General features: G+C 40.6%; 8 protein-coding genes across 19 annotated transcripts; 1 reads left to right on the forward strand and 7 right to left on the reverse strand.

Moving 5' to 3' along the window:
• Positions 1 to 32702: 32702 nt before the first annotated feature.
• Positions 32703 to 34322, reverse strand: LOC143752271 (E3 SUMO-protein ligase ZBED1-like). The gene is made up of 2 exons (XM_077245410.1): positions 33279 to 34322; positions 32703 to 33149 (listed from the first exon to the last, which is right to left on the reverse strand). The coding sequence occupies exons 1-2, from the start codon at positions 34320 to 34322 to the stop codon at positions 32703 to 32705; spliced, it is 1491 nt and encodes a 496-aa protein (XP_077101525.1).
• A 15416-nt stretch (positions 34323 to 49738) lies between these two features.
• On the reverse strand, positions 49739 to 162702 carry gpr158a (G protein-coupled receptor 158a). Of its 2 annotated transcripts, XM_077244232.1 has the most exons (12): positions 161259 to 162702; positions 148983 to 149088; positions 116968 to 117070; positions 112591 to 112820; positions 109112 to 109180; positions 73854 to 73963; positions 62522 to 62760; positions 60707 to 60845; positions 55684 to 55789; positions 55446 to 55592; positions 55212 to 55295; positions 49739 to 54778 (listed from the first exon to the last, which is right to left on the reverse strand). In XM_077244232.1, exons 1-12 carry the CDS (start codon positions 162101 to 162103, stop codon positions 52844 to 52846), a joined length of 4113 nt encoding a protein of 1370 aa, XP_077100347.1. In that variant the 5' UTR covers positions 162104 to 162702; the 3' UTR covers positions 49739 to 52843. The 2 variants fall into 2 exon arrangements, with proteins under 2 accessions (XP_077100347.1, XP_077100348.1); XM_077244233.1 differs by lacking the exon at positions 55212 to 55295 and having other exon boundaries at positions 161259 to 162668.
• Positions 162703 to 180773: 18071 nt separating this feature from the next.
• LOC143751451 (patched domain-containing protein 3-like) lies at positions 180774 to 184982 on the reverse strand. The gene is given in 5 exon segments (XM_077244040.1): positions 180774 to 181703; positions 181706 to 182533; positions 183047 to 183192; positions 183977 to 184098; positions 184284 to 184982. Coding segments are annotated over 5 exon segments (2700 nt in total). The 3' UTR covers positions 180774 to 180798.
• A 32175-nt stretch (positions 184983 to 217157) lies between these two features.
• arhgap21a (Rho GTPase activating protein 21a) lies at positions 217158 to 327943 on the reverse strand. 6 transcript variants are annotated; one of them, XM_077244228.1, is made up of 26 exons: positions 327700 to 327943; positions 326431 to 326633; positions 274251 to 274436; positions 272855 to 272876; positions 256595 to 256687; positions 254339 to 254417; positions 253879 to 253933; positions 249846 to 249869; positions 246946 to 248914; positions 244304 to 244450; positions 244107 to 244209; positions 243943 to 243985; positions 243353 to 243472; positions 240971 to 241270; positions 239439 to 239503; positions 239203 to 239351; positions 229594 to 229736; positions 228430 to 228588; positions 228231 to 228309; positions 227976 to 228049; positions 227790 to 227879; positions 227246 to 227371; positions 227098 to 227139; positions 224759 to 224864; positions 221882 to 221913; positions 217158 to 220762 (listed from the first exon to the last, which is right to left on the reverse strand). In XM_077244228.1, exons 2-26 carry the CDS (start codon positions 326500 to 326502, stop codon positions 219161 to 219163), a joined length of 5880 nt encoding a protein of 1959 aa, XP_077100343.1. In that variant the 5' UTR covers positions 326503 to 326633; positions 327700 to 327943; the 3' UTR covers positions 217158 to 219160. The 6 variants fall into 6 exon arrangements, with proteins under 6 accessions (XP_077100343.1, XP_077100341.1, XP_077100346.1 ...); XM_077244226.1 differs by lacking the exons at positions 326431 to 326633; positions 327700 to 327943 and adding an exon at positions 282812 to 283181; XM_077244231.1 differs by lacking the exons at positions 326431 to 326633; positions 327700 to 327943 and adding an exon at positions 279436 to 279455.
• A 7136-nt stretch (positions 327944 to 335079) lies between these two features.
• Positions 335080 to 348756, reverse strand: prtfdc1a (phosphoribosyl transferase domain containing 1a). Of its 2 annotated transcripts, XM_077244041.1 has the most exons (9): positions 348638 to 348756; positions 348391 to 348497; positions 347523 to 347706; positions 341742 to 341807; positions 340445 to 340462; positions 339072 to 339154; positions 337550 to 337596; positions 337354 to 337430; positions 335080 to 336147 (listed from the first exon to the last, which is right to left on the reverse strand). In XM_077244041.1, exons 1-9 carry the CDS (start codon positions 348683 to 348685, stop codon positions 336100 to 336102), a joined length of 678 nt encoding a protein of 225 aa, XP_077100156.1. In that variant the 5' UTR covers positions 348686 to 348756; the 3' UTR covers positions 335080 to 336099. The 2 variants fall into 2 exon arrangements, with proteins under 2 accessions (XP_077100156.1, XP_077100157.1); XM_077244042.1 differs by lacking the exon at positions 340445 to 340462.
• A 1011-nt stretch (positions 348757 to 349767) lies between these two features.
• enkur (enkurin, TRPC channel interacting protein) lies at positions 349768 to 354010 on the reverse strand. The gene is made up of 5 exons (XM_077244234.1): positions 353595 to 354010; positions 352876 to 353021; positions 352483 to 352715; positions 351328 to 351474; positions 349768 to 350093 (listed from the first exon to the last, which is right to left on the reverse strand). The coding sequence occupies exons 1-5, from the start codon at positions 353672 to 353674 to the stop codon at positions 349920 to 349922; spliced, it is 780 nt and encodes a 259-aa protein (XP_077100349.1). The 5' UTR covers positions 353675 to 354010; the 3' UTR covers positions 349768 to 349919.
• Positions 354011 to 354013: 3 nt separating this feature from the next.
• Positions 354014 to 358155, forward strand: thnsl1 (threonine synthase like 1). Of its 2 annotated transcripts, none has more exons than XM_077244236.1 (2): positions 354014 to 354256; positions 355273 to 358155. In XM_077244236.1, exon 2 carries the CDS (start codon positions 355295 to 355297, stop codon positions 357473 to 357475), a length of 2181 nt encoding a protein of 726 aa, XP_077100351.1. In that variant the 5' UTR covers positions 354014 to 354256; positions 355273 to 355294; the 3' UTR covers positions 357476 to 358155. The 2 variants fall into 2 exon arrangements, with proteins under 2 accessions (XP_077100351.1, XP_077100350.1); XM_077244235.1 differs by having other exon boundaries at positions 354030 to 354116.
• A 1665-nt stretch (positions 358156 to 359820) lies between these two features.
• Positions 359821 to 863415, reverse strand: dpp6a (dipeptidyl-peptidase 6a). Of its 4 annotated transcripts, XM_077244247.1 has the most exons (27): positions 863037 to 863353; positions 732318 to 732390; positions 572308 to 572422; positions 531751 to 531849; positions 479848 to 479942; positions 472632 to 472706; positions 467459 to 467511; positions 466751 to 466832; positions 442237 to 442357; positions 396927 to 397081; positions 396749 to 396846; positions 393437 to 393560; positions 392183 to 392221; positions 391528 to 391635; positions 390094 to 390185; positions 388186 to 388233; positions 387977 to 388095; positions 379651 to 379698; positions 372241 to 372339; positions 372068 to 372137; positions 369296 to 369490; positions 368995 to 369049; positions 367376 to 367475; positions 365279 to 365337; positions 365123 to 365195; positions 364967 to 365040; positions 359821 to 362139 (listed from the first exon to the last, which is right to left on the reverse strand). In XM_077244247.1, the coding sequence occupies exons 5-27, from the start codon at positions 479890 to 479892 to the stop codon at positions 361990 to 361992; spliced, it is 2082 nt and encodes a 693-aa protein (XP_077100362.1). In that variant the 5' UTR covers positions 479893 to 479942; positions 531751 to 531849; positions 572308 to 572422; positions 732318 to 732390; positions 863037 to 863353; the 3' UTR covers positions 359821 to 361989. The 4 variants fall into 4 exon arrangements, with proteins under 4 accessions (XP_077100362.1, XP_077100361.1, XP_077100359.1 ...); XM_077244246.1 differs by lacking the exon at positions 732318 to 732390 and having other exon boundaries at positions 863037 to 863415; XM_077244244.1 differs by lacking the exons at positions 732318 to 732390; positions 863037 to 863353 and adding an exon at positions 752689 to 752830.
• Between the last annotated feature and the right edge of the window lie 290018 nt (positions 863416 to 1153433).

Below are 1153433 nucleotides of genomic sequence, written 5' to 3' on the forward strand. Positions count from 1 at the left end.
AGTCAGTTTCCTCTCTGGGGATATAACTGGACTCTGTGGCTATGACGGCCCGTTTATCGACAAGGCGCACGCGCCGTGTGCGACACCTGGTTGCGTCTTTCCAGAAGGGCAGCGTCGTTTCTCTGCAAACGTTTCAAGAATGCTGAGCTGTATGGCCTCAGCTGCAGCAGTGCTTCAGCTGTGCCTACTGCGCATGCGCCCGCTACAACGCTGGTTGAATGCTCGTGTGCCTCATCGAGTTTGGGCTCTCGACTGCAGACGAATCAGAGTGACTCAGAGCTGCGTTTCAGCTCTGCAGCCCTGGTTAGTGGCCGACTGGTACCAGCGGGGGGTGACGATGGGGGCTGTCTCATACCGAAAGGTCATCTCGACGGACGCCTCCAACCTAGGTTGGGGCGCTCTCTTCGAGGGCAGACCAGTCTTTGGCCTGTGGTCAGACCAAGAGAAAAGCCTTCATATAAACTGTCTGGAGATGATAGTGGTCGAGAACGCGCTGAAGCGCTTCCTCCTGTTCATACAAGAACACCACGTTCTAGTCCGGTCAGACAAAATGTCTGTGGTGTCCTTCGTGAACCGTCAGGGCGGTGTCATATCTATGCGATCTGATGGAACGCCTCCTCGTATGGTCTCAGCACTTTCTGCGCTCGCTGAGAGCTGCGCATGTGCCAGGCCACCTGAACGACGGCCCAGACAAAGTGTCCAGGGACAACGTTCCCCCAGGGGAATGGTCCCTGCATCCCCAGACAGTCCAGTTGCTATGGCGCCTTTTCGGCAAAGTGGAAGTCGACCTGTTTGCATCAAAAGACAACGCTCACTGCCCGATGTTCTTTTCGAAGAACAAGGACGCGCTGGCCCAAATCTGGCCCAGCCACCCACTTTATGCTTTCCCTCCGCTCTCTCTGTTGCCACAGCTAATCAAGAGGACCAGGGAAAGGCGCCACTCGGTGCTCCTTATAGCACCGCGATGGGAGAACCAAATCTGGTTTTAGCTAACACTTATGGAGGAAAAGATCTCCTCTTTTCTCCAAATCCTGAAGCCTGATTGGTTCAGGTCTGTGCAATAGGCATGTGCCGGTATCAAATTTTCATGCTGCGATTAATTGATTGAGCTTTTATCACGGTATACGGTATTATCACGATATTTTAATAGCACAAGAGAAACAGGTTAAAAAAATAAACAAACTTCAGTTTTGTCCACTTAGTAACTTTAATAACTTTTTAAATAACAAAAAGTACCTCAAACATTTAAATACAAATAAATATAAATAAAACAATACACAATACAAATGTATAAAGTTAGTAATTGTACTATCAAACAGAAAGTGCAAACTGCAAAATAACCACTTTTGTTATTTGTTTTTAAATAGAAAAAACACAACTATAAAGAATCAACAATAAACATTTTCAACCTGCGATCTCTTCTGGACTGGCATGTGTTAGTCCTCCAGATTGAAGTGCAAAAATGTGAGCATGTTCACTTTTTCTGGGTTGAGCTTTGAACGCTGAGGTGAGAGGATGTGTCCACTGGCACTAAATACCCTCTCTGAAGGAACACTTGTTGCAGGAATGCAGAGAAACTTCTCAGCCACGGTAGCAAGATGAGGTAGTTCTTCAGCATGCAAACTCCACCACTGCAATGGATCTGCCTCTGATTTTATTAGTGGCACAGAAACATACACTTTTATCTCAGCTTCAATCTTTGACTTAATGTTGCCTTCACCCTCCTGCTCCTCTGCTCTCTGCTGCCTTGTGGAGGTGATTTTGTTGAGCAGGGTGGCCAAGCTTTGTTGCTGTTTTTCAGGAGGGGGTGGGAGGTGGGGGGTGGGAGTTGTGCTGCTTTGCTCTGTCTGGGCAGCTCCCTCACTCAGTGTTGTCATCTCTGCCAGTTTTGAGGCTTCCTCAATGCAGCAGTTGACTGTGGCATCAAGGTCATCAGAAAAGCTTCCCTTAAACCGGGGATCAACAAAGCTTGTCAAGTCCATCACCTTCTTTGCATCGGCAGTGTACCTGGACTCAAGATCTGACTTCATTACCCTCTTCAGGTCTTTGGTGAGGGCACTGTCTTCATTTTTTACCTCAAGAATGTCTGAGATGATGTGACTTAGCACCGGCCTTAGGGCTGACAGACTTACTCTGCTCTCTGAAGCCAAAGCATCAGTAAAAGCACTGAGTGGTTGAAGGATTTGCAAGACTTGCTCAATGACTGCAATATCTGCATCCTTTGGCATCAAATGCCATGCCCCTCTCTCAGTTGCCAGTACAGCACAGACTGCCTGCTGTTGTTCAATAAACCTCTGCAGCATTTTCTGTGTCGATCCCCATCTAGTGACTACGTCATGGATGAGCGACCTCTGAGGGATGTTTAAGGCCTCTTGTTTATTTCTGAGCTCTCTTCTTCTCTTCCAACTTCTTGAAAATCCCTGCACCAAATGTCTACAGCTTCGGACAGCTGTGTCCACCCTCTGATTTTTCAGAGCTTTAGAAATGGCCAGATTCAAGTTGTGGCCAAAACACCCAAACCACTGACTGGGGAAGGTGGTGTCATTCTCGAATGCCTTTTTCATGTTTGTAGCATTATCAGTTGTAACACTGACAAGACGCTCTTTGTTGATGCCCCACTCCTGCAACATGTTATCAAAAAATTCCCTGATATTATCAGCAGTGTGGTCTTCTGGAAAGAACTGCGTTTCCAGGCAGTTTGATTGAAGTTTCCAATCTGTGAGGTAGTGGATGGTGAAGCTGATTTATGGATGTCCACTTCCTCCACTGCTGGTCCATAGGTCAGTTGTTGCTGCATACCATTTTCCCTGGGCTATACGCTTGCCAACATCCTCTTTTAGACTGTTGTACATTTTGGGTAATTCTGTCTTCGAGAAAAACTTCTGTGAGGGAACTTTGTAAAGTGGAACTGTCGTCTTCATCAGTTTCTGAAATCCTGGTTTTGCTACTGTGTAAATTGGTATCATGTCCTTAGCAATACAATATGCTATGGCATGGTTGATTTCCTTGGCCCGATGAGATGAGGGTCCATATGAAGCCTGACGCTGGAATGCCTCTTTGACTGTTGGCTGGACGATGGCTTCAGCTGAAGATGAACCAGCAGGACTGCTAGATGCATGGCCACTCTGTAAAATAGGGAAGAAAAATATTACTTCATACCTCTGAAAATGTCAATAAAAGATGCTGTTCAGACAGAGAATACAGGCAAAGTAATGCTAACTGAAAATTTGTTTTTCGTTTGTTAGATTAAATATATAATTTTAATTTTTGTAATTTTGTAATTAAATTAAATTAATATTAAATATTATAAACACATGATGATGAGCTTTCTTCCACTTTACAATAGTGTAATCAACACCATAATTACATAGCCAAATAACACATATAACATCTCTTGATATTTAATGGGTCATACTGACAAATTACTTACCAACGACTTGTCAGTACGACAGTAGCACTGTAATTCAAGTTATTTTTTCTAAATAACAAAGCCAGTAGGTAAGCTAATATAGCTAGCTAAACATTTATAAACAAAAAGTTTAGTGCACTGTGTGGAAAATGTATTTGTGTTGCGTTCCTTTTTAACTTTAATTTCAAATTAATTGTTCTGCCAAACCTCCATTATTAATTACACAACTTACTTTTAGCTGATTATTGTATTTTTGTTGTTAATACAAGACGCAAACTTTAGCGTTGCTAGTGGAGTTCAGGCTAACTCTTAAACTACGTGGAAGCAAGCTACAAGCAGCAAATGGAAATAAGTTAACGTAATTTTGCCATCCTGTCTTTTCAAATAGTTTTTTTTTTTGTGGCATTCAACATGAGAAATAAAGTGTCTTACCTTTATCTCCCTGAATTGCACTGGATGGTTGTCGCGAAGATGAGCGAACATGTTAGACGTGTTCCCATGTTTCGCAGCCACTTTCCGTCCACACGTCTTACACAAAGGGAAACCGTCTTCGATCAGCAATCCCTCTGCATTTTTTTGGAACCCAAAATATTTCCAAACCTCTGACTTTACCCTTTTAGAAGGTGGATAAATCGTAGGCAGCATTCCCCCTTCCGCCATGCTTCTTCTCTATGTGAGAATTGTTTACATTAGATCTCAGTGCGCACTGCGCGCATGCACACAGTGCTTCTACACGTGGGCATTGTTTACAGAGTGCGTTCGCTCACGTGTTTTGCGCAGCATATACGCAGTGTTTTTTAAGCGGTTGATGGAAAATAAGCTGATGCGCGTTCTAGACATCTAAATTCGGATCTATTATTATTCACGGTATTTTGAAGTGCCCGCGATAACAATATCGTGCATATTCATTTCCGCGATTTATCGCATTACCGAATACCGGCACATGTCTACTGTGCAACTGCACAGACAAATGGCATTTCAGATCGTCAAAAAGGCGGGGTTGACTGTCAAAATAATTTTTCTTCAGTGCGAAGATCATATCGCAGCTCCGAAGAAGACTGAAGCCTCTCTCTCACATCTTCTCGCAGTCGAACGAGCCTCGCAGCGGAACACGATGCTTTGCAAGCAAGCTGATTTAGCATCTCCCCTGCGGCCATCCGGCGACCTCAATACAAGAGCAACTTTTAGAGCAAATTTCCAGCGACGTTGTTGCAAATGTCATGCCGTAAATGCGGCTAGTGAAGGGCTCACCTGCCCGCTCTGGATGATCACTGTCAGTGTGCCTCTTTCCTGGGCCGCGTCCACGCCGAGGCAGCACCTCTGGACTTAAGCTGCCCGCACTGTGAGAAGCTGAACTTCGCGACGCTGCTCGCCCAGATTGTGAAGTTCAGCGAACCTGCCGCTTTCTCATCTACTTCCCCTCTCGAGCCGAGGCGAAAGAAGAAGTCGAGCCGCCAGGCTGAGCAGCGGGGCAGAAGCCCAGCGCCCACGTGCCTTGCTCTCCCCTCACTGTGTGTGTGAGAGTGAGAGTGGGCGAACTCCGGTGATGACTCTGCCCCTCTACCGCCTAAAAAGAGTGACGAACGGCCTTGCATGGACTCAGAGCTTTTGCCAGTCCTCACTAAAGCCTTCGAGGAACTCGGCTTGGAATGGTCGGCCCCAGAAGAGCCCTGCTCGACGAATGGTTCCTGCAGCCGGGGCGCCGCCAGCGGGCCTCTTGCCGCCGTACAGCCCCATCCTTCTTGGTGGTCCATCAGGAACTCACCAAGACATGGCGCACCCCCCACTCTGTGTGCGTCCACTCTTCTTCTTCAGCTGCTCTCTCCACGGTTAACGGAGCCGAAGAAAAGGGCTACACGAAGCTCCCTCCAGTGGAAGAAGCTGACGCTGCGCATCTCTATCGGCCTGCCCACGGCTATCGGCTGGAAGACTAAGGCAAGCCACCCTTCCAAGCCCTGCAGGACCACATCAGCGCTCACTTCCAGAGCATTCGCTGCTGATGTACAGGCCGCCTCTGCACTACACACAATGGCAGTATTCCAGGTTTACCAGGCCAAACTTCTGCACCATATGGACGAGTCTGGACCTGACCTGGCTATGTTCAAAGAGCTGCGCAGTGCAACGGATTTGGCCCTGCGTGGTACAAAAGCTCCCGCACAAGCCATCAACAACGCTATGGCCAGCGTAGTGATGTTGGAGCGCCACTTGTGGCTCAATCTCAAAGCGGAGCCAAAAGACAAGCCACGCCTCCGCCCGGCGTCAACGGCCTCGCCCCAAGTTAGAGCTGGACCCTGAGCAGCCGAAGCAGTCCTGATGCCTCAGGACAGAGGAGAAAAGGGTTTAGTCCCGTCGTGGCCGGAAGCAGTCTGTAGTACTTCATCCATTTGCCACTCGACTCTGGGCTTGGCAAGCCATCCCCGGAGCATCAAGCTGGATTTCTGGGGTAATAGAACGAGGTTACTGCTGGGAAAAGGTACAGTGGAGAAATTTCCCATGGAACGCAGCGAGTCAGGCTTTTACAGTCGCTACTTCCTCGTCCCCAAGAAGGATGGCGGCCTCAGGCCCATCCATGATCTGAGATGTCTGAAACGCGCCCACATGAGGCGGCCCTTCAGAATGTTAACTTTCAAACAAATCCTTGCGCAAATTTGCCCCCGGGATTGGTTTATATCAGCTGATCTGAAAGACGCTTGCTTTTATATCCAGATAGCCCGCGATCACAGACCGTTCTTGAGGTTCACGTTCAAGGGGGTGGCGTATCAATATACTGTCCATCTCTGGCTCTGCATACTTTTACAAAGTGCTTAGACGTGGATCTCTCCTCTCTGAGACAGACGGGAATCCGCATCTCGACAATTAGCTGCTTATAGCCCAATCAGAACAGGAGCTATGCACCCACAGATCCCAGCTCCTCGGCCATCTTGAGGACCTGGACTACAGGGTCAACTGTGGCAAGAGCTCGCTGCTCCCCAGCCAACGGATTTCATTTCTGGGAGCAGTCTATGATTCAAATGAAGGCTAGGCCCTCACAAGAACGCGCCTTGAAAATCAGGAGCATGGTAACCTCATTCAAAGTGGGGTCCTTTCACCCCCTCAAGAGGTTTCAGAAGAGGCTTCATGGCAAATTAAGTGAGTAACGTTACATGTTCTATGTGCGGTTTATGGTGTCCTATTGCTGTTTCTTGCAGTGTTTTTTTATGTTTTATTGTTATTTATACATCCACTACATTCACGTGTGCAATCAGCATCTGTAAATTTGTTAGCTTTCATTACTTCTTCACTTTTATAGGATGCAGAATTTTATAGGAACAACTTTTTCGTTGCATAAGGAACTGTGTTAATGATCTTAATTAACAAATTTCACATACTATTTAGAACTAAGTTGTCACTACGATGTTGGCATGAGATGTTGGAAGATTTGGTTACTAAATACCATGAGTTAAAACCAACAAAATGTCAAAGTATAATGGTTATAATTTAATGTTGTGTGGACTTTAGCATTATGATGTTCATCAGGCGTTGGGTTTTGGTTACCTTACCTCATGACTAAATGTTTGTGATTGAAGTCAATAAGAAATGTACTGTACCTGTATAACAATGCTGTTCTTTTTCCACTAGATGTCAGTACACTACAAAAGTAGTATAATGTTTAGAAAAACATCTGGAGCAGAATTGATGAGGTGTTCTGTAGCGCTATTAAGTGTTAATAGATTTCCAGATTGATTTATAAAAGGCATATTAATTTGCATATTAACTGTCGAGTTAATATAATCCCATATCATACTCATTACCACAGTCCATTATGCAAGGAAAGAGATGTTTTTGTAAAAAAAAGGTTGAAGAATGGGAGGCCATTTCTATATGAACAGAAGTTTTTAAATAAATTGAAGAAATAATGAAATTAGTTATGTGAATATAGTGGATGTAGCATAGGCCTAAATTTCTACTTAAATTATTAAATTAAACATTGATAATAAAAACACTAGGTATTCATATTTTTTTAATCATATTTATTCAAAAGTCTAAACATGCCCTTCTCTTGCTCTCTTCACTCCTCTGCTCTGTGTCTTTGTCTTTGTGTGAAAGAACATACTATTTCTGCAGAATATAGTATGTGTACTGTGTACAGTATGCAAATGTGTTCATAAATGACCAGATGACAAAATGTTCAATATACAACCAGACCACATTGCTCAAAATAATATATTCCAAAATGGAATGCATTTAACTAGACTTTCCATTTCCAGTGTGAGAAATAACCTGGTAAAAAGTTTTTCATCAAAAACGTCTCTTTTTTTAATAATATATTTTTTTTTGTAATTGATTATCAATGATCAATTAATGACTAGAAAAAGGTGTTTTTTTAACATTTTTATTTCAATTATGGACACCAATGGGTGGTCCACAAAAGCAATAAATTAATCAATCAATCAATCAATCAATTAATTTCTCCACTCTGACTCAATAACAACTGAATCACATGTACCTTGAAAACAATCACATAATTGAAATTCACATAATTCTTTTTCGGAAACAAGAAATTTCTGTGATTCCTCTGTTAAAACTACGGAGCCCAACACATGACATGCAGACAAAAAATATGTTGGCCTATATGTGACCCTGGATCACAAAGCCAGTCACAAGTCTCAATGGTATATTTGTGGCAATAGCCAACAATACATTGTATGGGTCAAAATTATCGATTTTTCTTTTATGCCAAAAATAGTAAGGCCAGGATGCAAAAATGGTGTTTGCATATAAATGTGTCTTTGCAATCTGTGGACACAACCACCATACAATGAAAAAAATACATTCACTCCTTTTTTTAATCCTCAAAATTCCTTGAATTTTCTGAGCAATATGATGTCATATTGGATCACAATCGAATCTGTTTCGCTCCTCGAAACAGAGCCTGTCCAGATGGATATTGGACGCTATAGCAGCTGCTTATGCGTCAAAAGGTCTGCAATGCCCTCTGGGCATCAGGGCTCATTCCACGAGAGGCGTGGCCTCGTCGTGGGCGTGGTCCAGTGGGATTTCTATCCATGACATATGCGTAGCAGCGGGCTGGAGCTCCCCGTCTACCTTTGTCAGATTTTATAACCTAGAAGTCCCTGCCTTGCAGGCTAAACTTTTGTCAGTTTGAAGGAGAGGTGTATTCTGCCCAGATCTTCCTGCTCAGATCACTCTCACGTGACTCAGCTCTCCTGGTTGAGCTGCACTAGTAGGGTGTGTGCCATGTGCCTATACAGACCGGCGTGCTGCTCTGTATTCCCTATGTGTGCTTATGTACAAGTGATGGCCCGCGTGGCTGGCCACCTTATTTTTTCCACTTATGGGGTTCCCCTGAAAGTTCGGAGTCTCATGGTGGATGCTTGGCGCGCACGGCGTTGACAAAGTGTTCCCGTAGCGTAAGCTAAACTTACGCAATACGAGAGAACCTCTCGTAAGAGAACGATACTCGGTTACTAACGTAACCTCGGTTCTCTCTAGAGAGAGAACGAGTATTGCGTAACCGGCCGTGCTCGCGCCACGAGCGACTTCGCTTCAGTCGACGAAAAACCAGGGAAGTCAGCCTACAGCCCCTGACTGTGGGGGCTGTAGGGGCGGGGCGGGTGCCCTTCATTGGGCGTGACGTCACGCCAGGCTCACTGGTAGGCTGCAGCAGTTGCCCACAGGGCAGCCAATGAGCACGCGAGATGGCCTGCTCTAGGTCTGCTAGCTGCTGCACTGCGTTGACAATGAATACAAAATTAAGGATAATTTTTTGGCTTCAATATCTCGAGAAGTGTTTCGATGTATGTGTTTCGATGTATTTTGCAGTGTTTCGATGTATTTTGCCTTACTGAAACCTGGCTTAAACCAAATGATTATTTCGGTCTAAATGAGTCTACTCCACCAGGATACTGTTATAAGCATGAGCCCCGTCTGAACGGTCGTGGCGGCGGTGTTGCAACAATCTATAGAGATATTCTAAATGTTACTCAGAAAACAGGTCACAGGTTTAATTCGTTTGAAGTACTTGTGCTAAATGATACGCTCTTAGATGTAAGAAAGAAATCCCTATTATCTCTAGCCTTGGCTACTGTATATAGACCTCCAGGGCCCTATGCTGATTTCCTAAAAGAGTTTGCAGACTTTCTCTCAGATCTATTGGTCAATGTCGATAAAGCAATAATTGTTGGAGATTTTAACATACACGTAGATAACACAAATGATGCGTTAGGGGCTGCGTTTACAGATTTATTAAAATCCTTTGGGGTCAAGCAAAACGTCAGTGGTCCCACTCATCGTCTAAATCATACACTAGATTTAATTATATCATATGGAACCAACCCAACCGATATAGATATTGTACCGCAAAGTGATGATGTCACTGAGCATTACATGATAACTTGCATAGTACGTACTGCTGAAATTTGTCATGTTGCGCCACGTTATCGACCAGGCAGAACAATCCTTCCAACCACTATAGATAGATTCTCAAATAGCTTACCTGATCTATCTCAGCTGCTCAGTGAACCCAAACAAACAGATGAACTAGAGGAAATGACTTGCAGTTTGAGCACCATTTTCTCTAGTACACTAGAAATTGTTGCACCAATTAGATTAAAAAAGGTTAGAGAGAAAACTAAAGCACCATGTTACAACAGTGCTACGCATGTTATCAAGAGAGAAACTCGTAACTTAGAGCGTAAATGGAAACAAACTAATTAAGAGGTCTTTAGAATCGCGTGGAAAGACAGTATGTCACGTTATAAAAAGGCTCTAAAAGCAGCCAGGGCTGAGCATCTCCACAAACTAATAGAAAATCACCAAAATAATCCAAGGTTTTTATTTAACACCGTAGCTAGACTAACAAATAAACAAACATTACTAGAGCAAAATATTCCGTTACAGTATAGTAGTAATGATTTTATGAATTTCTTCAATGAGAAAATAGAAAGCATCAGAAACACAATTGTAAATGTACAATCTTTTATGGTGTCTTATGATTCAGCCTCAATTATCCCCCTCAAGAACAACTACACCGCTTTACAAATATAGGACAGGAAGAGCTAAATAAACTTATCATTGCATCTAAACCAACAACATGTTTATTAGATCCAATACCCACTAAACTACTGAAAGAAGTGTTACCTGTAGTGGAAGAACCTCTTCTCAATATTATTAACTCGTCTTTATCTTTAGGTCATGTTCCAAAAATATTCAAACTGGCAGTAATAAAACCTCTCATTAAGAAACCGCAATTAGATCCAAATAACCTACCAAATTACAGACCCATTTCAAATCTTCCATTTATGTCTAAAATTCTACAAAAAGTTGTGTCCGCTCAATTGTGCTCTTTCTTGCAAGAAAATGATATCTATGAAAAATTTCAGTCAGGATTCAGACCGCATCATAGCACAGAAACTGCGCTAGTTAAAATTACAAATGATTTACTTTTAGCTTCTGACCAAGGCTGTATCTCAATACTAGTTCTACTCGATCTTAGCGCTGCGTTCGACACTATCGATCATAAAATACTCTTGGATCGACTACAAAACTACACTGGTGCTCAGGGACAGGCATTAAGCTGGTTTAGATCGTACTTATCAGACCGTTATCATTTTGTCTGTTTAAATGGGGAAAAATCGAAGATAACGTCAGTAGACTATGGAGTGCCGCAAGGATCGGTGTTAGGCCCTCTGCTATTCTCAATATATATGCTGCCACTTGATAATATTATAAGAAAACATGGAATTAATTTCCACTGTTATGCTGATGACACTCAATTATATATTTCATCACGACCAGATGAAAACACTAACTCATCTAAATTGACAGAGTGTCTCAAATATATAAAATGCTGGATGACGTGTAATTTCCTGCTATTAAATTCAGATAAAACGGAGATATTACTTATTGGTCCAAAAAACTACCCACAAAACCTTGTACAATACAAATTTAATTTCACATAATGCTTACCTTTTATACCACTGTTGAATCAGATCGAATGCATTAATATTATGAACAGCAGCTATGCTAATTATCTCCCATCTGCTTTTCTGCTGTTATCTCGGGACGCTAGTCCCGAGGTAAATAGCATTCGTCAGCTCCGGTTTGTATCCAGCCTCTCACGGAGACCTCAGATGCCCCAACACCTGCGATAAGATGACTAAACGCCTGTGAAGAGACGACTCGACGCCTGTGAAGAGACGACTCGACGCCGGCGATATGTTATGCCCTAAATTACTACATGATTAACTAACTGTATTTTTTTTCTATGTACATTTCTGAAATGCACATTCTGTAAAGCTGCTTTGAAACAATAAGTATTGTGAAAAGTGCTATACAAATAAATTTGAATTGAATTGAATTGAGAAGATGAATCTTTCCCGTAGCGTAAGCGAAACTTACGCAATACTCATTCCCTCTCTAGAGAGAACCGAGGTTACAACCGAGTATCGTTTTGTTTGACTATACTTCGAACATCAACAAGAAGTGACGTCACCCAACATCGCTTAGAGCACCTTTAACTTGTCTTGTGTCGACACCCCCCATGGAAGAGAGTGGTGGGGTAAGCAGTTGCTCATTATCATTAAAAGAGACATGCACCAAAATGGGTCGCTGTGAACAGAGCTTTTTGAGGAGGTAAAAGGGTGTCGTTGTACACAACCATTGAGGAATTTTAACCAAAGTATGTTACAAACTTTAGATGAAGACCCAAAAGAATCATACCAACTTGTGGAAAATGGGCATCCGATGACCCCTTTAAGTAAAGATCATGTACCATGAAGATATTTTGTAAATTTCCTACTGTAAATATATAAAACATTTATTTTTGTGAGTGAATGCAACGAAAATTAAATCAATGAAAAGCTTATTCAGCTTTCATATGATGTATATATCTCAATTTAAAAAAAAAAAAAACTAGTGCTGTCAGTTAAACCAAAGCCTGTCTTGGGAAAGCCTGGCCACTCCCTATTAAGTCCTATTGTACCGAATTTTGGTTTTAGTTCCACCAGAGTTCCACTGGAGGGTGATCGTCCGAGTGCAAAATGAATGGGAGTCTATGGGGCTAGACGGCTAAATTTGTCTCTTTCACCCGATTGCCGTTGAGAAATCTCAGATTTGAATGTAGATTTTGCAAGTTCAACATGGTTTATAGGTCGAAAGGTGAATGAACGAGTACTTATGTCGTTTCGATTTCTTACAGGTTGAGTTGTTGTTGCCCAGAACACACTAGCATTCTGCTAATAGATGCTGATTGGTCAGTGAAGGACTGATTACGATCAGACATACCGCCTGATGGCATCGTGGCATCCGAAGCGGGACCAGAATGTTAAGGCGAACTTAACTCTTCTAGCCCGTGTATTTACCTGTGTCAGCGGTGTTGTCGATGCCTCGAGAGAAAAGAAAGTGCAGATCGCGAAAGCACCCAAGTGACTGAATGATTGCCGTAAAGCAGTTCTCTGGTTGTACGATGTGTATGACGTCATTGACATTTTAAAAGACTTTTAAAGCAAATAAGTGACTCTAAAAAATCTAACACCCAGTAATCTGTAATTTCTTTGCATCTCCTTTCGAAAACAACATTAAAATGACTAGACAAAAAATTATATCCTGAGAAAAGTGGATTTTTAGGGGTATATCTCCATAGACCTCATATGGAACCAGAGTGGAACTGCAACCAGTTCAGAACCCGGAAGTTTACTGCGACTGAAAGTTCTCCCCATATTAGACATTCTCTGGTTAAACGCGTTATTACCGGCGTTAACGCAAACCCATTTTAACGGCGTACATTTTTTTATCGCGAGATTAACGTTCTTTTTGGCTTAGCAAACTTTGCAGTTTTTTTTCAGATGCTGTTGCAACAACTAGTAACGTTAGAAAAACGTCCCGGGTTACGTATGTAACCCTAGTTCCCCGAAGGGACGGACGCTGCGTGAAATCGCAGTGGGAACGCCCTCAGCGTGACGCGTCTGAAGCATGAATGAAATCAGTCAATGGAGAGAATGAGCGTACGGCGAGTGACGTCATCGACCAGGAAGCTATAAATATCCCCTGAGTACACAACACGCCAGCTTAAAAGTTACTGAAGCAGCGACCCAAGGGGATGCCGAGAGTATGGCAGGACACGCAGCGTCCGTCCCTTCGGGGAACTAGGGTTACATACGTAACCCGGGACGTTCCCCTTCAGGGACTACCGCTGCGTGAAATCGCAGTGGGAACGCAATACCCACATCCCCATACGACCAAATCCCCGTCGTGTGTCATTAGGAGACACAAACCGACGAGAGAACCTGAGCCCCGGGAGTGGAGCTAAGATCGAGGGAATAAAATCTAACGAAAGTGTGCGGTGAGGACCAGCCTGCCGCATCACAAACGTCCTGAAGAGAAGCTCCTGAAAGAAGAGCTGTAGAAGCAGCCATACTCCGGGTGGAATGAGCCCTTACAGCCAAAGTGAAGGCTGATGGGCCGAACCATAAGCAAGTGGGATGGCCTCGACCACCCACTTGCTCATCCTTTTTCTAGATGCAGGACACCCTTTCTTAGGTGACCCAAACAGACGAACATTTGTTCCGATCTCCTCCACAGGGCAGCTCTGTGGACGTAAGCATCAAAACCCAAACTGGGCACAGCAAATTAATTTTCTCCTGGTCTGACGTCAGAAAAGGCGGAGGACAGAAAACCTGCAGAACTATAGGTCTAACTGAAACAGTTGGAACCTTAGGAACATAACCTGGTCTCGGAAAGAGAAAGGCCTTAACCAACCAGGAGCAAATTCCAGGCACGAGGGAGCCACCGAAAGTGCTTGAATATCTCCAATTCTTTTTAGAGATGAGATAGCGAGAAGAAGGATAGTCTTTAGAGTAAGAAACTTTTCCGAAACTTCCTCGATGGGCTCGAAAGGAGCAAGGGAGAGACCTTCTAAGATGACGGCCAGATCCCAAGCTGGTACCCTTGTGCGAACTGCAGGCCTCAGCCTCAAGGTGACACGAAGGAAGCGAGACATAAGCGGGTGTTTCCCGAGGGAACCTCCACTTGAAGGGGTGTGGTAAGCAGTTAAGGCCGCCACATACACCTTCAGTGTGGAGTGGGATAACCCTGTGGAGAGACGGTCCTGCAGGATATCCAGGACTGTACCAACCGGGCAGTTAACTGGGTCCTGCTGGCGCTCTCCACACCAAGAGGTGAAAAGTTTCCACCTCGCGGCATATAACTTCCTCGTGGAGGGAGCTCTGGATCGGAGGATGGTCTCAACGACCTCAGCCGAGAGACCAGAATCTATGAGCTGGGCCCCCTCAGAGGCCAAGCCCACAGCCTCCATAGCTCTAGACGGGGGTGAAGGATCGACCCACTCGCCTGAGAGAGCAGATCTCTCCTGATCGGTATCTCTAGGGGAGAGCCGTTGAGGAGAGACACTAGGTCCGCAAACCATACCCGGGCCGACCAGAACGGGGCTATTAGCAGGAGACTGAGCCCGTCCCGGCGAACCCTCTCCAGAACTCCTGGGAGCAGAGCGATCGGGGGAAAAGCGTACAGACGTGACCTCGGCCACGGATGTACCATCGCATCCAACCCCAGCGGGGCTGGATGGCTGAGAGAGAACCACAGCGGGCAGTGTGATGTTTCTCGAGATGCAAATAGGTCTACCTCGGCAAGACCGAAATGTTTCCATAGGAGTTCCACCACCTCGGGGTGAAGACTCCATTCCCCGGGCCTCGGCCCCTGTCTTAACAGGATGTCTGCCCCCTGATTTAAATACCCCGGGAGATAAAAGCTCTCAGAGAAAGAATTTTCCCCTGGGACCATAGAAGGATCTGACGTGCCAGTTTGTAAAGCGGGCGAGAACGCAAACCCCCCTGATGGTTGATATAAGAAACCACCGATGTGTTGTCTGTCTGGACAAGAACATGGTGGCCCCTTAGGTCTGGGAGGAAGTGTTTCAGAGCCTGAAACACCGCCAACATCTCTAGGCAGTTTAAGTGCCACAGACGATGATGGTCCTCCCACAGACCCTGAGCCCACCCGTGAGAGAGGCATCTGTCATTAGCATAACGCGACGACAAGGAGCTCCTAACACAGGGCCTTGGGACAGAAACCAAGGATCTTTCCACATGATCAGGGTGTGATGACACCGTCGCAAACTCACGATCATGCGAAGCGGATTTCCCCTCGGGGAGAATCCCTTGGTCCTGAGCCACCACTGTAACAGTCTCATGTGCAAGAGGCCAAGAGATATCACGTTGGACGCAGCTGCCATGAGACCTAGCAGTCTCTGGAACTGTTTTACAGTGGATGACTGGCCTAGCTTGACCTGATCTACTGCAGCGAGAATCAAAGCAATACGAGCAGGTGACAATCGTGCCTGCATCGTCGTTGAATCCCACACTACACCTAGAAAAGTGGTTCTCTGTAATGGAGAAAGAACACTCTTTTTGGCGTTGAGCCTCAGCCCCAGTCACTTGATATGAGCAAGAACGACATCTCGGTGCCGAACCGCCTGTTGTTCCGATTGAGCTAGAATCAAGCAATCGTCTATTTAGTACAGAAAGCGGATGCCCTGTAACCTCAGCGGGGCTATAGCAGCATCCGTACACTTCGTGAATGTTCGGGGTGACAGTGCTAGGCCGAACGGAAGAACCCGATATTGGTACGCTTCGCCCCCGAAAGCGAACCTCAGGAACTTCCTGTGTTGAGGGAGGATAGATACATGGAAGTAAACGTCCTTTAGATCTATCATGACAAACCAGTCCTCGGATCTGATTTGAACATCCCCAGTGACAGACACAGCGCCCTGTAACGTACTGGCAGGAACAGCTGGTCTGGGCACTCCGCAACCCTCCTCGGAGGGGGCGAGCGTCCCTCGGGAAATCGCTCGCCGAGTCTCTCTACGCCCTGTGAAGGCAGGGTTAGTAGAGCAGACCACTGAGGGCATCGGAAAAGACAGGGCACCGTGTTCTTGTGCAGTGAACTCAGGTCTTTCACGATAGGGACCACCCTCAGAACCCTGACGTTCAGCACGTCAGGATTTTTTTTTTTCGATGAAGTAGTATCCTAACTCCCTGCTGGGGGGGGGACCCATTCCGCCAGGAACTCTACTAAGGGAACCAGCCTCTCGAGGCTGGCCTCCGGATGAACATCCCGAGTGACAGACACAGCGCCCTGTAACATACTGGCAGGAAACAGCTGGTCTGAGCACTCCACAACCCTCCTTGGAGGGGGCGAGCGTCCCTCGGGAAATCGCTCGCCGAGTCTCTCTACGCCCTGTATAGGCAGGGTTAGTAGAACAGACCCCTGAGGGCATCGAGAAAGACAGGGCACCGTGTTTTTGTGCGGTGAACTCAAGTTTTTCCCGATGGGGACCACCCTCAGAGTCCTGACGTTCAGCCCGTCAGGACTTTTTCGACGCGGCCTTTCTGGCGACAATGACTGTCCTCAGATCAGTCCTGCCCCGAGAAGGCCGCGCCGGAGAGCACCCCGCCTCGTCCCTCCAGTTTCTCTGCAGGGGGGCACGAGACGTGACACTCCGCTTCTGCTGTGCTCTTTTTGAAGACGAACTCGACGAAAGACTTTGCTCTGGTTGAACATTCTGCGTGACAGACACAGTGCCCTGTAACAGCGCACCGGCAGGGAACGACTGGTCTGAACACACTAGAACCCTCCTTAGAGGCGGCGAGCGTCCCTCGGGAAAGCACTCGCCAGACCCTTCTACGCCCTGTTTCGGCAGGGTTAGTAGGACGGGCCCCTGAGGGCACCGGGAGAGACAGGGCACCCTTAAGGGAGGTGAACGCAAGCCTCTCTCAGCGGGGACCCCCCTCAGATTTCCTTTGAGCAGGTCGGCCTGAAAAGCCTGCATAAAAGTCATCGTATGCAAACATGCAGCCGCCTGCCGAGCCACCGAGTAAGCCTTCCCCACCAGCACAGAGGTATATATATTTATTTATTTATTTATTTTTTGGTGGAAGAGCCGGTGCTTTAAGTGAAGACGATGAAGCAGGAGAGAGATAGCTCGCAAGCGTCTCCTCCGCCTACAGTATCGTCACATAACCAGCAGATTTAGCACCAACAATGTTACCATAAGCATTGGACTGATTTGTGTAAATTCTGCTTGAAACCGGTCTAACCCAGGTCTTTGAAACCTCAGCATGAAGATCTGGGAAGAACGGTAAGCACCGGCTAGAAGGTTGAGGTCGTGCAGACAGAAATCTATCATCTAGATTGCTTTTAATTCTAGAAACCTGTCTATCAGCTGGCCACTCGATACTGTTATATTTTTTTTTTTTTAGCTTTTCAACAGCCCGAGATAATACATCCATCAAACCTTCTTCATTTGCAGTATAATGTGATAAACTAGTTTTCTCTGATAATAAACTTAATTTCGACATCCAGCTCCTCAGAACTGGAAAATCTCAATTCAACATCATCATGTGCCTCCACCCGGGCAGAAGTAACCGCCGCAGCGCGTGCTTCCAGAGCCGGGTGAGAGGCACTAGATCTCGTAGGAGATAGCTGAGATAGGGCGGAGCCCGTCTCAACGTCGCCAGCGAGATCCATCTGCGAGCCCCAAGACAAGCGCCGCCGCTCTGCCTCAACAGAAGCGGGACCCGAGCCTCGGGGAGCTCGCAGCAAATCACTCTCCTCGAAGAGCGATCGCCGCGAGCGCAGAGTTCTCAAGGGAAAAAACGCTGGATCTGGCTAGACGGAAAACAAAACAACAGACACGCCGCACACACTTGTTTGGGCTTGCGAGCCGACCAAAGAGTAGTAGGCTGTTACGTTTTGAGTGAATAGTGAGCGCGAGACGTCGAAATGGATGCCAATAAGATTCTGAATGGAAAGTTTACTTTTAAAAGTTACCAAATGGTTCCATTGACAAGACCAAAGTGATCTGCGTGTTTTGTAGTTGTGAACTGAGCCATCATCGCCGCATGTCCAGTCTGAAATACCACTAGATGTCCAAGCAACATGCGAATTTCTCCACCCCTCGTCAAAGCCAGGCGATGGCTTTGACAAGGATTTATTTATTTATTTTTATTTCAGTTAAAATATATGTATATATTTTTTTACATTTAAAATTCATTTTTAAGTTTCATTCAAATAATTACTGAACACAATTATTTATTACACACATAATTGTTTATTGACTTATTTATAAATGTAATTTAAATGGATGACTTCAGACAGAAGCACATGGATACCACAACAAGAACAAACTTACTGCCAATCCACTTTTCCATGTTGATAAGAGCACTAAAATGAGAAAAAATAATGGGACAAAAAGAAATCAAGGGACATTTATAATAGATACAAATGTGCGATTAATTGCGATTAATTGCGAGTTAACTATGACATTAATGCGATTATTAAATATTTTAATCGTTTGACAGCACTAAAAAAAACATATGACTGGTTTTGTGGTCCAGGGTCACATACAGTATAATAGCCACGAATTTGGAATTAGTTCCCACGACATACTAATGTAGCAGGTTGATTGGTCGCAATGGTTTTAATCTCTCTCTCTCTCTCTCTCTCTCTCTCTCTCTCTCTCTCTCTCTCTCTCTCTCTCTCTCTCTCTCTCTCTCTCTCTGTACTATTGGTGTAAAGTTTGACGGGGTTGTAAACTGCTTCGCTTGCGCTGGTAGGCTATCTGCACTGGCCCTTCCCTTCCCTGCCATGCTGCTGTTTTCTCTCAACCGATTTCTGTTTCGACCATACACTGTTCAACGGGTTGTAGCTACATGAGCTCACCCCAGGCTTTGGACGCCTCTAAGTGCCTTTCAGCGCTAGGATCCGTTGCCCAACTGGGTGCTTGGCCGGGCTGTATTTGAGTGATTGTGACACGGACGATAGTTTTGTCTTTCTGTGGCTCGCCCGTGTTTATCAGTATGTGTGTGGAGAGTGGGGTTTGTTTATGTATTGATTTGTTAAATTTGATTAAGTGATATTTGTTTTGGTTAATTTATATTTATTTTGTTTGTTTTGATAAAAAGACTTTCATTTTTGTTGAAACGTTATCTGTTCATTTTTGGTTATTTTTGTCAGGTTAAGTCACCTTCGCTGCCTAGATTTGCCTTAGATTGAAGTTGTTTAGTTAATTTTGGTTTATTGATTTTCCCCCTATAATTGAATTAATTCTCCCACAGTTGCTGAGTGTGCTGTGTTTTTCCCTCTGTTGTTTTATTTTATGTATCACAGTGTGTGTGTTCACGTGTGCTTGGGGAATTCTGTCCTGGGATCCCACACCCTTTGACCCTGTCCCTCCACTGGTAAGGCCTCAGTACTTATTTCCCCTATTTTAGTGAGTGTGGTACTTTATACTTGGTGTTTTTTATAGCTGTATAAATAAAATGATTGTCTTTTAACGGAACTACGTCTCTGGCTTTGTGCATAAGTCGAACCTGTGTGCTTACTGTATTTGGTGGTTTAACTATCGCACTAGTCAAATTCTATTCTCGGGGTGAGATTGCCCGGGTGGCGTAGCCAGTGTCTTCCTTGAGCCTGGGCGTTGTGCGGTCGAAAAAGCGCTCCACACCAAAAAGAAAAGTCCCACCCACCACACTAAGGACATTTTACTCATTTGTTTCCTCATTTTAAAGGGATAGTTCACCCAAAAAATTAAAATTAGTCCATGATTTACTCACCCTGAAACAATAGGTGTATATGACATTCTTCTTTCAGAAGAATACAATCGGAGTTATATTAAAAATTTCCTGGCTGTTCCAAGCTTTATAATAGGAGTAAATGGTTGTGTTTTAGTCCATTCAACTGCCTCCCTCCATGATAAAAGTGCTCCATACGGCTCTGGGGGTTAATAAAATCCTTCTGAAGTGAAGTGATGCGTTCGTGTAAGAAAAATATCCATATTTAAAACTTTATCAACTTAAATAACTAGCTTCCAGCAGACGGCCGGATACAGGAGTAAGGGGAGGCTGCAGACCTGGAGCCGGCAGATATACGCCCCTGGCAGTTTTACGCCCCTGACAGTTTTACGCCCCTGTTGTTCCTGATGCGTCCAGTAGGGGGAGGCTGTACAGCGACACAAATTGAGTTATGTTAGTAAATAATCTTCTTTTGTTTTTTAATTAATACATTTATTTATTTTGTATTGCAAATGAAAGGATACAAGACATTCACAGTGAGAAAAACAAATTTTACATTTTGTCAATATAAAAAATTAAAGGTGCTTTACATCAGACTCAATGATATTATTTATTTTAGAAACCTTTGAGTTTAAAGTTTTTGAAATTTTCTTAAAAGAAGAAAAAAGGGACTTTATATCAGAGGAGAATATTCTTAATAGTAATATCGCACGTATCCAGTCCGTGGAGTGGAATGGCGAGCAAGCGAAGACACCTGAGCGGGTCCGGTACTAGCTGGTTGAAGCGAGTACACGAGAGGACACAGGCTTCACTCGGAGATTATAGAATCTGGCGAATGTGTTAGGTGTCGCCCAGCCTGCAGCTCTGCAGATGTCTGTTAGCGAGGCGCCATGCGCTAGAGCCCAAGAGGACGCCACACTCCGGGTGGAGTGGGCAGTCACACCAAGGGGGCACGGTCGACCTTGCTGCTGGTAAGCCAAAGCAATGGTGTCCACTATCCAGTGAGACAACCTTTGCTTGGAGAGAGCCTTTCCCTTCAGCTTCCCACCATAACAGACAAAGAGCTGGTCTGAGGTCCTGAAACACTGCGTTCTGTCTACATAGGCGCGGAGAGCGCATACTGGACAGAGCAGTGCCAAGGCTGGGTCTGCCTCCTCCGAGGGCAGCGCTTGCAGGTTCACCACCTGGTCCCGAAAGGGAGTGGTAGGAACCTTGGGCACGTATCCAGGCCGGGGTCTCAGGATCACGTGAGAGGAAGCCGGCCCAAATTCCAGGCACGCTTCGTCAACGGAGAATGCGTGCAGGTCCCCAACCCTCTTGATGGAGGCCAGTGCAACCAGGAGCGCTGTCTTCATAGACAGGAACTTAAGCTCGACTGATTGCAGGGGCTCAAAGGGAGCACTCTTCAGGGCAGTTAGAACCACTGAGAGGTCCCAAGAGGGAACGAGAGGAGGACGAGGAGGATTTAGTCTCCTCGCTCCTCTCAGGAACCTGATGACCAGGTCGTGCTTCCCCACCGACTTACCTTCGACGAGGTCATGATGTGTGGCAATGGCGGCAACATAGACCTTCAGGGTGGAGGGAGACAGCCTTCGCTCCAGCCCCTGTTGAAGGAAGGAAAGCACAGCACTGATCGAGCATCTCCGGGGGTCTTCTCGGTGAGAAGAGCACCAGTTGACGAAGAGGTTCCACTTCAACGCATAGACGTGTCTCGTGGACGACGCTCTAGCGGAAGTGATGGTAGCCACCACCGCTGGTGGTAGGGTACTCAAACCTGCCTCGTCCCATCCAGGAGCCACACGTGGAGGTTCCAAAGATCGGGACGAGGGTGCCATAGGGTGCCCCGTCCCTGAGAAAGAAGGTTCTTCCTCAGAGGGATCGGCCAGGGAGGTGCTGTCGCGAGGAGTACTAGTTCGGGGAACCAGGTCCGGTTGGGCCAGTAAGGGGCAACCAGAATGGCCTACTCCTCGTCCTCCCTGACCTTGCGCAAAGTGTGCGCAAGAAGGCTCACTGGGGGAAACGCATACTTGCGGCCCTGCGGCCAGCTGTGCGCCAGAGCATCCGTGCCGAGCGTGCCCTCGGTCAGGGAATAGAACTGGGCGCAATGGGTCGAGTCGTGAGAGGCAAACAGATCTATCTGCGCGTCCCCGAACTGGTCCCAAATCAGCTGAACCGACTGGGGATGGAGTCGCCATTCTCCAGGGAGGGGCTGAAGCCGTGAGAGCTCGTCGGCTGCACAGTTCAGCGCTCCGGGAATGAAGATGGCTCGAAGCGACCTCAGATGCTTCTGACTCCATAGGAGGAGGTGGCGAGCGAGTTGTGACATACGGCGGGAGCGTAGACCACCTTGATGGTTGATGTACGCTACAGTGGCGGTATTGTCTGAACGGACTAGTACGTGTGGACCCCTGAGCAACGCCCGGAAGCGGTGCAGGGCAAGGCGTACTGCCAACAACTCGAGGCAATTGACATGCCACAGCCGCTGGGGTCCTGTCCAGGAGCCCGCAGCAGCATGTCCATTGCACATGGCGCGCGCTCGCTCGTAAGCTGCGCGGACATGGCGACCGAGTCGATGTCCATACCGAGAAAAGAGATCCTCTGCACGGGGCAAAGTTTGCTCTTCTCCCAGTTGACCTGAAGGCCCAGACGGGCTAGGTGCCGAAGCACTAGGTCCCTGTGTTCGCAAACCTGATCTCGAGAGTGAGCTAGGATCAGCCAGTCGTCGATATAACTCAGGATGCGAACCCCTTGTTCTCGAAGGGGAACAAGGGCCGCCTCGACGACCTTCGTGAAGATGCGAGGAGACAGGGCTAGCCCGAAAGGGAGAACCGCGTACTGGTATGCCTGCCCCTCGAAAGCAAACCGGAGGAACGGTCTGTGTCGAGGAAGAATGGAGACATGAAAGTAGGCGTCCTTCAGGTCGATCGCTGCAAACCAATCCTGGGGCCGTATGCATTCGAAAACGCGTTTGGCGGTGAGCATCTTGAACGGCATCCTGTGAAGGGAGCGGTTCAGCACGCGCAAGTCCAGGATTGGCCGTAACCCACCGGTTTTCTTGGGGACAATGAAGTAGGGGCTGTAGAAGCCGGACCTCATCTCGGCTGGAGGGACAGTCTCGATTGCACCCTTCGCCAGCAGGTTGGCAATCTCTGCTCGGGGCTGTAGAAGCCGGACCTCATCTCGGCTGGAGGGACAGTCTCGATTGCACCCTTCGCCAGCAGGGTGGCAATCTCTGCTCTCATGATAGGGGCATTGCCACCGACCAATGTGGAGCGGACTCCCCTGAAGCGGGGAGGAGACCGTGCGAACTGAATCGCATAGCCGAGCCTGACGGTACGCGCGATCCAGTGGGACAGACGGGGAAGCTCTAGCCAGGCTCCCAGTAACTGAACCAACGGGATCATGCGAGCCACAGGCGTCCCCCCGGAGGGGCAGCGAAGCGGAGTAACTGGCCCAGATGTGGACGGCATAGCGGCCCGGAGAGGGGGCACAGTTCGCAACCGCGCCCTGGCAGAGGGGGCCAGGGGAGGACCAGGCTTGTCGTCCCGCGGGGGCCTGCTCTGCCAGGGGTCTGGCGACAGAGGGGGACAGGGGCGAAGCGGTCCGTGGACGGCACGCCGTGTCAACCGCCTCTGGGACAGAGGGGGGCGAGGAGAGCACGGCTTGTGGGCGGCGCTCTGTGTCGCCCGAGAACTCTGTGAGCTCAGGGAAGAGGGGATTGTTTCTGACTTTAACCACATTAGGGTGCTGCCCACCCGTGGGTGAGCAGCGGGGAGTGGAGAACAAAAGATTCTCCCCCGGCCCTCCACCGGGGGAAGGAGTGGTCCTGCTACCACCTCCTGAGAAACAACCATCATCCCTGAGCAGCCCGTCTCAGGAGCGCCGCTTGGCCCGGCGTTTAGCGGGGGGCGGGGCAGGAGAGGGCTGTGGAGCCTTCTTACGGCTTCCTCCGCGACCGGCCCTGGGTGGAGGCTGCTGCGTGGTCCGGGCGGGAGGGGCGGGAGCCGCAGGAGGGCGCCCTCGGCGGGAAACAGGTCGAGGCGTCTGCCCGGCCGGCAAGGTGGAGGCAGCAGCGGGCCGGCGGGGCAGAATGTGTCTGATGGCCTCGGTCTGTTTCTGGGCAGTTGAAAACTGTTGGGCAAAGTCTTCAACTGCACCGCCGAAGAGGCCGGCCTGGGACAAGGGGGCGTTAAGCTCAGCGTCCCGCATGTCAGCCAGGTTCAGCCACAGATGTCGCTCCTGGACCACAGCTGTGGACATCACCAAACCCAGGGAGCGCGCGGTAACCTTCGTCGCCCGGAGAGCAAGGTCGGTCGCGGCGCGCAGCTCATCAAAGAGCCCTGGGTTTGTCCTACCCTCGTGCATGTCTCTGAGCATCTGGGCCTGGTAGACCTGCAGAGTGGCCATAGCATGCAGTGAAGCAGCCGCCTGTCCCGCCGCTCTGCAAGACTTCGCCACCAGGGTCGACGAAAATCTACAGGCTTTGGATGGGTGCTTAGGCTCGCCCCGAGAAGAAGCACTCTGAGGACATAGTTGCATGGCAACAGAGCGTTCAACCGGGGGAAGCCCAGTGTACCCACGGGCAGCTGCCTCATCGAGGGGAGGAAAGGCGGATGAGACCAGCGAGCGGTCTCGAGAAGACAGGGGGGTCTTCCAGGACTTCGAGATCTCATCATGCACATCTGGGAAGAAAGGTATTGGGGTTTGCCGAGGACGAGGGTCGGCGGCCTTACCCAAAAACCAATCGTCCAGCCGCGAGCTCTCAGGACAGGGTGGAGGCCTCCACTCAAGTCCGATGCTCGCGGCTGCCCGGGAAAGCATGGCCGTCATCTCCGGATCAGACTCGAGCGCAGCCGTATGCACACCGGAAGGTGGCAGCTGTGACGAGCCCTCACTTCCAGAAGAGTCAAACCCGCCTAGTGATGCTGCAACAGACATGGCATCTTCCTCTGTAGCTTCAACTGAAACACGCGGGCCACCAGAGGGTAGACCCGCGGGAATCAGCAGTTCACTAGCGGGCACCGTCATTGAAGAGGGGGGCTGGGGTCGCGGACACATAGTCGGCGCCTTGTTCCAGACCGTAACCCTCAGGTCACCCTGGCCACCAGCCGCAGGACGGGGGGTGGATGAGGGGACTCTCACTCTTGCGAGTTCACGGAGTCTCGACCGTAATGACGCGATGGTCATGTTCCCACAGAGAGAACATGAGTCATCCACGAGCGCTGCTCTAGCATGATCAATGCCCAAACATACTATGCAACGCTCGTGCCCATCAGAGTCCGATACCAATCTGCCGCAACCAGAAGTACACGGGCGAGACATCTTTAAAAAGACGTGCCACGTGTAAGCTCTTTTAGTGAGAGAAAACTCAAGTGTTGAAGCACCCGGGGAGAAACGCACCGACTGGCAGACCACTGCAACAGATCAGCAGGAAGCACGCTCTCGCCGTAGATCGCCGTCACACCAACACTCGAGGTACTCGTTTGTAAAGCTGACAATTCAGAGATGGCTTGTGGAGAGAAGAATACACTTGGCTCCGAAGCGAAAACATATCTGCTTGCTGCCGGCTTCCTCCTTTTATACCCACGAGGTGGGGCGGAGTTACGCCATGCAAATTCCGCAGACCCATGGCATTTCTTTGCCATTGGCTCGTTTTGTAATACTCAAAGTTGATAGGCTTTCTAAGCGAAACCCCATTCGTCGTCATCCGACGTAACTCGGAGTGACAACGAAAGGGAACTTCCATTATCGCCCACCACCTCCCTGCAGCAAGGGCCGTAGTGAGCTCATCTGAGAATTCAGTAGATGAGGACTGCTCTGCACTCTCAAAAATGGAGGGCATGGTTGACATATTCATATTGATGTTGGATATGATGTAGAAAATGAACTAGAAGTGAACAATACTTTTTGCAATGTATATCTGTAAAACACTATGAAAGAAAGAGAAAGGGAAGAGATGATTTGAGTGAACATACAGTACAAGAATCTGAAAGCTTGTTGTCTTAAGCCCTACTTATGTCGTCCGCATTCAGCAATTTTTGTCATCTGAAGTTCCACAGACATCTGTGTGTAGCCCAATTTTTGTGTTCGCACTAACGGTGTGTGCACAACAACGCATGCGCTAGGTCAGAGGTCTTCAATCCTGCTCCTGGAGGGCCACTGTCCTGCAGAGTTTAGTTCCAACCTGCTTCAGCAAACCTGCCTTTGTATATACAAGCGATTCTGAAGAGCTTGATGAGCTGATACAGGTGTGTTTGATTAGGGTTGGAACTATACTCTGCAGGACATTGGCCCTCCAGGAGCAGGATTGAAGACATCTGCGCTAGGTGATTGTTAAGATAGAAGAATGTTGACACAACTCTTTGACATCTGGTAGAGTATAAATAAGAAATTGTGCGGTGTCAAACTGGTCCACCAACTAATAGCTGTGCGGACACGACTGTGTGTGTATGCCCAGTGGTGATCTATCAGAAGAAGCAGGGGAGGGTGACAGCATCCTTAAAGGGGTGGTAAAACATGATTTCACTTTTCTAACTTTAGCTAGTGTGCAATGTTGCTGTTTGAGCATAAACAACATTCAAAGGAAGATATTTGCTTTTAAAAAAATCAATTTCTAAGGACTACAGCAAACGTCCGGTTTTGGACTACACGACATTCCATGGGGTATGCTGACAGCATATCCCATTATTTACATAAATCCCTCCTCCGAGAATACTTAATAAGGGGGGGCGAGGCCATTTTATATTGCTGTTTTGGAGATGGGTTGCAATGCCGTCGAAACGGTGCTGTTATTTTCATCCGGATTGCAGGTCCGCTTTGTTCAGCCTTCCTAGGAACGAGGGAGTTAAGGATCAATGGTTAAAATTAATTTTTAACTCGGTCATAACATAACATAATTATGACCCAAATGTCGCTCTCTGTGCTGCACATTTTACGGAGGAAAGCTTCCACAATCGTGGCGAGTTCAATGCAGGATTTGCACATCGGCTTGTCCGGAAAGATGGAGCAGTTCCAACTTTAAAAACAGAAGCTTTTGTTTACGAGCCACAACCTGTAAGTATGATTTATTTTTCGTCGATGTGTTTTCCTGTAATAGTTTGTATTGTTAATTGTACGTTGTAGCAAAGAAGTAAACAAATGACAATGCTGTTTGGCTCTGCTGGTTTGGTATGCTCATATATACTTAATGTTATCTGACACCTAACGAGACTCACCAATTCACAAAATTATCGGAATGCATAGTTGATATAAAAAATTGGATGACTAGTAATTTCCTACAACTAAATTCTGAAAAAACAGAGATTCTAATTATTGGACAAAAAACTTCCACACGTAATAACCTAGAATACCGTCTAACACTTGATGGCTGCTCTGTTAAGTCTTTGTCGTCAGTTAGGAACCTGGGTGTGCTCTTTGATACCAATCTTTCATTTGAAAGTCATGTGTCTAGTGTCTGTAAAACTGCATTTTTCCATCTTAAAAATATATCTAAATTACGTCATATGCTCTCATTGACAAATGCGGAACAAATAGTTCATGCGTTCATGACATCAAGGCTAGATTATTGTAATGCTCTACTGGGTGGTTGCCCTGCACGCTTAATAAACAAACTACAGCTAGTTCAAAACGCAGCCGCTAGAGTTCTTACCAGAACCAGGAAGTACGACAATATTAGCCCGGTTCAGTCAACACTGCATTGGCTCCCTATTAAACATCGTATAAATTTTAAAATATTGCTGATTACTTACAAAGCACTAAATGGTTTAGCTCCCCAGTACTTGAGCGAGCTCTTAACGCATTATAGTCCTTCACGTCTATTGCGATCTCAAAGTTCTGGCAAGTTGATAATACCTAGAATATCTAAATCGACTGCTGGCGGTAGATCCTTTTCCTATTTAGCACCAAAACTTTGGAACAATCTTCCTAACATTGTCCGGGAAGCAGACACAGTCTGTCAGTTCAAAGCTAGACTAAAAACACATCTCTTTAACCTAGCATTCACATAACACTCTATAGACTTCTATAATTCAATATTAGGCTGCTTAGATTAGGTCAGCCTGGGAACACTTCCCTTAAATCCTGATGTACTCGTTACATCATAAGAAGAATGGGATCTACGCTAATTTTAGTGTCTTTTTTTATCCCGAGGTTTTCCCACAGCCTGCCGGATCCAGGCCGTTTCCAAATCTGACGAAGGACTTTCGCCTGGACCCGATGACAATGCAGTGCTGAAGTGCCAACTAGCCTCTCCCTATGGAGGATCCCTATACCACTCCACAGATAAAGCGTTGTGGAATTTTTCGGTTCGCGTACCTACCCAAAGTGATAAGATAAAATAAAATTCTGCATCAAAATTTATAGACAAGACAAGTAGTTTGTTTAGGCATGATTTGTAAGGAATTACAAACCTGCACACATATATTCAAACGCACATAACTATAGAATCAATTCTTAATGCGCATGTGAACGCCATCAGCGTCTATCACAGGTTCACGTTTAAAGTCTGTTTAGAGAGAACGGTGTCGTCTTAGCGGCCCCTAATTTAAAAACAAATGATCATTTAGACGGAAGTGAATCAAAACTAATTTTAGCTGGAAATTTTTTTTTTCAAGAACCACTATAAAACTAAACCAATCTCTGTTACCTTAAATTATATGTTTATCTCTGTAAAGAGATCTACATTGTTAAAAGCGCTATATAAATGAGGATGACTTGACTTGACTTGACACCTAACATTACAAACTTTTTTTTAATCTCAACAGCGAACTTGGAATTAGTGTAAATTATTCTTTGATTAGAGCTTTTATGTTTATCTACATGCTTGTTTATCTACAGGCATACTAAACATGGTTCTGTGTTTGATTTGGCAGCCGATGTTTAGTGTTCGTTTTCGGTTAATAGTTCTGTCGACAGATATTTGTCTAAAATCGTTCTAAAAATACTAAAGTGACAGTGGCATACAGTCAGAAACGATCACTATATATCCGCAGTCTTTATAAAAAAAACCCCATCAGACCGTTCCCCATCAGGGGAAGAGCAGTGTAGAATAAAGGTAAAATATATGAAAAATAATGCAATTATTAAAGCATGAACACGTTACAGTGCACCCCACAAACACAATCACGCCTTCGAAAAAATGCGTTTTACCACCCCTTTAAAATGTATTTAGAATTAACAGTGAAGCTTTCAATTTCATTTTAATTATGCCCGGTTGTCGAGGCAAATTTGATTGAACGAATCAGCTTAAGGTCAATAAGCTTTCAGTATCGCTTAGTGTGTCATCAGATCTGCTTTCGTTTTGTCAATGAAATATAAATTATCAACAATTATATATATATATATATATATATATATATATATATATATATATATATATATATATATATATATATATATTTAAATAAATATTTGATCATTATTGATATATTGATATTACATATCATCCTCTCATTTCCACACAAACCGACACTGTGTAGCCAACCATGCCTATTTATTTATCTAAATGTAGCTACAGCAAATCGAGACAATAACATTACACAGTTTAAGCAGATTCTTCTGCAAATTATGAAAAGATTAAAATTCAAATCCCCAAACCCTGTGTAAAAAGCATACTCACACAATAGCCGACTCGCTACAAGAAGAAGAAATCCGCTGCACTCATTATCTACTCACCGAACGATCTGTTTCGACCTCACTCTGACCGTCACTACAGTCTAATAGGATGATAACCTTCGTTCCGCCTTCTCTCGAGACCCCTATGTAAACAAAGTCATGCCCATGAACCCGGAAGCGGAACGTCACGCACTATAAAAGGCGAGTAAACTTCCGGCTCATTCTCTTTACCTTTCTCGCCTATAGAGACCCGGTACAGGTTGGAACGGAATTAATATTTTTATTCACCATTCCATTCATCACCCAATTGGTGCAGGTGCCTTGTGCCCCTGTGAATTGTGGTGTTTTATTTTTGTATTATCTGTGCAATCACTTATTCTTGCTGTATGTGCTTGAATTGTGATTAGTTGATTATTGATGTTTGAGACTAGTTTCTACAAACTAGCCATTCAATATTCTATGCAAGCACTCAATTCATGCTATACCCTATGTGCTGATGAATTGAGAATTATTTTATCGTAGGCTACTTTCAGATATTTTGAGACTAGTTTCTAAACATACTAGCCATTCAATATTATGGGTTATTTCTTTTTTTCAGAGTATCCACAATAACCTAGTGAATATACTTCATTAAAAAATATTTGGTGAGTATTGTTACCTTTGGAGCCCTATATCACTGTTCGCAGCTGTTGGGGTTTGATATAGGCCTTTAGGAATAAATACGTTCGCGTACTAGTGCAGACCTTTTTTGCTTTGAGTGGGCTTGATATATACTTCACGGCTGTGCGCAGTCAGTGGGATTGTGTGTGGCATGGCCTCTCATTGCTGCCGATATCGCCGATCATCAATGGACCCTCGTGATGGGCATAGGGAATGCCCTTCATGCCTGGGGATGGCTCATTTAAGAGAGGATGTGGATAATCCCTGCAGTGCGGCTTGTGACCTGCCCAGAGGGGAACGACTTCACCGCGCTAATAGAGTACACAGTTCTGTACCTGAGCGTGGTAGGGAGAGGGAACACTCATCGGACAGGCATAGTCATAAGCGTCCTCGCAAGCACTCACGCGATGGCCATGAACCACACCGATCAAGCCATGAGAAGGTGGTGGAAGTGGCTAAACCCCCAACTCCTGCTCCACCAGCGGAGGGTGGCAACACAGACACTAAAATACAGATCCTGGCTGCTATTCAAAGTTTAGCACAGAGGATGGACAGAGTTGAAGCCCATCACTCATTTTCACCATCGCTACCTCCTGGTCAGAAAGGCGTTCCTCCACCTGCACAGCAGGGTAATCCTGACACTGACACAGAAGATGCTGATGTATTATCTCTTCGTGCTTCCCACTCACTCGTTGATAATGCGCAGCAGGCAGAAGGAGGGAGCCAAGGAGAGGGACCCCGTTCAGATTCTACCGAAGTGGATGGCGAATCAACAGGGAGGGATGATTTTCCAGCAAACACTCTGGTTGCTAGAGTATTCAGTGCAGCAAAAATTCTTTGTTTGCAGCCTTCTGTGCCTGACCCAGCTCCTGTCGGGGGTGTCTGGGAAGTATACCTCAGACTAATTCTCCATCTTACATTCCAGTGGCAGATGATTATACCTCAATGTTGAGGACAACATGGAAGAAACCATCTCAGAAGCCTCAATTCAATGCAGGCTGCAGACGGTTGGCCAATGCCCATTACCCAAAAGAAACTGGACTGGGGGACATGCCACCAGTAGAACAAGAAATAGTATCATGGACAACTCTGGGACCAGCTTATGCATCTGCTAACCCTCGCTGTCCCAAGAAGGAGTGTGCGAAAACTGACCGTCTGATCTCAAGATCCTTTAATGCCACTGCACGTGAAGCTCGTACAGGCAATGCTTTGGCTACCCTCTTAGCAGCCTTACGGAAAACAGTAAGTGCGGATGACCAGGATTCTAGGAACCTGGTTGATTCTGCTCTGGCAGCCCACTCACAATTGACCCGTGATGTGGGGGACGCCATGTCTTCGGCTGTTTTATGTCGTAGACCGATATGGCTGGCACAAACCTCTTTGCCAGAGACCATACGTAGCGAACTAATGAATTTGCCAGTAATTCCCGGTCAAGTTTTTAATTAAAATTCTCAGGAGGTGCTGGATAAGGCGGAGCGCTCCATTGCAACGAGAGAAGCTGTTCAGCGGGCTTGTCATAAACCAGCTCCAGTCTTCAGACCAAGGGCTCGAGAAACACAAAGACCGCAGCAACCTGCCTGGTCTTGACACATGAGTGGCAATTAGGGCTGGTCCGAATACCATTTTTTGAGCTTCGAAGCTTCGGTAGTAATGAACATCGAATATTCGAAGCTTCGGAATCTCTATATGTCTGTCTGTCCGTTTGCATTAAACTACAGAACAGCGCAAGCGGGAAGCGGCGCGCCTCACGCGAGCAGAGCTTATGCTCCGAGAACGGACACTCCACTAGTGATATAAAACACACACACAGGTCTTTTAACTTAAGCAATATTTTTAATAAGGTATAGTCTTATAATATTTTTCTCACTGACAAAGTAGGGTAGATTTAAATAAATAAAAACGAAATTGAAATAAATAAAAACGAAATTGAAATAAATAAAGACGAAATTGAAATAAAATTAAAATAAAAACGAAATTGAAATAAAAAATAAATAAAAACGAAATTGAAATAAATAAAAACGAAATTGAAATAAATAAAAAATAAAAACGAAATTGAAATAAATAAAAACGAAATATAAATATAGAAAAACGAAATTTAAATAAAGGAAAAAGGAAATTTAAATAAAGAAAAACGAAAAATAAATGAACGAACTGTAATAGCCTAAATAAAGAACAGGGTAGCAATAACAATAACAATTTCAATAACAACATCACACATTTCAATTAACGAACAGTTTAAATAAAATAAAATAAATTCCCTTATAGAATTAAACAAATTGTAAACAGAACAAGGTAACTTAAAATTATTAATGCGAAAACAAATTTTAGGCTGGCTGGCGTAATTAGCGCAGCTCACATTTCAATAAACAGAAAAAGTCGAACTTTCATCTAAATCACAATCAGGTCTATCAGGACAGGTTGTTGCAGTCTACCTACACTCTCTTCATGTTGTGTGCGAGGAAGATGAGTTTGTCCACATTTTCAGGTAAAAGGGAACTTCGGGTCTTATTAACGACGTAGCCAGCTTTTGAGAAAATCCGCTCTGATGGAGTTGAAGTGGCCGGAACGCAAAGGAGGTGTTTGGCTACAAATGCCAGTTTAGGGTAGCGGTCACTGTTTTGTTTCCACCATGGACTGTACTTTTCCGACTGTACTTTAGTGGTGTCTTTCAAATATTGCTCCATCTCTTTCTTTGCGCTGTCTCCGTGTTCTTCTTCCTCTTCGTCATCATCGGACTGCATCAGCATTGAAATCTCCCATCTTTTTTTTTTTGGTGGTGGCACGGCGGCGGCAGTCTCCTCTTCTCCATGGCTTCCTGACAGCTCTTCCATCTCCGGAACGGTCTGTTGCTGGTGCAGATGTTCAGCCAGGCGGACAACCTTAAAATCCAATAGCATTTTCTTAGTCAGATCTATTCGTTGTTGTGCACAAGATAAAGTAGCCTAGTGTGGCATAATAATCATATTAAATTACAATATATAAATGTAAAATATTAATATCAGTCTAACCTCAATGTAGACCAGGTCCTTCTTCTCGTTCTCAAGAAATTTGAGGTGCTTAAATCGCTGGTCTAGTGCGGAAGAAAGGAGGTAGATGCTTCCGGGTTCCAAACTTAACAGTTGCCATCTGCTGTCGATCTCCGTGACGAGGGTCTTCTTCATTTCTCTGATGGCAGGGCTGTCATCCTCCTCCGGTGACAGGTGGCGTTTCTTCAGGTTGAAGAGCATAGGCACTGTTGCAGACAACGATAAGTTTGCCTCCTGTGAAAGTAGTTCTGTGAGTGTGATTAGGGGCCCCAGTACTTCTGCTGTCTCCTGTGCCAGTTTCCACTGGTCTGCTGTCAAGTCAAGGGTGCGATCTCCTTTCTTCGTGATACTGGGATCTGACAAAACAGCTGTCACTGGCCATCGTTGCTCCACCAGTCGGTTAAGCATTTCACACGTAGAGTTCCAACGAGTAGCGACATCTTGAATTAGTTTGTGATCTACAACGTTCTGCTGCGTTTGTTTCTCTTTCAAAGCAGCTGTAGCCTTTGCACTTTTTTTGAAGTGTCCCACGAGATTCCTGGCAGCCGCAACTGTGCGACGTATTCGGTCCTGTGTTAGAGCTGTATTTATGCACAGCTGTAGCGTGTGTCCTGAGCAGCACACCCCTTGAACGTTGCCCCATTTCTCCGGTTCTTTCTTCAGCATCTCGGTGCACAGCTTCATATTGCTGGCATTGTCGTGAACAACGGCTACTCGCTTATAATTTGGAATGGATAAGGCGTCCGCCGCGTCTCCAAGCTGTTGCGCAATGTTGATTCCCGTATGGCTCAGCTGAAATGCTTTGGTTTCCAAAACGAAGTCAGAGAGTTTCCACTCCTGAGTAATAAAGTGACAGGTGACAGCCATGTACGCCTCCATACTCACCGAGGTCCAAATGTCCGTTGTGAAACTCAAGGCTGTTGAGTTTGCAACGATAGCAGAAATTTGGCCTCGCAGATCGCTGTACTTTAGAGACAGGGCGTTTGAAATACTGGAGCGGTTTGGGACAGTGTAGTCGGGCTCCATCTTCTTAATTAATTTTCTGAAGCCTTCGCCTTGAACTACATTAATGGGTCTCATATCCATAGCGATGAACTCAACTATGGCATCTGTTATTTCTCTCTTTCTTTTCTCCGTTATTGGTTTTCGGAATTGTAGGAGCTGCTGTGAAGTTTTTGGTGTGGTTGAGGATGTTGATGGCTGCGAACGCCATACCTGGGGATGTACCTATAGACAAAGTATTATTAGGCTGGGCTATTCGCAAGTAACGTTATTTTCCAAGAAAATTAAGTGCACGTCTTTACCACGTGTAAAATTACTGATGGCGCTCGGTCTACTTACAGAACTCAGGTGATTTCTCAAGCTTGATGTGCTGTTGTGGTAGGCCAGTTTCAAATCGCATATTTGACACACTGCCTTTGTCTTGTCTTCCTCACTTAATTTAAAGTTCTCCCACACAGATGAAGTCCTCGGCATTTTTGTCTTTTCGCTGAATCGCGACGGTCATGACGTTCAACTCATGGGCGGTTTAACTGGGGCACGTGACGTGACGACCCAGTAAAATATCAAAGTCTCCTATATTTCGCAGTAGATTAATTTAGATTGATAATAACGGATAAAAAGGATAATACATTTTGTTTCTATTATTCTATTTTCCACAATGTCAAAGCAACGCAGCTTAACCCAAAATACAAGCTCAGGCATGCACTTCTGTCCATACAAACTCCGCTGTTCTGTGCTCTAGCCAGAGAACACTCCCCGTTGCAGTAACACTTTTAGTAGTCCAAGAAGAAGCAAATATATTTATTAAGTAGATATAACGAAGTTATATGTTAAGTATTATATTTCACCAGATTTTAGAGTGTAAAACATATTCAAGCGCGAATGAGAACCGTTTGGAGGGGGATGCCAGGTGTGAAAAAAAAAAGAAAAAAGCGACGAATATTCGAATGTCACATTTTCAAATCGAATACCAACCCACCGAACGAATATTCGAATGTTCGGGTCCAGCCCTAGTGGCAATCTTGTTAGTGTTCAAGGGCAGAGCTTTCGTGCCCAAAAACAAAATCCTGCCACTTATCCCAGAGGAGATTTCAGTCCCGTGGGGGAGCCCAACAGAGAGGTTCACGAAAGGGTACAGGACGTGATGGCGGACCTGCATAGGGGTCAGGGGCTGGCCGTCGACTGTTCCTCTCAACTTTCACGGGCCAGTTGGGAGAGAGTGATCTCAGACCAGTGGGTTATATCCACAATAACTCACGGGTATCGTCTACAGTTTCGACGGCGCCCCATCCCCCCCCCTCCCCCTCGTTTTCAAGGGTCAGAATGACTATTGTCAAGGACCCACTATTGGAGCCCGTATTGAGGGAAGAGGTGCAAGCTCTTTTACAAAAAAGAGCAATCACAAAGGTGCCCTTCAACGCACAGAATACTGGGTTTTATTCAACGTATTTCATAATTCCAAAAAAAGATGGTGGTCATCATCCCATTCTAGATCTCAGGCACCTCAACCAGTACAACTGTATGCTTACATATGCTATATCACTTGTTTCTGCTTCTTCTTCGCCTGTGTTTTGATCAAGCTTTCTGTACTCTTTCAGAAGATACGTAAAATTTCAGTCAATTGCAGGGAAAGAGTTAATACCATAGCTCAACTTAAAAGCAACAAAATATCAATGTCAGCTATTTTAAGATATCGTCCTGAAATTGAATTTTGTTCACTCGACATTAGAACCTATATTAAACCAAAGAGCAACGTCTCACGATGGCCTGCTGGGTATAAGTAGCAGTCTTTGAGATGCAGCAACGCCAGCTTTTCCAGCATCCCTCCAACACCTCATTTGTTCCTTTATTCTAATAAAATTAGATTAAAATGACCTCATTCTATCCAATCCCCGTAGTCTGAGGGGTTAATTAGATCAGATCTTGAGCCGAGTTTTGGGACTGAGCCCCTCTTTCAAGCAAGCCAAATTCCTTTACCTTCATTTATCAAGACTGGATGGGAATATGAACTCATGAAGCTTTACATAAGTCCATGTAAGATTAGTTTTTAACACAGTAGTTTACATGCACACTGTGCAGTATTCATAAGTGAATATTTGGTGAATAAACACACCCTGTGTGTGTGGCGTGGGTGGAATAGTGGAGTTGTAGCGTTGGTGCTGACAGCCAGGCGCTGAGGAATTTCTCATGGTAATGATCCTCAGTGTAGAGAGGGCCTTTAATTGGGTGAATATGTCATAAGGCCTCACAGTTAATCATAGCAAATAGAGGATGGCTGAGAGGAAGTTTGGGTCATTTGGGAAATGGTGAAGAATGTAGGCTGTTGTAGTTGGGCTTTAGCAATGTGTGCCATATGTAATTGGTGACTGAGTTTTGTAGATGGATGTTTCTCATTTATGTGACAGAAGCAAGAGCTTTTTGAAGCCTTTAATGCCTCTTAGATGATAAAGAGTGCCATTTTATTTACACTAGCAGCATAGACGTAAGCCTGTACGATAAATAGTGACTCATTTAGATGGGATTTGTATTTAAAAAAATTATGAATAAAATTAAGAAGGCATAATTGACATGAAATTGCGTCTTACATTTAACTGCTACTCTTATTCAAACCATGCAATCTCTTGAAACTTCAGGCAAAGCAAAGAAAAAAAATATAAATGTACAATACATACCATTACACTGAGTTGTCTTGAAAAGGTTATAATAAGATAGATGCTAACAAATCTGATTCAACAAAAACAAAGCTTTTGCTCATGAGTATTAATTAGGCCTAATGTAACCTTCACCCAAAGAACCAATTTTTTAAGACAATCACCTGAGCCATAAATGTCATGTGACTAATTACACTGATAATGATGCTGATTGGCTGATGGAACCACAAGAACACAGTCGCAAATCCTTTACTAGTGGCAAATATTGTCAAGTGTCAAAATATTACTGTTTTTCTCCAGAACAAAGTCTCTCACTGGTAATATATCTGCTTTAATATCATTTAATATACTGTTTAGTCAGAATACATGGCTACTTCTGAAAGGTATGGAGAAACTCGCTTTTTGCATGTATAAAGATAGTTACAGTATCTACCAGTAGGAGCTAACTGCTGAAACTAACCAGCCAAATCCTGAACTGTTAGGTATGAATAATTAATTTACTGACAGACAACTGGTAATTGAACAGTTGGTTATGCAAGTTAAACCTCTCTAAGTTGAAATCTTGGCTCATGAATATTGGTGGCTGGGCACTCCAGGAAGTTTAACAAGGTACGTCAGCATGACCCAATTCATATTCATGACCTTAGCCTTGTAGGATTTGTCACATCGCCTCCGGAACACCTTGATGAGTCACGAATTGTCCCAATACAAACGCGTGGCCGGCTGTATGCCTAGGGGAATGAAAAGCTTGTGGGTGTCTTGCGCTGGATTTATCTTCTGAGCGCAGCCAGAGCAAGCTGGGATTTAGCTATACCCCTGAGCTCTGTGGGCATTACCACCCACTGTGACGGTCAGAAAGACATTCAAAAGCTCTTCTTGATAATTTATGAAGATAAGACATCAAAACATTTAAATAGTTTGAATGTGCAATGCTTTTATTGTATAAAAAACGAATATGTGACCAATTTTTAAAACCACCTGCAATTATACATCTCTGGATAATAGACAGAAGCTTAATACAATTCTTTATTAATGAAATCTTCAAGAATTAGCACCTAAAGACAGCAGGGTTTTTATGTTTCTGAATAGGAAACTGGAGGCCACATGTCATGAATCATTTCTCATGAAATGCGCACTAGAGCATTGTATTTATCGTGCAATTTATACGCGAAGATGAGTTTTTACATGCATATGATACGCAATGTAAACCCCTTGGGTAATATTATTGGTGTAGGGGATGTGCGTATTACATACCATAAAGTGAGTACAAAAAAACAAATTTTCCCGTATAAATTGCACGATAAATACAATGCTTGCTATAGAGACTGATTTCATGAGACCAGGCTGGCTCTTCCCACTGCTCATGAAGGACTGCATACATGAATGACTGCATAATTATATACAACAAACAATTAAACAAATAAATAAATAAATAAATAACCAAGCAGCTCTAGCTAAATTTGAAATATATTAATGGTGAACATGATTTTAACAAAACGCACACTAAATTTTATATTTATGAGTTGAAAGTGAGATTTCACCTTCGTTATAAATAATAATAACAGTAATAATGTCTACTGTGGATTTTACATCCTCTGTCATCTCTTTAATTCTCATTCTATAATACCATAGGGAATATAATATCTAATTTCACCCTGAAAATAAAATTAGAATTCAAATCTAAAACATGAAGGGCTTTGTAAAATCTAAATAAATGTACTTTGTACAAATGAAGATTCATTCAGATTTAATTTGATGCTCTTTGGAACACTCTGTAGTCATGCTGGAGAACATGATCATCAGGTTTAGGTCATGAAGCTGGAGTGCTGCTGTATTTGGAGATTTCTAAATACTAAGTAGCCTAATTCTTCTTTACTTCCCTACTGGTTTTGGTCATGAGGATATAAGTGAGTCATAACACAGGCCAGAATCAAACCTGTGTCTCCCACTCATCCTCACTGGAGCATGTGTGCTAAACGCTAGGTCATGGTTATGATATTGCTAAAATTTGAATTCAATATACTGAAAATAAGAGGCTCCTCATAATTTATGACATGTATGAAACATTTATGAAATATGAAATGACCTCTGCAGTCACCCTTTAGACACAGCTGTGATACAGTGAATCTGAAACAACATTCTTCTCCATTTGTGCCAGTGTAAAGAGAGGCCAGTCTCACTCTATTGATTGGCTGTTCGTTCCACTGACAGAGTGCTCTTGAAAAGAAAAATCAATGCTAAAGTGATTTGTTTATACTCTTTTAGTATGCTTTTACCTTACATTACAGCTCATCAGGACTCACAATCCAAAGAGTTTACAGCGACCTTAGGTCATTAAACCTTTAGTATCGAAGGATGGATGAAGCTAGGGCTGTAGAGTTTGTTGGAAGGGAGAGGAAAAATGCTACAGTAGCCAAATAGACTTCAGTTTGGTTACCCCATTATCTTCCCCTGTTAATATGTAATTAAGCACTGATAAAGTTTTTGTAGTATTATGGTGTTTTTACTGAAGAAAATGCATTAAAGGCCCACTGATGTGCCTTGGAATGTGCATTTTGTATGATGCGTTGGACTAATTTCCACTGAAACAGGAAGCTAAGGCGGACATATTGAATGGCTCCTCCTACTATATAGCCAATAGCGTTTAGTTTACCTCACTGACTGCAAGTCGTACTTGACTACACCATGGAAGCGAATCCGAGCGCTGATGATATGTTGAATTCAATTGTAGAGGTGTGGATAAATTCTAGCCATTTCATTCTTAACCAACATTGGTTGCATTGGAAAATGTAAATAAAACTCGAGCGTTTGAGCAACCGAACACACATCTCCAACCAATATTGCTCTGTGACATGTCAATGGTCACTTTGGCCAGGTGGTATTTATAGCAGAGGGGCGGGATGCTTTCGATTCTAGAGAGCATTTGATTGATTATAAGATCTGATGATAAGCTGAAGTCATAACAATCTGTGATCCATTTTAGCGGAAGTGAGAGACTGTAAGTTCTGAATGCTTATATCTCCTAAATGCAAATTTTGTCATTGTTTTGGAACACACCAGCTTATTCATAACCTTAAATCTAACATATTCATTCTTAAAGTTAAAAACTTAAATTGTGAATTTAAGGGGCCCTTTAAGAACACTCATAACCTTAAGTATTGAGTGTTCCTTTTGTGCGTAACCTGGTCTGAGAGAGGTGTGCTATAAGGTTTAAGGCCCCAATATCGAAAAATGAACTGGTGTTCATTTGGAGTTTATTTTGGCAGTTTGAAACAGCTTGCAAAAGCAAACTTCTTAGTTGAACAGGAATCAAGTATTTGGACCACATTCAAAAGACAGTTGGTTGGACTGATCTTCAGCAGCTTGGCTATTGACAGAAATATGAGGAAGAACCTGATATCATCTTATCCACTTTCCCCATACTGAGCACCAATTGATCCCTGTCAGAAAGACTACAGCGTCTCCATAAAAGCTTTTCCGGAGCTGAGCCAAACGTGCATATGAATATCCTGAAGTGGTTACAATGTAGAAGGCTTTAAAAGGCTTCCTTTAAGTTTAAAGTAAACAAACCTCGCAGAGAACTAAGAATGCCAGGATACAAATTTACTTTGTGAATAGGCCATGACCACTTAGCTGGAGCCTTTGTGGGGAGATCAGTCATTATTAATGAAAGCAAAAATGCTGACCTGGCAAAACCAACCAAGAGATTTTTTGCAAATGCAACATATTTGAACCTCTGTAGGAACTGTTTTAAAGGTTTCATCAATGGCCCTGTTTACGCCTGGTATTAAGATGCGTTTTGGTCGATCGGATCGCAAGTAGATTCTCCCCACTCAGTGAAACACCCACTGAGAATCCTGTTGAAAGTGCCCTAGTTATTGCCGATTCTATTACACGGAACGTGAAAATAGAGACACCAGCCACCATAGTCACATGTTTGCCGGGAGCCAGAGCGCCTGACATTAAAGCAAATTTAAAAGTGCTGGCTAATGCTAATCGTAAATTCTCTAAGATTATTATTCACGTCGGCACTAATGATGTTCGACTTCGCCAGTCGGAGATCACTAAAATTAATTTTAAAGGTGTGTGAACGCGTAAATACGATGTCAGGCACTGTAATTTGCTCTGGCCCCCTTCCTGTTCGCCGGAGTGATGAGATACTTAGTAGACTGTCCTTACTCAATGGCTTGCTGTCTAAGTGAGGTCCGCAAAATAATATATAGTCCATCACTTCTGTTACTAAAGATTGCTTTTAATAATATTCCTGATCAGTTTCATCTCCTCAGCATCCCAGATAGCTTAGAAGAACTCGATATTGCGACAGAAACTTTTGACTCTCTTTTTTCCAGCACTTTATACACAGTTTCTCCTTTTTGCTTACAGAAGATTAAAGAAAATAGTCCAATGCCATGGTACAACGAGCACACTCAGGCCCTTAAGAGATCAGCCAGAAAAATGGAGCGAAACTGGAAATGCGAAACTTTCGCATTTCATGGAAAGAGAGTACGATAGCGTACAGAAAGGCCTTAAAAGCTGCTAGATCTGCTTATTTTTCAACCCTATTAGAAGGAAATAAACAAAACCCTAGGTATTTATTTGGGACAGTGGCTAAATTAACGAAAAGTAAAGCTTCAACCCCAGAAGATTCCAAGCAGCATAGCAGTAATGACTTTATGAACTTGTTTACTTACAAGATTGATAATATCAGGGAGAAAATTTTAACTATGCAACCGTCTACTACAATATCGCATCAGGCAGTGCATTGTAGTCTCCTTGAGGAAAAAATAGATTCATTCATTGCTATAGGAGAGGAAGAATTTTCTAAACTTGTTAAATCCTGTCTCAAGTGGAGGAGTTCAAGTATCTTGAGGTCTTGTTCACGAGTGAGGGAAGGATGGAACGGGAGATTGACAGATGGATCGGTGCAGCTTCTGAAGTAACACGGTCCATGTACCGGTCTGTCGTGGTGAAGAAGGAGCTGAGCTGCTAGGCGAAACTCTCATTTTACCAGTCAATCTATGTTCCTACTCTCACCTATGGTCATGAGCTGTGGGTCCTGACCGAAAGGACAAGATCCCGGATAAAGGCGGCCGAAATGAGCTTTTTCCACAGGGTGGCTGGGCGCCCCCTTAGAGATAGGGTGAGGAGCTCGGTCACTCGGTAGGAGCTCAGAGTAGAGCCGGTGCTCCTCCACATCGAGAGGAGCCAGCTGAGGTGGCTCAGGCATCTGTTCCGGATGTTCCGGGTGCGTCCCACTGGGAGGAGACCCCGGGGAAGACCTAGGACACGCTGGGATTATGTCTCCCGGCTGGCCTGAGCACGCCTCAGTGTCCTGCCGGAAGAGCTGGAGGAGGTGTCTGGGGAGAGGGAAGTCTGGGCAGCTCTGCTTAGACTGCTGCCCCCGCGACCCGGCCCCTGATGAACAGAAGAAGATGGATGGATGGATGGATGGATGGATGTTAAATCATCTAAATCGACAACATGTATGTTAGACCCTATACTGAATAAACTATTGAAAGAAATGCTTTCAGAGGTCATAGATCCTCTTCTTAATATCATTAATTCATCTTTGTCATTAGGATACGTACCAAAAAGCTTTTAAGATGGCTATGATTAAACCGCTTGTTAAAAAAAGCAACTTGATCCTACAGAATTAGTCAATTACAGGCCAATCTCGAATCTACTTTTTCTGTCAAAGATACTAGAAAAGCCAGTATCCTCACAACTATGTTCCTTTTTAGAAAGAAATGGTATCTGCGAGGTATCACAAATTTGCGTTTGTGTTGTTTACAAAGATTATAACAGTATTGCTTTAAAAAACGTGCAGTTTTCAGGCCACCAAAATGCTGTTGACATGTAAATGATTGGCCAAAAACACATTAAAATATTAATATTAATGTCCTGGAATTGTGAACAGAACTGTTCTTCTGTAGTATGACATTGAAGTGGATTGTATAAAAAAGAAAAAGAAAAAAAAGAAGCAAGACTGGGACTTGATTCTATCTATCGCTTGTTCACTGGATTTTGAGATGCATTCAAAAACGAATGTGATCTTGCAATTGAGTGTGGATGGCCAGGTTTTTGGAATAAATGAATGGTGAAGAATGGCATACACCACCAGAGAAAAGATAGAGTTATGAAATTTTGATTCAACATTATGAGGACAAAAAAATAAAGAGAGAACCATATATGGATGAATTGTTCACAATAATGGAAACATTAAATGTCCGAGTGAATCCTCAAAATGATTGCTCAGAGTGTGTACAGAAAACGTCTCGGTTACGTATGTAACCCTCGTTCCCTGAGTAGGGAACGGAGACGTTACGTCGGATGACGACGAATGGGGTTTCGCTTAGAAAGCCTATCAACTTCGAGTATTACAAAACGAGCCAATGGCAAAGAAATGCCATGGGTCTGCGGAATTTGCATGGCGTAACTCCACCCCACCTCGTGGGTATAAAAGGAGGACGCCGGCAACAGGCAGATATGTTTCTTCGCTGAGGAGCCAAGACTGAGCTCAGGCGATCCCCGCGGTACAGCGGAAAGTGGCAGGCAGACGTAACGTCTCCGTTCCCTACTCAGGGAACGAGGGTTACATACGTAACCGAGACGTTCCCTTTCGTTGTCACTCCGAGTTACGTCGGATGACGACGAATGGGTTTACCAGTCTAATCACGCCACCTTCTCAGCTGTCTTCCAGTGCCCTGCGTAAATCTGAGATCCCTGTCGTGAGACTGGCACGGACGAAGGACTCCTATTTAGCACAGGAATACCAAGGTACACTGGGGAGCATATCCCAAGTTCAGGGGAAATATGCAATTACTGCCAACCCAGAGGGGGGGGGACTTAGAGAATACACATGTGACCCGAAGGAGACATGGAGAACACTGGGGTGTCCAGCCGCAGGTGGAATATTTCAACCCCAGGGGGGCAAGGTGGCTTGCCAAGGGAAAGACACATGCTCGGGAGGCTTACAGTGGAAATACCCATGTGGGGGTCGCTCAGGGGAGGGACCATGCACACGGGAGGCACCTAGCCGACGCACAGGCAATAGACACTGGCGCCAACGTCAGGAGTGCTAGAGGAACTCAGGGCTTTTCGGGGAAGCTCACCTGAGGAGAATATCGCACGTATCCAGTCCGTGGAGTGGAATGGCGAGCAAGCGAAGACACCTGAGCGGGTCCAGTACTAGCTGGTTGAAGCGAGTACATGAGAGGACACTGGCTCCACTCGGAGATTGTAGAATCTGGCGAATGTGTTAGGTGTCGCCCAGCCTGCAGCTCTGCAGATGTCTGTTAGCGAGGCGCCATGCGCTAGAGCCCAAGAGGATGCCACACTCCGGGTGGGGCACGGTCGACCTTGCTGCTGGTATGCCAAGGCAATGGCGTCCACTATCCAGTGAGACAACCTTTGCTTGGAGAGAGCCTTTCCCTTCAGCTTCCCACCATAACAGACAAAGAGCTGGTCTGAGGTCCTGAAACACTGCGTCCTGTCTACATAGGCGCGGAGGGCGCGTACTGGACAGAGCAGTGCCAAGGCTGGGTCTGCCTCCTCCAGGGGCAGCGCTTGCAGGTTCACCACCTGGTCCCGGAAGGGAGTGGTAGGAACCTTGGGCACATATCCAGGCCGGGGTCTCAGGATCACGTGAGAGTAAGCCGGCCCAAATTCCAGGCACGCTTCGTCAACGGAGAATGCATGCAAGTCCCCCACCCTCTTGATGGAGGCCAATGCAACCAGGAGCGCTGTCTTCATAGACAGGAACTTAAGCTCCACTGATTGCAAAGGCTCAAAGGGAGCACTCCGCAGGGCAGTTAGAACCACTGAGAGGTCCCAAGAGGGAACGAGAGGAGGGCGAGGAGGATTCAGTCTCCTCGCTCCTCTCAGGAACCTGATGATCAGGTCGTGCCTTCCAACAGACTTACCTTCGACTGGGTCATGGTGTGCGGCAATAGCGGCAACATAGACTTTCAGGGTGGAGGGAGACAGCCTTCGCTCCAGCCTATCTTGAAGGAAGGAAAGCACGACACTAATCGAACATCTCCGGGGGTCTTCTCGGTGAGAAGAGCACCAGTTGACAAAGACCAGTCCACTTCAACGCGTAGACGTGTCTCGGGGACGACGCTCTAGCGGAAGTGATGGTAGCCGCCACCGTAGGTGGAAGGGTACTCAAACCTGCTTCGTCCCGTCCAGGAGCCACACGTGGAGGTTCCAGAGATCGGGACGAGGGTGCCATAGGGTGCCCCGTCCCTGAGAAAGGAGGTCCTTCCTCAGGGGAATCGGCCAGGGAGGTGCTGTCGCGAGGAGTACTAGTTCGGAGAACCAGGTCCGGGCGGGCCAGTATGGCGCGACCAGAGTGACCTGCTCCTCGTCCTCCCTGACCTTGCGCAGGGTCTGCGCAAGAAGGCTCACTGGGGGAAACGCATATTTGCGGCCCCGTGGCCAGCTGTGCGCCAGTGCATCCGTGCCGAGCGTGCCCTCGGTCAGGGAATAATACAGGGCGCAATGGGTCGAGTCGTGAGAGGCAAACAGATCTATCTGTGCGTCCCCGAACTGGTCCCAAATCAGCTGGACCGACTGGGGATGGAGTCGCCAATCTCCCGGGAGGGGCTGAAGCCGTGAGAGCTCGTCGGCTGCACAGTTCAGGGCTCCGGGGATATAAATGGCATGAAGCGACCTCAGATGCTTCTGACTCCATATGAGGAGGTGGCGGGCGAGTTGCGACATACGGCGGGAGCGTAGACCACCTTGATGGTTGATGTACGCTACAGTGGCGGTATTGTCTGAACGGACTAGTACGTGTTGGTTCTTGAGCACGGCCCGGAAGCGGCGCAAAGCAAGACGTACGGCCAGCAACTCGAGGCAATTGATGTGCCAGAGGCGGCGGGGTCCTGTCCAGGAGCCCGCGGCAGCACGTCCATTGCACATGGCACCCCAGCCCGTGGAGGAGGCATCTGTCGTTACAACAACATGCCGCGAAGCTCGTTCCAGGGGCACTCCGGCCCGTAGAAAACTGAGGTCCGACCACGGGGTGAAGGTCTGACGGCAAGACGGAGTAACTGTTACTCGGAAGGTGCCGTGTTGCCATGCCCACCTCGGGACTCGGTCGCGAAGCCAACGCTGAAGCGGTCTCATATGAAGCAATCCGAGCGGCGTTGCCACGGCTGCAGATGCCATATGCCCCAGGAGCCTCTGAAAGAGTTTCAGTGGAACCGTACTCTTGCCCTCGAACTGTCTCAGGCAAGTCAGCAGTGACTGCGCGCGCTCGCTCGTAAGCTGCGCGGACATGGCGACCGAGTCGATATCCATACCGAGAAAAGAGATCCTCTGCACGGGGCAAAGTTTGCTCTTTTCCCAGTTGACCCGAAGGCCCAGACGAGCTAGGTGCCGGAGCACTAGGTCCCTGTGTTCGCATACCTGGTCTCGAGAGTGAGCTAGGATCAGCCAGTCGTCGATGTAGTTCAGGATGCGAATCCCGTGTTCCCGAAGGGGAACAAGGGCTGCCTCGACGACCTTCGTGAAGACGCGAGGAGACAGGGCTAGCCCGAAAGGGAGAACCGCGTACTGGTATGCCTGCCCCTCGAAGGCAAACCGAAGGAACGGTCTGTGTCGAGGGAGAATGGAGACATGAAAGTAGGCGTCCTTCAGGTCGATTGCTGCAAACCAATTCTGGGGCCGCACACATCCGAGAATGTGTTTGGCAGTTAGCATCTTGAACGGCAGCCTGTGAAGGGAACGGTTCAGCACACGCAGGTCCAGGATTGGCCGTAACCCACCGGTTTTCTTGGGGACAATGAAGTACGGGCTGTAGAAGCCGGTCCTCATCTCGGCCGGAGGGACGGTCTCGATCGCACCCTTCGCCAGCAGGGTGGCGATCTCTGCTCTCATGATAGGGGCGTTGCCACCGACCAAAGTGGAGCGGACTCGAGACCGCGCGAACTGAATCGCGTAGCCGAGCCTGATCGTCCGTGCGACCCAGCGGGACAGGAGGGGAAGCTCTAGCCAGGCTCCCAAGAACTGTACCAGCGGGGTCATACGGACCACAGACTTCCCACCGATGGTGCAGCAGGGCGGAATGACTGGCCCGGACGTGGACAGCATAGCGGCCCGGTGTGGGGGCACAGTCATTAACTGCGCCCTGACAGAGGAGACCAGGGAAGGAAGAACGTTCCACGGGGGTCTGCTCTGCCAGGGGGCTGGCGACAGAGGCGGAAGAGAGCGGCACGGTCCGGGGACGGCGCGCACTGTCAACCGGCTCTGGGACAGAGGGGGACGAGGGGTGCACGGCTCGGAGGCGGCGCACCGTGTCGTCCGAGAACTCTGTGTGCTCAGGGATGGGAATGTTACTTCCTTCTTTAACCACATTAGGGTGCTGCCCACCCGTGGGTGAGCAGCGGGGAGTGGAGAACAAAAGATTCTCCCCCGGCCCTCCACCGGGGGAAGGAGTGGTCCTGCTACCATCTCCTGAGAAGTAATTTTCAGCATCCCTGAGCAGCCCGTCTCAGGAGCGCCGCTTGGCCCGGCGTTTAGCGGGGGGCGGGGCTGGAGAGGGCTGGGGCGCCTTCTTACGACTTCCTCCGCGACCGGGCCTGGGTGGAGGCTGCTGCTTGGGTCGGGCGGGAGGGGCGGGAGCCGCAGGAGGGCGCCCTCGGCGGCGAACAGACTGAGGGACCTGCCCGGTCGGCTGGGTGGAGGCAGCAGCGGGCCGTCGGGGCAGAATATCCTTAATGGCCTCAGTCTGTTTCTGGGCGGTGGAGAACTGTTGGGCGAAGTCCTCCACCGCACCGCCGAATAGGCCGGCCTGGGACATGGGGGAGTCGAGCAGGCGAGAGCGCTCAGCGTCCCGCATGTCAGCCAGGTTCAGCAATAGGTGTCTCTCCTGGACCACAGCTGTGGACATCACCAGACCCAGGGAGCGTGCGGTCACCTTCGTCGCCCGGAGGGCGAGGTCGGTGGCGGCGCGCAGCTCATCGAAGAGCCCTGGGTCCATCCTACCCTCGTGCATGTCCCTTAGCATCTGCGCCTGATAGACCTGCAGAGTGGCCATGGCATGCAAAGAGGCAGCCGCCTGTCCTCGCCACTAGGGTAGACGAGAACCTACAGGCCTTGGATGGGTGCTTAGGCTCGCCGCGAGAAGAAGCACTCTGAGGACACAGCTGCATCGCAACAGAGCGCTCAACCGGGGGGAGCCCAGTGTACCCACGGGCGGCTGCCCCATCGAGGGGAGGAAAGGCGGATGAAATCAACGAGCGGTCGCGAGAAGACATGGGAGTCTTCCAGGACTTCGAGATTTCATCATGCACGTCCGGGAAGAAAGGTATTGGGGCAGGCTGAGGACGGGAAGCCGCAGCTGCACCCAAAAACCAATCGTCCAGCCGCGAGCGCTCAGGGCAGGGTGGAGGGTTCCACTCCAAACCAATGCTCGCGGCCGCCCGGGAAAGCATGGCCGTCATCTCTGGATCGGACTGAGCCACAGCCGTATTCACACCCGAGGGTGGCAGCTGTGACGAGTCGTCACTTCCAGACGAATCAGACCCGCCTAGTGATGCTGCGATTGACATCGCATCTTCCTCTGGAGCGCCAAAAGACACCCGCGGGACCTGAAAGGACGGTCCCGCGGGGATCCCCTGAACGCTCGCGGGTTGCAACACTGGAGAAGGCGCTGCGGGGCACGGACACATAGCCGGCGCTTTGTTGCACACAGTCACCCTCAGATCACCCTGGCCACCAGCCGAAGTAGAGCCTCTCGAGGAGGCGCTAGATCGGGGTGTGGATGAGGGGACTCTCACTCTTGCGAGATCCTTGAGTCTCGATCTAAGTGTTGCGATGGTCATGTTCCCACAGAAAGAACATGACTCATCCACGAGCGCTGCTTTAGCGTGATCAAAGCCCAAACACACCAAGCAGCGGTCGTACCCATCAGAGTCAGACACCAGTCGACCGCAACCAGAAGTGCACGGGCGAGGCATCTTTAAAAAGACGTGCCGCGTGCAAGCTCTTTTTGTGAGAGAAACTCAGTGCTGAAGCGCCCGCGGAGAACACACTCGCTGGCAAACCACGCTCAGATAAGCAGGAAGTGTGCACTCGCCGGGAGATTGCCGTCACACCAACACTGGAGAGTTGCTCGTCTCGTAAGAAGCTGACAATCAGAGATAGCTTAAGGAGTGAAGAATTACACTTGGCTCCGAAGCGAAAACATATCTGCCTGTTGCCGGCGTCCTCCTTTTATACCCACGAGGTGGGGCGGAGTTACGCCATGCAAATTCCGCAGACCCATGGCATTTCTTTGCCATTGGCTCGTTTTGTAATACTCAAAGTTGATAGGCTTTCTAAGCGAAACCCCATTCGTCGTCATCCGACGTAACTCGGAGTGACAACGAAAGGGAACAGGAGACATGTATTGAAATTGTGACGATTGAAATAATAACCAGTGAAACATTTGACTTCAACCCAAATAGTAGAGCTGCCTAGTTCTGACCAAAGGAAAATTAGGTATTTGCAGAAATATTATTGTCCAGCAACAGTGGAGAGACAGTTTCAAATTTTGTTTCAAGACACACACCTCACATCGATTACAGATTTACTTGAAATTCTAAGTCACAAAATAGCCTTTAGTTGTCAATAGACAGTTTGTACCTCCAGGCCAGAATACCTTCAATATGTACTAGACTCTTGTGAAAAGTAATATGTTTTCAATGTAGGTGCTTTATGTAAACCTTTTACAATTAACAAACAAACAAACAAACAAACATATTTTCATCATTTTGATTAATTCAGTCAACACAAAATTGCTTTTTGTAGAAATATTTATTGCAGAGGAGGTATTTTTATGTACATGCTATCACAATATTACACAATATAAATCTACCAAATATCTCCATATGTGTATGCTATAAGCTTGTCATAGAGCATTTAATATAACAAGCACGTAATACAGTGGGTAGGGTACAGTTTCACTCACTATACAACTTGTAACAGTCCAAAAAAGATCAAAGATTCTTTTTAAAGTTCTATCAAGGGCAGTGAAACATCAGTCTTACTAATTTCTCATTATCATGCAGAAGCAACGAGAGTTAGAGCTAAGACAATACCGCGTTAAGTAGTAGGAGTGTTCCCCCAACACGTGACGCGCGGGGCCCAAGTAAACGAGCTAAATAACCAAAATCAATTCATAAATAGATAAATAATCACTTTTGTAAACCAAAAACTGAACTGAACATTGCACTAAGACAATGTAATAGGCAAGGTTACCATTAACATTAACAGGTCATGAGCTGAGTGCTTACATCATACTACATAGAAATCAATCTGCAGATGAGTAAAACTTGTAATCTAGAGGGATGCACTACGATACAACAACCATTCCCAGAAACATTCTCTATGTAACAAAGTTGGTCAATTTTACACATCCATCTAGGCATACATTAAGAACGGACTCTGGAGAGTGTTTTATTCTTACCAGAGTATGAGATGACTTGACAGTTTAGGAGCAGTAGATCTATAGGTTGCTGAAAGATCCCTTTAGTGTACCTAGAAATCCATGAGCACATATTATATTATATGTAAAATTATATAAATTTTGGAAGGTGGTGATACTCTCGTGATTGCTGATTTGTAGTCAATAAAATACTTCCTGGGTCATTCTTACTCCGCTGTACAGTTTGTATCAAATATTAAACTCAAAATGTTTAAAGAGGCATTTTTTCAAGAAATGGTTCTAAATGGAACCTTAAAGGGTTCCAAACCTTTTAGGAGTTTCGATCATGGGATTCATTTTTGTATTTACTTAGAATTAATTTAGTTTTATTTCATTTTTGGAAATAACCCATTAAACATGAAAGTATTATGCAATTATTAACTGCATTTATCCTTATATAGAACCTTTTTTGGCATAAAAGTCTCTTTAAAATTGAGTCAAGAAGCCTAGGGTTCTATATAGAAAACCATTAAACCTTAAATTCTTTAGTGATAATTAATCATGTCAAGCTTAACTAGAGCATATTTCTGAATGTCTGGTAAAAGACTAAAAGTAGTGCAGAACAGGAATGACCCACAGTGTTAATATAACATGGGAAGATACCCAGAGATCATTGGTAAATTTACCCACTTAGAGAGATGGGAGTGTGACATCATTTGATTCTTTCACAGAATGTCAAGAATTATATATTTAGGTACAATATTTTTTTTACCTCTTTGGTTCATATAACATATATACATGGTATTACCTATTCTTCTGTATTCTTGCTAATTCATAGTGCACACATACAAAACACAAAAATCTGTCAACACATTAAAACAAAACCATTTGCAATTGCAATATGTCAACATTTATATGAATATTTCATTACTGGGCATCGTACTGTGCAGCAGTTCATGCCTCATGTGTTGTGACACCATTACCTTGACATCATTACAGTTTACCAATGACCATGTGAGAAGGCATACAAGATATGTTAACATTCCAACAGTAATTTAGATAGATTGTTGAATTCACATCAGTTGTCTCTGAGGATGTATCAAAATGTTCTTCTAAGAAATCGATACAATTTCCCAAAACAAACAAACAAACAAACAAACAAAAAAAAAATACAGTAAAAGCTAGATTTGTATTTGTAAACTGATGTAATCATCATAAAATGTTAAAGATACCAGACACATGGTGAATTAATTGAGGCTTGGGTCAGAATTTGATATGAGATAGACTGGAATTTGATACGTTTTGTATATTATCATGAGTGTTCTAATTGTAAAAGATAAAAAGGAAAGACATTATAGAGGCAGAAACCGTAATGATTGTGCCCTACGCTGAGAGAAATTATATGTATGTTCCCATGAACTGAGTAGTGGACTTTTTCCCCCTAGCATACCCCATTCAAAAAGCATTTACAATTTTGCAACATTGCTAATATATAAACTAAACTTCATTTCTTTTCAAAAATAAGATGCTGATTTTCATCAAGTGTTTCAATAAATATTTATGGGCTATGACAAAGGCTTCACATCTCCCAATACAAAGTAAGACTGGTACAGGACTATTTAAATAGGCACATTCAGGATAATATATCAGCAAATTTGGAAGCATTGGAAATGTTTATTTTTTTTTATAAATCTTTTTACTTTATCTTTTTAATCTTTCTAGTCAAGAAAAAAAAAAGTGTTGCAAATGTGCACATATGATCTCACTGCGTAACGGCATAAAACACCAAAGCCAAAAAGACAAACAAGGGAAAATATGAATGGAGATATGTCCAGTTTACATCTGTCTTTCTTCTTTACTAAAGTGCTACAGGCTAATTTTCTAGCAGCCTTATGAATTCGGCTCACTGTACAAATGTAGTGATACTCTATTATTCTGTTGAAGTTTGAGTTTACCGCTATCTTTGGCAAAAATATTTTACTCAAACCAAACAATAATGTATTAATCAAATCAAAACAAGGAAATGGACCAGGCTTATTCCATGACACTTCATGCATGGTCCACACCCTCAGGAACTTGTACAATCTTTTGTGGAAGCCACAGTCAAGGAGGGGCTACAGATGCAGCTGTTATGAGGGTTCAGATGTTAATGAGTATACATGTGGTGAGTATAGGCATCTTGTTTACATTGCACATAAAGAGTTGCATAATTGTAAACTACCGTTTCTATTTAAAGGTTCAACCAATACTTTAGAATCTGGAATGCCTGGTGAGTTGTTGCATTTTTGTATTTTTTTTCTTTTTTATTCCAAAAAAACACAAAGGGAAAACAAAAGGTTGAAGAGAAAGGCAGCTTGTGCGACTTGTTGATTTTCTTTTCCAAATCACCAAAAATTCTATTAAAGTTTATATTCTATGGTGTATTTATGAAAGAAAAAGCACATAATGAGAACTAACTAATGGTTCACTCAGGTAAAGTGTCATGCTTTTTTTGTTGATGCTTGGTCGTCAAATTCCCAGGGACAGACATCTGCCATTTTAACACCACTAGTAACTCTACCTTTGGAATTTGAACTTATCTGTTTGCTAGTAGATGAACTGGTGCTCCTATTGACTTCTTTACTAGTTGTGGCATCTTCAAAATCCCAAGGGCATACATCTGCTTGCTTGCCTTTTGCTAATGCAACATTTGGGCTTTTTTGTTTTTCCATTGAGACAATTTCCTGACTACTCTCAACATCCCATGGACAAACCTCAGCCAGTGTAGACTGGCTGACAGGTCTTTCTTTCGTCTTGCCAGAGGTGAACCTGTCTTTTGTGTTTGATTTCTTTTTGTCATCATCTGGATCCTTTGTGTTCTCTCTTTCCATCTCTAATATTCTGACAGGGGAAGTTCCCTTCTTGATAGCAGGCGTCTCCTTTGTTTTAGAAACCTGAGAGGAACAAGGGGTCTTTTCAGAGATTGGACCCGAGACAGCCTCATAGTCCCATGGACACACTTCTGCTTTAGCGGGCGGCTGCAGTGAGCTGCCTGTAGATTTAGTAGGCTCAGGGAGAACACTCTTTACTTTGCCCTCAGTAGGTGTATTACCCTTGCCCTTGACTTCAGTAGGTGAGGAGCTTATTTTGCCTTTGATCTCAGCTGGTGTAGTGCCCTTTTTTGGTCTGCTCTTATCAAGGGAGCAAGCTGAGTCCTTAGGCTTGCTCGACACTTCGTCAAAGTCCCATGGACAGACGTCAGCTTTTAGAACCTTGGGGACCTCTCCGGAAGCCTGGGGTTGGGATATGGCAGGCTTACTAGTGGAGTTAGGTTTTGACACCATTGCCTGACTATGGTCCTCATTTCCTTCCTCCCATGGACATATGTCTGTTCTATCTGCAACTTTCTGGTTTGGATGCCTGGCCATAGAGGGTGACTGCTCTGTGCCTTTTTGCTTTTGTGACTTTGTCGCTTTGTTGCTACTTCCATGGACTGTGGTGGTCTGTTCAGGGGCAATAGACACATGTTTCTGGACCTTGTTTTCGGAGGGGGTCGGCAAGTCTTCCAGTTCCCAAGGGCACACCTCTGAAAGGTCATACAGATCTTTCCCCTTGGCTGTTTCTGAGCAAATGGAGGGCTGGCTTCCGCTCATTTGTGGCTTCATTATACCGGTTTTGGCAGCTGTCTGCTTGTACTCCACTGATTGGCTGAGAATCATCTTTGGATAACCCTCCTTTTCTTCAGCTTCAGCTGAGGTCTTGACATCCTTGTTCTTTTGATTAGCTTTCTTTGTTGAATCTTCCACTGCTTGGACCTTTCCTGTTAGACCAAGTGTTTTCTCTTTGGCACTGGCAATAACGCTTAGAGATTTCTGCAGCATGGATGTTCTAGGGTGAATAGGTTTCTTATCAGCTGTCAGGTTGTGAGCGCTAGCTGACTTGCACACCAAGGGAACTGACTCTGTTGACTCACTGGCTGCATCAATCTTCTCAGAGGACCTTTTGACCAGCTTCTTGCCCATTAGGGTTTCAAGGAGAGAGCCTTCTGTGGTTGCGACCTCCATCTTGTCAGTCATCGAACTGCTGGAATCCTCACTGTGGTCTCGAACATGGTCATAACTGCTGTGGGACTTTTTAAGGGAGAAAACTTTGCTCTTCAAGGTCTCGTCTTTGGCAGGCTTAACAGCGTGCGAGGGGTCAAAAGGGTTCTTTCTCAGGACACAGATGCTGTTGCGGGTACTCCCATGTTCACCCAGGTCCTTGTCCTCACGGCTACACTGACGACCCATTGACTCTGGAATCTCAGTTATGCGGCGCATGAGAGAGCGGCCTAGGCCCTTTTTGGAGCTGCGCTTCTTCTGCAGGTGAGGATTGTTGGCCAGCATCTTTTTCCTCTTATATATCTCCAGCTGGGAGTAGAGTTTCTTCAGCTCTTCCTGTATATTTAAAGAAAAAAACGGGCCATTAATTCAAAACACATGTCTACATGTAGAAATGTAAAAATAAAATGATTCTAGTTACACTGAAGCAGACGCTCTATTGCACAGAAAACATGCATAAGTCATTATATGCAACTACAGACAGTGCCTCGAAGACGTTAGACCAAACCAACATGCTGTTTTACACTAATTAAAGACAGGACAGTCTGGGACGGTGTCAAATATGACAATTTTGTGTTTTATTGTTAGGTCTGAAACAGCCTCTGAAGAACTTCAAAGCATTTATAACAGCCGTGTCAATCAACAAATACGTATTATACCAAGTGCAGAACTTTATCCTATTAGCAAAGTGCCTTTCCTATGAACAAAATTTGGGTCTTCTGTAAGAGACTTCTTCAGCTCTAACAAACAAACAAAAACCTCTGCTCACGTTGGTACGTTTTTCCCAAAGACTGTCGCAAGACCTTACGCCACAGCCATTAATAGAACTTAGCTGGCCCATTTCCTCTGGTGTCTGCAATAAAAAACTGCCATGGCTCAGTATCTTCATCGGTTATAGGACAAGGGGTCAAAAGTTATTTGCATATTATGAAATTTTAGTTAATTACTAAGGCAGGAGAGAGTCAAGAGGAAAAAGAAGCAGGAAAGAAAACAGGGCACCTACCCGAATATCCTCTGGATCCAGACTGTGCTCACTCCAGGCAGACGTGATGCTGCTATTCAGGTATGACCCAGACCGCCCCATGTCCAATTCATCTTCATAGGCCTCTGTAGCAATGTCATCCCTTAGATGTGTACCCGCAAACAAGAACTGTGGAAAAGGCATGGGTGTTTAAGAGATTCTGTAAAATTAGATTTTAGTCAACAAATGTTAAAAAATTAAAGCTGTTTGGTGGGTTTACCTTTGGCACAAGCAGTAACCCCAAAGTGACAGTCACTGTCAAGTGTGTATGAGCAAAGAATAGCATTAGCATCCAATCTGGGTGCAGCTCAGGGGCTAGAGTGAACCTGTGGGTGGATTTACAGAAAAATGTATAATCACCTTGGCAAAAGGCTGAACAAAATAAAACCATTACAATTTCTATTAAATACAATTTTGGGTACTTCCCAAAACAATTCAATTCATTATCATAATTGGATTGTGGCTGAAACTGTGAAAAATCTGTGCAAGATGAGATATTCCTATGTTTCCAGGGTCCTGTGTTACCCAGATTTAACATAATGAGCACAAGACAAAGGGTCCTGTTACCAAGGTTAGGGTTAAGGTAACATAAGGAAAGAGTGAATATTCAGAATCAGAACTTATCTTTCTCTTCACTTTTGTCTGGTACATGTGCATCATAGAAGTGACTCTGGTCGCATTCATAAACGCTTATTCAGACAACCAACTTCTTCATTAATTAAACTTATTTCATATAAACGCATTCATAATTAAATAAACATACTGACGCAATCGTGATTGAATAATGACATTTCAAAATATGGTATTGCCACAGCCATCGTGGGTGATAGGGTAAATGTTAAAACGTTGTCCAGCTTTTGAAGCAGCATCTATTGCAACAAGTTTTGCTCATTCTTCTCCTCCACAGATATTGGAAGTATTTTTTTTTTTTTTATTATCAGAATGCAGACTGCACTCATAACAAGCAAATCGGTGAGAACACTCGTTTAAACATCAGACACACCAGGACATTTGACTACACATCACATTTTTGACAGTAGCCTATTGATACTGTTTGCAGTCATAATGCAAGGGACCTGTCTACGGGCCATAAATTAAGCCTTTAAATAAAAGGGGTTTTGAGCTGTTTACACTGTCACGTGCAATAAAAGAGCCTGCACAGGGACAGGAAACAAAAATCAATACAAAAAAACCCTGCCTACCTACCTTACACAACACCGAAGGTGAACTTGCGCTAAGGGGTAGAGTGTGGAAATTATTTTTGATGCACAATGCAACTGTCACAATATGATGTCACACTCTGCGAGTATGTTTTAAAAATAATAATTCAACATATAAAAATCACTTTTTAATAGCCCACTAATAGCCCACTAGAGTTTATTACAAAAAAATTACAAAATGCTAAAAATTATTAAAGAACAACAATTTGGGTTGCATTTACAATGCTGTGAAAACGGGGTGTGCTACAGGCCCCCTATTGTAATTCCTGCGCCCAAGAGAAATGCTCAAAAGTTAACTCTGAATGCTGATTAGCATGTAGCTAAACTAACACGTCGGGGGGGGGGGGGGGGGGGGGGGGTGTGGACGGACTTTTGACTTCAGCTCGGCGTCTTCTAAGGGCCCCCCCTCTGCCTCGGGCCCTGGGTACCCTTTTTCCCCCCGCTACCACGCCCCTGACGAGATGCATTTGTTTAGTACCACTACTGTTTCTACTTTTTTAATGAATAAAAAGAGATGTATTGTCAATATTTCCTTCAGCTTTGTCTGCCATCTTTGGATGAAAACAATTGAAATTTGAAACTGCAATGACCACCATGGCTCAACATGGTCAGAGCTTGTGTACTTCTAAGATAGGTTTATATTTAGATTTATGCTGAGTTTATCTGTGCATAGATGTATTTTCCCCCCCAGGTTTATCTGTGCTGGCCCGCTGGGAGACTGTCTTCACCTGGGACTATGTTTGCAGCTCTGTTGCTTTCAGCTTTTTTAATCTGGTTGGAAATTGATGGTCCCTCAGAAATGACTGATATACTGAATAGCATGGACATGTCAGTATATATGAAGAAAATAAGAACTTTTTTAAAAAAACTTTTCCTCTTACTGTTGTTACATCACCTTCTGAGATCGCTGAGGTGAACTGTGTTTATGCTGAAAACTGTGTGTGTATGCTGAAAACACTGGCTGCCACAATACACTAATTAATGTTTATGATGAAAGGACATGAGTGCTGTTAAACAAGAATACAGATACGTAACTAACACTATCCCATGGCTCTGTATTACGATTAATTACTGTAGAAACAGTACCAAGCAATGCAACACTTCCAAAAATCACATGTCCTGCCTTTGAAGTCAACCGCCTTTATCTTGTGTAAAAGTTCAAGCTAAGTCCCTGCCTGAATGAGTGCCTCATTACTGCTGAAGTTATTCATTCACTCCACAGCCCTAAACTGATTTTTTAGAGGGAGTGGCGGTGCAGGGAGGCAGATTTTTTTTCCTTAAGATGAATTCAAAATGAACATAATAACTAAAAAGTAAAACAATTATTCCAAACACGTGCTTTTACCACAGCCCGAATTCTAGAGAAGGCTGACAGCATATAAACAATAATATCAATAGTAAACTGACCTATCAGAATGGATAATCATTTGAACTTTATTTCAATGGTCCACTTTAGACATTCTACTAACTAAAATTATTTTTGCAACTACATGTCAACTAACTCTCATTAGAGTATTAGTAGACGGTCTGCTTAATATCTGTTAACATATATATTTTTTGATGGTCCCTTAACAGACATTCTACTGACTAAAAGTAACTTTGCAACTATATGTCTACTTATTCTATACCCGAACCCTAACAGAACATCATTAACAGAACATCAACTTATATTTGGATCTGTACCTAACACACAGCTATCAAATGACTTGAAATATAGAGCACAAGTCATATGGACTACTTTTATGGTGCTCTTCCATCCTTTTGAGCTCCCATTCAAGTACCGTTCAGCGGTACCTGCTTAGCTTCAGTGGGAAATCAGGCAAGAGCTGCTCACAGAGGTTAAACAATGTGTTGAGATCACAAGCATCCCATGCTAAGGACCATCTACGAAAACACAACATTTGATATGCAGCAGATATTTTTTTCAGCTTGGAGTCTGTATACCAACAGCATCTGGCTTTTAGTTTAGTGTATTCCAGTGAAGGCAAGTGCTACAGATATTGACTTACAGGGGACCTATTATGCAAAATTCACTTTTATATTGTTTTTGAACATAATTATGTGTCCACACTGTGTGTACACAATCACCTCAATGTTGTAAAAATCCATCCACTCCATTTGTTATTTTCCCCATAAATCTGAAACAGTGTCTCAAAATTAGCCGTTCATGTATGTGCTCCCAGTGTGACGTCACATTTGAACAGGCCCCGCCCACGACTGGCGACGAAATCTTCCCTATTAGCTCCTCCCCTTAAGTGAGCTGTACACAGTCCACCATATTTATCTCCTCGCCAGAGCAATTAACAGCAGCATCCAAGTAAGAAATGTATTCTTATTAAAGCTACTAAAGTTATTCGGTCAAGAGCAGTGAGGGAATTTCTGTTTTTCTTTTGTTGTTTGATTCATATTAACAGCATATACAGTACTGTCACACTGCTGTCACTTTAATACACGGATCTAATATATACATGCAAATTTTTCCCCGTTGTTTACGTTCACAGACATAACCAACACATGTTTATGTGTGAACTTTGAGTGTTTCGACATAACTTTCTGTGTATATGATAGTTTAGCTCAATAAGATGGGAAAGAGAACTTAGTTTAACAGTGTACTCACAGTATGCGATCTGAACCGTGCCTGAGAGCGCTTGACCCCCAAAGTCTAGTTCGACTTGGCTCACGTGCGGTATGCATGTAGGGCCCTATTTTAATGATCTAAGAGCATGGTCTAAGCGCACAGCGCAAATGCACTTAGAGCGTGTCTGAATCCACTTTTGCTAGTTTAACGACCGGAAAAATTGGTCGGCACACTCAGCGCAAGGTCTAAAAGGGTTGTCCCTATTCTCTTAATAAGTAATGGGTGTGTTTTGAGCATAACGTGCAAAAAAACAATCAGAGTCTCATCTCCCATTCCCTTTAAAAGCCATTTGCACTCGCGCCATGGCGGATTTGCAAGCGGAAAGACTGAACGCTTCTCCAGAGCGCAAACGGATCTGCTCGTGCTCGAGGTTAAAGCGCTTAAGCAGACAATATACAGGACAAGCTGGATTCCACCATATCTTTATGCACACAATATTCATCTTTTACATTCTTATCCTTTTATTTTTATTATTTGGATAGTTTGTGTGCTTTAAGGGTCTCTGTGCGTGTAATAAGCAGAGTGTACGCGCGTTGTGGACCTGCCTATAGGAGCATATTACTAACTCACTCTTTAAATAAATAAAAAAATACTGTGCCATTGACTTTAGTCCATGTTTTTTTTGTCAATGACAGTCTATTTCAGTTGCCTCAAAATAGCAACACGCCAACAATGCGCCTGAACACAGTGCATTGTTGGCGCATATTTTTTTTTTTTTTTTTTTTTTTTTTTTTACCAGCACGCCCATGGGGGCACAAATGGATGCAAATGAATTTGCTATTTAAACAACGTGGCGCAGGACGTGAAAATGATAACTGCGTCAGGCTGAAACTAGTAAAAAACACTTTGATAGGGCCCATAGAGTGATCGCTAACCGCGCCAGAGCGCGGAACAGCTACTAATCTTGTGTGTGCTACTGCCATCATTACAACAGCAAACATCTTCTATTACTACTTGGATAGTATACTTTTCAATTAATTCAAATAATACAAGGCAACTGTGCCTAGTGTGAGTACACCCTAATACTGACAGGACAAGCCGTCTGACCGCCAGCTTAAAAACCATATATCAGAAGTAAAAACTGGTTTGACTTTAAATGATGACGAAGAACTGGATAGAGGGCAGGGAGCAGCAGCTCATTTGCATTTAAAGATAAATGCAAATAAACAGCATGTTTTTGCTTTCACTCAAAAATGGGCATTTACAACATGGTACAATAAATGATCTGTGGGGTATTTATAGCTGAAACTTCGCAGACACATTCTGGGGACACCTGAGACCTATATTAAATCTTGTAAAAAGGAATATAATAGGTCCCCTTTTAATAATGATAAGACATTTATGATAGGAGGGAAAGGAAGAAGTCCTCAGTGGCAGTCACTCACCTTAAAATGTGGAATATGAAAGAGAGGATGAGCTCATTGTGTACTGCAATGGCCATGTAGCGTGGCTCATGAAACGCTGAGGGGACGGTCCTCACAGCAAAACAAAGATACACACCCCACAGAAGGAACAGGAACTCAGCTGTTTGTGAGAGGTAGTAAAGAGTTAAAACCCAAATGACTAGTACCTAGGACATACCAGTTCCCAGATCAACCAGAGAATGATGAGGATGTCAAAACCTTTCTGTTACAAAGCAATATAGCGCCAGATTGAAAATACAAGAATGATAGAGGAAAAAGACATTCAATGAATTCAATAAAAAACTTCTAGATTGCTTGTATTCTCTGGACACTGCTTGACAGACAATTACAAATGAAGCTGTGAAAGGTAGTCCAAAGTTTTAAAGTTCCCCATCCCCTATTGGCACACCCTATACAATGTCATCCAGTCAGCTGGCCTGACATCAATAAACATGTGTTCCCCCAGGGAAGATCTGTCAACATCAATGTGACGTTTACTGATCCAGGTGTTAGATCAGGTACATTCTAATTTGCCATGCTTGAGAAAAATACATCAGGATAAACATTTGTGTTGAATTCGATTCGTCACAGCCTGGCTGATGCTTCCTGTGAGCTCTGCTATATGTCTGCAATTAGTGCCAAGCCAGACTTGATTAATCACTTCCTTGGCTTGTATTTCAAACATAATGACCTGCAATGGTCTACCACGATGGCAATGTCCGTATTAGCATACTACCACATTACTCTTACAATTTAGGCAATGCCACTTAGATGAACTTCATTTGTCAGGACTCAGTATCTACAAGAACAGATTCTAGTTTTGTCATCACTTACTGAAAACCCAAGCACAAAATACTTATAATCAAGTCATAAGATTATAATAAGTCATTTTTGTCACATCAAAGACGAACTGTCAGCAAACAGCTATTTAAAGGTTGAAAGTTTTTTTTACAAAGAACTACACTTTAGCACACTTTTATAAAGAGAATGGAATAGCTAAAGTTTTGAGTGCTTTTGAGTGCTTTAGTAGTACTTACTGTAAGTACATCTTTAAATATTTTCACCACTACTTGTAGTGTCTTAGAAATATATTTATAGTGTTCTGCCGAATGTTAGCATTGATGGTAAAGAAAATGATGTTGCAATTTAGTACATTTACAAGATATTAAATGTAATATTGAATATATAGTTACAAATAATTTACATGTTTTTTAATTAGTCAAATAAGTATCCTTCTATAAAAGCATGACAAAAGTGCCCTTTTATTTGTTATTTTATTATATACTTTGAATATTTGAAGTACACTATAAGTGCACATTTCTATACAATTAAGCACTTTTCTTTTTTCACAGGGGGTTGAAATTAGACAGTTTGCGTTATCCTCACACAAAGGGGCTGCAGAAAACTTGGAATATATCACATTAGTTGTTTGTACAGTATTTATAGTGTTTCTTGTTATTTTTTAAGCTTGGTAGCCCCGATATAAATTCACTTTCAAATGTGCAGTGTGAACATTCTACTAAACATCTGCTTTTTGTGTTCCATGCAAAAAATAAAGTCATACGGGTTTAGAACAGTATGAGTTTGAATGATGCCGTAAGTTTAATTTTTCTGTAAACTGTTCCTTTAAATAGTGCCTTGAAGAGATTCTCTCTACTTTCATTCTTTAAATAAGTAGCCATATTTCAGAACATTTCATCCAGACTCTTTGATTCTGTTTGATAATATATTCAAGCTGGTGCTCATTAAAATACCAAATAGTCATAAAGGAAGCTCTTAGGTAACAGATTCACTCACCCACAGCAATCATGTAGTCCCAGCGGTCCAGCAGACACATGCTGAACTGCAGCCTATCAGTGGTGAAGCCCACACTGATGAGAGCGAGATGTCTGTTTGGATTCTGACAAACAGCGGAGGTCCAGGCTATTGCGAACCATAACACAATCAGCAGGATTATACACAGTAGACGTAACACTCTCCAGCTGGTCATGTAGGGGATCCGTTGGGCTGTACGTGACAGGAACACCTTGAGAACCCTGGAAAACAATGAAAATAACCATTGTATCCCAGGCCTAAAATTAATACCATATATTACAGTATATGAAACAGTGTCAATCGCCAGTTGGCTGGTAATATTTAAAATAATTCCAACAATGCAGTGTTGTGAAAACATAAACGTAAACAAACGTGAACGCCGCTGCGTCTCAGACAGCACGCAAATACTGAATTGAGCTCTTTTTCAAGTCTTCTTGCACTTGAACGGACAAATTTACAAAAAGTTTAAAAAAATGCTCGTCTTAGCGAGTATCCTAGTAAACATAGTCAGTTATGTCTTGAGTGAACATTGACAGTAGAGAAAGATGTGTACTGGTATCAGTGTATTGGATCTATGAATTAGGTCTTAAAGTGACAGCACCATAATATTCCTACTATACTGTCTGTCTTTTTAATGTTAATCAACAACAAAGAACATAGAAAAAAATCATTCACTGCTCTTGACTGAATAAATTTTGTAACTTTAATAAGGATTAATCTATCTGAAAACTACTGTTCCTTGTCTTTAATATACGGTATATATATTTTTAAATGTATATTAGCTAGGCTAGTAGTTTGAACTGTGGTATCAACATTGGAATAGAAAATTGTGAATTTTCACTGGTATCTAAATTTGTTGTGTCATACCTGTATTTGCAAAAACAGTTTCATGGCCGGTAAAAAAATATTTATGGCTGGTAAATTTTCTCAAGTTACCGGCCATTGGCAGATGTGGCAAAAAAGTTAGTTTCACGCCCTGGTTGTGTCATTATCACCTCAATATCGGAACTGATGTGGACTTAAAATAGCACCTTGTCGAAGTTTACAATTGTTGACATTTATTAAAGGATTAGTTCACCTCAAAATGAAAATTTCCTAATAATTTACTCACCCCAATGCCATCCAAGATATCCATGTCTTTCTTTCCTCAGTGGAAGAGAAAATATTTTTTTTGAGGAAAACTTTTCTGGATTTTTCTTCGACTAATGGACTTCAATGACAACCACTGTTTGACGTCCAAATCAATGCAGTTTCAAAGGTCTTTGAAGTGCTTGAAAATGTTGTGCACGATCGCAGCTGAGGAGGAGAGTCTTGTCTAGCGAAACAATAGGTCATTTTCAAAAATAAAAAATAAATATATATATATATACTTTTTAACTACAATTGTGCGGATTGAGCTGATCTGCAACGTTGAAAGGTCATGTCCATGTCGCCGACGTCGGCTGAAGTACCGCCCTACTGTTTACAAAGCGACCAATACAATTTGAACTATCCTCCTTCGAACGGTCGAGTGGGGCGGTACTTCCGCTGGCGCCCGCAACATCGACATGACCTTTCAACGTGATGACGACCTATTTTTTAAATTGACCTATCGTTCCGCTAGATAAGACTCTCTTCATCAGCTGCGATCGTGCACAGCATTTTCAAGCACTTCAAAGACCTTTGAAACTGCATTGATTTGGACTTCAAAACAGTGGTTGTCATTGAAGTCCATTATTCGGAAAAAAATCCAGAAATGTTTTCCTTAAAAAACTTTATTTCTCTTCCACTGAGGAAAGAAAGACATGGATACCTTGGATGGCATTGGGGTGAGTAAATTATTAGGAAATTTTCATTTTGAGGTGAACTAATCCTTTAAAGTCATTAGTAAAGCATTTTACTTCCATAATGTGGTGTAATTTCGAGTGAACATGATATTCAACAGTATTTATTGAATAGGAAATGTGGCCGTTTGAGAAGCATGGAAAATTATTAAAATAAAAGTTTGTTAAAGTTTTAAAATAACTGATAAGGTCATGAATGTGTATTACGAAAGCAAAGGTAAATTTGAATTTTATTAGGCATAATAATGTCTATTTTTCCAGTAACACTTTACAATAAGGTTAATTAGTTAACATTAGGTAATGTATTAACTAACATGAACTATCAATGAGCAATACATTTGTTGCAGTATTTATAAGGGGTTCAAGCACAAAGTGCTGAAATCCTATTGAAATTGTAAGGATTGGTAAAACGCATCATGCAGACCAAACCGTAAGTGCTAGAGACGTGAAACCTGGCCAGATGGTAGGCCTCAATTTGGGGAGAACCCATCAGAGTATGACCCACATTGGCCTATAGGTGGTGCTAAAGCAACCAAAAGTACTAAATCGCTCATAACTCCTAGACCGTTTGACTTAGATTCAAGGTCTTTACACCACTGTGATACTCAAGACGGACAAAATGTATATCTCCGATTTCGATTTAGGAAATTATCTGCTATGTAGAATTTTGTCCAAACCTTCCTTTGCGAACCAGTCCCTGTTTTTTTGCCCGATCGAAACAAACCAGTCTAGGACAGTTCTCTGGACTCTCTAGATCAATAATTATCAAAAAAAGTTAAAATTTGGCATTTGGTTGGCTATAACAGGGTCATTTATAAAATGGGCACGGCAAAATATAGTCAAAAGCCTATAAATCCTATACGAAAATTCAGAACTTCACAAAAATTGTTGAGCATATGTCACATAACATCCTTAAAAAGCATGCCAAATTTTATGGAGATCGGACCATAGGTGGCGCTATTACTGTTAAAAATCTTTGAAAACCATGTATTTCCTATGGTAAATTGCCTGTATTGGCTGTAAATGGTCTTTCCCATCTATGATGTCACTGGTTAAATGCTTGGTAAATAGAACTTAATGTCTTTGCTTATGTGCTTAAAGGCCTTGAATGCTTGAACCCCGATAAATGCTGCTTGCAGCTTTAATTATATTTGTTAATGTTAGTTAATACAAATTCAGCTGTTTATTGTTTGTTCATGTTAGTTCCCTGCATGAACTAATGTTAACAAATACAACATATGATTTTAATAACGTATTAGTAAATGTTGAAATTAACATAAACTAAGATTAATAAATGCTGTAGAAGTATTGTTCATTCTTAGTTCATGTTAAAACTAAAGTGGTTAACAAATGTTAACTAATGAGCCTTATTGTAAAGTGTAACGAAATCAATCAAACGTATACATTTATGTCTCCCTGATAAAGTGTTGTCTATGCCCCGCAATGTCTAGTTAAAAAAAAAAAAATAATAATAAAAAAAATATTCTAAGAAATGAGTTAATTTTTACCCCAAGTGAGGTATCATCCCACTTCTGTCCAGATCCAAAGAGAACCCATTCATTTCTGATGCCCTAAATACGAATGCCATTAGGGTCATTTCCAGCCCATGTTATCTTCTGTAAATGCTCCTAAAGATCCTCCACATATCCTCCTTCATCACATTCTTCTGGAGGCCAGAACCTCAGACTGTTCCACAATTCATTTTCTGCTTTTGTTGTCCAAACCATTCAATGAAATGTAACACACTGTGGTCATATTGTCCTTAGTACCTCCTGTTATGGTTTCCCCCAACAAGCTGTGTAGCTTAACAATGTAGTGAATCTTTTTTTAAAACGTACTTTACCCCTGATGAACTAGCCGTGGAACATGCAGCTCTGACACTTTATAGGACATTTACTTTAATGGAAAATTAGAGATAATACAAACATTAACTGTGCTTAAATGGGTATCACAATTCAATCAGGAGAGGCTAATGCTGCAAGGTCATACAGGACATGAAGTCCATATAAGAGTAAGAAAAAGTGCATTAGTGGGCCGCTCTATGCTGACCTTCTTTATAGCATTTTAAGTCTTTATGGAATAATAGTATGTATTAAATCTGAACTTTTTGTGAAATATAATAGTGATGACAAAGCTAAAGTATAATGTTTATTTAATGACTAAAATCAAGAGAATAAGCAAATACATGCTTCTATATATTATGTACCCTTGTGAAAAAGTACACTTAGCACACTATTAAAAGGTGTACTTATTACAAAAATAACTTTAAAGTGCCCCTATTATGTTTTTTCGAATGTAGTGTGTAATACAGCTGTTTGTGAATGTTAAAGGTCTGCAAAGTTTTAAAGATCAAAATGCACTTCAAATAAAGTTATTGTTTCCTAAGAGTCGCATTTAGCAATTCCAGTATCACTTCCTGTTACAAACCTACATAATAATGTAAAAAAATAGCATAATGTCGACATGGTGAGAAGATGCTGTTCACTTTTAAAGGGAACTCGAGCTGCGTTGAGACGCGGTGGGAATGCTCTGCGTGATTGCGTCGTGAAGCACGTGTATAATCAGTCCAATGGAAGAACGAGACGTCACCGGCGGTGACGTCATAGACCAGGAAGCTATAAAGCACACCAGAAATCAGACCGCGACAGCTTCTGTTGCCTTCAGCAAGCGCTCTCTGTATACTGTCCTTGTCTATTTATTCTTGTCTGTCACAAGCACATTATCTATCTATATATATATATTATGGCGAAACAAGAATTCAAGCGTTGTGTTGTCCCTTGCCCTCGTTTCATCACGGGTGGGGACACACATCAGCTTTGTGTTGCTTGTTTGGGAGTGGAGCATGCCCAGTCAGTTCTGGAGGGAGCTGACTGTGAGCATTGCGAGAAGCTGTCCGTGAGGACGCTCCGCTCTCGCCGGGCGTTCTTTGAGGAGGACGGTTCGGTTCGCGCTCCCCGGGGTGCGGGTCCCGCTGCTGCCGAGGCACAGCCAAGGCTTTCATCTTGGGGTTCGCATATGGATCTAGTAGCGGGGCTTGAGACGGGCCCAGCCCTTTCTCAACCCTTACCTGCTGGCTCCGGTGCCTCTGCCCAGGAAGGAGCCCGCGCTGCGGCTTCTCCTTCCCAGGTTGGGGCACCATTATTGCGGCTATCCAGTTCTGAGGATCTGGATGTCGTCAGTGTTGATATGGGGGATGTTGAGTTTTCGCCAGCTCATGCCTCCGATAATGATGAGGAGCTTATGGAGGTTTTATCTCGTGCTGTAGCTAGATTAAATATTGAATGGCCAGCCGATGATTCTTTGAGTGTTACTAGAAAAAAGTTTATTAGATGAAAGATTTTTACCATCTAAAACACAGCCTCCACGTCGGGGACTCCCGTTTTTTCCCGATCTCCACAATGAGGTTTCGAGATCGTGGAATAAACCGGCGTCATTCAGAGTATTTAACCCACAAACTTCCTGTTACAGTAATGTTTTGGGTGCATCTGATTATGGTTATGTTAAGGTGCCTCGGGCTGAAGAGACGCTCGCGAGCTATCTCTCTCCCGAGTCATCGTCATCATTAAAAACCCCGACGTTACCCACCAAGCCATTAAAATCTACAAATTCGCTGGTGGGTAAAGCTTATTCGGCAGCAGGTCAGGCTGCGTCATGTCTGCACACTATGTCTATACTGCAGGCATACCAGGCTGATCTGCTGAAGGATATCGATGAACGTGAGGAAGTCAGCGCTGACGCAATTCGAGAATTGCGTCGCGCAACAGACCTGTCTCTCCGGGCCACCAAGGAGACGGCCAAATCAGTGGGCCGTTCTATGGCAGCCCTGGTGGCCACGGAGCGGCATCTTTGGTTAAATCTGTCTGATATAAAGGATAAAGATAGGTCTGTTCTTCTGGACGCGCCACTGTCACCTTCAAGTTTGTTCGGCGACGCTATCAACTGTGTCGTCGATAGGTTTCAAGAAACGAAAAAACAATCGGCTGCGTTCCAGAGGTTTCTTCCTCGACGTTTCAATATCCCCGAGACTGCTGGGCGAAAAATGATTATTAAATCCGAGCAGTCTCACCCGAGTACAAGCTCCTCACAGCACAGAGTGCATCAAAAACAGAGCGTCGCCACTCGGGCTCCTCCACAATCTGGGGAATCTGGGTGGCGGTCGCAGTCCAGGCCAGCTAGGGGTAGGCAAGATCTGAGGACTGTCATCTCTAAGAAGGCTTGGGCTAAGAAGAAGTCCTGACGCCCAAGGCGTCAGGCTTCTGAGGGTGGTCCCCTCCGAGGAGGGACGATTTCGAGAAATCGTTCATCCTCGGCACCCTCTGGGGGGCGATTCTCTGAGGAGAGTCGCAGCGCTGCCACATCGGTTGTTCCCTGCCGGTTCGCCGCTTCAGGGCACCGAGGTGTCAGCGTCCCCATACGATTCTCCGAGGAGGATCGTAGAACGGTCAGTTCGGTTGTTCCCTGCCGGTTCGCCGCTTCAGGGCACCGAAATGTCCGTACAACCGAATCCCGAGGCCAGTCTCAAGAGACTGGTCCCCTTAGTAGAATTTCTGGCAGCGTGGAAACTACTGCCAAATATTTCTCAGTGGGTCCTGCATATAATAGAAAAGGGTTACAGAATTCAGTTCGGTTCTCGTCCGCCCAGATTTCAAGGGGTCCTTCCCACAGTGGTGGACCCAAGGCAGGTTGGGTCATGGAACTAGAAGTACTGACGCTTCTGCAAAAAGGGGCTATAGAAAGGGTTTCTCCTCCCAGCAGAGAGTCAGGGTTTTACAGCCGTTACTTCATCGTTCCCAAGAAGGATGGGGGGTTGCGTCCTATTCTAGATCTGCGTCAGTTAAACAGCAGAGTTCAGAAACTCAAGTTCAAGATGCTTACGTACACTCAAACAGATTGTATCACAGATTCAGTCCGAGGACTGGTTTGTCACAATAGACTTGAAGGACGCTTACTTTCATGTATCCATTCATCCTCATCACAGGAAGTTCCTGAGGTTTGCTTTCGGGGGCGAAGCATACCAATATCGGGTCCTTCCATTCGGCCTAGGTTTATCACCCCGCACCTTTACGAAATGCGTGGATGCAACGCTGGCTCCTCTGAGACTCCAGGGCATTTGCGTATTAAACTATATCGACGACTGGTTGATCCTGGCTCGTTCCGAGCAGTTGGCAGTTCGGCATCGAGATGTCGTTCTGTCTCACTTAAAAAGGTTGGGGTTGCGGCTAAACACCAAGAAGAGTGTGCTCCTCCCAGCCCAGAGGACCACTTTTTTAGGGGTGATGTGGGATTCGACAACTATGCAAGCACGATTGTCTCCAGCTCGTATTTCTGCGATTCTCACAGCCGTAAATATGGTAAAACTAGGCCAGTCACTCACTGTGAAACAGTTCCAGAGACTGGTGGGTCTCATGGCAGCTGCGTCCAACGTAGTTACTTTTGGCCTTCTGCACATGAGACCCCTGCAGTGGTGGCTCAGGACCAAGGGGTTTTCTCCGAGGGGAAATCCGTTTCGCATGATCAAGGTCACGCGGCAATGCCTACGTGCCTTGGTCATGTGGAAGAAACCTTGGTTCCTCGCCCAAGGCCCAGTATTGGGGGCTTCTTGTCGACGCGTAACGCTATCGACGGATGCTTCCCTCACAGGCTGGGGGGCGGTCATGAGTGGCCGCTCGGCGACAGGTGTCTGGCAGGACCATCAGCTTTCGTGGCATATAAACCGACTAGAGATGATGGCGGTATTTCAGGCTCTCAAATACTTCCTGCCAGACCTGAGAGGCCATCATGTGCTCGTCCGCACAGACAACACATCGGTGGTCTCTTACATCAACCATCAGGGGGGTCTGAGGTCCCTATTATTATGCAAACTGGCTCATCAGATCCTCCTATGGGCCCAGGGAAAATTACTGTCACTCAGGGCAGTTTATATTCCAGGGTATTTGAATGTGGGAGCAGATATCCTGTCAAGACAGGGGCTGAGGCCCGGGGAGTGGAGACTTCCCTAGTGGGAGAACTATGGTCAAGCTCAGATAGATCTTTTCGCATCTTACGATACAACCCATTGTCCGCTTTGGTTCTCCCTCACATATCCAGCTCCTCTCGGACTGGACGCTATGGTACAGGAGTGGCCGAGGCTGCACCTGTACGCATTCCCCCCGATATCATTGCTTCCGGGAGTTCTGGAGAGGGTTCGCCGGGAGGGGGCTCATCTATTATTAGTAGCCCCGCACTGGCCGACCCGAGTGTGGTTCTCGGACCTAGTGTCCCTTCTGCACGGCTCTCCCATGGAGATTCCTGTCAGGGGGGACTTGTTATCTCAAGCAGGGGGCACGATATTTCACCCTCGCCCGGAGTTGTGGAAACTGTGGGCTTGGCCTCTGAGGGGGCCCAGCTCTTAGAATCCGGTCTCTCGACTGAGGTCGTTGAGACCATCCTTCAATCCAGAGCTCCTTCCACGAGAAAACTATATTCATTGAAATGGAAATTGTTCTCTACATGGTGTGGAGAACGTTTTTTAAATCCTGCTAACTGCCCGGTTGGTACAGTTCTCGATTTCCTTCAAGACCGTTTCTCTGCTGGATTATCTCCCTCCACCTTAAAGGTGTACGTAGCGGCTATATCTGCTTATCGCTCCCCTTTGGGGGCTTCTTCTCTTGGGAGAGATCCTCTTATTACTCGTTTTCTCCGTGGTACACTGAGGCTTAGGCCTGCATTGCACTCTAGAGCACCGGCTTGGGATTTGGCCATTGTACTTGAGGGTCTGGCCCTGGCTCCCTTCGAGCCTATTGAAGAGGTTTCAGAGAAGTTCCTTACACTAAAAACTCTATTTCTTCTCGCTATTTCTTCTATCAAGAGAATTGGAGATCTGCAAGCCCTGTCGGTGGCTCCTTCATGTTTGGAATTTGCACCTGGTATGGTGAAAGCATTTTTACACCCTAGGCCGGGTTACATTCCTAAGGTCCCCACTAATGTGGCGGGGCCTATTGTGCTGCAGGCTTTTTGCCCTCCACCTTTCGTTACCCCAGATCAGGAAGGTCTCAATCTGTTATGTCCCGTTAGGGCTTTGGATGCCTACGTTCACAGAGCTGCCCTGTGGCGTAGATCAGAGCAGTTATTTGTCTGCTTCGGTTCAACCAAGAAAGGTTGCCCTGCATCTAGACAGGTAATGAGCAAGTGGGTAGTTGAGGCTATCTCACTTGCTTATGAAGCGGCCGGACAGCTCTCACCTATGGCTGTCCGCGCCCATTCTACTAGGAGTATGGCTGCCTCTAAGGCTTTAATTTCAGGGGTTTCCCTGCAGGACGTTTGTAATGCGGCAGGCTGGTCCTCACCGCATACATTTGTCAGATTCTACGACCTAGACCTCTCCACTCCCGGGGCTAGGCTGCTTGTTTCTTAGTGTGCGCAAGGACTCCACACAGAACGGGCATTTCTCATTATGGCGTAGTGGACATGGGGTTCCCACCGCGTCTCAACGCAGCTTGAGTTCCCTTGAAAGGGAACGTCTCAGGTTACGTATGTAACCCTGGTTCCCTGAGAGGGAACGAGACGCTGCGTTCTCCTGCCATACTTCCTGCATGCCCTGATCGACTTGCTTCAGGCCTTTTCAGAAGCTGTCGCGGTCTGATTTCTGCTGTGCTTTATAGCTTCCTGGTCTATGACGTCACCGCCGGTGACGTCTCGTTCTTCCATTGGACTGATTATACATGTGCTTCACGACGCAATCACGCAGAGCGTTCCCACCGCGTCTCAACGCTGCGTCTCGTTCCCTCTCAGGGAACCAGGGTACATACGTAACCTGAGACGTTTTCTGAGCTGCGAATCCACTTTGCACGCACTTTCAAAGGACGAGGACTCAAATTGATATGGTAAAATCAACACCATTTTTACAGTTAGTATCACTGTGTGTACACGTGCTGAGGAGCTGAAAATTCAGATATGGTAATATGCATTTGGTTTCCAATTTGTGCTGTAGGCAGTAGACCAATCACAACAGACTGGGCTGTCTAACCAATCAGAGCAGAGCAGGCTCGTGGAAAGGAGGTTTTTTTTTTAAGGGGTTTTTTTTTTTTACCATTGATATATGTAAACCTATTGTAAAATGTACAAAGAACTTTTTTTAAAGACCTTTAAAACAAAATTTGAAACCTTTAGTATAGCATGATAGGGGCACCTTAAAAGAATATACTTTATTGCAATCTGAAAGTAGTGTTTTCAGACACTTAAATGCATGTTAATTACAAATTAATGAAAATGTACTATAGTTAAATTTATATTAAGTGCAGTTAGCTGATTTTTAGAGTGTTTTGACTTAAATAGGACTTTATGTATCTGTACTGCTGAATGTACTGACAAGCATTTATGATCAACTAAAATATGCTATAATGTAATTTCTATTGAAACTTGTATTTATATTATTATTAATATATATATATATATATATATATATATATATATATATATATATATATATATATATATATATATATATATATTAACTATAAATATACTAAAGAATAACACACTACATTTACAATTATAATCAAGAACTTTGTGCTTTATCTGCAAGTATAGTTTTTCTAAATTATACTTTTAAGAATTGAAGTACATTGAAGTACAAATGCACATTCAGTACAATTGAAGACACTTCTTTTTCACAAGTTCTGGAGGCTCAGAATATTTAAATTGTATAATAGTGTGTATCAAAAAAGCAACCACTCTATTTAGAAAAATGTCGGTGTCTAGTCTAGTTAAAATATATATTTTAGGAAAAAATATATTGTTTTAATAATATTGACACAATGTATATAATTATTCCAAACAGAAATTCATTTAGAATGAACAACTTTTTGTATATGCCCACAACAGTGTGTCAAAAATGTTAAGTTGCTATTTGTTATTTTGGTTTAGCACTAATTGAAGCCCATGAGGAACAGATGAATTCTAGCTAACTGTTCAGTCTCTGTAGCCCAGCCTTTGACTCTGTCGCCCACTATCCAATCTGCTACCTAAAACCTATCCAGCCTTATTGTTTTTTTAAGCGTTGATTCTGAAATGGCAAAGATCTCAGCAGGTTCCACCTCATCTGTCATATTAGCAAAGTACAAGTTGTGACATTTAATAACATTGTGGTCCGTGAGTCATCCAGAATGTGTGTGTGCACTATAGTGTATATATATTGTGTGTGTGTGTGTGTGTGTGTGTGTGTGTGTGTGTGTGTGTGTGTGTGTGTGTGTGTGTGTGTGTGTGTGTGTGTGTGTGTGTGTGTGTGTGTGTGTGTGTGTGTGTGTGTGTGTGTGTTGTCTGGAGCAGCATATCTATTTCTCAGAGGCATCAATCTCAAAACTCTCAGAGATTACAATGTGTCATTCTCCGACTGTAAGTCGTTCTCAATATCTCATTCTACCCATTCCTAGGATTAAGATTTGTATCAAGCAAGATAATTATTACAAAGACTGTGACCAAAATGATAACAACACTGCAAGTTCTACGGGTACCTGAAGAGTTTGAGGGTGACCGTTCCATAGACCGTGGCAAACCCGAGCAGACGAACCCATCGCAGCAGGATACAGCGGAAAACACTCGGCTGGAAGTACAGAATCACCACCTGGAAAACAATAAGCAACCACTCAAATAGAATATGCATGTATTTTAATAACTGGGTGTCTATTTATTCTGACGAGAAGGAAATGTTTGCTACAAGATCCCTGCTGTTTTGTCCTTGACTGATGGTTAAAGGATAAAAAAGTAAATTAAAGTTTAATATCTGAAGGTAAAATGTGTCATTTCAGAATTGCTAGAAGCACAAAATGGAACTGAAAAAAAAATACAATTTTCGGTCACATTTTAAGGTCAAATTCTCACTATTAACTAACTATTAACTAAGACTTTTCCCTCAATAAACTCCTAATTACTGCTTATTAATGGTTAGTATGTTGTTAAGTTTAGGTATTGGGTAGGAATAAGGGATGTGTGGTCATGTTGGTGCTAATGGTTGTTACGCTTATTCTCCACTGTGTTCTCTTTGATTATTAAAAGATGTTTCATTTTGACCACTCCTTCGCCGTGCGCTTCCCTGATACAGCCACGATCGTGACAATTAGTTTATACATTTATATTAAATGCAATTACATGATCTTAAACATGCTTTATTTCACCCACTAACTGACTTTACCTGTGTACTTTAATAAAAATATATTATATTATAAAAACATAATGATTTAAAATATAGGCTTTTCATTTTACATTAAAAGTCAAATGCAAATTATTGCAAAGCTCATTTTTTGAACTTTTTAACTCTTTGCAAGTACAGTTTTTTTAAAAATATACTTTTAAGATTCGAAGTATACAAGTGCACACTCAACACTATTAAGTGCACTTTGTCACAAGGAGGAGATTTTTAGCAACTAATGGCTTACATTTTTTACTCATTGAAACCATGCATCAACCCCATCCTCAAAATTACATGATTTTTTTTTTTTTTGGTGCACATACTGTCTACCAGACATTATCAAAAAAGAATACCGTAACTGAATAATCACTATCACGCATTACAAAGACTGGTTTAATATGCTGGGATAGAATAAAGTATTTTAACTATTCAATCAAATTAATTACATGTGCTGATTAAATAATTGCTATTATTAACATATATTAATATTTGCTGAAAAAAGCCCAACATTAAGATAATGAAAATACATCATTGTGGCAGATGAAACATTGTTGTGACTGTTGTGTCACATCTCGCTGTTTTTTCAGCATCTAGCGTCATGATCGTGCCACATTTTTAAGATGCTGTAAAACTGTCTTGAGACCACTGCATTGTGTTCAATTCTGTTATGCTTCGTCAATTTTATAGCGGTATTTTTTCAATTAAATTATTTTATTAACTGTAATCAGTTATCTTTTTAACTGATTACACTAAAATTAAATGTGGAATATACACGCCCTAATTGTAACACTGAAAAATACACACAACATATTTACTGTCTAATTTGTGCAAGGAACCAATGGATTACTAACATCCTGTCAACAGCTTGTTTTTCTTTTTCTGGGGACACATGAAAGTGCATAAATCAGAAATTCGCTTTTCATTTCTCTGCTCATCACTTACATCAAGCCTTCAACCTATAAAAAAATACAAATAATCTCTTTGATGTGACTGTGATGTGCGCTTCCATTGATCTATACATCCATGATCCTTATCTGCCACCGTTCTCCAAACAAACCCGTCAGAGGCCATGGAATCTAACAGAGAATTCCAGCGCATCACAGCACTTCCGTTGCATCCACAGAGAGAAAGAGAGAGAGACACTAAAGGTGAACTCTAATTGAAGCAGAATCTCACAGCTGTGCCGCCAGAACCCCCCCTCTGTCCCCCGCGCACTGGCCTCCGCTCAATCTCTCTATGTGCAAACAGCCATGCGACGATGCTCTGTGTAATCTATTAACAACAGTCTGCTCACTTCTCAGGAAGCTCTATTATTAAATTGATTATGGAAAAATGATTCAGAGCAGATGAATTGCTCCAGCACAGACTCTTCTGTCATAATTAAGTTGAGAAAAACTAATGACAGAGTCTAAGATACATCCGTAGGGGGCTCATGCAGACCCCCTCAGCTCCCTAACACATGAGATGACACTAATCTTAAAGGATGGCATGAGCGAATAGTGAAGTTACACATCATCATATATTTATTTCTGCTATTGAAATTCAAAATGAGAAGCAGTTCGGCATTTGCAGCTCATTTAGTGTTGCACAATGGACATATTTTGTAAGAAAAATGGTTGGACTTTATTTTATCCATTGAGAATTGTAAAAAGTTGTTTCATTTCGATATAAGATCATCTAAAAGCCCTAAACATACAATAAACTCAACATTCAAAATAGAAATAATGATATTTTTGTGATTAATAAAAACATGTGAATGCAGGTTTACAGAAGACAACTTTGTAATGTCAGGTGCATATAAGCTTATTTTGTAACAGAAAACACATAATAAAACTCATCTTGTGTTTTTCAGTCACACATCTGAACCTCAAACAGCTTAGACACTGACTTTGAGTTGTTTGTCAGTTTGAATCCTTCAGTTACATTCAATTGCCCTTACGTTGACAAGGTTTAAAAAAAGTAATAATAGACAATATAATATATAAAACCACAAGAAGACCTTTTATCAGCCTTAAAAGAAAATATATGACAGTATTTTTCAAAGCATTGTGTCATTGTGGCTGCAAGTCTTTCAATTGCATTTACATACGTCACCAGCATGTGTCCCCTGTGTTTTGAGCGCTTTGGCACAGTAAATCATTTTGTGAAGTAAATGGTTGAAGTGATTCAAAGTTGGTTTCCTGTTTCAAAAAGCTTTGTTTCTTCCATCACAATAGCTCCTTGTCAATTGTCAGTACTATTTTATGGCTTCTTTTTCTTTCATTTAAAGGGTTAGTTTACCTAAATATGAAAAATATCCCATAATTTATCCCATAATAAAAGCCAAAAACTCTGAGTCAATCGGAGTTATATTACAAAATAAATTGGCTCTTCTAAGCTTTGTAATGGGAGTGAATAGTAGTAACTGAGATTTTGAAGCCCAAAAAGCGCAATCATCCATCATAAAAGTAATCCATATGGCTCTAGGGGGTTAATAAGGGCCTTCTAAAGCAAAGTGATGCATTTTTGCAAGAAAAATATCCATATTTTTTACTTTATTAAACTAGAATCACTGGCTTCTGTGGGCAAGTCGAGTTGTGGCTGAAGAGTGACCCTTGACCTGACGCACAACGTAATGACGAATGAAGAACCGCAGAGGATACAGCAAAACAAAACACGAATTAGAAGTCTAAAATTATAATATTTAAAGAGAAATGTCAGAGGAGCTTGAGATTGTTGCCTACACTACTCCTTTAGCCTACGTCATACGCTAGAACTCGACTGTCTTACATTTGAATTATGGATATTGTCTTAGAAAAACGCACTACTTCATTTCAGAAAGCCTATAGAGCTCATTAATTTCAGAGCCAGGCGATTACTGCCAGCAATTTGAGCCAATTGACATGCCAAAGGCGCTGGGGTCCTGTCCAGGAGCCCGTGGCAGCATGTCCATTGCATATGGCACCCCACCCCTTGGAGGAGGCATCTGTTGATACAACAATGTGCCTGGAAACTCATTCTAAGGGCACTCCGGCCAGTAGAAAACTGAGGTTCGTCCACGGGGTGAGGGTCTGACAGCAGGTCGGATTTACTGCTACTCGGAACGTGCCTAATTGCCATGCCCACCTCGGGATTCGATCGCAAAGCCAGAGCTGAAGCGGTCTCATATGAAGCAATCCCAGCGGCGTGACTGCGGATGCCATATGCCCCAGGAGCCTCTGAAATAACTTCAGTGGAACCGCACTCTTGTCCTCGAACTGTCTCAGGCAGGTCAGCAGTGACTGCGTGCACTCGCTCGTAAGCTGCGCACACATGGCGACCGAGTCGATTTCCATACCCAGAAAAGAGATCCTCTGCACAAGGGAGAGTTTGCTCTTTTGCCAGTTGACCTGAAGGCCCGGAGGTGCCGGAGCACTAGGTCCCTGTGTTCGCAAACCTGGTCTCGAGAGTGAGCTAGGATCAGCCAGTCATTGAGATAGCTCAGGATGCGAACCCAGTGTTGCCGTGGCGGCACAAGGGCTGCCTCGACGACCTTCGTGAAGACGCGAGGAGACAGGGCTAGCCTGAATGGGAGAACCATGTACTGATATGCCCGCCCCTCGAAAGCAAACCGTAGAAACTGTCTGTGTCGAGGAAGAATGGAGACATGAAAGTAAGCGCCCTTCAGGTCGATCGCTGCAAACCAAACCTGTGTCCGCACACATTTGAAAATGCGTTTGGCTCTGAGCATCTTGAACGGAAGCCTGTGAAGTGATTCAAGACGCGGAGTTCCAGGATTGGCCGTAACCCACCGGTCTTCTTGGGTACAATGAATTAGGGGCTGTAGAAGCCGGACTTCATTTTGGCTGGAGAGACGATCTCGATCGAACCTTATGCCAGTAAGCTAGCGACCTCCGCACGCATGACTGTTGCATTGCCACCGACCATTGTGTAACTGACTCCCCGGAAGCAGGGCGAGCAGACTGAGGAATCTGTGCCGACGGCTGGGTGGAGGCAGCAGTAGGCCGTTGGGGCAGAATTTGTTTTATAGCCTCAGTTTGCTTCTGGGCAGTCGAGAACTGATGGGCGAAGTCCTCGACCACTCCGCCGAAGAGGCCAGCCTGGGATATGGGAGTGTCGAGGAAACGGGTTCGCTCGGCATCTCTCATATCAGCCAGGTTGAGCCACAAATGTCTCTCCTGGACCACGTTAGTGAACATAACCTGGCCCAGGGACCGTGCGGCCATCTTTGTCGCCTGGAGAGCGCTGATCGGTGGCGACCACGCAGCTCATCAAAGAGCCCTAGATCAGTCCCGCCCTCGTGCCTGAGCATCCGTGCTTGATATATTTGCAGGATGGCCATGGCATGCAAAGAGGCGGCGGCCTGCTCCGCAGCTCTATAGGATTACACAACGAGAACCTACAGGCTTTAGAGGGGTGCTTTGGGTCACCCCAGGAGGAAGCGTTCTGAGGACACATCTACATCGCAACAGAACGTTCCACCGAGGGAACCCCAGTGTACCTTTTGGCCGCGGCCCCATCGAGGGGAGGAAAGGCGGAGGAGGTTATGACCTCCTAATGCACTTCCGGGAAGAATGGTATTGGGGGGCGAGCCCCCAAAAACCAATCATCCAGCCGTGAGCGCTCAGGACAGGGCGGAGGGTTCCACTCTATCCCAATGCTCGCGGCTGCCCGGGAAAGCATGTTGCTGGCACATCCAATGCTGGCACATCCAAGGGCGGCAACACAGCCTAATCATCATCTCCCGAGGACTCGAGCCCACCTTGTGATGCAGGAATGGACATAGTGTCCTCGTCTGGAGCGGCAAAAGAAACACGGGGAACGTTCGAAGACGGTCCCGGGGCTCAATCGAAACACTCGCGGGTTGTGGCACGCAAGAGGGGGGTGTGGGCCAGGGAAGTATCGTCGGCGCTTTGTTCCACACCGTCACCCTCAGGTCGCCCTGACCACCAGCCGAAGTGCCACCTCTCGTGGAGGGGGTAGATCGGGGTGTGGATGAGGTGACTCTCACTCTAGTGAGGTCAATGAGTCTCGACCGCAGTGTTGCGATGGTCATGTTCCCGCAATGAGAACATCTACAAAAGCTGCCTTAGCGTGATCTAAGCCCAAACACGCAAGGCAGTGTTTATGCCCATTAAACTGAGAAATAGTCCGACAGCAACCAGAAGTGCACGGGCGAGACATCTTTAAAAAGACGTGCCACGCGCAAGCTCTTTTGTGAGAGGGAAAACTTTGCAGATGCTGAAGCGACCAGGGAGAAACACATGACTGGCAAATCACTGTACAGATCAGCAGGCAATGTGAAACTCGCTGGGAATCGCCGTCACACCAACACCTGGAGAGAAGCTCGTCTCGAAGAGTGAAGAGAGATGATCTCAGAATGGCTTGTGGAGTGAAGAATGCTCTTGGCTCCAAAGTGAAAACATAACTGCACGTTGCCAGCGTCCTTCCTTATATACACACGAGGTGGAGCAGAGTTACGGTGGGGCGGAGTTACGCTATGCAAATTCTGAAGACCCATGGCATTTTCTTACTGGGGCAGGCCCACCTCAGGTTGATCAAGCCTGGGTGTGTGTCCCGCGGTTAGCTGTTCGCCTTAGCAGCCCAGGTGGTGTCGCTCCTCTTCAGCCACAGCCAATGGCTCGTCCTTTCAGAGGTGTTCGCCAGTTCTTTGATAGCTTGTCTGTAACCCTGCCACCTGACTCCAACTTCCCTAAAGAGCTTCGCTGTTGTACTGGCTACAAAGCCCCTACACCCCACCTCCACCGGACGCACCCTTATTTTCCAACCTCTGTCCTCTGCCTCTGCCTCAACTATTAGCACTAATGGTCTCTACAATCTTCTTGGGCTTACAATGCTTGTGAATCAGTTCCAGTATAACAATGTAACTCTCTGCTTAATCACCATTGTATTGTAAGAGTTCTGAAAGAATGTTCCATTTCTTTTGCTGCAATTCTACTCCCCACCTCAAGGGGGAGCTATGGAGGTTTCTTTGGGAAGGGCTATCCTTTTAAGAGAGACAAGTAAGAGTGTTTAGAGAGGTATTGGCATGGCTTTGAGTGTTTGCTCAACTGAGCCGTATGCAAGAAACCCTATTAAGAGGAATCTTTTTGGTTCAACAGCTCAATGTTAGTTGTATATATTTTGTAATTCGATGTTTATTATCTGTGACAATTGCATATTTTGATTTGTATTTGTCTATTTGTTTAGAGGGTTCTCTTTTTACTTCATTCAATATGGACACTTCATCTGGACTATGTTGTGCTCTGATTCTACACCTTTGTTGATTACCCGGACTGGTGCTTGGTTATGATTTGAAACACTTTTTGTTGCATTTCTTACTCCGGGACTTCTAATGAACTTTTGGGATATTGGAACCGCTCGCTTCTAACCTGAACTACTTGTGATGTGGTGAGAAATTGACTATAATTCTGCCTGGACTCAAACATGTGATGAACTGAAATGTTCTAACATAATGAAGTTATGATTTTCTTTTTCTTTGGATGTGATGTTTTGCTGAGAATATTGCTGTTGTGTATATATCTATATTGTTTGGGTTATCTCACAAATACATAAATACACTTAACTCTACTCTTGGATGAATTGATCCCCTTTATTTAGTATGTGACCAAAACAAGAGTGTTACAGTATGATTAATCGTTCGAGAAATTATGGGAAGAGTTCCAGTATAACAATGTAGCTTTCTGCTTAATCACCATAGTATGATGAATTGTCAGAGAAATTAACTAGCTAGTCACAACAGTATCCAAACACCATAGTAACATGGATACATCTCAGTCGTTTGACCCACGTAGGTTCAACCTTACAGAACTGTCATTAATGACATCAAGTGGAGTAATAACTTCTACTAATCAATCTATTCAATTGCGAGATCACAATTAATGTCAGATCTTTATGGTTTATTCACTAACAAGAAACTAATACTGTTTGCAAAAATCTTTTGGATTTAAGGTTTTGGCAAACACTAAATTGTTGAACTGTTAGTAACAACAGAAATTGCAACCTTAGGGCCGGTGTGATGAAGAGATTAGTCTCACCATAGAGATGAGTCTCATCTTAGGACCCAAGCAATCTGATTGGTTCAAAGCACGTTTTATAGGTAATCGCTTAAGTGCCTGGTTACAAATCAGGCAAAATCACTTTATTATTAAGTCATTTGAACTACGTTACAACGACCATTCATGTTTTTTAACTTATATGTTTCATACTAGTATGTAACTGAAGCTATAGATTGTGATATTAAACATTTCTCGTTCTTAGTGTTTTTTTTTTTTTTGTTAGCTTACATTTACAATTAAATGACTATACAATAGCTGTCTGTCTTTCTGTAAAGCTGTGTGTACTGTGAAAAGCGCAATACAAATAAATATATTACTTTATTATATTAAGGTGGGACTCATCTCTTCACCACACTGGATTTACTAACAGCTTGTGCCAGCGCAAACCATCTTTTGTGTCAAAAACTATTGTCAGAATTTACTAAAGACAAGCCGTGAAAAATTAGTGCTGAAAAGGCGTGGATAGGATTATTTTTGCATATGCTTTTGTAGGAGTTTCCCTTTCAGACGCAAAATGTATGGGAGGGGAGTATTTAAACTAATCATGCAAGGTGATTTACTATGGTGTGTGCTAGTCAATTTACTGGTATTTGCACCATTATTTAACGCCCAAGAAAAGCATGTCTTAAACCAGATGCTAATTTGCTCTGTTCTTGGTAGATTGTGTTGCATTGGTTATCATGGAAGTTATCTGACTGTGTCTGTGTTCTTTAATTTATGCGTCGTCAGTAGATCGCGCACAGAACTTTCCACTCCCAATGCCGCTTTTTTGGAATTGCGTTCTCATGCTAATTTGCCCTGTTTAGTAAATCTAGCCCATAGTTTGATAACGATGCTTTCAGGAAACAGTTGATGGATACAAAGTCAATGTTTTTGGTTACCGACATTCTTAAAAATATCTTCCTTTGTGTTTAGCAGAAGAAAGAAATTCATACAGGTTTGAAACAACTTGAGGGTGAGTAAATGATGACAGAATTTTAATTTTAAGAGAACCTTTCCTTTAAGACAAGGCCGAACATATGGCCAAAAGGGGTGTTTCATAAAGGTATGGTAGCAAAAAAGGTTCAGAGAGCGTAAAAAGGGATGTGAAAAGCTAAACTCAGATAATTGTAATGACCCCTTTAAATGCACTTTTACCAGTGGGGCAGGAATGTGTTGTTTCAAAGATGTAGTGTGTGTGTGTGTGTGTGTGTGTGTGTGTGTGTGTGTGTGTGTGTGTGTGTGTGTGTGTGTGTGTGTGTGTGTGTGTGTGTGTGTGTGTGTGTGTGTGTGTGTGTGTGTGTGTGTGTGTGTGTGTGTGTGTGTGTGTGTGTGTGTGTGTGTTGTGCTTGTCAGGGGAGCATCCAGTCGGCTAGCTCTTAATTAGAACTGGGAGTACTACACGCCTCCAGCAGAACTCTCAACAGTTTTAACCAGTCACTGACAAACCATGCAAAACTAACACTCTACACCTTCTCATAAATATCTGATGCACAGTAAACAGCACTACTTTCAAAATTGACTGAATTGTTAGCATAATATTCATCTCAACTAAAGTGACATCACTGTTGAAAGATATGAAACTCTGTCAGGAGTAGTGTACTACAGGAGTGACTAGAACGTGTCAAAGGCCTTTTATGTGTCAGGACACAATTCATTACATAACACAAGTATGCACTGCATCTCAGTGTTATTGCAAAAGGAAGCAAGACCTAGCATTAACTGTCATCATCTATTCAGTTTCCCCTTTCAGGTCAACTAAAGCAGCAGTTTGAAGAGAAACTTGCTGAGCAAGTGAAAGTTAGTTGAACTGTCAACGGGTAACCTGAATAACATAACTGATGTAGTGACACAAACATTTAAAGGCAACTATGTTGCCCCCTTCAGCAATGAAGTTATTATCTGCCAGACCAATGAAAAGAAGCACATTAAATCTGTACACTCGCTTGCAGCACACAGCTGCATTTGTGTACTTAAAGTATATTCCAAGTATAGAATTCTTGCATAGTGCATATGTAACTGGTCCTACTCGACCCGCTCCGAGTGGGATTCAATTCGGCGGGCACACTAACAAGGACACTGAGAAAGACCGCACTTGCTAGAGTCAGTCGCTAGCGCTCCTTTTCAGGGCCAGGGGAGTGAGGTTTACACGGACAGCTCTTCTGGCCTACGTCCGTTACATATATTGTGTAGTATACACTGCATACTTTAAAATGCGCTCTATGCACGAACGCTGCTGACGTATTTCCGGTAGGATCTCAGCCAGCGTCTTTACTTCCGCATAGCGCGAAGTGTATAGCGGCACAACTTTAATAAAATTCATTTTCTTAGAAACGGAGACAACGATTTTAGAAACTGATTCGCTAGTCAGATTTCGCACGATATGAGAGAATACTCACCCTCAAAGTTGTCGATGTAGGTCGAAATATATAATTTAAAGCCCTTCTCTTTCTTACTCTTATGTGTGACAGCTAACTGCCTCACAGTGTTGTTAACATCATTCACGTCAACCGCAGGAAGTTTTTGTAAACAGCGAGTGTAATTTGCCATTATCTCCACCTAAGGCAAACCCGGCTTCTGACGCAGCGCCGGATGTAACTGGGCGGGCTGAGACAAAACGCGGAAGCGATCGTGCATAGAGCCTATTGTATGTGAATTCTATAAACATTTCAATCGAGCTGGTTACATGATGCAAACATCAAAATGTTTTATTTACAAATCATGCACTATGGTAAAATCAGATAGAAAATACAACTAGAAATAAATACTTGTTTAGAAAATTTTAAGCACGATTTAAAAAATATTTGCAAGTGCCTTAATATAGATGGTATTAAATGTGGCACTGAATAAGAGCCTGAAAATCATTTTGTATTTTACATGGATTGGACCAAAAAGTTTTGTTCTTATAAATAAATAAAAACATCACTTAGGAATTAATTAGTCATTTAACATACTTTATTCTCAACACAGGCTGTGTAAAAATAAACAAAAACCCGTTAAGTATCTAAATTACACAGAGTTGCATGTAGCTATGGTGGGGCGCAATCATATTCCAGGGGGGACCAGTGCCACCCCACCCCCTTCTAGACACGCCCCTGACTATATAGTGTGGATTTTGATATGTGGAGCAGTTATTTGCCATTTAATCCAGATGAAATTATGAAATTACATTCCTTCTAATTTATTTGTCACAATGGAAATTGAAGGGATAACTGTGGGATAAATTAGTTAGCTCCGGTATATTAAACAGCACATATTTGCAAATATTGCAAATGATATCCATGCACAGACAATTCCCACATTGTGCTCAGTATCCAGTAAAAGAAGTGCAATGATTCTGAACATACCCATCGTCCCTTGCATGCCACTCACTCCTAAGATGAACCTTCTGCACAATAGACTCACATTGATGACCATTTGAAAGCTGATCCACACATACAACAGCCAAAGATCAATGAATGTAACCTGACCTCTGTGCGTGTGTCTGTGTGGTGTGTGTAGGCACCAGAGCCCCATCCAAAACATGAAAGACAAAGAAGAACAAACATCTGAGGCTGCGTAATTATCAGTGTGTTGCAGATGTGCTGCGACCCCCCCTTACGGGACTATTTGCTAATCTGATTAGCAGAGGCATTAATGGTCATCCCATAGCAGTGGAAAAAGACAGGCACGTGGTTATTTTGGCTCACTAGCTCTGAGTCAGACAAGGGACGTGGCGAACTCTGGGGGGGAAGCCAAGAGGAGGCGACGGAAGTCAACGTTGCCCAGATTGGTGAGGCGAGACTATATTTTGCATGATGCAGGAAAGTCTCACCGCACTCGAAGCATAACAAAACACACACCGCTTCAAGTGGTTGATTCCTCAGAGGGCTTGAGAACACAAACAATACGCAGTTGCCGTGGCGTGAGACGACAGAGAGACAGACGGTAACCAGGTTGAGAAAAAAACACTGAAGCAAATCCTGAGTTATCATTTGACATTAGTACGCCTATATCGATAAATATTCATATTTTTCAGCCTCTTCTCAATATTCAATCTTGCTTTAAATATGCTTACTCTGAAATGGCTTAAAATTTTTGTAAAATTGTAAAATTAAGTGATTTGTGAAGTGAAATGATTAAGTTGCAAAATAGTTATTGCCAAGTTGACAACTATTTAGCCGCCGGCATTTTTGAAAAAAGTTGCCGGCCACCGTCAGCATTTTTGATTTACACAAAAGTTTCATGGCCCCCAGGATATTTTGTTGTATGAATATCTGAACATGCAATATATCAAAATAAAGAACAGAGCCTCAGCTTTTAAACAAACAAACAAACAAACAAATGTTTTATTCTAGCTTCATGCATTCCTTTTTTATCAACATTTGAATGTGGGTAAATTTCATAAAAAGCTACATTTTGAGCAGAAATGCTGAGAAAAACGTGTTTTTGTTAAAGACTACATCTGGATTGGATTCACAGCGATGAAGATTGAGTTCATCAACACCCCCAATTTTATTCGGTAACATTCGGCAGTTTTGATTTATATGCTGTTTAAAGTTGATGATCACTTTATTTTACATATGCATCTGCTTACATGATATCGCTTTTTTATGCTGTTTTTTTTCCTGTGTTTTGATCAGGAGATTCAGTTATCTTTCAGAAGATGCATTATAACGCCCCCTACCTTATAACAGTGAAAACATGGAAAGCCGGAAAGTTCCATCCATTGAGTGGAAATTTATGGAAATATCCGTCAATGGCAGGGAAAGAGTGGATTAAAAATAATCCAGGCACACACAGAAGAATTGTATATTTTACATCACCATCGAAATTATATTGAATACAGTATTGTTATTATTATTATTATTAAATTTTGAATATAATTGTACTTGACCTCCGATACTAATCACCCAGCACCTATTGTAACACCTTACAAACTAGCATTTTACAAAAACAAAAAAACAACAACAACAAAAAAACACACACTCTCTTGACATGAAGGGGTTTAGCTGAATGTCAGGGCAGTCCAGAACAGAAAAAGGGGAGTGAGACAGCTCTGACATTTCCACAGTTTGCCTGCAGCACTTACGTCCGCTCTAAATATTAGTGATGAGAGGACCTTAATGACGACACCTTTCCAATTCCTAGAAAAAGAGAATCTTTTCGAGAGAGACAGAGGCACAGAGGAGCAGCTGACGCATGTCTTGTCTTTGGGGAGTTGGCAGGGCTCTCATCCATCACAGAAACATGCTGTTGGGTCACACCTGCTGTACAGCACACACTTGCACTGTCAGCACTCACTAACTCATTCCATGTTACTGCATATTCATGAATCAATACATCTAAAAGGCCTATAACAGCTTCAACAAAAAACTACAGCATTGAATATTATTTAACTAAAGCATTTAAAGAACTGCAGGTAATACATTATTTTACAGTGTCCTTGTTACACAGCACATGTAGTTACTGTAGTAATAACAATAAATTATGTATAATAATAAGCAACTAACCCTAAACCAAATCCTAACCCTATAGTAAGTACATTTAGTTAATTATTAATTAAATGTAAATGTTAAACATCAAAATAAAGTGTAACCGAACTACGCTTATAGTTTCTTGTATCACAGTGGGTAACACTTTATTTTACAGCGTCCTTGTTACACATCTTACATGTACTTACTATAGTAGTAACAGTAAATAAGAGTAACATAATTACAAGCAACTATAACTCTAACCCTAATTATAAGTACATATTTTTAATTAAAATTACTCATTATATATATGTATAATAACACTGTTGACAAGGATTACTCTTTATTTTGTAAGGTGTCTTTGTTACACTGTAATTATACATTTAAGTACTTACGTATAAAATAACTACATAGGTTTAGGATTAGGGTTTACATTGTTTAGGGTTAGTTGCAAGCAGTTATTGCAAGTGGGTATTGCTATTGCACCTTCTATATGTAAATTACCTCTGTTATGATTGGCGGATCATCAGCGTAGGTGTGGCCAAAATCGTATCTCACAATGTAAGCAATTTTATATCACAATAATTAGATTAAACCACAATTATGCTGCATGTGCTGTTCATTTTGAAATTGTTGAAATACTGAATGTGTTGATATGTAAATGTGGACGTATATGTTATATGTTTATGACATAATTGCCATCACTTAAGAATGTCCCTTAAAAGCATGCACGCACGCACGCACACACACACACACACACACACACACACACACACACACACACACACACACACACACACACACACACACACACACACACACACACACACACACACACACACACTCACAGGAGGATTACACCGGCAAGCTAGAGCAAATGCCAGTACATATAAACTGATCTCTCCCTTCCATTCTCTTGTTTTTAAACTCTCCATTAATAATCAATGCTAAGTCCTAGGAATCATGGTGAATGTCCTGCTTGTTCAGGAAGATGGGTGTGGGTCATATGAGTGATAGATTGCATTGTACTTTACACAAAATTATATTTTATTTTACAAAATAATTACTTTTAGTAACACCTTAATTAGGCAATAAGGCCATTTTATTAATATAGTCACAGCTAATGGGTGTTTTTTTCTCACAATATAGCATGATCCCAAGTGCCTTTTTTATCATCTGTGATAACAATAGATATAAAAGCAGGATGTGCCAGCGAACAGGGTGGAGCAGGCAGTTCAGGGAGCCAAGGCAGACCTGACAGTTCAGGAGACCAGGGCCGATCCGACGGTTCAGGGGTAGATGCGGCCATCATGTCCGTAGATACAGGCGTGGAGACGGCCATCTTGTCCGAAGACACAGGTGTGGCGACAGTCATCTCGTCCGAAGACACAGGTGTGGTGTGACGACAGCCATCTCGTCCGAAGACACAGGTGTGGCGGTGGCCATGACGGGACGAGACTCTGGAAGGGCGGCCATAATAGGACGATACTCTGGAAGGATGGCCATGACAGGAAGAGACTCTGGAAGGGCGGCCATGACAGGACAAGACTCTGGAAGGGCGGCCATGACAGGACGAGACTCTGGAAGGGTGGCCATGACAGGACGAGACTCTGGAACGGTGGCCATCTCGGGCGGAGACGAACTTTCAGGCGTGATAGTGGCCATCTTGGGCGAGAGCTCTTGGGCTGAAGGCGATGTGTATGCTGCCCATACACACAAAAAGGCTGTGGTGACTATCATGAGTGCTGTATCATCCGGAACTGTCTCAGGTGCCGTGGCCACCTTGTCCGAAGACATAGGCAAGGCTGACCTAGCGTGAACCGTCTCTGATTGGGCAAGTATGACATGAACAGTCTCAGGCTCGGCGGGACTGAGGTGAAGAAGCTCAGGCTCGGCAGGACTGACTTGAAGCTCAGGTTCGGCAGGACTGACGTGAATCTCAGGCTCGGCAGGACTGACATGAAACTCAGGTTCGGCAGGACTGACGTAAAGCTCAGGCTCGGCAGGACTGGCGTGAAGAAGCTCAGGTTCAGCGGGACTGACGTGAAGCTCAGGCTGAGGGGATACTGTGGGCCTGTGGGGCTCCTCATCCGCAAAGCCCACAGTAAAGGATGAGCCGCTCAACAAAAGGGCAAGGTCTATATATTGAATCATATATATGAAGTCCATTGAGGGGTGTTGAGGTATGAGATATTCAAGAATGTCCTCAAGCCCATAGCGGAACATATCCTTTAAGACAGCATTGTTAAAGTCCACCCCATGGCAAAGCTCACAAAATACTTCCACATATTCTTCAATCGGACAGTCACCTTGGCTGAGGCGGAAGAGACGAATTGCTGGGTCCATGTTTGGTTGAGTATTCTGTAACGACTACTAATGACAAGACAAGGGACACCTGTGAACAATTAACAATAAACCAATAACAACATGACACAACAGACAAGGGAACATATGGCAGGATCACAAGACTAAAACCAGGGGATCATATGACAGACAAAAGACAGGAACAAGAAACAAACACCCAAAACATGACAGTGAAACACTACAGTTCAAATTACTTTTGCACGTGCTTTAGTTTGTTAGTCAACACATCAAAATAAGTGTACTTTAAAGCATAACAAAATTAAATGCTTTCTAGTGATTTAAAATGTATTTAAAAGTAAAACAAAAATGAGTAACAGAAGAGGTGAACATTTTCGGTCTCTTTTTTTGGGATAAAGAAAGTCATATTCGGATGAATGCATGAAGGTGAATAAATGAAGAGAGAATTTCTGGTTGAACTATTCCTTTAAAAGCAGGAAAATAAAGACCTATTTCCCCGGTGAAACTGTGTGAGGTACTGTCATGCTGTCTGGCTCATCTGTGTCTGTGGCACTACCCTCTGGAGTGTAAACCCGAGAACAGAGTGTTCCTCATCCCTCACGCAACATCGACACAAAAACACACACTGCTCTTCAAAGCTCGCATGGGCATTCACTCACACACACTTCATTACACCCCTTCAGGGGCTCCATCCACTCACAAGCCAATGCCAAAAAAAGCATTTATTATTTACCTTTACATAATAGTCCTGGTAGATTTATCCTAATGCCTCCCGCTTGCATTTCTTTTCCCTTTTTTTGTTGTTGTTGCTAGTTTCAACCCCCCTGCAGCTCCCTTTTTCTTTGTCATTTTCAAAGAAGGCGCCCCATTATGTAACGCGTCATTTTCTCTGTGCATCTTTGAGTCTTTGTGTAAGACGAAGAGAAAGAAGCAGAGTAGGAGTGGACCTTCCAAAGAGTGTTTGAACACATGCTCTCCCCCATACACACACAACCTCAGTGTGCAAAGGCAGAGATTGATAACATTGCAGTCAATCGCGACGGCCGAGGAATTCATACAGCCGACACTCATGTGGTGGAATTCAGAGAAACCCTATTAGTGCTGTCAGTCAAAACTCAAACAAACAGCCGTGATTGGCAGAGGAACACAGGAAACACAGAGAGTGGCAGACAGGAAGTGTACATCATGAAGGCAGCAGTAAAGAGATAGGCTATGTTTGACAATAGTACAACTACTGCTAATAGTATTACTACTACTAAATAGTGCTTTTACAGTTTCTGCAGTATTCAAAATGTGTTTAACCAGAGGACACTGTGCTGAGTACAGAAACACAAAATGCAGTGCAGTCATCTTGATCTTTTATTTCTAGAGTGATGATTGAATCAGAAGTACTATACACTGTATAATATTTTTGGTCACATTTTAGATTAGGGTCCAATCCTCACTATTAACAAACTATTAACTACGAATTTTGCCTCAATAAACACCTAATTATTGCTTATTGAGGGGGCTTTCACACTGGCTGTTTATTTCGGAACGGGGCACGGTTCGCATGAAAAATCGCTAACTTTATACGCTGTCACCGAACCCGAGACTACCTGGAGGAGGTGGAACCGTGCTTCGGTTCGCGTGTATGTGAAAGCAAAACGGACTTGGGTGCGCGCTTGTTCAGGAAGTAAAGTATCCTGCGCATGCGTTTTAGCCGATTATGATGTATTTAGTTAAATAAAACACACGTAAGGGATGAAGATTTACCCTGGGTACGAGCAAGAGTGATCCTGCAGTGTATTCGAGCATAGTGCGTGCAATCAGGGCAACACATTAATGGAAATCCACTGTCTCCTCAAAGGAGTCCATTTGCAAGTAGCGGAAAGACAGCTTATGCGAAACACACACACAGTTAATCTGCGTTGTTTACTCAGCTATGCATAATAGCACCAAATTAATAAAAAACACAATATATTGAACCGCGTCGTGTTTTCTGTCATGCGGCGTGCACGTTTGCAATGACGTAAGATGCATCCAAACGCACCAGAGTTCGGTAGAATCAAGTTGACCGAGAAACCAGACCAACGCTGCGTGGGGCGCCGGGAACAATCGCCCCTGGGCTCGGACCGCAGCAAACAAGCCCAGTGTAAAAGCCCCCTTGCTTGCCGCAAAAATTGTCTTTGGCTGACAGCCAGCTGCTTTGAAACGATTTTAATACTTTTGCGGCAGACAGACGCAAGCTTGTTTCTGTATCTTTTCTTTGAAAACAAAACTAAAGGTTAAAAAAAGAAGAACAAATGTGAAGCGAGCAATTCTATCCATTGTGACGCCTTTTCATTCATAGCGGCGCCGGTTACCAAGCAACACGATTACGCGCCAGCTGCAGCTTGATGAGGCAAGCGTACCGCGATTCGGATACAAATAATATAATGTGAACACAGTCCATCGGGGGCAGGGGAGGGGGGAGCAATCGAACTCGGGTTCGGAACAGGCAATGGAACCAAGTGTGAAAGCACCCTTAGTTTAGATATTGGGTAGGATTGATATTCTACATTATGGTCATGCAGAATAAGGCATTAATATGTGCTTTATAAGTACTAATAAACAGTCAATATCCTAGCAATATGCATGCTAATAAGCAACTAGTAAATAGTTAAAACATTTGTTATAGTAAATTTCCTTTTAAAAACCAAGGAAATTTATTTCAGAAAAAAATGTTGATACACAAGTACCGTCCCACTGTACTTAACATACACATAAATTGTCAGAATAAAGAGTATAAGGTAAGGGTATTCAATAGAAAACTAGTATTTGTTCATTTAATAAAGATAGGAAGTTGGTATGAGCCACCACAGTCATTTAAAATATACAAAATAACACAAAGTGAAAATTAAGTGGTATTTTACCATGGTATATACTATACTATACTACTATACTATACTGGATTATTCTAATATGAACTGTTAATAAAACATATGGACACTGATCCTGATGAATAGAATGAACCTCATCCCAGTGTGAAAATCCTTCACAGCTAACACGTACCAATTACGTAATTTCACAACTTACTTATTGACAACATTACTACGCCGTTGCATGCTCGTAATTTATCTGACAGGACAGGAAGTTCATTTGTCGGAGACTTTTTATTTCGTTACAAGTTACGCATATAACTGGCATGGGTAAAGAATGGAACGATTAAGCAAAGAGAACGGTTTGTCCCGACAACAGTTCTGTACTGAGCACATCTATAACAGGTTCAGGATTGAAAGCTGGGCAGTGATGCTGAGATAGCATGACTCAATCTTTCAAGCTCTCGCCTCATCAAGGCAGCACTTTCACAATGTGCTTTAATAAAGAACTTCCGTTTCCGTGTAGCGGTGTGGCTCCAACAGCTGGGCTGTGAAAGCTGGAGCAGATGAGATGACGTCCGTAGCCCTCTATGCAGCTGAATGCTGTTATTTATTACAGTCATGCATGATGATTAGCTGGCATGTTCCTCATCTCCACCCTCACACCAATCTCCAGGCACTTGGTTACAAAGGCCACGGAATCGGATCGCTCAAACTGACGTTAAATGATTCCATGCAAATGTTGATGCATGATTCAGAAGTTCCATCGTCTCTCATTTGCAATTTACAATTGGACACAAATAGGGCTTGACGTTTTGTTTTCGTCAATAAATGGTCAGTGAAAAGATAACCTCAGGTTAATATTGAAAAGTAATCCGTAATTAAAAATATTGTTTACTTAACAGGATATCAATTCAACAGATTAATGTCATAATCACTGTATAATTTGAATTGTTAGATACAGAAGGTCCAGACATTTGATGACATTTAAAAACAAGCATTAAGATGTTATTTGTTTGTTGCTCCAAAGCATGAATGATAAAGCTGACTTGGGCAGAGATTGATTAGACAGACAGATCAAGGTCAGTACATCAGACCATCTGCTTATTGATCCTGGATTAGTTTTCTTGGAAACCCACATATATTCCAAGAAATTGCATTATGTTCTTGATGGCATGGTGAGAAGTGTAAGTAGATGAGTATTAAAGCAGAATTAATAATGCAAGAGGTTCTTGTCCTTCAGACAAGCAGCAGAAACATCATAAACATTGCTTTTTATGCATGAACGTGATTCTAGCCAATCCATTCAATCAAACATTAGGGATATTCTGGTGTAGATGCCTTCAAAGGTCTCATATTGAGTGATCTAATGCCTATTTCCAAGCAGTGACCTTATGCTGTCCATCCTTGACTCCTGGGAGGCTTCTATGCTCTCATATACCAGAAGGACAAATGCAGGATTAGAAGGAGTGAGCACCTTTTCCCCAAACACCATAAATAATTGAGCGCTAGCAGAGGTCATTTCTGGAGCAGGTCTAATTAAGGAAGGAGGTGGAGCGTGGAGTCTGGTGGTTTCTGGTCAATGAAGGCTAGAACACCATCTCACCGGGTGCTTTTTTATGTGTCAGTCAAGACATGCTTGTGCAATGGCATGCTGTAGGTTTGACCACAAGTGCACAGTGAGAAAAGTTCGGCCTACACATTTGGCTATATTTGCATGTCTTTGGTGGTTTTTTATTTCTAATGATAAATACAAAGTTCTGTTATTGAAAACCTTAACTCAGTCTGCTTGCAATCATAGCATTCTCTATAGGACACAGCTGATGGGGTCCTGCTGTATCAGTTTTGCTGCTCAACTTTCTAACACTTGGTCAGTGTCTATGTAGCAGTTGGCAGCATGCTTATAGAAACCCTCCACCTACCCCAGCTCCACCTGTATAAATCGGCTACGGGTAATTCATGTATGCTTTTGTACAGCAGCAGCATGTCTTATTTACCGTAGCAAGTCCATGTACTCGATCTGTAGCAGCTGTAATAACCTACAGCAGCAGCAGCGTAGCAGATCTATTGTGCCAAAACCAAACATATTAACAATGTATTAAAATAATCCAGCTGCGTGAACGCATGCAGTCATATCTCATTCAAAAGATACACCTGACTCTTTACCATGACGCAATCAGTCACGAGACAATGCTATTTCACAATCAAAGCTGACGTAATGACGCAATTGGTCATGAGACATAAGAGAGCCAATGCCATTTCACTATCAAAGCTGACGTAACGCTTCTTCGGCGGCAGTTTTTGAATGTGTGCATAGGATGTACAGCGGATGGAGATGGGGATCTCTTTTGAGTCTGTTCTTCAAACAAATCAATCACTCGGAATATTTGTTCTTTTTGAATAAATTGTGCCTGTAGTCATATCTGCTGTTATATCCTTTGTTTTATATTATATAATACACAAATGGATACACTCTCAGAAAAAAAGGGTCCCTTCCAAAGGGTTCTAATATATACCATTTAGGTACTAATATGTAGACTTTTGGTACCGATATGTACCTTTGAGGGAGAAATATGCACTATTTAAGTACAAAGGAGTAACTTTTGAAAAGGTACCGCCACAGAAAGACCTTTTGTACCTTTTTTTCTGAGAGTGTAGATTTAGGGATGGGGTTGGGTTCAGGGGTGGGGTTGGGTTCAAACGTGTCTAAATAGTGTAAATAAAATAAATAAATGTAGATACAATTATGGTGGCTAATTAAATTGAGAACCAAAACCCAACATTTCATAATATGGCAAAATTATAACCCAATATATAATGTTATCATCATGATGATAACATTCCATGTCCAACGCATCTGTGTATGATGCCAAAGGTTTCTCATTGAAAGCAATGGAGTTCCCTGTTTGTCGATAACATGACACCTAGGGGTACCTTTAATTGTGACGTGGAAGCCACTTGACTGTGCTTCAGTTTTTGACGCCTTGGGAGTGAGAGTGGGTTGGAAATAATTGGGAATGCTAACGGATAGCTTTCTCCAGGTAATAGAGCTCATTGGTTGGAGAGTAAGTTATGAGCAGAGTTGGGTATAACGCGTTACAAAGTAACTTTTCGTGGTAATGCAGTAATGTAACTCATTACATTTTAAATTTATGTAATTTGATTACAGTTACTGATGTCAATAAAATTAAGTTACTTGCGTTACAAATGTATTGTTAAGAAAAAAATATTTAGTAAAATGCCTTTCTAATCACGTTTGGCCGGCTGCGTCAGCATGCGCTTTAATGAATTACCGGTGAACGCGCTTCATGAGGCACACACACACACACACACACGCAGCGCTACACGGTTTGGAGCACAGTCTGGCCGTTTCTCAATAGTAGCCTACGCAAACTTCGGACTTGCGTCCTTGGTAGTTCAGACTTGCCAAGTTCGACTTGAGAACGAACTCCCGAGGACGAGAGGACACGAGTCCGGTTATTCTGCAAACGGAACCGCGGCGTTCTTGATCGCGTCACTCTGGCTACTCCGGTTATCTCTTTATGTAGCTATATTTCAGGCAACAATTAAACGAAATGTGGTATAAAGTACAACTCTGCCTCTTTTCGTCAACAATAAAACAAAATATGTTATAAAACACAACTCTGCCTCTTTTCATTTAAAAAAATCGTAAACCTATTAGGCTAATGGCCACACAAATGTGCGCATACATTGATTATCTTCACTGCATATATTTATAACAACACGATATATAAAACACAACCCTGCTTCTTTTTGTTTTCATTTTAAAAATATAAAACGTTATTGATCATTAAAACTGACATTTAACAGAGACAGACTTGTCATTTTATTTTATTATACATGTACATACAGTGAAGAGAATGTATAGTAAAATAAATATAAAAAATATTCTATATATTTTAATAATATATAAAATAAAATTACACAACCCTGTCTCTTTTTGTTAAATGTCTGTTTTAATGCTCAATAATATCCAGTATAAAAGTATAAGTAGCCTAAAAGGTATAAGAAGCTGTACATTTAGAAATAAAGCAAACATTTCAGTCAAACATAAGTCAGCTCTCTAATAGGCTACAAAGTTAAAGTCACCTCTCGATGCATCCTGGGTAAAAGGGGCGGATCAGGAACACATCAGTGGTCTTGAACTGGACTTGGCTAGATGTGAACTTTGAATTGGAACAGTACTTGGGCAGCGACTGATGACGTTTCACAAGTCCACAAGAACATATTGAGAAACAGGCCTCTCTTCTGTCTCGCATGCACGCTCTTTCTCGCTCGCTCTAGATTCCGGGAGATTTGAACTAATTTGCGGGCATCAGGGAGCCGCTATCAACATGCGGGAGACTCCCGGAACTTCTAGGAGACTTGGGATGTCTGTATTCTGCAATATTAAATTACGGAAAGAACTGAGTTTCACTTTGTAGTGTATTCTTGTAGTTTTAATAGGTTTTCAAAGTAACTTGAAAGTAAAGTAATTAGTAATCTGATTACTTTTTACATGCAGTAATCAGTAATGTAATCAAATTACAATTTTAAAGTAGTAATTAGTAATTTGTAGTGGATTACTTTTTTTGAGTAACTTACCCAATACTGGTTATGAGCAGTGAGAAGGTACATTAGTTAGCTAAAAGGAAATCTGTTTCAGAGTTGGAGCAAGTTATTGATTATTTTTTATCTTTTAAAATAAGATCAGGAGTCTTGTATTATGAAAGTAAATAGGGTCAATTATGAATTCTTGGAAAAGTTTACGAAGAGGCTAACTACTTTAGCAAGATACTGAAAGATTGTCAGTGGTTCAAGTAGAAAGCAATTTTACAGCCATAACAACACCTTTTCTAAGAGGTGAGAGGTGCTGGTCTTTTTTTAGTCCTAGATAACATTAACCTGATTGGTGATAATGTGAACAGGCAGCTTTGGGATGATATCGTCATCTATTTCATTCTTTCACGACTCGTCTATTTCTTTTCTCTCAACCTCATCCCATTTGGCTTGTAATCTGTAAGAATGTTTATGTCTGTGTGGACATGTCTGGTTTAGGTGTTGGGGGAGTTGACTACTCTTCCCCACATGCGGGGGCAAGAACGGGAGGTAATAGTTGGTGGTGTGCCCCTCGAGGATTGCGGCGTGTGAATTACATCTAGTTTGGCCTCCATGGAGTCAAGAGCTCTTTCTCCATCAAAACCGTGCACTGTTCCCTTCCCCGTCATCACCAAATCCACAGAGATATTTCTGATAACATTAGGTTAATAGGGATGTGACCTGTGCTTTGTGCAGGAGAGAGAAAAAAAGAGATGAGAAATACAGCAAGAGACATGTCTGTGTCAGACTTTTGAGCATCAGCATTAAGTTCAGTTTACACTGCATCATATTTTGGCAAAAAAACACCTGCTTAGACAGGAAGTGGCTGCCTGAAATACCCGATACAAAGACTTCACATATACATATATGGTGCATATTACTATGAATGGGAGGAAGTGCAACACACAATATGGCGGAATAAGCCCCACATTCTAATTAAGAGCCAATCAATGATTGGCAAAGTCATAGCGCCACTGCAGCTGCCATTAGAAATTCAGTTTTTAATAGAAACAGTCAGTGTTCTGAGACACGCGCGTAGGACTGCACATGCGTATTGGCCTGGTCCCACTGGAAAAAATCAGTTTTTTGTCATGATTTGAGATTTGAGATTTCATTGCTAATTTCAAATCTGAAATTTTATCATAAGCTTGGTGAAAAGCTTTGGATAATTTAATGTTTCCCCATTCAAAGAGATGTACTTGCATGAATGAAATAGCTGCCCGAGAGGCATTTCAATGATGGCCGTCGAGTGAAATGACTTACCTTCAAGGGACCTGCCTGATATAGCACAATAACCTGAGCATCACCATGTCTGTGTTTTTTTATACAAACAATGGAACTCAATGGGGTCCAATAATTGTTCAGCACCCCAATGACTTTCGTTGTATGGACAAAAACATTTCTTCAAAATATCTTCTTTTTTTTAATGGCAATACGTGAAAAGCCATTATGGTCCTCGGTAACATAAGGCGGAAGATTGGTTTAAGATTTTGATGCCAGGTACACAGACTGGAGAACGGCGGGCATTCTCTGATCCACTTTATCCATGGAAAGGCAGTGACTTGGACAGACTCAAAGCATAAGGCCACACTCCATCCTGTGCTAGTCAAAACGCACAAGAACACAGCAGTGGTTTTCATTAGCCTCCCGATGGGCCGGGTTCCAGGGTCAGGATGGCAGCAGACCATTTGGGCATAGAGGGGAAAGAGGAGGACAACTGGAGAGGGCAGATGAAAAAAAAGGTGGAACAGAAAGCAGGCCTAAGAAGAAGATTGTATATGGAATTCAGGCTCACACGGATTGATGGAGGGTGGAAATGCTCAGCATGGAGGGAAGGTGTGTAAGACGTATGAAGGAATCACTTCCCTTGAATTAAATAAGAGAGATGCTTGAAATTTAGAGAGATCTGCAGTTGGTCCCCCCAAGATTTCACGACGGGGAGCATTAAACTAGTTCCAACCTCACAGGAAAAGGGGGTGATTTCCTATGAATTTCTGCGATGTGAATCGGGTTAGGGGTTGTAAATTTAAAAGTAATGCATTACTTTTACGTATTACTTGAAATAGTAATTTGATTACCTAACTCGCGTTACTTAGGTTAACCCCAACACTAAAAATGACAAGCGTCAGATATATAGTAGAAAGAGAATCTGTGTATGCCTCATAAATTCACTGACACAGGTGCCCTGTGACTTTTGTGTGGACAGAGATGAACAAGCAACCAGAAAAGCATGTGTGTGTGTGTGCATGTAATTCGGTTTCTTCTCTATCTCGCTCCACATCCCCCGCCTTAGTCCAGACACCGCCAAGTGAAGTTATTGCATGTGACACGCTCAGCAGTAGGAGAAGGTTGCGAGCTGAAAAAATTGCATTACTCAACAAAGCAGAATGCCAGGGGAACAAGATGAGATACATCTCTGCTTCTTGATAACACTGGAATTATTTAAAGTAGAAGAGGGGGAGAAGGGGTGGATAATATTTTCCAGTCTATATTTAGATTGGGAGCAATTGCAGCAGAGCAGACAGGCGGAGCTTCTATCTGCTTCAGATGAGCTACACGGTGGGCTGTGAGCAGGCAGATCTATCTGTCTCTGAGCTTCAGATTAAACCACAAACTGAATCAGAGGGGAAACGGCAGTTCTAAAAGAACAGACACATTCTCATAGGCTGCATGTACACTGCAAGACCTAATGCACAGATACAATATTTTGACACCTAGCCAATTTTAAATCCTGTCTGATTATATTCACTTTAAACTAGGGCTGTTAGTCAATTAAAATATTAAATAACTATATTAATACAGTTGCTTTTTAAGAGCAGACAACTCCATAATATGTGTAATTATTGGGTTTACCAGTTTGTGTGGATGATACTCAAGGCAGAATATATGTGCATATCCACAAAAAGACACTGAACCGAGGTTGTAAAAAGAACATACCAACCTTGATTTGGTGGATAAAAAAATCAGTATTAACTACTTCACTGTTATTAGTTATAGTAAACTAAAACCATATAAAACATTTTCGTTACTTGAAATAAAATACATTTTAGCTGATGTACGCATGTTAGCTGATGAGAAAGGTACATGAGCCAATAAATTCAAGCCATTTGTCAGCATAATATTCCGTTTTGCGATCTGATCTTCCAATTTTCCAAGATTTTAACAATATTCCAGGAGTTCCCTTTCAGTCGATAACGTCGGACGTAGTCGACGCGACTGAAATGGGATCACGCTAGGGAGCCTATCATCTTCGAGTACTATTGAACGAGCCAATGTAATTGGCGTGCGTGATTCGCATCACACACTCCGCCCCCGCGGCGCGGGTATAAATACGGAAGTGGATGCACGCACTAGTTGCCTTTCGCTTCGGAGCCGATCGTTTGATGTCTCTGAGAGTGCTGTTGTCTACAACGAGCGAGTGTGTCGGTGTTCTTCAGGAAGACTCTCCCAGTGCTGGTGTTCTACAGCGCGAGTGCAGCGGTGATCGCGAGCTTTGAGCTCTCAACTGCTGTTTTAACAGCAACAAATTTCTAAATGTTTGTGTGTGTTGATGGCTGGTTAGAGGGCGGAAAAGTGAGTGCTTCACTGTTTCAGTTCTCTGTTCAGTGTTGCCGCGGTCATTTCCCTGTGTGCTCCGGCACTGGTGACGGTCCTATTTTCTGAAAGAGCAACACGGGTGCGTTTGCGTCTTTTTCAAGATGTCATTCCGCCCGTGCGTTTCTGGGTGCGGTCGTTCCCTGTCTCTCTCTGATGGTCACAACTGTTGTGTCACGTGTTTGGCTTACAGCACGCTGAGACAGCTTTTGTGGACAGCTCATGTTTTCACTGTGGGAACATGACTGTCGCAGTGTTGAGGGCGAGACTCGCCTTCGTTCGCGGAGAGCGAGTCCCCATTACCATGCCCCACCCTCGGGTGCTGTGTGGGATGGGTGACCGGAGGATAGTGTTGGATGTCCCGCCCGGTAACCATTCCCTGTGGGCTCCTCACTCCTCCCTTCCACTGCAACCACTGGAGCCTCCTGTGTTGTCTGCTGGTCCATCTGTAATGGGTGGGCCAGCGGTTTCACTCGGGGCTCCCCTGGAGGACAGGACGCCGATTGCAGCATCAGAGGGTGAGCTGACTTCTGGAGATGATGACTCGGCTGCATTGTCTCCCTCCGGGAGTTCAATGTTGCCCGAGCCGGATCCAGAATTATCAGCTATGCTGAAACGGGCCGCCGAGGCTGCCGGGCTCGAGTGGAACCTCCACCGTGTCCCGTTCAGTCTCGGTTGGAATCTGGAGTTTGGTATCTTGGGGCGGGCCGCGCTGGTTCTCAGCTCGCCGCCCCAGTGCCTTTCTTTCCCGAAATGCATGGAGAGCTTATCAGGTGGTGAACAGCATCTTTCTCTGCCAGAAACTGCCTGAATAGCTTTTCCCCCTCATTACCCTTGATGGAGGAACGGTGAAGGGTTGCGAGGTGTCCCTCCATTGGAGCGGTCTGTCGACACAGGTGCACCTGTGTCCGGCGGCCGCTGCCTTTTGGGGGGATCCTCGTCTCCCCCCTAAGGCCTGTGAGTTTCGTCCGTTCCGACGGGCAGAGCTTACAAAGCCTGTGGGCAAGCCCCTTCCTCTTGCGTGCCATGGCGTTGCTGCAGGCTAGGGCACCCATGGCATGCACGAGGGTAATCCAGACCGTGCGCTCATAGGTGAGCACCGCACTGCATCCGACCTCACCCTCCGGGGTACGGGTGTCGTAGCGTGCGTGATCGGTCTGGCGATGTCCACCTTGGTGGTCCAGTAGCGCCTTCGTTGGCTCAGCCTGGTTGGTATGGCGGATGCGGACAAGGTTCGGTTCCTGGTCTCCCCAATTTCCCAGGTTGGGCTGGTCGGCGACGCGGTGGAGAACTGCATCAAACAGTTCTCTGCCGCTCAAGCGCAGACGGAGGTCATCCGGCACATCCTGCCCCGGTGGCCAGCTGCTGCCTCCACCCGCCGCCGGTGGCAGCTCCTCCGCCTGCTCGTCGCCGTGGGCGTTCTCCGGCCGCCGCTTCTGCTGGCCCTCCGCAGCAGCCTCCACCCAGGCCTCAGCAGGGAGCCGGCCGCAGTAGAGACGCCCAGCCCGCTCCAGGCGCTGCCAAGCCAGGTGGCAAGCGACAGCGAAAGCATTCCGGAGCGGGCCGCCCAGGAATGGATGAGATGCTCTTGGAGTGGCACGATCACTCCCTCCCCCCGGGTGAGGGCCGGGTGGAGCCTTTGTTTGTGTGTGTGTCTGTTCCGCCGCTGGCTCCCTAAAAAAAAAAAAAAAAAGCGGAGCAAGCGGTACCCACACTTCAAAGAGAGAGCAATTTCATCTGTTCCTGGGTCCCAAGAGGGCCAGTCTGGCGGGTGTGACCCTGTATAGCCTTACACCCCTCAGCTCCCCCTTGGTCGCCAGCAGGCAGCTTGGTGCGTTCGAGGACCCGGTCATCCGCCTTCTCACGCGCCCCCTGCCGCTTGTGGAGACAGGTAAGTGTTGCACAGCACACTAACACCACTCTCTCTACTTTGCTGCCCCACCTCAGGCTCGGCTACCCCGCTCAAGTCAGTGATAGTCATCACATTAGGTGTTGAGCAGACGTGCTCCTGAAAATTCAGTGATATTCATCACACCGAGTGTTGAGCAGTGCTCCTGACTTGTGCGTGCTTATCTTATCCTGCTGGCGAAGGATTTGATATAGCCGCTCCTCCAGCCGGCACGAAGGCCAGTTGTAAACTCGTTCTTCGTGCTACTAGGTGGTGGGTCGTGACCATCTTGGCCCAAGATTGGTCTGCAGCTTTGACCTGAAAGACATGTGCTTCAGATCTCTACCTCCCGCACCGCAGGCCATCCTGTGTGTTGCGTCTAAGGGTGGAGTATCAGTACAGTGTCCTTCCCCTCGAGTGCTCCAGAGCCCGTTGGGTCTTCAGGTCAACTGGAAGAGAGTAATCTCGCCCACGGGCTGAGTATCTCTTTTCTAGTTTTGGAGAGGTACTCGGTCCAACATGTCTCTCCAATGAGAATGTGTTCAGCTGGTGTTGAAGTGAGAAAGGGTCCCACTGAAAGAACTTTCAGAGGCTCCTGGGGTATATGGTAGTCGTAGCCTTTGGCTCCCTCCATATGTGACCGCTTCAGCGCTAGCTTCACGATCGAGTCCCGAGGTGACCGTGGCAGAGCAGCTCACCCTGTGTGACTATAGTTCGTCCCGGTCTGCTGCCAAACCCTCTTCAACAGAGCGGCCATGTACAAAGGGCGTGTTTTAACGGGGGCCTGGGCGACCCCCGACTACACGGGCATTTGTGCCTCGAGTTGTTAGACATTGCGACCGTTGCGCAAGCTTCCCTTGCATGTCACAAACTCACCCGTCACCTCCTCCTTGGAGTCAGACGCTTCTGAGGGCGCCTTATTCCACTCCTCCCGCTTACTCAATCGTGCCGCCATCGAGCCTCACGACAGTTATAGCCAGGGCAAGTGGAGACTCCATCCCCTGGGTCCGGCTGGGTCATGACCATTCCGGGGCCGCTCAGTTGCCCCCCTGGTTTTATTTTTCCGCCAGTGTTTGGGTAAACCGAGCGGACTACCCTTGGACAAACACTGGGACTCAGCGGCCCCAGGGGCCCGCAGAAATGCGTTTAACCCCAGTGAGCCTTCTAAAAGTGACTGCGACTCATGGTCGCCTTGCGCCTGCAAGTCAGTGAAATCATCACTCTTCATGTTGAGCAGATTTGCTCCTGAAACTCAGTGAAGTTCATCGCACTCTGGTGTTGAGCAGCAATGCTCCTGTAGCTCAGTGAGTCCATCACAGGTAGCTCAGTGAATTCATCACACGCAGTGCTGAGCAGAAATGCTCCTGGTGCTCAGTGAAGTTCCTCGCACTCAAGAGTTGAGCAGAAATGCTCCTGAAGCTCAGTGAGTTTATCACACTCAGGTGTTGAGCAGTAATGCTCCTGAAGCTCAGTGAACTTGTCACACTCAAGTGCTGAGCAGAAATGCTCCTGTCGCTCAGTGAGGTTCTTCGTACTCAAGTGTTGAGCAGAAATGCTCCTGAAGCTCGGTGAGTTTATCACACGCAGGTGTTGAGCAGGAATGCTCCTGAAGCTCAGTGAACTTGTCACACCCAAGTGCTGAGCAGAAAATGCTCCTGAAGCCCAGTGATCTTCACATGTTGTGTTGAGCAATGCTCCTGTCTTTTGCGCCCGTCACTTGCACCTACGTGCCATGTCAGGAGAGGAACAGGTCTTCATAGTTGCCCCTCATTGGCCCAACTAGACCTGGTTCCCTTCAACAGCCTTCCTGACTTCCCCTGGATTCGGGGACGGGGCACGATGGCACACGCGTTCTTCCCCCGGAGATTCCGGGCGGTCTTACATCCGAACGCGGAGGTTCAGGTGGCTATCACAAGAACATGTGTTAGTTACCATCACTTCTGCGAGCACCCCCTAGAATTGGGTAGCGTGCTTACGCCTTTAGAAGTGGAACCTAGTCGTTGAGTGCGTCTTCTCCCCTGAGGAGATCCTGAAAGCTTTCGATCACTTCAGTGCTCTCTTTCCTGCAAAATGGGTTGCAGTAGGCTGTTTTCCTAAATCACCCTCAAAATGATGTTGCCTCGGTGTTTAAACGACGCTCATCGCGTTGCAGAAGTATGCAGAAGCACGTTCTGATCGTCAGGTTCCTGAGGAGCAAGGTCTTGTAAATCCTTGTGTCCCTCTTTATCCTCTTGGGCCTTGTCCCTGGTGCGACTGCACTGCAGAGACCGCCCCTGAGCCACTGCAGGTAGTGAGTTAAAAATTCTGTTATATCAGTTCTCCTGCTCGCGTGGTCTCTACTAGAGGGTAGGGACTTGCTCGCTTTCGGTCAACGTATTGTGCCTGGAGTCTGGGCCGGCTAACTCTCACAAGCTGAGACCCCGGCTCGGATTGTGCCCAAGGTTCCTACCTCTCCCGTAATAGGAGCAGGTGGTGAGCCTGCAAGCGCTGCCCTGGAGGAGGCAGATCCAGCCCTGGCTTCTCTGTCCGATTCGCTTGGACGTGTACAGAATGCAAGTCATAGACCTCAGACCAGCCCTTCAAATATCTGTTGGAATTCAGCAGAGAGGGGAGGCTGTTTCCATGCAAAGTTGCACTTAGTGCTTGCCTTCATTTCGGCAAAGATCCGAGATGCAACATGTCCACTTAGGTGTTGAGCTCCTCTATGATGAGTGTAAAGTGCTCCGCCTGGGCGTTGACGATATACTTTGCTAAACAGATTCTAGAGTTGGGGGCTGGACGACACCTAGTTGAACCGCTGCTTCCCGTGGGCTCCCTTCTCATGAAGCCAGTTTCACCGTGAGCCCGGTTCAAGTGTCGGCTTGCTGCGCCATTCCCCTCCTATGGACTGGATGCGTGCGCCTTTCTACTCCAGTTGAGTTCCCTTAAAATTGAACCCTGTTGAGTTCCTCCACACCCCTCCGACGTCGGACGTGCGGAACGTCTGGTGTTAGGCCTACCACTCGTAAGCAGTGTGGAACCTGTGTTAGGCTGGGTCCATATGTTGCGGTCCCTTCGGTGACCCCATATGTGTATTCTTCCACGATACGGCTCCCTGCGGTGAGCCCGTGTCTTCCCTCGGCAGAGTCTCTCTGCCGTCACTGTCCGGTGTGTCTCCCCCCGTCTTAGGCTGGAGCCACCCCAGTGACATTCCATATGTTAGACTGCCCGGTTTCCGCCCAGTTCATATGTGTATTCTCCACATTTCCTCCCTCGGGTTGGATGTGGCTTCCGCAGCGTCCCTTCCTTCCAACGTACGGGGAACGCTTTCCCAGTGGTCCTGTAGGAACAGCAGTGACTTCCCTGGCCTAAGCCCTGTCCTTCCCCGCCTTAAGTTTGCGGGGGCATCAGGAGGCTTTGGTTTAGGCACTGGAAGGTGGCAGCGTTAGTGGCGTGTTCAATGGTTGATCCCATTTCAGTCGCGTCGACTACGTCCGACGTTATCGACTGAAAGGGAACGTCCTGGTTGCGTATGCAACCCACCGTTCCCTGAAGGAGGGAACGGAGGACGTAGTCCCCTTGCCACTACCGCTGGACCACCGCTGACCCCGGGTTACTCTCGGCTCCTCAGCGAAAAGCAACTAGTGCGTGCATCCACTTCCGTATTTATACCCGCGCCGCGGGGGCGGAGTGTGTGATGCGAATCACGCACGCCAATTACATTGGCTCGTTCAATAGTACTCGAAGATGATAGGCTCCCTAGCGTGATCCCATTTCAGTCGCGTCGACTACGTCCTCCGTTCCCTCCTTCAGGGAACGGTGGGTTGCATACGCAACCAGGACGTTATTCCACTGGACACGGAATCTCTTCTTTCTTTTCCCAAATCTTCACTCACGTCTCACCCATTTTCACAGGGATTATAATCTTTTCTTCCTTTTGTTCACTTTGTATTGCTACATTTGCACACCACACCACAGAGGGAAGGCCGAGCAGGAGTCAAGGGGTTGACAGGAAACAGCAGAGATGGGGCTAACGGACTGGCTGATATTGAGCGAGGACACGGGAGGGGGAGGCTGGGTGGGAACTTTGGAGAATTTGAGCTGGATGAAACCAGTGGGAAGGCTGGAAATTGGGTGGCAGGAGATACTGAGCTGGGCCGAACCAGTGGGGAGGCTGGAAATTCTGAGCTGGGCAGAACCAAAGGGGACAGGAGATGCAGGTAAACATCCTCTTCCAAATCATTAAGTAGGTCAGAGTCCAGCGGCACCTCACCCTCAATGGTAGAAGTATGGAAGGGGCTCCTATCTGAGCCCGTTCTCATCCTTTGGCGGCATATGTGACGCCATATGACAAAACGGCGAAATACTACGCACATGGCACCCTTTAGCGTGAATATAACACGCGAACCCAAGGCGTCATAAAGTTGACTGGCATCCTTTAGCGTGAATATGAGACGCAGACCCTACCCCACACCTAAACCTACCCATCACAGTGCGTGTTATATTGACAATAAAGGGTGCCATGTGCGTAGTATTTCGGCGTTTTGTCATATGGCGTCACATATGACGCCAAAGGATGAGAATGCGTTGCCTATCTATACACACGAACTCCACGAGTACTCACACGGCGGACAATGTTGCTGGCTCACACACCTGATCAGACATCTTGCAAGGCTCAGGCTCCGTGGCTCAGGCTTGCTCTGACCTATTCTCCAGCGTTGGCTCATTCATCACTGCAGGCTCTAGCGTTCGCTCCATGCAGCTTGGTGATGGCTGGCTGGCTGGGCTTTGAATTACAGGCTGTGATGAGCAACACTGCTAAGTCCATATTTAAACATACTCAATGTGAGGGTCCTGTATTCTGTCACGCACTGGCCGTATTGATGCACGCAAAGTTGAGAAATCAAACGAAACAGTCTTTAATAATAATTCCAACCGAAACACGTAGGAGAACTTCAGGAAGAAAAACAGCCACGCTAGAATAAAAGGTACAGGACAAAAAAGTAAGGAAAACGCAGGGCTTAAATACAAGGGGAGTAATGAGGATTCTAAATAAACAACAGGTGAACAAAATCAGTAACTATGGGAACAAACTAGTGAACCAATTACAAAGAACATAGGCAAACAGAAACAGAACATAAGCTACAAGTTACATTGCCAGAGAAAAACAAAATCAAAATATACTGTGTTAATTCAGAATTTCAAACATGTTCATCAAAAAAGATGTGTATTTAAGTCACAGTACGTATGATTTTTATTTTTGAATTACTGAACCTAAGTGACCAGATAATAGATACGAATTAGATTCAAATTCACATTTGCAAGTAGCCCAAATCAAGAAAATCTGATCCTATGCCTTAATTGACCACAACAAATTCCAATCTAAAACCAGATGTCTGGGAAAAGAAAGTTAACAAATATTGTTTTTTTTTTAAATTTCCTGAGCAAATATCACAAAAATGGTCAATGATGTCCAAGTCATATTTCACACCAAAATCAAAGGAACAAAATAAGAAATTCTATATTGCATAAAGAAAATGAAGAATATGGGAAATTATACACAGACATTTTCTCACAGCATTCATGAACTGGTACTATTCTAAATTGTTAAAAACAGACTAAGACATTTGTTTTCTATAGGAAAAATGCTCAGAAAATGAAAGCATCGATATACTCACGGCAAAGTTATTTTTTTTTTCGCTTTCGATTGTTTGAAAGCAAGCAAATTTACAGTATTAAACATGAAAAAAGTGTCAGTGTCTCTTCAATTAGAATTACAACTTCAGTTTCTACTATAAAGTGACTCTCCATTGTGTTCATGTTTTCACTTGAGGATGTCTTACCTCGATGGACCGAACAGAAGAAATTAACCAGAGAAGATTTCCTCCTAAAAGAAGGCGGAGTCTCAGAGCCACATTACCTATTACATCATCGCCACGGACCAATGGTAGTTCGATGGTGCTTACCAGCCAGAGGGAAATTTTATGGAAGGAGCTTTGCTAAGCTGTTATGAACTCCCGAAATGAACACAAACAAACTACGTTTTGGCCTGATTTTGTTCGAAATGAAGTCACACCAGTTTGAGGATATCAGGGGCTTTATGGTCACATAAAGAGTGATTAAATGGTTAAAATGGTCCTCCACCATCATTCCAGAATTATCTCAAAGATTATTACTTTCCAGGACCTTGCAGGTGCTAAGCATCTAAATCAGTTCACTTTAATTGCATTTACCCTTCCATGTTAAGACATGCCCACAGCTTCCTGTGAATGCCACTAAACTGCAATTACTGTGAGCCAAACAGCTCTGCTGAATAAAGCATATGACAAAATCTGTCTAAATCAATACTTTATCGATACATCGACAGCAGATTGTCCATCAGTGAAATATCTCGGCTAGGATATCTATTCTATTCTAAATTGCTTCAGTGCATTCTGCACCATGTGGACATCTAATTAGTGTTGTAATATCATACATTTTAAAAAAAATTGACTTTTGCTGCATTTTAGAAAGTTCCCACACCAAAACAAGCTAAGCTCTAACAAAAATCTGTGGCTTCAGTGGATGCAATATTGATGTGCTTCCTGCGGATTGATTTTTCTCCATGTATCAAATCCCTTTTTCATATTTTTAAAAATATCATACATAAATCACCAGATTTAACAGCATTAAGAAGTCCATAGAGCTTAACTCGAATTGATCCTGCAACATTTCTTTAATGCTTAAATTAGTGCCATTAAAAAGGCATTCTCCTCCTAATGGCTACATTACATTGCAGTACAAGTCTAAGAATATTAGTCACCAAAATGCCATTCATTTTAACACTCCTAAAGTAATACATAGTAAAAATGACTGCGGTCATTAAAGCTTACCGGAAAGTACAGGAGGAGTGCTCCAAACATGATGGCCTCTAGCAGGATGAGTCCTGAAGCTCTGATACTCTGAAACAAAAGGAACATCACATTGGAAAACTTTCCTTAAACTATTCTTTTGCTAGAAATGGGTCAGTGGAAACCTTCCATTTGTGACTACTGCATAACTTATCCCTTTGCGCACAAATGCATTCTCCTTGGACTATTCTACTGTGTTCACAGGGGTTGATTCATTTTTGTTCTCTTCAGACTAATGCCTTGCTCTGGAATAAACCTGCTATGTTTCACAATGACATTCACATCTTGATTCATTTTAAGTTTCAAAGCAGTGCACTTTTTTTTCACACTTTCCAAAGAATATTAGAGAGGTGTTTGCTATAAGAAGTTCTTGCTAAAACGCCTTTAGTTGCCAAGCTAGTGCACAGTGTTCTGGGTGGTTGCTCAAAAGATTCCACCCCCAATTTTAATTGATATTCTGGCAAATAAAACAAAATAAAATATTACTCATGATAAAGTAGTACCATATTTCAAAGGAAAAATATTTTTACCATTAGTTATGTGAGGCAAAATAAGTTAGAATCAAAGATAAACTGAAATTCATGGCATTTCAACACTACTTCTACTCAGATATTTGAAAGATGCTATTCGCCTTTTAAGTCTGACGTTGTGCGATACCGTATCCGAGTTCAAACGATCCATCAGATCCCAAAAGCAAACAACTCATGTGCTCATAAACGCACGTCCTGATTTTGCAGAGTTAGACGCGCATTCATGGGTCAACATATTTTGTTAATCCTGGAACAACATTCCTGTTCCAAAATTGAATGCTAACCATATTCCTACCCCTAAACCTACCCATAAGTTATCCCTAAAATCAGTGGGAAATGATAGGTGAGTAACACTGATCTACAGTAGCACCTAACCTGGGGTGTATACCTAATCTTGACAACTTGTTCCTCAAATCTGATTGGTTGATTTGAATGTTGTTCCAGAATCAACAAAGATGTTGATCCAGGAACATGTTGTACTTGTACTTGATGAAATCAGGTTCTGCCTCATAAACAGGGGTTGTAATAGTATTCTCACTTGAAACAGAGTGTAGGCTCCCAGAAACAGTATACGATATGTCACAAGCGGATTGTATCATTGAGGGTAAATATGATTATGTGACTACGCATTACTTTACGGGGCGCTTACGACCTACAAGCTACATTCTACCTTAAAAACAAATGGTGCAACCCGATAAAGTACAGAGTTAGTTTCAAACTAGATAGAAGTTACTAAATATTGAGGAATTTATATTATCCAGCAAAGCAAAAAAAAAAAAAAATTCTCTGACAGTGCGCCATGTATATTTAGTTTGGCCGGCTGGCTCAAGTATGTCTCCTTAAAGCAGAGACAATGAGAATTCCATTAAGAGGCAACAGGTAAGCTGTCAACTCCTTTCTGAAATCAAACGGCCAATAGAAAGCACTTGACAGCGCGAGCTGAAACACAACAAAATTTCTAATCCTAACTCTGTCGCTTTCATTTAGACTTCTCCAGCATTTATGGATCGCTTTCAGGCAGCGCCCAGACGGAGCATGCTTCCAGAGTAAATTAAAATGCTGGCACTATCAAAACTGAGTGCCCTACATATCGACAGCCTAAACGGCGCCTCACTGCAGGGATTAATGAACCTTCCTCGCAGTCAGTGTGAATCCAGTCCACTATTACTCAGACCACAGACTGCACGTCTGCTGAAGCTGAGGCAGTAGCATGTGCGGTGTACGCTTCTGAAATACTCTGCGTATACACCAATGGTGTGTTAAGTGTAATAAGTAGCCGTCTGCATTCATAATCTGTGTACTAATCTACAGACTCCTCCTAAGAGAGAAAAAAATAATAATTAAAATTAATCTAATTAACAGGGAGACAATCCAGAGACTGGGCTTGCAATTAACTGACATTATCAAACAGAAGGTCAGTGTTAAAGTACAGGTTGGACTGAACCATGTTGCACAGAAATCCTTAAAGGGACAGTTCACCAAAAAATCAAAATTGTCTTTAATTATTTACTCGTATCTTTCCAAACCCGTAATACTTTCATTCATATTCAAAACAAATGACGATATTTTTCATGAAACCTGAGCGATTTCTGTTCCTCCATTGAAAGTCTACCAAAGCTTTTTCAAGCTTTATAAAGTTCATAAAGAGATTGTAAAAGTAATCCATATGAATTGAGTGGTCTTCTGAAGAGACACAGTCATTGTATACAGTATGATGAACATATTCACATATAAACATTGATTATCAGAAAAATATGGTAAACCAAAGCTAAACTGTGCTTGCTTGACATGCGAGAACAAATGTGGTTTATTCTTGTGTCAAGCAAGTGTGTTTGAACATCTGTTTACCATATTTGATGAGCTCTATCTACTGTATGTGTGAAAATTATAGCCAAGAGTAAAAATATCTTCATCTGTGTTTTGAAGATGAGAAAGACTTATGGGTTTGGAACGACATGAGGGTGAGTAAATGATGACAGAATTTCCAGGTTTGTCAATTATCCAGTCAATTTTGCTGAAAAATAGCTGTACTAGTTAATTTCGCTCAGCGCCCTCTTTCTTCTCACTCAGAAAACTAATTTTCAACTTATTTTATGTCCATTTATTTATTTATTCTGGGAAGCAGCCATGTAGGATAATGCAGTCATCCTCAGTTTTGTGTTGGGTTCTGATCACCCTATTGAGGTTTCTTTTGTGATAATGATTGTCTGACTATACATTATCCATAATGCCATGGAAAGAACCTTGACACTGTAGATAAATAAGATCCCTAAGTGTAGTCGAGGACTGATCTTTAAGGTAATTTGCAACAAACAACACCTCTTTCTCCTTCCTCTGTAATTCCTTTGTAAATTTAGTCTCTTTCCCTTCAAATGGTGTAATCCATTAATTTAGTCAACTGGAAACTCCATTCTCTCTCCTTTATCAACATTATTTGTGTCTCAACCTGTCTATGCACTAAATATCTCTTTAATTAACTATAATACAAGCTTAAAATATACAATTTCTTATCCCCTAGACATAGTGCCTTGAATCTTTAAGTAAAAATGTAAAAACTGCAAAGTGAGAACCTGCAGTGATTGCACTTTTGTTGTCTGTTGAATTTAATTACTGATAGAGAATAGTTTACATTCTGAAAACTCAGATGGAAGCAAAGATGTAGTTGTAGCATGATGATGAAAGCGGTGCACAATGTAGATTATACTTGCATTTTTTGACTTTTTTTGTAATAATGTATCTAAAAACTGTGTGATTTCTAATTTAACAGGGAATAAAATATGACCTAACAGGCAAGATACTGTACGCTCAGATTACAAGTGACTAATTGTAATTTAACTCAGCATGGAAACACCCCGGTGTCAATAAGAACAGGATGTGCTTCATGGAAACAGTTGCCATCTTAATTAGCTCCCTCCGGCAGCACATGCTTACCTTGTTCCTGCGGAAATGGTAGAGCAGCACCATACTGATGAAATCCACCAGCATGCACAAGACCTGGAAGGAAAGCACCGCCATACGCAGGGCGCTGTCACCCCGGGCCACGCAGGGTGTGTTGTCCTTGCAGAAATCACAGCCTTCCTGGCAGGGCATACAGTGGCTGGTACTTTCTGGAACTTCCCTGTGATGTGGTAAACTCTCCGTGCCCTTCACACCAGCTTTCCCTAAAAAAAAAATGTAATGATGTTACATGATGTTCGTTCACTCTAAAAAAAATCTTGGGTTATTTTTTTCTAGCCAAATCCTGGATTGAGCCTTTTGGGTCGATTTTTTGGGTTATTTTTTTCCAGTATTTGGGTAGATTTTGTGTTACCCAGCCCCTGGGTCAGACGTAATAACCCAATGTTTGGGTAGTTTTTGTATAACCCAGAGCCTGGGACAGACGTAACAACCCAGTGTATGGGTACTTTTTGTGTTACCCAGATCCTGGGTCAGGTATAACAACCCAGGGGTTGAGTTATTGATCGCAGACTTTTTGCAACCTCTTCAGGAGGGAGCAGTGCAGCTCTGTAAAATTGGTATGTGTCTTCTGTAAAATATAGGTTCATACATATAGGGGCACGATGTGAGTCACCTAAACGAGTGTCGCGTCGGTCTTTTCGCATGATGGAAACGCCTGATGCCTTGCATAAAATTTTATCATTTTGTTCAAAAAAAATACAGAATATAAATGCTTCGAAAGTTAAAATATGTTCTCAGAACTGTACACTGATTGTTTATGAACAGGTTATGGAGTCAGTCACAGCATATTTTGGCTACGAGTGAAACACAGGGCGGCGGTCTGAAGATAGAAGTTCCCCCACTGAACATGATACAAGTTCCGGCACGAGATCCAGCGCCGTTACGGTGGATACGGGACAGAGACTTGAATTCTTCTTGACACTGCTTCTAAATATTAAACTTTTACTTCTTATATTTCTTAAACGAGCTTAAATGTATGCAATATGTATTCAAAACTATATAAAATATGCTATACTGTAAAATATGATAAACAATAAAGGAAATGGCTATCATGCAAACCACTTGTTGTGTTGAGTTTTTTTTTTTAGGTTTAGAGGGTTTGAGTTAATCTGTAAATATTAATTCATGTATGAAGTAAAATAAAAAGAAAAGTACTATAGTAAAAATGAATCAACCAAGTATGCAGGGTTAAATCAACCCATCATGCTGGGTTAAATAAACAAAGCATGTCTCCTATATTTACCCATCCCTTGTTTTTTTAGAGTGTTTTTTTAGTGTTTAAACAACTCTGCAGTTATTTTCAATCTCTGTATCTTACCACTTGCATGCATTTGCATATGATCACACCAATAAAAAAGCATGAACAATCATGAAAAGTAGCAGCACAGACATGACATTTAAAGCGATCCAGCCCACCCTATCCTCCAGTCATTGGTGGTCTCATCAGTAGGCAATTCACACTGTTTCATGCGCTAGCCAGGGTGGATGGGTGTGTACACACCATCTGGGCATTCACTTTGATGCGCCAGTTGCTTCTGCCTCAGTTACACATATCACATCTTTTCATGATGACAACATCATGCTATTTAATAGTTTGAATTTTTCTTAAAATCTAACCATAAGCGATGGTATCACAAGAAACAATAAAATAAAAAATATAAAAACTATAACAAATACCACTTTAGCTGATTTATGTGATAACCCACATTGCAAGATACTGAACAACAATAATATACAGTAAGTGACACCAACAATGGGATTTTGAAGGTGAAGTGAGTAATCCTGCTCCTGGAGGGTCAAGGTCCTGTTGATCGCCAACATACCAGTATGGAAATTACTAGTAATCCTGAAACACTTGGGAGCTGGTGTGTTTAATTAGGGTTGTAGTTAAACTCTTCAAGACAGTGGACACCCCTGCATTTAGTTCAATGTGGAGAGACAACTTTAAATGGGACATCAAACATCATTCTTTATTATTATTTTAGTTAATAATAGTTTAGATCAAAAATAGATTGTGCTAAAAATGTAGGACCATTTTGCACCCACCCCCTCAAGGGTTAGTAGAATAAGTTGACATGTATTTGCAAAGTTACTTATATTCAGTAGAATGTCTGTTGGGTGATCATCAAAATAAAGTGTTAGCAGATATGAACTCTTTCCCCGCCTGTCACACTGTGTAGTTCAGACACTTGCAGGAATTAAGATCCAAAGGAAGTTTATTTTAATACACCAACCAAAATACAGGAATTTGTAGAAAAAAAAAAAAACACTGCACAACAACTAAGGGGACTTTCACACTGGCAGTTTAGTTCGGAACGGGGCACGGTTCGCATGAAAAATCGCTAATGTGAACGCTGTCATGTGGACCCAGGTGCGAACTGGGGTACCGAACCCGAGACTACCTGGAGGAGGTGGTCTGAGTTCAGTTTCTCCTGAACCGTGCTGCGGTTCGCGTGTATGTGAAAGCAACACGGACTCGGGTGCGCACTTCTTCAGGAAGTAAAGTATCCTGCGCATGCGTTTTAGCTGATTATGATGTATTTAGTTAAATAAAACACACTTAAGGGATGACGATTTACCTTGGATACGAGCAAGAGTGAGTCTGCAGTCTATTCGCACATAGTGCGTGCAATCATGGAAACAAATTAATGGAAATCCACTGTCTCCTCAAAAGAGTCCATTTGCAAGCAGCGGAAAGACAGCTTATGCGACACACACAGTTAACCTATGCATATTGACCTGCGTCGTGTTTTCTATCATGCGCCGTGCACGTTTGCAATGACGTAAGATGCATGCAAACGCACCAGAGTTCGATAGAATCAAGTTGACCGAGAAACCAGACCAACGCTGCGGGGGGGCGCCGGGAACAATCGCGCCCGGGCTCGGACCGCAGCAAACGAGCCCAGTGTAAAAGCCCCCTAATACCAGAACAAAGACTAACTCAGACTGAGGGCTTATATACACAGCACAACAGAGGTAGAAACTAGATAATTAACACAACACACCTGAACTGAGGAACAAAATCAATTAGTGACCATAGAAACAAACAAGGAGAGAAAGGAGGAGAACTGAAGTAACTAACAGACTAGGGTTTCTTTATATGACAATGATATGCTTAAAATAGAGAAGTTTTTCCTTTGAGTTTTCCGTGCACAAAAAGATCCCCATTCACACGGATCCGTGAAACGACTAAAACACTGTATTCTGAAACACTATAGATTGAACACGTCATATGCATGTGAATGATGTCATCGTTTTCACAGATTCGTGTTTTTTTTGTTTGCACAGAGACCATTTCCAGATAAAAGAGAAATACAGAGAACACAGCCGACTTCTCCCAGGAACACACTTATTGTGTGTTATACAGCTTTACAATCTGTTCTTCAAGCAGATGAAAATCTATGACTTTTACCAAAACCTCAAATTCATGGCAGAACTGTTCAGTGTTTTAGGCCAATTTGAGTGGTCTCACATAGACAGAAACTATATAAACAAATTAACCTCTGCATAAAGCAACAGATTCTAACATGGGAGAATGAAACATTAAAAATTAAAGCAGATTTTGAAGCATTATATGTGTTCAGTGAGGTGTAAAAGTGTGCCATGTGCTGGGGCCCCTGCTGGGGGCCTGATACTGCCAGCATAATGCTGATCACATGTTTCTCTTTCTGCCAGTCTCTTTTACACATGAGTGTGTTTGTGAGTTTGTGTATGCCAATTTTTGGAGTGCATGCTCACTGTGGGAGAACTCTAGAGTGACAGAGGGTTTTTTTCAGAGAGCTAATTAATTAAACATAAGGGGTGTGGTCTTAGTGCTCCAATAAGATGAGAGGGAAATCAGGCATGCTAAGTGCTCAAAAAATCCTTTGTGTGCATGTCTGAGAGGGTGATTACAATATTTATGTAAGACATTGCATCTAACTGCACAGTGGGTCCACACTGAAAATGCGGGACTTGAAATCTAATTTAAACCTGAAAGAAAACGGAACGTTTTGAATCATTTTAAACAAAGGAAAGATATGGCATTGAATAAAGAAGTCATTAAACATGAAATGCTAAACACTCTGGTATTCATACTTTTTAAAACAAAGTGTTAATATAATTTGTAATTAAAATGAAAATGCAAAATAGAAGCATTTTTATAAGTATAATTCTACACCCCACTGTATATTGGACAAATAGGGCTAGAGAATAAGCATATGAACAATAACACATTTCTTATTCTATCCATGAGCATATATTATATTATAAAAAAACATTTACTACATGAAATGTTATGAAGATTTTCTAAAAACGCATGTTTTTATTCAAACGATTCATTGACCCATAACATTTTATCATAGTACTTACTTTTAAAGCCATTGACTGCAACTCTGCTTGGATGATAAAAGCCGTTTTTGCAGTGACATTTATACTTGTCCAGCACAAATCCATGACCTGGGATGGGCAAACACTGTGAAAAATAGAGAGAAGATGGAAATATCAAAACTGTACTGTACACAAGGTAATATTACTGGGAAAAAGAGCATTGAAAAATTCCATATACTTATGCATGGATCTTTGTGCAAGAATATATATTATAATTTTTTGAAAAAAGCTTGTGATGTTGCATTATAAGTCTTTTGTTTGGTGGTTTTTCAAAGGACAAGTATAATAATAAAAAAAAATACTGGAGAATAAAAATATATTTTTGAAGAAGGCATGATTTTAAACCTTGAAAACATGGTCAACACAATGGATCTGTCTGTAGTTGATGGGTAATTTGTTAGAAAATGTAAGAAAGATGCTAACATTTTCCATTTACAATAAAACTACCTAAGTTGCATGTACAAAATATTGTTTTGTACAATTATTATAGGATATATAATGTTTCAGTTTACAGTGGCTTCATAAACTAAATAAAAACATAAAAAAACACCTGTTATTTGTTCATCAATTTGTAGAAGAAAAAAAAACTTTCTTTGACCTGCAGATTATGAACAGGACTTTGAGTTACACTTTCGATAGTCCACTTTAAACATTCTACTATAAGTAAATTTGCTACTACATTTCAACCAACTCTCATTAATTTGCAACTGTAAGCTAACTCTCATTATTAGTTGCCGGTTAGGACAGGACAAATAAAGTGTTTTACTTGGCTTTGAGTATGGCTCAGTTTCAAAACCTAATTATATGTAGATAGGCAGCATTTTAAAGCAAATGTCCAAAATATAAATAACAATCAATTTCATTCTATACAGACAAGTAGCAATAATACACAATAATGTACTATTGTATATTGCGCCATTAGCTTAGCATCATGCTAACATCAAATACTTGTAACAAACGCCACTGAAGATTTCTTGTTGTCTGCCTGTGACCCTAACTGGAATGTTACTTGGTGTGTTTGCTGCCTGCCCTGATCCTTTGCCCGGTTATGACCTCGATTATCATGTTGCCTCTGACATTGGCGTTTACACTGGTGATAAGACCCACACCTGCCTGTACTGTAAACTTGCTGTTTATCAATAAACCGCATATGGATCCCAGTCCTTGTCACAATACTATTGGAATCAACTGTCTCTTGTTCAGTTTGTGTGCTGCACAGAGTTGCTGCCTACTGTATGTAGAGCATTCTAAATTGGTATGGGTTTTTTTCAGTTATGATGGTGTATGGTAGCTATTTCTGAAGACAGTACACAGCAAAGCAGATAGGATTTTGAAATGAGAACAAAAAAATAGCTTATACCTTGTACTTTATTGCTTAATAATAGGATCTTCACAGTTTTTTCTTTGTCAATAAAGACAAAAGACTAACTTTCTACTAATAGCAAAGAGACACTAGGGAGGCTGGGATGCCGACTCTAGAGCTGCAAGCTTTGTTTCTGCTTTCAGCAGGTTCAATATATGAGTAGTGTGAGTTTGATATATAATATCCTGCATCCTCTGATATATTTGATTGTTCATAGATTGTTCATATTATTTGAAATAACAATTTTGGTCACACTTTAGATTATGGTCCATTTCTCCCTATTAACTTTGAATAAATTAATACTTTAGCATCAATAAACTCCTTATTACTGCTTATTAATAGTTAGTAAGGTAGTTGTAAAGTTTAGGTATAGGGGATGTAGGGATACAGAATATGGTCAGAATATGGTCACTGATATGTGCTTTATAAGTATTAATAAACAGCCAACATCCTAGTAATATGCATGCTAATAAACAATTAGTTAATTGTGAGAATTGGACCCTAAAATAAAGTGTTGCCGAAATCTTTTTTAAAGGGACATTGTGTAGGAATTTCTCCCATCTAGCGGTGAAATTGTATTTAGCATTCAAACGAATTGTGCTTTCCAGCGCCTCGCTTTTTCAAATGTGTGTTGCATCTACGGTAGCTGTTATGTACCAAAAAGCTATGACAGGATGTCTTCTAATAGCACTTTGTCGAGTTTTCCTTAGGGTGAACAGGTTTGTTATTTCAAACAAACTGCAACTTGACACAACAAACAAACGAATGTTACAGTATGAATAATAACAGTGCAATGCAGCCTTTCAAACTTGCCGGGGCTGTGACAAGCGTCTCTCACTGCTCTGCTCCTCCGTTTCTGCTGCTTTCAGTTACGTGACGCTGGCTCTGAACGAAAACGCGTTGTGGAAATGCGTTGGCCTAGTACTTTTTGACCCTGTCTGCTATTATAGTTTTTAAAGATGGCGGAACGACATGGAAGCCTCCGTGGACCTACCCGTCACAGGTATATAAAGATAATAAATTCTTCGTTTACGAGGATAAGTCAGATAATTGGCAGAAGTATTTGTACACCATTGAAGACATATTTATGAATAAAAATATTGATTTTAGATAATAAAATACCTAAAAAACTACGACTTGTCCCTTAACATTATAAATGTCCTTACTGTCACTTTTGATAAATTAAAAGTGTAACCTTGCAGATTTGAACCCACTTTGTATTGTAAATGTCAGAACTGAAATTAACTCTCTCTGTGTTACCATGATAGAAAAAAAAATTGTTTATTTGTCAGCGAAAGTCCACTGGATAGAACAAAATGCAACACTGTTTGAAATGTTGACTACAAACAGGGAGGTTTTGGAGATTTTCCATTGTGGTGCTTTCTCCATATTTAGCTACGATTCTTTGCAGCCTAGCCACTGCCTATAATGTGCTGGGTCCTTCACTGGAAACTGAAAATAACTCACTCCCGCTACATTTACTCTTTGAATTCTTGCAGCCAGGGACAATACAAGTCAATACCATTATGACGAAAAGTTTACTAACTAGTATTTCCTACTAATGCCTGCTACATACTGTACAATTTGGCAATCCTATAAGATCCTTACAAATCACACTGTATGACATGTATCTAATAAACTTGGGTACGACATTTATGTAGACTTGACACCTACTGAATCGTAAGCTACAACGCAAGTTAGTTTAAAAGAATAAAATGTCATCAGCATGTGCTAGTAAAACAAATAGAGTAAGATGAATCACACCTTGGCAATTGTGGTTTTTATGTGCGCTGAAAAAAGAGGAGTAAGCGAAAGAGGAGAATATGGACGTGGTCATGGATAGGGAAAAGAGGTCAACTTGGCATGCCAATTTTGCAAATGGAGCTTGAGGTAAGTTGTTTTAAGTTTAAGTTTAAGCGCCAGTAGTCAGTAAACATAGGTCGTAGCAGCAAACACACTGTGATGATCATGCTTAGATGATCATGCAAAATTTTTGACACTGCCAGAAAATGATCGCACCTTTGGTCAAAAGACTGTGAAAACGGCCATCTTTGAACGTCTCTCACTGTATGACGTAGGACCAGCGTTAAGAAACTACAACCACAGAAATCGCCATGATTGGTCATCTTGGGAATGGGGAAGTCCAAAATCATACAATGTGTACCGGGCATAAAGCAAGGTTGTATACGACTCTGGTCAAGTGTATCCATAGCAGACTGGTAGGAGTACCCTTGGACGGCAACATGCCCAGTGCATTATGGGTGTTTAAGTTTTCCTACCTATTCCTAACTATCTAATGTATTACTTTCTTTATAAAAAAACTGTAATTTGCTTATTTTTAATAATAAACATATGTAACAGGGTTAAAAAGAACACTTAATTTAAAGAGTTTTGATGAGTGAATTCCATGAAATAAGGCATTTGGTTGTATTCAGTGTTTAAAAGCTCCCCTCCTGTAGCTATTTATGGTACTGCAGACATACAATTTTTTCCGCTTCTCTTGCCGTACTGCAGCAGATTGGAGTGTCGCTGCAGTGGGTATGTAAGATTTTTCACGCTCTAATTCATTAACAGATTAATTGTGATAATATCACGGGTTAAGTGAATCTTTTTGTGAATTTCTTTCATACATGTATTTGAATGTATGTAATTACTTTAACGCTTTAACACGATTGTTGAGATTGTTGTACAATTCCACATGCGTCACACAAGTGTCAACGAGTTCATTTCTTGGTTATTGTCTCTGTCTTAAAATGCTGACAATTATTTGTATTATGAGTTGTGTGAATGTGTAATTTCTACTTTTCTAGTCTTTTGTGAATATCTGCAGTATTCAGCCAGTGTTTTATACCTTTCTCTATTCAAAAGATAAAGTCAAGTGCAAAGAAGCCCACGTGTGAGTGTGTCTTTGCCCATCCGTTAACGTTACACATATTTTCTATAAAGCAAATACAATGCATTTTAAAGGTATCCATAATGCCTTAAATAGATACTTAGGTAAAACTTTAATACACATTAATATATGTTTATTCACATTTATTATTATTGAACATTATTCATGGTTACAGGTCTTACACTAAAGTAGGCTATATTACATAATAACCTGAAGTGGTATCACAATCCAATATAAATGCAGTTGCAAATATTTCTGAGGACACAATACTGATTATGAGGTGTTTTTATAAGGCATTTTGAATAATTCCTTAATGATGCATTAAATATACAGGTTTCAATCAACTCAAACCATATTGGGAGACTCAAAATAAAACAAAACTTTACTAATCTGAATGTGTTTTTTTATGACTCAGCTCTATTTTAATTTACATTCATTCTCCATTTAGCCATCACATTGTGAACTGCCACTTTCATCATTAGCCAAGCCGAGATCAAGCGTATATTGACTTGCATTAAAAAGATAGCAACACTCCCAATATTATTCATTGTGTACTCCGGGCACTGACCCCTTGAGCTTTCAGTCAACTCCTTCAATTAAAGCTTCAGGAATCACACAACTGATAACAGCTTCTGCCTGAAATGAGAGAAACAGACTCTGGCCCATGCTGAGAGGAAGGGACAGGGTCTTCTGATAGAGCACAAGCTGACGGCGGGTATTGAGCAGGTGAGAGCTTCAGCTGGGAACACTCTATCCTAATTAAAGCCAGACAGACACATCGCCGACACAGACACTGGCAGATCTAAGCCGCTGGGAGTACACAGGATGATTTCAGTGGCTCTACACACCTTCACGCTGTTCACTTTTAATCAGAAAGAGAAAGTTAGATAGAACGTTTGATTGACTAAGACTAGGGATGTAGGGATTGGTTTAGATAAAGGAACTTTATCTGCACTGATGTCCGTATACACAAAACTGAAGAAAGCATCCATCTTTTTCCTGGAAAACCAATGGATGCTTCCATGATGACGAACATTGCATAAGTCAACTTCAAAAAGTATATTTGCTAACACTTTTTTTTATTGTCCGTTTTAGATGTATCTACATGTCAACTAACTCTCATTAGAGTTCACATATAAGTTCACGTATAAGTATAGAGTTCTGTCTATAAGTAACTGTCAACTTATTCTACTAACCAAAACCCTAACCTACCAGTCTACTAATACTCTAATGAGAGTTAGTTGACATGTCGTTGCAAAGTTACTTATAGTTAGTAGATTGTCTAAAGTAGACCATTGAAATAAAGTGTAACCATAGGGGCAAATACTATTTGCACCTTGGTGTATTGGTGAATATTATAAGACAGTCTGCAATAATGACAACATATTCAGTGTTTATGATAATATCTATTAATTTCATAAATGGATGGTGCCTTATTGGCTAATTACTTGTCCCACCTCTAACCCAACCCGTTAAACACTTTATTCCCACTATTAAATGCCCATTAGGGTATTAATTTCCACTGTCTGAGATGATATGTGATGGGAAAAGACAAAACAATGAGTTCGGAAAAAGGCGGATTCAAACTTGGATCTAACGCCACCTGTCTTACTCTCTATACCACTGCTCTTGTTATCAGCAGGAATTCTTTCATCATTTTGTCTGGCTCACTCAGACAATGGTGGGCGGAGTTAGTGTAAATAGCCTCTTCTGTGTAAAAAGACATGCTGATATGCTGCTGAATTTGTTTATAATGCTGCAGGATCATAGTACAGATAAAAGAGGATGAAACATCAGTGGAGGTGGTGTCTTGGTTATGGTGTTTGCTGGGACACGCTATGCAAATGGACCTCCTGGCATGACAGTGCGATGCCCGCTATTAAAAATCTCCAGCTCTGAGTGTGAGCGGTGTCATGGGCCAATTATCCTGTCACACAGACACACACACACTAACTGACAGCTGCCACAACTGTGCCTTTGACATTCAAAAAAAAGACTGAGAGACAACGAGAGAGACAGGGAGAGCATGAGAGAGACAGGTGGATTTCTGGGGTCACTGAGATTTATGGCTTGACAAATTAGATCAATTCCACCACAACAAGCTGTGAGTCACTGTTGTAGAGATATGTTGTTAATCTGTTAGTTGTGGCACTGCCAATGTCATAGCAAACATTTTGTTTTTGCGATTTCAGATGACACAAAAGAGCATCAAAGACCACCTATTTTTATCAGCAGCCTGCGTTAGAAGTATATTTTCCATTCATGAAAGGCATTTCAGAACGTTATTCAGTAATGAGTTCTAAGCCACTGTGAGATGAATTAAATTTTATCAGTTGATATGAAAAATGTATTTAGAAATCAGAACAAATCCCAAAGATAAAAAAAGTACACTGTAACATACATTTAAAATAATATACTTAAGTGCTGACTGAATTACATGTTTTAAGACACTTAGGGCCTGTTTACTCCTGGTCGCTTCATGCGTATTCTCGGTTAGCTATTGTCCAAAGACCAAGTGTAAATGCTTTCCGAAACATTTTAGAGATGGATTTAAATCTGGTCACTCAAAACACCTAAAGGAAAAAAAAAAAAAAAAAAACATGTCATAACATGTTATAGGCTGTATGACAAATAGCCAGATATGACAGCGCTGCAACACGCATTGCCACAAATGTGCTGAGTATCTCTTCAGCAAGCAGATGTACAAACTGCCGCAAATGAAACAACAATAAACAATCATCTTCACTAAAAGTAGTGAGACTAAATTATCTTACTAGTGATGTATGGAGCCAGATCAGCCTCAATTATACATTTACAAAATCCAATTTGTAAATTTAAAACACAATTCATAAATACACAAGTAAAAGCATAAATATTTCCTCAAATGCTCACACAAATGCATCTTACCTAAATACATTTAAAATGTTTACAAAAATATGTATATATCAAGTTCTTGAATTCATTTCCATCACACATTTAATAATAATGTTACATGTATTTATGGATTGTTGAACCTGCATTTGCAAATTGTCACACATGCGGGGACTGCTTTGGATTTGTGTGCTGTATTTTTGAGACCTTCCTAACAGGTTAAGATTTATAAATATCTTTTTTGAAGGATGTTCTGTTTAGCCAATTGCGGTTAGCTTTTAATCCACCAATCAAAACGCTCCTTACTGAACAGACTCAAGAAGCTCAACCTTTGCTTGTAGCTTGTAGCATTGTTCCATGATCGGGTCCTTTATGTAAAAACATTTTAATGGGTACTCTTTTTTTTTTAAGCACCTGATTACAATTTCTGCGACTCGGTTAGTCTGCTGTCTTATAAACCAACGTTACACATACCCTGTTTATCCAGATCAATCTGTAATGTTATTAAATAAGTGTTAAATGTCCATATGTTTCATTTAATAACAACAATTATGTAATGTGTTCTATTGTTGTTGTTATTAGTAGTAGAACTTTTGATCAGGCATTAAAAACAGCTACCAACACCTAAGCGAGATTTCGAACAGGATTTTAGTATGTAGGAATCAATGAGTAAGTAAAGTAGTTTTTTTTTATCTGATGGCATTTTCTTATGATTAAAGGTTATTTTAGTTAATGAAGTGTGCAGTTTGCAGTGTTGCAAAGTTGTTGTCCACGCCAGCATTCTTATATTGCAACTGGTGTTTGTAGGAACACTTCAGTAATCACAGGATTAAGGGGGCGATAAACAATCAATAAAACAACAATTTCAATGATAAATTATCAAGTAATTTTAAAAACGGTTTGTAGTCAGTGGCTTCTAAAGTTACCTTCGTGACCAGCTAGGGATGCAATGGATTATCATTTAGAATTATTTTATACAGTAACACTTGAGTCATTACCAAACCGTTACAAAAACCTCAAAAGCTTACAATGACATCAGTCAATATTAGGGTAACTTTTCCTCTGCGGTCGCCCTACAGGTTGGAAGCGGAATTGTCCATTACTGTCGTAAATAATTTAGCCTACTACAGCCTACTGTCGCACGCGCACGCACATGCTCTCTGTTTATCCAGCACCGGCTTTGGAATCAACAATGGCCACAGACAAGGTAGAGTATGATGCATGATTTTGTGAAAGTATGATGTATTGCGACATCACAAACAAGCAATTGTAGCAATTGTAACGCTTGCCGTAAAGCAAGTCAGATTAGTAATTTTCTTATGTCTCATTAGAACTACAGAAACGCAACCTGATCTGGCAATCTTACATAGCGTGGATATATCAGATAAAGGACCGCAAAGCTGTGGCATAAGTGCATTTCACCTTGTCACGACTTGATGAACCACTGAAACGATTTTGGAAACATTATTTTAAGGTAACAAATCTTACTTAGTGTTGCTTTAAACACTATAAGGTGAACTGACAAAAGTACGTGACAAAAGTTTTTTGTGAATCTGATGGTCCAGTTAATTGAACATTTTATAAATATAAAGTATTTAAATAAATTTTATAATTTTTTTCCTTTTATCTGGAACTTCAATGATGAAAGCAAAAAGAACAATCAAAATAAATGAATAAATTGACATTATATAGCACAAAAAGACTAGTAACGGTAAAACTAATATTATAAAAATGGATAGTTGCTGTCTGACAGGAGGAGCCACATTCGAAGCTGTATAATAGAGTTATAGTGTGACTGCACTTCAGTTAAAGTCTATATTAATGCAATAATTACCATTAGAAAAAAACATACAAGTTTTTATTAATTTTTAGTATGATCTGAGTATAAACTGTATTTGTGTCCTGTGTTCTGAAAAGAATATTGTTCCTGAACTGAACCGAACTCTGACGTCTAGTGTGAAAATGGACTAAGTTTCATTACCTACACCTCCATTATTACCCCCATTGCTTTGCAGATTGCTTTAATTAGCTTTACATTGTTTGTTTGAGCATTTTTATGCTCTCTCACAGGCATAATTTGGAGAACATGCCAGCATAAGCAAACAGCTCTCCCTCAAATTGGCCTGGGAGTAGAGAAACAATAACGCTGTGGTGTAGAACTATTTTTGTGATGGTCTAAAACAGCAGGAGGGCCTTTGAAAGTGCTGCTAAACATAGAACAGCAGCACACAGCACGCAGCCCATCACTTCTGCGGGCCGACAGATCCAGGAACAGAGTAAAGCAGACAGGTGCACTGGGATGGAGCGGTTGGCCAGCCTGTGGGGTCAAACGCTGGCCGTACTGAGAGACGATGTGCCTTGAGATCTGGCCTCAGACCAGCTATTAAGCTGTGCTGGAGCTAATGTGAGTCCCCGGGTGGGTTCTACACCAGCTGAGGGTGAGAATTAAAGAAAAAACAAATCCATCTGCTCCATATGCTGCTGTCTAGCAGTTTCCAGGTTGATATTATAGACAAAAGGTGCATCGCTGCAGGAAATAGACCTCCGGGTGTCTTTCTACAGCTTCACCAGTCGGCACAGTATGCAGTATGTGCTCATCAAGTCTCTGTGGTGTAGAAGTGTGTATTATTTTCAATATTTTCTACTATAGCTTAATATGCAGAGACAGCTCTATGTACTGTAAGCCATTTGTTGGTTGATTCCCATGAAAAGTGTAAACACTTTATCCTTGTGGTGCTTTCAAAATATCTTGATCAGCCCATTACGAAAGTGCCCCTATTATGCCATTTTAAAGGTTCCTAATTTTGTTTTGGAGGTCCCCTACAACAGGCTTACATGTATCAAAGGTAAAAATGTTCTTTAAGGTTCTCATAATATACATTGTACATCACCCCATTTCTCAAAGACTCTAAAACGACTAAATTTGAAGTTTCAGCCTCTCTAAATCCCTCCTTTCTGCGAGCCTGCTCTGATTGGTCAAATGGCCCAGTCTGTTGTAATTGGTCTACCACTTACAGAGTGTGTCGGAAACTCTGGAGGTAGGAAGCTAAAGCTCTACTCTAGCTCTCAAAATTCCTCTACATCAGCTTTAACAAGTGTATGTCAATCAACAAACCGATGTGCAACTATATTTCTAATTGATTGATTGATTGAAGTGCACATTTGGGAACAACAGTGCATACGTTAGCCGAGCACTAACGTGAATGACTGATATAACATTAAAGTTTGTAAAACATATCTAGCTCCTTCCTTTATCATTACTAAAAGTACTAAGAACGACAGACAATCTGCATTGATTGACTCAGTCTTAGGTAGCTAATAGTGAGCCGACAGTTTCAGGGTTCTGTCACTTCAGTCTAGTTTATTTCTTGGTTTTGTGACAGGGCCCTGATGCTTCTGTATTGTCTTGTTTTTGTGTGAGTGGGCGGTTTTGAGCATGTTCAAGCCGTGCGCTCTCTTCTCGGCGTTCATTGTTCACGTTTGGCACTCACGTCTAGCTTGGTTTTGGTTCTGTGTCGGGATTCAGACATTCATGCTCCGAGTGTTTGTATTATGTCGCGAGTGTATGGAATGTGCATTCGCTCGTTCTCGTGCCCCCTATTTCTTGTTGTGTGAGCGTGCGTTTTTGAGTTTGCTCTGGCCGTGTTTACATCGGCCACGTGCTTTCATGTTGTCTTGTGCTTTGTAACATGCAGCTTGTGTCTTTTACTGGCTGTGTGCTTTCATGTTGTCATGTTTTGTGTGAACACGCAGCTTATGAATGCTTACTTGTGATTGTGTTTGCTGGTCATGTGCTTGTGTTCCAGTCATGGTGTGGGCACATGGCGTGTCATGTGTGTTTCCTTGTGCCACCTGCTCTCCTGTCATTAACCCCGCCCATCTTGTTACCTGATTATTGGTTCATTTGCTCCACCTGTATTCCCTCGTTACCTGCCTTGTTGGCTCCCTATTTATTCTTATTCTTCCTATTTATAGTTCTGTGCCAGATTGTCGTTGTATATCTACCAAGTCGAGTCGTACTGGGTGTACACAATATAAAACACATTTTGAACACCCAGTAGAAAATATATACATCAAATTAATCATACTTACAGGTTGTGACACAGAAGAGCAAGTTGGTCTAAATAAAGTAGGTACTGTATTCTTTAATAGATAAGCCTTTTGCAAATCCCGCATTGACCTTGCGGAGATTTGAGAAGTAATCGTCAAAAGGTTAAACTGCTGTTGTATCGCTGTGGTAATTGTAACCACTGACTCTTCACATCTTCATCCTTTGGAAGAGAATTTGCTTTTGCAGAGCAGAAACGGCGTATTCTCGACGTACACAACACGCACCAGCCACAGCGTTTGAGGTGAGGTATGTTTGTGGGTAGCCAATGAAGACCGTAGGTGGGCAGTATGCCATTTCACCACTCCAATTTTTTTTTTTTATCCCCATAGCAGATTGCTTTATCTTTACATTGTTTGTTTGCTTTCTGGCAAGCAGAATTGAGGACTCTCTTTACAATTAATATTATATTTTCTGCAAGTACAGTTTTTAAAAAAAATATTCTGTAAGATATAAAGTACACTATGTCAGAGTTCTGTGTTCAGAGTTTCTTGTGTTTCCCTTCAATTTAGTTCACTGTTTTACCCCTTATTAGTTTCCATAGTTTCTAATTAGTTTCGTCTTTAGTTCCTAGTCATGTGTAGTTCATTGTCGGTTCTCATCTAAAGTTAAGTGTGGTTAGTGAAATTCTTCCCTTGTATTAAGTCCCTGTGTTTATTATTGTACTTCTCTTGGATATTCTGCACAATCTATGTAACTCACTACAAGTGCAAATTTAATGCAATTAAGTGCACTTCTTTTTCACAAATGTTAACGACATGCCTTTTTAATGTTTTAATAGAACCCTTCAGGGTTATATTATGCTCGGTTTTGGTGCTCTGTATCCTTTAAGATTTGTCAGTAAATGCCCTGTGTTATGAATGTCTAACATCATTGCATCTAAAACAGACACTGATGTGTTCTTGCAGAGGCGGTCAAATGCAAATATCTACCATGGCGTGAAATCACAATGTGGAGGAAGTGGAAAATGAGTCTTTTCAGCTGCTTAGTTTCAACAAATGCTCTTTTTAAATCTGTAGTACAATGACCTCTTATATATGTCAAAAGAAAATGTATACCCTTTTTAATTTATAAATCTAAGAAAATTTTATTAATGTCAAGACCTCTTTAAAAGGAAAAGTGAGGAGTCAAAATAATTGTCTGTGATAATCGACTGCATGCGATAACCAAGAATATTCCTTAAAGACCAACTCTTGTGTTTTGGCTTAATTCAAATTCTGCCTCAATGTCACCTGATGACATGTGCTTAAAAAAGAAAGTGTATTTCAAGCCACATGTATTTAAGTCTTCAAATCATTTCCCTGTTAAATCATAGTCAGATTCATTCTCTATACACCCAATTAAAGCAAGCACTGCTACACAGACACGTCTGGAGGCTACACTTTAACAAAGACACGTCCTCTGCCCCTCTGACAAACATCATTAGGCAGAAATAGCCTGTCTTCTTTAATTGCAGCATCAGGCCGCAGCTGATGACCCTGTATTTGGGTTTTGAGGGGGTGAGTATTTCACTGACAAATGCAATTAATTGTTATTAATTAATTATTATCAGGTCAGAGCATATATGTCATTGAGATTTCATTTCATCAATAACGAAATGAGGCCTAATATACTGTGTGTAGCCAAGAAATTGTCCAGAATTTAGAGTAACAACCAATCAAGTACATATTTTGTGGAAATGTGTACTATTAAAATTAAACATTTTATTTATGCAAAATAAAGGAATATTTATTATAAAAAATCAATTAAAAAAAAGTTTAACACTTTACAATCTGGTTTGTCCCCAACTACCCAAAGAAATAAATCATATGATGTTAGACTGCAGTCTTGTCATGTTAGTTCAGGTCCAATAAATAATTATTGGAATGCAGCATATGCGTTCACAACGTTAATGTTAATACTTGATTACAGCATAATTATGGACCCTTAAAATAAAGTGCTTCCCAAATGAAATTAAGATGAACAAAGATGATAAATGCTTTAAAAGTATTGTTCGTTCATGTTAATGTAGTTATTGTTAACAAATGGAACCTTGTTGTAAAGTTTTACCTTACTAAAGCGTTCCCATACTTAAGCATCATTTATCAGGATGGGATATGTCCGAAATATAACAAAACCCCATCATGTCATGGTCTTGAGTGTGTTCAAAATATCCAAGGACCTAGTCTAGGGTTCACTTGATGTGTCTCATGATTACACTGGGCCACATAGAAACCCCCGGATGGATTATGGAGTGATGTTTGCAGTGCTGGAAGCCTCCCGTGGGGATGGAGGAGATCAGACTATTTTTACAATCAGACCTGCAGCTGACACTCACGCTAACAGCAGATCTCACATCACGTACAGTACACATTTAACATGAAAGCCAATATGTCAATACCTGATTCTTCACTACACACTTGTTACTATGGCTGTAGGATGATTTAAAGTATTTTAAAGCCTTTTGATCTCAATATATATGCATGATTTGAACACAGCCATAGTCTTCCAGGTGACTGCCATCTTGTTAAAGGTAGAGGAGAGAATCTTCGGGGGAGTGATTGGAAAATCCTGCTTTGCTCATCTTGTTTGGTCTGACCTTCTGTCACACTCGAGCTTGGAGGCAATGACCAGGTTGATCAAACATAGAACATTTGATTAAACCTAAATAAACCTGAAACATACAGGATGCAGTGACTTGATTTAGTTGTTTTAGTCGATAACGTTTTAAATATGGATATTTTTCTTACACAAACGCATCACTTCACTTCAGAAGGCCTTTATTAACCCCCCAGGGCCGTGTGGATTACTTTTCTCACGGATGGATGCACTTTGATGGACTTAAAAAAAATACAGCCGATCACTGCCTTATAAGGCTTGGAAGAGCCAGGACATTTTTTTTAATACAACTCTGATTGTATTCGTCTGAAAGAAGAATGTCATATACACCTAGGATGGCTTGAGGGTGAGTAAATCATGGGCTAATTTTCATTTTTGGGTGAACTATCCCTTTAAGTCCTCTGTCTTGTTGTATCTCTGATAGAAGCTTGTGTATTTATTTATTTAGCTTACTAACACTGCTAAAGCAGAGCTCTCCTCTTGCACGTGATGTTACCTCATGCTGAGATGTGACATCATTTCCCATCCTCATGTCACTAGAGGATTCTTCCTACATCTCTTCTCTCACGACCTCTCTCCCTTGATCCTGTGTTAACTCACTGAGCTGGTTGTGCAATAAAACCCGTTTACCTTGACAGCCTTGGACCAAATTCACAATACAAGAATCAATATCAAAAATCAATATGAAATGGCAATAGTTTTGCATTATTTGCTTGTTTCTTATAATTGAGACCATCCTACATGATAGTTTCAATGAATATTGCATCTAATGCATGTCAATCAATGTTATTAATAATTAATAATGGTATTATTGGTTAACATTTAGCTGAAGTTCAGCTAATTGCATTTTACATATATTTACATTTTTATTTAATTGCTATTAACATGCAAATAAGTGGTTGGATTACATTTTATTTCGACCATCCCATTGATTCAAGCAAGCAAACAACAACAACAACAACAACAAAATACTACAGAATATAATTTATGTTATGGAATTAATATTGGTAAAACTAATACAAATAATTAAACAAATTTAAGCTGAATATATTTAAAATATTAAATATAAAAGTGTAAAAAAGTGTCTCATGCACTGTTTATTGATCATAGGAATAATATGTATCCCACTTCCCATCCTGTGAGGGCAGGAAAACAGTGTTTTCTTGCGGGTGGTCAGGCAGTTAGCAGGGATCAGATTGAAACAGCATTAGTCAATTACACGCTGTTCTGTTGACACCTATTTTAATACGGCCAGGGCAGCTGCTGCCGGTGCTGTAGAGCAGATGAAGTCTCTCTCTCCTCTATGAAGATGAATGGCCTGAGCACTCGCCGAGGACACTGTCGTTCACCATTACAGCCAGTCAACCGCGCAGCCAGTGAAATGAGGAAGAGAGGGGGAAATGAAGCTCGCTAAGTGGGGCTCAGTCAAACAGACTGAAGCCCTGAGCAAACAAACATGTTTATCCTCAGCCATTTTCTAGCAGCTCATTACATCAGAGTCACTAACAGATCTGAGGATGGAACGGGAACATCACAGCCTGCTGACAAGCTGTGAGGTTACGGTAATCGCACACAGCAGACGATACAACTGCTTAAAGGTGAAGTGTGTCATTTGAGCGCCACTAGGGGCACAAACCACTTGCGGGTGATTGTTAGGCCATTGTTGCGCATTTGCAAAGGTGTTCTCAAAGGTTTTACGCACATTCTAGTTGCTAGGGCACTGCTAGGTGGTTCCTCGGTATTTTGAAGGTGGTTGCTTAATTGTCCAAGTTTGTTTAAATCCCTTTCTAAGTATGAGAAATAATATTAATGATGCTCACCTTACCTTTTGTCCATTTTTATTTAAATACATTTAATACAAAATAAGAGAATTCTGAAAGACTGCACAATTACTCCGCGCTGTGGCTCTTTACTGCTGCTAGATCCATTTATGGGTCGGTCGTTCTGTCATGGTTGTGCAGGGAATAGGAGAGACGAGGATATAATTGCAAGAGTTTATATACCAAATACGTAAACAAAGATAATCCAAATGGGGAGGAAGATGACGATAAGATAATCCAAACAGAAACGCAAAAACACATGTAAGGACAACGGCAGACAAAAAACGATTTAAACACATGGGATATATATATATATAAAACAAGAGTCTAACAAGGGGCATGTGTGGGTAATGACATACTATGGAAACTAACAAGGGTAACTAAGAAAGTAAAACAGGATCAAAACACAAGTAGTGAACACTGGGAACAATAGGAACTGAAAATATACTTCAACATAAAAGTCCATGAACCCAAAGCAGGGGACTTGTTACAAAAAATCTATTTACAATAACTGCTGTTCTTTCTATACACCGAAAGAATCCTGAAAATCTTGTTTCCACCAAATATATTAAGCAGTACTACTATTTTCAACACAAAAAAACCCATTAATTTACCCGCCTCGAAGAAGTGGTTAAAAGTGGACAAAAGGGACTGGTAATTAATTACCAGATGTAAATGGGTATTGTGCCTCCCTCGTCTACTTGTGATCCGATCGAGAGAATCGATCTTAATACCAGGTGTAAACAGGGCCTTACACTTTCACACATACTGTTTTTTTTTTTACTGTATTTTTGATCAAATAATACATAACTTTAATGTGCATAAGATATACTTTGAAATGATAGTGTGTATATATGTATATATATATATATATATATATATATATATATATATATATATATATATATATATATACGTTTAAATACTTTTGAAGGGTAGTGTATATATATTTTGGCTCGGAGCATAATTATAGTTCATTACAATGTGAGATGTGCTTCAGATAAGTTGATGAAAGTCAGCATTTGCCATGTGGAAGTTATTTGGCAGCACATGCAGCAAGTAGTGTGGGAGTGCGTCCCACGGATGGGTAAAAGTGGATTGTGAGCCAGCCGAGTGATCAGTCACGCTCAAAACTCATGCTCTCAGTGTGAGCAGTGTGTGCCTGTGTCGGGGTGCACAGGGACTGACACTCGCTTGTGTTTCATCACTATAAGCTTTAGCACATGCTCTTACAAATAAACTGAAATACAGTACGTCTGATTTCAATTGCTTTTTATATAGCTCTTCCAATAGTTCAATATTGTCGTCACATTCTCACTTGTGACTGTAGGATTTTCTTTTTTAAGCCATTCAAGTCAATAAAGAAACTGCTTTAAAAGAAAAAGAACAAGAACAAGAAGAACATTTTGGAATCGCAGAGTAAGAGCCCAGACCTGAATAAAATCTAAACCAAACAACCAAAGATAATACAAAATAATAATGAATTGACTAGAATAAATCCCCCCAATAATTTGATTGTCTGGAGCTGTTTTGCAAGGAAGACTGGGAAAAAAGAAAAATCAATATGCGTTAAGTTGATAGTTTTGACGTTGAGTCTTTTTGAATAAGATTCTATCCAAAACAGATACTTTGTTAAAGTCGACATGAAAATGGAAATTGCAAGTCTTTTCTTACCTGTTGTGATATATATCCGAGTAAAATGGCTTCTAAAACTAGAAAAAAAAGTAGGGTGGGACTTGATTTCGGCCATCGAGAATTGATTGGACCATTGGATGGTTGTGTTTGCTATTGCTGTGATCATGTAAGTGACAGGTTGTTCCGCCCTAATGCAAGAGTTATTTAGATTTTATCATTTATTTTGAAAGATTACAAAAAAAGATGTGCACAGATAAATCATTTATAAGAAATATTGCAATTTTCCGTTAAAAAAAATGTATACACTGCCCATTAGTGGAAAAAAATCGCTGTTTAGATTTAAATATGGCATATGCTTAAAAGTCTATTATTGGATCATTATTGCAGTGATTATGTTTCATGTTATATGTTTGGCAACAGTTCTTCTAACCCTAATGGAAATGACCTCAAAACATTTATTTCAATCAAGAGGTCCATCAATTTTAGGTCAAGATATTGTATTGACAATGCAAGAGTCCAGAACTCTGTAAAGTCTCCTCGAGCACATCCCAAAGACTTTCATGACTTTAAGGTCTGGACTTGTGAAAATTATTCTTCATGCTCTTTCCATTCTTTCACAATTTGACCCTGATGACTCTTGACATCCTCATCCTGGAATTTGGGAACGATGTGTCATCCTACATGGCTGTTTAAGAAATGAAAAGCTACACACTTGAATTTAAGCAGTAACTTTTTTTTGGTCATGCAGTGTATAATGTACAGTAATACATCACTTATCTGAGACTTTTTGGTAACTATTAGCATATTCAATTTGTAACTGCCACATTTTTTTTTTTACTATTTATTTTTGGACTGCGGCCACATAAAATCACATCAAACCAAATCTACTTACAGCTCAAGATCAGACTAATTCATTTACACAAGAGGAAACTGCTCCAAGCCGTCACCAAAAAAATGTGCACCGCTATTGAATGGTATTGCTGGCCTGGTGCCACACATCGTGATATAATTGATTGTCATATATTGAGTGTTGCGGCAGTAGTTTTGCCATGACCAAATCAATGTGATTAATGAGTCTTTCCAGTTATGGCTCTCTGTCTATTGCAAGCATTCCCTTATGGGTGGTTTATAAATGGAGCTGTATATGCTATGCCACTGTCAGTAATTCTTTCATATCAGCATCCTATTCATTTACACAGTCTATAAATAGAGACATTATGACAGCATATTGAAAGAGGAGATTAGTTTGTCATGTGTAACGAAAACCTGGGTCAGGCCTTGGGGATATGTATTTTAAAAATAGTAATTTCACAATTAATAATTATTCATACGGGTTGACCCAGATAATCATACATGTTAAATCTCCCAAAAAGGGATAATATTTCCCTGCATCTACATTTATAAATGTACTTAGGCAATTAACAAAAAGGATTATAATTAATTGCATAAGTAGACTATATTTTACAGACAGGTTAAAATTAGCTCAATTGTATATCAATACTCAATCAAAACGGATTATAATTAAATATTTAATATATCAATTATGCCTATCATAGATAGATCGTCGGGATAATCTTAAAGGGGATTCATTTGTGACCGAATCATCTTTTTGTCCAGCAAAAACCTGATCATTCGATCTCAATCAAACCTCACAAAATTATCCTACTTTATAGACTTTCAGGAGAAGCTATTCCTCTGGCCAGAAGGAACAGCCTTCCTGTTCTATAACGATTCTTTAAGTAAGCCATCAATAAATTTGTAAAGCATGTAGCTTTGGATCATATATACATTAAAGGGATTTGTATATGAGCGAAAAGACAGAATCAATAAATTAATATAATGCATTTAATAAAGGCAAAGTTACGTATACCAGTTACTAACGTTACAAGGAATAAAATGTATTTACAACAAAATACAACGACAATGAGAGAGAGAGAGAGAGAGAGAGAGAGAGAGAGAGAGAGAGAGAGAGAGAGAGAGAGAGAGAGAGAGAGAGAGAGAGAGAGAGAGAGAGAGAGAGAGAGAGAGAGAGAGAGAGAGAGAGAGAGAGAGAGAGAGAGAGTATGGATCACAGTTCTGCAAAATTCACCTGGACAAAACCCTCTGAGAGACCACAAGAAATCAACATCAAATCTTACTGCTATGAAAGCTTAGTAAACGAAATACTTGCACATTTATAGCTCTTTTGTGTGGCTGATATGAAGAAGGCGTGTGTGTCTCGATCCTGGGAGCGTCACGTGTTCACTCGTTCTTCCAGAGCGAGTCAAGATCGGTGATTTTGAATGTCCGTTTGAGGTGAAGTTGCCGGTTGATAATTCAGACTAAGTTCATTTCACTCGCCCGTGGAAATGAACCAAGGAGAATTCGAAAATGGAAAATAAAAACTTAAAGAAACAAACAAACAAAAGAAAAGATCCCCGGAGGGTAGATCACGTGGAGCAGCTACATGATGCGAAGAGAGGAGAAGTAAGAGAGAGAGTTGAGCTTGGCTGCGTCTGTTTAACCCTCTGGGGACTAAGCTCTTTTTGGTCCGTTATCTCTATTTTTACATTTGGGCTTATAAACTATATGTTATGGAGATGGAACACTATGTGTTTGGTATCTATGGATTCAGAGAACCCTAAGCTAACATAAGCACGCATGTAATATGTTTATAAAGGAAGTATGAGTGAAAATGTACAATAAACTAGAGAATTTCAAAAACGGAAATTCGATTTTTGGCATTAATTTCTGAAAATCACACATCACACAACAATAGTGAACAGTTTTTGAACAAAAAAAAATATATGTCAAATCCTTTTCTTGACAGACATGTGTAATTGTTAAATAAAATGTGTAAAGAACAATGAAAAATTTTACTTTATTTACAAATAGTCCCAGGCGTTTTTCTTAGGAATGCTTAGAAATGTTCTAAGCAATGCTTTCTCCTCGTCACTCTCCAGTAATTGTTCCAGAGCTTGTTCTACCGTAAATCGTTTACTGCTTGCCATCATAAAAGTGCTAAAACAATAAATAATGCTATAATTGTATGTGTGTGTGCATATATATATTATACTTCGCTCCGTAAAGCCTTGTTTATACTCGGCGCGTCCGTTCGCTTTCTGTAATCTCTGCCATTCAACGCTGTTTGCGTAATAGTATATAGTACCCCCCCTTGCAAGGCTACAGAGTCCTCCAATTTGCTAGAATACGTCATGCTAACCTTCCTCTGATTGGGTAAGAAAAATATTCCTCCATCTGCAATTTTTCCATTGGTTGTTACTCGTGAATCTGACAAACAACATCGATTTCATTGGCCTTTGACGTAGTGGTATTGGGCAACAAGGAAGTGTGTATACAAGCCGGGTAAGTTTGTTATCACTGTTTTCAGCGGAATCTGAGGAAGATGGCAAAAAAGACCGCACCTCTCTATCATTAATAGTTTTTAAGATAATTACACATTTGTAAAAGTATGCCATTTTGTCCGGTACCGCCCAATCCATCCCCAGAGGGTTAAGGCACTTCTGTTTACGCCTTCTCTCGCGTGAATGAACCAATCACCTGTGAGAAAAGTACGCGGCAAAAGTGTTCCTTTGTCCTGTCGAGACGGTCATTTAGATATTTTATGGCCGTGGCCGAATTCGGTCAGAATCATTCCAAAATATGGTACAGCATAGTAAAATTTTACGGTATGTTCATATACATATATGACTTGACCAGCCTTAGGGCGTTCTGTACATATCAGCATCGACATGTAAGGAGGATTATATTGCAAAGTTACATTAAAAGCATAATTAAAAAGCCTTGTAGTTTGTTTAGAACTGCTTTACACTCACAGATACCTTCATAGGACCTGGGCAATCGGACGAACATAACAACATATCAAATATATTTCGGTAAAGTCTTTATATGATGAAGTTAATTAAAGTTTCATGTGTGTGTGTGTGTGTGTGTGGGTGTTGGAATGTGCTCTGGTCTCCTTCTGGCCTGGCTCTGAGGGGATAACAATCTCTTTGAGGCCTGACCCCCTGCTGTGTTTGTGTGTGTGTGTTGTACACAAGTTCCTTCTCGTTGGAAAGGGGGAGGCTTGGTTTTAACTCAGTTTGCTATGAAAGTGTCAATGAACGCCATTAGGGGCAGACTCTGTGGTACCCAACCTGACTTATGAACCAGAGTCAGAGAGGTTAGAAGCATTCTTACATGTATAAGTGCATGAGTCGTCCTGACATAGTCCAGATACCCTACACATGTATGAACCAGGAGCTGGCTTGATACTTAATGAACACTGCGACAGTTGGAACATGCCAAGGCAACTTGTGAAATTATGACTCTATCTGTGGACACAAGTGGAAAAGAAACAACAAAGTGAAGTCAGAAAGGAAAACAATCAAAAGTACTTGCTTAGTAATCATCACTCTTAATATTTCTCACAGTAATTTGAACAATAACCTAAAACAAAAATATTAATCTTTGGCGTCTAACTAATTCTTTCCGTTTGTGCTACAGACATGGATTTCAGTTTTCACTAGCAGACAAAAAATGGCAGGTTAGCAGAGATATTAAAGAGGGCATAGCCTCTTTAATGAGTTTTGATTTTGTTTTTGGGGTCTACTAGAATAGGTCTTCATGCGTGAATGTTCATAAAACATCTATTTCTCATATATTTTACATTGTTACAGCACCTCTCTTCCCAATCTTTCAGTAAAGGTCTGTTTAGTTCCGTTCTCTATGAAGCCCCTCCTTCCGAAAAGCACAATGTGCTCTGATTGGTCAACTGGACCAGTGTATTGTGATTGGTCAACCGCTTTAATCCTGTTTCAGAAATGTCATGCCTCTTACCATAACCACGAGTTTCAATGCTCTACTAACTCAATTCTACCAGGCCTCTCCCCCTTTATTTTACGTATGCATTGGGTGGGAATTATTTAAATGAGGAATATTATGACCTGTGCGTCATCATGGGCTACGTCTACATTAATCCGGAACATTTTCGTTTCAAAAAACTCTCTGGTCACACTAGCTTTTTCAAGCATTTTCCAAAATGAAAAGAAAGAAAACGCAAAATTCACGCATGCGTAAATTCTCATAAAGACTCACTGAGATCATTCAGATGGAACAAGACATTTTAAAGTTATCATAAAATTCGTATGGCAGGATCATTTTATTTAGCAAAATATCTCACCATTCACTAAAGCATCCAGGTCACACTCAATCACCATTATATGTTAGGTCTAAAAAGCAATTGTGAGTAAATTTTTTGTCATCTTTGCAGGACTCTGAAGAGTGTGCAAAGTAACATTTTAGCAACTACTTGAAAGTTAATTGCCAATAACAGACACAATACCAGTATAAACAGATTTTTGCTTAGATGCCTATCACCTTCAAGTTCTACAAAACGGACCAATGGCAAAACAATGCCATGGGTCTGCGAAATTTGCATAGCAGAACTCGGATATAAAATATTATCCTTGTGGGTATAAAAGGAGCTGTGAGAGCAGTCTAGCATTATGTTTTTGCTTCGGAGCCGAGTGTTTCACTTCTCTCCACTGAAAGTTGTCTTTGAGTCCTGAGATACGAGACGAGCGACTCTTCAGCGGTGTGACGCGTGTTCCAGCGAGATTGCACTCCAGCTGGTGCGGCGACCCAAAGCACCCCTCCAAGGCCTGTAGGTTTTCGACCCACTCTCGTGGCCAAAGCCTATAGAGCTGCGGGGCAGGCCGCCTCCTCCTTGCATGCTATGGCCATCCTGCAAGTTTATCAGGCACGGGTGCTCAGAGACATGCACAAGGGCAGGGCTGATCCGGGGCTCATGCAAGAGCTGCGTACCGCAACCGACCTCCCCCTACGGGGGACGTAGGTGACGGCACGCTCCCTGGGTCAGGTGATGTCCACTTGTGTGATCCAGATGCAAGTTGTGTAAACTTCTAAAACAGTGAATGAAAGACAACAGCAAATCATTTTTTTATTTGCATTTGCTCTAATAGACTTTCCAAAAGCGGGAAAAAATATAGAGATTGATTACAGCAGACAGAAGATGTCAAATTTGCCATCACTCTCCCTTAGCCATTGTATAAGAAACAGCCTCGCAGCAGCACTAATTTCTTTGTTGTCATTTACTGTCAAGGTAATATAACACAAAATATGACATTATAAAAGAGTATTCGATTTTTTTTTAAAATTAAAATATTAAAAACGTAACTTGATTGGCGATGATGATAACTGTGGAAATGTATCATCACATTCCATGTAAAGGGTCCATCGAGGCTTTTCAGGGAGTTCAGAAACCATGCTTACTGATATAGAGTATAACTCCCTTTGGAGGGACTTGTGCTTTGTCACTTTGCAGAGCCTTTTCAAGCTCAAACAGCAACATTACACAATGTTGAAAGTTGAAAATGTAAAAAGGCATAATATGTCCTCTTTAAAATTCTATACTATTTTGTATAAATAAATTAAAATAAAACTCTTAAAAGTTAAACCCATCATATTTAATTAGGCGTAAAATTAAACATGGTCTCTTAGACTTTGTCCACACCAACTAAAAACACATCTCTTTGACCTAGCATTCACATAACACTCTATAGACTTCTATAATTTAATATTAGGCTGCTTAGATTAGGTCAGCCGGAACTGGGAACACTTCCCTCAAATCCTGATGTACTCGTTACATCATAAGAAGAATGGCATCTACGCTAATTTTAGTGTCTTTGTTTATCCTGAGGTTTTCCCGCAGCCTGCTGGATCCAGGCCGTTTCCAGATCTGACGAAGGACTTTCGCCTGGACCTGATGACAATGCAGTGCTGAAGTGCCAACTAGCCTCTCCCTATGGAGGATCCCTATACAACTCTACAGATAAAGCGTTGTGGAATTTTTCGGTTCGCGTACCTACCCAAAGTGATAAGATAAAATAAAAATTCTGCATCAAAATTTATAGACAAGTAGTTTGTTTAGGCATGGTTTGTAAGGAATTATAAACCTGCGCACATATATTCAAACGCACATAACTATAGAATCAATTCTTAATGCGCATGTGAACGCCATCAGCGTCTATCACAGGTTCACGTTTAAAGTCTGTTTAGAGAGAACGGTGTCGTCTTAGCGGCCCCTAATTTAATAACAAATGATCATTTAGACGGAAGTGAAGCAATCAAAACTAACTTTAGCTGGAAAAAACATTTTTCAAGAGCCACTATAAAACCAAACCAATCTCTGTTACCTTAAATTATATCTTTATCTCTGTAAAGCTGCTTTGAAACAATCTACATTGTTAAAAGCGCTATATAAATGAGGATGACTTGACTTGACTGACCAATACATTTTCGTTTTAAAATGTCTCTTTTTCTCTCCGTTCTGGCCTTTCGTCCACATTGAGACAGCGTTTTAGTCAGCGAAGAAGGAGCTGTTTGAAAACGCTCTGCCAAGTGGATACATTTGTAAACACCATTTTTGGTTGTAGTGTGGACTGTGAAAACTGAGGTATTTGAAAACGATGACGAATGCTAAGTCACGTGATACATATTGTACCCATAGATATAGATGGTTATACAGGCATTGTTGTGCCAGCTATATACATTCATATCGTTGCTAAAGAGAAATGTTCCATTGTGCAGTCTTAATATTGCATTCCTGCAAAGATGACTGAAAATGTACTCGCAATTGCTGTTCAGCGGCAAAAAATGATGGCAACTGTATTTTAGACCATGTGATTTTGAGTGCAACCTGGACTCAAAACTGAGTGGTTTAGATGTTTCAATGTGGATGAGCAACTTTTGGAAAACGCTTGAAAATGAACAAAATTTGAAATGAAAATGCAGTTTTCAAATGTATCCAGATTAATGTAGACGTAGCCTTATAGCATAACTAAGAAACGTTTCGTCCTGTAGCCTAGTACAATCATTCCCAGAATACGGCAGAAACTTGAAGTTGAGCTCTCTTGACTAAAGGTGAGATCACATTTACCATTGGTGAATTTTTGTGGGTACAATGCAGTAATTTCAATTAGAATCCATGAGATCATAATTTCGAAAGACTTCCCCATGCTGAGTTTGCAATGCAGAAAAATGCTTGGTTTAAAAGTGACTTCAGTGTACATTTTTTTACATTAAGCATTGGACTTTTTTTGCAAAGCAATATACTAGCAATCACTGGCTAGAACTCCTGAGCAACCATGTAGCATCCAGTAAGAACACATAGTTAAGCCAAAGACTATAGAATTATACAAGACGCATCACTAGTATTGTTATTAATGGGGAAAAGTGCAAAGCTCAATATGGCGGAATAAATCCCGCCTTCTAAATAAGAGCCATTCGCGGATTGGTAAAGTCATTGCATCACTGCAGCTGTTAGATGCTCCAGTTCCTATAAAAACAGTCAGACGCGCGCTTCCACTGCGCATGCACATTAGCTTGATCCAGCCGGAAAATTCACATCCATTAGCCTTGATCAAGCCGGTTTTTTGTCATGATTCGAGCGTTTAGAAAACAAAATTGATGAGACAGTTGTTGTCAGATTTCATTGGTAATTTAATCGTAAGCTTGGCAAACAGTTTTGGAGAGTTTTATGTTTTCCCATTCAAAAAGAAAGGAGCTGCACTTGCATGCCCGAGAGTCGTTTCAAAGATGGCCGCCGAGTGAAATTACTTTTCTTAAAGGGACTTTGGTAAAGCCCACAGCAACCATAACAATCGCCTCATGTTATTGTGGAGAAAAGTATTGCACGGACAAGCACCAATCACATTTTTCATTTAGTTTGATATACTTTTAAAAAGCACCCACATTCCTGCCTCTTTGAAACACGAGATTTTCTTCCCACGTGTCCTCTTTTATTTTTGCAAACTTAATCTGTGCTTCTACTTTTAGAGCAGAATTGTATAAGGGAGAGTAGTTTACTCATAAAAGTCTATACGGTGAGCTTAGTAAAGAATATCAGGCCTGCAGAGACACAAGGTTATAAACGATGGCTCTCTTTAATGGCACTTCCTCTGAGCTTCTCTGTGCCTCGTTTCCTCATTAGTACCGCAGTCTATCGAAACCATACATCCCTGTCATACAGCGAGCACAAAAACAAGAGCTCAACGGATATTTCATTTCACACTAAATCTTTTTTTCTTTAACACAACCTACAGAGAAACATAAAGGATGGATAAGTAATTATTCCAGTGGTGGATGTATTTCTAAATATCAAACTTCACAGGGGGTTCAAACGAACAGGCTCATCTGTTAAGTTCAGTGCCTTAAAGTAGCAATAACAGCAGCGTATGATCAATGCAAAACCAGCAGGTGTGTGACTCACCAGGAAAAGATCAATTCAAAGTGCCGCTGAGAATAGCTTGGCTATTTCACCAATCTCCAAATAGAAAACGTGTCTATCAGTCATGCATGTTTGTGTGTAAGGCACTTTCTGCTTTTCTACATACTATTTATACCCTGGCGTATATTTGTATGTCTTGTCTAATTTTGGGCTTATTGTATGACTAACTGTACGGATATGCTTTTTACTCTTGTCTGGTTGGGTATACAGCACAGAAAAACCAAAAATGCCACAAGATTTTTACATTTTCCGAAGAAGATTAATGTTTGTCCTTTGTCTTTTTTAACACCTGTTGAAGGGGCCATGACATGACATTAGAAATCAAATTTGCCTTGATCTTTTGACATAGAAGAGGTCTTTGTACCATTAAAAAAATCCCTAAAACGTCCTCTTCATTATAAACAAATTTATTTAATGTAACATTTATTTAATCAAGCTCCAAAAACAGTTTGGATATTGGAGTTGTGACGTCAGACAGGCAAATGCATTTGCATATTCCTAAAATTGATTGAAACTCAACTCCTGGTCATCATTGTCTATACTGGTCTCTCTACTGGCTCATGCTGTGTTTTTTATAATGCAACCATAGTTTTGCAGTGCTACATATCTAGGGTGTTCCCTTTCAGTTCAGTCATGTTCGACGTAGTCGGACGTACCGTACTGATTGGGATCACGCTTAGGGAGCCTGTCCTCTGCGAGTATTAATAAGCGAGCTTCTGAGCTCTCAACTGCTGTTTTAACAGCATTCTCTTTGTGTTTTTTTGTTTGACGGCTGGTTAGAGGACGAAGAAGTGAGTGCTTCACTGGTACAGGCTGCACCATCCTTTGTCAGTGTTGCCGCGGTCATTCCCTGTGTAATCCGGCACTGGTGAGAGTCCCATTTTCTTAAAGAGCAACACGGGTGTGTCTGGGTCTTTTTCAAGATGCCATTCCACCCGTCCATTTCTGGATGCGGTCGTTCCCTGTTATCAGCTGACGGTCACAATAGATGCATCACATGTTCAGCATTCAGCACGCTGAAGCAGCTTTTGTGGATGGTTCATGTTGTCGTTGTGGGAACATGACTATCTCAGTGTTGAGATCAAGACTCACCTTCATCCATGAAGGTGGAGTTCCCATTCCCATGCCCCGCTCTAGCGGCCTTTCTGGCCGACCCCAGAAGAGAGCTACTGCCCCGTGTGGGATGGGTGATCTGAGGACTGTCGCACCGCAGCCTGTGGAGCTCCCTACTGAATGTGCTGGTCCCTCTGTAGTGGACCAACATGCCGTTTCTTCTGGGGCTCCTCCTGAGGTCAGAATGTTGACCGCTGCATCGGAAGGGGAGCTGTACTCTGAAGATGACGACTCCTTTTGGGAGAGTAGCATTGCCCGAGCCGGATCCAGAAATGTCAGCTATGCTGAAATGGGCTGCCAAGACGGGCGGGCTTGCGTGGAACCCTCCACCGTGTCCTGAACCGTCTCGGTTGGATGATTGGTTTCTCGGGGTGGGCCATGCTGGTCCTCAGCGTGCCGCCCCAGTACCATTCTTTCCCGAAGTAAACAAGGAGGTTACAAGGTCAAGGGATGGCACAACCTTAGTACCTCCTCCCTCCTCACTACCCTTGATGGAGGAACGGCGAAGGGTTACGAGGCAATCCCTCCAGTGGAGCGGTCTGTCGCGATGCAGCTGTGTCCAGCGACCTACCTCTTTGGAAGGGTGATATTTGTAGAGCTGCGGGTTGGGCGACATCAAAAATGTTCGCTAGATTCTATAGCCTACGTGTCAAGCCAGCAGCTTCCCGTGTGCTCTCTTCACATAGAAGGCAGTCAACACCATAAGCCCCGCTCCAACTGTCGGCTTGCTGCGCCATTCCCCTCCTATGCGCCTTGATACACGGCTTGATACATGTGCCATTCTTGATCCAGTGGAGTTCCTCTTTAGCCGAACCTTGTTGAGTTCCTCCACACTTCTCGGCAACGGACGTGGCGGAGCGTCCGATGCCAGGCCTAACACTCGTATGCATTAGTGCAACTTGTGTTAGGCTGGGTCCCATATGTTGTGATCCCTACGGCAATCTCATATGTGTATTCTTCCACGGGACGGCTCTCTGCGGCGAGCCCGTATCTTTCCCTTGGCAGAGCTCCCTCTGCCATCTCTGACCGGTGTTGTCTCCCCCCTGCAATAGGCCGGAGCCACCTCAGTGACATTCCATATGTTGTACTGCCCAGAAACGCCCGGTCCATATGTGTAACCTCCACATGATACCTCCCTACAGGCAGGTTGTGGCTTCCGCAGGGTCTCCCTTTCCACCGAAATGATTTAATCAAGCACGCCAATGTGCATTGGCTCGTTTTTATCAATACTTGAAATTGACAGGGTCCCTAAGCATGATTCCAATCAGTACGGTATGTCCGACTACATCTCTGTTCCCTCCTTCAGTGAACGAGAGTTACATACGTAACTGAGACATTCTTGGTAGTTTCTAGGCATTGTTATGTGGTTGCTAGGGTATTCAGAAATATTGCCAAATCATTACATTCCTTTAGTTCACACAGTAGAGTATGATGCTATCAACACCAAGGTCACGGGTTTGATTCCCAGGAAATGGAAGAATTACAGAAATACATACTGTATACCTTGAGTACAATGTAACATGCTTGGGATAAAAGCTTCTGAAAAACGCTTAAATGTAACCATTGAGTTCTGAGTGTTTTTGGGGCCATATTAGATGGTTGCCAGGGTGTTCTGAGAGGTTTCCAGAGTTTTGTTATGTGGTTGCTAGTATGTTCTAAGTGGTTGTCGGTGCATTGCTATGCAATTGCTATGTTGTTCTGGGTTCCGTTCTTACAGTGATGGTTGCTAGGGCTAGGTGTTCTGCTTTATCTTTAGCAATGTTATGTGATTGCTTGGGTGTTCTGTATGGTTGCTAATGTGGATGCTGAGATGTTCTGAGTCTTTCCTTGGAGATCTATGGGTGGTTTCTCAGTGGCTCAAGTCAAAAGAGGCCACAATCAAGTCTGTTTTCATCTGATTTCTTCATCAACCAGACAAATAAACAATAAAAACTGATTTCTTAGAAGAGTAATAGCCTGGATATCCTTAATTAGCTGCATGATTTTATTCATGTTATTATTATGCGAGTAGCACAAAAACTACACATCAAAGCTTAATACTTCAGGATAGAAATTGGTCAGATCATTAAGGCTATAATTAGCAATAAAAATAGTGATGCTTGTCTTACATAGTAGGATGTTTTAGCATGCAAAACCAGACCTTCAACCACAATGGCTAAATGCATATGCAGTATCGGATTACACATTCCGGAAGTCTTTGCAAATTATATTCTTGGTCTGATGAAGTAGGAAATCTCTGGTTTGGCGTAAACAGGATCAGTGGCATGTAGGCTGTAGTTTCAGCGTCAGACATCCGAGATAATGAGAACGTATTACAGCTTTTTTGCATACGTTGGGCCCTCTGGTACAAAGCAGTTATAGCACAACAAAACACCTGATTGAAATGCAGTTTTGAGCTGTATTTATAGTCCGCATCACCTTCACCAGACCTGTGCTACAAGCAGAAGATGGAAGCTATTATGACAGAGGTCACAATTCAATTGCATAAAGTGAAGATGTCTCGCTATGTGTGGTACGCTCAACTGTGTCTCGCACACGCACATGCACACTGTGCAGTGTCCATCAGGAGGCAAGCACACAAAGAGCTTTCTCAATTATTCAGTGCACCCTGTGCAATCTATTACATCACATCCATTATGAAGGAGCCAAACCTTAAAAATCTATTCTCTTTATAACTGCAATCCTCCAAGCATCAGGTTAACAGGATTAAGACACAGCAAAATCATTCATTGTTGATCCAGAAGGTCAAAGATATATATAAAAAAATGTCTTTTGTTATACAAAATAACAGCAGGATGAACACCATGAATCAAGGACTGAAACCAGAATTTGAGATGGCATGCTGCTGTGCAATGATGTGATTTTTTGACTGCCGTAAGAGGTCCTGGAGAGTTCAAATTGTTTATGTTCTGCAGTGAACCAGAGATATTAAAGAAATAATTCATCCAAAAATAAATATTCTAACATCATTTATCCAAAGTTTTGATGTCAAACAACATTGGTTCCTGTGTATCTTATGATGCAACTGACACCAACAAAGCAACATGGTCTGCAAATAGTGCCTAACAAGTCTGAATGTTTTAGTACAGGGATGTCCAATCCTGCGCCTAGGGCCACTGTCATGCAGAGTTTAGCTCCAACGTGCCTCAACACACCTGTCTGGAAGTTTCTAGTATACATAAAAATATCTTGATTAGCTGGTTCATGTGTGTTTAATTGGGTTGGAGATAAACTGTGCAGGATAGTGAACCTCTAGGAGAAGGATTGGACATCCCTGTTTTAGGAAAGTATTAAAAGCGACACGAGAGAATCAATGGTTTTTAGCATTAATTGCATTTACACACCATTATTTCTTTTTTACTCTTTTGAGCTGTTTAAAAGCTATCTTATATCATATACGAAGATTTAGAAGTTGTGTGGACTACTTGTACTTAAAGCCCTATTTTTGAATGATATAATATAATATAATATAATAAAATATAATATTGACTACTTTTAAAGTACTTTTATGGTGTGTGTTTTTTCTTAAATAAAAAATAAAACAAAAAAGTATTATAGTTTAAATTTATATTAAATGCAATAAGCTGAACCACTTTTTTGATCCATTTAAATAGGGCTTAAATACATCTTCATATGTAATTTCATAATTACGTCTATTGTCTTTAAAAAAATGTACTGCTAAATGTACTGACAAGCATTTATGGTAAACTAAAATATACTGTAATGTCATTTCCAAGGAAACATGTCGTGTATATTTGTCATATATATATATATATATATATATATATATATATATATATATATATATATATATATATATATATATATATAATGGTGCAATTTATTACATTTAAAATATTGAATATCAAACGACACACTACAGTTAAAATGATTACTTTTACAGTACATGTGCTTTATGTTAGTCAATGCATCAAAAAATTTTTACTTCTTGAACGTTACAGTTGCTTCTTTAAAAAGTAAAGTACTTGAAAATAAAACCGTTTTACAAAGTGCACTTTGTGTTAAGATAAAAGTCATGAAAGTGTACTCTCTTTAAACTTAAGTGGCCTTTTATGTCATTAATATTATATTGTCTATATTATACTTTTAAGATTTGAAGCACACAGCAAGTGAACATTTAATACAATCAAGTGAACTTTTTTTCACAGGGGCTGTGACATGAACTATTCCTTTAATGTGAAATACTTAATAGAAGCAACTAAAACTGTGGACTGGTCACCTGGAATGTTTCAATAAGCAAAATCTTTTGAATTTTCACTGAAGCAAGAGCTTGAGGATGGACTCACCTCCATTGTGGTAAGGTTGCACCTGTGTGTTCCTGCAAACCATCCATCTGCAGAGCACTGATCAATATCCACATCCTGCAGGCTGATGTCCACACGCACAACACCCCTATATGACATTACAGAGCACAAGAGAGAAAGAAAAATTAGTCTATTGTTAGCCGTAGAAAAGATGAGAGTTTCTTTCAACATTTATGTAAAATATTAGCGCTTTAATTATAGACTTCCTGCACACATGTAGAATAAATGCTACAAGAATTCTTCAGCTTTGAGCATAGACTACTAATCTGAAAAGTCATTGGTTGACAACTATATTCAAATCATGAACTGTGTCTTCATGTCTTTGTTCTAAAAGGCTTAACGGCAAAAGCAGTCTACATGAACCAATTAAGACTTTGCTGTTTCTGTATTGACTTTTTTACCTCGTAAACAACAAATCATCAATAAGCTCATCAATACACTATTCATCACTGTAGTCTTCCTCTTCAGTCTACTGAGAAAAGTAAGCTTTTGTACTCTCATCAGCACTCATAAAGTAAGGACTTCAAAATCTCCAGCCACATACGAATAACAGACTCTCTCCATAGAGAAACATTAGAGGAGAATGATTTTGGTATTCTAATCCTGAACAAACAACAACTAAAGTACAATGAAATTAAAAGAGCTAATATTCCTTTGGACTAATGTAGAAGGCTTTTTAAGGCCCGTTGTCATATATCCCTAGCAATGGACTTATTCAGTACAGCCTGAGAAAAGAGGCTTTAATGTTTATGGCTTCATCGTTTGGCTGAATGGAGCTTTGAGTTGAGAACTCAAAGAATGAAGTTGACTGACGTTGAATAATCTTTGATGGCATCTCATGTTTATTTTTATTTCTCTTCACAGCTGTCTGCACCAGCTTTCTCACATCTGCTGTCAACGTGCTGGAACATTTAGAACAGGATTGAGAGAAACCTCATTACAAAGCACAGATGCCCATGCAATCTAAAGGCCTCCTCACACCAACACATATTCAGTTTGATTTCCGCATGCGATTTGTCTGTTCAGGTGGGCTGAATAAAAATTCAGCTCACTCCACGACAGTAGGTGCCACCTAAATACGGGGGGTATACAAGGGTAGCAGTGTGATTTCTTTTATAATGTTGTCTGGCTCAATCAGTTAGTGTAAATGGGCCAAGTTAGTGTAAGTAGCCTCTGCCAACAAGGCCAATAATGCTGCCTTCACATGCAATCAGAATTATCCTAAATATGAGTTTCAAATTCAAGGAAACTTCACATTATTGAAAAAAAAAATGCTGCTTACAATTATATGAATTGAAGATAATCAAATTGCAGTATGTATATAACAAATCTTGGGTCTGGATCTGGACCACATTCTGCTAATTGATGATCTCACAAGGTTGTCAGTTTATGGAACTGGGCCAAGGGGGAGGTATCATGTTTGTGATACAGGAAAACATTCAGGAAAATAATACATGTCATGGGTCATTAGTATACTTGCATTACTTTTAGTTTAACAAACAGTGTCTTTCAGGAGAACGCGAGTAACAGCAGTCCTGATGCTACGGTAAAGCTCATCATCACACATGCTTGTGTTTTGGTTCTGATGTCTGAAGTGCTGTGGAGCTTCATAACACATAAAGCCAGAGGAGAGTGAAGCTCAGCATTCCTTGCATCCGCTGGATACCAGCTTCTGCCTAATTGTATGCCTGCGCCACATTAAAGCCATTAAATAATAGCTATTCGTCAATTGTTGTGGGTTAAATCTACTTAAAGCACTCAGAAATACTTGACGTAAATGTATCATAGCAACAGTTTTGGAGGAAAACCTTTTCAATTTTAAAGTCACACATCATCGTCATTGCTGTAATTAATGACATTATATTATTTGAAATAAAATTGTATCATTTTAACCTTATTTATGTTAAACATATTTTGTGCTTATCATTTTTTTAGTTTAGCTCATTTATTCAAAAATTGATTGAAATCTTTAACATTAGCAATCATTGGCTGCAGGATCAGCGGAGGCCAATCGGCTTGTGCCATGAGGTAAATGATGTGATTGCTTGCAGATTACATGTAAGGACCTATCAGCCTGGGCCCTCTAGAGTTTCATGACTGAACTAGATATTTATGAAAATGTATCATTAATATAATCAATGTTTGGGTCTGTGATGCTTAATGAAGTAGGCCAAAGTCGATATATAGTATCCGACTCATATGAGAATGATGTGAATAAACCTCTAGACTTCATTTTTCTTAGCTACTGCAGGTAAAAAAATAATTATAAGATATACTGTCGTGAAAGCTGGTCCTGGAGGCATGCAAATATTTATCAGAAGACACTGAGGAGATGGACTGCCTTAGGTAACAGAGATCTGTCTGTTTCTCTCTGCAAGTGTATCCGTTTCCTGTATGTTTCTCTTTCTTCCTCTCAGACAGACACAGAAGGTGCAGTCCTGGAATAGACTCTGCTCGTCTTAATTGAAGCCTTGGCCAAGCAAGTGTGCTAATTTTAGCAAACGCCACATCCTTCATCCAAGGTCAAATAGAACCCATGGGCTGTGTATTGCCATTATTAACTCATAAGACAGAAAGTGGATTGGTAACAGTGCCATCATTTTGTCTTGATGATGAAAAGCCTGATGATAATTGTGATTAGTACTAATTTACTGTAATTACTGTGGCAGACTATGTGAGATTAGCTTGTATTTGAGTCTTCCCTGAGATTGGAATGAGATGGAGAAGCTGACAAGAGCTGTTGAAAATGTCTTGCATCTTAATCGACGATGTTTAACCAAGGCATCTATGTCTGTTGTATTATTTGTAGCCTACTATATGTATTATATATACATGATTGTCAAAATCTCCTCTAACTTCTCAGAGTACATTAGCTTGCTGGAAAAACACATTATGGTGTAAGATTTAATACATAGGAGTATGTTAGGGTTACTTTTTCCTACTTGATTGTAAATAATTCAATATACTATATTTATTATGATTTATTAGGTTAATTATATATATATATATATATATATGAGCCCGTTGTCATCCTTTGGCGGCATATGTGACGCCATATGACAAAACGGCGAAATACTACGCACATGGCACCCTTTAGCGTAAATATAACACGCGAACCCAAGGCGTCATAAAGTTGACTGGCATCCTTTAGCATGAATATGAGACGCAGACCCTACCCCACACCTAAACCTACCCATCACAGTGCGTGTTATATTGACGATAAAGGGTGCCATGTGCGTTGTATTTCGCCGTTTTGTCATATGGCGTCACATATGACGCCAAAGGATGAGAATGCGTTGTATATATATATATATATATTTGCTTTTTTGGTAACGCTGCAATTTTGGACATGACTAAATAGTTTGAAACCATGATTTGTGATTATTTTATAGCAATAACGGTCACATTAACATCAAGTAAATAAAAAAAATATATATACACATATTCGTGAATTGGTTGGTTTTGCAAGTAACAAGGTTGCAAATGTAACCAAAATTAAACTTTTTCTCAGTAGAGACTAGCGTGTTTGGGACCATAATTTGATTAATAGGCATTGATACATTTATACTTGCCATAAACAAACAAAAAAAGTTTTATCTTTGATTTGAATACCTCTGGTGTCAGGGTTAAATGCGATATTTTTATACAATTAAAAACGTGTTTTGTGCCTTTATTTACATAAAGGAACACCAATTTTAACCTGTATTTGTGGAAAGTGCCTATTCATTAGCAAAGTTTCGGTCTCATGACCTTCATCAGGTATATGCTGAAACGTTGCTAATAAGTATTTTTTGATACTTTTTGCAAGTATTGATAGTGGGCGGGATTTCCTTTTGTTTTTTATTTTTAAAGTCCAATTCTGAGGGAAAATAGACTGACTTTATAACTCGCAATTGCAAGTTTAAATCACGCATTTCTGACTTTGCAACTCGCAAATGGAATTTTATATCACACAATTCTGACTTTATAACTCACAATTGCAAGTTTATATCAAGCAATTTTGAGAAAAAAGTCAGAATTGCGAGATATGAACTCGCAATTGCGAGAAAAAAAGTCCGCATTATGAGATAAACAAGCTTCCATAGTTACGCACACGTTACGTGGTCACGAAAGCGTATCATTTGGAGGCGTTTTTAAGCATTGCCGTTTATAAACAAGTGTACTAAATGCTTTTTGCCTCCTATTTGGGCTTGAAGAGTTATATACACATACTTATGTGTCAAAATACCGGCCTTAGCAACTATCCTCGTAAACACAGTGGTTTATGTCTTAAGTGAACATAAACAGTTGAGAATGAAAATGCATGTGAATCAGTATATTGGATCTGTGCATTTGGTCTTAAAGTGACAGCAGCCTAATACATGTTGTCGTCTTTGTCATTAATGTTAATCGAGATGAAGTCTCTCACTTCTCTTGACTGGATCACTTTCGCAACTTTAATAAGAATTGTAAATTCGTAACAAAATGTCTATTTAATTTACACTATGAAGACTATACAGTGTTTTTTTTTATACATTTGATTACAATTTGTGTAGTGTTTCTAGTGCTTGAAATTTTTCATTTGTGTTCTTTGTTCTATTGTAGTTTGTTTTCCTATGTGCTTCTAATTACTTTCCTTGCTGTTATTTTATGACTTTTTTTTCAGTTAGGGTACTATTCATTTTTTTGTGATATTGAAAATGGTGACAAGAATTTTAATGGTATCAAACATTTTGATAGCATACAAACCTTATTTAAAGCAAAAATAACTATATTGTTATTTATATTGTTATCTTGAAATACAATTTTTCATATGGTGATATAAGATTTTGGTCATATGGTCGACCCCGAGTTGATGGCAAATGTAGGTCAAAAGATCTGTGCAATGTGATTGCATTGAGTGATTACCATTGTGATGCCTGTCATAACAGTGACATCAGTGGTGATGCAGTGCTGTTAATTAGAGCTCTGTTCTGAGGACTATTTTGGGCCCTGTTTAAACAGAGAGAACAGCAAAGTGACATTGTTGCATTCCATTTTAAAAAGTCAGATGTTCGATATTCCTACTTGATATCTCCAACTTCTGCATGTTCCATTGATCAATACTTTGAAAATGCAAAACGTGTCACCGGCCAATTTTTAACTAAAATCTCAAACAGCCGGCCCTAGTGAAAAAAGTACACTTTAGCATTTTAAAAAGAGTACTAATTATGGAAATAGTATACTTTAAAATAATATTCTTAAGAGTGAACTGAATATAATGTTGTTGAACACTTAATTGCAATTAAATGAAGATGTATTAAGTTTAAAGTTATAGTAACTAGCTATACTTTAGTTTGCTTTTTTGACCCACTTAAGTAGGACTTTTTCTTTGAAATATGGTTTGTGTACAGCTAAATGTACTGACATTTATGGTAAACTAAAATATACTTTAATGTCACTTCTACTGAAACTTGTATGTATTTTAATATATTTTTTATATTCTTTTACACTTTACAATAATTTTTCATTTTTTTAAGATTAGTAAACTAAATTTGGTAACATGAACTAACAATACTTCTACAAATTTTTTGTATTATTTAATGTTAATCTCAGCATTTATTAATAAAATTTTAAGATCAAAAGTTAATAGTTAATGCGCTGTGAACTAACATTTTAATTTATAAACATTAACAAAATTTAATAAATGTTGTAAAAATATATTGCTTATTATTAGTTTGTGTTAGCTGACTAAAGTTAACAAATTAGACCTATTGTAAAGCGTTATCTTAATTACACATTTATAATAAAGAAGTTATAATTCACTAAATGTGTAATAACTTTAAAAGTAATATTGAATAACACACTACAGTTAAAATTATAATCAAGTGCTTTACATGTGCTTCACAATATCAACACATCAAAATAAGTGTACTTCAAAGCACGACCAAGATTATTAAAACAATTTTGTAAAAGTACTTTCAAGAAAAAGTTTTCATTTGACATTATTACAAAGTGCACATTTTAAAAAAGAAACAAGAGTTAGGAAACATGAAATTGTACTTTCTTAAGTGACCTTTTATTTTTGATTAATATATTATCTGCAAATATATCGCTTTAAAAAAGCATAATTTTAAGATTTGAAGTACACTAAAAGTGCACAGTAAAAGTACAGTAAGTACACACTTAATCGCCTCTGGCTTGCTTAGTTGGGAACACTTAATATTCAACAATATTATTGATCTGACTGTAAAGCTGTTGTATGAGAACTGAGCTGTATGATGACATCCTTTTTTTGCAGAACTGCTTTATAGATAAAATGAACTAAGTTAATAATTGATGATGATCTTTACACTGGAACTGAATCAACACTGAACTGACTTCAGCAGAACAACAGCCGAAATGCACGATTTTCATGTTTATCAACATCAAGCTGCTTTGAAACAATCTGTATATTGTACAAAGCGCTATATATAAATAAAGGTGACTTATTTTTCACAATGGTAATTTAATTTAGGAATTAAAATTTTAGGAAATCTGTTTCCAGACAGCAACATAGTGTCGGCCCACATCCGGGCCGTGTGGAATCCATGTGTACCAGATGTGGGCCGGATCTGGGCCGACACTATGTTGCTGTCTGGGGTGATAACAAATTTCCTAGATTTTCCAAGTAAGAAACTGAGTGTTATTTTATCTTTAAGGAAGTTGTCAGCATTACATATCATGAAATTCGGCAGAATAAAAACAGAAGCAAATCACATAAATTATCTTGTAATGGAATAAAGGCTGAAGAGACAGTGTTTGTTGATGGGGATGGGTAATGGCAAGGGGTGGTGCAGACCGAAATGTGAGGGCACAAAGAGATGCCGTCACTGCGCTCGCTGACATTCAAGATCGCTGGGCTGTCTGCTTTGATAACTGCCGACAGTACTCGATGGAATGACCCCGGTGTCACAGACGAGACCACATCATCCAACCGAGGCCTTGAGTCACATTAGCAAAAACTCGTCCTGTCAACCTAATGCATTTCCCTCACATTTCCCTCATTTTGTTTCCTTAAAATAGAAGCACAACATGACATTGAGATCATACTAAAACATAATGCTTCAGTGCACTTGATTTATTAAGAGGATGCTTTTAAGGCCGTCTGCCATTCAATAGACATGTGCCTTGAAGCTAGCTGAGGTTCTGTCACCGCTTGAACAAATACTAAAAATTACTCTACGCTTCATCCATCCATATTTCATGAAGTCCGAGGCAGTATGACAGTTTGCTCTTTACAGAGGATGTATAGAAGTCCCCTGTTTCATTGTGCAGGTTTTTGTTGGCTAATTGAATTCTATCTAACTGTCTTCCTTTCTTTTTGAACTACATTAGCATAACAGCGCTCGTGGCGAGATCGAGCTTCGCACTGGATGAAAAGAGGTGACATCCGTCTCCATGCGTATTCTTTTTAATGAGCTCCCCCCTTTTTTTATACCAAACTGAAATTCAATTCAAATAGAGCAGAACAGCACGAAACCATGTTCACTCTAATTTCAGCTAACAAAGGAAATGGATGGATTTCTCCCAGACAATTTGTTCAGACAAGAGGTCAGAAAGGACATCACTATTGATAGTAGCCATTTTCAAAGCATTCACGTTCGCTATGTTCTGAATGGAATACTTGAATACAGCTGAATGAATACTGCACAACATACTGCATATCTCAGAATGTGACTTAAGCGATTAAGATTTTTAAAGTCCCCCTGTGGTAAAAATCAGGCTTTTAATGTTGTTTATAATATCTATGTGGTGTTTTTAATGTGCTTTAAGACAAACCATGTGCAAATTCATCAGTCAACACCATTGCTGAGTATTTTCTCCTTAAAGCTGCAGTGAACCAAAAACAGTCTCAAAAACACGGTTTGAAATCGCTGGTGTTTCTGACATCACAGACTACCTTGTAACCAATCACGCCAAAGTGTGATCAACAATGCGGGGATCTCTGAGATGCTGTGAGTGAGTGGAGGCGGGGCTCATTTGCATATTCATAGAACCGTGTTTACTAAATGAGGCAAGGGTGTAGAGTTACATTCAAGTTATGTGAATGTACATTCAAGGAAAAATATGTCATATTGGTGATCAAAGATGAGTTTTAAGGGATAAAATGATTGACTACAGGCGGACTTTAATGTTTTTGAAAGAAGTCTCTTATGCTCACCAAACGTTAGCATTTATTAGATGGAAAATACAGTAAAAAAGTAATATTTTACAGAAATAATAAAAGTAAATAATAAAAGTAATAACATAAATAATAGAAGTAATAAAACAGAAGTACTATAACAATTTAAAACAACTGTTTTCCATTTTAATATATTCTAAAATGTAATTTATTCCTGTGATGCATGTGATCACTACTCCAGTCTTCAGAGTCACATGATCCATATATATATATATATATATATATATATATATATATATATATGAAGTAATATTCGAATTCAACAAGGACAGAATTGTTGAATTGTTAAAATCTAAATTATTTTAAACGTTTGACCCCTAGTGTATAAATTATATTTAATATGATAATATTACATTTTTTATATTATAAAATTAAACAAAATGTTAATATTATATACTAACTTTTTGAACAAATAATGAGTAATAGATGTTACTTAAAATAGATGTTACTTCTGGGAATAATAATAATACTATAACATACTATAATATAGTATTATAATATATATATATATATAATATATACTATAAATATATATATTAATACATAATATACTGTACAAACCTTAAAACTACCCACAAGGACAAGGATTTGGGATATTGTCATCTTTGTGGCAACGTAACATAGGGAATGCCTGAACCACACACACACACACACACACACACACACACACACACACACACACATATATATATATATACACACACACGACAATATGCATACACAACAACTGCAAAATGTCATTCTAATGCCAATTCAAAGTCATTCTAATGCCAATTCAAATGCCTGACTGTTTTTGAGTCCTCTGTAATGACAAGTATGAACATGATGTTACAGAATAGGCACTGGCTCTTTAAGACTACCATGTCAGTAGTAATTGGCCTATTCCAACGTCAGCCTCCCTTGGGCTCTTGGCAGGGGCTTGTAGGGCAGAGGACCTACAGCACATGTGGGTTATAATAGGACATTGTGGATCTGTGGATCCCCAGAGACCCCGGGCAGACCGGACAGCTTCACTTTTCTCTATTGCCAACCCTTACTCACACTTGACAAAGGAGCAAGGACCTAGAATAAGAGTTACTTAAATACTAAAATAAAATGAAAGCACACTAAATAGCTAAATGTATGTGAACGCTCTGTTCTAATGAACAAGTTTGACTTTTCCAATAATTCTGTGGAGACAAATCTTTATGTTACGCCATACACTGAGATTGTGGAGATTTGTGAAGTTCTGACTTTGTTGTAACAGTTTGGGAACACTCAAATCAAAATCAAAAGGGACACTTTATGGTAAAATCATTAAATAAATGCAGCTACATAAAACAGCATCATCTGTGAGAGAATAGAATAGCCTTCAATATACTGACAATCATTGTTGCTCATTATGCATTTATATGCATAATACATTTTCATCTTCTAGAATCTAGAATGCTCTGCCACTGCTTTTCATTGTGTCATGAACCCTTCACATATAGTAATTAGACCCAGACCCTTTAACTAACCTTTCTTTGTCATGTAATGTTATTTATTTAGAGATGGATAATTTTTTATGCGGCGGGGGAGGGTCACACTATATGATTTCCGCTTGGCCGAAAAAGGTTTTATTGACAAAAAGTTACATTTAAACACTTTCCCCTAAGAAATTAATAATAATAATAAATAATGCCAAACTACTTCCTTTTGTTATTTCATTCTTTAAATTATGCTTTCTTTATTCATAATGATATCAGGACAGTTTTGAGCATGGATACCTAACATTTTTTTTTTTACTTTATGCACATAATACATCGAAATAAAATGTATTTCAGAACATAAAAACATGCTCATGTTAAAAGATGTGTATTCAAGTCACTGTGTGTAAGAATGTTTTAATGCATTTGTTAATACATTGACAGAGTAAAAAAAAAAAAAAAAAGGAAATGATTATCACGTTATTGATTTTTGCGATAAGCAACCACCCAGAACCCTAACAGTAGCAACATGCTAAAAAAATACATAGCAACACCCTGGCAACCAGCCACAACAACTTGGCATTGTGGCAGTGAGCACAGCTTTCATATATTCTATTTACCATTCATCACATGTGTGATCTACATGTCCATTACCTCAAGCTACACCAGATAATGGAACTTGTCAAAGTGAAGAAAGACTCAACTAGATGTGATTAACTTTTCACCTGCATGTCTCACTTCATAAATATCAAGAGGTCTGCCATGATAAAAAGTCTAAAATTCCGACACAAGACATTCATCTAAAAATGTCTCAAATGTATGAGAGGTGCCTCTAGTTGCTGTTGTACATCTTTCATTATTTATTCATTATCATATTGACTGAAAGGTATCCTGGGAGTGAAGGCTGGAGACGCTGCATTGGAGAACACCCCTTCCCCTCTCCATTGCCCCTTTATAAATATGTTTAGGTGGCAAAAAGTGGGCCTAAAGACAACAGGATGGATCTACCTTAATGTCATGGCCAGCAAGTGTTTCGGAATTCATTACCCTGGGGATACGAGTCATCATAAGACGAAGCCCTGGCCAAATATCGACCTGCGCAGAGAGGTTACAAATTACAGCATAACTACTGAACAAACCCAGAGAGACACTGGCTTCCGCTGGCTTTCCTCATTTAGACGATAGGCTGGAGAATTTGAAGACGGCAGATGTAACTGCTAACACCATTTTGTTACAAATTGTGCTTGGTTCCTGAACTGATACATACCGCAGTCCAACTATGCAGTAACATGCATTGAAATCCTAAATACTGAAAAATAGCTAGCATTCAAATATAGGACCAGTAGGACCAATTGCGGCTTGTAAAGAACAATTCCGGCTGTAAAACCTGAGTCCATGTGGGATTAATTAGTAAACAGGAAAACAGCCCTATTCCTGTGCTCCGAGCTCCGGTGTTACCGGTGCCCCCAATCCAAACATCTCCAATGACCGTGGTTGTATATCGAGAAGCGAGCTGATTGTTCGGGGGCCAAGGGGTTTCTTGCTATGCAACCAGGGTTATTTTTTGAAGCACTCTCTACACCTTCAGTGATGGCTTACCATTCTAACCAACAGCATCTTTGACATAAAATACTAAAATGTGAACAATAAAAATAATTACTGTTACAGCAATAGGTAATGTTGTAATTCTGTAATAATGGACATACTTTGACACACTCATCAGAATACTTCCTGCCTGAAATACACAATGAATCATATGTTTTCTGTGAACCTGTTTTTAAACAATGTATTGTGAACCATGCTATAGCTACAAATAAACTTTGAAATAATTCTAATAATGCTTTAAATGGATATTTCACTCAAAGATTCTGTTATTAATTACTCACCCTCATGTCTCTCCAAACCTGCAAAGACGTTCGTTCGAAGATCATTTTGTTAAAATCTGAGAGCTTTCTGTGCCTCCATTGACATTCTACGCAACTACCACTATCGCTTTGTATGATGAACAGATTTAATTTAGACTTTTATACACATATAAACATTGATCAGTGAACATAAACAGGCGCGAAAACAAACCTCTTGCAGAAGCTCAAACGTGCTGCGTAACACTAGAATAAACCTCACCATCATGTCACGCATCAAACGAACATGCTTGAGCTTCTGTTTACCTCAACTGATGTCTGAGTTGATCAATGTTTATAAGTGAATAAAAACCTAAATTTAATCTGTTCACCATAGTGATCGAGTCTCTTCAGAAAATTTGGACTAAACTGCTCAATTCATATGGATTAGTTTTATGATCTCTTTATGAACTTTTTGAAGCATCAAAGTTTCAGTTGCTAGAAGTCTATGAAGGGACAGAAAGCTCTCAGATTTCATTAAAAAAAATTAATTTGTGATCCAAAGATGAACGAAAGTCTTATGGGGTTTGGAAGGACATGAGGGTGAGTAATTAATGACAGAATTTTCAATTTTGGGTGAGCTATTCTTTTAACTTTTCTAAAAAATAAAAAAAAAGACTAATGCCATATTAATCCTCATAATAACAGATTGTGTTGATAATCTGCGTTGCATCGTGTAATACTATTAAGCACAAGCATGCCCATTGTGAAATGTAACCAAAGTTACCTGAAGTCTGGATTCCGGTTGGGTTTGAGGCCATAGAAGCCAGCAGACAGTGTCAATAGCCATCTAGGAATGAAATTCCCATTCTCACACTCCAAATACGGAGCTGTCCAGTGAATCTGAGTTTTGTCGGTAATATAACTTTCTCCATTGCGCACAGACGCGTCAAAAGAGGCAAAATCTTGACTCAGCACACGTTTTTGGAGATGGGTCTTCTTTTTATTTTTATGCTCATGGTACCACTCTGTATCTGCCGTTCTGTTTTTCAACATATGGTGGGCAGTGCTGGATAAATCCTGGAGAATGATCTCTCCAGCTGCCCGTGTGGCCTGAAGGTAAACAGGTGGCCCGTCTGGAGGGAACTCGGCGCTCAAGGTAACCACTGCTCGATGGATCTTGAGGTCTCCCTCCAGGATACTCCTGACCAGAGCGTGGTACCAGTCCATATCGCGTCTGGGGCTCTGATCTCTGGACCTGTTCGTTTGTAGGATCATGTTGAGGAAGTTTGTGGCGTGAAGGACCGTGTCCAGAACGCTGCGCAAGGAGTGATGCACGTCTCCGCGCGTCCTTCCCCGCAACACCCCCAGCTCATATCTCCTGGAGCAGTTGGCGTGTTTTAAGGTGGAGGAATCCCCCGTATGCAGAAACGCAGTCACCACTCTGGGTACCTGCTCCTCAATCTTCTGCGCTAAACCCGAATGGGGCTTCCGGAGGCGCGATTGCTGGTTGCTGTGCGTATTATAAATGGGCAGCTTTCCTTTTAGGTCCCAATCCTGTTCCGCATATCTATAATTTGATCCTATAACAAATCCGACTTGCAAGAGTAACGATATCCAGATTATGGCCATATCCTTCAATCCCGCTCTTTTAACTCACAAGCTTCAGTTCACCAAATCTGATGCGAGAAATCACAGCTGGAATGAATCAAATCAGCACAGCATTTTCACCTGTGGATTTCCACGCATTTCTACCACTTGATTGCTGGCCTGAAGACATTTATTGTATCGGTAAAACCTTTCCCCTAAGGTGCATTGGTGTTGTTTGTGTAAGTGATGCTGGTTTGGTCTTGTATCTTCTTGAATGAGCGCAGCAGATGTGTAGGATCCCCGATGCACTCCTCCCAATATGATGGACCACAACAGACGTGATCGAATGAGAGAAAAAATCCTATTTTTCGGAGGCAGGGAGTCAGTACTTCACACTTGGATGACAAACACACTCCGCCCTCTTTCGTCCTCTCCAGTCTTAAAGCATGAGAACGGCAGAAACCAATTGCTACAACATCTAGTGATGTCCGATTCGCGAGGGGATCGTTTATTCAACCGATTCGGAAGTCAGAATCGTTCGGTCAGAGTACTATTCCAGTTCTCGGGTTGCGAAGCGGCTGCATTGAATTAAACTGTTCTAAAGAACCGATTCGAGGAAATGAGTCGGACTTCCCAACACTACTAAAGTCCCGTCTTCTTCATCACCTTATAGGGTTTGGGAAAGTGCCCTTGATTGGTGTATGGTCATTTCTGCTGTCAGTCATTTGACAGAGGGCGTGTTTGTAAAACTGAAGGAGCTATCCAGTGCTGAAAGAAAAAAAACATACATCGTAAAACGACGATAAATCATATTAAGGTTTCGGATTTCGGCAGAAATAGACGCTCGATGGGCAGGATCACATTTATAAAGGCTCTGCTATAAATGTTAAAAGGTCAAAGCGGTTTAAAAGACACATTTCACTGAGACAAGCGTTGCTGTATAGGTTATTTAATTATGAGCTCGGAATGAGAGGAAACAATAAAAACGGAATGCCGTGGATGTTCATCACAATAAACAGAACGCGTTCTTGATTTCCGTCTGCGCTGTTTTTTAATTGTTTGTCTATGCATGTGTCTGACTTTCGCCGTTGTCTGTTATTTCTATGCTTGTCTCATTAAGACGCCCATCAACTGTTCAAAACGTGCTTTAAACCTCTGCGTTCGGTTTCATTCAGTTGCGTTACGAACGTCTTTGGTAGCCTTGCGTCGTGTCTCGTTGTTATAGCGTCTCGCGCGAAGAGAGTCCTTTTTTTCTCAGACGCCGGGTCTAGTTAAATAGTGCAGATTTAAACCCGGGTCTCGGGATAGCCTACTTGTGTGATTTCACATCCCGTTGCGTTCTGTCCAGCAAAACGCGTATTGACACACCACACATACAACGCATTTCGTCTGCGCTATATTATTTGGTCTTTGTAGACATGCGTCAGGCGGACGTTATACCTTTGCGTCGCGTATCGCTCTTACTTACAGAGCTGCGGTTTAAGACGTTGTATTTTTTATCTAAGTTTTAAAGTTTCAAAACGCGTCTCCGCTACGCTGTTTAAACGCAAGAATGCGTTCTTTGCTGTTTTAAATTCAAGCTGAACAAAGCTGTTTACTTCTAGGAGACATCCAGTGCGCAGCTCTGCTTGTCGCTCACTGGGGGAAATACTGCAGTGAAGCGAACAGCACAGGTTGAATGCATGCGACTGCGTGAGGATGTGGATCATGGTGCAATATGAGTCATCATCGCCACACGAGCGCTTAATCCAGATCTGTTAAAAATGAGATGTTCAGAGCGGAATCTAAACGCGTGCGTCAGGGGCGTAAATGACTCAAGCGTCTAAAGGAACTGAAATGGCTCATAAAAAAAAAAACAATCGGTGATGCCATAACTGTCTGCAGAGGTAAATGGGACGAGTTTACGAAAGCTCCTCACATAAATTCATGACTCTGAATATAAATGGACATATTTGCACATAAAACAAGATGACAAGATCATTTGGTGATGTTATAATATAGCATACTGATCAAATGCATAGTACACTTATGTTATGAATTATTTATAAAGGAAAACAAGGGCTTGTGGTCAGGTAACTGGTCAATAGGGATATAGTAAGTAATTACACGTTTTTAGGTCAAAAGTCTGACAAGATGCTTTATTTCTTTGGCAGTGTCATTGTATTTTGGTTTTGAACACCTAGGACATTATTATCATTCGAAACAAAATGTGCAATATCATTTTACACTAAAATAAACTGTTAAACTTCTAAGCTGCTGGTTAAACAAACATTCTGTGCACTTGTTGTTTGAACATAAATTAACTGTGTGGAAAGGTTCTCCTTATTTTAATTTCATTTATTGAACTCTTTGTTTTGTGTCTGTATTTTTGTATTAGCTCTTTGGTAATTAAATGTTTTGTATTTCATAATTTTAAATTCAGACTAAAAGCCAAACATCCCATAATAGCCCATAAAACATATTTAAATGCAGAGAGTACTTTTTTAGATAATATTTCATATGACAACTTACTCCTTATGTGTGGAAGCATTCCTCTGTGTGTACATTTTTTTTTCCTGGAAACAATAGTGGGAATATATAAGCTAAGTAAACAAACTTTAAAAAAAAAAAAACCTACACTATGACATATTCATCAAAGTAAAAAGTGTGTTTGCTAGCCTTGTAACCCCTCTTTAAAAAACACTTTTTCAGTACTTCAGCCGGAGACAACATCTGAAAAGTCCACTGCAAAATAATTTGCCCTTTAACCAAACTTTTGTTTGGTTGGCTTCTAATCTTTTGTGTCATGCACTTTATTTGCAAATGCATTTAGTCAATATCCATGTTCTTGTATTGTTACAGATGTAGGCTACGTTTATAACAAATGATCTTCAGGGATTGTTGGATGACCTGCTCAATAGTGGTTCTGTTGTTCAAAACTTTGAGTCTCCCTTTCCCTCTGTTTCTTTGTCTTTTTTTAGGAGTTTATGGAGTGTCATTCATATCATATGCAGGCAGGAGGCAGAAGGCAGGGAGAAGACAGGTGAGATCAGGGGTGACTGGAGAGTGTGGCCACAGGAGGGTTGTGTCAGTCCCAGAACCTGATCACATGCATTTGGCAGCCAAGGTGGTCGAATATGTCCATTTGTGTAACATCTGCTGCACCTCACAATTTTTAATCAGAAACAGTTTATATAATTGATTAAATGTGTACATTTTTATAATACATTTTTTTAACTAAATATCCCATTTACATACCCTCACAGCCCCATCAATAAGGATTAAGTACCCCTTCAATACTAAAACAGAAAGTTAACTCATTAATTTTATACTTTATATCACATTATTATCATTAATAGAGTAAAGAGTCTTCACATGAGATATATTCACACATGTACAAATATTCCACTATGATCCACACAAATTGAAACAACTTGTGTACATAGTTTTGATTTCATGCCAAAAACCGAACGGAATGTGGTTAATGAATCCAGATTATAACATAAATCACAATTAATTACTATAAACTCTAAACAGTATCTACTTTATAGCAAATCTCTACTGCTTAATTGCTTACATTCTTGCCAAATGTAAACTTTATTATCAACCAGCTCTGCTAAATGTGAAAATATTGCATGAAGACATAGTTATATGCCTTCTTTCAAGTCTAGGGGTAGGAAAGGAGGGTGGAAAAAACAGGGAGAGGATGAGAGAACTGCCGTCTCCAGGTCCCAGGGCAGACACAAAAGCTCAATGACACCAGGTTTGAAATAAAACAGTTTATTTAAAAAAATTGTCGGATATAAATACACAGAGGCTTCTCACAGGTTTTTAGAAACAACTTACCTGTACCTAACAAGAAAATAAAAGACATCCTCCATTACCCGACTCCAACTCTAATCAAAACACTGGAGAAAACAGGGGTTCAAAAACAAAAAGGCATCAACCTACCTACAAATTCCACAAATAAATGGTCCAGAACAAGTAAAAAGGTGGCAATGAACAGGGCCACTTAATGTTCACATACACAAGAGTTAGCCTAAGCACACTTCACAGCTTTTCCGTTTTTACCTGACACTAAAGGCAAAGCAACATACACAACAAGAAGATGATCAACGTGGAAAGCCTCAGTCTTTCTCCTCTGCCTAGAATTCTCTGGGGCTAAATCTGAAATTGCCCCCTATACCCTCAAATAGAGTATTATTTTAGGGGACAGCAATTTGTAGTGGTGTCCGAAACCATAGTGGACATTATTGAGTGCACTCATTCATTTACATTTATTCAAGCTGACGCTTTTATCCAAAACGACTTACAATTGCTATATTTCAGAGGTCGCACGCCTCTGGAGCAATTAGGGGTTAAGTGTCTTGCTCAGGGACACATTGGTGTCTCACAGTGGATTCGAAACCGGTCTCTCACACCAAAGGCACGTGTCTTATCCACTGTGCCATCACCACCCCATCATTCTATCCCATATTGTACCGCAATAATGGCAGTCCCCATTCACTCCTTCCTGTGAACTTTATTAGTGGACTAACATAGGGAAGAGTGATTGAGGGTTTAGAGGGTGATTTAGGATTCAGCCTGGGTTTCTTTGTACTCCACCTAACGAGCTGGGACAGGAATCAGGTGGAACTCATCATCCTGTCAAGTGGACAGTGGGAGGGGCAACCGTTACAAACTCACACCAAGGGGAGATTTCCTCAATATCAGTGCTCGCTGTTTCTGAACTCCCTTAAACGTCTTGATTGTAGTCTTGAGTTTTCTTCTATGTCACAATATGTCACAATTTTCCTCTTTTAAATAATTCCCGCCCAAGGCATACTATACGCAAGATAAGGGGCGAGGCCTGGTTGAGGTAGCGTTAGAAGGGTGATGAAACTTGTGGCTATGGTCAGGGGTGTGACATTTCTGAAACACTCTTAAAGCAGTTGGCCAATAACAACACACTGATCCAACCGACCAATCAGGGCAGACTCCGAGCTTCTAAAAAGCGGCTTCACAAGCTCTGATGATGACTCAGCTGTTCCACGATTGGCCGGATTCACCGTATGACAACAATCACGTGCGTTTCGTGTTTATTCTCACACCTTTAGTTCCACTAAAGCTCACAAATCAGTTCTTTATAACAGTAACACTCTTTTCATGTAGTCACAATGTAATATTGTTTCATGTTTGTCAAAATAAAACTGATTAAAAAACGTTGACTCCACTTCATTGATAGTAGCTATAGGCTTATGTTGAACTTTATTCTTGTTCAAACAGATGCTGTATGAAGCAGTACATAAACTATTGAATGAAAATGTCTCTGAAACATCTGTGTATTTGGCAAATATTGCATGTATTTCACTTCAGCTGTGGTAAAGTATGCAAACACCATGTGAGCGGTCACTACGGAAACCAGTAAGTGTCCGACTTCATGTCTCCATTTTCAGCTCCTCTCCGCCTGCACGCGGCAACTCTCATCGGTTTCATCCAGACGCAGCCGATGTCGAACACACCTACTGTTAACCAACTATGGTCACAAGTTTCATTGAACTCTATTGGTAACAACGGAACTTGCAACCATAGTTGGCTTTGGGAAACGCACTGCAGACTGGGAAAACAGGTGATGCATCAATGTAAACTGTTAAATGTAAAATAATGTGTTTTTTTAACATTCAAGCATAAAACCAATTATAGTAGACCCCAAAAACAAAACCACGACTTAGTTAAAGGACATAAAATGGCCTATTTAAAGGCCCTCTGAAATTAGAATGTAAGTTTTTTAGCTTTAAGTATGAATATGTTAGCCTGAAGGTTATGGATAAGCTGGTGCGTATGAATAAAATACTCGTTTTCAATAGATTTTTTTTTATTGGAGTATAAACACAATAAATATGTTTTAACATGTTTTAAGCATTAAATTAATAATGTAATAAATATTAGTGAGCCTAGTATGTAAATATACACGTGTATAATAAATAGAACAAACAATTCTGAGTTGCAATATTAAAATATACACATTAAATTTAAAACATGCGTGCACATACATACATTAAAAACATACACAGATGTGCCACAATAAAAGCAAATAAACATACTTATTAAAAAGGCTGTACATAAATTAAAAATGTACATAGATGTGCCTACACACACACACACACAAAACATCTGTACATACAGTATACAAATTCAAAATATATCTGTACATACAGTATACAAATTTAGTACAATAAAAAAAAAAAATATGCTTATTAAAACAGGCTATACTGTACACATTGTGTTATACACACCTTAATATGGTGTTTGGCTACTGGACCTACTGATGATCAGTAACATTGAAAACAAAGCTTTTAAGGAGGGGGCAATGTATCGAAGGAACTCCTCCAGGAATAGTATAGATGTTCTATAGATGTCATAGATGTAGAATATTTTGAAGCACACATCCACTGCTTGAAGTATGGTCTCCTTTTCAATTGCCTCCCCGTTGAAAATGATGAAAACTTGGGAGGAGTTCTCTTTGTCCCCAAGCACCAAGATGTGTGGATCCTGGCTTGTCTCACTAATTAGGTAATGCACCATATTAGTTAACCCAACAGTTAGGTTATAACTAAAAATAACCCAACGCATAGCCAAATAACCTAACAAATTTTAAGATAACCCAACATGCATACACCAATGGTTGGGTTAAAAAAGAACCCATCGGTTTTTAGTAAAATTTATGCATACATTTCTTAGAGGTACATAAAATAGGCTGAAAGTATGCTTTCTTATTTTTAGTTTAAAAGAAGAATACTAATGGCACACTTGAATAAAACATTTTTTTCCGTAAAGGTTGCCTTAACAATTTATTCAGATTAGGACTTTCTTATATTTTAGAACTCTCTAAAAGGTTTTGTTTAATGGAATGACTGATATTTCTGCTGTTGGCAAGTAAAAGAGAGAGTGCCCTGTGGATATATAGCTGAAAGGCAGATACAGTAGCTGCCTTTTTATAGACTAGGAAGTCACACCTTCTAAAGCAATCACTCACTTTATTGATATAGAGTTTACATTGGTTATAACACACTATAAACTTGCAACAGTTACATTATCTTCATTGTGTGTTATTCCAAAGTACATTCATCTTTCATTCATACCAATGGCCTGGGTTATACAGTATTTTCTCCAAATTTTATAATTTAAGTGAAGAAATTCCTTGTGGAAATTGAACAACAACAATAATCCAGATTCATACTCAATAAAATCTGAGAATAATCTAAAAACATTATGTTTTTTTAAGTGAAATGACATACTTACACGTGTCTAATATCTGTAATTCCGCATTTTTCCATCTTAAAATATATCAAAATTACGTCATATGCTGTCATTGACAAATGCGGAACGCATTAACGCATTATAGTCCTTCATGTCTATTGCGATCTCAAAGTTCCGGCCAGTTGATAATACCTAGAATATCAAAATCAACTGCTGGCGGTAGATCCTTTTCCTATTTAGCACCAAAACTTTGGAACAATCTAACATTGTCCGGGCAAAAAAAATTAACTTTAACTATTGTTAGTTTTACTACACCCACAGCTTGTTCACAGTACATAAAACATTAACGTAACTAAATTAAAACAAGTTAACTATGTAATTTCTACAAAAAAAAAAATAGTACTGTAGACTTTACTTAATAAGGGTTTGATTGGCCAACTTAACATTGTTGAGCAAAACGCAAAAACCCATAAAATTAGATCTTTGCGGATACCGTAGCTGCTCACTTGGAGGCGGAGCAACAGAACGGAAGACAGATGAAAGCGCCAAGCACTAACGAGGAGGAGAAGATGGTGACTTTGTCAGGTATGAATGTTTAATAATCCATCCTTTACCATCCTGTTAAATATCGCCAGGAAAAAGTGATGTGGGTGTTCACATAGTTGTTAATTTAGAGTCTTTTGAGTTTTTTTTTTTTTTTTTTTTTTTTTTGGCAGTTATAACATGTGTTAAACATAAGGAAATCATGTGGCAGTGCAAGGACTGCAAAATAACAGTCTTGATTAGATCACAGTTGTTGAAACACTATATATAGAAAGAAATAACAATACATTGCGCGCTTTTATAGCAAAAAGTTGAGTTTTATGTACAAAGAACACTATCGATCTTTTGAATTGGATCCGTTTCCAAGGCATGTTTAGAGCTGGGTGGATTTGGCGTTATCCTCTCTGTGATTATAAAGTTTGTATATATATATATATATTAAGGCTGGGGGACGTTAATATTTGCGATTAATTTGAAATGCTTAAGGTGTTAAAAAAATAACGCAATTAACACAGCTCTTTTTTTGCCTCGTTTTAATGACTTCCTGTTGCGGCTGCTATTGAAAAGGCCGAAAATCTGCCGTCCCGCTCGCGATATTTTTTTTCACAGGATGGTAGGGGAAGACTCATGAATATTCATTAGGGAACTCATCCCTGATTGGTCTTAACCCCAGTGACTGGTAGGTTTAGGGGCGGGTTTAGGGGTAGGTCATCAGACCCCCAGTGACGGGTAGGTTTAGGGGCGGGGTTAGGGGGTAGGTCATCAGACCAATCAGGCATGAGTTCCCTAATGAATATTCATGAGTCTTCCCCTACCATCCTGTGAAAAAAAATATCGCGTTCTGCTCCTCCGTGTTAGGCGATCAGGTTTCATTCTCGCGCAGCTTTCATTGGTCTTTTCCGCGCCGCGCTCTCCGTTCCGCGGTGTGTGTGTGTGTGTGTGTCGGCGGCGCGCTACTGCTGCGCCACTCCGTGTTTGCGCTGCGCGTTCTGCTCTGTCGTTAACGGCCCAAACGCAATTATGTACCGATCACGTACTGGAAAAGCAAAGTCCGCTCGAATAACGTGAAATTTCTCAGTTAGACTTCTGTTTGCAATAGCCCTATACTGAGCTGGTATAGTCATGCTGGGCAATGTTAAAATTACCTGCTCTGATCACATGTTCTGGTAATAATAGCTTTGTAGGACTACATTTTATTTTGATAATTAGAAAAAATTATGTTGATTGATTATTGAAAAATAATAATTATTTTAATACAGGGCTATTAATTAGGTTATTCTAAGTTTAAATATTGATGATTACAAGCTTGGGTGAAATGCAATTCATTGCAATTATTTACAGCAACTTGTGCAATTAATTAGTTTGTTTTTATTAATTCCCAGCCCTAATATATATATATATATATATATATATATATATATATATATATATATATATATATATATATATATATATATATAATGTGTGTGTATGTATATATGTGGTGTGTAACCTGTTTTTTTCCCCCCTATCTTTCAGAGTGATGGTTCAGACAAAGAAAATGACTGTGTTTGATCGGCCAACTTAACATTGTTGAGTAAAACGCAAACCCCTATAAATTTGATCTTTGCGGATACCGTAGCTTCCCTGGGAGGAAGAGCAACAGAACGGAAGACAGACTGTTTATTGTTTGTAAGAACTGAAGTTTAACTTGTTTGCGGTTGTTAACAAAAATTTAGAAGCCAGTTTCAATCTTTTCTTTAACAATACCTCAAACGATTTGAAATATCAAAAATTGAGCACTGTAGCATTTTGTGACATGCTGCCTGTCTTGAACAAAATTTGCTTTTATTTTTCTAAGTTAAATTTTATTACAATATTTCAAGGAAGTTGCACCTTTTAAGAATGTTTGCTATTGACAAAAATGTTGTTATTCTACTTTTTTTTTTTAAACAAACTCTGTTATTTAAGCTGTTTGTGGTTTACAAAAATGGAGGTCAGTTTTAAAATGTTCTTTACCAATGGCTTAAATTATTTGAAATATCAAAAATTGAGCACTGTAGCATTTTGTGATAGGCTGCCTGTCTTGGAAAAAAAAACTTGAAGTTAAATTGCATTACAGGCAGTTGAACATTGTAGGAATGTTGACTATTGACACGTTTTTTTTTCTTTCTTTTTTTAAACAGTTATTTAAGCTGTTTGTGGTTTACAAAAATAGAGGCCAGTTTTAATGTTACTTTTACTGTTGATTATAAAGATCACAAATCGAGTTTAGCAGTATTTTAGGGCATGCTGCTTAATTTCAACAGACATTCCATTTATGTAATATTTTTATAACCAAGACTTACAAATTATTGAAGCCAGTTGCACTTTAAAAGACCTTAGAATGTTTACTGTTAAATTATTGATCTTGTATTGTATTTGTTTCAAAGGAACTGTGAAATTGAAGTTGTTTTACAGTTTTTAGCAGTTGTATATTGCAAAACCGTACACAAAAATAAATTCATTTTGTTTCTAAAAATATGCTTGATTATTTAAGTTTTACACTTGTAGAGCAAATACAAAGTTAATAAAAATCGTGCAAAATCATCACAATAGGCTACTAGTATAAATAACAAATAAAAAATGACTAAAGCATGTTAATATACAAAAGTAATAGTAGGCCTAGACCAAATTAGTCAATCAATGTTAAATTTGGCAGACACCGACCTCAGACATGGCTTCGAAAAGGCACAAAGAGTCGGGGGCGGAAGAAAGGAAAAAGAAGAGACAGCGGGATGATACTCGCTTGCAGGTAAGACAATGTTTTAAATAAAAATGTTAGTTTTGTAGCGCGGGCGCCCTTGCGTCGTGTATGCATGTCCAGGGGGGCGTCGCTAGTAGTGCAAATGATCCGGGGCAGGCTTTTTTAGCCCTGCATATTGAATTTTTTATTTTAACGGGGGAACGGGGGTTTGTCCCCCGGGAAATTTTGAAACTTGGGCTGTTTAAGATGCAGTTAGTTTGTTTGAGAAGAAAAGGAAGACCGCTTAGATAAGTTTTTTCGTTGTTGTTCTATGCGGTTAATGCGGTCATTTTCAAGAGATTCATAGGCCAAGGCCCAAGGGCGACATCTGTTCGTGAAACTGCAATTAGGAACAAAAAAAACACAATCTCACTGTTTGTATATTTTATATTCACAGAGTTGTCAAATTATTAGGGCTGGGAAAAGATTAATCGCATCCAAAATAAAAGTTTGTGTCTACATTATTACCCACTACATTAGTGTGTGTACTGTGTATAATTATTTTGTATAAGTAAATACACACACATATGTGTGCTTAGGGCACCCAAATGGCTAGCGCCGGCCCTGCTGACGGGTGATATGGATCATGTTAGGAGGGGTCAAGGGGTTTCTCCCCCTGAAAATTTTTAAATTCTGGCTGCTAAACATACCATTCCAATGCAGTTTGGGAGGGACAGAAATACCTTAACGGAGCTAGCAGCAACCCTAATCTATCTAGCAGCAGCCCTAATCTATCTGAGGACTAAGTTAAAGTATATGTAAAAGACAGGTTGATGAAAGAACTGTAAGCCCAAATTCAAATGCTTTTGAAGTCTACTTCATTAAAGCATGTTTACACACACACTAACTGTACACTTAGGCCTACTACACATGATTTTAAAAACAGTACTATTGCAGTTTTTATGTTATGATTTTAAATTGGCATGTGACCTAAGAACGTTTTTACATTAAAGGTACATAAAGGTGCTGAGGTCTGACTTTGTGGTGCTCTGAAATTAAGTTATTTTAGTATTAATATGTGATGAAGGACTTTGAAAGAAGTTTGACAGATTTCAGTGCTGAATAAGGTTAACACTACCCCGTTTATTTGAAAATGGTTAATATTTGACAGAAATGTAAAAAAGTAATCAAATCAAATGTAATATGTAACATTACTTTAGTAAAATCATTGAAATACTGTAGTTACACTGCTTATTATTATATTTTAAATAAGGAACTTGTAAAGAATACAAATTGTATGGCAGGCAGTAACGTTAGTCAACTAGTTTACGGTTAGACTAGCTATCGATAGTGTTACACTGACACAACATAAGTTAATGCTCTGAATTCGCAGCTAATATCAAATCCATAACTTTTTGATCAAGTTAAAATTTCCAGCTCAACCACAAATAATCCCACTACCTTTTAATATCATCCGATAACTAATTCAATGCCGATTTGTTGCTTTGCCCACTTACCCATTCAAAGACCATTTGTAAAACATTGCCAGCTCAACGTGCGAGACGAGCGAGTTCCTTGAACATACACAACAAAGATTCTATGCGCGTAGCGCTCTAGATTTGATATACACAGACACCATATTAGGAAAAAGGGGCGGGCTGATGCTGACCGATTTATTACACATCCAGAAAAATACATCTGAGTCGTTATAGGCTTTGGTAATTATGGAGCATAATAGGAATAAAGTTGTGACAAAGAATTATCAGGGAGGAAAAATCTGAGGGGTCACGTGCCCCCTCACTTTGAATTGCATTAACGGAGATTACAATCGAGTTGCTATTAGCACGATTAGCTGCTATTTAAAAAATGGCGGGCACAAGTTTCTGTTTGTCTTGTTGGTCACGGTAACCCCGCCCCTAGCCGCTGACGTAAGCGGTTCTTACTTCTAGACCAGCAATGATTTGGTGCTCCTTAAGAACCACTTTTATTGGTTCAGAGCTGGTGCTTTGGTGGTCGAAAAACAAAGAACCGATTTGAAACTAGGCTCTGGCTCAGAACCAGCACCAGCTCTGCCTTGGTGGAAAAGGCGTACCTATGGAGGATCCCTATACCACTCTACAGATAAAGCGTTGTGGAATTTTCGGTTCGCGTACCTACCCGAAGTGATAAAAATAAAATTCTGCATCAAAATTTATAGGCAAGACAAGTAGTTTGCTTAGGCATGGTTTGTAGGGAATTACAAACCTGCGCACATATTCAAACGCACATAACTATAGGATCAATTCTTAATGCGCATGTGAACGTCATCAGCGTCTATAACAGGTTCGCGTTTAAAGTCTGTTTAGAGAGAACGTGCTGTCTTAGCGGCCCCTAATTTAATAACAAATGTCCATTTAGACGGAAGTGAAGCAATCAAAACTAACTTTAGCTGGAAAAAACATTATTCAAGAACCACTATAAAACCAAACCAATCTCTGTTACCTTAAATTATATGTTTATCTCTGTAAAAAGCTGCTTTAAAACAATCTACATTGTTAAAAGCGCTATATAAAAGAGGATGACTTGACTTGACTTAACTTAGAGTCCAAATTCTTATCCCTAAGTTTGAGCAATAGTAATAGCGATGTTTTTCTCATCAAACACCAATAAAAAAAACTTAAAATGTACCTCTTCAAAAACATAAATGTATACATACAATTCACTGCAGTTTACATCTGAAATGAACACTACAGGCAGTAAAATGGCAAAAATGGTAAAACTTTGATTACTTTTCACTCAAATTATGATTATGGGGGCAGATTGTGAATATCGACTTATTTTCACACAGTTCCTTGCACAATACTATGGCCTCGAAACACTTTTTCCATAGTAAGTTTAGGTCAAATATAACCATATGTATGGCTTTTCTAATGCAGTAACCATGCTTGTTAGCTCACCAGGTACAGCATTGCACTTGCAATGTGGAGTGGTCGGGTAAGAGTCCTGTGAAACACGACTTATGATAAAAGAGCTCAAAGACTTGTAGAAGCAAGTTAAAATTGCAAGGTTGCTTCAACAAATGCTTTTCTATCTCATGTTTGCTTTTGTTAACACTGTCAGTTAGGTTAACAAACAATGCATGATGTTTAAACATGACCTGATTCACATTCACCTCTTTCGTTTAAAAACTGAACACAATTTTAGCTCCACTCTCTGGACATTTCACATTGAAACACATTTAAAGTGTAGGATGACAATACATATGGGTTTTATACTTCATGTTGCTTTAATTTACATATAAAATACACATAATATATATACAGTATACAGTATATATATATATATATATATATATATATATATATGTGTGTGTGTGTGTGTAGTGAGGTTCAATGTGTGTGGAAGGAAGAAGACAGGGTCGGCTTGACTGGGACTCGCACTTTATTGACTCGTAACAAATAAATAACACAAAAGCTTATATTTGGTCTATCCACCCTAATCACTGCAATCAGACACAGGTGTTCATTATCTGCACTTGACCTACTTACTCACCGCACAGCTGACACTGGCTCCTCTCTCGTTACAGATTTCGCAAAACCACGCCCCCCTTGCCACACACCCCCACCGCCCGACTCAGGCCGGGGAGCCATCCGGCCTGCAGCCTCCCCTCCTCCTGGAGAGAAAGTCGGCCACAGCCATCTGTGCACCCAGCCTGTGGACCACCTGGAACTTAAACGGCTGTAAAGCTAGATACCAACGGGGGATCCGCGCATTGGTATCCTTCATGCGGTGGAGCCACTGCAGGGGAGCTTGGTCCAAACAGAGGGTGAACTCCCGCCCCAGGAGGTAGTAGCGGAGGGTGAGAATGGCCCATCTGATGGCCAAACACTCCTTCTCTATGGTGCTGTACATCGTCTCTCTCTTAGAGAGCTTGCGACTGATGTACTACACCGGCTGCTCTTCACCCTCCACCTCCTGGGACAGGACCGCGCCCAGCCCCCTGTCCAACGCGTCTGTCTGTAAGATAAAAGGGAGAGAGAAGTCAGGAGCATGCAAAAGCGGCCCGCCACACAGAGCAGCCTTTATTTGGGTGAAAGCCTGCTGACACTGCTCCGTCCACTGGACCGTATCTGTAGCTTCCTTTTTAGTTAGAACAGTCAGCGGGCTAGCAAGGTCCGAATACTTAGGTACAAACCTTCTGTAGTATCCCGCTAGCCCCAGGAACTGTCTAACCTCCTTTTTGGTCTAAGGTCTTGGACAGGTCGCAACTGCTGCCGTCTTATCAATTTGGGGACGCAGCTGTCCGTGACCCAAATGGAAGCCCAGATACCTTACTTCCACACGCCCACTCGCACACTTCTTCGGGTTGGCAGTGAGCCCAGCCCTTCTCAGCATCTTCAGGACAGCACGCAAATGCTGCATATGACGCTGCCAGTCGTTACTATAGATTATGATATCATCCAAGTAGGCAGTGGCATATGCAGCATGCGGCCGGAGAATCCTGTCCATCAGACAATATCCCTTTGTTAAGTCCAGTGTCGAAAAAAAGCGAGCAGTACCCAGCCGATCAAGCAATTCTTCAACCCTCGGCATTGGATAAGCATCAAATTTAGACACCGCATTCACCTTTCTATAGTCCACACAGAAACGGATCGAGCCGTCGGTTTTGGGAACTAAAACTATCAGGCTCGCCCAGTCACTGCTGGACTCTTCTATTACTTTCTTATGTTCAGGCAAACGATACGGGCGGCTGCGCACAACCACGCCCGGTTCTGTCTCAACGTGGTGCTGAAGAGGTTCGTTCGGCCAGACAGGGGTGAGAACACATCAGCAAAATCAGTTTGCAATTTCTTAATGTCAGTGAGCTGGGAGGGTGAGAGGTGGTCCCCAGCAAGCACCAGAGCGAGGGATTGTGGCTTTTGGTTCGCTGCCGGACCGAGATCCTCCTCTCCGCTCACCACCGTCGCCAGCATCACTGACTCTGCCTCAACCCACTTTTTGAGGAGGTTGAAGTGATAAATTTGATGTGCCCCGCCCCTATCTGTCCGAACTACCTCATAGTTGAGATAAACCACTCGCCGTGTGACCTCAATGGGGTCCTTGCCACTTCGCGGAGCAATTTAGAGCTGGAGGTAGGGAGCAATAGAAGCATCTTTATCTCCCGGTGCAAATTGAAGAAGACTAGCCCCCCTGTTGTACAGCCAGCTCTGTCTGTCTTGAGCCTGTAACAAATTCTCCATTGATACCCGCCTCAAAGTGTGGAGCTTTGTTCTCAGGTCCAAGACATACTGAATTTCGTTTTTACTAGCGGACGGTCCGTCCTCCCAAGTCTCTCTAAGGACGTCTAACAGCCCGCGGGGCTGACGCCCATAGAGAAGCTCAAAGGGGGAAAACCCCATGGAGGCTTGGGGGATCTTGCTTCCGGCGAACAAGAGGGGTTTTAGCCATTTATCCCAATTTTTGGCATCTTCGTGTACGAACTTTCGAATCATGGATTTCAATGTGCGATTAAACCGTTCCACCAGACCGTCTGTTTGTGGGTGGTAGACGCTAGTGCGAATCGATTTAATGCCCAATAATTCTTAAAGTTCGCGAATAGTTCGTGACATAAACGCGTGCCTTGGTCGGTGAGAATCTCTTTAGGGATCCACCAGGACTAACGCAAAGCGGTGCCCATGTGCTGACCGTTCTAATGGCCCGATGAGGTCCATACCAATTCGTTCGAAGGTGACCTGCATTAACGGGAGAGGGCACAATGGTGCTTTTGGATTGGCCGGTGGATTAACCAACTGACATTCCCGACAAGACGCGCACCACTTGCACACGTTCTCGTGAATGCCCGGCCAGAAAAACCAGGCCATGAGACGGTTTAGTGTCGCCGTTTGTCCTAAATGCCCGGCCATTGGATTACAGTGAGCCGCCTGGAAAAGCATTTCCCGGCGGCTCTTAGGAACTAACAACTGAGTTGTATCATCTTTTGACTGGGCATCTTGGGTCACCCGATACAACTTATTCTTTATAATATTAAAATAGGGATAAGAGAGCGGTTAGTTTGGCTGGAGTAGCTGGTCGTCGATAGAGCGGACCTGATCAAAAGCGTGTTTCAGCGTTTCATCCTGGGACTGCACCAGAGGAAAATCATTGCGCTCTGTGAGGATGGTTCTCTCCAGAGCGCTCCGTTCCTCTACATCAGTACCCAGTGGTCCCGGCTCAGTTTCCCCCACCTGAACAACCGCTGTCCTTCCCTTATTTCCCTTTCCCCAAGAGGCATCCGTACACAAAGACCCCAATAATTTACTAAAGGCAGGCCAATTAGTTCCCAGAATTACCGGATGCCGGAGGTGAGGGTTAACTGCCACCTCCACACTATGCTTTTCTCCCCTAAATTGAATTTCCACTGGCATTATAGGATAACTCACCACCACCCCGTGCACACACTTAACCACATGCCTTAACCATGCGGTTGTTATCCAATGCCCCAGGTTGATTCAGGCTTTGATGAATGGAGGTTTGGTTGCAGTCTGAATCCACCAAAGCCTGATATGTACCCCCCTTGATACTCACTGGTATCTGGTACAGGCCAGCTTGATCAGGGGCAGGCTGTGGCGCATCGGGGATCCGGATCAGCGCCCCCGCCTCCATCAGCGGACACCGGTCAAAAAAATGTCCTGGATCCCCGCAGCGCCAACAGGCCGGCCCAGGCTTCCCCGCCACCCCAGCGTCAGGAAGCGGGTCAAGGGATTGGCGTGGAGAGAGCTTGGCGGCAGGTGAGAGAAAGGAGCATTTGGACGGAGCCGGCCCCCGGGGTGGGGCCCTGGGCACTCGAAAAGAAAAAGGAGAGAGAGGGACAGATTGCAGGGATTTGCCGACCCCTGGGCACGCCACCATGTGATCTTCCGCCAGTTGGATGGCCTGGTCCAGCGACGACGGGCAGTGGCACTAGACCCTGTGGCACTGGGCCATCCCCGGGACTCGGCCAACCTCTCAAACAAATCCAGGAAAGCCTCTGGGTCGTCCTCTGGACCCATCTTGCTGAGAGGTAGGGGCAGGGCCGAGGCTGAAGCTGGTTAGGGGACGGCCCGAATCTCCCGGTCGAGCCAGCTCCAGAACAGCTCGCGGTCTTCTTGCTGGCCTCGGAGAAGCAGTTGGAAACGTTGGTCCTGCTCCTCCTTTACGGCCAGCAGGGCCTGGTGTTGCTCCCTGTGAAGACCCACGAGAGATTGGATGAGCTCCGCAAATGGCGTTCCTGGCGGGGTCTGCATAGCGGCAGCAGTCTTCTTCCCGGGTTTCGGCACCAGTGTAATGAGGTTCAATGTGTGTGGAAGGAAGAAGACAGGGTCGGCTTGACTGGGACTCGCACTTTATTGACTGGTAACAAATAAATAAAACAAGTTGCGCCACATGCGCCTCCACCGTAGACTTAGCTACAGCAACGTTCACAGAACAAACTCTTCTCCAGCTCAACTTTGTCTCCAGCTCTCAGTCCGTGTGTAACGTGCGAGTCCCGAGTCCTTCTCTCTCTCTCCCGCTCTCTCATTCCTACTGGTTTATATGCGGTCTCTCCACGCTAATCACTGCAATCAGACACAGGTGTTCATCATCTGCACTTGACCTACTTACCGCACAGCTGACACTGGCTCCTCTCTCGTTACAGATTTCGCAAAACCACACCCCCCTTGCCACAATATATATATATATATATATATATATATATATATATATACATATACACTATAGGGCGGTTGAATGCTTGATTCTGATTGGTTGACAAACGTTCTAATGTGTGCAATTATTTTCAGGGAAACTCACAGCTAAAGTAGTTGCACACAGGTCTTGACCACATTATTTTCATATCATTTTCAAAGGTCTTTACAGCCTACATAACTAAAACCTACAATGAAACTGTCCGAGCAAATAAATATTCAACAATAGGATTAAAAACGACAAATTATTTCCACGTTTTTTGCCACAAAATTACGTTTTATTATGTATTATGCATTTATTGGTTATTATAGAACAGCACATATCACGTGTTGTCAGCGCTGCTCTGACGATTTTATCAGTACAATTGTTTGGTGCGGTTTCATTTCGAGTAATCATGCCGGCTTAATATATAATATATAATATATATATAATGTATATATCATTTTAAATGAATACATTTCAAACTGTAACAATAGAAAGTACACACTTTCTCTGCTAAATGAACCTGATAATTACATGTAACCTGTATATTACAGAGAAATTAAAGAATTCAGACTATGCTTTTATGTAATAAAAGCGGACTCCGTTGCTATGGACAGTCCGGGTCACTGCACCAAGCTGAAAGCATCTTATTATTTGAAATACAATATATTTGGGTACTTTGTGTTTTCACAGTTTGTCTACACCCATTGAAATTGTCTTTAGTAAAAACATAGTTATCATATGCACTGCTTTTGTTTTCAAGCATAATGACTCTTGGAATAACTTCAGGCAGAGTCATTGTTTTCTTCTTAGTGCTGGTTGAACTGCATGACAGTAGGGTCAGAAACACCGGGATGAAGATGATGCTGTGAGTCAAACCAAAAAGCATAACGAGGAACATGATCTTAAAGAAGATCCTGAAGATGTGGTTCTTGGATGAAGCTAAAACGAGCACACCTATTATTGTAGAGGCTGCTCCTTGGAGAACCGGGTAGCCCAGAGAAAACAATGCATCAATCACCCTCTCATTGGCAGTTGATTTTTTGCTAGAAACAAACGCATATGAAATATGTGCAGAGAAGTCAACAGTGAAGCCAATACACACCACCAAGATGATCATGGAAATGGAATCTAGGTTGACACCCCATAATGCCATGAAACCAGTGACGCCTATGATGACCGAGCCGATAGAGAAAGTGACCCACAGGGAACAGAGCGGGTTTGGGATTAATAACAAGGAAACAACCAACATGACAGATGTGGTGAAACCAACATTCTGAATGGTGCTGGACACTATCACAAAGTATTGATCCAAGTAGATGAACAATGGGTGGAACACCAGTAGTTTAGTTGCACTACAGTTTTGAGCTGTGTCTCTGAGTTCATGAAACATCATTATCTCCATACTGGCGTTAGAAATATCCAAAGTCTGGACAAAAAATCTTGAAGCATTGATTTTGCCTTCTGTGACATTGACATCAAGCATAAACTCTGGATAGAGCATTAAAAAAAGGATAGATTCCCAATGAAGACGTTTTCGTTGTCTAGATTTAGGCTTTTGCTTTCAGCATATTGTAAGTAAAAGTCTAACCAGGAGACGGACAGATTTTGATTGACAAATCTCAAGTTGTGGAGTTTCTTCATGCAGTGCTTTAGTGCGGATCTGCTGTTTTTATTCCAGTATGGAAACTCTTCGGTCACTACCACCATGACATTCGGACCATACCTGGAGAAGAATTCCCTGTCATCATCATAATAATTTACAACATATGAATCATCAGCTGCAAGGTCCCTCATATTAATGCCCTGCTGTAAATGAAGACACCCATAAATACCTCCAGCCAAATAACCTGCATACAAAAACATCACACAGACTTTCATCCAAGGCTTAGTTATGAATGGACCATAATAGGACTTAAAGAAGTGTGTTATGGGCTGCTGTTTCTCAGCACCAGTCTCTTGGTCATATTCTCCTCCTACACAGCAGAGGCGGTATGCCGAAGACTTTCCTTTAGGGGTCTGTGTTGGGAGTTTGCAGCAGGTCAGCCAGTGTCTGTTACTCTGCTCTCTCCTGCCGTTTAGGGCTAGATAACTTCCAAAGAAGATGATGTTATAGATGTAACAGAAAATAATGGATGTGCTGGTGTACAAGCAGAAGGCCTGAACTGAGCGAAATTCACTCATGAGTCCGATGTAGAAGCCGAGTACGTCAGTCAATGTAGTGATAGTTATAGACATGGCGGCTTCTTTGAAGGTTTCAGCCATTCTTTTCTCCACTGGATCCTTCACTTTGGTCTGTTGCCAGTTGGAAAGCATGATGAACATGTCATCAACACCAATGCCTATGAGAAACGTTTACTCTTAATAAAGTAACACTTAACCTAAGAGTTAAAAATATCTAATATAAAATCAACACATTTATTTAAACGGTAACCAAACAGTTGATGAGCCCCATTGACTTCCATAGTATGAAAAAAAAAATTAAGTCAATGGGGCTCATCAACTGTTTGGTTACAAACATTCTTAAAAATATCTTCTTTTGTGTTCAGCAGAAAAATAAGAAATTCATACAGGTTTGGAACAACTTAAGAGTGAGTAAATTATGACAGAATTTTCATTTTCGGGTGAACTATCCCTTTAAAATGATAGCACATGAGTTGGACTACTTTTAGATTGGAAAAGAGCAGCATGAACATTCTGCTGAACATTTCATTTTGTGTTAATCAAACACAAGACCATAGATATACATTATTTCGTTTGTTTGTTTGTTTGTTTATTTGTTTGTTTGTTTTGCAGCGCATAAAGAACATAATCCAATTAAATCGAAGAAGTTTTATGCATGGACACACACTTACCCAGAATCAGGAAAGGTGAATTAGCCACTGTTATAACGAACGGAACTTTAAAATAGAGCATCAAGCCAAAGCTTGAGAGCACAGCCAGACCCGCAGACAGAACCCCTATGCAAGAGACCCAGAACTTGTTCCTCACATTATCAAGACTGAAATAAAGTTAAACCACTTGAAATTAGCAGACAGGTAAATAATTGGAAGAATAATTAAATGCAGTAAATGGTAAAATAATTTGCACTAATTATTGTGTCAAACCAGTGTGTTTAAGATTATGATAATAAATTAAAAATAATATGATAACAAATAACATTTTGCAATCTCAAGCAGCATAACAAACCGATTTTGTACTGCTAAAATAACTAGAAGTGGATGAGACCAAAAGCCTCGACACAAGCTATACTGGCCAAGCCCACTCTCACGCTAAGAATAAAATAGGCAGACAATTATTTAAATTATCTAAATTATATATACAATGAGGGTCCAAAGTCATGAGACTACTTGTGAAACATTTTCTTTTTTGTATAAATATATACACCATCATTCAAAAGTTTGGTGTCAGTTATTAAGTTCATGCTATAGGCTGTACTAATACAGTAAAAGCCGTAAAATTGTGAAATATTGTATTTTGAATGTAATGAAAGTTCAACAACATTTATTTAAAATATAAATTTTCTGTAACGATTAATGTAAAAGTTTTTACTTTGATTAATTTAATGCATCCTCACTGAATACAATTAATTCTTTAAAATCAACTTTCTTCTTTTATTAAGAATTTATAGATCTGTGAACATACAAATTAAAAGTTTATGATCTGATATATTGATGGACAGACACTGATTTTCCATATATTCTATAGATTTATATATAGTACTATATGATTATTCCCAGTGTGTGTGTGTGTGTGTGTGTGTATGAGTGATGTCTGCTTCTTACCGCATGCAAGATAACACTGAGAAGGAGATTGCAAGTGAGTAAGTTATTGAAAACAGAGGAATGCCATCTTTTGTGTGTTTCTCTATCTCCTCTTGTCTGGACTGTGAGGTAAAACGAGACATCTGCTGGAGATTGAGGAGAAAGTTATCTAAATATATTTGCATATATGCATAAAGCACTGAATTTACAGATCATTTGGTCTAAAATATGTTTTAGCTACTGTATAGGTTTATTCTGTGACTGTCCATCTGATTACAGCACCTACAGTACAGACAGCATGAATCAACACCTTTACATGGTCACGTACCTTGAGTCCTCTGCTGAGCTTTTCTTTGGACAGAACAGTTTGGAACTGTTGAAGCCATTGAGAGGCTCCAGGCTTATCCTGCAAGAAGTAGAGAAGTCTGATGGCACGTGCCTTCTGGATCACACCTTCCCTCTCTTCAACACCTCCTACTGTGGAGCCAAGAAAAACATCTTTCCCTTCCCACTTATGTATTGGAAAGGATAAATTGATGCATTTATATTTGATAATGTCCAGTATGGGATTTGAGACACAGTTCCCATCTACTCTTGCACAAATATGTTTGAAGCTTATTTGAGTTTCATTGACTTTGACAGAGAGATCATGTACTACTTTGTCAAGATCACTGATTTCCGCAAACAGCTCATCTGTTAGAATGTTTCCTTCCGCAATGGAATATATTATCACTGCGTAGTTCCCTTCAGCATAGAGTCTTTGACTTGAAAACAATGAATCGTTATCTGGAAATGTTTCTTTCACAAAATGTCTGGCTTGCTTGGAAGGTCCATTGATAGGTGTGAATTGATTCTCCACGTCATTGTCCTCGTAGTCTTTGAGAAAGTACAGTCCCCCTCCCAGAGCAGCGGACACTATCAGAGGAATGACAAAGAACCAAACTGGATGAGAACCAACCAGATGGCCGAGATTCTCAAAAACCTTAGAAAAAGGCTTCTCAATGCAATCTGTACGATAATAGGCCATAGTCTTATATTAGACTTAACGTTCTGAATGATGTTCTCATCTGTTCTCATCGTTTTTATTAGTCCACCTGATTGTTTAAGCCCGCCCAGTTTTTTTTTTAAAGAAGAGGTGGGTTCATACAGTATAAGGAAGGGGTTATTCTAAAAACTATCCAGTTTTACATGCAGAAACACTTTTACTATTTCCTCAATTGCTTTTATGATTCCAGGACTTTTTAACTACATGAGTGGTAGAGGAAGTTCTTATTTGTGGATTAAGTTAGTCAGTAGAGTTATTCATTTACAACAGAAACAGTTAAGCATCTAAAAATATCTATACAAGCATAGTTGTCAAGGGTTTGACTGACACTTCAACACGTGGATATGAAATTGATATACATGATAAACAGTGTTGAATGTGGAAATGGTGTTATTCAGGCATCTGTCTGGTAGATCATTAAAGGGATAGTTCACCCAAAAATGAAAATTATCCCATAATTACTCATCCTCTAGCCATCAGTGTATATGACTTTCTTCTTTTAGCCAAACACGTTCAGAGTTATATTAAACATATATATCCTGGCTCTTCCAAGCTTTATAATGGGAGTGAATAGTAACCGAAATTTTGAAGCCCAAAAAAGTGCATCCATCAAAAAAGTAATCCATACAGCTCCATGGGGTTAATAAAGGCCTTCTGAAGCGAAGTGGCAGACGGAGGTTCTGAAGAAGGACTACAGAAGCCTGATCGAGACGGTACGCAGCACAGCGCCTGAGGCAACGATCATCGTGTCTGGACCGCTTCCCACGTACCGACAAGGACAGGAAAGGTTCAGTAGATTATTTGCACTAAATGAATGGTTAATGTCATGGTGTAATGAACAGAAACTGCTCTTTGTAAATAATTGGAATCTGTTCTGGGAGCGACCTAGGCTCTACCGTGCTGATGGCCTGCACCCCAGCAGAATCGGAGCGGCTGTTCTGTCGGACAACATCTCCAAGACGTCACACACCATATGACTAGAAAATCAAAGTCCAAATCACAGTCTTTGCTGTGCCAAATTAATTGATATAAGTAGTGTAGAACATTATATAGAAACTGTGTCTATTCCTCGTTTAGTGAGGCCATATAATAAATCTACTGTAGGATCTAGGAAAAATCTTATTGTAATTAAACCTGAAAATCTAAATATCAGTGAACAAAAACAATTTCTAAAACTAGGTCTTCTAAACATTAGATCGCTCACACCTAAGGCGGTTATTGTAAATGAAATGGTCACAGATAATAGCTTCGATGTACTTTGCCTTACTGAAACCTGGCTTAAACCAAATGAGTATTTCGGTCTAAATGAGTCCACTCCACCAGGATACTGTTATAAGCATGAGCCCCGTCTGATCGGTCGTGGCGGCGGTGTTGCAACAATCTATAGAGATATTCTTAATGTTACTCAGGAAACAGGTCACAGGTTTAATTCGTTTGAAGTACTTGTACTAAATATTACGCTCTTAGATGTAAGAAAGAAATCCCTAGTATCTCTAGCCTTGGCTACTGTATATAGACCTCCAGGGCCCTATGCTGATTTCCTAAAAGAGTTTGCAGAGTTTTTTCTCAGATCTATTGGTCAATACCGATAAAGCAATAATTGTTGGAGATTTTAACATACACGTAGATAACACAAATGATGCGTTAGGCTCATCACTCATCGTCTAAATCATACACTAGACTTAATTATATCATATGGAACCCATCCAACTGATATAGATATTATACTGCAAAGTGACGATCTCACTGATCATCACATGGTAACTTGTATAATACGTACTGCTGAAATTTGTCATCTTGCGCCACGTTATAGACCAGGCAGAACAATCGTTCCAACCACTATAGATAGATTCTCAAATAGCTTACCTGATCTATCTCAGCTGCTCAGTGAACCCAAACAAACAGATGAACTAGAGGAAATGACTAGCAGTTTGAGCACCATTTTCTCTAGTACATTAGATATTGTTGCACCAATTAGATCAAAAAAGGTTAGAGAGAAAACTAAAGCACCTTGGTACAACAGTGCTACGCATGTTATCAAGAGAGAAACTCGTAACTTAGAGCGTAAATGGAAACAACCTAATTTAGAGGTCTTTAGAATCGCGTGGAAAGACAGTATGTCACGTTATAAAAAGGCTCTAAAAGCAGCCAGGGCTGAGCATCTCCACAAACTAATATAAAATAACCAAAATAATCCAAGGTTTTTATTTAACACCGTGGCTAGACTAACAAATATACAGACATCACCAGAGCAAAATATTCCCTTACAGTATAGTAGTAATGATTTTATGAACTACTTTAATGAGAAAATAGAAAGCATCCGTAACACAATTGGAAATGTACACTCTTTTATGGTGTCTTATGATTCAGCCTCAATTATCGCCCCTCTGGAACAACTACACCGCTTTACAACTATAGGACAGGAAGAGCTAAATAAACTTATCATTGCATCGAAACCAACAACATGTTTATTAGATCCAATACCCACCAAACTACTGAAAGAAGTGTTACCTGTAGGGGAAGAGCCTCTTCTCAATATTATTAACTCGTCTTTATTTTTAGGTCATGTTCCAAGAATATTCAAGCTGGCAGTAATACAACCTCTAATTAAGAAACCGCAATTAGACCCAAATAACAGCAAATTACAGACCCATTTCAAATCTTCCATTTATGTCTAAAATACTAGAAAAAATTGTGTCCGCTCAATTGTGCTCTTTCTTGCAAGAAAATGAGATATATGAAAAATTCCAGTCAGGATTCAGACCGCATCATAGCACAGAAACTGCGCTAGTTAAAATTACAAATGATTTACTTTTAGTTTCTGACCAAGGCTGTATCTCAATACTAGTTCTACTCAATCTTAGCGCTGCGTTCGACACTATCGATCATAAAATACTCCTGGATCGACTACAAAACTACACTGGTGTTCAGGGACAGGCATTAAGCTGGCTTAGATCGTACTTATCAGACCGTTATCATTTTGTCTGTTTAAATGGGGAAAAATCAAAGATAACGTCAGTAGACTATGGAGTGCCGCAAGGATCGGTGTTAGGCCCTCTGCTATTCTCAATATATATGCTCCCACTTGGTAATATTATAAGAAAACATGGAATTAATTTCCACTGTTATGCTGATGACACTCAATTATATATTTCATCACGGCCAGATGAAAACACTAACTTATCAAATTTGACAGAGTGTCTCAAAGATATAAAATGCTGGATGACGCGTAATTTCCTGCTACTAAATTCAGATAAAACGGAGGTATTACTTATTGGTCCAAAAAACTACCCACAAACTCACTTACAATACAACTTTAATATAGAAGGATGTCCTGTTACTTTATCCACTACAGTAAAAGACCTGGGTGTTATACTAGACCGTAACTTGTCTTTCGAAAATCATATTTCATATGTTACAAGAACAGCCTTTTTCCACCTTAGAAACATTACAAAGCTACGTAACATGGTATCTGTTTCTGATGCAGAAAAGTTAGTTCATGCATTCATGACCTCGAGACTAGATTATTGTAATGCTATATTAGCTGGCTGTCCTGCATCCTCAATAAACAAGCTACAGTTAGTGCAAAATGCAGCTGCTAGAGTTCTTACTAGGTCAAGAAAATATGATCATATAACACCAATTTTATCATCTCTACACTGGTTACCTATTCAATTCCGTATCAATTACAAAGTACTATTACTGACCTATAAAGCCCTAAATGGTTTAGCTCCTGTGTATTTAATGGACCTTCTATCGCCCTACAATCCATCGCGCTCTTTAAGATCACTAAATTCGAGGCTTCTGGTCATTCCTAGGATATCTAAGTCCACTAAAGGAGGAAGGGCGTTCTCACATTTAGCTCCAAAACTCTGGAATAGCCTTCCTGATATTGTTCGAGGCTCTGACCCGCTGTCCCAGTTTAAAACTAGATTAAAGACGCATCTCTTTAGCCAAGCATTCACATAATGCTTACCTTTTATACCACTGCTGAATCAGATCAAATGCATTTAATATTATAAAACTTGAAGAGTCTGTAGGTTATTTGTATAGGTTGCATAGTATTTACAGTCATTACCTTCCTGTTTATATTGCGTGAATGACGGGTGGTTGGGTAGATATTGTGTTTTGCGGTAGGTGGTATGCCATACGGAACCGTTGCCACTGAACCTGCTTTAACGACGACAGTGGGGCTCGACAGCCTTAGTCAAACGGGTCGGCGCGTATGGTTGGGCAGCGGAGAGATTGTGAGATTGTGGTTGGGTCTCAGCAGCAGGAGGGATGTAGAGGTCAGTAAGCAGGGCTGAGTTGAGTGGGGGACGGAGGGGGGTGACTGTGGGACGCAAGAATCACTGTCTTCATGTTTTTTATCATTTACGCCCGTGGTATGGAAATCATTATGAACAGCAGCTACGCTAATTATTTTCCCTTTTTGCTTTTCTGCTGTTATCTCGGGACGCAAGTCCCGAGAAAAACGGCGTTCGTCAGCTCCAGTTTGTATCCAGCCTTTCACAGAGACTTCAGATACGCCAATCACAAAGCCTGTGAAGAGACGACTCAACACCGGCTATATGGACCCTCTATGGTGGACGGCACTGATCCTCAACAACTCGTCTCAACACCGGCGTGATTACTTGGACTTCCAAAAGATGGAAATGGATAAATATTCTAAATGTTCCGATCCAATCTGCCTTGTAATGCTGCCCGAATCATAAATCATGCACTGTTCCTTCGTTGGCCAGAGGAGAACTGGTCCTCCGACTGAGTCTGGTTTCTCCCAAGGTTTTTTTCTCCATTCTGTCACCTGATGGAGTTTTGGTTCCTTGCCACTGTTGCCTTGGCTTTTGGCTTGCTTAGTTGGGGACATTTAATATTCAATAATATTATTGATCTGCCTTACTTAAGGTGGACGTTGACTCAATTTTCTTTTAGAAACAAACTCTTTTATATTATTTTCATGTTATCACTGTGAAGCTGCTTTGCTATATAAATAAAGGTGACTTGACTTGACTTGATGCATTTTTGTAAGAAAAATATCCATATTTATAACTTTATATCACTGGCTTTCATACGCAAGTCGACTTCTCTGAACTGGTCGACTTCTCTGAACTGGTGGATGTTGATGAATGATGGATGTTACTGGAAGCTAGTGATTACAGTTTATAAAGTTATCATTTTCTTAAGAAAACAGATCACTTCGCTTCAGAAGGCCTTTATTAACCCCCCATGGATTACTTTTTTGATGGATGGATGCACTTTTTTTTGGGCTTCAAAATTTTGGTTACTATTAACTCCTTTTTTTACAGATTTCAGGCAATTTTTAAGAGTTTATTTAACAAAAAATATAGCATAGCAAAACATATAGCAAATTAACACATTAATTAGTTTATAATAAAAATATTTTTAGGTAATTAGGTAATTTATAACTTTTTTTGCCTGCATGTGCTTGCAAAATTTTCAGGTTCAAGGAACAAGAAAAAAGGGAGTTGTAGTGCTTCCTCAAAGTATAGGGTTAGTAAAAATTGCATAACAAAACTAAAGCTAATCATTATGGTTATTAAGGTGTATTAATTCCATGGGCCTGTTCAGTTTAACCATCATGTCTTGCTTGATCAGAGATTACTGTAAAATAGAGGTGGTGTTACACCCTATGAAACAACAAGGTTCTTTAAAGGTTATTTACACGTAGTAAGAGTTCTATTTAGAAGCGTATCATCCTGAAGAACCCTTGAAATTGTTCTTTGTGTTAGAGTTTATGGTTCTTTATTCCCGCCTTTTTGTTTTTCAAACCAGTAACCGTCAAAGCTTCCTCATTACTGATTTTCTGGAGCTCAGCTATACAACTACACTGACTGTCAACATACTCTCAACAGGTAAATGATTTCTTTCTTAAAATGTTTATAAATTATAACTTATAAATTATAAATTATAAATTCTAACTGGTTTCCTAAATCGTCTTTTTCTCTTTTTAATTTAACTCAACATGCAAGTGTGAGCAGTTCTGTTCAGTTAAGGATTCTCATCTAATCTACTCTTCTCCACAAAGTAAGTAACAGAGATATGGAATGTGTTATCCATATTGTTTGATCTTTTTTAAATGATTACTTTATGCCTTAACCTACCCAGTCACAAAAAAAACAAAAAACATTAAAGCTATCCCATGAATTTATATCACTCTGTCCTTTTAACATGGTAAAGGGTTCATACTTTTTGCTAATTTTGGCCTTCATTAACGTAATGGTTTTACATAATCAACTGGAAGAGACCCAATATAACTCTAAACTCTGTTTAAAAAAAGAGTTGTGTTTCAGATGCTGTCAGTATCTCATCATCTGCAGAGAGAAACTGCCACTCAGAATACACACATGATGAAGGACGTAAAGACATCACAGAGGATTGTGAAGATATTGGAACTTGGTCTTCATTACATCTATATCGTGTACCATATCAATATCAATTGTTATCTATTAATGTATTCAGCTAACAACTGTTATTAGAACACTGTCATTTTTGCTACAATCTGCCATTTCAATAAAAAATAAAAGTAACAAATTGACACTGTCCATTTGGATGGCTTACCTCGGATTGGCCTCTGTCATCGGCAAAACGGCGTGACTCCTGGAAATCTACGTTCTCTGAGGAAAGCTGGAGTTTTCCACGTTGTGACTCTTCCGCCTAAAATGGCTCTGATCAACGCTCGATCCTTGGTGAACAAAACCTTCCTGCTCAATGACTTCTTCTCCTCTCATAGTTTGGATTTTATGTCCATCACTGAAACCTGGACTAAGGTTGGTGATCTAACCCCTTTTTCTGGAACTAGTTCCAACTGACTGTACCTTTTTTAACTCCCCCCGTCCGAACAGACGAGGGGGGGGGGGGGGGGGGGGTGTACTGACTATTTTTAAAAGCTCATTCTCTGTGCGATGCTGGTCGGTTCCTTTCAGTGCATTTTCTAGATTCGAAGCTCAGCTACTTCACTTAGACTGGAATGGCCCTATTTTATTAGGGGGTATTTACCGTCCTCCACACTCACTCCAGGACTTCATTCAGCAATTCACAGAATTCATTGGTAACATCACCACAACCTATGACCGTTTTTTATTGGTGGGTGATTTCAATATCCACATTTGTTGTCAATCTAACACTCTATCAAAGGATTTCCTCAGGCTCATTGAATCTTTTAACCTAGTCCAGTGGATAAATGATTCCACTCACAATCAGGGTCACATTTTGGACCTTGTTCTTTCATATGGGATGTTAATCAGTGATGTTGTTATATCTGATTTTATGCTTTCGGACCATAAGCCAATATTATTTTCTACATCTCTTCCTTGCATTTCTCATTCCACTATTGCAGATGTAAGACTGTCTAGGTCCTATTTCCCTGATTTTGACTCAAATTTTAACGAGCACTTTATGAATTCCTCCTCACATGTGTTTCTGGACTCACCACTATTGGACTTAGATGCCGACCAGCATCTCGGTCTGTTAAACTCTTCTTGGCTAAATGCCCTAAATGAAACTGCTCTGCTTAAGCCCCACAACCCTAAACCTAATTATGAACCATGGCTCAGCGTGGATATTCGGTGACTAAAACAAGCTACCAGAAAGGCTGAGCGCAAATGGAAGAAGGACAAGCTACATATTTCACTTCAGTTATTTAAAGTCAGCTTGTCGACCTACCAGAATGCTGTCAAATCGGCTGAAGCTACGTACTTTTCTGGCATTATTATGGCAAACCACTCTAGACCAAAGGTTTTATTTCCTGTTATAAACTCTGTTTTAAGTCCTGCGGTAAGTACAATGTCTGGTGCTTCGGATGAGCTATGTGAAAGCTTCTTGAGATTTTTTATTGTCAAAATATCTAACTTGAGATGCAATGCCAGCCACTCTCACACTGAACACTCTTGTCAGTTGATGACTTCTGTTACCTGGGATGCTTTTGAGCCCATCACTCTGAATCTCTTCAAAGAAACTATAGCCAATATGAAACCTTCATACTGCTCTCTTGACATCATTTCTCCTAAGTTTCTTAAACTAATTGTTGATTCAGTAGGGCCAGGATTGGTGTCCTTTGTTAATAAGTGGCTCCTCACCGGCTCCATCCCTGCTCCCTTTAAGGAGGCCACTGTCACTCCGTTACTCAAGAAGCCTTCACTGGATCCTGCCGTGCTAAATAACTTCCGTCCTATCTCTGTATAGCCTTTTGTCTCGAAGGTGTTAGAAAAAGTTGTTCTTGACCAACTCCAGCTCTTTCTAAAATGCAATGATATTTCTGAAAAATTTCAATCTGGTTTTAAGCCTGCTCCAGTACTGAATCTGCCATGTTAAGAATTTTAAATGACATCTATCTTTTCACGGACACTGGTGACTCTGTGGCTCTTGTTCTTCTGGATCTATCAGCAGCTTTTGATACTGTCGACCACTCTATCCTGATATCCAGACTAGAGCATGATGTGGGGCTAAAAGGTATCGTCCTCCAGTGGTTCCAGTCTTATCTCTCGGGTGGAACTTTCAGAGTAAAGTTAGGAAATTGCTCCTCTTCTGTTGCGCATCTAACCTGTGGTCTTCCGCAAGGATCTATCTTAGCTCCTTCTCTATTTTCTCTCTACATGTTACCACTGGGCACCATTCTAAGAAGACATGGGGTATCTTTCCACTGTTATGCAGACGACACTCAAATGTATGTTCCAATCGAGAGAAATGATCCCTCTGCCCTTTCATCATTACTAGGTTGTCTAGACAAAGTAAAATTTTGGCTGGACCAACATTTTTTATTTTTAAATGAAAACAAAACAGAGATCATTGTTTTTGGGTCCACTGTTAATCCCCAGGCTGCCACCTTTGACCTAGGCAGACTATCGGCTTTTAGATCTTCAAGTGTACGGAACCTGGGCGTTCTACTGGATGAGTCTTTAAACTTTGATAAACAAATCTCCTCTGTAATAAGCTCTAGCTTTTATCAACTTTGTCTGTTGTCAAAAGTCAAACCTTTCCTTAATCCTAAAACTCTTGAGATGGCTGTTCATGCTTTTATCACCACACGTGTAGATTACTGCGATTCATTGTATTGCGGTATCTCGAAAACTCAAACTGCTCGTCTTCAATTGGTGCAAAATGCCGCCGCAAGATTCCTCTCAAATAGTCGGAAAAGTGACCATATCACCCCAATACTGAGGTCTCTTCATTGGTTGCCCATTAATTTCAGAATTGATTTTAAAATCCTTTTATTTGTGTACAAATGTCTATGCAACCAAGCACCAAGCTACCTATCTGAACTGCTACAACCATATACCCCATAAAGAAGTCTGAGATCAGGTGACAAGAATCTGTTATTAGTCCCTCACTCCAGACTCAAACGCAGAGGGGATCGAGCATTTTCAGTGGCTGGGCCTCGGCTGTGGAATAATTTGCCCATAGAAGTTAGGATAGCCCCTTCCGTGACCTCTTTTAAGTCACTTTTAAAAACGCACTTGTTTTCTTTGGCCTATAAATAAGGTTTTAATTTTGTAGTTCTGTAAAGCACTTTGGTCAGTCGGTGGCTGTTATAAAACGTGCTATATAAATAAAATGAACTTGAACTTGAACTTGAACACAACATGCTGTTTTTTATGTAAAACACAAAGAGGCAACATGACATATTAAGGCCAGGTAGATAGAGGACTAAAAAAAACAATATTAATGAATAATGTATATATTATTAATAATAGTAATATTCATAATATGAAGATACATATACACTAATATTAATAAAAAATAAATACTGTTGAAAAGGTTATTTATAACACCAGTAAGGTCATATATGGCTCGTTCAAAGCATGGTTCTTTATGGAACCTTATAAAAAGGGTTCTGCTATTGTTACAAACCAAAGAACCCTAATTGTGAACTGTTTAGAACCATTTCTCTTACTCTTGAAGATCAAACTTCCTGCTGTTCCAATACTCTTATAGCACAACTGCTTGTCATTTTCAAGCAATTTCAAAGACATTGATGAGCTGCTTCAGGTTTGTATGATTAAACTAATGCTGCCTTCAAGTCATGTCAGATGATTCTATTTATGATGAGTGCATGAATGCCAGCCTAATACTGAAGCACATTGTCACTGGTCATAAAGAAAGAGACTTCAGCTTTCATCCAAATGAACGGTGAAATGATATGGCAGTCTATAATCAGTTCATAAAGAAAATAATTTATGCATTAAATTATAATGCAAATTATTAATATTAATTTATGCACTTAAGACTTGATGCCTCTGTTACTCTCATAGAACAGGCTAACTCAATTGTTCTAACCCATTCCAAGATTTTTTTATCCCTGCATGGTTGAGTGCTGCTGTGACGGCTGGCGGAGAGTGCCGTTACAGCCTTTAACCGGGGCGTAGTTTTGAGCCGTCCAGGCCCCTGTCACTCAGCTGTCAGTCCAGGCTTATATAGGCCCTCAGAGAATAGTCTCATATCATATTTCACACACACCCCGCTCAGGGTCAGTGATTTCTCAGATGCGATGTGAGAAATTGACTCTTTATCAAGGAGAAAGAAAAAAGAAGGTAAAAAAACAGCACTCAATAAAACCTTAAAACCATTCCAGACAGTTAATCTTTGATGCTGTTTTGAGGGGTATTTATTTATAAGTGCAATAGTTTAGTAAAAGACATGATGGAGAGATGTTACATGAATAACTATATAAAGACTCCCTGTCATTCATTAATTTTTGTAAGTGAATGCTGGAACTACCCCCTGTGTCCGAATATGCTTACTTCCATACTATACAGTAGGCAAACAGTATGTGAGCCGAGCAGTATGTCTGAATTCATAGTTTTCCTAAAACAATAGGCGAAAAGTACCCAAATGACGTACTACTTCCCGCGAAATTCTGAAATGTGCATTCTCTGGACACTTTTCTATCTCATGAGGCCACGGGAGAGGACTTGTGAATAAGCAGTGAAGCGACTCAACTGATGCCGTAGGTCACATGACAGACAACATGGCGGATGTAGTGCATGTGGATTACATTATTCACGATATAGACATACTTTTTTAATGGTCGCAATGCAAGTTTCAAACCAAATGTGTATAGCACCTACTGTACTTTACAGTATGTGGTTTTGAACCAATAGTTTTTTTTTGTTTGTTTATATTGCGCTTGCCAATAAGGCGGTCAAATTGAACTTTATGAACTAGCATATTGACACCTAGTGGACTGGATAAAGCGCATAAAAGCAAAAGTTGGAAGCTACGGATGCTTTTGTTGAAATGAACTTATTCAGTCATCTATGATTACAGAGTGAAAGTGTCCAATAACAGAAACATTTTGAGAAAAAGCGAGTAATAATCGTCTGGATCTGAAATATGATGTACTGAGTGAACGTTTAAAGTCAGCATGAAACAGATGTTGTGATAGTCTTTTTTCCCCTATTGGGACATATGTCCAAGTGAAACGGCTTCTTGAATAAGAAAAAATGTAGGGATGGACTTTATTTTTCCATCTGGAATTGATTGGATGGTTGTTTGCTACTGCTGTGATCTCATATGAGTGACAGGTTGTCCCGTCTTGTACCAGTAAACATGATCAGAAAAGAGCAGAGAAGAGAAGAGATACTGAGGGAAGAGAAGCTGCTTTGTTTAAGTCCCCTTTTAGTCAATAATTGTATCACTTAAAACTAATCTTTGATCACCAAAATGACATATTTTTTTAAAGAAAGTGAAAAAAACCTTCTATCCTTAAAATAGCTTGAATGTAACTCTACACCCTCGCTTCATTTGGTATATGTAGAAATACATATTCAAACTTCAAACTCCATATGCAATCAATATGCAAATTAGCCCCACCTCCACTCACTCACACCAGGTCAGAAATCCACTCGGTCAACTTTACTGTAGTAATTAACAGTAATTAACATGAGTATCCTTTTGCTTGACTATTTTATCAAAAAGCTAATAACGTGTTGCGAATGTTACACTAACCATGTTCCCATTCACCATCTCAGAGTCAGACTGAGAGTCAGAAAAATCATTAGAAACGCTTTGAACAACTCTGAACATCAGAGAAGAAAGGCACATACAGGTAGTTCATCATAACATCGTAATATACATCATATACAGTACATAATTCACCAGCTATATTGCTAAATGTTCCTGATTTTTTCATACCAACAGAAAAATATATCAGGATAACCTGGCTTCTCTCGAGACTGCCCTGCTTCGCAGCATAGTAATGCTGATATGTTTAAGCCCACCCACACGTTGACCTGATTGGTTGTATAAAGTAGTTTGTGATGTCAGAAACACAGACAATTTTAAACTGTCTTTTTGAGACTGTCTTTGGTTCACTGCAGTTTTAAGGAGAAAATACTCACGGTTTGTCTTAAAAGATATTAAAAACACCACATGGAGGTAGTATATAAACAACATGAACTTGATTTTCACCACAGGGGGTCTTTAAAGATTATGAGGGCACATGAATTTTAGAAAAATAATGAAGTGATAAATTATTTATTAATACATCAATATTCTACACATAAGAAATAATGTCATACAGTACATGTTTGGAATGGCATAAAGATGAGTAAATGACACAGTTTTCATTTTTGTATGAACCATCCCGTATGTGATTGTTTTGCTACAAAATAAATAAAAAAGGGAACTTTTATTTTAAAGGGGTTTGGCACTGATTTATAGGCTCTAATAACAATAAAAAAATATTGGCAGTCATGTCCAGTCCAGGCTCTGCAGTTTGTTCTTTAATCCCACAGGTCCACATTAAAGAGCTGGAGGCAGACTGGCACCTGCAATTATCCCTGTTCATCCAGCCATGGACCTATTTCCCTATTACACAGGGAAACACACACATGCACGCACGCTCACACCTGCCATTAAAGGCTGATTATTATGACTAGCAGACCTTTACAAACAAACACACAAACATATTTTCATTCCCATGCAAGCCTCATATACAAGAACAGACTCTTAAACAATGTCATGCATCATTTAATTATTCATGCCAACACCTTGCGAATATCAAAAAATTCCCTGCATAGTCACATTTTACTTACTATGCTAAAACTGCAGTGCCCTTAAAAATCCTGTCAGGACACATTGTTAGAATATAACTGGTTAAAGAATTGCTGAATAACTATTCTGCTATATTTGTCTAAGACTAACAAGAGGGCACCAAGACTCCCTCTTGTTTTAAAAAACATGAATGTGGAGTTATTTTAACAGCTATTATTGCTGTCATAAGCAGTCCTGGAGATCTATGAAAGCCCTTTTCCTCTAGCCATACAACTGCTGAGTTAGCAACCGGGTTCATATCTCTTTCCAGTCCCTGTTGGGGCAGAAGGAGCTGGTTCATTCATTATAGCTCGTTCATTCAGTAGGAAAGGTAGATGTTGTATCTTATATTATGTTATTAAATAAATGTATTACATTTATTAAAAATAATGCTATCGGACATTTCCTACTTCCTTCTTCTAAAGTTATGACCACGAGCTTCACGCATTCAAGAGCTTTGATGTCAGAAAGAATAGGAATCATGGAAGTGTTTATTCTATTGTATTTCTTGGGAAAATCTTATTAAAGCCAAACTGTATTAAAGATACTTAATTTTGAATTAAAAGTAGAATTCCATTCTTTGACAACCAAACTTTGACCATGCTACCTACTGCAATTGTGGAATTTCTGTAAAATACATGCTATTTTCACTGTGTATAAAACATAATAACAAATTATGTTCAAATGGTTATACATATACTATATATATATATATATATATATATATATATATATATATATATATATATATATATATATATACTGTATATATACTGTATATATATATATATATATATATATATATATATATACATACAGTTGCTGGTCATGTAATTAGAATATCATCAAAAAGTTGATTTATTTCAGTAATTACATTCAAAAAGTGAAATTTGGATATTATATTCATTCATCACACACAGACTGATATATTTCAAATCTACGATTTGAAAATTAGAATATTACGTATCTACGAAAATTAGAATATTACTTAAGACCAATACAAAAAAAAAAGATTTTTTGAAATGTTGGCCAACTGAAAAGTATGAACATGAAAAGTATGAACATGTACAGCACTCAATACTTAGTTGGGGCTCCTTTTGCCTGAATTACTGCAGCAATGCGGCGTGGCATGGAGTCGATCAGTCTGTGGCACTGCTCAAGTGTTATGAGAGCCCAGGCTGCTCTGATAGTGGCCTTCAGCTCTTCTGCATTGTTGGGTCTGGCGTATCGCATCTTCCTCTTCACAATACCCCATAGATTTTCTATAGGGTTAAGGTCAGGCGAGTTTGCTGGCCAATTAAGAACAGGGATACCATGGTCCTTAAACCAGATACTGGTAGCTTCGGCACTGTGTGCAGGTGCCAAGTCCTGTTGGAAAATGAAATCTGAATCTCCATAAAGTTGGTCAGCAGCAGGAAGCATGAAGTGCTCTAAAACTTCCTGGTAGACAGCTGCGTTGACCTTGGACCTCAGAAAACACAGCGGACCAACACCAGCAGATGACATGGCACCCCAAACCATCAATGACTGTGTAAACTTTACACTGGACTTCAAGCAACATGGATTCTGTGCCTCTCCTCGCTTCCTCCAGACTCTGGGACCTTGATTTCCAATGGAAATGCAAAATTTACTTTCATCAGAGAACATAACGTCTGGTGTTAGGCCTACCACTCGTAACCAGTGTGGAACCTGTGTTAGGCTGGGTCCATATGTTGGGGTCCCTACGGTGATCCGATATGTGTATTCTTCCACGATACGGCTCCCTACGGTGAGCCCATGTCTTCCCTCAGCAGAGTGTCTCTGCTGTCACTGTCCGGTGAGTCTCCCCCGTCTCAGGCTAGAGCCACTCTAGTGACATTCCATATGTCATACTGCCCGGTTATCCACCCAGTTCATATGTGTATTCTCCACGTTACCTCCCTCCGGGTAGAATGTGGCTTCCGCAGCGTTCCACCAGTCGTTTTTGCATAGTTATACCTAAAGGCTTGTGTTTCAAGTAATTTGTAGTTTTTACTTCCTTTTACTGGTACAAGCAGGTCCAGGAGTCCCATCAGATTCAAGCAATTGCATTTCCTTCACGCTTTAAATGCTGGAGCAGAGCTTGTAAAAATGTATAAACATTTAATGGAGATGGCAAATCATAATATTTGAGCATGACCTCTATGCTTTGCCCGTCCAGCACAAAACCTTAGCCGCTGGTCCCGTCCAGCACAGAGCTTCCGCCGCTGGTCCCATCCAGCACAGAGCTTCTGCCGCTGATACCGTCCAGCCCAGAGCCCTCGCCGCTGGTCCCGTCCAGCCCAGAGCCCTCGCCGCTGGCGCCGCCCAGCCCAGACACGTATTCACCGCTGGTTAAGGCCAGCCCAGAGACTGATTCACCGCTGGTTCCGGCCAGCCCAGAGACCTTTGCACGCTGGTTCCGTCCAGCCCAGAGAACCCTTCACCGCTGGTTCCGTCCAGCCCAGAGACCCTTTTACCGCTGGTTCTGTCCAGCCCAGAGACTCCTTCACAGCTGATTCCGTCCAGCCAAGATCATTGTGCTGACACAGTCACTTCCACCATTAATCTTTGGGGGGGGCGCATAGACCCTCGCCGTGGGCGCCCAAGGGCCCACGGCCACAAGAAGGGTCTCCACCGCCACGGCCGCCCGAGGGGTCCTCACCGCCGTGGCCGCCCGAAGGGTCCTCACTGCCGTGGCCGCCCGAAGGGTCCTGCTCCTCCCTGGCTGCCTGCAGGTCCTGCTCCGCCCTGGCCGCCCGCAGGTCTTGCTCCGCCCTGGCCGCCCGCAGGCCCTGCTCCGCCCTGGCCGCCCGCAGGCCCTGCTCCGCCCTGGCCGCCCGCAGGTCCTGCTCCGCCCTGGCCGCCTGCACGTCCTGTTCCGCCTTGGAGGCTTCCGGCTCTAGATCCGCCACGCCCTCGTCAGCCTCCAGGGCGCCCACCCCCCCCACCCCATTGATGTTCTACGACGCGAGGTCGCACCTGTCCAGCACAGAGCCTTCGCCGCTGGTCCAGTCCAGCCCAGAGCCTTCGCCGCTGGTCCAGTCCAGCCCAGAGCCTTCGCCGCTGGTCCCGTCCAGCACAGAGCTTCCGCCGCTGATACCGTCCAGCCCAGAACCCTCGCCGCTGGTCCCGTCCAGCCCAGAACCCTCGCCACTGACGCCGTCCAGCCCAGAGCCCTCGCCGCTGTCACCGTCCAGCCCAGAGCCCTAGCCACTGACGCCGTCCAGCCCAGAACCCTCGCCGCTGACGCCGTCCAGCCCAGAGCCCTCGCTACTGACTACGTCCAGCCCAGAGCCCTCGCCGCTGACGCCGTCCAGCCCAGAGCCCTCGCCGCCCAGAGACTGATTCACCGCTGGTTCCGGCCAGCCCAGAGACCTTTGCACGCTGGTTCCGTCCAGCCCAGAGACTCCTTCACAGCTGATTCCGTCCAGCCCAGATCATTGTGCTGACCCAGTCAATTCCCCATTAATTTTTTTGGGGGGGCCATGACCCTCGCCGTGGGCGCCCACCAGAAGGGTCTCCACCGCCACGGCCGCCCGAAGGGTCCTCACCGCCGTGGCCGCCCGCAGGCCCTGCTCCGCCCTGGCCACCCGCAGGCCCTGCTCCGCCCTGGCCACCCGCAGGCCCTGCTACCCCTGGCCGCCCGCAGGCCCTGCTCCGCCCTGGCCCCCTGCAGGTCCTGCTCCGCCCTGGCCGCCTGCACGTCCTGTTCCACCCTGGAGGCTTCCGGCTCCAGATCCGCCGCGCCCTCGTCAGCCTCCAGGGCGCCCCCACCCCATTGATGTTCTACACCGCGAGGTCGCGCCTGTTTTAAGGGGGGCGTTCTGTCATAGTCTTCGTCTGCACCTGTCTGTCTTAGTCTGCACTACACTCCCCAGAATCCTCCTTGTCTCCACACCTGTACTCACTCCTGCACTTACCAGCCTGTTCATTGTTATCTTCATCGGTGTCACCTGTCTTCACCTTGTTATGTTTGATTTGTGCTTGTATTTAGTTTGCTTCTGTTCAGTCTGTCCTTGTCGGTCCTTGTAGATGTTACGCAGTAAAAGTTACGAGTTGTTATCACCAGCGTGTATCTTCTGCCTGTTTGTACCCTGAGCATTAATTATTATAAGTAAAAGCTTATTGTTCTTGGAAATTTGCCTTTTGAATTAGACTTCCTCTGCATACACCATCCGTGACAGCGTGACTACGATTCTGGATTTTCCAATAAAGCTGCGCTTGGATCTCACCTAGTCTCAGAGCTATCCGTGACACTTATGGTCTGATGCTGTTTAGGCTAAATCTATTTCCCACCAAGTTACCGCCCTCGTACAAGCGGTGAAGGAAACAGTTAAACGCAAAACAACGAAGAAACCGTAACATGCACGTCTTAATTCTGCTCAGGTGGGGAAGAGAAAGTTATGCTTTCGCTAAGCATCAGAGGCACACTTAGCTAATGCTGTTAACTGCCTGGCTGCAACGGCAACATGCAGGAAGTGTAAAAAGATATTATTAAAAAGGATATTATGCTAATCTTTGCCGATCAGCGCAATCAAACATGCACAAGGTCCGTGAAATTAATTGCCTGAAATGACTGTACTGTACATGGAATATTCAGCTTGTACTCGTAGTATTACAAGCAAAGTGACTATATCTACTTCTGACTCACAGACTTGCGTAGTGGATTTCTTAGTTGACAGTGAGTCTTCCTTATCTTTCCTAACCTACAGCACTTCTGCATGCCATTTCAGTAACGTTGTGCTGTCGCAATCCAGAGCCAGGCTTGTGACGTACTCAAAAGCCCAAATTTCGGTGGTTGGATGTTTGTCAGTGAACGTTTCTACATGACTACTCAGTCCCTACGTTCTTTATTGTGGACAAAGGGACACCACTCATGGGGAGGGACCTAATGTCTGCACTGCATGTGAGGATTGAAAACAGTCAAGTCCTGCCTCCTAATGCCCTTCTTGTGCCCGTTTCTCCTGTACCAGTCTTTCACTGCACTGTTGCTGAGTCAACTGATTTTTTAAGTGCTAAAAACTTTATAAACCGCATAAAGCTGGACAAAACAGTCAAGAGGGATTAGAGGATGTGCGTTGACCTCAGACAGCCAAATAAAGCATTGGTCATGGACTCTTTTCCATTGCCACACATGGTTGAACTACTCTCTGCACTGTTAATTATTTCCCTGTTAAATAACAGGAAATTACTGGCAGCAGGGTTACCATTCTTTTCCTGTTCTTTTAACAGTTTATTCCTGGTAATGTTTTTTACAGTGCACTGCCCATAATGTTTTTCAACAGGAATTTACTGTGAATCACAGAAAAAAACAGGAAACAACTGGCAGCAGTGTTACCATTATGTTCCTGTTAAATCACCATTTATTTTGTTTCCATTAAATATTGTTAATTATTTTTAGCGTGTACCACTGATTGTTATAGACATATTCTAGCTTGAGTTAATACAAGAATAGGCATAATTCATCAGATAACACTTAAGTGAAAGAAAACGAATAGTTCTGTGTTGAAATTAACTTTTTTTATTGTAATACAAACACTGAAAGTTAAATACTTACAAATGTAGGCACACATGGATCAGACCAATCACAGAAATATACTGTATATCATGTTCATTGCTGACATCTGTGGTCGCTGGATGGAAAATAACAACTGCGTCTGTCAAGGGTTCCTACAGGTTTCTTCAAGTTAAATTCAAGTCTTTTTAAGACCTTTTTAAGACCATTTATATATATATAAATACCTATTTCACGTCCCTACCAGCAAAGAAAAACAAAATCTTTGAACTTGTGTTCATTTATTTTTCAAATGTGGAATGGGTAAAAGATAAGCCAAGCAGGTGTGAAAAATAAAAACATTTCAGTACGCCACAAGAAAGTTTGCCAAACAATGTTACGTTTTTTTTTTTTTTTAACATTAGCTAGCTACTTATTCTATGCTGGGAATATGGGGAACTGAGAGACTCCTGAACAATAAACATCGAAAATCAGAACTCAATAAATTAAATTAAGAGACACAGTCAACTCCTTAGACCTGGAGATCAGGTCAGCCATCTTGCTTCCTGCCTTCCTTTCAGCCTCCTCAGCCAGCCTGTCCGCATCCCTAGCCAGACCCTCACACACCTCTTGTATGCATGTCCTCTTCACCTTTAGCTCCTGAAGATAGTCCTCTGCCTCTTTCCTCTTGGGATTTTGCCTCCCTTTTCTTTCTCTCTGTCTCAAGATGGGCATGATATCTGGTCCTAGCTCTTGCTACACTCTTGAGTAGCGCTTTACTGAGTGGAACCTAGGTATAGGATTGGGAAAAGAGAACCAGAGTCAGTAACAATCTCAAGAAGCCAACTATGTTGATTCTGTCAACTTTTAAGTCAACAGCATTTTACTAGTCCAGGCAGGGGTCATTCTTACCTGGGTAACACCTCCGTGTTGTGTGATATAATCACACACCAGCCTCAGGGTGAGCACAGTGTCCTCTTGAATATTGTCTGACTCCACCTCTTTGTTGATAGTGCATCAACGTTTAACTGTAGCTTGGCCGTGGGACAGGATGAGCGGCTTCTAGCAGAAGCCCCACAGCTCTGGATAAGCCTGCTCCAAGCGCTTCCAAGCCAGGTGGCAAGCGACAGCAAAAACATTCCGGAGCGGGCCGCCCAGGGATGGATGAGGATGCTCTTGGAGTTGGTCACTCCCTCCCCCCGGGTGAGGGCTGGGTGGAGTCTTTGTTTGTGTGTGTCTGTTCTGCCGCTGGCTCCCCCCCCAAAAAAAAAAAAAAAAAGCGGAGCAAGCGGTACCCACACTTCAAAGAAAGAGCAAATTCATCTGTTCCTGGGTGCCAAGAGGGCCAGTCTGGCGGGTGTGACCCTGTATAGCCTTACATCCCTCAGCCCCCCCTTGGTCGCCAGCAGGCAGCTTGGTGCGTTCGAGGACCCGGTCATCCGCCTTCTCACGCACCCCCTGCTGCTAGTGGAGACAGGTAAGTGTTGCATAGCACACTAACACCACACTCTCCACTTTGCTGCCCCACCTCAGGCTCGGCTTTCCCGCTCAGGTCAGTGATAATCATCACATTAGGCGTTGAGCAGGCATGCTCCTCAAAATCCAGTGATATTCATCACACCTTGTGTTGAGCAGTGCTCCTTACTTGTGCGCACTTATCTTATCCTGCTTGCGCAGGATTTGATATAGCCGCTTCTCCAGCCGGTATGAAGGCCAGTTGCAAACTCGTTCTTCATACTACTAGGTGGTGGGTTATGACCATCTTGGCCCAAGATTGGTCTGCAGCTCCGACCTGAATGACATGTGCTTCAGATCTCTACCTTCCGCGCCGCAGGCCATCCTGTGTGTTGCGCGTGAGGGTTGAAATATCAGTACAGAGTCTTTCACTTCGAGTGCTCCAGAGCCCGTTGGGTCTTCAGGTCAACTGGGAGAGAGTAATCTCGCCCACGGGTTGAGTATCTCTTTTTCAGTTTTGGAGGTGGACTAGGTCTAACACGTCTCTCTAATGAGAGTGTGTTCAGCTTGTGTGTTTAGAAGTGAGAAAGGGTCCCACTGAAATAACTTTCAGAGGCTCCTGGGGCATATGGTAGATGCAGTCATTTGGCTTCCTCCATATGATGACGCTTCAGCACTAGCTTCACGATCGAGTCCCGAGGTGACCGTGGCAGAGCAGCTCATCCTGTGTGACTATAGTTCATCCCGGTCTGCTGCCAAACCCTCATCAACTGAGGGGCCATGTCCAAAGGGCGTGTTTTAACGGGGGCCTGGGCGACCCTCGACTACACGGGCATTCGTGCATCGAGTTGTTAGACATTGCAACCTTTGCGTAAGCTTCCCTCGCATGCACGACTCACCCGTCACCTCCTTCATGGAGTCGGACGCTTCTGAGGATGCTTCGTTCCACTCCTTCCCGGCCTACTCAATCGTGCCGCCGACATGCCTCACGACAGTTATAGCCAGGGTGAGTGGAGACTCCATCCCCTGGGGTCCAGTTGGGTCATGACCACTCCGGGGACGCTCAGTTGCCTCTCCGGTTTTGTCTCCCTGCCAGTTTTTCTGTCCGAGCGGACAACCCTTGGACAGACACTGGGTCTCAGCTGCCATGGGGGCCCGCAGAAACGTGTTTCCCCAGTGAGCCTCCTAAAAGCGACTGCGACTCATGGTCGCCTGGCGCCTGCTCAAGTCAGTGAATTCATCACACTTCATGTTGAGCAGAAATGCTCCTGAAACTCAGTGAAGTTCATCGCACTCAGGTGTTGAGCAAAAATGCTCCTGTAGCTCAGTGAATTCATCGCACTCAGGTGTTGAGCAGCAGTGCTTCTGAAGCTCAATGAATCCTTTCACACTAAAGTGTTAACCAGAAATGCTCCCGTAGCTCAGTGAGTTTATCACACTCAGGGTGTTGAGCAGAAATGCTCCTGAAGCTCAGTGAACTTATCACACTCAAGTGCTGAGCAGAAATGCTCCTGAAGCTCAGTGATCTTCACATGTTGTGTTGAGCAGTGCTCTTGTCTTGTGAGCCCGTCGCTTGCACCTATGGTGCCAAGTCAGGAGGGAGCAGGTCTTCATAGTTGCCCCATATTGACCCAACCAGACCTGTTCCCATCGAAAACAGCCTTCCTGACTTCCCCTGAACCCCTTGTTCAGGGACGGAGGTACAATAGCACCCGCATTCTACCCCTGAAGATTCCGGGCGGTCTTACACTGAATGCGGAGGTTCAGGTGGCTATCACAGGATCATGTGACAGTTACCATCACTTCTGCAAGCACCCCCTGGAAAAGGTAGTGTGTTTACGCTTTAGAAGTGGAACCTAGTCGTTGAGTATCTCTCCGTGTGGAGATCCTGAAAGCTTTCGATCATTTCAGTGCTCTCTTTCCTGCAAGATGGGTTGGAGTAGGCCGTTTTCCTTCACCCTCAAAATGATGTTGCCTCTGTGTTTGCGACGCTCATCATGATGCAGATGCAGGTAATATAAATCCTTGCGTTCCTCTTTATCCTCTTGGGCCTTATCTCTGGTGCAACTGCACTGCAGAGACCACCCCTGAGCCACTGCAGGAAGTGGGTTAAAAATTCTGTTAAATCAGTTCTCCTGCTCGCATGGTCTCTACTAGAGGGTAGGGACTTGCTCGCTTTCGGTCAACGTATTGTGTCTGGAGTTCGGGCCGGCTATCTCTCACGAGCTGAGACCCCGGCCTGGATTGTGCCCAAGGTTCCTACCTCTCCCGTAATAGGATCAGGTGGTCAGCCTCCAAGCGCTGCCTGGAGGAGGCAGACCCAGCCCTCGCTTCTCTTTCCATCCACTTCATAGCGGTTAGACGTGTACAGAACGCAGCCTTAGAGCTCAGACCAGCTCTTGTCTGTTAGGAATCAGCACAGAGGGAGGGCTGTTTCCAAGCAAAGTGGCCCACTGATGTGGTTGCCTTATTTCGGTGAAAGATTCCGAGATGCTCATGTCCACTTGGGTGTTGAGCTCCTCTATAATGAGTGTTTTGCTCCGCGTGGGCGTTGACAGAGTGCTTTGCTGACAGATTTAGAGTTGGGGGCTGGGCGACACCTATTGTACCGCTGCTTTCCGTGGGCTCCCTTCTCATGAAGCCAGTTTCACCATGAGCCCGGTTCAAGTGTCGGCTTGCTGCGCCATTTCCATCCTGTGGACTGGATACGTGCGCCTTCTACTCCAGTTGAGTTCCCTTTAACTTAACCCTGTTGAGATCTCCACACCCCACCAACGTCGGATGTGCGGAACGTCTGGTTTTAGGCCTACCACTCGTAACCAGTCTGGAACCTGTGTTAGGCTGGGTCCATATGTTGGGGTCCCTACGGTGATCCCATATGTGTATTCTTCTACGATACGGCTCCCTACGGTGAGCCCATGTCTTCCCTCAGCAGAGTGTCTCTGCTGTCACTGTCCGGTGAGTTTCCCCCCGTCTCAGGCTGGAGCAACCCCAGTGACATTCCATATGTCATACTGCCCGGTCATCCACCCAGTTCATATGTGTATTCTCCACGTTACCTCCCTCCGGGTAGAATGTGGCTTCCGCAGCTACCCTTCCTTCCAATGTTAGGGTTAAGACAGACAGGCGCAGACGAAGACTGTGACACACGCCAGGCAAAGGGTCAAAAACACTTACAAACAATCCACAAAAGAACAAAAGACAAGTGGGAGTGCTCAGGAATGCCTTGTGAAAATTACAAAACCTTGATGAGAAATGGCAGAGAGTACATGTTATAAATAGGGTGAGACAAACAATTTAACACAGGTGAATGCAATAATGACACACAGGTGAATGCAATAATTAGTGATGAGTCCGTGCAAAGATTTATGGGAACTGAAGTTCATGGCTGAGTGGAAAAAGGTCAGAAAAGGAGTGCCCTCTGGTGGTCAACCTGGGCACACCAGCTGGTAACTGTACTGTATATGGAATATTCAGCTCGTACTCGCAGTACTACATGCACAGTGACTATATCTACTTCTGACTCACAGACTTGTGTGGTGGATTTCTTAGTTGACAGTGAGTCTTCAGTATCTTTCCTGCCCTACAGCACTTCTGCATGCCATTTCAGTAACGTTGTGCTGTCGCAATCCAGAGCCAGGCTTGTGACGTACTCAAAAGCCCTAATTTCGGTGGTTGGATGTTTGTCAGTGAACGTTTCTACATGACTACTCAGTCCCTACGTTCTTAATTGTGGACAAAGGGACACCACTCATGGGGAGGGACCTAAGTGGTTATTCCACTTGTCAGGCCGCCATTGTAAATAAGAACTTGTTCTTAATGACTTGCCTGTAAAAATAAAGGTCAAAAAATTAAAAAATAATAATAATGTCTGCACTGCATGTCAAGTCCTGCAATCAAGTCCTGCCTCCTAATGCCCTTCTTGTGTCCGTTTCTCCTGTGCCAGTCTTTCACTGCACTGTTGCTGAGTCAACTGATTTTTTAAGTGCTAAAAACTTTATACACCGCATAAAGCTGGACAAAACAGTCAAGAGGGATTAGAGGATGTGCGTTGACCTCAGAGAGACAAATAAAGCAGTGGTCATGGACTCTTTTCCATTGCCACAGATGGTTGAACTACTGCTCTAAAAGGTTCAATTGTTTTCTCTACCATCGGCCTGACTTATGCTTACTACCAAATGCCACTGCAGGACAGGACAGTCGTGAACTCACAACTTTTATTACTCACAACAGAATGCTCAGTTTTGTCATGCACCTTACATATTGGTTTCAGCGCCTGCGGCATTTCAGAAGATGATAACCATCATCCTGGCTGGCTTGTAAAGATTTGAAAATTACCTGGACGATATTCTCATCTACGGACACGACATGTCTATGCATGACAAATCACTTCAAGTGGTCTTACAACAACTAGAAGCTGATGGTTTGCAGCTCATTAAAGACAAGTGTCACTTCAGGCAAACCTGCCTGCTGTTCTTAGGTTATACTATTTCAGCGGAGGTTCTTCTTTCTGATGAATCACGTGTACAGGCGATTCAAAATGTCCCTGTTGATTATCAGTCACGTTTGCCCTTACCTGTTTCTCTTGCAGATAATGCTGTTGCTCCAGCTCCTGTTGATGATGTAGATGCTGCATGTGCTTCTTGTCCTGCTCTAACCAAACTTCATACACAGATTTCTAAGGGTTGGCCTCCTTCACACAAGGGACTGGATGGTGTGTTTTTTCTGTACTACAAACTGTTAAGGACAACTCGTCTTCTGAGGCTCGTGGCTGATTACATCTGCTGCTCTTCGATCTATGCTGGTCTCCATAAATCACAAATGACATCAAGGAGATGTGAGAACCAAACAACCCTTTCGTGATCTCTATCCCATCCAGGGATGGATGTTCAAGTTCATGATGCTGTCCATTCCTGCCACGTGTGTCAGCTCAATGACAAAACTGTCAAGTCACATCCTGCTCCTCTCCAGCCAGTGCTGCTGCCAGATGGACCATGGCAGAAAGTGGCTGTGGATCTAGTCAGGCCATTTGACACTGCTGCATCCAACTGCAGAGTTGCTATTACATTAAGGGACTATTATAGTAAATGGCCTGAGGTCTCCTTTACTGCCACTACAGATTCTGGGGTTTTGTTTCAGTCATCAGTCGCCATGGAAATCCATTCAGTATAGTTACGGATAACGGTGTTCAGTTTATGTCTGCTGCTTTCGTTGCTTTTCTGTAAGGATTGGGGAAGGAATATATATCACCATTGTTCCTCTCTCCACTAACCGGCAGCTAATGGTGCTGTAGAGACATTCAACCGTGTGATCAATTTCTACATCTGCTCCTGTGCACACTTTAACTGACACGGCTGTTTGCCAAAGGGTTTCGTGTCTGCAACAAAAAATGAAAAAGTACACAGATGCTACGCGGGTGCTCACACTCCTTGTTTCAGGAGGGGGATAAAGTGAGGGGTACGGAATGTTCCTAAGAGACAGAAAGTTTACTGATCCTCTGACGTTACCAAAAGACTTGAGGAGGGTACATACGCGTATATTCTTAGTGATAAAAAGAACCATCTCACTGCATTTCCATGCACACTAACAACTGAGAACACTGCTTAGATCTGATGTGCCGTTCTGGATCTTAGCCTATGTGTGGATGTGTCTCCATTGTCGATGCAACTCTGATCTGATGCAACAGATATATTCTGTTCTTTAAAAAGGGGAAAGTGTTGTGCTCATAAGTGAATTAGTTGTGGTAGACTCTAGTCAGAACTATTGAAGTGTTGTGTAATGACGTAATGAACTGAAGTGCTGAGTAAACAAGATGGATAAAGTTCGCTACTCATGTATCTTGTGCTTCATTGTTTTTTAACTACTGACAGATACCTAAATAGATGGAAAGGATAATGACGGACATATTTTTTATTAAAGAGTAACTAAACCCTAAAACAACTGTTTTATTTATTTAATGATCTGTAAGACTGGGGGCTTTATTAATGCTGTTCATTAATTCAAGTAAATTTTTTGACATTTGGGTATAATGTGTTTTAATTCTACAATATATGGTGTAAAAACGTCTGAGTGCTGCCCTCTTCAGGTTGAACGGTGGCTACTGCAGTTGAATTTTCCTATTGGATGTTGTGGTACTGCGTGACATAAGCAGACTTTTCCAGCATTTTTCAAATATCGCCAGTGGACTCAGGTTCTGACCAGGGGTTGAGTTACTCTTCAAAGAGGTCGTAAAACGCATTTTTTTCGAAGGCTTGATTGTGTTTGTGGGGTGCACTGTAACGTGTTCATGCTTCGTTTTTTTAAAAATTGCATTATTTTTAATATATTTTACCTGTATTCTACACTGCTCTTCCCCTCCTTGTAAAAGCGGTCCGATGGTTTCCTGGTTCTATGAAGCCAGTCCCTCAAAACTACGCAATGGGCTCAGATTGGTTAGCTGGCCCAGTGTGTTGTGATTCACTAACCTTCTAGTGCACGTCTCCCGGAAACGTCACGCCCCGTACCTTTACCGGTACTTTGTGCTTTGGTGTATTATAAACAATGGCGTCAATAAAACGGACCCAGGGAAACGTTAGTGAAGATGATGAGCAGAACCTGTTCAAGAACGGCTGTTAAACGAAATTTCAGAAAGGTTTGTTTTTTGTTGTTCTCTCATTACGTTTTAGATACGCTGTTATTTAATTGTACTAATTATTATAGAATTACAAAAAATAAGCTTCATAAACAAGAATTTCATATAATTGTTCTAACAAATTATACTACAGTCCTCAAAGAGATTTTTTGGAGTAAAGACTGCGGATCTATAGTGATCGTTTCTGACTGTATGGCACCGTTACTTTCGTATTTTTAGAACAATTTTAGACAAATATCTGTCGACAGAACTATTAACCCGAAACGAACACTAAACATCGGCTGCCAAATCAAACACAGAACCATGTTTAGCATGCCTGTAGATAAACAAGCATGTAGATAAACATAAAAGCTCTAATCAAAGAATAATTTATACTAATTCCAAGTTCGCGTTGTCATTTGTTTACTTCCTTGCTACAACGTACAATTAACAATACAAACTATTACAGGGAAACACATCGACGAAAAATAAATCATACTTACAGGTTGTGGCCCGTAAATAAAAGCTTCTGTTTTTAAAGTTGGAACTGCTCCATCTTTCAGGACAAACCGATGTGCGAATCCTGCATTGAGCTCGCGAAGATTGTGGAAGCTTTCCTCCGTGTGCAGCACAGAGAGCGAGATTTGGGTCATTTATGAGGGACCGAGTTAAAAATAAATTTTAACCATTGATCCCTAACTCCCTCGTCCCTAGAAAAGCTGAACAAAGTGGAACTGCAACCGGGATGAAAATAACAGCAGCGTTTCGACGGCATTGCGACAACTCATCTCCTAAACAGCAATATAAAATGTCCTCGCCCCGCTTATTAAGTATTCTCAGTGGAGGGGTTTATGTAAATTATGGGATTTGCTGACGACAGCAAACCCGGAGGAATGTCGTGTAGTCCAAAACCGGCTGTTTGCTGAAATAGAATTTTTTAAAAGCAAATATCTCCCTTTGCTTTGAACTTTGAGAGTTGTAACTTTGCAGATGTTGTTTATGCTCAAACAGCAACATTACACACTAGCTAAAGTTAGAAAAGTGAAATCGTGTTTTACCACCAATTTAAAATAATCATTGCCTATTTCACCCCGTCACCATGCAATACAAATGATATAGCCTAGAATTAAAGAATGCAGTTAAGGTCGATGTATTCAACTTAATAATACACAATAAAACAATATACAAAAATACTGGGAGCTTGTTCTGTTCTGTGTTGATAGACTAGATTTTATAAAATGAGGGACGGGCCACAAATCTGAGTAGTTTGCATGGGAAAAGGATTGCGAAACAGTGGGTAGGCTACGGATTTAAAAAGGAAGGTACGGTGTAAAAATCTGAGAGCACTGATTGGAAATTTGTGGGTACCGTTTATTTATCGGTGGGTATAATCTGTTAAGCCAAGAGAACAATTTAAGAATCTGTGACTGTGGTTTATAAACTGAGGTAACGAATTGCCAACTGTGGGAAAGGATTTGAAGGTCTTGTTTTTGCTACTCCTACAGGTGACTTCCCAGGCTCCATACTATGATCGTTTTCCTAATGAAAAAAGGCCCTTCCTAGACCATTCTGCTCTGAAACAGAAACTAATTCCTTTTTTTCAAGCACCTATGATCGGACAATGCCCTCTTCTGTTCAGAAGGAGAACAACACTTGGTTACATGTTATTTTTATAGTCCCCTTTATACATTCTGTTGATTATAAGTTATGCTCCACCTACTTGTCAAGTAACTCCCATTAGAGTATTAGTTGAGTATAAGTAGACTGTTAGGGGTAGGCTTAGGGTTAGTAGAATAAGTAGTTGCAAAGAATGTATATTGGGGGAGAATCAAAATAAAGTGTTAGTAGATTGAGCCGACTGTCTACTAATACTTTAAGGCAAGTTAATTGACATGTAGGTGCAAAGTTACTTATAGTCAACCGAATGTCTGGGGACCATCAAAATGCAGTGTTACCAAACATTTAGCACTTTGTTAAAATGTTTAATTAAAAATTAAGCAAGCATTTACTCTACCAGTCAAGAGTTTGGACACGCTTTTCTGAATTTGTTTCTCATGATCTTAACAATATTATGATTCCATCAATCTTTTGGCTTATGCGGAAATGCTTGAATTTAGTTTAGTAGAATATTGTACATATCCACCTTGTTCTGCTCTGCGCTAAAACTGAAGCATCCAACGAAAAAGGTGTAATACGTTACCAGTAGGGATGGGCATTTTTAAGGCAAAAATAATATTCGAAGATCTCTGGGTATTATGCAATTAATATTCGAGAATCGCACCCCTCCATCACATCACGCACACATGCATGTATAGACCACACACCAGAGCACATGAGCAAAGCGGAGCAGTGTGACGCTTAAACATAAGTTAAACAAAAACAAAAAAACTAAACATACGTTTTATATTTAAGTTTCACAATATAATGTTTTTTTTTAATTTATTTAATCTATGTTGATTATATGAAAAGGGAAGCGCAAGATGAGTCAGATATGATCATAAGATGCCCAATATATCGGAAAACATTTGGAATGGCTCAGACATGATTTTGACCACTTATCAAGTTTTGTTTTGTAGAAAGCCTTTCTTTAAAGTGAATTTCGTTTAGTATAAATATGTATCTACATTTTTATCAATGTTTTATCAACAAATTGCCTGGAATAATAAATAAGAAGCACAAAAAGTAGATATAGCTACAGGACACCAGTGGCGCCTCCAGAAATTTTTCATAGGGGTGGCCAGATGGGGCCACTTAAAATCTTGGGGTGGCACACCAAAACTATAAACCATAATTTCAGAATTTTATTCTACTGTTGTAGCAAACCGGCCTGTAGAAAACTATCAGAAAAACTTAAGGAAACTCCTACTGATATACTTTGGGTTTATTGTGTTATATTTAATGTTACTAATGATATTGGTAGGGCCCTACTAATATATATTATATTATATATAATGATATATATTATACAGATATGATATATATATATATATAAGGGCCCTCGCCCCGCGGCATATTTCAAGATACTTACATAATTGTGATGAATTTAATCCTTTTTAAGTTATTATTTTGCAGTGTAAGATTACAGTTAACACCTTTAAATATTACATAAATGTATTATGAATTTTTAATAAACTTAATGAGTGTATAAATCAGCAGCAAAAAGTAATTCTTGAAAAAATGTGCACAGTAATTTTATAAAATCTAAATATGTTAATAGAAACAAATTACTATTAGTTCTCTTATAAAATTCAATCAGGCAATCATACATTTCACAATTTTATATTTATATATTAATGTCAAGAATTCAGAAGTGCATATACACTACAAAGAAATAATATACAATTAAATTATGCTTATTTTAAATGTATTGAGCAGGCTAGGTATAACAAAATATATTGGCTTTTAATAATATTTCAGTGCGCAAACCCATGATAACATGAAAAACAGCACGCACACAGCGTGTATTCGCGGGTGCAAAATGATGTGCTCAAAGCAACATGGAGTCACCGTGTGCAGCGCTGCGCTGTATCAATAAATATTGATACAGCTTAAGGGTTTTAAACGACTCACTACCAGTGTTGGGAAAGTTCAATTTCTACATGAACTAGTTAAAGTTCAGTTCACAAATTTTAAAACGAACTAGTTCAGTTCAGTTCATACTTTAAAATTTTTAACTAGTTCATTCATAGTTCTTTTTTTCCATATGTTGCTGCGAGCTATTATTTTTCAAAATGATTGCCACAACCCATGAATTAGAGATAGCAATTATGTTATCGGTGGGCAACGTTTGAACAGAAATGTAAGATTTTTCCCATCCTCACCGACCTTGTCATAAAACCCGTTTAAATGATCAAACGATCCTCCTTGCTGCATTTTGTGTTGATGACGCATGCGGCCTTGCGACGCTGGCGGCTGGTGTTGCCAGATTGGGTGTTTTTTCCGCTACATATTAAGGCCTGTTTACGGTGTGTTTTAGCCGGGGTTTCGCCTGGAAGGCTCTATAGAAATCTGGCACCGTAATGAATGAAGTTAAACTGTGCGCGCGCTGTTCACAGACACCAGAATGAACGAGTTCACAGTAACGTTCATCAGGCAGTAATACAGTATGTGCAGTTCACGTTCACCCAAAATATGAACGAGTTCATGAACTATCGTTCAATGAACGCGTTCAGGCACAACACTGCTCACTACCGTGTGCCGTTTAAAAACTGCAACAAACTCCAACAAAATAAAGTAATTTTATGCAAATCTACAGCCTTTTATCTACAGATCATGCATTATAATGTGAATATATCATATTGGAGAGAGTTTTACCGTGCATCCAAGAGGCGCGCGCGCTGTTTGAATATGAATGGAGAATGATTGACAGCCGCAGAGGAGGGAAAACGAGTTTCCGTATACTTTAATGATGTAAATAGACTTCTGTCCCTCACATTAAGCTATGGAATGACTTCAGAAGACTTTGTCACCCAAACTGACGTGAAAAAAGCGGGAGGCGCCGAAAAGCGCGCTGTTTGCATCCCTGCTTGTCAAAACGCGGCAAAGACACATCAAAAAGCTGCTGTAGCAGTATACTGTAACCATATGGCACTTAAAGAGCACGTCACGACACATAATACCCCGTCTTCTTTTACTAAAGAATATTTTTGACTTATTTATGAAATGCATAACCGATGCTACTAAAATTTATACTGGCCATTGGGGTGGCCAGGAGTCGGCCAGGGGTGGCCGTGGCGCCATTGCAGGACACGGAGGCGCGGGCGCGTGAACTGGAGCGCGTATTAATCAACGAAACTCAGCGTAGCCTATAAGTAACTTGCCTCACATACATGATAAGTATATCTAAAGAAAGCTTGAAATGTGTACTTTTAAACAAAATAATTAAAAACGAGCAGAAATGGGCTGCTCTCTGCTTATGTAGCTATAGGTTAATTCGTATGAAGTGCATTTCTCTCTATAGGCGCGTTCACTACTGCGAAGATGGCGAGTCAGTATCATCAAATTTATCTTTGCAGTCGACACTTACAGAAAACACTAGTTATTCATAAACAATTCAAATGTTTAATGCATAATCATTACTTTTGCCGGGGTTTTTTTGTGGCAAGCTTATGCGTGCGTTGAGATGCAGAATAGGCAATATATTACGAAAACGCTCATTATGGTTTAGCATTCTCTCCCATATACATAACTTCTAACCCAACTTCAGTCGTGCACGGGGCAGCCCTACTTATTTCACATATTTTCTAACCAGTACATCACTGCGGCGTTCTGAGCAAGCGGCGCTTAATCTTAATAAAGCTTCGAAACTGAAAAGGACAACCGGCTTCCGGTTCAAACCCGCTATGAATCATGGGTAAATTCGCTAACCAGGAAAGAGGTGGATACTAATGAACTTCTTTACAAAACTTAAAGAATAAAGTGAAATTGGAACAGTTTTTTTAGGTAAATTAGGTAAACACCAACAATAATGAAGAACAGGACTGTGTCCAAACTAAATGACTGCGAGACCTAAAGTCTACGTTATATAAACTACCAATGACAATGAGAAGACGCTGACAAAGATAATTTATTTCCAGTGTTTTTGTTTTCTTTGCAGTTGGGAGTCACACATATGAATATTCAGAGGTAAGATGATATCTGCAAACATAAGTATGAGGTCATGCATACTCTTCCGAGGAATCACATGCTGGCTACACTGGTCAGCTCGGACAAAATATGTGACTTTTTAACAAAGGTAACATACACAAAGAAATATACACATTTAAGTAATTGCCTCAATAAAAGACCAGGGTAAAGACATATCCAGTGGCAAAGCACAAAATGACTTAAGACTATGACTGAAGAAGCAGTGGAAGCGCAGGGTCTGCTTTTGCATCGTTTTGTATAAAAATTTATTTTTCTTCTTATTTTTTTTCTGATAAAATTCAGTCATTCATTCACAATACACATTCCATATTAACAAACAAAATTAAGAAATGGCACCTTTCCTGTCACCAGAACCAGTTGAGAGGCACTTTTTTGTAAATAAAACAAAACAAAACAAAAATTCCTTGTAATTTAACGACTTATTTGCTGTCAGTTTGTAGTTTGCATTTCAAATGGTTTAACATGATAACCAAAGTAAGCCTGGTACTGCTACAGATGTTCAGGCTCTGGCGCTTTCGGTTTAGCACTTACTTTAATCCTGTAGAAATATAAAAACATTTCATTCTTCTTCCACATTTATGTCTGGCTGTTATGATGCACTGTAAAAGTGGTTTCCACAGCACACAGCTCAGAAAACAGCCCATATCAGGGCTAACCTTCAGAATAAAAAACAAAATACTTCAAGTACAGACATTATTTACATTTTTTCACTAATGAAAACTGCAACAAGCAATTTACGTGTTAGTCAATATAACGGCAAGCATATTACATTCTTCATATGAGTAACATCAGGAGTTTTCTTTTTTGTCCTAATCTTGGACAAGATGCCTTTTCTTTTCCTTTGATATCAGTATCCTTCAGTTTCGTAAATGCCTGTCTGTCCAAAAATTGTGCTGTCGCAGCAGCAGAGGCTGTAGGTAAACATTGGTATTGTACAGCCTCTGAATATCAGGCCACTTCACCGTCATGCATATATTACTAGCTTTCAAGAAAAGGTCTCCAGTACTGATCCAAAAAAAATAGAGTCAGATAACTCAAAATTGTTAAAATTACTCCAGTTACTTTTTTATAAGCCTATACATATAGATATATACAATTTATATTTATAATATATATTCATATTTATAGATACTTTGTTGAAAAAAAGGACAGGGGGATCGAAAATAAAGGTGGAGTAACCTTAGCTCTAAGTACATTCATTCATTTTTAAGGCCTGATCACACCAATGTGCATGTTTGGCATGAAAATTGATAGAAAATCTTGATTTTCACATGTTTGGCTTCTTTATACCCATACATAAAAATGGCAGGTTAAATAAAAAAGTAATCTGACAGTAGGGGGCGCTTATAGAAAAGCGGAAATACCCCGGTGACCCAGGTACATAAAACGCTGCGCAACTATCAGAATCTGACACCCGCTTGTCACGAGGAAAGAAATTTAAACAGTATTTACATGATTTTAAACAGCCATTTAGATATTTGTATTTGCTATGATGCTTATCAAACAGAGACAAGAGACCTGGTTTTGGATTCTTTTTCTGCTATTCACAGCCGTTTAGCAAAATAGTCTCTTTGTGAGCACCACCAAGCCGTAGTTTTATCTAAAAGCAGCGGCTCTAGAAATGTGACCAAAAGCGCAAATCTTAATGGTTGCCCAGTTTTCTTTGAAGTGCAGTTGAAAAGAGATTATAACCCCGTGTAAGAATTCTGTCACACTGACAGCATGCAAATGTTCACATCGGTCTGAACAGATGCAATAACAGTTTGTGTCAGTCTGAACAGATGCTGTTTATTTAAATGAAAATGTTTATCGCACCCAATTTTCACACCAAACATTCATCTTGGTTTGAACAGGCCTTTACACACATTATGACACACTTACACACATGCAGATGATTATTTTCTTTTAAAGATATTGGTAGAATCGTGAGCGCACCACTTGGGCTCCTGACAATTTCTGTGGATGAGCATCAGCTCCAGAATTCAGGCTGTTTTTAGATTTGCCCTTTGATGTGCCTCCGTTTACTTGTTCAGAGCTGGATTGAGGACATGGAGAGGCAGAAGGAGTAAGTTGCTCAGCACTTTGCACACCTGCATGGGTATCTCCGTCTGTTGTACTTATCCCAACTTGACCTTCCAGCTCTCGACTGGTTCGACGATGCTCACAAGCAATCCAGTTACGGATAGACAAGTCTTGAGAGTCGCACTTGGGTTTAAGGCGCTCCACAGCGGACAGTTCGGCACCTTGGTCCACCCCACCCTGTTCCCTCCAGTCATGAATGACATCCAGTTCAGCAAAATCCCGCTGTCCACCCAAAGTATGGCGTCGCCGGATGCTCTTCTTCTTACTACGCGTCTCTGTAGAGCGGGCTTTCTGCGTGCCAACACCGAACATATCATCAGCGGAGGCGCGTAGACGAAACTTGAGTCTCTCTGTGATTTTAAGATGCCATGCTGGCTCAACTCTGTCCGATTCAGTTCGCAATGGGGCAGTCAGGCTGCTGGTGGAACGGCCTCTCTTCATCACTTCCAGAACTCGAGACAGTCTATTTGATTCATTCTTGCTGACCCCGCCACCAGCTCCTGCCTCCACAGATGAATCGCTGTCCGTCTTTTGTCGCAGGGATCGCCTCCTAGACAGAGAGTCACATTCTATCAGTTTATGGGAGGGTAGCAAGCGGCAAGCTAGTTTGGGTGTGGTGTTTCCACTATCTTCCGTGGTTGGTATGTCTAGTCTGGCGATGCCAGGGCTAAACATTGGGAAGTCACTCTCGCTGTCCGTTTCCATTGGTCGTCCCTCACTGATGAGCTCACTGCGCTCATCATCTGCCTCGTCTCCTCCACGGCTTTCAGTCACAGACTGCACCTCTGGGCTCAATGTGATGGATTCTATTCCCGTCAGGAAGGTGGTTGAGGAAGTGGTTGAGTAGTCTGAGGTAATAGAGCTCACTTCTGCAGTCACTGAAGCCCCCCCATAAACTAGTAATAACTCAGGGGCCGGGGGTGTTGTTGTGCCCCATTTCCGAGGTCTGGTTCTGGGACCGGAGGCTCCAGAGCTCATGGTGCCTAAGTCTGAGGTGGTGTCATCTAACTGTGAAGAAGGATCCGAGACGGATGATTTGGGTGGACCAGAGGTGCGGCGGATGACACCAGGTGAACATGAGAGCTTGGGCAAGGGGGAGAGAGTTGAAGAGGGTTTGTCTTTCATAAAGAAAGAGTTCCTGTGCTCCTTCTTGTTCTTTGGGGTGGACTCTGCATTCATGCTGTTGTCTCCTGCAAGTGATTTTCCGCATGGGCTGGACCTGCCTTCCTCCTCCTCCTGGCTTTGGTGATTCTGCTTTTGAGTTGGGTTCTTGGTGAACACAATATCAAGGTCGTCATCAGAGCTGCTGGGTTGCAGCTTCTCCTTGTGCTTCTTTCGTTTGCGGTTGGCTGCAGCAAAGATGGAGGAGACTCGTGGCTGAAGGAACTCGCGGCTGCAGTGGTCCTTCCCTGATCCCCAGGAGCCCTGGACACAAAGAGAAAGAATAAGTGACCGATTCAGTCACAAGGAAAACAAAACAACCTTGTAATCCAATGAGCCATAAAGCACTGTGGCCTAGCGAGAAAACATGGAATAAAAAGCCCAACCGCTGCCCTTGCAGGTAGCTAAACCCAGAGTACTCCACCTGCTTCTCTGATAGCAGCACAAATCAGAGGTTGAAGGACCGAACATAGAGAGAAACATTAGAGACAGTTACAGAACTCCAAATGAGGCTTCTTTTTCAGAACAGCCACATAGCATGAGCAGCACCCGCAACACCAACAGCAATGACACATGGAAAAAGCTGCATGGGTTGCATTTGAAAATAAAGCTGGAGCCAGATGACAAAAAAGGGAATGGGAATCGGAATCCATTAAATGGTTCTTCTAGTACTTATGAGGAAGTACTACAATGTACAATATACTGTATTTTTTTTATATTATATTTGTTTTTTGTTTAGTATTGTAAAAATACTAAACAAAAACTAATAATTTCGCTAAATATTTTCTAGCTTTTAAATGTAGTTTATTACAAGTCTGTCCAATCGTTATCTTCCTATTAGAAAATACATACTAAATATTGTCATATGGACAACTTCACATAGCAATAATACTTGTTTGACAAAGTGATGACTTTATTCAGTGAATGCCAGTCTTATTAATCCAGTTATTAATTCAGTAAATGACAGTGAATATATGCTGTTTTAGATTAGTTTGAGAGACTGATTCATTAAATAGAATGTTATGCGTCTGACATTCAAAAAAAATAAAATAAATAAACTTAGCTGAACGTCATGAAGATAATTCAGTTGTTACTTCGGTTAATACTTTTCTAAAAAATGGTTCTCGATTTCCACCCCTAGGCAGAAATGCTTAATGCACGCTCTAGCAACAATTAATTTCCCCGTTATACTGAATGCATGTTCAATGTTCAAAGCATGACATAATGGCCTCTGATCCATCTGTCCAATGTCTTTAAGATGGCAACTGGCTCTCGGGTGCTACAGTGGGAGTCGTGGAGCGTGTCAGCCTGGTGCAAGAACTACACTCACCCATTATACCTGATTTATCAGAAAATTGGCCACAGTCCAGGAATCAAACTCACCTTAGATTTAGCGGAGTCACTGGTTGGTGAATCTGTGGAGTAAAAATAAATATAACACATGGTTAGTGGCTTGTGCATGTCCTCAAACTGATCTCAAACAAACTGATATACAGAGAGAAGGTGATGAGAGAAACGTATGCATTAAGAAAGGTTGTGCATGACGAGGAGAGCGCGGCAAACAAGGAAAGAGAGGTATGGTGAGCAGGCGTGCATGCAGACAAACAAGTGAGCGATGTTTTGTTGGAACGCTCAGATATATATTCACCAGTAGGGAGCAATCTTTCACGAGTAGGACCATCGAGCAAACACAAACAATATAGTAACATGAATCTGGCAGGAAAGGAATTTTTGTGGTTGCAAAAGAGATCAGATGAACTTGATGAACCTCTTTATGAAGGAATAAGTGCAACTAATAGGATGCATGGAGAGTGACACAACACCACAGAGCACAGATGAAATGATAACGGTCTTGCAGAAAGTGTCAGTGACGGATATCATTGAGTGATATTTATTATATGATCTATAGGAACATCTGATTCTGACATACTGAGATCCTTGAAAGCAGTTATACAGAACCTTGATTATCTCAATGATAAGAAGAAACTAGACCATTTTTTAATTCTATGTATATTTTAAGTAGAAGACACCTAGAATTTAAAGTAATCAATACAAGTTAAACTCATCTTTGTCATTCTGTGTCAATTATCACAGAAAATAATTTTGACTCGTCTTTAAGTAAAAATGCATTACCAGTAACCCTGTAAACTTTAAAATATACACGTGTGTATATATATATATATATATACTTAATATAGACCTTCTGGCTATTTACATAATATATGGATATTTATTGAACCTACTGTACCCTACATCTTGGTCATGTTAACATGTATAATGACACATAACCAGAAGTTTTTTCTGTATATAACAGTAATCCAACTGATAAAGGCCCATTTAGACAGCTTTACAACTTGAATAACACATAATAGCTTTAACAAAAATACAAGTTTCACATACCTTTCAACCATTCCCCCTTAGACTTCCATTCTAAGTGCATTACAGTACAATTTTACAGACAAGTCAAACTTATTTTCTGCATGTCTCAGATGCTGTCGATAGCTTTACTTGCTTTAAGCCAGACATATTATTTTAAGTGGGAAATTTTGCATTTCACCAATTAAATCTACAACCCTTTACACTCAAGTACTATGTGCATGATGCAGAAATTATTAAAAATGATTGTTAAAAATCTACATTAATTGAGGCGATAGACAAGGGGGGTTGGTTGTTTAATGATAGTGTTGATTCTGGTCTATTGTGTGCTGTCGTGACCGCAATGAAGACGAGACACTCACGGCATGAACCAAGGTAAGAAGTGACAGGGGTCAGAGAGGGGCTAGCTACGCAGAAAAGATGACACTATGGGAAGACAGAATGCCAGCAAGGAAAAGTTCAAAAAATGGATTCACTGATGTCTTTGCTCCCATTTCATTTTCCACGGCAAAGACTACAAATTTTTGGAGGCTTATTTCTTCAGTGTCCAGCCGAGCCCCCCTGAACACCCCTTGGTGGTGACAAATGGTATGACCGAGTGATATTCAGAGCCGAGTAGCATTACCATGCTGCCTCTCCGTTTGGCCAGCGTTTAGAGAGAGAGAGAGAGAGAGAGAGAGAGAGGGGGGCGAGAGACGGCGAAGAGCCTTTGAGACAGCAGCACTGCTCTACGCCAGGTAAACTCACAAACCACTCACGCCCCACAGAACCCAACACTTCTGATGCGCTTTCCCTTTGCACTTTTTTGCTCTCTTTTCTCAGTCGCCCACGTCATAAAATGCGAGGGTGTCGGCAGACTAGGCAGCTACACTGCGGGCAGCAGTCCTCCCTCTTCCTACAGTTCCAGCTGCCCATCACGGAAACTATTGAGCCCATCAGTGACATCACGGTGTGATAGACTCCGCCCACTTGGCCTGTGTCAAGATCAGTATGTGTGAATGCTGGGAAAGCCTTTAGGACACGCGACAGAGGGGCACTAGGGACAGAGGGATCAGAGATTGACAAGCGTGCTCTGCGGTTTGGCCTTGGCTGTTACTTTGTTCTCTCTTGGAGAAAGAACATGACGTGTTAGTGCAGAAGTCAGCAGAATTACAGAGATGACCCAGTGGAGTTTGGACACGTAGAAAAAGAGACATACACACTAAATGGTTGAATCTCACTGAAACAGTCATATTTCTCCCCAAAATTAAAAATACATTTTTATTTTGCATATAGTAGCCTATTCAGAGACCATTAGGGTTGTTTTACATTTTCTTCCAAAATTCTCATTACATTAATGCTTCTGAATATTCTTAATTGTCATGGATGCAAAACAATCTTAAATGTTAAAAATTAATTTTCCTTGTGCGAAATAAATAAATATATATATATATATATATATATATATATTTTTTTTTCACTTATTTTTAAGTGAAACATGACAGTTTTTGACATGTTTTGTGAGATTCACAAAACAGAAATGGGATTAAGTCAGAAAGTTTCCAAATTGACAAATTAAATTAGCTAAAGGATGGAGAGGAAACAAATCATAACCAAATAACTCAAGATCGCACCAAGCAAGCTAATGTAGGCAAACCATTTATAACATGTTGCCTAACAAACTCGCACAGGCATTGTAATTAAGCCATAGCACAGCTTTTGTTAAAAAACATAGAGAAGCTGCTTCTGTTCTCAGGAAAGCAAAGCAGTTTTCATCAATATTAAAAAGAAAGTTTAAACATTATTGTAGCCGTTTTGTTTTAGTTTTAGACATAGTTATACTTTGCAGTGGGGTGTAAAAGGTGAACCCGTGGCAGAGAGGGTCCAACAGAGGACACATGTTACCTGACACTTCCCCGGGAGAGGTGCCTGTCCGGCCGATGTTGGTCAGCAGGTGGTCGATGTTAGGCACAGGCTGAGACTCCACAGCACTCTCCTCCTGGACTGTAGTCTGAGTAGACACACAGAAAGAACCATTCACTGAAGAGTTGCAATAGCTTAGACAAAGTAATGAAAGCACAAGGAGAAACTAGTTTTTACACTTTCGGAAGAAAATGAATAGGGTGATGTAGGGTGTTTTGGGTGATTTTTAGTGTAGGAGTTCTGGGTGGATGCTAGGTGCTACTTGCTCAAAAGAGCACATCCAGAGATACACTGCAAAGTTTAAAGGTCCACTGAAGTGCCTTGGAACGTGCAGGACATATTGAATGGCTCCTCCCCCTTTTCAAATAGCCAATAGTGTTTAGTTTACCTCACAGAGTGCAAGTCGTACTTGACAGCACGATGGAAGCGAAATCCGAGCGCTGATGATACGTTGGATTCAATAGTAGAGGTGTGAATAGATTCTAGCCATTTCATACTTAACCAATTGGAAAATGGAATAAAACTCGAGCGTTTTAGCAACTGCCCATTTTATACTTCTGCGTCGAACTCACGCCATAGCTACGCCGTAGGCTGTGTGTAAAAGGCGTACCCTTCGGCGTACCCTGACGTGCACCTAACAAAAATGTAACGCGGACCGCAAGCACTGTGATTGGTCTGCTAGAAACCCTCTCTCGGGTTTCACATGCTCCCTCTGCAAGTGTAATTGTGCGTCAACGACGCAGAAGTATAAATGAAAACCAACGCGTAGCCTACAGCGTAGAGGCTCTGACTTGGTCCTACGCAGAAGTATAAATCAGCCTTTAGTTTTGAATGCTTATATCTCCTAAATGCAAATATTGTCTTTGCTTTTGAACACACCAGCTTCTTCATTAACTTAAAGTTAACATATTCATACTAAAAGCTAAAAAACTTAAATTTAGATTTCAGGGGGCCTTTAAGAGTTACTCAGGGTTAGGGGTTTGCTCAAATCTATTTTCCACTGTTGGGCCAGTGCGAGCCAGGGCTGAATCAAACTGTATATCATCATCCATGAAATGATGCGTTCTGAGGATGTTTGAGTGATCTCTCCCATCTCTCTACACTGTTATCCTTCAGTCAGAGCAGCAGAGGGAGCTCACGAGCAGAAAACAGGAGTTGTGAGTTTTATGAGTTACGTAATTTAAGACATACACAGATGCAAAAATCCGGTATCAACAAAAGCAGAGGAAAGAGACAGATGAAACATGAAACCAAATAAATACACGATTATAATCATAATATGCTTTGTCTAAGTTCTTCAAGCAGTCTCAGGTATTTTCTATAATCATATGTGTATTTATATTATGGCAATGAATAAGTAGCTTTTAGCACCGCATATATATTTTTGCCTCATACTGTGGTCAGAATCCCGATTGGATCACAATTCACACTTTGCAGTCACGTGACTACCATGGATAACTGGCGGGCAACAAACGCTGACAAAATGGCGACAAACAGTGGCCAGCCAGGGGAATTACAGCCTTGGAAATTTCCAATACTACAATTAATTATATAGTGAGGCTATTTTGTTTCCATAGCACATTAACAAAACGTTTAATGACACTGATAACACTAAAAACAATACAATTACTAAATATTTATAATATCACTAAAATGATATAGGCCTAAAAACAGTCTTTTGTTCGCGACAGCGACAGATGCAGCGACAGATGCTGAAAGTTCAGTCCGTTTCTACCTTCACTTTCAGAGAATGAGCGCGTTTACATGCACGTTCTTAACCCGATTATGCTGAATAATAGTGCATCCAATCGCACAACAACTATCTGGCATGTCGTTTACACCTCAAAACACCAACTTTTGTATATTAAAACTGGCGACGTCCTGGCAAGATCCTTGATTAGTTTACTGGGTTTCGTTGCTAGAGAACGACATTCTTGCCCGCCAGCCAGTACTTGTGACGTCACGTGCAAAGTATGAATTGGAAGGTATTTCACATATTTGCTGGTGTCTGAAGTGAGTTTTGAGATAATTTTTTTTTTAAATGTCTTTAATAACGAGGTTAGCTGCTATCCTGATATGAAAACATTTGAAAAAAGCATTGGTGTTGACAATGAAGCACCGACGAGGCCCGATCAAGCCCCGGAAGTGACAGTGGAAATGCGACTTGCCCAGGCACGCACTAGCACACTTGCTTTTGGCCCGACAGTGGAAACACAGCTCATAATGCCTACCTCAGCAAGCACATCTGAAAAAGGATTTAAAAAAAAAACAACTAATAAAAGAAATAGTGGAATAAAGAAAGCATCTGTACTAATACACACCGTAGGCTCCTTATCACCCTCCTCAGTGAAGAACCAGTCGTACTGCAAGAGAAAACACCAGACTTCTTTCAGAAATGTTTCACCAATGGTCAAAAACAAGACATATAAAAGTTACTTTCTTTTCACACGAGAAGAATGAAGAACTCACATGCTGAATGAGCGTTTCTACAATCTTGTATTGGTCTGGCATGTGTGTCACCATGTGAGTCATATTGTCTTCAGATGTTCTCACTAGTGTTGGGCCGAACACAATGGCCAGATTACGTGGCTCCATCTGACACAATGATAAATGAGCAAAATGAGACATTTCTCCCTTTTCATACTGTATATGAAAAACAAAGAGAGTGTTCACGTGCATTCTTGTTCCGTATCTGTCCTGGTCTTATTGTGTATGATGTACAGTAACCCTTTTTCGTTGATGTCACCAAAAGCCCTTTTAATTTTCAGCTATCCTTTCCGATACATTTTTGGTCCATAAAAAATCAAGTTCCACCACTTTTGAATATCTTTTTTTCATGCATAAAATGTATTTTCATGCTTTACCTAAAAAAAGAGCTTGAAAGTAAATATCTCCATCACTGAAAATCTGGCAAAAAGCTTGCAATGTCTCAGGAGCCCTGTATTATGTGTTCTTCTCCATTCTGTTTTTGAACAGAGGCACACATTCTGTGTACATCGCGAAATAGTTTTACCTTGTTTTTTTCGGAATTATCAGCCACAGTTTTGAGATGTGCCGAGAGGAACTTCAGTGTTTCATAATGATGATCAGGCAACTCGTGAAGCTGAAGAATGAGAGGTTTATTCAGGGCTTCCATAACATACAGGGAGATTATTATCACTGAAAATAAATGTTGTTACTGAGGCAAACTGCTGCTTACCAGTCTCTTGAGCACTTTGAGTCTCTCTACAGGATCATCTATTCTGTTGGCATCAATAAAGTCTGCATACCTATCTATAGAGGTCATGAAGGAACATTATTTTAGCTGTGACAGGTCAGGTGTTAAGGTCGCATGCCTATTTCACTCACAGCCACTAGATGGCAAACTTTACAATTAATGTTGAGCAAGAGAAAAATATATAAATACAATATGAGTCATAAAGATCCTCAAGCAAGGGAATTCCAAGACTTTTACCATTAGTGAAGAGGGGTTCGGGAAGTTTCCTGAAGAAGGATTTGAGTAAACTGCTGATCACATTCAAGTCCTTCCATTTCTGTCCAAGAATAGAGAATGTATTAAAAAAAAAGAAGAAGAAGAGGAAGAAGGACCTCAAGCAAAAAGCAGAGAAAATGTTAGACACTTGAACTAGACAGAGACATAAATATACACTAACATCATCCTGAATATCAATGTCACCCATGCCCTTGTGATTGAGCTCTTCCTGCATGATGGAGATGGCAGAATTATTTCCTGGCACTCTGTATATGCCTGTGTATTCCAGTCCTCTTTCTTCCACCAGGTTACAGCACACTTCAACTATCAGAGGAACAAACTAAAACAAACAAAGTTCAGTCAAATACCTGCAAGGCAATATAAACCTCCGAGACTGCACGCCATATGAGAGTGTGCTGCTTACATAGACAAATATGACTCCAAAATCAGCAGTATGAAAAACATATCAGTTTCCAAATGCAATTATGTTCATCCCACACACTTAAGTAAACAATTACTCTTTAAACATTATTAAACACCAACAGCTAAAAATATCACAATGGCAGAGAGCTCACTCACTTGTAAAAAAAAAAGTTTAATTGTACTGAATGTGCACTTGAAGTGTACTTCAAATCTTAAATGTATAAAAAAAACTGTACTTGGAGATATTATATTAACGAAAGGAAAGCTCACTTAAGTGTACTTTAAGAGAATGCACTTTTTAATGGCTAAAGGTTAAGTACACTTTCAAAAATTGATCTCTTATAATGTCAAAGTATATTTTAAATCATTGTTTTAATCAATTGTCACATTTAAAAAAGTATTTGATGTGTTGACTAAAATACTAAAGCACATGTAAAGTGCTTGATTATAACAGTAGTTATTCTATATTACATTTAAAGTTCATATATTTTAAAAGTACTAAATTGCTAATTTTAATTACAAAAAAGTTTAAATAGAAATGTAATTAAAGTATATTTTACTTTACCATAAATGCTTGTCAGTACATTTGGCAGTACATTTTAACCATATTTCAGTGGCAATATAATTCTGAAATTGCATATAAAGATGCACTTAAAAATGCTCTCTAAAATTCAGCTAATGGTATTTAATATAAATTCAAACTATAATACAAATTTACTTGCAATTAACATGCAATTATGGAAAGTTTTCAAAACATTGCATTAAGTTCACACTTAAGTATATTCATTTAAAATATATTATTATAGTATGCTAAAGAGTATTTCATTTTCACAAAGGACAGTTTTAGGATGTCATTGACATCAACAATGCTGAGTGAAACAGCAAGAGAAAGAGAGAGGAAGTTTTTTTTGTGTGGTCTTACTCTGTTGTTCTGAGCAGGAGGACAGTCATCTAGTCTTACTCCAAATGTGACTCCTGGAGACGGTTTCTTCTCAAACGGCTTTCTCATCAGTCCAGGGATGCCCTTCCTCCATGTGCCCTTATCCTTGGGTGGGCTGGTTTCATCTATTTACAGACAACGATAATAATAATGTGTTAAAGAAACATAAGCACTTCAAACCTAGGAAGCTGTCTACCTAGCTCTCTCTAAACACCTTCTAAGGCAGCATCCTACCCGAAAAGGAAACTCATAAGCGACTTATTTGCAATGCTCTACAAAGACAGCAACTCTGTTGATGGTCATTCAAGTGCACAACACAAATAGCAGTAATCAACAGCACTAATTAAATGACTTGTGACTCGTTTACAGTTGACTGACTGTCTGCTTGTTGTATCAGGGCCATAAAGGTGGAGTAGGCAATTGTGGAGAGCCTAGCAATACCTTATGAAAAGAAAACGTATTTCCCTATATATGAATGATCAATATTAAATGGTTCAACAGTATATTTGAAAATATAATATATTACAATATACACTCACCTAAAGGATTATTAGGAACACCCGTTTAATTTCTGATTAATGCAATTATCTAATCAACCAATCACATGGCAGTTGCTTCAATGCATTTAGGGGTGTGGTCCTGGTCAAGACAATCTCCTGAACTCCAAACTGAATGTCAGAATGGGAAAGAAAGGTGATTTAAGCAATTTTGAGCGTGGTATGGTTGTTGGTGCCAGACGGGCCGGTCTGAGTATTTCACAATCTGCTCAGTTACTGGGATTTTCACGCACAACCATTTCTAGGGTTTACAAAGAATGGTGTGAAAAGAGAAAAACATCCAGTATGCGGCAGTCCTGTGGGCAAAAATGCCTTGTTGATGCTAGAGGTCAGAGGAGAATGGGCCGACTGATTCAAGCTGATAGAAGAGCAACTTTGACTGAAATAACCACTCGTTACAACCGAGGTATGCAGCAAAGCATTTGTGAAGCCACAACACGCATAACCTTGAGGCGGATGGGCTACAACAGCAGAAGACCCCACCGGGTACCACTCATCTCCACTACAAATAGGAAAAAGAGGATACAATTTGCACGAGCTCACCAAAATTGGACAGTTGAAGACTGGAAAAATGTTGCCTGGTCTGATGAGTCTCGATTTCTGTTTCAGATGGTTGAGTCAGAATTTGGCGTAAACAGAATGAGAACTTGGATCCATCATGCCTTGTTACCACTGTGCAGGCTGGTGGTGGTGGTGTAATGGTGTGGGGGATGTTTTCTTGGCACACTTTAGGCCCCTTAGTGCCAATCGGGCATCGTTTAAATGCCACGGCCTACCTGAGCATTGTTTCTTTAGTGCCAATTGGGCATCGTTTAAATGCCACAGCCTACCCTCAGCATTGTTTCTGACCATGTCCATCCTCAGATGGCTACTTCCAGCAGGATAATGCACCATGTCACAAAGCTCGAATCATTTCAAATTGGTTTCTTGAACATGACAATGAGTTCACTGTACTAAAATGGCCCCCACAGTCACCAGATCTCAACCCAATAGAGCATCTTTGGGATGTGGTGGAACGGGAGCTTCGTGCCCTGGATATGCATCCCACAAATCTCCATCAACTGCAAGATGCTATCCTATCAATATGGGCCAACATTTCTAAAGAATGCTTTCAGCACCTTGTTGAATCAATGCCACGTAGAATTAAGGCAGTTCTGAAGGCGAAAGGGGGTCAAACACAGTGTTAGTATGGTGTTCCTAATAATCCTGTAGGTGAGTGTACATAATAATAGAATAATACATAAGGAATGGCCGCTATTCATATAATAAAAATATGTGACAATATATTTACTAATATCTCATAATGTATGTCATTTTATATTCAGTAAAACCATACATAATATATCGATGTATATGTGATCAGATATGTTACTTCTTGTGTAATATATTTTAGATATATTTACTCATGCAGCATAAACACATATATATAGACAAGAGAAATAATGTAATATATTTTTTTAAATATTTATATTATAAATGTTTCATAATTTCAAGCTAGTTAACAAAAGTACAAGCACACAACATGCATGTGCTAAAGTGTTTAGCCAAGAGACTATCACTGTGCTGATGAGTGAACAGTCATTACTTTTTAAATATAGTAAATAATATTTAAAGTCTTAATGCTGCTCGACCAATCGTCAACCGAACCACAGGCTCTACTCTTCAGCACAATTGTAACCCCAAAAACTCAGACATACCAGAAAACCTTTACAATTCCAAACTAATAGAACATTAAACACTAACAGATCTCCCCCCATATTAATATTGAGCAAAACATTACATAACATTTAATTTTAACATGTACTCTCCTTTAACAGTCAGATGCAAAGCCTGCTGGGAACTATAAATCTGTTGTAACTCATTCCATGAATGTGTGTGTGTATATATGAAGATACATTAACATTTATAGGGTAACGGAAAGGGATAAAACTTTGTGAATATTACATCTAATGCTATTTGTATTCATTTATAAATATTTGATATGTATTAATATTATAGCCATACATGGTCAATGCATATATTGCAGTATATTGAATAATATAAGCACTAGTTTCCCATTTATGGAAATGTATTATGAGCTACTGTATATCGCATTATATTTTGCAGTATATTCCCATATATTTTTGTTCCATAAGGGATAGCAAGCTAGCTTTGAAAGCATGAGATACCACACACCCTTCAGAGCGTCTCCAAAGCCACTCGTCCTTCAAAACACATGAACACACAGCAGAGTCTGCAAAGCGCCACGAGACGCCGTTAAACTACCTCATGTTTCAAACCACATAACATTACAATAATAATAATGAACATACACAACTTACAAAGAGAGCTCTTACTTGTACCACCTGACTGCTGCAGTTCTTATCAGTATTGATAGTGTTGACATAGAAATGCATAAATTTCACAAGAGTATATACAAGCAAGAGATAGCACACTAGCTCCAGACAAACAATTACACCCAAAAATGTCCTGTTCCCTTTCGTTGTCACTCCGAGTTACGTCGGATGACGACGAATGGGGTTTCGCTTAGAAAGCCTATCAACTTCGAGTATTACAAAACGAGCCAATGGCAAAGAAATGCCATGGGTCTGCGGAATTTGCATGGCGTAACTCCGCCCCACCTCGTGGGTATAAAAGGAGGAAGCCGGCAGCAAGCAGATATGTTTTTCGCTTCGGAGCCAAGTGTATTCTTCTCTCCACAAGCCATCTCTGAATTGTCAGCTTTACAAACGAGTACCTCGAGTGTTGGTGTGACGGCGATCTACGGCGAGAGCGTGCTTCCTGTTGATCTGTTGCAGTGGTCTGCCAGTCGGTGCGTTTCTCCCCGGGTGCTTCAACACTTGAGTTTTCTCTCACTAAAAGAGCTTAAACGTGGCACGTCTTTTTAAAGATGTCTCGCCCGTGTACTTCTGGTTGCGGCAGATTGGTATCGGACTCTGATGGGCACGAGCGTTGCATAGTATGTTTGGGCATTGATCATGCTAGAGCAGCGCTCGTGGATGACTCATGTTCTCTCTGTGGGAACATGACCATCGCGTCATTACGGTCGAGACTCGGTGAACTCGCAAGAGTGAGAGTCCCCTCATCCACCCCCCGTCCTGCGGCTGGTGGCCAGGGTGATCTGAGGGTTACGGTCTGGAACAAGGCGCCGACTATGTGTCCGCGACCCCAGCCCCCCTCTTCAATGACGGTGCCCGCTAGTGAACTGCTGATTCCCGCGGGTCTACCCTCTGGTGGCCCGCGTGCTTCAGTTGAAGCTACAGAGGAAGATGCCATGTCTGTTGCAGCATCACTTGGCGGGTTTGACTCTTCTGGAAGTGAGGGCTCGTCACAGCTGCCACCTTCCGGTGTGCATACGGCTGTGCTCGAGTCTGATCCGGAGATGACGGCCATGCTTTCCCGGGCAGCCGCGAGCATCGGACTTGAGTGGAGGCCTCCACCCTGTCCTGAGCGCTCGCGGCTGGACGATTGGTTTTTGGGTAAGGCCGCCGACCCTCGTCCTCGGCAAACCCCAATACCTTTCTTCCCGGATGTGCATGATGAGATCTCAAAGTCCTGGAAGACCCCCCTGTCTTCTCGGGACCGCTCGCTGGTCTCATCCGCCTTTCCTCCCCTCGATGAGGCAGCTGCCCGTGGGTACACTGGGCTTCCCCCGGTTGAACGCTCTGTTGCCATGCAACTATGTCCTCAGAGTGCTTCTTCTCGGGGCGAGCCTAAGCACCCATCCAAAGCCTGTAGATTTTCGTCGACCCTGGTGGCGAAGTCTTACAGAGCGGCGGGACAGGCGGCTGCTTCACTGCATGCTATGGCCACTCTGCAGGTCTACCAGGCCCAGATGCTCAGAGACATGCACGAGGGTAGGACAAACCCAGGGCTCTTTGATGAGCTGCGCGCCGCGACCGACCTTGCTCTCCGGGCGACGAAGGTTACCGCGCGCTCCCTGGGTTTGGTGATGTCCACAGCTGTGGTCCAGGAGCGACATCTGTGGCTGAACCTGGCTGACATGCGGGACGCTGAGCGGACCCGTCTGCTTAACGCCCCCTTGTCCCAGGCCGGCCTCTTCGGCGGTGCAGTTGAAGACTTTGCCCAACAGTTTTCAACTGCCCAGAAACAGACCGAGGCCATCAAACACATTCTGCCCCGCCGGCCCGCTGCTGCCTCCACCTTGCCGGCCGGGCAGACGCCTCGACCTGTTTCCCGCCGAGGGCGCCCTCCTGCGGCTCCCGCCCCTCCCGCCCGGACCACGCAGCAGCCTCCACCCAGGGCCGGTCGCGGAGGAAGCCGTAAGAAGGCGCCACAGCCCTCTCCTGCCCCGCCCCCCGCTAAACGCCGGGCCAAGCGGCGCTCCTGAGACGGGCTGCTCAGGGATGATGATTGTTTCTCAGGAGGTGGTAGCAGGACCACTCCTTCCCCCGGTGGAGGGCCGGGGGAGAATCTTTTGTTCTCCACTCCCCGCTGCTCACCCACGGGTGGGCAGCACCCTAATGTGGTTAAAGACAGAAACAATCCCCTCTTCCCTGAGCTCACAGAGTTCTCGGGCGACACAGAGCGCCGCCCACAAGCCGTGCTCTCCTCGCCCCCCTCTGTCCCAGAGGCGGTTGACACGGCGTGCCGTCCACGGACCGCTTCGCCCCTGTCCCCCTCTGTCGCCAGACCCCTGGCAGAGCAGGCCCCCGCGGGACGACCAGCCTGGTCCTCCCCTGGCCCCCTCTGCCAGGGTGCGGTTGCTAACTGTGCCCCCTCTCCGGGCCGCTATGCCCTCCACATCTGGGCCAGTTACTCCGCCTCGCTGCCCCTCCGGGGGGACGCCTGTGGCTCGCATGATCCCGTTGGTTCAGTTCCTGGGAGCCTGGCTAGAGCTTCCCCGTCTGTCCCACTGGATCGCGCGTACCGTCAGGCTCGGCTATGCGATTCAGTTTGCACGGTCTCCTCCCCGCTTCAGGGGAGTCCGCTCCACTTTGGTCGGTGGCAATGCCCCTATCATGAGAGCAGAGATTGCCACCCTGCTGGCGAAGGGTGCAATCGAGACTGTCCCTCCAGCCGAGATGAGGTCCGGCTTCTACAGCCCCTACTTCATTGTCCCCAAGAAAACCGGTGGGTTACGGCCAATCCTGGACTTGCGCGTGCTGAACCGCTCCCTTCACCGGATGCCGTTCAAGATGCTCACCGCCAAACGCGTTTTCGAATGCATACGGCCCCAGGATTGGTTTGCAGCGATCGACCTGAAGGACGCCTACTTTCATGTCTCCATTCTTCCTCGACACAGACCGTTCCTCCGGTTTGCTTTCGAGGGGCAGGCATACCAGTATGCGGTTCTCCCTTTCGGGCTAGCCCTGTCTCCTCGCATCTTCACGAAGGTCGTCGAGGCGGCCCTTGTTCCCCTTCGAGAGCAAGGGGTTCGCATCCTGAGTTATATCGACGACTGGCTGATCCTAGCTCACTCTCGAGATCAGGTTTGCGAACACAGGGACCTAGTGCTCCGGCACCTAGCCCGTCTGGGCCTTCGGGTCAACTGGGAGAAGAGCAAACTTTGCCCCGTGCAGAGGATCTCTTTTCTCGGTATGGACATCGACTCGGTCGCCATGTCCGCGCAGCTTACGAGCGAGCGCGCGCAGTCACTCCTGACTTGCCTAAGACAATTCGAGGGCAAGAGTGCGGTTCCACTGAAACTTTTTCAGAGGCTCCTGGGGCATATGGCATCTGCAGCCGCGGTCACGCCGCTCGGATTGCTTCATATGAGACCGCTTCAGCTTTGGCTTCGCGACCGAGTCCCGAGGTGGGCATGGCAACACGGCACGTTCCGAGTACCAGTTACTCCGACCTGCCGTCAGTTCTTCACCCCGTGGACGAACCTCGATTTTCTCAGGGCCGGTGTCCCCCTGGCACGAGCTTCCCGGCATGTTGTTGTCTCAACAGATGCCTCCACCACGGGCTGGGGCGCCATGTGCAATGGACATGCTGCTGCGGGCTCCTGGACAGGACCCCAGCGGCTGTGGCATGTCAATTGCCTCGAGTTGTTGGCAGTACGCCTTGCCCTGCACCGCTTCCGGGCGTTGCTCAGGGGTCAACACGTACTAGTCCGCTCAGACAATACCGCCACTGTAGCGTACATCAACCATCAAGGTGGTCTACGCTCCCGCCGTATGTCACAACTCGCTCGCCACCTCCTCCTATGGAGTCAGAAGCATCTGAGGTCGCTTCGAGCCATCTTCATTCCCGGAGCGCTGAACTGTGCAGCCGACGAGCTCTCACGGCTTCAGCCCCTCCCTGGAGAATGGCGACTCCATCCCCAGTCGGTTCAGCTGATTTGGGACCAGTTCGGGGACGCGCAGATAGATCTGTTTGCCTCTCACGATTCGACCCATTGTGCCCAGTTCTATTCCCTGACCGAGGGCACGCTCGGCACGGATGCTCTGGCGCACAGCTGGCCGCAGGGCCGCAAGTATGCATTTCCCCCAGTGAGCCTTCTTGCGCACACTTTGCGCAAGGTCAGGGAGGACGAGGAGCAGGTCATTCTGGTTGCCCCTTACTGGCCCAACCGGACCTGGTTCCCCGAACTAGTACTCCTCGCGACAGCACCTCCCTGGCCGATCCCTCTGAGGAAGAACCTTCTTTCTCAGGGACGGGGCACCCTATGGCACCCTCGTCCCGATCTTTGGAACCTCCACGTGTGGCTCCTGGATGGGACGAGGCAGGTTTGAGCACCCTACCACCAGCGGTGGTGGCTACCATCACTTCCGCTAGAGCGTCGTCCACGAGACACGTCTATGCGTTGAAGTGGAACCTCTTCGTCAACTGGTGCTCTTCTCACCGAGAAGACCCCCGGAGATGCTCGATCAGTGTTTTGCTTTCCTTCCTTCAACAGGGGCTGGAGCGAAGGCTGTCTCCCTCCACCCTGAAGGTCTATGTTGCCGCCATTGCCGCACATCATGACCTCATCGAAGGTAAGTCGGTGGGGAAGCACGACCTGATCATCAGGTTCCTGAGAGGAGCGAGGAGACTAAATCCTCCTCGTCCTCCTCTCGTTCCCTCTTGGGACCTCTCAGTGGTTCTAACTGCCCTGAAGAGTGCTCCCTTTGAACCCCTGCAATCAGTCGAGCTTAAGTTCCTGTCTATGAAGACAGCGCTCCTGGTTGCACTGGCCTCCATCAAGAGGGTTGGGGACCTGCACGCATTCTCCGTTGACGAAGCGTGCCTGGAATTTGGGCCGGCTTCCTCTCACGTGATCCTGAGACCCCGGCCTGGATATGTGCCCAAGGTTCCTACCACTCCCTTTCGGGACCAGGTGGTGAACCTGCAAGCGCTGCCCTCGGAGGAGGCAGACCCAGCCTTGGCACTGCTCTGTCCAGTACGCGCTCTCCGCGCCTATGAAGACAGAACGCAGTGTTTCAGGACCTCAGACCAGCTCTTTGTCTGTTATGGTGGGAAGCTGAAGGGAAAGGCTCTCTCCAAGCAAAGGTTGTCTCACTGGATAGTGGACACCATTGCTTTGGCTTACCAGCAGCAAGGTCGACCGTGCCCCCTTGGTGTGACTGCCCACTCCACCCGGAGTGTGGCGTCCTCTTGGGCTCTAGCGCATGGCGCCTCGCTAACAGACATCTGCAGAGCTGCAGGCTGGGCGACACCTAACACATTCGCCAGATTCTATAATCTCCGAGTGGAGCCTGTGTCCTCTCGTGTACTCGCTTCAACCAGCTAGTACCGGACCCGCTCAGGTGTCTTCGCTTGCTCGCCATTCCACTCCACGGACTGGATACGTGCGATACTTTCCTCAGGTGAGCTTCTCCGAAAGCCCTGAGCTCCTCCAGCACTCCTGACGTCGGCGCCAGTGTCTATTGCCTGTGCGTCGGCTAGGTGCCTCCCGTGTGCATGGTCCCTCCTCTGAGCGACCCCCACATGTGTATTTCCACTGTAAGCCTCTCTGAGCGTGTGTCTTTCCCTTGGCAAGCCACCTTGCCACCCCTGGGGTTGAAATATTCCACCTGCGGCTGGACACCCCAGTGTTTCCATATGCTTCCTTCGGGTCATATGTGTATTCTCTAAGTCCCCCCCCTCCGGGCTGGCATTAATTGCATACTTCCCCTAAGCTTGGTATATGCTTCCCAGTGTACCTTGGTATTCCTGTGTTATATGGAGTCCTTTGTCCAGGCTGACAGGGATCTCGATTTACGCAGGGCACTGGAAGACAGCTGAGAAGGTGGCGTGATTAGACTGGTAACCCCATTCGTCGTCATCCGACGTAACTCGGAGTGACAACGAAAGGGAACGTCTACGGTTACGTATGTAACCCTCGTTCCCTGAGTAGGGAACGGAGACGTTACGTCTGCCTGCCACTTTCCGCTGTACCGCGGGGATCGCCTGAGCTCAGTCTTGGCTCCTCAGCGAAGAAACATATCTGCTTGCTGCCGGCTTCCTCCTTTTATACCCACGAGGTGGGGCGGAGTTACGCCATGCAAATTCCGCAGACCCATGGCATTTCTTTGCCATTGGCTCGTTTTGTAATACTCGAAGTTGATAGGCTTTCTAAGCGAAACCCCATTCGTCGTCATCCGACGTAACGTCTCCGTTCCCTACTCAGGGAACGAGGGTTACATACGTAACCGTAGACGTTACTATAGCTAACATTACAACAACAGCATATCTTGGTTCTGTGAAACATAGTCTCTCCAGCACTGGAAAGTTTTTCTAATATTAACGCAGGTCCTAAAGCTCTTGCCTGATCAGAACCCTTCTTTTTCCAGTGATATCACTCTGACTGTTTCTATTTTGTAATGTCTCTCAGCTATCTCTCTTTCTACAGTGTTTCTTTAAATCTCTCCTCTCCCATTATGAGTGTATATGCCCCCTACTGATGATTGACTACAATCAGTTGTGTGTGTTGTGGTATTCGGTCCGATCCACTTTCAACAGGGTTTCTCAGAAATCACTTTCTGCACCTTTAACACACACAAGTACTGGACAACATTTTTATTGATACTTAAAAGTACTGAATACAATTCAAAGAATCCAGAGTTAGTGCCCTTGATGCTGTTACCTTTGTGCATGGCTTTCCTGTCGTGGTCCTTGTTTGGTGAGTGAGGACTTGTGGCTTTATTCTCGCCCTTACCACCCAGTAATGTCTGCCTGATGCGCAGGGACTGACGGGAGGCCTTGGGCGAGGGTTCTGTCTTACCGCTGGGTGGACTGCAACACACATAATCCAAGTCAAGATCTAGATAAGTAAGAAGTCTACAAAAAACAGATGGGAATTCTTCCCTTCTTCCTGCTTACCTCATAAGAGTGTTGTACTCCTTTATTTTCCGGTTGATGAGGTCTGTGCTAGTAACGGTCGCATTCTACAAAAGGAAGAAGGAACGAGAGAGAAGGCAGACAAAAGCGAGTGGATGAAATGTAAGAGTGGAATCCCCAAACACACCAGAGGGCTTTTGGATAACCCTGTGCTATCAGAAGCAGACACCCTATAGTGAAGATGCCATGTTTTTCCTCAAGAGTTAGTATTTCTTACAAAAAAAGCCCTAGGTTATATTCAGCTATTGTTAAAACTATCTTTAAATAGGGCCTTTTTCCATGATTCATGAGGAAGTCCAAAACATCCACCATATCGATATAAGGTACTAGACTTGGATAGACTTACCCCGCACCACTCACGTCACTAAATGAAACTGGAAAAATGACGATTGTTTAAAAAAATTAAAAAAGGTTTCCCATCAGCCATTGTGATCCTTTGGATTTAGATTAAAAGCTATATTGTTTTTATAGTGTTGTCTAGCCCACTTTGGCACACGTCTGAGCGTTCATTGAGTTAAGGCAATTAAGGGATTTAAATATTGGTTAGTATTATTCTTTTAAGATATTTCAATATTTATTGGTTTTGTTTTAAGCGAGAGTAAGCGATTCTCAAACAGTTAATTGAAAATATGTTTGGATGTCATAGGTAAAAATCCTGAAAATGTCTGAAAAGTCTGATGCTCAGTAATGAATAAAAGTAATGAATGGACTTAGCATATTGTTGTTTTGTTCAAATCAAGAGTGTACAAAACTCAAAAAGGTTATCAAGGAGTTTGATGTGTGTTTAACATTTTACAAATTTATTTAGTAATTTAAGTGACAATGTTGAGAAATATGTGGTATGGCTTTGATTTACATTAGTAACGTCTCTGAATTCAGGCAGCTTTACTATATTGTGATGTCTTTCCTTACTGTGGTTGAAGATTACTAGATGGATCTCATACCACTCAATGCCATGTCTTTAAAATTCAAACACATTGTTTTCTGTGAGTTTTCAAATCATTGTTAATGTATATACTGACTTCACCCTCTGCTGAAAATGTGCATGTAAAGGTAAATAACTAGAAGAATAACAAAGTGCAGTAAAAATGTGATACTGTTTGTGTTTATAATTACGGTAATACATAAAAAATAATATGGTAAGAAATGCCATAACCGGAATATAGACGCTCAGCGCCTCGTCATGCTGGTGGCATTTAAAAAAATGTGGCAGTCGCATTGAAATACGCTAGCCTTAGGGAAAAATGCTTTGGTGGACATCGGGCCTAAGACTCTGCTCTGACAAAACTCTCAACAAATATTTAATCTCTGAATAAAAATAAAAATTAAATAAAAAACTCAGAAAAAAACAACAACTTCCAAGCATTCAGGTCAGTCTTAACATAATTGGGATAGTAAAGATGTAAGTAATTCAGACACTATGAATTCCAAAGTCACTAACTGAATGGCTGGTACTGCTCCTTTATAAATATGAATTGAAATTGTATTTGAAGGAAAAAGTGCTGATCATTCACCTCTTCATCCAAGTTGCTGTTCTCTTGAATGACTCGGATCCAGGACAGCATTTCCTCTCGATCCTCCGCCTGGAACAGGTATTCACAGTCTGACGTCGTCAGCCGGAGGACGTTCTTCCGCTTTGTGTCACTGTAGGAGATGTCAATGAGACAGGCTTTGATGCTGATCGGCAGAGGCTCGTCTTCGATCTGGGAGTTGGCGTTGGTTTGTCCGTCCCTCTTGTCTTTGTACAGGTAGAGGCAGTGACCACGAAGCACAGCATAGATCTGCTTCCATGACCGCATTCCGCTGCCAACACGCTGTAGAAAAGATAACAGAATTATGAAAATATTATTGAATTGAATGAGCCAAGTTAAAATAGCAAATATACACAAGCTGCTTGTCAACTGTAAACAGCCTACATTTTAATTAAATTTATGAATGGGTTTATTTGATAAAAATTATGATACATTATCCCGCTTATTATAGGGTGGACACAAGCTTTGGATTGACAATATTAATTTCTCGATTTTAATCGGTAATGATATGGTTTCTTAAATGTAAAATGTTTTAGTCTGTGCTGTTTTCTGTTGATGCGTGAACAAAACTTCACAAAACATTTGTACCTGCCTTTCAATAATCACATCTGGGTGATTTTATTACGAAATTCAAACCATAAATGTCCTTTTAGCGCTATTTAATACGGCATGACAGATCGCTATAGCTGCCACAGTTCCAGCTGCAAACTAATAAACCGTAAATGTGAATCATCTTATCTCCTCTTTACTACTAGTTACAGCACAAAATAAACAGGGTAAACACCAGAAGGTATGTAGAAAGATACATTACAACTTGCTGTAATGAATCCTCTCATGTACTGTAATTTCTCATGAAGTGTTTCAACTGGCGAAAGAAAATGTCACTCAATGTCAATAAATTTAGTTAAGAAAAAAAAACTCTTGAAAGAGCATTTTGCTAAATGCACTGTATTACATCTTCATTAGCCTCATCATTAGGTTCGTTTTATTTAACCTGTTAGTGATGTCTTCATTATTTAATGTATGTTTAAATAAATCTGTCATAAAAACAAGTTATTACAGTTTATTGTCATTTAAATGTGTATATTTCAACAATAAACTGGAGTAGAAATTATTCTGATTCGAACTAAAAACTGCCTTCTGTGCAATTTGAATGTTTGTACAACAATTTTTTAGCTACTTGAGTAGCTGATTGTTAAATAAGTTTGATTAAAGCTGCAGTCCGTAACTTTTTTGGGTTACAAATTATCCAAAATAAGTTTTTGAGAAAGTACATAACCAGCCAGTGTTTAAAACTATCTGCTTGCCTTCAACTCAAAACGGTAAGCTTGTACTAATGTTTTTAATTCCAGTGGTAATGGTGGATTTCCACAGGAGATTTTGCGTCATTACGTCACATCTGTACACATAAAGGTGTCTCGGCTAGTAGGCTATATTACTTGTGAGGATGTTGTGAGGCGATTTATAGCCTTTTCTCACAGCACTTAATATAATTAAACTTATCAATTTGATGGCGGTTCCAGAAAGGTTCAAACGACACTGGAGATTCACCCGTTGTAAAATGCAAAAGACTTTGGAGTGGCTACGGAAAAAAAGACAAACAAGGACAAATATTGGAAGGGCATTAAATGTAGTCACGCAATGCTGATGTTGTTAACATTAAAAATTTAAGAAAAACAAGTATAATTTGCACGGTTTGACGTAATATGATAATCATTCGTTAGATTTAATCAGCGCGATTTACTGCTATGCTTTTTTTCCCTTAGTTGGTCAGAACAAAAGTGGATGTTACTTGTTCGGATTACATTTTCCAGTGAAAATTCTTATGTTGGTCATACATTTCGAATGACAGTATCCACACCAGCGCGGTGACTGACAGCCGCACATTCACCTCAAAATATTGGATTCATCCGCGCTGTGCCGCGCCGAGGCACAACCCACGTAAAGTTGATAATTCCGCAAATAACTTTAATTGCAGATTTCGAACAGAGATGGCGACAAAAAGGAAAAACTTTTATCATATACCTGCTGCTGCTGTCATTTTACACCCTTAATTGAGGTAAAAATCACTATAACAGTCTTATTGTTTCAATGTACCACATATTGTACGTGTTTTAACTTTTAAATCTGTCCGAGTGGTGTAAAATATGACAAAATCTCATAAGACAAGATCTCAACATTAAATGTTTCTGAAAGCCTGCCAGCCATTCACATTCAGACTCGTTTCAACATGTTTACAATATGTTTGACAAGGACTCCTACAGCATCACAGACCAGCATGCTCTCCCGACACTTTCATTTAGTACTATGACCTAGAACAAGAGAAAACATAATTGTGAATGTTGGTGTTTAATGGTGTTGTACCTTGCCCTTATCGGAGTTCAGCTGCCGGAAATGAAGCAGACCCTCCTTTGTGGCATCAGTGAAGACATTTGAAGTAGAGTCTCTCCTAGAGTCAGAGTCCTCAGAGGACCCGTCAACAGCCTGAAACACACCAACGCACAATTCACATTCTTTGACACTGCCACTGAAATGAGGACCATTGAGTTCAATTGTCAAATTGAAAAGGACATCAGATTATTAGATGACAAGCAATGCTATTGGCAGAAAATTCACTCTGAAATTGTTTTACATTTTAAATCAAAATAATTAAATATGTTGATTATTGGGCCTGCCTATTACTCATTAAGATCATAGGGACAACCCTTTTAGACCATGCGCCGAGCCCTGACCATTTTTCCTGTTGTTAAACTAGCAAAAGTGGATTCAAACACGCCCTAAGTGCACTTGCGCTATGCGCTTTAGACCATGCGCTTAGATCATTAAAATAGGGCCCCTGATGTTGGCTGGAGATCAGGTGCCAACTGGACAGAACTTTATCTAAGGTGTAAACTAATCATAATGCAGTTAGTGTGAGTCTTAGTCATTTATTATCTCTATTACAGCAGTCTCACCTTTCTAAGGCCCTTGAATCCATGGGTGTGTTTAATTGACCGCCTGTACAAACACAGTAAACACAGAGGTCATATAATGCGAGAGTCAGTAATGGAAGAAGGTTGACTTTTCATCCTTGTGGTCACTGTACTGATTTGATTTTAAGTAGTGACTGTAAACATACCCTCTTCCTTCTTCTCTGTAATTATCCAAGCCCTCATCAAAGGATCTGGAGCGCTCTGTTTTAGCTCCAGAATCAGATTCCAGAATTGTGAGTCGTAAAGAATCTAGGTTGGAGATTTGGGTGAATTCATAGTTAAAAAAGAGACACATTTCGGATATCACTAAAATATTGTATGTGTTGGCAGAGATGTTCCTCACCCTGGTCATGGGACAGCTGTCGGCGTATAACGGGAGAAGGGGAAGTTGGACTGGGTGGGATGGTGGTGATGATAGGCGTGCTGGAAATCACGGCAGATGCAGGAATGTGTGTTGTGTCATGGTTATTACTTGAGCTTGACGGCTCATCTGATGACAACAGACATGAGACACTCATAAGATCTTTTATCTTTGTAGTGTATTGCATGAAGTAATGTAGTCCAATAGACACAACAGAATCAGACAGTCAAGAGGAGAGTTGCCCCCCCCCCCCCCCCCCCATAAGTTTGCAGTCTACCAGACCCAACACAGTCAGCCAAATTAAACATAAACTCTACCATAGTCATAGTCTTTCAAATAAAACACAAAACCAATCACAAAACAAACCCAAACCAAAGTGTATCAAATTAACTTAAAAAAAGTGTACTAGGGCTGCCCCAGACTAAAATTTTTCCTAGTTGACTAATAGTTGTTAATTTAAGCCAATAGTCGACTAATTGCACGTTTAGCCTATCTTAATTTAATTACTTAAATATTACTGGGTGTGGAAGCCTATTCTGCACACAAGCACAGGCATAAAGCTTGCCGCAAAGCACTGGCAAAAGTAATGATTATGAATGTGGAGGAAAAAATATCAAGGAGACATTTTAATTGTTTATTAATAAACTAGTGTTTTCTGTGTCAGTTTCGGCTGCAAAGATGAAGTTGACGATGCTGACTCGACATCAAAGTATAGTAAACGTGCCTATAGAAAGAAAAATTACCTTTCATACGGATTACATAATCAAAGTATTTGTTTTCAAATTGGTTCGTTTAAAAGTAGACATTTGTAGCTCTCTATAGATATATTTCTCATGTCTGTAAGGCAAGTACTAGCTGAGTTTTTGTTAATTTTTGTGACACGCTCCAGTTCACAGAGACAGAGATGTCAAAAAGCACATCCTGTTTTTTTTTTAAGGCACAGCGTTTTTTTGTTATTGTGAGAGTACACAAATAAAAGTAGACTGTTTGGAATTATGTATTACACGTGACAAAAAATTGAATTTTAAGTTTAAAAAATGCAAGTGATCAAGCCGGTGCCTCAATGTTATGCGAGTAAAGCACGCTTATACTTCACACTGTTTAAAAAGTTGCTGCCTTAAATATTTAAGTACAATTAACTTGGATGTATAAGTCATTTCAACTTATATAACATTAAACTGACTTAAATTGCTAAACAACTTTTGATGAGTTAAAGAAATATAAAAACATATGTTGTCATAAATTATTGATAATATTTTTACAGCTTCCACACTCAGCACGAACACATGGATATGCACCCAGTAATAGCGCACATTTATCTAGGTTAACGTTAGAGTTATGTAAAGTTGCTACTTGAATGTTCCAAATGATAAGCCATATTTTAGGTAGATGGATGATAGAGGAACGTTAGGATTTCCTGACCAACACACTGTAAAACACATTATACCAAAAAAACAACAACATTGTTTTGAAAGAGATTAGATTTCAGGAAGTAATCAAAAAAGAGAAATATTTGAGCTAGTTTCCACTGGTGTGTTCCATTACTTTGTCATATCACTTTACTGCCCTCCTGTTTGTTTGAGGTTTCCAAGCTGTGGATGAACTGGGGGGAGTGGGAAAGTGTCAGGGAATGGCAGTGGAAGTGGCTGCCTTGGGTGGAATGTGTCAGTATGTCACATTATCTGTGCCCCTGTGGACTATGATGTCATGTCCTATCACTGTACTGGTGTACATTACAATTTGAGGATGCTCCCAGGGACTGACCCATGCACTTCACAAACACACTGAACTAGTTGTGTACATATCAAAGCCCATGACACATTCTATAATTAAATGTCCAGGCTGGTGGAGTATGGAACTGTATCTTGAGAAGCACAACCATTTGTGATGACCAATCAACAAATTCTGCTATGACAAATTACTCATCACTCCTCTCTGCCAACTTTGTTTACATTGAGTTTAGCTGTTTATCCTGCTGTTATTACTGTTAACATCATAAAACCTCACTGATGTACACCACTTGATCTAAAGCTCTCTATGCAAAGCCTGGCCCATTAAGAACGAAGAAACAGTGTGGCCCTTTATATGATTTATCTTAGCAATAAAAAGCTAATTCATCAAGACCTGCTCTAGTGTGGCAGCACAATGGAGTACACAATGACATCCTTGTGTAAAAAGTAGGGAGATGAAGTTCAGATGTTTAGTTAGATGTTTAGCTCTGAATAATATAAAACAGTGAATGTTGAGACAAAGTCTTTTCCCTGTGTCCCAACAGCTACTTAATATTATAAACAGAGATACAGCAGGAACACATGTTCTGAGAATCACTTTGCTAAACAAACTACTAACACAACATTTTACCTACACAAAAATTAAGCAAGCAAACAGCCAAAAGAGAGGCAACTGGCATATGCAAACCCCCTTGTATATGTAAAAGTATACATTTTTATATGAATTTGGAAGATGCTGGAACTACAGGACAAAAGTATTTGAAAGTAAAATAACAAAAAATACATTAAAAACATGTTAACCTTTTCGAAACTCATCTCCTTTCAGGATAGACTGAACAGTTGCTATAGCAACAGAATATGTGATTATCTTGTATAGTTTAAAAAGCCTCTCACCAATGAAGGGAATGGAGTCCAGTGAGTCATCAAGGTTGCTTGAAAAGGAGGTTTTACACGGGTCTCCTGGTTTCCTCGTGTGCATTTCGCGTGGGGTATTGTTAGGCAGCCAGCATGTGTTGGAGACTGCAGGTGGTTCAGCCCCTCTCTCTGTCTCATTCACCGCCAGAATGTAGGAAGTGTGGCGGATAGGTTGAGATCCAGACTTCTCCCTCCGAACCACTACTACAGTGGCATTTGGACCCTCAATGCCTTCCACCACCTTCTCATTGGGAGTTTGTGGTTCTATGTACCTAGGCTCCTGAGGAACTGTTCCATTATTGGTCAGTAACTGGTCAGGCTTGGATCCACCTTGCTTTGTTCTGTTAGGTTTAGTGACGGCAGAACAAGAAGAAGAGCGATGTCCACGGACTACCTCTCTGACAGGATCATGAAGGCTGTCTCCCCGCCCCCTGGGTTGTAACTGCTTTGCATTGCGGGGCATGTGGTTGGCAGTGAGTGGTGTTCTTTGGTCTTTGATGGGGCCTGTGTTGGAACTACCAGTGATGTGGCCTTGTATTGAGGCCAGGGCAGAAGCTATATAAGAAGCAGCAGCACTTGAAGGGTCTGAGACATAATTTTTCTCAGGTAGCAGTGAGGGTCTGTTTAATGAAGGTGCAGAGGTGTTACCCAGGCTTTCAGCTCTGGAGTTAAGCAATGAATCCGTACCTCTGCTGAAGAGAGGGGTGATATGCAAACCTGGGTAACTGCCACCTCGTCTGTCTGGGCTAAATACACCCTGTGTTCTGTGAGGCGCCATGCGTAAGGAAGAAGACTGCCTGCTTACTCTTGCCTCATCCCCTCTGTGCATAAGTAACAAATCCTCTGTCTCAGTTCTGCAACATGCCTGCCTGTCCAACATAGATGTTTCATTTTCATTCTGTCTGCCCAGATAGTCACAAGAATATGCTCGAGGTTTCAGCATACCTGTGGGGGCCGACGGGAGGGCATCCTGGGAAGCACTGCGGGGCCAATTCCGTGCTAGAGCAGTCTGTTCTGAACCACCAAGCCTCTCCTGAGAAGCACTACGCAAAGGCAGCACAGTAGATACCTGATAACTTCGATCATGTGAGGCGCTTCTCCGCCTCAGCTGTGATCCAGAAAAGCCCCGTGATGGCGTAGCTGTTGTTGAAGCACTCTTCGGCTTGCTGTATTCGCCTGTACTGGATGGGGATGCAGCTCGCAGACTGTCAAGGCGTTCCTGAATAGTCCGCGAGCCATACATGTAGAGCCGTTTGTTGTCAATGTAATCCTTGTAAGTGGTGTAGTTCCTCCAGTCAATTTTTTGATGGGGAGAGCAGGGGGAAGGGGTGGCTGGTGGAGGAGATGGTGTGTAAGGGGTGGGAGAGGTGGCTGATGGGAAGGTTTCTGCTGTTGTGGTTAAGGTATGTCTGTGAGAAGATACAGGCTTCATGTCTATGCAAGTCTGTGCAGTTTTGACAGAGAACCCAGTGGGCTCTGCAATTCTGTTGGGTTTGTGCGGTGATTGTGCTGCCCCAGATGCGGGGAGAGATGAAGTGACATGAGCTCTGGACCTGTTAAAGCTCGGGTCTGTTGAAGCCGCATTCTGATTCTCCTCCATCCTGTGGCAGGGACCAGCCCAGGCCACATGTGAAGTTTGATCTGTAGTTTCAGGTGATGCTACCATTGTCCTAACATTCTCATTAAATACACGCACAACAGTTTGAGATGGGATAGGGGGAGATACAGGTATATCAATGTGGCAGCCTATGTAAGGCTTGTGGCATCTATTTGCTCCTTGTCTGGTTCCACATGATGCCTCGGCAGAGCATGATGGCTCTGACACCTGTGCCATGGCCAAGGCATTGGGCTCTATCCGTGGGTAACATATTGGGGGCGGTTCGGGGATGTTCTGGGCATTTCCACTATATGCCTCATTTCCTTTTAGGTACGCATCTTGAGAATAGGCCTGCAAAGAAGGGACATTTTATTAAATATAATAAATGAGTAACACTACATGCACTAAACAAATACTGAAATGCAAAATAGATTAATTACAAACAGTTAATGTTGTATCAAACATGATTAATTTTACTACTTTACTATTTATCTAGTAAATTACAGGGGGCAGGTTAACCCCGATGTCTGTCTCTAAAGTTCAAATGCATCAAAGGAAAAGTGAGAGAGGGGAAAAGGTCAAGTAGCCAGGCTCAAATGCTTTTAACCTCATGGAGGGATTAGGTATCAGAGGCTTACCTACCTTTAGCTGAGGAGAGAGAGCAGTGCGCAGACAAGAGGAAAAAGCGAGAGGAGGGCAGCCTTTCACCGAGCACTCTACAGTCGCTAGTAGCTGCTCTGTTATCATCTTACAAAGTCAACAGCCAACTAAAATCCTTACGGTCAAAATACTACATTCTGTTCAGGAAATTACTCAATTTATAATGCGTCTTCTTATCCCAGGTTAATATATAAAGTTATTTCTGTCTCAGTGTGCATATGATAGAGCTCAGGCATTAGTGAGAGTACAGACGTGATAGCTGGACTTTTGACTGTACACCTGAGGTGTCGAGTTACACAGACATGTCCCTCCCTCTCTCTCTTCCTCTGTCTGCTCCACCTCTTCTATGGAAATAAAGATGACTCAGAAGCCAACAAATTTTAAGGTGCAACCTTATGGCAGTGGAATAAATTAGCAGAAAAAAGTGTTTTGTGATTGAATAAGCATATACTGTACCCAAGCTTCCAGTTCTTAAGATAGGTAAATACTGGATTTCAACAGACATTACAAGGGAGATGGAATACACATGCCATTTTCATGCAAAGGCAAAGAAACAACCACAAAAGGGCAAAATTACATAACAGAAAAGAGGTAGCAACTGACAGGTTTAGCTCCTTCTTACCAGAGCTGTGATATCCCTGGAGAACTGCAGCCGGAAGGTTAGATTGACAGAGGGAAAAACAAAGCAAGAAAGAACAGGAAAAAAGAGCAATGGTGAAGGAAGATGACAAGAGCTCTACAGGTACACCAGAAGCAATCAGCCCCTATTCCAGACAGTGTTGCTGTCATTCTAGTGCAGGATAAAGCACGCTATAAATACACACTGCAGCAGAAAGAGAGAGAGAGACTACTGGAGGCCTGCCAGTCCAACACCAGAGATGAACCAGACAGAGGAGGACACACTTGAGATCAGAGAGGGACAACTGCTGCTCTTTCCAGAGTGTACCAAGTAAAACTTCTTTTTAACACAAACTCACAGTCAGCCAACCTTCTCTTATGCATTGCATATGTGGCTCCTTTCCACCTAAACAGACTCTTAAAAACAAAGGTTCCAAAAAGTTTTCCCCAAACAAACTTTTAGTTAACATTTCTTAAAATAACCAATTTTTTAATAATCGTAAGAACTTTTTTCTACTATAAATAACCTTTTGTAATGGAAAGGTTCCATGGATGTCAAAGATTCTTTATGGAACCATCAATGCCCCCCAAAAAGCTTTATTTTTAAGCGTGCAGTAACACGTCTCTGTCCATGCAGGGGCGCTCGCAGGCGAGTGTAGAATAAATGGGAGTCTATGGGGTTTCACCCCCAGAAATCCACTTTTCTCAGGATGTAATTTTTTGTCAAGTAATTTGAAAGTTGCATTCAAAAGGGGGGGGGGGGCTAAGATAATACAATCACCTGAAAATTGCATTTTTAAGTTCACTTATCTGTTCTAAAAATCCGTTCAAAAATGTGATGACGTCACATAATAGCAGAATGCTTGCGTGTTCCGGCCAACAACGACCTAACCTGTAAGAAATCGAAAGGACATAAGTACTTGTTCATTCGACTTTTGGACTATAATCTATATTGAACTTGCTGAATCAACAATAAAATCTACGTTGATTCAACGACAAGCAGGAGAAAGGGATACATTTAGCCGTCTAGCTCCATAGACTCCCATTCATTCTGCACTCTACCCACGATCACCTCCAGTGGAATTCTAATGGAACTGCAACCAAGATGATACAATGGGGCTAATAGGAAGTGCCAAGGCTGGGAGTCAGGACCTCAGTTTAACGTCTCATCTGAAGGACGATGTTCTTTGACAGTATAGTGTCCCCGTCAGTATACTGAGGCATTAGGACCCACACAGACCACAGGGTGAGCGCCCCCTGCTGGCCTCACTAACACCTCTTCCAGCAGCAACCTGATTTTCCCAGGAGGTCTCCCATCCAAGCCCTGCTTAGCTTTAGTGGACAACCAGTCTTGGGCTACAGGGTGATATGGCTGCTGTATGAGTAATACGGGTCTGAGTGGTATCTTCTATGACCACTTTCACATTGGATTTAAAGGGGATGGTCTGTCACTATATATCACTCTAAAAAATAAAATAAATTATAAAACTGCTAAAAATTATTTTCTCAAACAAAAAAGTAACAATATTATCCAATATTTTTGACAAAGTACACAATCTGGCAACATGGATTGAAATGTAGCTAATGCAGTGTAATGGAAGAATGAAAAATATAATTGCATCTACAAATAAGGCAAGCAAATGGATAGACATACATTTAAATCTATACCTGCTATGAGTTTGTACTTTACCTGTTAGTTTTACAGTCAAAATAGTCACTTTGTAAGGTGCTGCTTTGGATCTGATCAGCTGACTACTTTGCATACAGTACTTGCCGTTCCCTGAATTCCATATCTTCTGCCTATGATTCCCAAGCACATGGTAATATGGTCCTTTTTTTCCTGCCTCTACTCCACCTACACTCATCCTTTGTGTTTTATCATTAATTTCTAAAGCTAGTTTGTCATCAGCATAATTTAAGGCAATTTTAGGCTACAGCTTTTACCATACATTTATGTGGTAGAGAGCATGCCAAGACTCATGAAAACTGTGATTGTAAATCAGGGTCATTCCACCAAATACTGATCTCTGAACTCTTCCCAAGTTAAAACATTAGTATTGTGTTGTTTGAGTAAGGAATAATTGACAATGGGCTGTTTAAAAAAATAATGCACACCCAAAGTGGTAATTCAGCCACGATGCGAAGCAGAGTGCCATATTTTTCAATATTTCAATTATTGAAGTCAATTATTCCAGTTATATACTACGGTTACCACACCGCAAAACATTGTTCCGATGATGTATTTTAAGACATTTGTAAGGTCTTTGTCCTTAAAACATGCTTGTGTGTAGGACTAATTTTTTAATCCCATGTAGCTTTCAAATTGTTTTGGTTCTTTTTCTGTTGTACTCTGTAAGGACATTTGAAATAACTAAAATCATTTGGTGAAGTGATGTGGAACTATAATGTGGTCAAGTCCTGCCAGGAAATAGAAGCTTTAGCATAAGTTCTGCCGGGAAGACTCAATTGTTACATCACTTATTACCTTCTCATCTATCCAATCATGTTCTAATACTCGTGGTATAAAAGATCGGTACTTACACATGTCTGAGTTTGCAAATGCTGACACTTTTATTCAACTCCATCCTACCCACCACCACCAAGATGGTTCCTTCCCCTCCATCCTCCCCACCACCACCAGGATGGTCCCTTCCCATACCTCCCAGGGGCTCAGCTGCGCCCCTGCCTTTGTCTTCAGGCAGGAAATGTAGAGTCCGTACCCTTGGTTTGCGAGCTACAGACGGGGCCAACGCCAAAGAACTTTATATCATAATATTGCTTGCTGGGCTGTATATATGTATATTTGTTTATGTATATTTGTTACAGTATTTATTCTCCCGAGTCTTTCTGGTAGAACTACTTTAGATGTGCGCTGTCTGAAAATAATTCCACGCCTTAGAACATTTGTCAATCAATCTTATAAAAGCATTCAACGCCCCCATAGATTAAACATTTATATAAACGTGTTTTCTTTGAGGTATTCAATGTCTTTTGAGTTTTTTATTTGATGACCAAAAATGACTGCAAAGTTTATAAGGGTTGATAAAATATTAGCATATTCCTAATCTTGGATTACTATTGTTTTTTTTATGAAAAACCAAAAAGACATCAAATTACTAATAATGATACAAATAATATCTAAATGTAACAATCATAAAATTGTTTATTCTAATAAAAGTTTTTGTGATATGATATCTATCTCTACTGGAATCAATTGTGAGTTAAAATCTTCTCGCGAGGAGCGTTATTGGTATGTGGTACAGATTTGCTGAGTGTATGTAGGGTTTCAAATCAGTCACTTATGAGGAACATAGCTGCCTTAGAGGGAAGATCCCTATGCAGACAGTAGAAGACTGTAGGTTTTGGAAGAGAACTTGTTGCTAGAACTGCTTTCTGTTAGCTGAAATAACAAGCATGAGTGTCATTCCTAAATCTTAAACTCTACTCTGGATGAACTCATTACTGTCAAATCAGAAAGTGCCCGAGGGCTCCACAGTGGAAGATGAGTTTATGTGGCTGGCATGTAACAGCCTGAGATTTGGAGTTCCGTCTGGAATGTTCTCAGATATGGGGTTGGCATTATGTCCCTAGTTCTGAGGAAAACCTCATTATAGCTGAATTCAAAATAAGCACACACACACACACAGGCGCCATCACGGTTCTCTGCTCCGCTGGATCACTGAACTCTGCCTGGAAGAGCATCTTCACCTACGCAAACTGGTGCAATCTGTCTCCACTGCTCTGCTTCCCATCCAACAATTCCTTTTGCTTAAGTAATTTCATCCATTTTTCACCCAGAAACTTCAAAAGCCACATCTTTTGACCACAACACAACGTTAAACTTGAAAGGACATTACTGGCCACAAAATTAAAAATAATAAAAATTCTCTCAAATAAGAATTCACAGAAGTTTAATTGATCAAGGTTAACTAGCCAATACAAAGGCGAGAGAAAGCCTGAAGATGAATCTATGTTTGCGCAAGAAATTATGATTTATTGGAAATGTGACAAGTAAACCCATGAGAAATAAAACCTACCAGCTGTAAAATGTCTTCATCTTTTGGCATTACGCAGAGTTCCAGAGATGTGTCACTGCAAAGAAACATTTTAAAAAAATAAACTGAAAATGATATCTCAGACGAAGTCATGAATACAGTCACGAGTACAGTGCTTTTTATGATATTCAAGAACAAGGAAGAACTGGTAGCTGTGTTATTACGAAATAAAATTATGCAATAAAGAGCATATTCATTAAACTTACTCAATGATTAAGAGATTTATCTGGAAGACTTAGCAGGAGCAGATAATCAACCCACAAAATGAGCAAAGAGGGAGCATATGGATACAGAGCAGCAAGTATTCCTGGATTAAGTATTGTATCAAATATTATTTACGTTAAAACCAAAACCTAATACTAGTTACCAAGTCAGATCCTTAACTATGAGGCTACACCACCCCTCAGGGGCTGGAACAAGCAGTGCAAGTTACCAACATTACCTGTTCTGGATAAGGGCGATTACTTGGGAATACGTCTTCCCGATGATGCTTTCTCCATTGACCTTTACAATGCGATCCCCTGTGGGAAGGAGAAACAGGAAGAGAGCCAGATGCTATAGTTAATTTATGTAAAAAGTTTTTTTTTTTATTATTAAAAAATATGTGTTTTGAAATCATGGCACATGATGCCATGGTAAAAATAATTACACATTTAGACCGGAATTCAGAACCCTGGAGTAAGTATGTTTGTTCAGATATGTTAACCGATGTGTACTGAAGATGAGATTCACAGGAATACAATCAGAGTGAGCCAGCAGCGAGATATTGTGGATAATTGTGGGAACATGTGTTCTGGACCCTCCCAAAAGTCTGTCCACTGAGACCAACATAGTTATAACTTCTCAATGTTTATTTGGGTCCAGACTGATCACACTTACATAACACTTCAGCTGCTTATGAGGAAGTCCTGCCAATGCATTTTGGATGCTGGCTGATGGTATGACCTCTTGCCTGGTTTACCTCCAACTGTTTAGTAGTGATGCCTTCATGCATCAGTTAACCACAGATTTGTGTCTTAGGGGGGATGACAAACAGGATGTGTGGTCTATCTGTGCTATTTTTATATTTGCTAGTGTACATACAGTATGTGTCTGATGGATGTATTTGGATGTTGCATTTTTTTAAGTGCCCTATTTGGCTATTTTAAATTTTCTAATTTTGTTTCCGAGATCTTCTACAACAGGCTTGCATGAATCTAAGGTCAAAAAGAAATACATAATATAAATTGCAGACTCTTTTCTCATAGTATCTGAAAGGGTTCGATAAAAGATTCAGTCTCTATAGACCCCTCCTTTCTGGGAGCCAACTCTGCTCTGATTGGTCAGATGAACTAGTCTGTTGTAATTGGTCTACCGCTTACACCACGCGTCGGAAACGAAAAGCCCACTACCATATCTGTATTTCAGCTCCGGAGGCTTCCTCAGCACTTGGCGCACAGTGATACGAACATTAACAACGTCAGTTTTCCCGAATCAATTCGAACTTGAGACCTCATTCTTTGGAAGTGCATACAAAGTGGATTTGCTTTCGCAGTGAAGAAAGTGTCTTCTCCACGTGTCGACAACACAAACCAAGCTCTTCCAGACCTCAGGTACAACTACAGTGTTTGAGGGCGGGTCAAAGTAGACATTGTTCGTAAGAAGCCAATTAAGACCATAGGCTGGCATTATGCAAATTTGTTACAAACCTTTGTAGGTTCGAGCAGGATATAAGGCTGGAATTACTGACGACTCGTTTCAGGAGGTTTAGAAATGGTTGTTTCTTTTGGGAGACAATAACTCCATTTATCTCTAAAAACCTTTTACATTCACACACCGCTATATTACACGATAAGGTAATGGAAGGTAATCAGAAATATCAGAAAAAGCATAAAAGGGGACTTTAAGACGGTATAATAGATAAATAATTTCAACAAAATCTTGCCTGGTGTACAACTCACCAATGTTAGTTTTAAAACAACGGACTAGGGGTGTCACAATATACCAGTATTGATGATAACTGTGATATTTAAAAAAATATATATATATCATCTTAACACCACACATACATTCATATCTCAAATAATCCAGCAACTATCTGGTTGATACTCCAATATAGTTAGCGGCGGTGGTGCACATTAACGCTGGTTGGTCATGGTCACCACCTGTCATAAAAAAATGGTAAAAAATATGTAGCAGTGTACAGCTACTTCTGCCACAAAAAAAATCGTGTCGGAGGACATGACAGATGAAAGCGAGACACTCTTCCCATACCCAAAACTATTTAGCTTGCCAGTGTGGAAGCTTTTGGACAGGGCATTAGACATCCCAGTCTGCAGGAAGTACCATTCTTTTTGAAGGCTTTTGTAACATTTTTGGTTACACACACTCTCTCCGCATTCCTATAGTTGTGTGTTGAGATTGTGATTCTTTGGCCAAAAAATAAAGAAAACGCAAAATAAAGTTAAAGTTAAAGATGAATCTGACAGATATCATCATTTATATAATTTCTATAGATATTGTGATAAAAACGTTATTGTGAATTCTTTTGGCCAAGATAATCATCTAGTGACAATCTGATATCATGATAGGCCAATCAGAACAATTTGTACAGTTTTTTACAGTCTTAAACTGTAATTTAGCAGTATACTCATTTTGAATAACGGACATCAAATACGGGCATGAAAACATGTCTCGAGACTTGTACAAGAACCAGTACCTGTGCAGAGTCCAGCTCCATGTGCAGGGCCGTCCTCTTTCACCTGCTTGACAAAAATGGTGTCCATTGGCTCCAGTCTGTTCCTCTGTCTCCCTGATGGCAAGAGACAAAGAGCAAGAGTAACTTGAGAGTCATAAAAATTTTTTAAAAAATTTAAGCAGGAAACTTTCACAAATTCTATGATTTTTCATGTTGGAATATCTAATAAAACCTTGTCATGCTTTGGTCATGTCCTCTCTTTTTCTCATGCATTTTCCAAATGAAATCCGTAATATCGCACAGACTTATATTGCACAACGAGACAGCACATGTTAATCTACTGTGCTCTAGACATGCTCACTGAATCCTCTGTGGTAATCTCTCATAATCTGATATGAGAAAAGCATAAGATAATATAAGATATGCGCATGCCTACGTGTGAGAGTGTGTGTATGCATATTTGACCGGGCTAGATCATGCTGACAGCAGCATGCCTGAAGGGATACACTAAGTATGTGTGCTGTCTGAAACACTCCAGCTACAAATGATGACTGAACGCCTACATCATGACACACTGCACTGATTAGTATGCAATATCTAATGTTGATGCTGCACACCATATTGTGAGTCGTAAACATTTACCAGCTAACTCGTCCGTTACTTTTGGACATTTTTTCAAAAGTAAAAAAGATTCTTACTCCATTATACATAGAAACGGCATAACAAAGACATTGAAAAAGTGCATCATCTCTAGGACAACTGCGACAAACCACATATTGAATTATCAGCTTGCATAGACCAACAAGGAATCTGAAAGTCTGTATTATAATTATACAGGAAAATCTGTATAATTCTGTGGAATGTAGGGCTGCACGAAACAATCAATTTGCAATTGTTCTGTTAAAATTACAATAATTTTGTTTTCTCCGAGGTTTAATGTGCTTGCTTGTAGGGCTGCAGAATTTGGCCAAAATATATGATTTTATATCAATATGGATATATAATAATGATAATTATATTGAATAAAACATTATAAAAACAAAATAAGAAATATTACTATTATTTTACTGTAAAATAAATTTACAGTATAAAATAATACAGTTATATTAAAAATATTCTTATTTTTAACTTCCTCTCTCTCTTGCAACGACATCTCTTCTCTTCTCTGATGACTTGTTTACCGGCGCAAGGGCGTGACAACCTGATGAGCAATAGCAAACCACAACCATCCAATCAATTGCAGATGAACAAAATCAACTCCCGCCCTACATTTTTCTTTTGTTCGAGAAGCCATTTCACGTCACAAAAGGGAACAAAAGACTATCGCAACTTTGGTTTCATGCAGACTTTAAAGCTTTTTTGTTGTTGTTGATGATGATAAGCACTTCTCATTCAAGTATTTGAAGATTGCTGCCGCATATTGCGTTCCCAAATGCACATTAAAGCGCCCCAAACCCGCACTGCAAACGCCAACAGATAATGAGCGGCTCATATGTAAAAACAGTGCCGCACTTCGCACTGAAACGCGCAGAGTAAATATTTATTTTGTTAAATCACATCTTTTGTCCTTTGATAAACTCACAATATCTGATTTATTTTGATGAATCTTGCAGCCCTAGTGGAATATGTTTAACAGAGCTGACTAACCGAATTGATAACAAACAAACACCAAAATGTCAGCTGTTCAAACTCTGCAGAAACCTACGGAGGCAGATTATGTGCTGACCTACATATGTAGAGTAGTTTGGGATCAGAAAAATTCAATCCACACCAACACAGAAAAGTGCACTGCAGATCAAAAACATTCACCAATCACACAAAATCACTGATGCAAACAGATACATCTTACTTGTGCTTGCACTAACATATAGCCACACACACACACACAAAAAAAGCAGTGTTTAATGTTGTTACTCTGATGTGTGGTGTCAGGCTCCCTCTACAAGCACATGAGGTATTGCAGAAGATTTTCACCATGTACTGAATGATGTAATACCTTACTGGCCACATATAATACTGAGCATGCTCTGGCTCTGACATACTGTACATCTCAGCGTGTATGTATGTACATGCATTAGTTTGTGACTATAACTTATTTTTCTAGCTTTTGAATTCTACAAAATTAATGTTTAAGTGCCAAATCAATTGCATTTATATAGCACTTTATAAAATACAGCTTTGTGAGAATCACAAAATTCAGGAATTAGTAGTTGCAATTCAAGTAGAGGTACAACAAAGCAGCTCTACAGAAGTTCATACAGTCTAAGTGAATTAAATGCTACTGCTACAATAGTTTCAGTCTCAGCTTCAAATATACCACTGTGCCACTAATGAAAAAGCCAAAAGACTAAGAGTGAAAAGAAACAGTGGCAAGAAACCAAAATGAACTTACAGATAATATAATATTAATTAAATGAAAGGCCACCTAAGTGTACTTTAAGAGTACACGTTTATGACTATAAATATAGGACTACATTTAAAGGAGAACTCCGGGCAATTTTTAAGTTAATCTTTATCGTTAGACCTTTGTGAGTACTGACTATAGAAAAAAAAACTAACCGGATTGGTGCTTGCTACGCGGAGCTGTGACCGCGAATGCCCAGAGCTCCCACCCAGCTAAAACGGCAGCTATGGGGGCATGGACATAAAGAGCGTTTTTGAGCCTCTTAACAGACACAAAATGCAATTAAAATGTCTGTCCAACATTAACAGGGACCCTACATGTGAACAAGATGCGTTTAGCAATTTAGCCATTGTTTCAACTCACCTAAATAGTCTTTTAGACGGCAAGCTGTAGTCTCGCGCTGCAGTCCCGTGCTGTAGCCGGAAAAGGTCAACAATGTCCAGGTGGGAGGAGCGTTGATCATGTGCGACGAGTCTTCGTACATGGAATGGCATTTTTCTTCAAACGGCCCTGCTGTGTTGAGTGTGTGTAGTCATCCTTGTCAAAGTGTTCGCTGCAAATGCGGTAATCTTTAGCGCGTAGTACTACTACGGGAGTTTGCACATCAAGTTGTAGTACAACTAGCCACAACTCTCGAATCTCGAGGTCATGAAAAGGAAGACGAAGAAAATTTAAGCTCTTATATTTTCGCATTCTGTTGCCACAATTCGGAAAGGCACAAACACGAACCATTTCTTCTTCACTTGTAAGCAACTCTGATCATAACTCGTTGCACATGATCAACGCTCCTCCCACCTGGCTGGACATTGTTTACCTTTTCCGGCTACAGCACGGGACTGCAGCGCGAGACTACAGCTTGCCGTCTAAAAGACTATTTAGGTGAGTTGAAACAATGGCTAAATTGCTAAACGCATCTTGTTCACATGTAGGGTCCCTATTCATGTTGGACAGACATTTTAATTGCATTTTGTGTCTGTTAAGAGGCTCAAAAACGCTCTTTATGTCCATGCCCCCATAGCTGCCGTTTTAGCTGAGTTGGAGCTCTGGGCATTCGCGGTCGCAGCTCCGCGTAGCAAGCACCAATCCGGTTCGTTTTTTTTCTATAGTCAGTACTCACAAAGGTCTAAAGATCAAGATTAACTTAAAAATTGCCCGGAGTTCTCCTTTAAAAGGTGCACTTTGTAATGTCAAATTAAGTTTTGTTTAAAGTACATTTTAAAGTCCCGCTGTAGTCAATAATTTTATCCCTTAAAACTCATCTTTGGTCACCAAAATTACACATTTAAATGTTTTTTCCTTGAAAAAAAAATTATTCATGCCTTAAAATAGCTTGACTGTCACTCTACACCCTTGCCTCATTTGCCGCATACACGGTTCTATGAATATGCAAATGAGCCCCGCCTCCACTCACTCAAACCAGCTCAGAGATCCACTTTTTGACGATCACACATTGACACCTGACTGGTTACAAGGTAATCTGTGACGTCAGAAACACCAGCGATTTCAAAACGTGTTTTTGAGACTGTTTTTGGTTCACTGCAGCTTTACGGAGAAAATACTCAGCAATGGTGTTGACTTATGAATTTGCACATGGTTTGTCTTAAAGCACATTAAAAACACCACATAGACATATAAACAACATTAAAAGCTTGACTTTCACCACAGGGGGACTTTAATAATCTTTTGTCATGCTCTAAAGAAATACATTTATTTTGATATGCTGACTAACAAACTAAGGCACAAGCATAAGTATTTGACTATTTTAGTTTACCATAAAGGCTGGACAGTATATTTGGCCATACACTTTAACCATATTTCAAAGACAATAGAAATTATTTTGAAGTTACATTTGAAGATGTATGAAGTCCTACTTTAGTGAAGTTTATACACTTTTTGGAAATATGCTGAGTGTACTTCTTTTCACAGTGGTTTTGCACTACAATGTATCAATACTGTTTAATTTGAAAAGCTCATAGTAAAAAAAAGCAGGATTCCTTCAGCCCAAAGAACTTATCTAAGAAGTCAGGTAGACAAGTTGTAGCACGTGCTATAACAAAATCTTTTCTCAATAAATTGACACAATGATGGAAACATAATGTGGGCAAAATTGTTTTTTTTTAAATGTCTCTTTACCTGAGTAGCCCTGGTTTACCCAATACTGAACATTGATCGATATCCTGTAGAGGGCAGTCATTCATATGATCAACTGAGGGCTCTAGCAATGGGATACCATCAAGGCTCAGTACCAGACCAGGAGGTTAATATTTTATTCCATTACATATGAATTGTGATCTAATCTGATTACTATTGGCATCTCTTGTGAGGCTTTGTTTAATATGATATGGTTCATCCTCATCTATCAAATCAGGCTGCCAAGACTAGACTTTTAATGGCTATGCTTTACTGAGAGGTGGATGTTCCAAAGGATGTCCCACTGATACAGTTACACTATTACAGCCATCGACTGATGGGCTGTGGACGTTAATCACATTATCTGTGCAATGGTCATTTCATAGGTACTTAAACCTGCAACGCAGCAAAAGAATTGGAATATAGTGCATGAGTTGTACGTACTGTATTAATTTGCTTTTTATCTTTCTGGAGCTTGACAGCCACTTCCTCATTCACTTTTGTTGTATGGTAAAGTGCAGCATGAACATTCTACTTCGTATTTCATGGATTTCATGTATTTCATGTCTTTTCAGAGTTTAGAGACTAACGGCAGTAACTCCAGTCTGATGTGAAAGTGTCCACATGTGCGAGTATGTTTAACACTAGCCTCTGTGCCAAATTCTCTGCCGTCCCTCGGGTGACTCATTCAAACATGCTTTTCTTCAACACATCAATAGAGGGCAGAGGAGGGCATGCTGAAAACCGTCTTTGTGTGGACAGGTTTGTGTTGCCCCCTCAGCGTCTGGAATCTCTTTTGTTAGTCTGTGTGAGTGTGTATGAACTCAATAAGGAATAAGGAACAATGCTCCCACAACAAACACACTCCTTTTACCAGCCATTTGCTTCTCCCTAGATCACAGTATAAAACTAAAAGCCCCAAAGTGCAGTTCATATCCCAGTGTTCTCGTCTAGAGAGCTCTTTCTTCTTCCAGCGTGAGGTGTATACAGTAAATGACTGATGTTTTAGCTTGAACCACACTCACCCTCAAAACCCAGCCAGTGTCAACACACAATATGACTTATTGTGAGAAATCGAAGTCTGATCTGCTGTAGGCAATCTGCACTTGAACCGCAAACTGTGTTGAACGAGTGTCAGAGAGTTTTCGGGTACATAGTGCTCTAGGGTTTATGAAGAAAATGAGTTCAACCCAAAACCAGGCTCTGTTGGAACTGCCGGAATCACTTGATTTACACAGGTAAACCCAACTCTGCTCTACTGTACATAGACCCCAATATGATCACAGTGAAGTTCTTCAATCTTAGCTCGGGGTAAAAAAAAATACATTTAAATTATTAATTTTTTAAATCACCAACAGCAACAAAAACACATCCTGATTTTGTTCTAAATTACATCACAGGCATTTGTTGTTCGATTTTACTTAAAGTACACTAGCGATCAAAAGTTTTTGAAACCAAGGCTGCATTTATTAAATACAGTTCACACAGCAATATTGTGTGATTATTACAATTTAAAATAACTGTTTCTAACTATTATCCATGTTGACAACATGCCTAATATTATTGTGGAGACCATAATACATATTTTCTCAATTTCGTGAAATTGAAATTGTGGGCATCAGTGGCTCAGTGGTTCATTTAGGTTGTCTACAAACCGGAAGGTTGGTGGTTCGATCCCCGGTTCCACCTGACCAAGTGTCGAGGTGTCCATGAGCAAGACACCTAACCCCAGCTGCTCCCGACGAGCTGGATGGCGCCTTGCATGGCTGACACCGCCTTCGGTGTATGAGTGAGTGAGTGAATGGGTGAATGTGAGACAACATGTAAAGTGCTTTGGTTGCCATTGGCTCTGTGAAAGCGCTATATAAATGCAGTCCCTTTAGTATTAATTTTTTTTCTTTTATCTTACCCCAAAACTTTTAAAAGGTAGTGAATCACAGTTTCCACAAAATATTAAGCAGCACAATCGTTTTCAACATCAAAACATCAAAAGCACATATTAAAGCCTTATTCTGCATGACCATATTCTACATCCCTTAATCCACACAATACCTAAACTTAAAAACTAACTAACTAACTATTAATAAGAAGTAATTAGGAGTTTATTGAGGCAAAAGTTGTAGTTAATAGTGATAACTGGACCCTAATCTAAAGTGCGACTGAAACTTCTTTCCCTTAAAAAAAAAAAAAAGAAGAAAAAAAGAAGTCATTATTCCAAATGTTGACCGGTAGTGACCGGGCCTTTAGCCTGAGACAGTCAGTGAAATAACTCTTCCATACAAAAATTTTAAAATCTTTATAATATCACCATCTCCAATTTGATGGGCTGATTGCAACCATTTGATACAATGAGCTGTGCCAAACTCTGCTCTATACTCTTTTCTCGAGTATTTTCCACTCTCTCTATTTGACCTAATCTTTCCTCTGTCTTTTTTTCCGTCTCTGTGTGTGTTATTTTGGCTAAAGTCTCTCGTGCGCAGCTGGCCCTCCTGTTGTTTTGTGTTGGATAATGTTGTTTGGCAGCGGTTGGGAGGACGCCCATTCCCTTGATTCCCCTCAACATTACACAGCAGGGACAAATTCCTGCACAACACAGCACTGACTCTCTCTTTCTATCTCTCACTCTCAGACAGAGGAGGGAGAGAGGGAATGAATAAAGAATTGGACTTGGTATACTGCACAAGTGTAAAATAAAGACATGAATGCCCATCTTTCATCTGACTGACAGAAACTATTGTGAACAGAAAATTGAACTACTTTGCAAACCATGATAGTATTATGACAGTGCAGAGAAAACTCGGATGATCCATGATCTTATATGAAATGGAAGTAGACTAACTATTTAAAATTGAATTCCCTAATATACACATATTTGTTTCAAACAGTATATTCTAAATGGCAAGTATTTGCAATTTGGAATCCAGTATTAAAACCAAGCCAAAAGATCAGTGACCCAATGTGTGTTTTTACCCATCATCACTCATGTCTGTTGCCTACAAACCACTTCTTACACACCACACATCTCAATAAGAGAGCTGCACAAGCTGACACCTTATATAGGCCAAGTTTGGATATTTTGAGATTATCTGCATTTTTTCTTCCACATTAAATAAAGTAGTTAAATTGTTAAAGGTAATGTGTTTCATTAGTTTTTGCTATGGTATCAGAACTGGTACAGAGAACGGTGAAATTATACTGGTAATATACCAACTACTGAAATTTTGGTATCGTGATAACACTAATGCAGTATCTAACATTAAAAATGTTTCAATGTTCTTTTAAACAAGAGTCAAAAGAAATCATTTTGGGAAAAATTTTTTAGACCGTTTGCACATCTTTTATCTAATATTAAATGTTTTAAGTGGATGAAATTAAATGAAAATGAAAATGCCATTGTCATTTACTATTGGTCATCCTTTATGTCTGTGGGTTTTGCAAATATTTAACCAATGAAAGTGTTAAAAAGAGATTGTGGGTAAAACTCGTAACCCCATTTGATCCTCAAACTATCGGTAAAGACTCATAATTCCACCCCTCCTCTGTCGTGAATGAAGTACCACACATTTTGGACCATCTCTGCTTGTTTGCAATGCAGCAATTACGATTCGATTCGGGGGTATGTCTATTGATATTATGATTTGCATTTAAAGGTGCCTATAAAAAAATACTCACTTTATGCAAAGATACAATCCATCTGAATTATGTTTTACATTTTTTGGGGGTGTTATGCCAGGTAGCCCCGCCCACTGTGAAAACTCTTCGGACTGAAAAGATGATTATGGAAGTTTAGAATCCGATGTTAAACCAATTTCCAAGTTCCACAAGGAAAAGGTTTGGAACACCCTCAAGAAAACACTCACTCACTAGTTTCTACCACTGTATTGTTGCATTTCTTAGTATTAAAAAGGCAATTTCCCCATATATATATATATATATATATATATATATATATATATATATATATAAACACAAACTATTGTTAGATAAGATTAATCACGATTATACTATAGGGCTGTTGAATGCTTGATTCTGATTGGTTGAGAACGTTCTAAGGTGTGCAATTATTTTCAGGGAAACGCACGGCTAACGTAGTTCCAGGCAGGTCTTGACCGCATTACAGTTCCATATCACTTCGCGTAGTTAACTGTAATAACGGAAAATAGGATACAATTCATAACAAGAAAAAACATGCAGCCCATGCGCTTGATCAGCAATTTTCGATGTCTAACTTCGACTCCGCTTCGCGTCGTGACCGCATTACCACCTCGGGTGTGCATTAATTTTCTAATAATTCAACGGGCTGTCGTAAATTATTCCTTTCTTATGGGATACAGTATTCCACACACTTTGTTCTGTTGTACATTTTGGCAAAATCCTGCATACTGCACTGAATATACATAATACACATTGCAAAAAAAAAAGTATGGTATTAAAACACTACACTGGACCTGTTCATCTGTAATCAGGTGCAGAAATATAGCGGAGGTTGAGGACAGCAGCCAAGCTTTTGTGTGACAGGAGAGCCAAAAGCACATTGTTTTTGGGAACTCAGAGCTCTCTTATTTATGAGCCTTCTCCACATCTTCTGCAGTCAGGCAGCACTAGTGCAATAAAGCAGCGAAGACACTAGAGTTGGTGTCTGGAGTGCATCCAAACCGAGTCTGGCCCCTGCGCGCAAGGTGGGGTTTTTACTGATCCTCCAAGAATCATGCAGAATTCTATTTGCTTGTGCTTGTGCTCTTGCTCCAATCCCTGTCCTCATGGACACCACCCAAAACATTGGCAAGAAAACAAAATGAAATGAAATATCTCTGGCATGTATTTTCATAGAAAAGGAAAACAAATATTTGAACAGATGTTGACATTTTTTATTTTTACTGCATATTTTTTCAACTGTAGCAAAATCAATGGGGATGGGGATAATTCACTACGAATGATCTGTGACTGCTGATATGTTTATTTGCATTGGTTTAAAGTGCCTATTTTTTTTAAAGGTTCCTAATTTTGTTTTGAAGGTCTCCTACAATAGGTTTACATGGGTTTAATTTTCTCATAATATTGCAGCATCACCTCTTTTCTCACAGTGTCTGAATCAGTTTAATAAGAGATTCAGTCAATATAGACCCCTCCTTTCTAAGAAACTACTCTGCTCTGATTGGTCAGATGACCTAGTCTGTTGTGATTGGTCTACTGCTTACAGCACATGTTGGAAACGATATGCTCATTACCATATCCCTATTTCAGCTCCGGAAGCTTCCTCAGCACTTGATACACAGTGATACGAACAATAATGTTGGTGTCGGTTTTATCGTATCAACTCGAGCTTGAGTCCGCATCCTTTGTAAGTGCATACAAAGTAGATTTGCTTTCGCAGTAAAGAAAACAGCATCTTCAAGACATGTTGAAAACACGAACCAAACTCTTCCAGGCCTCATCTACAACTACAGTGTTTGAACTTTGCAGACCTTTTACATTCACAAAAAGCTATATCACACATTACAAGAAAGGTAGAATCCAAAAATGCATTTTAAGGTATAATTACAAATTTAGCACAATTTAGCACTGATCTCAATTTGCAAGGGGAAATTGCCTTTTTAATACAAAGAAATGCAACAATACAGTGGTAGAAACTAGTGAGTGAGTGTTTTCTTGAGGGTGTTCCAAACCTTTTACTTGTGGAACTTGGAAATTGGTTTAACATCGGATTTGTAAACTTCCATAATCATCTTTTCAGTCCGAAGAGTTTTCACAGTGGGCGGGGCTACCTGGCACAAAACCCCCCAAAAATGTAAAACATAATTCAGATGGATTGTGTCTTTGCATTTGTGGTTGATTAGGACAAAATTTTTGAGTTGATTTTTGATTAACATTTTTATTTATATATTACTTTATATTTATGATTGCATTTTATATTAAACACAATTAACTTTTTATGTCACATCTGGATAGGAGATGGTTTTCCAATAAACCTTATTACAACCAGCTGTTTGTGGGTGGTTATAGTGTCCTGTTAACTGAAATTTGGTGCATTCTATAATGAAATGCAGTGTTTGCGCGCAAAAAAAAAACTAACAAACAAACAAAAAAAACTAAAATGACAAAACGGTTTAGTAAAAATGGCACAATATGTGAATTATCCCTCAGCTCAACACCTTACACATCTCGTTTAAGGGTGAGAGGAATGGTGAAAAATGAGTTAAATAAATTCTGGGCTGTACAGCTTTAAAGCAAAAGTCAACAAACACACACAAACATTGTGTCATTCTTTCAAACATATTTTAAAGGCAGTAAGAGCGCTGATCTCATAAAGCTGTTTATACACAGCTCAAATTGGATGATATCCAACCATTCAACCCAGATTGTCTGCACGTGGTCCGCACGATATCCATCCACACACATGCCTGTGGCTTCTCTGCATATACGTTACACAAATAAACATCAAAATTACTGTGAGGAAACATCTAGTCCTATGCAATGATGAGAAGCAAAAGAGGAAGAAAACATCCTAGTTTGTCTTGTTTGGTGACATGATAGAGAAACCCACATTTCTCTGAGGTATTTCTTAGTGGTTGCTTGTTCATATGACAACAGACTAAGAAAACTCCCACAGGCAGATGAGCGAAAATGCTTGACTCAAAAACTTGATTTCACTTGTTGCATTCTGAAAAGTGTAAGCCAGGATGTAAGTTATAAAGCAAAAAAAATCTGACATTTAAAGTAATAGGCCTAGTTCACCAAAAAATTAATACTGTCATCATTTCCTCAACCTAAACCGAGAGAAAACAAAACATTTGATTTCTTTCTTCTGTAGATCACACAAAATACAAAATATAATAAAAACAATAAAAAACATAGATTTAACAGTTTTGTTTCTATAGTGTGTGGAGTGCCATGGTGCGACCAAGACAAGCACACCACACACTAACAGATTCCATTCACAAACAACCAGAGTCCTGACCAGTGACGTAACGAGCAAAATCTAAATCGCTTTTCATCATTTTGCGACCAATTCTTGATAGAGAAAATGTTCGCACAATATTTTAAATATTTTCATTTTAAAGGTCACATATCATGCCCCTTTTCACAAGATGTAAAATAACTCTCTGATGTCCCCAGAGTGTGAATGTGAAGTTTCAGCCCCTTCTCATCCTTTGGCGTCATACATGTGACGCTTTGGACATTTCGTTGAAATCTTACGCACATGGCATCCTTTAGCATCAATATGAGACGCAGAACCCAAGGCGTCATACAGGTGACGCTCGTCTAAATCCAACGCACATGGCATCCTTTAGCGTGAATATGAGACGCAGATCCCAAGGCGTCATAACCGTACCCTACCCCAAACCTAAACCTACCCATAACAGTGCGTGTTATATTGACGCTAAAGGATGCCATGTGCGTAAGATTTCGACGAAATGTCATATGGCGTCACCTATATGACGCCAAAGGATGAGAATGCGTTGGAAGTTTTAGCTCAAAATACACAACAGATCATTTTTTACAGCATGTTTAAATTGTCATTTTTTGGTGCTCAGAAAAACGTGCCTATTTAGTGTGTGCCCTTTAAATGCAAATGAGCACGGCACGGGGGGCGGAGCATCAAGAGCTCGCGCTCAGTCTCAGGACAATTTCATCTCACAGAATGATGATAATAATATCACAAACTCTCAGTAACGGTTTTCATTTCGACCCGGAGTCGGACAATAATGCCTACAGAGTCAGAGTGCTGTATAGAGATGGAACAGGTATAGTTTAGTAGTTTAATTACGGTTATAACGTATTTGTCATCTGCTTGTATCAAATATTAATTGCCTACAAGTCTGCTGTTTCGCACCAGGTCCGAATGATGATCAAACATATACTGATGAGTTTAATAAAGTTTATTGTACATAACACAAAAGATGAAGCATCAGTTTTACTTCAGAAACTCACCGTAAGAGCTGAGTAAACAGTAAGACATAAGAAGTGCGCAAGTACATAAACGAATTTCGGTAGAGTTGAGGGAGCATTTTCTTTAAAAACAAAATAATTCCACCTCGTATTCAGCGGCTGCCTCAGATTCCGGGAGTGAATAGAGAGAGCTATGTGGATTAATACATCCAGCCACACAACACCTACAACGCTGGGAGACATTCTCGTCAGTGCAACAGCTGTGAACTCGATCAGGGCGGGTCTATGTTAGAACGGCAGTGTCTGTCAACACTCGTGGGCGGGGCCTGTACTTAGTGACGTCACTAAAACAGCATTCTGAAAACAGGTCGTTTAGTAGACACTGCTGATGATTTATGGGGATTAATAAAAAAGGAGTGAGTGGATTTGTATCACTATAGGGTGGTTGTGTACACACACTGCCAACACACATTTATGTCCAAACAGCATGCAAAAGTGAATTTTGCATAATATGGGACCTTTAAACCATAAATGCAAGCCAGTAGATATCACACAAGCAATTTGCAAACTTTGCTCTAGAGTTATGGTGATGAAGAAGTCTCAAACCCCAGTCAATTATTCATGACAGAAAGTAAAAACTTTATAGTAAACAAACATGGCGGATGACGGGCAAGAAGAAATATTGATAATAATGTTTGGATTGCTTTATACAGAAAATTTGCGGGGAAAAACGAAAAAGGTTTGGATGAATTCGTGTTATGGTTCTGTCTTCCGTCAGCTTGCTTTCTGAATGGGTATCGTTTCTTTCCATGTGACAATATATAAGTAGAGCACGTGCGAGTGTGTCCTCGGGTTTGTTCCCTCCACACAACAGGAGTTCTGATCGTAAATATTCAACATGTTGGGCATTTACGATTTGAGATCAGTGTAGCCCAGACGTTCTTCGGAGCAGATTCAATCACTCTTAACACACCTCAGGAAAATCTGAAAAGATTATCAGGTATTTACCTAGGAGTGTCGGAAGGGGAGAACTGGGCCCAACATTTTTTAAATAGTGACCGCGATTGGGCCCAAAACTTTTGAAATGCGACTGCGAGACAACAAGCTGCTGTACGGGTCCAGTGGACATTGGAGATGGAGGAACGGCTGGTCGATATGTGGAAACAACATGACTGCCTTTATAATGTGTGTGCAGGTTTGAGATTTGATTCTCCTTATGTGCGTGATGCAACCAGATTTCACAATTCATTAAGATTTAAAAACTCTTGTAGTCTGAGCCTGATGATAAAGAAAGACATTCAAGTTATATATAGAAACCAGAATATCATAGAGACTCATTTGGATTGTTTTTGACATGGGCCAGAAATCCTCTACAAACAAGCTAGCAATGATATAGCAAGCACTAAGAGCACACTCTGAAGTATGAAGAGTGTTGTTGCCCTTCAGCAGAATTATATAAGCTGCCAAATGAAGGCGTGTGTAACACATGTGGGCAGCATTTCCTTAACACTACAATAAATCTGTGTGTGTGTGTGTGTGTGTGTGTGTGTGTGTGTGTGTGTGTGTGTGTGTGTGTGTGTGTGTGTGTGTGTGTGTGTGTGTGTGTGTCTAAGTCTCAAGTTACACACCCCCCACTGCAGAACTCTCTGGAATGCACCATTTAGGAACGGTTACAAGAAATTTCAGCTGCTCAATTTCCTGCAGGAAAAGCTCTTTACCAAATCTTTAACTGAAAGGCAGATCAATTCACTACAGCTGTTCTAGGGAACATCACCACACATCCATCAGCTGTAAGTGGACATCAATATATCTTTAGCTCTGCCTGTAAACGGGCTGTAATAGGTGCCTCAATTACTACAGACAATTTAGAATGTTGGAATTACTTTAATTGTGAATTAGTTTCCTATTTGGGCATTCAGAACTTGACTGTAATGATATCTCAAATGCCTATTTGCTTTTATATAACTACATAATAAAAATATTAAGGACACAAACGATCAATGAAACATTTAGTTGCCATCCTTCTATACAGAAAAATCTCTAAGGTTAAAAGAGTCCTAAAGCTGGAATGCCGTATTGACCAATCAGCTACTGAGAGCCTGAGAATCTGTTGTATAACTGTTAATATATCTCTATTACAGACAAGTTCTTTGAGAGCATGCAGGACTACATACTGACCTCATACTAAAGGGTTTCTATGGCAGGGAGATATGTTGAAGTGCGTGTGCGTGCAGTAAAAATTAAGATTACGTGCAGCAGATGAAAGCCAGAGTGGGTTTTCCTTGTGTCATAATGGGGCGTATCAGACGTGATTCGGATATGAATGAGGGGAAATCTGACAAACACTGCAGCAGGAGAGAGAGAGAGAGAGAGAGAGAGAGAGAGAGAGAGAGAGAGAGAGAGAGAGAGAGAGAGAGAGAGAGAGAGAGAGAGAGATGGTGCTGCTTTGACCAGAGCAAGTCAAAGACATGGATAAACTACTATAAAAATACTTATTGCAAATTAATCCATTTCTAAACAAACTAGACAGTTATTCTCACAATCTATCAAAGAACCAGATGTCCATGGACATTAACATGTGGCTAAGAATCAGGTTTTCCTGACATTTATATGAACCTGATTTCACTGCTGTAGAAATACACAAGGCAAAACCTGTGATCTGATATACACCATTATAAATACAATATAGGTAGATCTAAATCCAGTTGATCACTTATATCAATGTTTTACCTCATCATATCGCCCAGCCCTAAAACTTAGTAAAGTACTAAGGCTTTATAGACATAACATTATGACTTTCTGTAAAGCAGCTTGGAAAGAGCAATACAAATAAATCCGACATGACTTGATGCTTGGATGTATTTAATTGATGAGTTGTCAATACAATATATAACCTAGGGTATGATTTTACCCCAAAAATCAATATATCTGACACAAAATTGCAACTGCCAATCCACGTTTCACTGCCTAGTTTTTCCTGGAAATTGCAGTGATCCATTTGCTTCTCTTTTCTGTAGCATCTGGCAGTCTGTAAAAAGATAGCTCCGATTTCTTGTTGAATCGTGTCATTCACACAGCTCTATACCTTTTTAGATGTGTTTTGTGTGTTTTTCACAGTATTCAAGCTATACACCAACTCCCGCCTCCTGTGACATCATGTGCATCTATACTGGAGCCCTACTCCTGTAAACCTCTCTACTTCACGGCTACTGATAATTATTTTGCTGCTTTTCTGCTGAGAAAAAAAGAACTGTGCATGTTCCACTACCTTGTATGATTTGTAACTCCACAAACCTTCATGGCACTCTTCTTCAGTAACCAAACACCAGCCCGCAGCTGATCAACCGCCACAGAGCACGCTGCACTGCCAGCTGGGAGTTTTCCTGCCCACCGGGAGCGTGCATTAAAGATTCCCGGCATTTTGCATGGTGCAAGGTCAGACACAGGCCACTGAAGATAACACCTCAATCTCCTGACAGATTCAGTAGATACAGAGCTGAAGTTCCTATTACTATGTAGCATGAACCTGGTTTTAATGACCACAGAGAGTCAGGACCTCGTTTTAACGTCTCATCCGAAGGACGGATGAGCTCTAGCTCTATTTGATCAACACTAGCGCATGCTAATGACATTTTATTCTGCTATACTAACTTGCATTGTAGCTTACAATTCAGTAGGTGTCAACATCATACACTCTACATACATGTTGTACCCAAGTGTATTAGATCCCTGTTGTACAGTGTGATTTATAATGATCTAATAGGATTGCAGAAATCGCACAGTATGTACCAGGCATCAGATAAAAGCCTTAAATAAACAGATGCAGTGAATGTGGATCACAGACCAGTTAAACTCACCTCTGCTGGTATTGTCTTCATCCTGAAAGAGAGAGAAGATGAAAGAGTGTTAATACTTAGATGTTTCAAAAACATCTGAAATCAATGAGATCAAGAGCTGTGTGGGATCGAAATCATGTTCCATTTGACGTGTAATCCAAGCTACACCTAAAACCTAGTTAAGCATTCCAGAAAACTTAATATATAAAATAATACATAAAACAAATGAATACTAATAAAAAAATGTTGTACTAATAAATAAATTGTCATATTAATGTGAATCACATGTTTGCTAACAGTAATCTGTAAGGAAGCATTATCTGAAAACAGTTAATGGTACTAGCATTAAACGCTTCATTACTGACGGCTGGTGATGGTGGGACAACAGAGCTTTAATCTCTTTATGGATGAGGGGCCACTAGGCTGATGTCACTCAGAAATAAAACAGGATTGAACATTGGACGGTATGTTAAAACAACCAGAACAACTTGCTGAAATGTATTGTGTCTCATGTAATCACTCAATCAGGGTTTCAACCACAGAAAAATGTTAATAAAATAGTTGGAGTTATAGTTGACATTGTTTACAATGTCACATAATGTTGCATTCACTTCAGAAAAAAACATTCAGTGACCATAAACTCCCTAGTAGTTAGCTAGAAAAAATAACTCCACGGAGGAGCATTTTCTAAATATACCCACTACAATACATATTCATAATATTTTTACTTAAGCTTAAATAAATCTTTCATAAAAACAAGTTATTACAGTCCTTTTTAAATATCAAAACCCTGAAATGAAAACGTTAATTTTAAGTTCCTCACCTCACTCATTCTTTGTCATGTATTGTTTTTGCATGGCACACTGTTTCGAGTGGTTGGCTTATATTTAATAAAGACTGTCATTATTTTTTTTTGTCCTTGGACTTAAACTGTTACACCAACAAAATCCTATAATGTGGCATAGACTTTATAAGAGGCTTGACAGTAGCTGACGAGGACCTCCAATAGGATCCCATACAAATTTGATCGACTGACACTGGAACGACACTTTTGAGACTGGTCTGCTTTAACACTGCAGTGAAAAATGCTGAAATACACAATTTATTTCTACAACCCACAGTTGAGTACATTGAGAATTGACAGCGCCGAAAAACACGCAAAGCAGCACTACAAGTGTTGTGAGGCTTGTAGATGTCTCCCCTCTTACCCCCGCCTAAAATGCAAACATCATAAATTATCCTATTATTGTATGCAGACAAGCACTAAAAGTAAGCATTTCATCTTAAGCCAGACTGTATCTGCTGGAGAGGGAGAAAAGAGACTCTGAAGCTGAATTACGTTTAGGAAACAGACTGACAAAACCAATCGACCCAATGATCTGGGTCACTCTTATGCGTGTGTTTGCTGTGAACTGACCTTGAGAGAAGACTGCACGGCTGACTCCGGCGGGTACACGATGAAGTGACGGAGTGTGAAACCAAAGCCATGAGAGGTGCGGCGTAGGTGCAATGTTTTAGGCCCTGGCCATGAGAAGGGCTCCTCTTCAGCAGCCGGAGACAAAGCTGATGCCTCGCTGCGCTCATAACCATCCTTCTGTTTGGCCTGAGAAAGAGAACAAAATACTAATAATTAGTCAGTCGGATACTTTTATTCAATGGCAGTACATGTATTAATGAAACAATCCATATAGAGGAAATTATGGTTATGTTTTTGGCTCAAGGGCCCTACATTCATCCTATAGCTCTACACTCAATTATTGCAGCTACCAGATCAGATTTTTAACCACTCAGTAACACAAATATGATGAAACTAAAATGTTAGCCTGTAGGATAAGAGTCACAAAAAACACCCTAAAAGGAGAACAAACTTTTGAGTAATTTGACATTTGAGTTCAAAGCTTATAGTAGCCCTTGTGACAATGTCCACATGTGACAACACTCAAGACAAGAGCACTTCTGTTTTCCTCATTTATAAAGGGTTCTGTCATTTATTTTGCCACATGTGCAGTATAATACCGTTGTCAATTCAAGTAAGGTTTAAAAGAGTTTGATCTCTAGAGGTTCTTAGTGGAGTTTCACCCAAAACTGACATGGTACCCATTGAGAGTGAAAAAGATCTTTGAATCAGCTCATCATTACACAAAGCACTCTCTGTCCCAGTGCAGCAGCAAAACATTTGCCTTTTTAACCTGGCACATCAGCACTCGCACACAGACTCTTGGTGTTCCAGCTGATTTTAATAGGCACTGAACTGTATTATGATCAGGATGCAGATAAACTGGTTCTTATGAGCAGACCATGAGACCCAGGACACAATCTACCATTGAAGAAGTTCATCAAAGTTCACTGAAGCTGAAGCGGCACTAGCGTTAACACAGAACTGCAAAAAAAATGACTGCTCTAACTGGTCAAAGTATTTACAAGTGAAAAGTACTGATAAAACATTTAAATTCTTTTTTTTTTGCCTAATATCTGTATGCATTATCAAAGTCATTTCACTTGGTGGCCATCTTTGAAATGCCTCTCGGGCATGCAAGTGCAGCTCTATCTTTTTGAATGGGGAAACATCAAATTCTCCAAAACTGTTTGCAAAGCTTATGATTAAATTTCATATTTGAAATCACCAATGAAATCTGAAAACAAATGTCTACTACAATTTTTTTTCTAAACGCTCGAATAATGACAGAAAACGACATTTTTCAGCTGGATCAAGCTAATGTGCATGTGCAGTGGAAGTGTCTGACTGTTTCTATAGTCTTTATGCACCAGAGAAACGAGGGCGTCGCCATCTTTAGAATATTGTCTTTGAACTTCCGTTTTTGCGTTCGCTCTGTATATTTCTATGGCATCGCTGTCCAGGAGTAATTAGCTGGTGAAGTTGATTTACTTATTGTAGAGTTAACGAAAGTTATCATGAGCATTGTAATGTTTATCATAAGCATTGTAAAGCAGATGTCTTAACAAATGGACCTTGGAAATTTTTTAAACGAGCCGTTCATTCATAACTACACAAGATCGCTGTGAAAATACAGACCGGAAGTCAAAAGACAACGAGCTCAGCGCTGAAAAGGGGCGTGGCTACATAAGGTCTATAGGAACCGGAGCTTCTAACGCAGCTGCAGCGATAACTTTACCAATCGGCGAATGGCTCTTATTTAGAAGGCGGGACTTATTCTTCCCCATTCAAAACCATACGAGTGAACTGTCTTGTGGTATTCTATAGTCTTTGGCATTATGTATTTTTATGCTAATTATATTACTGCATCATTAGCTTAGAAACATGCTGTGTTTTACATTAGGCATGTTGTTAGACGATTAAATGTTGCCTTTGAAAGCAGCTGTCTTTTCAGGGCAGGTTCACACAGAACACATTTTTGCTGTTAAAGGAGAACTCCGGGTAATTTTTAAGTTAATCATGATCAACGCTCCTCCCACCTGGACATTGTTTACCTTTTCCGGCTACAGCACGGGACTGCAGCGCGAGACTACAGCTTGCCGTCTAAAAGACTATTTAGGTGAGTTGAAACAATGGCTAAGTTGCTAAACGCATCTTGTTCACATGTAGGGTCCCTGTTCATGTTGGACAGACATTTTAATTGCATTTTGTGTCTGTTAAGAGGCTCAAAAACGCTCTTTATGTCGATGCCCCCATAGCTGCCGTTTTAGCTGGGTGGGAGCTCTGGGCATTCGCGGTCGCAGCTCCGCGTAGCAAGCACCAATCCGGTTCGTTTTTTTTTCTATAGTCAGTACTCACAAAGGTCTAACGATCAAGATTAACTTAAAAATTGCCCGGAGTTCTCCTTTAAAAACATGAAACACAAGCAGTGCGCGAATGTGATTGGGCTAGTTGGGGCCGTGATTGGGTGGGTTTTAAATATCAATTGGGCTATTCAAAAGCAATTGGTCTGGTTTTGTTATGCAACCCCTGACACAAGTCAGTGCAATGGGAACACATCCTGCAAGCTCTGGAGATGAATAAGCTGTTTTTAGAATGCCATGTAGCCTAATATACAAGATGCTGCAAAAAATGCAAGTGCGATGGTTAATGATATACATATATACTATGAAAATCAATGGAAAAGTAGCACAGTGGAATGGAAAAATGTGTGAGCGTTTGATCTGTGTGAATGGCCCCGTCTTAGACATTAGACAGCAAGGCAGCTCAAGAGGTTTTGGAACAGAGCTTTTCTGTTTCCAAACAGTCATTCATACGCTATCTGAAAACAATGGGTTTCTCTTAAGGGCAGAAGGTATTGCAACAGAGTATCCTGTGAGTGTTTATAAAGCATCGCTGACATGATTTTACACATCTCAAATATCTGCCACTACAATGAATGAAGGTTACACAGAAAATGCTGTGACTCAACCGAGACATTTCTTTCCATATGACCAATGACCAACACATATGTACATGTCATGCACATCACGACACCACTAATGTTCTTCTGGCGGGGGGAGGTGGTAATTCACATTGGCATCTGGGCCGGTGACGTCAGTCCGTCCCCTGTATCCTCCGAGGAAACGTGTGACATTTACATTATGAAATAATGGCTGTAGACTCTCATTCCGCCACAGGGTGTGTGACTGTGGTAGGCTATGACAACACCACATTGACTCCGGGTCACTCTGACTGCCAAACAGACCAGACTGTGGTCTAACACTGCAGGAGATGGATGTATTATATGGGAATGGATGTATTTTAGCTTGTGGCTGGGCTCAGGTACAGACAGCTGTGGATGTCTCTAGAGTCTGGGCTGGGCTTTTACACAACTGAGCCTGAACATGACATCACCAGAGGGAATTAAATTACGTACATTTAGTGTTGGACACAGTCCACTGCAAACTCTTACAAAGAAATGAGGCAAGTTTGGAAAGGCATAATAGCATACTAGCCCCATACTATTTGTGTCTAGTATGCAGGATGCATCCTGTGAATAGGATGGTTAAAATAATGTAATGCTGTTTATGTCTATGTGGTGTTTCTAATGTGCTTTAAGACAAACCATGTGCAAATTCATAAGTCAACACCATTGCTAAGTATTTTCTCTTTGAAACTGCGGTGAACCAACGCGGTTTGAAATCGCTGGTGTTTCTGACGTCACTAACTACCTTGAAACCAATCACATCAACGTGCCGGCAGGACTTAGCATATCATTAACAGCATGCTAGAAGGGGAGTCTCGAAAGATGCCAGTTTATCCTGCTATATTTTTCTGTCGTAATGAAGAATTCGGGTAGATTTAGCAAAATAGCGGCTGTATGATGTATATTATGAATGTATGATGAACTATGTGCCTTTCTCCAGTGACGTTATGAGTTGTTCAAAGCGTTTCTGATGATTGTTAGAAGGCAGCTGCCTGTCTCTGAGATGCAAACGGGAACATAGTTTGTGTAACATTCGCAACACATTATTAGCTGTTTGATAACATATGGCACTTTACCATTACCAGTACCAGCTTAACTCGACTCGACTCGTCTCGACTCGGCTCGCTTTTCGCTCCGTTTCCGCAGGAAACTGCCGTGACGTAATCTTCAACGCGACACACATCCTCTATCCACACACAGGACAATGGAGGAAATCGAGTGTCTGTTTTTGATCCTCGGGATGTGGCTGTTTCTCACACGGCGTATTCTTCCGAGTTGCCAAGGGTAAAGTTTTATCTATTTAAAAATCACGCAATATCTGGCCAAACTATTTAAAAATGGCGCGGTTATTCAGGATACTCCGTCTGGCACGTGCAATGATGACGCAGTGAATTGTGACAATTCTCTCTGACTAATCAGCAGTCTGCCGTGTTTACACGTCACATTTTAGTATCGCCTCAGCTCGCTCAGAACCTCGCCGGAGGTGATACAAAAAAAAAGTACCCGAAAGCAGGTACAGGTACAACATTTACGCAGTGGAAAACCAAACAAAGGCGAGGCGAGGCGAGCTGAGGCGAGCTGGTACTGTGTAGTGGAAAAGCGCCATTAGTCAAGCAAAAGGCTAATCATATTAATTACCGCTATGTATTTGATGCTGTAAAGAGCAATACCATTTTGCAAAGTTTACTACAGTAAGCTGACCGAGTGAATCTCTGAGCTGGCATGAGTGAGTGAAGCCAGGAATTATCAGCATATTCATGAATCCGAGACCGCGTACTAAATGAAGCAAGGGTGTAGAGTTGCATTCAAGCTATTTCAAGGCATGAACAAATATGGTGATCAAATATGAGTTTTAAGGGATATAATTATTGACTACAAGGGGAACTTTAACATTTCCTTCTTTTCAATTATTTGGCCACACTATCAAACAGTGAGACAGATATGTGGATGGATTAAAAATGCAAAATGACTACATAAGTAAAATGAACACTAGACACAACTTTCTATATTAAAAATGCAACGAAGTGAGCTCCCGCAACAATATTATTGCTGCATAATACTGTTTCACATGCAGTTTTATAAAATAGTATGTAGCATACAGTATTCTGCACAGTTAGGAGCTAAGGCGTTTTCTCAGAGGAGGCAAGGTTTTCCCCAAAAACTGGATGAGAAAACAATCCACAGTACAAAATAAAACAATGCAAATATTACAAAATATGACAATAAAAAGTGTATTACTAGTTTTCCTGAAGTGACACTGTCCAACAGCAGCACCAGTTGTTGAAGTTATAGTGCGAAAGAGTGACTCTCTTGCCTCCTCTGAGCTCACGAGTTCACACGATAAATCCCGCCTCTCGTTTTGTGTAAATAAATAATGGTGTTTATATGGGAAGACTAATTAAAATGTAAGTAAACAACTCAGCCACTTTATATTACCTCTTCATGTCACACAACATTAAATGATTTGAAAACGTTATCTATGAGGGTTTTTTAGTGAGCAATCAGTTTGGTGAAATGAAAGGTAGCCTACATCTCTGTGTCTGTGACCATCATGACATGCAGTGTTTACTGAGCTTTGACTATTAAAAAGAATAGCTGAACATTGGATAGCAGTGTTTCCCCTACAATGTATTCAGCAGCGGCGCAGCAGGAGAAAGCGGTACGAACTGCGCTCTCCATGAAGAAGAGGAAGTATCACCTACTGCTCATAGTCCTGATAGTTAACGTTAAATCATATTTAATTTTTCAGATGAGTCTACTAAAGTTGTTGGTGTCCTTCAGAAATAATTCTAATATGATGATACGTGATGCTCTTTTTTTTTTTTTTTAAGATTCTTTGATTAAATAAATCCAGGCTAGATGAGCATAAGACTTCTTGCAAAAACAAAAAATACCCCCACAATATCATTCAGTTACCAAAGAGCCTTAGAGATCTTCTATAAAAAGCCCAGAAAAATTAAGTGCTCACAGATTGGGTGTGGCCTTTCCCATTAAGATAAAATTTTCAATAAATTGTAAATAATCTTTTTCTGGGTTGTGCCATTTCATTTTTCCCCTAAACAATTTTTACCAAGCTGAAAATGTGACTGCAGTTCAAGGTACGTGCTGCAATAATCATGCCTTGAATCAGTTGATGGTATGTCATATTTGTTTTTCTCAAAATGTCCATTTCTATCCACAAAACTTGCCAGAAGTCATGGTTTAAGGGGTTATTTAAAAAAAAATCTTCAAGGGTGCATGCCCCCGGACCCCACCACGCGCGGCTTGGTAACAACCTCGGGCACATAACAGCACCGCTGCTGGAAAAATTTCTAGGGGAAACACTGGATAGCAAATAAAATATGGGTGAATTCAGGTTGATAGGAACACTTTTTGCCAGTGAGATGACAGGGGAAAAGTCTTCCAATCAACCTGAATTCACCCCTACATGAAATATGACATTTGTTAGGGCCCGTTCACATATCGCGCCTAAAAACGCGTAGAAAACGCTAGGCGCATGCGTTCTCTTTTTTCCAAAGAAGCGCTAGGGCGGTTGCGCTCCGGAGGCGTCTGTCGTTGCTAAGCAACCATCAGCTGCTCTCTCCGTTACATGAAGGAAATTTCAGCAATGGATTTCCACCACCGAAAAACCCTTGCTGTAACCCTGTTACAAGACTTATTTACTCAGAAAAGTAAAAAACGCAGTGTTTGGGTGCACCCTATACATAAATTTCAGGAAATCCCTGGACCGCAATGATGAGCCGTTCCTCCATTTAGTTCTGCTGAGGTAACAAAAATGGCGAGGAAGCTGATTGGTTGGTTCGTGTCACGTGACCTACGGTGCGCTTGCGGCATTTTGAAAAGTTGAGATGTTTTTATCTCGATGCGGCGCGGACGCGCCTGGAAAAAACGAGCGCGTCGCACCGCGACCGCGTCGCTTCCATTATGAGCGCGCAAACCGCGCGCCTCCATTTGAAATAATGAACTTGAGCGTGCAAAAGACGCGATATGTGAACGGGGCCTTACTCTGTTTTTAAGGTTATTATTGTAAAATGTAAAAATGATGACAAATTAGCTCAATTTCAGAACTTTCTGGCATCATTCCATATTATCATACTGCTGTGTGAAGGATTCTCTTTCCTCTCTTTACTCTTTACTTTCATATGCTAATGCTACCTTGACTCATACACGTGGTTTTCCAACAACACCCACTATAACATCACAACTTTCCTCTGTCTTTCATTTTTCATTTCTCTACCATTAGCCAGTCATAGTCTTTGTGGTGGGCACACAACCCTGTTTCCAATGCTAAATTTAACCTGTTAAATTATACAGCTGGAAAAAGCTCTCATCTGAATGGCGGAAAGTCCAGGAGACGCGAATGACTGCCCTGTGTGATAGTCCTCCACACCAGAAACAGCATCATACAAACCATCCAGTCCATCAAACAGCATGAATAATACACACAATCCCATTGGTCATTAGTCAAATTCAAGAACTATCTAGTTACATTATCACATTTCACTACCAAGTACATTTTAACAGTGGTGTGTGTTTAATGGTTTTCAGAAACTTGGTTTGAAAATCACATTTATGTGTTCTATTGCCAGAAAACTTGACATACTGTACAAAGCTGTTAATTCCGACAATATATTTATCAGCCCATCCAATCTACTACTGCATTGTTTTTGTTTGTCTAGAAAACAATAGGATTAAATTGAGACTTTTGCCAAAAAGTTTTTTGTTGTTGAGATAAAGACCACAGCAATCTGACATTCATAGAATATCTCAAAATCATATTTGACAAGATACCGAATTCTAATCTCACAATGAACCCAAACTATTCTAATCAAATTCTTCAAAGACCAAATGATTTGAGGCATAGATAGTGTTATTCCTCTACTGTCAACAACTGTCTCAACTGTGTCTATTTTCATTTCTCTAATGAAATGTAATGAGAAATATCTCAGACAAAGCTAATAGCTAAATTTAAAAAAAAATGAAACCCATGTTATGGAAGTTTCCTCAGCTACAATAGAGCAACCTCTAAGCAATAACATTTTCTTGCTAAATGCTGTCATGACGAAATACACAAATTCATGTGCGTCCAGTAGTTATGGCAAGCGTGAGTCACTCTTGAGCCACAGTGGAGCTCACTGTGAACACATAAACGTCTCTCTTTCTTGAACACACACTTTTCCAAAGATAAAAACAGAGAAACAACTCAATCACAACTCTGTTCTCTAGATGAAACCATCATCCACAGGGTTTGGGTTTAAAAACGTGAGCAAGGACCCAATCAAAAGTCTGTTCAATTCCAAGGTCCCTCTTTTGGGACCGTTGCTTACGTAGGAACAATAACTGAAACGTGAAACCAGGGCATGTACACACACAGTTGTCTTGCTGTGAAAAATATGTTACATTATGGCTCAATGTAGGAGACCTAACCAAACACCCTGGATGTGAATGACAGACAAAGCATTCCTGAAAGCCATCTCCTTACCCCCCTCAGTCCAGCGTAACTCAATACACCACTGAGAGCCCTCCATCCCTTATATGCAGGACCAGACTGTCACCCATCTTCTCCTTTTTAGTTCTGCTGCTCTTAACCTACAGCAGATCCAGATAACCTTACCCACGCCCGCATGCAGTTCCTCGGAGTCGTCTTCTTCAATCTGCGCCAAGAGACATCCTTCTGGGCCTCCCGGAGCCCCAGTTCCACGTCCCCCCAGTATGCCCTGGCCAGGAGCTGGATCCAAAGGCAGGAAGCGTCCGATAAACAGCCGTCAACCCCTGTCAGACAATCCCAGGTACAGGTACACCGAGCCACATCCATCTGATCTGAGCCGTCCTTCCCGGGCAGAACGCAGCCGGTACACGCCCCATTCCTCTGAGTGAGCATGGCAAAGCCTGCTGGTCCTTGCTACTGCTGCTTTCCTCTGCTGATCTTCTGATGATGTGATTCTTTCTCGCTCTTCGCGATCCCTCCCTCTTTCTCTCTCGCTCTCTCTTTCAGAGTGGGAAGGCAGAGTGCACATGCATGAGGTTTCCATTGAGACACGGAGCATATCAGGGAGAGAGTGAAGCAGGGAAAGAGACCGTCAGATTGCAAACCAGCGTGCTACAACACACACATCTGCCTGCACTGGACGAGATGGCTTTCTCTTCTCACTTTACATGTCCCTTATTTGTTTGTTCTCCATTGCTCACTGCAAAGCTACTCTACTGCCCATCTCAAACATCTCTAGAAGTAAGAGTTTCATGCACCATAGACATAGATTAAATCACAATGCAAAGACCATTTACTAGTGATGTATGCTAAGGCTCTTAGTATGCATTACTAATACTAGTCCTCAAAATTATGGTTAGTCATCTAAAAGGGTCTTGAAGGAAAAGTTCACCCTAAAAGGAAAACCCTGTTGTTGTTGTAATGCCGTATGCCAGGGATAGGCAAGGTCGGTCCTGGAGTGATACGGTCCTGCAGAATTTAGCTCCAACCCTAATCAAACACACCTTAACAAGCTAATCAATGTCTTCAGGATCACTAAAGCTACTAGCAGGTGAGCAGGTTCGACTCTATAAACGTGACAATAAACACATAGTTGAGACAAAATATAGTTAATCTGTATTCTTCAAGCTACCTCTGGAATTTTCATAAGAATTAACAATATGTATAATCGGCATAGACTATATTATTGTAGAGAATACTATAAATTAATATATATTTTTTGCATCATTCCATGATAAGACAGCACATATAAGATCACAGAAAGTGGTTATTTTAAACAATAGACGTATGTTATATAATGGCTTTGGATGAAAAACTTGACATTAAAGGCACAAATTGTTGTCTTTTGATTCTATGCTAAGATAACATACTGTTGCCATGAGCGATAAATCCACCTAAGCTGGAATGGCACTTCCTTGAAAGAGCATTTGATACAAATGCAAAGACTGTGAAGTTAGATGTTTAATCAAAGAAATAGCCTAAGGCATTTTTATTCACACTGTTTCAATTACCTTAAGCTTATAAATAAAGCGTGCCATGCCGCCATCATAAGTACAGCAGTTATCTTGAATATCACATTAGGATATCAAACCTGTAAGGGTCACTTGTTCCCAACCCTGAGTACCCCCGGCCCCAACTGTACACATTTTGAATGTTTCTCATATCTGAAACACATTTCAGGTTTTGGATGCAAACCCCATTTGTTTCGGGGTCTCTACTAATGAACTGATAAGTTATTTGGAAATCAGGTGTGTGTATGTTTAAGGAAACAAAAGCTGCATGAAATAGCCACTATTTAAAAAGGACAGCTATTTTGTAGTGGAGTCCAAAACCACAAAGGACCTGCCTACCAACAGTATAATGCACTGTAAGGGTTGCAATTAATGAATTTCCATTTAATGCCAGAAGATGGCGCCCACAGCAGAATCATACAGGTGCAAATGATATAGCCTACTGTAGGTACTCAAGGACCAGGATTTGGAACCACTGAGATAGAAAGTAAAAAGTGGTTATGAAACACTAAATTAAAGAACACTTATTATGGTAGTAATGATGCCATATCTTTGTATAGTACCTTTCCTTTAGTGTGTAATATAGCTGTAAGTTAATGTAAATTATGTAAAAAACTAAAAGTTGGGTAAGTGGTGTCTCTGTCAATGAGAGCCCTCCCCTTCCCCTTCTGCTGCGAGGGGAAAACAACATTGTATGGACTTTCAATACCAACGCCATAGTTACCATAGATATAAAGCTGTTTACAGCTGCTCATAAAGCCTCAGGAGCTTAAACCCGATTATGGTTTGGAATGACATATGGGTGAGTAAGTGATAACCACATTTCACTTTTGGGCGAACTATCCCTTTAAATCAGAGCCTTCTTTTCTAAAAACCACAGGATCATATCTAAAACAGAAGTAGAGCATCACTCTGTCCATCATCTCCTTTAGTGTTATGAAATATGAGCACACAGTGGCATGAGAATAACTTACAGAGTTGACCACCAGCACACAGACCTGCAGTAGACGCTCACAGCTGCTTTATTTTAAGACCTGCTCTAAACAGTGACCGGTCCTGACGAGATAGAACTATAAGAAGTGCACTGATAGACCTAAAGCATCTCAGCATCCCAACATAAACCAAAATCACAAACAAAACATCTATATAAAACTGCACTTCCTCTGAGAATCAATAATTCACTCCTTAAATCCCATGCACAAACACTTTCCATATCCCACAAGCATGTCCTGGGCTATTTTTTGCAAGATACACAGAGAGCTTTCAGAAATGTGAAAACAGGAAACCAATGATGGCATGCTCATCTTCATTCCTCTACACTGGCATGGCATCTCATTACCACACACATTCCTTTAGATACACACAAGCGCTCACTCACACTATTGCGTATGGAAAACATATCACAGAAATAACCCGTCCAGCCATCTGAGGCATCCTTGTTTATGAGGATCATGGTGAGACTGAACTCAAAGGGGACACTGTGTGATCCCTGCTGAATATACCAGCCCAAAAAAGAAGGCATGTTACGGTATTGGCTGGTGTACATTCCCAATGGGTTTCGCTCCACATAAAAAAAATAAAAAAAACAGTTCAACTACATATGTGTCTAAAAAGAAAGCGTCATAGTTCAAAATGCATTTTAAACTGGGTGACGCTAAGAATACGCTAAGAACACATTTGGACTAGTGAAAGTTCCTGTCGTTTATGACACATCATAAGAAATCCTCTAGTAAAAACATATTCCAGCTGGCTGAAGTCATACAGTGTATTTTAATCGAGGTTATTTCATAAGTAAGGAGGGGGCAACACCCTGCTGCCATGGAAACAAACAGGCCATCACACCGTGTTAGACTCTTGCCTTCATGTGATGTAATAAGAGATACAGTGTCCCTAAGTTTAACACTAAGTCACACATTTAAAACTGCATGAATGCGGTTACATTGAGTAACTAAAATATTAAACCAAAGGGATTTCATTTAAAGATTTAATGTAAAAAAAAAAATCACAAAAAGAAATTTGTACAGGTTTAAACTACTTCAAAAATAGAAAAATGCTCAATACATAATAGAAAATTATGGATGAGCAAACAATAATCTGATTTTGTCACTTAAAAATGCCTGTGTTGTGTGAACATAAGTAAAGCTTTTTAGGGCAACTGTATATTTCCATTTCATCAGCTACAGAAAGTCTTCTTCTTCAGAGAAAATACATAACCAAATGGATTTCATTTGTTTAACATTTGAAGTATTAAACGTGTTTAATGCCTGCAACAGACTGTGTGATTTTGGCAATCCCATAAGATCATTACAAATCACACTGTACAACATGGATCTGATAAACTTCGGTACGACAAGCAAACTAGTGGTAAACAATTAGAGCAAGATGAATCACACTTTGGCAATAGTGTTTTTTATGTGCGCTGAAAAAAAGTGCACATAAAGCAAAAGAGGAGAATATGGATGCAGTCATGGCTAGTTTTCCTAGCCAAGCGGCCAACTTGGCATGCCATTTCTGCAAATGAAGCTTGATGTATAGTTTTAAGTTTTAGCGCCATGTCGCGTCAATCAATACGCCATTTCATGTAGCATTTTTATTGGCTAGTCAGTAGACGTAGATCGTAGCACCAAACACACTATGAGAGGACCACCGTTTAGGAGCCACGACCACAGAAATTGCCACGATTGGTCATCTTTCGACTGGGACAGCCCAAAATGTCGTACAATGTGTTCTGGGCATAAGACTTCCAGTCCTGTGTAGTAGATTTCCTGTGTAGTAGAAAATTAAATTAAAGGGATAGTTCACCCAAAATTAAAAATGATATCATCATTTTACACACCCTCATTCCAACCCCTTTGTTCATCTTCAAAACACAAATGAATATACCACATCAAATATGGTAGGCCTAATCGGAAGCTAACCAAACCTGGCCGGGGGTGGAGGGTGGAGGGTGGGGTTCGGTATCAATGATATCTGGTGTATTTCAACAATTAAAAGGATAAAAGCATGTTTGCACACTATTTCAAAGGTTCACAAGCATGCACTTCAAACAAACCACAATACACAGAGCATCTTTTGAAATCCAGAGTGTTAAAGCATTGTGGCATCACAGGTGTGTCACTTCAATAGACCTGTTGACCTTTCAACGTATTGACTGACATGTCCTTCCAAACCCCTTTGCCTTTTTTCTTCTGTATGGAGAAAATTGTTTAGCAGAAGGTTCACGCTGCTCTTTTACATACAATAAAAGCAAAAAGTCACCAGGGAGTGTAAAACACCAAAAAACACCGTAAAAGTTTCCCATACGACTTGCACTATGTTCCAGAAAAAAAGTATTCTCAGTTAAACTAAAACTATTGGTTTACACTTTTTATTTCGATAGACATTCTACTAACTATAAGTAACTTTGCAACTACATGTCAACTAACTATCAGAGTATTAGTAGACTGTTAGGTTAGGGTTATGGTTAGTAGAACTACATGAACTTACAAAGTTACTTATGGCTCGTTCCACCGAGCGGTAAGGTACGGTACAGTACAGTACAGTACAGTACAGTGCGATTCGGGACAGTAAACCCTGATCCGGCTTGCGTTTCCACCGCCAACAGTACCTTACTTGATAGGCGTGGTGTAGCCTATGCCGGAGAGAAGTGATCGATGTCATTTTCGTGTGAAGAAGAAAGCGACAGTAAACAACAATGGATGACATACAGCAGATCTTGTTCTTGCTACTCGGCATGTGGCTGTTTGTCATAAGAAGACAAGCGCCGACATTAGGCGTTTCTCAATACCAAGTAAGCAAAGTTCGGACTTGGCAAGTCGACTGAGGAGAATGACTCCCGAGGACGCGAGTCCGGCAATTCTGTCACTCAACTCGCTCTGCTACTCCGGTTATCTCTGTATACATTTTAGGCAAAAAATAAAACGAAATATGTTATAAAACACTACTCTGCCTCTTTTCGTTTTTATTTAAAGGAATCTTAAAAATTATAGCCACACAAATGTTGTGCAGGCAACGCATATTGATTATTGATATATTCACTCCATGCATAACGTTAGCTTATTTATAACAAAATGAAATATAAAACACAACCCTGCCTCTTTTCATTTAAAATGTAAAAATATTAAACATATCCCAGGCAATATGTACATTTGTACTAAATAACAAATGTTGCAGTAAAAAACATTAGATTGATCATCTTGTAATAAAATAAAAAAATGACAAAATTAAATCCTATCTCTTTTTGTTCAATTTCAGTTTTATCAATAATAAATAGATGCCAGTAGCACGAAACTGAGGTAATTTGAAAGTAGAGGTTACGGCAGAGCAGCTGACAGCTCTGAACTAGATCATCCTCAGACAGCAGTGTTTCATTAAAACTCTTCCTGTAGCAGGTGAGCATTGTAACCAAAACCACAGCCTGTAAAATTAACAGCAGTTTAAACATCCCTCTGAGCTATTGTCTGCCCGCTACCTTTATAGACCAGTAGCAGACTTTCTCAACTATGTCCTGAAAACATAAAAGACAGTAGTGTAACATTACAAAATGAACTAGAGCCATATCCATGAACTTTTGGCAGCCGTAGGAATGACTTTTCTGATCAGCTGAACGTTGCAGTGGGCACAAACTAATAAAGGACCATCATTAATGTACCACCACAGTACTTTTAACAGGGTTCCTTTGGTTTCACAATTTTTTGTCTGACTGTGGTCTCTTAACACCCTCATGTCACAGCTGAGGCCAACTTTGCCAGAGGATTGTGGGTAAATGCATTAGTAGACTCCAGGCCAAGCAGAACATGCTGTAACCATGGCAGGGCAAGAGCATTGTTTGGGTTTTTTCCCCTTTATTGCTAGGTAAACTAAAACCAAATTAGTGCTAAAGAGGCCGTCCTAAGGGGAAAAAGTGAGCCAGATTGTGGATTTGGACGATCTAAGAGTTGTGGACCAAGAGCCAAACACAAACACATTTACTTTACCTCAATTGACTGCAAGTGAAAACAGTAAGTAGGGATGCATGATCAAAGGCTGTGAAATAATTCAATAAATAAATGTGCTGCGCATGTTTCAGAGTGAAGCGCGCCAATGTGTTTTTACAAATGAACAGCTCATTATCTGCCAGTGTTTGCAGTGTCTCACAGTGGATCGGTTTGCAGGACATGTTGCTCCACGTGAACTCCATCTCCATCTAGAACGGGTTTCATAAAATTGGTATAGAAGCAAGAAGCGTTCAGGAACCGATATCAAAGTAAAGGTATCGATATCGAAAAAAATTTAACTATACCCATCCCTACCTATAGCTTACTATAATGAGGGGGGCAAATCTATAACTACAAAAATATATAATTTAACTTGTCAAGCATATTCATATTTCTTGCAAAATTAAATATAACTGATATTTAATTTAATGTTTAATTTAAATATGAAGCTTTAGTCATACAAGTAAATCTTTGCAAACCATTGAGGTTTACTTATATTGCCTAAGATTTATTGGCCGATTATTAAAGTGGATTTGTGTGACAGAAGGAACAAGACAAAAGGGATAGAGTGGATCGGCAGCGAGAGATTAGAGCCACAAGAAGACCACAAAGGAGCCTGAGGAACCCTAGGCATTCATACCAGAGTGAGGCTGAGGAAAGATTAAGCTCTATTCAGGAGGCCTAAGACTCATAGAGAGGGCAAATTTAATCCGGGCAGACTGCATCTGGACTCACTGAGGTATGTCTTACAGTAACAAAAGCTTCTAACATTTTCTAACCTTCTTAATGGAGGCTACGGGAAGAAAAATCACATGAGACTCCACATACTGTATAACCCCCTTACCATATGGAGTTCAGTAATATGCCAGCTTCACCCAAAAATCCCTGCCTCCTGAACTGGTGTCACTGGCACACTCCAGTATGCTACGCAGGAAGTGAGATAGCACAAACAGACCGGCCATTATGTGTAATAGTGACTCGTATTACTTATTTCCGAGGTAGGCAGTTGTGGGAAAGTCATTCCCAAGGGTAGAGGTATATTGTGGCATTTCTGCTAATGAGAAAAAACATTCTAAACTGTTTGTGTGGCTGAAATATGGCAAATAACAGTCAGTTAGGTAAGTGTTGGGTAAGTTACGATAGCCTAACACTGAGCTTGACTGAACTGAGAAGGTTTGGTCACACTGGTTTTCCCCGTCCACATGAGGAAAAGAAAACAATATCCTAAAATTCTGGTCTACTGGCCAAACATCAACATAATCTGTTCAGGAGTCAGTGAGTCACACCTATAGATTGTTTTGGCAAAAAAAAAGAAAAGATTTTCCTTGTACTGGAAACCATGTAATAAACCAAATCACAAAACAACCAAAACAAGATGTGCTTTTTTTACCATCAAAGTGAGTCACATTTCAACCGTATTTTAGAGAAGTTTTGGTGTGTGTGTGTTTTTTGTCTGCGTGTGTGTGTGTGTGTGTGTGTGTGTGTGTGTGTGTGTGTGTGTGTGCGTGCGTGCGTGCGTGCGTGCGTGCGTGCGTGCGTGCGTGCGTGCGTGCGTGCGTGCGTGCGTGTGTGTGGCCTGGTAAACCCTAGTCTCAGCCTCAGACGTCACACCCATGGACCATTGGCTGAACGTCTTATATGCATATGGCACACTTTTCTGGGAACACTTCAGGAGTTTCGAAGTCGCGATCTGATTGGTTAAATTCTACAGGATGTCCGGGAGACGTGTGTGTCGAGTTCTTTATCGGTCCTACTAGAAACAAATGTGTGGCGCCAAAACCCCTCGTGGAAGAAGGAAGCCATTGTGTTTACAACTCTGACAATGAGCGCTTACCAGGACCAACTAAACGCTGGATTTTCAAAAGTATGTGAAGTTCGCGGCTCCATTGATGCAGTAAACTTGCACAATGTTCTTGAATGAATAATTTATTAGATGCACGCCGGTCTGTTATTGTAGGGACACCGACATTATATTGAAACAAAACTAACTGTGATTGGTTGCGTTACATGTCGGTGAAACGTCCTCTTGGGCGGTCCTTGGCAAAGAAAAGCTGCGATAGAGTCCAGACCTTCTGCCGTCACGTCAGTCTGAAGGTCTGGCTACGCTAGACTAGGTAAACCCTACATTATGGGGACAAAATGTGCCCACAAAGATGGCAATATCCTTTTCCTTGTCCTTGTGGGGACATTTTTTGGTCCCAATGAGGAAAATAGCTTATACTAAGTATACTAAGTAATGGTTTTTGAAAATGAGAAAATGCAGAATGTTTTCTGTGATGGATAGGTTTAGGGGTATGGGATAGAATATACAGTTTGTATAAAAATAGTGGAATGTCCTTATAAATGGAAAGTCTATGGAAAGTCCAATAAAACATGAACAAACAGCGTGTGTGTGTATGTGTGTGTGTGTTTAACATCACTACTAGACACCAAAAAAAAGGCTAAGCTTACCGACACTGCGGTTTCATAACTCATTATGTTTATAAATGTTTTTGCATGAGACTATTGTGAAATCACTCACAATAAAAGGCCACTTAGTTAAGTGTACTTAAAGAGAGTACACATTCATGACTATGTTTCTTAACACACTTAAGTACACTTTTTTATTTAATTACAAACTGTGGGACAAGTAGACCGTATCCAATATACGGTAATACGATATATCAGAATAATGAACATGCAAGGTATTGTTATCATGGGCATTTCGAAATACCATTCGAAATACCAAATTCCATATTACGATTTATTTCGATTTTTAGAATCCACTTTAAGAATAAAGTTATAAGTAGCATTACATTATATAAGGAGTATTATTTTACACCTGGACCTATAGAGAAAATTCCTAGATCCCCATTGAACACCAACAAAGGGCCCAGGGCCCGATGGTGCGGGTGCAGGGTCTGAGGTGTGGTAGCTATTGCTCAGTGAAGGGCCCTGCCATTGTCCCAACGGGTCCCCAGACACTTACAGACAAATGCTGCTGTCAATCACACACCCTTTCATGCATTTAACAGCAGCTGCTCCCATGCAGAAAAGAAGGCAAAATATGTTTGGGACAAAGGAAGAGTGTGGCGATAATCTGAATATTTGCATTCAGACAGATTCTGCCTGAGGGATTAAACCAAATCTGACAAACAAAACCAATGAAAAATGAAAGGGCTGTGAATGGAATACCAAAAGAGGAGAAAATTAGTAACATATACAATGCACATTCCTTATGAACCATATTATACAATAAATGTGATTTTATGCAATGGTTTTATAATTAATAATTTTATTTAGAATTAAACATTTTCCAACACATTTAAGTGTTTTTTACAATTTTTACTTTAAAATACATTTCAAATCATTGTTTTAATAATCGTTTGTTGTTCTTTAAAGAAGTACACTTATTTTGACGTGCATATCGTTTTAACCCTGTATGGCTTTCTTTTTTCAGTGGGAAAAAAATAATACATTTTTTATAATATTCAGAACTCTTCCACCATAATATTGTTCATTAGCAGAACTATATGCATTTATGGGTGATATAGATTTGAAATAATGCAGTAATTTCAAGTTTTGAATTCCTACTGCAAAGACAAAGCATTCAGATATACAGACACACTCAGGTCTAGACACTCAAAACAGATTTATCATTCATACAACCACCTGATTCATGCACAAACCGGCAGATACATAAACATTGGGAAATATAAGGAACATGTGAAGGTATGTGTGGTGTGTCTAATGATTCAAGCGTTCCAGTGGGCTGAAAGAGGTCTCAGTATTTAATGTACAGCAGCACTGGAAAAAACTCACACAAACAGGGCCATACAGCAGCAGGGCCAAAGCAACTTGAACATATCTCTGAGCATTCTCTCAAAAATAAATATTCCGACATCACTTAATTATTACATTTACATGTACTCACCCTAAAGTTCTGCCAAACTTGTATGAATCTCTTTCTTCCGTTCAATACAAATAGATATTTTGCTGAATGTTCAAGCTGCTCTTTCCATACAATGAAACTGTCAAGCTCCACAAATGACCTAAAGGCACCATCAAAGTGGTCTATGTGAATTGCGCTGTATTCCAAATTTTCTCTTCAGTCATACAACAGCTTTGTGTGAAAAAAGTCCAAAATTTAAAGGGATAGTTCACCCTAAACTGAAAATTGTCGTCATTTACTCCCTCTCATGCCGTTTCAAACCTGTATGATTTTCATTCTTCTGTGAAATATAAAAAAAATATTTTTAGAACAGTGCTATTATTGACATCTAAATGTAAAACTATTAAAAATCATTTTCATTAATTGATATAAAGCTGAAATAATAAAAAAAATCTAATAAATATTAGTAGAGTAGAATAAATATTTATTAAATAATCAATAAAATCATAAAAATGTCAAAAGTACAATACACAATTATTTAAACTTAAACAAAAATTAAAATAAAAATGAATAAAAATAAAAGTTCAAAATATTAATAAATACTATAATAGTATATAAATAATACCAAAATAAGACTTTAAAAAATATTTAAGGCGTTTATGAAACAAAATTTGATAAATTCAGCAAAAAATAAATAAAAAAATCTTTGTGTTCAATTGAGGACAAATTTATATGAGTTTGGAACAACATGAGGATACATAAAGGAATAGATCACTTAAAAAAGAAAATTCTGTCATTTAAATGACCGCAATACTCTTAGCCTTGCAGATGTAAACATTAAGTGACAGTCACAACAATTGCTTTTAAAAGTGAAATTCAGCTAAATTACACTTCCATTTCCATTCCACTTTGCATTTCCAGGGTCAGTTAAGACAGTGATGTAACCATCTTACTCAAAGGAAACAGTAAGAGACACTAACTAGAGAGCTAATGAACAACATAACACAGACCCTCCACAGCTGTTTAGGAAACAGAAATCCACCATAAACTTGCCTGAAACTGTCATTTGAAACTGACTTGCCATTGGACTTTCTGAACTTTATTAGTAGAATGAAAACACAACCTGGATCCCAAATTCATTAGTGCTTTGAAAGACATGCTTAAATCTAAAAATACCCCGCCTGCACATGAAAGATTCAGATCAATGTGACTCCCGTGAGCATCCAGTATGAGCGTGAGCTCGGGTCTTTCTCGCCATTGGTTGGTCTCTCAGTTGACATCAACATTTGGAATGGAAAGTGTTTCCAGCAAGCATGATGACTTCATATCGAAAGAGACGAGTGGCTGGGGTTATACTGGAGAAAACAAGACTTTGGCCAGTTCAGTTGTTTTTACGAGCAGTTGATGTGGGCTTTGGTGGAGTTTACAGGACGATAGTCCTGACTGCTGGAAACAGGATCTTCTAAAGATTGCTGGAACCGTTAGTATGAAAGCAGCGGCCCACACCCTTAAATCTGAACACAGAGTCATAAATTAGAGGGGGAGTTTTAAAGAAGAAAGAAAAATAAATCAAAGGGGGGGGGGTTGAGTCATGATCACATAAATTGAGTGATTTTGAACTATCCACAGCATCTGCGAGTGGAATTAGCATGCGTAGAAAATATTTACTATTTATTAATTCAGGCTATTTTTACATACAATTAACTTGTATTAATATGGTAGACTGGGAGTAAAGTCATGTTATATCTATGTGTGAGAAACAGATTGATATTTGAATAATTCACTAAGTTACAATGTTCTTCTGCACATAACCAATGTCAAACCAGTGCTATTATATAAGTATTTATTTTAAGAATTTTACATTTAGCTTACTTTTTAATTTTTTTTATGCGCTGTTGTCATTTTTATTAGTTTTATATATTTCTGTCTTTAAACTATTTTATTTCATTAGTTGCCAAGGGTAGCATTTTTTTTTATTCTAATATTTATATTTTATTATAAGCTTTATCTAAATTTTTTAAACATTTTAACAGTCATAGTATTTATTATCAATAACAACAGTGTCAAACAAGATAGAATGAGATTTTAGAGCTATGACAGAAGAAAAGCTTTTCCATGAAAAAATAAAGGGATAGTTCACCCAACATGAAAATCATCATCTTTTATAACCCTCATGTTCCAAAACTGACTCGTTCTTCTGTTGAACATAAAAGAAGACAGCTTAAGAAACTTTTGCAGTATGAAAATTCTTTTGTCTTTCACGGGAGAAAAAATGGAGAGTAAAAAAAATGGAGACAACATGGTGAGTAAATGAATTCCCATTTTGGTGTGAACCATCCCTTTAAACTAATAAAATAAAAACGAGCTGCATGTCCAACTGTCTCCTCCGAGTCATTACTCCAGAATTGAGTAGAGATTACAAGCAGGATTTGCTTTGATTTACTGTCCGCTGTGTTGTAGTGCTGTAATCGGTCGTTTTGCATAATGTCTGTTCTCAGCTGAATCCCTTGTGGAAAGCCAGAGGTTGGAGTTTACCACGAATATAGGGTTGAGGCCGCGTCAGGAGGTGGAGCTTGGAAAAATGGGCCTTAGATTTTTAGTAGATTCTAAATTTCACAAAACAGAGAGATGAAGACTTAAGAGCAATACTAGGATGTTAGATAAATTAAACTTATGATGATAAATCCTTGTTAACACCTTCATGGTTGACAAAGATAACACTGCCAGTGAATTAAAACAAAAACTCCCAGATGTCATTCATTAGTATTGAAGGTTGGCAATTTGAGGCAATATGAGTGCCAGATTATTGACAAACAAGTGTTGAACTTTATGCAAATACGCAATGACTAGGTTCCAGATTTACTAACAGCTTGCGCCAGCGCAAACCCTCTTTTGGCATAAAAAAAAACGACCGTCAGGTTTTACTAAAGACACGCAGTAAAAAAGTAGTGCAACAGTTATTTTTGCGGCTGACCTTATTGGATGCATTTGTAGGAGTTTCCCTTTCAGGCGCAACATTTATGGGAGGAGAGTATTTCAATGAATCACGCAAGGTGATTTACTAAGGTTTGCGCTCGTCAACGTACTGGTGTTTGTGCTATTATTTACCACTTAAAAAAGCACGTCTTAAACCAGATGCTACGTGGTAGATTGCGTTGGTCATCATGGAAATGATCTTACTAAATCTGTGTTCTTTAAATTGCGGGTCGTCAGTAGATCACGCGCAGAACTTTCCACTCCCATCGGTGCTGTTTTGGAATTGCACTCTCACGCTAATTTGCCCTGTTTAGTAAATCTGCTCCTAAAGGGCCAACAGGGGGATAGACAGTGAGCCTCATGTGATCTGCCACATGACACAGCTGGATACTTTTTATATTCTAATGATTAAAAATAGTTCAACATATCCAACTCTACGTTCTATTCTTTCACGTTCTATCTAACAATTCTGAAAGCAGGAACACATCGTTAAAAGGCAAACACATACATCAAATAGACCTCTGGGCATCGTACACGAGCAATCAAGGAGGCAGAACACACAAAAGCATGTAAGTTCAGTGATGCCCAATTCTTCTCCTGAAGGGCCACCATCCAGCAATGTTTAACCCTAACCCCAATAAAACTCAACTGAACCAGCTAATCAAGGTCTGCAGGATAACTAGAAACTTCCAGGCCGATATCTTGGGGCAAGTTGAGCCGGAAAGGACATTCCTGTGTAAGTTATTGGTGAAATCCACCACTGTGACAGCACTCTGTTAATGTTCGAAAGGGGAATACAAAGGAACAAGGAATCTGGATAAACATAGATTTATTTTCAACTTTGGCATTTCAATATGGTTTCACATTGCTCAAAAAAGGTCTGCAGATGTATGTAGCGTTTGTCAAAACACAGGGTCTCTCTGTGGTGCTGTTCCTGATTTGTTTTTAAATTCTGTTTATTCAATCAGGACCAGAGCCATATGAAGCCTAAAACAGGCCATCAAACCCTCCACACCTCCATTCCAGCAGCTCTACAGCTTTAGAAAACCCTTCACCATGAGCTCTGCTGCTGGGATACTCACACAACACCATAGATCATGTTACAGATTATAGTTATAGATTATTGAATGATTTCACATAAAATGATATAATTTCACAACCTCTTTCAAGCACAGAGTTACCAAGCACAAACTGTCTTCTTGACTGAGGCAAAGATTCAGAAATGTGTTTGCTGGATTTGATGTAACATATGTTCTGTTCCTTTATTTCTCTTTTGAAACAGCAATGGTGTTGTGTAATAAAACAAGAGGCATTTAAAATTGCAGAGAATGTCTAATGAGAGTAGGACTGCGTAAGAGGGGGTCACACGCTGGCTGAAAACATTACTCACCTGGGCACAATTACACTTAAGATAAAATCTCTGTTGCAAGGAAGTTTCTATCCCATTTTTTGTTGTTGCTTGTGGAAAAGCATTGCATCTGCATAACTTAATTTTCTTAGCTTTGGCATTTAATCAATATTTCATTCATCTACTGCTGTCAAATATATAATCTATTTATGGCGAACCTGCACTTTGCCTGACACTTGGCAGTCTGGAGAGAACCAAGACTTAATCAAGCCAGATGAATCGATCAATCCGTCAATCCCCAGTAGGGACCAGAACCAACAAAGCTTACTTTAGGATCTCAACCTCTCACACAGGCTGATCTTGTTAAATCCAGTTATTTGGGTACCACAGGAGCATCATCAATCTCCTTCAGTTGTGTAGTAGAGAACAGACAGTGATGTTTGGCACATGCATTTAGCTGGAAAACAACGAGGCGGTTTGCATTGTATTACAAACAAAAATTGTAATGTCTACATTACAATGTACACATGGAAGACTAATATATTGGTTAGACAAATTTGATATACAAATATTTGGCCATTTTGAGATGGCATTGACACCTTTTCCCATTTGCACATTTTTAATAAAACACTGTTTAGTATTATTTTTAGCTGTTTGTATTATGGGGACAGTTGACCCAAGCACAAACTCTCCGCTCTGTCCTATGAGAGTCATCATAGACATCTTTCGGGGTAGACTATCTAAGGCGAGGACAACTCTTGGTTCAGGAGCAGTCCCAGATTGACGGCCAGATGGCCCCACCAGCTAAGACCACCATCAGCCTAGGTGGGGGGGGGGGGGGGTTGTTAAGCTTGAGTGACTGATTAAGAATCAGCCTTTAATCTGGACACAGGCAAGAGTAAATCAGTGTGGGCACCGGGGCAAAGCCCAAGCTTCCATCATGGACACAGATCAGTTGGTCTGTATTTTTATCAATGTTAAGATTTATGAAGAAGTGAAAAATAGGGCTTGTGGAACAAGGTAAGATGGAGAAACGAGTAAAACTCTCATGAAATAAGAACAAATTAATTACTGTCTATTAGATTGCAGGTGTATTTAGATACATAATTGTCTTGTTTAAAGGCATTTAAAAAGATGTTAGAGGTCAGACTTTATGGATTAGATCATTGTAAAACTTTTAATATTTTCAAAAGACTCGGCCCAAATTCTGCCCTATGTTCCTTGTCTGAGCCAACACTTTGGTGACATGCCAGATTGGCTGTCAGATAGTGGTCCTTGGGAGTCCATACCAGAGAAGGCTTGGCAAAAGGACTAATCAAGGGTAAACAGCTCCTGTAAAGGGGGCACTCATGACCACCCTTCTAAATTTTAAAAATCCATGTCCACATTAAGTACATAATTTGAGACAGGGCCAAAGATGAGACGAGCCGCTGTGGACAAACCGCCTAATAGGAACAGATGGACACAGGTCAAGGACCATGGTGATGCACTGTCCTGATGTATGAAGTCTGTCTGTGGGAACAGAGAGTATGCCTCATTGGCAGTGATTGCAGATCACGCAGTACATTTGTGTCTGAACTACATAGTAAAAGCGAAAGTACAGTAACTAAATAAAGACAGGACATTTAGCAGCAAATCTTCCACACTAAAATACAGCTCCCTACAATCTCCTCTCCAGCCTCCCCCTGAGCTTGGCACCAAGCATGTGCCCTAAAGTTTGAGGCTTTAAAAAGTAAATCAATCCTTTAAGCCTTTTAAAAGGAACTGGAATTTATCCGAAGGTTTCATGATGAAATCCTGATAGACAGAGTATGTTGCTCTATGTGTAACATAAGCCCTCAGAAGAGGCCAAACACAAAGACTCAAATAATTCAACTACAGTAACCAGGTAACCTGCAAAACACTACCCAAGCTTACATTGAGAAAAACAACTCCAGAGTCCTGTATGAGCAACTCCGGAAATTACATAATAAAGAAAAACCTACAATGACAATCTACAAAAGGGCAGTAGCAGATTTATTTTCTTGAGAAGGCTCAGATCCATCAATGTATTTTACAAAATACTTTGCTCGTTCTTTCAGCCTGTTCAGTCTATACTTTAGAGTGCTGGTGTACTTGGAGATGCCAACCGGCTAAATAAACTCATTAGGAAGGTAGGTTCTGTCATTTGAGTGGATCTGGAACATCTGGAGTTTGTTTCTGAGAGAAGAATGACGTCCAAACTGCTAAACATCATGGACAATATGTCGAACCCCCTCCGTGACATGATTGTTGGATTAAGGAGCCTGTTCAGCAGAAGGCATGTTTTGCTTTGGCGCAAAAGGGAGAGCTAAAGGCAGTCATCAATGCCATGAGACTGTACAATTCTTCCATCACATGCAGTGGCATTATGGACCTGAACTTGAATGTGAACTTTGGTCTCTTTGAGGGCCTCTTTAAACAGACCAAGAGTCTTGACCAAACATGAATCAGCAAGTTTCCAGTGGCAAGTCATTTTTCAAACACTTTGTGGGGGTAGCGAAATTTCAGACCAAAGACATGTCAATGTGTGCGTAACATACAGTAACAAAAATAGAGGCCTTGTTTCCAATTGTGGGTGGCTTGTTGCGGTCACATATCCAATGATTGTATGTCTAAAAGATCTGTCTTTTTTTCTGATTTTTAGCAGTATCTTTAGGTCTGACTGGTTAGCACTGGGTCAGCATGTGGTCCAGACTAGAGAACTAAAGTGATACTATGGCTTCGGAAGTGCACAGTGATGCCTGAGATCATATAAAAATGGGCCAAGCCACACATTGAGTTTTACTAATATCAATATTTGCATTGTTTTTAATGATAATTGCTGATGGCAAGTTGACAAACATGATTATTGTTAAAAAAATGATATCCAACATATTATGTTTTAACACAATTTTTGTTAAAACAAATTTACAGAGACATGTTGTTCAGATGTGAATATCTGAACTAAAAACAAACTAAAAACATCTAAAATATATAATTCATTTAATTTTTATTTAAAATTAATTATATATAAGGAATATAAGGATAAAGAATATAATATATATTATATATATAATATATAAAAGAATATAATATAAGGATAAATTGATTAAATAAATATAGAAAGACTGAAAACAATTGTGTGAATGTAGAGCCGCAGTTTGAAAAACAATTAAAACTTAGTAGACAAATGCTATAAAAAGAGAACGGAATGGAGGTAACGTTACCCAGCAAGCTAACAGGCTTGAGTAAAGGACAGGAGAAATTATGCATTAGTGCACAAGCATTCGCTGAAAACCACTGAGTACAGTGACTAAAAAACAATATTTTACTGCTGCTGTTATTAACTGCCTTTGTATTTAATGCTTCACTTTGTAAACACCGTTTTAACTTAACCTATTTCTGCGGTAGCGCTATTTTAATCCATCACTTACGTTGCGAGCGAACTGATTGCACAACCTGATGCTCGAGACAAAATACAGACATCCCGGAAGTCCCGGGAGTCTCCCGCATATTGATTGCGGCTCCCTGATGCCCGCGAATTAGTTCAAACTCCCGAAATCTAGAGCGCGCAAGCAAGAGCGTGCGCGCTACACGGTTTGGAGCAGTCTCTTCTGTCTCGCATAGACAGAAGAGACTGCTCCAAACCGTGTAGCGCGCGCGCTCGGCAGAGCGCCTGAGGGAGAGAGACCTTGCGTGTGTGTGCGTACCAGTAAACGCTCCCCGTGACGTAAGCAGACCAACTAATCGATAATGACATTCGTTGACAACGATTTTCATAATCGATTATAATCTATTTTATCGATTAGTTGTTGCAGCCCTACAAAAATGTATTGCTTTTCAGACTATCATGCCGTGCAGGACAGTGTAGGAGTAGTTTGGTAGAGGCAGATCTCTTGCAGAGGGGGCTGTCCACTCTGTTGCTAACATGACACTCTGACATTTATGGCAACATCTATGGATTGTTATGTTGTTTGCAGTAATGGAAGAACATTCTAATGACAGTGATTAGCATGTAAAAGACACCCATCATCATAAAAGTGAAATATCATCATCACCTCAATGACCTAAAGAGTTCTCAAAACTGAACTGAGAGTGGTCTAAGCAAAAAAACAGACCTTTCTGAGCCTAATTCTCCCTTTCTTGACAGTCCTCAGGCCTGATCTCAGCGGAGGGTGAAGTCATAAGGAGAAGAGGGCCGGGCCTAGAGAAATATGTTCACTATTAGAGTTTAGGGTCCCCCCCTTCCTCCGCTGTCCCACCCAAACCTAAAGCAGCTGGGCCGCCTCGTGACCAACATGATTAAAAGCAGTTGGGGCCCTTGGTGAGATATGCACAGTGGAATGTAGTGACTGGATATGTGTGTGTGTGTGTGTGTACTGTGAGCTTGAAGTGATCCGTCAGGAAAAGTTTCACAAAACAAGAGGACGTACAATCCCACACCTGCATCACACCTGATGCATGTTATTACCTCCTTTCTGTAATTCCCCATATAAACTGACCAGGATGAAAAGCTAAACATATCTGCCCAGGACCCAGGTAGAAGAACAATATGTAAGCTAATCTTTTAAGGGTGCTCAAAAGTCATGAAACCACCAGGTTGATTTTAGGAAACACTCTTCACACAGTTCCGACCACATCAGAGTAACAGGAAATGAGGAACAATAATACTGTTTGAATGAGATAATACAAATGGTGCCTTTACACACACACACACACACACACACACACACACACACACACACACACACACACCACTTGACTTTTACTTACTCCCTGATGACCCAATAGAAGCCAATAACTGCTTTTAAAACCACTAATTCAGGAAAGAATTCAGGGAGGAATGTACCGTCATATACATGTGAGGGGGAGCCATCCAGCCTTTACAGGGGACAAATTTTATCCTCAGCAAAGTATGCACGTACTGTCCGCTATGAAATGCTAATTTGTTTGTCCACAAGTTGGTAATACAGGCTTGGCTCATTGTTTCACAGACAAAAAAGAAACCGATGAGATGAAACAACAACAAACTACTCAGGACGGCAACAAAAATATATGTGTGCGTGGATGAGTGCTTGTGTGAGGGGGTTAAAGGATACTCACAACTCTAATTTTAAATGAGTAAGACATAACTTAAAAATAGTGCAGACACTACAAGGATTAAACTAGTGTGCATATGTCGAGCGCCTCTGTTTGCAAATCATATAGAGTATACTTTGAAAGGCTATTCGTTCAGCTGTATGCATTGAGTTTACTTTATACTTTTTTGAGTGCTGAGAGTACTTTTTTGATTTTTCTACAGAGACCAAACAAATCTAGACGATTTTAACCTGAAATAAAACTGATACAAATGTAGTTGGTAGGAAATGAAATACACCCAAGAGGACACTCTGGATCTCATAACATTAATACATTCCAATATAAACCACTAAGCTTAACTTTTGGGAAAGATGTGGTTATTGTGAGGTCCAATTCAATCTTAGAGCCTGACATGGCTGTGACGCAGTGGTTAACAGATGTGCTTCAGAAATTGAAACATTGGCTCACGTGGGTGATGCAGGTTCAATCCTGAATTCCCCTCTCCAGACAAAAAATTTCCTGATGCTCTCTACTAAGTTTGTCAAGTAGAAAGAGGCATAAGGCCAAGAATAAAACAAATAATAAACCAAAAACAGCTGGAGAAACATTGTAAAATCCAGAATTTACACCATTTCTACGTCATTGCACATGCGTAGGCCTTTTCAAGTGTTTTATGTCCTCTCGATCAGATTAGAATAAGCTTTAAACCACCCCTTATAATCTTTGGCCAATTTAATCAAAATGTAAGGTTACATGAGACTTTTTTATTATGACTGTGCTACTAGTCCAATTACATTTGGATTATTAGGGTCCATGTAAACGCAGCTAATGTCTTCTGAAATGAAACAATGTAAGGAAAAATACTACTATTTTAAACTACATAAAACACCATTGAATTTAAATAGGAATTACATGAAGTGAATTTAAGAGAAAACACAGGAATTCAACAAAGATAATGCATTCTGGGTAATGCTACAAAAGTTAATCTATCCATAATTCTCTAGGCATGTGTAAGGGCATGTGTCAGACTTCAGACTTAAATGCTTTATAACAAAAAAACAAAAAAACTTAAACCGTAGTTTGTCTTGCATTTCTAGATAAAAATTACAAATATATTAATCTCTTTGAATTTAATATTTGAATTGCAGTTTGGCATCCTGTTTGCTACCTCAGTTCAAGTTCAACTCAGTTCAACTGATAACATAAAAAAATAATTAAACATGAATAGATAAAGTGTAAAACCAATTAAACAAATTAATTAACCCAGAAAAGGCCTGTTCGAGTGCAAGATCAGCAGGTTGTGAACTAATGAACATAGAAGTAGCAATTTACTAAAGCACAGCAGGCAGGGTGGGACACACTGCAGGCCCAAGGTAGCCAAATAACACGACAGGACGTGCCACATGACAGCTGACCTGCCTGCCCAGAGTATGTCATAATACCCCCAGCACAGCAGTGACCGTTATGAGGGACATGTTCAGACGTGACCGTACTGGCATTAGTGTAGATGCCATTGTGTCAGGTGGCTTATTCTTTGTAAATAGATGCCACTGCATTGTTTGCCCTCCTGTGCAGTCAAGCCAGTACATGCACACACACACATACCCTCGTCTACGGAGGACGTTTGGCAGCGGGCTCAGAAACTCTGACTGTAGCTCCATTCTGAGCTCTGCGGGTCTCTCGGCCGATGACCACACCCCAGTCCAGCTGGACCCAATAAAGATGCTATTATACACTCCTACTTTTGATCTGTCTATCTTTATATGGTTAGCTCCCTCTGATAATACTTTCTTCCTCTATCAACTTTAATTTCTCTCTCTATCTCACTCTATTACAGTACATTGTTTTGCAGTGCTGTTCCTTGTATCAGTGTGTGTGTGTGTGTGTGTGTGTGTGTGTGTGTGTGTGTGTGTGTGTGTGTGTGTGTGTGTGTGTGTGTGTGTGTGTGTGTGTGTGTGTGTGTGTGTGTGTGTGTGTGTGTGTGTGTGTGTGTGTGTTAGGGAGGGTCAAACGGCTCACAGACAGGAAATACTCCAGCTCTGAGAACTCATCTCTGGCATGCATGTGCTCTCTCAAATGAGGGCAGCGCAGATCACTCACTAACATATGGATGAGGCCTGCTAACTGCACTCAAACCAAAAAAACACTGTCAACCCATCATATATCAAATACAAGATCACCAACCAATTGACACATTTTCGATGAGCCATAAAGAGTGTTTTTGAAACAAAACCAGCTTCATATCTTGCATGGTGAGCGCTTTTGATGTGTTCAACAAACTTCAGCACACAGCACATGTTAAATGAACTAGGGCTGCAGCTATCGATTCTTTTTGTAATCGATTAATCTAGCACTTAAAGGATAACTCCGGGCAATTTTTAAGTAAATCTTGATCGTTATATCTTTGTGATTACTGTCTATAGAGAAAAAAAAACGCGTCTAAATGGTCGGTGTTCTCCAAATGGTGCGCCGATAGAGATCTAGTCCCACGAAGGTGCGGGGTCCCGGGGTTGCTTAGCTTCCTTCAGGAGCTGTTGGATAAGGGCAGGTCCCCATCCACGCTTAAAGTCTATGTGGCGGCCGTTGCAGCGTTCACTGAGTCGATGCGCGGCCAGTCAATAGGAAGGAACAAGCTCGTCATTCGCTTCCTTAGAGGAGCTAGACGGATGAAGCCCCCACGACCCCCCTCGGTTCCCATCTGGGATCTTTCACTGGTCCTAGAGGCCCTGAAAGCTTTCCCCTTTAAACCGATAAGGCCTGCTCTAGGTCTGCTAGCTGCTGCACTGCGTTGACAATAAATACAAAATTAAGGATAATCTTTTGGCTTTAATATCTCAAGCAAAGATGACTTTACCCGTAGCGTAAGCTAGCTTACGCAATACTCGTTCCCTCTTCTAGAGAGAACCGAGGTTACGTTAGTAACCGAGTATCGTTTTTCTTCATTACAATAATTTGTAAAAAAAGAAAACAAAGAGAACGGAAAAACGGCAAGATATATTGAATGAATTAAAATTACAGTGCATAAGAAACTGTTTTATTTATTTCACAGGAATATATTTTCATTACTGTTTACCTGAAATGTATAAACATGTAAAACATTTCGAAAGTCTAAGTCGAAGTATTTAATTTTACCTGAAATGTACAAACATTGTTTTTGTTTATAAAACATTTCTACAGTCTAAGTCGAAGCGCTAAACGGCTCTCAAACACATTATTTAACAGGGTATTTAATTTCATATTAATATAATTGCTACTGCCTTGTAACATTAATGGATACAAACTATAAACTCATGTACAACATAGCTATTCTAGATTTCTTCTTTCAGTTCAACAAATGTAATTTTTTTTTGTATAAAACTCAAATTTGATCCTGTCTTTAGAATAAAAATGTAAACTTTAAAACCTTAAAACATAATTTAAAACCACTCAATCAGTTCAAAAATTCTAAATTAAGTTGAAAAACAAATCATAAAATAGCATAATAAATTCAATAAATTCTTCTTCCATGTTGTGATCTGCGTTTATTGATGAAAAATAAGCTCCGTACATATCATTCCTAGTTCCACATTTCCATTAATGATGCTATAGACCTAATGTAGCCCCCTTTTCAGCTCTGCACTCGTTGTCTTTTGTCTTCCTGTCTGTATTTTCATAGCGATCTTGCGTATTTATGAATGAACAGATCCTTTTAAAATCTTCCCAGTCTACTGACATTTGTTAAGACATCTGCTTTAAACATTTCAATCCTCATGATAACTTTCGTTAACTTTAAATTAAGTAAATCCACTTCAAAAGCTAATTACTCCTGGACAGCAATGCCATAGAAATACACAGCAACCGCAAAAACGGAAGTTCAAAGACAATAGTCTAAAGATGGCTGCGCCCTCCTTTCTCCAACGAACGTATATTGACGTTCTTCTATACTCTTTGCTTTCTCTGGCGCATAAGGTCTATAACGCAAACCGGAAATTGTAATGCGTGCCCACGAGAAAACTATTGCGTGCGCACAAAGCACGTCTCGATTGCCCCCGGTGACCAGTCCTAGTATAGCTCATAAACCCCGCCTCCCCATGTTATTCAACTGAGACCAACTAAACAATTAAATTACACTTCACATATCTTTTTTCCAAAGATAGTTTCTGTCATTTACGGTAGTTTTTATCACGCTGATGTAATTTCAAAGGTTTGTTTTTAAAATAAGTTTTTTTTTAGTTAGTTATTTGATGCTATAAAAACGGAGCTGTGGCGTCATGATTGACAGCTGTGATTGACAGGTTCTCTGAGCGAAGTAGTCAAAACAACAACAGACTTTTTTCGGGATCTTTGGAGGACTGAGGAGATTGAAGCTTTAAATTTAATATCTAAATTTCTATAATTAATTATTTCACACCGACAATCTGTCAGCGCCATATCGGGACAATGGCGGCTTCACTTCTCGCCAATGGAAGAGAGCAAAGGGGCGTCGTCCATCTTTTTTTACAGTCTATGGTGCGCACGAGAAAGTTTCTCGTGAGCACGCGATGCGTTTCTCGCGCACATGCAATAGTCTTTATTTTAATTTTTTTGCAAGCCAAAGGTCCCCTCAGGGGCTCCGTATAAAATAAACCTATTGTGCCTGAAAAACTTGATTTGTATAATTATAATTTTTGTTACATTGTATTTGTCCTATTGTTTGAAATTTGCTTCTTTTTTTATTTTATTTTTATAACATAAACAAGGTAAAATAACTTAAAATAACTACATCATGAAATAGCCTACATCGTTATCGTGAAATAAATGTATCATATCGTGAAATAAGAATTTGGACTTATCGCCCACCCCTCTTTTCACCTGAGATTTGGAGCCAGATTACAGGAGGGGTAAAAAATAACTTTAGAAAGATAGCAGCATCATTATTTTATTTTTACACAGAGATTGGTAGGTCTATTAATTAAATCTGTTGACTAGCTATATTTCTATGAAAATCTGTTGCCTTTACAGAACCATGGTATATGTGTATGGCAATGACATGCTATATATCATAAAAATAGCATCCCTGTGTAATGTTACTGCTGCAATAATGCCAGTGTACTGTGTATGGCTGCAGTATATGCGTGTGTTCTGCCGTGTGGTTTCCATCCACTGCAGGTCGAGTGGGTGGAGTTACAGCGAAGTATCACTGCTGCTCTGATTCTCTGACCTTCATGCAGCATTCTACACTACTATGCACTGTTGCCATGGTAACCGCCTCCTCTTTGACATGTGGTTGTGATGTTTACATACAGAGAGAGCAATCTGGTATATTTAAATGAGTGTGTGTGTGTTTCGTAAGTGGATGGGGGCGGGGTATGAGGAACACAGTCATGAAACAATCTCTCCCACCCTGAACCAGCCCCTCTGATGCCTCCTCTAGCTCCGCCTCCTCCTGCCTGCATTGCACCAAAAGACCTGTGTCGTTTCACAGGAGACGTCTCACATACAGTACTCTCTCTCCTGTTTCACATTCAGAGCGTGTTAAACCCTGGATAACAGCACACAGCAGAGGAACACACTCATCAGAGACAGAAAACAAGTGCATTTCCACCATTAACGCCACTCGAGTTATAATGAGACAGATTGAATGACAAATGTGTTTGATCTGCCTAGTGTGTTTTTTAAACAGGCGCATACCAGTGTCACAATTGGACATGTACCATGATATTCTTTATATATGATGTAAATACAATTTAAATATGTAATAAATATGAGCGTATATATTTGTAACCATAACGTTTGTTCTGTTTGCACCTGTTCTTGTTAGTCCTAATTGGTTTAATCTTCCTTCACCTGTGCTTGTTTAGTTTCCTCATTCACCTTGTGTATTTATACTACCTGTTCTGTTCTGTACTTGTCGGTTATTGTTGAATGTCATGCTTGTCTGCATGTTTGTCACCAGTAAACTCTTTGTGAACTATATTCAGTCTTCAGTATCTTCCTTCATCGGCGACCCGTGACAATATCAGCAGATCATAACTGTTTTAAGCGTGCCGTGTAGCAATAGAGGATTTAATAGCACAGCCCAAGTGGCATAGCAAACTGATACTATCACTGTACCATGGTACCACCACAGTTGTGTTTATAGAAGGCATTTTGGAGGCAGAAGTTTCATGTTATTATAGTAACGGCACAAAATATGGAGAGAATATTTGTGCTGCATTAGCACACATTGATTTTCAGTGCATATGGTAATGTACTTTGCTGTGTAGTGTCAATGTGAGTACAAGCACCAGACCAATTAACTGCACAGACACGTCTATACAGAAAACATGAATCAGATGTCGCATAGTCACTATAAGTTACATTGGGAGCGCCAACTGCTGGATGCCCTAATGAAAAGTACTGTTGCTCAAACAATTCTTTCTACTTTGAACAAATCAGTTTTCTTTCCACTAAATTCAAGATTATGCAATAAAAGTCAGTGGGGTAAAAAACAAAACTGGATTGCTGACTATTCTATTCTATTGGGAAAAACATTTCAATTTTATTTTGTGTAAAAGAAATGCATATAGGTTTGGAATGACACAAATTTGTTGATTACTTACATATAATAAATAACACATGCACAATTCAATGCCAACTTCAGAAGCTTTGCCGATTGCCGATAATTAAAAAATGCCAAATATCATCAGTCAACCGTAAACTTTTAAACTCATTTGTATAACCTTAAACTCAACTGCTCAACTTTGTTGCATTGCAAACAGACAATACCTATGTTTCCATCCACCTATTTTGTTAATATTTTAGGATATTGCATAAAAAAACTGCTGGATGGAAACACAAAGATGTGCATACATTCTAAAAATGCGCATAAAAACTTATCGGATACATATTTATCCGATAAGAAAACATGCGCATAAACTACACAACTTTACAGCGTTTCTAAACTTCTCCGTTTTAGGTCTTCGCTTTTGCCGTTTGAGTGGGGACGGGAGGTGCAAACGTAGCAAAAGGTCTGCGTTTCTAAACTAAAACGTAGTAGTGTGGATAGGCCCTAAAACGACTGAAAACGCGGATCACGTGACCATTCACCTACACTGAGCATGCGCGTGCCGGTGTAAACAGGAAACGGATTGACTATTCCTAAGATTTCGCTGAGGTTGATAAGTGCCGATCTGGACATTCCAAAGTTTTCGCACCATTCTTCAGGAACTACAACTTCATTGATAAAATTATCCCACCATGCGCTGGTTCTTCCCGGCTTAAATCAAAACCGACGCTCCATGTATGGTCGATACCGCCGCTGTACACGGGAATTGTCACAGATCGCTGGAATAATAGCTTGCCTCCGGCGCATGTAGGCAGTTATAGCATTGTGAAATGCAGAATTTACTTGCACTAACGTAACTAGTAGTCCAGGCTGTTGTATGTTTTCTTCCGTTGTATGATGACACCCAGAGAGCCGAGCGTGAGCCTCTGCGTCATCATTTCTAAAGTCCGTTGACCCGTCTACACTAAAACGCCCTCCGGAGATTCAAAACGGCAAACGGGGTCGGCAACGTTTCTAAACTTCTCCGTTTTAGGTCGTCGTTTTCGCCATTTTAGTGTGGACGGGAGGTGCAAACGTAGCAAAAGGTCTCCGTTTCTAAACTAAAACGTAGTAGTGTGGATGGGGCCTGAATGACATCAAATGACTGTGTTGGTGCTTTGTTGGTTGCTGTCAGTGTGAATGCTTCCTTGGTAGTACAATACAGATAAATCAGTAGATCTAAGCATGTTTATTCAAATAACCAATCTTATTTCTCTGTATATTACAGGTTGCATATTAAGGACAAACATGCTCAACTGTTGCATTAGAAACAGTTGCACTGCACACACACACACACACACACACACACACACACACACACACACACACACACACACACACACACACACACACACACACACACACACACACACACAGATAGTTGTAGATCTCGTACCCTCATACAGGAAGTGACACATAAAGAAGCGGGTCCGACAAGCCTGTGCAAATGAGTCAGATATAAAGTGACCTCTGTACAGTGTCAAATACTGGCAACCAAACCAATGTGTCTAAGCCAAAAGCTGCCCTTCTCCACTGCAGCTGATCTGGAAGTTTTATGTTTCCCTTTCTCGTATCAATGGAGATAATTGTGTGGTCCTGAATTCCTCTCTATAACCGAGAGCACAGGGCACGTTACAGCAGCAGAGACACTTCTCTCACTCTTTCCAGGCATCAGGGTGAAATAAATGGATTGTGAATCCTCTCTTGGGAAAGGGTGGAGTGAAATTATGTCAGAAAATGTTGGTTATCCATGCACAATCTGCCTTTGATATCGTAATCCCTCTCATGTCTCCTCCTGATTTCTCCACACAGATTTCTATCAGTTTTCTTTGAGTGGACACTGCTAGCGGGCTTTTCCGGTTTTCCCATCACAGATCATGTGATAGGGCCTTGTAAGAGTTAGTCTCACATAGCCATTCATTCACAGTTATTTTGTTGTTGTTGTTGTTTTTTTGTTTTTTTATGTTGCATTAACATATAAAGCTAAAATCATCTGCTAGTATGCAATAACTTTGAAAACAAAAAATATGCAGGTGTCAGAATATACATTCTCAAAAAGATTCAGTACTATGAACCTGCAAAGCAACAAACTTTACTGAATGATTAACTTTCTTTGGAAGCGCTGATGGTAGGGACTGGTACCAATACCAATTGTATCTGTCTGATATTGCACTCCTAAAATGCTTATCAATACCAAAATCAAAACTGGTCAGTTGAGCTGCATGATTAATCATTAAAAGATCGTTAAACACCCACGCTATTTCATTCCTAAATGACAATGATTCGCCATTGTCTATTAATCCTTTGACAAAATCACAACGGAACATTCAAATATGCCCCAGATAAACTAGTTATCATGTATAGGAAACAGCTTTACAAACAGTCTTTTCAGGCACACAGTACTGTTATTTATGTTACAAATATTCAAATGATCAAGTACTGGGATAAAAGTTTATAGCTCCTATATAAACACTGATGTCTATGGAAGCGATCATAATAGAGAAAAATCCCCCTTTGAATGTAACTTGGCTCTTCTCGAGGTGGCGACAAATGACTGTTAAAAAATGTATTTGTCATTGAATCATTCAGTCAAGAGATTTGTCCAAAAACACTGATTCATCCAGAAATGAAACAAGTGAAGTAGGCCTATTTATTAGTGAGTCACTGAATCATTTATTCAAACTGTTTTTTTTTAAATAATTCATTCAAATTAATTAGCCTATACATTTAAGTAGACTACAGCATCAGAACCTGTGGTAAAAAAGAAAAACATGTAATTTTGTTTAGTTGTCTGTTTAGAATCGTGGGAGAATCCTGATCTGAAACAAAAAATAGTTACTCTCAATTTATCCAGAATCGTGCAGCTCTACTGGGCAGTGTGAGACAATTCATAAAGTGCATTCAATCAATAGACATGAGCATAACAAATTTCTGTCTAAATTCTTTGTAAAACCATTATTTTTTTTAAACTCGTATTTTATTAAATGCGTCTATTTAGTTTTCAATCAACATATTTTTTAAGCTTAATATCACAAATAAAACTAGAAAACACCATAATTGATATAAGCCACAAGTATATGAGTCAAAAACATAGTGATGCCCAGCAAATGTATTATTTGTAAAATGACTGTAATTTCTTTTTATAAAATTAATGTATAACTAAAAAGACAAAAAGACTGAACAGAATCGTTTTAAACCGATACATAAATGAGCAATCCAAATCAATTGATTCACTAAAATGAATCAGACTTTCAATGAGATAATTTATTTAAGAGTAGACAATTTAGAGTTTCTACAATGTCAAATTGTCCAGGGTAGATAAATTTCATGGGTAACAAACTTTGCGACTATATAGTATGAATGTGTGTAGTGCAGAATGAATGCAATTTAGCCGTACTACATTGGGCATGTTGTCACAGTCATGTGACTCACAGAGTCAGCTGTGTTGCTTCACTGCCATTCACAACTCCTCTTTCATGAGATAGTGAAGTGTCCATCAGGTGCGCACTTCAGAATCTCTTCAAATTCTGTACTATTTTTCACCAAATGTACAGCAGTTAAGCCGGCATAGCAGTTCTTGCTATGTTTTTAAAGTTTTTTTGTGCAACACATCCAAAGCGCAGAAAGCCGCTTCTCAGACAGCATGCAAATTACACCATTGAGGACATATTTATGAATACAAATATTGATTTTAGATAATAAAATACCTAAAAACTACACATTGTCCCTTTAACTAAAAATCTGAGTGCAATACAATATTATACGAAGAGCGTGCTGCACGATTAATCATATCACAAGTGCGATGTCAAGCCTATGCGATTATATGGCACAAAATGCTGCAATTTTATATAAAATAAACAAATTAGGGTCATTTTTATCCAGACATCAATGGCTAATTGATCATTATAGGTGTTATCAATCATTTAGTTGTTGTTGCTAGTTTGAGTTGAGAAATACACATTTCAGAATTATCACTAATCTGTGCATTTTGCTTTAGAACCAAGCAAATTGACCCATGAAACCATTTGTTTATTATATCGCAATCACAATATTGACCTCAATAATCGCAATATGACATTTTCCCCAAATGGTGGAGCCCTTGTACACAATGTATTATACAAAGATATCTCTATTGAGAAATGTAGTCACTCAACTGAGAAAAGCTAGTAGCATCATTTTTTAGTTAGTTTCTCCCAGTACTATTTGAAGTATGCATCAGAAGGTCCGTGAACGGGCCTGAAGCATGAGGCTATGCAAGAGTGATCTCAAAAGGACAGAAGGTGAAGCCCACAGGCAGTATCATTAGAACAGACATACAGCCCCAGTGAAAGTAAACCAGCTCAGTCTGGAGTCTTTCTCTAATGCTTTTATTCCCTTCAGATCCTGTTCTCAGCCCTTCACATGCTCTGTACGTTACTTCGGGGTGTATTGTCAGGGCGGGTGTGATGCGAGCGTAAGCTGGGGCCACAGTAACACAAAGAGAGGGGCCCCTCACCCTCAGCAGAGCAGGTGGGCCAATTAGAGTCCCCTGGGCTTCCACAGATGCTCCCAAAGACCAATATAATTGGGATATTCACTGCTGGGCTGCTATGAATTATTAATACGTTTATGAGGGATGTTATCGGTCGTCATAATGATGAGACTAGCAGGCATGCTCATTTAACCGCAATGAACTGAGTTAAGACAAAAAAACAACACAACGGGACACTCTTCTAACAGATTTTACCCCTTCTGGAAGGTTAAGGATTTGCCCAGCGTGGGCCAGTCATTTTTTCCAACCGATGTCCAGGTGCTGGAGTGTGAATGCTGAATATCATACTGCAGCCTTAGCACAAAGACTGTGTTCATGGCTCCAAACAGAGGCCCATCAGTCCTACATGCATGCAAACAGTTTCAGCAGAGCTAAAATTAAATTAGTTCAAGAGGCAAAGCAAGAAGGCACTGCTGAGTTAGAGCCGGCACAGCACAACCCGCAACTCAGATCACACAGAAAGTCAGAGCTGGACAATGATTACAGTTTCTCACTTGTCTGTCTATGAACTGCGTGCCAAATGAACTTTGAAAAGAAGCCAGAGATATACGCACACACACACACACACACACACACACACACACACGAAAGCTGCACCAGTTGTGTGCTAGGGTTTTGCAGTTTACTAGTATCAAAGAAGGAACCAAAATATAAACAATACCAACCATAATGTCTCATATTTTAGTACTGAATGAAATGTGCTGCTATTTAGGTATGTGTAAAGCATTTTCATTGATTATATTACTAAGATAATAGGCTAAGTTTTACAGAAGTAGTCTTATTTTTCATTTGCTTTCACTTTCAGAAGATGCATAGCATGCAAGGACAGAATAAAATGGCACACTTTACATTAAGAAGCTCTGACTATGCTCTTTAGATTACTTAGTTTTCTTTCCTTAAAAGTAACTGATAAATATAATGACATTTATAACAATAAATCATTGTAATTTATTGAAAGCCTCAATATTTCAGACAAAATTTTTGTTTTAAAGGTTTCATCATTTGTTTTTCTAGCCATTAAGACAATTCTACTAAGTGCACATTATATATATATATATATATGGAAAATACAGAAATAAATAATAAATATAAAAAAATCGACAAAACACTAGAGATCAGTCACGAGTCCTCTGCGAAATCGGACATCCTCATACAACCAGTTCTGCATTCCCACACAGCAGGAATACACCAAGTTATTCTTGGTATCAGACAAGCATTTCCATGAGATAAGACAGAAAGGGCTGCCAGGGTCAAAAGGAACTATGAATATCTGCAGAACAATGTGACTCTTTGACTGGAGATACTGTGCATTTTAAAAAAGACATGCACACTAAATTGCATTTCATGCATGGAGAAAGGCTGCACAGACCTGACTGTTAAAAGCACAGTAAAGGTCACATATCCGACTCCATTTGTGGCTGATCATGCAGTCCAGAACTCTTAGATGAGCCATGGCATCAGTCCTGATACAGACGGCACCCCCGCGTCCACCTGAGCTTTTATCGCTTGACTCTCCAGTCGGTCCCTTGGAGCCTGCTCCTGGCACAAAGGTGATGGGGGGTGTAAGGAAGTGAGAGCGTTACGTCTGAGCCCATCTGTGTGCCCAGCAGGCACTCCATCAGCTAAACGCATCCTTTCCACAGCTCATTAGTGCTGGATTAATAATGTATTCGAACACCAAAACACAAGAAATCCACCGAGACGTCCGCAAGTTCTACTACAATGATCCAAAGAGAGGACTCCAAATAAGAAGAAGGTGATGACACCAACAAGGAGGCTTGTATCCAGTGCTCAGTATTTAAGTGTAATCAGTCTCTCCCTCTTTTTTGCTCTACCACTCAATCACCCCATCTGTTCGTCTTCTTGCAGTGCTGAGTCAGGTAGCACTGCCGTAGCACTGCCGCAGCAGGCTTAACCCCTGGATGGAGGAGACAATGATGCAAAAGACAAAACACATCCCGAGGAACTCTAAATTCCCTACTGCTTTTAAAAAACACTGTGATACTCTCACGCATAACAGAAATAGAAGAATGAGGTTGAATCGAAACTGGACATTTGAATGTCATAGAAAGTGTCACGAGAACTGTGTGCAGCATTCACTACTTGGGGCAATTTTATTATTGACTTGCAAATATTTGGTAAACAAGCATAGCTGTAAACAGTGCTCATACTTATGGTTAGGGTTTTGAATAAACACACTGTTTTTATACAGACAAAAAAAAACTGAAAAAATCCCAGAGGACAAAAAAATATTTAGAAGATTGCCAATTAAATTTTTTTTTGGGGGGGGGGGGGGATTGGGGGCATTGACTTGGGCAAGTAAACAACAGAAACCACCTAGCAACTCCCTAGCGAAGACCTCGAATATTCTAACTGTGCACTAAGAACTTCTCAGGACACCCTAGCACAGGGTTGTCTAATCCTGCGCCTGGATGACCAACGTCCATCTAGAGTTTGGCACCAAATTACACCAACTCACTTGCTTATTGTAAGCCCAATGACCTTGATTAGCTTGTTCAGGTGTGTTTAATTGTGTTTGAAGCTAAACTCTGCAGAACAGTGGCCCTCCAGGAATAGGATTGGACACCCCTGTCCTATCACATGTACCTTAGTATTGTAGTGGTATAAATCTAGTTCCTTTATCTCTTATGAATCTTAAGTATGTTGCTTCTTAGAAACACATAGAAGGAAATTGCTATGATCAAGGGGAATCTACACATCTGACAGATGTTATGATACTGTAAACACTATATCTATGTTATCCAAAGTAGCAAAATGGGGCCAAGGTGAAGCTGGCTGGATTTTGCAGATCTTGGCTCAGAAATGCACCAACCACAAAAGGAATCCAACTGTCAGCAGATTGGTTCCACACATGCAATTTTAATAACATCCAAATGCCAACTGTCAATCAGATGGAAGGAGTTGGCAGCCAGAACCACATCAGAGTCTGAAGCAAAATGAAAGCGGGAGTGCTGAATAAAAGCTGTTTAGAAGAATGGGTTCAGTGGACATGCACTACCATGGAGAGGCTTTTCAGAGAGGCTTTGGGATACTAGGACAAGCCTGAGCAAGGTAAACCAGAGCAATGCACCAGAGACCGACAACTGTGTTAGGTTATTCTTGGCACTGCATAACATTTATGCTGGATTGCAATAAAAGGCTGCAGCAACATGAAATTCAAAGCGTAGATGGGGAAGATTACATGAAGATGTGGAGCGGATTGATGAAGCCACACATGAAGGATCTCTAGGCAGGTCAGGGCTACATACACACTCATGTTGTGCAGGTCAGTTGGGCCAAACTCCCAATGTGCAGGCTTGGAACACCGGGGCCTCATATGTAGTGCTGTATAAACACATGCTGGAGAAACACATCATTCTTTTACACAAAAAAAAAACTACATCCATTGGGTACAGTGTTTCCTCTGGGCACTGCTGGAAACAACACAAACATTGAAACATACCCCAAAGTGTTGCAACCTTTTCGGACTTGATATAACAGGCAAAGGAACAACCAAGTAAAGAAACTAACAGTTAACCCTGGTCTTACTGTATTGCAAACCGTGGTCTGATCCCTAAAAGGACAAATAAATCAACCCTCATAGTTCTGTCATTAATGAACTGTGAATCTCCCCCTATAACAGTGAATGGATCAGTCTAGAGTTCACAACCTCATATTCTGACCCCTTTCGACCAGCCCAGGGGCCAATCAGATGAAATCAATACCGGTAATGAAGCTCTGAATGCACACATCAAAAGAACAAATCAATGATTGCCTGCCAAATCACAGGATGAAAAAAAAAAACATACATGACGTGTGGGTAGCCAATTCAGGCGTTGGCTGATGTGACACAAACTCATCACTTGACTCGAGTTCAGATGGAAAATTATTCAGGCGATGGGGTAGCCTACAGCTATTAATGTGTCCTGAGAAGACATAAACACTAAAAGCTTACAAACACTACACCACACCATCCTACACTGGCTGAATTAAAATGAGCTGTACCCAGCGTGGACCATATTTTGTGAAATTCTGGTTATCTGCAGTATGTGATTGTGACCTGTTTCTGGATCAGCATCTTTTGTTGGTACTGGAACAACATTTCTGTCAAACAAACAGTTATAACCAGCTTTTTTGTCGGAAACTAGCAACTTAGACAGGAGGAGATCTGGCAAACTTCAGCAAATGCACTAATTAGTTCTTCCACAATCACTCATTGGTCCAGCGCAGAATCTTAAAAAAAAAAAATAATAATCTAGTCATGATCTGGTCAAGTCAAATGTGTGAAACATGCACAGGCAAACTATTCTAATGTACGGTGACGCCTGTGGTCAGGACATGAATGCTAAAGCTATGCGGAGCATTCAGATACTATCAAGATTAAATTCAGCTAACCAAATGAAATCTCATGAAAATGAAAGTGACAGAGGAATATGGCATCCATTCGCTCACAGGAAGTCTCATTGTCAAAGACAGCATTCCATAGATTTTGTGTGGAAAACAATATTGCTAACAAGAGTCTCTTTATATAGACTGGGGTGCCCAATCCTCCTCCTACCGATCGAATGTCCTGTACAGTTCATCTCCAACCCCAATCAAACAAACCTGAAGTAACCAATTAAGGTCTTTACGATCACTTGAAAATTAAAGGCAGGTGTGTTTGATTAGGGTTGGAGATGAACTGTGCAGGACAGTCCATCGGCAGGAGCAGGATTGGGCACCCCTGATATGTTGGTTAAGTTAATCAAGGAAGGAAGAAGAAAGAATTACAGCATACTTCAAACCTATTACTTTCGATCTACTGTGTACTTTTTACAAATATTTACCATGGTAACTGTCGCATTCACTATGTCACGGGTGTTTAGCAGAAACGTAACGCAGGTTAATAGGTGGGAGGTTCACTTCCCTGATTGAAGGATTGGACAGTCAAGGGTTGAAACGTGAATCAATGAAATCACAAAAAACGGTGTGTTATAATACAGTAATGAATAAGCATGAGCTATAAACAGGAGCGAGTATTAGTTTTGGCATGTTGCCCCGTCAGGAGAGATGCGCCACCGGTAAGCTGTTGTTTATATCTATTGAGATGCGGTTTAATTTTGTTTGTCTGCTTGTACAACCGTTGTACTGCTGCGGCATATGTGCGCGGTTTGTATGGTGCTAATTGTTACTTTGGTTACGCTGATAAAACCTTATTTGCGGCCTGATGTTTAACGTTTTCGGCTTTATAGTATTAGTGGTTATATTTAAGTAAATGTTTGGATTTGGAGGGTTTCACTGTCACGCGAGTTACTTCCTGTTTGCGGTGCCGGATGGGTAATGTAGTTAATCGCTTTACATTGATAATGGATTACTATACTCAGCGTTAATACTTAGAACTGGTTTCCCAAACTTAATACACTCACTGGTTTCACTTTGGGCCAACACATTGAGAACACCTTTTTTGGTTTTGGGCGATTAGTAACATTGACATTGTTGTACATTTGGTGTGTGTGAAACTGTTGCATTTCTGTGTTTAAATGTGTTTTTAGTCATTCAGTTAAAACATTAAGTATATTATAATATTGAATGTTGATTAAATTCCATAATATATTATATATTATTCCATAATGTTTACAATATTAAATATGGGCTGTATTGGAATTTATATTGATTGATATTTCTGAATTATTCAGAATTTATGGTATATTATGTATGTGGTTATCACTATTGTCGTTTACACCATTGTCTTTTTATGCCTACAGGTTTATAACCTGCTATTTGTGGACTAATCAACTGTATGTGAAAAATAATCAGAATAAATAAAAAAAACACAACGAGTTATTTCAATGTGTCCTCTCCTGACGTCCCCCGTTAGGTGGGGAGATTCTTAAAGAACCGAACAGTAACCAAGTTTCAAATGCATAAATGAATAAGATCTTAAAAATTAAAATGAGGTCCAGTTCAAACAGTTTGCTCTATTTTGGTGGAGAATATGATTACCATGCTGAGCTAGTTAAGAGAGAACAAGACTACTGTAAGAGTCACAGTGTGTGTGACATCCAAACATGAGTAGTATCCATGTGTTTAACTAACTGCACATCAGACCAGGTGGCAAAAACTTAACACAGATGTGCTCTGGGCATGTGTAGTATACACCAATACTGCCTCACTAGACACAATTCCCACTGAGAAACACACTCAATCTACCCATCCAATAAGTGGTAATAAGAGAGAGAGGCATCAGACTTGAGTCATTTACCATAGATTATTGGTCTCTCCTTTCTGACTACAGGCTTACACAAACTACCATCTGATGGCTGCTCATTATGACATTAAAAAATGGAGCTATACTGCAGAAAAGCACAAAGTATGCCTAATGTAAATCCACTGTGAATTTAACCTACAGTGGTAGGGATTCCAGATAAAACGAGCATTAACAATAATTTTCCTTTTCCGATGATGGACAAAAGAACCTTAGCAGCACCTATACTAACTCAGTCCAAAGGCTTGACTGAATGACGATAACTGGTAATCGGATAAGTGGCTGCCATGTATCATAGGGAGAAGCCCTTAAATAAGACATGCCTGATGTTTCCCAAAGGAAGAATAGAGCTCTGAGAGGTTTATTGACAGAAATATCCATCTCTAGAGTGGATTCAGGTCAAGAACTGGACCACTGGGTTTAAGGAAATCTATTGGATTAGAGATCAAAGCATCTATACAATTTAGATCTTACTATTTCAGATATTAGTGTGCTTTCACTAAAGCCCTGCTGAATGAAAAAGACCAGACCAGCAAGAAGTTTTTAGGCTGGTCTAGCCTGAAGACGTGAAGCTAGGTGACCAATGAATTCTGGTAGAAATGGCAGCATACAAACCACAATGGCAGAAAACAAAAAGGGAACTGTCCTGTGCATAGCAGTGATTTTGTGGGCGTCTACGGCATTACTTGATTTGCATAATGCCTTAAAACCAGGTGCTAAAACAATACAAAATGCAAATAAAGTACAATATCAGTGACAGTCTATTTGTGAATCTGCCCCTAAATGTCACAATTTTGTGCAGAGCAACGAACAGAGCGTTTCCCAAATGTTAGCATAGAGGGCAAGCCAAAGGCAAGCACACAGAAACTCATTCAAATGACAGGGAGAGACTGTAGACTGAAAACAGGGGTGAAACCACATACACACACTGACAGTCAGCATTTAACACTTTCTCTCTCTCTTTTTTCTGAACAGACAACAGAAATCAATGCATATGGGAACAGAATGTGCGGGTGGAGGGCTGAAGTGCCAACTGAAAGCTCTGATATGAGACAGAACAGAACACAGAAACATCCCCGTCAACACTGGATTATGGTTTGGTCCATTGGATTCAATGAGACAACAGTCAGATCTAAAAGATGAGTTTGCAAAGGGCGTCTCCACAACATCTACAAAAGGGCTCAATTGCTTTATGATTTGAGCAAACAATTCACGTATTTCTGAATGAAACAGGATACAGAAAATGTTATTTGGGAATTACATTTTTTCATCAGTAATTGACTGAATCATGAAAAGTGAGTGGTAAATATCAGAATCATGGTTAAGAGTTTTGGTAACATCAGCTAAAAAAAATGTTAGAGGTGGTGCAAGTTATGCTGATGCAGTGGTCAGTTCATGTGCAATTTTTTTTATTTTTGTAATGGAAAATACCAGGTGGCTTATGATATATAGGCTATACATGACATAAGTTACAATTTAATTAAGCTGATTGAGATTCATCTGTAATGTTATCGGTTGGTGCAGATAATCACAATATGACCAAATAATTATTGATTTATTTGGCTTCTCATACACTACCATTCAAAAATTTGGGATCAGTATGTTTTATTCAGCAAAGATGCATTACATTGATCAAAAGAGACAGTAAAAAAAAAAAAACATTTAAATAAGACTCAGATAAGCTGCTCTCCTTTGAAATTATCAAAGAATCCTGAAAAAAAGAAAAAACCCAGCACAACTGTTTTCAACATAATAATGAGAAATGTTCCTTAAGCACCAAATCAGCATATTATAATATTCCTGAAAAATCAGCTGTCATCACAGGAAAAAATGTATTTAAAAAAAACATTAAAATTGAAAACAGTTATTTTAATTTGTAATAATATTTCACAAAATTAGTTTTACTGCGTTTTTTTTAAAATAAAATTAAAATTACAGCTTTGTTGAGCATTAATGACTTGTTTTAAAAAACATCTTACTGATCCCAAACATTTAAATGGTTATGTGTAAGTATATTTTAATTTCTTGCTGACTTCACGATCAGATTTACTTTGCAACATGCTTTACAAGAGACACAGAGAATTCAGAACCTCCACAAGGTGACCTCATCAGGGGAACACCAGAGTATGTGTTTGTATGAGAGAGAGAGAGTGGAGGTGTAAAAGCGAGGAGCAGCTGGGCTTTAATTACCCTCCATGGCACTGGCGTCCTCACAGGGGGCAGGGCGACCGAGGGAGGGAGACACAAAGAGAGAGAGAGGCAGACAGGGAGAGACGCCCTCATTAGACATGAAGAACTAGATGGGACAGAATAACGGGCCCACCTGAGACCACCAGGATGGGGGGGTTGGGGGGTGTCTATTAGGTGTCAGGAAAGACTGGAGCAGGTATAGAGTCAAGCACGTGTCCATGCTCTACAAGGAAGAACTTAAGACAAGGCACTGATGTATATTTACCCTAATCGCAGTTACTCTATATGTGTGTCTTGGGGGTGATGTTATTGAGATAGAACACTGGTTTAACTCATGATAAACAGCAAGTGGAGGATTTCAGCGCGTTAATGAATTAAACAAGCTACATCACAGACGTGAACGCAACTGGACCCAACAATTAACCATGAGGGACACCGAATGTGTGGATAATGGATCATATCACTCTTTCATGCATATAAACAAAGCAATTACACACTGTAATGTTTAGTTTTGCCAGTGGCACTATAAGACCAGACAGATATAATGCGCTTGCATTTAATTTTCTTTGCTCTGCAAAGGAAAATTGGTAACAAAAACTATAGCCAAGATAACAAAATATGTTCTAATTATGTTTTGCTTAAAGTTTCCATTAAGTTATAAAAACGTTACATCTGAATAATCTCTGAACGTTTTGAAACAATTAGTAACATTTTAAAAATGTTAAATTGTACATCATCTTAACCGTTTCAGGTAAAAATGTTCCATGAATGATGTTTAATGTTTTTTTATTTTTTGTTAAACTTTTTGAGAACATTACTAAATTCCAGATAACTTTGTACGAATGTTTCATTAACGTTACTGGAAGAATGTTTGTTCATAACTTGAAAAATCTTTCCACAACATTAGCTGGGTGGCTGCCTAGCTAGACCAAATGTTAAAACAGTAAAGTTGTGTTGCCGACATGAAGCTGAAAAAGTATGAGACTTAATTCTAAGTGAGTTTTTTGGAAAAAAGACAGCACCGCATTGATCTTTTGCAATGAGGCAATCCCAGAATGCACTGCAATGAGTGCAGTAAATAATTGCAAGAGTCAATAAGTCAAGAAATGTTGATTATGCAAACAAAACAGCTCAATGTATCTATTTTAGTTTTATGTACACAAGTTTATTTATTATTTTAGAGAATGGCGATGTTAGCTTAGCATTAGTCGCCGCTGCTATGTAGAGGTGTTAAAATCAGTCACTTGTGAGTTTCCAGAATGTTAAGGATTCTTCCATAGATAATTCGTTACATTTTATACAGCGCTTTTCTCTGCACCAAAGCACCTTACATAGAAGGGGGGAATCTCCATAACCATGGACAGAAAGTAGCTTTAAAAAGCAAGTTAGATCAGTAGGTTTTGAAAACGAGCTACTGTCTGTATATTACAGAAATATAACAAATATTATTTGTATTGAAGTAAATCACACTGTTTAAATCCCCAACTATATTGTACTGGTGGTAGTGCAATGATGCTTACTGAAGCCCAGATGCTGTTAGCTCAAGGCACTTTTTTATGAGTCTGCTGGGGACAATTCACACACCTGCTGAGAACTTCAGTTACTGTTTAACTTTATAACTAGGTAGCAGTGAGGACTGAGCACTGGACTGAGACAACCAGTTCCCAAAAACTGTGCCACACCATCATAATTAGTGATTAAGAGGGAAGTGCTTGTGAACAAAGTACAAACTAATGTCACACGTATGTTTTTTTTCCATTTAAAAACAAGACGCAGGGCAGTAGGATTAAAAAGAGTCAAGGTATAGTACCTACTTTTAAAAGGGTAGTATGATGCTATTATAAAAGTTCATTATTTTGTTTATTGGGTGTAATAGAATAGGTGAACATGCTATAATGCTCAAAAACACATTATTTTTCGCATACTGTATTACAGTACCTCTATTCCCAGTCCGTCTGAAACACGCTGATCTCAACATAGCCCCTCTTTCTGAAAAGCCTAGAGCGCTCTGATTGGCCAGCTCACCCAGCGCGTTGTGATTGGCCAAACACCTCAAGCTAGTGTCACAAATGTAACGCCCCTTACCATAATCGCAAACTTCAGCTTCCAAGGCTTCTAAAGCAATTTTAAACACACATAATGTCATTGCTATTATCATATCAGATCGAGCCAATGTCAGATTCTGAAAATGTGGATGATCAAGCAGATCGATCGGAGCTAATTTTGCAATCAGAACTTGAGCAGAACATTTCAGTGTTAAGTTTTTATTTTGTAACTCTCTTACCTTTCAGATACGATGGTATAATGGTTTAAATGTGTCTTCTTCACTGTAACAACTTTAGGTGATAACATAAAATACAGTTTAAAAAACATACTTTAAAGTGAACATTTCTAATTTATTTAAGTGTGTGTGGCATTGTACTCTCCCAGGTTGAGGAATCTTTCCTCCGTGGAACAGCATTATAAATAAATCTTAACCAGTGATTCTTAGTTTCATCTGTTTTTGGATGGCCAAACAAAAGGTTGTACTTTCCCATCCACAAGCGACTCCGTGACATGACAAGAACACTAGAATTCAAGTATGCGTATACCTTTGGGCGGGCATTGTGCTAGTATTTCACATTGTGAAGTGGACGTTTGAGGAAGTGATATCTGGACTTCGATCAAGGCGTTTTAGGCAGGTCTAGAGCAGTGGTCTCTGTTAAAATAAATCGATTTGTGGGACACTATGAGCTTCATAACTTTGCAGATCTTATACACACACAAACAGATCCATTACACACCAAAGGAAAAGGAAATGAGATGCATTAAAAAGCATCATATGACCCCTTTAACTTCAGCGCCACATTTTTAGAATGCCCAGAAGTAAGTGCAATGGTCAAACATGACCGTCTTGCACATTACATTCAAAAACAACAGAAATCCAGCAAAGTGGAATGAAAAAACGTGTTAACGGCCCCTTGATGTTGTTAAATGGATGGTTCACCCAAAACATTAATAATTGTTCATTAATTTGAGTAAAAAAAGCCTAAATTCAGTCTGTTCATCATAAAAAGTGAACAAGTCTCTTCAGAAAATTTGGACTAAACCGCTCAAATCATGAATTACTTTTACAATCTATTTTATGAACTTTTTGAAGTGTCAAAGTGGTAGTTGTGTAGCTGTTTATATAGAAAGCTCTAAGATTTCATCAAAAAGATCTTCATTATTACGAAGATGAATGAAAGTCTTACGTGTTTGGAACTAAGGACTGAGGCTGAGTAATTAATGAAAGAATTTTCTTTTTTGGGTGAACTATCCCTTTAAGAGTTTCAGATGATATTATTCAAAAATAAGCCTGTGGTAAACACTTTAAAGTTCAGACAAAATGAATGATGTTTTCATCAAAAAGCTGAATGCAAACAAAATATAACATGCAAAAAAGCACTGTTATTTTAAAGAAATGCACGTTCCTTCAAAACACTGCACCATTTCTTCAAAATAATGCACTATTACTTCAAAAAAATATTCTGCATTTTTGAAGAAATGCACTAATCCTTCAAAGTAATGATCTGTTCGTTCCAAATAAACAATTTCTTTCAACAACTGGCAGCATTTAAGAAACAAACACACACACATACACACAGATTATAAATACTGAATCTCTCTTGACACATACTGTCGACATGTTTGAAAACTACTGTGCCCACCGACCTTCTGTACCCACAGACCCTGAGCCTACTCTGTAAGGAGATTACACACACACACACACACACTGGTTTTGCCATTACTTGGCTAATCCAAGCATGCGTTTGGCAGAACTGTGTTATATTCTTCTGACATGCGGTGTTACATCATCACTGAGAGCCTGACTGCATGTCAGAGGACACGCACAATCCAGCATTGCTCTAGTATTCTGAAGAGTGGCATTATGCATTTGCTGCCATACACAACATTACTGAGATTAGATAAGTAAGGGCCTTGCTTGCCAAATAAAATAAATAGGCTACTTCATTTAATGATTGCAGTCTCAATTTAAACAGTCAGCGGCTGTTTCCAGGAACATAATACTGTGTTATGAGACCACAATCTATAAAAATATTTTATTGTTTTTTGGTATCAAATTTTTAATGATATCAGTTGTTTCAAAAATGCTTCTGAAAAAAATCACAATGTAAATATAATATTTATCAATAATACTGGCCTGTATGTGGTTGTCATATTAATTTTCTTCATAAATGTCTTTATACATTGAATTGCATGACAAAACAAAGGTTTGAACAGATCACCATCAAAACGATATATTAACATGGCAAGCCAATTAAATAAGCAAATCAGGCAAAAGTCAAAATCATCCAGTTCAGTTTACGGACGTCCCGCCAGCACTGCAAGTGTGTCTGTCTAAAGCACTTGTCCCATCTTGAGCTGCAGAAGGTGTAGGCCTTACTGTCATTTTTATTGTGCTTTCACTCTCTTAAAACAATGAAATTATTTACCTCGCAAACTGACGACGCTGCTGGATTTTTCTTGTCATCGTGGTGCGTTGACGCAGCCCAACACGTCGCCATTATTTCATTTCAGAGCACAAAGGCAGAGGTCCTCTGGAGCCCAACATTGAGATGAGAGAAATCAAAGTGCTATAATCCCAATGATCTAATCCACACCATCCGATCTCTTCATGCCCGCCCAATGTGAAGTCCTGCGGCCAAAGAAAGGTTACAATGTAGGACAAATACAGTACGATGACTAAGATGATTGTCCCCTGTCAAATAGAAGGTCTATCCCAGGCAACGGCTACCAACAGGCCTTCCTAAAATTGTCATTATGGAACTGTAGAATAGAGTTGAATAGAGAATATTGTAGAGTAAACGGAAAAGAGCACAACAGACAGAGTTGAATGTGTTATTCTCTTAGCTAGCACTTTTTCCAATGATGTTTACCAATAGAATGAAATATAGAGTATAAAGATGAGTATAAAGCACAATAAAAGAACAGAGTATGACACTATACAGTTGAGTAAGGTAAACTATAGAGCAGGGTAAAACAGAACAGGGTAGAAAACAAAACTTCTTTGGTTAGTAAACAGAAGAGATAATCTGACATTGCCAGAATATATTATTGAGATGATAAAGCAGAATTAAGATTTGGCCTGCTTTGAACACAACACTGTAAAAAAATTGTTGGTTTAACTTAAAAAAGTAAGTTACCTGATGCCTTAAGTTCATTTAAATAAATAAATCGAGTAAATGAAGGTGATTGGTTTATTAAATAGAAACTCAAAAAAAAAATTATCTTAACCACAATAATCAAAGTTAATTTGACAAAAGGTAAAAAGTTGTGATAAATCATGAAAATATTTTTTCTTTACAGTGTAGGCTACAGTTTACCAGCGAAAGCTTGTCATCTGACATACTGCCCTAACTACCATCTCATTTCGAGTCCTCTGCATACCATGTGTTTCTATGGAGAGATCTGTGGTAGCTATTTGAGACTAAATTAGTAGGCTACTGGTTAGTCCCCATTTAACACCATGTGCTGTCATGATATGAAAATATGCTGTTTGGAAACATGCAGGGTGTTTGATAACAGGCGTGTGTACTATCATTCCGTAGATTAATGTGGATTGTAAACAATCATAAAACCATCATCACGATCTGAATGTCCTCATCCGATCATTATCTTCAATTTCCTTTGTGTTTCCAAATGTCTTACATGAGAACAGTAGCCAACAATAGTAAGAGAGAGGGGGTCAGTAAGACACCTACCTGTTCCAGTTATTAGATGACCATGAATCATAATGCATCGTTTCTCTGCCAAAGACGCGAATAATATCCAAATATCCGATGCGTTGAAAACGATTTTCAAACTATCGACAAAAGATTATTTACAGCACTCCACAGCCAAATAAGCAGCTTCATAATGACCGAATCTAGCTGATACGGACGCGAAGAATGACTAGCGTTTAAAACGGAGCGCACATATATCAACGATTTGAACGCGAACAGTTTGATCTCGGTTTCTTCCAGTTGGCGGCGCGACAGTTGCCAGTGATGTCCAATTCGCGAACGAATCGTTTTTTGAATCGGTTCTTTTTATTGATCCGTTTGAACCGATAAATATCTCCACTGTCACTTTGAAGTTGAAGATACATGGCATGGTACTTACAACACTTTACCCTGGTAACTACAGTATGCGTCAAAATACCAGTAGCCTACAACAAAACGGTAACTAGCCACGACATCTTAAATAAACTTAAAAAACGGAGAAAGGTTCTTACACTGTTTGAAGATTTGATGATTTTACCAAAGTAGCCTAACAATTAATGTAATCTAAATAAATACTTATGATTTCCGTAGTAAGTTTGCCAGTGGGTGACATGAACAACACAGCACTTGACACAACCTTTATAGCCCAATCAATATATTGACACTCAATAGTAGGCTATGTCTAGTATGCATATATAACTTAAATATCTTTTTTAGTTCAAAGATAAACCGTAAAATATCTCGCGGATACCTCTTCTAGCAATAACCTGCTTCTGAGTTTTGATTCAAATGAGTTGGTGAATCTGTTCCTTTGAGAATACCTATTGTCACGAATCGTTTGAACGAACCGATTTGCTTAAAGACTCGGACTTCCCAAAGCAAAATACATTTGCTACATTGACTGGCGTTCGGTTACTCCTACGCCCCACCCACTCTGACTGCTCGCCGCCCTGTTGTCCAATAGCATGCGATATTCAAATATGCTTGTCGACTTCAACCAACCGTATTTATTCTTACATAAGAGGCACATGCGTATGTATTTTTCTCTGCTCAATTGCTTAAAGTCACTATTAATGCGGATTTTGAGTGCTTGTTTAATTCACTAGTGGCTCAGAAACCTGTTTTTAAAGCCTGATTTGTCCTACTGCCAGCAGTAAATATTTTAGAGATATTATCAAGATCATGCTGTAAACATGTTGTTCCCTTGGAAATTCTTTTTGGAATCAATTGACATTTTTCCAGAAAGTCATATTATCTTTTTTTTTCTGTTGGGTTTAATTAAAATGACCAGATCCTCTTCCAAGAGTTAAGTCCAAACTCTAGTTCTCAGCATTTTATATAATCATGATTAAACAAATCCAGTTCTTCAAAGCAACGAAGGCCGTTTACTGGCTAGAACGTTTTCTACGCCTGAAAACCTGACTTAACAATAGTCATATTTACCTGGAATTGATTTATAGTGCATTTTTGTGGTATATGCTAAGCTCTCCATGCTGCTTAAACTTTCTTATTGTACTCACTCCCTTCCTAAATAAATTGTACACATTTGGGATAACCAGCTGTTCATGTAGCCTATCTGTAAAAAAAAAAAAAAAAAAAAGAAGAAGAAGAAAAAGGAAGCTTACAATACTATAGCCTAACAACATTTCTAACATTCCAACAGCATCTTTCTTGGTTCAAAGAACATTTCCTTTCTCAAACTCCATTATCGTGACACAGAGTATGGATGCAGTATGGAGCTTTAGGACAAAGGCAATGGAGGGCAGTGTTTTGTTTGCTTCTTTCCACCACAATGCATCAGGAACAATAGGACAACTCTTGTGACCCATTCTGAAATAAAAGGCTGCTGAATCTCAAAGAGCAGCTTTTCTCCTATTGTTTGAAGGCCTGCTGCACCATTGACCAAAACAATGTAAGGTTTACTAGCATTTGGTTAGATATCCTAGTTGATGAAACAACAACAGCAAAATTACTTTTACTGCTAATATTGATTGAGTGAATAATTAAAGTTTTCATCTGTTTCTTTCCACACTTTGGAACTTGACCGGCAATGATTCGATTAGTAACATTAGGCTATATGGTTCACTAATAACGGAATGTTTTTTTTTTAAGCCAGATGTTTTTACAGGTTTATTGAATAACTGTCACAGTGTCTGGTTTGTGTTTCCTTGGGTTTCCACCAGAGTTTCTTCACTCAGACTACATTTCCCATCATCCTGTTTTGTCACTCATTGATTATTGCACACAGCTGTGTCCCGTCACCTTGCTCGTATCTGTGTGTATATATACCCTGTTTGTCTCTTTGATTGTCGTTGAGTCCTTGTTTGATGTCATTCGCCCCTCGGACTACTGTTCCTGTTTTATTTCTTGTTTTTGGCCTGCTTTGTATGGATTTTGAACCTTTGCCTGGCTGACTATTATTTTGGATTACCCTAATAAATACCACTGCACTTGGATCTAACCTTTTGTTTGCGCGTCATGATAGTAACATTTATTGATTGAGGGAACATTTACACGACAACGATGTACTAAAAATTGAAACGTCTTTTCTTTGCATTTTTGTTCACACGGATCCACGGAAATGACTAAACTCTGCATTATGGTGCCAGGCCATAGTTGGCGATGTCACTTTATAAAGAAAAACTTTGCGCCTATAAATAATTTTTTTTTGTAGTTTAAACAGAAACGTTTTAGGCTACAGGGAGTGCACTTTGAAACACGTTTGAATTTTTAGGCCCCTAAAACGCCCGTGTCGTGTAAATGAACAGCCAAAACACATGACCATGCATGTTAATTTCCATTATAAACATACCGCTATAATTCATAATTCATGTTCAAAACAAGATCCTTTTGAGTTTAACGGAGACATTCATGTAGCCTACATCTAAAAGTGAAATACAAAAAAAGTCTTTCCCATGAGAGGATGGAGAAAGACCATCTACTCTAAACGTGTATTAAAGGAGCTGTATGTAAGAAATTTATTTCAATTAATCATAAAATGACCCTGATATGTCACTACACATTAAGAAATCATGTTCATTTCGAATACGTATATCACTGACAACAGTAGTCCGGCCAGGATATTGTCATTTAAAAAGTGAAGTTGCAGCCCTCAACTGATGTTGATGTTGTCATGTTGTGTTTTGGTCTGATGCGTCACCCTCCACCAATCTACCAATCACGAAGTCAGTAGTGTTGCGGCATCCGGATTGCCAGCTCTGCTAGTTACCACAGCTGCAGCTACAAACGTGTCGGAATCGGATACAAAAAAAAGTCTAACGTTACGAAACCAAAAAAAACTCATTATGTATCCGAAATACTTTGTGACAAAGTCCGAAATAAAACAAGGATCTGTATAGTAGATGCCTTTGAAAGATGGAGACGGCTGAAAACGGAGAAGAATTTGAAGACAGACGCCAACGTTGCTAATTTTCTCCTGGACAGGTAAGATTCATCTATGTTAGGCTAACTTTTACTTGATGAAACATTTCAAATATTCATGACAGTCGAACGGACTTATGCATGTTCATGCAAAGTAACGTTACGTTAGCTCATATGGAGGAGGTGGGTCAAAAACAGCGAGTTGTCATTGCTAACATTAGCAATTCATTATCAGAACCCGTTTCTCTGTCATTATGATGAGACGCTGAGGAAAACAACATTAGCACGCCCATTATTGTTTATGCAAGTTCATGCAAGTTCTACAGCCAAAAAAAATTGAATGACATGTAATCTTTCACATCACATATTTTAGCGTTATGGACGTGTACTGCAGGGTAAGTTAAAAAATACAGCTGGTCGCTTTCACTTATAGCGTCAGCTAAATTTATAGCTGTATCTTTGATATCGGTTACACACAGTGACAGAGGCTTGTGCTTGTACTTACGTTAATGAAAGATACCTACCGTTACAAGTTAGACTAACAGCTACTGTTCTAACAATGTACTGTCACATATGAGCATACATCTTTACGATTATATTTGGCTAATCGCCATTAGTACATTTTTGAGATATATAATTACTTTGCAATACATCTCTCATTTGAAGCATAAACATAATTAACAGAAAAAGCTTCTTGTACCAGCCTACGTTCCTGCTGTATCCTGCAGCCTATTTGGCAACCTGGAGTCAGGGAGGAGGGAGAGGGTATACACCGCTCTACAGTAATTTCAATTGCAGTACCAGTTTTGGCCACATTCTTACATACGGCTCCTTTAAATAAATATTTGATGTGGAAAAATAATGTATTAATTCATGCAAAAGCGTTGAAACACCAATTACAATAACTATAAAAATTACTATAATGATAACTAGATCATATGACATCAGCATTCTGAAGGGTATGTTTACACGACAATGATGCACTAAAATCGGAAACATTTTTTCTTTGCGTTTTTTTCGTACAGACGACAACAATGTCAAAACTATCCCCACTCACACGAATCTATGCAAACGACTTAAATCGCTGTATTCATGTCAGGCCAGTAGTTGGTGATGTTAATTTGTAAAGAAACACTACGCACCTATAGACTGAACACGCAATACGCATGCGCAAGATGTCACAGTTTTCACAAATTATTGTTTTTGTAGTTTACACTGAGACATTTTTAAAAAGCGTGCACTTTGAAACATGTTTTAAAATGTTTGCATTTTCAGGCCCCCAAAACGCTGTTATCATGTAAACGAATGGCAAAAACGCTTAAAGTTTACCATTTTTAGTTGTAAACGGTGTCGTGTAAATGGCCCCAAAAATATACAAACAGGATGAATTCTGATTGGCTGTCAATGTATTTATCGTTCATCAGCTGGAAAAAATCATTATGCTTATAGCTGTGGTGTGGACCCTGCTATTATTTTATATATAGAACAATTTTTAGAACTATATATTTAGCGCTATGTATTGGGTACGTCCTTTTGGGTAAGTAATAAGTAATTTGGGTCGACCATCACAAATCAAAACCATTAGCACCTATTGAGAAATGAAACCGTACCCTCTGTCCCATGCCATACATGATGTGAAGGTGCAGTGTTTCATTATTGTGTCTTTTTTTACCATGTTCCTCTGGTGATGTTATACCTCAGAGACCCCGCATGAGAAACTCACCCGCCTCTTTGTCTGTCATTCTTGTTTTAGGCCGATGGTAGAGAGGCTGCCAGGTTCCCACAGAGGTGTGGAGCTTTTATCGGCTAGGTAAGTTAACCGTTCCTAAATGCTGATGTGTGATAAGAGCGAGTGAGTCACAGCCAAGCCAACAAAGAGTTACTTTGTCAATTTTGTCACATAGATCCAAAATGCCCTTTTATTCAGGGGGACAAGGGGTGTTTTTTCTTCCTCTGTAATCTGTAGCTATACATCAGATACTCTATCTGGAACTAAGAGAGCTCTGTTAGTTCTTCTCTTACATGAGGGGGCATTTAGCCCAAAACACCTATACTGAGGCCTGTAAGGTTGTATTGTATAGAACAGCAACATGATATATTGTACATTGTGTGCTTAAGATTTGACTTAGTCAATTTTTTTTAATCTGCACTAAAATGCATGTTAAACTCTTTTTTAAAAACTACAATCCAATCCCAGTGTATTGTTTCCATGTGTGTGAACCCATACAGCACTTTTCCTTTGTCCTGCGCTTCCATGTTCTCCTATTGACTTGAGCTTTCAGATGTCATCAGGAATCGTGTTTAATCCCACACCAAGTGTGACTAAGTCTCAAAAATGTAAATCAATGCTGTTTTCAGAAAAGAAAGAAAGAAAAGACACAGGTCTGCAAATTCACAAGGCTTGTGGCTTTACATAAACAAGCTATTATTATCAGACTTTCACAATGTGACAATTCTCACCTGGCAGACAATAAATGGATGAAAACTATCTATCTATCCATCCATCCATCCATCCATCCGTGTCTATTGGCCGGTCGCTCCTTTCCCTTCAGCCAGGATTATTATTGTGTACTCTCTGTTGAGTTGACTTTTGTTAGTCTGTTGTGCAAACTACCGAATCTAGTTGTATTAGTAGTCTCCTTATTGATGTGAACTTACATTTGGAAATAAACAACAGAAAATTGCTTTCTTCAGACCATTTAATGGGATCTTCAATCACAAATAAGTCTCACAATCTTTTGTAAGACAAATAATAATGCACTATCTTCATGCTTTGTTATGACCCACTGACTGATTTAATGAAATAAAGTGTTTTGTGTCTCCAGTGCAGCGCTGCATTCTCCAGTCATGAGGTGAAGTAACTGATGGCAGATGGCGGCTGTTGGCACTTGTACCCGGCTGGCGCCCAGACTGAGTCATGGAAAGCTTGGTGTGAGGCACAAACAGCTCTCAATCGACACTTTAAACCAACCATGTAGGACAATATCATAACCAGACTCAGAAATCACACAAAATTTCAATATTTGATAGTGGATAGTGCAAAGAGTTTCAGATTTAGGGTAATGTGTAACGCCTTTGGGGGTGTCAGCAGCCTTTTTTTTCTTTGCTACATATTACTTGAATTAAACAGCCAGACTTTTCAAGCAGATTGCCTGTAAGACAGCAGATCCGAAACAGATGAGCAGAAATGCATTTTTTTTTCGGGATTCACAGTGAACATCAGCTTTGAGTTCTGTATTAGCAGTACATTTCCAGTGCATTCATTGCTTGTCTGAGATGTGAGATAACCACAGCAGGTTGTAAAGTAAATCAAACCCTCATGTTGGTTTTGTCTGGTTGTATGCTGACAAAAAAGGTCAAAGCCCAGGCCAGACACTGGGAAAATATCAAACGTTTCAATAGAAATGTTTAATAAATCATTTTGATTCAGGGCTGTTCAGATGTTCTTTATTTAGCGCCCCTTTATAGTGTGCAAATACATGTTAATTTTCCCTTCTGGAACCCAACAAAAAAGTTAAAGGCTTCTATCTATCTGTCTGTCTGTCTGTCTGTCTGTCTACATCCATCCATCATAGTGTTTCGAACATCAGAAATATACATTTATTGTATATGCCATCTATAGAAAACATGTTAGCAATGTGGTAAATCATGCAACAAACATGTTAAATTATGTTTAAACATGTTAAAAATGCTAGCAATGTTTTGCAACATGTGAAACACTGTATGTCTGTCTGTCTTTTTATCCATCTATCTATCTATTATAGTGTTTTGAACATAATAAATATACAACCTTTTCATATCTATTGTGTCATCTGTAGAAAAAAAAACATGTTAGTAATGTATAAACAGCCTGTCTATCTATCTATCTATCTATCTATCTATCTATCTATCTATCTATCTATCTATCTATCTATCTATCTATCTATCTATCTATCTCTATCTATCTCTATCTATCAGTTTCAAACAAAATATACAACACAATATATACACAACGAAATATACAACTTTTTCATATTTTATTTTATGGTATGTCCTCTGTAGAAGAAAACATGCTAGCATTGTGCTAATTCATGTTAGAAACATGTTAGTAACATCCTAAAACATGCTGACAAAGTGTTAAATCATGTTAGAAACATGATAGCAACATTCTAAAACGCCTTCGCTTTGTCTGAAATCGAAAATATAGTATGCCAAAAGAGTATTATGTCCGAATATAAAAACAGCAGGTAAAAAAGTACCCGGACGAACCTACAGTACTACTTCCACCGAGATTCAAAGTGTCCATTGGTTGAATGGACGTGAAGCGACGCAACCAACTCTGGTAGGTCGCATGAGAGTACAATGTCGGATAGGCTACAGTACATCCAAATTTCATTCATACTACCCATATTCATACTACACACAGTAGAATGTACTTTTTTAGTGGTCGCAAAGTAAATTCAAATTCAAATGTAGTACCAACTCTGACAGTGCTGGTACTGCGACAGATTTCAGACGCAGCACATATCTTTGTAGTGTCTCACACACAAGAAATATACAACTTTTTCATATTTTATTGCATGTCCTCTATAGTAGACATCTGTAACATATTTGAATTTTCACAATGCAAAATAAATTGCTAATTAATTTTATATAGCTATATACTACTGTCCGATTTTGAGATTGGATAAAGCTCCTGCCTCCCAACCCTAGGAAAAGCGTAGAATGTCCTCAGTGGCATGGACTGTTTCACAAACAAATATCTTCTAAAGAGAACAAAATGGGCAGCTGGCCTCTTAAACTGATAAAGCATACAAAATGGAACAGAGTAAGTCTGTTTTCCACATCATATCACGTTAGTATCGCGATGTGACTTTACTTAATTCATGCAAAACACATTATACAATATCTCAAACATAATTCAGCATGTCAGTGACAGATATCGGATCTCTGATTTGAGAACACAGTATTCTTGTGTCAGAATGAGCTTTTCATCCGTTACAGTAATATAAATGTCCATTCCTCTTGAAGGGAGTTTTGTCACACTTTATATTTCTGTTTCCCTGTCTCGCTGATGACGCAGATGTGCTGTGAAGGGGAAGACATCGCTTACGTGAGTCAAGTGATAAATAAAGCAGAAAATAGAGCTGTAAAACACAGCAAAATGTTTGCTTCTGCCTGTCTGCAGTGTGACAGATAGATGTTTTCCATCACATTTACAACTTTAGAAGGGGCTTGAACACATGATGCATGAGGCTGATTAGAGTTTTCTAGGAAAGATGAATGCTGTGCTGCATGCCAGATTTCATTTGGATGTTCACCAAGTCCTGCTCAACACTCAGTGATGACATTCATGCTGCAGGTTCAGAGATTCATCTCTTATATAACGCTCTATGATGAGCTTTGAGATGGGGAGGCCTTTTTATGCAGCTTTAAAGAGTTAGCTCACCCTGAGCTGAAAATCCTGTCATTAATTACTCACCCTCATGTCGTTCCAAACTCGTAAGAGTCTGAGAGCTTTCTATCCCTCCATAGACAGCAACACAACTACCACTTTGACGCTTCAAAAAGTTCATAAAGAGATCATAAAAGAAAACCATATGAATTGAGCGGTTTAGTCCAAATTTTCTGAAGAGACCTGTTCACTTTATATGATGAACAGATTTAATTTAGGCTTTTATTTACTCAAATTAGTGAAAGAATTTTCCATTTTGGGTGAACTATCCCTTTAACAACATCAAGGGGTCACGCAGAACACGTTTTTGCATTTTATTATCGCTTTAAATGATGAACAGATTGAATTGCTTTTGTTCACTTATAAACATTGATCAGCAAACATGAACAGAAGCTCAACCGAATCGCGCGAGAACAAACCTCTCCCGGAAGCTCAAACGTGATGCATAACATGAGAAGGATCCTCATTGGTTTTCGCACATCAAGTGATCATGCTTGAGCTTCCGCTCACCACAACTGATGTGTGTATTGATGAATGTTTAAATGTGAATAAAAGCCTAAATTCAATCTGTTCATCATATGAAGTGATCGAGTATCTTCAGAAAATTTGGACTAATTTTTTTTAAAGCGTCAGTCGCATAGCTGTCTATGAAGGGACAGAAAGCTCTCAGATTTCATTAAAAAAATCGTAATTTGTGTTTCAAAGATGAATGAAAGTCTTACAGGTTTGGAACAACAGGAGGGTGAGAAATTAATGACAGAATTTTCATTGTTGCAAAGCCTCTCATCGTTTCATCTTCAAAAGGTCATGGAATTTAACAAAAATGGACGTAATCTTACATTGAGGTCCCTGAAGTACTCATTGTAGTCCAGAGCGTAACCCACCACAAAACGATTGGGTATGACAAATCCAACATCTGGAGAGAAACACAAGTAATCAGTTCTCACGAATCACAGCGTGTTCAGATAATCACAGTGTGATTCATTAAGGCCCGTTTCCACATGGCAGTGTGTTTGAGCACCCTTGAGCACTCACAGTCAGGGAGCTCTGCCGCCCCGTGAGGAACCCTCTTCACCAGCAGCCTGAGGGAAGAGACACAGGAACACATTAACACTCTTAACCTCCATTAGATCAAAACTATGAAAATGTCGAGGTCTGCCCCTTTTCTTCCACTTGATTTGATCTCAGGCCGCGCATCCTCTTACATTAGCTATATGTTTCCATCAGTGGTGTTTTAAAATGAGTCAAATTTATGTCCCTGTTACACTTCATTTTCCTGGTTAAATTAATTCACATAAAAAAAGAGACCAAATACAATCATATTTTGTATTTTTACACTAACTAATGTTCTATTTATTAAAACCAAGTATAAATTTAATCAAGTTAGTGTTTTTATGCATTTTTACATTTATTCCAAAATAATAACTAAAGGCAAGAACAATTAAACAATACATTTTATTTGTGAACTAATGCTCAGCTTTTCTTTTAATAGTTAACTTATTTTCAGCAGTCATCACGCTTGTACACACTGGTCACAGATACAGACACGAAGATGTATTCGTGTCATATGATTTCCCCAAGCTATTGCTCACTAAAACCCCCACACAGTCATCATGTTTTCAGCTCATTTCAAGTTTGATTTTGGCATGACATAAAGCGGCGATATCTAAGTGACTGATTTGTTTACTTACTGTTTAATTAGTCTTCCCATTAATGGCATCATTGTCTGTATTCAGGCCGATTCCAGAATGTGCATGAAATCATGAAATTATGTGCAATATTTATCAGACAAAAAAATCATATCTTATCATAACGGATCATATCCAATCATCACACAATGGAGGCATTTCCTCCTCTCACATGTCTTTCCCCATTCCTTCTCAATTACCCCCCACCAAACTCAGCGCACACTTTAGGGGGTCTGTTAAAAGTCCAAGGGCTCAAGGGAGGCATGCCTCACGCTGTAACTTCACCCGCTGGTGAATAGTGTTACTTTATAAAAACGAGTGACTTGTACACTTTTTAAAAGTCACATTTTGTAATATTTGCGTTGGTTTATTTTTTGTAATATCTTTATTTTCTAATCCAGTTTTTTTAAGGAGACACTGCCTCCCTTTCCCAAGACCTTGGTTTCCATCCGCCTATTTTTATGTGAATGTTTAGATATCTCATAAAAAGAAACGCTGGATGGAAACGCTAAGATGCGCTAATTGCAATCGAAATCGGACAAACGTTTTAACCAGAATGTATTGCATTTGACTCCGCATTAAGTCAAACTCACCTTCTGTCTCCATGCTTTAAAGAGCAAGTCATTTATGATGTACAAAAAATAACCACAGTTGCTTCTCAAATTGCAGCAACTTACATTTTTACTACAGATATTTTGCACCAATTTTCCAGCAAGTGACGATTTTGTTCTCTTGAACACATGGGATGGAAATGGTGTTTTATTCGCAAATGTTTTATTCGATATTCCAATTTTTGCACATGTTAAATTCACAACTTGGAAACAGAGATGGAAACATAGCTATTGCCTTAATGTAGTTCCCCTTCTCACCCTGCAACTTTAACCATTTTGGGCTGGAAAGTATCCACGTGCTGTAGAAGGGCTCTCATTGTCTTTCCTGTGTCCACTATTGCCTGTGAGGAAATTAATACATATAAGATTACACTGTAATGGAGATTTAGTGCTACATGCCTGGCTGTCTAGTCATTCGGATTTTGTCTTCCTGTGGAGTTTTGCAGGTGCAGATTCCATGTGGATTTGCTCATAAGTGTTTGACTTTGATCTGAAATACTCTACATATAGAGCAATTTTGTCAAGCAAAAATATCATTCTTCATTTACAGCACACAAGAATTTTTGTCCAATAATTTATTTCTGTGATGCAAAGCTGAATTTTTAGCATCATTACTCCAGTGTTCAGTGTCAGAAATCATTGTAATATGTTGATTTGCTGCTCAAAGAAACATTTCTTAATATTATCAATGTTAAAAACATTTCAAATCTGATTAATATATATATATACATATATATATATATATATATATATATATATATATATTTAAACTTTTTTTAGGATTCTTTGATGAACACAAAGTTCAAAAGAACAGCATTTATTTGAAATAGAAATCTTTTGAAACATTAGAAAATGTCTTTACTGTCACTTTTGTTCGATTGAATGCATCCTTGCTAAATAAAAGTATTAATTTCTTTAAAAAGCTTTTTGAAGGGTAGTGTATAGCACACGTATGATACAAAAAAGTTGAACTATGTTTATAATACTTTAATTTTCATTAACTGAAATTCTTTTTTAAGTATTTATCTTTACATTGTCCTCCATCTTTCACTTAGCTGAATGCAATGCATTCTGGGATTGCCTTGCATGCTGCTTCAGAATCTGGCAGCAGAATGTTGCTGCTTGCTGTTTAGCACAGCCTTCACCCCTGGAGTGCAGCTATGATGCCTGAAATTCTGTCTAGGTAGCACAAGACTTTTAATGAGAGTTTAGTAACATAAAAAACGTACCCAAAGTTATGGAAATAATGATTAACAGCACTGTTATTCAATGCAGCAGCACATGGAGTGATCTACGTGGGTGATTTCATTGGAAAACGTCTGAAGTGAAATCTGATCTGAAAGGAAAATACCTTTCTACTCTATTGTTTTCCAGACAAATCCCAGACTACCCAGCACATGTGCCATGGGAATTGTTCATAACAAACTTTCTTTGCTTCTCTCTTACATTTCATTTCAGTTAGTTTGTGTGATTTTGTAAAAAAAAAAAAAAAAAAAATATATATATATATATATATATATATGTGTGTGTATATATATATATATATATATATATATATATATATATATATACATATATACTGTATGTGTCTGCATACTTTGCTAAACCCACTGCGAAGTGCACAATCTTACCTCCACAATCAAGACATTCTGTGTGGCATGTGAGGGGGAAAAAGAGAGAATGTGTTAGAATTTAGAAAATCCAAAAGATTTTAAACAACATCCAAAAACAGAAACAACAAGAGAGAATCTGGATGTTATCATCATAGAAAACACACACTGTGATTGTTTGGTGGAATATTTTAAGTAGATCTGAGCCCATGCAAGCGCAGCTACCTTATTATATGGCATTCTATTCTAGTATTATATTATACTCGTGTTTTCATGAGTAAAGATCATAGAATGATCTATGGTCCAACCATGGAATGCCACATTAACAGTTTAATTTAGTCCTATTTAGGGTCATTTATTCATATTTTGAGTAATCCTTTTTCCTATCATAAGAACTTCAAGGATCATGTAATTTCTTAATAAAGTAGTTATTTCTCTCAGCTCACTATAGAGCTGCCTGAAATCTCTACATCGGACACATTTGTAATAATAAAGCAATTCTGGATGCTGTACCATGACTATAGAAGGGAGAGAATTAAATAACTGCAAACCTGACGATTATTCTTGTGGATCTGTCATGAAAACAGCTTCAGTCCTGCTTGGAGGTCTGGATGATATTGCTCCATTCATCAAGGATACAGCCTCTGGCTCTTTGCACGATAGAGGTGGGAATCTATTTGCAGTTTTGTGCACCAGAATGTCTCAATAATAGATAATGTTGAGGACTGATGAGGCCAAGAATGGCACTTGATGCTTGTAAAAACATGTTTTTGAGTTTTTGAACAGTTTGACTGGTTTTATGGTTCTGCACAGGATGGACTGCTCTCATATTTATGGTCAAATTATGATTACCACAGTATACAGAGCATATATCCGATCTAAAGATCCAGTCAGATTCTCGTTCTAGATCTAGATTCACTGAATAGATCCTGTCAAGTCTGATGTCAAATAATTATACCTAAAAATAGACTCCATATCTTGAATTTTAGCAGCCATTACTCCAGTCTTCAGTGTCACATGATCCTTCAGAAAACTGATTTATATTTTTGTGGCAGCCATGATACTTGTTTTTTTTCAACAAACAAGTCCTGGTAGTTCAGAATTTTTTTAAGGTCTCAGAACTCTGGATATAATGATGCGGTTTGGTGTTGAAAACCTCAGACATATGAACACCAGCCTTAGAAGCTGCATGTACTTTCTCACTCAACGCGCTAAACCTAAATAGTCCTACTATATGAGAAAAAGTGTCTGTCACTAATAGGCTAATAAAGCCCATTTCCACGCATTTTTATGACTAATAAGCAAACATGCGCAATACCTTTCCTTTCAGCATGGAGAGGTCGTCTGGTCCAATAATGTGCAGATCTTCAGTGGACTGGTCATTCTGTTAAAGACACAGATCCAGACGTTAAAAGCCCCCTTCTGTGGCCCTGTCAGCACATATGATCTTACAGTCTCTATAGACTTGTCCTGACAGAAGCTGCTTTTGTCTGCTGAGACAATTGGGTTGTGTCCTCTTCTCAGGGTCAAGTTGAACCTTTGTGAAGGGGTGAAGTGGCTCTTCTGTGCTTGAGAAGAACGTTCTGGCTTGGTTATGTTCAGACAGGAAGCGGGACCACAGGATGATGGACTGGAGGCTCCTTAGAGGCCCATGAGTTACAGCAAAACACAGACTGTGAAGACCCACCCAACCATGACAGAACAACTTGACCTTTACTGTATCCTTAGATTCTATTTTCTCAATAACAGATAAACATATGCTATATTGTGATAAAATACCGGTATAGAACCAAAATACATATTTGATTACTGTAGTAGTACATTTGGATTTCTCTACCATGGTAGAAAAAAAAAAGTCATTGTGTGGACATTTTTGGCAGTCCGATCAAATAAGGAGTCAAGAAGTTGACGTTAAAATGTCTGACACACACTCTCTCTCTCTCTCTCTCTCTCTCTCTCTCTCTCTCTCTCTCTCTCTCTCTCTCTCTCTCTCTCTCTCTTTCTCTCTCTCACACACACACAGAGAGAGAAATCAAGAATTGGTCCCATCTCTGTGGTATAGGTCTACTGAACAGTTTGGAAAATGTAGTAATATTGCACATTGTTGTACATCATCCAGGCAACTGCATTCGTCCAATGTCATACTGTGCACACAATAAATAAAGTATTGCAAACAGCAGAAATAGAAGAGTAGCATGGAAATATGCTATTCTGAGCACATGCACATATCTTTCTGAATAACATGTGCCCAGCATTAGAGCGCCCTCTGCTGACTACAGCTGATGACAGCCACTTTAACTCAGTTACAAAGCATTTACACAAATTATTGGCAAATCTAGTGCAAATGAAAAGATTATTTGCACTAGAAGGTTTCACTAAGTGCACACAGCAGTGTAAGTAATAGTTAGATGCTATTTGCACTAATGTAAATAGTGTTAGATGATATTTATTCTTAGCTAGTGCAAATAGTGGCAAATACTAACAAATACTTTGCACAGTGTATTGTAGTATACAGTAAAACAGTACAGAAAAACAGTTTATATGCTTATATTGATTAAAATCATAAATAAATGTTGCCTTATTAGGACCTTACTTGTTTCTGTCCCTATAAGGCCCTCATATACTCCTAGTCCTACACATAGCCATTTTGAACCTGCTAATCAGTAAAGGTGTACTTTAAGGTCCAAGAACGGATAGTTGTATATGATAATAGTTTGATAATACTTTGCATATTTTTCGGGCTTAATAATTGTCTCGTCCAATCAACGCTAGAACAACACATCAAATTTCTCTTTATTTTCACTTTTCGAATATTTCCTTTTTTAAATGCACACTTCTCTTTTTCTTTTTTTTTTAAATAAACACCTGATTTGACTCATATCGGTCACTAAATCGCTATCCTTAATTTCCATGCCACGGTTACTGTGACTAGTTCCCTTTCAAGGCAACTCGCGCTGCGTCAACGACGCTTTGGGAATGACCCTGCGTAATTGCGTCAGAAGCACGTATGTCAACTAGTCCAGTGGCGAGAGTGAACGTCATGGGCGGATGACATCACGACCAGGAAAGGATAAAAGCACATCCGGTCTGACCGGCGTTAGCTTCTGTGCCTCAGCAAGCGCTCTATGTTGAAACTGTCTGTTATATTTCCAGTTGTATTATCTGTTCACTCAGTATTTCATGGCGAAACAAATGCAATCATTCAAATTGTGCGCTTCTCCCTGCCCACGTTATTTAACTGGTGGGGATACACATGATTTGTGTGTTATGTGTTTGGGAGCGGAGCATTCTATGTCAGCCTTCGAGGGGGCTGACTGTCAGTATTGTGAGAGACTTTTGCTTTGCACGCTCCACTCTCGCCTGTCACTTTTCAAGAAAAGTGACCAGGCTTGCAATCCTCAGGGATCCGGACCCGCTGCTGCTGAGGCAGCACGGAGAAGGCTTTCTTTTGGGATCACAAATGGATCTCTTGGCGGGTTAGAGACGGGCTCAGCCCTTTCTCTTCCTTTACCCGAGGGATCCAGCGCTCTCTCACCGGTGTCGGAAGACCGCCCAGCGGCTTCTTCCACCCGGGGTGAGAGCCTAATGCTTCAGTGCTCTAGTTCCAAGGAATTAGATGTGCTGAGCATTGAAAGTAAAAATAAGGGGGAAGAGGATTCGCCACCTCTTTCCCCAGCGTATGAAGAGCAGGTGGAGGTGAATACTCGTGCCGTGGCTAAACTTTATATTGACTGCCCGGGTGAGAAACAAGGCGCTCGTCCCCAAAAGCAAATTAGAAGAGCGCTTTTTGTCACACAATAATGTGTCACCTCCGTCACAGGGCCTTCCATTTTTCCCTGATCTGCACTGTGAGCTGTCCAGATTATGGAATAAGCCGTATTCATCCCGACTTTTCAGCCCCCAAGTACATATTTATTCCGATATAAGGGTAAATAAAGAGAATACAGCTATGGGACTGAACAGACTTTAGCCAGCTATCTGGCCCCTGGTTCAGCATCGTCCCTGAGGGCCCCAGTGCTACCCACTAAGCCACTAAAAACAACATCTAGCTTAGTGGGGAAAGAATATACACCAGCAGGTCAGGCAGGAGCGTGCTTACACGCCATGGCAGTCCTGCAAGCATATCAGGCTGACCTGCAGGGGGTTTTGGATGAGAGTGAGGGGGTAGGACCCGATGCAGTTCGAGAGCTGCGTCGGGCCACAGATCTTTCTCTCAGGGCCACTAAAGAGACCGCCAGAGCTATAGGGCGGTCTATGGCAGCCTTGGTGACCACTGAGAGGCATTTATGGCTCAGTCAAGCTGAAATCAAAGATAAAGATAGAGCCTTTTTGCTGGATGCCCAACTAACGCCTCCTGGTCTCTTTGGTGACTCCGTAAACAGTCGTTGAGAGGTTCCAGGAGACTAAGAGACAAGCAGAGGCGTTCAAAAAATACCTCCCTCGCCGCTCCCAACCCCCTGGGGCTGCTGGGCATGAACAGCCCCAGCAGTCTAGCTCCTCATACAGGGCACAACAGAAAGAGAGTGTCACGTCCCGTGTCCAGTGCTCCTCCACAAAAATCATGGGTGTAGGACCGAAACTCTCAGCAAAAGTCTTCGAAGCAGAAGCAGAGGACCGATCTTCAAGCTAAGAAGGTTTCAGCTAAAAAAAGGTCCTGACGCCAGCGGTGTCAGACCTCTGAGGGCGGCCGGGTTGGAGTGGTATACACCTCATTATACGGTACCCACTCCACCCACTCAGGACTCAGGAATACGAGGAGATGTAATTTCTTTCCTTTCAACTGTATTGAGCTCCAGCAATACTCATCAGAACATTCCAATATCCAGCATTGTCATTATAGTCTGATAAAACAAATAAATCACCATTAAGGAACTGTCATTTAAACAGTTACAGTACTTAAATTACTATGCAATGTGAATAATAAATCCACACACACAGAATACAAATCAGGATAATCAAACATACACATCTCAATAAACATTGCTATGCCCCTTTAAGCAGAATCTACAATTACATAAATGAGGATATTACTCTTTGGACTCATCTCACTGACAAGTTTACAAGAGACTGTATTAAAAGGAGTTTACAGAAAGAGCAATGGCGACACCCTCTGGCCAAACAAGGCTATTACACAATAGCGTCCCCACATGGTCTCCTGAGCACGATACCGATAACTTTTTTTAACTCAACGTTATAAACGTTACTAAATAACTTCGACATCAGAAGACTCACACCAGTTAACTTATTATTTCCTGCAGTGTTTTACAACATGAACATTGTTCTAACACTAGGAATCTCACTCATCACGCTGGGCACATGTTAATGCACGGTAATTTTACAATATAGAAACATAAACACAACTAAGTGACAGTCACTTACTTTTCGTTATTAACTCAACACATGGAATATTGGAAGCTGGATCATTCAAGAGAAACTAAATACAGTAGACTACTCAACACAGGTTAAACGATGCTGTTGAAACTTGAACACTCTCCCGTTCCCACTATAGCAAACACACTAGCTACACACTTCCTCTACCATAACCACAGAAGAAGAGTCTTAAAGCGGCACGCCCCCAGAAATGTCAGAGCCTTTTATACAGTAAGACATCCTGTCGAGACAGGGGCTGAGGCCAGGGGATTGGAAACTCCACCCCGAGGTGGTGGAGTATATGGGGATTTTATGGCAAAGCGGAAACTCTGGTTTTCCCTCACACTTCCAGCCCCCCTGGGATGTGAAAAAATGCACATATCTCCTCATATCTGTGGCTCCCTTCGAGCCCCTTGTATCAGTTTCAAAAAAGTTTCTGACTTTTAAGACCATTTTTCTTCTGACTATTTTGTCCCTAAAGAGAGTCGGAGACCTTCAGGTCCTTTCGGTTTCTCCCATCTGCCTTGAATTCGCACCTGGGATGGTCAAGGGATTACTGTACCCTAAGCAGGGCTACGTCCCTAAAGTACCCACCAATTTACCAAGGCCTATTGTGTTGCAAGCTTTCTGTCCTCCATCTTTTACTACTCAGGACCAGGAAAAGCTGAATCTTCTATGTCCAGTGCGAGCACTTGACACATATGTCCATAGATCTGCCCTGTGGAGAAAATCAGATCAGCTGTTTGTCTGCTTTGGATCACCTAAGAAAGGTCTTCCAGTTTATAAGCAGACAATCAGCAAGTGGATAGTTGAGGCTATTTCTCTTGCTTATGAGTCCTCTGGCCAACCGTCACCCTTGGTGGTCAGGGCTCATTCTACTAGGAGTATGGCAGCCTCCAAAGCCTTACTCTCAGGAGTTTCCCTATAGGAGGTGTGTGATGCGACGGGCTGGTCTTCCCCGCTCACATTTGTAAAGTTTTATAGACTGGACCCTGATGCTGCTCCAGGGTCTCTGGTGCTTATGACTTAGTGCCACAGTTTCCCATACAGGCATTTGTAAGTCTGGCGTTTGGTTATTTTCATTCCCAAAGCGTCATCGACACAGCGTGAGTTTCCTCGAAAGAGAACGTTTCAGGTTACGACTGTAACCCTAGTTCCCTGAGAAGGGATCGAGACGCTGCGTCATCCTGCCATACTTCCTGCGTTCCTGTGATCGACTTGCTTCGGCTATATCGAAGCTAACGCCGGTCAGACCGGATGTGCTTTTGTCCTTTCCTGGTCGTGACGTCATCCGCTTATGACCTTCACTCTCGTCATTGGGCTAGTTGACATACGTGCTTCAGACGCAATCACGCAGGGGCGTTGCTAAAAGCGTCGTCAATGCTACAGTCGTAACCTGAGACATATTTTTTTTATACCTGATTCAACCAGTCAATGGTGGGCGGAGATAGTGTAAATAGCCTTTGCCAACAAGATGGGCTATTTGATACTTATTTTCAAATTATTTTGCAGTTTATGCCTATCATTTTTTTCCAGTTTGGTAAATGTGGTCATTTCAGTGTGTAAACATGAGTTGATGTAGATTTAAGGGGTGTGTAAACAATGTTTTTTATCAGTAAAAATAAGTAAGGCAAACCAGGTAAGATATGTTAAAAGGCATGCACTGAGAAACATGATTGAGCACTCTGCTATAGTTTTAGGTGTTATGCATAAGATTTCTGCTTCTCACCAGATAGCTCTTAAAGCGGATGAACTCTACTCTGGTGGTCAGTCTTCTGTTGGCGCTGCGACTCTGAGCTTTGATTGACTCCACCAGGTCAGAACAGAACTTGTATCCTCCCTTCAGAACACACAGAACCATCATGTCATGATGTCCGATGTCTTCAAGAATGTCTCTGGCCAGACACTCAATCCTACAAATCACATTAGATTGCAATGTTAGGAACTGTGTATGTGGAGGTCATGTGATTCAATAAATTAGATTTAATGGTCACATGAAGTTAATGTGCAAAGTTGTAGATCAACCAAATTACTTTGGAATGTGATTGTGGAGCTGAAAGCATAAGGCTAAACAATGATAAAAAGGAATAGTTGAAAGCAGAAACAGTATATTGCATGTTTTTACATAAATTCATACTCATTTACTCCAAATCAAGAGGAAAACACAGATATTTAACAACATTTAGCAATATTGTTTTTGGTTTTCAATACAAAATGCCAGACATAAATAAGCAACAAAAATAATTAGTAGCCTAGATAGAAGTAGTTTTAAATTACAATATCTTTATTATCATATCCTACTTGTTATTCAAAATTTTGCTTAAGTTTTCAGCTCCTCAGATTTTTCTCCTGAGAAAAAGATCCTAGTGATTTCAGTTTCACACATCTATAGGCTACTAGTTTCAGAAATCCAAATAGCCAAATAGCCAAAATCTATAGTTTGCAAAGTCAGAAATCTCAATATGAACTCAAATGTCAAATTTGACCAAATGATCTGATCTGATCTAAAGTTGAGCTTGTTATCACTTGTCAATGCACAGTGAACTAACATGAATTTTCACATTTTCATAGTTATATGTGTCCAGCAGTGTGTTTACCTGTTCATAATGACTCCATGAGGGATGTACACACACTCCAGATCACCCTGATAATGCTCAGGATAATTAAACAGCTCCAAACTGTAACCCGACCACCCGTCTTTAATCTATCAACAGTCAATGGTAGGTAGAAATTAAAAAAAATGCAAAAAGAAAAAAAAAATACTATAGGGATGCAAAATGAAGCTGTCTTGTCATTTTAGTTGCAATTGTAATGAATAGAATTCAGTATGTCAGGAATATTTACCACAACGCCTGGTTCTTTACTCTGGACATCTGCCATGTTCGTGGTCATATGTGCAAGAGTGCAAGCTTCCTGAGAGAGGACGAGATGTTTGTGCACACACCCACTTTACATCACTAAACACAGTGGGATGCGTTTTACATGTTTTCATTAACAAAAAATACTTTCCTTTTTGATAGACATGGATATATAGTTTAGTTAAAAAATATGTCTAATGGCTTTTATGAATGGAGATGTGTTCTCTCACATGAGTCACATTAGATATTCTAACTCATGTCATGTTGCACATAACAGGAGAATACATCAGCACAACAGAATCTGCTTCACGAGCCTAACGTTACTTATTTCTCCTCTGAATTTGGACACAGATAATCTTAACAAATAACTGTCAGCGAGTGTTTTGAGTTTTGTACTGAAAAGAATTTACCATAACATTGTAACAAAACAACATGACTATATAGTTATACCACACGAGAAGGAGTGGTATTTTTTCTCGAATATCAGTAACAATAGCCTCCGGTATTCAATTTATACAACAGTACAATATTAGTCAATTATATGAATTGAACATTTTTAGACAAAACGTCGTCAATTATACATTCTTTTGGTCTATTTTGCCAACAAAAAATAATTCCAAACAAAGAGGAATTGTTGCGTCCTCCAGCAACACACAGCGGTGTTTCATTCTTGAATGATTCACCGTTTTTGAGCAAATAAATCAGGCGAGTCAATGATTTAATTACCCATTCATAAATTCAATGGACACTTGACTCTTTCATAAATTACTCAGCCAGCTTGAACGAATCAGTATAATGAATATTTTGATTCACTTATTACGACTTGCCGCCACCTACTGGCCGTTTTAGTTTTATATATAATAGTCTCCCCCCCCCCCCCCCCCCCCCAGCATTTCATATTTATAAATTCAAAATACTATATTTAGAACGTTAATTTTGTACAATTATTTAGGAAACTTTACTTTTTATAGATAATTATAAAAGGGGTGCCCTTTTTTCGCTTGAGCACCTCCAAAATGTATGTGCACGGTCCAGATGTACAGTATGTTAAGAAAGTAAACAGAGATCATTTTAATTTCACGTCAACTTTAAAGGGATGAAATTGCTCAGAGACCATTCAGGTTATCTAAAATGATCTTTATTGCACTCAGATCTATTGCTGTAAAACTTTACAGAAGCCTTTCAAACCAATCTTGAAGGACCATAAGAGGACGAGCAGAGTTTCAAATGTTGTTCTTGCATATTTGCTGAACTAGCTAACATCACGCTTAGTTATTAGCAATGTAGATGGTTTTGTGTCGTTCCACCAAGTCAATATCTCTCTCCAGCTGCTTCATCTCCTGCTCCAGACGCTCCTTCCTGTATTTTTTGGGAGCTGTGTCTGTGACAACAGAGAGGCCCTGGTACTGATGATGAAGGTCGTCCCAGTTCTTCTTCAGAGCCTGTCAAAAGTCATCAAAACATCAGACATATCTTGTATATAAAAAAAACATTGTATAATTATTAAACACTACCGTTCAGCGATCAAAATGTTTTAAAGAAACTGACATTTTCATTCAGCAAGAACACATTGATCAAAAATGAGAGCAAAACATTTATAATGTTACAAAAAAAATTGGTAACACTTTACCCTTTACCCATAAATTATGCCTTGTAATGCACCTTATAATATGGTCACGTGAATAATTGTAACCACAGTTATAATGCATTATACTTATCTATTCATTGTTACACCTTTAGAAAGTACAATGCATTAAAACAAATGAAAAACGACCAATTGCAGATGTAACAAGGACTGTGCAAATATCTAATGTATTTTAACTTTGGTTACAATTATTTCTGAAAAGATATAATGCATTATAATATACATTATGAATACCTTTATAATGCATTATCCGTAGAGGCTTCCGTAGAGAGTTGTTCTTTTGAATATTCTATTTTGATAAAAAGTATCTCGGCTTCGACAAAATTATTAAGCAGCACATTGAAAAAAACATGTTCAACATTGAAAAAAAAACATTGAGCACCAAATCAGCATATTAGAATGATTTCTGAAGGGTAAGACTGGAGTAATAATGTTGAAAATTAATTAAATAAATAACATTTTAAAATATAAAGTCAATCAAAATGTTTTGACTGTATTTTTGATCAAATAATTGCAGGCTCGGTGAGGATAAGATACTTATTTCAAAAACATTTAAAATATCTTACCGACCCCAAACTTCTGAACGGTAGTGCACATGCAGTCTCTATGATCTCATATTAAGCAAGACACTAACAGGGAATATTTGTACTTTAAAGTATTCATTACACTTTAGAACCATTTAAGTAATCTGCAGATGATTAAACATGATGAAAAATCTTAAAAAGACATGGTGAACAGTCATACAAAATATATACTTTCCCTTATAAAATCATTTACATTTGTGCTTAAAATCTTAATATTTAAAAAGAGGTCACGTTAATTTTGTTTACATTTACTCATAAAGCAGATGCTTTTATCCAACACAACTTACAAACTGAGGGACAACTACAGTACAAACACAAGCAATTGATCATCAGGAGATGAATGCTGCTAGTTCAGAAGCACAAGGTTCTCGAGGAAGATGACGTATGTGTCTTCCATCAGAACACAATAGAGATTGTTTCATTCAGAGTACATTTGTATTTGTTTACCTGTAGGATAGAGTGTCGTTCTTCACCCGAGAGCTGTTTCATGGCTCCTTCTCTCATACGCTCCTTGACATAGTTGTCATATTCCTCTTGTGCTTTCCTGACTTCCTCTCTGCGCTGAAGCAGGTACTCTGGAGTTTGGCCATAGTCCTGAGAACATGCATAAACAAACAGGCCTGAGGCTTTTCTTACTGTTTTTGCAGTATGCAGTGCTGGGTAGATTACTTTTCCAATTTGTATTCGATTACTGCTTTCAAATTATGACCACAAAAAAAAGAAAAAGAAAAGTTATCCATTACATTACACATTTTAGGTAATATAACCTGACTTTATGATTACTTTTTGACTATTTTGGACCTAACCCATTTATTAAATTGATTTGATAAGATAATCTTGTACCATATTGATATAAAAATACAAAGAGAAAGAGAAATAAAATGTATTCCATTATTTGTTATCAACAACATGAAGTGCATTACACATTACATTACGGCAGGGTTTGTGATTGAACCGAGTTTAATGAAGAGCTAATAATTAAATCATTCAAATTAAAATACATAATTTTCAAATAATAAAAATGTGTTTGAAAGACAACAGGGTTCCAAAGACATAGCAATACACAGTTAAATAACTCACTGAGTAAAATGTAAATCATAATTTGTATTATATCAGGAGTTGATTAGATATGCAAATGTGGAGAAAACACTTCTGAAAAGTGAAATGATTTTTGTAAATCCAGTGATGAAATCCAGTACTTTGTGGATTCTCAATTTTCCATGTATTTATATCCACCTAGTGGCTGGTCTGTGTGTGCAATTTCACAAAACTAAAAGACTTTCTGAATGTATGTAAGCAATATGCTTTTTTAGAAAGGAAAATGTAAAACATGAAAAAGAAGAATTAGTGAGCATAAATAAATAATGAATGATTTACTACCATTGTGAGAATAATATGCAATCAATAAAATCTGATTACGATTATTTTAAAATGTAATAAAATCTGATTACAAGTAATTTTTGGAATCTGATTATGTAATCCAGACTGAATGTAATCAGTTGCTACCCAGCACCGGCAGTGTGTATACAGGATGTTTTGTATGCATGATGAAATACAAGAGCAACTGAAACATTAAACTCACTTTCACATCACTCTCCTCACCTTCTTCTTTATGAATTTCGGGATGAGACCAGAGTTCTCCAGCGGCTGTTTGTCCCCCTTCTTGGTGTCAGCATACACTGGCTGCACTTTCTTTGGGAGTGCCATGATGTTCTCAACGGCATTGGTCTTAATAAAGTTCTTGTTGGTGTTGAGACCCATGAGTGGCTTCTCCGTTCTTGCAGGTATTGGTGGTTTACCATGTAGCTCATCATCTTCATATTTAAACGGTTTCTCTGAAATAGTACAAATAAATGATCCAAGCAAAGCTTTAGTGGTCCACACATGAAATTGGCATTTTATGATTGTAATTAAAATATATTTATCTGTATATAAAGGTCAATATTATATAATGAATTCTCAAAATGTCTTAAACAGCAAATGCAGGACATGTACTCTCAGGGAGTTTAGGTTCCTTGGAGTGTTTCTGTAGATAGTTTGTTGCCAACGGTACGTCCACTTTTGCTGGTCCCATTGTTTTATTGGGGGATTTGTTCACCTCTTTCTCCAGCTTCACCTGCTCTCTGAACTTTGACATGTACCTGGAAATTATATTAATGATATTAATGGATGAAAAGATATTAAAGGATAAATCGCACAAAAATTCTAGGTCTCTCATCCCAAAATCAATAGGAAATATAATAATAATCGCAATCTTAACCTTTTTTTAATAATTTATACAAGATTAAACTTTTAAACATCCAAGTTGATTGTACTTAAAAATGCAAGGCAGCTACTTTGTGTGCGTGTGTGTGTGTGTGTGTGTGTGTGTGTGTGTGTGTGTGTGTGTGTGTGTGTGTGTGTGTGTGTGTGTGTGTTTCTGTGTAACCATTCTTACAGGATTCACATTAACGTTACATGCTCATTAAAATAATTAACGTTAAAAGCAAGAACAAGTACAAATACTTTACCATAAATAGATAAGTTTTAATAAGCTTCCCATTATGAGACCTGGTGGGAATTGTACTTCATTGTAACAATGTGAGAAAATGTTGTTACAATGTAAAAATAAATAAACTGTTTTTAAATATCAGAAGAGAATTAGAAAAAAGTCAGAACACGTTATAATATCAGCTTATTGTGGTATTAATTTGATCTTAAAGCTGAAACTCTACCTGGGCGCTTTCATGGCTTTTTCTTCCTCTCTGGGAATAAGGTTATAGATGCTCTCTGTAGGATAGATGATGTTGCTCATGATGTCTGATAATAGAAACAAAAATGAGAGAAAACAGAAAAGGTCCCGCTGCACAGTTTTATGAGCCTAAAATGGCTGGTGTTATTTAACAAACGTCTCTATGACAACCACTGCCAAGCAACATTAAACAGTTTCCCCTTATTTTATTGTATCCCGCTTGAGTCACAAAAGATTCGTATAGTTTCAGTTGTTTAAACGTCCAAGTTTAACAAACCTTACAAAATAACATGCACATGCACAAGTTTTCTTTTAGTATCATGATTTGAAAATGATGGTACAATTGAGAGCGTGTGACTAAGGCCAAGTAAGGTTCAGAACGTAAACGGAAAATGTCCTTTTGCTGTTGCCGTACTGACGCGTTTTGTTTACATGGCCCACGCTATGCGCGCACGTGAAAGTGAGATTACAATAGGCTGTTAGTCAGATAAACGTTGTGCTTTATGTAAACCTTACTTTTTGTACTCTACATATTGCCAAATATTTGTATAAATCTATTATACGTAATCATGTACTCCTATCAGAAAACATTAACTTGCAAACCTAATATTCTGCGGATAGACAGACTGTCAGATTGACATACCGGTAAGTGTAATAAGTGTACAATTTGTAGTTATTTTTCTATGCACTTTAAGGTACATGTCATGTTTTAAAATATATTCCAGATAATTGCCATACATATTTTTCATTTAAGTCATTAATCGCTTGAAATTGATAAAACTAAATTCTTTTTTCCCCCAGCTAAATAATGAAAACATAAAAAAAAATATTGGTATTTTCTTTGATTCCTAAAAGCTAAATGTTATGCGAACTTATGACTAAATAAATTTAAATTGCACACCACATCAGTGCTTGAAGTCGTCAGGAAATGAAAATTCATCCTATCTATTTTTTAAATGCATGTTTCTTATTGCAAACTCTTCATCCATGCATATGTTTTTGTTTTGTTTTTTACCTCGTAATCTTTTAATAAAAATATAATTTGCTTATGCAGTGAAAAGCCAGACTCTCTGGTGATGTAGTTACTGCATGCCAGACTTCTCCAATCTTTTAGCCTGATTAAACCAGCCCTGCAAGCCCACATTTCAAAATTCAGTGAGTGTTACCAAGTCCCTGGCCTACTTTTATTTCTTTTCAATATTTTTTTACACTAAGATATCACAATGCAAAAGAAAAGATCTGTCGATACTTCAGTTTCATTGTGACTTTTAAGGCCCTGTTCTACATGGCACACTTCATGTGCGGTGTTCCACAAGACTGCAGGGTGTCCCATATGTCATTTTAGGTTTCAGAAGGGTGCTCACTGCTCACAAGCCAGTGCCAAGTCCGCACTGAGTCGAGCTACACAGCAGACTTCCACCCGACAGACAAAGCAGCATTATCTCATGAAAGTGTGGAACTGGAGAAAGACAGCGAAGGCTTAGGGTTCCATTGGCACGGGCTTAAAGCCTTAAATGCTACTCAAATGCTTTTATTTGAGCTAAGGCCTAATCTGTGAAACCAGGCCTAAACATTACATTTTGTATTTTAGCAAATGCTCTATAATCTTACTATCATATCTACTGACATGATTTTAATTCCGTAACATTTCTGCTTCCTAGATTATATGATCTTTTTTCCAAGATGTTCCCTGCAAGTTTCGGCCAGCTGTTGGCTAAAGTGAGCAAGCTGAGGACCCACCTGCTATTTGCTCCTTCATACTTCACTACAGCACAGCTATCAAATCAAAACTCTATACCGCATGAAAGAAACATTCTCCTGATGGGTCCTCCTGGAGCAGGGAAGACCTGCGTAGGGCGGATTGTGGGACACAAACTAGGTATGCCTGTTATTGATATAGATGACGATGTTCTCGAAAGGACCTGGGGAATGAGTGTGGCAGACAAGCTCTCTGAAATCGGTGGTGATGGTTTTATTGAAGAAGAAGGTAAAGCAGTGTGCGGATTTGCCGCCACAGGAAGTGTCATCTCTCTGACCGGCTCCAATCCCCTGCATTCGGACGCCATGCGGCACCTGAAGCGCTCTGGACTGGCCGTGTACCTGGATGTGGACACAGAAGATATCATGCAGAGACTCTCTCGAATGAAGGTGAACAGGATTGTGGGTCAGGATACTGGTGTTTCTATGAGAGAGATATTACATTACAGGAAGCAGTTTTATGAGAAATGGCTAGATGCAAGAGTCCTTTGTGGGACAGGAGACTCCGTGGAGGACGTGGCTGATAAAGTCCTGAGGACTCTGCTCAGATATGAGGATTCAGAATCAGAGATGTTTGTTTCAACGAGGAGCCGAATGTCAAGTGACCCCAAGTTCTTCAGTGATGTCGTCATAGAGGGTCTTGCACCAGATGGAGGGCTTTACGTACCAAAAAAAGGTTTCCCCAAACTGGAACCTTCAGAATGGTTGAGAATATCCAGCATGCCGTATGCCACGAGAGCTGTGGCCATACTGGAAAATTGTATCCATCCTATGGACGTGTCCCCTGTAGAATTGAGCACAATGGTGTGTCGTGCTTACAGCCAGAACTTCGCCGATCAGTCGGTTGTGCCTCTAAAGCACCTCACTGATCATCAGTATCTTCTAGAACTCTTTCACGGCCCAACTGCCTCTTTTAAAGACCTGGCACTGCAGTTGATGCCTCAGCTATTTGCCCACTGCCTGCCACAGATGTGCAACTACCTGATTCTAGTGGCCACATCTGGAGATACAGGAAGCGCGGTGCTGAACGGCTTCAGAAATCTTAAAGACAATGACCGGGAGAGGATCGGCGTGCTTGTGTTTTTCCCTGAGAACGGAGTGAGTGAGATTCAGAAGCTACAGATGACAGGATTTCAAGAGGGCAATGTCAAGTCCATCAGCGTCCTGTCCGATTTTGACTTTTGCCAGAGGAGCGTTAAACGAATGTTTGGGGACTCAAGCTTGATCGGACATTTAGCTGTGGAATATGCCACGGTTCTCAGCACCGCAAACTCGATAAACTGGGCCCGACTGCTCCCTCAGGTGGTCTATCACTGCTCGGCGTACATGGACCTGCTTAGAAATCGCACACTGACTTTTGGAGACCCCATTGACGTGTGCATCCCTACCGGAAACTTTGGCAATGCCATGTCAGCCCTGTATGCCAAACAAATGGGAATCCCCATACGGAAGGTGATCTGTGCATCCAATCATAACTGCATCATATCCGACTTCATCGCTAGTGGCAAGTATGATCTCCGCAACCGGAAGCTGCAGGTCTCAAACTCTCCTGCTATTGATATTCTGAAGTCTTCCAACCTTGAGAGGTTCATCCATCACGCTTCCGGTGGGGATGGAAGTCTTGTCAGAGATCTGTTTTTGAATCTAGAAAGAGACCGCATCTTTAAAGTGTCGGAAACTTTGCGGCAGAAGATAAATCTGGAAGTTCAAGCTGGTTGGTGCTCTGAAGAAGACTGTTTGAGGGCCATACGGGAGGTGCACGCGACAACAGGCTTCATAATGGACACTCACACAGCGGTTGGGAAAGTAGTCGCCGATCGCATGCATGACAAAACCTGCCCGCTTGTGATATGCTCCACTGCACACCACGGGAAGTTTGCTCCAGCTGTTTTAAAAGCCCTTCAGTGTCAGGATATCCCACCGGATCCTGTTGAGCAGTTGGATAAACTCTGCAGCATTGGAGGCCGAGAGCAGATGCATGACGCTCTGATGAAGTGCATGGGAAACAGCGGATATAATCCACATAAAGTATATCAGGCTGACTATAACAAGCTCACAGATGAAGTAGAAACTATGATACAAGACTCATTTCTCAGAGTCCAGTGAGACCTGCAATACCTGGACATGTCCACTTGATGGCAAAGTTTGTCAAGAAACCCCAAACATTATAGTTCCATCAAATCTGAACACAAGGTGACAGTAATGTCATGAGATATAGTTCAAATGCTTTTCATGTAAGTCCATAAACTAGTCTTAATGGTACTTTATAATAACCTTTCAGATGTTTTATTAATTTAGTGTTGATAACTTTATTAAAAAAGCCTGTTTATACTGATAGTTGCTAAATTGCTGGCAACAGCAAACAGTCTACAGTTACATAATGAAATATTACTTGGTGGAATTATTCTTTTTGAATATTATTTATACAAATAATTTATCATTGTTTTTTTTTTAATCCTATTGCTGTTGTTGCCATGTATTGCTTATTTATTTAAGGGTTGAAATACAAATAAATAAACTAACAAGGCAAACAAAAAGTTTTTCTCTTTAGAAGAGATCATCATCATCATCATCATCATTCACTCAATCATGTTGTTCCAGACCTCTATGACTTTCTTTATTCTGTCAAACATAAAAATATATATATTTTGAGAAATGTATCAGTGTTTTCCCCTCCATGCAGTGGAACTCAATAGTAACCAAAACTGTTTACTTTATATATATAAAACCCCAATTTCCAGAATAGTTGGGACATTTTGTAAAATGCAATAAAATCAAGATTCTGTGATTTGTTAATTCTCTTGAACCTTTATTTAAATGACAAATGTACAAAGAAAATATGTCCACTGTTTTCACTGACCAACATAATTTTACTTTGTAAATATAAACCAGTTTTGATTTTGAAGGCTGCAATACACTCCACTAAAGTTAGGACAGAGACATGTTTACCACTGTCACATCACCTTTCCTTTTAATTACACTCTTTAATCATTTGGGAGTTATATATTATACAATTATACTAATTGTTGCAGTTTTATCAAGTGGAATATTTGCCCAATCTTGTCTGATATAAGACAGCCGCTCAACAGTCTGTGGTCATCACTGTCTGATTCTCCTTTTCATGATGGGTCATACATTTTCAATAAGAGACAGATATGGACTGGAGTAAACAGGCAGGCACATCCCTTCTATGGTGCAGAGTGTCTAGAAACAACTCAGTTTTAGCATGTGGAGAATGAGGCCTGGCATTGTCTTGCTTCCCAGGAAAGATGTCATCTTGATGGCAGTTTATGTCTCTGTAAAATCCCAATGTCTCCATGTCAATGGTACCTTTACACAAATGCATGTCACCTATACCACTTGCACTGATGCACCTCAATACCAGCACAGATGTTTGCTTTTGAACCTGTCACTATGGTCCCTTTCGCCTTTGGGACTGAGATCTCGATCTCTGTTTTCCCAAAAACAAGCAGAAAACATGGACTCATCTGACCACAGCACACATTCCCACTGTCTTCTAGACCATCTGAGATTTCTCTGGATTCCCTGAATCTTTGCACAATATTATATGGTAGATGGTGAAAGACAAATTCTTTGCAATCTTGCATTGAGATATGGGCTTTTTGAATCGTTTGCAATTCTCTCATGATATTTGGCACAAAGTAATGAGCCATGATGACCCATCTTTGCTTGCAAAGACTGAGAAGCCAAACATCACCCAAACATGATATCCTCACCCATTACCAATTCACCTGCTCATTTTGGACTGTTTCAAAAGAGTTGGATAATCTAACCTGTATAATCTTTCACTTTTATTTTGCCTCTCTCACAACCATCAATATCAAAATGTGTTTATATTTACAAAATACAAGTAGGCTATGTTGTTCAGTGAAAATGTTGGAAAACTGTTCTTTGTACTTTTGTCAGTTAAAAAAAAGGTTCAAGACAATTAAGAAAGAAATCACAGATTGTGAATTGTATTGGATTTTACAAAATGTCCCAACTTTTCTGGAAATGGGGTTGTGTGTGTGTGTGTGTGTACTGTATATATATATATATTTATATAATAGTGTATATATATATATATATATATATATATATATATATATATATATATATATATATATATTCTGCAGAAGAAAGAAAGTTGCACAGGCTTAGAATGACACGAGGGTAAGTAAAAGTTTTCAAAAAAAAAATTTTATTTGTGTGAACTAACCAGATCCAGTGATAAAGGTGTTTATATGCAACACTGAATCGATCACAGGCTAAAATGTAGATCTGCTGATTGAGTTTTATTTAAACCGTTAATGACATTTCCCAGATAAAAACAAAACTAAACACCTTTCAAGACATTTATTTACATAACCTTAGTGTTCGCTGTCTTAAGGTCATGCGTGTAAATGCAATCCACTCGTTCACTTAATTCACAAGAAAGCAGGACATCAACATTGAAGGCTTTCAGTTTATTTTGGTTACTTACATATTCATCCTCTTTTCTCCAAGTGAGGAAAACAAATTATAACAAAGGTGATGATAAAATAGTTTTCATTCTGAGAGGTGCCACAATATGACTGTTCTTGCTGAGTCAGTAAACAGCAATCCCATCAAACTCTTGGTCCCATTTGATTTTTTTTTCATTGCACATTTCAGTTCATAGAAACCGTGACCTCTGCCGCTCTGCTCGACACAGGAGAACAAAATACCTTCAAATGCTTTATGTACAAGAAACACTCAGATATTCAGAGACTTAAATGATATTTGAGTAACATTTATACATCAAGCAGACAAGACCGAGATCTCACTCACAAAACTACCGGAAATGAAATGCCAGTTTGAACATTCAAGCCGTCAAAAATACTATGCAGATATTTGACCATTTTTAAAAAATAGCTTTTGAGTTGCAAATGGATTTTCGACATGCACTGTGAATGCATCAAGATTAAACATGAACATTTCATCCACACAAAATAAAATCCATCCTCAAGAGCTTTAATAGGAAAAAAGTTACAACTAATAACTGTTCATATACAGTAATGTGCAAAACATACAAACATACCATACGTGAATTAAATAATATAAATGCCAACTGGAGTGAGTTGGCCACTGCTGTAATGTGAAACATTTGCACAATACTGTATTTAATGAGTTGAAGGGACAGATATTGTCATCATTTAATCAACCCTTATTGCAAACCTGTATGACCTGCTCCATGAAACACTGAAGGCTTGTTTCCATTCAACTCCATGCATTCATGTTCATGGTATTGAAAGAATAGCATGAGCGTTCTGCTAAACATCTCTTGTGTTCTACTGGAGAAAGAAAGTCATGCAGGTTTGGAACAACATGAGGGTCGAGTCAATGTCAGAATATAATTCATTATCCCTTTAACACAAAAGTTTTTCCTACTCTACTTAATATACTTTTTATGTACAGATTTGTTTTGGCCATGAATCAGCAAATGTTCTACAAAGTGTCTGTAAACCCTCGGAGGGGCTTTAGTTTAATACTGAGGTAATGTTGAAATCATACATTTTAATTTCATGCTCCATTACTCGATTCTTAAAGTGGATGGAAAACCGCTGTTAGCAGGATGCGAGCGAGTTCGTATTGTTGACGGTAAAACAACATCAGCTCACACATGCGCAAGTAAAAATAACAGTGTTATTGTGATGCTATTACAGTCAATAATAGATTTCTTGATTGCGAGCGTTTAAGATACAGGATTTTAGTTAATCAAACGTAAGCCTTGAATGACTGGTGATATTCACAAGGAGGCTCTTCGAACAGGATCGTTCGCCCCCGTAATAAGGCACAGTGACTAAATCAACATAGAGTGCTTTCTCCAGCACTGACAGACCATCAGTTCAAGGAAACACACGCTGAGAAGTGGGATCAACAGTCTTGTACAACTGTCAAGGTCTGTGAGAATAATGAGTATCGTTTTCGCTCCCCTTCTGCTTGATGAAGTTTCTGCAATGAATAAACACCATCTAAATACACACTTGAGGCTACAAGATTTCCAAGACTCGGACACGCTTGAAACACTGAAAACAAGTTTTATCGATATCCAAGTTAATGTTTTTCATGTGTGACTTTACATTGCAACACCAGACATGAGCACAATTGGACATGAGAAGACCTTTTGAACCACAAATGACACGTTCTCCCGACAACAACACCCCTTTTGCCCAAAACACCAAATATCTATTTGAATCAAACACCGAATGACCCCCCTCAGTCTCGCTGTTTCAACTCCTGCGAGTCCCACAGCTCTCTGGGATTCAAAGGCCAAACGTGCTTGGCGGTCAGTTCATATCGCAGCATCTCATCCGTCAACCTGATGGACAGACCAGAGACTCCTAACACCTTCAGAAGCTCATAACTGGCCTGCTGGGGAGAGCGAGACGGTGTGACGCCAGCCAGATGCCACGGTCGAGGGTTGATGATAGTGAGGAGCACCTGAAGGGGAGCGGAGGCAGGAACACGAGGCAGGGCGGTCTCAGAGTCAGCATGCTACACTGGGAGGGAACTGAAAACGGGTGGCTTCAAATCTATGGGTTGCATATTATGTGGCAAAAGGAGCTGGCTTTGTGCTTGGACATCATGGGACTGGTGGACTAACCCTCCTCTTCACTTTCCTCCTCCAGCGCCTCCTCGAATACTTGATCCGGGAGCCGGAAGCACTCCTCGAAGAAGTTGACCAGCGACTGGCTGAGGTGCTGCCGCGTTCCCTCGTTGTGAATGAAGTGTCCTTCGTCTGGGTAGATCTAACAAAGGACAAGACGACAGGGGTATGAGCTCAATATCACGAAACTCTGAATACGGCTTTCACACTTTGTGTGAGCACAAGTCAGTTTGACATCAGAGCTTGGTGAAATCAATAGTACACATAAAAAAAAAAAAAAAACATTTCTTTTCTATGAAAGTCTTGGAAATGTTTTTCGACCTTGCCTTTATGTTTTATTGCTGCGATTTTTTTAACCCTATAAAGTCTGACATAATAGTCAGAAAACCCCTTTTTTAATGGAATAGTTTATTAAACCTTTAGATAAAACCCATCAGGCTTTTATGGCTCATACAGAACGATGTAGTGAGAATATGGAGCTCATACTTGATGATGAAAAAAAAACTCAGTTTTATTTAGAAGCCCAAACTGAGCAAAACCCTGCAATTTGGTGCAGTGGCTGATATATTCAGTATATGTTAAAAAAGTAAATTGAAATCCTGATAGCTTATAATCTAAAAATCAATGCGATTTATTAAAGGTATAGCAGACTACTTACATAAAATGCATATACATTATTAGTTGTTACTCTATATCTCCCAATAATAATCTTAGATGATATTTAAATGCAAAACACATAATGCAATGCAATACAGTGATTTAGAGATGCACAAATAAACATGAGAAGAGCTGTGCTACAAAATGCACACTGAGCCGCGGGTTTCAAACAAGTGTGAAAACAACTGAGCAACTTCCAAAAACTTCCACTGCGATGATACCACCTTTATTATGATTGTGTGTGGTGGCCTTGACCCTACATTATAGATCATAAATTAAGAACAGCTTGACACAGTGACGATCACACATGTTCTGATGAATATCTGCCCTAATTAATTCCACCGTCATTCACAAGCCAGCAATTAATAGCAAATCTATAAGGGAGCAGAAAGCAAAGAGGAAATCTCCTAGTGTGGGAATATAATGGGATTATTCAGCATGTTAGCGCGTGGCTCATGAGAGGGGTCTGTATAATCTGTTTAAATGAGCTGCATGCATTGAGTGCGTCTATTCCTTCTGCTGGCAGCAGTGCTGGATGATCACAGGGCTCAGTATCCAGTCACCACAGAACTCACACACCTTTGGTGAACATCGCCACAGATGATGCAGGGTGTACAGGTGGCTTCCAGAAGTGAAAACCTTATTCATTTACCAGAAAAACTGATTTTTACAAATATTGTATACATTTTTCAAGACGTTCCTTTCATCGGCTCTGAGGATGTGTTTTTTCAAGTTCATTGCAGAAAAAAAAGTTTAATTGCAGAATTTCCAGTGAAGAACTACAATACCCATAATCTTGAAAAGAAATCCACCAATTACAGAAGTCGCTGAGCCACAAACTCGCTAAAGCACTGTGAGTGATTTGATTTGATTGATTGACTGACGATTTGCAAGTACTGTATATTGAATTTAAATTTTTTGAATATTATAATTTTTTTTATTACATCATTCACAGTACTTTATCGTATGACAACCTTGTTTTTTCATATATATATATTTTTTTTTCTCTCAGAGCTGGTTGGTTTGGTTAATTTAAAACAGAACAAGAAGAATATTGGTAACTCTTTACAATATGGTCTCATTTGTTAACGTTAGTTAATGCATTAGCTAGAGCTGCTTCATTAATCGTTAAAAGATCGCAATCTCGATTCAAACACCCACGATTCGCCATTGTCTATTAAACCTTAAAGAGAGCCAGAGAAAGCAGATGTCAAGTCTTAAACCTTCTTTTCAGCCACACAGTATCATTATTTCTGTTACAAATATTCATATTTTCACAGAACTGGGCAACAATTTTATAGTTCGGACATAAACACTGATGTCTACGGAAGTTATCAAAATACAGTAAATCTTATTTAGAAAGTAACATGGTGCTTCAAATAACGACTTTATCGATTACATTTTTACACCAGTAGGTGGCGACAAGTGACTGTTAAAAAATGTATTGAATCATTCATTCAAGAGATATGTAAATAAAATAAAAAACGTTGATTCATCCAGTAATGAAAAGGTATTTAAAAGTCATTGACTCATTCATTCCAATAATTTTCAAAAAATAATTCATTCAGATTAATTAAACACTTTAAATAGACTGCAGCAATTAACATTTTGTCAGAACCTCTACTCTAGTAAATTACATGTTATTTTGTTTAGTTGTCTGTTCAGAATCGTAGAAGAATCGTGATCTCGGTTTGAAACAAAATAATTGTGATTCTCAATTTATTCAGAATAGTGCAGCTCTAGCATTAGCTGATGTGAACAAACAATGGGCAATATATCTTAAAATAATTTATTAATCTTCCTTAAATCTAATTGTTTATTATTATTTTTCCATGTTAGTTCAAAATGTTAGTTCATTTGTCCATGTTAGTTCAAAATGCATTAACAAATGTTTAGTAAATGTTGAAATTAACATTAACTAAGATGAATAAATGCTGTAGAAGTATTGCTCATGTTAACTAAAATGTTAACTATTCTTTGCAATTGAAACCTTTAAAATAAGTTTAAAATCCTGTGTTGAAAATGAATGGAAAATATAGTAGATCTTCTAGGGCTAATCACTGTATATAATTACAAAATAATTATTCTGGACATTAATTATTCATAACAATGCTCATTTTGCAGAAATAGTGTTTGGAGATTAAAACATTTTGGGAATTTTCATCTGGTCGGGTGGTCGCATACGGTCTAGTTGCAAAAGTTGAAATATTTCAACACCCCCAAAGCTGAAATTGTATTCCGTATATGTATACCTCAGCCTGTGAAAAGGTGAACTTTATAAAAACTAAGTAAATCTGCACAATGACTCTTACCTGAAGAGTATAATTTGCTCTCTCGCTGATTAGCCTGGAGATGAATTTGGCTGTGTGTTGAAAATGAACTTTTTCTAAAAGGTAAATGAAATGCATGTCAGTTGACAGTATTCTATCCTTTGCTAAGACATTGTAAGAAGTGAAATGAAAATGCACCATCTGCTGTTGGGTGAATGATTAAAAACTTTTTATCGATGAACTGGGATGCTCTGTATGCAAGGTTGGCCATCTGTGGAAACATTAAAGAGCACACTATAAGTGATGTCAGCAATGGTGAATACAAAATCCAGCTTATAATTCAAGGAAATGTACCTCGTATGCTCTCCGATCTGGCTTGGGAGGGCCGAGATATCTCTCTGAGAAAGCTGAAGCTGAAAGCAAGAAATAAGAACAGTATCAGTCAGCAGTGACATTTGTCACTGGCAGAGTTCATTTCCGAGCATTTCCTTTGATAAAAATCACTGCACAGCCATTTCACAATACACGCTGATGCGCCTGGTGAGTTATGAGCCGATTTCTGTGCTGTTGCCACTGTGAGATGTGAGGTATTGTTTATGATGAACACACACATGCTCCATTTTTCATCCCTCTGTTCCTCTAGAGTTCTTTGAGAGCTTCAGTCCTCCTACAGGCCCTGCTCTCAGAATACTGATGGGATCCACTGACACGCGCAGGCAGGGAGCTGCAGGAATGGATGATGTATTGGACAATCCTCCTTAGGAGACGTTCCAACAGGGTGTATTTACATTATGCGCATGCACTTTTTTAAAAATTGTTGTTTCGATTGTTGGTGATATCTTACATCACATCTCAATGTTTTTTTCAGGATCTTGGATCATTTTCAAGACATTGCATCAAGAGGTAAAAATAGTGCATCTGTTACCACAGTGCTTCAATGTCAGTTTTACAACAATAGACCAATCAGAAGAAGCTATGGGTGGGACAAGCATTTTAATGATATTTCCAATTCCTGACATCACATGTACATCTATTTTAGATGACTAAGGGCCAGATTTACTAAACAGGGCAAATTAGCATGAGAGCGCAATCCCTAAAAAGCACCGATGGGAGTGGAAAGTTCTGCACGTGATCTACTGATGACCAAGAATTAGCATCAGCTAACATATGAAATCATAGTCAGAAAACCCTTTTTTAATGGAATAGTTTATTAAACCTTTAGATCAAACCCATCAGGCTTTTAAAAGCATCATGCTTTTTTTGGGGTGGTAAATAATGGCGCAAATACCAGTAAATTTACCTTAGTAACTTAGTAAATCAGCTTGCATGATTCATTTAAATACTCTCCTTCCATACATTTTGCGTCTGAAAGGGAAACTCCTTCAAATCCATATATAAGGAATAAAATGTATACAATTATATTATAGCAAATTATAAATGAACAAACCCCTCAGTAAAAACCTCTAGAATATAGATAGGAATGAAAATGTAAAGTGTTGGAGATTTATGACTCAGTGCTTGAGAAAAAAATCATTTTTGACAAAACATAGATATGTTCTGTAATTGAAATCTAAATATGCAAATAGATAAAGTGCTATAAAAGATACACTTTACAGTGTATTTTAGATCTTTTCTGTCCACTAGTCTGAAAAAAATACTTGAAAAGCCAAAAAGCCCCAAATTTACAGATGCATGAAAAAACAATGTCACACCTTAAACAACCAACAGTAATATTCTGTTATGCAAAATACTAAGCTTTGTGTGGCCATATTTCACAGTTTTGAATTGTTTCTTGTCTCGTCACATTCTGTTCAGAATTACAAAAATCTGAATGTGACAAGACAAGAAACATTGGGCCATTTTGTGTTTTCAACATATTATGCACATATTCACTTTAATTCATATACCTATTTTAAAATACAAATATTATTTACAAATAGTTCAAATTGATTACAAAAATCATTATATTTTACTAGTCTTCCTTCTTTTCCTCATTCGCTTAAATCCATTAACACCTTTTAATTATTTAATTTAGTAAATAAAAAGACCATTACCAATAAATAAATAAATCCCCAATGTTCAAGTTATGGCCTAGCTAGTATAATGCTAGAGTCAAAAGCCACCCAATCTTATGTATAACTGTGTATTTTCTGAGAACTCTGACTTGTACCATGTGGCCGCTGTACCACCTGACTGACCGCTGCAGATTCATTTAGACGTTGATACTGTTGCCAGTCCAAGGATGTAATTATACCATGTAACCATGTGATTATACAAATTTGTGTCCTCATGAGTCATATAAACAAGCATACACACACACACACACACACACACACACACACACACACACACACACACACACACACACACACACACACACACACACACACACACACACACACACACACACACACACACACACACACACACACACACACACACAACCCCTACCATATAGCGCAAAGTCTGTGATGGGCGAGAGCACTGCAGCACACTTGAGCATGGAGTCCTCCGAGCTGAGCAGAAGGCTGGTGATGTAACCTCCATACACCTGAAACACAAGACACTCAACTCAAGAGCTCTGAGATCGTACTCTCATTACTACTTACAGAAGTTTCTGATACTGTCTGTGCTCATTAAAGTGAGGCAGAAATTCAGCCTTTGAACATGCATTAATTAATCCTGTGAAAAAATTCAATCTTTCAAGGAAAGAAATAGGCATGGGAAAAAACGGAGATGTAGCCAGAAATGTAGATGGTCTCAATTAAGTTCTTCTTACTGCATGAAATCAATTTGTTCTGCTCTTCTTCAGGACTGAAGTTAGTGAGAGAGGAAGAGTTTATGTGACATGCTAAAAGTCAGACAGGCTCTGTAGACTCTCTCGTCATCACAACTGCTGTTGGATGAGTCACACTTTTAAGTGAACCCTTATTTGTTGCAGACAATGTAGCTCTGTTCAAAAACCTAGTGAGCTGCCTATGTAGATATTTTAAGTTGTCAATCAGGGCAGCAAAATGCTATCCAATCGTGAAAAGACCAGGGGCCTCATTTATAAAACTTTGCCAAGGATTTGTGTCAGAAGTGGCGTACGGATGAAACATAGGACGTGCGTACACAGAAATATTTGGATTTATAAAACCGTGCGCACGCACATCCTACGCAGTTTTCCCTTAATAAATCGCAATCAATTCTAAATATAGCGCAGCTTTTGCGGCTGCATGTCACGCCCATAGTTGCCCTTAAATAGTCCGTGAAACACCCACATGTTAATATTCATCAATCGCGAAATCATGGCAAACACAGAGAGGAAAACCAAGAAACGTGACTTCACTCAATGTGAAGTAGAAATTATCGTTGGCGAGGTGGAAAAGAGGAGTAAAATGTTGTTTGGAGGGCACCGTGTGGACATTACCTCATTACGTCATGTGCGTCATTACGCATTGTGTGGCATCATGGCATTTTATTACCATCCATTTGATTGGATCTGACAAGCAACAGATGTGTTATAAGGATGAATTGCATAACATGCCAATATTATTGCAGAGCATATTCACTTTTATTTTTGCAAATATGTGTTAATTTGCATTTCTGTTGTAATCTTTGTTTGATTTTGTTTGTTTTACAAACAGTATTGCTATTTTTATTTACACAACGGTCTACAGTTTCACACACTTTCACGCGTTTCTTCCATCTGCCGACGGTGTCGCCATTTCTCATTTCACCCGTTTTTGTGCGTACGCCTGGGTCAGAGTTTGCGTGAAGGACCGCACATTTTACCGTCAAGTTTGCTTTTTATAAATACCAATTATTGCGTAGAGAGCGGAGTACACCTTCTTTTGTGGCTAAGCAACGTTTATAAATGAGGCCCCAGATGTAAATGCCCTCTGAAACGCTTTAAATCACTTAAACCACTTCAGGAGGTGGCTTGAGACACATTCCAAATGAAAGTGTACAGTAAATGCATCTAGTTGTTGAAGCCACATATGTAAATTTTACTCCTCCAAAAATGATAAAGGCAAAGAATTGTCTGTCTGGACAGATAATAACAGTAAAATGCAGTATGTATTTACCTGCCCAAAAGCTCCAATTCTAGTCTTGTCAATGTACGGCTCCTGCATCATAACACTGCCAGACACAAAAGACGTTTAAAATGTTAAAAGGTCTGCCACTGTAGGACCTTCTCACATACTGAAGTCACATACATATAGTCAGTGTCAATCATTTCACTGAGTTTTTAAGTCAGGCCAAGGTATACATGTGACTGACTGAAGATCTGCCGTGCGGTTAAGGAGATGCAGTACATTCATGCAGCTGTGTGTTGGCACTGATGGATGTTCACTGTGTGTAGGAGGCAGATGGCTGCTCAACTACCTGAGGACATCCAGCTGGTCTTTCTCCTCGAACATTCCCAGCCTGCGCTGCACCTTATGGAGTAAGTTAGTCCCCTGGAAGCCACTTCCACGACCGTCAAAGCGCACTGCAACCACCCCAAAACTGCTGACCAGCACTGACGCCCAGTCAATGTGAAACTGCTCTGAGACTGACTGACTGCCTGGAGTCCCATCTCTGAGAGAGATAGAAAAAAAGACAAAACATTTAAGTTTTCTTAAGAAAAGAAGCAATTAATTTGTGCTCGATCAAACTGGCTGTTTCAATTTAGTAAGCTGCCTGTCTAGAAAACATTGATGGCAATGATATCTACGTTCTGGAATGTTCCAAGTGAAAATATGAAAACAAAAAAACAAAAAATTAAACTGAAGTACACTTACTTTGATGAGTTATTTACTTGCTTTGATTATAATTTTAACAGTTTATTTTATATTATTATATACAATTTTATTTTATATTATAAAATATCATCCTTACAAATGTGCAATTACAACTATATTTAAATAAATAATGTACAAGTTTCACTAGAAATGACTGTAATGTATATTTTACGTTAGTTTACCATAAATACAGTATTTGTCAGTACATTAGGCATACTAGGGGTATAACAATATATCGCAATACAAAAATGCAACAATATGTATCGTGGATAGTGACAATGTGTATTGTGTATAGTTCACCCAAAATAAAAAATCCTCTGTGAGAAAAAAATTCACGTTTTCAGAGTTTAGTGTCAATACTAGATTAAACTACTATATATAATGTTGATTATATAATGTATAATTAATAATGCAATGGGGGAATATTTGTGGGTCCTGGTAATGCCACATGTCTTATGTTACCAGTAAAAAGTGGCCTACATTATTTTAAATATATGTGGTCAGTGACAGAGTGCAATCATATTCGTCTAAAACAAATCTGTATTTTCAGCTTCAGAATCATGAATATTTTTGAATATTATCTGGTGTCACCATTGTCCTTTGGATTGGGTTACCAACACCAAGTCCAATTCTATTCATTTACACTCACAATGTAACACCAAATTTAGCATTTTAATCAACAGTACATTTTTCATTAACCTTTTACCATATGTCTTGGAGTATCGCAATAATATTGTATCATGAGTTCAGTATCGCGACATGTATCGAATCGTGACATGAGGGTTTCGTTACACCCCTATGGCATACACTTCAATCAATTTTCAGTAACAATAGATTTGGTAATGAAATTACATAAAAACATGCAAAATAAATCTTAAATCCTACTTAAGTGTATTAAAAAATAGCACTCTAAAGATCAGCTAATTGCATTTAATATATATTTAAACTATAACACATTTTCATTCGATTGCATTTAATATGCAATTGTCAGAAAACATTACATTCACTTCACATTTATTTCTTTTAAAGTATGATAATCAGTTTTTCACAAAGGTAGGTAAGGCAGTTCACTGGGTTTTGAGACAGTCATTATATTCACTATAGTCCTAACACACCATCTACAGTCCCTGCACTGGCGTCTCTGTAGAGAGCACAGGTGACTGTCTACCGCGGTATGCATGATGTGAGCGGCGGTGGGTTAATTGAAGGCGGGCTTCAGGTGAACTCATTTGTGGTGTAATTACAGTGGCTGAAAGTGTACGGCTGAAAAGACAAGATTAATAGCACAGCCTCAAGTTCATTCCAGAGTTACACTCTTACACTTGATGAGACCTGAAGCGCAGTGCAGGAGAGGAACTGCTGTTTGTGTGTTAATAGGATGACCTGCAGCACACGCTTTAAATGCCTCATATCATGGAAAACAGGATTTGCTCTGTGATATAATAGACCGTACTGTACTACAGGCAAATTATAAAGTTCAGGATTTAAAGCTTCTTCCCCGGACCATTTTTTTAAACTTACCGTAGTTGCTAAAAAAATAAAAGAGAGTAGAAATTGTATTCAGGACCATGGCATAACAGTTTTATTCCTTTGATGCTAATGGTTGAGCATTATTGATTGTATTGGCCTATTCAAAAGCAAATACATATGATTTTATAAAATATTGAATAAAATCAGTAAAATACATAACATAACTGTCATGTTCTAATGCTGTTTTGGTTTCGTTTTCATTCTTTTCCCTGTTCTGAGTTATGTTTGTTAGCAAGTTTCTATGATTATACATAAGTTCCTCACCTGTTCTTAGTTTTCCACAATAAAATATTTTAAACATTTTAATTAGCTTTATTATTTATTTATTTAATTATTATTAATTATTTATTTATCAATTTATTCATATTTATTAAAACATTTACAGGGCTGTTGGAAGAATTTGGAGCTGACATTTGGTGGACTCATCATTTCTCTTAACCAACCCTCCAATCGGGCATAACTGAAAATAGGCAAATGTTGGCATTTATGTTGGTCACTATTTTTTAGCCAATCGTAAAAGAGGTAAATTTCATACAGAAACGTGAAGAAACAGTAGAAAACCGGGTAAATGAATAACTAACTTAGGTTTTAGGTGCAATAAACCTTGACTAACATTATAAGTGGGACTCGGGGGGAAAAACAACATGCAAGAGAAGGATAGATAATGACTTTTTTAATGAGGGATTCAACCATGATGGAAGTTCGGGAGGGTTCAGAGAAACTGTTGGGACACTGACACACATTTTACATATCAAATGTGTTTGTTGTTGTGTGTGTTGTTATGTAGAAAGACATAGGGCCTGTAAAGAAAAGAAAATGTTGCATGAAATTGCCATTTACTCACATGAGGAGCAGAAGTGGGTAGTGTGAGGTTTCTATGAAGCCTGCAGGTTTCAAGATCTGCATGTTGAGTCCTGTTTATGACAATGAGAGACATCCATCTGCATCTATATTATATTAATATCCCTCTTAAATCATTTTGGAGCAGTTAAACACCAGCAGTTTTGGTTAACATACTGTAATCCTCTATGTGTATCTCTGTGTATTCCACTCTCGGCATCTGCAGCGAGTTCACCGTTCTATTCAAGCTCAGATTCAACTCGATGTCACGCACCTCTGCAGGGGGAAAAAACAATAATTTTATGATTTAAAAACAGCCCCCCCAAACCTTCTAAACCTGTATGGTTTTCTTTATTTAGCTAAATATTCATGTTTCTTACACTCCACAATCTTGCCCTCTATCATAAATCCTAAAACGTATTCACACTTTGCACCAACAACCAACATTTTGCATCGCTCATATTACCCATGTCTATACATAAGAGCAAATTATATATAAAAGGTATGGCAGAGGGAAAGACTTTCTGTAAATAATGACTTAAATTTTGATCTTTTACTCATAAGGAATATTCCAGGCTCCAGTATTATGTTGATTATCTCAAATACATTTAGACTTTTCTCCTTTTATTTAAAAAATCACAAATGTTGCATGCATGGAGGCACTTACAATTGAAGTAAATGGGGCCAATTTGTAAACAATTTGTAAAATACTCACTGTTAAAATAGAACTGCAACAGATTGTAATCAATGCAAGTGTTAACCTGATTTTAGTGTAAAACATTTTCTGCGCACAGTTATAGCCAATTACAACCTTGTTGCCAAGACAGCAGCTGACACCTACAATCCTAAAATGTAAAAATGACACATAATAGCTCAAATAATAATAATAAAAAAAACACAACTTTTAACACATAATAACCTTTACATCTCTGCTTTTAAATCCTCCAAAAAAATTCTGTCATTTATTTTACCATTACCATTGAAAGAGGCTCTGTAACCTCCATTTTTGTAAAGGAAAGGAGAGACAAGTAAAAATTCTTCAAAATTATGCCACAATTGGTTTCGATTTAGCTTAACTTGTATTGAAAATGTAATATTTCTTTAAAGTTAAAATATGACTGTATACTATACCCAACTAAAGTGGACAACTTTTATGGTGTTTTGTTTTAATATATGTCAGCGTGAACATTCTGCTAAACATCTCTTTACAGATACAGTACTTGTGTCAAATGCATTGTATAATCATTATCTCTACTGTGTTGTTTTCTGTTTATTTGTGTGGATCTTGTCATTGTAAAGCCCTTTGGTCAACTGTGGTTGTTTTTAAATGTGCAATATAAATAAATTTGAACTTGAACTTGATTGCATTATTGAATAAATGTAATTTTAGGGAAAACTATTCCTTTAAGAGCTTTTAAACAAATCAAGGAAAAATCTATTGTTTATCTCAAACTAAGTATCTGCAAGCACAGAACCTCCTCAAACATGCCGAAATGAGCAGCTAATTGCTTTGGGACATAAAGGAGAAACAGTTGCAGGATTAACAGTTGTAGATGTTCAGAGGTTGTGAGAGGCTGTGAGCAGCTGGCATTTCTGATAGAGAGGGACTAAAATGAGCAGATATCATGTGTGCTGCTGTAAACACAAGAGATCTTCCATTCTGTGCAGCAGCGATAGAGCCTTGGAAGTGCACGAAACAATTAAGAGCACATTGCGGCGGAGGGTTTCATTTTAAGACAGGCTTATCAGCGCCTGCTCAGACTCCAGCCCAGCAAAGCACTCTTGCTCCCATTGCACCAGTGCTATTGACATAGCTGCAAATTTGAGAAAAACAACAGCAATGATTTGTACCTAAACATGGAGAAGGATCCGTATGAGTTCTGTGTAAGTCACTTTGACCTTGGTGTCACATATCATTTACTGAAAGAATCCAGAAGTGAAGGGGATGGAGGGGAAAAAAAAATCAAAATGACAGGGCAAGAACTTTAGATAAACTTGCAAACAAACAGTGTTCATAAACATTCCACACACACAAACAGATGTGAGCTCTGTGAAATGACTTCTGTGATGGACCGTCACACTGAATCACGCGCTCGTTGTGATATTGGTGGGCTTACAGGATATAATATACATAACACAATTACCAGCCTCTTACAGAGAGAGGTCACAGTTTATGGAAGGAATGGCGTGTCTGGCAATAATCCAATCATCTGTGAGTGCTCTCTGTGTGACAGCGCAGACGTGTGTATGGAGACTCAATCACATCGTGGCATATGGTAAGCCTGGGAGGAGCTCTGCTCGTCAATTGACATGCTGTGGGAATATAATGCAATGAGATGAGTGTGTGTGTGAGTCTGACTGTGCAGAGATGGTAATGAGAGCATTTTCCTGAACTTCTTACTCTTCTTTTGAGTGCTTAAAGGTGAAGTACGTGAGATTTTTTTTAAATGTTAAAGTACATTCTCTTTACCCAGTTTATTGTTCATGGACTACTATTAGGATGACATTTATTGATTTATCTTCCCCAAAAGTGTAAACATTGAGCCCCCAGGCACCATCAAAACATTGAAAGTGGTCTGCTCAGATTTGTGAATAGTCTCCCACAAAGGGATTTTAGCCATGACAACTCTCAGAGTGAATAAATTTCAACCAGCATTCATCGGATGGGGCATGAAATATATATAGGCTTGATTTTGCACAGCATGCGCAATCACAGGCGAGGGTATGATATGTATGGCTACATGGATTTAGAAGTACTTCTGATTGGCTGGTGTTGCGGCGTTGAAAGAACTAATCGGCTACTAATAACTAATTGCTATTTAACTACCATGGTAAGATGCATCAATGAATAAATCATGGATTTATGAAACCGTACTGTAGTAACTTTGTTGTTCAAACACGTTAGTTAATGATGTCACAAAGGTGGTGGAGTAATAACTTATTTTAATTAATCTGTTTAAGATCGAATTAATACTAGATTTTTTGTTATAGACTACATTTAAACATTTTCAGATATTGTATTTTATAAATTATTTGTACACAGAGTACTTATTTATTTATTAATAATTAACAATAAACATGTAAGCTCAAAGGTGTGACCTTCTGGGTTTACCATATTTTATGCTAAATTAAATCTGTATAAACTTTAATTTTGTGCAAACTATGCATGATACATACTGTCACGTTTTTGTACTGTGATATATTGTGACACAATATATTGTTACACCCCTAAAACTAACTGTTTACTCTCTGTTTAACAGCAATGAAATATGACTCCATTACAGTGTAAAAGGAACAGTGCTGGAGTATATTTATTTCGTTACTCTACTTAATTACATTTTTCAAGTATCTGTACTTTATCTGAGTATTTTTATTTTGGGAAACTTCTATTTTTACTTCACTACATTCCAAAGCATAATATCATGCTTTTTCCTCCACTAAATTTCATAAAAATATGTCTTTCCTCGTTATTTTGAACTGAAGAAATTGCCATTCGCTCCGAGAAGCAATAGCGTTCTTCTTAATATGTTAACATATTTTTCCCTATGTGATGTCTGTTTTTATATTGTATGTTTATATTTGTCAACATATTTACAAACATTTCATTTTTCCTCATTTCCTACAGGTGCACACGCAATATTCTGACAGTTTTGCAGGTCTATTCGTTCTGTTTGACCTTCTCACCGAAAATGAAAAGTGGGAAACTTTCTCTGAGCAGTTTCCTATGATTTGCTGCCCTTTCTCACTTTCGGCTGCTATCAAGTCGGTCTGCACCACATAAATAGGACAAATGGTCCACTCATAAAAAGAGTTATTTACCTGCTAGAAGCCAAAATTTGGGAGGGATGATAATGGTACAAAAATAAAACGTTAACTGCATGTATTATACATCCACTGAAATGCACTACACTGCTATTGTACTTTCTTTCTATTAAACATTTATTATTATTATTATTGTCAATGTTGAAAAAGTCTCTGTTACTAATGTAACCGAGGGTTACATTAGTAATGTAACGAGGGCTTTTTTGCTCCAGTAACGTCGACGTTGCGATGTAATTGGGATCCCTATGGAAAACACTACGGTGGCTGCCACATCCAGCGCCCTACGCAAGACTCTTAGACCCCCAACTGGCTGGGGCGGAAGACCTGCGTAGAGGGAGTTCAAACTGCTGTTCCGTTATACCCCACACAGTGGAACTCTTTGATAACACTGGGAAAGTGTGCCTTTCCAGGGGAGAGGGACGCTGCGGAAGACACATCCTGCCCGAAGGGAGGTAACATGTGGAGAATACACATATGTACTGGCTGGAAGGGGCAGTGCAACATGTGGAATGTCACTGGGGTGGCTCCGGCCTGAGAAGGGGGAGGCTACACCAGACAGTGACGGCAGAGCGGACTCTGCCAAAGGAAATACACGGAATTACCGCAGGGAGCTGGTTGTGGAAGAATACGCATATGGGATCGCCGCAGGGATCACCAGATATGGAACCCAGCCTAGAACAAGTTACACAAGCATACGAGCACTAGGCCTGGCGTCGGACGTTCTGCAACGTCCGACTTCTGAAGGGGTGCGGAGGAACTCTACAGGGCTCGCCTGAGTGGGGAACTCCACTGGAGCAAAAAAAAAAGCGCACAAATCCGCTTCATGTGGAGAGGAGTTGCGCAGCAAGCCGACACTAGAGCAGGAACTTCTGTGTTACCGGCTGGTTGAAGCGAGCACACAGGAAGAAACCGGCTCGACACATAGGCTATAAAACCTAGCGAACGTGTTAGGTGTCGCCCAGCCGCTCTCAACCCCTGGGCAAGGCGATGGCATCCACTATCCAGTGGGCCATCCTCTGCTTGGAGAAAGCCTTTCCCTTCTGCTTGCCTCCGTAACTGACAAAGCGCTGATCTGAGGTCCTGAGGCTTTGCGTTCCGTCTACGTAAAGGCGCAGAGCGCGAACGTGACAGAGAAAAGCCAGGGCCGGGTCAGTTCATCGACCGAAAATGCATGCAGGTCCCCTACCCTCTTGATGGAGGCCAATGCAACAAGGAGTACTGTTTTACAGGACAGAATTTGTAACTCCGCTGACTGCAAAGGCTCAAAGGGTAATCTCTGAAATGCCGAAAGGTCCAGAGACAAATTCCAAGAGGGTATAGAGAGCGGGCGAGGCGGATTTAGTCTCGTCGCCCCCGTCAGGAACCTGACGTTCAGGTCATGCTTTCCCAGTGACTTACCTTGAGCTGCATCGTGATGTGCGGCGACAGCGGCAACATACACTTAAAGGGTGGAGGGAGACAGACTTTGCTCCAACCCATCTTGCAGGAAGGAAAGCACAGCTCTGATCAAGCAAGTTCGGGGGTTCTCCTCGTAAGAAGAACACCACTCAACGAACAGGTTCCACTTCAACGCATTGAGGCGCCTCGTAGAGGGGGCTGTAGCGGAAGTGATGGTGTCAACTACCGCTGGGGGTAGGTCACCTAGAACCTCCGAGTCCAGACATACCAGACTACCAGACATAGGGTGCCATAGGGTGCCCCGTCTCTGAGAGCAGGTCCTCTCTCAGAGGAATGGGCCAGGGAGGGGATATCGCGAGGAGCACCAGTTTCGGGAACCAGGTCTGGTTGGGCCAATACGGCGCAACTAACAAGACCTGCTCCTCGTCCTCCCTGACCTTGCACAAGTTCTGTGCAAGAAGGCTCACTGGTGGAAACGCATACTTGCGTAGGCCCGGGGGCCAGCTGTGTGGCAGAGCATCCGTGCTGAGGTTTCCCTCGGTCAGGGAACAGAACAACTGGCAGTGAGACGTGTCCGGGGCAGCAAACAGATCTACCTGTGAGGTCCTGAAAATCAGCTGGACCACCTGGGGATGGAGTCGCCATTCTCCAGGTAGCACCTGCTGCCGTGAGAGCTCGTCAGCTGCACGGTTGAGCAGGCTCGAATATAAATGGCACGAAGCGACCTCAGATGCTTCTGACTCCAAAGGAGGAGATGGCGGGTGAGTTGTGACATGCGGCGGGAGCGTAGACCACCCTGATGGTTGATATACACAACGGTAGCAGTGCTGTCTGTACGGACCAGTACATGCTTGCCTATTAGCTGTGATTTGAAGCTGCCCAGCGCAATATGTACTGCTAACAACTCGAGGCAGTTGATGTGCCAATGCAGTTGAGGCCCCAACCACAGACCTGAAGCTGCATGCTCGTTGTACGTGGCCCCCTAGCCGGTGGCAGAGGCATCCGTGGAGACCACAGAGTGCCTGGGCACTAGTTCTAGGGGAACACCTGCCCGCAGGAACGAAGGGTCCGACCACAAACTGAGAGTTTGGCTACAGTGCGGGGTTGCTTGCTCTGCCACGCCAATCTCGGGATTTGATTGTGGAGCCAGTGTTGGAGCGGCCTCATATGAAGCAATCCGAGCAGCGTTACTGCGGCTGCAGATGTCATATGCCCCAGGAGCCTCTGAAACAGTTTCAGTGGTGCCGCTGTTCTTGGTCTGAGAGTGCTCATGCAGTTCAACACTGACTGGATGCAGGCCTCGGTGAGGCACACTATCATGTTGATTGAGTCCAACTCCATACCTAGAAAAGAGATCCTCTGCCTGGGGGTGAGTTTGCTCTTTTCCCAGTTGACCTGAAGCCCTAGGTGGCTGAGGTGACTGAGCACCATGTCCCTGTGTTCGCACAACCACTCTCTCAACTGGGCCAGAATGAGCCAGTCATCGAGGTAGTTGAGAATACGAACACCACACTCGCACATGGGAGCAACAGCCGCCTCCGCGACTATCGTGAAGACACGGGCCGACAGGGCCAGCCCGAAGGCTAAGACTAAAACACTCAGTGTTTTTGTACTGATATGCCCGTCCCTCGAACGCAAAGCAAAGAAATGTACACTTCAGGAAGATCCATAGACCACAATGAAACATGATTGTGACATCCCAGCAGATTGTGCTTAATTTACACCACTCTACACAATGTAGCGTATGATATTGGAGTTGCTTTGACATTTAACCACATAATACTTGTAGCTACCTGACTGTTTTTTAAAGTTATGTTTATTGTATTGTTATCATTTTCATTTGTGTAATTTAAAACAAATATTTTCTCCAACAGCAGAAGCACACATACAGGTCTATTGAATGGTGGGTAAAACAAATTCATTAGGAAAAAACAAAATAATAAATCTGCCCGATTGCAGATTCCAAGTGATCAAGGGCTTAGGTTGTTCCATTTAAACATATTGCAAGGGTTCCGCCAGTAGTAGGCACTTATGCAACATAAACAATAAAGTACATCTGAATGAATGACACGGAGGGAAGTTAGCGAGGGAAAGGGTAAAAAATGGATGCAGACTGGTAGAAGAGATGCTGCAATAATGTAAAATATGTGTATAACAATGTGTTTTTTGAACATTCAAGCATTAAAATCTATTCTAGTAGACCCCAAAAACAAAATCAAGACTTTGAAAAAGGGCATAATAGGTCCCATTTTTAAAAACAATGTGTTGATGACATTCAATCAAGTCAAATGACAGGAGCATGACCCTACAGATCAGCACGCACGCACGCACGCAAGACAGAAAGGAGAAAGGCTGCTGGATACTCACTCTGTCTGTCGTAGGTGCTGTAAACCGCCACATACGGAACTTCAGGACCTGACACCACACAAACACAATCAATAAATAATGATGCAAGACATTCATTGCTTTTTATAGTTCTAACAAATGCTTTTGCAAGTTTGCTTAAGAATATATATATATATATTTTAAATAAAAAAAATAATTAGTAATTCTCCAGTAGGGTGCTGTAGCCATTGTGTTGTCTAGTGTTATTTATTTTTATGTATTTTTGCTGTATTTTTGTGTTTTTGTCATTTTATTTGGTCTTAAAAAGAAAATCTATATATTGCTTCATTAAGTTTTGTCTTTTTTTGTTGCTTATTTAGTTTTAGTTATTTCAGTATTTTTAACTAAAACTACACGGAGATGAGAAATGTTGCCTTGACAACTAGCAGAATAAAAAAAGGTTATTTATTTTTTTATCTTATTTTATTTCAAGTACTTACAAAGTTTTTAAATGGCTTTAGTTAAAGGCACACTATGTAACAATTGCACCTTAATATAACAGCTTCAAAGTAATTTCGGTGGTAAATAAACTCATAGTAGGACGAATTATCCTGGTAGTAAAGCTTGGGGGGGTCGTCGCTGGAAAAACCGGCTATGTAAGTTTGAGAGGATCGCCCCCGACAAATCTCGCGAGAATCACGACTTGCTTTACGGCAACTACGTCACACACAACAACAACATATGAAGCACGCAGATACTTACGTGCATTTCAGACGATGGAACGAGCAAAGAAAAAGCGGTCGGAAGAAAGTTTGAAAAGGAAAAGAGAATCTGACCGCGTGAGGAACCGGACAAGAGTCCCACTCGGTCGGGCATTTACTCGTTGGCGCGAGCTAAAAAGCAGCACTGGATGCAACAGCAATGCTGACCTGGCGATCTTGTTGATGGACTAGTAAGTAAATATCTTATTTGTAAACTTGTTTGCGTTCTATATTGTATGTTGTTGTGCTTGCTTGTAGTATGTAATTTTTTACGATGCTGTTCATTCATCCATTGTTGATAATTAGACCAGTCCTATAATTTATCATGAGATTATCATTAGAACAGTTGTCAATATCTCACAAAGTTATCAGGACACAAATAAAGTTAAGCCTAGAAGGTTGTAAAAAGTGTAAACGAGCAAAATTTGCAAATTATTATGATAAATTGTAATCATGTCTAATGACATCACAACGGCGAATGTCATGAAATAATGCGACGTACATTTAACTTTATTGATGTCATCTGGCATTTTGTAATGTTTACATTACAATCAAAAAACACAAATGAAATTATACAGTAGTCCTAGACAATAGGCTATTTACTTGTGATTTAGCAGCAATCATGTAAAAACGTTATAAGCCAGCAAACGCGGTAGGCTACTTTATTATTATAAAGTAGTCTAACACTTGACATATAGTTATTATTATCCTTTTACCATCATCAGTAGTTCAGTAGACTATGTAGTAGCCTAATATTTCTATGAAATCGTGAAACATTACCTGGTCAATATCTTCCGAGTCTATCTGTGCCTGTTGCATGCCCGGTTTTTCTATTAACTACCGAACAGGTACCAGTGTGGAGGGTGGGGTGGGGTGGGGGGCATTTACGACAGTGCAAGTATTCCAAGGCGACTCTAGGGGTCGCTGTTTGACAAAAACAGAATTCCTGCATAGTGTGCCTTTAACAATAATAACCCTGGTTGTGTCTCACAGAATAATTCTTTCATATCTGAATACAGTATACTTGTATCACAACTGTTGACTTTGATGACCAATTTGAAATTATTATCAGTGGGGTTTATTTGATCAAAACCTAACCTATAAAGTATTAAACTTCAACAGGTAACACATTCAGCATTTGTGCAGTTTTACTGAAAAAAAGCAAAAAAGTGTAATTTAATTAATATGCTTTAAGGTCTTTCAAAGAGAAAATTCCCATATTTATTTATAGTACAATAATAATAATAATAATAATAATAACAACAAATTAAACATTAACTAAAAATGTTTTTAGTTTTATCTTAAGTAAAATTACTACTACTTTCATATTATAGTTAAGTAGTGGCTAGTGTCTAAAGAAAATATGTTGATTAATCATGTTATATGGTTTTTATAATAAATAAACATTTTACTATGAATGTATATTTTTGTTTTTGGGAAAATATGGAAATATTGGAAAATCAAGCATAGCGTCAGTTCTGGCAGGTCACGTTAGTCAAGCTCGCTGATACACATCTACCTATAGGAATAAGACACCTATATGACTGTATACACTATAAGGTCCTCCAGTATTGTCAGCAGCTATCACGTTTCTCAGGAGCTAATTACCCTCCTCCATCTCCAGCTCCTCCTCTTGTCAGACAGTATGCCATTCTTATTCACCTTGAATCAGAATATATTCTCAAATTATGTTGTACTTTAAAATCTTGAATTAATGATACCTGCAATATATTCATGTTGGTTCTGTTCTGATAAGGGTTATTGCTGCTCTCCCCGCTCTTATCCATGCTTGGCTGCATGGATGCGCAGGGAGTTCTTGCCCTGAACAGAACCATACCGCCAATCCTAACTATGCTAATTGTCAATCTTATTTGATGACAGTGGTCCTGACAGAAATATTGTCAGGGTTGTTGCAGGTAACTGAAGACGAGGACACAGGTGTAGGGTCTGGACCAATCAGACACACACTAATTATTCATATTCACTATATTTAATGAATATAAAGGTCTATGAAACTCTCCCCCAAAACTAACCTCACAAATGAAGTTACTTTGTCAGCCGGGTGTCCGGTTACAGAACACTTTAAGACTGATAACAGACTTTACGACCTCAAAGGAATGTGGCCACATGCGCAACATGCTTAAGAGAGAGAGACCATCTTTAATTAAATAAACTTTGCGGTGTTACTCTGATCTATGAAGGAACATGCCTCACAGAAACTGTGATGATTTACTGTCTCGTGTACTATTAGGTATAACAACATGGTATGTTTGATTGGGGTGTATGTGGTTGAACAACCACCCAACGGTCAATATAACCTCACCTGTATCATGCTTCCTAGCAAATTAATCCTCATTTAATGACACACACTTTGATGTACATCACCTTCTCTTAGAATGCAATGTGAATTTGTTATGTCTATTTGAGCTTGAATGAACAGTCTAAGCATGCTGGGGACGAAGACCATAAATCAACTAAGAGCCGCTTCCCCTCTCGGACATGTCACCTTACTCATAGGTCCATTCAAACCTTAGGGGTTGGTTCTTTTCTCAGGGTATATCAGAGGCAGGCAACAGTGACCGCCCTCTCTTAGTTTTTTCATCCAGCCGCAACACTGTTCTGGTGAGACTGGGGAGCCCCCTCCCCCTCCACGGGGGCCCCAGGGCCCAGCAGGCCTCGATTCCAACCAGATCCGGCCTCATGGAAAAGAGAGAAGACTCTCTCACAAAGAACCAAGGACAATCTCAGGAGTTTTGGAACAAAGACTCCAACCAACAACGACTCCAATCACACATCCTTTTGACTTCCTCACTTCCAATCATGCGTTCCTGGAGAAAGAGAACGCTCAACCAACTTCCACTTGACGCTGCCGGAACCATCAACGACTTCAATTTTCAACAACTTCAAGAATTGTTCCCATTACAAATGCAAGTATTCAATTCAATGAAATGTGAAAATGAAATTCTGATGGTTCTTCTCATAGACCCTCTTCCGGTTTCCAATTTTATCCTATCACTAACCTATTTATGTATTCATGTGTGTATGTTGTTTAGTTTATTTATATTCATATAAATATCTATATTTAGTTAATAAAACTTGTACATAATATGTATTTGGTTCTGTTTTGTTTGCAATACAAGTCACTTTACGATCACGGTTTTTGCTACTGGCTCAAAGTACTGTACAGGCGAAGAAATAATTATTCTTCGGTGGCCATGGAAGATACCCTTTATTAGAATAAATTAATAATCAAAAGAGTTCGTTGGAAGAACTGATTAATTGATTGTAATATTAATTCAGCCACATCAAGTTAATCCAATTAACTGACCCAAATATTTATAATTAATAATAACAAGATATTATTGATTATTAATATTTCCAAAAAGCTGAGTTCCTTACAAGGAATTGCAGTATAGTTGATTTATTTACAATCTTCAACTTACAGGAATAAAAAGTAACAAAAGAACAAAACTCCAGGACTTCAGAAAACAACCATACAAGGACGACGACCAACAAACACAAGGCTTAAAAGAACTGGGAATAATGGGATAATTAACAGAACACAGGTGAAGAAACTGAACACAAACGAGGAGCGGGAAAACTAACAGGACTGAACCAAAATCACAAAGACGGGGGGAAACAAGATCTCAAAACTGAACTAATAACAGGACTAAACCAAAATCACAGACAGGGGAAACCAAGATCACAAAACAGAACTCAACACATAGAAACATGACAGTACCTCCCCCCTCCCCGAAGGCGCATCCTCGCGCCGTATAACATCCAAAGGGGTGGGAGGGTGGGCACCCTGGAGGCTGACGAGGGCATGGTGGTGCAGGGACGGGAAGCCTCCAGGGCGGAGCTGGTAGCTCGGGGAACCGGGGTGGAACAGGCTGTGGGTGTGGCCATGGCGGAGCAGTCTGTGGGCGTGGCCAGGGCGGAGCATTCTGTGGGTGTGACCAGGGCGGAGCTGTGGGACCCTCGGGCGTCCAGCGAGGAGCTGTGGGACCCTCGGGCGTCCAGGGCGGAGCTGTGGGACCCTCGGGCGTCCAGGGCGGAGCTGTGGGACCCTCGGGCTTCCATGGCGGTGAGGACCCTTCGGGCAGCCATGGCGGTGAGGACCCTTCAGGTGGCCATGGCGGTGAGGATTCTTCGGCGCCCCCCAAAAATTTTAATGGGGAAATTGACAGGAAAGGGGGGATCCGGCAGCAAAGAGGGTCTTGGGCTGGGCAGGACCAGCGGTGAAGAGGGCTTTGACCTAAGCAGGACCAGAGGCAAAGGAAACTCTGGGCTGGACAGGACTGGCGCAGGATCAGTGGGCTCTGGTACAGGATCAGTGGGCTCTGCTGCATCTGGTGCAGGATCAGTGGGGTCTGGTGCAGGATCAGTGGGACTCGGAACTGGACGGGGCCAGCACATCATGGGACTCGGAAGTGGACGGGACCAATACATCATGGGACTCGGAACTGGACGGGACCAGCACATCACGGGACTCGGAACTGGACGGGACCAGCACATCATGGGACTCGGAACTGGACGGGACCAGCACATTATGGGACTCGGAACTGGACGGGACCAGCGGCCATGAGGGCTTGGTGCTGGACGGAACCAGCGGCGAAGAGGGCTTGGTGCTTAAAACAATTTTTAAAAGTAATAGTCAAAGGTGGATGATTATGTATTAAGTCAGAGCTTATGCTTCAGCTGTACATGTTGGCTGTGATGTAGAGTCAGAGGCGTTCGAATCCATGTGCAATCACTTTAATGATGAACTCAAACAGACAGAAACAGAGAAAGCACAGAGATGAGAAATATACAGGGGCAGTCCAAACTCGGAGAGGTTACCAGGCGAGGGTCGTAGGCAGGCAGCAAACGTTTGTAGAGTAGACGGGGAAACAGGCTAGGATCGAGGAATCAGGAATACGCAGAGATTTGGAAGAACGCTCAGAGTTGCACGCCGCCGCAGAAACAAGACTTCGCAGGGAACAAAGGGGAGCGAGGTCCAGATAAAGGAGACTGAGTGGGAACAGGTGGCGGTGATGATGGAGGTAAGACAGGGATGGAAGGAGATGAATAATGACAGGAGTGATGGGAAGTGAAGTCCTAGAATTCAGGAGAGAGAGAGATCTGGTGAGGCCAGGAGAGGGCGTCATGGAGAGCATTGGGACAGAGAACCATTCCCCCCCGGCGACGGGGTCTTCCACGGGGTCTGGGAGCAGGACGATCAGGGTGATTCTGGTGGAAGGTGGTGAGAAGAGACGGGTCAAGGATGTTTTGAGATCTTTGTTGACCTCATGTGACCAGCTCAAGCGCAGTAAAGACAGAGGTTGTTGCACATTCTTCGCTCACACTCCTCAGTGGTTAAGCGCGTGAAGCCGATTTGCATGGGTTGGGGCTCAGAACTGGCGGAGGGATTTATAACGACTCGGTGTTTGAGCGGTATGCGTCGCGCTCGCATCAGGTTATCTAGGCGAATGGTTAAATCCATCAACTGACTGAGAGTTTCCCCTCATCCCGGCAAGCCAGTTCTCCCTGTAAATCGGAATTCAGACCCTTACGGTAAAGCAGTTTCAGAGGATCCTCTCCCCAGCCTTTCTGTGCAGCGAGTCTGCGGAAGGTGAGGATGTATTCCGCCACGGAAGATCCTCCTTGATGAAGAGACAATAGTAGCTCGATCGGTTCCTTTCCGCCGGCGGGATGCTCGAAAACCTCTCTGAATTGGACGAGAAAATCATCATAAGAGGGAAAACGAAGGTGACCACCTGCCCAAAGCGCAGTCGCCCACTCCAGTGCCTTTCCAGTCAGCAGAGAGCAGATAAAAAAGACCCGGCTGTCGTTGTTTGGAAAGAGGTGGGATTGCTGGTTAATATATAGAGTGCTTTGCAGGAGAAAACCCTTACCAGTTGCTGACGAGCCGTCGTATTTGTCGGTTAATGATAAACGAGGATTATTGGAGGCAGAAACGTTACTCACACTGGTCGGTGGTTGAGCTGGAGGTGCAGTGGTTTGAGCAGCGGGGTCGGGTTGCGTCGTGAGGGACCGCATGGATCTCAGCAGTTCCTCGGTAAGTGAAGTTAATTTCTCAAGCTGCTGTTGATGAACGATCAGTACGGAAGCTTGATTGGTGACCTCTGTGGTTAGACGATGTAAGGTTGCTGGATCCTGAGGTGGCGAAGTCTTCTGTGATGAAGAGTCAGAAGCGTTGTGATCCATGTGCAATCACTTTAATGATTAACTCAAACAGACAGAAACAGAGAAAGCACAGAGCTGAGAAATATACAGGGGCAGTCCAAAGTCGGAGAGGTTACAAGGCGAGGGTCGTAGGCAGGCAGCAAACGTTCGTAGAGTAGACGGGGAAACAGGCTAGGATCGAGGAATCAGGAATACACGGAGATTTGGAAGAATGCTCAGAGTTGCACGCCGTAGAAGAAACAAGACTTTGCAGGGAACAAAGGGGAGCGATGTCCAGATAAAGGAGACTGAGTGGGAAAAGGTGGCGGTGATGATGGAGATGAGACAGGGATGGAAGGAGATGATTAATGACAGGAGTGATGGGAAGTGAAGTCCTAGAATTCAGGAGAGAGAGATCTGGTGAGGCCAGGAAAGGGCGTCGTGGAGCGCATTGTGACATTAGCAAACACTCAACAACAGTAAATCCATTTGTTTTACAAGTGCTCCAAAGTTTTTTTTAAAGACTGCTGTGTAACTAAACTGAAAAAGGTGCATAAAAGCTTCTGTTAACAAGCATCTGCGACGAAGCTTTTATGAGTGCCACAACAGCACTGATCATAAACACATCATTGCTCAAGGAGTTCGCTCATGACAGTTCAATATATAAGACCATGGCAGCATTCAGGCCTTCCAGACTGCCTACAGAACAATTCAGCTGCTATAGAAACAAGCCTTGCAAATAATCAATGCACTTTGCAGCATGGAACCTTCACAGCTGAACAATAACAAGGTGCTCTCTGAGTCCACTCTCACTGTCTCCGTCCCTTTCTTTATTTCCACTTCTGTAACACTGAATGACCGACACTGAACAGGGATGCATAAAGCTTGTCAGAAGATGATATAACATCAAGCTAAATGGACATTCAATCCAGTGTCAACTCACAAGTGTTTACTAAAATTTGTCTGGGTTGTGGTGAAGTCAGAGAGGATTTTAAAGTTTATCATAAAAAAAAAATACTTAAACCCTATTATTTACTATCCTAATTATTGTAACACTTTATTTCGATAGTCACCTTTAGACATTCTAAGAACTATGAAGAACATATGTCAACTAACTCTCATTAGAAAATTAGTAGACTGTATACTTAATATCTGATAACTCTTTATTTTGATTCTCCCCGAACTGACAATAAGTAGCTTGGCAACTAGAAGTCAACTTATTCTACTAACCCGAACCCTAACATCTAACCGTAACCTAAGAGTCTACAACTGTCTACTAATAATCTGATGAGAGTTAGTTGACGTCTAGTTGCAAAGTTACTTATAGCTAGTAACATTTTTAAAGTGAACTATCGAAATAAAGTGGAACCCTAATTACTACTATACATGACATAAATGTTCATATACTGAGATCAAAAGAGAAAGGAAGAGATGTCTACCTTTACAGTTGAGCAGAAAGTAGTCCATGCTGGGACTGAAGGAGCCACTGACATACCCACAGCTGTCAGTGAAATCACAGGACAGACAGCGGCGGTTGAAGGAGCCCACTGTGTCTGCGCTGGAACAACCACAGACACATTAACACGGTCAGCGAGAACAAGCCTGTGACTGCATCATCCAAGACCTGAATATATGTATCATAATGTACCTGTAGAGATGTCTTCTTTTAGGGTCATCCTCAGTACTGAGGAAATATCTATTCAGACAAAAAATATAATATCAAAACATAGCACATATAACACTTTGTATAATCTATACAAATAAGCTGTACGCTTGTGAAACAGGAGTACACTTTACACAACAATATTGCATATGTATGTAATGTTTTTGGTCACTTTTGTTAATAAATGTATTATACTTTAAATGTGTATTAAATGCAATTACCTGAACTTTATAGTGCTTTTTGACACACTTAAGTAGGATTTAAGTACATATTGTATGCAAGTTCATAAATACTTCTATTGTCTTTAAAATGTGGTTAAAGTGCGCTGCCAAATGTTCTGACAAGTATATATTGTATACTAAAATATACTGTAATGTCATTTCTATTGAATGTTATGGAGGCCATAAAGGGACATGGTGATGGAAAAACAATATGAGATGAGAGAAAAAAATATATGTCAATGCTTTTGTGTTCTCTCTAAAATGTTTTAAGTTCCCTCAAGAAACTGTGTCTGCTCCCAAAATTTTCAGCTTTTTTGGCGAGCAAGCTTGTTTTTGGCGAGTAGCGCCTGATAAATTAATTAGTGCTGTTGAATCGCAATAAATCACATCTAACATACAAGTCAGTGTTTACATAAAATATGTGTGTATATATTATAAAATGTATATATATTGTATACGGTATATGTCTGTGTGTATATACTGCACACACACACACACACACACACACACACACACACACACACACACACACACACACACACACACACACACACACACACACACACACACACACACACACACACACACACACACACACACACACACAGAGAGAGACATATATATGATGTATATAAACGTAATAATATATCAACACCAGGGTTTCCGTTGTCCGGTAATTACTGGACATTGGCCGGGAAAAAAATTAAATGTCAGACAAAATTAAATCTCTCCGGTCAAATTGTCCGATTAAAATTGCCTAATAATCCCGCCCCCCTAACACAATCCAAATTTGAGAATAAGCCTAAAATGTATAAGCAAAAATACACCGACCTTTGGCTATGTTATAAATATAAAGGAACAGGCTCTACCGTTTGAAAGTTATTAAACAACATCGCATGCTGCATTTCAAATAAACCGCACACCTAAAACGGCTGTAATATAGACCTAAACAACGAAACTATTGAGTGAGACGTTTCAAATATGGCCAGGCCCAGGCAGACTAGCCTTAAAAGCCTTTTTTCAGAGGCCAGACGATGGAGAATCAGGAACATCTCGTTATAGCCTATAGATCAGTGGTTCCGCGCACTCGTACAGTTTTTTTTTCTCTCATCAAAACTGAATAGCCTATGTTCATCAGTGGTTACAGTCTATATCAAGCAGGGACACGTTTGTGTGCATTTTATTTTGTGATTTCACCGGAATGAATAGAGAGTCTCCGCAACGGCGATAAGATTGAAACGCGCGTCCGCAACTCGTGCAGCGCATCGTCCATGCAACTTTCAGCGCTTCTTAGAAACTTGTATGTCATTTACTGTATTTAAATATATTTGTTATTACACATTTGTAACAATGAAATTGCACTTTAGTACATTAAAATATATATTACCTTTAAATCGCTACAGTTAACACTGCAGTCAAATGTATAATCAAATACTTACATGTGCTTTACTATGTTAATCAACACATCAAAGTAAGTGTACATCTTAAAAGCATGACAAAAGTTTTATAAAACACATTTTCACAAGGTTAGATACTTGTATATCTTATATACCATGGTACTGACCGATTACCATACATCCCATGATAATTACTACTTAGCCTAAATATGTTCATTCTTAATGACTAAATGAATCATTGATGTTCAGTGTGTGGTGTTGGTGGATTCGCTCACATTAATTGGCTGTCCTCATCATATGCCAGAACCCGCGTGACGTCCCAGTCTCCTGATGTGATCGACTGCAGAGAATCTGTGCTGCTGTTGGGCTTCATCAACAAAACAAATTAAACAGACATCAGTCATACTGAATGGAACTCGAGATTGTGAATAATACAATGTTATTAATGTGTTGTCATTAAAAGAGACGCAGAACATGTCTCAAGAAATTAAGTAATTAATCAATGAAATACTGTCGACAGTAAAAACGTGATTAGTTAAAAAATATCACAAAACCAACTGCCTTGGCAAAATGAAGACACTTGTTTGTATTAAAGGGATCACGACATGAGTAATCAAATATGCCTTGATATATTGACATATAAGAGGTCTTTGTACCATTACACTTTTCACAATTGCTAAGACACATTTCTTGAAACACATTTTCTCACGACATTAAAAACACAACCAAATTTTCAAACTACCTTCACAAAACCCCTGACTCTTCTGGCAAAATCAAACAATCAGCCCAAAACCAAGGTATAGTAATCGCAACTAAGTAAGGTGAATATATTATATACTGTAGGTACTGCAGGTGCAGTTTTGCATTAAATATTTTATAGTATGGAATGTCTGTATATTCATTGTATATTCATTATTGTGTCCCAGCACTCTCAGTGCTGGGTTGTGACAGGGAGAGCATCCGACGTAAAACCTGTGCCAAATCATGTGTGTGTGAAGCGGACCCTGAAAATTTGTGGGCATACCGCTAAGAAAGAGATGGAATGTCTGTATATTCAGCACTTGTGGACTGTAAACACAGTAGCCCAAATGCAAAAGCCCAAAAGGTCAAAGCAAACTCCAAATGAAAACATGTTCCTATACACTTAAAGAAATTGTGCAGCAAAATCAAGGTCAGTGAGAGATTCATTCAGCCTCATGTCTAGTGTTCCAGATCCAGCCTTGACAACACTGTCCACACCTGGCTCTTCTTCCTAATCCACATACTCTTGCTCCTCTCCCTCTCAGAAAGTTTCCATCCATTGTTGCTATCAAAATTCACTCTAAAATGGCTTATATTTTGTACAGTTGGTTTGATCACATCATTAAAACAAGTGTGAACCATTCTGAGCCATTGTGTGTAAACGATGACAACTGTGTTGTAGTTTAACTTTTGCCACTTGTGTTTTGCAACACAAGTGCATCAAAGTGCAAAATGTGTTTTAGTGAGTGAGAATGTGTTTAGAGTTTTGCAAATCAGAGCATGAGATTTGCAAATGGTGTCTAACTGCCTGAACTTGTTTAATGTTTTTCAGACAAATAGTATATAAATAGTAGTAATAAAAAAGCAAATAGTCATTATAATTACTGACACTGTCTACAATGGTACAGTATACAGATCAAAACGTTTGAAAAGACCTCCTTTTCAACACTCTTTGCTGAAGTTTGTACCTGTGAGATGGACATGGAGATGTGGAAGAACTTCCCTCGTCCTCCCTGTGGGATTGCTCTGGTGAAGAACAGCCTCAGGCCATCTTTAGAGAACAGCGGCTCTTCATTCTGTTTGGGAAATGATCATTACCTTAACTCCAGCACCATTATTACTGTCATCAGGTGATGTTTTTCCACCCATGGTAGTGTTTCGTCATTTGGTTTGCTCTGCAGAGTTTCATAATTACTGAATTATAAGACCCGCAGGAGCACTAGAGAATGCGTCCACAGCACAGAGCGGTCGTATATCTCCAAACAACACCAAAAATGTTAAAACCATAACAACATATATTAGAATGTGAATTATTATGATGATGCAGTGCATATGTAATAGTGCGTCTGAGCCCTCAGGCCTATTTCTTTCGGAGCCACACAATCCTTTATTCCTGTTATTGCAAAACATTTAATGCGGCCACTTTCTCCCTCTGGTGAAAAACAGACATGAAACCTAATCAGGAAAAACAATATCAGCTCAAGCACGGTACTGTGGGGAATATGATAAGACAAACAACATCAAACGTTCTTGACTATTCAAAGCCGTTATCATTGACAAACACTGACATGGCACATCCCATCATTTCTTCCCCTTGTCTAGGCAGAGGAAGTTAATTCTCACCTGTCTGTGCAGCCACCCCTCACTTTCATCCTCATGTTTCTGAAGAAAAAAGCAAACAAAAAACATGGAAGATTGCTGTGAAATATTACAAGAGTGCAGAATCGAGTTTCTGACTCATTTAGTCCAATTTAACAAAACCTGTGTTAATTTTTTTTTCTTAAGGCGAGACACTACGGGTGAATAGGGTATTTTTTTTAACTAGCAGATATCACCATGAAACTATGCCAGTTGATTACCTACATTACGATGAGAAAAAAATGTATTACAAGTTTTCTGTCATTTAATGTTTAAATATGCAAATGAGGCATGGTCTAATTAAATATCCGCTATTTTGCATACATTTTAAAAAACTAAATCTGAGTATTGGACAAAGCCAGGTTCAAAATTATTTTTTCATTGTGTTCACATATTAGATAGGGAAAAAAATACAGAGGGATTTATGGATATCTACTTTTGTTCTCCTGTAAATCAGAATATACTGTCAATAGCCTTAAAAAAATGATTTTCGCCATGTTTTTTGGAATAAAATGTTATATAAATCAGGCTAGGAATAATATATTTACAAATCCCTCAGTAAATGTCTTCATAATATAACAAGACTGGAAAGTTTGGTGTATATAGGTGCAACTGAACTGGAGATTTCGGACTTGGAGTATGAGAGAACAGTCATTTTGAGAAAACGGGCTTTACAGATTTAGCATCAGCCAATGAGATTGCGCATTTAGAGTCAAATCCCCCCTTTTACTTTCACGATTGGTTGGTGATAAAAAGGAAATGACTATATTTGGATCCGACAGCATTGTTCAGGAGAGAGAGAGCTTTCTAACGGTGTGTGTGATGACAGGGTGCAGATCGCGATCGCGGAGCTGAGAGATGATTTATAACGACCACTTTTGATGAATTTATGAGAAATCTACAGACGCAAACAGACAAAGTGTAGTAAAATAAAGACCTAAATGTGTATTTTGGACTTTTATTCAACACAAGTCTGAAAGAAGACATATTATTGAAGACAAATATCCCAAAATCTCAAAATTGACCAGTGAAAAAAAAACGATGTTTTTGCCTGCCGTGTCTCGCCTTAATGAAACAAAATACTCACTAGCAATCAAAAATACAATGACCTGGTTGCCTACTGCATTACCTAGTGCTGTCCATGTGAATTCACTTAATTGGTTTTAAAAAAAGAAGAAATAAACAACCTATGCTGTGAAACAGTCACGGAAACAGAAAGGACTTCAAAAACCCGGGTACCTTGGTGCAGACACCCGTCGTGGCCACACAGAGGGTCAGGATGGAGATATTTTGGGCTCGGTTCAACCAGTTTACTGCCAGTTTCGTACTTGTGGCCCACTTCACCATAGTCACATAGTATTCCCTGTAATATACACAAAAAATAAACAGCAATGTCTTCTGGCAGATGGACTTTATTCAATCATGAGACCTGGACCGAATCTTTTAAAGGGGTGGTAAAACACAATTTTACTTTTCTAACTTTAGCTAGTGTGTAATGTTACTGTTTGAGCATGAACAACATCTGAAAAGGTACTGCGCTCAAAGTTCAAAGCAAAGGGAGATATTTGCTTGTAAAAAATTCAATTTCTAAGGACTACAGCTAACAGCCGGTTTTGGACTACACGACATTCCATGGGATCTGCTGACGTCAGCATATTCCATTATTTACATAAACGCCTCCTCCGAGAATACTTAATAAGCGGGCGAAGGCCGTTTTATATTGCTGTTTTGGAGATGAGTTGTTGCAATGCCGTCGAAACGCTGCTGTTATTTTCATCCGGTTGCAGGTCCGCTTTGTTCAGCCTTTCTAGGGACGAGGGTGTTAGGGATCAATGGTTAAAATTTACTTTTAACTCGGTCCCTCATAATTGACCCTTCGCAGGGAGCTTGATTGACAGGTGATCTGACCAATCATACTTCACCATTTGCCATTTTGTCCGACAAAGCTGTCAGGAGAGTTAGTAGATTAACATGGGAGGATTTGAACTTGAAAAACTGAACATACTGACGCCTTTCCACGGTTAAAACAACATTCCTTTTTATGTTCATTCATGTTTATTTTATGCTATAAATGAACTAGAAGGAAGAGATGATCGGTTCACGAGCAGCTTTAACTGAGGCTCTACAGCGATCTGTCATGACACATTAAAGAGCCACAAAACGGTATTTATTGTTTAAATTTCTTTTTAAAAATGACCAAATTTGAAAGGTGAGACTTTGTTTAATATGTTTAATATCAAAAGTAACCGAAAAGTAACCTGGTCTGTCCTGTCTGTCAGCGTATTGTCAGATTCCTCTCTGATCCACGATGTATTTTTCACTGCGTGAGAACATGTTGTGTGCGTGAGAGCGCCGTAGCTTGTCGGACATAGTGACAGTAACTAAGGGGGGCGGGTCTTTGCGAAGGGTCAATTATGACTCAAATCTCGCACTCTGTGCTGCACATTTTACGGAGGAAAGCTTCCACAATCTTCGCTAGCTCAATGCAGGATTCGCACATCGGTTTGTCCTGAAAGATGGAGCAGTTCCAACTTTAAGAACAGAAGCTGTTGTTTACGGGCCACAACCTGTAAGTATGATTTATTTTTCCTCGATGTGTTTCCCTGTAATAGTTTGTATTGTTAATTGTACTTTGTGGCAAGGAAGTAAACAAATGACAACGCTGTTTGGCTCTGCTGGTTTGTTAAATGCTCATTCATACTTAACGTTATCTGACAAACACCTAACGATTCAAACTTTGTTTTAATCTCAACAGCGAACTTGGAATTAGTGTAAATTATTCTTTGAATCGAGCTTTTGTTTATCTACATGCTTGTTTATCTACAGGCATGCTAAACATGGTTCTGTGTTTGATTTGGCAGCCGATGTTTAGTGTTCGTTTCGGGTTAATAGTTCTGTCGACAGATATTTGTCTAAAATCGTTCTAAAAATACGAAAGTAACGGTGCCATACAGTCAGAAACGATCACTATAGATCCGCAGTCTTTACTCAAAAAAATCCCTTTGAGGACTGTAGTATAATTTGTTAGAACGATTATATGACATTCTTGTTTATGAAGCTTATTTTTTTGTAATTCTATAATAATTCGTACAATTAAATAACAGCATATCTAAAAAGTAATGAGAGAACAACAAAAAACAAACTTTTCTGTCGTTTAACAGCCGTTCTTGAACAGGTTCTGCTCATCATCTTCACTAACGTTTCCCTGGGTCCGATTGGTTTTATTGACGCCATTGTTTATAATACACCAAAGCACAAAGTACCGGTAAAGGTAAGGGACGTGATGTTTCCAGAAAACGTGCACTAGACGGTTATCACAACACACTGGGCCAGCTAACCAATCTGAGCCCATTGCGTAGTTTTGAGGGACTGGCTTCATAGAACCCGGAAGCCATCAGACCGTTTTTACAAGGAGGGGCAGAGCAGTGTAGAATACAGGTAAATTATATGAAAATTAATGCAATTTTTAAAAAACGAAGCATGAACACATGTTATAGTGCACCCCACAAACACAATCAAGCCTTCGAAAAAATGCGTTTTACCAACCCTTTAAAAGATTTTCGCAGAATATTGTTCACAGCGATACAAAATTCTCACCCCTTTATTGGATATTTTGGCTAATTTGATGATACTTTCAGCTAGGGATGCATAATATATGTATAAGTATCATATTGGTTACAGACTGAATAATATTTTTTTTTTGTGGCTAATTTCCTCTATTTTCTAAATTTGATATAAACATATTATTAATAAAATATATTCATAATATTTATTTACATATTAATCTTTAGCAAAATGAATATCCATTTTTTAACACTGTTCATTAAAATGTTGCGATGTATACATCCACTTTTAGCAGAATTTTAAATGTTATCCAATTATCGGTTCTAGGCCATAACCAAAAATGGTAACGCTTTAGTTTAGGGTCCAATTCTCACTATTAACTAGTTGCTTATTAGCATACATATTCCAAGAATATTGGCTGTTTATTAGTACTTATAAAGCACATATGAATGCCTTTTTATGCATGACCATATTCTATATCCCTTAATCTTACCAAATACCTAAACTTAGACCTTACTAACTATTAATAAGCAGTAATTATAAATGTATTGAGGCAAAAGTCATCGTCAATAGTGAGAATTGGACCCTAATCTTAAGTGTGACCCAAAAATATCACCCTAAGGGCACATGGTGATGGAAAAATAATAGGAACAATTTTATTTCAATGCTTTTGCATTTGTTTTCAAAACTTTCGAGCTCTCTCACAAAAGTTTTGCTTTCCGCAGAGAAAATTTGGAAAATCTTTTGAGTTCTGTTGCAAAAGTATTGCACTGAAATATAGTTTTTCCTCAAACCTCATATTATTTCCATCACAAAAGTTTTGGTCCTGAAAGCAACGTTTTTCAGGGAACGCCAAAGTTTCGAGAGAATGCCAGCATTTTGTGAGAGAACGCAAAGCATTCAAATCTTAATTTCTTTTCCCAACAACATCCATTGTAAAATTCCCCATAATGAACATTTGGAAAGTAAATGAATGCATCAGCCCACCCTATTCTTTGGTCCTCTGGTCTTCTCATCTCAATAGTGTGCAGTGGGCCATTGAGATTCACCACATACAGAGAAATGACAGGGTTTTCCTCCCCTGCCTGGAAGAAAAACATTCAAGTATAACACATTTTAATCTTCACCACTACCCCTTATGTTTACAGTAATGCACAGTCTTTACCTTGGGGTAATGGTATTGTCTCGCCGTAGGGTAGACAGAGCCGGTGAACATGGGGATCTCCATTTTTGGCACCAGCGTGTCGTTGATGGTTGCGTATGCAATCCTGGCCCCATCCGGAGACCACCAGTGTGCGATGTGAGACTTAAAGATCTCCGCTGCACAAGAAAGATTCAGGAGTTTCTCTGAGTCATATTTCACTTTGGTTCAATCACTCGAATAATTGCAGGAATAGTAAAAAGTAATCATCCATGACACAGCGTCTCTCAGGTCTCATTCCAGCTACGTCTACACACACACTCAGATTTCTCATCTTCATTCGGATACAGTTGATGCACCTGACGCGGTTAAAGGCATTTCTCCGTAACCACCTGTTTCTATATGAATCTTTGCTTCCCTCACACACAGGCAGCGAGGAAGGTTCTGGCCCATAAATCACGGGGCGGACTGTAATCTCACCGGGGCCGGTGAGAGAGAGAGAGAGAGAGAGAGAGAGAGACAGAGAGAGTGAGAGAGAGAGACTTCTCTTCTACAATCTCAGGGAAAAAAGTAATTTCTGGACTTCACCAAAGGCAGCGGAAATAGGGTCTGACCCCTCTTCCTGAGCTCCAATAGGCAGGAAGCCACATGTTCAGCACAGTTGTGCTCACTTCATCACCTACATAGAGAGTGAGTGAACACATCTGTTCAGAGAGCTTATGTTGGCGTCTGAGGATTTTTACAGTTATTTATAACTTATTAGCTTATGGTTTTATTATTTTTAGATCCATTTTTGTTTTCAACTTTGTTTTGAATTAATTAATTAGTATATTAATGTAAATATTAGTGGTGGGCCGTTATCGGCGTTAACGTGCTGCGTTAACGTGAGACTCTTATCGGGCGATAAAAAAAATATCTCCGTTTATCTATTCTCAAAGTTGGGTTGGGATCATAAAATAGCTATTTCGAATATCGTTATATTTTCGCGCAATTCCATGTGTAGCCTAGTATATTTGACATAAATGACGCCGCGCCTACTGTCACAGATCGCGCAGCAGGGTATTTTCCTGTCAGGGACACAAGGTGTATACTTTTACATGTTACGATGGGCGACGTTCCTCTCGTTACTTTATTTTAATGCAATTACATGTTGTTAAATGAGTTTATTCCAAGCGTGCTGTATCTTTTTATGGACATGAGCGATGCTCAATTTACAAATGAATCACTCTTTTAAATAGATTCTGTTCAAAGACTTCATCAAACAAGTTGGCAGATGAGTCTGAATGATCTGTTCAGTTCCTCACGCACTGAATCGTCTAAAGCGCGTTCAATCACACTCGACTCGGATTCGTAACAGGAAGATTTAAGAACATCAAGAGCGTTGGATGGCCGTGGATCTACAGTTTAGTCTAGTGAAAGCAAATCTGCAAATGCATAATATTTTTGCCAGCGATGAAGATCTTTATTAGTTGAACATCTTCGTATGCTGTCTGTGAATGAATGATTCCACAGGACGATAACATTACATTCGATTTAATTTCATTCAGGTAATACATTTTACAACCAAACAGATAATTACGCCACGATAGCACTACTAAAAAGTATGACATTATCCGTTTTTTGGACATATACATTAATTTATAGGCTACAAAAAAACACTTCAGAGTGTCGACGCACTGGCAAATGTTAACAGGTTAAATAAGCTACCATTGTGAACAGTTTATGAAATGAACACCCGCCATCCCACGGTAATGTGTCTGTATTGCGCACGAATAGTTTACATTGATTGGAAACAAATTTGTTTAAAAAGGAGGAGGCTATTGCCGGTAAAGGAAGGTTCACATAAAATCATTATGACATATGACATTATTTTTTGATCTAACGAGCATTTGGTTTGGCGATGCAAAAATGGACTGTAACTACGTCATGCTTATTGTTTTTTTCTTCTTCCAATTAGCCTACTATGTTAAAAAAAAAAACGACGAAAACATGTTACTTGTTGAATTAATAAACAGTTTGTTTGAGGACAAATCGCTATAGATGAAATTGGCCTCCCTTTCTGTCATTGTGAGTGTGCGTATTTTTTTTTTTTTTTTTCGAACGATATTCGACTTTTGCTCCTCTATTGTCGAATGGCATTTTTGGCAGAAATTCACATCCCTACGCGAGGCGAACTATTCTCAAAGACTTACTTTTAGTCATTATTTGGCTAGCACACATATTCTAAATGCCTTCGACAGAATTCAAATGAGCCATTTTAATCTAGATTAATTCCAAGATTACAGTGAGATTAATCTAGATTAAAAAAATTAATCTATGCCCACCTCTAGTAAATATACAAAAATAAAAAGATTGTGGTCAGTAAGTTTTTCATCTTCAGAAATGTATACTTATTATTATTCTTATACATTTTACATGGTTACAAAATGTTTATATTTCAAATAAATGCTCTTATTTTGAACTTTCTATTAATCAAAGAAGACTATATAATAGTTTTCACAAAAATATTAAGCACAACTGTTTTCAACATTAATAATAATCAGAAATGTTTCTTGAGCAGTAAAAGCATGAATGATTTCTGAAGGATCGTGTGACACTGAAGCCTGGAGTAATATTGCTGAAAATCCAGCTTTGCATCACAAGAATAAATGACATTTTAAATGATATCAATAGAAAACAGTTATTTTGAATTGTAATATTTCACAGTATTGCTTTTTTTAAACTGTATTTTTGATCAAATAAACAGCCTTGGTGAGCATAAGAAAATGCTTTCAAAAACATTCATATAAAATAATGTAAAATAATGTTTATTAGTAATACAAGTTCTGTGTTCCCTACTTCATTGTGTTTTTTGTTCTGTCCTGTGACCTAGTTTTCCTCAGTCTGTTTATTTAGTCATTACATTCAACTGTGTCCTATTAATTATCTCATCAGCTCCCTCATTTGTTCTAGTCTTTATTCTCCGTTTCTTTCAGTTGGTGTCTGTTCTCGTCAATGTTAAAGGAACACTTCGACTTTTTGGGACTTATTCAACGTATCCGTTCGCTCAGAGTTGGAGTAATAGAGTCAGCAATTACTAGTAAATGCAAAGTTTACAATCATGGGTGTTCGCTGTATTGTGAAGAGCTGCGACAATAAACAGGCGAGACCAGGTAATACTATGATGTTTCATAGAATTCCAATCAAAAACGCTGATCTGATGAATCAATGGCTAACTTATTTGGCTCTGGATATTCCAAACACACCTGTAGACATCATCAAGGACTATTTCGTTTGCTCAGAACATTTTACTGAGGACGACTATTTTGAAAAAATGCAATTTGCCACACGGACCATGAAACGTGTGCTGAAGGATACGGCCATCCCATCTATAGTAAATTCAGGACAAAGTGGATCACCTGCGGCCGCGGTAAGTGTTCTGTTATGTTTTTAGATGACTAGCCTACTGTAACAGTGCCATTAGCTAGATGTAATGTAACCTTAGTGACACTATTACAGGAATAGGGTGCTCACTACTATTACAGGCATGTGTGCACATTTCGTGTATTGACAAACTGTATGGTATGGCTATACAACAATTACATTGAACTATGCATGATGATTATTACAAAATCAGTTACTTGGTGGACAGCTGTCCATTATGTTCACTCGGCATGGGGCGTTTCTTCCAGTTGATCTTGTCACGACAGGAAAAAAAAATCGACAACTGCCGGGTGTAGTAGGGCAGAGAAATCTTCTGTGGTTGTGACGCAAAGATTTTCATTGTCATCAAGCCTTGACATCGATGGCAAAATACCTGGTCCCATTCACTACAACAAAGGCACTCGGTTTCTGTCGGCATAGGTTGGCATGTTCCACATTTACACCACCAATCCGTGTGGTTCTGATTCTCTCCTCGACCTCAGTCTGTTCGGCATCTTGCTTCCAAAAGTTTGTAACTCCTCATCTGTGTATTCTGGCTCAAAACGATATGGTTCTGGATCTTGGTTTGATACCAAATAAAAATCCTCTGACAATTCCTCAAAGTCAGCCATGATCACGAATCACGTTCGCTACTAGCTAGTTAGTCACGTTGGTTTTGTTGACAGAACGCTTCTCGGGTGCTAGTAGCAGTGCTTCGCCTTCTGAGAAAATAGTTCCAAGTATTAAAAAGTTTAAAAAGTGGCTGTGTCTCATATTACCTTGTTATTTGTACACACTGTGACTATACAAATCACAACATGTAAATAGGAAAATGTTGGCGTTATTTTGTCACTTATTGGGATTAGTATGCTAGCTGTATCCATTTACATCCAGTCTTTGTGCTAAGCTAGGCTAGCGGCGGGTGCGTCAAACAGACTTACAGCACGCACGGAGATGAAAAAGGTATGTATGGACTTATCTAACTCTGGGGGATATGTTGAATAAGCTAAAGTCGCAAAAAGTCGAAGTGTTCCTTTAAGGTGTGTTATGTCTGCTTCCCTGAGTCCTCCTGTTGTATATATTTGGATTAAAGACTATTTTATTTGAATCTTCGTCTTCGTGCACTTCTTGCCCAAAGCACCCGTGACAAATACAATAATTTGTGGTTTTGAACAATGTTTTCTAGGTTTTGATGTAAATCTAATTTTGATTTCTGAAGTGAATCTGATTTTTACAAATCATTGTTCAATTATACAGTTTAAAAATTTAAAAGGCTTACATTTAAGTTGTTAGAGTAACATAACTCTTCGTGCTTGACATTTTATATACTTGATATAGTTGTGGATTTCCAAACTACTTTCATTTGTATCAGATATTTGGGAAATATGATTTGTTTTAATATTATATACTGTAATTTTTTTATTTCAATATATTATACTGTAAGTTTGTGAGTTTACTCTCATCTGGTCATTTCATCTGTGTACTTTAATGTTAGCTTGTTCTAAAACCGTATCCTTTACTGTCAATGATATCCTGTGTGTTTCAAGTCTTCTTGGTCCGTATACAACAGCTTTGAAAATTGAAGCTTGAACAATTTAATTCACATTTTTGGGTGAACTAGCCCTTTTAATGCCAATGAGGACAAGTTTTTAATAACACATTTTAATGCCTGGAGACTGGAGAGCATGATGTGGATGTTTCCAGAGGAAGTGCTTGTGAGTATCATGGGAACTTTACAATGAATCTGATCATTAAAGAGATGCTGACCCATGGATGAACCAAAGCAAGCCTGCCGCAGACATCTCTGTACAAAACAGCAAAAACGGCTCTCATTAGACATAAGATGTCAGAAACCCTGCAAACACATCTCTCTCTCTCATTCCTGTTTTCTGCGTGTATGTCTGTGCCCTTTATTCTGCCAAACACACACTCACACTCTCAGCAGTGAGCCAGGAAGCTTGTTGGGCTGTTGATTGCTCACACAGGGAGGTTTAATAGCAGAGCTGAATGACAGATGAAACACGAGTGTGTGTTTTGAGAGCTGGAGGACAGTAAAGTCACGTCCAGCACACACACAGACCTCTTACACTTGTCCTTTAATCAGTGGACACAGCTGTAGGTGAATAAGCTGAAACTTTACTGTTCAGACTGAGCATTTACATCATATTTCTTCATTCTAAAAAAACAACAAAACATTTAATGTGCAGGCTATTCCAAATAGGGCAAAAAGCTAAACAGCATTACACATATACTTCATGGAAAGGCAATCCCACCATGCATCGTGAAACATTTTCATCACAACATTTACTTTATTTCTCGTAATTCAGACTTTTTACTCGGAATTGCAAGTTTACGTATAACACACAATTTTGAGTTTATTTCTTGCAATTTTGAGTTAACATCTCACAATTCTGACTATTTTTCTCAAAATTCTATTTTTTTTATCTTGCAGTTCGGACCCTCCCAGAATTGATTAAACTTATTTATTAAATTTATTTATAAATTTATAAGTTTATTAAACACACAGATGTGACTTCTTTTTTTTTTTATTTTTTATTATTGGTTTATATCTGTGGGCCGAGGGACGTGAGAGAACGGCACAAGGCCAGTGGTGTGACGGTTAATGAATGACACCTGTGAGACGCACCGGTCTCACATCTCTCACGGAGGAGCTGAAGCATATAGGAGGAACAACGACTGTGAACATCGAGAGAGGACATGCCTGTGTTTATGTTGTGTTTGGTTTTTGTTTTGGGTAGCCAGCAGTCGTCCGCGAGGGGCTGCTGGCGGTTCCTTTTGTTTTTGTATTTTGTTTTATTTTTGAATATTAAAGTCTTTGATTGTTCGCCGGTTCCCGCCTCCTTCTTCCCTGCATCTTAAACCTCGTTACTCTGGTGCTGAAACCCGGGAAGAAGGAGGAACGCGCTGTCAAAGAGTCCTCGCCACTGTGGGGAATCCGCGGTGCCATCGAGCATGGTGGGCAGAGTCCGTCACCATGGACACTCGAGGCGGTGTGCTGGAGTGAGTTCGGGTCGAGCTCGCTGCCGGCCGCCTGGGTGCTGGAGGTACGGCTGCCGTCCGGAAGGGAATGGAGGACTCCTGCCGTCTGCCCGAACGCGGAGGAGCCTTCGCCATCCACCAGGCAGCGGAGGAGTGTCGAGCCATCCACCGAGGGCTATCCAGCGCCACCGCCAGGCACCGCGGAGGTGATCGCCCAGCTGGTGGAGGACCAGATGACAGCACATTATGGGAACCGGACCAAGTTTTTTTTTTTTCCTCTCTCGGATCTGTCGCTCCTCATGCTTCCGTCTACGTTTCCCTCGGCTCGTCGGTTTGAACTCAACAGGTTTGATGAGCTGCTACCCATTAAATGCATTTGTAATCAGTCTCTTAAGATGTCCAAATTTGTTTAGAGCATTGCTTTATGTCTATCACATCAAAAGTTTTACCACAAATTTCACTATGAAAAAAAAAGGTCAGTGCATTCAATGCATCCTTTGTCCTGAAAAATAACTTGGCCTACATGGTGTAATTTGTTCAAAGAGAAAACTATTGAACGATTTTTTCATCAATCACTAAGCTTTTTCTCTTTGGGTGTGAATATTCCTCAGGAAGACGTGTGTGTAGACAATAAACAAGGAAGTAGCTGACTAGATTTTAAAGCAGCTGCCTGTTTAACATGGACATACACGTTAGTTGTGTGCGAGTTCTCACATTTTCTAGCCTAAATATACTATATATACTATTAGTAAATATAAGCAATCTCCTGCATCACATTCATGACATCATACTTCACATCATACTGCACCAATGGGAGATCGATCAAACATGTCCACTGTTCACATTCCACACGTCTTTCTATGTCTGTAAGCAGCACCTTTCTAAGTTTCTCATTTAAATTCAAATAAGGCCTAACAAACTTGACTTTAGCATTGTTCATCACCTTCACTGGATTCATCAGGATAATAACAGGCTCCTAACAAACCATTAGCAACTTAATTAGCTGGAGTTCAATGAGAAGATAATTCAATGAGGATGAAGGTCTGTAGAGGTCTTATCAGCTCCACTAGCACATGCTAACACAATCACTCAACTAAAGCCATTTGTCATTACAAACACTAGCCTACTGCGTGTTCTTAACAACTTACACTACATAACAACTTGCATCCTGCCAAACATGGATGGATAATCGAAACTAGTGGGTAGGTTGTCTAACAATTAAAGGGATAGTTTTTCTATTAATTTTGTCATTATTGTCATTAATTACTCACTTTCGTTCATCTACGGAACACAAATGATCATCTTTTTGATGAAGACAGCTATGCAACTTTGACGCTTCAAAAAGCTCAAAAAGAGATTGTAAAACTAATCCATACGAATTGAGCAGTTTAGTTTGCTGATCAAAGTTTATATGTGAACAAAAGCCTAAATTCAAAATGTTCATCATATAAAGTGTCTTTAGTCCTTGAATTTAGACTTAATCATAGTTGTATGGTCTCTTTATGAACGTTTTGAGGAGTCAAAATGTCAGTTGCTTAGCTGTCAATGGAGGAATAGAAAGCCCTCAGATTTCATCAAAAAGATCTTGTGTTCTGAACATGAACGAAAGTCTTACAGGTTTGGAACGACATGAGGGTGAGTAATTAATGACAGAATTTTCATTTTTGGATGAACTAAACCTTTAATTTACCAATCACTGTAAAATGAAGCATTATATGATTATATGGCAGTTATGTTTGGTTTGGGGTCATGCCCACCTGACACCAATCAGATGTGTTTCACAGGGAGCCTTTGCAAAGAACAAAAAGCATAACAAAACAAAACAAACAAAACAATTTGGCCATGCCTCTACCTAAAACCAGTGATAGTTTAGTATTATTTATATATTATGATATTAATATTTTTAATTAATTTAAAAAAAAATTTTTTAATTTATTTTATTTTTAAGTTGTCATTTTAGTACTTAAACTTGTTTTAACTAGGTTTTTCATCTAATATTTATATTTAATTTTATTTAAGCTTTCTTTTAATTAACTTTTTTTTGTATCATTTTATTTTAATTTAACAATAAAAGCAGTCAAACAGTTGAGAATGGTATAAGTCGGCAGTAAACATATCATCAGAGAAGAGAACAGATGTCGGGGAAGTTACTTTGATAAAGTTTATGAGGGCATAAAAATATGTGACGGATAAATCAATAAATACTGCAATATTCCATAATTCCATTATGGATTGAATTACCCACCCATTGTTTGAAAAAAGATGTCTATCAACAAAACATATATAACAAACAGAAATAAACAGGACATTTGTTTTGCTATTATTATTGTAGAGCTCCAGCTGTGTCACATGCTGCGCTTCTCGTCCGGTGTGCGACCCCCTTTACAGTCAGTGTGAACCAGGTGATTAGTCAACCATCCAGACCCATCCCAAGAGCCAAACTCATCCTCAGTTTTATATCAAGAACAGCATCATTAACACTTCTGTGCAGAATACTGATAGAGCATCAGAGAGGTGTTATGTCAACGAGTAGCACATCGGAGGATATTGTCAGATCGCTGATCATTTCTGTGGACTGCTAAAATATCTGTGATTATGCTCTCTTGTGATATAGTGGTAAAACACATCGGCCTCATTAGCAGCTAATCTCAAGGATTTTACACTTTTAGACAGTGCGCTCTGTTTTCAGCAGTGTATTAAATCAAAGTTGCAATACTACTAACCTTGAGTACATTTTTCAGATTTTTTTTTGTGTTTTCAAAATAGTGCACATTTTCAAGTAACATGATACTTTTTATTAATGGCATGTAGAGTGACAAATGCTACTTCACATGTTTTAAAAATCGAAGCAAATGTCATATCTTTTTTTCATGTAGTGTTGGGACATTCATTTTGCGTTTTTTTTTTTTTTTGTGTGTGTGTGTCCCTGTATGATATTTTATCTTTTTTGTATCATATTTAATAAATGTGGCCGTTTATCTTATCAAATCACTTCAAATTAGGTTGTTTTATAGTCTTATTACTGTACTTTTTTACTGTACGTTTTTGAAAAAGTATCTTATGTTCACCTAAGCATTTTAAAATATTATCAATTTTTAAAACAGTTGTGCTGCTCGGTATTTTTGTGAAAACCATGATACATATTTTCAGGACTTTTTGATGAGTAGAAGTTCATGTTTATTTGAAATAGAAATCAGTTGTAACATTATAAATGTCTTTATTTTCTCGTTTCTATTTTCTCTAAAAAGAAAATGTACCCTAAATATTTGAACAGTACTGTATTTTTAAAAAGATAAGTTCCCTTAAACAGATTGAATTGCATTTCATTAGTAGCTTCTTGAACTGTAGCAAACTACTGTTTGTAAACTGGTTAATGACTTTTCTGGTGAAAGCGAATTAAAGCATTGCATATAAGGAGCATGAATATTTCCAGCACAACAAACAGGACAGGAAAATGCTTTTAAGAGAAGGGGTGGAAATGAAACACTGAAACTCATGGAAGCAGGAAATGACAGTTTCCTTCCTCTTTCAAACAATATCAGTTCAGTATCTTACTTCAACAGGGGGTAGTAGAGAGCCTTAGTAAGACACTGCAGTCTAAAACACTGTAATGATACTTCAGGATATGACTGCACACAAACTGCGCACATGCTTTAATCAGATTAATGATCTGGAGACGGCGGGGAACATGGGTAACTAATGAAACTAGTTATCAGAAAAACAAGAAGCAGCATATCACAGTGTGTCCTCAAAACCACCCCCTGAGATTACTGAATAATAGGACACAAGTCAGATGACAAAAGAGACAAGATCTAATGTACATTAAACTTGAATAAAAATCACTTTATGTTAAGCATCGCAGACTGTTCCAGCAAACCATATGGTCATATGAGGACAGCCAAATGGAACACTGTCTGCGGCTGAGATCGAAACCATAAAAGGTTTGGCTTTCTTAACCCAAGAATGCATATGAATCAAACAAACCTACATGGATACATAAAGGGGGTAAAAATGACCCGTACTGTTCAAACTGTTGAACTTCGAAATCATGAAAGAAGTAGTAGGTCATCCCGGTGCTGTTTTATGAATACTCTGAATTTAGACATAATATTAAATTCACATACTGCTTTTCACATATACTGTAGTAGGGTGATATGTGTATTCAGACATGGGGTTAGTGTATAAGGGCAAATTCTTGGCTCAGAGCATATATATATATATATATATATATATATATATATATATAAATAAAGAGAGAGAGAGAGAGAGAGAGAGAGAGACTTTCAAAAACATTTATTTTAAAAACATAAAAAAACATATTTCCTTTCTTTCCTTCAATTTGTAAAAGAAAAAACAAAACAACAACAAAAACAACAACAAACGAATCTTACAAATTACCAGTGAAAAACCAAACTACCAGATTCATGAACAGTAACAATTGCTTCTTTAACACCCCATATCATTTCAAATAAAATATATATTTTTTTGTTTGCTGATAATATGTGTACTCAGTAACTACTCGAGATTTTACCAAAGATTTAAACAACATCACCAAGTCAACATTTTGGTTCACATTCTTGCACTGATGGGATTTCAAAATGGCAAGTTTAGCTTGTCCAATCAAAAAATTGGCCAGCTTACATTCCCTTTGCCAAGAACGTCTATACCTATTTCAAAAAATAAACAATGTCATGTTGAATAAAAACGTCTCTGGTTACGTATGTAACCTTAGTTCCCTGAAGGGAACGAGACGCTGCGTGAAACGCTGTGGGAACGCCCCTGCGTGAGTGCGTTATGAAGCACGTATGAAATCAGTCAAATGGCGAGACATAACGTCATAGTCGGCCAGGAAACTATATAAGCACCCCCAAAACACAAGCGCATCAGCTTCTGATTAAGACTGAAGCAAGTGCTCACGGGCATGCTGGGAGTATGGCACAGACACGCAGCGTCTCGTTCCCTTCATGGAACTAAGGTTACATACGTAACCATAGACGTTCCCTTTCAGGGAACTCGAGCTGCGTGAAACGCTGTGTGAACGCTAAAACCAACGTCACCATACGAGCAAGTGTCCGTTGTGTGTAATCAAGGCGCACATTCGGACGAAAGCACCTGCGCCCCTGGAGTGGAGCTGAAGTCAAGATGGTAAAACTTTACGAATGTGTGCGGTGAGGACCAGCCTGCCGCATCACAAACGTCCTGAATTGATACTCCTGACAAAATTGCCTTAGAGGCAGCCATACTCCTGGTTGAATGAGTCCGGACAGCCAAAGGAGAAGGCTGACCGGCAGACTCGTAGGCAAGTGAGAAGGCCTCGATCACCCACTTGCTCAACCTCTGCTTAGATGCAGGACAGCCCTTCCTAGGGGGTCCAAAACAAACAAACAATTGTTCACATTTTCTCCACAAGGCAGCTCTGTGGACGTAAGCATCTAGAGCCCTAACTGGGGAGAGCAGATTTAGTTTCCCTTGGTCCGATGTCAAAAAGGGAGAAGGACAGAAAGCCTGCAGTACAATAGGCCTGACAACATTAGTTGGAACCTTGGGAACATACCCCGGTCTAGGGAGGAGGAAAGCCTTAACCATGCCGGGTGAAAATTCCAAGCACGAGGGAGAGACCGATAGAGCTTGAATATCTCCTATTCTCTTTAATGAAGAGATAGCAAGAAGAAAGATAGTTTTTAGAGTAATGAATTTCTCAGAAACTTCTTCAATGGGCTTGAACGGTGCTAGAGAGAGACCTTCTAGAACAACCGCAAGGTCCCAGGTCGGCACCCTCGTGCGAACTGCTGGCCTCAGCCTCAAAGTGCCACGAAGGAAATGAGTTATAAGTGGGTGTCTCCCGAGAGATGCTCCACTTAAAGGAATGTGGTAAGCAGATAAGGCCGCCACGTACACCTTCAGTGTGGAGTGGGATAACCCAGTGGAGAAACGCTTCTGAAGGAATTCCAGCACTGCACCCACCGGGCAGTTAACTGGGTCCAACTGGTGTTCCCCACACCAAGAGGTGAACATCTTCCATCTCAAGGCATATAATTTCCTAGTGGCCGGAGCTCTGGAGTGGAGGATGGTCTCCATGACCTCAGTCGAGAGACCAGATTCTATGAGCTGGGCCCCCTCAGAGGCCAAACCCACAACCTCCATAGTTCTGGGCGGGGGTGAAGAATCAACCCACTCGCCTGAGAGAGAAGGTCCCTCCTGATCGGAATCTCTAGAGGAGAGCCGTTGAGGAGAGAAATTAGGTCCGCAAACCAAACTCGGGCCGGCCAGTACGGGGCTACCAACAGTAGATTGACCCCGTCCCGGCGAACCCTTTCCAGAACTCCTGGGAGCAGAGCAATCGGGGGAAATGCGTACAGGCGTGACCTCGGCCACTCCTGTACCATCGCGTCCAACCCCAGAGGGGCTGGATGACTTAGGGAAAACCACAGTGGGCAGTGTGATGTTTCCCTGGATGCAAATAGGTCTACCTCGGCACAACCGAAATGTTTCCACAGAAGCTCCACCACTTCGAGATGCAGTCTCCACTCCCCGGGCCTCGGCCCCTGCCTCGACAGGATGTCTGCCCCCTGATTTAAATTCCCCGGGATATAAATCGCCCTTAATGAAAGAAGCTTCCCCTGGGACCATAGAAGGATCTGGTGAGCCAGCTTGTATAACTGGCACGAACGCAGACCCCCCTGATGGTTTATGTAAGAGACCACCGATGTGTTGTCTGACCGGACTAGAACATGATGACCTCGGAGGTCTGGGGGGAAGTGTTTCAGAGCCTGAAACACCGCCAGCATTTCTAGACAATTTATATGCCATTGAAAATTATGGTCCTGCCACAGACCCTGAGCTGGGCGACCACTCATGATTACCCCTCAGCCTGTGAGAGAGGCATCCGTCGTTAGTGTTACACAACGACACAGAGCCCCCAACACAGGCCCTTGGGACAGGAATCAAGGTTATTTCCACATAGCCAGGGCGCGAAGACACCATCGCGTGACCCTGATCATGCGGAGCGGGTTTCCCCTCGGGGAGAACCCCTTGGCCCTGAGCCACCATTGCAGCGGTCTTATGTACAGCAGGCCGCAAGGTATAACGTTGTACGCTGCCGCCATAAGACCCAGAATTCTTTGATATTCTTTTACAGTAAGTGACTGGGCTAGCTTTGCCTGTTTGACGGCTAAGAGAATCGAAGCTATACGAGCAGGAGACAGACGCGCCTGCATCTGCGTCGAATCCCAAACCACACCCAGAAAAGTGGTCCTCTGTAATGGAGAAAGCACACTCTTCTTGGCGTTGAGCCTCAACCCCAACATTTTGATATGGGCGAGCACGACATCTCGATGCCGAATCGCTTGATGCTCCGATTGAGCTAGAATCAACTAATCGTCGATATAATTTAAAATGCTGATGCCCTGGAGTCGCAGCAGAGCCAGAGCTGCATCCATGCATTTCGTGAAAGTTCGGGGAGACAGTGCTAGGCCTAACGGAAGAACCCGATATTGGTACGCTAAGCCCCCGAAAACGAACCTCAGGAACTTCCTGTGTTGTGGAAGGATGGAAATATGGAAGTATGCGTCCTTTAGATCTATCGTGACAGACCAGTCCTCGGACCTGATCTGTGACACGATCTGCTTGAGAGTCAGCATCTTGAACTTGAGCTTCCCTACTGAGCGATTTAATAGGCGCAGATCTAAAATTGGACGTAACCCCCCATCCTTCTTCGGAACGATGAAATATCGGTTGTAATAACCCAAATGGCTGCTGGGAGGAAAAACTCGTTCTATAGCCCCCTTCAGCAGAAGAGTTTTCACCTCTTGTTCCATAACCAGAGCCTGCTCGGGGCCCACCACTGTGGGCAGAATCCCTCTGAAGCGAGGCGGGCGTGATCTGAACTGAATCGCGTACCCATACTCGATAGTCTGCAGGACCCATTGAGATACATTTGGAAGGCTTTTCCACTCTGCCAAAAATTCTACTAAGGGTACCAGTCTCTCGAGACTGGCCTCTGGAATATTTTGAGTGGCAGACACAGTGCCCTGTAACGGCGCACCGGCAGGGAACAACTGGCCTGACCACTCTGGACCACTCCTCAGAGTGGACGAGCGTCCCTCGAGAAAACGCTCGCTGGCACGGTCTATGCCCCGGCACGCAGGCGGGGTTGGCAGAACGGGCCCCTGAGGGCACCGAGAGAGAACGGGCACCGTGTAATGCGACGAACACCCTCCCCTCTCGGTGGGGACCACCCTCAGCATCCTGATGCTTTTGGCGTCAGGACCTCTTCTTTGACGAGGCCTTCTTGGCAACGATAACTGTCCTCAGATCAGCCCTGCCCCTAGACGACCTCGAATTACGTCAGCACTAATCTCATCCCCCTCACTCATATCTTTTAATAGGTCTGCTTGATAGGCTTGTAATACTGACATAGAGTGTAAGCACGCTGCCGCTTGACCTGCCGCCGAGTAAGCTTTGCCCACCAAAGCCGAGGTGTTTCTTAATAGCTTGGTGGGCAATGCCGGTGTCTTAAATGACGATGCCGTAACTGGAGATAGATGACCCGCTAACGACTCTTCAGCCTTAGGCATCAGACTGAAGTGACGAGTCCCCAGTCTCTGCTGTATCAATACTTTCAACATCCAGATCCTCAGAACTGGATAATTGAAGTGATGATGCCTCAGCCCGGGCGGAAGAAACCACAGCGCGTGCTTCCGAACCCGGATCTGAGGCACTGGATCTACCAGGTAAGGGCTGAGATAAGGCAGAGCCTGTCTCAATCCCCGCTGATAGATCCATTTGCGATCCCCACGATTGAAGCCTTCGCTGTGCCTCGGTAGCAGCGGGACCCGAACCGCGGGGAGCGTGCACCGAACCACTCTCCTCGAAGAGGGCTCGGCGGGAGCGGAGCGTTTTTATAGACAAACGCTCGCAGTGCTCACAATCAGCTCCCTCGAGAGCTGACTGGGCATGCAGCACTCCCAAACAAACAACACACAGATTGTGTGTGTCCCCACCCGTAATATAACGTGGGCAGGGATGAACACACTTACTGAACTGCTGTTTGCTCGCCATGATATATATATATATATATATAGTATCTTTTTATAGTTTTTTTATATATACATATATATATATATATATATATATATATATGTGTGTGAAAAACTCCTGCCTAGCAATTTCTAAGGACAGACAAAAACACTTGAGACACAGACTTTTTCATACAAAGAGCGCTTGCTGAAGACTCAGAAGCTGATGCGCTTGTGTTTTGGGGGTGCTTATATAGTTTCCTGGTCGATGACATCACCCGCCTATGACGTTCCGTCTCGCCATTGGACTGATTTCATACGTGCTTCATGACGCACTCACGCAGGGGCGTTCCCACAGCGTTTCACGCAGCTCGAGTTCCCTGAAAGGGAACCCAAGTTTAGACATCATTTCATCTAGCAACACGAACAAAGGCACTAAACGAAAGCAATCACAAAATATATGAAAAACATTATCAGTGTCAGTGCAAAAAGGACATGTTGATGAAACCAATGTATTAAATCTGGAGACAAAATTATTAGTGGCCACAATCCCATGAATGATCCTCCACTGAAGAACCCCACTTCTCTTTGGTATTGGAGGCTTAAATAAAAGTCTCCAAGGAGGAGTAACCTCCTCAGGGGCAGAAAGATAAATGCTCCATTTACTATCAGCTCTTTCCTTTAATTGCTTACAATGAGCGTCTCCTGCACACATCTGATACAAAATCTTTTTTTCCAAGGGATTTTCAATTTTTGGGGTTCACTTTTAAAACAGGAAACGTCTGTGACACTGCATCATTGTAAATAGACTCAGTTAAAAAGGACAACAATCCAGAAGAAAAAGGCTTTAAGACTATTTATAAAACCATAGTCCTTACTGATCTGAGACCAACTTGGTCAGCAAGAGTCTGTAAAGTTTTCCATTGACCATTGTGCAAATCAAGCAAATCAATAATTCTTATTATCCCTGCTTTAGAAAACATTACAATAAATTAATTCAATACATTTGATTGTATTTTAAACAATGGATTAAAGAAACAAAGGCTCAAGAAAACCATAATGCACATTGTCATCTCTTATCATCTCAAACAGTCCCCATACTTTCAGCACTGATGCATATAAGTCAACAGAAGACAACAGAGTTTCTGAATCATAGGACTTTTCAATTAAAAACAACTGTCTGTCCAGCTTTACATTGGTCATGTTTTGAAGCAAAATGAGACTGAGTGGTATCCAAGACACTCTATCTGTCAAATTAAGTTGGACTTTTTTTTCAAAGTTTGCAGTCTCATTGCCTTCATCTTTGACTCCACATGGATGAGGCCCTGTCCCCCTTCTGCTACCGGCAGATAGAGAACTCTAGGTGGAAGCCAGTGATGACCGTTCCAGAAAAAGTCAACGAATGCCTTCTGTATTTTTATGAAGAAATCTTTAGGAAGGTTCAGAACTGTGAGTTTATGCCACAGCATTGAAGCTGCCAGATTGTTAACATTCAAAACTCTTCCTCTGTACAAAAGCTGTGGAAGAATCCATCTCCACCTCTGAATCTACATTTAATTTTAAATATTAATAAGACCAAAGAAATCTCCATAGATTTTTGAAAGTCACAGCAACCCACTGACACCTTTATCAATGGGGAGATTATTCAGGTTGTTTCAAACTATAAATACCTTGGCATTGTACTTGACAACAAGCTTAAATGGGACTCATGGACTGATTTTTTGCACACTAAGACACAGCAAAGAATGTATTTTTTAAAGAAACTGCTTGTTTTTAATGTTAATAACAAAATGCTTCAAATGTTTTATACTGCTTTTATTGAAAGTGTTTTAACTTGCTGCATTATTTGTTGGTTCGGAAATGCCACCGAATCCCAGAAAAAGATAATCAGAAAAACAGTTACTTCTGCCAGCAAGTTACTTGGGATAACTCTACCGAGCATTGAACACATTTACAAAGACAGGGTGGTGAAAAAGGCTAATTGCATTGTATGTGATCACACACACCCGTTAGCATCTCATTTTAAATTACTGCCATCTAGGTGTCGTTTCAGTCTACCACTTTTGACTAAGAATAGATCGAAATTTTCTTTTGTACCACAAGCCATAAAACCTTTAAATCACCCAAAATAAGCTAGATGTCCGGCTGGTCTGGTCAGAACCAAGGGAGTATAGTGTACTGTTTTGTATTTTATTGTTGGTGTCATATGTCTATGTCTGATGTCATGTCATTAAGTGCCCTGCGACTGTGCCGCAAATCCAATTGCTCCACGGGGAAAATAAAATCTATTACTACTACCTCTGGATTCTCCCTATCACTTGGTCAAAAAGTCCTTCCCAATTTTTCTCCATATACTCATCAGTCCCACAGTAAATCCCAAGTATTTTAAAACCATCTCGAGTCCACTGGCACTGTTGAGGTAATTGAGGAGGCCCAATTTCTCTCCATTCTCCCATCAACAATGTTGTACATTTCTCCCAGTTTATACGTGCAGATGTCGCTTTTTAAAAGAGATTTAAGCAAGTTGTTAAATTGTGTATATCATCAACATTGCGTAAAACAACAGTGATATCATCAGGATATGCTGTAAGTTTTACAGGGATTAGATCTGGATAACCAGAAAAACTCACACCATGTAGACTATTCCTTAGAGAAACCAACAATGGTTCGATTGAAATGGCATATAGTAATCCAGAAAGTGAACACCACTGTCGTATACCTCGAGTTACAGGAAAGGGACTGGTCAAGGACCTATTAATTCTAAGCATTCTGTAAATATTATTAAACAGAAGCTTAATAAGAGACACAAAATTGGACCCAAAACCAAAAGCCTCTAAAGTTTTAAAAAGATATAAATGATTTACCCGATCAAAAGCTTTTTCTTGATCAAGAGAAAGAAAACCTATGTCCAAAGCATTTCTTTTTCCAATAGATATCAATTCTCTTATCAAAAAAAGATGATCAAAAATTGTTTGTTTGGGAATACAATAGGTTTGATCTACATGAATAAAACTTGATATAAATTGCTTCAATCTGTTTGTAACAGCCTTTGACAATATCTTCAAATCAACAGTTAAAAGTGATACAGGGCGCCAATTTTTAAAAAAAACGAAGTCTCCTTTCTTAGAGATTAGTGTCAAGACGGCTCTTCGGCAGCAAGAGGAAGATCACACAGAAACTCATTTACAACTGATTCTTCACATGCTTTTCTGCCTGATACAATTTTTTATAAAAAGACAATGCAAAAGCATTGGTTTCCTATTGATCAGTTATTTCTTGTCCATTAGAAAGTTTTAACTAATGAAAATACTTCTTATCTCTGGACTTTTTCTAGTCCAAAAAAAAAGCTGTAGGGGCATCCATTTCATTTAAATGAGTATGTCTTGCTCTAATCAAAGCTCCTTTTCCTCCTTCTTCCAAGAGATTCTTTAAGATAAATTTCTTTCTTTCAATACATGTAAAAGATGATTCATGATTATTGGCTTGTAAGTTAGACTGAAGTATATTTTGTTCCAGTATCCTCATTTTCTCTTTAAGGGCTCTAGTGCTGTGAGCAGTATACTGTTGAAAAAACATTTGTATCTGTACTTTTGGTGAAATAGAGACACCAAAAAATCTCCCCCGGTTATTAGCCTTCACATAAAACCGATCAAGTCTTGCTGCTGATATTTCATTAGAATTCTGTTTGAGCCAGGTATACTGCCTAACCCCTGGAAAACTGTCTCTCCATAAATCAGTAAAACCATGATAATTAATTAAATACCTAAGTGCTTCAGCCAAACAAGCATGAGGTTCCTCATGATTCCTATCCACAGCTTGGTCTAAAGTACAGTTAAAATCACCCCTCAACACAACAATCTTATCCTGAGAACATTCTGATACAGCTTCAGAGAGTTTTTCAAAAAAAGATATACGTTCATTCCCTATGTTTGGTGCATAAACATTAAAAAAAGAAAAATTAGAATCTCCTAAAGTAATATCCAATCGTAAAATCTGACCAGAAATTATTTCAGACACAAAAGCCTGACTATTTACCCGGGATGAAAGAAGTATTGCAACACCTGCGCTTAATTTTGAACCATGACTAAGCAGTGCTCTAACCTTCCATTCGGTCATCCACTGCGTCTGATTTTGAGCATTCATATGTGTATCTTGTAATAGGACTATATCTGTCTTTTTCAACTGTAAATAATCAAATAAAGCAGCTCTCTTCTCAGTGCCCCGACAACCATTAATATTAAAAGAACCAATATTAAATGAAGTCATGGGGATTAGATAAAGAAATTCAAAGAGCAATAGCACAAACACCACAAAACTCATCATAATCCTAGTGTTTCGTAGATCGAGTCTTCATTCTTTTTCTTACATTACACGTGAATTTCTTAAGTCGATAACGTTTTGGTTGATCACGTTCCTCTAGAGTAGCTTTTCTCATGGCGATGGCACATGATTCATTGAAAAGCCTTAGATTTGAAAAATACATTTCAATTTTTGGTCTCCGTTGATTTTTTGTAGAATCAAGAAAATGATTCAGCTGTTCAACCGTGTAGTAGGATACATTTGTTTTAGAAGTGGAACTTGTCACAGTGTCTGGTTATTCCCTGGGTTAAACACTAGAGGTCCTCAGTTTTCACGGTGTCTATGCATTCTCACTACACTTCCCTTGATCCTGTCTGTCACTGATTGTTCATTGCATTACAGCTGTTTCTCGTCACCTTGTTTGCACTTGTGTATATATACCCTGTCTGTTTCAGTGTTTGTCACGGAGTCCTTGTTATTGTCCCCACACTTCCGTTTACTGTTCGAGTCGGTTCCTTGTGTATGTCTTCTTGTTATTGGATTGCCTTTTCTGGATTTTGACCTTTGCCTGGACTGTTGTGAGTACGGATTACCCTTTAAATAAAGACCGCTATTGGATCACTGAATTCCTTGTGTGTGCTTGTCGTGACAGAAGGAGTCCGTCGTCACAAGATCCAGCGGTATGTTTCTCAATGTCTCTTCCCCAGCCACCGAGCGGGAGAGAAGGGAGTTTTTTAAGGGGACCCGATTAGTCAAGTTTCACGGGACCCGTGGAGGTCGCAGTGGAGGAGGTGGTCGAGAGCCTGTTCACGTCCCGTCTACCCAGTCAGAGACTGTTCACGTCCCGTCTGCCCAGTCAGAGAATGTTCACGTTCCGTCTGCCCAGTCAGAGAATGTTCACGTTCCGTCTGCCCAGCGAGAGACTGTTCACGTTCCGTCTGCCCAGCGAGAGACTGTTCACGTTCCGTCTGCCCAGCGAGAGACTGTTCACGTTCCGTCTGCCCAGCGAGAGACTGTTCACGTCACGTCTGCCCAGCGAGAGACTGTTCACGTCACGTCTGCCCAGCGAGAGACTGTTCACGTCACGTCTGCCCAGCGAGAGACTGTTCACGTCACGTCTGCCCAGCGAGAGACTGTTCACGTCACGTCTGCCCAGCGAGAGACTGTTCACGTCACGTCTGCCCAGCGAGAGACTGTTCACGTCACGTCTGCCCAGCGAGAGACTGTTCACGTCACGTCTGCCCAGCGAGAGACTGTTCACGTCACGTCTGCCCAGCGAGAGACTGTTCACGTCACGTCTGCCCAGCGAGAGACTGTTCACGTCACGTCTGCCCAGCGAGAGACTGTTCACGTTCCGTCCGCCTTCCTGGACCTGGACTATCTGGAGCGTCTGGCTCGGATCCTTGACATGCCCGTGTCTGCTGTTCCAGAGCCGGAACCAGTGTCTGCTGTTCCAGAGCCGGAGCCGGTGTCTGCTGTTCCAGAGCCGGAGCCGGTGTCTGCTGTTCCAGAGCCGGAGCCGGAGGCAGAGCCAATGGCCGTTCCAGAGCCGGGGGCAGAGCCAGTGCCCGTTCCAGAGCCGGAGGCAGAGCCATTGCCGGTTCCAGAGCCGGAGGCAGAGCCATTGCCGGTTCCAGAGCCGGAGGCAGAGCCAATGCCTGTTCCAGAGCCGGAGGCAGAGCCAGTATCCGTTCCAGAGCCGGAGGCAGAGCCAGTGCCGTCTGCCTTCTTGGATCTGGACTATCTGTAGCGTTTGGTTCGGATCCTGGACATGCCCATGTCTGCTGTTCCAGAGCCGGAGGCAGAGCCAGTGCCTGTTCCAGAGCTGGAGCCAATGTCTGTTCCAAAGCCAGTGCCCGTTCCAGAGCCGGAGGCAGAGCCAGTGCCCGTTCCAGAGCTGGAGCCAATGTCTGTTCCAGAGCCAGTGCCAGTGTTTGTTTCTGTGTTTGTGTCTGTTCTTGTGGCTGTTACAGTTTTGGTGTCTGTTCCTGAGCCGTTGTCTGTTCCTGAGCCGTTGTCTGTTCCTGAGCCGGTGTCTGTTCCTGAGCCGGTGTCTGTTCCTGAGCCGGTGCCTGTTCCAGAGCCGGAGCCAATGTCTGTTCCAAAGCCAGTGCCTGTTCCAGTGCATGAGCCGGGGTCTGTTCATGAGCCGGTGTCTGTTGCTGTTCCTGTGCCATGGTCGCCCTCGCCCTGGTCGTCACCGCCCTGGCCGCCCGAGGGGTCGTCACCGCCCTGGCCGCCCGAGGGGTCGTCACCGCCCTGGCCGCCCGAGGGGTCGTCACCGCCCTGGCCGCCCGAGGGGTCGTCACCGCCCTGGCCGCCCGAGGGGTCTTCACCGCCCTGGCCGCCCGAGGGGTCTTCACCGCCCTGGCCGCCCGAGGGGTCTTCACCGCCCTGGCCGCCCGAGGGGTCTTCACCGCCCTGGCCGCCCGAGGGGTCTTCACCGCCCTGGCCGCCCGAGGGGTCTTCACCGCCCTGGCCGCCCGAGGGGTCTTCACCGCCCTGGCCGCCCGAGGGGTCTTCACCGCCCTGGCCGCCCGAGGGGTCTTCACCGCCCTGGCCGCCCGATGGGTCGTCACCGCCCTGGCCGCCCGATGGGTCGTCTGCTTCGCCCTGGCCGCCCGATGGGTCGTCTGCTTCGCCGTGGCCGCCCGATGGACTGTCTGCTTCGCCGTGGCCGCCCGATGGACTGTCTGCTTCGCCGTGGCCGCCCGATGGACTGTCTGCTTCGCCCTGGCCGCCCGATGGACTGTCTGCTTCGCCCTGGCCGCCCGATGGACTGTCTGCTTCGCCCTGGCCGCCCGATGGACTGTCTGCTTCGCCCTGGCCGCCCGATGGACTGTCTGCTTCGCCCTGGCCGCCCGATGGACTGTTTGCTTCGCCCTGGCCGCCCGATGGACTGTCTGTTTCGCCCTGGCCCCCGGCTAAACCATCACCCCCTGTTTCTGTTCCCTTTCATGGACCTGGCCCCCCATCCCTCCCCCTGATCCTCCACCATTCCACCTCCCTCCTGAACTCACGTGTCGTGTGTTTTGCCCTGGTCTGTCTCTCCTGTTTCCCCCCTGGCCTGTCCCTCCTGTACCACCCGGGTCGGATGGAGCGTCTGGTAGCCGCTCCGTAGGGAGGGGGTTATGTCACAGTGTCTGGTTATTCCCTGGGTTAAACACTAGAGGTCCTCAGTTTTCACGGTGACTATGCATTCTCACTACACTTCCCTTGATCCTGTCTGTCACTGATTGTTCATTGCATTACAGCTGTTTCTCGTCACCTTGTTTGCACTTGTGTATATATACCCTGTCTGTTTCAGTGTTTGTCACGGAGTCCTTGTTATTGTCCCCACACTTCCGTTTACTGTTCGAGTCGGTTCCTTGTGTATGACTTCTTGTTATTGGATTGCCTTTTCTGGATTTTGACCTTTGCCTGGACTGTTGTGAGTACGGATTACCCTTTAAATAAAGACCGCTATTGGATCACTGAATTCCTTGTGTGTGCTTGTCGTGACAGAACTTCCCTGGGAGGTTGCATCAATGCTGTCTCCGCAACTTCCTGAGTATTCACTATCAGAATCAGAAAGAGAGCGTCCATCATTTTACAAAGCATCTCTAGAATCATTATGCGACAAGTTATCTAGTATTTGTGAATCCATCAAATTCGTAGCTCCCTCAAAATCCACTTTTTCTCCAAAGTGCTCAGAAACCCTAATTTTAAATTTAAATTTAAATTTAGATTTAGGTCTGGGTTTTTTATACCCAGTGGAATCATCTTCATTAAACCGACGATTTTGCCGTAACGCACAAGCATATCGTTGGGAATAAACGGCGGGACATTTGAAAGAATAACCTTTTTTGTTAAGTTGGACAGCGGCAGTAGAGGAATGAAATTATCTCTCACTGATACACCACACTCAACTAAATGATCCACCATAGTTAACTCTTTCAGAAAGATAACGATAGCCTTATTCATCCTTGACGCAGACAAAATATTTTGTGCACCAATTTAATTTCCGATTGGAATCAAACAATCTTCCACCGAGACCGAATCATCTGATATGCATTTGCAGTCAAGATTGAAAATCAGTCGAAGTTTGAACCCATAATCACCACACAACTAGACAATAAATTAACCTACTCCAAACTACTAACTAACAAAATTAAACAAAAGAAAGAAAAGTTAGAAGGAAAGTTTAAAGCCCTCACTCAAAAAAACGCCGTCACTCATTCACTCGCACTCTTCCCACAACAATCACTCCGCACTAGAGCCCGACCGATATGGATTTTTGGGGGCCGATGCCGATACCGATATTAGGGAGTAAAAAAACCCAATACCGATATATCGGCCGATATTATAATACAGTAGCAATATTATTTATGTGTATTATAGTACAGTATACCAGTCAAAAGTTTGGACACTTTCCTATTGGTGTGTACAAACTTTTGATGGGTACTTTACACAGTAGCTATAAACAGAATAAATATATTTTATAAACACGTTTTGCAATGATCACTCAAATGTGGTAATCAAACACTTGTGTGACACAGATATGTAATGGAGGCAGGGGGAATGATAGAATGAGAATTATACAGCTGAGCTGTAACCAAACTAGTTTGCATTGCATGTTATATTATATTATATTCTAAATACTGTTGCATAATCTTCACTAAGGACGACTTTGTCTTTTAATTTAGTCATAACTTGTATCAATAAATATATAAAAAGTGTCACTGACAAAACCTTATTATCTTCTATTTTTACTCTTAATTCCTCTAATCTCTACCAGTGGAGGAAGAACTCAGATCTTTTTACTAAAGTAAAATGAATAATATCATAATGAAAACGTTTTTAATTACATATGTACAGTACTTTTATACTATTTTAAATAATTAGTAAGCAAAATGTACTAAATGTGAAACTAGGCTACTCTTAATGCAAAATGGCCCTATATAAAGTGTTATAATTATATACATTTTTGGAATATTGCTTGATGTTGTAACGTAGCGTTATCAGGCAGAATGAGCTTTAACACGGCGTCTACACCGGACGCGGCCGTTACTGCTCGCGTCGCAACAGCTGTTTACCCTAGACAAAGCAGAATCAGTTTACTGTCGGAGATCGCTCGCGCCACGCATTTTAATCAATGTTTCATCAACCAATTGCCTTAATAAATAAGAAGAAGGCCTAAATATAGCAGACAATATAATCAGGACTTCTCAGCTGCGCGCTTGCAATAGTCACAAGCTCACACAATACGGTACAGAGGCTTGTAGCAGAGAAATCAATTCTGTGAATTACACTGCGCAAATCACAAGTAGGCTACTACCCACCGGATGAAGAAGGGTTGGCTCTCAGTCTCCACAGGCTACATAAAATATTCATTTTATTTTATTTTATTTTATTTTTCGTGTTTGCATTTATGAGGAAAAAACAATGTTACAGACGCGACAGTTCAGCACTACGGACGTGAGCGCTCTGAAAGCGGCACTAATGCTTTGAAACTTTCACATAGACATCAAACAGAAAGCACAAAACCTTTCGTTTCAAAGTGAATTTCGTTTTGTATTAATTGTATCTTAATTTTAATCAATGTTTCATCAGCCATTTGCCTGGATTTAATTTATAAGAAGTAAATTTAGCAGACGATAGATAATCTCGACACGGAGGCGCCTGCGGGTGAACTGGAGCTCGTCTCATGAACCGAAACTCAGCGTATAGACCTGAGAATTGAAATATATCTATATTGAAATGTCTACTTTTAAACAGAACAATTCAAAACGAAAGACAGACAGACTCATGTAATCGTATGAAATGTGCATTTCTCTCTGGCGCGCGCTCACTGAAGATCGCGAGTCAGCATCTTCAACTTCATCTTTGGCTGACACTGACTGAAAACACTTGTTTATTAATAAACAATTAAAATGTCTCCTTGCTATATTTGTTGTAATCATAATCATTATTTATGCCAGTTCTTGTGACAGCTTTTAGGTGCTTTATTGGCAGCGCCACCCTTACATGAATCACCGTACCCGCATTTTTTAAAATATTCATTTATCGGCCATTATAAATGCCGATACCGATAGTTAGGAAAATGCCTAAAATCGGCCGATAATATCGGCCCGCCGATATATCGGTCGGGCTCTACTCCGCACATGCACACGAGAGAGAGAGAGAGAGAGAGAGAGAGAGAGAGAGAGAGAGAGAGAGAGACAGACAGAGAGAGAGAGAGAGAGAGAATGTATTTAAAATAGTAGGGAGATATGTGTATTCAGACACGGGGTTGGTCTATGAGGCAAATTCTTGGCTCATAGCAAAAAAAAAAAAAAACATTATATATATATATACACGGGTGTCAGTTTGGTTTGAAATGTGGTGGGGACAGAGACGCATTCGGAAGTGCATTTTCAGAAGTGGTGGGTACAATGACGCATTCATTTTTTTTCTCTTTCGTGCAGGTCATGTTTTGAAAGACGACGTCCTGTAGCTTAATGCAATTATGTAAATAAATAAAAATTATACAAAAATTTGATGTCCGACTCGTTTTATGAAGAAGAAAGCCAACGTTTTCAGACAAGTAGGCTACTGAATTTACAACATGCATTCATCCAATCTACATCAGTCATTTTGACCAACTTGAAAGCATCCAATCAACAAACATCATCATCATCACAACTATTCCCGTATTCAGCAATAGATTTAAGGCAAGCATAATGCAAACAAGATAGCTACTACTCCACGATCATCTCCACCAATGCTCAAGGGGCTCAGTTTGGTTTGAAATGTGGGGACAGAGAGGCATTCGCAAGTGCATTTTCAGAAGTGATGGGTACAAACTTGTCAGTGACATGCGGTGATGTCTTAAAGAGGCTAGGCACTGAGTTGAAAGCCAGATTACCTGATTTATTGTTTATGCTAATAATACGTAATAACAGTAAATGTTACGCACAAGCGCGGCATATCAAGAAATGTACAAGTCAGGAGGATGTATATCGTGTAGGCTACTCTCTCTCTCTCTCTCTCTCTCTCGCACGCACGCACGCACACACACACACACATACATGCACACACACACACACACACACACACACAAGCGCGGTACGGGCACACACCGGTAGTAATGTCCACTCCAGCATCAGAATGCAACCATTCTTAATCCTTAATTGTAGCACAGCGGCAAAATGTTTGTCAGTCAGCAAAAGTAAAATCAAACACTGCTCAATTGAATATGAAGGCAAATGGCTTGCATTGATTCAACCACATTTATCAATTCAATATTAAGCCCAAAATAGTTTTTGACTCACCAATCGATAGATTATTTGTACATAAAATCCATCCGCCCATTCCGCAATTCTCGTTAAGATGTCGATCTTCTTTCATTCCAGTCTGTTTGAAACGATCGGGCAATTTTTGGGCCCTTTTGCTGCATTAGTACATCTAAGGCTGGCGTAGACCTCCCTCTTGCTATTAACTCAGATTTTGTGAAAGAAAAATTTCTTAACTCCGTGATCACGGCCGGTGCTGGCATTTTGACTTTGAATTTGGCGGGGATTAACTATGTAGGCTAGCTGTGGTGTAATGACGTTAGCTGCGCAAATGTCCAGTAATATCTCGATTTTAATTGGTCCATGTCTGATACATAACGGAGATGATTACTGGCATAACATATGTACGTCCAAAGGCACAGCAGATTTGTGCTTTTTGCCGTACATGTTGAAGAATACAGGATCGAAGTGCGCATACGCAACATACAAACAAATGCTAGTAAAAGAAAAATGCTAGTAGACAGTAAAAGCACTTCTTATTCTACCGTTTGTTTTTTATTTGATTATGCGTAACTGCACATTTCTCATCATAACGTCTAAACAATTGGAATAACACACATATTGCATATATAACCATACGGACTAATCCCCACCATACGGCCGATGGTGTTATGAGTGTTGTAAGAATGCCCACGTCTCAGTGCCCATTCCCACACACAGACACAGCCCGCCACAGTTCAGGGCTAGCACAAATAAAATCGACTCATGCCGATTGTGCAAACGTAGTGAATGTGCCCACGACACAGTGCCCACAAACACTACACGATGCGTGAACCAAGGTTTCTGTAAAAACGAAACCAACACATATTCAGTCAGCGCAAGCCGACGGTGTTTTCAGTGCAGTAAATGTGCCCGCTGTCCCGCGCCCACATTCGCTCACAGACACGCTGAACCCTACGGGGTTTGTCCCGCTCGCTCTCTCTCTACAATCTGTCATAGAGAAATCGAGCGCGACCAGGCTGCCTGCCGTGATCGGCGCGCCCCCCGCCTCGCATACTTTAAACACAGTGTTTATGTCTCAGCACACCGAAGCTCTGCAGCCGCCGCTATGCCGCGGCCAGAGCACGGATCTCATTCTGCCTCTAGCTATTCACGCAAATGCGTGGGCAAAGCTTCCCGGGGTATCAGAATGGGTGTTGAACACTATAAAAAGAGGCTATTCGCTACAGTTCGCTCGACGTCCCCGCCGTTACACGGCGCGTGTCGAAACCACGGTAGACAACGAAGTATCTCATCTACTTCGAACCGAAATAGCGAAACTACTGAGCAAAGGGGCCGTAGAACCTTTATCTCAGGCTCAGAGCCAAGGGTATACAGCAGATATTTTCTGGTACCGAAAAAAGACGGGGGTCTCAGACCCATTCTAGATCTGCGACAGTTGAACAAAGCGCTTCTGAAACGCAAGTTCAAAATGCTGACAACCAGCAAAATCCTCGCGCAAGTGCGCCAGGGAGACTGGTTCATGTCAATAGATCTGAAAGACGCCTATTTCCAAATACAGATTGCGTCACGTCACAGGCAATTTTTGAGATTCGCCTTCGAGGGCCAGGCATATCAATACACAGTCCTAACGTTCGGCCTGTCCCCAGCACCCCGCATATTCACGAAGTGCATGGACGCGGCTCTCGCACCCCTGGGACTGGACATTCAGCACGCAGTGAAATCCTTCCGCCGCGGCTCTATAGTCCCGCTCAAACGGTTTCAGAAAATGTTGGGTCTCATGGCCTCAGCATCTTCGGTACTTCAGCTGGGCCTGCTTCGCATGCGCCCACTGCAGTTATGGCTGAAAGCGCGAGTTCCGCCCGGGGCATGGGCCGCTGGTCTGTTTCGCCTCAGGGTCGACAGGAAATGCGTCTCGGCTCTGAAACCTTGGAAAAAAGCCGACTGGTACCAGTCAGGCGTGAGTCTGGGGACTCCCTCGAGTGTGATGGTGGTGTCCACGGATGCCTCCACCTCGGGATGGGGAGCGCTGCTCGAGGGCAGACCGTTCTTTGGCCAGTGGTCAGAACGGGAGAAGCTCCTACACATAAACTGTCTAGAAATGCTGGCAGTAGACAACGCGCTAAGGCGCTTTTGTCCCCAGAAAAAAGGCCGCCACGTCTTATTCCGGTCGGACAACATGTCAGTGGTGGCGTACATAAATCACCAGGGCGGCGTCAGGTCCCGAAGCCTTTACAGGCTGACGAAACACCTCCTGGACTGGGCTCAGCACAACCTGTTTTCACTGAAAGCAGCGCATGTGCCTGGTCACCTGAATCTGGGACCAGACAGACTGTCCAGAAACAATGTCCCAGCAGGGGAATGGTCGCTGCACCCGCAGACGATCCAACTGCTGTGGGAGACATTCGGCAGAGCGCAGGTGGACCTGTTCGCGTCCCAGGAAAACGCTCACTGTCCGAACTTTTTCTCCAAGAGCAGGGATGCGCTGGCCCACGTATGGCCCCGACGCCCCCTCTATGCTTTTCCCCCCATCTCGCTACTGCCTCAAGTGCTGGAACGAATCAGGGAAAATGGATGCCCAGTGCTGCTCGTGGCTCCGCTATGGACGAACCAGACTTAGTTCCCAGTCCTATTAACAGCTGACCAGCACTGCCCCGTGGCCGATACCGTTGAGGAGAGACCTCCTCTCTCAGACAAAGGGCTCGATTTGGCATCCTCGCCCGGAATTATGGTCCCTACATGTGTGGGCCATCAACGGGTACCCGCTAACCTCCCGGAGGGAGTGTTAAACACGATCACGCAGGCTAGGGCCTCGTCTACTAGACGGCTCTACTCCTCGAAATGGTCAGTGTTCTCTACCTGGTGTCAAGCTCAGGGCTTTTCACCCGTAGACTGCAGGGTTACGGAAGTGCTCTCCTTCCTTCAGGAGCTGCTGGATAAGGGTAGAACCCCGTCCACGCTCAAAGTATACGTGGCGGCCATAACGGCGTTTGCAAAACTGACGTCTGGCCAGTCACTGGGGAAAAACGACCTAGTCGTGCGATTCCTCAGGGGAGCTCGGAGGCTGAATCCTCCCAGACCTCCCTCAGTCCCTATGTGGGACCTTTCTACGGTTCTGGAAGACCTGAAAGGTGCCCCATTTGAGCCAATCCATTTGTCAGACATGAAGCACCTGTCTTTCAAAACGGTATTTCTTGTGGCTCTTGCTTCAATGAAGCGCGTGGGGAACTTACAAACGCTTTCAGTAAGCACGTCCTGTATGGAGTTTGGGCTTAATGACTCAAAAGTCATACTCAAACCAAGGCACGGGTACGTGCCCAAATCCCTCAACACACCGTTCAGGGCCCAGGTTATTTCCCTGTGCGCCCTCCCGGTGAACAATGAGGAGGCGGATGCTAATCTCCTTTGCCCCGTCAGGGCGCTGAGAGCTTATGTGTCCCGCTCGTCTGTCTTCAGGCAGACCGAGCAGCTCTTTGTTTTGTTTGGCGGACGCTCCAAGGGACTGGCCGTATCAAAACAGAGCCTATCCAGATGGATAGTCGATGCCATAGCGCTGGCTTACACTTCTAAGGGCCTGCAGTGTCCTTTGGGTGTCAGAGCGCACTCCACGAGAGGCGTGGCCTCTTTGTGGGCGTGGTCTAGTGGGATTTCCTTGCATGATATCTGTATGGCGGCGGGCTGGGCCTCGCCGTCTACATTTATACGGTTCTATAACCTAGAGGTTCCCGCCTTACAGGCCAAGCTGCTGTCGGTCTAGAATTCAGTACTATCTGTCCCGCTGCGCCGGCGCAGAATGCTGAGTTTTGCTTGAGTATCGCTCACTGATCGATAGAACAGCTCCATGGGTGTTGAATAACCCGTACTTTTGCCCAGTTCAGGCTGAACGCGTTCACCCTGTCTGCGGGAAATACTGTTAACATACCTAGCTCCTGTGGGATGCTATTTCATGGGGAATGATGCTTGTAGCCTCTCTTCTCCGACTCTCTGTGAGTCTACGGTGATTATGCACTATATGAGCCCCGGGCTACTGCCCTTGGGACTTTAGTGTGGGATCTCAGTACGCACGGCGTCTTACATTGTGTTCCCCATAGCGTAAGATATTACGCAGTACATGAGATACTCTCGTAAGAGAACGTACTCGGTTACTAACGTAGCCTCGGTTCTCTCTAGAGAGGGAACGAGTACTGCGTATCTTGCCGTGCATACAACAGCGCTGGTTCGCTTCAGCGATGAAAATCAGTTTGTATCAGCCTGTCGAGTGTATTTACAGGCCAAGGCCACGCCTATTCTGGCGGGACGTGACGAAATGGGCGCGAAGCGCCCCCATTGGATGTCACGTCACGCAGGGCCTCTCTCGATAGGCTTGCTGGTGTTGCCGCAGGGCAGTCAATAGGCGCGCGAGCCGTCTTGCCTATGTCTGCACGCTGCCGCACAGCGTTTTACATTAATCAAAATTAAAGGATAATTTTTGGCTTCAATATCTTGTGGAAAAGAGTTTTCCCCATAGCGTAAGATATTACGCAGTACTCGTTCCCTCTCTAGAGAGAACCGAGGTTACGTTAGTAACCGAGTACGATTGCCTACCCAGACCGCACGTCACTGAAACTTGTCAAACTGTGCAGCCTCTCTGCACTGCTCAACCCGTAAATAAATCCATCGATCTGCACAGTTTGTTTGAGTTCTTTAATGGTCTATTGGTTGATCTTTTGTCAGAGGTTACGGCTTCTAATCTGCACTTGTATAGTTTTTTTTTCTCTCATCAAAACTGAATATGTTCATCAGTGGTTACAGTCTATATCAAACAGGGACATGTTTGTGTGCATTTTATTTTGAGATTTCACCGGAATGAATAGAGAGTCTCCACAATGGCGATAGATTGAAGTGCGTGTCCGAGTGAAGACTGCACCAGCCTGTATCCGTGACACTGATTGCCGCGGCAACGAGCGCTCAGCAGCTTGAGTTCAAAAACACCACATTTTAGCGCTAGATCTCTTATTTAATAGCGAATTAAATTAATGCTCTGCTAGTTAACTGGATATGTTTTATTTATATGTATTAGGTACATCCGTGGCGCCTCAATGTTTCAAAAAGTGGTGGGTACAAAATGACTCATGGCGAAATCTGGTGGGGACCGTCCCCACCGAAATCGACGCCTATGTATATATATATATATATATATATATATATATATATATATATATATATATATATATATATAAAAACGCATTCTAGGGTTAAAACACATGTCCACTGCCTTAAGAGAATAGTTAGCAGTATTTTCAATTAATTCTCCATGGAAGCTGGATGGCAGGATTGTATGAGGGATTGTGGGATTTTCAGTAGTGCAGAGCAAGTGGTGAGAATATCAAAATGTCGGACACTGCTGAACTTCATGCAAAAGAAAAGCAAAAAGTGCTGGGCTGAAGCATATCGCAGTGAGGTGTAGGAATGTCTGTCATAAGCGTTTCAAAATCTGTCAGCACTCGGCAGTGCAGGAGGTTCTGCCAGATTTAGTGCTTAAAAATCACATTATTTGGGAAAGTGGCCCTATTAAGCCACATAAATCCTACGTTTTACATGTTTCTGACAAATATCTGAAAACTTCTTCAATAAGGTAAATATTAAATGAAGGTTGAACCATCAAAACACTCATGTTCTGTCATAAACGGACTAAATTAAGTTTATGGAAAGGTGTTTTATGTTTCAAAACTTTTATGTTGATATTCTTTTGTCTTGCTGTGTCTGTGTTCTCCTCCTGTGGTTTGTTTAGGGATGGTCTTATTATTGAGAGATTGTGTCCCTGGCCCTACCATTGGAGAAAGCATAACAGCTAACTTGGATCACATGTGCCTTGATAACCAATCACATTAAAGACTAGAAATCCGTGTATCATTCGTTCAGTCGTTTTTGGTTTAATATTGAAAGTAGAAAAATGAGAAAAATGAATTTTTCCCCCCAAAAAAACTAAAAACAAGGATTCAGTTTGATTTTTGCGTTCTGAGATAGAAAAATGAATAAACAGCTTGATTGCCCCTTTCCTCTGATTTGTCAGATGAAGATCAAACTGTTCTGTCATCAGTTATTCCTCAGTTTCGCACATCAGAATAAGAGTCCTCTGCTGCTGCAGCTGATGTGCGAATTCTTATCTCGTTTATTGCAACTACATTTCATCTTTTTCTCATCAAACAACCAGACTAACGAATGGCTCGGCACAACCCGTACCGGGGAAGAGCCTAGACAGGGCTTTCTTCTGTGTAGAAATAAATTCACCTATGCTTTGCATCAGCTTTGTATGGCAGGGTAAAAAAATAATAATAATAAATTAAGATATAAATCAATATAATTAATTGTAAATTAAATATTTTAAACACTAATACAAAAAGGAAAGAATAAATTGAAACCACGATAATGTAACATGATTATTTCACATGACTTGGGGAAAGTGTTGGATTTATTAATAAGATTTATTTCAACAATTCTTAAAAACTCGAAATTTGAACATTTATGGTACTTTAACTATTAAAATAAATAATAAAACAGATAATACTTCAATAAGTATTTAATAATTCCCGCAGAGTCCTCTGCTGCTGCAGCTGATGTGCGGATTCTTGTCTCATTTATTGCAACTACATTTCATCTTTTTCTCATCAAACAACCAGACTAACGAATGGCTCGACACAACCCGTACCGGGGAAGAGCCTAGACAGGGCTTTCTTCTGTGTAGACCAGCAGTTCTCAAGTGCCAGGGTATCCGTGAAATAATTTGCTATTTTCCTATATTTTCCGGACTGTAAAGTCAAGTTTTTTATCATGACGCACGCTGTGATTTATTCCTAAGTGACTTATATAATGCATTTTACTTTAAATAATCTAAATGTTGACATTCAAGAGTAGGCACGCCAAGAAGGCTATTCGCTGTATTTTGGTTAATTTTTGGTGTAGGCTACGCCAGAAATTTGTTCGAGGAGACCGAGACGCGCTAAAGCAGCGCATCATGTTGTTTTCTTTATTTTTCAAAGGCATGACATTTTGTAGTCATTTTGAATGTACACAAATAAAAATATACATTTTACTGTTTTGAATGATAGAGTATTAAACGACAGAGTATTAAGTTATTTCCACAGCCGAGGAACAAATCAAAGTGATGGCGCCGGTGCATCGCGCTTACACAACATATTATCAGCTCACTTCTGGTTCTGGCATTGCTAAATTGACATCACAGCCTGTTCATAATTAATATAAAACAGTCAACCAAACATATAAAAAGTTATTCTGCTTAATTTAATTCGTCTTTTTTAGCCTACAATATAAATGCTGTGCCGGTCAGTCATAACTTGCTGTTATTCCAAACTCATTCCCCTTGAAGATGTTGATTTAGCCTTCGTCTATATTAGGACTCGACTGAAGTACGAAGCCTTCTTTACATTAATAGTTAGCATCCAAATGTTACATTGCAAATATGGAAATGTTGGACCGAATGAGAGAAGCGTGAACCCAACGTCGGTACAGTTTCAGGTCGATTCAAATAAATTTGTTTAGGCTTGGCGTTCAAAATAGGCTAAATGTTGTTTATAATAAAGGGCACAATAGGCTATTTTTATAGGCTACTATGTATATTTTTATTATACGTGGTGGCTATTTATTTTTCATTCTTGTTGTTTTCTGTATACCACTCATTTAAGGATTTGACATGGGGGAAAGTAAAATAGGCATAGCCTATACATTATTAATAGTGTTTATAGTCTTAATTTTGTATTTCATTACTATTTTATTACAAACTATAGTATGTATTGTTCATTTTGTATTTCATTACTATTTTATTACAAATGATACTATGTATTTAACACTATTTCCGAATAGGCTAATAATAAAATGCCTTTTTACAACGTTGTCACGCGCGTGTTTTACTCTCAACATGACCAGGCGCGCCGTGAATAAGCGCAAATTCTTTAGATATAAATTATAGGTTAATAGATTTTAATAAAACACAAGGCCTACATCATAAAACTCAGAAGAGTATGTTTTTTATTATCTCTGTTGTTCTCAGTTCTCCGGTTGTTAGATAGTCAATCAGAATAGGGCTGTGCAATTAATTGAATTTCGATTTTGGCTCCCAACGATCACCAAAATAGTACAATCGAGTAAAAACGATTATTTTGCCATGATCTGTTTTGCAAGAACATTCTTATTTTGTCTTGTGCTCTGAAAGACACATGCACGCGCACATCCGCCCCTCCCGAAGCCATAAACTCTCTCAGCTTGAAAGTAAGACTTAAAAAGAAGACTTAAAAAGAAGTGAAAATTATTAACTTTAGTTATGATGCAATGCTGGCCCGATTGTGCAAGTGACAATTCCGTCATGTCCGTCATTGATTTGATTTTATAATCTGTGTGGATTCATTTAGGCTACTCATACAATCTACATGCTAAAGTGAATCAATGTTTGCGGGGGAATTTCCCGCATTATAAGTGGTGGACCTGCGGGAATTATTAAATACTTATTGAAGTATTATCTGTTTTATTATTTATTTTAATAGTTAAAGTACCATAAATGTTCAAATTTCGAGTTTTTAAGAATTGTTGAAATAAATCTTATTAATAAATCCAACACTTTCCCCAAGTCATGTGAAATAATCATGTTACATTATCGTGGTTTCAATTTATTCTTTCCTTTTTGTATTAGTGTTTAAAATATTTAATTTACAATTAATTATATTGATTTATATCTTAATTTATTATTTATTTTTTACCCTGCCATACAAAGCTGATGCAAAGCATAGGTGAATTTATTTCTACACAGAAGAAAGCCCTGTCTAGGCTCTTCCCCGGTACGGGTTGTGCCGAGCCATTCGTTAGTCTGGTTGTTTGATGAGAAAAAGATGAAATGTAGTTGCAATAAACGAGATAAGAATTCGCACATCAGCTGCAGCAGCAGAGGACTCTTATTCTGCTGTGCGAAACTGAGGAATAACTGATGACAGAACAGTTTGATCTTCATCTGACAAATCAGAGGAAAGGGGCGTTTCATTCCCTCCCACGTGTAGAAATCGAATATTCAAGCTGTTTATTCATTTTCTACCTCAAAACGAAAAAAACCAAGCTGAATTCTTGAAAAGGAACTGTTTTCTAATTTTTCTACTTTCAATATTAAATAAAAAATAAAAAAACGATTGAACGAATGATACACAGATTCCTAGATGTCATTGAATTTCAATCAAAGTTGTGCGACAGTCAATCCCTGTTTGCAGATACCATAGAAATGAATGAGAAGTGCTGTAAACTGAATCATACCCGTCACACAATTGTCCATGACTTCTCTTATCGAAAATGAATGTTTAAGAGCAAACATGTTGAAGATTAGCAAACAGGCTCTCGATTCATTAAATGATAAACCGTTTTCACACAAAATGAGTTTATTCAGCATAGTGAAGCCCCTCCTCCATTGACATCCGTTCTTCCTTCCCTGCATAGCACAGTGTTAGCATGCGTTTCGCTTTTATTTTTTTGCTAACCTTTGCAGACTTGCCTATAAGTGGCTTTGGTTTGCTCCTGTTGGGGTGCGTCTAAATCTGCTCCCTAGTTCAGTTGTCAGGGCACTGATCAGGGAGTCGGCTATTTTAAAGACTGTCTCAATCACAGAATCCTTACAGGGCACTGAAATGTTCGCTCCCTAAGAAGTCCCACAATGCACCGTAAAAAACAGGGTGCATTGATGATCACTATGTTCCCTTAACAGAAGTCCTGAAGCGTGAAACTTAATTCATGTGAACCAACTCACTACACTACGACACGCGATGTTTTAAAAATTACAAATTATGTTTCAGCATAAACATATGTTGCTAGACAGGTAATGAACATAATTTAGCTAACATTTATAATTTATTTACGGCTGAAATGTTGCACGTATATGTAACAAGCAAAGTATTTATCCTAATGTACTTTAACCCCTTAAGTGTCACCCACCCCTTTGATAATGGACATTAAAATGCACTATAAAAACTTAAATGTTTGTAATTCCAGAATGGAATTTTGTAATATTATTAAAAATAATATTAAATATTATTTTATCTTTTTTTATTGACAAATACTAGATTATGTTTTATTATGAACTTTTAGCATTAAAAAAACAAAGTTTCAATTATTAAAAGTGTGTGCGTCGACTTTTTGTGACAAAGGTGTAAATCCCACTCTAACACGCCCCCAAAAAACAACAAAATGTAATGTTTCCATGGTGATGCGTCATTGCTTGTGACACAGCGCAACCACAACACAGCGCAAAATTTTAAGGATAAGCTAAATTTAAGTTTAATATGCAACTGTTTCAAGTCAAAAACGAATGATTCAAACACAAATGCAATAATATGATCAGAAATTATTATATGAATTTTATTTCATTTGAAAAAGTAAATGTGAAATGAGCTGCAGCTTAATATGAACAACAAACTGCACATGTGGGAAAAAAAACTGCAATTAAACATACTGTAACAGCCTAGGTCCCACTAAATGTCATTCCAAATGGCCAATAGTTTAAAACTGAGGTGGTGGTTATTGGAAGTCTATGGTTGTAACTATGGTAACAATAAAATGCTGAAAAAATGTTTCCCCTTAATGTCCAATATCACTGAAATTACTGGGATTTTACACATGAAACCAAAACTAGTTCATTACAAAACTAATAGATCTGTGGATTTTATATTTTGAGATTTCCATCTAAAACTCAATGTGAATATTAATGAGACGAGTGGTACTGCTTCTCACACATCAGTTTCTGGCTCCAAAGAGGAGAGTTTCAGTGTCATACTAGGCTCCACGTTTAGTTTGTTGCGCTGTTTTGTTTTCAAACCAACCAGTGTGGAAAACCCAACTTCACAGTTGTATGTAGTTGAGAAGGGCATGCGCACTTTGAGGGCAGATTCTGCAAGCTTTGGATGTTCAGCGCTGAATGAATGATGATCTGTTTTTATGTCATTTTTCCTTTTTTATTCAAAATATTCACAAATGTATTAGCTATAACATGAAACACTGATATTCCGATTGTCAAATATGTGCAAGTGGATGTGTTTTGTTGTTTAAACACCTGTATAACGATTGCGTTAGTTGCTGTATGTGCGATGGGCGGCGTCATGTTGGTATACAACACGTCAATTGACCCTTCGCAAGGAGCTTGATTGACAGGTGATCTGACCAATCATACTTCGCCATCCGCCATTTTGAACTGGGAGAAGAATAGGGTAAAATGTTAAGCTACTTACACAATGTGTATCTGATAAGAATAAAACGTGTCGTCTTTTTATAATGGAAAGTATTATTATTGCCGTTTCCATAGACATCAGTGTGTATTTTACAAACTCCAAATCATTTTTTTGCTAGTACTTATGTGTATTTAAATGTCTGAAACCTAAAATAAATATTATGTGGTTAAAAACACTGAATAGTTGTGATATATGACAGCACTGAGTGCGCCCCTCTCTGGCTCAGCGCCAGCCAACGCGGCGAAAGCACATTTGAATTTAGCAGTTGATCACGTGATGCATGGACCGTTCTAATCACACCGTATGCTGCAGGGACCAGCCAAGACTGATCACACCGGTGTGATCGTACGTGCGAAGGTTTTAAATAAGTGACGATTTTGTAAACACTTGCCTAGTTTAGGTCATCTTTTCGTGGACAACTAGGGGGCGATGGCGGACCACACTTTAAGAATTACTGCGCTAGCGGGACGGTGACACTTAGTTAAATAACGAAATAACAAGTAATGTCAGAAAGATATCAGCTCTGCTGTTGTTCATAATACCAGTAATGATGTTGTACAATGAGGACATTGTAAAGTTTTTGGATAATTGCCATCGGCTCCTTGTTTGGATTATCTTAGTTTGTGTGTTCATAGAATAAAGACTGTCTGCTAAAAGATCCTCACCTCTCCTCATCCCTGCTACACCCGTGACACATGTTTGTATTTGAATAAATAATCTCTTAATTCTAAAATTCTTTTAAAAATCAAAATTTAAACAGATCAACGGATTCAAAAAAACTACTCTTTGGAGAGCGTCTAAAACAGTAACATTTTTGAATCTCACTTTATTAGGTATGAAACAAATTGTTAGTTACAATGTACTTAAAGGCCCACTGAAGTGCCTTGAAATGCAGTTATTCAATATGTTGACATCATTTCCAGTGAAACAGGAAGGCAGGGCGGGACATGTCGAGCAGCTCCTCTCCTTTTTTAAAATAGCCAATAGCGTTTAGTTTATTTTGTGATTAATGTCCAGAGCCGCTGAGCTCGGTAAAGCCACATTTGTCAGCCGCAGTATAATAGATTCCCCTTTTAGATTTAATATTAAACTGTCACTAAAGCAAAACAGTGAACAGTATCATGCTGAGGATGTGTAGCTTCAAAAGTAAGCAGTTTATGTTGGTGCATGGCATCAGTGTTATCTCTACTCGTCAGTGCTGTCTAATGCCCCGTCTGTCTAACCGTCGATCATCCTGATCTCCTCCATACTGCTTTAAAAACAAAGCATTCTGTACAAAATTGAAAAGGATCTACTACGTTTTCTGGTATGTGTGATATGCGCATATGATCACCTCCGTGCTATCGTGTCTCTGGACTGGTTCGTGTGACACTAATGCGAAACCACACATCATTCGTCCGAAAATGCATATTTACACTGTCTGAATCACTCCCTATCCCCTATATAGTGCACTATGTACCATTCACCATATAGAATATAGTAATTGTGTGAACAAGTGAATGATTTTTGAGCCACAGCTGCAGCATCTATTTATAATGTAGAAGCTGAAATACAGTGTGATGTCATCAAAATCATTGATCCATATTGGCGGAAGTGAGAGACTGTAAGATTTGAACGTTTGTATCTTCTAAATGTGTATTTTGTCATTGTTTGGAGCACACAGGCTTAAAGCTAACCTTAAGGCTAACATATTCATACTAAAAAAAAAATACAAATTTAGATTTCATGGGGACTTGAAACATGTAAAAACATTTTTTATAACATGAATGTACAATAAGTGCATTGTACCAAATTATTAATTTAAATGTTAGTACAGAGTACTTAAAGGCATTTAATATAAAGTGGGACCACCAATTTTTTTATCCCAAATAGGCTCCCTCTCCAAAAAAGTGGCAATAATCTGCATTTAAAATAAATTATTTTCTCATGTTTTCAACCTTTTTGGTATTTCAAAACAAAATAAGAAGCAGGTTTATTTACTGCACTACTTCAGATTTGGCAAAAAGCAGTAACAAAGGGGACCCTTCTGAATCATGAAATGGCAAACGGGATGTCTTATGATCTGAGGAACATGCAGTCATTGTTAAACGCCACAAGTCTGCACGAAGTGCGTCTTACTATGAGTTTCTTGCAGGGTTCATTTCATGATCTTCATTAGAGCAGATGTGGTCTGCCACAGCTAGAACTATACATGCGGTTCACTGATTATTCAGGGGTAATTAAAACTCAGCATTGATTATGCAGACTGATTGAGGTAATTAATATCCTCTCGGCAAAGTGATGAACTACTCTAAGAAAGCATACTTAGTCACAACAATGCAACAATCTACATTCTTGATCTCCAAATTACAGAGAGGAGATTGTGTAGGGGTGAGGTTGATTAGAACACTTTCCTCATAATAACTTTCAGCCACTTTCAAATCACATTAAGTAGATGAACACTGTGGATCGTTCAACTTTAATGCAAATCCATACAGCTGGAGGAATTAAACTGCTCTTGCAATGATGGATATTGGTTGTTTTAGTCTTTTTGGGTTGGCATGGCTAATCTGAATTAACATACATTAACCTTTCCCTAAGCACATCAGGGAACTCTATATCCAGAAGGGTCTAGCAGGCATAAACTCCATCGCCAATGAATGCACAGCCACCTGTTCTCCTCCACACGCAGAATAGACTCCGGAATTATATTCAACAGCCTCAGACTGCACCAAAGCTTGACGATTCATTTATCATTCAGAGGATCTGCAGATGAACTGAACTGCACATGAACAATGACTGACAATAAACCGATGGACAGGAAGTCAAGGACAGTTCAGAGTTTCAAATCCACTGTATTTATGTATCATGGTTTTGTACTGTAGTACACAATGCATTGTTGGCTGCACAGTAGCACAATAGCGCTGAATGGCTGTTTCACAGTTAATTAGGGCTGGGAAAAAAAATCGATTTGATTTAAAAATCGAGTTGGTAGGTCAAATCGATTCATATTTTCAAAAAATAGATTTTTTTTTTCTACAATAATTTGGATGTTTAACAATCTTAGTTGCACACTGCACAGTGACTTTTCAGTTAGAGAAAGGGTTTGCCTTTGCAATTTTGCTTATGTTGATGCACTTTAATTAAACACAATAAATATATATTTTTTAAAATATATTTACAGTTTGCAGTTATTTTGTTTTACATGGAAGGAGGGGAAAGTCGAATCGAATCGTAAATCGATTTAAAAAAAAAAGAAATCACATATTGTTTTAGGGAAAAAAATCGCCCAGCTCTACAGTGAATATAGGAGTTTGAGTACGAGAATGACTTCGCCTATCCATGTTTACCATATTTTTCTTTCTCACACTCAATTGTTCATGTTGTTTTTACTCTTACCTATAGCCATTTTGAAATTCAGCTATGGTAATGGGTGTTTCGTTTTAAGCGCTGTAAGCGGTAGACCAATCACAACAAACTAGGCCATCTGACCAATCAGAGCAGAGTAGGCAGACTGAAAGGAGTGATTTATAGAGACTGAATCCTTTATCAAACCGTTTAAGACACTGTGAGAAAAGCTGTGATGGTGAAATATATGTTATGTGAAAATTAAAGTGTTTGTTTGACCTTGGATGCATGCAAATCTGTTTTAGGAGACCTTCAGAACAAAATAATAGGCACTTTAGGATTAGAAAATATATATATATTTGTTAAGTGAAATTACCATGGTTATCAAACAGACAGGATAGGATTCTGAGTGCTTTTTTTTTTTTTTTTTTTTTTTTTGACGGGACGGTGTTCTGTCTCACTCTATAGATGATGATACACTTGGCAACTTTTTGAGGAATGTTGCTGGGCAATGTTGCCATCAACGGGGAACCAGGCGAGACACAGGGCCCACGATCAATCTAAATTATCCAGATATAAATTTGTTGCACATTCTCATTGGGAAAGTGCCCAAGCAACAATCGCTCGGCAACATTGCCCTAAAAGTTTCCCTGTGTATCATCACCTTAAGATTCCTGCGATAATGCTCCATCACAAGCATTACATACTTGTTCATGGCCAAAAATGCAATATTATGTCAGCAAGAACTCACTACATATTAGGAAGTTTTAATAGACTATTAGCATTTAAAATGAAGAGAGGTAGAATTGCAAAATATATTCAGAAAGAAATAATGTGGATAATGTGAATGCTAATTCTAAGTGAAAAAGAGGTGTGCTTAATTGTAGTGAATGGGCACTGGTAGTGTACTTCAAATTTTAAAAGAATATAAAAACTGTACTTGCAGTTAATCTAATATTAGTGAAATAAAAGTCCAATTTAGTGTACTTAAAGAGAGTACACGTTCATGTTTCTTAACACTGAAGTACTTTGCACTTTGTTATAATGTCAAATTAAAAGTTTATTTTAAAGTACTTTTTAAACCATTATGTTTTTATAATCTTTTAGCAGATTTTGAATAAATACACTTATTTTGATGTGTTGACTGACATATGAAAGCACATGTAAATTCTAATTTTAACTGAGGTTTTATTTGATTTTTTTGTGTTAATGTACATTAAAGTTAATATATTTTAAATGTTTTAAACTTCATCATTACAAATGTTTATTTACAAATATATTTAAAAACATTACATACAAGTTTCAATAGAAATAAAAGTATATTTTAGTTTAGCATAATTGCTTGTCAGTACATTCAGCAGTGCACTTTAACCATATTTCAAAAACAATACAAGAAATTATGAAATTACATATAAAGAGACCTACTTAAAGGGATAGTTCACCAAAAAAGTATATTCTGTCATCATTTACCCTCATGTCATTCAAAACCTTTAAGAAATTGAGATTTGAATGAAACCGGAGTCTTTTATGTGGCACTAAGTACTTTTCCACATCACAGATGTTTTTTGTAAATCTGAACATTGGTGTACTTCAGAGTATGCAGTTCAATTCTCTGCATTTGCATGTTTTATAAATAAGTTCCATGGTAACCAAACCTTAAAAGGTCTAAAACGTTTCTAAAAGTGACGTAAAACTAAACCAAATGAATTGAGTGATTTAATCTAAGTCTTGCAAAGAGATTCAATCACTTTATAGGATGAACAGATTTAATTTAGGCGTTTTTTATTTGAAATGACATGAGTAACTGACGAAAAAAAATATTAAAGTGTACTAATTTTTTCACAAGGGATGATGGTAGAATCAAAGATTTGTTGTGGATTTTAAAAAGACCTGTTAATAACGTGATGGAGTCTTATTTTCTGTACTGTATGTAATAACTGAGTTATATTTAACATTATGTAATGATAATATATCACTGTGGGTTCTTGGCCAGGCGAACTGGAGCCTGTTGCGAACCGGCCGCGTGTATCTACAGATTTGAGAAATGAGCAGTGACGTCCTGGTACTCTCATCTGTCCTTTTTGGAGGTAAAATGAAAATGAAACCGTCTCGCGACATATTTATAGAAGTGTATTTAGATCTAAAGAGCAAAGTAGTTCAACGTTATTACATTGCTCAACAAGATTGCCATAGACAGCGACCCCCGCTCCCTGGCTCCTTTCGAATTTTAGGGCCGGAGTTCAACCAGTCTTTCCGGCCTGGAATACCCTTTTCTGCATTAGTAATGCGTGGAACGGTTCGAGAAGGGACGCAGGCCAAGAACTGTTTCGGTGGAAAATGGGTACCTGTAGGCTGTTTACGGTTGCCAAAATACTTGGCACATTAATGTAGAATTCAAATGACGTCACAGGTGTGTGATTATTGGGTTTTTAAAAATGGCTTCAAATATGAACCTCTAAACCTCTACAAATGATCCAGAATGCTTTGTCTTCAGCGAGCCCAAAAGGGCCCACGTCACTCCTCTCCTCATCTCTCTGCAATGGCTACCACTCGCTGCTCACATCAAATTCAAGGCTTTGACGCTTGCTTACAGATCTACCACAGACTCAGCTCCGTCCTACTTTCACTCGCTCCAACAAGTCTACACCCCTACCAGAAGCCTACGATCGGTCAATGAGCGACGGCTCGTGGTGCCATCACAGCGAGGCACTAAATCACTCTCCAGAACATTCTCATTCACGGTTCCATGCTGGTGGAATGATCTCCCCACCCTCGTCCGTAATGCAGAATCCCTGACAGGATACAAAAGACAACTGAAAACTCATCTCTTCCGTGAGTACTTAACATAAAATAAATGAAAAAAACTTTCCTTCTCCTTTAAATCCTCCCTTGTCTGGTTTTTGCTACTCTGAGCAATGCCTGACCTTTGTATTTTGACACTTGTATTTTGAACTTGTATTTTAACACTTCTTGCGTTGTTCTTGCCTCTTCACGATGACTCGCTTGCTTTAGTCCTCAGTTGTAAGTCGCTTTGGACAAAAGCGTCTGCTAAATGACTAAATGTAAATGTAAGAATGCAAATATTTCAGATGAATAAGGAGGATAAATCATACATAATGTGAACCGAAGCAGAGAGAATGAGATCAGGAGCAACAGAAATAGGCCAGGATGAGTCTCTGCTCTCTTTAATACATTCAACCCTTTCAATAAATAATACGTGTCAATTTCGAGACCTTCACCACCTCATAAACTCATGGCAAGGGTCAGTCGCTGCAATATGAGCTCAGATTAAAGTTTAAATGGGAGACTCACGTCACACAGGGTGAAAATCCACAACCACAGAGTCCTGTCAAAGGTAGCGGTGCATTCTGGGAGATTCTAGGCTATTGATTGTTCTTCCTTTGATTCTTTGACAATGCTCAGAAAACCATCTTCACCGTAGAAGGGAGGGAGAGGACCAGGCCTGCGACATTTTAAGTTGTTGTTTTATTATGTTTTAGACAGCAGTTGGCAGAAAGGCCACTGCTGCTCGTCTCTTTTTGTTGTTTCTATTTACTTTGTGATTAAACTTAATGTTGACCGTTTGCCTCCTTCTTCCCTGAACTTGAATTTTGGTACAATACTCTTTAAAGATGCAAAGAGGCTAAGTTCACCTTAGTTGACAAGGCTCAATAAGGATTTTTATACTGGTTCGGTCAGACTTGTCCGGACAAAGCCTCATCTAGAAAATCACGTTTAGTTCTGCAAGGCATAAAAACATATGTTCATGTTTTATCTTTCTTACCTTCATAGAGCCAGTCACTTAGGCCGTTGAAAATCACACCCTCTTTCCCAGTAGAAACAAGACGGATGGATCTGTTCTCCACAGTGGCCCGGTAGTAGATGTTATTCTCAAATATAAAAATCTAGAGAAAAGGACAGCAACAGAAACACATTGCAATCAAAATTTGATGGATAGCCCAGGAGGGCTTTACTGGTGATGACATTTACAGTGTGCATGGAGAACTTTAAAGGGGTTACAGTTTTTTTATTTATTTTTTATTATTTTACTTTCTTTTTCTTTTTCGCTGTGCCTTTAAGATATGCCCACTTTGCAGGTGTAACATTTCTTTTTTTGCTCACACACAGGCTGCAGGTTTGCTGTTGTGTCAAATATAGTTGTTAACTGCAAACTCAGTGACTTTATTATTACTATTACTACTTTTAAGTGTGCCACTCAATCTGTTGAGTTCAGACTAAAATAATCAGGAATCCTGTTAAAAATCTTGTTCTAACATCAGGATTCTTCGCAAGGATCCACAGGGCAACCTTTGCAAATTTAAATGTGAGTACTTCTGCTTTTTGTGACTAATCATATTTATCTTGCTTTCATCTTGACTTGGCAGGCCAAGTGTTTGATAATTTCATTTATTTATTATTTTTGTTTATTTATTTTTTGGCAAAGCAACTTTTTGTTGTATATCTCTTCACACTAAACTATTCAAACAGAAATAGTTTTCCCTGAAAAGGTCAGGTCAATTTGTGTCTTAGACATACTTTGCCTGAATCAAACATGTCAGTGTTTGGTTTGCACAACCTCTGTAGAAATTAAAGAGCAAATTGCCCAATGTTTTTTTTTAGCTAACACGGCAGTCCTCTGAGAAATCTATATCCCCAGATAAGAATGTCTGTGACTGCAGTATTGTATTTTTTTACCCAGCGCTTCTCATTTACTTTGACCTTCATCGAATACTGTAATTAAAGCTAATTTTCTTGTGCTTCCAAGTGCAACTTCATTACATATTTAGATCTTTCCGCTAATGTTATGGCTAAAATACCAGTTAGTGGTTCCATTACTGCAGTCAATTAATTAATTTATTCCTTTAATGATACAAATAATTATCATATATTAAGTTTAGTTTATTTCAATGGGTGTCACAGTGCATCAATCACATGTAGCGGTATTTTGGGTTGCAACTAATAAAACACTATAAAGAAAGATTTGAGAGGCAGTTCCACAACACTCAAAACCCTAATAAAAGGCAGTTATTTAGGGTTTTTGTATAGAAATCTGACCTCTAATGCCAATAAAAAATAACTATAGACATACCGACTTTTAATGCCCTCTAGCAATGCCTTGCACCTTATTAATTTATTTCAAACAGAGAAAATGGCTAGAGTAAAAATTTGGCACCCGCAAGGTCAATACTCTTGAATTTATTACATTGTCATCAGTATGTGTGGGTGCTTGTAAACCCACCGTTGGCTGTAGAAAGGGATCTAGGTCCTATCAAATTTGTACGTGTTGTGAATCCATTTTTTTTCTACCATGTTTGCAAAAATTTATACTGTTGCAAGCTGACCCAACTCAAATCAATGGAAACTGAGTCCGATTTGATCATGAACATCTTGATGCTGTTTTTATGTGATGTTTTACTGGGAGTTCATGTACTGCAATGAGTGTTAGGGGTGTTGATAACATATCAGACTATTGACAGTGAACTAGCTCAAGAGAAGCATTGATTTGTAATCCCCTCTTAAACACACCACAGCCACTTCAGGCCGCACTGGATGACACACACTGATTTATTTAGGCATGTTTGAGGAACAGTAAACAAAGCAAACTCTGCGTAACTCTGAGTATCTGCATAAGGGAATGCAATTTAAGATTTTTCAATGCAAATGTAACAATTTAAAACCAAATATACTGTATATATATCAAAAGGTGTTTTCCGAGTTTCATGCCTGCTTAATTGAATTGAATATAGATATCCTTGTAGTGTATTTCAATTTATTTTTACTTCAATTCCTTCTCTTGCCTGCACCTGCAAAATTTCACTTTCATGTAGTAGAATTGTTAAAAGTGATAGCAAATACAGGTCCTTCTCAAAAAATTAGCATATTGTGATAAAGTTCATTATTTTCCATAATGTAATGATAAAAATTAAACTTTCATATATTTTAGATTCATTGCACACCAACTGAAATATTTCAGGTCTTTTATTGTTTTAATACTGATGATTTTGGCATTCAGCTCATGAAAACCCAAAATACCTATCTCAAAAAATTAGCATATCATGAAAAGGGTCTCTAAACGAGCTATTAACCTAATCATCTGAATCAACTAATTAACTCTCAACACCTGCTAAAGATTCCTGAGGCTTTTAAAAACTCCCAGCCTGTTTCATTACTCAAAACCGCAATCATGGGTAAGACTGCCGACCTGACTGCTGTCCAGAAGGCCATCATTGACACCCTCAAGCAAGAGGGTAAGACACAGAAAGAAATTTCTGAACAAATAGGCTGTTCCCAGAGTGCTGTATCAAGGCACCTCAGTGGGAAGTCTGTGGGAAGGAAAAAGTGTGGCAAAAAACGCTGCACAACGAGAAGAGGTGACCGGACCCTGAGGAAGATTGTGGAGAAGGACCGATTCCAGACCTTGGGGGACCTGCGGAAGCAGTGGACTGAGTCTGGAGTAGAAACATCCAGAGCCACCGTGCACAGGCGTGTGCAGGAAATGGGCTACAGGTGCCGCATTCCCCAGGTCAAGCCACTTTTGAACCAGAAACAGCGGGAGAAGCGCCTGACCTGGGCTACAGAGAAGCAGCACTGGACTGTTGCTCAGTTTTGCATGTCATTCGGAAATCAAGGTGCCAGAGTCTGGAGGAAGACTGGGGAGAAGGAAATGCCAAAATGCCTGAAGTCCAGTGTCGAGTACCCACAGTCAGTGATGGTCTGGGGTGCCATGTCAGCTGCTGGTGTTGGTCCACTGTGTTTTATCAAGGGCAGGGTCAATGCAGCTAGCTATCAGGAGATTTTGGAGCACTTCATACTTCCATCTGCTGAAAAGCTTTATGGAGATGAAGATTTCATTTTTCAGCACGACCTGGCACCTGCTCACAGTGCCAAAACCACTGGTAAATGGTTTACTGACCATGGTATTACTGTGCTCAATTGGCCTGCCAACTCTCCTGACCTGAACCCCATAGAGAATCTGTGCGATATTGTGAAGAGAAAGTTGAGAGACGCAAGACCCAACACTCTGGATGAGCTTAAGGCCGCTATCGAAGCATCCTGGGCCTCCATAACACCTCAGCAGTGCCAGAGGCTGATTGACTCCATGCCACGCCGCATTGAAGCAGTCATTTCTGCAAAAGGATTCCCGACCAAGTATTGACTATTGAGTGCATAACTGAACATAATTATTTGAAGGTTGACTCTTTTTTTTTTTGTATTAAAAACACTTCTTTTATTGGTTGGATGAAATATGCTAATTGTTTGAGATACGATTTTGGGGTTTTCATGAGCTGTATGCCAAAATTATCAGTATTAAAACAATAAAAGACCTGAAATATTTCAGTTGGTGTGCAATGAATCTAAAATATATGAAAGTTTAATTTTTATCATTACATTATGGAAAATTGTGAACTTTATCACAATATGCAAATTTTTTGAGAAGGACCTGTATTTTTGAGGGGTATGAAGCACCTGATAAACATGCTCACTTGTTATTCATTGGCTCTGGTGTGATCTAATAATTTGATATGAAAAAAAAAATTAACAAAATTCTACACACCTTAGAGGAAGACCGTCTGAGAAAAAAAACCTCCCTCTGTGATCATGTAAAGTCACGTCCTGCAGCGGTCTGATTAAGTGACAAAACTCAGTGATTTACTCACACAGCACAGCAGTTCTAAGTGACCATCAGGGGTAAGTTTTATATAATATCAGCTGCTGACTTTTTTATATGACATTGTCTGAACAATGAGGAGCATTTTGTGATTGTGTAGAACTGTATACATGTTTTGTATAAATAATTATTAACAGACTTGAAAGGGTTTTAGATGATATTTTCCATGTTGTTTCTAGCATGCATTTATTGAGACATAACACAAATAGATAATGAGAACTTTAGATGATAAGTCCTCATTTTAATATTAAGCCTACTGTATTGGTATAATTAGTTAAAATACAGTCACTTAAAGGATTATTAGGAACACCATACTAATATTGTGTTTGACCCCCTTTCGCCTTCAGAACTGCCTTAATTCTGCGTGGCATTGATTCAACAAGGTGCTGAAAGCATTCTTTAGAAATGTTGGCCCATATTGATAGGATAGCATCTTGCAGTTGATGGAGATTTGTGGGATGCACATCCAGGGCACGAAGCTCCCGTTCCACCACATCCCAAAGATGCTCTATTGGGTTGAGATCTGGTGACTGTGGGGGCCATTTTAGTACAGTGAACTCATTGTCATGTTCAAGAAACCAATTTGAAATGATTCTAGCTTTGTGACATGGTGCATTATCCTGCTGGAAGTAGCCATCAGAAGATGGGTACATGGTGGCCATAAAGGGATGGACATGGTCAGAAACAATGCTGAGGGTAGGCCGTGGCATTTAAACGATGCCCAATTGGCACTAAAGAAACAATGCTCAGGTAGGCCGTGGCATTTAAACGATGCCCAATTGGCACTAAGGGGCCTAAAGTGTGCCAAGAAAACATCCCCCACACCATTACACCAACACAACCAGCCTGCACAGTGGTAACAAGGCATGATGGATCCATGTTCTCATTCTGTTTACACCAAATTCTGACTCTACCACCTGAATGTCTCAACAGAAATCGAGATTCATCAGACCAGGCAACATTTTTCCAGTCTTCAATTGTCCAATGTTGGTGAGCTCTTGCAAATGGTAGCCTCTTTTTCCTATTTGTAGTGGAGATGAGTGGTACCCGGTGGGGTCTTCTGCTGTTGAAGCCCATCCGCCTCAAGGTTGTGCGTGTTGTGGCTTCACAAATGCTTTGCTGCATACCTCGGTTGTAACGAGTGGTTATTTCTGTCAAAGTTGCTCTTCTATCAGCTTGAATCAGTCGGCCCATTCTCCTCTGACCTCTAGCATCAACAAGGCATTTTCGGCCACAGGACTGCCACATACTGGATGTTTTTCCCTTTTCACACCATTCTTTGTAAACCCTAGAAATGGTTGTGTGTGAAAATCCCAGTAACTGAGCAGATTGTGAAATACTCAGACCGGCCCGTCTGGCAACAACAACCATGCCACGCTCAAAATTGCTTAAATCACCTTTCTTTCCCATTCTGACATTCAGTTTGGAGTTCAGGAGATTGTCTTGACCAGGACCACACCCCTAAATGCATTGAAGCAACTGCCATGTGATTGGTTGATTAGATAATTGCATTAATGAGAAATTAAACAGGTGTTCCTAATAATCCTTTAGGTGAGTGTATATAGTTATTAGAAATTAGAATGCTGATATAGATTTTAAGAGTTTGGACTGTTTTCAAAATGAGTACATTTCCTGTGATGATAGTACCTGATTAAATAAAAGTAGGGCGGGGCGAGAGCCACGAGAACGGAGCTAGGCCGGTGACACGATTGCTAATGAGCACCACAATGGCCTTGTGTCTCTCACGGAGGAGCTAGAGGAGGATAAAAGGAGGAGTGTTGACATTGAAGGACGAGATAAGACAAAACGATACTCGGTTACTAACGTAACCTCGGTTCCCTTTCAGTCGATAACGTTGGACGTAGTCGACGCCGACTGAAATGGGATCTCGCTAGAGAGCCTGTCTTCTTCGAGTACTATTGAACGAGCCAATGTAATTGAAGTGCGTGATTCGCATCACACACTCCGCCCCCGCGGCGCGGGTATAAATACGGAAGTGGATGCACGCACTAGTTGCCTTTCGCTTCGGAGCCGATCGTTTGATGTCTCTGAGAGTGCTGTTGTCTACAACGAGCGAGTGTGTCGGTGTTCTTCAGGAAGACTCTCCCAGTGCTGGTGTTCTACAGCGCGAGTGCAGCGGTGATCGCGAGCTTTGAGCTCTCAACTGCTGTTTTAACAGCAACAAATTTCTAAATGTTTGTGTGTGTTGATGGCTGGTTAGAGGGCGGAAAAGTGAGTGCTTCACTGTTTCAGTTCTCTGTTCAGTGTTGCCGCGGTCATTCCCCTGTGTGCTCCGGCACTGGTGACGGTCCTATTTTCTGAAAGAGCAACACGGGTGCGTTTGCGTCTTTTTCAATATGTCATTCCGCCCGTGCGTTTCTGGGTGCGGTCGTTCCCTGTCTCTCTCTGATGGTCACAACTGTTGTGTCACGTGTTTGGCTTACAGCACGCTGAGACAGCTTTTGTGGACAGCTCATGTTTTCACTGTGGGAACATGACTGTCGCAGTGTTGAGGGCGAGACTCGCCTTCGTTCGCGGAGAGCGAGTCCCCATTACCATGCCCCACCCTCGGGTGCTGTGTGGGATGGGTGACCGGAGGATAGTGTTGGATGTCCCGCCCGGTAACCATTCCCTGTGGGCTCCTCACTCCTCCCTTCCACTGCAACCACTGGAGCCTCCCGTGTTGTCTGCTGGTCCATCTGTAATGGGTGGGCCAGCGGTTTCACTCGGGGCTCCCCTGGAGGACAGGACGCCGATTGCAGCATCGGAGGGTGAGCTGACTTCTAGAGATGATGACTCGGCTGCATTGTCTCCCTCCGGGAGTTCAATGTTGCCCGAGCCGGATCCAGAATTATCAGCTATGCTGAAACGGGCCGCCTAGGCTGCCGGGCTCGAGTGGAACCTCCACCGTGTCCCGTTCAGTCTCGGTTGGAATCTGGAGTTTGGTATCTTGGGGCGGGCCGCGCTGGTTCTCAGCTCGCCGCCCCAGTGCCTTTCTTTCCCGAAATGCATGGAGAGCTTATCAGGTGGTGAACAGCATCTTTCTCTGCCAGAAACTGCCTGAATAGCTTTTCCCCCTCATTACCCTTGATGGAGGAACGGTGAAGGGTTGCGAGGTGTCCCTCCATTGGAGCGGTCTGTCGACACAGGTGCACCTGTGTCCGGCGGCCGCTGCCTTTTGGGGGGATCCTCGTCTCCCCCCTAAGGCCTGTGAGTTTCGTCTGTTACGACGGGCAGAGCTTACAAAGCCTGTGGGCAAGCCCCTTCCTCTTGCGTGCCATGGCGTTGCTGCAGGCTAGGGCACCCATGGCATGCACGAGGGTAATCCAGACCGTGCGCTCATAGGTGAGCACCGCACTGCATCCGACCTCACCCTCCGGGGTACGGGTGTCGTAGCGTGCGTGATCGGTCTGGCGATGTCCACCTTGGTGGTCCAGTAGCGCCTTCGTTGGCTCAGCCTGGTTGGTATGGCGGATGCGGACAAGGTTCGGGTCCTGGTCTCCCCAATTTCCCAGGTTGGGCTGGTCGGCGACGCGGTGGAGAACTGCATCAAACAGTTCTCTGCCGCTCAAGCGCAGACGGAGGTCATCCGGCACATCCTGCCCCGGTGGCCAGCTGCTGCCTCCACCCGCCGCCGGTGGCAGCTCCTCCGCCTGCTCGTCGCCGTGGGCGTTCTCCGGCCGCCGCTCCTGCTGGCCCTCCGCAGCAGCCTCCACCCAGGCCTCAGCAGGGAGCCGGCCGCAGTAGAGACGCCCAGGAATGGATGAGATGCTCTTGGAGTGGCACGATCACTCCCTCCCCCCGGGTGAGGGCCGGGTGGAGCCTTTGTTTGTGTGTGTGTCTGTTCCGCCGCTGGCTCCCTAAAAAAAAAAAAAAAAAAAAAGCGGAGCAAGCGGTACCCACACTTCAAAGAGAGAGCAATTTCATCTGTTCCTGGGTCCCAAGAGGGCCAGTCTGGCGGGTGTGACCCTGTATAGCCTTACACCCCTCAGCTCCCCCTTGGTCGCCAGCAGGCAGCTTGGTGCGTTCGAGGACCCGGTCATCCGCCTTCTCACGCGCCCCCTGCCGCTTGTGGAGACAGGTAAGTGTTGCACAGCACACTAACACCACTCTCTCTACTTTGCTGCCCCACCTCAGGCTCGGCTACCCCGCTCAAGTCAGTGATAGTCATCACATTAGGTGTTGAGCAGACGTGCTCCTGAAAATTCAGTGATATTCATCACACCAAGTGTTGAGCAGTGCTCCTGACTTGTGCGTGCTTATCTTATCCTGCTGGCGAAGGATTTGATATAGCCGCTCCTCCAGCCGGTACGAAGGCCAGTTGTAAACTCGTTCTTCGTGCTACTAGGGGGTGGGTCGTGACCATCTTGGCCCAAGATTGGTCTGCAGCTTTGACCTGAAAGACAAGTGCTTCAGATCTCTACCTCCCGCACCGCAGGCCATCCTGTGTGTTGCGTCTAAGGGTGGAGTATCAGTACAGTGTCCTTCCCCTCGAGTGCTCCAGAGCCCGTTGGGTCGTCAGGTCAACTGGAAGAGAGTAGTCTCGCCCACGGGCTGAGTATCTCTTTCTTAGTTTTGGAGAGGTACTCGGTCCAACATGTCTCTCCAATGAGAATGTGTTCAGCTGGTGTTGAAGTGAGAAAGGGTCCCACTGAAAGAACTTTCAGAGGCTCCTGGGGTATATGGTAGTCGCAGCCTTTGGCTTCCTCCATATGTGACCGCTTCAGAGCTAGCTTCACGATCGAGTCCCGAGGTGACCGTGGCAGAGCAGCTCACCTGTGTGACTATAGTTCATCCCGGTCTGCTGCCAAACTCTCTTCAACAGAGGGGCCATGTACAAAGGGCGTGTTTTAACTACACGGGCATTCGTGCCTCGAGTTGTTAGACATTGCGACCGTTGCGCAAGCTTCCCCTGCATGTCACAAACTCACCCGTCACCTCCTCCTTGGAGTCAGACGCTTCTGAGGGCGCCTTGTTCCACTCCTCCCGCTTACTCAATCGTGCCGCCATCGAGCCTCACGACAGTTATAGCCAGGGCAAGTGGAGACTCCATCCCCTGGGTCCGGCTGGGTCATGACCATTCCGGGGCCGCTCAGTTGCCCCCCCGGTTTTATTTTTCCGCCAGTGTTTGGGTAAACCGAGCGGACTACCCTTGGACAAACACTGGGTCTCAGCTGCCCCAGGGGCCCGCAGAAATGCGTTTAACCCCAGTGAGCCTTCTAAAAGTGACTGCGACTCATGGTCGCCTTGCGCCTGCAAGTCAGTGAAATCATCACTCTTCATGTTGAGCAGAATTGCTCCTGAAACTCAGTGAAGTTCATCGCACTCAGGTGTTGAGCAGCAATGCTCCTGTAGCTCTGTGAGTTCATCACAGGTAGCTCAGTGAATTCGTCACACGCAGTGCTGAGCAGAAATGCTCCTGGTGCTCAGTGAAGTTCTTCGCACTCAAGGGTTGAGCAGAAATGCTCCTGCAGCTCAGTGAGTTTATCACACTCAGGTGTTGAGCAGTAATGCTCCTGAAGCTCACTGAACTTGTCACACTCAAGTGCTGAGCAGAAATGCTCCTGTCGTTCAGTGAAGTTCTTCGCACTCAGTGTTGAGCAGAAATGCTCCTGAAGCTCGGTGAGTTTATCACACTCAGGTGTTGAGCAGGAATGCTCCTGAAGCTCAGTGAACTTGTCACACCCAAGTGCTGAGCAGAAAATGCTCCTGAAGCCCAGTGATCTTCACATGTTGTGTTGAGCAATGCTCCTGTCTTTTGCGCCCGTCGCTTGCACCTACGTGCCAAGTCAGGAGAGAAACAGGTCTTCATAGTTGCCCCTTATTGGCCCAACTAGATCTGGTTCCCTTCAACAGCCTTCCTGACTTCCCCTGAAAACTCTTTCGGGGACGGGGCACGATGGCACACGCGTTCTTCCCCCGGAGATTCCGGGCGGTCTTACATCTGAACGCGGAGGTTCAGGTGGCTATCACAAGAACATGTGATAGTTACCATCACTTCTGCGAGCACCCCCTAGAATTGGGTAGCGTGCTTACGCCTTTAGAAGTGGAACCTAGTCGTTGAGTGCGTCTTCTCTCCAGAGGAGATCCTGAAAGCTGTCGATCACTTCAGTGCTCTCTTTCCTGCAAAATGGGTTGCAGTAGGCTGTTTTCCTTCACCCTCAAAATGATGTTGCCTCTGTGTTTAAACGACGCTCATCGTGTTGCAGAAGTATGCAGAAGCACGTTCTGATCGTCAGGTTCCTGAGGAGCAAGGTCTTGTAATCCTTGTGTCCCTCTTTATCCTCTTGGGCCTTGTCCCTGGTGCGACTGCACTGCAGAGACCGCCCCTGAGCCACTGCAGGCAGTGAGTTAAAAATTCTGTTATATCAGTTCTCCTGCTCGCGTGGTCTCTACTAGAGGGTAGGGACTTGCTCGCTTTCGGTCAACGTATTGTGCCTGGAGTCTGGGCCGGCTAACTCTCACAAGCTGAGACCCCGGCTCGGATTGTGCCCAAGGTTCCTACCTCTCCCGTAATAGGAGCAGGTGGTGAGCCTGCAAGCGCTGCCCTGGAGGAGGCAGATCCAGCCCTGGCTTCTCTGTCCGTTCGCTTGGACGTGTACAAAATGCAAGTCATAGACCTCAGACCAGCTCTTCAAATATCTGTTGGAATTCAGCAGAGAGGGAAGGCTGTTTCCATGCAAAGTTGCACTTAGTGCTTGCCTTCATTTCGGCAAAGGTCCGAGATGCAACATGTCCACTTAGGTGTTGAGCTCCTCTATGATGAGTGTAAAGTGCTCCGCCTGGGCGTTGACGATATGCTTTGCTAAAACAGATTCTAGAGTTGGGGGCTGGACGACACCTAGTTGAACCGCTGCCTCACGTGGGCTCCCTTCTCATGAAGCCAGTTTCACCATGAGCCCGGTTCAAGTGTCGGCTTGCTGCGCCATTCCCCTCCTATGGACTGGATACGTGCGCCTTTCTACTCCAGTTGAGTTCCCTTAAAATTGAACCCTGTTGAGTTCCTCCACACCCCTCCGACGTCGGACGTGCGGAACGTCTGGTGTTAGGCCTACCACTCGTAAGCAGTGTGGAACCTGTGTTAGGCTGGGTCCATATGTTGCGGTCCCTTCGGTGACCCCATATGTGTATTCTTCCACGATACGGCTCCCTGCGGTGAGCCCGTGTCTTCCCTCGGCAGAGTCTCTCTGCCGTCACTGTCCGGTGTGTCTCCCCCCGTCTTAGGCTGGAGCCACCCCAGTGACATTCCATATGTTAGACTGCCCGGTTTCCGCCCAGTTCATATGTGTATTCTCCACATTACCTCCCTCTGGGTTGGATGTGGCTTCCGCAGCGTCCCTTCCTTCCAACGTACGGGGAACGCTTTCCCAGTTGTCCTGTAGGAACAGCAGTGACTACCCTGGCCTAAGCGCTGTCCTTCCCCGCCTTAAGTTTGCGGGGGCATCAGGAGGCTTTGGTTTAGGCACTGGAAGGTGGCAGCGTTAGTGGCGTGCTCAATGGTTGATCCCATTTCAGTCGGCGTCGACTACGTCCGACGTTATTGACTGAAAGGGAACGTCCTGGTTGCGTATGCAACCCACCGTTCCCTGAAGGAGGGAACGGAGGACGTAGTCCCCTTGCCACTACCGCTGGACCACCGCTGACCCCGGGTTACTCTCGGCTCCTCAGCGAAAAGCAACACGTGCGTGCATCCACTTCCGTATTTATACCCGCGCCGCGGGGGCGGAGTGTGTGATGCGAATCACGCACGCCAATTACATTGGCTCGTTCAATAGTACTCGAAGAAGACAGGCTCTCTAGCGAGATCCCATTTCAGTCGGCGTCGACTACGTCCTCCGTTCCCTCCTTCAGGGAACGGTGGGTTGCATACGCAACCAGGACGTTCTCTCTAGAGAGGGAACGAGTATTGTGTAAGTTTAGCTTACGCTACGGGAAAGATTCATCTTCTCGAGATACTGAAGCCCAAAAATGATCCTTAATTTTGTATTCATTGTCAACGCAGTGCAGCAGCTAGCAGACCTAGAGCAGGCCATCTCGCGTGGTCATTGGCTGCCCTGCGGGCAACTGCTGCAGCCTACCAGTGAACCCGACATGACGTCACCAGGCTGTGACGCGCCTTCATAGCGTCACAGCCCACCAGAATGGGCGTGGCTTAGCGTATAAAAGTAGGGGCTATAGGCTGACTTCCCTGGTTTTTCGTCGACTGAAGCAAAGTCGCTCATGGCGCGAGCATGGCCGGTTACGCAATACTGGTTCCTGCAGTAGCCTCGTTACGTTAGTAACCGAGTATCGTTCTCTTACGAGAGGTTCTCTCGTATTGCGTAAGTTTAGCTTACGCAACAGGAACACTTTGTCAACGCCGTGCGCGCCAAGCATCCACCATGAGACCCCGAACTTTCAGGGGAACCCCATAAGTGGAAAAATAAGGTGGCCAGCCACACGGGCCATCACTTGTACATAAGCACACATAGGGAAATACAGAGCAGCGCGCCGGTCTGTATAGGCACATGGCACATACCCCACTTAGTGCAGCTCAACCAGGAGAGCTGAGTCATGTGAGAGTGATCTGAGCAGGAGATCTGGGCAGAATACACCTCTCCTTCAAACTGACAACAGTTTAGCCTGCAAGGCAGGAACTTCTACGTTATAAAACCTGACAAAGGTAGACGGGGAGCTCCAGCCCGCCGCTACACATATGTCATGGATAGAAATTCCACTGGACCATGCCCGCGAAGAGGCCACGCCTCTCGTGGAATGAACCCTGATGCCCAGAGGGAATTGCAGACCTTTTGACGCGTAAGCGGCTGCTATAGCGTCCACTATCCATCTGGACAGGCTCTGTTTCGAGGAGGCGAGAGCCTTGGTGCGCCCACCAAACGAAACAAAATGCTGTTCCAAACGCCTGAAGGAAGTTTAGCACGTAATGTAAAACCTCAGCGCTCTGACAGGGCAGAGGAGATTCACATCACTTTCGCTGTCAGATGCTGGGAGAGCTGACAACGAAATAACTTGCGCTCTGAATGGAGTGCCCATCACTTTAGGAACATAGCCATGTCTAGGTCTGAGGATGACTTTAGAGTCATTCGGCCCGAACTCAAGACACGACGCGTACGCTGACAGACAGCGCATGCAGGTCCCCCACACGTTTAACTGACGACAGTGCAGTCAGAAAGACGGTTTTCAGTGATAGATATTTCAACCCCACAGAGTCTAGTGGTTTAAAAGGAAAAGCTTTCAGGGCCTCGAGGACAAATGAAAGATCCCACATGGGAACCGACGGGTTTCCCAGTAACCAACGGTTTTCCCAGTAACTAGCCGTGCGTCGATTCTGCGCACGCTAACACGGCCGCCACGTATACTTTGAGCTTGGATGGGGACCTTCCCTTATCCAACAGCTCTTGTAGGAACGTGAGCAGATACGCCACCCCGCATGTCCGCGGGTCCAGACCTCTGTCAGTGCACCATCCAGAGAACACCGACCATTTAGACGCGTAGAGCCTTCTCGTGGAAGGGGCTCTAGACTGCGTGATCGTGTTCATCACTCCTTCTGGCAGGGCATCGAGTACCCGTTGATCAACCATACATGCAGAGACCAGCGCTCTGGATGTGGATGCAAGATCGTGCCGCGAGCCTGAGAGAGGAGATCTGCCCTCACCGGAATCAGCCACGGAGCTGTATGTGACAGCTGTGCTAGTTCCGGGAACCAAATCTGATTCTCCCAACACGGGGCTATGAGGAGCATCGAGTGGTGCGTTTCCCTGATTCTCTTGATCACCTGTGGTAACAGAGAGACCGGAGGGAAAGCATATAGCTGGAGGCTGGGCCAAACCTGGGCCAGCGCGTCCTCGTTCTTCGAGAAGAACGTCGGGCATTGAGTGTTGTCTTTTGACGCAAATAGGTCGACTTCCACTCTGCCGAATAGGCGACACAGTTTCTGGACCGTTTGGGGTTGCAGGGAACATTCCCCCGGGGGAACATTGTCCCTGGACAGTTAGTCTGGGCCGTCGTTCAAATGGCCAGGGACCATCTGAGACCAAATAAGGAGGCGTTCCTTCAGATAGCAGAGATTTCTGGATCTGACACCGCCCTGACGGTTTACAAAGGATACCACAGACATGTTGTCCGATCGGACAAGAACATGCTGGTCCTGTATGAATGGGAGGAAGCACTTCAGCGCGTTCTCGACCGCTATCATCTCCAGAAAGTTTATGTGAAAACCCTTCTCCTGGTCTGACCACTGGCCAAAGACCGGTCTGCCCTCGAACAGCGCGCCCCAATCAGAGTTGGACGCGTCTGTCGAGATGACTTTCCGATAAGAGATGGTTCCCATCCTTACTCCCTGCTGGTACCAGTCGGCCACTAACCAGGGCTGCAGAGCCGCTATGCAGGTCTAAGTCACTCTGATACTCTGGCCGCCAGACAGCCAGGCTCGGCGGGACACGCGAGTATTCAACCAGCGTTGGAGCGGGCGCATGCGCAGTAGGCCCAGCTGAAGCACCGCTGCAGCTGATGCCATACAGCCCAACATCCTTTGAAATGTTTTCAAAGGGAGAAAGCTGCCCTTCTGGAAAGATGCGGCTAGGTGGCGAACACGGCGCGCGCGCTGTGTCGATAAACGAGCCGTCATTGTCACCGAGTACAGTTCTATTCCTATAGGAAATTGACTGGCTGGGCAGTAACGAGCTCTTGGTCCAGTTGACCGTGAGACCCAAGCTTTCCAGATGACTGAGAAACACTGTCCTGTGAGATAGCAGTTCTGTCTCTGACTGTGCCAATATCAGCCAATCGTCCAGATAGTTCATTATTCGCAGCCCCTGACTTCTCAGGGGGGCGAGCGCCGCGTCCATGCACTTTGTAAATGTGTGGGGTGCTAGGGACAGGCCGAACGGTAGAACGGTGTATTGATATACCTGACCGTCGAAGGCGAATCTTAAAAATTGCCTGTGACGGGTTATTATCTGAATCTGAAAATAGGCATCCTTCAGATCTAGAGAAATTAACCAGTCCCTCGGGCGAACGTGCGCGAGGATTTTCCCGGTCGTAAGCATTTTGAACGGTCTTTTCGCAAGCACTTTGCTCAAATGTCTCAGATCTAGGATAGGTCTGAAGGCTCCGTCCTTCTTGGGTACGAGAAAATATCGGCTGTAAAAGCATGACTCACTCAGAGAAGGGGGTACCTTTTCTATAGCCCCTTTGCACAGCAGCTTTGCTATTTCTGCGTGAAGTAGGTGTTCTACTTCCGCATTCACTATCGTCGCAGTCCGGGCTTGAAAGCGCGGGGGATGGCGAATGAATTGAAGTGTATAGCCCTGCTTTATTGTTCTCATTACCCATTCTGAAATCCCTGGGATAGTTTCCCACGCAGCTATGTGAGCCGCTAGGGGGCGAATGGCCTCCGGGTTCAGATCGCCGCCATTTGCAGGCTTGTGAAACTGATCCGGAGCCAAAAGCGCGGCGCCCGCGCTCTCGGTTCTGGGCAATGGCTGCTCGCTGAAAGCCGAAACCGGCTGATTTATGTGAGATGTCCCAATCATAAGGGATGGGGAACATTCTTTTTGGACTTTTTGACGCGCGAGCAGCGCTCCAGGCAGAAAAGATTTCTGTAAGCGTGAGCGCGTGTATGCGGGTAGATTCCTGGATCGTCGAGGTGGCGGAAAGAAGCGACCAATCCTCGCTGTCCGATGCCAGGATGGAGCAGCAGTCTTTCGTGGCGTGTTCCTTGGCCTCATCCTCCGATGCGACGACAGTGAGGCTCATAAGCGGCAGCTGCGCGTCGGTGAGGAGAGGCGGGGAAGGCGAAAGCGAGGCTCGAGGGAGGTTCGGCGAGCGCGTCGCTGTGGCCACATGTTCCGGCTGTCTCAGGGAACGGCGCTTCTAGCTGCGCGGTCCCACAAAGGGCGGAGTGACTGCTGCGGTGTTGAAGGCCTCGAGTCGAGCCCGCAGGGTCGACAGCGGAAGCTCCTCACCTAGCTCGCAGCCCCCGGACGCAAGGGTGAGCTCTGCGTGTTCCAGGCCCAGGCAGAGAGCGCAGATAAGGTGGCGGTCTCCGGCGCTGAGCGGGGCTCTACACGAGCCGCAGGCAACTTTAAAAAGACGCTCGCTGCTCTTTTAGAATATGTATAGCAGGCAAAAAGGATACGTCGCGGGATAGCGTAGCTCGCACGGATGGCTGAAGGTGGCGAAGATGGCCGGCTTCCTCAGCGCTTTCCTGAGCTGGCTGTTCTCTGTTCGACGGCGGCGGTGGCTTCTCTCAGATCCAGCGATGCGAAGAGCTCGCTGAAGAGACGAAAAATCAGGGAAGTCAGCCTACAGCCCCTACTTTTATACGCTAAGCCACGCCCATTCTGGCGGGCTGTGACGCTATTAAGCCACGGGTGCCCTTCATTGGGCGTGACGTCACGCCGGACTCATTGGTAGGCTGCAGCAGTTGTCCGCAGGGCAGCCACTGAGCACGCGAGATGGCCTGCTCTAGGTCTGCTAGCTGCTGCACTGCGTTGACAATGAATACAAAATTAAGGATAATTTTTTGGCTTCAGTATCTCGAGAAGAAGATTCTTTCCCGTAGCGTAAGCTAAATCTATGCAATACCAGAGAACCTCTTGTAAGAGAACCATAGGGACCATAGATCAGGGAAGGATTCGCACGATAACTATGTCATTGCGACGACACATGCATCATCACGACACTACCTTTAACGGCATTGGTCCTGCCTTTTGTTTACACAGGAAGCTTTCCGGGACTGATCCCAGCAATGTTACTAAGTCCCCACCCCGAGATCGATCCCGTGATCAATCACAGGATGCGTTTCATGTGTTCACACAGAAGGCACTCTAGCAGAACTGCCAACCTTGAAATTATTTTTTGAGTACCATGCGGGGGGAGGGGTTGTCATATTTCTGATGTTTGACACACACAAGCACATGCCTATCTTTATAATTCTAGTTTTGAATTCGACCAAAATCCATAATTTCACTTGCACTGCACTGCAATATAGGCTAAAGTGAAAGTCCAAAGTTTCAATACTGCTCTAAACCATTTTTTATTCATGATTAATCTTGCATTGCATATAATGTGTGCTGGTCAATAGTCTAAAATTAAGAAACCCCTAGAAAACAGTAAATAAAAACAACCAAAGAAAAACACTAAAATCGGAACATTGTACATTTAAGATTGGCTACTTAATTTATTATTCTAATATCCAAATATTATACTAAATTTCACAGAAAAAAATGGCTTTTATTTGAGACGTGCTGTCTTTGCATTTGAACATTGCACATTTTAAACAGGATACTTAGCTGAATAAACGTTAGCAAATACAAACATAGAAAATAGTTGACAATGAATAGACATGAGTCCAATAATAGCAAAATTGATCACTTATTCTAAAAATAATATCACGAATCCGACATATAATGAGGGCTGTGTTAACAGTAAAACGTCCGTCATTTAACGAATTTTAAAAACACGGATGGCAGTGGTGATTTCTTTAAGACTGCAAGGGAAGCTCGGCTTCCGCTATAATGTCAAAAATGGTCAAATATGTACTATTGTGTTAACATTTTATTGACTAAAATGCATTAGAACACGTTCATCTCGAAGACGAGTTTGTTCAGAATCAGCTACATATAAGCAGGTCGGCTGACTCGATTTCCTTCTCATACATTCCCGGAGTCTCAGTGCATTTCCCTGTTGAAGCCCAGCGTCCATTGACTTCAATGGGGCTGCTTTGTACAGTTTTTTTCAGTGCTTCGAAACTAGATGGTCATTGGATAAATGCTGCGATTATGTCCCGGGGCTGGACTCCGGGCTTCTGCGTGATGATTGGAGGGTCTATCCAAAGACTGCATCTCCTTTTGATGGACAGCAATTTTGTACTATACAAAGTCGCTGACGCTGAAGCTATTCGAGCTCAGTCCCATCGTGGATTTTGCAAGTGGTCGAAAGACAAACTGCTTCAACCTATTTCTTGGTATTTGCTTGGCGAAATTGCAAGCCAATTTTCATCATACCTTTCACAAAATTATACACCACATTCCTTGTTTCAGTTTAACCTAATTCCCACATTTCCTCCGTCGAGTTTAATATCTTTTTTTAGATCGTTTGTTCATTCATTCAGTAGGCTAGGCTATAAATAAATGGAAATTGTTTATGATGTAGGCTGAAAATGAGCTTCCCCTCTTTGAAAGACCAGCAGTCGCCACTGACGGATGGATAATACTTTCTGACATTTTGACAGAAAAAAACACAACCAAGAACAAAATTTAAACTTAGCCCTTCAATTTTAATTTTACAATTATCTTCTCTCTGTGTATGCGCATCAGTGTTTGTGAGAGAGCTCGCGCAGCACTAATAAAACGGTACTAAGTAACTAACACGCTAGTTTTCATACAAAATAAATATGTAACATAATTAGGTACTATAGTTATTAACAACACAATAACGTAACACATGCAGGCTACATTTTTCAACACTGAGAATGAATAAATAAACACGTTTCTCCAGACTCACGCTTATCAGTAATCCACACATCACAGAACTTTCATAATCACTAAGCCACAATGATTTTAATTTTATTTATATTTATTGTTCAGCATTACTTAAAGGTGCTCTAAGCGATGTTGGGTGACGTCACTTCTTGTTGACGTTCAAAGTATTGTCAAACAAACTTCTCATCCGCGCACTAACCCCCCAAACCCCACCCCCAAATCCTCTTGTCGGTTATTGGCTGGAACAGTTTGTTACGTTTCGTGGTGTGGGTTAGCTCAGTTTGTTTTTGTTGCCGTTTGTGGAGCCTCGGGTGTCTGCAGAGACCGCGTTTGTTTACAGTGTGTTATATGGACAGGCAGCTAGTGAATAGTGAGGAGATGTTTGCTGTATGTGACAAAAAATGTTTTGGCCTAAAAAACACGTGACATCGCTTAGAGCACCTTTAAGCATATTATAATTTGCATGGCTGAATGATGTTTTCCTCTTATCTGAGTGACCATGAATGACTTTATATTGAATATATATGACCATGAATATTTTAAAATAATCCATGCGATTGCGATCACTCCCGTGTGATCATCGAATCCAGAGGATTAAGTTAACTCAATAGAATATTTCAACTTTCCACATCAGCCCGTTTACCTTCAGGAGTCAGAAGTACTGTGACTGCTGTACTGTCCTCGCCTATGAAATCAGTCAGGCGGCGGAAGGGGGATCGAGCGGGATTCTTTATCGCTGCCGATTTTCAGTCTCTTTTTAATGATAGTTATTACGCATATGTCAATAATCCTCGCTTGTTATTTGGAGAATGAACCCAGCGCTATGGTTGGTCGAACTCTACTTCTTTTGCTGTTGATTGATTTGAAGACTGCGTGAACAGAGAGGCGCGTCACCAGACTTTTTGCGTAGTTTAGAGTGACAAATCATACTAGCGTACTTTGAGGTCAAAGTGCGTATACTCTATGCAAAATGCGTACAGGTTGGCAGGTCTCCTCTAGCAATTCTGTGGCAATTTTCTGGGATCAATGCTCTGTGTGAAAGGGGCTTCAGAAAAAAGTACAAAAGCTGGGGCGGTACCCTTTCAAAAGGTACACTTTTGTATCTAAAGAGTGCATATTAATACCTCAAAGGTACATATTGGTACCAAAAGTGTGCATATTAGTACTCAAATGGTACATGTTAGAACCTTTTTAAAAGGTGTCCGAACAACTTTTTTTTTTGACAGTGTATTATAAACGTGTTATAGCCTACTAGACAGCATGAAATGAGTTTTAATGTTGGTTCCAAAACACTATAAAGTGGAGCTGTATGGTAGTGAAAAAGTCTCATGGTAACTTTAAAAATAATAACAGGGACGCAGTGTGAATATGTGACCCTGGATGACAAAACCAGTCACATTGGTTATTTTTTTGAAATTGAGATTTATACATCACATGGAAGCTGAATAAATAAGCTTTCCATTGATGTATGGTTTGTTAGGATAGGACAATATTTGGCCGAGATACAATCTGGAATCTGAGGGTGCAAAAAAAATCAAAACATTGAGAAAATCGCCTTTAAAATTGTCCATTTATGTTTGCGATTGTGCTGCATTCACTCACAAAAATAAATGTTTTATACATTTACGGAAGGAAATTTACAAAATATCTTCATGGGACATGATCTTTACTTAATATCCTAATGATTTTTGGCATAAAAGAAAAATTTATAATTTTGACCCATACAAAGTATTGTTGGCTATTCTCACAAATATACCCGTGCTACTTAAGACTGGTTTTGTGATCCAGGGTCACATATTATAAAAGCAAGCAATCTCCATAAACATCTGTGATTCAAACACATTCCCATTTCATCCATGAAATGTTTCTCCATCGAATGGAAAAAAATGGCTTTCTGATATTGACAATAAAACCAGAGTAAACACAACTGAAGAAATCCAGAAAAATTCTTCTGGCAGGCCAATGAAAATGTGCAGCCCATGAATATATAATGAGCCTGCTTAATTTCTATTCAAGGTGTTGTGAACTGACAGCTCATCTGGACTGAAAACAAAGTTGAGATTCGCAAAACAAGTCTTCACATACAGAGAAGAGACGGAGTCTTCACAAACAGAATACGGTTTGTGTTTGAGGTGAGCGTTTTATGATCCATGTGTTTAAATATGCATGTTGAAATGCATTATGCCAAGTTTGGCATGCACACATCACAGAACTGAAAGAAAGAATGTCCTAATTATTTAGTATCACACACACTCATAAAGTCGCTGAGATGAGTCGAGCTGGTGAGCTCTCCTACGTGTGGATTCATAAATTCAATCAGAGTCCTTTGTGAGTCTGTGTGTGCCATAAACCACCAAGATTATTTCCATGAACAGAGGGAGAGAGGAGAAGGTAGAGTCTTGTGATTGACTTCTGCTGTTGGATTTTGCCCCCTTTTCAGGAATCTTATGTGATACAAGTGGCAGCAGATTGGGGTTTTCACCTAGGGAGGCTCTAGGATTTCATCCTCTGAGAACCATTCCCCATTCACTATCTGCGAGAGCGGGGAGGAGATCAAAGTCCCAGCCACTGCCACCAGCCAAGCAACAGCTTCATCTGGCTTCCTCTTCCCTCTGGCTTTGCCTTGGTTAGTCGTCGCTCTGCCTGCGCCACGGACTTCCGAGCCATCAGCTGCGCCTCGTCCCTCCACTCCTTTGTCTCAGCTGGGCTCTTCTTTCCCTCCAGCTCCACCTAGGTCCTCGATCACTCAGCCTACTTTACCCTAACTCCACATCAGAGGCTTGTCGCTACAGCTCCGTCCTGCCCTCCAGGACCTTTGTCATCGACCAGTCCCAACAGTCCCTCGACTCCACTGGAGTCTCCATTCCAGCCGGCTTCATCTCATCCTGCTGTCCCCCTGGTTTCTCCTGCTAAAGCTCCGCCATTGCTATACCCCCCCCCCCCCCCCCGACTCCGCCGTGGGCCTGCATCCTGGCCCTCTTGCTGGGTGTTCCTGCCTGGCTTCTTCCACTGCCTTTTTCTGCCCTCCATTGAAGAGAGGCAATGCCGAGTGACAACGAGAAGGCCAGAGTCAGATGATCGTAGTGAGCGAGTTGGGGTGTAGGTGTGGAGCAGGTTAAAATAAGGGGGTGTGGGTGTGGGTGGGGGGTGGGGGTGGGGGACCAAGCTGTGCAAAGATTTAAAAGTGAGTAGGAGAATTTTGTATTTAATACAATAAGCCCCTGGAAGGCAGTGGAGATAAAACAGAATTGGGGTGATATGAGCAGAACGCTTGGTATGGGTAAGTATTCTAGTAGCAGAGTTTTGAATATATATTAATCTGGAAATGGAGCTGGCAGGTAAATGCGACACGGGTGAAAGAACACAGATTTTGTGATAATTTGAGCCTGAAAAGAGAGAGAGGATTCAAAAATAACACCTAGATTTCCAATAAAAATGATCTCAGTTTTGTCCATGTTGAGTTTCAGGTAATTTAAATTAGGCTAATCTTTTCTTTAATGCACACAGGCAGAGATTTTGTTGGTTTGGCCAGATAGAGCAGGTGTACAGATAGAGTATAACTGGATGTCATCAGAGTAAAAGTGATAATTAAAGCCATGACGGTGTAAGATCTGACTCAGAGGTAATATGTAAATTATAAATAAAAATGGCCTGAGAACAGAACCCTGGGGGACACCTTGCTTCAGGGGGACAGTAGATGATCGAAAATCCTGTACTGAAATGTATAATTGTCGGTCAGAGACATTGGAAGAAAACAAAAAAAGAGCAGCACTAGAAATACCCATATCCAAGAGGTCTGAATAAATAATTCATGAGAGAAGTTATCGAAGGCAGAGCTGAGGTCGAGTAGCAGACGTATAGACAGAGAACCAGAGTCATCCGAAAGTAGTAGTTCATTCACTGCCTTTACAAGTATAGTTTCAGTACAATTAAGTGGGCGAAAACCAGATTGAAAGGGATCAAAGAGATTATTTTCGACTAGAAAAGACTGAAGCTGGGAGGCAACAGTACTTTCCAGTGATTTAACAAGGAAGGGTAAATTTGAAATAGGACAATAATTAGATGTAACTGAGGGATCAAGATTGGGTTTCTTAAGAACAGGGGTAACTGCAGCAGTTTTAAATGGCAGAAGTAATGAAGCACGGGCAAGAGATGCATTGATGAAGTCTTGTTTCTTTGATTAGTTAGTAGTCAGTAGTCTGTTATTTAACCTGTGTTTTGTTCAGTTCTTTTTCCGTTCTCATCCTAGTAAGTTCGGTTGGTCTGTTGGCTGTTTTCTGTTCCTAAGATACTGAGTATTTTGTTTAAATTTTGGTTTTGCAAATAAAAGACTGCTACTTGTAAATCCTGCACTTTTATTTTATCCTGCTTCAACCAAACAGTGACAAGTGTAAATTATTCAATGTATTATTCTCCCTTGATTCTGGAAATCAATCTCCCTTGACGATGGAAAATGCGACAATTGGAGTGAAGAAGAGACCGTTTAATACTTACCTTTATAGTTCGAAAAGATTACTCAGAAAAAAATTGATATTACAGTTAGCAATGTGTAATTTGAGGACGCGCAATGCTAGAGCCTTAATGTAAACAGGTCACGTGCTGTGTTTGTCCAGTCAGTAACAGTGACACCGCAAATATCCAAATATGACCCAGGGTGAACTATTTCAAGTATAAAAAGCCATATATAATATTAAACACATTTAAACTATTTTTAGTGTAATGCAATTAAATCAATGGCTTGAAGCGTTCAAGTATTTCTCAGTGAAGTAGTTTGTTCTTCAAAGTAATTATTCAAATAAATAGTCAGTAAGAAATACACTTAGAGCAGTGAGTGATTTTCTCTTTTTGGTCAATATTGTTGTTTGATTAATATTAATTATAATACTGCATGTTTACACTCACTGAAGACAAACCAAGTGTGTTTACACCAATACCTTGCCAAGATGAGATATTACCCAAGAAATAGATCTGAATGTTTACAAATGCATTACCGTGATGCGTAGTCATTATTCTCAGAGCACATATGCAAATTCGGAAGTGAGCGCATGACTGAAGCTGCCTGTCAGTCACGTTTCAAATTGAGTTGGCACTTGTACTACTGATACCAAAGACTTTAGATAAACAAAGACGGTATTACTATTAATGGGTGAAAGTGCAATAATCCTTTTAAATATAAGAGTCAATCGCTAATTGGTAAAGTTATTGCGTCACTGCCACTGTCGTTAGAACCTTTGGTTGGGATAGAAATAGTCAATGTTCTGAGACACATGCTTAGGACTGCAAAAGTGCATTAGGCTGGTCCAGCTTGAAAAATGCATTTTTTTGACAGTTGATGGCAGATTCCATTGGAATTTCAAATATGAAATTAATTGTAAGCTTGGTGAACAGCTTTGGATAATTTGATGTTTCCGAGGGACTTTACTGAATCAGTTAGCGGCAAGTTCCCTTTCTATATACTGTGAACATTTTTAATAAATGGGACATTCATGTAATTTTACAGTAAACATATATTTTTTGGAAGCAAAAAGAACAAGTTACCTTATAATTTACAATAAACTGACATTCCCAACATTTGATGGTTTTTGATTGAAATAACTATGTTTCCTCCTAGATTTTTTCTTATCAGTTATGTACATTAGGGGTTTTATATTAATTTCATTTTGTTAAGATATTATTTACCTAGGATCTAATATCTACCTCACCTTGAGAAAAAGCTACTTGTGATGAGCTTTGATTCATCCTGTGGTTTTCTCTTTACCTCCCTGTTTGTTTTGGTGGTTGTCAGTGTACTATAACGGTACAAAACAGATTTTAGTGATTTGGTAGGTTGGTCTACTAACATTATATAAGTTAATGGAATATATGATTTTTAAACAGTGCTAATTTATTATTATTTATATACTATTACATTTTGTAGTAATATTTAGAATTATATTATACCATTTTCAAATGAGACAACATTTCTCATTTTCTTTTTCTGTCATATTTACTGTATTTACTGTATTTTATTTTATTTAAGCTTTATTTCAATTATTTATTTCAATTTATTTCAATTTTAATGGTTTTAGGTCTAGTTAGGGATAATAACTCTGCTTTTTAACTGTAAATTTAAGTTTTTACAGTGTGGGAAATGTCATGTTTACCAGCTGCTGGCCTCGCGGTCCCCATCCTGCATACTGCAGGTGAGCGTTTCGCACTTCTGGAGGGTTCAGGATCCACGTTTCCCTGTGAAAGAGAAGCAAAGACATTACTGATTAACTAGTTGGTGGTGGGATGACAAGTGGACTAGTTGACCATCCTGACCCAGACAAACTGACAGGCAATCAGTCAAACATTAGCTATGTCTTCAGAGGGCTAACAGGGAACACTTCCTCTATGTGGTGCAGTGTGCCAACAGATATTGATTTCATCGCAGTGTACTACACAGCCCAACACAACAGCACGGCGAATAAAGCACCACGAGGGAATTCCTGTGGCAGGAAATCTAACAGTGATAGTATATCCCAGTGCGTTGTTAAATCCGGCTGGAGCAGCAGCCCAGCGCTGTGTCAGCATCTGTTCCATCTGACAGAGCTCATAAATATAGCTGCTTTATTTTGCTGCTTGTTATAAAGGCAGTCTGCAACGCAGGCCCAAAAATTAAAGGTGACATAAGCTGTATGTCTCTGTGCTAATCACAGAACAGATGTGTTGGTATGACCACATGGTAGCAGTATGGAAAGATTAAGTCCTCTGAGTGGCTTTGACACATGAATTGAGCAGCAAACGCTGCATCGATGTTTTCCTCGGTTGTATAATGACACATGGATTCTGTAAACTAAAGGGACTGTTATATGAGCTCAGCAACTTACGGAGTTTCCAGGCTGCAAATGATGTAATCCGCAGTGAAGGAGTGCTCGTAAACCTGAGAGTTTGAACAACACAAAGACAAACAGAGAGAAATTAAATTGTTGGAGAACAGCACTTACTTGCACTAAATGCACCAACAAAGCTCTAGTAGCATAACATTTGAGAGGCTATGCATTACAGTAATTTTACCACAGTTAAAGGGTGATTTTAGCCAAAACGTGAAGAGGGTGGATTTTTTTTGCCATAGTAATATCACAGTAACACACCCCTTAAATGCCGGAACAGCTATGGTAAATGTAAATTACACTAATATTTGATAAATTCATGGGCTTATAGTTAACGAGTTTGACTTGTAACCTAAATGTTGCTGGTTCGGTTCCAGTACCAGCAGGAAATGACTGAGATGCCTTTGAGCAAGATACTTAACCCCAATTCGCTTTCCGGGTGCCACAGCATAATGGCTGCCCACTGCTCTGAGTGTGTCATGCTTTGCAGTGTGTGTGTGTTCACTACTCACTACTCCTAAAGTGTGTGCACATGCCTGGCCTTCACATGTCACTTTCAATTAATGGAATTACAGTACAAAAGTATAATTTCAGTATTAAATATGAATACTGTTTTCCTGTGCAAAACTCCCTGACACAAATCACTGGAACTATCAATTAATTAAAAAATACCTCAAAAATACAATAAATATTTAATGAGCTACACATTTCTATTGAATATAATACATAATACATAATACATAATATATAATATATAATACATTTCCATTCTCTCTCTCTCTCTCTCTCTCTCTCTCTCTCTCTCTCTCTCTCTCTCTCTCTCTCTCTATATATATATATATATATCATTTAAATTATTAAATTGATAATTCATGATATCTGTTAAAATTACATATAAAATCAAATCTGGCAAAAAATATAATGAATAAAGTAATAAACACATTTTAAAAATATTTTCAAGGTAAATATATATATATATATTTACCTCGAAAATATTTTAAAAATGTGATTATTACTTTATTCATTATATTATAAAATAAAATAATTCCACTAAGTATGCTTTAATTTAAACAATGAAAATCAAATTAAATGTTGAAAATCATATAAATATTCTTCAAAACCATATACAAACCAAAAAATGCAAATCCTAGAGATTTAAATGATTTTTTAACCTTTAAAAAAAACACTGTTAGTAAATAACTCTACCACAAAATGAATAAGATGTTTCCTGAACTTAAGTGTGCAACAAGGAATCCTCCGTTTTAACTTGAATATTGTGGTTTGGAGCAGGATTATGGAGGAACGGTCCCTTTAACATTTGATAACATCTTTGACATTTTTGACCACTAAATAACTCTTCCACAAAGCAATACATTATCCTCTCTGTAGGCTGCATCTTGGTGCAATAATAATATAATGCAACTGATGTGTGGTCACAATCAGATTTCAAAGGCAGAACTAACTAACACTAATCCACCGTTGTTAAAGAAGGCAGGAGCGCTGTTGTTTCCCTCTGAGGACAGTGTCAACATCTGTGTGTGAGTCAGAGGGCTGACCGCAGCATATGCTCCTCGCCGACATGAGCTTGACACGTGTGCTGTAGCAAAGCTGTTAATACTGTCAAAGATTAACATTCAACACCTGTACTTGCCGTCACCCTCTGTCTTACAGATGCTGAGAGATGGAGAGCTGCTTTGGGAAGGGCACTCAGCACCATGACAGATTTTGAGAATGAGGGGCGTTATGAATGTGAGTGTGTGTGTGTGCATGCGTAGGCAATGACAGCTGGGGGACGAGGTTGTCATCCATCAAGGTGATGTTGAGACGGGCACTGAATAACAAACTAGAGGCAGCGCTCACACTCTTTCCTTTAGCTCACTCTTTCATGTCATGTGTGTGTGAAGAGCTCTGGTGTCACTGTCCCAGTGCTATGACACCTTCTCCGTCTCTTCAGCTCTGTAAAAACAGCTGCCCTGATCAAACTAACTCATCACCTGCTGCTCAGACCTTCAGTGTTGGTGCTTTCAACATTTGTTTTCACACTAAAGCTTTAGGTGCAAAACCAAGTCTGCATGAAAGCAGTCTGGTAGTGATGTGTCGTTCATGAACGATTCGTTCATTTTGAACAAATCTTTAATATGAATCGAGACATATTATGAATTATGACATATGACCGAATTGTCTCAGAGAGTGATTTGTTCATTTTGTGTTGACCGCGCATGCGCATTGCGCAACATATGGGTTCTGAATCTGTACTGGAAACAGAAATGATTAGTTCATCTCTCGAGAGTCTTCGGGTTCGGGACGGGTCCGAGTCTTTCATTCTTCCTGTCAGTTCCATAGAGACTATTATGCTGTCAGTACCGGAAAGAGAAATGATTAGTTCATCTTTCGAGTCTCGAGTTCGGGTTCGGCCGGTTACGAGTCTCGAGTTCTTCCTGTCAGTCCCATAGAGGCTATGCTGTCAGTACCGGAAAGGGAAATTATTACTTCATTTTTTTCGAGTCTTCCGGTTTGAGTCCTTGTTCTTTTGTCACATGACTTGTCACCGTATTGAATAGCTTACTAATTCACAACCTTTTTACAAACATGCACGTAGTTAATGGATAATATAATAGTAGTTAATTAATGTATAGTATATAATAAAACACACCACAGATGCACAAGAAACATTTAGAAAAGAGACGGACAGGGACAATAGGCTAATAAGATGGAACTTTTATTTTTCAGATAATGTTTATCGCACATATTTTGTATTTTAATTACTAAATATACAACAATATACATTCAGACACAGTCAATAATACGAATCGAATGTTGTATTTGATGCAAGATACCAGCGGTCACGTGACAAAAGAACGAAGGATTTAAAACCCGAACTCGAGACTCGAAGAAAATGAACTAATCATTTCTCTTTCCGGCCTGCTGTATCACACACGGCACGGTCGGCCCGGCAGACAGATCAGAGTCAGACACTGACGAGTCGACAACTAACGTCTCGAGACACGAGAGGAGAACTAACCTGATAAATATGAAGTTGCAAAGGAAAGAAGGTCTCGGATCAGGAGGTGAGGTGAACTAACAGAATCAGACTGCAATAGCCTGAACTTAAGACCCAACAACTAATCAATTAATAAAACATTTTGGTTTCTTATAATTTGGCTTTGGCTGCATTACTCTATAGTTTATTTTTATTATTTTTACAAATGTAATCAACATTTCCGTAAGTACTAGATGTGTTGGGATATTTAACATGCCATTTTAATTATATTATGCTGAAATGAACGAAATGACTCGAAAAAAGATTAGTTCATTTTGCTAAACGAGACTCAAAGATCCGAGTCAGTAAAATGATCCGAACTTCCCATTACTACAGTCTGGTTATTTGTGGAAGATGTTCAGGTGTGCAGCAAGGCAAGGAATCTTCGGTGTGTTAAGGGCCGATGTACTTCAAGCAAAATTGTGACGCAATTTCGAACAAAACCAGGACAAAACCAGGAGTTCAAAACAGCTTGGCAAAGCAAACTGTCCGGAAAGGTTTGCTCTGGCTGAACAAACACCTTCAATCTACCATTGGTCCTTGGTGATGACGTAACAATGTGGGTGTGGCTCCGAGACTCTGACTTCTTTGACATGAAAATCATCTCCGGTTCATTTCTTCTGTTCTGTCCGTCAAGGTCAGACGAGTAAAAACATGAACTGGAGAACAGCTTTATAGTAGATATTGACACTGGTTTTTTTCCTCATGTTTAATAATGTAATGCTGCTTGCTTTTAAACAATCTATAGTATATTGTGCTATATAAATACATGTGACGTGACTTTACTGGTGATTATAAAGATTCAGTTAAACTATGGTTACTATGAAAACTACAATAATGCAGAATGAAAATTAAATATTTCAAATTTAAATAACAATTATTTTTAAAAATTGTAAAAATTTTAAATAGTATATAAATAATAATAATAATAATAATAAAATTAACATTGTTACTACTAATAAAATATAATACTAAAATGCTATATTTTATATTTTTTTAAAATATTTAAAAAAGGTACAGTTTAAAAAAAAGAAAACTATAAAAGACAGTGATAACAATCTGGTAAAAAATAAATCAGAACATATCTTATAAATAAAAAAGTGTAATAAAGTTAATATTAATAAAAAATAATGTTAATATTATTACAATTTAATAGGCAAATTATTAAAAAATAATACATTTTATTTTAAAATATTAAAATTAGATGTTCAGATTTAAAGATGCAAAATCATGAAAGGAAATTTGAGCAAATTTATGAATGTGAACTGCTATAAAAAAGATGAAGAATAATAATAATAATAATAATAGAACAATTAAAATATGTTATTTTAAAATATACAAATAAAATACAGTTAGTTTTAAAGATGAAAAACTATAAAAGACATATTGATAACACATTATCTGTGAACAATAGTATAGTCCATTCCTGAGTACAATATTTCCATTCAACTATGCATTTTCCATCTAATCAGTTAAAGATAATTTATGCTCAATACAAAAGTAATTGTAAGCTGTTGAAATAATTTGGAACTGAATATAACTTCAATATAGAAATTTCCTTTATATTTTCACTTAATTTCTAAATCTGAATATGATAGTTTACAAAAATTCCCTGTTATTTCCAGGATTTCTATAACTTTGGGGACTTTTTGGTGCACATCCTCTTGAATTGTTACCTAGCTAGCAACACCTGCAACTAATTCCCACAATCACCCTGTGGTTCAGAGTCTAACTGTATAATACAATATGAAAATAGAGGGTGATGGTGGAATAGAAGTTGAGTTCAGACCAACCAATCAAACCAAGTGTGAAAACAGACTCTGTCCTTCTTTCTCTCGGCTGGCAGTAGGTAGGTGTGTGTGTGTGTGTGTGTGTGTGTGTGTGTGTGTGTGTGTGTGTGTGTGTGTGTGTGTGTGTGTGTGTGTGTGTGTGTGTGTGTGTGTGTGTGCGCGTGTGTGTGTGTGTGTGTGTGTGTGTGTGTGTGTGTGTGTGTGTGCTCGGTTTCAATCACTCCAGCAGGGTGTATTTGGTTCTGGTGAGACGGTGGAGAGTGGGGGCCCTTTCACATCGTGCCATGATTACTTTCATCTCAATACACACATACAACACCTAAATACACATAGACCTCACCGGCAGCACATTGTAGGCCAGCAGAACCAGTTTCATATCTGGGGAAACCTCATATTTGCTGGCTTTGTACATTTCCTGGAAAGGGAACAGAGAAAAGGTATATGAGACTTTTAGCAAGAATAGTTTCATTACCATATTCCTTAAATGACTGTGATAGATTGGATCGCGCAGACACAGAGAGAGCGTGGCATTAATCAGAGCTGCAACTGTTTGATTCTGAACAAACATCATGTTCTTTGTCCTTGCCTCCGCTGTTTTGCATCCTGCCAGCCCCACTTTAACGATCTGAGGCTGTTAATGAGCTACACAGAACATTGCTCTAATGATGGATGCTTTTAGCTCTATTAAAAAACAACAGAAGTGTCAGCACAATGATCTGTTGTATGAAACGGTGGAGTAATTTACACTGCAGAACAGGGTTGTAAAGGTATGAGATTTTCACGGTATGATAACCGTCTCAGAAAATATCACAGTATTAAACAACCAGTCATTATTATTATCATCAGTTAAAATGACCGTTAAATTAATGAAAACAGGTTTGTTAGTTTTTTTTAATTGAACAAATTTTGAGAAATTATAAATTTATTATAACCATTTGAAACATTTGAAACCATTTGTTTGTTTTGTTTATTCAAATTTCAATAATCAATAATTTGTTTAACCCTTTCACACGTACGATCACACCGGTGTGATCAGTCTTGGCTGGTCCCTGCAGCGTACGGTGTGATTAGAACGGTCCATGCATCACGTGATCAACTGCTAAATTCAAACGTGCTTTCGCGCGTTTGCTGGGGCTGAGCCAGAGAAGGACCCACTCAGTGCTGTCATATATCACAACTATTCAGTGTTTTCAACCACATAATGTTTATTTATAGGTTTCAGACATTAAAATACACACAAGTACTAGCAAAACAATGATTTTGAGTTTGTAAAATACACACTGATGTCTATGGAAGCGGCAATAATAATCCTTTACATTATAATAAGACGACACGTTTTATTCATATCAGATACACATAGTGTAAGTAGCTTTACATTTGACCCTATTCTTCTCCCAGTTCACCGGCCACTTACTTTCATGCATTTCGTGAGAAGTGGAGGAATTGACGTGTAAATCCAACAGATCCGATTCTCTGAACTGTGAAACAAACTAACATGGCGTCGCCCATCGCGCATACAGCTCAACTAACGCGATCGTTATAAAGGTGTTTAAACAACAAAACACATCCACTTGCACATATTGGACAATCGGAATATCAGTGTTTCATGCTATAGCTAATACATTTGTGAATGTTTTTAATAAAAAAGGGGAAATGACATAAAAGCAGATCATCATTCATTCAGCTGTGTTGTGGTTGCGCTGTGTCACGTGACAAGCAATGACGCGTCACCATGGAAACTTTAAAGTGACAAGTTCTAAATAACGGTCGCCTTGAAAAACTCACGCTGGGGTGTCAGTTAGAATATTTTAAACTTACGTGTGAAAGGGTTAATCAATTAAATTTATTAATTGATTATAGATTACATTAATAACTTATTTTTTCATTAATAATCCATAAAACTTTTCAAGAATAATGGAGTCCTATGAAATGTACGGAGCCCCTGAGGGGACCTTTGCAAAAAATAAAAAAATAAAGACTATCACGTGCGAACGAGAAACTATCGCGTGCGCACGAGAAACATATCTCGTTTCCATGGTGACGCGTCATTGCTTGTGACACAGCGCAACCACAACACAGCGCTACCCAATTCCCAAAATTTTAAGGATAAGCTAAATTTAAGTTTAATATGCAACTGTTTCAAGTCAAAAACAAATTATTCAAACACAAATGCAATAATACGATCAGAAATTATTATATGAATTTTATTTCATTTGGAAAATTAAATGTGAAATGAGCTTCAGCTTAATATGAACAACAAACTGCACACGTGGAAAAAAAAAAATTGCAATTAAACATACTGTAACAGCCTAGGTCCCACTAAATGTCATTCCAAAGAGTCATTAGTTTAAAACTGAGGTGGTGGTTATTGGAAGTCTATGGTTGTAACTATGGTAACAATAAAATGCTGAAAAAAATTTCCCCTTAATGTCCAATATCACTGAAATTACTGGGATTTTACACATGAAACAAAAACTAGTTCATTACAAAACTAATAGATCTGTGGATTTTATATTTTGAGATTTCCATCTAAAACTCAATGTGAATATTAATGAGACGAGTGGTACTGCTTCTCACACATCAGTTTCTGAATGTCTGGCTCCAAAGAGGAGAGTTTCAGTGTCATACTAGGCTCCACGTTTAGTTTGTTGCGCTGTTTTGTTTTCAAACCAACCAGTGTGGAAAACCCAACTTCACAGTTGTATGTAGTTGAGAAGGGCATGAGCACTTTGAGGGCAGATTCTGCAAGCTTTGGATGTTCAGCGCTGAATGAATGATGATCTGCTTTATGTAAATATTATTATTATATTTATTATTAAAATATTAAAATATTAATATTTATTAAAAATAAATATTATTAAAATATTCACAAATGTATTAACTATAACATGAAACACTGATATTCCGACTGTCAAATATGTGCAATTGGATGTGTTTTGTTGTTTAAACACCTGTATAACGATTGCGTTGGTTGAGCTGTATGTGCGATGGGCGGCGCCATGTTGGTTTACAACACGTCAACTCCTTAACTTCTCACGAAATACATGAAAGTAAGTGGCCGGTGAACTGGAGAAGAATAGGGTAAAATTTTAAGCTACTTACACAATGTGTATCTGATATGAATAAAACGTGTCGTCTTTTTATAATGGAAAGGATTATTATTGCCGTTTCCATAGACATCAGTCTGTATTTTACAAACTCAAAATCATTTTTTTTGCTAGTAATTATGTGTATTTAAATGTCTGAAAACTAAAATAAACATTATGTGGTTAAAAACACTGAATAGTTGTGATATATGACAGCACTGAGTGCGCCCCTCTCTGGCTCAGCGCCAGCCAACGCGCGAAAGCACTTTTGAATTTAGCAGTTGATCACGTGATGCATGGACCGTTCTAATCACACCGTACGCTGCAGGGACCAGCCAAGACTGATCACACCGGTGTGATCGTACGTGCAAAGGTTTTAAAGGGTTAGTTCACCCAAAAATGAAATTATGTCATTAACCCTCTGGAGTCGACAAACGCGCCGGTGCGTTTTGCTCGATTTTTTGTCACATAGCAGGAAAATAGACTTAAAATACTCTGTCATTTTTGGTCATACAAACTTAAGAAATATAAAAAAAAAACTGTTGAATGTCTACTTTTTTATGTGTCCACTTACAATCGAAATAAAACATTGTGCTTTTGTAAAATAAAGAAAATAAACAGGGTGTGCTTTCTCTCTCTCCATCTCGGTTAACCTTTTTTCTGGTGCACGTCTTTAAACTTAAACAAAACTCAGCGAATACTATTCACCCAAAGCATGAGAAATATATCTTTATAATCATTTAAGTTTGTACTTTTAAAATATCTAATTCAAAACTAAAATAAATATTCTCTGTTTATGTAAGCTATAAAAAAAGAGAGAGGTGTCAGCCGATCTCATTATTGTTCTCTCAGCTCATTATTCTGCTAATGTGACACGCCCACGGAGAGCGCGCAGTATTCAAACGCAAATGATCTGAAGCACACATGCAAACGTGTCAACGTCCCTCATAAACGCGATAACACAACAAATTTAATCATCAGATTAATGTACCTTTTCCTCTTGCGAGGCTGTGACTGTGAGGAGTAATCCTGAAACATTTACCTCAGAACATGTGCTGGTTTATTTTCATTTTGAGGAGCGACCGATCTAGCCGAGAATTGTGAGTAGCCTAAGTTTTTTATTCTTATGCTTTGTTCTAATGTCTGTAAATGCAAAAAGACTGTTTAAATTTGAATCACGTTTCTGTGTGTGAATGAATTAATGGCACAGATGGGCGCTGTTGTTTATGTTTAGCCTATTATGTTACAGATGAAATATGAAAGAATTAATATGTATTCTCTTCAGGTTCTGTTGTCAATCCGCGTTCACGTGTCCGCAGTGACGCTGCTGACGTAAGACGCTGCTGACGTGTTATCTGGTGTAGAGCCCGAAGCCATTTGTTTTGAGAATAATGGCTGGCTGATGAAGTTATTGGCTGGCTAGCCGGCTCAGCCAAAACCTAAATGGCTGCTGCAGCCGCCAAACTTTTCATAGCTGCAAATGGCTGAAGCTGCCACTTCATGTCCACAGATGTCTATGTTATACTGATTTACTAGATCTCAATATTTCCAAGCAATGCATGGCTTACACTATATTTCTACAAAATGCAATACAATGTAATAAAGAAAACACCAGATTTTACTTTCACAACGTATGTACATATTTATTTTGTAGTCTGATCGCGGAGAAGTAACGTTATGTTGATTAAGAACGCAAACTTTTGTTGAATTTATGAGAAATCTACAGACGCAAACAGACGAAGTGTAGTAAAATAAATACCTAAATGTGTATTTCGGACTTTTTTTCACCACAAGTCTGTAAGAAGACATGGAAGACAAATATCCAAAAATCTCAAAATTGACCAGTAAAAAAAACGATGTTTTTGGCTGCCGTGTCTCGCCTTAATATAAACACACACTGTTATCAGTATTATTTTGGACAAAGTTTTGCACATTTCACTTCAATGTACACTGAAGCATGCGTCGTGAATTAGCAATGTGGAAACGGTGGTTTGTTACTGCAGTAATATCACGTTCAGTGCTATAAATCTCTCCGTTCCAGAATATTTGGTTCATAACATCATATCTTTGATTCAGGTGTTTGTGCAACCGTGCCCTGAAGATTTAACAAAAGTCTGGCTAGGCCTAAGTTAAAAAAAAAAGTAAGTAGGAATTAGCAAAGTATGTGAGAAGTGAGATCAAAATTACCTTGCTTGCTTCTTTCCGCCATTTCACCTCAGTGCGAGAAAAAAATGCATCGCTTCTTCTGTACGGAAAACGAGCAATTTTAATTGGTCGTCAATTCACTGTGAGTCTGTGTATCGTAGCAACGAGCACAAGACTGTGCTGTTATGAATCCAGTGGGAAAATAGATCTCGTGTATTGTTTATATATTCGTGTCGTGTGTGTATGTCTCTATGTGATAGAATTATTATTTGATGCAAATAATTCTAGCCAGCTCAGCCAAACTTTATCAGATGGCGGCTCAATTTGGCTTACGAAATTATTGGCTGGCGGCGGCTGAAATTCTAAATGGCGCAAATGGCGGCGCCTGGCGGCGGCTTCGGGGTCTAATCTGGTGCATCCGTGTATTCGGGTTCAAATAAATATGTCTGGTTAAAAAAAATTGCAAGTCTTCCCCTGTGTCGAAATCCTTAGACATGTTTGCAAAGATTGTTTTGTTTACAGCGTGCGTCTCCCTCAGACTGTAAACGAAGCTCGGGCGCACCAGATAACACGTCAGCTCGTCTTACGTCAGCGGACTCATGAACACGGATTGACAACAGACCCGGAAGAGAATACAATGCTGAATAAAGTCGTCGTTTTTGTTATTTTTGGAACAAAATGTATTTTCAATGCTTCAAAAAATTCTAACTAACCCACTGAGGTCACATTGACTACTTTGATGATGTCTTTATTGCCTTTCTGAACAAGGACAGTATACCGTACATAGATTTTCAATGGAGGGACAAAAAGCTCTCGGACTGAATCTAAAATATCTTAAACTGTGTTCCGAAGATGAACGGAGGTCTTACGGGCTTGGAACGACATGAGGGTGAGTCATTAATGACATAATTTTCATTTTTGGGTGAACTAACCCTTTAAATAAGTGACGATTTTGGAAACACTTGCCTAGTTTAGGTCATCTTTTTGCGGACCACTAGGGGGCGATGGCGGACAACTAGTAGTCCACGGACCACACTTTAAGTATAACTGGTCTATACCATGTGACAGTGATGTCTATGAGATTTGCAATACTGTTATGATAGAAGCTCACTTTGAGCTGCTAAAGGACTCGTACCAAGCAATAGACTAAGTACTTGCATCTAAGGAATGAGTTATTGACCTTATCGTAACCTGTGCTCAGGGTGTAGATAAATAGTAGATAATAGATAAATAGAGGGGGTGGTGGCAGCTTGTTTAAAGGATATTTGGTATTTATAAGACATACACTTTCTTCTTTCAGTTCAACAATGTAATTTTTTTTGATCCTGTCTCTTTAGAATAAAAATTTAAACTAACTTTAAAACCTTAAAACATAACTTAAAACCACTCAATCATTTAAAAAATTCTAAATTATGTTGAAAAGCAAATCATAAAATAGCAATAAATAATAAATTCAATAAATTCTTCTTCCATGTTGCGATCTGCGATTATTGATGACAAATAAGCTCCGTACATATCATTCCTAGTTCCACATTTCCATTAATGATGCAATAGTTTTCTCGTGCGCATGTGATAGTTTTCTCGTGCGCACGCGATAGTTTCTCGTGCGCACCCGATAGGTTTCTCGTGCGCACGCTATAGTCTTTATTTTATTTTTTTGCAAAGGTCCCCTCAGGGGCTCCGTAGAAATGCATTTTATTCAGAACATTTTTCTTTTTCTTTTTATGATTTAATACAAATATATTATCAAATGAATGCAGAAAACTAACAATAATATAAATGTTTTAAAATGTAATCAAATGGAAATTTAACAACTTTTATCCTTTTATTTTTTGGCAAAGTGCTGCACAACAGAGATTTACTCAATTAAAATATGTACAAAAAAATAATATTCTTTAAATAATGTTTAACTAAATTTGTCACGGGTAGTTATTCTGAACAAAGTACACGTCAAGAATAATCCAGGATACAGATTTTAATTAAAAAATACTCTGGAAATGTGAATGCTTCTCATTATATCTCGCAGTGATTTTATTAAAACTATGCAAAATTCAGATAGCAAAATGTGACCATTTGGAGTCCCGATATAATAAACTAATATATATTTAATTACACATTTGTTGGTGATGTTTTTTTTAATGTAAGGCAATCACATTTGACAAGTGTGACTTAATACTTTTTTGGAGTCACCTTAATTGATTAATCATGCACAATAAGAGCAGTAACATCTATTAAGCAGTTAAACCCAGTTTTAATTTTAATGTCTTTAAAGGGTTTCACAATTTTTGAAGAAAGAGGTGGAAAATAAGGAGGTTAGATACTTACAAACTTCCTGTTTGTCACCAGGATTGTGCTTTTGTTGGTCTCCATGTTGAAGCGGACCACATCACCTTCACGGGTACGATACAGAAGCTCATTACCTAAAGGGAGAGGATAAGAGGATGAGAGTTAGTTATTTAAAAAATTAGTTAGTCGTGAAATTGCGTGAGCCCAGACAGTTCTAATCAGGTTGCTTTAGATCGTCTCTCACTTGAGCTCTGTCAATAATCTAGTCATGAATGTGCCCCTCATTGCTCTCTGGCTGTACCAGGGGGGCTGATAGTTGAAAAGGAATGATAAAACTTTTCATTTTTGGCTTCCACATGTGACGATGACTTTGGCAAGGACATCAGCAAAAAGCTCTTTGAGAGGTTTGGAATGTAGCACACAGCCCTCAGTGAGAAGAACGGAAAGTGAGCAAACAGCCCCATTGCCGGTTTTAATTGCGGATTAGGGGAATGGTACGCAAAGGCTTTTTTATATATATATATTGCTTGCATAACTAATCAATGATGAGGTGACACAATTACCATCACAATCACATTATAGCTAAAGTGGAAGGCATTGAAAAAGCAGCAGTTCTAATGGGTCAGATTGCCGCGGTAACATGGACCTCATTTAATACTTGAAAATGAAGGAATGAATATGAAGTAAATATTTTAGTATGGACATAAAACATGAGTTGTTTAATGCACTGCATGATGAATAATAATAGCATGTATATATATATATATATATTTTTTTTTTTTTTTTTTTTTTTTTTCTGTTAATGGTTGTTGTATTCCTCTGAATGTTAAATTTGCTCATTTTATGGAGATTGTTGGGAGAAAGGTGCCCTTCACTCTGGTATTTCCATGCCTGAAATTGACTGGCGAGCTGATAAGATGCCAGAACAATAATTTGTCTGCTTGACAAATTCCATCCTTTTTCACTTTTCCTCTGACCTGATGCTGCCGTGCGTTTCAGATCAGAACCTCATCAAGCGTCCTCTTCCCCTCTGCTCTCATTCATCTCTCACACTCTATCCATCACACATTCAGACAGGTGTGCTCTAAACACACTTCTCCACACATCAATCATTCTTTGGAACTCCTCTAAGCTCATCCACGTCTTTTAACTCTAGGTCCCTGTCGCTAACTCATAGATCATTCCAGTTATGAAAATGCTTCTTATGTACTATATTTCTAATAATTTCACAGGGTTGTATTAAAACCAAATCAGATTTCCTATTTTCTCAAATAGAGTTTTCTTTAATACCACAATTACTATTACTCATGTTGGGTAAGTTGGGGACTGAAGTGATTTTGACATTCATCACACGTTTGCCACTTTTAAATAATATAAGTTGCATTTTAAACCAGAAACATTGGTAGTATTTTTACCATCCCAGATCTAAATGCTGGAATACACTGCATAAATTTTAAATTGTGAACTGACTATAAAACACTAGGCATCTAAGCTTGCTGACTTCACAATCATATCCTAAATGACTGAAGATCACACACAGATATTCAAGTTGTTCTAACCACAACAAACTCATGCAGAAACAGGCACATCACTGCTAGGAGACTCATAACAGATGAAAACAAACACATATGCACAAGAACTGACTGCAGTACTGTAGTTGTTGTCGAGAGTCTTGAAAAAAAAAAAATAGCCAAGCGGCAAGTGCATTTGGATCCTGTCTTGGGTGGGTAGACTCAGTATGCCCTGTAAACATTTTAACGGGATATGTGTTCTAAAATTGGCTCAAAATATCACAAGTTTGATATCCTTAGACTTGACTGAATCATAGTCTGAACAAAAAAATCATATACACTCTTAAAAATAAAAGTTCTTCATTGACCTTTAACCAACCTTTAACATCCATGGAACCTCTCTAATTCACAAAAGGATCTTTATAGTGGAAAAAAGGTTCTTGAAAATGTTCTTCACACTAAGGAAAAAACTGTTTACTGGAAAGTTCTTTGGGGAACTGAAAATGGTTCTTTTATGGCATCGCAGCGAAACGGTCTCGGTTACATATGGTAACCCTTGTTCCCTGAAGGAGGGAATGGAAACGCCATGTCGAGACCGACGAATAGGAATCTCGCTAGAGAGGCCAATCTACTTCATAGTGAAACTAAGCGAGCCAATGCAGATTGGGGTGCTATCATTTGCAACAGCAGTGGCAGGCACGGGTATATAACGAGCAGCAGGTGCAAATTCTGTAAGGAAGGAGAACGCTGCGGAACCCACATTCTTCCCCGAGGGAGTTATGCGGGGATATATAAATATGTATATATATATATATATATATATATATATATATATATATATATATATATATATATATATATATATATATATAGACTAACCCAATGGTTGTACTGCATATGAAATACTGGGTGACTTAGCCCAAGGGAAAGAAACGGGCTTTCGCTTAGGAGCAGACGTGGAAGAAATACACATATGGTATCCCTGCAGGGTCACTAGGGTTGGGTATTATCCAATACCAGTACCTACTCGGTATTTTTTAAACGGATCCGGTGCTTAAACAGTTGTTGAAACGGTACTTAAGAAAACGAAACTGCACACACTTTGTCAAAAAATAATACCCTTTTATTTACAGGGCCAAACTGGACACAATATTAACTTAAATCTTTAAACAATATAAATACAAGTAACATATGGTAATAATAAATAAACCAATATAAAATAAAATAAAAATATAAAATAAATAAATTCACATTTACATAATATCAAATAAAACAATATTGTATCAAACAATGTAATAATACTGGAGATTAATAGAGATTACTACCAGGGTAATCTAATCTCGACATGCCTCCAGGTTCCCATGTTTTGTCTTCTTGAACCAGTCATGTAAGTTATCTGGTCGTTGTACTATTTACGGCAGCACTTAGCTAGGCGAGTATGGTATTTCGTTCCCACTGCTTCCTTTTTCGGCAGAGAAATTTGAGGAGCAGATGATGTGCGCACTAATATAATATGACGACGTAAGAGCCTCGAGGCGGCGATGCATTGGCCATCATATGAAATGCATTGGCGTGATTCTATATGGTTTCAGACAATCGGCACACCCAGAGGGCGTTCTGACGCGTAATTTTACACGTGAAATGCAGCCAAACCTTGGAGCGTTTTGTCTTCGGCATCTTCATTAATCCCCTCGCTATCAGCAGAAGTTCTGGGAGTCTCCTGCATATTGATAGCGGCTCCCTGATGCCCACAAATTAGTTCAAATCTCCCGCAATCTAGAGCGGGAGATGCAAGACAGAACAGACTTTGCTCCAAACCGTATAGTGCGTGCATGGCGGAGAGGGAGAGAGCGAAATACCTTGCGTGTGTGCGCCTCATGACACAGAGTCAGGCACCGAAATCAGGCACCGAAATTGTCGTTCTTATTTGGTCTGGTTACTACCGTTTACGTCGGAAGCGGTTACCTATTGGCACCGCATTTCGGTACCCAACCCTAAGGGTCACACTTATGGGACCCAGCCTAGACCAGGTTATCAAGGATTAAATGGATAAAGGCCTGGTGCCGGATGCTCCGCCGTGTCCGGGCCGAGGGTGTTGGAGGACTCAACAGGTTTTTCACTTTGGAGCAATAAGGGTCGCACTGTAGGGCGCAGCCGACAGAGCCGAGCCTCTCAGGGCATTCTACCCATTTAGGGTGAGAACACAGGAGACCGGCTCTACACATAGGCTATAATATCTAGTGAACGTGTTAGGTGTCGCCCAGCCTGCAGTTCTACAGATATCTGTTAGTTAGGTGCCACGTGTCAGCACCCAGGAGGATGCAAGGCCTCTCGTGGAGTGAGCATGCAACCTGAGCGGGCAGGGCACGCCTTGTGCTTGGTAAGCCAAGGCAAAGGCATCCACTATCCAGTGGGCCATCCTCTGCTTGGAGACAGCCTTTCCCTTCTGCTGGCCTCCGCAACAGACAAAGAGCTGGTCTGAGGTCCTGAGACTTTGAGTTCTGTCCATGTACAGACGGAGATCGCTGACAGGACAAGCAAAGCCAGGGCTGGGTCTGCTTCCTCCAGGGGCAGTGCTTGCAGGTTCACTACCTGGTCCCTGAAGGGAATGGTAGGAACCTTGGGCATATAGATAGGCCGGGGTCTCAGTACAAAATGGGTGTCACCGGGCCCGAATTCTAGCCACGATTTGTCGACCGAAAATGCCTAGAGGCCAGTGGAACCAGCAGCAAAGTCTTCATGTCGAGAAACTTCAAGTCTGCTGACTGCAGGGGCTCAAAGGGAGCATCCTAGAGTGCTCGAAGCACCAGTGAAAGGTCCCAAGAGGGTATGGAGGGGGGTCGAGGAGGATTTAACCATCTCACCCCCCTAAGGTACCTGACGACCAGATCGTGCTTTCCTACTGTTTTGCCAGCTTCAGTCAGGGAGTAAAACAGCTGGCAGTAGGAGGTCTCTGAGGCAAACATGTCTAACTAAGCCTCCCCGAACTCTCTCCAGATCAGCTGAACCGCCTGGGGGTGGAGTCGCCATTCTCCCGGGAGCACCAGGGTTCTACGCTAAGGTTTTTCCCAAGGAGCACATGTGAAACATACGAAATTTTGAGCACAAGAAATTTTGAAGCGCAGTGAAAAATGTTCAAGTAATAGAGTTTAACAAACTTTTTATTATATACATATATATATATATATATATATATATATATATATATATATATATATATATATATATATATATGGTGTGAAACCATTGGAGGACTATGGAAGTGATGATTCTTGTATCTGCACACTCAGCATTGGCCTTAAAAGTTTGTCGAAGTATTTGAAAATACTGAAACAGATCTTTTGAAAATTTGACATATTGAAAACAACTTTTAAAACACTGATCACTCATCGCAAAAAACTTTACTGTGATTGGTGCTTATGTAGTTATTGAACCAGGGCCGGATTCACGATACACCAGCAGCACTCAAACAACCAACGCCATACCTAATGTAAATAAGACTACTGAACAGTATCAATGTGTAGGCTACGCCGTTGATTTGATGCAGAAGTATAAATCACACTTTACAATCACTTTAGTAAAACAGAACAAGGGAAACGTGTTGCTCTCATGAGGAGGCTAGGAGCACATAGTCACATCTGTGCAGTGGAAATCTGCATCTTTCCACTGCAGAGGCTCTTTCCACAACATGTAGGATAAGCTAGTTTAAATGAGTGTATTAGTATTTATATTATTATAATAACATTACATAAAAAGTTAAAATAATCTAATAGTATACTGTTAGAATGTTAATATATTCATGATTTAATTTTACTATATGCATTGTAATTTTATGTAATAATATAATATTTATTCCAGTCTGACAAAACAGCAGTTTCATATTGGTGAGTTGTTTTCATTTATTAAATATTTGTTCAAGAAAAATGGCCTACATTGGTCTCTAATTTGTTAATGCTACTATCTCATCAATAATCAGAACTATTCATGTAGGAGGAGTTCAACATTTGAAAGTGTACTGTAGCACGTCAAACTTTTTTTATGTCCCGCCCCATCCAGGCTGTGATTAGTCAGTTTTCGAAAAGTGAAACTGACGAGCAGGTCAGTTTTATGAAAAGTTGAACGTTTAAACAAAAGGTACCTGGTATAGCTAAAAAGCCAGCAAGCAAAACTCAAAACCTCCTTATCCTCTCCCTGCTGTCTTCTGTCTCACCGCTCCAGCTGCTGACATCTCTGTCTTTGTTTTTGTGATGAGATGCTCAAGCGGCCACAGAGCGAACCGCACAGCGGGATCTCTCCCGGTGCTCCGGTGACTAGCTCGCTTGTTTCCTGTCAGAGTTTCAACAACTTTCATATGATTGACACCAGCTTTGCGTCGCATCCTGCCCGCTACTCGGGGTGGGATGTTTTGAATGATTAGCGGCGAGGTGCACCGCAGCGGGCAGGATGGGGGGATTATGGTCGGTTGTAGTTACTCGCACATTGTGCTCGTAAATAATTTTTCCGGTTTGCACGTATCGATTTTTAGGGGCATATACGAGCAAAATGGTCACACTGTAGAGCCCTGAGCACAGTTTGTGACAGCTTGTCACAGCTCGTCAACCACGTGGTGGAGCACACCGGGGACATACATGGCCCGAAGCGACCTCAGATACTTCTGACTCTAGAGGAGGAGATGGCCGGTGAGTTGCGACATGCGACGGCAGCGTAGAACACCTTGTCGGTTGATGTACACAACGGTCGCAGTGTTGTCTGTACGGACCAGCACGTCCCTACCCTGTAGCGTCCTTTTTAAGTGGATCAGAGCGAGACGGACTGCTAGCAACTCGAGGCAGTTGATGTGCCAATGAAGTTAGGGGCCTGTCCAGACCCCTGACACTGCACACTGACCACGGGCTGAAGGTCTGGCGGCATGCCGGTGTGATTGTCACCTGGTGAGTGCCGTGATGCCATGCCCATCTCGGGACTCGGCCGTGAAGCCAGTGCTGAAGCGGTCTCATATGGAACAGCCCAAGCGGTGCCCTAGGAGTCTCTGAAAGAATTTCAGTGGGACCGCTGTCTTGCCTTTGAATGTATTCAGGCAGTTCAGCACCGACCGAGCGCGTTCCTCTGTGAGGCACGCAGTCTGTGCGACCGAATCCAACTCCATACCGAGAAAAGAGACCAAATGCGTCTCTGCATTAGTATTTTGAACGGTAGCTTGTGGAGACTCCGATTCAAAACGACCAGCCACGAGTTCCGTCAGCGGTTCTGCTGGCTGCAGAGCGTGGGAGGGATGAGGGTTCCTACGGGGTTGGTTCCCCAAAGGAAGCGTGATCCTTAGGTCATCAGGGGACACGGATAGGAATGTGCAATTCTGTTTCAAAAAAGAGAAATAGACCGCACTGCCGCGCTGTATCGCCCGTACCAGCTTCGAGAGATCTTCCTGAGAACTCGTTCACACTCTGTATATATATCAGCATCAAAGTTGTCGGCTCTGAAGCAAAAAGCTGAAGTGCAATTGTACCTGCTGCTCGTTATATACCCGCACTGCGTGGCAGAGCAGCTGTTGCAAATGATTGCACGCCAATGTGCATTGGCTTGTTTGGTTTCACTCGAAGTAGATTGGTGTCGACTGACCGACTGAAGTGGAACCCCATTTTAGAGCCTTTATTTTAAAGGTATAGTGTAGCCTATTCTATCCTTATTGTAGATTATTGCAGTATTTGCTTATTGAATTGTGATGGTCTTGCATTTGTTTGCACACTGAATTGTTACTGGTCATTGCTTTCTTACAACTATTTATATCGCTGCAACAGTTGACTTCTTTACATCGAGCAAAGACTAAAGCATAAACTCACCTAAACCTTTAACACTATTAGTTTGCTGCCTTGCAAACACTTGTATTTCCTTTGGGAAATGCAAATCTAGTTCAAATTGATATTTCCCTTGACTCCGTCTGTTATCTTGGATGAAACTTTTCGCAAATCTTTTTCTGATTTTACCTTATACATAAAAGGATACAAGCAACACTGCCCTAATTATTTGGGAAAAGTAAGGAAACTTATAAGGCTGCACTATTTTGGTGTCTCCGGTTTGGAACAGCCATCACATAAACTTGTTGCCTAGGTGGGCGGTTTAGCATTTCATATTTCATTTCATATGCTCTCTGTTTCCTCAGGTCTGTTTTTTACTATGAAGAACTTTCTCTTCACCAATTTTCTCTTTCGCTGTCAGTAAAAATCGTGATCTCTGAATCTCCTGGCCTCTGCCAACCTAGCACCTCTCCTGCGTTCTCGGTTTTTGATGGAGGCGAGCAGTAGGAACTGGCACAAAGCACTTCCTGCGGTTGAGCCTGGGGTCACTCACTCAAACACAGCACTCACCTTCACTCTGCTTCTTTGTTCTTCAGGGTATAATCGTCTAACTCACTCACCTTGGGTTTCTTTTGTTTTTCATTGCCCTTCTTGTCCTCTCTTACACACCCCTAAGCATGATTCTTTTTATCTCTCTACCCTGCTCTTTCTTTATTAGTCCTTTCTGTCTCAATTTGTTCCAGGAGAAGGTTTTGTCTCTGATCTGAGTTTTCCCGCATACCTGACAGCAGGACTTTATTTCTGTCTGTCTGCCTGCCTGATACATGTTGGCTATGTACATGATATAAAGTTTCAGGAGTGACAACCACATTTATTTGTGGATGAGAATCCCCTAAGTTATCATTCTGTGAGTACAAAATAAATAAGTCAGTCCTATGGCTCCAAACTAGCGATGGTTGAGATAATGATAACTAGTACTTTGGCATCTCACAGCTGTAAACAAGAAACATGGATGCCAACAGTTTGTAAGCCAACGTAAATACTAAGCCCACGTAAATTTTAAATAAACACATTCATTTTAATTAAAGATACTACTATTGCTACTACTACTGTTCAAACTGGATACACTTGTAAAAAAGAAGTACACTTAATTTTACTGATTGTGTCAAATCTTAAAAGTATATATAAATTTTAAAAAGTGTACTTGCAGATAATATAATGTTAATGAAAGGCTACTTAAGCACACTTAAAGAGAGTACACTTTCATTACTAAGTTTCTTAACACACTGAAGTACACTTTTAAATGCACTATTTGGCAGTAAATGATGATGAATTGATCAATTGATGATGGACTGAATTGATGAATTTGACAGTACTCATGTCAAATTAACATTTTAAATGTAATCCTTTGTCATGCTTTAAAGAAGTACACTTATTTTGATGTGTTCACTAAAATACTAAAGCACAAGCAAAGTAATTGATTATAATCTTTAACTGTAATGTGTGATTTTATATTTAAATTATATATTTTTAAATATACTAAATTGAAACTTCATAATCACAAATGTTAAATACAAATATATTAAAATTAGGGCTGTCAAAATTAAGGTGTTAATTTTGTGATTTTTTCTTCTTCATTTTAACAAATTTTATCACAAGGCAATTTACACAGTATTATTTTTTTCCTGGCATGCTATCATTCAAGTGCTTTTAAACCATTCAAGTGTGATAACACGCAACAGAGAACTCAAAGATATACCGCTTTGAGCTCTCTTTCATGGTTGAAAGTACAGAAACACACAAAATGATCTCAAAATGTCCGTTATTGGCGAGTATCCTCGTAAGCACAGTCTTAAAAGAGTTCAAAAGTCTTAAATGACCATATAGACTTGAAAACATCGGATGCGTGTCAGATCCACATCCTGTGCGACAGGTATTGAAGTGACAGTAGCCTAATATACCTGCTGCTGTCTGCCATTAATATTAATCAAACAACAAAAAACAAACTCACAGCTCTTGACTGAATAACTTCAGCTTTAATAAGGATTAATCTATATATTTTTTGCAGAGCAGGTAAACACCAGAACTTGACTGACTGGACCAATAGGAAACATTCTTAGCATTGAGCACTGTTATATTGAAGGCACAGCTGCTTTATGGGAAGTTCACTTAAAGGGGTGGTATAACGCCCGTTTTCACAAGATGTAAAATAAGTCTCTGATGTCCCCAAAGTGTATATGTGAAGTTTTATCTCAAAATACCCCACTATTATTTTTTACAGCATGTTAAAATTGTCCCTTTTTGAGGGTGAGCAAAAACGTTTCGTTTTGTGTGTGTTCCTTTACATGCAAATGAGACTCCCTGCACAGACTCAGAGGGCGTCAGCTCCTGTGTGTGTGTGTGTGTGTGTGTGTGTGTGTGTGTGTGTGTGTGTGTGTGTGTGTGTGTGTGTGTGTGTGTGTGTGTGTGTGTGTGTGTGTGTGTGTGTGTGTGTGTGTGTGTGTGTGTGTGTGTGTGTGGGTGGGTGTTAGCAGCCCCGATTACCTCACAGACACTCACTGAAATATCAGAAACTGTTCCGCCTTTTATGTTTACACTGGAGTCGGACAATGATGGAGAGACTAAAGAAGAAGTGACAACATGTAGAATGCAACAGGACATTTCTGAATGGTTGATGAATTTATGTTGCGGAAGTGAAGTTAACTATATTCAAGTATTTAATTAGCATATTCTGTCATAATAATCTATAAAATCGCTTGTGTGGGAACTGTTGTAATATGCCTATAGAGTGACATGCTTTTGCATTGGTGTTACCAGGTGTGACTGTATTGCATGTGAAAAGACGTATGAGACAGCTTGAACAGACTCTTAAATCTGCTCTACTACAACAACTCTTCCTCTTCTCAACCTGGACTGCGTGTTCCCGGGAGAGAGGTTTGTTTAAATTTTAGGGTTAGTGATGTCACTAACCTGGGAGGAATCTTGTGTAGTCCCTACCAGTCGTTTGTTGTAGTCCTTAAAGCTCCAGTCGGCAAGTCTGGCAGATTGAGTGGACTTAGGCAAAATTTTGAATGTTTACAACTCTCATGCCCCTCCCCCACTATCAACGAATTCCCTCCCGCCGAGTTCGTGCTCGTCAGTGCCTGTGCACCAGATGTTCTGTGAACGCGCCCATCTCATCAGCATCCATCAACACAATGAAGTATTTTGTTATTGTTGTTTTGTTATTTTGGAGTAGATTGTTACGAAATGGATTACCCACCAATTAAACGTAAATAAACACCATCGTCTGTCTGAAACGCTATTATTACTGTATGGTATATGCGGCAGACATGGTCATTGTACATTGTTCTATTGCTTATATAACAGAGCTAACGTTAGTCAGATAGCACATACAATAACAGCAGCTTTACTACTGTTCTTACTCTCGTAAGAAAGATAGAGTAGCAATGATTCTTCCAAAAAGCCTAACTTTATCCCTTCATCTGGACATATTTATCCACCTAACGTTACGCTCACACGGATTTCAGTGCAAACAAAGCTAACGAACCTGCCCAACAAGTGCTAACGTTAGCTATCCATACCAACACATTTGGGCAAACATACTTAGATTACTAACACAACACTAAGAAATAAAGTAACTGGTTGATAAAGTACAATTAACTGTCGAGAAGAAATGTTGCAAGCTCTGCTAGTAGCTTATACCCAATTAAATCACGTAAATCTCTCGACCTTTCAAATGTCGATCCGATGTTGATACTGGTTTTATTACGGGCACGATCACTTTCTTTCTTTACTTCTTTCTTTTCAGCAGGTGTTCTCTTTTCCTCTGTTGTTTTTAAACTCCTAGCTCTTCAGGTTAACCGAGGAATTGGAATCTTTTCCGTCATCACTCTTCATTACTGCTTGCACTTCAGGCGTGTGCATGCGATTGTAACGTGCCCGAGGGGTGGCGTGTGCAAGACCTGTGATTGACAGTCAGATCTCACACCCCCCTGCGCTCATTGGACCCGATGATCCGGGAGCGGTGTATTTTTGCAAAACAAATAACACGCTACAGGTGGAGTTAGAAGCTCGGGGTTTTTTTTTCTAAAACCACTTTATTTATGTTGTTCTGTTGGATTATAGTGTCGATTTCACTGAATATGATCAAAAAAATGTTGCCGACGGCAGCTTTAAAAAACGATTTCTTCAAAAGCAAATATCTTCCTTTGCTTTGAACTTTGAGCGTTGCAATTTTGCAGATGTTGTTTATACTCAAACAGCAACATTACACACTAACAAAAGTTAGAGAAAAAAAAAAAGTGAAATCATGATCAACCACCCATTTAAATTAAAAGTTATATTTTTAAAGCCTATTAAATGTTAAAAATTATTATTGTTATAATGTTATAAACATATTGTAATGTTGAATTGTTATAATTACTAATTTCATCCCCAGAAGCTGAGAAAAAATCCATATACATCAGTAGCAGTATTGGTATCGGTGATACTGGCCTTCTTTCATAGTACTTCGTAAAGAGAGGCCATTAAGCAAATATTTAAAATATACTTTATTTATGTTGTTTCTACATTTCAATGTAAAATTAGAAAGTAAACAATATAATTATAATTAACATTTTGATGTCAGGTGTGAACAGTTGCGATAATTGCAGAAAAAGTGTGATTAATTAGTTAATTTTTTAATTGATTGACAGCACTGATTAAAACACATGAGAGTAGTTTAATTTTTTAATTAATTTTTAATAAAAACAATGTTTAAGTTTAATTTAAAATGACATTAAAGAATATTTCAGATTACCATAAAAGCTTGTCAGCCCATTCAGCAGTACACTTTAACTCTTATTTCAAAGACAATATAAAATTATATTGCAAAAAACTTTACTGTCACGATCCCCGTGTCACAACCACGCCAGGCTCCACCCTTTCGCAATCACAACGCACTCCCTCTCCTGAGTACTGATTACACACCTGCACATCACGCACCTGCACTTCATCAGTACTGCAATCACCTCCAGCATTTAAAGGGTTAGTTCACCCAAAAATGAAAATTAAGTCATTAATTACTCACCCCCATGCTGTACCAACCCCGTAAGACCTTCGTTCATCTTCGGAACACAAATGAAGATATTTTTGATTAAATCTGAGAGGTGGATCACTGCTACATAGGCTGCCAGAGGGAATGAAACTTGACGGCCCAGAAAGTCATTAAAGAACATGTTTAAATATTCCATGTGCCTACAGTGGCTCAACTATAAGTTTATCAAGCGACGAGACTACTTTTTTCCCGAAAAAAAAAACATAATAACGACTTTATTCGACTATTCCTTTTCATTCCTTGTGGGCCTGAGACGAGAGTTCAAGAGATTTCCACGACGCATGCGCGAGAACTGAACAAGAAGTATTAGAAGAAGAACGTCCTCTTCTCAGTTCTCGCGCATGCGTCGTGGAAATCTCTTGAACTCTCGTCTCAGGCCCACAAGGAAGAAAAGGAATAGTCGAATAAAGTCGTTATTATGTTTTTTTTTTCGGGAAAAAAGTATTCTCGTCGCTTGATAAACTTATAGTTGAGCCACTGTAGGCACATGGAATATTTAAACATTTTCTTTAATGACTTTCTGGGCCGTCAAGTTTCATTCCCTCTGGCAGCCTATGTAGCAGTGATCCACCTCTCAGATTTAATCAAAATATCTTCATTTGTGTTCCGAAGACGAACGAAGGTCTTACGGGGTTGGTACAGCATGGGGGTGAGTAATTAATGACTTAATTTTCATTTTTGGGTGAACTAACCCTTTAAGTCACTCACTCACTCTCAGTCTTTGTCCGGTATCGTTTTCATCAAGACGCTAACTCTGTGCTTTCCTTCAGGACTTCCAAAGCTATTATCAGTCTCCTGGGATTATCACCGAAGTCTTCTCCGTTGTTCCACTTCTCCAGTTGATTCTCCAGAGTCTCCGCTATCCCATGGTTTCCATCTGCAAGTATACGAACTGTGTCATCATAGTCTGTTCTTCTGGATCTCTACTCACCCACGTTCACCTGCACTGTTGATCTATCACCTGGTAGTTCTAATAAACATTTAATTACCTGCATCCTTGAGTCAGTCCCTTCTGTCTTGTAACAGAATACCGGACCATACTTAACGAAAATCGACGAACACCAGCATGAGTGCCCCGGATCCCTTCCAGTGACTCGTGGACTATGTCCACCTGGCACTACCTCGTTATGCCATATGGATTGGCCAATCCATATTCCGTATTCCTGGATTTCATACATGAGGTACTCCGGGAGTTTCTCCACAAGTTTGTTTTGGTCTATATAGATGATATCCTGATTTACTCCCGGAGTATGGTCGAACATCGCCACCACGTTGCGGAGGTCCTAAAGCGCCTGAGGGATTTCCAGTTGTTCCTGAAAGCAGAAAAGTGCTCTTTCCACCAACCTGCAGTGCAGTTCCATGGCTATCACATCGATAGCAGTGGCATTCGGATGGACGAGGGGAAGGTGGAGGCCATCCGCAACCGGCCCATACCGACAACCATCAAGGAACTCCAACGTTTCCTCGGATTCTCCAATTTCTACCGTCGCTTCATCCTGAACAAAAGTACCATAGCCAGTCCTCTTACTCACCTGCTTCGACACAAGCCCAAGTCTCTGTCCTTGACACCTGCCGCCAACCAAGCCTTTGAATCCCTCAAGAAAGCTTTTACCACCGCTCCCCTCCTGGTGCATCCCGATCCAGAGAAAACATTCATTGTTGAGGTCGACGCTTCAACTACAGGAGTGGGAGCGGTCCTTTCCCAACAGCAGGGGAACCCAGGTAGACTCCATCCATGCGCTTTCTTCTCCCGCAAACTCAACCCGGCGGAGGTCAACTACGATACCGGCAATAGGGAGCTGTTAGCCGTCAAGCTGGCCCTTGAGGAGTGGAGACACTGGTTGGAGGGGGCACAACATCCATTCGTGGTGCTGACAGATCACAAAAATCTAGAGTACCTCAGAGACGCTAAACGACTGAACCCACGACAGGCTAGGTGGGCATTGTTCTTTACCCGTTTTCGCTTCACCATTTCCTACCTCCCTGGTCCCAAGAATCTAAAGGGCGGACGCTTTATCCCGTCTCCTTAGTCTGGAGGAGAGAACAGAAGAACCAGAGCATATCCTACCTGAAAGCATTTTTGTAAGCCCCATATCCTGGTCTGAAGAAACCATACCCTCCACCAGTGTCTCCACCAACACTCTGTCGGGTTGTCCACCAGGGTTACTCTACATCACCCGAACATGGCGCACTCATCTCATCCACACTTCCCACACGTCGCTGGGCACTGGCCACCCAGGGGTGAATGGAACCCTCTCGCTGCTAAAAGAACGCATCTGGGCGCCTAACATGGCAGCGGACGTCAGAAGGTACGTGAGAGGTTGCAAGGAATGTGCCATTCCGAAGAGTCTGCGTCATCTTCCCTCCGGTAAGCTTCATCCCCTGCCTGTTCCCAACAGACTCTGGTCACACCTAGGAGTCGATTTCATAACTGACTTACCCATCTCTGATCACTGTACATGCATTTTAGTAATCATAGACAGATTCCCCAAGTCATGTCGTCTAATTCCCCTGAAAGGACTTCCCACCGCCATGCAAACTGCCGAGCTGATGTTCAACCATATTTTCAGAGTTTATGGAATTCCCGAGGAATTGTGTCAGATAGAGGACCACAATTCATCTCCAAGGTATGGAGGGCGTTCTTCTTGCTCCTAGGTGTGACCGTCGGCCTCTCTTCTGGTTACCATCCGCAGTCGAACGGGCAGACGGAAAGGAAGATACAGGAGTTTGGACGTTTCCTCCGTACCTTTTGTAATGGCCACCAGGACTCTTGGAACCAGTTCCTGGGTTGGGCCGAGTACGCACAGAACTCCCTGCGGCAACCTACCACGGGACTTACTCCCTTCCAGTGTGTTCTAGGTTACCAACCCCCACTATTCCCCTGGTCTAGCGAACCATTGGATGTTCCTGCCGTCGACTACTGGTTCCGAGAGAGTGAGAGGGTCTGGGACTCGGCTCATCACCAGCTGCAACGGGCATTACGCAGACGTTGAATGACAGCCGACCTTCGCCGCTCTGACGCCCCAACCTTCCAGCCAGGTCAGAAGGTCTGGCTGTCCACCAGGGACATTAGGCTACGTTTGCCTTGCCGAAAGTTGAGTCCCAGGTTCATTGACCCCTTCAACATTGTGAAGCAGATCAACCCTGTCACTTACCAACTCCAATTACCACCACAACATAAGATTAATCCCACCTTTCATGTCTCCCTGCTGAAGCCTCATCATCCCTCTGTTTCTGTTTCCACAGTGCCTGACGCAGCGACTGAACCTCCCCCTCCGCTCATCCTAGATGAAGGTGCCACTTACCAGGTTAACGACATCCTGGACTCCCGGCACCGTGATGGTCTACTAGAGTACCTCGTGGACTGGGAGGGATACGGTCCCGAGGAACGCTCATGGGTACTAGGGGTGTGAACCTACACTGGTCTCACGGTTCGTTTCGATTACGATTATCATGTCATTGATTCAGTTCAATTCGATATCGCGGTGCACTGCATCTGCAATTTAAATTTTTACTCCAAAAGTGATGTGTGCGTGTGCACGCGTATTCGCCTGTTCGGGAAGTCGCACTGACAGAAACAGTGACATTCCAGTTTAAGTTTCAAGGGAGTAAAGCATGTTTATGCCATTTAGTAAATGAAATTGTGTCAAATCAATTTTGTTGTAAAGAAATGTTCATTTAAAAGCAGCGCTCATTCATGAGTGTTTAATGTTACCATAGAGATGCGCGCATCAACCGTCACCGAGCCCGCTGTTGAAGGTAACGATCATCCATTTATAATCACGCGTAACAACACAGAATAATTTTAATTTGACCATCGGGTACGGATACTTAAATCAGCTCTATGTGTGCGTGACATGAGTGTGCACAGCGCTTGTCTTCAGGTCGTGCTTACCAGGTTGTTCATTAGAGCCGAAATGTGCCCAGAATAGATGTAGGCTTTTAAAGTATTCGGAGCATTTTTAATTACTCGCACTCACGTCTCGCCTCCTCTGCCATTGTATGCTACCGCGACAAAGCACACAAGCGACAAATGACATCAGAAAAGCGTCAGTATAACCGTTTATGGTCTATTACTGAACCGATACCGAATCGTCCTCGTCTGCATCGCGATGCATCGTAGAAACGATTAATTTCAACACCCCTAATGGGTACCCAGGAACGACATACTTGACCCTAACCTGCTCGCTCAGTTCCACACCACCCACCCGGAGAAGCCGGCACCCCGGGGCAGAGGCCGACCACCACGACGTCGAGGTCCTTGGCCCTTAGTAGCGGGGCGTGAGGGGGGGGTAATGTCACAACCACACCAGGCTCCACCCTTTCGCAATCACAACGCACTCCCTCTCCAGAGTACTGATTACACACCTGCACATCACGCACCTGCACTTCATCAGTACTGCAATCACCTCCAGCATTTAAGTCACTTACTCACTCTCAGTCTTTGTCCGGTATCGTTTGCATCAAGACGCTAACTCTGTGCTTTCCTCCTGGACTTCCAAAGCTATTACCAGTCTCCTAGGATTATCACCGAAGTCTTCTCCGTTGTTCCACTTCTCCAGTTGATTCTCCAGAGTCTCCGCTATCCCATGGTTTCCATCTGCAAGTATACGAACTGTCTCATCCTAGTATGTTCTTCAGGATTTCTACTCACCCACGTTCACCTGCATTGTTGATCTATCACCTGGTAGTTCTAATAAACATTTCATTACCTGCATCCTTGAGTCAGTCCCTTCTGTCTTGTAACACCCGGTTCTGTGTCTTTTGTTTTTTATGGACTTTATGTTTAAATGTATTCTCTGTTCACATTGTTTCCATTATCCCTTCCTGTGTTTGGCTTTAGTTTATCATTGTTGTATTAGCTACTATGATAACCGCCATTAAACACACCTGTGTCAATTATCTTTGATTTCCTTGAGTTTAAGCTCTTTATGTTTAAGTAGGGTTTTGTTAGTTGTTGACAAAATATTTGCATTGGCTGTAAAACAAATTATTTATCTCACAATTTGTCTTTTTTATGATTCGAATGGATGGCTACTTGATTTACTTGTCAATTTTGTTTTTGTACATATTTAAATTTTATGAAAATTGGTTCAATCACTATCTGATTTATTCCAAAGTAAATTGATTGTAGAAAGCATCTGGCACTCCCGATAGATAACTGGAAGTGTTTACACAACTCAAAAAAGAACTGTATTCAGCTGCAGTGTGAAAGGTCTTTCAGAATCCATGCTCTGTGACGTCACTGCACAGAGACACTAGAGTGAGATTTCTACAGAGATGGTGAAGCATGTTCACCTTTCATATTAATTGTTGATTTCTTCCTCTGAATCTATACATGCTCATCGCAACAGAAACTCCTCTGAATCAGAGTTCATTATTTTATGTTCCTCACTCTCTCTTTCTCAGTAACTTCAGCTGAGCATGCTTTATTCTCAGAGAGCAGAGGTATTGAAGGTTGGTGATTCTATAAATAATGGAGCTATATGAGTGATTATAACCTGTTAATAGCCTGAACAAAATAAGGACATGTGTACTCTATTCATATATTTAAAATAACGCACCACCTGAGATAAAAAAAAAAAAACTCAGCTTTGATGTGACATCTCACACTTTCCATTTCATATTTTTTTTTTTTTATGAGGGAAACCATTCAACTAGTATATGATGCTAATTATATTATTGCTTCTTATTCTATATCTTAATTGTATTTATCTGAATGAATACCAAGATTATCATGAATTTCATCATTCCTTCTTGTATGGTAACCTGTAAAAGCTAAATACATGAATACCCACATACATACATATTTAGAATTATGTAAACTTGAAGAGGTAAGAGTTTATGTTTTGCAGTTTGTTTTATTGGTTTAGCAGTCCACATTTGGACCATTCACATGAATAATTCACAAAAATACCTGCAAACCACTTTCAAACCCCTGAAATGAATCAAGCTGGACCCATGTTCAACATTCTACTGACAGCGCTTTTGTAGAAAAATGACGGCTTACTAAAGGTGGTGCTGTTTAGACCTAAGCGTTTTTCCTAAGCAAATACTGAAAACATCTCAGTAGGATGTTTCCAGCACAAATAAAGGCTGGCATAGAATGCATCTGAGCAGTACTCTTACAGACTGTGATGTGCTAAAAGACTCTTCACGCTGAGTAGGGAATGAAAATCTGGTCATTATGTAACAACTTTTTCTTTCGGCTCCATCTCCTGCTTAATCGCTCCTGATTAAATTGATTTCTTCTTCTTGTACAGGTAATTTGCTGCAAGCAGGGGCAGAGGTGTCTGCAATTGCTGGAGAAACAGAGCGAGCCGCAGAAGAAAGGACATTTGCTGTGCTGTAAATCCACGTTAAACCTAAGCTGCCCTCTGGCTCAGGACAGCTATTAAAAGAAATGCAATTGTAAATTATTCAAAATGCTTTCACATTAAAGGCGATACACCGATCCTGGTGTCACATCATACAGAACTGGAATTAATGTAATTCAAATCACTGAACCATTGCATTTTCATGTTTTTTTGGACATATACCATGGTAAAACGTTGGTAGTATTAAACAATGTTAGTACCATGTGCTATTTGTAATTGGTATTTAGAACAATTATATTATTTCTGTCTCTGTGTAATAACAAATAATAAAATATACTATTTTCTGTTATTTTAAGGTGTTATTGTTACAGTGTAGTTATACATTTAAGTACTGGGTCATAATAATGAACTACAGGTAATTAGAGCCCGTTCTCATCCTTTGGCGGCATATGTGACGCCATATGACAAAACGGCGAAATACTACGCACATGGCACCCTTTAGCGTGAATATAACACGCGAACCCAAGGCGTCATAAAGTTGACTGGCATCCTTTAGCGTGAATATGAGACGCAGACCCTACCCCACACCTAAACCTACCCATCACAGTGCGTGTTATATTGACGATAAAGGGTGCCATGTGCGTAGTATTTCGCCGTTTTGTCATATGGCGTCACATATGACGCCAAAGGATGAGAATGCGTTAGTAATTACTATATTAGGATTGGGATTGTGGTTATTATATATATATATATATATATATATATATATATATATATATATATATATATTAAGCTTCAGTTATGACTCGTTTCTCTTGATTTAGTCTAGTTATTCCTGCATCAAACACAATATGATTTTCGTTGATGAAGATCTGGCAGCAGCAGCACATTTTTCCTCTTGTGCGAGCAATTCGCAGACAGCTTACCCTAGACATTAAATCCCCATATGCCAGCAAACCAATGAGAATGCTGGACAGTGACGACGATCCATAACAAAAGAGCGTACGCGGCAAAGCTCCTATGGATCCGCTTACCCGAAACTATAAGTGAGCGGCAGATTTGAAGAAAATTACCAATGTTTGGCACATAAATAAATGAAGGAGAGTTACATATGTATAATTGCCAACATTTTATCATGTGAGCTTTATGATACACCTCAAACAAGGGAATTTATAGTAATTTATAGTGTTAATAATAATAGGCGAGTCCATGAATGGCTTGGGTATGCAGAGCATTCACAGCTTATTTGTACCACATGCCTATATATATATATATATATATATATATATATATATATATATATATATATATATCAGGGTTTCCGTTGTCCGGTAATTACCGGACACTGGCCGGGAAAAAAATGAAATGTCCGACAAAATTAAATCTCTCCGGTCAAATTGTCCGATTAAAATTGCTTAATAATCCGCCCCCCTAACACAATCTGAATTTGAGAATAAGCTTAAAATGTATAAAGCAAAAATACACCGACCTTTGGCTATGTTATAAATATAAAGGAACAGGCTCTACCGTTTGAAAGTTATGAAACAACATCGCATGCTGCATTTCAAATAAAGCGCACACCTAAAACGGCTGTAATATAGACCTAAACCACGAACGATTGAGTGAGACGTTTCAAATATGGCCAGGCCCAGGCAGACTAGCCTTAAAAGCTTTTTTTCAGAGGCCAGACGATGGTGAATCAGGAACATCTCGTTAAAGCCTATAGATCAGTGGTTCCGCGCACTCGTACAGTTTATTTTTCTCTCATCAAAACTTAATAGCCTATGTTCATCAGTGGTTACAGTCTATATAAAGCAGGGACACGTTTGTGTGCATTTTATTTTGTGATTTCACCGGAATGAATAGAGAGTCTCCGCAACGGCGATAGATTGAAACGCGCATCCGCAACTCGCGCAGCGCGTCGTCCATGCAACTGATAGCAGCGGACACGAGCACTCAGCTTGATTTCAAAAACAACACATTTTAGCGCTAGATCTCTTATTTAATAGCGAATTAAATGAATGATTTGCTAGTTAACTGGAGATGTTTTATTTATTTGTATTAGGTACATCCGTGCCTCAATGTTTCAAAAAGTGAATGTGTGTGAAACCATAGTAAAAAACAATTTGCGTTGATTGACGCCAATCGGACGTTCATGTTTTTTCCCGTCTATTTGAAAGTTAAGCTAATAATAACGTTGCATTTTATATGGCCTGATTATGCCATTTTTTAAGTTACATAGACTGCCTCCAGTTTTCCTCAACTTGACTAATTAAGAGGCGATATTTGACCGGCTTTTTTGTCCCTCCATTGAAAATCTATGTACGGTATACTGTCCTTGTCCAGAAAGGAAATAAAGACATCATCAAAGTAGTCAATGTGACATCAGTGGGTTAGTTAGAATTTTTTGAAGCATCGAAAATACATTTTGTTCCAAAAATAACAAAAACGATGACTTTATTCAGCATTGTATTCTCTTCCGGTTCTGTTGTCAATCCGCGTTCACGAGTCCGCAGTGACGCTGCTGACGTGTTATCTGGTGCGTCCGTGTATTCGGGTTCAAATAAATATGTCTAGTTCAAAAAAATTGCAAGTCTTCCCATGTGTCGAAATCCTTAGACATGTTTGCAAAGATTGTTTTGTTTCCAGCGTGCGTCTCCCTCAGACTGTAAACGAAGCTCGGGCGCACCAGATAACACGTCAGCTCGTCTTACGTCAGCGGACTCATGAACGCGGATCCCCAACAGAACCTGAAGACAATACAATGCTGAATAAAGTCGTCGTTTTTGTTATTTTTGGAACAAAATGTATTTTCGATGCTTCAAAAAATTCTAACTAACCCACTGATGTCACATGGACTACTTTGATGATGTCTTTATTTCCTTTCTGGACAAGGACAGTATACCGTTCATACATTTTCAATGGAGGGACAGAAAGCTCTCGGACTGAATCTAAAATATCTTAAACTGTGTTCCGAAGATGAACGGAGGTCTTACGGGCTTGGAACGACATGAGGGTGAGTCATTAATGAAATAATTTTCATTTTTGGGTGAACTAACCCTTTAACTAAAATAAAGGTATAACTCGATTTCAGCCGCATTCTGAGTCTGACAATGTCATTCGTTTTTAACCAAGGCAAGTGTTATTAGCTTGGGGAAATACATCTAGTGAAATTAAATCTTAAGTCCATGTCCAACTCCAAATTGTAAGGAATTTATATCTTTGATTTCATAGTAACACTGTACAATAAGGTTCATTTGTTTATTATTCATGTATTAACTAACTTGAACTAACCATGAGCAACACATTTGTTATTGCATTTGTTAATCTTAGTTAATAATAATACACCTGTTAATTGTTCGTGTTATTTCACAGTTAGTGCATTAACTAATGTTAACAAATACAACTTTTGATTTTAATAATGTTTTAGGAAATGCTGAAATGAATATTAACCAAGGTTATAATCGTTAACTAAAATGAACGAAAAAACGAAAACTAGGTGGGAAAAAACATTGTCGTTAACTAAAATAAAAATAAAAACGAGGCATTACAAAAAAACGATAACTAACTAAAACTTTAATGTGTGTTTGGCAAAACTAACTAAAAATAAAATAAAATAATAGAGTAAATGTCCTTAGTTTTCGTCTTTGTCAATGTCTTTCATTTTTAACGCTATTTAAAACACGCAGTGTATTCGTTCAGCTGCATTTCCTTTCCCTGCTCTCCCTCCATCTCTCTGACACATGCACACGCGCACACACACACACACACACACAGCCCCTCCCCTCCGTGCACACCGCGTCTCCATCAAAACGAGGGTTCGACGTTGAAAGCAAGTTCGCGAAAGGTTGGTATCTCGTGAACACCTTTACACAATCACACATTAAAAAGTGGTGCAAAAATATTTTTAATTCTGAATACATTATTGTCTGTGTGTTAATTTCGACCCGAGAAGCGATTGCGCCTTCTTTAGAAAGTTAACTAGTCGCAAATTTGAGGTAAAATGCACTTGGGTTGTCGATGTCAAATATATAAGCTGTGATTCAAATATTAAATAATGTAATAATGTCATCATTCAATACAGATGAGTAGCCGGTCCGACATTAATTTTATGGCCCGCGTCATGCAAAAGATGAATGCACTTTTTATTTTATTTTTAGTTCAAAGGTTGTGCGAATGTTAGACAGTGTGCCTTATATGTAGCCTATATGTTTAATACCGCGGAGTCGGACGCTTTGGATAATCCGTGGGTCAATTAATAAAAAATAACATTTATCATCGTCCTTGCGATGTGTGTGGAATGTTTAATGTAGCTTTATATAGCTACTTGATATCTCCGAAATGTAACCATTAACTTGATAAGCGCAACAAATAGCGAAACAAGCGGTAAAGCTGTCAGTTTGTGTGCGCTACGCAGAGCTCGTGCATTCAGAGCTGCGCACTTTCAATTGCGTAATTTAAATATCACACTTTAATTATTTATAGCTCATAACTTATAAAAAATAAAATAAAACAAGGTGTTATTACTATATGACGAATGATAGACAGCTATACAGCGCGCAAGGACTGAATTGAGCTCTTTTTCGCATCTGAATGGACAAATACACAGCATTATGTATAAATGTCCGTTTTGGAGAGTATTCATGCAAACACAGTCAGTTATGTCTTTACAGAACATACAGTTGTGAGAATATCGGATGTGCATCAGTGCAATTGGATCTGCACTCGGTCTTAAAGTGACAGTGCGTAATAAACCTAATGCCGTCTGTGCACTTAATATCAATCAAACAACAAAATAAAAAGAGAAAAGAATTCACTGCTCTTTAATGAGAAATAGCCTGTATTTGCTCAATGATTTTCTTCATGTATTTTGAGTTTTTTAATACTCTTGAGTATTATTTTTGTTTTAATACATTTTTAATCTACTTTTTTGTTCCAGATTTTTTTCATTTTTATTTTCATATTCAGTATTACTTTAAATCGGACAAAGACTAGCAAGACTTACCTAGCAAGATAGGCAATACACAATATTTCTTACTTATTTAGAAATGCAGTTTATGTCGTCTTTAGTCTATTTGCTATTTAGTTTTTTTTCCTGGCACACGTCACTTACACATTTTGCACTTTACTGCGGAGTCTTGTGCAGACTGTTTACATATTTGTGCCCATATGTACATTTTATGTACTGGTTTTATTGTTGAATAGATATTTCTAAAATTGTATGATGTTTTCGTTGAGTTATTATTACACAATTCTTTTTCTGACCTTTTTGAATCTTGCCCCTGACAAATAACCCAAAATCCAAAAAAAGACTAAAACTAACATTAAAACTAATAAAAACTAAACTAAAACTAAGCATTTTCAAAAAATAAAAACTAAACTAAACTAGCAAACCCACTTTAAAAAGTAATTAAAACTAAACTGAATTTGAAAACAAAAATTCAAAACGAAATAAAAATAAAAACTAATGAAAAATACAAAACTATAATAACCTTGATATTAACTAAGATTAATAAAGCTGTAGAAGTGCAGTTTATTATTAGTTCATGTTAACAAATTTAACTAATGAAAGCGGTACTGATTTCATGATAGCTAACACTCTATGCATATAATACATACATCAAATTTACAACATCAACAAAACTAAACATGAATTCCTCATAATTACCTTCTTGATTCTCACTGTTTTGTTTGGTAAAGTAAATAATATTTAGTAATGGTAAAATAATTTCCCTATTTTTCCCAAGCTTTACTAACGTTACAGTATGCAAGTAATTATTCTAGCGATATTTCCCTAGTTTGATGTGTTATGCATTCTAATTGTATCACTATCTTTTCATAGAATGCCAAGGAAATAAAGGATAAAAATAAAAAATAAAAACAAGGAACTCTTCTTCTTTTTTTGTAGCCCTTTTTGGTCCTTCCGCCCTTGAGGAGGTCTGTGCACACCACTGAAATAAAGTGTATCCAAATATTATATAAAAATATAATGTTACTCCTAATTCAGTATTTTAGCATTGTACAGTACATCGTGTCAGTTGATGCATGACTCGTAGATACCTGTTCCATTGATTTCCTATTGATTTTAAAGTCTAATCCTCACAGGAAAACAAGCTTTAAACACATCATTTTGGGTTCGGTCAAGATGTCCCGCTTCACTGGTCTGGTTCATCATTACAAAAGCATCATGAGCACTATTTACATGGGGAAAATGATGGACAGATGGCTTTTAATTACTGCAGTTGGATGCATATATATTAAGTCTGTTGTGACATTTAATTTAGGATTTAGTTAATCTCGCTTTTGCCTACTGAAATTTCTTCAATTTAAAAATAATTTTCTATTATTTATTAATGTATTAATTAATTATTGATGCCTGAGGTTCAAATAGGTGTACACATTTTCTGTGGAATAAAATGCACTGATATATAATAAGACGAGAAAATATTTAAGAAAATATAAGAGTCGATTTTAATTTCATGTTGACCTTATGCCAACATCCAGCATTATTTATTAAATGTTCAAGTGAAATAACCACTGATGATTGATTTGACTGAAATGAACCACATCTGACTACAACATCTGACCTCACTAAGGCATGTGTAACTCACATCTTCAGCCTCTTAAAATGCACAAATGTCACTTCACATATCCTGATCTGAGCCACGTATCCTTAGGGAAGGTCTGCCACATTCCCCTTCCTTCTCCAAAGCAGACAGGCTGTAATATAACAGAACCACCAATGCCTCCTGTCTGCCTTGAATGGCTGTTTTCTCTGTGATTTATAGTTATCAGCAATGCTGATCAAGGTCGACCGTGCAGTCCATTTTTCACCACCTGCTGTCGGAACCCAGAGAGCGAGCCAGCTAACCACAGGGAAGCGTGCCCCGAGCAGCCACATTAAAGAACATGATGCTTTATTATACAGCCATGGCTGTCCATCATAAAGCTGAAAACATACTGACACACACTGGTCAGATATACAAGATCATCCACATAGACATTTGCAAAGCCTCAGAAGGCCAGTGTTTGAGTAAATGGGGTCATTATGACAAACTAAAGTTTGTTTAGTACATAGTATACATTGAACATTTAAAAATGTAAGTGTTAACATACACTGTCAGGGTCCAACTGGGTTAATTGTGTAAAGTTACCAGTCATATTTTTTTCCATTAAACTGCATTTTGAATTGAATTTGTTTATTTATATCTAGTTCAGTCATGAAACTCTATGGTGCAGGCTGATTGGTCCTTTACATGCAATCTGCAAGCAATCACATCATCTACTACATGGCACAAGGTGATACTGCAGCAAATGAGATTGCTTGCTCAACATTTGAATAGTCTGGTTTACTGTTCACTGTAATATGGTACTGCAGTGTATTATCAGAATCAGTGACGAGGCTAGAAATGTTCAAGTGCCACAACCAGTGCCTTTATAAAACAGGTTGAGCAACATTGTTCCGGAAGACATTCTTGAAATTGCTATGATTGACAGTGTTAAGTGTAGCAACGGACGGGACAAAACGTTTGTCAAAACAGACCAGTGCATTAAGTGCTGTAGTGTAACTGCAGACTAATAAACCTGCAGCAACATAGACGAGAATACAAAAAACAGGGCTGGGTACTTTTAGAAGCTTTAAATTTAACTTTTTAATGCATACTTTTTTCAAATATCCTTTTTTATTTGATTTCTTTTAAATTAAATCAAAACATATTTAGAAGTATTTAATCATTTACTTATTAGAATGGATAATTTGTTATTATAGCTTTTTTATGATAAATCCAAAAGTAAAACATGAAAAGAACTATATTAGGAAGTGGCGATGGCAAACAAGCTCACGAGTGCTCCTCTGTTGCCATCTACTGGTTATAATGGTAATTTCATTATGTCATTTTAATTTTATGTAAAAGTCTTTTCCACTAGGAGACAGAAATCATCCACTAAACTAAAGCATGGCATATTTTCCATAACTCCATGAATGAAAATGAGAAAAGTAGTGATTTTACAACACCTATAGAGGTACAACAAATTAAAATAAAGTTTTTAAAAAGTTGGCTGTGTGTTTAAAAACCATTTTAATGTCTGGGGTCCTTTCTCAAGTTACTTTCTCAAGGCGCGAGTACAGTAAGTCGATTAATTATTTTACAGTAATTATTATTATTATTATTTTTTTTTTTTGAACAGATAAAGGGCTGAAAAGACAGCCTAAATAATGCTTACCTGTGGTAGTTTTGTAATCTGGCTTAAAATTATATAAAATGTATCTACTTGACTAAGAGAATCTTTGCAAACAGTTTATCCGTACACATAAAGTTTGTGCTTTTAACAAATTTTATATCACACCTAAATAAATGACACCTTTAAAACATTCACACATTTGTCTATGAAACTTCTAGATTTATCTATTTTTCTCACTTAAGGGGATAGTTTGCCCAAAAATGAAAATTCTGTCATTAATTACTCACCTTCATGTTCCAAACCCGTAAGACTTTCGTTTATCTTTGGATCACAAATTAAGATATTTTTGATGAAATCTGAGACCTTTCTGTCCCTTCATAGACAGCTACACAACTACGACTTTGACACATAAAAAAAATCATAAAGAGACCATATGAATTGAGCAGTTTAGTCCAAATTTTCTGAAGAGACTCGACCGCTTTATATAATGAAAATATTGAATTTAGGCAATGTTTTTTTATTTAATGTTTTTTATACTGTACAAACAATTACTAAACCTACCCATCACAGAAAACTTTCTGTACTTTTTCATAAAAAAAAAAAAAACATCACTTGGTATGATTTATAAGCTGATTTTCTTATAAGGCCCGACCAAATGGCCCCACAATGTCAACATTTTAACATTTTACTATCTTTGTGGGGACATTTAGTCCTCTCAATGTAGGTTAAACAAAAACACACACATACACATTTTCTCTTTAGTCTTCAAGTTACTCAGCCGTTAATCACAGGATACATAAACCTCATGGATATTTGATCAGGGCTTCTTTCTCAACCTCTGTGCACCGATCCGATACAATTAACAGCCCCCATTATTCTCATACAGTCAATACAATGTGAAACTCCATGTTTTACAAGTCAATCACTCTGCTGTACAAATATTAGGCAGGTGCCTGCTGAATTGATCTTTTATAGCAGTCTAGCTTGTCCTTTGAAGCAGTGTAATGGTTGCATGGAAATGTAACAATAAAGACACGTTTATTGATGTAAGCATCAACTGCATGGCTGAAACAGAAGGTGTGAGGGCTAATCTAATTAAGAGCTGATTGAGAGCCGGGGTCACCTCCCACACACACAAAGATAATGAGATTTATTATGAAATGCATGCTGACAGTTGAATCACACACTTCATATGAATATTACCCTACATCTATCACCACATCATCTATTATCTGCTTTGTCTGTCTTTCTGTTTCTCTTACACTATTACACTGTTTCTTTAGTTCAAGTTGTGTATTTGCATGATTTTTCGCAGATGTAGGTTGTAATTGTAACTTTATGTTGTGTATACTGAATGTCTGATTAATTTGATATGTGTATAGGATGCGTTTGGGTGAGGAAATGAACCCGTTAACAAAGGCTCTTGTCTTTACAGGTGTTCATTGACTGCTCACACAGCTCAAACAGGACAATCCTCAACATTATTTACTAAGATTGGACCAGAAAAATTATATTCTTTTACACAAATAGCATTTTGACTTAATTCCAGTAGAGATTACTGCTAGCATGTTGCAACGCTAACAATGAAGCATAAAAGTCCATAGCACATACAATATTAGGTTTACAATATGATTGTATATTGAATTAAACATTTATAATCAACATTTCTTAGAAATATTGGGGATTATTTTCAACGAGCCCATTGCATTGGATTCTAGGATAGCATTCTACATGAAAAATATGTGCAATCCCACCTTTGACGTGCCCATGATGCATTCAAATACTGTCAAGCTAGACAGCTCACTAGACTTTGAAAGCTTATGCTTCCTCTTATCTCCAGATAAAATAAATATTTCTTGGTGGGTTTATTCATGTTGATAAATACACTGGCATTTGAGAATTTTAAAAACTCTGCAAATTATTTAACCAACACCATCATTTAAATTCTGTACATATCCCAAAACACAGGGCAGTAACTTGCTGCTAACTTCAACAAATGATCATACAAAGCAAGTCAATTACTCCCATCAAGGTTAAAAGACATTTACTCCACAAATCATACTCTTGTTTGCTCAAAAGCATTCAGCGAATCTTTTCAGCGAACGCTCGGCATACGCCAGGCTCCGCTCGGCTGCTTAGACTAAGGACACAGGGGTGGGCCATTAAAATGGAACCAGATGGTTTAGGCCACAGCAGGCATTAGCTCAGTTTAATTTCTCGTTGCGAGTGTTGAGTAATGTCGATTATGTATCTGTTTGATTTAGACTCCTAGCAAGAGGCAGATCAATGAGCTCCACTAATTATGCAATTATAAAGCTGCTTTAGTACAATCATAATGGGGGCAGGCAGACAGAATCAAAATGAGAGAGTCTATTACAGCCAAAGCGGGACAGAGGACAAAACAGAGAGATGAGGAATGCTGAATGACAGTCACTTAGTGCAAGATGATTCATTACGGCAAAGATGATTCGAAGACAGGTCTTTAAAAAAATGAAATGGAAAAAAATATGAAAAAATTAAAATTCGGTCATTATCTATCGTGTCATTCCAAACCCATAAAACTTTCCGTTTTTATTTTTCACTCATCATTTTGTCCTAATATTGAAAGTATATGTAATTTTCATGATTCAAAATTGTAATAAGACATTGCAAAAGAAATCCATATGAATTGTGCAGTCTTTTATTAGAGAAACAATAACTTTATATGATATGAATAAAGCTCATCGAATATGATCAATGAAAGCTCATATGTGCTTTTAGGGATGGTAAGATTCAACGATTCGCATCGGTATAAAAGCTAACGATGCCATGCATCGATTTAAATAATTTGCAACGGATTCAAGTTGGCATTTGTATCGCGATGTATCGTTTTTAACATATCTGCATCGGTAAAAAAACGATTTATTTATATATAATTATTAGTAGATGTGCTATACTTTTACTATTTAGAAAGTGACAAATATTGTATTATGTAACTGTTAGATTGATTTCTCCTTTCTGAAATATTGCTCAGTGTGTTCTCTCAACACCACTGCTGCAGCTGCTACGATAATATTATGTTTTACAACACTACGGAGACTGAGGCGTGTCCTGAGAGTCACCTACCTAGAACAGATCTACATGGCAGAGCTCTATCTTCCACCAAATAATTATAAATTATGTTTGGAAACACTTTTTTTTTTGGAAACTGCAATTTTTAAATTATGTCGCGCTGCTATAAAATATACAGGCAGTATATTACTACTAATTTAAAAACACACTTGAAGCGCCAACACAGTGTGAGTGCAGCAGAGCATTTTGTTGTCATACTGTTAGTTCTCTTATGAGAGGTTCTCTCATATTGCGTAAGTTTAGCTTGCGCTACGGGAAAGATTCATCTTCTCGAGATATTGAAGCCAAAAAATTATCCTTAATTTTGTATTCCTTGTCAACACAGTGCAGCAGCTAGCAGACCTAGAGCAGGCCATCTCGCGTGCTCATTGGCTGCCCTGCGGGCAACTGCTGCAGCCTACCAGTGAGCCCGGCGTGACATCACGGCCAATGAAGGGCGCCCGCGCCTTCATAGCGTCACAGCCCGCCTGAATGGGCGTGGCTTAGCGTATAAAAGTAGGGGCTATAGGCTGACTTCCCTGATTTTTCTTCTCTTCAGCGAGCTCTTCGCATCGCTGGATCTGAGAAAATCCACCGGCGCCGTCGAACAAGCGAAACAGCCAGCTTAGGACAGCGCTGGGGAAGCCGGCCGTCTTTGCCACCTTCAGCCATCCGTGCGAGCTACGCTATCCGGCGACATATCCTTTTATCTCTGTATTCTGTGTTCTACACTTCCTAAAAGAGCAGCGAGAAGTCTTTTTCAAGATGTCTCGCACTTCCTATGGCTCGTGCAGAGCCGCTCAGCGTTGGAGACCGCCCCACCTGCGCTCTCTGCCTGGGCCAGGAACACGCAGCCTCGCCCTCTCGGAGGATGCGAGCACTGCGAGGAACTTCCGATGTCGACCCTGCGGGCTCGAATCGAAGTCTTTAACCACAGCGCCGCGCGGCTAGCTCTCTTTACGTTACAAGAGAGTTTCCCCGCCCTCGCGCACCCGTTTCGCGCGTCATGAAGAGCCCTCTCGAGCTCTCTGCAAGACCCGGACGGGCATCATCTGTGTCACATCTAGGTCCCGTGCCCACTACTAGTGCGCGCGCCCTCGTACAAACACTGTTCCCAGTTCTGCTCGACCAACGAGCACGCGGCTAGCTATCTTTACGTTACAAGAGAGCTACCTCGCTTACAGGCGACCCAGAGAAATTTCAAGTGAGTATAATGTCTGGTTATCCGGCTCACGCCGTTGGTGTCTTGAGTGTAGAAAAGGTGCCCACATCTCGGTGTTCACCCTTACACACAAACACGATAACCCCTGTGTCTCCCGCAGAGCCCGCTCTCATAAAGCTGGCAAATGCCGCTCGAGTGCTAGATGTAGGAAACGTTCCCACAACTCTGTGCTCACGCCTATTTTTGCCCGCTCTGTCACACGGCCAGAACAGCCTCATACATGTCAGGTTAAGAATGTAAGTTACGTGCCCGCTCACAGCGCTTACGCTTGCTAACAGACACATCGCCTCTGAAAAGACGTGCGTGTCCCGCTGCGGCCGGACCGCCGTCAAAGTGTATTTCCCTGTCAGTCCCCTTCAAACAGGCTACTGCAGTGGTTCGTTTAGCAGCCAACGAGCCGGTTTGTTCACCCTCTCGCCTGCACACAAACGCCGTTTTTACGGCAACCCAGAGAAATCTCAAAAAGAGTATAATGTCTGGTCCGGCTCACGCCGTCGGCGTTTTAAGTGTAGTGAAAGTGCCCACGCCCCAGTGTTCACCCCTACACACAAGCACTTCGAATCTCGTGTCACTCACAGAGCACACTCTCATAAAGCGCAGAAAAGCCGCTCGAGTGTTGAATGTAAGAAATGTGTCCACAGGTCTGTGCCCACTATCTGCCCGCTCTGTTACACACAAAAAAAAAGCAGCTTATGAATGCAAGTCTCGTGCCCGCCAGAGAGCGTTCACGCTTGCTAACACAAACCCCCGCCCGGGCTCCGCCCGCGCGTTTAAGTGTTATCACAAAACACAGGGCATTAATAAGACGCTCCCCATCCATTATGATCGGGGCGTCAAATACACTTGTAAGTCTCGTGCCTGCGCACACGCGCTCACGCTTACAGGAAGCTTTTCCACCCGGAGCGCTGCTCGCGTGTCGAAAAGTGAAAAAAGAATGTTCCCCATCCCTTATGATTGGGACATCTCACATAAATCAGCTGGTTTCGGTTTTCAGCGAGCAGCCATTGCCCAGAACCGAGAGCGTGAGCGCCGCGCTTTCGGCTCCGGTTCAGTTTCACAAGCCCGCAAATGGTGGCGATCTGAACCCGGAGGCCATTTGCCCCCTAGCGGCTCACACAGCTGCGTGGGAAACTATCCCAGGGATTTCAGAATGGGTGCTGAGCACAATAAAGCAGGGCTATACACTTCAATTCATTCGCCGTCCCCCGCGCTTTCAAGCCCGGACCGCGGCGATAGTGAATGTGGAAGTAGCACACCTACTTCACGCAGAAATAGCAAAGCTGCTATGGAAAGGGGCTATAGAAAAGGTACCGCCTTCTCTGAGCGAGTCAGGTTTTAACAGCCGATATTTTCTCGTACCCAAGAAGGACGGAGCCTTCAGACCTATCCTAGATCTGAGACATTTGAACAAAGTGCTTGCGAAAAGACCGTTCAAAATGCTTACGACCAGGAAAATCCTCGCGCACGTTCGCCCGAGGGACTGGTTTATTTCTCTAGATCTGAAGGATGCCTATTTTCAGATTCAGATAATATCCTGTCACAGGCAATTTTTGAGATTCGCCTTCGACAGTCAGGTATATCGATACACCGTTCTACCGTTCGGCCTGTCCCTAGCACCCCGTACATTTACGAAGTGCATGGACGCGGCGCTCGCCCCCTGAGAAGTCAGGGGCTGCGAATAATGAACTATCTGGACGATTGGCCAGAGACAGAACTGCTATCTCACAGAACAGTGTTTCTCAGTCACTTGGAAAGCTTGGGTCTCACGGTCAACTGGACCAAGAGCTCATTATTGCCTAGCCAGTCAATTTCCTTTTTAGGAATAGAACTGGACACGGTGACCATGACGGCTCGTTTATCGACACAGCGCGCGCGCCGTGTTCGCCACCTAGCCGCATCTTTCCAGAAGGGCAGCTTTCTCCCTTTGAAAACATTTCAAAGGATGTTGGGCTGTATGGCATCAGCTGCAGCTGGGCCTACTGCGCATGCGCCCGCTCCAACGCTGGTTGAATGCTCGCGCGTCCCGCCGAGCCTGGGTTTCTGGCGGCCAGAAAATCAGAGTGACTCAGACCTGTCCGTAGCGGTCGAGTGACTCTAACCGCCTCGACCTCTCCCAGAAGTACGTTCAGGTGGATCCGATACAGCAGAGGCTGTATTCGACAAACTCAAATGCCGCTTTGTTACGGCGCCCATTCTGATAGTCACTGATTCCTCACGTCAGTTCGTGGTGGAGGTCAATGCGTCAGAGTTGGGGGTAGGTGCAGTTCTTTCCCAACGTTTCCCACAGATGACAAGATGCATCCTTGAGCGTTTTTGTCCCATCGTTTATTAGCTGCCGAACGTAACTATGACATTGGTAACAGAGAGTTATTGGCAGTCAAATTAGCGTTGGAGGAATGGCTCATTGGTTAGAAGGGTCAGGGGTACCTCTTATCGTTTGGACGATCACAAGAATTTGGAATTTATCAGAACTGACAAAAGACTCAACTCCAGGCAGGATCGGTGGGCACTTTTTTCGGTCGTTTAGATTTTTCTCTCTCGTACCGCCCGGGTTCCAAGAACATCAAGCCCGATTCTTTATCGCGCATTTTTGACCATTCTGGACGCCCGGTTACTCCCGGTTACTCCCGAGTGCATTTTACCTGAGACCCTATTTGTCTCCACACTCACATGGGAGGTCGAATCGAAGGTCAAGTTGGCCTTAGAAGGGGTAATGCCTCCACCCGGTTGCCCACCGAATCATTTGTTTGTGCCGGAGGGATTACAGTCCAACGTCATTCAGTGGGGGCATTGTTCTAACGTGGCTCGTCATCCAGGAGTCAACCGCACCATTTTTTGGGTCAAGCAACGATTCTGGTGGCCATTAATGGCTAGAGACATTCGCAGTTTTGTTTTTATCTGCTTGTTTTGTGCCACTGGTAAGACTTCCAATCGACCCCCAGATGGGTTACTCCAACCACTGCCTGTCCCTTCGAGACCCTGGTCCCACATAGCGCTAGATTTGATCAAACTTCCTCCTGCCTAAAGGAGAATTCACCCCGCCTTTCATGTATCCAAATTAAAGCCAGGGTTTTATTCACATTTTAATCCGCATGCCCCGGTTGTGTGTGTTCTGGCATCTTGTGAACTTTAATAAATACTTGATTTGCTATTGCCTCCATCTCTACGTAACAATCGCATCACGTTGAACAGAATTGAGATTGGTTCGCACCGCATTGTAATAGTAGTGAATCAAATTGCATCGCATCGGTAGCTGCTTATATGTATCTTTAATGTATCGTATCGTTGGCAATGCTTTGAGATGCGTATCAACCTCAGTTATGGAGATGCGCCTAATGTGCTTGCTTGATACAGAATAACCAGTGAGGGTTGTTCTTGTGCATCAAGCATGTACTGTATGTTTGAGCTTAAATTGGTTACCTTACATTTAATTTCAATAGATAGACAAAAAAAATTATGAAAGAATATTACAAATATTTTAATTTGCATAATAAATATTAACGAAAGTCAGTGGTTTTGGATCGACATGACGAGGAGTAAGCAATGATAATTTTCATTTTTGGGTGAACTAACCATTTCAGAGAGAACTCAAAGAGTTTTTATTTTCTGGATTGGGTGTGATCCTGTTTCTTCATAATAGCCCATGTTTACTTGAAGTCAATAAACAAATCCGAGTGTTACATTTGTTTTTCTTTTGTCAGAGCTTTACTACTATAGTGGTTCTGAAATCACTAGATTTCTGTGATGGAAGCAAGTGGTCGATGGACGGAGAAGCCCGAGGGAGAGAAAGGCTTTGCCTTTGTAAATAAATTACCTGTATCATTGATTCATTTATAGATTAATTCAGTATGAGCTGCATCAGCTGTGACGTTTTGACTTTGATTGATGAATTGTGGAAACTTCTTTGGGAAAAAAATATATATAAAGGAAAAACAAATTCTGAACCAACTCTGTATTAAAAAAATTCAATTTCTGGCCTGTCCTTGAAAATCAAGTAATAGCTAATGTTCCAGACAGGAACTAAGGGCCCCGTTTTCTGCGAATCAGCCCAACTAAGTGCTTCTGACACTTTAACGAAGATCAAATAATCAGCCAATGATGGCCAAAGCAGTGCTCTTTGCTTTCTTTAATTGGCTGTGGCAGGGCCTTTACATACATTCAAGAATTCACTGAAGGTGAGTCATGGGTGGGGTGGGGGTGTAATCATGTTAAAATGGTGACAAATAATGCTGTATTCCACATTTCCAATTTATGAAAATTTTTCAGGCTTCTCCTTTTTTCTTTTTTTTCTTTGACGAACATTGGACAAACCATATGCATTTGCTTGGGTGTTTTAGCACGAATGCTAATTTTCAACACCTGTCCACGGGAGGCTTTTATAAAGAAAATACAATAACAATACTGATTAACTAAAGTAATAATAAGAATACTAACAAAAAAGGATAAACATACGACATGAGCATGGCGCACGACATTAGAGCGCTGAAAGGCTGTTTTTAATAATAAGAATACTAACAAAAAAGGATAAACATACGACATGAGCATGGCGTACGACCTGAGAGCGCTGAAAGGCTGTTTTCACGGCTGGTAAGATCACCAGCAAGACAGACAGCGCATGACAGGTGCACATTTCTGTGTTCGCTCTGACCGTTCCCCTGCGTGCTTCAGCACCAAGGAGAGCAGTCCCTAAAAGAGCATACACGGGTAGCACGCATCTTTTTAAAGATGTCACTCTACCTGTGTCGTTACCTGGGATTGCAGGATGGTCACAAACGTTGCATCGCGTGTCTGGGCATTGAACATGCTGAGGCAGCATTCATGGATGAGTCATGTACCCATTGTGGGAAGATGACCATCTCATAACTTCAGTCGAGACTCTCCTGCAAAGGAGGCGGAGTCCCCGCGCCTCTGCCGCGATCTAATCCTCCTCAGATGGTTACTTCAGGCAGTGGTGTGGGTGACCTGAGGATTACAGTGAGCGCGCTTCCTTCGGGGAACCAAACCCCTAGGAATCCTAATTCATCCCATGCTCCACAGCCAGTAGCGCCACCTACGGAACGTGCTGGACCATCCACAAGGTATGTACCAGTCGTTTCCTTCGGCGCTCCCTGTAATGAACAGATGTCAATTTCTGCATCGGAGGGTGGGTCAGACTTCTCTGCGGATGACGATTTGACTCTGCTGCCCCCTTTGAGTGTGGCAGCGGTGCCCGAGTCAGGCCCGGAGATGATGGCCATGCTTTCCCGGGCCGCCAACAGGATTGAGCTCGTGTGGAACCCTCCACCATGTTCCGAGCCCTCGAGGCTGGCCGGTTTCTCAGGGTGGCGCGCGGAGGTTCTCAGCAACCCACCCCAGTGGCTCCTACTCCCTCCCGGGGCGGCTAAGGGTTACAAGCATATCCCACCAGTGGAGCAGGCCATTGCTATACACGTGTGCCCTAACGTCACTTGGCGCGGAAAACCGTGTCTCCCTTCCCGGGCCTGTAAGTACTCGTCGGAATTAACCGGCAAGGCTTAAAAGGCCTGTGGGGAAGCCGCCTCTGCCATACACGCCATGGCGTTGTTGCAGGTCCATTAGGCCAAGGCACAGAAGGACCTGCATGAGGGTGGTCAAGATCCACAAGTTCTCCAAGAACTTCGTGCCACAATGGACTTTGCGCTTTGTGCGACGAAGGTCAACGTGCGATCAGTGGGTCGTGCGATGTCCACTATGGTGGTCCGGGAACGCCATCTCTGGCTGTGTCTGGCTGACATGAGGGAGGCCTACAAAGTCAGGTTCCTTAACGCCCCCGTGCACCAGACCGGCGACTCGGTCGAGAACTTCACCTATCACGGCACTCACCGGGTGACAATCACACCGGTGTACCGCCAGACCTTCAGCTCGTTGTCAGACCCCTCATTCCTGCTAGTAAGAGTGCCCTTGGAACAGGTGTCCAGGCATGCTGTGGTATTCACAGATGCCTCGGCCACCGGCTGGGGTGTCACGTACAATAGGCATGCAGTGTCAGGGGTGTGGACGGGACCCCAACTGCTTTGGCACATCAACTGCCACGAGTTGCTAGCAGTACGTCTCACTCTGAGCCGCTTAAAAAGGCCGCTACAGGGCAGGGACGTGCTGGTCCGTACAGACGACACTGCGACTGTTGCGTACATCAACCGACAAGGTGGTCTATGCTGCCGTCGCATGTCACAACTCACCTGCCATCTCCCCCTCTGGAGTTAGAAGCATCTGAGGTCGCTTCGCGCCATGTATGTCCCGGTGTACTCAACCATGTGGCCGACGAGTTGTCACGAACTGTGCTCCTGGGAGAATAGCGACTCCACCCCCAGGTGGTTCAGTTCATCTGGAGAGAGTTCGGGGAGGCTCAGGTAGATCTGTTTGCCTCTTCAGAGACCTCCCACTGCCAGCTGTTTTACTCCCTGACCACAGGGAGCTGGCCCCGGGGCCTCCGCAAATATGCCCCAGTGAGCACAAGGCATGCCCTGCCCGCTCAGGTTGCATCCACGAGAGCATTGCATCCTCCTGGGCACTGGCACGTGGCTCCTCGCTAACAGATATCTGTGGAGCTGACGTGGAGGCTGGGCGACACCTAACACGTTCACTAGATATTATAGCCTACGTGTAGAGCCGGTCTTCTCCCGTGTTCTCAACATAAACTGGTAGAAGCATTGAGAGGCCTGGCTATCAGCTTGCTGCCCCCTACTGTGCACCCTTATTGCTCCAGAGTGAAAAACCTGTTCGGCACAGACATGGCGGAGTGTCTGGCACCAGGCCTTTATCTGTTGAATTCTTGAGAACCGGGTCTAGGCTGGGTCCCATATGTGTGACCATGCTGGGTTCCCATATGTATTTCTTCCACGGCTGCTCCTAAACGGAAGCCCGTGTCTTTCCCTTGGGGAAAACCTTCGGGTTAGTCCATATGTATATCTCCACATAACTCCTTCGGGAAAGAATGTGTCTTCCGCAGCGTTCTCCTTTGTAACAGAAAGGGCATGCTTTCCCAGTGTTATCTAATAATCTCACTGTATGGGTTATCATGGAATAACAGTGACATATACTCTGTGTAAGCCCTCTCCTATCGTCCTTCCAGGCAAGAAGACGACAAGATGCTCGCACAGGGCGCTGGATGGGGTCAGCAGCTGTGGCGCTTTGGTAGGGATTCCAATTTGTTGGGTGACCGTCTGATATGGAACGTCTCAGTTACGTATGGTAACGGATACGTACGTTCCATCACCACATCTGCTGCGACCCGCCAGGGTAGCCAGCTAATCGCCTTGGCTCCTCAGCAAAAAACTGAAGTGCAATCGCACCTTCTGCTCATTATATACCTGCGTTACGTGGCTGAACAGCTGATGCAATAAGTTAAATATATTATATATAGGAATGAGGTATATGTTAATATAATAAGCTTACTTTATGGTGTGGAACGTGTTAAGCCTCTTTCACTCGATCATCTGGCTGAGACACTTTCTCTTCTAGAATGGGGCCGCAGGTGTTTTTTTGAATTTGAAGTGTTGTTTTGAAGTGTTTGTCCCCTTCAAACAGTCTGCATTCAATGACTAAACCCCAGATGTAGATATCACACGTTTGCAGCGTGAATAGTTCTGTTGATTAAACTACCATATTATTTTACGTTTTGATTCCAAAAATTTATCTTATGTATGTGTATAACACTACTTGCAATGATTGTAAAAGCAATGTAACAAATTTTAAAGTCCCAATATCGCCGCTGTCCGATGAAAACAAACGAATGTCCATTTTGTCGATTTTGAGATTTTTCTACGGATAGAATGTCCAGGTTCATTTCCGTATACAGTATGCTTCACATTATCTAAATGACCAATGAAAAGTTGTGAAATCATGTTATCTGATTTTTACGTATATACATTTCGTGTCAAAGCTGTCAATCACGCCGCGTATCTCCCACCCTGTGGAGGCATCTCGCCGGTCTCGTTAAGTTTCATCTTAAGCGTCTCTGGAAGCTCAACATTGGATAGCCGAATAACACTGTGAGGTAAAGTATCAGCAAGCGTTTGTTTTTGACAACTGTTCTCAAGTTTATTATATATTCACAAAATTACGGTAGGACTAGTGTAAACAAAGTATCAGTCTAGCCTTGCCATGTCAGTGTATTGATTCATTGTCCCTTCATAGTTTGCAAGAGACATTTAATAAACTGAGCGCATTTAATAAACTGAGACGTAGGCTATTTAACAAACTGAGCGTATTTAATAAACTGAGACGTAGGTTATTTAATAAAATGAGCGTAGCCTATTCATCTGTCAATATGAAACGCGACTTGGTCATTCTAATTAATGATCAGAAGAACGCGTATCGACCACCGTTACTGTAAAATATGCACGTATGTCCATTTAAACTCGATTTTGGTCAAATGTGGATTATATCATTATACTGGAAAGAATATGGTAAGATTTAAATATGCCGTACCAAGTATGCAACGCTATGTCCAACTGCTTTTGAAATTACGGTGTTTTTTTCACTTCCTGAAAAGTAACCATTCTGGACATACGTGAGTTTCATGGGGCAGCGACGATATGTACAATTTTAGGATTAAAATATCCAAAAACCACTAGAACAATGTTTATATATATATATATATATATATATATATATATATATATATATATATATATTAGTGCTGTCAAACGATTAAAATATTTAATCGCGATTAATCACATTAATGTCATAGTTAACTCGTAATTAAAATTTTTATCTATTCTAAATGTCCCTTGATTTCTTTTTGTCCCATTATTTTTTCTCATTTTAATGCTCTTATCAACATGGAAAAGTGGATTGGCTTGCTTTGTGCAAATGTTCTTTTTTTATTGAAAACAACATTGGCATGTACTGTACTGTTTAATTTCCCACTAACATTCTCACTTGGAGCAAATAATCTACCACACAATGTAACACTGTCCATTAATAAAAGGGTGAAAAAAAAATACTTTGTCACACAAACAGCCCTTTCTAGGGGATCAAAACATGGCGATACAAAATAAAATTAGAAAGTGCACATGTAAGGTAAACTAGGACTCAGCCTATATGTGCTTTTGTCTGAAGTCATTCATTGACGAGGGGACGGAGAATTCGCATCAGCTGTGTGCTTGGCCATCAAGTGGTATTTCAGACTGGACGTGCTGCGATGATAGCTCAGTTCACAACTACAAAACACACAGATCACTTTGGTCTTGTCAATGGAAACATTTGGCAACTTTTTAAAAGTAAACTTTCTATTCAGAATCTTATTGGCATCCATTTCGGCGTCTTGCACTCGCCATCCACTCAAAAAGTAATGTTAGCCTACTACTCTTTGGCCGGCTCGCAAGCCCAAACAAGTGTGTGCGGCGTGCCTGTGGTTTTGTTTCCGGTCTAGCTAGATCCGGTGTGGTGTTGTAGTTTTTCTAACGTTACTAGTTGTTGCAACAGCATACAAAAAAACGACAAAGTTTGCTTGGTCAAAAAGAACGTTAATCTTGCAATAAAAAAATTGACGCCGTTAAAATGGGTTTGCGTTAACGCCGTTAATAACGCGTTTAACTGACAGCACTAATGCTATATATATATATATATATATATATATATATATATATATATACATACATACATACATACACATATATATATATATATATATATATTGTTGACTTGTGTATTTAAATGATCCCAAATGTTTGCAACAATGTTTAAATCCAGAGAAATCAGCTATTTTAGTGTAACAGACTGTAATTGTGTCGTCTGTCAATGATGTCAAATCCATGTAACCCTTGATTTCCGGTTCTGTAAAAACCATGGAAACACCAAAGACACGTTGATATACAGTAGTATGTGTTTTATTGGACAGATGAGCAACTGTGTGGATATCTTTATCAACAGAAAATTAATCCTTGTCATATAGCTCAACACAGTTAATCTTATTGTTTGAATCTCTTGTTTTCTTGATTTACCATTTTTGTACCATGCCTCAGACACTATTTTGTCTTTGTACTTTAATCATTAAAATAAACATAAACAACCAAATGAAAGGAGCTGCAATGGCCGACTGCACCATATAAGCATTATAAAAATAGCAATGTGAAATAGCCTAGGCTCTCGGGCCCGTGCTGTTTCATACCAAAGTAATGTTAATAAAACTTTAATATATTTGCTCATCCATGAACATGATTTCTGCCTGAGTCCTGTGGGATTGCTTTCCATCGGCTGTGTGGAGGTGAAGACGACAACTCCCATGATTCCACGCTCATTTACGGCGTCATCAAGCTACTATGTTAGTTTTTTTTAAACTTACATACTGTGCATTTAATAGAAATAAATGAATGAAAAAGATAAAGAACAATATTTGCCATTTTAAAACTCATTATTGAAACAGAGGCAGAGGTTCTTCATTACCTTTTAACTCAGTCCCTTCCGACATATCTGTTTACCTTTGCTGGACTGACATGAACGATAACGAGCTAAAATGATGGTGTGAAAAATGGGCAGATCATCAATCAATACGAGAGCAGAGACATTGTGCCATAATTTCCAGCTAAATGACTCTTCCCGCTTGCTAGGTGGTGAACTGCGCTTTGTTAGGTTATGAATCAAAGCCAGATGAGATGAATGACTGTGAGCGCTGAGTTAATGTTCCAGTGTGAGAGTGATGAGGGTAATGCTGATGCGTCCATATAGCTGCAATGCAGGAACATGAACAAAATTGTAATGAAAGAAATGATCAACACTCTGGTTTAAATATGCCACAACATAACGGAGATACATTTGTTGACTTAGCACACTTGTTTATTGATTGGATGGAGGCAGATTAAGTTGTGACATTTTGATTAAAAATAATTGTTTAGGTCAAAAAAAGAAGCATATGTTTCTTTCTATTTTTGACTTGTGTACATATTTATGGATTAACTGTTCACAAGGTCAGTAGCATGCAGGGTGAATCTTCAAATTCATTCGCATATCAAAAGGATTTGACGGTTACACTTGCTCCAGAGAGCCTCTCTTCCTTTCTATGACACATGAAACAAATGCTTATACAATGTTTAGGATAAAGCCGAAAGAGCCATTCTGTACTGTGATGCCAATGCGTCATACAAAGAAAATGGAATCATTCAAACTATAGTCTCACATAGCCAGATCTATATAGTCCATAGTCTCAAATATAGGTCTACTTTATAATCAAACTATTATAACACTGTAATTTTAATTACCTCGTCTGTTGACATTTCAAACATATCCACATTGCTATGATCAGATGCTTTCTTAACTGCTGCTTTCTCACAGCCGTTATCTATGTTGTGGGTTTATTTTTTTAAGGTTTCAACAAATATTCATCTAAACATCGCTCTAAGCCATGGGAATGAAAAAGAACTTCGCTGTGAGTATATTGGGGCCTTGAATCACGTTCAGTCTTTTGTACATTGCATTACAAAACATGAGCACGAGCAATAAGTAGCGGGTTGCAGTTCATTTAGTACCCAATAAGTGAATATGCTAATAACTAGGTTTTCTGAATTTCCCATAAAGCCTGTTTAATAATAAATGAATATAAAACAAAAGTGGTGTATATAAAACAATATCAAATATAAAACAAAAGTGGTCTAAGTAGTGTCTGTAAAATAATATAGAATTCGTAGACAATTGGAAAAGTTTTTGGGGCAAACTTTACCTGTTGAAAAGAGATGGTATTCATCCCTCCTGGGATGGTGCTGCTCTTCTCTCTAGTAATTTGGCTCATAGTCTTAGAGACAAAACATCACAATCTGGGGCTCAGGTCAGGAAGCAGACAAACTGGCTAAACCGAGCGTCTGCTTGCGGCCTCGCGTCACCAAGGTCAGATATCCCATCACATAGAGCCTCTTTCACCTAGATATCATAATATAGAGACTGTCTCTGTTCCCCGAATTTGGAAATCCCAAAAACGTCCAAACCGATCTAAGGTTAAAAATGTAATTGATATTCAACAAATAAAAAATAGATATAATACAGATGAGCAAACGATAAAGCTTGGGTTGCTGAATATTCGATCCCTAACTTCAAAAGCGCTCATAGTTAATGATGTGATTTCAGATTATAACCTAGATGTGCTGTGTATGACAGAAACCTGGCTAAAACCAGACGATTACATTTCTTTAAATGAGTCCACCCCCCATGATTACTGTTATAAACATGAACCTCGCCTGAAAGGCAAAGGGGGAGGTGTTGCTGTAATTTATAGTAATATTTTCAAAACCACTAAAAAATCTAGTTTTAAATATAGTTCTTTTGAAGTGTTGGTGCTTAATGTAAACATATATAATGTAATAATGTTACATTGTACATTATATACAAAAATATATATAATGTAAATGATAAATCAACTGTATACAGGCCACCAGGGCACCAAAAAGATTTTATCAAAGAATTAGTACTTTCTATCAGAATTAGTATTGACTGCAGATAAAGTCCTAAATGTGGGTGATTTTAATATACATGTAGATAATGGAAAAGATGCAATGGGATTGGCATTTAAAGACATTCTTAACTCTATTGGAGTTAGGCAACACGTGTCAGGACCTACTCATTGTCGTAATCATACTCTAGACCCGGGCTCTTAAGAGAGCAGCCAGAAAAATGGAGCGCAACTGGAAGAAAACCGAACTAGAGGTATTTCGGATTTCATGGAAGGAGAGCTCGATTGCTTACAGAGAGGCTTTAAAAGCTGCTAGATCTGCTTATTTTTCAACCCTATTAAAAGAAATTAACATAATCCAAGGTATTTATTTGAAAAAGTGGCTACACTAACGAAAAAGAAAGCTTCAAGCCCAGACTTTTCTAAGAAACACAGCAGTAATGACTTTATGAACTTCTTCACTTATAAGATTGATAATATTAGGGACAAAATTATAACTATGCAACCGTCTACTACAGCATCACATCAGGGAGTGCATTATAGTCTCCCTGAGGTAAAATTTGATTCATTTGTTGCCATAGGAGAGGAAGAATTTTGCAAACTCGTTAATTCATCTAAATCGACGACATGTATGTCAGACCCTATACCGACTAAACTACTGAAAGAGATGCTTCCAGAAGTCATAGATCCTCTTCTTAACATCATTAATTTGTCTTTGTCTCTAGGATACGTACCAAAAACCTTTAAGCTGGCTATGATTAAACCGCTTGTTAAAAAAACGCAACTTGATCCTACAGAATTAGTCAATTACAGGCCGATCTCGAATCTACCATTTGTGTCAAAGATACTAGAAAAGGCAGTATGCTCACAACTATGTTCCTTTCTAGAAAGAAATGGTATCTGCAAGGATTTTCAGTAAGGATTTAGACTGTACCATAGGACTGAGACAGCTCTCATTAGAGTTACAAATTACTTGATCTTATCATCCGATCGTGGTTGTATCTCTCTATTAGTGTTACTTGATCTTAGTGCTGCATTTGACACCATTGACCAGAACATTCTCTTAAATAGACTAGAAAACTATGTTGGCATTAGTGGAATTGCATTAGCATGGTTTAAATCATATTTATCTGACCGCTATCAGTTTGTAGCAGTAAATGAAGAGATGTCTTATCGATCACAAGTTCAGTATGGCGTACCACAAGGCCCAGTAATTGAACCGCTGCTGTTCACGCTGTACATGCTACCTTTAGGAGATATCATTAGGAAACATGGAATTAGCTTTCACTTGTCATGATTCTGCCTTAGTGTTCTTGATTTTCACTGGTCGTGAGGCAGTATCATGACAGAATCTTGTTTTGTGTACAAGCACATGGCCTTTTGCTTGGGACATGTGCTTGTGTTGTCTCGTTACGTAACCCCGCCCCCTTGTTATCCTCGTCTTGTCATTATTGTCTAGTCAGTTTCACCTGTCCTTGTCATTAGTTCCCTTTATAATCCCCTTGTGTTTGCTGTCCTGTGTCGGTTCATTGTTTGACTTTGTTTGATACTGCGATTCCTATCTGCGTGTTAACTTACCTGAGAGTACCTTGTGAGAGTTTTGTCTAGTGTATTACTGTTTCTGTTGTTAGTTTATAGTCTAGTTTGTCAAGTCTTAGTCTAGTTTAGTCATTCCTGTTCCAGTCCTGTTTTGCCCCCTCGTGGGTTTTGTTTTCTTGTTTGTTACCAATAAACCTTGTGTTCATCACACTCTGGCTGCATTTGGGTTCATCTCCTGCATCCACATAACAGAATGAACCGACCACAACAGAACCCAGCAGACAGTATGCCTGACGATCATCCTGACCATCTTGTACATTGGTGGCAGGAGGCGATTTCCGACTCCAGGAATGGCAAGCTTCTGTTTCCTTCCCAGGGTGAGCGGACCTTGAGACAGTACGCTGGTTCTGACCAGGACCAGGCTGGTTCCCCCACGACTCCAGAGGCGTCTTCCACACACGCTGACCTCCGTGGTAAACGAGGGAGACGGGTTTCTTGGGATTCCCCCTCGGAGTCATCGTCATCTGAGCTCACCCAACCAGAAGTGGTCTTCCCAGTTCCTGTTTTGTCTTCCGCTTAGCCCGTCCAGCCGATCACGAGTCCTGCTGTAACCATTGCTTCCCGACCTAGGAGAAAGAGGGGAGCCTCCCATCCTTCGTCAAGCGCTGTTCCAGAGCCCGCTACTGCAAGCGCTGTTCCAGAGCCCGCTACTGATAGCGCTCTTCCAGAGCCCGCTACTGCAAGCGCTGTTCCAGAGCCCGCTACTGCAAGCGCTGTTCCAGAGCCCGCTACTGCAAGCGCTGTCCCAGAGCCCGCTGCTGCAACTGAGAGCTCAGAATGCACGTCTGCTGCAGTTAGCGCTGTTCCAGAGTCTGCAGCCGCGACCGCCGTTCCTGAGGCTGCAACGCTAGGCGCTGTTCCTGAGTCTGCAGCTGTGACTGCTGTTCCTGAGGCGGCATCTGTGAACGCTTGTCCTGAATCAGCAGCTGGTTGCCCGGTTACCGAATCTGCCTCTGTGAGAGCTGCGGCCGATCAAGCTGCAGAAGCAGTCCTGCAAGCGGTGTCTGCTCGTCAGAGGTTGCCTATCATTGTTGCTGCCGAGACTCTAGCAGACTACCTTGCCAAGCTTGTCAAGATCCTCGATGTGCCCGTCATGTCTTGTCCCGAGCCCACTGTGTCTGTGAGCTCTATTCCCAAGCCTACCACTGTGAGCGCCGCACCCGATCCTGTCCCTGTGAGCGCCGCACCCGATCCTGTCCCTGTGAGCGCCGCACCCGATCCTGTCCCTGTGAGCGCCGCACCCGATCCTGTCCCTGTGAGCGCCGCACCCGATCCTGTCCCTGTGAGCGCCGCACCCGATCCTGTCCCTGTGAGCGCCGCACCCGATCCTATCCCTGTGAGCGCTGCACCCGATCCTGTCCCAGTGAGCGTTGAACCCAAGTCTGCCACTGAGAGCGCTGCACCCAGTCTTGCCCCTTCGCCTGCCATGTTCCCCGTCAGGAGTCCCGTTTCCTCATCCTCTGTGTCCTCTGTGTCTGAGTCTGTTGCTGCTGCCGCCGATACAGTATCCCAGTCTGTCTTCCCTGTCTCCACTAATTCCCGGACTGTTTCCCCGTTTGTCCAAGACCAAGACCCCTAGTCCACCTATTTACCCTGGACTGCCCCCTAAGAACTTTGTGTTTCCTCCACCTCCCCTGCCTTGTTTATTGTTTTTGATGTTTCACCCCAACCCAGTAATTGTCTTTTCGTGTATGCCTTGTTAGATTTTGTCATGTATTGTTGGTTTGTGTCTTTGTCACAGTCTGTCATGTCCCGTGTTTAATGTCCCCTTGAGGAGCGTCTGGAAGCCGCTCCTTAAGGTGGGGGTTCTGTCATGATTCTGCCTTAGTGTTCTTGATTTTCCCTGGTCGTGAGGCAGGATCATGACAGAATCTTGTTTTGTGTACAAGCACATGGCCTTTTGCTTGGGACATGTGCTTGTGTTGTCTGGTTACGTAACCCCGCCCCCTTGTTATCCTCGTCTTGTCATTATTGTCTAGTCAGTTTCACCTGTCCTTGTCATTAGTTCCCTTTATAATCCCCTTGTGTTTGCTGTCCTGTGTCGGTTCATTGTTTGACGTTGTTTGATACTGCGATTCCTATCTGCGTGTTAACTTACCTGAGAGTACCTTGTGAGTTTTGTCTAGCGTATTACTGTTTCTGTTGTTAGTTTATAGTCTAGTTTGTCAAGTCTTAGTCTAGTTTAGTCATTCCTGTTCCAGTCCTGTTTTGCCCCCTCGTGGGTTTTGTTTTCTTGTTTGTTACCAATAAAACTTGTGTTCATCGCAGTCTGGCTGCATTTGGGTTCATCTCCTGCACTCACATAACATCACTGTTATGCTGATGATACTCAGCTCTATATTTCTTCCAAACCTAACGAAACTCACCAATTCACAAAATTATCGGAATGCATAGTTGATATCAAAAATTGGATGACTAGTCATTTCCTACTACTAAATTCTGAAAAAAACAGAGATTCTAATTATTGGACAAACAACTTCCACACGTAATAACCTAGAACACCGTCTAACACTTGATGGCTGCTCTGTTAAGTCTTCGTCGTCAGTTAGGAACCTGGGTGTGCTCTTTGATACCAATCTTTCATTTGAAAGTCACGTGTCTAGTGTCTGTAAAACCACATTTTTCCATTTTAAAAATATATCTAAATTACGTCATATGCTCTCATTGACAAATGCGGAACAACTAGTTCATGCGTTCATGACATCAAGGCTAGATTATTGTAATGCTCTACCGGGTGGTTGCCCTGCACGCTTAATAAACAAACTACAGCTAGTTCAAAACGCAGCCGCTAGAGTTCTTACCAGAACCAGGAAGTACGACCATATTAGCCCGGTTCTGTCAAAACTGCATTGGCTTCCTATTAAACATCGTATAAATTTTAAAATATTGCTGATTACTTACAAAGCACTAAATGGTTTAGCTCCCCAGTACTTGAGCGAGCTCTGAACGCATTATAGTCCTTCACGTCTATTGCGATCTCAAAACTCCGGCCAGTTGATAATACCTAGAATATCTAAATCGACTGCTGGCGGTAGATCCGTTTCCTATTTAGCACCAAAACTTTGGAACAATCTTCCTAACATTGTCCGGGAAGCAGACACAGTCTGTCAGTTCAAAACTAGACTAAAAACACATCTCTTTGACCTAGCATTCACATAACACTCTATAGACTTCTATAATTCAATATTAGGCTGCTTAGATTAGGTCAGCCGGAACTGGGAACACTTCCCTTAAATCCTGATGTACTCGTTACATCATAAGAAGAATGGCATCTACGCTAATTTTAGTGTCTTTGTTTATCCCAAGGTTTTCCCGCAGCCTGCCGGATCCAGGCCGTTTCCAGATCTGACGAAGGACTTTCGCCTGGACCTGATGACAATGCAGTGCTGAAGTGCCAACTAGCCTCTTCCTATGGAGGATCCCTATACCACTCTACAAATAAAGCGTTGTGGAATTTTTCGGTTCGCGTACCTACCCAAAGTGAAAAGATAAAATAAAATTCTGCATCAAAATTTATAGACAAGGCAAGTAGTTTGTTTAGGCATGGTTTGTAAGGAATTACAAACCTGCGCACATATATTCAAACGCACATAACTATAGAATCAATTCTTAATGCGCATGTGAACGCCATCAGCGTCTATCACAGGTTCACGTTTAAAGTCTATTTAGAGAGAACGGTGTCGTCTTAGCGGCCCCTACTTTAATAACAAATGATCATTTAGACGGAAGTGAAGCAATCAAGACTAACTTTAGCTGGAAATAACATTTTTCAAGAACCACTATAAAACCAAACCAATTTCTGTTACCTTAAATTATATGTTTATCTCTGTAAAGCTGCTTTGAAACAATCTACATTGTTAAAAGCGCTATATAAATGAGGATGACTTGACTTGACAAAAATAGATAAACAACTTCAGCAAGCTTTTGCCATTTGTGTGTGCAATATGGATTTGAATGAACGGTTTGTGGCTAAGATTACAGCTTTCTGAGGTTTGAGCATGGAGACGCTTCAATATCTGCACAGCCCAAAGCAGCTGATTAGAGGAGACAGCTCAATAAAGCTCAAACCAAATCAGACTGCTTGATTAATCTACCCGCTGATAAACGTCTTCCTCTTTTTGCATTAAACCATCCGTTTGTATGAGGAATAGACATCACAATCCAGACACATATCCACAAAGATTTAATCACCCTCATTCTGACTTCATTCAGAATTGTAGAATTGCCCCAAAAACTATTTAAAAGCCTACAGACCCACTTAAAAAAGGCTGATTGGTTATTTCATTAGATATAAAATATCAAAGCAGGTCATCTGAACTTGAAGGCTGCTGAAAATTTTCACATAACTTTATTTTTCTAAGCCATTTTTGCAAAGAATTGAATTGCTGTTTTGGTGATTTTTCCCTTGTGAAAACAGAAAAGTGCTTATTTGCATGTAATGTGCACTTGTAGTGTACTTCAAACCTTAAATGTATATATAAAAAAAAACTACTTGCAGATAATATTTTATCAATATTATCGGAGGTCACCCTTCCACCGGGACGCCACTCTCTCGTGAACATGCGTATGGCCGTTACCGGAAGCCAGTGATTATAGTTTATAAAGTTTTAAATATAGATTTTTTTCTTACAAAAACCTTTGCTTCAAATGGCATTTGTTAACCCACTGCAGTCATATTAATTACTTTTATAATGGATGGATGTGCTTTTTGGAGCTTTTTGGACTCTATTTAATGCCATTACAAAGCTGGGAGGAGCCAGAATATTATTTAATATAACTCAGATTGTGTTCGGCTAAAAATAAGAACGTCATATTCACCTAGGATAGCTTGAGGGGGAATAAATTACAGGGCTCTGCAGTGCGACCATATCAGTTGCATTTGACCTGACCTGATCAGGCCCGGTTCTATGGGGGTGCACCTTCAGTTGAAACTAATAACAACATATTGGCCAAACAGATTTTGCAAACACGCTAGGGGTGTATTTGTGTTTGCACTCTGGAGAGCATGATGAGAGAACATGTTTTTGCAGAGTTGAGCAGAGCAATGTAACCAATCAGAGACATATTGATTTCATGAGACGCAATGACCAATCAGAGGCGTTTAAGTTAAAATCCACTCACCGCTCAAAACGCTGGAGTTTGTTCAGTGCTGAGTTATGCAAGATTTTTGTTCTTCTATTCCACCTCTGCAGTGCAAAGATTAATTTTGTTGATACTGATTTCATTTGATTGGTAACTTATTCTTCCTGATTGTGTATTATTATTTTAACTCAATTTATAAATATAAATGTATGAATTTGACATAAAATATGTCACATTTAATAAGGTTAGAAAAAATGTCCTTACAAAGGTTAAAAAATGCCCCGGCAAGTCATTTTAAGGTGTTAAATATCACCTCATAATGGGAAAGTTGATTTCTGTCATTGATCAGAATGATCAGGTGCTCCTAATCTTTTGACTGTGCTCCTACATTTTTTAAATTAGGAGCACAGATGCCACCCCCACCGATTTTTGGGTGAACAATCCCTTTTAAGTACATTTTGTAATATTCAGTATTAAATTTTTTAATTATCTATGTCATGTTTAAAGAAGTACATTTATTTTGTTTTGACTAACATACTAAAGCACATGTAAAGAAATGTATTATAATTTTAACTGTAGTGTGTTATTTAATATTGCATTTAAGTAAACATATTTTGAATGTACTAAATTGCAACTTCATCATTACAAATGTTTAACAATACTGTTAAATATATATATTTAAATACATGACATATCATTTTAAGTAGAAATTACATTAAAGTATTTTTTAGTTCACAATAAATGCTTGTCTGAACATTCCTGAGTCCTATTTATATAGGTGAAAAAAACCCTCTAAAGTTCAGCTAATTGCGTTTGACAATTTTTTTTATATATTTTAACATAAATTGCAATTAACATGCAATAATGTTTCAGAAATATTACATTCAGTTCATACTTAAAGCTGCATTCAGTAACTTTTTTTCTGTATATAAATTTATATAAAAAGCAAGTACATCATGAAACCATTTTCCAAACCATATTTTAGACTGGTACCACTGCAGAGAATCACAGTACCTGCGTGACTCGTCATAGACATAAACAGAGAGAAGTAGCTCCGGCAACAATGTTCTTCCGCAAGACGTATGCATTTATGTTTATTAACCGCTAGTCAACAAAAGTTACTGACTGACGCTTTAAATTTTATAATTTTTCACACTTCTTTCAAATTAAATAAAAAAAATGTTTCTGTAAGGGAAAGTAGACATAAATGTCATTTCTCCTTAAGTATCCTTGCCGATGATTGAATTACTAACATTTCACAACGACAAAGTGTCACAATTCTTAAATCTCATCACTATTTCTATCATTTTGAAACCTAATTTTTATTTTTTTTATCATTATGAAGCAATTATAAAGCAGTGACTTGTTATAAAGCGGGTACATTTTATTTAGGTCAGTTTAAGATCTTGATTCTCAAATGCTTGAATTTTATGACTATGAAAAGAAAGTGGAATTTGTTTTATCTTCAAGAGGAAAATAGTAATGCGCAACGGTGTATTCTGCTGCCTCTCTGAATTGATTATGTGAACAATGAGGATTAAAGTACGTTTGTGACTCAATGCTCAGATAAGGCAATCTTATTAGATTCTGGACATCTAATGGAAGAACGGCACTAGAGGAAATCATTTGTCTGCTGATGAGAGCACTTACTGTTGATCCACTTAGCGTTAGGGTCGTGAACTTTGAAGTCTTTCTTGAAGATTTCTTCCACTGTCACTTTTCCCTTAAAGGCCAGGCTATCGTCCTCACCTATAGAGAGAAAAATAAAACAGAAAAGACTTTTAGAGCTCGAAGTTTATTTATACGCCTCCACCATCTCCTGCTCAGAGCATGACAAAAACTCTCTGCTTTTCAGGTTAACGGGAGGCAAACTGTATCTGCATTGGGCTGAATTGGCTGACAGGCTCTTCTTAGAGTGCAGCCTGGTGATTTTTCCTCTAAAAGAAGTGATAGTCTCTCTTTGCTAATGCAACTGTACCTCCTGGGCTTGATGTGAAAACCACAGTGATCTCTTAACGCAGTGCTGCAAAAGTTCTGACTGTTCCAGCCTCCAGCAGCGCCTGGGTTCATTATCTCAGTCGAACTGCTGTGCTCAGGGCCCAAAGATCGCCTCCATCAGGCCACCTCTGTTTGACATTACCTCTCATTTGTTCAGCACACGGTACGAGTGCACCAACTCTCCGCTGGTAGTGGAAAAGCGTTTTAAATCACACGCATTGAGAATGAATGTGCCGGTAGAGCTTTGCATTAAATGACAGCCCCATAAGGTGAGAATGAACACCAGAATGTATTCAGTGTGTTTGACAGAGAAAGCGGGGAAGAATCTATCAACTCACGCGCACTTCATCTCGCTCCGACTAATATTACGCTGTCACTTTGACTTGTGTACGTGTGCAGGTTGGAGCGTGGGCTGGGTGCAATTCTCCAGCGCCGCAGTGGAGGGGGGAAAAAAGGGAGGACATGGAAGTAAACATAATCAGGCGTCCCTCCAGGCTCTGCTTTAGACCAATTGAGTGTTTCATTATTAAAATGGGCTTTGTGCATTTACAGCTGATGCCAGCACTAACTTGATTTATTTAGTCATAATTCTGCACATCAGATATGATCACAGAGTTCTTTCGTCTAGCATATGACTCATTTCATATGCATTGGAAGATGCAGGAAAGGCAATATCTGATTTGTACCATTTTACTGTCAGGATGAGCAGGATTATACATCCTAAATAGGAAGACTGCAGAAGAGCAAACACCATAAAGCCTCAGAAATATACTTATATATATATATATATATATATATATATATATATATATATATATATATATATATATATATATATATATATATACATACTATATATATATATATATATATATATATATATATATATATATATATATATATATATATATATATATATATATACTTATATATATTTCGTCTTAAATTGCCTTGTGGACTATAGTCTGGTCCACATTCTGGATTACTCTATTGCCCTTTTTGGAAGGAAGGGGCTGTCTGATTGATTTGTCAAGCACCCAACCATAGTTTAATTTCCTTTGTGATATTTAAGAGTGGATAAATGTGCATTTGTACATAATTTAGAGTAGAATGTACAGTTGGGTTTGAGGATATCTCATTTATTGGCTTTACTGTCTTTGCAACAGGTTTCCCACATGACCAATGAATTTCATTGGCTTTTCCAATCGTTCAATATTACTGGATGCAGCTTTAATAAATACAGATAAAACACTCAAAAAAGCAATTCCTAGACAAATTGTTTTAGAGCTTAGCATAACTAGAAGTATTTAAAGAAAATCACAGATATTTCCAGGTTTTCCATGGCCATGGAAACCTAATAGTCTCAACAAAGATTTGAAGCCATAAGCCAAGCAAACTTTAGATAATCCAGTGTCTAACTCTAAGAAGCAGTTGGATTTGCTGCAGAAGGTAGTACGTTGCTCCCAAGATAAAAGGGTCATATTATTTCTTTAAAAAAAGAGAAATAGTTTATATTTAATTATACTATATATTTATCGCCTGCATGACTGTGCGACTGGCCCATCTCTCTCTCTCTCTCTCTCTCTCTCTCTCTCTCTCTCTCTCTCTCTCTCTCTCTCTCTCTCTCTCTCTGCAATTTCTACAGTCCTATTTAATAAAAGGCTAAACAATAAATAAAAAAAGAAACACTCAAAAGTGCTCACTGTAGCATATTTTGTAAACATGACTTTGTTTCCTGGTGGGCTGATAAAACATGTATCAGAAATTGAATAAAAGCCAGGTAATCTGATAGAAGCCAATTTTTTTGGTGCAATATGCATCACGCTGTCCATGAGCGGTCCTTGAAGCCTGAGGCTGATAGTAGGAAACATTTAAACGTGAGCAGAAAAATGAACTTAAAAAGTGGATAAACCTACATATTACATAAACAGCAATATATTAGGCAAACAAGATATAATAATCCCTGCCAATGTGTTCAGTCAAGTGAGATTCAAAGAGTGACAACAAAAGAAATGTCTTGGGCGTGTATTCAAGTTTTATGCCCTGCTGGTGTGTCTAGAGCTGATGCATGGTGCAAAGAGGAGCAATGAGCCCAGCTGGAAGCTTCTCCGCCTGGCTGCCTGCTGTAGAGAGAATGCAGCGTGCCTGGACTGTGCACTGTTAAAGCTGAGCTGCCCACCATTGCAGATAGATAAATATTCATCACTGTAAACACACATTTACTAAGTACACTGATGCAAACACAAAAAACAAAGCTCAGTAAAGTTCAGTCATGCAGTCAGATTTATTAGCACTTTATTTATTAAAAAGATTTTCTGAAAATGTAAGTGATAGTTATAATAATCTATAATCTTCAAAATCAGAGCAGATACTATTAAAAAGGTTGTTCAGGTATTCAGCAGCAAAGTACTTAAGTAAAAAATATTTGGTGCACAGTAATTTTCTAAAATCTAAACATTTAGTGAGATACATAATTTAGTTGGGGAAAATAAATAAATTGAACATAAGCGCTAAATCTGGTAAAATGTTAACAAAAAAATTAAATTATTATTTGTATTCTTATAAATTACATTAAAGAAAAACGACATATATTAGAATTCAATGTATACACATCTGTGTAGCAATAGGTGTATAATAGTGAAAAAGTCGCTGGGAGCCATCATAGGCAGGAAGCGCATTGTGTGGTTTTTACACACCCTAATTGGGAACACTGAAGCCATATTGGGCAGGCAGTGAATCTGTGTGCAAACACTCCCACGAGAGTAAAGATACTTGGATATTTGTTTTTTGCCTGTAGATCGATTGCTCGATTGCTCCTGCCTGCTGCCTCTGCTGAGTTGGTTTGCGTCTGTAAGCTTCATATTTCTTTCTGTTTTGAATTATTATTTACTATAATTTCCTGTTGTTTATACTGCTAAATATAACTTACACAACATCACATATTAACCTCACATCGCTAGCTTCAATCTAAATTGTTGCTAGCACAACACGCTAGAAATTCGTTAGCCTGTTAGTGTCCCATCAGTGCGCTATTTATTTATTTATTTATTTTGCTTGCGCACTCGCGCCTTTTACAAATCCATCAAACAACTGTGGTGAGTATAAGTCAGTCAAACAAACACGGTGAGTCATGTCATCTTCTCCTCTTATTGTTACTTGCACTTCATGTAACATGTATAGCATAGCCTTCTCTATCAGCACAGGATTTACATGTGATAAATGCAGGGAGACAGTCAGCCTGACGGAGAAGATTTTAGAACCAGAGACATGCATCCAAACTTTAATTGAGGTCAATTAAGAGTGCAAGGCCTTTAGATACTACTTTGTATGAGATTAGCTTAGAGAACACTGTACATTGTTCGGTTCCGGCTGTAGTAGAGCCCCTGCAGCAGGGCAATTGGGTGACGGGGAGACACTGTAGCCGCGGGAGAAAACACAGCTCTTCCGTTCCGATTACAACATCAAATAGATTCTCCCCACTCAGTGAAACACCCACTGAGAATCCTGTTGAAAGTGCCCTAGTTATTGGCGATTCTATTACACGGAACATGAAAATAGAGACACCAGCCACCATAGTCACATGTTTGCCGGGAGCCAGAGCGCCTGACATCAAAGCAAATTTAAAAGTGCTGGCTAATGCTAATCGTAAATTCTCTAAGATTATTATTCACGTCGGCACAAATGATGTTCGACTTCGCCAGTCGGAGGTCACTAAAATTAACGTTAAAGAGGTGTGTGAACTCGCAAATACAAGGTCAGGCATTTTAATTTGCTCTGGCCCCCTTCCTGTTCGAAGGAGTGATGAGATACTTAGTAGACTGTCCTCACTCAAACATAACAATCTGGGGCTCAGGTCAGGAAGCAGACAAACCGGCTAAAGCGACCATCTGCCAGCTGTCTTACGTCACTGAGGTCAGATAAATCCCATCACATAGAGACTCTTTCACCTACATATCATCATATAGAGACTGTGCCTGTTCCCCGAATTAGGACATACAAAAAAACTTCTGAACCCATCAAGGATACAAATTTAATTGATGTTCAACAAATAAAAAAATAGATAGAAACCTCAGGTTGCTGAATATTCGATCCCTTACTTCAAAAGCACTTATTTTTAATGTTGTGAGTCATTGTGACTCATTCCTCATGAGTCCCGCTGGGAGAGGACGCTAGCGCGTTTTTTGGCTGCCGCTTCTCCCCTCGGGGAAATCAAATCAAAACTTCTTATTGCATCAAAACTGCCTAACTTACCTGGACCTTTTTCGCCTGCACGTCTCTGCTATCGAAGGACCCGACCCAGTTTGGATCGGCAACGTTTTAGGATTACGGACAGTGTAGTTGGCACCCGTTGGATCGATCGGGTTAACACCAGCGCTTCCGGGCGGCAACGCTAACTTCTCCTGCCCAAGAAGACTCAATCTTTCCTCCCGGCGATGCAGTACCTGGTCCTGGTTCTTTTTCTGCTCTCCATCCTGCCTCCTTGGTTGCAAAACTCCACTAACAACTTCATGGTTTTCCGGTACTCAGCTAAACAGCTACTCCAGCTAAACTGTTATCCATCGGCTACTCCGGAGCTCACCGCTGAAATAAAAACCTTCGGACTACTTCAACGCCACCGCTACATCCACAGAGGCTCCCGTAGAAACTTAATACACATATCCACCGGGAATGAAAGCTTCGGCGCAACACTACCTCATTGCTTCTCTTCCACGCCCCGGCATCTAAACAGCAACGCACAACGTCATCAGAGCCAACGTCACGTGAACCATTTCAACCTCCGGTCAGTTCCCATTTCTGCATTATCCCCTTTAACACAAAAGTCGCTCAAGCTTGGACTATTGAACATAAGATCTCTTGACAATAAAAGCATCATTCTCAACGAATTCATCCTGGACTCACAATTAGACTTAATCTGTTTAACTGAAACCTGGCAAAAACCCCATGACTACTTCTCCCTCAACCAAGCCACCCCCACTAGATTCTCATACATGGACCAACCTCGTCCTGAAGGCAGGGGCGGTGGTATTGCTGTCATCCACAGACAAACTCTCAAGCTTCGCCCTCTCCCCATCCCATCTGTTCCTTCTTTTGAACACCTCTTATTTAAACTCTTAGGCCCCACTCCTCTGACTATTTCTACAATTTATCGCCCTCCCAAATCCAATTTATAACTTATAACACAACTCTGTACAACTTCATCAACCATATTACTCGTAGGTGACTTCAATTTCCATATCGACTATTCCACCGCCAAACCCACTACGGATTTCTTGGACATTATACACAATTTTAACTTCGTACAACATGTCAACTTCCCCACCCACACCGGTGGACACACTTTGGACTTGGTCTGCTCTACTGGATTTAATATTGACACTCTCACATACACAGACTTGGCCATATCTGATCATCTCACCATAACATTTCACATCAACCTCCTCAGCCCTCACTTCAAGCAGACGCACACCATATCTTACCAAAATCTAAAGTCCCTCTGTCTCACCTCTTTTTCCTCCCATATTGCAAACACAATTTCCATACCCAGCATCCCTGAAAACTCAACCACCGCCGACCTAGTAGCTCACTACAATTGCACACTCACATCCAGCCTAAATACTCTCACACCAGTGAAAACTGCAACAGTTACATTTTCCCGCTCTGCTCCCTGGTTCACTCCTGAACTGCACAAACTCAAAAAAGAACGCAGACAACTGGAACACCTACATAAGAAAACTGGACTCACTGTACAACTTCAAGCCTACAAGGACCACAGCCATCATTATAGATCAGCGCTCACATCAGCCCGCACAGCTTTTTATTCTGAGATCATTCACTCTGGATCCTCAAACCCCCGGAGTCTGTTTGCTACAGTTAATAAATTACTCAAACCCATTGACAATATCACTAATTTATTCACCATGGACAAATGCAATAATTTCATCGACTTCTTTAACCCTCTGGGGTCCAGAAACGCGCTGGCGCGTTTTGCTGTTTTTTTTCCACATAGCAGCAACATAGACTTAAAATACTCTGTCATTTTTGGTCATATAAATAAAATCATTACATGATTATAAACTATAGAGGGTCTTCTTTTTTTGTGTACACTCACATTAACATCAAAACCGTGTGCTTTTGTAAAATGAAGAAAATAAACAGGATGTGCTTTCTGCCTCTCTGTCTCCGTTAACTTTTTTTCTGGAGCACGTCTCTAAACTTAAACAAAGCTCAGCGAATACTATTCACACAAGCACGAGCAATATATCTTTATAATCATTGAAGTTTTTACTTTTAAAATATCTAATTCAAAACTAAAATAAATGTTCTCTGTTTATGTAATCCTGGGACATTTACCTCAGAACATGTGCTGGTTTATTTTCATTTCGAGGAGCAACGGATCCATCTGATAAGTAAGTTTATTATTATTATTGTTCTAATCGCGATATCATAGTGTATGTAAACCGCAAAAAAGACTGTTTAAATATGAATCGCGTCTGTGTGTGAATGAATGAACTGAACAGTTTTTACCAAACCCTATTGCTATACTGAGATGAGTGAAAATCGACTGAAATATGTTGAAATAACGTTAAAATGTCTTTGTATTAACAACGTATTAAACTGCAAATTAATATTTATATGCCCTAATATAGGCTCATAAAAACAACAAACGATATGCCTATGTTACAGACGAAATATGAAAGACAACATTTCGTTGACTAGTTTTGGATAGATTATTAACTGTTTACTGTAAACTAGACTACTGCCACATTGAATAAGCTTGTGTTCACCAATTTCTGCTCAAATGTTAAATATATTAGGCTATTTTTGTTGTGTCAAAAATAAAGTCATCAACTAGGATGCTATTATAGTGTTTGTTCCAATGTAGGCTTTATTCAAACTAATGAATCCTTAACTTTGAAATATGTATGATAAAATGTATACTTTAGTTTTTACAAAGAAATATTACACTTGAAATATTGTTATTTTAATTGTTGCTGTAATTGTAACATTTTTAATAAAATAACAAATAATATATTTACAAGGTAGATGTAAACAAAATCTTAAAAGGTCAATATAAGCCTTCTCTTCAAATTATTTGTATTGTGTTTTATTAGTGACAAATTTGGGGAGAGGATACATATCCAAAACTTTCTGAAAATACAGTATGAGAATTAACTACACAATTACTGTTCACCTTGGATATTATACAATTTGCAAGCAAAAACACAGGTGGAAAAATACTATTTTTTTCTAGATGTTTCCAACTGTGTACCAATTTTGTGGTATATATATATTTCTTTTCTTGTGTCCTTGCATTCTTTCTTGTGGCTCAGTGACACACCTGTGAAAAGCTCATTATGCAGGCTCATTAAGCAGGTGTTTTGTCTTAATGGAATCAGACCATTATACATGAGTCACGCCCATTTCGCATATTGCCTTTCCAGACAAAAAGTGTTTTACTAAATTTAAATCAATGTATTGTTTTATGTGAATGATTTGGCAGGATGATTTTCAGATCATTTTGAAGAAAAAATCCTAGGCGAGAACATCCATTAGTCAAAAGTCTTGTGGACACATATTTGGTATGTGTTTTGTGGCCTTATTTCAGAAACTTTAAGTTTTAGTTCAATAACCATGCATAAATAATATTCTTTCAAAAATACAAACATGTACATACATCTTGCTCACATATTATGGTAGCCCTGTTTGTGCTATATAGAGTGGATTTACACCTTTGCCATTAACATGTTTATAAATAACTGAAAAAAGAACAAATGTCAGAGCATGTCAGAACATCTCCAGGACCCCAAAAACACCTTGGACCCCAGAGGGTTAAATACAAAATTGACAGCATTCACCAAGAACTCTCTGTGGACATTTCTCCCAGCACAGACCCTCAATCTGTCTCATCCATTCCATTTCACATCATTCTCCCCTGTTTATCAGTCATTACAGAAACCGATCTTACTACCCACTTGAACAAAATCCACCTCACAACCTGCCCACTGGACCCTATTCCATCTGCACTGGTGAAGCACTGCCTACCTGACCTCAGCCCACTCATCATGGCTATCATCAACTCCTCTCTCACCTCTGGAACAGTTCCTTCTTCCCTCAAAGTTGCAGCCATCACACCAATACTTAAAAAAACCTGGCCTGGATCCTGACAACCCCAACAACTTCCGCCCCATCTCTAACCTACCTTTCCTGTCTAAAATCCTGGAACGCTTGGTCGCCTCTCAACTAAAACATCACCTCCACTCCAATCAGCTTCACGAAACCTTTCAGTCTGGATTCCGCACTCATCACTCTACCGAAACTACACTACTCAAAGTAACAAATGACTTTCTGCTCGCCTCTGACTCTGGTTCCCACTCCATTCTCATCCTGCTTGACCTCTCTGCCGCCTTCGACACCATTGACCACTCTATCCTTTTACAACGCCTACAACATCTTGGCATCTCTGGCTCAGCTCTCTCCTGGTTCTCCTCCTAGCTTACCAACAGATCTCAATTCATATCCATCAACAACTGTACGTCTCACACCATACCAGTCAATAACGGAGTCCCTCAAGGCTCTGTGTTAGGTCCCCTTCTGTTTAATCTGTACATGCTTCCCCTTGGACTTATCATTCATAATCATGGATTAAAATTCCATAGTTACGCAGACGACACACAACTATACCTCAGCACCAGATCCATCACTCCTGTCACAGTATTAACCATCACAACCTGCCTCTCTGCAATAAAATCCTGGATGAATGCCAACTTCCTTAAACTCAATTGCAATAAATCGGAAATCATCGTCATCGGTCCCAAATCACTCCTCCCCGCCTCCGAAGATTTCACTCTCTCCATCGATGGCCAGATGGCCATACAGTTACCACCTCTCCCCAGATCCGAAATCTTGGTTTCATTTTTGACCCCACACTCACTTTTAAGCCCCACATCCGTCATATCACCAAAACTGCCTTTTTCCACTTACGAAATATTGCTTGTCTACGTCCTACCCTCTCCATATCTGCTGCAAAAACTCTCATCCACGCATTCATTACATCAAGACTCGACTACTGCAATAGTCTCCTATATGGCCTCCCATCCTCTGATATAAAAAGAAACTGCAATACGTTCAAAACTCCGCTGTCCATCTCCTCACCCACACCTGCTCCAGAGACCACATCACCCCCGTTCTTCAACAGCTTCATTGGCTCCCTGTACAACAGCGCATCCATTACAAATTTCTGCTCATCACTTACAAGGCACCTCCATATCTCACAGACCTCTTACAGCATCACCGCCCTTCCCGACATCTCCGCTCTGCCAACTTGGGCCTTCTCAAACCCATCACCAAATCAACGCACTGGACTTTGGGGGACCGAGCATTCGCCATCGCTGCCCCCAAACTTTGGAACTCACTCCCTATCCACATCAGAAACTCGGATTCACTGACCACCTACAAAAAACTGCTCAAAACCCACTTGTTTCAGCTCGCCTACAATCTATAATAGCACTCTCATCATTGTTTGTTTGTTTCATTTGTAAAGCGTCTTTGAGTTCCTTCGAAAGCGCTATATAAGACTTGTGTATTATTATTATTATTATTAATGATATGATTACAGACTATAACCTAGATGTGCTGTGTTTACAGAAACCTGGCTAAAACCAAACACTTACATTACTTTAAATTAGTCCACCCCCCAAGATTACGGTTATAAACATGAACCTCGTATAAAAGGCAAAGAGGGAGGTGTTGCTGTAATTTATAGTAATATTTTCAGAATTACTAAGAAGTCGAGTTTCAAATATAATCATTTTGAAGTGTTGGTGCTTAATGTAACAATATCTAGTGTAAATGATAAATCACATTTGAGATTTGTGCTGGCTACTGTATACAGGACACCAGGGCACCATACATACTTCATCAAAGAATTTACTGACTTTTTATCAGAGTTAGTACTGGCTGCAGATAAAGTCCTAATTGTTGGTGATTTTAATATATACGTGTAGATAAAGAAAAAGATGCATTGGGATTGGCATTCAAAGACATTCTTAACTCTATTGGAGTTAGACAACACGTGTCAGGACCTACTCATTTTCGTAATCATACTCTAGATCTAATATTATCACATGGAATCAATGTTGATGCCGTTGAAATTCTGCAGCAGAGCGATGACATCCCAGATCATTATTTAGTCTCTTGTATATCGAGAGCGATTGACATGTAAATATCCACGTGAAGGAGCAGACCTGAAAACGCCCTCATCACCTCAAAACAAAGAATCAGAGAGTTCAGTAGCCTACTCCTCTGCTTTACATCAAGTTTGGAAGACTGTGTTTGTGCTGTGTAGTGCTGTGCACCTTGGATTTACCTCAGAAGAGTTAGAAGAACGCAATTTGAAGATGAGAACGTTTTTTTAAGGTAAGACATCCAGGCATAATGTTGTTCTTATATAAACTTTACATTGTAGCAACTAGTCAATCTGGTCCCAGACTAAAATGTACATTATGAAATGAATTTGGAGTAAAAACATGAAGCCTAATGCTAAATTTATATAGCCTACATGTACACGACACAAGGATAATAAAACAGAGCATGATAAAAGTAGGCTAGTATGAGTGTTTACTCTAATATGGTGAATATTATAATGTTTCGACCAGTGTTTAATGTTAAATACTGTGTTTGTGGATATCTGCTCAAACGTAGATATGTATAATATGGTAACAATAATGTTTCATAGTTTGGAGCGGCTCGATCGCTTCAGTAAACGTTCTCTGCACGCACTGTGAGTTTGAGTCAGTCACGCTGTGGGTTTTAAAAGCAATACGCCAAACATTAGGCTTCATGTTTTTACTCCAATCTCACTTTATCACGTCATAACGAATGGAAACATTTGAAGTAACATATGATCCATATATTTTTCTCTTGTGCAGCCTATAGTTTATCTTGATATCAGCATGTTCACAGTTGTTTCCTTTTTTTTCTACAGGGACCAGATGCCACTGATTAGTCCTGCTGGCTTCAACATCCACATGAGTCTCTGTACATGAACATGGTAAAATTAAAAATCAAACACCTTGGAAATTACAGGTATGTAATATGTTTCAGGAATGGTGCAAAGTTATGTCACTGTTCAAGTCTCTGTCTTTAGATCAATGTGTTCAATAATGTGTTTTTTTGTCCTTTGTTGTGTATCTTTGGATTATGTTGTGTTGAAAATAAATCCAAACAATCAAAAAGCCATTCTTTTTTAAATCTCTCCTCATTCTTTGTGCAAGGCTCCTCATAATGATAGGGCCTGATAGCACCTGATAGGGCCATTATGGGAGGGTCTTTGTCTTTCTCAGGTGTCAAACTCATCAATATTCATGAATCACGTCTCCACGCATAAAGCTTTCTTACACAAAACATGTCTTACAAATTTTAAATCAATCTATTGTTTCATCTGAATGAGTACGCAGGATGATTTTCACATAGTTTTGAAGCAAATATGCTAGGCTACATGATACAATTTTCAAAAGGCTTGTGAAAAAATAATCAGTATGGGTTTCATTACCTTATTTCAGTGACATTTTTCTTTTCACAAACCACGCATAAACGTCATTATCTCAAAACTACAAACTTTTATATACATGCTGCTGACATATGTGACCTGATCCAGCAAAATGAGTCACAGTGACCCAAATTTCCCAAAATTGAGATGTTGGTATTAATGGAAAGATGAGACCATAAGCTTTCAAATGATATCCTAGTCTAAATCATACATTGAATGGTTGTAAAGATATAAACATTTGAATTATGGTCGTCTGCCCTCTTTTTCCAATTGAAAACCTGAGAAAATCGCTTTTGAAGTTTTTTGCCCGTTTTTTGTGGATATCTTTCAAAATCCATTGCATTTAAAGGGATAAACTTTATTTTACAGCTTAATTTGACCAAAGACATTAATATGAAAATGTATATATATGCTATTAAACCAGGCTGAAGCTCAAATAATTGTAAAGTTTTTATTTGAATAAATAATTTAAAAGTACCTTTTACAAAAATTTACTAAAATCAGAAAGATTGAACTGAGGTGCTACATTTTTGCTTGAGAGAGAGGTGTGTGTGTGTGTGTGTGTGTGTGTGTGTGTGTGTGTGTGTGTGTGTGTGTGTGTGTGTGTGTGTGTGTGTGTGTGTGTGTGTGTGTGTGTGTGTGTGTGTGTGTGTGTGTGTGTGTAAGAGAAAGTGAGAGAGGCAGAGAGACAAGGAAACAGAGAACAAATAATGCTAGTCTATGCAATCATCTTTGTGTAGGCTAGTTGACAATAACAGTGTAACAAATTCATAACGGAGACACCAACAGTTAAATATTGGGTCAATCAAACACATTGTAATGGATTCTCCTTGCAGATAAATAGCTACACTTACACACAATAGTTGCACACACTCACATCCATACACAGTAAATACACTCACTCAGATTCAAATTTGACATTAAATTCACATTTCAGCTCTTTCCTTCTAAGCTGGGCAGGGAGAGGGACAACTTACTTTCTCAACTGGCGGTTTTGGGCAAATCTCACGGATATTTTTGTACAGATAAAAACCATTGCACAGTGAGTCTGAAATTCACATCTGAAATTTTCGCACGTAAAACAAAAAATCGGAAAGTTTGTCAATCACGCTTGCACACTGTCTACGAAACACTCATCCATTATATAAAAAAAAAATCGGATCGGGTTCGATTTTCTGTGTTTTTCGCATCCGTAGCAAGCAGTTTGAATGGTGTTTTGACAGTTCAGAGCCACTGAATCACGAATACGAGTGTGCAGTGTGCATGGCCAGGGGGCTTGATGACGTTATGGCGACTTCGCTCTCTTTTGACAGCGAAATTTCTCAAATTAATAATATTTAATCTTTCGGAGGAGATCTGCTGGCTTGTTTATTACACAGAGCGCTTGCTGCGAGTCTGACGTGAGGGTGGCTGGACCAATCGCGTGTCGGTCAGTCGAAACGGCTTCCCATCGACAAATGATCAGCGTTTGTGTATATTTCTAAGCTTTTTGATTGGTTCTATACAACGTAGGGCTGGGCGATAAATCTATTTCATCGACTAACTCAAATGTGTAGTTTACGCCGATTTTTTTTTAATGAAAATCGGTTTTCTCTTTAACAACCGCCGACGCTCCCCTCTGGGCTCCCGTAGTTCCGACAGGGCTCAGCGCTTGCCATGATAGAGATACACAAATAACATGGCAAATGAACAAGACCGCGGCAGCAGAAGCACACCTGCCGAAAACATTTGCAAGCTGAATCTGCAGGGCCACCAACTCTCACGAATTCACTGTGAGACACATCTTGCAAACTGTGTTTCTGTGCATCTTACCTCATCGCAAACGTGCATGATAGAAAACAGAACGCGGGTCAGTATATTGTGTTTTTTTATTTTATTTGGTGCTACTATGCACAGCTGAGTGAACAACACCGGTTTACTGTGTGTCGCATTTGGCTTTTTGCTGATTGCAAACGGAGGAGACAGTGGATTTCCATTAATTTGTTGCCCTGAGTCCACGCGCTGTGTGTGTGCGAAACACTGCAGACTCACTCTCGCTCTTATCCAAGGTAAATTATTAACACTATCATCCCTTACATGTGTTTTATTTAACTAAATAAATCATAATCAGCTAAAAAGCATGCGCAGGTCACTTACTTCCTGAACAAGTGCGCACCCGAGTCCGTGATGTTTTCACATTCACGCGAGCCACGGCACGGTTCGAGTGCAACAGAACTCAGCGCACCTCCTCCAGGAAATCTCGGGTTTGGTACCCCAGTGCGCACCCGGGTTAGCATGACAGACAGCGTTTACATAATTAGCGATTTTTCATGCGACCCATGCCCGTTCCGTTCCGAGTTGGTGTGAAAGCAACCTAGACTTTTCAAGTAAGCCAACTGAAGTAGCCTGTTGTACACGTTAGCGCCTGTTTGTTTACGTTAGTAAGTGCTTGGAATTCGCAGACTAAGTGACTGAGGGTGCTTTCACACTTGCAGTTTAGTTCGGTGACTAACTAACGTTAGCCCAGTGCATAACAACAATCGTTTTTATATGCATATGAGCGGATGCTGAAAATAGACAGGCGGCAAAACAGACACATTAATCGTAACTCTTGCGGACGCATCGATGCATCGAATCGTCGGCTGTATAATTGATGCATCGATACGAATCGATTAATATTTACACTCCTACTGTGAGAGACGCAATTTTGTCACTTTATAGATGCTCTCACGCCACACATCCGTTTTCTCACGCAGAGAAAAATCGCGAAGCAAAGAGGACACTGACAACGACAGACAAGACAGAGCAGGTTACTGTTGATATGAAACAGATTCTCAGCTCTCAGATTCTGTCAATTTTATTACGAAATTCAAACAATAAACACCTTTTGGGGCGTAAATGTGTAAATGTGACGTGAAAGAAAGCTGACAGATCTCAGTTCAAGCGGCACGTGAACCGATCATCTGTTACTCTTTACTACTAACTTACCGAGATGTAATAAAATCGATCGATCAGTGTGGGCGATAAATCAATTTTATCGATTAACTCAAATGTGTAGTTTACACAGGTAAAAATGAGCTACAAATGAGCTACTTTTTTGCAAAAAACAATACATAATAACAGAGCCAGTTTTACTTAATGGTCAAGCAGTTGAAATTGTGGAAACTTTTAAATATCTCGGTACGGTTCTTGATAACCACCTGAGTTTCACCGATAATACAGAATTTATCTTTAAGAAATGTTCACAACGATTCAGTCTTCTTAGAAGACTGAACTGCCTGGGTGTCTAACGCATTCTCATCATTTGGCGTCATATGTGACGCCATATGACAAAACGGCGAAATACTACGCACATGGCACCCTTTATCGTCAATATAACACGCACTGTGATGGGTAGGTTTAGGTGTGGGGTAGGGTCTGCGTCTCATATTCATGCTAAAGGATGCCAGTCAACTTTATGACGCCTTGGGTTTGCGTGTTATATTCACGCTAAAGGGTGCCATGTGCGTAGTATTTCGCCGTTTTGTCATATGGCGTCACATATGCCGCCAAAGGATGAGAACGGGCTCGGGTGTCAGTGCTCAGATTACTGAGCTAGTGTATATTACACATTTTGAAAGTCTTTTAACTTTTCACCTCTCTGCTTGGTTTGACCATTTAAACTGCAAGCTAAAGAAAAAGCTCAACAGGATAGTGTCAATGGCTAGTAAAATAGTAGAAAAACCACAAAAACCACTTTCCCAAATATACATTGACAAGAATGAGGAATAAGGCTAGAAAAATCACTGCAGATAGTACTCACCCCCTTTCTAGCGAGTTTGAACTAATGAAGTCTGGGAGGCGCTTTAGAGTGCCTCTGGCTAAAAGTTCTTTTAAAAATTCTTTCATTCCAAATGCCATTAATATCCTTAACCAAACATAGTAACAACAACAAATGAGCTACTATTTTAATGTATAAGTGAATTTATTCTTAATAAGATGTTTTTTATTTTATTTTATTAATCTAGAAATGTTTCTTCATTATGTCTGAGACATTATTTGTATGTTTATTTGTTTTGTATGTTGCGGTGAGCCAAAGAAAAATTTCCACCCCGGTGGACAATAAAGATTTATTCTATTCTATTCTATTCTATTCTATCTCAGTTCAAGCGGCATGTGAACCGATCATCTGTTACTCTTTACTACTAACTTACCAAGATGTAATAAAATCGATCGATCAGTGTTTTTCAACCGCGGAAAGATGTCCATAAAACAGCTGGAGAACAACATATGACTTTTAATGACCCATAGCACGCATGTGGACTTAAAATAATTGCTATAGAGAGGAGTATTTTGCTAAATATGATAACTATATTACACATTAATTATATTTTTACCTATATCATTAAAATAGTATAACATTGTCATTATAAAAAACGCATTATATTTAATGTGAGTTAGTTTTAACCTTTAATAATACCTGCTGACAGCGCAATCTGTATGTTTACAGCATTAAGTGACTTTTTTGTTTTTTGAGAACAATTAACAATTGTAACGTTGATTAACGTATCTAACGTGAAATTAACGTATCTACTGTACCTAATATTTATCCAAAGGAATTGATATTGAATCAAGATCAGAATCAATTCACAAGAATTTAAATTGTGAAATTTGTGTTAAGCAATAATAAAAACAGTAGCATACCTTTCATTGTACCATGTAAACATTGTTTACATGGTTAATAAACTTAATAAAATTATGTTTAGTTACCAAATAATTTGACAATCACAATACACTTATTGTGAGGCAAGTTTTTTGTTTTTTTACACATCCCCCAATCCCAATTCACCCATTTTATTTTATGTTACATTTTCACTGTTTTCAAAGACAGGGCCTGTCCCCTTGTCTCTTTGGCTTGTTGTTCCCTTTCAGTCGATAACGTCGGACGTAGTCGACGCGACTGAAATGGGATCACGCTAGGGAGCCTGTCTTCTTCGAGTACTATTGAACGAGCCAATGTAATTGGCGTGCGTGATTCGCATCACACACTCCGCCCCCGCGGCGCGGGTATAAATACGGAAGTGGATGCACGCACTAGTTGCCTTTCGCTTCGGAGCCGATCGTTTGATGTCTCTGAGAGTGCTGTTGTCTACAACGAGCGAGTGTGTCGGTGTTCTTCAGGAAGACTCTCCCAGTGCTGGTGTTCTACAGCGCGAGTGCAGCGGTGATCGCGACCTTTGAGCTCTCAACTGCTGTTTTAACAGCAACAAATTTCTAAATGTTTGTGTGTGTTGATGGCTGGTTAGATGGCGGAAAAGTGAGTGCTTCACTGTTTCAGTTCTCTGTTCAGTGTTGCCGCGGTCATTCCCCTGTGTGCTCCGGCACTGGTGACGGTCCTATTTTCTGAAAGAGCAACACGGGTGCGTTTGCGTCTTTTTCAAGATGTCATTCCGCCCGTGCGTTTCTGGGTGCGGTCGTTCCCTGTCTCTCTCTGATGGTCACAACTGTTGTGTCACGTGTTTGGCTTACAGCACGCTGAGACAGCTTTTGTGGACAGCTCATGTTTTCACTGTGGGAACATGACTGTCGCAGTGTTGAGGGCGAGACTCGCCTTCGTTCGCGGAGAGCGAGTCCCCATTACCATGCCCCACCCTCGGGTGCTGTGTGGGATGGGTGACCGGAGGATAGTGTTGGATGTCCCGCCCGGTAACCATTCCCTGTGGGCTCCTCACTCCTCCCTTCCACTGCAACCACTGGAGCCTCCTGTGTTGTCTGCTGGTCCATCTGTAATGGGTGGGCCAGCGGTTTCACTCGGGGCTCCCCTGGAGGACAGGACGCCGATTGCAGCATCGGAGGGTGAGCTGACTTCTAGAGATGATGACTCGGCTGCATTGTCTCCCTCCGGGAGTTCAATGTTGCCCGAGCCGGATCCAGAATTATCAGCTATGCTGAAAAGGGCCGCCGAGGCTGCCGGGCTCGAGTGGAACCTCCACCGTGTCCCGTTCAGTCTCGGTTGGAATCTGGAGTTTGGTATCTTGGGGCGGGCCGCGCTGGTTCTCAGCTCGCCGCCCCAGTGCCTTTCTTTCCCGAAATGCATGGAGAGCTTGTCAGGTGGTGAACAGCATCTTTCTCTGCCAGAAACTGCCTGACTAGCTTTTCCCCCTCATTACCCTTGATGGAGGAACGGTGAAGGGTTGCGAGGTGTCCCTCCATTGGAGCGGTCTGTCGACACAGGTGCACCTGTGTCCGGCGGCCGCTGCCTTTTGGGGGGATCCTCGTCTCCCCCCTAAGGCCTGTGAGTTTCGTCTGCTCCGACGGGCAGAGCTTACAAAGCCTATGGGCAAGCCCCTTCCTCTTGCGTGCCATGGCGTTGCTGCAGGCTAGGGCACCCATGGCATGCACGAGGGTAATCCAGACCGTGCGCTCATAGGTGAGCACCGCACTGCATCCGACCTCACCCTCCGGGGTACGGGTGTCGTAGCGTGCGTGATCGGTCTGGCGATGTCCACCTTGGTGGTCCAGTAGCGCCTTCGTTGGCTCAGCCTGGTTGGTATGGCGGATGCGGACAAGGTTCGGTTCCTGGTCTCCCCAATTTCCCAGGTTGGGCTGGTCGGCGACGCGGTGGAGAACTGCATCAAACAGTTCTCTGCCGCTCAAGCGCAGACGGAGGTCATCCGGCACATCCTGCCCCGGTGGCCAGCTGCTGCTTCCAACCGCCGCCGGTGGCAGCTCCTCCGCCTGCTCGTCGCCGTGGGCGTTCTCCGGCCGCCGCTCCTGCTGGCCCTCCGCAGCAGCCTCCACCCAGGCCTCAGCATGGAGCCGGCCGCAGTTGAGACGCCCAGCCCGCTCCAGGCGCTGCCAAGCCAGGTGGCAAGCGACAGCGAAAGCATTCCGGAGCGGGCCGCCCAGGAATGGATGAGATGCTCTTGGAGTGGCACGATCACTCCCTCCCCCCGGATGAGGGCCGGGTGGAGCCTTTGTTTGTGTGTGTGTCTGTTCCGCCGCTGGCTCCCTAAAAAAAAAAAAAAAAAAAAAAGCGGAGCAAGCGGTACCCACACTTCAAAGAGAGAGCAATTTCATCTGTTCCTGGGTCCCAAGAGGGCCAGTCTGGCGGGTGTGACCCTGTATAGCCTTACACCCCTCAGCTCCCCCTTGGTCGCCAGCAGGCAGCTTGGTGCGTTCGAGGACCCGGTCATCCGCCTTCTCACGCGCCCCCTGCCGCTTGTGGAGACAGGTAAGTGTTGCACAGCACACTAACACCACTCTCTCTACTTTGCTGCCCCACCTCAGGCTCGGCTACCCCGCTCAAGTCAGTGATAGTCATCACATTAGGTGTTGAGCAGACGTGCTCCTGAAAATTCAGTGATATTCATCACACCGAGTGTTGAGCAGTGCTCCTGACTTGTGCGTGCTTATCTTATCCTGCTGGCGAAGGATTTGATATAGCCGCTCCTCCAGCCGGTACGAAGGCCAGTGTAAACTCGTTCTTCGTGCTACTAGGGGGTGGGTCGTGACCATCTTGGCCCAAGATTGATCTGCAGCTTTGACCTGAAAGACAGGTGCTTCAGATCTCTAACTCCCGCACCGCAGGCCATCCTGTGTGTTGCGTCTAAGGGTGGAGTATCAGTACAGTGTCCTTCCCCTCGAGTGCTCCAGAGCCCGTTGGGTCTTCAGGTCAACTGGAAGAGAGTAATCTCGCCCACGGGCTGAGTATCTCTTTTCTAGTTTTGGAGAGGTACTCGGTCCAACATGTCTCTCCAATGAGAATGTGTTCAGCTGGTGTTGAAGTGAGAAAGGGTCCCACTGAAAGAACTTTCAGAGGCTCCTGGGGTATATGCTAGTCGCAGCCTTTGGCTCCCTCCATATGTGACCGCTTCAGCGCTAGCTTCACGATCGAGTCCCGAGGTGACCGTGGCAGAGCAGCTCACCCTGTGTGACTATAGTTCATCCCGGTCTGCTGCCAAACCCTCTTCAACAGAGGGGCCATGTACAAAGGGCGTGTTTTAACGGGGGCCTGGGCGACCCCCGACTACACGGGCATTCGTGCCTCGAGTTGTTAGACATTGCGACCGTTGCGCAAGCTTCCCTTGCATGTCACAAACTCACCCGTCACCTCCTCCTTGGAGTCAGACGCTTCTGAGGGCGCCTTGTTCCACTCCTCCCGCTTACTCAATCGTGCCGCCATCGAGCCTCACGACAGTTATAGCCAGGGCAAGTGGAGACTCCATCCCCTGGGTCCGGCTGGGTCATGACCATTCCGGGGCCGCTCAGTTGCCCCCCCGGTTTTATTTTTCCGCCAGTGTTTGGGTAAACCGAGCGGACTACCCTTGGACAAACACTGGGACTCAGCTGCCCCAGGGGCCCGCAGAAATGCGTTTAACCCCAGTGAGCCTTCTAAAAGTGACTGCGACTCATGGTCGCCTTGCGCCTGCAAGTCAGTGAAATCATCACTCTTCATGTTGAGCAGAATTGCTCCTGAAACTCAGTGAAGTTCATCGCACTCAGGTGTTGAGCAGCAATGCTCCTGTAGCTCAGTGAGTCCATCACAGGTAGCTCAGTGAATTCATCACACGCAGTAATGAGCAGAAATGCTCCTGGTGCTCAGTGAAGTTCCTCGCACTCAAGTGTTGAGCAGAAATGCTCCTGAAGCTCAGTGAGTTTATCACACTCAGGTGTTGAGCAGTAATGCTCCTGAAGCTCAGTGAACTTGTCACACTCAAGTGCTGAGCAGAAATGCTCCTGTCGTTCAGTGAAATTCTTCGCACTCAAGTGTTGAGCAGAAATGCTCCTGAAACTCAGTGAGTTTATCACACTCAGGTGTTGAGCAGGAATGCTCCTGAAGTTCAGTGAATTTGTCACACTCAAGTGCTGAGCAGAAATGCTCCTGTCGCTCAGTGAGGTTCTTCGTACTCAAGTGTTGAGCAGAAATGCTCCTGAAGCTCGGTGAGTTTATCACACTCAGGTGTTGAGCAGGAATGCTCCTGAAGCTCAGTGAACTTGTCACACCCAAGTGCTGAGCAGAAAATGCTCCTGAAGCCCAGTGATCTTCACATGTTGTGTTGAGCAATGCTCCTGTCTTTTGCGCCCGTCACTTGCACCTACGTGCCATGTCAGGAGAGGAACAGGTCTTCATAGTTGCCCCTTATTGGCCCAACCAGACCTGGTTCCCTTCAACAGCCTTCCTGACTTCCCCTGGAAACTCTTTCGGGGACGGGGCACGATGGCACACGCGTTCTTCCCCCGGAGATTCCGGGCGGTCTTACATCTGAACGCGGAGGTTCAGGTGGCTATCACAAGAACATGTGATAGTTACCATCACTTCTGCGAGCACCCCCTAGAATTGGGTAGCGTGCTTACGCCTTTAGAAGTGGAACCTAGTCGTTGAGTGCGTCTTCTCTCCTGAGGAGATCCTGAAAGCTTTCGATCACTTCAGTGCTCTCTTTCCTGCAAAATGGGTTGTAGTAGGCTGTTTTCCTAAATCACCCTCAAAATGATGTTGCCTCGGTGTTTAAACGACGCTCATCGTGTTGCAGAAGTATGCAGAAGCACGTTCTGGTCGTCAGGTTCCTGAGGAGCAAGGTCTTGTAAATCCTTGTGTCCCTCTTTATCCTCTTGGGCCTTGTCCCTGGTGCGACTGCACTGCAGAGACCGCCCCTGAGCCACTGCAGGTAGTGAGTTAAAAATTCTGTTATATCAGTTCTCCTGCTCGCGTGGTCTCTACTAGAGGGTAGGGACTTGCTCGCTTTCGGTCAACGTATTGTGCCTGGAGTCTGGGCCGGCTAACTCTCACAAGCTGAGACCCCGGCTCGGATTGTGCCCAAGGTTCCTACCTCTCCCGTAATAGGAGCAGGTGGTGAGCCTGCAAGCGCTGCCCTGGAGGAGGCAGATCCAGCCCTGGCTTCTCTGTCCGTTCGCTTGGACGTGTACAGAATGCAAGTCATAGACCTCAGACCAGCTCTTCAAATATCTGTTGGATTTCAGCAGAGAGGGAAGGCTGTTTCCATGCAAAGTTGCACTTAGTGCTTGCCTTCATTTCGGCAAAGATCCGAGATGCAACATATCCACTTAGGTGTTGAGCTCCTCTATGATGAGTGTAAAGTGCTCCGCCTGGGCGTTGACGATATACTTTGCTAAACAGATTCTAGAGTTGGGGGCTGGACGACACCTGGTTGAACCGCTGCTTCCCGTGGGCTCCCTTCTCATGAAGCCAGTTTCACCGTGAGCCCGGTTCAAGTGTCGGCTTGCTGCGCCATTCCCCTCCTATGGACTGGATACGTGCGCCTTTCTACTCCAGTTGAGTTCCCTTAAAATTGAACCCTGTTGAGTTCCTCCACACCCCTCCGACGTCGGACGTGCGGAACGTCTGGTGTTAGGCCTACCACTCGTAAGCAGTGTGGAACCTGTGTTAGGCTGGGTCCATATGTTGCGGTCCCTTCGGTGACCCCATATGTGTATTCTTCCACGATACGGCTCCCTGCGGTGAGCCCGTGTCTTCCCTCGGCAGAGTCTCTCTGCCGTCACTGTCCGGTGTGTCTCCCCCCGTCTTAGGCTGGAGCCACCCCAGTGACATTCCATATGTTAGACTGCCCGGTTTCCGCCCAGTTCATATGTGTATTCTCCACATTACCTCCCTCTGGGTTGGATGTGGCTTCCGCAGCGTCCCTTCCTTCCAACGTATGGGGAACGCTTTCCCAGTGGTCCTGTAGGAACAGCAGTGACTTCCCTGGCCTAAGCCCTGTCCTTCCCCGCCTTAAGTTTGCGGGGGCATCAGGAGGCTTTGGTTTAGGCACTGGAAGGTGGCAGCGTTAGTGGCGTGTTCAATGGTTGATCCCATTTCAGTCGCGTCGACTACGTCCGACGTTATCGACTGAAAGGGAACGTCCTGGTTGCGTATGCAACCCACCGTTCCCTGAAGGAGGGAACGGAGGACGTAGTCCCCTTGCCACTACCGCTGGACCACCGCTGACCCCGGGTTACTCTCGGCTCCTCAGCGAAAAGCAACTAGTGCGTGCATCCACTTCCGTATTTATACCCGCGCCGCGGGGGCGGAGTGTGTGATGCGAATCACGCACGCCAATTACATTGGCTCGTTCAATAGTACTCGAAGAAGACAGGCTCCCTAGCGTGATCCCATTTCAGTCGCGTCGACTACGTCCTCCGTTCCCTCCTTCAGGGAACGGTGGGTTGCATACGCAACCAGGACGTTTCTGATTGCACTTTAATCCAGATCAAATCACAGAAGGGACTATTAAAACAAAATAAAGTTAAAACTTGTTTTGAACAATTTCTTTGTCATCTGCAGATTGATTTTAAGAAGGGATAGAAAAAAATCGATTTAAATCGTAAATCGGATTTTTTTGTGAAAAAATCAGGGATTTTTTTAAGGCCATATCGCCCAGCCCTAATACAATGTGTAACACCATTTGGAGAGCAGAGATAGTGACGTTTTAGGGGATACCCGGGAAATGCTCAGAGGTGACGATAGGAGTTGAGAAAAGCAATGTTAATTTCCAGCCGAATTTAGTAAAACTCTGTAAAATTTAATAGTCCTTTAAATACCTTTACTCAATTATCTGGACTACGAAACTTTGGGAGATTATTTTTGAATGTCTGTTCTTTGAAATTAGCAACAAAAAAAATCTATTATTTCATTGTTTTTCCAGATAATCGGCCCATATCTTAAAATGAAACGTTGCGACTCATTTCGCCAGATAGGGTCACATATTATTGTAGCTGTTGCAGAGTTTGTGCTGAATACAGTTTAATTTTCAGCCATGACTTAGACTTTAGCCATGAAAATGTCACAAGTAACAGAAATAAGCACAATGTCAGAGCATGTCAGAACACCTCCAGGACCCAGAAAACACCTCAGACCCCAGAGGGTTAATATCATTAATTCATCTTTGTTATTAGGATATGTACCAAAAAAAATAATTAAGATGACTATGATTGAACCATTTGTTAAAAAAACGCCACTCGATCCTAAAGAATTAGTCATTACAGGCCGATCTCGAATCTACCTTTTCTTACTTACAAAGCACAAAATGGTTTAGCTCCCCAGTACTTGAGCGAGCTCTTAAAGCATTATAGTTCACGTCTATTGCAATCTCAAAATTCTGGCCAATTGATAATTCCTACAATACCAAAATCAACTGCTGGTGGTATATCTTTTTCCTATTTAGCACCAAAACTTTGAAACAATCTTCCTAACATTGTCCGGGAAGCAGACACAGTCTGTCAGTTCAAATCTAGACTAAAAACACATATTTTTGGCTTAGCATTCACATAGCACATTGTAGACTTATAAACTTATAGAATTCAATGTTAGGCTGCATAGTTTAGATCAGCCGGAACCGGGAACACTTCCCATAAATCCTGATGTACTTTGTACATCATAAGAAGGATGGCGTCTACACTAATATTAGTCTCTCTGTTTATCCCGAGGTTTACTGCAGTCCGCCGGATCCAGGCCATATCCAGATCTGATGAAGGACCATCGCCAGAGGCGTCGCAATAGGGCAGGCAAGCCAGGCAATTGCCTGGGGCCCGGCATTTTAAGGGGGCCCCCGAGGGCTGATCATTCAAACAATCAGGAATGTTAATATAAAGACGCAGCGACATCTCTGCATTCCCCTCATACCTCAGCAGCCTTTTTCAAACTGGAGCAGCGATTAGTTGCGGTACGTAGAAAATGCATGATTTGATTTGTTAAACATGAAAATTACTTATCCGTCTGGTATGGCCGCTCGCTCTAACGTTAACCTAGATAAATGTTCGCTATTATTAGGCGCATATCCAAGTGTTTGTGCGGAGTGTAAAGCACGCACTGTAAGAAATGGAGGCGCCGGCGCGATTAGGCTACTTGCATTTTCCTATAAACAGTGGAAAGAACTTAAAATACTCTATCATTTCTGGCCATAAGTAAAAGAATAATGCATCAGTCGCAATTTTTACTTTTATTTGTGTAAACTCATAATAACAAGAAAACGTTGTGCTTTTGTAAAATAAAATAAAACAATCAATGCATGCTTTCATGGTCTCCGTGAACTGGAGCGTGTCTCAAAATTAAACAGAAACACAGCGTATACTAGTCTCACATACAAGAGAAATATATCCATATAAAGCTTGAAATGTACACTTTTAAATGATAAAATTCGAATCGAAAGCAAATATCATCTGATTATGTAATCCGTATGAAAGATGCATTTCTTTCTAAAGGTTCATCCACTTTACAGCGGAGATGTATGGAGATATGTTTGCAGCCAACACTGATTTAGAAAACACTAGTTCATTAATAAACTATTAAAATCTTTATTTTTTAAGACATATTTATTATCCTTAGCCTGGTTTTGCGTCAAGATTTATTTATGCGCTTGAATATAGGCTATATTCCTCCATGCACCCAATATTTAAGCAGAAATTAATATAAACGTGCGATTAGTCGACTAATTGCTTAAATGAACGATTACTAGTCGACTAGAAATTAGGGCTGGACAATAATTCAATATCAATATATATCGCAATATTTTTTTTCGATAACGGTGATATGATTTTTAAACACATTTTCGATATTTCAATATACATAGCAGCATTTGTCATTGACTGACGTTAGGCGCGCAGCCGTCAGAAAGAGGAGAACACAATTGGCTACTTTCCTGATGACGTACACCACAGACACGCAGCCACTGCTCAGAGCAGCGGATCTCCAACGCGGCAAGTTTCAGCCACAGAATGAGCGCCCCTGACCGCAATGCAAATGTGACTGAACGAGCTTCCACAAGTGAGGAGAAAGCATACGAAATAGTTGATAAGAGAGGAAAGACTAATTCAGTGGTAAAAATTCAGTGGTGTTTCGGTGTTTCAGCGTGCTGCAAAATCTGCCGGAGTGTGACTGCCGAGTCCGACTAGCAGCGGGAACACATCAAACGAGGATCAGGAGATAGACTGTGCCGATGCGCGCGTCCGCGGCCAGGAACGTCACATCCACACTCTAAAAATAGCTCACCGAAAGTTCTAATGAGCAGGTATCGCTCCCTGTGAATGTCCTGACGCCCGCACACACATGCACACGACGCGCAGAATCCAGTTCTCTTTCTTTAGCGCTTGAATAATAACACACACATTTATGCCAAAATGTCCGTTTTGTCAATTGTATCCTCACAAGAACAGTCTAAATGAGTTAAATAAAATCTTAAATGAAAGTTAAGAGTAGCCTAAATGAAAAAAATAAATGCGTAAGATCCTCTCATCAGCGACGGATCTTAAAGGGACAGCAGCCAATTCTGTCTGTCAGTTAAGTTAACCAAAGAACAAAGGGGAACAGAGCAAATTACTCACTGATCTTGTCTAAAGAACGTGTGTAGCTTTAATAAGGATTAATCTATATTTAATTTATAATTTATGCAGTTCAGACTATTTGATAACCTTATTCAATTTCTGTATATTTCAGTTTTATTTACACACAAAACATTAATGGTGAACATTTTTGACTTTATAAAATGATTATCTCAAGTCTTGAAAAAAGTAAGACATATTTTTGTTATACATAGTTTAGTAGCCTAATTTTATTTTTGGCAGAATTTAACATTATAATCAACTTAATTATTTCCTGGATTTTGTAACACCACAGTCCCTAAATTTATGTAAATGCAGGAAATGGGATTTAAATCGAAAAAAAATTCCCCCATTTTGTGTACCAAATGTTGCACAAATGTTATGGCAAATGTAAATTTAAAAACAGAAATGCATTGCCATTCTACATATTACATTGTCATTTTGCATATTACATTTCAAACGGAATATTGCTACCCATATGCTTTCATAGTCTTGTAGCAGGTATTGAGAAGAGAATATTATTGTTATGATGGGTTATTTCATTGCTTCATGTAGTTTGTTATGGTGCAGTAGCGAAAGACTCCAGCAGATTTCATAGACTTGGCAAATTCATTTTTCAGAAGATTGTAGGAACAGACATCTGTTATGGGCATTCTTGGCTGTTTTTCTGCGGCTTTTATATTGTTCATATCGATATCTGAATTATATCGTATCGACCGAAATTAAGAAATATATCTTGATATAAAATTTGGCCATATCGTCCAGCCCTACTAGAAATATCTCTAGTCTATGGCAAATCGAATCAATACATTTACTATTGTTGACATTATTTAATTAGTATCCAGCTCTTTACATTAAATTAGTTGAGTTAACAATTAGTTAATGAACTAATAAAATAATAAAACAAAGATTAAATTAAGATGTTACATATATATATGTCTTGTTCCACCATGAAAATGACTGTTTTTAAGGTGACAATCTGTTACACATTTGAAGATTTACTGTATCTTGAAGATTGTTGATGATTTCCATTACACGGGAGTAGATGTTAAAACTTCATGCTGATTTGTACTCGGCTTTCGCCAAGATAAGCACCAACTAAGACATAGCTTTACAGTAACCTATGCTTCTCCATCCATTTACGCTTCTTTCCATATGGTGATGTAAATCTCCTTCTATCTGTCAGCACACACAACGGCTGCAACCACAGTGCGGTCCCCCATGACAACCGTCTGGATTGAGCTGAGTAGGGGACATCTCTAGGGCCTTCAAGTATTGTATCTTCTGTTATAAAGATGATGATTGACATTTCGTTAATTAAAAAAATAAGCACATAATGTTGTAAAAAAATAAACAACTTGTGTTCTGTTAGATGTTCTGTGTTTTGACTACTTTTGAATTTTTTATAATAATATCTCTTGGTAATGAAGATATATTAACAAAAAAAAGGTATTTATTATATAGGCTATAAAAAATATATAACATATTTAAAAAAGGCCTCATTGATTAATTTTGCCTGGGGCCCCCACTCAGTGTTGGTTCGCCTCTGACCATCGCATGGACACAACGACAACGCATCCCTGAAGTGACGCATCATCCTCATCAGCCCTGTGAAGGCCTCATGGACACCTCAACAAACTCATGTCCATACCGGCGAGATGACTCCGACCCCCAACCAGATGGAACTGGATAAATATTGTGAAAGTTCTGATCCAATCTGACTTCTGACCTATAATGCTCCCTGAATCATAATTATACACTATTCGTTCGTTGGTCAGAGGAGAACTGGCCCCCTGATTGAGCCTGGGTTCTCCCATGTTTTTTTTCTCCATTCTGTCACTGATGGAGTTTTGGTTCTTTGCCACTGTCGCCTTTATTCGCCTTTGTCGCCATTGGCTTTTGGCTCGCTTAGATGGGGACATTTAATTTTATATTTAACAATATTATTACACCATTATTTTCCTGTTATCTCTGTAAAGCTACTTTGAAACAGTCTGTATTGTAAAAAGTTATATATAAATAAAGGTGACTTGACTAGTGTAAAATCGTGAACCTGACTCTTCATTTCTTCCACTCCAGATAGGGGTACCCCGAACTTAGTGATTCTGGGATTATTTTAGCCTTTAGTTAAATGCGATTGTTATTTTTATTTATTATGTATGTCACATTCAAATTCAGACTCAAAACACATCTGTTTAGCTGTTACTGAATGAGCACCGTGCTACGTCCGACTGATTGCACTGTATTTTATTTATGTATCCTTTTTTCAAATTGTTAATTATCAATTTTTATTCTCAACTTGTACTGTTAATTCTATTTCTTATGCAGGCTATTTTTAATGCCTATGCATCTGTTATAATTATTTTGATTGTTTTATTATTTCTATGTAAAGCACTTTGAATTACAATTGTGTATGGCATGTGCTATATAGAATAAACTTGCCTTGCCTTGTCATTTATTATAATTAGAAAATATTATATAAAAGAAAATAAATAATATAAAATAAAAATAAGTTTAATTTAAATGTATTGCACAGCTTTTTAACGGGGCAACCAGATATGATAGATACGTCAGAACAAGATAGGCTTTTAATAATCTTTCTGTGTGGCACAAATTTCTTATGCACATGCGTATCCTGGGTGCAGAACTGTGCTTAAAGCAACATGGAATCACTGCGCTTTGTGCTCCATATTCAGAAGTTCAGGGGACACATGCAAGAGATATTGTGTGCACAAATCCTTATCCTTTGAATTCAAAGTCTGTTGTGATCTAACAGACACCAGGTATAGGGAATATATATATATATATATATATATATATATATATATATATATATATATATATATATATATATATATTAGAAACAGCAATAAACTCCAGCTAGATAAAGTGTTTTCATGCAAATTCATAAACCTTTATCTACAGACTAAGTATAATGCTGAAAGGTGAATGCTGAAAGGAGAATGACTGACAGCCGCAGTGGAGGAAGAGTTTCCGTAAACTTAAACTAACTTTAAGCTGGCTTTGGAAGACTCGTGGTTCATGGTGCTTTATAATGTGTTTTGGTCTTTTGTGGAGCTTAACAGTAACAACCATGAGTCCACACAGTTTCAGAATTGAATAGGTCTCGTCTGACTGATACCTGATCCGTCAACAATTCCAGTATTGGAGCCGATACCGATACTGAATATCGGATCGATGCATGCTTAGTGTATAGTATGCTTTTTCACAGATATCCTGCATCTGGGGAGATATGTTTTTAGCTTTCTGTGAAAGTGTTGTTGATGTGTGAAAATTATTTTATGGATGCCTTTGCATAATATTAGAGTGGTGAAATTCACTGAAAATAAGGACCATGTAAATGAACAAATAAGAAAATGAGGACAATCACAGGCATTAATTAAAGAGCAGCAAGAGCTTTCATAAGCTGCAGAAATGGGAGATGATCTCCACTTCAAAGTGAGAATGGCTGAATAAAAGGAACTTTTGTTATTTAAGAAGATTACAGTGTTATCTGTAAGACTGTAGGTCTAACGTACTGCTGATTTCATTTGCAATGCTCTTTGTTTGACAGGCATGTGGATCTTTATTGTCAGCCCTTCGGCCCAAAGTTAATGAAACGATTAGAAGGAAATGAATACCTTCCGGTTCAGTGTATGATTCATTATTTTTCTTAATATATGCTGCTTTGTTGATGTGGAGCAGAAGAAGAGAGTGTTATTTTCATCATTTGCTGATGTGAAAATGCAACGTGAATGCTGAGGATAGAACATTATTAAAGGCCATCTGTATTTTTGATGCATTGACAATGTTTTCATTGAATCTTGTGCTTTAAAAGATGTGCACACAGGATTGTCTTTGTACTTTGACTTTGTTGGTATTCATGAGAGAGGCTGGTGTAAATGACTCAATTCACCGCTGTCAGCTTAGATATCAGTAAAATATTTAAACGGCGTTTAAAATACTTTTTTGGGGGGAGAATTACTCTTTCAACAGCACTGAAAAAATCCTGGAGAGTCGGAAGGTGACTTGGCTGATCTCTACGCAGAAGGAAAGTGCGATTTCTGTAACAACAGGACAGAGAAGCGAAAATAACTCTGGGAAGGTTATCTGAAAGACCCCCCACTATGGTGCCACGGAGCGCAACGGTTCCTGAGAGATTTGTGCGAAAAAGGAGTCCTTCCAGGAGAAATTAGAGTTTCCATCACAGACCCTCTGAGGAATGAGCTTCTCTGACATGTCCAATTAGCTGTCATTGTGTCAGTCAAGCATCAGTCTTCAGTGAGAAGTGTTTTCTCTAAAAAAAAATAGTAATAAAGCTGAGATAAAAGAAGACCTGACCCAGTTTTCCAGTCAAAGCACTGATCAAGCCCCATCATATCAACCAATCCGTTACATGAAAGAGAAGACATGTCACAGTGACACACGAGTAGAGATTGAGAAAAAACACCCGGACAAGAGGAAATCCAGAGGAACATCATTGATGGAGTGTGGTGGGATGTCAGGAGTGTTTTGTACCTGGGCAGTGTGGATAGCACTGAACTGTTCATCAGCGGGGAAGAGGGGAGGATGATGAGCTGACAGGCTCTATTACTAGGACCTCCTCCTGGGACGGGCAATGTTTTTAAAGTTGAAATTTTCTTTAGAAAAAAAGGTTCTGTTCTGATCTATCCATCCATCCATCCATCCATTAGTGGTGGAACGGATCACACAATTCACGGTTCGGATCATATATGTTTTTTGAGCCACGGATCGGATCATTTTTCTGATCAGCAAAAAAATTAATAATTGTGTATATATCACCTTTATTTATATAGTGCATTTTACAATACATATTGTTTCAAAGCAGCTTTACAGAGATAACAGGAAAGTAATGTTGTAATAGTATTGTTAAATACAAAATTAAATGTTAAATGTCACCTATATATATATATATATATATATATATATATATATATATACAACAGTAGGAATATTAGGTGTGTGCTTTAAGACCGACTGCACGGACCGAAAAAACTGACAAACATACGTATTTTTCTAACTGTTCACTTATGACATAAATGAGAGAATACTTGCCGAGACGGGCATTTAGACATAATGTTGTGCTTATGTGTCCGTTCAAGGGCAAGGAAACGCGAAAGAGGAATCTATCTATCCATCCATCCATCCATCCATCCATCCATCCATCCATCCATCCATCCATCCATCCATCTGTGGTCTGTAGGATTTATGTTTTTGAAAGCAGTATTTTATGCTCACCAACGTTGTATTTATTTGATCAAAATAACAGTAAAATTGTAAAATGTTACAAGAATTTAAAATAACTGTTTTATATTTGAACATGTTTTACATTTGTATATTTTTCTGTAATAATTTAGTGCAATCATTTTTTTATGAACAAAGCTTGAATAACCACTTTTATTTGAAATATAATCTTTTGTATAAATGCATAAACACATTAACTGTATTTTTTTTTTATATATTTGGCCATATTAACTGTCTTAATAATGTTTCCTGTTCTTCTGTATGATTTATCATGCACATTAGTTCAAAGAGAGAAAAAGAGTTTGTCTTTTTAAAAACTTTTTCCACCTCTAAAGCTATATATGTAATATATGAAATTATTAGAATATTTCCTAAGATAAATAAAAAAAGCATTTACAATACAAAAATAATTCAAGTTCTGAAAAGTATATGTTCATTTATGCACTCAATACTTGCTCCTTTAGCATGAATTACTGCATCGATGCTGCGTGGCATTGAGGCGGTCAGTCTGTGGCACTGCTGAGGTGTTATTTAAGCCCAGGTTGCTTTGAAAGCAGCTTTCAGCTCATCTGTAGTGTTAGGCTGGGTGTTTCTCATCTTCCTCTAGACAATACCCCATAGATTTTCTATGGGATTCAGGTCAGTCGAGTTTGCTGGCCAAAAAAGCACAATACTATCGTGGCGAGCAAATCAGTCAGTAGTTATTTTGGCACTGTGGGCAACTGCTAAATCCTGCTGGAAAAGGAAATCGGCATCTCCATGAAGCTTGTCAACAGATGGAAGCATGAAGTACTCTAAAATCTCCTGGTAGACGACTGTGTTGACTTAGGATTTGATGAAACACAGTGGACCAACACCACCAGATGGCATGGCACCCCAAATCATCACTGACTGTGGAAACTTCACACTGGACTTCAAGCAAGTTGTATTCACTCTTCCTCCAGACTCTGGGACCTTGATTACCAAATGAAATGCAAAATTTACTTTTATCTGAAAAGAGCACTTTGGACCACTGAGCTACAGTCCAGCTCCTTTTTCTTTTTCTCTTTAGCCCAGGTAAGACGCTTCTGAAGTTGTCTGTGGTTCAGGAGTGGCTTGGTACTAGGAATGTGACAGTTGAAGCCCATTTCCAGAAGACATCTGTGCGTGCTGGCTCTTGATGCACTGACTCCAGCTTCAGTCCAATCCTTGTGAAGCTCTCCCGAGTTCTTGAATCGGCTTTGCTTGATAATCTTCTTAAGGCTATGGTCATCCCTGTTGTTTGTGCACCTTTTCCTGCCGCGCTTTTTCCTTCCAGTCAACTTTCCATCAACATGTTTCAATACAGCGCTCTGCGAACACCCAGCCCTTTCAGCCATGACCTTTTGTGCTGTCAATGATTGTCTTCTGGACAACTGTCAAGTCAGCAGACTTCCCCATGATTGTGGTTGAGAGTACTAAACTAGACCGAAAGATACCCGGTATTTATACTTTACGATTGGTAATTCAATCAAGTTTGAAATGAAATATTCTAATATTTTGAGATAGCTGTATATAGGCCTTAATTATTGACATTTACATAAAAAAGGTTTGAAACAGTTTAGTTTATGTGTTATTAGTCTATAATATATTACATTTTCACTTTCTTAAATAACTGATGAAAAAAAAAAAAAAATTAGAACAGAATATGCCACCGCTACATTCACATTATTGTAAACTATTGTAAACGTCTTCTCTACTCATCCAGCACGAGTTGCAGTCGCACACAGTGCAGCAGGAATCACGGTTCACTGATCGCATGATTCTCTTGTAGAATGCGACCTCAGCCCCGCCGCTTCTTATACACAGGGTATGTGCGATCGCGAACCCGAAAGTAAAAATGAAACGTGTGCTACCTGCTGTGCGCAAATTAGGCTGCATACAAAAGTCTGTCTCCCAATATTAAACCTATCTCTGGACTGTGTAGTTGTGGCTCTGGTCCGTTTGCACTTTGGATATTGAGAGAGTACTGTAACGTCTGAAGAACGACAGACAATGGAGGCTCCGTTTCTGAACTTTTAATTGGAACGAAAGAACAACTGCTAAACAACTAAAAACGCACCAGCCATTCACTCAATCGTTTCGCAAAAGTGCAAAAGAAACTACGAGCAACGTCGTTACAATGTAAATTAGTAAGTCACGAAATAAAAGTAAAATACCAATAAATCACGTGTTAGCTGAGAAGGATTTGCATGCAGGTGTGATTTTCATTCACCAGGAGCTGTTTCATTAACAGTTCTTAGTATTGTGTATTCACCATGGTAAGTGTCGTTTCCATAACCCCAAAATGCCACTTTATTTTCACTTTGTGTTATTTTTTATATTTTTAAATGACTGTGGTGGCTCATATCAACATTGTATTAACAAAAACTAGTTTGGGACTGCTATTTAATTGCTTTAGCATAGTCCTAATGTTTTTCTAGTCTTTACTATTAGTCATTCTTACAATTTATGTGTATGTTAAGTAAAGGGGGACAGTACTGTGTGTGTATGTGTGTGTGTGGTGTGTGTGTGCGTTAACAATTTTTGTAATACGCCTATATATATTCAATGTAAATTGTGATAATCGTAATTAATAATCGCAATTACAATTTCAAGGGAATAATCGGCAATTATGATTTTTGTGATAATCGTGCAGCTCTACTAGAGGTGTTCTGACATGCTCTGACATTTGTGCTTTTTTCAGTTATTTATAAACATGTTAATGGCAAAGGTGTAAATTCACTCTATATAGCACAAACGGGGCTACCGCAATATGAGAGCAACATATATGTACATGTTTGTATTTTTTAGAGAATAATGTTTATGCGTGGTTATTGAAAAAACTAAAACTTAAAGTGTCTGAAATAAGGCCACAAAACACATACTAAATATGTGTCTACAGGACTTTTGACTAATGAGTGTTGTTGCCTAGAATTTTTATTTCAAAACGATCTGAAAATCATCCTGCCTAATCATTTACACAAAACAATACATTGATTTAAATTTTATAAGACACCTTTTGTTTGGAAAGGCAATATGCGTGGAGGCGTGTTCACACCTGAGAAGACAAAGGCCGGATAATGTGCCACATACATAATGAGCTGCATATTAATTAGCCTTTCACACAGGTGTGTCACAGGATCCCAAAGAATGCAAGCAAAAAAGAAATTATCTATATATACATATTTTACAATTAGAAATTGTAACCAATTACAAATAGGTTACAAATACAACAACAATTACAATTTTAACAATATTTCGAGTGTATTTCTTTGTAAAAAGTATACATTTTATCATACGTATTAAAAAAGGTAAGGATTCATTAGTTTGAAAATTGGAACAAACACTATAATAACATCTTAGTTGATAATTCAATATACCTACTTTATTTTTGACAAAACATCATACTATAGTATATTTAACTATGAGCAGAAATTGGTGAACAAAAGCGTACCTATTTAATGTGACAATAGTCTTTTTTTAAAGGCAAAACTTTAAAATCTATCCAAAACTGATCACAAAATCTTGTCTAAACATTCATATTTAGTCTGTAACATATTTTGTATGATATATTAGCATATACATGTGAATTTGCAGTTTGTTGCTTATACAGACATTTTATTTCAACATATTTCAGTCTATTTTTACTCATCTTAGTAGGCTATAGCAATATAGTTTGGACCACCCAGAATCCCCTAGCAACCGCCTAGCAACACCATAGAAACCACCCAGAATACCCTAGCAACCACCTAGGAACCACCCAGAACACCCTAGCAACCGCCTAACAACGCCCTAGCAACCACCCACAATACCCTAGCAACCACCTAGCAACATCCTAGCAACCACCCAGAATACCCTAGCAACCGCCTAGCAACACCATAGCAACCACCCAGAATACCCTAGCAACCGCCTAGCAACCACCCAAAACACCCTAGCAACCGCCTAGCAACGCCCTAGCAACCACCCAGAATGCCCTAGCAACCGCCTAGCAACCACCCAGAATACCCTAGCAACCACCTAGCAACACCATAGCAACCACCCAGAACACCCTAGCAACCACCCAGATCACCCTAGCAACGCCCTAGCAACCACCCAAAATAACCTAGCAACCAACCAGAACACCCTAGCAACCACCCAGAATACCCCTAGCAACCACCCAAAACACCCTAGCAACCACTCAGAACACCTTAGCAACGCCCTAGCAACCACCTGAACAACATGAATAAGCCATATCTCAGCACCAGAACATAGTACAGACATGTTTGTTGGCTCGTATGCAATCATGTATCACACCCTAGCAACCGAGTGGCGAGTTTTGCCACTGCAAGCACCACTTCACATTTTCTTCTGGAAATGTACATTCTAGTTATTTATACTGTTTTTATTTCTGTTCAATTTGTGGAAATTAGTTAAATTAGGAGGTCACACACAGCCTCAATCAGAAGTTCTGGAAGCTCATAAATGTACAGTAAGGTCTGAAGAGACTCATGAAATCATCCAGGAGAAAAGCCAGTCAGTCGAGTTTGTGGCAAAAACTTTTACAGTACTTGTATTGTATATCGTTGTCTTTCAAGCATTTGATAATTCATACTCATAAAGTAGAACTGAAATGGCATTCATTAAAAGATTATTAGTCAAAACATTTCAAAATGCACCTACAGATTATTTTTCCAGTCAATAATTACCCTACCATTGTTTTGAGGGGGCAGCCCGCACCCCAAAATATACCCCCCCCCCCCCCCCCCCCCCCCACACAAAAAAAGAAAAACGGACGAGCGAGCTCCATGTAGTAATTTTAGCAGTAAAAACGTCAAAGAGGAACAGAGAAGGTGACAATCTTAAAAAGGCAAAAATTTGTTTTTATTTCATTAAAGCAACAAAATCCGGAGAAACAACTCGAAGCAAAGCCAGCCTCGGTGGAGATGCCAACTAAATTTACTGTATAACGTGGAATTTCATGGAATTCGTAAATTCTTGGATGAATAAATAAAAAGAAGTTCAGTACACTTGAAATCAAATCTCGATATAGACTAGTGTGTGTGAATATTAAACCGCAAAAAAGACTATTTAAATATAAATCCTGCATGTTCTGTGTTCAGACGACGCGCAGTTTCATTTACCGCACACACACTGAAGCACGTGTGACGCTTGCACTGTTTTTTGCCTACAACTTCATCTCCAGACTCTAGATCCGCTCTGAAAGTCACTTCGAGAGCATTTAACGCTTCATTTGAGAAAAATTGTCGTCATGTCATAAACACACAGAAACTCAAAGGTCTTCACGGCAACCCGTCAAAATAAAAGTTCAGTTTAACTTGACAGAAATATATTACTGTTGTACAGTAGAATTTAGATGCATCTCAATGTAATTATAATACTAACACTAATACAAAGAAAGTATCATCAAAACTTTATTTTTTAAGGAACAATAAAATTTTTTCTTCCATGTTTTAATTTTAACAGTAAAGCTCATTGTACAGCACGTTGTTTGTCAAAAAGTTTGTTTAATTTCATATGATTAAAATAAATTAAATCAATGTTTTATGTCTTCATTTGATTACCAGAAAAAACACAACGAATTTGTGTGAAAAAAAAATGTTGTATAAGTTTAATAATTGTATAGGTTTCATGATTTTAATTAATTAGACATGCTTTTTGATAACAAAAAATTGTATGGTGTAAAACAGGTCTGGAAGAGAGCTTTATTACTCGCTTCTGAAGGCTATGACAACACCACATATCTGTAACACGCCCGCTCCGTGACACTAGTAGTTTCGGTGGATCTACCACCGCCTCTGAAAAAAATCCTAGGGAAACACTGTATATATTTAGCTAAAGTCGCCATTTCCTCTAGCTTTTTTAAAATCTCCCTATCTAATCATCAACATTTAAAGACCACTTCTCATGATCCAATCAATACTGATACATAAAATCCCACCCTAAATGTTTTTGTCATTAAACATTCTATTTGACCTGTCCAAAGTCCTGTCCTGCAGTTTTGGAGTGGCGTCAGGACTCAAGCTAGAAATGCCACCTGCTCCGTCTCTACGGCCTGTGCTCATTCTGTCTGCTCTATTAGCCTGAGTGCCTGAACCGTCACCTGCTCCAGTTTCGATAGAGCACAGACGTGAAGTGAAAGACTGCAGCCAGACAAGGTGTCCAAATGGACAGAAGAGGATGTGACAACACGCACAAACTTGTATATGTGGTTTACAGGAACTCTCCATAGGCATAATGGTTTTTATACTGTGCAAACTGTATATTCTATCCCAGTACACTAACCACTCCTCTAAACCTACCCATCACAGAAAACTTTCTGCATTTTTTGAATATCAAAAAACATTTGTTTAGTATTTTTTAAGCCATTTGGTTTATGATCCATTTGGTAAACCATGTTTATGTTGTATAGCCATGTCATTACTAGGGGTGCAGGAAAAAATCGATTCTTAGATGCATCGCGATGCGGACGTGGACGATTCTGAATCGATTCACAAATGTCAAAAATTGATTTTCAAAAAAAAAAAAAATTATAAAAATATTTATAATAATGTAATATTGACGGAACCCAGACGACGGAACTCTGAAGCGCGGAAGTGCAGTGCCCGGACCGTCTGTGGCGTGTGCACATAACAGAGACGCGATGGCTGAGCACGAAATCCAAACACCCTCCTCGTTAAAAGCTGACGTGTGGAAATATTTTGGCTTCTATGAAGTTGAATGGGGAAAGGAGCTGGACAAGAGCCACACTAGTTGCAAGCTTTGTAGAAATAAAACTAAAATATTTCGGAAACACGACAAATATGAGAAGCCATATGACACGTTTCCACCCGGAGGAGGAAAAACACTCGGCTGTACCGGTGTTCTGACGATTTGTGCTGCCTTGTCGAAAAATGCTACCCAAGCACGAATCGATCACAGAGAATGTCGATTCATTCTCTATTGTTTCCATAATGGTGTAAATCTCACAATATTATGACATCGTTATTTCATTTAAATCAGGGTAAGTTTATGGGGAGCATATTTTGATATTTTAAATGAACTAGCAATTATCACATTTGATATAACAAGTAAAAATGACATTATTTTATGAATACAATTATAATAAAATTTGAAGTTAAGAGTACAGTATACTGTACTGTTTTTATTTTTAAAACGGTGTGAAAAGTAAAAAATATCATCAAATATTCATCTTTGACCTGTCAAAAGTTTCCTACAAGTCTCCACAGCAAGGATGCATAGATTTATGTGCGTGGTAAGCAGAAGAAAAATGAGTCTGCACATGCGCATAACCAGTAAGTAGCACATCTCGATGGGTAGCATGAATCGTCAGAACACCTGTTGTTGTTATATTATTAATTTACTACAAGTATGCTGCTAGTTCAGGCACACAATTATTTTCCTGTTGGTTCTTTGCAATGTTAATAAAATATATTGTATGTTAATTCTTTATGGGTCATTACTTTGTAATTTTAAAGCAAAGTATTTATATTCACACACACACACACAAAAAGATTCAGATAATCGCTTTAACATCGAATCGCAGCCCTCTGAATCGTAATCAAATCGAATCGTGAGGTGCCTAGAGATTCCCACCCCTAGTCATTACACACATTTGTGTCATCATAAACCATATAAGAACACACACACACACACACACACACACACACACACACACACACATGCTCAAAAGCAGAAAACCAATCAGTGTCTCATCTCAATCTGTGCCTCCCATTAAAATATTTTACACTGAGCTTATTATTAGAGAAATATGTAAATGTATGGAATAACACAAAACTACAGACAAAACTACTCAATTAGTTTCTCAAAGACTGAATCTGCTAGTTTAATGTAGGCAAACCAGCATTCACAGCACACTAATTAAAGCACGGCTGGGAGATTTGAATGGCTTTCAGAGAGCAAGGGAATGCAGAGATTTATATTGCCCAGTAACAGGCTTCACTGGCCATGTATAAACTGCACTTAAATATGGTGCTTCCTCCACTGCTGAGAGCTTAATCCTGTTCTTTACTGTTTGGATGCTTCTTTTAGTACTATTTCAATGGTAGAGAAGAATTTTTTTTTTCACAACAGTAACAAAATTATTTAAAAAACTAAAGATTCCAGAAAGCATTGAATAATAATTTAATATAGATTTACAATAGTAACAATAAATTATATTTTATTATATGATATTATTAATATCATATTTTTTAAATATGATAGTTTCATTATAAATATGGTGATTATCTCTAAGATGGACAACACCCAACTTAATATATGATATTTACCATCTGAATCTTACCATGTCATGTCAGCAAAAGTCAGCGGAAAAATCAGCCAACTGTTTAATATTTATGTAATTTATTATGTTAATTATTGTGTATTTCGCTCTAAAAGCAGGGGTGCCTTTCATCCCAAATACCACATTTTTCCAAATTATTCCGATATTCAAAAATAATATAATAATTTTGGTGATTCTCATTTGCTATTTCAATTTTAAAAAACATCAAATATTAGATCAAAATTGCGCAGAATCAACTTTTTGCTGCTGCCCGCAATCGTGTCAAGGATCAGAAAACTTTCCACGTGCATCTTGAAAAGCGGAATATGTTTTGATAAGTGCTGTGACAAGTTTTTGTGTACATGAATTTGTGACCAATTCAGCTGCAGTCTGAAGCCCATTACTATATACTTTATATTTCTGTTGTTTAGCCGCATTGAATGTGTCCAGAACCTTCTATGTTTTTATTTTGTTTGCATGGTCGTGTTACATATGTGCAACCTGTCCAAATTGAAACTTCCAAGTACAAGCCAATATGTTTTGGAAAACATTCAAGGTGTTCTAGCAGGATGCAGTAACTTGAAAGGCTGTGTTTGTAATAGGATTGTGCACCTGTATGTAGACACTTGAAACATTGTGGTTTGTCAACAGCATTATGTGTGTGTGTGTGTGTGTGTGTGTGTGTGTGTGTGTGTGTGTGTGTGTGTGTGTGTGTGTGTGTGTGTGTGTGTGTGTGTGTGTGTGTGTGTGTGTGTGTGTGTGTGTGCGCGCGCTATGGCCTAGAGGCTCGTGGCCCCGGGCCCTTTGCTCCCAGGCTGCTTACCTGGAGTCAGCAGAATGACAGAGGTGACGATCAGAGAGCAGATGACCAGAATAACAAGTAGTGCAATCGCTATTCCCTTCCAGTTCCTCTGCGGAGGGTTACTTCCCACCAGCTCCTACAGAAAGAGACGGACAAAGAGAGAGAAAGCATGTGAGTCGATGAATGCAAATGGGAGGTTAGTCAAGGACAGTTGTGTGCCAGTGAGCAGCACCTCCTGGGAAACTGCTGTTGGCCTAAAACAAATCCTGCCAACATCTGTGTAAAAAAGTGTCATTTAGTGTGACATACCCTATTGTTCAAAAGTTTGGGTCTGGTAAGAAAATCTTATGCTCATCAAAGCTGCATTTATTTGATTTGATTAATTAAAATCTTTTCTATTTTGATATAATAAAAGGTAATTTATTCCTGTGATGGAATAACTCCAGTCTTCAGTGTCACATGATCCTTCAGAATTCATTCTAAGATGCTGATTTGTCGTTCCTGAAACATTGATTATTATTATCAATGTTGAAAACAGTTGCTGCTAATACTTTTTGTTCAAACCGTGATATTTTAATTTTCAGGATTCCTTGATGAATAGAAAGTTCAAAAGGACAGCATTTATTTAAAATGTAAAAATAATTTGTAACTAATAAAAGTCTTTACTGTCACTTTTGATTAATGCATTTGCCGAATAAAAGTTTTAATTTCTTACAGAAAACAGAAAAAAAAGAGAAAAAAATCATATTGACCCCAAACTTTTGAACATTTTACTTTTTTTTCTTCCAGCAACAGAGAAAGATTTATTGGTTATATAAAGTACGAAGTTCTGAAAAGCTTGAGGGCGTTTTAATTTCTAAAGGCCAAAAAAACACATACATCATTTGTATTTGGTTCATGTGTTGTGCATAAGAACTATGTGGAGGAAAGAAAAGCATTTTTTGCCCCCAAATTTGAGATTAATTAATTGATGTTAAGCCTAAAACAGAGCAAATTTTCTCAATAAATATTTAGCAGTAGCTGTAACTGAAACAAATTTGATCAATTGTTGGAAGTTCCTCCACATGAAAACATAAATTTGAGCATAAGAGGAGCTATTTTTCAAACTGGCGATGAATCAAGTATGAATGACAGACAATAAACTCAATAAATCAAAACAGTTTGTTTATTAAAAAAGCAGAGAACAGACCCGCTCATACAGATGTCGCCAAAACACAAGATTTACAACACGCAGACAGTTAGTAGACAGAGCATTTGAACTTCAAAGCAGAATGCATTACTAATAGAGTAGAAAGTAGAAAGTGGCTATGGCCTGTGTTCCAGCGGCTGACATTTTTATTGGACTCAACTCAGACTAATGAAGTGGAAGTCTAGTGGCGAGGGCGGCATTAAACTCTTTAAGGCCTGAGCTGTTAGTGACCTTGTTCCTGTCCTAATTGAATAGCGCGCCAGACATCATTAGCCTGGAGATAACAGTAGCCAGAGCCTGTTTACCGGGACACCCATTACAAGGACTCATTAAAGTCCCTTTCTCTCTCTCTCTCTCTCTCTCTCCGTTTCTCTCTTCCTCTCTAGGGTCACACAGACAGACTCTTCCTTTCCGGTATGCAGACAGAGCAACTGAGTCCCATGTGAATAGAGACACAACATTACAGCCCTAACCACCAACGGCACCGTTCACCCTGCCTTACTTCCCATATGCGATCCTAATGACAATAACAGCTAGGTATATTTTACCCACAATGCTCTGCATCTTAATGAGACACATTAAGATAATTGATCAGAAATGAGTCTTGATGCTTACATGTGCACACACGAAAGCACCTAAATAGCAGGTGCATGCCAAAGTATGGGCTGATTATTTTTTTGACATATACGATTTTAAGTTAAATGGTAAACTATGATAATATTTGATTAGGTAAACCACATTTGGAAATCTGTGGGAATCTTTGCACAAAAAATATGAGAGAAATACATTATTAATAGTTCTAATAACAACTGGGATGTGTGATGTACACTCCTGGGCAACATTTAAGCATAATTTAACGCACTACTTAAAAAGCCATTGCTATCTCAGAAAAACATCAAAGACAGAATGAATGGAAGAATAGAAGTTGTGTGTGGAGTGATGAATCACAATGAAACACGAAGTTGCATGGTGATGCTCTAGAGCAGTGGTTCTCAAACCTGTCCTGTAGTACCACCAGCCCTGCACATGTTGTATGTCTCCCTCATCTATCACACCTGATTCAACTCATCAGCTCATTATTAGAGACTGCAAGACCTGAAATGGGTGTGTCGATATAGGGAGACATACAAAATGTCCAGGGCTGGTGGTACTACAGGACAGGTTTGAGAACCACAGCTCTAGAGCGGTGTCTTCGAAAATCTGCTGAATTATATAATAATAAATATGTCTCTAACACATTGAAGCATGGAGAAAGAGGTGTAATAGGTTGGTTTCAAGTGACGTCACGCTGCTGCATAGCGAGAGCACGAAAATTCAGATGGAGGGCAGGAAGTGAAATAGCTGAGGATCTGCCATCAGTGTTTTGTGTAGTTTACGGCTGCTCCAATCATTCTAATCGAGAAAAGGGAAAGGGTTTTTATAGAGTACCAAAGATTGTCATTCATAAAGGTGAGAAATGTAAAAAGCTCACAGAACAACGCCTTAAAAAGTTGATTTTTAACGTAAGGTTACGTCTGCGGTTTGGGAGGAGCAGAGTCTGTTAGTGCCGTGTCTGCAGCGACGGTATGTTAGCTGGCCAACGTGTTTTTTTGTGTCTGTGTTTATATAGCATTAGGTTGTCGTTCAGGGGATCAGTGGGAATGGGACATTAAACGAACAAGGTAAATTAGACTCAATATGGACTAATCCGCAACGGTTTCCTCCATAGACGTATTCTCCATGTTTACTTCCTGCCCTCCATCTGAAATCGCCCCACCTTCCCGCGTCATCATAATCACGTGATTGAAACCCAGCTATTGTGTGGAGAGCCTTGCTAGCTGCTGATATTGGTGAGATACTTCTCTGTGAAAAGTAATTTAATGCTTTGGAATGCAGGAGAATATTGCAGAATGGCTTGCTTGCCACAAATGAAAAGTTATTATCTAAAGAGGAATTATCAGATGATATTTTTCACAAAGAAAATCCTCCTGCCCATATTGCAAAGACAACCAAGAAGTGGTTTCAGGACGAGTCCATCCCGCTCATGTTTGATCAGAGTCCCGATTTGAACTCTATAGCGAATATTTTGTCTCACATTAAACTCAAACAAACTGGGATACTCATGAACTGTTTGAAGCCATTAACATTGAGTGGAACAACACTGACTCTTCTTCCTGCAAAAATATGTCTAAAAGTTTACCCACACGGCTTAAACATTTAAAGAAAACAAGTGGGAAGGCTATTTCAGGGGTTCACAAACTTTTCAGCCCACGACCCCCAAAATAAAGGTGCGAATGACTCGCGACCCCTATATCCTCGGAGGTGGTTAAAGTATACAAACATTGCATGAAACTGTGCACACGCACTAATAGGCATACTTACAACACAAAATAACACAACAGTCAAATCAACCATTATATTATTTTATATTAAATATTAACATCACCTAATGAGATGGGTGCATAGACCTTGGAACAGGGCCCCCCCCCCCACCCCATATTCTAGACTAACGTCACTCATAAATCATGAAATTTCACACATCCACCATCTCTTCTTGAGTTTTTTTTTAAAATCTTTAACTTTTAGCAGGTAGCAAAATATTTTTTAGTAATTCTGTCAATTACACTAAGGTTAGATTTCATTGAAGGTAAATTGGAGGGGCCACACTGAGCTGTGCGTAACGCCCACAGACGTGAAGTGAACGAGACAGAGGCTGTCCGGTACTGTCTGAAATGGTTAACTCTGTGGCGATGCATGTGCAAAACAGATTTAACTAAGGATACATTACACCGCCTACTATAGGCCTACACTATATAGTTCCCACGTCCCTGGATGGGTGGGAACAATTACGTTGCGCACAACGGAGCACACGCACAAATAGGCCTATCTAAACACGAGCATGTTTAAAACAAAAAAAACAATAATCAAACAACTATAATATCGTTTTGTAGTAATTTACTCGTTACTTTCATTTAAATATTAACATCACCTAATGAGATGGGTGGGAACAATTCCGTTGCGCACAACGGCGCACACGCACAAATAGACCTAACTAAACATGAGTATGTTTAAAACAAAAAAGAACACAACAATCAAAAAATATAATATTGTTTTATAATAATTTACTCATTACTTTCATTTAAATATTAACATCACCTAATGAGATGGGTGGGCACAATGCTTGGAGCACAGCAAGTCCATTCTTGGTTTAATTTTGGAGACCGCCACTCGGAGCCGCTCCTGACCAACGGTCAAGGAAAATGAAAAGGCTGATGTTTTTTATTTTTTTATTTAATAACTATTTTTGTATTTTGTTAAATTATGGATACAATATGCTATTTCTAATCGTTATATATACATATATAATTTTTTTTTTGTATTTTTTATTTATTTATGGAAATCATCTCGCGACCCCCCCTCGCTGTCTGAATTTATTTACTTCAACTTGTAATAGTCACCTATTCTGCCTTCATGTACAGCTTTTAATGTGTGGGTAAACAAACATAATTGTGTGAATTGGTTTTTCCTTCACATGTAAGAAAAAAAAGAACTGTTAAATCAGATGCCTATGGTGTAATCACGGATTGTTATAAGGATTTTCCTTTTATGTGTTTGTTTTTCCCTTATTGTTTTTGCCACTGGATAAGTTTTAAAAGAAGAGTGGGAAGTGACGTGGAAAAAGAGCACTCTGGAGTGTAACCGGGGAAGCGGTCATGTTTTAGCGGGCTCTGTGTAATGTTTGCCAGAGGAACTCAACCAAGGGACAAAAACTCTTCTTTGATGGATTATATGCAGCCATTTTTCCTGGACTTACTACGACATCCCATCGGTTAAACAGACTGTGGCGAGGTTGCGTAAGTTAATTGTGGACTATTACCAACTGCGGCGTCTCGCCACGCTTCACTCAGTTTTTCTTTTTGTTTTGTTTCTTTTTTCTTCTCGTTACCGAGGAGGACACCTAATTTAAACCGGACTCTTTAAGTTGTTTGAATGAACATTTAATCTGCTGGGACATTGGGGTTTTGAGGGTTAATTGTGTGGGGAAGATTGTGATAAGGTTTGCAATATGTTGTTTGATGTGTCGGAGTGCGGCCGAGCCTCCAATATCTGTGTATTGCCCGACGCAGTATAAACCTGGTGTATCTGTAAATATACGTTGCCTAACCAATCTATATGGTCTTTTTCGTTAAGGTATAATTATTTTGAGTGTATTCAAGTGCTGATTGATGTTGTGTACGGTTTACGTAGGGGTTGATTAACGAAAGTAAAGCAGGCTGTTGGGCGTATTCACCCCCAGCAGGTATCAGATCCACCCGTTACCTTATGATTTGCGTGATGTATTATTCCCTTGTTTTTTTAGCGTTAGGGAATTGTTACAAACTGATTTAACTGATTCACTGGATTTAACTGAAATTATTAGGCAGCACTACTGTTTTCTACATTGATAACAATAAGAAATGTTTGTTGAGCACCAAGCATATTATAATGATTTCTGAAGGATCATGTGACACTGATGGCTGGAGTATTGGCTTCTGGAAATTTAGCCTTGCAATCATATAGGAACAAACATTTAAACATTTTAAATAAATATAAATATATATATATATATATATATATATATTAGTGCTGTCAAACGATTAAAATATTTAATCGCGATTAATCGCATTAATGTCATAGTTAACTCGCGATTAATCGCATTTAATCGCACAGTTTTATCTATTCTAAATGTCTCTTGATTTCTTTTTGTCCCATTATTTTTTCTCATTTTAATGCTCTTATCAACATGGAAAAGTGGATCGGCTTGCTTTGTGCAAATGTTTTTTATTGAAAACAACATTGGCATATATTGTGTTCAATTTCACAATAAAACATTCTTACTTGGAGCAAATAATCTCTCACACAATGTAACACTGTCCATCAATAAAAGGGTGAAAGAAATACTGACGAGGTCCTGATATTGACGAGGGGGCGGAGAATTCGCATCAGCTGTGTGTGTGTGTGTGTGTGTGTGTGTGTGTGTGTGTGTGTGTGTGTGTGTGTGTGTGTGTGTGTGTGTGTGTGTGTGTGTGTGTGTGTGTGTGTGTGTGTGTGTGTGTGTTTGGCCATCATCAAGTGGTATTTCAGACTGGACGTGCTGCGATGATGATAGCTCAGTTCACAACGACAAAACACACAGATCACTTTGGTCTCGTCAATGGAACCATTTGGCAACTTTTTAAAAGTAAACGTTCCATTCAGAATCTTATTGGCATCCATTTCGGTGTCTCGCGCTCGTCATCCACTCAAAACTGGACGTTTTGAACGTTCCTATAACATTCAGAAATAACGTTTTTATAACTTAATGGGAACGTTATGAAAACGTTCTTATAACCTAAAATTGTTAGCTGGGGAAGAGGAGAGATTCGCGATTGCACTGAACACGTTTTAAGTGCAGGCACATATTGTCTGAGCGAGCCCAGAGAAAATTCTAACAAGAGCAGCGTGTATCTGAGAGCGCGCGACTCGAGCAGAGAGATTCGTGCTCGGCACATTATATTCCACGCGCGAGCAGAGAGATTCGCGCTCGCGCATCCGGCTCGCAAGCCCAAACAAGTGTGTGCGGCGTGCCTGTTGTTTTGTTTCCGGTCTAGCTAGATCAGCTTGCGCTTTCAAAACGTCCATGCCGCGTCCTATTGCAAAAGCATGTGAAAAAAAAACTACAAAGTTTGCTAGGCCAAAAAGACCGTTAATCGCGCGATAAAAAAATTAACGCCGTTAAAATGGGTTTGCGTTAACGCCGTTAATAACGCGTTTAACTGACAGCCCTAATATATATATATATATATATATATATATATATATATATATATATATATATATATATATATATATAAAATTAGAAATAATATATTGGTCACTTGCAAAATAGAGCACACTTTATGCTGAATGTGGCCTTGTTCTGACTTGACCTGCAGCAACGTCCTGCAATACAGTCCAGTAATGGCCCACACCAGGCCTCTCACAAGACAAACACACAAGCGAGGGACAACCCAGATCTATGACATCCATCCTGGGCCATTATCATAATGACCGTGCCATTACAGCAGCTTAGTAAACACACCACACACCTGTTTATGGCAAGCCCTCAGCCTTCCATTAAACCACCGCAACACTTTCCTACCAGGAGAGCTATTATACTTTATAATGGCTGCTGTCCAGAACACCATCATCATTTTTTATATATTTTTACCAGTAACTCAAAATAATACAACAAAGCCACGCTGACCGCTAACTATAGCGTGCTTTCATATGTACAACACAAACACACACACATCCAGATAATAATCTACTTGCCATGTTGTGTGCACAAAGAGAAAGGATACAGAAAAGAAGTAAATAAATAAAAAAAGAGAAAGTGTTTTGGCAGGTGTGAAATGAATACAGATCTGTTGATAACAACAGAGAGAGCACAGTACTCCAGCTTTCATTCACTGATTGGAGGAGACTACAGCTTACAAAGCCAATAGAAAAAGAAAAAAAAACGCACACACTTCAAAAGACACACAACAGCCTGAGTGCAAAACAATGGGAACAGACAGACAGGAGGGAGGATGTGAGTTGACTGTACAAGCTGCATTTCTGTCTTTGACATATAGGTGTACTTTACAGATATTGTATGTGCGTCCTAAATTACACATTACTGCACCACCCTGCCAAAGCTTGTGTTCTAGTTTCTAAACAGCTGGAGGTGGAATGAATGAAAAAAGTAGAACTGTGGGATATTGACAAGAAATTATATACATTTTTCTATATTTTCTGGGATTTTATCGATAATGATAATTAGACAATATTTTGCTGAGTGTGTTTGTGCTGGTACCTTGGCAGGTTTAGGACTGCCGTGACAAGCTGACCCCAAGCGCTTTTGATATTCCTCATATTCTATGTGGTGGTCAGTTTGCAGTAATAACAGAAATCATATTTTCCAATAAGTTTAAATTGATTTTTACCTTTATAAATGCATTTTTTAAAGCTAAATAAATGCTTACATTATTTGTTGTGTCCGGTTCTTACATTTAATCAATACATTTAATTAGTATAAGACACAATAGGGCTGCTATCAATCAAATTAAATCAGTATCAACAAAACTTGCAATGCAGAGGAAACACTTGCATAGATGCACTGAGACTGTTTAAAGGTTAACTAAACCCCTGGTCAGAGCCTGACTCCACCCACTGGCAATATTTGAAAAATGCTGTAAAAGTGTGCAGAGCCCAGCGGAGGGGGGCGTGCACCTGAGACGCATCTGTCTGTATGGAACTTGCCTACCTCACCAACAACCCCTTAGGTCACGAACCACCCCAAACATCCAATAGGAAAATTCAACTGCAGTAGCCACCGTTCAACCTGAAGAGGGCAGCACTCTATTAATTAAAACTCTAATTAAAACACTTTATACACAAATGTCAAAAAAGTTACTCGAATCAATGAACAGTACTAATAAAGCCCCATTCTTACAGCACTCAGACGTTTTTACACCATATATTGTAGAATTAAAACACTTTATACACAAATGTCAAAAAAGTTAGTGTTGTGTTGTGCTTTTTGTCAAATAAAGAAAAATAAACATGATGCGAGTTTTGCCTTCTCTCTGTCAGTGAAATCCATTCTGAAACGCGTCCGAAAATGAACTGTAACTCAGCGACTATTCAGTCACGCAGGCATAATATAGGCACACAGGCACACAGGCATGAAGCTTGATTTATTTTCTTTTAAATGAAGTAATTTATATAAAAAAACAAATATACTCAGTTCATGTAATCTGTATGAAAAGAGAGAGATGTCAGTCTTTTCCTTTTCAGCTCATTAGGTGCTAATGTGCCACACCCACGGAGAGTGCGCGCTATTCAAACGCAAATGATCTGAGGCAAGCCATGTAAACATGCTAACGCCCACATCAGCTGGATAAACACATCAAGTTTAATACGAATCTTGTACTTTACCTCATCTTGCTGTGCTGTGAGGAATAATACTATCAAATAATCCTGGAAAATGTACCAGAAGTGCTGGTAGTTTCATTTCCAGGAGCAACGGATCCAGCTGATGTAGTAAGTTATTTATTCTTAAAGGAGAACTCCGGCGCAAAATGAACCTGGGGTGTAATAACACATCGGTACCAAGTTGTCTGTTCTCTGGGATTTGTTTTCATGATAATCGAGTGTAAAAAGTTTTATCTCTAAAAACTGTTTAGCTTATAACGCTAGTATATGGGGCATATAATAAGTAAAAAGAGATCGCTAGTTAATACCACTAACAAAGCTCAAAATAGCCCCACACTAACACGGTAGCTTAATGAGGGTCTCTACATACAAACCGAAGCATTGAGAACTTTGTAAGTGTACAGACAGTTTAATAATAATATACTTTATAAAGACAGTACCATCGCGTATACAGGCAGGAGCCATCTTTGGGAAACAGTCTCGACCAGTCGAACCACTAACGCCGTGCTAAGTGAGCTGAACTGTGAGATTCCAAGTCACAGTTCAGCTCGTAGCACGGCGTTCGTGGTTCGACTGGTCGAGACTGTTTTCCAAACATGGCTCCTGCCTATATACGCGATGGTACTGTCAGGTAGCCCTGTTTGTGCTAAATAGAGTGTAATAGTGTAATCTCAAGGACCCCAAAAACACCTTAGACCCCAGAGGGTTAATAGACTAAATCACGCAGTGAAAGCCCGCACTAAATGTGCAAGTGCACTAGTCTTAACCCTCATCACGTAGTGTATGCGCGCATTCTCTAGATGTGTTTTTGTAAAGTGAGGGACAAACTCGATATTGTCAGATCACACATTGTTAAAACAACCATGAAGATACTATCGTAGACAATGTGTATCGCACACCACTATAAAAAAGATTTGCAGCTACACTGTAAATAAACATATGCAGTTGGTGCATAAAACGTGACATTAACTTGACATTATTGCCAGAACAAGGGCTTGGAGGTATCCTGCATAAAAACACAGGAATAAATACTTGAATGTACAATATTCAAATTGTTCACTTATTGGTGGCACGCACAGAACAAAAAACACAATATTTACAAGTCCACTTAGCATGCTTGAATCAGTAGCGAGCTAATCATTTGCTTTCATTGAGATTCAAGGCAGAGCAAGGAGAAGTGTGTTAAATAGAGGACATTTGTATTGCTAATCTCCATTCTCTGATGTGACCTCCCAAGTATTCCACTTTTTGTTACATTGTAGGTCAAGATTTACCCGATATTGGCATCTTTCTTGACTGGTGATTTCAGTCATGAACACCAATATTTCAAATCCGCAGAAAGTTTTCAAAAATGTAAGCCTGAGACATCCACAAACTGGCCACAGGTTGTTCATGGAGCACCTGTTGCATATAGCAGACAAAAATAGCAAGAGTTTTCTCAAAACAGCATTGCCCAGTCTGGAGTGCATTTCCTGTACAACAATGTAACTCACTGCTTAACTACCGCAGTACGATACATTACATGGCTGTACCTTTGTCAATTAAACCACTTTGATTCAACAACATAGGACTGTCATTAATGATGTCACATGCAGATGGTGGAGTAATAACTTCTGCTTGTTAATCGATTTGAGATCCCAATTAATTATTATAGTTCATATACACAAATAACCGAAAAATTTTAAAGTGTGCACTTTACTCCCATATACATACAGTTCATTCAGTCAGCAGCTTTTTTCCACAAAGTAAATTGTCTGTAATTAGTTACATTCAGAACAATCAAAAACAATTCTTATGCCAAGTAATAGAGTCAACCTAACTTTTAAATGTTGCCAAGCCACATGTCTATCAACTTGGTAGATTCATAAGAATTCAACTGAAGTGTGGGTACAGGTGTGTGTTCAGTATACTTTGAACATGGTTCAAAATCAGATCTTATTGCTGGAACTATCAGATTAATAAGGCTTCCTTCAACAAGGTAGAAATGTCAGTGAATTTTGTGAAATGTCAAAATAAAAGAAAGTAGAGTTCCTGAGACCTTTCATTGAAGCAGTTAATGCCATCACATGGTACACAAACACATGGCACTGCACAGAGCAATAGCTAATACATTAGTAAATAGAATATTATCACTCCTGAAGCATGACACCTGCTGAGCACTTGTATCTTTAATGTGCAGAAAAGCTTTTCAGTCCCTGCTTCCATAAGAGCGGAGAGCTCAGCACAGTGGTAAGTGTTCTTCCATCACACTGAGTGAGAGGAAGGCGTAAATGTGAGACTACCCATGTTCCCTTACCTTTACTCAGCTTGGAAGCTTCTCATCAGCAGGACTAACTCTGAGTCTAACACTTACTGTGGTTCCCTACTCTGAAAGACAAATGAATTTGATAGTGCGGCAGTATCAGGCTACTGTATCGGCCTGTGTCAACACTAAGTCACAGCAGAATCACTGGTAAGACATTCTGAGTGATGGGAGATTACGTGAGCAAGACTCTGCTGACTACATGGCATTAAGAAGAACATTATAGAGTCTGTCTATTAATAAAAGCAAAATTGCAATATTCAGTTTTTTTTCAATTGCAGGGTTTAAAGTGTTCCTGTAGCTCAAGTACTAGAGCATGGAGTTAGCAACACAAATGCCATGGGTTTGATTCCCAGGGAATCCATGAATTGAAAAGAGGTATACATTGAATGCAATGTAAGTATATCTGCCAAATCTGCCAAAAACATAAATGTAATAAGATGGGAAATGATTCCCAGTATCCACCTTATTTTGCAATGTGGAAATAAGAAATTGAAACTTTATTTAAATGTGCGAGACTTCTAGGGGTGTCCCCGACTAAGGATTTTCATAGTCGAATCAGAATCGTCAAGTCTACCCTAGAGTCGACTAATAATCGTGTGTGGGGTTGGGGAGGGGGCGGGGCTTTACCATTTTAATGCTGCGATGTACAGAACATCACACAAAGATAGAAGAAAATGTATAAAAACATTTCGGATCAATACAACTAAGAAATAACATAACTGCAGAAAGGCCACAATGCAGAAAAGATTTGCATTTCACATGCAAATCAAATCAAATCGGCTAAATTGCCTGTGCGAGCAGTCTCTAAGTAGGCTACAGAGCGCAACATCGATGCACCGAAAAATAATCAACAATTAATTTACAGAATTAAATTAGAACAGAATATAACTTTCTAATAAATAAAAATACAAAACGGAATAAGTCAGAATCAAGTCACAAGATGCAGAACAAATACAGTAGTTAAATTAGATAACCCTGAGTGATCAATAAATTAAATAAAAATTAATAAATTATTAAAATAACGAAAGTATAGCCAGAATTGTCAACTTTGTCTTTTTAATTGCAGAAACATCAATAAACGCTAAACTCGATTGACAGTTTAGCTAAACATGTTCACAGCATCCAAAAATCTAATTAGAACCGGCTGAAATGTTTTGAAATCACTTGTACCCTACCTGATCGAGAGAGAAAAAATCTAGTCTTTCACTCTGCTGTGTCTCTGTGTCCGTTTGAGTCTTTTCAAATTGTGTGCGCGGATAAAATACATTCTAAAACGCTTAACATGAAAAACGTTTAACGGCTTAATGTCCTAAGACAGGTATATTAAAAGATCAAATTCTGTACACACCTTATTAATATAGCATACTGTAGCCTACAGAAAAGCAGATGAGCCCAGAATATGAACGCAACACGTTTAATTAAATGCTAATTTTCCTCCCTTTGAAAACCGCTATGATAAAATAAACGCTTTAGGTCTACACAACTTTTTATAGGAGAAAAATGTTTCATTCATATTCTGGGTTTATCTGCACATAGTATGGTTTCTTAATAAGGTATACTGTGTTAATGCATTAAGCCACGTAAAAGTGCCCTTTAAGCGTTTTAAAAGCTTTTTTCACGTACTTGTTAACGTTGGCCTGCAGAAGTGCGATCATGGTTTTCCTGCTGCTAAATCCAGCCTGGGAGAATAGCCTTTCTGATGGTGTGCATCCACACTTTAGATTTTTGTATCCCAGACATTTTTAAAGATTTAAATCCCTGCCGCCAAAACACTCCTCTTTCGGTCACGTATCGAAAGAGTTAAACTTAAATCTGTCACGGGGTGTTTGGATTTATTCACGCACGTTAAAAATATTTATTAAAAGCTTCTTCCTTTGCACATTTGTATTTACAGCATTATCATAATAGGCTCCTATATTAACGTATTGACAGAAAACCAGTAGTTCTATGTGAACTCAGACATTGAGCACCCTCATATTATAACCTCTGCGAAGATTCGACCGTGAGATTGGTAGTCGAATCAGGCTCCCCCTATCGATGCATCGAATCTTCGACTATTCGGGGTCACCCCTAGAGACTTCCAAATCATTAGCCACATAGGTAAATAACCAGAAGAATAACAAAGTGCAGTAAATGGAAAAACTATTTGTACTACAAACCGTTGTGTTTATTATGGAAGCTTGCTTCCACCACAGAATAAAACAATTTAAAATATATTTGTGACTTTTTATCTCGCAATTCTGACTTCTTTTCTTAGAATTGTGAAAAATAAACTCACAATTGTGACTTTATATCACACAATTCTGAGTTTATCACTTGCAATTGTGCATTTATATCTTGCAATTCGGACTTTATAACTCCAATTGTGAGTATATATCTCGCAATTCAGACTTAATAATTCGCAATTGCGAGTTTATATTACGCAACTACTTTTTATTCAGTGGTGGAAACAAGCTTCCATAGTTTATGCAGTGCTTCCCCTAGCATTGTTTGGGGGGGGGATCAATGTTGTAACTTTAGCAGCTTGATATTCACGATGAAATCAAATTGTGATATAGACTAGTGTGTGTGAATATTAAACCGAAAAAAAAAGACTATTTAAAAACTAATGACATTAAAGTTTGATGTCTTCATTTGAGTACCAGATTTGTGTGAAAAAAAAATCATATATATATAAATATATATATATATATATATATATATATATATATATATATATATATATATATATATATATATATATATATATATATATATAAAAATGTTGTATAAGTTTAATAGTTGTAAAAGTTTCATGATTTCAATTAATTAGAAATGCTTTTTGAATCCTAAAAAATTTACACCAGATATCCGTAACGCCCGCTCCACCACACTAGTAGTTTCGGGGGGGTCTACCACCCACCCTGAAACAAATCTTAGAGAAAGCACTGTTATGATTATGATAATAAATTAAAATAAGATGATAACAAATACCAGTTTGCAATATAAAGCAGCATAACTGTTTTTTTGAACATTAAAGTTACAAATGGCCATGCCCGCTCTTAAGTAAAAACTAAGGTGGATAGCAGGTTCAAATCAGATTTACAAATATTATGAACTATTATATTCCCTTGGCGTCAGTATACAAAGGATTTTATTATTATTAACATGAGCTCTTTGGTTTTATGGAGCCATTAAAAACTCTTCCTGAAGGACAGATTTATGTGATGAGTGATATTTACATGCCAGATGATAGTCCTTCTATATGTGAGAACAATGGGGTTTTCCACTGGCTGTTGAACAAAACAAGCTTCGATCGTCCATGTACATGATACATAATACTGAAATTTCACACTTCACAGAGGCTGATTCGGAATTCATCATCGACCTGCATCAGAAAGTGAGTAAGAAAAAAGAAAGAGAAAGAAAAAAAAGAGGAGGAGAGAAGAAGCTCCCAATTCCCCAGCCTGCACAGCTCTAAATGCATTCCTGCGGTGCTGTCTTAGCTTTCAAAGCATTGTTCTGATATGTGTGGCTGGTTGCAATTGCCTGGCAATACCCAATGGAGGAGCCTGGGAGGGCATATGGGGCCATTTGCTAAAAATCACTGTGGCGCCTGATTCAAAGAACACAAATGTATTCCTTTTAACTGGAAAATAAGATCCAAGCTTTGTTTGGATTTGCCATTAAAGGAAACCATGCTTTATGACACATCTCAAAAGTGAGGAAGGGGATTTTCAACCCATCTGCACTCACTGGTATAAGTGCTCACCTTGTCTGTCTTTCTTTCTCAGCCAGCTGAAAGCCTGTTTTATGATTCTCAAATGACCTTAAAGGGCTGAATGGAAGGAAATGGTGGCTTGTTAAGAACATCTAACCGGGGAGTTGATCTAAAATAGATTAAAGGTGAACAGGGGGAAACCCTATGATGAGATGTAATATGTAAGGGATAATCCACGGCTAGCCATGCATTAAAGGATTTTAATCCACGACGTAGAGGCGAAAAACCACCCGACGGGAAGCGGAGGGTGGTTGCCTCTACGTCGTGCATTACAATCCTTTTATGCATGGCTAGCCGTGGATTATCCCGCTTATACCATGGTTATTTACCAAGTTAAAAATAAGTTAAAGCTGTAACTGATGTTTACAGTGTAATTTTTTTAACAGACGTGTAAAAATTACGGTTATTTTCTTAAGTTACGGCTCGTTAGTTCTAGCACTCCGTCCGCTTTAAATAAAGTAGAGCCATCGGATTGCTTTTATTTGAGTGAATTATCACATTTATTTAAATGCATTATTAAAAGAGAGAGACAAAGAACTGAAAGAGTCCCAAATGCCAAGGTAGTCGAGCCCCATCGGCTCCCTGGAAAACCACATTTCGGACAAAGTGGGTCGCAAACATAAATCCTCGTAAATTTTCCCTATCCAATGCGGTGGGATCCTTGTGGTTTTTTTGTCTCTGGGTTATGCGCCAGGGTTAGGTACTCTTTCCCATTCTCGTCTTGCCGGAGAACGAAAGATTCTTTTGATAGGTTACGGTTTCCTTCTCTTCCCCTCCGTGCAAAACACAGCTGTATGTCAAACCAAACTTTTCTTACAAGTCCTGTGGGTGTGAAAGGGGAGAGTGCAGGTGCATTTCTAATTTTCTCCAAGTCAGACTCAGTAATACGTGGATGATGAACGCTGGTGTCTTTTCCATTTTTCCTGTAGCGCTTTAAAACTGATTTAAAGATGGCATTGCTTGACTTGAAGTCTTTATCACTTATAATGTTGTATTTTGTAATGTGACGGTTTATACCTGCTCTGAGACACATCAAACTTGCAACACTGTATTCGCGTCCAGCGGTAGACTGAACAGAGGCATAAAACTCCCGCAAAGTCTCATTTAAAAGAGAAGCAGAGTAGGTCTCGAAATCACAATTTTTCTGTCTTTGGCGCAAAAAGTTGTTAACTTTTATTGAAAGTTTTATTGAAATATTGAAAGTGTTAACTGCCCATTTAGTTCTCTTTTTCATATTGACCTCATCTTTGTCGTCTTCGAACTTATCTAGCTCTGCCGGTGTTAATTATTTGTGCCGCTTTTTGTCATTCAACGTCTTCTCCAAGTCTTCTATTTCGCCTTGTGCCTGGGCCCATTTCTCAAAATTGCCATATTCACCATACAAATTAAACGATATGCAAAAATCATCCATTTAGCCTACCTAAATAAACGTTTTCATATGTGTCTCTCACTCTGTTTGCACGTGTAACTGTGTTACTATGGTTACCAATGATTATAGCAACGGATTAATTTCGAACTGTAATCAAACTGACTGGAACTACCTGTGCATTAAACGGTTTTACTGCACACCTTCCAGCCAATCAGAATCGAGTATTTAAACAGCCCGTGGTATAAGTAAGAAACAATCAAAACAGTCAAACAAAGCATGAGCTCAGTTTAGTACCACTGTATCAACAGACTTCTCGGCCTGATTCTGATATTAAGCCCAATTCTAAATATGTTGTGTGTGTTGTGTAAGTTTGGTTATCACAAGCTACATAGTCTAACGTTTTGAAAACACTGCAATGACACTTATAAAATATAAGATTTTAGTTTGGATTGTAGTCCATTTTTTATAGATATATTTTACCCATATACATTTATATATATATAAAACATAATGGGCAGGAAAATGTACAATGACCATTTTAGTAACCATTAAATAGTTATTTTTGAGCCTCTAATCCTACTCCTACCTTTAAAACTAACCATAAACATTTATTTAAAAAATCATATAGTATAAAGAGAAACATATCAAACAGGCAAGTGTAATCACAATAATTAATTTATTGCAAAAAATGTAAAAAGTGGTACAAGAGTCAACCAAATTCAGATGTTTTGCATACGCAGTCTTTATATACAATAGTTTTATATGATACAATTTAACAATTTAAGTTGTTAATCACTGAAAAACATATTCTCATATACACAGTGAATGTGGGCTAGGGGTGTGCCATATCATACCGTCCACGATAATACCGGTATACATTTTTACATGATAAAAAAAGTGTCATATCGCGTTATCAATGATATAGCGACGCGATGACGTATGGCGCATTTACGTTCCCTAGCACGCACAACAACAACGCCTGTGTGAGCGCGAGAGCGGCCTGTCAGCCTCCGATCACGATTTAGCAATTTCACAAACAGCATGAGTGTTCAGCTGGGCTGCCGACGCGCGTCTTCTCTCGCGCGCGTTTAGGAGTCGGGACATGACTGAATGGTCTTGCACAATCGGGCCATCAGTGCATCGTAACTAAAGTTTATAATTTTCAAGTCTTATTAACTCTTATCAGTTTAAACATTCAAGCGGTTTTAAACTATCCAGTAAGCTACTCGCGCACTCTCTGAGAGAGTTGCACTGCGTGCATACATAGAGTACAGCTCGCGAGAAACTAAAGTTATTTTTCGCGGATTATATCGCTTTAATGGGGGGAAAAACGCAAAATTGTGTAAAACTTCCGGTCTTGGTAAGTATACTCATAAACACAGTCGGTTATGTATAAAACGCATGTCACAGTGTGACAAACAGTATAATGAAAACAGCAATGGATCCGTGCACTAGCTCTAAAAGTGACAGCAGCCATAGGCTATGCGTCTCATTAATGTTGTCGTCTAAACAACAAAAGATAGCTTTAATTGTAATGAATGAGAATTATTAGCCTATGTATTTAATTTAATCAGGAAACAGAACTAAAAGACTATGTGTTATTTTACATTTGATTACTTTATTATGTTTCTGTAGTATTTCTGAATACTGGTGTTAGACCTACACACATATAACATTTAATTCAAAGATTGAAATCAAGCTTCCTTGTGTTGTGTAAACTCTTAACAAAATTACCACATTGTAAAAACGAAGTGAGTGAGCAAACATTTAGGCGAGATAAACATAATAAGAAAATTTTCAACAACAACAACAAAAAAAAATTCTATATCGTCATAAATATCATTATCGCAAATATTCTTGAAATATCGTGATAGAATTTTGAGGCTATATCACCCACCCCTAATGTGGGCCTCATTTAAATCTCATTTAAATGCAACTCATTTAAATGCAAACTTCACCTAAAACATGACATGTCAAAATCCGTGACAAAGCAGACGAGAGCCAATGAGCATTTGATATAACTAGTGTAAAACTTTTTAATATAGCTTCTCATGGTGGAACTTTTTTTAATTTGTAACGAGTGTGGGTTTGACATTTATGGTCGCAACTAAGGATGGAGATTAAGATTCTTAAATAAAAGCTTGAATTTGGGTCTCACATGTATTCTGAAGATTCTGTGTTTTTTTGGTGTATTTTATTGTCATTGTTTGATTTATAGTATATTGATAAAATGCCTTTTGTGTACTACAGCGAGCAAAATAGATATTACATGAAGTAATGGTTAAACAATTACAGAAATGTTATTCATTTAAGTTTTTAAAGTGTATTCTTTAACATAATTCTTTGAAATTAGACTGCACCGAACAGAATAAAATACAATTTTAAATTAAGTAAATGAGTCACCGGTGTTCAGTGAATGTGATTGAAAACATATTATTTATCACAAATACAACAGAACAGAATAGTAAATACAACAGAATCAACCAAATAATTCCATAAAGTCAGTATTAGATTAAATAAGGATTCATTAACATTTGCATGTTTCTAATACGTAAATAATTTACGTTTTAGATGCTGTCAATACAGCAATATCATACGTTTCAGTGTCTATGCAAATGTGAGTAATTGTACATGTGGTAGAACCACACTTTACATGCCAATACATACTAATTATAATTGCTAATACATAGATTAACCACAACTGTCTGATTTTGTACCACTATGGTCAGCACTCCATCTTTGTTACCAGTTGTTGTTGATGTAAACTGCAATACAGTCATGTTCTTCAATGGACAAGGGCTTTGAAATGAAGGCTTTCTGTTCGATTGCGGAGAATGTGGCAATCCATAAGTGAGGCTCATTACCTTCAGCGCAGCCACCTCGCTAGTGAGTATTGAACATAAACGAGCTGAGCAACGCTTGTGTTACATGCCATTATTGATCAATGCACAGCAGGGAGCCAGTTCATCAAGCCATTCTCACCTTTCTCCAGCCAACTGAGACCACGGAGTGGACAAGACAGGTTCAATCTAACATATCTTAACGTTGATCTCTACCCATCACTAAGAGTAGAGAAAATTGGAGGTGTGGTGCAGAACCTTAGTTCCCTATGATCTGCAATCATGGTCATGATAAGGAGAATTAACTCAGCTCCAGGGTCAATGAACCGGTCATTTACGCAAGACAAAAGTAATGCTTAGAGCATGCGTAAAGGGTGGGTGGTTTCATCAAGGTAAGAGTCCCAGAGAAAGTAACAAACAGCACAGATTGATATCCAACAAGGAATCAATATAAAGCTGCAGAAAAAGAGGAATGATCAAAATAACACCAGGATATTGAGGGCATGATGATCCCTGATTATTAGAGAAAAGGACAAAAACAGTCCAAAGGATCCATCTAAACTTGCTTCAAACAATGATCATTACAAATTCATTTGCCTTGTTGGAAGTAACAAAAGTGCATATACCTGTAGTACACTGGAAATAGAATGAGGCATTCATTTACTGCTGGCCATCTGTTGCAGTGTAGACAGTACCACTGATTATAATGGCTCTGTGTCAGGTGTAGACAGGGTACTTTTTACCAGAAATGATAACAACAATGAATTTGCTTATAGTTATTTTGTGTCACAACTGCTTTGAAAGCAAGCAATTTCATAAAGGGAAAGCTGATATTGTCATAATAATATATATTAATATATATTAACTGCCGAATAAGACATGCTTGGCTTTGCAGGTCCACGACCAAAGTAGCAACATGTCCTGATATGTGTCCTTTGTGAATAAGTCATGAGGCTAAGCCCTGCAGTCCTTACAAGGCCCTGTAGGGTTACAGGGCTTCGGGGCGCAATTGAAAGACCATCATAGAGCCGCAGGCTAGAGCTGGGTGCTTGGGGTGACAACCAAATGTTGAGCCCCGGGGCAAAGAGATCACAGCAGAGGTCTGAGAGAACATTTTGCCTGCAGCCCAGCCAGTCCACTACCTCAACCAGGAAATCACTGAACCTGGATGCACATCATAGACACAGTGACCTCAACAGACATCTACTGGAATGCAGGGGTGTGCAGATCAAAGAATATTGCATGGAGGGCCTGGGGAGGTATCAAACGAATACTAGTTTTAAAAGATAATTCTGTCATTATTTCCTAACCCTTGTCATTCCAAACCTGTATTTTTTTTTTCTTCAATTAAACACAAAAAGAGTAACAAGGCAGAATTATTCACACTGTAAACGCATACAATGTCTAGAGTGTGTTAGCGTTGTAGTCGAGACCAGCTCATTTGATTCATCCAGGTTGAGTCCGAGTCAAGACAGACCAGAAGGGGGTCCAGTTAATTTCCTTTGGGGTGAATGGATCCTGGTTTCGCAGCAGTGTCACGTGAATCTCCGCAGTGCACAAACAGTGTGCATCAGTGAGACTCAATGGCACAGAGATGCTCATATGCACAGACCACAAAAAGAAATTGCGGTGTTGTAGTGCTGGGTGTAGATAGGTTCTGGTTGGAGTTTGAGTCAAGACCAGGTTCAAATGCTCATAGAACATATGGTTTTGGACTTGGACTCGAATAATAGAACACGGCAATCAAGCTCCAAAAAGATTTTTAAAAAAGCACCATGAACATAGTCCAGATGACACTATTTATAGTCCATTTGGCAAAGTTAATTTTGTTTATTATTCACACAGTCAAACACTAGTAAAACAATTGTATCTCTAGCCACTAGAAACACAGTGCTTAGCTGATATGTAGAACGTGAAAGTGAATGTCCCGCATTCAAATAAAAAGCATTGAAGTACAAATAAAAAACATTAACCCATTACCTAAAAGCCAAGATAACGGAGGAATCTGATATTTATTTTTATGGGTGATAGATTGATGAAGCATTACATGGAGGTAGTACAAGTAATGCGTGTGTAAGATAGATAGTCAGTTTCTGGAGCTAATGAAGAACATCGTGAGACCCTACTGATGTTGCAGTCAGCAGCTCACTTTAAACTAGATATTCCTTTTTAGTGTAGTTAAGCTGCTAACCAACAGTTTAGCAATTGGAACGGATACACCTGCATGTTAACGAGCAAGAGAAAAAATGGTGGGTGGCTCTTTTCTGTGTGTAGATTTGCATGTGCTTGCTGTTTATGCTGGTTTGGGTATCCTCTGCGTGGAAGTGTCATGCTAAATTGAGGATGTGCATTCATGTGCATCTGCTGCATTCAACAGGCCTCTTAAATTCAGTGTCACACATTTTGGACTATGCGTGGCATGATGGCTCAATGTGTAGTACTCTTCTCAAAGCAAGAATTGGAGACTGTAAATTGCATAGGTGTGAGTGTAGGGCTGGGACGGTTACCGCATTACCGCGGTCACGTGACTCCAACCGCGGGTCTGAGCTCGTCACCGTCATCACAAAAAAAAAAAAAAAAACATTGGCCTGCACATGTGTGCACGTTGTGTCTAATGACATGGATTCATTGATTCTAATGACATGGATTATGTCTAATGATATTGTGTCTTACATGGATTCAAGGTTTTCTAAACAAAACTTATCATCAAAAGACGGAGCAAATCCGACCTTTCGCGAGTTGGGGGGCGCAATGTTCCACGACACATAATAACATTCGATTGTATTAGTGATGTGCGGATGGGCTATTATTATTTCATCATTATTATATGATCACAAAACTCATCATCTGTCCACCATACATCCGCACCAACGTTTTTTGATCAATTTTCGAAACCGCATCCGCTGACTGTGTCAAGGTCTATGAGCGATGCGAGGCGTTGCTGCCGCAGGGCTGAAAGCTCTTGGCTGTTCTAGAAAGGAGACTGATGCAATTCAGCAAAGATATTTAAAGGCTAAAGTCCCTAGTATAGCCTATTGGCTATGTTGTAACGCCAGAATATTAGCAGTGAACTCCGTCTCCGATCGGCGCACAGGGATAAAAATAAATAAATAAATAGCCTATAACGCACATCGGCAAACCTGACCTTACCTGACTAGGCTTCTGTAGCCTAAAATAATATCATTTCGTTTTGAATTTTGTTTAAAAGTTGACATTTTAAGCTTTCTATTTATTTCTCATGTCTGTGAGGCAAGTAGGCATAGCCTACGCCGAGTTTCAGTTAATTTATGAGACAAGCTCCAGTTCACGCGCAAGAGAACGCACCGGCGCTTCCAGGTCCTCCTGATTATATGTCTGCTATATTTACTTCTTATTTATTAATTCCAGGCAATTAGTTAATGAAAAAGTGATTAAAATTAAGATGCAATTTATACACAACAAAATTTAATTTAACCCTCTGGGGTCCTATGTGTTTTTGGGGTCCTGGAGCATTCTGACATGCTCTAACATTTGTGTTTTTTTCAGTTATTTATAAACATGTTAATGGCAAAGGTGTAAATTCACTCTATATAGCACAAACAGGGCTACCATAATATGTTAGCAAGATGTATGTACATGTTTGTATTTTTGAGAGAATATTGTTTATGCATGGTTATTGAAAAAACTAAAACTTAAAGTCTCTGAAATAAGGCCACATCCTAGTTGATGACTTTATTTTTGACAAAACAAACATAGTCTAATATATTTAACATTTGAGCAGAAATTGGTGAACAAAAGCTTATTCAATGTGGCAGTAGTCTATAGTTTAGGCTACAGTTAATAATCTATCCAAAAACTAGTCAACGAAATGTTGTCTTTCATATTTCTTCTGTAACATAGGCATATCGTTTGTTGTTTTTATGATAGCCTATATTAGGGCATATAAATATTAATATACAGTTTAATACGTTGCTAATACAAAGACATTTTAACGTTATTTCAACATATTTCAGTCGATTTTCACTCATCTCAGTATAGCAATAGGGTTTGGTAAAAACTGTTCAGTTCATTAATTCACACACAGACGCGATTCATATTTAAACAGTCTTTTTGCGGTTTACATACACTATGATATCGCGATTAGAACACTAATAAAAAAACTTACTTCTCAGATGGATATTTCATATTTCTTTGTAAAAACTAAAGTATACATTTTATCATACATATTTCAAAGTTAAGGATTCATTAGTTTGAATAAAGCCTACATTGAAACAAACACTATAATAGCATCCTACTTGATGACTCTATTTTTGACAAAACAAACATAGCCTAATATATAACATTTGAGCAGAAATTGGTGAACAAAAGCTTATTCGATGTGGCAGTAGCATATTTTACATTAAACAGTTAATAATCTATCCAAAACTAGTCAACAAAATGTTGTCTTTCATATTTTGTCTGTAACATAGGCATATCGTTTGTTGTTTTTATGAGCCTATATTAGGGCATAAATATTAATTTGCAGTTTAATACGTTGCTAATACAAAGACATTATAACGTTATTTCTACACATTTCAGTCGATTTTCACTCATCTCAGTATAGTAATAGGGTTTGGTAAAAACTGTTCAGTTCATTCATTCACACACAGACGCGATTCATATTTAAACAGTCTTTTTGCGGTTTACATACACTATGATATCGCGATTAGAACAATAATAATAAATAACTTACTTATCAGATGGATCCGTTGCTCCTCGTAATGAAAAAAAAACAGCACATGTTCTGAGGTAAATGTCCCAGGATTACTCCTCACACAGCCTCGCAAGAAGAAATAGTAGGCTACATTAATCTGATGATTACATTTGTTGTGTTTATGTTGCGTTTATGAGGGGCGTTGACACTTTGCATGTGTTGCTTCAGATCATTTGCGTTTGAATAGCGCGCGCTCTCCGTGGGCGTGTCACATTAGCAGAATAATGAGCTGAGAGAACGATAATGAGATCGGCTGACACCTCTCTCTTTTTTAATAGATTACATAAACAGAGAATATTTATTTTAGTTTTGAATTAGATATTTTAAAAGTACAAATTTAAATGATAATAAAGATATATTGCTCGTGCTTGTGTGAATAGTATTCGCTGAGCTTTAGAGACTTTAGAGACGTGCACCAGAAAAAAATTTAACGGAGACAGAGAGGCAGAAAGCACACCCTGTTTATTTTCTTCATTTTACAAAAGCACACGGTTTTGATGTTAATGTGAGTGTACACAAAAAAAAGAAGACCCTCTATAGTTTATAATCATGTATTGCTTTTATTTATATGACCAAAAATGACGGAGTATTTTAAGTCTATGTTGCTGCTATGTGGAAAAAAAAACAGCAAAACGCGCCGGCGCGTTTCTCGACCCCAGAGAGTTAAAGAAAGGCTTTCTACAAAACAAAACTTAATAAAGTGGTCAACATCATGTCTGACCCATCTTATGATCCTATCTTACTCATGCTGTTCACTTTTAATATAATCAACATAGATTAAATAAAAAAATAATATTATATTATGTAAACATAAAAATGGAATATATTTTTTGTAATTAAGACATGTTGGAAAAGGTGTTCATCTTTCATTTCCAATGTGAACATCCTAATCTATTCTCCTGAAAATGATGAATTCAATGCGAATGTATCTGAGAATGTTCTTAAATAAGGAAATCTATTCAGTGATTGGTTCATGCCAAATTACTGCTTGATGAAAATGTAACTATTTCAAAATCTGCTCGGTTTTTTTCAGATGTCGAGGGAGGATGGGGTTGGGTTAAAGCGGTTTACCGTTTTACCGCGGGAATATCTTGCTTTTCAACCACGGTTAGAAAAAATCCATACTGCCCCAGCCCTATGTGAGTGTAAGAATATTTGTGTGTGTCTGTATGTGTGAGCCCTTTGATGGACCGGCCATCCATTCAGAGTGTTTCCCTACCCGTAACCGGTACAGAACAAGCGGTTTGAAGAATGGTTCCAGATTTAGTCATGGCACTTGATAAAGAGATCTGATTTGCAGACTGGGTGCATGCTCACGTTTCTTTGAGCTGGATAAGGGACTAATCTGCAAATTGACACTCATGCTTTTCTTAATATTCTAGCCATGTCTCCAGTGGTTTCCAGCTAATGTGAAATAGAGTAGGATTTTACTGCTAGACAAACATGTTCTGCATCTGCGATGTAAGCTAAATAAATAAATAAAAATAAACAGACAGTCTGTTCTAAAAAGATGAAAAAGCAAAGAAAAATAAGAATCTGTTCATGACACACACACTAAATCATTCCTGGCATACTTTTATTCTGCATGGATTGGCTAAGCACAGAAATTGTTTCTGCACCAATAGAGAAGAGAGACTATAGTAGCTTGAACTCTGTCTGAAATAGGGTAAATAACATGTCAGTGACAGGGTGACCTCCAGACATTCACATACACACACACACAAACATTTCTCATTCATTACACGTGGGAAGAATGGAAGACCTGACCCTTCAACAAGTCAAGCCCAGTGGGGATTTCTTTAAGACTGCAAGGGAAGCTCGGCTTCCCCTATAATGTCAAAAAATGAATGGTCAAATATGTACTATTCTGTTAACATTTTACTGACTAAAAATGCATTAGAACAGTTCATCTAGAAGAAAAGTTGGTTCAGAATCAGCTACATATAGCAGGTCGGCTGACTCGAGTGCCTTCTCATACATTCCCAGAGCGTCACAGTGCATTTCCCTGTTGTAACCCACCGTCCATTGACTTCAATGGGGCTGCTTTGAACAGTTTTTTTCAGTGCTTTGAAACTAGACGGTCATTGGATAAATGCTGCGATTATGTCCCGCCCACTGATGCTCAGCTGGCCGTGGACGTCGGGCTTCTGCAGGGTGGGAAATTAACTTTTTTGCCCACCAGCCACAGTGGCTGCTGGATGCCCAATTTTACCAGCCACTTTTTGTGGAATTCAAATTTATGAATGAGAACTGTGACTTTGATAACATTGACGTCCATTACAAATATGTAATTTGTTTTATCCATTTAACAATATGAGTTATGCTGCACTCAGGAGCCAATTTATGTTTTCCTCCGTGGATGCTCACAGGCCAACGCCCTTTTAAAAATAAAAAAAAACACTATTCAGCACAAACAGGGCCACCATAATATGTGAGCAACATGTATGTACATGTTTGTATTTTTGAGAGAATTTTATGCATGGTTATTTTACATTTTATTTTTTAATATTAGTTAAGTCTGTATGACCATAAATGATGGAGTATTTAAATGTATTTTGCTGCTATTTGAAAAAAATCCAGCAAAACGCGCCAGCGCGTTTCTTCGACCCCAGAGGGTTAACTCGATAATAAAGCCGTAAAGTAGGCTATCTTTCAACTCAGGACAGCAACACTTCTCACAAATACAGATAGTATTGGAGATGAAAAGTTTAACTGACACGTAATCGAGCTCCAGAGCACCCACGGTTTCGGCTCCTATCCTCGCGGCTGCTAAAACTTTCGCTAAACTAAAAAAACGATAGCTATCTAGCCATCACAAAACACAACTTCAAGTTAGTAATTTACTTGCACATCCAAACGTAGTCCCGAAACGGTCTGCCCTTTTTGCCGATCGCATGGACGTTTCTGAATAGAATTGGTCATATTCATTATTGACTCTATTTTAAGGTTAGTTGTTCCTCTAATGAACAAATTTTTGGCTTTTTCGGACGACACATAGGTTCGACAGTAAGTACAGTACATGGACTGTTCGACGGGAAGGTAGGCTAACCATTCCCTTGTTTTCCCTTCGTCATCAATGCGCCACTTGTTCGAAAAGTACCTTCACTTTTTATTTACTTCGCCCTCAACAGTTTGTACATTCATATACTGCTGACTCCGCGGCGGGCCTCTTAACACCGGGTATATGTCGTCACATTTTTTAAATTTTCCTTTCATCTGTACCTCAGCTCAGCTATAGCCTATGTGTCACGGTCCGTTCAGTGCCAATCAAATTAGTTACTCGACAAAAGTGCATTATTTTTACTTAGGAACAGCATTCTTTGACAAAAGATGTCCAATCCGTTAGAAGGAATGTTTTAAGTAGTAACCAATAAAAATGTTTTACAATTCACCCGCCACTGTGGCTGGTATACAAGGCAAAGTCACCCGCCACTTTGAAAAAGTACCAGCCATTGGCTGGTGGCGGGTGCTAATTTCCCACCCTGGGCTTCTGCGTGATGATTGGAGGGTCTGTCCAAAGACTGCATCTCCTTTTGATTGACAGCGATTTTGTACTATAAAAAGTCGCTGACGCTGAAGTTATTCGAGCTCAGTCCCATCCCAGTGTAGTTGAAAGACAAACTGCTTCAACTTATTTCTTGGTATTTGCTTGACGAAATTGCTAGCCAAGTTTCATCATACCTTTCACACAATTATACACCACATTCCTTGTTTCAGTTTAACCTAATTCCCACATTTCCTCCGTCGAGTTTATAATCTTTTTTTAGATCGCTTGTTCATTCATTCATACAGTATATATATATATATATAAATAAATGAGCAATTTTTATGATGTAGGCTGAAAATGAGCTTCTCCTCTTTGAAAGACCAGCAGCCGCCACTGGTCAAGCCCCCTTGGTTGCTGTGGCTATAGCTCTCGAGGTCTCTGTTGATAGTGATTATAATTGATAACAATAATGTTCCTGAACAGAACCATGTCTAACCACAACATTTCAGTTTATTTCATCACACTTGCAACAAGAGAGAAACACCTTGGGCAGGAAGGTCTCAGACTTCACATTTGTGCCTGACCTACTCAAATACACTAACCTGACCCTCCATCCTCCGCATTTATGCATTTGACAGACGCTTTTATCCAAAGCGACTTACATTGCATTTCAATGTACACATTTACTTTCTTATCAGTACTTGCTTTCCCTGGGAATCGATCCCATGACCTTGGCGTTGCAAGCACCAACGCTCTACCGTTTGAGCTACAGGAAAGCCATGCATCCACCATGCATAAATAAAATAATGCTCTTACAGAAAAGTACTGTGGAAGTATCATGATATGAAACTTTGATATGTCCCAATAGTAATGTATGATTCCCATATTCAATTACCAAGGTGCTCTACTAGTGGTGCTGATAAACATGTCTGGCCAGCAGTCCAGATGGTTTAAACAGCAATGTTTTAATGTCTAGGGAGATAAAAACTCAATAAGATATAATCCTAATTAGTCATAAGAATGTGTGAATATTCAACTATTTTTAGCTTTTTATACCAGTCGAGGGTTTCATTTTTAGAAATACATTTTCACAAAACAAAGCACTATACACAAGTTAAATGTGTTTCCATGAAAACTAACTAAGGTCAACTGAGGTGCAAATCAAACATCAGCATGCTATTGCTATTCAAGCACGTTTATCTTCCCAGGAACATTAAGAATTGAAAAGTCACTTTTGTGGTTGTTGTTATCTATCTTCCCTCATTCCAAACTGCATACTTGCCATGGCCTATGAGAAATAAATGGCTTCCATGGAAACAATACAACTCAGGCAACATGGTCCACTATTGAAAAGTTTAGAATCTGCAGTTCAGAAGTCAAGGTGGAAATAATTGCAAAGGCTCAGTTTTCTCTGAAATTTACCAGGAAAAAATTAATAGTTCGTAAAAAAAAAAATATATATATATATATATATATATAGATTATTTACTTACTCTGCATTGAATGCATTCTACTTAAGTCATATGGGTTTAGAATGGCAATGAAAGTGAATGGAGAATGTGAGAGTCCAACTTCAGAAAGGGCAAAGAGGAACATATATTGTATTATCAAAAAGTGGTCTATACTTCTTGTACACTACGTAGTCTTCTGAAGCCAAATTATATATTTGTATGGGGACCAGACTGAAAACTTTTGCAGTCCCCAGAAGTTTGGAACGACGAATTATGATGAATTTGTCATTTTTGGTTGAGCTATTACTTTAATACTTTGAGCCTTATTAAATAGTAGGGCTGGAGCAACGCATCGACGTGATTACACACAGTTTATGTTTATCCCTACTCCTCCTCAGTCATGTTTCACACAAAACAAAAACTCTAGAGCAGATGCTAATGGCTAATATGGCAGGACCACTAAATACAAGCCTGCACATTTTCAGGACTCACAACCGCATTTATCAAAAATGGCGTTGTTCATAACATGGGGAAATTTGATCACAATTGACAGCGTGTTATAAAATAAATCCAATTAAGGCATGATTTCATCCATCCGATATTAGATAACAACCAACAAGGACTTTAAATGCATAGTAACCGAGTGCAGAGAGAGTACATTTGAGCCACGCGCCTCGCAGCTTGCACCCACTGCAACGCTGGTGGATCGACGGATGAACGCAAATCATTTCGCTGTCTCCGTGAGTAAACTAAACCCGTCATGATTATACAGTTCACCGTGTTACGAGACGTGGTGCATAGAAATACTCATGACGAGGAATAACTTGAGAAGGAAGACTTTAATCATTAAACACTTTGTTTAATGGCTATGTTTACACAGAAACGATCTGAAGAGAAAGCGCAAAAGTGGCGTTGTGTTATCACTTTTTATTCTGCGTTTAGCCGAGCGTTATGGAGGGGAAATCTGCGTGCATATGGTGACGCAAAAGCGTGAAATACGATCTAGTATGCACTCCAGGCGGCTAGGTGGCAATGTGAAGCGCTGCCACACAACAACACCAAGTCCGCGCGCCTGCGTACAACCTTCCTTCTTCTTCTCTCCCTAGAAGCGCGAAATCAAAACATGGTGAAGAGAGAGCAAAAAGACACTTGTACATTTATCAGAGCTGCTAGGTCAACCTTAACAAGATAATTACACACAGCTGAACCAGATGAACTAATGAAGACGGTGACGATGGGAAAAAAGGGAGTGGCGGGAAACTGAACAAATGCAAACGGAAAGTCCAATTACAAACTGACATGTAACACACTGTGGCTTTCACATTATATCACATGGCAGACAACTAGTTGTACGGTTCCGTTCATTCAGCGAGGGATTGTCGAGGATGTGGTTGTGTGAGTTCTGAAAATGTGCAGGTGTCAGTTTGGTTATAGAATGGGGTTGTCACGCTGATACAAATCGCTGTATGAACGCAACCATATTAAGTGGCACTCCCATACTAGCCATTAGAATCTGCTCTAGAGTTTTGTGTGAAACATGACTGGGCATTAGAGATGAATATAAAAAGTGCACAAACAATGTAATCGATTACATCGTCATGTCGTTCCAGCCCTACATGTAGAGGTTGTATATGGTGTAATGTAACTGTATATGCTGTAACTGAGGCATGGTGACCTTGCTGAAGAAATTATTTTAACAATAGATTTATCTTTTTATTAAAATACCCCATAAAACCACTCAGACACAAGAAACAAACAACTTAGAGCAAGGCTCCAAATAACAGAGAGGGATCATGGCTCTTATGATGTTTTATCGATCCCCTGCAATTTATTGGGATGATGCTCAGGACCTTGATAAATTTCAAGATCTAATTTTTGAAAGCAATCTTGTTGCTGTTCTGTGCTTGAAGGGAGAGAATAGAAGAGTCTTAAATGCAACTGCAACTTTTTTAGTTAGCTTTTTTCATGGCAACCAGAGTAGGGCCAAACTCATTTATCATGTATTACTTTATACTAGGGATGTCAATTTTCACAAATTCCTATGATCGATCGTCGTTTAAATTAACGATCAATCAATCGATTAATCGTTAGCCTTAATACTGCAATATGCGTCTACTGCAGTGACATATGGCCAACAGCATGACAGGGTCTGCAAATTCTGCTCAAAACTACATGTTCCTCACCAATTGAATGAGAATGGTTTTTAATCTAAATAAAGGGCTTGTAGGATTGTAAAATGTTTCGATGTGATTGATCATTTAATTAAATTAATTATTAAATTATCAAATAACGACTAATACAATGCGTCAACAACGGCATCTCAGATGCGTGCTTGTCAGAATGCGTGACTGTCGTGGACGCGCTCTTCCTGGAACAACGCGCTGAAAACAGAAACTAAACCAAATGGATTAACAACGATTTAATAAAATTGTGTTCTCATGTTTTGTAATATGACAGTCCCAATCATCGTTATTATTAGCCGTACATTGTTTTGAGCTGCATGCGATGAATGAATACCGGTAAACTGGAGCACTTTGCTAGCGCGTTATTTAACTCAAAGAAACGCATCCTATGTGAGGTTAATCAGATAAACATAATATTACAAATTATATCTGCACAAAATTCCGAGAATAAGTGAATTTGAATTAAGTTAAGTGCCATTCAGAAAGACTCGACAATTAATCGATCGTCGATTAATCGTCAACATCCCTACTTTATATGCATTAACCATGCAATGCATGCTCCCCACACTGCTCGCTTAATGCATACTATGAAATCAGAATCAACGCGCATGAACCAGCGGCTGATTTATCAACAAATCATTCACACAAACACCACAGAGTCTACACAGCAGCAGAATACAGCTGCTAGTCCTGTCAGTCCTGATTGGAGTGATAAATATGGTTCTGCAAGGTATGTAAACTTATGACCTTAACTGGACACGTGTGCATGTTTCACAGTTGTGCTGTGCACTTTTTCTACTATTAACTGTGGCATATCGGAGCCCATTCCTAAGAGATAAAAATAAAATATGTGAAGAAAACAAGAAATCCAGTCATAATTGTGAGATATAAAGTCTTAACTACAAGAAATAAAGTTGCAGTTGCGAGATGTTAGAAACAAAGTAGCAATTACGAGAAACAACCTCACAAAAAAAAAACACTGTGAGATAAAAAAAAACAATAAAGAGAGAAAGAATTAGCACATTTGAATGAATGGAAACAGCAGGAATTGTCAAGAAAAGGCTTGATATTAACTTTTCTTACCTGTCTCTATGGCACGGTGGCCGAGAAACAAACCACAATTCAGAAAACAAAACAACAAATTTATAAACGCAATTGAAAGACTAAAAACAAATTAACAAGTTAGAAAACACAATAACATTTCCGAAAACAAAATAACAAATCAGAAAACACAACGACAAATCTGAAAACAAATTAACAAGTTAGAAAACACAACGACAAGTAGAAATGGTAGGTATAAAAAAAGGACAAAACGGAAAAGGTAGGTATATGTGACGAATGGAATACTGATTGCTGATTGAACGAGACATCTGTGATTCAAGACATGCAGAAAGTACAGCAGACTGCGGCAGAAGAAAGTCGATTCGTGTGTGCATGTGTAAATATTAGAGCTGTCTGATTATTATGGAGAAAAAAAAAATTATATTAAAATCTTCCTACCACTATCTGGTTTGGTCAGACAAAATTATAAAATAACTCAATCTAGAAAAGTGGGAGAGTGGCGTGTTGCAAGAACAGCAGATTTAGCTTTTGACATCAACGAGTTCTAGTCTCCCTCGAGCGAAAAATTGTAATTCACAATATTACCTTGTTGTTTATTGATCTGTATAAAATCACATGTGGAAAAAACAAAAGCAAATGCAGGGGCATTGCCCCTATATTTGGAATTTAAGGGCATTATAACTCCATTCTAATAGTGTTTATGTTTGTTTTTTTTAAAAAGTGAGTGACCTACTCGATAATGTCAGCTCGCAGCCTTGCACATAATAAAAAAAAAAAAAGATTATCGTAGACAATACAGCTAATATTTACAAATGCACACGCGAATCGATCCTTCTTCTGCCAAAGTCTTCTGTACTTTCTGCATGTCTTGATTGACAGATGTCTCGTCCAATCAGCGATCAGTATTCCATTCGCCACATATACCTACCTTTTCCGTTTTGTCTGTCTTGTCGTCGTGTTTTCTGATATGTTATTTTGTTTTCAGATTTGTCGTTGTGTATTCTGAATTATTTTGTTTTTGGAATTGTTATTGTGTTTTATGACTTGCTAATTTGTTTTCAGTCTTTCCATTGTGTTTATAAATTTGTTGAATTGTTTTCAAAATTGTGGTTTGTTTTGCATTTCTCGGCCACCGTACTATGGTTACAGATATTAGTGTATAGAACAAACTGAAGAGTCATCCACCTGCTATCAGCTTGTTTGAACTCACATCAATGCGTGATATTCCCCCCACCCAACCCTAATTCTAAATTGTATTGGTCATGTCAATCAAAGTGCTGATTGCCTACACAATGCTGAAAAAAATATGTTTTTGCTCAAAACTAACCAAAAACCAAAACTAATATTGGCATATTGAATATTGGCAAACATCCAAAATGTAAATCCCTACCAAACTTAAACTGAAACAAACTTAAACTTAAAAAACTGAAACAAAACCAAATCAAACAACACAACACTCCATATACATACTGATTTGTTGATTTTTGGTTCAAGAAAGTCATTTTAAAATCAGCCAACCTGCAAAGGAGAGAATGCAGAGGAGATAATGAGTGCCGAGATTGAGACAAACATAAATAAACAAAGCCTTAAAAATGGGTGTGTGACTCATAGGCAGTGCCAGGAGGCATTAGTCACAGTAACGGCACAGCCCGAGAAGGGCTGGCTGATGGAGTTTCCTCTAAAAACAGCCCTGCTGATGACAGACGGCCACTGTGAGAATCTACCCACCATCTACAAATCCCCATTCGTTCAGTTTCTTTGACACACGTAAAGGTTGAATCCACTTTATGAGGATTTAGTGAGCAGCGGGAAAAGAAAAAGAAGTATTCACTGAGAAGAGAGACGCAATCCTGCAGCTTATTTTCAGACAATTGCAGAGAAAAGAAAAATGTATGCTGTGGAAAATGTGTCTACTTGGGTTGATATTTATACGGAGCGGGGTTGTGTGAGTGAGGGTTGCGTGCCGCTGTGATGGAAGGAGAGGTAGGCCTGCACACATGACGGATAAGACAGGAAGAAGAGAGCTAATGAGCTCTGCCCAGAAGATGGAGAAGAAGAAACTCTCGCTGGAAAGTTTGGACATCTGCGAGGAAGAAACCGCAGCTTTCAGAGCATTTGAAGTTGAATTTAGGACAAAACCTCAAGGCTTTTATCTTCTCAAACACGCGTGCAGATACACAACACGCACAGAAGCAGATAAGAAAGCCAGGTGGATTTCCATAAAACACACTATATCCTTTTCCCACCTTAGCTACCAATAAACACACACATAAAAGAAAAGAATAAGATGTCCAATGGCACCTCCAATACATTTTTAATGGCCAGAGGTGCACAGTACAAATCTTCAGGTAGCACACTAAGACGTACACTGAAAAGGGATAACCTGCTATTGTTATTTTGAGGATCTATTTCTACTTTGTCTAACCCATTAATATAACTTTTATTTGACCTAATTTGTTAAGGTAAATACAGTCTACATACAGATATACTATACATTTTTATTTTTTGACCCGGATAAAATCAATTGTAGATGTTGCTACCAGTGTTAATTTTGTCAGCAAATTTTGATTTAGTTTTAGTCTTAGTCTTTTGACTAAAATGGCATTTAGTTTTAGTCATATTTTAGTCATCTGAATTGTTTTAGTTTTAGTCTAGTTTTAGTCGACGAAATACAATAATATTTTAGTCGACTAAATCTACAGTAGATTTAGTCGACTAAAATATAATGGGTTTAGTTCAATTGTAATGCATTAATTTAGAATTTCTCCCGGAGAAAACATCTATTAACCTATTAATATGAATGATTTTTAAGTTTGAACATGCAATACAGATACAGATTTAACTGCTGTTACTTAAAAAATATATTAAAATGAAATAAAACCACTTTTCCTAAAGTACAACACAGTCTTCTTTACAATGAATGATATATTCATTCCTTATAACTACTTATACATCATTCTTTATTCTTTCAAGCAGACATATTTATTTGTATGAATTAAATCTAATTAATCCTTATTAAAGCTATTAACAAACAGTGAATGCTTTTCTCTTTTTCTTTTGTTGCTTGATCAAAATTAAGGACACGGACCGCATTAGGTTTATTGCACTGTCACTTTAAGACGTCGGATCATGTCCAATGAAATGCGGATACAATTGCACTGATGCACATCCGACACACTCACAGTTTAATACATAACCAGCATAGTTTACATGAATACTCTCCAAAAAGGACATTTAGACATACTGTTGTGTATTTCTCCATTCAGACACGAAAGAGAGCTCAATTCAGTAGCCTACTCGCGCGCTGTAGGTGTATTGTGCATGACTGCACGCTTCGGGTTAGGTGTGTGCGCAAAGAAAACCGCACCGAATAGAGCTCTTTTTTGCATCGTCACTCTTATTCAGAGATCTATATGTCTGCTCTACTCATTCTCCCAGACGTTCACATTTTTTAACGTTTTATGACCGCGGGGTAGATCACGTTACAGTAGCCTACAAATGTGCGCATCTACCACACACGCAGGACATCAGTTCTGACGGATCGCTTGAGTGCCATTGGAATGGAGCGAGACGGGGGTGCGAGTAGGGGTGGCACGATCCGCCTTTTTTGCCTCCGATTCCGATTCCGATACCTGGGACTCAGTATTGGCCGATACCGATCCGATCCAATACTAAAATAATAATTAAAAAAACAGTGCCAAACTACCTAATAAACTGTATCTGTATGCCTCACTGTGGGGAAGAGACTGGGATTATTCTTTTGTTAAAGGCATCAAAGCTTGACTTAAACATTATTTTCCTTACTTTGTAAACCAATACAGACAAAATATATACTATATAATTAAAAGACAATTATTTTTAAATTTTAAGCGCAACTTTTTAATGAAGCAGCAACATATGATAGGTTGGACAGAACAACTAAGGCTATCAATAAACTGCCATTGCGCAAAAGTATTGTAATATGAAAGGCTCCAATTCAGAGCGGCACGAAACACTTATTGCATCCCGTGCGCAGAACAATGCTAGAAGCAACGTGGAGTCACGGCCCGCAGCGCTTCGCATTGAAAAGTTCAAAGCACAAAAGTAAGATATACATATATTTCTTTATTTATTCATTAGTTTGAGCCTTTTAACAGTTTTACATTTCAGTTAATGTGCGCATGAAGAGCAATTATATGGCTCTCTACTCCAGTGTTGTGTTCACTGATCAGTTGTGTTGTGATCTAACAGACACCCTGTAGAAAGTAACATGTGAAACTCCAGCACGTTAAAGTCCTTTTATGCAAACCATAGACCTTTATCTACATATCTACAGTATAATAATGGGAACATTGACTCATCTTGGAGAGTGTTTCATCATGTTGACTGTTTTACCCGAGTGCTGTTTGACGCTGAATGGAGAATGATTGACAGCCGCAGCTGAGGGAAGCACTTAGGTGAAGATTAATTTAACGATTTAAATCTGTACCTCACATTAAACTATATGTAATGGCTTCAGAAAACTTGCAATATAGTATACGGAAACATTATAGCGCTTTATAATGTTTTTGTGCCTTTTGCGTTGTATAACAATAACATTCGTAGGCTACAATATCGGATCGGATTTGGATGGTCTCGTCTGGCGATACCCGATCCGGCAAATATTGGTAGTATCGGAGCAATACCGATACTGAGTATCGGATCGGCGCACCCCTAGGTGCGAGTGCTAATGTATTTTATTATTTAATGTATTTCTAGGGCTGTTAAAGTTAAAAACGGTAAAGTTGAAAGACATGGTAACAACATTTATTAATATAATTTCTAAAAAATTAAAAAACGCTTTGTAAAAAATGCTGCTTTTTGATTTGTTAGGAGTAGCTTGTTACTCTAAAAAGCAACATTTAAAAAAAAAAAAAAATCCTGAAGTGACTATCGTGCTATTGTATGCAGTTTATTTAGTCACTTATTTTAGTTCGTTACTCTTCAACAATGGATTAGACCACTACTGAGAAGCAAGAAAACTACAAGTTGTGTAAGTGGAGAGAGAAAATGTGAGCAAGTGATCGAGCAGTGAGTATGTGTGAGAAACACTCGCTGACAAGGTTTTCTAAATAAGAGTCTGCTGACATGGGTCCCAGCAGCTTGACGTGAAAACACCATCTCATTAAAGCTACACAAATAGACCTGCATGAACACAATTACACATTCAGCGGAGAGTGATACTCACCGAATATCTCACTAAGCTTCTCTCTCTCAGAGCTGCTTATCCACCCTTCCTTCTCACTGTGGAGAATATAATACAATCCCCCCCACCCCACCAACCAAAAAACTGGAATCATTCCATTTCCAGCGCAAGGATTACAGAGTTTGGATTTAAAAATTGTGCTGGAGAGTCTGTTTATTCTTAACTATCAGGAAATACCCAAATTCTTATATCAGGCTGTATCAGCCTGGTGACAATGTACTCACACAAATTATATGCTGTATTTTAAAATTCGTCTATGTATGATTTGCTATAATTAAATTATATTACATAGCTGCAATTTGTCGTCCATTTGCCACAGGGGTCTCAAGATTTCTCAGTTGACATATCAGTCTTTCCCTGTTATGGAAACTGTTGCACCAACCACATATACTTAACTAGTTTAGTCAGTGCACATGCTAGATAAACAGCTGCAACATGATAATGATGTTGATAATGATGATAAGCCCTTGACATTTTTACTCAATATGAATAAATCCAACAGAAGAAATAATATGACAACAGCCAGTTGTGGTGCGGTGAGTTGGCTGTAAAGACGCACACAATGTAGAGAATGAACTAGAACCATATTTAATGACAAACACTCAGGAGAACACTGGAAAAACACCACCACACTACCATAAAAGAGACTGAAAAAACACCACCACGCTACCATAAAAGAGACAGGACAAAGAACAAGTTAAACTCAGGGAGGGAGTAATGAGTAATGGGGACTAATGAGGAAACTAATTAAACAAAAGGTGAACAAAATCAGTAACTATGGTAGCAAACTAATGACCATAGGCCAACAGAAACAGAACACGCTACAGCAGTCAGTCAGTAGTTTTTGGCTTGTATGTCAAAGTACAGGCCCATTTCCTACCATAAAAACACAAAGCAATGGAAACCAGATGGAAAGAATAAGTAGAACCGGAGACACGAAAGCAACAGAGATAATGACCATCAGGGACGTGCACAGGGGGGTTGCTCAGCTTGCCTGGGCAACTGCCCATATGCCCTTCTCGACTCACGTTGCCCTTCCGAGGAAAAATAATTAAAAATAAATCGTACAATGGATGCAGATTTTCACGTAGGCCTAGATAAAATCCAAACTTTACGCAATCATACTACAAATCATGCGTAGTTGCCCAGTCACCATACGTACCATCAGAACTGAATACGAGCAAGAAGCACAACTGAATGTACGGGAAGCCAAAAGGTTTGTATTTTTTCCCGAAATCGAAGCGTTTTTTTATTTTTTTAATTAGAAAGCGAGTTTTTCCCCATCTGTCAATTCAATCCAGGTTATTTATTTTTAAATTAAAAAAAATATATATCAATAATATTAATAATTAAAAAACAATAAAAAAATAATATGAGGAACTCTTTTTCTCATGTGTATTTTGGTGACATTTAACAATATTGTTAATACATTTTTGAAACTGTTTACAAAGTTGTATATCATAAACCTGTCATCTCTGACATTTTGCAATCTTTATAAATAAGACCATAATATGAGGCATTGAGTTTGGACAGGTAATTTGTATGGGCAAAATTCAACTGAATGTATTCAGACATAATACAAAACTTAGTATGAACAAGTCCAAGATTAATTCAATTCACAGAAATATTACTGGAGTGTGAGAACCATTTTATTATGCTGCAATGTAGCAAGACAATTAAATGTTGCGCCAATGCTTTTGGCCTTTTTCGCTTTCCATACATCCAGCTGCTCTATCAGACACTGAGGGGGGACACGACTGCTACACCGGCACCTGAGCTGAGCCTGCATGAGCGGCCCTAGAAGGAGATTGTCGCGGTTGTCGGGCGAGACGACTCAACGTTGTCGGAAAAGGTGAGTTTGTGATGTATAACAAACGAACGATCATCATCATCAAGTTTAATGAAATGGATTAAAATCTTCATAAATCCAGGCTGAGTTTGCCACATTTAGCCTAAACAATCAGACAGATAGCTTGCAGACAAGCAGCCTAGGCTACTATTTTTTTGGTAGGCATTAGGCAAACTAAGCTACTTGTCTGCTGATAGTTAGTTTCTCACATTTAGTTTTAGCAAGAAGAATGAATGATGGAAGTAATGCATCACATTAATTATTTTATTCGAAATATTTTAATGAAGACCCTGTTATTCTCAGTCCTTCATATAGCCTGTGAGTAATTTTTTATTTGCCCTTTTTTCAGGTCAGAGCAACAGCCCCTCAAAATTCCTGTGCACGTCCCTGATGACCATGTGTTAAAATGCAAACACAAAACACAAAAGTGTGTCACTAATAAGTCTTCGTGTTCTGCGTGTTTGTGTGATTGAGCAGCGCAGTTTCTTCATGGTGTTTTCTGCATCTGCCGTCTCACTTTATTTGGAAATTTCACATGAACTTCATCTCCAGAGTTGCTCTGAGAGTTCACATCATGAGCACATCAGTTTCATTTGAGAAAAGCTATCACTAAATACACAGTAAAACTCACTGAAGATAATCACAGCAAACCCGTAAAATAAACATTTGGTTTACCTTGAAGAAATTAAGACAGAAATATATTACTTTTGTACAGTAAATTTTACTCCTTGAATTAAAGTTGTTATTACTGTATTTTTAAGGAATATCATCGAACACAGAATCCAGAAACAAAAATTAAAATAAACGGAAAACACTGAATTTGGGAAAAAATAAAACATGCTGCACATACTATTACTATTTATTTACTAGTAATAACTGTAAATTATGCATAATTACAAGCAACTAAACCTAAACCAAGCCCTATGCCTTACCCTAACCCTATAGTAACTCAAGTACATGTTTAAATAATTCATATTATTTAGTACTTTCAGTTAATTCTCATAACTCCATCCCGCCTCAATTGTAAATGAAGTGCTGCACGCAGTTTCTACTGTCTCTGCTTGTTTGCAATGAAAGGGTAAATCAATAACTGGTAAAGAAATATTTGAATAAGTATAATGTTTCTTCTACACGTTTGTGTAACACAAGAAAAGACTGATCGCCGACACAGCTACAGTAAACTTTACAACCTTTAAGTTGATCAAAAGGTAATGCGATGCGGCTGTTCTAATGATGGAAAGAACACATGTGTACAAAATGCACTGGTCAAAAACCTTGTAACTCAATTTAAGCTTGATTTTGGTATAAAAAAAAAAAAGTAATAATATGATGACACTTGCAAGTGTCTGAACACATATAAAGCTACAATATAAACTTTGACAGCGCAGTGTTTAATTATTTTTAAAAATACAGTTGTTGTTTTTTTCCCATTTCCTGAAGGTTTCCGCCCAACAGTAAGTATGAATTTAAAATCGTGCTAAATATCGATATTGAATATGATATATTTTTTTATTTATATATATATATATATTTTTTAGTGAGAGAGGGAGAACTTTGCATTTAAGTAGATGAAGGCCTAAATCTAAAAGAGAGTTTGAATATTGCTGAGATGAGATTGGCTTTTCGATCCATTTGAGTGCTCAGTGTGCAGCTGCTGATATCCTAATAACGTGAGCCACTGGGCGAAACCTTCCAAACACCCAGAATCTTTTTTTCGCACCATGTCTTCCCTCAAAAAAAGATGACTTCGTTCTTTAATTTGTATGAGTAATTCACATTAAACTGAGAGTGGAGGCTGAGAATGAATGCTAGATTGCCATCCAATTTAATGTCTGGCGGCACATCGATCAAATATTTGTATATCACAGAGGCAATATCTTGCAGAGACAATCGACTGCTTTCTATGGGAGAATGATGAACATTAGGCAGAAGTATGATGGTGATATTTAGACAGCGTACTGTACATCGCTATTACAGAAAGGGCACAAAATAGTGAGAAATTACTTTCGATATTGTATCTATTACATCCTCATCTAGCGCCCCCCGTCTCTCTTATCTGACCGTCTGCCTGTCAGCATCTGTGGGGATGACAGCCACACAGGCGGCGGTAATGTGATTTTCCCCTCGCTTGCAGTTAATTTTACATTGATTAATGTGTTTTGAGAAGGCAGTAATAGCATTTGGGAGTTATTCAGCCTGGGTGAATTGCAAGCAAGATTACAACAGCAGATAACATTTCAGCTGTGTACACGAACACACTGCGAAGTATCTGAGTTATGGTTCGGCTCCGGAGTTCCAGCAGGTGTGCGGCTCAGTCACGCTGAGAACGGTTGGCCGAGCGCTTTCAACTTCATTACCTGAAAGGACATCAAAAAAGTCTCTGTGTAGTTCACTTCCTCTCTTTCTGACAGTAAAGCGGTTGTATGTTGTAGCTGATTGGGTTGTGGCAAACGGCCAGATGAATATTGGATTAAGGTCCCATTCAAACTCTCTCACACAACTCCTCTGACCCCATATTCGTCAATGACGGAGCAGAGGGATAAAAGCAAAGGGCCATGGGTGGAACAGGGAAATGTTACAATGACAAACGTTATTTTCCCAGGCTTCTTCTCTGCAGCCTTACCACACCATGGATCCTTTTATGTAATTTAAAAAAAATTGAGCTTATGGGCTCTTGGATGAAAATTATCCTCAAATGGCACAAAAAAGGGAAAGACACCCTGTGACGTTTGACGACTTTTCAAAAGGAAATTGCTTGGAGCCATTTCTGCACAGAAGACTGGGCCAGTTGCCATTTCTCAAAAATGAAAATAACCTAACATGAGTTAAATTTTATTGAAATTAAGCCTGCCAGTCTCTTAATAAGCTAACATGTTTGGGTTATTCTCCCCATGAGATTGTTATTGTTTTTATTGCCTTGAATTTACTAAGCATCAGCTGTATGTAACATTTTAATTTATTGCAATAGGCCTGTTGGCTTTCAGCTATGACAAGCATAACATTTGAATTTGTTCACCCAGGGCTATTTTTAACACTGGGTTAAAGGTGTAGTAAGCAATTTGGTGCTAATTAAAAAAAAGTGTTTTAATCAGGTATGGTGCAGGTTTCCCCATCAATAAATGTATTAACCTGTTAACCGTTTCCAGAGCGTCGGCGCACTGAAGCGTTTTTTTTTTTTATTTAGTTCAAATTTACTATCAGATTTAATGTTATACCTTGACAAACTATACATCATTAAAAAGATATAATACTCAAGATTCAGTATTTGACCACTATTGTATTCTGAGAAACTTATAGTGACAGTTATGTCTTAATTTGTGTCAGGAGTTATGAAATGGAAAAATGAGTCGATACCTTTAATATGAATTATGAGCGTCAGCTGGTCCATTCATAAAAAACACTCCAAGCTGTCGTCATGACAGCGATTCGCAAAACATCGTCCCTCAGGGCTTTAGCTCAAAAATGTGCAGACTTGGAGAAATATTGATATATTCTCATAGATTCACATCATATTTCTATAGACAGGAATAATATTTGTTGAATTTATACCCAAATGCGTCGATGTAATCATTATGATCGCTTCTTACTGAGATGTGCTGTGTTTTCAATTCATACCATTAGCCTGAGGGCGCTATATGCACAATAACAGTCCATATATGGATCACGAAGAAGACCCATAGTCATGTGACATTCCAGGACGTCACTGATACAGAAAGTAGCTGACAGAGATCGCTGTAACATGCAGATAAAGATGTTTTGAAGACAATAAACATGATTGCAATGATATTTGAGTTACCTGTGTTCTTCAAGCCATGCCAGGTATTTCATAATAATAGATTATATTTATAATGCAATGCTAATCGATATAGATTTCATCATCGTGCAGAACACTATAAATAATAAATTTTCTGTCGGATTTTTTTTTATCTGAAGCCAAATTAGATCACAGAAGATTATTTAAAACACTCGACTTGCGTTATAAAGTAAGTTTGGAGCACAAACATGGTTTCAATCTCATAAATGGTCGTGTATTGATGGTGTGCTAAGCTAACATGCTAGCTAGCCCAGGTGCACCTGCCACCAGCAGTTATTGTTTTATGATTTTTTTCTAAATAGGAATGCTTACTGAAATGTTTCAGTGCATTTGATACCAGTTTCAAATATTTAGTGAGAACTTTGATAAAAGAAATTAGGGTTTGAAACCCTATGAATAGCCTGTGAATAGCCAGTCGTTAGTAGCTATAATGCAAACAAAAGAAATGCATATTTAGAGCCATAACCAGTCTGGAGAGGTGTAAATGTGTGCAAGGAGAGACTGACTCTGAATGGGGCTCGTTTGCACCACAAAATAATAGAGACAATAGACTGATTAGATGACTCAGAAGATGACTAAACATCAGTTTGCATTTTAGAGTCTAATCAAAATAAAGTAATTTGACATGATCTTGAAAAACATTTAACTAAATACAGAGTTTTAGACTTATCATTTTCAGATTTTAAATATAAAATGGTCACACATATGGCTTTAGCTGCAGTGCATTTCTAGATTGCTCCAGGGCCAACTTCAATTTTATTTTTATGAAGATGTTTCATAAAAGTAAATTTCTAATAACTTTACAAAACTTTGAAGCTATTTAAACATTTTTTTTTCATTATGACAATAATTATTTCTACATTTACAATAAACTACTAGGTGTCAGCTTTCAAATGAGATCATACTTGTGCTTTTAGTGCAAAGGGTTCATGAACTGTATCTGTTTAAGTTTGGGTATGCCATTTCTGGGGATTTTTCAAAAGTGGCCTTGAAGGTTAACAGGTTAACCAAGTTGAATTGTTGTGACCTGCTGTGTTTCACTAAACGACAGAGAGAATCCTCATGCTCATTGGCTGCTGTAGATAAGCTAGTGGCATAGAGTTGTTTGCTGATGCGAAGAGTTCAAATTTAGACAACGCACACATTATTATTGCAATTTGCCAGTGGAGACAACGGGAGAATGCGTCTCTGTACAGACAAAGAAGCATACAAGTTCCCTTTCAGTCGATAACGTCGGACGTAGTCGACGCGACTGAAATGGGATCACGCTAGGGAGCCTATCATCTTCGAGTACTATTGAACGAGCCAATGTAATTGGCGTGCGTGATTCGCATCACACACTCCGCCCCCGCGGCGCGGGTATAAATACGGAAGTGGATGCACACACTAGTTGCCTTTCGCTTCGGAGCCGATCGTTTGATGTCTCTGAGAGTGCTGTTGTCTACAACGAGCGAGTGTGTCGGTGTTCTTCAGGAAGACTCTCCCAGTGCTGGTGTTCTACAGCGCGAGTGCAGCGGTGATCGCGAGCTTTGAGCTCTCAACTGCTGTTTTAACAGCAACAAATTTCTAAATGTTTGTGTGTGTTGATGGCTGGTTAGAGGGCGGAAAAGTGAGTGCTTCACTGTTTCAGTTCTCTGTTCAGTGTTGCCGCGGTCATTCCCCTGTGTGCTCCGGCACTGGTGACGGTCCTATTTTCTGAAAGAGCAACACGGGTGCATTTGCGTCTTTTTCAAGATGTCATTCCGCCCGTGCGTTTCTGGGTGCGGTCGTTCCCTGTCTCTCTCTGATGGTCACAACTGTTGTGTCACGTGTTTGGCTTACAGCACGCTGAGACAGCTTTTGTGGACAGCTCATGTTTTCACTGTGGGAACATGACTGTCGCAGTGTTGAGGGCGAGACTCGCCTTCGTTCGCGGAGAGCGAGTCCCCATTACCATGCCCCACCCTCGGGTGCTGTGTGGGATGGGTGACCGGAGGATAGTGTTGGATGTCCCGCCCGGTAACCATTCCCTGTGGGCTCCTCACTCCTCCCTTCCACTGCAACCACTGGAGCCTCCTGTGTTGTCTGCTGGTCCATCTGTAATGGGTGGGCCAGCGGTTTCACTCGGGGCTCCCCTGGAGGACAGGACGCCGATTGCAGCATCGGAGGGTGAGCTGACTTCTAGAGATGATGACTCGGCTGCATTGTCTCCCTCCGGGAGTTCAATGTTGCCCGAGCCGGATCCAGAATTATCAGCTATGCTGAAACGGGCCGCCGAGGCTGCCGGGCTCGAGTGGAACCTCCACCGTGTCCCGTTCAGTCTCGGTTGGAATCTGGAGTTTGGTATCTTGGGGCGGGCCGCGCTGGTTCTCAGCTCGCCGCCCCAGTGCCTTTCTTTCCCGAAATGCATGGAGAGCTTGTCAGGTGGTGAACAGCATCTTTCTCTGCCAGAAACTGCCTGAATAGCTTTTCCCCCTCATTACCCTTGATGGAGGAACGGTGAAGGGTTGCGAGGTGTCCCTCCATTGGAGCGGTCTGTCGACACAGGTGCACCTGTGTCCGGCGGCCGCTACCTTTTGGGGGAATCCTCGTCTCCCCCCTAAGGCCTGTGAGTTTCGTCCGTTCCGACGGGCAGAGCTTACAAAGCCTGTGGGCAAGCCCCTTCCTCTTGCGTGCCATGGCGTTGCTGCAGGCTAGGGCACCCATGGCATGCACGAGGGTAATCCAGACCGTGCGCTCATAGGTGAGCACCGCACTGCATCCGACCTCACCCTCCGGGGTACGGGTGTCGTAGCGTGCGTGATCGGTCTGGCGATGTCCACCTTGGTGGTCCAGTAGCGCCTTCGTTGGCTCAGCCTGGTTGGTATGGCGGATGCGGACAAGGTTCGGTTCCTGGTCTCCCCAATTTCCCAGGTTGGGCTGGTCGGCGACGCGGTGGAGAACTGCATCAAACAGTTCTCTGCCGCTCAAGCGCAGACGGAGGTCATCCGGCACATCCTGCCCCGGTGGCCAGCTGCTGCCTCCACCCGCCGCCGGTGGCAGCTCCTCCGCCTGCTCGTCGCCGTGGGCGTTCTCCGGCCGCCGCTCCTGCTGGCCCTCCGCAGCAGCCTCCACCCAGGCCTCAGCAGGGAGCCGGCCGCAGTAGAGACGCCCAGCCCGCTCCAGGCGCTGCCAAGCCAGGTGGCAAGCGACAGCGAAAGCATTCCGGAGCGGGCCGCCCAGGAATGGATGAGATGCTCTTGGAGTGGCACGATCACTCCCTCCCCCCGGGTGAGGGCCGGGTGGAGCCTTTGTTTGTGTGTGTGTCTGTTCTGCCGCTGGTTCCCTAAAAAAAAAAAAAAAAAAAGCGGAGCAAGCGGTACCCACACTTCAAAGAGAGAGCAATTTCATCTGTTCCTGGGTCCCAAGAGGGCCAGTCTGGCGGGTGTGACCCTGTATAGCCTTACACCCCTCAGCTCCCCCTTGGTCGCCAGCAGGCAGCTTGGTGCGTTCGAGGACCCGGTCATCCGCCTTCTCACGCGCCCCCTGCCGCTTGTGGAGACAGGTAAGTGTTGCACAGCACACTAACACCACTCTCTCTACTTTGCTGTCCCACCTCAGGCTCGGCTACCCCGCTCAAGTCAGTGATAGTCATCACATTAGGTGTTGAGCAGACGTGCTCCTGAAAATTCAGTGATATTCATCACACCGAGTGTTGAGCAGTGCTCCTGACTTGTGCGTGCTTATCTTATCCTGCTGGCGAAGGATTTGATATAGCCGCTCCTCCAGCCGGTACGAAGGCCAGTTGTAAACTCGTTCTTCGTGCTACTAGGTGGTGGGTCGTGACCATCTTGGCCCAAGATTGGTCTGCAGCTTTGACCTGAAAGACATGTGCTTCAGATCTCTACCTCCCGCACCGCAGGCCATCCTGTGTGTTGCGTCTAAGGGTGGAGTATCGGTACAGTGTCCTTCCCCTCGAGTGCTCCAGAGCCCGTTGGGTCTTCAGGTCAACTGGAAGAGAGTAATCTCGCCCACGGGCTGAGTATCTCTTTTCTAGTTTTGGAGAGGTACTCGGTCCAACATGCCTCTCCAATGAGAATGTGTTCAGCTGGTGTTGAAGTGAGAAAGGGTCCCACTGAAAGAACTTTCAGAGGCTCCTGGGGTATATGGTAGTCGCAGCCTTGGGCTCCCTCCATATGTGACCGCTTCAGCGCTAGCTTCACGATCGAGTCCCGAGGTGACCGTGGCAGAGCAGCTCACCCTGTGTGACTATAGTTCATCCCGGTCTGCTGCCAAACCCTCTTCAACAGAGCGGCCATGTACAAAGGGCGTGTTTTAACGGGGGCCTGGGCGACCCCCGACTACACGGGCATTCGTACCTCGAGTTGTTAGACATTGCGACCGTTGCGCAGGCTTCCCCTGCATGTCACAAACTCACCCGTCACCTCCTCCTTGGAGTCAGACGCTTCTGAGGGCGCCTTATTCCACTCCTCCCGCTTACTCAATCGTGCCGCCATCGAGCCTCACGACAGTTATAGCCAGGGCAAGTGGAGACTCCATCCCCTGGGTCCGGCTGGGTCATGACCATTCCGGGGCCGCTCAGTTGCCCCCCCCGGTTTTATTTTTCCGCCAGTGTTTGGGTAAACCGAGCGGACTACCCTTGGACAAACACTGGGACTCAGCGGCCCCAGGGGCCCGCAGAAATGCGTTTAACCCCAGTGAGCCTTCTAAAAGTGACTGCGACTCATGGTCGCCTTGCGCCTGCAAGTCAGTGAAATCATCACTCTTCATGTTGAGCAGAATTGCTCCTGAAACTCAGTGAAGTTCATCGCACTCAGGTGTTGAGCAGCAATGCTCCTGTAGCTCAGTGAGTCCATCACAGGTAGCTCAGTGAATTCATCACACGCAGTGCTGAGCAGAAATGCTCCTGGTGCTCAGTGAAGTTCCTCGCACTCAAGTGTTGAGCAGAAATGCTCCTGAAGCTCAGTGAGTTTATCACACTCAGGTGTTGAGCAGTAATGCTCCTGCAGCTCAGTGAACTTGTCACACTCAAGTGCTGAGCAGAATGCTCCTGTCGCTCAGTGAGGTTCTTCGTACTCAAGTGTTGAGCAGAAATGCTCCTGAAGCTCGGTGAGTTTATCACACTCAGGTGTTGAGCAGGAATGCTCCTGAAGCTCAGTGAACTTGTCACACCCAAGTGCTGAGCAGAAAATGCTCCTGAAGCCCAGTGATCTTCACATGTTGTGTTGAGCAATGCTCCTGTCTTTTGCGCCCGTCACTTGCACCTACGTGCCATGTCAGGAGAGGAACAGGTCTTCATAGTTGCCCCTTATTGGCCCAACTAGACCTGGTTCCCTTCAACAGCCTTCCTGACTTCCCCTGGAAACTCTTTCGGGGACGGGGCACGATGGCACACGCGTTCTTCCCCCGGAGATTCCGGGCGGTCTTACATCTGAACGCGGAGGTTCAGGTGGCTATCACAAGAACATGTGATAGTTACCATCACTTCTGCGAGCAGCCCCTAGAATTGGGTAGCGTGCTTACGCCTTTAGAAGTGGAACCTAGTCGTTGAGTGCGTCTTCTCTCCAGAGGAGATCCTGAAAGCTTTCGATCACTTCAGTGCTCTCTTTCCTGCAAAGTGGGTTGCAGTAGGCTGTTTTCCTTCACCCTCAAAATGATGTTGCCTCGGTGTTTAAACGACGCTCATCGTGTTGCAGAAGTATGCAGAAGCACGTTCTGGTCGTCAGGTTCCTGAGGAGCAAGGTCTTGTAAATCCTTGTGTCCCTCTTTATCCTCTTGGGCCTTGTCCCTGGTGCGACTGCACTGCAGAGACCGCCCCTGAGCCACTGCAGGCAGTGAGTTAAAAATTCTGTTATATCAGTTCTCCTGCTCGCGTGGTCTCTACTAGAGGGTAGGGACTTGCTCGCTTTCGGTCAACGTATTGTGCCTGGAGTCTGGGCCGGCTAACTCTCACAAGCTGAGACCCCGGCTCGGATTGTGCCCAAGGTTCCTACCTCTCCCGTAATAGGAGCAGGTGGTGAGCCTGCAAGCGCTGCCCTGGAGGAGGCAGATCCAGCCCTGGCTTCTCTGTCCGTTCGCTTGGATGTGTACAGAATGCAAGTCATAGACCTCAGACCAGCTCTTCAAGTATCTGTTGGAATTCAGCAGAGAGGGAAGGCTGTTTCCATGCGAAGTTGCACTTAGTGCTTGCCTTCATTTCGGCAAAGATCCGAGATGCAACATGTCCACTTAGGTGTTGAGCTCCTCTATGATGAGTGTAAAGTGCTCCGCCTGGGCGTTGACGATATACTTTGCTAAACAGATTCTAGAGTTGGGGGCTGGACGACACCTAGTTGAACCGCTGCTTCCCGTGGGCTCCCTTCTCATGAAGCCAGTTTCACCGTGAGCCCGGTTCAAGTGTCGGCTTGCTGTGCCATTCCCCTCCTATGGACTGGATACGTGCGCCTTTCTACTCCAGTTGAGTTCCCTTAAAATTGAACCCTGTTGAGTTCCTCCACACCCCTCCGACGTCGGACGTGCGGAACGTCTGGTGTTAGGCCTACCACTCGTAAGCAGTGTGGAACCTGTGTTAGGCTGGGTCCATATGTTGCGGTCCCTTCGGTGACCCCATATGTGTATTCTTCCACGATACGGCTCCCTGCGGTGAGCCCGTGTCTTCCCTCGGCAGAGTCTCTCTGCCGTCACTGTCCGGTGTGTCTCCCCCCGTCTTAGGCTGGAGCCACCCCAGTGACATTCCATATGTTAGACTGCCCGGTTTCCGCCCAGTTCATATGTGTATTCTCCACATTTCCTCCCTCGGGTTGGATGTGGCTTCCGCAGCGTCCCTTCCTTCCAACGTACGGGGAACGCTTTCCCAGTGGTCCTGTAGGAACAGCAGTGACTTCCCTGGCCTAAGCCCTGTCCTTCCCCGCCTTAAGTTTGCGGGGGCATCAGGAGGCTTTGGTTTAGGCACTGGAAGGTGGCAGCGTTAGTGGCGTGTTCAATGGTTGATCCCATTTCAGTCGCGTCGACTACGTCCGACGTTATCGACTGAAAGGGAACGTCCTGGTTGCGTATGCAACCCACCGTTCCCTGAAGGAGGGAACGGAGGACGTAGTCCCCTTGCCACTACCGCTGGACCACCGCTGACCCCGGGTTACTCTCGGCTCCTCAGCGAAAAGCAACTAGTGCGTGCATCCACTTCCGTATTTATACCCGCGCCGCGGGGGCGGAGTGTGTGATGCGAATCACGCACGCCAATTACATTGGCTCGTTCAATAGTACTCGAAGATGATAGGCTCCCTAGCGTGATCCCATTTCAGTCGCGTCGACTACGTCCTCCGTTCCCTCCTTCAGGGAACGGTGGGTTGCATACGCAACCAGGACGTTCTCAAGCCAGGAGACAAAAAGACTGTCAAAGATGAAAAAACAAGCGTAAACATCTGTACAGCATAAACAAGATGAAAAGATTTGATCCATGAGTAGTGATGCCCAAGTTGCTTCTTTTTTGTTGGACAGGTAAGGGAATTAATTATTGTGTTGATCAGTCTCTAAAACTCAGTGGTTTCTGTTACCTTGCCCCATATTTCACACTGTGCATACTTCAGTAATTCTCTAATAAATTACACTTTCTCTTCAACAGGGTTTAGGGCTTTTGTTAAACTAGGGTTAAACAAAGTGTAAAAGGTATTTAAGAGAGATGTAACATGAATTGAAAAAGCAACATGTAAATCTAAAATGCTTTTCAAGCCAATATAAAGGAGAAGGTAATGGAGCAAACAGTCTGGGCTAAAGTCTTACCTAGTTATCACTGCAAAAGATGCATGCTTGGTTTTCAACCTTCGGGATTTATGCACTGCAAAATCAAAACTCTATCCGAGTGAATCCCGGGAGTAATAAAAGACTTGATGGAATGCTGTTTCATAAGCAGCTAGAGACGTCAACAGGCCAAAGCTTTACACAGCTCAGTGAAACCATATGCCATTTGACGTCTCTCCGTAGAGGTGCTAAAAAAAAACAAATCCTCCTAAAAAAGACTGTAATGAAGTCATCGATTTTACCAACTGCAGAGTCAACCGCCTGCTCATATAATACATTACTGTAATAGTGATGTAGTACTGTACTGCATATTAGGGCTGTGTGATTAATACAAATTTTCTTTTAATTTCGATTTTGGGTTCCAAAGATTATAAAACCACGAGAATCCTAAACATTCAAATACACACAGAAATAAGTTAAAACACAGGGCTTAGTGAGTATTCATGCAAGCTAGGGCTGGGTATTGACTCAAATGCACCATTCGATTCGATTTTGATTCAGATTCAATTCGATTTGATTCAATATCGATTAATTTGGATATATAACAGTAAATGGCAAATTTTCTCAAGGAAAAATATTATCTCAACTAATGCTGTAAACTATACATGGGAGTCAGTTGGTTCTACATAACTATAATATTGAAGGTTAAAATTAACTGATTTATATACAAACTCTTAAATTACACTCAAGGAAGTTTTTATAAAAATTAAGTTATAATACAAACTTTATAATTACATTATTATTATATTTCTACTCCAATTCGTTGTTTTTGGTGGCCGTCATAAAAACTTGACGGATTTATTAAAACATGCTTTAAATATTGTAGAATATTTAAAATTGAATAATGAAAATGAGTATGGTGCACATATTTAGCAAAATGCTACTCTCTAGACCTAATTTTTCTAGCTGTCTAACGAGTTTATGGTCACTGAATATGTTTTTTTTCTGAGATAAATGTGACATTACGTGACATATACAGTTTATGTCACGATTCACGTCTGTGTTCCCCTGTCTTGTCCCATGTTAGCAGTTCCCCATTATGTTGATTAGTCTCCCCAGGTGTTTCTTATTGGCCACGCCCCCTTGTTATCTTGTTTCCTAATTACTTAGTTAAGCTTGTTTGTCCCTGTGTATTTATAGCCCTTGTGTTTCAGTTGTTACTTTGTCAGTTGTTGTAAGTGTAATGGTTGCCTCTGTGATTCCCCTGGTTTTGTTCCTTTGTTCTTCAAATTCTGTGTTCTGTTTTATGTGTTACCTTATTAAATAACCCTGCGTTTAGATCCTCGTCTTCCCTTGTTTTCCTCAGCTCATTACAGTTTACAAGCTGTTTTATTTTGATGTCATTCTGTGGTTGATACGCTGATTGAGCAAGTACATGAGAAATGATACGGATTTCTGCATCTTTCAACATACCTTCAGATGTTCATTCATGTTTATCTGTACTGTAACAGGTATTAAAGCAGAGGAAATGATCAGTTCACGTGCACTCCACGCTGCCGCTTCACTTAAATTGAGTCGCTACAGTGATCTGTCCCGCTATATTAAACAGCGCCAAAACGGTTTATTTTTGGAATTTCGTAATAAATTGGACATCATTTGAAATCTGAGACATTGTTTAATATCAAAAGTAACAAAGCACAAAGCTTATTGCAATTTATTGGATGGAAGGCAGGCTACAATGTTCATCCACTGAAAACAGGATAGACTAATCGGTTCTTGGGATTTAAGAATCGATATCGGTTCGTAAAAATGAGAATTGATTAAAATCGACAAACCAATATTTTTACCCAGCACTACAAAGCGCTATATATAAATCAATTACTCATATCAGGTTTTGGTCATATCGCCCACTTATAATCATGTTAAATGATCATGAATTATCAATATTGACCACAATAATCATGGGAAGGGACTGAATTGCCGGGTTACAAAATGTGGCCTAGCAGCACCATGTTAATGCACTGTGACTAGTTACAGTTCAATAAAACTAGCAGGAAATAATTTGTGGCTTGGCTATGGAAACCCTGATCAAGTGGAACAATTGCATTAGACCTTGCAGAAGCCCAGAGGATGTGTCCACATACAAGGGTATCACACGCCTTTATAATGGGTGTCATTGAATAACAGCTGGAGCTTTATTTTGTGCAGTTCATAAATGGCACTTTCTGGTATAAGTGTAAATTGCCAGCGGCTGGTGCTAAGCACGTTACACCTGCTGAGACGACGCAGGGCAACACTTATCACAATGACCTGCAGTGCAGCCAACGGCACTAGACCTTGCTAGAATGTGTGAAGGAGGGGGAAAGTGAGCGAGAGTACAAATAAAAGAGAAAGGGGAAAGTCAACATTTTGCTCATGAGATGGGCACAATCTCTACCCCTGGCACATTATAACTTCAGTTCCGCCATAGCAACTTTAAAACCCACCTAAGGGCTGGCTTATTTGATCTCAACAACAAGCACAAAAATCGATCCAGCTCCAAGTATAATCCTCGCCACGTCCATAAAGTCAGACACTTACTTTCCCTCCTTCATAAGAAACCTTGCCTCAATAAAAACATGCTCGATTTCCAATCGCTCAACAATGGGTCAGCTTTGGGGTGGTGGCTATCAAGGGACCGATGTGCTGGAGAACAGAGAGTTGTTTATTCATTTTTAATCATCCCTAAGTAAACAACCCCATATTGAAAATACACAGAGGGGACAGGGAGTGTCTCCAAATCCGATCTTCTAATGCAACCTTGATCAGTTACAGCCAAATATAGGCCACACCGTCTAATTCCCCAGCCTGGTTATGTAGTCATAATTGGGGGTTTATTGATTTCCAGCCTGTCTTCATGGCTGAGGTGACCTTTTGTCTGAGAATAATTGCTCTATTAGAGGCTTTATAGAGGCTCCTGTTGGGGGCTTCAAACTATTATCTGACATAAGAATAACGGGCAGATATGAGCTGACCCTCTTTGATCTGACGGGCTGCTATATTCTTCCCAATATTAAATCAGTTTGCGCAAAGAGAGAAAGATGTGAAATGAAAGGGAGGGTGGCAGAGCGGGAGAACTTCCTATTGATAGCTCGGATGTTTAGTCAAAATGATTGCACAGGAAATGTGTGCTTTGCCGTATATAGGGTCACTGAAGTATTTCAAAGCTACAGTATGTAGTGGATTATGGATTGATGTTTAAACTGAGCAGAATGAGAGGGCTTTAGGGGGATTCTGTCCTGGCCATGTAGCTTAAATAATCTTCAGCTTTGGCTTCCTCTGCTTTGGCTCTTGTATCTCTCCTTACAACATTGTTGGCCATGCCTCTTTTGGGAAAAACAAAACAAAACATTTTATAGAGATATCCATGTCCAATATCAATCCTTGTAATTAATAGATGTTAACTATTATTGTTTATAATACTACTATAATACTACAAATACTACTTTAATTTGTTTATTTAGCATAATATTTTTTTTCACATTTTTTTTTTTATATATTTACATATTACATTTATTTTACAGTATGCAAACTACCAGTGTACTAACACTGGGAACAGTGAGATTTGTTTTATAAAGTAGTTTTGAAAGTGCATTTATATGATCAAAATTACAGTAAAAACAGTAATGGTGTTACATCTGTCAGCTGCAGGTGCCATCGTGTGCCAACTGATGGCAGCCTAGTCCCTCACCGTTTACATAGACTCTGTTATTCCCAGACTTCATTTCCCAGAACCCTCTGCTCATTATTAGTTTATCTGTTTCAGCTGTGTCTTGTTTAGGGCTGGGTATCAGAACAAAATTTTCGATACCGATACCGATACCTTGACTTCGATACCGGTTCCTGAACGACACTTTTTTCGATACCAATTTTATGAAACCAGTTTTAACAATATAACATTACCTATAAAAAAAACTTTTATTTTTTCAGTTTGTTGACTTTTTTACACTCATATTTTGAGTCTGTAAAAAATCACAAATGCTAAAGTTTTCTCTGTTTCCTAATCATTTAACAACATGTATTCTTTACTTCAATGAGCTCATTGTTTCTGCCTTAACTTAATGCATGGTTTAACAATGAAACTGAATGAAAATTAATTTAAATGCATTACAAACGGTTCCCTCTGATAACAGATCACTCTAAATTGTAATTTAGACGCATGCATTTTCTTTTAAGCTGCTTTGAAACGATATGTATTGTGAAAAATGCTATACAAATAAATGTGAATTGAATTAAATATAGATACTGGGGGGCAGATATATGCCTCGCGCTCAGCACACATGAAGCTTGCCGCAAAGCACTGGCAAAAGTAGCCTAATGATTATGGATGTGTCGGGAAACAATAGCAAGGAGATATATTAAATGTTTATTAATGAACAAGTGTTTACTGAGTGTGTTGGCTGCAAAGATGAATATGGCGATGCTGAATCGTCATTCCTGCAGTAGTGAACGCATGCGTGCGCGCCTATATGGATTAGGTAATCAAACTATTTATTTCTAATTGTTTCGCTTAAAAGTAAAGGGTGTACTGTCTGCACACGCAGCAAGGTCTCTCGCTCGCTTACGTCTCTGCCGTGCACGCGCGCGGTTTGAAGCACAATATCTGTCTCGCATGCACGCTCGCTCTAGATAGATTACGGGATATTTTAACTAATTTGCAGTATAACTAGTCGATCAATAGTGGCTCAACAGGTAGATATATAGATAAACTCATCTTTCAGGCATTTGACCGACCGGGTTGACACTTCAGCGTGAGAAATCGGGGTGTGGCGTGAGAGCGTGAGAATTGGGTCAATTGCGTGAGTCTCACGCTCAATGCGTGAGAGTTGGCAGCCCTGCGCTTACACACACACACACACACACACACACACACACTACAGCCTCACGTGCGACGAGCCGCGTCTCTGGTCAGCCGCGTAAACTAGTGTTTTTTCGCCACAGTCAATCATGCTGCATGCTTATTGTTTCACTGACGTTGCGAGATTAACCACTTAGGTATCGAAATTTGGTACCGAAAAACAAGACATGTTTCGATACTCGGTTTGGTTTGGTTTGGTTCGGTTCGGTTCACACTCTGTCAGTATGTTGAGCAGTTCCTGGTTTCTTTATATTTATCTTTTCCCGTGTTTTGGATTTCTTGTTCCTGTCTTCCTCTGTGGATTGGATTTGTATTTTGGACTGTTTACATGTGTTTGACCCTCTGCCTGGTATGGTCTATGACTTTGGATTACATTTGATAATAAACTGCGTTTGGATTTTCACTCTGTCTGCTGAATGCTGTCTCATCACCACAACCAAATCATTACAAATGGATACAATTTATTTTGATGGCCTACTTTATACATTCAACTAACTATAAGTAACTTTGCAACTAAATGTCAGCTAACTTTCAGTAGAGTATTGGTTGACTGTTAGGTTAGGGTTAGGTGTTAGGATTCAGGTGAGTAGAATAAGTTGACATGTAGTTTTAAAGTTACTTATAGTCAATAGAATCTCTGTTGAGGGATCATCACAATTAACTGTCAGCAGATATTAAGCAAACAGTCTAAAAATATTCTACTGAGAGTTAGCTGATATGTAGTTGCAAAGTTACTTATAGTTACTAGAATGTCAAAGGTGGACCATCGATATTAAGTGTTACCACAGTAATATTGTAGGATATTATTGCAATTTAAAATAACAGTTTTCTGTTTGAATATTTTTAAAGTGTAATATATTCCTGTGATGGCGAAGCTGAATTTTCAGCATCAATCTTCAATGGCACATGATCCTTTAGAATTCTAATATGCTGATTTGGTGCTGAATTGATGAATATTTGACTATTTGATGAATAGAAAGTAAAAAAAGAAAATACCTATTGGAAATAGAAATCTTTGTTAATTTCATAAACAAAATATTTACTGTCACTTGTGACTATGCGTCCTTGCTGAATAAAAGTTCTCATAAAAACAATAATACTAATAAAACAAATATCTCACTGACCCAACATTTTTGAACATGTAGAGCTGGCTGTAAAATAAAGTATTACCAATACTTTACATATAATCTATACAAAATAATTATAGAAAACTATAAAAAATAGGTGAAAAATAAAATAGAAATAAATCTCTTTCTCTTGTCATTTCTTTCACACTCGCATATAGTACAGGACCTGAGTGGAACTGAGATGGTTTTAGCACCCAGTGAACCTCCACATAATACTTATCTCCCAAAACCATGTACACAGATCTATGGTTCAATAATTAAACAAAAAGATAAAACATACTTTCTTCCACCATCCCATCAATTCATCCTTTATTCTGGTCTAAAAGCATTTCAAAACAAAGAAGTCAGAAAATATTTTTTCACTCATGTGAAATGTTCACAATCGGCAGTTCAGGAATACACAAGGTACATTTTTAATCAGTGTAACATCTTCCATTCATTCAAAAGGCATAAAGAAAAAACTTGTGATAACAATAATTACAGCTCTGTAGTGTAGTCTGAACCTTATTTGAACCGTGTTGGTTTCCTCAAGGGAGGAGATACTGTTATAACCTATGCATTACTGACATTATAACCTTCACTGGATATGAAAATCGTAATGCATCATATCTAATTCAAGAAATTCCAGAGCTTTATAAATCAACATGTGACTGTGACCGCCAGCTCCACTTTCTGCCTCACAGATAGCGGTGTGGTGTTTGAAGTCTGTCATTGAATATGCATATTTTTGGGCCTTTAAAATTCTCCCTTTTCAAGACTCAGATGTGGCATGCTAGTCAAAGCCGAGAGCAAACTGCCGCTCGCTAGTCATGACATTTTTCACTCTTAATGCTGTCTGGGGAGAGATGTGACAGTGAGATCTCTTATTAGTCTGCAGAATGAGCTCAATATGCTGAGAAAGAGACAGGCAGTGGCTTAAAAAGTAATACATCTATTGTTTTATAAGTTCAAACCTTTCAAACATTTTTTTGTGAAATGCTTTATATGAAAGGTTTGATCCCGTTAACATTCTTTAAAATTTCACAACTGTTTACACAACACCGTTTTGAACTAAAAATGTAAAATGTTTTATGGTCGTTCGTTTACACAACAATTGGGCTGAAACGATTCCTCGAGTTACTCGATTACAAAAATTCCTCGAGGCAAAAACTCTGCCTCGAAGAGTTCATTCCTCGTTGCTATGTTAAATTCCGTTAAATTCCTAGGACGCGCACTATACGCACGGCGCAGGGATTTGATTGTTTCACACGGACCGTTTATTAGGGTTGGGTATCGTTTGAATTTGAACGATTCCTTTTTTCGATTCCGGTTCCTAACGATTCTCGATTCCGATCCTTTTAAGAGGCAGGGTCAAAAAAGCTTAGGATATTTTAAATGAGCTAGCTAACCAACGATCTTTCTGAAGGAAATAGTCTAACCTTCTCCATCAATTTTAATTCTATGAACTTTTTACTTTTTATGAATTTCTCACAGGGTTGTTTTCAACTACAATATAAATATCAAATCTATGAACTTGAATATAAATATTATAAATTATGAATATATTTTCACAGGGGTACACTTTCCTCAAGAGAGCTTTATTTTTGAAAACCTCATGAAAACACATTTACACATGAGTGTATGATGCTGCAGGTACTTAAACATGTTACCGTGCTCCCACTGATGGGCTAACCTAGTGCAGAATAGCAAATAAATAATAAGAAACAACTAAAAACTTTGTCATCTGGCGAGGAGAGAGCAACCAGCGAAATAACCTGTGCTCCGAACGGCGTCGAGAGCACTTTTGGAACATATCCATGCCTTGGTTTGATGCTGCGTTCACACCAGACGCAAATAGAGCGTCTGGCGCGAGTGATTTCAATGCAAAGACGCGTTACACGCGTAAAAAAATCCTGTGGTGCGACTGGGGACAGGCCCGTTTTTCAGTTTATAATGTCTATATTTATATAGACGCGAATATTCCTTTTTTACGTGCGTCAATTTCGCTCTTGACGCGCAAATGGATTCAAAGTGTTCAAGCGTATAACTAGACGCGGTAGGCGCGATTTGACGCGCTATTAGCAGCATTAGGACGACTCTCGAGTTGCTTCGCTCGGTTATGCCAACACTTCCAGTGGACGTTTCTTTGTTGGTGTTCAGCGGTTTTTTCTTCCGGTCGGCGGACTGTGAATCGAAACTAGGAATCGAAATTTAAACTTTTGAACGATACCGGGAAAATCGCAAAGCTAGTCCCGGTTCCATTCGATACTCGATTCTCGATACCCAAGCCTACCGTTTATTCACACGGACCTGTTCAGGAAGCATATATTTTGAATTTAGTTGGCGCGATGGCGGAGAATAAATATCTAAATAAACGGCAGAAATTGTCTAAAGTGTGGGAACATTACACACTTAATAAAGAAGACAACAAGGTGCAGTGTCTCTACTGCAAAATAGAGCTGGCATACCACAACAGCACATCTTCCATGATTCAGCATCTGAACAGGAGACATCCATTCCATGCTGTTTCACCAAGCATCGCTGAAACAAGGTAACATAGTCTAAGCCTACTGATGTTCGTTGATTTTAATCCCATACTGTATTTGTAGCGGTTTGACTAGATATGATTTTTAGCTTTGATGACATTTTTAAGTACAAAACGTAACTATCACGTTCAATTGCAAGAGAGTATAGCCTACAAAAAAACCTTCTCTCACTCTCTCTCTCATACACACACACAAACACACACACACAAACACACACACACACACACACACACACACACACACACACACACACACACACGCCAGTCAGACCAATTTTTTGTTCTCAGGTTAACTAAATTAAATTTGCAGAAGGTGCAATCCTTTTTTTGTAATGTTGTGTATTAAAAAGACAAAAAATTAAGTTTATATTCATATTAAGATTGTATTAATACATGTTACAGTAAGTTCACTTAACTGTATGTTGTTATATAATTGTTGGCAATGCCAACTTGGCACATAACTTTTGGAGCCAAACTTTTGGACTTGGAAATAAATACCTCTGTTCAGAAATAAAAAGTCAAATGCTTGATCATTTTACAGCCACATAATTTTTGTTATGCATAATATGTTGTGGTTGTTCAAAAACACACACACAAAAAATTATCTGATTACTCGATTAATCGATCGATTAAGTGTTAGATTAATCGATTTCAAAAAGAATCGATAGCTGCAGCCCTACACAACAACAGAAGTTTGGACGCCTGAAAGCGCAAAGTTTTTGAAAAATAGTCTCTGTGTAAACAATAAAAACGTGAATCTGTGAAAACGATTACATCATGCACATGCGTATTACATGTTCAGTCTATAGTGTTTCTTCGCCATATAAATGCCTTGCAGCAGAATACAGTGTTTTAAGTATTTTTCGCGGATCCGTGTGAATGGGGATTGTTTTGACAATGGTGTCGTCTGTACGCGGAAAACTCAAAGAAAAAACGTCTCCGTTTTAAGCATAACGTTGTCATGTAAACATACCCTTAGAGTGCTTTGTTATTTTGTGGCATTCAAACATTTTTAAGATGAAAGTGTAAGTGGGTGTAAGTAATATATATATATATATTAGGGCTGTGAAAAGATCAATCGTGATTAATCGCATCCAAAATAAAAGTTTGTGTTTACATAATATATATGTGTGTACTGTGTATAATTATTTTGTATATATATATAAATACACACACATGCATGTATACATTTAAGAAAAATGTGTCATTTATATATAAAATATGTATATTTATATATAATATAAATTATATATAAATATATACAGTATATACATGCAAATATTTCATAAATATATACATGCATGTGTGTGTATTTATATATACAAAATAATTATACACAGTACACACATATATATTATGTAAACACAAACTTTTATTTTGGATGCGATTAATCACGATTGATCTTTTCACAGCCCTAATATATATATATATATATATATATATATATATATATATATATATATATATATATATATATATATATACATACATACTGCATAAATAAATATATTGGTAGATGTAAACTTGTATTTTATATATAAAATAAGCAGAATAATTGCAACAAAAGAAAGTGGATATTAGAAATCACACTGTGTCAGAATGCCAGTTTGTCAGTCAAGTCCGAAGCAAGATGCAACCCATAGCAACGCATTATGGCAAGGACATCTCAAACAGTCTGACAGCGGTAGGGCTGGGTATTGTTCAAAATCTTTCGATCCGGTGCCAGTTTTGATACCTCAGTTTCGATACCGGTTCCTAACGATACTTTTTTCGATACCAATTTTATGAAATCCATTTTACCAAGATTACATAACACATTACCTCAGAAAAACTTTGGTTTTATTTTTTCAGGTTGACTCATGCTCCTTAGCCAGTGCAAAAAGGAACAAAAAAAAGCTCAAAAGGAACAAAAAATGTTTTATAAAGAGCTCATGCTCACCAAAGCTGAATTTTTTTAATAAAAAATACAGTAAACTTGTAATATTGTGAAATAGTATTACAATTTAAAATCTTATTTGAATATATTTCAAAATGTAATTTATTCAAATGAATGAATTTCAAAGCTGAATTTTCAAAATCATTACTTCAGTGTCACATGACCCTTCAGAAATATAAAAAGAGTTTGCTGCTTAATATTTTGGAAACTATGATAATTTTTTTCTCCATGGGCAGCTTTGAAGAAACATTTTAGTCTTGGACTACAACCAAACTATATAGCTACAAGCTCAATCGTAATTCTAGCATCTTTGATCTGTCATTCCAAAAAAATGTGTACAACCATAATGGTTCTTCTTTACAGATTGTCACTGAATATGACATAAAAGCAGCATGACAGCATGATATAAATGTGACTGCTTAGAGTATAGAAAAGATCTATTTTTAATCTCCATTCCATAATCCACCTGCATCTGACATTAGCCTGAGGAGCTATCAAACCAGATTACAAACTTATGAGTTCATTACTGTATAGCCGAGGAAATTATAGGAAAGTGAAAGAGCCGGCCAGCAGCAAGGAGACAGACTAAGCTCAATTAGAATCATTATTAGTCATAACCAGGCAACCAAATGCACACAGGAGACAGCAGTCTGGATCAAACAGCTTCACGGCAATGGCTGCTGGATCCACTTATGAAATTTCAAACAATATTTACACTGTTGATGGCTATGGCTCATATGCTTTGCGTTAGGGATGCACCGATCCAATACTCAGTATCGGTATCGGCTCCTATACTGCCATTCTTTGCCGGATCGGGTGTTGGTTAGACGAGGCCGATCCAAATCCGATATTGTGAATATACTATTCTGTGTTATTGTTAAGCCCCACAAAAGGCACAAAAGCATTCTAAAGCACCATAAAGTTTTTGTGCCCTATTTTATAAGTATTCAGAAGCCAATCTAAAGTATAATGTGTGGTAGAAATTCATATTTAAGTCGTTTAATTCAACTTCACGTAAACGCTTCGTGTTCGGTTACGACAGTCAACATGATGAAACTCTCTCCAAGAGGATTCAATGTTACTATTATTATAATTGATCTGTAGATAAAGTTCTATGGTTTCGCATAAAATGACTTTTTCTATTGCTGTATCTTAATTATGTTACTTTCTACCGGGTGTCTGTTAGATCACAACACAGGAGTAGAGAGCACAATAATTGTTCTTCGCGCACACAGTAACTGAAGTTTAAAACTGTTAAAAGAAAAGGCTGAATAAACTACTGCCTATATAGATAGATACTGCATAATATACTACGCATCAATATGTCTTTCCTTGGTGCTTTGAACTTTTCAATGCGGACTCGAAGAGCTGCGCGCTGTGACTCCGTGTTGCTTCAAGCTCATAATTCTGCGCTCGGGGTTGCGCATAAGCGCTCTGTAGCGCACTGTATTGGAGCCTTTCATATCATAATATTTTTGAGCAATGAAAGATTATTAATAGCCTTTCTTGTTCTGTCCTATCTATCATATGTTGCTGCCTCATTAAACAGCTGCACTTTACATTTAAAAAAAAATTATCTTGTTTTTCATGAATGTATTTTACAATCCAAAGAGCAATATGTAACGTTTTACCAGATTTAGTACAACACTTATTGTCTCTTATTTGTTCACCACTAAATAATGTTTTTTTCACTAAATGTTCAGATTTTATAAAATTATTGTGCACTCGTGATTTTTCTAGAGTAAATTTTACTGCTGAATTATCCACTAATCCAGTTTATAATAGCATTTTTGTCATTGATTATGATCATATATTTTTTTATTTTTCTTTATAATGAAGTTGTCTATTAAGTAGATTGTGTTTAACACACAAAAGAGTGATTATCAGTTCAGCACAGAGTTATAGAAATTCTACTTGATTAAAAAAAAAACTGTGCTGGTATTGGATCGGTATCGGTCGATACTCACATTTTTGGTATCGGATCAGTTCTGAAAAAATGGTATCGGTGCATCCCTACTTTGCTTTCTAAACATCTTACACTGTTATTGTGTCAAGTTGCCAGCATCAAGTTATTTGTCTGTCCGCAATGAAAGCAACAGCTACATGACACAACACAATCAAAACACATTTGCTTAAAGTTCAAATAAAACTTTGTTCGCAAACAATTGTACATTCACTAAATATTAAATGATAAAAAAGAAGCCTTGGTTTTTGGCTGGATTGTAGAAAGTGGGATTACATAAAAGGCTAGAAGCAGCTGCTTGGAGGGGAGGGACTGAAAATGTAACACTGTGTCTACACCCCATGTGAGCGGCACAATGTAATGCAACAAAACACAACAGAAACCATTATAATCAGTGATGCTGTCTACACTGGATGCGGCACAGCACAATGCGACACGACAAATCCAAGGCAGTAAACCAATCTTATTTCTGACATACTTCTCCCGCTATTTCTGACATGAAGAACAAATGGATTTGCAACAGTCATTTTGTCGCGTCCAGTGTAGACAGACAGAAGTGTAGACAAGGTGCAAGGATTCATGACAGACAAAAAGGAGTAGATTTAGAAGCAGAGCAAATGTTACATTTTGATGAAAGACTATGAAGACAAAACATTTATTCTTATTTCATGTGCATTGTTAAGAAAGTAAATGGGTTTAATTTTGACTTTAATATATTACTAAGCAGAACAAGAATTTTGGACCAATGAGATTTCACAGTGGACTCACACCGTGGACTCACTGACATTCAAGGACACAGTGTTACAGAATAATTGGAGCAAGTAAGGTTAAATTTTTTAAAATTATGTTACTGTATTTTTCGTCTCTCATCTATTCAGATGTAGTTGCCTGAAAAGCAAAGATCATATTTAGACGTCAAAGTTTTCTTTTTGTTGCATTATATCAGAATTTTGTAAGTATTTTTGGTCAAATTTAACTTTTTAGAGAAAAAATTAACTTTTGCAAGTTTCTGCACTAAGATTTTTCAAATAAATTCCACACATGGAATTAATTCTGTCCACGCCAAACACAGAATTTAGTTATTTGTGAGAAAGCGCCTCCCTGCCAAAAACTAAATTTACAGTTATTTGTGAGAAAGCATGCATATGTAAAATAACTCGATCATCAACATTAAACAGGATGTAAATCAAAACTGCCTAATGTTACTGAATGAAATGTCGACCCAGGATGTGCTACAGGACTGTGAAAGCATTAGGGGTGCTGATGGACTCAATCTACTCTATCTATGTTTTGATCATCGTTCAGAATCCGAACCAGATGTAGTCTGTGACAAAAATGTGACAAAATACCCATATTACCCTTATATAAGTGTTGATTCAAAAAGAATGCATGCATCTTTTGATATATAGCCTGTTCAGATCAATATTCTGGGGGCCGTGAAACTTTTGTGAAAAATGATCAATAACACTCGCGGTGGCTGGCAACTTTTTTTTTTTTAAATGCTGGCGGGGAAAGAGTTAACTAAAATCTGTTAAGATGGCAAAAGATGGCAAATCTCAACTTTATAAAACATTTGGACAACAGGAATAATGATGGTCTTGTAAAGACACTGGTTTTTGGTGTTCAAAATAAGAATTTATCAAATCATACACTGGGGGGAAAACACCTAGCTGTACTAATGTTGGTGCAGTGACAAACAAAAAATATATGTCAAAAATTTAGATAAATAAATTTTGTGTAAAAACTTGCCTTAAGCTTTGTACTTATTCACTTGTTAATTTTACTTAACTTAGTTAAGAAAGAGTCTAAACACATTGGTTACTGAATTCCTGAACTTGAAAAGTAATCACACTCTGCTCATATGTAGTGAGGAAAGAAGGCATTTTTAGTTGATTTGGAGGCAGTGGGAGCTTTGACAGTCTTGCACAGCCAAACGCTGCCTGCCAAGATTTGGTTTGATGTGGATTCAAGGAAGAGACTGTAGATATGACCAGCCAATGGGCTCAACTTCACAGACAGGAAACTGAGGGCAGGAGACTGAAAGCTTACGACAGAAAAAAAAAGGAAAATAAGTTAATTCTATTATCATCTTCAGCTTTTGCCATGATCATTTGGGATCTCCTAAGAATTATTGGTGATATAGCCAAAAAAACAACAACAAAGATTTAGCCTTTTGATCTTCAGTATATACTATCTTGATATTTATGAATTTGGTCTGAAATGGTCTAATAGGGTTTGTACCAATTTGTTTTTCAGAATGTTAAAGACTAATGGTAGTTAATATAGGCTAGTTGAAAAATAAAATGTAGTTAAAAAATAAATACTATTTTTACACTATTTTACACTACATTTTTTTTTCATTACAGAGACATCTTTATGAACAAAATCCAATACAACAATACATAATAAACAGCAATGTTTACTTGTTATTTTTGCAGTTTGAACAGAAAATGATTACAATACTGCTTAATTTGGTATCTGCTGCAAAATCAGTACAAATACACGATAGATATGGGTGCATGAACCATAAATTTCAGCAATTTCTGTGAATATACCAAAGCTTCATATTTGACCAATGAATTCAGGTTACATCTGATGTTTCACTATGAGATTGAACTCAGTCAGAGCACTGGTGAAATGAAAGTGCAGGTTGATAATATGTGAAAGGATGATGATGATAATGATGATGATCAACGGACCCTCGTTCTGTTCAACACAAAGCAATAGCAAGGACATGATTCTTATTCATACGGGCCCCATGAGACCATATCCCCTATCATGATTCTGCTACAAACAACCACTCTTAGCAGAATCTGATGGGAACACAGAAAGGGCCATTTGGGTATTAAAAAGGGATACAACGACTTATACAGTGCTTAAAGTGTGGAATTGCTACATATATTTCCCCCATTATAGAGAGAAAAAGATCAATAGTTCTCATTTTTCTCATTTCCTCCTAGTCTGCTGAGGAAAATGTTACCGTAAAATTGCTCTTGTATTATATCTATGGTGGAAAAATCTTTTTGAATGCCTTTCTACAGCATCGACATCAACTACATATTTTGAAGACATGGATCCCAATTTCATTTCAGTTATACAATTATATCACTCACTGCAGAGTGAATACTATTAAATGGATAGTTCCAGCTGTGAAATTCAATAGGATAAGTCATGTTCAAGGCCATTTTGCACACCTGCGGATGCACACCCATCAAATTCTACAGTACATTAATACATCAAGTTGCTTTGAGCATCACATGCCCCAGTGATTAATACCCACCGACAAAAATGCAATCGAAGAATCATGTGTGAGCAAACAGACTTCATAAGGTGACAGAATCATATCTAAGAGGTTTTGCACTCTCCTCCCACCATTCATTCTGTCTGCAAGGTCCAAATTTAATAACATATTTTCTCTTTTTCACTCAAATTTCAATCTTTGTGTAATGGATTGGCAATTAGGATGAATGTTTGAATGGACAGATTTTTGAAGGATTCCCTTCAGCATCAAACTTGATTGATGCAGCGCATTTATTTACAGAAATAAATAAAACTTTCTATAATCATTTTCAAAGAGTAAAACATACAGACAAGGGACCATAAATACGTGATGTTTTTTAACTTCTGTATGGATCTGAATAATGAAATAAATATTGTTAATGAATGATCACAACAACAGTGGTTCACTAGTTTCTATGACCTGAATCTGAACTTTAAAGGGTCCCTATTATGGATTTATACACACCTTTCATGTGTAACATAGCTCTAAGTGAAAGAAAACATATTGCAAAGTTTTAAATCTGAAAGTGCACCGTATATTAATTTATTGTCTTTCAAAAGTAAGAGTCAACTGAGTCAATGAAATGAATCGTTTTTCAAACGAGTCATAAGCCGTTTAGTTGTAACGTCATGACGAAACATTAACATATTGCCCGCCCACGTATTGCACGCGCAGACACCAGGGAAATCTTGAACCTCAAACACTTCATTTGATTCCTGTGTGGATACTGGATAGCATCATGTCGAGAAGATTCTGTGCTCTACAATGTGAAGGTAAAGCCAGTTTTTATTTTCACTGCCCAAGGACGAGCATGTGAAGAATCAGTGGTTAAAATTCATCTTTACCACGATACCACAGCAGTATAATCCTAAACTGTTGCTGTGTTCCCTTTATTTTACTGACGACTGCTTCTCAAATCTCGGAGTTCAATGCAGGATTCGCAAAACGCTTCCTCTTTAAAGATGGTGTTCAAAATACTTAGTTTTGAGTTTTATATTGTGTAGGTCTAGGGCTGGGCGATAAATCGAATTTATCGATTAACTCGAATGTGTAGTTAACGCCGATTTTTTTGAATGAAAATCGGTTATCTCTTTAACAACCGCCGACGCTCCCATGTGGGCTCCCGTAGTTCCGACCGGGCTCAGCGCTTGCCATGATAGAGATACACAAACAACATGGTAAGACCGCGGCAGCAGAAGCACACCCGCCGAAAACATTTAGGCTACAAGCTGGATCTGCAGGGCCGCCAACTCTCACGAGTTCACTGTGAGAGACGCAATTCTGTCACTTTTTACACGCTCTCACGCCACACATCCATTTTCTCACGCAGAGAAAAATCGCGAAGCAAAGAGGACACTGACACCAACAGACAAGACAGAGCAGGTTACTATCGATATAAAACAGATTCTCAGCTCTCAGATTCTGTCAATTTTATTAAAAATTCAAACAATAAACACCGTTTTGGCGCTTGTAAATGTGACGTGAAAGAACGCTGGCAGATCTCAGTTCAAGCGGCACGTGAACCGAAAATCTGTTACTCTTTACTACAAACTTACCGAGATGAAATAAAATCGATCGATCGGTGTTTTTCAACTGCGGAAAGATGTCAATAAAACAGCTGGAGAACAACATATGTCACGTAACGTTACATTTACCTCAGGATGGGTTTTAATGACCCATAGCACGCATGTTAGTTAGATGCATTATAAAATAAAAAATGCATTATATTTAATTTAAGTTAGTTTTAACCTTTAATAATACCAGCTGACAGGGCTCTCTGTATGTTTACAGCATTAGGTGATGTAATTTTTTTTTTTGGGGGAGAACAATTAACACATTAACGCATCTACTGTACCTATTTATCCAAAGGAATTTATATTGAATCAAGATCAGAATCAAATCACAAGAATTGAATTGAAATTGTGAAATTTGTGTTAAGCAATAATAAAAACAGTAGCATAGCCTACCAGTAAACTTAATAAAATTATGTTTAGTTACCAAATCATTTGACAATCACAATACACTTATTGTGATGCAAGTTTTTTGTTTTTTTACACATCCCCCAATCCCAATCCACCCATTTTATTTTATGTTACATTTTCACTGTTTTCAAAGACAGGGCCTGTCCCCTTGGCTTGTTGTTTCTGATTGCAATTTAATCGAGATCAAATCCAAGAAGGGAATATTAAAACAAAATAAAGTTAAAACTTGTTTTGAACAATTTCTTTGTCATCTGCAGATTGATTTTAAGTAGGGAGAGAAAAAAAATCTATTTAAATCGTAAATCGGATTTTTTGTGAAAAAATCGGGGATTTTTTTTTTAGGCCATATCGCCCAGCCCTATGTAGGTCTCCTGCTAACTGGCTAACTCACATTATTTACTGTCTTACTGAAATACTTCTGCTTATCAGTTGTGGGCCACTATTACCTAAAACTGTGTCTATTAATGCAGATTGTCTGTCATCCTCACTACTTTAAGGAAAAATTAAGCATGGAGCAAGATTTGTTTTACCAAGGTTTATGTTACATAAGTCATTCACGCTAGAGCTTGGCTAATGTATGCACTGTTATTGATACAGTTTCCACATGTTTACCGCAATAAATTAGAATCATACTCGGTAAATAAATAAGTACAAGTAAAATAATCGGTCTGTTGACGGACATGCACTTGTTAATGCTGATGGTGAGGAATTATAGTTGCAACATCTAATAATGTGCCTCAAACTGATTAGCGTATCACTGAGAAACGTCCTGCTCGAGTCGTCCTTGCGATGGAGGTTCATGTTGAATAACTAGTTCTTTCAATGTTACATCATCGCACTCGCGGTCGGATTGATATGGTAAAATCAACGTCATTGTTCATTACTGTTTAGTTTATGGTGTAGGAAGCCTCAGGACAAGCAGAGCTGACATTGTTATGGCAATGGGAGCTTTTGTTTTCGAGATGCACACTGTATGCGGTAGACCAATCACAACAGACTGAGCTGTCTGGCCAATCAGAGCAGAGTAGCTCGCAGAAAGGAGGGATTTAGAGAGATTGATTCATCATTCCTCCATTCCCCATTCCCATGATACTGTGTGAGCAGAAATACGCTGACCCTTCCAATATAACACTTTCCTCTGTCCACAAATCTGAAACTACACTCCACACACACTATTAGAAATGTAAGAACACTGCCATCTGATTTGGCAGCCAACAAAGACATGAAATGAGCAAAGATGAAGATGAGAGAGAGAGACAGAAAGAGAGGAATCCATTTTTTATCTCATCTAAGCTTTTTTACCAGCTTTGCCTGTCTGGTAAAAAAGTAACTGCTGTTGGGTAGAGGGCAATGCCCATGATGCATTGCGCTGATGGCCAGATTTCAATCTATTGTCTCATCAAGGTGTAGAATTCACAGGCTCTTTTGATCATAGCTGCGGCTGGGACAAAAATCCCTCAAAAGAGTGTGTGCTTTACAATCCTCTCTCTATTATCGCTGATCTGTGGACACTGCAAAGCAAAAAATAAATAAATCCTGATAATTTCCACCAAATGTCCCTTGAAAGCCTTAATTATCTCCATCTGTGCCATTTCAGAGATGTTTTGCTGAGGCCATGAACGTACAGGAAAATGAATCTGAAGAAGCTTTGTGTTACACTTGCACAAAGGGATAGTAAATCCAATCATCTTAATGTGATAGTCAAGGTTCAGCATCAATAAGTTAGTATCAATAAACGACCTCTGTGACATTCTGTTGATTACATAGGAAATAATTTCAACACATCCCTCAGTTGTAAAAACGCACAAAGCACTGTAAGCAGAGGTCTAAGAGGAAAATGAGGATAGGGTTTAAACAGGATTGTACAGCTAGTATATTTGCTAAAGCACTTCTCGGTTGTTGGTGCAATGTGACGTCACACTTCTTTTAAAACTATATTAAACAAACGTACCATTTTTGTATGCGTGTGCAGTTATAGGACCTCATATTAACTTAGATTGAATGAAATGTATACTTTAAAAAAAATCATTTGTGAAATCGCAGAACTGCCAAAAGGTCATAGGCAGGGCTCTACAGTAACTTTTTTTATTAGGCGCACAGTCCAAAATTTAGGAGTGCAGACAATTGAAACTTTTTTTTTTCTTAAACGAAACAATATTACTGTGCCACATATAACATGCACAAGTATGGAGAGCATGAGAAAAGAGAATTCAGAAACATAGTGTGTGACATAGTGTGTTCTTATTTAATATTTCAACATTTAATATTTTCAGTTTTAGAAAAACAATTACACTGGCTGTCCTTAGAAAACATAAAAAACATGCATCAATTCATACATTTCATATGCACAAATACAGAATGCACAGACGCTGAAGTATAGCCCTCAAATGTTTTTAAAAGTCTCCAACAAATAAAGATTCTGCCATTTACCAACCCAAATGTCATTATTAGGGATGGGCATTCGATTAAATTTTCTTAGTCGATCGTCGGGAGAATTAACGATCGACTATCGATTAATCATTAATATTTTTATATTCAAATTCATTATTTATTTTTATATTATATACTTTTTATAAATTAAAAATGCAATGAAAATACAAAAATACAGCGCGTTTTTCCTCGATTAGATCTTTATTACAAGATGATCAACTTGTGGCAGTAAAACTGGACGTTCGGTTAGGCTAAACTTGAAGATATATGCGCTGCGGTGCTCGAAAGCAACGGAACCTGCAGCTGCGAGTTGGCGTTCTTATACAGAGACCCTCGTTAGTTCCAAAATAATAAATAATAAAAAAAATCATGTTAAACAATAACTTAACCAAAAACATAATAATACTTAGATCTGACAGGTTTTGTCAAAATGTAACTCAAAACTATCCAAGAACGGAGTCGAGAAAGAGGGTGAGAGAGATTAGCCTACCTACTGTAACAATCAATTAGGCTAGGCTACTTAACAAAGCCTCATAAAAATAACTAGCAACTCACATACAACTTTTACACCAGTCTACTGATTTTTGTTGAGAAAGATAAGCATGTTGATGACATGATCTGAGGTCAGACGCGACCGCAACCTGACCGTCAAGCCTCGTTTACACTTTCGCCTGGCTCTGTAGCGCGAGTCTCCACAGATTGCGCACGCACCTCCCCAAACAGACGAGGCGTTTATACTCGACGAGCTCGCCTGTGAAACACCGAATACCGCAATGACGTCATTTTTGCCGCGCTCACCTTCGCGCTCGTGCGGACGCGTCGAGTGTTAACAAGGCTTCAGTCCAGCCGCTGAAAACACCCGCTCTGAGGGGACTGACGTTGCCGGGATGCACAGGTACCTCCGCGCTAACTTGACCAGCCCGGGGAGCACGTTCACTTTCCACTCACACTACGCAACGCAGCAGCATAAGTTTAATGATAATCGATAACAACTTAACGTGATCGACGAAATTCTTAATGATCAATAATCGATCGTCGATTAATCATGCCCATCCCTAGTCATTATAGACCCATAATATTAAAAATGTTCTTGTTCTTTTTGTTCGAAGCTACTCTGATCTGCTTCATTTGAGACAGAACTTTTAAAGTAAAATGTGAAAATCTTCATCCCAACAAAAGACAGTTTCAACGCCACAGTTGTCTCAAAACTTTTTCACGCCGCTTGGTTGACTGGCATTAAAAGCAACCAATCGCAGTGCGAAACATCACTGTTGATACGTAACGTACGTGTACGGGCATTTGGGAGTTGTAATTGTTAGCGTTGATCGGGTCAGACGCAAAAGTGTGCCTAAATATCTTTTCATGGTCGCACACAGAAATGTTTAGTCGCAAATGCGACTGAAATGGCCGCACTGTAGAGCCCTGATAGGCGGAGCGTGTGTAAGAAGGCTTACGGGTGCCCCCCTTACACTGTACGTTTTTTGTCCGATTTTGAGCCGAATTCTGACTCGTGCGTCATTTGTCGTACAGTGTACTGGGAGAAACGAGAGGCGATTAACCTGAGAAACGAGAGACGATTAACCTGATTAACCGATTAATGGGATTGTCGGATGAATTTCTGGCATGTCAGAAATTTTTATCGCTCCTAGTGACTATATCGCACAGTTGAAGCAGAGCTACGAACCGTTTGCCCTAAACCATTTCATTAACCATTTCATCTGCAGCAAGAAAGAAAGCGAAAAGAAGGAGATCTTTAAGTTCTGTAGCTCAAACTAGCTACAAATTACTGTTCCTTACCTCAAGTTCGTTTTGCAAAATGGACTAACCATATATTACCCACATCTTCCAAGCCACTTGCGATGTAGGCCTATCTACACCGTGCCTCTTAATTAATTTGTTAAACTATGTTTTTGAAATAAAGCTGTTTTTAATTTTCATTGATGACTAATTATTGCAGTGTTCGGACATATTATAGACTGTTAATAATTTTAATTATATGCCTATAATTTATTGTAATCCAACTAAATGTTTTAGACAATTTTCAACGAGGAGTAAGCTTTTATTAAATCTTTTATTATCTTCACAGCGTGTTGGTTATGCGGTGATGCGCTATGAAATTATTGTGTTGCAAATTAATTATAATAGCTTATCAATTTAATAATAAAAGTAGCCTAGGTGGTTATGGGGTGGTGATGGCGCAGTGGATAAGACACATGCCTTTGGTGTGAGAGACCCGGGTTCGAATCCACTGTGAGACACCAATGTGTCCCTGAGCAAGACACTTAACCCATAGTTGCTCCAGAGGCGTGCGAACTCTGACATGTATAGCAATTGTAAGTCGCTTTGGATAAAAGCGTCAGATAAATGTAAATGTAAATGATAGCTGATGCTTGTTTTGATAATATCTCTGGATACACAATATCGTCTATTGGTGCAACACGGCACTGGGGTTTATCATAATAAATAATAATAATAATAAACTTTTTTACAATATAATATAATTATTATTATTATTTTATATAGTGCCTTTAAAAGTAGCATCTCAAAGCACTTTACATAAAAATAATGAAATTAGAAAGATACACAACAGTCTAGGCAGTAAAAACTAAACAAGCAATAAAAATAGAAAGCCAATAGGCTATAATAACAAACGCAGTAATCACACGAATCACATAAAAGCCACCCTAAAAAAGTAAGTTTTAAGGGACGATTTAAAAACTCTAAGGGATTCTGCATTCCTAATCTTAGAGGGCAGGGAATTCCACAATTTAGGAGCCAAAGAAGAAAAAGCCCGATCACCCATAGTTTTTAGCCGTGTAGTTTGGACAGTTAAAAGACCAGCTTCAGAAGATCGTAAAGCACGTGTAGGAGTGTAGGGGGTTAAGAGCTCACACAATACGAAAACTAACAGGAAGCCAGTGCAATTTTTCCAGGATAGGTGTGATGTGCTCCCTTGCACTTGTCCCAGTCAGAACCCTAGCAGCCGAATTTTGTACCAGCTGTAATTTACTTAGGGTAGCTTTAGAAACTCCAGCCAGCAAAGCATTACAATAATCAATACGTGAAAAAACAGAAGTGTTGATTAACTTTTCAGCCACAGAGAAAGTCAACAAGGAGCGTAATTTGGCAATTTTTCTGAGATGAAAAAATTATGTTTTGACTGTGTTACGAACATGATGGTCAAATGTTAAATTGGTGTCAAATATCACCCCCAGATTTTTTTGTTTAGTTTACAATTTCATAGCAGAGCCATCCACACTTAAGGTTATGGACTCTGCTATACACAACGGATGAGGTGAACCAATAAGCATCACTTCAGTCTTATCACTGTTTAGACAGACAATTTTCAGACATCCATTTCTTAATCTCAGTAAAACATTGAGAAAGAAAAGAGACAGGCATTTTGACATCAGGTTTTGAATTTATATAGATCTGAGTGTCATCGGCATAAAAGTGAAAGTTAAGACCAAGTGTTCTTAAAAGTTGGCCAAATGGAAAAATGTAAATACTAAAAAGTAACAGGCCCAAAACTGATCCCTGGGGAACCCCAGAGTGCACCACACCGACCTCAGACTTGCAATCACCCATCACAACAAACTGCTTACGGTCAGAGAGGTAGGACTTAAACCACTCTAATGCAGAATCAGAAACTCCAAAGATGGTCATTAACAAATCATTAGTCACTTTGACCACCGCTGTCTCAGTGCTGTGCAGTTTCCGAAATCCAGAATGAAGTGGCTCAAAAAGATCATTAGAGGAAAGATGAGAAAGTAGTTGAGAAGCCACTGTTTGTTCTAAAATTTTGGCGAGGAATGGAAGATTAGAGATGGGACGAAAATTATTCAGATTATCAAAGTCCGTGTTGTTAGTTTTTGGTACAGGGATGACAGCAGCAATTTTAAGGGCTGCTGGCACAACTCCTGTGCACAGAGAGTTATTGATAATTCTCAAAACAACAGGAGAGAGGGAATCAAAACATGATTTAAAAAGACAAAATGGTATCGGATCAACTCTAGAAGTTGAGGCTTTCAGTTTTTAAACCGTATTACACAGAGACTGGGAGTCATGAATTTCAAAGTTACAGAGAGAGACACCAGAAAATGCAAAAGTATTTGAGGAGGAGGCAGCAACGGTATGAGTGGCAACAATGTGGTTACGTATATTGTCAATTTTGGTGCTAAAAAACTCCAAAAACCTAATAAAAAGGTGAGTTGAAGCAGGAACATTAGAGAGGCTGTGATTTTTAAGCAGCTTGTTGATTGAGTAAAACAGTTTTTTAGGGTTTCTTTGATTGCTGACAATTATCTGAGAAAGATAAACAGATCTAGCTGACACAATTTCAGCCTTATATTTGAGTAAGCTGTCTTTCCAGGCCTGGTGATGTACAGTTAAACCTGATTTGCGCTATCTACGCTCCATTTTGCGACACAAAGTCTTCATAGCATGCAGATCATCATTGTACCAAGGAGCGGAGCGTGCAAAAGAAACAGATAGTGATTTCAACAGAGCCAGCGTGTCCAGGCCAGACAACAGTACAGAATTCAGTACAGAAACGTTGTCATCCAGATCATCAGATAGAGAGTCACAGTTTAAAAGAGAGTCAATAAAATCAGAAAAATCAGAGGGCTCAATAGATCTCCAAATGCTGTATTTATGATGTGAGACGTGTTAGTGTTCGTGACAGGTAATTACCAAATTAAAAAAGACAGCCCGGTGATCAGACAGACCTAAGTCAGAGGTTGACGACTGAGACACAAATGAACCATTGGAAATCACAAGGTCTTAAGTGTGGCCTTTGTCATGCGTAGGACAGTCCACTAGTTGGTCTAATTCAAAACACTCCAATATGGACAAAAAGTCTTTTGTTATTGCAGAGTCTTTTATATCCATATGAATGTTGAAATCCCCCAGTAGAAGAATTCTTTCAAATCGGAGGAAGAGAAAAGACAACATATCTGACAATTCAGATAGAAAGTCTTCATTTGTCTTAGGAGTAGGGCTGAAACAACTAATCGATTTAATCGATTAAAATCGATTATTAAAATAGTTGTCAACTAATTTAGTCATCGATTAGTTGCTAAATAACTTTTATTTGCCGTAAGCGGCTCATTTCGTAAATATTTTAAATCTGCGATGACCAAAGTGTGGCAGTAATGAGCCACCGGAGCTTTTACTCAGCCAGTACAGCAGGAGAAGTAGCGAATAGCCAATAGCTGGCCTCGTTTTATGTCACGTGCTTCCCGCACAGCAGCTCTGCAGCATTCAGCGAGATGGCGGAGGCAGGCGGCAGTGGAGTAAGCTCGATAAAGAGATAGAAAAAAGCGGAAGATAAAACTAATCGAACGAATTAACCAACAAATTTGTAAATAAATGAATAAATAGATGTTCAGCTTCTCATCTGCGGTGATGCGTGTTGCAGTAGCGCCCTCATATCTGGCTTTAACATTACATATAGCCCATATAACACGCTCTAACATGTTTATTTTTTAGCATTTTTGGGAGGAGTAAAATTTACATGTGCATTTACAGATGCATTTACACCAGTTTCGTCTGGAATGAGTCTCAGATCTCCTCCTTAAGCGGTTTGAGCGATCAGATTCAAATCCGGCTCGAATGCGTTTCGGAGGGCATTTACACCTGGTCTTTTCACGATCAGATAGCTAGCTATCCGATCTGAGAAAACAATGCTACTGAGTAAACAGCTTTGTTTACTAACTTTGGGACAGTCACACTAGATCTATTTTGTCTCGAGCATCAGGTTGCGCAATCAGTTCGCTCGCAAAATAAGTTATGATATTATGATTAAAATAGTGCTACCAAAGAAATTAAAACGGTGTTTACAAAGAGAAGCACTAAATATAAAGGCAGTTTATAACAGCAGCTGGAAAAGATTGTTTTTTAGTCACTGTAGTCAGTGGTTTTCAGCAAATGCTTGTGCACTAATGCATCATTTTTCCGGTCCTTTTAATCAAGCCTGTTAGCTTGCTGCGTACCTATTACGTTCTCTTTTTATAGCATTTGTCTACTATTAAGTTTTAATTGTTTTTCAAACGCAATCTCCTGCGGCTCTACTACGTTCACATGCTTGTTTTCAGTCTTTCTATATTTAATTTATCAATATATTAAGGTTTAAAATGTAAAAAAATAAAGATTATATTAGTAAAACTCAATGTGTGACTTTTGCACTTTTTAAAGTACACTTTTACACATAAATACCCTGATTTAGGGTTTATTTAGTTATAATAAACAATCAAATTCAATTTTCTAACAACTTTTATCTGATTAATCGATTAATCGAAAAAATAATCGTCTGATTAATCGATTATCAAAATAATCGTTAGTTGCAGCCCTACTTAGGAGGCCTGTAGACTGTAGCCACTGCAGTAGGAAGGGGCACAGAGACACTCAGAACAAGACATTCAAATAAGTCATATTTGGGAACAGCCACAGGACACAAGTTGAACTGTTGACTGTGCAACACAATGATACCCCCACATCTACCAGAAGAACGCGGGAGATCAAATAATCCATAGCCAGCAGGAGTCAGTTCATTAAAAAGAAGACCGTCAAATTCTGTGTGCCAAGTTTCAGTTAAACAGACAAGGTCCAGCTTTTTTACTAAAATAATGTCAGATAAAAGGACAGCTTTGTTGTCGACAGAGTGCGCGTTAAACAGTGCTGATTTTAGCAGACGCGGGGGATTAGATGAATCCGATGCAACCTCCTCACTCCTGAATGCTGATAAGTTATTGAAATTGACCCTTGTAGGTCTAAGCCGCAGTCTATGGGGTTCGCACAGAAATCTCGGATAAGCGACAGGTTTAGATGTTGAGCATAAAAAACTACGCCTTGAAGAGCGATGTATGTAACGCTTAGGTCGCGGTATTCCAACATGACTGCAGAGAGCACGCATATCATTCGCCGTATCTAAATGTCCGTTCAGGTTCAGCAACTGGCGAGCAGTGTACCTGATCATGCATATTTCACACGTATAGTGAGCAGTCAAGTCGCAGCTCGACGTTCGGACCGCATAGTGTGAGCACATAAATTCTGAGCTTTGGCTTTACATCGCATGCGATCTACTCGTTCAGTTTGAGTAGGTAACCTTGCTGAAATCACAGTAATAATATTCTCAATAATAATAGCATATTGGCGAAACAGATTTGGCAAGCTATCCAGTCCGTATATCTGTATTTGCGCCCTGGAGAGTATCAAAGGTTTCTATTTAAAAAAATTTTTTTTTTTTTCAGCATTTAGCAATCTAGCCGATCACAAACCTATTTGTTGATTTCTTGAACGCAATGGCCAATCGGAGGTGTTTAAGTTAGCACTGAACAAAAACTGAGTGGATTCTAAATTATGCACGCTTGAAAATTCTCTCATTATAACAAACAATTATGTAAATTAAAAAAATTGAGTAGTCAGCTTCATTGGTTATAACAGAACTTTGTGTGATTGTAATGGACTAAGGTGAGTGACAGCTTTTTAGTGATTGTAATGGTAAAGCTCTTTACGCACTTTCTGCCATGCCAAATCCTGCATACAGTATGCTTGATTTCTGTTAAAATTAACAGTTGTTTGTGAACATAGACGCTTTAATAACAAATAATTTTTTGGGAGCATTTATGCTGGGATGTGTATGTTAAGCGAATCTCCCTAACCTTACTCCGCCGCATATGCAAAAGGTTTTAAACTGTTAGCATGCACCCTGTTATTTGAAAAATAAATGGCATATCTAAACTAGATAGAGTTTATGCAGCATTGCACTACAAGCATAAGTATGATCTCATTTTAAAGCAGACACTTTTTTGTCATCAAGTCAGAATTAGTTATTATCTTAAAGAAAATACTTATAAAGGTCTTAATTTTATTGTGAGTCTAAAAATGCAAAGCAGGTAAACCACATGCTGTTCATGTTTTATTTCAAATATGAAAATGATAACTCTAAAACTCTGAGATTTGTGGAATATGTTTTAAGACAATGTCATGTGACTTTAGAGAAGACTCTAAAATGTCAACTGATATTTATTCACATCTTTTAAATATCCATTCAGTGCATTGTCTCTATTGTTTTGTGGTGCAAACTGCCCTATCCAGTTTCATTCTCCCCTGCACACATTCACACCTCTGAGGCCAGGATATGGCTCTAATTATTATTCTTTCGTATATTTACTGACGACTTTCTATTCAAACTGTTTTAATCCCTATTTTCTTTGATTGAACTTCTCACTTCACCTTCCTTGACTTTGTATCAAATGTACTTCTGAAAAAGTTAAATATAAATATTTTAAAAAGGTAAAAAATGTTTTACAAATGCACAAAACTAAATTACTAAAACTTAAAATTAAATTAAAATGAAATCTGAAAACATATATATAAAAACAATACTACAATAGTATATAAATCATACTAAAATAATAACAGTTCCATAGTAAGTGCATTACTGTAAGTATCATACGTTTTTTTAGCCTGACATCGTCATACTCAGATTCTAGTCAGAATATGAGTCTGATACTGCTCCAATGGGCTGTGATTATGGGGCGTGTGTCAACCGAACCAGGAAATAACAGGCCTCTGCACTCAATTGGATAGACCTAGAACCAATCAGAGCAACGGAGTAAGTGACGTATATTGAGAGATAGATTTAAGTTGATAGATTTAACTTTTTCCGAATCCCATCGGAAGGACGGCAAAAACATCTTTCCCATCGACAAATGCATTGATCGCGGTTCTCTGTTCCTCTTCTAAAATTTATTCGGCATCTATATCTTCTATAACACACGCGATAGCGGAATATACACAACTCAATTCTCCAGCGGCAGCCATGAATTCAACCCAAGCGCTCTGATGACGTGGATGGTTACGTTACCGTTGTTCATCTGTCCATTATCGTATAAAGCCCGCCCTGACAATTTGATTGGTCCGAACAATTTTCTGTTCGGGCATAATAGCTCCTCAACGGCATCGAGTCCAGACAGAACTTCCCGACCTAAAAATTTTGTGGGCGGGGTTCAGGCTGGCATCCTAATGTTTTTTGCTTGTTTTGAAATAACTGGTAATAAACAACGTCACAGATGCTGTAAATAGAGCCAAGCTTGTATTAAAGCCATATGCAGATATGAGAGAAAGTCTATATAGGCCTCAACATCTTTGAGTGACAGATAAAGAAAGTTTGTGTAAATATATCAGCTCTCTGAGGACAGTGGATCTGTCTTGAGTCAACATATGGGCTCTAATGTTGAGCCTCACTCTGAAGGGTAGGAGCTGCCCCAGGAGAGAGGGCACACACACCCTGCCAAACACACGTCCCACTGTCTGCTCCTTCTGTTCATTACAGAACAGCCTGACAGCGACAGAGCTTGCAAGAAACCCTTAGTCATCCATACCATTTATTTTACACCATCTCCCCCAGTTTACAGCAAGGAAGGCAAAAGTAGTAAAACATAACATGCATGAAGATATTCTAGGCTCACTTCCACACATTTACATTTACATTTATTCATTTAGCTGACGCTTTTATCCAAAGCGACTTACAATTGCTATATTTCAAAGGTCGCACGCCTCTGGAGCAACTAGGGGTTACATGTCTTGCTCAGGGACACATTGGTGTCGCACAGTGGACTCGAACCCGGGTCTCTCACACCAAAGGCATGTGTCTTATCCACTGCGCCATCACCACCCACAAAGGATGTCACAATTCCTCTCGTAAAGAGACAAGGGGCCACGTAGTCAGCAGGGTTCGAACATGCGCGAGACCCCAATGTATTTCAAGTCCATCGCCTTAACCTCGCGGCCACGACTACTCTTGCTTAACTACTCCACACCCCAAGAAGACCAGCACAACATAGGACTCAATATCTGCTAAATTAAAACAGAGGTCTGTCATGCAAAGTTGTACTCTCTTGGTTTATGCAATCCATTTATCAAATTACGCCCTTGAGGGAAGCTGGCATTTTGAAATAAATGCCATCTAAATGAACCAACAGCTCCTGTATAACTAAACAGCCTGTTAGTTGTCATTATTTAAACACACATTCAAAACATTCTGGTGACATTTAAGCAGCCAATACAATTGAGATGGCACGCCACATTAATTGCTAGGGAGGCACCAATCAGGATTTTTACAACTAATACGAATATGTTTTTTTTAGGAGCTCTGTCATATCCAGTTATATGCAAGCTCTCTGCTTATGGTCACTGTTAACTAGGGGTGTAACGATACACAAAACTGACAGTTCGGTTCTTCCCACGGTTTTGATGTCTCGGTTCGGTTTGGTTAAGTAAAATACAGTATAATATATAGGCTAATATAGTGCATTTATTTAGTGCAAGAGTTAATTTCTCTAGGAACTTGATGATGACTTGACTGCTGAGGTAATGCTATGACAAACTAAGCTGTTTTATTGACGTCTTTCCGCTTCTAAAACACTGATTGAGCGATTAAACGAGTTATGATGTCTTTCAGTAAGTATACTTTATCTTTCAACATACCTTCAGGTGTCCATTCATGTTTATTCTGTAACTGAGGAAGAGATGATCGCGTTTACTCGCGCTCCGCACTGGCACTTGAAATGAGGAGCTAGAAGAGTGATCTGTCACGCCACAGCAAAGAGCGCCAAAATGGCATTTATTGTTTGAATTTCGTGATCAAATAGAGAGAATTCGAAAGACACCTTGCTTATTATCGAAAGTAACAGAACACTGAGCTTGCTATTATATGGTGTTAATGGTGTTTAGGCTACAAAACTGAATTCGTTGTGTAACTACACATAAGACATGAGGTCCAATGAGCCGGGGTAGCCGGGGGCGGGGCGTGTTCGGTACGCCATGAGATAATCGCGATACGTATTGTGGGTTCTGTATCGCGTTTTTTCAGTTCGGTTTGAATATCGTGACATGCCTACTGTTAACTCAATCAAAGTAATACTGAATCCATTCAGTTTTTGTTGACAACAATAATACTGTAGATGTACATAATAATAAAATAAACAAGGGGGGGGGGGCTAATAAAGGAATGGAAATTTTTCATTTTAGGCCTACGAGCTTCATCTTACACTCCATATGATTGTTGACAAACATGATTCAGCACAACAACTCACTGTGTGATGTAGCCATTAGAAGGCATTAAGAAATACCCCTATATGAGTTTTTTTCTTATATTTATATCATGATAGAAAAGAGCAATATCATATGAGTAACGAGAGCAAAATCACACTCAGACAAATTTGATGTGCGATTAAATATATAAATTAATCATCATGTAATTAATTAGATTAAAAATTGTAATCGTTTGACAGCCCTTGTATGTACACAAAAAGTGCAATGTTTTAAATGATTAATATAAATATCATAGCATAGCAGTTAAAGACACCTAATATAAAGTGGGCCTATATCTCTTTTCCTATTGGTCTCTGGAACTGCCAGTCCACTGTAAACAAAGGTGATTTCATCACATATTTTTCAAGTCATTCAGGTCTCAGCCTATTGGCCCTGACTGAGACCTGGATCAGACCAGAGGACACTGTCACACCTGCTGCCCTCTCCATTAACTTCACTTTCTCACACACCCCTCGTCTGACTGGAAGGGGTGGAGGTTAGGGCTGCACAATTAATCGAATTTCTAATTGCGATTACGATTACAGATGCCACGATTACGTAATCGTTCAAAGCCGCGATTACAAAAGAAAATCCACTCTGCGTGTGTGTGTTTAGAGCATAATTATGTTATGAGAGGCGAATCACGACTACCTCAGAAAACCCAGCACAATATGACATACCACGCAGTGACGTAAGTGTACGCTGAAATAAAAAGACTTTCACCTCAGAAAAACATACTTTACTGTCCTGTCAGCCGTTATACTGTGCTCGTAGCGCGCACTCTTCAATTGCACGCACAAATGCGGCGGCGCGCGCTGTGTATCGCTTCACTGTATAAAGTGCAAAAGAAACTACGAGCAACGTCGTTACAATGTAAATTAGTAAGTCACGAAATAAAAGTAAAATACCAATAAATCACGTGTTAGCTGAGAAGGATTTACATGCAGGTATGATTTTCATTCTATTCACCAGGAGCTGTTTCATTAACAGTTCTTGTTAGTATTGTGTATTTACCATGGTAAGTGTCGTTTCCATAACCCCAAAATGCCACTTTATTTTCACTTTGTGTTATTTTTTATATTTTTAAATGACTGTGGTGGCTCATATCAACATTGTATTAACAAAAACTAGTTTGGGACTGCTATTTAATTGCTTTAGCATAGTCCTAATGTTTTTCTAGTCTTTACTATTAGTCATTCTTACAATTTATGTGTATGTTAAGTAAAGGGGGACAGTACTTGTGTGTGTTAACAATTTTTGTGTAAACATGTATTATAATACGCCTATATATATTCAATGTAAATTGTGATAATCGTAATTAATAATCCAAATTACAATTTCAAGGGAATAATCGGCAATTATGATTTTTGTCATAATCGTGCAGCTCTAGTGGAGGTACTGGTCTGCTAATCTCAAATGACTGGAAATGTGATAATTTACCACCTCTGTGTGACAACAGCTCATTTGATTCACATTCAATTACCATTACTAGTCCTATTAAAATCCATTTTGTAGTTGTACATCGTCCCCCAGGTCAACTTGCCAGTTTCTTGTGTAGCACCTCTACATATGTATACTTAATTTATGTCAGTGTGTTATGTAAGATTGGAAATTGTATTAAGGTTATCAAGTGGTATATCTTGATTTCTAATACTATGAAGTTCTTATGACTTCATTTTCTATAATGCTGTGCAGGACTCTTGTATTATGTCCTGTTTTTGTTTCTTCTTGTCTGGTGTTTTCTTTCATGAATGACGAGTTCAGATATATATAAGGGGTAGGAACCAAAGTGTGGGGGTGGTTGTTTCCCAGGAACTTTTCCAGTTGGCGGATCTCTTAGGTACCAGGTGGGTATCCTTGTTTGCAGCTAATGCCTCGCTGGCAGGATTTACTTGTGTCTTTTTGGAGAGTGTCGTGACTGATTGGACTTTTTGATACAATCCCACACAAAGGACTGGGGTACATGGGGATGGGACTAACTATGTGAGCAGTAAGAGATATGCGATTCATCTGTTTGTGCAAAGACTATGGGAACTGCTCTAAGTTATGAGAAGATGGACTTTGCTTATGTGAACTACTCTGAGTTATGATAAGAAGAACTTTGCTCATGTGATGAAAGATATATTCTGGGGTTTTGTATAATACACATCTTTGTGCATCAGGAAATGACTGAACTGTGTATCTTTTTTGTTTTATCCTCACTAATATTGAGAGTGTTACACTTGGAGGAGCTTGATGTGCTACTCTCATCCTTCCCTGAAGATGGTACTCCTTTCGTAATTCTTGGAGACTTCATCATCCACCTTGAAAAACCTCAGGCTGCCGATTTCCACACCCTGCTTGCCTCATTCGACCTCGAACGAGTACCTACTGTGGCTACTCACAAATCAGGTAACCAATTGGACCTTATCTACACGCGCTACTGCTCCACGGACAATACACTGGTCACTTCACTGCACACCTCAGATCACTTCCTCCTCACTCTCAACCTCAACCTGCCTCAGAACACAACACACACTCCTCCATAGGTCACCTTTCGACGGAACCTACGCTCATTTCACTCTCTCACCTATCCTCTTTGGTCTCATCCACACTTCCTCCACCTGATCAGCTCTCAACACTAGATACTAACAGTGCAACTGATATTCTTTTCTCCACTTTAACATCCTGCTTGGACAACTTCTGCCCCCTTTCCTCCAGGGCAGCCCACGCCACACCTTCTGCCCCCTGGTTATCTGATATTCTCCGCGAACATCCTTCTAAATTTGGGGGCGCAAAGAGGAAGTGGCGCAAATCGAAAGATCCTACAGACCTGGGTCTTTATCAATCCCTCCTCTCTTCCTTCTCTGCTAATATCTCTGCTAATACAATGGCTTACTATCACAACAAAATAATCAAATCTTCTGACTCTCGCATACTTTTCAAAACCTTCTCCTCTCTTCTCAACCCTCCTCCTCCTTCATCAACCATAACAGCTGACGATGTTGCCACATTCTTCATAGATAAAACAACCACCATCAGCAGCCAATTTACCAATCCACAAACTGACACACACATTTTACCAGCAGACGCACACGTTCTACCCTCCTTCTCTCTACTTTCAGAGGCAGAAGTCTCTAAACTCCTCCTCTCCAATCACCCTACCACCTGTCCGGTTGATCCTATCCCCACTAATCTACTTCAAGCCATTTCTTCCTAAGTTGTACCCACACTCACTCATATCATAAACACCTCTCTTCACACTGGTACCTTTCCCACAGCTTTTAAGCAGGCTCGGGTAACCCCACTGCTTAAAGGGTTAGTTTACCCAAAAATGAAAATGATGTCATTAATGACTCACCCTCATGTCGCTCCAAGCCCGTAAGACCTCCGTTCATCTTCAGAACACAGTTTAAGATATTTTAGATTTAGTCCGACAGCTTTCCGTCCCTCCATTGAAAATGTATGTACGGTATAATGTCCTTGTCCAGAAAGGAAATAAAGACATCATCAAAGTAGTCCATGTGACATCAGTGGGTTAGTTAGAATGTTTTGAAGCATCGGAAATACATTTTGGTCCAAAAATAACAAAATCTACGACTTTATTCAGCATTGTATTGTCTTCAGGTTCTGTTGGGGATCCGCGTTCAGTGACGCTGCTGACGTAAGACGCTGCTGACGTGTGTCTGGTGCGCCCGAGCTTCGTTTACAGTCTGAGGGAGACGCACGCTGGAAACAAAACAATCTTCGCAAACATGTCTAAGGATTTCCACACAGAGGAAGACTTGCATTTTTTTGCCCAGCCATATTTATTTGAACCCGAATACACGGACGCACCAGATACACGTCAGCAGCGTCTTACGTCATCAGCGTCACTGCGGACTCATGAACGCGGATCCCCAACAGAACCGGAAGACAATACAATGCTGAATAAAGTCGTAGTTTTTGTTATTTTTGGACCAAAATGTATTTCCGATGCTTCAAAACATTCTAACTAACCCACTGATGTCACATGGACTACTTTGATGATGTCTTTATTACCTTTCTTGACAAGGACAGTATACCGTTCATACATTTTCAATGGAGGGACAGAAAGCTCTCGGACTAAATCTAAAATATCTTAAACTGTGTTCTGAAGATGAACGGAGGTCTTACGGGCTTGGAGCGACATGAGGGTGAGTCATTAATGACATCATTTTCATTTTTGGGTGAACTAACCCTTTAAATAACCCAATCTAAATCCAGCACATCTAGCAAGTTACAGACCAGTATCTCTTCTTCCATTTGTCGCGAAAACACTTGAACGAGTTGTTTTCAACCAAATCTCCTCCTTTCTTACACAGAACAACCTCTTGGACAACAATCAGTCTGGTTTCAAAAGTGGACACTCAACTGAGACTGCCCTGCTCTCAGTAATTGAAGCTCTGAGACTGGCAAGAGCAGCTTCCAAATCCTCAGTTCTCATCCTGCTGGATCTGTCTGCTGCTTTTGACACAGTTAACCACCAGATCCTCCTGTCAATCCTAAAGATGAAGGGCATCTCGGGAACTGCATTCCAATGGTTCGAGTCTTACCTCTCAGGTAGGTCCTTTAGGGTGTCGTGGAGAGGTGTGGCATCTAAGACCCAACATATAGCTACTGGGGTGCCTCAGGGCTCAGTGCTTGGACCACTCCTCTTCTCCATCTACATGACACTAGGATCTGTGATTCAGAAACATGGCTTTTCAGATCATTGCTACGCTGATGACACACAACTCTACCTCTCATTCCAGCCTGACAATCTGACGGTAGCTGCTCGTATCTCAGCCTGCCTGACAGACATTTCTGGCTGGATGAAGGACCACCACCTTCAACTAAACCTTGCGAAGACAGAGCTACTTGTGGTCCCGGCCAACCCAACACTTCATCACAACTTCTCCATTCAGCTAGGCTCGTCATCCATAACGCCATCAAGGTCAGCTAGGAACCTTGGGGTTGTAATTGATGATCAGTTGAACTTCACAGACCACATTCCTAGAACTGCCCGGTCCTGCAGATTTGCCTTGCACAACATTAGGAGGATCAGGCCCTTCCTAACAGAGCATGCTACACAACTCTTTGTCCAAGTACTTGTTCTATCCAGACTGGACTAGTGTAATGCTCTCCTGGCTGGTCTTCCAGCTTGCTCTGTCAAACCTCTACAATTGATCCAGAATGCTGCAGCCAGAGTGGTCTTTAATGAGCCAAAGAGAGCACACGTCACTCCTCTCCTCACAAAATTGCACTGGTTGCCAGTTGCCGCTCGCATTAAATTCAAGTCACTGACGTTTGCCTACAGAACAACCACTGGCACTGCTCCCTCTTACCTAAACTCATTACTTCAGACTTGTGTGCCATCCAGAAACTTGCGCTCTGCTAGCGAATGTCTTGTGGTACCATCTCAAAGAGGCACAAAATCTCTTTCTCGGACCTTTACCATGACTGTTCCCTGTTGGTGGAATGATCTGCCTAACTCAATCAGAGCTGCTGAGTCAGTAGCCACTTTCAAGAAACTGCTGAAGACGTATCTTTTTCGGCAGCACTTGATCCAGTAATACTAACACTTTCTCTTCTCTTCTATTCTATTCTACTATTTATATATATTTTTTTTTTAAATGCGTTAAATTAAACTGAGAGGGGTCATAGCACTTACGTATTGTTGTCCTACTGTTAGTTTAACTGCTTCTTTTGTTCTCATTTGTAAGTCGCTTTGGATAAAAGCGTCTGCTAAATGAATGTAAATGTATATTGTTAAATACACCTAATATAAAGTGGGCCTATATATTGTTAAATACACCTAATATAAAGAGGGACTAAATATTGTATATGTAATTATGCTATTCAAATCTACATTCCCCGCATTTTCATTTGGTTGGATCTTGCTACCATTTTTTCCTATTTTATTTGTGGTTAATAACCAGAACACTTTGTGAATGAGGGCATGTGCGAGACTGAACAGCTGCTGCTGTTAATGCCGTTTGCATTTAAAAATCACATCGGTGATGACATGAAAGTGATAAAGAAGCCTTAAAGGGCTTGTGTCTTCAAGATGCAATTGGTATTCGTTCAAGGTTAGAGACCACAGATTGAGAACATTCAAGTTATTTGCTGATTCTGATCAGTGGCGAGTGAATCTGAATATCCCTATTAATTGCGCACAACCTAATTAACTATTAAAGTTACTAACATTATTGTCCTGCAACATTCTATAAATCTTTCATTCTATATAACTAAATTCTATATAATCGTGCTGCATCACATATGTTATGGTGCGGTCACATTATCCAAATTTTGTAGGCAAATATGTCTATTGTAAACAGGGTAGCGATGTATGAAGCACACACAGAAGTCACTTTCAAACAAAACAGCTTTCTGTTAGGTTATACTGTATATTCACACTGCAAAACTTAGGCTACTGCTCAATTCTGTTTGGCTGTTTAAATTTTTTTATGTGGGCAATATCAGATTCATGTATAAACGGGTCACAATCCTGAACTGACTTGTATGCGCAAAAGAAAAATAACAAAGATGGTCATGGTCAAGTCAGCAATTACACATTCATTTATAAGGTATTGCCATGAAAATTGCCACGAAATTTTGTGCCCAGGCGATGAGGATTCAGACCAGGATGAGCAGAAAGATAGCAAAGTTATTCTCGTACAGTTTTCCCTCAAGTTTTGCTTGTATAGAGCTGTCACAATAAAACTAACGAGTAGCCTATAGCTGCTCACTGACTCTACACTGACTAATATCACTGACGTCTTCCATATTCACTGGGTTCACCAAAGAACTACCGGTATGTAAAATCTTTGGAGTGACTTGACCGATATGACTGTTCGACTGAAGTCCAATTGCAAAACATTACATATGTATCTGATTTAGGAAGTGGCTCAAATCAAAATTGAAAAGATCAGATTCCATGTGGTTTGTTCTGTTCTCACTGTTATGAAAAAAAAAACTTAAATGATTCATTGACAATAACATTTTTTAACAGTCACTTGTCGCCACCTACTGATGTAACGTTGTAAAGATACAGTCGTTTTTTTGAAGCGCCAAGTTACTTTCAAAAGGTGATTTGCTCTATTTTAATCGCTACCATAGACATCAGTGTTTATATCTTAAGTGTAAACTTTTATCCTATTTTTTTCATCTGAATATTTGTAACTGAAATAACCATACTGTGGTGTTGAAAAGACTGTTTGTGAAGCGGTTTCGTACCTGTATAACTGCTTTCTCTAGGTCCGCGGCTGTGTGAACAGTGATTTAAATGTTCTGGTGTGATTTGGTCAAAGGTTTAATAGACACAGGAGAACTGCTGTCATTTAAGAATTAGATCGCGTCTATATTTTAATAGAGATCACGATCTTTTAAGCAGCTCTTATTTGTACTATTATTAAATACATTATGTGAAAACAAATGATAACATCTATGACAAACATGCATTTATGAAATCTTTCCAAATTAAGTTAAAAAGTTACCACCTGCCTTTTAAATAAAATTATACAAGACTAGGGATGTCAATTTTCACAAATTCCCATGATCGATCATCGTTAAATTAACGATCAATTAATCGAATAATTGTTAGCCTTAATACTGCTATATACTGCAGTGGTATAGCCAAAAGCATGACAGCAAATGATGAGAAGGGTTTTTAATCTAAATAAAGTGCTAGTACGATTGTAAAATGTTCCAATGTGATTGATTATTTAATTAAATTACTTATTTAATAATCAAATATAACGACTAATACAACGTCGCCGCTGCCTCAGATGCGTGCATTTCAGAATAGGGCTGGATGATTAATCGAAAAATAATCGAAACCGAAATTCAGAGCCTATAACCGACGTAATTTTACCATGTCGGTTATTTCGGTTTTTTAATCCTATTAATATTTCCGCCCACTGTGTGTTAATGTACTTTCCCCTTAAAACATATTACCGCGTGTGTATTCACGTAACTCCGCCCCGTCCAGTCTGCGACATTGAAGCGACATGAGCCCCTTTCACACAGCGCGTTGATCCCGGGAAATTGCCAGAACAAACACCTTCTGTGTGAACGCAAACACGACCCGGGATTGATGTTCAGTCCCGGAACGCGCGCTGTGTGAACAAAAGCCATAATCAATGCCGTGTCGAAATGATGGCGCTAAGCCGGGAACGTTCGCCAGCGTGAAACGGTTCGTAATTCGCTAGTTTATGATCGAATCGGAGAAAAAATAATGCACAAGTGGTTTCTCGAGAGAAATCGCAGCTCATAAGCAAACTACAGACGCCGCTCGGACATGTCACGTGTCTTTGCGGGTTGTGCGTGTCTGTGTGAACGCACTCTCTTGATTCCGGAAAATCACTGGCAGTGTGAATGAACCCAAGTCAAACGAACCCAGGTCAAATCCCGGGCCACTTTATCCGTGTATTTTCCGGAATCTCTGTGTGAAAGGGAACTCAAACACTGAGTCAACTCAGCAACAGGAGCCGCTTGTACCAAAGAAACACGCGAAAAAATAGAGACTGACAAACGCCCAGCAACACGTGCCTCCACTCCACAAAGCAGGTTTTGATAACACAAGCATTTACAAATGCTACACAATATGAAAAGGATTACATTTTTTAGTTTTATACAAGTTATATTTTACTTTTAAGATGGCAATATTTACACTAATTTATTTTGTTTACAAAAAACTATTTTCTACATTTTAGGAAACTTTCTTTTTACATTAAAACTTAATTACTTTTTTATAAGACGTTTTTGTTTCAAGCATTGTATGCTTTGTTTGATTCAATTGTTTGAAATATTTAATAAGTAAGCATTAAAAGCTATCTGTGTGTTTCCTTATTTTAGAATCACAAAGATAGGATTATGCATTCTTTCATTAAAAAAATAACCGTGAACATATTTACAGTATACGCCTTGCCAGTGACACATGAGAAAGAATTTTTTTTAAATAATCGTTCAATAATCGTAATCGAGGTAACTTGTTCGATTAATCGCGATTATGATTTTAGCCAAAATCGTCCAGCCCTATTTCAGAATATATACGCTCTTCCTGGAACAACGCACTGATAACGGCAATTAAACCCAATGAATTCACAACGATTTAATAAAATAGTGTTCTCATATTATTTAATATGACAGTTCCAATCATAGTTATTAGTTGTGCACTGCTGTTTGACCTGTAAACTGGAGAACTTTGCTAGGGCATTATTTAAAGGTGCAAAACGCAAGTCTCTGAGTTTTTGCAGAACTACGCCCCCTCTGGCGACAAGCGAAACTGCAACCATAGTTGTGCACGCTCATGGACCACACGCACACGCACACGCACGCATGCACGAGCACGAGCTGTTCATAACTAAAGGAGCATCTGCCGCACAGATCTTTGGTGTACAGCCAAAATGTCTTCAGTGGTAATAAAGTTATAAATCTGCAAGTCATTTCAAAAATATGGAAGGAAAGACATTTGAGTAAATTACTCTTATGTGTGAGGGGAAAAACGGGGGTAGTAGAAAACTTTGTTTATGTTTTTACTGTATCCACCTATGATTGTATTGTTATGAAAACACGTTCATGAACAATATAATTGATTACTTCGCAAAAGCTCAAAATAATAATCATACCATACACAGTTGGTCAACAACGTTCACTCAAATGTCTCAAGGTAATAAACAATCAAATGTCACCATGACGTTTTCATAAAAGCCAAACAGGCTAATCCGCCGAAGACTTGCGGGGTTCAGCCTGTTATTGATCTGCTAAGTAGAATATTCCAATAAAAATACATCCTTTTTCTGTTATAATTTACTCAAAATTTCTGTCTAATTATCGGTCATTTTATCAGCATGTTATATCACACTCAAGAATCTTGAACTGTTTTGCTAATCACTAAACTACATGTAGCGCTGATTTATTTAGTAGATATTTTGACAGGGACAATACACACTGACAAACATTAATGTGAAATGTGTCAATACTTTATTTAGTAAATAGTTAGTCTGCTAAACAGTATGAGTAAAGTAAAAATATTTACCCCTTTACCATTGTATTTCCCTTCCTGCAATGTTCAGAATAAAACATGTATTTTATCACAATACCAAAATATTTTACGTTTTCCTCGTTTTGATAGAATACGAGCTCCCACATACCTCATATATACTACATACAAAATGTACCACATTCACGGGAACAATTTACTATTTTTACCGAAAAATACAATATAGCCAATGCAACGGCGTTCTTCCTTGTTGGTCAATGACATGAACACCTTAGCATGTTAGCAATGGACACAAGGCTGTATCAAACATTAGAGACTGGGCTATATCTTACCGTTTTATCAAGAAAAAAGCCAACTGAGGATCCCGTTTGAGACCAAGAGCAGACCGGAGATCTCTCCATTTGTTGAATGCCTTCCCGAGGTAGACTCTCGTCTTACTCCGACGCCTGTCTGACTCCAATTTGGACCTTTTGGTGGCACTAGACGACAATTTTCTTTTCTTTACTTTACGTAGAGTTTGCGTTGGGGTTTGGAATGGACTACAAGCCGGTCTCTTTGAATCCATCTTCTACCTTTGACGCACGAGTTGTCTTCGCTGATGCGGAGAATGGCGGCACCGGCGAAAACACAAACCTGCGAGACATAGCCTGGTGAGCGTGAACGCGCATGACGTCACGCCCAGTCTCAAATTCGAACCCGAATCCCTCTTATTTATTTTACTGTACAGGATTATAGAGGCAATTGCAGTGATCAGAGAAGGGCTCATTCAGTCCATCAGGCAATTGTTTATGCATGTATGGGTTAGAAAACGTGTATTTTTAACATGAATTGTTGCGCAATGCACATTTAACAACAAAAAAATGCATCCTAAATTAGATAAATCAGATATATACAAAGTAAACATAATATTACAAATTATATCTGCACAAAATGACGTGAATGCACAAGTGAACTTGAAGTAAGTAACGTGCCATTCAGAATGCCTCATGTTGTGGACGCGCTCTTCCTGGAGCAACGCGATGAAACACGGCAACTAAACCCAAATAATTCACAATGTTTTATTACAATATTGTTCTCTTTATAATGTTATGTAATAAAACAGTCCCAATCATAGTCATTATTATTCGTGCATTGCCGTTTGAGCTGCGCACGCTGAAGCTGATCACTGCACGCTACAGCATTAATTCTTAACCAAATCCATCATAGATGAGATAAATCAGATATAGATAGGCCTACACAAAATAAACACAATAGTTACTTACATTTGCACACACGCAAACTTATAGTCATGATGAAGGTGTAAAATGGTCCCAAACATAACTCCGGCGCGCTTGCTTTACATGTTTCGCGGTTGAGCAACACGCACGCGCATGAACCTGCTTAATCGACGATCGATTCGTTTTATCGATTAAGTGTATTATTGACAATTAATCGATCGTCGATTAATTGTTAACATCCCACCTCAAAGCCTATTATGAATTTCTACACACTGCATGGAACACAGCAAAAATGGTTTGTACAAACACATTTGTTTTTGCAATTGATATAAAACTTAGACTGGATTAAACCCATCACTTCTGGACACCGATACCATTCGGCTGTATGCTCATAAAAACTCATAAAAAGACATTTTTCTGAGATTTTGAAAAATCTGCCTGTCACCTCAAAGTGACGCACTATAATAATCTTATTTCGTCCTACCATTTGCACCACCGCCCACTGGCAGCTGGCATTTGTCTTATGAGTGATGGTGATTTTTAGGGTTTATAAATTTAAGGAAATAAATGGTCACTCACACACGGCACAAGCGGGTCAGGGGCTTGTTCTGCTGTTTGTGTGCTTGTGTGCCATCGGATCAGGGCACCGGTGTGTATATGTGTTTGTATGTGTGTGATTATAGGCTTTGCTCTGCAGGAGTGCAAGGAGTGCGTACCTCCTCTTGCCTATAGTGTGATTTGCCACACATCACTGGATAATTGGATATATATTTTGGCCACAGACAAGCATGTGGGTGTATGAATTCATGTGTTTATGCGTATGTATGTTCATATGTATACAACATATCTATAGCCTCTAGGTCTGTGTACTATTCTTCAAATGAACAAGATAATAATAATGTAGTCTGAGGTGTGGCCTGTCACTAGTTAGTAATTTTCTGATGCTGCATGGCGGTAGTAAAAGTGAAACAGTAAAACAGTTATCATTTTCATGCTTGTTCATGGTTTAGCCCAACTAGCCACAACATCACAAGCAGCAGATTTTGTGGGGACTTGATTTCTATATTGCTGCGATGGTTATTACTCAGGTAGCCTGGTCCACATGGAAATTCATTGGATCAATGTAATGCTTCTCATCTGCATAAAAATCCACCATGAACAAGAATAGACTGAACGTTACATTTTAGAAACAGACAGTATATGACAAATCGCTCGAATTAAAACCATAAAAAGCATGCCTTCTGGTGAAGCATTACCTAAATCGTGAAAGTTCTGTTCTGTATTTTATGTTACAGTGAATTGCATAAGAGCACCATAAAGGGAGTGTTTCCCAAAAGCACTGTAAGGCATGATCTGCACCTAGACCAGTGGTTCTCAAACTTTTTCGGTCATTCCCCACTTTGGACAAGGGGGAATTTCCAAGCCCCACCTGCCCCCATCGCCCCAACAAAATGCTAGTGAAATGCGCAACAAGCTTAAAATGTTCCAATTTATTGAAGTAACAAGTTGTATCTAAATACAAACTAACTATCTACATCAAATGACAGCAATTCAAAAATAAAGAAAATAAAAGTGCAGCTGTGTAATAACTTGCATGAAATTCAAAAAAAAATAAAATAAAAGTGCAGTTGTGTCAAAATTTGTTTCAAGTTCAAAAAGGGAAAATAAATAAAAGTGCCACTCATCATAGCATCAGCACCCCCTGGTTGGGGGCTGTGGACTAACATAATATTGTACTTAAAAACGTGAAATAAAAAAAAATATATATATTACACATATTAAAATAGACATAACATAATGTGTTTGATATGGGATTAAAATGATGGGCAATGTATAAAATATAAACTAATGATTGTTCCGATCAGAGCATGTGAGCGGAGAACGCATTTCTGAATATTCCTCCGCTCGCTCATTCCGCTCAGGGTCGCTCGCTCAACCCAGAATGCCCTGCTGGTTCGAAAATATGTGGAATATAGGGCTGCTCGATTATGGAAAAAATCATAACCACGATTATTTTGGTCAGTATTGAAATCACGATTATGTAACACGATTATTTCACATGACTTTGGGGACGTGTTGCATTTATTAAAAGACACCTTTCAACAACTCTTAAAAAAAATCTAAATGTGAACATTTATTGTACTTTTTGAACTACTAAACAGACCTGCAAACTCACAAGTGGTGAAAAAGGTGACGTGTTTACAAATTAATTTGTTGTAGGGGGTCACCAAGGCGTTTTTTGCCTTTATAAAGGACAATTTATTAAACCTTACTAAGTATATGTTTCATGTCAAATTCTTACATTTGATCAAATTCAGTTGTAATAAAAAGGGCTGGTATCCATTAAATTAATTTACGCTGCAAAATTACAACTGTAAAAATATTATGAGATTAAAACAAAAAATAAAATAAAATATAAAATCAATGATACCTTTAAACAATAAAACAATAGGTGGCGACAAGTGACCATCTTAATAAATGAATCATTGAGTCATTCATTAAAATGATTTGTTCAAAATAATGAATCTTCAATAACAAAACACAGCGCTTAGTGATGCTTTTCTTTTGTAACTATTTTCGTCGGTGAAATAGAACAAAACCAGTCAATATTGCGTCTAAAATGTAAGTAACTGCATATAAACTAGGCTACTTGTTTATGAAACTATAAATTCAATGTAACATTTGCAATCGTGATATAGAACAGCCCTTAGTCGTGTTATGTTACTTAACTACATCATATGTTAAAAAAAACTCAACAATTCTACCGCAGTATGTTTCTTCTGTGAGTTTCTGTGTGAGCTGTTAGGCTCATTTGTTTTGATTTCTCCACTAATATCTCTCACAAATAGACAGGCAGCGCAGCTTCCAGAAACTATCCATTGCCGATCTCTGGTTACACTGACTGTATAAGATCAAAACCATCTCGCGTTTCGATCGGTAGGGCAAGTAAAACTCTTTTACTTGAAACTTAAAAATCCCCTTTTCCCGGACAAGCAGACAAGTGTTAATGTCGCTCCCCGTGTTCATTCTCGATTTGTTTCGTGCTGTAAAGCGGAACAGATGATCAGGTCATGTGCGCTCGCGCTGCCGTTCGCTTTAACTGAGGCGCTACAGTGATCGAGCAGAGATCTGCGACAGCTCGAGATACGTCTATGGTCTCACCCCAGTCTATATTAAATTAGCCAATTGTTATTGTGAAGTTAATTGTGCTTGCAGTTTATGACTGTATAGGCTGAGAGAGTTTATGGCTTCGTGAGGGGCGGATGTGCGTGTGCGCGAGTCATTCAGAACACAAGACAAAATAAGAGTGTTCTTGCAAAACAGAACATGGCAAAATAATCGTTTTTACTCGATTGTACTATTTTGGAGATCGTTGGGAGCCAAAATCGAAATTGGAATCGAAATTCGATTAATTGCACAGCCCTAGTGGAATAAGGGCTGTCTCCAACTAATTTTTTTTCTAGTCAACTAGTGGTTGTTCATTTAAGCCATTAATGGACAAATCGCCCCTTTATATTGATTTAATTACTTAAATAGGCTATACAGAATAATGAGCGTTATATTGCCGCACTCAAGCACACGCATAAAACTTTCCACAAAGAACCGGCAAAAGTAATGATTATTAATGTGTAAAAAATAGCAAGGACACATTTAATTGTTTATTAATAAACTGGTGTTTTCTGTTTCGCTACAAAGATGAAGTTGACGATGGGGACTCCCCATCAACGAATAAAGATATAAAGGCATAAAAAGGAAAATTTCCTCCCGTTTGGAGCGCCCCAGGGCGCACCCCACACTTTGAGAACCGCTGACCGTCTAGGTCAACATTTGTTTTTGCAGTTACTGTAAAATGAAGCAGAACTTAAACCCATCACTTCTGGACACCAGCACCACTCGACTGTATGCTCATCTAAACTCATTAGACATTTTGCTGGGATTTAGAAAAATCTGCTTGTCAACTCAAAGTGACACACTACTGTAATCTTATTTCGTCCTACCATTTGCACCACCGCCCACTGGCAGCTGGCATTTGTCTTGTGAGTGATGGTGATTTCGCAGGTTTATGATTTAAGGAGATGAATGGTCACTCGCATATGGCACAAACGGGTCAGGGGGTCATCCTGTTGTGCAATAGTTCAACAATTTGTGTTGCCAGAAATCACAGTTCCAACAAACACTCTCAAACAGCACTGCAAAGTTGTGTGGTCGGGACTACAGCTCTCGATCTGTGGTTAGAAAGACATGACATGTGGACTTTAATAGATCATGCTCAGCTAAATAAGATGGATAGCATGCAGTACAATCTTTTTCATTGCCTAAATGACAATTTCATTATACATCTGTTAGAATGTGAGAGAATGAAAGTCCAATTTTTGAAAAGTGTGCATGTGTGAATGTGCTCTAGTACACGGGAGAACCCCAGAGGATGACGTAAGAACATTTGATTTAAATGTTCGCAAAACACAAAGACTAAAGCAAATTAGTCCTCAGATACAGTGTTAATTATTTACAGCAATAATGACATTAATTCGTTTGTGATTCGATTAATTAGCACAAGTTATTTCTCCAGAAGGACGTCATTAATGAGAGTTCTATATTGTTGAACCACAGTGCTTTGCTTTCGTTACTACACTTTCGGGAAACAGTCGTGACTAGCTAGACAATTTCTCCACGACACATCGCACTACAGTATGGTGGTTATAATCAGCGGGTTACGTTGCTGTATGTTGTATTGGCTCTGTTTTGTGACAGCAATTTTTTTGCATTCACTGTGGACAGACAAATTGATTGACGCTGAAATCTTGTTGTAACACATACACAGGAAACAGGTCAAGAAAAAAATATATGACTGTGTCAGCATGTTGAGGTCTCTATGTGAGATTGCTCAAAGACATCATTGATGAATGGTTAAAGATTTTGCTGCTGCATCACTCCACCGTTAAAAAAAACAAGGCTACATTAGCTTTCTCCCTTTATCTTCAGAATACTATCCTTTCTCCATTAAACGGGAACTACATAAAAAAATTTAAAAACTATGGCAGTATGAAGAACGTACATTATGGACTACATCAGGGCTGTATCAATTCCTAGATTAAATGGAGTACACGATTTAAAAAAATCCTTGATTGCAATTTACCCGTGCCGAGTAACTGGCAAAATAGCGGAAGTGGGGCATTCCACAGACAAGAATCCGTGAACCGCATTATTACACCGTTTCCTAAGGGTACGCGATCTATTTAAAGCATTTACAATGATAATAGTGCTATCATGAAATCACAAAGGCTGCGAATCAGTTAAAAAAAATGTATGCGTTTTTTTCTCCCCACAGAGAAGCACAAACCTTTAATTATTTACATGCGTCCAGATTGTGTTCAAACTAAAGTACCTCAGCTCCGTTCACAGTAAATGCTGCTCCACACACACTCAGTCTCTGCATGTGCACGAAGGCAAAACCTCTGACGCGTGTTTCATAGTTGCACTGTCATCATTATGCGTGTCGGCGTCTCGGGTTTCTCAAATTCCATCTCTGCGCGCTGTGAGTTTGTCTGCTTATAACGTTTATCTGCACGCAGTGTGCGCCGATTCACAAGATTCGTAGCGCAACTCATTTGTAAATCTACGGCAACACAGGAGAATACATAAATAGCATTCTCAAATATATGCGAATTTTTGTTCATCACAATTTCATATTAAAAGTTTAACCCTTGCACTGAGTTTGCATGTTTTGACGTGCACATAACCTTGTTCAAGAAATGACAGCAGCTGTTGCATTTCTATCATACAGAAGTGACCAAATATTAAATATTAAGTTGATATTTGAATTAAATTTTGTTTGGCCAATATTAACAAGGATTTGATCATGCCTCACTGTAACCAAGCCGTTGGCGCTCTCTGCAGACATTTGTTTTTATGTACTGTAGCCTACATAAGTTATGTTTATATTAGTTTATATCATTTATTTTGCATGGTTGTATTTTAACAGCGTTGTTCAATAAAACCCAAATGATTCCTTGAATACTTTATTTGAACAAATAATTATTGCTTGTTTTTATAGGTTACACTTTACAATAAGGTTCATTAGTTAACATTAGTTAATGTATTAACCAACATGAACTAACAATGAGCAATACATTCGTAACTGTATTTTTCATTTTCATTTATTCATTTAGCTGATTGTATTTATTAATCTTTGTTAATGTTAGTTTCATTTTTTGTTCATGTTAGTTCACAGTACATTAATGTTAACAAATACGACCTTTGATTTTAATTATGTATTACTAAATGTTGAAATTAATATTAACTAAGATTAATAAATGTTGTATACTAACTATGGTAGTTAACTAATGAACCATATTGTAAATCATTACCTATTTGTATTTTTAAGTAATTTTAAAGGCTTTTGTTCAGTTTGATCTATTTTTATTACCACAATTTTATCCGATTACTCGATTAATCGATGGAACAATCAGTAGAATACTCGATTACTAAAATAATCGATAGCTACAGCCCTACATTATATTATGGCACTCAATCAGTTATGTATTCTGAATTAATTAGCCTAAATGTCAACTAATCAAATTAGTCACATATCAATATTTGCTGAAAAAGGCCCCCGAATGAAGATAAAGAAATGGAAGACTTACAATATTGTGGAAAAAGCTGTAGAAGTCAATATATTGTTTGTTTTACTTTTGACTCATTGAACACAAGTCGATCACAGTTATCAATTTTAAAACAGAGTTAGTCAATCTTTCCAATATGGCAAACAGGACACGTTCTTGTATTCAGCCTGCACTATTTTCTAATTGTTGGTCAATGTACACATAAAGATTCACATTTCTGCTGTCTTATCATGAGTAATTGTTTATCAGTATTTAGTGGCATGGGTTTTAAGACACTGTGTCAACTTAAAAGTCGTTCAAGCTGCATTCCATCGGTTTTCGAATTAAATAATATCTGACCTGCAGCCTCACAAAACATGAAGGGTATACTTCAAGCTTAAATTACTCAAATGGTTGGAAAGTACCTTGTTACAGAATCTATGTACAGAGTATGTAGTATTATATGTATTTATACATACATGTACGGTAGATGGGAATCTCAACTTTACTCTTTGGGTGATTATTGCCTTTGGAAAACAGTGGAAGAACAGAAGATCTACCGTTTTATTGTCAAAGTTTGCCAGTCCTTGACATGTTCACCTGCCCCCTCTCTGCCGTCTCTAGCGGGACTACCACCTTTCACACTGCTTTTCCTGCACTGCACTTTGTTCCAGTCAGTATTGCCTGTGGCTGTTTCTGTACCTGCTTCCACTCTTACTCTCTTCAAATCAAGCACAGACATTCACTGCTGGGTTAGTCAAGACAATATTTTGAAAAGAGAGAGAAGTAATGTATTTCAAGCTGTTTACTCATAGAAAGGAGAGTTCATTATAATTTCATTATAAAAACATATGTGTTAAAAATGTCCTCTATGATCATCATATTATTTGGCTATTAATATATTAATTTATATTAATTTACTATGAGAAAAAGTTCATAAACAAAAAATAAAGCAAAACAATAATATTTTTAAAAAACAAGGTCATTTAATGACCAGTCTGTTTGCCTTTATCAGTAAACTTTGTAATGACAGGATACAATTTCTATAACTTTAACAATCTTTGGCTTTCATACAAATTCCATATATTATTTCCCAACTACCTGCAATGTGTAAGAATAAACAGCTTATTAGAGTTAGGCTACACGTAATATGAATTTCCTGCTGACTGAAGCTAATAACTTTAAACCGGTTGCGCAGTCATCATCTCTGGTGAAGAAAACTACGTTCTCCTTAAAGACCAAATGGTCAAAACATATCAATGTTTCTGGTGTGTTCATAAAACATTTAAAACAATTCGAAAGATTGAACTGCTACTTTCTGTAAGGTTTTTGCTTTGTGCTTTCTGTTAGTTTTCCAAATAGCCTCACGTTTAACTAAAGCAACGTCCTCTTAAGATGAATATAGTATCTCTCTGTCCAGTTAAAAAAAAAAAAAAACGAAAGAAATCAGTTCAGTACCTGATCTTGCTGTTGAGCTGCTTTGGTCGATACATTTGACTCCTTTGCAGTGGTCATGATAACAAATTACCACAGACAGCAAGATACATTCAGTTTGTGACGATACTGCTGGCGGTTACACAGAAGAGAGAAGATGCTGAAGGGGAAACGGTAGAAATGCAGCAAAATCCCTGTGAGAGCAAGATTTGAGCTTTAGAGTCGTTCTTCTGATGATTGGTGAGACACGGTCGCTAAATTACACTGCAAAAGAGAGAGAAGAAGAGGAAAAGAGGACACGGAGACCGCCGATCATAGCTTGGTAACCGACAGCGGTCGACTGCGAGCACACGAGCTTTTCTCATCTCCCTTCACGCGCTTGCCGCCTTTTCACCCCCGCCTCTGTGCACGAGGCGCACACGCGCGCGCGGCTGCCGTCTTTTCACCTTCTGAAGCTTGAAAACGAAAAAGGTGGCAACTGTCAAGTGTGTACGTAGTAGGCTACATGTGTTTTGTACATTATGACAGTATAAGTTCTTGTTCGTATATGCAAGACATTATGTTACAGAAATGCGTGATTTGGCACGGCAGAAAGTGCGCAAAGAGCGCTTCCTTTATTATAAGCACATTAAAGCTGTCACTAGTTAGGCCTGGGCGATCTCACAAAGTTTCTTTAAAATAAAAGAAGGTGACTGCACAATGATTCTCTTGATTTTAATGCTTAGCCTATAATTATAATGGTAGGATTTGTTAGTAATCTCGAACACAAACTCCTGCCTTTTGAGCAGTAGCCTAGGCTAAGTTCAACATCTCTGACAGGCCATTGCATTCAAGAAATCAACATAAATGTCCAGTAGCAGCTGTGATTGACTATTACAATGTAAATAGAACCCTTTTATGCTGTGTTGCTAGATTGGGTGGTTTTGAATTTGATTGGGAGGGTGGACAAAATTTGGGCTGGTTTGGCGTCAGTTCGGTGGTTTTCAAAAATCTAAGGGCCAGATTTACTTAACAGGGCAAATTAGCATGAGAGCACAATTCCATAAAAGCGGAGATGGAAGTGGAAATTTCTGCTTGTGATCTACTGATGACGTGCAAATTAAAGAACACAGACACAGCCGGATAATTTTCATAATGACCAATGGGATCAAGAGCACAGCAAATTAACATCTGGTTTAAGACATGTTTTTTTAGGGCGATAACCCTTTATGGTACAGTGTTGCCATATGGCAACAATTCATTTCTACTCATGTCCTTGTTATTCAGAAAATAATACAATATATTGCACTATGGGAATTAAAAGGGCAGGCCTTAAGGTAGCCAATTATGTGCTGTCACATGACATTTTAATGTCCCCCCAAAACTCTCGGAAAGAGAGTCAACCTCACATGGAAGGCACCTGTTGAAATGCTCCAGAAATTGCTCTATTAACCCCATTTCTAAACATCTCTTCTCAAGGGGGATTTTTTTGCAGCATCTTTGATAAGTAAATTAGATATTTTTATTCACAAATCAACTGTCTAACATAGTTTTACTGTAAATTGAGAAAATATTAATGTTTCCATATGACAAAGCTGTACCACTATGGAAAAGTTGGTATGTTGCCGTATGGCAACACTGTACCACAGTAGAATTGCAGTAATGTATTTCCCTATTGGGATTTTTTATCTATAGTAGCATCAACAATATGTTTGCAGTTATTATTATAGTATAGTTGTATTTATGTATAAATAACAAATGGATTTATTCTCTTCAGAAAATGAATGCAGCAATTTTTAAGGACAATAGGAAGAGTGCAGAGTTAGCTCTTCCATGTGATGAGAGTGATTATGAGTTAGCCAAATGTATCTCCAGTATCAATCTCTGAAAGAAATGTGCAATTAAATAGAAAAGAAAATCATAATTTTATAGAAAAACTACTTTTTTTTACCATTTTTCACTGTGGTATGGCAACGTCCCCCCAAAAATATATTTTTTTGATTTGTATGATTGAAGCTATTTCGTGTAATAAAAACGAAACATGGTTAAAACATAAGTCGTACCATAGAGGGATAGTGGCACAAATACTAGTAAATTGACGTGCGCAAACTTTAGTAAATCACCTTGCATGATTCATTCAAATATTCTCCTCCCATAAATTTTGCTTTAAATTCCTACAAATTCATATGCAGTAAGGTCAGCGCAAAAATAACTGTGTCCACACCTTTTCAGCGCTAATTTTTCACTGTGTGTCTTTTAGTAAATCTTGACACTAGTTTTTTAACACCAAAAGAGGTTTTGCGCTGGCGCAAGCTGTTAGTAAATCTGGCCCAAGATCTTTTAGTCTAATTGGTTGATAAACAAAACTCGAGTGTGCACGCACTTTTGGCCAAGCAGCAGGCAGACGTGATCATTCTTTAGTGACATTTTTTAGCGTGATAACTTTATAAAGCCTGTCATGGCCCCGTACCTAAATACCTCGCTGAGTTAGTGCAACCATATGTTACTGCTCGGACCCTTAGATCTAGCAATGACAATTTGCTTGTCGTACCCAGGTATAAACTCTCTACTGTGGGTGATAGGGCTTTAAGTGTTGTAGGCCCTAAGCTGTGGAATAAACTGCCGTCTGATCTTCGTGCCACCCCTAACCAACAGACCTTCCAATCGCAACTTTAAACTCATATATTCACCATGCTCAGTAAATAATTATTTTCCATTCTATTTCTCTGTCCTCCACATTTTCCTTTTTTTATGTTACATGCTTTCTTTATCAAAATGTATGTCTTCTTTGATAATCTAACTTAGGTAGCCAGTTATGTGAATCTACCTACTATGCTCAACACTGCAAAAGCATGTTGTAATTTAAATACCTTTGATCCAAAGGGAGAAAATATACATACAATGCTGTAATATGCACTTTTCATAATAAGGTCATTGCGGCAGCTGTAATCGTATTCACAATTATTTTTCTGATTAATTGTTAAGCTCTATGATAAATACAATTTAACAAAACATTTGGGGCTGTACTAAAAACATTTGGGGCTTAACCCTCCTGTTATGTGTAAAGTTCAGCAATGTTTTTGTGTGGGGTCAAGACATCACCGATTGGGTGTGTGTAGAGGCATTTTGAAATCCCTGTAACACAAGATGTGCATGTTTTTTAATTATTCTGATAAATACAATTAACATAATTTTCAGAGATGTCAAAGTTGCTTTGAGGCCAATTTGACCCCAGACATTACAGGAGGGTTAAGCCCCCTTAGCCCACCCCTAGTGCAGCCCATGCTGACACCAAAAGGAGTTTACAATTGCAGAAATAATTCCTTTTAATGAAAATAGAGGTCCATGTTTAATAAAAATGAAAATTCAGTCAGTGGCTTGTGGTGTGAGCAGGCGAAAGAATGAACCAGTCTTTAGCCTTTCCCAACCTTACACATGCTCCTCCTATGTATGAACTTAATCTGTAGTTACAGTATTTTGCACCTGTTTTCTGATTCTTGCAGATAATCCATTCATACTGTGCCGTTGTGTCTCAATTTATTTTATTTTTATTATTTTTTCCACTGTAATTAATGTCAAGGGATTTAACAGTATCCTATGCCCTTCACATCCAGCACACACTCTGACAGTGACACCTTAAACCACTTACAACTAGCTTTGAGAGTAGCTCAACTGCTTTCATATCAATGTAGTTGTTTACAGTAACAAGCTACATCGCTCGAGGCCTTTAATGTCGTATTAAAAATGTCAACCTATATGTGTCGCATATGCTAGAAAAAATTTGGTCTGTGCGATGAATAAATTTACCACTGTAGCATGCATGATTTTTGAATGTGTGTAAGAAAGAGCCCATTGTTGTTTGCTTGTCTGTGTTTGAGGTTAATCAAGGACTGCACGATTAACCTAAATCACGATTTGACTTTGTACGATTATGAGATCGTAGAGTTTTAACTAAAGTATATGCACAGTGTGTTTCATGGTGAAGCGCACCACTGTGATCAGAGCGGATTGACTGCTCCATCTCTGCAAGCACTCTGTGAGTTTGAGTTACATTCACTTTGAATGTGGATGGCTCTATTTTAGAATTTCAAACAAAAATGTAAAAAAATTGGGTGGGGTATTTGATGTTAATTCAACTTTTGATCCTCATGTCCAGAACACTGTCAAAACACATTTTTTTCATCTTAGAAACATTGCCTGACTACGTCCTATCTTGTCATTTCCAGTGACTGAAAAGTGAATTACTCTACTCTAAGCAAATTACAGTTTGTCCAAAAATCTGCCGCCAGTATCCTGACAAGACAAGGGATCACATCAGCGTTACACATTGGCTCCCTGTCAGGTTTCGTGTTGATTTTAAAATGATCATGCTTACCTATAAGGTGGTACCCAGTGTTGGGAAAGTTCACTTTCTACATGAATTAGTTCAAAGTTCAGTTCACAAATTTTTAAAATGAACTAGTTCAGTTCATAGTTCATACTTGACAATTTTGAACTAAGTTCACGGTTCCAAAAAAGGAACTAGTTCATAGTTTTTTTTTTTCCATATGTTGCTGCGAGCTATTTTTTTTTTTTTTAATTATTGCCACAACCCATATACAACCACAGACAGCGGTTATTTTATCGGCGGGCAAAGTTTTCACAGAAATGTAAGATTTTTCCCATCCTCACCGACCTTGTCTTAAAACTGATCATACAATACGACGCCTCCTCGCTGCTTTGTCGACTACATGCTGCTTTTTGTTTTGATGACACATGCGGCGGCCTCGGTGCGACACTGGTGGCTTGTGTTGCCAGATTGGGTGTTTTTTTCGCTACATATTAAGGCATGTTGACGTGCGTTTTATCCGGGTTATCGCCTGGAAGACTCTATAGAAATCTGGCACCCTATTGAACGAAGTTAAACTGAGAGAGCGTGCATTCACAGTCACCAGAGTGAACACGTTCACAATAACGTTCATCAGGCAGTAATACAGTACCTTCAGTTCACGTTCGCCCAAAATATGAGCGAGTTCATGAACTATCGTTCAATGAACGCGTTCAGGCACAACACTGCTGGTACCTTACATGGTCTGGCTCCTCGATATTTGTCAGAACTCTTAATCCCCTACATCTCAACGTGTAATCTCTGCTCCTCTGAAGCTGGTCTTTTAACTCTCCCACCAACTCGTCTTAGATCTATGGGTGATAGGACTTTCTCTTCATTTGCTCCAAAACTATGGAAATCTCTGACCTCTGAGATTAGGCAAGTGGAATCTCTTTTCTTTTTTTTCTTTTTTTTTGTTAAACCTTCCCTCAAAACATACTTCTATAGGGTAGCTTTTATTTGTTTCACATCCTGCAATCCGAATGACTGGAAAAGTCATGGAAGTTGGTCATATAATGTGGGAAACCTAAAGGCAGAATTAAGACCATTTAACCAAAAGCAAGAATACCATTAATGTGCCATATGTACTGTACCATATTCTGGTGATTATGAGCAAGTCATAAAGGAGACACGTGTTCAAATGCCTTGTTTAATCTCTAATTCTTGATACATTTATATGGTAATTTTTTTAGGGATAAAGAATGTTCAGACAAATGTTTCGCGTCTAACTAAATTAGTTAACTTCAGAACAATACAGGGTGACTAGTTGGCCACCATTCTAAATGTTAATTAATTCTCTTTTTATTCCTCCTCAAGGTCTCTGATGTTCTGCTTCTTGAACATGCTTTGCCTTCTCTGTTAATTAAGGGTAAGGCAAAGTGTGTTCTTTTCACCACACAGGCAAATTATTCCGGGAATACCCAAAGGCATCAGGGGTCATGTGATTCCAAAACCAAAACTCAGAGTGTGGATTTGCTCATATCCTTCAGGCGTGGAGCTCTGTGTTCAGGAACGAGGAGGGAAATGGCAGTGCCATTCGGAGCCATCTCTTAATTAATACACGTAAGACGCTTTATCGTTATCCCCTGCCGGCGGAAGACAAGAGAGAAGCCCATATGTGCCCAACCGCATGCTGAGCAACACAAACTCAACGGTCCGTCCATCAGCATTAAGAAGGGGCTGGTACTTGAGACGTATTTTGAGTTCAATAGCAGGGAGTTCAATGTCAACACACTGTCCCTCTTAACATATGTTATTCAAATATAGCTTGAGAGGAAAAGGACACATAATTTTGTCATCTGAGATAAGTGGCTTGCAGCATGTGAAGCCGAGCAGGCTGATCAACCCCCCCATGAGCTCACATTCACTCTGCCAAAATTCAATAGTTTTGCCATCCAAGTTCTGCTCTACTACTTGTCCTTCAAATCAACTCTTATTTTTCATCAACTCTGTGATGGGTGAAATGAAAGATCTCTTCTCAGCAAATCAATCACCTCCAAGCTAATGGCATTCGTTTTGGTCACCATCGCCAGTAGCATGCTGAAGGATACAGCCACTCTGCTAGCCACATAATAGATGTTATTATGCTGCGGTAGGGCCCGGGCAGTGTATACACAACCTTATTGGTAATACTGACAAATAACTATTCAGAAAATGATAGATGACCTTGGTTGGCAGGTCTTTAAATACACATTTTGCACAGCATTACAGATGAACTGGCTGACAAAGGCAGACAGGAAGAAAGTACTCCCTAGCCTAATTACAAGACTCCAGTGCCAACCTAAATGGTTCGCACAGTTTTAATGAACCCTTTGATGCATATCCATTGCAGTGTATGAACCAGTAAAAGCCATTTTAACTAGGGCTGGGCATTGTTAGGAATTTCACAATTCGATTTGATTTCGATTCTTGAGGCTTCGATATTGATTTATTAGCTTCGATATCGATTCAATAATTAGTAAATACACAAGTAATTAAGTACCTGAGTATATTTTTAAATAATGTGTGCAGTATTACCAATGTTTAAGAACAAATTGACCCCAGCATGTTTCCTGTCATGGTTTATTTAGCAGAACAAACTGTACAATATTGTACATGTGTTAATAATAATAATAATAACTTTATTCTTATATAGCGCCTTTAAAGCAGCTTCTCAATGCGCTTTACATAATAAAACAAGCAAATTTAAAATACAACACTCAGAGGAAAAATAAAAACAAAAATAAAATACAATAAAATAAAAGTCAAGTAAAAGCTAACCTAAAAAAATGCGTTTTCAATAAAGATTTGAAATTACTTAAAGACTGTGCATCTCTGATAGTTGGAGGTAATGCATTCCAAACCCTAGGAGCATAGGATGAGAAAGCCCTATCCCCTACAGTACGCAACCGAGTCTGTGGGACTGCCAATAGACCAGCTTGCGTAAATGACGCTTGGGTGTGTATAAAGTTAAAAGCGCAGACAAATACTTCGGTGCCAGACCATGCAGTGCCTTATATGTGAGCATAAGGATTTCAAAGAAATGAACTGGCAATTTGTTTCAACTTGTATGAACTGTTGAATACAAACCACAACTGTAACAAACAGGTGCTTTATTATGAAGGTAAATTGGTAGCAAAACTCGAGAACACGTAGATGTGAATTTGACAACTTATACAATAAATATTCGTACTTTTACGCTAAAATGTACACTTACAGCTTCAATGTGAAAACTTGTTAAATAAAAATCTGAACCTGAATGCTAAGATTTGCACTCGCAGACAATAGTCACAAACCTGTATTCTGAATTTGAAGCTGCAGACAAGCAGTCAAAAATTTGTAAAATGCCATTCACAAAAATACAATGACAGACACTAACTAGTAGCCTAACATATATTTGCACGTATTCTTACATTCACAATCGCAGTAGGCCTACAACCTCAAATAGGCACTTGCAACTTCTCAAATCTGTCACTGAAATTTCAAATTTCGCACCTTGACTTTTGCTACTCTTTTCGCGATTTTTTAGATTCAAAACTAACTTGTGCACTTGCAACTCAGTGGCGGCGAGAGAGGAAGGGGGGCGGGAGTGGGGGTGTTCAAAGGAGCCGTTTTATTGGTTGGCGCCTAGCCAATAAAATGGGACTTCTGTTATATGTGATGATATCACGAAACCCGCTTCTCGGAGACGATCTGAATATGATCTGAAACGCTAAAGGTGTTGTTGTGAGGTGTATAGGCTATGCATGTACATATCTTTTGTATATTTAATGTTGCATTAAAAAAATAAAGATCTGAAATGCTAACATGGCTTAATGCATTAGACTGATATTAAAAGAAATAAATGATATTATCAAACTCAGTAAACAACCCCATACTAATAATGCAGGCTATGTACAGAAAAGCAGGTCAACACAGAATATGAGCACAATGCATTGAAGACAGTGGTTTGAAAAGGTCAAACTCAGGAAACACCATGCCTACTAATAAAGCAAAGAAAAGTAATTTGCACACGTTTAATTGTACGTTAAGCATTTCCCTCCCATAGAAAACCAAGAAAACGCTTCAAGAGGCTTAATGGACCAACAGTTATAAAAAAAAACCCACACAATTTGTTATTATTAATAAAACTGCAGGCAGCAGGTTTATTTGCACTTAACACATATTTGCTTTCTTTCGTCATATTCTGGGCTCATTGGCTTTTCTGTAGCCTACAAGGCTATGCTTAATTAGTATGGTGTTGTTAACTGATTTTGATAATATCATTTATTACTTTTAATAACGGTCCATCACAAACGGGTTTCGTGACATCTTCACAAATAACAGAAGTCCCATTTCATTGGCTAGGCGCCAACCAATAAAACGGCTCCTTTGAATACCCCCACTCCCGCCCCCCTTCCTCTCTCGCCGCCACTGAGTTGCAAGTGCACAAGTTAGTTTTGCACCTAATATATCGCGAAAAGAGTAGCAAAAGTCAAGGCGCGAAATTTGAACTTGCAGTGACAGATTTGAGAAGTTGCAAGTGCCAATTTGAGGCTGTACTGCGAATTTGAATGTTGGAAGAAGTGAAAATTTGTATTACAAGTTAGTGTCTGTCATTGTATTTTTGTGAATGGCATTTTACACATTTGTGACTGCTTGTCTGCAGCTTCAAATTCAGAATACAGGTTTGTGACTATTGTCTGCAAGTGCAAATCTCAGCGTTCAAGTTCACATTTTTATTTTACAGGTTTTTACATCGGAGCTGTGAGTGTAAATGTTCGCGTAAAAGTTCTCAAATTCACATGTATGTGCTCTCGAGTTTTGCTACTAATTTACCTTCATACTTTATTAACACCTCTAAAGTGCATGTAACTGTAATAGAGAGTATATTTCTTTCTTCCTATACATTTAAGTTATAAAAGAAATGTAAACAGAAACACAAAATGTGCATACTCATAAAAAAAAAAGCGCTTCGTGAGGCACACGCGCGCAAATTTGCACACATGCAAGGACTCTTCCTCTCTGTCGTGCGCGCGCAACGCGGTTTGGAGCTCGCGAGCTCTAGATTTCGGGAGATTTGAACTAATTTGCGACATCAGGGAGCCGCCATCAATATGCGGGAGACTCCCGGAGACTTATTGTTGTTCTTATTATCATTTAGGAGGGCTTAGGAACATTTTGGGGTAGCTTCAGCCCCCCTAAAATAGGCCTAACGACGTCCCTGGTTGGTGGTGCAGGCTTGAACGGAGTGCAGCTACTGTCCGTCATCTTGCTGTGTTTTGGTAAAGCACGTCTTGTACAACGCTGAACGCTCTCACTAGAGTGTTGCCCACAGCGCCGCCACTGGCCGGTGGGCTGAATCGATTCATAGGATTTGATGAATCGATATTGAATTGAGAAACAAATAATTGCAATGCATTGATGAATCGTTATTTTTACCCAGCCCTAATTTTAACCACTAGGTGTGCATTTCCAAAAGAGTCGTTAGGCAACTACAAGTGCAAATTCTGTTGTTACTAACATTGTTCAATGATTCTTTGTTTCCTGAAACCATAGTTCAAACGAACATTCACAAACTTGGTTGATTGGTCACTACATTCAAGAGATAACCAACACTGCTCATCCCAAACACATAGTAAAGGAAACATTTGATGTTTTCCTGAGCACAAACAAATACGCACTGGAGCTTTTACCAAATCTGTTTCTTCAATGTGATATTACAGTATGAACCGAGGGTACTCTTGTTTTCGTTTGAGAAACTTCAAGCCCCCCTGTAGAACTGGGCCTGCCTGTATAATTTGCTCTTCCTCTTTTTCTTCTGAACCAGTTTATAGTTCAAACATATATGGCTGAATTAAACCAATATTTCCACTTGCCATTGTGTAGCGTTTATTGCAGTTGACCGTGTGGATCAGGTAGTCTGAGCTGGTGTGATTGAGTGAAGGCGATGACAAATTTGCATATTCATGAGTCTGTGTATACTAAATGAATGCAAGGGTGTAGAGTTACATTCAACCTATTTTAAGGCATGAATAACTTATTTTCAAAGAAAAAAAAATATTTAAATATGTCATTTTGATTATCAAATATGAGTTTTAAGGGATACAATTATTCACTGCAGTAGAGTTGTCAAAAGTACCGACTTCGGTACCAAGTCGGTACTGAAATAAAAAAAATGTGATGATACCAGCATTTCCCTCTAGCATTTTGAGCACTGTTGAACAGATTCTTAAACACCTCTGATTGGCCACTGTGTTGACGCGCTCTGACAATGATCAAACGCTTCAAAAACATGCTGTCTTTGACGCTCTTCATCGAGTGCTTACACAGATACACATGAGCGTTTGAATTAGGGATCTGCTGATAGATGCCTGCTTTTAAACGCTCCTGTGTGCATCTATGTAAGCATTTGGTGAAGAGCATTAAAGATGTCATTGTTGATCATTGTAGCCAACCACAGACATATACAGTATATTGAGTGCATCGATACAATGGCCAATCAGAGACATATACTGTATGCTGAGCGCGTCAACACAATGCCCAAATAGAGGTGTTTAAGAATCCGTTTAACTGCGTTCAAAATGCTAGAGGGAAATGCTGGTATCGTCACATTTTTAAATTTCAGTACCGACTTAGTACCGAAGTCAGTGCTTTTTTTGAAAACATTAGACTGCAGGGGAACTTCTTCAAAAAGTCTTTATTTTTGATTCACAGAAAAAAAAGGAAAAGAAAAAAAACATAGAAGCATGCAGGTTTAATTAAAGATTAATTTTCCATTTTTGGGTGAACTTTAATAAGGGTGTCAAACTTTTCAAGCTTGGTGCTCATACAAATGGTGCCTGATTTGTATTAGCACTTTAAGCAAATGAAGAACATGCACCAGAAACTGAGAGATTAAATTATAGAACAGGGAGGGTTGGGTGAAGTTAAGTTCAGTAAATGTGTGAAAGTGTTTTGAGTGAGCCCTGATTAATTCTCCCAGCTACACAGTCTACCAAAAAAAAATTAACTCATATTTCGGGAGATTGAGAGCCAGCTCTCTTTATTGCGTATGTTCACTGGGACTTTCATCAAGTAAGAGGCTGTGAAACAACAGTAAGGCCATGGTCAAACAAGCAATTACATTACACCCTCGGGAAAATCACTTCTAGATATAATTGTTATCTCTTTTAAGAGTACCCCCAACACTGAAAGGCTGCTGAGGGTGAAATCCTGCAATAGTTAAACAGAAACTTTTGGCCTTTTTTCTTTGCAGCTGCTGAAGAGCAGCAGACTGAGTGGTAATCCAGGCTTTGAGCTTAGATAGTACTGTCATTCCTTTGTTGGCTCTTAAACCTAAGATTTTAATTGAGATTTTTAAAGATCTAGCCTTTCGAAATCCTACCCCTAAATCCACCAAACACCCCAGAGCTTTCCAGATAAAGGCAAATCTGCTGTTGATTTCAAAGTCTGAGGTTTCCTCTTCCTTACAGTTAAGTCAACTGTCATCCTCAGAGCCTCATAAAGTCAAAAACAAAGCAAAAGTTAGAAAAAGAGCTAAATTTATTTAGGAGGAGCCTCAAAACCTTGATCCAGTCTATAGAGTGCCTGTCAAACAGGTCATACTGCATTTGGAGATCCAGCTAATTGATTCAATTAATTAAATATATAGAAAGAAAGAACTCAAAGTATTTCTCTATGGAATTTGTTGTACCAGTAAGTGTCTGTCACTGTGTTTGCTGTTTATGACTTTCACATTGCGCTTAACCTCAGGTTAAGCAACGTTTTAGACTTGTAATTGTGAGAGTTCTGTAGCATCAGTTTTAACGCTGGGTTATGAAACACTTTTACTGTGCTAATATAAATTGCAGCGCATAAAGTTAAAAGATGCAGTGCAAGACTGCTGCCTGTATTCAATCCAATCAATGTCATTGACCTCATAAATACGCAAATAAGAACATTAACCCAGGGTTAACAAATGTATGGTTAAAATCTTGAATACCCATGAACAATTACTATAAAATATAAATAACCTAACACGTGGGGTTTTAGAATGATACTGACTTACACTCAAATGTGAAGGGCTATATCAAATATTTATTCAACAGTTAGTTCTAGTCCTCGGATTTGATTGATCGAGCAGAATTCCAAGAAAGCTGACAGAACAGTCAAACAGCACTGGGACTTTTTTTACTGTTTGTTTCATTCTGCTTGTCTGTGTTTGGCAGTTCCAGACAGACTGTCAGTCTGTGAATTTAGTGATGGGGATTTTTCAGTGACGCTTTCAGCAGGTTACATGTTATGCTGTTATGCTTTAGTTTCACAATTTGTCTGTCCAATTTGATAACAACAATATTGTGACTTGAATATAACAGTCTTAACATTCTTTAAACTATAAGTGCAATTGCCACAAGTGTATTATAGGACATCACAAATCTATAGTATTTCTGCAAATTATAGTAACTCACTAGAAACATTAAATTCATGATTCAAACCCCAGTTATTGTGAACGTTAATTGGCCAGTGCCACCAAAAAAATCATTTGTCATTGTTTGAGCCCTACTGGTCACAATGTACAGATGTTGCACCATGGCAGTCAACCCTAGAAAACTTTCTTATACAAATTCAATTTTTATTCTACTTTTTTGTTGACACCGACTGCTTACTATACTAAACAAGCATGCACGTGATGAATGCTATTGAAAATACATAGTGAATACTCTACATATATTCAATAGTGAAAATACACAGGAAACAATATATTGGCATGTATACAGTTCATTTATTTGTGTAGCATTGTTACATGTAAACATAATATTCATATGTCCATTTTTATACATTTCTTGCATGTAAACTATGTTAACAGAAAATTGCTACACAATGACTTCAGGCTCCATATATGTTTACAGACTTGATTGTTAGATTCTGAATCCTATTTCATTACTATAACAGATAATTTGCCAATTTAGAAACATCACAAACATTCTATAGAAACACTATAGAATGAATGTTTAGAAGTTTGACCTTTTCAGTTTCTTAGAATGTTTTGCTAACATTCCCATTAGGTTGAAAACGTTATTTCTGAGTGTTTTTTAAATGTTGAAAACGTCTCGGTTACTTATGTAACCCTCGTTCCCTGAGTAGGGAATGGAGACGTCTCGTCGGAGGAGTTTCCAACGAATTGGGATCACGCTAGGGAGACCAATTGCCTTAGAGTGAACTAAAACGAGCCAATGAATATTGGCAAGCAAGATTTGCATTCCGCGCGCCGCCTGCCAGTGCTCACACAGTTTCTTTTCGATGAGAAGCCGGACGGTGTCCGGTCCTCCGCGAAGGTACAGCAGATTGGCGACGGGACAAGACGTCTCCGTTCCCTACTCAGGGAATGAGGGTTACATTCGTAACCGAGACGTTCCCTTTCGTGGGAACTCCTACGTCTCATCGGAGGAGTTTCCAACGAATTGGTATCCCTAACAAAACGTCATGGTGCTGGCCCCTTCCAGCGCCCATCTTAGCTACCCGCCGGGGCATATTCTTAGCGTCTTTGGGGGAAGCTAGCTAGGAAAAATCACACTGCTGTTCTGCAAGACCCTCTCAGTGGATATGGATAAAACTGGGAAAGCCTGCCCAACCAGTGAGAGGGAAGGCTGCGGAAGCCCCAGCCCGCCCGAAGGGAGGCACTGGAATACACATGTGTACTAACCCATGGGGTAGTGAAACACATGGCAGTCCTTGAGATAGTCCCAGCCCAAGGGGTAGGAGAGTACTCAGCAAGGACGACAGAATGGTCTGTCGAGGGGAAGACACGATGCTAGCCCGGAGGGTAGCTGGATTGTGGAGAAATTGGGTCGCTGAAGGGACCACTGTAGGCCACCCAGTCTACACACAACTCCTACAAGAGGTAATAGACCTGGCGGCGGGCGATCTGCCTCGCCTGGTGCCGAAGGGGTGAAGGAGGAACTCACGAGGTTAGCCGTATGTTGGGGAACCAACGGAGTAAGAAGACGCACGTACTCGGCCGAGAGGCGGAATTGCGTATCAAGCCGACATAACCTAATTCCTCGCGTTACTGGCCGTAGTGAGTACACGGGAGGAAAAAGGTTCAACACGGAGGCTATAGAATCTAGTGAACATGTCAGGTGTCGCCCAGCCCGCAGCTCTACAGATGTCTGTCAGCGAGCCCAGGAGGAGGCAACACTCCTAGTAGAGTGTGCCCTCAACCTAGGTGGCCAGGCATGTTCTGGGAAGCATAAACCCGGACGATAGCATCCACTAGCCAGTGGGCTAACCTCTGCTTGAAGACAGGCTTCCCCTTCTGCTGGCCTTTGTAACAGACAAAGAGCTGATCTGAGGTCCTGAAGCTTTGCGTTATGTCCACGTAACAACGCAGGGCGCGGGCGGGACAGAAAAAAAAGATGGCTGGGTCTGCCTCCTCCGGGGGCAGCGCCTGCAGGTTCACTACCTGATCTACAAATGGAGTGTTAGGAACCATGGGCACATATCCGAGCCGGGGTCTCAGAACAACGTGAGAAAGGCCCAGTCTAAACTCAAGGCACGATTCGTCGATCAAAAAAGCCTGCAGATCCCCTACCCTCTTAAAGGACGCCAAAGCCAACAGGAGAGCTGTCTTTATAGACAGGATATTAAGCTCAACCGTTTGCAATGGCTCAAAAGGGGGCCTCTGAAGTGCTCTGATTACTAGAGTTAAGTCCCAAGAGGGTACGGGGTGCGGATTACGAGGCAGATTTAGCCTCCTGGCACCCCTAAGGTAAAGCACGATCAGGTCGTGCTTTACCAATTACTTACCTTCTACTGCATCGTGAAGAGCGGCTATTGCGACAACATACACTTTGAGGGTGGAGGGCGACAGCCTTCTCTCCAATCCATCTTGCAGGAAGGAAAGCACGACTTTGATCAGGCAAGATCGTGGGTCTTCCTGGTGGGAAGAACACCAATGAGTGAGTAGGTTCCTCTTCAACGCATAGAGGCGTCTCGTCGAGCTCTAGCGGAAGTAATGGTGTCTACCACAGCCTGTGGTAGGCCACCTAGAACTTCTGCGTCCCGTCCAGGGACCAGATATGAAGATTCCAGAGGTCTGGACGCGGGTGCCATAAGGTGCCCCGTCTCTGAGAAAGCAGATCCTTCCTCAGAGGAAAGGGCCAAGGAGAGGCTTTCGTGAGGAGCATGAGTTCCACAAACCAAGTCCGATTGGGCCAATACGGCGCAACAAGCAGGACCTGCTTCTCGTTCTCCCTGACCTTGCACAAAGTCTGTGCAAGAAGGCTCACTGGGGGAAACGCATATTTGCGAAGGCCCTGGGGCCAGCTGTGTGTCAGTGCATCCGTGCCGAGGGATCCTTCGGTCAGGGAATAGAACAGCCGGCAATGGGTTGTGTCCGGAGAGGCAAACAGATGTATCTGAGCGGCTCCGAAGATTTCCCAAATCAGCTGGACCACCTGGGGATGGAGTCGCCATTCTCCTGGAAGAGGCGGCTGCCGTGAGAGCTGCTCGGCTACACGGTTGAGCGCACCAGGGATGTGAACGGCCCGAAGTGACCTCAGATGCTTCCGACTCCATAGGAGGAGATGGCGGGCGAGACGCGACATACGACTGGAGCGTAGACCACCTTGATGGTTGATGTACGCAACGGTCACAATTTTGTCCGTACAGACCAGTACATGCTTGTGCAGAAGCAGCCCCTTGAGGCGGCACAAGGCTAAGCGTACTGCTTGCAACTCTAGGCAGTTGATGTGCCAATGCAGTTGAGGCCCCGTTCACAGACATGAAACTGCATGCCCGTTGTACGTGGTCCCCCATCTGTTGGCAGAGGCATCTGTGAAAACCACAGCATGCCTGGACACCTGGACTAAGGGAATAAGAGATAAGAGATCCTCTGCGTGGGGCAGAATTTGCTCTTGTCCCAGTTGACCTGAAACCCCAATCGGCTGAGGTTCTGGAGCACCAAGTCCCTGTGTTCGCACAACAGATCTCGCGAGTGAGCTATTATGAGCCAGTCGTAGAGATAGTTGATAATGCGAACGCCAAGTCCTCTCATTGGAATAATGGCCGCCTCCACAACTTCCGTGAAGACCCAGGGGCGACAGGGGCAAGCCGAAGGGTAGGACCTTGTACTAATATGCTCGACCCTCGAACACAAACCGAAAAAACGGTCTGTGACGAGGAACAATCGAGACATGAAAGTACGCGTCCTTCAGGTCGATCGCTGCAAACCAATCCTGGGGAGGATGCATTCGAAGATGCATTTCTGCGTGAGCATTTTGAACGGGAGCTTGTGTAGGGCCCGATTCAAAACTCGCAGGTCCAGGATCGGCCGTAACCCACCGCCTTTCTTGGGTATAATGAAGTAAGGGCTGTAGAACCCAGACCTCATCTCGGCTGGAGGGACCGGCTCGATCGCGTCCTTCGCCAGCAGGACGTCGATCTCTTCCCTCAAGACAGAACTTGGGAGGCCGGCGGGCAAACTGAATTGCATAGCTGAGCCGGATGGTACGAATGAGCCAGCGGGACGATCTCGGAAGTGCTAGCCAGGCTTCGAGAGACCACGCGGACCACCGGCGTACCCGCGGAGGGGCAGCGAGGTGGAAGGCAGGGACCGGACTCCGGAGGCATTACTGCGGCCGAGAGAGGGGTCTGGGTGAACGGGGCAACACTTACCTGCTTCCACCGGGGGGCAGGCAGCAGGGAAGGCCCGGAGGCGAAGGAAGGAGGGGAAATGAGGAGCGAGGCCCGGGGGCGTCGAGTCCTGGTTTCCACACCTCCTTGCCCAGAGGGAGACGAGAGTGACGAGGCCGTAGATGCCACTGACATCTGAGCACTGGGATGAGGGGAATGAGAGTGGCGAGGCAACGTGGCGGCACACACTGTCATTCTGACCCTCTTGGAAGGGGGAGACCGTGAGTGACCCAGAGGAAGTAGAAACTGCTCTTATTGAAACTTTGGGTACCGCTGATGCTTTACTGGTCAGCGGTAAAACAGAAACAAAGGAAAGATTCTCCAACCGGCCCTCCTCCGGGGGAAGGAGAGGAGCAGAGGTCCCCTCCTGAAGAGTAGGAGGATGGGAATGTTGTTCTAAGAACGTTTTCTCTCAACATTATGAGAACATCAGTCAAGTACAAATAACATCACAAGGACGCTCCATGAACGTTGTTATAAGAACGTGTTTACTCAACATTATGAGAACATCATTCAAGAACAAATAACATCACAAGGACGTTCTAAAAGCGTTGTTCTACGAACGTTTTCTCTCAACGTTACAATAATGTTTTTTAACTATATAAACATTATAAGACTGTTCCAGAAACATTATTTCAGGAAAGTTTTTTACTTACATTTACATAACTTTTACATAACGTTAGTGAAAGTTATGGGAACGTTCCCTGTTAGCTGGGTAGTGTGTTGAAACTCAAGGTTATAGTAAGGGGCGTGGCATTTCCGAAACATGCTCAAAAAGTGGTTGACCAATCACGATACACTGGTCCAATCAGAGCACATTGCACTTTTCAGAGGGATGGGCTTTATAGAGACAGGAACTAAACAGAGTGCTACAAACAGACTGGGAAGAGAGGACTCGTAACAATGTAAAATATCTGATATCTCATTAGAGAATTGAGCCAAAGCGATTGAGAAAACTTACGTCTGCTTATTTAAACTGTATAAAAGTCTAATCAAATTCACAATCATGCTGTTGGTGTGAATATCAGCATAGCTGTAATTACCCTTTGGCACTCAGCCTGTGGATGAAACACATCTGTGGCTCATATATAGAACAACAACACTTTTCTTATGTGATATTGCTTAATTATTTTTTAGGTGATCAAGCTGTTTGTTTCAAATGCCATGACTGGGGGAAAAAAAGCCATTTCTTTAATAAAAAAAAATCAAGCTCAATATAAAATCGAAATTTTCTGAGATATAGTGTGCCATAGTGTGAATATCCCCTTTATTCACTCACAATCTTTTACGAAGACAAAGTGGAGGTAGGGTGTTTACTGACACACGTGTCTGTGGGGAAAATGAAGTTTAAAATGGCTTTCCAAATCATATTTCTCGCTGGTCTTACAAAAAGCTCCACACCGCTTCGAGGTGCCAAAGCAATCGCTCACTGTTACATTAGCTCTAATGTCAAAGTCTTCAGCTCAGCAAACCACCGGCACCAAGATTACCCAAGAGACCAGAGCGCTGCGCACTGACTCAGAAACACAGACCTGATCGCTTCAGCTGGTCGCTACACAGAAAAGCGCAACACCGTTCCCTTTTAAAGCCATTAACACCACACAAAAAAACAGAATGAGTTGCTTGCACAGAAATGAATGCAGCCCCGCAGTGTTAGAATCAGATGAGATTAACAGCTCTCTCATTCTATAAGGCTCCAGCTGGGGTTGTATTGTGCTGAGGATGTAAAGAACATCAACACTGCTTTATTTTTCACAGGAGGAAAACAAACTTCAACTGCTACAGTTGTATAGATGATAAACCCATATCACATTTTGTCCTGTGTCTACAAAACTCTGCAGGAAATGCCACAAATTTACATAACGTTGTAACATCTGGCATTCATATAGCCCTACACCAGAGATATTATCGTTAACTAGAACTAAAAAAAGGAAACACTTTACAATAAGGTTTCCTTTGCTAAGATTATTGGTTACATATGTAACAAGGACATTGTAAAATAAAGTGTTACCAAAACTTATTACTTGAAGCTAAATAAATGTTAACTGAAATTAAATACAATTCAACTTATTTTATTTCAGCTAGCTGCCAAGGATATTTCTCATTTTCAGTTATTTTAACTTACTAAAACTTTTGACTTAATATATTTTAATACTAAAATAACTCATACATATATATATATATGGACAAATTTTAAAAAAATTAAGTGAAACCAGAATTAAAAGAGTATAAAAATAAACTCTGAAAGTCAAAATATGAACTCAAAGTATAATAGTATATCAATTATACTAAAAAGTGTCCCTTCCATGCTTATTTTAAAAATATGCTGGCTAATTTAATGAGAAAATTGAGCACTTCGCTCCATCTTTCACAGGTCAGACAAACAAGTTATTTATTATTATTTTAATAATAATAATAATTTATTCATATTTTTTCAACTGTCTGCTGTGTTTGATGTGACATCCCAGCATGGTTCTAGTGACCAGCACCAAATCTATAGCATTTACGACTCAAAAATTTCACTGATTTTTACCCAAAATCAGCACAGAAAATGCATGACATATACCTGCAGATGTCTGTCTTGGCCTACGCATCAGTGACACACCAGCAACTTCATTTATCCAGAGATGTTTTTGTTGTTGTTTTAGGTTTTTTATTCATCACATTAAGCTGCAAAATGATCTCACAGTCCAACCAGCTTTATTCACCACGAGCAGAACCATTGCTACCCTCCATTTATCATAGACAGACAGTTTAGAAATGTATTTGTGCATATGCATCAGTTTTTCAGGTGCATTTGCACACAAAAAAAGCCACATTGTTTATGGTTGTGTGTGTGTTGGGGCTGATCCGTCACGGTGCAAACACTGCTCCACACTCCAGCACAGCAGCGCTGCAGCAAATAACGGGCAAATGGGCATATCAGTCCTGTGAGCGCCAAGCCATGAAATCTGCCGAATGGGAGTTCCTATGAAAGCAGCAGTGTTACGCACACACACAACCAGGAAAGAGACTGTGTTAAGACAGGGTTACCCAACCTTTCTCAGGCCGTGAACCAATTGTTGGATAGAGAAATGGAGCAAATTGATTTCAATTGCATTTTAATATTTTGTTTTTCATGCTTACTGTTCAAAGCCCTTGTAACTCAGGCCGGCATCATATTTACTGAATGAAATTGTTTCTTACTAATTTTAGGGGTGCTGATTCCAAAAATTGAGCTCGTTTTGCACTCTCACAAAATATGATGTGGATTTCATAGCATTTTTGCTTTCGAAAACGGTCTATAAGGTGAAGAAGTCTTGTATTATCCCTTAATCACCAAAAAATAACTGCCACAAAGACATGAATCCTCTCTTTCTCTGAGCAAGGTTAGAATTATTTGTAGCCAATTTTTTTTTCCAATTTTCTCACATGACATTTTATGCCTAATCCTGATTTAAAGGTTAGAATTGACCCAGATGTTTTTCTTCCACATCTGTGGGTATTTTACTACATCAAAAAGAGTGACAGAAACTACAGATTTATTTTAAAAAATGCGAATTATTTATTAATTTGTGTATGTAAAGTTCTTTGACATTAAAGTATTTGAACATATTTTTCCACTCTTTTGCAGATTGTAAGTTAAATGATACATTTTGAATACTTGTTTTTGCCAACCAAACTTTTGACATTTGACTGCTTTTAGTGCATTGAAGCTGATCCATATAATTAGAAAAATCTTCATCCTTATTTTGAGTAAAAAAACTAAAAATAAACTGTACGTGACAAATTTGTATTTTTTTTTTACTCAGAATCATCATATTAGGTTATATTCAGAAATATATATATATTTTTTTTGAAAATCAGCTTTTTTTTCTCAAGACGCAGGGCTGGGTAATAATCAGTTCTGATGTACATGAGTCATATAAATAGAAATTTTCATGTCTCACTTAGCTGAACTTCACATTTTTAACTTTAGCCTTTATATTAGTTTTTGTTTCAAGCATATGTAAAATTAGTTTGAGATTAAAACAATGATTGGCAGACCTCTAGTATTGATACGAATTGCCAAGTAATGGACACCTAATATGTGTGTATCCAGAGTGTGTACTTGTCTGTGAGTGTATATGTATCGGACTGAAGTGTTAAAATGAACATATACATGTATTAGTTTAAGGTACAGCTGTTTGGCAGGTTTCAGTGTGACACCAGAGTCCCCCTACTGCTAGTAATTACTCCTCCCATAATGAGCAATCTGAAAGACCCCAGCTAATGAAACCACAACAAGTTGCCATCTCTCCATTCAAATCTGTCGCTCCATGAAAAGGAATAAGGCTTGATATGATTTCACCCCTACTCAGGATAGTCATTAAAGAATTGTTGTCATGACAACTAAGTGCATATGCACCAGTGCTCTGAGCGAGAGAAAGCATTTGTCTGTGAGCATATTGTGCATTTCACTTCTAGTTTGGCTGGTAGTTTAGGGTCCATTTAACATCATCACAAACACCCCGAGCTCAGATGAAAACATGTCAATATCTTGATCAAACTAGGTATAACAAAACTTCTGCCAGTATTATAACCAGATTTCTTCTTCTTCTTTTTTCAGTGCAAAAATTATGTGTTAAAACACATTGGTCATTGTCATTTTTGGCTGAAAAATAATCTTCTTTCCACAAGAAACAAACAAAACAAAAACAAATTCAGAATTTTTTTTTTTTTTTTCTGAGCTGGATAAAGCAAACCAGCATTTTTCTAGTTTAGTTTTGAGGGATGAGGATTGCATACAAGGTAAAGATGATTGAGGTGATGTACAAAAGTTGTACAGTAGGGTATAACAGGGCTAAATGTGCACGGGGGTAAAAGGCGCAATTGACTTGATTATACGTCAAACCACTAGGAGGCACAAAAATTCACATCAGCACTTTTCTTGACAACTGCTTGACCATACACGCAGAGAGTGGTCGAGTCCTTTATGTGATTGCGGAAAGCAACGCAAAGGTGATTCTACACTAATTTGATCTAATATTTTATGTTTTGTTTTTAAATGTTGTAGATTCATGTAGCAAATGATAATCGATAATAGAAGAAATAGGTATGTAAATGTATGGTATTTGGGGTAAAAAAAAATGTCCCTACTGTTGGGGCTAAAAGCACAATTAACATGATAATAAACAGCTGGCTGACTTTTTCAACTGTTAACATGATATGGTAAGATTCAAATATCATAATCATATCATATATGTGACCCTGGACCAAAAAACCAGTCACATGGGCAAATTTTTTGTAATTGAGATGTATACATCATATAAATAAATAAGCTTTCAATTGATGTATGGTTTGTTAGGATAGGATAATATTTGACTGAGGGTGCAAAAAAATCTAAACATTGAGAAAATCGCCTTTAAAGTTGTCCATTTATCTTCGTGATTTTGCTGCATTCACTCACAAAAATAAATGTTTTATATATTTACGGTATGAAATTTACAAAATATCTTAATGGAACATGATCTTTACTTAAAGGTATTGTAGGTAGAAATCCCCAAAAATACTTTTTTCCAAATTTGTTTAAACTGTCTTTATATATCAATGCATAATTAAAATCTAAGTACTCTGGAAAAGAAATTATACAAATCGAGTGTCTGTAGTCCTCTCAGGACTGTAATAAACACAGCTCATTATTCCATTCGGGACGAAAGAAATGATTGGCTGGGGCGACTGTCACTCTCCCTCGCTACCATGGATACCACCTCTGCTGATACAGGAGCAGCCCAAATGCGCGCACCCGTTTGAAGAGGCACCGAAGCTAGTAATAACAATTATGGCAGAGAAAGAACAGTCAAAATGCTCAGTAACGTTACCTGCATATAGAGGCAGCGAAGTCAAACAAGTTAAAAAAAGGAAGACAGTATTTGAAAAGGCTATGAACAAAAAGTCTTTGGATAAATAAAGAAATCATAAGAGAGTCGGCGTGGCTTTCCAGCGTCGGCTACTACTGAGGGATCTCAAGGGTATGAAAAGTGACTCCATGATGGCTTTATTTCTGCTGGACAGGTAATCTTGCTGTTTTCATTTTGATGGCATTTATTTTTTCATAAAGCATGTATCACTAGCACACGTAGCTACCTAATATAGCTACCTAACGTTACGTAGCATAACTAACGGTACTGGCTTAGCTATGACAGTGTAACTTTGGTGTCGACTGGTATAACGTTACTGTTAGTGAGCCAGGGTTGAGACGATAAATAAGCAATAGGCCTATCTGCAGTTGAAAGCTGTTTTGTTTAATTTCGCCAAATCTAACTTTAGGTTAAAAAGTTTAGGGGATCTATTTTTATACCTAGCTTTACCCTCTGCCTAAACTTTGTTCCTATTTTCAACGTGAACTCTACCTACTCCGTTTTTTTCACGTTTGGTTTGTTGTTATATGCTCTACATGTTTACCTATGTCTTTATGTTGTATCCGTATGTGTTATACAATATATGTTGTGTGTGTGTGTTATATTATCTTGGGTCTGCAATGTAGTTGTGAGAAGGTGTTTGAGTGTATGTTACTCAGTTTATCTGTAAACAATCTTATGTTATGAATCTTACAAATTCACCATCATCACGGTGTAACTGATAGTAACGGCAAACGTGTATCAATGAAACTATTTATAGCTTTGCCTTATATTGAGTTTGATTCCGTTACGAGCTAGTAAAATATTTTAAACTTTAACAGTATCGATATGCAAGCTTGATAGTGAGTACTAACAGCCATGTTAATTGTTTATATTCATACTGATAAAGTTAGTTATGTTATTACTTGTGATTCTGAAATGATGTCACTACATCTGGTAAAGCTGGTAAACGCGCCCTGACTCTTCCAGCTGAGCGAACGGCCGGGATCGCGCGTTCATTTGTTTTGGGGGCGTGGCTTTGGAAGGAGCCGAGAAGGGAGGGGGTGGGAGTTAATTGAATAATGAGCTGTGTTTATTACAGTCCTGAGAGGACTACAGACACTCGATTTTTATAATTTATTTTCCAGAGTACTTACATTTTAATTATGCATTGATATATAAAGACAGTTTAAACAAATTTGGAAAAAAAATATTTTTGGGGATTTCTACCTACAATACCTTTAATATCCTAATGATTTTACGCATAAAAGAAAAATCGATAATTTTGACCCATACAATGGCTATTGCCTCAAATATACCCGTGTGACATGTGACTGGTTTTGTGATCCAGGGTCACATATATAAGTTGGGTGTCCACCTGAGATAATCACCATATTAATAATGAAACTGTCATATTTAAAAATATATGAATCATTTAATTTGATAAAATATCATATATACTGTTACTACTGTAAAGCTGTATTAAATTATTATGGAATCTTCAATGCTTTCAGAAAAGTAACTTTTTTTTAAAGTTATGTTTCTATATTTTTCAAATGAACATATTTTAATGACAGTATACTTACTGAACAAAAATAACTTATTTTTTAAATCAAAATAAACAGAAAATATGACAAACTTTGCTAAAGTGATTGTTTTGAACAAGTATTAACTAAGATATCATTCAAAACATATTATATTAGCCACATGCTGGTAAGCCTTTTACCCCGTGTGCGTGGTAAAAGGCCCACCTTGCCACCTCATACATTTATAAGATTTCCAACAAGACTAACCACTTTTATGATTTATTTTCACATGAAATATGTTGCTCCATCAATGTTCAATAAAAACTATGCCAAGGTGTGCCACCAAAAGGGTATAATTGAACTACTAATGTAACCTTATCTATATCATGCTTGATATCAAAATAATCCTTGCTTAGTATCTTACACAGTGGTGTACTTCTCCTCATAGCATGCATTGTATGCTTGTTATATTAATTCAGAATATGAAGGGACACAAACTGCCAACCCACTCTGATCATGCAAATGAGTCCGCTTCAAAACAAAGGAACTTTTCCAGGTTGAAAATTTAACTTTTCTCATTTGTCAAGCTAAACTGAGAGTTTGTCTTCACTTAACCCTGAAGAATTGCAACTTCACCAGCATCGAATTACTGAACCATCAAGACTTCTGGGGCTGCATCCAGAAGCTTATTCAACAGCTAAAGCATTGCTAGTATATTGTGCATTTTAACTAACTAAACAGAGGTTTAGTGTAAGCTGCAGTTCCCTTGTTAACAAGATGCTTTGAACTAAGAATAATTCTCTCTATATTTTGACTCTTTTCAATAGCGGTCTCTGTTTCAGTTTAATTCCATGCACTTTAACATTCCATTTTACCCATGTATGCATGATTGTGTCTATGTGTTTGTTTAGATTGGTTATGTGTCCGTAATTTAGTTAAATAAAACTTTTGTGAACATTCATGTGAGTTTTGATTCTGGTCACTGCTTGTAGATCAAAGTCCCTTTAACGATGCGATCAAAAGCTAGATATTTGGAAAGAGTTATTTTTCTGTGGCCACGAAAAATATCCCTTCTGAGAGTTAATAGACGATTAATTCTGAGTATCGTTGGACGAACAGGTTAATTGATTGTACTGATCGCACATTGCATTTATTCACACATATTTCAGTACATTGACGTTGTTTCCACACACATTGAGGGTAATGTTTTGATTTGTCATGTGTATGATGCTGTGTTTAGTAATTCTGAATGGATCCGTGTACTGTAGTAGGAATATGCTGTCAGGTCATTGCGGTTGGTTGAGAGTTTTTTCTTCATGTGGTCCTATTCTGTATCACAATTTGAGTTGTCTTAAATGTAAACAAGCTCTTTGCTGTTGCACTGTACACTGTGAATTCTGAAGGGTTTTTTGTGAGAAAAAAAATTACTTTGGGTGCTTTGGTGTGGATAAATTTAAGAATTATATGGACTCCTCATATCATTTGGTTATTTGGTGTCCTTTTGGGAGTCTCCAATTTTCCTTTTTTTGGGAAGGCACCTCAATTTACCTCGAATAAAGCTTGCAGAAAATACAGTCTTGTGAGAATCACCCTTCAATCTGATGGTTTACTTTATATATTGCAAATTATGACAAAATGAACATGTTAAACAAAATAAATGGTGTATGCTTAATTTCACAATAAGTGTGCAATTAATCGTGATAAATCGCAAAAAGGGTGTGATTAATTGCGTTTACTTTTTTTTTATCTATTGAACACGCCAAATTCAATAACATTACAACAAGGTTAAGAACAAATTCATGTAAACATGTTGTGAGTTAGATGGACATTTACATGAACAATACACAAAATTATTAGTGAATAAGAACCACTGTTGTATTGCACAAACAGACAGACATACAGATAGACAGATGCTCTCTGGCTGTGAGCACCATACACCAAACACTTTTTCTGGACTATATCCAGTGACTATGGATGGATGGATAGATAGATAGATACAGAATGACTCAGATCAGAGAAGAGCATATGATGAGAGACAGGATGACACCTTATTTGTGTCCATGCAAAAACACTCATTATCCTCCTATGCCAGCCGAGCCATCAAACGTGATTAGTTCTGCTGTCTTCATTCAACACGCAAGCCTGTTATTCCTGCTCAGAGGTGAGGTACAACACAAATGAGCTTATTATTACAGCAGTGATAATCTCTTCCCTCAATGTAGAAAGAAAAGCCCTTCATATCGCCAGATAATGTTTAAAGGTGGGTTGACTATTTGCGACAGTAAATTAGACATGCATATGTGCCAAACCACTGTATCAGTAATTTAGCTACAGACATTGAGCTCTCATGCCAGTTTACAAATTTGGTGCATGTAAAACTTCTTACCCATCATCGTCTTTATACCATTTAAGATTTTCATACATCTCATCTTTATACCATTTAAGATTTTCATACATCTCAATGGGTAGCAAAGAAGACAGGAGTCTTGACATCTTAAAATATTGATTCATATTATTAATTGAATAGTAAAGTATGTGCAAGCTACTGGGAAATTTTTTGTGAGCTAAGCTAGCAGTTACTCTACATTAAATGAAGCTTCACTACATTGAAGCTAGCCCCCTGAGAAATGTAACAAGCTAATCTACAGTGGGGAAAATAATTATTTGATCCCCTGCTGATTTTGTAAGTTTGCCTACTTACAAAGAAATGAAGGGAATGAAATGAATATAACTCACATTATATAAAGATTATAAATTGATTGGCATTTGATTGAGTGAAATAAGTATTTGATCCCCTACCAACCAGAAATGATTCTGCCTCCCACAGATTGGTTATGTGCCCATGTGAAACACAGATTAGTCCTGTCACTTTGAGTACTCCTAATGTCAGCTCGTTATGTGTACAAAATACTTTTGTCCACAGAATCTGTATCTTCCATTCCAACCTATCCACCACCATGGGAAAGACCAAAGACCTGTCGAAGGACATCAGGAACAAGATTGTAGACCCGCACAAGGTTGGAATGGGCTAAAAGACCATCAGCAAGAAGCTTGGTGAGAAGGAGACAACTGTTGGTGCCATTATTCGGAAAATGGAAGAAATTCTGAATAACCATCAATTGCCCTCGGTCTGGAGCTCCACGCAAGATCTGGCCTCATGGGGTAAGGATGATCATGTGAAAGGTGAGGGATCAGCCCAGAACTACACGGTAGGAGATTGTTAATTATCTCAAGGCAGTTGGGACCACAGTCACCAAGCAAACTATTGGTAACACACTACGCCGCAATAGATTGAAATCCTGCAGCGCTCGCAAGGTCCCCCTGCTCAAGAAGGCTTGGGGGAAAGTGCTGTGGATAGATGAGAACAAAATTGAGCAGTAATTTTGCAACAAAAACAATAACAACCATAGCTATATAAACCACACAACTGTATAAAACCATAACTATAATAACTATAACAAAAAAAAGTGTTGAGAGTGTGTGCACCTTTCCATCAAGTAGCTACATTTCTCGTGTGTCAGCCCAAGAATTGGTACGTGATGTCACCATCCGGAGCAGAAGGTGGCGGTAATGCACCAAAAGGCTGGTTGCCAACCACTGTAAAACACTATCATACGGAATATAGAAAAAGTCACTGTCATACGGAAGAACTTCTGTCAACTACACAGATCTGTGTATGGCGGTGGTGTCACTTACTGATCCAGGATCAGTGATCCTTAGCAGTTGTATGTCCGATTTGAGCTTGAGCTTCGGAAATGCTTGGGAAAATGTAGCTTGTGTAGACGCTACTGCACAACTTGATCAACAAAAGAGCTTTGCTACTGACAAGCTATTTGTTTCAGAAAACAGCAATGCTACCACCACGCTATTGAGAAATGTAGTTAAACAAGTAACGTCATATCTTCAAACTTATATTTGTGTTTGTGTAACATTTATTTATTTATTCAGGAACATCATTGAAGATGTGTCCCAGAACATCCTAGGATATATCTTTAATCACTTAGCTGAAGGGCCCCTTGATCATGTGGTGTTGAACTACTTTGCTGGGAGCTGGGGGGCCTTGTGCATAGAGGTACTGGGCTTTGCGGGGTGACTCCAGGCAGGGCTCCTCTTTCGTCTCCCCAGGAGTAAATCATGTGCACTGCGCTGCACCCTCCTGTGGCAAGCATTTCAATTCATTTCATTTAAAAAAAATAGACTGGGTGACAACCAAGATTAAAAGTTAAAAGCTAAAAGTTTACAGCAATCGGGGCAGGAATGGGTAGCAGTAGGACAGACCTAATAAGGATGACTGGAGCAAACGGATTATCGACGAAGACAACGGGGTGACACATTAATCAAGATTAATCAGGCATGAATGAAATGCTTGCCACAGGAGGGTGCAGCTAGAATCATGTAAATAGACGACTTCAAACTATGACGACCATCATTGTCAGCTATTTGAACGGGAAGTTCGGAGTTGAAGAGGTAAAAACTAGCAGATCGAACTACACTATGAATCGAAGGGCAGGTAAGATACACCAGCTGAGGCAAGAGCTTTGTGTGCTGACGAAAACGTTCAAGGCAACTACTGAGGATGAGAAACCACTACTGGCCGAGCTTTGTAATATCATTTGGAAAAAACTGTTGACCCTTCATGGAGTAAAATGCCACAAGAGTAGAGGAAGAGAGGGAGCCAGGAAGCTGAGCGTTTTTGTGTCTCAACCATTTAAATTCACAAAGCAGCTGTTAGGGCAGAAGCGGAGTGGTCATCTGCTCTGCTTTAAGTGTTCTATCTAGAAGAATGACAGACTTCCTCCTGAAGAATGTCTACATTGACACCCCAGTACAGAAAGGAGGCATCCCTGGTATGGAAGAGTGTCTGGAATGTAATCTACTTGATAAGGGAGGCACGAAAAGGGAAAGGAAACCTCATTGCACTTCGGCTTGATCTTGCCAATGCCTATGGTTCTATACCCCATAAGCTGGTTAACTCTATCATGTGCCTTGCAAGATCAAGAGACTTATCCTGAATTACTATGGGAACTTCAGGCTTAGAGTCACCTCTGGGGAAATGACATCAGACCAGCATCGGCTGAAGAGGGGGATTATAACTGGGTGTACCATCTCAGTTGTTATGTTTACCCTTGCCATGAATATGGTTGAAGGGAGTGCAGAGGTCCTCTGTCCAAGTCTGTCATCTGGCAGCTACCCATCAAAGCCTTTATGGAGGATCTCACAATCACTACATCATCAGTGACTGGAAGCAGGTTGTTCTTGGACAACTTGGAAAAGCTCATCGCCTGGGCAAGAATGAACTTCAAACCTATTAAATACTGTGTGATTAAGTGATGCGTCTGCAATTCAGGCTACCACAAAGGAGCTTGGGACTTTGTCACATCAGTTGACAAGTCTGGTACGATATCTGGCAGGCAGAACCCCAGCGAATTATGTTTATGGTCCAGGCTATGTACAATGTCAATCCCAGCCCAGCAAATCTCCACATCTGGGGAATGAATAATTCTTCAGCATGCTTGCTGTGCCGTGGAAGAGGCTCTCTTGAGTACTTACTCAGCAGCTGTCCAGTAGAGCCGGGGGAGGGACACTACTGCTGGCGACATGACCAGGTGCTGAAGGCAACATCATTTTTGTAAGGGCAGGCAAGCTTTTAAAGTCACAGCCCAAACAGCATCAGGGATGCTCAATTCTGCATCAGATTGGAATCTCTGAGTCAACTTAGGGTGGCAGCTAAAGTTCCCGAATTACATCATGGCAAATATGTTGAGGCCAGACATGGCGCTGTCATCGCCTTCGTCCTAGCTGGTTCTCCTAAAATAACTGAGTTCCTTAGGAGAACCAAATGGAAGAAATCCAACGAGAAAAATGTATATCAAATATCAAGAGCTGGTGGAGCAGTATCTGTGGAGAGGCTGGAAGGAATGCTGCGAGCCCACTGAAATTGGTTGCAGAGGGTTTGATGGCCACTCACTCTGTAAAGTCCTAACTAAGCTGGGCATTACCGGGGCCGCAAAAGGAAACGCTATTAAGGCTTCTTTAGAGGCTGCAGAGAGGTCTTCGAGGTGGCTGTGAATCCGGAGGAGTGATTTGTGGGCAAGTGCTGCTGGGACACAAGCCAGGGCCTGATCAAACCAGGCTGGGTCCCCTGAGACAGTGTGTATGATCTTGAAAGTCCCGAAACACACAATATCCTCTGGAACATCACTGTGTCCCAGCGCATCCTAGTATGTATCTTTAATCATTAATTCATTTTTTTTTCATATTTATATTTATTTTTGTAGTGTAGTTGACTATTTATTATTATTAGTTAAACATTTTAAACTGTTTAAACTAAAAGCACTGTATGTAAGGTTGTGGATAACGTCTTACTAAAAAATGATCTTATTTGTGATGCCAAATAAATTAGCAACCCTGCGTCCGTATGTCCATACTAGTATGTGAGATTAAAATAAGTGTGTCCCAAAGCATAGTATGCTGAAAAGAGTGCGCCAGAAGTCCCCGGATGGTCTACTATTTCCGACAGATTTTGTGTGGCCAGAAATGTGGATCCGTACACACTATAACGGCTAATATTGCCCACAACCCATTGTGCTTTGGAGGAGGAAATCTACAAAAAGCTACAAAACATGGCAGATATATGCGACCGAATGTTAAGTAGAGAGGTTTATATAAAAGGGTTTGAGTGACTAATAATCAACATTTAAGCTGATAAAAAAATATTTAATGTTATCTGTGTTATATTTCATCTGCAAAAACAATGTGAACTTTAATAAAGATTTGTTTGGCTATTAACTTCTAAATGCATCGTAAGCATTAATATGAGAAGAGTCTTCGCATGAGAGACCCACGACTGGCAGATCAACGTGCTACTGCATTTCTCTCAGATACAGTAGGAAATGAAATGAAATGAAATGAAATTAAATGTGGAGGATGTTAACTGTGACAAGATGATTGACATGCCAGTTTAAGGTGACAGGATGAGTGTAACTATGCCTCAGAGAGCAGCCATTAAAGATGCAATTTTATGACGTAATAATGTGTCACAAAGCTTGTCTACTATTCTGCTACACACTCTAAAGTGTGTACTTTTTATTCACAAAAAGAGTACATACTTTTAGGGGGTAGTATAAGTAGGCGAAATGGGATGCAGCACATTGCATTCAAAGCAATAATTTATAAAACTTTAAATGAGAAAATTTGGTAACCATATTGCAATCAAAAACTTGTAGATGTGCAACTTTATGGTTCGGAGGTCAGTTCTAAAAGGCTAATCTGCCAATATCTTACAGTGTACTAGAAAAACAGAGCTATGTATTATTTAAATACACATTTGGTTTTCTTTTTAGTCTTTCAGTCTGTTGCCATTTTCAAATTTCAGCATGACATTTTGTATCTGTGTTTGTTTGGAACAGGAAAGCAGATTGAATCTTTTTTGCAGAGTCAGAAAAGATTTAAGCAAAGAGCATGTGCAGTTGACATTTAACAAGAGAGGCTCTCTCTCTCTCTCTATATATATATTTATATATATACTCAGCAAAAAAAGAAATGCACTCTCACATTTCTACTGCTTTTTTCCAGCACATTTCTTATTGTGTGTAAATATGTGTATAAACATAAACAGATTTAACAACTGATAAATAAACTGAACAAATTTTACCGACACTTGAACAGAAATGGAATAATAAGTGAACAGAGCAGGGGTCATAGACATTCCATATCTGGTGTGGCTACCGGCTGCTTTAGTACTACAGAGCATCTCTTTTTGCTCTGGCCACATCTGTAGTCCTCATGACTTCCTGCAACAGGTCCATGGTATGCTCACGCAGGTGATCAGGAACTCTAGGCATCTTTATCCTGTTTTTTCAGACTCAGTAGAAAGGTCTCTTTACAGTGCCCCTATTTTGCTATTTTGTTTTGGAGGTCTCCTACAACAGGTTTACATGCATCAAAGGTAAAAAAATACTTAAATTTTCTTATAATATACATCGTCCATCTCCTCATTTCTCAAAGACTCAAAAACGAATAATCTGAAGGTTCAGTCTCTCTAAATCCCTCCTTCCCTCTGCTCTGATTGGTCAGATGGCCCAGTCTGTTGTAATTGGTCTACCGATCTACCGAACTGAATTCCAGCTATGGAGGCTTCCTAAAGCTCAGCAATTGTACACGCTGTATAAAAAGTCACGTTGGTGTCGATTTTCACATATCAATTCGAAAGCAAGTCCGTTAATTAAACATTTGAAGAACTAGTTATTCAATCCGTACCTACATCGCAAGGAAGACTTTTACTCAAGTTTTTTAAGTTTTTACTCAATTTGTCATACCTTAAAAGATGTTTCAACTGTAATTCTTCTACATCAGCATTAATAAGTGTTTGTCCATCAACACGCCAATGTGTGTATTACTAATTGAGGTGTGGGAACTGTATTATTAACTGTATCAATGACAGTGCATACGTTAGCCGAGCACTAACGTGAATGACTGAAGTAACATTAAAGTTTGTAAAAACTTGCTTGCTGTGCCGTGGAAGAGGCTCTCTTGAGTACTTACTCAGCAGCTGTCCAGTAGAGCCGGGGGAGGGACACTACTGCTGGCGACATGACCAGGTGCTGAAGGCAACATCATTTTTGTAAGGGCAGGCAAGCTTTTAAAGTCACAGCCCAAACAGCATCAGGGAGGCTCAATTCTGCATCAGATTGGAATCTCTGAGTCAACTTAGGGTGGCAGCTAAAGTTCCCGAATTACATCATGGCAAATATGTTGAGGCCAGACATGGCGCTGTCATCGCCTTCGTCCTAGCTGGTTCTCCTAAAATAACTGAGTTCCTTAGGAGAACCAAATGGAAGAAATCCAACGAGAAAAATGTATATCAAATATCAAGAGCTGGTGGAGCAGTATCTGTGGAGAGGCTGGAAGGAATGCTGCGAGCCCACTGAAATTGGTTGCAGAGGGTTTGATGGCCACTCACTCTGTAAAGTCCTAACTAAGCTGGGCATTACCGGGGCCGCAAAAGGAAACGCTATTAAGGCTTCTTTAGAGGCTGCAGAGAGGTCTTCGAGGTGGCTGTGAATCCGGAGGAGTGATTTGTGGGCAAGTGCTGCTGGGACACAAGCCAGGGCCTGATCAAACCAGGCTGGGTCCCCTGAGACAGTGTGTATGATCTTGAAAGTCCCGAAACACACAATATCCTCTGGAACATCACTGTGTCCCAGCGCATCCTAGTATGTATCTTTAATCATTAATTCATTTTTTTTTCATATTTATATTTATTTTTGTAGTGTAGTTGACTATTTATTATTATTAGTTAAACATTTTAAACTGTTTAAACTAAAAGCACTGTATGTAAGGTTGTGGATAACGTCTTACTAAAAAATGATCTTATTTGTGATGCCAAATAAATTAGCAACCCTGCGTCCGTATGTCCATACTAGTATGTGAGATTAAAATAAGTGTGTCCCAAAGCATAGTATGCTGAAAAGAGTGCGCCAGAAGTCCCCGGATGGTCTACTATTTCCGACAGATTTTGTGTGGCCAGAAATGTGGATCCGTACACACTATAACGGCTAATATTGCCCACAACCCATTGTGCTTTGGAGGAGGAAATCTACAAAAAGCTACAAAACATGGCAGATATATGCGACCGAATGTTAAGTAGAGAGGTTTATATAAAAGGGTTTGAGTGACTAATAATCAACATTTAAGCTGATAAAAAAATATTTAATGTTATCCGTGTTATATTTCATCTGCAAAAACAATGTGAACTTTAATAAAGATTTGTTTGGCTATTAACTTCTAAATGCATCGTAAGCATTAATATGAGAAGAGTCTTCGCATGAGAGACCCACGACTGGCAGATCAACGTGCTACTGCATTTCTCTCAGATACAGTAGGAAATGAAATGAAATGAAATGAAATTAAATGTGGAGGATGTTAACTGTGACAAGATGATTGACATGCCAGTTTAAGGTGACAGGATGAGTGTAACTATGCCTCAGAGAGCAGCCATTAAAGATGCAATTTTATGACGTAATAATGTGTCACAAAGCTTGTCTACTATTCTGCTACACACTCTAAAGTGTGTACTTTTTATTCACAAAAAGAGTACATACTTTTAGGGGGTAGTATAAGTAGGCGAAATGGGATGCAGCACATTGCATTCAAAGCAATAATTTATAAAACTTTAAATGAGAAAATTTGGTAACCATATTGCAATCAAAAACTTGTAGATGTGCAACTTTATGGTTCGGAGGTCAGTTCTAAAAGGCTAATCTGCCAATATCTTACAGTGTACTAGAAAAACAGAGCTATGTATTATTTAAATACACATTTGGTTTTCTTTTTAGTCTTTCAGTCTGTTGCCATTTTCAAATTTCAGCATGACATTTTGTATCTGTGTTTGTTTGGAACAGGAAAGCAGATTGAATCTTTTTTGCAGAGTCAGAAAAGATTTAAGCAAAGAGCATGTGCAGTTGACATTTAACAAGAGAGGCTCTCTCTCTCTATATATATATATATTTATATATATACTCAGCAAAAAAAGAAATGCACTCTCACATTTCTACTGCTTTTTTCCAGCACATTTCTTATTGTGTGTAAATATGTGTATAAACATAAACAGATTTAACAACTGATAAATAAACTGAACAAATTTTACCGACACTTGAACAGAAATGGAATAATAAGTGAACAGAGCAGGGGTCATAGACATTCCATATCTGGTGTGGCTACCGGCTGCTTTAGAACTACAGAGCATCTCTTTTTGCTCTGGCCACATCTGTAGTCCTCATGACTTCCTGCAACAGGTCCATGGTATGCTCACGCAGGTGATCAGGAACTCTAGGCATCTTTATCCTGTTTTTTCAGACTCAGTAGAAAGGTCTCTTTACAGTGCCCCTATTTTGCTATTTTGTTTTGGAGGTCTCCTACAACAGGTTTACATGCATCAAAGGTAAAAAAATACTTAAATTTTCTTATAATATACATCGTCCATCTCCTCATTTCTCAAAGACTCAAAAACGAATAATCTGAAGGTTCAGTCTCTCTAAATCCCTCCTTCCCTCTGCTCTGATTGGTCAGATGGCCCAGTCTGTTGTAATTGGTCTACCGATCTACCGAACTGAATTCCAGCTATGGAGGCTTCCTAAAGCTCAGCAATTGTACACGCTGTATAAAAAGTCACGTTGGTGTCGATTTTCACATATCAATTCGAAAGCAAGTCCGTTAATTAAACATTTGAAGAACTAGTTATTCAATCCGTACCTACATCGCAAGGAAGACTTTTACTCAAGTTTTTTAAGTTTTTACTCAATTTGTCATACCTTAAAAGATGTTTCAACTGTAATTCTTCTACATCAGCATTAATAAGTGTTTGTCCATCAACACGCCAATGTGTGTATTACTAATTGAGGTGTGGGAACTGTATTATTAACTGTATCAATGACAGTGCATACGTTAGCCGAGCACTAACGTGAATGACTGAAGTAACATTAAAGTTTGTAAAAACAAATCTTGCACCATCCTTTATCATTACTAAAAGTAGTAAGAACGACAGACAATCTGCATTGACTGACATAGTTTTAGGTAACAGTGGGCCCACAGCTGATTAGCAGTAGTATTTCAGTAAGAAAGTAATAACATGAGTAAGCCGTTTCACAGAAGACCTACACAATATAAAACACAAAAACACATATTTTGAACACTCGATAGAAGATGTAACCTCAATAATTTATCACACTTATACGCTGTGATTCAGAGGAGCAAGTTTAATCCCACATTTAATGGAAATACCGCATCGACATTGTGGAGATTTGGGAAACAATCATCAAGGTTATACTGCTGTTGTATCGCTGTGGTAATTGTAACCATTGACTTCACATCCTCATCCTTTGGAAGTTCAAACAAAAAGAGGTAACAATTTACAATACATGTGCACTAATATGCATTAATTCATGCTTAACTAATGCACAGATAATCATGTGTTAATGTATGGCTCATGAAGAACTTAATTGATTAATGACTATATCAGCAACTAATAAAGAGTCTATATGATTAATAGATTAATGGGAAGCGCGCTTGGGTTTTAAACTTTGATGGCAGAAGACCAAAGTGTGGTTTGAAGGCAAAAAGTGTACCAAGAACAATGTTCTCTCACCATTCCTGATTTTAAAATGCATTCATCGCATTTGGCGTGGTCTTGCGGCTGTCAGAGCCGAAAAAAAAGCTCCTGCTCTCTGCATGTTTTCCATCGTCTCCGGTCACATTCATATGTAAATTGTGACCTTATTTCGGCCATTAGATCGAAAGATCTGAAAAAGCCCATACATTTACCAACCCATAGACCCTCCCTTCGAAGAAATCAGGACAGAAGTTAATTCTATTCTCGGATTAAAACACCAGGTTTAGATGGGAATTTGTCTCCCTCGTCTACCTGTGATCTGATCAACCAAAATGCATCTTAATACCAGGTGTAAACAGGACAAAAAAAGAAAACCAAAATGTGCTCTTCCTCCAGCAAAGGATTGCATTTAAATAATGTGCGGCATCATTTTATAATGCACTGTAAATGTCATACAAACCTCAACAATGAGGTTTCAACAATGACACATAATTTCAGATAAAAAGAGTCTGAACTTTACAAAACAAGCTGCTAAAAGTGACAACAAACAAAACAGCACAGCCATAATCCACTGGTAATATAATAAAAGCACCATGTCATTTATTCATACTGGGTGCCATCTGTAGAAATACAACCTAGATACTGTACAATCAGCTTCTACAGCACAATTCTATTAAATTACTTCCATGGCCAATTTCACAAAAGAAATATAGGAAGATCCAGTAAATTATTTGTGTACAACTAGTACTGTGAAATTACAATGAAAGGAAAGTGTCTTGAGCCAGGATTACAAATTCACACTAAAATGTGTATTACACAGTGTTGTTAATTCCTAGAAACCTTTTCCTATGCTGATTTTAGTGTGTGATTGTTTGCATGAAACACACACAAAAAATGCCTTATTACTTTTGTTTCATATTATCATGTCCCCAAATCGCTGATGTAGTAAATGTGTGAGTTTATGCCTGTGATGAGATAAGCACCAGCTGGAGATTACATTCCTTCAGCAGAGAGTTTTCTGTCTTCCCTTCTGTTATACTGAATCTGTCTGTAATTCCTCTCTCTTGTTCTGCTGAAGTTTGTACAGTATGCAACATTATTGGCCTTAACCTCAAACATACAGTTTACACTACTTATGCTACTTATGCTACACATTAAGTGAATGAACAGAAGCCTCAAATGAAGTTACATAAACAGCTAGCGCTTGAAACCGAAGATGACCGGTGAACAATCAACAACTTTTAATGATAAAATAAAACAAATACAAAAACAAAAGTATCCGCCAGCAGCCCCTCGCGGACGACTGCTGGCTACACAAAAGAGAAAAAAAACGCAACATAAAATCAGGCCTGTTCCTCTCTCGATCTTCACCGTCGTCGCTCCTCCTTTTATGCTTCTGCTCCTCCGTGAGAGATGTGAGACCGGTCCGTCTCACAGGTGACGTTCATTATCACTCACGCCACCACGCCGTTCTCTCACGTCCCTAGGCCTCGTCCTGTTCGCCACAGTCTCCTTTTAATAATAATGGCCATAACAGCTGGCTGGGATATACATAAATCTACCAACGTCCGTTGCCATGATTTTTCGATTGACTTATCGCAAGAGGAAAATAATATAATAATAAGTTTTAGTCGCATAACATCGGTTAATGGAAACAACGTCATTTTGCATTCGTTTTTTGTTGACATTTAGAAAAAATCGCAAAAGTTTTGCGCAAATCTGTAATGGAAACGTCCCTATATTTCCTTTTCAAATAATGCAATCCACTGTGAAACTATCCACCTCCTCCCGCAGCACCTGCCTAGATCTGCTATGGGGATATTATGGGCCCTATCATACACCCATATCATTTCACGTCCTGTGCCACATGGTTTAAATAGCAAATGCATTTGCGCCCACCTGTAGGCCCATGGGCGTGCTGGTCTGAAAACGAGGTGTGTTCAGCCGCATTGTTAGCATTGCTATTTTGAGGCAACTGAAATAGACTGCGCCATTGACCAACTGAAACCTGGTCTAAAGTTAATGGCGTTAATGACTTAATAATAATAAGTTTATTTTATATAGCGCCTTTCTCAAACCCAAGGTCGCTTTACATAGTGGGAAGGAAAGTATACACAACAGCAACAACCAAAACAATACAACAAAGACAAGTTATCAATATGAAGCTATGAGTTTGGTGTGGAGAAATGATCATTAAACAAAAAGGTCTTGAGATGAGCTTTAAAGAAGGGAAGTGAAGGACAGTCACGAAGAGGTTGTGGAAGGCTGTTCCAGAGTTTGGGGGCCAAGACACTGAAGGATCTGCCACCCAGGGTGGAAAGTCTGGAGCGGGGGATAGCCAAGAGATTTTGGTCAGAAGATCTGAGTGAGCGGGATGGAGTGTACGGGATCAGGAGGTTGCCAAAGTAGGGGGGAGAAAGGTTATGGAGCGCTTTGAAGGTGAGTAGTACTACTTTGTATTTGATCCGGGACGGAACTGGTAGCCAGTGGAGTTGGTAGAGAATGGGGGTGATGTGTCCTGATCGTCTGGTATGGGTGAGGAGCCTGGCTGCTGAGTTTGAATATATTGTAACCTTTGAAGTGATTTGACTGGGAGACCAAGGAAAAGTGAGTTGCAGTAGTCTAGACGGGACATAATGAAGCAGTTAACTAAAGTGTGTGCATCACTAACAGAGAGGAAGGTTTTGAGACTAGCAATGTTGCGGAGGTGAAAGAAGGCAGTCTTAGTGAGTGATTTGATATGAGGATCAAAGCTAAGGGTGGAGTCAAGCAAAATGCCAAGGTTTTTGACAACAGGGGTAGGGTGGACAGATGAACCATCAATATTGAGAGTGAGACTGGGAGATTTAGAGAGGATGCTTTTAGGGCCAATCAGCATAATTTCAGTTTTATCTGTATTGAGTTTAAGAAAATTGTTTTGCATCCATAATTTTAGGTCAGAGAGGCAGTCAGTGAGGGAGCACAGTGGTGGATCAGAGGGAGAGTGAGTGGTCAAATAGAGTTGGATATCATCTGCATAAAAGTGGAATTTAAGACCGTGGCTGCGTATAATCGGGCCAATAGGGAGGATGTATATGAAAAAGAGGAGGTGCCAGAACCCTGGGGGACACCACGTGTGACAGAGGACTTGGAAGACTGATGAGGACCAAGTGTCACAAACTGCTTTCTGTTGAAGAGGTAAGACTGGAACCAATTGAGGGCTGTACCAGAAACACCAATAGCAGACAGACGGGTGATTAGAACATTGTGGTTGATAGTATCGAAGGCAGCACTAAGGTCAAGGAGGATGAGAATGTTAAGTGAACCAGAGTCAGCAGACAGTAGAAGGTCGTTAACGATGCGCAGAAGGGCAGTCTCTGTACTGTGACATGAACGGAAACCAGATTGAAAAGGCTCATACAGGTCATGGTGATTAAGAAAGGTGTGTAGTTGTGAGGCCACCACTCTTTCCAATACCTTGGCCAGGAAGGGGAGGTTGGAGATAGGGCAGTAGTTACATAGTGATGTGGGGTCGCAGTCAGTTTTTTTGAGAATGGGTTTGACTGCAGCAGTCTTGAGAGCAGCAGGCACAGCACCAGAGTTGAGGCAGGTGTTTACAATCAATGCAATGGGTTCAGATAAGGATGTGATGCAAGCTTTAAGTAGAGGAGTGGGGACAGGGTCAAGCTGACACGATGAGGAGTTGGACTTATTTATGATGTCAGTGATAGTGAGGGAGTCTATAGCAGTGAAATGGGAAAGCTGAGGTCCTAAAGAGGAAGGAGAAGAAGAGACAGAGATAGCATTTGGGTTGAAGCATTGGTAAATTTGGCTAATTTTGTCATCAAAGAAGTGTAAGAAGGCCTGGCACTGCTCAGGGGTCTTAGGACAGGCAGTGACAGGAGGCTTAATGAGTTTGTCCAAGGTCCTGAACAGGGTTTTAGGCCTGGACATAGAGGAGGTTATGAGTGATGAATAATAGTTTGAGCGGGCAGCATTGAGGGCGTCCCTATACGTCTGAGTATGTTCGGTGTAAAGCATGGAGTGAATTGTAAGGCCAGTTTTCTTATATAGCCGTTCGAGATGGCGGCCAGCGGTTGCCTGAGCTCAGGGGTGAACCAGGGGCATGTACGATTTGCTGGTACAAGTCTAGTCCTAACTGGGGCTAAGCTATCAAGCAGGCTGGTCAGGGTGCCATTGTACAAAGCAACCAAGTCATCCGCGGACGAGAGCTTGTCAAGATCAAACAGTGGCGAGGCCTGTATACAGGCAGCAAACATGCTGTGGTCGATTGACCCAATGTTACGACTTGTAATAGCTGTTTTTTCTGAGGAGGGAGGAGGAGTGATCATATGAAAAAAGCATTCAATGCGCTTATGGTCAGAGACACCAGAGATGGAACCCGAGACCGAGATGTCATTCAGACCAGAAGAGCAGAGTAGATCCAAAGTGTGGCCATGAGTGTGAGTTGGAGAGTCAACATGCTGTGTCAAACTAAAACAGTTCAATACATAGTTAAACTCCGAGGTGTAAGAACAATTTGTATCCACATGGATGTTAAAATCCCCTAACATAATCATAGCCGAACAAAGAGATGAAATAACAGTGAGAAGTTCATTAAATTCAGACAGAAAATGTACAGATGGTTTAGGGGGGCGGAAGATCAGCAATAGTATAAGGGGTGGGGTAGAAACAACCTTCACAGCAATATATACAAAGGATGTCACTTCAAATGGCCTAGGTCCTTTAACAGTCAGATCTGAGCGGTGCACTACAGCCAACCCACCCCCTCTCCCTACAGATCTGGGTTTGGATAAGTAGCAGTAGCCAGGGGGGGTTAGCATGTTTAAATTAATGCAGTCACTGGGTTGTTGCCAGGTCTCTGAGAGACAAAACAAGTCACATTTTTTGTCCACAATGATATCATTTATTAGGGCCGTTTTGTTTGTGATTGAGCGCGCATTTAGGTGGCCAATGTTAAAGTTCTGACATGCTGACGAGGCAGGAGGAGGCAGCCTAGGAGGGCGACGAAGGTTGTCAAAGTTAATTCCCCTCATCTTTGGCTGGTATCGTCGGCAACGATCGGGCGTGTAAACAGTTGGGATTTGAGCATCATGTCCAAAGATAAGTGTCGGTTGTCTTTTGAAGCGATGAACATAACGTGGACGCAGAATAATTCCAAGCGAGCAGCAGTGTTTATACAGCGCCGGTTCTAGGGGGGCGTGGCAGCGATAAAGTTTGAGAGAAGCAGAGGTGTAAGCTGGCTCCATTTTCAAGTTACAAAAAACACACAAGCACAGCATAAGGCGAGCTGCGAGGACATTAATCGAGCTGCCAGCGGGAAACATGACATCGACACAGTAAAGTACCACAAGTGACACACCAACACCACGCTAATACTACATGTTGGCCAACCAGGCTCACAACACAACCCAGTCCGCAATGTAATCAGCGCAGTTTAGTACGCCAACCACTGAACAGATTGAGGACCACAACAAGGCAAGCGGGTAGAAACACACTCACCTCTGTAGCAGTCACTGTGAGGGGAGATAGGAAGAGAGCTCATGCTGGGGAAGAGCAGGCGTGCCGGGCAGTGACAAACAGAACCGGAGGAGCAGGTTTGTAGCAAAGTTTGTAACATTAATCCACGGATTGATACAGCAGCGGCAAAGCAACAATGTTCCAGTGACAGTGCAGGAAGTATTCGGCCGACACCAGGAGGAGATGTGGTAATCCACAGTCACTTACATAGAAGGTAGCCTACAGTGGGGTAGCGCGAAGATCAGCAAACAGACAGAGCAGTGTGAGTTGGATGAGTGCCAGTGATGAGTTGGAAAGTCATCAGTATCCGCGCGATATCCAAAGTAAAATCCACACGGAAATGACAATAATACAGTCCAGGCAAATGACAGTTCAGCAAGTTCAGATCAGCAGTTCGGCAAGGAAGTAGATGTCACGGTAGACGCGAAAAACAATCAAACAACAACAAAAAGTTCAAGCGAGAAGCGGCAGCAAAGCGCGCACAGCATACTCTCACCGGAAACCGGAAACTTTTGATACACAAAAAGGATCAAAACTTTTTAAAGTTAATAGTATTTTTTTTTATTTAAAGGGCGCATTTGTAATGTGTGCCAATAGGCGAGTCCACAAAGTGCGTACACTCAACATGCCAAGTATTAAAAATAAAAGGATTACAATGAAAAAGATTATAATTATTATAAGAAGATTATCATAAAGATATGGTGGAATCCGGCTTGTCCCGTAGATGGTCTACTTGTGCGCTTTAACCTCGCACACGATCAGATCCGTTTCTGCCATGTAAATAGCGTATCCGCCATGGCTCCAGCGCAACTGGCTTATAGAGAATGGGAGATCAGACTCTGATTGGTTTATTGGTTTATTTTATTTACGCCAAAACACACCCATTACTCATTAAGAGAATAGGTACAACCCGTTTAGACCATGCACCGGGTGCGCCAACCATTTTTCCCGTCGTTAAACTAGCAAAAGTGGATTCAGACACGCCCTAACTGCACTTGCGCCCTGCGCTTTAAACTATGCACTTAGATCGTTAAAATAGGGCCCTATGTGTGTGTTTATACAGCAGTTGCTGTTACATGCTCACAGCAACACATCTTGGCAGATTTTTTGATACATTCAGAATCCGTCCTTCTTAAAAATATAGGTGGCACGTGGCCCAGTCGGAACACGCATAACACTTCTGAGTTTTAAAGTGGTTATTCAGAATGAAGATACACCTGAAATGGAGTCAGTGAGGGGAGTCTGTATGGAAAACAGTAAAATATCATCAGAGGACGATGAAGCAAGCATGTGGCAAGGAAAATGGGTCAGCGCAGCATGAACAGGCAAGAAAATAGCTGTCAGTTCAGCAGAACACCAATAACTCATACCATCAGCTCTAACAAGCATGCGAGAGGTGAGCGTTACAGTCCGCTGGCTGCAGAGAGGTTCTGGAGGCCACCATTACCAATGCATCAAACACACAAATACAAGCAGGAAAGAGCCAGTCACTCTTTCGGCATCTGTTCAAACGTGTCCTGGTCTCAATTCCGTTCTGTTCACATGCAACCACATGAGAAGTCAAACTCTGAATATTCGGTAACACTTTAAGGTAAGGGTACATGCATTATCATAAAATCATGCATGAATTCTGCATTCATTCATGCATTAATATCTCATGAATCATCAGGAACTAACTCAAGTTCAACATTTTTCATTCATGACTTCATGGATGAACAACACCTAAAATGAAACATTAACTAAGATGAGCACATCATCATGAGTTATGATTTATTACACATGATCATGATGTTTTCTTTGTTCACAGTTATGCCACCAATAATAGCACATTGTTCATCAGTGTTTCATAGGACTAGTCACCACTTTAGTTGAAGGGCCACACACATGGTGAAGTCCTTGATAGATAATGCTTAGCTATTGATGACTACTGTATTTGAATGTCAACAGAATTTGTGTGCTATGAGTTGCGATTGGTCTATTTTGGGGTCTGACCGATACAGTAGTCATCATTAACTAAGCATTATCTACCAATGACTTCATCATGTGTGTGGCCCCTCAACCAAAGTGGTGTCTAGGTCACTGACCTAGACAAAGAACAAAGAAAACATAATGATCATGCGTAATAAATCATAATTCATGATGATGTGTTCATCTTAGTTAATGTTTTAATTGAGGCGTTGTTCATCCATGAAATCATGAATGAAAAACGTTGAACTCGTGTTAGTTCTTGATGATTCATGAGATATTAATGCATGAATGAATGCAGAATTAATGCATGAATTTATACATGAATTCATGATAATTCATGTACCCTTACCGTAAAGTGTTACCGAATATTCCACCAAAAATGCAGCTTTTTTAAAGCACCTAGATGAATTATCCTGTAAAAAAATGTTTTATTTAAACTGTACAGTTCCGGAATGTCTATTTACAAATCATGCAACAACAACAAAAAAATCTCTATTTGCACTTACTGCACATAGTCTCTGCCATAAAGGTCTAAAAGTACAAATTGTTCTTTTAGCAGATAGGCAGATGAACATTTTGTTCTAGGTTCATAACCTCCTGAGGCATTGCAGAAGAAAAACATGAATGGATTATACTCCATATAAATATCACCTTATGGTTAGCTATATCATGTCACTTCTGGCATCCTTGTGCATGTCATACAAAAGTTTCCATATTTAAACCTTTAAATGGTCAAGACAAATTGAAATACTTGATATAACATTACACAGACATAGTTAATAAGTGATTTTATCAAATAGTTTCTCATTGTGTGTTAACACACAATGTTTAATTTCTGGGCTATACATTTGAAATGGTGCAGGTGCAAGTGCCCCATAGACCTCTATGGTTAGTAAGTGCATACATTTTTTTATTCAGTTTCATCCACATTGCATCCTAAATCAGTTTCAGTAAAAAGTGAATGTTAATTAACGCAGCTAGGTAACAAGTGACTTCTCTCTGCAGAATGGGATCAACTTCACAAACTGAAAGCATTAAACAAAGCAGGGTCCTTTCAGAATATTTGAAGCACTTAAGTAGATAGAAAGTACCTTCAGTACATCTTAAATAACAAACCATCGTAATGTCACCTCCTACTGGCCAGCCCCACTAAAGACTTTGAAAAGTGCTTAGAGAGGAGCTTCAACCCCCAAATTATCATACATGCATTTTAAATTCCAGATAAGCTTCTGCCTTGGCATATTCTTTTGTACGCAGAGAAGCCGGGATATTAAAAGGTGAGATTGCCGGTGGGGAAAGACTCTGAAGAGAACGTAATAAAATAACTCATTAAAAGTCTTCGTCTCATATGGTTTGAGATAAGCAGAAGGATAAGCAGGCGGAATTCACAGAGACAAATCAAAAGAACGCACTTCTGCAATTCAAATACAGCTCTCCCGTTCACCCTTTATCAGAAACGGTCCGAATCTGAGAGCAGGAGTTTTTAATTGAGCTCCGATTTAATGCCACTAACTACTGTAAAAATGAGGCCAAAACCATGGAGGATGGGCATAAGGCGTTCTTTGCTTCTCGACGTCCTGCCGCAGTCTCCAGAAACTGGTGCATGCGGCTATTTCAGCTCACCAATTCACTGTGCCAAATTGACTGTCTGCCCAATAATAGCTGACTAATACGTCATGCCCAATGATGAACACATCAAACAACCAGGCAAAAACAAAACCCTCTACAAAGTGCACTTAACTCATTGCCAAGCCCCTACAGACAGCACTTCCCACGAATCAAGTTTGCAGCGTAATTGCGGCTGAGGCAGGTAGCTGAGAGGAAAAATAGGGCAGAGAGAGAGATAGAATGGATATGAGACAAAAACGAGCGAGAGGGAGGTAAGTGCGTGGCGAGTGGGACGAGACAAGCAGTAGATTTGGGGTGAGAGATGTGTGTGCAGGTAAATTTGCGCTGATGGTAATTGCCGTACAGCTGTCTGATTTAGCTGTGAAATGGCCTGCCGTGTCCCGCAGCTGGGAGGGCGGAGAGCCAGGTGAAGCTAATGGAACAGGCAGTCTGATTGCATTGAGCTGTCCAGTCCCTGGGCTCCATGAGAGTATGAGCGCCCGGCCAGACACACAAACACTTGACCTTTGCGAACATCTTGGAGGGAGTCACTAACTGCAAAAGATGCTCGGCTGGCACGGAACATACCAAGCCAGATCATTTATTCGATTTTGTTGTTAAAATGCCCTAAAATGTATATTTATGCTGGCAGTCAAGAAGGGTTAAAGCCATTAAGTGCAGATGACTTGAAATGGCAGTGACCACCACATATCCTAACCTCTCACAAACACACATAAGCTCTGTTCCAACCCCTACTGAGCTGCCTAGATAACATTTTAAAGTCAATATGAAATCAAGACTATTTACTTTCTTCATAATAGTCCCTGGCGTTATTGTGAATGTTCAATCAGTGATATATAACCTGCTGTGCCTCTGAAATGAAATTACTTTCTTTTTTGGCTGATGCCATCACACACAGGTATCATCAACTAATTCAGGGGTGTCCAATCCTGTTCTTGGAAGGGATAGTCACACCACACACACATTTAAGTCAGGTTTCATTATGGTATGGAAAACCCCATATTTCACAATCCAATCAAATCCTTTTCAATGAAGTCACACCTTAATATTCTCACTGAACATTTGTCTTATTGAAAATTTTGTAGTATATCACATTAGGGAAGTGAAATGGTACATAGGCACACTTCTGATATAAAGACTGTCCAAAAAGTTCGGCAGCAAAATGATGCTACTTAAAGTCCCCCTGAAATCAGCAATTTTATCCCTTAAAACTAATCTTCGATAACTAAAATTACATGTTTAAATGTTTTTTCCAAGTGTTCGTTTGGTTAAGTTAACCAAATAAGTTTGAATTGTGTTTGGTTTGGTTTTCATAATTTTGGTTTGAGTAGGTTATTTAATGCTATAACAAACGGAACTGTGACGTCGTGATTGACAGCCGTGATTGACAGCGTCACTGAGGCACCAACTGACTTTTTTGGGGATTTCCAGGAGGAGATTGGAGCTTTAACTTTAATTTCTACATTTACATAACTGTTTATTTCACATAATGAGTTGTTCTGCAGTAATCTGTACTAACTGATTCTGCTGGAGTCTTGATACCGCGGCTCCACTTCACCCTCACTACTGTGCAGACTCGGGTCCCGAATGGAAGAGAGTGACCTCGGACACATAACGGTAATTAATATGATTAACCTTTTGCTTGACTACATTATCGAACAGCTAGAGGTGTGACAAGACAGTTAGCTCTTGAGACGAGACACCGAGATCAAGTTCACAAGAATGAGACGAGAAGAAGATTTTTACACAGTATTTTTAAGAAATCCTCTATTACGAAATACATGACTAGAAAAATTGTCAGCAGGTGCATTTGACATATTTTAACTAATCATCTTGTAATGAAAGTCATTTCAGTTATACTTTCTGTGTATGAATTAACATGAAGTAAAAGACAACAATACTCAAGCACTGTAAAAGGTTTTGCCACAAACTCAACTGACTGGTTTCTCTCCTGTATGATTTCATAAGTCTCTTCAGGCCTTACTGTACATGATTTATGACCTTCTAGAACTTCTGACCTTCTAACTGAACTCCTTTCCACAAATTGATCATATAAATAGCATCAGTATCAATAAAAATGAATAACACAGTTTTCTCTTAGTCTAATGTGCAACCATAATCAAAGTACTCTCTCAATATTCAAAGTGCAATAAAGACCAAATTTGTCTTCAAGCATGGTACAGAGCTAAGAGATGGTTACAACTACACAGTACAGCCTAATCTAATTGTGTTTGAATGCTCGCGTTTACTTTCGATTTCGCAATCGTGTGTACTTTGTGTATAGGGAGCGGCGGTGCCGAGCGCGCATTCTAAAAGATAAGACATTTGTCAGGCGCTTATAGGCTCTGTTGTGATCTCGTCACTTACTCTCGTCACGTGATCCGTGAACTCTGATTCGTGCTGCACTACGAGCTCTGCAGCTCATGTTGGATGAGTTGGATGGAATTGAAGCGGCCGTTACCCAACTGAATTAAATATTTTTTTATTTCTATAAAAAGTAAAACGACAGTGGCATATTCTATCCTAACTTCACCCTCACACTCAGTCATGGCAATATCGTGAGACAGCTTTTCACCTCGACTCAACTCCACTCTCGTGGAGAAAGGCATATAGTTCATCATAATATACATCATTCACCTATACTATATTGCTAAATGTGCATGATTTTTAATATCAACAGAAAAATATACCGGGATAACCTGGCTGTGCTTGACCCTCTCCTGCTTCGGAGCAGTTAATGATATGCTAAAACCGCCGGCACATTTATGATTGGTTACAAGGTCATTTGTGATGTATTGTTTTTGACAACATTAAAAACTTCACCACAGGGTGTTTTTAAATTATGAGATGCCTTATTATGCCAAATTAAGGTAGCTTTGCATGTATAGGAAAAGGCAATACCAGAATTTATTTCAATGAGTTCAGTGGTAAAAAATTCATCCAAGATTGGAGATGATATAAAATGCTGATTATAAATCTATATTTAAATTACATTCATTAATGAAAAGTACAGATTTTAAATAGATTAATTTAGTTAAAAATGCATTGAAATTAGAAATAAATAAAAAAAATGAAAAAAAATTTATTATAAATTTTAATTAAAAAAATAAGAGGGTTTGGTGACTTCCGCCAAAAAGGTAAAGAACATTTTGTTGAAAGATTTTTATGAATCGTTCATAATAAGACCAGGACAGCGTATACAGAAAAAAAAAGAGATTGATTTCATGTCAACTTTAATGCTTTCATTCCATGCATAGTTACAGCTACAGAACTTCTATCCATGCTAGATGGAGAAATTAGTCAATGGAAACCCAATGGTATCAGAGTTTTATTAATCTGTATGAGTGTGCATATACAGTGCTGAGAAACATTACAAAGTAATCAACAAGCCACCACTATCAGCTGAAGACAGCTTTGTACATGACAGGCCCGTGGCAACAGAGTTCTCCATCTCTTCCCATCAGTGTGGTTCTACACACTGCAAATTACAGCAAATCAGTCCCCTAGGGCAAAACCAACACTGGGCCACTGAGGTTTGTCTTAAATCCAAATTAATACATAACACACTGAATATTAAATCTGTCGGTAACTCTTCCAGTGGGACTGAATGTGTTGTGTCACCTACCCCCGAACACAATTCCACCTCACTCACGCACAGAAGAGTGTGGTGGATGTAGATAAGGCCACACATATAATCTATGCAACTACATAAACAGACGCATATGTTTGGCCAACAAGCAATCCTATGCTTACAAGTTCATACTTTTTGTTGTTCTTTTGGCACTTTTGTGGTGACAAAACTTTTGTACTCAAGGGAGCAATAGAGTTACCTTTAAATGTCAAACAAAAACATGTATAAAAACATAATTAAACATTTGCGTAGGGTGCAGGCTAATCATCTAGCAGTGTGCTAAGCTAGTACGCTGGGTGGTTAGCTTAAAATACGTTAGCATGGTCCAGTTAGCCCCTGGTGGTAGGGGTGGGCAATACGGCAAAAATATCATATCACGATTTTTTCAGGAAAAAGATTCACGATTTTTTATCACGATTCGTTTTCAAATTGGAATTACTATTTTGCAAGTGACTGAGCATTACAGCCAAAATAATGTCCCTATTTTAAAAACAAAGCCTTAGGTAACAAAATATAAAAGAAAAAAAAATGGCAGACATTTAGGCCAAAGTGGCAAAGATAAAAATCGTTGACATTATTTTTTTGTTATTAAAAAATAAGAAACAAAGATACACATTATGATACTGTCACGGGGTGGTTCAGGAAGGAAAGGAGCGGCATGTATAATCCAAAAACGAGTTTAATTCACAAGACACGCAGACAGGCAAACGGATGCAACAGCGTGTGAACACGAAACAAAGTGTAACACACAAACAATACCGGACACTGAACAGAAGACAGGCAGTAACTTAAAACACAGTGATGATGATTACAAATGACAGGCAGCTGTGAGGGGGGTGATCAGTGTCCATGGATACAGATTGGTGGCGGGAAACCCAGACGGGGAACAATCGTGGCAAATCAAAACAAACAGAAAGTCCAAAGAAGCCTAGTGGTAACAGATACACATTACACAACTTAATAATAATAAACTGTGCTTTATTTGTTCAGACACAGTAGGTGTATTTAGCAGTAGCATAGAAGAAAGTAACTAAATTAACAAATATTAAATTAAAACACTGCATAAACTTCACAGTATAAATTATATATTGATTCTTATTAAAGCTACTATTAATGTTCTCAGTCAGTAAGTGATTTTCTCTTTGTGTTTTTTTTTTATCATTAAAGGGATAGTTCCCCCCAAAATGAACATTTTCATTATTTACTATCTCAAGTTGTTTTAAACCCGAATAAGTTTCTTTCTTCTGTTGAAAATAAAAGTTTTTTTTTAAGAATGTGGGTAACCAAACAGTTGCAGGTCCCCAGTGTGTAGTTTTTTTCTCCTATGGAATTCAATGGGGACCAGCAACTGTATGGTTACCCACATTCTTCAAAATATCTTATTTTGTGTTCAGCAAAAGAAAGAAATTAACACAGGTTTGGAACAACATTAGAGTGAGTAAATAATGAAGGAATTACATTTTTTTGGTGAACTATCCCTTAAGGACAAGCGGCAGCATGTTTACTATTAGGCTACCGTCACTTTAAGACCTGGACACGACTCATCTAATATACACGCATATAACACACGCATCCGATTTTCTCTCAAGGGTTTGCTTTCACTTTAGACATAACCAACTGTGTTTATGTAAACCTTGTGTGTATTTGGCAGTATTAGCACAATAAGACTCGAAATATAACTTATTCCAGTAACCAGGCGCTGTTTGATAGGCTTTTAGTGCCTGTGTGCTTCGGGTTTATGTGCTCAGAAAAGCGCATGTTAGAACAGCGCATCAGCACGCAATAAAATGTTTAACCGGCAAGACTTTAAAGCACATGCAAATAATGAACTTTTGTGAATTGCGTTGTCCCGTACCTCTGCATTAACGTGTGATGTACTGTAAATGTACGTCGCCTTACATAACATTGAGACAGAGGCGCCAGCACTGCAACTTATAGAATGCACTGTAACCCGATACTACGATATTTCTCCAAAAGCAGATCGTGGAGATATTTTAATCGTCCACAATCAGAAATCGTGATATTGCACACCCCTATCTGGTGGTACTTTTTTTTAACCTTTATAGTCTGAAAAGTCCATTAAGGAAAATCTTGATAGTACAGGACAATATATAAGGATGCATAATGCTAGTCTTGTGTGCTGCATTTGTCCAAATAATATCATTGATACCACAAATATAATATAACCTTGGGTAAAGTATGAGTAGTGTGAAACATGAAACAAGATAACCCAGAATTACGTTTACACAGGGTTTAAAATGACTCAGGATAAATATTTCAAGGCTGAAAAGCCCTAATCTGGAATCGAAAATCTTTTTTTTTTATCTCTATTCAAAGGTAGCTGTGTATTCTGGCTAGATACACTGTAGGAGTCTGATGCCAGCAGACCAACTGCAATTGAGATGAACGAGAATGCTAATAATTAGCTTTTCTTCAGGTAGACCTCCTTGGCTAAAAGTCACTATAGTCCAAGTTGCAGCAATCCTTGCAAAGAGACCAAAATGCTGCATTATGAATTGTGTCCTGACACTTTTCGGTATGCACCAACGCATGAAATTGAGCTTGTGAAGCTGGAAATGTTTGTGTTCACGTACTTGCATAAAGTTTCAGGCCTGCTACCTGCAAGTGATGAAAAGAAGCTATGGGTTCACTTGTAATACGTGTCATCTCTCTCAGTAATATCATATTCATTTAAATCCACAGAACAAAAACACTACTCATTTTCTGTCTGGAACTAAAAAGAGCACCAATTAAAACAGCGTTGTTTGAGCCTCAAAAGCACACAGAGAAAGAATGTTCCTGATTGTTCCAGAGATGTCAACTTCCGACTCATGTAATTATGAAACGACCATTAAACATCTGCAAGGCAGCAATCAAGAAAATTACCCTCTCTGCAATTAAAGTGGATGTATGAGACAGCATGACACTCTGATGGGATGAAATTCAGTCTGGTCCGCAGTCTTTCATCTCCCCGTTCATGCAGTACTCTCTCTGTACGGCTGCTTTAATTAGAGTGTTTGTGTTAAATTGCAGGTGAGGGATACGTTACTGCACGGATACGTTACTGCACAGATACATAACGCAGGAGTCAACAGGTGCCTGTGAGAAAAACACTGGTCAGGAAGCACGACTCATTCAGCTTTTTCTAATTGGTAATCCACAGTGGTTCATTTGGTTATAAAGGGATCATCATCAATTTCCCAGCAGGGAACCGAACATATTTCCAAGAAAACAAAGTTGAAACAACAGCCTAAAAACCAATGAACTTTGACTATTGAACTGTTTTACTTGAAGCTTTTTTCTAATTGGTAATCCACAGTGGTTCATTTGGTTATAAAGGGATCATCATCAATTTCCCAGCAGGGAACCGAACATATTTCCAAGAAAACAAAGTTGAAACAACAGCCTAAAAACCAATGAACTTTGACTATTGAACTGTTTTACTTGAAGCTTTATCACTAGATTCATAGGCTACTCCCACACTATCAGTCTAAATTTGATTATTTGTGTATCCGATTGGAATCTGATCTAAAATGGTTGATTGTCCACATTGTGTATCCCAACTGTTCAGATCTGATTTGTCTGTCCATGCTGATCTTTCGTTTCCTGGAATATCTGCATTGGTTTCTATGGCAATGGCCATAGATCTGGAACATCTACAACAACAGTAAACACAACATGGAGAGGTTTGAAATAGAGACGTTGTTTTATTTTGAACATGACAATGTGTAGCCACGGCACTGGACTACTGCATCTTCTGAGGCAGAGACAGAAATGTAGGAGGCTGGTATGAGCGGCTTTATTCCGTGCTGTCGTCTCTGCCGGTCTCAAAACATTTCTCCATTATTTTGTCGTTTTCTGCTCGTCCAGCACTTTGCAACAACAAAAACTAGTTTTTGCAGCGACTTTCAGCATGTTTCCTATGACAATGTCTGACGTTTACGTGCTGTGAGAAAGTCACATAAACCACACGAAATCCGATCAGAGCGGTCAGACTGAAATGGATTTACAGAAATGCGATTTGAAAAAACATATGAATGTAGCTTTAAACGGATTTGTAAAAATAGCATTTCATGTTTTTTTTTTTCAAATAATCATTAGCCAAGCTCTGTCGTTAGCTCATGACAGCTTTCACATGACCATTTTTTTTTTTACAAACCAGAGTTTGAGAGCTTTAGTTCGAATGTTCATTATTTTCAGGAAACACCGAATCATTGAACTATGTTAGTAAGAACTGTTGGACCGAACCCAAAACTACCTAGGAGGTGGGAAGAGTTTGGTTGCAATGGAACTGTAGCGTCATTTGCATGAATGAGCAACTTGAAGAAAATTAACTTGTATATGTATTTTAGCTGATGACAACAAAATTAGTTCAACAAAGCACATGTAGAGGATGACAGTGGAGAGGATTTACCTTGGATACGAGCGAGAGTCAGCTGTCTTTTTTTAGAAAAGTCCGTTTGCAAGCAGCAGAAAGCTCCAACAATGCATTGTACTATGGTGGTTAAGCAGCAAACTACATTGTTGTATTGGAAATGCACTAGTCTTGTTTGGGGCTGATAAATCTAAAATTAATGAGTAGTGATATATTAAGTGATCAATAGAGTGGTAGCTCTCAGTGCTATATATAGAATCCATTAACTGTCATAAGAGAACTGTAAACATGCAGATGTGTTGTTAAATAATAAATAATAATTAACTTAAAATCTCAGGAGCTACTTCAAGTAAATATATTAATTTGAAGAGGTTTTGCTGACAAAAATAGTTTTGGAATCCCTCCATTACATGTTAATATTCAAACTGGGGACTCAGCTAGAATATTTTAAACTTATGTATGAATGGGTTAAAGTTGGTGGATTCTGATTGGCTGTTCGCCCGATCGTGAAAAATTGTATGGCTCACAAACTAGATAAAAATTGTTCTGAAAGTAATTCCAATGAAATTGATTTGTGAGAAGTCCACACCACAACTATAACTTTGTGGTTATTGTTATAGTTGTGGTGTGGACTTCTTTATTCTCATATCGTTATAGTTATCATTATAAATAGTCATTAGTTATCTTTCTGGGTGTGAACGGCCATTTATTGACCATGCCACAGTCAATGGGGTTATTATTTTTCTACATTTCTACACTTAAGAGCAGCCCTAGAGGTCCACTGTACAGTACAGTTCAGCTCCAACCCTGATGTTTACTCTTCACTGTATCCATATTTAGTTTATGGATTGAACAGATGATGATAGACCCATAATTCATCAGATCTATTCACACACTTAGCATGTTTCTCTAAGAAGGGTTTAATTACGCAAGCGAATCCTTCAAAAGCAGAACTGTAAATAACTGATTACTATAGCAAATTAGTTATTTACTCTTTCAGTGTGCCGAGAAACAGTATTTGAAGATGCTGGGATTGAGACGTAGAGCGAAACTCTGATGTTTTATTTATTTGAAATGAATTGCGGCGGCAGTTATGCCTTGTTTTCCTTCTCATTGTAACAAATACAACCTACTGGCTAATTTGCCAGAGAGGCCTTTTATATTTTAATCAAATATTTATGTAGTAATAACCCAGATGACAAAGGGCTCTGTCTTTGAGAGGAGCTCAAATAGCACATTAGTGTTTCTAGACATCTCTTTATGGAACTGTGACCCAACATGGGCAGAACAGCTACAGAACAAGACTTTTAACACTACACTGGCGGCTATTCCAAACCCAATGCTACTTACAACAAGGCCCACATCGAATCTGCACGGAAGTCATTTAGTCGCCTTCATGTGATTCCAAACCTGTATGACTTTCTTTCTGCTCTGCGGAACACAAAGATAGTCTGACGAATGTTGGTGTTACATCCAGTCAGGAATGAAACGGAGAGTGAATCCAATCGCAAGCACATTTAATTAAACAAATACAAAAACAGGAAATCCAGGGAACTCAGAACAGGACAGGAGTAACATAAAACAACAACCGACAGCCAACAACTGAAACACAGGGGTTTAAATACACAGACAAACAAGCTAAACAAGATAACAAGGGGGCGTGGTTAATAAGAAACACCTGGGGAGACTAATAAACATAGATGAGGAACACCTGTGGACACTGAGCAACAACAAACAAAAGACAAGACATGGCAGGATCACATGACAAACAAGGGATAACGTGATATACAAGACACAACAAAAACCCACACGTAACAGTTGGTAACCAAACAGTCTTGGATACCTTAAGGCACCCACACATTATAAGATAATCAGGCCGATTTTGGGCCCAACTCTCCCCTTCCGACAATCTTAGGTAAAGTCCTGATTATCTTGATGGTTCTACAGATTATCTTATCAGATTTTTCTGTTGTGAGATGTGTTAAGAGTGATTAAATCTGCTCGGAAGAACGTCAGGGCTGAGCCAATCTCAAATCGGAAATATCCAACATGTTGAATATTTACGATACAAACACGCACACACACTGTAGATGTCACCTGAAACAAAATGATAGCCAATTAAAAAGTGAGCTGACAGAAGATGGAGGCATAACATGACATCATCCAAACTGTTTTCTTTTTTGTAAATTTTCTGTAAAAAGCAGTCCAAATTCTATTATCGCCATTTATTCTTAAAAAAAAAAGATTATCTACGCCTGTGTTCAGACTGGAATACTAACATACAGCAGTATACACTTAAGTACTACCTAGTTTAAAAAAAAAAGTATGTCAATACACAAAATTAAATACTTTATATACAGAAAGATGGTTCACTCCCATTACTTATGAATGGGAGATTGTGCAACACACAATATGGTGGAATATCTCCTGCCTTAATGAGCCAATCGGTTGTTGGTAAAAAAGAAATGAGCCAATCGGTTGTTGGTAAAGTCAACACTTCACTGCGGCTGCATATGCGCATTACTTGGTTCAGCCTTAAAAATGCTGTTTATTTTGTCATGATTCGAGTGTTTAGAAACACAATTTATGAAACAGTTTTTGTCAGATTTCATTGCCGATTTCAAATATAAAATTTAATCGTAAGCTTGGCGAACAGTTTTGGAGAATTTTTTTATTTTCCCATTCAGAGATATAGAGCTGCACTTGCATGCCCGAGATGCATTTCAAAGATGGCCTTAGAAATGACTTCTCTTAAAGGGACTTTGACAATTATGCATTGATAAACATTTCAAACCTCATGCTAAATAATTACAGGACCACCTTATATTGAGTGGCAACCAATTATCATCATCTCATAACAATAAAATACTTTACGTTTTGTAATTCGAATTTGACCTAAAAATATCTTAACCTTTGGCAATCTGGTAATATAATACGTTACGTGAAGAGTTAAAAATCAAGGCTGAAATTACTTGTGGCTCATACTGAAAATGGAAGGTCAAGCCAAGCGCATTGCTTTGTAGAATAACGAATCAGAGTTTTGTAGCAGATTTCATGAATTCTCTATTGAGAGATTCTGCTAGAAGTGTCCTTCAGTGTCCTCACAGGAAGTGGTTTGGATTGTTCATGTGAACGAGTGTCCATGTCTGGCCTATGCACAGTGGGGAGCGAGGTGAGGTGAGCAAGGGTCAGAGGCAGACACGTTGAGGCCGCTGACTCGGCAGACGATAAGAATATAAATACTGCTAGACGGACAGCTGTGCAGAGCTGTTGATGAGGTAGAAGTGACGATAAGTGCTTCATGGCTGCTCGGGGGAGAATAAACGATATGCTGCTGATAAACAGCTGTGCCAGGCACAGGCTTTTCTTTGATGATAACAGACGCACTGCTCAGTTGTTCAGCTTTTACATGATGCCCATCAGTGATATGGGTGTAGATATTTTCTAGTTTGTAAATTTGCGTACCTGTAATAGCAGGAACAAAGCCAGCTGGGCTTGTGTTTGCCAATCAGGTATTACATTTAGCCTGTGTTTCTTTATGAGCGACCTACACAGAGGTCATATGTTGCCATGTTATTGTTGTCTCAAAACAACAAAGTTTTAGCAACTACCCGGAACACAGCAAAAATTGGAGTGTTAAAATTTGGGTGTTAACATTTCCGAGTTGATTTCAACACCCAAAGAGTAATTTTAACACATTTAGAGTTAAATGGTGTTCGGAGTTGGAGTTATTTGACAGAGTTGATCATCAGTGTTAAAGAGATGTAATTATACTCTGCCCAGTGGCGCCGACGCACATTTAAATCAAAACGCCTACAACGTGGTCACGATTTAGCCTAATATTAGCGTTACCTGCCATAAATCTAAAAGGAGGTAACGAATTATTAATTCGTGGCCACGGTATCATCTCTCTCTCTTTATATACAGTATGCATGAATATAAACACGATATCCATTTATGATCATGAATAACGTAGGCTACACACATGTAAATCGTGGTCATGTCGTACTAATACGCTCCCTCGTTTTGATTTAACTAACAAGGGATCAAATTATTATTTGCAAAAATGTAATTAAAATGATGTACAGTAAGTGACTTGTGTGCATCCGCACATCGAGATATTGATGTTTAAATGATATGTCGTGCAGCCATACAGTGTTCTTCATTTACACTGATTTACATTGTCAAACGCCGTTGCAGTTAAAAAAAAAAGGACAGCGAACAGCAGAAGTAAGTGGGGTTCGGGTCAATGGTCAATAATTTTAACCATCCCTTTTAACACTTTTTTCGTCTCTGAGTTTCTACAAATTTGTGAATCACCATTCTCATGTTTATTTTTCATTAGTTGGTTGAAGATGTGCTTAAATTCAAGTCTGGTGGTGAAGCAGTACTACAGGAGCATCAAGAAACAAACTCTTACAGATGCCACAAGAAGACACACGATTAGCATTCTGGTGTCTCACATGACTGATACACACGGGTATTTGTTTTAGCGTGTGTTTTTTTACACACCAATAACTGCATTGTCATTGTGTAAATTACGATAACTAATTTGATACTTTCTCTTAAGCAACTCCCAACTAAAGCAATCAGAGAACAGTATGCTCATGGCATCGTGATGCTGTTCCCTTCCCTCAGAGATCCATATTCTAAGAATCATTGTTATTGTTTGCATGGCACTTTAATGTCATACTTGAGATGTTATGACACAAGCTGTTTCTATCACATTGACATTTGATTGTTTGATATTTTAATCCTAACATGACAAAGGATTTAAAAAAAAAAATATTTCAGGAACACTTCTATGATGCTGCAAGCAACACAGGATACATCGCCTGGCGTATGAAAACAGTCCACAGGAAGATTCGTCGAGGATCTGTGCTACCTGTGCTCTTGATGTTTCTCCAGGAGGCCCTAAATGCCAAAGGGCTACTTATTTTGAAGATCAACTTGATGCTTGCAAAGAGGCCATGTCTTTGCTCATCCATGCCACAAACAAGTCACTAATTTTCCAGAAGATGAGACAGACCTTTCTGCATTGCCAGAAGCTTGTTAAAGATCCAGGCTCTAGTGTTGATATCCTCTCCACCTTCCCAAGATTCCTGGATACAAAAGGGCTGGTAAGTTTGGAATAACATGTTTTCAATGGCATGCAATTTGAGAGTATTGTTTATAGTTTAATATATTCTTTCTTAAAGCTGGATTAAGACTTCACTCTCCTATTTGATGCTGAAATATCCTCCAGGGTGCTTTAAAGTGGGACAAGTTCTTCAGGCCAAATGTCATGAAAGAAGCCAAGAGGCTATCATCAACAGCAGAGTTGAGTCAGTTGTTGCTGTCAGCAGAAGGTGATCTTGACGAGGCAAGAAGTAAGTTGTTTTTGATTTAATTGGTTTGGAGCATTTGCTAAATTTGCAGTTATAGTTACTTGTATTGTTCTGATGAGAAAAATATTAAAATGAGCAACATCACAACCTATAAAATGGTTGTTTTCCAGATTAATTTGTTTAATCTGAAAAACAAATTTTAGGCTAAACTTGAACAAAACAAATGAATGTTTAAAACTTAAAAAAGTAGTACATTTGACGTTTTCAGTTAATTAATTCATGTGAGTCTTTCTCTTCATTCTATGACCAGGAAATGGCATCCCTTCTGTTACTGATACATCTTCTTCCACCACCATCAGGAGGACTGAAGTCTCCAAAAATCAGTGCATTTGATGCTGTTGAAAGACATGTAATCTTTCATAAGGTAGTGGCATTTTAATAATGTGTTGTTGGTTGCTCAAAACATGAATGAGATTAAAATCAAGTCTTCATTGGCATTCCCATATTTCACTCAATGAGTCAATGTTTGAACAATCATTTTTATAATGTTGTTTTCTCTGTGACTGCACATTATGCTAGTGTCTAATGTTCAGTGTTCATCCTAACCCTAGTCATGCTGCAGTTTGGAGGAGCACCTCCGAAACATCTCTGTGAGAGTTCAACACTCAACTTTTTGCTGTGTAGAAAACACTCCAAAAATCATGGCAACTGTCTTGCAATGCACTATTAAACCCTCAGAACGCTGTTGCAACCACCAAGCAATTCCTTCGCAACCACCCAGAGCACCCTGTAGCAGTTGCATGGCAACATGCTAAAAAAACACAGAAAATGTCCTTTCAACCACCCAGAACACCCTAACAACCAAATAGCAATGCATTTAAAAGCAGCTGTACACCTTAGCATGTACATAGAAACACTCTAACATCTTACAGGATTAGTTTATTTGAGAAATAAAATTTCCTGATAATTTAGCCCTTTGAAGCCTCATTGAAACTGCAATTTTGACCTTTAAACCGCTGTACCCAATTGGAGTCCACTATATGGAGAATGTTTTCCTCAAAAACCATAATAACATCTCGGATGACATGGGGGTGAATCAATAAGTGAACTAATCCTTTAAATATATAATTCAACCCCCAAAATTTTAATTCTACTATTATTTACTTTAATTTACTTTATGTGAGACATGAGGGTGAGTAAATAATGACAGACTGTTTCATTTTTGAGTGAACTATCCCTTTAACCACAGTGAAGCAACAATAGCAAAACGATTCAGATCAAGCTTTGTTGCCCTTGAGTTTTGCACACGGTCATTCATAATTTTTCATAGTTCTTAATGTTGTTGTTTTATTGTGAACTCAAGGAGTATCCATTGTCTACATTGAGATATCGAAAGGTTTAGAGATTTAGAGACCTCTCAATCTCTGAGACCTCTCTCTGTTTCTTTCAATATTCTCTTGTGTGGATACTGGATATAAACAATATCCTCCAAATCCGTCTTTCTCCATCTTGAGAGGTGCGGACCAGCTTTTTAAAGCATCATCATTTCACTTGCAAGAGGGGTGGTATGGAGGGACTCCAGACTCCTGTATGGAGGGAAACTAATAAATTTTGGACACTTGAAGTCCAATTATGCATATTTCTCTGAAGCATCTGCCTTAGAATTTTTGTGTTGTGATGTCTTTGCAAAAGTGTTTCATGCACTTTGTATGCATAAGAGCTTTAGACCCTGAATAGATGAGAATATTTGAGAAAAAAACTTTTGTTGCATTCATATTTGTCACACGTACATTCCTTGACCAGATTGTGGTGTAAAGCAGGTGTAATGCAGGTTGATTCAGAAAGTATTAGGATATTTTCGCTGAATTGCTCTGGTGCTGTATTGTGCAAAAGTTTCTTTTGTTTGTGTGGATCAGGGTTGTGTTGGACTCTTTCCTAGAGTTGTGCTGTGATGGAGTGGCTATCTGGATATGAGAGCATGTTATTTTTCATAGAAGGTTTATTACATGGTTAAACGTGTAGAATTTACTAGTTTTCAGTGGATTTGGTATGTCATATTTAATCGGGGATAAGCAAGTCTGAGGTTAACAAAAATGGACAATTGTGTGATGTCGTCTCAGCCTCAGACACCTACTGACATCGATGTCCGTTCATTTTTTATCTAGTTTTTTTAAACAAATTATTTGAAAGTGCAGATTCATGGAAACAAATCACTGCTGCACAATCTATGCAAAAGTAGTAAGAACATTCCAAAATCGCAAGCTCCAGTAAAAAAAGAAAAAAAGGCCACACAACTGCTACACAATATGTTCTTTTTTTAAAGTAGGTACTGTGCTGCAATTCATGGCAAAATTTTTCACAGAGATTGTGAAGTTGATGGCTTTTGTGTGTGTCACTTATAATTAAGTAAATTAGATATCCACAATCAGAACTGAATATTCTGCTTTGTTTCCAGTCTTGTGTGTGAAATAATCAGTGTTCATTCATTTTAGATGAACATAAATATATACACATTAGCTAATTTCTTCACAATTGTTGGTATAACCACACACAGAGACAATTTGTGCCAATGTTTAAAAGAACACAACTTAAGTGCTTGCAATTAGATTATAGTGTTTTAAAATCATCAGATTACAGTTACTTTTTTATTGATTGCATATTAGTTATACAATGGCAGTAAATTGTTTATAATTGTTTGATTGTCTCCAATTAATCTTTTCTATATTTATATTTTTCATCAAAGAAGTGAACATTTTCACAAATTCTCATTATTTGGAATGTTATATACTTTCAAGATTTACAGATATCATCTAACTTTTAAGGAGTATTTTCTCAACATTGCAAATCTAAACCACTCCTGACGAACACATTTAATTTTGAATCATCACTCAGTGAGTCATTTAACCTTGTACTGCTACTGTGTGTCTTTAGAAGTCTTTTGTCCTTCTTAAAGTGACATTAGTTTAGAATATATTACCATATTATTTCCATCGCCATGCGTCAAGCTTGTCACAATAAACAGAATGTTATCATGCGTTCATATAGACTACTATATTTAACATTCTTTATCGTGAACACTTCATGGGCCCTATCATACACCGGCGCAATGCAGCGGCAGACACGACGCAAGTGTTTTTTTGCCAGTTTCATCATTTTCACGTCCTGCACCACGTTGCTTAAATAGCAAATGCATTTGCGCACATCTGTTTGCCCATGCCGTACTGGTCTAAAAACGAGGAGTGCAACTGGCTTTTAAAGGGAATGGGAGATGAGACTCTAGTGGTTGGTTTATTTCACGTTGCTCACAAAATACACACATTACTCATTAAGAGAATAGGGACAACCCTTTTAGACCATGTGCGCGCCGGCCATTTTTCTCGTCGTTAAACTAGCAAAAGTGGATTCAGACTAGAGGTCTGCTAAAACTCACGGGTTTCAGGTCGAGTTTGGGTTAATGTTTAATGAATAGCCTCGGGTTCGGGTTTGTAACTAAGAAAAATTATATAGGCTATACATATAGTTTGCATGCCGTGTGTTTGCCGTGTTGTGATCGTAAATATGAGCACTCAAGAGAGAAAGTACGTGCGTAGTTTCAGGGCCCAAATAGGGTTGTGTTGTGACCCAAATAGTGCGCACAAGAGAACATGCCCAAAACCATTTTGTAAAATTATATATTAATCATTTTTATTTTATCAAATATCATTTTGCAAAACTGTTTCAGTCCCAACACTGTGATCAGAGGAGGACGTGCTGAAACCATTAACTGTCGATGCTGTTCTCTTCCTTCATAACTCGTACTGAGAAGGATATATTTATGTAAATAGTTGTGCAACTGCGCAAACTTTGTTTTGAAGTTTAATGTTTGAGTTCCAAAGGAATGAGATGGAATTTCTGAGAGGAACGGACCTCGGGTTCGGGCTTAAAATATAACCGTAATGGTCGAGTTGGGTTAAATGATTTCGGGTATGGGCCGAGTTCAGCCTTCAGTTTAAAGCCCATGCAGACCTCTAATTCAGACACGCCCTAAGTGCACTTGCGCTTTAGACCATGCGCTTAGATCGTTAAAATAGGGCCCTATATGTTACTGCATGTCACTGACCCATATGTCATATTCAGATATTCATATTCAATATACATATATAATTAAATACGTCTTTTGGAGTCATATGATAGCTGCAGGTGACAAACCAAAAATCAAGTCCCTATTAGTTAAAAAATCTTTCCAGGGAACACTTAAAAAAAAAAAGGGAAAAGAATAGCACGACCAAGCACATAAAATGGCAGGGGAGAAAATATGTTTTCAAGAGGAAAAATGGCTTTTCGTTTAAGACACGGTGATCCCATCTGAAACTGAAGCGGTTGAGGGATTGATTTCCAAGAATAAACCCATCAGCCTTTCCACTGAGTAGCCACATTAACCAAGTGTGGTGACTGTTCTCCTGGACTTACACTGAGAGTTATCAGATGTGTTAAGGCCTTTGGGGGACATTCTGTAATAGGGCTCTGCACAGGTGACAAAATCTCGTTTAGACGACATCATCTGTTCACCATCGCCACCCACCCCTCCTTCCAGGTCTGAAAACCAAACGGGCATTAGACTCTCACAGCACAATGCCTTCATCAGGCTCAATTTCCTTTATCGAGAGAGTGGTCTTTGGAGACAAGAGGCAGCTTTTACAAAAGGCTTTTGACAAACAAAAAAAGGGAAAAAAGGAGATTGAAAAGGCAGGAAGAGAATAAAAGAAGAGACCTGTGCTGGAAGAAAGGAAGAGAAAGAGAGAAAGGCAACTGTAATATCAACGTTTCAGGAGGTGTGGAAAAAAAAACTAAACAAAAAAACAGACTGCCACAACTACTGACAATTACAGAGGCCGACCATGCATGAAACGCATTATCTGAAGCAGAGAGAAAAGATATAGAACAGCTGTCTTCGGTCGAGGGATCTGTGGTCACCGCACTGAATTTACACATCAAGAAACCGCAAGATGGGGGAAAGAAAATGGAAAAAGTCATGGCAGAGTCATTACTCACCAAAGCGCTTGAATGTGAGTCAAACGAATATGTGTAGGTCTGTAATAAACAGGTTAGACGCAGCCACCCTGCAGTGAGTATTAGGAGCATTGGTCCTTGCCGTTTCACTCCATTTGACAGTTTAAGTGACTAGGCTAGAAAATGCTGACAGAACAGGCTACTGATGAATACGGGTGAGCGGCCATGCCAAAGAGCAGTTGAATCAAAGGTGTCTAAGATTTTAGTGTTTTAGAACTACACAGTTTCACAAGGAAATGTCACTCTGCTTTCAAAATGTTACTCTTGCTTTCATTTTGTATGATTCCATAATTCGCCTTCCATCTTTGCCGCCTGGGCTTTTCACATGAGTTTTTAAATATACATTTTATATTAGCAAAATACCTGCACTGTACCTTTAGGACTTCACCCAAAAAAGAAAATTCTGTCATCATTTATTCATCCTTATGTCATTCCAAACCCATAAGACTTTCATTCATTTTTTAAATACAAATGAAGATTTTTTTATCCATACCCGAGATATTTCTGTCCTTCCATTGAAAGTCCGTTCAACCAAAATCTTCACAATTCCAAAAAGTTTAGAGAATCGAAGTCTTCTGAAGAGACACCGAAGAGACTCAACTATGCTTGCTTGACCTTCTCGTGTCCGTTTGCAATGTTTATTGTGTCATCTTACTTGTATGATCTTGGAGCATCAAAGTTTTGGTGAAATTGACTTTCAGTGGAGGAAAAGAAATCTCTAAGGTTTCATTAATTTGTGTTTTAAAGAAGTTATGGGTTTGGAAAGACATGAGTAAATCATAACAGATTTTCCATTTTTGGGAGAACTATCCCTTTTATGGTAATGTCCAAGTTGCAATATGTGTTTTGTAAAGGGATGTAATAAATCTATGCAGAAATCAAACAGACTAATACAATTGTTGGGGAAAATTACTAAAAGACTAATCATTGGAATAGTTAAGAAACCAGAGCTTTTTGAATCAGAATCAAACTCAGAATTATTTACAGAATTCTTATGATCTGTATACAGTAGTACCGTATACCGTACCGTATTCGAAACCATCTGTGTATTCTAACAGAATACAATTGTAAGAATCCCAAAAATATTATTATTTGAGATGTTTTACCAGTTACAAATTTGTTTTGAGGGCTCTTAACTATGAGAAATAGACACCCCCCCCCCCCCCCCCCTGTCTGATAAAGTAATCAGTCTCATGGCATTTACAATAAAGCTCAAACGAAAGGCTCAATTTTTTTTTTGGTACAAGCAAAGATGGCAGTCTTCAGCTTATTTACTTCTGAGCCAAGCATCCTGTGAGGTGGACGGGGAGGATAGACAGACCTTGGTATAAATACTTAATAGATTCCTCTAAAACAAGGTCAATAAACAGCAACTAAGAGAGGGGGTTTTTTTTGCGCATGGGATAATGTAGCTACAGCAATGTTTTCGTTGTGAGATTGGGCTGATTTGAACTAAAAAAGAAAGTATTTTACTGACTGAACATTAAGTCCTTAACCAATTCAGGAGTCAGGGTCACGTCCTGGGCTTCTGTCCAGCACGGATAGATGAAAGGTGTCATGGTCTGGCTGACACAGCCGCCCTGGTCATTCAGGTAGGGGATATTTAGTGTTGTACACAAGCAGAAACATCTGCGGCTGCCCTGCCACAAATGAGGGTCAAAAACAATTTGCATTCGACACATGCAATGCCTATTACTTTTTATCTGAAACGCGCACACACACTGCATCTCTTTTGACTGACAGCTTGGTGTGTCACATGGAAGACATCCGAGCTGACACCTCCCTAAATTATGTGAGACTACTGTTTCCACAGCAACCACACGTCTTATTCAGTTTAATCTACAATGCTGGACGGAAAACAGGCAATCGGTAGACAGAAAACCATCTCCCTAAAAAAAAAAAAAAAGGAATGTCTTTTGCTGACCAAGGCAAGCAATGCCATATGATGAGTGAACAAGAAAGATGACAACAGATGGGTGGAGGAAAAGTCAGCAGGGACTAATAGAGGATATGTGAGTTGGCAAGGGGAAACTGGACGAGTCCCCTGATATGCATTAGTCTAGTGAGAGGTTAGTGCTGAAGAACTTTGCTTGAACAAGATGGATGTGACTAGTGTTGCTTTCGTCAACGAAAATTATGACTAAATATTGTCGTCAACGAACCTTTACCACATGACGAAAATGAGACGAGACGAGACGCAACGTAAATGCTGGTCATGTGACGATGACTATAATTAAATGTATAATGCAATATTGTTGACGAATAAAAATGAGACGAAATGTGGTTTACAAAATAAAAACTATGCGAAAATCTCTCTTCATTTTCGTTGACCAAAACGAGACGTCTATCATTATACTACGATATTTCGTCTCGTTTAGTCGCGTTATTATTATTATTTTGCAGTATTTCTGTTTCCCGTGTCTCACTTCAGGGGCTGCATCAGGTCGCACTGCGCAGACACAGGCGACATCACTTCCTCAAGCCCCACTCACGGCATTATTTATGCAGCTGCGGTGAGTTAGCGTAAACAACAACAAAGAAAGTTAATTCTGACACAGAGAAAGGGACCGATACATTTTATTTAAATTTATGTGTGTGTATTTCTAACATGTTTGGTTGGTAAAATAAATAAGTTGTAAATTCAAATCAGAGGGTCTTCCGTGTCTGGAATGGATGTATTCTTGAGTCTATAAGGTAACAATAATATAATAAGATGACCTTGTTTCAAATGGGTTTGGCTAAAAGAAAATTTTGGTTTCGTCTATACTACGAGGTACTTATACCATATTGACTGGGTTAAATAGAACTGCATTACTAAAAAGAGACTAAAATACAATTTTCATTGACTAAAAATAGACTAAATGTCATCCTTTTTTGTTGACTAAAACTAGACGAAAATAGTCATGGATAATTCTGACTGAATTAAGACTAAAATGCTCAGACTTTTAGTCGACTGAAACTTGACTAGACTTAAAATAGTTTTTGTTATCAGTGGTGATTAATCATGATTGCTTACAGAAAAATGTGATTAATTAGTTGTTGTTTTTTTAATTGAGTGACTAATGCTAATACATTCACATTCAATTATCGCTATAGTGGAGAAAGAACCTCTTTATGGGTCATTTATTTGTAATGATTCATTTTGTGTTTGGAGAAAAGTAAAGTCACTCGCAGTCTCTGTATGGTGATATTTAAACATTGTAGACAATGAGAAAATTATCTTCCACAAGTGAAACCGCATGATAGAAATGTTCATGAGAACACCAAAAGTGTGAGGAAAGTATTGAGTGGTTAATTATTTGTTCTCTCTTTCTCTCCCTCTCTCTCTCTCTGTGTGTGGCCTGGTAAACCCTACCTTAAGGGGACAAAATGTCCCCATAAGGATGGCAATATCTGAAATCCTTGTTCGTGTGGGGACATTTTTTGGTCCCCATGAGGAAAACAGCTTATAAATCATACTAAGTGATGTTTTTTGAAAATGTAAAAATGCAGAAAGTTTTCTGTGATCGGTAGGTTTAGAGGTAGGGTTAGTGTGAGGGAATAGAATATACAGTTTGTACAGTATAAAAATCATTATGTCTATGGAAAGTCCCCATTAAACATGGAAACACTACATGTGTGTGTTTTTTTTATTTGATATGAGAACACGCATTTGTATAATAACATCGGTATTACAAGGTAAATGTGGTTTAAGAGGACATTTTCTGAGTCCTCTCTAATTTGCTTAAAATGTGTACTTAACAATGTTTTATTAAAAATGTAAAAATGCATAACGTTTTCAGTGAAAGGGTATGTTTAGGGGCCAGGTTAGTGTAGAGGGATAGAATATACACTTTGCACAGTATAAAAAATATTATGCTCATAATGATAAATGGTAAATGGTAAATGGACTGCATTTATATAGCGCTTTCACTGACCCAATGGCCACCAAAGCGCTTTACATATTGCCTCACATTCACCCATTCACTCACTCACTCACCGACGGCGGTGTCAGCCATGCAAGGCGCCATCCAGCTCGTCGGGAGCAGTTGGGGTTAGGTGTCTTGCTCATGGACACCTCGACACTTGGTCAGGTGGAACCGGGGATAGAACCACCAACCATTCGGTTTGTAGACAACCTACATGAACCACTGAGCCACTGCCGCCCCTAATAGGTGTATCAATGTGTGTGTGTCTGTGTGTGTGTGTGTGTGTGTGTGTGTGTGTGTGTGTGTGTGTGTGTGTGTGTGTGTGTGTGTGTGTGTGTGTGTGTGTGTGTGTGTGTGGTTCAGCTTTACCCTACATCATATACCCCACGACCTTTTACTTGTCCTTATAAATCATACTACGGGATTTTTTTTTAATGTCAAAATGTAAATTAAAAATCATAATGTCTAAGGAAAATCCCCATAAAGTGTGCACACTTAACCAAATATTTTAGATAAGTTTGAGTGCTAAACCTGATGAAAAGCATAACATTTTTTTTTTTTTAAAGGTGTAGGGTGTGGGTAGGTTTTTTATTTACAAGATAACAAAAGGTCGTGCTGCTGAAGGGAAAGTTCCCATTCAGATATCTATAAGTAAATTATGAAATATCATTATATTATTACAATTTAAAATATCTGTTTGAATTTTCAGAAGCAATTACTCCAGTCTTCAGTGTCCCATGAGGTTACACTTTATTTTGATGGTCCACTTTAAAACTCTACTATCGAAAAGTAACTTTGCAACTACAAGTCAACTAATTCTCAATAGAGCATAAGTAGACTGTTAGTAGACTGGTTAGGTGTAAAGTTTCTTATAGTCAGTAGAATCTCTGTTGAGGGACCATCACAATAAAGTGTCAGCAGATATAAAGCAAACAGTCTAACAATACTCTACTGAGAGTTAGTTGACATTTAGTTGCAAAGTTACTTATAGTTAGTAGAATGTATAAAGTGAACCATCAAAATGAAGTGTTACCTCACATGATCCTTCAGAAATCATTCTAATATGCGGATTTAGTGTTTAAAAATAGTTTTATTATACTTTTTATATATATATTTATTTATTTTAAATTGTTTATTACTTTCATAGTTGAAAACAGTAGTGCTTCTTAATATTTTGGTAGAAACCTTGATCATTTTTTTCATGATTCTTTGATGAATAGAACGATTAGCTACTGTTGTTTGTTGTTGAAAAGAATAGCATTTATTTGAAATAGTAATCTTTTCCAACATTATAAATGCCTTTGCTGACACTTTCTAACAATGCAATGTGTTCTTGCTGAATGAAAATACTAACCTTGCTACCTTCTTAGCAACCTCATAAAATTGCTCTTTTGTGGAACTGGTTTGCAATGCTTCATGTGGAGGCCAAAGCAATGCACGACACATTTAAGATGTGTTGAACCCATTAGTCATGTGCCTTTACTCTTACATAAAGGTTTTAGAATAGATTCTTTATATATGAATCTATTCAAGCTCTGTATTCCAGCTGAACTTTCTAATGTGGCTAATTGAGTATCCACAGTTGGGTTTTGTAATGAGCCCTGTGGGAATTTTAAGCTAATTCATTGTTTCATTGGCAATATCAAGAATCAGGATCCAGATCCCTGTGGGCCAGACGCACGAATGACCCAGTGAATCACATTTTTGAAGGTTATTTCAACCTGGAGCCTTTGTAACTTTTTCAAAGGACTTCAAATGACTTTAAATCTAATTTCCTCTCACATTATGAGGTCAAAATGACTACAGAGTTACAAAATCAAGGTCGTGCTGCTAAAGGGACAGTTCCTAGCATGGATAGATGTGTGTGAAAGGAAAAAGACCATTAAGGGAAGGGACGTTTATGACCTTAACAACTGAGTTATATGATTATGGAGTCTGATCGCGACACTTGTGAGGATAGGCTAGCAATACATCGAGAAAGGGAGAGCGGGAGAAAAGGAGACATTACTGGAGCCGAGTCAGGAGGCCAGGAGAGATTATAAGGGAGGTGGACAGAGCAATCTTGTATCGTTTCCATCCAAGAGATAAGAGACAAAGATGAGGTCTTGGTTAATTCAGAGTAAGAGTCTGAGAGATCTGGCTTTTTCTTGAGCTTAAATTCTGTTGCAAAATACAAGCACCAACGTTCATTAAAAGATTTCATGCTTGGAGCGCTTACACTAAACAGAAAATGCCATCAATAGATTAATGGATCAATGACAAATAAATTAAAACACAAGCGCAACATTTTTTAAAATTGAAATATTTGTATTTATATTGAGTTCTATTGATTTAGCATCTAATAGAGTTCTTAGAGCCTTTTTTTTCTGGAGAGTTGTAAGACACCCGATATTCTTGACTTTACATTCCTAAAAAAATCAACATTTAAATTAAATGAAAAAAGCATGTTTATCTTTTATATTTACTTATATACTAAACTATTTTCCTACCAGCGTTTTTTTTTTCTTGCCAGCACTAGAATTTTTGATCACTTTCACAAAACTTACATGGCCCCCAGAATCTTTTGTTGTATCTGTATCTGAACATACAATGTATCTAAATAAAGAACAGAGCATCTGCTTAAAAGCAACAAAACAAAAACAACAATAACAACAACATTTTATTCTAGCTTTATGCATTCGTTTTATCAACATTTTAAAAACTTAGAAATTAGCATTTTTGTCAAAGACTACGTCCGGATAGGATTCAGAACGATGATCAAAACATAGATTGAGGCAACGTCTACATTAATCCAGATACATTTGAAAACGGCGTTTTCGTTTAAAAAATACTCTCCATCCACACTAGCGTTTTCAGCCGTTTTCAGACATTTCAGTGTGGATGAGAAACTTTTGGAAAATGCCTGAAAAGGCTTAATTCACCTTACTGCGCATGCGTAAAACCTCACTGAGATGATACAGATGGAAAAATAAATAATAAAGTTATCGCGCTATTCTTCTGACAGGATAATTTTATTTAGCTAAATATCTCACCATTCACTGCTTGCTTCCAGGTCACACTCAGGCCATATGTTTGGTCTAAAACGCAACTGCTCTCATATATTGCCGCAGGACAGCAAATGTGAGTTCCCTTTCGTAGTCACTCCGAGTTACGTCGGATGAAGACGAATGGGGGTTTCGCTTAGAACACCTATCGACTTCGAGTATTACAAAACGAGCCAATGGCGATGAAATGCCATGGGTCTGCGGAATTTGCATAGCGTATCTCCGCCCCACCGCGTGGGTATAAAGGAGGACGCCGGCAACATGCAGGTATGTTTTCGCTTCGGAGCCAAGAATATTTCTTCACTCCACAATCATCTCTGACTTCGCTCTATGAGACGAGCTTCTCTCTCCGGTGTTGGTGTGACGGCGATCTGCAGCGAGCTCACAGTGCCTGCTGATCTGTGCAGTGATCTGCCAGTGTGTGTGTGTCTCCCTGTGCGCTTCAACATCGCGGAGTTTTTTTCTCCTCTCATAAAAGAGCTCGCACGCGGCACGTCTTTTTAAAGACGGCTCGCCCGTGCATTTCTGGTTGCAGCGGACTGGTATCGGACTCTGATGGGCACGAGCGCTGTCTAGTGTGTTTGGGCTTTGATCATGCTTGAACAGCGCTCGTGGATGACTCATGTTCTCTCTGGGAACGTGATCATCGCGTCATATATAGGTCGAGACTCGGTGAACTCGCAAGAGTGAGAGTCCCCTCATCCACTACCCGATCTTCGGCTGGTGGACAGGGTGACCTGAGGGTGTTGGTCTGGAACAAGGCGCCGACTCTGTGTCCACGCCCCAGCCCCCCCTCTTTAATGACGGTGCCCGCTAGCGAACTGATGATTCCACGAGTCTACCCTCGGGTGGCCCGTGTGTTTTCATTTGAAGCTACAGAGGATGATGCTGTGTCTGTAGCAGCATCACTAGGTGGGCTTGATTCTTCTGGAAATGACGACTCTTCACAGCTGCCACCCTTTGGTGACTGACAGTCTGATCCGGAGATGATGGCCATGCTTTCCCGGGACGATTGGTTATTGGGTGAGGCCGCCGACGCGTCCACGGCAAACCCCAATATCTTTCCTCCCGGACGTGCATGATGAGTTCACGGGTCCTCTCGTTGGTCTCATCCGCCTTTCCTCCCCTCAGGGGCCGCTGCCCATGGGTACACTGGGGTTCCCCCGGTTGAACGCTCTGTTGCCATGCTACTGTGTCCTCAGAGTGCTTCCCGGCGCAATCCTAAGCACCCGTCCAAGCCTGTAGTTCTTTTCGTCACAGTAATCTGTGGCGAAATCCTATAGTGCCACAGGACAGGCAGCTGCCTCACTGCATCCCATGACCGTTCTGCTGGTCTACCTGACCCAGACGCTCATGGACATGCAGGAGGGCGGGACTGACCCGAGGCTCTTCAGTGAGCTGCGCGCCGCCACTGACCTTGCTCTCCGAGCGACGAAAGTGGCCGTACGCTCTCGGAGTCAGGTGATGTTCACCAGTTTGGGGCTGACCGGTCTGATGTGCAAGATGTCGGGCGGACCCGTCTGCTCGACACCCCCATCTCCCAGGTCGGCCTCTTCGGCGGTGCGGTTGAGTGCTTCTGCCCACAGTTCTCAACCGCCCGTGAGCAGATTGAGGTTATTCTGCCCGACGGCCCCGACGTCCCACGGTTCCAACCCCGCCCGTTCACCCGGGCCTGGCTCTGGAAGACCGTAGGGGGATGCCACAGCCCTCTCCAGCCCCGCACCCCGCTAAACGCCGGGTTAAGCGGCACTTTTGAGATGGGCTGCTCAGAGATGAGACTCAGTTCTTTCCAGGAGTTGGTAGCAGGGCCACTCCTTTCCCCGGTGGAGGGCTGGGGAAGAATCCTTATTCAGGAAGAACTGACTCTCTCCTCTCTGAGCATACAGAGTTCTCGGACGACACAGAGCGCCGCCCACAAGCCGTGCTCTCCTCTTCCCCCTCTGCCCCAGAGGTGGTTGACACGGAGTGCCGTCCACGGACCGTTTTGCCCCTGTCCCCCTCTGTCGCCAGACCCCTGACAGAGCAGGCCCCCGTGGAACGCTGGTCCTTCCCTGGCCTCCTTTGTCAGGGTGCGGTTATGACCTTGCCCCCACACCGGGCCGCTATGCCGCCCTCGTCTGGGCTGGTCATTTCCGCTTCGCTGCACCACCGGGGGGACGTCTGTGGTTCTTCACTCCGCTGGCACAGTTGGGAGCCTGCACTAGAGCTCCCTATCTGTTCCGCTGGGTCGTGCGAACCATCGGCTCGGCTATGCGATTCAGTTCGCACGGTCTCCTCCCGGCTTCACGGGAGTCCGCTCCACTTTCGTCGGTGGCTATGCCCCTATCATGAGAGCGGAGGTTGCTCCCTACTGGCGAAGGGTGCGATTGAGACTGTCCCTCCAGCCGAGATGAGGTCCGGGTTAACAGTCCCTACCTCATTGTCCCGGAGAAGTCTGGTGGGTTACGGCCAATCCTGGACCTATGCATCTGAACCGCTCCCTTCTCAGGCTGCCGTTCAAGATGCTCCTGGCCAAACGCATTTCTGGATGTGTGCGGCCACAGGATTGGTTTGCAGCGATCGACCTGAAGGACGCCTACTCTTATGTCTCCGTTCTCCTTCGACTCAGACCGTACCTACGTTCTGCTGTCAGGGCGCGCGCATGTCAGTACGCTGTTCTCCCATTCGGGCTAGCCCTGTCTCCTCGCGCCTTCACAAGGTTGTTGAGGCAGCCCTTGTTCCTCCATTACCCCTTTTCCACCAAAAAAGAACGGGTTCGGAACTGGTGCTGGTTCAAAGTTGGTTCGGAGTTGGTTCAACTTGCGAACCTCCTCAGAATCTGTTTGTTTTTCCACTTCTAGAGCGCCCAGCGAACGACGTCGTTACGTCACTGTGTACGTCGCTTTACGTCTCAGCTAGAAACGCTTGCAAGTACAACATTACTTTGGGATTATCTCTAACTCGTGAACCAAGAAGGCTTTAAAAACAATTGAAATATGTAAGTCTTTTAATCTTTTCCTTTGATATGTAATCTTTTCTGATTAGTTATGTACACCTGTCTTGTCTTTTTTTTCTCTCCGTTTATTTGTTCTATTTTGTGACTGTTTTCTTCTTTGCTTACATAATGTTTTCAATAAAAAAAATATAAAAAAAGCTAGAAACGCTTGCGCCAACTTCAAGCATAACAATTACAATGGCGGACTACATCGTGTTTCTGCAAATGTTTCTCCTGGCTTTGCGGTCAGAAAAGATGTTTAGGACACATCTAAACCCGCCCCCAGCCCCCGACGTAAGCCTGACGTGGTAAAAGAACGGTTCTCTGGTTCTAGTCCAGCAAAGAGTTGGTGCCGCTTTGGAACCAGTTTTCCTGGCCGAGAACCGGTTCTTTGGCTGTCGAAACACAAAGAACTGGTTCGCGCGCTGGCACCGGCTCCGAACCGGCTCTCAAAACGCTTTGGTGGAAAAGGGGTACATGGGAACACGGGGTTCGCATCCTGAACTATCTCGGTGACTGGCTGTCTTAAGCTCACTCCTGAGACCAGGTTTGTGAATACAGGGACCCAGTGCTCCGGCACCTAGCTCGTCTGGGCCTTCGGGTCAACTGGGAAAGGAGTAAACTTTGCCCCGTGCAGGGGAGCTCTTTTCTCGGCATGGACTTGGTCGCCTTCTCCACTCAGCCATTAAACAAGAGTGCGGTCCCACTGAAATTGTTTCAGAGGCTCCTGGGGCATATGGCATCTGCAGCTGCGGCAACGCCGCTCGGATTGCTTCATATGAGACCGCTTCAGCTGTGGCTTAGCGATCGAGTCCCGAGGTGGGCATGGCATCATGGCACGCTCCGAGTTACAGTAACTCCGACCTGTCGTCAGACCTTCACCCCGTGGTGGAACCTCAGTTTCTACGGGCCGGTGTTCCCCTAGAACGAGTTTCCAGGCATGTTGTTGTCTCCACAGATGCCTCTTCCACGGGCTGAGGCGCCATGTGCAACGGACATGCTGCCGCGGGCTCCTGGACAGGACCCCAGCGCCTTCTGCTTGTCAATTGCCTCGAGTTGCTGGCAGTACGCCTTGCCCTGCACCGTTTCCTCACGTTGCTCAGGGGTCAACACGTACTAGTCCGTTCAGACAATACCGCGACTGTAGCGTACATCAACCGTCAGGGTGGTCTACGCTCCCGCCGTATGTCGCAACTCGCACGCCACCTCCTCTTATGGAGTCAGAAGCACCTGAGGTCCCTTCGTGCTATCTACATTCCGGGAGATCGGAACTTTGCAGCCGACGAGCTGTCACGGTTTCGGCCCATCTCCGGCGAATGGAGACTCCATCCCCAGTCGGTTCAGCTGATTTGGGACCAGTTCGGGGATGCACAGATAGATCTGTTTGCCTCTCACGACTCGACCCATTGCGCCCTGTTCTATTCCCTGACCGAGGGCTCTCTCGGCACGGATGCACTGGCGCACAGCTGGCCGCGGGGCCTACGCAAATATGCGTTTCCCCCAGTGAGCCTTCTCGCACAGACCTTGTGCAAGATCAAGGAGGACGAGGAGCAGCTCATTCTGGTTGCGCCGTATTGGCCCACCCGGACCTGGTTCTCCGAACTGGTACTCCTCGCGACAGCACCTCCTTGGCCAATTCCTCTGAGGAAGGATCTCCTTTCTCAGAGACGGGGCACCCTTTGGCACCCTCGACCCGATCTCTGGAGGCTCCACGTGTGGCTCCTGGACGGGACGAGGCAGGTTTGAGTACCCTGCCACCAGCGGTGGCGGCTACCATCACTTCCGCTAGAGCATCGTCCACGAGACATGTCTATGCGTTGAAGTGGAACCTCTTCGTCAACTGGTGCTCTTCTCGTCGAGAAGACCCCAGGAGGTGCTCGATCTCTGTCGTGCTTTCCTTCCTGCAAGATGGGTTGGAGCGAAGGCTGTCTCCCTTCACCCTGAAGGTGTATGTGGCCGCTATCGCCGCATATCACGAAGCAGTTCAAGGTAAGTCTCTGGGGAAGCACGACCTGATCGTCAGGTTCCTGAGAGGAGCGAGGAGACTGAATCCTCCTCGCCCTCCTCTCGTTCCCTCTTGGGACCTCTCAGTGGTCTTAAATGCCCTGCAGAGGGCTCCCTTTGAGCCTCTGCAACCAGTTGAGCTTAAGTTCCTGTCTATGAAGACAGCGCTCCTGGTTGCATTGGCCTCCATCAAGAGGGTAGGGGACCTGCACGCATTCTCCGTTGACGAAGCGTGCCTGGAATTCGGGCCCGGTCACTCTCACGTGATCCTGAGACCCCGGCCTGGATATGTGCCCAGGTTCCAACCACTCCCTTCCGGGACCAGGTGGTGGACCTGCAAGCGCTGCCCCGGGAGGAGGCAGACCCAGCCTTGGCACTGCTCTGTCCAGTACGCGCTCTCCGCGCTTACGTAGACAGAACGCAGTGTTTCAGGACCTCAGACCAGCTCTTTGTCTGTTATGGTGGGAGACTGAAGGGAAAGGCTCTCTCAAAGCAGAGGTTGTCTCACTGGATAGTGGACGCCATTGCTTTGGCTTACCAACAGCAAGGCCGACCGTGCCCCCTTGGTGTGACAGCCCACTCCACTCAGAGTGTGGCTTCCTCTTGGGCTCTAGCACATGGCGCCTCGCTGGCAGACATTTGTAGAGCTGCAGGCTGGGCGACACCCAACACATTCGCCAGATTCTATAATCTCCGAGTGGAGCCTGTGTCCTCTCGTGCTGGACCCGCTCAGGTGTCTTCGCTTGCTCGCCATTCCACTCCACGGACTGGATACGTGCGATTATTCCTCAGGTGAGCCTTCCTCTTTGAAGCCCTGAGTTCCTCCTGCACTGTTGACGCTGGCGCCAGTGTCTATTGCCTGGGCGTCGGCTAGGTGCCTCCGTGTGCATGGTTCCTCCCTGAGTAACCCCCACATGTGTATTTCCACTGTAAGCCTCCTTGAGCATGTGTCTTTCCCTTGGCAAGCCATCTTGCCCTCCTGGAGTTGAAAGTTGCCACCCCTCGGGCTGGTCACTCCAGTGTTCCTCCATATGTAGCCCTCCGGCCATATGTGTATCTTAAGTCCTCCCTACGGGTAGGCATGCTGCGGCATATCTCCTCTGAGATATGCTTCCCAGTGTACCTTGGTATTCCTGTGTTAAGTAGGACTCCTTCGTCTGTGCCAGTATCACGACAGGGGGATCAGACTTTCGCAGGGCACTGGAAGACAGCTGTGAAGGTGGCGTGATTTCACGGGGACCCCCATTCGTCGTCATCCGACGTAACTCGGAGTGACTACGAAAGGGAACGTCTCGGTTACGTATGTAACCCTCGTTCCCTGAGTAGGGAACGGAGACGTTACGTCTCCCTGCCACTTCCGCTGTACCGCTGGGCAGACGCCTGAGTTCAGTCTCGGCTCCTCAGCGAAGACATACCTGCATGTTGCCGGCGTCCTCCTTTATACCCACGCGGTGGGGCGGAGATACGCTATGCAAATTCCGCAGACCCATGGCATTTCATCGCCATTGGCTCGTTTTGTAATACTCGAAGTCGATAGGTGTTCTAAGCGAAACCCCCATTCGTCGTCATCCGACGTAACGTCTCCGTTCCCTACTCAGGGAACGAGGGTTACATACGTAACCGAGACGTTAATTCTGTCATCTTTGCAGGACTGTGATATGAAGAGTGTGCAAAGTAACATATTTCAGCGTCATTTCATACGTCATCGTTTATAAATACTTTCGTTTTGACAGTCCACACTACAACATGAAAACAGCGTTTTGAAATTCATCCACTTTGGAGAGCGTTTTCAAAAAACTTTGTTTTCATCAATAAAAAACGCCATCTCAGTGTGAACGGAAGGTCAAAACGGAGAGAAAAACATTACTGTGGACAAGGGCTGAGGAGATTGCGTCCATCAACAACCCCAAAGCTTGCAAACTCATTGGTTCGACAATTTATTCGATAACATTAAGCTGTTTTGAATTATATACTGTTGAATGTTTGATGATTGCGTTAGCTTACATGTCCATAAATTATGCTTTGAACGCTTGTTTCTGCTTCTTCTTTGCCTGTGTTTTGATCGGGAGATTCTGTACTCTTTCAGAGGATGTGTAATAGCGGCCTCTACTGTATAACAGTGTAAACATGGATTGCTGGACAATTCTGTCAATGGCAGGGAAATAGTTCAATGACATGTATACTAGTGGTTGTATGTACAGTACAAATTGCATTTTTATTGTATTTTTGAATAAATTAATAGATTCTTACAAAAAAAATGCGTCACATTATTGACCTTGATTTCAAAAAGAAGGGTTCATAAAAAGTAGCACAAAAATGTAAAGACTCAGGCACTGATGTTCTGTCTGAAATCCATTTCTATCAAATCAGATTTGATTTAAAAATGACCTGACTCTCTCCACACCCTTAAAACAGATCTAACACATTCCTATCCATCAAACACAGAGTGAACTCTAGTGTGTAAGTCATTTTGCTTATCTACCTGTCAGTGTGGTGGGCGGCCTGCAAGCTTGACAATTTGACAATAAAAGCTGGTCAGCCTAAATTGTGTTTCCAAAAACAACAAAGTGAATGGAGAGTGAACAGGAGTAGACAAACAAACGGTGAGTTCACTCACAAAGTCCAGTTTCAAGAACTGTGATTTTTTTATTCACGTAAGGAGTACGTGAATCTCAATCTCAATTTTATATATAGCAAGTTAGTTTATGTTTGAATTGCACAAAAATACTTCTATTCAAGCTTATTTTGAGCTGAAACACATCTTCAGTAACACAATGATTGCACAGGGGTACAATCATTGCTATAAATATAAATAGGCATTTACAGATGAACGAAGCAGAGGTTGTGGTTGGTAATAGCTACAGGCTTTACATTTGCATCACTACAAAATAACATCTGCTGTGATTAACCTCCTGCATTCACTGCTGTAAACAATTAGCCTGATTAACCACATTTAACCAACAAGCTGTTAAACAACCCAAGAACAGCGCATGTACAGACAAGCAGTAATTCAGCATGTAAGCGGTTTAGTCCCTGAATCGAATCTCCTCGACTGAAACACTCAAAATAAAGACAGGAATAAAGCAGCACTTACCTTCCAGAACTTTTTGGCATTCTCTACCCTGGACCGTTTGCGCGGGAGCGATACTAGCCTTGTAGAAGACACATGGTCAAAAATCATGTTGAAGGCTAGAGGACTTGCACAGAAAATATGGGCTGCGTTCAGTGATAATGCTTTATATGGCTCCCAGAACCCCTTCCAATTATCAAACACTCATAAACAATAAGAATCCAGCCCATCTGAGCAGGAGATCCCATTACAGGCTAATGGAAGAGCAGACGGAGCAGCCGTCTAGTCTGGCAGGCATGTACAGAGGATGGAACAAGACAACGGATACAAGATCTCCAACTATAAGAGCTCTCCTTCCTAAAAACATAATAGTTTCTCACCAGGGTCATCACCTTAATGTGGGTTATCACTTTAATGAGTTTAGCGTGTTGGCTAATGTGATTAGAGATTACGATCACAGCAGAAATGTGAGCCTAGGTGCTGATATTAGCATAGGCCTCCAGTGGCACTCAATATCTCATTTAAAGAGCAAATGTAAGAGCACAAGAGATAAAAGCTAAAGAGGTTACAGAGCAGAGAGTGCATGCATACACACATACACACACAAACACGTGTACAAGCATACAATATTTAATAATGTTTTCACACATTGATCGCAGACTCATCCGTCTGATGTCAGATCACCAGTAAACTGCATGTCAGCTTGAAAACTGTGGTCTGGGGTGCACAACTTTATTTCAAGGTAACGTAGTTACATTATACTAACTTAAATAAGTACTGAGTAATATTAATTAACTACATGTACTTACTCTAGGGTTAGAGTAGGATTAGGATTTGTTTTAAGGGTTAGTTGCATGTAATTATGCGTACTTTACTGTTATTATTATGGTAACTACCTGTAACACATGTAACAAGGACACTGTAAAATAAAGTGTTAACGGGTTTGGTTTAGGGGTAGTTACTTGTAATTATGCATAATTTACTGTTGTTATTATAGTAAGTACATGTAGTACCGTGTAACTACGTCACCTTAAAATAAGGTTGTGGCTAACAGGACGGCCGAGGGACGTGAGAGAACGGCGCGAGGCCGGTGGTGCGATTGATAATGAGCAACACCTGTGAGCACACCGGTCTCGCATCTCTCTGACAACGCGTTCCTCCCTCTTCCCGGGTTTCGGCACCAGTGTAGCAATGTTCAGGGAAGAAGGAGGCGGGAACCGGCGAACAATCAAATAAACTTTATTAAAATAAAACAAACCAAACTAAAATACCGCCAGCAGCCCCTCGCGGACGACTGCCGGCTTACCTAAAATAAACATAACGGCCAGCAGCCCCTCGCGGACGACTGCTGGCTAAAATAAAACACTAATACAAAAAACAAAACTCAACTTAAATACAGGCCTGTTCCTCTCTCGATCATCAACGTCGTCGCTTCTCCAGGGCCGGCCCGAGGCATAAGCGAACTAAGCGGCTGCTTGGGGCCCCCTGGCCACCAGGGGGCCCCCAATCGAGTTTAATTTTTTTTTTTTATGATGACTTAAACAAGTGACATAAATGAATGAATGGATATGAATGAATAATTCAAGACAAGAAAATTCTGATTTCATGTTCAATATACCTGCCAACAACTGCTGCTGTGTCTGCCAGCGTTTAAGTCATGCGCATAATCTAGACACCTCGCGAGTGCATAGACAATTCGTGCGCAACTGCGCATAGTCACGGTATCGGTTTAAGTTGGAGAAAATAGTCGCTGGGGAACTTAACCTTCTAGGTTTAAGGTTAGCAGTTTGAATAAATAATAAACATAGCAGTTTGAACTCTTCTCCACTTTATTATACCACACATCAGATCACTAACTCCAAAAACCCGCGACACTCCAGTACCAAGTGCGCACGACCAATTCCTATCTACGGCAAGCCCCGAGGGGAAAAATAGATTTCATACACACATACAATGAGCATGAGTACATTACCCGTATTATAGTAACAGACTTTGTTGGATTCTGTCATGTACAATCCAACAAAGTCTGTTACAATAATATTAATAAAAAAGATTTTGAGGACAGTTACACTGTATTGAGACAGTTGAGAAATAATAATAATATTTTTTACAGTTTTCAACAATAATTGTCATTGTTGAACCCTTGTTCTTATGTTTCTGATGTCTTTCTTTTGTCATTATGTTTTGCAAATAATTTATTTTATATACGTTTTGAGACAGTTTTTTTAAGAAGTTTCAAAGAGTTAGTAAAAGAGTAAAGTAAAAGTTTCAACTTTTTTATTTAAGTAGGCATCTATTTTTTATTTTTTATTTATTTTGTATTAATACACAACCTCACTGTATTCATTTATAATGTATCATTATTGCGTGAGATTTGTGTCAATAATTGTCAAGCACAGGTGACTTTGCGTAGTGGGAGGGGGCCCCCAAATCAAATTCTGCTTAGGGCCCCCAAAAGGATCGGGCCGGCTCTGCTCCTCCTTTATGCTTCCGCTCCTCCGTGAGAGATGCGAGACCGGTGTGCTCACAGGTGTTGCTCATTATCAATCGCACCACCGGCCTCGCGCCGTTCTCTCACGTACCTCGGCCGTCCTGTTCGCCACAAAGGTGTTACCAAATGTGGTCTTGAGTCTGATTCACAATTGGTATGAAAGTAATCAAGAATAAATTGCAAATTAACCACAACTGATAAATAAGTTTCCTCAAGCATAGTGCCTTTGACAAACAGCAACATAGTTATTTGCTGAAATCGCCAACGTCCTCCATAGCAATCAAATCTCATTAGCACCCGTGATCAAGCCGAATAAGACGATTTGATGCCAATGTCTCATCATTGACATCAAACCTGGTGGATGCATCTTGAAAGGCCATATCTCAATTAAGTGAGATCTAAGACCTATCATATGGCTTCAGAACAACTGGAATATACATAGATCAGAATTCATATGGATCACTTTGTGGCGCCACTTTTGGAAGTCTCTAGCACCAGTCACCATTATAAATGCACCATAAACACTTGACAAAAAAATTATTGTTTGGAAGGGCATACAGATGAACAGATTTTTTTTTTCTTCTTGTGACAACTAACACATTGAGTTTTGTCAGTAAATCAAAACAGACAACAACACAATGTGGCCCCCCTCAGTAGAAATTGCGTTTCTCGGTAGAAATTGCGTTCCGGTGGGAACGGTGATATGACCGAAAAGGGCACTCCTTCCTTCTATCCACCGGTTGTTGATTGGATGGAGGCTGATTTGAATGTGAGCTTGAGTCGAATTTAAGAAAGCGGCATGGTTTAAGCAGACGGTATGTTTGGAGAAGTCTGGAATATGTCACCAGAGAGAAGTCTGGAATTTCACCAGAAGATCAAGTTATGAAAATCTGATTAAGAATTACAAGGTCAAAAATAGAAAATAAAAATGAAACAAACACATGATAGGGTGAATTTCCATTTCATGCCAGATTTAAAAAGGTCGCCTCCACTGTAGCTTATCTCCATTATGAGTAGGTTGTAGATTGGGTTTCAAAGTAGCTTCCCCAACAGTATGTTTAAATGTACTTTAAAAGTTGGAGGAAATAATCACTTTAAAAAAAAAAAGTCATATAAACTCTTTAGTCCAATTTTTGAGAGGTTGGACTAACAGACCTGAATAATGTGATTGGTTTTGTTCAGCATGTATACATGCTAATCAGACTATAATTGGCCTTGTGTGAAATCTCCAAAAGACAGAGGTGACACATGACATGTAGGCCTATTTATTGATTCAAATACTCTGTTCTAATGTGAAAGAGACCTGGAGGGGAGTAAAATCAAATATTGGATCACAGCTCAAGTCTGTTTTTTATTGTTCTCACTAGCATTGGCTCCAACTCAGCCAGTCATTCCCTTTTAAAAAAAGATGAAACTGCACTGTGACCCTCAGGTTAAACTCACCAACACTCTCTTTTGCTGTATGTCAGAATGTATCAGTCCTCATGTTAATAAGCCCAATGTTGGTTTCTCTCCATTGCCTCCTAGAGCTCTGACAATGAGGGATTCCAGTCCCCGCACTAGCCCCGGCCAGCTGGGCTCTTGAGGGCGAGGTTAAGTAACGGCAGGCACATCACACATTCAGAACAAAGCCTACTCAGGAGACCCTTATTAGCGGCTAATCATAAAGACCCATGTAGCCTGTTGAATTAGCATTAACCTCCCCCGCTCCAACACTTCAGATTTTATCTATTCATCATAAACGCTCTAAATATCCTCTCCAGTACCTATGAGTGACACCCCGTGGGCGTGATTCAGCCCTAGATGTGGGAGTTGTTTTATTTCAGGGATTAAAATGCACTTGATTATTATTCACCTATGTAAACTGGATGAGCCAAATACAGCGGCATCTACAATGGCTGCATTGCTTGAGGAGACACGGTGAATTTATCAGACACTCAGACTCTGTTTTTAATCGACAGAGTCGCCCATGGATCCTTGAGTCATCTGAGGCATGAAGAACCCGGATGAGGCAGAGAGCGACACAACACTAAAACACCTGCTAATGGATCAAATACAACAAGAACGAACCCCAACAGAAACTTGCACTGTGGAGACCAAACACCTGGTGAGGGAGTGATATAGATCAGTACTACTCAACTGGTGGATTGCGATCCAAAAATGTGCAAAAGCCTGTAGAAAATCCTTGAAAGCTAAATTTCAATGTACAATTTAAAGGACTAGATTATTGAGAATGGAAAGGGTGGCAATAGAACAGCTCTGTTTTAGTCCCTAGCAGGCTGGGTACATTTTAATAACATTTTAGGCATCATAACACTAAAAAAGTAACATGAATACCAGAATATCATAGTACTACCAAAATTGTGTATATGGACTATAGCACTAGCATGGTTTTTGGACCATGGCATTTTCTGAAACACTTTGCATAAACATATCATGGTTCTTGGTAATCACATTTACCATGATGCTACCTTCACCATAAGTTCTCTGGTTTAATCGTTCCTTTTGTTTTCTTTCCTCTTGTTTAGTCTCTTCCAAATGTGACCACAGTCTGCAATCAGTGTGACCACCTGTTATCGCTCATCTGTTTATCTTTGTCTCTTGATTTCTCTATATATCCTTTGTTTCCCTTTGTTCTCTGCCAGTATGTTTTGTGTTTCGTGTTTCCAGCCTCTTTTGACATAATTTTGTTAAGTTTGGGATCCCTGTTTGTTTCTTTTGCTTTCATTTTTCTCTTTTTCCCAGTTGTGTTGTGGTTGCTTGTTTGCCCCCAGAACACACCAGTCTTGGACAGCTCTCCTGATTTTGACCATCTAACCTAGTTCTAGTTTTGGAGTCCGGATTCTCAGTACACTGCTTGCCTGCTTGGACTGTCTTTGGGTTCTGTTTATCAGCCTGATCTTGACTGTGAGTTTGGATATCTCTGATAATGTCTGCCCCTTGTTTGATCTCTCAGTTCGTCTGACCTCGACTCTCACCTCACTACTGGATATTATTTGCTGATGGACTGATCTGGAATTTGACCTCAGCATGTTTGACTTCTGCCAATTGCCCAGAGTTGGTTCAGAGGCCAGCGGCTCATGCTGTTTTATATTTGTGTAGTAATAAAATGAAGTTGAGCATTTTTCTGCTTTTCTTTCAGAGAATGTAACAAGAACAGTCTAATTGTGGAAGAAGTACTCCTGACATGAAACCTTTATGGTTAAGCCAGTCCCATTAACTTATTGTTATTTGCTCAGTGAAATTTTTCATTCAAGACTGTGGATGCAATCAAGGACATTTTAAAATGTATTTATTCAGTACTGAAAAATATAAAGAAAATAGTTATATCTTGACCAGCATTTTGGTGCCCACTGTTGTTCAACTCTACCACTTACAGTGGCTCTGTGCAGACGGATCATTGAATGACATCCTATTACCGCGAGAGCGATTAGAAAGCATATAGAGCATAATTTACATAATTCGCATGTGTAGAATGCAGCATAACAAGACAAATAACTGAGGAAGGCTTTAATACACAGATAATGTTGATTAATGGAAGTGGGAGCAAATGAGAACTAATTAGGGAGTATGACAACTAATGAAAGAACTAGAACTCAGCTAAAATAGACAATGAAGACCAAGACTAGAAAGTAAACAATACAGAAACTAAACATGACCGTGACACCATCATTGTACCATGTACTGACACCTTTTTACCCCCTTAGAAGCACGTTACTGAAGCTGCCTACAGACTGCAGACAGTAGAGCAGCTTACAACGGTTTGTAACTAGGGGTGGAACGGTACATGTATTCGTATTGAACCGAATCGGTACGGGCGTCACGGTTCGGTGCACGAATTTACACGTAGAATACAGGGTATAAAAATAAATAAAACTCTAAATAGCGAGAAAATTCGCTCAATTCGCGTTTGGTCTGAACGCAGCATAATGAACAGACTGCGATGTCAATATTGCAATGCTGAACTGTGTGTGTACGCACGCAAGAGAGGGAGAGGCGCGGGCGCGATCGAACTGTGTGTGTGTGTGTGAGAGAGAGAGAGAGGCGCGGGCACGATCGAACTGTGTGTGTGTGTGTGACAGAGAGAGAGAGAGAGAGAGAGAGAGAGAGAGAGAGAGAGAGAGAGAGAGAGAGAGAGAGAGAGAGAGAGAGAGAGAGAGAGAGAGAGAGAGAGAGAGAGAGAGAGAGAGAGAGAGAGAGAGAGAGAGAGAGGCGCGAGCACGATCGAACAGTGGAAACAAAAACATACTCCGTAAACATATAATTCAAACTGCAAAGTGTTTACATATATTTGTGTACACTCGCAATAAAACAGAACATTGTGCTTTTGTCACACTCTCTTGTCAAACTATAACCTACAACTGTCACCCAACCAAAATCGCACGCACGCACACACACACATACACACACACAAACACACACACACAGTTTTACTTTTAAATTACACATTCTACATTGATTAAAAAAAGAAAATCAAATGTGGTTTTTAATGGTAGCCTAGTATTATTTTATACGGAAATAAATTATTTATAATTCAGATGAGAATAAAGTTAGGGTTAATTAAAATTAAGAAAAACAAATATATTGATCTGAAATATGGCAAATTAATTTTAAATTCATTCAAACATACCAAACATATCGCAAGGTCTTTGTCTTTTTATTAATTTAATTAATAAACTAATTCAATTATATAAAACTATTGTTAGTGCACTACAAATAAACTGGTTCTATGCCTTTATTAATAAAACGTATTTAAAAAATACAAGGCTTACGACATTTATAAAAATACCTTTTGCATTTATGTTTTGCTTTTCACTACATTGTACCAAAATCGTACCGAACCGTGATGTCTGAACCGAGGTATGAACCGAACCGTGACTTCTTTGTACCGTTCCACCCCTATTTCTGACAGAACCAGCATGTCCACTACCCACTCACACAATCAAAGAACACTGATAGATGTGGGAGAGAGATCAGGAGGGTTATTTCCTGAAAGGACAGCAAAGTGACAAGTCTAAGTTGTTGTGTGCAATGTAAGCACAGTATCTGTAGTGTCATTAATGTCTTGTCTGTCTTTATTTACTCAGCTGTCAGGTCAGAGGTGAATAGGACAAATACAGTCTATGTGCTTTAACTCTATGCCCAGATTTACACTCTCTAACCCTCCTGATCCCATCCATAGAAGCATTGCTGATGCAAGCATTAGCTTCTAACACCCTGGCGCTATTATCTGACACCCTGTCAATGGCTGCTGAGGAGAGAAGGGTCATGGTGAGCTGGGAATATGTATTCCTTCCTCATTTACAAATTTTGACACTCATGCATGCCAGCAACACAGGTCCCAGGGTGCCTGTCAGATTACACTTTCCCTAACACACAATCCAGTTCTCCAGGGCTGAGTGTATGGATGTTATACTCCTCAGGGCTCAGAGTGTAAACAAGTCATTCCGAGGTGATATGAGTTCTTTTTGTTTTTTTACTTGTCTTGCTGATGCAAAAGCTCACTGTAATTTCTGAGAGGGTGAGGGTGATTGACTGAACAATCTTCATTAACATAGCAAACACAAGAAACTCTGCGTAAGCACTGCAAACTTAGACACTCCGGCTTGTAAATAAATACAGCAATGAACCGCAGAGGTCAAAGTCTTTCACAATAATTACAAGAATAGCTACCATTGCAGGTGTGCCACTTTAGCAAACAAAATTTTGGTGCAAAATCCAGTTTACTGGTAAGGTGCTGTCCCATGTGTATTTAACACATTGTCATTCCCTTTAAGAAAATAAGCCTCATTTTATGCAAACGAGGCTCATTATAAATTGCGCAATTTATACCATGTCATAAGCGGACAAAATTTTGATTAGGCTGAACTACATTTTGTAGGTCACTTTGTTTCTATTTCTGCGACATTGTGCCAGGTAGCCCCGTCCACACTAAAATCTCATTAGACTTACATACTGCCTCCCTTATGTATATTAAACGACATGGATGAGGAGAAACTTATATTATATGTCAAATCCCCCAAAATTCCACAAAGAAAACTCGGAAGGATCACGGAAGTCACAAAAATACAAGCATTCTGCAGTTGCAGTGCAGGAACTGTTCTAATTGGCTGTATTTTGTGATTGTCTTGCATCACCAATTTCATGTGCAAATAACAAATTGCTTGTCGCTTGGAATCTTATCACGTCTTGCCTGGCTAGAACACATTGCAACATTATGGCATTTTTTGCACAAGAGAAAGCTGGTGTTAAACATATTTCTATTAAATTAATGAACTGTACTTGCATTTTTAAGATACTGTTCAAAAGTTTGAGGTCAGGTATATATTTTCTTTCTGAAAGAAATTAAAACTTTTATTCAGCAGACTAGTGATGTTCGGTTCTTGAAAGAATCGTTCTTTTGAGCCTGTTCATAGGATGTCTGGTCGAGTGTGTTTACTAATCTAACTGAATCAAACTTTAGTTCCAGGTTGATGACGCAAGAAGCACAGCCGAAGTAGCACGTCCAACTCAAAATGAACCAAATGAGCCGGTTCAACCAACTGTCGGAGTTTGCAGAGGATTACAGAGGAGTCTGATGCGATACTATGCTAACCTGAGGCATGTACTAGAAATGTGCTTATTATGACTAGTGTTATTAAATATTTGTTATTAAATATAGTTTTTATTTGAATATTTCAATATGCGTTGACACAAATGACTTTATTTGAATGCTTCATTGATTTAACATGACAATGAGTTGTTATAAAAGGGATGCATTCTAATGACGTTGCGTGATGATGTAAGCAAACAATTAATCGTTTCTTTGAACCGGTTTCGCAAAAATGAATCGGTTTTTAAATCACTAAGGCAGAAGAAGATGATGGATGAGCAGGTAGCGGTGGATCTTAATATCAGCCGTTAAACTACAAAGAGTAACAGCTTTAGCTTAAACTCAGAAACAATACAGGACAATGTAACTGTCAGGACTTAAATACACAAGACTAACCAGAACCAGGTGTGCAATATAATTAGTAACCATGACAACACATGAAGAGCGGGAACATGGGGAACAAAGTAAACAGAAACAGGACACAGGAAAATGTGATACAAACTAAAAGTCCATGAAACAGAATGAAAAACAACAACTGTTTGATAATAACAAATGTTTCTGAGCACCAAATCAGCATGTTACAAAGATTTCTGAAGGATCATGTGACACTGAAGTAATGGCTGCTGAAAATTCAGCTTTGCCATCACAGGAATATAAAGTACAGTTTAACATATATTAAAATAGACACAATTATTTTAAATTATAATAATATTTCACTATATAACTCTTTTTACTGTATTTGGGGGGAAAATGCAGCCTTGGTGAGCAGAAGAGACTTCTTTCATAAACATTAAAAAATCTTACTGACCCTGAAATTTCAAATGGTACATTTTCAGATTTATTATATTTTTTAGAACCTATGGGCCTCATGATTGAAACATGAACAGAACATCTTTCTGTGTTCATAAACCAATTCTGAGGTAAACTGTAGCATTGAATTGACATGAAGTGAAATGTATCCTATGTTTATTACAATCCCATAATGCATTACTAATTTGTTTCAATTGTTTGTGAAACCATTCTTAGGCAAATTGTAGCTTGAATTCAAAGTGACAATTTACTGAAGAATGGTTTTACAAATGATTTACAGAACATTTGTTCTGATCATGTTTCATGATTGAGAACCCTTGTGTGTAACGGCCTTGAGTTCCTGTTCGGAAATGTTTACCTCTCTTAGTTTTATGCCATTGTTTTGGTGCATTTCCATGCAGAGGAAAATTGTTCTCTACAAACTGTAGGCAGCCTCAAACTTGTTGGCATTATGCTTAATCGTATAATTCCTGTAGTGAATCATGTGAAATCAGTGCTATTAGCAGTTCGTAATTCATTCTTAACAAATGAATCCCCCCTTTTAATTTTATAGAACCTTAAATAGATTTCCTGCTGTTTTCTTTTGCTCCACTGCATGTATTCGCTGTACGCAACAACTTTGCACTGATTTCAAAATAGCTCTGGCAGGGGAGCATTTTTGCAAAACTATATATTGCTTTTGTTCACACAACGGAAATAATCAAAGCTATGGCTTCCATCTTAGCTAGAATGAGATCGGCTTTGCAATTTAATATCTCAGAAATAAGCCTGTCATGGCGTATAGAAGACAAATATGATCTCCCCTCGGCCCACCTATATTCTCTCCACTGCATATATCTCATCATTTCATTTTCACAGACATTATTCAAGATATACAGATGTCAGTGAACACTGCAAAAGCAATAATGTTTGGCTGACATACGCCAAGGTAAAGCCTTTAGAGCGAAAAACATTGACACAACGCAAACAGCCAGCGCAGCAGTCAACCCCGCTTCTGGAAAAGCGAACGACAACGAGGAGAACAAATATTAAGTCAGGTTTTGTAATGAATAATTTTTTTTTTTAGAAAAACACAATAGAAAAAAGAGGAGAAGAACAGATGGAGTGGGCAAAAGAACAAAGGATCAGTTGAGAGATCCTCCACTGGTCCACAAAGAAGTCAGGTAGATGCTGTTAAGATCAGTCTTAAGCTGAGATATATAAAGCTTGTTGTGTCCTGACCTGAGTCTTGAAGTGCAAACAGACAGGACAGGGATGAAGCATTCGGGGATGTAGCAACGGCCCACGGCCTAGGCCCCCTTGTTTACATGTTTCTCCCAGATTCCTGATTGCTTAAAAAAATAAAATAATAATGTCTAATTGATAGATTGACTAATGCTGCGCTGTAAAATGCAACGGGTGTTTTCAAACGCATTGGTTTGGTTAACGTGTTGAGCGTAGCCTACAATGTCATTTTCTATGCTCATGAGAGTTCATTAACATGTGGTGACAGTGACATATGCACAAAATTCAATATTATGCTTTTTCAAGAAATCACTGAAAGATGAGCAAGAAGGAGAAAAGTGCCATCTACATCTGAGCCTACTTCACCTTTCCACAAGGAAGACAGCGAGTGAAGCGACACCTGAGGCTTCCCATTAACAGGACACTCATATTTCATCACTGGACATCCATGACATAAATCTGGACAATGCCAAATTATTTCATCTCATTATAACAGCGAAAACAACTTAAAATACTCAATCATTTACGGTCATACAGATAAGAGTAAGACATCGAAACTCTTTTCAAAACTCAATTCAAATAAAGCTGGCGTTCTGACGTAGAAACCGGAAGCGCTGCAATGTGTTTACAAAGTGAACAGCGTCAGAGACTGACACGGAATAGATGAAATTGTTGAAATAAAGTCGTTATTTTTGTGTTTTTTTTAGCACAAGAAGTATTTGTGTCACTTCATAACATTAAGGTTGACTATTTTAATGATGTCTTTACTACCTTTCTGGGCCTTGAACATGGCAATAATGTTGCAGTCCATGGTTGACAGAAAGCTCTCGGATTTCATCAAAAAGATCTTATGAGGGTCTTATGGGTATGGAGCGAAATGAGGGTGAGTAATTAATGTATAATATTGTACTTTTCGTTTTTGGTGATCTATGCAAATAAATATGCTACAAATAAAATGGCATAATTGTAAGTATTTTTACAGGCACATAAACTACAGTTTAAAAGTTTGGGGTCAAAAAGATTTTTATTACTTTCTGCTTGTCAAAAAATATCCTGAAGAAAAAAGTGGTACAGTTTCTATGAAAATATTAAGAAGCAAAGCTGTTTTCAACAAATGTTTCTTGAGCACCAAATCAACATATTAAAAGGATTTCTGAAGGATCATGTGACACTGAAGACTGGAGTAATGATGCTGAAATTTTACCTTTACCATAACAAGAATACATTACATTTGAAAATATATTAAAACAGAAAACATTTACTTCAAAACATAATAATATTTTACAATATTACTGTCTTATAGTAACTATAGTTTTATGGTTACTATAGTTCAATTGATTCTGACAAGCAGAAACCAGTGAAACAGTGAAATCAGTGGATTCAAAGCCTCTGTTTTTCACAGAGTTAAAGACAGAGCTTCAACTGTGCATATCAAACATGCTTATGTGATTGTTTTAATGAGCTCTCAACCCTGACAGAAACACAACCTGACAGAGATAATATATACAGGTAAATTGTTTTAAAGCACCACAGGTGAATTGGCATTTAAAAGCACCTGTGTGGGCTATCATGCACTATTCATTGTTCCAGACTTTTCTCTCCACATTGTTTTAAATTGAGCACCTACATCTAAACTGACTTTCCAAGGACGTTCTTTCCTTTCTGAGTTATTCAGGGAGGATTACAGCAACACTGACAGAGAGAAATGGAGACATTAGGAGGCATAAAGTCAGGCTGACCATTGGAGTAGGAAAAAATGGAAAGAAAAAGTCCAAGATGTTTGAACAGGACAAAAGGACATTTTTTCTGCAGAGAGAGAGAATGTGTGAGGATGGGGACACAAGAAAGGACAAAGGAGAGCTAAGTCAAAGAGAACAACGGAAAAAATACTGTTGAATGGAGAGAGAGCACATGCCCTTCTGAAGACCGTGAGTCCAATTAGAGCTGAAAAATGCAGCGCAGGTGAATCTGACAAGATTATTCTGTTTGAGTTAGAGGAACCCGTCCAATTAGACCGCAGCTCTGTGCTTGTGTATGTGAGTGAGGGTTTGTTTCGCACCGCTCACTGCACTATCACTGGACAGTGGCAAACCAGGAGATGATCAATTACTAGTCCCTGCATCTGCGGTCATGATCTGTCTCAAGCACGCTGCTTTATGACACATCAGACACCAGCAGCAGGTCGTGATCCTGCAGCTGTGTGTCCGGAGGCTCTGAGAGCGTCTCTCTGTTATATCTGCTTATCACTTCTGTCTCTACCCATGTGGCTGCGGCAGGCATTGGACAGCACTGCCACATCATCTGCTGCACCTCAGATGGCTGGAGCTCATGTATTATGAATCAATGGTGTATATATAATAAATATGTTTCCATATATATATATATATATATATATATATATATATATATATATATATACAGAAATGTTTCTTGAGCACCAAATCAGCATATTAGAATGAGTTTTTATGGATCATGTGACACTGAAAACTGGAGTAATGATGCTGAAAATTCAGCTTTGTTATCACAGGAATAAATCAAATTTTTCATTGCAGCAGAGAAATAAGGATGTTAAGAGTGTATATTCGCTGTTGGGCAAACAGTATCTCCATATTTTGTCCTTTTTTCCCCCATAAATCATTACTATTGGTCACCCTTTACATCTGTCTGTGGGTTTTGCCAATATTGAACCAATGAAAAGTATTAAAAATAACTTTTGACTAAACCTCGTAGCGCCATTGGATCCGCAGTAAGACCTCATAACTCCATCCCGCCTCTGTTGTGAATGTAGTGCCGCACACAGTTTGGACCGTCTCTGTTTTTTTGTCCACACACACACACACACACACACACACACACACACACACACACACACACACACACACACACACACACACACACACAAAAACAGTGTATATATAAAGACTAATGTTTTATGTTTTTGAGAAAAGGAAAAGAGTGTCTCAGTCTAGCATCTGTCATCGAGTCACTTTGTCTTTAATAACATGGCAGATATAATATTAAATAATGACAGAATAAACTCAGTGCCCACATAGTTACAGTAAACTTTAGAGCCTGCAAGTTGTTGAAACTACCTCAGATTAATTGCCTCAGATGCGGCCGTAACTCCATTTGAGCTTGATTGTGGCAACATTTTAATAATATATTATTAAAAGTTGAGTTTTTACCCAACAGTGACAAAATAACATGAAAAAAAAATGTTTTTTTTTGTTGTTTTTTTACATAGGCTTATCTCCTGATGATGAATGGTAAACTATTCTAACAGCAGGCATATAACACTGTATTTTCAGTGCAAAACCTGCTTGTTATTTGCATACCATTTGCAATCTAAAGTAACCAGGTGCTATAATGGGCAAAAAATATTGTGTTATAAAATCAAATGTATGCACCCTATATATGCCTGACACAAATAATGGCCACTGAAAGTTGGTGGTAAATAAAGTTTATTTAACAGGTATATATGTATATATTATCATTCATCATTGCAGCAATAATGGTAATTTTGGAGTAGGGTGAAATTCTCTGTGGAATTTGCAGATCATTTTGTGTCCATGCTCATTACTTAGTACATCGAGTGCTAAAAGATGTTAACAGCATATGTCAATAAACAATGCCATCATTCTCCCTTTTCTTATCTTTATAGATTGCAGAGAAGGAAGTATAGGAAGAAAGAAGACGCGGGACTGAGATGACCAAAGACTGGGTTCCCGAGCCAACAGCTATTATATGTCCCCGACCAGTGGGTTCCAGACACAGGGGGCTGCTAAAAGCATCATCGGACAAAAGCAAGAACTAAGAACCTCCAGGTACTGTACATCAGTCTCCAGCAAGCAAAGTTTGAGAAGGAAGGTTATTTTTACAGTTAGTTCAGTATTTGCTGCAATCCTGTCTGAATTTATTTTATTGTTCTTTAGAAACACCACCAAAGAACACTATGATGATCCCAGATGGTGAGAGAGCTTTAGAGTGGTGCAGAGGGAAAAAGCCCAACACCACCTGTCTAAATCTGATTTATGAGAGAACAAATAAGGGCATGTGTTTGGAGGGAAAACTGCAGCATATTGTGGCTGTATAATGTTTAAATGTTTTTTTTAATGACTGGGTTGTCTGCAATTAATTTTAACAAGCAAGTGATGAACTCAGTGTTGACACCCAGCTCTCACAAATGTTGGTTCAATACCTGTCAACACTATTAACATACAACTATTACAAAGATAATTGTGTTTATGTTTTTATGTTTTATGTTAATTTTGTGTAATTTGCTTATTAGTTGTATACGGTATATTCATTTTTACATAGTCTTTTTGAACATTAGTCATAATAGAGACAATTAAACAGATTTTGATGGAGAGTTACTCTCATTAGGTTGAGTCTGATCACTGTCAGGGTATGTAATAGAAAGTATCAACATTATAAACAGCAGATTTTAGGATATTTTAGTGTATGTCCTTTATCCGTCAAAGCATACAATCATAAGTACAATTTTAATAGCACCCCTTTCCTCGATCACTCTTCAGTTTAAGCTTGATGTTGTTTTCCTGTGGCTGGAGCAGTACAGTCTCTAGTGGTTCACATTGAGAACTACACCAGACAGAGCTCAGAATCACCTCAGATGAAGAACACAGCACACCGGATCAGACTAGTCAATGATGTACATGACGAATATGTGCTCGAGCTTGAATGACTGCAAAGACGCCCCTTTCTAAGAAACGCACATCAACTCTGAGGATTTCAAAGGCTCTTTTGAGGCACACTGCTTTCATTGATTCGTCAAGATGATTAGCTTTCAAATCCATATATTACAGGACATTGAGGCTTCCAGCTGTCACTATAGCTCAAAGCAATGTTCTTGATTTGGAGAGTGCATGTAAAACACTGTGAAGACATTAAAAAAGGTCACGAGTGATGTGAAAGACACCTTGAAGAGATCTGAGCAGGGCAACTATAGGGAAGTGCAAAACGACATATTTTAAATCTAATTGACGGGTTGTTTGAAGGATTAGCTGAGTGAAAGATCTTCAGCAATCTTCAAAAGACAATATTAATATTAATACCAGACCCTGATCATAAGCATTTGTTGGGAGGCGTTCACATGGGACATTCTTAAACAAAGCTAGATGGAGCGTAATGCAATGAAACCGAACACAAGGTCTCAAGATGCATTTATAAAAGTTGGTATGTTTTTAATTTGACATGGTATTTTAAAAACGCTCATGGTGTGAGCCACTAATAAAAGCTGAGACAAAGAGACATTACAGCCAAAATGTCTGTAACTGGAAGTAATTGAAAATGTATTGTTGAAGATGAAGAATGTTATTTAAGTGGTGCTGTTTGAGAGGGTTTTAATGGGCTGAGAATACTGAACACTAAACATGGCGCTAAAACACCCTCTGAGAAGTTGCTTTTCTAAATTCATCCCCTCTACCGCTGCTAAAAAATAATGACTAGTGGACCATTTTGCCCATCTCTAAGAGTAGGTGAATCATCAAACCTATGGTGAGAAGAACACAAAAACAAGACATTAGCTTTTAGACATCTCTCTAGGGGGTCTCTCTATAGTGGCCTCAAAGCCATGAAAATAGGCCATTTGAAACAACATCAGAAAAAAAAAACACAAATTAATCTAAAAAGATTACTTGTTCCTTTTTTCAAACTGCTTTTATGTCTTACAAAACAGTATCATAGCCAAGGGATGAATACAAAATGCACTTGTGTGTCTACAAATGTGGCTGTTGGTGCTTTACGATTCTCTCTACTGCAGTTTTTTTCCTTCCAAATTTCCGTAAAACAGAAAGCATCATAAATTATTCCTAAATAAGCACTTTGGCTTTAAAGTAAATGCCACACTGTCTCTCACAATGCTGTAGAGGGAATTAGAGAGAGAGAGAGAGAGAGAGAGAGAGAGAGAGAGAGAGAGAGAGAGAGAGAGAGAGAGAGAGAGAGAGAGAGAGAGAGAGAGAGAGAGAGAGAGAGAGAGAGAGAGAGAGAGAGAGGCGTATATTGTTCTCTTTACCTTTTGTTCTTGCTGAGAAAAACATATTGTATTTCTATTGGTCAGAGCCTTCAGCCACCTGAACAGAAAACCCTGTATAGTGTTCACTGTATCATTCTGTACAAAACAAGTAAGACAGAAACAAATATATGCTATTCATCATATTTTGGTTGATAATACAATCTGGAAATGTGGATAGACTCCAGTTGAAATGCTCCATGCATATAGGATTCAACAAATCTCACATTTTTGAGTTTGACTTCTGCTGTGAAGTTTATTTTTTGGCATGCACGGGAATGACATCGGAAGACACATGCGCATGTGCACATCTTAGAGAGGATTATAGATCAGAGATCAGAGAACGGATGCATGCTGTGCAGGAGGTGGAGCTGTATCTTGCAACAGTGAGTGTGGTAACGGTGAACACAGATGATGATGAATCTGTTTTAGAGAAAGATGAAGTTATTAACGTCTGCCATCTGTTGTGCCGCTGTCAAAAGTCAATGAGACCCAAATTGAATCTTTAAAGCCGTCTGCTAAACACAAAATCCTCTAATAAACCATGCCAGGTGTCACTCACCCTTAATATTCTAACATTTTGGTCCCAGTACAAATGCAGTATGGGTAAACATATTTTGAGTGTAAAGCATAAACTTAACCTCCTCAATTTGCATAAAGCAAAATCTTTTAAGGTGGCTAAGGCACTGATTTTTTTTTTTTTTTTCAAAAAGGGCATTTTTAAAAATTGGGTACTTTGTAGAAAATAGTGATTAGATGTTATTACTATGTTATTACCCTGTTATTACTTTGAATTACATTGGGACTGCCATATGAAAACTATTGAATGTTCATATACATGAATATTCAGTACTATTCCAAAGAATCCCAAAGAAACATGGTATTACCAATGCAATTTTTGGTTAGTGCAATGACATAACAGCACTGACAGTACTACTATTGTTAATTAATATTAACAAGTATTGCAACATACGAAGGCAACAAACCAATTAGTGCTTTATAGATGAAGGTAAGGCAACGAAACTGTCTATGAACAACCAGAGACGTTGCATACAGAGAACAATGACGAGAAACGTATACATAGTCATTCTGTAACGCTTAGATCCAATGAAGACGAAGGTGAAGATAGTATAGCACAAGGTTAATTGATAAATCCAAATAGACAGGCAACATGCGAAACGGCCAGCAAATACTCAACACGAACAATACCGGACACTGAACAGAGCACAGGCAGGACTAAAATACACAGATATGATTAACTAAAAGATGACTGATGAGTGGCAAAAACTGGAACAAGGAACACATGTGATGAATGTAAACAAAACAGAAAGTCCAAGAACCTAAAACAAACTGAACAAGACTGTGACACATAGATTTTACCACACCACAGTGTATCAAGCATATGCAATAAAGAAACATAGCATTCTTATATAAAATGTCGTCACAGTCTTGAACAGGGGGAGAGTACTTCTTTTGAGCAACAAAAATCAAAAAAAATTCTTATATCTTAGTTAAGAAATGTCTTAACTAAATTATCATTTTGAAAAACAAACAGTCAAGCACAATATCTAAATATTTAAAGATAGAAACAATATCTGATTGAGTAGTTTTAATACTGAATTTTCAGTATTTTAAGATTTTTTTTAAAAAATGGATTAAAAATTATTTATCTCCACTATGTTTTCAAAATTAATATTACAATAATATCATTCACCACTCTTAATTGGTTTCTTTGTTTTTATTACGGTTTACTTGGATAATTGCTCGGTAAAGCAATTTTTACCTGAGTGTCAAGTATATGAAAGCTGCATGCCACTTTTTAATGTAGTTTGTTGGTATTTATATTAATATTTAATGTTAATAATTTAAAAAAGTAATGTTTTCAGTAGATTATTAGTTGCTAGTATTGTGTATCTCTTGAGCAACAAAAATGCAGGTACAGTGACAAATTGTATTAACACTAAAATAAAGAAGATAAAACAAAACAAACATCACCCCATAAGTGTTGTTTTTCTATTTTTAGCTTTAATAATTTAATTTCTGATATCAGGCTAGTATTACCTCACGATCTACCAAAGAGCCTAACAATGTATGACACAACTCATCAACAGCCGCTGACTCAAATCAGCTGAACGGTGACATGTGTAACATAACTGTCTGTCTACCATTTACAGAGTTCCAGGCGTGAAAAAACACTGCACCCAGTTGAAGAGGACTTTCTGCTCCAATGCTCAGCATCTGCAGGCCTGAACCGGGTTAAAAGCAAAGACGTGTGAGGTTTTCATATGAGAAGCTGATTTCCCTTAAACTTTATATGCTGCGGATGAATAAAGCATATAGCGGCTCCCTGCCCCACTGACTGCATAATTCACAGCATAATTCAAGTCAACTGACTAAATTCCCATGCTACTTTATCACTGCAAAGTGTTATGGTGCAAGCGAGGCCCTGCCAGTAATAAAATGCAAACTGTTTGTCTAGTCAGGACGCCTGCCTGTGAAATCTATCCATATGTGATAAATGAGGTGCAGAGTCACAATTTATATTTGGCGTCTTTAACTATTATGTACACAAATAAAATAAAATAAAATAAAATAAATAAAATAATTGTTAGGTTTCAAAGTACACTTTTGCTGCTCTTAAAGGGGGATACGAGTTGGTTTAGGTTAGGGATACGTTTGCTGATACTATTAGGTTTAGGCCTAAAGGTTGGTTAAGTTGTAAGGAAAGGGGCCAACTGTGTAATTACAGCTGTAATTACAGATTGTTTTATTTTTATTTAAATAAAATAAAATAAAGTTATGCTGCCAAGTACACACTCTTTTGGGATTGACAAGCATATTTAAATGTCACATGTTATCTGAATGCACTGATTGACATAGCATTGCAATGGATGGGACAAAATAAATTACATCAAAATACAGTAGATCTGTGAATTAAGTATTTTAAGTGTAAATTATTAATAGATTTGCCACTTGATCTAGTTCATGTTAAAGGTGATATATTATGCCCCTTTTCGCAATATGTAATATAAATATATGTTGTCCCAAGAATGCGTCTGTGAAATGTAGCTCAAAATACCCCCCCGATCATTTATTATAGCTTGTCAAATTTGCCCCTCTTTGGGTGTGAGCAAAAATGCGCCGTTTTTGTATGTGTCCCTTTAAATGCAAATGAGCTGCTGCTCCCCGCCTCCGTTCAGAATATGGCCGATCCTTTACACAGGCTTTGGATACTCCGGCAATAACAAAACACGTGAATCTCGTCCAAAATCTCAGAAATTACCAGTAGCCGAGTGCAGCCTTACAGAGAGACTCAGGAAGAGGTTGCAACTTTTAGACTGAACCTGGACGTTTCTGAATGGTTAGTGGATACATGTGTGTAGTTGTTGTGGAGGTACATTGATTCATCTCATCGACTTGCATGTACTATCATGTTTAACTTTTACACAAGTTGACAGCTCCCTGAGGTCTTTATAAGACAGCTGTAACATTTTTTGGTCAAATAGTGTTCTGTGCTCGTCTGTGCAGCCAACGACAGAACAGTTTGCATGCTTTGCTCCAACTTTTGCCATTGTTAGGAGTGGTTACACTGTTGCCACTTGCGAAAACCAAATGTCGGCGCCGCGGGTGGAAACTGTCACAGGTGGTTGCTGGCAGACAGATGAGGAAGACGTAATATCCAATACGAATGTTTATTAGGCATAAAAAAAAAAAGTTTGGTTCCGGTTGGTTGTCAATTGAGGTAATGGTGGTAGGACTTTTTTTTCTTTTTTTTTCTTTCTTTTTCTCCAGTGGCAGCAAGGGATAGGAAGGATTTTTTTTTTTTGATTTTTTTTAATTTACAGTAGCGATGGATAAGCTACTCTATTTTTTCATAATATAGCCTACCTGTACATGGACTCTACCACCTTGTGTATGCCAGCATGTTAGACACACACACACACACACACACGCTGATTTTAAATGTGTGCGCGGGGGCAAACGGGGTGGCGTTATTGTAAAGTGTTACCGATTAGTTATACACCGATTCAGACGTCTCGTGAGTTCAGTGTTGGAAAGATCAGTTGTTTTAACCATTCATTAAAACGAATTGGTTCAAATTAGTCATTAGTTCGCGAATTAGACGTGTCATTATCGGACGTGTGCGCGTTGTGTGATTATCCCGGCGGTTAGGACATCCCACAAAATTTGTGTCATCACAGAAAACATTTAATCACTAGATAGTTTTTTCGTTTTTTTTAAAGTGTGGTTTATATGTCAGCTGAATGTGTGGAACACTTTGCAGAGAAGATAAGGCAACGTATTTTAGCACAATTCCCACCCAGCGGTAATTCAGGAAAAAATAAATCTCCGAATGCTCCACATGAAACTTTATTCTTCCGACCTTGCCATCGTGTCGATTTATTTTGATTAATATGTGCGAGGGAGAGAGAGCAAGACAGTGGTTAGTTTTGAGACGGTGAAGCCTATACTTTCGCCTGGCTCTGCAGAGAGAGTGCGCGCGCGACCGGGACTCTCTCTATCTCTGCTCGTTCAGTTCATGCGCCCTGTCACAAGCGCAGCAGTGCATCTACATGACAACAACGATGTGTGAACGCCCGTGGCTGCCTCGTTTGTTAGCATTACTGGAGGACAACAGGCTATACAAATATGGTGCTGTACAAAAACATAAATTATAGATCGCCTCAAAGTTTTTTATTTGTGTATTTATTTAATTAGTATTATTTCTTCCCCAAGCTCATAAAATAAATTTGAGTCGCACATAAATTGACAGGGTCGGTCGGGAACCGGAACCAAACAATTTTTTTTTTATGCCTTAACAACAGATCCAACAGAAAGGCAAACGGTTAGCAACACAACCTTAACATAGACAATACCGGACACTGAACTGAAACAGAACTGAACATATATACAGGTGTTAAAGATTAGTGCACAGCTGAATGTGAATGTGAAGTTTCCGTGACAACAAATGAGTGACGAAGGCAGGTGATGACAAAACATAATGAGTCCAAACTAACGTGAATGTGACAGAAACGTGCAGATTAAGGGCCGGTAATATTATAATAAGATTCCCTTCCTACGTCAGAAGGGGAGCGAAATCTGATCGGCTTATTTTTTTACATGCTTAAAAAGAGAAAGGCTTACCAAAACAAAGTTACTTTGTATATGTATACCGTATGCTGAGTATTAAAAATATTAATTGTTAATTTAAATTGTAATCAAAAGACAACTTATGCTATGGAAGCGTGTAGGGGGTACTTAAACTGCAAGTAAAAAAAAAAACGAAACTGCGGTACCCAATTCAACCACTAGTTGTTAGTATTACATACTGCACCTTTAAATAAAACTCTATACAAATTAAATGAAGATGCCGGTTTATGTTGTAACTGTTAGACTGTCAGCACACTAAACCCTTTTCAAAGAACAATGCTTTGGAGAATGTGAGGAAGCGAAATGAATACAACGCAACATTTTCAAAATTATAATAGCACATCACAGTTCAATGCAGCAATGCTGACACATCTTAAACACCGTCCATTACTTTTTACTAGTGATGACTCCAGACGTGGCACTTGCGTTTCTGACTTTGCTCCCAGTTATTTTAGTAATTATTTGGTGAATATCTTTCTGTTACTCCACTGAAGGGCTTTAGTGCCCATACCTCATTAAAAATGATTGGAATCTAGTGAATGTGACCCTAAACCAACTTTACAAGGCTTCCATAATGCTGACTAGTCATTCAGACAAGTCTAGTAGCTTTATAAAATATGTAATTTTGCACATGCCCTGAGTTGATCACACTAGTAACAGCTTTGGTCTTTGATAATTTTATATAGTCATATCTTTACTTATGCATGTATGTCAGTTGTGCTTGACAGTTAAAGCATCATTTATGACTTATAACTATATCTGCTATCACAAGGGTATAAATTTCCAATTTTGTGTCCAACAGCGTTTGAACAGTGATCTATTGTCTGGGCAACTCCTGTCTAATTCTGTCTTTATTGGCAAACAAAACCCAGAGCTGTGCCACCTGTCGTTCATTTGTGTTTATTCGCAACATCTCACTCTGGCTCTGAATCACCCATCCCACGATACAACAGCTGCTCCACAGGGTCTGCCTCTCTCCACAAGCCCCGCCAGCATCCTAATGTCTCTATTATTCTATTAATCTCCTACATTAGTGCAGTGATTTCTCTCCAACCCTCATGAATGTGAGAACTCAGACCTGGTTGTGGATGGAAGGCAGCTCAGATCTTTACAGGAACATTCACGCTGTGGTTCACCGATGCCTAGGTTTGACCAGGCAGAAGCCAGGGCCTCTGAAAGAACTCAAATTATTTTAAACAGTTGAGGCACCTTTGTGCACAGTATTTCAACTCAAGACGTGAGTCTGTTTCACTAAGTACCCGCAATTCTCTTTAGCCAGAGGTTTCAAACTGGGGACCCCTCTGGGGCCAATAGAGGGTTATAGGGAGTCTGGAAATTTGAGAGACAGGGAAGAAAATCAGCTCATTTATTCTACAATATGAAATACATCAGTAATGAACCCTTGACAAGCTTTTACTTGTCTTAAAGGATGTTGATAACAAGTGGCCTACAAATGAGACTACACAGGTTGATGGGAACATAAAACATCGTCACACCAAACGTCTACTCATCTATTTACTGAGTCACTTTCATAGCCTTATTACAGTCAGTCATTTTAGTCAGTTGTTTATAATTGCAAACTATTCCAACTCAAATTTTCCAACTTGTAGATTTTACAGTAAGACTGAAAGAGGTGACATTACCATTGAACTTTACATTTTTACTTGTAATTAGGCTTCAAAATTGATAAAATTGTGTACATTTGTGAATATTTTTTTGATGAACAAACGTGTAAAAACCATAAAGCAGGGTGACGTTCATTTCCGGGTTGGCCAACAAAACTATATATATATATATATATATATATATATATATATATATATATATATATATATACATGTTATACTTATGAAATTAATGTCAATTCTCCCATTTTCCATCACCTAATATTAAGTAAGATTTTTTTCATATTTACAGTTAATTTGTTAACAAAGTGGTTAACAAAGCGTAAAAAAAACATTAACTAACTCTCTACATCTGAGCTAATTAAACAATAATAGTGTTGACTACAGTGAAAGTGAATGAAGAACTTATTATTTGTATAGCCTATTAATATATTAGCAATGTAGAAACTACAAAATATTAAATATGAATTAACTATAATAGTTTGCAAATGATTTGTAAGTACTTTATTACTGTAATACATATTACAAAGTCTTACCTTATTTTCTTTATTTTGTAATTAGGTTGTAAATTAACTTTCCTCTGTCATTCAGTATGAGGTAGCTGGTCATGTGACATTGGCGTGTTTGACACCAATCTAATCTTCAATCTACATGTGTTTGTAGAGGAGCATAGTTTGTAGTGTTAATATACCAGCAGCTCACATTCAGCCACATTTGTTTCACTAATGAGGACCTAATATTCTTAAATAAACCTTATTTCTGGGTGAAATACTGCAAACTAGGGTCAGTGTTTAACCCAGTGCTTAATGTAATGTCAAATTAGCCTAAGGGGAGACTGAATTATGCAATTCTGACAGCGGCTTTATTTGCTCAGCATGAGTTTTCAAATTTTTTGCCAAAGACTCGCAAATATGATGGTCTTCTTGTGACGGAGCTTCTTTATAAAATGTATATTATTATATTTTGATGCTTATTGCATGTTTCACTACACCTTCGAAGTGAAATGCCCAGTGTGTTTGATATATATATATATATATATATATATATAAATAAATATTTATATAGTGTAAGAAAGTATTATTCTAAATTACATTAATTGGTTTTAATATCGGTACTTGTAATGAAGTACTGTATTTTTCTCATTTTCCGTGACCTAAAGTTACCGAAAAAAATAAGACTTGCCCACATAGAAAACAAGATGCAAAAAGTGCCAATGGGGGATAAAGTCCATATCTCTTTGCTATTTGGACATGGGATAGTTCAACTTGCAAAAAACATATGAGGCCAAGTGCACTCGAGAATGTAAAAAATATATATATATATAAAAAGCCTTGCCTTTATTTATTTATGGCTCCAACATTTTAAAAACATTCACATATAACCGCACACCAACGTGTTGTGGCTAATAAGCCTTCATCAGGGTGTGAAAACACACAACTCTCACTTCCCATGAATTTCCCATTAATTTCAGCTTTTTTTAGAAGTGGTCTTCGTAATGTTGGGTTGACAGCTGTATGGATGTTTTGGGCATGTTTGACTCAAGACCAGACCGGTGTTATTTGAGCATGCCATATTCTGGCTTGTACGAGCTCCTGGCAAAATCAGACACCGGAAAGCTAAGTAAATGTTAACTGCAGGTCAAAAATCTATTTCAGTAAGAGTGGTGGGAAGAATGTAGAGCTGTGTAAAACAAAATACATTTAATTTCCGTGCCATACTCAGTATTTTTTAACTTACATTTTCATTTTTAAATAATCAATTACACCTTTTTTGGGAACATCTGAACATTTAAAGTTCAGTTGTGATGTACAGTAAAATCTTTCTCACAATTCCACTTCACAATGATGATAATAGAAAAAATACAATGTGCAAAAACATTAAGCTGACTGATGAAATCTGATGTTCAGATATCAAGCCTAAAGGAAGAAAAAAGACACTTTGAGTGATACAATCTGAGAGGACAGCTGCCTTCACTGCTGTGACCTGCGCTGCGTGCCGCTCATGAGGCTTTACACAACCTGACGGAAGAATGACCCCTCTCATCCAACATTCAAGTGTCTGAACTAGGGCTTTGACTCCGAACTTTGTTATTCGAATAGAATTCGAATATTTTAAAAAAATAATGATATTAGAACGAATATTAGGCAGCCTTTAATATTCAAACCTGTTATGGGCATTATTTTATGTAAATGTGTTTGCTTGTAAACGTTGTTTTCAATTCAGATTCCGAGGCTTTTTCACGCCTGGTGAAGTTGTGAATCACGAGCTCATTAGCAAGGCAATAGGCTATATGCACACGGAGGTGATGACGTACTTCCGCTAAAATCTCAGCCAGCTAAGCCATTTCCGCTAGCGCTGAGGTGATTGTTTCCCAAGCGACAACTATAGCAATAACGACATGTGTAGTAGTAAGAAAACGTTTAAATTTCAGCGAACCAACAGCAGTACAGCGGAGCATTGTTGTGTGCCTCTGTGTCAGCCTCGAGTAAGTACAACAGAGTACTTAGTTTTCACACATTTCCATCTGACGCGGAAATCAGGCGAAAATGGCTTGTCGCTATCCGGAGGGATAACTTCACAGTTAGTCCCCATTCCCGAGTATGTAGCCGGCATTTTAAAAAGGAGGATGTTCGTGAGCCAGTGTCAGAGACAGGGAGACGGCTATTAATCAAGGGAGCTGTTCCAGCATTGTTTGAGTGGAACAATTTCACCCTTCCCACTTCAAGACCAGGGGTATGGGAGAGGAGAGAGCGGCCGCCGCCGTTGTCGGAGGATGACGCAGCGTGCGAGAAAGCTGATATCCTCATGGATACCATCGACATATAAAGATGACATAAAAAACTACTAAATTTGTAGGAGCTAAAATTGTAGCCAAAATATAATTTATTATTAATATAATTATTTCTCACTTTACTCATCATCAACAGTGGACACAGAACGTGTGTCAATGCAGTGAAACAGAATTCAGTTTCTGTGAATCCCAGTGCTTACTAACGTACGTTACATATTTAAAAATCGATAAATATTCCAACACACCAATATTATTAATGGTAGGGTAAATTAAATATGTATTTAAAATAACCTTTAGTAGGATTATGCGATGATTCACAGAAACTTGATCTGACGAACGGAACCTGTCTCATGAAACAGCCTGCACTGAACCTGCAGGATAACTTTCCCTTACGCTCAAGGTGTGAGGCTTTTGGCTTTTCCTCATTGATCTGTAGCACTCAGCCCTAATGGTTACCTCTCCTGTACTTGAATCCTTGTTTGAAACTGACATTGACAAAGGCGTTAGGAAAATTAGATGTAATTGACACATAATAGTAGACAGACCGACACAGACACATAGCCTACGTTACACCTGCTGCGCTAGCTAGATAGCATGCATGCTAAGGGCATGTAAACACAGAACACGTCCAGATCTTACCTTCAAAATTGTGGATGTAGCTCGAAACGTACAACTTGAAGCCCTTCTCCTTCTTGGTTGTCGATGTATGACACAATGTTTGTATAATTCGACTCACGTCGTTGACCGTAACCCTAGGGACATCTTGAAGCGACCGAGTGAAAAACGCCATAGTTGCTATTGACGCTACGTGCGCCGGCGACACCGGATGTGACTTAGCTGGCTGACTTGGAATGCGGAAGAGAGTGTGCATATAGCCTATTATTGGTCATGTGGGCTCCTGTAGGTGACGTTAGTGTCCTGGTTAAAAACAATGGCCTCGCCAACGCCTACAACAACAACTCCTGACGAGGAGTTCGAAATCTACACTCCTGACAATTTGAAAAGCAACGTGTGGCGCTACTTACATTTTACCAGGTATTCGTTCACTGTTAACATCCTTCTGTGAACGGTAACTTAAGCCCCGGCTTCTTTAATCATTTTGACATCGATGAGCTAACGTTAGACCGCTGAACTTTTAGTCATCATGAAAACAAACAGAGCGGTGCGTAATGTAGTGCATCAGAGCAGCATCAAGAATATCAAATACATTGCCGAGAATCTATTATTAGCATCTTAGGTTTATTGCCAATAATAATGACAGGTTTGCGAAAAGTGCAGAACTCGGTGACGGTGAGCTCGCGCAAAACACCTCTTTAGCACAGGAACGCATCTGATTGGCCGATGCGCTCAACAGACATGTCTGTGATTGGCTACAATGCTCAACGCTGCAAAAGCACGTTACAAGTACCTTTAATGCAGAAGTAAAAATATAAATAAAACTGTAATAGCCTATGCACTTTTCATGATTAGGTAAGTTAATCGCGGCAGCTGTAATCTTATTCACATTTGTTTTTCTGATTAATTGTTTTGCTTGATGAGAAAGACAAGGTAACAAAATATTTGGGTCTTTACTTAAAACATTCGGGGCTTAAGCCCCCTTAGCCCTAGCGCCGCGGCATTTAATGGTCAAAATATTAATAATTAATATTCTAATATATTCGAATATTAATATTAATAAACAAACAAACTTCGAATATGATTTTTGGGGAAAAGTCAAAGCCCTAGTCTGAACCCTAAAAACATCAAAATATGCATTCAGAAAATCGTACTCATTGACTATCTAGCAATTCTATTGCTGCTTTGCATTTTCATTCATTTGAATATAAACATTAAAAGAACTGCATTCAGTGCTTTCATTCAGAAGTACTTCCTTTAGAGCGAGTCTACACTCATTGGAAAAATATGCCCGTGGCGGTACTTCTGTAACATGATATTACATTGCCTCTTCCAAGTTTTGCGACACTTTTAAAGTGAAATGTCCAGTGAGTAGCTATAAAAGCGTGTTCAGTTTTTTCCACAAGACCACAACAGATGAACATGAATTTGGCAATGTTTTATTTAGCTGGTTATTGTACGTATCGCGACAGGTCGGAAATGAAATGTCCGATGAGTGGCACTAAAAGGTTAATGCTCTATCACATTTGAAAATAAAGTATCACATAGAATGTGAAAGTTATGAAAGCGAGCAAAGTCAAGACGGTACAGACAGAAGGATGTTATAATTCTACGTCATCTTACCTGAGCATTCAATATGCACAAATATTTTTATAATAGTATGTGCCGACTGGAATGAAGAAAGTGATCAGCGTGATTGATATTCAAAATGTTAAGCAAGCGCTGATTTGTTTACGGTTTTTGAATCTGCAGTCCTAGTATGGGTTTCCTCTTTTGAATGACGAAAATAGACTATTGATACCTGCTGATATAGACAGATATTTACTTACACGCAGGCGCAGAACGCACACGCTAGTTGACAGTCACCTTTAGTCCTTTTGGTGTGTTCAAGCGTAGCTTTTTGGCCAACAACAGGTGACAATTCACAGTCTGCTTCTGTCGCCGCAAGTTCTTTGACGTCGGCTTGGTGTATCCCGGGCTTTACTAGGCATACTAGAAATGTGTTGAGGCAAGTTGGAGCTAAGCTTTGCAGGACAGTGGCCCTCCAGGAGTAGGTTTGCAGACCCCTGGCATAAGGAGAAATGTATTAGCTTACAAGTATTGTGCTAGGAACTGCACAAAAATAAGCGCTCATTAATCGATATTCTGGCCCTGTCATTATAATGTATGTTAAAAGAAATAGAATTTGTTGGTGTTTTACTGCATCTAGTGTTAATTTCAGATGGAAACTACCAGTCAAAAGTTTTGGATCGGTAATATTTTTAAATGTTTTTAAAAGAAGTCTCTTCTGCTCACTAAGGCTGCATTTATTTGATAAAAAAAACATAAAAGACCATCCAGTAATATTTTTAAATATTTTGACAATTTAAATTTTCTATTTTAATATATTTTAAATTGTAATTTGTTCCTGTGATCAAATCTGAATTTTCAGCATCATTACTCCAATCTGCAGTGTCACATGATCCTTCAGAAATCAATCTTTTTTTTTTTTTTATCAAATAAATGCAGACTTGGTTTAGCAGAAGCGACTTAATTTAATTCCAAATCTTTTGACTGGTAGTGTGTTTTTGGAGATTTGCAAAAATGTAGGTATTTGTAAATGTTGGATTCTGTGCCTGTTTTAACATCCATCAAGTGATATTTTTAAAAACATACACAGTTTGAGCAAGTCTTTCATGTCAGTAGCTCAAATGAGTTATGCACTGACTTGAGATAGCGGTTAGTTCAAATAGTATTTGTGACGCTTGCAAACACCCTTAACAGGTTCAAAACTTGCTGCATTCTGCTTGTATGCTCATCCTTTGTTATAATTCTGCTGCTTTAATTGCCTTGCTTGGAAATTAAGTCCCAATGGAGTTTAGCAGAAAAATAGAATGGTGCAGTCCTACATTCTAGAGATCTGGAGAGAGACCTGACAACATCCTAAACTAAAAAGAATCTTCATCAACAGAATAAGGTTAAAGTGACAGCAGCACCAAATGTATATGACATGTTGTATATCTGCAGCCGTAACCACATGGGACAGGAGAATAAAGACGTGAAGATGACAGCGGCACACAAACACATCTAAACACAGCTCATCTGCATTCAGAACCTGAGGTGTGTGTGTTTAACTGTGTACGCAGCGAGAAAGATTTCTTGCAGAGGAAAGTTTGATGAGATTTTAATCAAAAATCTCTTCATGCAGAGACTTAGCGTTTGAGATTAAGGCGCCAAAGCCATTGCATGGTGTATTGACAAAATGGGATTTTTGCACAACAAAAGCTGCAGCTCAAGTCGCATAAGGACATAATTAATCGTTTTAAATGCATAGCATTTTTTTTTTACATCCACGCTAATTCCACCTCGTAAGCCACTCGCGGCCAATAGCCTAAATCAATAGACTTCCATTAGCCTCAGCTGGACATTTTCAGCCATGTATTAAAGGTGTGTTGATGTTATGAAAGGCCATGCTTTAGTTTAGAGGATGGTGTCCCTGTCCTTGATAAGGCCAATGAAATGTGAGGGGACGCGAACAGAAAGCAGGTAAAAATAAATAAATAAAGGTGTTCTGCATAATACAGAGAGATTCAAAAGGTTTCCGAGTAATTTTCATAAACGTGCTTTGTTTAAATGCCAGCTTTCAAAGGCAGTAGGGTTAGAATGAGTAATTAAGGTCAGTTTATTCAATTATAGGCATGACATTGAGAAACGCACTTAGAATCCCTCATACAAACATCTACTGCAATCTAATATTATGCAATCTGTCCTACTGAGAGACAGACATACTCAACTACAAACATTTATTTATTTATTAGCTTTATTATTTATTTAGGGTTGTTAGTAGTAGAACTAAATGATGTTGCAGGCTGGACTCGAACCTGAGTACTACAGCTTTACATGAGTATATGTGCTAACAACTTTGCCACAATTACAATAGACTATAAATGTAATAGATGGGATAATCTAATTTCCATGTCTAGCCTATTGCAATCTTTTTAAAATAAATAATTAATAAGATATAGTAATTAGTGTAGCAGCTTTTCTGGCAAGGGAGCATCCACACAAAATAAAGCAAGAAACATAATTGCTAATTGCAAAAGACCAAAATAATTATTCTACATTATTTAGACAGGTTAATTAAAAGTCAAATCCAACCCAACACTTTATAAACCACGAACAATTAGCTCCCACGTCTCTGAATTGTGAAATCTTTTGAGAGAATTTAGCGTATTAATGTTACACTCAAATATTTCTAAAATGCCCCATTAAAACCAGAGCAGTGCTGCAGCACCACGGACAGCTCCGGATCACAGAATGGGCGCTGCGATTCAGCACCGTGGACAGCGCCTCAAAAACACAGACCTCTTAAAAGCATGCCGTGACACACCACATTAATTATGATTGTATAATATGCCAACTAGGACAGGACGATTGCTTGACAAGTGAAAGCAGCACTCGCTGTTATTATAACTACACAGTAAAATATGAATACTGTTCAATTTGACAGTTTGCTCTGGTTTTAGTTGGTTTGTGCACAGCATTGTACACAGTTGGATCTCACAGCATAGCCAGTGTTCAGCCACCAAACCAGTGATGCATTTCCAAAAAGCTTTGTCAGCCAACTATGATCGCAAAATTCATCAATATCAGCATTCTGTGTTTCCCGAAACCATAGCTCCAACGAACATTTGCAAACAGCAAACTATGGCTCTCCACACGTGGTCAGAAGCATAGTTTCTTCTGATTAATTATACGTTATTACTCCACCACCTGTGTGATGTCATTAACTACACTATCAGTCAAAAGTTTTGGATCAGTAATATTTTAATGTTTTTAAAAGAAGTCTCTTCTGCTCACCAAGGCTGCTTTTATTTGATAAAAAAAACAATAACAACACAATAATATTGTGAAATATCATTACAATTTAAAACAGCTGATTTCTATGTGAATATAGTAAAGTGTAATTTAATCTTCTGATCAAAGATTCAGCATCATTACGCCAGTCTTCAGTGTCACATCATTCTTCAGAAATCATTCTAATAGGATGATTGATGCTCAAGAAACATTTCTCATTATTATCGATGTTGAAAACACTTACAGTATTTACATTTTTATTTTCAGGATTCTTTGATAAACAGAAAGTTCAAAAGAACAGCATTTAATCTGAAATAGAAAGCTTTTAACATAAGACACTACAGTTCCAAAGTTTGGGGTCAATAACAATAAAGCAATAACCCCCTTGAAGCCGTAATTTAAAATTAAATTAGAACCGTTTTTATAAAATAGTTACTCCATAAAAATATTCATTTTAATATTTATTTTATTCATAAAATAAACACCAGCAAAAAAAAAAATATATATAATGTTAAAACACATTTATTCCTCCGCCAAGCAATGTAGTTCCAAAGAGGTTGCCAAGCAACACATGTAGCAAAAAAGAATCACAAACGGCAGTTGCGCAGAAATACTAATGTAATGCGGTCACAGGTGTGTGTTTGTTGCGTAATTTACAACAGCTTCGAACGCGGCTAAACCAATCAGAATCAAGGACCGGAACTATCCGTTTTATAATTTATATTTTATTTTATTTTAATAAAATAAATCAATACTTTTATTCATCAAGGATTAATTAAACTGATCAAAGTAACAGTAAATACATTTATGATGTTACAAAAGATTTAACTCTCTTTTGAACTTTCTATTCATCAAATAATCCTGATTTTTTTTAAAAAATTGTAAAATTGTACACAACTGTTTTCAATATTGATAATAACAATGAATGTTTTTTGAGCATCAAATCCACATATTAGAATGATTTCTGAAGGATCATGTGACACTAGAGTAGTAATGATGCTGAAAATTCAGCTTTGATCACAGGAATAAATTAAATTTTAAAATATATTCAAATAGAAAATTTTGAATTTTAAATTACATTTAATAATTATTTTTAATCAAATAAATGTAGCCTTGGTGAGCAGAAGAGACTTATTTAAAAGAAAAAATCTTACCGATCCAAAATTTTGACCGGTAGTGTATATTATTGAACCAACGTGGTTTGAACGACGGATGTTTTCAGGACAAAGTTGTGACTAGCTAGTAAGTGAGTTACTTCGTATGGGAAATGTTCCCTGATCTGCATTGACCAGTGGAAACCAGAAACCCAGCAGCATTTTTCATCAAGGATGTTCAGACACAAATATGTGAGAAATATCTGGGACAACAAAAGGTCTCAACTGTGAAACTGAAGTTCCGAGGGATATCATATATGTTGCACTTTTGGCTATTATTAGAAGAGAATTGTACTCTTGAAAACAACCCCACAGGAAACTGTCTTCTAATAATAGCGACAAGATTTTATGTAGTCCTGGTTGGGACACATTGTTATAGGACACACAAACTCGTATAGACTATTTAGGATGCCAGCTGGAGCATGTAAAGAGATACACAAAACTGTGAAATCAAGCGTTGGTAATTACAGTAGCTTCAGCATTTCACTGCACTCCTCACTAATGAATAGAAATGATTGGATGGCAACTGCTGGTGACACTGACTGTTTCTCAAGTTGGACTGCAATCATGGTCAATGGCTTAAAGCCAAACACATCACAAAATGCATTAAAACTTTTAACAGACTATAAAAGAGGCCGTCATTAAAAGCCAAGAGGGCATAGCCTTCCTGCTAAGTTACGATAATTTAACGTCATTGAGATTTCTAAAGCTGGCAAATTATGTTGAAACTGAAAATTCAGACTGCAACAGGACACAGAAAATGTAACATTAGCTTAACACTTTATAACTTGAAATAAATGTATATATATATATATATATATATATATATATATATATATATATATATATATATATATTACACTCACCTAAAGGATTATTAGGAACACCATACTAATACTGTGTTTGACCCCATTTGGCCTTCAGAACTGCCTTAATTCTACGTGGCATTGATTCAACAAGGTGCTGAAAGCATTCTTTAGAAATGTTGGCCCATATTGCTACGAAAGCATCTTGCAGTTGATGGAGATTTGTGGGATGCACATCCAGGGCACGAAGCTCCTGTTCCACCACATCCCAAAGATGCTCTATTGGGTTGAGATCTGGTGACTGTGGGGGCCATTTTAGTACAGTGAACTCATTGTCATGTTCAAGAAACCAATTTGAAATGAATCTAGCTTCGTGACATGGTGCATTATCCTGCTGGAAGTAGCCATCAGAGGATGGGTACATGGTGGCCATAAAGGGATGGACATGGTCAGAAACAATGATCAGGTAGGCCATGGCATTTAAACGATGCCCAATTGGCACTAAGGGGCCTAAAGTGTACCTAGAAAACATCCCCCACACCATTACACCACCACCACCAGCCTGCACAGTGGTAACAAGGCATGATGGATCCATGTTCTCATTCTGTTTACGCCAAATTCTGACTCAACCATCTGAAACAGAAATCGAGACTCATCAGACCAGGCAACATTTTTCCAGTCTTCAACTGTCCAATTTTGGTGAGCTCTTGCAAATTGTATCCTCTTTTTCCTATTTGTAGTGGAGATGAGTGGTACCCGGTGGGGTGTTCTGCTGTTGTAGCCCATCCGCCTCAAGGTTATGCGTGTTGTGGCTTCACAAATGCTTTGCTGCATACCTTGGTTGTAACGAGTGGTTATTTCAGTCAAAGTTGCTCTTCTGTCAGCTTGAATCAGTCGGCCCATTCTCCTCTGACCTCTAGCATCAACACGGCATTTTCGCCCACAGGACTGCCACATACTGGATGTTTTTGCCTTTTCACACCATTCTTTCTAAACCCTAGAAATGGTTGTGTGTGAAAATCCCAGTAACTGAGCAGATTGTGAAATACTCAGACCGGCCCGTCTGGCAACAACAACCATGCCACGCTCAAAATTGCTTAAATCATCTTTCTTTCCTATTCTGACATTCAGTTTGGAGTTCAGGAGATTGTCTTGACCAGGACCACACCCCTAAATGCATTGAAGCAACTGCCATGTGATTGGTTGATTAGATAATTGCATTAATGAGAAACTGAAAAGGTGTTCCTAATAATCCTTTAGGTGAGTATATATAAATATATATATATATATATATGTGTGTTTTTGTGTGTGTGTTTTTGTGTGTGTGTGTGTGTGTGTGTGTGTGTGTGTGTGTGTGTGTGTGTGTGTGAGAGAGAGAGAGAGAGAGAGAGAGAGAGAGAGAGAGAGAGAGAGAGAGAGAGAGAGAGAGAGAGAGAGAGAGAGAGAGAGAGAGAGAGAGAGAGAGAGCGAGAGAGAGAGAGAGAGAGAGAGAGTGTGTGTGTGTGTATATATTTATAAACAAGGACATAATAGCAGCGGGTATAGATTTCTTTATCTATGTTTCCTCCCTCGTAACACAAACCCTAACTTTTGAAAGGTAGTATATATTTTCTTCAGCACAAGTAAAAATGTAGTTAAAAATGTTCTGACTAATATATTTGAGTTAGATTTGATGTACTTATTTATTATTGACGTAATAATGAGAGTATTATCAAAGGCTCAGACTGAAGGAAGAACTCCATGGTTCAAATATATATATATATATATATATATATATATATATATATTGATACAATACAGATTATTGTTATTCAGGATGAAATTGCACCTGTCATAAAACATCAAGACACATTGTCATTTTTCTTCCTAATATTATGTTTCTTTTTCTCTGTTTCTGACATTGATATATGTGTCGCCCCATGGAGTTATGGATAAAAAAAAAGTTGTCAAGAGTTTTTAAGAGTAAAAAAAAAGTTGTTAAGAGATGTGCGAGTTGTGACAGTTTGGTGTCACTTACATCAGTGATGATCAGACTATCATTCTTGTAATTTGTTTCAAATTATTAATAACAATGCAGTTCCTAATAAAGTTACCTCTTGTGAGTAACAGTTGTATCAAATGATTTAACTCATTTGCCACCTGGAAAGTGTTAGACCAAGGGCCAGATTTACTAACAGCTTGTGCCAGTGCAAACCCTCTTTTACAACTAAGAGTTACTAAAGACACGCTTTGAAAACAGAGCTCTGAAAAGGTGTGGACACAGTTATTTTTGCAGCTGACCTTATTGCATATGCATTTGTAGGAGTTTCCCTTTTAGACGCAAAATGTATGGGAGAAGAGTATTTAAATTAATCATGCAAGGTTTGTTTGTTTAACATTGTTAATTTACGTGTTGTCAGTAGATCACACGCAGAACTTTCCACTTCCACCTGCGTTTTTTTGGAATTGCGCTCTCATGCTAATTTGCCCTATTAAGTAAATCTGGCCCCTAATGTGAGTCTGACCAGTGTGGGGTTTTCCCTGCTTCTGCCTGACTAGCGGCGCTTATCTTCCTAGAACATCGTTTGTACAGCAAAGCCATTAGGAAATATCACAAGATATACTCTTATCAATTTTGTACTGTGTGCTATAGGAACGCTGATGTTGACAAAATGATCTTCAAGCCCTCACACTCCACACACAGAAAGAGCCGATGAAGATCCAAGGGGAAAAAAGTCAAACAAGCAGATCGATGGGATTTAAATTCAGAGAGTAAGGTCCGAGGTGATGGGACAAACATTTCACAAGAAGACTTGAGTGAGAATCTTACATGTCCATTCACTTTGTTCATGTTCATCCACTGAGTTTATTTAACCTCAAAAACTACAGAAGATGGGGATGAATGTCTCTAAGCCAAAAACAAGGACTGAGCGGTTAGAGCCAATGACCTTATTCAAGATGATTTCTCATATGTGAAAAGTGCTGATAGAGACTATTATGAATGAGTCGGAACCAATGCCGTCATACTACTAAAGAGACTTTCTGCAATTGTGCATCCATCTTAACTGTTTATTTCCATCCTTTTACACTGATCACAGGAAATACTAGAGCGCCTCCAAGTGGCCAGATAAACCTCAGCAGAATCACTTACACAACTAGACACCAACAGTACCAGTCAAACTTTAATGTATGTTTCTTGTGATCTTTTTATATAAAGACTTAACCCTCATATTCCATTGAGACTGATTTTACTGAGGTCGAAAAGATGTCTGTGTAAAGTAATAATAGTAATTTAAAAAAGGAACCTCATATTTTCCTCCCAGCTGTTTTAATCTGCTCAACTGTTCAAATCAAAACCCAGAAGGCAGCTTTTGTTCAAGCTTTAACCCTCTGTTGTATAACAAACTAGACATGCATATATACAAGCATGATATTGATTTATGTCACTTCTGGGGTCTCCGAGATCCCAAAAAAACAGTAATTTATTTTGTATTATTTTTTTTTTTTGTTCATGTCTACAATCAGTTCTCATTAAATAGGAAAAGAAAAAAGTGTCATGTTAAATATATTTGACCAATAAAAAAGACTTTGAAATGACCACCAATAAACATTGGTAACACTTTACAATCAGGTTGGACTTTTTTATTTATTTAATGCATTAACAAACATAAACTAACAACAAGCAATACATTTTTACAACATTTATTAATCTTTGTTAAAGTCACAGTGCATTAACTAATGTTTAGTAAATGTTGATATAATTAATTCATTTTTAGTTTGTTAATTAATGTAGTTAACTAATGTTAAGAAAATGAAACCTTATTGTAAAGTGTTACATTATTTTTTAATAATTTTTTATTAGACAAATATATAATGGATGCAACCATCCAATCAATTCCCGATGGAGAAAATCAAGTTCCGCCCAACATGTTTGAGAAGCAGTTTCACTCGGATATAAGACACAATAGGGGAGAAAAAGCTTATTTTGTTTAACGACAGTATTATCATTATATATGGCCAAAAAATATGTTTGAATAATGTTTCAATGATGTTTTTTTACAGTAATTTGCAATAATGCGAAATGTTTAAAATGAATCACAGTTGCGCGTACACACACATACACACACGACCTCAGGCGGTCTGTAAGAGGAGTAAGGACATCTGCTCCATCAAACATAATCAGTCTCTGAGAGATTTGCATATGCAAGAGCTCCTTAAATGATGCATCACTCAGAAACACCTGCTGGGATGAAGTATGCATTTGTAAACGTGTTAAAAACATTGAACCGGCCCAAAATTGAAGCAGGTTATAAAAGGAACAGCGGTGTGCCAGACTGACTTTCTACAAGAAACACAGAGACAATAAGACACAAACAACCAATTTATTTTCATCCAAAAAAAACATTGACGTGTAGGATAGCCCATACGTTCTGTTTACCTGTGACGGTTTAATTTGCAGGGTTTGTAAAGAGTGAAATTGACTATTCCTGTCTTCTGTCTGTTTGACGTCAACTTCACAGATCCGGAGATTGTTTTAGCAACGTTGCCTGTACGTGAAAAACTCAAAAAAAAAACTTTTCCGTTATTAGTACATCTTTGTTGTGTAAACGTAACCTGAGTCAGAGGGCTTTTCCAGATATTAGACCTCCTTGAGTGGATCATATTGATAGTTAAAGGGATAGTTCACCCAAAAATTGTTATTCTATCATCATTTACTCACCCTCAAATTGTTCCGAACTTGAATAAATTTCTTTCTTCAGCTGAACACAAAAGAAGATATTTTGAAGAGTATGGGCAACCAAACAGTTGATGGACCCCATTGACTTCTATAGTATGGAAAGAAAAGAAAAAATACTATGGAAGTCAATGGGGCCTCATCAACTGTTTGGTTACCCATACTCTTCAAAATATCTTCTTTTGTGTTCAGCAAAGTTGGAACAACTTGAGGGTGAGTAAATGATGATAGAATTACAATTTTTGATGAACTATCCCTTAAATGTGATGAACTACACCTGTGGTTACTCTGATGTAAACTTGAGGAGTACTGGCTTCATTCACCACTAAAAATCATTAAAAAAGAAACATGATTATAAGTCATTGTTCAAAAGGCCTCAGAAAAGAGAATTTAGCAGCATTAGAGGGCAGATGCTAATTGATTTAATATTTGGATAGCTAATGCAATGAAATACAGGCGTTTTTTACCATCCAAATGCTTTGTGAGACCACTGTATATCAATGCCACCAACTATACTTTTAAAACTTTTTCCAAAAAAAAAAAATGAATCAACACTGTCATCTAGTGGATATATAATTTGCCCTTAATTTCCCAGCAAACTTTATATCCTTACAATCCTCTAATGCCACTTTCCTTTAACTGCCTCCAAAAGTCTGTGCCTAAGCTTTATAAATGAGGTGGTTGAGGAAAACAAGATAGTCAGTGGCTGTTTTACTCCTTGTTTTGAGGGCCAATCATCTCCATCTCACCACCCGGCTTGATCTGCCCATTCTTGTTGGATTCATCATCCATATCAGACAGTTCTCTCCAGCGTAATAGGTTAGGAGTTGCCCTCCTAATATGACAGATGCTCTCTGGCGGTGAGTACCATACACCAAACACTTTTTCTAGACTATATTCAGAGACGATAGATAAAAAATAGATAGATAGAACGATAGATAGATAGAACGATAGATAGATAGATAGATAGATAGAACGATAGATAGATAGATAGATAGATAGATAGATAGATAGATAGATAGATTGTGTGAGTGTGTGTGTATTTTGGCTCCGATGGAGACTCGACTGAATGACAGGGAGAGATTGAGGCTGCTGGAGCTTGACCATGTTTGTCTAAAATCCAAACGGTGAAATTAATAGGCCCTGTTATTCTCATCCACCCCTCCACCTCTCTGTTCAAGCCTGTCAGAGAAAGACACATGCTCTGAGTGACAGCTCCATGCACCCAATCCCTCCCCTCTGATCGACATTCAGGGAAAAAAATAATGTTCTGCTTTTGTCATGTAGAACGGGACTCTCAAATATGCAGCCAGTATGTAGGGCAAATGGAAACCTAATCCTATCCGAAAGAAAGAAAGAAAGAAAGAAAGAAAGAAAGAAAGAAAGAAAGAAAGAAAGAAAGAAAGAAAGAAAGAAAGAAAGAAAGAAAGAAAGAAAGAAAGAAAGAAAGAAAGAAAGAAAGAAAGAAAGAAAGAAAGAAAGAAAGAAAGAAAGAAAGAAAGAAAGAAAGAAAGAAAGAAAGAAAGAAAGAAAGAAAGAAAGAAAGAAAGAAAGAAAGAAAGAAAGAAAGAAAGAAAGAAAGAAAGAAAGAAAGAAAGAAAGAAAGAAAGAAAGAAAGAAAGAGATTGATGTCAAGGTACTTCCCAGATATGTATTCAATAATAATAATGCTGACAGACAGATGGATAGATAGATAGATAGATAGATAGATAATTTTATTGTTAATATTTAAAGTCTTAAAAGCATTGTATTACCGTGGTAATACATTTATAAAACAAGGGACTACTTTTTTGGTACTTTCTTGTTAGTGAAAGAAAAAGAGTGTAAAATAACAGAGATGTTGTATAGTATTTGGTGGTTGGTGTGTGTTGTGATATATATCATAGCTGTATATGAGTGTTTGTGTGTAACACTTCATTGCTGCAGGACTCAACACATCAGTCAGGATTCTGCCAAACTCCTTTATTACTCGAGTTTCTAGAGCTGCCAGCCATACTGGACACAGCAAAGTTCACCGTTATTATTTAGACCTCCACATGAAAGGGGAATAAGAACAAAACAAGAGATGCCACAGAGAAAGGGGCCAGTGAAAAGTCTATGAACTGTAGCCATAGTAGTTCGGGGCAACAAACTCACATATCGACCAACGAAGAAAAAGCAACTACTTTATAAGTTGGCAATATCCTGTAAATTTTCACAGTTTGATTCGAATGTTTCTCATTCATATGAAAACGTATAAGAAACAAAACTAAGTATGAAAGTCCATCCCTAACTCAACCCTTAAACCTAAACCTCAGTGGGGCTTAAGATATAACACTGCTAAGAGAGTGCGTTATATCGACTGATTTCAATTTTTTTTTAAAAATCATCACTAATATGGTGCCAGTATATTGCATTCCATACTAGGTGGGCAGCTTACTACTTATCAAGTTCTCACGAGTGCTCAAATGTTCTTTGCATGCATATTTTGCAGAAAAAGCAAACCCATAATGCCCTGTTAAGAGAATAGACCATTTGAGAGTAGACATCATAGTTACATCACAAAAAAAAACAAAAAAACAATGGTAACAAATGAAGGAAAATAGCTGAGATCCAAAGAATAAGGAGAACAAAAAAATTGTATTGTACCTTTGGATGTCAGAATTGGAATGCAAAAACAGATGGTCTTAATTTTTATAGAATACCGTCGTCTAAGATAAACACAGATGTTTATGGTTGCAAGCCATTAAATGAACAGACTGGACTGATGAATAAAGCATGAATTTGATGTAAACAATATATCTACACTATATTCACCTATGCGGTTATGAATTAGCATAAGTGCACGTGGTACCAGGACACCCTAGGCCGGAGGTCGATGATTGACCTTTAGGTCGTTTCATCTGACCTCCGGCCGTATGTCTTAGACACTGGTGAAGAGAGGGGTGGAGCTGTCAACTGGTCACCACCTGGTAGTGAGTTGGAATCGATGGCGGGGGAGGAAGCTGGACAGACTCGGCAGACCCAAACATACTGTAAGGGTCTGTTGGGAACGTTTGCCCGAGTCCCGTCAGAGAGATCTTCAACTCCCACCTCCGGTGGAGCTTCGACCGGACCCCGAGGGAGTCTGGAGATATTGAGTCCGAGTGGACCATGTTCTCCACCTTCATTGTCGACGCGCCCGCTTTGGAGCTTTGGCCGTAAGTTCTACGGTGCCAGTCAAGGCGGCAATTCCCGAACCCGGTTGTGGACACCGGAAGTAAGGGATGCCTTCAAGCTGAAGCAGGAGTCCTATCAGGCCTGGCTGCCTTGTGGGACTGCTGAAGCAGCTGACGGGTACCAGCAGGCCAAGCGGACTCCCGCCCGGGTGGTTGTGGAGGTAAAAAATCGGGCCTTGGAGTTGTTCGGTGAGGCCATGGAGAAGGACTATCGGTTGGCCTCAAAGAGACTCTGGCAAACCGTCAGGCGCCTCAGGAGGGGGAAGCAGTGCCCTACCAACACTGTTTACAGTGGAGGTGGGCAGCTGTTGAACTTAACTGGGGATATCGTCGGACAGTGGAAGGAATACTTAGAGGATTTCCTTAATCCCACCGACACGTCTTTCTTTGAGGAAGCAGAAAGAATGGAGGTGGACTCGTCCATCACCTAGGCTGAAGTCAATGTGGTAGTCCAGAAGCTCCTCGGTGGCAAGGCACCGGGGGTGGATGAGATCTGCCCTGAGTCCCTAAAGTCTCTGGATTCTGTGGGGCTGTCTTGGCTAACATGCCTCTGCAACATCACGTGGCGGTCGGGGATAGTACCTCTGGACTGGCAGAGCGGGGTGGTAATCCCTCTTTTTAAGAAGGGGGACCGGAGGTTGTGTTCCAGCTACAGGGGGATCACACTTCTCAGCCTCCCCGGGAAAGTCTATGCCAGGGTACTGGAGAGGAGAATTCGGCCGATAGTAGAACCTCAAGTTCAGGAGGAACAGTGCGGTTTTCGTCCCAGTCGTGGAACACTGGACTCGGTCACTCGCTGCTCCTCCACATCGAGAGCAGCCAGCTGAGGTGGCTTGGGCGTCTGTTCTGGATGCCTCCAGGAAGCCTTCCCGGGGAGGTGTTCCGGGCGCGTCCTACAGGGAGGAGACCACGGGGAAGACCTAGGACACGTTGGAGGGATTATGTCTCCTGGCTGGCCTGGGAAAACCTCGGTATCCCCCTGGAAGAGCTGGAGGAAGTGTCTAGGGAGAGGGAAGTCTGGGCATCTCTGCTTAGACTGCTGCCCCCGCGACCAGGCCCCGGATAAGCAGAAGAAGATGGTATGGTATAGGGCTGGACCCGAATATTCTAATATTCGTTCGGTGGGTTGGTATTCGATTTTCAATTTTTGTATTTGAACATTTGGGGGAATTTTTTTTTTTCGCACACCTGGCATCCCCTCAAACAGTTCTCATGTGCGCTCCAAAATGTTTACACTATAAAATCTTTAAATACAATACTCTTTTTTTACAATTATCTTAGCTCAGACGTTTTTATTAGGATGGGGAGTTGAAGGAACCCAACCTTGTTATATAATATATTTGCTAATTCTTAGCCTACAAAAGTGTTCCCTGTACCTTGAGTATTCTCGGTCTAAAGTGTACAACTGCAGCTTGTTTTTTGGGGTTAAGCAGCATGGCTTTGACATTGTAGAAAATAGAATGTGGAAAACAGAATAATAGAAACAAAATGTATTAGCCTTTTTACTCGTTATGGCTATGCTGGTAAACTTGACAATGCACCACCGCGACTGAGTAACACCGGCGGTGGTCCACAAAAACAATTTTATTTTGTATGTGAATGATGTTTAACTGTTTTACATGAATATTATGACACGGGTGAAGCACAAAGCATTGTTTACAAAATAAACAATAGGTTAACAATTAAATGTAACATCGCAGCCATGCAAACATTTTGATTCATGACAAATGAGAGAGTTGTGCGTGAGCCCATAGAAATGTAAGCTTTGTCGGCTTTGTATTCTGGTTTGCGAACTGGTCTCCTGATTATCAGTATTTAACAATATTCAATTAGTTATTGCACTGGACATGGAATCTCTTGTTTCTTTTCCCAAATCTTCACTCACGTCTCACCCATTTTTGCAGAGGATTATAAATGTTTCTTCCTTTGTTTCACTTTTAATTAGGCCTATTATATTTACATTCTTTACTGTGGTAGCCTAAAGTAGAAAAAACGCTGTAGGACAGGTAGCCTAACTTTTTACTTGCATGTCAAATTCTTTTTAACACAGCTTGTGCTTGTTATTAGAATTGGTAAGGCACGTCAAATTTATTTGTAAAGTGTGTTTCACACTAGGGCTGAATGGTTAAGGAAAATATTCGAATTGCGTTTTTTTTAACCAATCTTGCGATTGCGATTTAATATGCGATTAATTTAAGTTCTTTACCTTCTGTATAAGTCGACAAAGACAAGCAACAAATCATTGTGCAGTAGGGATGGGAATCTTTAGGCAGCTCATGATCCGATCTAATTTTTTTCTTATTAATTAATCTTAATAACACTTAAAATATGTATTTAATTACATGTGTAAATACATAATTTAAAAAAAATAAATAATATATATATATATATATATAAAAGTTTTTATATAAATATATAAAACTTTAAAAAATATAAAAAATGTATATATATATATATATATATATATATATATATATATATATATATATATAAAGCATGAGATGCAAGTACATTTAACCAACGAGTCGCTCACAGTCGCATGCACGAGCACTCTTCACAAAGCGCGCGTAAGTATTTCAAAATGAAAGCAGCTTTCTCAGTGATTTTCATATTTTTAATATATAAGCCATCTGCATTCCAAAAGACATAAATAATGCCTTTGTGGAGCATTTGTAAGGAAAATTCGGGCGGCCAAGACCGCACACAGAAAGAGTAACATCAAAGCGGCAAAACCTGTGCAATGAAGCCCGCGACTGTCCTTGTAACTTTATGAAAGCTTATTTTTCGGAAGGTTCGAGCGGTGTCGTGTGTGTGTGTGTGTGTGTGTGTGTGAGAGAGAGAGAGAGAGAGAGAGAGAGAGAGAGAGAGAGAGAGAGAGAGAGAGAGAGAGAGAGAGAGAGAGAGAGAGAGAGAGAGAAATTAGAAGCAAGCAGAATACGGTTGTTTCTAAAGCACGCGCAGCGTCATCACGCATCTGTGCTTAAAAACTAAGCTCAGACTTGATTCTGAAATTCTCTGAATTGATCCAGAATTGTTGGAGAGAGAAGAAATAACACAATATCACATACATAAAAAATAAACTGTTCTTTCCTGTATGCCAGACCTATGCGTAGCGTGCCAAGTTGATGCTTGATCTGCAAACTGTTTTTCTCTCGCGTGTCACGTGACCAGTGTAATCGCAGCTTTTGCGGTTACAAAATCGCATTTCATCATATTGTGATATTATCGCAAATGCAATTAATCGTTCAGCCCTATTTCACACACACGTGTGATTTTAGTTTCGATTTCTCTGGCAGTGCAAAATCAAACGTAGCCTAAATGTCTTGACACTGAGGATGATAAAATTCACTCTTTTACAACAAGTAGAAAACATGAAGATATTAGAAAAGAGATCTTTTTTGCTCGTGTCCCACCACTTCCCTGATCTCTCTCAAAGCGCAGAGCAGTAGGCTTAGGCTATATCATGCGTCTTTGTTTGGAAGTATAAAACGAATTTAAGAAAAATAACTTTATTATATTATTTAAGTAACCATTATTTACTGATCTTCATTTCAATGATTTACAGTCATTAGTGTATTGTTTCATTGACGGAAGTGCTCAAATAAACACGCATGTCTGTTACGAAATGGATGTTTGAGCCTCGTTTATTATTAGGGGCCAAGCAGCGAAGGTGCGGGCACCTATTGTAATTGTTCCGGTTCTTCTTCTTCTTCTTCTTCTTCTTCTTCTTCTTCTTCTTCTTTTTCTTCTTCTTCTTCTTCTTCTTCTTCTTCCGACTGGGCGTCTATGGCAGCCCATAGAATCGTTTGCGGGAAAGTTGTAACGGTTTGAAATTCTGATAGAGGACATTCCCAACATTAAATACACCAATTTTAGTGTCTCTAACTCATTCCCTCTAGCGCCAACACCTGTCCAATATTTCACTTTTATCATGCTAATAACTTTTGAACCGTAAGGCCTATCAACAAAATTATATTTTCCTCTGATTCCAGAGCTCATGACGATTCGATTACACCCTATGACGTCATTTTCCGTCATAAAAATATGGCCGCCATTTTGTATTTTCAGAAAAACCTACTTTTTGCGAAACTCGACCTAGACAGTTTGTCCAATTTTCACAAAAATTGCACCAGATCATCTCCAGGTAGTGGGGACCAAAAGTTATGGAATTCAAGTTGATTTGTCAAACCGTTTTCGATAAACGCACAAACAAATTTTATGTAGCGCTTGCGAAAACAGATGTAAGGATGTATCTCTGCAACGGTTTATCATATTAAGACCAAACTTGGTAGATGTCATCACAAGCTATGACCTGAGGCTACATGCTGTGTTTCGGCGCAGCGCCACCTACTGGTTATATATGATAGATTTGTCCAAAAATCATAAAAGTGGTCTCGTTAGATTCAGGGCGTCATGTCGAGTTGACTGATATCCCATTTTCCCAGATCGACCATTTTGGCTGTCGGCCATTTTGAATTATGTGCTAAAATGCTGTATTTTCTGAACGCATGAACGAATTGTTACGAAACTCGGTATGGGTCATCAGTACGATGCCCTGAAGGAGCCTGAGAAGTTTTGAAACAGCGCCACCTAGTGGTAAAATTATTTTTTCAAATGCTTATATCTCTGGGTGTGGTTGACTTATTTTCACTGGAGTCATCTCGTTAGGTTCCTGAATCCTTGCCGAGTCCACAGATACCAAACATGCTAGGTTTTGTCTCACGGTTTGTGTAGCGTTGTGATTTAGCGCTTACATTTTTTTTGCCAATATCTTCGAAACCGTTATTCCGATCGAGACGAAACTACCGTCCGAAGTTTGGAAACATAGGTCGCTGGCCATAACCAAATGCCAAAATATTGATAGTAAGGGGTAGTATAATTCAATCAAAGTCACGTGTCAGTCATTTTTGACGTGTTTTTTCATATAAATGTCTATAACTCTGAAGCGAATTGAGATATTTTCACCAAATTTGGCACACATATGTATGGCCTGATTCCGAGGACACATGAATTTTTTTTTTGAGATTTTGCCTCTTGGTGGCGCTATAATAGAACAAAACATGAAATTCCCATTGACTTCAATACAGTTTTGTGATGTAAAATGCTATACTTAACAAATTAATTGCTCTAACATTATGAAACTCAGAATTTGCCACCAGCACCATCCCCTGAAGGTACTCAAAATATTTCGAGACAGCGCCACTTGTTGGTCAAAAGTTAAAATTATATTTCCCAAAATGCTAATAACTTTTGAAAAAATATGCCTATTGTAATGACACTGGTCTTAATAGATTCCTTGGGTCATGCCGAGAACATAGATACCAAGTTTGACGTATTTGGACAAACTTCCTGTCCGCCATCTTTATTTACTTTCAAACCTTCTTTTTCGAACTTCTTCTAGACCATTTGTGCGATTTTCACCAAAATCAAATCATATCATCTCCAGACCATGCCAACTAAAAGTTATGGATTTCGTGACAATAGGCAAAACCGTTTTCGTATACCGCAGCAACAAAGTTGAGGCATGCTGCCAAAATGACTATTCAGTCTTTATCTCTGCAATGCCTTTACTTCTGACACCAAACTTTGTATGTGTCATTGTCACCTCACTCTGACCACATCACAGCGATTTCATAACTGCGCCACCTTTTTGTCGAAAGTTATAAACCATTAAATCATATTTTAAGTTAATGTATATGATTTTTCAGCCATTTTGCCTAAATTCATCTTTGAATGTCTTTAATTGCTGCAGTTGCTCTGACACTCCCAGCCATGTTGGCATGTCTTGTCTTCTTCTTTGCGCTTGGCCCCGGTAATGGCTGCTTGCAGCTATATTTATTTTTTATTTCCCTCCGAAGCTTAGAATATTCGATGTTGATTTACTACGGAAGCTTCGAAGCTCAAAAAATGGTATTCGGACCAGTCCTAGTATGGTATGGTATGGTAGATAGTAGCAGTAGCAGTAGTTCTAGTATTTTGTCATAAAAAAAAAGTTAATAGCCTACTAACCCAGATATGCAAGTGTGGTTCGCCTTTAGTATATAGTTGTTTGACTTGTTTATAATGGCCCACATCTTGTATAGCTTCATTTTGTATCCTTGTTGCAGGCTAGGCAGTACCTCGGTCAGAAATACACAAAAATTCAATGCCCTGAACATGACCGCAAAGTAGAAATCTGTATGCATCAAGAAATTTGGCTAACACTTTATTTCAATGGTCGACTTTAGACATTACACTAACTATAAGTAACCTTGCCACTTCATGTCTACTAACTCTCATTAGACTCACTCATCTCAGTGAGGATGCTACAAGACAGTTCACTAGGTTTTGGAACATAGCCATAGTGTGATGAAAATAAGTATTTTAAAAAATAAGTCTCCTGCAGAATTTCCACAGTCGTCCATTATAATCCTGCCCTGAATGGTAGCCGGGAAAATGTAATTACGGACAAACCTTTTTGAAAAACTGCAGTGAGGCAGACATGCTTTAACTACTGATTATACCAACAATCCAGTGTTTAGAAGATTATACCTAAAAACAGCATTTTAATTTGCTGCAGTGGAGACCTTATTCCAAATGCTTTTAGAGTTTGCTTTTGTAAAACAGACATAAGTAGCAAAGATCAAGTTTAATTCAGCATAATTCATTACTCTGAACAGCTATTTTTCATTTTTTACAGAGGTAAAGTTGAATTAGTGACAGGACAGCAACAGACTGCAACTCATTATTGATTTCTTTGAGCGGAATAATGACTTGAAGGGCAGAGGAATCTTCTTTAAACAAAAATGCCTTCCGAGAATATCTAAGTCTTTTTTCACATCTCTGACACTGTATTTGACACCATCTGTCTTCTTTCATTGATGAAACATAAAAAATCAATATTTTATTTCATTTTATACTCTAAGGAATTTACAGGACTTTCTTTTTTATTTAGAAGGACGTTCTATTAGGTTGAATTCACACAAAACTAAGACTGTAGACATCATCACTCTTACCTTCAGACATCTCAAAAAAAAGAAAGAAAAGAAAGAAAGAAAGCAAGAAAGAAAGAAAGAAAAAGAAAAAAAGAAAGAAAAGAGGTAATATAACTTGTATTTGTAGGCTGGGATTGATGTTGAATACTTTTTGAGACCCCTGATCATCTTTCATAAAGAAGCATGACTCCATTGAGCGAGTACAGGTGAGAGATGGGCTGGAATAGGCGGCATTAGCTGGAAAATGAAACATCTCAAGCTAAAGGACTGATGTTTCCTACACAGCACAAGTTTGATAGGAAATTCAATACTTTATATCAAAGCTGCCACGTCAATATGTTCATGCCCAGAAATAAAACATTTACACCTCATCTCCTCATTTCAAAGTCCTACCCAAAGAATGACCTCCAATAGTTTCCAACTTTCCAAAAAAAGATGAATTGATGATATTTACATAAGATTCAGAAAAAATATAGTAATTGACCTTTCGCCGGCCCCTCCCCCAAAACATCCATTGTCCAATCACACATGATAGCAACCGTTACTATGTGAGCTGGTCCGTCAAACATTGACTCCAAGCAAGATGGTGAAGCGGTGCGCCAACAGCGTTTGTAAATCGGACACTAGGTACCCCGAGAGATTGTCTGGAGGAGTTGTGTTTTTCCATTTCCAAAGCCGAAAACACAACGTGAGCGGTGCCTACAATGGTTAAAAACATTGTGGACGGGCCCACTCCCAGTTAAATGTGTCGAACATGGTTAACTCGCGTGCAGCGTGCGTGAGACTGAGACACTGAGATTAGTCAAAGAAACATGGAGAAAGCAGATCAAGAGGATCCACAAAGGAATTACGTTTTCTAAAGGGTTGTTGTTAACATGATATTTTCGGGGGGAAATGAGCAGCAGTCACTAGCAGTGCAGCACCTGTAGGCTAAGTTACAGTTTAGAGGAGTGCACGTTCGCAACAGGGAAAGCATGGAGCTTACTTGACAACATCAGTTCATATATCAATATCGTAACGAATAGAAATAAACTTAAATAATGTATGGTTATCTGCATCTTTCCGTCTCTTATGTATAGTTAAGTTACTTTTTAAACACGAAAATCGCATTCAGCATGACACACAAGCAGTTGCCGTGGTAATGAACAACCTGCTTGTTAAAGCGAATGTATAATCCTGTATCTGAGGCAAAATGACTAAATATGCAGCGCGAGTTATATATTTCTAACTCCAAACAATTAGCCACTGAACCAGCTTATAAAATCGTCTTCAAGGCAGTGCTGGTTGCATTTGAGGTACAGGTCATGGGGTTTCTCAGAATTCGCTTGAGACCGGTATAAGCATTAGCCTCAATAGTAGTCGTGTCTCCTTCATTGCGTATTTTTATATTTTTAATATATCCCTCCACTGCATACTGTAACCCCCTTTGCCTCGATCTGGAGGATATAAGAGGTATTTCTCCAAAAAAGGTCACTGACACGCACGGGTATACCTCTTCCCGTCAAGCTTGTGCACAATTCAGAATTGAATTGAGAATGACTCCTAAATTCCAATTCAATTCTTGAATTTGAATTGAATTTGAATTGATGTCAAAAACAGGATCTAGAATTACAATTCGAATTTGAATTATAGGAAGCAGAATTGCAATTCAAAACAAATTCTAAGAAATTCATATAGATATTTTAAATGAAGTGTTTAAAAATGAAGCTTTACAGTTGGCTATATGTCAGATATGATTGCATTACATATTCTATAAATGATATTAGTTTGAACTAATTGTACAGATTACATTAACAGGAAATATTTTCCCCCAGCACTCACAGAACAAATAATTAAGTTTGGTTTATTGTAATTGTAATTTTGTGGTACATGATAGAACATGACTCCCAGAATTACTTCAGTAAATCTTTAGAAGAAAAAAAAACAATTTTAGGTGGACATTTGTTTATGTATATATATACAGTGCTTTAAGTGGGCCGGTACGCGCCGGTACTCAGTACCGCCACTTCCAAATATAGCTCTTGAGCGTACCGCCACCTCTCTGTGCACCCAGAACGTGCTTTTAGACATCATTTGGACATCTGTTTTAATCCTTTGGCTGCGCTGCCGCTTTTCAGAGGCCCCTTCACAATGCACGCTTCCTAATTCGTCCCACCGAGAGCAGAGACTACATTACGCATACACCCTTGAGTTTTACGGGTGAAAAGCGCATGCGTCGCTTTTGCCGCTGTCAGTGTCAACCAACGTGGTCCGGAGAGGGTGTGTGAAACGCGCAACCATAGCTGCTTGGTTAAAATACAAATACAATGAACACTATGGTTATTATGTTTTATAATTTATTTTATGTACATTTTGTTCAAAATGTTTTCAATACCCTTTTGCACATTTTAGTTATGTTCAGTAGCTCGTTCTACAGTAGCTCTTTCTAAGCTTATTTTTTCCAATAACCTTTTGCACATTTTATTTATGTTCAGTAGCTCTTTCTAGCTCAAGCAGATCCATAAACTAATAAAAGGATTTATAATTTTTTATAAGGTCTGTTGACTCCTGTATATAAAAGTCAGCAAAAAAAAAAAAAAAATAATAATAATAATAGAGTACCGGCACCTCTTTTTGGCCACTTAAAGCACTGTATATATATATATATATTAGAACAAAATGTATGCATGGTTGAGGAGTGAGTTAACTGTAATGAAATTATGTTATTAAATTACAAAATGAATGTAATTGTATTTAGTTGTATTACTGAGGTAAAATGTGTAATTTAATTAGTTACTAATCAAATTAATAGGAAATTGATTTACATTGATAAAGTAATCCAAATAAAATAATCCAAACCACATTTATAATGGGTAACTTGTAACAGTAAGCAATTACATTTCCAAAGTAACCTTCCTAACGCTGAATGTATGTGAGATTCAACATATTCTTTCTGTTGTGTGACTAGGGTGACCACCCGTCACGCTTTGTGTTGTACCGCACAGCATTTTCACCCCTTGTCCCCCACGTCGCATATTGAGAAAATATCCCGCATTTTTATCAGTCTGTTTGTTTTTAATTATCATATTAAGAAAATGTGCATGCGTTCTTTTGCCTTTTTAAGAAAGCATTTTATTTATTCTTTTTGCGCCGTGGTTTTTCACCTATATTTATCAGCGCTTCGTCAGAAGTACAAATACAACAGCCATTTTTATATCATATTCAATGGTTGAAAAGAAAGGAGTAAACACGGTCACTAGTAGGTTGTCAATCAAAATGTTAAGCGTTGATTCGTTCCATGTGTTCCCTGTCAGAAAACAAATGGATAATTCCGTAAATTAAAATTAATTTAACAGAATTTATCAATGTATGTAATGTGCTGTAGTTGTTTTAATTCACATCCTTTCTAAAAATATGAAAGTGTTTGGTGTAATATATTCTTAATATATAAGGCTGTCAATAAACAAATTTCATGTTGTTTTATATATTTTATTTGTTCATTATTTATTTTGTTGGATTTTAGTTGAACTTAGTCAGAACTGTTTCAAAAATAGTAATCTGCATGATGGCTGCTGCCTTGCTCAGTGATGTTGAATTTAAATGACAAGTAAAATAAAGACATGTTATGTTACATTGTGATGTAATTGTGTTGTCTGGAAGGGACTGAATAACAAAGTATTTTTTATCAGCTGAAATGCAGAATACAAATGTTTATATTAAGTTAAATGGACATTATGTAACAGTTTCAGGTTATGTTTTAGTGTTGGTAACATGTCCCACATTTGGTTTGTTTGATGGTGGTCACCCTATGTGTGACTGTGTAGAATTTCTTTGAATTGCCATGAATTTAATTCCACTTCCTGTCATTCAAATTCAAATTCAACTTCCTGTGGGGCGGAGTCAATTCAATTCAAATTCCAATTCATTAATTGAATGGTGGCCAATTCTGAAATTCTGAATTTTGCACAAGCCTGCTTCCCGTCATGGCAATCTGTGGCGCTGGTCGTGTTTGACCATTTGTTTGAGGGGCGTAGTAACAATAACTAGGGGGGCGTGGCTTTTGCGAACGGTCAATTCCTTTGAATATCGATATTGACTTTAAACACCATAACACTAGCCCCACAAGTACTCAATCAAAAATCATAAATCGCTCATTTCACCATGTCCTAAGTGACCCAAACCTAACATTAGTTCTTTAATTTAATTTAATTTAATTAGCAGCGTCTGAAAATATATTACTTTTTTGTGATTTAACAGACCTCATCTTGAACACATTCATTTTTAGACAAGCATCACAAAGCACTGCAAATAACACATACACACCACCACATACACTCTTTACTACTCCAGGATCCTTCCATTAACATGAAGAGAGCTTTTCCATCCAAAATCACTGTGGTACAGAGCAACAGATGAGCATGCCATATATTTTGCAAGCTTTAGCAATTCAGAGGCTCGACAAGTGATATTCTGTTCGGGGGCAGATCTCATAATAACCTCACTTAAAAGAACAGCACAGTACGATTCCTCCCAGACTTCACTATTAAATTATTTATTCACTGTCACCGGATGTTTTTCCAAAATTCTAATTAGATATACAGCCCTTGGTAAAGAATCGGTCCCTCTGGAGAGGTAACACAGCACTGCCCATCACTGAAAGTTTCTTACCATGTTAGAAGAGGCAGCCGTATCGATCTGTTGGGTGGCAATTAAGACAGACATGATTGAGATGCCCGTGCCTCTGCCCGTCTCCTGGTGCTGTCTCTCTATCTTTCACTTCAAGTCTTCAGGAAGTCCGCTGGGGTACGGAGGGAGAGGTTCTATATGTGACTCTGACTCGGGACCACACGCCAACTCACTACAAGACACTCTCCAACAAATCAATCGCCTAGTGGCACAACAAGAAGACAGTCTATCTATCCCAGTTTCATACTCTGCGGCTGTCTCACTCTCCTTCTCATGCTTTCTCCCTCTCTCTCGGTTCCGTCTTGCTCTTTTTCACTCCATCTCCCCCTTTTTTTCCCACCCCCATCCACTGACTGAACATGCCTCTTCATGGATGGAGTGCAACATCAACATGAATTCAAAACTAACTGACTCTATTCACTTTCCTACAGTAGCACAAGATCCTGTTCTTATTGAGCAAGAGTCTTTTGCAGCGTCTTGCACATGACATGGTGATCTAAAAATCCAGCGCTCAAGTTAAAGAAGTTCAACTTAAAAAAAAACACATCTCTAGATCTTGTGTAAACACATCCACTGACCAGTGTCTAACATTTTAAACAGCAAAAACGCATTATGTCGACACCAAAACATTGGCTGTTTTTCATAATTGGAGCAATTAGAAACAACATTTATGAGACAGTTGTTGTTAAGATTTCACTGGTGATTTTAAATATGAAATTTAATCTTAAGCTTGGAGAACAGCTTTGGAGAATTTGAGGTTTCCCCATTCAAAGAGTTAGGAGCTGTACTTGCGTGACTAAAATAGCCCCTCGTGAAACGAGAGGCGTTTCAAAGATGGCTACGGAGTGAAATGACCTGCCTTAAAGGGACAATGTGTAGTTTAAGTATTTTATCATCTAAAATCTATATTTTTATTCATAAATATGTCCTCAATGGTGTACAAATACCTCTGCCAATTATCGGACTTATCCTCGTAAACGAATAATTACATGTGACGGGTAGGTCCACGGAGGCTTCCATGTCGTTCCGCCATCTTGAAAAACTATAATAGCAGACAGGGTCAAAAAGCACTAGGCCAACGCATTTCCACAACACATTTTCGTTCAGAGCCAGCGTCACGTGACTGAAAGCAGCAGAAACGGACAAGAAGATTTGAGAGACGCTTGTCACGGCCCCGGCAAGTTTAAAAGGCTGCACTGCACGATTATTTATAATGGAGGACCATACTTATGTGGAGCCACAGGACTGGAGATTGCAAAAAACAAGGTTTAATGTCGGGATAGCTTTTTCCAGGTGGAAAGAGTTGATGCAGGAGAAAGCTTTCAAAAGAGACGCTGAACTTGCCTGCTTTCTTCTAAACAGGTAACGTTAAGGTCTAAATTACAAGCTATTTTTGGTCGCTTCTCTGCCTCTATCAAACATCCGTTTGTTCGATGTGTCAAGTTGCAGTTTGTTTGAAATAACAAACCTGTTCACCCGAAGGAAAACTCGATGAAGTGCTATTAGAATCCTGTCATAGCTTTTTGGTACATAAAGGCTACCGTAGATGCAACACGCATTTGAAAAAGCGAGGCGCTGGAGAGCACAATTCATTTGAATACAAAATACAATTCCACCACTAGATGGGAGAAATATCTACACAATGTACCTTTAAAGGGACTTTGGTATTGCCCAACACTATTTGGTATATGTTGAGATTTTCCTCAAAAGTTTGTGCAGGCGATGTTTCAAAAGGTTTAATATTAATATTAATTTATCTGTATCACTGAAAAAATCTGTCACATTACAGATGTAAAAGGGGTGGCAAATGCCATTTCACGTTGACTCATCTCTTCACAGGTTATTTTGATGGCTCAGTGGTTCGACTACACCAAAGACTGTATATACCAATATTTACCAAGAGGGTTCACTCATATTTATTTGGAATAGGAAAAATGGCAGAAAAAAGTTCTGCCTTCAAAGAGCCTGCAGTGTCTGTTAGAAGCTCTGGTTAATATAGAAAGAGTTCTAAGGATTGAACATGCTAGGGATTGTACATGTGCATCGGCTGGACCAACCCGAAACATATGGTTAAATGCTATTTGAGTTAAAGAAACAACATTTCTATGTTATTGGAATGTTTGGCAATCAGTTTGAGGCATCAGCATTTCCCCATCCCCAATTCAAGTAGATAGGAGTTGGTCTTGCATGCCGGAGAGAGCTGCCAGAGGCATTACAAATATGTTCCGCAAGTGAATTGACTTTCCTTAAAAGGGACTTTGGGTATACTGCAATTTCAGTGTTCAGAAAGCTGTAGGATCCTGCAACGCCCAAACAAAAAGACACCAGGCAATCAGGAACTTTCTAGCACTGAAAAGTAGTGAAGTGCTTGCCTCAATCCCCTCCTGATACTGCTTGAGGGTGCGAGTTGCTGGTGTATTTCCATCCATTCCACTAACATGAAATCAATCCGTTCAGTCGTTGTGAGGCTGGGATCTTTATGTGGCACGTCTAGCATGCCATACATGCTCCACTGAATGGCACTAGTGATGCCAATGCGACACTGGTTTATTTGTGTACACCCAAAGTGTTTCAAAGACGGATCAAATAATGTGTTTCCTCAAAGCTGTTTAGCTGACAATTGTAGTGATCCAGAGTTTCAGTGCCATGCAGAACAAAACCTGGTCGAAGGGAACGTGTTGCGGAAAACTGACACAATGAGATGTCTCTGTTCCTGTCAGAATCACTTCAAAACAACACACAGCGCTCTCTCAGAAGACATGGAGAGTTCTGCTCAAGACCCGAGCTTCAGGATAGAGCCCGCAAGAGTGAAAAATCACAATCCAGATGTCTTCAAGATAGCAATGAGATTACATGGAGAGCAAATTGAGACTTCCACTGGAACCTTCTGCTTGCCTTTAGAAAAAAGACCTTAGTAATGTTGCAGTTTCAGAGATCAGATATGATTTCTCAGATTAAAATCAATGAACAATTAGTGTCCATTATAAATACTGTAAATGTATTTTAAAAATCGAGTTTACATCATATAAACTAGTTTTTATTTCTTGTATTATGAATTATTATTTCATACCTTTTTAAGGAAATGAAACAAAATGGAGCATTTCTAATCAAATTCTTACATTCAAGTTCAAATGGTCTAGGATGCTATTAAATGTATGTGTCAAATGAAATATACAACAAATGTATATTTCATTTGAGTCTATTTTTATTTGACCAAAGGAGTTTGAGGAGATGTATATGGATGTATAATGAAACATAACGGAAAACTCAATTAAGTCTTATCTAACTCCAGTAATAAAATTCTACTCTGAATTAATCTCTAAGGGAACATTCACTTCCCTCATTTCTTGATTTGTCTTAGGTGAACATATGATTTGTTAGTCATAAATCAATTATGATGCTGAGGGACATGAGCTGAGGTTATGGATCCATCAAAAAGGTTGGTTCACACTTTCACACTGCGAACTCCCAGCAGGTCCATCTGACACAGGTGCAGAGTAAGCATTTTTCACTGCCAAACACACACACACACACACACACACACACACACACACACACACACAAGACAGAGTCTCACAAACAATTGCCTATTTCATCTCAAACCTGACATGAAGAAGCAATGATAAATTATTGCAGCATACATTGGGATGCAGTAAAGCATACAGCCTATTACACACTATACATGCTGTATAATTCCTTTCCAATTTTAAAAATATGTCAAGCAGTATGCAGTGTGAAACGATACAAGTATCAAACAGTACTATAATACATGGTCTTATTAATAAACATGGTCTTATCTCATTGCATTCCTATTGAAATTGTAGCTACTTAGCAACATTTTAACAGGCTACATTTTTGTGATATCAAATTTGTCACACAACTTGGTTATACATCTGGCTTTTATTTTCAAGCAAAAATAGTACAAATTATTTTGTATAGTTTGTATGCAGTAATGTTTATTTCAGTACATTTGCTTTACAGTAAACTTAAACTTCTATGACCTTTTGTACACATGAGGACATGGTTTCTTTTGACAACCACCTACAAACCAACTCAAACATCCTAGCAACCACTTACAAAATATTTAGCAACTCCACAGAACACCTTAGCAACTGTATCTCAACTCTATGCAGAATGTACAATGCAGTTTACTATTTCAAAACTGGTATGTAATATGCCATTCTGAATATTCCCCATGACTACTCTATAAATAATAAAAGTCAGTTTCTATCACACATGATTTGCTTTTCATAAACGTAATAAAAAACAACTGAATCAAAAGCAATGGATGTAGCAATGAGGGGTTCTTGCAGGCTGAGAATGCCGCCTCCAAAACGAGACAATTCAAGAGTCCCCCATGATGAGTTTATTTCATTATTGAACAATGCCTCCCCAATTCCCCACTTTATGAAGGAGGGATGAATTAAAAAATGAACAGGCTCCCAGAGGCCAGCAATAGCGCTGTCATCTAGCTGAGATTTGCCTCAAGCAAGATAAAATGAGTGTGTATCCGTCACTCCACATCAGTTCAGAGTACTCGACATAGACCAGAGCCATCTCAGTGATGGAAACAGAGAGGGCTGAAATTCATGCAAATTGTGTTTGTTTGTTTGTGTTTATTCCATCGAGTGTCTGTGGATTTGCTGTTTGTCAATTTTTTATAAATGCACACACAAAAGATGTTTGTTTGTTTCCTTACAACTATGGCTGAATACAGCTGGTATTTATAATTGGGGAAGTGGCATTATCATTTTTGAAATTATTATTTTTTTGTTAATTTTTTTCACGAAGGGAAACAGACGTACATTTTAAATGGATGACTATCATGTTTGCATGGATCTACTATATGTGTTGTCATGAAATATATTATGCTCATGAATATTAATTAGATTATGCACAAATCATTTGAAATTATCTTTTATTGTTTTAATAAATTGTTAGTCTGTGACATTGTTCGGGAGAACAGTAACATAGTATTTTCTTATTTGCATGCCTGAAGAGAAATGTAACCAACTTTATAATTAGAAATGTCCAAAAAACTAATTTAAATTACAATTTTAATGGCACACTGACTGGCCATTTTTCAACATAAAATGAGTCATTAACTCGTTACTCAGTGATTGAAGGGAGCAATAATTCTTGCTGACCCATCCGAGTAAATCAAATGAACATGCAACATATTCAGTTTCATAACTTAATTCCTACATCTGCCACTATCTGTCCTGGGATTTTGTAGGTCAGTGGATAAAAACAGTCCAGTGGGAACATTTTGAACATTAAGTTTAAAAAGGTTAACAATGCCTTGAAATCAAATTTTACAATTATTTTTTAATGGAATATTGCAGCATTTATTATAAATTATTTATCTGTGCACATTAACTTCCCCTCCTTCTTGCAGTGGTATCTCATCTCTTCTCTTATGACATGTATTTGGAGTGAGGGCGGGACAACCACAAACCACAACGATCTAACATCCAATCAATTTACCGCTGACAAAATCAAGTTCTGTACTACATTTTTTCTTGTTTGAGAAGCAGTTTCACTTGGATGTATGTCACAATAGAAAAGAAAAAACTCTCAACTTTCATTTAACGCTGACTTTTAAAGGGGTGGTTGATAATGATTTCACTTTTTTAACTTTAGTGAGCGTGTAATGTTGCTGTTTGAGCATAAAACAACATCTGTAAAGTTACAACGCTCAAAGTTCAAAGCAAAAGAAGTTATTTGCTTTTAAAGAAAAAGTTTTTTAAGGACTACAACAAACGGCTGGTAGGGACTAGACAACATTCCTCCCAGGTTAGTGACATCACCAACCTTAAAATTTACATAAACCCCGCCCCCAGGAACACGCAGTCCATGTTGAGAAGAGGAAGAGTTGTTGTAGTAGAGCACATTTATGAGTCTGTTCAAGCTGTCGCATCCGTCTTTTCACATGCAATACAGTCACACCTGGTAACACCAATGCAAAAGCATGTCACTCTATAGGCATCTTACAACAGTTCCCACACAAGCGATTTTATAGATTATCATGACAGAATATGCTAATCAAAGACATGAAAATAGTTAACTCCACATCAGCAACATAAATGCATCAACTAACCATTCAGAAACGTCCTGTTGCATTTTACATGTTGTCACTTCTTCTTGAGTCTCTCCATCATTGTCCGACTCCAGTTTAAACATAAAAGGAAGAACAGTTTTCACATTTTAGTGCTTGTCTGCGTGAGGTAATCGGACCTACTAACAAACAAGCTCTTGATGCTCCGCCCTCTGTGCAGGGAGCAGCAGCTCATTTGCATTTAAAGGGACACACATGAAACACTGCGTTTATACTGACCCACAAAAAGGGACAACTTTAACATGCTGTAAAAAAAATATCTGTGGGGTATTTTGAGCTAAAACTACACATTAACATATTGTATAAAGGGGCATTATACCACCCCTTTAATAAAGACTCTCTTTTCCATTTTGCCTGATATAAGTTTTTATATTTAACAAACAAAAACTGTTGTTATATATCAAGAGACTGTGACATTTATTTTCAGTTTTGGTAGTGACTTTACTGAAATGAATAATGAGCTGGTACAGCTGTGAAAAAGCAATAGATCAGAGTGTGAGTCTGTATGCTCTGCTGTTGCCTTCACCCACTGATAACAGTTGCCATGAGTGCTCAACATAGCATATTCAAAATTAACAAACTGCATGACTGGATCGCTACTCATAATACAAAAAAAAAAAAACAGAATGAAAACTCCCACTCACAATTGGAGAACCTTCTTCAGAACGTTTCACTTTTCACACCCTGTTTCATACAGTAAAGGCAAAATATGCTGAAATGTGCATATCTGTTAAAAGCTTTTGTCAACTTCAAGAAGTATGCATGTCAGCTACTTCTAAAAAATCGAATGGTTAATCCATTGCCCTGCAATTACATATCACAATATGGTTGTTTTTATAGATTTCTTTTTATTATTTTTTTTATTAAAGATAAGAACAAAATGGAAATTAAGAATAATCTTCTGGTAGGCCTATCTAACAGCAAAATTCAGGCTTTGTTGTAGTCATCAAGACCAGATGAGACCCGGCATGGGACAGAATTCAGTTGTCACAGTCATCGTCTGCACCAGTCTGTCCTCGTCTGCACTACACTTCCCAGAATCCTCCTTGTCTCCACACCTGAACTCACTCGCTCAATTACCCACCCGTTCCTCGTCTTCATCATCCGTGTCATCTGTGATCACCTTATTATGTTTGATTTGTGCTTGTATTTAGTGTGCTTCAGTTCAGTCTGTCCTTGTCAGTTCTTGTTATAGTGTTTTTGTGTGTGTTAACCTTTCTTTCCTGTCTACCCGTCTGCACCTGTTTGGAAGTAATTATTAGTAAACGTTTGTATTGGAGCCTTTTAACTCGGTCTCTTCTTCAACTGGCACCACAACCATGACATCAGTACCATATTTTCTCTTTTGTTTCTCTCAATGTTTATTCAGCGTTAGCATGTACAATATACAATGTGTCTTCCAGAGGGAAATAGAAATACCGTAACAGAAAATCTTCAAAGTATTGTGACATGGGTTTGGTTTCAAATAAATTACAAAAACATCTCCAAAGCAAAAAAGATAAATGCATAAATAAGATACGTGCATAAACATATTCAAAATAATAAATAAATAGATAAAGGGACTATAGTAGCAATAATATAAATACAAATAATACCAATTATAAATAATAATGTCGGTGACTATGTTAGTCACAAAGTTTAACAATAAAAAACTACAGAAAGGCACATTAAAATATTTCCCATACATAAATCTATCATCAAAAGATTCCAGCCTAAAGTGGAGACTGATACATGTCATTTGGAACCAAAAAGAACATCAGAACACAAAAAGGACCCAGACCATTCTTTGTAAGTTGGAAAGTTGCAATGCCCACCCCCAGAAGGAGGGGCGCCACACCCCAGAGAGCCCTTATTGGCACACATGACTATTCTTCTCACATCCAAAGGCAGGTGATCTATAAACGGAGACCATAGGTTATGAAAGTTCTGTGCATTACCCTAAGCACAGCAGCCAGTCTCTCATGGAGCAAAACTGCAAAGATCTCTCTATACCACTGAGTCACAGAGGGCCATATTTTCATGGTCTTGGATTTGTCATGAACTTGGACAGCATTTGGACTCTGAGTCTGTTTCAAGTACTACAAGCCAGACTGTGGTAATGTTTTGTGGTCTGTGCCGAGTACCAACTTGTGCATGTGATCTGATTTGTGCTGTCATGTCTCTGGACGAAGGCTTTATTCACACCAAAGGAAAAAAATTTTGATCGATGACATTTTTTTCCATACAAAGTTGCGAATTTAACTTGTGCTCAAAATTGGAATATCGCATTAAACATTTGCAAATTAAGCACCATTTCATCCCATGTGTTCAAGAGAACAAATTGCCTGGGAAATTGGCACAAAATATCTGTAATAAAAATGGAAGTTGCTGCAATCGGGGAAGCCAATTTGGCCCTTTTTTCCCTACATCATAAATGACATGCGTCTTAGAGCATGCAGACAAAATGCAATAAAAGCTGTCATGTTATCTTGCATACAGATACCAGGTGTTTGGTAATGCAGTCATATGAGACGCTTCTTGGAGGGAATTGATGACAGACTTTTGCTCAGAAATTTCAGAATGATCAAACTAACATTTGAGATGCTATGCAATGAAATGAGTCTGCTGGTTAGTCCAGTTATCCAATCACATTCACTGTTGAGGCAACGTCTCGTGAGTTTATTTGTTGCGCATTGAGGGATTTATTTGGTAAATGTGTTTTCATAGTACCATTTTTATGCGCATTTTTTGAATTTAAACACATTTTGTTGCTTCCATCTAGAGGTTTTTTTTTGTGCAATATCCCAAAATGTGCATAAAAATAGGTGGATGGAAACATAGTTATTGTCTGCATAATTCAGACCCTCTTCTTTTTTGCGACTTATTGCATGTTGATTTTGCATTGTGTTCCGCTTAGGGATGCTAATGTTTAATATACAATCAATTATTTGTCGATAATTTAATCGATAAAACTTTTTCATCATTAGAGTGTGTAGTTTTGAGGTGCGTGTGGCTTATGCGCAAAATAAGCCACCTGAAGATCTGTAGCTCCACAACAGCTTGCACTAAAACATTTAGCCTTTTATGTACTCCTTTTAAACCGGAGTCGGACAATGATGGAGAGACTCAAGAAGAAGTGACAACCTATAGAATGCAACAGGACATTTCTGAATGGTTAGTTGATGAGTTTATGTAGCTTATGTGTAGTTATCTTCTAGTCATTGATTAGCATATTCTGTCATGATAATCTATAAATCGCGTTCCCGGGGGCGGGGTTTATGTAAATTTTAGGGTTTGTGATGTCACCAACCCGGGAGGAAGCTCGTATAGTCCTTACCAGCCATTTGTTGTAGTCCTTAAAATGCAATTTTTTCACCGATAAAAATAAATAAATCGATATATCGCCAAAGCCGATATTTGACATTTTTTAAATATCGGCATCGGCCGATACGTTTTTCTGATTGTCCGATGTGTTGGAGCCGGGACTTTTGACAGCGCCTGAGAACAACCTGGTCACGCAGCGCTCACTCGCATTCTCCGTCTTCAATAGTTTAAGATCTCTGTCAGTCATATCTAATGCTTTGTGAGACAGAACTGGTAAACAAAGAAAGTAAATAGTATGCGAAAAAGTAAAGCATTTGCTTTTATATTATTTGTAACAGAAAAGGCAAACAATCAGGCTAAAATACTTTCTCATTTACCATCAACATTCAGTAAATGCGCATCTACATAATTAAAACAAATCTCTGAATATCCAATAAACATTTAATTTCACAAACCTTGCAGATTTAATCGACTCCAGCTGTGATATCTTGTGAAGTGTGCATTTGTAGCCTGCATAAACGTGTTACTGCGAGTGACGGTTGGTCTGTGGGAAGTGAGTGAATGCGATCAGATCAGCTTCACAGGAGACGCGATCAAAAAACTTTAAATCCTTCATTTTAAAATGGGTCCGGCAGATGCAATTACCTAGCAGCCTATAAAGGAGTGAGACAGCTCTCAGATTTCATCAAAAATATCTTAATTTGTGTTCTGAGGATGAACGAAAGTCTTACGGGGTTGGAACAACATGAGGGTGAGTAATTACTGACAGAATTTTAATTTTGAACTAATAAATTGTGAACTAACACTTTAAAGTTAAAGATTAATCAATTAATTGATTGTTAATTTAAACAATGATCAACTATGTGTCACGAAACACACACAGGAACGATAGATCCAATTGCAGTATTTATTGGGTAATCCGTAAAACGTTATCCAGTCCAAATAAGCACACAGACCTTTGGAAGTGTGGTGACAAATAACAACGACTCCGTGACAAACACTGAAACAAACAGGGTATATATATATATACACACACAGATACTAACAAGGTGATGGGAAACAGCTACGTGCAATGATCAGTGATGAGTTCAGGCAAAGGGTTATGGGAAATGCAGTTCATGATAAGGGTGACGATCAGGGAAAGAAACCTCTAGTGAAAACCCAAGGAACACAAACTAGACACTGTGACATAACTCAGGCACAGGCTCAGGAACAGACACCGGCTCAGGCACAGGCTCAGGAACAGACACTGGCTCAGGCTCAGGAACAGACACCGGCTCAGGCTCAGGAACAGACACCGGCTCAGGCACAGGCTCAGGAACAGACACTGGCTCAGGCTCAGGAACAGACACCGGCTCAGGCTCAGGAACAGACACAGGCTCAGCAACAGACACCGGCTCAGGCTCAGGAACAGGCACAGGAACAGACACCGGCTCAGGCTCAGGAACAGACACCGGCTCAGGCTCAGGAACAGGCACCGGCTCAGGAACAGACACCGGCTCAGGCTCAGGAACAGGCACAGGAACAGACACCGGCTCAGGCTCAGGCACAGGAACAGACACCGGCTCAGGAACAGACACGATGGCCATCTTGTCCAAAGACACTGGTTCGGCCGACGTGCCGTGAACAGTTTTTGGATCAGCAGACGTGACGTGAGTGGTCTCCGGATCGGCAGATGTGACGTGAACAGTGTCTGACTCGGCAGACGCGACGTGAACAGTGTCTGACTCGGCAGACGCGACGTGAACAGTGTCTGACTCGGCAGACTCGACGTGTACAGTGTCTGACTCGGCAGACGCGACGTGAACAGTGTCTGACTCGGCAGACGCGACGTGAACGGTGTCTGAACCGGCAGACGTAACATGAACAGTCTCTGGATAGGCAGAAACCATATACTTCCTCCATGCATGTACAACAGCTAATGCATAAAAAAGGAAGACGGCCCTCCTGGCCGTGTCAGACGTGATGTGAACAGTCCCTTGATCGCCAGACGTGAAGTGAAAAGTCTCTGGATCGCCAGACGTGACAAGAACAGTCCCTGGTTCGCCAGACGTGAAGTGAAAAGTCTCTGGATCGCCAGACGTGACAAGAACAGTCTCTGGATCGGCAGAGGTGACCGGAACAGTCTCTGGATCGGCAGACCTGCTGCGTCTCCTCCACAAATGCAGTACCGCCACTGCATAAAAGAGGAAGACCACTCTCTTGGTCGTCGCAGGACTAATGATGGGCTGCTCGGGCACGGCCTCCGGGATGGCAGCGGGCTGCTCGGGCAAGGCCTCCGGGAAGACAGCGGGTTGCACGGGGACCACCGGACTCGGGACCACAGGACTCGGGACCACCGGGACAGTCACGGAGGAAGTCTGATGGTGGTGACAAATAACAACGACAACAACGTGACAAACACTGAAACAAACAGGGTATATATATACACACAGATACTAACAAGGTGATGGGAAACAGCTGTGTGCAATGATCAGTGATGAGTTCAGGCAAAGGGTTATGGGAAATGCAGTTCATGATAAGGGTGACAATCAGGGAAAGAAACCTCTAGTGAAAACCCAAGTAACAAACCAGACACTGTGACACTATGGGAATTAATGTAAATTGACCATGCCAGTTCTGCTATAAAAGAATTGCAAAAAACGAGAGGGACAGAATAAGACATCAGTAAAAGATTGCATATGCCACTCTCTTGCACATGAAAAAACTAGCAAAAGCAACAGTTTGAACGGAAAAAAAAATTCAGTTCTGGCCACAAACATTTTATCTGGTAATAATCAGATTTTCTCTGAAGCCTTTAATACCTGAGAAACATCAAGCACTGTTTACTTCATTAGTATCTTTGTTTCTTTGTTCTTTATTTTAGTATGTACTGCTTACTAAACATGAACATGAAAGAATGTTTACTTTATTGAGAAATACTTGAAAGATAAATGCTATTGTCTTAATATTCAATATTTTATTATAATTTTTTTTATTAAGCATAAATATTTCTAAATATTCACTTTTTAAATAAGGAAGTGTGCTTGAATACATTTTAATTTGTCTTTGGTATTGTATTGATTTTAAGAATGGGAATGCGAAATGTAACTGGTATTGTTTATTGCAATGTTGGACAACCTATTTAGAAGTGCACTTGCATATAGACATAATTTAAACACAAATATCAGACATTGCTTGACTCAGACTTCCCATTAGGCAAAAAAAAATTAATGCCCAACTTTTTCTAATTTCATTCTGCAGCAGCAAATGAGTCTGTATACAGATGTGTGGCGTTTAATAATTTGACATTCAGCGACCGATTGAACTATTTAGATAAGTGATGTGCGTGTTTTGAACACCTACAAGCTTTCTGTGCCAAATTGTTCCATTCCTCATAATAAAAGGACGCCTGATGGCGCTTGACTCTGATATTGTATTGTGTGTGTTATTAATAGGACTGCATCAGAGTATCAGGAGAAACAAGAATGAAAATAGATATGAAAAAAAAAAAAAGAAAAGTTTTTAACAGAGAGTCTCACGTGACCAAACAGGATGGAGTCTGAGTGCTGGTTTCACATCTTTGTGACTTTACAGGTTTACAGCGCATGATTGACATGTCTTAAGTATCTATTTACTGAACGTCCATGGGTGCGTGTGTGTAAAACAACACACTCATTCTAGAGCATAATAATGTTTATCTCTCTTTGACTTGATATCAAATAGGGCCCCTATTTGCATATAAATGAATGATTGTCCTCTGCCGTTCATTTATCACAGTATTTCATGAAAAAAAAAAACGTAGGAACATGTTCCTCCACACTTTCATAAGCCTGTCAAAAGGGGTGGAAGGTTTATAAATAATAAATAATGAATGAAATAAATGTTTTAAAACAGGCCTCAGTTTATGTGGAAGGAGCTAAATGGCTCATGCTGTGGAGTTTACAGGCTAATAAATAATGATGTAAGAATTTCACTGATTACTGCACCCACCTTACACTGATATAGATGTATTTAAAGGGTCATATTATAAATTTTGTAGCATTTTATTTTTCTGCGTCCCACATATACTGTTCTACCAAGTTCTTTCACTACAAATAGTCATAATTTAGTTGCTCATGTCCTTTCCAAGAAGTAAATTAACAGAAGTGTGTCAAGGGAACAGTCACAGCAATGTGAGTTTGACAATTAACCATCCACTAACTTGTGATGTAGTGTACACCTAATCACTCAGCGCATGAACAGTCTGGTTTGTTATTATTAACTTTCACTGTAAAAAAAAGGAGCAGCTTGGTAATGTTGCATTCCACGAAACATCTCCTTTTCACTCTTAGAAAAGAAAAGGTTCAATGGGTTTCCATACCAGCGTGATCTCAAGAGTAGTGCTGTGAAACGATTATGATTATTCACGATTAATCACATCCAAAATAAAAGTTTGTTTACATAGTATATGTGTGTGTACAGTGTATAATTAAATATATACATGCTTGTGTGTGTATACATACTAAGACATTTTGCACTTGTCTGTTATGTTTATCTTTATAACTACACCTTTTTAGGAAATGGTTATGGGTCGGTTTAGAGGTAGGAGTGGGATTAGCGTCTCAAAATATAATTTTAATGCTGTAGTGTTACTAAAATTGTAATTTTCCTACACTCTCTATAAATGGTTATGTTTAGGTGTGGGGTAGGGTTTTGGGATCTAAAAAAAATATCTATAAAGTGGTAAAAGGACAATTTTACAAATATCTTTATGATATAAAAGTTCGTAAATATTTTACTTTTTTAGCAGTAAAAAATGTAATAACGTTTTTATTTAATGTTGCCAAAACGTACAAAAAAGTATGTTTTATACCTGTAAATGTTGCATATTAATGCCTATATATTAACAATGAGATCAGGCTGTCTGTATAGAACCAAAGGGTTCTTGACTTAATTTTAACCATCCTTTATGTCAAAAAGGTTATATATAAGCAGAAATGTCTTAAATTATTGCATTTTTCTCTAGTTATAAAGTATGTATATAAGCTGTTTAATTTATAAAATTTGGTCCCACTTTATATTAAGTGGCTTTAACTACTAACATTTATGTACTAACATTGAATTTAATAATTTGATACAATGGACTTATTGTGTACATACATGTTTTTACATTGTACTTATATTTTAAAAATACCTGCATGTAATTATATCTGCATGTAATTACAGCTGTAATTAATTTATGTAATTACATTTGCAATTACACTGTTGACCCTTCCCTTACACATTCACCCACCCTTAAACCTACCCATACCACCACACCAGCCCCTAACCGTACCCGTATCCCACCTCAATACATGAATATCAGTCACATGACCTCTTATGTAATCCGCTCTTTTTCCAGTTGACTGCCGCCATCTTGAGTACCTGCCGAGTACTGTCTACAATACTGACGGCATTAGCTATGAAGCAGATTTTCTCTGTTTGTTTCACTTTATACATAACCAACTTTGTTTATGTAAACCCTGTGTGTATTTGACAGTATTCGCGCAATAAGACTAGAAAGATAACTTCGTTCAGTAACCTGTCGCTGTTGTTAGACAGGCTTAGTGCGCGGGCGCTTCGGGTGTACGCGCTAAGAAAAGCGCTGGTTAGAACCGCGCATCAACACGTGAATGACTTGTTAGCACATGCAAATAATGAATTTATGTGAACTGCATTGTCCCGTTCCTTTGCGTTAACATTTGATGTGAATATACGTCGCGTTGTAGCCTATGCTGAGACGGAGGCGCCAGAACTGCAACTGATAGAATGCACGATACTACGACATTTCTTCAAAAGCAGGTGGATATATTTTAATCCACGATCATAAATCGTGATATCGCACACCCCTAAACTAGCGTAAGCTCATTATCATTTACATCCACTCACCACAGACAACATGAACACTGAACATAGAGTATGCACACACAAACCACTGTTATAACATAAAAGCAAGCAGCTGCGTGCATGGTTGGGCATGATATGATTGAAGGATTTTGACTGAATGCGCGCAAAGTGCGCTCCCTTAATAATTCCTAAAAAGCTGACATCAGTTAATCGCGATCTCACATCTCTGTTAATATCAATTAAGCTGACTGCACAATGATTCTGTGATTGGCTACATCGCTCAATGCTGCAAACGTGTTTTAAAAGGAAACTCTGGCCTGTAAATCGTTTCTATTTTGTTTTAGTTCTTGTTGCTTTTCTGCAAAAATGTATTAGTTTGTATATGTTTTATTCATAGATATTTCTAGTTTGCGGGAGTCCCGCGAATCGTTTTATTCTCCCTGCAACGCGTACACACACAGAGAGTGCATTGCTGCTCGCACTCGGCCGTCAAATCTAGTACCGCGCCGCACTCTTTTCCATTGGGAGTGCACATCTCTAGATCAAGGGCCCGGCCCGAGGATAGTGACGGGAAATATCGGCCCGAAAGTTCGGGCTCGGCCAGAGAATAAGCTCTAGTTCCTTTGCGACTGACGTATCGATCTTGCCGAATCAGGTACTCAAGATGGCGGAAGACAAGTTTTAGAATTGAGTGACGTCAGTGAGGAGACGTTGGTGAAATCATCTGATATTCATGTATAGCAACACAAGTGTTTTACAATACAACATGAAGACAATAAGTACATTGTACGTATTTTTCTATGTAAGTACGGCGATACCAGCTCACTTTTTTTCTTATCAGTGCAAAAGAGACTCAAATAACTCTGTTGATTTTTGTGATACAGGTAAGTGTTATACATCATTCAAAACTGTTAAATGTTTACTTTTATTTGTGTACACTAATAATAAAAACAAAATGTTGTGTTTTTCGTAAAATAAAGAAAATAAACATGATGCGCGTTCTGTCGTCTCCCTCAATGTGAAGTTCATTCTGAAACGCGACATATAATGATTTGTAACTCAGCAAATACTTGCCACCCACACGTGAGAGTTATGTCTTTACAAAGCTTTAAGTCTCCATTTTTAAATGATGTAAATCATACCAAAAACAAATATTCTCTGTTTAAGTAATTCGTATGAAAGCAACAACATGTACAGTTTCTTCAGCCCGAGCTCATTGACTCTAATGTGACCCCGCCCACACGCGCGCGAGCTGTTCAAATTCAAATGATCCACGTGGAGGAACGCAGAGCTGTTACCGCCCCCATCACCTCTAAACAAAGAATCGCGACTTATTCACATAGCTTATTCAGCCCTGCTCTGCTTTTCGTCGAGTTTGGAAGTGTTTGGTCTGTGCACCTTGGATTTGCCACAGAAGAATTAGAAGAACACGATTTGATTATGAGAAAAAATTTTAAGGTAAGACACATAATAAACGTCTTAAGGTTGTATATACTTTATATTGTAGCTACTAGTTAAACTGGTGCTAGACTAAAATGTTATGAAATGAGATTGGGAGTGCATGAAGCCTAATGCTAAATGAATATACATGTACTAGGGTTGGGCGGTATCACGGTAATATCGTAATACCGCGGGGTCTTAAAATAGCAACGTTATCAGTTTCAATACCGTCATTACCGGCACTTATACATAATATATAAATATAATTTATTCAATGCCTAAACATGCTTATGTAGTTGTCATCAAGTGACAGTGTGGAGGAGAAAGGGAGAGAGAGAGAGAAGGGAGAGGCGGTAAATACTGACGAGGCAATTTGTAAATGTTGCAATAAAAAAGGTGACCGCGAGAGATGGAAACACCTCTAACCTAATGTCGCATCTCCGAAAAAACCACCCACTCACTGCTGCGAGGATGCATTTTCCCCCCGAGTTCATTAAATAAGCACATTAGTTTATATTTGTTAAAATGTTATAATGTTATTTTTTTTACGTTGATAATGAAAACTGAACAGCACGAGTAAGATGGGATGCATCGGGAGTCAGACATTCACCACTTAATTAAGTTTCATTTTGTAAAAGGCCTTTCTTTAAAGTGAATTTCGTTTGTATAAATTGTATCTTAATTTTAATAATTTTTTTATCAACCAATTGCCTGGATTTAATAAATAAGAATCAAATATAGCAGACAACATAATCATAACATGATTGTGCGCTGGCGCGCCGCGGTCACAATCTCATCATAAATTAACCGAAACTCAGTGTATGTCTCACAGACATGGCAGATATCTAAATAAAGCTTGAAATTTCATTAAACGAAACAATTCATAACGAAAAGAAATAGGCCACTCGCTGATTATTTAATCCATGATGTGCATTTCTCTATATGCGCGTTCATACGGAAATGGCGATCATCAAATTCATTAAACGAAACTATTCAAAACGAAAAGAAATAGGCTAGCCTACTCTCTGATTATGTAATCCATGATGTGCATTTCTCTCTATCGTTCACTATGGAGACGGTGATTCGTCAATTTCTCTAAACGAAAAAATTCAAAAGGAAAAGAAATATAGGCAGCATACTCTCTGATTAATCCATGATGTGAATTTCTCTCTATAGGCGCGTTCACTACGGAGATATCAATCGTCAATTTCTTTAAACGAAACAATTCAAAACGAAAAGAAAAAGGCTAGCTTATACCTTCTGATTATGTAATCCATGATCTGCATTTCTCTCTATATATGCGCGTTCACTAGGAGATTGTGATCGTCAACTTAATCTTTGCAGCACTGACAGAAAAGTTGTATTAATAAAAATCAATGGACGCGTGTCACCGGATTTACAAATGCACTTCTTGCTTGTTGCTTGTTAATTTAATTTAAATTAATTGATAAAATGAATACTTTAATTGTCATAATTAAAATAATTAAATATTATTAAGTGTCCCATTTTTGCTCATTTATAAATAGTATTTATATCCAACAACCCCTCAGCACCTGGGTTAAAAAATTATTTGGCGGCACCATATTATAACGGCCCACGTATTTAAAATAGTCGAGTCTAAATAGGGCTCCGGCTCATAATTACATTTAATGTCATCAGTCGGGATCAAACACAACGTAAACGGGTTGGCCTTTTTTTTTGTTTTTTTGCCCGATCTGGTATTCAGTTTCTGAACGGTGTAGGCACAAGCCAACAGTTTGGTGACGCTGTCTGAGCCTTATGTAAACATTTTTAATTAGTCACGGTAATACCGTATACCCCGGTAAAATAGGGAGGAGGTTTGACGGAATCAAAATTTGGATACCGCCCAAGCCTAACATGTACACACAAGAATGTTTTTATCTTTGATAATTAAACACAGCATGATATAAAGTAGGCTTATTCTTCAATGGTGAATATTATAATGTTTAGAACCGTGTTTACTGTTAAATACTGTGGTTGTGTATATCTGCTCACACGTAGATATGTATAATATGGTAAGAATAATGTTTCATAGTATGGTAAGAATAATGTTTCATAGTTTGGAGCGGCTCGATCGCTTCAGTAAACGTTCTCTTCACGCGATGTGGTTTTGAAAAGCAAAACACGCCAAACATTAGGCTTCATGTTTTTCTCCAATCTCATTTCATAACGAATGGAAATGTTTGAAGTAACATGATAATCCATATATTTTTGTCAAGTGTAGTGTTACTGAAGTGTACTTTTAACGATATATAGGCTGCCTGCTATCTATCTGTTATTATTTTATGCAACCCTACACATAGGCTATAACAATGCACAGCAAACTTGGTGTTTTTATATATATTTAATAATAATTTGAACCAGACAAATCTAAAATGTATTCCCAAAACCGTGCAGCCCTATAGTTTTTCTTGATATCAGCATGTTCACAGGTGTTTATTTTTTTATTTTATTTTTTACAGGGACCAGATGCCCCACTGATGCGTCCTGCTGACTTCAACATTCACAGGAGACTCTGTACATGAACATGGTTAAGTGAAAAATCTTTGTTGTGTATCTTTGGATTACGTTGTGTTGTAAATAAATCCAAACAATCTAAAAGCCATTCTTTTTTAAATCTCATTCTTTGTGCAAGGCTCCTAATGATAGGGCCTGATAGCACCTAATAGGGCCATTAGGGGAGGGTCTTTGTCTTTCTCAGGTGTCAAACCCATCAATATTAATGTTTAGTTAACGCTTCCCCGCATAAAGCTTTCTTACACAAAACACGTCATACAAAGTCATACAAGACTTTATTGACTTATCTGAATGCGTAATCAGGATGATTTTCACATAGTTTTGAAGCAAATAATTTAGGCTATGTGATACAATTTTCAAAAGTCTTGTGAACAAATACTTAGTATGGGTTTCATGACCTTATTTTAGTGACAATTTTTTTTTAGTTTTTTCACAAACCATGCATAAACGTCATTATCTCAAAACTAAAAACTTTTGCATACATGCTGCTGACATATTATTGTAGCAGAGTTTGTACTGAATACAGTGTAATCAGACTTTAGCCATGAAAATGTCACAAGTATCAGAAAAAAGCATAAATGTCAGAGCATGTCAGAACACCTCCAGGGCCCAGAATACACCTTAGACCCCTGAAGGTTTAAGCCACTTTTATACCCATATTTTTGGGGGAACTAACCCTTTAAAGCATTCTGTCGGGCGCTTCATATATAGAACCTTTTAGGGGTTTCCATGGTATGGAAAAAAAAAATGCTGTGGAAGTCAATGGGGCCCATCAACTTTTTCGGTTTCTTACATTCTTCAAAATATCTTCTTTTGTGTTGAACAAAATAAAGAAATTCATACAGGTCTGGAACAACTTAAAGATGAGTAAATGATGACTTTAATAATTTAATAATGTATGTCTTTTAAAGCATGTTCTCTTGCCCTTCAAAGCATTGACTTACATACTGTATGTGATGTGTGTTTATTAAAGCCGATGTAACGCCTCCCTAAAGACGCTGCTGTCACTATCAGAGGGGTTGTGAATCAGCATCTGTAAGCGGGATCACTAGCCTTAGGGAAACAAAGCACAAACGTACAAATGAGAAAATGAGAGGCCACTGAATAACTGAATAATAGTAACCACCCTGAAAAATCTAGCAGTCACCTAGGATGCTAAATTACAAGCACCATAGCAAATTATTTGCAACGCCCTGGCTTTCCACCTTTCCACCTACTACTGGAAGTGTAGCAGTGGGTTTTGTAGGCAAACATCACTCACATTTTCTACAAAAAAATGAACGATGGATGTTTTAAATATGTTCAGCCCATCACAGTTGCACTTTTCTTTGTAATTCATGGTTATTTTGTAATAGTTAATAGATTTAGTGAATCCCAGCAGAGTCATATATAAAATATTCAGTTTCAAGTGTTGTAGATCGCCACACATTTCTACAACTCGCTTTATATCTCAGACATTGGTTGAACTGGTTTTACTAATTAAGACTGAGATTTTAAAATGGACATTAAATGTACTAACATTGTTTATTAGGCAAAAAAAGTCCCTAAAATTATTTGATTTATTTAATGTTGCAACTGAAATATGATTATGAAATGTACTTATATTACCATTAACTAATGTTTCCTACAGAATGCTGCTGTTTTTTTTGTTTTTTGTTTTTGCTGGTTTGATTGATTTACATGAATTGTGATTTGTTTGTTTTTACAGACAAAACTTGATTCATTCTCAGACTGATATCATTGAAAGCAAGATGTTTGATTCATTCTCAGAATGATATCAATGAAAGCAAGATGTTTGTGAGATGCTGGTTCAGTAACCACTCAGTGAAGCCATTAACTACAGTATACAGATTTGTTGTGATGTGCTCAAGTCATGTGGCTTTCTTTTGAAAGCCTCAACCGGCTATTTTTACAGTGGATGTCTCTTGAATTGTCCTGCTCTCAAATATTAACCACACATTGCAGTTTAAACAAACCATGTTTATCCTCAATGCAAATCTTTAACCTTGCAAATCTTCTCAACCTAACTATGATGGTATCTTCCAAATTTGACTAATTTCTTCCAACTGACACATGGATTTCCATCTAAATACTGTAGAGTTTGATTGGACACACAAAGAGCCCTATTATAACAATCTCAGCGCATGGTCTAAAGCGCAGGGTGCAAGTGCAGTTAGGGCGTGTCTGAATCCACTTTTACTAGTTTAACGACAGGAAAAACGGTCGGCGCATTGTCTAAAAGGGTTATCCCTATTTTCTTAATGAGTAATGGGTGTGTTTTGGGCGTAACGTGCAAAAAAACAATCAGAGTCTCATCTCCCATTCCCTTTAAAGCCGGTTGTGCTCACCCTGGCGGATTTGCTATTTAGATGGCGAATTTGCAAGCGGAAAGACTGAACGCTTCTCCAGAGAGGAAACAGATCTGCTTGTGTGCGAGGTTAAGGCGAGACACTACAGGTGAATAGGGTAACATTTTTAACTAGCAGATATCACCATGAAACTTTCCCAGTTGATTACCTACATTAAGATGAGAAAAAAATGTATGACACGTTTTCTGTAATGTAATGTTTAAATATGCAAATTAGGCATGATCTTATTAAATATGCGCTAATTTGCATATATTAAAAAAGCCAGGTTCAAAATACTTTTTTCATTGTGTTCACATATTAGATGGAAAAAAATTACAGAGGGATTAATGGATATCTACTTTTGTTATCCTGTAAATTAGAATATACTGCCTTAAAAAAAAATGTCACCATGTTTTTTGGAATAAAATGTTATATAAATCAGGCTAGGAATAATATATTTACAAATCCCTCTGTAAATATCTTCATAATATAACTAGGTACAAGACTGGAAAGTTTGGTGTATATAGGTGCTACTGAAGTAGAGATTTCGGACTTGGAGTATGAGAGAAAAGTCATTTTGAGAAAACGTGCTTTAAAGATTTATATTGTAAAACGAGATTGCACATTTAGAGTAAAATCCCCCCTTTCACTTTCACGATTGATTGCTGATAAAAAGGAAATGACCATATTTTGATCCGACAGTATTGTACAGGAGAGAGAGAGAGAGAGCTTTCTAACGGTGTGTGTGATGACAGGGTGCCGGCAGCGCTCGTGGAGCAGCGGGATGATTTAAACCCCAACTTTTGATGAATTTAGGCAAAATCTACAGGGCAAATGGACAAAGTGTAGTAAAATAAAGACCTAAATGTGTATTGCTGACTTTTTTTCACCACAAGTCTGAAAGAAGACATGTTATTGGAGACAAATATATCCCAAAATCTCAAAATTGACCAGTGAAAAAAAAACGATGTTTTTGCCTGCCGTGTCTCACCTTAAAGCTTGCAAGCAGACAATCTATGGGACAAGGCAGATTCCACCATATCTTTATGTACACAATAATAATCTTTGACATTGTAATCCTTTTATTTTTAATATTTTGGCTAGTTTGTGTGCTTCTGCGCATCCCTGTGTGTGTAATAAGCAGAGTGTACGCGCTTTGTGGACCCGCCTATAGGTGCATATTACTAATGCGCCCTTTAAATAACAAAAAAATATTGCGTCATTGACCAACTGAAACCTGGTCTAAAGTCAATAGCGCAATATTTTTTTGTTATTTAAAGGGGGCATCAGTAATATGTCATATGTAATATGTCATACATTACATACATTAGTAATATGTCAGTTGCCTCGCAATATTAATGTGCCAACAATGCACCTGAACACACCTCGTTTTCAGACCACGGATGAACAAATGGGCTATTTAAACATAAGGCCCACAGGCTTTGGTGTCAACAACAAAAAATATGGGAAGTGTTTTCACCTTCATTCATTTTGATATCCTAACTATGCACGATTATTTAGTAAGTGGCAGTTGATTATTTGCATTCAGCATCAGAAGAACAGATCTGAGGCATTTTTGAGTCACGACCCACCAGGTCGGAACCACTGATGTAAAGGCTCAGTGACCACATGAACCAAAACTGTAAAACAGCAAAACTCTAAGCTCATCTCCCCTGTAACAAATAGAGATGGACATGAGAGGAACAACGAGGAGCGGCACTCATGCAGGGCTGCTTTCCCTACGGACCGAGGCGCCAAATGTTTTTCTGCACTGATTGGATCCTCCAGGCCAGTCTAACTCCCCTGAGCTCACAGAATGACAGAGCGAAATGACTGTCTCTCATGGCACACATGGCTAGGGCTGAGATGGGGTATTTGGAGAGACATCCTCCTGGATAAAAGCCCACTTCAGTTACAGCCTCATCCATCCGGACGTGGGCAGTGTTCATAAACAGCTGCCATTACGCCCGTCAGACATGCACTCACAGGGGCCATAGTGGCCCCGACCCCCACAGACACAAACAGCTCAGCTGTGTTTACTTGACTCTGTGCAGGTGCCAATGCAAAGCATAACCTGTTGTTATTGTATTTCAACACTGGCAGTGATCCGCTGTAGAAAAGGTGTTTCATTTTCACATGTGTAACCCTGCTGATCCGACCGATATCTGTTTTTCTGAGTGTGATGATGTAAAAGATCTACAGTTAAGGTCTTCTTTCAGCTTATTTCACACCGCTTGATTGGAGATAAGATTTCCAACCTCTTTCTTCTTTTATAGTGTATTTTGTGGTAAGTATTATCAAAGGAAGACCATATCTAGAGACCAGAACAGGGTCACTAAACAACCACCTAGTAACCACCAAGGTTAGGACACCCTAGCAACTGCACAGAAATCAATTAACAATTAATCAGAACAACACCCTGGCAGCCAGTAAATGAATAAGTACGCACATATATGTTTAATAGAGAATTTCCTAAGGCAAAATAACAATATCATCAAGTTATTTTGCTGCTCCACTGTATTATTCAGACATCTTCCACAGTATAGCCACACTTTGAGATAGTCACACTGAAAGACTTTGAAATATTCCTCTTTTATTTTCACACTTAAAGGAACACTCCACCGTTTTTTGAAATAGGGCTTATTCACCGTCTCCCCTACACTAAGATAGGTGGGCAAAAGGATTTTTGTCTCAGTGCAGGCATTGTCTTAGTTTGGCAGCCCCGACGCTAGCTTAGCTCAGCATAATGAATGGAATCCTATGTTGTCAGGTAGCATGTCGTGAGTAAAAGTGATAAAAAAAAATAAAAATAATAATTACTTCTTGTGCCCTGCGTATTCACAACGAGTACAAATAGCAATTCAGATTAAGACTAGGCGATTTCCTAGGCAGATATTGACTTGGGACGTGAACTGCATCGAGTATCTTCGCTTTTGGATTGTGTTGAGTTTGAGAAGTTACAGCTACAGTTACAGCAAACATGCGAATTGCCTGCATAGCAAAAGGTTGTGAGAACAAGCAAAGGACATACACTCACACCACCAGTTCGTGTTGGCTCTCATCCTCACGTCCTCTGTCTGTTGAGTGATCACAACCTCCTCCTGTCGTTCTATATCCAAAGCATGCAGCTCCTCTTCTGAAATTCTCTGGTTCGTAGAGGTATAGTTCTGGATCTTGACTGTCTGAGAAGTCACCCTTTTCATCTCTCGCAAAATCCGCCATGTTCATCGCCATTCACTATGTCTACTGTAGGAAAAATAGCTAGCTACTATTCACGCCAGTATGTTGACAGAAGTTTGGGATTTCCATAGGGGATTACAGTATGAATTCAGCGCGATATGACTGCGCCCAAGTAGCAGTGCTTCGCCCTAATACAGTCCCAAGTCAATATCTGCCTAGGAAATCGCCTAGTCTTAATCTGAATTGCTATTTGTACTCGTTGTGAATACGCAGGCCACAAGAAGTAATTAGTTTTTTATTTACTTATTTTTTTACCACTTTTACTCACGACATGCTACCTGACAACATAGGATTCCATTCATTATGCTAAGCTAAGCCAGCGTCAGCACTGCCAAACTAAGACAATGCCTGCACTGAGACAAAAATGCTTTTGCCCACCTATCTTAGTGTAGGGGAGACGGTGAATAAGCCCCATTTCAAAAAACGGTGGAGTGTTCCTTTAAATACATGTGCCCACAATGCATTGTTACAATTGACCATGGCACTGTATCAAATTCAAATTTGATTATATGAGAAATCCAGAGTTTTTTTTTTCTTTTCTGTTCTTTTTTTCTCAGTTTTGTTGAGCCTATGCCCATTGTAGCATCAGTTTAATGTTCTCAAATGACAAAAGTGGAGCTTCGGTGTCATCTTCTGCTGTTGCTCATCCACTTTAAGGTTTGATGTGTTTGCTTTTCTGTCAGCTTAAACCAGTCTGCAAATTCTCCTCTGACCTCCTTACAGCACTGAAGCTAACTGAATGTTTTTCGCCATTCAGTCGTACCTGGATAACCTAAACAACCTCCGTCACTATGGCTTTATATAGACAGGCAGCAAGAAAAAAAAAGGCATATCAGACTAAAACCGATTTACTTGTTTCAAGTTTAACAGTGAAAAACCCAGACAAACCAAATCCATATGCTTGCAACCAAACTATTGTATTTAGATTGTTCCATCATTTGGGACGTTTATATAACTTAATGCATAGAGCGCATCAGTTTCTCATCTAAATTCACTCATTCACAGTCACATTTGACAGTTATTGATTATATATTAAATAATAAATCAGTGAGCAGTTTCAGGCAACAGGATATAAGGCATAAATATCTGCACATTTTTCAACATAATTTGTTGAATGCAAACGTTTCTTGGCATCATGTTGATGCGTCAGTTATTACTATAGTAAGTGTTGTAATTATAACAGATATTGACAACAAACAGATGTGATTTCATCACTTACAAAATAACAGATTTGATAAATAAATGAAATGTATGTGCCGTGTGAACTACGCCTCAGATCACTTCTTCCCAAATCTGATGTTTGATGTGAACAACTGAACCTCAAGTTGTTCTTTTGTATATTGAGTTACTGTCATAATTGGTTGATTACATATTTTATTTAATAAGCAGGTGTACCTAAAAAGGTGGCCATTGAGTGTATTATCTTCCACAAGAGCCAAAGTTTGTTTTGTTTTTTTCTGGGTGTTTGATAAAGGCTATAGTGCACTTTATGAAAATGCTAGTTCCATCCCTAATTAAATGTCTCGCCTGTCAGTAGTACAGAGGAAAGAGCAAGCTGGTCATTGATAAGGAGGTGAAAAGTAGACCAGTTCATTATCTAGACCATATCCAGTGCCTTTGAAAACTAAATGTTACATGTACACATTTGTATTCATTTAGATCTCTGAAAAACTAGCAAAATGTCAATGAAAATGTTTCCTACTCAGCATTATCTGACACAATCCACACAGTGTATTAAACTGCAGTGTGTTAAAGGGGAACTATGCAGTTTTTATTAGCTTAACTGAACAGCTTCGGAGTTATTGGAATGGTTATATGACTTTTTCGGGTTGAATGGTGGCCGTCTCGAAAGCTAGGAAAGGGCTATCTGAAATGGTGTAATCAAATTGCTCCCTTTATTCACATTATTGACTAGTTATATTAAGGAAAAATATGACAGCGCAAGTTTTTGATCATGCTGATTCATCCGCAGTACATTTTCTCTTGAATCTCTGTGCCTGTTTTAAGAGAAACACATGATCAGTGGCGTAAGTTTGTTTTAAAATGTGGTAACGTTAAAGCACAAAGTAACGTTAAAGCACAAAGTAACGTTACCACATAACATACACAAGAACCGACAAGGACTAACTGAACAGAAGGAAACTAAATACAGATACAAATCAACAATAACGAGGTGAACACAGGTGACACGGATGATGATGATGAACAGGTGGGTAATTGAGTGAGTGAGTTCAGGTGTGAAGACAAGAGGGATTCTGGAAAGTGTAGTGCAGACGAAGACAGAGTAGTGCAGACAAAGACTGTGACATTGATAAAATTAGAAAATGTATTATTTCAAATGTGCACAGCTCAGGTTAAATGATTGAAATGCAGTTGTGATGCTTCTGCAGTACAGAAATATTTGCACATGCGCAAATGGAAAGCATGTTTAACGCTCATCCTTCAGCTCTCTTCAGACCAACACCATTTTGTCGGAATCAAATCACACAAAATTCACTGTGCAACTACAGGACAAAAGAATCCCCATTATAAATAAAATTGGAGTAGAGGTAATATCAGTAAGTATAGATTTAATTCCAAGATGTAATATAGAAGAACCAAGATTCAATTTAAATCAGCAGATTGGGATACATTCAAAGATATATGTGAAGAAAGATTTAAGGAGTTAAATGGGTCAACAGAACAAGTAGATGAGCTGCAAAATCAGTGAAATTATGTGTGAAACTGCAGAAAAAGTGATAGGAAAAAGCAGAGGTAATAAGAAAAATAGCAGTACATTGGTGGACAGAAGGTTATAGAATGGCTTTTAGAGTCAGAAATAGATTAAGTAAAGTAAGAAATACTTTTTTTCATTTGATGGTTTCATTTTGAACAAAAGAGCTCAGGCAAATGTTAGGAAAATGGTTAGAACAGCTAAAAGAAGTCAATGGACAGAATTTTGTAATAAAGGTGAGAAAAATTGTTATCTCATAATGAAGATGACCAGATGATCCAGACGTGTAATAATATCCCTGGTTTTGTAGTCTTTTGTTAAAGTACATAGCAATGGAAATATTTCAAATGATATGAGGAGATTTAGAGAGAAGAATTTGAGGAAATACCCAAACTTATTAGACAAAAAAAAAAAAGACATTACTGGGGGAACAATTGATGTTCACTCAATGTATGAACTTAAACAGGCTCTATTGTGTGAGACATACATCCCCAGGAAAGGATGGAATTTGTAAAGAAATGTTTAAATTTTTTTTAGATGCTTTATTGAATGTTATTTTAAGTATTTTTAGCAAGGTATTGAAAGAAGGAAAGTTGTCATCCTCCTAGAAACACAGAAGTATCAAACCAATAGCAAAACCTGAGAAAGATCAATCAAATCCGTTGAATTACAGACATACCGTATAGCACTATCATCAAACAGCCCCGGACTGGCCGTCGGGAGCACCGGGCCTGGCACCTGATTTGGCCCACTGCATTGTTTGTTTGTTTGTATGTTTGTTTATACATTTTTTTAATTATTATTATTATTATATATTATCACCTGCCCAATGTACTAAAGTGATCTTTTCCAACTTTGGCATTCGATAATAAATCATGAATCGTTTATTCTTGACTGGCAACGCTACGATTCGGCTCATGTGCGCTCCGCATCTCCACCAAATTATTTTGAACAGAATAATCGATGCGAGGGACTCGAGGATATAGAGGAAGCGGTCAGATGGAGCATAGAAGAAAAGCTCTCCACGAAGAAGCAGTAAAATGTAACACAATGACTGAGCTGTTCAGAGCTTCGAGTGCAGGTCACATTAATCTGCAAATAGGCAACTGTAGTTTTGTCTTTGTTAACTTACTGTTGCTAAGCATCAAACTGTTAGCAAACGTTAGCATCCCATTACTATAGTAATTTAAAATACTGTATGCTTAGGACATCATTATTATCTATTGTAAAGTTACAGTAGCAATTTAGCAGACCGATATTTACATTAATTTATAATATAGGTTTTGAGGGAGTCATAATCAGTGATAATGGAGTCATAATACAATAACATGGTCAGTATTAGAATTGACATTTAGGTAATTTAGAAAATTCCTTTTAATATATTTGTATGAAATATAGTTTTGTTAGATCTTGGGTAGTTCATTTTCAGGGTAAGTCATCTTAAATGATTTTAAGATAAAACAACAATACATTGTCATAATGACTAAAATACATGTAAATTATGTGCAAACAAATTAGATGAGATGGTTGTTTTGCAACAAGGTGGAGACAGTTCTGTTCATAACAGTAGACCTTGCTGATGAAGAATTGACAGGTACAAGAAAAATTGTGCAAAAAGTACACACACACAAGGGAGAGACAGAGAGATTTCAGGGAAGATCAAGAGAAGGAAAATGAAATTGAAGGAGCAGTTCAAGAGAGAACCTTTAATTATTTTGTTCTGCCCCAGCCTAAAGATTTAAAACTTTTTTATTTGATGGCCATACAAAAGGTTGGGTTGTCTGTGGTTCCAAATGTTGTTGAGGCTGGATATCCTGGATGAGTGTGAGATTCCCCTGCCTGAAATTGTGTCCCAGTCCATCCCTGACCTCAAACCTGTATTTAATGCAAAGGATGGTAATGACCCATCTGATATGTGCTGGAAAGAACGGGGCTTTTAAATCCACACCAAAATGGATTTAGCAAGGGTCATAGCACAATAGACGCAATATGTCTCGAGAAAGATATAAGAAAAGTGAAAGTGAACACAGTAGTTGGAGTGTTTTTTGATTTAGAGAAGGTCTTCGATATGATCTGGAGGGAAGGATTATTAATTAAACTGGACAAAATGGAATAAAAGGGATTATGCAACTAAATTATGAGTTGTTAATGGATATAACTGTTGCAAGCAGTGCAGGGCTGTGCGAGTGTAAATGAGCGTTACCAGCATGCGACACTGGTCTCGAGTCCCATGGAGGAACTCCGGGAGGATAAAAGTGACGACCAGGCCTGGGACATGTGTGTTTTGTTTTATTATGTTTATATAAAGCAGCTGTCCGTGAGGAGCTGCAACGCTTTACTTTCATTTTTGTTGTTTGTTTATTTTATGATTAAACTTTACATCTTTGATCGTTCGCTGGTTCCCGCCTCCTTCCCTGAGCTTTGAACATTGTTACAAGGACAACTAAAGTTAGTGTGCGAGAATCATATAAAACAATTATTCAACTGATTATGGAATGCCACAAGGAAGTGTTTTTAAGCCGTATTCTTTTTAATAAAATGATGAGTGGTGTTTTTTTCTAAAGTACAACCTGAGATCACTATGGAAGATCAATATACGCGGATGATGGCAAACTGCTGAGGATATAGATTTTCAGTGTCTAAAACACTAGTAATAGGCTTCTCAAGAAAGAGACAAATAACTAAAGTTAAATAAAAATCTATAATCAGATGTTAAAGCAGGTATCTGTGGTAAGGTATCTGTTTATCTACTATGAATTGTGGATGGATTAAAAATTCCTCAGAAAATTGGTAATCTTCCCACTCTTTTTCTGTGTTAGTAAGTGTAATGAACGGGAAATCAACATTGAGACAAGATATTATTAGAACTCCTACCAGCAACATACAGGTTACAAAATCAAGGAAAGTATGAGTACTATCTCGTTGTGTGGTGGAAGGGAAAGAGGAAGCAGTTGCTTTTTCCAAGAAGATCATGTTGCACATGATGAAGGAATCTATGTGGTCATGCATGAAGGGGCAGAGGCTACAGACTAGGGGTCGACTGATTATCTGCGCCGATATTAAGCATTTTTATGGTTATCGGTATCGGCCATTTTCAAAACCGATTTGCCTAATAAAATGTTGAAATGCGCTATATTTGGCTCTGACGCAGCCACCTCTGTCGGAAGCTGAAGGCACTGAAAGTTTTGCACTCTCACACCGAAAAGCACTTGCTGACTGGAGCTGCTTCACTTATCACGCATCAGTTGTCTCTCATTAATAAATTACTACACTGAAGTTGCAAAACACCTCAATATAATAGGGCCCTGTGATTTCCGCGATGCAGAAAACACGGACGGAATCACGGAATCCAGTCATAAAAACGGAATTTACTGTATAAAGCGGAATGTCACAGAATTTGTCAACTTTTTGATGAATTAATAAAAAACAGGTCAGTACAAATCAAATCGAATTTCAAACCGCAAAAAGACCATTTAAATATGAATCCTGCGTGTCTCTATATGAATGGCGCGGATGCGTGATTTCATTTACCACACACACACACACACACACACACACACACACACACACACACACACACACACACACACACACACACACACACACACACACACACACACACACACACACACACACACACACACACACACACACACACGAGCATGCGTGACGCTTGCACTGTTGCACTGTTTTCAGCCTCAGCCGCATGATTATATGAGGACATGATTGCATAAACATCATCTCCAGAGCCACTTAGTCACTTCATGAGCTTTTTAATGCTTCAACTGAGGAAAGATATTGTCATATCATAAACACACAGAAACTCAAAGATCTCCACGGCAACCCATCAAAATAAAAGTTTGGTTTTTCATAGGGCCCTAAAAATGTAATTTTTGTTAAACTGTAAATAAATTGAATACGTTTGATGATTTCAATTAATTAGAAATGCTTTTTGATTACTAAAATTTAATTTAAACCTTAAAATAGAGTCTTTAAGTCCTACAAAATGCTTACAGAATGCTGCTGGGTGCTCCTTGCACTTTTTAAGTTGTTATTATTATTATTATTATTATTATTTTTAATAATGCTGTTAGTTATTATTAACAGTTCTCAGATTTAAAGATATGTTTAAAATCATTTAAAGAAAGTATTTGTCCAAACCCTTTGTTATTCTTAATTTTGACATTAACTTACATTTTTACACCAGACATAGGCTATATATCGGTTCAAAATATCGGTTATCGGTCTACTTGATCGGTAATAATCGGTATCGGCATCGGCCCTGAAAATCGCATATCAGTTGACCCCTACTACAGACCCTTAAAAAGATGTTGGTATCATCTTTGAAGACATTCCAAATACTTGAAAAAATTATCTAAACAAATGGCAAATGAGTGTTCTATGATGCTTAAAGTACATTTGTTTTTAATATTGACCATGCTACTTTCCTTTCAATACTGGCCTGGATGCATTGTTTTTAAGGTGCAGTAAGTGATTTTTCAAAAACTTTTATTGAAAATTTGTCGGACTGAGCACCACAACAAATGCGTAGCCAATCAGCATTAGAGAGCGTATGATGGTGGAGGAGAGAGGGTGAGCAATAGGGAGATTTGAAGAAAGAGGAATAATCTCAGAGGAATATCAATGGGAAAAGTAGGGTTATAAGACCCGCGTTAATGCTAGAAAAGCTTTCCAGTGCTAGAGAGACCTAAGAGGTTAAAAACATAACAGACAAACAAGCGTAAACGACGATGTGTTGCACTTTAAGTACTCTGGTTGAATCGTTGTGTATAGTAACAGTTTTGTATAAGCTACACAGTAGAATTTAAACGTATCCTGATCCACTCCGTGAAGGCGCACATTTCATTCAAAAACACAGCCACCTAACACAGCATGTCAAAACCGGGGACGAAGCACGCAAAAGCCAATGAGCAATTGATGTAAACTAATGTAAAATCACTGATATAAAACCTTTGTTGTAACACTTCTTGTCGTGGCAAATTTTTCATTTTTAACGAGTGCTGCATTTGACTGTTAGGATCACACTACTGAAGACGGAGAAGAATATAAAGTCTATATTGAATAAAGACTTGAATGCCGGTCTGTTTCTTACACAAGGGAATCATGGAGTCCGTAGATTTTGATTACAGCGCACAAATTAAATACTTTTATGATCATTTTATGGTGTGTTTGTGGTGTATTTTATTTTTTGAGCCACAGCATATTCATAATTATGTCCTTATGTCACAAGGAAAACAAAATAAATATTGCATGACAATTAATGGTTAAATAATTACAGAAAGTGTATTTACTTTAACATTTTAAAGTGTAAATTATGAATGCTCTTTAAATGAAAAGTTAGACTATAATTTCAAATTAAGTAAATCAGTCAACTGCCTTAAAATGCATTTACTTATCAATTATTCTCAGCATGTCTGCTCACGAGAAATAATCTTTTGAAAAAAAAAGTTTCTTTTTCAAATGTGGCCAATGGTCACAAGCCTAATTTGGGTCATACACCTCCCACCAACAATCAGCCCTAATGTCGTCATACATGCTGTGCCATCATTGCCCAGCTAAGTTTCACGGCACATACATTTTGGCTTGTCTGTTTGTGAACAAAATGTGCCCTGAGTTAACTTTTTTCTCAAACTTGTTAACTTCCAAATATATGTCCATAACAGGCTACAATGCAAAACAAATGGCATGCAGCTTCACGCCAAGTATAGAAGAAAAACAATCATGTGATTCACGACTAGTCGGCACTTCATTAGTTGCCAGTTTAGTCAGCTTTTCATGCAAACCCTACAATGTTTAGAAACCCAGAAGTTGTTCTCTCATTAGGATGAAGACTTGTTTTGTATACCAGCCGCTGTGGCTAATGCAGTCAGTATTCCATATTTATTGCTGATTTCTCAATAGGGACAGCATGACAGACTGCAGAAAATGCAATCGTTTTATTGCCATCTCTGCACTTTTACACACTTTTTCAATCATAACTTCAGAGACCAGAGCTGAAAAAGCAAGATGAGGCAAAAATGCATATAGGGCAAATCAGCTCATTAAGTGGGAGGGAGTGAAACAGTGTTAAGAAATATGATTTGATGTCGGCAAATATCAAATATAGAAATGGCATGATTGCAATCGCATTACCAGTGGTTTTCAACCAGGAGGTCAGGACCCAAGGGGCCCTCAGCACACTTCAAAAGGGTCTGCAAAATGGCTTAATTGATTTATCATTCAAAAGAGTACAAAAAAAAAAAGCTTTAGGTTAACATAGTTTAAAATCAAGATTTAAAATGAACTTTTGTAAACAGGACTTTTAAATGTTATCTTATTTTGCCTCGCTATCTTAACAACTGCCATTTTTATCCAGGCCTTCCAACGGTCTTGGAAAACCAGTACATGTGAGGGAATACAAATGTGATTTCTAAACCTGGAAGTGCAATAATTAATATGATATTAAAAAGACAAGGATATTTCTATAATGAATTTATTTTTTCTATAATGAATATATAAGTTTGTCAAGGTCATTAACATTTTAGTACATAGAAATTGCTATATTTATGGAGCCTCAAACATGAAATGCAGGGAGGTGATAAAATATTGTGACAGCAGATTAAGAATAACTTAACTGTTGAAATAAGTTGCTGTGGTGTATAAATCATGCATAAATCAATTCCCTCACTTTAGTTAAACTGTGGCCATGTTGTACTGCTTTGTTCTCTTTGTTCTCACAGACGTCAAGGTAGACAGGAAGCTCAGGTACGACCTCTGCGGTTGAGTCGAGGCAGAAAGGAAGTTCAGGTACGACCTCTGCGGATGACGAAGGATGACCTCCTTGGGTGTATAAAGGAAGACAAGAAACTCTGGGATTACCTCCATGTTTGCATCAAGGCAGAGAGGAAACTCTAGGGCAGGAGTGGTTTCTGGAGCGGCTCAGGGACAAAGTGGGCGCGGGACTGAACTCTGGGCATGGAGCCATCACTGGATTCTGGTCAGGGGCTGGAGCCATCTCATGGGTTGGAACGGGTTCAAGGACTGAAGAGAAGCATGTGGCCCAAACACACACAATAGATATCACCGTAACAGGGAGTACAGTTGACAGTGGGACCACCTCTGAGACCCCAGGCTTGACATTACCGCAGAGATGCCAACTGCTTGCACCGACATCAGTGGAGTGTCCTCCAAGCTAAATAAGTCTCAAACGCCTAGGGCCCAACTTAATGGTTTCATGCGCAATGTTCATGACTACCGGGAACACTGATGTGGTGTCCATGACGGCTGGAAACTCTAGCATAACATCCGTGATGACTGGAGGTTGTGGCGTGGCAGCCATGTTGACTGAAAGCTTTGGTGTGGCAGCCATGTTGTGATCAGGCTCTGGTGCGGCGGCCATGTTGTGAACAGGCTCTGGTGTGGGAACCACAGGACGGGAAGCTACTGGAAACACAGGACTAGCGACCATTATAACTGGACATGCTGGTGGCAATCGGAGCTTGATATGTGTGGGCTTGATATCAAGGGCAATCTAGTTGGTGATTATGACAACTTTGAGACACTTCTGTAATTACGGTTTTGTGTAATTGTATCATGGGAGTCGGAAGCAAAAAAAATTTGGGTGGGTCATCCTCCACATTTTTTTACTGGAGTAGATTAGGGATGTTCCTGAAGCCAAATACCTTTTTTAAAAGCTCTTTGCAATAATGAGTGAAGTGAATGAGTGAGTAAAAATGAAAGAGTGCAAATCCGTCTATGCGTGCATCTCTCAGAAATCAGAGCTTGGCAAGAGTAATATCAACTAGGGCTGCAACTAACGATTATTTTGATAATCGATTAATCGGACGATTATTTTTTCGATTAATCGATTAATCGGATAGAAATTAAATTAGATTTTTTTTTTAATCATAACTAAATAAAACCGTAAATCAGGGTATTTATGTGTAAAAGTGTACTTTAAAAAGTGCAAAAGCCACACATTGAGTTTTACTAATATCAATATTTGCATTGTTTTTAATGATAATTGCTGATGGCAAGTTGACAAACATGATTATTGTTAAAAAAAATGATATCCAACATATTATGTTTTAACACAATTTTTGTTAAAACAAATTTACACAGACATGTTGTTCAGATGTGAATATCTGAACTAAAAACAAACTAAAAACATCTAAAATATATAATTCATTTAATTTTTATTTAAAATTAATTATATATAAGGAATATAAGGATAAAGAATATAATATATATTATATAGGGCTGCAACTAACGATTATTTTGATAATCGATTAATCGGACGATTATTTTTTCGATTAATCGATTAATCGGATAGAAATTAAATTAGTTTTTTTTTTTATAACTAAATAAAACCGTAAATCAGGGTATTTATGTGTAAAAGTGTACTTTAAAAAGTGCAAAAGCCACACATTGAGTTTTACTAATATCAATATTTGCATTGTTTTTAATGATAATTGCTGATGGCAAGTTGACAAACATGATTATTGTTAAAAAAATGATATCCAACATATTATGTTTTAACACAATTTTTGTTAAAACAAATTTACACAGACATGTTGTTCAGATGTGAATATCTGAACTAAAAACAAACTAAAAACATCTAAAATATATAATTCATTTAATTTTTATTTAAAATTAATTATATATAAGGAATATAAGGATAAAGAATATAATATATATTATATATATAATATAGAAAATAATATAATATAATATAAGGATAAATTGATTAAATAAATATAGAAAGACTGAAAACAATTGTGTGAATGTAGAGCCGCAGTAGATCGCGTTTGAAAAACAATTAAAACTTAGTAGACAAATGCTATAAAAAGAGAACGGAATGGAGGTAACGTTACCCAGCAAGCTAACAGGCTTGAGTAAAGGACAGGAGAAATTATGCATTAGTGCACAAGCATTCGCTGAAAACCACTGAGTACAGTGACTAAAAAACAATATTTTACTGCTGCTGTTATTAATTGCCTTTGTATTTAATGCTTCACTTTGTAAACACCGTTTTAATTTAACCTATTTCTGCGGTAGCGCTATTTTAATCCATCACTTACGTTGCGAGCGAACTGATTGCACAACCTGATGCTCGAGACAAAATACAGACATCCCGGAAGTCCCGGGAGTCTCCCGCATATTGATTGCGGCTCCCTGATGCCCGCGAATTAGTTCAAACTCGCGAAATCTAGAGCGCGCAAGCAAGAGCGCGCATGCGAGACCGAAGAGACTGCTCCAAACCGTGTAGCGCGCGCGCTCGGCAGAGCGCCTGAGGGAGAGAGACCTTGCGTGTGTGTGCGTACCAGTAAACGCTCCCCGTGACGTAAGCAGACCAACTAATCGATAATGACATTCGTTGACAACGATTTTCATAATCGATTATAATCGATTTTATCGATTAGTTGTTGCAGCCCTAATATTATATATAATATATAAAAGAATAATATAAGGATAAATTGATTAAATAAATATAGAAAGACTGAAAACAATTATGTGAACGTAGAGCCGCAGTAGATCGCGTTTGAAAAACAATTAAAACTTAGTAGACAAATGCTATAAAAAGAGAACGGAATGGAGGGTAACGTTACCCAGCAAGCTAACAGGCTTGAGTAAAGGACAGGAGAAATTATGCATTAGTGCACAAGCATTCGCTGAAAACCACTGAGTACAGTGACTAAAAAACAATATTTTACTGCTGCTGTTATTAACTGCCTTTGTATTTAATGCTTCACTTTGTAAACACCGTTTTAATTTAACCTATTTCTGCGGTAGCGCTATTTTAATCCATCACTTACGTTGCGAGCGAACTGATTGCACAACCTGATGCTCGAGACAAAATACAGACATCCCGGAAGTCCCGGGAGTCTCCCGCATATTGATTGCGGCCCTATGATTGCGGCTCCCTGATGCCCGCGAATTAGTTCAAACTCCCGCGCATGCGAGACAGAAGAGACTGCTCCAAACCGTGTAGCGCGCGCGCTCGGCAGAGCGCCTGAGGGAGAGAGACCTTGCGTGTGTGTGTGTACCAGTAAACGCTCCCCGTGACGTAAGCAGACCAACTAATCGATAATGACATTCGTTGACAACGATTTTCATAATCGATTATAATCGATTTTATCGATTAGTTGTTGCAGCCCTAATATCAACTCAAATAGGCTACAACATGTTCTACGATTGTATATTATTGTATGTATATTTAAATGATTTAAGTCTTGTACAATATGATAGGCTAATTGAATGAATGGAATAGGCACAGAACGGACACAAATCAAACAGCGCGTTAATTACCACCTCTGCATGTCTCAGTCTCAGCAACCAAACCAGCTTGATATGTCTATTTAAACGTTTTAAACTTTGTATGATCTGTATTCTAACTGTTAGAAGCTCCAGTTCCCCTAGGAACCTGAGACTTGCGCTTGGGACAGCACATGCGCATTGGCTCCTCTGGAAAAGTGTTTGGTGGGACTCTGAATGAACCAGGTGGAATGGATTTGAGCAGCAGCGTGGAAATCAACGCTGTAGGTAAAACGCGGAATGGAATTACATTTATTAGGGCTTTTCTCAAGTGGAATGGATTTGACTGACAGCGCTCTGAAAAGTGAACAGACATATGCGGTGAATTAGAGATGGTAGAAGTGAGTGGGTCCAATATCATTGGTCTTAAAAAGTGGGTGGGTCTTTTCCCACCCATATCCCGCCCATAAATTGTATTATTATTTTATTTTATAATTATTCAACAGATTGCACTCTGTAAATAAAAAAGTGGTTCTGTCATTACAGCAGATGTATAAGAAATATCTTAGTCTTTGAATTTTGTCTAGGACAATGAGGGACCTTGGAGTACAAAGGGTGAGGTAACTTCTTTATACAACAACTTGCCAAACCAGTCAGGGTTATGAAGCTTTGTAAAATGTAATTGCTAATAAACAGAGCAGACAGCATCAGCAATGACTGTGCAATAGCTAAAAGCTTTTAAATTGCAATTCAAGGCCAAGTGTTTGATACTAGACATTCTACTACACAATGTCATCCTCCTTAACAACCGTTTCATTTGCATTCATGGGAGGGGCTTGGACAACCACATTAGCTCTGCATTAGAAATAACCATTAGCAAGAGATCATCCTCGCATCCAATTTGCCATCGAAAAATAGAGCCACTATACGCAATAGCCTATGAAGAGTTAATGAGCCGCATCAAACTCTATTAGCCCTAATGGCAATGTGTCATTTTGGTTTAGAACTAAAAGATGACTGGATTTCCTGCTACTGAGCACAGAATAATTGAAAGCTGAACTGAAGTTTGCTAAAAAAAATGTCCATGTGAGATGAACAGTGTGTGCTATAATAGCATCTGTCAGCAAACACCAGCAACAAAGGCGAGTGCTAGACAAAGATCACAAGCACACTTGAAGGAAATGCAGACAGTGGGCGAAGACCAAAAGCAAAAAGGCAGCGAGGTGAGTGATCTTGCTCAGGGAACAGCAGGACGGACCTGGTAAGTGTGGCAGCATTTGAGCAGGTTAAAGCTGATCTTTAAAAGTGAGGAGAGCAGAAGGTCACGTAGCTCTGACAGCTCGGCCTCAGCAGTCTGATGTTTGATTAAATGGCGCGTTGACCTTTCAGAAGACTCTGGGGTTGGATATGTCTTTACCCGCAGGCTACAGTCAAGCTCTTTTAACAGTGAACATATCTATCAATCAGAAAGTGCTTCATCGCACCTCAAGTGCTAAATTCAATGCCCCGTAGTGATCTATGAAATACTGGGATGAGAAGTATTTTATACAGATGCAGATGTTACACATTTTAGAAAAATAAAGAAATCTGAAAATGAAACAGTGTCCTTCAGATGTGGAAAACTAACAGACTGCAAGTACTGGCTGACAGGGCCAGCTCAAATCTGACTCAATATCTGACTCACTATTATGGTTTCTATGCAATCTCTAGTGTTCACGGTTTTTATACTGCCTGGAAAAAAAAATCATGGAGCATGAGGTGCAATAACTAATTGCTGGATTTTAAGAGTTTTGTTGAGTAAACAAGATGTACTTAAACAGTGGTTGATCACTGAGTCAATTTTTTTTTTTTTTTTACAAATATGATAGCCCTTTCTAAAAAAATAATGGCAACTTTATACTTGTCATGTGTAAAACTCTATGTATACGATGTTAGAAAAATAATGGGTTAGACCAGGGGTTCTCAAAGTTTTCATAGGTGAGGGCCAATTTAGTAACCCAACATTGAACTGAGGGCCGCCAAAGGGGCGGGGGAGAAAAAGAAAAAAAACTGAAAAGAAAATCCCATTTGAAATAATTTTAATGACCAGATTGCATCTCTACAGTTTAGATTTATTGCAATAAACAAATTTTAATTCATAACTGAGGCAAAACCGTGCCGAGTTTTTTTTTTTACAGAAACTTTTAAAATAGAAGATTACCAAATAAGTCATCATCATTCATATCTATCATTGCCTGTCAGTCGCGTTTCCATTATTGCAGATTTTCGCAAATGTTTTGCGCTATTATTATCTATTTTTTTAACCCGTAACTGAAAAACGAAAAATTAACGGTTGTTGTCTTTTTAAAACGCAAAGTTGAACACCAACATTTTAATGTGAACTGGCAACAGCAACTGCTGCGCAAAAAAGTAAATATCGACAGACTTTTTCAGATTTTTGTTTAAATTACTTTTTGCCCCTTTTATTAAACATTTCAAATATTCACAAATTAATATGGAAAACATGTCGATTTTACTGGTTTTCTAAGGCCAAATTAGAACCTGGAATTTATATTTTTCCCGCAGTGCTGAATGAGAAGAGCCATATAGGCTATAGCCTGTGTCTCTGGAACCACAGCCCACAGAAAGGTGATTTATAGGTGAGTTATAGGAGAATGATAATAAATGTGTCTGAAAAAACAGCGAGGCATTTTAATTGTTTATTAATTATTGTTTTCTAAGTGTCGGCTAAAAACATATCTCTATCTCCGCTGTTAAGCAGATGCGCTTTTAGAGAGAAATGCACCTTTCAAACGGATTACATAATCAGAAGGTATTAGCTTTCGATTCGAATTTGTTTAAAAGTGGACATTTCAAGCTTTCGCCTACATAGGCTATATTTTGTTTCAGTTATCGCGCTCCAGTTCACGGAGATCATGAAAGCGCGTAGGCTAGCTACTGATTGTTTTATTTTATTTTACAAAAGCACAATGTTTTCTTTGTATTATGAGTTTACACAAATAAAAGTAGTTGCGAATAATGTATTATTATTTTCTGTATGACCAGAAATGATAGAGTATTTTAAGTTGTCTCCACTGTTGATAGGAAAATGCAAGTGTTCGCGCCGGCGAAAAATTTGAAAGGTAATGGAAACGCGGCTATTAATAAGCTTGTCATTAAGTCTCACTGAATATTGATTACTTGGTCAACATACCCTTTTAAATTGCAATGGGATTTGTGGTGCTGTTTTCGGCTGCTAAACACCACTAAACGGATAGATTCATTTTTTCAAAGCAAAGTACAGTTTTAACAGTTTTACAGATGTTTTTCAGATGTTATCGCGGGCCGCCAGAAATGTTTCCGCACTTTGAGAACCTATGGGTTAGACATTGTAAGGACAACATATTGAAAAATTAAATAATATAAAAAAAAATTTAATTTACATTTTTAATTTTAATAATTGGCATTTGTATTGTCATTGTACTTAAACCAAAAGAAATAATAAAAATACTATCCAGAAAACATTTCATTTATACGGCGTTATTAGCAAATCTTTTTTGTCTTTTATATAAACACCCCCACAAACGTTCAGTTCAATTAAATTCACTTACAGTGCATTTTTACACTAAACTAATTGCTAAAATGAATTAAATTAAATAAATAAAAAATCCTCATTATTTATTTTGTGATGTTAAAATGACTAATTCCTGACTTAAAGAGTCCCTTCCTGTCTACGATCTTTTGTCTTGGCTGGAAGAAGCTGTAATGTGGACAAATTTTAACAATATTAATGCGGAGGGTAAATGGTTTGTGAATGTGAAACTACATCTGACAATGTATTGAAACATTAAAACATATTTAAATTAATCAAATCTGCAGCATAAACCATTATATTCATTGTCAGTTTGTTGGGACTACTAGACAAAAAGTCACAAGTGGCATTTGCAAAAAGATGCTAAAAGGTCATCTGCCATCTAATCCCAGCAACTGTAAGCAATCTGAGTCTTTATATGTACTACAGGAGAGTATACATATGGTGAAGCTGTTACTAGACTTGGTTTAATTGCTTGACTCTACAATACATACCACCATAAGTACTTTCAACTGCATTTTCATGCAGATTCTGTGCGACTCCTAGGTGTTCAGAGAAGGAGTTCAGAAAACAGCTTTTACGCTAACCAAATTTAGAACTCAAGTCTGCAGTACCCTAAAATATGTCACCACAGTTAACAAATGAACCGAACAAACGATCAAACAATGAGTAAGTTCCATTGCAGTTCAGTCACTGTACAACAGAAAAATGAATCTCCATTAAAAACAACAAAGGCACTACAGAGGAACATTTGGTGCCTTTCTAAAACCACACCCACTTGTCAAGTGCTAGCTTTGTGCACTCTCCAACACGGCCATTTCCCATGAAACTCTGAGAGCCAAAAGTTCTTCTGAGAGATTGTCACTTCAGAGCATCTAAGACATGACAAGTTGGAACGGAGACAGTACCCATCTCATCTCCCAAAACCTGCTTCCTGTTTGAGGAGATCTAATTAATAGGTGTGCCAGAGGCTCATCGACTGCCAGGGAGCATCTGCCCAAACGGTTGGATTTGGAAAGGCGGATCGAGACACCACAGCCTGCCATTAAGCAAGCATCAGTGGCTCTATGTGGAACCAGCACTTTAGGTGAGTGTGACTGCTCACAGACGCCATGCTACGGCCCAATATGGCCTGCGCTCTACAGTACACACTTTCTGTGCTCAGATCCCTCCACAAAGCAGACTTCAAACAGAGATGCTTTTGACATCAATCAGTCAAAGCATGCATAAATAGTCACTGTCGCCCCTATATGGCTTTTACAAAGATTTCTTTCAAATAAAACCCTTTGAAAGTGTTTTAAGGTCAATACCTGAGCTCGCTCGGGCGGCAGTTGAGATATTGCATGCCTGACGAGTCTGACAAACAGAACAGAAGACATTTGGAAGTCATGACTCTCACCTTTACCCCCCTCTTCTTATTATGTGCATATGATTGGCAAAGCATTAGATCTCTCCAGCACTCTGGAGGGGGCCCAATGCCGATTGAAATGTAGCACACATTCAGGCTTGAATCATACAGATGAATATGAAACAACTGAATGCTTCAGCAGAGAGGACCCATCTCACCTCTCTCCACTGATCCATAATGCGCCCTCTGCGATCATTTAGTCCCATCTCTCCATTGACCATACTTGGTTTCAGTGAGATGCGTTAAAATAGTTCACTCAACATTGCCAATATTGTCATTATTTACTCACCCACATGACATTTCAAACCCATTTAGTTTTGTTTTTTTCTCTGTTGAAAGGAAAAATATATTTTTGTATATAGTTTTCCATATAGTTTTACAATGTCTTTTTTTTTGTCAATTTATCAAATAATACAAAAACATGCAAATACAAATACAAAGTTAAATCATGGAATTAGTTTTTTCGCAGGCTGATACGTCAATCTTCTAAAAATCACATCATTGTGTACATAGCGCAGCAGATTGGTAACCTTTGCAACAGCAGTCAATTTTCTTGCTGCTCAACATTCAAATACTTGCCAGTATTTGCTGTTAGAAGTCTGCAGCGCGCTATCAGAAAGCATCTGATATCAACATCTAAGATAAGAGAACGCTCTTTTACTCCATATCTTGGTGCATATTGCATGGTCAGCTATTCATTGACTAGGCACCATGTTTAACGGTATTGCATTCGATGCAGGAGTGAATTAAAGGTGCAATGTGTACAAAATTTGAGTATTTATTAACTGAAATGCAATATGACATCCATAACTATGTTGTCAGTGGTGTATAAAGAACTTACTTAATAAACCGTAATGTTTTTATTACCTTAGAATGAGACATTTATATCTACATAACCGCGGGAATCCCCTTCTATGAAGCTCGACATATTGTGACGTCATGTTTCTACCGTAGCCGACAGCGAACAAACAGCGTTACAGAGCGCGTTTCGTCCCTACCTTGAAAGAGAAGCAGCAGAAATCTAGAAGATAGCCATAAACACCGTGAGACTTTTCCCTTGTCAGTGGTGTAAAATATGTAGTTGGATTGTTTCATGTAACTTAGTTCTTCTCCCTCGCTGTGTTATGGCTTTGCTATGTGGGGATAAATGTGCTGCACGTTCGTGAGACAGCTGATTAGTACTCTTGTCATTGACCGTAAAACAGTTACAGGAATCACCAACCCGTCGATCTTGGAAGCATTTTAAGTCGATCGCGAAGAGTTTTCAAAATCAGAGAAAGAAAGCCTATTGTGTGTAGTAAATGGTGTCTAGGGGATGCGGAGGCGCGCGCGCTGTACAATCATGCCATTTTTGCTGCGCGCATTTTGGGCTCATGCGGACGCGTTGAGTTTAAACAAGGCTTTACGCTTTAACCAGCTCAGCCACAGTAACAGCTCAAATTGAGCCAGCTAAACTTTTACTTTCCTGTTAGAAACAATATATAGTTGCATAGTTTCATGTGGTTCTTCTCCCTCGCTGTATTATGGGTTTGCTATGTGGGGGGAAATGTGCTGGTTACGTTTGTGAGACAATCAGCTGATTACTATTATTATATTATATATTAAGACCCTTGATCCTCACCTGACTATGGCTTTGTAAACTTTATCCATGATGTGGTTTATAATGGAGTGTGGTACAGAAACAGTGACAATGTTACAAACTCTTGGCTTACTCTGGCTATTCTCTGCTGTCTCAGACGACGATATGTTTGTCCAGTTTCAGGCACCGTAGCTTCTTCGAAAGGGAGGGGTGAGCAGTGGGCTGAGCCCTCAGTGCTACTCGCAGCCGAACCACTAGATGTCGCTAAAAATCACACACTGCACCTTTAAGCATAAAAGCAGCAGCGTTTACGCATTTCTGTTTACGTAGCAGCAAGCGGTATTTCCTGTCATTCATTTATTGTGCACAATGACACAATATTTTCATGTATTCAAATAAGAGTATAAGGGTTATGTCAATGATATTATCAAACAACTTAAATTATGATACTTGCATCAGGTTGTCGCTGGGTTTTCTTATCTCTATTAGCTTGCAATTTAAAGAGTGCACATTTCTAGAGCTAAGCCATTTGACGTGGTAGCCCAGGCACACATAGTCATAGGCCACTAGAGTGAAGCCATTTGGCGTGGTAGCCCAGGCACACATAGTCATAGGCCACTTGGGGGTAGATCTGCTTGATTGGTGGTGTGTTTAGTCCTATCTTATCCTGTCCTGGATGATGTTCATCCATATGTGTGGATAGCATTTCTTGTTTCTTACACGCAGGAGCATGCATATATTGGCTTGTATTGTCCATTTATCGTCTATCCTGCGTTGTTGGGGGGTTGTTTCATGCATGTTGTTATTTTATGTATGCAGTTGTGGCCTAATGGTTAGAGAGTTGGACTTGTCACCCGAGGGTCGCAGGATCGAGTCTCAGTAATGGCAGGGAATGTAGGTGGGTAGAGTGAATGAACAGCGCTCTCTTCCACTCTCATTACCCACACCTCATTACCTTGAACATCCCCAATCACTCCCCGGGTGCTGCCCAATGCTCCAGGTGTTTGTTCACGGTGTGTGTTTAATACTCACTGCTGTGTGTGTACACTTGGAGGGGCGAAATATAGACTACACATTCAGAGTATGGAAAACCATAATTGGCTTCAAGTCACTTTCACTTATGTTATATGTACAGCCGTCTTAAATGCTCACAGCAACATGTCTGTTGATGTATTGACAGTAGCAAGTATCTGTACTTATCTCTGTCTCTGTACAATAATCGTCAGCAACAGCAGCAGCATATATTCCACCAAGACCAAATACATTAACATTGCCATGTCCATTTTCATGCTTCTGAGAGTGTCATGACAGAAATACAAAGTTCTGTCATGAAACTCGAAGATGTTGCAGGCTGATACTGTAGGTCCTTAACTCTATCTGCTAGCAATCACATCATTGTCTACATAGCACAGCTGATTGGTTGAATTTGCATCAGCAGCCAATGAGCTCGCTGCTCAACAATCAAATACTTTGCAGTATTTGCTGTTACAAGTCTGAAGTTCTGAAAGAAATGCCAAAAATGTAACCTTTACTTATTTATTACCCCCAGAATCTATTAATTAAAAATACATTATAATGCACTTTACACATAAAATAACCTTAATACACATCTTTGATTAGCATGTAGTTAATATCTGAATACTAATTTTCAGGTTTTTGAGGGGCATAGATTAAAAAATTGTCAGGGTGCTAAAACCGTCCAGTGATCATAATGAAGAAAATGTCTCATTAAAAGAAAATATTATGTGTTGTGGAACAAAAGCAAACAGGTTTGAAATTGCATGAAGGTGAGAAAACGATGTCGGAATTTTCTAATTTTCAGCGTGAACTAAAAATCCTTTGAATTTCGATTTTTTTAAACATTTAAGAAGCAATAATTAACATGCAATATTAGTTGTTCCAATATTTATTTGCATCCAGCCAATGAGATTGATAGAAAAGAAATTGTGCCTGTTTTCCATTGAAGAAAAAATGTCCCAATGTTTCAGCAATACTTTTAGAGCATTTTTAGACCAGTCCTAACAGACCATTTTTGTTAAACGGTCATTTTGTTTCATGGCCAAGTCATAAGTTCAGTCCCTGACCATGCTCTGAACATGGATGAAACACACCCCAGGGAACCTTTATGGGACTGGAATTCAAAGCCAGGACATCAATCTTGTGTATGCAACCCTCGACAAGGGCCTAATTTTCATTCCCATTATCTTTTAAGCCTTTTGAGTGAATTCCTTAAGCAACAACACACTAAATGGCAGAGTGGCTGAAATGCAAGACGCTGCCATGCATTTATAAGTTAATTTAGATGTAGTGAGTGCTCCCATGATAAAGCGCTCTCATAATGGCCGGGGAATATTCTGTTCAGGGTCTAACAGGTGTTATTTAATTTTCTGTCTGACCGCCATGCAAGATCTCATTAAAATGTTATCCTGAAAGAGTGAGGACTTATAGAGACAAACATTATATGTAAACAAAATAGTCATGTTGTATGGTCTGTTAAAGTTGAATGTTATTGCTGAAATCTAGTCATTTTAGTGATTGCAAGCCAGAAATTTCTCCTCCTTTAATTCTTCGTATTTCGTTTTCCTCAATTAATTTAGCCTAAAATGCTTACCATACAGACCCCGTTCAAAATGTGTTTTTTAGATCATTTGAGCTCTAAAATAATGTGCACACTGAAAAATGATTTGGGTAAATGACAAATAAGAGTGTCCAAGGGTAAGAAAAACATTTTAAAACTGTAGTTTAAAGCACATGTGACACTTTAAACTTTTCTTAAAAAGGTCGGTTTCATATGGTTTTGAAAATACCATGTTCAAGAAAAATGCAAATGTAATGAGCCAAAAACTGTTGAAGTCCTTACAGTGCATATACAGTACATCTTAATAATTATATATTTTATTATGTATAAATTAATAAATATATAAATGAATAAATGTACAAAAACAAACACAAATGCCATTATATAACCTAAACTAACCTTAACCTCTCATAACAAATCTAATTATGTGATATTTTAAGAAATACTCATGAAAATATTTCTTATTCTTATAAATAATAATACAAGATTATGCCAAGATTACTTTTTATTTCATAACCAAAGATGGTGTTGTGTGTTTATTTTCTCACGATAAGTGGTTCTGATGCAACATTTCATTTATAGAGGCTAAAACCCAAGGCTAAAACCTAAACTTCCTAAATAATGTCCTTTGGCTGCCTTGCAAACACTATTTCCTTTAGGACATGCTAGTCATAGCCCTAAATAAACGCATTATGGTGCTTCAAATCAACATCAAACACTTTGGTTTACTTAGCTCAAGTTCAACAATATTTTCAACGAGAAAAAGTGAAGAGCAGTACCTGACTTTGTGCAATGGGAATTGATTGGATAATGAAAAATCAGTGCATCCCAGAATGGAGTAAGGTGGTTGGAAGGGAGGGGTTGAAAATGAGAAGAGGAGCAAGTTATTAAAATGTGATCAAAGATTGCAAAGCCTTTTTTTTTTCTTTAATTTGCACCCATAAATCACAATATGTCTAAGAACATGTACTGAGAAAGTAAATCGGGTCAATTTTGCTTCCTCATTGCCTTAACTCATACAGCTCTCGGAAAACCTGTTAAAAGCTTGAAAATGGTTTTCCTCAGTATGACTACCCACAATGCCTAGCTCTGGGGAGACACAAATGAAGAGTTCCATTAAAAGAGTTATACATCACAGAGAGACTTTCCCAGAACTTCCCTCACTCACAGAGACAAAATGGTGTGTATGAAAAATGGTGAGGATCAGCTGGCTGAAAAGTGTGTGTCCGTCTCTCTCTCTCTCTCTCTCTCTCTGTGTGTGTGTGTGTGTGTGTGTGTGTGTGTGTGTGTGTGTGTGTGTGTGTGTGTGTGTGTGTGTGTGTGTGTGTGTGTGTGTGTGTGTGTGTGTGTCTGTGTGTGTGTCTGTGTGTGAGACAGAGAGAGAGATGGAAAGTTAGGGAAGAGGAATTGCACAGTGGCTGTGCTTTCAACTTCTTTCTACTGAGACGCCTATGCAGACCAAAAGACGGAGCGTGTGAGAGAGAGAGAGAGAGAGAGAGAGATGACAGGCTGACGTGTTGATTCAGGAGAAAGTGTCATCACATTAGTGAGCATCACAATGTACTTTTCAGAAATTCTGCAATTGTGCAAACCGTCAGCAATGTGCACGGATGTTTCGAGAAGTTCTCTGCAGTTTGAATCAGCAATAGTTCAAATCAAGTGTAAATGAACTTTCTGAAGGACTTGGTTTTCATTAACACAAAGCAAAAGACAAAGAAGTCAGAAACAAGGAGGAGGAGGATAAATACCATAGATCCCATGGTTCTCTAGCATCTCATCTACTGCTGCGGAAGATGAACAGCGATATCCGTGATCAAGGTTTTTGGCTTACAAAGGCATTATTTGAATGCCAGCTGAAGGTTAATGAGGAAAATACCAGTGAAAGCTGCCAGTAACATAGGGACACAAAGAATGGTTAGTGTGACAATGCGTAGCATGTTATTGTCAATGTGATAGAGCGTGTTGGAATGTAATTCTTTTCTTATTACACAGTTGCATGCAATACTCGATTGTGACACTGTAGGTCAATCACAGTATTCTGTGGTCATATAATGACTGCTAAACTGTGCTTTTGTTTGTTGTTTAATGTGTCTCGTATCACTTTGTGCGCTCTATCTTCGCACATAAAATTTACATTCAAATCTTTCACGTCCATGTATTTATTTATGTGTTAAGTAAAAATGTAATAAGTAGGATAATGTACAGTCAGTCGGTCATTATTGCTAAATATTTTGTGTATAACATTATCCAGCAACAATGCTTCAGTTTCAGAGTGCACGGGGTCTCTCTCCAGCACATATCACTCAATACCCACATCTCATTGGCACATTTAGCGCTTTACTCTGCTGTCGCTCACCATTCGTCCCTCCTGACTGGATACAGCCCGATCTGGTGGCTCCTGCATTGGGCCGTGGAGATTACACATAATAAGCACCTCCGGCTTTATCATTCAGTGGGCATAGGCCAGACTATGAAACACAATTACACTCAATGGTATGAGTGAGTGGTAGAGGGAAGCTTATGACAGCAGATTCCTAATGAGCATGGCCGAGGGAAATCATCATTAATGCTACCCCCCCACACACACCCCCCCACCCAGACACACACACCCCCTCCACTTTCTCGATATTAACACAACACCCAAAAACGTGGAACCAAACATACTTGAGTTAAAGGAGGTAGAGTTTCCTACTGAATAACTCAGACTAGCCACACCTTTGTGAAAAAAAGAAGTGTGCATAATTGTTTTTAATGTGCACTTGTTGTTTATACTTAAAATCGTAAAAGTATATTTAAAAAACTGTACTTAGGATTAATGACATGATAATAGTGTAATATTCATGAAATAAAAGGCCATACTTAGAATACATTTTTTATGAATATGTTTCACACTAAAGTGCACATTAGCCCTCCTTAACTTAAGATTGTTCAACTAAAACCATATTGTATCTAATCAGTAATTTCTCATTAAGGAGTGAATGCACAAAAGTTTAAAAATTTTGAATGCTACCATGTTTTTACACAATCACCTGATTTACCCCCTTTTTATTAATTAAAAAAAGAAACAATTTATTTGTATGCGAAATTTTATTTTATATCATCAGATGGAATTTAAAAGAATATATAATATGAAAATTGCCAGTATATACTCCATTGACTACAATTGATTTAATTGAATACATTTGAAACTTATAACTCAAAACAGTTTTTATGAAACCTACGTATTCTTTTTTTAACAAAACAACACCAAAATCAACATCAATATTAGGCCTACTGTTTTCAAACTAAATATATACATTTTATTTGCATAATATTGTACTTTTATATAAAATAAATTACGATGATGAGCTTGAATCTCTTTATCATGCTGCAATGGTTCATTATTAGGTGGCAAAGTGAAATGTGGACTTTTTTTTCCCAAATCCTCTTTCTTTCTTATTTAATTTAGACTATTTGTTTTAAATAAATTTGCTCTACAAACATCAGAATTATTGTCTGTGCATGCGCAAACATGTTTATAAACCAAATGCAGCCTCAGTGGGAAGGAAAAAATGTGTGTGTGTGTGAATGTAGGAAAGATTCTAAATGTATGTTATAGAACTATTTTGAGACAAATTTAACTAATAGATGTTTAAAAAAAATGTGTAAATCAAAACGGACCCGAACGCAAAAACTGTACCAATTTAGTTGAAATGGTTATATCTCTTACTAAACACATTAAAAAATGGTGTATTTTTAGGGTCTTAACACACTTACAAAATTCCATCTTCATACTTAAAACGATGGATAAAAAAAAACACATTATGTATCTCTTCCGCATCAAAATGGAACAAATGTCAAATTTTAAGTTTTACACATACACTTATTTTTATGTGTTGACTAACATACTACAGCACATATAGTACTTGAACATAATGGATTAACTATAGTGTTATTCAATATTACATTTAGCTTAAAGTTAATATATTTTAAATTAATAATATACAGTATATAATATATATATATATTAATAATATTGTATGATTGTGTAATTACAAACATATTTAAATACATACACTCAAGTTTCAATAGAAATGACAGTATGCTAAAGTGTACTTCTTGCCTGAACAAATTCTTCATCATCCTGATTTGTATGTCTGCATTATTTCACGTTTCTAAAATAGTGTATAAATAAATGGTATACTGTAGCTAAATCTCTTTCACTTGACAAATTTCAAATGCAACGACATTTCTACTCTTTATGCTTCACACACCTTAATAGCTGCCTGCCAAATTTGCATCCCTGTATAGGCTTCATTTTATCTGTTAAGCACATCTAAAAAAGTAAATACTTGAAAATAATAAAAATTACATAAAATAGCAGGATTATATAATGGTTATTTTTGAATGCTACTAGACTAGAATAAAATAGACATAATACTGAGGAAATTTCGGTGTCTATTAAGTCACACATTAGACATCTTTTGTTAAGCAGTAAGGAGAGAGGCCTAAGGAAAATCTGTAGCAATGAATTATTATACAGTATACATAATATGTGCAGTCACATTTTTATAGTTTTATATCTGCTGGCTGGCTATGCCATAAAAATAACTTGATGCTTTATCAGTGGAACGAGGTTAGATGTTGCGGGAAGAAGGATGTGGAAACCTGCAAACATTTAAAGACTTTAATACATAAACACATACAAAATGAAAATAAAGGCAGCAGTCCCTCACGGACGACTGCTGCCACACGAAACAAAAACATCAAATAAAATCCAGGTCCTCCTTTTATGCTTCCGTTCCTCCGTGAGCCGAGACCGGTGCGTCGCACAGGTGTCGCTCATCATCAATCACGCCATTCTCTCACAGCCCTCGGCCTCGTCCTGCTCGCCACAAGCAGCTTATTCTGGATAATCTTATTTTGAGTTGAATGATTAACTTTTAATAAACTATTGTTTGTTTCTCAACATCTGGTGTGAGGTAAGAAAATAAAGGACTACATCCTAAAATTGCATTACCAGTGTCAGTGGCATCCATTACAGATGTTCAGATAAACTAGTATGCATTACCACTGAATACCAAGTGGCATGAGGAATTCATTTAAGCATAAACTCAAGCCATTTGAATCAGTTATAATGTATTACTAGTATCACCTCATCTTATCTGTGTGTGAACATAAAGGCACAGGGTGAGGCAAAAGGCATGATGAAATATTCATCTATTTTAAACTCATTATTTTGCTCGCAGACTGGCACACAGTTGTCTTGGTGAGTGGTGATGGATGTCTTTGGACCGGAGCGCCATTGGAACAGACAGAAATGGGCGGCATGGGGAAAGAAATGCCTTTACATGAGCAGGATTCTGTACATGGCACATCATCCATCCAATCCGAATAGCTCAAGCAGGAGAGCAAAGACACCACACAGAGAAAAAAAAACACCTTCCTAAGTTAGCGTTTAACATGAAAAACAAGGAAAACACTTTAAAAGTTCATGTTTTTAGAACAATGTGTGTAGATGATAAATATATTTTCTTCATGAGAGGTGATGATACAACTTTATGGATTACGTTTCAGAGTCATTAAAACAATAGACAAAAATTTGCAGGACAGTTGAAATCACAAATGAGATCTCAGTTGATGCGCTTAGAAAGCAATGATTTTCAGATCAATCAAACAAAAGTAAGGGATCCCAGCATGAACAGCATTTTTCATCGAAATCTTTCAAGACCAAGTAAGTAATTACTTGTAAAAAAGTAATTGTATACAACTCTATAACAATCGACTATTTTAATTCCTATTTTTAAGAGAAACATCTTAGACAAAGTTGATAGTCAAATGAAACACTGCTGAAAACTCATTTAGATCTCCTGAGCTATGAAAGAGCAACATCTGAGCCATACTTGTTAAAAGTACCACTTCCTTTTAACTTTCAGCCAACTAGTCTCTCCTGCTAGACTGTCCCAAAAACTTCATGCTTTAATCTCAGTTCCTCTTCATATTCAAATTAAGTAAAGCTTGCAAAGTATGCAAATATGCATGCACCACCATGGCGTGCAATAGCAGGCAGCACAATATCTCTCGACAAAACCTTCAGCATATTAAATCTTCATTCTTAAATGGTTATGAAACATTAGTATACTTGTACTTGTCTCTAGTACAAGAATCGTTTCTGTGTAATGAGTTAAATCTGTGGATGGGAAGAGGTTTTGGGGAGATAAAAATCCAAATATGCACCTTCTCACCAACTCTGTGTTTGCTACTTTAATTTGATGTGGTGGTCTCAGCAGACAAGTGATTCAAACACGTTTAGATATTTTCCACGCCCACAAAGTCATGATGATGTCCGTTGAAATTAAACTTTGTTTAAAGTCAGAGGAAGTAATTCTGGTGAAAGATTTCTTATTAGAATTTTTTTTTTTTTTTTGAATAATGTGCACAGATATTTATTCTGTCAGTGTTTGCAATGTTACAGATCATAGCATGTGAATGGTGCGGAGTGGAAGTGGAGCTGTATGATTTTGCCTGGAGCAAGGAGTAGAATTTTGAAAGTCAAACTCTTAGTGTTTTCACTCGCTCCAGGAACGCTCAGAGCAGGGCTTCTCACTATTGAGCGCAGAGTGGGAAATGGAAAATCTGGAGTGACATACTGAGTTTCACTCACATTCTGTGTTCCTGGCCGGCTTGGTGAAACCCAAAGTCTGATGCTTTGCCTTTTATTGCAACAGTTGTATTGGTTGAGAAAAAAAAATACACCTACAGTCAAATCACAGCTGTGTTATTGCTATTATGTTACTGCCTAATTCATTACTAAACTTCAACAACTTTCCCTCATGAAATAATGGATTTTATTTCATAAACATATATTTTTGAGTGGGCTCATATAGCCTGCAATGATGTGGGTTTTGATTGGAATGAGAATGATGAAAAATCTTTGAGATGATAGTGCGAAAGTGAGTAAAGACTCAAAATATGACTTTTATGACTGTCTAACAATGTTTGAAAGGATAAAAATCTCTGTGAGGGTAAATGCCTGTGTTCATGCATGAAAATCTGACGGGCGTGGAAAATAACTTGATATTTACGTGCATGTGTACCTCTTTAAATTGCATGCAGCATTGCATTGAGAAAAACATTACAGATGATGGATTCCAGCAGGCCTAATGAAACGCTGCGGATGCCAGATCTAGCTTTGAGAAACGACGGCCCACTTAAAGGTCACTATAAATCACGGACCTCTTTCCCCGCTTGTGCGCTGCACTCGTCCAGCGAGCCAACCCCAATCAAATAAACCGCTCCGTGGATCCAAGACACTTGCAAGCCTGCATTTACCAGTGTTAACATGGCGCTTTATCTGGGCTAGTAGATGTATGTTCTTCTCATTTTTATGTGTGACTTTAACTGACGCAGACATGTCACTTCAGTCACGCACACTGGTTATCTTTCAATCAATCGCTGATCAGGTGCCACAAGCTGCAAGATACACACACACACACAAAGTTGCTGTTCTCATAACTATGTCAATATGCCAACTCAGTCCTTTTTGCTACTAAGTAACCAAAGTTCCCATAAGTGGCCACTGCAATGCTTCTATTACAGTAATCAAAGCAAAGTGCTGCACTACTACCATGCGTGTTCTATATGGGAAAAATAACTCACAAAGCCAATCTGACTCCAAAGACTAACGATGGATACGACCACAAAGCCACTCTTGACTCTGAAGGGAATAATGGACACTCAGACCGTTTCAATTCATTTTTGAAATCATATTTTTGAAAATATGCTTTACTACTTTAGAAGGTATTAATACTGTATCAGTTACCATTCACATTCATCGCAATGATATTTGCTTTGATGGCATATGCAGTACGCAATTTACATACTATATATAAATATATTCTAGAGTAGGCAGTCCTTCAGTCAAGGAATAGAATCTTCTAAACTTGGTTATTTTTAACAAAAGCAACTTTTATTCCTCGCACATAGTTTATTAAACTATTTCTTAGTAAATAACTTCCCATTTCAATATCAAATTCATTGAAATCTACTAATCAAAGCTGTTATCCAAAAAATCATTGGTTCATCAATAAGTGAAAAAAGTTGAGGCTTATTATACAGTCAGTAAGGTTTGTATCTTTAACCATCACCACATCTCTTTAAATCAAGCTGAGGGTCTTTGTCTGAGAACACAGTGTAAGCTTGAGAAATTCAACCATCTCGAACTCATGAGCATAACAAAAGCAGACAGGTTGTCAGATAGGTACATGCCTCAAACTGACATTTCTCATGGTTTGCTGGACAAGGATCTTGTTCCTACATGAAGGGTAGAATTGTGCATCTAGTGGTAAAAGTGCATTAGTGTACGTCTCAGTGGAGGACACTCTTTAAAATCCTGTTTTACAATAAAACATCATTTTCTCTCTTTTACCACTAAGCTTACAAACATGACACCAACAAGTATTTATTTTAGCCCATATCTTTTATATTAGTCCTATTTGTTTGTTGTAATATAATAAAATAATCAAGTTTGGGCACTTTCAGAGTACATTTCTGTCAATCTTTTTTCATTTTAAAGAGGGCAAATACTTCCATTTCTCTGGCATGATTGCAGTGTTAAGTTATTTCCAGTCTTTGGTATCAGATCAGTCTCAGTTTCAAGAATAAAGCCTGACGGACTGTAAGGTTTGTGCCTGGACCTCAGTCTCTGCAGGTCACTGACACATCGAACTTTGCGCTGCAATATCCCAATATTCCACTGTGCTTTAGGTGCGATAAAATATTAATGAATTCTCTCTCATCTGAACCCCGGACACTGAAGGTCACCTCTGCGTTTAATGCAGGCTAAAGCCCTAACATAAATACAATCCCACGTGTACTGCTTCACTTGACTTTAAACATGTTTAAATGTATATCCTGCAACCACTATTAAAGTTTTCAATCATTTCTTATCTACTAAATACAGGCTGCAGAATCACTTGCCATTATTATAAATAATAACATAGAAACATACAAAACTGATATGTATTATAAATAGGCTAGCCTATAAGTTCCAGTAGCTCAGAGCACCAGCAATACCACTGTAATGGGTTTGATTCACAGGATACCTATATAAGAAATATATTAGATTCATCACTAACAACACCTACAACGGTAATTGCTGTGTTGTAGGCATGGTACTCTAAATTGTGTCATGCCTAGGCAGATTTGTTTGTTTTTTATAAAAATGGCTATGTGCCAATACCCTGATTTTTTTCTTGTCACTGTACAATGATACCACCATGATGTAGCCTATTTTACCAAGTTATTTTTGCAATGCTACTATTATAACATTTAGATTTTTTTTTTAATATGCCATGTCTTTTTTCATCAAGGTAATAAGTTTTTGTTGTTTGAACATCAATATAAAGTTTATTTGACATTTTAGCCTACTATGGTAATAACGTGTTTGAACAAAGGCAATGGTTTGTTTTTAATGACTGATCGAAATCAGTCATAGTAATACGATGGTAGCCTATTCTTTGAAGCACCTTGAAGTACCACTTGGTAGGTATTGATATGTCAATCATTAGATATCATCAGTCATGTTCGGCTATATCATATTAGGATCACGGTAGCCTACTTTTTTATTGCGGAGTGTAAAGTAGTAAACACTGTTCTTGCCTTTGCGGGTGAGGGAAAAAACAAACAAACAACGCCAAACAATAAAATCTATTATACACAGAAAGTCACTCTCAGTATCTCATCTGAAACGCACACATCTGATAATAAATATGTTTCGCTTACCATCATATTTCCCTGCATTTTGGCCGTTTCGATTAAATTCTTCTCCTTCATTTTGTTTCTTCGGTGTGATGGATGTATGTGTCAGTGTCTGTGTCTCGGCTGGTTCCGCCCGGTCCGGTTCTTCTTTCTCAGCACCCTGTTGAGCGCTCCGACACTAAACTGCCTCTACAGTCATTCACCGTCGGCTGTTTTAGACGCCAGCAGCGGACGTTAGTTCTCAGAAAACCTCCACTGTGGCGCAGGACGGTTTATTGGTCGTTTCAGAGGGGGTTGAGCGAGTGATGGTTTCTATCCTTGTCCGTGAACTCGACGCGAGTAAAGAGTGAAGCTGCACGTGACAATCCCGCTGCTGTGAGAGGAACAGACGCCTCGCGACTGTGGGCTATTGCTCCAACTTTACTGTTGAGGTCATTGAATTAGCTGAATGAAAATTAATCGATGTATCACAACAAAAACACAAATTAAACCAATGGGTTATTTTATATATTAGTATTTGTATTATTTTAAAATACAAAATATTTCATTTTTAAATGAAATGGCAATAACAATAGCAACTTTATATAGCACAATTAAAACAACACAAGTTGACCAATGTGCTTTACAATGTCACACTGAAAAGAAAAAAGCTCACAGAACATAAAGACATTCAGGCTATTTGTTCAGACACTGAGGGTCTTGTTTAAATACTGTATTGTTGAAAAGACATGTAGCTATTGCTGGTAACCAGATTATTCTGGTTGAGCAGCATTTGTATTGGTGAATAATATGTCTGTGCTGGTCTACAGTGGTTTAAACTTGTGTAAGCTCTCAAAAGGACAACATAAGGATAATAAAAGATGGGGCAGTGGATAAGACAAGCCTTTGGTGTGAGAGACCCGGGTTCGAATCCACTGTGAGACACCAATGTGTCCCTGAGCAAGACACCTCACCCCTAGTTGCTCCAGAGGCGTGCGACCTCTGAAATATAGCAATTGTAAGTCGCTTTGGATAAAAGCGTCAGCTAAATGAATAAATGTAAATGTAATCTCAATTTCTGAGATCCCTGTTCACAACCCCAGCAGGCATATAATTAAAGTCTCTGGTCCTGTTAGATGATCCAAAGTGGCCACTGCTGTGGTGTTGCCAAATCTTTCAAGATCAAATAAAATCTCTTTTGCATGGAGGGTTTACTTGCTGTAGGAGCTGGTGGTCTGCTGTTTATTTTTTATTATTAATAGCGGATGCCAATATTTCAACCCGAACACATGAGAATTTATGTGTTGTACAAGCTGGTGATTAATGAATTTGTGAATTGATGTATGACTTGTAGGTTCACTCAAACAACCCAAAGAAAATGTATTTATTTTATGAGGTGGTGATTTTGAAATTGGACAATGTGATTTGTAAAGAAAATACAGACAAGCACAACGTTAGAAAAAATAACGTAAGGATTTACCCCTAACCCCACCCCCTAAACCCAACCATCGGAAAGGAATAAGAAAACTGTATAAAAACTTATGAATCAGATCATACAAATTTGCCAAAACATAAAATAGTTATGAATTGCAACTTTATGGTAATGTCAGTAGGCACATAATGTATAAAATAAGACTTGTGTAAGTGTATGCTTCAGGTCAGTTTCACTTCTGGCCATCTTTGTAGAGGACAGGCAACTTTCTAAGCAAAGAAAATGTTCCCACCACAAAGAGGCTTTAAGCTGGTTACAGTCAATTACTCCTGCAAAATGTATTGCTACTAATAAGTAGGAGTTTTTCCAGTCCAACCACCAGACTGCATAGTCAGCCGTGCTGGGTCAGAAACTGGGCCACCTGCTCAAAAATACAACCTGTTAAGCTGTAGTGTGTAATTTCTGGGCCACTAGCATCACCGTATTGCAAAAATAACCAGTTTTCAAACAGTTAGGTGTGTTAGATTAAAGAGACATCTAAAATGTACAGAAATGTAAAGTGCAAATTTAAACACTGCTGTATAAATATGAATTGAAAGGATAATTAACGTTCCTTGTAGGGCAAGCAGACACATACTGTATGAAAATGAGCCATTGACCATTTGTATTTAGCGTACGGCAATGAATTGCAGACTGAACATAAGGAGCCATAAAACAAAATTTAAGGGAAAAACAGCTTGGAGGACATACTATCCTGAATAAATAGTCTGTTGTTAACAAGACTATTATGCTAATTTAAGAATTGAGGGACACAATCAATATATGGCAACATTGCGAAATGACTCCCTCAAGGACATTAATTACGTCTGCATACACAAAATAGGGTTCGCTACATGGTTGGTTGGTTGGTTGGTTGGTTGGTGGGAGGTGGGAGGTGGGAGGTGGGAGGGGGGGGGGGGTGAGAGAAGGACGATGATGATGAGAAGGGCATAATTTTGAAATGTTCCACTAAATTTCATGGTTACAAGCAAAAGTTGAAGGTAAAGTTACAAGCAAAAGGTTTCTTCTGAAACAAAGCATGTTGAATTCACCTGGAAGTTCTGATCTTCAAGATTACTGTGGTAAGTGGGATATTAGTATATTAATTTAATTATGTCCATCAGTTGCTTCAACATTAGAAGCCACATTCAACTGAATTCTTCTCTTTCTTGGTTTGGTTCAGAACAGTACATTTCTTATGCAATTCATGTCATATTTTAAATGTTTTGGTCATCTATTTGGTCATAATTGAAACAAAATAATAAGAAAAAAAAGTTGAAACGTCCGGTGAATGGCGCTAAAAGCTTAATGCTCCATTTTAAAAATAACATACCTCTACACTAAACTCTAAACCTACCCGATAGGGTTAACAAAAGCCAATGTGACACAAAAACACAATCATAACCATGCTATTTTAGCTTGTTTTTGAGCTCTTTTGTTGTGACTCGTCTTTGATGGGATTCTTACCCGAGCTCTCCTAATCACAACTAGCCTATTCTGTAGCAGCTGATCTACCGAGCAAGCTTAGTATGTCAATAAAACCGAACATTTGGAGCTGGTTAAGCGATGAAAACTCTTTGTTCAAATATGAAACTCTTTGTTCAAATATGAAACTCTGTTCAAAGTCATGAAAACTCTTTGTTCAAAACTCTTAGTACAAATCATGCAAAAAGTGTTTTGAGGTCTTAACATAATTGTGCAAGGAGCGCGTGAAAAGAAGTCTTTATTAATTCATAATCTGCCCCTGTAATCATAATTGTGTGTGAAAACGATTAAAATTGTTTGCTGCTTTACTGCCTCTAGTGTTCATTTTGGAAACTGCAGTGATATGTACGTATTTGTACTATTTTTGCGGCTTGTAAAAATTTTGCCACAGGTCCATTTTTTCAATAAGCCTGTGTTGGATTAAATTAAAACCACTCATCCATTTACAGGCTTTACCAAAGCACCTTTCTTAAAGCCATTATTCACAAAAATCAAGGCATGTAATGCTGGGCTCGGACTACCGGAGTTTATAAATCGTAACCGATTGTGAAATCTGGCTGCATTATGCACATAAGGACAATCTTCACAAATTTTCTCCTTTTAAATCTCAAACCTGCACACACTACAGGATTTGAAAATCGTGGCACATCACACATTACAAGATTTTCTTAAGATAATCATGTCAGATTTAGCCACTCGCGTGATCTTATGAGGAAGCGGATGTAAACAAAAAGGATACTGTGTCGCGAAAACTTGCTGTAGACATTATATGAGAAGACATTGCAGGCGTGTTGTTTCCACATTTTGAACCAGCCGTTCATCCATCTCTGTTCTCCACCGGACCTGTACATCGGCTTTCACGTGCGCATTTTCAAAAGTTCCACTTCCGTCTCTTTGTAGACTTGTCTCTCATTGGCTATTGTGTAGATCAGGCATAAATCGTCCAGAAACCTCTGTAGTCTGAGCCTGGCTTAACACCATTGAACAAGTGTTTCCATTAATTAAATATTTCCTAAAAGCTCAAATGACTTGATTCATAGCAAGTGCACTTCTACACACGTGTGATGCGCATAAAGATAAAGCACCTCGACAAGCAGTCAGAATTAGGATTCCAGTCAAATGAGCGCTCAGAATTGATGGCTGTCTCTGCACTGTTGATTAACCGGCTCATGTGTAACATCTTGCGGGGTTTTTCAGGAGTACTTTGTAAGTACAGCCAGGGTAATTTAGAAGAGTCGGTAGCGCTGACCTTCCGTGTCGTGCCCTGTCAGACGTAGAAATAATTACTTTACTTAATGAAGACAGGTGCAGACGAATTCTGCCCATTTGTGTAGAACGAACGTGACATCATAGTGCTCAAATGAGGTCAGTTGATTCCTTCTGCTTTACTCTTATTTGAACATATTAGATCTAAACCTGCCAGTCATATTTGCCATTAAAAACACCCTTATCTCTTTAAAACTGAACTGCATTCAAGACGAAACATGAAGAGTTAAACACTATTCATTGAAACGAATAACTATTCTGTGAAACTATTCATAGTCCATGCACTATTTATGATTTAATGAGTGAAAGAACGAATAAGTCTTAAGCAATTACCAGTCTTTTAAGACACAGCCTGTTCCTCTGAAAGCAAAGCGCTCAGCATATCTGAATATTAATGGAAGTGTTTCCTGGGAACAGCAGACATATGCCATAAACGCATATTAAATCCATCATTTTAACCTGCTTTGCTGGGGAGATGAATGATGAGGTGAACTTCCAGAGCAGATGTTTTTCTACCTCATGGGCCAGGCTGACAGGAGAGAACTTAAGGAAATGTTCCAGAAAAGTTGCCCACCCCAGAGCGGAGTCAGAACGGATGGCAAGGGAGGTCGTAAGGTGCTGCACGCTTGTGAGGAAAGATGCAGCAGTTGCAGAGCTCAAACAACCGCATTTGTTTCTCAGTGTTAAACAAGTTTCAACTTAAACTCACTTTTAACCAAGGATAATGCCTAGAGAATACATTTTCATTCATGTCAATGACATTTTCTTGGCTGACACATTCCCAATCGGAAGAGTGCAACCTGCATACTGCCATAAGGACGCTCAATTGTGGACATTTTTTAGACAATCACCTAAGCCTTAAATGCAATGCCATCATGTCATGAAAATGCTGACTCGCTGATGGCAACACAAGAACACAGTACTGTAACCTCAAAGGCTGCAGACAGGGAACATTTAGGTCAATGTAATGCTTTTTATAATCTCTCAAAAATCTGACACTGGAAAATCATAATGAAATATAGTACTGGTCAAAAGTTTTTTTTGTTGTTGTTTTTGGAAAGAAATTAGTTCTTATTCAGCAATGACTTGTCAAATTGATCAAAAGTGTCAGTTAACTGTTGACAGTAATGACAGTAACATCAACTTATTAGAATGATTTCTGAAGGATCAATTGACGCAGAAGACAACAGTAATGGCTGATCAAATAAATGCAGCCTTGGTGTGCATAGAATTAAAAATATTTAAAAAAAAAAAATCTTCCTGACCTCAAACTTTTAAAAAGTAGTGTTCTTGCTGACATATTTTAAGAATGCAAGAAATGCTGCTAACATATCGTTTCTCAACCAATATTACATTTTTTTAAGATTTAGTTTACAAACTTAAGTATTGGCCCCATGTTACAGTAGATATTTCTCATGCAATATTTGGTATTTAATTGTGCATGTTTATTTCCTCTTTTTTACATTAACTTGAAATGATAAACATTAGTGAAAACAAAGACAATTTGAAATGCTACATGTGGATTTAGGCAACATTATAATAAACAATATGTTTATTTTTAGATTTGCTAAAGATTAGGCTTAACAGTGTTATTCAAAGTATTAGGGTTATAAACATTAACTTTAAATGATAAACATTAGTTTTAAACATTAACTTTAAATTATAAACATTAGATGACAACAAAGACAATGTTTAAAACTAATGTTTATCATTTAAAGTTAATGTTTAAAACCCTAATAATTTTAATAACACTGTTAAGCCTAATCTTTAGCAAATGTAATAATAAACAATTTTTTTCATATTGTTTATTATAATGTTGCCTAAATCCACATGTAGCATTTGAAATGATTTTGCAGATTTAAAACTAGTTAGTTTTTAGTGTTTCATTATTTAGCTTTTTCAGTAATTCAAAGTAAACAAGCTGTGTTGCGATCTAGAGGTGCAAGTGAAAAAGCTAAAATGATGGTGTTGAAGACAGAAAAATCAATTTCCACAATGAAAAGCATTTCATGTACATTAGGGATGTTTAAACAATTATTAACCAAGAAAAATCTATGATTGATAAGAGTGAGTTTTCCTTAAGGCAATGAATAATTTTCAAGGTCTAACTACCTTTTAAGTAACTGGAGACAGAACCTTTTTGTACTCCACACCACTAGCGTAGCCAGAAAAGCGTCTCTGGGTGTGCATGAGAAAAAATGGGTGTGCCACATTTATTGTCAGATTAATGTGGAAAAAAACCTTGACCCGGCGTATCACTAACTTTACAGAATAGACTGGGCTGATGTGTAAAAACTATTCTTTGGCTCGGCACATAAACATAATACTATATAAAATATAACTCAGGGCTCAACATTAAAACTCCAGTAGGTAGCTTTTGTAAACAAATATTTGTTAAAACTGTCATTATGTCCTGAAAGTAGAATATGAGACAGATAATCTGTGAAAAAAAATCAAGCTCCTCTGGCTCCTCCCTGTGGTCCTACTGCCATTTGCAGAAATACACCGCTCCCGGTCAGAAACAACCAATCAGAGCCAGGAGGAATGTCTTAGCAGTGTCAATCACGCTCGTGTACGCGCTGATCACCCCTCTCTTGCACAGCGCGAGCGAGTACCGTCGTTCGTGACTCTCCTGTTCAAACTCGTTCGTCCAAATGAATGAATCTTTTTTCGAGTCATTTCGTTCATTCAACGAACGAAATGACTCGAAAAAAGATTCGTTCATTTTGAACGAGTCTTTTTCGGAGTCATTAGATTCATTCAACGAACGAAATGACTTGAAAAAAGATTTGTTCATTTGGATGAACGAGTTCGAACAGGATCACAAACGTGCATCACAGAACAGAGCAAGGCGAGCATTTGTTCTTATAAAACTTAGTTTTTTATTTATTTTTGAAATGACCGATCGTTTCGGTAGATAAGACCCTTATTCATCGTCTGGTATCGTTTAAACCCTTTGAAGCTGCGCTGAAACTGTCATTTGGTCCTTGAAACGTTTGTGTCCTATTGAAGTCCATTATATGGAGAAAAAGCCTGGAATGTTTTCATCAAAAAACTTAATTTCTTTTCGACTGAAGAAAGAAAGACATGGACATCTTGGATGACATGGGGGTGAGTAAATTATCAGCAAAAGTTTTTTTTTTAAATTGAACTAATCCTTTAACGTTATCTTAGTAGCTATAACTTATAGAAAGAGTGCAACCTTATAAAGTTACATGTATTGCAAAATACATAATGGCCATAGTCAATGTAAAGCATATTGTTGATGTTTCGTCCCTATTAGTGAATATTCCATAACTGTTTATAATCCGCCGTCATCGGTGGTCCTGCTTACTAGCCTGCGCGTTCACGGCAGGCTCCGCTGTGGAGGGAGGCTGTAGTGCAGCAGAGAGCAAGGGGGTTGGACCTGTAAGTTGTGCTTGTTCAAATTTTCAGGCTAAGTCAACATTTTCTCAAAACTCCCTACTGCAGCTTTAAGGCTTTTCATGTGCTTGTCGTTCGAACAAGTAAATCGGTCATTCACTTGTCCAAGTAAAAAAATTGCTTGTCCAGAAAAAAATGGGATTTTTTGTGTGTGTTGTAACACAAGAAGCTATATTCTCATCAGTAGAGATGCTCCGATCAGCATTTTTGGGGCCGATCACCGATTACCGATCACCAAAATCATGATCTGCCGATTGCCGTTCACTGCCGATCACAGAATGCAGAGTTTGCACCATTTGTCGAAATGTGTTTATTTAATTGTATTTAGAAAATGAGATGTCTTAAGGCTACTGTTTTTTTTTTTTACTGTTTTTTTCTGTTATTATTATGAACGTCTGATGTAGTTGAGCAGAATGCTCTTTTATGAAGTTACTTCATTAAAGGACATATTTAATGAGATTATGCCTGAAAAGGTTTTGGATTTTTTATCATATGTTCATTTAAAAATATATATTGTATAAAATTACTTCTTGTTTTATTGTATTTATATGATATTTGTATTTTTATAATTGAATTTTTGCCATGAAAATAGCTTTGAATGCTGACATGGCATTAAATAAAATAATCTGAATCTGATGTAGTTGAGGAACTAACTACGTCAGATCAAAAAAAATAAAATACCACCACCACATTTTGAATGTACCAATACAAATAAATAAAAACATCTCCAGTTAACTCAGAGCATTCATTTTGTTCATTTGTTAAATAAGAGGCGATCTAACGCTGAAATAGTTTTTTTTATCAAGTGATCAAAGTGCTCGTTGCCGCAGCGATCAGTGGCGCAGATACCGCGTTCTGTTGTGGCTCGCGCGGTGCACGGTCATCACTCGGACGCGCGCTTCAATCCGTTGGGAGACTCCCTATTCGTTCCGGTGAAGGAGAACTCATGTTGCCACTGCCAAGCTCCACTCTGCTGTTGTGTGCCCGTGCGCCACGAATGCAGGTGGGAAATAGTCGCGCGAGTAATTTACGTCACGTGATCGGCTTTTTTGATTGGCGCTTTTGGGGTTCGCCGATCAATCTATTTTTAGCCAATATCGGCCGATCATGATCGGCGTCCGATCAATCGGAGCATCCCTACTCATCAGTGGTCAGTCAGCTTTTACATATTAAAAACTGCATATTTATGCTATTTTAACCTTTATAAAGAGCATTTTTCCCTAATCGGTTTAAATATATGCTTCATCTTTAATTTTAAATTCTTAAATTTGATCAATTCAATTGAAATAATAAGAAACTATATGGCTGTTACCAATCAAATTAATTTATTTACACTTACAACTGCATTAAATAATGTTATGAGATTGTTTTAAATATTTTTGAATATACAAATAGAATGATAGCCTACTTTTAAACTTGAAACTAAACCACCAGTAGGGGGCGGCAGGTGACCGTCTTAACGTGTGCGTTGAGTCATTTATTCAAATTATTCGTTCAAACGGCTGAATCGTTCAGGAATGAGCTATAATGCCCCTTTTTACAGGATGTAATATTGGTCCCGGGTGTCCCCAGAATGTATTTGTGAAGTTTTAGCACAAAATACCCCACAATTAATTTATTATAACCATTTGAAAATGTCATTTTTGGGGCCTGTTTTAAAAAGAGCTGTTTTGGTGTGTACCACCTTAAATGTAAATGAGCTGCATATTCCCACCCTGCCTTTGGATGAGGGCGTAACTTGCATACCTATGGCAATAAACAGTCGGTAGAAGCAAAATGGCTGAGAGTGAGACCCGCTGTTTTGTATGGCATTCAGCCGTACATGTTTGAACCGGAATCAGACCCAGATGATGAAGAGACTCCGGCAGAAGAAACACAAATGAGAATTGACCAGGACGTCTCGGAATGGTTATTTGATACATTTATGTACATAGAGTTGTAATCGCATCCCCTTTGCAATTATGGATGTGCAACACACACACAGACACACACAAACTGTGATAACGTTGGTGCAATTTTTTGAAACTACAAACACAAATACTGTGATAACGTTTGCTACGTACAAACGAAATTACATTTATGCGAGGGACCTGTTGCGCCATGTTTACATTACTTGTCGTACAGTTGCTTATGTGGCAAATGTGAGAAGATGGCTACAGAACAAGAAAATATATGCTGCAGGGAGATAGAACAGGTATTAATTTATTTACATTTCTAATTGTTGCAAAAAATAATACGTGACAATACTGTCTGACGCTATTTGTTGTATGGAAGGTTACAAGACGGATGAAACAGCAGTTGAATTTTCTTTACAGAAAACATGCACAGTTTTTAATACAATATCTTTAAAAAATATATTTATAAACGTGTGGTTACACACTATACAAACAAGGTTTAAATTATTACACAGACATCCTACGACGACGACAACAACTTTAGACGCATTTGTTGTTGAATTGGCTGACATCGACTGAAATGACTATTTGCTCAAAAATCATAAAATACACTTACTTCCACTGGAGGTGACGTTGGATCGCGAACAGTAGGCAACGATCCACACTTGAGGATTAACTTAAGCAAGACCTGCTTTGAATTGACCCTCGTTCACAAAACAGTCTGTCAGAAAATGATTCGCGCAAACATAAATGTATTTTGGAAGTTTAAGTGGCGCCTTTCCTTCCTAAATAAAATCCATCCATCCGCGTTTTCAGCGGCTCTGATGTTTGAAGTAAGTGAAAACTACTATGTACATTATTACATACCACAACAGAACAGTTATGTTTCTTAGGACACATTTTTCGACAAGGCAGCACAAATCGTCAGAACACCGGCTGTCGTTGAAACAATGGAGGATGTACAGATCACCGAGGGCCGGGTCTATGCCAAAACCAGTGTCAATCAAACCACGTCGGTGGGGCCTGCGCAATTCTACGTCACACTGAGTCGAATCTTAGAACAGCTCATTCTGAGACTGTGCTTATGATTTATTGAGATTGTAAAAAAAAAACACTGGGTGGATTATCATTCTAGGGGGGTTTTGCTCACATACTGCCAACACACATTTATGTTCAAACACCATGTAAAAGTGAATTTTGCATAATAGGTGCCCTTTAATGGGTCATTGAATCGTTGATTCAACCGATTCATCCAAAGCGTTGAATCATTTAGTAATGCGGTTATGTGTTCCGGTGAGATGTGCTGTGGTTCTGCTGTGATCTTTGTTTTTAACTATTTTCGCTGCTCAAATAGAACAAAAACAGTCAATATTGTGTCTAAAATGTAAATGACTTGATATTAATTATTTGTTTATTGAACTGTCATATGAAATCAGTGTCACATTTTCAAATGTGATGGTATTATTCAGCACTCGTGGTCGTGTGATGCTGCTTAACTGTATCATATGTTATAAATATAAAAACTCCACATTAATTTTTTTAACCGCTGTATGTTCATTAAGTTTCTTTGTGTGAACTGCGCTCATTGTTTCCATTTCTCCTCAGGAGGCTGCGCGAGCCTCAACTGTTACCGTCAGACAGTCAGCGGCTATTGCGGATTGTTTGGCAGTCCGAATGTCCAGATATTTTTTTAACGATAATAATTTGAAAATACATTTTAAATGTACAAATATTGTAAGTAAACAACAATAGTACAAGTTGAAAAAAAAAACGTTTTTATTAAGACTTTATAAAATAATTCTGCATCTATTTTTAGGTATCCATTGTGGGTGGCACCGGCACACCCGTGGCTACGCCTATGCTCCACACACATCATAAACTGCTGGAATCAGTTGAGAAATGTAAAAGTTTTTTGTGCTTTTCACCTAGAAAGAAAGCAGCTTCAAGTTTAATTGTATTTGTTTATAGAGCAGTCTTACCCGGTTTAATATGGCAGACTTGAAGCATTGCAGCAAAGGCGCCAAAGAGAGGCTGTCTATATAGTATTAATATGTCTATGATCCTGAGCAGCTTGATTTGCTGGTTCAGGTGTATTTGATTACATTTGGAGCTAAAGTCTGCAGGACAGTGGGTCCCCCAGTATAATGAGCCGGAGAAAGCAGGAGACGGTGAGGATCTAAATGCAGGTGTTTTTAATAAAATAACACATTGAACAGATAACAAAGAACTCAAGGAACAAAGGAACAAAACCACAGGATAACAGAAGCATAACCAACCATTACGTGTACAACTGACAATGGAACAAGTTAAACACAGGGGCTAAAAATACACAGGGGCCAACAAGCTTATCAAGGTAACAAGGAAACGAGAGGGAGACTAATCAAGATGAAAACTACAATGAACTACAAACATGCCACTAAGACAGGAAATGCAATAAAAAGTCCAGACAAGACATGGGGAATATATGACACCCAGGAGCAGGGTTTAAGGCAGCCTCTGTCTTACTTTACATCTAACATTAGCTCAACCATCTAGGGCTCCTACTGTTACAAAAGAAAGCCTCTTGTATCCCCCTTGGTTTAAAAGAAGCCATAGCAATCAGATCTAATGTTTATATAAACCCAAAGAAAACTGTCAAAACAATGCAATGAACTATTTTTGTTGATGAAATGGGAAAAATTTACATTTATTGTGTCTAAAATGTAAGTCACCAAGGCTTGGTGTTATAGACAGGGCTCATATTAAATCAGGATCAGTTTAATTAGGACATTTAAGTAGCTTTTATAAACATGCCTTAGAAAAAAAAAACATACTGGTGTGCATCTTGAGACAAAACAATGGCACTGACATATTTTAAGATTTGTCAGTGCAAGTTGCTTTCAGTTAAATCAGCTCAAATTTTAGTCAAACTAAAGCCTTGTCAGTAAAACCGGGGGTAAACATAAGTTCTTGTGTCTTCTGAATGATCAAAACATAGATTGAGCAGATTGAGTGGTATACCTCTTCTTCACATCTATATTGTTTATCTGTAATGTCAGGTAGTTTTAATTTATATGCTGTTAAATGTTTGGTGCTCAAGTTAGCTTAAACAATTTATATCCGCTCTTTCTGGTTTATGCATATTTTTTTTCTTTCCTTGTTTTTGGATCAAGAGATGCTGTACTCTTTCTGTAGATGCGTAATAGCTCCCAGTAAAAACATGGAATAACCCAATGGCGGGGAAGCGTTTTGTAATAATTAAATGACAGAAAATCTTATCAATGGCAAGGAAAGAGTTGAAGTCATGATATTGGCTGCCTTCAGATGTTCTATTAACATGACACTCTCTCACCTGATCCAGACAGCTGGTCTAGGATTAAACCTCACATCCCTACCTGAAAGATGTAGTGCAGAAGAGAATATGCTTTATGGGCTGTTACTGGGGAGATATACAGCTCATAACTGATCCTCAAGGTGGTTTCTGGGGCGACTGAAAAGAGCAATCAATTCATGTAATCTCATGGACAGTGCTTTGCGAATGCAAATTGTCGTCACCTTTACGAATGCTTATCCAAGCACCCCACTTATTTCAAAGGTCTCGTAAATAATTAAGAATCCAGATGTAGGTGTCGAGGGTGAAGCGAAGACAAATCCACCCAAACAGCAAGAAGTTGAGGAAAGACTCCACATCTAATAGAACTAATTTTGATTTTCTAAGCTAAGTTTTTGCAATGACTTCAAGGTAATTGGTGTCAAGGTGATTTTTATTGAATGCATCAAATCAAGTTCAAATAAAACTTCCTCTCAAAATCAGACTAAGATGGTATTTAATACCTGGAAAAAAACATTCCCTTTCACCTCTAAAGGTCTGGGTATACTTTATTTTCTACATTCCACACATTCTCGTGCACAGTCCTGTCCGCACAACTTTCACGGAAACCAGCTAGTAAAGTGATGTGCAGGTCACTTAAACCTCATTCCCTTAGCCTCGAGAGGTGCGCTAGTGACCTTTAGCATCCTTGTTAGTGGGCCTGCCTTCATGCTGGAAATGCTGGTTCGGATCCCAGGATTGGAGGGAGGTTTGGGGGGGGGGGGGGGGGGTGATTGGGGGTGAGTGTAACAGAGGCCAGCTAGTAAAGAGCTGTGCAGGTAAACCTCACTCCCCTGGCCTCAAGAGACATGTTAGAGGCTGCAGTAAAACCGGAAGGGTTACACTGGTGCCGTGACCCGGATTGGAATGAGGATTAGGGGGATGTTTGTAATAAAGGTCAGCTAGTAAAGTGTCGGAGAAGTTACACATGAAATTGGACTGCACTGTGTGCACATATGTCCACGGACACTCCTGATGACGAATATTACATCGTGCAGAACTTGGATGGCTGAAGTAAACTTTTGGCTTAAGGCATCTGCTTGACTTGTGTTTTCCAAGAAGTATGAGGTTTGAAATGTACCATTATCATTACTCCTACACTGGATAAAAGAGACAATAATAAGTCAGAAATTGCTAAATTTCACAAAGAATTACAAAGAATCCTTAAGTAACACATTAAAAAGTACAACTTTATCTGAAAATGATCCATTCATGCCATGTGACTAACCACAATGCGTCACAATGTTTTGTTTTCATATCAAACACTATATACTGCATATTGTTTTATTTCAAAACTCTTTCAGTAAAATGTTTTAACCTGAAAAGTGTGCTTGTGCTCAGTCTTTAAAACAAACATATTTACTTAATGTAATGACCAAATATTGTCTGGGGCCACTGTATATTTCTAACGCACAATTAAAACGCAAACAGAAGACATTTATAGTCAAAGAAGTAAGAAGATTTCACTGACATAGACTGATCAATGAATACAATTACAAATAAAGCATATATTCTGCAAACCCCCAAGATCTGTGGTGACATGGATAAAATGCCTTTTCACTTTTGATAGAGTGTCAATTTCTCTGGAGCGAACTCCTATCTCATTATTCTCCAGATGACAAAGCTCATTCTTCACTAGTTGTGCGTTGAGTAATCAAGGCATTGACAACCAACACTGCAAGGTATAACACCTGCACATTATAACATTTAAAAATCACCAGATAACACTCTTTTCTACACACATTGTTTATGTATGTACTTATTTACTTACTTTCTTATTTTATAATAAACAATAATGTTATATAATCAGTTTATCTGGAATGCTAGCTTGTGTTCATTTTTCAAAGCATTTGTTGAACTATATTGTAAGTAAGAAGTTCTAAAAAAGTAACATAGCAATAATTAAGAATAAGAGCAATAAAAGTAAATGGTAAATGGACTGCATTTATATAGCGCTTTCACAGACCGAATGGCCACCAAAGCGCTTTACATAGTTGCCTCACATTCACCCATTCATACACACATTCATACACCGACGGCGGTGTCAGCCATGCAAGGCGCCACCCAGCTCGTCGGGAGCAGTTGGGGTTAGGTGTCTTGCTCATGGACACCTCGACACTTGGTCAGGTGGAACCGGGGATTGAACCACCAACCTTTCGGTTTGTAGATAACCTACATGAACCACTGAGCCACTGCCGGGGGTATTGTAAATAATGTGACTAACTGTAATGATATTTGCTAAATAAAACAGTGATTTGACAGTTTGCACACTGACCTTTGACCCTGTAACATTCAACCCCAAAAGATATAAACTGTAACATGTCTAGTACTACTTATAAATTGGTTATCTAAGTACATTCAGCCCATGGAACATGTTTTTTTTTTTGCAGCAGCAGCAGCAGTTTATGACATACAGATATTTGATTGGAATGTTGTAAAAATGTGGTAAAAAATTTGTAGAAATTCTAATAAAATGCAAATTAATAAATCATCAATAAAGAGTGAGGCCATTCACGAATAGGCCATTAAAAATTCCATGTTGACCACTAGGATGAACTATACTTTTAGAGTATAGCACCTTAAGAATGACCCATTAGAGTTTAGCTGTTTGTGCTTTTGTAACCACACAAACGATCCTTGGAGCAATCATTCACAATGTAGGAATGTCAGTGAGTGATTTAAAAACATCTGATTGGGATGATTCTACACCCATAAAACCATTTTTATGTTCCATTACGTGGGATTCCCTGTCACATCCAAACAACTGCTCATTTGCACTCTTGTACGACATGAGTGAGGTTTAAGTGTGGTTCATACTCAACAAATCATTTCTTTTAACGGCCATGGCCATGTGGGTTGTCTAGGCATGCACAGCAGGTTATTTGCCAGCCATTTTCAAAGAGTCAATAAAACACTCAGCAGCAGTTATAGGAAGATGGCAACACTCTGCATTTCAATGAAAGGATTCCTATTCCAAACCCTAAGCTGAGAAAGCATTTGGGGAATGATATTTGAGGTAAGACCAGGGGGACTGTACTGTCCAAATATTTAAGGAGAATTTGTTAAATGCATCTGATAATCCTACTGTGAATAGGTCAACGGGACTGTTAATGAGGCATAATGCATTCAGTGTGCCTGTTTAGACTGCCTTATGTGCTGTGTGAGTGTATTTGATTGGTTAACAGTTTCACTTTGAGCACTTCCTGGAACATGGTGACTGGATATATTTATTAGTAGATGGTAGGTTTTCTAAGCCTTGTCTCTTGTTTATCAGTCACTTCAAATCCAGGTCGGCTTTGATGTTCCACAAAAAGGATCTTGGATCTTTCTTTTTACTAAATCAAAAGATAGCATGATTAAAGACTTGAAAACGGTTCTTAGACTAACTAGATGATAAGACTTATGTTAGTGTAATTTTTACATCAAAAATGGTCATAATTTAGAAATAAAAGGCATTTTTCCTACCCTGATTTTTGCCCTCTTATCTGAAAGCTCTTTTTGAAGGGGCGTGTCTGCTGTAAAGCTTAAATGTAAATGCCCACTGCTGATTGGCTAACATCTTTGCATATGAAATAGCTATGTGGAGAACTCTCGAAACATTTTAGCACGTTTTACTATTTCAGCTCTCAAGTTAACTAATCATGAAAAGTGTTGATTATAGAATTATATTTAGATCTACAGCATCTATAGCAAATGTTGCAGCGATGAACATGAGGCCGATGACAGATCTCGTCATTGAAGATCGATTTCTGCACTCTCATGAATGCTTTCATCATAACAAACAGTGGAAACATGATGTAAATTAGAGATTTGTTGATTATAGCGTGAGTTTTGGCGTGAGTCCAGAACTCAGTCTGATAAACTCTTGCTGTTTGACTGACAGCTCCAGCGATTGTAAAGGACGTGTTCTTTGATCACTTTCAATGTATAATGTAATCACAGTTTTAATAACAGATTATTTTCATCCTACTAAGAGAAACAATTTGAAGTTGACCGTTTAGTCACTGGTTTGATTTACTGACACAGACAGCAATAAATGATTATGAAACAAAAAAATCTGAAATCACTGGTCACTTTTGATTAGACACAAACAGATAATCAATACATATCAAACAATCTGTAACAAAGCAATAACACAGTAAAAACTTGTTTTATCACATAAGTGCGTTGCACCATTCCTGTCGGATCTAACTGTCGGCACAGCATTGTTGTTTTTTTTACATTTCAGTCTCTCTGCAAATCCAGCATCAGAAGGAAGGTTATGCAGTGACAGTGTTTTTCCCCAACCTGGCATTGCACAACATTTTGTACTCTTAATAGACATGTTTATCACTTAGTTGGTCGATCCAGTGTTAGTGTCACATATGCTATTTACTAGTTCATAATCAGTGAGCGGGGCTACAGTGGTAACGGTGTAGGCGTTGATCTTCTGCTGAGGCGGTCTTTCACCTATTACGTCATAAATGGGCACATTCCAAACCGAGTCATTCTCTGGGCTTGGTTTCAATAAAAGCTGTTTTAACAAGAAAGTTTTCAGAAAATTTGATTTCTGAATTCATGACCCCTTTAAAATAATTACATGCTAGAATTTCTGATTTCTTCATTAGCATATTTGTGTCTATATTTGCTATAATATTGCAGAGAAGATGACTTTAGAATATAGAGTATGTACTCCATGTAAACATCTGATCGCTTCATGTTTTGGCAAACCCCTGTAAGCATTTTAAAGAAACTAAATGATGATATTAGTAAGTTTAAAAAGTGTGACTGTCCCTCTAAATGTGACTTGTAGCACTGCAGTGAGTTCCTCTCCTCGAGCTCGAGTCAACTTGAGAGTGTGTGAAATCACTGGCAGACGTACTGTCATGACCTCAGCGTTTAGTGGAGACGGCCGTTTACTCAGAGGGCAGACAGATCTGTGTGACTCATCGCACTCCTGCTGTCAATCACCTTCACATTGAAAACTCTACAAAATCAAATTAAAAACGCAAAAACCGACAGATAAACAGACGGATGGACGGACGGATGGATGGATTGATAAGACGGACGGACGGACGCACAGATAGATAAGACAGACATACAGATGGACGGACAGACAGACAGACGGACGGATAGATTGATAGATAGGACAGACTGACAGACAGACAGACAGACATACAGACGGACGGATATGACAGACAGACAGACAGACAGACAGAATCTACTGTATGCTTTATTACAGTAGGGCCGGAGCTAAACCACAGAAGCTGATCAAATAGTTCATAGATCTGCTGTTGCAGCACAATCTGCACACACACAATAAATCACATCGTCCGTCTAGTGGTTTTACGACAACATTGTCCCAGCGGCGGTCCACCAAAGCAGCGATGCTTCTCATCTGCTCCTCTCTGCTCTTTCCCTTGAATAAGTATCACCTCCATCACCCTCTTTCCCCAGCAGCAATCTGCATTAGCTTACAAAAGTGTCACTAATCACTATTAATATGAGGCAGAGGTGGAGAAACGCCAGGCAGGAATTCATTAGGCAGAGTTTATACAGCCGATCCGCCGGGTTTGAGGCCTCAATCAGTCGTGTGTGTCAGCCTGTGGTGACGGCAGTGAGTTGGTGTGTGAGACAGCAACATCTAGTAGTTAAAAACGTAAAAACTGCCTTCCTCTGTCGGAGTCAAAGCCAGAGACAGTGAGCCCAGCCTGGTCCTGGCCTGACCCAATATCCTTCTAAAATAATAATATAAAAATATTCCATCACTGTTGTTTATTGTTGTTTTGGACCCCACTGACTTTCATTGTATGGACAAAATCAACAACAGAAAAAAAATTTATAAATATGGTGAACACTTTGAATACATGTGCTTACTGAAGATTTAATTTCAAAACCATGGGCACCATTAGGGACTTGATCCTCCTTTTGCTTGAATTTGAAATTGGATTTAAGACCTTTTTGATTATAATCTCTCATATTAATACTGTAACTGTATCATTCCATGAACATTTGATTCTTATGCATAAATGATATGATACTGAGAAATGGTTTATTTGCATTTATTTGAACTGTTGGGTGCTTGACAGATATGTAAATGTAAAAAAAGAAAAAAACATGTTAATTTGCTCTGAGTGTATTACAGTTGCAGATTTTCTAAACTAAAAACGAAAATGAAATGAATAGGCTACATTTCTCATTTGCATATCCTTTATAGAAAATTATTGAGCATGAACTATTAACTATCATTTAAATGTATAAAATATAAAGCAAAAGGCACATTTTTTATTAAAAACTTGCCAGGTATTCTGGCTATACATATTTCAATATTTAACTGTATTATAATTTGTAGTAGTTGTTTTACCCACATTGCACAAAGGCACATCTAGGTAGAAATAGAAACCGTGTGACAAAATGTCCTGTACCTCATCACTTATCATGGTTGTGATTGATAAGGACAAAACCTCAGACTAACATGTGAAAGATAGCTTTTATCGCTTGTCGCTTCATCGGGTCACGTCCGGTTAAAACACAGCGTTAGTTGACATGCAGAAAGTTGCTTCGCTAATTAAGTGTCTGAGCTTGTGAATTATAAATGGTCTTCTCTGTCTCTTGCTGTGTCTCTATACTCAAGGTCTAATTCCCTAAGTTATCTGTGGCTATGCCTCAGAGCTTTCCAGTCTCAGTGGAACTGATTCTTATGGGTCGATCACATTTACCATTGCTCGGCGAAATTTCACGAGTGAAATCCAGTCATTTCAATAGGAATCATCACGTTTGAGTTTGGCTTGAGGGCCAAAAAGGTTTCCCGTGCAGATTTTACTTATGTCCACTCCAGCGCAAACCTTTTTTTGGCATTAAAAAAGTACTGTGAGGATTAATAAAAGCATGCAGTGAAAAATTAGCAATGAAAAGTCATAGTTATTTTTTGCGGCGGACTTTTGTTTGCCTTTCAGACGCAAAATGTATAGGGGGTAGAATATTTAAATAAATCATGCAACATGAATGATTTACTATGGTTTGCAGTAGTTTTATTTGTTACAGTTTTAAGGGAAAGCTAAATTTTAAAACATATATGGCTTTTACTAACATATATTCTGAAATATTTTATTAAGGCATGAGTCAGACAGCTTTACTGAGCATTGCATTAGGCTGATGATTTGGTTCCCCTCTCTATCCATTGAAAAAAAAGACAGTTAATAAGAATGAAAACACTTCAAAAGCAATAATTAGGCACATTGCAAACAATAAATTAAGTACTCCACCCCACCGCAGACTGCTCTCTCAAATCAATGCTTATTTCAATAAGTTGTGCTATGGAACCTCCAGTGATAACTATAGATTGGAACAGACCGAGTAATGAATTAACGCTCGATAGCTGGCACGTTTGAATGAGCTCACTGCTGCGCTGTTGGATAATCTTGCCACTGTAATTATGGGATACACTTCAATGCAAAACACAGCGTGACTACCATCACCTCTGAGCCCGGGTCAAGTCCCTACTTTCAGTTGAGGTTAGTAGATTAGTTGTGTACATTCAAAAGATTCAAAATAAATTAGATAAGAATAGATTTTTCCTCGTTTTTTTTTTAAATTACAAAATTAGCCTTTAAAAGAAAATACCAAAAGACCAACACTACTACTTTTACTGATTGCAGAACTTTTCCAATTACTATGTATTTGAATAATATTAAAAAATATATAATACTGCATGTATATCAGTGAATAGCAATTAATGTTTTCATCTTATCTCAAAATAGAGAGACAAAATGAAACGTATTATTTAATTATTATTTTGTAATGAAGACAGGATAAAAGCTTCTCTCCACTCTAACTTTGATGTTCCACCATAAACTTCAATGAGCTTGTTAATGGTGTTTGCCAAGCATCACTATTTGTCATGGGTCAGGTCTATTCATTGCTGTTGTCGTTTTGTGGGACTCGTTCAGCATCTATAGCAACTTATCAGCTGATGAGTCTAATCAAGCCCTTCCTCACCTTTGTTTTCTCTATATATCTCAGTGTGTGTGTTCATTTCATGTCAGTTCGTTGTCTCACAGTTTTGTTCTCTTATCTAGACTTTATTGGCGTTGCTTCCGTCTCTTGGTGCTTCATTCCACGCTGAATTCCTGGTCGATCACAAACCAGCCTGGATTATTGGACTGTCTGACTGAATTATTATTCCTATTCAAGTTCATCGTCTAAAGGCTGGCCAAAACCAAAAGATTTTTAAAATCATAACAGATTTTCAAAATATGAGACCACAAACATGACGATAAAAAACCCATAGATTGAACAGTATTGTTCCTATAGTGCGTGGAGTGCCGCGATGTGACCAAGACATCACACCACACACGAACAGATTCCATTTATAAAAAAACATCCCGACAGTGAAAACGAAAAAAGAAAAAGGTTTGGATGATGTCATGTTATGCTTCGATCATCTCGCTTTCTGATTGGTTATCGTTTAGTTCCACATGACAATACATAGAGCACAATCTACAAAGTGCATGAATGTTTGTCCACGCGGTTCCCCCTACACAACATAATTTGAGAATGGTGCAGCCTGACGTTCTTCCGAGTAGATTCAATCACTCTAACACACCTCACACCACAGAACAATTTGATAATATAATCTGTAGAACCAGCAAGATAATCAGGACTCTCCCTAGGATTGTCGGAAGGGGAGAGTTGGGCCCAAAATCGGTCGGATTATCTTGTAGTGTGTGGGTGCCTTAACTCTAGTCAGCCTCATCTGTTATTCGGATTTATTCATCATCTATCCACCAAAAATGAAAATGATGTAATTAATTACTCACCCTCATGACATGTCGTTCCAAAATCGTTAGACTTTCGTTCATCTTCGGAACACAAATGATGATCTTTTTGATGAAATCTGAGAGCTCGCTGTCACTCCATTGACAGCCTATACCATGAAGCCAGTTTAGGAGGCTAGCCAGGTATGTTTCAGTTTAGTTTGTGCCAACCCTGGGTTTCTGGCACCATGAAAGTGGCTTGGCTTTTAGCAGTCTTCATCGCCATAGTAATTTACGCTCCACGGGTAACCTGCTCCAGGGCAGGTTATGTACTGGGTAAGAGATCCTCAGACCGAACCTAGACCAATCAGCTGTAAGTAAAGTGACATATATCTGATGCAATAAAGACACGCCTCCAAATGCAATAAAGCAATAAAGACACTGTTTCTGCTCCAAATTAAAGGTCACTACATAACAAATGATTTTTAAAGACAAAATAATCTGCTTATTTACAATAATACTTTTGTATGATTTAAATATTTATGCAATTATTACACCCTTACACAATCCATTTCACAAGTACAAATTATTTTATTAATTATTAAGCACTTAGTTGATGAATATAAAAATATAAAAGTAATATAAATAAGCTTTAGAATCAATAGATAAAGCTATAAAAATTCTTAATTCCTAATTTTTTTTCAATCTCGTAATATTCTGCAGAAGAGAGAAGTAAATCGCACTGCTTCTCTTGGGTTAAAATTAATCTCAGTTTCACTGTTCCACAGCATGTGATTGGCTGTTCACTACTGATGTCACACCTAAACTCCTAAACTCAGGATCAAAGCCGGTGTTGACAGAGAAAGTTGATGATCAGTATTGATGTTGATGATGTTACCAACAAAGCCTGATTGGATTGGTTTTGTCAACTCAAAACTAAACCTATAACCCTGAGTTTGTTCAACTACCATCATGGTACGGACCCAAGGACTACTGTGATTTATGTTCTCTGTGGACTAAATTAACTCTTTAATTGCACTCAATGTTTTGGTTCTGTCTATTTACAGTATTACACTATTACAACTGCTCATAATGCCAGTGATATCCAATTCAGTTCATTTCAATACATTTTATTGTCCCCGCTGGGGAAATTTGTCTTGGCACCCCCATACACTGACCAAAAACATACCAATCCATAAACCATACACATGCACATTATAAATAAAAAGAACAAATAATTATTGCTTATTTAAAAAAATAATAATCATTTTGATCTATGTAGTGATATAAACATACATTGTATAAACATTGATATTAACAATCATTCTGCACCATTTCTGATACAGACATGAATGATTCCTCAAATCGTGCATCTTGCTGATGTCATGTGATGCATTACTTTTCAAAGAAACTGGGTATAAGCCAGAATATCATAGGCTCTCAACCACTCAAAGCATCCTGGCAACTGCATGGCAAAATGCTAACAACTACTCAGGATACATTAGCAAGGCAAAAAGCAGAGCAAAACTAAACATTTCTTTAGAAAACGCAAAATCTAGGTATATTTTAGTCAGAGTAAAAACCTGGTAAAAGCCTTCCATCTCTGATTGTCACGAGTGGCTGTTTTAACAAAGTGCACAATGAAGAACTCGAACAAAGAAAAGTCAATCCAATAATTCATAATGGAATAGACAGGAGATCATAGAATGCAACACAACCACATAAATAAAAACAACACAGAACAATGAACATACAGAAATTAAGGTTTAAATGCATATGGGTAAACAAGGAAACTAAATGAATAATATGCAAACTCAATTAGTGACTAACAGGCACACACTAGGACACTAGGTCAACATACAAGTGGTAGGGAACAGGAACATGACAGAACCAAACCAAAACACAATGAACTAACAGAACTAAACATAACCCTTAAACTGATAAAATAAACAGATTCTTTAGTAAGAATGGAGAAATGCATATCACCGTCTCTCACAAACAGCATGTAAATTCTGTTTTACACCGTCAATATAGTGAGTCATCTCACTTAAACCAATGGTCTAGTAGAAAATAAAGGAAATTTTCAGGTGTTATTTAGGTCAGGAACTGTCCAGCACTTCAGCGCCAGGACTCGGCAGCACCATGGACAGCGCAATACAAAAAAAAAAGACTGTCTTGGTATTAAAAGAACTATGGGAAATGCAAATGGTATTTGCCCTTGTAAATTCACTGTCACAATGCCTGTGTCTTGCTATATGATTGCTAGGTTGTTCTAGAGGGTTACTAGGTGATTATTTTCAGTTAATAAGAGTGCAACCTTAAGTCTCTAATTTCGTGTCTCCTCTGTCAAGGAAAGTAGTTTTGAAAGCCTGTTTTATTGTCTAAAAATCATAAATTTCTGAATTTGAAAAGCCTCTGAACATGCCACATGAGTTGAGGTATCATTCAAGTATAATTATTACACCTTTACTCAGTGAAAACCACAAACTCTTCCACTAGCCAGTAGCCACCACTTTCATATGTTTATTATGTAAGCAGTGAAGCATTCTAATGCTTCCAATCTCTGAAAGCAATCATGAAACTATGACATATAGCCTCATGGTGATATACAACTCTTGTGAACTTGCCTCCAGGTAAAACTGAGAATGAAATGGTCTGTGTGTCTTTCCAGGGAGAAACAAGGAGGAACCACTCAGGTTTAAGGCCGCAATCATTTAACAGATGTTGGGAAAGTCATGAGAGACTCAGATTTCCTCAAGCAGGTGTTCTTTACTACTCGTTTTAAAAGTTTTGGAAAAGTTTGGAGAGCACTTGGGGCCACTTCTTCCTCATCACACCGGGTGTTGTTTATTCTTGGTCTTATTTTCAGAGGAAATTGTCTAGACATAACTAGTGAGCACAGTACCAGATACCCTCTCCTATATCCACTCCTGTTATGCTGATTTGTTGGAATGCTTGTCCTTTCCTCTGACACCATAAACATGTTCCTCCTCAAACCCATTTTAAAGTCAAGATTAGCTATATAGCTCAATATATGCACAGTCATGTACAATGTTTACTTCAGCGAACGGTTGTAATTCTGCCTGCACATAATCAAATAAGAATCTACAGCTCTTTATCTGAGTTTGTATGTACATCGGACTCAATTGATGACATACACTCACAACCATTTTCTTATTAAACTGTCACATCCGATAAGCAAAATCAGCATATGCTGCAAAACCATGTCTTAAATGTACAGTACCAAACCTTTCCCTATAAGTTTGTATTACAATAGGGACCTCTAGTGGTTAACTGCTGCTACAGCTTGCCAGCAGGGACAAAGAAACAAAATTATACAAGCTATTATTAACCAAAGTGCAGAATAGTATATTTGATATCTTCTTTCCAGGTATAGCAAATGTGACCACTGTTTCCCAAACTATTTGTAAAAAATCATTAAAAAAAGTATCAGGTTTCCCAGCTTTTTACCAATGAGTTTCCACAACTTTTCAGGTCATTTCCTGGATAAAAAGTTTTAAATCAATTTAGTGCCCTCACAAATAGCTATTTTTGGCTGATGAAATATTTTAGAATATACCTAGAATCTTTGGGGAAAATATTAATTAAATAAAAGTATATTTATATTTTTAAATTACGTTTCCAACCTGAAAAATAACACGCATAATATTCCCTGTTATTTCCAGGTTTCACGAATCCCTGCACTGCTCAAAATATTGATGAGAAAAAAAAGAAAAAAGAAAAAACGGCATGAAAAATGACCTCAATAAATTGATCCAGACCTTAATGCAAACACTGTAACAAACCTCTGTCTTTTTCACACACAGCAGGCCATCAATTATTTCTTCTTCCTGCCTTACTAAAACAGGCAAACCTCATGGGTGAGCCAATGGTCCTGTCCCAAACGGCACTCACATGTATCCTACTGAACAGTAGACAATATTGTAACATATAGGCACTACCTACATTTAGCAAATCTAGCCAGAAACATACCTTCTGTATACATAAAATTCACTGCAGTTTCCAGCTTAACTGAACAATGGGTGCAGTAAAACAATTATTTCTTTACACATTATTGGCAGATTATTGATTATAAAAGACTTATTTTTGAGTGGTTGCTTGCACAATACTATGATATGACCTCAAATTAGTTTTACCATGATTTGTAAACTAATAGCCACATTTTTGTCATTTCTGTCACATAACTAGCTTCATTTGTCACTTTTTTATGTGTCTTTTCTGACGTAATAAGCTTTCTCAATAGCTCTGTCTGGTACAGTATTGCACTTGTGGTGGAGCGCTTGAAATTGAGTCTGAATAAAAGAGCTGAAAGACTTGAAGTAAGATAAAATGGCATGGTTGCCTCAGCTAAAGCTTTTTTATCTCATGTTTGCCTTTGTTAACACTATTGGTTAGGTTTAAGGTGTGTTTGAGTGTATATGGCATGTTATTTTCAAACGTGCAGAGCATTAAAGGGTATGCTCGGGGTTACTTAACTGTAACCCTTGTACCCTGAAAAAGCGGAATGAGATGCTGCCCTGCTCAGCGCATTGGGAACGTCTTTAAACGTGACCAGCTGTGAATATAATGTGTAACACATCAATACAATTGACCCAGAGGTATTATAGCCTCGGTCGGTGACATCATCAGTGCGCACCCGCGACACGAGGCTATAAATAGATGAGCTCCAGCTGCATCTTCAGATATTTTGTTTGAAGAGCAGTCCTGGGACATCTTCTGCAAGGCAAGGCATCTTGTTACGCTTTTTCAGGGAACAAGAGTTACAGTTAAGTAACCCCGAGCGTTCCCTTTCAAAAGCTACAATCGATGCTGCACTGCTTAGCACATTGTGAATGAAAATACTAGAGGTGGGCATATATAAATTTTTTTAATCTAGATTAATCTCACTGGAATCTTGGAATTAATCTAGATTAATCAAGATTAAAATGGCTCATTTGAATTCTGCCAAAGGCATTCAGAATATGTGTGCTACCCAAATAATTACTAAAAGTAAGTCTTTGAGAATAGTTCGCCTCGCGTAGGGATGTGAATTTCTGCCAAAAATGCCATTCGACAATAGAGGAGCAAAAGTCGAATATCGGTCAAAAAAATTTATAAAATAAAATAAATAAAACACAATTACAATGACAGAAAGGGAGGCCAATTTCATCTTTAGCGATTTGTCATCAAACAAACTGTTTATTAATTGAACAAGTAACATGTTTTCGTCGTTTTTTTTTTAACATCGTAGGCTAATTGGAAGAAAAAAACAATAAGCACGACGTAGCTACAGTCTGTTTTTGCGTCGCCAAACCAGATGCTCGTTAGATCAAAAAATAATGTCATATGTCATAATGATTTTATGTGAACCTGCCTTTACCGGCAATAGCCTCCTCCTTTTTAAACAAATTAGTTTCAATCAATGTAAACTATTCGTGTGACTATGCCCCTGCGCAATACACACACATTACCGCGGGATGACGGGTGTTCATTTCATAAACTGTACACAATGGTAGCTTATTTATTTTGTAGCCTATAAATTAATGTATATGTCCAACGGATAATGTCATACTTTTTAGTAGTGCTATCGTGGCGTAATAATCTGTTTGGTTGTAAAATGTATTACCTGAATGAAATGAAATCGAATGTATCGTCCTGTGGAATCATTCATTCACAGACAGCTTACGAAGATGTTCAACTAATAAAGATCTTCATCGCTGGCAAAAATATAATGCATTTGCAGATTTGCTTTCACTAGACTAAACTGTAGCTCTTGATGTTCTTAAATCTTCCTGTTACGACTCCGTGTTGAGAGTGATTGAACGCGCTTCAGAGTTCAGACGATTCAGTGCGTGAGGAACTGAACAGAACTGATTCGCGAACCGATTTAGACAGATCTGCCAACTTGTTTGATGAAGTCTTTGAACAGAATCGACCCAAAAGAGTGATTCATTTGTAAATTGAGCATCGCTCATGCCCATAAAAAAGAAACAGCGCGCTTGGAATAAACTCATTTAACAACATGTAAAGTAACGAGAGGAACGATCAACGTAACATTTAAAAGTATACACCTTGTGTCCCTGACAGGAAAATACCCTGCTGCGCGATTTGCCCGAAAATATAATGATATTCGAAAAAGCTATTTTATGATCCCAACCCAACTTTGAGAATAGATTAACGGCGATATTTTTTTTATCGCCCGATAAGAGTCTCACGTTAACGCAGCACGTTAACGCCGATAACGGACCACCACTAGAAAATACCCATGCCGTCGTGCTTGGAGATGTCTGGACCCCTTTCAGTTGTGTAGGTGTACTCACAAGAACGCAAGAAGGCCTCAGACATTAGCTTGTGATGTCGACTCAAGGACGTGAGAGCCCGGAGTAGTATAAACATCCAAACCATAAAATCTTATGAATGTGTGCGGAGAGGACCAGCCCGCTGCATCACAAACAAATTGCAAGGGGGCACCCCCTGCCAGAGCAGTAGAGGAGGCAACCCCCCTGGTGGAGTGAGCCCTTAGACCCGTTGGCGGAACTTGATCGTGCACCTCATAGGCAAGAACGATAGCATTCCCGACCCAATGTGACATGGTCTGCTTCGTGGCAGCAGCCCCTCGGTTGCGGCCCCCATAACAGATGAACAGTTGCTCTGACTTACGCCACTGGCTAGTGCGGTGAACGTAAGCCTGAAGAGCACGGACTGGACACAGTCTGTGAGATCTCTCCTGTTCCGGCGTTGTGAACGGCGTAGGGCAGAAGGTCTCAAGAGTGACAGGATGTACAGTCGAAAAAGGAACCTTAGGCAGGTAGTCAGGATGAGGATGCAAAATCACTTTCACCATTTCTGGGGCAAAGTCTAAGCAGGATGGCGAGACCGACAGAGCCTGCATATCCCCGATTCTTTTTAAAGTAGTTATTGCCATTAGAAAAACCATCTTAAGGGTCAGATGTTTGTCAGACACTGACTCTAGAGGTTCAAAGGGGGTCTCAACCAGACCCTCAATGACTATAGCTAAGTCCCATGAAGGGATCTTGGTTCTTGTTGGAGGTCTCAGTCGTCTGGCCCCAATAATGAAGTGAGCAAGCAGAGGATGCCTCCCGAGTGGCGCCCCGTCCACGAAGGCAAGGCAAGCCGAAAGAGCGGCAACATAAACCCTGAGAGTGGCAGGACACATGCCTGCTGACAACTTTTCCTGCAGAAAATTCAGAACTGAAGCAATCTGGCAGTTAACTGGATCTGCATTATGTGCCATGCACCATCTTTCAAAGACACCCCATTTACTGGCATAATTCTTTCTAGCCCTAGCACTCAGAATGGTCTCAATAACATCAGACGAAAGCCCAGTGTCCCTCAGTTGGTACCCATCGGTGACCAAATATGAAGGTTTGGGATGGAATGGAATATCATGCCTGAGACAGTAGTTCCTTCCTCTCTGGAATCGCCCATATCGAGCCGTTGAGGAGATATTTTATCTCCTTATATATTATCTTTCACGGTGCTATCAGTAAGAGGCAAGACCCTTGTTGGCTAACTCTGGCTAGAACTTCCGGGAGCAGAGCAACTGGAGGAAACGCACACAGGCACTTTTTGGGCCATGCATGTGCCATCGCGTCAAGACCCAGGGGGGCTGGGTTACTCAGAGAGAAGTAGAGGGCACACTGCACTGTCTGATGGGAGGTGAAGAGGTCCACCTCCGCTGCGTAAAATCTGGTCCAGATCTGATTCACTACTTCTGGGTGTTTCCATTCCCCCATGAGTTTCCATTCCCCCATCAATAGTTTCTGTCTGGACAGTAAATCCGCTCCCATATTCAGATGCCCTGGAATGTACATTGCTCTGAGTGACAGGAACTTTTCCTGGGCCCAGAGAAAAATCTGTCTCGCTATTTTGTTCTGAGCGCAGACCTCCCTGGTGATTTTTGTAATAGACTGTCGCTGTGTTGTCCACCCGCACTAGAACATGACAGTCCCTCAATTGAGGGAGAAAGTATTTCAGGGCCAGAAATACAGCCGTCAGCTCGAAGCAGTTGATGTGCCAATCGAGCTGATGACCCTCCCATTTCCCTTGAGCTAGACGACCACTTAAGACCATTTCCCAGCCCGTCAGGGAGGCGTCTGTTTTTAGCAGTCTGCAATGACAAGGCGCCCCTAGAGTGGGACCCAAGGCGAGAAACCGAGGTCAGAGCCACATAGTTAGTGTACGAAGCCCGCGGCGCCTCACTTTTATTAGCCTTTGAGGATTGGCCCTTGGATGAAATCTTCTGGCTCTGAGCCACAACTGAAACAGTCTCACGTGCAACAACCCCAAAGGGATCACCGTGGCTTCTGATGCTATGAAACCTAACACTCTTTGATACTGACAAATACAGTGAAGATGTTAGACTAGCCTGACTTTCCCCAGGGTATGCTGAATGGTCTCGATTCGAGCGGGGGGCAAATGGTCTGCATCGTGAATTTGCGACACGACTGTCTTGACAGTTAACATCTTGAACTTGAGGGCTTTGACAGTACGGTTTTAGATCTGAGATTGGACGCACTCCCCATCCTTCTTGGGAACCAGGAAGTATCTGTTTTCTGTAATAGAAAAAAAAAACAGATACTTTAAACTCGCTCTCTGGAAGAACCTGTTCTATGGCCTCTTTGTTCATCAGAGATTGTAGCTCTTGTGACAGTACATGTGCCATCTCCGATCTCACGGAAGTGGAGACCACGCCATTGAAACGGAGGATGACGAATAGATTGGATTCTGTATCCCTTTTGTACTGTGCTTAACCCGTACCCACACAGAAATAACTGGCAGAAGTTTCCACACTGCCAGACTCTCTGAGATTGGTATCAATTTTAACACTTCCTTTTGAGGTGATGTTAGATGTTCCGTGTCCTGGATGACAGCAGGGGGCAACGGAACATCTAACATTTCTCTGGAAACCGCTGCCCCCCGAATCACCAGAGGTGGTGGGGATGTTACAGTGGTTTTGCGGGGTTGTCAGAAAGGAACTGATTGATGGATTTTAAATGCCCCGTCCCAAAGGGGCACACCCCCACAGACTTGGGACAAAAAAAACAAAACAAAAAACAGGATTTTTGTCTCAGGTCTATTATGAGACTACTGAGCATGACGAACAGGTCCCCAGTCTTTACGAGGGGGAGCGCAACTCACCACACTCTGCTTTTGAGCCCCCCTTTTGTTCTTAAGCAGATCCGTCTGGTATGCCTGCAACAGTGCCATAGTGTGCAGAGCAGCACCAGTCTGACCCCAACCAGCGTGGATGTTATACACAGCTTGGTGGGGAGTTCTGACTCCTTAAATGACTATGAGCCCCAGAGAAGAGATAGCCGCAAGCCCGACGCTTCGGGCGTTCGACCGTTGAATTTATGGCGCTTCATCGTGGACCACATGCCCCTGCACCCACAATAGTCTAATAAGTGGACGTCAAGGGCACAAAGAATAAGGCTTTCCCCATTAACGAGTTAACGTCATGAAGATCCTGAAGGAGGGCAGTCTAGCTGTAAACTGGTCATTGCACGAGTCACCACCTCGAGTAACCTCTCACACGCTTTATCATAACGAGAGAAGTGCTCGGAGACGGCACTCTCAAAGTCCATAATTTTTTAGATGGCTTTTTCAATATTTAATTCGTCAGAATTAAATGTGGCCAAAGAACAGCTAGACAATATATTAATACAAGCATCTGATTTATTATATTATCATTTAATTCCTCAGCAATAAATGCAGCTAAATATCAATCAGACAAGCAAACACGGTCTGGATGACAGGCTGTGTTTAAATCTTTCATAAGATCAGCCTGGTATGCCAGTAACCCAGCCATGGTGTACAGCACAGTAAATGCATCTGATAATCCCAGGGGAGAGATAGCCCGCGAGCGTCTCTCCGATCTGAGGCAGCATCATATAATCGCGTGCCTTCGCACCCGCGATAGTCAAATGGGTCGTCGTGGAGGGCACAAAGACACAAGATGTATGTATGTATATGTATGTGTATATATATATTAACAATATTTATAAACTATGAGTGTTTTATGGGACTCTTTTCGCTGTGATCAGTGTAATCTGACCACTGAACGAGCGATTGCCCCGAACAGTTCTCCTTTTTATCACCACAAGAGGAACGCTCAGAGGTGGCGTACTCACGAGAATCAGTGTCCTCTGCCCGAGCCGAAGAGACGCAGAGGCATGCTTCAGTAGTCAGGCAAAAGGATATTGCGATCTATAGAGAGAGCGAGTGATAGGGACGCACCCGTCTCTCCCCGCCTAATGTACATAACTGATTAGAAGAAACTAAGAAAAACTATGAAGAAACAGTTATTTCAACAAGAATACAATCAAATGTGAAGTGTCACTCAGGGAATTGTGGGAATGTCAATTTATGTTTTTTCATTGTAAATTATACAATGACACTTCCAAAAACTGTACATTTAACGGTATTTTACTGAACGGTTAAATTTAATTTACCGTTTGATCGCAGTTATTCACTGTATATAGTACGGAAAGTTTCTGTTAACCAATTAACAGTTTTTCACTGTAGCTGTCTTTTACCATTAAAATCACGATCATTTTTTATAGTGCACTTCTTTGGTGACATTTTTGATCTTTCTCGAGCAACGAACGAAGTACTTTGATGATCGTACTCTTACTCTCGCTCTCGCTCTGGTTGATGTGTTCACACGTGGGAGAAGTGCCCATACAAGGATTTCTGCCTATTATGACGTCATATAGGGCCATTCTGGATTTTTTTTTTTTTTACGAAACTTATACGAGCCCTGATGGAGTGTATTTGGCACAAAAAAATACTCTATCATACTTCCAACTCGTTTTTTGAAACTTTGGCCATGCTTAGCATGATAATCCAACTCTTTAACAGAGTAAACAAGTCAAAATACAAGAAATAGCATGTTACAAGAAATGTTACAAAGTTACAAATGTTACAGAGTTATAGATACGTAATTACGAGAAATGAAGTCAGTATTACGAGATAAAACTCGTAATACCGAGGAAAAAAGTCGTAAGGGGTAAAGAGGTAAGGATTGTGAATTCATACCTCAAAATTCTGACCTTATTCCTCACAAATCTGAGTTTATAGCTTGAGCAATTTTAAGATATAAACATAGAATTTTCAAGAAGAAAAAGTCAGAACTATGAGAAATAAACTTGCAATTGTTAGGGTAAAAAAAGTCAGAATTGTGAGAAAGTCGCAATTACCTTTTTTAACAGGTAAAACATTTTTCTTACAATTCCGAGTTTATATCTTCCAATTCTGAGAAAAACTTCTAACAATTCTGACTTTTTTCTCAGAACTGTTAGACTTTTTTTCTCAGAATTGGGAGATATAAACCTGCAATTGTGAGCCAAAAAGTCAAAATTATAAGGTAAAAGATTGCAATCACTTTTTTTTTTTATTCCGTGGAGGAAACAAGTTTCCATACATATCACATCGAAATAGCCACAAAACTAGTATCAGTGGACTACGAAATATACTTACCTAAAATATATTAGCATTTTTATAATATTTGATATAGGCTCCTAGCCCTGGTGAAAAGAAAAATGCTAAGTATACTTGCAGCCAGACTAATTTAGTATTCTTCAAGTGTGTTAATGATTAGTTAACTTGTGTGCTATTTTGAAACAAAAAATTTTGTTCTAAGTATATTTTAGTAATTAAATTGTAGTAAAGCATAACTGTAAGTGCATTTAGTGTACTTTTGTGTGCTAAATTGGAACAACTTAAAGTATACTTAGTGTACTTTAAGTATATGCCTGTGTAGGGACTACATTACATGTTTGATAAGTGATATTAAAGTGTACTTTATTTGTGTTACAAGTACATTAATTCATTACGAGTGTCTTCGAAACATACAAGCGATATACCATAAATGTATTTATATACTATATATATATATATATATATATATATATATATATATATATGTAATAAGGTTCAGAGTAGTGTGGTGGGAAGAAGACGGGGTCGGCGAAACTGGAACTCGTACGGCTTTTATTACTCAGAAACATACAAAACAAAAAGGCGCGCACACAGCGCATTCACCGTAGCGTGACTAAAGCACAACTCAGTCCACAAAGCTCTCTCCACGTCGGTATCGATCAGCTTCTCTCTTGATTAGCTCTCGCACGAGTTCCAGTCCCTTCTCTCTCCCCAGCATTCTCCCACTGTGTGGCTTTTATCGGTCTCCCCACGCCGATCACTGCAATCAGACACAGGTGTTCATCATCTGCACTTGACCTACTTACTCACCGCACAGCTCATTGACTCGTCTTTCACTACAGACGCCGCGAGAACCACGCCCTCCTCACCACATACCCCCACCGCCCGACTCAGGCCGGGGAGCGTCCGGCCTGCAGCCACCCTCTATGACTATAACACAGAGCACATCCATGTATCACAACGGACGCGCGCTCTCATTTCATTCAAATACAACTTGTCATCTTGCGTCTCCGTTTTTGATTGTATTGAAAATGAAATCAGAGTTGATTTATTGTTTACAGAATTTGATAATATTGTTGTGATCATCTTGTCTGAACGACTTTTTGTACGCTGTACAAGATGGATTTAACAGGTAAGAATAGAGACATTAATCTCTATTCAATATGTCCCCGTAATTATGTGGTAAAAATTCGGTGTTATAGGTGTACAATGAATATACATTATTCTCTCTTAATAGTCTTGTTGGAGCTTGTTCGTTCGTCTTTGGCTCAAAGCCACTTGCTGCGAACTTTTCTTTGTGGAAGCTTCAAGTTTAGTAATTTCAAGTAAGATAAATATTTCAACTCAAAACAACATTTTGTGCCCAATTATTTCCCAGAAGTAGTTTTAGTATTGAGATCAAAGTTAACTTGCCTTGCGTTGCGTTCGCTACAACAGTGATGATGGTCACACGACGGCTCGACAGATTTGAAGTGTTTACCCCTATCACAGCGACTTTTTTTGTGCATGTTCTGCAGACAGGGTGACCATCCTCGATTAAGTTTCCCTCACGATTTTTGTAAATGCCAAAATATTACCACACCTCATATTTGGTCCTCTTAAAAGGCTGAAAAATCTCCAGAGCATGGTCACCGCCCATTCCTTCTCGAGTTAAAATAAAAACCAACATTGCGTGCCTGCGTCAGACTGTTGCTGGCTGGACAGGATTTATAGTGAGTTATTAAAATCGCGATAATCAAACACGGTTTTAATGATAATTGAATTTTAAACGATATTACTAACCGCCAGTACATTTTATCGTGGTTTATAGTGAAACCGGTAATCGTCCCATCCCTACAACTGACATTCACGACAAGACGCGGACCACCTGCGCACATTCTCCTGAATGCCCGCCCAAAAGAATCGGGCCATGAGACGGTTTAGTGTCGCCGTTTGCCCTAAATGTCCGGATATTGGATTACAATGAGCCGCCTGAAAAAGCATTTCCCGGTGTTGTATCTTCTTTTGATTGGGCGTCTTGGGTCACCCGATACAACCTCTCTTTAATCACGCAAAAATAGGGGTAAGACAGCGGTTGATTCGGTTGGAGTACCTGACCGTCGATAGAACGGACCTTATCAAATGCATGTTTTAGCGTCTCATCCTGGGACTGCTCTAGGGGAAAATCATCGCGCTCAGAGAGAATAGATCTCTCTAGAGAGCTCTCTTCCCCTACAGCAGTACCCAGAGGCCCCGGTACAGTATCTCCCACCTGAACCACCGCTGTCTTCCCCTTCTGCTTCTTTCCCCAAGAGGCATCCGCGCATAAAACCCCCAATAACTTCCCAAAGCCTGGCCAATCAGTTCCCAGAATTATCGGATGCCGGAGGTGCGGGTTAACTGCTACCTCTACATTATGTTTTTGTCCCCTAAATAGAATCGCCACCGACATTAAAGGATAACTCACCACCACCACCCCGTGAACACACCGAACCTTAACCATGCAGCTTTTATCCAATGCCCCAGACTGAATCAGGCTTTGATGAATGGAGGTTTGGTTACACCCTGAATCCACCAAAGCCTGATAAGTACCCCCCTTGACACTCACAGGTATCTGGTACAGGCCAGCTTGATCGGGGGCGGCCCGTGGCGCATCAGGGACCCGAACCAGTGTCCCCACCTCCATCACTGGACACCGGTTAATAAAATGTCCGGGGTCTCCACAGCGCCAACAGACCGGCCCAGGCTTTTTACCGCTGTCCCAGCGGCGGGAAGCGGGCCAAGGGATTGACGTGGGGAGAGCGGCACCACCGGAGCCAGGGTGGAAAAATCCCCAGCAGGCATCCCCCTCGGAGCGGCCCTCCCGGGGGAACTGGTATCTCCTGACCATCCGGACCTCCACCTCGGCGCTGGTCTGGGCGCCAGACCTCCTCGAGACCTGGGAAGGGGAACAGGTTTGGCAGAGGGGGAAGAGAGAGAGGACGGAGATAGAGAGGGAGAGAGAGAGACAGCTGGTAGGGGCTCGCCGACCCCAGAGCACGCCACCATGTGATCTTCCGCCAGTTGGTTGGCCTGGTCCAGCGACGTCGGGCGGTGGCACTGGACCCATTGTGCAGTCTTCTTGGGCAGCTTTCCAATGAACTGCTCCAGTACCACCTGGTCGATAATCTTCTCGACGTCGCTCCCCATGGCCATCAGCCATCTGCGGCAGGAGTCCCGGAGCTGTTGCGCCATCACGAAGGGCCGGCCGGACTCCTCTAGGGTCAAGGACCTGAAGCGTTGCCGGTGCTGTTCAGGGGTCCGGCCGACCCGCTGAAGAATGGCGCGCCGTAGATCTTGATAGACCAGGAGATTCGAGACTGGCAGTTGGTGGGCTGCAATCTGCGCCTCACCGGATAGCAGCGGGATGAGACGCAGGGGCCAGTCTCCTTTGGGCCACCCCCGGGCCTCGGCCGACCTTTCAAACAGGTCCAGGAACGCCTCCGGTTCGTCTTGTGGACCCATCTTCCCCAGTGTGAGCGGCGGGGCCGAGGCCGACTCGTGAGAGGGGGTGGCTGGAATCTCCCGGTCTAAACAGCTCCGGAACAACTCGCGGTCTTCCTGCTGGCCTTGGAGCAGCATCCGAAAGCACTGCTCGTGCTCGTCCTTTACGCTCAGCAGGGCTTGATGTTGTTCCCTTTGAAGAGCCGCGAGTGATTGGATGATCTCCGCAAATGGCGATGCTGACTGGTTCTGCATGGCGGCGGCAGTCTCCTTCTTCCCGGGTTTCGGCACCAGTGTAATAAGGTTCAGAGTAGTGTGGTGGGAAGAAGAAGACGGGGTCGGCGAAACTGGAACTCGTACACAGCGCATTCACCGTAGTGTGACTACAGCACAACTCAGTCCACAAAGCTCTCTCCACGTCGGTATCGATCAGCTTCTCTCTTGAACAGCTCTCGCACGAGTTCCAGTCCCTTCTCTCTCTCCAGCATTCTCCCACTGTGTGGCTTTTATCGGTCTCCCCACGCCAATCACTGCAATCAGACACAGGTGTTCATCATCTGCACTTGACCTACTTACTCACCGCACAGCTCATTGACTCGTCTCTCACTACAGACGCCACGAGAACCACGCCCCCCTCAACACAATATATATTTTTTTTTTTTTAAGAGAGAGAGAGAGAGAGAGAGAGAGAGAGAGAGAGAGAGAGAGATCCACAAGCTGGGACTCGAAATCGGGTCGCCCAAAGCACAACGGCGCTAAATGTCGGCGGACTTGTCCACGAGTCTATCGGCTCCGACCACAAGTGAACTATATTTGAGTAAAAAGTATATGCCCAGTAATACCTTTGGCTTATTCCAAATACTACAAATTGCACACTTTGCCTTCAATAACAAATGCACATTAATAGACAAATAATACTTAGCTATGATTTGTACAAAACAATATGGTATATTATAATGTATTTTGAAAGTATACTTTCAATGCATTGTTACAATGATCATTTCCAGCACACAGTTAACATACCAATTTTCACTTCAAGTACGTTTTTCTAAAATATGTTTTTAGAAAATATACTAAAGTATATGTTTTTAGAAAATATACTAAAGTACATTATTTTAAAGTGTGTTAAAAGTTGTATTGTGAACATAGGTAAAAGCATATGCTAATAAACTTTTAATATATTTCAATATAGTAAATTTTTTGTTAGTATATTTACAATGTACTATTGAAAAGGTGAATATATTTTAAATACAATAAAGTATACTTTTTTCACTAGGGAGGCCTCTGTAGAATATTCTATATGCATTAATCCTGCTTCTCCTTTGTAAAGATGCTCTCTTTTTCAGTATAGTGTCATGACATGTCTTCTACAAAACAATTCGTCAAACTCCTCTTGAGCCTCATTTGAGTGGACACACAACCCACACAATGTGACACTCTCCAGATCTGTCCACAGGATACACTGAATCCTCCAAGGCTTCAGAGATAATACAGGTTTCCCCTGAATCCTCCAAGGCTTCAGAGATAATACAGGTTTCCCCTCACACCTCTATGTTCCAGCCATTGTAACACCTTGTCATGAAGATAATAATATCATGATGTGCGTACTACTTCAGGGACAATTCTGATGGTGTTGTCCTTACATATACCTCATTACACTGTGAGGAACAGTGGCCAAGGCTGCCATCAACCAATGAACACAACGATCACGGCAGTTACAGACATAAACATTCCTGTAGACCTCAGGCATCAGGTAGAAGAAGTCTAGAACTTGATTTAAGCCAGTACAAAGACCATGAATGTGAGCAACTGTAAGGCCAACAAAACAACAACAGTCAATTATTCACTCAGCTGAATAACTACCTATCTACTGCACATATTCAAAACTCATCTTACAGTCGGCTAAACAGAAGTGTCTGTCAGCAGAGTATCTTTTTAATTGCTTTACAAAAGCATTCAATGAGCATATCCATCAAACACAATTTTTCTTATTCAAACCGAATCATTTGCAAAAATTGATGCATCTACAGCTCATTTTTCAAAACTTTAATTTACTTTCAACTGAATTGACAGCAATGTGCTTGATATGTACATTTCTGCAAAAATATTCAATATCTAACAAAAAATAAACCTATTCTTGTGAAAAAGAAGTGTGATTAACCATATGAGACGCAGAACCCAAGGCGTCATACAGGTGACGCTCGTCTATATCCGACGCACATGGCATCCTTTAGCGTCAATATGAGACGCAGCTCCCAAGGAGTCATAACCGGAACCCTACCCCAGACCTAAACCTACCCATAACAGTGCGTAGTCATATTGACGCTAAAGGATGCCATGTGCGTAAGATTTCGACGAAATGTCATATGGTGTCACCTATATGACGCCAAAGGATGAGAATGTGTTGGATTAACTAAATTGAATGTGAACTTGTAGTGTACTTCAAATCTTAAAAGTATAAAAGTGCTAGCATATCATATGATATTACTGAAATAAAACACACCTTTATATAAAATGTACTTAAAAAGAATACATGTTTCTTGATACACTTTTTTACTATTAAATCACGATGGCAGGACAGTAAGTAGGAAGCCTCTGTTCTACAAGAAGAACATTGCTGCCCGCCAAAAGTTTTCCAGAGACTATGTGATTTATTCAGACAACTGTAATAATGTTTTGTAAGAACAAGTCAAAAATAGTACTCTCTTATTTAAATGAAAAATGCTACATTTGGTGAATACCTCTGCATTCAATAATAGGAACCTTTCTCACAAAACTGTATGAATATAATAGTTTGTAGCTACTTTGCTGCCATTGGACCAGGATGTTTACCATCTTTAATGGAACAATGGACTCTACATTGTGTTCTGAAGCACAAAATAAAGGTTACCCCACAGAAAGACAACTAGGTCTACCACTGAACGGTTAAAGCAGAACAAATGTAATGTTTTGGAAGTCAAAGTCCCGATCTAAACCCCAATATAAGTATTATGGAAGGATCTGAATAGCAGTTTGTGCTAGGAAATCAATCAACATCATTGAGTTCAAGTAATATTGAAGGGAGCATTCAAGCCGATGTTCAGCAGGACTGATTCATGTTTGGTTGCAGTTATTTCTTGCTCAAGGGGATCACATACTGAAATACTTGTAGAAGATTTTTTCTACTAACAAGACTTAAGTCACATTCACACCAACACAAATGTTCAGAGAAAAAAAGGTGTATTAAACATTTTAATTTGAATTAATTCACGTGGGGTCAATGTCTTTTATATTACACTGCAGGAAACTGAACATTTAATCTCAATATAGGTCAAATACATGCACAAAATATAAACAATTTTAAAAAAATCCTAACAGTAATATACTTATAGCAGTTTCTCTTTTTTTAGAGAAAGTATTTTAACTTCAAAAAAGCTGCTTTAATTGAGTAATTTTCTTACTGTTATTTATATTTTGACTTCAGTCAAGATGTCATGTTTACTTGCAAACTGTCTCTCCCAGTTGTCATTATCATATCATTGGCTGAAAAATGTCACAAACACACTTAGTAATTTGATCCAAATGAAACATGACAGTTCCACTCTCAGAATCAGACAGGCATCCCTCAGCAGTGCATACTTCACATACTCTCCTTCAATGAGTGACCTTTCAGAGCATATGCAAAGCAAGAGTGGCATGTACGCAAATTAATAAGCAATTTTGGTGACACTGCAGCAATAAAGAAACCTTTTAAATAAATTATTTCAGCTTCATGATACTAAACCAGCTCTAGTATAAATACGTGTTGGTTGAGGGTGTTTAGCAGTTTTGTGATGACCATTGATGGTATAGGAAGGATAGCCAGGGCAGGAAAGATCTAGATCAATAAACACATATCTTACTCTGCATTGCAGTGCACATAACAGAAATTCTGTTTTAACTAGAACAGCGATCATCTGGGGGGTGGTGGTGCATCAATCAATACGAAGAATGAACGATGAGAATTGTTCCACATTCATAGCCATGTCTAACAAAAGTGGGATCCAAGAAAAATTCACTTCAATCACACACCATCCAGTTGCATCATGAAACCAAATGTATAGTCAGTAAAGTTCTGGGAATGCTAAGAGAACAGACTGAATTCCCAAAGCGCTGCTGCTCTTTTGGGAACTCCAGCAGAGAATTCAGATAGCCTGAGGGGGAACTGTGTGCGTACTGTGCATGCAACATATTCCATTGATACAACACTCTATTTGTATATTTGCTATCAAACTGCAGGGGAAAAAATAAATCTATATGCACATTACAGGAGCAGGAGTTACAACTGTGAGGTACAGATGTGCTGCATGTTCTGTGCTGCTGTTAACAGCACTTACAGTCTGCTCTTTTAATGATATTAGGCGATTCCTTCTTACCCTGTTAGAAGACCATCCATACCTTGTCTCTATTTACTGTAGACTGTGCTGTGACTGTGAATGATACTGAATGAAATTGTGTTGTACTGCATTGTATATTTAAAACATGTCTGATCTACAGAAAGATCATCCCAAATGAAACTTCTTGTTGCTCTAAACTCATATGCTGTTATTTTTTCCTCATGGAATAAAGAGACATTGTCTATATAACGATTCATATTGATTATAGCTATAAAATAATAATAAAAAACATCTTAAAAGATAATCCATATGAATTTAGCAGTTTAGTCAAATTTTTCTGAAGAGACTCGATCGCTTTGATGCGAACTTGCTTGATGCTGAAGCTCAAACGTGCTGCGTAACAAAAGAGAATTAACCTCATTGGTTCTCGCAGAAGCTCAATCGTGCTGCGTAACACACGAGAATGAACCTCATTGGTTCTTGCTGAAGCTCAAACGTCCTGCGTAACACACGAGAATGAACCTCATTGGTTCTTGCTGAAGCTCAAACGTCCTGCGTAATACACGAGAATGAACCTCATTGGTTCTCGCAGAAGCTCAATCGTGCTGCGTAACACACGAGAATGAACCTCATTGGTTCTTGCTGAAGCTCAAACGTGTTGCACATAGCTGTCAACCCTCCCGTTTTTTCTGGGTTTCTCACGTATTTTAGCTCTTTTCCCACTGTCTTCCTGTTTTAGTTTTCCTGCAAAATATCCCATATTTTTACACTCTGATTGTGTGAGAGTAGGCTTATTAGCTCGGGCAGATTCGGCTTGAAGTCGTACATCCTCAGATGCGGCGCCGCGCGCGCTGTTACAAAAAAAGCCGTGCACACCGCAAAGCGAAATGGGGTCTTGCCGGTCTTGCGCACTCGTAATTTTTGCCTCGCGCACCTTCGTGCTCGTGCGGACGCGACGAAACCATGGTATAAACAAAGCTTAACTCCGTGTCAGCGTGCGCTCTGATCGGTAAAGGGGCACAGACCTCTCCCGAATCATCATCTGCTGCAGCCTCCAAACTTCCGAAGCACTGCCTCTGTTTCCCTCGTAAGCTGATTTAAACATTTAAACATGTTTAAACATTCTCTATAATATAAAATGTTTGTAAAAAATATTTTAATAACACGATTTTGGCGGTTATAGAGTTCTAATGACGGTGTTCAACTATAACCGTCGGTCTCACGGTTACGGTCACACCCCTAACACACACACACACTGTCTCTGTACCTCTCTCTCTCTCACACACACAGACACACAGTCTCTCTCTCTCATACTCGCACACACTGTCTCTGTCTCTTTCTCTCTCTCACATATGTAGGCCTAACACAGAACGTTCCCCTAACGTTCCCGTATGGTTCTCATTTGGATATTTTTTGGGAACAAAACGAGAACGTTCTAGGAACGTTCCCTGTAGGTTATTTTTGGGTTTTATTTTTTATAACCTAAAGGGAACGATCCCACAACGTTCCCTGTAGGTTTTTTTAGGTTTCATTTTCCAAATAGGTTCCTGGAACGTTCCCCTAACCTTAAGGGGACGTTCTATTTACTTTAAGAAAACTTTCCTGGAGAACCAATACGACCGCACCCAGGACGTTCTGGGAACCAAAAACTAACAGTCCCAGAACTTCCCAGAAAGTAAAATTGTAGGCTGGGTTTTAAAGTTTATTGTTACAAACTTTTAAAAAAATAGCACTAATAATTAACAGTCTAAAGAGTTTGCACTAATCATTAACAGTCTAAAGAGTTTATAACATATATATGTTAGAAACTCTATAGACTGTTAATGATTAGTGCTTTTTTTTTTTTAAGTTTGTGGGTAAAAATCATGTAAAAAAATCCCTTATTTTGGGGATGGATTCCGGGAAATCTCCCTTATTTTTAATGTTCAATGTTGACAGCTATGGTGTTGCATAACACATGAGAATTAACCTCATTAGTTCTTGCTGAAGCTCAAACGTGCTACGTAACATGAGATTGAACCTCATTAGTTCTTGCTGAAGCTCAAACGTGCTGCGTAACACATGAGAATTAACCTCATTAGTTCTTGCTGAAGCTCAAACGTGCTACGTAACATGAGATTGAACCTCATTGGATCTCACACGTCAAGCGAAAATGGTTGAGCAAAACTGATGTGTGAGTTGATGAATGTTTACATGTGAGTAAAAGGCTAAATTCAATTTGTTCATCATATAAAGCGATGGAGGCTCTTCAGAAAAGTTGGAAAAAAAATTTGCTGTGAGATGTATCATGCATTTTATTATAGAAAATGTCCCATTTTCATTCAAAAACGTTTTGAATGCACATCTACAATATGTGAGACTAGAATAAATAGGATTAGAGTTAAAAAGCATTGCTTTATTTTATGGAATAATATATGACTTTATAATATAATATTGAGTGAAATCTATTGTGTGAAATCACTGGAGCCCCATCATGCGCTGAATACCTCTGAAACATACTAACCCTGGAACATAACCTGCTCCAAGAGTAAGTGGCTATGGCTACTTACAGTATACCCTGCAATTTAAGATTATGTTTACTCTGAATAAACATACTCAAATATGTTGCAGAACTTGCTTTCTGGAATACCCCCTGAAGTCATACGATAGCTTTGTGTAAGGAACAGACAAAAACTGAAGTCGTCATTCGCTGATAATCATTCGCTTCATTGCTATTTGCAAATGACATCGTCTATTTTGCATACTGTAAGTGCTTATTTATTATATGACTTCAGAACTCTTTGAATATATAACGCACGAGTCATATTGACTATTTTTTATTGTATTGTTATTGTGTTTGAACTGTTTGTTAACTGTAAGTAAACAAAATGGAAGCCACACCTCAAAACAGCTACAGTAATTGTCTTTTTAATAGAGGCATCAGCTGATCATTTATCCTTTCATTGGTCCATCACTTAAACTACCATGGAAAAAAATTTTTTAGCAATATTTTAACTAAATAAGCTAAATTGATGATAACATTGTTGACTTTTAGTTTGATTAACTTGCAGCTCCAGAGGCCTACCTGTGGATCAACAAAGCCACAGATTGACCTTTTAAAGCTGCATGGTTTAAATTGCTGCAGGAAAGTTGAGTAGGTGGTATATTTTTAGCATTGTAGGCTATATTTCAGCATATTTGTCTATAAAATCACTTTCAGTGTAACTCTTGATGAGTTTGAACCATCATCTTGTTTGTTACCATGCAGGATACAGCTTCAACAATGTTCCATATTGAAATGGGACAGTCAACATTCAACACAACTGTCCATCCAATAGCTTTCAGTATATCTCGCACTTTTCATCCTTTTCAAAGGAAAGCATATCAGCGACTTACCTTTCCTCCCTTTGAGCATCTTCTGTAAGTGTTTGTGGCTCCTGCGGTTTGATTCATTTTCGATCACTGGAACAGTAGAGGAAATAAATAATCAACAAACATCCAATTGCACCAACCCCGCGTCTACAACATGACTTTGTCAAAACCAGAACGCTGCTGTTAAAGCAATTTTTTTATACAAATGAAAAGCACAAGGTAAAAAAAAAACACACGCGTCTCGCTGTTTTTATAACGTCTGTTGGCGCATCAAGTAAACATAGTTTTAAAACGCGTCTCGATAAGTCCGTGTTATGTTCAGCTGCGTCCGAATTTTTAGAACGCAAACGCGTCCCTTGTGAAACTGTGGTGTAGGAGCGCACAGAAGCGTTCTAGTTTACGCGTGCAGACACGCACCGCTACAGCGCATTAGAATAAGAAGCAACTTTACCTGTATGTTCAGTCTTCTTTGAATGCCTTTTATGTCTCGAGGATTTAAATTCAAACACTCCCCCCTGGATATTCCCACTGATAATCAAACACAGTCTAGAAAAAGTGTCCCAAGTCAGTTGTTTCCAGAAACCGAAGGAGTGAAAGAAACTAAAACGAGTCGTGCTGTCCTTTATTGTTAAGTCCTCAAAAATCCTTCGATAAAGAGTTATTATATGTCAAACTGACCTCAGAGGACGGTGTGGTCATAAATCAGATGTGGAGAGATGAAGCAGAATGTTTTGTTGCACATGGCTTGGAGAGATTGCTGGAGTTGCTCGCTCTCCTCGTTCGCTTCATCAGAGAGGAGGAAACCACCAATTAAAACATTGCATGAATCCCCTTACATACGCGTGTATATTTTAAGAATATTCATATAGTGTAAATAGTATTCTCATAGGCTACTTACAAAATCCTAAAGGAATGCAACTGATGTGATTCATTTGATTTTTAAAACGATTTAATACAATAAATGTTCTGATTGAAAATGACACAAATCTGATTGTACAAATTCGCTACAGAATTCCCTATAGATTCACTCTGCTTTATGAGAAAATGGAATCGGCTTCAAATTTAAGAATGATCTGTTTTTTCCCACTTTATAGGCTATGTCATGGAAACTAAACAAGATGGTTTATTATGGTTTGTCTAATTGATAAGCAAGTTTATCTTTGAAATCTTTCATCAAAATAGCCAATTTTTCTGCCCCATGACTTTTCAGCTATTTTTTTTTCAGGAGTTCACACTTACAAATAAGTTAGATAGAATACATGGTATGCATATTTGGCGTGTTGTCCGGGGAGAGGGCTCCGAGCCGGATGTTTGGCTCGAACCCAGAAAACTCCCCCCTATTGCTGGTTTAAGAAGTAACCAGGCGAGTGTGAGGAGACGGGGTGGTGGAGCTATGCTGAAAAACTGTCGAAGAACATTGGTGAGTCAAATGAGTGTATATATAGGTCTCCAACTCAAGCTGATTGGATAGACATGTTGATTACTGATTGTTGACAGCTGGTTGGAATGATGTTATAATTGGATTAATTATTTGAACGTGCTCCTCCTGAACTTTGTTTAGTGAAACATCAGTTATTTTTAAGTTTTACTGGTAAGAATGAACCTGTTAGCCTTTCTGGGAGATGCTGTAACTACACCAGCTAGGTCCGACCCAAAACCATCCTTTGTCCATTAACTGCCAGTCAAAAGTAACTGTTTGACTAAATAAACTAAACCTATTTTTCACACAACATTAAAACACATACCATTCAACCATCTGCCTCCATTCTCATGTAACACATGGGCAATTGATTACATCAAGCTTACCTTTTTTTCCCTTTAGGTTTTCATTTAATCTGAAAATATGTCACATTAAGGAAGTAAAAGGGGTTGTAAATGCCATATTGTGATGATTTTAATCCCTCCAAACCTTTATGAAGTTCTGTGATCTCAAAAACATAAAAATCCTACAACAACATTTTTATATACAGTATATATATATATATACAGTATATATATATATATATATATATATATATATATATATATATATATATATGTGTGTGTGTATATATATGTATATATATATATATATATATATATATATATATATATATATATATATATATATATATGTGTGTATATATATATATATATATATATATATATATGAGACATTTCCAAGTTCACATGTTCAAATAATCTTTGAATGGTAGAGGAAATAAACATTGATCTAAAACCCCAGAACTTCCCTGACTGGATTAGAGAAAACCAGCCAAGAATGTGGAGTTGAGGTTGTAGAAGCATACCAAAGAAACTGTGTAGGGCTAAATTAAATGGTGGCTTACATACTCACTTAAAAAAGTTGGGTTAAAAACGACCCAACAGCTAACCCAATGGTGGGTTGATATAGCACCGACCTATTGTTGGGTTATTTTAACCCAATAAATTAGGTAACTAGTTTTACCCAATAAATTGGGTTACAAAATACTAATCTGTTGGGTTATTTGGCCAAAATGCTTTAATCAACCTATTATTAATATTAATTATAATTACTATTATTGCCATGTAAATAAATAACTCACAACTTAAGTATATTAACAATGATTTATTTACATTCAATTAGACATTGCATTCAAAAGTAATTGTTGCAATTGTTTTGATGTACTTACCTAAAGGTAAGAAATTGTTTCAATAAATAAAATAAAAAGAGTAATGCAATTATAAACTGCCTCATAAGGCGACGTGTTGAGGGAACACCTCCAGGCACAGAATATTAATGTTAAAATTAATTTAGAGTTATGTTTTAAGTTCTAAGAAACATGGAACACAAAAACACAAATAAACAGTTGTAGTCAAATCAAGTCACCTTTATTTATATAGCGCTTTTTACAATACAAATTGTTTCAAAGCAGCTTTACAGAGATAACAGGAAAGTAAAGTTGTAATAGTATTGTTAAATTCAAAATTAAATGTTAAATGTCCCCAACTAAGCAATCCAAAAGCCAATGGCGAATAAAGGCAAAAAAAGGCGACAGTGGCAAGGAACCAAAACTCCATCAGGTGAACGAGTGGAGAAAAAAACCTTCGGAGAACCCAGGCTCAGTCGGGGGGCCAGTCCTTTGGCCAACAAACGAACAGTGTATGATTATGATTTAGGCGGCATAATAGGTCAGAAGTCAGATTGGATCAGAACTTTCACAATATTTATTCAGTTCATCTGATTAGTGGTCGGAGTCATCATGCTGGTATGGAGATGAGTTTGTTGAGGTGTCCATTAGGCCTTCACAGTGTTGATGAGGCTGGCACTTCAGGGATGCGTTGTCATCGTGTCCATGTGATGGTCCTTCCTCAGATCTGGATACGGCCTGGATCTGGCAGTTTGCGGTAAACCTTGGGATAAACAGAGAGACTAATATTAGCGTAGACGCCATCCTTCTTATGATGTACTAGGTACATCAGGATTTATCGGAAGTGTTCCCGGTTCCAGCTGATCTAAACTATGCAGCCTAACATTGAATTATAGCTATTTATAATGTGTTATGTGTATGCTAAGCCAAAGAGATGTGTTTTTAGTCTAGATTTGAACTGACAGACTGTGTCTGCTTCCCGGAACATGTTAGGAAGATTGTTCCAAAGTTTTGGTGCCAAGTAGTAAAAGGATCTACCGCCAGCAGTTGATTTTGATATTCTAGGTATTATCAACTGGCCAGAATTTTGAGATCGCAATAGACTTGAAGGACTATAATGGGTTAAGAGCTCGCTCAAATACAGGGAAGCAAAGCCATTTAGTGCTTTGTAAGTAATCAGCAATATTTGTTGCAATGCAGTGTTGACAGAACCGGGCTAATATGGTCATGCTTCCTGGTTCTGGTAAGAACTCTAGCGGCTGCGTTTTGAACTAGCTGTAGTTTGTTTATTAAGCGTGCAGGGCAACCACCCAATATAGCATTACAATAATCTAGCCTTGAGGTCATGAACGCATTAACTAATTGTTCCGCATTTGTCAATGAGAGCATATGACGTAATTTAGATATATTTTTAAGATGGAAAAATGCGCTTTTACAGATACTAGACACGTGACCTTCAAATGAGAGATTGGTATCAAAGAGCACACCCAGGTTCCTAACTGACGACGGAGACTTAACAGAGCAGCCATCAAGTGTTAAACAGTATTATTGGATATTGCGTGTGGAAGTTTTTTGTCCAATAATTAGAATCTGTGTTTTTTCAGAATTTAGTAGTAGGAAAATTATTAGTCATCCAATTTTTTATATCAGCAATGCATTCGGTTAATTTTGTGAATTGGTAAGTTTCGTTAGGTTTTGAGGAAATATAGAGCTGAGTATTATCAGCATAACAGTAAAAACTAATTCCATGTTTCCTAATGATATCTACTAATGGTAGCAAGTACAGAGTGAACAGCAGCGGTCCTAGTACTGAGCCTTGTGGTACGACATACTGAACTTTTGACCGATAGAGTGCCGATAGTTATGACGTCAATTTGTAGGACAACTCGGAAGTTAGCGGTGCATGGGTTCCCTCGATCGAAAAACTATGCATTTTCCCCATAGAGTTTTGGAAAATCGCAAAAAATAAGATCTGTGTTCAAAAAAGAGTTGTGACCCTTACACGTTTTGTCTATCAAGATAATCTTTACAAGTTAATCCAAAATTTATACATTCTGAAGCCTATATAAAGTTTTAAAAACCACAAGCAAACACAATAAAGTTTAAAAAACCACAAGCAGGCTATAACTGGGGGGGGTTTATGTCACAGATCAAAACGTGAAAATATTTAGAGGCTTTGTTAACCACAGACCTTATTTCAGGCAATTTAGCAAAAACCCATTCAAAAAACCCATAGACTTTAGGGCGAGAGAACCGGAAGTGCTAAAATGGTAACTCACTTCCGCGTTTTGGCCTACAAAGTCATAACTTTGGCACTCTATGGAGGAAAGATAGCTGGCAGGGTTTTTAAAGCAACATCTCCAAGAGCGTCTTTACATAAAACAGAAAGAACAATGGATTAATCTTTAAACAAGTGCATTATATTATAGACAAAATATTATAACTTGACATGAAAGTACAGAGCTGTTGTGCAGGATTTTCTCACCAGAAGAAATGTTAGTCTGAACAGGAAGAAGATCCAAGGTTCTCTTCTCAGTCCTGCAATATGAAAGGATTCGCTGAGATGCATGTCCCCAAATTTCAAAAAGTTTATCTTTGGCATGTGGGTATAACATACCAAAGTCCTGAGCAATCTAAAAATTAATAAAGAAAAAGAAAAGTTAAAATCACACCAACACCTCATATGTAAGGGATAATGTAGAGTGAGGCAGTTGTTATAGTGAATACAACCCCTACAGGCTGATTATGACCCCGACGTGAAGCGGAGCTTGAATCAGCCTGAAGGGGTTGTATTCGCTATAACAATCGCCTCGCAATATCCTGCTTATTACATGGCTACCTACCAAATAAATCAATAATTTGACACAAAATATTGATTTAAAAAGGAGTTAATTGATTTAAAAACGATTGTATTGCTTCCGCTAAAGAAAATAGTCTGTTCCGTATCTACGGTTAGAATCCTGCGTCCATGGCAACGCTCTGTTTTTCATGGCAACGGTGTGTTATACTTAGCAGCGGTCTGTTATCAAGAAATAACACACCACATTCTACATTAGAATTCATCTGTTTATCAATATAAATATATATTATTATATTTTTTATTATTTATATTATTATTATTATAATATAGAGCTTCTGCAATTGCCATATATTGTGGTAAATGACCTTTTACTACTATGTGTCATTTAAAAAGTAATAAGTTAAAGTTTATTATAAAGGAATAAAGTCTCAACCAACCGTCATTTTATTTAATGGGCATGTGGCGATCTGAAAAGTGTTATGTAACTCAACTGACTATTGTAATAACTTACTATCTTATTGAGTAGTTATCTTTTTTAACTTTTAATCTTTATAGAGTTGTCTAGATAATACGTTTTTGTTTTTTTTAAGGAGGGATCTAAAGCAATGAAAAAAAAGCACACAATGAGTGGCGTCCCGTCCGGCCGCATTTTCTTTAGGTCCGAAAAAAAGGACATGTCCGGGAAAAAGAGGACGTATGGTCACCCTAGTTTAACACTTTGTAGTATTTTAAATTCACACTGTAGTTGGGATAGCCCCATAGTGTTTATATCTATGGGATAGCCCAAGTAAACATTTGCGCTACAATGTAGGCCTTTATATAACACAGCATACCTTCTTCTTGTAAGTGACTGCGATACAGGATGGATGGACCAGGCTTCCGCTGCGTCTTGAAGCTGAGCGCGCCGGTTAATATCTGAAAATATTAATAACTTTCCCAAAAAGTATTGGAAAGAACATAGAAAGTTAGAAAGAGTATCACAACCGAGTAGGCTACTAAGAAATTGGCTGGCTATATGGCCATATTGGTGTCGTTAGTCGCAGATAGCGGACAAAAAACAGTCATACAGGGGAGATATAAACATAAAAATAATTGGCCGAACATTTAGAACGAAAAACGGCAATAATACTATGTAAGAGCTTAAAGTCATGTTATAACGAAAAAATAATAATAACATAGGCTACAATATGCATACTGTGTAGTGTAATATTAACTCACCCGTGTAACGTTATCTTCTGTCAGCTGTGGTGGTCGACCGTTGAAATTTGAATTTCAACCTAACGGGCTGCGTTGTTATAGAAACAACCCAATAAATGTTCCGAATAACCCAACAGAACGACCCACTATTTTTAACCCAACTATTGGGTACACAAAATAACCCAACGTTTTTTAGAGTGTAGGCTTCCTCTAATGCTGATTGGATGGATGCAATGAAAGTCCCTCCCACACTTGTTAAAAACGCCATTAAGAACAGGGGCCTGTTTCAATAAGGAGGTTCAACCAACTCTGAGTTAAAACTTGAACTCTGAGTTGACTTACCCTGAGATGGGAAACTCTGAGTTTTCGGTTTAAGAACAGCTGAAATGAGTAAGTTCAATCAACTCTAAGTTGACTGACTCTGAGTTAAGCGCGTGCACCACAACTATAAAAAGCCATTATCAATAAAGCGCAGATATTATGAGTCACCATGGTTACAGCGCCACACAAAAAGAGGTCTGCATATTTCTCACCAGCAGTACGCAAACAATTTATTTTAAGCAACAGGGCAGCAGCGGCGATCGAGAGAGTTAGTTGGGAGAAAATAGTTGCTTGAGTCAATGTGTAAGTTTACATTTTAATTACTGTTATACAGTGTTGGGTGTAATTACCAAGTAATCTAAATACTGTAATTTAATTAAAGGGATTACTCTTAATTCTTGTGAAATACAAAGTAAAATATGATGTCATTGCATTAAATACTGCATTAGACTATAGAACAATTCTGTATAAAACAATAGTGGATTTAACATAACATTTTTTAAAGGTATATTTTTAATGTAACCTTCTCTCTCTACACACTTTGGTCAATTCAAGAATAATTCATGCAATTGTATATTGTTAATTTGAAAGCATTAAAAGTGCAGTTTATTGTCTCTTTTTGTATTGTTCAAGTGGTTGAGGTTGATATGGGATTTATAAAGTAATTAGTGATAAGTAGACCAATACTTTCTAGAGATAGTAATTATTACATTAATCTAATTACACTGTTGAAGATGTCATTTGTAGTTAGTAATTAAAAACTATTTTAGAGTAACTTACCCAACTGTTATAATATCAGAGGTGAAACTCGAAGAACAGTATTTTATTCAACCTAATTTTAATTTTCATGTAGGTGCAATCCTGCAGGCATTAAAAGAACATGACAGCAGCTGAAAATTAAATATAAAAACATAATTAAATCAGGTAAGGCTTGAGCAAATCATGGATGTAGGCTACCTGACCTTACAAACATTTGACATATTAAATAACTAAATAGCATCCAGTGTCTTGCAGTGCAGCAGCATTTTTGACATAGCTCGAATTAACACAATTAAATGTTCATTCTCATTTGACTTCTACTCAGCCAACAGAAAGAAGGAAGATGCTCGCAAAGATGGAGATGCAGAGGAGATGGAGATGGCCCTGAGCCTGAATGCTGGAAGGCCAATGGCTGAGGGAATTCCTGGAGGGACTTCATCAGAGCCAGTCACTCCCGAAGATTCAAGTGCCTTCATAATATGTAAGAGGTCTACATATGTGTTATTTTTTATATAGGCTGTTTTTGATATTTCCATATATTTTACTTTGGGTTGGGTTTTTTGTTGCTCCCAACAGATTCTGATGGTAATATCTGTCTTTTGGAGCCTCCTGTCCCAACAGAACCCCAGACAGTTGGAAGTAGCCTACTCAATACACCAGAAATGATGACAAATAGTATTATAAAATGTGCTCAACCAAATGCTCATCTTCACAGGACGATGGGGATGAAGAAACAGTTTTTGCTGCCACAGAGAGGCCTACAGAGGAAATATTAATACTATGTGTCTACACATCAAACAATCTACACAACGTGAACAATGTGAACAATCTTCACATTTCTTCACATTATTTATGTGGAGTAGCCTATAGAATCTAAGTTTATATCTACGTGTAAACGGATATTCTTATCTCTTCCCCGTCCCAGGGTGTGTGGAAGAAAAGGCAGAAGGAAGGTACATTAGCTTCTGGTGCACAGATGAACACAGTTCAGTGATTTTCAGTGAATGCCACAGTTTAATTTTGTAGAATTTTTTTAGAACTACATGATGTAACTCTAATCTACTGTATTATCAGTTGCCAGTTAAGAAGTTATTTAGACTTCATCTTATTAAAAAAAATTGAGGAAAAAAAAACAATGAATAAATGTATCGAAAGAATGAATGAGGTGTTTAAACACCGCTTCCTCTTTAAAAAAGGGGAGGAGACCGAAATAAACTCTGGCTTTACGGAAGTAAACCTGCTCCCGACCAGGTTAGGTTCACATGGTAAGTTACCATGGTAACTGACTCTGAGTATAAGTTACCTTTCTTTCAGAAACGGGCTTGACTTACCCTGCTTTCTCAGGTTTGACTTACCTCCCATTCTGAAACAGAAAACCCAGAGTTTCCCTCACTTCAGGGTTAACATACTCAAGAGTTTTCACTTAACCTCTGAAACAGGCCCCTTGCTAATGACATATTGACACTGAGTTTGATTTTGTCAATTCATTCATAAAAAAATGCACGTTGTTGAATAACAATTCAGTTCAAACCATCTAGCTAAGCAAATTCAAAAGTTCAAAAGGAATACCAGGACTAGCTTAGAAAAATGTATGCTTTGTACTTTGGCATCACGATTCTCAGGGCTTAGCACAGAATTCTATCATCTACAGTTCCGTTTGACTTCTAAAGCCATATCGATCCCAATGCTTATGATGTTTGTGTGTTTGTGGAGTTTAGTGTACCATCAGCAGGTGCAGAAAAAAAAACAGGTTAATCAAACTGCAGCGTAAATCTATCCCCTTATCTCAGAGCAGGAAGTGTTTGGCTCTTAATCTGTTCTGCAACATTTAAGGGCAAAACATGGTGAGTCTGTCCATCTTAGATAACTGATGGTGATACCGTGACAAGTGTGATGTGCTAAGCCATGAAAAATGGCAAAACTTCAAAACTTCTATCAATCTTCCTTTGCTAAGAATACTTGGGTGAGATGAATCTGACATTTTCTATATACCTCAGAAGATTGAGGTATTAAGAATCTTGAATTGTATATAGTATTATTGTCATTAATATATGATGGATGAAAATTATTTTAGGCATGTCTGTAGAATGTGTAATGTGATTGTTTTGTCTTGTATTTCATTTCAAAATATGACATTTGGAAAACACTTGCAAATTTAAAGTCACCCTTAAATTCGATTTGACCAATTGATTCTCTTCTCTTCTCTTCTCTTCTCTTCTCTTCTCTTCTCTTCTCTTCTCTTCTCTTCTCTTCTCTTCTCTTCTCTTCTCTTATCGTCTCTTCTCTTCTCTTCTCTGATGTGTAAGCGTGAGGGTGGGACAACCTGTCACTCACATGAGATTGCATTGATACCAAACCACAATTATCCAACCATCTAATCAAATAAGACCATCGTAGTGTCATAAACCATATAAAGATACTGTATATACAGTGTTGGAAAAATATACTTTTAAAATTACAATATGGCGTTACTCCCTAAAAAGTAACTAATTGTGTTAGTTACTTTTTATGGAAAGTAAAAAGTATCTGTGATGTTACTTTTGAGTTATTTTTTCTCACCTGGTGTGGGATTGCTTGTTTGTTAAAAAAAAAAAAAAAAAAGTTCTATCTTTGGCAAATGTAAAGGCCCTGTCACACCAAAAGTGAAATGAATAAGCCTTAGGCCGAAGAAAATGCAAATTCACACCTGTACAGTAGAGGGCGCTGCTTAAACAATCCTTTCAGAAGTGCTGCTATTCTGGATTGCATAAGAATTCTTGATTCTGGATACCCTCAACTAGATTTATATATACTGTATATATATATATATATATATATATATATATATATATATATATATATATATACCATTTATAGATACTTTGATTAATGACATTAACAAACCATTGACCCTTACTTTAGATTAGCAATACACTGCATGTCACGGTAGACGTTTTCTCTGTCCCTTCTTGTCTCGTGTTTATGTTGTTGTATGAACGCACGTGTGTGAGGGGCGTGTCTGTATGGCATTACCTGATCCGCTCCAGCTGTTCATCATCACATTACCAGATGCAGTTGATCACCACCACACTATTTATACTCACTGCTGTTCTCTCATCCTTGTCAGATCGTTGTTTGGTGTGTCCCTGTCTGGTTATCCTGTTCCTGATCGTCTCGTGTTCCGTGGAGTGTTTATCGTGCTTGGAGTGTGTTCTTCGTTCACCTGGGATTCTTCGCACCGTTTGTCTTCACTCTTCAGGTTGACCATTTAAGTCCCTGCGTCACCGTGTCTTCTGGCTACTGCTTTGGACTGAGTTTAAATAAAGTATCTTCACTCGCATTTGCTTCCTGTGATCTATAGTACCATGACAGAACGATCTGACCATGAAATGGGAGCAACGAGTGCGTCACCGTCCATTGAAGATTTTGTACATCACAGCATTCAAAGAATGAATTCCCAAGAGAAGGAGATCGGCGACACGAGTCGCGCAGTTCAAGCCTTGGTGACGCAGGTGTCTGAGCTCACCCAGCAGATCCAGCGCCTACGTGTCCCCGCTGCGCCCCCACACCTGCCGTTCCCTCCGCACCACCTGGAAGCCCCTCCCAGTCGGAGCCTCGGTTACCGGTTCCAGAAGCCTATTCGGGTGAGCCTTCACATTGCAGAGCATTCTTAACCCGTTGCTCCATGCACTTTGCCTTACAGCCACGCACTTTTTTCAATGAACAAACGAAAGTGGCATTCGTGCTGACACTGCTGACTGGGAGAGCGGCACTCTGGGGAACGGCAGTGTGGGAGAACCAGAACCCATGCTGTTCCTCGTTCCAGTCCCTCGCGGAGGAGATGAGGAAGGTGTTTGATCGAGCGGTGTCAGGAAGAGAAGCGGCCAGGACATTGGCTGAACTCCGTCAAGGAGAACGTTCAGTATCGGATTACTCGATGAAGTTCAGGACCCTGGCGGCGGAGTGTGGCTGGAACGAGGAGGCGCAGTGGGACATGTTCCTGCATGGGCTGGCTGACCACGTCCAGAAGGAGATCTATACCCTGGATCTCCCCACCAATCTCAATGGCTTGATCGACCTTGCCCTGCGGGTGGACGCTCGACTGTCCAGAGTCGAGCGCAGAGCAACTTCCACCCGCCCTCTCGGAGATTTCGACGGCCGGCGATCCAGCGGCAGGGGCGTGGTCAGCCCCGTCGACGATCACGAGCCCATGCAGGTGGGTCGAGCTCGGCTTTCCCGAGAGGAGAGGGAGAGGCGGAGGTCCCAGGGCCTTTGCCATTACTGTGGAGGGACTGGTCACTTTGCGTACAACTGCCCAGTAAAAGGCCAAGCCCGATAGTAAACATGAGGCTACTATCGGGTGGGATCTCCGCCAGGAAGACCTCATCAGCTACATCTACCTCCACCCTCCTCTCGGTATCCTGACTGAGATGGTCAACCAACCAGCACGATTGTTCTGCACTGTTGGATTCCGGGGCGGAAGGTAATTTTATGGATTCTAATTTCGCACGCACATTCCAGATTCCCCTTCGACCCCTCACTCACAGGATTTCTGTTCATGCATTAACTGGTCAAGAACTTCCCACCATTTCCCACACCACTGAAGACATCACACTTATTACTTCTGGCAATCACACCGAGACTATTTCTTTTTTTATTTTGGACTCACCTTTGGCACTCGTTGTTCTCGGACATCCTTGGCTGATCAAACACAACCCCCGTGTGGACTGGATTCATAAAGCTGTGCTGGAGTGGAATAAGGAATGTCATAAGTCTTGTCTTGTGTCTGCTTGTCCGTCTGTACCTGTTTCTGTGTTGCAGGAGGAAACAGGGGATTTGTCTAACGTGCCCGTGGAGTATCTGGATCTGAAGGAAGTGTTCAGTAAGTCTCGTGCTGCTTCTCTCCCTCCGCATCGTCCCTATGACTGTGCTATAGATTTACTGCCAGGTAAGTCTCCGCCTAAAGGCAAGTTATATTCACTTTCGATTCCTGAAAGAGAGGCTATGGAGAAATATATTTCTGATTCTCTAGTAGCCAAATTCATTCGCCCTTCCTCTTCTCCAGCGGGGGCGGGATTCTTTTTTGTGGGGAAGAAGGATGGATCTTTGCGACCTTGCATTGACTACCGAGGGTTGAATAACATCACGGTAAAGAATACTTATCCTTTGCCGTTAATGTCTTCAGCCTTCGAGAGGTTGCAGGGAGCATCTATCTTCACAAAATTGGACTTACGTAACGCTTATCATTTGGTTCGCATTAGGGAGGGAGATGAATGGAAAACTGCTTTTAACACCCCTAGGGGGCATTTTGAATATTTGGTTATGCCGTTCGGGCTGTCCAACTCCCCAGCAGTTTTCCAGGCACTGGTTAATGACGTGCTGCGAGACATGATCGATCAGTTCATATATGTCTACCTGGATGACATATAGATTTTTTCTTCGTCTCTCCAGGAGCATGTGCAGCACGTCCGACGAGTGCTTCAGAGGTTGCTAGAGAATGGGCTTTTTGTCAAAGCGGAGAAATGCGATTTTCATGCACAGTCTGTTCCTTTTTTAGGCTACATCGTGTCGTCCGAGGGCATGCGGATGGATCCTGAGAAGATCAAGGCTGTGGTGGATTGGCCAAGTCCAGATTCTCGCAAGGCCCTGTTGAGGTTTCTGGGGTTTGCCAATTTTTACCGGCGTTTCATTCGCAATTTCAGCCAGCTAGTCGCGCCTCTGACTGCCTTGACCTCCCCCCGAACTACGTTCAGGTGGTCCGAATCAGCCGAGGCTGTGTTCGTTAAACTGAAGAGCCGCTTCGTTTCAGCTCCTATTCTTATAACCCCTGATTCATCACGTCAGTTTTTTTGGTGGAGGTCGACGCGTCAGAGGTGGGAGTAGGAGCAGTGTTATCCCAGCGTTCACCTGTGGACGACAAGATGCATCCTTGCGCGTTTTTTTCACATCGATTATCCCCAGCCGAACGCAATTATGACATTGGTAACAGAGAGTTGTTGGCAGTCAAGTTGGCGTTGGAGGAATGGCGCCACTGGTTAGAAGGGTCGGGGGTACCTTTTATCGTCTGGACTGATCATAAGAATCTAGAATACATCAGAACTGCCAAAAGATTGAACTCCAGACAGGCTCGGTGGGCACTTTTTTTCGGTCGATTTGATTTTACTCTATCTTACCGTCCGGGTTCTAAGAACATCAAGCCGGACTCTTTATCTCGCATATTTGATTTTTCCGAACGCCCGTCTACTCCCGAGTGTATTTTACCCGAGACCATATTTGTTCAAACACTCACATGGGAGATCGAAGCGAAGATCAAGAGGGCCTTAGAAGGGGTAACGCCTCCGCCCGGTTGTCCACCGAATCGTTTGTTTGTGCCGGAGGGATTACGGTCGGACGTTATCCAGTGGGGTCACAGTTCCAACGTAGCTTGTCATCCAGGAGTTAATCGCACTGGGTTTTCAGTCAAGCAACGGTTTTGGTGGCCACGTATGGCTCGCGACATTCACGATTTTGTTTTGGCTTGCTCAGTTTGTGCCATTGGTAAGTCTTCCAATCGACCTCCAGATGGGTTACTTCAGCCGCTGCCGGTGCCTTCGAGACCCTGGTCCCATATCGCTCTAGATTTCATTACCGCCCTCCCACCCTCTCAGGGTAACACAGTGATTTTAACTGTGGTGGACCGATTCTCGAAGGCAGCACATTTCATCCCCTTACCCAAATTACCTTCAGCTAAGGAGACAGCGGTAACCATCGTAGATCACGTCTTTCGGTTACATGGCCTCCCGATAGACGTGGCTTCCGACAGGGGTCCCCAATTTGTGTCCAAATTTTGGCGAGAATTTTGTAAATTACTGGGGGCGACTGTTAGTTTGTCCTCTGGGTTTCACCCTCAGAGCAATGGTCAAACTGAGAGAGCCAACCAAGATTTGGAAAGAACGTTGCGATATATGGTTTCCAAGAACCCTTCCTCTTGGAGTCAGCAACTGTCAATGGTGGAGTACGCCCACAATACGTTACCAGTGTCATCTACGGGCCTATCTCCGTTTGAGTGTAGTGTAGGTTACCAGCCACCAATTTTTCCTAGTCTGGAATCCGAAGTCGCGGTCCCCTCCGCTCACGCCTTCATCCAGAGGTGTCAGCGCACTTGGACTAGAGCCCGTGAGACTCTACTCCAAGTGGGAGCTCGCACCAAGGCCAAGGCCGATCGCCACCGGCGGAGGCCTCCCGTATACGTCGTCGGTTCCAAAGTGTGGCTTTCTACTAAGAACATTCCTCTCCGATCCGTCTCGAATAAACTTGCTCCCAAATTTATTGGCCCGTTTGCTGTTACCAAGATTGTTAGTCCGGTGGCAGTCCGCCTCAAACTTCCTCTTGCGTACAAGAGAATTCATCCCGTGTTCCATGTATCCAAAGTCAAGCCCGTGTTTTATGCTCGCATTAATCCGCCAGTCCTCGTAGATGGGGAACCATCCTATTCAGTCAATCGCATTCTGGACTCTAGACGGAGGGGGCGCGGATTCCAGTACTTGGTGGACTGGGAAGGTTACGGTCCGGAGGAGAGAAGTTGGGTTCCTGCTAGAGACATTCTGGATCACTCTCTTATCGATGATTACAATCGACAGGTAAGGGAGTCTGAGAACGCCAGGAGGCGTTCTTAGGAGGAGGGGTACTGTCACGGTAGACGTTTTCTCTGTCCCTTCTTGTCTCGTGTTTATGTTGTTGTATGAACGCACGTGTGTGAGGGGCGTGTCTGTATGGCATTACCTAATCCGCTCCAGCTGTTCATCATCACATCACCAGCTGCAGTTGATCACCACCACACTATTTATACTCACTGCTGTTCTCTCATCCTTGTCAGATCGTTGTTTGGTGTGTCCCTGTCTGGTTATCCTGTTCCTGATCGTCTCGTGTTCCGTGGAGTGTTTATCGTGCTTGGAGTGTGTTCTTCGTTCACCTGGGATTCTTCGCACCGTTTGTCTTCACTCATCGGGTTGACCATTTAAGTCCCTGCGTCACCGTGTCTTCTGGCTACTGCTTTGGACTGAGTTTAAATAAAGTATCTTCACTCGCATTTGCTTCCTGTGATCTATAGTACCATGACACTGCATTAAAAAAGTTGTATTATTGTGTGCCTTGATATCAATCTCTCAGCCAATAAAACTGATAGATTTATGTCTGGAAATATGTCTGTCTATTAAATTTTTACAGAGCAAAAATTTCAACATGGGTTCTGAAAATTAGAAATTTTACCTTAGGAAATCAAATGTTACTTCTTACAATATACACCGTTGTACTGTATACGGTATGTTAGTGCATCAGTAAATCTTTGACCATCTATATATTTTACATTTTAGAAGGTGTTTAACATACAAGGTTTGCCTTAAAGTAAACAGGAAATCAAAACAAGCCTATTATTTAATTTTTGTGAATGAAAAACTGGTGAATGTTATTCGAAAGGTGGGGAAATATTTTTTGTCATCCTTCATCAAAAAGTAACTTGCACTACCTCTAAAATTACTTTTCTTTCAGATGTTTTAGACATAAGCCGCATTTCCACCGAAATTACCTGGAACAATTTGTCACAGGAACTTTTTTCTCAGGAACTTTTATTGTCCCGAATCGGTTCCTTTCTGCGTTTACATTGCAGTCTAAAGCAATGGTTTTCAAACTTTTTCAGGAGGGACCCTTTTTTTTTTTTTGACGCGACCCATAGGCTTGTGCACAGAAAAAAATCAGCTCAGCACTTTTTTTTAACCACTTTTGATGATGCACGTGCACATGCTGATCCTTGTCGCGATTGCAATGCAAAGTCGATTCTGAACTAATTTGATCAAGCTATAGGCCTACATACAGGAATTTTAACCAATTAATAGCCTATCGTTTGCTGCATGCTTAAAAAATAGGCCTACACAAAACATATTCCACAACAAACTCTTTAAATGTAATATTCAGAACAGAACAAGAATTTAAAAAATAATAACTATAAACGGAGTTTTATAACTATAAAGTCAAAACGAAATAATTTAAAGCGAAAGTAAAAGTTAGGGGCATTATGCTCACGTAACTCTCTCATTAGAATCAAAATGTTTCAACATTCGAATCGCGATGTATTTGATGGTAAACTATTCTTTATTATAGGCTTTGTACAGTGCTTGAAGTGGGAAAAGAAAAGTGCCGGTACTCTCTTGCATTGGCAAATCATGACATTTGAGATTTCTACAGTGAAAAACAAAACTTATAACAAAACTTATTTATTATTTATTAACAACATAAATGTATTAAAACAAGTCGTGCGTGTGTGCACGTGCGTGCGAAAAGGGAACTCCTCCAAGTCTGCAAGTCCAAAAATATATTTAAATTACTACATTTTATTTAATTAAATGCATTTATGGTGAGATTATTATATTTTCATGTCAATCTGTGTTTTGACCACGAACCTTGAGCTGTCACTTTAATTCACCGCGTGCAGCACAGCAAAAATAGACTCGGAACGATCTCTGCACTGCTGTATACGCACAGCACCAGGAGCGCATTGACGGACCGCATGCGCGTGCAGTGTGAAAGCTCGAACCTGTTAACATGAAAAATACGCACTGCATACGCACTGCAAACGAAAGTAAATCAACGGGCGGGACACTGGTGCTTTCTCTGTCAGTGGTCGAGTACCGGCTACATGCGAGAAGTAGCGGTATGCAAGAAAAAGTGCAGGTACGCTTAAGAGTAAAATGTAGAAGTGCCGTTCCTGCGTACCGGTGAATAGCGTACCGCCCCACTTCGAGCACTGACTTTCTAGCAACTTCACTCACGTTGCAATATCTACAGGAAAAAATCATCCTTTTCACATGCGCAAAAATGTGCATGGAAACATCACAGTTGAGGTGTGCTTACGCTGAATGGTACGAATTGTAGCTTACTACTGCTATTTAAACAGAGCAGTGTGATTTTTATATTAGGTAGACTTTTATTATTTTAAAACACAACATTGTGCTTTTGTCAAACTGTAAACTCTTGTCAAACTTAACCTACAACTGTCACCCAACCAAAATCACACAGAGTTTAAAAGCAAACATATTTATAATTCAAATGAGTTAGTGTTAATTACAATTTTAAGGAAAACAAATATATTGATCTGAAATGTGTGTGTTGCTGCCAATGGAGCGAACGAGAGTGTGTTGCGGAAGCCGCAAGGAACGACGAGTGTTTGTGTGTTGCTGCCGATGGATCGAACGTGTGTGTGTTGCGGATGGAGCGAACGAGTGCGTGTTTTGTGTATATAATGAGAAGGCTGGGCCTGCTTATTCTGCATAATCTGGTCCCAAGCCGGTTCGCACGACGAGAGGGCAACACGCATGTCAGGAGAAGCATTCAGTTTGTTTCGTTGTTTCGTCTTCATTTTGGTCAGGTGACATGTGGATTATTTAATTTGCATGAATTTGAATGGTTTTTTAGTGTACTTCTAATCAAAGCTATTATTAATATTATTAGAAAACGGAATTTGTTTTTCACATTTAAATTTAAATCACTGGCGACCCATTTTTTAATTCAGGGTTTGAAAACCACTGGTCTAAAGTACCTGGAAGATTATGCAAATTAGCCTGGTGACGTACACTGTTCCTCCCAGTCTACGACGGACAGTAATCAGTTTTGAGCGACACACAGGTTAATAATAAGAATGGAGGATATTCAAGCTGTGCTGCTTTTGTTGGTGATGTATTGGTTTACTAATGAGGTAATTAACAAAACGGCAGAAAAGAGATGAGCACTGATAGTAAAGCGTATTCAGAAAGCTTGTAATGCTAGATATTAAAAATTAGACAACGTATGTTATCAGCTATTGCGGACTTTGACCGTGAGATGGCTGGGACGAACGCGCGCCTTCGGGCAGAAAGAACAAGATTGGTAAGAAACGAATCCATCAAAATAAACCAGAGTTGTGAATAATGTTATTATTGATTACATCAACTTATTTTTTGCCACTTTTGTGTATTTTAGATATGAGAGTACTATCAAATGCGTCATGTTTCGCGATCAGTTTGGATACACACTAGAACAACGGGATAGTGGGACAGCGTGGTTCCAACTTTCACCAAAGCACAGTGGATTAAGAATTTCCAGATGTCTAAGGATACTTTTCTGTACCTCTGTCATCGATTGCAACCCCAACTGGAGAGACATGACACAAACTACCCACATTGTGTACCCATTCAAAAAAGAAGCACCGTTGCACTCTGGAAACTTGCGACCAACTCAGAGTATAGAAGCATCTCTCATTTATTTGGAGTCGGAGTTGCTACTGTGTCACTGTGTTCACGATTTCTGCTCATCTGTTGAGAAGGTACTCATGCAAGAAGTTATCCAGTTACCAGAGAGTGAAAAGTTAAAAGAAATGGTGGAGTATTTTGAGTGCAGATAGGGTTTGCAACAGTGTGTGGGTCCATTCAGAGTACCACACAGAGTACTTCAAGCGAAGGGGCTGGCGTTCTATCATCCTACAGACTGTTGTGGATGGAAGGGGTCTCTTTTGGAATGTTTTTTTAGGAGCGCCAGGTAGCCTGCATGATGCCAGAGTGCTGCGTTTGTCAGAATTGTGGGACCTAGTGGGTAGGGGTTTGTTACTACCTGATGGTGATGCAGCCTATCCTTTGAAGATCTGGCTGATGAAACCTTTCACCGACAATGGACGACTGACACCCCAACATCTTGTGTACAACCAGAAAACAAGCAGAGCCAGGGTGGTGGTTGAGAATGCTTTTGGCAGACTAAAGGGCAGATGGAGGTGTTTGCTAAAACGAAATGACAGCAATAAACACAAGGTAAAATCCCTGGTGATAGCATGTTGTGTTCTGCATAACCTCTGCAGCATCACTGGTTAAAGACCAGAAACTGTTTATTTTCTTTTTTTTTTTGTGTAAGGGAAAAATAACCTTCAGAGGCTGCCATATGCTTTTTTATGCTGTATACACCTGTTGTACAGTACATTGTTTTTGCTGTGTAACACTTTCTTTTTGTAAATAAAAATGATTATTTCTGAATCATGCTTTGGTTTTCATTTATTCTGTTATCAGCCCCAATTTGTACAGAGAGAGCATAAATTATATGCCTGAAATAAAATGATTGCTGCTCATTTGTCCTTAGGACTACACGCTTAACCAAAGTATCTTCAGAAAGCTGACACTTGAGTCAGTGAATATAGAAAAATAATAAAGCTACAATTGTTATATGTAGTTATTCTTTTATATTTGGCTCTGTCATAATATAAAATGTAATTTCATAAGTGACTTATCATGTTGTTAAACAAATTACCTACACTTTTCTTATTTTAACCTGTGCACTTTCACCTGGTGAAATACTGAGCTTATTGGTGTTTAATGGATACATTTCCAGTCACTACTTCCTCAGAGCATTGTGAATATTATTAGAATCTGGTAACTCTAGTATGTGTCTTTTTACATTTTGTACTATATATTGTAGTATACTTAGCGATATAGTTTGAGTGAAATGTTTTAACATCTAACCAGCACTTCAAACCTTACTGTAAGGGCTAAAATTACCATGGAAATGAAAAGGCATTTGATATCAAGAAAGTGACATTTTACAAACTTTATTTAACACAAAGGTAAGTACTACTTACAAAATATATTAAATAAAATTGTGAGAAGGGCACTAACTTACAAGAACAGTAAAATATTAATGTGCAAAGAAAAACAAATACACATGTATTTTTTGAACAACTGGACAGAAATGCAAACAATGTATACAAATTATAAATGTTAATTGTGCAAAGAAAAAAAAAAGAAAATACAAATCTGCAATTTCAAGTGCAAACTCAGAGACAGTGTTCAGTCAAGTGGTTGGGCATTGTGGCAACTTTTTGAATGACTGGGCAAACTGTCCAAGAACAGACAGAAACCCAGCCTGAAAGTCCCTCTGCTGCCTTCAGCTTTCAACTGCTAGAATGCCAACTCATGCTTCCTAATCTCTCTTTCCTGACTCTCAAGTAACAGCTGCATATATTTGTCTTGCTGCTCTTATTCAAGCTGCAGGGTGGCCCGGTTAGCATCTTCCATGTCCCTCAGCACATCAAGGAAGTCACAATCCCTTCTCCTCTTCCCTAAGTGAAGAAACACATGTCAATAAGTACACAAGCCCACCCTGAAACAATAAAACCATAAAATACTTATTTTAAGTGTTTTCACTACAAATCTTAATTTTAAACCATTTAAAATGTGTTGGGCAATCGTGCTCCATATTTTTATCATGGGCCATTTAAGTTTGCAATAAAAAAATAACACAATGACCCAAAGCCATTAGGTATACAATTAGGTCAGTTTTGAAGTATAATTTTTGTTTTTGTATAACAGACAATGTGGTTTTATACCTCGGCGTGTGTGCCTTTCGGCGGGAGACATGGGACGAGGGCTACTGGTGATTGCAGGGGAAAACATGCTGGTCTCCGTTGCCTGTAAATCATTGGGGCCATTCATTTCATCTGTAAAAACACGTTGAAAAAAGTTAGTCTATTTTATCACTGCAACGAGTTTAAGACGATATCATGTAGATGTGATATTTTTTACCTTCAACCGACTGGTCCTCAGATTCCTCAATGTATTACAACAATGCAATTGCTGAGTCTTTTGTCACCACTGCTCCAGAAAAGGCCAGCCTGTGTCCCAACAACGCATCCAGTTGGTCAAATCACTTGTTGTTAAGCTGATCGGAACTGCTTCTATTGTTGTGATCCTTTAATTTCTTGTAATCTTGTTTTAATCTTTTTAACTTCTCTCTGCACTGTTTTCACAATGCCCAGCTCGCATAAACGACTCGATATTTTCAATTAAACCTTTTCATTGCGGATTGCCGTTTCCTCTTCCGCTAATGTGCTTAATAAAGCAGGGCCTCGTCGTCGGTCCAGCGGTCATATTTTTTATTAAATTCCATATTTTCATGGTTAAAATAAAATGCAGCGTGAACTCAACCAATCAGCATGTTCAGTTCCTAAACTTTGGAAAAAGTACTTCCTCGCCAGCAGGGACTTTCGGAGGGGGAAATATTTACCCGGAACTTCATTTAGACCCTGGTTCCTGCAGTGTAAACAAACCGAGTACCACCTTCAATGTTCCTAGTTCCTGGGGAAAGTTCCTGCGGTGGAGACGTGGCTATAGACAGTTCAATCAGTACAACAGATTATAGTGTAGCCTACACTCACTTAAAGGATTATTAGGAACACCATACTAATACTGTGTTTGACCCCCTTTCGCCTTCAGAACTGCCTTAATTCTACGTGGCATTGATTCAACAAGGTGCTGAAAGCAGTCTTTAGAAATGTTGGCCCATATTGATAGGATAGAATCTTGCAGTTGATGGAGATTTGAGGGATGCACATCCAGGGCACGAAGCTCCCGTTCCACCACATACCAAAGATGCTCTATTGGGTTGAGATCTGGTGACTGTGGGGGCCATTTTAGTACAGTGAACTCATTGTCATGTTCAAGAAACCAATTTGAAATGATTTGAGCTTTGTGACATGGTGCATTATCCTGCTGGAAGTAGCCATCAGAGGATGGGTACATGGTGGCCATAAAGGGATGGACATGGTCAGAAACAATGGTCAGGTAGGCCGTGGCATTTAAATCCCACCAGCATTTAAAGCAGCCTGCACAGTGGTAACAAGGCATGATGGATCCATGTTCTCATTCTGTTTACGCCAAATTCTGACTCTACCATCTGAATGTTTCAACAGAAATCGAGACTCATCAGACCAGGCAACATTTTTCCAGTCTTCAACTGTCCAATTTTGGTGAGCTCTTGCTAATTGTAGCCTCTTTTTCCTATTTGTTGTGGAGATGAGTGGTATCCGGTGGGGTCTTCTGCTGTTGTAGCCCATCCGCCTCAAGGTTGTGCGTGTTGTGGCTTCACAAATGCTTTGCTGCATACCTCGGTTGTAACGAGTGGTTATTTCAGTCAAAGTTGCTCTTCTATCAGCTTGAATCAGTTGGCCCATTCTCCTCTGACCTCTAGCATCAACAAGGCATTTTCGCCCACAGGACTGTCGCATACTGGATGTTTTTCCCTTTTCACACCATTCTTTCTAAACCCTAGAAATGGTTGTGCGTGAAAATCCCAGTAACTGAGCAGATTGTGAAATACTCAGACTGGCCCGTCTGGCACCAACAACCATGCCACGCTCAAAATTGCTTAAATCACCTTTTTTCCCATTCTGACATTCAGTTTGGAGTTCATGAGATTGTATTGATCAGGACCACACCCCTAAATGCATTGAAGAAACTGCCATGTGATTGGTTGATTAGATAATTGCATTAATGAAAAATTGAACAAGTGTTCCTAATAATCCTTTAGGTGAGTGTATATTGTAATATCTAACATCATATTTTTTGATGCAATATATTTCTTTCCCACATTCTCATTATTATTTAAATAGAAGCATTTGGAACTAGTTTTTGAGCACATGCACAAGTCTCTATGGTTTAGGAACACTCATGTAAGATACATCACATGCTTTGCTGGTTCTTTTAATTGAACAATTAATTTCAGTTGAACCCAATTTGCTTTTCTATTACTCAACCCTACAAACTTACTCCCAACAACAACCAGTGCTAAATAATACCAGCAGAATGAAACGATGCAGAGTAGCTTATGGAAGATTTACGGGGGAAAGCGAAACAAATTCCCACTCAATGGACTTTTTGGCATTCATGTGTAGAATTAAGCGGTGAATATAAATTGTGAGAGTTTCCCGAAAGTGCTGAATCAGTAACCCTGAGAGTGTGATTTGCCAACCTTTAGTTAAAAAAAGCAGGTCCTCTGAGATTTGTGTCTGTACACTACTTCCCTAAATTGAGATTGTAAATGTGAGTCTGGCATGCATCATAGCTGATACAAGAATATATATTTGTGCATTATAATAGTGATTGTGTATAATCTAATTGATCTAGTCTCCTTGTTCTTTTTGCAGCTCCTTCCTAAATCCAGTAAATGCAGAGTGTGCTGCAATGATTGGTCCACATCAAAAGCATTTGATTTTATAATATAAAATATTCCTATTGAAGGAATATTTTATACAGTCTCTCGCATCCGTCGGTCTGAATCTTCCTTTCAGCTTTCATGAATGCACGAGTAAATATTCTAAATATTCATTTCAGTCTTTTATCCATTTTAGAAGGTGTTTGTGATAAAGTTCAAAGTTGTGAGAAGGAGGAGGGAACCGGCGAACATTCAAACAATTTTAATTATCAAATAAAAGAAATACAAAAACAAAAGTAACCGCCAGCATCCCCTCGCAGACGAGTGCTGGCTACACAGAAAATAAATAAAACACAACATAAACTCAGGCCTGTTCCTCTCTCGATCTTCAGCGTCGTTGCTCCTCCTTTTATGCTTCCGCTCCTCCGTGAGAGATGCGAGACCGGTGAGTCTCACAGGTGACATTCATTATCACTCACGCCACCGGCCTCGCGCCGTTCTCTCACGTCCCTCGGCCTCATCCTGCTCGCCACAGTGTTTAACATTAGAGGGTCACCGTAAAGTCATCATGAAATCAAAACCATCCTATTATTGAATTTGTCACTGCTGCTGATCATCACCAGATACTGATTCCCTGCACCTCCACACTTCCAGAGTCTCGTCCCACCGAGACCCCCCTTCCAGAGTCTCGAAAGATGACCGCCGCCTCTCCAGAGCCGCCTCTCAAGAGGGTCGCCGATGTGGGACTACCAGCCCTCAGGGTTTCCACTCCGCCCGCCGAGGCCAGGATTCTACATCGGCCCCTCTGTCCTCTGACTCGGCCTTGGCTACTACCTCCCTTAGCTCCACTGTGGCCCATCAATGCTCCAGCTCCACCAGGCTCCCTCGTCCCCCCGGATCTGCCATGGTCGTTCGCCGACCTGCCCTCCCCAAGTCCCTCTGAATCCTCAGTTTCACCATGGACCGTCAGGCCTCCGTCTCCACCCTGTCATCCTCTCCCACCGATTCCGCCTCCATCACTCGCCGCCCTGAAGTCCTCAGCCCTTCAGCCTCCATGGCTCTTCCCTCCATCGGCTCCACCATGGATCATGATCCTTCCCACTGGACCATTTGTTGCACGAGGTCGCGCTTTCCAGGAGGGTGAAGTACTGTCACAGTGACCAGCTCATTCACCAACACTGTAACCTGTCTGCACTACACTTCCCAGCATCCCTTCTGGTCCCCACCTGCACTCAGTCAGCCATCACCACACCTGCTGCTGATCATCACCAGATACTGATTCCCTGCACTCCCTCATCAACACAGCCTATATCAACCTACATCACCCTCACAATAGTCTGGTTCCCACTGTTGTCCCATCATTGTCAAATAATTTTTCCTCCCATGCCCTTCTTTTTCCCACCATGTCCCTTTAGGAGCTCAAATAAAAGGCACAATATACACTTTTGTTTACATTCATTCTGAATAAAATCAGATGTATTAGATCTATCCTGAAGGGAATACCTGATGTCAATGAAACATCTGAAACTATTGATGTCAGTTCCAGTGTTGGTATAGTTACTGCATTTTTCCTTTGGCAGCATACATTTGAGTGCTTTTTTAATATCTAATTTTCTATTATTAATCATGTCCTTACACTTTCAAAGTGATCTTTTGAACCACTGACAACTCCTAAATAACTGGTTTGTAAATAATGAAATACATTATTCTTCATTTAGAAATTATAAATTGATCATTAATAAAGTATGAAAATACAATTATTAAACACATTATAGATATGCTTAAAAATCAAGATTAAAACATGTATAGCTAGTATTTATAAACTGCTTATCAATGTCTATTAATGCTTTATAAATTATGAATTGACTGTTTACTAATGCTTAACTAATGATTTATAGTGTGCAGTTATTATAAAGTGTTACCGATATATCTTTAATATATATATGGATATATGAAACATGCGGTTTTACAGATACAAGACACGTGACTTTCAAATGAAAGATTGGTATCAAAGAGCACACCCAGGTGTCACAGAGACACACACAGGGGACAGAAGATCCAAAAGCAGTAGTTTAATAATAGGGTAATCCAACTCACAATCAGTCCAGGCAGGGGTCAAAGTCCATAATATAAATCCAAGGCAGAAACAAGAAACAGAAACCAACATCCGAAGTGTGGGACATAAAACAACTACTCCGTAACAAACACTAAAACAGACAGGGTATATATACACACACAGAACTAACAAGGTGATAGGAAACAGCTGCGTGCAATGATGAGTGATGAGAACAGACAAAGGATCGTGGGAAATGCAGTTCCAGAATGAATGGTGACAGTAAGGGAAAGAGACCTCTAGAGGACACCCGGGGAAACACAAATCAACACTGTGACACCAGGTTCCTAACCAATGAAGAAGACCTGACAGAGCAACCAACAAGTGTTAGACAGTATTCTAGGTAAGTATGTGTGGAAGTTTTTTGTCCAATAATTAGAATCTCTGTTTTTTTCAGAATTAAGTAGTAGGAAATTACTAGTCATCCGGTTTTTTATATCAGCTATGCATTCCGTTAATTTTGTGAATTGGTAGGTTTCATCAGGATGTGAAGAAATATAGAGCTGAGTATCATCAGCAGTGAGATACTGTGAAAACTAATGCCATGCTTCCTAATGATATCTCCTAAGGGTAGCATGTACAGAGTGAACAGCAACGGTCCTAGTACTGAGCCTTGTGGTACGCCATACTGAACTTTTGATCGATAAGACATCTCTTCATTTACTGCTACAAACTGATAACAGTCAGATAATTATGATTAAACCATGCTAATCCAATTCCACTAATGCCAACATAATTTTCAAGTCTATTTAAAAGAATGTTGTGGTCAATGGTATCAAATGCAGCAATAAGATAGAGTAACACTAATAGAGAGCTAATAGAGATTATAGATACACTAATAGAGAGACAACCTTGATCGGATGATAAGAGCAAATCATTTGTGACTCTGATGAGAGCTGTCTCAGTACTATGTGTCTAAATCCTGACTGAAAATGCTTGCGAGATCGAGATCGGCCTGTAAATGACTAATTCTGTAGGATCAAGTTGCGTTTTTTTTAACAAGCGGTTTAATCATAGCCAGCTTAAAAGTTTTTAGTATGTATCCCAATGACAAAGATCAATTCATGATATTAAGAAGAGGATCTATGACCTCTGAAACCTCTTTCAATAGCTTAGTCAGTATAGGGTCTAACATACATGTTGTCGATTTAGATGATTTAACAAGTTTAGAAAATGCTTCCTCTCCTATAGCAATGAATGAATCAAAGTTTTCCTCAGGGAGACTAAAACGCACTGCCTGATATGATACTGTAGTAGACAGTTGAATAGTTATAATTTTCTCCTTGATATTATCAATCTTGTAAGTAAAGAAGTTCATAAAATCATTACTGCTGTGCTGCTTGGAATCGTCTGGGGTTGAAGCTTTTTTTTTTGTTAATTTAGCCACTGTTTCAAATAAATACCTAGGGTTTTGTTTATTTTCTTCTAATAGGGTTGAAAAATAAGCAGATCTAGCAGCTTTAAAGGCCTCTCTGTACGCAATCCATGAAATGTGAAAAAAATCCAGTTTTGTTTTCTTCCAGTTGCGCTCTGTTTTTCTGGCTGCTCTCTTAAGGGCCTGAGTGTGCTCGTTGTATCACGGCGTTGGACTATTTTCTTTGATCTTCTTTAACATTTACATTTATTCATTTAGCTGACGCTTTTATCCAAAGCGACTTACAATTGCTATATTTCAGAGGTCGCACGCCTCTGGAGCAGCTAGGGGTTAAGTGTCTTGCTCAGGGACACATTGGTGTCTCACAGTGGATTCGAACCCGGGTCTCTCACACCAGAGGCATGTGTCTTATCCACTGCGCCATCACCATCCCGCCATCACCATCCCTTTAAGCGCAAAAGAGCAACTGTGTCTAAAGTGCTGGAAAAGAGAGAGTCAAAAGTTTATGTTGCAATATCGAGTTCTTCTAAGCTATCTGGGATGCTGAGGAGATGAAACTGAACTGAGTAATATTATTAAAAAAGCGATCTTTAGTGGCAGAAGTGATAGGCATAACATATTTCTTACACAGAGTCGACTTTTGCAGCTTTGGCTAATGAAGTATACACGAGACTAGATCTGAGATCTCATCGCTCTGCTGTAGAATTTCAATGGCATTAAAATTGATTCCATGTGATAATATTAGATCTAGAGTATGATTACAACAATGAGTAGGTCCTGACACGTGTTGTCTAACTCCAATAGAGTTCAGAATGTCTTTAAATGCCAATCCCAATAACTCTTTTTCGTTATCTACATCTATATTAAAATCACCAACAATTAGGACTTTTTCTGCAGCCAGTACTAACTCTGATAGAAAGTCAGCAAATTCTTTGATAAAGTATGTATGGTACCCCGGTGGCCTGTATACAGTAGCCAGCACAAATTTCAAACGTGATTTATCATTTACACTAGATAGTGTTACATTAAGCACCAACACTTCAAAAGAATTAGATTTAAAACTAGACTTCTCAGTAATTCTGAAGATATTACTATAAATTACAACAACGCCCCTAGATGATAATCTTAGAGAATTTATGATTAACATTAGCCAGCACTTTTAAATTTGCTTTCATGTCAGATGCTCTGGCTCCCGGCGAACGTGACAATGGTGTCAGGTTGTGTGCAGGTAGCTGAAGACGAGGATGCAGGAACTTCAAAGTAGTTGATTTATTTACAAAATTAACTTCAGGAACATACAAGAACAAGATAAACTCCAGGACTACAGGGTAAACACAACCATACATTGACGACGACCAACCAACACTGAGGGAAAACACAAGGCTTAAATGAACAGGGACTAATATGATGATTAACAGAACACAGGTGAAGGGAATTACTAATCAGACAGAGCGGGAACTAACAGGACTGAACCAAAATCACAAACACAGGGGAAACCAAGATCACAAAAACAAAACTCAAACATACTGAAACGTGACAAATGGTGGCTGGTGTCTCTATTTTCACGTTCCGTGTAATTGAATCGCCAATAACTAGGGCACTTTCAACAGAATTTTCAGTGGGTGTTTCACTGAGAGGGGAGAACCGGTTTAATGTTGTTACCGGAACGTAAGAGCGGTGTTTTGTCCCGCGACCACAGTGTCTCACGGTCACCCAGTTGCCTTGCTGCACGGGCTCTACAGCCGGAACCAAACAATGTACCAAACAACAAAGCAGTATCTAAAGCCCTTGCACTCTTACTATCCTTGATTAAAGTTTGGAAGCTTGTCTCTAGTTCTGAAATCTTCTCCGTCAGCCTGGCTGTTTCCGTGCATTTATCACATGTAAATCCTTCAACGCCAACAGAGAATGCTATCCTATACATTTGACACGAAGTACAAGTAACAACAATAACAGGAGAAAACATTACTCACTGTGTTTGTTGACTGATTCTACTTACCTTAGTTGCTTGATAGACTCAGGCTTGATAGACTCAGTTAACAGGGTGGCGAGATACTAGCGTGTTGTGCTAGCGATAATGATTTAGATAAAAGCTAGTGATGTCAGATTAATGTGATAGGCAATATTAGACAATATCTAATATATGTTGATGAATAAGTTACATTTAGCAAATAAGAACAGCAAAGAACGATAGTAAATAGAGATTCAAAAAGAAAACTGACCGGAGCAATCCAAGGCAGACAGGAGCAATCCTGTAGGGGCGCCTAGAGAACATGTCATCCTCTTTTCATCTTCAGGGACTGTTTGTTTGAAGCACGCTGTTCAAAACCAGCTTGTGAAAGTAAACGTTTCAAGCAGTGTGTTGATCCGTGTTCTAGATATTTGACACCCGATGACGCACATGAATTGTGCATTCTCTGTTTGGGCGAAGAGCACGCACGCTCAGATCTTGAGGAAGCTATTTGCGTGCACTGTGACCATTTCCCACTGAGGCGGAGAGGAGACTGAGATTAAGATAATGGGGCTCACAGATGAAGCTCGCTGAAGCATATGAGAAAGGAGTCAATCTCTCACAGTCTTCAGCAGCTGATGAGAAAGTGCTGCTGGATGAGGATATGTTGTCTATTGCATCCTCTGGTTCAGCGGACAGTGCTCTGCTGGCACCATGCTAGGAAGAGCAGGAGATGCCTGTCTAGGGCGAAAAAGGCGAGACATCTGAGCCCTCGCAGCCGCCCTGCGTATGACGTGCTGTTAGGCGTTATGGAACACGCTTCAGGTAGACTTCAGCTGTCGTGGGAGCATGTTAGGGAAGAGACCGTTCGTGGAAGACTGGGCCCATCTCCACACTGAGATTGAGAAGGCATGGAAAAACTCGTATTCAGTCCACATCCACCGACATACAACCTATGCGAATGTCGAGGGAATGCGTGAACGTGGATATGTGTCGATGCCCCCGATCGACGAGACGTTTGCCAACAATCTCTCGGCTGGAGTGGAATCGACCCTTAAAGCCCGGGCCCTGCCAACAAAGCTGCAGCAAGTCAGGCTGGTGCTTCACTGCACACCATGGCAATGCTTCAAGCTTACCAGGCTGATTTGCTGAAGGACTTGGACCAGGGTCAGGGTCTCCCATTGCTAAGGAGCACACTGTAATTAAACCAAACAGAGCGAGTGAGCAGGGCTGGAGCGAAGACAGTACTTTATAATGTGATAACTTCAACTTCCAGCACCTGTCTCAACAAAGATACTAGCTCTGGCTTTGCCATTGTTAATGTGGCAGCCAACGTGGATGGCAGAGGACGACAACTTTCACTTTGAAGAGGACACTCTGCCAGTGTGCTCCTTAGCACTGGTAGCTCCCTCTGCTGTCCATAAGGTGCCTCTGCGCACCAGCCATTTCAAACCCGGCATTCCAGTATTTGGCCCACGCCTCCTTATTTAAATACACTCCTCAATCCTCAATCCTCAAATGCCCACTCTTAAATCCCCAAATTCCCAATCCTAAATCCTAAATGGCTAAATGACTAAATGCCCAATCATAAATAGAAAATACCTAATCCTAAATACAAAATGCCCTATCCTAAATACCAAATGCCCAATTCTTAATACCAAATTAATTTTCAACCTAGACTTTTAGTTTCAGATTTAGACTTTTAGTTTTAGACTTTTAGTTTTCAATCTGACCCAATAATCCCTCCATAATATTACTTTCCCTCTAATCTAATATAACTAAACAGACAAAACTCACCATCCTGTACAAAATAAAAGGTAAAACAAACTCCAAAACCACCAACAACAGGTTTCCTGAGCTAGGCCAAGGTTAAGTGCCACCAGCAGTTCTTAAATAAATAGATGTAAGAAATAATCAGGCTCTGCCCCCATCCAATTGGTAACTATGCTAAAAAGTGTTATGTTGTACTTTTTGTTTCCGTGTGGTGTTACGGAGGTACACTGCATCCTTTGCAGAAAAAGCACGTTGGTCATGATATAACTTTTTTATGATGTGCATGGATTAATCATTTATAATAAATATTGCAATATTCCATATAACAAAACAGAACAAAACAAAACAAGAATTTTCCATTTTGATTTCATGGTGACTTGCAGGTTAAATAAAACTGCAGTATGATTTGTTTGTGTGAGGCTTTGATACAGTTGCTGGTGACAGTTTCTACCTGAGGGCATTCCAGCCTCCCATCAACCTGGTTGACGATAGTCCAGGCCCATGTCCTTTCGGCAGACATGTCAGTAATGTGTCAGACATCATGTGTTTTGCACACTTGTGAGAAAGACAGTGAGCTGTGTAAGTAAAGCAGTCAGACTCTGTGTGTACAGGAGAGATGCTTGCTTCCGAACAGATGGGCGGTGATCTCCTCAACCTGCATCTCTTAGTAAGGAGCTTACTCATTGATTCAAAAACAGATGTTGGAGAATTCCTTGAGCAAGCTGTTGTGTTGGCACGTCTCAAACCAGAGCAACCTTTAAAATGCCAATTAATCTTCAGCCATTTGTAAGGCTGAAGCCTGGGAAACCTCTAGTCCTGTGGGCACATGTCAAAGTGTATGTTTGTGTGCACTGTGTGTGGCACATACACACGAAGCAAGAGTGAGAAAATAAATAGATCGATTTGAATGGTTTCACGGTTACACAAACCTGACAATAGCAAAGATCGTTCAACATTTGACAGTTTGACAGATAAACGCAAAAGGATTCAATTACCCATCAGTAAAAATACACAAGGCTGACTCTCATAGTAGAGAACAATATCTCGTTCGTCTCAAATGTTTCTTCTAGAAATCATTGCGATTAAATGGAGAGCAAACTTAGATTTACATTTCAGATGTTTTTTATGAGAAATTATCACAGTAACAGTATTTTATAAAGCATATTAAATACAGTAGGTTATCTAGTTTTTCATAATGCTTCACATCAAGTCAATGAAATAGGGTTACAAACCTTTAAGCAACCAACCACTTTTACCAATAATATACCAAAATAAATACACTTTAAATGGGTTTACAAATTTAGTTAGTGTGCTGTTTGGGCATTAAAAAAGATCTGCAAGGTTACATAGCTCAAAATCCACTCCAAGGGGAGATTTTTTTAACAGAATCCACTTTCCAAGAACTGCAATGAACTGCTAATTTGGACTACACAACACATTTTTTTCTGGGCTTTGGGAAGTCACAATGTTCCTCATTAAATCTCCGCCCACAGAATAAGCAAAAAAATAAGCGAGGTCTGGATGAGCTGCATTAGAGAAAAAAAATGTTGTCGCTATGTCAGTGAGATGCTGTTTTGTACACCCCATTTCCAAAACTCATTTGTTTGACCTTCTAAAGGCTGACGAACTTAGAGTGGTTTGAATTTATTTTAAACACTGTTCCTGAACATTTTAATCCCAACGTTTATCTGTGTGTGCTGCACATTTGACGGAGAACAGCTTCCACGATGCAGGCTACGCACAAAAGCCTCTCCTGAAGGGAGAATCTGTTGTTTGTGGATCACAACTTGTAAGTATGTCTTCTTATTTGTAGTTGCGTTCTCCATTAATAGTTCCAATGATAAGTTTTATGTTGTTGCTACGATTTAAACAAATGGCAAAGCTTTGGCCCCGCTAACCTGCAAGCCAATATTAGTGTTGATATACTGTAGTATTTACTGTAAGCTCTCGCTTTTGTAAGACTGTTCACCGCCCCTTAAGAAAATTAACCATGGTTTTGTGATCGATTAGTGTTCGTATTTCCAAAGTTTCTGACAAATAATATGATTAAATGCTGTATAACATCGTATCTAAAATGTATAAAAAAATTAAAAAGAAAACAAACATACCACTCTGAAACATCCTGTGAAATCCGTGCTTGCAAAGCCCATGCCTGAAATCCATGCTGGACGATGCAACCTCTTGTTTTTGAACATGCACAATTCATGCACAAGTCTGAATCAGGCTTGAATATTTACATCTGAGAGGAGAACGCGCCTTGCGGTTATGGTAAGGGACATGAGTCATGACAGTGCTAATCACAACAAACTGGGCCAGCTAACCAATTACAGCGCATTTAGGAAAGAGGGGCTTTAACAAAACCGGAACTAAACAGCGTATTCGGGCCAGACTGGGGAGAGAGGTGCTGTAATAATGTAAAGAATGTGAAAAATAATCAGTTTTTTGAACAATCAAGCATGATCGCATATTCTTGTACCAAGGTTATTATAGTTTTGCAGTTTAAAATTAGTTTTTATTTTAATATCATTATCCTACATATTTCAGTTTAGTTTTTCATTAATGGTTTTGTTAGTTTTAGTTTTAGTTTAGTTGTATTTTGTGAACACATTGCTATTTAGTTTTTATATATCCAGTTTCAGTTTTAGTTTTAGTAATTGTTTAGCATAGTTAACAGAACACTTACAGTTTATAGACATTCAATTTCAACAAAGTTTAATGTTTACAGTTAACTCTTGTGCAAATCTCTTAATAATAAAAATAAATATTATTGTTTGAGAATGAACAAAGAACCAAACAAATGCAACTTTACTATATAAAATGATTATAAAATTATTCATTAATACTCATTCATATTAAAAATGAAATTGTCACGAGGTGACGAATGAGAGACAGAACTAAAAAGTCCGTGGAGGGATGTTTCCACTCGGAGTGTTTTTAACTGAAAACCAAACCGGTTTCGGTTGCGTCGCTACCATAGCAACAGCAGCCGCTGATGGCAAAGTGACAGCAGGTGCGCCGCATTAAGTGGCTGTGTGACGATTGGGACAGGGCGCTTTTAGGAACAGATAAAAGCAAACTTGGAGAGATCGTGTGCGTTGGGTGGGATTGCTGCGGTGTTCTAACTTTTCTTCTTGCTGAGAGAGACTGAGAGACTTCTGTGGGACAAATCGGCTGGCGAGATCGATCCATGTGCAGGGAATCCGTTACGAAGAACTGGGTGACGGAGAACAGAGAGGCAGAGGGCGAAGTCATCTATGAAATATTATCGAGTTCACTTACTGGGGTGAAGATAAGTACCAACCTTCTACTGGCTGTATTTTATGTGGTTTATACACAAAAAGATTATATATGAGGAGAGGTGACACGAGAAGCGGAGTCCAGACGCCTGAATGAGAAGACAGCTGTTTAGGATTTGTGATTGCAGTCGCTGAATTCTTCTGTTTTTCTACCCCTGCTGTCCAGAGCGAGGAGGTTGGCCGTGACCTTAAATTTCACGGAGTGGATGAGAGTGCCGTGAGTTCATGCTGTGTCCCACTGTGTGTAGTTGAAGTGAAGTTATCGAATGCTTATTGTACAGAATTCTGTCACGTGTCCATCGGTCTTGCCTTGTGTTACAGTCGGGAGTTTTCTGAGGAAGAGATCAAGTGGAAACGGACTTTAAGACCGCTGTATTCTGATTCATTATTGATGCTGTTCTGGAGAACGGACGAAATCCAATTACCCCCTTGTCTTGAGTGTGTCCCATCTGAAGCCCGCTGCATTTCGCCTCATCCTTGCTGTTGGGGAAAACGGAGGAAACTCAGGTATCTGTTGTTCTGAGTGTTGTATATCAAAAGCCGTTGTATTCTGATTCGTCACTGAGGCTGTCCTGGAGAACGGAGGGAATCCAGTTGTCTGCTGCCCTGAGTGTTTCCTATCTGACGCCCGCTGCATTATGTTTCATCATCGCTGTCGTGGAGCACGGAGGAAGCCCAGGTATTTGTTGTCCTGAGTGTTGCACATCTAAAGCCTGCTGTATTTTGATTCATCATTGCAGTTGTGGAGAACGGAGGAAACCCAGGCATCTGTTGTTCTGAGTGCTGTATATCCAAAGCCTGTTGTATTCTGATTCATCATTGATGCTGTTCTGAGTGTTGAATATCTAAAGCCTGTTGTATTCTGATTCATCATTGATGCTGTTCTGAGTGTTGAATACCCACAGCCTGTTGTAGTCTGATTCATCATTGATGCCGTTCTGGAGAATGGGGAAAATCCAGTTACCCACTGTTCTGAGTGTGTCCCATCTTGAGTCCGCTGCATTGGTCTCATTATTGCTGCTGGGGAGAACGGAGGAAACTCAGGTACCCGTCGTTCTGAGTGTTGTGTATCTAAAGCCTGTTGTACTCTGATTCATTACTGATGCTGTTCTGGGGGACGGAGACAATCCAGTTACCTGCTGTTCGGAGTGGGTTCCATCTGAGGCCGCTGCATTCTCGTCTCATCCTCGCTGTTCTGGGGAGTGGGAATAAACCCAGTTACCTGCTGTCCAGTCGACGCCCCTTATAGCCCTAAGCCTTCTGCACCGACGTATTGGGAAGACCAAACGTACGTGGAGTACCTTACCTGCTGATCAGTCGACGCTCCTTCACCTCCGTAAGCTACCTGCACCTGTCGAACTAAGAAGAACCAACCGTATTGAGAGGACTTACCTGCTGCCTAGTCGACGCCCTTTTACAGCCCTAAGCCTTCTGCACCGACGTATTGGGAAGACCAAACGTACGTGGAGTACCTACTTGCTGTCCAGTCGACGCTCCTTCGCAGCCGTAAGCTTCCTACACCTGTTGTACTGAGAAGAACCAACCGTACCGAGAGTACTTACCTGCTGTCCAGTCGACGCCCTGTCACAGCCCTAAACCTTCTGCACTGACGTATTGTGGAGACCAAACGTACGTGGAGTACATACTTGCAGTCCAGTCGACGCTCCTTCACAGCCGTAAGCTTCCTGCACTTGTTATATTGAGAGCACCAACCGTACCGAGAGTACTTACCTGCTGGTCTAGTCGACGCACCTTCAATAGCCGACTGCACTGATCACTTACCTGCTGCCCCGCCGACGTCCCCTGCAGCCATTGGATGCTGAGAAAGAAGAAGTTTTAGATTAGGATTTACCAATTCTTTTAAGTCAATAAAGTCTGTTCAATTTTTACCTCGTTGCTCTGCTTGGTTTCTGGTCTGCTCCTCAGTGGTACTGGCAAAAGGGAGGGGGTAGACTGAGTCGGCCCTCCCGACCTGTGACAAAATCTTGTTAAACGTGGTTGTGGCGAAGGACGGCCGAGGGACGTGAGAGAACGGCGCGAGGCCGGTGGTGTGATTGCTAATGAGCAACACCTGTGAAGCACACCGGTCTCGCATCTCTCACGGAGGAGCGGAAGCATAAAGGAGGAGCGACGACGTTGATGATCGAGAGAGGAACAGGCCTGTATTTTAGTTGTGTTTTTGTATTTTATTTTTGTTTTGGTTTTTGTATTTGTATTTTATTTTAGCCAGCAGTCGTCCGCGAGGGGCTGCTGGCGGTAAGTTTGTTTGTTTTATTTTAAATAAAGTTTATTTTGATTGTTCGCCGGTTCCCGCCTCCTTCTTCCCTGAACATTGCTACACTGGTGCCGAAGCCCGGGAAGAGGGAGGAACGCGCTGTCAGAGAGTCCTCGCCCCTGTGGGGTATCCGCGGTGCCATCGAGCATGGTGCGCGAGTCGGGGAGGGGAGGAGCAGGGAGCGGGGGAGGAGCGGCCATGGACGCTCGAGGCGGTGCGCTGGAGTGAGTTGCCGGTGGGAAGGTCGAGCTCGCTGCCGGCCGCCTGGGAGTTGGAGGGGCGGCTGCCGTCCGGGAGGGAGCGGGGGAGTCGCCGCCGCTCGCCGTGGGCTGGAGCCTGCTGCCGTCAACCAGGAAAAGGAGAGGAGCAGGGAGCGAGGGACTCCTACCGTCTGCCCTAGAGCCCAAGGAGCCGTCGCCGTCCACCGGGCGGCGGAGGAGCGTCGAACCGTCCCGAGGGCTACCAAGCATCACCGCCAGGCACCGCGGAGGAGATCGCCCAGCTCGTGGGGGACCAGATGGCAGTGCGTTGTGGGAACCGGACCAAGTTTTTTTTGTTTTGTTTTTTCTCTCTCTCCCCTCTCTCAATCTGTCGCTCCTCATGCTTCCGTATCCATTTCCCTCGGCTTGTCGGTCCATACCCCCCAGGGATCGCCGCCGCCGGGGGGGGGGGAGTAGGCACAGGCTCGTGGGTACCCCCCGGCCTGTGAGGGGCGATGCGGGTATGTGGCGAGGGACGTGAGAGAACGGCGTGAGGCTGGTGGTGCGATTGCTAATGAACAAAACCTGTGAAGCACACCGGTCTCGCATCTATCACGGAGGAGCGGAAGCATAAAGGAAGAGCGACGACGTTGATGATCGAGAGAGGAACAGGCCTGAATTTTAGTTGTGTTTTGGTTTTTGTATTTGTATTTTATTTTTGTTTTGGTATTTGTATTTGTATTTTATTTTTGTTTTGGTTTTTGTATTTGTATTTTATTTTAGCCAGCAGTCGTCCGCGAGAGGCTGCTGGCAGTTATATTTATTTTCGGTAGCCAGCAGTCGTCCGCGACGGGGCTGCTGGCTGTTTTTTGATTTGTTTGTTTTATTATAAATAAAGTTTATTTTGATTGTTCGCAGGTTCCTGCCTCCTTCTTCCCTGAACATTGCTACAGTGGTGTTTAAGAAAAATTAAAAAAAAACATGCGTATGTTTATGAGTATTTTTTAAGGTTATTTCTATGATTAATCCTTTCAAACATTATTCTTGTATTGATCCATTTATGCTTTGTGTCTATTGCATATTTTAAAATCATATATATACTCATAGTTATATTCATATTCAAATGTTCTATTCAGACCAGACATTTAGTGTAGCCTACTTCTACTCTGACAAGCTTATTAGTTACGAAACCGAGTATTTATTTTTGCAAATCATTATTTTATTGCAGTTAGTTTTTCAGTAACTGTTGTTAGTTTTAGTTTTTCATTTATGTTGAAATATATATTTTATTTCAGTTTATGAAAATGTTTTTTGACCAATAGTTTTAAAAATAACCTTGTCTTGTACACCCCAAAAACAAAATCAAGACTTCTTAAAAAAATACTCATCAAATTAAAATGTTATTCAAATGATCGTATAGCTCAAATAGTTATATTATATTATGGTTTAATTATATTATAGCACAGTCACATTATGGGTCCGAAGATGAAGAAGGTCGACGAAGAAGGTCAAAATAGTTTACTTTACAAAGGTAATGTCTAAGTTACTTATGTAAATGGTCCCTAAATGGGGTGGTTGGAACCTTGAATGCAGTTTAAATAGCGACCACCACTGACAAGCCGTCACACAAACACTCTGGAGAGCTACTTCCTGGTTTGTCAACACTTGTTGATGATTGCAGGGCAGAATCGATAATGAAACGCTCGGCTCAGAAGTGAAAGCTTAAATGAGCAAGTCCAGCGTGCTTCCTTATATACCCACTCCGTGTGGCATGGTTCGCAATGCAATTCTCGCTTGCCAATGTCCGCTGGCTTGTTTTGTTTACACTCGAAGGTGATTGGGCTCTCAGGTGAGATCCCAATTCGTCAGTCGTTCTGACGTAATGTCGAACGTGACTGACTGATAGGGAACTAATCTTAACTACATTAAAGCAGGAGAACAGGAACTGAATCACAATGAAAACGAAACCAAAAATGAACATAATAGTTACAGTTACTTAACACATAACTCTGGACTCCATTAAGTCTCCAGAGCAATGACAAAGTAAGCTCTTGGTAATCTCCATTCCCATATTAAAACAAGAAGAGATACTTGTGAGATTACCTGGGTTTTTTCTCTCTCTCTGGAGAATCATCTGAAATGCAGGAAAAGCCTCAGTTTGCTTTCCACTTGATCTCTTTGCTGTTTAAGATAAAACAAACGCATAAAGTAGAGAGCTGATGATAGTTTATTGCGGGTAAATATGATCTCAAAATTAACAATCTTACAAAGCATCAATTACATGACTCTGGAGGTGGTTTGATTATGGTTTGCTTTTGGGTTGTTTTAGGGGGGTCTAAGATTTGCTTTGTTCACATGCACACGCTGAACCGCTCAAAGAGCATTCGGAGAGCTCAAATGAACTAGGTTTGAAAACACCCTTAATTTCCAAAATTAAATATTTAATATAGATAACAATATTCTAACAGATAATACCCGATAATTTAAAGATGGCAAAGCAACTTTATTAAGAATTTAAGAGTACAGGATATTAAAGGTGCAGATTTGTGTGAATTGGGCACATGGTTGCTGTTTGATAAATCAGTATTTTTCCCTGTTTCCTCACAACATGATGAGAGGTTTACATGTAGAAACATGCTTTCCTGATCAGAATCTCTGTAATACACGTGTTTGCTTGCTTTCTGTAATGTGAAAGAATCTGTATTTTATATGTGCTTTTATATCATTAACTTCAAATTCTTCCTAACTAATGAAATAATGTTTGCTATGGGGCCTGGGAATCTTGCAATTTTATGGAAATTGTTCTGATAATATAAACCAAAGGATCTCATATCTCCCCTGTCATGTCCTCAGAGCTGGGTGAAATATTATCCAAATGTGAATCAGGCATAAATTAGAAATGGGGGTTAGGGGTGGGGAGCAGAGGGGAAATAGTTTTTCTCTTTTTTTGTGTAGTGGAAAAAGATTTGATGTGGAATTGGAGCCTTCAGACGACAAACGCAAGCATGTGCAAATGAGTTAGACTCATTGTGATTGTGTCAGTAGCCGCGTCACAGCTCAGTCACAGGCAATAAAAGTACAGCATGACATAAAAACGCACAATTCCATTTGAAATTCAATATTAATTGCATTTCAAAGTACATCAGTGATGATCAATCATAATGAAAACATCTGAAGGCTAAAAATACATCTGAGGGATTTTTTGACTCACTGTATAAGCAATATATTTTAGGCTTATAATATTTTAAACTTATTTTTTTTCAAACTTGTTTTTTTTACCCAACCCTGTACTAGCAAGGTACCTAATGTCAGGATATAGCAAATTAGAGAGAGATATGGACAAGTGCTTTATTTGAGCAAATTCCTATACATAGTGATGATCAAGGCAGGTATTAATCTTAAATTCTCAGGATTGGCAAGTGAAAATAGTGATAGTGACTTCAACAGCTCAGTAAAATCCTCACACACACATTTTTGTTGCTGTTTAGCAGGCTGAATAGTAATCAAAGTCTTTGTCTTACAGGTCTTGATGAAATGCTGGAGAAAAGCAACAGACGCAGCAGCACAGAGACAGGAACAGGAACTTGGGAATCGCAGGAGGAAATATTTGCAGGAAAAGGCTGGGCCAAACTAAAATTTTGTTTAAATCTTATAAGATTTCAAAAATGTGAGAGAGCTCAAACAGGTAAGACATTATAGCTTTAACCGTTTGGTTCCTCTAGTGTGTGGAGTGCCGCGATGTGACCAGGAAAGCACACCACACACAAACAGATTCCATTCACAAACAACCAGAGTCCCACCTGCGACTTTAAAGTAACAAACATGGCAGATGACCAGCAAGAAGAAATGGCAAAAAAGAAAAATGTGTAAATGAAGTCATGGAGATGGTGTGAAGATAGACTTTACATGTTACAGCACGAGCTGGAGTTGAGTCTTCTGTCAGCTCGCTTTCTGACTGGGTATTGTTTCGTTTCACGAGCTGATCTCCAGAGAGTGTGCGCGTTTGTCCTCGGGGTTCCCCCCACACAACAGCAGCACCGACGTTCTTCCGAGCAGATTCAGTCACTCTTAACACACCTCATACCAAAGGAAAATCTGATAAGATAATCTGTAATCAGGATTTAACCTAGGATTGTTGGAAGGGGAGAAGTTAGTCGTCTCAATCAGTTCGCTTGCTCCCGAGCTCGTGAATCAGTATATCATGTACACAAATTCGGGCACTGATAAGGACACGAAAGGAGGCTGGCTCACTACTCATTGGGAAACTGATGACTCTATTACGGCGACGTGACAACGTCCTCATTGAGCAACATGATTACTGGTATTTATTAACAACAATGTGTGTTTGTGCTTAAATATAATAAAATAATGGTTTTAATAAAAAATGGCCTCTTATCGTCGATGCTCCTGCTCCGAGTCCCAGCCATAATATACAGACCGCAAACTCACAACTTTCCCTTTTGTCCTTTATTGGGCACCATAGCGCGACGTTCTATACGCATCTGTGCATCATTCATGATGTCAAAGCGATTTGAGCAGAGGAGGTAAACATGGAGGAGTGGAAAAGACGATCTAAAGTTTGGCTTTATTTTACTAAACGAGACAAATTATGCTGTTTCCTGTTTGCAATAACAGGGTTTTTCCTGCATTGAATTTTTTTTAGTGCCCGCCAAAGCGAATTTTTGTCCCGCCAAAGTCTTATTTAATCGGTGAGTAATGTAGATGAACTGCTGAACTTGTGACAGGGCACATGTTTAACTGAAAGAACGAGCAGAGAGAGAGAGAGAGAGAGAGAGAGAGAGAGAGAGAGAGAGAGAGAGAGAGAGAGAGAGAGAGAGAGAGAGAGAGAGACCCGGTCGTGCGCACGTGCACTCTCTCACTTCGAAGCCAGGCACTTCGAAGTCTTGCTCTCTCTCCCTCATAGGGCTTAGCCCCCCCTATGATGATCTCAAGCCCCCCTAATGGTGATCTGAATGATGATTATGTGACTGAGCGTTCGTGCAGGGTTTTTCTAAACACTTATGAATAAGATAACTATAAACGAGAACCGTCTGAACTGTTCTCGACTTTACCCCTTTTGTACACTGCACAGGTCTGCAGTGCATTTCGGCTCCTACAAGATTTTATTCTGTCCTCCACGCGGTGCCAACTCAAACCAGGAGCATTTCAGAAGCAACGCGACTGGATGCGCGAGACTATGTGATTTGCCTGTCCGATGTGATTTTTCTTGATTTTTGGGTTTCTACCTTACAGTCTATGGTTTCTACCAAGGATATATTGGTGTGCAATACAATTGGGAGTCCTTACAGGGTGTTTATTTTAAAATGTACAGTGTTTATTTACTTTTATTTTGTATTTACGGTGCGGCTTGGACGCGGCGTCCGTTGAAAATAGACTTAGCACCTATCTTTAGTGAAGCGGTGCGGAGAGCCGCCCCCCCGTGCCCCCCTTAAGAATTGTAAAAGCCCCCCAAGTCATTTGTCCTGGCGCCGCGACTGCTCACACATATTAACCAAAATACATCGACACGATGTTAAAAGGTCGGAAGACCAAAGTTTCATGTGGAGCATTCTGAGATTTTGTTTTCCCAAATTACCGCTGGGTGTGAATTGTGCTAAAATAAGTTACCTTATCTTCTCTGAAAAGCGTTCCGCACATTCAGCTGACAGTCTCAAGTACCACCTAAACGCAAAGCATCCCTTAGCTAATGCTGTAGATGCCGGGCCAAGCACTGATGTAGCGCAGGGGAAGAGTCGTCGCAAAACTACTATGTTTGAGTGCAACCGAGGCAAGCCCTTCAGCACAGCCACAGCTCTATCAGTTAGTAAACACAAGTACATCTGATTGAACATGATTTATTTTAATCACCAATTATCATAGTAGAACAGCTTTCTCAAGCAGTTTGTGATGCATTTTGGAAACAGGAGATGAGCCCCTGGTCTAATGCGCCACCTGGCTTGAGAAACCCGTTCTCAAAGACTTACTTTTAGTTTTATTTGGGAAGCACACATATTCTGAATGCCTTCACAGAATATGTCAAATGAGCCATTTTAATCTAGAATAATTCCAAGATTCCAGTGAGATTAATCTAGATTAAAAAAATTTATCTATGCCCACCACTAATATATATATATATATATATATATATATATATTAGGGGTGGCACGGTACATGAAAAAACATCCGAACCGTTCGGTTCGCTTGTCTCGGTTCGGTGCGTGTGTGCGTCGCACGTTTCGATGCATGCGCAATGTAACCTCGTGCCTGTGACCTCAGACAGTGTGTTTACTTTTCGCGCGAAATAAGAGATGTATGGACAATGGACATACATATGAGGCTTGTTCGACTTGAACTGGTGCTGCACAGACCGATCGATGAATAACATCAAAGTACCACGAGAGCAACGGCTCTGTATGCTTTTCAATCACTCTCGCGGTACTTTGATGTCATAAACCGATCGGTCTGTGCAGCGCCGGTTAAAGTCGAAAAATCCTATTCATACTTTGCAGACACGTGACTGCCATGGATACCTGGCGGGCAACAAACGCTCACAAAATGGCCAATACTACAATCAATTATATAGTGAGGCTATTTTGTTTCCATAGCACATTAACAAAACGTTTAATGACACTAATAACACTAAAAACAATACAATTACTAAATATGAATAATATCACTAAAATGATTTAAGCCTAAAACAGTCTTTAGTTCACGAACAGCACAACTCTGCCATCTGTGAAAATCAAAAGCAGCTTCAAAAACTTGCTTAAAAAGTTAATGTGGTCCACAAGAGAAATATTAAGCCAGTAAATTAAGATAGTCGTCGCTATACCGTTATATCCATCGTCGTCTCTGAGAGAACGCGGCGTTAATGCAGCGACAGATGCTGAAAGCTCAGTCCGTTTCTACTTTCACTTTCGGGGAATGAGCGCGTTTACATGCACGTTCTTAACGCTATTATGCTGAATATGCTATTATGCTTTTGTATATTAAAACTGGCGACGTCCTGGCAAGATCCTTGATTAGTTTACTGGGTTTCGTTGCTATAGAACGACGTTCTTGCCCGCCAGCCAGTACTTGTGACGTCACGGGCAAAGTATGAATAGATAGTAAAAGTGCAGTGTGGAGTGCTGCAGGTCTCGTCACGTATAGAATTGGCAAGTGGGAGAGATAAGGAAGGCTAACCGGAGTTGGAGGATGCGCCAGCGTCGTATAGCTAAGTCCGGTGTGTTGGAACATTTTGGATTTCATGTTACCTATGATATTTAAATATATACAGTGACACATTAGATACGAGTTTAGATAAGAACTCCAGTCATATGTTTCCAAATACTGCACTTTAATTTCAAGTGAAAAAAATGTATCCTCACTCTCAGGGAATAGAAGCATTGTTGATACTGTTTTTGTGTTGAGGTTGAACTTATGTTTCAATTTATGGTAATGGCCTTTGCTATTGTTATAGCCTCATTATCGGCAATTATGTGTAACATATTTTGACTTATTTAAAAGATAGTGATAGTTTAAGAGTTTCTCTCTTTTTCTTTTAAAAGATAAACATTTTGTAAGAGCTACACTGAAGTTGACAGTTTGATAAATGCAAGTTAATTTTAATCTTTGTGTGCTAAAAATGCACATAAGTCCCTTTAGAGATAGCAATACACATTCTCCTTTTTTGCCAAATAAACAAAAGCATTTCATAAATGTCTTCTCTCTTGCTGTATCAAAATGTCACCTAGCTTTCCTCAGAGATGGTCTCAATACTGTGCTTAAAGTCAAGTCAAATTCAAGTCAAGTTTGTGCATGATTACATGATATAATTTTTTGTAATACTGTATACTGAATTGTGGATAATTAAGTTATAGCCTATATCATATGGTGAAGTACATTTCTGGAGTGTTAAAGATAAAAAGAAAAAATAACAACAAAAACTGTACAGAACCGAAAACCGTGACCTTAAAACCGTGATACGAACCGAACCGTGGGTTTTGTGAACCGTGCCACCCCTAATATATATATATATATATATATATATATATATATATATATATATATATATATATATATATATATTGTGACAGCATGAGAGGTTCAGGATCTTTAGTGTGTGCAAGTTCCCAATAAACACCGCTTCAACAGTCTCTTGTAGGTATGTTTAATAATTAAACAAAATGCTTACAACCTAAATCTCTTCAGCTCAAAAGTAACTTAATCTTCTTTGTTTCACAGAGGTATGTCCTTTCTCCAGCCACACACACGCACACACGCGCACGCAAGCACGCACGCAAGCACGCACGCACGCACGCACGCACGCGCGCGCACACACACACACACACACACACACACACACACACACACACACACACACACACACACACACACACACACACACACACACTAATCAACAGCTAGACCCACTACACCCACTATTATATATTATATATAGATAGAGCCTGCTGCTGGTCTCATTACATGCAGCTGTTCTCTCAGGCAGCCTGGGTTTTGTAGTCCTTAACAGATGGCCATCTAATATATATATATATATATATATATTTTATTCTAATTTAAGTTGAGATTATTTTGTCTCAATAAAGAGACTTTGGAGTGATACGGAAAACATACAAAAATAGATATAAGGGATGTCCAGGATAACGATTATTTAAACAGGTGAGCTGTCTTTAACCCCAGAATGCTCGGAATCAAGTATTCCAGAGTGTCTTTTTGTAAAACATTTATAATAAAAGGATAAGCCAATGAAATGTGCATTTCCTCCAATACCTTCATAAAGGCAAATATTTATCTGTGGTGCTATGGAGTATGTCTCAGCTGAAAGCCCATTTTCAGAAAGCTTTCGAGAGGAGCGCCACCCACTCTCTCTTTTAATCAATCAGTCTCTTTTAAAGGCTTTGATGTATTGTAGAAAGCCAGCCCTGCACTTTACACAGAGCAGTGGCTGTTGAGTCCTACTGCTGCACTGGAACAGCTCTCTCTTGAACCAGAGAGGAGCTCTGTGGGACCATTCTGCTCTTTAAGTTCTCCTGGATCCAGACCTTTATAGAATAGCCATTATTCTTCAGAGAACAATATAGCTTCTACAGGACCACCCACCACTTTTTTTGCTGTGTAAAATACTTCAGTTATATGCTAATAATGATATGCTAATATATGGTTCTTTCCCAAACCAGATCATAAACCATTATTATTGTTTATTTTGGGACACTTTTGTCCCTGGTTAACTCAGAATGAGAATGGAAGAATGAGAAAGATTTGTTTATATTGAGCATAATGGTCTAAATAGCCTGAGGCTACATTCACACTGTCAGTCCAAATCCGATTATTTGTGTATCCGATCGGAATGTGATCTAAAATTATTGACTGTCCACACTGTTTCTCGCAAATGTTCAGATCCAATTTGTTTGTCCATGCCACGCTTTCATTTTTACAGACTATTTGCATTGGTTTCTATGGCAATGACGTTGCGTTGGCCTCCACTCTGGACTACTGCATACGCCACTTTATTCTATGCTGTTGTCTCCGCCTGTTTCGAAACATGTCTTTGGCGTAATGGAACGTTTAATACTTTAACAAAACACAAAAAAGATACCATTTAAAAAAAAACAAGAGAATGGTTATATTTGGCATTGAATTCTATGCAGATAAAATTAAAATGCCACATAACAATAAAGTTTTATATATTTACCTTTCTAATCTGTATTAACGGGTAAGGCAAATCAACTGTTCTCCCGTATACGGTTACAGTAGAACGTCAAAAAGTAGCAGTTTAAGTCGCACATGCGCAATAGAACACCAGAACGTTCTCATCCCCGTTCCATCCACAGCTGCTGCTTAAAGTCCCTATTATTTTCCTTTTTATCACTGCAAAGCTGCTTTGAAATCTGTATTGTATAAAGCGCTATACCCTTGTGAAAAGAGTATACTTTATTGTATTTGAAATATACAGTATTCCTTTTTCCAATAGTACATTGCAAATGTACTAACAAAAAAGTGTACTATCTTTCAATATATTAAAAGTATATTAGCATCATGCTTTTGCCTATTTTCACAATACAACTTTTAAAACACTATAAAATAATTGTACATTTAAAATTTAATAATTGTATATTTTCTAAAAAATATATTCAAAAAAATAATCTTGAAGTTAAAATTTGGTTTATTATTTAAAAGTGTATTTATTTGTACTTTATTAAACATATATTTTAGGTATATTTTAATTGTGTGCTGGAAATGATCATTGTAACAATGAAAGTATACTTTCAAAATACATTATAGTATACAATAGTATTTTGTACAAAGTATAGCTAAGTTTTATTTATCTAATAATGTACATTTGTTATTGAAGACGTACATTGAAGTTATTGAAGGTATTAATGACCTTATAGTTTTTACTCAATTATATCAATCCACGATAGCCTCGTGGGCAACTGTGTCACCTCTGCTTCGGGTGACCCGAGTTCAAGTCCCGGCTGGTGGACCTTTCCTGGACTGATCCCTCCTCACTTCCTGTCTAGCTACTGTCCTATCCTAATAAAGGTGAAAACCCCAAAAAGATATATTTAAAAAAAAATATATATATATAAATACACTTATGGTATATTGCTTGTATGTTTGAAGACACTCATAATGAATATGTAATGTACTTGTAACACAAATAAAGTACATTAATCAGGCATGTAATTAATATACTTAATATATTCATATATATTTAATAATATCAGGCATATACTTAAAGTATACTAAATATATTTGAAGTTGTTCCAATTTAGTACACAAAAGTACACTATCTACACTTAAAGTTATGCTTTACTACACTGTAATTACAACTAAAATATACTTAGTACAAAATTAGTTGTCTCAAATTAGCACACTTTAAGTTAACGAATCATTAACACACTTGAAGTATACTGATAATTAGTCTGGCTGCAAGTATACTTAGCTTTTTTTTTCCATCAGGGTATAAATAAAGGTGACTTGATTTGACTTGATCAGAAAAAGTATGTATGATTTGTGAAATTTAAATTTACAATTTATGTGCTACTAACGATAGTGTTTTCAGAAAACACGGCTAGTTTGTACTTTACAGTAACATATATATGTACTTATAAAAGTCTTACATTTATAATTATTTCCCGCCACCAGTTCATTTACGCCGCACTCTTCACGAAGATGAAAGGTCACGTGGAGCGTGTTGTGGGAGAAAGTATCCTATGCAGTGGCCTCCGATGCATACATCAGATTTCAGCGAATGCTGGTAATGCCTAGCGAACATAAAATTCAAATACTATTCACAGTATACAAATTGCATACTGCAGTATAGTAGGAGTTGTATGGTAGTATACCATTCCGAACACAGCTTCCATACCATACCAATGGTATTCCATGCAGACAGAATAATTTGCATTCTATACACAGTATACATACCGAATACTTCAGAAATAGTAAGAGTAGTATGATAGGATGCCATTTCGAACACATCCTACCCATCCATCAACCACACTCCCTTGTCTTATTATGAACAATTCATTGGTGCAATGAAAGGTTGTTTTTTTTTTTAATCAAAATGCAACACTAACAACTTTGCTCAATGTCCACTTTTTAAACAAATCTAATAATTTCAAAATCATACTCTGTTTTATCAGATTGTGGAAATAAAAAGGATTGTGAACAAGGTTTCTTGTTGACTTTAAGACAAACTTTTATGTCATGTTATTGAATACAATGCTTCTGTGTTTACTGATTAAGGTTACACTGAAGGTATTTTCTTTTAAAAGAATATTCCAGGTTAAATACAAACCTCACCTCTATTAAACTGGAACACATGTTGTCAAATTATTGCAGAAGACTAATTTCATCTTCTCTCTCAGCTTGTAAAATCATATGTACAGTAACACACGTACAATGCAAGTATATGGGATGATTTGTTTTGCAAGTATATCCAAAACACTTCAATATTACACATATTGTATTTAACCTGAAACCTGAAATTATTTTTTCCTTTAATAGAAAGCAGTTACAATTTATTATTATTAGTATTATTATTATTAAAATTATTAAAATTTAATCTTTAATACGAGGAAAACTACACTACAACATAGTCATGCCTGATTATATAACTGTTTCATTGTAAATTATAATCTCATTTAATGCATTAATGCATATGGGCAAAAACATCAAATCATCCCCATAACCAAAACACAACTCTCTGGTGGGCAGTGCATCTTCAAGAATAGAGTTCCATTTGCATTTGTTAAAAGACTCCCATCCCTCCCCACTGGCTGCTTGTGCCATACAAACACAAACGGAGCGTTAATCAGAATTCTCCATGGAGAGTACGATTGCAGATGCTTCTATCTTCACCAAGGAACAGGGAAAAGCAGAGTTCATGCTGACTCAGAGGCTTCCAGACTGCACTAGCTTTTCCTAGCATCAACCACTGTTAGTGTTCACTCTGGACTTCCTGCTGTGCGAGCAGACCTGGCTTCACTCTGAAGACCTGAAAAGGACGATTTTTTTTAGTGAAATGAGGAAAAGTTAAGAACATGAAACATGCTTTGCTTTGCTATTCTACTTTAGTTTTGCACTCAAAAGGTTTTTGCATACAATGTTTTCAATGTTTCACCCTTGAAATATTTCACTTTGCAAAAGTAAAATGTGTTGTGAACATTTCATGCTGACTTTATTATTACTGAAACAGTCTGATTATATTTTTTACACTAATGAAAGTATTTTTTAAGGGTCAGATCAGGTAGAAATGACTGACTCTACATGTCCTCTGGTTTGAAAGAAATAAGCTCAATACTAACTATTGCCACGATTATGGACTCTTATTTTGATATTCTGTTTTGTTTCCTTTAGTTCCTGTTTCCCTGCTCTATTTTTGTTTAGTTTTCCTGGGTTACTGAATATTAGGGGTTGCTTGACTACTGACTTCTGCTAGTCGATTTCTTATCAAAACAATACTCGAGTCACTCGACATGCTACTGTAAATGAAAAGACACGGATTAGTTTTATTTATTAATGTTTATTAATTCATAGCCTAATGCAACAATTACATAAGTAAACTCTCAAAACATTATAATTGTGACATTACATATTTAAATTTTCATTTAACAGAGTAAAGTCAAATAAATAGCTGTTCTTGCCTTTCATTTCAGACGCAATGTCCGCTTTTAGAGGCCGTACGCACAAATTGCGTCTTTTGCGCACACAAGTTTGTTATTTCAAATGTAGGTCCGCGTGAAGCGCGCTCATAATGGAAGCGACGTGACCTATTTCGCAGTGAGATGAAAACATATAAACTTTTCAGAATGCCGCAGGGGCACCGCAGGTCATGTGACAAAAACCAACCGATCAGCTTCGGCCTTTCCGTGACAACATGTAAAGCTTGGCTGGACAGCTGATCATAGCTGTACAGGGCGGGATATTATTTCTGCACTCCATATATATATATATATATATATATATATATATATATATATGTAGTAGTAAAGCTAATGCAAGGGCTAGAAATCAATTAATCCTTTGCTGATACTTCCTCGTCATCATGGACAGCGCAGTTCAGTTCATGGTTGCATAGCAACGACAGACGCCACAGGAGTGCAAGCGCTTGTGGAAAGAAGGAGAAAGTTGTGCGGCAGCGCTTTCCACTTGTTTTTAGACGCGATATGTATACGGCCCCTTACAGAGTTGGCAAATTATGATATTTTTGTCATCCTTGATGAAATACCTCCACATCTGATGTGTGGTGTCTGTTGGTGACGTTCGCCATTTTTAATTAATTTATGGTTAATGCACGCTCGAGTAGTCGATTGTTTCTGACAGTGCCGACTAGTGGTTGTAGTGGTCGATCTCTCGACATGTACTCATTTGTTTCTATAGTAACTTTAAGCTGCAGTCCTTAACTTTTGCTGCTCTAATGGTTAATAAACAGAACTGCATGCGTCTTGCGGAAGAACATTGTAGCTGGAGATACTTCTCTCTGTTTATGTGTATGTCGAGTAACACATGTACTGGGCAATTTTGAACAAAAAAAAAGTTATGGACTACAGCTTTAATATATGCACTTGTCTTTCGTTATGTCTGCCTTGTATTTAGTCCCTGTTATGATTATTCGCTAGTCGGTTCTCGTTTATGGTTTATGTAGTTAGCATTTCTCATATGTTGTTTTGCATCATTAATAAAAACTGTCTATTGTCCATCTACTGCTTGTATCTTTTTCGTCTTTGTACCTGTGGACTACTGTTAACAACCAACCAACACGTTCTCACTCCCAACTCGTCACATATTGATGCTTGGTCAGGACCCCACGCCGTCACTTTTTAACACGCAGGGTACCCCTCAATTTATTTATGCTATTTAGAAAAGTTTGAACACGTAACCCAACCCCACCCCTAAACAATTTGCATATTATATGATAAAAAAATACAGAATATAACAGGCAGATACGACTACATGGACAATTTATTTAAAAAAGTACAAATATTCCAAGTGTTCCGCCTCAGTCAGTCGTCACTCTGCCTCCGCCACGGACGGACTTCCGGGTGTTTGGCTGTGCCTCGACCCACCACCCTTTTGGTTCCACCAGGCTCCTCTGTCCCTCCCTACTGGGCAGGGACGAAGCCAACCACTGGACGGATGGATAGGGATGGAGGGGAACTACATATGGTGAATTCAGGTTGATTGGGACACTTTTCACAGTCATGGAGATGACTGTGAAAAGTGTCCTAATCAACCTGAATTCACCATATGTAGTTCCCCTCCATCCCTATCCATCCGTCCAGTGGTTGGCTCCGCCCCTGCTTTCATCTTCAGGACTTGCCAGCATACCTCAAGACCTGGACTAAGGATATGGCCTATGCCAAATAACTTTGTGATTGGACTATAGCGTGGATATATAAGCCAACAGCTTTCCAGCCAGCACACAAACCCTCAAATGGCTACTGATGTCTCACAATGGAAAGTCATTTGAAATGCATAGAAATCTGTGCTGTGGTGGAGGGTGTCTGCGGTAGTTGATATCATTTTAGATTAGTACACTGTCAGGGTGAAATTCACATGACCGTTGGACTCCCCAAATTTCTTTCCCAGGGGCCAGATGGATATAGTGATCCCAATCGCTTACCAATATTAAACAGTTAATATTTCATTACTTCCAACCTGCGTCACAATCAGGTTTTTTTCACACCCCACTACTCAGGGATGTGACTCTAAGACGAAAGATTCATTCAGATCTACTATGTTCACTCCAGAAAGGCAGAGGTGTTTCTATACTGATTCAGCATTTACTTTCAGGGAGGATATTAAACTTGCATCAGTGTAAATGACATGTCAGTGCTTTAGGAGCAAAAGGAAAATTAACTTAAATTCATGAGACCTTGGAACTGTTAATGCAACTTCCTCCACACCCAATAACTTAAAGTGAAGACTAGTGTTGAAAACACACTTTACACTTTATATATACAGTGCTTAGCATAAGTGAACACACCCATGTTTAAGTTGACTAAAAAGAGGAATAAAAAAAAATCATCTTTTGGAAATTGATCTCAATGCCTCAATCAAAAAATGAGGAAAAATCCAACCTTTAAGGACACACATTTCCCGTAAATAAATAAATGTTCTTCCCTAAAATACAGGGCGCATAAGTCAGGACACCCCTATGTTAAATTCCCATAGAGGCAGGCAGATTTTTATTTTTAAAGGCCAGTTGTTTCATGGATCCAGGATACTATGCATCCTGATAAAGTTCCCTTGGCCTTTGGAATTAAAATAGCCCCACATCATCACATTCCCTTCACCATACCTAGATATTCCATGTGTGGCATCATGGGCTCGTGCTAATTGAAGAATAGAGCTAAATGTCGACTACGCCACCCCAGAATACTGGGGACTAACCGCCCTAAGGGCTCACAGATTCGTTATCAACGTGGGCAAAGAGATGTGGGTGAAACACATGTGCAAAAATAAGTAATTTTATTTCTCATATGCATTTACATAATAAATAGTTAAAAAGGTCACCATAATCTCAGGATCAACTTCACAGTAACATGCACCATCTGTATCAAACACAACAACATACTCACAATTAACCCAGTCGATCGGAATGGGGGTACTTGGAGGTACAGGCTAGCCGCTAATTTAATATGAGCCCCTATCCCCATACACGCGCTCCCACACACACATGTGAAGATTAGCTGCAAACAGACACACGGCATAGGTGTAACCACCCCACACACAATGGCAGCTAGCCCCCCCCCCCCCCCCCTTCTCCAGGAACCTCCAGCTCCTACAAAAGAAGAAATCACACAAAAATGGATCAGCACATTTAAAACACACAATATAAACTCACCATAACACACAGAAAACATACAAATCACTGTTCTCCTAAGAGAAAAAAAAACATATTCAATGCACACAGTTCACTCAATCAACAGTGATCAATACAATGCACAGAATGCACGGCAAACTATAATAAATAACAAACAATCCTAAACATCAACTCCATTCACAACTATAGCATCACAGTTGAAACGGTGGCCGCGGGTAAAGGCAGACTGTAGTGAGGGGGGCGTGGTTTTGCGGTGTCTGCAGCGGGAGAGTGAGGGAGGAGCCGAGCGGTAAGTAAGTGGATCAAGTGCAAAATAACGAACACCTGTGTCTGATTGCAGTAATTGGTGTGGGGAGACTGCATAAAAGCCAGCTGCTGCATGAGAGGAGAGAGAGAGAAGGACCGGGGACTCGTATTTACACTCGCGACCTGCTGGCTGACAAATGGACTGAGTTTGTGCTACGGAGAGAGTTTTTATGAATGAAATGAGTTTACACATTGGGAAGAGTGTGATAAAAGTGGACTGAGAGCTGAACCAGCAGGAAAGAGTGTCTTTGAACTGTGCTGTAGTATTTCTACGGTGAAGGCGCATGTGGCGCACCTTTTCTCTATTTTGTTTTCATTTTAATAAAGTATACGAGTCCCCGTTACGCCGACCCTTGTCTTCTTTCATCCCTACACTGAACCTTCGTTACACAGACCAACCAGCACACAGTATCTTTACGGCATGCATAGTCATCCGGAGATTAATCGTAGAAGCAAAAACATGCATCAGAGTTAAACAGATGGCCTGGAGTAAAAGCCGACCGACCAGCACAACGGATCATCACGGCGTGCTCAGTTACCAGGAGATACACCATAGAAGCAAAACAGCAACGTAGTCCCACTCAACCGTTCCCCAAGTTGGATTTGTCGGTCGATCCCAATAGATACACCGGGGGAGCCCTCAGATATGCCAAAAACCCTGCCGAGCATAACAATATGTTAATGAAAGTAATACAACTAAGGTCGAGAGATATAATTATACATACCGGCAGATGTAATCGGCCCATTCATGGCCACTTGCCATGCAGGGATACAGACGCTCAGTCGGAAACATGCCGCTGTAAATGACAGGCTATGAATATCTCGCTGAGAACAGCAAGGCATAACTCACACATAAACAAACTGACCACCAGTACTCCTGCAATGACAGCTACACAATAGCCATGTTTCCATCCACACCTTTTTATCCGAATTAAGTGATATCGAATGAAAAATGCCTTATGGAAACAGTAAAATACGATTAAATTTCATGAATATCGACTCAAATGAAATACGTTCGGTCTCATCGGATTTTATCTTGATCGATATACGGCAAATGCGATAAAAGCTGATGGAAACGTTATTTGCCGAATAAATAATGAATTGCGGTTAAGTTTTAGGCCCTTTTATGGTTGCAACATGCCACAAAACATAGAAGAAGACGAGTTCATTTCCGGCCAGTATTCCCGCTCTGTTTGCGCACACATGGCGGATGTCAACAAAGACAGATGTAAGTGGACAAAGCAAAAAAATGCTTCAACCAAAGGGTTTCCGTGAAGTGTCTCTGAACCACGATCTCCCAGAACTGATGGAGCGCTGTCGTTCCCACACCACAGGCTGCCTCCGTTGTCGTCGGGCATTTACGTGCATCTGCATCATCATAGCAATGTGTTTATAGAGTCGTTGCTTTCTTATGTTAGGTTTGCTTGTTATTACGTGGCTTGGTTGAATTCTAATGTAGAATGCGGTGTGTTATTTCTTGTTAACAGACTGCGGAGCTGCTAAGTATAACACACCGTTGCCATGGACGCAGTTCAGAGACGGAACAGACTATTTTCTTTAGCAGAAGCACTACTCGTTTTAAATCAATAAACTCCTTTTTAAGTTAATATTTTGTGTCAAATTATTGATTTATTTGGTAGGTAGCCATGTAATAAGCAGGATAATGTATAGCGAGGCGGTTGTTAGCGAATACAACCCCTTCAGGCTAACAACCGCCTGGCATATACATTTTCCCTTACATATGTCGCTATCAGCTGGCACATAAGCACTATTTGGCTCCGTTTTGTCTAGCAAAACTTTGTTCGCAAAAGTTTGCTTGAATGTTGTTCGATTCAGTGCGAAAATGAATGGAAACACCTTAAAATGTCTCAAATCAATTCGATATACCAATTTGATCGCAAAACAGCATGTGACGTCATTACGTACAGGTTTTTATTCGCTTTAAAGCCGTTGGATGGAAACACACTTTCACCAGCTTTATTCGCATGAGTTTTTTTACCGAACTTCAGATAATTCGGTTGACAAGAGGATGGAAACATGGCTAATGAGAAGCGAGTGATACACAAATTCTCTGCCATGACGGCTACACGACAAAAAAAAACACATGAGAGCGACTGATTTACAAGTCCTCTTGCCTTGACAGCTATACGACGAGAAACATGGGAGATACTCACCACCAGTACTCCTGCCATGACGGCTACACAATGAGAAACAAGTGATACACAAGTTCTCTGCCATGACGGCTACATGACAAAAAAAAAACACATGGGAGCGACTGATTTACAAGTCCTCTTGCCATGACGGCTACACAAGAAACATAAGGGAGATACTGAATACAAGTACTCCTGCCTTGACGGCTATACGACGAGAACATGAGGGAGATACTGACTACAAGTAGCTCTGCCTTGACGGCTATACGACGAGAACATGACCGAATCTCCTCCCGTGCCCCCCTTATTATTATTATTTTTCTTTCTTTGTAAATACACCCCACGTCTCCGCCCAGCGGAGTAATTCATCCTGCCGACTACGCCAGAATGTGGCATCATCCCACTCAAATCTACAGAGAAAAATGGATACAGAGAACAATGGATAGGCATCATCGCACTCAAATCTACAGAGAACAATGGATAGGCATCATCGTACTCAAATCTACACAGAACCTCATGCCTGTATAACGAAACTAGTGGTTTCACGGGTAAATGACAGACCAAACAGAACAGATTGTCCAATCCCAAATAACCAATATAAGGAATTAAATGCCCATAAGCAGCCGGCAGCTACAACCACTAGCACGACTGATGTCTGTCCAGGCCCCATAGTTAAAAAAATAATTTACAAATACCACTCTCAGTAACCATAGAGCCAGTGTCGACCACACTTGGTACTTGAAATCCACCCATCTATATAAAAAGATGGGTATGTGACATCACTAAACGGGACATACTTAAAATACCCGAACCAATCACCTCCTAACCGCGCATTGGCTCGACTGGAACTAGTTTGCAGACAATGCCAATGGGCCAGGCTGCACTACACAAGACGTGCACTGCTGCTCTGCTGGCACTCTTCACCAAAGAAAAGTCATTCCTACAACACAAAAAAACAGTTAAGAAAAAAAACACAACAACCTGTATATACACCCACGTCTCTGTCTTAAATGTGGATACCCTGCCGACTACGCCAGAATGCGGCGGGGCTGGTGCACAGGCGGTCAAAAGTTAGTTACACAAGACGTGTACAAAATGAAAAATTAGAGAGCAGACTACGCCACCCCGTTACATGAACGGGGAAATGTCCTAAGACACACAGGTTCACTACCACAGAGAGCAAGAGACGTGGATCTGAATACAAAACACTTTATTTTCGCAACAATAATTATCTTAAATATCTGAAAACTGTTGACTCAGGGGGCACGGGTTTACATCACTTCGGTGTGCACCAGATCAAAATTAAAGAAAAACAAATAACAAAAACACTTTCAGGCTGAGGCTTACCTGTAGGGCAGCTAGCTGGGCAGTGAGTATGCTAAGACCACACCACTCACCAAATTCCACTCACACAAACACTCACTCTCATACTTGCTAAGTGAAGGAACGCAGGTGCCAACGGCAAAACACTCGGTGAAGGAAACACCACCACCAAAAAGTACAACTAGCTTCACTACACCGGGGGCCTTCAGCTCCTGAAAGAAACAAACACAATAATATATTTCACAATTAGCCATAGACACATGTATCAAGTTATAGAAGAACAATTCAACCTATACAAGGAAGGTCAAAAACGGCCAATTACTGGCCACAGGAGTTAACCAGGCTGTGTAACCTAAAGATTTTAACGTTACATCACATTGCCATTCAAGCCTGGACACACCTTGGAGCAGCCAACTGCTAGAAACAAAAACAGAGCAAAACACATTTTGCAAATCAAAGAATACAAAAGGAAAACTACTGTTTGGACAGAGTAAACAGATGAAATCACAGGAAACAAATAAAAAAAACAATTAACAGACTGCTGGTGGCAATATTACAAAAGGTGGGGCTAATATACATAATTACTGGCACGTCAAACTTTAAGTGACTGCTCTGAGACTAGCCGCTCTTCACCTAAGCCACCAGCATTAGCATAGAGCTACAAATATAAAACAAACAGGAAACGGTCACACCGTAGGTTAAAATGGCAGCAGAACAAACAGTGCAGTCTAACAGCATTGTCTAGGGTGCATTTGCCCCGCAGTCCACAGAGACGAACCGCTCACGAGCGGATTGACGCACCAGTAGTGGATCGCTAGACCCACAAAATATTCAGTGACTTCACAGCTGAAATGCACAGCTGTTCCATCGGATCACACACCTCAGCTGTAGTAAAAGACAGCCTGCACCCAAAAGCAAGGTCGCACCGATCCCAGCCATAACCTGGCTCCCGCAGAGCTGCGCGCGCACCCACACAGAAGCGATCGTGACAATGACGCATACCCAGGTGGCCTGAACTCCACCTTAAATGGGCCAGGTACGACTGCCAATAGGCTGTCACATACATCAAGGTCAAACCCACCTTGCCACACATGGTTTTATTTCAGTTAGCCTAATAGCTGGTTTGATTTGCATTGAGAGATGATCTTATGGAAAGTACCCCATGCCAATCTTCAGGTACTAACTCTCATTAGAGTATTAGTAGACTGTTAGTAGACTTGGGTTATGCTTAGGTGTTAGGTTCATGTTAGTAGAATAAGTTGACATACTTCCAAAGTTACTTATAGTCAATTGAATGCCTGTTGGGGAGGCCATCATGATAAAGTGTTAAATATATTAAGTAGTCAGTCTACTAATACTCTTAATGACTGGTAGTTGACATATAGTTGCAAAGTTACTTATAGTGAGTGTCTAAAGTGGAATATCAAAATAAAGTGTTAGCCAAACAAGCAACCACACAGAACAGTTTAGCAACTGTCTAGCAACCATACCTCAGCAAGGCCAGCTTTACCTCAAATCTCTCCTCAAACTGCCTGATTATTCAACATGAGACCTAAATAACCTTTGCACTTTTTTGAACTTGTCTTGATAATATTTATTCTTAATCTAAAGCATAAAGTACAAAATAAGTATTTTGGTGATTCACTAGACCTTATGAAAGCATTATATTAACCCTCTGGCATTTCCTTCCCTCAATTTCCCTCACTGCTAAAAGTTTGTTGGTTCATTATTATTATTATAAATCTTATGAAAAGTATCCAAACTAAGTCCTTCCTTCTTAGTCACTGCATGTCCTAAAAATAAATCAGAGAGCGCTGCACACTTCATAAGCACTGGAAGTGGCACTCTGTGACAGAAGAGCTTATTTGAAAACTTCCTTGATGAGCCATAGCATTTCAGCCCACTTGCATAAATTACATTAAAAATAGCTTAGATATTCAAAAAGAGTTTTCCAGAACCACAAGCCCAACATTGTTATCTTATCAGACTGCTCTTTGAAATAATATTTAAACACACACCTTATTTCTACGCTTGCTTGTAATTGTGAAACGTGTGTTCATAGAACTTTTTTATTTCATTTTATTATTTAATTATTTCTTTCTTTAACAGTGTCAGAGACACCTTTTTTTTCTAACCCCGCAAAAACGGGCGTTTTAAGAACAAATTACTTTGACCCGCATCTATTAAAGTGACCAAATTTTTATTATTTTATTAAAAGGTCTGCAAAGTTTTAAAGGTCAAAGTGCACAACACATATTGTGTTAATTATTGTGTTGATGATGAGGTGGGATACGGGTAAGGTTTATGATGCTATTACTACTATTATTACCAAAACTCCATCAGGTGACAAAATGGAGAAAAAAACCTTGGGAGAAACCAGGCTCAGTCAGGGGGCCAGTCAGGGGAACATTATGCAGTTCATCTGGATGAAGATCGGTTTCATCACGCGCGTATGAGGATGAGTTTGTTGAGGATCAGTGCTGATGGCTGTCGTGTCAATGAGGCCTTTACAGCGGAGAGTCTAGATGGCTCAAGCTCTGCTGACACTTCAGGGATGCGTTGTGGTCGTGTCTAGGCGCAGGTCTACTATCTGATCTGGATACGGCCCGGATCCGGCTAATTACATCATGAGTTTTGGTCGAGTCTGGGCACAGGTCTACCATCTGATCTGGATACGGCGTGAATCCAGCTGATTACAGTAAACCTCGGAATAAACAGAAAGACGTTAGCGTAGATGCCATTCTTTTTATGCCATTCTTTTTATTCTTATTCTTTTTATCAGGTGTTATAAGAAATTGTTCACGGTTCCGACTGACCTAATTTAAGCAACCTAATAATCATTTAACTAATTTGAATAATAGGAATGTATTGTGTTCTATGTGTATGCCAGGTTAAATAAATGTGTTTCTAATCTAGATTTAAGCGGACAGAGTCTGCTTCCCGGACAATGTTAGGAAGACTGTTCCAAAGATTAGGTGCTAAATAGGAAAAGGATCTACCGCCAGCAGTCGATTTTGATATTTTAAATATAATCAACTGGACGAAATTTTGAGATCGCAATAGATGTGAAGGACTATAATGCGTTAAGAATCCGCTCAAGTACTGGGGAGCTAAACCATTTAGTGCTTTGTAAGTAATCAGCAATATATATACAATATTAATATATATATATATATATATATATATATATATATATATATATATATATATATATATATATATATATATATATATGCAATGTTTAATAGGGAGGCAATGCAGTGTTGACAGAACCGGGCTAATATGGTCACACTTCCTGGTTCTGGTAAGAACTCTAGCTGCTGCGTTTTGGACCAGCTCTAATTTGTTTATTAAATGTGGGGTATGTGATTTGGAAAACGACCGGCAGATTTTGAAAATATACAATTCATATGGTCCTACCTTCTTTCCTCCTAGGCTGGCTCTGACTCCACCCATTCGAAGAACATGGACGCGCAATTATGCACGAGCGAAAACTCAGATGCGCGAGAGATTGTAATGACGATTTACTACTAATCATGGAACCGGCTTTACTGACGAGATGCGCATGCGTCACGAGCTTTGAGTATGCGCACGAAGGGGGTCACGCGTGCTGGGGGGAGGGGTGTGTGGTACGACCGTTTGATTCACGAACTTACTGTTTAATGATTCTAGGTGGTCTTGGAAATGATAGGCTGGAGTTTTTTGAGTCCTGCCCGTTCCACAGATGATTAAATTGCTTAATTTTCATGTCAGTGCTTCTAACTCAGTGGCTGTAAGTGGGTTAGGAATAGGATTTCAAGTTATTTTGAAAAAAATGGACAAAAAAGAGAATCACATACCCCACCTTTAAGCGTGCAGGGCAACCACCCATAATGGCATTACAATAATCTAGCCTTGATGTCCTGAACGCATGAACTAATTGCTCTGCATTTGTCATTGAGAGCATATGACGTAATTTAGATATATTTTTAAGATGGAAAAATGCGGTTTTACTGATACTAGACACGTGACTTTCAAATGAAAGATTGGTATCAAAGAGCACACCCAGGTTCCTAACCGACAGCGAAGACTTGAAAGAGCAGCCATCGAGTGTTAGACAATATTCTAGGTTATTAAGTGAGGAAGATTTTTGTCCAATAATTAGAATCTCTATTTTTTCAGAATTAAGTAGTAGGAAAATACTAGTCATCCAGTTTTTTATATCAGCTATGCATTCCGTTAATATTGTGAATTGGTAAGTTTCGTCAGGGCATGAAGAAATATAGAGCTGAGTATCATCAGCATAACAGTGAAAACTAATGCCATGCTTCCTAATGATATCTCCTAAGGGTAGCATGTACAGAGTTAACAGCAACGGTCCTAGTACTGAGGTTTGTGGTACGCCATACTGACCTTTTGATCGATAAGGCATCTCTTAATTTACTGCTACAAACTGATTACTGTCAAATAAGTATGATTTAAACCATGCTAATGCAATTCTACTAATGCCAATATAATTTTAAAGTCTATTTAAAAAAATGTTGTGGTCAATGAGTAACACTAATAAAGAGATACAACCTCGATCAGATGATAAGATCAGATAATTTGTGACTCTGATGAGAGCTGTCTGAGTACTATGGGACGGTCTAAATCCTGACTGAAAATCCTCACAGATACCATTTCTTTCTAAAAAGGAACATAGTTGTGAGGATACTGCCTTTTCTAGTATCTTTGACAGAAAAGGTAGATTCGAGATCGGCCTGTAATTGACTAATTCTGTTGGAACAATTTGCGTTTTTTTAACAAGCAGTTTAATCAAAGCCAGCTTAAAAGTTTTTGGTACGTATCCTATTGACAAAGATGAATTAATGATATTAAAAAGAGGATATATGACCTCTGGAAGCATCTGTTTCAATAGCTTAGTCGATATAGGGTCTAACATACATGTTGTCGATTTAGATGATTTAACGAGTTTAGAAAATTCTTCCTCTCCAATAGCAATGAATGAATACAAATTTTCCTCAGGGAGACTATAGTCCACTGCCTGATGCAATACTGTAGTAGACGGTTGCATAGTCATAATTTTCTCCCTGATATTATAAATCTTGTAAGTAAAGAAGTTCATAAAGTCATTACTGCTGTGCTGCTTGGAAACGTCTGGAGTTGAAACTTTATTTTTCAATAATTTAGCCACTATTTCAAATAAATGCCTAGGGTTTTGTTTATTTTCTTCTAATAGGGTTGAAAAATAAGCAGATCTAGCAGCTGTTAAGGCCTTCCTGTACGCAATCATGCTCTCTTTCCATGAAATGCAAAAAAACTCTAGTTCCCTTACGTTGTCACTCTGAGTTACGTCGGATGACGACGAATGGGGTTTCGCTTAGAACACCTATCGACTTCGAGTATTTCAAAACGAGCCAATGGCAAAGAAATGCCATGGGTCTGCGGAATTTGCATAGCGTAACTCCGCCCCACCTCGTGGGTATAAAAGGAGGAAGCCGGCAACATGCAGATATGTTTTCGCTTCGGAGCCAAGAGTATTTCTTCACTCCACAGTCATCTCTGACTTCGCTCTACGAGACGAGCTTCTCTCTCCGATGTTGGTGTGACGGCGATCTGCAGCGAGCTCACAGTGCCTGCTGATCTGTGCAGTAATCTGCCAGTGTGTGTGTGTCTCCCTGTGCGCTTCAACATCGTGGATTTTTTTTTTCTCCTCTCATAAAAGAGCTCGCACGCGGCACTTCTTTTTAAAGACGGCTCACCCGTGCATTTCTGGTTGCAGCGGACTGGTATCGGACTCTTATGGGCACGAGCGCTGTCTAGTGTGTTTGGGCTTTGATCATGCTTGAACAGCGCTCGTGGGTGACTCATGTTCTCGCTGGGAACGTGATCATCGCGTCATATATAGGTCGAGACTTGGTGAACTCGCAAGAGTGAGAGTCCCCTCATCCACCCCCCGATCTTCGGCTGGTGGCCAGAGTGACCTGAGGGTGTTCGTCTGGAACAAGGCACCGACTCTATGTCCGCGACCCCAGCCCCCCTCTTTAATGATGGTGCCCGCTAGCGAACTGATGATTCCACGAGTCTACCCTCGGGTGGCCCGTGTGTTTTCATTTGAAGCTACAGAGGATGATCCTGTGTCTATAGCAGCATCACTAGGTGGGCTTGATTCTTCTGGAAATGACGACTCGTCACAGCTGCCAGCCTCTGGTGTGCATACGGCTGTGCCTGAGTCTGATCCGGAGATGACGGCCATGCTTTCCCGGGACGATTGGTTTTTGGGTGAGGCCGCCGACCCGCGTCCACGGCAAACCCCAATATCTTTCCTCCTGGACGTGCATGATGAGATCACGGGTCCGCTCGTTGGTCTCATCCGCCTTTACTCCCCTCAGGGGCCGCTGCCCATGGGTACACTGGGGTCCCCCCGGTTGAACGCTCTGTTGCTATGCTACTGTGTCCTCAGAGTGCTTCCCGGCGCAATCCTAAACACCCGTCCAAACCCTGTAGTTCTTTTCGTCTACACTAATCTGTGGCGAAATCCTATAGTGCCACAGGACAGGCAGCCGCCACACTGCATCCCATGACCGTTCTGCTGGTCTACCTAACCCAGATGCTCATGGACATGCAGGAGGGCGGGACTGACCCAAGGCTCTTCAGTGAGCTGCGCGCCGCCACTGACCTTGCTCTCCGAGCGACGAAAGTGGCCGTACGCTCTCGGAGTCAGATGATTTTCACCATTCTAGGGCTGACCGGTCTGATGTGCACGATGTCGGGCGGACCCGTCTGCTCGACACCCCCATCTCCCAGGTCGGCCTCTTCGGCGGTGAGGTTGAGTGCTTCTGCCCAACAGTTCTCAACCGCCGTGAGCAGATTGAGGTTATTCTGCCCGACGGCCCCGACGGCCCTGACGTCCGCTCAGATCCCTCAGTCTGCCCACTGCTGAAGGCGCCCTCCCACGGTTCCAACCCCGCCCGTTCACCCGGGCCTGGCTCTGGAAGACCGTAGGGGGGCTGCCACGGCCCTCTCCAGCCCCGCCCCCCGCTAAACGCCGGGTTAAGCGCACTTTTGAGATGGGCTGCTCAGAGATGAGACTCAGTTCTTTCCAGGAGTTGGTAGCAGGGCCACTCCTTTCCCCGGTGGAGGGCTGGGGAAGAATCCTTATTCTGAAAGAGCTGACTCTCTCGTCTCGACTTGCCCGAGACTATCAAGCGCAAGAGTGCGGTTCCACTGAAGTTTTTTCAGAGGCTCCTGGGGCATGTGGTATCTGCAGCCGCGGAACGCCGCTCAGATTGCTTCATATGAGACCGCTTCAGCTTTGGCTTCGCGACCGAGTCCCGAGGTGGGCATGGCAACACGGCACCCTCCGAGTACCAGTTACTCCGACCTGCCGTCAGTACTCACCCCGTGGTCGAACCTCAGTTTTCTATGGGTCCGAGTGCCCCTGGAACGAGATTCCCGGCATGTTGTTGTCTCAACAGATGCCTCCACGGGCTGGGGCGCCATGCGCAATGGACATGCTGTCACACTCTCATGTTGAGCAGAAATGCTCATGAAAACTTCAGTGAGATTTATCACACCAGGTGTTGAACAGAAATGCTCCTGAAGTTCAGTGAATTTCTTCACACTTAGGTGTTGAGCAAGGTTGCTCCTGAAGCTCAGTGATTCTCGCATGTAGTGTTGAGCAGTATAGCATGTCTATTGCCTCGAGTTGCGGGCAGTACGCCTTGCCCTGCACCGCTTCCGGGCGTTGCTCAGGGGTCAACACGTACTAGTCCGATCAGACAATACCGCTACAGTAGCGTACATCAACCGTCAAGGTGGTCTACGCTTGCGCCGTATGTCGCAACTCGCCCGCCACCTCCTCTAATGGAGTCAGAAGCATCTGAGGTCGCTTCGAGCCATTTTCATTCCCGGAGTCCTGAACTGTGCAGCCGACGAGCTCTCACGGCTTCAGCCCCTCCCTGGAGAATGGCGATTCCATCCCCAGTCGGTTCAGCTGATTTGTGACCAGTTTGGGGACGCACAGATAGATCTGTTTGCCTCTCACGACTCGACCCATTGCGCCCAGTTTTATTCCCTGACCGAGGGCACGCTCGGCACGGATGCTCTGGCGCACAGCTGGCCGTAGGGCCGCAAGTATGCGTTTCCCCCAGTGAGCCTTCTTGCGCAGACCTTGCGCAAGGTCAGGGAGGACGAGGAGCAGGTCATTCTGGTTGCCCCTTACTGGCCCAACCGGACCTGGTTCCCCGAACTAGTACTCCTCGCGACAGCACCTCCCTGGCCGATCCCTCTGAGGAAGAACCTTCTTTCTCAGGGACAGGCACCCTATGGCACCCTCGTCCCGAACTCTGGAACCTCCACGTGTGGCTCCTGGATGGGACGAGGCAGGTTTGAGTACCCTACCACCAGCGGTGGTGGCTACCATCACTTCCGCTAGGGCGGCGTCCACGAGACACGGGTATGCGTTGAAGTGGAACCTCTTTGTCAGCTGGTGCTCTTCTCACCGAGAAGACCCCCGGAGATGCTCGATCAGCGTTGTGCTTTCCTTCCTTCAACAGGGGTTGGAGCGAAGGCTGTCTCCCTCCACCCTGAAGGTCTATGTTGCCGCCATTGCCTCACACCATGACCTCATCGAAGGTAAGTCGGTGGGGAACCACGACCTGGTCATCTGGTTCCTGAGAGGAGCGAGGGGACTAAATCCGCCTCGCCCTCCTCTCGTTCCCTCTTGGGACCTCTCAGTGGTTCTAACTGCCCTGGAGAGTGCTCCATTTGAGCCCCTGCAATCAGTCAAGCTTAAATTCCTGTCTATGAAGACAGCGCTCCTGGTTGCACTGGCCTCCATCAAGAGGGTAGGGGACCTGCACGCATTCTCTGTTGACGAAGCGTGCCTGGAATTCGGGCCGGCTTACTCTCACGTGATCCTGAGACCCCGGCTCGGATATGTGCCCAAGGTTCCTACCACTCCCTTCCGGGACCAGGTGGTGAACCTGCAAGCGCTGCCCCTGGAGGAGGCAGACCCAGCCTTGGCACTGCTCTGTCCAGTACGCGCTCTCCGCGCCTATGTAGACAGGATGCAGTGTTTCAGGACCTCAGACCAGCTCTTTGTCTGTTATGGTGGGAAGCTGAAGGGAAAGGCTCTCTCCAAGCAAAGGTTGTCTCACTGGATAGTGGACGCCATTGCTTTGGCATACCAGCAGCAAGGTCGACCGTGCCCTCTTGGTGTGACTGCCCACTCCACCCAGAGTGTGGCGTCCTCTTGGGCTCTAGCACATGGCGCCTCGCTAACAGACATCTGCAGAGCTGCAGGCTGGGCGACACCTAACACATTCGCCAGATTCTACAATCTCCGAGTGGAGCCAGTGTCCTCTCATTTACTCGCTTCAACCAGCTAGTACTGGACCCGCTCAGGTGTCTTCGCTTGCTCGCCATTCCACTCCACGGACTGGATACGTGCGATTTCTCCTCAGATGAGCTTCTCTGAAAGCCCTGAGTTCCTCCAGCACACCTGACGTCGGCGCCAGTGTCTATTGCCTGAGCGCCGGCTAGGTGCCTCCCGTGTGCATGGTCCCTCCTCTGAGCGACCCCCACATGTGTATTTCCACTGTAAGCTTCTCTGAGCATGTGTCTTTCCTTTGGCAAGCCACCTTGCCACCCCTGGGGTTGAAATATTACACCTGCGGCTGGACACCCCAGTGTTCTCCATATGCATCCCTCTGGGTCATATGTAACCCCCCTCTGGGTTGGCAAAAATTGCATATTTCCCCTAAGCTATGGGATATGCTCCCCAGTGTACCTTGGTATTCCTGTGCTAAATAGGAGTCCTTCGTCCGTGCCAGTCTCACGACAAGGATCTCAGATTTACGCAGGTCACTGGAAGACAGCCGAAAAGGTGGCATGATTAGACTGGTAACCCCATTCGTCGTCATCCGACGTTACTCGGAGTGACAACGAAAGGGAATGTCTCGGTTACGTATGTAACCCTCGTTTCCTGAGTAGGGAACGGAGACGTTACGTCTGCCTGCCACTTTCCGATGTACCGCGGGGATCGCCTGAGCTCAGTCTTGGCTCCTCAGTGAAGAAACATATCTGCATGTTGCCGGCTTCCTCCTTTTATACCCATGAGGTGGGGCGGAGTTACACTATGCAAATTCCGCAGACCCATGGCATTTCTTTGCCATTGGCTCGTTTTGTAATACTCTAAGTCGATAGGTGTTCTAAGAGAAACCCCATTCGTCGTCATCCGAGGTAACGTCTCCGTTCCCTACTCAGGGAACGAGGGTTACATACGTAACCGAGACGTTTTGTTTTCTTCCAGTTGCGCTCCATTTCTATGGTTGCTCTCTTAAGGGCCAGAGTGTGCTCGTTGTACCATGGTGTTGGACTATTTTCTTTAATCTTCTTTAAGCGCAAAAGAGCAACTGTGTCTAAAGTGCTGGAAAAGAGAGAGTCAAAAGTTTCTGTTGCAATGTTCTTCTAAGCTATCTGGCATGCTGATGAGATGAAACTAATCAGGAATATTTTGAATAAAGTGATCTTTAGTGGCTGAAGTGATAGGTCTAACATATCTGTAACACGGAGTCAACTTTGCAGCCTTGGCTAAATTAAGTAGAGACTAGATAATGATCTGAGATGTCATCACACTAATGTAGAATTTCAATGGCATCAGCATTGATTCCATGCGATAATATTAGATCTAAAGTATGATTACGACAATGAGTAGGTCCTGACACGTATTGTCTAACTCCAATAGAGTTCAGAATGTCTTTAAATGCCAATACCTTTTTTGTTATCTATATGTATATTAAAATTACCAAGTATTAGGACTTTATCTGCAGCCAGTACTAACTCTGATAGAAAATCAGCAAATTTTTTGATAAAGTCTGTATGGTACCCTGGTGGCCTGTACATAGTAGCCAGCACAAACCTCAAATGTGATTTATCATTTACACTAGATAGTGTTACATTAAGCACCAACACTTCAAAAGAATTATATTTAAAACTGGACTTCTCAGTAATTCTGAAGATATTACTATAAATTACAACCCGTCTGTCTGCTTCCTGACCTAAGCACCAATTCATGTTTGAGCTCTAAGACTATGTGCCATATTACTAGAGAGAAGAGAAGAACCAATGAATACCATCTCTTTTTAACAGGTCAGGTCTGCTTCAAAAACTTTTCCAATTGTCTATGAATTCTATATTATTTTGCGGACACCAATTAGACAGCCACCCATTGTGTGAGCACAGTCTACTAAGTATCTCATCACTCCAGCAAACAGGAAGGGTGTTTGCCGGGAGCCAGAGCAAATTTCAGTGCCTTACATTGTAGTTGCGAGTTCACACACCTCTTTAATGTTAATTTTAGTTATCTCCGACTGGCGAAGTCGAACATCATTAGTGCCGACGTGAATAATAATCTTAGAGAATTTACGATTAGCATTAGCCAGCACTTTTAAATTTGCTTTGATGTCAGGCGCTCTGGCTCCCGGCAAATATGTGACTATGGTGGCTGGTGTCTCTATTTTCACGTTCCGTGTAATAGAATCGCCAATAACTAGGGCACATTCAACAGGATTCTCAGTGGGTGTTTCACTGAGTAGGGAGAACCTGTTTAATGTTGTAATCGGAACGGAAGAGCGTGTTTTGTCCCACGACTAGAGCGTCTCATGGTCACCCAGTTTCCCTGCTGCACCAGGGCAGTTTCTACGGCCGGGGACCGAACAAGGTTAGGTTATATAAAAATAAAACATTCATAAATTATTTATGATTAACATATTGCTGTCTTAAGTGAACTCATTTATAGTTATAAACGCAAATAATAATAATAATAATAATTATCGTTATTATTATTATTATTATTATTATTACATTTAGGCTACATATTTAGAAGACGCATTTATCCAAAAAAGGAACAAAGCAATTTGTCAAATGGTTAGACAATAATAATACAGGGCTAAGATTATCACAAATAAACACAAGATTCTGACGTATATCCAAGTGTTTTTTGCGGAGTGTGGAGTGCGCTTGCTGCATTGCACGAGCCGCTGGCGCGAACACTTGCATTTTCCTATCAACAGTGGAAACAACTTAAAATACTCTATCATTTCTGGTCATACAGAAAAGAATAATACATCATTCACAACTACTTTTATTTGTGTAAAATAAAATAAAAGTATCAATGATCATCATTGTGTATCATCCAGACACACAGTGCAACACATAAGGTCAAAGAAAGAACATGACAAAGAGAAACATCAGTGTAGGGTGCAAAATGTTTATTACGCCACTGATATGGTTGTGGAGTTATTTCCCAGAGATTATTGCCAGAGATTACACAGTTTTAAAGCTTCATAAGGTAAGGTAACAGAAGTGCTTACCAATAAATAAACTAAATGGTAATGGTTCATATATTTAGGAATATTCTATATCTGCTCTTTTTTTTGGAAATAAGTAAATAAATAAGTGGAAATAAGTGTTGTAATCATTCAGGTGTTCTGGAATTTTTGGTTTCACGGTAAAAGTGGAACCTAAAACCTTGTGATATTTTTTTGTAAATTTATATTTTGTTTGTAAATAATTTTAATATTTTTTATTGCAGTGACATTCAACAAATGATAAAAAAGACAGTTTTAAAGCAATGTACAAAGATGTGCAATGTACAAAGGAAAAGCACAACGAAATGAACGAGTTGAAGTTAAATGTTGAAGTGCAAATTAATAAAAACATTATGAACTTTATGAAACGATACACAATTGTATTTTAAATTCGCGCTGAAAGTATATTTACCTTTTTAGAAATAATCCATTAAACCTGCTGAGAAACGAGGAGCGTGAACTAAAATGATGCCCAGGAAACTCATGAATATTCATGTAGGCTCCGCCCACTGCCTCTACAGATGCACAACTCACTTTTGCTCCACATTTCACATAGATCAGTGGTGCGAAAGATAGAGTGCGCGAAACTTGTCACTTGAAAGCGAAAAACAATGTTTGAGATTCGTCGCAGCAGATTCAAGCAGTTGTAGTTATGCACTTGTGTGAAGGGAGCAACTTGGTGAAGGGAGCAACGAAAGACATAATTTCCTCATTATTTTCACCTGGGATATCCCTTGACAACGCAGCATGGTGTCCATCAGCTGAATAGCTGTTCTTATGACAGAAATTTCTTATTATTGCTGTTGACATAACTGTTACACATAAATATAAATGTTATACAAAAAAAGTTTTTCAAATATGCTTTATATATCTGTGTGTGAGTGTCTCAACTTTAAAACTTGCCGTCTCATCTTTGGACCCTGCATTACCTAACATTTCTTATGAAAGTTATTGTGATGAAATTCAGTATATGTGGAAGGATGGAGACAGGGTCGGCTTTACTGAGACTCGTGGATTTATTTTCGAAAAAAACAAGCGCACTCTGCTCTTAAAATTTAAAATAAAGTCTTTCAACACATTCAATCCAACGGCAGCTCTCCAGAGCATTCACAAGATCGCCACGAGTCCTCAGTCAGTCTCTCCCTAGCTTCCCGTTTCCTGGTGGATTTTATCCAGTCTCTCCGCCACACCAATTACTGAAACAAGACATAGGTGTTTGCCATTTGCACTTGACCTTCTTACAAACCGCTTGTCTCCTGGCTCTCTCTCCTGTTGCAGACCTTGCTGAACCCACGTCCCCCTTGCCACACTTATTTAAACATAACATGACAAAATTTGTGTAAAGGATGAATAGATTAATATCTTACCCTCGTGTTCTTTTTTTCTATCTTTTACATTTTTTGTTTTAGTTTTTAGTTTCTGTTTGGTTGTGTTGTGAACTTTTGCAGCTCATATCTGTATTTGGTTGTGTTGTGAGTATTTGGAGCACACTTGTTGTAAAACTGATGAAGATGTTTTCTTAATTTGCTGTGTTTTTCTATTTGCATGTGGGACCATTTTGTTCAGTTGCAGCACGTTGAGCTCTCTCGGCCACCGTAACATAGCAATTAAAGGGACCACATCTGGACTGAAAGAATTGATTCTGCTGAGACTGCTGCACTGCTGACACGAGTCATCAGCAATGCTAGTCTGTTACATACCTACGTAACAATGTAACAAATTTGCATAATGCCAGCCTACGGTCTTAAATGGCTACCCACAAAATGTGTCTACTGTATTTTGAGCTGCCCTCGAACACTGTTGTAGCATAGCTGAGGATGCGCATTGAACTACAAAACCATTTTTTTCACTATAGACCTATTTGAACTAAAAAAAGTACTCTTGTTTGTTCAACTTAAGAAGTCTGAATATAAGTCAATAGAAAAACTGCATTAGAAACATTTATTCTGTTGCTGAAAGTTAAATGTTGAAAAAAAAAAAGAATTCAATATTTTTCCAGCATTATTTACATGATATGAAAATCTGGTTAACAGTATAACTGTGTTTTAATTTGTGTTTGTGTGTATGGTAATAAAATAAATATGAAGACGATGGAGAAACTGCTAAAACTGACAAAAAGAGAGAGAAAGTGAGTCTATGTGCGCTGAGAAACTAATTTCACCCTCTGTCACTCGTTTAATCAAAAAGAGCGTATCGTATTTCAAGCATCTCATTTCTGTGACGGAACTTTGACTTTTTGTTCTTCTAAAAATGCAAGTCAACAAATAATTCCCATGCGGCTCTGCAAGTGAAACAGCACTTAAGTGAATACATCAAGAAGATCTACAGCAGACAATGAAGATCCCCAGGCCAGTCTTTCCTCTATCTCTCTCTCCTTCATCCTCTTCCTCCTCTTCCTCTTATCTAGCCGCTTTAAAGGTTCAGCAGTTTTTGGATGTGATATTGATGAGAAATCACATCAGGGTGTCATCACTACTGTAACGCTGATGGATGATCGTGGGAATGCAGAGGAGGAGGGGTTCAATTATACAACAACCAGTGGATGATGAATGACCATAGTCTGCATCACTGCAGTTTCTCCACTGCTTAAGCAGAAACACATGCTGATGACAGAAGAAATGAGACCTCCTCTGTTTGAGCCACACATCTCACACCGCATGTGTACTGTTAATCATGTATGTACTCAAATTACACATTCAAACATTTGGATGCACCTAATCATAACTTGTTTTCCACATGTTATAATAGTAACAGACACAAAATAAATGAAATAAAAATGACATAATTAATATTGAATCCAAATATTGTTTTCATTTAGTAAAGAAAATCGAATTTATTTATTATATAGATTTATTATTTATCTTACTAACGTCAAGCATTTAATATGCCCCTATTATGATATTTTAAAGGTTCCTAATTTTGATTTGGAGGCCTCCTACAATAGGTTTGCATGCATCCAATGTCAAAAAACACTTTCATTTTCTTGTAATATACATTGTACATCATCTAATTTCTCAAAATTAGATGAAAACGGTCTGAAAACGGTTGATTGAAGATTCAGTCTCTCTAAACCCCACTGTGTTGAAAACAGAATCCTCTCGACATGACATGAAGCAAACTTTTCCAGGCCTCAGCTACAACTTCAGTGTTCGAGGGTGGGTCAACGTAGACATTGTTTTGCTGGCAACCAATGTAGACCATTATGCAGATGTGTAACATTGTTGCGTAGGTGTGGGTTTCTTTTAGGAGACAATAACTTTATTTGGCATGCACTTTGATCTTTAAAACTTTTCAGACCTTTTACTGTCATGTGTGGTTGTAATGAAGCTAACATTTACCCATAGTTTACCATAATTGACCACGTTCTAGCATGATTTACTATGATTTTAGCATGATTTTCCACAGTTTACTGTGATTTACCATAGTTTACCATGATATAACATGTTCTAGCAAAATTTACCATAATTTACCACGTTGTAGTATGATTTACCATGGTAACCATGGTCATGCTACCAAAATGCTAATCAAAATAGCAGCATGCTAGCAACATGCTAATCATGCTAGTAGGAAGTAGGAAAAAATCTACTCTTGGTCCAGTATTCTGTCACGTGTGGCTGTAATGAAGCACACGACAAAAATAGATGGAGAACAAAAACAGTCATTAATAAAATAAACAAGAAACACTCAGATCACAGGAGACTAAATAACACAACCACGTTAACTTAGATGATAATGAAAACTGAACAGAAAGAACTCAAATACAGCTGGGAACATAATCAAGGAGAACAGAAAAAGTTGTGTTACAACTGATTAACAGCCAGCTAGGGAAACTAGACTTTAACAGTAGCCTACATTAAGATAATGAGAAGAAAAGATTTAGTCAAGTGTCCATACTTTTAACTGTAAGTTTATACATAGATCATAATCATACTGCAGTCTACCTATGAAAACCTTGGTAACACTTTGCAATAAGGTTCATAAGTTAACGTTAGTTAATGTATTAACTCATGAACTAATAAGGAGCAATACATTTGTTAAAGTATTTATTAATCTTTGTTAATGATAGTTAATAAAAATACAGCTGCTCATTGTTTATCCACGTTAGTTCACAGTGTTAACTACAACCTTTAATTTCAACATTAACTAATACATTATTAAAACCAATGTTAACTAATGAACCTTATAGTAAAGTGTTACCAAAATCTTGGTAGTGCAGACAGAGCAGTTTTGCATTCGTTATACACGTACATGAGGAAGCCCTAAAAGTATAGGGGTGAACTTATGACATAAGATCAAATGGGACAGTGTAACTAAAGAGTTCATTTTCTTGCCTGATGAGTAAAAGTTTTTTTTCTTTTTTTTTTTTTTTTTTTTTTGCTGAGCCCTAGCTGTGAGACCTCAATCAAAATTACATTCCCTCACTGGTGTGACATAAAACGCTACACCACATATTGGTGGGGCCAACATCAAACTGGAAGACTAATTTGCCAGTGCTTATGTGTGTCACGTACTCTCCATCTGCCCATCTTCAACAGTCCAGTTATCTAGTTAGAAGCTACATTTCCCAGCATCCCTTCTGTCCCTCACCTGCACTCACTTGGCCATCACCCACTCCTATTCCCCATCAGCACTCTAATCTGGACCCGTGTAGAAGCACACACCTAACAATCACTCCTTTTCTGGTCTCAAATGTGGTTTAAAGACTCCTTGCTCACTCTACTTACCTTAGAATTCTCCCTATGATACTCAAATGAAGTGATCTCGTTTTGATACTCCAAAAATATCCTTGTGAAACTCCGGCCATCTCCAGTAATACTCAGCCTAGAGGATCCTACTCACCTGTGTACTATACTCATGAAGAGGTGTGTGCTCGCTTCCTCGATATGGGAGTGTAATTTGCGTTGTAGAACAACAATCTAATTATCGCAGACTTATGTCTACCACAGACCATAAATCGTAAAAACCCCATTATAAAACCCCATGGGAAAATCTCAAAGGAATCACAGGCGAATTAGTCTTCCAGGCATTGACGTCATGACAGCAGCACTATACATGAGGTGAGGGAAAACAGCATTAGCTTTAGCTAGTTTTCATCAAAAGGTCATAAAACTGTCATAGCTGATATATTGCACAAATGTTTTAATGGATACATGAATATGATGCATACAATATTTACAATAGCAGTAACATATTAGTTAATATCATGTTTCAATTTTCAATATGATGTTGTTTTTATGTTTGGGTGGATGGGATAAAACAAAAATAACATCATATTGAACATCAGGATGGGGACATTACTTAAAGGCTTTGCTTATTAAGAAAATCCTTGCAATAGTGAACAATTGTGTATTCTCTAATTTTATGGTTCCCAAACTCTTTCTTTTGTGGGACGTCTAATTAACCACAAAAATGTTCATTGACTAGCTGGAAATTTCTGAAATAAAACAATGCAATTCTGAAAATATACATATATGATACTTACACAATTTGTTTGTACTAGTTTTGTAGCAGAAGTACACCATATTCATGTGTCCATCAAAGGTTTTTGCAGTATATTAGCTATGACAATTTACAATTTAAAAGACTATGGGTCAGTGTACATTAATGTTTTTAATACATTTTGAACCTGGACCATTTTTTTACTTCAGTGAAATGTTTTCAGTGACCTTCTTTTACCTCAATTACACGTGTTAAGTGAAATTTGGGAGGAGAGAATGGGCACACTTTATATAAGGTGTCCCTATAATTACATCAATCCCAACTCTTTATTTATATAAAATGAGGAAGGAAATGAGCAATAAGGCAGGCAGCTGAGTGATGAAGATGGTGGAAGGAGGAATGGCAGTCACTGCTGGGTAATGAATTAACTTTCCATTTCCTCTTTGTTGGACAATCACACAGAGACTGGAGGAGAACGAGGAACTGGAGACCGGGAACAGAAACATGGAGGTAGGTATGCTTCAGGTAAGCGATAATCCAAATGTATTAAAATTGAGAAAGTCAAAAAGTGTTAGGTTGTGCCCCACTCTCCCCAACTAACCCTGAAACCTACCCCTAAACCTAACCTTAACCCATGTAGTTACCTTATGTTACCCAGTACTTTCATTGGTCTTGATCTGATGCATAAGAAAAGCAATTGAAAGCTGGTTCGTTGATGTACATCTTTAGTGACTTAATAGTGATGCTAAAGGTGCTTGACAAATAGACATCCAGGGAGTGGTAGCTTTGGAAAGTTTGGTAATTTTAGTGAATCAGTTTATCCTAAATGCCCCCCTCTCTCTATCATGTGTAGCTTTAAAAAGTCTGATTCATTCTAGCAAATCAGTGCTTAACAAACCTCTCTCTTATACATAGCTTTGAAAACTCTGATTCAAAAACTCTCAATTGTTTTTTTTTGTCCCAGAAAGCCACAACAAATTAAATTCTAAATCATACATAATTGCACATAGCCAAACAGACATTGCCCTTAAGTGGCTTCATTGTAGTAATCTACTTATCTAAGTATCTTATAGTGTGGCTTCTTTTTCAAAGCAGTAACTTGAAGTTCAACTATTCCAAATTGATTATTTTCCAATTTAATCTTATATTTAACTTAATCAAGATTTAACCTTTTAGGATAAACAAACAATGAAATTTTATTTTTGTGATAGTATGTTTTCCGATGATGCAACAAAGATCGATGTGCACTAATCACTGATGCCTTAAGACCACCAACTTGTTCAAGACTGTGAACATAATATATTGTATTAGTGGAACATCATATGAATTTACTTTAATGGAGTGTTTTTGCATTCCAATTTCTCTGAAGCCATACGATATCTTTATGTTAAGAACAGAGTGAAACTTAATGTTTTAATTGCTGAAATGATCCTGCTTCGTGAACGCGGAGTCATATCTCATTCAAAAGATACACACGACTCTTTAGCATGACACAATCTGTCACGCAAGACACGAGAGCCAATGCCATTTCACTATCAAAGCTGACATAATGACACAATCGTCATGAAACATATGAGAGCCAATGCCAATTCATTGTCAAAGCTGAGGTAACGTCTGTGTATGACGCCAAAGGGTTCTCATTGAAAGCAATGGAGTACACTGTAAGTCGAAAAATGAAGTACTCTTTATATTACAAAGTGACGCTGAGGGGTCCTGACCAAGCCTTAATATGCGTCGAGTTGGGAGTGAGAACTTGTATTATACTACAAATATGTCATTCTCTTGGGATTGTTTACAGCCTTTGACAAAGCAACTCAGCATATAGTTCTGTAAGCCTGAAATTCTACACCCAGGCACATGGATTTTTCTACCACAACAAGATGCAGCTCTGCTTTTGTAGATGCAGGATGCAAGATGCAGCTCTGCAAGTGTAACTTGATCCCCTCCCATTAGGCTGATCTGATGTGTGTTCATCGTCATTTCCGGTTGTGAGAACGCTTGGCGCGGTTGTGCTGCCGCTTCACGCTGGTACCTGTCTGTCTGCTGCTGTTACGTTCGTGTCTTTTCTTGGATATGTTTTTCTCTGTTTCAACCCTCCTGGATTATTCGCTGGACTACTCTCATACCCTCTAAATTTTTGTGAATTCGCTGGACTATTCCCAAAACTTTTGGATAACTGGATAACTGACCTGGGTGTCCCTGTGATCCCTCACACAGATCGGCTGCGAGTCCTCTCCGTCAATATCCTGTCATCCCTCTCGACACCTGATACTGTGAGTCTCCACTCTCTTTGTCATTTGTCTTTTGCGATGTAAATCCTTAGTATGGTTGGGTAGCCGTCCCTTCTGAGGATTGTTGACTCCGACGCGGTTCTGGCTAACGCAGTGAAACCGATAAACTGTTGTGTTAGGTCGAACGGGTCATCACTCGTCATGTCGTCACATCTACACTGGCAGTTTCTGTTTCTGTTTTTTGGTGGTCTTATCTGGATCTTCCTGTCTGTTGATGAGACGAATCACAGTTTTTTCCCCACGATGGCTTTGCAATATTCCGTTGCTCATCTCAGATCATTAAAAGGAGTTTCCCGCCTGGCTCCTGATACTTATAAACGCTGTGAACAGCTCGAGGTTTTACGCCGACCTCGCTACATTCACCGGTCGCGGAAAAAACTCCGGAATTATTATTACTCGCCCCCCAATAATATTCCGGTTGTCTCTACCATCACCCGTGTTCTGGATACAACACAACTGGATAAAAGACATAGACATATCAACTTTGGAAATTTAAGATCGCTGCGTCCTGATCTTGACCTCGGAATCTGCAGACGTGCATCACCTGACCTGCGATGTGCGCTGCTAAACACCCGCTCTCTAACTGATAAAGCATCACTATTGAACGACATAATCATTGACACTGACCTGGACATGCTATTTCTAACGGAAACCTGGCAGGTGCCAAATGACTATTTGAGCTTAAACCTCTTAACGCCGCCTGGATACATCTTTTTTTCTCAACCACGTCTTCATCGCAGAGGTGGAGGGCTGGTTGTAGTTTGCCGTGAGACTATTAAAATATCCAAGATTGAGTTACACGATGTTACAACATTTGAATATTTAGCGCTGAAAATGACGGGCCAAACGTCACTGGTGGTAATTTTAATTTACCGACCACCAAAAAGTCCCTCTGACTTTTTTTCTGATATTAGTGAGATACTTACTCTTGTCTGTGCTTGTCATTCATCTGTTATTTTGCTTGGTGATTTTAACATACATGAAAACACTGCACAATGCAAAGAGTTGATGTCAGTATTGGACTGTTTCAACTTGACTCAAAATGTAACTTTTGCCACTCACTCCAGAGGCCACATACTGGATCTCATATGTACATCTGGCTTAAATAATATTCTTGTTAACGGCTCTGATTTTGCACTTTCAGACCACAAACTTATAAATTTCAGTTGTAGTTTTCCAATATCTATGTCTCCTCAGAAGAAAATGCTGACCTATCGTAAAATTAACTCTGTAAATTTAATTTCTTTTTCTGCTTCTATAAGGGCTTCTACTTTATCAGAATGTCTACTGTCTAACCATCCATCAGAAATCTGCTGTACTTACAATAATGCTCTGTCTCAAATACTTGATATGCATGCCCCTGTTAAAACTAGACTGGTTCCATCTACTCGTGCCTCACCCTGGTTCACTCCCGAACTTCGGATGATGAAAACTGAGGGTCGCCGTCTAGAAAGACTATACAGGAAAACTGGACTCATTGTGCACTCTTTAGCTTTTAACTCTTCGGGGTCGCCGATCACGCCGGCGTGATCAAGTTACATGACCAGTTTAAGACGTCGAAGCATAAAAACAAAGTCACGTTGAGCGCTGCCGTCCACTTCTGTCGAAAGTGCTGGCTTGAAATTCTATTTTACTTTTTGTTTTGTGTTGATAGACCAAGTAAAAACGGAGATATGATCATTTAAACTTTATATAAAAAAATACTGACGCGTTCGTAAAAGAACGCAAGATGGGATGCGACAGGCGTTGCATTTATTCTAATTACTTCGTCGGTTTTTGTCATAAAACAAAACGGAGAAAAATGTGTGAATCTGCTGACTCTGCTCTTCAGGCTGCACATTTTAGGGAATGGAGGAGGAGCCAACTGAGCTAAGACACAAAATTGAAAGGCAGAGGATTTACGGAGTTGATAAAGAGAGACATATATACGTTATATATAGAGAGAGAGATTATTGCTAGTTTTTGGAAGAGTTTGAGTAGATTTTGAGAGTAGTTTAGGAGTAGTGTAGATAGTTTAGGTAGTTTAGGAGTAGTTTAGGTAGTTTAGGAGTAGATTTAGCTAAACTGTTTTGAGGAGAGGCACAGATAAAAAATAAAAAAACACCTGATATTTGCTGTAAATAGTTGCATGTATAATTTGATTTTGTGTTCATTTTACCTTTTGTATGGTATATTTGCACTTTTGAGGAACCCCTCTTACTCAAGGAATGAAATCCCTGTAATGTAGCTATCTGTGTAATTGTACATGAATTGTTTTGTAGAGTTTCTAAGCAAAAAAGAAAAGAAAAAACGCCTATTGCCACACCTGCTTTTTGCTGCATATAGTTTAATTTTATCTCAATTTTAAAATTTTTATGTTGTATTTGCACTATTTGCGAACCCTCATACTCTGGGAATGCAAGGCCTTAAATATAGCTCTCTGAATAATTGTGTGCACAACATTTTTTTAAAAGTGGCTGAGCTAAAAAGAAAGAAAAAAAGCCTATGGCTACACCCGCTTTTTTTTTGTAAATCATATTTTTTTTGTATATAGGTTGATTATATCTGAATTGTACCTGTATATGTTGACATTTACAACTTGTGTTTACATTTTAAACCTTTTAAAATGCTTCATTGAGCATGTTTGTGTTTTTTGTAGTAGAAAAGCTATAATTTTTCTATTCGGATTTTGTGTTTTTTGTGTGATTTTGGGTCCAGTATGTTGATAGAGTACATCAAAGTGAAAAACTAATTGTCTGATCATATAGGTGATGTTGTGCTGAAAAAAATTATACCAAACATTGGTATGGTAAACATTTTTTTATGTTGCAAAATTTAAAAAAAAATAAAAGTACTCAAAAATGGCCAAAATAGCCCAAGACTCCGAAGGGTTAAAGAACACCTGCTCAACTACCGGACCGTCCTTAACAATGCAAGATCCACTTATTTCTCCTCCACTATTAGAAATTCCTCGTGCAGACCCAAATCACTCTTTGCTATGGTTAACAAACTAACAAATCCACCACAACATGTTATGTCAGGCTCTGTGGAGCTTGTAAATAGCTTCTCTAAATTCTTTTCAGACAAATTGATGTCTATCACTTCTTCCATCACCAAAAACAAGCATACAAGCGACTCAAACTTAATGATAACTGGACCAGCCCACTTGTCAAACCCTCTCTCTATTTTTACTCTGACTACTCCTGTTGCCATAAGTGACCTAATTGTGAAGTCAAATTCTACATCCTGCCGGCTCGATCCTACACCTACTGTTCTACTTAAGAAGTGCGTCCTCGAGGTCGCACCATTCATAACTCACATGATAAACTGTAGTTTAGCCCGTGCCATTGTCCCAGCGGAATTAAAAACTGCTGCAGTGACTCCCATTCTTAAAGAACCTGACCTTGATCACCTAAACATGGACAATTACAGACCGATATCAAACCTAACATTCTTAAGCAAAATCCTTGAAAAGGTTGTTTCAAGGCTCAATTACGCTCTTATTTGGATATGAATGGTCTTTTTGAACCTTTTCAGTCGGGTTTTCGCCCATCTCACAGCACTGAAACTGCTCTTCTGCGTGTGGTTAACGACATTCTCTCATCGATGGATTCAGGGTTAATAAACATCTTGATGCTCCTTGATCTAAGCGCCGCTTTTGACACAGTCTGCCATGAATTGCTTATTTCTCGGCTTTCTGATATTGGTATCACTGGTTCCGCTCTTTCCTGGCTTATTTCCTATATCACTGACAGAATGTATTATATCACCATACAAGGTCATAATTCTGCCACCAATTTACTTACACGGGGCGTTCCTCAAGGTTCGGTTCTTGGTCCACTCTTGTTTATCATCTACATACACCCACTTGGTAGCATCATACGCAGGCATGGACTACAATTCCATTGCTATGCAGATGACATCCAAATTTACCTCACCACCAGCTCCGATAGACCATCCCTGCCTGACTCACTCACTGCATGCATCAGGGACATAAAGCATTGGATGTCCCTTAACTTCCTCAAATTAAATGATAATAAAACTGAGATATTAGTGATTGGTTCTCCAGTTTCAGTAAAAAGGATGGACCAGTCCTTCTATATTGATGGTTTCCATATAAAGCCTTCATCACTGACTCGCAACCTCGGTGTCTTATTTGACTCAACTCTGTCTTTTGGCTCTCATATTTCTTCCATTGTTAAAAACTCTTTCTTTCATCTTCGAAATATTGCTCGTCTAAGACCATCTCTCACTTTAGCTGACGCCGAACTCTTAATTCATGCATTAATCACATCACGTCTGGATTATTGCAATGCTTTATTTCTTGGCCTTCCCAAAAAACTTATTGCAAGATTGCAGTACGTCCAAAACTCAGCAGCAAGAGTTCTCGACTCCACCAGGCGTTCTGCTCACATCACTCCGGTGCTTCATGACCTTCACTGGTTACCCGTTTCATCACGTATCCACTTTAAGGTATTGCTTTTAACATATAAGGCATTAAACGGTCTTGCACCCCCATATTTGTCTGATCTACTTTTCACCTACCGTCCTGCACGCTCTTTCAGATCAACTGAACTTGGTTTACTGTCCATCCCTCGTTTTCGATTATCTACAGTAGGTGGAAGGTCATTCAGTGTTAATGCGCCAACATTATGGAATTCACTGCCCCTTTCACTTCGAAATATCTCATCAGTGACTGCTTTCAAGACACAGTTAAAAACATATCTGTTTAACATGTACTTCGCCTAAATGTGATTATATGTGTCCTTTGTGATTGTAAAGTTGTGCGTCAGTGTTAAATGTATTATAAAGGTACCATGTAAAGCGACCTTGAGCTTTGGAAAGGCGCTATATAAATAAAACTTCTTCTTCTTCTTCTTCTTCTTCTTCTTTTAGTTCCAACTTGATGGTTCTTTGGTGGCTGCTTGTTTAGTAGACATCTCCAACTCCTCCTAGCCAAGACAGAGCTTCTTTTTTATCACTGGCTGAAAGTTACCAGTTAGAAACATGGAACATTCTGGTTAAATGATGCATGCATATGGGGATTCTGATATGTGTAAATGTGGGATTTATGTGTGTCAAGATCATATATTTCACAGATGTCTATTTCCATTGCTGCAGTAGGCAGAAAGTCTTGCCTTGTGACAGAATCATTTCATTGACAGCTTCCAAACCCGATTATGTACAAGCATTTGGATGTGGTTTAAAGCCACATGCAGCCACTCCAACACACATGCTACACTGTGGGAACAAATCCACATTATGATTGTTTCTACTGTCTTTCAAGTAGATTCTCATGCTATGCATCATTTAATTGTAACTCATTATTTTGAACTGTGTGAAGTGTACAAATCCTAAGCTGTCAAACCTCTGCAGTTGCCCACGGCTCTTTTTCTTGCCAGTAAATGGTTTGTTGTTGCTGGCAATTTACAATACAGTAAATACAAATCAGACTATTAATGCTCATCCGAGCAAAATGGCATTCCCACACTTCTGCATATATAGTCACATTATTGATGAATTCAGCCGCTGCGATTTTGACATCTAATAAAACACCGGTTATGACAGTTTAGGTTCAAAAATATATAAAATATTGATATAAAAACAATAATGCAAGAAATGTATGCTCTTTTTTTTTATTCCCGAATTCATCCTCATTATATAAAAGACTGTGCAGTTCTAAACACCACTGCTGTAGCTGTAATCAGAATGATGGAAAGCATTTTTGGATAAAGGATTTTGCACTGAAAGCAATGCTGGGTAGGCTTATGTGTGGGAGCACAAGGGACATGTTTGCTCAGGGATCATTTACATTTTTGACATGACCACTTCTAAAAATAAGCATGCAGGTGGGTGGCTAAGCTTGCTGCAAAAGACAATACAAAGAGACAAGCGGGGCTTTGATGGAGTGAGAACCCTCTTTTTCATTCGGGACACCTGAAAGTACTTTGAGAGATGCTTACAATTACTTTCGTGGCATCTGTTTAATTCTGCTACCCTCTGTCAATCACAAGATTCTTATAACTTACCAAACTATTATAAAGTATATGGACATCATCATCTCAGTCCTTTAAACCAAATGTCTTCAAACCTGCTCCCAGAGACCCAGCTGTATACTGGAAAGTTTCGCTCTAACCCTAAATCAGCTAATCAAGCTCTTAAGGATCACTTGAAAATCATATTGGTGTGAAAATCAGTTGTACTGAAGCAGGTTCGATATAAACTTTCCCTAGTAAAAAATAAATATACTAAAATGTATCTGAAATACATTTATTTTATGCTAAGGATACTACAAATATATTTATGTACTTAATATAAATACCCTGCAATTGTACTTTCAGTATACAAAAGTGATCTACTTAAAATGTGCTAAATTGGAACAAAATTTTTTATACTTAATGCACTTAACTTTAGTTATCCGTGTTAATGGATTTGTGTTAATAGATTTGTACTATACTTAGTATGAACATTTTGGTATAGTTTTTTCACTAGGGAAGTCTCACCATGTATTTGAAATCTGAGAATGATTAAATTATTTTAAGATGATGCTATGCAATGTTTTTTAGATGAGACTTTCTTTTTTTGCAAACCAAAGAAAATGTGAATTATGAAATGAAACATCTAGTTTGTTTCTGCTAACAGGTGCTGTAAGGGCAGAATTTGCAAACACAACTTTTGCCTACAGTGCCTAACTGAGCAATTTGCAAATAAAATTATTTAATTTGATAAGTAGAATTTCCCCTGGGCCATACGAACTGCCAACACCCATGGACACTCACACACACGAGCCCCTACCTCCAATCACCCTAACTATAAGGCACTTTAAGATTTTAACTTTTTATTTTTATTAGATTTTAATGCATATATATACATATTGTCACAGTCTTCGTCTGCACCGGTCTGTCTTAGTCATCTTCACTACACTTCCCAGCATCCTCTTGTCTCCACACCTGAATTCACTCCCTCAATCATCCACCTGTTCATCGTCTTAATCATCTGTGTCACCTGTCCTCACCTCGTTAGTGGACGTTTGTATCTGTATTTAGTTCTCTCTGTTCAGTCTGTCTTGGTCGGTTCTTATGTAAAGTTATAGTGTTTTGTGAGTGTACCCTCTGCCTGCCTGTACCGGTTTGTTGTTGCTTTTGAGTAGATCTTTGAATTGGAGCTTTTTTGCCTCAGCCTGTCTTCATCTACACCACAACCGTGACAGAAGAACCGACCATGAGGAAAAGGAGGGTCAGTGCCTGTTCCAGGGCCGGAGGCAGAGCCAGTGCCTGTTCCAGAGCCGGAGGCAGAGCCAGTGCCTGTTCCAGAGCCGGAGGCAGAGCCAGTGCCTGTTCCAGAGCCGGAGGCAGAGCCAGTGCCTGTTCCAGAGCCGGAGGCAGAGCCAGTGCCTGTTCCAGAGCCGGAGGCAGAGCCAGTGCCTGTTCCAGAGCCGGAGGCAGAGCCAGTGCCTGTTCCAGAGCCGGAGGCAGAGCCAGTGCCTGTTCCAGAGCCGGAGGCAGAGCCAGTGCCTGTTCCAGAGCCGGAGGCAGAGCCAGTGCCTGTTCCAGAGCCGGAGGCAGAGCCAGTGCCTGTTCCAGAGCCGGAGGCAGAGCCAGTGCCTGTTCCAGAGCCGGAGGCAGAGCCAGTGCCTGTTCCAGAGCCGGAGGCAGAGCCAGTGCCTGTTCCAGAGCTGGAGCCAATGTCTGTTCCAGAGCCAGAGCCAGTGTTTGTTTCTGTGTTTGTGTCTGTTCTTGTGACTGTTACAGCTCTTGTGTCTGTTCCTGAGCCGGTGTCTGCTGTACCTGAGCCGGTGTCTGCTGTACCTGAGCCGGTGTCTGCTGTACCTGAGCCGGTGTCTGCTGTACCTGAGCCGGTGTCTGCTGTACCTGAGCCGGTGTCTGCTGTACCTGAGCCGGTGTCTGCTGTACCTGAGCCGGTGTCTGCTGTACCTGAGCCGGTGTCTGCTGTACCTGAGCCGGTGTCTGCTGTACCTGAGCCGGTGTCTGCTGTACCTGAGCCGGTGTCTGCTGTACCTGAGCCGGTGTCTGCTGTACCTGAGCCGGTGTCTGCTGTACCTGAGCCGGTGTCTGCTGTACCTGAGCCGGTGTCTGCTGTACCTGAGCCGGTGTCTGCTGTACCTGAGCCGGTGTCTGCTGTACCTGAGCCGGTGTCTGCTGTACCTGAGCCGGTGTCTGCTGTACCTGAGCCGGTGTCTGCTGTACCTGAGCCGGTGTCTGCTGTACCTGAGCCGGTGTCTGCTGTACCTGAGCCGGTGTCTGCTGTACCTGAGCCGGTGTCTGCTGTACCTGAGCCGGTGTCTGCTGTACCTGAGCCGGTGTCTGCTGTACCTGAGCCGGTGTCTGCTGTACCTGAGCCGGTGTCTGCTGTACCTGAGCCGGTGTCTGCTGTACCTGAGCCGGTGTCTGCTGTACCTGAGCCGGTGTCTGCTGTACCTGAGCCGGTGTCTGCTGTACCTGAGCCGGTGTCTGCTGTACCTGAGCCGGTGTCTGCTGTACCTGAGCCGGTGTCTGCTGTACCTGAGCCGGTGTCTGCTGTACCTGAGCCGGTGTCTGCTGTACCTGAGCCGGTGTCTGCTGTACCTGAGCCGGTGTCTGCTGTACCTGAGCCGGTGTCTGCTGTACCTGAGCCGGTTTCCAAAATTTTTTTTTTTTCCAATTCAAAGATTTACTCAAAAGCAACAACAAACAGGTACAGGCAGGCAGAGGGTACACTCACAAAACACTATAACTTTACATAAGAACCGACAAAGACAGACTGAACAGAGAACTAAATACAGATACAAACGTCCACTAACGAGGTGAGGACAGGTGACACAGATGATTAAGACGATGAACAGGTGGATGATTGAGGGAGTGAATTCAGGTGTGGAGACAAGAGGATGCTGGGAAGTGTAGTGAAGATGACTAAGACAGACCGGTGCAGACGAAGACTGTGACACATATAATATTATTATATTATCTTGTTTGTCTCTATTTAAATGAGAGAACATCGTGTTTAGCCTGTTTTGTCTTATGTATGTTGTTTCTTGTTTTTTTGTGTGTGTGGCGCAAGGGTGGCTCTGTGGGAGCACCCTAAATTTTGTTGTACCTCCACAGTGGAATGACAATAAAGGCTATTCTAATTGAGTAAAAAATAGTATATATAAAAGTTTACAGGAAATGTGCTTTGAGTTGAAAAAATATAATAATTCATAATCATGAAGTAAGTTTTATAATTATTACCTTATAATTATTACATTTTCTGTAATTTAGCCACACTTGGAATATATCAGGTATTGTTTAATTCAATTGTATTGTTTATTTTATGCTGAGTGAATTTTGCATTTCAAAAAAGTGTAGATATTTAAAGTGTACTTAAGTATACTTTGAATAGTTCCACTTTAGGACAAAACAAGTATATACAACTTCAACGCTGATTTTGGACAACTAGAATGCTTTTAGTACAACATTTGTTGTTCCAATTTAACAGACTTTAAGTACACCAAGTTATTGTGTGCCTCAAATACATTTAGTTATACTGAAGTACATACAAATAAATTGTGCTTAAGTATAATATTTTTTCACAAGGTTTGCTGGACAGTGGTAGCCTAGAAATATAGACGCACCCTAGCGGCAGCAAAAATTATTTTGCAGCAAAGTGTGGTCTTGCAACTGTCCGTTGGCTCTCGAGCTGGAAAAACCAAACTCTGGTCAGGCCAATCACATTGTGTATAGACCTTGTGTAGCCACGCCCCTTTTCAGCGCTGAGCTCGTTGTCTTTTGTCTTCTGGTCTGTATTTTCACATAGATCTTGCGTAGTTATGAATGAACGGCTCGTTTAAAAAATGTCCAAGGTCCATTTGTTGAGACATATGCTTTACAATGCTTATGATAAACATTACAATGCTCATGATAACTTTTGTTAACTCTACAATAAGTAAATCAACTTCACCAGCTAAATACTCCTGGACAGCGATGCCATAGAAATATACAGAGCGAACACAAAAACAGAAGTTCAAAGACAATATTCTAAAGATGGCGGCGCCCTCGTTTCTCTGGTGCATAAGGTCTATAGAGTTGGTGGGCGGGCTTAACATAATGATGGCAGAGTTGTGACGGTTCCGCGTGAATTCCATAGGTGATTTCCCTTCTACTTGCAAACAAAGAAGATGCTGCTGGCTAACAGCGCTCTTTCGAATCGGCTTTGGCCGCGACTCTGGAGGACTTGGAGTTAAGTGAACGTCACTTGAGTCATTCTTAAAAAAGGAAGATGTGTTCGGAGTTCTGACGACCGGATAGGGCAAAAGTTTAATATATCAACTAGCTCCGCTGGTGGAAAAACGCATGGGACTCACTCAGCCACAGCCGTCCGTTGCAGCGCTGTCCTATTGCGTGGTAAATGGACTGCATTTATATAGCGCTTTTTAACAGACCCAATGGCCACCAAAGCGCTTTACATATTGCCTAACATTCACCCATTCACACACTCATTCACACACCAACGATGTCATCAGCCATGCAAGGCGCCATCTAGCTCGTCGGGAGCAGCCAGGGATAGGTGTCTTGCTCATGGACACCTCGACACTTGGTCAGGTGGAACCGGGGATCGGACCACCAACCTTTCGATTTGTAGACAACCTACATGAACCACTGAGCCACTGCCGCCAGAGGGATGCAGAGGGATATTGAAAGACAACCGTTTATCCCGCCCCTCGGATTGAGGTATGCAATTGTGAGTTCCCAGACCTAACATTTTGATGTAGGATTGTGTGCATAACTACGATTGTGTTGATGCACAATCGAAGACCTCTGCTTTAAACAATATTTCTGTTTCAAAACATGCACAATATCTAAAGACAGCATTATACTAGGTATGATCTGATGAAAAGTCAGCGAACATAAACACACACACACACACACACACACACACACACACACACACACACACACACAGTACTGAATGTATAAAATTGCACAGTCAAATCAATGCAGACCAGGTAATTTTAATACTAACTAAATAACTGGGGGAAAAAAACAGATGTTGTTCAAAACAGTAAACTCAAAATGATTTATTATTAAGTCATTATTGTATAAATTGTGATGCCAATGGTAAGGACAGAACTTCTTCACTTTATTTTAATGTCTACTTACTTATTTCTGGACTAGTCACCCCTAGTCACTTTTGGGGTTCCATTTGAGTTAGGAACATACTTATGATAGTAGATGGCAACAAATTTGACCAGGCTCCAGAACAGTGCAATAAAGTCTTGATTTTATTCCTGGCCTCCATAATGTAGAGTTTTTCACTGACGTTTCCTGAAACGGATTCCTAAGCAGTTTATCAACAGCAGGGTCCAATGACGTGAAATCCTAATGTATTCTTATCACTCCTCTAATAAAGCCGTTTTCTGAACTCGTCTCCTGAGCCTTTCTGCCCAAATACAGATGCTAATGTATGTCTGTTAAAAAGAAGTCGGGGTGATATCAAATTGAATTTATTCATGTCTTTAATAATTTTCCCTAGGGCTTGGATTTGGGCTTCCTGCAGAGTCTGTGAACACCACAATAAATTACAGACACAGGGCAAACAAACACATTTTAATGGTTAGTGTTTGCAGGGCACACAGTGCATTTAAAAGCAACCCTGACTCTCTGTGGGTGTCTAAGGCACACATAGGAGGGTCTCTGATATGGGCACTGACAAAAGACGAAGGTGTCTTGTTTTTTGTTTTTTTTAGCTAGCTGTGAATCAGGCAGAAAAAGATGCTTCTAAGTACAAATATTACAAGTAAATTCCTCCATCAACATGATTGCCTTTGATTCTCTCTCCCACATGCAGGGAAAGATGCAGTTGTGTTGATTTATTGAGGTCACAAATCTTATAGGAAATATGTCTGTGCCCATGATAAGTAGAGCACTGCCACAACAAAACAAATGCAGTCTCAGACTATGCAAATTAATATTGAGCCTCATATTTTCCTTTTTTTTGCTTCTTATTAAGTCAAGCATCATTATTACTTTTTTATCGTTATGATATAACCCTAATGATTAAACTGTGGAACACGTTCCACACATTTGTGCTTCGGACATGCCTTTCTATGTGATCAGTCACATTTATTTGCCTGGCAGATAATAACATTTGCAAAAACATCCCAAAGCAACCAAAACAGACTAGAAACTGCAACAACGTAAATGCTAAAGGCCCAGATATACTCCACCTTTATATTAAGTGGCTATAGTTATTATGTACTTACATTGAAATTAAAAATGTTATACAATGGATTGTGTACATACATATTTTTACATTGTATTTATAATTTGAAAATTCCTGTGTGTAATTACAGCTGTAATTAACATGTTATTACATTTGTAATTACATTGTTGACCCTTCCCTTACACCTTAAACCACCCTTAAACCTACCCATACCACCACACCTGACCCAACCTTACCCGTATCACACCTCAATAGCAGCACAAGTGTTTTACAATACAACATCAACACAATAAGTACTTTGTACTTTTTTTTTTTTTTCTAATTGTGCCTTCAGTGACTTGCATATGCACTGTTTTCCAGCAAAGTTTGTGTCAGGGCTACATGGCATGCTGCAACTAGGCACATTTGATGAACTAGTTGCACATTCCTTGTTCTCTTAACTTTTACTCTTTACAAAATACAAATTCAAGGTAAGCATTTGTACTTAGCATTTTAAGGCCATTGTCTTTTTTTTATTTCAGGTCAACTAAGAAAAAATGACAGAGAACACCTAGCACATACCCAAACATGTTGGTGACTAATTAAGCACCTCTTACATGTATACAGGTAATATAGAAATCTAGTTCTTTCCCTCTTGATGGCGGGAATGTTGTGGAATTGGAGTTAGTCATATGAACACACCCTCCTCCTGAACAGTAAACATTTTAGTGTTTTTTAGTGTGCAAACCATAAGACGGTCGTTCTACCAATAAAATGAAACAAGCTAGACACATCAATTATCATAATAAGCAAGAATTTTGTGTCTCTGCGGTTCAGCTTTGAGTTATTTTGCATTTGTTGTATAGCTCAATGACCTGAAAGACGGCCATATATGAGGCTTGGAGAACCATGAATATCATTTATAGAGTGTCTCTTGTGATGTGAGAGTTATTTGCTTTCTCTGATAGTGGTGAGGAGAGGAATAAGTCCCTAGAGTGTCACAGGAATCACAACTATTTGATATTTTTGAAAACATCAGCGGTTTGCTCATCGTGTGTGTGAGAGAAGTATAAAGAGGTTATTTGATGAATTCTTACCGTTTTGATATATTTGCATGTAGAAGAGACTGCCATGTTGTCCATTGGGGATGTTGTCACAAGTGTTATATCAGTAAAGTTGAATTACACAAGTGCTTGTTTCTTCTTGCAGTGGTTTTATGCGTTTCAAATGCTTCCTTCAAAACACCCCTAGATTAGACTAACTAAAATTTCAATATCACCATATTTTTAGCATCAGATTCCTGTATAGCATCAATATACTGTGTAGTGGCAGGTTCCCATTGTCACTACTTATCCAATATAATGTTTTATAGTAAGTATTTATTGCTTGTTTGTTCATACTGAATATGTCATGTATACTTAAAAAAAAAAAACCTACATTAAAAAATATTTACTGCAGTAAAAAGTATGAACACTAATGAATTATTATTGCCATTGGCTAAGTGATTAAATGCTATTTAAATTAAGTGCAAATAATGGCTGATACTATTTGCATCTCAGTGTATTGTAGTACATTATAAAATATTATGCAACAATAACAACATATTCAGTGTTGTAACAAATTAGCTCAAAGAGGAAATATTAATAATGAATCATAACTTGATTTCATTTATTAATTATGAATATTTGGATCAGTCAATCTGTTTGTCCAGCGAAAACTTTTGATTCATTATTTCAAAGAAAAGGGTGTTTTTCATGGCCATGAAAAATAATTCTTCCTTAGCATGTACATTTCTTAGAGCGTGTAAAAAGACTAGAAATCATTAAATTAACTTTGCTGCAAGCAGAGAATCAAAACCAAATACAGTATTAGTTTATAATGTTTTGGTAACAGACCAGTGTTTTTGGGACAGGACAGTACATTCACAGTCCTTAAAGAAACGGGTAGCTTTGCATTCGAAACAATGAACTGTTTAAGTCAAGAACACACTAGACAATAGAAATGATTAGGAAATTTTAGTTACTGTCGCTATGTCCGACAACCTACGCCGCTCTTACGCACACACCATGTTCTCACGCAGTGAAAAATACATTGCGGATCAGAGAGGAAACTGACAATACGCTGACAGACATAACAGGCTAGGTTAATTTTTGGTTACTTTTGATATTAAACATATTAAACAAAGTCTCACCTTTCAAATTTGGTCATTTTTAAAAAGAAATTTAAACAATTAATACCGTTTTGTGGCTCTTTAATGTGTCGTGACAGATCGCTGTAGAGCCTCAGGTAAAGCTGCTCGTGAACCGATCATCTCTTCCTTCTAGTTAATTTATAGCATCAAATAAACATGAATGAACATAAGAAGGAATGTTGTTTTAACCGCGAAAAGGCATCAGTATGTTCAGTTTTTCAAGTTCAAATCCTTCCATGTTAATCTACTAACTCTCCTGTTTGCTTTGTCGGACAAAATGGCGGATGGCGAAGTATGATTGGTCAGAAAACCTGTCAATCAAGCTCCCTGCGAAGGGTCAATTAGACTAGGAGAGCTGAACTATTTACCCCAAACAGACCATAAAGCAACCTCCTGTGATAAATATGAAGGATGAATTAATCAGCCAGTAAGCGCATCCAGGGGCAATGTAACTAGCAGAAGAAAGACAAGTAAGATTTAGCAGATGAGACTTCTTTTAATTGACTCACTGAATTTTTTTAAAGATGTGCCACAACAGAAATAATTCAGTTGCACCATGAATTGTTATTAATAACTATCTATTAGGGCTGGGTAAAATATATATTTCTCGATTTTAATCGATTCTCATTTTTACGAACTGATATCGATTCTTAAATCCCAAGAATCGATTAGGCAGTAGTCATAGTTGATGAATGGAACATTGTAGCGCACATCCCATCAAATAAACGCAATAATCTTTGTGCTTTGTTACTATTGATATGAAACAAAGTTTCAGATGTAAAATTACTTTTTTTATTTATATATGTTTTTTGTGTATAATATACTTATTTTTATTTCCTGTCGCTTTTTATTGTACATGACGCTGTAAACAGCTCAATAACCATTTTATTTAAGGTTTAATGTATTTACTGTAGGCCGGTTTCGTTTACGATTTCAAGCAGTAGGCTATCGATAATGTCAAAAATGTTATGTACATCAAATGTCCCATTGTTGTATACTGCTTCTTGCTTCTCAGTCTTTGGTTGTCATGGGTAAAATAATCTTATCACTTAAACATTATCTCATGGTTATATTTCTTAACAGACGGGGCCATCGTGCGGCCGCAAGTTCATGACTGGCTGCCTATCTTCACCTGGAGTGCATGCAGGAAAAAGTCGAGTCAGGAAATTGCTGAGAGAAATTCATCAGCCATACCATGAATTACGACAGCAGGTAAGTTTTGCTACGCTTGTGCTCTGTATTAAACAATAATAAGCATGATAATGTGGCATCACAATCACCCTCCTCTATTACTAGACAGAAACGAATCCTGATCACTTTATCCACAAATCAGGATCATGAGATCGTCTCTGGTTACGTATGTAACCCTCGTTCCCTGAGTAGGGAACGGAGACGTTACGTCGGATGACAACGAATGGGGTTTTGCTTAGAAAGCCTATCAACTTCGAGTATTACAAAACGAGCCAATGGCAAAGAAATGCCATGGGTCTGCGGAATTTGCATGGCGTAACTCCGCCCCACCTCATGGGTATAAAAGGAGGAAGCCAGCAACATGCAGATATGTCTCTTCGCTGAGGAGCCAAGACTGAGCTCAGGCGATCCCCGCGGTACAGCGGAAAGTGGCAGGCAGACGTAACGTCTCCATTCCCTACTCAGGGAACGAGGGTTACATACGTAACCAGAGACGTTCCCTTTCGTTGTCACTACGTCGGATGACGACGAATGGGGTTACCAGTCTAATCACGCCACCTCCTCAGCTGTCTTCCTGTGCCCTGCGTAAATCAAGATCCCTGTCAAGACTGGACGAAGGACTCCATTTACAAGGTACACTGGGAAGCATATCCAAAGCGTAGGGGAAGTATGCAAATAATGCCAACCCGGAGGGGGGACTTAGAGAATACACATATGACCCGAAGGAAGCATATGGAAAACACTGGGGTGTCCAGCCGCAGGTGGAATATTTCAACCCCAGGGGTGGCAAGGTGGCTTGCCAAGGGAAAGACACATGCTCAGAGAGGCTTACAGTGGAAATAAACATGTGGGGGTCGCTCAGAGGAGGGACCATGCACACGGGAGGCACCTAGCCGACGTGCAGGCAGTAGACACTGGCGCCGATGTCAGGAGTGCTGGAGGAGCTCAGGGCTTTCGGGGAAGCTCACCTGAGGAGAATATCGCACATATCCAGTCCGTGGAGTGGAATGGCGAGCAAGCGAAGACACCTGAGTGGGTCCGGTACTAGCTGGTTGAAGCGAGTACATGAGAATAACACAGGCTCCACTCGGAGATTATAGAATCTGGCGAATGTGTTAGGTGTCGCCCAGCCTGCAGCTCTGCAGATTTCTGTTAGCGAGGCGCAATGCGCTAGAGCCCAAGAGGACGCCACACTCCGGGTGGAGTGGGCAGTCACACCAAGGGGGCATGGTCGACCTTGCTGCTGGTAAGCCAAAGCAATGGCGTCCACTATCCAGTTAGACAACCTTTGCTTGGAGAGAGCCTTTCCCTTCAGCTTCCCACCATAACAGACAAGAGCTGGTCTGTGGTCCTCAAACACTGCATTCTGTCTACATAGGCGCAGAGAGCGCGTACTGGACAGAGCAGTGCCAAGGCTGGGTCTGCCTCCTGCAGGGGCAGCGCTTGCAGGTTCACCACCTGGTCCCGGAAGGGAGTGGTAGGAACCTTGGGCATGTATTTAGGCCGGGGTCTCAGGATCACGTGAGAGTAAGTCGGCCCGAATTCAAGGCACGCTTCGTTAACGGAGAATGCGTGCAGGTACCCTACCCACTTGATGGAGGCCAGTGCAACCAGGAGCGCTGTCTTCATAGACAGGAATTTAAGCTTGACTGATTGCAGGGGCTCAAATGGAGCACTCTTCAGGGCAGTTAGAACCACTGAGAGGTCCCAAGAGGGAACGAGAGGAGGGCTAAGCGGATTTAGTCTCCTCGCTCCTCTCAGAAACCTGATGACCAGGTCGTGCTTCCCCACTGGCTTACCTTCGATGAGATCATGGTGTGCGGCAATGGCGGCAACATAGACCTTCAGGGTGGAGGGAGACAGCCTTCGCTCCAACCCCTGTTGAAGGAAGGAAAGCACAACGCTGATTGAGCATCTCCGGGGGTCTTCTCGGTGAGAAGAGTACCAACTGACGAAAGGTTCCACTTCAACGCATAGACGTGTCTCGTGGACGACGCCCTAGCGGAAGTGATGGTAGCCACCACCGCTGGTGGTAGGGTACTCAAACCTGCCTCGTCCCATCCAGGAGCCACACGTGGAGGTTCCAGAGATCGGGACGAGGGTGCCATAGGGTGACCCGTCCCTGAGAAAGAAGGTTCTTCCTCAGAGGGATTGGCCAGGGAGGTGCTGTCGCAAGGAGTACTAGTTCGGGGAACCAGGTCAGGTTGGGCCAGTGAGGGGCAACCAGAATGACCTGCTCCTCGTCCTCCCTGACCTTGCGCAAGGTCTGCGCAAGAAGGCTCATTGGGGGAAACGCATACTTGCGGCCCTGCGGCCAGCTGTGCGCCAGAGCATCCGTGCCGAGCGTGCCCTCGGTCAGGGAATAAAACTGGGCGTAATGGGTCGAGTCGTGAGAGGCAAACAGATCTATCTGTGCGTCCCCGAACTGGTCCCAAATCAGCTGAACCGACTGGGGATGGAGTCGCCATTCTCCAGGGAGTGGCTGAAGCCGTGAGAGCTCGTCGGCTTCACAGTTCAGCGCTCCGGGAATGAAAATGGCTCGAAGCGACCTCAGATGCTTCTGACTCCATAGGAGGAGGTGGCGAGCGAGTTGTGACATACAGCAGGAGCGTAGACCACCTTGACGGTTGATGTACGCTACAATGGCGGTATTGTCTGAACGGACTAGTACATGTTGACCCCTGAGCAACGCCCGGAAGCGGTGCAGGGCAAGGCGTACTGCCAACAACTCGAGGCAATTGACATGCCATATCCGCTGGGGTCCTGTCCAGGAGCCCGCAGCAGCATGTCCATTGCACATAGCGCCCCAGCCCGTGGTGGAGGCATCTGTTGAGACAACAACATGCCGGGAAGCTCGTTCCAGGGGGACACCCGCCCTGAGAAGACTGAGGTTCGACCACAGGGTGAAGAACTGACGGCAGGTCGGAGTAACTGGTACTCCGAGCGTGCCATGTTGCCATGCCCACCTCGGGACTCGGTCGCGAAGCCAAAGCTGAAGCGGTCTCATATGAAGCAATCCGAGCGGCGTGACCGCCGCTGCAGATGCCATATGCCCCAGGAGCCTCTGAAAGAGTTTCAGTGGAACCGCACTCTTGCCCTTGAATTGTCTCAGGCAAGTCAGCAGTGACTGCGCGCGCTCGCTCGTAAGCTGCGCGGACATGGCGACCGAGTCGATGTCCATACCAAGAAGAGAGATCCTCTGCACGGGGCAAAGTTTGCTCTTCTCCCAGTTGACCCGAAGGCCCAGACGAGCTAGTTGCCGAATCACTAGGTCCCTGTGTTCGCAAACCTGATCTCGAGAGTGAGCTAGGATCAGCCAGTCGTTGATATAACTCAGGATGCGAACCCCGTGTTCCCGAAGGTGAACAAGGGCAGCCTCGACGACCTACGTGAAGATGCGAGGAGACAGGGCTAGCCCGAAAGGGAGAACCCCGTACTAGTATGCCTGCCCCTCGAAAGCAAACCGTTGAAACGGTCTGTGTTGAGGAAAAATGGAGACATGAAAGTAGGCGTCCTTCAGGTCGATCGCTGCAAGCCAATCCTGGGGCCATACGCATTCGAAAACGCGTTTGGCAGTGAGCATCTTGAACGGGATCCTGTGAAGGGAGCAGTTCAGCACGCGCAAGTCCAGGATAGGCCGTAACCCACCGGTTTTCCTGGGGACAATGAAGTAGGGACTGTAGAAGCCGGACCTCATCTCGGCTGGAGGGACAGTCTCGATTGCACCCTTCGCCAGCAGGGTGGCAATCTCTGCTCTCATGATGGGGGCATAGCCACCGACCAAAGTGGAGCGGACTCCCCAAGTGGGGAGGAGACCGTGCAAACTGAAACGCCTAGCCGAGCCTGATGGTCCGCGCGACCCAGCGGGACAGACGGGGAAGCTCTAACCAGGCTCCCAGGATCTGAACCAGCGGGATCATGCAAACCACAGGCGTCCCCCCGGAGGGGCAGCGAAGAGGAGTAACTGGCCCAGACGTGGACGGCATAGCGGCCCGATGTGGGGGCACAGTTAGCAACTGCGCCCTGGCAGAGGGGGCCAGGGGAAGACCAGGCTGGTCGTCCCGCGGGGGCCTGCTCTGCCAGGGTTTTGGCGACAGAGGGGGACAGGGGCGAAGCGGTCCGTGGACGGCACGCCGTGTCAACCACCTCTGGGACAGAGGGGGACGAGGAGAGCACGGCTTGTGGGCGGCGCTCTGTGTCATCTGAGAACTCTGTGTGCTCAGAGACGGGAGAGTCAGTTCTTTGGAGAATAAGGATTCTTCCCCAGCCCTCCACCGGGGAAAGGAGTGGTCCTGCTACCAACTCCTGGAAAGAACTGAGTCCCATCTCTGAGGAGTCGGGACAGAATCAACGTCAGTCTGCTCATGGGCGGCTGAGAGCTTTTGGGCAAGCCCTCAACCGCACCGCCGAAGAGGCCGACCTGGGATATGGGAATGTCGGACAGAAGGGTCCGCGCGACATCCAGCACATCAGACAGGTTCAGCCACAGAATGGTGAGCATGACCATGGCATGCAGTGAGGCGGCTGCCAGTCCCATGGCGCTATAGGATCTCGCCACAAGCGTAGACGAAAAACTACAGGCCACGGGCGGGTGATTGGGATTGCGCCAAGAAGAAGCACTCTGAGGACACATAGCATCGCAACAGAGCGTTCAGCCGGGGGGACCCCAGTGTACCCATGGGCAGCGGCCCCATCGAGGGGAGGAAAGGCGGATGAGATCAGCGAGCGGTCCCGAGAAGACAGGGGGTCTTCTAGGACTTCGAGATCTCATCATGCACTTCCGGGAAGAAACGTATTGGGGTTTGCCGTGGACAAGGGTCGGCGGCCTTACCCAAAAACCAATCGTCCCGGGAAAGCATGGCCGTCATCTCCGGATCAGACTTAGGCACAGCCGTATGCACCAGAAGGTGGCAGCTGTGACGAATCGTCACTTCCAGGAAAATCAAACCCACCTTGTGAAGCTGCTACAAACATAGTATCATCCTCTGTAGCTTCAAATGAAACACACGGGCCACCCGAGGGTAGACCCGTGGGAATCACCTGTTCACTAGCGGGCACCGTCATTGAAGAGGGGGGCTGGGGTCGCGGACACATAGTCGGCGCCATGTTCCAGACCGTAACCCTCAGGTCACCCTGGCCACCAGCTGAAGATCGGGGGGTGGATGAGGGGACTCTCACTCATGTGAGTTCACCGAGTCTCGACCTTAATGACGCGATGGTCATGTCCCCACGGAGAAAACATGAGTCATCCGCGAGCGCTGCTCTAGCATGATCAAGCCCAGACATACTAGACAACGCTCGTGCCCATCAGAGTCCGATACCAAGCTGCCGCAACATTCATTTTTTTTTTTAAATGCACGGGCGAGCCATCTTTAAAAAGACGTGCCGCGTGCAAGCTCTTTTTGTGAGAGAAAACTCAAGTGTTGAAGCACACGGGGAGACACGCACTGTCTGACAAACCACTGCAGAGATAAGCAGGAAGCACGCGCTCGCCGGAGATCGCCGTCACATCAACACTCGAGGTACTCGTTTGTAAACCTGACAATTCATAGATGGCTTGTGGAGAGAAGAATAAACTTGGCTGCGAAGCGAAAACATATTATGGGGTGGTGATGGCGCAGTGGATAAGACACATGACTTTGGTGTGAGAGACCCGGGTTCGAATCCACTGTGAGACACCAATGTGTCCCTGAGCAAGACACTTAACCCCTAGTTGCTCCAGAGGCGTGCGACCTCTGACATACATAGCAATTGTAAGTCGCTTTGGATAAAAGCGTCAGATAAATGTAAATGTAAATATCTGCATGTTGCCGGCTTCCTCCTTTTATACCCACGAGGTGGGGCAGAGTTACGCCATGCAAATTCCGCAAATTCCGCCGTTGTCATACGTCTTCCCAGTTCCTTGTTGATGTTCTTATGTTCAGAGTCAGTGTTGTTTTCATGTTCATTTATTATGTTTTCCCCCTCGTGGGTTTTTGATTTGTGTTGTACGTTTTTTGTTATTAAATCCTCCTTGTTTTTGCACTTGAGTTCTCTTCCCCTTTTTGTATGTGTTGCGTGACACCAAAACAATACAACAAAGACAAGTTATCAATATGAAGCTATGAGTTTGGTGTGGAGAAATAATCATTAAACAAAAAGGTCTTGAGATGAGCTTTAAAGAGGGGAAGTGAAGGACAGTCACAAAGAGGTTGTGGGAGGCTGTTCCAGAGTTTGGGGGCCAAGAAACTGAAGAAAAGGTGGAAAGTGGAAAGTCTGGAGCGGGGAATAGCCAAGAGATTTTGGTCAGAAGATCTGAGTGAGCGGGATGGAGTGTACGGGATCAGGAGGTCGCGGATGTAGGGGGGAGAAAGGTTATGGAGCGCTTTGAAGGTGAGTAGTACTACTTTGTATTTGATCCGGGACGGAACTGGTAGCCAGTGGAGTTGGTAGAGAATGGGGGTGATGTGTGCTGATCGTCTGGTATGGGTGAGGAGCCTGGCTGCTGAGTTTTGAATAAATTGTAACCTTTGAAGTGATTTGACAGAGAGACCAAGGAAAAGTGAGTTGCAGTAGTCTAGACGGGACATAATGAAGCAGTTAACTAAAGTGTGTGCATCACTAACAGAGAGGAAGGGTTTGAGGCGAGCAATGTTGCGGAGGTGAAAGAAGGCAGTCTTAGTGAGTGATTTGATATGAGGATCAAAGCTAAGGGTGGAGTCAAGCAAAATGCCAAGGTTTTTGACAACAGGGGTAGGGTGGGGAGATGAACCATCAATATTGAGAGTGAGACTGGGAGATTTAGAGAGGATGCTTTTAGGGCCAATCAGCAGAATTTCAGTTTTATCTGTATTGAGTTTAAGAAAATTGTTTTGCATCCATAATTTTAGGTCAGAGAGGCAGTCAGTGAGGGAGCACGGTGGTGGATCAGAGGGAGAGTGAGTGGTCAAATAGAGTTGGATATCATCTGCATAACAGTGGAATTTAAGACCGTGGCTGCGTATAATCAGGCCAATAGGGAGGATGTATATGAGAAAGAGGAGGGGCCCAAGTACAGAACCCTGGGGGACACCACGTGTGACAGAGGACTTGGAAGACTGATGAGGACAAAGCGTCACAAACTGCTTTCTGTTGAAGAGGTAAGACTGGAACCAATTGAGGGCTGTACCAGAAACAACAATAGCAGACAGACGGGTGATTAGAACATTGTGGTTGATAGTATCGAAGGCAGCACTAAGGTCAAGGAGGATGAGAATGTTAAGTGAACCAGAGTCAGCAGACAGTAGAAGGTCGTTAACGATGCGCAGAAGGGCAGTCTCTGTACTGTGACCTGAACGGAAACCAGATTGAAAAGGCTCATACAGGTCATGGTGATTAAGAAAGGTGTGTAGTTGTGAGGCCACCACTCTTTCCAATACCTTGGCCAGGAAGGGGAGGTTGGAGATAGTGCGGTAGTTACATAGTGATGTGGGGTCGCAGACAGTTTTTTTGAGAATGGTTGTGACTGCAGCAGTCTTGAGGGGAGCAGGCACAGCACCAGAGTTGAGGCAGGTGTTTACAATCAATGCAATGGGTTCAGATAAGGATGTGATACAAGCTTTAAGTAGAGGGGTGGGGACAGGGTCAAGCTGACACGATGAGGAGTTGGACTTATTTATGATGTCAGTGATAGTGCGGGAGTCTATAGCAGTGAAATGGGAAAGCTGAGGTCCTAAAGAGGAAGGGGAAGAAGAGATAGAGATAGCATTTGGGATGAAGCATTGGTAAATTTGGCTAATTTTGTAATCAAAGAAGTGTAAGAAGGCCTGGCACTGCTCAGGGGTCTTAGGACAGGCAGTGACAGGAGGCTTAATGAGTTTGTCCAAGGTCCTGAACATGGTTTTAGGCCTGGACATAGAGGAGGTTATGAGTGATGAATAATGAGCGGGCAGCATTGAGGGCGTCCCTATACGTCTGAGTATGTTTGGTGTAAAGCATGGAGTGAATTGTAAGGCCAGTTTTCATATATAGCTGTTCGAGACGGCGGCCAGCGGCCTTAAGTTGCCTGAGCTCAGGGGTGAACCAGGGGCATGTACGATTTGCTGGTACAAGTCTAGTCCTAACTGGGGCTAAGCTATCAAGCAGGCTGGTCAGGGTGCCATTGTACAAAGCAACCAAGTCATCCGCCGATGTGAGCTCGTCAAGGTCAGACAGCGGCGAGGCCTGTATACAGGCAGCAAACATGCTGTGGTCTATTGACCCAATGTTACGACTTGTAATAGCTGTTTTTTCTGAGGAGGGAGGAGGAGTGATCATATGAAAGAGGCATTCAATGAGCTTATGGTCAGAGACACCAGAGATGGAACCCGAGACCGAGATGTCATTCAGACCAGAAGAACAGAGCAGATCCAAAGTGTGGCCATGAGTGTGAGTTGGAAAGTCAACATGCTGTGTCAAACTAAAACAGTTCAATACAGAGTTAAACTCCGAGGTGTAAGAACAATTTGTATCCACATGGATGTTAAAATCCCCTAAAATAATCATAGCCGAACAAATAGATGAAATAACAGTGAGAAGTTCATTCAATTCAGACAGAAAATGTACAGATGGTTTAGGGGGGCGGTAGATCAGCAAAAGTATAAGGGGTGGGGTAGAAACAACCTTCATAGCAATATATTCAAAGGATGTCACTTCAAATGGCCTAAGTTCTTTAACAGTCAGATCTGAGCTGTGCACTACAGCCAACCCACCCCCTCTCCCTACAGATCTGGGTTTTGATAAGTAGCAGTAGCCAGGGGGGTTAGCATGTTTAAATTAATGCAGTCACTGGGTTGTTGCCAGGTCTCTGAGAGACAAAACAAGTCACATTTTTTGTCCACAATGATATCATTTATTAGGGCCGTTTTGTTTGTGATTGAGCGCGCATTTAGGTGGCCAATGTTAAAGTTCTGACATGCTGACGAGGCAGGAGGAGGCAGCCTAGGAGGGCGACGAAGGTTGTCAAAGTTAATTCCCCTCATCTTTGGCTGGTATCGTCGGCAACGATTGGGCGTGTAAACAGTTGGGATTTGAGCATCATGTCCAAAGATAAGAGTCGGTTGTCTTTTGAAGCGATGAACATAACGTGGACGCCGAATAATTCCAAGCGAGCAGCAGTGTTTATACAGCGCCGGTTCTAGGGGGGCGTGGCATCGATAAAGTTTGAGAGAAGCAGAGGTGTAAGCTGGCTCCATTTTCAAGTTACAAAAAACACACAAGCACAGCATAGGGCGAGCTGCGAGGGCATTAATCGAGCTGCCAGCGGGAAACATGACATCGACACAGTAAAGTACCACAAGTGACACAGCAACACCACGCTAATACTACATGTTAGCCAACCAGGCTCACAACACAACCCAGTCCGCAATGTAATCAGCGCAGTTTAGTACGCCAACCACTGAACAGATTGAGGACCACAACAAGGCAAGCAGGTAGAAACACACTCACCTCTGTAGCAGTCACTGTGAGGGGAGATAGGAAGAGAGCTCATGCAGGGGAAGAGCAGGCGTGCCGGGCAGTGACAAACAGAACCGGAGGAGCAGGTTTGTAGCAAAGTTTGTAACATTAATCCACGGATTGATACAGCAGCGGCAAAGCAACAATGTTCCAGTGACAGTGCAGGAAGTATTCGGCCGACACCAGGAGGAGATGTGGTAATCCACAGCCACCTACATAGACGTAGCCTACAGTGGGGTAGCGCGAAGATCAGCAAACAGACAGAGCAGTGTGAGTTGGATGAGTGCCAGTGATGAGTTGGAAAGTCATCAGTATCCGTGCGATATCCAAAGTAAAATCCACAGGGAAATGACAATAATACAGTCCGGGCAAATGACAGTTCAGCAAGTTCAGATCAGCAGTTCGGCAAGGAAGTAGATGTCACGGTAGACGCGAAAACAATCAAACAACAACAAAAAGTTCAAGTGAGAAGCAGCAGCAAAGCGCGCACAGCGTACTCTCACCGGAAACCGGAAACGGTTGAGAAGCTTGTGATGTTCGGTGTAACGCATGTTTTGGCAGTTGATGGTTACAGCAGCAAAATTGCTGCCAATGCTACAATGCCAGGGAAAAACAACCTCGTAATTTCTGAAGTTTACAGGTGAGTATGTTCAGAGGAAGTATCAAGCAGTGAGTGGTAACACTCTAATATGGGGACCAAATCTCACTTTAATGCCTTATTCTGCATGACCATATTCTACATCTCTTAATCCTACCTAAAACCTAAACTTAACAACTACCTTACTAACTATTAATAAGCAGTAAATTAGGAGTCAAAAGGCCAAAGTCATAGTTAATAGGGAATATGTGTTTGCCATATCCCAGTGAATAAGCATTGCTGTCAAAACCAATTTATTTGCTAAAAATTTTGTCTTTTCATTGAATGTCATACATTTCTCTTCATAATTGTCATGTGCACGTACAACAAAGTTACAGCTTTTTATTTTAAATGTGCTGTAGTTAGCTAGGGCATGTGGGACCAGCTCGGGGCTGATCGTGGCAGGGAATTTTACATGTCCCTATACATGCAAGAGAAGCTGTCAAGACACAGACACAACCTCAGACAACCATACCTACAAAACAACTTCAACAAGGGTGAGGTTTTTGCAATGCTGATAATTAAAAGACTAATACAACCTATATAAAAATGTGGAATTAATAATTTCAAACTGCTATTTATTTTCCTTATTAGTTCATACGTTCTTCATTGTATTTCATATAATATGAAACATTGTTTTTCAGAATCTTAGAGTTGAACAGATTTGGCCTTAAGTGAACAATCGGGTGAACTACCCATTGCCCTGTGTCCCTTTGCCCTACCAGGTGCCCTGGTGCACCTGCTAGACCAAGAAGTCATCAACATGGAGGGCAATATGACTAAATTCTGCACTTCAAACCTGGCATATCAATTAAGCCAAATTGGACTAAATAGAGTAGTTCAGGCATGGAATGCTCATAGGATCCCAGGTATGCTCTGAGGACTTTACAACATTTTTCTGAATAGGCACTTTAAAATCACGGTCCATTCACATTCAGGGCATTGCTTTGATAGCTATTGTTTACCATGGTTCATTGTTTTGGGCCATGGAATACCCAATGAACTTGCGGCGAGTGGATGTCCATCAAAAATATCAGATGAGCTGCTGCCCAATGCCTCTGTTGTGGAAAATACATATGAGCAGGAGTTGGGATCGTCGCTGACTTGGATGTCTACCTTTGGTACAGACCCCTTTTCCTCTGAGGAGGACAGATGTCATGCCCCATACAAAAATGTAATATATGACCATATATGTACTTATATTTTAAATAGCATGATATATATCTATACATATATTTGACTTATCTGAGAACACAATATATCGTGAGCTTAGAATTATACAGTTCTAACTCCGTTTAGGGTAGTTCTGAGATATGGAGCATCAAAGCTTTTAAATCCCTGCTGTTTTGTGAGATGGAACCTTTTTATTTTATTAATAACTACTAACAAAATATTTTTTTTACAAAAATAACACCACACAGGCATTAATAAACACCTAATGGATAAGATTATGTCAAAAACTCAATTTCGACCAAAAGTGGAGATAGAACCATATAATTCTAAGCTCACGATATGCCTGCAACATATATGAACATTTATGTGTCCAAACATGTGAACAAGAAAATATTTGAGTTCATCCATATATGATACCATATATCTGCATATATTACAGTATAGTATTGGTTTCTCGCATATATGGACAACATTAAGTATAAATATGTGACATACATATTTGTTTCCCACATATTTAATAAATGTATGTAAACATACATGCATGTGATTCTGATGCATTGAAATAAGTATGTGCATTTACGGGAAAATATATGGCACTTACATGAAAACGGCCATTTTTGCGAGATGGTCCTCGCTCCAGAACACGAAATCCACCTTACATATACCTAAACCTACCCATTTCCGCTTCCTGATCCCTAAACCCTTAGATCTGGATCCAACTCCGCCCCCTGGATCTCGTGTACTGCAATGAGGTGCTACTGATTTTTGCTATATTTTGAAATATATGTTTCATATATGTCTATGTGTTTTATATATATGAATTTTGCATATATTCTCATGTAAGCAGCAGACATACATGGGCACTGACATTATATATGTAATTTACATATATTGACATATATTACATTTCTTTATGGGGCAGAATGTAACGATGCGGGAAGGATGAAGCGAGTAGTGAATCCAATTGCAAGCACATTTATTAATAAAACAAACAAAAGAAACTCAGAGCAGGAACACAGAAACAGCAACCATTAAAACATTAACAACTAACAAAGACAGGGCTGAAACACAGGGCTTAAATACAGGGGTAAACGAGCTAAACAAGATAACAAGAGGGCGTGGTTAATCAGAAACACCTGGGGATACTTATAAACTAGAAAAACTACACAGGACTACAAAACATGACACAGCACAGGAAATAAGTAAAGTTCACACAAGACAAGGGAAACACAGGACAGACAGGAACAAGACATGAACCCACACCGTGACATAGCCCTCCCCCTATGGGCGGCTCCCGATGCCCGTAAAAAACAAAACAAAAAAAAGTTCAGGAGGGTGGTGAAGTGGAGGCGGTCTTGGGGGAGGGATGGAGGGCCAGATCCGCACAGGGAACAGGACCAGGGCCTTGCAATGGTGGGCATGGGCCATGGGACGTGGGCGGAGCAGGACGCGCAGGCGGCGGCCAGGGCGGAGCAGGCTGCGCAGGCGGCCAGGACGGTGACAGTCCATCGGGCGACCAGGGCGGAGACGACCCCTCGGACGGCCAGGGCGGAGACGACCCCTCGGACGGCCAGGGCGGAGACGACCCCTCGGACGGCCAGGGCGGTGAAGACCCTTCGGGCGGCCACGGCGGTGAAGACCCCTCGGGCGGCCACGGCGGTGAAGACCCCTCGGGCGGCCACGGCGGAGAAGGCCCTTCGGGCGATCCCGGCTCGGGAGCAGCAGACACCGGCTCGGGAACAGCAGACACACACACTGGCTCGGGAACAGCAGACACACACACTGGCTCGGGAACAGCAGACACACACACTGGCTCGGGAACAGCAGACACACACACTGGCTCGGGAACAGCAGACACACACACTGGCTCGGGAACAGCAGACACACACACTGGCTCGGGAACAGCAGACACACACACTGGCTCGGGAACAGCAGACACACACTGGCTCGGGAACAGCAGACACACACACTGGCTCGGGAACAGCAGACACACACACTGGCTAGGGAACAGACAACACACACACTGGCTCGGGAACAGACAACACACACACTGGCTCGGGAACAGACAACACACACACTGGCTCGGGAACAGACAACACACACCCTGGTTCGGGCTCAGGAACAGACAACACACACACTGGCTCGGGAACAGGAACAGTCTCTGAATAGGCCATCTTGTCCATAGACAGTGGCTCGGAGGAAGTGATGTGAACAGTCTCTGAATAGGCCATCTTGTCCGTAGACACTGGCTCGGAGGAAGTGACGTGAATGGTCTCTGGCTCGGCCATCTTGTCCGTAGACACTGGCTCGGAGGAAGTGACGTGAACAGTCTCTGACATGGCAGAAGTGACGTGGACAGTGTCTAGATCGGCAGAAGTGACGAGGACAGTCTCTAGATCGGCGGGCTCTGGCGCAGGATCAACGGGCTCTGGGCTGGGCATGATCAGCAGAGATGAGGGCTTTGTGCTGGGCAGGTCCAGTGGTAACGGAAACTCTGGGCTGGACGGGACCAGCGGCGAAGGAAACTCTGGGCTGGGTTCATGGGCTGTAGCTGATGTGTGTGCTGCCCACACACTCAAAACAGCCATGGACACCACAATGAGTTCTGTATCTTCCAGAGCAGACTCAAGTGCGGCGTGTTCAGTCTCTGGCAGGCAGGTGATTGGCTCCGGTTCTGGCGAACAGGCGACGGGCTCAGGCTCTTGCTCTAAGACTGGCTCTGGCTCTTGCTCGAAGACTGGCTCTGGCTCTTGCTCGAAGACTGGCTCTGGCTCTTGCTCGAAGACTGGCTCTGGCTCTTGCTCGAAGACTGGCTCTGGCTCTTGCTCGAAGACTGGCTCTGGCTCTTGCTCGAAGACTGGCTCTGGCTCTTGCTCGAAGACTGGCTCTGGCTCTTGCTCGAAGACTGGCTCTGGCTCTTGCTCGAAGACTGGCTCTGGCTCTTGCTCGAAGACTGGCTCTGGCTCTTGCTCGAAGACTGGCTCTGGCTCTTGCTCGAAGACTGGCTCTGGCTCTTGCTCGAAGACTGGCTCTGGCAGGACGTGGCTGACGTGAAGCTCTGGCTGGACGTGGCTGACGTGAAGCTCTGGCTGGACGTGGCTGACGTGAAGCTCTGGCTGGACGTGGCTGACGTGAAGCTCTGGCTGGACGTGGCTGACGTGAAGCTCTGGCTGGACGATCTCTGGCTGGAAGGTCTCTGGCTGGACGGTCTTTGGCTTAGGAGCCACTGGACACGTCGTTGAGGAGGCCATTCTTCTCCTCCTCCGTCTCCGGACTACCGGACTCGGGACCACCGGAACTGGGACCCCCGGAACTGGGACCAGCGGTGAAGGCCTGGCGTGACACGGGATGAAGCTCTCAAAACATCTGGAGAGCGCCTCTCTCCAGCCCAGACCGGAGAGATCGGGGAGTTCCCTCGGGTTGACCTCCTTAGCCCCCAGCCGGTAACAGACTTTAATTGCCTCGTCATCCAGGGAGCAGGAGGCAGCAAGAGGAACAAATCCCCACGTATACTGGAACAGATCAAGGCTTTGCAGGGCCAAGGCCGCGATCTGTCCAGCAAACTCCCGGTCTAGCCTGTGTAGATCAGGCGAGATCGGTGCTGCTGGATTCATATTCGGTGAGTTGTTCTGTAACGATGCGGGAAGGATGAAGCAAGCAGTGAATCCAATTGCAAGCACATTTATTAATAAAACAAACAAAAGAAACTCAGACCAGGAACACAGAAACAGCAACCATTACAACATTAACAACTCACAAAGACAGGGCTGAAACACAGGGCTTAAATACAGGGGTAAACGAGCTAAACAAGATAACAAGAGGGCGTGGTTAATCAGAAACACCTGGGGATACTTATAAACTAGAAAAACTACAAAGGACTACAAAACATGACACAGCATAGGAATTAACTAAAGTTCACACAAGACAAGGGAAACACAGGACAGACAGGAACAAGACATGAACCCACACCGTGACACAGAGGACTTTTTAGAAAAGTATCCAGACATCTCTCTACTTCTAAATCAAGCAGTGAACAGTGAATATAGCCTTTTGTCAGGATGCATTGCTTTACCTCATAATGTAACCCAAAGATATGTGTGGAAAAAGTGACATCAATTCTCGAATTTCTTTTTTTTTAAGCAGTGTATTTTATTAATTAGGCATGTAGACTTATACTGTGTCTAAAAAACCAGCCTGGGTATACAACTAATGGATAAAATGTATGTGTGTATGCATGCATTTAGCTGCCACCATGCCCAAATGTCAGTTGAATAAACAGACAAGTCTATTTTTTGCCAAGAAATGTTAAATACAACAGAGTTCAAGTTAAATTCTTAAATACAAAGACATAAATATATTAAACCTTTTGCATCAGTCCTAAAAGAACGACAGAAGCTTTCTACCACAAAGGTGTGTTACCTTTCAAATAATTCTAAAATTAAAAACTAGAACTGCATACACTGATAAGATGAAGGACAAGAAAACAAAATAAACTAGAAAAAAAGTTTGATTAGACAAACTTTAAGTTGGCTTGAGAAAGCCAGACCAGAGAGTTTGAAGAAGTTTAAAATAGTTTGAAGTTTGATAGATGGATTAGTTAGAAAGAAAGAATAGTTAGAAAGAAAACGATTCGTTAGAAAGAAAAGAAAGATTAGTTAGATAGATAGAAAGATTGGTTTCAATAAAAGAAAGATTAGTTAGAAAGAAAGATTAGTTAGAAAGAAAGAAAGAAAGGAAGATAGATTAGTTAGAAAGAAAGATAGACTAGTTAGAAAGAAAGAAAGATTAGTTAGAAAGAAAGAAAGATTAGTTAGAAAGAAAGAAAAATGGATTAGTTAGAAAGAAAGATGGATTAGTTAGAATGAAAGATGGATTAGTTAGAAAGAAAGAAAGAAAGATGGATTAGTTAGAAAGAAAGAAAGAAAGAAAGAAAGAAAGATTAGTTAGAAACATAGAAAGATAGATAGATTAGTTAGAAAGAAAGAAAGATTAGTTAGAAAGAAATAAAGATTAGTTAGAAATAAATAAAGATTATTTAGAAAGAAAGATTGATTTGTTAGAAAAAAGAAAGATTAGTTAGAAAGAAAGAAAGAAAGAAAGATAGATTATTTAGAAAGAAAGAAAGATAGATTAGTTAGAAAGAAAGATAGATAGATTAATTAGTTAGAAAGAAAGATAGATAGATTAGTTAGAAAGAAAAATAGATAGATTAGTTAGAAAGAAAGAAAGATAGATTAGTTACAAAGAAAGAAAGATAGATTAGTTACAAAGAAAGAAAGATTAGTTAGAAAGAAATAAAGATTAGTTAGAAAGAAATAAAGATTATTTAGAAAGAAAGATTGATTTGTTAGAAAGAAAGAAAGATAGATTAGTTAGAAAGAAAGAAAGATAGATTAGTTAGAAAGAAAGATAGATAGATTAGATAGAAAGAAAGAAAGATAGATAAATTAGTTAGAAAGAAAGATAGATAGATTAGTTAGAAAGAAAAATAGATAGATTAGTTAGAAAGAAAGAAAGATAGATTAGTTACAAAGAAAGAAAGATAGATTAGTTACAAAGAAAGAAAGATTAGTTAGAAAGAAATAAAGATTAGTTAGAAAGAAATAAAGATTATTTAGAAAGAAAGATTGATTTGTTAGAAAAAAAGAAAGATTAGTTAGAAAGAAAGAAAGAAAGAAAGATAGATTAGTTAGAAAGAAAGAAAGAAAGATTAGTTAGAAAGAAAGATAGATAGATTAGATAGAAAGAAAGAAAGATCGATAAATTAGTTAGAAAGAAAGATAGATAAGTTAGAAAGAAAAATAGATAGATTAGTTAGAAAGAAAGAAAGATAGATTAGTTACAAAGAAAGAAAGATAGATTAGTTACAAAGAAAGAAAGATAGATTAGTTAGAAAGAAAGATAGATTAGTTAGAAAGAAAGAAAGATTAGTTAGAAAGAAAGAAAGATAGATAGATAGATTAGTTAGAAAGAAAGAAACATAGATTAGTTAGAAAGAAAGATAGATTAGTTAGAAAGAAAGACAGATAGATTAGTTAGAAAGAAAGATAGATTAGTTAGAAAGAAAGATAGATAAGTTAGAAAGAAAGATTAGTTAGAAAGAAAGAAAGATTAGTTAGAAAGAAAGAAAGATAGATAGATTAGTTCGAAAGAAAGAAAGATTAGTTAGAAAGAAAGATGGATTTGTTAGAAAGAAAGATGGATTAGTTAGAAAGAAAGAAAGATAGATTAGTTAGAAAGAAAGAAAGATAGATTAGTTCAAAAGAAAGATGGATTAGTTAGAAAGAAAGAAAGATTAGTTAGAAACAAAGAAAGATAGAGAGATTAGTTAGAAAGAAAGAAATATTAGTTAGAAAGAAAGAAAGATTAGTTAGAAAGAAAGATTGATTTGTTAGAAAAAAAGAAATATTAGTTAGAAAGAAAGATAGATAGATAGATTAGTTAGAAAGAAAGATTAGTTAGAAAGAAAGAAAGATAGATTAGTTAGAAAGAAAGATTGATAGATTAGATATTAAGAAAGATAGATAGATAGATTAGTTAGAAATAAAGATAGATAGATTAGTTAGAAAGAAAGATAGATAGATTAGTTAGAAAGAAAGATAGATAGATTATTTAGAAAGAAAGATAGATAAATTAGAAAGAAAGATGGATTTGTTAGAAAAAAGAAAGATTAGTTAGAAAGAAAGATAGATAGATTAGTTAGAAAGAAAGAAAGATGGATTAGTTAGAAAGAAAGATGGATTAGTTAGAAAGAAAGAAAGATTAGTTAGAAAGAAAGAAAGATAGATAAATTAGTTAGAAAGAAAGAAAGATAGATTAGTTAGAAAGAAAGAATGATAGATTAGTTAGAAAGAAAGATAGATTAGTTAGAAAGAAAGAAAGAAAGATAGATAGATTAGTTAGAAAGATAGATAGATTAGTTAGAAAGAAAGATAGATAGATTAGTTAGAAAGAAAGAAAGATAGATTAGTTAGAAAGAAAGAAAGAAAGAAAGAAAGATCAGTTAGAAACAAATAAAGATTGTCACAGTTTCTGGTTTGTGTTCCCTGGGTTGCCACTAGAGGTCCTCGTTCTCACGGTGTCTTTCACGTTTGACTTCATTTCCCAGCATTCTGTCTGTCACTCATCAGTTCATTGCACTCAGCTGTTTCCCATCACCTTGTTAGTTTGAGTGTATATATACCCTGTCTGTTTTAGTGTTTGTCACGGAGTCGTTGTTATTCGTCACACCACCTTGTAGTCTGCCTGTTTCTGTTTTGTGCTTCTTGGATTGATATTATGGACTTTGACCCCCTGCCTGAACTGTTGTGAGTACGGATTACCCAATTAAATTACTGCTTTTGGAACTTACCTGTTTGTGTGTGTGTACCGTGACAGAACGACTCCGTCATGAATAGTTCCAGCAGTATGGGGTTCCGGGCCTCTTCCCCAGCCACCGAGGGGGGGGAGGTCGCAATCTGGAGAAGTGCCAACTCGAATGAACATTTTTGATTGTTTTGCACTGTGGGCTCGCATCACGGAGGAGACCGTGGCGGGAAAGTCCCCCGAGGCCTCTTCCTTCGAGAGAGGAGGATCGTTTGAGGGGACTCGTCTGGCCAAGTTTTCCGGAACTAGGGGAGGTTGCAGGGGAGGAGGTGGTCGACAAATTCCACGACACCGTCCTCCGCCCTGCCATGTTCCTGATCCGGAGCCGCTGGTCTGGTCCAGCACAAGACCCTCGTCGCAGGTTCCGCCCAGCACGAGGCCGTCACAGCGGGTTCCGTCCAGAACAGAGCCCTCACCGCTGACGCCGTCCAGCCCCGCGCCCTCACTGCGGACGCAGTCCAGCCCAGAGCTCTCACTGCTGGCGCCGTCCAGCCCAGCGCCCTCTCGCTCTCATGGACGTAGGAGGAGGAAGAGACACAGTCCATCTGCCGATCCAGAGACCGCTCACGTCACGTCTGCGGATCCAGAGAGCATTCACGCTCCGTCTGCCCAGTCAGAGACAGTTCACGCTCCGTCTGCCCAGTCAGAGACAGTTCACGCTCCGTCTGCCAAGTCAGAGACAGTTCACGCTCCGTCTGCCCAGTCAGAGACTGTTCACGTCCCGTCTGCTTAGTCAGAGACTATTCAGGTCACATCTGCCCAGACAGAGACGGCTCACGCCACGTCTGCCCAGTCGGAGACGGATCAGGAGATGCCCATTCTCGTGGCCGGAGGGGCACTGATCGGCTATTTAGAGCGTCTAGCTCGGATCCTGGAAACGCCCTTCAGACCTTTAGTGTTTGTTCCTGAGCCAGAGCTTGTTTCTGTGTTTGTGTCTGTCCTTGTGGTTATTTCTGTTCTAGTGACTGTTCCTGAGCCGGTGTTTGCAGTTCCTGAGCCGGTGGCTGCTGCTCCAGAGGCAGAGCCAGAGCCAGAGCCTGTTCCAGAGCCAGAGCCTGTTCCAGAGCCAGAGCCTGTTCCAGAGCCAGAGCCTGTTCCAGAGCCAGAGCCTGTTCCAGAGCCAGAGCCTGTTCCAGAGCCAGAGCCTGTTCCAGAGCCAGAGCCTGTTCCAGAGCCAGAGCCTGTTCCAGAGCCAGAGCCTGTTCCAGAGCCAGAGCCTGTTCCAGAGCCAGAGCCTGTTCCAGAGCCAGAGCCTGTTCCAGAGCCAGAGCCTGTTCCAGAGCCAGTGCCTGTTCCAGAGCCGGAGGCAGAGCCAATGCCTGTTCCAGAGCCGGAGGCAGAGCCAGTGGCTGTTCCAGAGCTGGAGCCAATGTCTGTTCCAAAGCCAGTGCCTGTTCCAGTGCATGAGCCGGTGTCTGTTCATGAGCCGGTGTCTGTTGCTGTTCCTGTGCCATGGTCGCCCTCGCCCTGGTCTTCACCGCACTGGCCGCCCGAGGGGTCTTCACCGCCCTGGCCGCCCGATGGGTCGTCTGCTTCGCCCTGGCCGCCCGATGGGTCGTCTGCTTCGCCCTGGCCGCCCGATGGGTCGTCTGCTTCGCCCTGGCCGCCCGATGGGTCGTCTGCTTCGCCCTGGCCGCCCGATGGGTCGTCTGCTTCGCCCTGGCCGCCCGATGGACTGTCAGCTTCGCCCTGGCCGCCCGATGGACTGTCAGCTTCGCCCTGGCCGCCCGATGAACTGTCTGCTTCGCCCTGGCCGCCCGATGAACTGTCTGCTTCGCCCTGGCCGCCCGATGGACTGTCTGCTTCGCCCTGGCCGCCCGATGGACTGTCTGCTTCGCCCTGGCCGCCCGATGGACTGTCTGCTTCGCCCTGGCCGCCCGATGGACTGTCTGCTTCGCCCTGGCCGCCGGCTAAACCATCACCCCCTGTTTCTGTTCCCTTCCATGGACCTGGCCCCCCATCCCTCCCCCTGATCTTCCACCGTTCCACCTCCCTCCTGGCCTCTTGTTTTGTTTGTTTTTTGTGGGTCTTGGAGCGTCTGGTAGCCGCTCCGTAGAGGGGGGGTTATGTCACAGTGTCTGGTTTGTGTTCCCTGGGTTGCCACTAGAGGTCCTCGTTCTCACGGTGTCTTTCACGTTTGACTTCATTTCCCAGCATTCTGTCTGTCACTCATCAGTTCATTGCACTCAGCTGTTTCCCATCACCTTGTTAGTTTGAGTGTATATATACCCTGTCTGTTTTAGTGTTTGTCACGGAGTCGTTGTTATTCGTCACACCACCTTGTAGTCTGCCTGTTTCTGTTTTGTGCTTCTTGGATTGATATTATGGACTTTGACCCCCTGCCTGAACTCTTGTGAGTACGGACTACCCAATTAAATTACTGCTTTTGGAACTTACCTGTTTGTGTGTGTGTACCGTGACAAAGATAGATAGATTATTTAGAAACAAAGAAAGATTAGTTAGAAAGAAAGAAAGATAGATAGATAGATTAGTTAAAAAGAAAGAAAGATTAGTTAGAAAGAAATAAAGATTAGTTAGAAAGAAGGATGGATTTGTTAGAAAAAAGAAATATTAGTTAGAAAGAAAGATAGTTAGATTAGAAAGAAAGAAAGATGAGTTAGAAAGAAAGAAAGAAAGAAAGAAAGAAAGAAAGAAAGAAAGAAAGAAAGAAAGAAAGAAAGAAAGAAAGAAAGAAAGAAAGAAAGAAAGAAAGAAAGAAAGAAAGAAAGAGAAAGATTAGTTAGAAAGAAAGATAGATTAGTTGGAAAGATTAGTTAGAAAGAAAGAAAGATAGATTAGTTGGAAAGATTAGTTAGAAAGAAAGAAAGATAGATTAGTTGGAAAGATTAGTTAGAAAGAAAGAAAGATAGATTAGTTGGAAAGATTAGTTAGAAAGAAAGAAAGATAGATTAGTTGGAAAGATTAGTTAGAAAGAAAGAAAGATAGATTAGTTGGAAAGATTAGTTAGAAAGAAAGAAAGATAGATTAGTTGGAAAGATTAGTTAGAAAGAAAGAAAGATAGATTAGTTGGAAAGATTAGTTAGAAAGAAAGATAGATTAGTTGGAAAGATTAGTTAGAAAGAAAGAAAGATAGATTAGTTGGAAAGATTAGTTAGAAAGAAAGAAAGATAGATTAGTTGGAAAGATTAGTTAGAAAGAAAGAAAGATAGATTAGTTGGAAAGATTAGTTAGAAAGAAAGAAAGATAGATTAGTTGGAAAGATTAGTTAGAAAGAAAGAAAGATAGATTAGTTGGAAAGATTAGTTAGAAAGAAAGAAAGATAGATTAGTTGGAAAGATTAGTTAGAAAGAAAGAAAGATAGATTAGTTGGAAAGATTAGTTAGAAAGAAAGAAAGATAGATTAGTTGGAAAGATTAGTTAGAAAGAAAGAAAGATAGATTAGTTGGAAAGATTAGTTAGAAAGAAAGAAAGATAGATTAGTTGGAAAGATTAGTTAGAAAGAAAGAAAGATAGATTAGTTGGAAAGATTAGTTAGAAAGAAAGAAAGATAGATTAGTTGGAAAGATTAGTTAGAAAGAAAGAAAGATAGATTAGTTGGAAAGATTAGTTAGAAAGAAAGAAAGATAGATTAGTTGGAAAGATTAGTTAGAAAGAAAGAAAGATAGATTAGTTGGAAAGATTAGTTAGAAAGAAAGAAAGATAGATTAGTTGGAAAGATTAGTTAGAAAGAAAGAAAGATAGATTAGTTGGAAAGATTAGTTAGAAAGAAAGAAAGATAGATTAGTTGGAAAGATTAGTTAGAAAGAAAGAAAGATAGATTAGTTGGAAAGATTAGTTAGAAAGAAAGAAAGATAGATTAGTTGGAAAGATTAGTTAGAAAGAAAGAAAGATAGATTAGTTGGAAAGATTAGTTAGAAAGAAAGAAAGATAGATTAGTTGGAAAGATTAGTTAGAAAGAAAGAAAGATAGATTAGTTGGAAAGATTAGTTAGAAAGAAAGAAAGATAGATTAGTTGGAAAGATTAGTTAGAAAGAAAGAAAGATAGATTAGTTGGAAAGATTAGTTAGAAAGAAAGAAAGATAGATTAGTTGGAAAGATTAGTTAGAAAGAAAGAAAGATAGATTAGTTGGAAAGATTAGTTAGAAAGAAAGAAAGATAGATTAGTTGGAAAGATTAGTTAGAAAGAAAGAAAGATAGATTAGTTGGAAAGATTAGTTAGAAAGAAAGAAAGATAGATTAGTTGGAAAGATTAGTTAGAAAGAAAGAAAGATAGATTAGTTGGAAAGATTAGTTAGAAAGAAAGAAAGATAGATTAGTTGGAAAGATTAGTTAGAAAGAAAGAAAGATAGATTAGTTGGAAAGATTAGTTAGAAAGAAAGAAAGATAGATTAGTTGGAAAGATTAGTTAGAAAGAAAGAAAGATAGATTAGTTGGAAAGATTAGTTAGAAAGAAAGAAAGATAGATTAGTTGGAAAGATTAGTTAGAAAGAAAGAAAGATAGATTAGTTGGAAAGATTAGTTAGAAAGAAAGAAAGATAGATTAGTTGGAAAGATTAGTTAGAAAGAAAGAAAGATAGATTAGTTGGAAAGATTAGTTAGAAAGAAAGAAAGATAGATTAGTTGGAAAGATTAGTTAGAAAGAAAGAAAGATAGATTAGTTGGAAAGATTAGTTAGAAAGAAAGAAAGATAGATTAGTTGGAAAGATTAGTTAGAAAGAAAGAAAGATAGATTAGTTGGAAAGATTAGTTAGAAAGAAAGAAAGATAGATTAGTTGGAAAGATTAGTTAGAAAGAAAGAAAGATAGATTAGTTGGAAAGATTAGTTAGAAAGAAAGAAAGATAGATTAGTTGGAAAGATTAGTTAGAAAGAAAGAAAGATAGATTAGTTGGAAAGATTAGTTAGAAAGAAAGAAAGATAGATTAGTTGGAAAGATTAGTTAGAAAGAAAGAAAGATAGATTAGTTGGAAAGATTAGTTAGAAAGAAAGAAAGATAGATTAGTTGGAAAGATTAGTTAGAAAGAAAGAAAGATAGATTAGTTGGAAAGATTAGTTAGAAAGAAAGAAAGATAGATTAGTTGGAAAGATTAGTTAGAAAGAAAGAAAGATAGATTAGTTGGAAAGATTAGTTAGAAAGAAAGAAAGATAGATTAGTTGGAAAGATTAGTTAGAAAGAAAGAAAGATAGATTAGTTGGAAAGATTAGTTAGAAAGAAAGAAAGATAGATTAGTTGGAAAGATTAGTTAGAAAGAAAGAAAGATAGATTAGTTGGAAAGATTAGTTAGAAAGAAAGAAAGATAGATTAGTTGGAAAGATTAGTTAGAAAGAAAGAAAGATAGATTAGTTGGAAAGATTAGTTAGAAAGAAAGAAAGATAGATTAGTTGGAAAGATTAGTTAGAAAGAAAGATAGATTAGTTGGAAAGATTAGTTAGAAAGAAAGATAGATTAGTTGGAAAGATTAGTTAGAAAGAAAGATAGATTAGTTGGAAAGATTAGTTAGAAAGAAAGATAGATTAGTTGGAAAGATTAGTTAGAAAGAAAGATAGATTAGTTGGAAAGATTAGTTAGAAAGAAAGATAGATTAGTTGGAAAGATTAGTTAGAAAGAAAGATAGATTAGTTGGAAAGATTAGTTAGAAAGAAAGATAGATTAGTTGGAAAGATTAGTTAGAAAGAAAGATAGATTAGTTGGAAAGATTAGTTAGAAAGAAAGATAGATTAGTTGGAAAGATTAGTTAGAAAGAAAGATAGATTAGTTGGAAAGATTAGTTAGAAAGAAAGATAGATTAGTTAGAAAGAAAGATAGATTAGTTAGAAAGAAAGATAGATTAGTTAGAAAGAAAGATAGATTAGTTGGAAAGATTAGTTAGAAAGAAAGATGGATTAGTTGGAAAGATTAGTTAGAAAGAAAGATGGATAGATTAGTTAGAAAGATTAGTTAGAAAGAAAGATGGATAGATTAGTTAGAAAGATTAGTTAGAAAGAAAGATGGATAGATTAGTTAGAAAGATTAGTTAGAAAGAAAGATGGATAGATTAGTTAGAAAGAAAGATGGATAGATTAGTTAGAAAGAAAGATGGATAGATTAGTTAGAAAAAAAGATGGATAGATTAGTTAGAAAGAAAGATGGATAGATTAGTTAGAAAGAAAGATGGATAGATTAGTTAGAAAGAAAGATGGATAGATTAGTTAGAAAGAAAGATGTATAGATTAGTTAGAAAGAAAGATAGATAGATTAGTTAGAAAGAAAGATAGATAGATTAGTTAGAAAGAAAGATAGATAGATTAGTTAGAAAGAAAGATAGATAGATTAGTTAGAAAGAAAGATAGATAGATTAGTTAGAAAGAAAGATAGATAGATTAGTTAGAAAGAAAGATAGATAGATTAGTTAGAAAGAAAGATAGATAGATTAGTTAGAAAGAAAGAAAGAAAGATGGATTAGTTAGAAAGAAAGATGGATTAGTTAGAAAGAAAGATGGATTAGTTAAAAGAAAGAAAGATAGATAGATTAGTTAGAAAGAAAGATAGATAGATTAGTTAGAAAGAAAGATAGATAGATTAGTTAGAAAGAAAGATAGATAGATTAGTTAGAAAGAAAGATAGATAGATTAGTTAGAAAGAAAGAAAGAAAGATGGATTAGTTAGAAAGAAAGATGGATTAGTTAGAAAGAAAGATAGATAGATTAGTTAGAAAGAAAGATAGATAGATTAGTTAGAAAGAAAGATAGATAGATTAGTTAGAAAGAAAGATAGATAGATTAGTTAGAAAGAAAGATAGATAGATTAGAAAGAAAGAAAGAAAAGTTAGAAAGAAAAAAGAGATTAGTAAGAAAGATAGATAAGTTAGAAAGAAAGATATATTAGTTAGAACGAAAGATAGATTAGTGAGAAAGAAAGATAGATTAGTTAGAAAGAAAGATAGATTGGTTAGAAAGAAAGATAGATTGGTTAGAAAGGAAGAAAGATTAGTTCGAAAGAAAGATAGATAGATTAGTTAGAAACAAAGATAGATAGATTAGTTAGAAACAAAGAAAGATCGATAGATTAGTTAGAAAGAAAGAGAATATTAGAATATTAATGTACTAATAATATTCTAAAATAATCTTTTGAAGAATAAAATTATACAAACCTCTGCAGATAATACACGCAAAAGCATCTCTGACAGCTGTGGTTTCTACATCTGTAAGGGATAATGTTGTCATCCGATTGCAATTGGCTAATTCCATGAGCGCTTTCATTGTTGTGGACACTGTTTGCAGTCCCTGGGCTGCCGCCACAACCTCTTCAATAGTGTCCACAACCTCTTGGGGGCCAGTATCTTCTCGTTGACTGGAAAATATTTCAATCATATGAGGCAAAAATGATTCCAGATTAGTAATAAAGATAGATTAATACACTCTTTCTTTCTTTCTTTCTTTCTATCATTTGTTTTCAACAGATAGTGTATTCACAGTGAAAGTAAGCAGACAATAATTTTAACTATACTTCGATCATTATAAACCTATTAAAGTCTCAAGGGCTTCATGCAGTCTAACTGTAATCCTATGTACTGTATTAACCTTGGATTTTAAATAACATGTTAAGCAAAAGTAACTGTTGTAATAAACAGTAATAAAGGTCCCAGTACATCAATCCATCTGAATTTAGTGGCCCCAACTGATTGGGGAATTTTTGCCTTAGTTCAATTAGGGCATTTAAGTAGCTTATATAAATGTTCCTTATAAACATTAAAAAAACAAAATAAAAAAAAACATTAAAACAAAACAAAAACAAAATGCTTGTTTGAGATGTTTTACCTGAAAGCAACTTGCACTGAGATATCTTAAAATATGTCAGTGCCATTGTTTTGTCTGAAGATGCACACATCTTCAGACAAAACAATGGCACTGACATATTTTAAGATATCTCAGTGCAAGTTGCATTCAGTTAAAACATCTCAAACAAGCATTTTAGTCTGGGACTAGACTTAAACCTTGTCTGTGAAACCGGGGTGTGTGTTCACGTGCAAGCAGCATTTTTATGTTTTTGTCAATTAACTTGTGTGATTGCATGACAAATACTAGTAACTAATGCACTGAAAGCAAGTCAAGTATTAAATTGTTTTATATACTATTATACTGCAATGCTTAAATTGTGTACCAGGTGTAGCATATTCAGTGGCTAACACATTTGGTTACCTTTGGAAAGTTTTTTGGCATAGTTGCTCTTGGAACTGCAGAATAACCACCTGCAGAACCCGCTGCGGCACTGACTGGCCGGTGGAAGGAAAAGCGAGTTGGTTGGGCGTTACAGTGTATTAGGTGAACACTCCATGCTGATGCTCTCACCGTGCACCTCATAATGCCCTCTTGCTGTGATGTCAAGACTTAAGTGGCCATCAGGCGCAGTAAACAGAGCCACATTGTTTTCATCAGTGATGTACAGACTGGGGCCATGGACCTTTAAGATATTTATTTTTAATAAACAAGTTCAGGATATTCATCAGACCACTGGAATGTATGGTGTAATTTAACAATTGTGCAATTTAACAGATTAGAGTCCAATTGTAATTTGTTTATTTTTTCCAATTGTATTCCAGTTAATTTTGTATTTATTGTCAACGCAGTGCAGCAGCCAGCAGACCTAGAGCAGGCCATATTGCGTGCTCATTGGCTGCCCTGCGGCAACTGCTGCAGTCTACCACTGAGCCTAGCGCGTGACGTCACGCGTCGTAGCGCACCAAAATGGGGGTGGCTTAGCATATAAAAGCCAGGCTCGTAAGCTGCGTCGCTGATTTTATCATCTAGACACCAAGATGGCGCCGCAGATGGCTGCCTCGGTGTGGAGCTCTCCAGCTATTATGTTGTTTTTGTTCGTTTGTCCTGTGTTTAGTCATTATTTTCCTATCAGTTTCACCAAAGACGAACTACTGGACATTAGGAAACACACACCAGAAAACTATACAGTTTTTGATTATTCAGACGTTTTGCTGGACATTCTCGTCGGAGGTGCAGCGTTGTTGTTCAAACGCGCGGTCAGACGCGGGAAGCGTGACGGCGCGCTGGTTAAACTGCACTCCCCAGCATTCATCTTGCGAACCTCCGATCCCTTCCTAACAAAATGGACGAACTACTTCTCCTAACAAGGATTAACAAGGATTTTTCTAACTCTGCTGCTCTGTGCTTCACTGAAACTTGGCTGAGTGAAGCCATACCGGACAACGCAATACATCTGCCGGGCTTCCAGCTGTTCCGAGCGGATCGCATCGCGGAGCTAACGGGGAAAACGAGAGGTGGTGGATTGTGTTTCTACATTAACGAAAATTGGTGTTCAGATATAACAACACTGAACAAGATATGCTCTCCTAACTTAGAGACCCATTTCATTAATTGCAAACCTCGCCACGGGAGTTGTCCTCTTTCGTGAATGTTTACATCCCTCCAGATGCGTGCGTGAGCGCGGCGCTACAACAGCTGGCTGAACAAATATCTGAAACGGAACAAAGGCACCCGAACTCTCTTCTAATAATTATTGGGGATTTTAACAAAGCAAAAATCTTTCCCGTGAACTACCAAAATACAGACAGCACGTTACATGTCCCACCAGAGACAGTAATATACTGGACCACTGTTACACCACAATAAGGAATGCATATCACTCCGTTTCACGAGCAGCTTTAGGGCTCTCTGATCACTGTTTGGTTCATCTCATACCGACCTACAGCAGGAAACTGAAATCAGCTAAACCTGTGTTAAGGACTGTTAAAAGATGGACCAATGAAGCAGAGCAGGATCTACAGGCCTGCTTTAATTGCACTGATTGGACTGTTTTTGAAGCTGCTACCACCGATCTGGATGAGCTCGAAGATACTGTAACATCATATATAAGTTTCTGTGAGGATACATGCATTCCTACCAGGACATTCTTATCATTCACTAATGATAAACCATGGTTTACTGGGAAACTCAAACACCTTTGTCATGCCAAAGAGGATGCTTACAGAAGTGAGGATAAAATCTTGTATAACAAGGCCAGAAACAGACCGACAAAGGAGATCAGAGTTGCTAATAGAAGCTACTCTGAAAAACTGAAAAAACAGTTTTCATCCAACGAACCATTATCAGTCTGGAATGGCCTGAGGAACATCACCAACTACAAGTCACCATCCCCCCGATCTGTGGACAATCAACACCTGGCTGACGATTTAAATTCATTTTATTGCAGGTTTGAAAAGCCCTCATTCACACCACACACCGGCTCTAATCTGCACTTCACACATTCACCATCACCTCCTGCACCTCCTGCCATCCAACCTGAGCTTAAGGTCTTATATTATTATATTTTTAGACATTAATTAAAAGAAAACAGGAGAAGTTGACGTCGACGATAGAAAAACAAGCATAAAAAAACATTTCATAACCTGTTTTTAACCTATCTTATAATTACACTGACATATGACTGAGATGACAGTCTCACGCACGCACACAGAAGGTTTCTCGTCAGCGCGAGCTGCTCGACTGTTCTAACTTTTCGTTTGATTGGACTTTATTTTCGTTTAACTGTTGGAAACTACTGATGTTTTTCGTTTGATTGAACTTTAATTTCGTTAAACTGTTGGAAACTAGGCTACTGATGTTTTTCGTTTGATTGGACTTATAATTACACTGACATGACAGTCTCACGCACGCACACTTCTTGTCAGCCCGAGCTGCCGCGATTCACCTCATGTGAAATTGAGAATAGCCTATTAAGAGAAAACGCTAAGAGACTGTTCTAACTTTTTGTTTGATTGGACTTTATTTTCGTTTAACTGTTGTAAACTATGTTTTTCATTTGACTGGACTTTATTTTCGTTTAACTGTTGGAAACTATGTTTTTCGTTTGACTGGACTTTATTTTCGTTTAACTGTTGGAAACTATGTTTTTCGTTTGACTGGACTTTATTTTCGTTTAACTGTTGCAAACTATGTTTTTCGTTTGACTGGACTTTATTTTCGTTTAACTGTTGGAAACTACTGGAAAAAAGAATGGCCATGTTCTGTGGTGCATTTTTGAGGTAAGATAACCTGCAAGTTTGATTTTAATTTATTTAATTTAATTTGTTTAGATTGTAGGCTATTGCTCATTTCATTTGCGAGCGCTGCGAGCAGCCTGAGCCTGCCTCAGTATTTAAAAAAATGTTGTTTTACTCAATGTGGTTTAATAAATAAACATTTATTAAACTAACTGTCTGTGCGATATGCTTTAAGTGTTTTATATCTATGGATTTTATTGTAGCCAAGTAAGCGTTGATTTGAGAAGCTAAATTGATCAAACATGTTTTACTCGCTGTCGGCTCGGCTGCTTGGTCGTCATTTAAAACAAAATGCTCCAAACATTTGTCTAAATTAACAATAAATAAATGAAAAGAAACATAACTAACAAAACTGACCTATTTTATGGCTGCAAATAGGGCAGGCTCTCGCTCTGTAATGAAAAAAAAATAAAAAAAATAAAATAACGGGCTCGGACTCGGGTCGGGCTGATAATTTTGATGAGCTGTCGGACACGGGTCGGGCTAGGGCCTGAGCGTCTCAGGCCTAGATTTGTGGCCCGTGCAGGGCTTTAATTGGAGCAGTGTGAAGTTCCCTGCTGCTTCAAACGCTCCACTATCATTCCGGTCCCCAAAAAACCCCAAATCACTGGACTTAATGACTACAGACCTGTCGCTCTCACGTCTGTGGTCATGAAGTCGTTTGAAAGACTGGTGTTGGCCCACCTGAAGGACATCACTGGACCCCTGCTGGATCCCTTTCAGTTTGCTTACAGAGCAAACAGGTCTGTGGATGATGCAGTCAACATGGGACTGCATTATATCCTGCAACATCTCGACAGACCTGGGACTTATGCAAGGATCCTCTTTGTGGACTTCAGTTCAGCCTTCAATACCATCATGCCTGATCTTCTCACAGCCAAACTGACCCAGCTCTCCATACCATCCTCGATCTGTCAGTGGATCTCCAGCTTCCTGACGGACCGGCAGCAGCGAGTGAGACTGGGGAAACACACATCCAGGACTCTCACCACCAGCACTGGCGCCCCTCAAGGGTGCGTTCTCTTCCCACTGCTCTTCTCCCTGTACACTAATGACTGCACTTCTAAAGACCCCTCTGTCAAGCTCCTGAAATTTGCCGACGACACCACTGTCATCGGTCTCATCCGGAACGGTGACGAGTCTGCTTACAGACTGGAGGTTGAACAGCTGGCTGTCTGGTGCAGTTACAACAACCTTGAGCTGAACACGCTCAAAACAGTGGAGATGATCGTGGACTTCAGGAGGACCAGCTCAGCACTCCCCCCACTCACCATCATGAACAGCACTGTGGAAGCAGTGGAGTCATTCAGGTTCCTGGGCACTACCATCTCTCAGGATCTGAAGTGGGACAATCACATTGACTCCATTGTAAAAAAAGCCCAGCTGAGGAAGTTCAACTTGCCACAGGAGCTGCTGATTCAGTTCTACTCAGCCGTCATCGAGTCTGTCTTATGCACATCCATCACTGTCTGGTTTGGTTCAGCTACCAAATCAGACATCAGGAGACTACAACGGACAGTCCGGACTGCGGAGAGGATCATTGGTGCCCCCCTGCCATCCCTCCAGGACCTGTACTCTTCCAGAGTGAGGAAGAGAGCAGGTAAAATCATCACAGACTCCACTCAACCTGGTCACCACCTGTTTGAACGGTTACCGTCAAGACGGAGACTTAGATCACTGGCCACAAGAACATCTCGGCACAGGAACAGTTTCTTCCCACAGGCCATTTCCCTTCTGAACAGTTAACACACCTCCCAAGGCATATGCCTTCAAGTGCAATACTCCCACTGTGAAGAGCAATATCCTACAACTCAGGTGATACTTATACTTATATTTAGATGTATTTATTATAATATTTAAAACACTGTAAATATGTTCATAATCTGTAAATCTGTAAATGTCTATTCTGACTAAACCTAACTGTGATACTTTTTATTCTCAAATATATTTATATTTTTATTCTTTATTCTTATAATTTGTAGTATTATGTTTCATGTTTCTTGTTGTATTTGTATAGTCCACTGGAAGCCTCAGCACCAAAACAAATTCCTTGTGTGTGCAAGCACACTTGGCAATAAAGCTCTTTCTGATTCTGATTCTGATTCTGATTCTGATCTTCAGCGAAGCTCTCCGCATAGCTGGACTCTGAGAGAAGCCTTCCGCCGTTGAATCCAGCGACTAGCAAGCAGAGGAAAGTGCCTGAAGAAGCCGGCCGTCTTCGCCACCTTCAGCCATCCGTGCCTGCTACGCCATCCAGCGTGTATCCTTCTGTACTCTGCAAACTGTGTGTGTTCGCCGCTGCGACACTCACTCTCTCTCACTAAAAGAGCGTGAGCGTTTGTTGCAAAATTCCTCCCCTTTCTTGCTGCTCGTGTAGAGCCTCCCTCAGCGCAGGAGACCGCCACGTGATTTTCTGCTCTCTGCCTGGGACCGAACCATGCAGCCCTTGCCCTGGATGCGGCCGGCTGCGAGAATTGTGAAGCGCTTCCCGCCGGCCTCACTCTCTCCTTTTCCGCCCTTCCCGGACGCACAGCTGTCGGCTTCGGCCCGCGCTGCCGCCGCCTCAGGGGACGAAGCTGAAGGAGGCCTCACGGTGGACAGCTGTTCCATCCTGGCGTTGGACAGCGAGGAGTGGTCGAGTTCACATCACTCCGCCTCCTCATCCGTCCAGGAATCCAGCAGGACTTGGGCAGGCATGGACACCGAATTAATCCGCCTCCTTTCCAAGGCCGTTGATCAACTCGGCCTCGATTGGTCACCGCCAAAGGAGCCCGCACCCAACAGGCTCGACGGCTGTTTTCTGCACAGCCGCCGCCCCCCGACCGTTTCCAGATCTGCACCATTTCTGCCGGAGCTGCATGCTGAGCTGTCAAAATCGTGGAACGCACCATTCTCCGCGAGGCTCCAATCTAATGTCTCCTCGACGCTCTCCCGAGTGGACGGCGCCGCCGAGAAGGGATACACCTCTATCCCCACAGTGGAAGAGGTGGTCGCAGCGCACCTTTGCCCGCCCTCTGCGAGATGGCGCTCAAAGTCTGCCCTCCCGTCCATGGACCACCTCAGCACTTGTTGGCCGCACTTTCGCCGCCGCCGGGCAAGCTGCTTCCGCCCCGCACTCGATGGCCATGCTGCAATTCCTTCAGGCTGATCTCCTTCGTGAGTGGGACGAGAAAAGCAAGGACCCGGCTGCCATTACGGATCTGAGGAGCGCGACAGATCTCTCTCTTCGCGCTATGAAATCTGCAGCACAGGCGATGGGCAGATGCTTGGCCTCGCTCACTGTCACAGAGAGGCATCTCTGGCTGACGCTGGCGGACATGGGGGAGGCTGAGCGGTCCGTATTCCTCGACGTGCCGCTCTCCCCTTCCGGTCTCTTCGGTCCAGCGGTGAACGGGATCTTCGACCGCTTCTCTAAAGTGCAGAAGATCACACAGGCCATGAACCTTTTCCTGCCGTGACGCGCTAGCTCTTCTGCAAGCCGCCCACGTGAGCCGCCTGCATGACACGCTAGCCAGCGCCCAGCCCAGCCTCAGACTCTGCAGCGTTAACAGGGCGGCCGCCCTAGATCACGCTCCTCCGGACGCAGGCCGCCTCCCCCCGGGGACCCCGGCCCAAGGTTGTGCTGAAGCCCGAGCAGGCAAAGTCCTCCTAGCAACGCCAGTGAGGAAAAGACGCGCTGGTCTCGCTGCGGCCGGACCACCGTCAAAGCATCTCGTCCTGTCAGTCTCCTCAGTGAAGGCTACTGCAGACATACATATAGCAGCCAACGAGTCGGCAACACAGCCCGCTCACCTGCACACAAACGCCGTTTTCACGGCGACCCAGAGAAATCTCAGAAAGAGTATAAATTCTGGTTATCCGGCTCACGCCGAGTGTGTTTTATGTGTAGAAAACGTGCCCACAAGTCAGTGCTCACTCCTACATGTAAACACTATGCCCCATGCATCTCACATGCTCACAGAGCCCAGTCTCATAAAGCTGGCAAATGCCACTCGAGTGTTAGATGTAGAGAATTTGCCGACAAATCTGTGCTCACACCTACTCGCTGCACGTTCTGTTACACGGCAACAGCCTCACAGCGGCCATGTTATGAACGCAAGTCACGTGACCGCCCACGAGCGCTCACGCTTACCGACAAACACTTCGCCCTAGGCTCCGCTCGCAATAAATATCGCCACGAAATGTTCCCCATTCCCAATAATCGGGTCATAACAAGTGGTACAGGCAGTTACAGCTGTCAGTGAGCCGCCGTTACTCAGATCAGAGAGTGCGCGCACCCCGCTCACGCCTCCAGTATAGTTTCCCGAGCCCGCGCAGCGTGGCGAGCGGAAACCCGGAGCCCATTCTGCCCCTAGCTACACATGTAGAAGCATGGAAGGCTATTCCAGGTGTGACAGATTGGATGCTAAGAACAATAGGTTAAGGCTATTCGCTTCAGTTCACTCGCCGTCCCCCTCGCTTTCGAGTGCGGACCGAGATGAAAGTGAAAGCAGATGTAGCGCATCTACTCCGTGCAGAAATAGCCAAACTGCTGTTCAAAGGGGCCATAGAACCAGTACCTCCTTCTCAGAGCGAGTCAGGCTTTTACAGACGTTATTTTCTCGTACCCAAGAAGGACGGAGCTCTAAGACCTATCTTAGATCTGAGACATTTGAACAAAGCTCTCATGAGACAGCCGTTCAAAATGATCACGACCAGACAAATCCTCGCGCATATTCGCCCGAAGGACTGGTTTATCTCTCTCGATCTGAAAGATGCATACTTTCAGATCCTGATAGCCCCACGTCACAGGACATTCTTGAGATTCGCTTTCGACGGTCGGGCATATCAATACACCGTCCTCCCGTTCGGCCTATCCTTAGCGCCCCGTACATTTACGAAGTGCATGGATATGGCTCTCGCCCCCTTGAGAGTGAAAGGGCTGCGAATTCTGAACTATTTGGAAAATTGGCTGATTTTAGCCCAGTCAGAGATGGAACTGTTATCTCACCATCTGGAAAGCTTGGGTCTCACGGTCAACTGGACCAAGAGCTCATTACTGCCCAGTCAGTCAGTTTCCTTCCTAGGAATAGAACTGGACTCTGTGGCTATGACGGCCCGCTTATCGACACAGCGCGCACGCCGTGTTCGACAGCTAGCCGTGTTTTTCCAGAAAGGCAGCATTAGTCACAATGGGGGCTGTTTCACACCGATTGGTCATCTCGACGGACGCCTCCAACCTGGGTTGGGGCGCCGTCTTCGAGGGCAGACCGCCCTTTGGCCTATGGTCAGACCAAGAGAAACGCTTCCACATAAACTGTCTGGAAATGATAGCGGTCGAGAACGCGCTCAAACGCTTCCTCCCGTTCATACAGGACCACCATGTACTGGTCCGCTCGGACAACATGTCTGTGGTGTCCTACATAAACCGTCAGGGCGGCGTCAGATCCAGAAACCTCTGCCATCTGACGGAACGCCTTCTTATATGGTCTCAGGGCCGCCTGCGCTCGCTGAGAGCCGCACATGTGCCAGGCCACTTGAACGACGGTCCAGACAAACTGTCCAGGAACCACATTCCCCCAGGGGAATGGTCCCTGCACCCCCAAACAGTCCAGTTACTGTGGCGCCTCTTCGGCAAAGCGAAAGTCGACCTGTTTGCATCAAAGACAACGCTCATTGCCCGGTGTTCTTTTCAAAGAACGAGGATGCGCTGGCCCAAATCTGGCCCAGCCTCCCACTTTATGCTTTCCCTCCGGTCTCTCTGTTACCACAGGTAATCAAGAGAATCAGGGAAATGCGCCACTCTGTGCTCCTTATAGCCCCGCGCTGGGAGAAACAAACTTGGTTCCCGGAGCTGATGCGGCTGTGCCACACTGCCCCTTGGCCAATTCCAGTGAGGAGAGACCTCCTCTCTCAAGGCCGCGGCTCAATCTGGCATCCCCATCCAGAGCGCTGGTCTCTGCACGCATGGTTGATCAACGGACACCCGTTGTACTGCCAGAGGGAGTGATTAACACGATTACGCAATCCAGAGCTCCCTCTAACCTGACCGTGCAGGCACCATGAGCGTTTTTTCGCTTCAGCTGATGAAACCAGTGACGCAGCCTACGAGCCTGGCTTTTATACACAAAGCCACCCCCATTTTGGCGGGCTATGATGCGTGAGGGTGCGAAGCGCCCTCATTGGACGTGACGTCACGCACAAGGTTCAGTGGTAGGCTGCAGCAGTTGCCGCAGGGCAGCCAATGAGCACGCAATATGGCCTGCTCTAGGTCTGCTGGCTGCTGCACTGCGTTGACAATAAATACAAAATTAAGGATAATTTTTGGCTTCAATATCTCGAGCAAAGATGACTTTACCCGTAGCGTAAGCTAGCTTACACAATACTCTTTTCCCTCTTCTAGAGAGAACCGAGGTTACGTTAGTAACCGAGTATCGTTTTCAAAGACAGTGGGCCTCACTTCTGACAGAACATCAAAAATGGTGTTTTCTGAACAAAAGTTTGAAAAGAGCAAAGTGATTTTAGACATGGAGAGGTATATTAGGCTGATGTCACTATAAGACCTTATCACCAAATTAGCGAAACCAACGCCAACATAGGTTACACACTGATCCGACAAAACCCGCCAAAGTATCCTGGTTGGTACGAATTGACATTTGTATTTGAATCTACAGTACCTGAAATATCCTGCCGATTTTGTCTGTTGTCATGTCGTCTTCTTTTAACGTTATCTACTTGTTTCCTCTAAACAACACAAAACTGTCCATTGTGAACGATCGTTAGTGATGGGTGCACTGCTACTTTCAAACCAGTGTTGCCAGGTACACGGTTTTATATATATATATATATATATATATATAATTGTGGCCCTTGGCAGTCTTTTATAGAGTTACGGAGTTGGCTAGTGAGGTGTGTTGTCTGTGTAGTCAGGTGCTGTCTATGATATGGAAACTGAATGCAGAGGAGTTTTTTTCTTTCTTTTTTGTCTCATAAACATCTTGTTTTCTGGGCTTGGGGGCCAAAATAATGGTGGGAATTTGATGTCTGCATATTTGCACTAGCAAAGCAGCTGTCATGTGAGAGCACAGTTATGTTTAATCTACCACCCACCCCTTCTGGAGGAACTGATTCAGAAAGAATTGCAATTCATTTCGTCATCCCTGGCGAAGGCAAGGCAGACGTACTTGCTTTTGCTTATCTTGATGTCAGTCATCTCCCTTCAAGACGCTCCATAGATAGACATATACGTATATGTCATGATGTGGCTGTATGAAGCGCACAATGAAGGGAATTCAATTCAATTCAATTCAATTCAAATTTATTTGTATAGCGCTTTTCACAATACACATTGTCTCAAAGCAGCTTTACAGAAAGTGCATTTCGGAAATGTACATAGAAAAATACAGTTAGTTAATCATGTATTAATTTATGGCATAACATATCGCCGGCTTTGAGTCGTCTCTTCACAGGCGTCGAGTCGTCTCTTCACAGGCGTTGGGGCATCTAAAGTCTCCGTGAGAGGCTGGATACAAACTGGAGCTGACGAACGCTATTTACCTCGGGACTAGCGTCCCGAGATAACAGCAGAAAGGCAGATGGGAAATAATTAGCATAGCTGATGTTCATAATGTTAATGCATTCGAACTGATTCAGCAGTAGTATTAAAGGTTAAGCATTAAGTGAATGCTTGGTTAAAGAGATGCGTCTTTAATCTAGTTTTAAACTGGGACAGCGAGTCTGAGTCTCGAACAATATCAGGAAGGCTATTCCAGAGTTTAGGAGCTAAATGCGAGAACGCCCTCCCTCCTTTAGTGGACTTAGATATTCTAGGAATGACCAGAAGGCTCGAATTTAGTGATCTTAAAGAGCGCGATGGATTGTATGGCGATAGAAGGTCTGTTAAATACACAGGAGCTAAACCATTTAGGGCTTTATAGGTCAGTAGGAATACTTTGTAATTGATACGTAACTTAATAGGTAACCAGTGTAGAGATGATAAAATAGGTGTTATATGATCATATTTTCTTGATCTAGTAAGAACTCTAGCGGCTGCATTTTGCACTAACTGTAGCTTGTTTATTGAGGATGCAGGACAACCAGCTAATAAAGCATTACAGTAATCTATTCTCGATGTCATGAATGCATGAACTAGCTTTTCTGCATCAGAAACAGATAGCATGTTACGAAGCTTAGCAATGTTTCTAAGGTGGAAAAAGGCTGTTCTTGTAATATATGAAATATGATTTTCGAAAGTCAGGTTGCGGTCTAGTATAACACCCAGGTCTTTTACTGTAGTGGATAAAGTAACAGGACATCCTTCTAAATTAAAGTTGTATTGTAAGGGATTTTGTGGGTAGTTTTTTGGACCAATAAGTAGTACCTCCGTTTTATCTGAATTTAATAGCAGGAAATTACACGTCATCCAGCATTTTATATCATTTAGACACTCTGTCAATTTAGATAGGTTAGTGTTTTCATCTGGTCGTGATGAGATATATAATTGAGTGTCATCAGCATAACAGTGGAAATTAATTCCATGTTTTCTTATAATATTACCAAGTGGCAGCATGTATATTGAGAATAGCAGAGGGCCTAACACCGATCCTTGCGGCACTCCATAGTCTACTGGCGTTATCTTTGATTTTTCCCCATTTAAACAGACAAAATGGTAACGGTCTGATAAGTACGATCTAAACCAGCTTAATGCCTGTCCCTGAACACCAGTGTAGTTTTGTAGTCGATCCAAGAGTATTTTATGGTCGATAGTGTCGAACGCAGCGCTAAGATCGAGTAGAACTAGTATTGAGATACAGCCTTGGTCAGAAGCTAAAAGTAAATCATTTGTTATTTTAACTAGCGCAGTTTCTGTGCTATGATGCGGTCTGAATCCCGACTGGAATTTTTCATAGATATCATTTTCTTGCAAGAAAGAGCACAATTGAGCGGACACAACTTTTTCTAGTATTTTAGACATAAATGGAAGATTTGAGATGGGTCTGTAATTTGCTAAGTTATTTGGATCTAATTGCGGTTTCTTAATGAGAGGTTTTATTACTGCCAGCTTGAATATTTTTGGAACATGACCTAAAGATAAAGACGAGTTAATAATATTAAGAAGAGGCTCTTCCACTACAGGTAACACTTCTTTCAGTAGTTTAGTGGGTATTGGATCTAATAAACATGTTGTTGGTTTAGATGCAATGATAAGTTTATTTAGCTCTTCCTGTCCTATAGTTGTAAAGCGGTGTAGTTGTTCTAGAGGGGCCATAATTGAGGCTGAATCATAAGACATCATAGAGGATTGTATATTTACAATTGTGTTTCGGATGCTTTCTATTTTCTCATTGAAGTAATTCATAAAATCATTACTACTATATTGTAACGGAATATTTTGCTCTGGTGATGTTTGTTTATTTGTTAGTCTAGCCACGGTGTTGAATAAAAACCTTGGATTATTTTGGTTATTTTCTATTAGTTTGCGGAGATGCTCAGCCCTGGCTGCTTTTAGAGCCTTTTTATAACGTGACATACTGTCTTTCCACGCGATTCTAAAGACTTCTAAATTAGTTTGTTTCCATTTACGCTCTAAGTTACGAGTTTCTCTCTTGATTGCATGTGTAGCACTGTTGTACCATGGTGCTTTAGTTTTCTCTCTAACCTTTTTTAATCTAATTGGTGCAACAATATCTAGTGTACTAGAGAACATGGTGCTCAAACTGCTAGTCATTTCCTCTAGTTCATCTGTTTGTTTGGGTGCACTGCGCAGCTGAGATAGATCAGGTAAGCTATTTGAGAATCTATCTATAGTGGTTGGAAGGATTGTTCTGCCTGGTCGATAACGTGGCGCAACTTGACAAATTTCAGCAGTACGTATTACGCAAGATACCATGTAATGATCAGTGAGATCATCACTTTGCGGTATAATATTTATATCAGTTGGATTGGTTCCATATGATAAAATTAAATCTAGTGTATGATTTAGACGATGAGTGGGACCACTGACGTTTTGCGTGACCCCAAAGGAGTTTAATAAATCTGTAAACGCAGTCCCTAACGCATCATTTGTATTATCTACGTGTATGTTAAAGTCTCCAACAATTATTGCTTTATCGACATTGACCAATAGATCTGAGAGAAAGTATGCAAACTCTTTTAGGAAGTCAGCATAGGGCCCTGGAGGTCTATATGGGGTAGCCAAAGCTAGAGATAATATGGATTTGTTTCTTAAATCTAAGAGCGTAACATTTAGCACAAGTACTTCAAACGAATTAAACCTGTGACCTGTTTTCTGAGTAACATTAAGAATATCTCTATAGATTGTTGCAACACCGCCGCCACGACCGATCAGACGGGGCTCATGCTTATAACAGTATCCTGGTGGAGTAGACTCATTTAGACCGAAATAATCATTTGGTTTAAGCCAGGTTTCAGTAAGGCAAAGTACATCGAAACTATTATCTGTGACCATTTCATTTACAATAACCGCCTTAGGTGTGAGCGATCTAATGTTTAGGAGACCTAGCTTTAGAAATTGTTTTTGTTCACTGATATTTAGATTTTCTGGTTTAATTACAATAAGATTTTTGCTAGATCCTACACTAGATTTATTGTTTTGCCTCACTAAGCGAGGAATAGACACAGTTTCTATATAATGTTCTACACTACTTATATCAATTAAGTTGGGACAGCAAAGACTGTGATTTGGACTTTGACTTACTAGTCATATGGTGTGTAACGTCTTGGAGATGTTGTCCGACAGAACAGCCGCTCCGATTCTGCTGGGGTGCAGGCCATCAGCGCGGTAGAGCCTAGGTCGCTCCCAGAACAGATTCCAATTATTTACAAATTATTTATATTTTATTCAGGAATAAAAATATTTAAATCAATAAATTCACAATAGAAAAACTCAGATTGCTGGAGATACATAGAACACAACCACATGAATACTGACGTAAACACTGACGCTAACTTACAAAGAACTAAGGAAAACTAACGGCTTAAATACAGAGTAATTAGCGTGATACAGAACAGTTATAATATAAGTAATTAACAGCCAAGGAGAATAATTATGGAACTAAGGAAAACATGAACAGTGCAAACTGAGTGAAAACAAAACTAAAACAGAACTTACATATAAGATATAAGAAGTTTTAATGTGTTCACTTGTTTACCCAATAACTATCGCAAAATTAGTCTGGTTGACAGTCTGGTCTACTTCTGTAAAAAGTGTGAGACTTTGACTGCTCTTTCATAATGTTTTTTTATTCAATAAAAAATTCTGACCATAAAATAATAATTGTATCATTATGTCTCATGAGCTATGAAAGAGCAAGCACTGAGCAATACAATTATCATTTGAGTTTCTCCAATGACCCCCTAGTGTATGTTATTTAAGTTTTAATGAAACATGCAGAGTGTATTCCTTTTATTTCACATCTTTTAAAAATAATTCCAAGAAGAGATAATAAGGAGACTAAATCAGAAACCATAGAAACTAACTAGAAAACAGAACAAAACTGTCATGAGTCAGGTTTTTCTTCCCTTTTGATTCTCTCTCACACACACACACACACACACACACACACACACACACACACACACACACACACACACACACACACACACACACACACTTTATTTGCTCATTATAGAATTACACTTTCTCTCTTTCTCTCTCCTGCTCTGTTCTGCAGGCGTGATTTTTTTTCCCAAACCACTTCAGCGGAAATCCCGCCCTACAGCCGATTTCATTGGTTTAGGTTACAGTATCGGGTAGGTTTAGGGATCAGTGTTTGGTGTAGGCAATCAGTACAGGGATTGACATGACCAATGAAAACGTCTCAGGTTACGACTGTAACCTATGTTCCCTGAGAACAGGGAACGAGACAATACGTCAACGACGTTATGGGGAACGCCTCAGGCGTGACAGGTGTCTGAAATCACTATCAAATCACGTCAATCATATTGACCGGCGACAGCCCGTGAATCATTAGCGTGAATGATTAACGTGCGACCTGGAAGTATAAAGGGGCGCCTTGCAAACATGACAAATCACCTTATCGTCTGAAGGGACTGTACGGTAGGCAAGCCCCGAGGCATGGCAGGGAGACATATTGTCTCGTTCCCTGTTCTCAGGGAACATAGGTTACAGTCGTAACCTGAGACGTTCCCTTTCGAAGGGAACTCAACAATACGTCAACGACGTTATGGGGAACGATATACCAACGCCGCCATGCTAAGGGGAGTGCATGCCAAGTGGCAGTGACAACTGTCAGAACCAGCAACTTCAAATGAAACGCTAGAACCACTCACCCTCAGGTCACACTGGGCTGTCAGTGACAGCATTCCCTACGGTCATAGCCCAAGCTACAGCCTCACAGAAATACCTTCATATACATGGTTAAATGAAAGGTCTACCTGGGCCGGCTCCGGGCCTGGAACCTCAGCTTCCAATTAGAAGGGGTCCCTTCTAGGGAATGTAGCTAGGGAACCCAAGGGAACCCCAGCCAGTCACTATTCAGGGGAACGTACTCACCCCGAAATGCCACCAGGACGGCCTGACCTGGCGCCAGTACATAGACACTTAGTCTGGCCAAATCCTGTCTGTCTGAAGACAGAGCCTCTGGACAAATGCCTTAAGTAAGGCATCCAACCCGAGGGACTGCGAAGCTGGCAGAGAACCACTCGGCCCGGATCTCAGAGACGGGATATCCCGGAGAGTATGACTCAGCATAGTGCTTTTCAACCCTTGCTAGCGAGCGGAGTTCTCTACTCGATCCATGGATCAACCCAGTGTCTGTGTTTCAAAACACTGAGGAGGCCTGTGAAGGCCTAAGGGCTGATCTAACTGGGAGGCCTCACGAGAGGCCTACGACCGTCTGACCAGACTCAGGAAGCCGCATGCTCATAGAGACCCTCGGTGAGGGGAGCACAAGGTCTGCCTGGTAGGCAAACCAGGCTGTAGGCAGAAAAGGTTCCGGGAGGGAACCAATAGCAGAGAATGAACACTTTAGTGAGCCAGGGCGCAAGCTCGCCTTCAGCAGCTGCCTATTAAGGCTAGCTGAAACTGATAGCAAGTGACCACTAGCTTCATAAACCCAGCACCACTAGGGAACGTTATAGGGAGGCCCGGAGAGGCCTACTACCTGGGCCAACGTAAGTGGGAATTCACCTTCAGGGAGGCCCGTGAGGCCTACTACCTGATAACCACAGTATGTGGGGTGCTCACCTTCAGGGAGGCCCAGAGAGGCCTACTACCTGATAACCACAGTATGTGAGATGCTCACCTTCAGAGAGGCCCAGAGAGGCCTACTACCTGATAACCACAGTACGTGGGAACTCACCTTCAGGGAGGCCCGGTGAGGCCTGCTACCTTACAACCACAGTATGTGGGGAGCTCACCTTCAGGGAGGCCTGGTGAGGGCTACTACCTGGTAACCACTATCTGTGGGAACTCACCTTCAGGGAGGCCTGGTGAGGCCTACTACCTGACCGTTCTCATTCAAGGAGGCCTGGAGGAGCCTACTACCTGATAATCACAGCATGTGGGAACTCACCTTCAGGGAGGCCTGGTGAGGCCTACTACCTGACAGCCACAATATTTGGGAGCTCACATTCAGGGAGGCCCAGAGAGGCCAACTCCCTGATAACCACAGTATGTGAGATGCTCACCTTCAGAGAGGCCAAGAGAGGCCTACTACCTGATAACCACAGTACGTGGGAACTCACCTTCAGGGAGGCCCGGTGAGGCCTGCTACCTTACAACCCCAGTATGTGGGGAGCTTACCTTCAGGGAGGCCTGGTGAGGCCTACTACCTGGTAACCACTATCTGTGGGAACTCACCTTCAGGGAGGCCTGGTGAGGCCTACTACCTGACCGTTCTCATTCAAGGAGGCCTGGAGGAGCCTACTACCTGATAATCACAGCATGTGGGAATTCACCTTCAGGGAGGCCTGGTGAGGCCTACTACCTGACAGCCACAACATTTGGGAGCTCACATTCAGGGAGGCCCAGAGAGGCCTACTACCTGATAGCCAACGTAAGTGGGAATTCGCCTTCAGGGCGGCCGGGTGAGGCCTACTAACTGATAACCATCTTAAGTGGGAATTCACCTTCAGGGAGGCCTGAGTGGCCTACTACCTGATAACCACTGGTAGCTTTGAGCCCTGAGTCAGGGTGATAGTATAAGGTGGCCTGCTAAGGCCAGTCAGCTGGGGACTCGCCTATCAGGGAGGCCTGGTCGGGCCTACTAGCTAATAACAAGTCATATTCTGCCATAAAGTACACTGTTGGAAACCATACTACACAGCAAAATTTACTAATGGGCTTCCAGTAGCGCTATAAGGTATGTCCCACAATGTTGGGACTCACCTCCGAGGAGGCCTGTTTAAGGCCTACTACCCATCAGTGAGTCAACTGCCCGAACCACCAAGGCCAACCACGTAAAGTGAGCTGGCCTACAGTGCCCTCTGGGGGGCTGTCCAATCAAGGAGGCCTGCTGAGGCCTACTGCCTAATGGCGCAGCCTTCGTTGGCAGAAAAACTGTTTACACAGCGCCTACAGCATCCTGGTGCCTAATCACATTGCCCATGGCAGTGTACTCCGCAAGAAAGCTAGCACCCTTAAAACAAGGGGAGTACAACATACGCCACTCTGCTCAACGGAGGCCCCAATTAGTCAGGGGCCTACCATCTATGCATGGGCGTCAGCTCAGGGCAATGCTCTGGCTTCAGGGGAGCGTACTTCGACCAAAGAAGAAGTGAAGCTTACTTCATACTCGACCCGAGCCATAGTGGTGCGAGGTAGGATAAAACAGAACTGGGAGTGAAGTGCTCAGACCTACCCTGTATCACTGGGGAATACTCACACCTCACCCAGAGGTTACCAGGGTGCGGGCCTGCCAGCGGCTCTAGGGGTGACAGAAATGTATCTGTGCCCAACCTAGGGGAGTGGGGCTTGAATGAAAGCCAACCACCTACAACCTAGCGCTCGAGCAGTAGCTCAGCGAGGTGAGTGAAGCCTAAACTGGCGGCCTAAATCCGTAGGCCAGTTCTGCATGGCAGGGTCGGGCAGGAAACCCAGTCTTCTTCGTGAAGCGAAAGACGGCCTAACCCTGCTCAATAAAGACATATATACCACGGAGGCCTGTTTGAGGCCTACCATGTCCTTACAAACCATCCTCTGCACCACGCTGCATTACTCTAGTCACCCCAGAATGCAGAGAAGGGGGCGGGCCTTGGCCTAACGACTCCCACGGGAGGAGGCTGTTTATACAGGGATGCTAGAAACCAACATTCACAAAGTGAAGGGTCAGAGGAAGAAATGCTAATTTTTTTAGCAGAGCGCCTCTATTATCCCTGGCACAGCCTAGGCCAGCTACAGAGGTGGCCCTGGTGAGGGCCAGCCTGCAAGCATAGATCAATCTGAGGGCTCGGAGGAGCCACAGCCTTACTAAAGAATATAGTCTGTATTATTCCATACAAAGGGCTGCAGAATCGCTCAGCCTAATGAAACCCAAACAGAGCTCAAGGGGCGAAATACTCAGGAAGAAGTCAACGGACCCGTGGGCCGGACATAAGATCTATCTGAAGCTCTAGCGTCAGTCAACACTCTAAGTAAAAAATTCTTAGAGAGAGACCAACTACTCTACCCTGAGGTGGCTAACAGCCCGAAGGCTAACATAGTTATCGTTCTGGCCACCTAACGGGGAACTTCAGGGCCCTAATGATCCAGGAAACTTCTCTTACCTTATTACCTTGAGATGACCCCATAGCTCTATACAGGGAACGAGGTCTGTAGAGAGATACATCTCGGAATTTTAATTCACAAAAAATTACTCTTAAAAGACCAGTCAGCTCACCTGCGGCATGCGGAGTGAAGACTCGCCAGATAGTTCTTTATGACCCTGGGGTCCACCACTTTACATGCCTGAAAGAGGCGTTTCTACTAGCCAAGCCTAGGCGGGCCATTGGAACATCGTTCTTATCATAGGCCCAGCCCCAGGCCTGATGTAATGAACGTCTGGGGAGTCAGAAGAGAGGAGAGGGCTGGATTTCTTTTTAATGAAGCCCTCCGGGGAGATTATCCATCAGCGACACTGTGTGCGCTTGTGCTGGATAACCTCCCTCAGATCCCTCTTCTTGCGGGAGTCACGCCTCTTCTGCGCCCTGTTCCTCCACGGAGGGGGCGCACGAGAGGCGACACTGGCTCTCTGGCCCTGCCTACGGTCCTCGGACCGTGAAGGGCCAGGCCCTCCCGCCTGCCTGGGTGTGGAACCGGATCTCAGCGGTATGCAGGATCCTGCAGCAGGTCGGCCTGGTATGCCTGCAGCACCGCCATAGTGTGCAGGGAAGCACCAGCCTGAACCGCTGTCGTGTATGCTCTGCCATTCAAACGTGCTGTTGACTTTAGCGGTTTGGATGGCAGGGTTGGAGCTCTCAGTGTCGACGCCTGCCCAGACACGAGATAGTTCGCAAACGACTCGTCAAATGGGCGGCATCGAAATTAACCCGCTGATGTCGGTGAATACGGGCAGAGTATGGGCTCTTCCATGCCCTCTCGATCTCCGTGTGAAGATCAGGAAGGAATGGAAGGCTCACCTGAGCTGGTGGTGTATGGCAGGGGAGAAACCGATCGCAAAGCCTACCGCGAGCGGTCTCTCCTCTAGCGCGTCGCCATGGCAGCTACAGCCTGTTGGCGGCGCGCTCCACAACATCCACCAGGTCTGCATACACGGGGCAGGGTGGCTGAGAGGGTTCAGGATCTACCTGATTATAAACCTCCTCAGCCATCTCCTGCTCATCCTGAAGAGCAGCAACTGCAGGAAACCATTGGTGCCTGCAGTTTGCCCTCGTCAGCCGTCGAATCATTTGAGAGGTTTACAGTACTCTCAAGATGATCGATGAGCTCTATCTGGAAGCCCATGATGCAAGTCGCCGCTCTGCCTCGGCAGATTTGCTTTGACACCTGTTTCTATTTTTCCCTAAGTGTTCACCCTTTATCTGGTGTTTGTTCTGGTAGATTCTCTGTCGGATCATTGTTGCATGTCACACGTTACGTCTTCTGTGATCGTCAAGTCTGAACAGTTAAGTGCTTACCCTGTCTTGTCTCGTTTGTCTGGAACAGTCTAGCATCAAGGTAATGTCCGTGCCCTGCTGTTGCTGCTGTATGTGAACCACTTCGGTTCTCTCTCCCTGACTGAGATTCACTCCTGTTCTTCAATTCTGCTCCAGGAGGGTCCTGATCTGTTCCTCATCGTGACAGGAGTCTGCTCTTCTTTGCATTGTTCTATCCAGTTCTGTGTGCATTAACGACAGACTGCCTTTGTTTATATTTCTACAATAAAGACTGTTATTCCTGTCATCTCTGCTTTTGGACCATTCATTTATCGTTGTGACAAGAACAGAATGAAAAAGAAACCAAAACAGAATGAGACCTATTACAGCCGTTCCCCCTCTCAGATAATGCGTTCTCACACTGAAACGAGTCCAACTGAGGAAAGAGGGAGGGAGGGAGGACGAGGGGCTGGCGAATGGCAGGAAACAATAGGAGATGACGGTAGGAGAAACCAGGGGTGATGACGGTGGAAGGACCAGGGAGGAGATGAGAGCAGGAGGAGCTGGGTGGGGACCAAGAACACAGCCAGGATGTAGGCCCTTGCTGGAGTCAAACAGGGACTTGGATTTGGAGACAGAGGTGGACCTGCACCAGAGAATATCCGAGAGGAAAAATGTTTGTCGTGAAAAAAAAAAAACTTTTGCTGTGTTGATGAGACCATCGCAGGGGGGAGTGTAGTTAACAGGGTCTCTGATGCCATTTCAGGGCTGCGTTGTGGTCGTGTATAGGCGCAGGTCCTTTATCTGATCCGGATACGGCCCGGATCTGGCTCACTACGGTAAACCTCTAGATAAAGACTAATATTAGCGTAGATGCCATTCTTCTCATGCTGTAATAAGTATATCAGGTATTATGGGAAGTGTTCCCGGTTCTGGCTGACCTAATTTATGTAGCCTAATAATAATTTTACATGATTTGAATTATAGAAATTGATAATGTGCATGTGTATGCCAGGTTAAAGATATTTGTTTTAATCTAGATTTAAAAGGACAGAGTGTGTCTGCTTCCCAAACAATGCTAGGTAGACTGTTCCAGAGTTTAGGTTCTAAATAGGAAAATGATCCACTGCCAGCAGCTGATATGAGGTTCAAGTTAGGTTACTGTGATGGCCACTGTAAAATCTTCCAGGACTTCTTCTGCAACTAAGCTTTGGTGAAATTTTAGGTATGTTTGGGATCATTATCCTGTTGAAGGTCCAATGACGCCCAAGATTCAGCTTCCTCACTGACAGCATTACGTTTTCTCCTAGGATTTCCTGATGAATCCATCTTGCCTGGCAAGTTTTGCCATCTTGCTAAGCAGCCCCAGAGCATCACCAAGCCCCACCATGCTTAACTGTAGGAGGAGTGTTCTTTTCAGCATTTGCGTCTTTCTTCTTCCTCCAGACATACTGGTGATCTATAGGGCCAAAAAGTTGCAGTTTCTTTCATCACTCCACAGAACAGAATTCCAAAACTTCTGTGGCTTATTTATATGATTTTAACCCTTAAAAATTGGTGGTCAGCAAATTGGAGCTGACTTTTCTTGTGCTTTTGGGTCAGTAGTGGTGTATGTCCTGGAGTTCTGGCATGCATTTAGTACGTGCCTTACAGTGCTAGCTGACCACCAAGTCTTACTACAGGTCTTTTGCAGTCACTCAAGTTTTTTTTTTTTTTACCTGCCGTTTCAGAAATCTGTTTGCAGCCGTTGATAACTTCCTTTTTCTGCCCCGTCCAGGTAGTGTAACCACTCTCTCTGTAACTTTGAACTTGTGAACTATACCTCCAAAGTTGTCTCTAGGAAAATTTAGTGCATTTGCTATCTTTTTGTATCATATTCCTTGTTTATAAAGGCCAATGACATCTTCTCTTAACTTTTTGTACCATTCTTTTGACTTTCTTACAAGCAGTCAAACGTGACTCAACAAACCTAGCTAGTTAAGAAATATTTTAATGGGTTCTAGTTCATGCACAAGTTGCATTTTCTGTTAAATTTTGAGAAACCACTTGAAATATTTATTGTGTTGAGCTATTTCAATTAACTTTGTTTGATTTGTTCATTGCAAACAATTGTTGGGGTTGAACAATTTCGATTACAAATTCCTGTATGCTGCCACTGAAAGGAGTCTTAGTTATTGATTTTGTTGTGTGTGTGTGTGTGTGTGTGTGTGTGTGTGTGTGTGTGTGTGTGTGTGTGTGTGTGTGTGTGTGTGTGTGTGTGTGTGTGTGCGTGCGTAAATAGAATATGTCCATCTTGTGGTTTTACTATGGTAAAGACTGATCTGCCCTTTATGGACGTTATAAATATTCTAATCATCTCGCATAATGACCCTCATCAGTGCAAATGTCAGGGTTTCGGGTAGGTGGACGTAGCAAGAACTCAAGTGCAGAACAATGGGCTTTTATTAATAAAAATAAAATAGAATACAAACAAAACTACCCCATGGGGGAAAACAAAATACTTGACTTGGACTTGGCAACAGGATCTAGGCAGGACACAAGGGGTACATTCGACGATGAACCAGCACAAGACTGCAGACACAGGGATAATAAATAGGGAGAACAAACAAAGGAGGTAACGAGGGAGGACAGGTGGGGCAAATGAATCAATAATCAGGTAACAAGATGGAAGGGGCTAGACGAGGGGTGTCCAAACTCAGTCCTGGAGGGCCACAGTCCTGCAGAGTTTAGCTCCAACCCCAATTAAACACACCTGGACCACCAGCTAATCAAGGTCTAATAGGTTATAAACTTCCAGGCAGGTGTGTTGAGTCTGACTAGAGCTAAACTCAGCAGGACAGTGGCCCTCCAGAACTTAGTGATGGGCAGATCGAGGCTTCGTGAAGCAATGAAACAGTTGAACCAAATGGTCCATATTGTTTCGAGGCTTCGAATCAATCCGACACCCGTCTCAACGGTGACACCTAGTGGTCACTTGCAGGTGTTGATCTGAAACAACCTTGACGAGCCATGAAAATTTGTTGTTTTTTTATTACTGTACTTTTCTAATATGTGAATCTTGTAACCTATAGGCTCCTCCCTGTGCATAATGTTATTTTGGTCCTGCAAAATGAATATTAATAAAATAAATCAAGCCACAGTGTCTCACTTTTTTACATATTTTTATTCAAAAATATTAATTTTTCTGCTGTGGAAGGACTTCGCCTACTTCTTTTTTTACTGATAATTTCTCCAGCCTTTGAAAAAATCCTCTCACAAGGGACACTTGTTGCTGGCATGCAAATATATTTTTTAGCTAGGACATACAAATGAGGAAAGATTACTGCTCTCTCTTTCAAGTAAATTAGTGGATCATGAGTTCTGGGCAAATACGCATCATTGATGTATTTTTTCACTTCCACTGTGGCATCAGCTGTAGCATTGTGTATCATCTGGGTTTGATGGATACGAGTATCAAAAAGTTCCCATAAAATGCCCTGCGTTTCTACTGGTGTTGATGGTGATGGTGATGGTGATGATGTTGATGGTGATGGATACATCTATGCATACCTTGCTTAGATGGCCCAGCAGTGTCAGTAGCAGGCCTAGGTACAGGGGGAATGCCATCCTCTGCAACCTGCAAAATGGCAGGATGATAGCTCCTCAAATGGCGCATCATGGATGATGTATTGTAGCAGTAGGCGAGCTGCCAATCACAATACACACATCTCACTTTATTTGGGGTTTCTAAATGGAAATGCTCCCACACCACAGATGTACGGCATCTCTTCTGGGGAGCCTCCATTTTATCTATCTATCCAAATCTATCTAGATATGCATCTCTAATCTATCTATGTAATTAGATATATGTATCTACAATCTATCATTTAGATATGTATATATATAATATGTATCTATAATATATGTATTTAGACTTGTATCTATAAATGTATCTATAATCTATGTATTTATATATATGTAGGCTATCTTTAATCTATCAATGTATCTATCTATCTATTAATCTAGCTGTCTATATATATTTATATCTATGTATCTATTAATGTGTCACTATATGTATACTCGGTCTCGGTGTCTCTAGCCTATCAGTCAATGTGTTGTGTAAATTTAAATGTAAGCCTAAATATAACTAAACAAATCGCACTAAAAATGTCACTATATCACCAAAAATCCGCTATCTCAAAATCAAACTCCTCTCACAAAAACCCACGAGGTCAATATTCGTTGATTTCACTTTTATACAGATGTGCGATTGTGTGGTCTGTTTCCGACCGTGTCAATCAAACGCTGATTCGGGGGATCACACCTGATGAAACATTTAGTGAAACACTTCGAGGCTTCGTTTGGCCATAGTCACGTGACATGGGTGTTTTGAATCACGCTTCGAATCAGTGTTTCGAAACATCTGCGATTCGGGATCTCGCAAAGCTTCGGAACGACTGTTTCGCGTCAGCCATCCCTACCAGAACTGAGTTTGGATACCCCTGGGCTAGACAATCGACAGGCAAGCACATGGCACAAGGAAACTTAGGGGGCTTTCACACTGGCAGTTTAGTTTGGAACGGGGCACGGTTCGCATGAAAAATCGCTAATGTGAACGCTGTCATGGGACCCGGGTGCGCACTGGGGTACCGAACCCGAGAGTACCTGGAGGAGGTGGTCTGAGTTCGGTTGCTCCCGAACCGTGCCGCGGTTCGCGTGTATGTGAAAGCAACACGGACTCGGGTGCGCACTTGTTCAGGAAGTAAAGTAACCTGCGAATGCGTTTTAGCCGATTATGATGTATTTAGTTAAATAAAACACACGTAAGGGATGTAGATTTACCTTGCATACTAGCAAGAGTGAGTCTGCAGTGTATTCGCGCATAGTGCGTGCAATCAGGGCAACAAATTAATGGAAATTCACTGTCTCCTCAAAAGAGTCCATTTGCAAGCAACGGAAAGACAGCTTATGCGACACACACACACAGTAAACCTGTGTTGTTTACTCAGCTATGCATAATAGCACCAAATTAATAAAAAAACACAATATATTGACCCACGTCGTGTTTTCTATCATGCGCCGTGCACGTTTTCAATGACGTAAGATGCAAGCAAACGCACCAGAGTTCGATAGAATAAAGTTGAGTGTGAAACCAGACCAACGTTGCGAGGGGCGTCGGGAACAATCGCGCTCGGCCTCGGACCGCAGCAAACGAGCCCAGTGTAAAAGCACCCTTACATGACAAGCCATGTGCTCACACCAAACATGACAAAAACACAAGAACATGGCCAGTAAAACAAATCACAAGCCATGTGCTAACATGAACACGCAGCCAGTGAGAACACTCATAAGCCACGTGTTCACACAAAACAAGACAACGTGAAAGCAAGCAGCCAGTGATAAATACAAGCTGCATGCAACACAGCACATGACAAAACATGACATAAAAGCACATAAAACAAGGCACACAGACAAGACAAAATGGGAGTGTCAGGGCTCTGTCACAAAACCAAGAAATAGACTAGACAGAAGTGACAGAACCCTGACTTCATCTATTGACATGTCTATCTGTTAAAGTAACACTATGTAGTTTTTCAACCTTCATAATATATTTCCAAGACCCTTGTGATGGTACATGGACTTACAATAGGTTAAATGACATGTCTGCCATAGCCTGACGTGGTCTGTATCGCTTTTACTGGCACAGTGTAACTTCGGGTTTCGGGTAGTAACCGGAGCACAAAAAGAACTACAAAATTCGACTGCTTTACGGCATACATAGTTTTTCTTCGTGTGTGATGTCTTTCATAAAATCATGCATCATACTCTACCTTGTCTGTGGCCATTGTTGATTCCAAAGCCGGTGCTGGATAAACAGAGAGCGTGCGCGTGCGAGAGTAGGCTGCAGTAGGCTAAATTATTTACGACAGCGGTAATGGACAATTCCGCTTCCAAGCTGTAGGGCGACGGCAGAGGAAAAGTTCCTTGGTGTTGCTTTAAACTCTTTCCCACCTCGGAAGAGTGCCTAAAATCCTTTCTGGCATTTATAGCTAAATAGACTTTGTTTCATAATTAACATATTTTGTAACATTCACACTGTTATTAAACTGAATTGAATCAACTGACCGGCTTAGAACCAACTGACCTGCTTAGAAACAATCTGTATTGTATAAACACATTATAGATAAAGGTGACTTGACTTAACACCGACTGGGCACTAAGCATGTGTGGCAGAGCGGGTTAGACCCCGCCCTGTTATTTGTGGCTGTCACATGAGTGATAGATGTGGCAGCCTATCGGCCGCTGTCCCTGGCCTATTTAAAGACTGTCTATGCCACCTGGTGATGCGTCATTGTTAGCTCCGCCCCTTGTTGCAGGCGCGCCGCCATTCAATGCTGGCCGTGTTTGGTTGGCAGCGCCGCGCTGATGTGCAGGCTGTTCCGTTCCCCCAGTTAGTTTGCTTTTATGTGTACGCTGCTGTGAGCAACCGCACGCTTATACAATTCCGTGATGATCAACTGCAGGATATTGATTCTTTTGAAGATGCTCCGTCTTAATGCGGACGTTGGGCTGATCGTTTTCTGCATAAAATCCATTTAGACTGTGCTGCTGTCTTGCTGCTGTGCTGCTGTGTTTCTGTTTTTGTTGTATGTCTTCATCGCTACAACCATCGATCTGTTCACCGCTGCAGGTGCGGAAGTTGTGTACGTGGGCTCGCCCTTCAGTCATCTTATTATTGGCTGCCTGTGTGTTAAGTTGTATGTTTCTTTACTTTGTTTTTGGTTAGTTTGGATGTTGATTATTGTGCAATGTGTTAAGTTGCAACTTTGTTGCCCTGTGATTTGTGAACTTCTTTTTTTCTACAAGTTAGTGTTCCCTTGTAGTGAGTGTTTGGTATCACCAACCACTCTGAATTTTGTTATTAGTTGTGTCTAGTATCATTTGTTTAGTGTATTCATTAATCTTGTTTTTGTTTATTTTAGGCTGATGGACCCCGGGTTGGGAGGCTAGCTTTCCTTGCCTTCTGGTGGTGGTACTTTAAGCACTTAGTGTGGTTTGCCACTTGTAACCACTTATACCTCACTGGGCGTGCGTGTGTGTGTGCGTGTGGCTTTTGAATTAGATACTTAGCTAGCCTACCCCACTGCGGGTGAGCCTCAGCCATCTTAACAGTTAATTATTTTATTTTATTTTCTCGTTTATCGTGTGTGTGGATGAACAGTGTGGTACGAGTCATGTGTGTGTGACATTCTGCCTTACAGTGACCAGAAGGTTTTACCTATTGATGTGAACTTAATAAATTTACTTTTGTACTGATATCCACGTCTCTTTGCCCTCCATGGTAACGAACCTGTGTGCCCTGTTTACTTTGGGTAGTTATTTCCCCTCTCTTTGAAGAGGGGTGGCGTAGTCAGATTGTTATTTATTTACCACTATACAATTTGGTATTTGTCAAACGTTTATTCTCGCCACCACGCTACACATGCACTAAATTATTTTCAGAATACATAAATGCAAATGAAAACAAAATGTGTATTGGATGACAAAGGATTAGGATTCATATAAGCAGAAACTTCAGAACCTGAAATAGGACTGGATTCATCCAGATTGACAAAAAATAGTGCATGTAACATACCTATTGTGAATTCAAATTATTTTACAAAATATATTCCAACTATATAATGGTTGATAAATGAATTTAGGTAAAATCACAGATTTGATGGACTACAGTTATAGGAGTAATGGTAGTGTATGTAAACCAGCTCAGATCTAGTGCAACATAGCTGGGTAATTGTTAGAAACTTTCAGATGATTTGTTGCCTAGATACCATCCCAGTCAGTGTGAACAGTACGAGTCTGGCTCCCTAAGGGGTGTGCTTTACTAATTGCCCACCACTATATTGAAGCCGGTATTGACATTTCTTTTCTATCAAGTTAATTTAATCAGGAAGAGAGAATAAAGAAATGAGACTGGAGTGCCTGCTCTTCATGCCTGCATGACGTTTTACCTTGGTTTACAAAAAAGAAAAAAGAAAGAAAGAAAATTAATAATGATAAAAAGAGTTTGGAGTCTCTAAGCCCTTGACCTGATTAATCACTTCAATTCAACGCTAGGCTCAATCCAGGGCTTAAACATGTCTATGCTCACTTTATTAGAGACCACATCAAACATCTCACCAAACTCCATCTGGCCCTGGTGTTAGCACATTTCAGATCAGTGAATCTTTGATGTTGAATTTAAACCAGACCCTACCTTGAAGTGTTTGTTGGTTTAGATGTATCAAATCATGTGAGATACAGTTGCAGGAAAAAAGTAAATTTACCTAAATGTATGCATGAATTGGACATTTTTATCTGATCTTCAAATATCTCACAAACACAAACAAATCACAGACAAACAATGCACTTTAGGCAAAAATGTTCACCATTCATCTTTACACATCTCTGTGTTTAGTTCAGCAGTATTCTTGATATGTCTGGTGTGAATAGCTCTCTTGAGGTCATTCCAAAGTATTTCAACCAGGCTAAGTGCAGGACTCTGAAATTCACAAAGGTCATCGACTCCCATGTTTCGGTCACTATCCATTAACATTTTATTTAGACATTCTGTTTACTATGAGTAACATTGCATCTACTGTACATGTCAACTAACTCTCATTACTAGTGGAGTATTAATAGACCGTTTGCTTAATAACAGCTACCACTTTATTCTGATGGTCCCCCAACAGACATTCTACTGACTAGAAATAACATTGCAAGTACAAATCAACTTATTCTACTGACCCAGACCCCTTATTCTACTAACCCTAACCCTACTACTCTAATGAAAGTTAGTTTGCATGTAGGTGCATTGTTACTTATAGTCAACAGAATGTTTAAAGAAGACCATCAAAATAAAGTGTAACCCATTGTCCCTTTGGATCCAAGTGTTTACATTTTTCTTTTTTCCAAGTCAATTTAAAATGTTACATTTTAGTTAATTTTAGTTTAAAATTAACCTATAGTCTGGCTGGAAAGTTAAGCAAAATTAAAAGCAAAGTCTAGAGCTATTATAATGTTATTATTCTAATTATATTTTTTGGGAATAACGTACAACAATGATTAATGTACAATAAGTGCATGTGTAATAAGAAATCAAATGTGATAAATTTTGATTTTATGTTGACTTTAATACTATCTTTGTTTTTATCAAGCACACACCCAACTAAAATTCCAATATGAGGTATAAAATCTCTTTTGACAAATGTCAAGGGAGAAGAAAAACTGCAATAAAGCAGAAAAGTAGGTAGATATTAAAGGTTGAATGCAAACACGGTATTGAGCTGGCATCACATAAAAGGTTATTTGTTCGATTGTGGTTCGCCTTTTGTTGACATTTCATTCTGAATCCAGAGCATAATGGGTTTTACGTGGGTGTTGTCGTGTCCTGTTTTTTCGTCTCTAAGCAAAAGATGTCATGGATAGACTCAGATAAAGACGTAGACAACTACACTTAAATGTCGAGCTATAGCATTCTAAAAATGTCAAAATAATTGTAAAACTTATCCTAAAGCCCTGTAACAGTCTTCAGAAAATGCATTTGTCTGTCTAGACATATTTATGCTCTCTGATTTTTCTGTACGGATTTTTTTTTTTTAAAACAACAACTGTGAAATGAATGGACTGAAAGGAGTTTTTTCACTAAAATATGAATAAGTTCATTGCACATATTAAGCAAAACTCAAATGGAAGGATTTACACCATATCTCTAATGCTCAGCATGCTTTGCTTTTGGACAGTGAAAGGAGATTACATTAAATTAAAGTAAAATAAAATAAAAGTGCAACGATGAATCAAGGAATTTGTTGTAAAATTATGTATACAGTATTTATTTATTTATTTATTTTTAATTATCTGACAAAAAATAGATAGTGTTCCCTAATCTGATAGTGTTGACAAGAAAACAGATATAAAGGTATACTTTGTATCAACTGCAGTGATGAAGAGTCAAGCTGTCAAGACAATCAGCACTTCTGTTAGAGGAATTGTAGTGAAACTCGTTCAAGCAAAATAATATGTCATATTCACATTCAAATTCCTTGTTGCTGTTTAAGTATATGCATTTGAAACACCTTGGTTTTTGTATTAAGATAAATGAACGAGTAATTTTAATGAACAAAATATATTTCTTTTCTCATTCCATTATTTTTTTTAAATCACTTGTTCTAAACAAAGATTGCAGTCTCAAGGCCCTATCATACACCCGGCGCATTACAGCGCCAAGCGCGACTCAAGTGTTTTTTGTTACTTTCAGCCCGACGCAGTTATCATTTTCACATTGTTTAAATAGCAAATGCATGTGCGCCCACGGGCGTGCTGGTCTGAAAACGAGGTGTGTTTAGGCGCATTGTTGGCGCGTTGCTATTTTGAGGAGCGCGTTAGTAATGTGCGGGTCCACAATGTGCTCACACTCTACTTATTACACACACAGCAGCACACAAACATTTTTTAAATATGAAAAATAAAATGATTACTATGTAAAAGATTCATATTGTGTACATAAAGATATGGTGGAATCCGGCTTCTCCCATAGATGGTCTGTTTGTGCGCTTTAACCTTGCGCACAAGCAGATCTGTTTCCTTTCTGGAGAAGCGTCCAGTCTTTCTGTTTGCAAATTCGACATGATAAATAGCGAGTCCGCCATGGCGTGAGCGCAACTGGCTTTTAAAGGGAATGGGAGATAAGACTTTGGTTGGTTTATTTCACGTTACGCCCAAAACACACCCATGACTCATTAAGATAATAGGGATAACCCTTTTAGACCATGCGCCGTGCGCGCCGACCATTTTTTCACATCGTTAAACTAGCAAAAGTGGATTCAGACACGCCCAAACTGCACTTGCGCCCTGCGCTTTAGACCTTGCGCTTAGATCGTTATAATAGGGCCCACAGCAGTGTTGCACAATATTTCATGCATCTGCTTGTACGGAACCTGTCGGCCCTCTGAAGACCTAGCCCATCTAAAAGAAGTCTCTATTTCTCTCAAAGACACACATTTACTGTATATTTATTTATATTTCTTGTTTTCTTAACTTGAATCACTCTAAGAAAAAAACAATTTATGATCTGAGGACAGGAGTTTATGGGTTGTAAGAATGTTTTAATAAAAATAAAAAGAATGTCAAATGAAGTTACATTTGTGTTATGAACATTCTAGTGATCAACTTTATTAGTGATTAATTTGAAATGTTTCATTTGTTTCTCTCATTAAAAGATATTGAAAGAATCTTCCATGTAACGAATCTGTGCAGAACTCTTTACCATAAAATAAAAATTCATACTGACCATGTCTGTCAAGCTTAAAAAAAGGATCAGATAATATAAAGCCGAGAACCTTCATGAATGAATCATTATTTTAGTGGACTCTGACCTGTAGTGTGAGTGTACAGAAACACCTGCACTTCCTGCAGTTCCATCTGCTTAAATCCTATGTTTTTTTTGTTCTCTTCCCTGTCTCTTTACAGGGCCCTAGAACAGAACCCTGATTTATTCAAAATATTCAGGTCTGAAATTCTTGCAGATCCCTTGACGCTCTCACCCAACTTCCAGTACTGCTCTCATATCTCTGGGTGGATAAAATACTCATCCAGAGGCGTATCATCCAGAGTCAAATCTTCAATTTTTCTGCTTTTATTTAATCAAGACCTCAGAGAAGAGCATGTGGGCTCTACTTTATAGGCTATGAATTACTAAATGAGATTTAATTCTTTGCCATGATTTTGTTCCCATGACTATTCTCATAGAAGGGCAGCAGAAAATGTACAAGCACATTCTCATGGGATTGTGTGGTGTAACCACAAGCAATCGTGTATTTTAACAATGTGATTTAAAGTGAATCTGATAGTTGGAGGATTACAAACGAAGCTGGGAAAGTATTAGAAAAATCACACCTGAGTTTTGAAGGTGTTTTTGTGTGTGTGTGTGTGTGTGTGTGTGTGTGTGTGTGTGTGTGTGTGTGTGTGTGTGTGTGTGTGTGTGTGTGTGTGTGTGTGTGTGTGTGTGTGTGTGTGTGTGTGTGTTTTTTTTGTTTTTTTTTGTCTAAAGCAAAAGGCAGAATCATTTCAACATAATATAATTTTGCCACAATTCAGTCTTACGCAATGAGCATTAAATTGTGGCTCATTTGAATAACATGAAGAAATTATGCAATCATAGTCTGATCCACAAACGTTGTGCCAAAATGCTTGCGTGTCATATGTTAATGCATGCTTCCAATAAAGACTATTTACTGTCTTAAAAAAATACTAAGAAATGCAATTTTCTTGAAACTACATAAAACCCATGTCAGACCAACAGAATTCCCCCAAATGTTGCCCCAACTAGTCAAACAGTGGTTTGAACAAAGAACTTCATATCGGTAAAATGTTAAGGGTTTGTGAGTTCCCAGCATACACTGCGGCATAAATAAATTATGTTCACTGTTACAGTATTATTGTTTTGTTGACTGAAGTAAAGAGAAGTAAAGAAGTGAAGTAAAGAGCTCTCACCATTCTTGAGGTTTGTGTGTCAAGTGTTGAGCCTTACATCAACCATCAAAACAATAAATTAATTCACTAAATGAAAATTTTCTAAACAAGAAATATGTTGTTGTCTTGATCAAATCATTAGCTGAATAAGGCATTTTGCATTTAGTGAACAAACAAATTCAAATTGACAAAACAAAGTAGTGTTACTTAGTACAATTATTAAAACAATAGCTGAGAGAACTTAAAAATCTGAATGCATCAAGTTGACTTCGATTTTTAAGTTTTCTCAATAATTTATTTTTTTATTTTTTGTAATAAGTAACATGCTGCTAGGGAAATATCCCAGATGTCTGAAAATTGCCATGACAAATACCATTCCAGTGTCGTGCCAAACCCTAAATCCTGTCTCTTTGACTTTGATGGTTAGCAATTTATAATGCCTGACCTCTGCAATCTCTTAAATAGTTCATGTTAAGTGCAATAAACTTGTATATTTAAAAAATCAAAATCTAATGCTGGAGCCACACCACAAGATATTTGGGCCAATTTCTCCCCTTCCGACAATCCTAAATTAAGTCCCGATTATCTCATTCAATCATAAGCTCATATCATTCTTATGCACTAGAGCACGTACGCACATGTGCACTTCAAAAATGGTGCTTTATATCTCTTGACAAGCTAAAAGAAGTAAATAACAATGACAATTCATATACATTTTGAAGCTTCATGACTCAGTGTCTCTAAAGTACCTATCACTACAGGCCCTTAAATAATACCCAATCAGTAATTCCATCCATTCTTTATATTTTCCAAACCGCTTATCCTATTTAGGGTCACACGATGGTGGAGGAGTCATTGCATCATTGCTTCAATCAGTTATTACCCTGGAGATACTAGCAGAGTACTCAACTTTACGTCGGAAAGAGTGAATCAATGCAATACATATAGTAGAATGTACATATCACAAGCTTTCTTTATTTTCAAAAACCCTGCGTATAGTAAATCAAAAGTGGACTTTCATGTTGTCATGCTTTCTCCCAGATGCAATATTTTGAGGCAAGCCATTATTCAAACTGATATATTTATCCAATCATTGTTGTTGGAACTGCAAATATGCAAATAAGAACTTTAACTCCGGGTTGAGGAATATACAGTGTGAAAGGTCAGATTATGAATACCCATTAATCAGTTGTTAACCCAGGTAAAGCATGAGCAGTGTGAAATGTGAAACAAGATAACGCAGATCATTAGGTGGATGGCAAGCAGACCTCTGTCATACTCAAATGAATGCTATTGTGTTGAATGTTATATAATACAATCAGGGCCGCATTAACAAAAGGGTTAGGCGGGGCTCAAGCACAAGGGCCCGAGTTTAAAACTTGACTCTTCTGTAGTTACATCGTGCACTAAGACCGACGGAAAATGTAAAGTTGCGATTTTCTAGGATTTTTCTGATATGGCTAGGAACTATACTCTAATTCCTGCGTAATAATCAAGAAACTTTACTGCCGTACCATGAGTGCAGCAGGCGCAATGATATGACGCAGCGCCTGAAAATAGTCCCCAGCTCGGTTACTTCCAACGTGACCGGGACTAAGTTTGTGTAGTTTCAGTCATATCATTGCGCCTGCTGCACTCATGGTACGGCAGTAAAGTTTCTTGATTATTACGCAGGGATGAGAGTGTAGTTCCTAGCCATATCAGCCTAGAAAATCGCAACTTTACATTTTCCGTCGGTCTTAGTGCACAATGTAACTACAGAAGAGTCAAGTTTTAAATAGGAAAAATATCGAAACACTTTGGTCATTTTTTTTTTTTTTGAGAAATGCTAATGGTCTTGTCCACTTCAATGATGTATGCTAAGCTATGCTAAAAGTGGTTCCACTAGAACCGGAGATCGACTGAATGGATTCAAAAACGTTAAAACTCAACAGTTTAACTCTGGGGGAGTTGTAAAAATGAGCCTATTTCCAAAAAAAGTGGAGTATCCCTTTAATATTCACATATCATGTTGCGCTTGTGTCGAATCCAAACGAGTCAAGCGACTTGCACTGGTTATCACTTCAACAGAGTGGCGAACGCGTCAAGCAATAATCAAAAAAGTGGAGGATCCCTTTAAAGAAGTTGTGAACCTAGCTGAAACCAGATCGAATTGCTCAATGTAAACTGAAGTATCAAGTTAAAATGTACACAACAGTAATTACAAGCTTTTCAAAACACACAGTGACAGCAGCATCAATATAAAAAATATCATAGATTTACTAAAGCTAGTTGAAATATGACATTATGGTATTTATTGTTAATGTAGCCTTATATTAAATATTGGGTAATATAAGGGCAAACAAATCACTTTTATAGAGGTCGTTTTATAGTGTTCAATATGTTTTTCGTGACAAATACTATACTTTATTACTTTTACAGTACTATTATTGTTGTTGTTATAGAAAACATAAAACCATGATAAAAAAATATTTGTTATTTTGTTTGTCACGATCTTATGCAAGAACTATGGAAACTTTTTTTAAGCTTTTTTTCTTCTGTGTTGATATGTTCAGTTTGTTAACACTTTATAATAACTTTCATAAATAAATCATTAACAAATATGACATAATGCTTAACAAATCATTAGTTAATATATATTCACAAAGCTAGAAATATAAGATATGTTTGCTAAAGGCCAGGGGCCTATGCCAGATACACACTGCAGCTAAATTCAGATTCAGTTCACCTTTTTGTGATTAATCCTGCTCTGTACACACAGGGTTTAGCAACCGCATTCTACAACCTGTCAGTGTTTTGAAATGTTTCGGTGGGTTGTGCGACCCAGTTCTCGTATGAGAGTATTTCTCGTACTGCGTAATATCTTACTCTATGGGGAAACCTCTTTTCCACGAGATATGGAAGCCAAAAATGATCCTTAATTTTGAATTAATGTAAAACACTGTGCGGCAGCATGCAGACATAGGCAAGACGGCTCGCGCGGCAACAGCAGCAGCCTATCGAGAGAGGCCCTGCGTGACGTGATACCCAATGGGGGCGCTTCGTGCCCATTTCATCACGTCCCGCCAGAATAGGTGTGGCCTTGGCCTATAAACACGCTCGACAGGCTGATACAAACTGATTTTCATCTCTTCAGCGAAGCACTACTGCATCGCTGGATCTGGAGTGAGAAGCCAAGCCGTTGACAGAATGCCTTCTGCGAGACGTGCCTTCGAGCCTGAAGCCGCTGGCCTTCACCTCGCCGCCTTCAGTCGCCGTACCTGCTACGCTTTCCGGCGTCTATATCCTTTCAATGCTAAGAGTGTGTGTTCGCCACTGCGAGTCACACTCTCACTGTATATCTCTCTCTCTCCTAAAAGAGCTGCGTCTTTTTAAAGATGGAAAGATCCTGCGGCTCGTGCCGAGCCACACTCAGCGACGGGGACCGTCATCTGCGCTTCCTGACTGGGTGAGGATAACGCGGCTCTCGCGCTCGCTAACGCCGAATGCCCTTATTACGAGCTGATGCCCATGGTGACTCTGAGGACCTGCCTGGCATCCTTCTCAGAGCCTGCTCTTCCGCCCGCTGTAGTGCCGCGCTGTAAAAGCGCCGTACTCAGCGGGTCCCCGAGCCCTCTCCAGCCCGTGAAAGCTCGCCGGTTCACCCGCCAGCTTCACCAGCTTCATTCGAGTCGCTCGCTGACGGACAACAGCCGCCGTGCGCCGCCGCTTCTGCCGTTAATGACGACGAGATAGCTGCATCTGTAGAGAAGGTCAGCTGCTCTATCCTGGCGTCGGACAGTGAGGACTGGGCGAGCTCTGTGGACCTCCCCCCCTCTGCCCGCGAGTCGTCAGGGAAACGGGCCAGCATCAAAACGGCGCGGTTAGCTTTCTTTACGTTACAAGAAAGCTACCCGCCCCCCGTGGACATGCGTCACCGGCGAAAAGAGTGTGTTTTGGTCACGCCGAGGCCGGACCAATCTCCATTTCTCAAACATTTCTCAGCTCCTCGTAGTCTGAGTGGCTGAAAATGTCAATATTGCGGCAATGAGCTTGTTGTATAACACGCACGCCTGTAAACAAACGCCGAAACACACAAAACTGTGATGACGCTCTCAACCCATGGGCACGCATCACCGGCGAAATGAGGAAAGAGTGTGTTTTTGTCCCGCCGAGGCCGGACCAATCTCCATTTCTCAAACATTTCTCAGCTCCTCGTAGTCTGAGCGGCTGAAAATGTCAATATTGCAGTAATGAGCCTGTTGTATAACACGCACGCCTGCAAACAAACGCCAACACACACACAAAACTGTGATGACGCTCTCTTATCTGCACGAGAGACCCTTGTTCGATCCCAGTTCTCGCAGCAGATTAAAAAAAAAAAAGTCTTGCCGCAGCCAGACTTCCACTAAACTTTCGCTCGTTCAGTTCCAGAAAATGCGACTCTTCCAGTGTATTTTGCAGTAAACAAGCCGGTACCATGGCCCGCTTGCCTGCACACAAATGCCGTTTCCACGGCGACCCAGAAAAATCATATAAGCAGTGTATTTTCTCGTATTCCGGCCACAGCCGATGGTGTTATGAGTGTAATAAAAAATGCCCACAGCCCAGTGTTCATTTCTACACACAACACAGCCCGCCACAGTGCAGGGCTCGCACAAATGAGGTCGACTCATGTCAATTGTGGAAAAAAAAAAAAATGTAGTGAATGTGCCCACGACACAGTGCCCACAAACACTACACGATACGTGTCCCTCAGTTTCTGTAAAAACGAAACCAACACACATTCAGTCAGCACAAGCCGACGGTGTTTTCAGTGCAGTGAGTGTGCCCGCTGTCCCGCACCCACATTCCCTCACAGACACGCTCAACCCCATGGGGTTTGTCCCGCTCGCTCTCTCTCCACAATCTGTCATAGAGAATTCGAGCGCTACAACCCAGTGCCCAAAAACACTACACACTGCATGTACCACGGTTTCTGTAAAACGAAACCAACACACATACAGTCAGCTAAGACCCACAGTGTTTAAGTTTCGCCGCGGCCAGACTCCATCGAAACCTACTCACTCGTTCAGTTCCAAACAATGTGACTGTTCCAGTGTATTTTGCAGTAAACAAGCCGGAACCACAGCCCGCTTGCCTGCACACAAACGCCATTTTTACGGAGACCCAGATAAAGCCCAAAAAAGAGTGTATTTTCTGGTATTCCGGCTACGGCCGATGGTGTTATGAGTGTTGTAAGAATGCCCACGTCTCAGTGCCCATTCCCACACACAGACACAGCCCGCGACAGTCCAGGGCTAGCACAAATGAAATCGACTCATGTCGATTGTGAAAAAAAAACAATTAGTGAATGTGCCCACGACACAGTGCCCACAAACAATACACGATACGTGTCCCTCGGTTTCTGTAAAAACGAAACCGACACACATTCAGTCAGCACAAGCTGATGGTGTTTTCAGTGCAGTGAGTGTGCCCGCTGTCCCGCGCCCACATTCCTTCACAGACACGCTCAACCCCAAGGGGATTTGTCCCGCTCGCTCTCTCTCCACAATCTGTCATAGAGAATTCGAGCGCTACCAGGCTGCCCGCGGTTATCGGCGCGCCTCCCGCCTCGCACACTGTAAACACAGTGTTTATGTCTCAGCACACCGAAGCTCTGCGGTCGCCGCTATGCCGCGGCCAGAGCACGGATTTCATTCTACCTCTAGCTATTCACGCAGAGGCGTGGGCAAAGCTTCCCGGGGTATCAGAATGGGTGTTGAACACTAAAAAAAGAGGCTATTCGCTACAGTTCGCTCGACATCCCTGCCGTTACACGGCGCGAGTCGAAACCACGGTAAACAACGAAGTAGCTCATCTACTTCGAGCCGAAATAGCGAAACTGCTGAGCAAAGGGGCCATAGAACCTTTATCTCAGGCTTAGAGCGAAGGGGGGCTATACAGCAGATATTTTCTGGTACCAAAAAAAGACGGTGGTCTTCGACCCATTCTAGATCTGCGACAGCTGCACAGAGTGCTTATGAAGCGGCAGTTCAGAATGCTGACAACCAGTAAGATCATCGCGCAAGTGCGCCAGGGAGACTGGTTTATGTCAATAGATCTGAAAGACGCCTTTTTCCAAAATCAAATAGCCTCACGTCACAGGCGATTCTTGATATTCGCCTTCGAGGGCCAGGCATATCAATACACAGTCCTACCATTCGGCCTATCCCTAGCACCCCGTACATTTACAAAGTGCATGAACGCGGCCCTCGCCCTCCTGAGATTTCAGGGCATGCGAGTTTTGAACTACTTGGACGATTGGCTGATTCTAGCTCGATCACATGCAGAGCTCATAGAACACAGAACCACATTACTCGAGCATCTCGAGAATATGGGTCTCACAGTCAATTGGGCGAAGAGTTTGCTGTTTCCCAGCCAAAAAATCTCTTGTCTGGGAAAAGTGCGGGACTCGCTGTCTTTGACAGCACGTCTGTCGCCGGAGCGCGAACTGGACATTCAGTGTGCCGCGAAATCCTTTTGCCGCGGCTCTATAGTCCCGCTCAAAAGGTTTCAGAAAATGCTGGGCCTCATGGCCTCGGCATCTTCGGTACTTCAGCTGGGCCTGCTTCGCATACGCCCACTACAGTTATGGCTGAAAGCGCGAGTTCCACCCCGAGTATGGACCTCTGGTCTTTTTCGCCTCAGGGTCGACATGAAATGCGTTTCGGCTCTGGAACCTTGGAAAATAGCCGACTGGTGTCAGTCAGGCGTGAGTCTGGGTCTCCCTCGAGTGTGAAGGTGGTGTCCACGGACGCCTCCACATCGGGATGGGGAGCGCTGCTTGAGGGCAGACCGTTCTTTGGCCAGTGGTCAGAACGGGAAAAGCTCCTACACATAAACTGTCTGGAAATGCTGGCAGTCGACAACGCGCTACCGCGCGTTTGTCCCCAGATAAAAGGCCGCCAAGTCTTAGTCCGGTCGGACAACATGTCAGTGGTGGCATACATAAATCGCCAGGGTGGTGTCAGGTCCCGAAACCTTTACAGGCTGACAGAACGCCTCCTGGTCTGGGCTCAGCACAACCTGCTTTCACTGAAAGCAGCGCAATGTGCCTGGTCGCCTGAATCTGGGACCAGACTGTCTGTCCAGAAACAATGTCCCAGCAGGGGAATGGTCGCTGCACCCGCAGACGATCCAACTGCTGTGGGAGAAATTCGGCAGAGCGCATGTGGACTTGTTCGCGTCCCAAGAAAACGCTTAATGTCCGAACTTTTTCTCCAAGAGCAGGGATGCGCTGGCCCACGAATGGCCCTGCTGCCCCCTCTATGCTTTTCCCCCCGTCTCGCTCCTGCCTCAAGTGCTGGAACGAATCGGATGGGAAAACGGATGCCCAGTGCTGCTCGTGGATCCTCGCCCGGATTTTTGATCCCTACATGCATGGGCCATCAATGGGTACCCGCTTAACCTCCCAGAGGGAGTGTTAAACACAATCAAGCAGGCTAGAGCCCCGTCTACTAGACGGCTCTATTCCTCAAAGTGGTCGGTGTTCTCTGCCTGGTGTCAAGCTCAGGGCTTTTCACCCGCAGACTGCAGGGTTACGGAAGTGCTCTCCTTCCTTCAGGAGCTGCTGGATAAGGGCATAACCCCATCCACGCTCAAAGTATACGTGGCGGCCATAGCGGCGTTTGCAAAACCGACGTCTGGCCAGTCACTGGGGAAAAACGACCTGGTCGTGCGATTCCTCAGGGGAGCTCGGAGGCTGAATCCTCCCAGACCCCCCTCAGTCCCTGTGTGGGACCTTTCTATGGTTTTTGAAGCCATGAAAGGTGCCCCATTCGAGCCATCCATTTGTCAGACATGAAACATCTGTCTCTCAAAACGGTATTCCTTATGGCTCTTGCTTCAGTGAAGCGTGTAGGGGACTTGCAAGCGTTTTCAGTAAACGCGTCATGGATGAAGTTTGGGCCTAATGACTCTAAAGTCATACTCAAACCAAGGCATGGGTACGTGCCCAAATCCCTCAACACACCGTTCAGGGCCCAGGTTATTTCCCTGTGCGCCCTCCCGTTTCATGATGAGGAGGAGGATCCGAGTCTCCTCTGCCCTGTCAGGGGCACTGAGAGCTTATGTGTCCCGCTTGTCTGTCTTCATACAGACTGAGCAGCTCTTCGTTTTGTTTGGAGGACGCTTCAAGGGACTGGCCGCATCAAAACAGAGCCTATCCAGATGGATAGTCAATGCCATAGGTTCCCGCCTTACAGGCCAAGCTGCTGTCGGTCTAGAATTCAGTACTATCTGCCCAGCTGCGCCAGCGCAGAATGCTGAGTTTTGCTTGTGCATCACTCACTGATCGATAGACCAGCTCCATGGGTGTTGAATAACCCGTACTTAAACCCAGTTCAGGCTGAACACGTTCACCCTCCCTGCGTGAAACACTGTTAACATAACTAGCTCCCATGGGATGCTATTTCATGGGGAATGATGCTTGTAGCCTCTCTTCTCCGACTCTCTGTGAGTCTACGGTGATTATGCACTATATGGTCCCCGGGCTACTGCCCTTGGGACTTTGGTGTCGGATCCCAGTACACACGGCGTGTTGCATTGTGTTCCCCATAGCGTAAGATATTACGCAGTACGAGAGATACTCTCGTAAGAGAACATACTCGGTTACTAACGTAACCTCGGTTCTCTCTAGAGAGGGAACGAGTACTGCGTATCGTGCATACAACAGCGCTGGTTCGCTTCAGTGATGAAAACCAGTTTGTATCAGCCTGTCGAGCGTATTTATAGGCCAAGGCCACCCCTATTCTGGCGGGACGTGACGAAATGGGCGCAAAGCGCCCCCATTGGGTATCACGTCACGCAGGGCCTCTCTCGATAGGCTGCTGCTGTTGCCACAGGGCAGCCAATAGGCGCGCAAGCCGTCTTACCTATGTCTGCATGCTGCCGCACAGCGTTTTACATTAATTCAAAATTAAGGATAATTTTTGGCTTCAATATCTCGTGGAAAAGAGGTTTTCCCCATAGCATAAGATATTACACAGTACTCGTTCCCTCTCTAGAGAGAACCGAGGTTACGTTAGTAACCGAGTACGTTTCCCACTATGTGCCCGTTTGTACCCTTGATTGTATATCCCATTCACCTGTTGCCCAATAATAAGCTCTGTGTATTTAAGTCCGGTCTTCCTTCAGTTCATTGTTCGGTGTTGTCAATGTTTAGGTGTGTTTTGTCGGTTTCCCTGAGCTCTCCTTTGATATATTTGGATTGAAGACTATTTTGTTTGAATCATCTTCTTTGTGTACTTCCTTGCAGCAGCATCCGTGACACAACCAAATTAACTCCTGAAAAACGCAGGTAATCAGTGACAACGCCATTTACAAAAATGCTACACAGTGTTAACGGAACAGAACAACTAGTTGTTAATGACGTAAGACGAAAGATTAGAGAGATGAAAGATGAGAGATACATCTCTGATGCACATTAAAGGGACATTGTGTATGAATTTCTCCCATCTAGCGGTGAAACTGTATTTTGCATTCAAATGAATTGTGCTCTCCAGTGCCTCACTTTTTCAAATGCGTGTTGCATCTACGGTAGCTGTTATGTACCAAAAAGCTATGACAAACAATGCAAGAACAATCATATGCTCTATTAAAATATATTCTTATCGAATTTCTAGGTTACAAAAAGTAAATTTACAAACCATGTTTTTAGCGCCTTCTCAACTTTATTCAGTAGCTGCTATTCATCAAAGAGCTTTTTAACTATAAATGTTCTACTGCCTATATAATAAAGTACACAACCAAGCAATGGAAAAAAAGCATGTCATTAAGACTGTATTATTGACTTAGCCTACCTGTCGAAAAGAAAGCAGGCAACTTCAGCGTCTCTTTTGAAATCTTTCTCCTGCATTAGTTCTTTCCACCTGGAAAAAGCTATCCCGACATGGAGTCTTGTTTTTTGTAATCTCCGGTCACGTTTCCTTTTACATTCAATTTTGGAATTTTTTGGCGACGAGGATTTCTTCTCCTGTTGCTCGGCATATGTATGCCATTAAAAATAACAGTGCAATGCAGCCTTTTAAACTTGCCGGGGCAGTGAAGCGCCTCTCACTGCTCTGCTCCTCCGTTTCTGCTACTTTCAGTTACGTGACGCTGGCTCTGAACGAAAACGCATTGTGGAAACGCGTTGGCCTAGTACTTTTTGACCCTCTCTGCTATTATAGTTTTTCAAGATGGCGGAACGACATGGAAGCCTCCATGGACCAACCCGTCACATGTATATAAAGATAATAAATTCTTCGTTTACGAGGATAAGTCAGATAATTGGCAGAGGTATTTGTACACCATTGAGGACATATTTATGAATAAAAATATTGATTTTAGATAATAAAATACCTAAAAAACTACACATTGTCCCTTTAAAATACACCTATATGTGCGTTGCAAGAAATCACAGGGAAAGGAACGTAGCTGGCCTGACTCATTTTGACAGCATAGGTGTAGCTTGCCGTTTGAGCTTGGGGGGCCAAAACAAGCCAGTTAATTTGGTCAGTCATACTATTAATACATTTTAGCTTTTCCATGGTAAACTCACAAATTCACACTCCATGTACAATGCAAGTGGTTTTACTGATTACGTAGAGCAGCAGCAAGCACGAGGTTGTCATAGCAACCATGATACATCGCACACTAATTACTTTTTTTCCAGGACTAGCAATAAACACGTTGAAAATAATGCACTATAAAAATCTTTGACAACAGAATCTCAAAGTAGACTTTTATTAAGCAAATCAAGGAATTACTCGCTCACTGCTTTAAAACAGATATCTGTTGGGCATGATTAAAGTTAAACGCACAATAGCAGAGAAACACTTTGTATTTAGTAAATCTTACTGAAAATGGTCGATTAAGCAGTTTAATTCTAAAATCTATGTTTAAGTTTTGTTCTGTGTTAATAAAATAACAATTGGATGTAAATGGCCCTCTTCCTGACATAAATGCAAGAGCCGCTACAACAGAGCGTCCTGCAGATAACCTTTATGAGATTGTCCAGGTCCAGAGTCATCAAGCATAGCATCAGCATCAGCATCGGCATCGGCATCGGCATCTGACTTTGTTTTGGTTAGGTCCAGATTTCTCTGCAGTTGTTATGCGGTGAAAAAACAAACAAATAATTACCCCCGCCCCCGCGCTGAATATCCATTCACACCACAATCAGTATCATAGGCTATTATCCGCCAAAATGCAGATTCGTCATATGACAACTTCTTGAGATTGGGGGAGGCATTAAGAAGTTTGATTTTATTTATTAATTTGTTTACAAAATAACAATTTAAAATGTATTAAAATTACTACATTATATGCATATTTACTTTTGAGTTATAAATATGAATACAAAAAAATGTTGTTTTAATTGAAACTACGCCCATAGTTGACAGGTCTTGCAAGCAAATCAGCAAACAAGAACAAGCCCCAAAAAAACTAAATAAATAGAAATGCTTTATGCTGAAAATAAGACCGAAATATCGTGACCCACACCTGCTCAGTTTATTAACTTTCTAAACTCGATCGCTGAATGAGCCAAGCATTAACAACCCCCAAAATGCTTATAATAAGAGGACATGGCAACACTGCATGAGGGTGTTCTTTGAAGCGGCCTTTAAGCATAAACAAAACGACACCTCCGTCGACAACGCAGTTCCGTACACACGTGGAACAATAATTTAGGGGACCCACTCCCTCATTCAAATATGCGGTTGTCACTCCTGAAACTTTACAGTGTGTACGTGGGCATATCTTAATGCGGGCCTGAATGCCATGTGTATATTCAGGTTTACAGCTATAAGAACATATACTATGATTTAATTTCAAACAGGACATTTACAAGTGATATAGTACTTTGTGAATTGTGTGTTACAGTATTGTATTGTCAGAAATAGCTGCTCCTCTCAGCAGTACTCTATACCTGCTTCTTTCCCTTTATACTTTCTACCTTCAGTGTTTGCTGCATACTGATTTTATGTGGAATAATTGATTCTCCTCTCCTATTAGTTGGCTTCCCGTCTTCAAGGTGAGTTATTCTGTCACCCTCCATCCCTCAATGAATCCTTCATGAGTCTCTAATGGCTCCCCTGAGACTTCTAATAGGAGTTTAGATGAGCTGCGATTTCCACATTCATTCATCCTCCACTTTCTTATGGAACCTGAAGTCCAGTTTTTCTACACAGAACAAGAATTTGCCACAGTCCTTTTGCATTTCTGGTTCGGCCAATGGAAGGAAGGATAGTGGACAGGTTGAACTGGATTTGAACATCAGTCAGTAATATGGAAATGATCTACTCATTGGCCATCTGTTGTACTTTAGTAAATAGTTTCTGCCATCAACTATAATTATTGATAACTTTCTAAATTGAGGCAGTTAACTAAATGCAAAACAGTATTAATGAAGAGATCTAAAGAATACAGCAAAATCTTATGAGATAAACAAACTGCAATAATGCAATAACAGTTTCACGTAACTGAAAAGACAAAAGTGGCATTTGGTTGCATTAACTAACCACAAGTTCACACTATTAATAGGTCTGTATGTGAAAATACCTTTTTTTATTTGAGGGTCCTCGGTATTTAAAAGTAAGAAAACCCCACTATTTGACGAGGCACATCTGAAATTTTTGAAATTTATTTGAAGGATAGCCCCTTGAGATGTATCATCTCGTTTTCGAGGGGGTCCTGGGAACAAACATGGATACAGACAACGGGTTACATTGTATAACACATAATACTTCACATTCATACCAACATTTAGCTCTCCATTACTATCTCCTCACATACATACAAGCCCTCTAAGTACATTGATACAATAATTATACAGTTATCACACATAACATGTAGGTTCAGTACCATGGAGAATAATGAAGTTAATGTGATAAGTGGAGATGGGTATACTCAAAAGCATGAGCATATATTCTGCAAATGATCATGTAGTAATGGCCTAAAGAAATTAAACGAGGTACTGGACCTTAATTACACTTGGTAAATTATTCCAATCTGAAGGAGCTTTAAATTTGAATGCCCGACGACCTACTTCTTTATTAATTTTAGGAATGTAGAAAAAAAATTGATCGCTGTGCCTTAAATTATGTGAAGAGCGAAATGGAATTAGATATTGTTTAAGATACAAAGGATAATTTAAGTGATAACATTTAAAAATAAACTGAAACCAGAGATAATGCCTTCTTGACTTTAAAGATAGCCAATTTAATAATTCATACATTTGGCAATGGTGCGTTTTGTATGGACACCTCAGTACAAATCTACAAAGATTATTATAAACCACATTAAGAGGACGAAGATTTGTATCGGAGGTGTTTTGGTAAATTATATCGGCATAGTCAATGATTGGAAGTATTAACTGAGTAATAATTATTTTTCTAACCTGACGGGTAAAGCAATTAATTGAGAAATAAAGTATTCTAAGTTGATATGATATTTTCTTAATAACTAAGTCAATATGTGATCTAAATGACAATTGAGAATAGAGCAGAAGACCTAAATATTTAAACTCATCAACTTTTAACACTGGAGTTCCATCTATAAAATTAAGTCGTCAGTTGGTAGTGAGATTTGTTTTGTATTAAACAACATATAATAAGACTTCTTTTTATTTAGCAAAAGTTTGTTATAAGTAAACCAATTGAACTACATCAAAATCAGACTGGATTGATCGCTGAATATAAGAAATATCCGAGCTAGAAAAGTAAATAACAGTATCATCCGCATATAACTAAATTTGACAATTAGAACACACTTGTGGAAGATTATTTATAAAAATAGAAAACAGTAGCGGTCCAAGAGATGAGCCCTGAGGTACTCCTCTATCAAAAGTTTTAAAATCCGAACAACTTCCCTGATACAAAACACATTGTTGTCTATGGTGTAAGTATGAGTTAAACCAAAGTAAAGAAGATCTTGAAAGGCCAATATCATACAGTTTATCTAAAAGAAGATAATGGTCTACTAAATCAAAAGATTTGTTTAAATCAATAAATAAGGCACCAGTTAATTTATTAGAATCAAAAGAAGATGTAATATCATTAGTAATTTTTAGAAGAGCACTTGTTGTAGAGAAATTTGGTCGGAAGCCGGACTGAAAAGGAGATCTAATATTGGAATCATTAAAATATTTTGATAATTGAAAGAAAATTATTTTTTTTCAAATATTTTCACCACGCTATTAATTATTGAAATTGGTCTATAATTATAAATGTCATGTTGATCACCGTTTTTATACAATGGAGTGACTCTAGTACGTTTCCAAGATAGTGGGGTAGTACATGTTGTCAATGATAAATTAAATAATCAGACAAATGATAAGCCAGGACATGTGAGGCCATTTTCAGGAACTTGATTTCCAACCCATCTGGGCCTGCACTGCTATCTGAGTCTAAACTGTCGATAACTTGCTGAACTTCTATAGGACCGATGAATCCAAAGGAAAGGAGTTTTCACAAATATGATTAGGAGTATTAGAATTAAAGTTGAGATCAGAAAAATCAGAGAATATAGGACTACCCTTGGTAAAGTATTGATTAAATGCGTCAGCAATTTCAAAGGAATCATTAATAATTTCATTATTTATTCATGTGAAATTAGTTTGTTTTTTAGATGAAAAATTGGTTAAATTATTAATTCTGTCCCAGAATACTTTGGGAAGACAAAAGTGGCATTTGGTTGCATTCACTAACCACAAGTTCACACTATTAATAGGTCTGTATGTGAAAATACCTTTTTTTATTTGAGGGTCCTTGGTATTTAAAAGTAAGAAAACCCCACTATTTGATGAGGCACATCTGAAATGAATGCTACCACACTAATAGATCAGCATCCCAAACAGTGGTAGCTCATTAAAAGTAAGCTTTTGGTGTCTCTTGTGACTTACAGATGGATTCAAAATCGACCAATGAAGATGACAGATTTTTAGCACACTCTAAAGCAATATCGGATTGCCTGCTAAGAAATCAACAAGCAGTCATTCTCATGTCAAGACAAACAAAATTATTAATATTTAATGGTTTTCTCATACATTCTCAATAGATTTCTGGAAGGGACAGTGTTCCCAGATGCCTTTGCAAACAGATGCATTGGGGAGCTGAGATAATTACCAGACATTCATCAGGATAAACTTCCATGAATCTCCACTCAGTGGGCACATATCCATTACGCCTTGAATTAATGGAATATGAGATGTGTTTGGGATAGGTGAATAAATGAATGAATGAATGCAAAGAAAAGACATTACATTGTGTGCCAGACCAAACTGGGATTTCTGGTCCCACTTGGTGGCCTTCTGTACTTACACGAAAAAAAAAAAATGCTGCTTTTACATTGATTTCCGTTACACGAGAGTAGATGTTAAAACTTCATGCTGATTTGTACTCGGCTTTCGCCAAGATAATCACCAACTAAGACGTAGCTTTACAGTAACCTATGCTTTTCCATCCATTTACGCTTCTTTCCATCTAGTGACGTGAATCTTCTGTCTGGTGTTAATACAGTGTATTGCGCGTCAGCACACACAACGGCTGCAACCACAGTGCGGTCCCCCATAACAACCCTCTGGATTGAGCGGAGTAGGGAACATCTCTAGGGTCTTCAAGTGGGCACCTTCCGTCCTCAGTGTTTCGTCGACTAGCCCACGACACCTCAAGAGGGCTCGACAGTGACTCTGGCGTCCCAGAGTCACCCCCCTCCGTCCCCCACTCAACTCAGCCCAGCTTACTGACCTCTACTTCCCTCTTGCTGCTAAGACCTAACCACAATCTCACAATCTCTCCGCAGCCCAACCATACGCGCCAACCCGTTTGACTAAGGCTGTCGAGCCCCACTGGTGCGTTAATATGCAGTTTCAGTGGCAACGGTTCCGTATGGCATACCACCTACCACAAAACACAATATCTGCCCAACCACCCGTCATTCACGCAATATACACAGGAACGTAATGACTGTAAATACTATACAACCTATACAAATAAACCAACAGTTGCTGCTGAGACCTAACCACAATCTCACCGCAACCCAACCATACGCACCAACCCGTTTGACTAAGGCTGTCGAGCCCCACTGGTGCGTTAATATGCAGTTTCAGTGGCAACGGTTCCGTATGGCATACCACCTACCACAAAACACAATATCTGCCCAACCACCCGTCATTCACGCAATATATACTGGAACGTAATGACTGTAAATACTATACAACCTATACAAATAAACCAACAGTTGCTGCTGAGACCTAACCACAATCTCACAATCTCTCCGCAACCCAACCATACGCGCCAACCCGTTTGACTAAGGCTGTCGAGCCCCACTGGTGCGTTAATATGCAGTTTCAGTGGCAACGGTTCCATATGGCATACCACCTACCGCAAAACACAATATCTGCCCAACCACCCGTCATTCACGCAATATACACAGGAACGTAATGACTGTAAATACTATACAACCTATACAAATAAACCAACAAACCTTTCAAGTTTTCAAGAATTCTACGAAACCGTAGCATGGCGGCCTGTACACAGCCAGCTAGAATCTTTCCGTCTCAACCACAGCCAGTTGCTGCTCCTTTCTGCTGCTTCAGATAAGTTCTTTACTGTACGACGCAACTCTTGGCCACTGAATCCGACGTCTCTGAGGAACCGGGTTGTAGAGTGTGCCACAAAACCACGACAACCCACTTCCACTGGATAAACCTGGACTCTCCATCCTCGCTGTTCTGCTTCAGTGGCCAGATGAGCATACCGCAGTTTCTTCCTCTCATATGCCTCATCTACCGCATCCTCCCATGGCACTGTTAACTCTATCAGTTGAACAATGCGTGCTGATCCAGACCACAAAACAATATCTGGCCGTAGGTTAGTGGTGGCAATCTCAGGTGGAAAAATAAGCCGTTGATCAAGATCAACCAGCATCTTCCAGTCCCTAGCAGCTTCCAGTTGTCCTGGGCGAGAATTGGTGTTAGCACCTTTTCTTGGTGGTTTCTCGCCTGGGCGGAGGAATATTGTCTTCTGCGTGTAATGTTTTGCTAGAACAGGCGGCAATTTATTGGTCATACTACGCTTGCCTTCCAATGCTAAAGCCAAACATCGCAATACTTGGTCATGGCGCCAAGTAAACCGACCCTGGCTAAGAGCCACCTTACATCCTGTCAAAATGTGCCTTAATGTGGCAGGTGATGAACACAAAGGACAAGATGGATCCTCTCCTACCCAGAGGTTTAGGTTCTGCGGTGATGGGAGAACATCATATGTTGACCTAATAAGGAAACTGATCCTACTCTCTTCCATTGACCAAAGGTCTTGCCAGCCCATTTTGCGTTGTTCCACACTCTCCCATCTCATCCACTCTCCCTGCTTGGCCTGGGAAATGGCCTTTATACATCTCATCCTCTCCTCCTGCTTTCGCACCTCGTTGACTACCAGCTTCCTCCTTTGGGCTGGGCCTGCCTTGTGCCATTTAGGAGGAACTAAACTGAGCCCAAAACCCCCTCTTCCATGCTGTACCTGTCCCACGATATCCCCAATTTGAAGGTCAGCCTTTGCCTCTACTACAGATTTCTTTGCTGACCACTTTCTACCAGTTTTTACCACAGGGGCTGTCTCCCTTACGCATTTGTCACGTGACTCTGCTAAAGTCATTTCCAGTCTGACCTTGGCACACTTAAACTCCTCGGTTAAAGCAGAGACTGGCAGCTGCAATACTCCTTTACTATAAAGTCCCACTCTGCTGAGGCAGCGTGGAACTCCCAACCATTTCCTGATGTATGAACTTATTAACGCTTCCAGCTTATCCACTGTTGTCAAAGAAACCTCATACACAGTCAGTGGCCACAGCAACCTTGGCAGTAGACCAAACTGAAAGCACCAGAGTTTCAGTTTGCCTGGTAGAGCACAGCTGTTTATGCTCTTCAACCCTTCCACTGCTTGTCGTCTAACTTCTCCCACTCGAACTGTGTCCTTTAGATCCCCATCGTACCATCTCCCTAGACTCTTCACTGGCTTCTGAGAAACTGTTGGTATTGCCTCACCATTAATGAAGAATGTTTTATCTACTACCTTGCCTTTAATACTTTAATACCTTAATACTGTACTTATTTAACCTGCATGATCAAAGTACCTGCATTTGTACAGTAAGTACACTTTTTTAAGTACACACCATAATTTCAATATTGGTAACACTTTATAATAATTGAATGCTATGAATCATTAGTTAAGCATTAGCAAAAAGTTAATTAATCATTTATAAAGCATACTCCCTACATATATACATTAGGAAGCAGTTTATAAATACAGCTATAAATGCTTTATTCTTGATTTATAAGCATAATATTGTGTTTACTAATTGTATTTTCAAACTTTATTAATGATCTGTCATGGTTCATGGGTCTGTGTGTAAATTTTGCGTCTTTGTCTGTTGTGTTTATGTGTGTGTGTGTGTGTGTGTGTGTGTGTGTGTGTGTGTGTGTGTGTGTGTGTGTGTGTGTGTGTGTGTGTGTGTGTGTGTGTGTGTGTGTGTGTGTGTGTGTGTGTGTGTGTGTGTGTGTGTGTGTGTGGGTGTGGGTGTGCGTGTCCATTGCCTAGTAACCACAGCTGACAGTCTAATCACAGTACACAGCTGTAGCTAGTTAGCTGCCTATATCTAGCTATATCTAGTGTTGTCGGTTTGTTATTCACGTCTTGTTTTCTTTGCCAGCTCGTCCTTGTTTTCTGACTCTTGTCCAGCCTACAAGGATTCCTGCACCCTTGTCGGAGATTCTTCGCTGTGTTGGATTAGCTCTCTGGAGTATGTAAGTGAATCTTTGTTGTGCTTGTCTGGCGTCCCTGACAGCTGTTGTCTCTGTCCTTTGCTGTCACTAATAAACTCTTTTAGTCGCACTTGCACTTGGATCTCGAGACTCATCATTGTGACATGATCAATTTATCAAGAATTACAAAGAATTACATTATTTACCAAACAGTTATTTAGGAGTTGTCAGTGGTTCATAAGATCATTTAGAAAGTGTAAGTAGAGGATTAATAAACTATTTAAATGTACATTTATACATATTATATAAACATATTATTATATTATAACTTTATTAACACGTATTCCTACTGTAATTCATGAATAATTATAAAACATTTAGTAGTTGTCAGTTGATCTAAAGTGAGGACTATTTATGCCTCATAAAGCTTTTACAAAGGAGATTTAAAGGCTCAGTTATCTTCTAAAGAAAACAAACACAACATATCGTGATACAGAAGAGAAACTCATCCATGATTTGCAATGTTTTAAAGTTAGTACTGAGGTAGTTTTGACACTTTGAAATATTTTATTATATTATTATTGTTTTTTAAAAATTGTATTTGTTGTATTTTGGCACTTCTTTAATCCAGTGTTGAACACTGCTACATTTTTTTATAGCAATGTTTACACTTTACATCATTTCATTTTTATATCAGATTGCAGAGGCTTAGTTTCATTTTAGTGCACAGTTATGTTTTTCTGGAGGAGTCCATGATTTTTTTTTTTTTTTCTATGACATTGCAGAGGTTTATTTTTATTTTATATCAAGTGTACGGTTGTACAGATTAATTTTTTTTCATTTTGAAATAAATATTTCTATGTTCTGTATCACTTTGTTTTGTATTTGTTTCTTTTTTCTGTTTAGAAGATAACTGAGCCTTTAAATCTCCTTTGTAAAAGCTTTACAACATAAAAAGTCCTCACTTTAGATGAGCTCACAAAAATAGTTAACTGACAATTAAATGTTTTAAAACTAACTGAATTATTCATGAATCACGTACGAATATGTGTTAATAAAGCATGTATTAACACACTGCGTAACTATTACTATATGTCTATGTAATAAGACATATAAATGTACATTTAAATAATTTTAATAATCATTTACTTAAACTTTCTAAAAGATCATATAAACCACTGACAACTGCTAAATAACTGGTTTGTAAATAATGTAATAATTAATTTAGAAATGATAAATTGATCATTAATAAAGTAAGAAAAGACAATTATTAAACACATTATAGATATGCTTATAAGGTGAAAAAGACATACTGTTAAATGTATTTAAAAGGCATTACAGTTTATTTGTATTGTACTAAAACATACTTAAGTACATTTTTAATACATGTAATAGTACGACTTTTTCACCAGGGTATAAATCAAGGATTTATAGCTGTATTATAAACTGCCTATAAAATGTATATTAATGTAGGGACAATGCTTTATAAATGATGAATTAACTATTTACTAATGCGTAACTAATGATTCATAGCATGCAGATATTATAAAGTGTTACCCATGAAAGTTAACGCAGTAAATAGATAGTTGGCATGCAATTTCATGCTGTAATGTAATAAAGCAATACTAATAATACTAATAATAATAATTTGTTACATTTATATAGCGCTTTTCTGGGTACTCAAAGCGATTTATATGGAAGGGGGAATTTCCCCAACCACCACCAATGTGCAGCATCCACCTGGATGATGGGACAGCAGCCATATTGCACCAGAATGCCCACCACACACCAGCTTACTGGTGGAGAGGAGACAGAGTGGTGAAGCCAATCAGTCAATATGGGGATGATTAGGAGGCCATGATGGACAGAGGGCAAGGGGCAAATTTGGCCAGGATGCCGGGGTTAAACCCCTACTCTTTTTCGAAGGACATCCTGGGATTTTTAATGACCACAGAGAGTCAGGACCTTGGTTTAACATCCCATCCAAAGGACGGTGCTCTTTGACAGTATAGTATCCCCGTCACTATACTGGGGCCTTAGGACCTACACAGTCCATAAAAAAAAAAAAAAAAAATATATATATATATATATATATATATATATATATATATATATATATTATTATATATAATAATATATATATTATTTTATTAAAAAGGTGTATGTTTGTAGAATAACTTATAATGGCTTTGAACATGGCTCATGTAATGGTTATTATACTATTTGCTGTAAAGTCATTAATATTGCTGTTACGTGGGAGTGAATACTTTGTGTTGTTGGGTTTTCCCTGGTGTGTTTCTCTCTCTCTCTCTCTCTCTCTCTCTCTCTCTCTCTCTCTCTCGCTGTAATGACTCACAGGTGGAGCTGTTAACGAGCGTCCGGATTGGTGACGGGACTGATTGCCGCGGTACTTAAGTCTCCTGAACCATGGATCTACGGCTCCCCGCTCTCATGGCTTCCTTGACGGACAGACATTTGTGTTGAGTGATGTTCTCCTAGTACATGTTAAAGGACTCGTACACGAGACATTTGTTGTAAACCACAACCTTTTTCTTAGTTGTGATTTCTTATGTTAAACCTTATTGAATTGGAGAATGTGTAACCCGTGTCGTGGCAAGAGTACAACCCTCACTCTCATCAGTAAGAGATACAGAGGAGCATGAAGGAAGGCACTGCTTTGATATATGGACCAGCAATCAGAAGACTAAAATTCGCTCAAGAGACTATGTCAGCAACAAGTAGAGTACAGTGACAACACTGGTAGCGTTGGGAACAGGTAAGATATATTTAGAGGAATAACAAGTGAATAAAATAAGAGAAAATATGTAGAAGACAATGAAATCGAATTATCACCACATCACATATAAGAAAAACACCCAACCTTGAAAAAGACAAGGCCAGAAATACAATTAGACACTCTCCTCAAAATACACATTATTGCAACACTTAATCTGAATATACAACAATTAACATTTCTAACTTCACTTTTCATTTAACATTTACACATTAACTTCACATACATATACAAGGAGCAAGTTTTCAAATGACGCGCTAGGCCTCATCTGCTCAAATTACATGTGCGTCACACTCGACCGTTTACACGACGAAAACTATTAAATGTACATCTCATTAACTGTTCAAAATAATTTTTAACTTTAAAACATCACTTGTTTAACACATTTATGCAGTATTTTTTCTCCTTTTTTTTAACCCGGAAAATTGACGGCTTTTTTTCTCTTACATACATTCAACTGCATATAACGCACATATTCGATGCTTGAACATCTCTTATCAAACATTTACACAAAAAAAAATTTGAGATTAGCAGACCAGTACCTCCACCCCTTTCAGTCAGACGAGGGGTGTGTGAGAAAGTGAAGTTATTGGAGAGGGCAGCAGGTGTGACAGTGTCCTCTGGTCTGATCCAGGTCTCAGTCAGGGCCTATAGGCTGAGACCTGAATGACTTGAAAAATATGTAATGAAATCAGCTTTGTTTACAGCGGACTGGCAGTTCCAGAGACCAATAGGAAAAGAGAATAAAGTATTAGAAGACACTGGAAGGGTACGGAGATTGTTAGGATTGTACCACCTCCGACGTGTGACATTTGATTTACGTATGTTAGTAATAGTAGGGATTTGAAAACACATAGTGTAAAGGAGCTTACAAACAGAAAGATCAGACGAAAAGTTGTAGAAGAGAGAGGAAACAACAATAAATAATAAACAAGAAAAAAGTAACACTCAAGTGCCTTGTCAGTGTCCTTGCTCGGTGGAGTCGCACTGAGTCTCAATGTTGCTGAGAGCGACGCACGTGCCGGGCATACTGAACAGAGCAGATATGCTGTCCCGAGGCACAGTGTCCCCAGGGGAATGCCCTCCACCCCCAAACAGTTCAAATGATCTGGAGTGTTTTCGGGAGGGCAGAGGTAGTCCTCTTCGCCTCCGAAGACAACTGTCATTGCCCAACATATTTCTCAAAGAGCAGGGATGCGCTGGCCCACGACTGGCCAAGCCTTCCCCCGTACGCTTTCCTACGGTCTCGCTCCTCCCTCAGGTCATAAAAAGAATCAGGGAGGGCGGACATTCAGTCCTACTAGTGGCCCCCCTCTGGCGGACCCAACCTTGGTTCCCCCGAGTTGATTCAGCTGCTCACGGCAGCCCAATGGCCGACACCCCTGAGGAAAGACCTCCTTTCCCAGGCGAACAGGACGATTTGGCACCCCCGTCCCAAACTGTGGGCCCTCCATGAATGGCCCCTCGACAGGAGTTTACGGACCTCCCGGCGGGTGTCCTAAACACAATCAGCGAGGCAAGAGCTGCGTCTATGAGACACCTCTATGCTCTGCAGTGGTCTGTGTTCTCTGACTGGTGCTCTCTGCCAGGAGCCAGGACCCAGTCTTGTGTGAGGTATAACTGATACTTTCTTTTTTCCAGGAGCTGCTGGATGCAGGTCGTACCACATGTCCTTTCTGTGTGATTGAGGCCGACCCTTCATAACTAATGGCACTTTTCCTTTACCAGTATCAGCTCAACTCGACTCGGCTCGTTGTTCGCTCCGTTTTCAATTACAGATAGTACCTCCACAATAGTACCTGGTCATCATAGTGACGCCACAGGAACTACGCGACACACACCCACTACCCACACACACACAGGACAATGGAGGAAATCGTGTGTATGCTGTTTTTGATCCTCGGGATGTGGCTATTTCTAACAGCAAGAAGACAAACGTTGTTTCAGGAGAGGCTGAGGGCAGCAAAACGAAACACTGCTGAAAAAAATAGCTCCGTCTGCCGCGTGCAATGATGATGCGGTGAATAGTGACGATTCTCTCTGACCAATCAGAAGTCTGCAGTGTTTTCAAGTCACATTTTAGTATCGCCTCAGCTTACCTCAGCCCGCTTAGAACCTCTCCGTAGGTGATACGAAAAAAAGAACCCGAAAGCAGGTACAGGTACAACTTTTACACGGTGGAAAACCAAACAAATGCGAGTCGAGTCGAGCTGGTACTGTGTAGTGGAAAAGCGCCATAAATTAGGCCCTTAGCCGTCCGTCTTTATGACTTGGAATCCCTGCACTGCAGGTGAAGTTCCCTCTGTGTGAGTGAGGCCGGCCCCTTATATTAGGGCCCCTGGCCTGTTTATCATGATATGTCATAAGTTCTTGCTTTGGACCCTTATGCGAGAGTCCAACTTGAGTCCAGTACGTGTCGTTGCGCTTATCATAGCACGGTGTTATTGGATTGGTTCCCCATAGCGTATAGCTACGCAATACGACTGACCGTTCGAAAGAGAACGTCTCGGTTACTAACGTAACCTCGGTTCCCTGAGATAAGGGAATGAGTATTGCGTATATGGCCGTGCTATGGCGCACACGGCGATTCGTCGCAAAATCGAGCATCTTTTATTGGCAGATGCCCCGCCCCTTCTGGTGGGCTCTGCGCTCAGCTTGGCGGGCTTCGCACCGATTGGTTCGCACACTTACGCCGCTCTGCCATTGGTCTGTGCAGTTCCCACTGACCAGCCAATAGTGTGCGAGTAAGCCTCAGCACTGTTATGGCTGTGCAGTAGCACTGCGTTATTCTATAAAAGGCTTCAGTATTTCGGAGAAAAGGAGTTTTGCCCATAGCGTATAATTATGCAATACTCATTCCCTTATCTCAGGGAACCGAGGTTACGTCAGTAACTGAGACGTTAATCAGTATTACTTTTTGACTTTACATGAAACCAATTAGATTAACTACATATACACTTTCCATGGATAATAAAATGAGAAAATTGGTAAATACTAGTAAACTTTCAAGTGTCAAAAGAGATTAAAAAAAAAAAAGTGGTGTTAATGTAGCCCCTACAACTTGGGTGTTATGGGCAATAAGTCTTCTGAAGCCATTCAATGTCTTTGTATGAAGAAAAAGTGAAAATTTACATGAAATCAAAATTGACCCTATTTATTCTCTCAATGCTTGTTACTGGTCTTTTTGTGATTTTACTTCTTATTATATATATATATATATTTTTTTTTTTTTTTTTTTTTTTATTTATTTTTTTTTTTTTTGCAGTTAAGCCAGTTGCATTCAGATCTGCCTTCATTTTGGTATGCAACGCTCACTTTTCACACTCAAATCAGAAACCACTGGATAAAATCAAGACCTGCACTACGTTTTTTTGTTGTTCGATAAACCATTTCACCTAGAATGTCCAATGCAGTAGTAAAGTCATTCACAGCTTCCGTTTCATGCCAACATTAAAGATGACAGCCACTTCTTAGACAAAATAATTAAATAGAAAATCTTTCTTTTAGGCAAGGAGAAAAGAAGATGCTAGAATTGAGAGTGATGAGCTCAATTCTTCATTCTCCTCCTTCCCTTCCTGAAAAAAAGATCAATCCAAAAAGAAGAGAACCCAAAAAAACAGGTCAAGATCTGCATTCTCCAGTGCTACAGTAAGCGATAAATCCAAGAGCACTTTGAATTTATTCTTTGCCCTCTTCGCAGTTGTGTTTGAGATTCAAATTATCAACTCAGAATTTTATCACTCCATCCCTAGTTCCAGCCTCAGGAAGAGAAGCTTTTTGATTTTGCCCAGAGGTGCTCAGAGGCCTTGACAACTGAGATGAAAGCCTGTATTAACTCAGGAAAAAAGAGTGCAAAACTCCTGCGAATTAAATACAAATTCCGTTTTAATTTGTTTGTTTGGGGTATTTTAGGCCTTTTATTTGACGGTTTCCTTAATTTGTCACGTAAGTACATATTGTAAAGGCTACCTAATATAAAGTGGGACCGGATTTCTAATAATTAGTGCACTGTTCTTCATCTGCCATCACATAATGTTGTGATTTTGCATTATGATCTGGATAGTGCTCACAATTATACAGGAAAAATTACAGTTAAATTTTATGGGCATATTAAGTATTCAGCACAGACTCAGAACATTATTGAAAGATAAAGAATGGCACAGCGAGTTTACAGCCTTCAGCCTGGGCTAAACAGTTAGATATCCGTTATTGTGGTTTTTCTGTTCATGGCCCCTGGTTAAATCAAGCATCAAATCAAAAGCCTAGTGGTTCTGTGACTCCACAATGAAATCTTGTACTCTTGCACCCAATGGCTCATTTAAGGAGATTTACTTGTACCTCAAGGCTATATTAAATACACTTTACACTCTGTTGGAAATCACAGATTAATCTGCATATTAAAGAGTATATACCAGGGATACTCGTTCTGACTTAAAGGCTAATTATTGGGCCAATCAGCATTTTTGTGAGAATTAAGTTAGCTGGTTCTGTATACACTCCAAACGCTTATAAGGTAGCAATATAGTTTTATTGTTCTATGCCGTATAACTTCTGAACAGTGCAAGTTAAAGTTTCATTTAATTAGTGATTAGGTTAATTTACAAAATGTCAAAAAAAAGTGACAATATTTGCACCAAATGACTATTTAATTACTTGCAGTTTAGCAGTTAATTTAGCATTATTATTTGTTTCCCCTGTTGCCCTCAATCCGAACAAACCCCATTTTTGTGACACATCACCAAAACCACTGCTGTGTTTTGTGTTTTTCTTTCTTCTTCTTGGTTTTTTTTTGTGTGGAAAAGTACTGAATACACTATAATGTCTTTTTTCTTTGCCCCAAGATGATCTGCACAAATTATGGGAGTAACGTCTCAGGTTACGACTGTAACCTATGTTCCCTGAGAACAGGGAACGAGACACTGCGTCAAAACACTATGGGGAACGCCTCTGCGTAAAAACGCTCCGGTGTCTGAAACGCTTATCTAATTACGGCAATCCTATTGGCAATCTGCTGATTAACAACTTATATGTGAATGAAAACGTAATTCAATCTGTTCATCATATTGTCACAGTTCTGGTGTCTTCTAGTCACACTACACACAAGGAAGTGCTGATACAAAGTCTTTAATCAAAACGCAGGGAATGCATGAACTATGCAGAAACATGCAGAAACAGTCAATTTACTGGCATTTGCGCCATTATTTAACGGCCAAAAAAGCATGTCTTAACCCATTTTGCGACATGGCTGCAATTGTTGCTGCTTGGAGGAGACACTGCAGAGAACAGAGAGCACCTGGTAGAAAGGAGAAAATCTTTTTCACTCGTATTAATTTATTTGGAATGCCAGAGAAAGACGTTAGATAGCATGTAACAAGTTGCGCCTGTGTCGACCCGCACCTAATGAGCATCAGCTCTGCTTATTTGGGACCCAACGCCAGGGCCGGAGTGGGGCCACTTTTTAGCCCGGGAGTTTCAGGCCTAAGACCGGCCCACTTTTTCCATGGTGGTGGAAATTGGATGAATAAAAGCAACAGTTCAGCTCTTACTATTATGTAGTTTTTATTAATACCATGGTTCAACAAATAATGTAAAGGTTATATAATAATTTACTTAAGCTGATAAGTTAACAAAAAATATTCCACTATTCCACAAGGATAGGTTGATAAATTAACAAAAGCATACTGCTCTTTCTTACATTAAATAACTTTAATTCATATTGTTTACTCTGGTTGGTATCCTCACTACCTGTCCCTGTAGTCATGGGGTCCTCATTTTCAGTGGGGGACTGGCTTATCTGCTGCTCAGTAGCTACAAAAAAATAATTAAGAGGTCATTTTACTGAACACCGATCAAGCTTGAGTTTTGTTATCAATATTTGCATAATATTTGCAAAGTCTATGAATCGCCATATATTGGGTGATACAAAAAGGCAAATATTTTAATTGAATTTAATATTTTGCTTGTGAATAGGTTGACAACGCTACAACGGTATTAGCCAAATAATTACGTTGCAAATGCTAATCATTAGGCTAACGTTACTAGGCCTATCTCTATTTATCTTTTGCCACTTGTGTTTGTCTTCTTGAAAATAAATCTGTAAGCTTGGCACATTTGGCCGCATCCTCCTCCAATGCCTTTCTTTTTTTCAACCTGGCTTTTTCAGCCCTCCTGGTCACTTCCTGCCATCCATCCTCCTTGACGCAACCGTTACGGTAGGGCCGGCCCAGCTATCAGTAGCCTACCTGAGAAAACGTTTTGTAAAAGACGCGCTATGGACCCAACCAACTCTATTTGGGAGGGGAGGGGAGAACTCTGTCACATGGTACAACCCTTGCATAGGCCGTGCGCTGCGGTGTCAGAATGCGAAATGTGTGTAGTCTAATTTAAGAGAAGATAGACTAACGTGACAAATGTAAAAAAAAAAATATAAAAAAAAAATCCTCTACCAGCCCAAAAGTGAAGCGGCCCACCGGGAGTTCTCCTGATTCTCCCGATTACCCAATCCGGGCCTGCCCAACGCTAATTTGCGCTGCTCTTGGTAGACGTTGGTCATTATGTAAGCTATTTGACTGAGTCTGTGTTCTTTAATTTGCGCGTCAGTGGTAGATCATGCGGTAAACTTGCCACTCCCACTCTCACTGCTCTATTTAGATAGTCAGTTTGATGACAATTCTAAAATTTCAGTCAAATAAATACTACTTTCGCTGTGTAAAATACATAAAAATATGCGTTAATGGTAATATATGTAAATATACTTAACTGTAGCACCAAGAGAAAGCAATGTGGATGTTGTGAGAAAAACATCACGACAGCAAATCTTCTCCGCCATGCTTAATATTTATGGTCCACCCAACTTGGAAGCGCGGGTATCATAAACATGAATTAAGAGACCGTTCATGTCCAATTCCTGACTAGGAAACCTATATTTATGATAATTCCGAAAACATGTGAAGGCCGCAAATAGGATGTTGTCCCTGGCTCATTTATTCATTATGTTCTGCATGGTAAATGTAGACTTATAGATGTGAATATTTGGTTTTGGTATGGGGAAAGATTCCCGCAGGATTGGACACCCCTGCACAAAAATGACCAAATTGTCCCATACATTTAAAGTATGGAGGCAACCTTTCTTAAACATCCATCTTAAGCTTTTAGATGTGTTTTGGCATGGTAGATGGTTTGTACCTGGTCCAAGTCAATTATTGGGATATCCAAGATGGTATACAATCTTGAAAGAGAAACAAACTGGCTACCAACTGGTCACATTAGCTTAAGCTGGCTGTTGGAACATAGTGGGTGATCGACCAGCCGATGATGAAGAAACCAGCTATGTTCCAAAACACAGCTGCCAGCTTAAGCTAGATCTTCCAGGAGGGAAAAATGTATCTGTAGTTTTTTTTTCTTGTTTTTTTTTCTGTCATCTAATTTAATACTGTATATTGTGTAATGATTCATTGTGTTGCATGTATTGTCTATAGCAACTTCTCTATTTGATGTTTATTTGATTTTAAAGTGTGTATTGCTTTTAAGAATTCCTTACAATTAATTGATTCAATTACATTTTAGATAAATGGATAAAAGACTTGTCAAAACTGTCATATGGCAAATTCTAGGGGACAGATGTAGCCTGTTGACAAAAAAAAAAACTTAAGAATTTAAGGATGAACATATTTTTTAAAAAACGTGTTTGTTTCACATCCAGGAAGATTACAATATTTCTTTGATACAGAAGTAAAGCTGTTATACTGTGATATTCATACATGTCGGGCCTCTCAAATGATCCTGAGTCACTAAAAGCCCAAGGGGAAGAAACAGACCAAATTTAACACCCCTGGCTAATGCTAATATGACAGACTTACACATTAAAACAAATGTGACAGTTTTGCATTTAATAGAATCTCGTTTAATTTGCATTACAAAACAAATCCTGAATAATTAATTTACATTTTAATTTAAGCATCCGTCCTCTGAGAAAAAGCGAGATAGATAGCAACAAATGAAACATTCATTTGGAATTAAAAAGATCTATGGATCATCTCCTGTGAGAGGATTTGTAATTAAACCTTTCTGAGCTTGCTAGACAAACATCACAGCTCAGTACAAGAATGTTCCTACCTCATGAAATTAGTGACAATAGACAGGACTGTCACACCAAGAACAATGTTAGACACTCGTCTCTCACCTCAAATGAACCAAGTGCCGACTGATCTCAATCGTAATATGAGGCGACGTGCCAATTTGAAAAGGAAAGACAAATGACCAAACTAACAAACAAATGAGATGGACCAGTCCATAGGGAAGATGTCAGCCAAATTGATTCCAGCAAGCTGCAAATACTTCCCAAGGGTTAACAGATGGTGGTCAGTGCTTACAATGCCAAGCAGATCTGCATTCACCCAGCAAGTGCTTTTGTGTGTGTGCGATGTGTGATCGGGGCAGGCAAAATTGGATTAGAGAGTTCTGAGAGAACGTGGTGATAATTATAAGGAAACAAGAGCCAAACAAAGACTGTCTTGTTTATATTTGGTGAAAAAGAAGAACAAATTAAGCATTGCTCTGTCAAAATGAATCAGTAGTGTTTTCTTTAGCAAGCATCATTGTTACTATTGCTCAGGGATTCCAAACACTAAGGGGGGATTTATTAAGAATGAGTTATTTTTTTGTGCCTAACTCACTAAAGGACTCACTTATACAAATCAGGTAACATGCAAAAGTGCTCACAAAATCTGTTAAAAGTATTTTGCGTGACGCAATTCCTCAATTTTGTAGATCAGTTCAGAATGCTAGAATGTAGCAGATTACTATGATCTGACAAATTTTACTAGGGCTGTATAACATCATCACTGTGATCCAGGCACTTGAAATGCACTTGACAACGTTGAACATCTGAATCAATGCCACGTTGTAATGAACTAATTAAAATGTACTCAAAATAAGTATTTTAAACAAATTCTCCATTTATCGCTTTTCATTGGCAAAAGTTGGGCAAATTTGCACCAGGCAAATAGACACCATAACAACATTGTGGCAACCACCAGAATCAGCACAGGCAACAATCAATCAAATTTTCATCAGAAATGTAAAAATCGAGTTCCCCTTCAGGGACTACCGCTGCGTGAAATCGCAGTGGGAACGCCCTCAGCGTGACGCGTCTGAAGCATGAATGAAATCAGTCAATGGAGAGAATGAGCGTACGGCGAGTGACGTCATCGACCAGGAAGCTATAAATATCCCCTGAGTACACAACACACCAGCTTTTAGTTACTTCAGCAGCTCTGTGTGTGTCTGAATCTGTCGATTGTGTTTGTCTGTTTTGTCAGGAGTTTTCACTATATATATTTTATATAAAAAAACCAATATGAGCGAGCAGTATAAGAAGTGTGTTCCCCCCTGTACTCGGCACATCACGGGTGGGGATTCACACGAGCTAAGTGTGGCTTGTTTGGGAGTGCAGCAATGCCCAGTCGGCTCTCGAGGGAGTCGATTGTCAGCATTGCGAGCGTTTTCCCTTGAGAACTCTGCGCTCGCGGCGATCGCTCTTCGAGGAGAGTGATTTGCTGCGAGCTCCCCGAGGCTCGGGTCCCGCTTCTGTTGAGGCAGAGCGGCGGCGCTTGTCTTGGGGCTCGCAGATGGATCTCGCTGGCGACGTTGAGACGGGCTCCGCCCTATCTCAGCTATCTCCGACGAGATCTAGTGCCTCTCACCCGGCTCTGGAAGCACGCGCTGCGGCGGTTACTTCTGCCCGGGTGGAGGCACATGATGATGTTGAATTGAGATTTTCCAGTTCTGAGGAACTGGATGTCGAAAGTTTATTATCAGAGAAAACTAGTTTATCACATTATACTGCAAATGAAGAAGGTTTTATGGATGTATTATCTCGGGCTGTTGAAAAGCTAAAAAAAAAAAAAAAAAATAACAGTATCGAGTGGCCAGCTGATAGACAGGTTTCTAGAATTAAAAGCAATCTAGATGATAGATTTCTGTCTGCACGACCTCAACCTTCTAGCCGGTGCTTACCGTTCTTCCCAGATCTTCATGCTGAGGTTTCAAAGACCTGGGTTGGACCGGTTTCAAGCAGAATTTACACAAATCAGTCCAATGCTTATGGTAACATTGTTGGTGCTAAATCTGCTGGTTATGTGACGATACTGTAGGCGGAGGAGACGCTTGCGAGCTATCTCTCTCCTGCTTCATCGTCTTCACTTAAAGCACCGGCTCTTCCACCAATAAATAAATAAATAAATAAATATATATACCTCTGTGCTGGTGGGGAAGGCTTACTCGGTGGCTCGGCAGGCGGCTGCATGTTTGCATACGATGACTTTTATGCAGGCTTTTCAGGCCGACCTGCTCAAAGGAAATCTGAGGGGGTTCCCCGCTGAGAGAGACTTGCGTTCACCTCCCTTAAGGGTGCCCTGTCTCTCCCGGCGCCCTCAGGGGCCCGTCCTACTAACCCTGCCGAAACAGGGCGTAGAAGGGTCTGGCGAGTGCTTTCCCGAGGGACGCTCGCCGCCTCTAAGGAGGGTTCTAGTGTGTTCAGACCAGTCGTTCCCTGCCGGTGCGCCGTTACAGGGCACTGTGTCTGTCACGCAGAATGTTCAACCAGAGCAAAGTCTTTCGTCGAGTTCGTCTTCAAAAAGAGCACAGCAGAAGCGGAGTGTCACGTCTCGTGCCCCCCTGCAGAGAAACTGGAGGGACGAGGCGGGGTGCTCTCCGGCGCGGCCTTCTCGGGGCAGGACTGATCTGAGGACAGTCATTGTCGCCAGAAAGGCCGCGTCGAAAAAGTCCTGACGGGCTGAACGTCAGGACTCTGAGGGTGGTCCCCATCGGGAAAAACTTGAGTTCACCGCACAAAAACACGGTGCCCTGTCTTTCTCGATGCCCTCAGGGGTCTGTTCTACTAACCCTGCCTATACAGGGCGTAGAGAGACTCGGCGAGCGATTTCCCGAGGGACGCTCGCCCCCTCCAAGGAGGGTTGTGGAGTGCTCAGACCAGCTGTTTCCTGCCAGTATGTTACAGGGCGCTGTGTCTGTCACTCGGGATGTTCATCCGGAGGCCAGCCTCGAGAGGCTGGTTCCCTTAGTAGAGTTCCTGGCGGAATGGGTCCCCCACCCAGCAGGGAGTTAGGATACTACTTCATCGAAAAAAAAAAATCCTGACGTGCTGAACGTCAGGGTTCTGAGGGTGGTCCCTATCGTGAAAGACCTGAGTTCACTGCACAAGAACACGGTGCCCTGTCTTTTCCGATGCCCTCAGTGGTCTGCTCTACTAACCCTGCCTTCACAGGGCGTAGAGAGACTCGGCGAGCGATTTCCCGAGGGACGCTCGCCCCCTCCGAGGAGGGTTGTGGAGTGCCCAGACCAGCTGTTCCCTGCCAGTACGTTACAGGGCGCTGTGTCTGTCACTGGGGATGTTCAAATCAGATCCGAGGACTGGTTTGTCATGATAGATCTAAAGGACGTTTACTTCCATGTATCTATCCTCCCTCAACACAGGAAGTTCCTGAGGTTCGCTTTCGGGGGCGAAGCGTACCAATATCGGGTTCTTCCGTTCGGCCTAGCACTGTCACCCCGAACATTCACGAAGTGTACGGATGCTGCTATAGCCCCGCTGAGGTTACAGGGCATCCGCTTTCTGTACTATATAGACGATTGCTTGATTCTAGCTCAATCGGAACAACAGGCGGTTCGGCACCGAGATGTCGTTCTTGCTCATATCAAGTGACTGGGGCTGAGGCTCAACGCCAAAAAGAGTGTTCTTTCTCCATTACAGAGAACCACTTTTCTAGGTGTAGTGTGGGATTCAACGACGATGCAGGCACGATTGTCACCTGCTCGTATTGCTTTGATTCTCGCTGCAGTAGATCAGGTCAAGCTAGGCCAGTCATCCACTGTAAAACAGTTCCAGAGACTGCTAGGTCTCATGGCAGCTGCGTCCAACGTGATACCTCTTGGCCTCTTGCACATGAGACTGTTACAGTGGTGGCTCAGGACCAAGGGATTCTCCCCGAGGGGAATTCCGCTTCGCATGATCGTGAGTTTGCGACGGTGTCATCACGCCCTGATCATGTGGAAAGATCCTTGGTTTCTGTCCCAAGGCCCTGTGTTAGGAGCTCCTTGTCGTCGCGTTATGCTAATGACAGATGCCTCTCTCACGGGTGGGCTCAGGGTCTGTGGGAGGACCATCATCGTCTGTGGCACTTAAACTGCCTAGAGATGTTGGCGGTGTTTCAGGCTCTGAAACACTTCCTCCCAGACCTAAGGGGCCACCATGTTCTTGTCCAGACAGACAACACATCGGTGGTTTCTTATATCAACCATCAGGGGGGTTTGCGTTCTCGCCCGCTTTACAAACTGGCACGTCAGATCCTTCTATGGTCCCAGGGGAAAATTCTTTCTCTGAGAGCTTTTATCTCCCGGGGTATTTAAATCAGGGGGCAGACATCCTGTTAAGACAGGGGCCGAGGCCCGGGGAATGGAGTCTTCACCCCGAGGTGGTGGAACTCCTATGGAAACATTTCGGTCTTGCCGAGGTAGACCTATTTGCTTCTCGAGAAACATCACACTGCCCGCTGTGGTTCTCTCTCAGCCATCCAGCCCCGCTGGGGTTGGATGCGATGGTACATCCGTGGCCGAGGTCACTCTTGTACGCTTTTCCCCCGATCGCTCTGCTCCCAGGAGTTCTGGAGAGGGTTCGCCGGGACGGGCTCAGTCTCCTGCTAATAGCCCCGTTCTGGTCGGCCCGGGTATGGTTTGCGGACCTAGTGTCTCTCCTCAACGGCTTTCCCCTAGAGATACCGATCAGGAGAGATCTGCTCTCTCAGGCGAGTGGGTCGATCCTTCACCCCCGTCTAGAGCTATGGAGGCTGTGGGCTTGGCCTCTGAGGGGGCCCAGCTCATAGATTCTGGTCTCTCGGCTGAGGTCGTTGAGACCATCCTCCGATCCAGAGCTCCCTCCACGAGGAAGTTATATGCCGCGAGGTGGAAACTTTTCACCTCTTGGTGTGGAGAGCGCCAGCAGGACCCAGTTAACTGCCCGGTTGGTACAGTCCTGGATTTCCTGCAGGACCGTCTCTCCACAGGGTTATCCCACTCCACACTGAAGGTGTATGTGGCGGCCTTAGCTGCTTACCACACCCCTTCAAGTGGAGGTTCCCTCGGGAAACACCCGCTTATGTCTCGCTTCCTTCGTGTCACCTTGAGGCTGAGGCCTGCAGTTCGCACAAGGGTACCAGCTTGGGATCTGGCCATCATCTTAGAAGGTCTCTCCCTTGCTCCTTTCGAGCCCATCGAGGAAGTTTCAGAAAAGTTTCTTACTCTAAAGACTATCCTTCTTCTCGCTATCTCATCTCTAAAAAGAATTGGAGATATTCAAGCACTTTCGGTGGCTCCCTCGTGCCTGGAATTTGCTCCTGGTTGGTTAAGGCCTTTCTCTTTCCGAGACCAGGTTATGTTCCTAAGGTTCCAACTGTTTCAGTTAGACCTATAGTTCTGCAGGTTTTCTGTCCTCCGCCTTTTCTGACGTCAGACCAGGAGAAAATTAATTTGCTGTGCCCAGTTTGGGTTTTGATGCTTACGTCCACAGAGCTGCCCTGTGGAGGAGATCGGAACAAATGTTCGTCTGTTTGGGTCACCTAAGAAAGGGTGTCCTGCATCTAGAAAAAGGATGAGCAAGTGGGTGGTCGAGGCCATCCCACTTGCTTATGGTTCGGCCCATCAGCCTTCACTTTGGCTGTAAGGGCTCATTCCACCCGGAGTATGGCTGCTTCTACAGCTCTTCTTTCAGGAGCTTCTCTTCAGGACGTTTGTGATGCGGCAGGCTGGTCCTCACCGCACACTTTCGTTAGATTTTATTCCCTCGATCTTAGCTCCACTCCCGGGGCTCAGGTTCTCTCGTTGGTTTGTGTCTCCTAATGACACACGACGGGGATTTGGTCGTATGGGGATGTGGGTATTGCGTTCCCACTGCGATTTCACGCAGCGGTAGTCCCTGAAGGGGAACGTCCCGGGTTACGTATGTAACCCTAGTTCCCCGAAGGGACGGACGCTGCGTGTCCTGCCATACTCTCGGCATCCCCTTGGGTCGCTGCTTCAGTAACTTTTAAGATGGCGTGTTGTGTACTCAGGGGATATTTATAGCTTCCTGGTCGATGACGTCACTCGCCGTACGCTCATTCTCTCCATTGACTGATTTCATTCATGCTTCAGACGCGTCACGCTGAGGGCGTTCCCACTGCGATTTCACGCAGCGTCCGTCCCTTCGGGGAACTAGGGTTACATACGTAACCCGGGACGTTCTCTACAGTTAAGGAGGATGATGTTAATTAGAGAATCATGTACCCTCTGCACCATCACTTTTTATGATGAATAGAATACATTTAAGCTTTAATTTACTCTAACTTCACAGTTGCATGTGACACAACATAATGATAGGAAAGCTCGAGCGTAAGTTCTGCCAGGAAAAATAAATTGTTACGTCAAACCAATCGTATTCTAAGACTTGTAGTATAAAAGATCTGTACCTACACTTGTCTGAGTTCGCAGATGCTGACACTTTCATTCACCTCCATCCTCCTCACCACCACCAGGATGGTCCCTGTCCATACCTTCCTTTTTCTTCAGGCAGGAAATGCAGATTCCGTTAACCTCTGATTGTGAGATACGGAGGTTCTTATGTTAAGAACCTCATAACATAATAGTTGCTTGCTGGCCTGTTAATAAATTAATGTTTTGTTGGGTCATTTTGCCTCCCAAGTCTTTCTGGTAGAAATGCAAGAACCAATTAAGTTTGTCATTAAGATGTGGTCATATTTACTATTTTCGTGTCTTCCAGTCATTTCAACTGGAATTCGATCTGGAATTACGTGTGAGGGCGAAAGATTTCCCTGCGCAGATTTCATAACAGGATTTGTTGCTTTGACCAGTAGAAAGCTGCTTGGTTTGAAAGTGACTTCTGTGTGAGCTGTCCTTCATACATCGCTACACTGCTGACAATAGACAATGGACCTTTTTTGACCAGAAAATTTTGCTAATGTGACCACACCTTTAGTTTGTATTGCCATATTTGTAGTCTCTGTGAGTCTAAATAGTCTATGTGAGCATTACATTTCTGTGTATATCAAGTGATTTTGTCATTTTAGAACACTTTGAATATTCCAGAAAAATGGTACTATATAGATTAATTCATGCTACCTTTATATTCTTTTTGGAGTTTCAACGTTTTAGGCCGCACTGCCTTACATAATGTGGACGATTCTTCAAATTATCTTATTTTAAAAAGATAGAAAAGAAAGAAAACCTAAAAAGTATTAAACAACATGAGGGTGAGAAAATTATAATAGAGTTTTCATTTTGGGGTGGACAATTTTTTTGTTTAAAATTTAGCCAGGACTAAAAAGCGCCCCCTTGAAATAAAAAGGGTCATGACACCCATGGGTAACAGAATGGCAAACTGCAGTGGTAGCATTGTGAAATAATTAGGATTTTTTTCCCCCAGCCATTTAGTTTGTTGATTCCAAGAGTGGCTGATAAATAATTCAGATCAAATCATGTTCCATTTATGCCGTTGCCACCACTGGAATTAATATTAAGGGCCACGAGAGTTCGATTTCCCAGAGTTGTGCACATGAATGTTAAATACATTACCTTTTTTGGAAATGATGTATCTTTGAATCTTCTGTGCAGAGAAATACTGAAAAGCACAAATGTACCACATGGGATTACGGGTGATGGCTGCAGGCAGGGCTCGTGGTTCAGATGTTTACAGGCGGCTAAAGCTGTGTGCCAAGTGACTTTTGCAGTGAACTTTGGAAAAGTAAAATCACCCGTGTTTATTAGTATCCTAAAGCAAACTTTACTTTAGACAGTATTACCAGAAGCCACAATGATCACAGTCCATTTGTGCAGGACAGATGGTGGAGAGAAAATTCTACAGGGCACGTCTGAGGTTAACAATGTTTATAGAGGGATTCATTCACTGGAGGTCAGTGAATCACTGTGCTGTTGATTTCTGGTAGATATTACTACTGCAGTATCTACCTGTATCAGATGGTAAATCACTGTCTGTACTCCCATTGGTATTTGCTGCATCACATTGCTGCATATTTGCATAAAGTTTGACATTTGCATAAACTATTTCACATTGGAAATGGTTCAAGGTTCTGTACTAGAGATCAGCTTTTTTTTTTTTAAATGAATGACTTCAGGTTGTCACAACAAATCGCTGTCAATGTAAGTGATGATATGTGCTACAATTGTATATGATTATATGATCGTATGTGCTAATTGGAGCTACCTAATCATTTAGCATACATGAACTGGTGCCTATGTGGGAAATACACATTTGAATTTGTTTCATGAAATTTCTTGACATTTGTATGTCAATTTTGGATATACATTGGTCCCCAAAACTATTTGGACACTTAAATCCACAATCAAACTAGCACCACATTTGATACAAAACAGAAAAGCAAGTGGCATCTTCTGAGTCATTTTTGCAATGTCTTTTAATCAGGCTGTGTTTGAGTGATGTATTTATGTATTGATAAAGTCCGTTTTTTCCGTCGGCGAGTAACCACAGGTGCCATCTCATCAACTATGAGCATGATTCACAAATTTTTCACAATATTAAAATTAAAATAATAAAATTTCCGCAATACTGTTTTATCTTTTTTTTTTTTAAGGTAAGACACTACAGGTGAACACTGTTCCCTTTCAGGAACGTCGAGCTGCGTGAAACGCTGCGGGAACGCCTCTTGCGTTGTGCGTCATGAAGCACGTATGGAATCAGCCCAATGGCGAGACGGAACGTCACGAGTGATGTCATCGACCAGGAAACTATAAAGCACACCTCTGAACACAATGGCGACAGCTTCTGTTGTCTTCAGCAAGCGCTCTGTGTGTGAATCTGTCCCTGTGTTTTTGTCTGTTCTTAGTGATTGCTAGGCAGGAGTTTTTCACTTAAAAAGACTATATATATATATTCACATATATCAGTATGACGAGCGAGCAGCAATACAGAAAGTGTGTTCCCCCCTGTACTCGTTTTCTCACGGGTGGGGATACACACGATCTGTGTGTTGTTTGTTTGGGAGTGCAGCATGCCCAGTCAGCTCTCGAGGGGGCTGATTTTGAGCATTGCGAGCGTTTTCCATTAAGAACGCTCTGCTCCCGCCGATCACTCTTCGAGGAGAGTGGTTCGGTTCGAGCTCCCCACGGCTCGAGTCCTGCTTCTGTCGAGGCAGAGCGGCGGCGCCTGTCGTGGGGATCGCAAATGGATCTGTCAGCGGGGTTTGAGACGGGCTCTGCCTTATCTCAGCCTTTACCTGCCAGTTCCAGTGCCTCAGTTCCGGGTGTGGAAGCACGCATTGCGGTTTCTTCCCCCCAGGCTGAGGCACCAATACTGCAGCTATCCAGTTCTGAGGAGCTGGATGTTGTCAGTATTGAGACAGGGGATGTTGAGGACTCGTCACCTCATTCCCCTGAACACGAGGAGCTTATGGAGGTGCTCACTCGTGCTGTGTCAAAACTAAGCATTGAGTGGCCAGCTGTTAGGCAGGAATATGTTACTAAAAGCAAGCTTGACGAACGATTTTTGCCTTCCCGCGTTCAGCCTCCACGGCGGTGCCTTCCGTTTCTTCCCGATCTACACACCGAGGTGTCGAGGTCGTGGAAGAGACCCGCCTCTTATCGTGTGTTTAGCCCCCAGACTTCCACATATTCTAATATATCGGGGGCTAAGTTATATGGTTATGGGGCGATGCCCAAGGCGGAGGAGACTCTAGCTAGCCACCTTTCTGCTGAGTCTTCCTCGTCTCTTAAGGCACCAGCTTTACCCACCAAGCCTCTCAGAAATACTTCGGCTCTGGTGGGTAAGGCTTATTCGGCGGCTGGTCAGGCTTCGGCGTGTCTGCACACGATGTCAATATTGCAGGCATACCAAGCCGATCTTTTAGATATGAGTGAGAGTGAGGAGGTCAGCACTGACGTGGTTTGACAACTGCGTCAGGCTGCAGATTTATCTCTGCGTGCCACCAGGGAATCGGCTAAACTAATGGGCCGTTCTATGGCAGCCCTGGTGGCCGCAGAGAGAAACTTGTGGCTTAATCTGTCTGATATGAAGGATAAAGAGAAACTTTTTCTTTTGGATGCTCCACTTTCTCCATCTGGTTTATTCGGTGACGCGGTAAACACGGTCATATATAAATTTCAGGAAGAAAAGAAACAAGCTGCAGCTTTTCAAAAATTCCTCCCACTTAAAGTTCATGTCCCAGGGTCTGCTGGGCGAGGGCAGACCAAGCCGTCGACTTGCTCCTCACATAGGGCGCAACAAAGGCAGAGTGTCGCGTCTCGTGGCCCCCCTTCTAAACAGTGGGAACAGACGCGACAGTCTCAGGCGAAGCCTTCTAGTGGTAAGGCTGATCTGAGGACAGTCATTATGGCTAGGAAGACTTCGTCTAAGAAGTCCTGACGCCACTGGTGTCAGGATGCTGAGGGTGGTCCCCACCGTGAGAGGGAGGTGTTCACCGCTTCAGACGGTGCCCGTTCTCTCACGGTGCCCTCAGGGGTCCCTTCTGCCAACCCCGCCTTCGTGTCGGGGCACAGACGGGCCCAGCGAGCGCTTTCCCGAGGGACGCTCGCCCCCTCTGAGGAGGGGTTTAGAGCAGTCAGACCAGTTGTCCCCTGCCGGTGCGCCGTTACAGGGCGCTGTGTCTGCTGCTCAAAATATTCCAGAGGCCAGCCTCGAGAGGCTGGTACCCTTAGTAGATTTTCTGGCAGAGTGGAAAAGTCTTCCAAAAATATCTCAGTGGGTTCTGCATTCGATAGAAAGGGGTTATGCCATTCAGTTCAGATCTCCTCCTCCTCGATTCAACGGGGTCCTGCCCACCGTGGTGGGCCCCGAGCAGGCTCTGGTAATGGAACAAGAGGTGAAAACGATCCTTAAAAAGGAGGCTATAGAACGGGTTCCTCCTCCCAGCGAGGAGTCAGGTTATTACAGCCGATATTTCATTGTTCCAAAGAAGGATGGGGGGTTGCGTCCAATTTTAGATCTGCGCCTATTAAATCGTGCTGTAGCCAAGCTCAAATTCAAGATGCTTACGCTAAAGCAAACCGTGTCACAAATCAGGTCCGAGGACTGGTTTGTCACGATAGATCTGAAGGACGCATACTTCCACATCTCCATCCTTCCGCAACACAGGAAGTTCCTGAGGTTCGCTTTCGGGGGCGAAGCGTACCAATATCGTGTTCTTCCGTTTGGCCTAGCTTTATCTCCCCGCACGTTCACGAAGTGCATGGACGCAGCGCTAGTCCCGCTGCGGCTCCAGGGCGTTCGTATACTGAACTACATAGACGATTGGTTGATTCTCGCTCAATCGCAGCAGCAAGCGGCTCGGCATCGAGATGTCGTCCTCGCACACATTAAAAAATTGGGGTTGAGGCTGAATGCCAAAAAGAGTGTTCAATCTCCATCACAGATAACATCTTTTCTGGGGGTACTATGGGATTCTGTGGCAATGCGGGCTCGCCTGTCGCCTGCCCGCATCGCTTCGATTCTCTCAGCTGTAAAAAGAGTAAAGCTAGGCCAGTTGCTCACTGTAAAGCAGTTCCAGAGACTGCTGGGTCTGATGGCAGCAGCGTCCATTGTTATACCCTGCGGCCTGCTGTACATGAGACCATTACAGTGGTGGCTCAGGACCAAGGGGTTCTCAGTTCTCGGGATCAAAGTTACACGGAGTTGTCTCCGTGCTCTGGTCATGTGGAGGGATCCTTGGTTTCTGTCCCAGGGACCTGTGTTGGGAGCTCTTTGTCATAATGTAACGCTAACGACAGATGCTTCCCTCACAGGCTGGGGGGCGATCATGAGTGGTCGCCCAGCCCAGGGTCTGTGGCAGGACCATCATCGATTTTGGCATATAAATTGTCTAGAGATCTTGGCAGTGTTTCAGGCTCTGAAGCACTTCCTGCCAGACCTGAGAGGTCATCATGTTCTTGTCTGGTCCGACAACACATCGGTGGTCTCTTACATAAACCATCAGGGGGGTCTCGCCCGTTATACAATCTGGCTCGCCGGATCCTTCTATGGTCCCAGGGGAAGCTTCTCTCATTGAGGGCGATTTATCTCCCGGGGTATTTAAATCAGGGAGCGGACATCCTGTCGAGGCAGGGGCCGAGGCCCGGGGAATGGAGACTCCACCCCGAGGTGGTGGAGCTCCTTTTCAATGCAGTATGGTCGTGCCGAGGTAGACCTATTTGCGTCCAGTTAGACATCACACTGTCCACTGTGGTTTTCTCTCAGTCATCCAGCCCCGCTGGGGTTGGACGCTATGGTGAAGGCGTGGCCGAGGTCACGCCTGTACGCCTTTCCCCGATTGCTCTGCTCCCAGGAGTTCTGGAGAGGGTTCGCCGGGACGGGGTCAGTCTATTATTGGTAGCCCCGTTTTGGCCGGCCGGAGTATGGTTCACGGACCTAGTGTCTCTTCTAGACGGCTCTCCTCTGGAGATTCCGATCAGGAGGAACCTTCTCTCTCAGGCGAGCGGGTTGATACTTCACCCCCGCCCAGAGTTGTGGAAGCTATGGGCTTGGCCTCTGAGGGGGCCCAGCTCGTAGGGGCTGGTCTCTCAACCGAGGTTGTTGAGACCATCCTTCATTCCAGAGCTCCTTCCACGAGGAGGTTATATGCCTTGAAGTGGAGGCTCTTCACTTCTTGGTGTGGAGAACACCTGTTGGACCCAGGTAACTGCCCAGTGGGTGCAGTGCTGGAGTTCCTGCAGGAGCGTTTCTCCTCAGGGCTATCCCCCTCCACACTAAAGGTGTATGTGGCGGCACTTGCTGCTTACCATGTCCCTTTCAGTGGAGTCTCTCTGGGGAGACACCCATTTATAACTCGCTTTCTTCGTGGTACTTTGAGGCTGAGGCCTGTAGTCCGCACGAGGGTGCCAGCATGGGACTTAGCTATCGCCCTAGAAGATCTTTCCCTAGCTCCCTTTGAGCCTATAGAAGAAGTTGCTGATAAGTTTATTACTTTGAAGACTATTTTTCTCCTTGCCATTTCTTCTCTTAAGAGAATCTGATATATTCAGGCTCTCTCGGTTGCTCCTTCGTGTTTGGAGTTTTCACCTGGGATGGTGAAGGCTTTTCTCCACCCCAGGCCAGGTTATGTCCCTAAGGTTCCTACCAATGTGGCCAGACCTATAGTTCTGCAGGCCTTCTGTCCTCCTCCTTTTACATCATCTGATCAGGAAAAACTTAATCTGCTCTGCCCTGTTCGGGCTTTAGATGCTTACGTCCACAGAGCTGCCCTGTGGAGAAAATCAGAACAGCTGTTCGTTTGTTTTGGACCACCTAAGAAGGGGTCCCCAGTGTCTAAGCAGAGGATGAGCAAGTGGGTGATTGAGGCCATCTCACTTGCCTATGAGTCGGTTGGTCAGCCTTCACCTTTGGCTGTCCGAGCTCACTCTACCAGGAGTACGGCGGCTTCCAAAGCCTTATTGTCAGGAGTCTCCCTCCAGGACGTTTGTGATGCGGCAGGCTGGTCCTCACCGCATACTTTTTGTCAGGTTTTATGACCTAGACCTCAGCTCCACCCCTGGGGCGCAGGTGCTTTCGGCTGAATTTAATCTTTGATTCACACAGTCGGTCACTTGCTCTTATGGCGACGTGGGTATTAGCGTTCCCGCAGCGTTTCACACAACTCGACGTTCCTGAAAGAGAACGTCCCGGGTTACGTATGTAACCCTAGTTCCCTGAAGGAACGAGACGCTACGTGTCGTTGCCATACTCCCGGCATTCCCTTGATCGACTTGCTTAAGACTTTTTCCATAAGCTGTCGCCATTGTGTTCAGGGGTGTGCTTTATAGTTTCCTGGTCGATGACGTCACTCGTGACGTTCCGTCTCGCCATTGTGCTGATTTCATACGTGCTTCATGACGCACAACGCAAGAGGCGTTCCCGCAGCGTTTCACGCAGCGTCTCGTTCCTTCAGGGAACTAGGGTTACATACGTAACCCGGGACGTTAGTAACAGATATCACCATACATCACCATATCACCATACCACCATACCCACATAAAGACAATTGTATTGTATTACAAGTTTTCTAATATGTTATGTTTAAAATGCAAATGAGGCATTATTTAACTAAATATGTACAATTTTGCATAAATTTGAGCATTGGATGTGAAAACTTTTTACAGAGGAGATTTAGGTTATCTCTGTTTATCTCTCCATAAATCATAAAATACTGTCAACAGCTAGAAAAAAAGAAGTGAAATATGAAAGGTGAATATTGATTAATGAATTTTTAATATTGAAAATGTGTGTGAGAAACAACATAAGGATAGTGGGCCTTCCGGAGAACATTAAAGGCGCTCATCCTACGGCTTTTTTCTCTCAAGTCTTGGTGGAGGTCTTCGCCGATCAAATATTGAACTCTACCCATGAACTTGATCGAGCCCTCCGCTCTCTAGCTCCAAAGCCGGGGCCTGGCGGCAAAGCCCGGCCCGTTATCATTCGCTTCCTTAAGTTTCAAGAGCGGGAGTTAGTTGTGCGTGAAGCTCGACGCCTACGGGCAAACTAAGCTACAGGGGCTCTCATCTTCGAGGATTGCGCCTGAAGTGGCAGAACAACGCTCTGAATACCGGACCGTGATGAAGTAACTATACGACCTGGGGCTAAAACCGACTCTCCTTTTCCCTGCCAGGCTGTTCATCAGGCCCGAAACCGGGTCCGTGACGCCACCTCCCATACCCGAAAGCTGCTCAGGACTTCAACGTAACTCGCCTAGCTATGTGACGGCGGAGCTAGACCTGCACGACTGGTGGTTTACTGCCAGCTTTACTCCCTTTCCAAGGGCTACTATAAATTGAGGCCCCCCGGCTGTGGCCCACTGTTTACTACTGGATGGCTAGGACACGACAACCCCCTTGCTTTATTGTTTACCGAGCTGGTAAGACCGCTCCTGGACTTATAGCTATAAATAGCTAATGCTACCACATACTTTCTGTGCCAATGATACACTTAACAAGTTAAGTAAGTTTAACTTCTCTTTTGATTATCTGTGCACTGTGTTCCACACTTTAATGATTCCATTAGCCTGGTCGGTAGACCTTGCGTTCAACTAGTACACTTTATTTGAATATTTAGCTAGGGTCTGCCGGTGTTCTGACGATTCATGCTACCCATCGAGATGTGCTACTTACTGGTTATGCGCATGTGCAGACTCATTTTTCTTCTGCCTACCACGCCCATAAATCTATGCATCCTTGCTGTGGAGACTTGTAGGAAACTTTGACAGGTCAAAGATGAATATTTGATGATAATTTTTACTTTTCACACCGTTTTAAAAATAAAAACAGTACAGTATACTGTACTCATAACTTTGAATTTTATTATAATTGTATTTCATATAATAATATTATTTTTACTTGATATATCAAAATTAATAATTGCTAGTTCATTTAAAATATCAAAATATGCTCCCCATACACTTACCCTGATTTAAATGAAATACTTGTCACGGTTCATAAATTTATTGATTCCTTCTTGTCTCGTGTTTCTGTTGTTATCTGTGTGGGTGTGTGTGAGTGGGCGTCACCACTCCATTCTGCTGATCAGCGATCCTGCTGATCAGCGCTCCAGCTGATCATTATCCACCCACCAGCTGCAGCTCATCCCATTCCCTATTTATACTCACTGTTTTTGTACTCTCATTGTCAGATGGTTGTTGGATGTCCTTCGTTGTGTGTGGTTATTCCTTTCCTGTCGGCGTGTCAACTCGTGTCTTGTTTCGTGTTCCCTGGGATTATCACTGCCGTGGATTACCTCACTTCACCTGGACCTTCACTTCACTTCACTTCAAGACTCTTCACTTGGGACCCTGACCATCTTGTCCCTGCGCTACCAGTCTTGTTTTGTGTCATCTGACCGTGATCGTTACATTAAAGATTCTTCACTTGCATTATTGCTTCTGTGGTTTTTGCCGTCACAGAACGATCTGACCAGTAATGGAAGCAGCGAGTGAGGTGAGCCCGTTGGAGGATTTCATTAACTCCAGCATTCAGCGCATGGAGACCCAGGAGAGGAACCTTAATGAGACGGGACGCGCTGTCCAAGTACTGGTGGCGCAGGTGTCCGAGCTCACCCAGCAGATACAACAGCTACGAGATCCCACTGCGCCCCCCGCACCGGCCGTTCCCCTCATTCCAGCTGAGGGAGTCTCCCAGTCAGAACCCCGCCTACCCATCCCACAGACCTACGATGGTGAGCCAAGTTTCTGTCGTGCTTTTCTAACACGTTGCTCTATGCACTTTGCCCTGCAGCCTCGCACATTTATCCAGGAGAGTTCGAAGGTGGCTTTTGTGCTCACATTCCTGACTGGGAAGGCTGCTCTCTGGGGAACGGCGGTGTGGGAGAACCAGGATCCATGCTGCGCCTCGTTCCAGACACTCTCCGCCGAGATGAAAAGGGTTTTTGACAGGGCGGTTGCCGGGAGAGAGGCGGCTCGGATGCTTGCAGAGTTACGACAGGAGGAAAGATCAGTATCGGATTACTCCATCGAATTTCGAACCCTGGCGGCAGAGTGTCACTGGAACGAGGAGGCGCAGTGGGACATGTTCCTGCATGGGCTGGCTGACCGCGTTCAAAAGGAGATCTACGCCCTGGATCTCCCAACATCTCTCAACGGACTCGTGGATCTGGCCCTTCGTGTGGACGCACGCTTATCGAGAGTGGAACGGAGAGCACCCACGAATCGGGCCAGGGGAGGAGCTGAGAGCCCACGATCCAGCGGCGGGGACGCGGTCAGTCCCGTCTACGATCACGAGCCCATGCAGGTCGGGCGAGCTCGGCTTTCCCGGGAGGAGAAGGAGAGGCGGAGATCCCAAGGACTATGTCTTTACTGTGGGGCCGCGGGACACTTCGCCTACAACTGTCCCGTAAAAGGCCAAGCCCGACAGTAAGGTTGAGGCTACTGTCGGGTGGGATCTCCGCTGCGAAGTCCTCATCTACATCGACCCTCCTCCCGGTAAGACTAAGATGGTCAGGCAACAATCACGACTGTCAGGCACTGGTGGATTCTGGGGCAGAAGGTAACTTCATGGACCATGGTTTTGCTCTAAGATTTAACATTCCCCTTCTACCACTCACCAGCAGAATAGCAGTTCAGGCACTCAATGGTCAAGATCTTCCTACCATCTCCCTCATCACCGGACCCATCACACTCACCACATCTAGAAACCACACTGAGACATGTTCCTTTTATATCATGAACTCACCACTTGCACCCATCGTTCTCGGACACCCTTGGTTAACTGAACACAACCCCAAGATCGACTGGTTAAAGAAATCTGTGTTAGAATGGAGTGGTAGATGTCATGAGTCCTGTCTTGTGTCTGCCTGTTCGTCTGTTGCTGTCTCTGTGTTTCAGGAGGAGGCAGTGGATTTATCTAACGTGCCCGCGGAGTACTCAGACCTGAAGGAAGTGTTCAGTAAGTCTCGTGCTGCTTCTCTACCCCCTCATCGTCCCTATGACTGTGCTATAGATTTGCTGTCAGGTAAGTCTCCGCCTAAAGGCAAGTTATATTCACTTTCTGTCCCGGAGAGGGAGGCTATGGAGAAATATATTTCTGATTCTCTAGCATCTGGGTTCATCCGTCATTCTTCTTCTCCAGCGGGGGCGGGGTTCTTTTTCGTGGGGAAGAAGGACGGATCTCTGCGACCTTGCATTGATTACCGAGGGTTGAACAACATCACGGTAAAGAATACCTATCCTTTGCCGTTGATGTCTTCAGCCTTCGAGAGGTTGCAGGGAGCGTCTATCTTCACGAAATTGGATCTACGTAATGCTTATCATTTGGTCCGCATTAGAGAGGGGGATGAATGGAAGACTGCTTTTAACACCCCTAGGGGGCACTTTGAATACTTGGTCATGCCTTGCGGGCTGTCCAACTCCCCAGCAGTCTTCCAGGCTCTCGTCAATGACGTGCTGCGAGATATGGTCGATCAGTTCATTTATGTCTACCTGGATGACATATTGATATTTTCATCTTCTCTCCAGGAACACGTGCAGCACGTCCGGCGAGTGCTTCAGAGGCTGCTAGAGAATGGGCTTTTTGTCAAGGCGGAGAAATGCGTTTTTCATGCACAGTCTGTTCCATTTCTAGGATACATTGTGTCGTCTGAGGGAATTCGCATGGATCCCGAGAAGGTTAAGGCTGTGGTAGATTGGCCAATCCCGGATTCCCGTAAGGCCCTACAGAGGTTTCTGGGATTCGCCAATTTTTACCGGCGTTTTATTCGTAATTTCAGCCAACTAGCCTCGCCTCTGATCGCCTTGACCTCCCCCAGAACTGCGTTCAGGTGGTCAGACGCTGCTGAGACAGCGTTTGCCAAACTGAAGGACCGCTTTGTTTCGGCCCCTATCCTGATTACCCCTGATCCATCACGGCAGTTCGTGGTGGAGGTCGACGCGTCAGAGGTGGGGGTAGGAGCGGTGATATCTCAGCATTCTCCCACAGACGACAGAGTTCATCCATGCGCGTTTTTATCCCATCGTTTATCCCCTGCCGAACGCAATTATGATATTGGTAACAGGGAGTTGTTGGCAGTCAAGTTAGCGTTGGAGGAATGGCGTCACTGGTTGGAGGGGTCAGGGGTACCCTTTATCGTCTGGACCGACCATAAGAATTTGGAATATATCAGAACTGCCAAAAGATTGAACTCTAGGCAGGCTCGGTGGGCACTTTTTTTCGGACGTTTTGACTTTACTCTCTCGTACCGCCCGGGTTCCAAAAACATCAAACCCGATTCTTTGTCGCGCATTTTTGATCGATCCGAACGCCCGTCTACTCCCGAGTGCATTTTACCGGGGAATCTATTCGTCTCCACACTCGTATGGGAGGTCGAATCGAGGGTCAAGAAGGCCTTAGAAGGGGTAATGCCTCCGCCCGCCTGCCCACCGAACCGTTTATTTGTGCCAGAGGAATTAAGGTCTGACGTTATCCAGTGGGCTCATTGTTCCAACGTGGCTTGCCATCCGGGAGTTAACCGTACTAGTTTTTTAGCCAAGCAACGATTCTGGTGGCCACGTATGGCTCGTGACATCCACAGTTTTGTTTTGGCTTGCTCTGTCTGTGCCACTGGTAAGACTTCCAATCGACCCCCAGATGGGTTCCTTCAACCGCTGCCTGTCCCTTCGAGACCCTGGTCCCATATCGCTCTAGATTTTATCACCGCCCTCCCACCCTCTCAGGGTAACACGGTGGTTTTAACCGTGGTGGACCGATTCTCGAAGGCGACTCACTTTATTCCCTTACCCAAATTACCCTCAGCTAAGGAGACAGCGTTGATAGTCGTAGATCACGTCTTTCGTATTCATGGCCTCCCGACAGACGTGGTCTCCGACAGAGGACCCCAGTTTGTGTCCAAATTTTGGCAAGAGTTTTGTAGATTACTGGGAGCGACTGTTAGTCTGTCCTCAGGGTTTCATCCCCAGAGCAATGGTCAAACCGAGAGAGCCAACCAAGATCTGGAAAGGGTGTTACGATGTTTGGTCTCCAAGAATCCTTCCTCTTGGAGCCAACAACTGTCCATGGTGGAGTACGCCCACAATACGTTACCAGTGTCAGCTACGGGCCTGTCTCCGTTTGAATGTAGTTTAGGATACCAGCCACCTATTTTTCCCAGTCTGGAATCCGAGGTCGCGGTTCCCTCCGCCCACGCCTTTGTCCAGAGGTGTCACCGCACCTGGACTAGAGCCCGTGAGACTCTACTCCGGGTGGGGGAGCGCACCAAGGCCAAGGCCGATCGCCACCGGTCAAAGCCTCCCGTATACGTCGTTGGTCAAAAAGTGTGGCTTTCTACTAAGAACATTCCTCTCCGCTCCGTTTCTAACAAACTTGCTCCCAAATTCGTTGGCCCGTTTACTGTCACCAAGATCATTAGTCCGGTGACAGTCCGCCTCAAATTGCCTCCAGTGTACAGGAGGATTCATCCCGCCTTCCATGTATCCAAGATCAAGCCCGTGTTTTATTCTCGGATTAATCCGCCAGTCCCGGTTCCTCCCCCGCCGCGACTCGTAGAAGGGGAACCCACTTATTCGGTAAATCGTATTCTGGACTCAAGGCGGAGGGGACGCGGATTCCAGTACTTGGTGGACTGGGAAGGTTACGGTCAGGAGGAGAGAAGTTGGGTACCGGCTAGAGACATCCTGGATCATTCCCTTATTGATGATTACAATCGACAGGTAAGGGAGTCTGGGAACGCCAGGAGGCGTTCCTAGGAGAAGGGGTACTGTCACGGTTCATAAATTTATTGATTCCTTCTTGTCTCGTGTTTCTGTTGTTATCTGTGTGGGTGTGTGTGAGTGGGCGTCACCACTCCATTCTGCTGATCAGCGATCCTGCTGATCAGCGCTCCAGCTGATCATTATCCACCCACCAGCTGCAGCTCATCCCATTCCCTATTTATACTCACTGTTTTTGTACTCTCATTGTCAGATCGTTGTTGGATGTCCTTCGTTGTGTGTGGTTATTCCTTTCCTGTCGGCGTGTCAACTCGTGTCTTGTTTCGTGTTCCCTGGGATTATCACTGCCGTGGATTACCTCACTTCACCTGGACCTTCACTTCACTTCACTTCAAGACTCTTCACTTGGGACCCTGACCATCTTGTCCCTGCGCTACCAGTCTTGTTTTGTGTCATCTGACCGTGATCGTTACATTAAAGATTCTTCACTTGCATTATTGCTTCTGTGGTTTTTGCCGTCACAATAATGATGTCCGTGACCGCGTGACCGTGTGGGTATGGTGATATGAGTATGCACACGCTACATCCTTTTGCAGCTTATTGTTACGTGTATGTGTGTGTGTGTGTGTGTGAGAGAGCTCCTTTATTTACCTATTTATTTATTTATTTTCTTTCATTGTCAATGTTCGTGCTTGATTTTATGGTTGATTTTAGCATTTTTGTTAGGCTGCCTTGGCAAACACTGGAGAAAGATGCTGTCCAAATAACGGGTTGTTTTGGTATTGTTCTGACACACTGGACTATTTTGCTGTTCGCGGGAGTTAGGGGCACTAGGAATTCACGCGGAAGTGTACGAGACACACCGCTGTGCAATGGACACTGAAAATAATGTTTGTTTTTGGGGTTTTCCAGGCCAGAGGTTTGTGTGTGGGTGTACTGACCCACTTGCAACAGCTCAAAGGTGATGTTTTTTTTATTCAGGAGACCCACCTGCGCAACAGGGAGGTGACACGACTAAAAAGGGGTTGGGTTGACCATGTTTTTCATTCAAGATTTAATGAAAGGGCCAGGGGCGCCGCCATTATGATTCGTAAAAACGGCATGTTTGAATCAGGTAAAGTGGTATCAGACCTCAATGGTCGCTTTGTTATCGTCGCTGGCAAATTACAAAATACACCCGTCATCTTGGCCAGCGTCTACGGTCCTAACTGGGATGACTGCTCATTCATATCCAAACTATTCACGTTGCTACCAAACATTGATAATCATTATATAATTATAGGCGGGGATTTTAACCTGGTCCAAGACCCCATACTAGACAGATCATCAAACAAACCACACTCTTTAAGCAAATCAGCCAAAACAACATGATTTCGCTAAACGACTGGGCCTCTCCGACCCATGGAGGGCACTCTTCTCCCACGACCGAGGCATTCTCTTTCTTTTCTCATGTGCACCACACCTACACACGCATAGAATTCTTCCTTCTAGACGATAGACTGCTTTCCAGGATTAAATCCAGCGTTTACCACAGTATCGCAATATCGGACCATGCACCAACTTGACTTGACTTACACTTGCGTGCTCACTTTAGCCCCTTCAGACAGTGGAGGTTTAACTCTTCTTTACTAGCAGAAAATCTCTACAAGCAATTTATACACACCCAGATCACTTTTTTTATTTTGAGCTGAATGACTTGCCAGACACAAACAGAGGTGTACTTTGGGAGGCTTCGAAGGCCTATATTCGAGGACAGCTTATCTCCTTTGTGTCCAATTCAAAACGAGTCGAAGAGTCACAAATCTTAGACCTGTTACAGAAAATTAAGAGCATTGATGACGAATACGCGGTTAACCCGGACCCTACCCTTTACAGAGAGCGTCTTAGACTCCAGACAGACTTTGATCTCCTATCTAATAACAAAGCCATTCTCCGCTTGCTCAAATCTAGACAGCGTTTTTTTGAGTCTGGGGATAAAGCGGGGAAGCTTCTGGCTCATCAGGCCAGGGCTGAGGCAACCTCACGGCTTATTCCTGCCATTAGAGCCAACTCAGGCGGGTTGCACACTGATCCTGTCGCCATTAATAAATACGCTGACCTATATACCTCTGGCTGGCCCCCCATTGCGGATGAGACGCCTAAGGATATGATTTTCCCCCAAATAGATGCAGAATCAGTGAATGACCTAGGTGCCCTCATAACCACTGCTGAGATTCAGAGAGCCATTAATTCCCTACAGAGCGGTAAATCCCCGGGGCAGGATGGCTTCACTGTAGAGTATTATAAAACTTTTCCGCTCTTCTCGCGCCAGCCCTAAAAGATATGTACAACGAGGCTTTCCATCAGCGTCGCCTTCCGGATACCCTATCTAAAGCCACCATCTACCTAATTCCTAAGAAAGGGAAAGACCCCTGCTCTGCGGCAGCTACCGGCCAATCTCACTTCTCAACGTAGACCTCAAACGTCTTGCAAATTTTCTTGTACTCCGTCTCCAACGGTTAATACCCTCCATTATCTCGTTAGATCAGACAGGGTTTATGCCGGGCCGACAGTCTTTCCATATTACTAGACGGCTACTCGACATCATTTACTCATCAAATAATGGTATCCCGGAAGTCGTGATGTCCCTCGATGCCAAAAAGGCATTCGACAGGGTCGAGTGGGGATATCTGTACGAGGCGATGGATAGGTTCGGTCTGGGTGGGAATTTTATTCTATGGGTCAGATTATTATACTCATCCCCGACGGCATCAGTTCAAACTAATGACATGTTATCACCCCCTTTCTCACTTCGTAGAGGCACCAGACAAGGCTGTCCCCTGTCTCCACTCCTATTCGCCATAGCGATAGAACCTCTGGCCATTTGGCTCCGGGCGGAGGAAGGCTTCAAGGGCATCACACAATTTGGCGTAACTCATGCTCAAGTTTCACTATATGCGGATGACCTTCTCCTGTATATCTCTAACCCTGTCACCTCACTCCCTGTCATTTTGAATGTTTCGGAACGGTTCGGTACGTTACCCATTTCATGTGGGGTCCCACAAGGGTCCATCTTGGGTCCCATCCTCTTTTCATTGTATATGTTCCCGTTGGGAATGATTTTTAAGAAATATGGTGTTTCATACCACCTGTATGCAGATGACACTCAAGTTTATTTGCCGTTGAGATTTGGTAGTAAGGATTGTAACGCCGCCCTCCTTAAATGTCTAGAGGAAGTAAAGCTGTGGATGGCTGAGAATCTCGTTCAATTGAATGAAAATAAAACTGAGATTATTATCTTTGGTCGCACAGCGAGTAGTCCAAGTATTTGGATGTTTTCTGTATGTTTTGTATGTCTACATGTTTGCTGGTTTCTTTTTATTGTGATGTACAGCACTTTGGAACTACAGTAGTAGTCTGTAAGGTGCTATATAAATGAATAAACGAACGAACGTACTCCAGATATAAGCTCAACTACCAGAAAAGTGAGCTCCTGGCGATAAACTCTCTGGCTAAGCAGCTCCCACGCTCGTTATTGACATTTAAGTGGAGTAGTGACGGATTTAGCTACTTGGGGGTTCATATCACAACGGCCGTGTCTGACTTGTTCCGAAAAAATGTCTTACCTCTGGTCGCAAAAACTGTAAGTGATTTCGACCGATGGGCAGTCCTACCACTCTCCCTCGTAGGGCGGGCAAATTTGATTAAGATGGTTATCCTCCCCAAATTCCTTTATCTGTTTCAGCACATCCCAGTATTCATTTCCAAATCTTTTTTCGACAAGCTGGATACAGTGATATCTAAATTTCTTTGGGGCGGCAAACCTGCCAGGATCCGCAAAACGATCTTACAGTTCCCTAAGTCCGAGGGGGGCCTGGCCCTCCCCAACTTTAGACGATACTATTGGGCAGCTAACATGCAAAAACTTTTATACTGGATGGGTGGGGATGCCTCACCTCCTGCCTGGGTACATTTGGAGCGATCAAGTGCACGCCTCCCGTTGCGGTCGGTCCTATGCTCCCAACTCCCTTTGCCCTCAGGACCTGCAGGCTCGTGCCCGATTTTATCCCTCTCGCTTAAGATCTGGAGTCAGATTAGGAAGTGCTTAGGTTTACAAGGTCCCTCCATCTTGACACCACTGCTCCAAAATCATGTCTTTACCCCCTCAAGGTCAGACTTGGCATTCAGGGCCTGACATAGTAATGGTATCATTTGTGTTAAGGACCTATACAAGGATGGCATATTTGCATCCTTCACAGAGCTCTCTTCTCTTCACAACTTGCCAAAATCACACCTTTTCCGTTTTTTTCAGATTAGAGACTTTGTTAAGAAAACATTCCCCCCCTGGTGATAGATCCCAGTCGTAGAAAATGTATTTCTGTATTGTACGAGTCACTAGGATTAACCGCTGCATACCCGGGTGCCCTTTCAAAAGCAGCGTGGGAGGGTGAACTGAACATGGCTTTTACGGACGAACAGTGGGGCTGTGCTCAGGCTATGGTTCATTCTTCTTCCATATGCGCCCGTCATGGTCTAATCCAGTGTAAGATCCTTCATAGAGTTCATTACACAAATACAAAATTGTCTAAAATATACCCTAATGTCCGAGATGCCTGTAGCAGGTGTAACCAGTCCCCTGCCAATCATACGCATATGTTTTGGTCCTGTCCGAAGCTGACCACTTTTTGGATGAACTTTTTTGATACCTTGAGTAGAGCCTACACTTTCCCTCCCCCTGGTTGACTCCCTCAACCTGTCCCCTGATTTGGAGGTCTGAATCCCTACATTTTATTTTTTAACTTATCACTGACCTAATTATCTAAGTATTACTATTATTATTATTTTTCTATATATATATATTGGTGTGTGTTTTTACCGGTAAATATTTGTTGGTATGCATGGGTATGTGTGTCTGTCCTCATTTATGGGCCTGTGTTGGGTTAGTTCGTGGGTGGGGGGGATGGGGTATCGGGTACAGGTGTCATTTCGGTTCCACTTTGTAATGTTTATTGTTAACTGTATATTTGTCACCTGGTGTTTAAAAAAAAGATGTAAAATTTACTCAATAAAAAAAGTTGGACAAAAAAAAGAAAATGTGTGTGAAATGTTTTGAATTGAAATATTCACAACTTAAAGGGATAGTTCACCCAAAAATTCTGTCAGTATTCACTATTGACGCTGGTCATGTAGGTGATGCGTGTGATGTACAACACAGAATCTTACGCTATTACACTAGTGAACTGACTAGAGGCCCACAGAGAAGGAAATGAATAGTTGAAATAAAGTCGTTATTTTGGGGGGTTTTGCGCATAAAACATATTCTCGTCGTTTGATAAATTTAGGATTGAGCCACTGTAGTCACTTGGATTATTTTAACAATGTCTTTAATAACTTTTCGGGGAACAAGTGTCAATCCCTTAAGAAGCCTATGGAGGAGTGATCCAGCTCTCAGATTTAATCAAAAATAGCATAATTCGTGTTCCGAAGATGAACGAAGGTCTTACTCGGTTGGAACAACATGAGGGTGAGTAATTACTGACAGAATTTTCATTTTTGGTATCCGTTTAAATATACAACCATGTTAAATTTCATTCCATTAAAATGCAAGCCCTAAAAATACAATGCATTAAAATGCAAGCAGGGTTAATGCAATGCATTTTTTTTTTTCAAATAGTGCAACAAACTTTTTTGTTTCAAAAACATCTGGTATTATTTTACTTCCATATAATTTACCTGTAAGTACCACATCCTTAGAAACAGCAATAAACTCCAGCAAGATAAAATCAATTTATGCAAAACAATAGACCTTTTATCTACACATCAAGTATAATAATGGGAATAATGAATCATCTTGGAGAGAGTTTTGCCGAATGTCATAACCAAACGCGACAAGCAGTTTAAACGCTGAATGGAGAATGACTGAAAGCCGCGGCAGAGCGAAGAGATTCAGTGAACTATAATTTAACAACTTAAATATTCATCTGTCCCTCGCAATAAGTTATCGAATGGCCCCGGGAAAACTTGGAAAATGGTGGTCGAGTTACACCCTGACATCACCTGATTTTTAATGACTTTAATGATGGTTTAACGTTTCATCCGAAGGACAGTCTTGGGCTATAGAGTGATATGGCTGCTGGCTTTACTTTTGTGTATGTCACTCAGAAAAAGAAAAAAAAACTCTAAAAATGCCTTCTGGGCTTGAAGGGTTAACAGGAGATTCAAGAAACCAAGAATCATTCAAAATAAATAAATAAAGCACACAGCTGAAAAGAAATTAGACCTGTGGTAATCCACATAAATGTGTTGCTACAGTATATTATCATGAAAAACACTCTTTAAGCTGTAGGCTGAAAAAAAAAATCTAATTATAAGTATTACAGATTTCTGATGAAGAATGAAAGATTAATTTCCCAAAATCCCTGTTGCTTTCTTTGATAAAAAAAAACCCATGTTAAACACAGAATTGCTTCAAAAGGCTTTAAACTCAGACTCAAGAGGCTTGGGCAGTGCTCAGTATATTTAGTCAAGTACGTGTGGGGCTCAGTGTTCAATTAAACGCATCACGTATTATCAAATATATAAGAGTGGTTATTTTCTTTGTTATATTGTGTCATGGAAAGTAAAAGCGTTTTCAGAAATGTCAGAATGTTGAGGCCGTTTGAGGCAGTGAATCATTTGAAAAGTTCCTACCACAACACATATCAATGTGTATTTCTTTTTCCTCCCTGCTGAATACCCTCCAGTTGTTTGATAGTCTTTGAGCAGCCATACAGGAGATTTAATGGTGTTTAAGCAGGATACAGTCTATTGCTTTGACTGATTGGTGTAGTGCTGTGAACCCAGAAGTAACATTGTGACCTAACAGCACTATTTGTTCAGTGATTTACTGGAGAATGTAAAGGGAATGAATTGAGTCTAAATGGCAATTATGTTCCAACAGCGGTGGGAGGCAAACTTATGGCTTCATGTGCTGGCGTAGGAAATCACGATGACATACAGTATATGCCTGCTCTGGGATTTCTCTAGCGCTTGACATTGGAAAACATGGCAAGCCTAATGCATCCCAGGGGACAAATTACAGATGTCAAGTTCTGTTTTGTTTTTTTGCAAAGCTAGCGCTTTCATCGAACACAGACTTTACAAAGGTCTGTATGAGACCTTTAACAACATTTATCAGAAGAAATAAAAATGCATTAGTTCTTTCAACCTATTATATTCTGTGAGAGACTGGGGCTTGTTGTTATTGGACAAAACCACGTTGAGGAATTTATTTGTATCCATTTAACCCTTGGCTTGTCAGTTAGGAGCACATGCAGATCATATGATCTTCTGGATACAGTTATAAAATCCAGAATAATTTGACACTGCTTTAAACAATAAATTATGTTACAACAATGCAACACAAAATTAAAGGTTAAAAATGTATTAAGTTTTTGTGAGAGATAGATCTGTTTTTATCACTTTCACATTATGAATAAATAAACGTTCCAGGCAAATGAAATTTACAATTCCATAAAACCCAGAACCATAATAAGAGATTGAAGTTCCCCTCACATTATTATTTTATGTAAACAAAGATAGTATCCCATGCATATTGAGCTGTGCAGCAAAATTTATGAAAGATAGAATCTTGATTTATGAGAGAACAGGTGTGCAGCTCTCACATCACTGTGGATGAAACATTCCAAATATGAAAGAATTCTCTTTCATTTCACACATGGACCACACACTAGAAAATCTCTTCAGTTTCTCTAATGTAGACGGTGAATTGATTTCTCTGGTCTTTCATGCACTTTGTAGTTGTTTGTTTATGAAGGTGGTATTCCATCAAAGGAGGGAGTGATTTCCTTTCGTCTTCTTCAAATTCAGCTGTTTCTGTGTAACTTTCTTTAGGAAATAAATGTTAATATATGGATGTTGTCTTTGGATCTATATTCTCTGATGTTGTATAGCCCGGAAGTTATATCTTGTTCACCTAGTTTAATGTTCTACAATACACCAAAAGTTAGAAAAAAACACATAAAAGCCAGAAAAAAACCCAAGTGGTTTTCACAGACAGCCACCATGCAGTGTTTATTTAATAAAATAAGCCTTTCAATTTTCAAAATTTTGATAAATACAAAATATTACCATGTATTGCAGATGGAAATAATATTTAATTAATTTTTTTATTCTCAGGTTGTGACCTCTAGGAACAGCAGCCCGTTTTTCATCTTTATCAGCAGCTTTAAAGTTTACAATCCTGTATTTGTAGCTGAAAAGCAGGGTTCCTTAACCCTTAAACAGGCAAGAGTGGAAAATGCTAAGCAAAAAATAGTTTCAGTTGTCATTTTTATATTATCTGGACTTAAAGCTGCAGTAGGGAGTTTTGAGAAAATGTTGACTTAGCCTGAAAATTTGAACAAGCACAACTTACAGGTCCAGCCCCCTTGCTCTCTGCTGCACTACAGCCCTCCCTCCACAGCTCCTCCCCCACAGCGGAGCCTGCCGTGAACGCGCAGGCTAGTAAGCAGGACCACCGATGACGGTGGATTATAAACAGTTATGGCACATTCACTAATAGGGACGAAACATCAACAATATGCTTTACATTGACTATGGCCTGCCCATACTTTGACTACAAACTTGGTCCTCAAATCATTATGTATTTTGCAATACATGTAACTTTATAACGTTGCACTCTTTCTATAAGTTATAAATAACTAGTAAGATAACGTTAAAGGATTAGTTCACTTTTAAAAAAAACTTTTGCTGATAATTTACTCACCCCCATGTCATCCAAGATGTCCATGTCTTTCTTTCTTCAGTCGAAAAGAAATTAAGGTTTTTGATGAATACATTCCAGGCCTTTTCTCCATATAATGGACTTCAATAGGACACAAACGTTTCAATGACCAAATGACAGTTTCAGCGCAGCTTCAAAGGGTTTAAACGATACCAGACGATGAATAAGGGTCTTATCTAGCAAAACGATCGGTCATTTAAAAAATAAATAAAAAACTTTAAGTTTTATAAGCACAAATGCTCGCCTTGCTCTGTTCTGTGATGCACGTTCGTGATCCTGTTCGAACTCGTTCATCAAAATGAACAAATCTTTTTTCGAGTCATTTCGTTCGTTGAATGAATTACGTTCATTTGGACGAACGAGTTCGAACAGGAGAGTCACGAACGACGGTACACGCTCGTGCTGTGCAAGAGAGGGGTGATCAGCGCGTACACGAGCGTGATTGACACTGCTAAGACATTCCTCCTGGCTCTGATTGGTTGTTTCTGACCGGGAGCGGTGTATTTCTGCAAATGGCAATAGGACCACAGGGAGGAGCCAGAGGAACTTGATTTTTTCACAGATTATCTGTCTCATATTCTACTTTCAGGACATAAAGACAGTTTTAACAAATATTTGTTTACAAAAGCTACCTACTGGAGCTTTAAATTAAACATATCCAAAAGAATTTTAAAAAAATGTGATATATTTTGGATTTTATGAGTTGTGTCTCCTGAGACACATCACCTGATTAGGGTATAAAAAAGGATCAAGTCATTAATCTGCTAACTGTTACTGCCACTGCATGTTTAAAACAACTATATCCCATACTTCACCTGATCTTGAGAAATGATATATTTACATTTAGCTCATGCTTTTATCCAAAGCGACTTACAATTGCTATATATGTCAGAGGTTGCACGCCTCTGGAGCAACTAGGGTTTAAGTGTCTTGCTCAGAGACACATTGGTGTCACACAGTGGATTCGAACCCGGGTCTCTCACACCACAGGCATGTGTCTTATCCACTGCGCCATCACCACCCCATCATTCCCCCATGGAACCCCTTTTGAAATTGGACGTTGTGTTACCATAGAAACGGTACTCTAAATTCTTTTATGGGCTCCTCCCCTTTTGGGCATCGTCATGTTTCATAATTTGAGATCAAAACCTTTTCTAATCTTGACAAAACACATATTGTCAGAAGGTTATGAGTCTCAAGGTTCCAAATTTTGTGACAGAAGTGATATTTGGACAGAAATTTATTAATTTGTTATGGCAGAATGCATACAATTAAATTCAATAGAGAAAGCGACACTTTTCACATTTGTAACAGCATTGCGAGAAACACCAGAAGCTCATTCTAAGATGAAGCATCTTTGCAGCTGGAGATTTTAGAAATATAAGTCTGATTTGCTTAGACAGCAACGCAAGGAGGCTAGTGTGAGCAACTTTTGGACTAAAGTGGTTTCTCAAGCTAACAACAGAACAGAAGAATCATTGCAATGTTCTATAATGAAGAACCAGAATAGAACCAGATTGTCCACTGTGTATCTTGATCATTGTTTAAGGATTGCTACAAAAGAATATAGCCCTAGCATCAGAGGTATTGCTTCAGCCTGTCGCAGTCACTTCTCTCATTAAATGGTAAGTACATGTCAGTTAGAAGTATATAAGACCAATAAACACATTAACTCTGATAGGTCTAATAAGTGAATATGCAATTAGGGAAAGTGAAGAGAAGAGATCCAGAGTGGAGATTAGCAGGAACAGTTGACTAGCATGGAAGACATGGAGACCCAGATTTTTTTGTTATTGTTCATTCGTCTTTAATATTCAACAGGCAAAGCTGACAAAAAGTGTAGGTTGTTTTGCTGGTGTTAGCTGGTCACCAAGCTAGATTCCACTGGTCAGGCTGGCCTGCGTTAACTGTTTGGAAGGGATTTGGGGAAATTTTTGTGCTGTGAGGCCAACTAAGACTAGCAAACCACCCTAAGAAGGCTGTTTTACAATGGATTACATATGTGAACCAATGTTTCCATAGGTTTGACTCATTGTGTGAGTAGCCACGCCATTATTGTGGACTGATAATAATAAATATTTGACAAAAGTAGTGTGTTTCACTAATTTTTTTGAAATGTTTTGCTTTCATTACAGTCAGCCTAGGACATTGGTCCTTTCTTCTTTAAGACATGCAGTCATTAAAAAGATTAGGCCACTTGAAATTAGTCCAAGTAACATGCGGAGGGATTTTCTTTTGAATGGGTCGTAAATGAAAGTTAAACTAGACTGAGGCGTTGTGACCATGCAGGCTACAGGCGAGACAAGCTGACCTCTCCAATCAAACCAGAAACTCCCTGTTGTGCAGCAGAGAGAGGGTTCACCGTACACCTGGGACCCAATTTAAGCTTGCAGGTCAGTGACTTCATGTTTGAGGGAATGTGAGGATTCATTACATGAGCTGAAAGACTCACGTCCTGTTGTTCTCCAGGGTTTATATTGCTTTCTCCAAACTGAGAGACCATGGACTCTTTTTGTCTTAATAAAGTAACAGTAGAAAGCAGTGACCTGTAATTATATTTACTTTTTTTGGGCAAACTGTTGGATTATTGGTGAATAAACTAAAATAATCAACTTATGAGTGCAGTGTGGTATGGACTAATTTTATGGTGTCCTTTTTATAGCTATAAAGATGTGGTCTTTATGAACTTTTGATGACATGGCATGAAGAAACTATTCCTTTAAACCACATTGTTTTCCATCTGTATCAATCCGATTGAAATGTACTCATATCAATAGCTATATAATCATGCAAAATTGAACACAACTGCATTTCACTGGTGCATCAGTTCAATACAACAATGGCTTGCTTATATAGACTGAATGTGGGCATTTGCACTTTAATTACAGGATTATTGAAGAATCAGCTATTTTTCAGGCACTGTAATTTGGTGCAACGAACCAGCCCCAGCCCCATCTGTCGATTTGAGTTACCACCCTAAGGGGTTACTAAAATATGTATAGACAAATTTCAAATTACATACCAGTAGAATGCCGTTGAATTATAGATAACCCCTTTGGGTTTTCACACTGTAAGGAAAGCACTTTTCCTTACAGTGTAGATTAACAAGTAATCAAGTCAGTACAAGAATACATGATTCATCAATGTATTCAGCCTTTAAGTCTACAGAAAAACAATGATGATGTCAATATTATGTAAGGAGAAAATAATTTATCATATATTGTTCCTCGACATTTTTATTGCTGAGAGGCAGCAAATCTCAGAACCCTTAAAGAGATACCTCTTCCAAAAAATGAAAATTCTGTCATCATTTACCCACTTTCACGTCGTAGGAATTTATTTCTACTGTGGACACCACAGAAGATATTTTTTAAAGTAAGAGAGTAAATTATGAGTTTAATAGAGTTTAATAGAGTTCTGAGACTTTATTTCTTTAAATGGAATGGGTCTCAGACTTATAATCATGGCATGAAGTAATTTAGTTGCTTTAGAGAAAAATGCTGGATGTGTTGCAGTAAAGAAGAGATGGGTGGAGAATGTACGTCATGTTTTTTTTTTTTTTCAGTTACAATTTCAGATTGTTTGTTTATTGTCATTATAATGACACTGTTCAGTTGATGTCTCTGTAGCGCTCATAATGAACGGATTTGAAGGACTATCAGCTGCAGATAGAGACAGATAAGCAGATATATAGAAACAGAGACAGGTATGTGATACAGATATGCAGACAGATGAGCTGTAGTTGTCTGCCGTGCATGTAAAACTCTTTAAGTGTGTCTTCTGTCCTACAAGGGGCACTTTTGAATCACTGCTCAATTTATATATATCTAGATTCAGTATTCCACACTAGCACACACTCATGCAAGAAAGAATGAAAATATATATTCTTTATAGAGGGAGTCAATGCTGACATTTCAAAGCTGGCGGATAGCTCTATGAAGTCAGACACACAGGAGAGATGCATGTGGAAGGCAAGGAAATGTGGTGTAGAATTCCAAATCAAGCTGCAGGACAAAAGTTACAAACTCCAATTCACAAGTACAGAGGAGATGATATTCTGGAACAAAAGTGTTTCCAAGCTGATCTGCCTTGGCAAAATATCCCCCAAAATATCCTGTTCAAAATAGCAAAAATGAAAGATTAACCTAGCTTCCTTCTAAAAATGTTATTGTAACATGTGGTAAAGATGTTAAGGAGGGCAGGCCGCTCTTAAAAGCCCACAAACTAGATTTTATGCATCATAAAGCTATCTCTAACAGATCCTCCTCATATTCCTGCAGTCTGCAGAAACTTCAGGCAGAGTGTTGGGTTACAGTATTGTAGCTTTGCTTTTAGCTGTAGTAGAGGTTTCAAATCAAATTTGGTGTATTTTTAGGGAAGCTGAATTCAAACAATGATTGTTTATGGGAAACTGGCTGTGCTGTCAGCTTTTTATCTCATACAAGACTAATGACAAAAGGATTGCTTACATAATGTAAAATACACTTACGGGGTAAAACCGTTATATTTCGTCACATCTGAAATAGATATTTATTGAGCCTGTGAAAGAATATGAATACAAATGATCTCCTAATGGCGCTTTTTCACTGCATGGTACAGCTCGGTACGGCTCAGTACGGTTCGGCACGGTACGGCTTGCTTCGCTTTTCCACTGCGTGGTACGACTCGGCTCAGCGCAGCACGGCTCAGTTCGCTTTATCTCGGTTGCTTTTCCACTGCAGTTAGTATCGCTTCAAAGTGGGTGGGATTAAGACTGATCGTTATAGTTTATCCACTCCTCGGCTACCAAAAAGAGGTATCCTCTTTTTGGCCTACCAAAAAGAGGAACGTCTGCGCTTCTCGTCCACTGACCACGATTCAGCCATTTCTTTTTTGGAAGTTTTTTTTCTTCAAGCAAGTCAAGCAAGTAGTTTTAAAACAGGTGCTACAGCGGTGGCTGTTACTGGCTATTTAAATCCAGCGGGTTTGATGTCTCGCAAATACAATGACGCTGGTAGTGACGATTCTGTCTGTCTGACCAATCAGTGATCTACAGTGTTTTCACGTCACATTTTAGTATCAGTACGGTACGCTTGGAACCTCAACAGAGGTGGTACCATTTAAAGCGAGCCGTACCGTACCGTACCATGCAGTGAAAAAGCGCCACAAGTGAGCCGTACCGAGCCGAGCCGTAACGTACCATGCAGTGGAAAAGCGCCAAAGCGTGCCGTACCGAACCGTACTGTACCATGCAGTGGAAAGGCGCCATAAGTCATCATGAAACAGCATTCACACACAACCCATTTTACTTTCATACTGTGATGTATTTTCGAGTGCAACGGAACATTCAACAACAACAACAAAAGTAAGATGCAATGTCATTTAATCTTTGGAATCATCAGGAGCATGAAAATGCCCATCCCAATGTGTTTCCTCGCCTCAATGTCCAGACTGCTCTCTGGCTTACTTGTTGGATTGTGGACTACTCCCCTCCTGAAACTCCAGCACCCACTTTTGAAGAGGCTTGTCAACCAAGATGAAGGGCTGAAGGTCAAGCTAACCATCTAGTATTTCCATGTATCCTAATGATAATGATACACTTCTTCAAGCACTTCATATACTTAATATATTAATTTCCAGTGAGAGAATTTTACAAGTGCAATCAAAGAATGAAATGGAAGCTTTAGCATAGGTTCTGCCTGGAAGACTCAATTGCTACGTCACTTATTACCTTCTCATCTATCCAATCGTGTTCTAATACTCGTGGTATAAAAGATCGGTATTTATTCTCCTGAGTCTTTCTGGTAGAACTGGTGTGACATTATTTCAAACAAAATCAGCCCAAAGCAAACTTTCCAAATAAGTTCGCACCGGCTGGTAAACACCTCTTAATACGATTGCCTGTGACGATTATGTAATAAGTGCGTGCTCTCTGTTTCGTTTCTTCTGTTCAGTCCATCGAGGTCAGATGCAAGTAAAAACATTAACTCCTTTATAGTTGGAATTCAAGTTTTAATTCTAATTTAATTTTAATTCTAAGTGATACTGACATTGTATTGTCATGTTTAATACTGTAAAGCTGCTTGTTTTAAAGGGGTCATGACATGGATTTTTTTACATTTATTTAATGTTCCTTGAGGTTCACTTATATGATATTGTATAATATAAATAGTAAAAGTTTTTTGCCCAAAAACTAAAATTAAGTCATATATTCACAAAAATTATTATTTTCATTTCAACCCTTACTCAGACCTTCTCTCTGAAATGCTCTAATTTATGGGGGCATATACTTAAAGCAGTGGTCTCAAACTCAATTCCTGGAGGGCCACAGCTCTGCACAGTTTAGCTCCAACCAGCTCAAACTCACACCTGCAAGAAAGTTTCTAGCAATCCTAAAGACCTTGATTAGCTGGATCAGGTGTGTTTGATTAGGGTTGGAGCAAAACTGTGCAGAGCTCTGGCCCTCCGGGAATTGAGTTTGAGGCCACTGACTAAGGGGGCTTTTACACTGGGCTCGTTTGCTGCGGTCCGAACCCGGGCGCGATTGTTCCCGGCGCCCCCGCAGTGTTGGTCTGGTTTCACACTCAACTTGATTCTATCGAACTCTGGTGCATTTGCGTGCATCTTACGTCATTGCAAACGTTCACGGCGCATGATCGAAAACACGACGTGGGTCAATATATTGTGTTTTTTTATTAATTTGGTGCTATTATTCATAGCTGAGTAAACAACGCAGGTTAACTGTGTGTGTGTTTCACATAATCTGTCTTTCCGCTGCTTGCAAATGGACTCTTTTGAGGAGACATTGGATTTCCAGTAATTTGTTGCCCTGATTGCACGCACTATGCGCGAATACACTGCAGACTCACTCTTGCTCGTATCCAGGGTAAATCTTCATCCCTTACGTGTGTTTTATTTAACTAAATACATCATAATCGGCTAAAACTCATGCGCAGGATACTTTACTTCCTGAACAAGTGCGCATCCGAGTCCGTTTTGTTTTCACATACACGCGAATCGCAGCACGGTTCAGGAGCAACCGAACTCAGACCACCTCCTTCAGGCAGTCTCGAGTTCGATACCCCAGTGCGCACCCGGGTCCCATGACAGCGTTCACATTATCGATTTTTCATGCGAACCGTGCCTCGTTCCGAACTAAACTGCCAGTGTGAAAGTCCCCTTAAAGGGTTGGTTCACCCTAAAATTAAAAGCAAGTCATCATTTACTCACTCTGGTTGTTCTGCCACTCCAATGTCCATGCATTGACGGACAGATAACTCCTTTACCAATCACCACGCTGAAGCAGATGCCTGTCAGGGGTCGGAGCCTTGACACTCCTGTTTTGTCTTGTACTGTGTAGCACACAGCTTGTGTTTTAGCTGTGTGCTTTCATGTTTTGTGTGAACACGTGGCTTATGAGTGTTCTCAATGGCTGCGTGTTCATGTCTCATTTTGTGTTAGCACATGGCTTGTGATTTGTTTCCCTAGCCATATGCTTGTGTTTTAGGCATGTGTGGTGTGAGCACATGGCTTGTCATGTATGTTTCCTTGTGCCATGTGCACTCCTGTCGATTGTCTAACCCCGCCCTTGCCTGATTATTGATTCATTTGCCCCACCTGTCCTCCCTCGTTACCCTCTTTTGTTTACTTCCCTGTTTATTCTCCTTGTGTTTTCAGTCCTGTGCTGGTTCGTCGTTTAACCTTGTTTTGTGTTCCTGCCATGTCAAGTCGGTGAAGTCTTGAGTCCTGTCTTGGTTTCCCCCACAGGGTAGTTTTTGTTTGCTTTAGTTTCATTTTTATAATTAATAAAAACCCATTGTCCTGCATTTGAATCCTCGCTACGTTCCTCAGATTCAGATTCATTCTTTATTGTCCTCAGTAGAGGAAACTTTTTCCGAAGCGTGTTTTTTTGTAGAGTAGCTGTCTGTATCTACGGCCAGATGGAAGAAGCGTGAAGCATGAATTAAGAGGATGGCAGGGATTTTGTACTATGGTAGTTGCTCTACTAGCGGTGGCAGTATTAATGAGTGCGGGCAGGTTGGGAGTGGGGAGACCTATTATTTTGGAGGAAGTGTTAGTAATTTTAAGAAGCTTGTTCTTATTGGTGAGAGAGAGCATGGTGAAGTAACAGGCGGCGCAGTACAAGAGGATGGGCTCAATAATACTACGGTACAGGAGAAGCAGTAGATGTGGTTTAACTGAGAGAGTCCTGAGTTTACGTATGACAAAAAGTCTTTGTTGACACTGCTTATGGATATTTGTGATGTGGTGATCAAAGCTCAGTTTATTGTCCATAGTGATGCCAAGGTACCTGAAGCTGTCAACAATTTCTACTGGCTGGCTGTTTATGGAGATGGGACAGTGAGGGGTGGGGAGTTTACGGCGTGTATCCAGGACAAGTTCCTTCGTTTTGGTGACGTTGAGGATGAGGTGACTGTCCATACACCATTGTGTGAAGTGTGTAATGGATTGGTGATATGCTGTAACTGATTCTGTGTCAGAAAGGAGGGCGAGTATGGCTGTATCATCAGAGTATTTGAAGTATTTTGTAATGGGAGAAGGGCTAATACAGTCATTGGTATACAAAGTGTAGAGAAAGGGGCTCAGGACGCAGCCTTGGGGGGCTCCCGTATTGACAGTAATGATGGTGGATGTGGTGCTTCCCACCCTTACTTCCTGTGGTCTGTCACTGAGAAAATGATGGATCCAGCGAATGAGGAGAGGTGGCACATGGAGGTGATGAAGTTTTGCTATCATGGTGTGGGGTTGAATTGAATTGAAGGCAGAGCTAAAGTCAACAAATAAAATCCTGGCATAATGTATATATCATACACAATATATTAAAGACTAAATATGAATGTTTAGACAAGATTTTGTGATTAGTTTGGGATAGATTATAAAGTTTTGACTGTAAAAAAGACTACTGTCACATTAAATAGGTACGCTTTTGTTCACCAATTTCTGCTCATAGTTAAATATACTATAGTATGATGTTTTGTCAAAAATAAAGTAGGTATATTGAATTATCAACTAAGATGTTATTATAGTGTTTGTTCCAATATTCAAACTAATGCATCCTTACCGTTTTTAATACGTATGATAAAATGTATACTTTTTACAAAGAAATACACTTGAAATATTGTTAAAATTGTAATTGTTGTTGTAACTGTAACCTATTTGTAATTGGTTACAATTTCTAATTGTAAAATATGTATATATAGATAATTTCTTTTGTCCTTGCATTCTTTGGGATCCTGTGACACACCTGTGTGAAAGGCTAATTAATATGCAGCTCATTATGTATGTGGCACATTATCCGGCATTTGTCTTCTCAGGTGTGAACACGCCTCCAGGAATATTGCCTTTCCAAACAAAAGGTGTCTTATAAAATTTAAATCAATTCATTGTTTTGTGTAAATCATTAGGCAGGATGATATCCAGATCATTTTGAAGCAAAAATTCTAGGCAACAGCATTCATTAGTCAAAAGTCTTGTGGACACATATTTAGTATGTGTTTTGTGGCCTTATTTCAGACACTTTAAGTTTTAGTTTTTTCAATAACCACGCATAAACATTATTCTCTAAAAAATACAAAGATGTACATAAATGTTGCTCACATATTACGGTAGCCACGTCTGTGCTATATAGAGTGAATTTACACGTTTGCCATTAACATGTTTATAAATAACTGAAAAAAGCACAAATGTCATAGCATGTCAGAACACCTCAAGGACCCCAAAAAACCCTTAGACCCCAGAGGGTTAACATTCTAAACGGCCGTCATATGAGAGCGTGGTTTAGACATCTCAAGTTGAGGATGGGCCGCCGTCCTTCTTGGGGACGAGGCAGTAGCAGCTGTAAAAGCCTGACTTGCTGTGAGCATGCGGGGAATCTTTCTCCCACGACATTAACTCAAGCGAGTAGCCCCTTTTTATTGTCGCTAAAACCCAAATCGACAAGCCCACAAGCCTGGTTTCGGGCGGTGAGGGGTCGGATAGCCGCAGATTGCACTGTGCCAGGGGGCTGACGTTTGCAGCAGCACGAAACAGAGGAGAAATGCTCTTTTTGTGAAGGTTTTTTTTTTTTTTTGATTCGCTATAACAGCGGAAAGAGGTCTGGGCGCCCATAGAACAGGTCGGGGGTAGGGGGGCAGTACTGGCAACAAACACAATGCCTCCAGTGCCCGTAACTGAACAGGGGGTCGGGAGGTGCACACATGGTCTCTTTGGTGGCGGAGGCCTCGCTGACTCTGTCTAATTAAACGACGGGTGGGAACTGCCGGAGTTCACCCAGTCCTCAGCATCAGATGCCACCAGATACATTGAGTCATCACATTCCTACTTGGAGCTGCCGGAAGAAACCATGTCGCTCACGTCAGAATAGGGGCGTTGGTCATCCCAGGTGAAGAGGACTGTTGAATCAGCATGAGCACGCTGTGAGGCCGACATGAGCTCGCTGCAGCCCTGTTGCTCCGCACCTCAGCTCCGCTGTTTCTTCTGTCTCGGCTCGAGAGGGCGTGCAAGGCGGGGTCGCTTTCTTTGAAGAAAACGATCCGCAAGCGCAGCAGTGCAAGACTCATGCTCCTGCAGTAAGAGCAGCTGCTCTCTGTCAGAGCAGTCTCTGCGTGGGCGCAGCCCAGAGAGCTGATGCACTCAGAGAGCTCGCCCGAGGGATGCAGGGCAGCCCTGCATGACCCACAAACATCACTCTGCTCTTTTAGAAATGAAATATGCTTTTTTGTAGTTGACTTGCAGAGTGAAATTTGTTCGCCATGAAGCCGAGTCAGCTTTGAGTTTATACTAACACATTGCGATTTGAACCTTATCGAAAGGGAACAAGACACCCAAAGAACTTATTTTATCCCACCCGCAAGACTTGTTTATCAATCAATTTTTACTTTAATACAGACAAGGTTTTATATATATTTTAGGAATATGACAACAATCACAGAGAGATGGCACTGTCAGAGAGTTTGGGAATATTAACTCTTAATTCATACACATAAAAACATGATATCAGAGTTTTAAAATTAAACATTTTAAAATATACCATGGATGTTTAAACTAATGAGCATTACGCTGTGCCGTCAGACAGTCATTTTCCAACTTGCTTTTGATCAGAGCAGTCAGGTTAGAGCAACTGTGCCCGATTGCAAAATTCCGCATGCATGGCCGCCTCGCCACCATGAGAGTTTTTTGACATATATCAGTATTACATTAGAGCAAGTCAGACAACACGTCTAACCAGCATGCATCTCGGTTCTGCACAGATTTTGCTAATCTCAAACAAGCCTATAGACAACATTTCTGAGTGTGATACAGTTAGCACATGGTAACTGCACAGTACATATATCAGTATAAAGATTTCATTTGAATCTTTATACTGATATACTGTATGTACTGTGCAGTTACCATGTGCTAACTGTATCACTAAACTGTGTACACTAAACACAAATTACTATAATATTGCGATACTTTAGCAGATTTTAGCAGATAAATTAGCAGATGGCTTAAGATAATAACCAGGCTAAGAGACTGATATCTTCCATGCAACAGACTGAAGATGATCGAACACTGATGACATCATCAGCAAGCTGCACATTTTTAAAGGAGCCTGTATATTTTTACTCTAATCTCAAATATTACAACACACCGGTGTTGTTATAATGTCATATGCCCACTTTCCTTTTTGGACAACAAAGGGGGAATTTAAAAAAATAAAATCTCCTGCTCACACCTCCATTTAATGGCAGTGAAATTGACCAGAATCTTTTTCAGAAAGATGCAAAAGTATTGCAGAATGGTCCCAAGCGACACGTGTCATATATGCCAAGCGTTCTGGGGGTATACAACAGGGTTTTGTGAGAAACAGAGATTAAATGTATTATTTAACGAAAATCCTGACCTTGACCGTTGGTCTTCCGTACCCGACTGCACATTCATGAGTTTATTAGCACAGCATTTCACTCCGACTTGCCCAGAAAAAACACAAGTTGTGAGGAATCAAGATTAATAAAAACGGAAAATTAAATACAATCCATGTACTTTCTTCTCTGAGGTGAATATGTCTGTTGTGTGCACGGATACTTGTTTGGGAAATACTACAAATTCAATGCAGCCTTAATGTGGATTTAGAAAATGGTGCCAGAAAAGGTGCAGTGGATAGAATCACTATAAAAATAAAAAAATAAAGAAAAAAGTTAGAGACTCATGTCTCCCAAGTCCAGCAACTGTTAAACTCCTGCCATACAATTGCAAATTAAAACACATAGGACACACTATCCAAGCAGTTTGAAGGCATGTCCCAGTTCAGGACGTGCCCTGTGGCAAGGACATATTCCTTAGCTTGTTAATGAGCGGGTATTTAACTGAAATGAATGACAATTAACTTCCTGCACTTATTACTAACCGCACTTAAAAGTTATTATCAGGAATGTCAAATGTTTTGTGCATAGGGACCGTACACTTTAAACATACAATTACAGATCAACTAGACTAGAGCATTACAGCGTTACTTTTGTTGCAGTTGCTTCATCAGGACTTTAATTGTTAATAATTAAATATTTTATAAAATTAATAAACAAAAAAAATTCAAAGGAAAAAAATAACATATTGGGGCAGAGAATGACAGCTCTGTGTAATAGTGCACATCAACATCACTGTTACTAGTTACAGAGCCCTGTCCCAAATGGCATCCTAAACACTCACAGTCTTCATATAAGTGCCCCCTTTCGTGACGTAGTGCCGCTTTGACTGTCGGCTAGAAGTCTGCTGAGCTCTCTTCAGTGCAGGCTTGGCAAAAGAGCGCATCTAGGGTGCATATCGACCGCAAAGCTCTCGCGAGCTACCTTCTGAAACCTGCAATGACAAATGGGACACCCTGCTTTCTCATGGACTAATCAGAGGTCTTCAATCCTGCTCCTGGAGGGCCACTGTCCTGCAGAGTTTAGTTCCAACCCTAATCAAACACACCTGAATCAGTTCATCAAGCTCTAGAGGATCGCTTGAATATACAAAGGCAGGTGTGCTGAAGCAGGTTGGAACTAAACTCTGCAGGACAGTACCCTCCAGGAGCAGGATTGAAGACATATGGACTAAATGGTCATGCGTATGCGGCAGCAATTGTAAGTCCATAAGACCGAAAGTGCATATAAAGTGTGCCATTTGTGACAGGGCTTCACTCAGTCATGTTGGTTGCAACATAGGCTTATTTGAAAAATGTGTCTCTACTAGGGCTTATAAAGACTAGTCGAGTCTGTGCATACGGAGCCGCCTGCTCTCTAGTCGCTCTCGCTGTACTTTGATACCTTTCAACGATCTGTCTGTGAAGTGCCTGGTTCAAGTCGAACAAGCTTGTTTTCATTTTGACGCGGCATAGGCCCACCTGGAAAAATGAGGCCGTCGCTCCATTATGAGCTTGCAGCGCGCCTACATTTGAAATAACAAATTTGCGCACAAAACGCAATATATGAACGCTCTAAATGCGGACATTGCATCTGAAATGAAAGGCAAGAACAGCTATTTATTTGGCTTTACTCTGTTACATGGAAATATAAATATGTAGTTTATTGAAAGAAACTATTTCATGTCTTTTCATTTACAGAAGCATGAACCACGAGTAGTCGAGTAACTCGAGTATTGTTTTGATAAGAAATCGACTAGCAAAAATCAGTAGAATACTTTTAGCTAATACTGTTTCTATAGCGAACGTGAGCATCTCGCTTAATAACCCAGCCAACGTATCAGTATGGCAAGCCGTTTTATCTTAAATTGTACCCAGCCTGCTCTTCAACCCGCTGTAGCGCCGCGCCCCGCCAAAGTTCGCCGGTTCGCCCCCACCAACTTCGCCGGCATCGCTCGAGTTCTTCCCCGACAGACAGCGGCCGCCGTCCGCCGCCGCAGCTCCCGCCATTGAGGTCGACGAAACAGCTGAGGCCTGTTCTATCCTGGCGTCGGATAGTGAGGATTGGGCGAGCTCTGTGGACCTCCCCTCTGCTATCCGCGAGCCTTCTGGGAAACGAGTCAGCATTGAATCGGAGCTGATGCGTCTGCTCTCTCAAGCCGTCGACAACCTCGGCCTCAACTGGGAGGCGCCCGCGCAGCCTGCGCGCAACCGACTGGATGGATGCTTCCTCAAAAAGGACCACGCGTCATCACAATCCAGGCCTGCGCCTTTTCTTCTTGAGCTTCACGAAAGAAGTAGCGAGGTCCTGGGGCGCCCCCCTCTCGGCCAGGGTGCGTACCTCTGTCTCGGCTGCATTCTCCACTGTGGACGGTGCGAAAGACAAAGGATACCTTTCTCTTCCCCCAGTGGAAGCAGCGGTAGCTTCCCGTCTCTGCCCGCCCTCTGCTGGACAGCGAGCGCAGACGGCTCTACCATCTAAAGCCTGCCGAGTGACGTCAGCCATGCACGGTTGCGCATATACACCGCCGCCAGGCAAGCCCTACACACAATGGCCATCTTGCAGATCTTTCAGGCCGACCTTCTCCGAAAAATGGACGAGGAAGGCGATGGGTCGATCAGCATTGCGGATTTGCGGAGCGCTACAGACCTGGCTCTACGCGCTACAAAATCAGCTGCACAGTCCATTGGGCGGAACATGGCCTCTCTCACCGTGGCTGAGAGACATCTGTGGTTGACGCTGTATGAAATGACTGAAGCGGAGCGCTCTGTATTCCTCGACGCGCCCATTTCGTCAGCTGGCCTCTTTGGATCTGCCGTCAAAGATTTCGCGGACAGTTTCCAAGAGGTTCAAAAGACATCGCAGGCGATGAAGCACTTCCTTCCGAAGCGCTCTAGTTCCGCAGCAGGTCGCTCTAAACAGCCGTCTGCCTGGAGCTCCCAGCCGCAACCTGCACTACCCGCCGCCGACGCTTCTCAACGCCGCCAGGCCCGAGAACAGAGAGCGCGCTCTTGCTCTGCTGGACGTTCCGGCCACGGCCGATGGTGTTATGAGTGTTGCAAGAATGCCCACGTCTCAGTGCCCATTCCCACACGTAGACACAGCCCGCCACAATACAGGGCTAGCACAAATAAAATCGACTCATGTCGATTGTGGAATAAATGTAGTGTATGTGCCCACGACACAGTGCCCACAAACACTACACGAAGCATGTCCCACGGTTTCTGTAAAAACGAAACCAACACATTTTCAGTCTGCGCGAGCCGACAGTGTTCTCAGTGCAGTGAGTGTGCTCGCTATCCCGCTCCCATATTCCCTCACAGACATGCCGAACCCCACGGGGCTCGTCTCGCTTGCCTTCTCTCCACAACCTGTCAGAAAGAAGCTGAGCGTGGTTGGGCTGCCCACTGTGATCAGCGCTCCCCCGCCTCGCACACTGCAAACACAGTGTCTATTTCTCAGCACACCGGAGCTCTCCGGCTGCCGCTCTGCCGCGGCCAGAGCCCAGATTTCATTCTACCTCTAGCCTTTCACGCAGATGCGTGGGCAAAGCTTCCCTGGGTATCGAAGTGGGTGCTGAATATTATAAAAAGAGGCTATTCGCTGCAGTTCACTCGACGCCCCCGCTGTTGCACGGCGCGAGTCGAAACGATGGTAAAAAACGAAGTATCTCATCTACTTCGAGCCGAGATAGCGAAACTACTGAGCAAAGGGGCTATAGAACCTTTATCTCAGGCTCAGAGCGAAGGGGGGCTTTACAGCAGGTATTTTCTGGTACCGAAAAAAGACGGGGGTCTCAGACCCATTCTAGATCTGCGACAGCTGAACAAAGCGCTCACAAAGCGCCAGTTCAGAATGATTACAACCAGGAAAATCCTCGCGCAAGTTCGCCAGGCGGACTGGTTTATGTCAATAGATGTGAAAGACGCCTATTTTCAAATACAAATAGCGTCACGTCACAGGCGATTCTTGAGATTCGTCTTCGAGGGCCAGGCATACCAATACAAAGTCCTGCCGTTCGGCCTGTCCCTGGCACCCCGTACAATTTACGAAGTGCATGGACGCGGCTCTCACACCCCCTGAGACTCCAGGGCATGCAAATTTTGAACTACTTGGACGATTGGCTGATTCTAGCTCGATCACAATCAGAGCTCATAGAACACAGGGCCACATTACTCGAGCGTCTCGAGAATATGGGTCTCACAGTCAATTGGGCGAAGAGCTCGCTGTCTCCCAGCCAGAAAATTTCTTTTCTGGGAACAGTGCTGGACTCAATGTCCATGACAGCGCGTCTGTCGCCAGAGCTCGAACTGGACATTCAGCACGCCGTGAAATCCTTCCGCCGCGGCTCGATAGTCCAGCTCAAAAGGTTTCAGAAAATGCTGGGCCTCATGGCCTCAGCAGCTTCAGTGCTCCAGCTGGGTCTGCTTCGCATGCGCCCACTGCAGCTGTGGCTGAAAGCACGAGTTCCGCCCTGGGCATGGACCGCTGGTCGGTTTCTCCTCCGGGTCGATCTGAAATGCGTTTCAGCTTTGGAACCTTGGAAGATAACCGGCTGGTATCAGTCAGGTGTGAGTCTGGGAACTCCCTCAAGAGTGAAGGTGGTGTCCACGGACGCCTCCACCTCGATGGGGAGCGCTGCTCGAGGGCAGACCGTTCTTTGGCCAGTGGTCAGAACGAGAAAAGCTCCTACACATAAACTGTCTGGAGATAATGGCAGTCGACAACGCGCTATGGCGCTTCTGTCCCCAGATAGAGGGTCACCACGTCTTGGTCCGTTCGGACAACATGTCAGTGGTGGCATACATAAATCGCCAGGGCGGCATCAAGTCCCGAAACCTTTACAGGCTAACGGAACGCCTCCTGGTCTGGGCTCAGCACAACCTGCTTTCACTGAAAGCGGCGCATGTGCCTGGTCACCTGAATCTGGGACCAGACAGACTGTCCAGAGACAATGTCCCAGCAGGGGAATGGTCGCTGCACCCGCAGACGATACAACTGCTGTGCGAGACATTCGGCAGAGCGCAGGTGGACGTGTTCGTGTCCCACTGTCCGAAATATTTCTCCAAGAGCAAGGACACGCTGGCCCACGTCTGGCCCTGCTGTCCCCTCTATGCTTTTCCCCCCGTCTCGCTCCTGCCTCAAGTGGTGGAACGAATCAGGGAAAACGGATGCCCAGTGCTGCTTCTGGCTCCGCTCTGGACAAACCAGACTTGGTTCCCAGTCCTGATGCGGCTGACCAACACTGCCCCGTGGCCAATACCGTTGAGGAAAGACCTCCTCTCTCAGGCCAAGGGCTCGATTTGGCATCCTCGCCCGCAACTATGGTCCCTTCATGCATGGGCCATCAACAGGATACTCGCTAACCTCCCGGAGGGAGTGTTAAACATGATCACGCAGGCGAGGGCCCCGTCTACTAGACGGCTCTATTCCTCGAAATGGTCTGTGTTCTCTGCCTGGTGTCAAGCTCAGGGCTTTTCACCCGTAGACTGCGGGGTCACGGAAGTACTCTCCTTCCTCCAAGAGCTGCTGGATAAGGGCAGGACCCCATCCACGCTCAAAGTGCACGTGGCGGCCATAGCAACGTTTACAAAACCTGTGTCTGGCCAGTCACTGGGGAAAAATTACCTAGTCGTGCGATTCCTCAAGGGAGCTCGGAGGCTGAACCCCCCCAGACCTCCTTCAGTCCCGGTGTGGGACCTTTCTACGGTTTTGGAAGCCATGAAAGGTGCCCCGTTCAAGCCAATCCATTTGTCAGACATGAAGCATCTGTCTTTCAAAACGGTGTTTCTTTTGGCTCTCGCTTCAGTGAAGCGCATAGGGGAATCACAAGCGCATTCAGTAAGCGCGTCATGTATGGAGTTTGGGCCTAATGACTCAAAAGTCATACTCAAACCAAGGCACTGGTACGTGCCGAAATCCCTCAACACACCGTTCAGGGCCCAGGTTATTTCCCTGTGCGCACTCTCGGTTCATGATGAGGAGGAGGATGCGTGTCTCCTTTGCCCTGTCAGGGCACTGAGAGCTTATGTGTCCCGCTCGTCTGTCTTCAGACCGACCGAGCAGCTCTTCGTTTTGTTTGGCGGACGCTCCAAGGGACTGGCCGCATCAAAACAGAGCCTATCCAGATGGATAGTCGACGCCATAGCACTGACTTACACTTCTAAGGGCCTGCAGTGTCCTTTGGGTGTCAGAGCGCACTCCACTAGAGGCGTGGCCTCGTCGTGGGCGTGGTATAGTGGGGTTACCCTGCAAGATATCTGTACGGCCGCGGGCTGGGCCTCGCCGTCTACATTTATGAGGTTTTATAACCTAGAGGTTCCCGCCTTACAAGCAAAGCTTCTGTCGGTATAGAATTCAGTGCTATCTGCCCCGCTGTGCCGCCCAGATGCTGAGTTTTGCTTGTGCATCGCTCACTGAGCGATAAAACAGCTCCATGGGTGGTAAATAACCCGTACTACTGCCCAGTTCAGGCTGAACACGTTCACCCTGTCTGTGTAAACACTGTTAACATAACTAGCTCCTGTAGGATGCTATTTCGTGGGGAATGATGCTTGCAGCCTCTCTTCTCCGACTCTCTGTGAGTCTATGGTGATTATGCACTATGTGAGCCCCGGGCTACTGCCCTTGGGACTTTGGTGTCGGATCCCAGTACGCACGGCGTTTTGCATTGTGTTCCGCATAGCGAAGGATATTACGCAGTACGAGAGATACTCTCGTAAGAGAACGTACTCGGTTACTAACGTAACCTCGGTTCTCTCTAGAGAGGGAACGAGTACTGCTTATCTTGCCGTGCATACACAGCTCTGGTTCGCTTCGGCGAAGAAAAAACGCAAGCCGTCTTGCCTATGTCTGCATGCTGCTGCACAGCGTTTTACATTTATTCAAAATTAAGGATAATTTTTGTCTTCAATATCTCGTGGAAAAGAGGTTTTCCCCATAGCGAAAGATATTACGCAGTACTCGTTCCCTCTCTAGAGAGAACCGAGGTTACGTTAGTAACCGAGTACGTTCTCTGCGGACCACTCTCAGTGTTTTGATGGGGCCTGGGGGATTCAGTGTTAACACTATTGGGGGAGATCCATGAATTCATAAATGACATACTGATAGAACAAAAAACGTGATTAAGCGAATGTATTTTAACATAAAATATCAGATACATACACTTCACTACTAAACAATTGAAAACTTTTATTTCTTTTAAAACAAATAACCATTACAGTGGCACATTGATTAATAATGACATATTTTTACAGAGTTCCTTGCACAATTATGTTGTGACCTTAAATAACTTTTACCATTGTGCATTATTTGTAAACTAATATATTTTGACATTTGCTTTACATAACCAGCTCTTTATTAACAGTTTTTTTAAAGTCACACTGTAGCTCACCTAGTACAGAACTGGGTGCTCGTGTATGAGTCCAGTGAAGCACAAGTCATGATAAAAGCACTCAAAGACTTGCTTAAAGGTGCAAAACGCAAGTCTCTGAGTTTTTGCAGAACTACGCCCCCTCTGGCGACAAGCAAAACTGCAACCACAGTTGGTTCGCTCATGGACCACACGCACGCATGCACGAGCTGTTCATAACTAAAGGAGCATCTGCCGCACAGATCTTTGGTGTACAGCCAAAATGTCTTCAGAAGTAATAAAGTTATAAATCTGCAAGTCATTTCAAATATATGGAAGGAAAGACATTTGAGTAAATTACTCTTATGTGTGAGGGGGAAACGGGGGTAGTAGAAAACTTTGTTTATGTGTTTACTGTATCCACCTATGATTGTATTGTTATGAAAACACGTTCATGAACAATATAATTGATTACTTCGCAAAAGCTCAAAATAATAATCATACCATACACGGTTGGTCAACAACGTTCACTCAGATGTCTCAAGGTAATAAACAATCAAATGTCACCATGACGTTCTCATAAAAGCCAAACAGGTTGCGGTGTTCAGCCTGTTATTGATCTGCTAAGTAGAATATTCCAATAACAATACATCCTTTTTCTGTTATAATTTACTCAATTTATTACAGGTAATAATGATTATTACATCAGAGTAATATCTAAAATAGGATTAAATCAGAGCTAAATAAGGTCCAGACCCAGTAAAGTTAGCCTCTGAAGAAAGGTATTGTTTTACATAGAGTATAATACATTGTTGCCCCCACATACCTCATATATACTACATACAAAATGTACCACATTCACGGGAACAATTTACAATTTTTACCGAAAAATACAATATAGCCAATGCAACGGCATTCTTCCTTGTTGGTCAATAACATGAACACCTTAGCATGTTAGCAATGGACACAAGGCTAACGTTACCTGTAGGCCATTCACAAAAACATAGTTAGCATCTTTTATTGGATATGTTTTATGTTTCATGATGTACTATTCTTCCGAACACAATTCCTAGTTTATGAAACGGTTCACTAACAATGGTAGTAAAACCAATTCTGATTGTACATGCATCTAGCTTACGCTAAAGCATTAAACATTTTACGCATCGTCATTTGTTGTCATAACGTACATAGATTGGCCATATCAAACATTAGAGACTGGGCTATATCTTACCGTTTTATCAAGAAAAAAGCCAACTGAGGATCCCGTTTGAGACCAAGAGCAGACCGGAGATCTCTCCATTTGTTGAATGCCTTCCCGAGGTTGACTCTCGTCTTACTCCGACGCTTGTCTGACTCCAATTTGGACCTTTTGGTGGCACTAGACAAAATTTTTCTTTTCTTTACTTTACCTGGAGTTTGCGTTGGGGTTTGGAATGGACTACAAGCCGGTCTCTTTGAATGCATTTTCTACCTTTGACGCACGAGTTGTCTTAGCTGATGCGGAGAATGGCGGCGCCGGCGAATACACAAACCTGCGAGACATAGCCTGGTGAGCGTGAACGCGCATGACGTCACGCCCAGCCTCAAATTCGAACCCGAATCCCTCTTATATATTTTACAGTACAGGATTATAGAGGCAATCTCAGTGCGCAGAGAAGGGCTCATTCAGCCCATCAGGCAGTTCTTTAAGCATGTATGGGTTAGAAAAACGGGTATTTTTAACATGAATTGTTGCGCAATGCACCTTTAAGCAAATGCATTTTTATTTTACGTTAGGTTGATTCACGGTTGTTAACATTATTGATTGGGTCAGGAGTTCTCAAATCTGGTCCTCATACACTTTCCTACAGAGTCTTGGATTACTAGAAAGTTAAGTGAGAGTGATCAAGGTTGGAGGTAAACTCAGGAAACTGGACCTCGAGATCTGGAGTTAGGTTTAGGGTAGTGTTTAGTGAAGGTGGTACATTATTTTCAAATGCAATAGAGCATTAACTTTCTCAGCGCCACTGCCCAGACATTTCTTTTACAAACTTCCACGATAACAACCAATGTAATAAAACACTGCCAGATTCACGTCCATCTGCATTGTGATTGGTGTTTACTTTAGCTCTTTATATAGTGCCGCTGCGCTGTGTGCTCTGTTTCTCTCCGTGTTTCTTTCTTTTTTGTGAGCTATCTCCTATGATTGGATGTCCGGTGGTGTGCTGGAAGGATGTCATTGACTGCTTCAGCTTGGCAAGGTCTAAATATTTATGGTTTCATACTGCGGCAAGTTCACGCTTGGTTTGAATGCTGTTGGATTGAGAGCTCCTGGATTCCAGGTCTGGTCGATGATTGTTAATGTTATGAGAGACTGTTGTTAACGAATTTGTTATTGTTGAAGGGATGACCAGCCGCTTTATTTTCTAATCAGTTGTTATACAATTAGGTAAATGATTTATTTATTTATTTTGGACTAAAAGGCAACTCTGAAGTCATGGATCCTTATCATTTATAAAAACTACAACTTATCTATTTATTCAGTGAGCTGTGGTTTGTTATTAATAATTAATCTTTATTAATTAAACCATTTTTTTTTTGGAATCTACCAACCCAACAATTTATTATGCCATAAATAAATTACTTTGTTCATCCCCTAGAAAGGGCATAATAATTTTTAGACAAAACTGAAAGGACGTTATTCCAATGAGCCTAAATAATGTTTAATCGGTTCAAGGGTTTCCGTTGTCCAGTAATTACCGGACATTGGCCGGGAAAAAAATGAAATGTCCGACAAAATTAAATCTCTCCGGTCAAATTGTCCGATTAAAATTGCCTAATAATCCGCCCCCCTAACACAATCTGAATTTGAGAATAGGCCTAAAATGTATAAAGCAAAAATACACCGACCTCTTGCTATGTTATAAAGGAACAGGTTCTACCGTTTGAAAGTTATTAAACAACTTCGCATGCTGCATTTCAAATAAAGCGCACCGTAATATAGACCTAAACAACGAACGATTGAGTGAGACGTTTCAAATATGGCCAGGCCCAGGCAGACTAGCCTTAAAAGCTTTTTTCAGAGGCCAGACGCAATGGACGATGGTGAATCAGGAACGCCTGAAGCCTCGGATGTCCGGAGCCAGAAAGGCTCCACCACCACCACACGTTCATGTTTTTTTGGGTCTATTTGAAAGTTAGGCTAGTGGCGGCTCGTCAATAGAGGGCGTTGGGGTGCCGCCGTCCCTGGCGAATCAGAATTTGATACATGTTATTTTATCCAATCTGATTGGTTCTCGTCACCTGTCATTCAACTTTACGCTCTTGGGCCACTACTGCGAGTGCGCAGGCGACTTCGACAAAACCTTGCTAGGCTGATCACTTTCATAGAGATAATGGAAGCAGTTAAACCAAATTTAACCCGTCATTGATTTACAAAAAAAACCTTTCACAAGGCGTTCGCTGGAAGAAAAAAAAAATGATAAAGAATCTCGGACCGGACCAACCCGATTTACAAATCCGGCAGCAGCCAGTGACAGAGGACGAGCTTCTCCCGGAGCTTCACCCACGCTTGTCATAAGAATTGTGTTGGCACTGAAGTTTTGTGGACAATAACGGGGGTAAGAGACCTCAAACAGCTATCTGAAATTTATTTTCGCCCCGCCCCCCCAAAAATAATTATCACCAGCCGCCACTGCGAAACATGTTGCATTCTATACGAACTGATTATGTCATTTTTTAAGTTACATAGCCTGCCTCCAGTTTTCCTCAACTTGACTAATTAAGAGGCGATATTTGACCGGCATATCATTAAAATGTCCGTAAAACGAAACCTCACTATTTTTTTCTACCGGAACTCTGATCGGTTCTTCACACACTTATACAATTTCAAAAGATTTGGAAAAAAATGCAGTCATTTGTACTAATATTATGGTCCTTTTAGATAAATATGGGAACAATAAATTATCACTGCAGGAAAAAGAACACTCTTCCAAAAAAAGTATTTTTGTGCCGCACAACAAAATAAAAAACACAAAGAATAATCACATTTTTATTTTCTAAACTATTCTTTAAAAGCCCATTTAAGTGCCTTGAAATGCACAGTTTTATTCAATATGTTGACGTAACTACCACTGAAACAGGAAGACAGGGCGGGACACATTGAGCAGCTCCTCTCCTATTTTAAAATAGCCAATAGCATTTAGTTTATATCACAACTCGGCCAGAGCCGTTGAGCTCGGCAAACCAGCATTTGACAGCCATAGTCTAATTAGTTTCCCCTTTTAGATTTAATATGAAACTGTTACTAAAGCAGTGAACGTAATCATGCTGAGGATGTGTAGTTTGAAAAGTGTGTAATTTACTCATCAGTGCTGGTTTCTAATGCCTAGTCTGTCTAACCGTTTCTCCTCCTAATCTCCTTCATAAAATATAGTATTCTGTGTAGAATTCAAATTGGTCCAATATGTTTTCTGGTATTCGCTGACTAGCGCATATGATCCGCTCTGTGCTATTGTGTCTCTGGACCGCAGCAGACTTTGTACGCACTGCGGTGGATCGCGGGACACTAACGTGAAACCAGGCTTCATTAACCCAAATGGAATGCATATTTAAACGGTCTGAATCATTTCCTATCCCTTATATAATGCACTATGTGCCATTCACCATGTAAAAAATAGTAATTGTGTGAACAAGTAACCAATTACAGATACAGCTTCAACATCTATTTAGAATGTAGGGGGCGGGATGCTTTCGATTCTAGAGAGCATTTGATTGGACAGAAAATCTGATGAGAAGCTGAAGTGCAGAGTGATGTCATCAAAATCATTGATCCATTTTGGCGGAAGTGAGAGACTGTAAGTTTTGAAAGCTTTTATCTTCTAAATTTGAATGATGTCATGGTTAATCGAGCTAAAAGATAACCTGAAGTCTAACATATTCATACTAAAAGCCAAAAATCATAAAATTTGATTTCATGGGGAATTTAAGTACTTGCATACTGTATTGTATTTAAAAAAGATGCTTTAATATAAGAAAGATAGTTTGCTTTAGCAATGAAAATTTTCCATTGCTTTATAGAGTATGCCCAATGAAGTAATGCATGCAATCTTTCAGTCAGCTGGAGCACATACGTATATATGCTCATTGTAACCTGAACCCGATGATAAGTTCACTACATCCAACTCACTAATGGACAATTGGCTCAGAATATTTAGATTCGCTCGAGGAGAGAGATGATGCAGCAGCAGTGAACACTCAGACCAACAGGTAAGTTAACAAATTGTAATTTTATGTAGACCAATATAACAAAGAGATTTAATGCATGAAAATTTAAATGAATAGAAAATTATTAATTTTATCCCTTCCTCTTCTTTAGAATTAATTCTTTGTTCAAATTCCTAGTTTCACAAACCAATAACAGAAACAATTAGTGAAATCAATTTCTAGTTAACCCTCTAATTCACTTTTCTTTTCGTCACTGTAAATCTTCACCACAGGATTTCACCCAGATTCAAATCAAATAAAATAAACGGAACAACCAATACACAATTGCTCTCACTTCACCTAAAACACTTCAAATTATCCAGAATCAAATTTCTCGGCAATGAACCCAATCAGTTCATTAGTTCAGTTCAACAGCTCAACAGTTCAAACAGTTCAGACAGTCCATGAACTGTTCAGTTCAGTTCTGGAATCATCTTCCTGATGAAACAATTAGAAAATGCACAGTTCTGTCCTACCATTCAAAGGTGAACAATTCAGTTTCGGTTTCTCTTTTCACAGGGAAACAAGATTTCGTTCTTGGGTGGCTCCCCAGTCCAACTCCACTGTAAGACATCAAAAGTGGAGTTGAGACGGTTCACAATCCAGGATTGACTCGCAGTTCACTCAAATACCACAGGATGGATCGCACTCAGACGGAAGTTCCAGCATTCCCATGGAAATGAAACACATCAAAGAAGACAAAAAAAAAAAAAAAAAAAACCTGGCCAAGGAACTCGCATACAATGTGCATCTGGAGAACAGGAAATTTTCAGATGACAATGTTCCAAAACGTCAATCTCACACACACGGCTTCTCTCTGAATCATCAGTTTTCGCTGGATTTATAGCTTAAAGTCTCCCGGAGCAGCAACAACCATCTGCTCTCATCAGATTCACGGAGGGAAAAAAAAATCTAGTACGTACTACTTTCCAAAGTCCCGCGATAGCGGAAGCTCACATGACATCACTCAAAGCGCGATCTAATTGGAGGCCTTCCAAAAGAAGGTAATACTTATTGAACAATTTTATAATATTCATATTTATGTTTTTTTTTCACTATTATATCATTAATAAATCCTTTTACAACTTATGTGCTGTGTCAAAATCTTTCATTTAACTCTAAGTTTATTCTGTCCCTGCCAACACTTATTGGTAACCTGGGTTACACTTTCCCCCTCTAAATTCAGGCACGTCCTCGGGCCTGCTGGAGGTTGAATTGTCACCACAGTGGGGAAATCTTCAGACATATTCAGGGACTGATCACTGATGGACGTGGATTCCTCCAAGGACGTGGTAAATGCAGAACTCAACCCATGCAATAATGACTTAATAACTTCAAGGGATTCAAGGGATTTCCTAACTTATGATACTGCAGCTTGTTAGGAGGCCCACAATGCCTTTTCGAACGTCTAGGGTCAGTAGCTCCTAAGTTCTCATCTGGCTCAGGGTAGTCACTCGCAACATCTTGAACAGATGAACTCATGTCGTTGAGCTGTGTTCCTTCAGTTACAGTGTCCAACAGATCTGAAGACTCCAACACATTCTCACTAATGGGTGGTAACACCTCTGGGACTTCGATTTCCTTAGCACATTCCTTCCTACAAGTCTCCACTTCAACCGTGTCTTCTTCTTGAACAGCGTCAGCCTCAACCGGATTGATTTCAGGTAAGTGATCTCCCACTTCATCATTTGGCTGAGTATCTGTGGTGTTTCCTTTTAATCTGATGTCAGGTAAGGTCTCTTTTTCCGGGTAAGTTTCATTCAAAGGCTCCACCACGGGAGAACGTGACTCATGAGAATCCATTCCAGGTAAGTTCTCTACAAGCTTAGGATGTTCTGGAGGAGGTGTAATGATCTTGGTACTGAACTCCAATCGACACCTTGAATTTCCAACATAATTAGAGTCATCTTCTGATCCTGACTGACTACTCTGATGCTTTTGATGAACCGCTTCATTTACAGAGTGGGATCTGGTTCTAGGCTTGCGACGAGGTTTCAAATTGTTTTTTTCAAGTTCATTCTCAGGTAAGAATCCACAAGGCAATAACAGATCGCGGTGTAACGTGCGGGTTGGTCCATCTGTCCCTTCTGGACAAACTGTATAAACTGGCATGTCTCCTGCTTTCCGGACTACCACGTAGATTTCAGATGCCCATCTGTCTGACAGCTTGTGTTTCCCTCTCAATTTGACATTTCGCACAAGGACTCGATCACCTGGTTCAAGTGTAGAGGCAACTACATTTCTGTCAAAGCGCCTTTTGTTCTTATCGGCCACTTTGGATGCATTGTGAGAAGCTATTCTGTAGCTTTCCTCTAATCGACTCCTTAGAGCTTTCACATATTGCGAATGAGAGTGTAAATGGGAGTTGGTTTGAAGCCCAAAAGCAAGGTCAATTGGCAATCGAGGCTGCCTCCCAAACATTAATTCATATGGCGAGTATCCAGTTACATCGCTCCTGGTACAGTTGAATGCATGCACCAATGGTCTGACATGATCTTTCCAATGAGCTTTGCTTTTGTTTTCCAGAGTGCCTAACATCTGCAACAGAGTTCGATTAAAACGCTCCACCAGGTTCCCTCTAGGATGGTACGGGGTGGTTCTCACTTTGCGGATGCCAGCAATGTTACACAGTTCTTGGATAGTACGGGATTCAAAGTCTGGCCCCTGATCACTGAGCAGTTTCTCAGGAAACCCGTAATGAACAAAGAAATTATCCCACAGGCATCTAGCAAACGTCTGTGCTTTCTGGTTACGAGTAGGAATGCCAACAGCGTACTTGGTAAAATGGTCCGTAACAACCAAAATATCCTTAGTGTTACTGCTGTCTGGTTCCAGCAACAGAAAATCCATACAAACAAGTTCTAGTGGCCTTTGAGTCTGGATGTTCACTAAGGGAGCCACTTTCTGTGGAGGTGTTTTCCGACGAACACAGCGCTCGCACCCTTTGATCTTTTTGTCAACGTCGGCTGCCATCTTTGGCCAATAAAACCTGGAGCGTAGAAGATCGAAAGTTCGCTCCAAACCCAGGTGGCCCATGTCATCATGAAGACTGGTAAGTAAAAGTTCTCGAAGATCCTCAGGTAAAGCCAATTGATTCAGCACTTTGTCTCCATCCATCCTCTTCCGATATAACAACCCATTCTTCAGCTCAAGCTTGTTCCATTGTCTCATCCACAAGGTTACTTCAGGTGAGTGCAATTTCATGTTTGAAGGCTTGTTGTTAGACTCCAAGTAATCAATTACCTCTTTAATTTCAGGGTCAGCTTGCTGCTTCTTGATCAGATCCTCTTCGGACAGGTAAGGTATCTCTGGGAGACCATGACCATCTTCTTTCTGGATTTCTGGAGGTAAGGCCTTTGCATTCATGCTCAGGGATTCTACCAATGTCAGCGGGAAAGACTGAAAATTATGGGACTGATTGAATTGATGTTTCCCACATATAGCCTCCACTACTTCAGGTAAGATTGTCTTAGTGTTGCTTTCAAGATCTTCAAGATGATGTAGGGTGAACTGTCTGATTCGCTCTTGCTCTTTTCTAGATTCCAATTCGTTTGATGGTTCACCATGGGGACGACGGGACAATCCATCCGCATCTTGATTTTGTGCTCCAGCTCTTTATTGGATCTTAAAGCTGTACGTTGAGAGACTGGATAACCATCTGTAACTGGTAGCATCCAGTTTAGCTGATGTTAGCACATACGTGAGGGGATTGCTATCAGTTACCACGGTGAAGTCTGCTCCATACAGATAGTCGTGGAATTTTGTGGTTACTGCCCATTTGAGGGCCAGAAATTCCAATTTGTGGGCAGGATATTTGGCCTCACATCTTGTTAATCCACGGCTGGCAAAAGCTATCACCCTCATGTGTCCTTGCTGTTCTTGGTACAGAGCTGCCCCTAGACCCGTGGCACAAGCATCTGTATGCAACAGGTAGGGCAGACACGGGTTTGCATATCCCAACACAGGAGCCGATGTTAGCCTGTCCACGAGACCTTCAAATGCCTGTTGACATTCAGTTGTCCATCTGTCACCCAGAGAGTCTTTTGGATTGAAGTATGGTCTTTATCTTTCTTTTTCCCTTTTCGCACCGGAGGATAGCCAGCTGTGAGGTTGTTAAGCGGCTTTGCAATCTTGGAGAAATCTTTAACAAACCTCCTGTAATATCCTGTAAATCCTAAGAAGGATTTTAGTTCTCGAAGGTTCTGGGGCCTTGGCCAGGTTTTAATAGCCTCAATCTTTGATGGATCAGTTTCGACACCGTTCCGAGAAACAATGTGGCCCAAATAGCACACGGATGTCTGGAAGAATTTGCATTTCTCGGGTGAGAGCTTCAATCTGTACTCTTACAGGCGATTCAAGACTTGTGTCAGTCGACGTTCATGCTCCTCAAGGGTTTCAGAGAAAATGATAAGATCGTCAATGAAAACTAAGACTTCTCGTCTGTTCAAGTCACCCATACAATGCTCCATAAGCCTCTGAAATGTGCTGGGCGCGTTCGTGATCCCTTGCGGCATATGGTTGAACTCCCAGAACCCAAGAGGACATACAAGCGTGGTCTTCTGCTTGTCTGCTTCATCCATTTCAATCTGGTAGTACCCAGACTTAAGATCGAGAACAGAGAACCACTTGGAACCGATTAGCATGGTGAACACTTCCTCCAGGTTTGGGAGGGTGTATGCATCTCGTATGGTTTGAGCGTTTAACTTCCTAAAATCAATACATAGCCGCACTGAGTTGTCTTTTTTTCGGACGACTACGATGGGGGATGCAAATGGGGACTCAGAGTCTCGTATAATACCTGCTGCTAACAACTCCTGTAGATGTTTCCTGACAGCTTCAATGTCTTATGGGTGAAGGGGACGAGCTCTATGTTTGAAAGGAGTTCCGTCACTCAATTTAATTCGGTGCTTCACTTTATCAGTGTGCTCATAATCCATGTCTGTCAAAGCAAACACTTCAGGCATAGAGTTCAGCAAGGCGGATATCCGTTCTTTCCATTCGGGGGGCAATGGAGAGTTTCCAAAATCGAAAGTTATCTGAGAACTTCCAGGCCTTCCTCTCGTTTCACCATTGTCACTGGTTAACGGTTTGTTCATCACTTGCTGGACAGCATGCATTTCCACAATTACTGACCTGGGAGGGATTACTATGTCAGTCTGGGCTTCATTCTTGAGCACTACAGGCAAAGAGAAGAACCGTTTACCAGGTAAGGTGTGCAACACACTAGCGACTAATAAACCACCAGGCAGCGACGATATTGTGGGAGGACATAGAACAGTCAGTTTCTCTGATGGAAGATAACTCATGTATACCGCTCCATCAAGAACGGCAGTGCTTCCTACTGACACAGTTTTAGGGACCGTCCCTTTCAACGTTACATATCCCAGGGTTTCGGCACATGACTGTTGATGCCTCATATCAAGTGTCTTCAATACAGCTGCATACCCGTTGGAAGTTACATTGAGGCTGACAGTCTCTTCCTGCACGTAACTGGAGTAAAGTGCATCCAAGGTGTTTGTACCGACGAGAACTTGTGGTAAGTTTACCAAATCCGGAACCACCAGATCTAGCGTGGTAGCCTCGGCGTCTGTTCCTAGGAACTCTTTGGGAAACATTTAAGTTAACTCCACATACCCAAGTTACGGTACTGATTGCCCATTGGCTCCCTCCACTTCCAGCAAAGATTCCAGAGGTTTCAAGGGGTGATGCGACAAGTTATTCTTGTAAAACGACAATGGAATTGTAGTCACCTGGAAACCTGTGTCTAAAACGCAGTTCACTTCGATTGTGTCGACATAGATTTGTGCAGTACATTTCATTCCAATTAGTCCTTTCGGCAGTTTGGTTTTAGGGCAATGACGCTTCGTCGCAGTCTCCATATGCCCTGCTACAGAGACTGCCTGGTGTTTAACTGAGCAGTGGTGGCTTGTAGGGCTGTCACTTTACGTTCGAAAATCGATTCCACAATCGATCAGACAAACCAACACAAGTTTCGAAAACGAAAATAGAGAATCGATTTTAACTGCCTTTTTTTTAACCAAAAATGTTTTTTAGATAGACAGATCAATACAGTACACAGAACATGTAGGATGTTGGAAAATAACAATGTCTTTTCTGTTAACCAAATGCTTTTTAATATTCGCTATTACTTCAGTGCAAGTGAACAAGGGCGCCGTTATTTGTTGCTTAGTGACGTGTGTGTTCAAGCAAGCCAGAAATGCGCAGATTCTGCGCAATACGCTGTATTTAATATATCACGAGGACTCACGAGTTGCGTATTTGCGCTAAATCCACGCAGATTTGGCTTACACGAACTTCCCCAGCAAAGTGGGTAAACATAGAAACCTGCCAAATTGGCTCGTGATATGACAGCGTTACCCGCCAAGGTTCATTTTATCCGAATTTGGCGGGTGTTAATTTCAATCCTTGAATGCTGCACTCCTGTTTGTCATTGTGCAAAAAACTTCACGCCAATAAATCATCAGAAATATTGCTGACTTGTGCGCGTCTCAAGCGCCCTCTTTACGTTCGTCCTAATGCCTGTTAGTTGTCCGTGGATTTGCCAATATTTGGTGTTGAAAATGGAAACGTCGTTAGACATGGAAAAATCGATTTTACAATCGATTCAATGAACACATATGTCTCAAAAATCGAACAGGATTTTTTCACAAATGTGACAGCCCTAGTGGCTTGGTTCTTTAAGTCCCACTGAACTTGTTTGTCTCTCAACTGGCGCTTATTCGCATCCACCTTAGACGGGTTCGGATCATTTTCGCAATTGATGGCGAGGTGTCCATCCTCCCCACATCTGAAGCAGTATCCAGGACGAGGACGAGTAACTGTCACTGAACCACTTCTGAATTGGTTGTTCTCACCTCTCCCGGTTTGCCTATACTGAAACCTTGCTGTTATCCCCGACCGATGCTGTGGTGTTTCAGGAGTTGACAACTGAGCCTTTAACTCTGCCACATGCTTCCTCAGTCCTGCTATTTCCTTAGCTTCTGGGGTTTCTTTCGTCACTTTACCAGAGATGGATGTTCTCATAGCCTCTACTTCTGCTTGCAGTTCTATTAGTTCTTTCTTCAGCTGGATCAATTCAGGATTTTTGGAATGGTCCGGCTGGCACTTCTGGTAATTGGAGGTTTGCATAGCAGCAGCCTGAGAATTGCCTTCAGATATCTGAGACTGCATAGTGTCCATTCCTTGAACTGTTTCACCAACTGCTTGAGGAGTACGGGAGTAAGTTGACATTTGATGAGTGGCAGTTCTCATTTTGGGGGCATTACCAGGTTTGTTAAATCCGATTAGTTCCTCATTCGGTCTTCCTTTGAGGCTTGCCGGTCTTCTTCCGTGCGAATTTGTACTACCATTTCTGCGAAAGAAGGTGGGTTGATCTTTTTCTTCTCTAGCTGTAAACTGGAGATTAACTCATTATCCCAGCATCCACGGCAGAATTGTTTTATCAGACAGCGGTTTTGCTCACTCTCCGCAATGCCGCCTCTCCTTACAGTGGTGCTCAACATAACCTGCAACCGATGCAAATAACTGGAAGGCTTTTCCCCTTGATTCTGTAGCATGGTCATGAATTTTGCTAACAGCTCATCGCCATCCTCCACAGATCTGTAAACAGACTCTAGCAACTCCAAGTAAACTGAAGGTAAGGACTGGGGACTCACATGTTTAATGACATCAGCTGCAGGAGGAAGCAGACTATCCAGTATCCTCCTTGTGCGAGACAAATCCGAAATGGAGGGATCGTCTAAAAGGAATTGAACATTTGCCCGCCACGTGTCGAAATCTGGTTCGTTTGCTGGCCTTGGAACTTTCCCAGAGAACGACCTGAGACGGGAAAAGGCAGGTTGCAATGTAGCAGTGTCGTTAGTTCTGACAATGTGTTCAACAACCACCTTTTGCACGCTGGGCGGATCAATCATGTCCATGGTAAGTACTGCAGGAGGTAAAACTGTAGGAGCAGGATAGCTAATTCTATGGCTGGATCTTTCCTTGGACAGGTTTTGTGATGTTTCAGATTCATTTGAGGGAGGGGCTACTTGTTCGGTTGTCACTTTCTGTAATTTGGCTGGGGACGACTGTCCATCCAGTGAACTGTGGTGCTACTGTCACGAGTTTGGGAGTCTTCAACATGTGGATGCTCCACTCTTTCATCTGAAGCAGATATGGGCGCAGCAACTGAACAGCCAGCTTTAATTCTCTGTAACTCCTTCTGGAGCACCTCTTCAATTGACTTCCCACTAGCGCTAGCAATAGTTTGTAGCTCTTCCAAATACAGCTTAGTGGCACTGTCCCTGGCTACATGGGGGTACACAAAGCCTAAGGCACGCACTAAGTAAGTGGTATCAGGGTTGGATGTGCTGACAATTGTTACAGGCAGTAGGGGCATTAGCGTTTTCAAAGCAGAGCTATAAGTGAATTCCATAATGGCATGCTGGTGGAATTCGGAGTTTGGGTCGTCGATAAGAAGGTTGCGACTAATGCTACCATATCTCAGCAACTATATTTCTAAGTCCTGATCTGTTTCAGTAAATGTTAAACCGCTGACTATCACAGCGTTTGAAACATCTACGTTCTCTCTCTTTACAATATCCATGTCGTCAATGTTCTATCAGAGTGTAAGTGTGAAATATATACGTATAGTTATATTGTCTCTTTCCGTTTTTTGGGGGGGTTTTTTGGACTCAAAACCGAATCACTATTGCTGCAAACAATCTTCTCTCCTGGCTGGCTCCGCCAAAATTTATGTAACCTGAACCCGATGATAAGTTCACTACATCCCACTCACTAATGGACCAGTGGCTCAGAAGATTTAGATTCGCTCGAGGAGAGAGATGATGCAGCAGCAGTGAACACTCAGACCAACAGGTAAGTTAACAAATTGTAATTTTATGTAGACCAATATAACAAAGAGATTTAATGCATGAAAATTTAAATTAATAGAAAATTATTAATTTTATCCCTTCCTCTTCTTTAGAATTAATTCTTTGTTCAAATTCCTAGTTTCACAAACCAATAACAGAAACAATTAGTGAAATCAATTTCTAGTTAACCCTCTAATTCACTTTTCTTTTCGTCACTGTAAATCTTCACCACAGGATTTCACCCAGATTCAAATGAAATAAAATAAACGGAACAACCAATACACAATTGCTCTCACTTCACCTAAAACACTTCAAATTATCCAGAATCAAATTTCTCGGCAATGAACCCAATCAGTTCATTAGTTCAGTTCAACAGTTCAAACAGTTCAGACAGTCCATGAACTGTTCAGTTCAGTTCTGGAATCATCTTCCTGATGAAACAATTAGAAAATGCACAGTTCTGTTCTACCATTCAAAGGTGAACAATTCAGTTTCGGTTTCTCTTTTCACAGGGAAACAAGATTTCGTTCTTGGGTGGCTCCCCAGTCCAACTCCACTGTAAGACATCCAAAGAGGAGTTGAGACGGTTCACAATCCAGGATTGACTCGCAGTTCACTCGAATACCAGAGGATGGATCGCACTCAGACGGAAGTTCCAGCATTCCCATGGAAATGAAACACATCAAAGAAGACAAAAAAACCAAAACAAAAAAACCTGGCCAAGGAACTCGCATACAATGTGCATCTGGAGAACAGGAAATTTTCAGATGACAATGTTCCAAAACGTCAATCTCACACACACGGCTTCTCTCTGAATCATCAGTTTTCGCTGGATTTATAGCTTAAAGTCTCCCGGAGCAGCAACAACCATCTGCTCTCATCAGATTCACGGAGGAAAAAAAAAATCTAGTACGTACTACTTTCCAAAGTCCCGCGATAGCGGAAGCTCACATGACGTCACTCAAAGCGCGATCTAATTGGAGGCCTTCCAAAAGAAGGTAATTCTTATTGAACAATTTTATAATATTCATATTTATGTTTTTTCACTTTTATATCATTAATAAATACTTTTACAACGTATGTGCTGTGTCAAAATCTTTCATTTAACTCTAAGTTTATTCTGTCCCTGCCAACAGTTATTGGTAACCTGGGTTACACTCATGGTTTCATTCATATTCACATTACTGAAAAGCACAAAACATATTCATATGTCTGTCTATCTAGGGGTATATAAAACATGTTACCATTTCATCTGTGAGTAGGTTTTTCTAAGTGCTGATTTGAAGTTTCAGCACTGTAGAATCCCCCTGCGGTGAGATCGTAACACCACACATGGGCTCTTTTGAGCAGAATAACTCTCTGCATCAATCTATATAAGAGGCTGAAACTACATATAGGCAACCAGAATCTGTTCACTATAGAGACACTTAGATAGCTATAGAGTGTTTGTTTGTCAGCCCTCTTACAAATAAGAGATATCATATATATATATATATATATATATATATATATATATATATATATATATATATATATATATGAAATCTATATTTTCATGTTCCATTTCACGTTCACCATATTATTTCTCTAAATAAACTGGCTGTTCTTTTTCAGTCATGCAGTTATTCAATTTCAGATATTCCCTCATCTGGTATTTGTCTTAGATACCAATATTATACTTGTATTTTCAAGGTTGATAGTTTCTTATGTTTGTATTGAGATTTCAGTGAATCTGTAAGACCTTCAGTCCTTTTCCAGATCTTGTGGTCTCTACATGTTTAGAATTTGCATGGTGTTGGAGTCTTTATGCTGATCTAACAGCTCTTGTTTTTTTATATTTTCTTTAATATCTTTTCTTTTTTTGTGCTTATTTTGCATCTTTTTATTTAGATGGATATTTGAGAGAAAGAGAGGGAAACAGGATGGAGAAATGAAAAGAAAAACTTTTTGTCATATGTTCTGTGTTTTACATTAGCAAAGCACTTTCAACTGAATACAAAGCTGTTACAGATGTCACTCTCTGGCATTGAAAAGGGTTTTAAATGTTCTGTTTCCTTTGTTCATGAAAGAGAGATGACATACAGCAAATGGAGTGTACTTTTTTGGTGCTGCTTTTAATTATGAAAGGGTTAAAAGATGTGACAAATTTATTCAGCCATTTTATTCAACAGAGCTGTCTACTCTGCAAGTGCCTGTTGTGGGGTGCGATTAGTTTCTATTTTTGATGCACCACTCTGTCCACTTTTTCTGTCCAGAAATAAAAGTATTTATTTCACTGTTTTAAAATAGCCCAAAGTTTATTTTATAGATATGGATTTCCACTGAAAAAATATTAAGATTTCTTTTCCTCTTCTTTTCTTTACTCTTTCTGAAATCTGGCCTCACATCTGATTGGTTCCAATAGTGAACATTTTGCATTGGCAAGCCTGTTACAAAATTTTTTATCTGCAGTCTTTCTTCCACACCGCTAGGGGTGCTATGGTTGCTAATTGTGCTCCTTAAGTAAATGTGGGTTTGTAGAGGAAGTTAGCAGAAGGCAGGACGAGGTCGAGAGGCCACGATGTCAATGGCTGAGTTGAGAGGAATGAGGTGTGATCCGGGAGGTGCAGGAAGTGAGGTGGATGAAGGAAGTGAGATTGAGGTAGACACAGGTAACGAGGGAAAATCAAACAACGAAGAATGGAGGATAGTGAATCGGAAAAAAATGAAAAGAAAGCAGAGAGAATCTGAAGGAGAAAAAGGAGAG

Source organism: Siphateles boraxobius, unplaced genomic scaffold (assembly GCF_051911475.1).
Source record: "Siphateles boraxobius isolate OS27281-9 unplaced genomic scaffold, OSU_SipBor_1 26, whole genome shotgun sequence".
Lineage (NCBI taxonomy): Eukaryota > Metazoa > Chordata > Actinopteri > Cypriniformes > Leuciscidae > Siphateles > Siphateles boraxobius.

Bases quoted from the DNA above. Each gene is read 5' to 3' on its own strand.
- arhgap21a (XM_077244226.1), bottom strand. From the start codon at position 283,078: ATGCTCACTCAGAGGAATGGGGCGTGTACCGGCTGCGTTCTGCCCGGG. The intron at 256,688-272,854 runs GTGAGTTTAACT...TCTTGCCATCAG, and splicing joins TGAAGACAATACCAGCAGAG to GGAGACAGAGGAACAGACTG. The intron at 239,504-240,970 runs GTGAATGATCAG...TTCCTTTTGTAG, and splicing joins ACAGCAACTTGGATGAAGAG to AATGCGACCGTTACTAGCAC.
- thnsl1 (XM_077244236.1), top strand. From the start codon at position 355,295: ATGTTCCCTGCAAGTTTCGGCCAGCTGTTGGCTAAAGTGAGCAAGCTG.
- LOC143752271 (XM_077245410.1), bottom strand. From the start codon at position 34,322: ATGGAGCCCGACTACACTGTCCCAAACCGCTCCAGTATTTCAAACGCC. The intron at 33,150-33,278 runs GTTAGACTGATA...TTGGATTTTAAG, and splicing joins AGGACCTGGTCTACATTGAG to GTTGTCCGCCTGGCTGAACA.
- prtfdc1a (XM_077244041.1), bottom strand. From the start codon at position 348,685: ATGACCACGAACATGGCAGATGTCCAGAGTAAAGAACCAGGCGTTGTG. The intron at 341,808-347,522 runs GTGAGAAGCAGA...TGTCTTTAACAG, and splicing joins TCCGCTTTAAGAGCTATCTG to AATGACCAGTCCACTGAAGA. The intron at 336,148-337,353 runs GTAAGATTACGT...TCCCCTTCACAG, and splicing joins AGTACTTCAGGGACCTCAAT to CACATCTGCGTCATCAGCGA.
- gpr158a (XM_077244232.1), bottom strand. From the start codon at position 162,103: ATGGCCATAATCTGGATATCGTTACTCTTGCAAGTCGGATTTGTTATA. The intron at 117,071-148,982 runs GTGAGTCCATCC...TATTTTTCACAG, and splicing joins GCAACCTTACCACAATGGAG to TGTTTGCCCATCCCAGGTCA. The intron at 54,779-55,211 runs GTGAGCAGAGGT...TTAAATATACAG, and splicing joins TTTGGGAAAAACGTACCAAC to GAAGAGCTGAAGAAACTCTA.
- enkur (XM_077244234.1), bottom strand. From the start codon at position 353,674: ATGAGCAACATCATCTATCCTACAGAGAGCATCTATAACCTTATTCCC. The intron at 351,475-352,482 runs GTGAGGAGAGTG...GCATGTTCTCAG, and splicing joins CGAAATTCATAAAGAAGAAG to GACTATGGCCAAACTCCAGA. The intron at 350,094-351,327 runs GTAAACAAATAC...GACTTTTGACAG, and splicing joins AACGACACTCTATCCTACAG to GCTCTGAAGAAGAACTGGGA.
- dpp6a (XM_077244244.1), bottom strand. From the start codon at position 752,775: ATGATTTTTGACCATGTGTCTTCTACAAGGCTAGTATCGCTCCCGCGC. The intron at 379,699-387,976 runs GTAGACATCTCT...GTGTGGTGTCAG, and splicing joins CTTTCTGCTCAACTGTAAAG to GTCCTGAAGTTCCGTATGTG. The intron at 369,491-372,067 runs GTGAGTAAATGG...TATCTCTCTCAG, and splicing joins TACCCACTTCTGCTCCTCAT to AGATGGGACTCCAGGCAGTC.